Source organism: Botrytis porri, assembly GCF_014898465.1.
Source record: "Botrytis porri strain MUCL 3234 chromosome Unknown BPOR_001, whole genome shotgun sequence".
Taxonomy (NCBI): Eukaryota; Fungi; Ascomycota; class Leotiomycetes; order Helotiales; family Sclerotiniaceae; genus Botrytis; species Botrytis porri.
This window is the reverse complement of record NW_024066075.1, coordinates 2,288,743-3,397,236: the sequence shown is the minus strand read 5'-3', so window position 1 is coordinate 3,397,236 and position 1,108,494 is coordinate 2,288,743. Positions and strand designations below refer to the sequence as shown.

The window sequence follows — 1,108,494 nt, the reverse complement described above, 5'->3', positions numbered from 1 at the left end:
GACTAGTCTACCGTATTAAAGAATTGAGTAGGCCGATAAACTATTCAGAAAATGGGTGTGGAGCTGCGGTCGCATTTTGGAGAATTCCGAGGGAGTGGAATGGGGAAGCAGACGCCGAGGCAAAGAGAGGGGCTGATTTGGAGGAGAAGGAGGAATTTCGGGTGCTGAAAGGGATGCTGGTCTGATATTTGGGGTCGAGAATTAGACACTGCATTTTGGTGGTGTGATTACGACCATTAAATTGAGTATTTCAGTCAACATTCAAGTATGAAGATGTATTATAAGAAAGCTCGTCACATGCTGTTGTGATGCTTATTTATGCTGGCTGGTAGCTACCTCACAAGATGCTCTACAAATCGATTTAAGATTTGGAATGGGTAAGAGATTGACTGCTATATAGCCCGTGATATGATTCGAAAACTTCAAAAGTCCTCTAGTTCCTAAACCTCATAACTCACTTCTTCGTACGGGTGTGTCCTGTTCTCTAGAATTAGCCCCATCTTTCGCTCAAGTTCTCGCCATGCCCTTTTTCGCTTCTCCATCAATTCCACGTCCCCTTTTAATGACCAACTAAACATGAAACTCACCTCTTCAATGCCTCAACCGCTTTCCTTGTAACTTCCTCCCCGGTGCACAAGATATACACCAAGGCCTCCTCCGCTCGTTCCAAAACTCTTACTTTCCCTGTGTGAGGCACAGCTCCCTTCTCTGCTACTGGTAAAAACTATCCAAATCCCGGAATTTCAAAACAGACTTTGATGTATTTTCCATTGGCGTACACTCCACCGCCCACAGCGAATATGACATCTTTTTTTGCAGAGAGGTGAGATGGAGGACGCGATATACAAGCTTATAGTGTGTTTGGGAATTGGAGGAGGTGGATATCTTGAGGTTTGGTTTGGAGAGGTGAGATGGGATAGGATAGGAGAGGCGAAATGAGATAGGACTGGAGAATACAACAAAGAAATAGATTTACCTAGATACTTTTTGCAGCACACTTATCATTGTATTATCATCAATTCCACTATCACCGAACAATTAACATTTTAACGGCGATTCATGAATATTTCTTCAAATCTTTTACACATAATAAATCTATTCTGCGTAAAATACCACCGTGTCGGTATCGGTGCATCCAAGACAAATCAAAAGTTTCAATTCCCATATTTAATTCGCTCGTTTTATCCTCGCCGCTTAAAGCCTGCAATCCTTATCGTGCCTCTTACCACCCGTGGCCACCTCCTTATCTTTACCTCACACACCTTGCGTCATGCAATAAAACAATTAAACAGCGCTGGATCCTGGAATTCCAAGAATTTATATTATCAATAAATACTACCCGATACCTACACTCCTTACCATATTCTCCGTCCCAAAGTCTGGGCATGGTCTGATGAAGGGATAATGGGTCAAGCATCTTCTTCTCCTTCTACCTCTCCTATATCTTCCAGAACTACGACGCTTCCTAGAAATTATCGTGGAAATTCACGTGAGAATGAGAATGAGAATGAGAATGAGAGATTTGTCAGTACGGAGACGACACAGTTGTTGACACCGGATCCGGAGGAGGATATTGAGGGAGATGCGGATGTGAGGAGTGGAGATGGACATAGGAGTATGGTTATAGGGAGACACGATGGCCATGCGTGTTATCATCCCCATGCCATTGGAGATATATGTTATCCCCAAGATGAATTTGGGGATTTGCCGGTTTACAAGACGATTCATCGGTTTGTCCCCCAGTCCATCGAATTCCGAGCTGGAGAATGATACTGATAGAATATTAGAATAAGGAGAGATATTATCTCGGCGATCGGTGAGTTTTATCAAATGGTGAGATAGGGAAGTGAGAATTAGACTAACGGGAAAGGTAGATGATCCATATAGTTTGGAACAATTGAGGGATCCGAGATTGAACGTGTCAGTTGTGAGACCATTGGTAGACAAGCTGTATGATTTGGATGATTTGTCGGTTGGTATGTTGCTGTTTTCTTGTTCTTTTTCTTATCAGATCGCTTTGAAGTTTGGGGGAATGACGATTACTACTTTTCCCAAGTGATTAGGACAACCAGTGGAAGGACATCTGGAAAATATTGGATGAGGAGAAATATGGGCGATTTTCGGAGGAGTTCTCACAGTGGATATCCATGTCTACCATGAACACTCTATGAATTCTTTATTGTTTCTTCCAGATTAATTCCTGCCTTCAGATACTAATCAACTTCAAGTCTATTGTCTTCTCGTCAACAAAACACAGTTCCAACGTGAACAATTGGCTCTACCCCATCAACAGAGCATTTGCACCACACGTGCCCATCTATGCGAAATAGTTGCCAATCGAGTTCTGCGCCGTTTCCACGAGGATCATACCGGCTCGGAAGGGCTACTTCTTCTATCTCGCATTCTTGTAGGAGGTTTCGATCCATTTCAAGGTGCTCCAAACAATGTCATCCAAGAAAGCAGTAATTTTGGTTGGGCTGCCAAGTCTCGTACAGGTGCCAATCGAAGACTACCAGCCTTAGAAATTGCCATTATTTCTCAAAGCAAAGCTTTCCTTAGTTCGTCAGCTTGCCAAAAAGTAATCAGCGCAATATACGAGGGTAGAATCATATACACTCCAACGGCGTTCATGGATATTCTACCTGATCACTACAAGAATAAACCAATTTCGTTGTACAATCCAAGAGAGGCGCCATTGTTCAATCAATACAGACTTATAGTTCCTCGTACGAGGAATTATTTGGAAGTTTGCCACTTCCTTCTATTGCTGGTTTTCTATTTGTATGTCATGGCAGATCGTGATCCAGCTACATTTGGTGGGATGGAATTGTTGTTCATTGTTTATACATCGGGCTGGTCTTTGGATCAATTGTAAGTCTTTTAAAAATGTTTCAGTGGAATCTAGTAGTCTGTATTAACGCCAAATGCAGTTGCTCTATACTTGAACACGGATGGCACGTATACACCCAGAACCTGTGGTCCTTCCTCGATGTCACTTTCGCCGCAATTTTCGGAATTTATCTCGCACTCCGTTTCAAGGGCTGGCATACTGATAACGTTGGCACTGGTCAACAAGCACTGGATGTCCTCGCCTTAGGAGCTCCTGTTCTTGTTCCACGTCTAGCGTTCAATCTCATGTCCGAAAACATGCTTTTCATTTCTCTCCGGGCCATGATGCGCGATTTCACTGTACTGACAATCCTTGCTGTATGGTGTTTTGCTGGATTCCTGCTCTCTATGATTTGGCTCGGAAATGGTATTCATGAGCCAATAACAGTTTCGAAATGGATGCTCTGGATATGGTTTGGACTCGACGGTACAGGCATCACAACATCTGCTCAATTTCATTGGCTCCTCGGTCCGATACTCATGGTCACTTTCGCATTCCTAGGCAATACTCTTTTCCTTACCATCCTCGTCTCCATGCTTTCAACAACCTTCTCAACCATTGTTTCAAATGCTACCGCAGAAATCCAGTTCCGCCGCGCCGTTCTTACCCTCGAAGGTGTGAAATCAGACTCCCTATTCGCCTATTTCCCACCCTTCAATATCCTTGCCCTCTTTGTCCTCATGCCTCTAAAATTCGTCCTAACACCCCGCTGGTTCCACAAGATTAACGTAGCAGCCGTGCGTTTCCTCAATGCTCCTCTCTTACTCCTCATCGGCTATCTCGAACGTCGTCAATTGTGGGCCGGCCCCCGTCGTCAAAAAGAAGCAGAACAACTGCCCCGTCTCCCACATCGTCCTCGACTATGGGATTTTCCCAGAGGCTTTAGCGTTCACGGTGACCTACAAGCAGTATTTGATGCGGAGCCTCCGAGTGAGATCGCGGATGAAATTGGAATAGAATCTGACAACGATGTTCGACGCGATCGGAATGTTTTCGAAATTGACTTTGCGCGAGAATTCAATAGGTCGACCAAATCAAACTCGAAAGCTGGACAGAAACCAGTTAATCCGAGAGAACATATGAAAAGAAGAGACACGGCTAATAGTGCTAAGAGAATTAGAAGGGATTCGGTAGCGCCGTTTGCGGGAATGACCATACCGAAACATTTGAGGGATTTGTTGAATGAGGGGAGTAGTGATGAAGAAGGTGAGGATATCAAAGGAAGGTTGGAGAAACTTGAGCAATGCATGGGGAGGGTAGAAGGGTTATTAGGCAGATTGTGTAGAGAATTGGATGGGAAGAGTGTAGATGATGGAGGTGAAGAAGGAGATGTAGGAGGAGATGGGTCATTGAGTGATTTAGATACGAGTGTGGCGGTGGAATTTTCAGATGAGTAGATTCAGGGTCAGATTGGTATGATAGATTGGAGTAGCGAGGTATAAATAGGTGGTTGTATCAAATTGATTTATATGCGTAAAATAGAGGTTGGGATGGGAGCATTTGTGTTTTGTCTGTTGGTTAGCATAGCGGAGCGAGTTAAATTCAGAACCTGGTAAAGATGTTAGTCTAGCTTTGAGATTGAATAGATATATATATATACGCATCCACGCACACATATGTATATACTATTCATCACAATTTTCAAGTACATTCGATGGTCTCGATCAACAGGTAGGTAATCAGTGAAAAACAAAACAGGCAATCGGGTATTCCCAATATCCCATCTAAAGAAGCTTAAAGCCTGCTACATCCATCCAAATACCTCCAATCAAATATCCACCAGCATCTCTCAAAGAGTTCCTTGCACCTCTACTCTATCTAATACACAATAATACTCGCTTAACAAGTAAGTCTTACCTGACCAAGCTACAGTACATCAATACATACCTCTCGCTAGCCGATCCACTCACAGCCCAAACCCGAACTCAGATAGACCTTTGAGTAGGTAGCAACTATGTGGATTTTCAGATATACAATAAAGGGGTTGAAACCTAATGGCGTGGTTGATCATCATCGATGTGGTATGTACTGGCTAGACTTCTCAGAAGAGTTTGATAGTTTAGTAAATCGATCAAAGGTCTGTCCGTTGCATTATCATGTATCGAAATGAGTATTATAACTGACAAGGTTGTCGCTCGATACCTGTGTAGATGTGTGCGAGTAATTGCTAGCTTAGTATTACCCCAAATACCTAATCCACTAGAAACTAGGACTGCCATGCCATATTATACCGATCCATACTCTGCGAAAAGGTATACATACATACATACTCAGCTAACAGAAATCTATACAACGAAACTTCATCGGGTCGGGCCATCAAGTTCTCGCAAATACGCAGATGTACTGTACCAGACAGACTGACTGAGTGGGTGAGTGAACATACAGATTGAGTACAAGTAATATTTATTCATAAAAAGAAAAAGAGAGAGAGAGAGAGTATCAGCCCGGAATGGGAATGGGATATAAAAGTCAAATGAAGGCAGGAGGTAAATACTCATACAAAACACTCATCTATCAATTTGAATGTTCCCCATTCCAATAACTGAGACCATCAGACCGATCTAGTTATTCGGACTTCCACAACTAGATTCGAGGGATATACCATATATCATCACGTATATCACACAGGCCTGCCGTGTATTAACATAGATATTTTTATGATCCGTGTAAAATTGACTGTATATTTGATATCTTAGAGTCGATGATTTGGATTTGATTAGGTTAGACTTTCCAGACGTGCAACGAAATGAAGTAAAGCAACCTAACCTATATAACTGCCGAGTTGATATTTAAAGCCGGGGTTTCTGGTATTTCTGATCTTGTAGAATCGGAGAATGAGAGATCTCCTTGCTGTAACCCTATCATAAAACAGATACCAGGAATTAGAATTCTTCATCACGGAGTAACATGCTTCTTTCATGAACAAAACCACCTACGCTGCGCATATCAATACTAGGTAGGTACTGAATAGTTGTTTAACAGCTCACAGATTCGGAGAAACTTCACTGAATCTCATATAAATATATCTAGGTAGATAAGCCTTGAATAGATAGGTAGGTAGGTATACCTCATACGGTCACACCCCTCTTTCAGTCCATCATTTACAATACAAGTGCATAGAGATACACGCGGGATATGTATAGATCATTCAATCCTACCCCTCCTCTAACTCACGTTTTCAGCGGCGGAGAAGGGTGGGAAGGGAGCTCTATATAAGCCCTCCCTCCTGATCCCCCAAATTCACCCCATCATCAACTTACAAATGCGTCGAGTACAGGGTACTCTTCCAAAGTTTGATACAGTAATGAGTACATGCATACATGTATGTATACTCTCTTAGATTAACTCAATTCCGTGATTTGATCTCTTTCTCAAGTATACCTTATCTTTCCGTTTTTTTGACTCTCTGACTTTACTCGAGTATGGACTCATCTTAGATTAACTTTTCATCACAATGTCCATTCCATTCATTGTAAACGACAATGTAAATCGAACTTTGACAATAACATACTTTGACGACAACACGAAATAAGATAAAAATAAAACATCAGTACACCGGTATTGGATATAACATCAACCTCAACTTTAATCCCCAAAGATCAGCAAACCCCCTTTACAATCCCCTTCAATCCCATCCAGAATATGACTATTAATTTAGACACTCACTGATATATATCAATATATATCAATACGCACCAAACAAGCAAACTCAGACTGATTTCCTATACTTTGTTATAAAGTAATTGAACTCCATATCCATACTCCGCCATTACCAAAACATTACACACTGTATAACGTTTCCCTCCCCCCTCCCCCCCTCAAAGAAAGATACCCACATCCAGGCTATCATATACCTAATCGAAAGAGTGAAGCAAACCAAGTAAGTAAACAGATTAATAACTCCAGAACTAAAACGCCCACTCAAATGTTCTCTCACTCGAATGATGGATCTTCACTTCACCCAACTACTTCAGTACCTAACCCAAAAAGATGAGAGTGACTACACCTATACGCCACTAAAGACAGACTCCTATGACTGATTTTCACTCCCTCAACAAATCGAGAAAAAAAAATCCTCAAACTTTACCCCTTCTACAAAATACACCATTCTAGTACTCATCCCGAATACAATACGCGCTGAGATTAACCCGATATAAACACTACACATTTATAAACCCCCTCCCCCTCCACCCTCTTTTATAATCCAACGAAAAACAACTGAATTGACAACCCTCAACACCTCCTTCCCCATACATCATCTTTTATTTCCTTTCCTTTCCTTTCCTCTATCCCTATCCATCTACTACGTACTGCATGTTCCATACACCACCTTCTTGTACTACATCTATCCATGTCACAACCAGATCCCACAACCCCCTTCCACTCTAACCCCTCCTACGTGTTCATCTCCCCTTCATCCTTCCCTCCGCTGCTCAATTGCACGCACAAATTCAAAGCGGAATACAAGCACATGCACATGCACACATACATACATCCAGCATTCCCATCCCCCAACAAACAAGAGGCAAAAAAGGTAGAAAAGCCAAATTCAATAGTTTCAAAATCCAAAGTTTCAAAGAGATTCAACATTTCCCATTTCCCATTTACCATATAACTATGAAAAAAAAAAAAAAAAACGCCTTCCAAAATGCGCCCTCACTTCTATATAGTGTTTAACCATGCAATCTCTCTTTGGAGTTGCATTTGACAGTGTCTGTCTGCCCGCCTGTCCCCAAAACACAACACAGCTCAATTCAATATTCCCACACAACAACAAATTTAATCCTTCTTTCCCCCCTTAACACCTCTTCCCCTCACTGCACCCTCCAAATCTTCTCTCCCAGAAGTTCCGCTTCTATTTAATGAACTATTCCTCAATTTACCCGGCGAAAGTTCAAAGCCCCTGCCGTCATCACTTCCAGTTCCATCTAACAATTCTATAAGATCACCGGGTCCATCCGTCGATGTACCACCTCCATTTGGTGTCCCCGGATTTTTAACAGTCAATCTCCTAACCCAGCCTTCAATTGCCGCCGCTGCATTTTCTAGACCAATACCAGAGCCCACCAAATTACTAGGCGTAACCGATCCACTTGCAGGACTATATGTACCTTCAGCAATACTTGCAAGTTCATCCCTAAATCCAAAAGGTATTTCAGACTCAAGAATTGAGGAGGAAGGTAGAGAATCGATTGTAATTCCGGGTATGTGTTTCCTCGCCCATGTATTTAAAGGATCCTGTCCAGGTCCAGGAGTCGTGACACCCTTCCCCAACGTTCCTACGCCACCAGGTCCCCGAAGCCATCCTAGTCGATCCGCGGCTTCACCTACACTTTCTCGACGAGACCGGTTAGCTGAACCAATCGGGGGGAAATAGCTTCCACCAGTAGATTGAGAAGGTCGAGGTCCCAAATTACTCGGTCTTCGAGAAGTTGTGCTTGCAGGGCTACTAACTTGTTCGCCTGAAGATCCGCGTGGAAGATCATAAGAACCACGAGGGGTAGATGTGATAGAATTTGTAGCCTGACTCTTACTTCGCCGTGGGGGAAAATATCCCAGGGTTCTCCTAGGCATACGTGCAATTTCGACTGGTTTAGAATTCGGAGATGAATCAAGTAGAACCCATCGTACATGTTCCCATGGATTTTCTTCCGGTCGCTCTGTCGGTGTCTCTGATCGGGGTGGCCATACTTCTGGGGCATCCTCTAAACTCGGCGTTGGAGCAAGTAAATCAACCCCTTGGCTTAGAACCTGAGATGGGTCACAAGGGCGTCCCTTGATTGCACAGGCATCTACTGGTAGTACAACCACTTGTCGAGTTTGTATGGAATCGTTTGGCCAAAATCTATTGGCTTTTCGAAATACCATAGGTTGACAATTATACCGTAATATTACTCCCGCAAGCGTATCCTCTTTTTGCACATGGTGTATATAGACCAGCGCATCACCCTCGTCATCTTGTGTTCTAGTTGTAGTCTCATCCATGGACGTTCTCCGTTTGTAGTTTCCATTTGTATCAATTGCCCCATTTAGATCCGTGTGGTTTTCGAGAAGTCTGGTCATTCTTTGTGTCCGTAAAGCTGCATCTCTTTCCGATTGACTCCCCGACCCGATAACAGCTTCATTCTTCTTCTTTTGTTCTGCAGGTCCCCATGCACCATGAGGTAGCTCAAACAGCTTCTTCACGGAACTATCTCTCCTTCTAGCTTTGGGCCTATCCAGACTGACTGTCTTCCTAGCACTACCTTCACCCTCATCTGTTACGAGATCCCCCAAATCACCTAACACCGAACTCGCAAGTCCTTGTAATGTACTCCAAGAATTCGTCCACCCACTACCCCATGCTCCAGCATTCCCTGGTCCAACTTTCTGGTCTCCTTTCCCCACCGCAGACGTTCCTAAAGCACTTTCGGCAGATTGAGAACCATTATCGCCCACCCTCCTCGAAGGATGTCTTGAAGGGATTGGGCTTACTCCTCTGGCACTTCCACCAGGACTACTCCCCCTACTGCTTGTCGTGCTCACCAATTCTTGTTCCGTACTAATCAGTCTTCTATTTCTCGGTCGTATTGTAGAGGAGGTTGCTGCACTGGAATCGCTGAATCGTGTTTCATTGTCACTATACAATCGCGATTGCTTCGAGGTTATCGCGGCTGTTCGTGACGATTGTGACATGGTTGTTTCGCGGGCCGTCCGCACTGGACACTTGCGTTCATGAGAGCATTCGTCGTTTTTGATTAAATCTCTTTGCGATCATTTGATCACTCAATTATTACTAGGCCGCGAATTGTAGTGAAAATTACTCGTGTCAGTTGTGAAGTACACTTGGCTTCCTTGGGGATATGAGTCGCGGGGAACGGACGTTCCAGATTATAGTACTAAGTTTGGGCTACCGTGTTCGTCATCCGTCGTGGCAATTATAGTGAATTACCTAGGTATCGAAACGCAGGGCACGTGGGGAATCCGCATTTAAGACACAATACCCACCACCAAGAGTTTCCCGAGATTGGGTTGTAATTTCTTATTTTTTTTTGATTATTTGCTAGGAATGTTTCATTTTGTGTGTTACAGGTATCAAAATAATGTACTTCTGAGACATTTACTTTGATAAGTTTCATTCCCTGTCCATTAGGTGGGTTCCCAAAGGCTTTATAATACAACGGCATGAGCTACACCTACACGCTCCATGACTATTTGTTAAGTACTTGAGGAAATAGCTCATCAAGCCCTACGTCAAGCGATTCTTTGCTCATAAGTAGCAACCGACCGGTTTCCTTGTCCTTTTCCAGATCTGTCCCAAAAAAATCAAGCGAGTGGGACATCGCCATTCATACCAGTCAAATCCCCATTAATGCCGAAAAATTGAAACCTAAATATCACCATGTCAGTACACTAACCGAACTTGCACGGTTTAGCATAGTAAACTTACCAATCTTCCACATTTAAAGTTGTAGGAACAGCTTGTGCAGAACTATTACTCCAGGTATCACTGGGGCTTTGGCCTTGAGGTTCATGCATTGGTTGCTCAAAGCCTTGCTGCCACATACCTTGGCCCATGTTATAATTAGGAGGAACTCCAGTTGGAAGCATTCCACCACCTTGAATTGGACTACCACTCATTCCAGGTTGTCCTCGTTGCATGCGTTGAGGCAATTGATTTGATTGATTTGGATTTGGGATTGGGGGCTGAGGTGCACCTAAGTGAGGCATGAGATTTGGATCAAGGTTGGGATGGCTTGGTGGGGATAATTGAATATTGTTCAAACTAGGACCACCTTCAGGGAACAACTGATCTAGTTGAAAGTTCTCCCAGAGAGATTGTGATATGTTTGGGGAGTTTCTAGTAACAAGATAGAGATCCGGGGGCGTAGCTGGGACGGAGTATGAGGGGTTGAAAGGTGTAGGTGGACGTGTGTGAGGACGAGAATTAGAACCTCCCATGAACGTATCTCGATTCTGTCGCTGATTTGGAGATGTAATAGGTGGTGGTGCAGGCATCGATGATGAATTATAACCTTGACTTGGTGTTTGTGGTCTGGATCTCTCATACGATTCTTGTGGCGCAGGTCCACTGCCCACAGCGAAATCCAGTGACATATCATCATATTTTCTCTTCTGGGATTCGTTCTTAGCCTGATTAAGGCCCTCGCTGATGCTTTGTACCATACGTTTGTGTCGTTTTCCAGCAGCTTTCTGAAGACGTTCCTCGAGTACCTTATTACCCAAGATCGACTCAAATAGCGTATAGACCATCTTGGCCACGAGCCAAACTCTTGATACATCCTTCAAGCCATTCATACAAACTCGCATCCGCTCTTGGGTAGCTGCAACGATGGATGGTACTGAGGATCGCATCTGATGAACATGCATAATCAATGCAGAGAATAAACTATACACGATAAACGCTGGACAGTATCGTAGCTCATCATGCGCCGATAAGTTCTCGATGATGGACGTAATCATTCCTGCAGCTTGAAATGCGATAGTTCGAGATGGATATACATTTTCCTCATAATTACCTCTCTGTGTAGTAGCGGGTGGCATATGCGCTCTATGTAACAAGCAGAGTGTTGTGTAGTAATTGGAATGTAATAAGGCTGCCCAAAATTGATGTCGAGGCATTTCCCAATATACCTCCTTAGGACAATGAGATAGCCAATCTGCCAATGCCATATCGCTGTGCGTGAGGTCGATCGCATTTTGCCGTCGAGCCTTTGAAGCTACACTATATTGCTGCGAGAGAACCAATCCCATAATCTCGCAAAGCTTAACATATTGAAGGAAAAATTGGACGTGAACAGGATCTTGGATGTATTCGGCGGGATGATCGGTCTCATCTTCGACGAAATCATCCTCACTAACCATCTCCACATCGGAGTCATCGGTATTTATATGCACAGGGCGGCCAAGAGCAACGGCAACGGATCGATCACGGGTAAATAGCGTCCACCAGATTCGCTTCCAGAGCCTCTTGTCGGCTTTGCTAAGCGCAGAACCTTCAACACTCCTATGCATACCTGAACCTTGTGCTACAATTGTCGCAACCCTGCTCCAATAAAATACGTTCTTCGTTACATCTTCTGGTCCCTCCCAATACCATCCCATCAAGACCAAAGCTTGTACAATCGTAACTCTATCGTCTTCATAGTTTGCGTCGTAGAGTGCTTTCGCACGCTTGTAAAATGTCAAGGCAGCGGGAGTCGTCGATCCATTAGCATCCATTAATTGGGGATTTGTACAGACCCTGGATCCAGCCAGGAGGATAGCCTGCAGTAACAAAAGCGAAGGAGGATTTTTCGCATCGCGATAGTGCCTCATAAATCTATTCCGATTGATGACAGGCACAATCGGAGCCACCCATTTGAAATATGCATCCACCAGTTCATCACAAAGAGACCTAGGAGGGAGTAAAAATGCTCCCCGTTGATGTAGGATATCAATTTCCACGTTATCCAATTCCGTCAGCCTCGCCCTAGATCCTCTGATGTTCTCTGGTAAAGGATAATGTACAACATCTGCGTTGCCATGTCGGTCGTGTACGAGTAGCGTCAAATTCGACGATTCTCCTAGGTATGCTACTCTTCCAGCCTCCTTTATGGGCGCTCTGGTGAATTTAGGCTTCATGAATTGAGCGTAGGTATTTTCATCATTATCTCGCTGACGAACCTGCGCTTCCGTGAGAGAAGTCGCAGGTGTTCCATCTTGCGTGTTATAGCCGATCGAGGTCCTGGTAGTTTGGGTACTTGGGGAATCATGGTTCTGAGGGGATCGTTCGTCAATCGTTTCTCCTCGGTCGCTACCCTCGTCAGCTGCAAGCCCTTCAGAGACCCGAGGTAATTTATACCTATCAGAATCTTTGCTTTTATTATTCGTCTTCTTTCGTTTCGGCGTTGGGATCTTGCATTCTATGGAGAAGGCGACGCAATTTGTGCAAGGCACCCCTAGACTCGCAGCATCACATCGTACCTATCGACCCATTAATATATACTCGAAGCTGCACGACCATGCGACGGCGCCATGATTCTGCGTAACATTACCTTTCGAGCATGGCATGTCTACGAATTGTTGTTAGCAAATGTTTGTTGATCTTCCAAATTCCTCCACAATCACAATCACAATCACCATCACCATCTGGGTCCTCGGACCGAGGCATCAAATTGGATGGATAAGAAATGGAACGATGTTTACATACTTGGCAAGCTCGTGAAGCTCGTTGTCTTCATCCCCAAACTGTCAGCGCATTCGTGGTATCGGAGAATACATTCCATCATACCTTCTAAATGAAGCATGTCCCGGAAGCTGCGAGTTAGGTGCAGCATTTGAACCAGCAGGAGCTTGACTACTCATTTGGGGCGCTGGAGCAGAATATTGGATCGAGGAACCTGAACCCTCTGCGGACATTTCGTTTGAGGCCATAGTAGCCGGGACTTTCTAATCCTCTCTGATCATGCGAAGTAATAATTGCATATTAATTTCCCTAATGGTATTGTCGCCGGGTTGAATGGAATAACTGGGGGGGAAAGAGTGCGTGGTAGTGTAGTGTCGGGGGAAAGTTGGATGATTGTGAAATTGGGATTGAATTGAATTGAATTGAATTGAATTGATAAAATCTGGGCTTCTCGGTACGGAGGCTATTTTTACAATTTTTCGGGACTTGAGTGGTCGAGAGAGGGTCGAGAGAGGGTCGAGAGAGGGTCGAGAGAGCCAAGAGAGGGTACTGCAAAATGTAAAAGTGCCTACAAGAAGAAGGTCATGGTTGGTCATGTGGGGTTAAATTGCCCAGTGGAATCGATTTTAAGGTACGAACCATGATCTGCGCCAAAAGTTATGGATCTGCCTATCCTGTCCTATCCGTTTTCCGTTTTCCGTCTTCCGTTTGCGCTAAAGTATTACAACAATGAATTCTTGAATCAATTTCACATTACAACGTAGGTAGGTAGAAAGATAAGATACCTATACAATCCTTTCTTCACATCTGGTCTTTGTTAATGTCAGCGTGATAGTTATGTGATTCTGATATATATATATATAATCATCAAATATTCATAAGATGATCATCCTTTTATATGTTGCACATGTCATACATACATCCAAAGCACAGCCAGCCACCACACTCTTCTCAAGGCTGGTTGGATACAAGACTGAGACTGATTACCTAGTCTACTACCCGTACTAGGTCTTCCAAATAAGGTTCCTCGGGCTCGATGTGGAAAAAGGAAAACAAGCGACACTTTCTTTGCTCCACTCATTCTACGCACATCATCGTTGATAGTTGATAGTAGATAGTAGATAGTAGATAAAACGCTCGACCTCGAAGCCCTATGGAATATTCTATACCCGTACAAGATGATGAAATTATAAGTTTACTTATTATTAAGACTGTATCAGCCGCGTAAGGAAATCTCTCCCAATAACGTCTAGAAACTTCATTATATCAAAATCGAGTATCGAATACCAACTTCAATTAGCAACGCTTCCATCTTTTTGCTGCTATTATTACTAGATACTATTATATACTACTGAATATTCGATATCAATCTGAATCAATCCAATGTGATATTTTATGCAATCCAATTCGATTTTCAGTTCCAATTCCCAGGATCAACACTACCCCCAAGAATCCATCCAACATCAACATCCATCCTCCCCCACAAACCCCAAATCATTACCCCTCTGACCAATTAGTTTCGCTTCCCCTATTGGACTAGTAATATCTCTCCATCATACTTCCCGCTTCACACACCATCCCACCCACCACCCACTAAACCCCAAACCCGCCCGATACATCCATCAGCAACCCACCCACCCTAACCACCTCCCTAGTCCCCACGAATACTTCCCGGAACCCATCCTCCATCCACCACCTCACCCCATCACCCCATCACCCCGCAATTCGCAATTTACATGTGGCATGGCATATGCACCCCAGATAGTACCCGTGCTATTGTTTAACCCTAGTATTCACCAATACAATACGATATATATAGGTAAAGTTGACCTTGTTAGTCTCCGGCCAATGGCAGGATCACCAGCGAGAGAGGAGCCTCGGTACGCCCTTAAGGCTTGAATAACTTCATGTGATATTGGGTGTTTATTCACCATTATTTATCCACGTCACTTTCATCTACATGCTCTCATGATTCTCATCCAAATACGTTATGATTCTTATGATCATTATCATTATAATATACATACATACATACATACATTTTACCTCTTCATCCATATCTTTGCCCACTTCTAAGTACTTTTGTCTTTCTCATTTCCATTTCCATTTCCATTCCCATTCACGCCGATCCTACTCGTCTCATTTTCACTCCTCTTCTTCTCCTCCTTCGCATCCCTAACCACCCCCCCAAGCTCCCGCTCCTTCTCCATCTGACTAGAATGATCCTCCACCTCTACCCCCGCAATAAACAGCTCACTAACCCCCTCTAAACTAGCCACGAAAAGACAAAGCAAGCTTGCAATAATAAAATGGCTAATCGTCGAGCCGATCTCCAACCATGACCCTTCATCCTTCACCACCCAGAAGAAATGCAAGGTCAAGAAATCGCTAATAGCAATTACCACCATAAACAAGGCTGAGGGCGCGACGCCTAGTCTTTTGTTTAGGATACCCAGATTCGCAGAGATCAATGCAAATGGAATCATAAGCTTCACAATCAACAAAGCTCCTTGGGAGAAAGGATCAAAGACTGGGATTAGACGATTCACACTTTCCAGACTGAAAGATGAGACAGATGCCATATTTCCCGTGCTGAAAAATGCCGACTGTAGAAGTATGAGGAAGAACAGAGATATCCGTGCGTCAGTCAATGTGAGAGAGCGGAATGGAGAAGAGGATAATGAAGTAGGGACCTCGGGAATTGGAGCACCATTTGCCTTGACTTTTGTTGTTTTACTTGAAGTGTATTTGTAGATGCCGTGTTCCAATAGAACCCAGGTGATCAGAGTGGCTGAAAATGCCAAGTAGAACAATCCTTCGTAAGAGATGGTGAGAATTACGAAGAGTGGTGCAAATGTGAGAAATACAATCATCAATCGGTGTAGATAATGATTGTTGGGCTGTAGACGGTGCAGAAAGGGCATTATAATAGACGCCACTTTATTTATGTTAGCTTGCCTCACATCATCCAGGTGTTCGTCAACTTACCAATCAAGCACCAACCAACTATTTGGTTGCCTCGAGGAAGTCCCGTTCTTGCCTGTAAGGACATTGCAGTAGATCTCGTAACAAGCATCGATAGGACAATCAACCCAATCTATATGAGAGGTCAGAATTTATGATTTCTGGTGATGGATGGGGTTTCTCACCTGTGCTCCAATAAGTGTGCGGGATAGAAGATTATCGGCTGGCGCAATAGAATCTCCCGTCATCTTGGATTTTGCGAGTAGCTTCTTTTCAAAAGCAAGATACAAAACACCTACGACTACCATCAACGCACCACCATACAAACTATGCACAAGATTAGCTAGAAACCTGTTTACTTCAAAGAATGACAACCTACATAAGATCTATATCTTCAACTTTCATTGCAGGAAGTAATGTGAAAGTGCTCATTCCCAGACAGGAAACAGCCCATGTTAATGTTAATGCTTTGTTTTCTTTCAAAAATCCCAAGCCGTAGAATGCCGGCCAGAAGGTTGCGCTGACGAACAAGGCAGAGAAAATCTCTCTGTGGGTATAACCCCATGCCTGTAGATGTTATTGAATGATCAACTGTAGAATGTATATCTTAACTTACGAGCGATTCTATAACGCCTAGGAAAATAATAGTTTTGATGAATGTCCCAATATAAGCAATTGGTGACTTGACATGACCAAATAGTGCTCTTCCGCCCTCGACGAGAGCATTTCGGCGGGCATATACTTCTTCCCAGAATGCCACCGGGAAAATAGCATAGGCGTAATATGTTACAGGTGACTCAGAAACAATAAAAGAAGCGAAAAGTGCAACAAGAATTGAAGAGAAGAAAAGACTGGCCGCTAAAGTTCTAGAAGTCTCAGCTTTACCATGAAGAACATGAAGATCCATGACAGTGGTGAGGGCAAACGTGATCCACCCCAAATAACCCATCGTGATGAGGGCCCTCAGAAAGAGCCAATCGTATGTTTGAAGATATCGAAGACCAGCCAAACCAAGTCTAACGAGCTCTGCAGTCTCACGAATTGCTTCTTCATATTGTCCTCGATCAATCAGATTTCTAATATCAGCTAATCGATGCTCGGCAGTATGGTTTTGGTCTCCGAGACCCTCAAATGGTCGATACCTCAACTCAGTGGCTTTCTTGTGCTCTTCTTTGATTCGATACATGTCAAGAATACCTCTAGCATTAGCTAGGAAAGCTTCAGATTTTTCAGGAATATCCGCAGCAAGATATGATAGAGGCAATTCTCCAACAGAATTCACTGGGAAGTTAACACCAGCCAAATATGCCATGAGAGCTGCAACATCTGCTTGTGAAACATCATGTCGATGAATGTGGTCCATACCCCAATCTGAGGATAGCTCGTCATGCCCTGGTGCAATTCCATGGGCCTGCACAATCGGCTTCGCGACTCCAGATCCCCATGCAATCAGGGGAGTGCGTGTGTTGTCTGGGTGCCCATCGCCATGACTTCCATAATCACTCATTCCATGATCAGCCGTGAAGACGAAAGCGGTCTTATCATCTTTATAGAAATTTTCAATAACTTTCGTTACTTCTTTAATACCTTCATCCACAACTTTGATGTTATATAGATATTCTTTCGAGTATGGGCGGAAACCATGACCTGTAGTATCCAAGCCAAGGAGATGTAGAAAGAACACATTTTTGTCTTTTCTTAATGCGGCGTTTAAAGTAGCATTTGTAGCAGCTTCTGCAAAAAGAGCCTTGACTCTATCGAATACCCAGATATCCAAATGTATAGCTGCCTTTGAAAAGTCCTCCTCCTCGGCAGAATATGTATATGCATCCACACGACCTGGCACAGCGCCCAATTGAAACATTGGCAAGATATCTGGACTTCCCCATGACCAAGTATGTCTACTTCTATTGAAAACGCTGTCGAAGTTCACCGGGTTGAGTTTCCATCCAGTAGCAACTGCCGATACATCTTCGTACATGCCCGCGATGAGCGCAACATGTCCTGGGCGGGATTCCGTAGGAACTCGAGTATGAGAGACACCGAAGGTACCATGTCCAAGGACCCGCGAGCGAAGGAATGGCGCAAGAGGCCGTGGAACAAGATCTTCTTCTAATTTTGGGTATGGTTCTGGAAATGATTGGAAAGCTTTGTCTGCTCGGAGACCATCACCTGCAAATTCAACGTATCAGCCAATTGTATCCATACACAGTTACCAAAGAAGAAAACATGGTAACATACCTACAAAAAGCACCAAACGCTTTGCTGGAGCTTCCACTCCATCTGGCCTCTCGACCCCGAATTCGCGCATCCCAGATACGATGGGACTCACAAAATAAATATCAAAGATTGAATAAATGTACACCAGATGGAAAGCCATCGCAATGGCCAAAAAGCCGAAACGATTAACTCTCGCCATATTGCTGGTATATTCGTCTGCCCTGTAAATAGATTGTTCTACACGCGTTCGCGTTCAATCGAACAAACGGCTCTGACTTTTTAAGGAACAGATTGTCAAAACACCTTGATGGATTTAAGCCAAAACCATTTGCAGAAAAATAAAGGAATGGCCCGCCCTCAAAATGGACGAAATATATGTACTGTGAAATACAAATTGGATGAGAAGCTCTTCCCCTTAAAACTTGACAATGGAAAGATTTCAGGGACTTCAAAGATTGCTCGACAAATTATCCGATAGGACACGACATCATCGATAACTGATAACTGATGAGGGACGTTCGAGACTATCTATATATAGGTTTCTTCAACCATTCAAACGACATTGCAAATATTGCAATCCAGCTTTCATGTAAATAAAAATAAAATGTGTTACAGAGGATATAAAAAGGTATCAACTTACATGAAATGAACTGCTTGTGGCCAGTGAGTGGTGGGCAAATATATTCAGAGATTCACTGGGAGCGAGTTCATTGTTTTTACAACACTGTCTCTATATAATCGAATTAAGAGGCGAGAATAAAGTCCTCTTTTAAAGGATCTTGTTGAATTGTAAATTCATTTTAAATCAAATAATAAAATCTGAAAATCTGAAAAGAACAAACGAAAATTTGAGCTTTTTGGATATAAAAAATCAGAACCATATGTATCTATTACGACATTGAAAAGAGATTCGAATATCAAAGTTCTTCTGAATAGTTCTCAACTTTCGCCTCTTATTTCGGTTATGTAGAGGCTGTCTCTTCAATAGAATTGAACGGCAATGTGGAAATTAGGAGCACATTGGAAGCGATATATTCACCGTACTGAGAGTTCCAGCGTTCAAGTATTTACATAAGGATTCACACAAGTAAATGCATCCAAAAATATGTAAGAAGTTTCCCTTCCGGAGTCTATATTCAATTATTCCCTCCGTGCCTCACACCTGCATTCACACTTTACTCTCATCCTGCCTTCCACAATTCTCATCCTCCATTCCATTTCCAAACCAAAGGGTATATAAGCAACAGCACAGCAAAGTGGTAACACATCGTTTCACCTTCTCCTTTCCACCCCTAAAGCAAAGGCCAGAATAATCTTCGGCATTCCAATCTCCCCTTTGCAACCAACCTCACTTCCATCAACCAAATATATATCTCATCCCATTCTCCTTTCCCTTCCCACTCAACATCAGCCCTCCGATCGCCACTTTCCCTCCTCTTACTTTTCAGCCCCCTTCTCGCCATCAGACGAAGATACAATATAAAACATTACAAAGTAGCCAAGTTTTTTTATTACTGCCCGGCCACTGCAGTATCATGCCCCATCCTCCCTCCCGCTCCTTTTAATATACCTCCTCAGCCTACATCTCTCCCCTTTGAATAACATGACACCAGCGCATCGCAAAAATTTAGGTATGTACGTGCGTAATTACAGTTTGCAGCTGGAAAAGAAGAGAACGCCAACTTCTCTATGTACATCGCTTATGAGTATAGTTATTTGCGAATGAATTTTGTATATGAACATCATTCGCTATAAACGAAAGAATTGAATTCTAGAAAGGTGTGAAACTAGGGAAATCAGACGTGCGGTAACGCTCAAAGTTCTATACTTTGTTGAAAACGCCGAAAAGTCTAGTGTGTAAAAGAAACAAAAATGGGTTGACAGGTTGCGGAAGCCCATGATTTCAACCGATTATAAAAGTGATAGGAGTCTGATAAAGATGGTGGGCGTTGAATCGTGAATCGTTGATATAATGATGCTGTGTATAATCTCGCGAAACAGCATCGTCATTCAAGGTGTCTTACCTCGCTTGCGAGTATTCTCATTGCTTTCGGGATCGAACATGGTCGTTACGCCCGCGAGTGTCCAATTTGAGGTTGAAGAATGAATAGCGACGAGCCATGCAGCTACCAAGTTGACCAGATAGTGAAGCATGTAGGCATAAGTCACTCCATACACTGCAGCATAGATCGCGATGCCGAAGAGCAGAACACTGGTAACGTGGCGAACACGCGATGTGACACGAGGGACCATCTTTCCACTCGTTAAAGTTTCCACCAAAAGGATGAAGGGCATGATAGAGAGGACGTTGTGATGAGAAGAGAAGGGCGTTAACCAATGCACAGCCAAGTTATGAATCCACACAACGAGTATTGGGAGGTTGATTGGTAAGATCCATAGCATAAGGACGAGTATCGAGTGGACGTAATTGTAAAAGTTGTAATTCGTGTTAGACCTTGCTTCCCGGGCAAATCGTAGGGCTCTTGTACAAGTGGCTATTTGTACCAGGCATGCCACGAGATATGCAAACTGGTATGGAATGACTGTAGACACCAAGAATAGCAATACGCCTGTCGTAAATACTCGTCGACGGGGAGAAGACGGTGCGAATGCTGGAGATGATGCCCTTTTTCTATCTTCGTTTCGCAACCACGCCGGCTTAACACTTATCCAGCCATAGAGTACGCTCAAAATGTGAGTAATGGCTAATGTGGCATAATTGATCATGACACATACACCAATGCAAACCAGCCCAATCAGAGGAACCATAAACCAGAAGAAAGGATCCTGTGAGCCCACAAGTAGATCGTTTTTAGTATAGTCAATGACAGTTTCCGATGCATTCCTTCCCCATCCCAAAAAGCCCGTGGGAGCTCCCTGGGGTGGTGCCGTACTTGCCTGGGAGAATGACACTGATAGACATGTAAGAGCTAGCAACACTAAAGGTAAGGACTGTCGTAAACACAAGTCCAGACTTTCGCTGAAAGAAATGAAAATTCCTGTCTCGTCATACATTCGAAATTGCTTTCTCAACACAAGGGCAACAACCAGTAAGGGGAATGCAGCAAAAACCGTTCGATAGCGCATATACAACTTCCCTAAACTGCCTGGAATATCGACACTCAGAGAGATCTTGATACTCGAGTTGCACGTGGGATCAGTCCAGAATTGAAGACTCAACCCATCTTGAATGGCTTTGTATTTAAGTGCAGGTGGCATGAATGGAGAAACTCCGTGGATATTGATGGTTGCTTGCTTCACATTTACAAAATATTTGGATTCGTAGGGTTCCGAAATATATTGACGTAAAAGCGGGGTGAAAAGTTCCGACTCCTCCCCGCATACCTGATTGCCCATTTCCAAGTTGTAGGCCAATAAACTGGAGTGCACGGCGGGTATCTTAACCTCCGCAACCATTGGTCTGTTTGGTGGTAGCCTCATTTTCATACCGAAAGCCAAGAGACGACGAAGACTCAATGATCTGATTCGATGTGACTGAACATTATCACTAAACTCGGCAATCACCCACCCAGGAGTTGACTCGACTGCTTTATCGACAATAGCAACAAATTGGTGGTCAACGATATCCTCCAAATCGTATTGCAAATAAGAAAATGGTTTTATTTCTTCCTCCTCATCCAGATAGAAAGGCTTCTTTGATGTTCTGGTGGATGCTGGTAAAGGAATAACGTCACTTGCAGCATTTTTACAAGCTAATCTCGTAGATCCAGAGCTATCCCCAGACAGATCCATATTCATAGAGAATAGTGTCGCTGATTGGCCTGGATGCAGAGGGAAAACACTGCAGAAAAGAACCTCCAACTTCCCATTGTCCCCGGGTTTGTCAAGCTTCTGGTCGGTGAGAAGTGTGAATCGCTTTCCACCTGGTGTCCCCTGGGGAGGAATCGGGAGCAAATGTGCCTTTAGTTTTCTCGACTCCCCAAATTTTCGTAGGGTTAATCTTTCCCCTTGGGGGATTATTGCGTGCGAATCGTCTTCCAAAGTAAGCAATGTCGTGGGTTCCTTGTGGGAAAGAGTCTTTTCTGCGAGACTTTCCATTCCTGTCAAGTACCATTTCTTGAAGATTCTCATTCTATCTGCTCGAGGTTTCGTTTGTGCAGGCCGATTTACATCAACAACTTCGTATAAAGATCTAACGACAACTTTTCTAAACTGATCGCACCATAGAATAGCTTGATGGTCCATACCGGTCCATACGTTTGGCACAGATGAAGTGAAAACGGTGAATCCATGTGTATCTGGCACCAGAGATTCCAGACTGGCATAATCCGACGGAACCACGGTATCGAGTCCACCTCCAGCTATAGATAACAAAGTAACGTGCCATAGAGGATTGTTGTTTGCCCATTTCTGTGAATAGGCTTGACGCCAGTAGTCGTTGATCTGCTTGTAAGTTTTGACAATTTCCGCATCAAAGGAAACAGGAGGGCGAGCGTGTGGAGCTGACATTGTAATAATCGTATTAATCGAATTCGACTGATAGTTCGGCATGATTAACATTGTACGAGCTACAATTCCACCCATCGAATGCCCCAATATGATAACGGAAGTTGGATCAGGTAGCTCCGGGTCTCGTTGCGATCTTCGAGGATCATGATACAAAGATAATATATACGCAATCGCTTCATTCAAATATTCTGCCTGGTCCAGCATTGTCTGCCCATGGAAGGCTGTTATATCCTCGTTGAAGTCGACAGTAAAAAAGTCCAGGTTCCGTGCTCCGGCGCTGATCGCTGCAGAATCGTGCTGTAAAACATCGTGAAAGTATGTTGCTGCCTCTGCCGCAATTGGTCGAACTTGCTTATAACTTCCAGCATTTCCAGGTATGAACAGGACGGGAACACCTCTAACCTAGACATAATTCGTAAGTATAGCACTCTAGTTTGCACGCAATCCCGTACCTTGGTATCCTCATCCACCATTCCTTCCCTATATAGATAGACCGAATATTTGCTTGCGAAACGGGTATGTTCGGTGTCGAAATCCGATAACTTCGCAAAAGAAGGCCTCATATATGACATTCGACATCCTTTGTTATCCAATTGCCGCGTAGTAAATGAATGTATAATCGACGCCAAAGTAAGTAAGGCTATAACTGTTGTAGCGAAGGTCAATGGCGTGAAAGACCAAGGACTTCGTAACCTCGACCGTCGTGAAGTTTGTCTCGAGTCGGCCATCTTATCTACCTCAATAGCCCCTTTCGAGGAAACACTAATTACAGCCGTTGCGTTAGGTTGACCCTTATCTATATGTCCATTGCGCGATTCAGTTGGTTTCCAATTTGTATTGCTGGGGCGTCGACTCCTAGCAGCCAAAGGTCTCTTGTCGCAACTTTTCCGACGATCTAATTCGGATTGAGTGTGTTGAGGAGTGGTTTGTCGTGAAGTTGATTGGAAATTCTGGGAATCCCTATTCGATATCGATACTTCGCTTCTAGAGCGACCTGTGAACCCCGGTCCTTCAATTATTTCGGCATTAGCTGTTGAATCGTCGCCTTCTTCCTCTGCGGCCGACCCAGATGATCTCCTCAGCATCTAAGCAGACTTGCGACACGAATCTCCAAATTTTGAATAGGAGACTGACGTGGGAAATCGCTTTCGGTGGGAAGGTTGTGAGGAGATTGTGAAAGTAATTTGGCGGATAGGCTTGGAGAGGCTGGAGACAAGAGAATTGGCGATTTCTCGAATGACAGAAAAACAACAGGCGAAAGAGCTAAGGAAGGCCTTGAAGGAACGGACTGATTAGAACGGACTGATTAGAACGGACTGATTAGAACGGACTGATTAGGGATAGGCGGATTGATATGCTTAGATTACCTACGGAGTAGTACAACAGTATCAGTCTACGATATCAGTCTATCAGATACTTTTTTTTATTATGTATTCTCCGCTAGTTATTAAGCCTATTAATATTAATAGAGTAAGGCGTATTCTATTTTATTTTCTTTGGCTTCTTTTATAATATCCCATCGAGCCCATTTCACTTATTTTAACCCTGCTACCTACAGTAGGGATGAGCTTATGAGTGGATGACTTCTAGGTGTACCTTGATGATTTTCTTTACCATTTTTTATTCACATTGGTAGAAAGGACGCTTGAGTAGCTCGAGAGGGGGGAGATCTCGTCGATTGAATTCACTATCATCGCGGGAACCTACTATAATAGTGTGCAGAACGTCTACCAACCTCCAAGAGCATCTCTCTTTCTACTTGTCTACTGGCCTAAGAAACTAGAATCTTGATATACCTGGGTACAGTATCTATACATACGTTCTACTTAGCGAGTAGCATAAACATCCCCAACTTCTATATTGTTTCAATCATTGCTCATGTCAAATTTCACTCAATTACCCAGGCACCAGCATATTCGCTGTCATTGCGAAAGGTAGTTATGTTTCAAGCCAAGTTGATCGCTCAGATACCAGGGAAAAAAGACCGGCCGAACGTTTAAACAAGCCACTTTTTAGTACATACACAGTAACACAATAAGATATCGAGGGGATCTTGTACACCATGATTGGTGAATAGGGGTCGATCTACATTTTGCATTCTTGTCATCGTCGCATGACGATGTTCTAAAGCTTCTTGGCACGTTTAGGTCTTGGTTTTTACATCGATATTCTTTATTCTTTTCATAAGACGATGCTAATATTCAATTCGTTTCTCGTTACCGATGTTTGAGACTGAGCGAAAGACGCGGTTGTACGGATTGGAAGATACGAGACAGGGTAATATTCGTGCGTCCTATTGCAGTATCGCGACATGACAATATAAGTTGATCGAAGTTTCATTGGCGTGGTAGAGAAGTAAATAAACATGCTGCATATGGTGGTGGTACATGCACTATCATGCAGTAGCTTTTTTATCAGTACCTCATACCATGGAATGGACCTTTCCGACCTGGTAGTGGCGCTTCAACGGGAGCACCGGTCGTCTTCCATCTAAACCTATGGGAGATGTGAACCGACCTTTTGAAATTCTTGTGCTTCGTACAGTACCAAATCATTGTCTGTGGCAGCTTGACATCAAATCAGATTCCGAACGCATCCTCAACAGCATTTCCAATATTGAAACATGATTTACTTCTGTCCGGTACTATCCATGCTCAAGCATGTTCCGTGGATCTTCTGAACTTTACTGCTTGAATTGGAGCCTTGGATAGAGAAATGTCCTCACTTCCTGTGGCAAGGGCTACATGCTCCAAATCCTGAACCAGCGGTTGGAACTTTGAAGCCACCCGGTATAAATAGATAGATACCTAAGGGAGGAGGTCGGTCGGAGACTGCGGAGGAGACTTGGGTGTCCGTCCAGTGGATATAAAATTGCTTCATTTCTAATTGTAACCCCAAGCTCGTAGATATTACGATCCGGCCAATCAAGATCAAGTGAGATGAGTTGAAGCGAAAAGGAGAGATTTATTATTAAGAAAGAAGAAAGCAGACGGGATCGCAAATCCTGGTGGTGATACATGATACATAATACATCCAGCTCTACTGAAATGAAATAACATACTTCGAGCATACCAACCCGCACCGCGTTCTCTTCAAAAGCAGCTCTCCAGCAGATCCACATAAAGCTCAAAATAGTTAATTCATATCCACTCTCCTTACAAATTTGGAATTAAACCCCTCAGTCCAGATGCCGCCTTTATGCGCACTGTGTAAGCCTGTAAGGGCATCATTAAAGGTTCAACACCGGTAGATGCTTGATTTTCACGTCTGCAGATACTAGGTGACGCTTTGATTAGGCCTACTCACCAATAGTCGACGTCGTCGCAGCATTAAACACAATTCAACCTCAACAAAGCGCAACTCGGTTGTCCAGTCAGTGCTACAATGCATCTGAAATAAAATCAGTACTAGGTAGGTAGCACAGTACCTGGAACTAATTCCGTCCTACCAATAACAAACCATTCACCCGTGAACGACGCCTCGCGCCTCATATAGATTCAATTTGTCTCTAATTCTGTGAATATATTGGATTACCGTGCTTGCACACCAGTCAAGTACATACGCAGTCTACATATCGTCACTGTACCATTGACATCCCGTTAAACCAAGAAAATGTTCGTTATCTACGTTGCCAAGTTGATAGAGAGCTCGATCGGGAATTAGTTCTGAACAAGGCTTGCACGGCTGGAACGAAAAATACTAGACCAAAGATATAGGTAAGTTATGCGTAGTACGTACGCAAAACCTGCTCTTGCGCCATTGTGAAGTTATCGTGCTGCAGCTAGCTTTACAGCCATCACATCATATCACACATTGCATCATATGGAGATATCGATCACCTCCACAAAGATGGAGAAATTTCTTCCAAAATCAAATGCAACTTTTGGATGCCAAATTTCTGTATGTAAGGACTTTTAGACATGCTGTCACGCTATGTTCCACAAACTTTGATACCCACCTACCTACCTACGCGTCGAAAAGCACAACATGCAATACATTCATCCACGATAGCATTTCGCGATATTCGTATGTGCATCAACAAACCAACACGAAAAAATCCACCTACCACTTTTAACCACTGGTCTAAAAGAGCCGCGTAAGAAGCGGTGCGACCTATACACGGAACAAAGCTTTAACCTTGGAGTTTAGGAGCTTCTGGTGTAGGAAGATGCGCGTCCTTGCAGTACCCTAAACGTCTTGGCAGTGTTGAGAGTTTGTTCTAGTAAACGAGCCAGCCTGTTAGATATAAAATAGATGATGATGTTATACAATATGTGAAAATTTAATTATTTGATGGGAATTTTGTGTTTTGCTGGAAAGTTATTTGGAGAGTTCACCGGGAGTAACTTTTATTTTGTAATGTCTGGCAGCCTGTAAGGTTTAACAGGAGGTGCACTGGTCGGTGTAGTACTTTACTCGTATGAGAGAGCGTCGTACTAATTCGATGTTCGAGTAAGTTTACACTTCAAATTTGAGCACGATTGTACTTCTCGAAGAAGTTTTTGGATTTTGGGATCTGCCATTCACGGAGTACAGCTCTTTGATGCCTCAAAACATGGTCGTTTCGACTAGAGTACTAGGTACACAATCTCCAGATCATGACTATGCTCTGAATTTGAGTAGTATCGCCACTCCAACGATATAACACCATCACAGTATCTAGTATACACATCACAATATCAATTTACTCATTTTGAAAGCTTCCAGAAGTTGGAACCATGCTCCTCGCAATGTTTCCGCATCTTGTAATTTCCATTGACAAGTTATCTCCCTTCTGCCATGCAAAACAGACTGTAGAGATCCCGACAATACTTTGCAATTCTTCTTCGTCATATGTTTCATCACCTAACTTCTTCTTGCATTCCCAGTAGAATTTCAAAGTCTTGAATACACACAGCTCGAGCAGGAGAAGACTCGCTCAAAGATCCTGCTTGATACATGTCGGTGAAAGTAGAATAGCAGCTTCCAATATTCTACCACAATTCAAAGATTCGTTGAAGAATACATCCAAACATTTTCCTTTCCATTTTCCATCTCAAAATCTTAATCTTGCATTTCCTATTATCTATATCCATCCAATACAGTGTCTAGGTAGCAAATTCCTAGACATGAATCTAGTACTGAACATTCTAATCTTTCGATTCCCTCAACCAAATCTACCCTCTCCTTCAAATCATTTGATAAACCTGTACTTCAGTTGAGTGAGACAGATCCCAGACCCAAGAACTACATGTCTAGATACCCAGGTAAACATCACATATACTTACCACTCTCTAACCACAATCTCATCAAGAAAAATAAAATCAGAGATGTAACTCCCAGGTAGATCCAACATGAATGCAATCTCGTCACTATCCTAATTCATCATGATAATATTTCAATCCGAAGGCAGGATATACATAGCCGAAGATCATGATGTGTAAGTCTTGCATCCGAGTACTGCATATTTTCAAGTAGGTACTCAGCTTAAGTTATAACTGGCCATCTTCTTCCTCATACCTACTCCACCCTCCATTTCTTCACTATGTTCACTCTCAAAATCCACTCTACGGTCATCCACTTACTAACCACCAATCACCTTTCGACTCTATCTCTTCACTTTTTTGGTCGCACATCTGCCTCAGGGCTTCAAGCCTGTAGATACCTACCTGTTGCGCCTCTAAGGCCTCTGAAATCAGCAGTAGGTACCTAGGTAGACATATGTCGGAAGTTCAAGAGATGGGAGAAAGAAAGTCACAGATTGTCGAACTCATCTGGAATATATAGAAGGCAATAGCGCGAATATGAGTATAATTGGAGATATGAAAATTCCTCATACAGTCCTACTTTCATTTGACATGGCTTGGATGAAATATTAGAAAATTGTCGATTGAATGAATGAAAATCCACGACGACAGTGTTCTATTACATACAATTTCATTCATTCGATCACTGCTAAAAGTGAAAAGAAACCGAGTATACCTACTCATCCTTGATCTCCTCACCACAGTAAGTTTTATACAGAGCCTCATTGTATTCTACCCAGAACTCGGTCATCACAGACTTCTGCACACACTACTTGCAATATTCGATACTCATTGAAATAGAAACATCCTGGACTTCGAGAATCCGAATTTTACCTAGGTGTTCAGCTATGAAGGCCTCACAAATTCCATCACGCTTTAATCTCGTCTCGAAGTTTGTTAGATGATATTTGAAGGAAGTTTGATTGTTCAATGAATGAGATGTTTACTACCACTTGATTCCAATTTCATGAATGGAAAGTGTGGTATATGGGCTTGGAGTTGCACCCGTGCATTATACCACCCCTCCTCGTCCCATCTTCACAGTAATCCAATCGATACTGCTGCTAGAACGAAGAGATTTGAAGGAAAGAAAAATACCCCTCGCCCTTCCAGCTCTAAACCTTTCTATAGTAACCGCAGGTCCGCCGTCTATTCATTCCATTCCTTCCAAGACCACTCTATCCAAGAACACCTTTTCGGAACTCGACCAGTACCTCCATTGTAGCTACCAGACAAGGACCCAACCCTCGTCTCTCATCGGATCTCCTATTATCCTATCGTTTTCAGATTGGTGGTTTTGATTGCGGGATACACAACCATGCATCTTTACTCAACTCTCTCATCTGCTTCAAGTTTTCTCGCTTCCTCCAATCTCTCCAAATGGGTATATCTTATACACCATAAACTAACCAACAAGCCCAACACAGACGCCGCCACTGTAACCAAATATGCGCTGCGATAACATTGCAAGCCCTCAGTACATTCCCTCACACCCCCATCCTTCACAATACTATGACGATCATAAACTGTGCCATAGAAAAGGTTAAAGGTGTATCCTGAGAGGACTGGGGAGAGGGTCATAAAACCCCAGTTTGTGGAGAGGCCATGAACACCAAAAGCCTCAGCTACGAGAGATGGGAAACAACCGAAGAGAAAACCATAACCGAGACCAGTGAATGAGGAGACAAGGAAGAGGAGGTGTGGGTTTTCGGTATTAAGAGCGGCGATTTGAGCGACGAAGAAGATCAGGGAGGCGAGAGTTAGGCACCATAGACCACTGCAGCGTAGAACTTTGACGAGGAAGTCTGAACCAACTCCTACTGGAGCGTTAGTGAAAGGGGATTTGTAGAATGGAAAGGTTTACGTACCTGAAAGAAGACGGCCTGTGAATGAACAGACAGAAAGGATGGATACATGCATTGCTTGACGATGCATGATGAAATCTTCTGGAATCGAATCATCCCAATGACGCCAGAGTGCTTGTGCGTCATTTCCAATATTACTATGATAGATTAGTTGAGGCTCGAGTTCAAGTAAAATGAAGAACTTACTTGATAGTCATCAATCCAATGCCTGTGAGTATCCCCATCAAAGCAAATAATTGCCAAAATTCGACTGTTTTGAATAGTTGAAGTCCTCGAATGTCTACACGATGCGCGTGATCCTTCTTGTCAGTTTCGTCTACATTTATTCGTGATTCTTCATCGGAGGATTTGGACATCAAGGAGGAGGTTTCGTCGGTATCGGACGTGACGCCGTTATCGGGTACCTCTGCCTCTATCACATGATGGTTTAGGATATGTTGTTTGCCCGAAGACGCAGCAGATGGGTATAACATACCAGGCTCACCCTCCAAGATACCTCTCTCTGCTCGCCTACTGTCCTCTGGTTTTGGACGATGTAGTCGATTTGAATCGGATCGATTATGACCCGGAAGAGCCGAGTAATGGGCATGTGGTATCACTCGTAGAAAGAAGAATCCTAAGAATACTGTTCCACTGGTTCCACAGGCCAAGACTAGTAGAAAATGTCCCGCATCCCCTGGAAATGTAAATGCAGTAAATGCAGAAAAGAAAAATGCACTGAGTCCAAAAGTGGCCAGTGGGAAAGCTGTCGCTGTACCTCTGTTGTGTGGCCAGTTAAGAGCTGAAGTCTTAATGGCAGCTGCATTGGCAGCACACCCTCCAAGTCCAGTAAAGAATGAATATAAACAAAGTAATGGTAACCATCCAGACCCTCTATCATATGCTTGATATAGTGGAAAGTATCCTGCGGCAAGCAAAATCGTTCCCAATATAACGGCAGGCCGAGGCCCCTTTCCATCTACCAACAACCCAATTGGTATACCACATGCATACATTCCCAGGTTTCCAAATAGACCCTATTCACAACTAATTAGCATGATATCAAGAGCAGACAATTTAGCGCAAAGTGATCTTACTATCAAGTTAATCTGTGTTGATGATAACTTCAATCTATCGGCGAACTGCGGCCCCCAATTGGAAAAAGCATAGTTCGTTCCACATGCCAATGCTATACAGGTAGCTGCAACACTTGACACTATTCTCGCTGCTTGTAATGGCTTTTCCGACATATTCGATGACCGCGTCGTTATCGTGATTACTCAAAGGGGGTCTGTATAGTTTCACGTCTTAATCATTGCAAAAGTCAAAGCAAAAGGAAGAGGTTTTCGCAGGTGGAAAATGGGAAATGATATGTTTTATGATGAGAGACAAATGCGTTCTCCCCAGTGTTCTTGGGCAAAATACGAGTGATTGTCTGAAAGAAATTAAAGTATCCTCTTGCCGTCGTCTGCACACACGTAAGTCCGTTATCAGATAACCCAACTCCGCTAATGCCTCCTTATCAGTTGGACTTACGGTGGATCTTACAAACCACCACCGCACTAATGCAGGTCAGTCGCCTAGACTGCTTTCATCAGCCGCATAGATCATAAGGAGCTATTTCCAAAACAACTTCCAACGTTATCCTTCAACTTTTATACTCAACTATTAACGATACAGATTTTTCATGAATCACATTCAATAGAGTCTCGGATTATCTTATTGACAAGTTTAATACTGCGACACCACATCACAGCAGAGCGCAAATATGGGCGCTCTACTTTCAATACCTTTGTTGGCTGTGCCAAGCGTAGGCACTGTGAGTTCTACTTATTGGACTTTGATATGAAGAGATGACTTACGTTCTTAGGTGATGGGTTTTGCTGCAAGTTGCTGTGGAGCAGCAACATGCTCTGCTGTATGCAGTGCCTGTGGTAAATGTGGTAACAGGTATATCTTCAGACTCGAGAAGTTTGCTTGATAAACAAAGACTAATTGATGAAAAGTGTTGCCACTCGTATCGCATACGCCCTCATCCTCTTAATCAATTCAATATTATCATGGATAATGCTAACGCCATGGGCGATTAACAAACTACAAGGCTTGACTTTGGATTACATGAAGATCAGTTGTCCAGAAGGAGAATGTTATGGTTGGGTTGCCGTTCATCGGATTAATTTCGCACTGGGAATTTTCCATCTTATCATGGCATCGATGCTATTAGGCGTCAACTCTTCGAAGAATCCACGTGCAGCGATACAAAATGGATTTTGGGGTCCTAAAATTATCGCCTGGTTGGGCTTGATCGTACTTTCGTTCTTGATTCCAGACGGGTTCTTTTTGGTATGGGGAAATTACATTGCATTCACCGGATCGACACTATTCCTCCTTCTCGGACTTATTCTGTTGGTTGATCTTGCACACACCTGGGCGGAATATTGTCTCGAACAGATCGAAGCATACGATTCTCGAGCTTGGAGAGGAATTTTGATCGGATCAACATTGGGCATGTATGCATGCTCCTTGGCAATGACCATCGTACAATACATTTTCTTCGCTGGTGCCGGATGCTCAATGAACCAAACCGCTATCACCCTCAACTTAATTTTCCTGGTTATCGTCTCTGTCGTCTCTGTTCACCCTATGGTCCAAGAATTCAACCCGAGAGCAGGTTTGGCGCAATCAGCTATGGTTGCTATTTACTGTACATACCTCACCATGTCTGCAGTATCTATGGAGCCTGATACGAAGCATTGCAACCCTCTCATTCGAGCTCAAGGAACACGAACAACCTCTATCATTATTGGTGCGATCGTTACTATGCTCACAGTTGCATATACAACAACCAGAGCTGCAACACAAGGAGTAGCTCTAGGGGGAAAAGGAAAGAGAATCGTATTGCCCGAAGATGACGAACATGATCTAGTTACCCAACAACCAGATAGCCGCCGTGAGATGCGTGCAGCAGCTCTTCGACAGGCTGTAGAAGAAGGAAGTCTTCCTGCAGACGCTCTTCTGGACGATGATGATGAAAGTGATAGTGGAAACACCGCCAAAGATGACGAGAGAACCTCAACACAATACAGTTATGCATTATTCCACGTAATTTTCTTCTTAGCGACCACTTGGGTAGCTACACTTCTCACCATGAACATGGATGAATACACCGATGGAAATACAAGTTTTGCACCTGTGGGAAGAACATACTGGGCATCATGGGTCAAAATTATTAGTTCATGGGTATGCTATGGTATCTATACATGGACATTGATTGCACCTGTAGTGCTGCCAGATCGATTCGACTTTTAGATACGAATAGTCTGCTTTTGGTTTTTATTGCGAGGGTCTTCTTAATAAGTATTGTATTGTATTCATATTGCATCTGTTTTTTCAAGCGGGAAACATCAGAAGGGTGATTCAGTTCTGAGATTTTATGGGGATTGGCGCGAGTTGTTATGTCCTGGCATTACCTACCTACCTTTCCATAGGACGGAATTTGATACATTAAAAGTTTCATCATTGCGTGCACTAATTCTTTCTTGTATGATCTCTCGTATAGTCTTTTGTATAAAAAGCCCTTGAATTTCAATCTGGGAGGACATCATTTGATCAAATAATTGACACCAGTGCTCAAAGTTCGATCCAGTGATTTAAGAAACAAGATTTGGACCCTTGGAAAATAGATTCTCGGGGTCATACTTTTTCTTCAACTCGGCAATACGAGGATAATTGACGCCGTATACCAATTTGCCTGCTTCATGGTTTGCTGATAAATTCATTAGCCAACGACGTCGCTTTTTCTGCGACGAAGATGCAAGGGGGCTGTTGCTAAGGAGGTAGAGATCGAAAATAGGAGTAAGGTTTGCGCAGAGTCCACAAGCGATATTTAAGGGAGAGTCAAAAGTACAATACAAGAGACATAAACTTACCACCATCATAATTCGCATAAGCACCCACTCCATCCTTTGTAATCTCATCCGTGCCCTCCTCGAGCCTCCTCTCCAACTCCGCCTTTGCTTTTTGAGCCATCATCCTGCACCACTCTCTACACTTCGTATCCGTCTCCTGACTCTCCCAACTCGCTCCAAATACTAAATTTCCATACGCGCCTCTATTCGCGTACGCGGTATCTTGCTGTCCCACCTGTAATATCTTGCCAAAAGGTATGTATTCAAAAATCACCATGGTATGTTTCGCATCCGGGGTTTCGCGGAGGAATTTTTCCGTCTCGGTGTAGATCTCCGCGGCAAAGGAATAAGTTAGTGGGAACATGACCGCGGCGCCTTTCAAATTGCGTCGTAGGCCGTGAGCCATGGGTTCGTTGAGCATACCGTTTACTTCGACGTAATCCATCTCTCTCGTGGTGTTGGCGAGGGGCTCGAGATCCAATAGCGGTTTGAAGTAGGCGTGAGCTTCGGCTTCGGTGCCGTTGTAGAAGACGGGGATGAGGACCGCGGGCTGGAAGGCTGGGGGTGGAGAGCCATATGCGAGGAGGAGGAGTGCATTTTCTTCGTTGGGTGTAACGATTGTGTTGGCGAATGAAACGATGGCTTCCAGTTTCTCGCGGGGGAATACTAGCATACCGCCCCAGACACGGTTGGGTTGCGGATGCAATCGATAGGTAAAACTCGTCGTGACACCGAATCCAATACCCGCGCCGCGGATTGCCCAGAAGAGATCGGTTTCTTGATTTGCAGAACATGTCACTATACGTCCATCGGCGAGAACGACTTCTGCTTCGAGGAGATTGTCAATCACCAATCCGTGTTTGGGGGTGAGATGACCAAAGCCACCTCCAAGAGTGAGTCCGCCGATTCCAGTATGATTTACGGTGCCGCCGACTGCAGCGAGCCCGTGGGCGAAAGCAGCGGTGTCAACGTCGGACCAAAGAGCGCCGCCTTGACAGCGGGCTGATTTGTTGACGGGGTCGACGGCTACGTTGCGCATTTTGGAGAGGTTAATGGAGAGACCATTGTGGGTTGATGAAGCGCCTGATGAACCGTGTCCACCGCCGGCGACTGTGATGGTGAGTTAGTTGCAGGTGTTCATGAAATCTGATTTAATAATTTGTAAATAAATTACGAACCTGCGAAATCAAGCCTCTGTTCTTTGACAAAAAGAACGAGTTTGGAGACGTCTTCGGCGGTGGTAGGATAGACAATTAAAGCCTAGAGAGATATCAGCAAGTACAGCATAACCAGTACCAATGTTGACTGTGAGATAGATAGATATATCAAAAAACATCCTTGAGGAATTAGATGAAAAACGCCGATTCTCCAAGCCCCAAAATATTACACAAACTTTACACCTCTTGCACCCCCCATCCCCCTTGCCCCCTAAAGCAAACAGCCACTCCCCTCTCCTCCCCTTTTCCCCGTTTCTCTCCTCCTCCCTCCCCTGCCTCCCAAACCCAAAAAATCAAAACTAACACCAAAAAAAGAAAAAGAAATCATAAACCCACCGCCTCCCTCTCCGCCGCCCTCGACCACCTACTAATCCCCTCCTTATACCCCTCATCCCCCTTCATCAAAATCTTCGCATCGGGACTCAACTGGCCCTTCAAACTTTCCACTAGCGGCCCTAAGGATCTCATTTTCACTTTTCTCAATAACAATATTCCTGTTATAAATCTGAAATAAGAATTATTTCCCAAATCTTCGAATAGTTTATTCGACTTCGACTTCGAATTCGTTATTTATGTCTTTGTCTTTGTCTTTGTCTTTGTCTTTGTCTTTGTCTTTGTCTTTGTCTTTGTCTTTGTCCTTATTTATCTCTTTCTTTCTCGTGGTGACTAGGTATTTTCTTCGCTTCTTCAATCCACTTCAATTTCATTCAACAAGTATATGTAGAAGTAAAACCAAGTCCCACGAAACAAACAAACAAACAAATACACAAATGTCCCACGCGACAGAAAAACCCAAAGCAGAAAGATCTTCTCAAGCAGGAGTACACATAAGCTTGAATACTAATTAACTACCCATGCCGGATGCACATTGCACATGTCAATCTATCCCATGCTCTCCCCTCTATTTTTCCCGTCCCCTCTCTGCCCCTCCAAAGGAAAAGAAAGAAAAGAGGCCAAAGAAGAGAAATGCAGGGTCTATTATCCATTCAAACACATCACATTACCCCACCTCGCCCACCACAGCATAACCTTACTACAACCTACCCCTCTTCGCTTATCTCACATCTCACATCTCACATCTCACATCTTCCATCTTTTATCCACCTTCATTCCATCCAATCTACTCGAGTAACCTACTTCCTTTGTCAAACATATAGATAGGTAGATAGATAGATAGATATATATCAACCAGCCAGCCAGCCAGCCAGACACCAAGCCAGCTGAAAACCTGACTCATCAACATCAACGTAAACATCGCAGCACCTCTCATTTCTAGCAATGATTTGCGCTGTGGGCGTTTGTTGGCAGATAGGGAGGTATGTGATGGGCTATTTTAGGTGCTACTTACATATATATGCTAATTACATAAAGGCACATGTTCATGTACGTATATGTAATGACATACATATATAAATGAGGGGTTAAGTAAGACAAGACTATTACTTATTACTTATTTGCTTATTTTCAGCTGGAAGAAGAAAAAGAACCCTTAAAATATGATCAATAATATGAGAGTACCTAAAGGGAGGTAGGTATTCCGGATCTAGAGATAATAAGATGGTATTGATCAGAGAGCATGAATTGACAGGACACTTCCCAACTTTTGAAATTTTGAAACAAATTCATTCTTCAATTATTTGATATCAATATTCGCATTTTGATTGTTTAATTTCTAATGAACAATTGTAAAAACTCTTAAGATATAGGATTTGATATATCAACAGATTTCTACAAGTCAATTTTTACAGTATCCTATCAGTCTATCTACCCACTGGTGAACTGACTCTGGAAATATATGATATCTAAATCACTGATAGCTTAAGTTATGAGAGATTATGGAGGTATTATTGTTTTATAGAGGAAGTTTCCTGTATTATGTTTATCGACGACGGTGTGATCAAGTAAACCAGCTTCACCAGAGTCTAGAAACCAAGATCATGATTCAAGATCGGATTTTAATTTTCTGACGTCTTCGTAGTTTTCATCGAAAGCATAGAACTGAATACCAATAACAGTAATAATATCTGATTCCATTCCCATTGACATTTCCCATCCGATGCCATCAGCCCTCTCCCTGCCCCAAAACATACCCTTTTCTCCATCCCGCCTCCTCTCCCTCAAGAAATTCCCCTCCCCCCATCAACCTCCAAACAAGTCCCGGTGATGAACCTCGCCTCATCACTCGCCAAAAACAAACAATAATTCGCCACATCCTCCGGCGTACACAGTCGTCCCAACGGCACATTAAAGAGAAACTTGTCACGATTCTCCGGCGTATCCTCTACACCCGTAAATGTCGAAAAACTACTTCATATTAATTTTCTCTTCTATGATTCTCGAGTCAAAATGAGATAAGACAAAATGAAATAAGATACATACAGCCCCGTCCCAGCAAGAAGCGGACAAATCGAATTGACTCGAATATTTTTGGATCCATATTCTGCCGCGAGTCCTTTGGTCGCCTTTTCAAACCTTCACATTAGCAGGAAGAACAAGAATTATACTCTAAACCAAACCAACTACTCACATTGACAACAGCCCCTTTACTAGCATTATACCACACCAGACCCGGACGAGGTCTCGTCGCCCCAATCGACGCGATATTGATCATCGAACCACCCTCCCCGTGATCAATAACACTTGGGATAAAATATTTCGTTGCGAAGAAGATAGATTTGACATTCAGGTTGAAAACCCTATCGAATTCATCTTCGGTGACATCCAACGTTGGCTAGAATCCATAACACACAAGTTAGTTTCTCAAATACCACATACTCATCCTTTACCCCTCCACCTCCCCCAAAAGACAATAGAACCCCCCGTCTACAAACCCACCCACCTTATTCCTATAACTCCCCCCCGCATTGTTAACACAAACATCCACTCTCCCCCACCTCTCCTTCGTCTCTCTACATAACTCCTCCCACTCCTCCTCCCTCGTAACATCCATCTTCACAAACACCATACTCTGCGGGAACGCACTCGCTATACGCTCACCACCCACCGCATCAATATCCGCAATCACCACTTTACATCCTTCTTGCGCGAAGCGGCGGGCGATGCCTGCGCCGAAGCCCGAGCCGCCACCCGTCACGATCGCGACTTTGTTTTGGAGGCGGGTGCCGAGGAGGGGGGGTGCGGACATTTTTTTTCTTGTGGAGGAGGAGGAGGCGGATGAGATATTGATGAGTGCTGAGTTTTCTTGCTTCAACAGAGAGACAGAAAGACAGATGTCAAGCTCTTAATCAAAGAAAAGAGAAAATAAAAAGTATACAAAAGTAAACTACGCAGTCAAACCTACCTATCTTACCTAGGTAAACAATCTCTTATATCCTCAGCCGATCAACCGATCAACCGATCGACAAGAGCGACAAGCTTTGTACACCTACTACGTTGTCTTGCATGCAGACGGGAAGGTGCGGGGGATATCAACGAAATGAGGGGTAAGTATCACGAGACTTCTCGATTGGTGTTGGGTTGTAACCACAATTATACTCCAATGAAATCCAACGTAGCCATTTCTTGTATTCTTGACTCACATAGATGGGCGTGCTTCATTAACAAGCTCTTCAAAATAGCGGCGTTTGGCATCTAGTAAAGTTCTTGTACACCTCTAATCTCGCAGTACAATCGTTCCCGAGGTCATAAAGCTAGCTACCAGACACATAGACAAGTCACAGGCGTGCAATAGTTTTGAGCAGAACCATCACTATTTTATGTTTACTCACTTAAGAAAGGGAGACACGGGCATTCAATTGAATAGGAAGTAGGTAATAGGTAGTTAGGAATGTCGTTCATCAATCGAAACTAGTCAGGACTTGATGTATCTTATCGTAGCATATTATTTCGTATGCTTATTTTTCTCCCTCATCATCATTATCATCATAACCATCTTTTGTCCCCCAATGTATATCCACCTGAAAAGCCATTCAAGCATATTCTCCGTCATCCATCATCCTCAACGCCCTTATATCATCTCTACTTACGCCTCCCCTCCCTTCCCCGCAGCTAGTGGTTCAATATTCCAAATCGACTCAGCATACTCATTGATACATCTATCACTGCTAAAGAAACCCATTCTAGCCACACTAGTAATAGTCTTTGTAGTCCACTCATCTTGATTCTTGTATGCTTCATCCACCAAAGCTTGAGTTTGGTTGTAGCTGTTGAAATCATCGGAAACGAGATAGTAGTCACCATGATCTTTAATAGCACCAACGAGAGCACCAAATGCGTTGGCATCCCCAAAAGTACCCTTTTGAATAGCCTCAAAGACTTTCTGAAGGTCAGGGTCAAGTTGAGTAGAGCCGTAAGTGTGAGCATGACGAAGGTCATCAACATCTTCAGCTAAGTTACCAAAGAGGAAAATGTTGTTCTCTCCAATCTCACGAGTAATTTCAATCTGTAGTGTGATTAGTGAGGCGTAAGATAAATATAAGAAGGGAAACACTTACATTAGCACCATCGCAGGTACCAATAATCAATCCACCATTCAACACGAACTTCATATTTGAGGTTCCACTGGCTTCTGTACCTGCTGTTGAGATGTGTTCACTGATATCACTTGCCGGGCAAATCATCTCGGCCTTGGATACATTGTAATCCTCCAAGAAGATAACTTTCAGAAGATCTCCAACATCTTTGTCATTGTTGACAACAGAACCAACGTTGTTGATAAGATGAATGATAGTCTTTGCCATCCAGTAACCTGGAGCAGCTTTTCCACCAAAGATCGAAACTCGAGGTGCCAACTTTTTGCGCTTTTCTGGGCTCATAGCTTTAATAGTCAAGTATCTGTGAATGACACCAAAGATGTTCATCTGTTGACGCTTATACTCATGTATACGCTTGACTTGAATATCAAACAAGGCAGATGGGTTGACAGTGACATCAGTAGTCGTCTTGATGTGTTTTGCTAAGCGAACTTTGTTCGCATACTTGATTTCCTGCCACTCTTTCTTAAATGTCTTATCATCAGCGAATGCTTCGAGCTTGCTCAAAAGAGTAAGATCCTTGAGGAAGTCATAACCACCAAGCTTGCTGGCAATCAACTCAGACAATCTAGGGTTGGCTTGGTGAAGCCATCTTCTAGGAGTGATACCATTGGTGACATTAGTAAACTTATCAGGGCCAAAGATCTTGACAAAATCCTTGAAAATAGTGGTCTTAATCAAATCAGAATGAAGTTCAGCCACACCGTTAACCTTGTGAGAACCAACGATAGCCAAGAAAGCCATGCGAACCATCTTTGGTTGAGATTCTTCAATAATCGAGACTCGACCGAGGAGATCTCTCTCACCAGGAAACTTACGTTCCACAGTTTGTAAGAAGAACAAGTTGATCTCGTAAATGATTTGAAGATGTCTGGGAAGTAAGTTCTGGAAAAGAGGAACAGACCACTTTTCGAGAGCTTCAGGAAGAACAGTGTGATTTGTGTAACCAAAAGTCTTGGTAACAATTCCCCATGCCTCATCCCACTCAAGACCTTCAAGATCAACAAGAACACGTTGAAGCTCAACAATAGCAAGAGTTGGATGAGTATCATTCAATTGAATGGCAACTTGTTCTGGGAATTCCTTCCAAGCACGCTTAGACTTCTTGAATCGACGAACAATATCATATAATGATGCAGCGACCCAGAAGTACTGTTGCTTCAAACGAAGCTCCTTTCCACGGTCGAGATTATCGTTCGGATATAAAACAGCACTGATAGTCTCAGCGCGTTGTTGATCGGCCACTGAACTTTCATAGTCACCGCTGTTGAACTTTTGGAAGTCGAATTCACCGCTAGCAGCCTTGCTAGACCAAAGACGCAAGTTGTTGGTAGCGGGGGTATCATAACCTGGGATTGGAACATCATAGGCCACGGCCTTGACAATCTCTCCGCCCTCCCATACAGTCTTCGATACTCCTTGTTCATCCTGATACTTTCTGACATGGCCAAAAAATTGGATCTGAAATTCATTAGCCCGACACGAAATGACTTGTGGGCAGAGGAAAACTTACATCAACAACAATATCATGTCTTGGAAATTCCCAAGGATTGAAGTCAAGCCAGTAATCTGGGACTTCGACTTGATATCCATCTACAATTTCTTGCTTGAAGATACCATATCTATATCTCAAACCATAACCCCATGCTGGATAGCTCAAGGAAGCTAGAGAATCTAGGAAACAAGCTGCCAATCGACCAAGACCACCATTACCGAGGGCAGCATCATGCTCTTGGTTGATGATATCCTCAATTCTGAAACCAAGATCCGAAAGACCCTCTATTGAAAAGGGTCAGAAATTACACTTCTTGAGCGTCCTCACAAGTAATCCAACATACCTTTAGCAACATTCTTCAACCCAACATTCAACATAGCATTGTCGAGCGCTCTTCCCATCAAAAACTCCAAACTCAAGTAGTACACACGTTTGCCATCAGCAAAAGTTTGTCTCTGTTGAGTACGATTCCAAGCCGTAATCAATTTATCTCTGAAAGCCAAACTAGCCGCGGCATATGCAGCAGTCTCATCACAGTTGAACATACTACGAGCCAAAGTAGTTTCAACATGACGAACGACTTCCTTCTCAAAGTCCTCCTTGGTCTCAAATCCTTTGGCAGTATATTTCTTCCATGCTTCTCGTTGAGGCTCAGGAATCGATGCTGGACAGAGAGAGCAAATAATTAGCATGGATTTCAATACGTCATTGGAATGAAAAAGATATCCGCAGAATCAAAGAAATATATCATACCTTCTACACTTTTGATTTCCCCAGCACCAAAACCGGTAAAGGTACGCTTATGTTTAGGTCTTGTAACGCCAGCAGGACCAACAGGACCTTGGAGTTCACTAATGGGAGCACCGGTGGAGGGACGTCTTTCTCTAGTTGAAGTTGCCATCGTGAATCTCAACCTGTGCAGTCTTCGTGACGCTTTTCAATACGTAGAGGTGCCGAGTTATTGACGAGCAAGAGATGAGAAAGAAAAAGTTGTAAAAACTTGAGGGAGAAGTCGATTAAAAACTATCTGTTCAGGCAATCGGGTATGTATGTATGTAACTATGTATAAGTATGTGAATATATGTGGTGAATGCTCGTTCGTTGATATGGATGCGGGGTTAACCACAGATCGGGTCCAGCTCAGGTAATTCTAATTGCGGGGGATGCGAGTGTGCTTGGAGTGACAGGTGATTCGAATCAATGTATGATGTATGCAAGTTAAAGTAAAAGATGTTCCCAAACCAATCTTCTCTAATGCATGAGAAGATTCGTGGGTGTAAGTTGTATCAGTTATAATACGATATAACTCCCAAACAGACAAACAAACGAGCCGAAGAAACGATAGAGATAACTATACACAGTAGGTAGGTAAGTAGGTAGTTCTCGTATATTCGGAAAGAAGCTCATTGATATAAATATCTCCATTTTGCAAGTAGCTCCTTCTTCCCTCCCCCACCATAGCTTACCTGGACATCTTCCGGACATTTCCATCCATCCATCCACCGAAAGAAAGAAAAACATACGATCCTACCAACCTCGAATTTACCTACCACGAGCCTGAGTAACAACAAGGGCCTCTCCCTCTCCTCCAAATCTAACTCTATCCACAAGAACGACCTCTACCAATAAACCCTCCAAAACCCCACTGGAATACGCTACACACATGCAAAGTAAACCCAATATTTAATACATCGTACTAACAAAAGTATGTACTCTGTATGTCCTCGAGCACATGCAAAGGATGTAAGAGTGTGGGGTTCAAACCATATCACTACCCGCATTTCCCAGTTTTCTCCCAGCGCACCACTGTCCATCGTACGTATGTGAAATGACATGTTTATGACGATATTCCAACTGTTGTTTTCCATCTGTACAGTATGTAATCCATATCAGATAGTGCATATAGTTATAGATAGATGTTGTGTATTTACCTATCTATCTAACCTTATTCATCCAGCTATCTACCAAACACCATCTCGAGGTACTATGCTCAAGCTGTAATTTTCTAGATGCAGGTGATTTAACTGCTTTTATGGGTTGCTTTTATAATACATAGCCTCTCTTTAGCAAACATAGCCTCTCTAGCAAATGAGAAGATTAAAACATGTTCTTCGAATCCCCAAAACAAACCTTCTACTTCACATTTCCTTTATGCTACACAATCAGTACCCATTCCTACACTATCCCTTCGCTTCCTCTGTATAATGCTTAGGGTCATCCGCACGGCAGTTCTAGCGGGTTTCCCTGCAGATTCTCCGAAAGAACAGATGTGTCTCCTACTTCATCTAAATCCAACCCATAAATATCCGCGTCCGAATCGCCTCCAGAACTTGGTTCATAGGGAAAGGCAGCCCCAGCCATACCTATCACACGCATTAAAGCCCATTGGAGTTCAAGGAGCTTGAAGCTTGGGAGGGGTTGCTTTATCGGATCGCTAGTCTTGAGTTCGAAGATTTGGCCGGATTTGATGGCTTTGCCGCCCAGGCAGTATAATGTTGTATAGCCGTAATCAAATGCACCCTCATTGTGATCGAGGTTCTCGGTGGACATAGGTGTTGTCATAAGATTCATAGTTGATTGGATGTTGGCCTGTTTCTTCTGCCAAAAAAAACTGGACTTTTATTGTGGTTTTCTCGTCGGAGATAGAAATTGGCTTCAAGGCAAACGCCCCTCGATTCCATTGGACATGTGCCGTCTTTGACAATGTTATTCGATTATCAACTTTTTTGTCTCCTATTTCAGATAGCCCTCTTGGAAAAATGTCCGCTTTCCAAGCAGCCACTTTCTCCTCTGACCAGAAGTTTCTCAAATATTCCCAAAACATGTGTCTCGCCCCAAAAATGTTCTCTTCTGAGGTCGATATTCGGCAGAAGGGGTATATATGAGCTACTTCGATAACTGAATCGCCAGTAAGCACACAGCAATGGTGGTCACGATCTCTAGCCTACAAAATATGAGCTTCAGATAGTAAAGTAATGTGCATTTCAAGCTTACCAGATCCGAGGCGGCCCTGCTTCTATGCAACGAGGGCGAACTAACAGGGGAACTGGTATTCGTCTGCTTGTCAGCAAGGGGGGAATTGACAGGCGAATCCGTCGTTTTTTGCCTCTTAGCAAGCGGAGAATTGGTTGAAGATGAGCCCAAGCCCCGTTTCAATTGTGTTATGTTCGGAGTGGAAACACGCGATGTTCCTTGATTACTTTGTGTCCCTATAAATCAAGAGCAATAAAGAAAAAAGCAGATTACATATTCTACTTACAGTACAATACTGTTGTAAAGGCTTGTGCCGCAAAAATACGAACCATGACAGGGGAAATGCGAGCAATGTCTATAAGTTTTTGAAGTGCCTGAAGGTCACACACTTGACAGAAAGCCCAGAAGTATGGAGGTACATCTCCTACTTCTTCTTGGAAAGCTTTTAGCAGAGTGATTCTTTCGTTGCTAGGGATGTTGAAATCCTCCATCCTTTCTGAGGTTGTATCGGTGTCGAAATCAGCACGAAGAGATGTGGAGATGGGGAAAGATGATGGGGTTTGAGTGAGTTCATTGACTGGCGATCCCATGGCGCGTTTCCTAATGCAGAAACCCCAATATGAATAATATCTCTTTCCTCTCTCCAGAGTCCATAGCGGGGTATTTACCAACGCCATAAACTCTATCTCCATCACATGATACATACCTCGCAAGTACACACACCCAAGAAAGCTACATACTACCCATCTTCCGAATCTCGGATCCCCAAATCTCAAGCCCTTAAAATTTCACCCTCCTCTCACCAGCCTCAAGCCCAATCCCCAAGTCCTGCGGACCCCGTGTACAGTCATATACATTGAGTAAAAAGTGAACTAGCAGTAAAATCTATATTAATATGATTCAGAACTACCTACCTATTATACTATACATCACAAATATGTCGTGATATTGTAAGATTACTTCGTATTCATATATGTGTTATGCTCAATCATCACTCGCAAATTCTCCTATCAACATCTCGTCACATTGTATTGGAATGAACGAATATCATAGAATCTTTTCAATAATTATTTGTTCGTCCATGTATCAAAATAATCGATACTGAACTAATATGATCACTGGCCATCAACTTTCTACACTGTCATTTTAATTTCAAATCCATCTTGCATCCCCTTCCCCTTCCCCTTCCCCTTCCCCTTCCCGCAATATGACAGTATCCTTATTGTAAACCAGCAAATGCGAAGACGCTGAACCTAGACCACCTACCCATTTGTCCGGGGGTTTCCCAAATACCAATCAATCGATTTCCCATAGACCATTTGGCCCTTAAACTCCTCACAATTGCAATATGTAATCCCGCACATATGTAAAAGTCATGGATGTAGTACCCTCACCCCGCCCACCTAATTCAAACGACGTAGAAGTCATTGTTCGTGCAATGTCACCCCCTTTCCAGTCATCCAAGCCCAGATCATGCAGCATACACCTTGTAATCTTTACCACACATCCTTCCCTAAAACTCCTAAACCAAACGCCATTTTCCAGTCACTATCAAACGGATTATATAAATTAAGACATTATTCATCATGAGCTATACTCTCCTCTGATTAGAGTATGCCCGAGTCTTTGAGCGCATTTTGTAATATGGTCTCTTTAACGGCAGCGAATACTAGTCGAATATTCGAAGTATCAGTAGCTTGTGTGAGACTGTTGAACGTTAGAAGTGTAATCTTGAGGGCCATTCAAAGAAGACTTACTGTGGATATAGATTCAAATGAGCTCTATTAACCTGGTTGAATCTCCAAAGTAAATACTTTGCTGCTCTATTCAAGTCATTTCCACCAGAATAGTCTGGGAAGTAGGTTTCGAGAGGTGATCGACCGAGCTTTTGTTTGAACAAATCAACCTTGTTAAGAAAGAGAATGATACTGGTACGCATGAACCATCTTGAGTTAACAACCGAGTCGAATAAGACGAGACTCTCCATCATGCGATTCTGGTGTAATGTTAGGATTGTCATGAGATTATAGAGGAGAATTCTTACCTGATTACTCTCCTCCAAAAGGACCTGATCATATTCACTTAACGCAACGCAAAATATGATTGAAGTTACATTCTCAAAACAATGAATCCACTTCTTTCTCTCACTTCTTTGGCCACCAACATCAAACATACTATCATGAAGTTAGTATAGAGTGTTTAAAGCAGGCATATTATACTGACTGAATACTTAAAGAGCCCATGGTGAATCTTGTCTCGTAAATACCAGTCGTTTTTGTTCTAGCCCTCAAAACATCGGCTTCGGTAGGAATATAATTGTGTGCTGCAATCCTTCCAGCCTCTTCGAAGAAACTATGATAGGTTAGTATCGTTGTCGATACATGAAGAATATGTGGTACACACTATGGTGCTGAATCCATCAAATAGAATTCACTCTGCCTAGCCAATAAGAGATCAATGTGCCCATCTTTCCAGAATGATGCCACAGCCGCGCCAACTCGAGGATTAAGTGGTGTATGAGGATCAGGGTCGACAATATACTCCAACAAAAATGAACCGTATTCCTTGTTCGCTGGGTTCTCTGGCTCAATCTCCATCTGTCGCATTGCACCAACCAATGCCTTTGCACAATCAATCAAATTCTTGTAGATCGTTAATCGGTACAACGCCAACTCATCAATGGTGTAGCCATTCTGGTGTATGATTTTCATCTGCTTGACTATGGTTGATTTACCACTCTCGCCCGAACCTATCGCGATGAATGTTAGCATGGAACCAGTTTTGCCTTTGTCCTCGAGATCTTAAAATGAATTTGAATGTTCACCTAGCAAAAGAATTTTGCATTCTCTTCGAAGTCTTTTCGAGTCCTCTTCTAGCTTCTTATCAATCATTTGACTCCTCTTTCTCTGTTCCGTGTCCTCCACATTCGAGCTCATACAAGCACCCATCCTGCTTCACCTGGCTGGCTGCTTCAGCAGCCCCCGCCTTTCCTTTGGAATCTTTCGATGAACCGAGTCGCGACGATGGTTGATCTTATAATTTATATATTATTCGCTGACTGTTTTCAAGAGTTGTGTCGTCACTTATTAATTGAGGTGTGACGTTATGCGTAGTTCCCGTCCAGTCCCAGTCCAACTTCAATATCCAACACGATTTCACGAGGCTATCAAATCCAATGCGTACAATTGTATTGTTGAGATTGGGGATATTCGGACAAGGATTATTCGACTCGGGATGATCGTAAGTATAAATCGTGAGGCAGCTCTAGACAATGCGAATAATATTGATCGATGATAGTTGAGGTTGTGACGAAAATAGACGTGAAGAGGATATATTATCGAAATGCCGTCAAGGACAGTACCGAGTCTCCACAACCCACTCAGAAAAGCGGATGGTTGAAGTTGTTAGTGAGACAGAAATCACCCGAGGCAAGCTCAATAATGATTTTTTTCTTCTTCCTCGTTTTTTTTTTCTGGAGGTCGGGTCTTTCTTTGATAGCGGACAAATCTTATTGTTTGAAGATTTTTGTTTGTTTCGTATGATCTTATATAATCATTGAACGGTTTACCAATTGAGGGTTGAAGATGTACTAGATACGAGATCTTTTGCTGGTGAGTGTTTGTAGATAAAGAGAAGGGAGAATTATATAAAAAGATGACAAGGGGGCGAGAGAGGAGAGAGGAGAGAGGAGAGGAGAGGAGAGGAGAGAGGCTGGTTTAATTGATTGTCTGACGATGGTGGGTGGGTGGTGTGGACTCGAATCAATGAGATAATTTAGAGTTGATGGATGGATGATGGTCTTAGCTCAACGAAAGGTGCTCTCTTTTTACTGCGGTTCAGACAAGAATGGTATAGGGAACGATTGAGATATAGTATCTATGGCATAAAAGTCCCAATGATATTAATGCCTTTCTAGTATTCTATCTTATGATGGGATGATTGAATGAGTGAATGAATGGATGAACCTGAGTATAATACTTCTCGTATGATGGTGAAATTTTCTAGTTGAATAAGTTATAAGTTTGAGCTCCAGCTTGATATCAATGACAGTAAAGTAACGTAACCTTGTAAACTAGGTAGGCAGGGTACCTAGGTGTTTATTACGAGTTTAACAACGATAAAAAGTCACCAGCCAACCCGCCTTGTGAGTAGATCTGCAATTAATCGGAAATTTTATCATATTTTCATTCATTTGAGAGAAGGATAATTGGATCCTAGATGGAGGGTATGTAGGTAGATATGAGAGAGGTGTGAGTAGGTAGAGAGGTAGTCAAGGTGAATATGAGAATTACTTAACTGATATATATGAATGACTATATAAATAACTCTGATGACTTCGATACTCAACGAGAAGGTCATCATTAGGTTTTGAATAGTATATCTATCACATTCGAGAGTTTGTTTGTTGGTCAGTTTTGACATACTATCTGAGTTCCTTATATATAACAAGATACAATAACATAGGTAGGTAGCTTCTAAAGAAATGTCTGCAAATCTGACTAAAGACTATCCATTCAACAAGGCACTGACAATCATTCATCCATTGATTCTTTGACTAACTGTACAAAATACCATCATCTCACGATACTTGTTTCCAACTCGCCAACTCGCCAACTCCCTGAGCTCCCTCCCTCACTCTCATTAAAAATAAAGTCAAATTTCACTCAAACAAAGTCTGTGTACATCGTACTACCTAGGTATCTGTCTATACCATGCGGCACCAGCACAAGGTACAGACGGGTGGGATAGTATTAGAGCTACTAGGGATACGTCTTCCTAGGATATGTTGTACAGTTGTACTACCGGTGCGGATTGTAAGTCATATGTATGTTATGTGTGGATGTGAATGTATATTTATATCTTCTACCTAGAGAATCTAATTACTCGAGTATTTATATTTATATGTATACGTATATATATATAGAAAAATATATATACAATCTTTTATTATACTATTCATATTCATTAGATACAACAAATAAGATATCAATTATAACCAATAGATATCTACCTACCTACCTGTTACCTACTACCCTCCCTAGCAATCAATCCATCCATCCATCCATCCATCCATCAAATCAAATCAAATCAAATCAATCAATCAATCAATCTAAATCAGTATTTCAAACCCTCAACCAAAACACATCTACCTACATAGAGTATCCATCATCTAGATCTCATCCAAATCAAAATCATCCATAATAAATCCATAAATCCACAAGTCCATAAATCTATAAATGTATAATAAGGTTACCTCCCTCAATCAACAATATATCAATTCTCCTTCTCCCTCTTCTCCCTCTTCTCCCTCGCTTCGAAACCCCATCAACCTCGTGGCCGCAAGACCTCATCACCCACCAACCGCCCCAAGCTTCTCAATTGATCTTCCGCCCTTACCACATCTTGACCCAATTTTACCCAAGTGTCCTCAATTTACCCAAGTGACCCCATCTACTTGGGGATGATTTCCACTCTACTCGCAACCTAAAGTGTTCATCATCATTTATCCCTAACTAACTGTGTGATGGTTTGGGGGAAATAGGGATCAGTATTTATGCATTGGATTTCATGTCAATTCCAATTCATTTCCTCTCAAACATGGAAACATGGGCGAGTAACCATAACCTAATGAAAACGGTCCTACCTCCTTACCACTAAACCCAAGGCGAGAGCATGAATGTAAAACTCAACGTCGGTTTCATGAAACTCGGGATTCACATTCTCTTGTATGACCCTTCAAGGAGATTCAGATCCAGATCGGATCGGATCGGATCGGATCGAATCCCCTGATTTTTAATTTGTTCATCGCCATTTATCCACGTGTGAAGACGAGATTTAAGAGATTGATTGTTATTAATCGACAGATGTATTTACATGTATTTATAATAAATATATCTACCTAGGTACTGGTAGTAAGATTACATTCAATACTACTCTGTATAGTTTAATAAGGTCCTCATAAGACAAACTCCATTCATACCTACCTATCTAAATAGGGCACAATACCCCCCAACGAATTCAATGCCCATCTCCATCAAATACACTATCCAAATTCTATATCTATTACCGGTATCAAATGCAAGGAAACAAGAATAAAATACTACCTACGTACACTCCTTTCTCGCCTCCCAAACGCCTCTTCCGCCTCCACAACACGAATACAATACGACACGACACAACATGACATGACACGGCGTTTACTCCTTCAGATCCAACCCAGCTGTCTCCAACAAAAGAAACAGCGCTCCTACAGTATTATTTTATCAACATTCACGTCCGCATCCAATCCTGATGCTCATCCTCATCTTATCAAATCTCATACTATACCATACCACGCACTCCGCAACAACTTCACTTCACTTCACTTCACCTGGCCTCCCTTCACCTCACCTCACCACCCAAACCACAATCGTAATCACAATCACAGTCACACCACAGCACACCACAGCACCCAAACCCTATTCATTCATTCCCTCATTTCCTCATTTCCTCTATTTCCCTAATCAATCAATTTATTTATAGCAACCACCCTGCCCTTCCACCCTACCAATCCACATTTCCCTCTTCACCCTCACCCTCACCATTCCCTTCCCCTCCCCTGTCCACTCTCCTCTCCCCCCCCCCCCAAATCCCAGTGCATGCCACGCGAAACTCTCGCTTGTCGTATCAAGCCGTCTCGAGTATCCACAGAGCCACCATACCCTTACCCTTTCATCATTTCATCTTGGTACCGTGCTGAGGTTACGAACGCTTTGACTTTGAGAAGGAAGTTTTTTTTACTATCGTATGGCTAGGTAGGCAGATGGATGCAAGGGATGTTGTGATGGGTAGGGATGTGTGTGTAGGTAGGAGGTATTTTTCTGTGCTTGTGGAATTATAGTATATTATGAGGCTGTATGGGTGGTGGGCGGATAGGTTGGTAGTGGATATTGTACCGGTATGGCGGTAGCTAGGTAGGCTTGAGGTAGGTATGTAAATAGCTATCATTAATGATTTCGAGAGTAATATCCTAGGTATATAATCTTACTACCTAAATGAATATTTGATATACACAAACATACGAATATATATGTAGTACTTCCAAGAGAAAAAAGAAAAGAAAAGAAAAAGAAGAAAATATCATATCATATCGAGAATCCCAAATCATCAACTAATAGAAACAAACAAACATACTTACCTAACTACCTACCTAACTACCCAGCTAGCTATGCCATCATCATACATCCATAACCTCATTAAGAAACCCCATAAACTAGGTAGGTATTATATCGAACTTGTATCAAAACACTCTAGATGATATATATATCCAACTACCTACATATCTATCCCCATATCCTCATATCCCCATAACGCTATACCCTCCTTTCATCCTTTCTTCAACATGAAAGATATCCAATATCCAATTCAGCGCATACATGTAATCATCCATATCCAGAAAGAAAATTCTTATACCTAGATACGTAGTTGTAGAAACCATAGACCTTTCAATCTAAATCCAATCTAATAAACCTATCTATCCTTCCATTTGATCTTTACATATGAATATGTCTCTAAACTATCTACTATCTCTCCTCCTCTTCGGTTTTTGGCTATCTCCTCCAGCTTCTTGCCATTCTCTTTTCTTCCCCAATCCTCCTCCTGCTCTACAAATCTATAAACCCACTTAACATAACATAACATAGCATACCCACACGAACTCCTTCAACTTCGGATGCATTACTTAACCCTTCCCTACCCCAACCCACCTCTCTCATCTCTCTTCTCTCATCCAAATCCCCTCCCATCCAGTTCTGCCTCTCCACAAACAGGAATACATTCATGAATATGGCTACCTACCCCGCTGCCTCGATTCCACCCAAGTAACCTATACTCCAAACTTCCGCTCCCCCTAACATCCAGCACCCACATCCCTAATTATCATTCATCATCCTCATTCATCATCCTCATTCATCATCCTCATTCATCATCCTCATTCATCATCCTCATTCATCATCCTCATTCATCATCCTCATTCATCATCCTCATTCATCATCTCATCCATCTCCAACCTTTTCCCAACTTCAAATCCTCACCAATTCCTCCCCCCCTTCCCCTTCCCACACCATCTAAACATGACTCAAATCCCATCTCTTCCCATCCCGTTCCATCCTATCCCCCCACACCCCATCCTACACACCTCAAGTTTCCTCACTATGACTTTCTTCCCCTCCTCTTCCCTCCCATCTACCTCAGATCACCACTCTTCCGCTCCAACTACTCTCCCACCTTCCAAATCCAAATCCAAACACCCACAATCTCAAAAATCCTACCTTCTCCCGCCCCCCCCTCTCCTCACTCACATACCTACTCACCCGCCCCCCACTTGGCACCTAAATCCCTCTACAGAGCACCCCACCCTCATACAAATCAGCCAACACCCAATACTCAGCACCCATCAACCTACCCCTCCACCTATCCACTATCCACACATTCTCTCCCTTTCCCCCTCCCTCTTCTCATCTTCTCATCTTCTCATCTCCCCCCCCCCCTCATCCCAAACCAAAAGCTCAGTAGATACCCCCAAAAGCCTTCATATAAAACCCCATCACCAATATAACTCCACAATTCATTCAACACATCCCCTCTCCTCTTACCCCCCTCCTCTTACCCCCCTCCTCTGACCCCCTCCTCTGACCCCCTCCTCTGACCCCCTCCTCTTACTCCCTCCTCTTGCCCTCTTCTCCACCCACTTACCATCAATTCATCCATCTATCCATTCATCAACAATACAAACAACCCAGCAAAACAAAACAAAATCCATCTATACCTACACCATTCCACATCAAGCCCACACAACCAGCTAACCTCACCCTCTCACCTCCAATCCACCAAACCACAAAAGACTCAAGTACCTAAATCATTCATCAATACATTCATTCATCATTCACATTCCACTCACGAACCTACTCAATAAATACCCAAGTGACATAGGTAGATAGGTATGTAACATTGACTGATTTTCGCTGTAACTCGCTGTCTGATGTTTTCTTTTACTTGAAACACCTGCATCATTCAATCATGCATGCTTCTATGTCGGCTCAATTCTTCCCATTTATGCTCCTCTACTTTAGCCGCACTTGAATTTCCATCCCAATTATGATCAAGCCCGCCCATCCACCATCACATCACATCCAACCCTCAAGCCATTCATTCATTTTAGTCATCAAATGCACCCAATGACCAATTGCGATATGTTACATTCTGCCCTTTATTTCCCCTCAACTTCTTTCCCATCTCCACTCCTTCCCATGTTCCATCACCTGCTCATCCCCTACAAGTATCTCCTTCTCGTCTAGAGAATTAAATCTTCTTAAAGTGATGTGCGAAGTTATGAGTTAGGTATCCGCGGTATCAAAAAAAGAAAAAGACAAAAAAAGAAACCTTGATTGTAGAAACACAGTTATGCGTTTTCACAACAAACAACCAATAGCTTTCTTGCAACTCCTCCCTCCCTCCCAGATATGTCCCAGAAAATTGGTCAAGAGTGGCACCAGTAACACAACGAATGAAAACGATTAAAAATATGCATCAATACGCCTGATTATTGCCTTTATCCATTGACTATGATCAAAGGGTGGCCAGCAGGTAATTACTACCAGTTTCTCTCCCCAAATCTTAAGTGTGGGCTGGTAACTTTTATAATCAACTTCAATAAGCCGCCAATTCATAAAAGGTCATCCATCGTGAATCCCTAATGCAAGAGATCCTGTTGAATAAAAAGTTTATGGATCATGCAAGGTATCCGAGCTCATCATCGTCGAGCCGCTCTAGATATTCTTTCTCCAGTAAGATATCAATACACTTCTTGATATCTGGAACCTTTGGTGAAAATCGAGTGCGAATCTGACTAATGGTTTCGGCGACAAGGACGCTGTGCTTCATCTTCTTTCGTGCCTTCATGATACGAACGATAGCAGACTAAAACATAAGTCAGTAAGAGTTCAATCATATTACCCAAGTGATTTCTACATACCTGCATGAGCAACTTTCTGTCTTCCTCAATAGTCTTGTGAGTCTCATCAACCTCTTGCTTTTGCTCCGACTTGATAGCGATATTCAGATTGACACGAATCTTCTTGCTCTTGAAATCATAGTTCAAGTTGAAGGTTTTGCCAGGTCCTGGCTTGTCGTCTGCTGGGGTCATAGTGAGGACCTTGGATTTCAAGAAAATACCAAGGGTGGGATCAAGGATATCAGCCTGCAATTGCGTTGCCTTGGCGATATCTTCATAGCTATTCTTATCACTCTCGTTAAACAACAAAAGAATGGCCATTTGATAAGTAGAAACCTGGAAAGTATATGGAGTCTTTTGGTTTTTACAATAGTTGGCCTTGATCTCACCCTTGCACAATTGCCAAAGCCACGTGAGCTTTCTACCACTGTGCTTCTGGTTGTAGAAATTTTGGAAACGCTCATAGGCCTTGGAAATCTCCACTGGTGGAGTGAAATCGGTATTCGGTGGATTCAAAGGCCACATACCGGTACCCAGAATTGAGTAACTAGCATCGATTGGCTTTTCTTCGCCTCCAGTAAAGATTCCTCCCTCAAATTCCTTGAAGCCACTATTCAAATCCTTCGAGATTTGAATGTCCTGGAACATACGTTGAAGCTTGTTTGTGTATTCGAATCCACATGCTTCCTTCAACTTGCTGATCATGCTTGTCTCAGCATCATCTGATGAAGAACTGGTGTGGACCAATCTACGAGCAAGCATACGCGAGTAGAACTTCTGGAACACATCCTTGTCTTCAATATACTTGAAAACTGTCATAATTTGAGTAAGAGAGTTCTCGATGTCACTCTCCTCAGCTCCACTAGCACTCTTCTTCAACAACGAATCAGCATACTTGGCGAGTAATTCAGGAGATTTGTTGGACCCCGATTTGCAGATCTTATTGCGGTTCACAAACTCCTTGCACGCATTATCAAGAGACCTGGTAAACTCGGGCTCATCCTTGAATGCTTGTTTTACAAGACCTGAATATTGTGTGTGAATCTCGAGAAGAGCATCCACATAAACCTTGGGTTCGAGCTTATCACCCTCACTAGCGACTTTTGCGACTGATGCAAGACCGGCGTTGCGAACATGAGCCTCGAATCTGGTACGTAGTGGTTCAAGACCATCTGGAATTCTTGCCAGCAAGTTGTACATGCGTGCCATATCGTCGTATCGATCATTATCCAAAAGAACCTGAAACTCGTCTCGGAGAAGTGCCGAGTGGTCGGCAATAAGAGCAGTGTTGCAGGCTTTCTTCAATGGAATGATGATATCCTGGTGTAGGTACATTCTAACTCGCTCTTCCTCTTCTGCCAATCGAATTTCAGCCTTCTTCATGTATTCAACTATGCTATTTTCCGCCACAAATTCTTTCGATTCGGTTCGGTAGAAAGCTTCGGTGGCTTCTAAGAATGGCTTCTCAAAGTGGAAACGGTAAACGTCGAGGGTCGATTTAGTAGGGTCCGATTCATCCAACCCAAGTGATACGAAAGAATCAACAATAGCCTTGATCTGGTTATGCTCGATAGTCTCGCCATTTCTTTGCCTCTCAACCATCTTGAGAACGGCATCCATAACCTTTGAATGGACAGCTGTGAATAGAGTCTCTCTCCACTGAACAAGATGTAGAGTATAAACATCGTAAATGTTCTTCTTTCCCTCGTCCATTTCTCGCTTTACCCAGTGACGGTTAAGATATCGGAACAAGTGGTTGACATATTTTGCTGCTGTCGTGTATCGATCCCATTCTCGAATATAGAAACTGAGGAGAGCTTCATCGCTATGTGTTTTAGAGGCAAGAACGAGTTCCTTGAGATATTGTGTTAGGTATTTAATGAGGTTTTTGTATAGATCTTCACCGAGAAGGTGTGCTGTAATAATAGTATCAGTATATGTGTGTTTAGATTGGGATTGGTTAAAGGTCCCACCTCCGCGATGCGCACCTCCAATTACTCCTGGGCCATGGTTGCTGACTGCCTTTTGTGATGTACAGAAATTGTGCACAGCTCTATTTCGGGTTAGATGATGTTGCCACAGTGTGTGTTTGGAATACGTACGTGTATACTCCCATATACTATAGATAGAAAGCGAGTCAGTAATTGCGCATAAGAGCTGAAGAGGGTTGGAGGAGTGGCACCTACAGTGTTCATATCGACACCATCTGCCAATTGTAACATGACCTTCGATACTCCAGCCTCGAGGTATTTCCATCTAAATCGCAAAGATCCATAATTAGCATGTTGAATCAGGTAAGATCGAGGGGGGAGGTGGCAGAGAGAAAAGAAGCAGTACGAACGTCGCATCTAAGTCCTCCCGATTTGGGACAGGAGGCATAACGACCACCGTCCTGGTAGCGACCGTCATCTTGAGTAAAGTTCAATGGAAGTGGTAAAGAGAAAAGATCGTATGTTTTGAAATGGATTCAAACTGGTATAGAGAACTGATGGATTTAAGCCAGCAGCTTGAAGGAATGTCGGTTCGGGACTGTGAGCAAAATTATGAAAATGGAGATGATCAAATGAGCACCTTTGTGATAAATCACAGAATACGATGCAAAAGGTTCTCCAGATCCGAGAAGTTTTCAAGGTGGAAGTGGAAGTTGAGGTTGAGGTTGTGATTGTGGTGAGAGTGTTGTAAATCGAAGTGGTTGTGTTGGAAAGATATTAAAGGGTATACTGCCCACAATGTGAACTAGAGGGAAAGAACACGCTAGAAAGTTGAACCCCTACAATAATATACGGTCAGATCTCCTAAATCTCTCCAGTAGAATATATGAATAGATGTCAAGAGGGTGAATTTGACGAGGTATCCCTTTTCCCTTTTCCCTTTTTCCTTCAAGTCTTGAGTAAGGATGAATTCGTGATTCAGTTGTATGATAGCAGGCTGCCGTGCACTTTCTATACGTAGTATGCAGATATGCCTGAGGCCATGAAACTTTTACCGCCAAACACAGGGTATGGAGTTACGGTAAGGCGTCAAAAACAGCCAGGAGTTTAAGATTCGAAGCGCCAAATGTACTCTGAATTGATAAAGCTCCCGAAGTCCGAGACTTCAAAGGTCTTGATAAGCGATAAGGATGTTGACTAAGCAGACCGGCAGATTCACCTGGTGATTGATGTACTGGTAGTTATTATTAATGAGACATGATACAGTCAATATATAGCACAGAACTTCATCAATATATTCAAAACATTAGATAGCATATATCATGCTTAGAAACTTCAAGAGAAGCAACTTCTTCATGAATATCGATAGATCTCTACGGAAAACTCGGAAAGTTCATGGTTCCAGTACAATATGACATAAATTAGCAGACCCCTCCTTTTACCCCTCATCTCAAAGCCCACTCGAGCCCGAGTAGGTAGGCATTCAGATGAACTACCAGATAAATCTTCATATTCCTTCCACAACTGTCAATCATTCTTTTCGCTGGATAGGTATATTCCCATATTTCAATTCTACCTTCTTACGAGATTTATTCAGTCAAATATAGATCAAACATTCAAAGTATCACCGATTTGTGATTTCTTCAAGAAAAGTGACATCATTGCTATTACCTAGATACTAGTCCTCAACCAAAGTCCATTCTTGATCTTCATTTCGTCACGATTGGTCTCTTTCCATCACCGAGCCCTCTATCTCCTAGAATACTCAACCTAACACATCAAGATATACATCGAGATCTTCATTCCCTCACCAACATATCCATCCTTACCCAGCCCTCTCTGACAACCTACCCCCTTTCATACCCCAGAAAAGAAAATGCACCTCCCTCTCCAGCTCACCCCCCTCGCAAACCTAACCACAACCCGGCATCACATCCCCCTCCATGCCCATTCGCATCCTCACCCCCCTCACCCCCTCCTAATCTACCACTCCTGCATTCCCCCCTCCCTCATCGAATCCCACCTCAAATCCCTCAACATCGTCACTCCCCACTGGCGCTACACCATGTACACACAACCTCATTTCCACAGCAGTGCCCACGAGGTCCTGTGCATATTTTCCGGAAGTGCAAGATTATGTATCTATCCCCCTACTCTCCTCTTCTCCTTTCCTCTCCCCACCCATACTAACCTCCCCCTCCCCCAGGTTTCAGTACCCCAACCCACGACCCCTCTTCCAAAATCCAAACCACAGTAAAATCCGGCGACGCCATAATAATCCCCGCCGGTATATCCCACCACCTCCTCGAAGACCTCACCGGGGATTTCCAGATGATCGGCTCTTATCCCAAAGGGAAAACATGGGATATGTGTTACGGGGATGGAAGTTCTGAAGAAGAGGAGAAGATTCGGAGGATTTCTGATTTGGAGTGGTTTGATCAAGATCCTTTGTATGGAGATCAGGGACCTGTTTTAGAGGAAAATTGAGATTGAGAGATGGATGAGATAGATTTAGGTTAATCGTAGCGTGTTGATTCCGTTCAACAATGTACTTGCCACCAAAAAAGGGGGGAAACAATCTAATAACATTAAATATATTCCATTGTATGTATGTATGTATACGTGTATTGTATATGCTGTAATACGGAAGTGGTATGTATAATCCTGCGATTCCTGAATTTTCCCTACCCAATTCCAAATCCAATTCCAATCCATTTCACCCATCTCACTCCATCCCAAAACACACATTCCACCCGTGATCTCCCCTCTTTATGTATCAGCACAAAAACTTCGCTACGTCATCAATCAATCCAATCCAGAAGAAGAAAACACAAGAAAAGTATGAAAGTTCAAAGTACGCCGCCACCAGTTCTATCAGCCATAAAATCCCTACGAATGAATAGAAGAATCAACCGCCTCCTGCATGGCCTGTGCTACTCTCTCTGCCCTTTCATGTTTATCCTCGTCTGATTCCCGATCCCCTTCGTCGTTCCACACATTTGGTTCGACAGACACAGGTGTAGGTTTGGCCGTCTTCTTCTCCTCTTCGCCACTACCATCACTATCCTCATGGTCTATCACCCCCTCATGTAACCCCGACAAATGCCCCGGACTATTGACTCTCACAGGCGCATCACTAATCTTCTCTACCACCACCGCCTTTCCGTCTCCATTCTCAACTCTATTCTCCTCCGCCTCCGCATCAAAGATACTTTCTTCAAAACTCTCCGCTGTCTTCGGTCTTTCCCCCACTGGAGAATATCCCCCCTGAGAATTTCTCGGACTCAGTGGACTTCTCTCCACCCCATTTTTCGCGTTCACAAGGTGAATATTTTCCTTCCCAAACAAGCCTCTCGAGTTTCTCTTCCCATTATTCGTAACTTGCTGGACCTTTTCTTGACTCCCCGAGCTCCTTCCCCATCCCGCTTTCCTTTTCTCCCCCATCCACGTACCCCAGCTCCCAATATATGCACCTGCTCTGCTCTGCACTGAAGGGGTCTTTGGCTCATTAAATCCCGTTACACTGACTGGACTCGAGGCCCCACTCGCAGTTGCCGCTTTCTCAGCCGCAATTCTAGCTTCCTCGTTTCTCTTTCTCTGGCTTTCCCGATAGGCTTCCATATCTGAATACAATTTGTTGAAAACAGTACTGGCTCTTTCCTTTCCTGCTGCAATATTTCTGCCCAAGACTTCCTTGCCTACCGCAAACCTTTCATCAAGATGCATTTCCTTGACCTGTTCAGCAATACGTCTTTGAACATCATCAATTGTAAGCCCACCTGCACAAGGATGTTTAGGTTCTACGATATCAAAAAGATGCGAATCTGTATGGTTATTCCAAATTTCATAGTTTTCACTTCTTGTCCATGCATCGATCCAATCCATGCTAAAATCATGCGCGGGGTCGCCTTCGACCTGTGGAAGTTGCGCTCTGGGATTGTGAGCATTCACTACAAGGTAGTTATGGCATTTGACAGAGGAGATTAAAGAGAGGAGATATTCCTCAAACTGCAATCGGATGAACTCTTCAGAACCGACATAGCCCATAGTTTTAGGCCGGCTTGGATTAGATTCATCCCAAGTGTCGTTGACAGTTTGAGTAATGAAATCGATCCATCGTCGATCGGCCGCAGAAAGTGTCAGTGCAGACCTCAGTGATGCAGATGTGATATTAATGGTAAGGTCGTCTAGATTAATTAGAATGTCGCTGTATCGATCTCTCTGTTGTAAGAGTAAAGAATTCGTCGATCCAACAATATAAGATTTTGTGCCGTAGTCCGCTAATATATCAAGTTGCTGTAAAGGAGTATAAGGACCAAAAAGACTTCCCTAAATATACAATTAGTGAGATTCTTCACATACTTTTAAAAATCGATCTTTACCTTGCCAAATATTTGCAAAGGCAATCCCATGTAACTCAACAATGAACTCCTATCGCTAGTTTTCAAACTCGTCGGTTTCACAAGGTTTTTCCTATAATCATCCAACTCCGGATCCGCACAATCTTGTAAATTCCGTATCAGACCCGGGATGAGAGATATAAGTGAGAACTGCATCATGCACAATCTCTCGCACCTCGAACCAAAAAATAACATCTACTCTCGAGTTAAAACCCACCACGACTTGCCAGGATGGAGCAAATTTACCTTCGGTTGTAACAAACAACACTTGAAAAGCACCAAAGTCTGCCATTTAAACTCCTTGACCAATTCCCTCAAACTCATTCCCAGATACTCTTCCCTGTCCCCCAATTCTCCTCGACTTTTTTCCTCCGCCAGACTTTCCTGAAACCTCTTCAATATCTCCGTATCTGTGAATTCACGTTGTGCAAACCATGCTTTCGTAACCACTCCCAATCTTTCCCTCAACATTCCAAAGAATTGTGGAGAATCTGCTATCACAACCACAGCCTTTTGTACCGTCGATCGTGTAACTTCCGCGGGGCGATTAAGCAATATCGAGGCATCCATTTGTTGTGTGCAGGAGATACCGAAGAGGGATGTTGGAGGTAGATCTCCGCGCGCAGGTCGTAGGAGTGTAAAATAGGAGAAATCTTCGGTTGATCTGCCATTTCAATTACCCGTCAGCTTCAAAATTTTCCCTGTGAGTTCGCAGAATGCAAGGACAGCGACTTACGCATGCGCACCATCGCTCAGAGCCATGAACGGTAATAAAGGCCATTCATTGTCCATCGCAGGATCGGTCCCCTCTTCTGCCCCAAACCAGTATTCGACTTCCGGTCCTCTGAACCAAACTTATATCAGCCAGTTTTCTCTACCTCATTTTCTCTCATGCCCATCCCATCCATTCTTGATCCCCTACCAACCTCTCCCCCAGAAATGCTTACCTCGCATGATGAAAGTCCACCACCGTAACCAACGGCACAAACCCCTTTCTTTCCCCCGCCAACGACCCCTCCTCCCCCTCCTTCTTCTCAATATTCTCCATCCAGTGCGCTTGTCCCTCTCCGAATTTCTCTCCCAAGCTATAAAGAACCGACTTTCGATACGTTGTCCCAATCCGGAGCCGCACCTTGTCTCGAGTCCCTCTCACAGATTTTCTTGGCCGAATGGCTAAAAGCTAAAGAAACGCAGCAAATCACCTCCCTAGATTCCTCCTCGAGGACTGTTGAATATCAACAGCCGGTGAACGAACGATAGGTAGGTGTGTATGTATTTCGATATTATATCTTCGTCTCTGAATTGTTTAGTTTCGCGTATGCCACAGTAATCACTTCTGCTTGTCCTTCTCGGCTTCAATGTTTCGAGTAAACCAAAGAAGAGTAATCGTTCTCGTAATCAAAACATCATATTCCTCAATTCCTCACTTCAAGCTTTCAACTTTATGTTTCCGCTTGTGTTAACTTTCCTCTCTCGAAGATCAATTTCGTCTCGTACGTCTTCGATAGATCGCTACAATCTCGATCCGTCTTGTCCTATCAATCTCCTTCTCCTTTCCCCAACTAATAAAATCCCAATTGTGATAAATTGATACCCGTTCACAATTAACTGGCCAATGCTCTCTCCAGGGTTTTGATATTGCGAACCTAGTGAGCTGTATGCGTAATAAACCAGCCGAGCAGTTGGGCAATTTTACTTTTACCCCTCTGTTAAATTCATTAACCCTTGACGATCCCTATCAAAAACTCCTTCCAACCTTAATTCGCAATCTCCAAAAGCAAAAGTTCAAAGGTTCCAATCCTTGAGAAGGTTTCCAGAATCAATTTCTCAGCCTCCGAATGAGGCTGGAGCAAAGGTTTATCGCAAACTTTATCAGTATGCTCTGCTCACCCATCAAGTCAAACTTGTTTTATCTTCTTGTCGTCAACATTTCAGTCGAAAATCACCAGCGGGCAGTTTAGTCAAGATAAACTGTCTTTATTGAAAAGAGTACTAAAATTTTACTCATCATCACCCATTGGAATAATCCTCAACACCCATATTTAGAAAAAAAGAAAAAAAAAGTAATCCAGCACCAGACCGTTACCCCAGTTCCCATCACACACTCCTATCACTCCTGTCCAATCCATCCCACCTCGCTGCAAGGCCAGCGAATAAGTCCAGGAAAACATCATCCTTGCAATTGTGTGCGCACCACACATCTCCACCACTAATTTACTATCCAATACTTCCATCCCATTTCGATGCTCACTGTACATGCAGGCATAAGTAAAAGAGCTGATTTGGAGTCTGTTCTCGTCACATGATTGTGTTAGGTCATTTGTATGCATGGGAGACTGCGTTGGATTCTAATCTTGTTGTTTGCCATTCTTGGATTTGTACCGTATCAAATCATTATGTCTTGGAGAATGCTTGGGGGACACTTGGGAAATGCTTAGTTTGTATTGTATTAGCGGAGCTTTAAGCCACTAAAGATACTTATTTTCTAGATCACAGTCAATATCTTCGATTATTGGTATCCAATCGTTGCAAAAAGGAATGACCCCTAGAAAGATAACTCGATCATTATAAAATCGTAACTCGTTTATTCTATTTCCCTCAAACGCCAATAAGCCAATGACCATACTCATCCTATCATCTAAGTACAACTTTTGCGGAAAGAAATTCACCCATCTACTGTGTGCAAAGGTCCCCCTCTCGATTTCACTACTCCACTCAAACCTTGCACAATCCATAAACCCACAGGCGGGCGGATTATAGAGTTCAGAAACTTCGGAAAATACGTGACTCATCAACCCTTGGTGAAGTAATATATATATGTACGCCAGAAGTCGAAGAAAAATAAAGCCAGTTCTCGCCAGAGGTCGCGTTGCATCAGAAAGCACAAGAGAGCACCCCTCTCAACCAGCTCTCCCATAATGTGTATCCATCCCATGCTAATGGTTGCACCTGGGCAAACACCTTTTCATAACTAAATTCAATCGAAACACAAAATAACAAATGTACTTTTACTGACTATCCGTCAGGTTTTGGGCGTCGTTGATGACGTTATGATAATCGAGAATCTCGGAGTACCTGCAGAAAGTTCCAAGTCAGCTTTACCATCTTGGTCCGTCCCATCCACTCGATAGCCTGTAGACTTCTGCAGATTGAACGCACATCATCTATCTTGGTTGATAATCGAAAAGTTGTTCGTACATCATGATTTTCCAGGTGTCAACTGGGAGGTCTGCGTCATTAAATGACCAATCGAACCTCTCCTCTGCCGCAGGCTCATCGGTTGGATCGTGGTAGGGAGAAAGGTATTCATGTGCCAATCCCTCGGCTGCCTTGATTCGCGCTCTGGGGTCGAAGACCAGCATCTTCTCGAGGAGATCGATAGCTAAGAGAGGTCAATAAGAATTACAGTAAAATGGAATAGAATGCTAGGGGCATACCTAACGGATCTGCTTGAGTGAACTTGCTTGCGAGAGGTTGTCTCTCGCGCTTGGGAAGAGATTGCACAAATCTCAAGGTCTAAAAACAATCAGCGACATCCGAAAAGCAATACACAATGACTTACGTTTTCACTAGCAATGGTGTGGATAACATCATCTGGTGGAGTTCCGAGAAGTTCGGTGATGATGGAGAATTGGTTGACGTGATCCTTTCCGGGGAACAAAGGTTTGCCTTCCAACATCTCTGCGAAAATACATCCCGCACTCCAAACATCAACTTCCACGTCATACTTTTGCCATGTAAGCATGATTTCGGGGGCTCTGTAATATCTGGTAGAGACATATCCTGTCATTTGAGGATCTTGAATACGGGCGAGACCGAAATCGCAGATCTTAAGATCGCAGTTCTCATTGACGAGGATGTTGCTGGGCTTGAGATCACGATGAACGACGCCTGCAGAGTGAACATATTTCAATCCACGCTGAGAGATAGCATTAGCTTAATTCTAATTTGAGTAGTACAACTAGAAATGGGATAATTTACCAAGATTTGATACAAGAAGTATTGGATAAATTGCTTCTCGAGTGGGCGCGAAGTCAACAAACGATGTAAATCTGTGCCAAGGAGTTCGGTGACGAAGTAGCTAGTATTTTTTTTTATCAGTCTGAGTTCTCTCCGAATTCCTGGAAGCTACATACATATCCTCAAGAGGTGAGATGAAGATATCACTGAGTGAGATGACCTGTAAACTTTTAGTATCTCCAGGACCAGCCATTATTGTGTATTTGTATCATCGTGATCAAAACGTACATTCTCGTGCTTGAGATGTTTCAACAATTTCAGCTCTCTGTAAGTTCTCTTGGATAGAACTGGTGTGCTGAATGGCTTCATAATCTTCTTGACCGCGACATTTGAACCGGTAAGGTTATCTTTGGCAGAGCTATACGAGTGACATGTGTTAGTGATTTGTTCAGAAAAGGTGTTTGTTTTACCCCTCAGTTGAAGATTTCATCACAAAGATGGGTTAAAAATGGGAGGAGAAATCATACCAAACGAGACCAAATGCGCCCATGCCCACAGGCTGTAAATCAGAGTACCTATAAGACAGATAATTCAGTATTGCAAGTTGCGAAGGGGGTGGTTGACAATCTCTTGTCGTTTTGTTCGACTTCTCTGAGCCCCGCGTACCTGGAAGTAATCTCAAAGGTGGTACCGAAGATCTGAGCTCTTACGAATTCAGCCATTTTGAATTATGTGATCTCTCTAGAGAACTGTTGATGGGGGAGAATTATTCGTAGGAATGCAGGAAGTTTATCTTTGAAAGAAAAGAAGGACGGTTGAGAGGAACTGTAGGTAGGTGGTGGATGGATGAGTGAGTGAGTGAGTGAGTGAGTGAGTGAGTGAGTGAAATTTGCTTGGTGGTTGGTAGTTGAGTGGGTAGTGGGATCTAATAGGAAAGAGAATGCAAGAATGATTTGAGGTGGAATTTGTCGCCTAACAAGTTTTGGTTCTGTCAGTCAAATAATTCCTTATCCATCTAATTAAGCAAAGCAGCGGCAATTGAGTTTTTACCTCTTCAAAAGATGCGAGTGTTTTGTTTCTTATTAGTCGGTCCCGGTATACTACAACCACCCAAAATCAAATGCAGCAAATACAAATACAGAGTGAATGCCGCTTTTGCAATATTGGACTTGGTTTTTTTTGGGGTTTTTGGTTTTGGGGAAAGAAGGTCCGAGGTAGCCAGCCCTTTTATAAATATGGTGAATGTAGGAAGTGGTGGTAGAGAGGTGCGAAAAGGCTCGTTGACTGTGTTGGTGCGCAGAAGCTACTCGGTACTTTTGTTGCAAGTTATACCTATATTTGAGTTGACAAATGGTGACTTTCCTGGAGAAGGGATAGGTAGCTACGAGCTGATGGGGAGGTAGATAGGTACGTGGTAGGTACGTGGTAGGTTATTAAATAAATGTATTTTATTCTTTATAATTACTCCAAGAATGAGGGTTATGAATCGAATCTCTCTTTGGTTCTTCCAAGTGGATGATTTTATTAGTCGAGTGATAAAATCAAGATATAGATGATCGTTACTCAAGATGGAGGGGAAAGTAAAGTTTATATACACTTGATACTGGATAGCCAACATTGTACAGCATCAAGTACCAACAATGCAAGATATCCTGTTTTGCATACTCCAGCGACCCAGCCCACTCGTCGCTGTTTTCTTCAAAGGATACGATGGATGTATAGATTAGCATCTAGGTGTCATGATAGGGGGGGGGGGGGGGGGGGGTATTGAGCAAGTGCTAAGTCGAGTAATATAAATTGGGTGTATGTGGGTAGATGGTAGTGAAACCCAACAACGGAGGGGGGTAGTATCTCGTATCTAGTATCTTGTGTCTAGGTGGAGGATAACGGGAGAATAGCCATGTGTAAATGCAAGTAAATAAAGCTTATTAGCACGATAGACTAATTTATCCGTCGCTCTTTTTAATCTTTTCTTCTCTCCTTCCTCATTGCCATATTTATTAAAATCAGTCACCCTTGATCCCTTGGAGTGTGGGATCAATAAGGCGGCATTAGATCGTATCAAGGTACACGCCCAGATTCGAAACTCTGAAATACCACTGACGTCATTTTCAAAGATCCTTCTCCCACTTTTCACTCAATCAATCCTCTTTTTCTTTGATGGATCGATTGGATCGAATCGAAACCCCAGTCGAATCCGAATCATTGTTTCTCATCATCATCTATTTGAATCTTCTCCATCTTCTCTCACTGAGTCAAGGTGAAGAAGACTGGATCAAAGCATGCCCGCTACCACGTATCTGCATACATTATCTAGACAGCACAATGGCATCATTATCCACGGGACATATCTCTCTCCCGACCAGTGTACCGATCCGATTCATTAACGTGCAACTAACTCATTTTACACACATCTCTCGTGATGATTAATAAGTATCTCCATAAACTGCAAATCCCAGACTTCTCATCTGGGTCTAATAAATGTTTGGACCAAGTAAAATAAAAACACAGCAATTCTAATTTCTCCATCATTTTCCGTATGGAAAACTTAAACTCCGATGGATTTGAATCATGTATCGGTGATTGGCTCCATTGTCTGATCTCGGTTCCACAATAGACAGACAGCCCTTGGATGTTTTATACTTCACACTTCGCACATGGCTCTAGGTACTGTATTGAACTTACTTCATCGTTCTGAAATGGTTCCGAGGAGAGGTAGTAGTGAAATACCATTGTTCTCATATAAATCAGATCACCCCAAACGGCAGCCGTTGAAACCATGACTCCCCCACTGAAATCCACACCACATAACTTTGGCATGTCTTTCTCTCCCAACCGTCTACACAGAAAGGCTCTCTTCTCCGTGGGTCACTACGAATGAGGAAACTACAATACCCGTCTCTAGCCTCTAGCCTCTAGCCTCTAGGAATAATCCAAGCTCAAACTTAAATTACGTGTACGGATTGCACTGAATTATCATCAATGCGCACACAACACCACGGTGCAAATATGGTTCAAACCATCTATTCGCTTCCGGCTTCTTCAAAGATTACATGTATGGCCAAACTCTTGAAGAATCTTCACAAATGCTATGTGGCTTCATAATGGATGGGACGTAAGGGATGCTTCTCGGCACTCACCAAGATGGATATCACCAGGATAGCCTTTGGATTAACGATTCACCAGAAACGTACTTCACACACCTAACCTGCGCCAGATTAATTCCATCTTCAAATCGATATTATCACAGTTCGAGTCGGCAATAGACGGAGAAGCGGGTGCTAGCCTGAATAGGCATATAATGTATGATTAGATCGGTTCTAGATTCTAGAGCCCTTAGGGGTATGGCTGGCATAACGGTAGTCAAGTCCATTGTATGATTTCTGACGGCACCAACGATAGATCGGAGCAACTAGGTGCCCGGCTCTATCCGCACTGTGTAACTAAAGATCAGGATGTGTGTATTCCCATTCTCCAAATCCCAATCAAAACACGCGTAAATCCGAATCAATCCACTCGAGACTCCCTACCACAATCCACAATAGCCTCATCAACGAGCGTCGGCTAGTATTACTCTAAATACATGACCCGAGATGGTCCGCACTTGGTTCCACCGCCTACCGTCTCGCTGGGAATTGCGGCTTCCCCTTTTCTCATCCATTTCCCTTGTTTGTTCTCTCTTCATCACACTCCTCGTCAGAGACGTTATATCTGATTTCACATGATGCATCTCGCAGCACATGATGTGTTTTGCAATTGACATTAAAAAGCCATTTCCAAATGATCACAAGCTTCTTCTATAGATACGAGCTCAGCTTCTATTCTAGCTGCTTTATATGATTATATCGTTCACCCTGTGGGGTTCACTGGAGTTCTAGCTGGTCAGAGAGCTCCCAATTGATTTTCTGATCTTTTAAGCAACGCATGGCAATACTCAATTCAATCCGAGTGGGATAAAGTCAGCATGGATAGCGATATCGCGAAAGAAGGAATGGAAGGATCTCAAGTGAATATCCTTTCTTGTGTGGGCGCCGTAGACCTGAGGAATAAATATGATATATTGACGATCAGAATACGGAATATATATATTCGTGACGCGAGGGATAACATCGAATCATGAGGGAAGCCGAGAGCAAATTCGTCGATACTGAATTCATCTCACATACACAGAAGACTAATTATATTAGCATGCCTGCCACGCATATGCACCTAGTATGTAGAACTGCAATCCTCGAGTTACCAAGTAATCCCACTCCTCGAATTACCAAATGAAAAAACACAACATGAGATAGACGAGACGTGTTTTCCGCTCAAATAGATACATATTTGAGTATCCGTGGAAAGTACCTTTCTACATAATTTCCCGGTTCTACAAAAACTTCGCATATCTCCAATCTTATCTGGCAAAGAGAATTTGAAATTTATATCCTAATGAGATCGTGCTTATATATCAAGTGAGAGGATTGTATGGTTCTGTTATAGACCCGAGATACGTGAGACATTATCGTTTGTCTAGATCACTCTTCATAGCCATCTACCATTTCGTCGGAACTGAGATTTCCATTCACAGGAGGAAGAAGGTCCACGCAGTTTTACTAGTCTCTTTAGTTTTAAATCTCGTAAGATCAATTGAAGGATGGATGTATATATACATACATACATACATACAAGTATTAATATGAAGGGTGTTCAAAGAGATTTCTCTGCGAAGTTTTAGAGTTTTGAGATTTTAGGTGTAGTAGATGTATATGGATATTTTGTGTTTCTATGTATTCTGATGATGTCACTCTCCTCTCTTTCTCTTTCTCTCCCTCATCCTCTCCAACTGTCTAAATGCAGGAGGGCCAGGGGGGGGGAGAGGAGATAGACACAAATAAAAGATTTACACACGCACACTAAGCGAGTATGTATATCACTACACTACATACAATCATACGGTGCATACTACAATCTATCCCAGAAGATGAATCTTGATAGTTGAAATTCGAAACTTGATGTAGATAAACATCTCACAACACTCTATCCATACCTCTCCTCCAAAGACTACTCATCTATTCACATATCATTTCAATCTACAGTAATTCAATTCAAGACTCTATGATTCCTGAGTTTTGAGAAAGGTTTTTGGTAATGTGTATTTTATATTCTGTTCAAGAATGAGTGAGTGCGTGAATACCTAGTAAGTGACTCATAACTCACATCTGTTACACGAATGACAACAAAATATCCATATCAGAATCTCATCACTCGCACATACGCATAAACAAACATTCTCCTCCTCTGCTGTCTGCACATATCTCCAACCCAAGAAGCATTAATGTATATAGCTAGATGGATAGATAGGTCATTGATATATTCTTTTCCATTAGTAACCAAATCAGTAAACCCACCACCAATAAACTCACATACTCACATACTCACATACCCCTACTATCGAAATCATCAACATCAACACCGCTCCCTCCCCATCCCTCCCCTCCTCTTTCCCCTTTCCCCTTCGCCTCTTCTACTTAACCCCTATAGCAAGCGAGTCATTGTGCTCGGGCTTCCACATCCAGAAGAGAGACGAGACGAAAAGACGTGGATAGAACTAAGAAGAAAAAATTACCCGCAGATATATGTGTTGAAGCCTAAACATACATTTAGCTAGACTAACTTATCGATTCTCATAACCCCCGAATCAATCAATGGGCGGATATCATGACTGAATAAATGCATCGCCAATGTAATGCATATATTTATGAATATAGACCCAGTAACCCACCACCAAAGCACCTCAGCATTAAGATAGAAAGACATTGAATCCACTCAATCCCCCTTCCAGCCATACAAATCGCAGAATTACTTCAACATCAAACCATCCAAAAAGATTGCACATACACTTGAGTATTCAACCCCCCATCGTCCAAGTTTAACACATAATTTCACATTCCTATATCAAAAAACTATCACTATAACACTACAAACTACCCTAACCCACACAATTAATCCCACAATAACATATAACAGACCTCAATCTTCAATCTCTTTCTACAGTTGTGTTCCAATGCCACATAAACCACTATTCAACCATTCCGGGGTATATCGAGAGACGAAGGAAACTCCCTAACACCAAATGGAGCACTTGATAATTCTCCCGATGATATGATACCCGACCCAAAGCCCATCAAAAAATTCGCCGAGTTGCAGAATCCATATTCGATGCGCCAAGTCAATGAGTTCGCCCAAAAAGAAAACTTGACCCTGGAATCCACGTTCCATATAGCTGATGTGGTTGTAAGAAGATATTAGTGAATTAAAGTCGTACTTCAATGCTGAGAATGGCATGTCCGTTCGCCACTAGCATATGTGATAAAACGCCTAAACCCCGTTAACCGTGGAAAATGTAAGGGTGATCTGACATGTACGCCAAAAGTACTCCGCAAGTACTCCATTAAAACAAGCTATTTTAAGACCCCAAAGATTTGACTTCAAGCACTTGTATTAGCTTTAACTATAGTAGGCCGTGCAGGTGAAGCTTAATTAGAAGGTGGATCTTGAGAAGAAGTAGGTGAACCCAATCCACTATCCGTAACGATAATCTTGGGGGCCCCAGATTGACCAGAAGAAGGGGAAGTATTAGAAGAAAGAGGTGAATACATATCCCCCATTGAATCATCGAATCCAAAATCTTCATCGAAACTCTGAGAACCTGTGGATTGCAGACCATTGCCTCTGAACAATCTTTCCGAGAACATTTGCTCTGGAGGAAGAAAAGTTCGTGGTCCCAATGATGATACACCTGTAACCGGGCGTCGTCCTCCCTCGGTAACGGGATACATTCCATTTCTCGAAACTGGTGGCCCATAGTGTTGTGGAATACCATTTGTGCGCCACATGGCAAGGACAACTTCCTTATCGTCAAGCCCGACTCCTTTGATTCTCTCCTTGATCCAATTCTCAATATTCGCTCTGCTCTGCGACGCAGAAGGCTTGAGTCTATAGGCTGTCACTTCATGGTTTCTATGAATTGCTTGACTGGAGGTACAGACTCGACAATTTCTTTCAGCCGGGGTGGCATTTGGTCCTTTCCTACATTTCCACCAGCCACCCCTTCCATTACGTCGCCCAATTTGTTTCCATTCTTCGGCATCACTGTGAAATTCCTTGTTCCATAGATTACGGTTGGGGTCCCTCTCCCTATGATCATCATAGCCTAGCTCGATTTCTCTCCCAATGACCCAATCATTGATCATACTCCTGTAATTATCCCAGGGCCTATGGATTCCCTCGGACGGAAACCAGTCAGGTAGGTATGCGCCACATGTATCCCGATCTGCGAGTGTGATAGGAGGCCCAGGTGGGATGTGCGTCTCTTTGCATTTCTTGCAGTATTCGAGGGGTGCTCCTTCGTTTAAATTCCTGACAAAATCGGCTTTTTGTTCCTCTCTGTGAGCACCCAAATGTTAGCAATTGTGGCTTGTTATGCGCTTGGGACGGAATATGCTATAGAAACACCAGCCCAGTTGAGATATCAATGTCAAAGTAAAAGTGTAAAAGAGCAGAGAAGATTGGTGAACTTACAAAGGGTAAATTTCACCAACACATGAAGGATCATGTTGTACCCATGCCTTTTGTGTGAAGTCGATTCCAGTAGCCACCATTTCACCAATCGATGGTTTTCTAGTACGCTTAGATACAGCAGGTACATGCTTTTTAGGAGATGGAGTATTTCTAATGGCAAGCTCAGCTCCATCAAGAGCCACATCGAAAGTATCATACTGTTGTGGATCGTACTTGTCGACCTTTTCTATTCCTGTAAAAGCTGAATTCGATGGCGGGGGAAAGATTTTCCACGGTTCTACTGGCTCATTTGGTCTTGAAGGAGGAAGTTCGAGATTCTCGGGTGCGCGCTGACGAGAAAAGCCGGTGACAACTATTGGATTCGTAGGCTTGTACTCATTGTAGGTATATTTTGCTACCACTTCACCCGCGTAATTTCTGATGACGGCGGGCACAGTCTTCGGCGCATGTGCAAGAGGCACAATTGCATCAGGTTTCGGCTGGGGCTGGTTGAATGATGTAATGTCATTCACATCGCATTTTGAATCATGCCGAGGTCGAAGGGATAGGTACTCAAAATGTTCCGAGTTTTGACTGGTGGAAGCTACAGCTTGGGAATCTATGGAGGTGTCCTTTTGTAAACGTTTGTCGCTCTCCAAAATAGAAGCAGGTTTGGTTTCATTGTTGGGGCCGAGTGAACCATGATGAGGCATGGTTCCCGAGTCGTCCATGTTGAGATTAGTCTGTAGGTGGACCAGGTGGAACAATACGAATTGGAAGCAAAGTGAGATGTTATCCTCCCCTATTTTGATGTTGAGGAGGAATTGTGTCAAAGACTATTGATACAAAAGGGAGACCTGAAGAAAAGATGTAAGTTAATCTTGTTTCTTGGTGTGTGGGAAAGTTTGGTGCAAGGCTAATGTGTCATTCTAGTTCATGGAAAGAAACTTGCTTGAAATTTTAGTCTAAGATAAATCAGAAACTCAAAAAGACAGCAATCAAAGAACCATGCCCCCTTGATAGCTTATATGCAGTTGCCCGATTGATATATGAGAATTAAATGTTTCTGGAATCTGCCATCAGCAAGCTGGGTAGATGTTTCCTGAAAAAGTCGTTGTGGTTATGAAATAGAATGCTGGAAGGTAGAAACAGATCAGATAACTGCCTGAGAAGTTGTTGATTCATCATTTGAATCATCAAAAGGGTTTCAAATAATCTATATACGTTACTATGATAAGTTACGGCTGTAGAGGTCCAGGAGAAACTGCAGTCGGTAACTGCCAGTGGCATAGGTTCTCATATGTGGAGATGTAAACGACACTAAGAGTAATTGGATCGTACAGATGAATGCATAGAAGTGAATAGAACATGAAATTATCAGACAAAAACAATTGTTATCTTTACCTAGACTGGGAGAACAACATTAACCTTGGAAATCATCAATGTTAAATGGGGTTTGCCGATTGTGGAAAGGACGCTTGAAGGTTTTATGTTTGGAGGGAAAGAACTCCGCAGAACTAAATAAAAAATAAAAAATAGAAGGTGCAATGATGAGAAAAGATAAAAAGCCCAGCACTCAAATCCACGAAACACGCCTAGATATAATTATCAACTACCTAGTATTCAGTAAATTCGGTTACTCAATTGCCAAGTAACAAAGATTTTACACAAACCCACTATTGACTGCTCAAGTTTCATCCCAGAAGAGGTCCAATACTAACTGCTTCCCTCTTTGCTAAAACAGCGTCTTGCTCTAGCTTCAACCGTGATTTACCCGCTCGCCTTTTTTCCGCCTCTAAACTCGAGAATCTTCCTTTTGCGCCATGCTTGAGTTTCGTTATCATATCTCCAGCCTGGCCCTTCTTCAGATCTGCGGAGGTCAATTGATCATCCTGTGGTCGAAACTTATTAAGGAACATCAATTGCCCCTCTGTAGCTGGACCGTTTCTCCAGGAGACCTTTCTAGCAATGAATTGAAGAGGATATTTTTTGGCCGCATAAGTATCAGCCGCATGAACGGCATCCAACAAGGTTTCTGTAGCGGCAAGCTGGCGGGGCTTTGCAAATGGTGATTTCGTTTTGGAAACCCTTAGACTAGCCATGGCTAGAGTCTCCGTGACGGTGAACTTCTCTTGCGACTCCTCGGACTCCTTTTCAATCTTTAGGTAAGTTCCATTTGTATTGCTCAGCACATATTTGTCTGAACCAACACATACCCATGCAAATGGGGAGATGGATCTGATATGCCTTTCTACGGAGGTGTCTTCGATAAGGTCATAGACAGAATCATAATCTGTGAAACTAACGGTCCTGATGTTGGAATTGGCGGATGTTGGAGAGGCTTTAGCTTTCACTTCTTCGGCTTCTCTCTTCCTCGCTTCCTCCTCCTCCTTTCGTTCCTTGAGAGATTTCATATCATCCGGCTTCGCTTCGTCAACGAGTTCGGAAGGATCAAGACCGAAAAGAGTTGGCGTCGTTACGATGCCAGTAGAGAGGGTGGCAACCATATCAATAATGTGACAATTCTCCTTTCCGGGGTGTAATCGCATACCTCTACCAATCATTTGAACGAGTAAATTACGCGATTTGGTAGGCCTTGCTAGTAATACACAGTCGATGTTCGGAATATCAGTTCCTTCAGTAAAGACTCCGCAATTAATCAGCACTGGAAACTCCCCATTTCGGAAAGCATCGAGTCTGGCACTACGCTCGATCTTTGGAGTATCCCCCGTTACGAACTGTGCATTAATTCCGTACTCGCGAAATTTGTTAGTCAATCCTCCCACATGAGCAAGATCGACACAGAAGACTATTGTAGATTTCCTTCCTTTAGCCTTTGCAAACCAACTACGCACGGTAAGCTCATTGATTTGATCAGTGTTAACAACCTGCGATAGTTCTCCAGCTTGAAAATCTCCATTCGGGCCCTTCTTCACGGAGGAAATATCAGCTTTCGACTGTACGGTGGTGAAGATAACCCCAGATAGCCATTTGTCTTCAATCATATCAATGTAGTCTTTGTGATAGACTATCTGATCAAGAGCAGCACCCAGCTTCAACCCATCTGTACGAGACAAAGTTGCCGAGACGCCAACAAGAGCCGGGGAGCTTTCTCGCTTTTCGGAGAGTCCAAAATGAGCCAAGACTTTCAAGTATTGTGGTGCAACAATATGATGTGCCTCGTCAACCAGTATCAATTTGAAACGAGTTGGATCAAACTTCTTGATCCGGTCACGAGATCCAATACTTTGAATACTTGCCACAGTGATGTCTGCATATCCACTAGCATGCATCTTACCCAATTCAATTTCAATTCGTTTGTTTGGGTAAGCATTTTCACAGTGCCGAGCTGCCTGCTCAACCAGCTCTTGTCGGTGAGCTAAGATCAGTGTTTGGGTTGCGCTTTCAGTGTGTGGTTGGATTCGATCAATCAGCTGTGTGAAAATTACCTGCCAAATGTGATGAGAATAGGAAGATAGTGATACTCGTCCAAGAAATTACTTACAGTCTTCCCACTTCCAGTAGCTAAAGACACGCCCATACGTTTGTGACCTTGATTCAGATGAGAAAGTACGGCTTGGATACATTCTTCCTGGTAATCCCTCAAAACGATGGTTCGGCGAGGACTAGCTACAGCCGCTTGTTGCACTCTAGGGAGCGTGGAAGCTCTTGCATAACTTCTGATGGAGCTTTGTACCCTTCGTGGTCGCCACGACCTTGAAAATAGCCCTAGCAATCCTCTTGAAGTAGGAGGCATGGTGATGTGAAATTGTGGCAATAAATTGTAGTCAGTATTGATCACTGTTAAGCGCGATAGACGCAGATTATTGCATCCCTGCATCAAAGCTACAGCATTCAAGATTACAGTCGGAAGTACCAAGGTCAATATCCCATTGTTTATTAGCTTTTATACAACCATGCTAATTTTTCAAGGTTCATAATTCACTTAAAATTTTACTTTTTTTTTTTCGGAAAAGAAACAAAATTTATCAAAGCGTAAATATTCATGATCGAACCTCTTTAGAAAGCTGAGATTCGATCCACATTACGTCCCATCTTATCGAAAACTATGTGGACGAGTAGAGCACCTTACATTTATCGTTTGATACGCTTTAAAGATCGTTAGCTCGCCTACATGGATCCTGACGATTCTGATCCCTTTGAAGGCCCATTTGATATTCCTGAACCAGATTCTGGATCAGCGTATGAGAATTCTGACAGCGATTTTGGGCAAACATCACATGATGAGAGAGCGCGTGCAGGCGCTTGTCAAAATCATGGAAGCAATGATGGAGGCGATGTACATTCAGAAGGAGAGAGTGATTCTTATTCAACCTCTCTAGCAAATCCAAATCCAAACAACCAATATACGGATGAATGGATAATTGCAGATGCTCTCAAATGGGCAGCTACTTTTGTACCTCCCAAAGTGGAAGACATCCCTATGCCAACAAGAGGAGCCTACCGTCCGACATCCAAAAAGCGAAGATTAAAGCAAAGAACGAACGGAAATCCGGCGAGGGCAAAGCGTGTCAAGGGATTTTATAGCAAGGACTATCGCAATCTTCTGAACAATGAGATCTATGATGTAGGAGCGAAGTCGATTCTTGAGGATAATACTCCATTGGAAGGCAGTCAAATTGGCTGCTCCATATGGTCGCCTGAAGAGAAAGATCTGTTTTTTACTGGATTGTCAAGACTGGGCAGAGACAATGTAAGAGCTATTGCTACACGCATTGGGACTAAGTCGGAAGTTGAGGTGCAGGAATACATGCAACTACTGCACCAAGGATTGAAGGAAAGGAAAATCGAAGATGCGCGACTACTGGACATGACAGAATATCCAGCTGCCGCTGAATTTACTTCAGAATGCTGTGAAATCATGGAGCGAGCAGCAGATGGTCTTGCTCTACGACAAGAGCAATATGAGGAAGATGTCGAGGAAGTTAAATGGGGGAAATATTGGCTCCTAACCGAAAAAGTGAGCAAGTCCTTAGAACAGAAACGCAGTGTAACCAGGATCCAAATCAATGAAGATATTCAAGATTTACTACCAGCAGTCCGCCTTTTAAATCTCAAGAATTGGCTCGCACTTTCCGAGAGAGTGTTTATGAACCCCTCTGAGTCCAGATGGGAGGATAATTGGAGGCAGGTAGGGGAACATGGAGAAACTCCTGCTATGCGCGCAACTGCATTTGAAGACTTTCATTCATTAACAGTCAGCATCACGAAACGTCTCGTCTCAACCGTTCTCTTCTGCACGATGTCAAGAATAAGAGCCATGGACTCGAATAAGACCAAAGCAGCGGATATCAGCATCAACGACGTGGAAGCTGCTACTAAGATTCTGAAAATGGACGCCAACAGTAATGAATTCTGGGTCAAATGCGCCAAGAGAAACAATCTCTCTATTTCCCGCCACGATGAACCAGGTGGTCCTATGATGACATACTCAGAGGTGGAAACCGAACTACGCAAAGAATATGGTGGAAGGCGGAGCAGATCTCGTTCACGCAGTTGTCTACACACAGTCCATGCCGAAGATTTATCAGAAGTATATACATCCTCGGATTCCCACCTCGATTCAGATATTGAATCAAACGCTTCCGGAAATTTTATTACATCCAATCATCCTGATGAAAATCCTTTTACTCAACGATCTCCATCTCCCTCTCAATCGCAAACTCAGTCTCGCTCTCAACGCAAACCCCATCTGTCGCCCGAAGAATATGAGCATGCTCTAGAAGCCTACATCTCCGCTTTCGATGACCGAGTCAATAGAGTCGAGGAACAACGAATCTGGAATCTATTAGGACAAGATCCACCTCCAGATCTCAAGGCGGATGAAGATGAAGAAATGCCCGAGAAGCCTGCTAAGAAACTGGAGGTAGAGGCTGAAAATAATGGAGAAGAATGGAGAGAAAGGGAATTTCGAAGTGAATGGGAGGTTATGGGTGTGGTTGGCGAAGGAGAGTTCCTGAGAAATAGGGAAAAGATTGGGAGAAGAGAAAGGAGAGAGAGATTGAAAGAGAGTCGTGAAGGAGAAGCAATGGCGATTAGAACTAGAATGGCTGAGAATCAAGAGTATTCCGGTGAGAACGGCAGTGAATGGGATGATGTGGACGGAGAGACAATAGATGGTGTGGACAAGGAAAATGCTAGAGGATCGAACGCCCACCACGACGAAATTCGGAGGCCAAAAGACGTTGCAAAGCCTAGGTCTTACGCTGTCTACAATAGCGATGATGAATGATTAGCACAAGCTCACATAATAATTATTTTCCACACCCATGTAGATATATGATCATGATATAAGTGCCACTTCATTATCTTAAGAATACACATGAACACGCGCGAAGAGATACGAAAAGTAAAAGCGTGAGACTCCTCTTGTGTGAAGGCACCTCCCCAATCTCAAAGTACAAACACATACATGTGCGCGATTTATTACGCAACGACCAGTAAATATTCCATATTCAACCCCATTTACGCCATGTAATACCTACAGCCAAGCCATTCCTTGCCGCCTGCTTGCTCGTATCATTCTTAGATATCATAACTCTTGATTTGACCTTCCGCACTCAACGGTTGTACGCTTCCCGCGGGAGCTGAAACCCCATTAAAGGACATTTTCTCCCCTCCTTGCATCACGTCCTGTGCCATTTTGATTCCTTGTTCTCCGCCCGTTGCAGCAGCTGTTTTCAGACCTTCTTGTACATCTCTAACACGCTTCTTGAATGACAGGCGATCCAAAAAGAGCTGTTGGCGACCTCTTTCTAGCTCTCTTCGCTCCGCTTGTAGGATGTCTTCCATCTCATTAAACTGCTTCAATTTCAAGTCTAGCTTCATTGATGTAATATTCACGGCTGCCGATACTAAGCGAGTCATTTCACGTTCTTCGTGGGATGCTAAGGCACCAGCACGACCGGCGACCGCAACCAATGGAAATGCCGCAATCTCACTCAAAGATTGTTTTGTCGATTCGGTATCGTCAATTTCCATCGAGTCCGAAGCTCCTTCCTTCTCCTTCCCCTTCTCGGATCCTTGCGGTTTTTCAATCTTCTCTCGTAGACTTTTCTTCATTGCGTCTACTGTTTTACCAGCTGAAGCTGCTGTAACCTTGGGGTCTGTAAGACTTGCCAAGAAACCAATTACAGACATAAGTGGGTTGTCGGCCTGGCTGAAGGGAAGCATGCCGTTTTCAGGACCCAACATACCAACGCCGATAGATTTGTTGGATTTGTCGGTGCTGCTTGGCTCCACATCGATATATTTATCTTCAATCTCGAATTGCAGGAACTTGACGACGCACTCTTCTTTCGTTCTGGTACCAACGTACTCCGCGACTGCCGTCCAGTCGTCATCATTACCTTCCAATGCCTCCAAAAGTCTAAGAACCTCGGCATCACTCCAGTCACGAGCAATTTCAGGAGCGGCCGTGTATGTTGGATTCTCCATCTTTTGATACTGTATTCGACCGTGGTTGTGAGGGTATCGACTTTCCATAAAACAATTCGAGCAAATGTCTGATTTACCTTTGGTGGTTCCAGGAGCTGTTGGGTCGGCCGGAGACATGTGATGGTAATAAACACGAGTGCAGTCAATACCGCAAACATGACAGAGAATTTTAGTTATTGGTGCCTTCATAATATCTTCGATGGACTTCTGAACAATGTCTGAAGTGCCATTGGTGCTCGCACCTTCGCCATTTGTTTGCTTTTTGGAGTCCGCATTCAACTTGTTTTCCTTGGCAGTAGCATCGTAGATGTTGCGTCCTATCTGTAAATTTAAATCTGACTTGGGAGCTGGTTCTGCAACTGCCTTGGCCTCTGTATCTTCATTCTTTTTGCCCTGAAGAACGATTGGATCGGCAGAAGGCTGCCACGGCTGCAGGCCACGAGGAGTATCACATATCACTTTAAAGTGGCCAGTAAAAGGGGGACCAACTTGCGAAGGTCGTTGTTGTGCGTCGACCTAGACTGATTAGCAGATGGACTTTTCAATGGGTAAGAATTGTCATACCTGATAATTGATCAAGCCCCATTGCTCGAGAAATGCATGAACACGCATAATGGCGCAAACATCACCAGCCAAGTTCCTCCGGCATGCTGTCACCGTCAAGTATTCTATTGGGTTCAATCGGTAGGTATTGATCATGAAGTCCCTATAATCCTTGTAAACAGATGGGGTCTTGCTGCGATTGCGGTTGTTGAAGAATTCCGGTAAAGATTTCTTCTCGACGGGTGCAATAGCATGCATGTCGAACCAACTACTATAACTTGGTATTATAGTCGAATGTGTTTGTGAAATAAGATGTTCCCTTGCTGATGCTTCGATTGAAGCTTTTGTTTTCTCGACCTGTCCATTTGTAGCTCCACTTTCCCCATCACCCTCTTTGCTCTCTTTTACTTCATCTTGGGCTTGGGAATCCACCATTACCTCGTCCTTGGGTTCATCTGCTTCTGGGCGAGGTGCGTCAGGCGCATCGAGCGGATTATCGGAGACAGGCGCACTTGAATCTTTCTTGTTGGTTGAATCGACGGAACCAGCTTCTCCCATTGGGGTATCTGTAGATATTATCCGTTAGGACTTACGCGTAATGCAAGCATGTGATGATATATACCTTCTGTTCTTTGGGCTTGTCCAGTGGCCCCTTGACTTGGTGAAGTAGACTCTGCGGGAAGTGGTGGTTGCTCGAGGATGGCATTACTGCCTGGGGCAGGTGAGTCAAAGTTCAATGAATTGTCCTCCATATTTGCTTATATTTTGAAATGGTGATATTATCGCAATAATTATTCGTAAACGCTTTCCAAACTTGGCGCAACGGGAGTCGTACTAGATCTCCAAAATGATGTTCGAATTCTCATGCGCTTCGAATCAGTCAGAAACTAGATGCACGACTTAATGCAAAAGAAAATTATGTAGTAATCAACGATTGAGGGATTGAGGGATTGAGGCGCAAACACTGTTGCTGTGATTCGCGTTGATGATTTCGTGGAGGGAATGTCGCGTTTCGCTTGCTATACTCTAAAGCTCAAGATGGAGCCAAAAACCAAAAAGCCAAGACTAAAATAATTCACGTGATGACAAACCAACTAAAGTAAAAGTTTACACCTTAAATTAGTAAGGCTCGGGTTATGATTTCAAGTATCAGGCACAAAAAATATGTCCCTCGGCTTGAAGCGCACGCCTCCGATGGTGGGTGGTTATCGTAGTACTAAGTGAAATTCATTGATGAAGTTCACCAACAATTCAGTCTTTCAAATTTTGTTTCTCCCAATTTCATAACAATGCTTTCACGAGCCGGCCACTCTATTTTACGCCAAGCGCGGACTCAATCACGAACACAACCTGGCCCTACACCAGTAGCTTCCCTCTCGGCGCTCGCAAGACTATTATCATCACTCGCCGTCCTGGAGCAAAGGGAAGGTAAACTTAACCATGGATCACTTGGAGCAGTCACCGCAGCACAAAAGCTAGGAGGGTCAATAACGGCGTTCATCGCGGGAAGCAACATAAAATCTGTAGCCGAAGAAGCAGCTAAAGTTGCAGGAATTGAAAAGATCATTGCTGTAGACAATTCTGCATATGACAAGGTAAGGAGACCTATTTGCTCACGACCGGTTCCGCCGATCCGCAGATTTTGATGATTTTACTATAGGGTTTGCCAGAAAACTATGCTCCTTTATTAGTAGAAAATATTAAGAAGGGTGGCTTTACACACATCATTGCCGGACACACAGCTTTTGGAAAGAATCTAATGCCCCGCGTTGCCGCACTACTCGATGTTCAACAAGTATCGGATATTACAGGAATTGAAAATGAGAACACTTTCGTCAGACCAATATATGCTGGTAATGCGATTGCCACTGTCGAATCTTCAGACGAAACCAAAATCATTACCGTCAGAGGAACTGCTTTTGCAGCAGCAGCGGCGGAGGGTGGCTCAGCATCAATTGAGGAGGGTGTGGACCCTAAAATTGAATCGCAGACCGAATGGGTATCAGAAGATCTCGCAAAATCAGATAGACCAGATCTCGCCACTGCGGGTAAAGTCGTATCTGGCGGTCGAGGCTTGAAATCAAAGGAGGAGTTTGACAGAATAATGCTGCCTTTGGCGGATGCTTTGGGGGCAGCTATCGGAGCGTCAAGAGCAGCTGTAGATAGTGGATACGCCGACAACAGCTTACAGGTCGGTCAAACAGGAAAAGTTGTAGCACCGCAATTGTACTTATGTGCAGGTATCTCTGGTGCTATTCAACATTTGGCAGGAATGAAGGACAGTAAGGTCATTGCAGCAATCAACAAAGACGCTGATGCCCCGATTTTTCAAGTCGCCGATGTTGGGCTGGTTGGAGATCTGTTCGACAAGGTCCCAGAACTCACCGAGAAGTTGAAGAAATAATGTACAATATCGTTAGTTTTTAGAATTTCTTGATTTAATCTAAGACTTTAAGCATGTCTTCCACACTTGTAAATTTCTCTCGCTCCTTCCCATTGCTGTTACCTTTCCTTCGCTCGGCTGCATCAATTTTCTGCCAGTCTTCCCAACTGACCCTTCGGCAACCCCTATTGTCGGCCTCGGATTTTACTCCATCCCATCCAAGGCCAGAGCCACCAGCATTACCATTGAGAAATGCTGCATGCGCATACCAATCTTCAGCTATCGTATCTGCAGTCGAGAAAGCATCTAGCATGGTACTTGCAATTACACCTGTCGGTCCTCGTTTTACCCACCCAGCACAATACATTCCTGGAATATGCTTAGACGAATCCGAAGTTGACCATCCTTTGTTGTCGTTGACTACACGACCCAACGGATCGTTTGGTATGATGCCCAGGCTATCATTAAATGGTATATCCAGATCCGAGAATCCTGGCAACGCTTCTGACTTGTATCCAATAGATCGGAAGGCTAGAGAGGCTGGAAGATCAATCATTTCTCCAGTACCATTTGCCTTAGCTGCAGGATCAAAAGGGTCTGGACTCAGTAAAGTTTTCTCGAATGACATGCCACCTAACTGGGAGGGGGACTGATGGCTTTGATTAAACGATTTTGGTGAGAGGCAGAAGTCAAGTGACCATGATTTAGCTGCCGATTTTAAGGAAGCACTTGACCCCTTTTTTATGATTTCCATGATTCTCTTCGGAGCTCGAGGTAATTTCGATATGTCCTCTGGGGTTAACGATCTATCAATAGGATGAAAAGCAACCGAATCTAGTTTCGCCAGCTCACGAATTTCTTTGATTGTGAATGCAGCCTGTAATCGTTAGCATAAACACGCTCCACTCCGCCCCATAAAACAAACCTGCAGAGGACCTCTTCTCCCCACTACCCTCACTCTTCTCACTTGACTTTTTTGCAAAGTCTCAATAGCTCTCTCCGTGATGTCGGTAGTTCGTAGTATATCGGGGTCCTGCAAAAGAATCCTTGCGACATCTAAAGCTACATTGCCTTGTCCGATGACTATTGCTTCATCGCCCTGTGTAAGATCTGGATCAAGATCCGCATATTCCGGTAATCCATTGTACCATCCAACAAAAGCCCGCGCCGAATAAATACCCTTTAAATTGTCTTCTCCCGGGATATTCAGTGTACGATCTCGAGATGCGCCATAGGCATATAATATGGCATCGTAATGTGGCAATAACGAAGCGAGAGGTAAAGCTCCAGCATGATCTCCTATAGATATATTCCCAATGAAATTAAAGTTTGGCGATTCAGCTACTTCGTTGAATTTGTCTTGACAATTCTGTTTTGCATTAGCACAACATTTTCTCGTCGTTCGGTCTGGATCTGGCTAATGGATATTTACCTTCACCTCGGGATGGTCGGGAGCAACGCCAAATCGCACCAAACCAAAAGGTACTGGTAGATGCTCATACATATCCACGATTGAATTCTCAATCTTGGACATAACCTTATAGGACGTATAAAATCCAGCAGGTCCTGACCCAACGACAGCCATCCTAAATGGTCTACCATCGTGAGCTCTGGGCTTCTCGGTATGTTTTCTGGTAGAATTTGTGAACGCCCTTGATCGAGTGAACACACGTATGCGTTGCTGTGAAAAGTTCGCACATCTTGTGCAAATCCAAGGACTCGCGATCCTATTCATCTTCTCTCGCTCTCAAACGTCATTTGAAAGCCTTCGGAAATCTTTATCGCATTGTCCGATAACGCTGTGCTTCGTAAAGTTATCGTTTGTTGCTGTGTTAACGAAGCTTGCATCTAAGTTTGTTGATCCAAGCTCTAATCTCCAGGATTATCATCGCAGGTTATACCCTTGATTCATTCTTTGCAAAATCCACGTTCCTGACTTCATTCCTGCAATATTCACTCTGTCTTTCATTAATTATTGTCAGGTATAATGGGTATCCAACCTCCCTTCATTTATGACCCAATCAAAACAGATTGGTCCTTTGATCCAAAAGCTGTCTCCAGAGCGAGCTTATCACCCAAGGCACCACGGCCAAAGCGACCAGATGGTCCTTTGGTCAACTTCAATGCACATCCCGAGTACGTTTGAGTATGCCTTTGGAAATAAATATGATCTATACTGATATGCTTCATCAGTTCTTATCTCATTGTTCCTTGTGGAAATGGGGATTCTGAACCAATGGACCCTTCTGTCAAGAAGAGAGTCAAATGGACTAGAAAAGTCGCGTTGGCATTGCGATGTTTTCAACTCTTGGCAGCAGTCGGCCTTCTAATCATGTCAATTTTGATCACGGGTTTGGATATGGTTTCAGGGTGGATCATGAAGCTTGCGGTATGCTATCCCTAGAATGCGTCATATCAACTACCGACTGATTGACATGTCTCAGCCCGCTATAGCAATCATTCACACCATTTATGGGGTATATCATTTAGCGCGAAGATCTGGCGGCAGAGCACCCGGATCTTCAGCTTCATATATGGTATTTGCATCTTTGACTGACATAAGTATTGTGCCATTTTATGCGTATATTTCTCTCGCAGCTAAAACGAAACAAACTACTTGGACTACGTCTCTTTCTGATAAGACTCTTCTAACAATCTTCACCGACATTCTTTTCTACGCAGCCACGGTTGGAGGCGGGCTTCATTTGATTACTCTTGCTATATCTCTATATCTCGCTGTTACATTCCGCAAAATTAACCAACTTCCTCCGGATATGAATCCTCTGGAAGATAATCTCACTTCTCGCCACAAACGTAACAAATCATCCATTTCAACTTTCACCACCATCACAGCTCCATCTGAGAAAAGACTGTCAAGAGGTTCCAACCTTGAGGACAAACGGCGTTCTGGAGCCGCTTATGAAGATCTCGATCGCCCTCCAACAATACCTTTCTTCCACACGCGGACAAATTCCAACGAATCATTCCAGACTAATCAATCCTCACCTCGTACATCTCGCACAGATTCCCCGGCTCGCTATAATGCCTACAAGCCCAATCAATCACCCCGTCACTCAGTTCCGGAATTCAAAGCAGCACCCTCAATTTTATCTTCCCCAAAACGCGCATCTCATCAGTCGTATACTTCAATTCCCGCCTCTGATCTATCCTTCCACACAGCTGAAGAATCTGCTAGCAATGAAGGCGGCGTAATAAGCTGGTTCACTAATGATTCTCTCGGGAAGAAGGGCGATCGCAGTAGCGCACCAGGCTCTCGACCCCACTCGCCCAAAAAATCATCCACTTCCATCAAGTCTTCCTACCATCCCTTACCGCTTGATCCCGCCGCGGCCGATGATTATGATGACAATTTCCATCTGCCCAATCCGCTAATGGAAAACCCTCCAACCCCACGTCACAATTTCCCCTCCTCGTCATCCAAATATTCCTCCCAAGCCCCGTCCGCAATCAATCCAGATGCCAATGAACATATCGGCAGCCCAAGTGCTGATATAAGCGACGAGCCATCTTGGCCTCTACCTCTGCGTTCTCCCGAAATTCGCGAGCTAACACCTAAGCCCCTTCGTACACGTGATTCGGGCTCGGGCGATAGCTTCAAGTCGAAGAACTATGGAGATTTGAAGCCTGCAACACCACCTGTTATGGTTGGCGGGGACGGGCGACAGGTTAGCAGTGGAACTGATTTCGCTGGTCAACGTGGAAGTTACAGGAGAGATGTTAGTGGAAAGATTGCTGAAGAAGGGAGAGGGGGTGGTGTATGGGGAGCAAGGCTTAGGAATATAAGTGGATTACAGGTCTTGTAGATATACTAACCGTAATAGTGCTTACACATGAGATGAAAGTCGAGGGACAGAGACTCATGATGAAGCTTCTCGTGTGGAGCTTTGTAGACCCGAAATCTCAGTGAAAGAGTCGGAAATACAAACCAGGTTCTACATTTGGTTGTAGGTTTACTTTTTAAATTACAACGTCATTGGAAATATAAGATTCCACGTACATCATATACAGGTTCCTACAGCCACGATACTAGGTGCTGGACGTCGGTATTGGATACGAAATGAGTACAGAAACTTGGATATACGAGAATATTGTATAGGATTTGCTAAATTGTTAAGCTTGGTTCACGTTGCGATACATCGAGGAGAGAAACAGGCTCTTCGTATACCTGTTTGGTTTTTGCGAATCTTAATTCGGGATTTAATATATATTGTGTATATCTGTTATTTATGAAATATCGCCTTGTTAAATATGCCTGTAGTACCTGAGAGGTGTTCTCGTGGCAATTGAAGTGATTTCATGGAACCCACGGCAGTTACTAAGCCTAAGTAGACAACCACACTTCGCCGTTCCCCCATCAATCATCAAGGAAACTCATTTCATTCTTCAACAAGACATACATGGGAGAGGTTTCATCAGTCTATAAGATTCAAAGTGAGTTAGCAAATAATTCCATCTCCAAATTGTGGTTTGCTCTATCCAGATTCCACATGTGCACCAACCATTGGGTTGGAGGAATAACGATGGAAGCGATTTGAGGCACACAGCCGCAAACTATATTGATTTAAAAAAAACATAAAGCAGGTATCGATGTGGTCTTGTGTTCTCTACTTATGCGAGAAACGAATCATCTGTCACCATTTCTTCCATAGACATCATGTGCACCGAACTCATCTAGGACATTTAATTCATCTCAGATCTCAAACTTAGCATTGAATATCGAATCCACCTTGCGTCGAATCATCCAGAACATGAATTTACATACTTGAATATGTACTATGGACATTAGAGACTACTGTCTGACCGCTCAAGTTGAACATGCTCAACCAAGGATAATAACTCAATGCAATGGCAAAGGGCTGGAACAGCGACTTAAAGACCAAATTGAGTGGTTTTATCAAGAAGAACGAGTACTCCTCTCTTGGGAGTAAATTGGTGACCCGTACCGTCCTCACGTAATGGAAAGCTCACACGAGAGATAGGAAGAGGGTAGTGCTAGTGGTCTTGCTCATCTCTAAAACGGTAACACATATCTAGAGCAGAATATGCACGGTAAGATGGCATTGCTGGCTCCCAAAGCAGGGAAAAAGAGTTTAGGGTGTTATTTATGTTTACCTTCACTACCGAGACCAACCACAGTGAAATGGGGCAAAGACGCATATTTCCATTAGATCTCGACGTGTCACTGATATCCTAAAAGGCTGGAGAACCAATTCAGTCGCCGTGTCTACAATCTCCAGACTTACTAATCCGTATTGTGAAGACATGAAATCACGTTCTCCGATGATAGTTTACAGTTCTTGATATGTGACTAGTGCCACCAGATCTACCACCTTCTGTACATTGGGAGACAGTTGCAAATGGGACACCAAAGTTATGATAATCTTCCATTGAAGGGGAGTTTCTATTCTATTCTATCCTGATCTTTCCTGTTCTTATACTGATCTGATCTGATCCCGTTCCGTTTCGTTCCATTCCTATTATTATCCTACTGTATACGTACAAAAACTCCATAAAAGCCAAAATACCAAAACGCCACAGCTCCCAATGCCCAACGCCAGAAAGACCAAAAAAGACACAGCAAAATAAAATACAAAAGAATCAAACAATGGACAAACCCAGAAGAGAGAAAAACAAAACAAAAAACAAAAAACAAAAAACAAACCCGAATGAACAAAATTTTCGTGTTCCCTAATGAAAAGAGCTCCGATGTCTCCTACGTCTTTTCCTCCTTTCTTTTACTGTTCTTTCCGTCTTTTCTTTCTTCCCCTTCTTGCGCCAGTAGTGATGGTGCACGTGGTAGTGGACGTCACCACGCGTACCGGCGTCTAAGCTAAAAAAGGCACCTCGATCTTCTCATTCTCCTTGGTGCATTCAGCTAAGGGGCTAGAAGAGCTTACAGCTTTGCTCTCCCATCCCTTCTCAGTGCTGGCCCAGCGAACACGGCGGTGTTCCTTGTTCTTCTTACTTCTCTTGCTCTTGTCGAGCGTTCCGGTGCGTGGGTTGTAGCCCGTAACACCAAGATAATCGTCAGTCCGGTCGCTGGCTGGACCAACATATTCTTCAGCAGAATGCCTTTGAGGTTCAGGATGCTTTTGGATGGGTAGAGCTAGTTCCTCCATCTTTTCCTCCACAGCTTTCTCAACTCTTTTCTTACTCTTGCTGCGCTTATGACTGCGTGATTTAGAGCGTGAATAACCAAGGTAATCGTCAGTGAGGTCGCTGATCAGATCAATATAGTCGTCAGCAGAAAATCTTTGAGGTTCAGGCTGCTTTTTAATGGGTAGAGCTTGCGCTTCCTTCCTAACTTGCTCTTCCTTCTTGACATTTTTCTCCATCCTGACCTTTTCTTCCATTCTGATCTTCTCTTCCATTCTAGCCTGTTCTTCCATGCTGGCTTGTTCTTCCATGCTGGCTTGCTCTTCCATGCTGGCTTGTTCTTCCATGCTGGCTTGCTCTTCCATGCTGGCTTGCTCTTCCAGGCTAGCATGCTCTTCCATGCTAGCTTGCTCTTCCATTCCAGCCTGCTCTTCTATCCTAGCCTTTTCAGCCCTATCTTCCTCTATGCCTTTTGTAACAATGGCACGCCAAGCTGGCAGCAACCAGTCTTCGACTCTTTCACTTTGGCGATGGGCAGCGCTGGGATGATAATCGCAGAAACACCAAGCAAAATGAGAAGAGCAGGTGCCATGACGAGGGCAGTAGAAGGTTGGAGCTTCACCCTCCTCAGTGGACTCAAATGGGACTGATTCGAAGAACATTGGAGCGTTCTGCAAAGCTTCAAGGGCTTCTTTGGCTTGTTGCTTGGTGTGGCCCTTTTCAGCCCGGTTGTTAGGATGCAAGGCCTTCAAAGGTGCCAGGAATTCCTGAGTGGAGGAAAGACATCGACGAATCTTGGCTCGGTATCTTTGACGGTGGGAGACTTTAGTTGTCTCCAATGGGGTATGAATAACAGACTCTGATGTTGAGCCTGAATTTGAGGTAGGAGTGTCACTGCTAAGCTCGGAGACTTTGGTTGTCTCCAATGGGGTATGGATAACAGACTCTGATGTTGAGCCTGAATTTGAGATGCGCTCGATGCTAAGTTGCGAGATCTTTGAGCGAAGTTTCTTGTTTTCCAACTCTTGGTTGAATAATTTTGCTTTTAAGTTGTTGATTTCCCTCTCCTTTGGAGGTACGACGATGGTATCGATACCATCTTGCGAGTAGATAGAAAGAGAATAATCCGAAACAGACCATTGCTTCTTTTGGTAAATATTACCTGAAGCTCCTGAACTGTCTGTAACAGTGACATTGTCTGTATTGATAATGCTGTTCAAATGAACATCATTGTTCAAGTCATCATGATTATCTGAAATGATGTGATCATTTGTGTTGATGTGATTGTCCGAAACAATCTCATCCTTTAATTCAATGCGTTCATCCGAAGAAATGTTATAGCTGGAGAATTTTGCTTTCAATGTCTTTGAAGACAGACATTTTCGAAGCTTCTCCTTGCACCTCTGACGGTGCGAGATTTTGACCGTCTCATCATGAATGATCGTGTCGGTGGATTCTTTAGAATCATTAGAAGAAACATATTGCTCAAGCTCGCTTTGCTTGTCCTCCGACGAGTAATGGATGACGGTATCTGCGGTGTCTTCAGAGGTGAATGACTTTGAGCATTCTTCCTCTGATGTAGTGGGGTTATAAAATTCAGGCTCTTCTGTTGATGCTGATTTAGATTCCTTGGATCTTCTGAAAAGTTTCGAGCGACGAAGTCGGCGAGGTATGATGTCTTTAGCACCGTCCATTGCAGTGCTGTAGACATCCTCGGTGACAAAGTAGCCGTAGTAATAGATCATGTTGATGCCCATGATGAAGGTATCAATGTTTTATGATGTTTAAGTTGTTGGATAGCGTTTGAATAAGGAACTTGAAAGTATGAAATATAGTTGAGTAATCGAGTGGAATACTGATTGTAAAGAGATAAAGTTGTGATACTGATTTGAAAGTGTTCAAGTACGAGTTTTAACAGTCAACAATGTGTATGATAACGAGAATTATATAGTATTAACTTCGTCTGAAGGACGAAGAGAGAAAAGAGAAAGAAAGCAAGAGATAGAGTAAAAGTGGGAGTATACATTAGATGAAGCCAGCGATGGCTTCTACTAGCAACCATCTGCTCTTCAATGAAGTCATGAAGAAAACCTCTCCGCTAGTGGTCAATTGTATGGTAATAGAGGCAGATCCCCAGACCACTAACGGAGAAGTCTGGAGTTCGATAATTTTAGTCTTGTTTCTCAAAGCCTTCAAAGTTTTTGGTGAGCTTCTAGGCATGATCTAGCAGTGCTATGGACCACAAAAGGCGTGTATATGTGTCATCTGGATGCTAGTCGATGGATGCTTCGGATAGCTCCTGCTTAGTTTAGCAATAATGCTGACTTCTCCACTAAATCAATCACAAATTTGTCCATGTACTAATAAAGATCACCTTACCTTAGTAGTTGTATTAGGATGTACTATGGACTTATAAATAGCTAGTGCCACCTGTAGTATGGTATTATTTCTACTTACAACATGAAAAACAAATCGAAAAATGCGGGCGAGCATATGTTGACAATGTTCTTGATACCACACAAATTCAATGTATAGTCACCATAAAGATACAGCCTGCCTCACCAGCTTGTGCTATATATAAACTTTAGCATGTCACTGTAATCCGATGCCCATCACCATTTATCATAGAGAGCCCGAAGTAATGAGAAGTTGCAAAATGCTCTGTTTTGGCGATACTTGAAAGGTCGGTATAGAGCTATAGATCAGAACTCAGTACACAAAGTGCCGTTTCTGGGAACAGCGACTATCTAACTACGACAGGGGAAAATACAAAACCGACAACAAAAAGCATCGAAATGACAGCACCAAACCAAGCCCTATACCAAGAACGGGACAGTCTTTCCATCTAAAAGTCAATACTAGCAATCTACTGTTCAGCCTTAATAAGGGCCTTCCCTGGCGCTAAGTAAACTAATTTTTATTGAAAAGGAACTAGCGCACGTCAACACCAAACCTTATGTTTGATGCTATAGATCTTAACAGTCCCCGGCCATGGAAAAGGGCCACTATATACGAATCGTGCACTTTTTCTATGACTGTATATATTCATTGTATTAAGGCAGTATTTATCTCATCGGAAAAGACCACGTTCTTCAGGCAGAATATTGTATAGCATGGAACTTTGACATCGGTATAGCTAGCTAGCTTGGCTAATCAGAATCCTTAATTTCATCTATCGATTGACTATATTTCTGAGATACCATGTACTAATAATGAACCGGATCTCTTTTTTGATTACCGCATACTAAAGGGAGGGACTGTCTCCTCCAATACCCCCATGAAGAATTATGTTTTCCAAACGCGAAACCTTAGTTTCAATGCAGCAAAACGTATTATTGAGCCAACGTAAAAAAGGTTCAACCTCGAACTATACTCAGCATTTACCTCAGACTGAGAAAATCAACGTATAGACGTAGAGGAAAGTTATCAAAACCAATGGCAAAGCACATGCATAGCTTTAGGAAAGCAGGCAAGATCACAGGCCGATATGAAACAAAGAAATCTCAACTTGGATTGAGATGGAAATGATCTTATAGCACACTTTCCTTAACCCCACCAGGAGTAAGCGAGACGGTGAAAATAATCGACACACGACCGTCACCGCAATTCCAGTATTGATTAAGAGTATACACATGTATAAAGAGATACTGTTTGGTAATGGCATTTGTCATTACTATAGATCGTGCCACCATGTTACTGAACCTGCTAGACTCCTAAAAATGCATTGTACAATTGACTTCAAAAGAATGGAAAAATCCGCTATGAAAAAAATTACCACCTGGAAGGACCCCTTTTATATGGACTATGCTCAACGTTCCCAGACCTTGATCTTGGATCGAAGGCACTTGAACCACTAGTCCTTCTATCATTCTCAGTGCTTGAAAATGGCAACCTGCCCAATGGTCGAACATCGTTGCCTCCCTGCACTCTCTTCATTGGGCTTGCTTCGTTATCCCTTTGATCTCTTCTTTCCCTCCCTGCCATATCTAGAGAGCTTTTAGGTGTATCTCTACGATCTCTTCCCTGCATGTCGAATATGCTGCTGGTCTTTTTCAAAGGCGAATTGGCATGGTTATAGATTCCCAAGCTACCACCATCCCCCGACCCAGTCGATGTGGCGGTAGTAGGAGTTGTTTGACGGAACTGAGGTTGTCTCATGGTTGTGTTTGGTATCTTTCTGTTGTAAGGCGAATCTCGCTGTTGGTTAAAGGAAGCTGAAATAAAGGATGGAGCAGGAGAGAAAATTTGACGGGAAACGGGCTTGTTAGGACTAATACTGTCCGGATCAACATACTTAGCGTAGTTAGGGTTTGGATTAGTACGAAAGCCTTTTTTGAGAACCACACTCGGCGTGTAGATTTCAATTTCTTCCTCTCGTCCAGCTTCAGCGCCCGGCCCAGAAAATTGTGTGCCAACGTCTCGCATGACCGGATTCAAACGGGGATGTACAAATTTGGCATCATATTCACTCATGACTTCTTTCTGTATAATGCTGTTGTCCTTTTCTTGCTGCGAAAAATTTGTTTCCAAAAGAAGTAATTGCCCAGTCATTAAGGCTTCTAAAACCAGAGTAGTAAAAATTGTAACACTTGGTCGAGCATCTGACGATATTGTTGGAAGAAATAGCCAATAAACCAGTACATGTCCAGGACTAAATAGGCAGAATAATCGTAAGCAAACTGGTATAGGATCCCAAACAGCGATCTCCCAAACGTCCCGAGTTGGGTCTGGATGCGCTCTTGACTGCGCACTTGTATCACCTAGCATATTCGAGAAGAACCGAAGAGGAGAAGAAGATACTGGCGAGGAGTCTACGCGTACTCTGTGAGCAGAAGGGGTAGTGGGAGCGGTTTCGATAGAGCTCTCGAAAAGGCGGTAATTGCGCTTTCGTGAGAAGGTTGAGAATGCATTTAGGATCGACAATGTCGTTAGTAAATAGACAACTAGAGTAGACTATACAATCAGTTAGTATCAAGCTACACAAAACTATTCACAATGATAAATAACCCTTACCAAATAGCTCAACCATCCCGATCCTGAAGGCAAATCCCCAAATACATCATCTCCCTTTCCATGACCTCCATCTCCACTATTTGCCCTCGCAATTAATAGTGTAAAATGTAATCCAAAACCCAGTGGATTAGCATATGCTTTCGAATCCCAATCCCTTGTTTCGATTTCCTCCGATATCCATAATAACCAATCCTGAATATTAAACCAATCTGTAATCCGTTCACGAAGCGGTCTTCGGCGCACAAGTCGCGGCATGATGAAAAAGATGTCGATATAATCTTCACATCATTGAACGTCAGCAAAAGGAGCGACAATCGTAAATTCGACGAGTTATTGCAATCGAATTTGCTTCCTGGCGATTTCCGTTCCTGTTGTTTACTACAGAGGCGTTCTGGGGGAATGATTTATATTTTGGACGTGGGTCATGGTAGCTGCAGCCAGGGGTGCTGTACGCTAGCGCATAACTTTAGTGGGGCCTGAGAGCTCACCTTGCTTGACGCTGCCACTGGATTGATTGTTTGGAGAAGTGTATCAAAAAATCATAGACAATATGGCAGCTCCAGCATCTGCCTACAAAGATAGGCAATTCCTTGCCGTTATTGGGGATGAGGTGAGCTTCATATCGATCCAAGCTGTCGTGACCATGGCTAACCAGGCTTGTAGGACTCCGTAACTGGACTGTTGTTGGCAGGCATTGGTGTATGAGATATATTGTTCTACTCTGCGGAGTTATCGCCTGAGAAAGAGATTACTGATGAAGGCATAGCATGTCACCTCACCACCAGACTCGCAGAAGAACTTCCTCGTTGTCGATAACAAGACGGATAATGCTGCAATTGAGGAAGCCTTTGAGAGATTCACAACTGAGAGAAAGGATATTGGTATTTTGTTGATCAACCAACATGTAAGATAGTTGTTGCAATTAGCTATAGGGCATTCAAGACTAACAGAAGGTTTCTAGATTGCGGAACGTATACGCCACCGAGTCGATACATACACAGCCGCATTCCCTGCATTGTTGGAGATACCTAGTAAAGATCACCCATACGATCCGGAGAAGGATAGTGTTCTAAGAAGAGTTCGAAGACTCTTTGGAGAGTGAGGGTCGGTCGTGGTAGCTTTAGGAGGAGATTGTTTGTTATGGGTAGGGTTGTGTGTTTATATGGCTAGAGAGTTGGGCGTTTTCGAGATTAACACCTTCATGTGGTTTGATATCAAACAAATGAATACAAGAGTATGCTAGTGTTTATGAAATTTTGCACATGCATTCCCTTGTGCTTTTTTGAAATTTACACAACTTAGGCTCAGAATCAACTAATCATAGCATTGAATAACTTCATAGGCCCAACAAGCCATCAGAACTCAAGCATTTACAATGTCATATGACTGGCATGTAATGAAATGGTGGAATAGGACATCAAAATAGAGGTTTCCATATTAATCCAATTCGTTAATTCTCGTATATTCAGTTCTCATGAGAACCGCGCACCCAAAAGCAAATAAAAACCCCGTGATCAGAGGTATCCTTCAAGGTACAGGGCGAGGGATTCCCAGAAAGTAAACTCCTTCATCCACCATTATTCATCGACCTAATACAGTCCCCATGCAAATCTCTGCTCTTCGCAAAATCCTAAGTACAATCTGACGGTATTATGTAGCTATTATCTAGTATCGGATTTGTCTAACGTGAAAACGTAATCGTTGCTTGTAAACAAATAATAGGTTCATCATTCGCAGTAAATGCATCGGCGAAGACGGTGTAAGTACCCTGATGTGACGAGTTAGAAGAAAAATGAAATAGGGTGCAACTTGAAGACTTACCGGAGGAATCTGGTTTGGCAAATCAACATCCTTTGTGATTGTAATCTTTCCAGCATCAATTGGGCAACTCAAATCGACGTTTGATACTTGATCGCATAGATCCTCTGTCATACTGATAAGTCGAATCAAGCCATATTTGACTTGCAAGCGAACGTATGCACCCTTCTCCAACGTCTGCGACAAGGTGCCCACCGCCTCGATGGTAAGTTTATTTCCACTGTTGTCTAATTAGCCTCTGATATCAAGTCCCAAGATTCTACAGTTTTGCGTACGCAGTTGGAGGATTGGGATTCAAGTTGACGTGGTCGAGCGATAGGATATCAGACGAATGATCGGGATTGCAGTAGGTAAGAGGGTTGTTTCCAGGAACAGCTGCCTTATCGTCAAGGACGGTTTGGCCACTACTGAAAAAAGGGCTTGCAGCGACGAAAGTGCTGCTGAAGAGCAGAGTAACAAGACTGACGGAAAACTTCATGTTTGATTTTGTTCTATATTATTTGATGTTGTTGTGGTGAAGCTGAGTACAAGGTTGGCAGTGATTAAGTATTGGGAGTGGCGGGTACGACTACTCCCAGGCTGGAGATTGTTACTAGCTCGCTTGGGGATGACGTCTGGGATTGGGTCAGAAGATAACAAGTGTGGCTGCGCTGCGAAGTCAAAAGTATCCATCTAACATAATACTGTAGTTATAAAGTTTGAAATGTAATTGTGTCTACTCAACAAAACAAAGCTTTTTGAAGTATCTACTTATTAGGTATCTCAAGCGCTCTACAAATTTATCACTGGTGCACAACAATTAGCTGAGACTGGAGTTTGTAGCCAAGTTCTCCCCCTGACTTAGGCAATTCACAGGACTTGCCCAGGTGTGCATACGCTAAACCCCTCATAAGCTATCTTGCTGTGGCTGTGTGGGCACCCTGATTTCATCTTCGTTTCGCCATTCACTATCCTTCTTTTTATACGAGAAGGACCTTTTTAGATCTTAACACCTATATTTCATTCAAATACTTCTCACGGAATTTAACCATCTTGTTTTTCCAAAACACCTGTCTATCTTACAACAACAAGACTCAAAAGGAAGCACCAACTTTAAGATGAATGATTTTGCCCCTCCTACCGGTCCTCCACCTCCGAAAGTTCCTGAAGGATACAAAGCAGTATGGAACGCCGACTACAAAGAATGGTGTGTATAGATTTCATCTTCTTCAACCACACTATGGAAGCTGATAAGAAACTAGGTTCTACGTAAACATTTACACCAAGAAGTCTACCTGGGACAAACCCACCGAACCCGTCTATCCTTCCGGTGATAGCGCTCCTCCCGGCCCACCCCCCGGATATTCCGGTGGCTCTTCTACCTATCCCTCCGACAACAAAAGCAATCCCTACGACCCCTCTCCCAACACCGAAAGCGACGCCGAACTTGCCCGTCGTTTGCAAGCCGAAGAAGATGCTCGTGGAGGTTCAAGCAGCGGTGCACGCGGCAGCGCCCAGCAAGACTATCAAAACACTCCTATGCCTGCCTACTCCCAACAAGAGCTTCCTCCGCGCGAACAGAAAAAGGGTTTCTTTGGAAAACTTTTAGGAAAGACCGGTGGTTCGAGCTCGAGCTCCGGTGCGCCGCAGCAACAGTATCAACAGCAGTATGCGCAACAACAACAACAACCACAGTATGGTGGATATCAACAGCAACAATATCCACAGCAAGGCTACCCCCCACAAGGTTATCCACCTCAGGGCTACCCCCCACAGCAAGGGTATGGAGGTGGTTATGGAGGGGGTTATCAACAGCAGAGGCCACAGAAGAGCGGCGGGGGCATGGGAATGGCCGGAGGTGCGGCATTAGGATTGGGTGGAGGATTGATTGGTGGAATGTTGCTTGAGGATGCGTAAGTTTGGATACATTCTTCCACTGGAACTTCTGAAACGAAATACTAACTGGCTTCACACAGAATCCAAGATCATGATCAAAATGAATACAATGAAGGATACGAGGATGGCGCAGATAACGGTGGCGGAGGAGATGATTTTGGTGGTGGGGACGACTTTTAGGTCTGAGAGATGAGAGGCGAGGATGCGATGGCTGCTATGAAACCATGGCTTTAATGGTATCATCACAATGTTTTGCAATTTGCTTGAGCGTGCTTTGAAGAACCATTTGATCACTCTATATTACATACTGCTACAAAATACAACGATCGACTACTTTATGAGAAGTGAACCGGAGAAATCGTGAACATGCGTGTATAAAACATGTCAATGCTATTCGAATTTAAAAATCAAATAATTTTCATGCATAGATTTGATGCCTCGATGTGAAAGGAGAGCGGCTACTAGTAGGAGATTTGTTATTCGCAGCTTTGCTAGCCTCGCCATTTCAACTTTCTTTGCTTACTATTTACAGCATATTCTGCTTATTTTCTACTTGTGTATACATGTCCCTAGGGAAATATCTGCCAAGCTAATTAGCAGTCTACTGCGTTATCCAAATATCATCCAATCCCCTAAACGCCCCGGTCCGCCTCGCCTCGCCTCTAATTTCCGCTAGTATTTTTTTTTTTCATCAACTCCCTTTCGTAATGGTTGAGCGAATTATTAGGCCATAAATTTTATCCCAATCACCTGTGCTTTTGCCCTGACGCCAATTTTATTTTCCCCATTTGCGCGTGCATTAGAACTGTTAGACTAGATGCTGATCATTCAACCATAACATCTATATCCTTCTCCACACTCCTCGCTGGAGCTCCCCCGCCTCTCCCATCAACACCGCTAATCAAGCTCCTTGTGTCACTCTGACAGCCGGGGCAATTATGCACTACCTCATGTGCAAAGACATCACAATCGATACAAAAGTGATTACCACAAACCTCACACGCATACCTCCCACTCTCACTCATTCCCTTCATTGCTTGGTTGGAGGCACCTTTCTCATGTGTGTCCCTTTGCGGAAAGGTTGCTTGGCACCCATAGCACCCTTTAGATTTTCCGGCATCTTTCCAAAGAACTTCAACCCAATTGCGCAAGGGGAATAAATGATGATATGAGCGGGCCAAATGGGTGGACAGGATAAGCGTAAGGCCGCATGCCGGGCATTCCGCTGGCAGTGAGCACACTTTACTTTCACAACGAGAGCATAGATAGCCTCCTCTACTTAACTTCCCATGACATGCGCAAAAACTCATGCTCTTTCCTGGGTCGAGTGTTCGAGATGGGAAACCCATCATGAGTAAACTACTCTGTGATTGTTTTTTTGTACGCGTGACTGGGGGCGTTGTAGTTGCCATCATCAACTGCCGGAAATGTTCTTCATTCAATGCAACAGAATAGGCTGTATCATCCCCAGCATTAGTGCGCGAGCATATTTCGGCGCAAATGGCAACTTGGGCTGCAAGTCCTACAATACTAACTCGTATGCGATCCGTTATGAGCGAAGAAATCGTTTCATGGATATCGCCTGGATCACTTGAAAGTAGCGCACCGTATATAATAAGTATCTCCCTCGTACCATGACTTGGAGCGTGAAATAGTGCAGCTCTACTCATCTCCAAAGCATTTTGTAAACTGGGATTTCCTTGACCTTGGTCTACGCGGAGAGCTTTCAATCGTTCAATATGTTCGGTAGGATTTCCACTCATGTCTGAAATACGCACTGCAATACCATCGCGCATGCCAATAATCCCGAGTTGTGAGATGGGGTTCTGTTCGAAGTATTCGGTAACGAATTCGCTTGCGTAACGGATGGTGAGAAGGTAACGCGTGGGGCGCATGTCTTTTTCCGTCATGGCGAAGGAGAGGTCAAGGATGAGAATGAAGTGGCGAATAATACCTCGCTGCAAGGGCGTCGTATCTCTCAATAATCTGGAATGGTGAATTATCAGCACATTTCCATCTTGCGAAACATTTCCAAAAGGAGAGCTCCTCTTACCTCTTCCTTTTGTTAGCTTCCCTCAACCCCTCAACAGTAGAATTAATACTACCATCTGCTCCTTCGACTACAGTATCCCAACTTCTTTGGATATCTTCCCATGCAGCTTTCCGCCTATTACCACCGCCATTTGTAGCTTTTTCTTTAGCAGTTGACCCTCCAGCGCCTGTGGCAGCTCCAGTAGATCGAGTGCCATGTCCAGCATTTACGTTGGCGGGTGCTCCAATATCATCATCTGAAAGATCTTCGACATATTCACCGTCAGAGTCTGCCATTCTTGCGGTTGTAAAAACTGGAAGAACTAAATTGGAAGGCAAACAAAATCTCTGGTTGACTTCTAGGAAATGGACAAGGCTGATTGATGTCTTTGAGAAATGTCAAGGCTAGAGCTTCCTAAACAATTTAGTGGAGCAGTTGATTGCCGAGAGCAAGAGCAACAATGCTTTGATGCAGCCTTGTGTGCAGGAAGAGTTATCTGGGGAAAAACTTTAAAAATAAGCAACTACCTACCTAATAGTAGTGATTGGTTGGCTATGTTCACCGCTGTACTGACATTCAATAATGCATTATCCAGTCTTGAAACAAGATTGCATGTGTCATTCTGATCGTCAGTTTAGAAAGTTCGCAGTGCATTGTGGATATTGGAGTCCCAGGATCAAGGTCATCAATACCTAGATGACAGAGTGCGTCACATTCAAGCTCTCAGAATATCTAGCTAAAGCATAGGTACCTACCTAGATTATTGAGTATGCGAGTCTGCGTGATTGAAGATCTCCCCTACTAATAATCTACCATGCATACATTCAAATCTAAGGTGAGTGGGGCACAAGAGCCCTAAATCACATGTAGTATGTGGTAATAAAGTGGTCTACTTTGATGCTCTGAATTAAGTTCTATCTCCTCCTATTATAAGTTCCATGTTGGGTATAATACTCGCAAAATCGTTATACAAGCCATTCCGCCAATTCATATAATCATTTCTAGCTGCGCCCTTGTCGTTGTTACTTCCGCCCTTATATTCGTGTGGCGTGAAATTCTCCGTCCTCATTACTCCATAGACAAGAGCTGTAGCTGTGATACGCGCTATCCTTGAGCCAATATTCATGCTTTTTGTGTAGCAAGATGTACCACATCGGGTATTAAACTAATATTGTCGTAAGACTTTCGTATGCGCATTATAACAAAATTCCTAACTCCATTGCTCCCTGGTTTCCTTAAATTTCTCATGAATATGTGTTGGTAACTGGCATTGGCCAATCGTCTTCTGTGATGCTTGACCAAAAGGTCCATACCATTACCACAGAGAGTAAAGTGAAGAGCGTCTCGAAAAGAGCTCCATCAATTTTTCCGTTCGTGCCGTTGCAAATGTGAGGGCTAATAACATAATTGAAAATTTGGCCAAGGGCGAATAAAACTGCAGCACCCATTAAGAAGATCATGGGCTTACGCTCGCCCAAAACTTTGATGACCAAGACTGTTTCTAGGGCAAAAAATACAAACAAAAACACCAATGGTGCGAGTTGGTATAGGACGTAGAGAGCAATGTTTCGATTTTGGCCATTGCCTTGACCAGTTAAGCTCGAGTCGAAATGACCGGTCCAGCTGTATCCAGTATCGAGGGCAATGTATCCAGTTCCGATAAATATGACGACTGCTGAAGCAACCATCAGGCCCAATGACATGGCTGTTCCGTCATCGATTATCTGATAGCCCACAACAGCATTGAGCATCAAGATCCATAATGTTGCGGTAATCATTCCGAGGTGGATACCGGTGAAGGCCTGGGGTAACAATTAGCTTCTACATATGGGTCTTGAGAGCTTGGTCCTACTTACTATCCGAACAGTTGCGCTCAATGGAAATTCGCCCACAGTAAATATTTCACATATCTCGATGATTATGTAACCTAGTAGAAAGAGCTGCATTTCCCTATATGAAATATGTAAGTAAATGATGCAAATCGAATATAATTCCGAGAACATTGACAAACCTTCTTCCCACTGCTGCTTGTTTTCGGTCGGACCGCCATATTAAGAATGCACTGATTACAATCGCAATTCCTGCAATCAATATCGAACCTTCGGAGGCATTAGTTTATGGCTTTCCGATCATTGATTCTCGGGAAAAGAACGAACCCAAATTTCCCAAATATTTCCCAACGCCTAACGATATACCCGTCAGCTCGCAGCCTCCGTATCCGAAATTACTGTTGGTGGGAGGATTGAATAGCTATTGAAAGTCCGGTTAGCAACGTTGAATTGCGAATCGCATTATGTAAACTGGGGAGTGGTACGAACGTTGCAGACTGGTAACGTTGAGTCACGGCAGAAGTTCTAGATGGAATATTTGTCAGTAATCAATCTCAATGGTCATTGAGCTATGCAAAGATCTACTCACATGGAAATTTCCAAATTGTGTTGAACCCATTTTCTCTTAATAAAACCAACAATTCGCGATTGCGCGCAAGATATTTTCGATTATGATTAAAGTGTTGTAATTTGTTGCCCTGTAAAACAAAAGAGTAAATTGATTCTTCTCGCAATTGCGAAACCTCAATGCGCGTGCTTGTTTATACTGTGATTGGTTTTTGTGAATGGAAAATTGATCGAAGGTACTGATTCCCAATTCCCATTCCAGTGGTTTCTGTTTGTCGTATTGTTCTTTCCTGATGATTTGAACTTGAACCCCTCAACTTCGACCCTTCCTCTGCTTCTCCAATTAATATCTGAAGCGCTCGATTTCAGGAACCAGCCGCTAGATGGGTTGCTTTATATTGGCGTTCGCGCGGATCGTTTGAAGTAAACCCTGGATGTCGAAATCGAGTTTCGTAAATGCGAGTATATTTGTTGCCGTATCTCAATCTTGACACAATCGACACAATGAAGAGAGTTGGAAAAGTATACCAAAAGTATAACTTGGATAAGATTAGAGATTGAGAGTGACAATTGTCAAGAACGGGGAAGTGAATTAATTGCCCTTGATGCAAAATGCGCTGGTCAAAAGGACGAAGGCTGGTCACCGTAGCCTGTTTTACTCTCTTTTACCTCTTTTTGGCAGTATAATTCAACAACTTGATTTCGTGCAGGGGCCCCAGACATTCGAATCCCGGAAAGCTTTCCTTTTCTTCAGAAAAATTCCATCAATCCCTGGTTCGTCAAAAGGCTCGTTACCTGGACAAGATGGTTATTCCGTGGTAGCGAAATGATGTTGGTCGGAGCAAGGTCGAATCGGATAGTGAATGGTTACAGCAGGTAAGATGCAATGTGATTGAGTCAGCATTGAAAAAAGTAAAGAAGAGGTAGGTAGAGGTAGGTAAAGGTAGGTACTAGGAACTTAAGAAGGAATCATTGAGAGGGGTAATTTCATACCATGTACATATTTGCCATATAAAGTTTTCAATGTTTAATTTTATTGTCCATTTCTCCCTAGATCCTTGAAGGGATCATGATGTGCGGACGGTGGTGAATGGGGCAGTAAAATAAAATATGCCTCTTCTTGCCATTGTGTGGATTGTGTGAAGGCTTCAAAGTTGAAACTCACTCAGCCTTTTTCCCGTTTGCCAGGTTTTGAAGAGAGCAGCCGCCACGAAATGGATTCCCCCTCGTCACCGATTTCATGCATAAAGTGCCTTGTATTATGTATACCACTCCGTAGGTACCTAGGTATAACTTCCAAGCCACCTAGGATTCGGGATGTCCGGAGCCCGTTGAAAGTTCAAGACTTCGCTGAGAATGGAAAATTGATGATACCGGTTTGGGGATTTTGCACTCGTACGGAAAGTGTTGTGATCTACGCAAGGAAGGACAAATAGAATGACTCTTGTTGTCACGAAGTACCAGAATTAATCAATCAATGGAAGAGAAAAACTTGTCCTTGCTTGATACGCTAATCCTTACTTTCGCCGATTTTGAGTTCGATGGTCCAGTAGTTCAAAAAAAAAAAAAAAAAAAAAAAGATTACCAAGGGAAGCGGTTTGGAGACATGACTTCAACAAATAATCTTCTAGAATGGTGTTTGCATATTCCACCTGTCGGAAATGGTGGACAGCCGTTGGAATGATGCTAACTGGTGCGGTATTTGGTGGGATCTTCAATTCCTTTTACTTTAAAGGCCTACAAGGCTCTCTCTCACCCTTCTGTGTTTAGCTCTAAGATCATCACGCACTTGGCTGTTTTTTTCTCGCGGCAGTGGGCAAATGAAGGGTTCAGGAGACCTCACTCATATTTAAAATGATTATTTCTAAGTTTTCAATTCGGATTTCGGGAGGTTCGCGTTGAGGAGAGGGAGAATTGCTGACCTCTTCCCTCCAGCTTCGATGATGACAACCCCAACGATAGCCTTGTGTCTCCCAGGGCGGACACTCTCTTGGCGAAGATTATATCTACAGCCTCTATTCGAAACAACTTCAGAGATGATCAGTAGTATTGCCGAGCTTGAGATACACGATCAGAGACAAAAGATAAGAACTAAAGGTAACTACACTCGCCAATATCAAATCTCAAGCTCCATACATGAGATTATATCTCACACTTATATTGCGATTAGCCATTCATTTCATCTCATTCCACCATCTCGTCATATATCCGCAATACTATTCTCCAGACCTCACTCAACTAGTGGGATAAAGATCTACGGTCTATCAATCAATAGTTCCTGACTACTTCCACCACACAGGAAATATGAATATTTGAACTTGACCTGATTCTTTGAATTTGTTGAATTATCAAAAACATTTAATAACGTCGAATATTCGGAACAGTGTCGGGGATGGAATACCTCCGTTGATAGGAAGCGACTGTTTTGGACTGTCGAAAGCTCCAGATAGGTCTGGATCTTCCCAGCCCAGCAGCAAAGTCCAATACCAACTATTGTAACAATTGATTTTCGATCCCATCTTCAGCCGGCAGAGAATGACGCCCTGATGCCGACTACGGCTTTACCAATACTCGTGAAAGGATATCATTACACTCGAGCAGAGTGCAACAGTACCGAGAAGGTGTCAAGGCAAATTCATTTCATCTCAAATTTGGCGCTTCTTTCTTCAACATTTAAATGAAGATAAGATACTTTATACCTCGTTGGGTCGTGAGGTAATTAGCTCATCGAGATAAAAGTCTTTGTTGTACGCAGGCAGAGAACATAAATCGCGAAGTGAAACCTTCTTCACCGACGTTCGAAATTTCGTAAATGTTCGAATGCTCAGCAGATAACGAACCGTTGTAGTCTTCAGGAAGACGGAAAAATGGCGGCACTATAATCAACAAGATTTCTGTTAAGCGACGACGCCCGTAAATGGCATTTTAGGGGATAGAATTCAGAATGAGTGTCATGTCGTCAATTCTCTGTTCATATGGATGTGTGGAGTGCCTTGGGGTTTATGTAATGAAGCAGTCAAGCAGGGGATTGAGCAACTGTTTCTAGTCGAGAGGTAACCAAGCAATGGTTGAGATCACTATTAAGATTGAGCACGAAGCTCCCTCGGCTCCGTATACTAAGGAAATACATTCTGCTTATATAGACCTCCTTTCTCTGTTGGATAAACTGCTCGACTTTTTATCAATCTTTCCATCAATCTATCTGTCACGTGCCATGATTCCGTTTCCGAGGTCCTACTCATGTCTGCTGACAATTATGCCTCAGATCCTCAGATACTACAGTTCATAACATAGTTTTGAATATAATTGCATTATATTTCATTTGTATTATGATTATTAATCACAGAAAATTTACAGGAAGTTTGGAGACAGAATATTAACAGCTTTTTGATCCTGCTCAAAATTTTGGTGCAAAAATTCTTCCATAAGGCGAACACCACATCGAACAATTTCCTAAAGAGTATGAGATTTCGAAGAGAACAAGGGAATCAAGGTGCATACCCGTGCTTTCCAGTATGACGCGAAGATGTATTGTAACTTCTTCATATCTTTAAGCTCCCCCGGAAGCTCATGTATATGACCACACTTCAAGTAAAATACGTCCTTGCCAATACAAGACATGATAAGAAGCTGATGTCGACGACCTAGCATGATTAGCAAAGAAGTACTAAGCAACAGACAATGTCCTAACCAGCTTGTAGTATGCCAACAACCTTTATCTTCTTCATGACTGTAGGGTCGTTTTCTACCAACTCGCCGATGTGGCACAGCATTGCTCTCAAGCCACCCACAAGCTTATCAAAATCGTTGAGCCATTTCGCAGCAAGTGGCCCTTCCCATCTGCGAATCGTCTCCAAGACAAGCAGTTCATAGCAAGATTGAGAACTGCCGTCAGCAGATAGCTTACGACGGCGCGCGATCGCATCGTAACGAGGTTCGTTGATGAAGTAGGAGTACGGTTGGTAGCGAGATGCTGAGAGAGAAATTTCTTTGCTGCAATGATATTGATCAATAGCCAAAGCAGACGAATAAAAGATCAGAGAATTGGGATGAGGGTTTACCGTTGAAGGACAAGCTCTGGAATCTCGCAGAAAACTTCGTCCAAGAAGCGAGGATAAACCAAACAATCCCAAACCCCCTCACTCAGCTCTTCATCCATGATCATTCCGGAGTTCTCCAAAAGCCGGACACTGCTCTAAAATCAGCCTATAGTATAGGGCGAAGCCGGCGTGTAATTCACATGTGGCACGAAACATCACCGATCCATTTGATGTCGCCCTTATGAGACATTGTGCGTTCGATTCGGCATGAGTGCTCGTAGGAATTCGCCTATGAAAATCATCAATCATCAGTTGTCAGGCCTCCGAATATTTAATGGCAAAGTACTGACTGACCTTTTCATACTTCTCGAGGGCCTGAAGCAACTCCAGGGGAAACCTAGGGAGCGGTGATTCTTCAACGCAGTCTGTGATCTGCTCACAATCTTCACGCATGAGACTCAGTGTCGTGATTGATTCCGCGTCCAGGATACCAAAATGAATTGGCTTTACTTTGCCAGTACGTCGGGCATAATCTAGCATGATATCTTGAAGGTAAACATTGCCACGGGTGAGTAACATCTTCTTATCGTTAGTAAGGGTCATGCGTGAATCATCCAAGCAGCCAAGGATTTCTTGAAGCCTCTTCGTTTCGGAGACTTCCACTGTCAGTGAGTCTTGCTTGTCGGGACTAGAGTCAACAGTCGCGTTTGGATTATTGGGATCATTATCAGCTTCTGAATCGGCACAATTTGTGTCTGGGCCGTCTTGATAGACAGAAGCTCCACTGTGCGTATAGAATTGTTAACGACGATTGTTGTTACACTATCCTTGGAAAGAACACCAACACAATAGTGGTTCCTGTTTGCGACGAATTCAACACAATACGACTTTGGTTGATAGCGATAGTAGTAGGCCCATGATTGACGACTTTGCGTCGTCCACGCTTTCTCGTTATTGACCTGATGAAATTCTTGGCCCTTTGCTGGTCGTTTTTGGGGCTCTGCCAAAGAATGCCTATTAACAAACATCAAGCTCGACTGGGCTAGTGAATCTGATGGCCACGAAGGTCAAGAGCAACCCAGGAGCGAGGGGTCTTCGCGAAGAAGACACACCCAAAAAGTCCACAATCGTTTGTCAGTCCGCCGCGAAGGCAGGCTGCGATATGCGCCTCGGTGTACCGTTGACCAGGACGCCACGAAGGCATCCTGCGATACAGATGATGCGTACATGTTAGTTTTGTAGCTCAGAGAATCAACTTACTGAAAGAACCCATGCCGCCCGCAGTTTACTAGCCACCCCAGCAATTTTGGGATCCTCGCTATTCTGTAGGTGTTGTATGGACGTCCGCCAGCAGTTGTGGACATTGGATATATTGTACTTCTCATGGCCCAATTCCTTGTATATTTTGTCACAAAAGTCCACAACATCCCATTTGTCACAAGACGTCTTGTCAAAATAAGGATGCGTACACACTGTATTTCTGGTTGTATTGTGATTGGATGGGGTAGGGAATTGAGGCATGATTATCAACAAAATGGAGGTTGAGCGAAGTAGATACGAGGTGGGAAATTTTCTATTTAAGTAGATTGCTGTCTAGAGCGCCAAGACTTCATGACAAAAAAATCATAGCACTTCTCATTTGCCGAGGCTATCAAAGTGTCGTGATTATTTGTCAGGGGGTTGACACGTAATTCTGCATATTATCCAAGAAGAAGTCGTTATCGCTCCATCTGGATGAACGAACGAAGCATGTTGAACTTGAGAGTGGAAGAAAGAATTCGGCTCCATGGACTCCGTAACTAGGGTTGGGCAAATTATATAATTTGAAGGATAATTTGTATATAATCACGTTTTTTGAGCGTTATGAAATGTTATGCCAAGAATATGCTTTAATTTCGAAGGCATTCTCCGGTGGGTGGTTAAAAAGTTACTATGAGAAGGTGTTTATCACGTTTTGTATTAGTAAGAGACAAAATCGCTTATTCATCCTCTCTCATACATCACTCATTTTCTACTACAATCATATACAACAGATTCTAGAAAGTTTGAGAGAGAATTTAATACTGAATTTAGAAGATGATCTTGTTTCTGATGATGATATTGAGGTTGAATTAGATGAAGTTGTGGATCTTTTTGAAGATAAAAATTCCAATGCTTGGGGGGAGGTTCCTTTTCTAGTATAATCTAATCAAATTCATTCTTTTTCGTTCAGAATAGCTTCGAAATGATCCACCAACAAAACCGATATACATTTTGCTTGACTTCGTACATAGTGCATCCTACGAGCCTTCGATCTTGTTATCGGGGAGCTAAGTAGAGTCGCTGGAGCTGGAGGTGGGTGGTGATCGTACACTAACTAGAGGCAGTACTTGGAGCTAAGGCACGCGCGCAGCTGAGCGTCCGCGACGAGCCCGGAACAGAGGACTTCTAGCGAAACGGAAATGAAAACTATCAGGCGTCGAAGCTACGAATGATCATTTAAAGCGGTACCGGCCCTTTCGAGTCTGCAGTGGGATGAAGAGCCTGCGCAGGAATCTTTTGTAGATGAAAGTCGACAGGGCACTTCTGGGGTGTCGCGAGTAGAATCCGAAATCCAACAATGCGTACGGCTTGCGGGTATACCTTGCCGGAAGTTCACAGATAGTTGATGGGAGTAGCGATGTGGAGCAGCGGATCAGGCCGCGTCTCTTGAGTCCAGCGAAGGATGCAAAGGGGAGGAGAGCGACTGCACAGGGTTCACGGGAGCTCTAATGAATATTGTACGAAGTAGTGTGTGTAGAGGGATACGTCGTGGAGGTTTCTGCGGATTCCAGGCAAGCGCAGCTGTAGAGACGGGCCCAAGGATAACAACACGGGATTACTACGCTCTTGCTATGAGCTACGGTACCTCTCGACTCTGATCCGGCGCATCTGATGCGTCTCGAGTTGATTCTTCACGCGGCTACAAACTATACATCAGGAAGCACCAGGAGGAAGGGTTGTGCACGAGAGATCTGGCGAGGTAATGCGAAACGGTGCGTAGCGTAAAATCTCTTCCTTCCCCTCCCCTTCTTTCAAATCGCGTTCGCGACGAAGCAACTCTATTCCAAACTCGAGAACATGCTGCCGAACTAAAGCAACGCCAGCTAGAGTTCCCAAGCGGTACTCACTCCTCCAATCCTTGATTTTAAGCAATCATTTTTCCATAATAGTAATATAATATACAATAGGATAATCAAGATAGTCAATAGTACAATTTACTCTGATCAGAATAAGAAACAAATAAATCTAGATGAAGCAACTGGGTATTAGTATTGTAAAGCGTTCTTTGAAAAAATAAAAAGAATTTGTCTTTTTCTTTTCGAGTATAAAAAGTCTAAAGAAAACTACATGATCTCATGTTCAAAACTTGTAAACATGTTCATTCAGCTCTTAATTGTGATAACGATTATCTGATTTGATCTCGAATGTCGAGAAGAGTGCATTTCTTGAGTGTCCCAGTTTTTTCATCCTGCTGGTATCAGCCCAGATCTTACAATCTTCAATGGGATGGGGAGATCACGAGCGCAATTCTCCATAGCTGGGTGACGGTGATGGACACACTCAAGTCGTATCTTCTTCAAATCAGTTATTGAGTAAGCGATCAGCATTTCTCTTCGAAAGGAGAAGGAAGTTATTGAATTGAGTATCTTATCTTTAATATAAAGTTCAAGTTTTATTAGGTTCGGAAGAAATTCGTTATCATGATTCCATGTCCACCAGTCTATAAACTGAAGTGTTCCTGAGAATTCCTTGATTCTGATGATTTTACTGTGTATGCAATTCCGTCCACACCGAGCATACTTATCACCTCCGACCTAGGTATTCTTTTGTAGAATAATAATTAAATGAGTTCATGCATGCTCGAGGCAAGCTAGCTTAAGCATGCTTACTTTTTGTTACCTTTTGTGACTTTTGAAGTATCTTCTGATACGACTGAATCAAGCCGTTGACATGTCCTGTCAAGATAATATAATTGATACGAAGAAAAGGGGAAGTTTTGGGTGTCCAAACGTAGCATGTAGTAAGCACCACGTGACACATCGAATGTAGAGGGATCCGCATCTAGTATCAAACCCAGTAGTCAAGCACCAGTTCTCAATTGCAGGATCGTTTTATGGTCCGCGTACCTTAAACTCCTCGTCATCCGCCCATATCAGTAGGTCGACAACACACAGCCTTCTTTCAACATCATCAACCAACATCGTATTGAATCACAAAACTGTACTACGAATCGAAAGGGAGATACAGACGCCCAAGTCTCTTCTGTTTCATTTTTTCTTATCATATGAATGCTCATCTTACCGTGTGGGATCCACAATAAAACAACCACGGCCATTCAGGGTCTCGGTGTTAGTGACGTGCCATCTCATCCACTTCGTGAATAACTCCCTACCCCGACTTTTCCCCACCAATCCAACTCCGCGCGACTTGGGCTGCTGCTACAGCTCAATTACCTTCAACATTCCTTCTCCAAAATCATCTCGTCGTCCCGCTAACATACCATTACGAACATTGTCCTCAGCAAGCCGATTGAATCCTAACCAAGGACTGCTGGGCTCGGACGAGAAACAGGGTCGGCGGTCTTCCCTTTCGCGCTCAACGTCACCTGGTTCCGAATTCTCGTGGAGTGACACAGGCGATCTTGCAGAGCAACTCGCAGACGAGGAAGACCCGTTGCAAATTCGACTACGAGCATCCCTTGACGAAGAAGTTTTTGGCGGCTCTTCGAAGAGAAAATCAAGAAAAAGAGTGCGATATAACGACGAGGCTACCGATAAACAAGAGAAACATTATCATCCTGGACTTGTTAAAGAGGATATCGAAATACCAGATCCTGGTCCTCGAAGAATAACTCGAGCTGAGCATATTCTAGCCGCAATCATGTCGGGAGGTGAGAGGCAGATGCACGGCCTGACAGGCCGGCCATTAGTGTAAAGACCTTGAGCAATACGCCCTATGCACTGAACTGACGATGAGACAGGTATTTTACTAGTATTTTTGTATCATTAGGTGTGTTCCTTTTTGGATATGATCAGGGAGTTATGTCTGGCATTATCACGTATGTATTATATATTACTGTAGCTACTTGGAATTCCAGTTCCTGGCTAATTGCCTTGTAGCGGTCCTTACTTCAAGGATTATTTCAATCAGCCCTCTCGAGCCGAAGTCGGTACCATGGTTGCTATTTTGGAAATCGGTGCATTTATTTCATCGCTTGTCGTCGGAAAGGTCGGTGATATAATAGGTCGAAGAAAGACAATTTTATATGGCTCCTGCATCTTCTTCGTTGGAGGCGCGCTTCAGACATTAGCAACTGGCATGCCTATGATGTTGCTTGGTCGTATCATTGCAGGTGTGGGTGTGGGTATGTTGTCTACGATTGTTCCTATATACCAATCCGAGATATCACCCCCACATAACCGCGGAAAACTTGCCTGTATTGAATTCTCGGGTAACATCACAGGATATGCAACCTCTGTATGGGTGGATTATTTCTGTAGTTTCATCAAGGGAAATATGTCATGGAGAATACCTCTACTGATGCAATGCGTTATGGGCGCACTTTTGGGTGTTGGAAGTTTGATCATTGTCGAGTCACCTAGGTATGTATTATTTTTCTGCATGAAATGTACTTGCGACTAATGATCATATTAGATGGCTTTTGGATAACGATCACGATGAGGAAGGTATGGTAGTTATTGCTAATCTATATGGTGGTGGTGACATTCATGACCAAAAGGCAAGAGAAGAATATCGAGAAATTAAGATGAATGTTTTGTTGGCTCGTCAGGAGGGCGAGAAATCCTACAAAGATATGTTTCGACGATATCGTACTCGTGTCTTCATTGCCATGTCTGCCCAGGCCTTCGCTCAACTTAATGGCATTAACGTTATTTCATATTATGCGCCGCTTGTCTTCGAATCCGCAGGTTGGCGTGGTCGCCAAGCAATTTTAATGACAGGAATCAACGCTATCACGTACTTCCTGTGTACCATACCACCATGGTATCTTGTAGACCGCTGGGGCCGACGCTTCATTCTTCTTAGTGGCGCAATAGCTATGGTTATATCGCTATCTTGCATCTCTTACTTTTTGTTCTTGGACATAAAGGCTACACCGACTTTGGTTGTTCTATTTGTCATGATATATAATGGCGCTTTTGGATTCAGTTGGGGACCTATTCCATGGCTTTATCCACCCGAGATTCTTCCCCTCAGCATTCGATCCAAAGGAGCAAGTTTGTCTACCGCCACTAACTGGGCCTTCAATTGGCTCGTAGGAGAAATGACGCCTATTCTACAAGAATTGATCACATGGCGTTTGTACTTGGTTCATGCGTTTTTCTGCGCAACCAGTTTTGTCGTTGGTAAGGCTAGTGCTATTCCCCACCAAACTAAAAATCTAACAACTCACAGTATATTTCATCTATCCCGAGACAGCTGGTGTACGATTGGAAGATATGGACATGATATTTGGTGACGCGACCACAGCAATGCCCACACCAGCTACTAGAGCCGAGAGCGGGTCGTTGATGGGCATCAGCTCACCCGTTCCTTCTGTTGACCTGAGACGTGGTTATGGAGGCCCAAATGGTATTGGACCTTCAAGTGCCATTCCGGGTCTCGATATCGACCCACCCAATGTTTCTATCGTCAATGGAAAGCCTCAATATGGGGCAGATGAAGAGTCTGGAGAAGGTGTTGGAGGGTGGATATCACGTATGGTGAATAGAAACAAAGGCGAAGGAGACAGCATCAAAAGTGGGAAATATAAGCCATTAGATCAAGACGAGGAATAAGCGGCTGTATTAGTAGGATACACGGACATTAGATTGGAACTAGCAACAAGCGGGCGTACATGGAAGCTCGAAGGAGAGAGTGTAATACCAGTGCCATCTAGAGCACAATAGAATGTGAATTTATGGGAATTTGTAGAATATTTCTAGTGGCCAGACATTTTACAATCTATAAGGGTTTCAAAATCCAACGCTCAAATCTTTCCAATATCACTGGCATGTGCATCGGATTTTAACAAGGTCTGAGAACTCTCAAAACGACGAAAGCTAGCCTGGCTACTGTAATTAGCCCCGTGTTATAATTTCGTCTGACGTTGACACCCATGGGCTGTGTTCCGAAAAACGTGCGTACTTTGATCTAAATTGTGCCTTTTTGAAGTTCAAACATAGCTTGATGTATTAGTATATGTGCCCCAAATAACTAATGAGTGGTAATTTGACATATAATGAAATGTATTACTGTGAAAAGAAAATTAGAATAAATACCCAGGTAGAATGTACTTTCATCTACTTGCTTCAGCCTCGTCAGCAGAGAAGGACAGATTTCGGGTATATGTGGTAGTGGTGCACTAAATTTAGATACCCCAATTGAATTCAAGCAAGGTAGATTTAGTATAATCTTTTAGAGCTCGACTCCTTTTTACAAACTTTCACAAGGGATTACGTCTTTAGATACTTCCTCTTCTTCTTCCTCTTCATCTGCAAATCTACTCTTAGAATTTGTGGAGAGATGCAAACCTTTGTTAATTAATTTACTCTTCTTCAATTCTCCGACATTCTCTAGAAGTTTTTGAAGTTGCGACTCTCGACATTTGACAGCCGCAACCTTAAACTTGGGCCACGAACTTTATACTGCTACTGCAAATCATATTACAACTGAGAGTTGCCTTGGGAGATAATTATAGGGAGGGAGGAAGCTTCTTTCTCGAAAACTCTCGCAGATATTCGAGATGGCTTCCGATAAGACAGCTGTTGCTTCTGGTGCGGATCATACTCAAACAACTCGTCGACGCAATGTACCATCATCCAATGGAAGTCTTGTAAACACGGTGGAGATAGATGACAAGAAGACACAAGTCAAGAAGGTGAGCAAACCCTGAAAGGTTCTGCCTCGATAACATTGGGTCAATAGACTAAGGAAATCATTTCATTATAGGGAAAGCAATCCATAGTAGGATTTCTCGACGAGTGGGAGTTCTTAATCGCACCATTGGTTTTTACCATATTCGCATTCTTCACCAGATTATACAAAATCGGCCTTTCGCCTATTGTTACTTGGGATGAAGCTCAGTAAGCATATTCTTCATATTCGAAACTCTTTGAGATTGTGGACTGATCATGTCTGGATGTAGTTTTGGAAAATTTGGGTCCCATTACATCAAAAGAGAATTCTACTTCGATGTCCACCCTCCTCTTGGAAAAATGCTGGTCGGTCTTTCCGGTTATCTTGCAGGTTACAATGGCACTTTCGAATTCAAATCGGGGGAGCAATATCCTGAGGATGTGAACTACACTTTTATGCGTGCCTTCAACGCTTTCTTCGGTGCCGTTACTATTCCATTGGCTTACTATACTGCTCGCGAATTGAACTTCAAGAGACCGGCTGTATGGTTCGTTACATTGATGGTTTTGTGCGAAAACTCCTACACCACAATCAGTCGCTTCATCCTCTTGGATTCTATGCTCCTATGCTTCACATTCACCACCGTTCTCTGCTGGGCTAAATTCCACAATTTACAAAAGCAAAGTTGGACCCCTGAATGGTTCGTTTGGCTCTTGTTGACTGGTGTAAGCATTGGCTGTGTTTGCAGTGTGAAGATGGTTGGCCTCTTTTGCACAACCATGGTTGGTATTTACACAATCGAAGATTTGTGGAACAAATTTGGCAATATTCGAATGCAAAAGGTAACACAACTCCGATTCCTTTCTTGAGTTAATTGGACTTACATATGTTTAGGTCGAGCTCGCCTCGCATGTCGCTATCAGAGTGATTTGTTTGATCGTTATCCCTATAGGAGTTTACGTTGCCTCCTTCGCTGCCCACTTCGCCATTCTTCAAAACAGTGGGCCTGGTGATGCTCAAATGAGTTCCCTGTTCCAAGCCAATTTGAGAGGAACTGAAGTTGGAAAGGATAGTCCACTTGAAATCGCTTATGGTTCTCGGGCAACGATCAAGAATATGGGATACGGCGGTGGTCTTCTTCACTCGCACATTCAGACCTACCCCGAAGGATCCAACCAACAGCAAATTACTTGCTACCATCATAAAGATGCTAACAACGAATGGTGGTTTTATCCTAATCGTTCTCAGCCAGAATTCGACCCAGAGGCACCTCTCAGATATGTTGCTGATGGCGACGTTCTACGTTTCGTTCATTCACAAACTGGTCGCAACCTCCACTCACACGACGTATCAGCGCCTATTACCAAGGCTGACAAGGAAGTCTCATGTTATGGAAACACCACTGTCGGTGATGACAAAGATCACTGGACTATGGAAGTTGTCAAGGATGTTTCCTCAAATGATCGAAGCAAAATTAGAACCTTGACTACTGCTTTCCGACTCAAGCACACAAGTTTAGGATGCTACTTACGAGCTGGTAACGTTAACTTGCCACAGTGGGGTTTCAAGCAAATCGAAGTCACTTGCACCAAGGACAACAATCCCAAGGATGTTTACACTCACTGGAACGTAGAAGCCCACTGGAACGATAAATGTACGTTGATTTTGCCTGACAATGAGGAATATACTGACCATCTTGGTAGTGCCTGCTGCTGATGCGGGAGCTTATAAGTCTCCTTTCATTCACGACTTCATTCATCTGAATGTTGCTATGATGACTTCGAATAACGCACTTGTGCCAGACCCTGACAAGCAAGATGATCTCGCTTCCTACTTCTGGCAATGGCCAATTCTCAACGTAGGATTGAGAATGTGTGGGTGGGATGATAATATAGTCAAGTACTTCCTTCTTGGTAACCCTCTTGTATACTGGGGTTCTACTGCCTCCTTGGGTCTCCTCGGTCTACTCGTTCTTTGGTATCTCATTAGATGGCAGCGCGGGTATGACGAGCTGAAACAGTCCGAGATTGATCAAATTCACTATGCTGGACTGTACCCAGTTCTTGGATGGTTCCTCCACTATATGCCATTTGTCGCCATGGCTCGTGTCACTTACGTTCACCACTACTACCCAGCACTCTATTTCGCTATCTTGGTATTTGGTTTCTGTGCGGATTGGATGTTAAGAAACCAAGTTAAAACCTTGCAATATGCCATCTATGGCGTTTTGTACGCCTTGACGATCGCACTTTATATTTTCTTTATGCCCATTTCATGGGGTATGGTAGGACCTAATAAGGAATACTCTAGGTTGAAGTGGTTTGATAGCTGGAGGGTCACAGATTAGGGTGCGCGTGATAAAAGTGAGAGGCGAAGATAAATGCCTTCATGGATGGCGAGGGAACAATTATATCTTGAGGTAGATGGATGGACGGGTGAATGGATGGCAATATCGTCCTGCGGGAAGGAATAGACCGGGAAAGGAAAATCTGGAAAGGGGAAAAATCCGGATAGCAAGGTGGGTGGATGGCCTGACTCATTCCGATATGAATTTCTACTTTACGTTACGGATAAATATGTGTAACAAAATTTTGAATGTTTCATCTCTTGTCTTATCTTATGGTGCAGGGCTGAAATGTGTTTGTTGTATTGTATGTTTGTATTCTACGAATAGGTCTTTGGGGGAAGGGGGGTGAATGAATGAACATTTACTTCAGAAGAAGGGAAAGGGAAAGGAGGGGAAGATAATGAAACTCATGACATGCAATGCAATGAACCTACCTACCAATAAGTAGTAGTATTGAATCAATAACCCTGAGAGAAGCAGTTGCAACTTTGCATCTGTATAGGTCTGCATGTGATGTCTCCAGCTGAATAGTTTAGTGTATTGTTCACTGTTGTGTATAGACATGTCGAATTATGATAGAGCTCTATGAGACGTAAAGAACGCTTGAGAAACGTACTTTGGGTTTTGGTGTTTCTGGAGAATATCGATGTGGATGGATGCTGAGCAGGAGGAAAGAGAAAAGGAGAACGTGGAGATTTCGAAGGGAGTCGGAGTCGGTGTTGAAGTTAGAGATGTGTGAAGGGGGGGGCTGAAGAGGACTCAAGAGTACAGATGAGCATCGACGATAGTACCCCAGAACATATTGTGACTAGGATATGAGTGATAATTATAGTAGATTCTGCTGCTAGTGGATGAAGAAATAAAGAGGACCGCGGAGAAAGAAGCTGACGATCGAAGATGAGAGGTCTAGAATGTGTACACGGGTCTATGATGTGTTGTTAATATTGTTTTCGTTAATGCGATGTATTCGATAACCCTCAACCCGGTTACGTGAGATGTGTGAGGGGAGGGTAACATTGTATAATGACGCGGGGATGATGGATACGATATGATTATGCAATAGAGGTTCTTGCATACATAATCATGTACCACCCCTCCCTTCCCCCTAGTTTCTAATTATAACACTTCTTCAGCGGAAGTCGAGATTACATAATTCCCGACTCAATTACTAAGTAGCTCACGTTGTGTTCCGGTTTCCTTCCGGCGTGTATACATATATACATATGTGGATATGTATATATGTCTCAGAAAAAATACGCGAGGCTGCTCCCTATCCAGGATTCATAGTGGGTTGATCCGAACATGTGAAGGCGTGACGCCTCGAGCTCTTGGGATGATCCAAACATGAGCCTCGCCAGTGTTATATGTATAAGAATCGTTATATGAAAGCGTCGGTAGGATAAAGTGCTCTTGGCATCGTTCGATGAAGGGCTTGAAGATGGTAGATTGGTGGATGCGGCGTGGCTGTGCATGTATAGGGGGCAATGCATGAAATATGTATGGTATAAATGTATACAAATCTGCCTACATTTGAAATAATTGCTTGCGTGAGTAATAGAAGAAAGAGGGTATGCAAGAGATGCTTTTTGGGCGCTTGTGCATGGAATGGTGTGCGGAGAAGTGAAGATGGTAGGTAAGGTTTGGTTTGTGTGAAGGGGGAGTTGCAAGTACAATGTATTGAATTTTATTAGAGCCCAATGTGTAACGATTGAGATGAGGTGTAAGTATGATTGGCCTGAGCGGGGATCGAATTGTGATTGGAAATTGGTCGCATTGATGAAGGGGTTCTTGATTGGATACATAGTCATCCTCGTATTTACAAAACCAATTGATGTACATGAGCGTTTGAGGATCTTTTAGGAGGGAAGAACTTAATATCTCACTGCATTATAACCGGTTTGTCATATAGTACTTGTACCTTGCAGTATTGCATACATCATGCTCACTTGAAGGTTCTTTCGTTCCTTCAATTTCGTGAGGCGATAATGCACCTTAATATTTGTAGTTGCATCTAAAGTTGCATGTTGCACTGTGAATGGACATTTTAAAGATGTGTCTGCAGTACAGCACTATACATGTGTAGAAACCCGAGATTGGAAGTTGCTGTGGTTTGTTTGGTTCAAATGTGGGTAAAATAAGATAGATGCTGTGCTAGCTACCCTGTAAACTTGCAGCGTCACATTGATGACTATCCTAGCATTTTGTTTAGCTGTTGATAGACAGCAGATTGGAACTTTGGATCAAGTAGGTTGTAGATAAGGTGGCTTCGGATTGTTGCCTTTACTTCAACCTATAAGACCATGAATGATAGCCCCATTTCGTGGGGCTGTTTGCCTGTTCTATTACATTTTGAGCCGATCAGAACTATATGTATTTTTCTGTGTTTGCACTTGCGAAGTGTTCTGACGAAGATGCATGGTTATTGATCGAGATTGTGGCTATGCTACAACTGAAGATGTGCCGAAGCATGGATGGAAACGCTTCAAACTTGCTTCAATATCTGGTATGTTTGTGCCATTGTATTGTGGCGACCGGTGATTAGCAGATCGAGACAAATTCGCGCACTGAGGTTTGTGTACTGCTTTAATTAGCCGCGGATAAGAATTTATTCGGTAGGTATCATAACAATAGTAACCTTTCAGTAGAAGAATGAAATCAACGTGCGGGGACAGAATGTCATCGACCAGGCTAGATCTTGAAAGAATGGACAGCTGAGGAGCGGGAGACAAACGTGGGGGTTCAAGATCGAGAGTAGGATATAACGGCAGGGTGGGTTGCAATGAAGATGATGTGCATCCGGGTATCCCCTGGACTCTCCATCTTAGACAAGCCATCAGTTCCGGAATGCCATTCCGTCGGAGAACGCCGGCCATTTTAAGCATATTTCCTTAGTAGCTGTTTTCAGTTAGACAATGTCTTTGCTGTACAATAATCTGTACAATAAATAACAAGATCAGTCTTTGATGCAACTAGCTCAAAGATAATAGATTAATGACTAAAACAAGTATGATTTGAACCTGAAAAAAGATGGTGGAACAGAATCAATGGTATACATCTTGCTCCTTGATTTGAAACATGACCCAAATTTTGCCTGCCCAGGGAACTGGGATTCGACATTTCTTTTAGTAGCGAAGTAGTTCCAAGCCATGGCTCTGAGAACTATCTAGCTATATTACAAGTGCTGAAACGTTCATATCGAATGGGTATCAGATTTGACCAGTTTGACATTTGGACGAGCGCTGATCGATTTTGGTAAAGCTGAACACCTAGTACAAACATCAAGAACCAAATGAGAACAGCGGCCGGAGGACTTAAAATGATGATGACTAATAAAAATGTGAGTATTAAACCCACATCGTAGATGCCGAAAGTGCTGAGGTCCGACGGAGTGATCTTCGGCTATTGGTAATTTAGTATTTGTGTACGGACTTGAAGTTCGGCTCGGGTTCTAAAGCGTGAGGCCGAAGAGATTATCGGTTGCGCCTCTCATAACCAGTGATTGGACCAAAGAATTGATTCGATTGTCAGTTATTGGTATCTTGCAGAAGCTAATCTCAGACAGCATATTGCTACTCAACCGAAACCACTTAGCTCTGATTCGTTCAGTACAAGCCATTCGACGTGGGGGTGGCAATCGAGCACAACACACGTGATATCCCTCATTCAACGAGTTGAGGTCTACCGGGCGGGCAGTAACAGACAAGACCCAAGAGAAGATCTAGTCCCCTTTCTCAACCCACGAGAGACCGTAGCCTGTCGTTGTTAGGGTCGTACGGCAGAAAAGAATACAACGGCCAGCAACATTGATTTAGTAGAGTAGAAGTGACAGACTACCAGGGCATCAAAACATAGTAAGCAATATCTAATAGTGTATTCGATAATATTCCTTGATGTTTTATTGATAAGGAGGATTGAGAAAGAATGGGCATTTTAGGAAATCATGGTTTGTTTCTCGTAGGTAAACCATACTTTGCTTGGATTTGGAAAGCATCAAGGAAATTGTGACTGATACCAAACTTTGTAGCAGATAAAACCGCTTGTACATTGAGCCATGGCCTTCAAAGGCCGTTGTATAATGGATCAACGCAAAAATCGAAAGAAAGGCACTCGTCCTATTCTGACACGATAATAATTCACTTTCATCCAAGCATGCCCTTGCTTTGGAAAGAAATAGAGAACGGACTAGCTTTTCCCCCGTGAAATTGACGACATAAACGCTTTTTACCATGCCAATGGTAATTGTATGCCTTGGCACGCCCGCATGCAAGCCACTCTCTTCACTATCCTAATGCGGATTGGACGGAAAGAGGATGGTGGTGCAAAATAGTAGAGAGGAAGGGAAGAATCGGCACCGTCTTTATCTTCGTCTCTTTTCCCATGCCCCTAAGGAGAGTCGAGATCAAAGTTTCGGAAGGTTTAAGTCGTAATGCTCGCATCGACTTTCGTCTGTTTCTCCAAGTTCGAGGTCCGTAATCGCAATCCTGCATTCACACCCCTCGTTTCCCCCGTCGCTCCACCTCCCGTTAATCTTCTCTCTGATTGTATTTTGTTTGTTTGTGAGAATTTGGCCTTGCTCGCATGTTAATCCATGCACATTCTTCATGCCACTCAATCCATCCCTCCGCCAGTTTTCCAGGTGACCCTATTTTTTCCTAGGGATCGACTAATGAATGGTTTTCTTGTTTCTGCTTCGTGCGTGTGTTGTTTGTCTCCAGATCGGTTTGTCGCTGTATTCGACTTCGGATTAAACCAAAGTCTAAATTTGGAGAAAGAGCGTAGAGTGATGTAGTAGTATCATTTTGAGTTTTCTTGAAGGATAGTTCGTGTGGGAAGACGAAGGAGCTGTTGTCCAGGTTATCTAGGTCGGCTCGTAAGTATATCATGTTAATCTATTAGGACTAAGAGCAACTTTGGCGAGAATTTACTGTGTAATAATTGGTAGATAGTGATGATCGATGTGTATCTAAGTACTGACATGTCAAAAAGCATCACCGCCAGTTCACATTTCGCAAAATTGTAAAAAATTCCAATGCTCCATTCCATCAACTTGCTCAGCCAGAATTCCATCAAACTTCACTCTAACCCTTGATCATTTGCTCGTCCTTTCCTCTGCAATCAGTAAGAAAGGGTTGGATTTGAATACCCCCTACCTACCTACCTACCTACCTATAACTACCTACACATTCATTCACCTCACACTCGAGAGACTTCGGATTAGGTAAGGACCGTCAGGTTTTCGTTGAAAACTTTATTTTAGCCTGAGGATTGAGGAATTAACAAAAAAAGACGAGGATCACCACCATCAACCAAAATCGGGGACCATTGCAGCAGTACTGTACTCCACTTGGTGCTTTACAAAGTACTCGCAATTCGTCCAGAGTATATGATACTTCTTACCCTTTTTCCACAAATTGCTACTCAATCTGCCTACCTTCAAAATACCCATTTTATTCCAGGCCTGCCTTCGACGCAACAGTCCAGCTCTAATACTACCCAACGCCAATCTTATTCGGCTTTCTACTACCTGCCTGTTGACGCACACTCACTTGGCGTACAAAGATCCTCGTCCGACTCCATACGACCGCATCCATCCCTTCCCACTACATACATACACTTGACGAGGGCAGCGCGCAATGTTCCAATAGTATTGTTGTCATTGGGATAGAGGTCATCGCCAGGTCGATCATTTCGCGCCTAGGATTCATGAACTTGTGCAGACCAGGGCTTCACAGAGTCTCTACCACGTAAGGATACACAGTGCACTCGAGGGGCCTTGTTTCTACAGTCGTAGTGGCCATGCAGGCAATATCGGAACCTTTATCTGCAAGCTCGCCGCCGTTCATTCTCAATTCAGACATGTCGGGAGCAGAGTCTGATCCCGATTTTGAATTCCTTGACAATTCACATTTGCCATTTGAGGCAACCTATAGTCCAAACAACCTCTTCGAGGAATTCTCACACGACTCACCCCCATACTACTCAGCATACGCAACGCCGAGTGTTGCCGGCCACAAAAGTCCTGAGCAGCCTTCCTTTATTAACACGGCTGTACTAGAGGCGCCCTTATCAGCCCCATCGACAGCCTCGCCGGCCGGATCGTCCCACAGCTCTACCTCCGATTCGATGGAATATAATAGAAAATCTAGTTCCGATTCGTCCGGGTCTGCTCTGAACTCAGGGACCGCAATGATAGGTGACGATATAGATATGGGGGATTGGAAAGGCGACGATGTGATCAAAGGGGAAAGTATGTCGAGTTATGGTGAATACGCTGGAAATGGAACCATTAATCCTTCAGTAATGGTCAATAATTTTGGGTTCAATGACAAGACCATGGAGAATGATTTTGACTTTGACAGTGCGTCGAGTAGTCCAAGTCCCTTTGCTGTAACAATGGACATGGAATCACCAGACATGCCGATTATAAAGCACGATACCCCTCGGAAGATAATATCACCAATGGGTAGGAAGAAATTCAGGAATCATAATAAATCAAACTCTGTAAGTCAAACATCATTCATTGCCATTTCATACATACAAATGTCCTAACATGTATACGAATGGCAGCAACATTCGGTAGCTCACTCTACAAACGGATACCATATCTGTTCGAGGGAAGCGTCACCTCTGTCTGTAGCGTCGACAAGTCAGGCGTCGTCCCCTGCAAATCATATGTTCACTAACTCACCCTCTCCCAATGTTGGGCTTGAATTCATGCACAGGGCGATGCCAACCGCAGCTCATGGCCTCCCACCATGGACAAATAACATGGAAATACCTCCCAATATGATGAGAGGCCAAGCGCACTTTAATCCCCTTTCGTTTCAAAACACACCCCAAGTCAAAGGCCGCCAAATTCCGGGCGCGCCATATACGAAGCCTACTTTGACAATACACCCCACACCATTGAAATCACGAGTTGAGACTCAAATTCCCATCAAAATGACACTTTTCCCTGTTCCTCAAGGTGTTACAAAGCTTCACTTACCAACTCAAACGATCTCCAAACCTAAACTTCTCGTTAAACCTCCGCCGGAACGCTCACCCGACACCTTGGAGCTCTATACGATGTTGGTCTGTTCTAGTGCAATGGAGAACCCGGACATTCTTCGAAAAGTTTTAGAAAGAGCGGCAGCACCCGAAGTCTCACAAAGTCAGTCTTCGGATAGTGGATCTGATGAAGAGGATGACAGAAAACCACTGAACGGAGGCGAGGTTCTGATATGTAGCGGTTGCATTACGCGGGAGAGGAAACGCGCCGCCAGAAAGAAGGTAAAGAAGGTCGAAGAAGAAGAATCATGGCATAAAGACGAGGCTAAGCGAGTCATCGTGTTCAACACTCATGAAGTTAAGGATTGGCAATCACCAACAAGCCAACCCCCTTCGGAAGCTACTGGTGACAGACCTGAACCTATGGTACCTGATGGTGCTCTGCAAGTTGATGCTCCCATGCGAATCGCATGTTATTGTAGACACCAAAATGAAAAGATCGGATTTCGGGTAATATTTACCATCAAAGACTATCAAGATCGCCTGATTGCACAAGCAATCACCTCTTCAATCATGATTACAGATGATCATAAGACGCATAACTTACTACCTATTTCTGGACAGGCATCTGGTGCGCCTGACGGACAAATGTATTCAGGTTCGACTTCATATTCGAATGAGAGAAGCTACGATATGACGTCTGGTGCTGTTCCTGGCATGCCCCCTTTCCGTGTTTCGCCAATCGCCTCGGATCTTCAGAGTCTACCACAAAACTTCATGCCATATCCACAGCAAATGAGTTATCCACCACCCAACCCGCCTCAAGCAGTTTCTACCACAATGGCACCTCGGCATCCATCGCCACAAGCATCACCTTCGACTCCATCTGGCCCTCCACTGTCCAAGAAACGCAAAGCCAGTGCTTCTGGCAAGGTTCCCACTGGTTTAGCAATGACTAAATTAGAGACGGGGCAACCGGCGATGAGCAATGGTCCTTTTGTTCCGATTAGTGCCACCACTTCAGCCATACCCTCACCATTCACACCAAACCTTCCAAATTTCTCACCAAATGAGCAGCCTTTTTGCCCACCTGCTCCGATGCAGAATATCCCAACACATTTCAACACAGGTCCTCCTACTCCGAATGGTAATGATCAGATGTTCAATCCCCATGGCCATCGATCCCAACCAGCAGAAAACCTGGCTATGCATCAGCTCTTCTCAGCGCCTCCTTCAGCGCATCCTAGTCGTGCCCCTAGTCCGAATGGTATGCGCAATAACGTTCAGATTTATCAGCCGCAGCAGCAACAAGCTCATATTCCGCAAGCTGTTGCCAATGGAATGTATGGCATGCCTCTGACTTTGAGTCCACAGCGGCCACCCGTGATTCATAAACTAATACCAAACGAAGGACCGAAAGCTGGTGGAATAGAAGTAACCTGTTTGGGCAGTGGATTTTGTCAAGGGTTGGAAGTCATGTTCGGTGATGCTAAAGCAACAACAACAACATTTTGGGGCGAGACCTCTCTAGTATGTCTTCTGCCGCCCTCTGCCATCGCGGGAACCGTGCCTGTCACGTTCAAACACCAGCATCAACAGAGACAGCAATATCCAACACCACCAATGCCAAAGCAAACTGCATTTTTCAAATATGTAGATGATGACGAACAGCAGATCATTAGAACCGCGTTGGCCGTATTGGGTCATAAGATGACTGGCAAGATGGAAGATGTGCGGGATCTTGCAAGAAGAATTGTGGATGGTCCTTGGGGAGCACCATCAGGCCAATCTCCGCCTAGTGGGGGTGGATCCTCACAGCACAGTGGTGGATTTAATGCGGCAAGCTTTGGTGTCGATGTTGAAGCAACGCTATTGAGATGTTTAGATCTTATTGATCTTGATGACAGTCCTACCAAGCCGCGTTTCAACCTGCGCAGAACTTCTGGGCAAACAATGCTTCATCTTGCTTGTTCCTTGGGATTGCATCGCTTCGTTGCCGCTTTGTTGGCACGAAACGTTAATTGTGAACCGCGAGACAAAGGTGGATTTACTCCTATGCATTTTGCTGCTCTTCATAACCATCCGCAAATTGTTCGACGCCTCATCCTTAGTGGTGCCGATCCGTTGATCAGAAGTCTTCAAGGTTATGCTCCGGCAGATATGACATCTTCTGAGGAAGTACATCGTGCCGTTCGCAGAGTAGAACATCATTCAAGAACACGAAGTGGTTCTTCACTAAAGAGCAGAACAAGCAGCGCGACATCATTAAGATCATTATGGCAACCACCAACTGCAGAGATACCTAATGAAAGCAGCATCAGTGATAGCGACGATGAGGATGACAACGAATACGAGGACGAGGATGCTGATGTTGATGTTGATGTTGATACTCCTGGTGGGACATTCCTGATGCGAAGCAGGCAATCTAGGGGATCAACTTCAAAGATCCTGAATGAGACTATCGAGATAACTAAACCTCCTATCTTGGAACTTCCCGAAGTTGAAGCAGACGAAGCGATGGCCTCCCCGACAATGGCCATGACTGCATTCAGAGATCAGATGTTCGCACAATTTACACAATTCACTGCTCAGATGCAGCACCTTCAGCAAACCTTCCATAACAACATGCATCTTGGTCTTCCAAACCTACCCCAGATGCCCCAGATGCCTACACTTGCAAACCTTCCAGATTATCAAGCTTATCTACCAAGCCCTATGGCCCGTCGTATCGGCAGCCGCCCAGAAAGCCCCAATCGTCAAGAGGGTGGCAAGGAACATGGCAACAAATGGTGGGACCTTTTCTCTGGTAATGTAACAGCAGCACCACCTGCCTACGAAGATATATTCCCGCAAACTGATCTGGATGTGAAACGAGCTTCTGCAGAACAAGCAGTCGCAGATACCATTGCTGACAGCAAATGTACTCAAATCTTTGATCAAATAGAGATGCAAGTTGGAACAACCACATCTATGGCACGTGCAGAAAGTTCAACAGCTGCTACGCAAAGAAAGCCGATGTCCATGGGAACCCTCCGAATTGGCGGGAAGGAAATAGTTACCGTGGAGCAACAGAACCAGATACAATTATTACGCCAGGAGAAACTGAAGAGGCTCAGGAGTGATAGGAAGCTATTCCTTATCTGGGTATGTTCTCATTTTGTTCTGTTTTTCATTTTCCCCCTCCCAACCCCCTTGCTCTTTCATTTGACATAAATCGAGACTAACGAAAGTCCACAGATTCCTCTCCTTCTCATAATGATGCTCGCCACATTTCACACTCGCATCGCTACCGTTTGGTCCCATGCATCTTATATTTTCACTTCTCTTACAAATCGAAACGAGGATCACGGACGTGTGATGGAAGTTTTATAATGACTCACAAAAACCACAACATCTTCCACGATCCACGCTAGCTTTTTTATTACGATTTTTTTCTTTTTCATCTTACGTTACGTCGGTTACCCCTCGATCGCCTTCACACTAGAAATGACGGCCAATCTATGCTTTGTTTATTTTGCGTTTTAGCGTTCATGATGATTTGATGGGTTGCAATGGAATGGATTTCGACGGTAGTGCTGGTGCTGATGGTTGGTTGGTTGGGGTTGGGGCTTGTTGATTCCTGGGCTTTACCTGTACAGGATAGTTATAGGAAGGATGGATGGATTGGAGGATGGAACGGGGAATATGATATGGTGGGTGGGAGGAAGTCTCAATTGTCAATTTAGCGGACATTTTTGGAAAGCGAGCAAGTGAGCAAGCGTTACGCATCATACCATGCACTGACAGCATCGCATCACACAGCGGAATCCTTTTTTCATATTAACATTCGGAATTTGTTTTCCTGGAATAGCCTAGGTATTTAATGTACAGATGGATGAAGAGAAATTCGATATTTGTATCGAATCGAATTAGGTAGCTAGTTAAGTAGGTAGTTAAAAGAGATAGATCGTGATGCAAATCATAATTGCACCACATACACACACTCTTCCATTCTATCCATCGGAAATGAAAATGACACTGAAATTGAATGGACAATGAATTCCTTTGGAAAAAGAAAAATTGCCAGGTATTCCATCCCACCCCATCCCATTCCATGTCATCCCTTCCCTTTCCAGCCCAACCTTCCATCCTCCCTTTCCTCGAATTAGTCGCCTGTGAAGTTCATATACATCAAAATGCCCAATGAAAAAAACAAAAATGCTCGCTCAAATCGCCTAATCGCTTTTGACTATCGTGCTATGCTATGTAAATGCAATGAAGCCCTCGCCAATGGGCAAAATTAGACAGACGCCTTTGTCATTCATATAATTCATAAAGAGAGTCAGGAAATGTAAACAAAAGAAAACTTCAAAGGAAAAAAGGGAAAATAAAATATTAAGGGGGTACTGCCGTTAGAAAGCGCAAAGAACATCGTGAATTTCGTGGGGAGATTAATACAATATCCAATCATCATGTCTGTCGTAAACTCGTAATACATTCGGGTGATGTCAAATTGGTGATCTTGTTGGGGTGGGGGTATATTCCTCGCGTGGTTTGTATGTAGGTCGTTGGTTATGTGTGGTGGTTATAAGTTGAGGATGGGAGAGTCGACTAGAAGATTTCGAGATCGTCGGGCCAGTCTCCGGGTTCTTGGCTTGGTTGCTTCTGTTGTGGTTTGCTTTCGTTTGTGTCGAGCATCTCACCACTAGGAAGTCGGACATGTTGAGGGATTCTGGGAACAGGAGGGACTCCGTAAGAAGTATGTGGTAGAATGGTTCCTTGGTCAACACTGTCAACCTCAGGTTGGGATTGTGAAGATAGAGCTCTTCTCGTCTTAGTATAGCTGAGAGAATCACCGTTAGTATTTTCAGGCGAATCTTTGGGAATCCTGAGTTTTACAAGTATGCTTCTGGGTCTCTCGGTTCCGCGGCCGGGAAGAGGTTGTCGGGCTGTTGACTTATGTACACCATCGGAAACGACTCTCTTTTCGGGAGAAGATGGACCAGTGTAAGGACTCTTCTCATTAATAAACTTGCGATTTCGGCTACTCCTGACTTTCTTGAGAGGTTTGACATCAAGATCTGGACTAGAATCGGAATCTGATTCAGTTTGGGGTGTAGGTCTAAAAGACTCGTCCTTCTCAGCGCTCTTCTTCTTCGCTATGCGAGATTGTTCGGCCTTTGCTTCGAAAGAATGTCCTTCAATAAACGCTTGCTGTGAAAGAATACGTGAAGTTGTGGGCTTGACTTCAACCGCCATCTTGGCACTACTGACAGATCCGCTTCTAACAACCGTTTGAGCATTATGGACATCAGACATTTCACTATCGGACTCCGATTCGATGCTTGATAGCACGTACTCTGATCCCTCCTCCGGTACTGCAATAGGAGGCTGACTTGGTTGTACAGAACGTATCTCGCTCGTCTTGAACAAATCTGTCGGGTCGGCCAAGATATGATCCATACTGTCCTGCGTAGTAATGGCTGTTCCAATGTTGTAGAAATTCTCATTCTCATTGAAGCCTGCTGTAGGATTAACAGAACTGCTCAAAAGTCTCTCGGATGGAAGGGTTGCCAAAGCACCGGGTACGAAACGTGCTCTACCATATCGATCAGAAGAAGGAGGGACCGAGTGCGATGGCTGCTGCTGGTATGACTGCTGATACGACTGCTGATACGATCGCTGTTGTTGGAACTCAGGAGGTTGGTAGATCTGCTCATCAAGAAGTGGCTCTGCGAAAGTATCCGTTAATTGGCGACGAGCTTCTTCAAGCTTTGTCTCCAAATCACTGACACGCTTGACCAACTTCTGTTGTCTTTGAAACTCCTTTCTTGAAGGAACCTTTCTTACAGATCGAGGATCTTCTGGAAATGCGGGTCGTGACATCCACTCCCTGCTCGTCATATTCCTGAGGTTTGACATCGATGGTGTCTTGCAGTGGAAAATACTTCGAGGAGTCGACGCATCAATAGGGGCAGATATCTTAGAGCTAGGGCTGTCAATATAAAAGTCTTGAGTACTGGCATTGAGTCTACTCTGTCTCTTATCCCCCAAGGGCAAATTGTCTCGGGAATGGTATTTGTCGTTCAACTCAACTCCAGAATCATGCTTGATTCGTGGTGTTTGATCCATAGAATGCCTGACAGCATTGAAGCCTGGCTGCTGGAAAATTGCACGTTTTCGGAAGTAATTGTCTGTCTTCAATTCGTGATACATCTTTTCTGCCTTCTCCCTTTGTTCTCGTATCGCTCGTTGTTGGGGTGTTTCCTCCGGAGCCTTTTGCGCCTTTGAGAATATCTTCCAGTTGGATGGTTTGATTGACGCTGCGATCTTACTACCGAATCGAAATATGGTTGATTGTCGAGAAGTGTCGGAGTTACTTGCGAGTGAGGATTCTGCGCCCATAGATGTGTTTGAATGTAGCATAAATCCACGAGCCTTTGCCATCTTTCTACCCGGAGTCGTCTGGCCACTGTTTCCCATAAGCTCGTCCTCAATGTATCGCTCGCGAAGCTCCTCTTCATGGTAAAGGTATGGTGTCGGTGGAAGTTTACTGACTTTATCGTTCATACTACCTTCCATAAACCTCGAGGGACGAGATCTTGGGAGAGAAGGCCGACTAGGTTGGGGAGATGCGGTAGATCTTCGGCTTCTTTGACTTGTTCGACTTTGGGCGCGTGAAGAGACTCGAGACTGAGGGACAAGTGTCTCCTGTGGGACAGGCGCCGATGGTAAAGGCCAATTTTCAGAGCGGTGACGCTTCTCGTCCGGATACTCTTCATCGTTATCGAAAGCAGGTCCCAAATAACATCCGCCTTCGCCATCATTTCCTAGAATTGTCGGTCGGGCATTGCGATTACTGTACAATCTCTTCGAACCCTTCGAACCTGGTCTCGAGTCAATGGAATGCCTAGCGTCATCGAACGGACTCTCGCCCATGGGATGATCCATTGACTGGCGGCGAGGAGTCTGACAAAGGAGAATATTAGTAACTGTTATACCTCAAGCATTTCATTATGATTTCCCTCGGGACTCGGAAAGGTGCATGTAATCAATTGAGTTTGAAATATGGATCTGGGGTTCTTGTTGAAAACTAACCTTGTAACTCGCCATTGCCAATCTTCAAGTACGGATATTTAACACGGTGACATTGACGCGCTCAAATGCAGGCAATTGTATGTCGAACTCTACGCAAGAAGAGAGAGGAGAACGGAGGAGGACGAAGACGAAGACGAGGACGAGGACGAGGACGAGAAGGGTCGCAAAGAAGAAAGAAGATCGAAAACGAGAGCTGAAATTGAGATGGGAAAATAAAGGTGATCAGTATGATTTTGAATATGCAACTCTATTTCCAGATAGCTCGAATAGCGTATCAGAATGTCTTACAAGTCTTCCCAATCCTCGAAGGATTTCGCGTGTTTCCTTTTTCTTGTTGATATCAACGTGCAGGTTGCATACAAAAAATGGGGAGAGATAAAATTAGTCTCACCGCTGCATGAACACGCAGGAAACACGTTGTTGAGTTGAGTCAAGAAGGGGAAGGTCGAGTTCAAGTTGGAGTTTTGACTCTCCTTTGAGTAGAAAGTAAACAAAAAAAGTGAGTGGCTAAGGTTAGGAGGTACCTGCAACCTAGTAACCTAGGCAATTTACTAGTATGACAATAAACCGAAGAACCGTTGCCAAGCAATTAGTTTATACACAGATGGTTATGTATACGCGGTCGATCCCAGCCATTCAATTCTACGCGCTTGTAGTTATACATTGATACTATCCATCGAGAGACTTGGGTAAGTAGGAGGTATAACTTTGATGGCAAATTTAAGCATTTCTTCACCAGTTTAATTCACTCATCATTTCACAGTTGATGTTAGCCATTGGCTATTAGCTGTTAGCCATTAGCTGTTAGTCGCTAGCCGTTAATTGCTACTGTAACCTTCTAGCTGCTATCTACCGTACACAATAATACCTGTCAATCATGAACTTTGAACTACTAGCTATTCTTCTAGAGTCAAAAACATGCAAACACAGCATCAATACCGTCATGTGTTAGACAGATACACATCTAGTCTCTGAGAAAATATCAAAAGCTAACCCTAATCGTTCATACCAACCACCAAATAGCCATCTTCCACGTTGTCAATTTCCTCGATGATCTCCTGCAGGCCATTGTTTATATGCCTAAGTGCGCATGTCGAGCATTAGTTAATTATTAGCCGTACTAGATAAACTGTACCTGCATCGTATCTACAGTAACGGCCTCAGCCCTGAAATCCACGGGACCAGCTCATCTATGGCCGGAAATTTTGAGGGGAGGGTGAGGGAGAGTGAATCCAGTCCTATATCCTTAAAATAGAAGATGTTTTAGGTTATATGTTCACAGATTATATGATACTTGACCATTTTTACTCTAGTGTTCATTCTATAAAGATCTCCAATGTTAATCTATTCATTTCATATAGGTGGGTATGTACATAGGTAGGTATTCAGCTCTAAGCAATCCCATTCCATTCCGTTTCATTCCATCCATTTCATTCAGAAAAGGAGTCTGCTTCTTTCATCTTCATTTTCGAGCCAATAAATTACAGGATTATTTTCTCAGCCCGCTACACTCCTCATCTCATTCATCCAATGCAAATTTCCCACGTGTGCTCAAAGTATCAACAAAAGAAATACAACGGTATCAGAAAGTCAATGCTTTCCACCATCTAGATATCATAAGGAGAAATGCCATGCATGCTTTTCCAGAAGCGTGCGAAAAAACGCGTAAACAAAGCCACCGCGAATCGTATAGAAAAAGAGTTGTGAAAGGTTGGAGGTAGATAAACCCATCAAATTAGTATCGTAAAAATCTGCTTCAGAATCGTATATTGAAAAAATGGCGAAAAAAAAGTTCAAGGGGTGTAGAGGAAAATTCAATCCGACGCCTTTTCTATATATAATAAATGTGACTGACGAATTTGCTGAAAACTTTTTGAGCTTGGTGCAGTTTAGTTGAGACCGGGGGCGGGTTTCTGGTGGATGTTGCCATCGGCTCGTCTATAAATCATGTTCTGTCTGAATCTTTCTTCCTCTTCGTCTTCTGCAGAAATAGCACTTGGTCGTCTACCATTGTATAATGATTCAGTAGGAGTACTGAAAACATCACTGAAGCTTCTCTTATTAGCTGATTTTGGTGGCTCCGCCTCGATGGGAGCAAATTGACTGTAAGACCCAGATCTCTCGAACTTGTTATAGTTGTGGCTTGATATTGGCGCTGAGTTTTGCGTCCCACGTGAAATGGTCGTGACCGAGGCAAGAGGAGACATGGCTGTAGACTGCTCACCTCTCAGTGGTGCAAGGGCGACAGAATCCTGATAGCTGGTTGGGTATGCAGAAGCAGGATTGCGGCTATAAGGAGGCTCCATTGATTGTTGATTATAAGCTGGATTCTGAACAGCAGGGGCGATGGGTTGGGGGCCTTGGGATGCAGCTGGGATTTGATATCCAAAAGACATTCTTCGGTAGTCTTGTTCATACGATTGCTGTTGAGGGGGATTTGTGGGAGGACGGAATTGGCTATACGAAGATCGCCTCTCATCAAATCTAGTAGGTGCAGGAGGTGGACCTTGGGGAGGTTGCTGACGAAATTGTGTCGATGAGCCTTGATTAGAATGAGTAGCTGGCATTTGCTGTGAATAGGATGAGGGTGGAGGCGGAGGTGGATGCGGAGGTTGGATACTCGGAGCAGCGGCGTAGCCAGGTCCATTCGGTATCCAGCCAAGCTGGGCGCCACCCGGAAGAGGGGCGTTGGGTGTCGATGGAGAAATTGATGGCGTACGAAATGGGGTAGTTACAACAGGCGAATGATATGGTGAGATTTCTCCTGATCCACGTCTCTGTTGTGGATCCTCATGAACACTTGCACTCAGTGCTCTTTGCCTCGCAGCTTGGATGGTGTAATCAAATGGTGGAGATGTAGCTCTTCCCTGCTGGTATTCATCCTCTTTTTCACCAAAATCGCCTCCAGGCTTTGTATCTCTTCTTCGCATCCTCACGTCACGTCTAATACGAACTCGGCAACCTTGTTCCGCAACAGTTCTGCTCAAATCAGTGCTTTCGGAAAGACCAGGAAATTTCTTTGCGCTGTATACAGTGAATTGGTCAGATTTAAGCTCCATGCGCCAATCAAAAGACGATTCCGCAGCGGACGCAGCGCTCGACATCTTTCGCATGCTTGTTTCGTTCGAAGTTTCAATGTCAGTATCCTTATCCTCTTTTGTTTCCTCGTAGAGATTGAAGCTCAACTTGTATTGGCCCTCGTGTCGAACAGATAAATCAGGGAAAATGAAATATCCAGCTTCATTAGGTCTGTCCAAGTAGGCCATTCCAGACACTGGCATGCCCGTCAAAACGGGTGCTTGAGGAGCCGAAGTTTGTACACGACCTTGGGCAATATTCCGAGCTACCTCCAAAGTTGCGAAGAGGAAGAAGTTTGCATTGTAGTGGAACGTTATCTCCTTCTCTTGTCGTGGATCGGTTTCGTCGTAAATGCGAAGTTGAACGACGGGAGGAGGGTCGACTGGGCGTCGATCGGCAGATGCTAAGAACGATATCAGTCTCCGCAACAATTATTTGGCCCCTTCACTGAAAGAAGCCCAACATACATTTTGCTCCCGAGCCACAAGCTCTCGCACGCTCAGGTTGTTGAATCACAGTCAACGTATATTTCAGTTTCCTTCCTCCTTTGGTTGTCCTCGTAATTATTTCAGGCATGCTTTTGGGACCTATGGACGCAGCCATATTGGAGTCCACACTCCCTCTAAAATGATTTGAAGCGATAGAAATGTTTCGTTCAGCCATTGTTACCGACTTTCAACCAAATTATAATAAATGCTATACTCTCGTCGTTAGCCTTGAGCCATTAAGCTTCCAGTGACCGGGAAGTTAATTCTTGGTCCCGACACCCAGGTTAATGGGTACAGTATCGGAAGGTTAAGGTAAGGAAGCGACCATGCGTGATCGAGTCAAATGCGTACCTAGATATTTATGTTTCAAACTTCTGCTGGATATATGAGGCTTGAATTAATCGTAAGAACTGTTGTCAGTTCCGAAGTTACCAGACGAAAAAATGAATTGTTTTTCTCAAATGATTTCTATGTGGAAAGGATGTTGAGATCGGAATGGCCGTGTTGATGGTTGGCTACCATCCAACATAAGCTGGAAAGCTTGGGAACGCTGAGGTTGGTAGGATGGTAAGGATGGTAATCTGCTAGTGTTCCCGATGATTCGAAACGGAGTACAGGTATGAAGATCAGTAAGTATGTCGACAAAGATGTGCTGTACTTTCTGACTACCTCTGCTCAATCACTTCATACCATTGCCTGTGGAGTCGTCGACGAGTGAGTGGTGTCGAGTGAAGTCGAGTGAAGTCGAGTGAGTGGTGTCGAGTTTTCGAGGTCGAAGAAGGGATCCCGCAGTCGAGAATTAAGTGCCTATCTTAGTATCTTCTGCACGACAAAGATAATAGTAAGGAATTGCTGGGTAATCCCAATCACAATCCTGGCCCATTCGAGTTCCACTTCCAGTTCCAGTGTCTATTATTCTCGGTCCACAAGCAGGGCCCATTAATCAATCGAAAGGGAGGAGAAATAGCTGTGCCCTGTTGCTTGTACGATCCCCAGGAATTTTAGTTCATTTGTTAGCACCCAAGAGACCAATCCAAAGGGCCCGAGTGTATTCCAGTCTGCCACTACCAGAGCATTGAGGGCAGTGATCTTGGTTGCCCGCTTTTAGCGTGGTAATGTAATGTAAGACTTAATACACTCTCACACCTGGCCAGTGAGTAACACATCGAGCACTGTATGATTGATGTAGGACTATCCAAATAAAGCTTCCAAAGGTCGTGTTCAGCAGGATGGAAAGGTTGGATCGTAAAATGACTGGTTGACGACCTGCCACTGGCGCACATATCGATACATACTCCGTGCTCCGTCTCTACAAATACATACTTGAGTACTTACTTCAACTCCATCTCAATGTTACAAGTTACAAGTCACAACCTACAACTTACCTGGGTCCTATTTCACCAATCCAGGGAAGAGGAAAATGACTGGAACTCGCCCAAGCATGCATTTGACAGGGGACTTGACAGGCTCGACAGGCTGTACGACCGGGCTTGGGTCGTTTAGGCTCTCCGATGCTCATTCCGTTACCCAGCCCGAAGGTAGTTCGCACGAAAAGTTTCTCATCTTCCCTGGCGGTACATTCTTTGCTCTGCAATGCGACGTACACCATGCTGCCACACCCGTGAATCAAAAGCAGTAATGAAAGACATTGCTATATAAAAAGAGCATGTGCACCTTTCAGTCTCTCTGAAGATACGAATACAAAGTCATTCGGTCTTTCTTGCATTGGTATCGTTCGTATCTTCAACCTTCAACGCCATTTTCGTATCTTTGGGTATGAAACTTCTTGTCTTTCCAAAATCTCCTTCCTTTTTCGCCCACTCCAGCATTTTGTGTCTCAGCCGAGATCGATGCTCATTGGTTTGATGATGCGAGTAGCGTAGATTTGGTGCTGCGGGTATTTAGATTGACGGCTACACGGCCTGGTCGATGGTCAGTGAATCCACTACATCAAACCTTGTTCGAGGATAGGAAATCTGGTTGACGGTAATAGTAATAACACCCCCATAATAATGATCATGATAATAATAACAATTACAATAAGAATAAGAATAACAATTTGGACAAATCTCAGGCTCTCAGCGGCGGATGCGGCTGCATGTGTGGGAACCGAGACCAGGAAAATATTACCCAAAATAAGTTGAGGAGAATGAAGGGGTATCGCATAAGCCGTGCATCAGCATTTCGTCTAAACGTCTGCATTTCTTGGGAAACGACGTTTAGATCTCGACGCATTTCCGATTAGCTTGGTTCCGGAGTGTCAAAAGGTTAAGCTTTCATCCTAAGCAAGATAGAGTTCAGCATTCGTTTTTGTTTTCTTTCAATCGAATTACTCGTTGCTTCATGCTTGCGCTGCTTACTCGTTGCTTACTCTTGATTGGGTGCCGTCAAGTCTCGATTGATGGATGATAAGTAGCATGAGTAGATCCTTCAGCTGCGTTGTATGAATACTTTTCCGAGTCCAATTACTAGGTAGGTATCTCTCTATAATTGCTTCTCTCCAAAGCCTCAATCCAATTCCTCTGTAGAACGAACTCCTTCGGTCCTTCAGAGAGCCTAATGTTCCTTACTGGCGCCCCTAGCCCGGGTGAATCAAATAAGACTCCAGTACTACTTCGTAGGTAGAGCATCATACCATCAGCTACGCGGGAGACTAGTCCCGAAAAGAAGCCGCATGCCACGGACATGTACCCCAATCCAGGCTTCGAGGAATAAAGCGGGACAGAAAATCCACAATTCCATGATCAAAAATCCGGAACCTACTTTACTCGAACCGGTATCATTCGTCTCCCTTCCGCTGGCGTCACCAATCTTCTATGCCCCGCCCGGGCAATGATCTCCATGAATCCGACCGACCAAATGAATAAAGATTTAAATGACTTGATTACGACAATTGCGACAATTACCCGTGATAATCCTTTAATTGAGATGTTATGATGACCATTCAACTTTCAAAGATGTGCACACTACATATGGAAGCTCAATCTAACGTGCAAATAATAATAATAATAATAATAATAATAATAATAATATGCCTATGGAAGCTTAATCTAATCTGCAAATGATAATATTAATAATATGCTAACATGGTTCATCAGCATGTGGGGCCATATCCCCATGTGGGCTCCTTTCACCTCAATTCACACTTTCAAAACCATATTATTCAACAATTATTGAATTAATTGATTGAAATTATTAAGATTCTAATAATCTAGAATCTATTACATTGTTTTAACAGGTTCTTACATTATACCTTGTCAATTTACATTTACTATAGTATTAACTAGAGATCTCTTTCTCATTCGAATTTATCTTATTTTGATGCTTATTATATTAAATCTGAATTTCATTCTCTTTTTGAAATATAATATTTATAGCTTTTTATTTAACAAGAACTCCTTTTTAATATAATTAAGTTTTTTTTTACATTGATATTAACTTAAAGCTTCATTTATTTTTTCAAAGTATATAATTTTTTATATCTAAAATGTTACGGAGCTACTTCTAGGGTTATGTAGAAATATCTAGAGTTCTTTTAAAATGATTTAAATTAAACTTTAAATAGGAATTCAATAAGATTATAATTAATTACAATTCTTGTAATTATAATAATAAAACTAATAATTATTCTTAAATACAAAGCTTTACATTATAATAAAACCTATTCTCTATATAGATCTTCATTCTGAAATTAATTAATAAATCGATTAATAAGTTGATTAATAAATTGATCAGCTTTTAAGTTATACAATATTTATTCTTAGATTTTCGTTTTTCTAATTATTCTTTTATTTTGGGGCTAATTCTTTAAAGTATTATTAATTTTAGTTAGATTTATTTCTATTCTTTATTTCTATTCGTTTTAGAATATATTATTTTAGGGCTTATATTCTGTGATTTAGGTTTCCCTATAACTAATATTGATCTAAAGCCTGAGGCTTTCTAGGCTACCTAGATCCTTATAGTATTTTACAGCTGAATCTCTAGTACCTATATTACTATTATAGTCTAAATACCCACAATTTAGCCGTTATTACTAATTCATTATAACACTATCTCCTTCCTAATTTAGCATTTATCCCAAATGTTTATAATAATATATTCTCATTTTAATTAATTTTAAATGAATATAATGTTTTCTTTACTATATTTTCTATAAGAATAACTTTTATTTATAATATTCTTATTTTAGTTTATTATATTGAGCATTCTGGTATCAAAACAGATTCTTATGATTTATATATTAAATCTGATTATTATTATATTGTTAATAATAATTTATTTTTATAATATTTTAAGTGTATTTATTATAAAAAAGATTATTATTATTCAGATTTCAAAATGCTTTTTAATTACAAATCTTTAAAGTAATAGCAAGAATTATTGCGTTTGGAAGAAGAATACGTCTTTATTCAAGTATAAAAGATTAATACTCAGATTCTTTGTTTATAAAAATAATAGCAGTTTCTTTATAACCATAAAAAGGAAATAATTCATTAAGATCTTTATATATTAAAAGAACTTGACTTAGCTAAAGAAAATGAAAGATTAAAGAAAAAGAAAGCTGAGAAAGAGAAATTGGAAAAGGAAAGAACAGATATTGTAATTATGTTTACTCCTAGTGGTTTCTTTTCCTTTGATTTCTTTAATCCCTCATTATCTATATTATCGGATATTAAGATTGAAGTTTTATTAACAGATATGTTACGACGGCATCCAATATACCGCGTCACATGGTCAGGAAGTCACGTGATGGACCTAGAGGATCTAGGGGATCGAAGAATAAACATCTAGATCCATAGGATCCAGAGGATCCAGACAAGACAGAACTGTAGGTTCTGCAGAGCAGGAAGGTCTATATAAGAGAACAGATTTCATTACAATGTAGAGCTTCGTGCTCAAGAACAATCATTAGTTTCATTACTATAGTTACGAGAATTGCAACCAGTTACAACCTTATTGAATTCCTACTTGAAGTCTAGTCTAAACCACCTCGAGAGATCTCTAGCCACTTCCACGTGACCCTAGAGGCAGCTCCCGTAACAAGATATAGGTACTTCAGGTGGAATGCCTATAGTTTCTCAGAGCAGCTGAGATCCTTCTTAAATTCCCATATATTTTCTGAATATAAGTAATCCAATTATTTAATTAAATATTTAATCTTATTTCTAACATATTTACAATTTAGTATTGTTTCAATATTATATATAGCTTTTAAATTAACTAATTTGATTTTTGTAAATAGTATATTAGGCACTTCTAATAGTACTGATTTAAGTAAGGATATATGGAATATTAAATGAATATTTATTATATCTAATAATTTCAATTGATAATTAATTGTTCCTATTATCTTATTAATCTTGAATGATTTTAGTTTCCTATAGTCGAGTTTATTACTTAATCTTTTAGTTTTAATATTTTATCATAATAAATAAACTTTGTTCCCCTCTTTAAGTATAGATTCTATATTACATTTTATATTATAATAGACTACTATTTTAAAAGAAATAAATCTTAAATCAAAAATGTGCTATTTTTGTAAATCTTTTAATTATTCGACTTATATTATTATCAATTTGATATTAACTTCTTATAGTATTAATGTTTGATATACTTTAGGATTAAACTTAAAGTTAATATATATTAATATTATCTTTATAGTTTTTATTTCCGATATATTATATATAAACTATATTATAAATAATAATTCTACCCAATTGTTTTGTTAATAATTTATATAATATTTAAGATATACTTTCATTATTTAATTAATCCTTCTTATTTAATCATTTATTTATAAATAAAAAACTATCGATAACTTTCTTTTAATATCCATAAGTACTAATAAGATAGCCCAGAATTTCAAAGTAAAGAGCTTATCTCAATCCGAGATTATCTCATTTGATACTTTATATATACTTATTATAATTCTAAAAAATATATATGCTAATTGTTCAGTATTTTATATTTCTTTTGAATAATATTATATATACAAATTTAATTAGCCTATCTACTATATTAAGTATTATATTATATTCAACTCCTATAATAAAATCTTTTAAAAATAGTAATTTAATTATAAAGTTCTATATAATAAATTTCTATAGCTGAAAAAACATATCTAGAATCTAGAGCTAACTATATGAAATATATTATAATAATTTGTTTTATATATAAATATCACAATTTTCAACAACTTTTTCAATTATCATTCTTATTCATAAAAAATAACTAATTTTCCAAATTCTTACAAATGTTTTTACAATTTTTTGATATTCATATACCAATAATTCATATTATTTTATCACAAATTCCTTAAATATTTGATTTAAAATATATACTTTCCCATAAAAATATATAATTTCGTTTTTTATTATAAATCTTGATTCTATTATCTTATATATACATATAGTTATAGTATTCTTATCGTAATATGATTGAATTTGATTTCTGAGATGATTATCTTCCAATATATAAGTAACTGTAAGTTATAATATATTGTAAATTAATAATTCACCTTCTTTCTTAAATATTGCATATAATTCATACAATTTATTTTCTTGATATTCTAGTTTTTAATTAAAAATATTAACTTTAGTATTTTCTAATTCTTTAATATATAAAATCTTAAAATTATAATTAATCATAATCTCTAATTATCTGATCTATTATCTATTTAATTGTTTTATTATAATAAAATAAATCAAGTTTTTATAATTTATATATATCTATACTAAATATTTTAATTCTTTTAAATAAACTCATTATTCTCTAAATATATTAACTATTGCCAGTAATTCTTTATTATATATTTTATAATTTAATTCGATTAATAATAGTTTTTAAAAATAAAATACAATTAATTATTATTTCTTATTCTAACCTAGTTAGCTCAAAACTATGCCTATAGCAAAATCTAAGGAATCCGTTTTCATTATGATTTACTTTTCAAGATCGAATATTAATAATATTGGCTCCTCGGCCACTATCTGCTTGAGCATTTAGAAGGACTTTTACGCCTTGACAATTCATTCGAAACTTTCTTGATCTTTTCTAATTAATATAATTAAAAGTATAATAATCCTTAAATAATCCTTAATAAATCTTCAATAGAAATTAATAAATCCTAAAAATGATTATATTTCCTTAATTATAATTAGCTATTTTCATTTAAATACTGCTTTAACCTTATCTTTACTTATCTTAAGCCTTTAACTTAATATAATAAATTCTAGAAATTCTGTTTTTATAATATAAAATTCATATTTGCTTGATTTATATAGTAAATCAATTTTAACTAAACTTTCAAGAATATTATTGATATCTTTAATATATTAGATTTTATTATTTTAATATATTAGAATATTATTCAAATAGTATATATAATAGATATTTAAATATTATAACAATATATTATTTATAAATCTTATAAAAATAGCTAATATATTAGTTAGTCTAAAGGGTATAATTTAATATTTATATAGTCTATATTTTATTTTAAAAGCAGTTTTTTAACCTTCCTTTATTCCAATTAAATAATATTCATTTTGTAAATCCATCTTAATAAATATTATTACTCTGTTTAGTCAATCTTTTAATTCTATAGTTAATAGAAGTAGGTATTAATCTTTCTTTATAAATGTATTGAGCTTTTTGTAGTTTATAACTAATCTCTTAATATTATTTTTCTTGAGTATTTACATAGTTGGATTTGTTATTTAAAATGTGAATTCTTTAATTCATTCCTTGGTCAAATTGTTGTCAATATATTCTTTAAGTATTTTTAGCTTATTAACTAATATTAAATAAATTGAGATGTATATAGACATCTTGTCTTCCTCCAATATTATTTTATAATCCTATAGCTTATGTTCTGGTAAAACCTCATGAATTCCTAATTCTTTAAAAACATATTCGTATTTCTTATACTAGTCTGATATTATAAGCTTCTTTATCTTAATTACAATTTCCTGCTATATCATTAGCTTTTATATTTGTAAAGGAGGTATACTAGTCTTCGTTCTTAATAAAGAACTTTGAACTAGGTATTCTATATTGCTAGTGTTTTTCACATTCAATTCTCCTTGATGTATATTATATTTCGCAGATACCTTGAATATATCGTTATAATTGTTCTTATACTAATCAAATATTATTGTTCCGTATAATCAATCTATTCTAGAATTATGTATCTTCAACTATAATATTCTTAAGATGATCTATTGTTGGCCTAATAGTATAATATTAAGTTATATAATCTTTGAATATTAGGTTATATTTATTTATACTAATTACATTTCTTGTAAAACATTTTTATTAGATTCTATTAGCTGTTTATTAATTAATTGTAATTAATAAGAGTTTTATTTCCTTTGAAATAAAACTTCTAAGTACTTTGTAGTTTTTAATACAATAAAATTTTCTATAGCCCTTAAATCTATTATGGCTTGTTATATTTATTCATTTATTTTGATTTTGTAATATATTTGTTCTATTTATTCTGTAATATTTAGTTATAATATAATTTGCTTATTCCTGTTATTCTGAATAATTTTATTGGTAAATATTATATGTTAAAGCTCTTTTTTTTTTAGATAGATAGTGCTTATTTCTAATCTAACTCTATCATTAAATAGATTCTTTTATAAAGTATATTAATAATTTCCTTAAATGATTTTCATTATTATATTTATAACTGATAGTGATATTATAGTTTAAATCTAAACCTAATGTTCTTCTCCTACTTTCTATATAAAAATAAAACCTGATTCTCATTTTCTTTAGATGTATAGTAATAAAACACTTCCTATAGCTCTCTTTTATCTAATTATTAAAGATGATTGATAATAATCCTTTCTATGAATAATATATTTATAATAATTCTAAACTATAGAATTTAATACTAATTAATATATCAAACCTTATACAATTCGCTCTTTTCAGTATTTATTACACTAAGGTTCTTATTCATAGTTCTTTTGTTTATATCTTTAAATTTCCAGATGTAATAGTTTTATTAATTAATTTTCTGAATAAATTATAATTCTTTTAATTGTAGGTCTTTGTTTACTCATAAGAGGTACTCGATCTTTTCTTTTTCTTTAAACTCTTCTTTATAGATTAATGGTGATGTGGCTAACCCTATTATACTAACAATATATAATTATGGTGTAAAAGTGATATTAAATTAGTCCTTATCAAACTTATTCTTAAAATTGCCCTTCTTATCCTCTGTTTTTTTGCTTCAGTATTCTGCTGCTTGATACTCTGCTTTCCCATATTCAAAGCATAAGTTATTTTCTTATTTTTATTTCTTTTCTAAACTATTATTTTCATTTTTGTAATGTATAATATCGAGTTCTATAAGATCTTTATATCTCTATGAATTGTAATATAGTTTACCCTTATTCTTATAATAATACCCTTACTTTTAATTTCCCTAGGATTTATATAATCTTTAACTTTGTCGATATTAATAAAGATAATTATCTAATTCAATAAAGTTCTAGATTAGATTGTTCAAATTTATACTCTTAATAAATCTTTCTAATTCCAGTCTGACTTCTAATTTGAATTCTTTATAATAATAATTTATAATAGTAATTTCGTTCTACTTAATTGTTTCTACATATCTTCAGAATTTTGTAGCATATTTTAATACTAATCCTGTCTATTTGAAATTAAAGATTTTATTTTCCACTATCTTTAGCTTATTGGAATTCTTAAAGATTCTATAAATCTTTATTTTAAATTCTTCAAAATTGTTGAAGATTATTCGAATAGATTATATATAATCTTAATTGTTATACTCGAAATAATCTCGTAAATATGGTTGAATCTATTTATTTGCTTCTTCTTTAAAATAGAATGTAGTTCATATGCTCTTGAATTTTATGGCTATAAACTTGTCCTTATTGAATCGAAAATAGATTTTTAATTATAAAAGGAAAATATCGAATTTCTATTGATTACTTTAATATTTATCTAATAGGGTAATCTTAAAGATTTTATTAATAATAATCTTCTATAAAGTATTAATTATTTCAATATTATTAGTGTTTACTATTAATATAAATTAATTTATAATAATATTTCTGATTGTTATATTTTAGTAATAGGTTATTGAATTATATAATATTTATCCTTAAACTCTTATTTTTCTAATTATTCTTTTATCCTAGAACTAATTTCCTAAAGTATTATTAATTTTAATTAAATTTATTTCCGTTTTTTATTTCTATTTCTTTTAGGATATATTATTCTAGGGCTTATATTCTATAATTTAGATTTCCCTATAATTAATATTAATCTAGAGCCTGAAGCTTTTTGGGCTGCTTAGACCCCTATAATATCTTACAACTAAATCTTCAGTACCTACATTACTATTATAACCTAAATGCCCATGATTCAGCCGCTGTTACTAATCCGTTGTAACATAAAAGTATATTCTTATATACTAATTTCTTTATATCTTTAATTAAAACCAAAATACTATTAAATATAAGTAAAAGTGAGCTTAAATAATAATAAGATATTCTAGATTTAATTAATATTAATTAAGAAAAAGCTTTTATAGAATTAGAAGAAGTTTTAAAGATTTAAAGATTTAAATCGAAAAGAAGAGAAATAAGCATATAAATTCAAATATTTAATTTAGAAAATATTATTTCAAAATTAAATAAAACTAATCCTACTCTTCTAAATCCGAATTTTATGTTTTAGAATATAATTAACTATTAATATATAATTTTAAAAGTTATAAAGAATTCAATTTTCGAAATATAATTAATACATACAATTAACTATATCTTTCATCTTTTTATATTTAAATATAAAATCTTTCGAATTTATATTAATTATATATTAAAAAATAGCTTATTCTTTTAATGTTATAAAATTATAAATTACTTATTAAATTTAATATAAAACATAAAACTATTTATTCTATACTAAATTATTATATATAATATATTATAAAGTTTAATAATCTTTTATAAACTTAATTTTTTATCTTTTTAAATAGCCTCAACAATCAAGAATAATCGAGCTTTTTTATTATTAGTTTTCATAATAATTGATTAATATATTACATATTGAATTAAAGAAATATAAATTGAGGTGAAAGTGACGTTATGCCTATGTGATAGATATCGTCTTATAGTCCTCCGCAATATCCACCCGAGCCACCTACTCCGAAGTCCGTCCAAATCAGACTTCATCCACCTAAAAGAGTAGGTTTCGGGTCCTTGAATTCCAGCCGTTTGGTAAATTGCATAATGCCGAATCTTGATGCTGATCAACACCGGCCAGCACTTGCGATACCTACCTACCTACGCTTAACGACCTACATAACATCAGGATGGGGCTTCACACGCTTATATAGCACCCTATCCCAACATGCCCATTCCAATATGTTATCCCGTGTGTGGGGGATAAAAAGCAAAGAAAATAAAGACAGGCAAGCTTTTTGATCCATGTTCCATTGGTCTGGGAAGAAATGAATGGCTTGATCACCAAATGGTCTGAGAAAAAAGGAATCTACGGAGTCGCTTTGGTGTTTCATGGATGAAGGATCTTTCTTAATCAGTCGAGACGGGCAAAGAGGTTGGGGTAACACAGCCGTTTAAAATCATAGTTATTCCCGACAGACACATACAAAATACAAAATGTACACTTTACCCGGTATCGACCCGATTCAAATGGACGGAACATATTTTTCCATCACATCACGTCACAATATCAATTAGCCAATTAACCAATCTCTGACTCTTCATTTTCGACTCAAAAAGATGCTCGCCAAGTGCAACATGTGCTGTAAAGATTGAACTGAACTTATTGGATTTCTCCCCCTGAGATCCCAGCCTCGCTCAGAAGCTGGCATGGCGTTCTCGCTGCCGGCCAACCCATCATCGGAACCTGTCAACGCAGTGCAGATATTTTCTTTGGGATGTTGGATCACATTCCAGTCCTACCTCGTTACCAAAATAGTGCACGTTCATCCCATTGGCTCATATTCTGGAAACCGCAGCGGAGCAGGTAACACGCCACCATGGACCGACCATCCACCATGGTGGGGGGAAAGTGTCTCGGGAGCTTTTCTTTTTGTGCAGTGTGCGAGAGGCTTGATCCTCCAATAACATATGGCTGAAAGCGCCTGGCCCGCTTGTGTTGCATGCATACGAGACCGGGGTTCCCAAATATATCTCATAGCACTCCGTCTCGCTTTTGGATGAACGCCACTCGAATGCATATCACGAGTGTCTTTCTCTGCATTTAGGTGTGGTGGTATCGAGCCAGAAGCTGGCTTTTCTGGGAGCAGTCTGTGCGACTCATTGTCTTTTTGGTCGGCCGGTAAAAGTTTCCAGCATGACCCATTCATTGATCAATATCACAAAACCCTAGTCGCAGATTGCACGGGTGGTTCAGATCTAACCAAGATCGCCAACTGCCGTTCTCGTCATTTACCTTCATTCATATACTGCTCATCTGATTTGCTTCGCATGCCCTGGGTCAACTGTACTGTTCACAGGGCTGCATTATTCTTGCTGGTATCTGGAAGAACCCATGTATCTTATCACCAGATATTATATGTTTACATCGATTTAATAAATAAATTTCGCTTTGAAAGGTTTACCCCTCGGAGCGAGAATAGCGAATCGAGTTTACCAAAAATCGATATGGCCTGGCGAGAATCAATCATTTGCTGAAACCGCTAAGCGCCTTTATCTATCTAGGGTGGGCTTACCAGCTGCTCGAAATTTCAAGTTGGTAGCCATGGTACATCTTGAGTACATCCATAAGCGTCACATATCGTACGTTTATAATACAATTGAGTTTCACAACTACCAACTGTGTCACCAAAAGATGGTTGGTGTGGAAGCTGAGTTCTTGTTGGCACATTGAACCATCAAAGAACGTGCCGTATCATTTGACCCTTCCATTCCTCTTGATTTACATCCTTTCCATCTATCCAGGGAAAGTGAGGGTCTGTCAGTTTATTCGAGAAAAAAATCTTGTTTTTTCCACGTTCATCATGCCTATTTCCGTCGGACTTGAGAGGAAACTTTTGATCCCATACTTATGGGTATGCAAAGCAAGCCATTTCTAGCCTGCTTTGCTGTATATACCCGCCCAACCACACTCAAATACTCTACTTGCATATACATACTAACCTTAGCTAAACTCCCCTGATTGAATGCCAGAATTTGAAACCATCTTGTTTATCACCTCATGCCAAGTTGGACTTCTACTTCTATTGCTTTAATCACGTCAGACCACTTCATCTCTCAATAAGACAGATACCTGTTTAGCGAAGATTTGAAAGTCGAGATCTTCAAAACGCAATACTGAGAATCGTCATCCGAACCGAATAACATATCATATCAATCTCGGCTACAGTATTTCGGGAAATTTCGAAGCAGCCACCCGTTGGTTTTCGGGCTCGGTGCGTGTGGTCAGGAACCACACGGGTAGTCGCTGCTGATACTATGGGCACAACGTGATTGTCACTGACACTTTAGCTGGTGCACGAGTGACCAGATAAATGAAAGGCAATTTTTAGTATTTTTTTTGCCTCTTTCATCATCTAGGAATGGCTAAAACGAGGGTGATCGCGATTCTTATCGAGAAGTGGTTACAGGAAGAGATACTACAGACATTCCATTATCTTACTATTTTAGTTCAACTCGGGTATTGACGCCGAACCATTGCTTGTGTATAGTGTGCGAGGAGGATTATATCCGAATATTCACACTGCAATCGTTTAGTCTTGATTATAAAAAACCCTGGGACTTATAACTTCAATGACATCGGTAAGATTCCCATTTCTATACTGCAAGAAGGTCCATAATAGATTGATATTGACATTTCCTAACGATATTCTCAAGTCTGGATAAAAAGTCATAAGAGCAATTAAGTCGAGATGGTTCACAAGTTCATACTTCAAATGATTCATTGATGGAGTCTCCTATAAGTCAAAAGATTGGTATTATATTTATACCGCCATGGATTTCCCGCCATTAACCGTAAAATTCCTTTGCCTTCACTATCAGATACGATCATTTCTCATTCCTTGCCTCAAGCAAGTTACTGCAGAAATGTTCCCACTCAACTTTCACCACCACTCATTTCTCTCTTCATTGCCTGCCTGACCATATCTCCACAAAGTTTTGCCGTCGGATTCGCACTCACTGCTAGTGCCTTTGCAATCTCATTCCCATACCTTCCACCCGTCATGAAATCTCTTGATGCTGCCTCTTCAAAGTCTATCGTCTTCCAGTTCGCCTCCCTTCTCCTTTCATCAATTCTCACACTCGAGTCAGCGTCAGAGGAAAGCTGTTTAGCTGATAGATGATATAAAGCACCTCGTTGTGTTAAGGCTTGGGAGAGTGTCTTTGCTGCTTGAGGGGATATGGATGCCCAAGGCGTCTTTGGAGCCAACAGGGAAATTGCTTTATCAAGATCTGATAATGCGTTGAATGACGCAAGTTTTATGGTATGTTCAGATGCTTCTGTATCCAAAGGTTCGTTTACATCAGTTCCAGATCCTTTGCTAGAGGATGTTTTCACCAACATTAAATCGCCATAAATTCGTCGTAGTGCTTGTGCTCTATTATTCCTCGCACTGGCATAATTAGGATTTTCTTCAATCAAATCATTCAAGCTCTGGAGGCAATCGTGATATTGAGATAGAGGCGAATTTTCAGTTAAAGGTTTCAACCCGGCCATCTGAAGTTCTACATCTTGCATCAAGAGAATAATATCTCGTTCTCGTTGCGCAATTTCTTGATATGTAAAAACGTCAATGATATGCGGGTCTTTGGGAAGCGAATCATCGATAAGGAGGGGATGCGAAGGACCTGATTCTGGATCCTTTATTTTCTCGAGAACTTCGAGGTCGTGTCTGGTAAGTGTTGTCATTTTTGGAAGGAATCTGTATCTATCTAGGTTGTGATTTGGTAAGATTTTTCAGACATTCAAAGAATTATTAATGATGAACGCAACCCCAAACTTGAAGATTTCAATTAATTAAGATCATGAAACGCAGAGGTATTCGGCACAACCAAAACGTGACTACGGTAGTGTGGTACAGTGAAACCATCGCAATTCCGCGCAATGACTAAGCGAATAAGCGACATTTAAGCCGAACACAGCCGTTTGTAAACCGCGCGGAATGAAGGAGTATCAACCGCACTTGAAACCCTAACGACTTCCCAAAAGCAATCCTAGGTCAAAGGATGGCGATCGGTTTAATTGCTGGACGCTCATTAGTCGATGATTGTGAAGCTTAGCTGATTGATGGATTATGCGGTCACAGGATATTTTGGCATGGCTTAGTCCGCCGTATACCGAGATGTATCGTCTTCATAAGAAGAGGAGCGGTTGGCAGTCCCAAGTTCCTCTTCTTCACAAACATCTCTCTTTCTTCCTTTGTGAACGAATCTTGACTCTTTTGACAAACTTCTCTGCAAGCAAAGTTTGCTTTCGACAAACCATTCTGAGAATCTCCCTCTTACTTAAAGTATTGATTGCTGGTCTACTCTAAGACCTTTCTGGTTATCAATCTCACCTGCCTACGTATAGAGGAATCCAGCCTCTATCTCTCTACTGTCTACTGTCTACAAGACTTTCATATCACATCACACCATGGCACCGTCCGCCGTCACCCCTCCAATCCTCACTCCCACCTCCCTCACCTTCCCCACATCAACCAACACAAACTCCTCCCTCAGCACCAACACTCCCAATTTCCACGGCTACGACCACATCACCTGGTACGTAGGAAATGCCAAACAAGCCGCCTCATACTACTGCACCCGTCTGGGCTTCCAAACCATCGCCTACAAGGGTCTCGAAACGGGTTCGCGCTATATCGCTTCGCATGTCGTTGCAAATGGCAAGATTCGTTTCGTCTTGACGTCGCCTGTAAAGGCATTCTCGGGACTTAAAGATGATGAACCGATTACGGAAAAGGAGAGAGAGTTGTTGAGAGAAATCTATGAACATCTCGAGAAGCATGGGGATGCGGTCAAGGATGTCGCGTTTGAAGTGGATGATGTGGCGAGTGTTTATTATAATGCGGTAAAGCAGGGTGCAGTGGGTGTGCAGAAACCTATCAAGGGAAAAGATGAAGATGGGGATGTTGTGAGTATTTTCTTTTTTATATCATTTTTGAGTCTTAATGATATATACTAATCCATACCCGTTCAGACAACCGCCATCATCCGCACCTACGGCGACACAACCCACACCCTCATTTCCCGCAACAACTACCGCGGTGTCTTCCTTACCGGCTACCGAGCCACCCCGGCCTCCAAACGCGATCCCCTGCACGCGCTCCTCCCCAGCATCCCCCTCGAAGCCATCGACCACTGCGTCGGCAACCAAGACTGGGGCGCCATGCAATCCGCCTGCGAATACTACGAAAAATGTCTCTCCTTCCACCGCTTCTGGTCCGTCGACGACTCGCAAATCAGCACCGCCCACTCCGCCCTCAACAGCATCGTCATGGCCTCCCCCAACAACGTTGTCAAGATGCCCATCAACGAGCCCGCCCCCGGTCTGCGCAAGAGCCAAATCGAGGAATACGTTGATTTTTACTCGGGTGCGGGGGTTCAACATATCGCGCTCCGTACCCCCGATATCATTACCGCGGTTTCGAATCTGCGTGCCCGTGGCGTGGAATTTATCTCAGTACCCGAAACGTACTATGAGACGATGAGAGAACGACTTGCGGATAAAAATGCGGGGATTAAATGGGAACTAAAGGAAGATTTCGAGGAGATTAGAAAATTGAATATCTTGATTGATTTTGACGAGGGAGGATATTTACTCCAACTCTTCACAAAACCATTGATGGATCGTCCGACGGTGTTTTTGGAAATCATTCAGAGAGAGGGATTTGATGGTTTTGGAGCGGGTAATTTCAAGAGTCTCTTTGAGGCCATTGAGAGGGAGCAGGAGGAGAGAGGAAATTTGTAGAGTGTGAGTGTTGGGTCATGCGGAATGATGAAGAGGTTGTTTGTAGATGGGTTGGGACAAGGATGCGTTGGTACACCTGCTTTCTTTAGGGGTCCGGAGTCTGGGATTTTGAGGGCATAATATTGCACCTTATGATTGATGATCACTACATACCAAGCATAGCGGGAGCGGAGTGACTGAACGGATGTCGGTGTGCATTTTCGGTTGGGCCCCTCTGAGTAGATAGTTATAGCGAATCCTATAATTTATCTTACATGCATACATACATTTATTCATTGATGGAGAGCCGAGTATAGTGATCTAGTATGTATATATGCGTTATAGCTATAGTCAGAATCTATCTTATGTACTAATACTACTGCATCAAGATCTGCCTATATGCAAATTGCATTGCAAAACATCGCAGCACTCTTCCCTGTAATCTTCAAATCTCGAAATAATACTCCCTATATCTTTTCCCTCTCATCCTCATCCCATATTCTACCGAAAAACTAACCTCAAAAATTCACATCGCGCGGCTCCTACACCCCTCGGCCCCCACAATAGCCGCCATCATCACCGTCACCCCATTCACCCGACTCCAACCTAAACCTCAGAATCCCTCTCTCTTCCCATCCCACTAGCAACATGCACCTCCTCATCCGGAAACCTAATAGTTCTCCCCTCCACCACCCCATCCAACATCCCAATCGGACTCACCTCCTCCCCATCCATCCCGATTCCACTCCCCGACACGCCCCTTGCAATTTCCGAACGAATCACGCTCCCCCCGATCCTATAAATCGGTTTCGAACTCGTTCCCGAACTCAAAGCTGGAGTCGAAATCGCACTTCCATGTGTCGTTCCACTTCCACTTGCATCTGTGCTAGCATTTCCTCTTCTCCTCTCTCTTAACACACCTGAGTTTGAGCTGTAAACTCTTGCTCCAATGGCCAGATTTGTTTGACTATTGCTTTGACTTGTGAATGCTCTGCTGAGTGTTCTAGGTAAGAAGAAGCCTAATTTGCCTAATGGTATCGAAAGTCCATGCACTACAATGCTACAAATTGTCAAGAACCAAACAACAACTGAGATAACCTCGGCTAGGTGTTCTGCATCTTCGCGCTGAACACCATCTACCGTGATGGTTTCGAGGAATTCGAGTGAGATATAAAGATAGAAGATAGCGCTAACTCCAATTGGTCCGAAGAACCCAACGAAAATAGCTTGACGTTTCTCCTCAATCTGAGGTATGAATTTATGCATTGCGAAGACAATTGGTAAACGTCTATTGAGTTGAGGTCAGTCTAGATTCCAACAAGTAGTTTCTGATCTTGAAATGCAGAAAGCTGCAAAGGGGAGAGATCGCTTACCTGAAAAGTAGTATCAAGACACCCAAGAATATCAACCGATAAATTGGAATAACGCTATTGGTAGCAAATGAAGCCCAAGGACAGATAGCTCCGAACCATATAAACACACTCAGATTCAGTAACATATCGATAGTAGGTTGAAGCGAATCATCTAGCGTTTCTAGACGAAACCAGTCATCCCAAGTAAAGACATTTCCAGCAATAAAACATGCCAAAACATCATCGCTACCAATCATACCACAAGTGCCCACAATGAATAGAGCTAAGGTGATAGCGAATACAAGGAAACTTTCCCGATCCACAAATTTCTTCTCTTCAGCCCAGTGAAGAAGTTCTTTGGCTATCCAGCCTACAGTAGCGCCGTAGACAATACTGAGGATAATAGTATAAACCCATGTTTCTCCAAACCAGAGACCCATAGCTTTAGAAGCACCTCCAGTTTGACCAGCGCCTACGACAAGATATCAGCATAAACACAGAATAAATAACGTAAAACAGAAAGTAATTGAAAACAAACTCACCACCTTCCCCTGTGTATTTGATCAAATACAACGCCAAAAACAAATACGGATATCCCAATCCATCATTCGCCCCACTCTCCGCCACAATAATCTTTTGTAACTCCTTTGGAATATTCTTATCCGCAAATTTTCCCTTGACAATACTGTTACTCAATACCGGATCGGTAGGCGTAATACATGCTCCAACAGCTAAGGCATGCAGAAACGACAAATTTGGAACCATTCCCCAGATTAATAGTGAACTCGAAAGCCACATTACAGTCATAATAGGACCAAGTAGGAGCGCGAGGGATCTCCATTCCAGCTTTAAATACCGGGAGGGTAATTGGACACCAGCAAGGACAAGTTGAACGCCTAGGACTAGACGAGAAAAGTCGAGGGTCGTTGCATTGAGATTTGCAAGAGAGCCCGTATAATCGAGGGGGCGAACAAAGTCTGCTGCATGTGGAGACATGGCAACACCAAAGAGAAGGGATATCACTGTTTAAATCCATATTAGCCATTGTCTTTCAATGAGAAGTGCAATGAGGGGGAAAGGGAGTAAACATACATGCTTCAGAAAGATAAAATTTCTCCTTGAACAAATAAGATACCAATCCAAACAAAGTAATGAATCCGCCAAGGATGGCACATACAATGTTGAAGTTGGAAGTCGAAAGAGTAGGCATCTTGGGCTATTCAATTCTGTCCTTTTCCTATCTTTTGAAGGCTCGTCTTCTCGATATATATCTTCGAATCGAACTGCAATTCGGCTTCTTTTCCTGCCAAGCCAAGCTAAGCTTGTGGGTTTACAACTCCGTATGTTGTGCCTGTGGTCTGCGAGCCCAATTGCAAGCCTTTGGATCTGCGAGACTTCCAATTCTCACTCAGTCTCCAATCCTCACTCAAACTCTCCTCTTCTGCACACAAAATATTCCTTTTCTTCCTCAACAGTGAGTCCGCAGAAACATCCGTCGTATTATCCCACGCCCGAATCGTCACTCTCACAATCCCTAAGAATGAATCTTCTCTTCAATCTCGAAGCCTCCTTAAGATCCCAAGCCTGTGTTATTGAATCATTGAAAACTTTCCCGTTTCTCGAAATATCGAATCTGGAAATGCCCGCCACCTTGTTCCGCGGAGCTTGTCCTGTAGATGTTTTCTTTCGATTTACTTTGTTGGCAATGGTAGGTAGATAGATTATATGAAGAATACAATCCTTATGTGGGCAAACAAATAGAGAATGTTCTCGGAATCACTTGTCGTGTGATTGATTGATGAATACGACCGTTTCATACAAACATGCAGAAGAGTGTGGTTGATCAAGAAATATGCAGATGAATTTATTTAGATATCGGTGAGATGGATGATTTTCTTTTATCCTTATCAAGAAACTGAACCCCTGCATTCAGCCATAGCCATGTGTGCTCACTCACCCCTCCACAGACCCTAGGCTATCAATGAGTATGAGGTGGGGGGCTCTATGAAACGAAACATATTATGAAGGTTGAAAACAACATGATGATAATGAATAACTACGTACTTCCTATATGATATTGTCCAAGTAATTTCATATATGATTCCATTTAGATTTGAAGATCATATATTGCAAAAAGAAGTACTAGGCGGTTAAAGATTTGAATGGTTATTGTCATTGTTATTGTCTTTGAAGTGTGAAGTGGTCTTTCATATTCCTATTAGTTCAGCCCTCAAACTCCTCCCTCTTCTTGTCCTTCCTAATGAAAAGTTTCACAACGTTGTGTGGAGGTTACATAGATGTGGATTGTTTGAATATCAACAATATACCATAAAAGTAGAAACAGTAGGAACCACTCATATTGACATTAATAATCAGGTATCACAAAAGTCGTTATTGGATAAATAAAATAGTAGCTGCCTACCCAAAGGCCCACGGAAACCAGTACACTAAACAATGGTATCATTTCATTTCATTATATGCCTTCCCTTTGCAGCTTGATATCCATATTCAAGGCCACGGTGAACGCAATCCTCTTTTCACTCCACACTTCATATCCGTGACATGAGGAGATGCACTTCCTAGAGATTCCAAGAATCGGCGAACTGCTAAATAAGAGGCTCAAACGACAAGCTCCTCACCGGTTCTTCTCCATTGCCCCCTTAACAGCCAACCTATCCGCCGCCACATTCCCCGGGTTCTCATCATGCCCCTTAACCCACGTCAAATTAGTCTGAGCCTTGCTTTTCGTTCTCTTATCAATAAGTGCCCTAATCTGCTTCACCAAGTCTTCATTCATGACTGATTTCCCCGTACTTGTCTTCCATCCATTTCGCTCCCAATTTTTATACCATACAGTCGCACAATTTATCGTGTAATTACTGTCTGTGATAATCTCAACGTTCTTATCTAATGGTACAGTCTCGAGGGCGCGGAGAGCGGCCGTGAGTTCGGCGCGTTGGTTAGTTTGAAGGGCACCTTCTAGGGGAGCCGAGATGTTTCTAGAGAAGTGGTTAGTATATTTGTGAAGGACTTTGAACAGAGAGCTCGGAGGAGAGAACATACCTTTCATCACCGTCCCCGAAGAAAACTCCATATCCAGCCACGGCCCCAACCTTTCCATTACCTCTACTACTACCATCCGTCCAGACCTTGACAGTGTCTCCTTTAATGAATTCCTGCGCTTTCTCCTCCACCGTAACCTTGTCCTTCCCCTTCACCACTTTCTTCCCACTCTCCTCTTTTCCTGACCCCGTCTTAACCTTCTTATTAGTCTTTCCGCCTTCTCTCACAAACTCCTCTGCCTCCTCTCTCGTAGTAAACTTCTTATATTTTGGCCCCTTGACCCCATCAATTTGCTTTTTCGCATCTGCCCACTCCTCGTAAATCCCTGTTTCATGTCCCACGGCCACAGCATAAAATTTATCTCCCTTTGAAGGTTTCGCTGGATTTTTGCCCGCTACAAATGCTTCTGCATCCGATTGTGTTGAAAATGATTTATCTGCGGGAACATCATGAGTTAACTTTGTTTTTCTTTCGGCACAATTCAAAGATACACAAAAATATTTCCCATCCAGCCTATCTCTAAGCTCCGTTCCTAAAAACAAAATGAGAAAGCAAACTTACACATAGCTCCTCCAAAACCCGTAATCTGCTCCTTACAATCCTCCCAATCAGTAAAAACGCCCGTTTTCTTCCCTTTTCTGACTGCGTAATACTTCTGCGCACCATTCGATCCTCCCTTATCCTTTCCCTCTCCGTCTTTATCCTCTCTAAACTTTCTCTTCCTCGGAGCTGGAGGCATTATAAGATTGCTCAAACCTGTCGAGCGTCTCGAATTTTCCAACTCGATCAAATTTCCAATTTCTTCAAGCAACAATATTCCCTGTCTCAAAATATCCTGTCGTGTTTCTGTTGTAGGACTTGAAATTTCTGGTAATGTTCTATTCTTCTTCTCTGATTTAGTGATGCAATATTGAGCTGTATGTGCTCTGGACATATAAGTACACTTCCTCAAAAAGGCCTTCCGAATAAAGATTCCAGGAGATTCGAATTGGCAACGACAAGTTGCAAAAGGTCTCGGTCGAATGCGAAGTAAACCATATGTGAAAGAGCTAGGAATCTTTATCTGCCAAATGCCGAATCAATCCAGTCAGTCAATGAGTTTTGAGGAGAGACAAGACGGAACAGGAAAAATGATAACAGAAGGAGATGAAACAAAGATGAAAGAGAATAACTTTTGTTTGTTGAATTCTGGATGCGGCCAGAGTGAAAAAGCAAGGTGGAATTACGCTGTAAAAAAGCATTCAATGTAGGGCAAGACAGTGCTCTCTGGGGAGCTATCGCAAAGCACAAGAAACCTACGGTAAATATTGAACGTAGTCAACCTGTCTGTAGACTCTCAAATAACATTTGCCAACCTTAATTGTATCCAGTACAGCACAGCGAGCAAAACAAAACAAAAAGAGAGTGTGTGAGAAGTAATTATCTCAATGTTTAAATTGCAGTATGTACTGAAAGTGTGGTTGCGACCCTGTGCAAGGGGTTGAAGAAATGACGCGCGGGGAAGGGGTCCGGCCGGATAAACCGACTGTTAGTACACTTAAGAGCTTCTAGGATCGTTGCAAGGCAAGGAGAGATTGTAATCAGATCAATACATATATCTATTCAAGTAGTAATAATCACAGCCATTTCGAACAACCAGGGGTTTTTCTAATTAGAACATTTGAACCCATGAAAATGGTATTTTCATTTTCGTTTTTATATTTCGATTTTACTCGCTTTGCAGAGATCTCTATTCCTCTATTTCAGTCTTGCTGTACAAAAGTAGTCCGACCTTCCATCTATTGCAGGTTCGCTCTTAAAACGCAAGACCAAAGCCAATCTTTTGGATATCCGCAGAAGTGTAGTAAACGCTGAAGCAATTCATCCATCATAAAGAGTAGAAAGGGGCCTCTGCCGACTCCAGAAATCTGTTCCTATTCTTGTGCACACCTCAACCACATTTACTTCCGCATTTCTGAATCCGATACCAGTTCCAATCTCCCAATTGTTGTTACAAATCATCAATTTCCCGAAAATCAAAACCCAAACTCCCAATCGGTAACAAGACCTCGCTATGCAGTGCAACGCAAACTCATCCCAAATGATAAAAACTCCGGAAACCCCTCGTATGTTACATCCCTGCTCGTATTCTAGCTGTCCTCTTCGCCATCCATAGACAAATAAAGTTTAATTGCCTTTCTCTGTCTCTTTCCTTGGTTTGTAGTTTGGTAACTCATCAAACCATTGTTGTTGTTCATTGTATCTGTATGCATGGAATTCAATGCCGTAAGGTTTTGGTTCAATAGCGTAGAGCATTCCCAAGGGAACATCCAAGTCTGCAATATCGTCTCTGGTGAGATCCATGAAGTAAGCCATCAAAACCCGGGCAACAGATCGGTGTCCGATGATAAGGACATGATCTGTGATACGTTCGAGTTCTCGAACCATATCCCTGAGTCGACTGATGACTTGCAAATAACCTTCACCTCCAACTCCGGGATATATGTAGTGTAATTTGTCTTTTGCTCGCTTCTCATACTCGTCCGGAAAGCGCTGTTCGATTTCCTTGTAGGTCAATCCTTCGAAAGAACCTGCATTCAGCTCATTCAACATCTCCCAATTCTTAACATCATAATCCTCGTCCATCTCAAAATGCTCTGCCGTTTGGATACTTCTCTTGAGCATCGAAGTCCATACACAGAAGTTCTTCTCATCCAGTTCTCCCATGATGTCTGGATAGGGCGGCGTTCTGACAGCTTCGCCTCCTGGAGGATACTTTGCACTTTCAATGGCTGATTGCTGCTGCTCAAAAAGCCATTGTCTTCGACTGTTTGTAATGAAGTTGTGAAGGACTCGGGCATATTGTTGTCCTTCTCCTGTGAGATCAGAATCACCACCAAGCTTGCCAACTTTGTTATCGTTGGATTTTCCGTGTCGTGTGATCCAAATCTGTCTGGGGGAGAGGTTGAATGTCGACAAATATGAAGCTATGCCTCCTGTCAAGAAGCCCTTTAGTTGATAATGAATAACCTTTCGTCCGACATCTATCATCTTGATGTACTGCATATGATTATCTTCTTCGTACTTTCCCAATGGAACGTATGCGCTTTCATAAGCAGCGACTCGTAATTTGAAGTCCCTCAAAGATGATTCTGGATCTTTGTCCTTGTAATCGGGGCCTCGGAGCTTCAACCGCATGTTTGCCTCGAGCAGCTAGAAGATGTTTAGTCAGGGATCTTCAGAAGAATATGATATACGTACACTCTCATCCTCGCAAACGCTCTCTATAAAGAGAATACCGAGCTTTGGCTCTCTAAACTTGACGTGATCAAAGAGAAGTTTGCGACGCTCAATAGTGCTGTTTGTAGCATCCAAGATACCAACAGCGCCATTTCCCAACAAGAGGAAATCCAAAAGCTCATCTAATGTGGCCATGGCTACCTGCTCTCTGATCAAAGCCGCCTTGGAATTCATTGGATCAAAGAAATTGGCTGATTGATCCATAGTTTCTGGGTTTGGCGATCCGGTGGAAGTTTTCTTCGTCTCAGAACCTTTGGTTTCTTGGGTCGGATCCACGCCGTTCAAAATCATGTGAGCAGCCTGTGTAGGGGCATCTATAACGCCAGAACTGGAACCAGTGCGACTTGGTTGACTTGGAACAGATGGCCGATGGGCCGATTCCTGTTTCTTCAGTGGTGTGCCGTTTGACGGCCGCGGTTTTCCAGCTGCGACACGACGTCGATTTCCAACATTGAAAATCTTAGTCTCATGTTGCTGCCATGACAAATATCTTTGGATTTTCTTCGTAATATATGATTTTCCACGAGCGGGCAATCCTACCATAATGACCACCAATTTTGAAGCGACATCTCGTTGTGCAATTTTACCATCAGGGGACACGCGAGATCTGGTCATGCCGGGAATGTTGAGAGTGGTAGCAGGAGCTCGAACTCGGGGGGTTGTAGTGCCAGAATTCTGTCTTAGTGGGAGACTGTACCAATGTCAGTTTAAGGTTCGTGAAAATTTTGTTGAGATCTTTGCGCCCAGGGAATTTCATGAACATTCCATATAACATTGTTCAATGACGGAAAGGGAGCCGATGAGAATGGAGATAGACTGACATTCTTGGACTGCTTTGAGCAGTTGAAGGGCCACTTGGGAGGGGTGTGTCAGAGGGAGGATGACCAACTCCCTCGGTGACTCCATCGCTAGTCATACCGAATTTCTCGTGAAAATTTCTGTTGAAAACTGGAGGTACAACAGATGGCGGAAGTGTGATATGGTTGTCGAGTTGTGGGTTGCAAACGGCAAAATCGCGTTCGAGGATGATGTTGCCAGGAAATGTAGTGAGGGGCTGAGAAGAAGGTTTTGGAGGTGGATGCATTGCGGTACAATTGTTAAAAACCGCCGCTTTCGCGATCTGAGAAAGTTGGGACTGACGTCGATATTCCGCTGCAAGTGGAGCGTTAGTGGATATAGAATAATCCATGAGAAATTATGGAAGATGGTGGGTGGCATACACGATAAAAAGTCCTGGGGCGCTGCATGAATGGCTGAAGGCATTTAATAATTCTCAAGCGTTCCCAATTTTGAGGAAGGCAAGCAGGCAAAGGACCTAAATTAATCTAATCAAGACTCTTTTTTTATTTAGCTTTCAGTAGTTTGAGGTCTAAAAAGGAATTATGTCGGTACTATTCAAGGGTTTCTGGGAAGGTTTAAGCTGGAACTAACCTTTTTCTTCTTCTTTTTCTCCCACGATGGTTGACAAGTATTTATGACCAAACTCTTTTTCGATCAACACTTGGGGTACTCGTGATAGTAAATGGGATCTGTGGTCCACCTGTGAGGATGGAGAGCAGAGTGATGGCAAGTTGAGAAGGTCCTGGTTGAGTCGTGGTCAAGCACAGAAGGTAGGAGAACTGGGAAGTGTGTACGAGAGTGTGGATGTAAGTACTCGGTATGAATCTCCGAGTCGATTCGAAATTCACAATGGGATCGAAGTTGGATGAGGGCTTTGGAAATGAGAAGTGGTGGTGGTAGCGGTAGTAGTGGTAGAAGAGCTTCGTAGAAGAGTAAAGAAAAAACAAGTGGTGATAGTAATCAATGAATGCAAAGTTATGAAGAAAGAAAAAAATGAAGAAAAAATACACAGATATGATTAGATATGAGAGGTAGCAGTTGACTTCTTCGTAATGTAAACAAAATTGAACCAATTCTCCTTCCAATTCTTTTGAGGTTGAGGCAGGATTATGACCTCGATATCAAGTTTCCATCTGGTGCTCGGAAAGCCGAATCCAGAATATCACTACCCGTTTCGCAGGTGTAAAATCCGTCTCGATAAGACTTTCTGGAAAGCCTATCAGTAAAACACTACACGCACTAGACTAGCCTTGGAAAGTCTTGGAAATGCAGGGCAAAGAAACAAACCAGGGATGGATCACAGAAAAGATGAGGCTAAATGCAGCAATGGGTGATGGCCCATGGGAAGGGGAGAGTTGATGTGGTATGTTGCAAGGGTAGCTCAACTTCTTGGAATCGATTCGATTAATGATGTGGTAAATTGGTGAAGTGGGGAGGGAGATGTGGAGTGAAGCTAGAAGTTGAAGACTGAAGTGAGGGAGCGGCAAGAAGGCTCCAGAGTTATATCTGCGGACTTTACTTATTTGTTCTGGTGGTAACGTTATACATAGGGAGGTATTAGGGAGGTGGGTAGTAGGTGAGCGAGTAGGTTTGTGCGACAGTCTGCTGACTGGAAGATCAGGATATTGTGTTGATATATCTTAGTTGAGAGATTGATGATGATGTACCCGTACCGTATTGTGAAGAATGCAATTTGATATGATATGATATGATATGATATAATGGTGATATGATCGGACAAACAGCCTCTTCCCTATTGTGTCTTCAATCTCATCCTGTCTGATACCAATATGAATACTCGGGTATTACTCAAGTGTACACAACCGCCGTGACATCTATCGCCTTGACACTTCACCATGTAATATCAATCATTGAAAGAATGAATCTAGAAACTTTGGCTTCCAAACAGCTGAAAGATGAAGGTTACAGCGGCTTATTGCAGACCAAACAAAGAAACCCACAAAATTCTATTCCTTCCATCCTTTACGACCATTTCATCATCAGTATCCGTCCTCCTGATCCATCTTACATCTTCACCCCCATCTCCGGGGGAAAGCATCGTATGGAGTTTTGTCTGTACACCGCATGAAAGAGCATTCACCGGCTGAAAATTAGTACAGAATTGGGCATTGCTTGAACATGGCCAATAATGCACACAGCGTGCCCTTTGCGACCCATTTCATAGGTTCGAAGAATCAATGCAGGGTTAAATTATCACCAAACATTCTTCAGATAACTGCCCAAAAACACAGCCTCATCAATCGATATCATCCTACTTATGAGCCTATTGGCCTTCTTGAGATAAACGCGCGCACCACCGATCCATAATTCACAAAGAGTAGAAAGGACATTTGATAGGTAAGATTACCTATTCTCAGATCCATCCTAATAAGATGCTCAGCCATGTTGCAATAAGCGTCACATCCACAATCCAAGAAGACTACAACACAATGTATTTTGTTTTGTTGAGAGATAAGGATTTTCTGAAGTCTTGATTTGGATTTGAATTTTAATCATACATCCATCCATAATAGTAGAAACAATTATGTTTCAGTGCCCAGATACCTACATACTTGTCCGCAATCAACAGTCTCAGACAAAACCACTTTGAGACTTCAGTTGTGGGGGGAAGGGCCAGCAGCCTTGACATATTCATGTCAGATCTACCCTTGATGACTACTTCGTATATGCTCTATACTAGATATGTATGGATGGCCAGTATTAGCACAGCAGCCAAATGATCTTTGCGCAAAGTTATAAATAAATAATAGATTGCAAACAATAAGGGTTACCAGGGAATTCTTCGGTACTCACCCAACCTGCCTCGAACTCTCCCCCTCCGGTCTTGGGAGTCTCTGCCCAGCCCCCATATCCAAACATCGCATCGCCCTTTCTCCAAACACGCAAATTTCGATCTTCATCTTGGTATCGCAGTCGCAAGCAGATCAGATCCGTATCGCTGCATAGCAAAAGAATCATCTCACACGCGGAAGCCCGGTCCGGACTTGGCAATGTCTTCAAATCTAGATATGGTCGGCCGGCCAAGACGGAAATTGTTGGTAAATGACCGTGTGCTTATTAGTGTACAACAAACATTTGGATGTTGTCGATAGTCTTGTGAAGGAAACTTTGGTGCTGCTAATATTGATTTTATCTCGGCGAACTCAAAAATCCGGATTTTGAGGCGGAAGGAGACGTGGTCAAGGTCGCATCTCAAATATTGGCAGTCAAAGCCAAGCGTGATTCAGACCGAAATTCCCGCCAGAAATTGAAATGGCAGATGAGGTGATGAGCAGGAGAGGCGGAAGTATTGGTAGCCTCGTAAGTGGCAGTGAGTGCATGTTACATTCAGCGATCTTGCGGGTAGGCCTCCGAGTCCTCTTCCGGTACTTGCAATGCAACATACGCGTTACGACACGGTCATGTGTCACCATACAAATGCTTCTTCTCTCGCTTTCACTCAGCCTTGTGTTTAGTTTTCATATCATTCGTGTAGGCGCCGTCAAGGATAATCGCCTTGGCTAGACTTTGTGGAGATGCGCACAACATACTTCATAATCACCATCGTCACCAGGTATCACTTCAGTCCGGTAGCCGGTATTGATGTGAAGTTGTTGAGTTGTCACAACTTAAAGCTGGAGCACCTGCAGCCTGCCAGTCATCGGGAAGCTGAGTGAGAAGAACCTCAAGGAGGTCAAATGAGTTTATTATTCAAAGTCTCCGAAAGGAAAAAAGTCGTGCGGAATCCCCATAAACTTCTCAGCAAAATCGAATTTGCAATTCCGGGGACTCCGAAACTCGGTGTGGAGTTTGGGGAACACAGTAGGTCAATCTCCTGTATACAACGAACTCATCCATTTTCAGAAACGAAAAGGATATTCTTCCGGTTAGGTTGTACTTGGTTGAGGATTCGGTTGGGAAAAGGTAAGGTGATGATTGTTCGGAAACTTACACTACCTTTCAAATATGGAAGTTGTAGGCCAAAAATATTATGTAGGTACCTGTACAAAGTGTCGTGTGCTTCAATATTTCATGACTTGATGAGTATTATTGAGACACCGAATATCTCGGGGTGTACATCGTACAGTATGCTTCTGATACCCGGGTCCATCTTCCACTTCATTGTTATATCAAATTCAAGATACACATGGCCAAATTGATTGAGAGATCGAAAATATAAAGTAAGGATGCCGTTGATAAAGCTTTCGTGTCTCAATACATCGTCTGCATCAAAGAATTGATTGTAAATGCAAAGCACAATATTGATAAGCACATAATGAAATGGGCGTAAAAATGAAACAGCGATAAAGATCTTGTTATTCCGAGAATTAGATTCAAAAATTTGGATATTTATCTCTATATCATGCAATAAAGCACATGATACCTACATATATCAGCATAGCTTAGCTATAGATAGACTGAATCGATTAAGAATCTACTACTACTACTACTACTACCTACATACATACATATATGTTCTCCTCTCCTCGCAGCTCTTCCCATAGACACCTAAGTAGGAGTCGATGAGGATCTCGACCCTCCAAATCGAGACTGGCTACTGTAACCACAATACAGATATCCTCTAAGTATACTAGTCAGATATATGTGTTGTATCCAGTTGTCCGAAAAACATGATCCAAAGACATGGTATCAGATCAGAGAATGTGATTTTTTCCACCCTCACCCCAATGTCACGAAAAATCAGTATTCAATCTAAGGGGGACAATCTAGGGGGATTATCTGGGAGTATCATCTAGTAATTATATAATCATCTCTCCTTCTATCCCAACTCTCCAAAAGACATATAAGTCATATCCTCTTCCTCTCTCGCTCTCCCCTCTATCCAATCCCTCAAAGCCCCACGGAGTACATGAATTATAACCAAAACAAACAAGTTACCCAGCGAATCCCAACAGAACACAATCCGATGAATCTCTTTCTTTTTCCGTAGAAATCGATACTGATATCGTTGTTCTGAGATATACTCACAATCTAGTCGCGAGAACTTACAAAGTGGGAAGAGGGAAAGTGTGTTGTTTGTCTTGTGGCTTGAAAGGATGTTTTAGTAATGTTACATTTTGGGGTGGAAATGGAAATGGAAATGGAAATGGAATAAGGAATGATATATATACTCGAGTATATATATAGGAGACGAGATGGGAATTTAAAATGAAATTTGCAAGAGGAGGTTATGGTCATTGGTATTGGTATTAGTTTGGTATTAGTATTGACATCAATACCGCGATTCATCATGAAAAAAAAGGATTCCTAAGAAAGAGAAGAGAAGAGAAGAAGGAAGAGAGTATTATATTCATCTATCAGGATGTCTTTTATCCAGAGAGATTCATCGGTGGATTAGGTGGTGAGCGAGTATGTTGAATTATAATGTAGCTTATATATTTACATAATATGGGTTGGTATGCTAGTTTCCTATTACATTATATCAAATCGATTTGGGGATGAAGAGGGCTATGGGATGAACGAAAGATTGATAGATAGAGGCGTATGTATAGAAAAATAGGAGTTTGTTATTACCCCCCTAATAATCTAATCACACACCTCAACTCACAACACTATCATTTAATTCCCAACTCGAAGCGTATTTTTTTACTTTGTTTTTATTTTTGTTCTGGCTCTTCAACTATATCCATATATACATCTATCTATATACGACACCAACCTATATACAAGCCAAAGGCATCGTCTAGATTGTGGACAGTAGATAAACACAAACTCGGCGTATTCAATTTCCTCTCCTCCTCCTCCTTTCTCCTCCTCTTTTACAATGCAGAAGAAGAGGAGAGGAGCGAGTTTGGATACCCTGCATAAACTCGACCCATGACTGTATAAATACCCTTCTCACATGACTCTCGAGCAGCCATAGCTCGTTGTTTCCTGCATTCTCAGAGTCTTATACGTAACCTTCCCGGCTCAGTTCCTGAGAAAGCATTGTTTGTGAGAGATTCCTTGCTAAGCGTCTTGATTTGAGGACACAAAAGTGTTGAGGAATTGTGGTGTAGAGTTGCAAGTATTGTTTCCGCGTGGAAACTCGTTGTGGTGGATGGGAGGATAGATGAACTATCCCATAAGCTTGAACACATGGCGTTTTACCCATCTAAGCAAAAAAAAAAGGGGCAATGGCATGTGTATCGCTTCTGTGACTTTGACAGAAAAAAGCTGGCAACCATCGCTTCCTCCCACGAGCATTTCCAAATCAATCAATCATCCTCACTCATCCTCTGGATCGAAGCCAAACCAAATCTCATCCTTAGGAACACTTCCCTTCTCCAATTCCTCAACATTCACTTGACATAATTTTTGGTTCTCTTCCGGAATCTGCATCTTCATAACTTCATCCACCCGATCTATAAATTGCATAGCCATGCCCGCTTCTCCATGCCACATCATATGGCAATGAAAAGCCCATACTCCCGGATTATCCGCCACGAATCGGAGAGCTAACCATCCGAATCCCTCAACAGTTGCTACATCTCTTCTTATTAAATTGTCCAACGCATGTTCATGGCCTGGTAATGTACCACGACCTTCTGGTTGAAGGTGTAGAGCATGATACCCAGGGAAATCACCGTGTCCTTGGCCTAGAACCCAGACTTTATGACCGTGTAGATGCATGGGATGATTTCCTTCGTCGAAATTTCGGATGATTATATCAATGACTTTGACTCCGGAATGTTGAATCAAATAATCGTTCTCTTGGTTGTAAGATTTGGAATTTACGCCGTTAAACTGGGCCATGGATGTGAATGATTCGTTTTTGGTTGAGAAACCATCGATTGTACGATGAAGGGTTGGTTGATGAACTTGAGGGCGGAAAGTAGAGCTGTTGAAGTAGCCTCGCTGGAGACGCCAATAATGTCTTTCAAGATTTGCGCGGATGAAATAGCTATGATCTGCTATTTTAGGGGCAGGTTCAAGGGAGGTGGGTATGAATTTGGTGGTGTTCATGTCTTTGCACCATGTTTCGATTGGCTTCCTCCACTCCTTGGAAGTGGGTTTAGAGGTCATGGTTCGAGGTGTGTCTTTTTCAGAAACATAACGGATGACAGCTCGGACTTCATCAGCTCCATGGGCTGGTAAACTGGGTTCTTTCCAGCAATGAGTTACCATTCTTGCTCTGAGCCAAAATGCATCCGTCGAGTTCTGATTTGTATTCACAATCACACTGTATCGTTGTGCAGGACTTATCATCATGCGGGTTTCATACGATGGCATGATGTCTGTTCCATCAACTTCAGTGATAGCAAACTCGTGCTCGTCCAAGCCGACTTGAAACCAAGCGAATGCACCAGTATTGATGAATCTTAGTCGATGATTTCCATTTGCGGCCAAATCGAATGAAGGGAGAATCGCTGTCGAGTTGTCACATGTTCGATGTGGTAGAACGGAACAGTCTACACTGTTAAGTCCATTGATCAGTGCTCCATCAGGAATCGGTGACGCTTCACTATCAGGCTCAAGGTTTTTCATCGTGAGTCCACTACTCAACTCATGATAATAATCTTGGAGCATTATTACCCGATCTGTAGAATATGAGATTTGCTGTAAAGTCTTCTCTTTCTTAGAATGGATAATCAATGGCCCGAATAGACCATCAGAAATCTGTACAGCTTGATGACCATGGTAGTAGTAGGTGCCAGATTGGCCCGTGACGTTGAACTCATATCGAAATTTATGGCCTGGTGCAATGGGACATTGTGTTATGCCTGTAGTACCATCCATATGGTTGGTTCCATTTTGAAAGATGCCATGAAAATGTATAGATGTCGCGTTGACGGCTTGGTTATCAACATCAATAATTATAACATCTCCCTCGTTACATTCGATCATTGGACCAGGAAATTGCGAGTTTATGGCGATCATTGGTCGAAAAACTCCGTCTGGATTTGCCTCGACATCTTTGATGGTCCAGTGATATGTACGAACTTTTGGCGAGGCATCAAAATTCCAATCTGGATTTAATTCGTAGTCACTTGCTGACCTACGGAAACCGCTAGATGTTGGATTCGGATAGTCAATCACAATGTTACCTTTAGAGGTGATATACGATGCAATTTTCCACATGGTGAGGATAGTCGCTATCGCCGTCGAAAATGATAGAAATACAACCCAAGGGGTTCTTAGATGCCATTTCGTTTCAAACTCAGGCTCTGGTGATCGATTGCTCTTTTGATTTCCCCCTGACAACAATCCATCTTGATCTCCATAATCATCATCTCTGCCTTGCATTTCAATATCATCCAACGTTTCGCTTGACCCTAAAGATCTATTGGGCGATGCGCTGTTTCTCTTATTTGACAACACTCTCATTTTTTGATGTCCAAAATTATCTTTTTCTCCCCTAACCTCCTGCATTTCAACATCATCTAGACTTTCGTTGGATCCTGAGGATCGCTCATTGGTAAAGACGGACATGGTTGGATCTCTAGACAGATTCTCATCAATCTTGTTCGGGATGTTGCTGAGATGTTACAAATTTGTCAAGCACTCCAAGCCTTGGAATTTCTAACCTCAAGGCAATGACGCTTCCTTCTTCAACTAAGTGAGTTCAAGTATGGTTGATGCGACGAAGTTGATCAACACGATGTCATGTTTCTTGTTTGCGGAATGGAATGAAGATGACCAGATTCTTTCCTGACAAGAAATGGTTCGAGTTTAGGAAACTAACGTCGTCAATATACAAAGTAGAATAAAAAGCCGACTTCAGAGCCGGATTAGATTAGTATATTGAGCTCTCAAGGTGAGCCGTTCAACCCAATTCGGATTGGCCATAAAGCGGATGCACATGTCTTGAGATCAGAGGGAAGATCGCTTGAGTTTGCACGCTTTCGAAATGATTACTGCAATCAATTAGTCGTAGATTATCGAACAACTAAAGATGTAAAATGATGATCCATTGAATTAATCGCCGACCAATTATTGCAGTGGCATCTAGATTCCTTTCACCCCTCTCTGTCATCCGTCATGTTCGCCAATGGGATGACATGTTTTCCCCACGGGACTGCGAGATAAGCATTTCTTAGGAGGGAAGCCAGGGTTTCGCAGAGAGATACCTAGGCCGAGATAGGTAATCGAGCTAATCAAACAAGCACCTACCATTTTAGCTACATGAACAAACATGAACGAACGTTGGTCTAACTACGAAACCCTCTAGTAGATGCCACTTAGATACCACTTAGATACGACCTAGATACGACCTAGATACTAGGGCACAATATTCTCCGCCAAACTGGTGCTAATTACCAAGGGGAGGGTGTAGGAAAACTCTTCATTCCAACTAACTTTTCCCATGTACGTTTGACATGACAATATCAAGCGAGGCGAGATAAAAGCTTATGGATTCAATGATGCCAGGTGCTAACGAGCTCACATATGACAACAAGTGTTTGCTTGTACTCTTCCTCTACTACGAAGTTCCAGTTGCTAATGAGTACATCATGTGTGGTTTTTATTATCAATTGAAGAGTAATGGTTGGCTACTTCTCTACCCCCAAGCAAATCTTGTTTAACATGGGTCCTTTTGGTACGACCATCCACTGCAAAGTGCCAGTCGATACTCCGCATAACGACTAACAAGTGCGAAGGGTCGAAAATATCGCCCCTCCCCGCTCTTCCAAGAGATCGCGGCACAATGCCATCCTTGTCACCCTACAAACTGCAGTGTCTGCGTGCTCGTGCATGTATTCTATGGCCAGGAATGAAAGTACTGGATAAATCGGATATGCTCAATTCTTGATAAGGCAGGTCAAAAAGATGCTTCAACATATGACTTCCGTCCAATATCATCTTAACTTACCAACATCTGGAATCTCATAGGTTGAAAGTTTTCTAACGGGATGTGAAGCTATAGCTCTTTTTACACCGCAGATATGGCGTTACCGTCCTTCCTCTTTAATTTACCGTTTGTCCGAGATGGTTGATTCACTAGTTGCGATCTACCAAGGTGCTAGTTATATACATAGTGTTGGTTCATTTCCAACATCTTGGATTTGGTAATTAGCTTGAAAACTTCGATAGTTCCATTGCGTGATGTTTAGATATCTCATGGGAAGTTTAGCCTTGGTTTAGTACTTTCAGTTGTCAGTATTCAAGCATAAAAGATCTCACAATCCCCCATTTTGTTTTGATCTCAGACCCAGAACAATCCAAAGCCGCCAAGATGCATTTCAGCACTCTCTTCAAAGTCGCTACAGTTGGTATGGTGGTCTGCGTACCGACAATCACAGCTGCAATCTCCAAGAGAATTGACGAGCTTTCCAACACTATTGCTGATGGCCACATTTCTCACCCGACAGCCTTCGGCCATAAAGCTGTTCTCCATGCTCAACAGAAGGCAAAACACAGAAGTCCTACCAGTCACATCAAGGGAGATGTGTTCGATCGAATTTTCTACATCTGGTTTGAGAATACTGACTTCGAGACTGCTTTTGCAGACCGTAAATTGCCCTTTCCCCGAAGAGAAATAATGACATATATACTGATATCTATACAGCACACTTCAAATATTTCTCAGAGATGGGTATTACATTGACAAACTATTTGGGGGTAACACATCCAAGTGAACCAAATTACCTCGCATCCGTTGGAGGGTGAGTTTGAATTTTATAAGAGCTCATCCGCTCACAATAACTTACATTGATGCAGTGATTTTTTCGGTCTCGATGGTGATCCGTTTACTGTTGTTCCTGCCAACGTTTCCTCTGTAGTTGATCTCCTCGAAGACAAGGGAATCACTTGGGGTTTATACCAGGAAGATATGCCATACACTGGTTTCCAAGGTATGGAGTGGCGCAACGAAATTACCGGTGCCGATGCATATGTTCGCAAGCACAAGTAAGTTCAATGAACTCACCGAAACCCTTTAACGTACTAACAATCATCCAGCCCTGAAGTTCTCTTCAACAATGTCGTTGACAAGCCTGAACGTCTTCACTTGATCAAGAACCAGACCTTGTTCCACCAAGATGTTGCTGCAAACACACTGCCCCAATGGATCTTCTTTACCCCAAACATGACCTCTGACGCTCACGATAGCTCCGTCACCGTTGCAGGCGAGTATCTCTACAACCTCCTTAACCCCCTCCTCACCGATCCTCACTTCATGAACAACACTCTCGTCGTCATCACCTTCGATGAAAACGAGGTCTACTCCCGTCAAAACCGTGTTCTTACCATCCTCCTCGGTGACGCCGTGCCAAAGCACCTTCACAACACCACCGACGACACCTACTACAACCATTACTCTCAAATCTCCACCATCGAAGCCAACTGGGGACTCCACACTCTCGGCCGCTATGACGTCGGCGCCAATGTCTTCAAGTTCGTTGCTGAGAAGACCGGCGACACGATCCGCAGCTGGGCTGACGGTCTCCTCGAGAACCGCTTCTTCAACCACAGTTATCCTGGTTTCCTCGCCGCGTCAGTCGGATGGGCACCCCAGCCCGTTCCAAACACCAAGTTGGTAGTTAACAATCGAACTGTCTTGCCTGCCATCAAAGAGTACTGGGGAGGACAGGATGAGGATTCCAAGTATCAAGGACAGTTGGAGATCCCTGATGGATACAACTATTAAACCGCCGCGTCGAGGGGCCGATGGTGTGAATTAAGGGCGATGGATTTACTACTGGTAAAACTGCTTTGTTGCATTATCTCGAACCTTCATAATCACACATCAATTCTGCCACTTGACTCTGCCACTTGATTTTATTATTTCATTCTACTATTTCATTTCATTCATTTCGCAATTCTTTCGGTGCCACGCGCAATGGGGGAAAAAGGTCGGAGTACACTTAGATTTCGCAACCCTTTTCGCGCTACATACGGAGGATTAAAAAAAATGGTTGGAAAAAAGTTTGCTGGCTAAGTTAAGTTATTGATATTTTCACGGGGGCGTATGGAGAACGGTGGATTAGACCAGGTTGGGTATATAATGTATAATAATTGTCGATCTAGGATGTTGGGTGAGAGGTTCTTGAGGCTTTGAGAATTTCTTTGATTCGGCCACTCGATTGGTGTCAAAAAAATGAAGTAGAATAGATGAGAAAACCCAAAAACTACTGTCTTTTGCTGCTCTGGTGATTTGATGTGATGTGATCTTGATATACTTTGAAACCTTTTTGGACCTTTCTTTGGGAATCTTGGCATTAAAGTATCTTGTCCTTGTGCAAATGAAGGAAAAAACATGCGAGAGATGATTAAGCTAAGCTTCACTTTGAAGCTTGCCAAGAGTTGACGATGCATTCCACTGGGAAGGATTATGAGTTGTTCGTTTATCAACTTCTTTTGTCCAATATACACTAATATCTTTTCGCAATCACAAGTTATAAGATTGAGTTTTTACATTAAGCAGATCATAGTGTAGCAAATTCATGAAATCCTGCGCAAAAAAGTGTCTTTAATAGGGTATATCTCCTGGTTTTTCCTAGTGTCCGATATTATCTAATTCCCAACCTTTTCCTTCTCTACGCCGCTGCTGCCGGTTTAGCGACACTGTATGCAGCAAACAAATCCGGATCATTTGCTGCTTCTTCCTTGACCTATAATATATTTGATTAGAAATATGTTCCATCAATGTGTAGGCTGGGTATCTCGCAATATGGATCCCGGGACATATTGCTCTCAAAATTAAATTAAATTAGAACTTACAATATCTAGACCTCCAACAAGTTCTCCATCCATCCACAATTGTGGGAAAGTAGGCCAATCCGCAAATTCCTTAAGACCCTGCCTTACCTCATCATCGGCCAAAATATTAAAGAATCCATATTTCACCGACTTCTCTCTCAGTAAAGCGACGAGTTGACGGGAGAAACCGCATTGGGGTGCAGAAGGTGTTCCTTTCATGAACAACATTACCGGAGCCGCCTTTACCAGATTGGATAAGCGAGCGTGGAGATCTTCTTTAGACATTGGTTCTTCGGATTCGGTAGATGTGGTAGGTGCGGTGGTTGATGGTGTAGTAGAAGCATGGTTTATACTGGGGACAGGCTTGGCAGATGTACCGTTTGTGGAGGTGGAGGGAGAGTTGGCGTGTTTTTCAATGGCGTTGCGGACTTTGGTGGCGTCGCTGCCGGAGACGGTCTCGAGGACTACATTGTTGCGGGTGAGGACGAGATAGGGAACTGCAGTGACGTCGAAGGCATCGGAGACGGAAATTACTTCTTCGGCATTCATGGAAACCCATGAGGTGGTTGGGGGTGTAGTTGGGGGGTAGGATAGCGCGAGGGTACGGAGAACGGTTGTCCTAGTGAAAGAATTAGGATGCTTGTCTGATGATGTGGGCAACTGGGGAAACTGGAGCGAAGCTAAAGTAGTAGAGAGAGATTGATGACGATGAATCCGGGGGAGTCTTACATTTGCGCGCATGGTGCTGCCCATGGTGCCTAGTGTTTGTCGCATTAGTCAAGGTTTGAGGAGGGCGGATGAGGGGTAGTAGATGAAGAGACGTACATGAAAGTTGATGATCTGCAGAGTCGATGATGGCAGAGATTCAGTGTGCTTCTGCCATTCTTCTTCTGTTGTAATATCGATAAGAGTTGACATCTTAATACTTTTCTCTGTCTGTAGTGGGGTGGATGTTGCTGGTGGGGGGTAGTTTCGTGGCTTTGTTTGATAAAATTGAGGAGCGTGTAGAGTTGCTCTTGTGTATTTTTTGGAAAGTAGGTTGGTATCGAAATGTTAGTCGAATCAATAGTGTACAGACGCAGATTTAGTTGAAAAAGTTCTGGTTGATGTGAGAGTGAAGTTGCGAGGCCGGAGATATATTTTCTAATCGCTATCAAGATGGCTAGCCTCATCGCGTCATCCCAAGCGACAATTTTCTCAATCGTTCCATAGGAAAGGGTCAATTACAAAACTGATTAATAATCCAACATAATTGGTCTGTTATCGGAGCTGCTGCTATGGCAAAAATATATTCCGTCCTTGTAATTTCACATGGTGCATATGGGAATATAATTTTTAGGAGCAACATAGAAAATATCAGATCTAGCATAAGAGCCTTTTACAAGCCGAATTTGTGTGTCATGCTCCCAACGAGCTTTGTCCGTGGTGGTACCCGATGGACTTTTGATTTTGGAAATTTCTCCCGGTGAGGGTTATTCCCGCGATGGATATTAACGTTCCTAAACTCAAGCTCGAGTCAAGGTGATCATCACCTGGCCTTTCTCCGACATTACATGAACAAACCTATATCAATTTCACTTACGTATAAAGTCTCTAGTCTTTATACTACTTTATGCTGATCTTGGTTTCGAGATTTTGAACTATTCACACTCAGATTTGAGCTAATCTTGGAGGATACGCCAACTATGTCAAGGCAGACATCATAAGCCTCATTTCTATGATGGGAGGTCCTCACAACACATTCCTTGATTCCATGCCTTGGTCCAACCGATTTCAAAGTTAATCTACTTAGTATACGCACTCGAAGCTAGCTCTGAGACCGTCTTTCTAAATCCTTATTCCCATATTGATGATGATGAGGATGTAATCCGGGCCAAAGTCTTTTCAATTTTGTCTTTCCTTGCTCCGAGTTCCAACGGCTATGTGCCGTCTCCCGAACTTTTCGAATCGATTTTATCTCTGTGATCGCCCTCTCATTCTCTTTGTATTGTCCATTCGTTCTGACTTCCGAAAGACTTCCCGCACCTGAGGCCAACTTACAATTTCTCTTTCGTACACTCATGAAACCAGCGGACCTTTCCTTTCTCCAATGCTCAAATTTCCAGCGAATGATCTCAATTCGAGTCTTAGCAATCCCCAGACAAATTTTTCCCAAACTCATGTGTCTGGACATAATAAAAACTGTACTGTTTTCGATATTTCGAGTGGCATAGCTTTGACTTGTCGTTATGAGGGCCAGTGACATACTGATTCCAGCTCACCGTATGTAGCATAGACAAGGCACCGATCGTAGTCCGTGATATTCATGAAAAGAAATCCACTTGTAATGATAATGAATGACCAGTTGGGCTGGACCACAAGATTGACTCTGCTTAATGGAGGAAGAAACGGACATTCGCTTGAATGCCTTTAGTGGACAGGAAAATCGAAGATGTAGAAGAATATTTTCCGACATATAACACTGCTAACAGTCGTCGTGGTATAGATATGAACTTCCAATGCTCAACGAATGCATAAATCTGAAGGCCTTGAAAAGAAGAATAGAGCCAGCTTTTGACAAACGTGGCTCTGCACATGAAATGGGTATCGCAAAAACCGTGGCCCACTTGGACATCGTCACCCACCAACACAACAAAAGGCAAAAGTTAAAAACATACAACAGTAAGGATTCGCTGATGGTCACCCACTCAACTACTAATTTACCGATTTGAGTCTTGAGTATGGCAGAGCGGACGGGATGCCCTAATTTTCTCAATCTATGGTCGTATGTGGAAGATTGAGAGGGAATTTGGTTCATATACCACGGTCTGGAAGTCTCTAGGGTGTCCTGCTCTTTCACTTCGACTATTATGAAAGCGACTGGTGCCCCTCAAAGTTCTTGTTCGATCTCAGAGAATGAACCACTCTCTGAGCACTCGGTAGTCCATGGTATCTTCACTGCAACGATAGTCGTAGAGCAGGATGTCATCAACATAGTATACTGCGGCTCTTCTTCGTTTCTCGAGATATTGATACTTTTTGTGATAGTGTTGGACTAGGACTACCCCGGGACGATCAATATTGGACCAGACCTCCAATGGATAGCGCAAAACGCATCGGTTTTCAGCGATTGCAGAATTAATGTTCGGTTTCCCCAGGTCACTGCTGCTCCACTACATACCTGCGTATATTGGAGGACGAATTATCACTATAACATGCAATTGGAGAAGCACAAACTTAAAAGGCCACGCAGCAAACGTGTTGTATAGATAAGGGGGAGAATGCGACGCTGCTGGTAACCTAGCAGCTGGAGTGACATCTTGAAGCCAAGTCGGATATGTGACGGATACAAGGGGATGGTCAAAGTGGCTGAGAATACTAAAAGTCGTTGCTGCTTTTAATGAGTCAGGGCTTGTATCAAGGATTATTCTGCAGTATCAGTCTGGGTCACAAGGTCGGATGATGGAAACGAAGTAAAACCAGCAGCAACGATAATGTAATGGAACTCTTGAGCCTTGAGAAGGTGACGATCGGGGGGAAAGGTGGCTGAGGTAGCGTGTTAAGCGTGGATACTAGGACCACTCACGCCCTATAAGGATTAGATTGGGGGAATTGGAAGCAGGGGAAGCAGGGGAAGCAGGGGAAGCAGGGGAAGCAGGGGAAGCAGGGGAAGCAGGGGAAGCTGAACGATCGCTGTTCATAGTACCTATTACATAGCAAATCTCTTTCAGAAGTTGCATGGAACAATGGCCGTGTTCCGGGTTGGCGCATCAGATGGTAACTGGATTGTACCAAAGAAAAGGGCCCAAATTGCTGAGCCATGGATGCTGATGAGGTGTTTGATCTGCGCCTTCTTTCTATTTGCATGCTGCATATTGAACCGGTCGAGCCAATCACAAAAGAAGGACTTGCATGACTTCAAACTGCGAGATGATTACCTCCTAGTACCCTACTGTATGATACAAATGTAAGGTACTGGCTGTACTTTGAAGACTTGCACCTCCGTATAAATCGTATACCGGGCCATCCTTTTTGAATGAGACCGTTGACTCGACCTAACTCTTTTTTGGATCCAAAACCACCTGGGCAGATTATTAAACTTCACAGGCATCAAAAGCATCCAAGGCATCAAAAGCCTCAAAGCTTAATAAGAGCAAAAGAGAGAGACGGGGAAAAAGAGACTGCGGTGTATGTATTCACATCCTCAGCAAAATAAAGAAATTCCAAATAACTTGGCGTAATTAATAGGTTAGTATAATAATTAGTACGAAGTAGTATTAATGTTTCTATTTCGATATATTATCACTCGTCAGCGATTAGGTACTAGGCATTTTTATAGCGAGTAAAACCCAATTGGTTCCTCCTTGGCAGTGTCTCGAACGAACATCCTTCCTCCGTTCTACCGATTTTTAGCTCTTATTGATGAATCCAATCTAATCTAACTTTGAAGTTTGGCCTCTCTTCTTTCTCAACGTCAACTTTTTCACTCGCAACGTTTACTTATATTACTTTTTTTTATCAATCAATCGCATCACTCACCTCTCCGTAAGTTTGCGCATTTTTTCCGTTACAGCTTCACCGTTTACAAAACAAATACTGACCAGAGTCTCCGTCCTCCTCGTTATAGATCAACACAATGTCGAACCAAGGTTACTACAACAATCAACAACCACAATATGGTGGTCAACCTCAATATCCTCCCAACGTATGTTTACGCCTCTGTTATCACTATCATATCGATCTCCTTGCGATTTTCCTGCGATCTCTTGGATAATCTTGGCACATGGAATGGAAGAAGAAGAAGAAGTAGAAGAAGAAGTAGAAGAAGAAGTAGAAGAAGAAGTAGAAGAAGAAGTAGAAGAAGAAGCTGACCCCGGTGTGATACATAGGCTTATGGAGGACCACCACCACAACAAGGCTACTATCAACAAGGCCCTCCACCTGTGAGTACACTCGCATACCCTCTATTCAACACACTGTTCTGTATACTACGATGGCTGTGATTCCTCGATACCTCAGCGCCGTCGCAATGCCGAGAAATACCGAGATAGCTTCACCGTCGCATGATACAATGCAATGTACCTCACATCCAAAGGTACCTTGAACTAATAATTATCTCTTTAGCAACAAATGCAATATCAACAACAACCTCCTCCAAAGAGTTCCGGTGGTGGACAAGGTTGTCTCGGTGCTTGTTTCGCAGCTCTCTGTTGTTGTTGCGTAATGGAAGAAGGATGTGAGCTCTGTGTTGAATGTAGGTTATTCCCCGTACCCTTCTCCTCTTACTCACCTCGTCACAATCAAACAACAATCCACTAACTCCTCTCCCACAGGTGCCGAATGTTGTTAGAGCAAATCGCTGCCAAACCCACGCATTCTCCGCTACTATTCATCCATATAAACGCCATCTCGAAATTGCCTAATCCACTGGCGCCTCAGCACATCTCCATCTCCAGTATCGCGATTCAATCGAACAGATCGACGGCCTTATACTTGCCTATAATGTTTTCCCTTCCCGCAAGCCAGCAACGATACAACGCCCTCTAAAGTCCCAACTCGTTTTCCACAATCAAATCACCTTGTTCATAGATTCATATGATTGAAGTAACAAATTCGGCTTTCCCACGCAGTTTCCCTTCCTCTCACATATCCCCTTTTTTCATGTTCTTACAGGTCTGCGTCTCTTTTCAAATGGACCACAGGCTTTCTGCTTCCAGCTAGTTTTTAAGGGTTGGTTGGTTGGTTAAGATAAGATAATGAATGACTTTTATTTAATAATTTATGCGCTATTGCCTGGGTTTTTGTGATGTCTGAATATATATGATTTGAATAATTCCATTTTCGTGCTTTGCTGCTTATGGATAGTACAACGTGAATGCCACCGTGGAGGGCGAATACCTGAAAGGATTTGAGACATTCGAACTCCGCAAGTATAGATATTCAAGATTGCAGCAGCCAGAATTCCTCCTAAAGCTTTAAATAGATTGGTAAACGAAGAATACTTGACCACTTTGCCGAGAGACAAAGACAAATGAGTATGTATGTACATTGGAATTCACGACTGCAACATCGAGGAAAGGATTTTCACTTCTCTTCTTATATTTTATAGAGACCAAGACAACCGTTATTTCGCTTTTCTTTTTCTTCACTAGTTGTAGTTAACTGCCTAGAAAAACCATTCATGCCACCCTCATCTACAAAATCTCCTGGATTTTTATAATGTTGAATCGATTTCAACTACATCACAACTGCCCCTCCCAAAGACGTCAATCGCTTCATATGTATTCGCGCTTCGCTTAAATTTATTCCAACCTACGTAGATACTTATTGGTCAAGTTCTACATAGTTTGCTGGGAAGAGACCAGAGTGTCCCTTAAAGTGACCGAACCACCAGTCATCATCCGGGAATTCCTGTTGACTGGGTTAGTAATCGTTTTTGAATATGATAAGGAAGAAAAGGGGAGCGAATGATGTGAACATATAAGCGAAACATACCAAATCAGTAATCGTAGCACCTTCTGGGAAACTCAATTCATTATCCTCGGCGGCCTCATAGTCGTAAAGTGTAGTAGCCGTGGGACCAGCAGCGTGGGCAGGTGCGGCAGCTGGAGCAGCTGGAGCAGGAGCGCGGGCAGGTGCAGGTGGTTCTGGCTCATCGTAATGGCTTGGGGCTGGAGCTGGAGCTGGAGCCGACTCTTCTTCATCTTCGACGAGCTCTACATAGTTGCTTGGGAAGAGACCACTTTCGCCCTTTGAATTGGTGCCCATCCACCAATCATCATCGACCATTTCAATGTTGGTGACGTATTCGCCTTCAACCAATTCCAACTCATTATCTTCAGCCTTCTCGTAGTCGTATTGAATCAATGCGCGTTTACCGCTAGCAGCAGATGTTTCATTGACGGCAGGAGCGCTGTGTCCAAATGTTTCAGCTGCCACAGCTGTTGCGGCGCCACGGGCAGGGTCATATCCAGCAGGTTCCTCGGTGAGATCTTTCTCTTGGGGAACGTGCTCGATGGCCTGCTCAAGAGTTGGATGATCATGGAGTTCCTCCGGCGCTTCCATTTCCTCAGGCTCTCGTCCACGTGCGACTGGCATAGCAATACGAACGGGAGATGACTCGCGCTCTGGTTCCTCTTCTGGTTCTGGTGTAGGACTGCGGGGAACTGGGGGAGGTGCGGGAATATTTGGTCTGCTGTATTCCTCTTCCTCGGACTCAACAGGTGGAGGACGAGTTGGAAGTCCAGGCATTGGAACTGCACCAGGCCTGCTGGAGGCGTTGATAGGGGGAGGTGGTGGAGATTGGTCTCGGTCTCCAGTAATTGATCGTGGCATAGCTGGTGCGCCCATTGGTGCTTGTCCTCCCTTAAATCGGTCCCGGATGGCATTGATACCTCCAGCTGGAGAATCTGGTACTACTTGCTCCACTTCTGCTTCGCCGGTTTTCTGTTGGTCGATGCTGCCAGTAGCAGATTGTCCAGTGGGATTAGTAGCAACAGGAGCCCAAGATTTGCCAGTATATCCACTCTTCCATTGTCCTCCTCCACTTGTCTGGCTTACAATGGGCGATGCGACGCTCTGGGGAGGAGCATCGCCAGCAGCACTAAGTCCTCTTTGTCGAGCTTTCTTCTCTGCCCAGATTTGAGCAGGAGTTTTACCACCCTCGTCAGCAAATGTTCTACTGGCTGCACCGATCGGAGCAGATGCTGCCGGGGCTGCGGGTGACTGAATTCCAAAACTTCCTGGAGTAGGGGCTTTCGTTCCAGCGAAACTGCTGGCGGTGGAGCCAAACTTGTTCGCGACCTTTGGTTTTGGTAGAGTTGTAAGACGCTCTGATTGAGTGAAAGCCGCAGACCTATCTGCAAGAGACTTGGGTGGTTCATCACTGCTTGGGGCGGGTGAGCCAGTAGCGGCAGGTGAAACCGCCCTGGGGCCGTCGTCGCCAGGCTTCTGAGCTTTGGCTCGGATCGCAGCAATATCCACTTTGCCGACTGGTTCGTATGCTCCCTTAACTATCGTTGGTCGGTCGTCACCACTGCTTTTAGCTTGAGCACGCAGTGCTGCAATGTCCACTTTCCCGATTGGCTGATAACCTCCTTTGACAACATCGGGAGCAGATCCACTGTCTGCTCCACTACCATTGCTGGATCTTGAAGCGGTTGGCTGTTTGGTAAGCTCTGCCATATTAACTTTTGTGGGTTTATATGCGGGCTGGACCTTTTCAAGTTGTGTCCTGGTGATTTGTGGCGCATCTGCGCCCCATCCATCTCCGTCTACGTTGTCATTCTGACTTGTCCTTGATCTCGAACCTGCCAATGGATTGAAACCTGACACACCGCCCGACCGTGTAGGAGTGAAAACTGGCTTAGAAGCTGTTGGGGGACGAGGACCAGAGGAAGGCGGTGGTGCTGAGCCCGAGGAATATTTCGCGCCTGATGCATCTGCTACTTTTTGAACAATACTTTCTGGTGCCAAGTCGGATTCTGATCGAGCAGTGATTTGAACGTGGTAGCCCTAGATGAATTTATAAGTATGAATAGATGCGAGATAATCAGATAGATGAGTACGAACATGAAGAATCTTGGATACTGCTGCAAGGTGGCTTGTGAAATAGCCTTTTGTTCTTTCGGGAACACCTTCACCGCACTATAGGTTATGTTAGGACCTCCTGTTATTCCAACACCCTTTCAATTGTATGACTGACCCATCCAATAAGTACGTATTTCGGAAGTGTGGTATTAGGATCTTTGACTTTAACGAATGCGAATTGAACTCGTCCTTCCGAGAAATCCTCAATTAAGTCGATAAGTTCTCCCTCTGGATTTCAAACCATTAGACGATTTGCTTGGATTCATCAACAACAATGCGAACGTACCTCCGGTGCTTTGTACCTTTAGCACACTCTCCTTTCCACCACTATCTTGTTGAAAAGCATTTACAAGAGGAGCTGATACGGAGAACAAAGCCCACTGTCCATAAGTCGGGCTGGACGCCGCAGCTCCGGAAGGTGCAGCAGAATTGACCACTCCAGTATATGATGATTTAATAGAAGGGCCATTCGTGGATGTATTGAGAGTTGCCATATTGGCAATAGTTAGAGGTGGAGTTAAATAAGAGTTGAATAGTTTGAGAAAAAAGGAAAAGGAGTGAGAGGTTGAATGTTTGTATTGGTTTGTGCTTGTTCAAGCTGTCGTTATGTCATGTTTCAATAATGGCTGGAACATGCTTGTATTATAAGCATCTTTTTGACCGCCACTAGAATCTGATTTCAACCAACCATAAATCGACCGCCTCACTTTTCTTATTCATGTATGCTTCACTTATCTTACACCCACCCACCCACTACAATTGAACCATTATAATAAGATAAAGTATCAGGAGCGCAACATATTTGAGGAAAGGTTCATTTTTCCCTTTATCATTTTGTTTAAGATATCCGACTGTACCTCCATTTCTTTTCTGTGGTAACATCAAGTTTTATTCCTGCCTTTCTATCAAATGACGGTCGCATAGCTTATCCATAGCTTGCTCCTGTCTCGAATGAGACTGGAATTCTTCCTTTTGGACCCAAATTCTCATAGGATACCCTTCCGACAAACCTCTGTTCCTCCCAATCCGGTCGCATAGTTATCAGTATATTGATCTTGGTCATTGCGATTTGAAATCAAATCCGCAAAGTGTTTGACAAGTGTTAATTTCCTATTCTCTCTTTTGACTTGATACATTCCAAATACGAACCAAGGAATCAACCTTGGTTCAGAATGGATACTCCAGGCAGCGATATACCTTCTGGGAGTACAGGTATATCTACTACAGACACATCCACTGCGACATCTCCCAAGCCTACTATTTTAAACGTCAACCAAGATGCAGGATCATCCAATAGCCATATTTTTTCGATTGTTGAGAACGACGACTCAGCCTCAGATGTTTCGATGTCCGCAGATTCTGAGGATGAGGATGAAGATACCTTGGATAACCTGGCCATACAATCCAACTCGAAAGCCCAACTTCCGGAAAAAACTAATGGTCCCATGTTGCAGTCCTCCCAGCCGGAAACTTCCAGGAAGCGGAAATATCTAGAATCCAGAGAGGATGGTTCAAATGGCCACGTTGACAATATAAAGGTCCTTGAGGAAATGCGCAAACGTCTTAAGCCAGATGAGATACAGGACCATTGGAGAAGTGAGGGCCAATTGCATTTGAATCGGTCTGTTCTGCCAGCTGAAATTTGGCATCATATTTTCACTTTCACTGCTCCTAAAACTTTGGGTAACTTGTTACAAGTAAACAAGTCTTTCAATAAATATCTTGATCCTTCATCGGATAGCACCATTGTTCCCCTTTCCAAATCTTCTGTCAAAGTATTAAAGTCAGATGCCATCTGGCGAGCCTCTAGACGTTTTTTTCAGCCCCTCATGCCTGCTCCATTAGTTGGACAAACTGAACTTGATATGTGGAGAATATGTTGCTCCAATTCCTGTCAGTTCTGTAGCAAAAAAAATCCAATTACCAATAATGTTCCATCAGACCAATGGCATCTGGGTCCAGGGGAAAATGGAGTCATTCCCATCTGGCCTTTCGCAGTGAGATCATGTGGAATTTGTCTTCTGCAGCATGCAATAAAGGTATAGTCTCATGTTTTCTTTAGTTTATACCTGGGACTCACTAATTCGTGCCCAGGAGATTGATGTATTGCTGTCTTCATCAGTTCCGTCACCGCTGATGCCGGCCCTGCCATTCGTATTTCTCACCAATGAGTTACATGTCATTCCAGCAACAGCATTGCAGAATAGCCAACCACCGTCAACTACCCAAATTACGAAATACTATCTCAAAAACCATATCGAAGAAATCAAAGATGAATTCGAATCTGTCAAGGCTATGGGCTCAGCAACAATAGAGGAATGGCTCAAAGGTCTGGAAGATCGTGGGAAAGAACGACGCAACGATTCAGCCCGATGGGAAAGATGGGAGGCCAGTGGCGGTATTATTCGGATCAAAACACCAGATCAACATGACCCCTCAAAACAGATGCCTGCAGCAGTTCCTTCAAACACTGATCTTATCCCTACAAAAGGGCAACAAGTATTGATAAATAGTGGATCAAAATTGCCAAACCATACGCCTGACACGCATTCATTACCCCAGATCCCCAAATCATTACCTGTAATACACACTTCTTTCCGTAAGTTCTTCCTTTGCTAATGCTATTTATTTATACTGTGGAAACTGACTATATGGCCATAGCGGCGAACATTCCGGTACCGCGGTACGACTCGCCTTCACAGAGTATTTATTCTGCATATACACCTCGGTCAAACTTACAACCAAAACATGAAAGGACCAAGGAGGAAGTTGCCGATCTCAAAGCAACACGAAGGGCTGAAATTGAACGAAGATCCTTATTGTTAGATCCTCCACTGACAGCAAATGTTCTAGCCCATATGAGTTCATTCCAGGCCGCTATACAGATAATTCAACCTTTAAATGATGGTGCCTGGGAAGTTTTGAAGCCCCGATTACTATCACAGAGAGAAGAAGCCGAGCAACGGGAAAATGACCGGATTACCCAATTCCAAGTAGTTGAGGAGCGCCATTTCAAGGATATCCAAGCCAAACCGGAATTCAAGGAAGCCATTGACAGAGAATGGGATGATGCCCAGGCTCCACTCCGGGCTCGGATTGGTGCATATGCCGATGAAACAATTCGTTCTGGCTGGAATTGTGGTGACAAAGTGACCAAAGAATCTAGTCCTAAATTTGCCGCAGATGTCCTGATTTACGTTAGAAAACGGTTTTATGCTGAGATCGCCAAGGATGATGCTGCAGTGCGGGCAACGGGTCAAGAGCCACTATCGGATCCTCCATTGGGGCCATACACTCGTAAGCTAACTTTGGAAAATATGAAGTGGGTATTTGATACAAAGATAAAACCTCTCACCGAGCAGTACAACAAAGACCTTTTTCTTTGCAACGTCTGCGACAACAATTTTAAGTATTACGGTTTCGAGGGCGTTGTTCAGCATTTTGCTGCCAAGCATACCACTTCGCTCAGTTTTGGTAGCATAGTTGTACATTGGAAATCAGAATGGCCAGAGTATCCACCGTTTTGTCCAGATCCTATTGCCCGGGTTAGAACTGTCTTCCCTAATTTTCCTGGGCCAAGTGCCACCGCTCCTTACGCCGGTTCCGCTCCGTCTATCCCACCGCACAGTGGTTATGCTGGATATCAGCAGCTTGCCTCGGCTACACCGAACCCCAATGTTTACCGGGATCCATATTATGGCCATTCCCAGTACGGAGACCAACATGTAGCCCCCCAACCTGGTCCGTATGCACCGCAACAAATATACCAGGATCCGAATCAAGGCTATTCCCAATATACAGCACAACCATTGTCTGCCATAACCTCAGGATACAGCGACCCTGTTCAAAACTATCCACAGCCTCATTATGGTGGTTCCTACTCTACACCGACTCAGCCAAGCTATACGCCTTTAACCCCTAACCAGATGTACCCTACTCCAATACTGGATACCAATGTCCAACAATCATCTTATGTTTCCCACAATGTCCAACATCCTACCTCGTACAATCAGCCACCAGTCTACACCAATGTAAATTACTCACAAATGCCAGCGTCCGCACCGCAGCAAGCACAACCTCGGGCTTCTCCGTTACCACAAAAGACCGAGGAGTATAAAGCCCACCTTCGACAGCTTGGTCACGACGCTAGGACTATTTGGGACTCGATAACTGGCGTGAAAGAAGTTCCCGGTAGCGTAAAGGCACACACAATCCTCTTTCACATATTAAAAAGATTTCGCTCCAAGTTTGGGCAGGATCCACCACTCTCGATGATAGTTGATGGATTGTCCAACAATAAGGACATGCGACCTGTCCGAAATATTAATGGACTTCTGTGTCGAGCCTGTGTACTAGGTATGGCAGGTTCTGTTACCTCTTCAAAGCCTGATAGGAAACACTTTTCATTTCCCCAACTTACCATCCACTTCCGCACAATACATGAGGAAGGAGTGCCTTCAAACCTTATAGGTCACTTCCCAGATTGGACAAAAGACATGGTCGAGCTTCCCGATCAGGCGAAAATCTCTTCACTTGCAACTGCCCCAGGAATGGAAGCTCGAAAGCTTGAGATCTTTTTAGAAGCGCTCCCAGAGATCGCTGCGACTCTACCACCGAAAAATGACACCATGCTTCAGCAAACTTCATCGTGGCAGCCAAAAGCTGAGCCTCTAGATCAAGAAACATCTCTTTGGCACCAGGTACCATATGCCTGTCAGGACATAAGCGTACCCCTTGCGCCCTCGCAAGACAATCATGAAAAATACTATGCCACTGTTGCAGACTTCCGAACTCCTGATACCGAATCGGTTTCTGTTACTCATAATAATAATCCGTATGATCCACGGCACCCTCGAGATGTGCAAAAACGACAATCATTACGTTACCCCGCATCGATCGCCGTTTCATCCCATCATGAACAAGACGGCCAAACAATCCACGATGAAATTGTTAATGTTCGCCGACCCACCAAGTCTATATCACCTTTTGTATCTTATGCCAGACCCGAAGAAAGTCATAGCCGCCGTACCGCCAATGATGAAGCCCCAATCTACTTGGATAGAAATATTAGGTATCGAGAAGCAAACAATGCGGAACACAGACCTCGCTACGAACGAACCATCAAAAGCTACGATGATTTAACTACCTCCGTTCAAGAGTATGGAGCCGCAAACACTCAATCGCATAAACAAAATCGACAGGAACAAACATCATCCAACACCTCCAGTGGTGCGAAAACCTCATTGGAGACTCAGTACAGGCCATTAGAGGATGCAACATCTCAACAAACCCGTATCTTCGATGTCGTAGCTCAGATCTCTCAGCAGGCACAGCAAGCACGTGGAAAACAAACAACCATTCGTGAAGGGCCTGCTGAGATCGGGTCCGAAGACGGTGAGTTGCAAAGAGATACGATTGCGCATGACAATCATAAGCGACCGTTAGATGAAGCGACAAACGAAGCGGAACGATTTCTTGGCAGCTTGCAGCCCGAAAAGCGTTCTGATGCGGTTAGCCAAAGAGTTCAGCAACCCATGCGACATAGAGAGGATTACATCGAGCCGAAATGGGAAGCAGAACGCGCTGATGGTGTGCGCCAGAGACGCCCCCTGTCATCAGAACCACAGCAGCGTTTTCGAGAAGTATATAATGATGGTCCAACCGTGTCCGGTCGACCCACACATGTCCCCAGTGAGCAGGGGTCTTACAATGGGTACTATACACAAGAGCGCCCTCCTCAAGCTCGACACATTCGAGCTTATGCTACGAACGATCATTATATGGATACTGCTCATGAGCAACCCTTCGCACGAGAGCGTTCTCCTGAAATCATTGATCGGAGATACCCGAGCAATGTAATATATCGTGACGAGAGACAAGGAAGTCATGGTGCTTATCGTACTCCGAGCAGATATGCTCGATATGAGAGTGTCAGATTAGACAATGACCGAGCACGTTCAAGGTCACCAGTATACGTTAAGGCGGGCGCGCAATCTGGACAGCATACCGAACGCAGTCTAGACCCCCATATTGATCGCCAAGAGCCCATCTATCGCATGCGGACACCAAAAGAAGAGATCATCTATGAAAGGGCTCCACGCCAGGAGTACTATCGTGTTTACGCCGATGAGCCTCGACCTCGACAAGCTTATGAATATATCCAGTACGATTCTCAAGGTCCTTATATCATACATAGACCTGCCCGCCGAGAACATGAAACAATTTATGCGGCATATGAGGGCGAGCCGCTCTCGAGGCAACCTCTTTACGAAGCACGCCCAACCGTTGGACATACGGATCCTGCTTATTATGAGGAATACGATCCTCGCCATCCGGAGCCGCCTCCTGCAGCCGCAGAAGCTCGCGAGGTTAGATACCAGTAATTGGTGTTTCTCTTGGGGTATCGAGGCTTTAAATTACCATTGTAACAACATGCTCTGCAAGGTTGGTCTGGTGTGATTTTGCATTTTTCGCGTTCCGAAACTTTTATACTTTTTTGCACTTCTTCCTCGTCGAAGAATATCTATTGGCTGGTAAATAAATTCTCCTTTTTGTGTATCACCATTCATTTCCTGTTGTTGTAACAGTCATCTTGTACAACAAATCAGTTCTCTGTGGTTTAGATTGCTCGGAGAGCAACCTATTCCCTGAAAGGCAGGTTATAGGCGTAGGGCGTTTATACTTCTGGCATAGCCAGATTTCTTAGAGGGAAAAAGGACGATTCATGAACTCTTTATCATGTTGTACTTTTATGAAAAGCATTGTATCGGTAGGCAAAATAATACATAATTCTGAAAGAGAACTACTGATTCTATTATTTCTACCTTTCCACCCTGGAACCGTCACTATGATCCCTGTTAAGCTAACCCGGCCGCAGTTGGCACCTTAGGGGATAGTATTGTGATATCACGGCACAATTACTCAAGCCGGGTATCAATTTATTCCATTCTAAATTCACTAGAAGGATATATTTCAATAAGATGGCGTGATAAATAGATTCACTATCACTCTCCAAACATCAAATGACTCGACTCTGACTCCTACTGGGTGACACATTGTCCTACTCAAGCGTATACAATCATGTTATTATACTCCTTTCTTTCCACTCTGTAATCTTTACAAATCTACATCTTGTTGCCAAAACCACAACATCACATCTTTTTCTCAACTGTCAAACATACATCTTCCAGCAAGCACGTCGTTGCATCAAAACTTAAGCCAACACTTCACCTTAAGCATCGAGAATCAAGTCTGCCACGTTTTCCTACTTTCAAGATAATTATAGTAAGAACAAATGAACACTCAGACTATCTCGGACTTTCAAATTTCTAAAGAATAAATCCGAACAAATCAGACCACGAAAATGAAAGCCCTCTGGTGGGTAGCCATCGCCCTCGCCCTTCGTTCCTTGCTCGGTTCCTCCCGCGGCTCATCCAGGGATCAAGATCGCCATGAAAATGGGGGTAGACGTTATGATTCGCGGAGACAAAGAGAAAGAACTAGGAGTAGTGAGCGATATGAATACGATGGAGATGCGGGAGATTTCGAGAGATTGAGTGGATTAGGCGAGACTCTTCTCGATCTTTTTGGAACGGAAACGAAGAGTAAAAGTAAGAGTAAGGTTAGAGGAGAAAGGAGAAGTGGGAGTGGAAGTGGAGGAGGACAGGGGGGCAGGAGAAGGAGAGGTAGTTTTGCTTATTAGGTGGTGAGGGTTGGGAATAGGGAGTCAGGAGTTGGTTGCGTCTATTGCCCTTCACCGTTCACCTATCTAATTTCTAAGCTCTTATTGAAGAATTACCGAAAAGGAGCGGACATATCACAAGTGGCTAAAGGGTCTAGGAGAAATTTTTGTTATGCAAGGACTTTGCCTCGAATGTAGATAGTGGAATATACAGGAGAATTTACTACAAAAAATCGATTTCTGCCTTTTATCCTCCGTCTACCCTTTCTAGTCCGCCATTACCATATCACCTGTTCAGCCTAATTGGGTTTTCCTTGCGCTGCAGTCAGACAGTCAGAGGCTCTCAACATTTGAAAGTAATACAATATTTAAGATGGATTCGATCCTTTGAACTATTGGAATAATCTTATCATATTCAGGCAAGGAAAGCTCCTGATCGTCGGGCTGCAATCCAGACTTTTGGATACTTTGAGACTCCAAACCCAAAATGGGTAGATCATTCGGAGATAGAACATATGATGTTTGATTTCCTGCATGGATCTGCACGAATTGATAACATCACCATGTATACTAAGATTGAGCCGGTCAGAGGTTAGAGTTTGGAGCTTAAAAGACTTTGGTGGAAAGATTTCCCGATTCGCCATACCAGCCCAGCCTAGCGTTCGCACCAACATATATATTTTAAAATCTATCTTCAGTGCAGATGCTTTTGAGAATTGCATGTATGTCCAACAACAACTCCATTTAAAAACATCTACTGTTCGGGATTTTTCTATACATCTACAGGATAATACAAGAAACACCATCGATCTCAACTTCTCTAATCACGCTTCAAGATGATGACACCAAACCAACCACCAACCACCGTTCCATCATTATCATCTCCCACAATGACTTCTATTTCTCCATCTGAATCCGCAAATATATGCGCGTTATCCAAATCCTCATCTTCATGGATGCACACCGCCGACACTGTGTTCTGTCTCTTTTATTTGGCATTTATTCTCTTTTTCATGACATTATGCTCATTATGGTATTAAGAGAGAGATGCGAAGCAATCAAGGAGGAACGTCAACGATTCCCACCCCCCCAATTCAAAAGACACAAAGGAAGTACGCGATGCACGCCGAAGAATCTGGGAGAGAATCGAGAATCGAGATTCTATCCGTCTACAGGACTACAAATCGCTTGCTATGCAAGTAGGGTTTTGCACTAGAGATGTGGATAAGGATGATGATCATTACATAGACCTTGTGGAACAAGCGAGGGCGCTGGAGTATACAATAAAGAGCACAGAATGAAATGAGGATACGATACGAATCGAAATATTCTGGAATATATAAATCAAGATAGCCTGGCCGGATGAATGGGCTTCTTAAGACTTCACAGTCAGGAGTATCACACACTGATTCTAGATCATCAGGATTCCTGGTCTCTGATCAATCATTCACATTCGCTTTCCAACATAAAATCAAATCAATTATTCATCAAGGTATATTGTACGGACCACATGTCATTTCACTATGGCACTGTATCCACCTCAACATTATCCTTTACGATATTGACTTCTTGTTACGGACGACACAAGGATCCAAACTGATCTGCCTAATATTTCTAAAGCTGCGGCAGCTTGTAAGAAGAGGCATTTCTGTACAGGCTTATGTGTGGCATTAATTGCGAGCAACTTTGTTTTAAATTTCATCAAAGTCTCCATCTCAGTGGCCCGACTCAAGCACTTCCATTCTTCATTTCCTCCCAATCCTCTTTGCTAAACCTGTATTCAACCTCCTTTCCATCACTCGCTATCCGCTTCCACTTCTCCATTCCCATCCGGCCAGCCAGTCCTTGAAACGGCGTATTCACCGCCAATGTCTCACAAAACGCCTCCTCACATCCGACGCCCTCCGCCTCCACCATTCGGAATGCAAATTCCAACGTGGCCTGCAACGCTTCCCGCCCGTACCCCTTCCTCCACTCGGAGCTGTCAATCAGAACACCTAGGTCCGCAATTCGCTTACCTTGAGCGTTTGTAGAGACTGCATTGATGCCGCCGAAGCCGATAACTTCATCCGCAGGTGGTGAAGCTGATCCCGTCTCTGTTGTTGGGCGTCGGGTTATAACTAAAAAGTAGGCTTTACCACGAACGCGTAGATCATTCCATTTGGCGATCCGGCTTTGGTATTCCTCTACCGTTGGGTTACATGGCGTGTGCGGTTCATGTTGGTTGTTGAGGGGGTTAGCAAAAATGGCTGCGAGGGGAGCAGCATCGGAAGGGACGGCGGGACGAAGAATAAGATTTCTAGTGCGGAGATTGGGATTTGCAGAAGACATATTGCGACAAAAAGCGTTGATTACTATCAGTAACTGAAGTTGTAAGATCACGAGTGATTAAGGGGACAGCACACTAAAGACTACGGTGCAGGTAATTCCTGGTTATATTGTGTCTATGGATCAAGAAGATAGGAAAACTAGGAGCTGGAGGAGGGATTTAGATACTAGGAGGACGACTCGTTAGTGAGTCATCTAGACACAGAGAGAGAAGCGATGTCTGCTTACGTAATTACGCGAATCCGGTATCCCGACAAAAAGTATGGAATGCGAGAGGTAAGAGTTGAGGCCCCAGCTTATCGCACACTTAAGCGAAATAAGCCTAACCATCTTATTTATTACACCTTATTTTAAAAATTCAATCATTATTCTAATCTTTATTATTTTCTATTTCAATCCAAAAGGAATAATAAGCATAATTATAAAAATAATAATCATAAATCTTATCAAAATTAATATACCCCTTAAAATTCTAAAATCATTCAAATCAAACTTAATAAAAATTCCTAAAAATAAATTGTCTCAAATTTAAATATACTATAATTTATTATAAAAAGTATATTTAAGTTTAATTCGATTTGAAGAATTTGAAAAGGGGAGTTTTATTAAAAGTCTAAAATGATTATTAAAAAGATTCATTAAATTATAAAAACTATAATAAAAAATTGAAATAAAAGGAAGATAATTTTCAAGCAAATTAAAAATGTACTTAGCATTACTACATCGATATATACAATTCGAAAGAAATTACATTAATATAAGTATAAAAAGTATATAGTATGTTCTAAGTTTTTTATCTTAAGAATGTAAATAAAAAAAGATTGGATTTTATATATAAGTATTAATAATAAAGGATATTTAATTATATTATTATTAGAAGAGGAGGAGATGATTAAAGAAAGATTATATAATCGAATAAAAACATTTTCGAATTAGAAAAAGTAAATAGAATTTAGATTATTAGATAGATTAATGAAAAAAAATATATTAATTAGGAAAAATGTTAATAATAATATAGAATACAATTAATTAAAACTATAAATCTTTATTAATCTTTTTAAAAAGACTTAAGAGTAATAAAGGTATTACTTTTTAAGTATATCTTTAATAAATGCTTGAGTCTATTATATTCCCTCTATTTAATAAGTTAAAGTCTGAATATATTTTTATGGAAAATGATTCTAAGTGTTACGACGGTATTCAACATACCGCGTCACATGGCCAAACGGTCACGTGATGGACCTAGAGGATCTAGAGGATCGAAGAATAAATATTTAGATCTATAAGATCCAAAGGATTTAAGTAGAATAAAATCTTATAGTTCTATAGAGAACAAAGGTTTATATAAGGAATAGGGTTTCTTTATATATAAAGCTTTGTACTTAAAAACAATTATTAATTTCATTATTATAATTATAAGAATTATAATCAATTACAACCTTATTGAATTCCTACTTGAAGTTTAATCTAAACCATTTCGAGAGATCTCTAGCCACTTCCACATAACCCTAGAGGCAGCTCCCGTAACACTAAGATATATTCAGAACATATTTAAAAAGCTTAATTAGAGTATAGCGTATGAGGCTTTAATTAGCCACCCTTCTCTCCAGATCTCAATCCAATTGAAAAGGTATAATGATAAATAAAAGCAAAATTAAAAAAACTATTATTTATACCTACTTTTATAAAGAAATTAAAATATAAACTATAAACTCTTTAAATTTTTTAATTTTTTTTTATAGATTTAAGTTATATATTAAGAAATTGATATATAAACTTGAAAATATAATTCAAGTATAAGAATTAGTTATTATTTATTAATATAATATTCAAATTTTATATAATAATATTATATTATTAATTTATAATTAAATTTTAAAGATTGAGGTTCAAAAAAGCATAATGTGCGATAAGCTGGGGCCTCAACTCTTACATATGGTTTCCTTGAAAGTACAGGTATTAAGGGCTAAATACCTGATCGACACAACGGGACCTTATCATAGCAGACTCGGACGGGCTCCGGGGGGTAGGCTCTATTTATTTTATGCAAGTCAGAGAAATGCAAAAATCATGTGTAATCAATATTCAAAGCCATGCCATGCCATCTTCATATTTACAACGACCCACGCTGATTTGTACTATATGCCATAAAAACTCCCAAAACACCTATGCATGCCATTATATAGAATATAATTGAACCCGAATCCCGAATTTCCAAACTGAAGTTTCATTTACCCACGCTTCGCTACACTCCATTGAGTTTCCCCAACATGCCAAACACAATAACGATAACGCTACCCGTACACGTCTATAAACCCATCAACATACAACTCCAAAATCATCAAAACATATGCCCCAAAAAGCAAATTCGATCTAAGGTATCATTATGTCGTAGCAGTATCCCATATTCTCGCAGCCTCCCCCTTTTAAAAAAGAAAAAAAGCCCAGTGCTTTTATCCCACAACTAATTTTTGTACAATTGATCCACATCTCCATTCCATAATTATCTCGATCATTCGGAGATTTTCTTATCCACATTATTCTGATGTTTATCGGAGCTGTTCCATTTGGAGAAGATGCCGCCACTAGCTTTTGGACTGACACTTCGTCCTCTTTCTGGTGTTGCTATGCTGTGCCGCCTAACATGAGTTGTACCTTGATTCCGATGGCTGTTTGGAATGGTTGGGCCTGGGTGAAGAAGACTGCTTAGGAAATTCGTTGATGGGGCTTGACGCTCCGTGTTGACTCTTTGAACGCCAGTGTTGACAGTCGCGAGATCCGTTCCATTGCTAACTGCCGTCGCATTGGAATTCCGACGATGAACTCGTTGTGTTGCATCCAAAGCTTCTTTTTCTGCCAAATGCTCGCTTGGCAACAAGATGGCCCGATCGAGCTCGTACGGAAGACCACGATGACGCCCACGAATTTGCATCGCAATAATGACAAGTTTGGAGACAACATTGAATTCGGCAGATAAAGAGGCATCGATTCCCGGATATCCTAGACTCAGACCAACTGTACCGTAGGCACTAACAATCTCAAACAAGACAGAAAACATATTAATAGACGGATCAGTACCTTGGAGGCGGCTGCCCTCAGCTATTGAAATGATAAAAAGGCCCAAGAAAATGTACCACAAATCGAAAGACAATTGTCTTCGAAGATGGGCACCGACGTAGGATGGCTCACCCTCGTCCTCATTTTCCTCTGTTGGCGATCCGTAAATACCCAGTGATTTTTCCTCATAAACGTTTGTGCGACGAACAGAAATGGCAATAGGGAGAACAGAAATATACATCATGATGAGATAAGAAACCTGGATGGCAGGATGAAGTTGTGCAAGATTGACAACTCCAAACCCAGCTGTTCTTGTGGAAGCAGCTTGGAACCAACCATCGAGAACACGAATATTGACAGGAAGATCAGTCACAACAGAATTACCAAGCTAAGACAAGCCATCAGTAAAGCACAATACTACGAGGAATGGGAAAACTTACATCAAGTATAATAAAAAACAGTAAGTCGAGCCCGTTCAATATTACAAGAATCCAGAACAGCCACCAAGTCGCCTTACTTGGGAAAAGCAGCGTAAAACATCGACGAGGATGGTCTAGCAAAAATCTCAATTCCTCCCAAACCGCACTGTTTCTGGGCACCCACAATGTGGTGACCCAAATGATGAATCTGAGCATGATCGGAAATCCCGTGTTGCCAATGATAATCAGAAATGACATCAACAAGAGTGGCCAAATAGCAGTATTGAAAGAGATCATGCTGTCAGGGGTGAGGGTAAATCCCAGATCCGTGAAAGCAGAACTAGCTGTGAATATACTCCACCAAACTCTGCCCTGACCATCTTGCTCAACTATTGAGCCATAGGTACGACTATTAAGAATCCAGGGCAATAGACAAACAACGGCGAATATACTAAACCCTAGGAAATAACAAGACAAAATTAGAGCCAAAGATTTCAGCGATCTGTATTCAATTCCACCGAGTTCTTCTCTTTGTTGCTCGGTGAGATCAACAAAGGCTGAGTTACGACCGATGGTTGGTGCCCAACTCAAATAAGGAGTAGGGTCCTCCTTTTCGCCAGTAAGAGCTGTTTTGATGCTTTGAAATGTTGGAGCTCTTGACTTCAATTTCGACATGACTGCGCCATTTCCATTTCCCTGAGCATCCGTGCCTTCGGCGCCCTCAGTGTTTCTGTTGTTGCGGAATCTCATAACACCCTTCATGGTAGCGCCTGCAGCTTTCACATCATCCACCGCCCGCTCAACTTTAGGATGTGTTGGAACTTCGATTGTAACGTTACGCTTCCTTGAAGGATAATGATCTTGCCATTGCGACTCTCCATTCAAAGTGCCACGACCATGGCTCTCCGGTCGAGAATACATTGAACCTCTGCGAGATAACGTCCTTATGACTGGATCTTCCTCCTCCTCTTCAACGGTTTGTGGAGCAACACCAGCATCTGCATCTCTTGGTCCAGGAATTCGAAGAATGGTCCTGTCTTCCGGATTCCTTTGACGTTCTAAGAAGGCAATATGGTCTTCATCCCTACGACGAACTGGCAATCGCAACTCTTCATCGGCCAGTCCGTTACTTCTCTTTACTTGATCGGCAAATTTAATTTGTGTATGATGTGAAGTAGGACTGGGATCGTTCGCAGTCTCCGTACTTGATATGTTACTGCTTCCTGAGCCATTGATAGCATCTGCCTTGTTTAGCGCCTTCTCTTGCTCGATCGCCGCTTGGATATCATCAATAGCCTCCCGATTATCGCGCATAACGTTTGCTCTTGTCGTGCCATGCATTACAACAATGTTTCTGCCATTTACACCTTTCTCCGCATCTGCAGTATCCGCACCAGTTGTTCTCGATCTCGAGAATGATTTGGCGATACTCCTTCGATTTCTCTTGTTCTGGGCAGCAATGTGTTGGAATCGTTTTTCGAACCAGTATAATCGAAGGAAGACTACAAAGGAATTGATCGTGATCGGGTTCGTGAATATCGGTATGAGATATAGGACAATTTGCTGCCACGTGTTGAGGGTGTTAATGTTAATAGTGTTCAACCCACTTTGGGTTGCACAACCACTTGCGAAGAATAGCGCATCTATGTAAGGTATTCCTCCTCGAATATATAAACAGATAGAACCGAGCAGAGTCATTCCAATGATCCAGAAATCTTTTCATGATGTTAAGTTAGTGTCGTTACACAATACGGAGTTTTCCATTATCTGTGTCTCTCTGAACTTACAATGTACAGTGATGAAATTGAAATGGGGGCTTTTGGAAATAAAAGATGGCTTGAGAGCCGCAATATGTTGCCATAGTTCTAGCAGAAGGGTGAACATCTCTGCCGTTCCGAAAGAAAAGTTCGACCAAGGAGTGTTGGCAGCGCTCCGCAGGAGGTATTAAAATTATCAGCTACTCGAGTTTGATGAATAGTTGGAAATCCCCGTTTGCACGGAATGCATTGTATAAGGGTCGCAGACCCGAGGAAGTCGCGAAGGAAGTCTGCGACAGACTCCTCGGACAGTTTGTTGTATAATGCTTAATGTGGCGAAGCAAAAGGGGAAAGAAGCTTTCGAAGATTAAAAATGACGAGGTTTGAGAATGGTCTTTGTTAGTCTTATCAACACTTGGCAGCAAAGCACAATGGTCTTGATAATTCTTTAGCTTTGTCCGTCAACGCAGATCACAACACCTTAACTGGACAATTGTTGGACAAAATGCCTTGAGAAATTGGTACAATTCGACGAGTCAATATGGAATATGAAATATTAAGTGTTGTGTGATAAGATAAGAAACAGAAAGGGCATAAGGAGCAGGAGAAGGGGTAGGAGAAGGAGAAGAGAGAAGAGAGAAGTGGACGAGGAAGACGAAGAAGATGAGGAGACTAGGATGACAAAGAGGAGATTGATATGATACGAGCAGCCGGGGGTGAATAGTCTGTATGTTATATTATGTTATGTACAATTGAAAGAGAATTTGAATAAAAAATAAAGTTTTCATATGGGCCAGCTAGAAAGATTGTTGGTGTGATGGCTGTACTAATAAAGAAGTCCATATTGTTAACCTTTTCTCTAGCCTCATAATAAGTAGGCAAAGAAATAAAATTGTTTTCACTTCCCTGTAGAAAACGGTTGATGGGTCGTAGAACGTAAAAAAAAAATCATTCTCACATGTTCTAGTCCTTGGAAGATCTTCAATCTCCGAATCAACGATTAGATGATGGCGGCTATTTACCGCGATGCATTTAATTCTGACACACTCGTTTACCATAGGTGTTCTATGGTTGACAGGATAAATGGAGGTCTACAACTTGGGTATCTTCTATTCGCTCATGGCCATGGTAAGATGATGTGATATCCGGCAATCACTGTTTCTTCGATGGTTATAACCATGTTCTTGATGAAGATTCGCTGTAGATATCCCTTTTATCAATTAATACCATGTTTCTCTCTGACCTCTAGATAACATGAAAGCTGATGTGTACGCTCGACGTACGTACTCACTCACACCCTAGCCATTCTGATTCGTTTCTTCGGGAAGAGTACCACATTTGGAGTAAATTTCCTATTGCGCAGTTGCAGATCTTACACCGGTACTTCAAACGTCAGATAAGAAACCATCGAATTTTGAAGTAGGCATCATCTAGCATGTGAGCCTGCATTACCGTGGCCAAGATGTCATACATCATGTATGATACATGATTGTTTGATGAAGTTCCGTTTGATTGCTCTGGAGAGTTCTACCCCTTACCACAAGACAATTTGAGAGAGCTGAGGTATGAAACCAGCCAGTCACCTAGCTTACAGGATTCAGCCACATATTATTAACGAGAATTTGGCTTTCCCCTATTGGTTCCAAGGTTTCCCTTTCACCGTTTTGATGCCAATCAAATTTACACTTTTGCACGTCAAGGTCCTAGCACAAAGCAACACAAGTTCGCTGGTAATTTCGATATTGTAGCCATGAAACAACCTACACTCCTCGGTACAAACCGCCTAAGAGTTACACCAGGACACCCCATGGCCATCGCCTATGCTATTCTTGAGGTGCACAAACTTGCACCGCAAGGCCTCCAATAATTCTTGGCGCCCTGCTGGTCTCGAGGGAGCAGCAAAACTAAGCCTTCCACACATGACAGATCACATTGGACAACCTTATTGATATCACATCTCCAACAATGAGAAGGATCAGTAAGAAAAGGCCTCCAACCAAGATACTTTCCCGAGCACGTTTCACTGCACTGTGGAGAAAAAAGCTTCGATCTACTGCAATGCCATTGTGAGCCCGAGGCCGGGTGGATCACACTTCTCCCGTTTACCAACAAACGCGGGCGTCAATTTTTTTGGGGTCAGCCCGATGTCTTGGCATTCAATGTGTTTTTCAGATAGTTGGTTTCACGTGTGTTTAGCGTTTGATAGCGTGCCGTATATGAACATTAATTTATCAAAGAAATTCGTATGTGTAAAAGTAAACACTCCCTTGGTATCTCAAAAACAGATCGTTCCACATTAGCACTGCAACTCATATATCCTCTTCGTCTTCTATTATATTCACCGTGTCGTCGCAATATTGTCTCTCAAACGTTGATCTGGTCTTATTTTCTGATATTCGCATTCGGTTTACACCATCATGACTTTAACCTGCAATGATTGTATCCGGACTCTCAACATCTAGTTGCATACCATGACTGGATTCGAGATGTCCCAATCCCCCATCAACAACTACTCCTTCCAATCTTCGCAGCTGGATATTGCCATCCAATCTTAATACTTCCTTTGCCAAGCCACGAATGCCCTCAAAGATAACATTCGATCTCTCCCATTCCAAAAGTCGGGCCTTTCCATCAACCCTTTGAACGAAGACGACTTCGTGTATGCCCATTCCCCAAGCAGGAGGACTATACCCAACAGAACCTTCCTCTCCATTGAATACCGTTACTGCTACCCTTTGTCTTTTGCCGTTCCTCTTTTCTCCTCCTAACTGCTCGCTTTCTTGTATTGCATTTGTATAATATCGCAACGAAGCTTCAGGTCCAGGCAACCAACATAATTGACAAAGATCGATAATTTTCTCTTTGCTCAATTGATGCTTCGGATTCTTCTTCTTAAGTGCTGTCGCAACAAAACTCAGTAGGCCAACTGGAGAATCGCAAAGCGCGTAGGCTATTGCATCTGGTTCTCTCAATCCAATACTCATAACGGCTCCATGTCCCATTTTCTTCTTCTTCCCACTCAACAACGACATTCTCGTCGGGATTTTGTGTTGGCTTTTCCTCGTCTGCAAACTCAAGTTCCTCCAATCTCCTTCTTCATACCCCCAAACTCCCGCGTGAAAAAATAGTGCCACCTTCCACCTTACCCAATCCCAAACTCCTTCTTTCGCAGTCGGGACTCCCCATCTCGGTTCAATCAAATGCACACCTCTACAGCCTTCCAGATCACCAATCCCTCTGCCTAAATAATGATCCACTTCCCCACCCTTCTCTCGCCCAGACCCCATCATTGATGCAATATAATTTTCATAACCCAACCTTTTCATCAATTGTCCAAATAATCTGGCAGTTTCCCCCATAACATCCGCTCTAGATCCAGGTATCTCATCGCTAAATCCCGTACCTGGTATCGATGGTATCACAATGTCAAAAGCCTGTTTGTGTCCCTGTTTCTGTCCGCTTCTGTGTTCTTGAACATCTTCCCCCAAAATCTCTGGCTCACATAACTCCTTACTCAACCCTTCGATATCTAAACTCAAATTGCTATTTGGAAAACTTGGAACTAACAACAGCGGAACTGCGTTGGCGCGAGAACTGCGTATGTGTATAAAATGAATGCGTAGCGATTGACTCGACCCTTCTGGAGCATTGGTGTTAGACTTCGGAATCGTAAATGTAGTGCGATATTGAGGGTATGTGGAATTATAATAATCCTCCCTTGTGCGCCAGGAATAGTTTTCTAGCCTTTGCGTATAATCATATGTTAGCCCTTTCCTGTTTTTATTTTGTTTACTGCAGTGTCGAGTCCTGCAACAGATCCTGAGCAATCATCTGGAGTAAGCATACCAATAATCAACCAACCCCTCAATCTCCCTCTTGGTTACCACACCTTCTTCGTTCAATTGCTCACTCTCCGTATCCCCTCCACTATTCCCCCCCTCTTCTCCTCGCCTTTCGTGCGGCAATCGCGTCAATTCCAATTTCTTCTTTGTTAGATCGAGATATTTCGAACTAACCTATTAGTTTGCCATTAGTCCCCATTACATTAGCTCCCTCCATCCCATATTCATCACATGCCACTGCTGATCTCCAACTCAAACACGATACGCCATTCTGATTCCCATAAAAGGGGATGAATATGATTCAGAGCGTACTCACATGAACTCTATATTTCTTTATCACCTCTTCCACTCCCCCCTTTCCCATAGCTTCTCTCTCATGCACATGCTCCGCAACACTAGGAAGTGCCGCACTCCTTCCCATTTCCGTTATCCTCAACTTAGACCAATACTTTCCTCGGGCTTCCAAGTGATGTATGTACAAAACGCAGTGTATTTTATTTTGCGCGCGCGTGCAGATTAAAAACAAAATCACAATTTCTCTCTTTTTAGATAAGAAACAAAAGTTCCAAAAGACTCTTCTCCAGCATCAAAATCGACATGCAGAATAGAAAGTATCCAAATCTTACCGTCGAGCTTCAAGTGACAATACTATCTTTCTTTAATATCTCAAGAACCAGAAGGGACCTCAAGAGCTCAGCTCATAGAAAGCTTGCGCCACAGGTGTGGCGTAAGCTCCTAATATCCATCCATATGCAACCTATCAAATGCGCTGGAGTAACTACCTCGGAAATGATCATTAGGCACAGCCACACTTCTGCCCGTTATGCATATTCTAGAATTTGTCGATCGTGAAGATCAAGCAGAAGTGACTGGCTCGACTCTTGTCAACACAAGTTCAAACCACGGAACAATCAAGTAAGGAAGGATTGCTAACGGATAGGATACACAGCCACATCTCATAAAGTGCTTCAGATCTTCTGGCTTATCTTGAGTGTTGAGGATCATCAAGATCTGCACTAGAAACACATGCGCACTAAGTCCAACCTGATATTTTTGGGCAATTAATAGATACCTAACCTTGGAATTCATGGGTTTTAATTGTGATTACATTACATGTGGCACTTTTTCCACAGAAAGAAAGGAGAAACAGCCTTTTTAGTCGGATCTAGTATGTCTCAAAAAAGGGCACAAAGGTTCCTTATTGCTATCAGTGTATCTTATACGTGACTCGCCTAGTCTCTTTTCCTCTTCCTATGCGCCAACGCTGAAGGGATTCTCGCAGGTGATTTGCCAAATTGCATGCATGTATGCCAACAAACTCTGCCGTGTATGATACCTAACATGCTAATCTATTGCCGATCAATCATATAATCGCACTCCTACCCCCTAACGGCGATTCGTTTCTAGACGATCCTCCGGTGCCAGTCCTCACAATGCCTCCTCCCCCGCCGCCACTGCTACCTGACTGGGTTGAAGTCGTACCGCCTTGTGCCACACCCCTCAAATTCATGCTACCAAGCCTACTCACAATATTGCTACCCACAGCGTCGACTGCACCCCTCGGGGAGCTAAACGTAGGTCCATGTGCTGCTACTTCTTGGACTCTAAACAATTTTATTGCTGTGCCATTCCAAACACCTATTGTACCCTTCGCAACCTGCATTTCAGATGTGAATACAAATGCCCATAGCAGGGATTCGTACCAACCAAGCGATAACGGCGTCCACTCAAAAGAATGAATACGAATGGCTGTAGTCTCAATTCCTCTTATTTCGGCCTGTTGAATGGTGCGGAGAATATTATTTGAAGGAGTATCGGAAGGATTATTAGGATTTGAGATGAGAGAATCGATTTGATCAATAAGTGTTAAGATAGTATGAAGTGGGAGTTCTGGAAGCCAGGTCTCTATCCACTGAGGCGTAGGTTCAAATACACCGCTCGATGAAAATGCTGCGTAGCTACTTAAGCTCGTTGTGCTGTTGTGCCTAGAAAATGTGGGCATGCCAGCTGTTGCTAGTTAGTAACTTGTCCGGCGACCAGATGGCAGAAATACATACCAGGCATTTTCCCCCTGGCTTTTTCTGACATTCCCCGTAGTTGCGTAGGGACTGTATCGTCAATGCTTGAAGATATCGATGAGGCCCTTGAAGGTTGGTCTGTGGGAGGTGATGCTGCTGGAGTGGGACGTTCTTCACCGTCGCTATCCTCATCGTCATCGTCTCCAATTGCAAATGTATCCTCCTCTGGCACATTACTAAGCGCTGATGCCCCTCGTGGATGGCTTATAGATGGGCTCCGTATACTATCCGCGGAGCCTCTCCTACTGTCTACGTCCCCTGATTCTGCTAAACGTTCTTTCTTTCGCCTGTTTCTCCTTTCTATCTCTTCTTGGCCACTTTCCAAAGTAAAATGTCGTAAGGCTAATCCAGAGTCAGTTGGCACTCAAAATATGAGGAGTGAATCTATACCTTCAAATTTCTTCTTATTTCTCAAAATAGCGTACACAAAGTTAGGGTTCTCTAGATGGGTAGTCAGTAATTTGTTTTTGCAAAATGAATCATAATACTAGGGTAACTCACTAGGATACTGGTGCTCAATGATAGCATTCATACTCTCCAAAAGAGACTGAAGGAGATCATGATTACTGTCGTTCGATAAAAGGAACCCTGGTGATGACATCGACGCAAACAATTGCAAGAGTTTTGAAGATGTGGGAGCACTGATATTCTCCAGATAAGCAGCGATGTTATTTATCACTGCTAACAAGGCAGGATATATGGCTGTGAGTTTTCCTTGGCTTGTGGTTATTATATTGTAAATTGACTGTTCTTCGTCAGTGTTGCAAGATTAAGCCCCGAAAGAAAAAACCTACTTGTATGAGGAAATCGGCATATGTCCCATTGAATGACTGAAGTCTGATACTCGGCGGTAAAGTATCCTGGGCCTCAAATCTCTTGTTAAGATTCTTGCCAAAGTTTGGTTCCACACTCAAGGTCTGTAAGATGAAAATACACATCCGTACAACTCCTTGTTTGGAGGCATCTAGCCTGTATTCTAGAGAATAGAATATGATTAAGATAACGAAATCGTGTGATCGATCAGTATCAATCAAAAATGACCTGAATCGTTTGTTACATTGGGTGATTTCCCAGAATAACATGATCATCTCTGAAGCGCATTTTGCGTATGATTGATTTCCTGGAATGTAGGAGCTCGTAGTATTCATAGGCTGGTTCAAGATTCTTGTCATGCCATCTACAATGAATTGAAAATCTTGTGGCCTATGTAAACGACCAAGAAAGTGTCGGAAATAATCTAACACTGTCAATTGAAATCTACAGGCAGAACTACATCGAGGTCTTACTTTTCTTGGTTTGAGCAGGGCCAGATTCGGGTATTGGATATAGGAGAATGGCAAGCAAAAACTACGAGGTTCGAGCGTCAGATTCTGAAATCAATGGATAGTATGCCGACTGACCTGCAATGCATATGCGACGAGAATCTGTTTTGGGTCTTTGAAAACTTGTACATTATATGGCACTTGCCATTTTGCTGGGTTGTATTTTAAAGTCTTCATGCATGTTAGTATTTGGCTTTAAATGGGGATAGTATGATCTTACAGTGTTCAGTAGAGAGCACAATACAGACAACACAACCTGTTTGTCTGGACAAGTAGCGATATATGTGATGGCTTTCACGCCTTGCACAGGCAGTAAGTTCGCCGACATATACATGCTCTGACTGGTTAAAGTCAAGAGCAATCTTAGTATCTCGGTGCGGTTGTTCTCAAATTCTTTACTGGTGCCGACTGGTGTATTACACCCTACTCCGCTTTGCCAGATGGCATACGATACTTTGTTCTTACTGTTCTGCGGTTTGGGAAGGGTAAAATCTGCAAAGAACAACAAATCGATCAAAGTGTCGATCAATTCTTCTGCCAAGGGCTTTACCTCTTCGAATTCTTGCGCCGCAGCTTCGAGTTTCTGTAGTTCTTCCTGGGATTCATCAAATATCACGTCTCGGGCGAGGGCTGCCTTGCTACAACACAGTCAGTGACTGAATCAATCAAGATCAATCTGCGACTATGTACCGTGTCCGCTTCCTCCTCACACCCCAAAAAAATGTCTCCTCCCATGATTGTAGTTTTTCGGCTTCGTATACATATGGCAGAATGCGTGTGAGGATTCGAATGCAATTCAATGCATCTCTTTCCGGAGCAAACTCTGGATGAGGGAATGAGGGGTGATGGCGGAGAACAAAAAGTCGGCTGGTTATTGCTAGTATTAGAGTCTCTAGGTTTTCCAATGCCGTATCGCGAGTTCTTCGAATATCTGCGGGGGAGAAGAGACTGAAAATGTCTTCTGTGGATTCTGGCAACTCCCAAAACTACACAAGGCTCAATCAGTAATAACTCCAGCTGAAGATGTGCGATCACTCACAGAAGCCCAATATGGGTCATCGGCAGGAATGATCTTGTCCTCGGAAAGTCGGAAGATACCCTTCTTAAATACTAGTTTCGAGTCGGAAGCTCCCATCCTTAATTGTGTTTTGCATCTGGACCTGGAGTTGTGGTCGTTGTTTGATATGTATGTAATAAATGTTCTAGATTGTTGACGAAGCTTCTTTGTACCGGACGATAAGATAGCCTTCACTGGAGCCAATCTTCACATGCTAGGCTATTCGTAGAGGGGGAAGCAGCGTAATTTGACCATTTCTATGATATATTTACAACTCCATTACTCCTCTTAAACAATATATAAAGTAAATTATTTATTTTAAATCTAATTCGAATAATAAGCAACTGTTATTTCTTAAAATCTTATTGAATTTGATATAAATCATTTACGATTGGTTTTTATTTTAATTAATCCATGAGATTTCAATAGAGAATTGAATGATCAAATCCTGCCTGTTTTTTCTTCTACGAATAGCTAGGGAAGATTCATAGATATCACAGATATCACGAAACAAAACATGAATTTCTCTGAATCACTTACTCAATTAAATGACGTCTTGAGGCAGACCGAGAATCATCAGGATAATGTCAAGTACCAGTATTCAATAATGCAGGTGCAAAGTCATAGTAACGCGGGCCACAAGGGTATCTATCTATATCCACAATCCATCAAGTCTAAAATCTATGTATACAATCGCGTATTGCCTGAATTTCTCCTTCCCTTCTCGTAAAGCCATTTATTATTTAACCCAACACTCGACGGTTTCGCAACACCTAATGGACTTGGTGTGCCAGGATCCCCAATAGATCGACCGAGAGGATTTGAGCCATATGAAGACCTCCGGTTACCACTTCCGCTCATGAGAGTCTTCTGTAACAAGGGACTTGCACCTGGCGAATAGACGGGCCCCAGTGGATTGATCAAGCTTTCCAGGCCGTCTTGGGTGTGCGGACTTTCGGATCGCTTTCCGGAAGGACTTCCAGAAGCTGGGTTTCCTCTTCGATTCGCAGGCGAGCTGCTCAGGGGTGTTGAAGTCCTCCTATATCTCGGTGGAGTAACATACTCCGACCCTGGAGTAGGCGGTCTTGAACTAGGTTTTAACCCAAGCAATTTTCGTTGAGCGGGCGTCAAAGGTATATCTTCCATGTTGTCTCGTTTCGTATAAAATGGGCGAAGTGCAACAACAATATTAAAAATGAGGCAGAGTTGTATTATTCGAAAGGTCCAGGACGCAAACATTGGAAACAAAGCTTCACCGAAGAAATAACCAGGGAAACTGGGATCACAATTAGCACATAATATTGCATTCTGGATCTGGTGTACCTACGTTCTCCAAATTGTTTGTCCAATGTACCATAGCACAACAAATCCCACACCATTCCATAGAAGTCGCCTCATGTTTTGATCTGTGAAAGTGGCCACATTCTGTCGTCTTGCGATTTCATCAAATTTGGGGTGTTTCCAGGTTCCCGCCTGCGGAGTGGATGGTTGTGGTTCTCCAAACCCCGACTTTCTTGCCGACGCTGGTGATGATCGTTGAGTTGCTGGTGTAGTAGGGGTACGTATCATTGTAGACATATTTGAGAATATACGAAGCCTTTAAGCTTTGCTGGGAGGTTGGTAAGCTCCTAGTCGTACCCGTTAGCAACCAAGTCAAATCCAAACGTAAATAGAGGCTTTAGATCATACTACTCACTTTTGATGCTGATAATAAGCCAACTTTACCTGTTTTTTATGGTTAGTATTATTTCAATTGAACTGACGATCAAATCTATGTCCGCATTGTTGTTTGTCGAGAAGGTTATCGAAGGAATAAAACCTTTCTTGATAGTTCTTCCCAAGTTGTTTTGATCAGGAAATCGTGAATTCTGCTAAAGCTCAAGGCGCGCTTCTTTTTTGGTGTTAGCGCGACTTTACACCCCTGTCGATTGATTGGCTGTATCGATTAGTGCCGGATATCATCACACCGCCCCATAGGAAAGCTATCCTATCACCAAGCAACTCTAAATACCCGCCCACGGAGTATCTCTTGAAACGATTATTAGAAATTGTTCCTGATGAAGACACCTTGAACTTATTGTAGCCACAAATACGTTTTCTAAACATCTTTCAAGATGGGGTTCGATAATATTATGCTCTATCTCGATGAGAGCATTACGGACGTTCTCAGCGATTGGGATCTTTATTCAACCCTAATTGTTACGGTTCTCATCGGCTTCTTTGCTTACACAGTTATAACATCTCGCGATCCGGATTCACATCCTATGCTCTTGGCCCGTCAATCACAAGCATCACCAGTCAGACAAGAAGGACAATCCGCCGTCTTCAGAAATCACACCTCCCCTCACGGCATACCTCTCAACTCAGGACTCAACGTTAAAGACCCAGGTGACTCGAAATGGACCCCAGGGCGTAATGGTGACTTGCGAGATATCTGGCGTAAAGCAGTCACTGGAGCTGTCGATACGAAAGGGAAAGAGACTGGAGAAATTGGTAGCCTCATGACAATATATGGTTCCGATAAACTAGTCACTCACAAGCTTGGTTTGTACAGCACTGTAAATCAATACCTTCGCTTTACTAATTTTGATACAGCCGATGTTACTCGTCAGATCAATTTGATTGGTCAACACATCAAGCAAAATGGCGGAACGAACGTTGCCATATATTTACCAAACTCTATTGAATACGTCGCAACGTTGTTCGCCTGTGCCTTCTACGATCTCAGGGCGATACTTCTACCATACGACGAATCACCCGAAAGCTTAATAGAATTGATACAAAAGTCCAAAGCAGATACGGTCATTGCAGCCGTTGGATCTTTCCCATTTGATGTAGTGACAAAGTCATACCCCGCTTTACAGCAAATGATATGGGTGGTGGATGATGGCAGCAAGCATATGGACTGGAATGAAATTCCAAAGGGTACTGGCGGAGCTGTGAATGTTTCTACCTGGCAAGAGATTCTTCAAGATCAAGAGGCTCATGCAGGTTCCGAACTACCTGTTGTTGACAAGAATGATAAGGAGCCTAACAAAGTCGTTACATTTTGGCCTAATGGAGAACTCGTGGAATACACTCAATCAGTGCTGGTTTCCGGTGTTTCCGGTCAACTCTCCTCCATCCCCACTGTTCAGCGTATCACATCTAAAGATCTTTTTCTCTCTGCGGAACCACTATCGAAGATCTATCCTTTGATCTTAACTCTTTCGGCACTTTACTCGAATTCTTCCGTCGCATTAACATCTGTTGCCATCAAAGATCCCGATCTTGTCCTAGCAACGAAGGGTACAGCTCCAACAATTGTTGTTGCTTCTTCCACCACTCTCGCAAAACTCCATGCAGAAACCAAGGATAACTTAACTTCACCACTCTATCAAGTCGTCCACTGGTTTCAAACCCGATCTTTGGTCCAAAATGGTGTTATGCCTATTGCCACCGTCTTTTCCCGCATGTACGATCATCTTCGCCCAATTATTGGCACAACACCTGGCAAACTTCGCTTAATTTACGTTTCCGAACCTGTTGGCGCACCGTCAACACCATTGAGCGCTGAAATGCTCTCAGATCTGCGTATTTACACAGGCTCAAGAATCGTCTACGCCCTTACAGCATCAAAGGTCGCAGGTGCTGTATCTCAAACTGGTATATATGATTACAGAGTAGATGATGGTTCGGAGAAATACTCGCACTTTGGAGCGCCTCCTCCATCCGTCGAGATCTTTTTAAAGGATACCAAGGAGTATCAAACTTCTGACACATTTTCCGTTGGACAGGTATACTACCCTTTTTTTAATCCCTTCCCATATACCCCACCTCTTTTGATAGTATACATCAACTAACCCTTCAACAATAGATTATAGTAAGGGGCCCTGCCGTCGTAGGAGGAGAAGTAGACTTGGGTATTGCAGGAAAGATAAAACCAGACCACACACTCGCTTTAATTTCATGATACGGCTGTGATGTTTTTGTGCATATTCATGGAATCGTTCATATCATATTCTGTCATATCAAATAAATCCATATCCATCATAAAGCTCGAAGCTATCCGAAATGATCACATTGTAATTTTGCCGTACTTATAATTCACTGAATCATACCCCCATGCTCAAAATCAGTCGCCTGTTGCACATCTAAAAACTTAGCTTTCGTATTAGCTCACAGAATGAGTATTTTGTTGCGGACCTGAAGATTTAGCTTTTCCATTAGCTCTGCAGACATGGTAACAGTATCAATACTGGCGCCAATAATATTCACTCATCGAGATCACATTATTGTATTGTTGCACACCTCAAAACTTAGCTTTTGCATTAGTTATTAGTCCTGCAGGAATCACAGGCAAAATATCCACATTCGAGATTTTTTTGTTGCACCCCTCAAAAGTTAGTTGCAGTTGTTAATTTATTACCAGCCGTTTGTTGCATGTCAGGAATTTTAGTATGATCATATCTAATCTATAATCCTGACTAGAGGTCACTTGACGCTGGCAGGGACAAAAATCCGAGGCCCCTAAATGTACTCGCTAGTAAATCCATGAAGCAAGGCTAAAAGAGTGAAGGCTGAGGCTAAGGCTGAGGCTAAGGCTGAGGCTAAGGCTGAGGCTAACGGGGGCTAATTGGATGTGAAACAAAACAAAACACTGGGATGTGTGGTCAGGACGGCCGAAGTGGGGACATGGGACCGGGCAGAACGTTAAGGCTTAACGATGATGCCGCTGCCAGCTGGGATGTTTACGGTTATGCTGATGATAAAGGGGATAGGAAAGAGGGATTGGTAACGTGCCGAGGTAAGGAGAACATGTACAATAGGAGGAAAATAAATTTATATCAGATGACTTTGTTAGGGTAGTACATACATATCATATGCATCTAATCAGGTGTATTAATAGGGATAGTTAGCCTTGACGACGATAGTTCCAATACACACTAGTGTTTATTGATAGCTTGACGTACAAAAAGAGTTGTAACTTTGATTGTTCTACGTAGGTGGATCAATTAGTCAATTACTTAAGTCCTCGAGCCATCATGAATTAATTATAAATTAAAATGAGATTTTCATGCTTTGAAAATATTTGCAGCTTAGTTGTCGACTAGAAAATTTAGTTGCCTTCATTGCGCGGCGTTACCATGTCCCAATCCTGCCTATTGTTACCGCCTAGCTACCGTCTCTTACCGCCTAATCCCTAACCTCGCACGCCTAGCAAGCATAATTGACCCTAATGGTAAGCGAGATCCAACACTAGACTAGGTCATCATGCCTTGAATTCGTCTAACTCGAATGCCTAAAGTGCCTGAATTAGAGGCCTGAACTAATGTACCTAATGTCCCTAAAGTGATATTGGTGAGGCCGAGGGACGTGTTGGTGGTTTTAGGGCTTATAGTTATTATGCTATTATAAGCTACTAATGCGATCCCGGGTGAGCAAAAGTATGACTAACTAAGTAAATTTCAGAATAATCATTAGCTAAAATCATCATGTTACACAACAACATAGCCTCCAATACCAAAACCACAACGGCAAAACTCAAGGAAATGATTGAGTCAAGACCACACCAACGCCAACACCAGCAATAATACCAACCAACATCAACCCAAAAGCAAACAAACTACTCGAATCGAATCCGCATCTCAATACGAGCGATCATCCTCAGGACTAAAAGTCTACGCCGCAGAAACCAACACCAAATAAACAAAGCAATGCCGCCGGCCCGCCGCAAGCGATTTAGCACCAATTGGTAGGTAACTAACCACCAACTAACCAAGTAACCAACAATATCCCACTCTCATCACATTCCCTCTCTAACGCCTCCATAACTTTCATCTCGATCATTTGTTCGATTATATCAATCTTAATGCATCTCTCGTCTTCTAAACTAAAATCATGAATATACTATAATTGTCTGCAGGTTACTCATAAGCCCATATTCGCGTGAGGGCATGATCAAAAGAACCCATGAACGCGCATCCTTACTCAAAGTATATCGAGGCTAAAAAACCAGACGAGCAACAAACGTCCGTTGCCCTTCATTATCACCACAAAAAGATCTCTAGTCCCTCGAACTAAAAGTTAGATATGCAACAAAGAATCTCTAACCTCTAGTTCCTCCTCTAATCTCAAAATTACTATCACACTATCTCCCTATCTTACTACTAAAATATCACTAAAATATCGCATACGCAAACCCTCACCCCTTACTTCACACTACACCACCACAAAAGGCTCTCTAGCCCCCTCACTAAAAACCCAGATATGCAACAAAGAGTTTCTAATATCTAGTTTCTTCTGCTCTCAAAATTACTATCTCCCTATTTTCATATTGAATTAAGCTAAAATATCAAATCCATAACCTCTCGCCCCTCCCTTCCCACCACATCACCACAAACCCCCCTCTAGCCTCTAACCTCTAGCCTCTAGCCTCAACCCTCTATCCTCTAATCCCCTCAAAAAGTTACTCCTAATATTATACCATTTCCACATCGTAATGACCGTAGTACACACGAGCTAAAATGTAGATACGCAACAAAGCGATAGTATATAGGTAGATTACCTAGGTAGGTAGGTAAGGTTAGTGAAGCGAGGAAAAGCAAAAGGATGATTAATTAGTTTTTTGAGCTAATTTGTAGATGTGCAACAGTTTGGTTTGGAGGTTGGCGGTAGGGCTAGTGAGTTGGAAGAGAATTAGATAGGGGATTATATGGATTTTTAATGAGTTGGATTTGGATGAGAGGAGTTTAGATTGTTTGTTGGATTATTAGGTGTACATATATTATTAGATCTACGTTATGAGGGGTATGTTTTCATACAACTAATTATTCATATTCTTATTTACGGAATGAGAATTATACTCTACTCTCCCTCTCTCTTTAATAGTTATAAATATTTAAATATTATAATTAAAATCAATTAATAAACAAACAAATAAATCGAAATTCTCAATCTCCAATAACAATAATATAATCAGTTAATTAATTCAGTCACTTATCCGTTCTTTCTTTCCGAAAAAAAAAACAAAAAGACCTACTCCTCCATACAACCAACTATATCACACATATCATACAATCAACATTTACATACATACACCTTGCCCCTCTCGCTTCCTCTCATGCTCCACTCCTCCTTACACAATATCGTAGATATAACAGATAGATTGATCATCAAATTTCACCACAAAGAGTCGTAGTAACATAATAACTTAAAAATTAATTCGCACTGCTAGAGAATGTTTACTTGGAGCTGGAATTGGAGTTTTGAGTATTTTATAGGCCTGATATCATGAATATAATTAAGTGATTGCTTGACTAGCTAGCTAATTAGCAACTCGGTCAAATTACGAGTAGAATCAAAATGTAATGAATATAAGAGAGACTAAATATGCAGATATGGAATAAGATCCTCCAACCTCCTAACTGATCAAGCACTACCCAGGTACCTAACCTACCACCACCTAATCTACCCATCTACAAACTAAACGATTTCATCCTTCAATCTCCCGATCAAACCAAATCAAAAGCACCACCTAAAATCCGAGTAGAACACAATGAAAGTTAAATATGCAAATACGCAACACCATCATGAAATCGTAAAATCATCAAAACCCTCATCTTGTGCCTCGTAACCGATTACTGTATATTATCTATCCTACTGAGTTAGTACTATTTTCTATGAATATATGGACCATATTGTCAGTTCTTCGATACCGATCCCAAATCAATCCACCAAACATGATAAATCCAGCAAATCAAATCCAAAAAGAATACAACAAAAACTGACTAAAATCCAGATACACAACACAACAACATGGTAAAATCATTGCTCATCTCTGATTGAGTAAATTTGTCTGGTCTGGGTATAGAAACAGGTATAGATATCAATATCAATGATCTATTGATATTAATGCTCATGAAGTAGATGCTTGAGATGTGAGGTAGGTGGTATCTGAGTAGATGAGTAGATGCAGAGGAATCACATTGTGGAATCTTTTTATTAATATCCGTCTCGCAATGTCCATCCCCTAATGTCCATTTCTCAATATCCATTTCTCAATAACTATCCGTCTCTCAATATCCATCTCCTAATATTCATTTTAATATCCATCCGCACTCTCTACCACTCCCACTCCCACTCACGCTCACTCTCACTATCACTACTACCACCTCCCCTTCATCCCGAGTCTCCAAACCACAAAGTCACACAAACGAACCAAAAAACTATGATCAATCCCAAGATAGATAGATATACAGTTTCATACACATCCTTTCATACACATCCTTTCATTTCCCATTCGTTATTTGCCATTTGCTGTATATATATACATACATATATACATACCCAACCAAAATTTCCTTTTCTTCTCTTCCCCCTCTCCATCTCCTCCCTCCCTTCCCCTCAAAACAAACCACATAATCCCCAATGCTCAAGCAAAAAAGAAAAGAAAAACTATCATACCAGAAAGATGTCCATCTAGATCGATAGTTATAAATCAAATAGACATTATTCCTATTACTTTCTTTTTAGATAATTCTTTTCCAAGAAGGGATACTCCACTACGTACCCCTCCACCACCCACCCATCCATCTTATAATTCCCATCTAGCAGTCGAGTGATATATATCTGATATCCGAAATACCATACCATACCATACCATACCAACCCAAACTCAACCCAAACTCAACCTCAACCTCAAACTCAAACCCAACCTCAAACCCCAACTCAACCAAAAACCCTAAGCAAGTACAACACCATTACAACCACTCAACCCCCTCTCACTCCCTCCTCAAACTCTTCACCTAATCCATAATCTTGAATCCAAGTAACTCAATAGAATACAGTAAAACCAAACCAAAAACATAGGAGAGAAGAAAAGAGAGGAGCTAAATCACTTTCACACACACTTACCCATATCCACATTCTCACCTCCCCAGAATCCAAACATAAACGAAATCACAAACGAAATCACAATCACAAAATCACACAAAATCACATATAATTCCAAACCCCCATACCAAACCCCAAACATTCAAAAAGCCAAACCTACGCATCAAATTGGTATACCTACAATAAGTTTACCCTCATCCAGAGCCAAAAAGATGCAAAAGTGCTACCTAGGTATCCCCCATCTCACTGGTATCTAATCATTCATAAACACCCGAAAAAGAGCCAAACATATCCCCCAAACCAATTTCTCAATTCAGCCAGAAATTCCATCCAGTTTTGATTGCCAAATCCCTACCTAACCCAAAGGTCCAGAAATCCATCGCATGCAAAAGAAATCCATCAGCTCTTCCATCTATGCATTCTCCATTCTCTATTCTCCATTCTCCGTTCTCCGAATCTCATTCATATCCCACCCTTCCCCTATCTCTTGCACTACCCGTAAAAGAACCCTCTACCAAGCCACCCTTAATAAAAGGTTCCCTAGTCCCCGAATGTCCCCTATCCCTTCCATTCGTACTTGTTCTTGGTCTCTGAGTGGTCGTATCCCTCCTAAACACTGTATTTGCTTTTGGAATATCATTTGGCCCAATGTCTGGCGTATTTGCCGCCTCAACCAATAATAACCCCGAAGGAGCCGCCACACCATGACCCTTGCCCTTTTTGTTCCACTGCGGTGCCTCTTCAAACTGAGGTGTAAAATCCAATAATGGTTTGGGTTTCCTACTACTTGGACTACGTTGAAGACTTGTACTAGCTACTTCTAGTCGTTTGGCTTTCGAAGGCATCGACATTGCTCGAGATTGAGCGCTGCCATTGATGAGAGTTGGACCATCTGTGAAAGATCCATTTTTGAGACTATTCTCTCGTTCCTGTAGTGCTTTTTGACGGACCGAATATGTTCTTCCTAACAAGCCACCCGATGCGAATTGATCTTCTTGAGGAGGTGCTCGGTATGCTCCTGGCGGTCTCTCTTGTACGAGGCGAGGAAGAGGTGCTACTGTAGATGTATTCCGTGAATGGAAAGGGATTTGCATCGGCCTTTCATCCTCGGTTGAATCATCAGCTTCTGATCGATCGAAACGGTCCATATCAAGTAATGGTTTAAATGATCCAATCATATATGGATCTTCATCCACCGAAACATTTACCCTATGTGTGTGAACACCTTTAACTCCCGTTCCTAGCCCTGATGAGAGCTTTGTTTTCATCGTCTTGACAGTTTTTGTAGCTTTCTTCTGACCTTCACCCTTCTTAGTAACCAAATACCAACTTCTCCATCTCTGAACGGCCGAATACCACGCATTTGCCGCAATGTGATCATCAGTACAAAAGAAGTGTACAAAGTTTTCTGCACTCAAAAACATGGCAGTCTTCTGTTGACTCTTAATAGCATAACAATTCTTCCTTGGTGGTTTGAGTGTTTTCCTAATTTGTTGCGCGGTTGGGGTATAGATATCGAAATCAGATAAGTGACAAATGTTCATTGAATCTTTATCATTTATACTCACCCCCGACTTTTTCGAGACAAATACTTGACCAGAAGAAAGAAGTGTAATATAACGTTTGTTCCATTTGCCGGGTTTCTGAGAATGATAAAGCTGCATTGTAACATCTTGAGGCGCATCGGTGGGTACAGATGATACGTCAAGGTCTTCTTCATGATCATAAGAATCGGAACCTTCCACGATTAAACAATTTTGAGTATCTCTGTCCCAAGAATTCATGATATCTCTAATGTGTTCATAACGACGAATTTTGCGCTCAAGACCAAGAGTTGTGTACGATTCCAATAATACAGCAGTGTGTGGATCGATGTAGGTAGACATGATATTTGCAGCAGAATTTATAATATCCATGGGAGTTGTGTCTGGGTCGACTGGTAGGTTGATTGATGACTGCTTACAGCGGATTAAGACTCTCTAAGAAAATGTCAGTCCTGTTTGTTGAATTGAAAATCGTAGACTTACTCTCTCTGGCGCATTTGATGCGGAAATTGGAGCATCGGTTTGCGGTACGATGCCACCTCCACCCTGCTGAATACCCACAGGATTTATGACAGGCGCTTCATTTCTGGGAGGACCATCACCTATCGTACGCTGTATTGATGCAATGTTATCCAACACAGAAGGTAGGGGCGGTTTGGTGGTTTTAGTAGTACGTCTTTTACTACTGAAGAATGCGAACTTTTGAGGAGGGCTTTTGACAGAATCATTTGCAGCAGCATCCAACGTAGCTTCCAATCGCTCCAAATCCTTGCGCTTCTGTACTGCCAAGATCCTCTCCGTCTCCTCATCGCTCAGTTGAACCGGGAGAGAAACCGGTGGAGGAGAATGCGATGGGGAGAGGATTGCTTGTTGATTTATGCCATTGTCACTATTGTAATTTGGTTCATAATTCTGTTGTCGCTCATCATAATTTTGAGATTCCCCCGTCGCTCCCAAGTGGGTTTGTGATCGCTTGGGGATGGGACGTCTCGTTTGCGCATAGTTTGATGGAAGGCCAATGGCAGAATCAACTGGATCCGTTGTTCGCCTTGTCATAGGAATTCTGGCGGCGGGAGTGGGAGATGTCGATTGGGCATGCGAGACTGGCAATGAAGGTACCGGGGGTGAATGATCGGATTGGAGGGCCACCTTTGGACGTCGATATCTTGACATACTTTTGGTCCTCGACATGGAAGTATTTTGAGTTTGTTGAGCATCTTGTTTGGGAGGAGTAGGATGGGGTTTTGATGGTAAGGCTCTGACGGATCTGTATCTCGAATATTTTTGTTGTGCGGGTTGTGAGGGTTGAGGGGGTTGAATCTTTTCTTCCGACATGATGAATGAAATGAAATGGAATGAAAGGAAACGAAACGAAACAAATGGGACAATCAAGAAGTAAAAAGGAGGGAGATGGAGAAGTTTCGAATCATAAGTAATAAAGTGTAGTTCTATGATGTGTTGAAGACTTAGTAATGTCTCTTATGGGCATTATCTTCCCAGTTGAATTGATAGAGAGAAAGAAAGAAAGGAAGAAAGAAAGAAAGAAAGAAAGAAAGAAAGAAAGAAAGAAAGAAAGAAAGAAAGAAAGAAAGAGTAATGAAGAATTGGGTGGAGAGGGGAGAAGAGTAGAGGTGAGGAGAGGAGGGGAGAAGGAAATGATATGTTTGAGGACGTAAGAAGTATACCAAGGTATTATTATTATGGTGTAAGAAGAATGAGAGAATTGAATTGATGACTGAATTTGATTGAATGAATTGAATTTACCCCCAGATTTGAAATGGATGAGCGCACCCACTTTAATAAATCATGTACCTGCAGATGGTAAAAGCAGTGCTAGACTAGGCGGTGATGAGTGGGTTGGTGGTTGGTGGATGGTGGTGGGTGATGGGTGGTGGGGAGTGGGTAGTGGGTTGAATAAATGAATGAATGATGAATGGGCGTAATTTTAATAAATTTGGTAAATCATAACAAGTTCTGGAGTATCTTTGGTATGTAATGTGGAGATGGTAAATAGATGGTAATGGTAAATAGATGGTAATGATAAATAGATGGTAATGGTAAATAGATGGCAATGGTAAATAGATGGCAATGGTAAATAGATGGTAAATCAATAGTACAAAGTTACGAGTTGGTAAATATAACACACATTCTCTCTCTTCTCCCTCTTCTTCCTCCTCCTCTTCTTCTACTGGTACTTGTACTTCCCCTCATACTTTGTACTTCAACATCTCATTTCATTTCATTCTCTCCTCCATTCATTCTCTCCTCCATTCTCTCCTCCATTCATTCACCACATCATCATGGCAATATCCAATCAAGAAACAACAGACCATCACAAGATCATGACCACAACCACGACCATACTTGACTCGGTATCCCGAAAGCCAAACCACCCCGTCTCTTTCCTTTTGCGTTTCCCACTTGACGTTAATTTTCCCCTGGAATGGGATTGGAAAGGAAAGGAATGGATGGCTTGGACTGCGAAACTTGGACTTTGCCCTGGGGACTTGTCCTTTTGCTTGGCCCATCTGATGATTTATGATTTCCCCTAAGGTTACCCAAAAGTTAGATGATCTCCCGAGTAATGTGGGGGAATTACCCTTGGGAGCTAAGGGGAAACAGGGGAAGGGGGGCCAACATTTTCCAATCATTCCGTTCTTTTGTTTCTCACACCCAATTCAGATCAGAGAGACCAGGGGGGAAGAGTCCACCCTGCTTGACAAGTGGTTGACAAGGCTGATGTGACCAATGATATTCCACTCCCTCACATTGACTCTTGACCCAGCAGGAATAAGGATGAAAGTGTGTATGACACTGTATATACCCTACCAGCCTGCACATACTTGGTCGGAACTAGGTATAGCACAATGTATATCCACTCGCCCAGTCTGTATATATACAATCACACAACTTCAAGGCATAAAACATGCAAGTATGGATTCCCCGTTGATTTCCATTTCGCTCTCTACAACCCACCCATCAATAGTTTCTCCACCAAAAAGAAGTAAAACCTTCCAGAGCCCCTAGATAGCTAATATCAATCATGAAATGCCCAGTGCGCACGAGAGTTATTATCGCTCTACGGAGTGAGGTGACCTATATTCTAATCCAATCTCCTACCGAATTCCTCACAAATGTCTTGCTTGCTAATTAAACCCATTCATTCAAATGTGATAATCGATATCAAAACAAAAGCAAATACCGGCACTGTCAATCATTTATAGCGTAGAGGGAGAGGAGAGGAGAGGAGAGTGAGTACCATATAAGATGGAAATCTGAGATATTTATCTGTCTTGTCTGTCTTGTCTGTCTATCCATCTGCCTAATATAGTACAGTAGAGTGGTGTGTACTTGGTACTGTCCAATCTCTCGATTTCACACATAATACACCCAAGTACTAACATCTCACACTGAAGTACAACGTACAATGAATGATGTACAATGATGCACCTTGACTCCAAAATTGCATCATCCAGTCACATCACTCAGTCAATATAGTAACCCCAACACCAACACCAACACCCACACACTGCCAAGAACATGATCAACTTATCATTTTCCCTTTGGCATCTTCCAAGAGCGCGCCAAAGTATAGTTGAAGGAAGGAATGAATAAATCCTCTTCTCTTCCTTGTTCTTCCTCATATGGTAGATAGCTTTAGCTTTATTTTCAGTATGGTAGTACACCAACTAACAGCTTTAGCTAATCGTGATAGCTAATCGTGATAGCTAATCGTGATAGCTAATCGTGATAGAGTACTTGGGAAAACAAGATACAAAGTTCATACAGGTAGGTAGATACCGATAGCGTTGCTTGGGCTTTTAGGTATTATTAACCACCGGTATGTATGTATCAGAGCGACACTTACCTATCATATCTTATTTCTTTAATCCTTCTCTCATTCCAAAATAAATCCAAAATAAATCCAAAATGAAAACCAAAAACCAAAAACCAAAAATCCAATCCCGATTGAATCTATTCCCAATCCTAACACCAAACCAAAGATCATCACAAACAAGCTTTCCCCATTCAATATAATATCCATATCCATATCCATATCCATATCCATATCAAATTTATCAATACCTCCCTACCCAGATATTAATCAATCAGATCCGATCCGATCACACGGAGAATAAACTTAGCTCTCTCTTACATTCCCGAAAGCATCGCGGAACTCTGTTTCTCCCGCCCGGAAATTAGGATGAGCAAGCAACTAATCAGAGCAGCTAAAGAGAATTGATCAATTGGGTTTGAGTTTTGGACATTTGGTACACATGATAGGTAATAGCTCTTGCTGGGTAGATATTCTTGGTGACTCGATACTCAACCCGTGTTTTGAGGGTTGGGTTTGGGATTAGGTGTTTAAGGTGGTGGGTAGATGAATGAGTAGACGGATAGATAGTGGGAGAGATGAATATGTATCAGCTATTAATATCTATCTACCCACCCACCCACCTATCACCCTTTTTATCAACAAACAATGAAATCACAAAATAGTAGGTGTAGTCTAGTGTAGCGAACGTCGTATCTGCCATCTTTTATCTTGACACCGGTCGAATGGGTCTTGAATGGATTACTGGTGGTCGCGAGATTTACTAAAGTTTTATTTCATGAGTAGGTCATGTGAAGTATAAGTCGGGTACCCTACTTTCTGGCCACCCCTCTTTTAGGTCACTTATTTATATCAAAATTCGCTTTTTTAGCTTCTTAATAACTTTTTTATTCATAGATAGAATTTATTGAAAATTTATATATATATGATTCAAATCATTTTAAGTTTATTATGAAAATTTAGGATTTTTAGGATTTTTAGGATTTTTAGGATTTTTTTAGGTTAAGATTTAAAGCTTTAAAATATTGATTTTTTCATTTATATAAGAATTACATATAAATTTGAAATTAGTTTTAAATCTTTAATAACTTTTAATAACTTTTAATAAAAATTATTAAAAATAAACTATAAATTTTTATTATAAATTTTCATTATTTATAATATAAAAGATTTAAAAAGAAATTAAAAAAATTTCAATTAATAAATATTTATAAAAATACTTTCAAGATTATAAGGATTATTTTTCCTTACTTAAATTATATCTCTATAACTATTAATTCTTTTTATAATTTTTATAATTCTTTATATAAATTTAAGCTCAAAACCTTTAAAAAAGTAATTAATTTCTTTTATTAATTATAATTAAAAAGTTAACGTAACTTATAATGAACCGAATCATATGAGGAACCGGGTTACATTTAGCCCATTACTGACTTCAAACCTCAATAAATTTTGCTATACATATCGAATCATCTCTTACACTTTCTTAAATTGAAAAGAAGATATAGAATATTATTATTACATTTCAATTGAAAGAATTTAAATCAATTAGAAAGGCTATAGAGTATTTTGAAGTTCCTAAATCAATTCTTATAACTAAGGTTGTTGGAAGGAAATCATATATTCAATCCTATAAAATAGTTCAAATTCTTTCAAATGTAAAAGAAAATACTTTTGTATAATGGATTTCACAACTTATTATTATTAGATTCCCTACTATATCTATATTAGTAAAGGAAATGACCAACGAAATTCGTTTTCGATATGTTCAGATTATATTATTTCAAATTTCTATCTCAATAGAAATTCTATCTATAAGCTACAAATAAATCTATAGATTCCAAAAACAATATTCAAAACTTAAAACATACTACTAATATTAATTAAAGTCTAATCGAACTAAAGAAATAATACTGAAGAATGTTCAGGCTTGGTTTAATATATTTCGTATATATCTTATTAAACGAAAGTATGAATTAAATGATATATATAATATAAACGAAACCGAATTTAAAGTTGGAAGTACTTAAAGTATATATATTATAATCGATTCTACTTAGAAATCGAATTGGAAAATTATAGCTAATAAGTAAGAACGAATAACTATATTTGAATGTATTAATGTAGCTGGAAAGGCTTTATCACCTATAGTCATTTTCAAGGCTTAGAATACGAATTCTATATGGATTTTAAAGAACACATCTCAAAACTAGTAGTTCTCTATTAATACAAATAAATAAACCTCAAATAATCATGGATTAAAATAACTAAAAAGGGTTTTCAAATCAGAATCCAAGAAAGTGTTAAATAACCGATCTCGACTTTTAATTATAAATAGCTATTCAAATCATATTATAGATAGCTTTATTACTTTCTATATAGAGAAGAATATCGATTTATTTATATTACCTCCTCATTACTCCTATTTGCTTCAACCATTTGATATTATAATGTATAGGCTAATGAAACGATATCATGCTTTAGAGATCGATTGATATTCTCAAACTAATGTAAAGTGAATTCAAAGAACTGAATAAATAGAACTCTTTCAAAATATTAAAAAAAAAGCATTGAATTCTTTTAATATTAAAGCTGGCTGAAGAGGAGCTGGTTTAGTACCTTTTGCCTTACGAAAAGTACTTAATTTATTATCATTTAACTCCTTTCAATAATCTTCCACTCTATAAATGAGAACCTCCAATCAAGATCTAAACTTATCTATACTTAAAAGCTCTCCTTCAAATAGGACAGAACTAAGACAAGCAAATCAGATCTTTAATAAAGCTCTAGTAAATAATAATTCTTTTATATCACTAACTTGTTAATATACTAAGAGAATGATTAGGTTTATAGAATTTCAAAATGCTGAGATAGCTCTACTTCGGAAACAGTTTACTAATATTTAGAAGGTAATTGAGACTTGAAAGAAGAGAGTTAAAAATAAAAGAGTCAAATTATAAGATTAATTTATCTTTAATAATAAGAAAGTATTGAAAATAGTATATAAAATAAAGGAAAAATCTAAGAAGAAAAAGCCACAAGGACAATTATATAAACATTCAATTAAAGAATTAGAAGAAAAGATTAAAGAAAAAGAGTTAGAGAGTAGTTCAAATGATTTAGAATTAAAATTGAATGAATATATAGCTCGTAGAACAAGATTATATAGAGAGAATTGAATTTTGTGATCCGATTCCCCATATGACCCGGTTCATCATAAGTTACGTTATTAAAGGTTTAAAATTGATTTTAAATTTATATATAATTCTTATATAAATTAAAAAATCGATATTTTAAAGCTTTAGATTTTTATTTAAAAAAAATTAAAAATCCAAATTCTTTGACATAAGTTTAAAATAATTTAAATTATATATATATAAATTTTCGATTAATTATATTATATTTTAATAAAGATATTAATAAGCTGAAAAAGTACTTTTTAATATAAAAGAGTGATCTAAAATAGAGGTGACCAGAAAGTCGAGTACTCGACTTAGAATATATTTCAATATTATAAGATGTTATCTAGTATTGTTTTTAAATAAATGTCGATCTAGATTTAGCTAATGTATATTATATTTAAAACCCATTAAAAGTTATTTATTTTAAAATTCAATATTAGTTCAATTATCATAATTAAAGCTATAAAGCTTTTGAGATATATAGATATTTAATTGAATTATATATATCCCTTTTGAAAAATAAAGAAATATGATTTCAATTCTTAATTATTCAAGAAATTAAAAAATTAAAAAATTAAAAGTATAGAAATTAGAATCCGCGGTTTTTTTTATTGTTTATGTTACGACAGATATCACATAATACATTCGTATATCATATGAGAAAGTCTTAAGGAGCTACAGGCTCCAGAGGCATATGAATCCTAAGGGCTTTAGATAATAAAGGTCTATATAACAAATAAGTTTCATTAGGATATAAAGCTTTATATTTAAGAATAATTATTAATTTTATTATTATAATTATAAGAATTACAATTAGTTATAATCTTATTGAATTCCTATTTGAAGTTTAATCTAAACCATCTCGAGAGAACTCTAGACACTTCCACGTGACCCTAGAGGCAGCTCCCGTAACATCAAGATAAAGGAGTCTATAATATTAAGATAATATAAGAAATATAAATATGTTTTTAAAAAATTAGGAATCTATAAGACTTTATCAAAATATAAGCCATAAAATTATAAAATAATATTGAAGGAAGGCATGATGCCTATATATATTCTAATTTATTTAATATTAGCTGATAAGCTAAAGACACTTAAAGAATATATCGACAATAATTTGGTCAAGGGATGAATTAGGGAATCTATATTCTAAATAGCAAGTTCAACTATATGAATATCTAAGAAAGATGATATTAAGAGACTAATTGTAGATTATAGAAAGTTTAATACGCTTATAAAGAAAGATCGATATCCACTTCCATTAGCTACAGAATTAAGAGATTGATTAAACAAAGTAATAATATTTACTAAGATAGATCTACAAAATAGGTACTACTTAATTAGAATGAAGAAAGGCAAGGAATGAAAAACTGCTTTTAAGACAAGATATAGGCTATATAAATATCAAGTTATACCATTCAGGCTAACTAATGTATCAACTACTTTTATAAGACTTATAAACAATATACTATTATAATATTTAAATACCTATTGTATATACTATTTGAATAATATTTTAATATATTTAAATAATAAGATTCAATATATTAAAGATATTAGTAATATTTTTGAAAGTTTAATTAAAGTTAATTTACTATATAAACTAAGCAAATATAAATTCTATATTATAAAAATAGAGTTTCTAGGATTTATTATATTAAGTTAAAGGTTTAAGATAAGTAAGAATAAAATTAAGATAATGTTTAAATAAAAGCAGTCAAATATTATTAAGGAAATACAATCCTTTTTAGAATTTGTTAATTTTTATTAAATATTTATTAAGAGTTATTCAGGGATTATTACACCCTTAACTATATTAATTAGAAAAGATCAAGAAAGCTTTGAATAGACTGTCAAGATGTAGGAGTTCTTTAAAACGCTTAAACAGGTAGTAACTGAGAAACCAATACTATTGATATTCGACTCTGAGAAGCAAATCATAATGGAAACGAACTCCTCAGATTTTGCTATAGGTGTAGTTTTGAGCCAACCAGGTCAAAATAAGAAATGACAATCAATTGCATTCTACTTTCGAAAATTATCACCAATTGAATTGAATTACAAAATATACAATAAAGAATTATTAGTAATAATCAATGTATTTAGAAAATAGCGAGTTTATTTGAAAGGATTAAAATATTTAGTATAGGTATATACAGATTATAAGAATTTGATTTACTTTATTATAACGAAATAGTTAAACAAATAATAGATCAGATAATTGAAGATTATAATTAATTACAATTTCATTATTTCATATATTAAAGGATTAAAAAACACTAAAGTTAATGTTCTTAATTGAAAACCAGAATATTAAGAAAATAAGTTGTACGAATCATATGCTATATTTAAGAAAAAAGGCGAATCATTAGTTTACAATACACTATAGCTTGTAACTATATATATATTAGAAGATAATCATCTCAGAATCAAAATTCAATTATATTACAATAAAGATACTACAATTATATATATATATAAAACAATAGAATTAGGATTTATAATAGAAAATAAGACTATATATTTTCATGAAAAAGTATATATTTCAAGTCAAATAATTAAGGAATTTATAATAGAACAATATAAATTGTTGACATATAGATATTAAGAAATTATAAGAACATTTATAAGAATATAAGAAATCAGTTATTTCCTATAAATGAAAACGATAATTGAAAAAGTTGTTGGAAATTGTAATACCTATATATGAAACAAGTTATCACGATATGCTCCGTATGATTAGCTCTAGACTCTAAACATACCTTCTCAATTATAAAAGTTTATTACATGAAACTTTATAGTCAAACTATTACTTTTAAAGAATTCTACTATAGGCATTGAGTATAATGTAATACTCAATATAATAGACAGATTAACGAAATTTGTATATATAATATTATTCAAGGAAATATAAGATATTAAGCAATTAGTATATATATTCCTTAGGATTATAGTAAGTATATACAGAGTATTAGATAAGATAATCTCGAATCGAAACAAGCTCTTTATCTCGAAATTCTGGACTACCTTATTAGCACTTATAAGTATTAAGAGAAAGCTATCAATATCTTTTCATCTACAAATAGATAGTCAAACAGAAAGGATCAATTAAATAATGGAAGCATATTTTAAATGCTATATAAATTATCAATAAGATAATTAAGTAGAGCTATTACTCATGATATAATTCGCATATAATACATCGGAAACAGAAACCATGAAGATAACATTAGCATACACTAACTTTGGATTTAATTTAAGAGTATATTAAATACTAATACTATAAAAGGTTAATATTAAATTAGTAATAATACAAGTCGAATAATTGAAAGATTTGTAAGAGCAGTTTACTTTTAATCTAAGATTTATATTATTTAGAATAGTAGTATACTATAATACGAAATATAATATAAAACCTATACTTAAAGAAGGGAATAAAGTTTATTTGCTATAATAAAACATCGAAATCAAGAGATTAAGTAATAAACTCGACTACAGAAAACTAGGACCATTCAAGATTGATAAGGTAATAGGAATGATTAACTATCGATTGAAATTACCAGACATAATGAATATCCACCTAGTATTCCATATATCCTTACTCGAACCAGCACCATTAAAAGCGCCGAGTGCGTCATTAATAGAAATCGAACCAGTTAACCCGAACGCCATATACAATATCGAGATAATACTAGATTGTAAATACATTAAAGGCATAATCAAATATATAATCAAATAATTAGATTATCTATATACTGAAAATTCATAGGAATCAAAAGAAAACCTCAACTGCCCTGAGAAGTTGGAGGCATTTCACCAGAAATACCCGAATTTACTTAGAAAGAAGGAGATTCCATCGAAACAAGGATCGAAGGATCCAAAGAAGAGTCGAAAGCAAAGGAATCATTGCTAGGACTAGCGACAGGAGCAAACATCATTTCCTTTTCTCTTTCAACACATTCTTTCTTTAGTCTTTCCTTTTCTTCTAGAGTATCAAGCTCATCCAAATATTTTAGGCTATAGTTGGCCATTTTCTTCCTATATTCGCGAAGAAATTTCTTTTGTTTATGAAAACGAACTACCTTGGCTATTACTTCTTGGGAAGTCGCGATCACATGTTCTTCCTCTTTATTCAATTTCTCTTCTTGACGATCTAGGGAAGCTTAGTCAGAGGTATAAGGAACTTCTCGATCTTAATCATTCTTTAGAGCAAATTCAGTATTGCAAGAAACTCGGGAGCGCATGTATTCTGAATAACGAGTTCTTTGGGGATTGCTGTAATCCTTAATATAGCGCAAACCTTGTTTATGGTAATGAGAATACGGAGACATTTCAACACTATAGGAATCAATCAGCTAAGTAAGGATTAATTGTTCTTCACGTTTTCTAACTGTTATTCGAATTTTATTAACAATTAATGATATAGTTAAAAGACAAGAAGGTATGATACAATATGAGTATCATATAAGAACAGATAGTACTATATTAATGCTTAGAATAAGTACTAGACTAGGACGAAGATAGTGTTATAACAAATATCACATGATATATTTGTGTATTATATAAGGGAGCCTTAAGGAGCTACAGGCTTTAAGAGCATATAGATCCTAAGGGCTCTAGATAATGAAGGTCTATATAACAAATGAGTTTTATTAGAATATAAAGCTTTATATTCAAGAATAATTATTAATTTCATTACTATAATTATAAGAATTATAATCAATTATAACCTTATTGAATTCCTATTTGAAATCTAATCTAAATCATTTTGAGAGATCTTTAGACACTTCTACATAACCTTAGAGGCAGCTCCCGTAACAGTTTATTCCTTAAAATTAAAACCCATAGCAGCACTCTTTTAAATCGTTTTTTACTTTATTATTATTTCCTTAATACTATTTTTAAAATTCTAAAACTTTTACATATAATATTTTAATAGATTTCATTTTTATTAAATAAGATTTAAATAAAGTAATCATATTAATTCTTTTGATATTGAATTTCGAAAATGTTAAATAATCATAAATTTGAGTAAAGATTTTATCTAAAATTAAAGTCGATATTTATTTAAAACAATATTAAATACTTGTTTGACTATTTGATATGTAATTCTTATATAGGAAAAATAGATATAATTAATAATAGAAATTTCATTTAATATCATTTTAAATGAATACCGATTATAATTTTAATCGAATTCTTTATTCGAATTCATAACTATTTAGTACTTTCGAAGTTTAATATCAAAAGAATCAATATAAACAATTCAATAAGTTTTTATATATATAAGAAGAATTTATTAATAGATTATATATCAAGATTTCAGATTTTCAAAATTAATATTCGAAAAACAATTTTAATGTTATAGGAATATAATTACTAAGTCGAATAAAGCTTATATTAATAAAAGAGAACTATTAAAGAGTCTATAGTTAAATAAATCGAGGAATTTATATTAAGCAATCTGAGAGCTTAATGTATGTTAAAAGAACATTCGTTACTTCAGAATATTAAATATAAATATCGTAGATTTAAAAAATAAAAATAAATTCTAATACTATAAAAAAAAGATTATAATATATAGAGTTTAGTATATATTTAGAGCTAATCAAAATATATAATTAATCTTGAATATATTAGAATATATTGACTTATTAAATCCCTACTAAATAACCTAGAATTTATTTAATACATTCCCTATTAGAGAACTCTAACATTTAGAAAAATTAATTTAAAAAGTGTTTTTGAGGCTTTAATTTTAAGGATTCGAAGCCTGGAAATTAGCGAATTCTGCTTCCTATACCTTAGCCTCTTAATCTCTTGAATAATTAAAATTGAAATATAAATATTTTATTTTTGAAAAAGAATATATAGAATTCAATTGAATATTTATATGAATATAGAGCTTCATATCTTTAATTTTAATATTTCAATTGATATCGAATTTCGAAATAAGTAATCATTGATAGTTTTTGATGTTCTCCCTAACCTAGAGTTAGCTCGATATTCTCCAGAATCAATTTTCCCATTCTCCTGCCTTCACCTGCCCACGAGCAAGACGATATGCAATACCGTCCTTCCATTCCACCCATAATACTTTACATTTAGATTTCCTTTGCAATGGGTGTTCATATTTCTTTTGACCTGCATTCCACGTCCTCGAATGTACTCGTGACTTGTACAAAGCTATTAGGTCCACCGGCAACCCGTGAATAACCTCGGAATCTATGCTTGGGAAGAGAGACAGGGAAGCTTTATTGTGTAATTGCAGAGAGCCAATATCTTTTCCAGAGCTATTAAAAGTTCTGGCAATGTTTCCTCTGCTCGCTTGTCGTCCCCAGAGATGCGCCCTCCAAGTCTTGCAAAACAAATAGGATGTCTGCTCTGGCATGACTGGCGGCGTCGAGTTATGGATGTCAGGGACCGGGAATAGATAGCAGCTCGATCCCATATCAGAATCAGGCATACCCACGTGTTTGAAAATGTATTTCCCACACTCATCTGGTTGCAAGTGAGGCTCTCCCCAGGACGATCCTGTGTCGGGGGCGTCGTGGCACGACCAACCAGTAGGCAATGGCTTTGCAAAATCCTTGTAATTATCGCGATTTTCAAACCACGTGGACCTGATTCTCCTTCTATTTTCCGGCAAGTTACTGGAAGAGTTGCTTGTGTACCACTTTGTGATCGGGATTGTTTCTTTGATCATAGTTTCTCTGTCATTGATTCGAGTCGCCTCACCGGACCCGAAGAGGTTAAGTCGACCGTTCCAGCCGATCCGAGACCACGATGGCAAGCCTGCCTGAGATGGACGGTCCTTTCCAAAAATTTCCGAAAAATCACGTCTTCGGATGTTCAAGTGCTTCCAGTAGGGACTCCAGCCTAATCCTCGTTCGAAGAACGTCTCCGAAATGCCGTACAAGAATCCGCCAGCAAATGTACGACTCAGAACTGATAGCAACCCAGAGATAGCGGGTAAAGCATCCTCGTCATACCGAAGTTCTGTTTTATTGAATTCTGAGAGGATATGACCCAGAGAATGCAAGTCAGGAAAGCCAGCCGTGATGACATTCTGCCGTGGGTCGATGTATTTGTCAATTTCTGCGCCAGGAATCATCCCTTCGTGCCAAGCGCTAGACTGACACTGCCAATGCAGCTCTTCATTCTTGAATATTACCTTTATTCTTGAAAGACGGTGCTCCTGAAACGTCCAACCTCGGTTATGATAATCGCCTCCAACCGATAAATCGAGAGTACCTGTATTCCCCACAATAAGTTGCTCACTACCGAAATGAAAAATGCGTTGGCTCATATCTCTGGATTGAGAAACACCTTCCTGACCACGAAGCCCATCTTGTGCGTCGCCATCTGTAGCAACAATTAGGACGACTGCGTTGCCGCAGATAGCGCCCATCATGTTCAATTCCTCAGCTCTGACTTTCTCGTTTGCGTGAGGGATACAGAGTGCATCTGCCTAGAGATACCGCTCGCTCATGACCGAGGTCAGGAACATGGCATGTCGGATCACTGGCGACAAGAATTCTTCAAACTCCAAGGGTATCCAAAGCATAGGGCTCCTGCAGCCTTTCAAGCATCACGGCGTCAATTATAGGAATAGGTGATCTACCGTACCTGTAGCTGAGTGCCACAAAAGCGTCAGAGATACAACCCGCGACGAGGCACTTGATGTTCATGTCGATGAAAAAAGCGAGCCTTTTCGGCCAAATCTTCCACGGATTCTCGCATTTCGCACCATGTGTTGAAAGACACTGCTTTTACCACCGATTCAGCATTTCTACATCAACCCAATCAGGGTTTAGAATGCGACAAATACCAGGATGGTGCGGTACGGACTCCTTCCTCACTAGCAACAGACGCCAGCACAAACCCAAATTTGAGATCGTCTTTGTAATCATGACGCTGCTCTCTAAACCTCTAGGGATGATGCTAAGGTCATCTTGTCCTTGCCTTGGAGAACTGTCGAGCTCTTCGCATGAGCGCACATGGCCAACAAAAGCTTGCACTAATGGCTTATGTGTGCGGCACTGTGTGGCCAGAGCCTCCGTAAAACAGCCCAGATTGACTGGCATTGCCGAATCTGGCCGTGAAAACAAGCCAAATGTTTTGGCAAGCTTCACACTCGCTTATCCATTCCGAGGATGAGACGACTGCATTATGCTGATACAGGCGTCGAGATTAACCGAAATTGCTGGAGCCTGGAGAAGTTTTTGGCTGTCGAGTTTTTGTGACAGTGTCAACATGCCTTCATACTCGGAAAGATCAGCGTACCAACCTAGTTGCTGCTTTGCGTCGTCCATTGATGATTTCGGGTTTCTTCTTGCAAGGCGTGTGCCATCTGAGCTGTGAGATAAAGAACGCAGTGCAAAGTCAAAGTTTGCACCACTAATGATACGGGCGAGTCTAGACAGTCCAGAAATCAAAACGTCTACGTGTGTTTAAGCGATCTGTCGCTGAAACGTAATACTGAACAACGACTACTGATTTTAGTGATTTGTACCTGTGAGAGTTGCCAAAGTGGGAGGTGGTAGAGTGAGGAATCATATCACACTTGAAGCGGGGTTTAAAATCGCGGGGTGATGACGAGGCTGACGACACTGTAAGCACCGAGGCCCATCACTATCACGAAATGACATTGACCCTTCTATCCTGCTATATATGTAAGAGTAAAATAGAACCTCCAATTCTACCTCTTATTCTTTTGAGCTTCTAGCTTAGCAAAAAGTATACTAAATACTTTTAGAAATAATTCTGTGATATTAGATAGAATTATCTTTGATTATAAATGAAGTGGTATAGAAGACTTTTTCATGACTTATAAGCTTTTATTAATCTAAGAGTTAGTATATATAAATCTGCCTATTTGTCTTCTTGTGATATAGGTATGGAGATCATACCTTGAAGAAAGGAGTGACTATTAATATTAACCCTAGCCTATCCTATGTCCTACTATCCTGTCCTACTATATATGTAAGAGTAAGATAGAATTTCCAGCTCTACCTTCTAGTCTCTTAGACTTTTAGCTCAGTGGTAAAGCTTCTCAATACTCCCAGAAGTTATCCCGTTATAATCAGTCTAATCGAGGATTTGATACTAATCATAAACAGTAGTCTTCCCACTATGATATATAGCAAGGACGCTAATGCGTCATAAGATACAGGAAAATATCTTATGCATAGATCCTGGATTCTTGGCAACCTCCCGAAGTAAACTAAAGACTAAGAGAAACTGTCTGGTATTGATGATCCTGTCGCATTGTGTTAGAGAATTGTCTCTCTTCGGTTCCCAGTCAGCTCGCTTTATGTAGACTCCGCGACGCGGAGAAAGGAGTAGAGAGTAGAGAGTTGATAAATTCCAAGACGACAGTCTCTGTGCTGTCTTCACGAAAACGCAAAGGGATTGTGTTTATATTGCAGGAGATAACATATATATCTCCTTGGTGAGGAGGATGAAAAGGTCTATTCGTTTATATCTCCTTGAAATATATCACTATCTATATTTTCTGGTGAGACTATATGATGAATAGATAAATTGATTAGAATATACAACTAATTTCAAAGTATATTTACAACTAATAAATACAACAATAAAAACCCCGAATGTTATCATTCTATATATTGATATCTCAAATATCAGATTTATAATTAAAGTAACCTCAATTAGTATTTTGTAATACCTATTAATCTTTCAATTTAATATACAACCTTTTAGGAATTAATAAAATAAAAAGAAAAGAGATAAAATTATCAATTAGAATTCAAGAAATTCAACAAAATAAATTATTTTGGAATATCTTCAAAATTGAAATTAAAATTTAATTTAATAGTTTTTCAATTGATTTTGTTATAATAATCAAGCTTTAGCGCTAACCCTCTTATTACTGAAATACTATTAAATTGAATTTTAATTTTAATTTTCGAAATAATTTAAAATAATTTATTTTATTAAATTTCTTGAATTCTAATTAACAATTTTATATCTTTTCTTTTTATTTCATTAATTCTTAAAAGGTTGTATATTAGATTTGAAACTTGCTAGCCTATAAATTTAACAATAGTAAAACGAAATGATGATATTTTGTTTTGTTATATACTAGTTGAGATATCAATACATGAAATGATGATATTCGGGGTTTTTACTGTAAATACAATACATACGATTGATCAATCTTAGCGAGACGCTGTGATTGAGGTTCCTCGACTTCAGTATTCTCAAAAACTTTCCTCCTCGGTCGAATCGATATTCGCTCACGTCACAACGGGCTAGATGATCTATTTAAAGGAGAGAATTCTTCCATACACAACAACATGTTTCCATTAAGAAGAGGATATGCTAAGTTTTCTTGATGTCCTCATTTATATATCAATAAAAGTAGGGTTGTGATGTGGAGGTGATGAAATATGCCTCGTCTCGTACATGGCTTTCGAAAATTTATGCTATCTATCCTTCTCAAGGCGGTTTCAGATCTATATGTAGATACTTATCCTCAAGCAACAACAATTATGGGGCATCGAAATTTCCACTTGAAGTTGCATGGTTTGCTTTTTCTTTTATTTTTTCTGTGGAAGACCGCCTCTCGAGAGCTCGGCAGCCTACCAACCTGCGAAAGGTGCATGCTCAGTTATGACCTTGATGTTTCATCTAGTAAGTAATTGTTAAACAAAAGATATAGTGAGTGAATTGTGAATTTGAGGCGTCTCGAAATGGCATCTCAACTTCAACGTTGATAGACGCGCAAAGTATCAGGACTTCGGTGTGTCTGGTAAGATCAACATATCGCTGATGTGAGGCTATTTCATTGTAGCATTCCCGTCATTTCAGAGGATATGGTTCATGCTATGCAAATGATGTAGAGGAGGGAGGACGCCGCGAATATAGATGTTGCGAATGAACCGATGGCTACTCCTTTGAATGAACTTTCCTACCGTGTTTTCTTGGCCGGTTACCAAATACTAATCGGTGAATTCGATGGAAGCTATGCATTTATACGACTTCTGGTATCTTTCTGCCGTAATGTCGTGTAGATAATGGTAATTTCTGTGAGAAAAGTACTCCATTGCATCGTAAGGAGTTATGATGAATTAAACCTTTGGAAGTCTCTGTGCATTTTCAATTATACCTCACCAGTAAAGGACACTTTGGCTGAATTGAATGAAGACCTGGATACGGAATGAACATGGAGAAACTTGGATTAATTATAATTGAACTTTGATGATATCTACTTCTAAACTATCCTTTCCGAGCAGTTTTTAAGTCGTTATTAGTCGAGAAACGACACTATATCCACAAGAACTCTAACCAATGAGCTCATGAAAGTTTGAGTCAAAAGCGAGCATGCCAGTATTTATTCTTGCCAAACAGCCTCGATAATAGCAAGGGATGCTCCGATCGCTGTCCAAATCTTCAAGACCCCGAAACGTGGATCCGCTTCCAGGAAAAGATCTTGCCACTCTTCCGCTTCTCGCTCTCTAGAATTATGCATACTCAGCATAATGATATCGAGAGAACTAGTATATTGTCAGCCTGGAAAATTTGTTTCTCAGCTACATGGATAATAGAAGGAGTCGTACCGAATTGAACGTTCACTAGAAAGCGAAAGAGAATTCGAGGCGGATTCAAAAGCTCATTCACAATGATCCGAGCGCCAATTTTCATCACCGGAACAAGAGTGCGCAGGATAGCGACAACATACTTATCAGGCCAGTTGTGGAAGATCCAGCGGAAGAGATATGCATCGGCCGCCACGGTTTGCGAAGTGAAAAAGACACGCCCTTGAAATTTCACACGATCCGCAATACTAGCGTCAAGCTTCGATTTTGCACCTCCAATAAACTTAGGAAGATCTTGTACGATGAAATGCAGCATAGGGAAACTCTTTGAGAGTAAGATACTAATGTGGCCTTTGGAGCCACCAACGTCAACGACGGTGCCGTTGATAGAATCCCATGAATAACCCTGAGCAAGAAAAACAGGAGAATGTCCCGAATCGATGGCATTAAAGGCTTTCATGGCCCCAGCAAATTGCTTAGCTCTTGTAGGATGGTCCCCCATGTACTCGAAGAAAAGTTGCGTGGTATTTTGTACAAGCGCAAATCCCTAGTTCCAAAAAGACTACATCAGTATCGACGATTTGATAGACTCTTCACTAGATCCTCGATCATGAATGAAGGAATAGAGGACCACAGAACCACAGCTTGGCTTGGCTCTTGACCTTTGAATTGTTTCAAAGCATCGACCGTCTAACCATATAACTTAGCAAATGAAAATCTCAATCTTGAGACAGAGACTGACCCGTCCATAAGATGGAACGAATTCATCGAATACCAAACCTAAAGCATCATGGAAATTTGATCTTCCGCCAACTTGCGGGAAGCTGCTGAATAAGTTACAAAACCTCGACGCGGTTCTTAAAAGAGTCTATGAAATGATATTGCAAAACGTGTGATGCGACGAAGGCCTGGCTCGTAGAGATCACATTGCTTGGCCAGTTCTTTGAAGGTTATTTCACCCCAAATTGGCACTTTTTGGCGATCTCAAATCTATGGATAGCCTGAAGACTAGTAGGATTGACTTGCGAAAGTTCTATCATTAATCCGACTCTAGTCAGATGACTAGGCAATTTGTACTTGCCACAGGCTGTAAAGAGACTTTAGGACCCCTCAATAGATCTGCCAGTTCTACTACTCCGTCAATCGCCAAGATACGAGCCCGTTGAATTTCCTCTGATCGGATGCAAAAGTCAACTAGTCTTTCAGCATCAAAAAATGGTGAGGGCAAATCATATTGGCGAAGATACTCGTCGATTGTCTTCGTGTTTTCAGCAACTTGAGTAGCAAGCTCTGCGATACACGTAGTAGCCATTGCGGTTGAAGCCAGACTGAGAATGACTGAAATGGAGTTATACATGAAACAGTGCAAAATAGAAGCAAGCTCACGAGAACTACAAGTTAGAAATTTATGAGATCTTGGAATATAGAAATTCTCAAGCTTTAATGCACAGACACTAATGTTGATAGTTTCTTGCTATGTTTTTTGGCACCTCAGCTCAAGTCCTGACACATTGTGTAACTGTCATACTAAGCCATATTCGAGCATAGCGCCGCTGCCTTTTGTGATTCGTGGCACCCAAGTATAGCTTTAAAGGGATTGGCTTCATCTGTACTAGACTGGACAAATGATGCTTCTAGTCAAAGAAGTAACACAATTTTATCTCGCTCTATCTTTAGAACTGCAAGGGCTTAGAGAGTAAGCCGTCGACCAAATCATCCCGAGCCGATGAGCATCAGCCGCTTACCCGAGGTGCTGTGGTTTTTCTTGAGATCATAAGTGTTAATTACGTGTCAATGATCATGGCAAATAGCATTTGCCAAAAATACCTGTAGATGAATTTCAGCTCATGCCCTAGGGTTGGCAGAGCAATCGCCGATCTGACTAAATGGTTAGTGAGGGCACAAGAGAAGTACGAGGAATTCGTCTCTGTTTGATCCCTAGAGCATAGATACGTTCTTGGAATAGAGGATGGGCAAGGGTCGATCATCACAGCTTGTCAAAAGATAGAAGGATGGGGTCTCAGGTGCTTTTTGCAAGTATGCAACGTGGAATATACCATTGATATCAAAAAAACAAAGCTGCTCTCATATGCTGTCATTTCTTTAGACGCTTAACGACATGGCATCTAAGAACAAGGAAGAGCAATGCTGGTTTAATCTACCAAGCTCAGAGGAAAATTGTTGCCGTAAGAGGACGAATCGATTCCGTGCGTTGCAAAGCATGCGGATAAATCTGAGTATCCCGGTTTTGTTCTCCTCGCTGCTATTTTTTTCGCAGATTTCACCGGGTCGTTCATACATGAGCAAGTAACAGGTCTTGACGTTGGTCTGCAGAAGCAGCTATCCGACGTTCTCGTTCTAGGTAAGAAACGATTTGGAACCCGATGTCGACCGATCTAAATGACATGTTTCAAATGTAGCACACCACGCGCCGCATCTACTACGTGCACACCGTAAGATAAGGAGGACTTTGACATGAACATCGACATGCATGCAAGTCGAGGTATTTGTAATGGACCAAGTCGATCGGCCGATGGCCTCATTCACACGTTCTCTACTTGATTTCAAATAACTCACTTTTGTCAACCTCATGATCCGTCTCGAATGGAAACATCTTGACAATCCAAAAAAACGTCGAGTACATCTCTGCAGTTCAGTGCTCAAGCAAGAAGCTATCTCGAATGACTGTCAACGAGATACACCATAGCGACTTTCCATGGGCACATCAAAATCATGGCTATTACTGCAAGTGAATAAGAAAGAAGAGCATATTCCCGGATTTTTAACTGCAAGTACTATTATGAACACTAGCCCACGATGCCATTGTTTTCGTTTCTTGGAAAAGATACTTTATTAGAGTATACGAAAGCACTCAAAACTTTGAATCAGCCTGACTTTCTCATAGCTACTAGAATCGAGCTCTCAATTGAAGAGACATTACCCTAAAAAGAGGAAAGAAAATAGGAAAGACTCGAAAGATCTTGGACCGTTTTGCCAATGATAGCTATTGAAATACATTAAACTACCAGAACTTCCAGCCTTGGACACGAGAAGTTGTTCCTGGATATTCCATTGCGATACGAATTTGGCCAATAATGTAATTCTGGGTGAGAAAATACTACTATTGTCATGTATTGGAGAGTTTTCAGCTACTACCTTTTCATCCCAGGCTGATGCTTCCCTACTTCCTAAAAGCATTCATCTCCCTCCTCCAAAATCCAGTAAAATCCATCGTGGCAACATTGATTCCCAGGTCCTTCAATGCCTTTGTAGACAAATGACAATCATAAGGTCTCTGCACACTAGCATTTGGATCATTTCCCTCTGTATTTGCCACCATACCATCTAACGGCAAGCCCAAAATCTCTGCAAAGAGTTGGCAGATCTCATATTTTGTGAATTTGTCTTCTGATGAAAATTGCAAGACTCGTGGTAAAGATGATGGGTCTTCACTTTCAAGATATTTGGTCGCAATCTCTGATAAAACTCGACCTACATCTTCTGTATTGGTAGGATAGCGTAGGGCCCAGTGATCCATTTTGATATTGGCATCTTTTTCTTGGGCTTTCCAGACCGATTTGACAAGTACACCAACTGCACTTTCTTCAGGTTCGCCTTCTCCGTAGAGTACAGGAACTCTCAAGACCACTCCCAGACCAGATTTGCCTGCTTTCTCATATTCTGCCAATACGGCTTTCTCGCCCTCATATTTTGTTTCTCCATATAGATTCGGGGGCTTTACGGTGTGGCTTGTCTCGTAAGGAGCATCACCTTCGGTGCCGGGGAAAACATAATCGGTCGAGATGTAAATGAGGAGGATAGATTGTTCAGCGCAGAGTTTTGCCAATGAAGCAGAAGCTGCAATATTGAGAGCGCGTGTTCCTTCAGGATCGCTGTCGCATTTGTCTGGGAATCTATTCGCTGCACCTGTAATTGCGGGGTTAGTAATGGCGGCGATAACCAGGTAGCAATGCTAATGGAAACTCACAATGAATTACGACTTGAGGTCTTCAAACACTCTTACCGTCAGTACTGCATTGAAAATCGTGAAGATGTTACATTACTTGGATTCATTCAACGCCTTTGAAACTTCAGACTCGGAAGCCAAATCTACCTTGAGAATGGTAGGAGGCTTTGCGCGCGAGAAACCGGTGCCAACTGTACTCCAATTTTCTCGATCAAATACCTTGAGAACTTGTCTGCCAAGTAGACCGGTTGCGCCTGTAACGAGTGCGGTCTTCGTCATGATGAATATGTAGATGTGATTGTGGTGTATCGAGATGGGGGGTAGTGGGTTGGTTGTTATTGTGCTTGTTCTTCGACCTTCCTGATTTGCTGCGTGTGCTGAATGTAACAAGCACATTTACATCATCGATGGGGGATTCGCATATGGCTTAATGGAAATCGTACCTACAATAATAATAGACTTACTTAGCCGCAGGAATGCTACGTCGCTCTCCAGGTGATGATACTCTCTTCATATGTATGGTGTAGACAAAAGAGTACTCGCGACAGCTACGTTACAAATCATGATAACAGCATCAAATCGTCAGCACAACACCAAAGAATAATCTGCCATCAAGGAAATAGTTTCATTTACAATCTACATACATGTCAATTTCCAGCCTTGCTCCTACATTCGCTCCTCCTTCACCCTTACCCCTCGTCGTCGTCATCAAATCACTCTCTCCAATTCTTCTTCACGCCAGCCTACAAGAAGCCGAACCGCAATGAAAAACAATAAAATAGATCTCTTACGAGAAGACGTTTGGTTCCAAAGATTCCCAGGCCAGCCGAAGCCAACCTGGAGTGGTCATGGTTATAGTTTTCAACTAGCAAAAACGCAATCTCGGACGAATCCTCACTGATATGCGTAAAACCCATGCACTAAGATGAAGAAAAACGGAGGGAATTCAAAGGGAGAAGAGGAGACTTTATACATCTTTCGCTAGCGGGAAATTTGGGGCTGGTTGCTGCAAATGTGACAAACTTGGCTGTATTGAGTTTAGATTCGGTCAACGCGGCCGCAGATGGGTCAATAAAGTGGGCCGGTTAATAAGCATCTACGGTTCTGGTGTGTTCCTATTCATTTTTTTAAATGAAGTACCAGTATGTCATGTGATGAGTCGGGGCAATACGATCGATATACTCGCAGGTAAACCTACAAGTATTTTGGTTTCTTGCGAGTTGAGTCACCGAATGACCTCAATTTTCTTTTCTTTACTCACTCATTAGAAAATTTAATCGTCCAAAAACTACATCGTTCACTCGAATTCTTTGCATCGTTCAGCAAACCTACTTATTACTACTACTGCTACATCTAGCTCAGAACATCCATAAAGAAAACCACCAGACATCACTCTCGTCAGCCTTATTTGCCAGATTGTCGCTTGCATTCTTGTCAGTTTCTTCAATATGATGGTTGCCTTGCTTGGTGCTACCGCTCTATCAAATTGAGTACTGGAATGAAATTAGGTCACCGCAAGTACCACTCAGATATTCCTATTATACTCTCCTGGGCCAACTTAAATCACCAGATCTTGGGGCCACCGATCGGAAAACAAAAGCTCTACATCTCTGCTTGCTGTTCCCTGCTTTTTCTGCACAGGCTCACAGCTTTGAATCGTATCACAGCCTTGATGATAGCATCAAAATGAAGCACATTTTATGTCGGATTTCCATTCTCGAATGATAACTGCATAGTTGCACATTCGCCCCGCGACTGAGTAGTAACTCGACGTCTAGGAAAGTGGTGTTTCCTTCGACATTCAAGCATCACCCTTTCGATTTTGCTTCGCGATCTATCCCAATCCAAAGTATTTGTTGTCTCGCAATGTATCCTATACTATTCAAGATTCAGAGATGATATCTTCAATGTTCTGAGGTTACAAATATGACGGACAACGACCTCGTCGTTCATCGCATTATGTTAGCTTCGTACAAGATACGTAGTGTCAACTGATCTCTATTATCTGAATTTACCAAAGGGTTTGTCGCATAGTTATCGTTGCTGTTCGTTTTACCGTTGGGAGATCTGCTACCTTATATCTACAAAATTTCACACACTCAAAGATGACCATGATCTTGATCGATCCTATTTGCTTTGATATCTTGTCCTTGCGGCAGTGTACAATGGTCCGGCGGTTGATTAATCAGACGTTGAGACAGTCTTACATGTCTTAATACAAGTCCACATTATCGGATTCGACCTCACTTATTGATGTTTTGAATGAACCGCCCTCCAGTCACTGGCCGGGTTCTTGAGTGGGAAACAGATGCATAGATGTAATGTTAATATTGTTATTTGCAATGGATAGCAGTGGCTGGTCGATATTCGAATCGCACATGAAATTGTTCTTTGAAAAAACATATTCGTTAATTATTCAGAGATGATTGACTTGAGCATGGAATTAAACAGAGATCGGAAATTGATAACTTTACTTGATCTACCTACAAATTTTTTAGATAAAATCTGCAGAGATGGGTATTAGATACCAACTCGCGTGATTTTGTAGTGTACTGCGATATTCGATCTAATCTCTCGCCAATGATAATTTGCTGCAACTAAGGATTACTATCGTCATGGTTGAATGACACCTTTTTACAGCGACCTATTTAGGAAGTTCCTTTCCACTAGTCCCACAAATGCAAAAATCATTCGATTCATCTGCATAAACAGTTACAATTGTATTTATCAACCTGGACCATTCTCTAACGCCTAAACACGGCTTCCTCTTTATTTCTCTTTAGGGTAGAGCATTACGTTAAGAATTGCAGTAGCTCATTGTAAAGTAGGATTTGTGCTCTATGACCTTCCCCTTCTTTCGGCAATCTTCAAATATGCGGAAGGAGAGTTTTCCCACTTGGGACACAAAGCTCAATTCACGCGTCCGATTCACTCATGACTTTCCTAACACAGTCACACCGCCGTGGCGATCCGTCAATCACCCACGCCTCATATCTTGCATTGTCCAATGATCATGGAGATACAAGATAAGCTTAAATAAATGAAGAACACATGTGTGAGTGATTGTAACGATATAAAGGATAAAGAAACTCCAACAGGCAGTTCGTAATGCAAGCAATTAATTCACTATTGGCTCAGAGGAGCAGGTACCCAGGCGATGCCGCAAACTTGTGCGAGACAAGCTTGCGCCTCTCCCTTGGCTAGTATTGGCATAAGTATGCCACGATGCCGCAGTTCTTCGTCAACGCCTTCTTCGTTGTAATCATTCTTACCTTCGGCAAGATGCTTCTCCTCAATATTTTCTCCGTGGCATTTGCTGCGTCGGCAGTCCAAGCATTACCCACGTTTGGCAAATCCAGCGTTTTCGAGAAGATTGCTGCTCCACCACCAGGTTGGGAATTGGATGAGGATGCCGTATTCGACAAAGATGTGTCGACGATGAAGTTGAGATTGCATTTGATTGCACAGAACATGCCAGAATTTCACAAGATGGCCATGGATGTATGATTTCCCATTTCTCACATGTCATATGTAATGCTGGATTTGGATATGAGAACAAGTCTTCTTAATCTGTTGGGAATCTTCATAGAGAAGCGAATCTAGACTAACCTCGCGAAGATTGCAACCCCTGGACACGCCCTTTATGGACGTCATCTCGATCAAACGGTGATCAATGAAATGATCGCACCAAAGACACAGTCGCGTGACCTTGTGCTACAATGGTTGTCAACTGCAGGCTTGACAAACCAAACAAGTGTTTCGGCACGTGGTGACTCTGTTATTGTAGAAGCAAGTATCAGCCAGATTGAGGAGCTTCTCCAAGCAGAGTACAAAGCTTATGGTAATTTATCGATCTCGTCATAATTGATCCCAATTTCTAACGTCTTCTAGTTCACACTGGTTTGTACGAGGGTGCTATCCGAACTCTCGAATACAGTCTCCCTGATGCTTTGAAGGGTCACGTCGATATTGTTCAACCAACAACTTTCTTTGGTCTCCGTGCAATGCGTTCCAACATCAAGCAACATGAGAAATTTGACGAAAGTGTGCTCAATGTTGAGGGTACCGAAGCTGTCACAGGTTGCAGTGGTAGCACCATTACCCCAACATGTCTTGCCAACCTTTACTCATTCACCTCCGCCCCAGCTACATTGAAAACTGGGTTGATTGGTATTGCTGGGTTCTTGAAGCAATGGCCATCCAAGACAGATTTGACCACCTTCATGAACAACTATGCATACTTCGCCAATAAAGCATACAGTTACACCTGTACCCTTATCAATGGAGGGACTTGTCCATCAAGTGGCAGTGGTTACCCAGGTATTGAAGCTAATCTTGATGTTCAATATGCTAGAGCTATCACATCAGAGATTCCCAACGTCTAGTGAGTTTTTTCATTGGCTCACTTTTAACCATTTTATTTGGCAAAATTTACTAACGGATCAAAGCTACTCAACTGGTGGATCTCCCCCTATCGTAGGTGGTGGTTCAAACACCAACGAACCCTACCTAGAATTCCTTGACTCCCTCCTCGCCGCTACTACACTTCCACAAACCATTTCCATCTCCTACGGTGATGATGAAGACACTGTTCCCTTGAGCTACGCTGATGAAGTTTGCAACCTCTTCTCTCAACTCGGTGCTCGTGGTGTATCCGTCCTCGTTGCATCTGGAGATTCCGGTGTAGGAACTACCTGTGTTACCACTGGAACCACCAAATGTTTCACTACTAGTTTCCCAGCTTCTTGCCCATGGGTGACTGTTGTTGGCGGCACTACCGGTAACAGTCCTGAGTAAGTCATATTTCCCAATGAGACCATTGTAAGAATGAAAGTACTAACTCTCAATAGGGCAGCTTGGGCCGATGGTGGTGGAGGATTCTCCTCTGTTTTCGGACAACCTTCCTACCAAACTACCGCTGTCAACTCTTGGCTCACAACTGACACCACCCACAGCGCAGTAACAAAATACTTCAACGCATCTGGTCGTGCCTACCCCGATGTTTCCGCTCAAGCCACAAACTGTAAGACCCCCCTCGCATGTTCTTTGATATCATTTACTAACATCTCTAGTCGTAATCGTCGCATCCGGTAGCGCCGAACTCGTCGACGGTACCTCGTGCGCAACCCCAACCTTTAGTTCCGTCATCCAACTCATCAACTCCAACCGTGTCGCCGCCGGTAAAGCCGGTCTTGGATTCCTCAACCCATGGTTATACACAACCGCCAAATCCGCATTGACCGATATTACCACCGGTAAGATTACCGGATGCACTGGTGTTATTTCTGGTGCTGGTTTCTCGGCCGTTAGTGGTTGGGATCCTGCAACGGGACTGGGTACGCCCAACTACACCAAGTTATTAGCAATCAGTAATACTACTTAAGAAAATAATAGTATTATTGAGGCAAATTGGAATGGAAATAGGATACGGTAATGGATTATGGCTATGATTTATGAGGACTTGGGCAGAGGAAGGAGAAAACATTCATGTATATACATGATCATTTACAATATCTCGGCTAGCTCACAATGTTAATTCGAATATACATCCTCTATCCATTGAATTATAGTGAAACCTCATCCACACGTTCAACGTGCGAGATTATTGTAATAACTCCCCAGCAATTGAATGCAATTCGTAAAACCTTTTGCATCCCCACAACATCATCATTCATATACAAAATAACAAACTTCCCCAAAATCCGGCTTCTCTCTACCTCACATGAACACTAATCTCATATTATATCAGTCCAATCCAATCCACATAGCATTCCACTATCCCCTTTCACCCCCTTTCATCATCCCCCTACACCACTCACAAACACTGACTATAGTAAACACTACTAGCCGTACACGTACTACCCGCAGCACAAACCGTTCCTCCAGTCCATCCTTGACCTCCACACTTTAATATTGGCACTCCAATCAGCATTTGTTTTAACACAAAACCATCAGTTCACTATCACCAAGTACCATCACCCACACCAATACTCAAACAACTCAACACCAAAAAGAGAAAGAAAACATACCTGTCCAAACTTCTGCACCAGCGCCCCCGTCACCGTAGCCGTCGCGCTCGTCGCAGTCTTCGTCGTGGTAGTAAGAGTTGCAGTCTTGATCGTTGTGATTAAAGTCCCAGTCGTCGTAGCAGTTACAGACGCGGTAGCAGTAGTAGCCGTCCCCGTTCCAGCCGGCATACTAGCCAACGTAGTCGCCGCATTATTACCATTCGAGATTCCAGCATAAACCGAGGCCCCCCCTTGAGAAGCCCAGACGGCGGGGCCGGGAACAGTGTAGTTGAAGAAATTTGAGTAGATATTTGCTGTGTAGCCGGGGTCTGTGACGGCGAAGGCTCTACGGGAAGAGGGCGTTAGTAGATTTTGGGAGTGAGAGATGGAAGGAAGGGAGTTGTAGGTGTGTGTTTGGAGAACGTACCCTGGGATAGATACTAGAGGACCGGGAGTTCCGGTACCTCCGTTTGTCACGGTTATTTGGGCGCATTCAATGTAGAATTGAGGAATTCCTCCTGGACTGTATTGAGTTGTTAGCATCTATTTCTTCCTCGCTACTCGTACATCTTGTGAAAACAAACAGTCGAAGTTAAACTTACTAAGGATTATGAATAGCAAGTTGTTGAATACGAAGAAGATAATCGCCGTTGGGAAGATTTGGCGGAATAGTATAGGTATATGTTTCTATTCAAATCAGTTCTCCATTCTTGCTTCCGTTATACCTAGGAATATAAAGTGAATCAAAACCCACGGTAAAGATTCCAAGTTGCGACTTGATTTGTAAAGGCAGGACCAATATCTAAAATCTTGAACCAAACTTGGCCGGACCCATCAAAGGCTGCTGCAGTCGTTGGTGCTTTTGCCATATATCTACAGACGTCAATCTCAATATCGATGCGATAATGTACCCATGACAGAGACAAGAAACTTACATAGACAAAGGACCCTGATGATAAACCTGTATGTCTGCAGTGAAAGAGAAAGAATCGCCAGCTTTGACTGTAAGAGTTTGCGCTCCATTACTTGTCTCGCCTCCGGAATTGCATCGTAGATCATTGCTAGCGAGATCTGTGACAGGACTATTGTAATTATTGTTCATTCGAATGTATCCATAGGGTGGATATTGGATGTTCTTGTAGGTAAGTGACTGGAAGATGTCTAATTACTAATATGTTAGCTCCTCTTTATTCTTGAGTTTGACGAGTAGGCGGATGCTTACAATGAGCTGAGGCATGGCACGTAAGGAATGAAAGTCCTAGCAAAGAAACGAAGGATTTCATGATGGGCAAGACAAATTGTGATGGAAAGGTTAGGGTGATCCGAGATTCAAGTTAAAAGAGGGGGACTTTTGGAGATTTATGCAAGTAGGAATTGGTAAAAACAGCATCTGCAGCAAATAATCACACTCTTATCTAGTATTGTTACATTCATGTACGCGGATCGAATCATTCTCATGCCAGATATTGCTTTTATAATCTCCTCATCAAGTGACTATGACAGCAGATAAATTCATCAACAGCCGGCATTCCTCGAGCCTCTAATGTCAAGTCCATGGAATAAAATTGGTATTATATACAAGTATCCGGGTCTTGGCAACATTCAAAATCTGGGGAAGTCAGCATGGGGAAAGTGGCATATATATGCGGTATGCCATTGCCAAGTGCCGTTTCGGATGAATAATGTCAAGCTGCACCCCGGATTTCAATGGCTGAGAGGCTCTAAACTTTACGGAGAAAAGGAACGATGAATTCGCAAACCCTAATGAAAATGAAATATGCATCAATGGCACTCGTCAGAGCACGAAAGCGAAAAGCTTTTATTAGGCATTCCTCCTTTCTAGTACATGTCTGTACATGCACGGCTATACGGAACTGTCACAATTATATAGAAAGCGGATTTATACCATGATGATATGCGGAGTAGCGGGCCGTGTTACACAATTTATATAGATTGAACTTCATATAAATCGCTTGGATAAAACCGACAGTTGATCAGCAGATCCCAGAATGTCATTCCAAATTACAGAAGCATATCTTCAAGTATCGAGTAAACAAGATATGCGGCGTGATTTGAAGAAAGAAGGAAAATTGGGTTTCGACGAGAAATCTCGCCCCTTTCTAGTTAGTCTCTCTTAGAGACCATCTTCAGACTCGGAATATGTAACAGTCAGGCGGATCTCAATAAGTTCCTGAGTATGACTTATTGGTTGGTAGCTTTCATGGGTTTCAACTATTCATCAAGCCCATTGTGTTCTCGGAATCATCTTCCAAAGTGTCTCCTAAATCAATGACAAAGCCATTACTGACGCAGCAGAGTCGAATGTGATACATGAACTGCCGAATCAACAGCTCCCGCAGCTTCCCGCAGTCAATTCCTAGAGTTAGACTACTGTGGTCATGACACGAAGGAAAGAGATAAAGTGCTTATAGGGCACGAATTGCACTAGCTCAGACCACTCGTGAGAAGAAGAGAGGAAAGATTGACTCCCACAAAAACCAAGAACAGAGGTAATGTATCATACATTTGAGCACGTAGATAGAAATAGGCGAGGAAATTAGTGCGCGAGAGATGAAAAGTATGAGTCGAGACGATGTTGTTGATGACTTGTAGCAATTGTTAGCCATTTCATGAACATTGACACTTCTCAACAAGTTCATGAGATTCGGGATTATATTCGCGAAGACGGTCAGTATCTGACATGAAACAACGCGTGAATGGAATATCCATTACGTCGGGTATTCTATAACAGTAAAACTATGACTTCTAAAGATTAACAACAAGTCCAGATGATGTGGCAAAAGAAGATATGCGAATCATGAGTCTGACGCTAGCCAGGATCAAAACTAGATAAAATGTGATGAATCACAGAGTATTGTAAGAAGAAGAAAGTTGATCTGATTGTTCTCTGTATCTAAGATAATCTAGGCTGTATACGGTAGATAGGTGTTTTGATAGCCCACCGGGGCTAGTTTCGGTCCCCTTCGGAGACCGAAACTTCCCTCACCGTGACTAAATTGCATAACACCATGACGTAAACAATATACCAGCTTGCACCAAATATGGCCAATAGTACCCGTTTCTTCACATAAACTCAATATTTATTGGTATCTCAAAACTCCTATGAATGCCTTCGACTTGTTACTCAGGGTGAGTCCAATCCCTCTAGTCTGACTCTGACCTCTCTAACTAAAGCTTTTGCGTCCTCTACTTCTACCCCATCTTGACACAATTCTGTCGCCAATTGCATGGCTCTTTTGTAATCACCCGTTCTCATTGAATATTTCGCTAGCCACATCCTTGCTTTTGAGGTCGCAGCAGTGACTCCTGTGCCATTACCACCTTCACCTGTAGGTGCCAATGGTTGGCGTCCTTCATCATCTGATGATGCTGAATCGTTATGAACGTTGATAGCCGATGCATCTACATTATCATTGCCTTCTTCCTGTGCCATGCACAACTCCATGTATCCTCGTGCTTCTTTCTCATCCTCTAATCTCTCGTACATCCCAGCAATTTGGAGTAAGATTTCCGGATCCATAGTGCCTCCTCTTTCTCTACCCCCACTTCCAAATGAACTACCCACACCTGCATCGTAGTAGCTATCCGCTAACAATGCACGCTTCAATGCTTTTATACCCTCCAAATCGCGTCCCATTTTTTGTAAGCAGGATCCTACTGCCATCCACATTTTACCATCCCATGGACGGAGTCCTGCTGCACGTTTATAATACCACAGTGCATATGCATGCATCTCAAGCACTTCGTATGTTTGTCCTAGTCCATACCAGGCTCTGTAATCTCTCCTATTCACGTCAACTGCTCGACGATATGATTCAATAGCTGCGTGGGTGTTTTTCAATTCCACATATTCGTGACCCATGAGCGTCCAAGCACTGAGGCAAGAACGGTCTAGTGTTAAGGCACGTCTGAAATATTGTACAGCCTTCTCATGGCTTGATAGTAGTGAGTAGTAATTGCCAATCACAACACATGATTCTGGTCGAAACTTATCGACACTTGAGCAAAGGTGTGCAAGAAACGATAATTTTGGTCTGAGATTCATGACATAAAGAATATTAGAGTAGTGATCGAGTGAGTCTAGTCGATGAGGATGTAGTGCAAGAAGGCGACTGAAGTGGGCATCAGCAGTGACAAAATCCTTAGTATGATAGGATAGAAGAGCTAAGCATGTGAGTAGAAAAGGGCTGGTTGGGAATATAGAAAGAAGTTGCTCTAGAGAATTGGACAGCTGTGGCGTCGACTGGTATAATTCTAGGGAGGTGTGAAGATGGAATATGAACGAGAGAATGTTTTGGGGAAGATGTGGCGATATTCGGTTCAACTGCCCAGCAAGTCAATATTTCAACATCAATTTTAAGGGGCTTACTTACATCCTCAACTCTCGAAATTAAAGAAGTCATCTCCAACCAGCATCCCCAATTCATGGGAAATAACTCAACACTTCGGACCAGCCAGCGCATCGCCTCTTCCTCATTTTTATCCTTGGCCAGTACCATTCCATAGCTACGTCTCGTTAATGAAAATTCAAGTCCAAAAGAAAATTTCGACTAACAGATATTCAAGCCATCCTTGACTACCCGCAAGCTCTCCAGTTTCAGTCTTTCTCTCTTGAAACCAAGCCTCCAATATTCGAATTATTGTGACTAACTGTTTATTTACTGTATTTCCTCCATCGTGAGGGCCCATTACCATCTCACTGTCTTCATCTTTCTTCTTCTCACCGGACATGAACTTTGCGTATAGAGCTAGGAACAAACTCTTTTGGCTCAGTTTTGGAAGACCCGATGTTGCGCCTGTGCTAACTCGACTTGATGCCTTTTCTTTTCCCTTTGATCTTGTGTTCACCCCGTGTTGACTACCTTTTCCAGCCGTCGTTGATAAAATCCCAGAGAGCAATCTATCTGGCAGGAATACAGCCGCACATCGGTCGAATTCGCGGCAATCGAAAAATGATTTCGCCAACAAATATTTGTTGATCTCTCTCGCCTCGAGTTGTGCCTCTTCGGGATCGAGATTTCCAGTAAGGACAATTGGAGGCAGTCCTTCTGCGGGAACTTCTGTCATCTGCGAATCTTCGGGCTCTAAGTCATCATTTGTCGGTATAGATGTTAGGAGTTCTGCTGCCCTAAATCGATTGGTCAATAAACGTAAGCAACATCACCATTAGGCATTTGTACCATTTTGCAGATTGATATAAACATCTCTCCGAGCATTTCACCACGGCTTCCTGTAGTGACCCTCGCAATTGTGCTGTTTCCCGCTCCGTGAGTGCCATGTTGTTATTTTTCCACCTCAATTGTTCCAGAATATGAGCTTTAGGCTAGCTTATGGAATTCAAGCTTGCCTGCAGACTAGTAAGCCGGGTCTTAATTAGTTCTGCTTGGTTCAAGGTACGGTACGGTCCGGGCCCTTGGGTTGATTTGTTGATTTTGATACCTCGTCGACCCAGGAACAAATCACAACATTATTCTCGCCAGAATGTTTTGAACCATGCAAAGTCAATTCACTGCTAGATACTACACAGCATTACTGTCAAGAAAGTGTCATGATTGGACGTTCTATCAATCGAATAAAAAGGTCTTGGATCAAAACAAGTAACTTATTCGATATGGAAAGCGATATGGAAAGCGCGGTTAACCTTAACACAGCTTATTATTAGGTGGGTGTTTGGTGATGTTTGGTGGCCGAAATAAAAGCTGGCCGGTAGTAACCTTATATCATATTCATATACTACCGGCGGCCGGTAGTATATGAAGGGGTAAGGTAGGTAATTAATTACCTAGTATTTAAAATTTTAAGCTTGTGTTTCCACATTCTGCCCACCCCGCACCTTCACCGCTTATAATTTAATCCCTTCCTGTTAACTCTTAACTTACCTTCTCTATATTACCCCATTGTTTAAACTTTACAGCACCACCTCTCTTCACCACTCTTCACCTCTCATCACCTCTCATCACCTCTCTTCTCCTCTCTTCTCCTTTCTGTTCATACTCTTCATTCTCTAGCTATCAATACCTTTCGTCCTATTCCTACGTAACCCACTTCGATCAATCATCTCTTACGCAATAAAAATGGCGAAGAACACCACTCTCAAGGAGTTCGAATCCGTCTTCCCAAAATTGGTTGAGGACTTACTTGCCCATGCCCAAAAGTACAACCTCCCTCAACAGGGTCAAGATTGGCTCAAGGCCGTGAGTGATTTTCCACCAGAATCATTGTAAATGGCATGTACTGAATAAATTTCCTGCGTATAGTCTCTATATGCCAACACGATTGGTGGAAAATGCAATCGTGGAATGTCTGTTCCCGACTCGGTGTCTCTCCTCCTCGAAGCTCCCCTATCTGAAGAACAATATTTCGAATCTGCCACATTGGGATGGATGACTGAACTTCTTCAAGCTTTCTTCCTTGTATCGGATGATATCATGGATGGCAGCATCACTCGTCGCGGTCAGCCTTGTTGGTACAGACAACCAAATGTTGGTATGATCGCTATCAACGATGCTTTCCTCCTCGAAGCCGCGATCTACTCTTTGTTAAAGAAGTACTTCCGCTCTCACCCTTCTTACGTTGATCTCATCGAACTCTTCCACGAAGTTACATACCAGACAGAACTTGGTCAATTGTGCGATTTGTTGACCGCACCAGAGGACAAGGTCGATTTGGACAACTTCTCAATGACCAAGTATGACTTCATTGTCACATACAAGACTGCCTATTATTCTTTCTACCTACCCGTAGCTCTTGCACTTTACCACCAGAAGATTGCAACTCCAAAGAATCTTAAGCAAGCCGAAGATATTTTGATTCCGCTTGGCCAATATTTCCAAATCCAAGATGATTATCTTGACAACTTCGGTCTACCTGAGCATATTGGAAAGATTGGAACTGATATCATGGACAACAAGTGCTCTTGGCTCGTCAACAAAGCATTGGCTATTGCAACACCCGAGCAGCGTCAAATTCTTGAGGAGAACTATGGACAAAAAGATGAGACGAAGGAAGCCGCAGTGAAGAAGCTGTTCGATGAATTGAAACTGAAGCAGATCTATGAGGACTATGAAGAGAAGAGAGTTGGTGAGATCAAAAAATTAATTTCCCAGGTTGATGAATCTGAAGGCTTAAAGAAGACCGTGTTTGAGAGCTTCTTGCAGAAGATTTACAAGAGAAGCAAGTAAACGGACAGGACCTTCGTTTATCGCGTATATTTCCTTACACTAATGACAGCGAGCTATACATCTTCTACGAGGTTGTCAAAATTTATAGAGCTGAATTCTAATATACCCCAGATAAGCCTTATGCTTTGTCTTGCACCTTGGGGTAATTCTTTAATTCGCGCTGATGATTTTCTATTTACCGTTGTTGTTCTCAAGATTCATGACTCTCATCATGCAATATACTAAATCCTTTCGCTATATGGAGCAAGAGGTTTTTTTACTCCCAAACCGGCTGGTCTGATATCTTGAACCATAACTCTTATGCTGCAGCTTTCCTCAATCCACCGCGTTCTCATTGAGCTATGTCAAATATGACTTGAGCATCAGGTCTTGTCTACAACCGTTATTGCCCACAAAATTATATCTTTTCCATCCAATGTGCCTAGTAGCTCGTGTTGGTATACGAGATATAAGTTTTGAATCTTCAGAAATAATCCGATCTTTTGAAGTAATGAAAGATTTCAAATTCTAAAGCACTTGAATGTTCCCATTGCATTTTGAATTCAAAAGCTTCGAGTAGTTTGGACTGTCGACTTGCTGGCGACCCTGCTTATGCCTTTAGTCTACAAATCAATTTGGTCGTCTCTTGCTGGCACTCTTCTCCCTTTTTCTGTATCCTCCAATTCTTTCAATCCGTCTGCGTTGTACACAGTTCTGCGACACAATGTCCCTTGGCATTTCTCTACACATGAAAAGCCCCATAAGCTTCTTCGCCATCATACAGGAAATACAAGTATTGAGTAGGATGATGAGAAATACGACCATTCAAACACAATATGGATCAAAGAGGAGCTTCTTCTCCTCATGTGATTGCCTAGTCAATTTAAAAATTACGAGAAGGCGCCTAGGTGTAATAGAATACATGTTGATCAATAGAGCAGAAAGATGGTTCCTGAGAGCTTCCCCTTGTCTTTGCCATCGCTCAAGCAGTAAGTGAAAGATTGTATCTAAGCCCTTGAAGCAGCAGGAGATTGATCAGTATGATATGTGGTCATACTACCTGTATAAATACAAACTTTTCTATGACTTGCTTGCTGGATTTTGTAGTTATAGTAGTAGACGTTGGTTGGTGAGAAGGGGGAGGTGAACCGGGACTTTTACTCTCGCCTCCATGAGTAGTGTTCGCCCCAGTCGCTATTTTGGTATTTCACCCTTGTTTTACACCGATACTCCCCTTTCATCTCCCCACTAGGACTCACTAATCTACGCCCTCTTTTAGAGGTGTGATAGTGATGATGGTCCGCTGGGATTATTGAGGACCTCAGCCTGCGATTATCTAAGTAGTCTACACAACTCTTCAATGTACTAAATCCAATCTGATCGTCAAAAGTACAAGGCCCACGATAAATCTGGAGTGAGTTATAAAAGCTTGTATTATGTCTTAGTGTGCGATTGATTTCATCAATCATGTGAAAACCTGGCGGCTCTACGATTTAGATCAGGGACACCTAGTAGACTTGAAAAAATGTGTAATTGATGTTATACTATATGCAAAGGGTATGTACGAAAATCAAACTCAAACGCCAATTTGTAACTCCTGCCATTAACGGTACTACTATTCCTTTTCTACACCTTGAATTGCTCCTCCGATAAAACCAACTGCTCTTCTCTCGAAGGAAGAGAATGAAACAAGGGACAAGAATTGATATCATGTCCAGACAAAAAGATACTTCACTGTATTTCACCTACCAAGAACTCCTCATTTGGTAAGAATAATCTCAACATCATCAGTAGCTTTATGCTTCCCATCTGAAGGTATCAATTTTATAGAGCTTCTCTTGCCACGACTCATGAAAATAACTTTCTTCATTCCCTCCGGACACGGCTCAGCAGCTTTGGTAAGAGGTGAGACTGGCCGCTGATGAACCGTTGGAGGAGGTGTTATGATAGCTTCTTTTGGCTCAGGATTTGCGGGCAGTGAGTCTGCAGATACGATCTCTTGTAGTGGCGATGCCTTGATCACCGAGGCGCCAAAGGTGGTTTCTCCAGATTTCGATGAGACGGAAGGTCGAGTGAGTGGTGAGATGGGAGACATCAAATGGGAAGTTGGTCCCGGTGTTAGACCTCGGTTTCGTGGGCCAAATAAGGAGGATAGACGAGATGAAGTACTGCCGGATCGTTTAGAGGGTGTGATTGAAGATGCGTCTGTGTCGGTCCAATCATCTTCGCCAGGGCTTTCTGAGATAGATTTTTTAGGAGTTTTGAGTGACGATTCTCGTTCTCGCCTTTTACGATGACGTTGGATTTCGAGTTGACGAATTGATTCGCGATCAGACCCTTTCGATCTGGCTCTTTGGTATATGCTGCTCTTATTCTTGTCGAATATTTGTGAGGAATTTGTCCACCGGTAAGGATTCGGCGTTTCTGGTTCTTTTCCTTTGCCTCCCGCTTCGTAATCTTTGCTCTGGGGATATTTGTTTGCATCTTCTTGTTCATCGTCGTCTTCCACATCATCATTATCGACATCATTCTCATCATCCTCCCTCTCTAATAGAGCAATTTTATCATCCTGCTTCACCTTCTTGACCTTCGGTTTTAGCTTGATTTTGCCCTTTGCTCTAATCTTTGGAACTTCATTGATGCTTGGTTTGCTCTTGCTTTTCTTCCTCTTACTCTTCTGTTTAGTGTGATTCTCATAGTCCTCTTCATCATCATCATCGTCTTCCTCTTCCAAGGACTCATCGTAGTCATCATCCTCGTCCTCATCGATCACCTTGACTATTTTTCCAAGTCGTTTGTTTCGAGGTTGCTCCTTTCGCCGGCTTTTGACCGACTTTGACATCTTCCGGCGATAGATCTCAGAATCGCTGTCACTATCACTGTCGCTATCAAATTCAACATCATCGTCCCTGATCTCGAATTCACTACCATCGCTATCATTGTCATCTTCTTCATCTTCATCTTCATCTTCATCTTCATCTTCATCTTCATCTTCGCTGAAATCTTTCCGTCTCCTCCTACTCGCTTTGGGTTTTCTATGGCAATTCTTGGGACCAATTACACGCGATCTCTTACCACTCAGAGTAGCTCTTTGACGAGTTCCAGAGCGACTATTACTGCGATTTTCGCATTTTCTGTTTCGCCTGGGGCCAATATCTCTATCTCTATCTCGATCGCGTCTCTTGCCCCTAGATCTGCCTTTTGTTTCTGCTTCAAAATTTCTCTTGATTTGGTACTCTTCTTCAAGTAAGTCTAATACTGGATTGGTATGGTAAACATTATCTGGGAACGACGTTAGTATCAAGACAAAAACTCACCAACAGACCCTGAACAAGCTTACGAGTATTGCCTACAGGATAACCTCTACGTCCCGGTGGGGCACGAGGTAGCTGTTCTTCTGGAAAACTACTACTGCAACAATTCCCCATGCTTAGATTTCTTCATCATGACCATACCATTAAAAGATCACCCTCTTTCCGTAAGATACGAGTTCGAGGATGTGTGTAGATTAAAAGATTGTTGGTCGACATATTCGGTGAGGTCAACATACACAGATACTCTAACCAGCCTCAATCATCGACCTTAATGATTATGTAGGAGGACCGAATGTAGAGGTCATATTTCACTTGACACAGGTGAAAAGGTCTCGCACCCGAATGAGTGTTTAACGCGCGGTTAATGGGGGCACTGGTGCAATCGCGGGCCATTGGTCGTCGTCAAACATTGAGAATTCTGATTGGTCAGCGGGAGTGACAGGGGTCTAAAAGCTGGCCTAATTCGAGGCAGCAACCAAACAAAATCTCCACGACCTCTGCGTTTGTCCTTCTCCCACCAAGATACGAGAACCTGCAAAATAACGTGGTGATAACAATTACTGGCCGCTAAAAGATACTCACATCAGCCATTCACAACAATATCTTGCTTTTTTAATCATTGTAACTGGCTGAGCAGGCCATTTGTGGTCCATTAATGAGCATCTGACCGGCAACCTGCTACCATCATTTGTTTTCTCGATCCTTTAAAACGATGAAAAGCTATCTTCCTCTCGAATTGTGGATGTTACTTGCTGATCAGCGATTACCAAAGACGACTCTGACTACCTTATGTCTTACATCCAAGGTGAATTCATCAAATTGAAATGTAGAAATAATGCTGAACAAGTATCAAGACACTCAATGAAATCTTCAGACCTGCGCTTTACCGGGAGATTGTTTTACCAGAATTTACAGATGGAGATGAACTTCAGTGGAATAATCGACAATTAGGGGCCATCTCCCAACTTCCTGTTGAGACCCATCTCCGTCACACACGTCGATTAGACCCTGATTTTGTTGGAGCGGCTATCCAGGCTTGCCTTTCCAGGTGTTTAGACAACATGCCAAATCTCGAAAGCTGTTCCATTACGTACTTGGCATTTGATATCTCTATGGTTGATAGACTGATCTGATTCACTATTAGCACGGTTCCTGGCTTCGCAGCTCATTTCCATCTCGATAACATCAGGGATATCTGTCTCGATCTATCGAAGAATGCAACCCGTTTTCGGAGCCTTTATCAGCCGCCAGAACTTCCAAATTTCAGAAACCTGCATAGCCTAGATTTGAGGAGCCTGAAGGGTGACATGGACGTTCTGGGCACGAGCATTGCCGGCATTCTTTTTGTAAGTGTGAAGATAATAACGTTTGTAGAAATTACCCTCCTCAATATTCGGTTTACTCTGCCTTGACTTTAGAATCTACCTCTCATTGAAATCAGAGTAGCTAAACTTGGATTATCATTGGGGTATTAGGTTAACTTCAGGTCAATGAAGAGGATCTCCGGATCTTGAAGTGCGAGATTGCTATGCAATTCATTCATGCGTGCCGCTATGTGGAGAGACTTCTCTTCCACTCTTTTTCGATCCTTAGCTGTTGTCCCGTAAAGACGTTCTTGTCATCATTTTCTTTATCGAGTCATTTGATACATAGATAGCTCATATCACATAGAACGATGGTATACCTACTGTTACGGCACTAGGTCTCGATCTAGAAGACCTCACGGGAAGCGAAACCACAAACAATTTATTCTTGGATATTTTCGCAGAATTCGACATTCTGAGACGAGCGATTGGAAAGCCAGATCTACGATTGAACTTGCGAGATCTCATATTGGGAAAAGGGATGTACCATCAGTCCCCTTTCATGGACGTGAAATACGACTGGAAGCAGTGGTGATTATCAAAACTTTCAGATGTAACGAAGCTTCGTACATTACGACTATTGAACGACCCATGTATTGAAGAAAATTACTGGGAGCCATATGAAACTATACAACTGGAGTTATTTGATGGCATTACTGCTCTCCAGAGAGTTTCTGTAGAATTTGTCAGTCAAGAAGTCGTAAAATTACTTCATCACTTAATTACGATGAAAGATTCATGGAATAAAACGACCCTGCGAGAGCTTCAAGCAACTCTCGACAGTACAATTCAATCGCGAGCACCTGGCTCTTCAAGCCTCGGTGAAGTCTTGACTCTGATTATGCACTTCAAGTGGCGTCAATTATTGATTTCAGGTGAAGAAAGTTGTATGAACCAGATCTACGAGGCTTCTTGGGATGAGCCTTCATATCAGTGGGAGGAGCTGGGAATTATGTGGATTAACTGGGTACGTATCACTTTCAGGATGAATATGCGTTGGTATTGAGACGTATGAGAATTGAATGAAAACCTTAGGATCAACATCGCGATACACTTCTCCAGCTCTCAAAGCTTCGTATTCTGATGTTCTCTTGCGCCACAGTAACTATTAGTGGTAAGCGCTCACAAGTTACAACGTGTAAAGAGGATACATTTAGTCTCGCTAAGAGGATCTTTACTACGTTCCAAGAACATGCGAAGAATCAGAGAAGGGATTCAAACCTAAGATATGTTGGCATTGATAAATGGGTCTTCACTTCTTTGTGGTTACCCTTTTCAGAACTCAATAATGGGCGCACTAGAGCTGAGATCGTGCAGCTGGATAAGGAAGAAGCCAGAACATTTGATTTTATGCGAATGAATGAAGAATTGGTGATTGGGAAGTATAGGTTGGGAAGAAGGTAGTAACATGGATATTATTGTATGTGAAGAAGGAAGGCGGTTTTGTCTGAAATGCTCCAGATAAATTATTTTGGAGGGCTTTGTCAACCCCCAAATACTTCTACGCCCCTTTTAAAAGATTTGAACGTGAAATCATACCATCAGACCCTACAGCCATATCACCAAGCCATTTTTAATCAACTCTCGTACCCTCTAAGATATACCTCATTTTCTCTACCTCCTCGCCATCTACATCTTCTCCGTCTCCTATCACAGCACTACTATGGAACCATCTCGCTCCTGTTTCTTCCATCAACTCTTCGAGGTTTCTACTGCGTACACCGCCTCCTACAATGATATCGATCCTACCCGCTGCTTGCTGTACCAATTTTTGGAGTTGCACAACTCCTTGAACCGAAGTGGGAGCGCCTCCAGATGTGAGGAGAGATGTGAAGTTTAGATTTATGAGCTAAATTTATCAGGCCATTCTTCTCACCCAGCAATTTTACGAAAGCCAAAACAATTCCCGAATATAGCTCCAAAGCAAAGGTAAAACCAAAGAATCAAAACTCACCACCTCCAATTCCTCCTCCATCCTCACACTCTCAATCCGATCAAACGCCCGATGAAACGTACACCTCACATTCTCCCCGTCCTTCCCCTCCCTCGCAATCCCAATTAACTCAGCACACCTCTCCCTATCAACCACCAATCCCTTTCCTGCTTCCCCCTCATCCATCAAAATCCCAAAAACAAACCCCCTCCCCCCCAATTCTCTAAACCTCCTAATCTCCCCCTTCATCTCCTCAAACACTTCATCTCCCACCCTGAAATTATCATTGGATCCTATTCCCAGACAACTATTATCCACAGGTCGAATCATTATATTGATTTCTCCTTTTTCTTTTTCTTCTTTCTCGTAGATCTTCTCGTCGTCAGTTTTCTCATTCTGGAAATGGAGTGCAGAGTATACACTCGAGAAATCATCCATATCAGGCGTCAATCCATCTCTATCTTTGTGCGCGCATAGTTCTATGCGTTGCGCGCCGGATTTGAGCGCTCGGAGGGCGGAGGAGGGAGTAAAGGTTGCGATTTCGAGGTTTGGGGACATTCTTGAAATGGTGTTGGGCATTTGGGTACGAGGGGAGATTTCTTTAGGGTGAGGAGTGGGATTTGTTTGTGAGGGAGATAGCGGGGTAGCGGGGTGGAATTCAGGGTCGGACATCCTGGTAATGTGATGAGAGCAATTAACCTACAGCACCTAATTTCTTATTTTATCTTCAATGACCTTTGTACTTGTGGATATCCTGGGGAGAGCTATATTATTGATGATTTATTATCGTATCTAACTATCTCAAATAGACCGATAAAATATCACACGAGATTTCCAAACTTATTACTGTTAATCACGTATTCATATCAAATCTCTATGGACAAGGTTACACATTTCTTCTGCCAAAATCACTGTACCGTATTAATCGATATCATAGCTTCTGATATTTCGGGATTGTCACATATATTGTAAATAGAGGGATAGCGAATTAAGCGGGGGAATGAAGGGGGGTGGAACTTGAGGTATCAGAAGAGGCAACTAGATTTGCACAATTGATGTGAAGAATAAAAGATAGTAATTAGATATTAAAAATAGTGAACAAGATATACAGAGATGCAAGATAGTGAGTGTAAGTACCTGAATAGTGTATCTATGAGGATAAATAGTAGGTAGTAGACAGTCTGGATTATTACGAGATGAAGGGATTATATCTAATACTTCAAATCCAGCAAAACTCGTCTCCTTATATGTTCTTCAATTTGCACATCTTTGATATGTAGATGAGATAAATAACCTTGTCCGTGTATCTTCTCTTCTATTCATTACTGAAGGAAATAGCTCAAATCACAAGTCGTGAACAATTTACATGAAATCACATTTCAAATTTGAAGTTATTTTCGAACCAGCCTTTTGTTATTTGGTTTGTGTTATAAAAAAAAGCTAACATGCAAGCAAGGAAGCAGAAGATAAATGAATCCTACTGGCCCAATCAATCCAATCCCGCTTGATAAAAATCTCTATAATTGAAATAGCTCATCCCAATTGAAGTGATATTTGCCTAACAGGAAAAGAAGAGCAAGGAAAAGTCCAACAGGAAAAAAAGAAGAAGAAGAAGAAGAAGAAGCAAAATGTACCAGACAAGCCCTTCCATGTCAAAAACTCAAGACTCCATGCCTAATTTCGAGAACGAAAGACTACCCATGTCGTACCATATCACTCCAAGAAACTCCAACCAATCCAATGCGCACCGCGAATCGTCGTCTGACTCATGCCAAATCTCTCACAATCCGGCTGCCTTCTTAACAAATGCAGCTGCTGCCATCGTATCCATTCCATAAGTCAAATGAGCCATCAAGATCAAGCTTCCGCCTTGACAGATGTTATCTCCGGCGTGACATATGATATCTGTTTTATCGGCCGAGACACCTTGGACTGCATCTCCATTATCTGGTTATTGCGTTAGTTTTAGAATTCATGCCATGTGCGAAATATGCAAAGTGGTTGGGACGAACCTGGGTCACCGAAGATAACGGCAGAGCTGATTTTAGCTGTTGTGTCGGCTGGTAAAAGTTTGGCGGCATTGTGTACGAGTTGACCGCCTTGTGAGTAACCAGAGATGACGACTTTTGTGTCTGGGCAGCTGGATAAGGTTGATGTGACCATTGAGGCCCTGTCGTGACGTGTTATTAAATATTTGAAGAGGAAAGTAACTAGTCACAGTGGCACTGAAGTTTCAGAAGAAGAGAAAAAACATACATAGTCTTACTGCCAGTAGGATCACCTCCTTGCAAAAAGCCTGGAATATCTGCTGGATAGTTGACACCATTCATGGTGACTGAAGATGACCCAAGAGCAGATTTGAGAGCGGAGAGGAAAGGTGGTCCGACTACAGTACCAAGAGTTCCAATCTCAGTCGTTCCACGGGCAAAGATGACCGTTACGTCTGAGCATGCTCTAGCTTCGATGGAACCTGTTGGAGCGGCAAAGACGGAGGGAGGAAGGAGGAGAATGGACAAGAGTTGTTGAGTTGAGGTCTTCATTTTGAAATTGGTTTATTAATATTTTTTACAACGAATGATGTTAGTTTAATAAAGATGGATGAACTAATGAATGGATAAGTAAAAGAATGTGTAGATGATCATCAGTGATGAGAAAAGTTGTGTTGAATGGAGAATATTCTGACTTTATATCGTCAAAGTCGAACCCGGCAATTAGGAACGTTTTTTATTTTTGTGGAGAATGCCGTCAGATCATAGCATATGCTTAATTCTTAGGAGGCCTTGGGATGAAGTTTCAAGCCGATAATAGTATACTGATGCTTGTCAGCCAGTCAAGATGAAACTTACCAAATATCGAAGTATGCAATACACCTGCTATTGCACACCAGATGAAGGGTATAACAACATTTCTGCTATTGAAAAAGTAGAAGTTCCGAGGTGAAATGGTGATGGTGAGCTACACAAAACCCCTCGTGAAAACCAATTCAGCAAGGATTACCCTTCAATACGGGGTACAGTACCGGTATGTCAATGGATGTTCAACTATGTATGTGATCACTAGACCTCTACGCCGAGCTTTTTCCTCAATGCGCTATCAAGACTACAGCTTGAATAGGTACTTCGACCAGCTGCAGGTGTACTAGCTTCGCATGAGTATCAGAAGCATCAGACGGGGAATAAACATCATAGGAAACTTCCCCGACGGCACGATCCCAGGTCAGAGATGAAGGACAACAGACGTTAAGACGAATTATACAATATATCTGGGGAGAAGAACAAAGCGCATGCTCGACGCTCATTGTAGAGTTGCAAAAACATTCTCAAGATGCGATTGGTACAAATGGATTCAACTCGGTACACCAACTCCCGTTTCCCACTCCTTTAGACCGTTTTGATATGTTTTGGCGGGGCTAAGAAATGTTGATAGCCAGGATATTGGTGCTTTGATACCCTTTGAAGTGGGTATCTCAACTTGATATTAAGTGCTTTGCCAACATATCAATCATTATGAGACGAAAAATTGCTTTTGATGCAACTTGTTCGGACGAATCCGATTTTTTGAAACGTTAAGGATTCAAGAAACATAAGGAGGATGGATGGTGGTGGCTGTGTGGAGAAAAAGCAATGGAAATTTGATTGTGATGCAATACAACATCATCGTAACTTTTTTGCTTGGACTTCCAACTTCCCAATACGGAAGTCCGATGGGGAGTTTTGCCGTAACGCGATAGATAGTTCTGTCTGTACATCTCGTATCTTTGAAATACTTGGTCTAGATCACGGTGATCCATTAAGTCGGTGAGTCGTACAAACTCAAATAATTGAATGGCGTTCTGTGTATATCTTCAACTGCCGAGAGAGTAGAGGTACCTACTTAGAGGTAGTGGTTGAACAACGGAGGTGAAAGAGGTGAAGAGAAGTGGAAAACGCCGAGATCGACAGCAAGGACAAGGGAAGGGGGCGAAATTTTTCTTAGCCAAGAAGATCCCCTACATAAGGTTACCCTATATTGAGAAAACGTGAAGCTCCACATAGCTCATGCATTGCTTAGCAGTATCCTGTAGTGCTATCCGGAAGCTAAAGTAATGCAGAGGAAGTAAACATTTTCGATTCAATCCACTTCAACCCATTTTCATTTGGACATCTATCTCCATTCTTTCTTCCAAACAAGATTCTGAGCCAAATCATCGTGAGAGCGTGTCACAACGTCAAGCTAGCTAATCGATATCCCTATATCGTGCACGTCCCTGTATCGTGTACGCTTTTTTAGCTTTCAAAAATATCAATATCATTATCTAAATATCGTGATAATATGTCTTCAAAAAGCTATATGGAGTTTGTACTAGATTATATTAAAGGCTAAGAATATCCTAAATATATTGTTACGCCGGTCCATCCTCGGTACCGCGTCACATGACTCTTAGCACGTGATGGACCCTGCATGACAGGCATAACGGAATGTAGGTCCATACAGACCAAAGGTCCAGGACCTCTCTAGGTCCTGAACGCTCCAGTACAGTACGAAGGTCTATATAAGGGAATGGGATTTCATTACAATGTAGAGCTTCGTGCTCAAGAACAATCATTAGTTTCATTACTATAGTTACGAGAATTGCAACCAGTTACCAACCTTATTGAATTCCTACTTGAAGTTTAGTCTAAACCACCTCGAGAGAACTCTAGACACTTCCACGTGACCCTAGAGGCAGCTCCCGTAACATATATTTAGATAGCTTATTTATATAGAGTCGATTATATTACATTCTTAAAATGGTATAAAGGCAAAACTATTTTTTGTAAGATAGATTATATCAATGTATATTAATATTTTTTATTAGAATAAAAGGAGGCTTTATTAGATTAGATTAATAAGTTAATATAAAGATTTATACCTTCTACAAGTATTATAATTAGGAATTTAGTAGAAGAGATAAGAGGGTATTATATAGGGAAGAACTGAATAGTTAACTTCGTCAAGTAGTATAAAAATTGTATTCAAAATTAATATCTTTATTATATTAATAATTTATATATCAAGGTTAATAATATAAATATATTTGAATACTTTTATAATCTTATTAATACTATTTTATATTATTATTAATTTATATTATTTAAAAAAGCTTTTGTTAATCTTTCTTTTTTATTTATCTAATTAGCAAAAGCGATTATAAAATATAATATTATATTGAAAAATATATACAATTAGAATAAGAAAAGGTTTCTGATTAATTTTAGAAGAATTATAAAAAGGATAATAAATATTAATATATATAAAAGAGATAGAGTTACAAAAATTAAATAAGATGAATTGAAAGAGTTTATTATCTTTTTAGTATGTATAGCTACTGATAGTATAGTTCTTTTATTTATTTTGATCTATAAAGAGGAATCAAATGATCTATAAGATATATGAGTTGATAAGGTGGATATAAAAGATCAAATTTATTTCAAAGTTTCAAATAATGAATAATTATTTAATACTTTTGGACTTAATTAACTTACAAAAGTCTTTCAATATTATACATATTTAAAAACAGGTAAAGGATATTAGCTATTAATTGTAAATAATCATTCTAATTATATTAATATAGAATTTATATTAAAATATAATGAATTGAAGATTATATTATTGATTCCATTTCTTCACTTTACATATCAACTATAATTATTCGATATAGGCTACTTCCTTTTTCTTTCAATGAATTATGATATAGAACTTAACAATTGAATGTGTTGGTATCACCATGGGGATGGTGAAGTCAATATAGTATTATGGTTCATATTATTATTATATTACTTGAGGTTCTAAAAGCTAGGGTTACGAAACATATTGTTGTAATATCGAAAGATACTAACATCAACACTAACATAGTTATATAATCCTTATTTTAATACTAATAATTCTTTAAAATCACTGGATTGTATCCTTTTAGTTAATACCTCTTTTGTCTATATAATCACTCGTCCTTCTAATCTCTTTCAACCTATTCTATGACCTTAATCTTTATAGTATTGTTATCAATCAAATCTTTTAAGGCTTGATACAGCTTGAATTTAGTTATTATATTTGTAGGATTAAAGTCTTTATTAATCTATTTAATCTCTATAATCTTTTATTTCTTATACACCTCTCAAATCGTTATTATATTAATTATTAGTCTCTTTTTATTAGTAATTCCGAGTTTTATAAGATAGTTATAAAATGATTTAAAGTTGATGTATATAATTAGTAAGATCTTATAATTTGGGAAGATCTTGTTGATTATGTTTTTAATTATTATATTAATATTAAAACCTAAAATTATAGTGTAGAGTTCTAATACTAATACATTTTTAGTGATTTTTTTATATTTAATAAATAATCAATAGATAATATTAGCTTTATTGTATTTATTCATTAAAACAATAATATATTTAATCTAAAAGAATAAATCTTTATTATTAGTAAAGAATATATTAATGAATACAATCAGTTTTAAAGAATTCATATTGAGTAGGACAAATTGTAGACCTCTTTTCGAATTGTCAATCTATTATTAAATATGTTTATTAAGAGAATTAGTATCTTTTCCTTTAAGATTGTGTTACGGGAGCTGCCTCTAGGGTTATGTAGAAGTGTCTAGAATTCTCTCAAGGTGGTTTAGATTAAACTTTAAATAGAAATTCAATAAGGTTATAACTAATTGTAATTCTTGTAATTATAATAATGAAATTAATGATTGTTCTTAAGCACAAAGCTTTACATTATAATAAAACCTATTCCCTTATATAGACCTTTATTCTTTATTGTCTCATTGATCCCATCGTATCCTATCAGGTGGGAGCAATGGGATCCAGTGGGAGTCCCTAAATGTTACGGGAGCTGCCTCTAGGGTCACGTGGAAGTGTCTAGAGTTCTCTCGAGGTGGTTTAGACTAGACTTCAAGTAGGAATTCAATAAGGTTGTAACTGGTTGCAATTCTCGTAACTATAGTAATGAAACTAATGATTGTTCTTGAGCACGAAGCTCTACATTGTAATGAAACCCATTCCCTTATATAGACCTTCGTACTTTGATCGAATCGTCAAGTCTACTCGACTACTCGAGTCGACAAGTCGAATCGACTTTCCTTCACGTGACACTTGTCCTCGTGACCTGGTAAGGCTACCGCTTATTTAACCTGTGCTTACTAGCTAATCTGTAACCGTTGTGCAACCTGTGCCTACTGTGGGGTAGGTGCCAATAAAAGATAGGTACCTATCTTTTAATCACTGCTTATTTATTCGGTTACCGCTATCTTTAGTTACCCTTTAATTCAACTGTCCCTACAGTGCTGTTTTCGTAGGTCCCAACACCAAGGCCTTAGGTTTATCTTATAATCCATGTTGCGGTGCGGGTACCTCCGTAACACTATCCCCTTCCTAGACTAGCGCTTGTCCCAAGCGTCTATATAGCGGGGTCTCCCCACCTAACTATACATTTTAAATGAGTGTTATTCTTTCTTCATTATGCCTCCTACACGAACAACCTCTATTCATGATCCCGCTTTTTTATCTAATCGTGTCGCCCGTTCTGGTAGCAAACGTGAACCTTGTGCTTTGTGCCTTCAAACTGGTCGTGATTGTTTCGTGGACGAGGATCTGTCGAAACGTTGTTCCGCGTGTATTCGTTTCAAGAAAGGTCGTTGTCATCCTGGGCCCGCAATGCCCTCTCAATATGATGCTCTGGAGCGACAGCAAGAGCAACTTCGCCTGGAGGAGGAGAAGGCTTTTGCTGAGTCGCAAGTTCTGTCTGCTAAATCTCAAGAATTGACGGCTCGCATTCTTCGTTTACGTCGTCAACAGGAATTCCTTCGCAAGCGTGAAAAAGAAATGATTCGCCGCGATCTTCGTACGCTGGAGGAACTTGACCTGGCTGAGGAGAATGAAAGGTTGGAGAAAGAGAAAGTCGAAAATGAAAAACTGGAAAAGGAAAAGGCAGGCGCGCCTGTTCCTAGTGGTTCTTCTTCCTTCGACTTCTTCGACCCTTCGTTGCCTCCGTTGTCTGACGCTGAGCTCGAGGCTTTGTTGGCAGATGTGGGTACTTCAGGTGGAATGCCTGTAGTTTCTCAGGGCAGCTGAGATCCTTCTTAAGTTCCCATGTGTTTTCTGAGTGTGGGTAATCCAACCATTTGATCAAATACTTGACCTTGCTTCTGACATATTTGCAATCTAGTATTGTTTCAACGTCGTATATGGCTTCTGGGTTAACTGGTTCGATTTCCGTAAATGGCGCATTAGGCGCTCCTGGTGGTGCTGGTTCGAGCAAGGATATGTGGAATACTGGGTGAATATTCATCGTGTCTGGTAATTTCAATTGATAATTAACTGTTCCTATTACCTTATCAATCTTGAATGGTCCTAGTTTCCTGTGGTCGAGTTTATTGCTTGGTCTTTTGGTTTTGATGTTTCGTCGTAGCAAATAAACTTTATCCCCCTCTTTAAGCGTAGGTTCCATACTACGTTTCGTATTGTAGTACGCTGCCGTTCTGGATGATATGAATCTTAGATCAAGAGCGAACTGCTCTTGTAAATCTTTTAGTTGTTCGACTTGTATTATTGCTGATTCGGCATTAACTTCTTGTGGTATCGGTGTTTGGTATGCTTTAGGATTGAATCCAAAGTTAGCGCGTGCTGGTGTTATCTTTGTGGTTTCCGTTTCCGATGTGTTATATGCGAACTGAGCCATAGGTAATAGTTCTACCCAATTGTCTTGTCGATAATTTACATAGCATCTAAGATATGCTTCCATTGTCTGATTGGTCCTTTCTGTCTGACCATCTGTCTGTGGGTGGAAGGCTGTTGATAGCTTTCTCTTAATACCCATGAGTGCTAATAAGGTAGCCCAGAATTTCGAGGTAAAGAGCTTGTCTCTGTCCGAGATTATCTCATCTGGTACTCCGTGTATGCTTACTATGATCCTAAGGAACACATATGCTAGTTGCTCAACATCCCATGTTTCCTTGAATGGTATCATATATGCAAATTTCGTTAGCCTGTCTACTATATTGAGTATTGCGTCGTACTCAATGCCTGTAGTAGGATCTTTTGAGAGTGGTAGTTTAACCACAAAGTCCCATGTAATGGACTTCCATGGCTGAGAAGGCATGTCTGGGGTCTGGAGCTGACCATACGGAGCATGTCGTGATGACTTGTTTCGTATGCAGGTGTCGCAACTTCCAACAACTTCTTCAACTATTGTTCTCATTCGTGGGAAATAACTGATTTCCCGGATTCTTGCAAACGTCCTTGCAATTCCTTGATGTCCGTGTGCCGGTAACCCATGTTGTTCCGTCACAAATTCCTTGGTCATTTGACTCGGAATGTATACTTTCCCATGAAAGTATATGGTTTCGTTTTCTATTGTGAATCCTGGTTCTATTGCCTTGCGTATGCGTATAGCTGTAGCATCCTTGTCGTAATGTGATTGTATTTGGTTTTTTAGATGGTTGTCTTCCAATATATGAGTAGCTGCAAGCTGTGGTGCATTGTAAACCAGTGATTCGCCTTCTTTCTTGAATATTGCGTATGATTCGTACGACTTATTTTCTTGGTATTCTGGTTTTCGGCTAAGAGCGTCGGCTCTAGCATTTTCTGATCCTTTAACATATGAAATCTTGAAATTGTAATTGGCCATGGTCTCCGACCATCTGACCTGTCGTCTGTTTAACTGCTTCGTTGTGGTGAAGTAAACCAAGTTCTTATGATCTGTGTACACTTGTACTGGGTATTTTGATCCTTCCAAATAAACTCGCCATTCTCTAAATGCATCGACTATTGCCAGTAATTCTTTGTCGTATATTTCATAATTTAATTCGGCTGGTGACAGTTTTCGAGAGTAGAATGCGATTGGTTGTCATTTCTCATTCTGGCCTGGTTGGCTCAAAACTGCGCCTATAGCGAAATCTGAGGAATCCGTTTCCACTATGATTGGCTTCTCAGGATCGAATGTTAACAGTATTGGTTCTTTTGCTACTGCTTGTTTGAGTGTATCGAATGACTCCTGTGCCTTGGTGGTCCATTCGAAACTTCCTTGATCCTTCTTGGTTAGGTTGGTTAAGGATGTTGTAATCCCTGAATATCCTCTAATAAACCTTCGGTAAAAGTTGACAAATCCTAGAAAGGACTGTAATTCTTTAATTGTATTTGGCTGCTTCCACTCAAGTACTGCCTTGACCTTATCCTTGCTCATCTTGAGCCCTTGGCTTGATACGGTGAATCCTAGGAACTCTGTTTCCGTAACGTGGAATTCACATTTGCTTGGTTTACATAGCAAATCGGCTTTGGCTAAACTTTCAAGAATGTTGCTGACATCTTTGATGTGTTGGACCTCGTTGTTTGAATATACTAGGATGTCGTCCAAGTAGCATATACAACAGGTGTCCAAATATTGCGACAGTACATTGTTCATAAGTCTCATGAAAGTAGCTGGTGCGTTAGTTAGCCCGAAGGGCATAACTTGATATTCGTATAGCCCGTATCTTGTCTTAAAAGCGGTTTTCCATTCCTCGCCTTCCTTCATTCTGATCAAATGGTACCCGTTGCGCAGGTCCATCTTGGTGAATATGGTAGCTCCGCCTAATCGATCTCTTAATTCCGTAGCTAATGGAAGTGGATATCGATCCTTCTTGGTAAGCGTGTTGAGCTTTCTGTAGTCCACAACTAGTCTCTTAGTACCATCCTTCTTGGGTACCCACATAGTTGGACTTGCCACTTGGGACGTGGATTCCCTGATCCATCCCTTGGCCAAATTGTCATCGATATATTCCCTGAGCGTCTTTAGCTCATCGGCTGACATTGAGTAAATTGGGGTGTGCACAGGCATCTTGCCTTCCTCCAATATTATCTCGTGATCCCATGGCTTGTGTTCTGGTAAAGCCTCATGGTTCTCTGGTTCCTTGAACACATGTTCGTATTTCTTGTACTGTTCTGGTATCATAGGCTCTTCTGCCTTGATTGCGATTTCCTGCCGTGTCGTTGGCTTCTGCATTTGTAGAGGAGGTGTACTGGCCTTCGCTCTTAATGGAGGACCCTGGACTGGGTGTCCTACGTCGCCGGGATTGTTCGCGTTCAACTCCCCTTGGCGCGTGTTCCGTCTCGCGGACGCCTTGAACGTGTCCTTGTGACCGTTCTTGCACTGATCGAATGTCACTGTCTCTTGTGACCAATCTATCTTAGGATTGTGTGCCTTCAACCATGGCATCCCTAAGATGATCTGTTGTTGGCCCAATGGCACAACGTCAAGCTGTATAACCTCTGAATGTTGGGTTATGTTCATTTGTACTGGTCGTGTCTCCTGTGAAACGTTCCCGTCAGATCCTGCTAGTTGTCCGTCAACTAACTGCAATTGGTAGGGTTTTTGTTTCTTCTGGAGTGGAACTCCCAAGTACTTTGCAGCTTCTGGTGCAATAAAGTTTCCTGTAGCCCCTGAATCTATCATGGCTTGCTGTATTTGTCCGTTTATTTTGACCTTGCAGTATATCTGTCCTGCTTGTCCTGTAGCATTCAATTGCTGGGTAACTTGTTTTTTGTCTGTTTCGTTGGATTGTTGGTTTCTTGTCTTTCTTTTCTTGGGGAACCATCCGGTTGCTTCTTTATCTGATCGATGGATTCCGCAGAATTCATCATAGCAAGCAGTCCAGCTCATCATCGCGTGATCTGCTGGTATCTCTTCCTTAATACATTCTTCCGTTACCGACGGTGATGGGGTTCGGTAGTACTCCTGTTCCCACAAGTCTACTGCATTCATACCCTCTTGGTTTCGCGGTAACTCATCCAATAATTTCCGGAATTCTTCACTGGTGAAGGTCTCAGTTTCTTCGGTCTTAGCTGGATGTTCCTGGGATACAAAGGTAGCGTTAAGTTGGCCTTTGCCGAACTTGGGTTTGAAGTTGCCTTTCTTTCCTCCTGTCTTCTTACTTCGGCAATCCGCTGCCCGGTGCCCTGCTTTTCCACATTCAAAGCATAAGTTGTTTTCTCGCCTTCGTCTTTTCTCTGGATCATCATTCCCGTTCCTGTGGTGCGTGGCGTCTAGTTCCATGGGGTCCCCGTAACTCTGTGTACTGTAACGTGGTCTACCCTCATTCTTGCGGTAGCGCCCTTGCCTATGATTTGTCTGAGGCTTGTATGATCGTTGGGTTTGTTTGTACCTGTATAGGCGGTCATCGGCATCGATGGAGCTTTTGATTAGTCCGTTCAAGTCATCGTCCTCCCCTTCCCTATCAAGTTCCAAACGTACTTCTGGTTTGAGTCCTTTACGGTAATGACTCATGATGGCGACCTTATCCCATTTAGTTGTCCCCGCATATCTTCGGAACTCCGTAGCATACTTCAATGCCGATCCTGTCTGTTTGAGGTTGAAGATCTTCTCTTCCGCTACCTCTAACTCATTGGAGTTTCCGAAGATCCTACGGATTTCTGTCTTGAATCCTTCGAAACTGTCGAAGATGGTTCTTGTGGGTTGCATGCGTTCCCTGTCGTCATGCTCGAAATAGTCGCGCAGGTATGGCTGAATCCATTTGCCTGCCTCGCCTCTGAGGTATGACACGGCCCAAATACTCTTAGATTCCTTTTCGGTGAACTTGTCTTGGTTGAATCTAAAATAGATTTCAAGTTGTAATAGGAAGGTGTCGAGTTCCTGTCGACTTCCTTGGTACTTGTCTGGTAAGGCAATCTTGAGTGTTTCGTTGATGGTGATCTCCTTGGGAGCATCAGTCATTTCGACATCATCGAAGTTGCTTGCTGGGGCCTGTTGGCTTCTGGAAGAACTGTTGGCTGCCATACTGGCGGTTGGTATTGAATCGGTACTTAAAGCAGAAAGGGTGCTCAAAGTGTTACGGGAGCTGCCTCTAGGGTCACGTGGAAGTGTCTAGAGTTCTCTCGAGGTGGTTTAGACTAGACTTCAAGTAGGAATTCAATAAGGTTGTAACTGGTTGCAATTCTCGTAACTATAGTAATGAAACTAATGATTGTTCTTGAGCACGAAGCTCTACATTGTAATGAAACCCATTCCCTTATATAGACCTTCGTACTTTGATCGAATCGTCAAGTCTACTCGACTACTCGAGTCGACAAGTCGAATCGACTTTCCTTCACGTGACACTTGTCCTCGTGACCTGGTAAGGCTACCGCTTATTTAACCTGTGCTTACTAGCTAATCTGTAACCGTTGTGCAACCTGTGCCTACTGTGGGGTAGGTGCCAATAAAAGATAGGTACCTATCTTTTAATCACTGCTTATTTATTCGGTTACCGCTATCTTTAGTTACCCTTTAATTCAACTGTCCCTACAGTGCTGTTTTCGTAGGTCCCAACACCAAGGCCTTAGGTTTATCTTATAATCCATGTTGCGGTGCGGGTACCTCCGTAACACTAAATCCCGTGACTTCTTGATCATGTGATACGGTATGTTGGATGCCGTCGTAACAGATTGATAGTTTATATAGTATAAGATAGATCAAAAGTTATTTCTGATTGATATATTGTTGTGATATATACTTCTCAAGTATATTATATAATATATTGATTCTTTGTTGTTACAAATTTTCTTAGTTTTTTGTGTATTTTTTGTATATTTTTTGTATATCAAATGATTCTGATTTAATTAGATATAAGTTTTTGTATTAATTCATTTGATTAAAGTAAATCATATTATTATCTTGTTGAATAATTAATCCGTTATTGAACTTGAATAATATATTTAGTATAAATGTTTTATACTTTTTCATTATAAATTTAGTGTTATAGAGTTCTTTTTATTTATAATCTATAAATTTATTATTAATAATAATAAATATATCGTTTATTTATAATCCTATAATATTGAATACTATGTTGTTCTTGGTTGTGTATAAGAAATACAAATTGTAAGTCGATTATACTATTTTAAGGATATTAATATAATACTTGTAATAAGCACTAAACTAATAATTGTTTGCTTTTGAAATACTATATAACGTAATTTATCAGCATATGAGCCATATCAGCATGTGGGCCACTTTCACCTCAATTCATACTTTCAAATACAGATTATTCAACAACCATTATATCAATTGATTGAAACTATTAAGAATCTAATAATTTAGGATCTATTACATTATTTTAACAAGTTCTTGAATTATAACCTGGTTTTCCACATTTACTACAGCATCTATTAGAAGATACTTCCCCATTAGGATTCCCTTTATTTTAACATTCATCATATTGAATCTGAATACCAACCTCTTATTAAAATAATATATCAAGAGCCTCTTATCCAATAAGTACTCCTCCTTAACATAATTGAGTTTTTTTTCGCATATCGACACTTACTTAATGCCTCATTTGCCTTTCGAAATATATGAATCTTTACATTCAAAAGTATATTCTTATGAGCTAGTCTTTTTGTACTTTTAACTAGAACTAATATAATCTCAAATAAAGATATAAAGGAGCTTAATTGATAACAACTTATTCGAGATTTGACTAATATTGATTAAAAAAAAACTTTAATTAGGTTATAAGAGGTTTAAGAGATTTATTAATTTAAATCAAAAGAGGGAAGGGTAAATATACAAATTCGAATATCTAATTTCGAAAGTATAGCTTTAGGATTAAATAATATTAAATCTATTTCTTGAAATCCTGATTTCATATTTTGAAAGATGATTGATTCTTTATATACAATTTTAAAAACTATAAAGAATTCAACCTTCAAAATATAATTAATATATACCTTAATAAATCTATTAATTTAAATATTATATAAACATTTTAGATTACTAAAACAGCTTATATTAAGTGATTAAGTTAAATAATTTAAATGCAATAGTAAACATATATATTTAATATTATTCTTCTTGTAATAATTCTGAAATGATATTGATTTATAACTTTCATGTCTATCTAGTATCAACATTCAATATTTGCTCTTTTTTCGATTCTTAATGTATTTATTGAAGTATTTCAATTATTCTAAATCTATCTTATTATTTGTTTATTCATTAGATGTAGGTTTGATAGTTTATTTTATAGAAAGATTTGTTTCGATATATTAATTAAAGAGATAAACCTATTCTTGAATTATTAGAAATAAGGGAATAGTTTTATCCTCTTTATTTCCATATATTATCGCTATAGCTCATTCCAAATTACCTAATTATACTGATTTACTTCTACTATATCTCTCAGCACTAGTAACAATCATTATTGTACTTATAATCCTTATCATAAAACCTGTTTCATCGAAATTATAGAAATCTTTATTCAAAATACTATATTTCGCTTGTATATTCATAACTAATCGAAACTAATCTTTAATAAGCTTAGAATTTTTACAAAGAGTTTTTTAAAAGTTATAAATACAACTAAAACATATCTTTAATTCAATTCAATACTTTATAAATTAGTGTGTCTAGAGTTTCCTAATATATTTCGTATCTTTTAATTCAAGAATATAATTTGTTATATCTTCTATACTCTTGATTTTAGGTGGAAATCCTTTCGAATCCATATCGAATATATATTCGATAATAATATCCTCTTCTAGTTTCGAAAGATTATGAGATTTATATCGATATTTTGTATAAGAAATAAAATTGTTAATTCTATACTGTAATATTGTACATAAAACATTATACATTTTAGTAATCTTTCGAATACTTAGTTTTTTGTTTTTTTTGAATAGTTTCAATAGTAAGGAATATACGGGCTTTTTGATTATTCGAATATATTATAGATCATTAATAAAATATATATTGAAAAAGAAAAGTATAAATTGAGATGAAAATGATCTATATGCTGATATGGCTTATATGCTAATAAATTACGTTAATGATTGTACTACTTATAAAATGAAACCTTTTGGGATGTTCATCTTTATTAATAATTATATATAAAACCTTTAAATTAAATTCAATATTAATTATATATATACTTATATAATATTATAAATACTTATAATTATTTTATTCTTTGAGAATATAGTTATTATTAATAGTATTATTTATTAACTAATTTGTTATATTATAGATAACTATATTAAAACATTTTTTTTTTAATTCTTTTATATTTATATTATTAGTCAAGATTTTTGGAATACTTTATTAGTTTTTTTATTTTTTATTTTGTTAATAAACTATGAGTTAAATATTCTTATATTTTTAGGTATATTTATAATCTTTATAAACTAAAAAATGCTGTTTTTCATTAAATTATTAACCTTCTTTCATTTTAATTCAATAAAAATTATTGATATTAGATTATTAATAGATATTATAAAACAGTTTGTATACTCAATATCATTAAGTTCATTATTATTTGGGAGGTAAAATGTTAGATTCGGTATTTGTTCCTTAGATTCAATATAATTGATATTTTCGTTTATAAAGAAGGTTGTTAGTGTAGGAATTATAACTTAGGGAATTGATAGTTATGGGAGTTAAGGATTTTTAAACAAATTTAAAAGGGTTTCCTTTTTATTTCTATTTTGTATAATAGTCAATAAAGTAATTAGTTTAATTTTACTAATTTTCAATAAAGTTATTCTTTTATTCTTTTATAGTATGTTTTGTATTATTTATATTGATCATACCTTTTATATACTCTTAATAGATTGCTCAAATTGTATTAATTCTATTATTTATACTAGTTCAATGGATTCTTTATAAAGTTGGTTCTAAGATCGATTCTCTTCTTTTATATATGATTTGATTTAAATAATACGAAACTCTATTGGGCTATTTGTTAATTGTATAATATATATCTTATCTTTTATTCCCAATAAGTGATACGGATTTGTTTAGCTTTTATGTTTTCTTTATATTCAAATTTTCGAATTGATAAGTAGATTATATAACATTATTATAGATAATCTGTTACATTAATTCAATATATCTGATACCTATCTTATTACTTGTAACTTATTAATTTCGTTTATTACCTTTTTAATTACAATTTGTTATTATAAGACTATAAATACTAGTAAATCGAGATTGATTATTTATAAATATACTCCAAATATTAAAAATGTTAGAACTAGTTTGTCTAATCCTATAATATTGTTTACTATCTTAATAGCTATTTATAACATTATCTCCCTTATTATAAAACTCTTTAATTTATTAACAATAATATTATATGCTTGTTTAATAATTGTATAATAATGTTCAATAACTCTAATTAATTAATGGGCTTCAACCGGCATATTCTTTGTTCTAATTAATATAATTGCTATATATTATACGAATTCCTTATTAACAAAATTCTTTTTAATATTATATATAAAATAATCTAGGGGCCAATATAAGTATCCATTCAGTATTTTCGAAATATATTGAAGATGTATTTTGCAATAATGTTATCTAACTACTATATTGCTTGGAATTATATACCTTTATTGATAATATATAAAATAAAGTTAATATTGATATACATTATATTTATTATAATTGAATGGTTGAAATTAATATTGTTTTGTAAATTAAACTTAAATTAACCTAATAATTTTCTGTACTTTTAATAATGTTAATAGAATTTAATAAGTTTATTAATCTCAGTTTATGTAATATTATTATAACCAGCTTATTGGAGTACTTGTAAAAGTTTATATACTAACAAATAGCCGAAGTGACAATATAAATATTATAATTTTATATCAATAAAATAATATACATTATTATTATTAATTTGTTATATAAATTGTTATATATTTATATATCATAAGAATATTATATATTTATTATGATGGATATATAAAAATCGTTCTTCTATATTACTTATAATAATTATATTAAGAATATTATTATAATATATGTTGAGCTTGTTTATATCTTTAAGGGATAGTAAGAATAATATTTCCATATTTATAATATAGAATTCGATGGTTTTTAATAGTAAATTTAATTGTATTGAATTGATTGACTTAATTTTATCAATTTCGAATACTATACTTATAATTTCTACTATTTTTGTATTCAAAATAATATCCTCAACTATTGTTTTGTATACTACATACTGCTCATAACCCACTATTAACTATTATACTATAGCTATATCAACAATAATTCCTTGAAATTCTTTTACATTATATTTGTTAATATATATTATACTTTTAGATTGAAATTAATATGTTAGAGTATATATAAGAGACTTATTGAATAGGTTCTTAATAATCTTTTATCTATTTATAAGTTTATTTTAAATAATAAAGCTGTTACGGAGGTACCCGCACCGCAACATGGATTATAAGATAAACCTAAGGCCTTGGTGTTGGGACCTACGAAAACAGCACTGTAGGGACAGTTGAATTAAAGGGTAACTAAAGATAGCGGTAACCGAATAAATAAGCAGTGATTAAAAGATAGGTACCTATCTTTTATTGGCACCTACCCCACAGTAGGCACAGGTTGCACAACGGTTACAGATTAGCTAGTAAGCACAGGTTAAATAAGCGGTAGCCTTACCAGGTCACGAGGACAAGTGTCACGTGAAGGAAAGTCGATTCGACTTGTCGACTCGAGTAGTCGAGTAGACTTGACGATTCGATCAAAGTACGAAGGTCTATATAAGGGAATGGGTTTCATTACAATGTAGAGCTTCGTGCTCAAGAACAATCATTAGTTTCATTACTATAGTTACGAGAATTGCAACCAGTTACAACCTTATTGAATTCCTACTTGAAGTCTAGTCTAAACCACCTCGAGAGATCTCTAGCCACTTCCACGTGACCCTAGAGGCAGCTCCCGTAACAAAAGCTTGAATGTAATTCTTATACAGATGGATTTTAGAGTTCGAATTATACGAAATAAGCTGCAACTTCATTGTCTATATTAGGATCAAAATCTTCAACAAGTTTTTCATATTTAATAAGAAATTATTCAAAGTTTTTATTAAAATTATTGCTTTTGAACTGTTCCTTATACTTGTATTAGAATTCCTCATATTTCTTTTTATTATATTGAATTAATTAGCAATCTTTCTTTCTACAAACAAAGTACTTCTTTTTTATATATAATTTAAATGAATATCAATTACCTTGTTCAAAACCTTTACTTTAACTATATCCATCTCGATTGTGGTAATACTTGTAATTGATATAGAATGTTATGACTTCATTAGGGTAAGCTTGTTTCCCTATCATAATAATTGAATATAATTCCTTTAAAAGATTTAGAGTATCTTTAATAAAGCGAAAGCAAGCTAGAGAGTATATTTGTATTAGAGCGTATGTAATAATAATCTTTTAATAAAATAATTCTTCTATTCTTATTATAAAGCTAAATCCTTTATATACATAACAAAGTTTTATAATTATAAATTATTGGTATTGAAGTATTATCTTTCCTTTATTATCTAATTTTACCATTACACTCTTAAATATAATAGTTTCTTATTACTGTATAAGGTTATACTTGTATTCTGGGCCTTTAAATATAGATATTATTAAATTATAAATTCTAATTATTATATTAAATAAATTGTTTAGGTTTGTATGATAAAAGTTGAATATAATATCAATAAGTATAATAGAAAATACATTCTTTAATAATAATATAGATATATTAATACATTTATAATTATTAAGAAAGATCGAGAATTTATGAGAAAAATTATTATTTTGACCATCATATTTGTTGGTTTTATTATAAAGTTTTATAAGGTTGCCCAAAAGCTAATTAATATTTATAGATTTTTAAAAAGATAAAGTGTTTTAAATAATATTGGTACCTTCTGAATTGTTTCCTCCTCTACTTTCATAATATTAACCCCAATTTGGAATATTGTTTTTTCTATTTCCATTATTTCCTCCTTCCTTATTTATATTATTGTTATTATTAAATAGATTATTAATTAGTTATCTAACTCATTATTATAGGATTGTGTTATTACTAAACTAATAGGATATTTATATCTTTATTAGAGTTAATCTCGATTACTCTTGACCAAGATTTTAAAGATTAGATTAAAAATGCAATTGTAATAGTATCGGGATAGCCTCAATATTAAATTGTTAAATAGATTGAATAAATATTGATTTTGTTGGATTATAATATTCTTTTATAAATAATAAATCAATAAAAAGATTGATAATATAATCTCGAATTATCAGTATTTGCTATTATAATGGTGATTTCAATAGAAAAGGAATATATGATTTATACTTCTTGATATTTTTACTTTTATTATTATATCAATATAGATTAATACTTAATAATCCAAATATAATACTTAAAAGTTGCAGGAGTTTATTTTGATTATAAATGATTTATCTAATTGAATCTTCTACCTTAATCATTTCGAAAATAGTTAGTAATACTTTCAACCTTTTTATAATTCTTTTAAATATACTTAATAATCGAAATTGAAACCTTTTCTTTTTAAAAACATTTGCAATTTCAGAATCCAATTATTATTAGAATACTATAAATTGTACATCAATTAATACTTTATTAACTATTCGCTTCAAACAGATTATATACTTTATAATGAGTAGTTCATATGCACGGAATTCGTATTATAACTTATATAATAGTTGTATTTCAGTAAATAGAAAATGCTTTAATTTAAAGTTTTTAAAACTTGTGGTATAATCCAACCATAAGTCCTTATTATAAAAGTTGCTGAATTTATATTTATACAATTTATATTTACAAAAATCTTGTATTTCCCTTTTGTTTATACAATTAATATTAAAAGAATAATCTTTCCATTTATTCACCATTAATTTATAATCATTAGATATAATCTCTAATAAAATTAAAGATTTAATAATGGGTTTAATAAACTTAATATTATTGAGTTATTTTAAAACTGGATATTTGACATTTTCAATATAACACTCCCAAAATACAAAAGAATTTACAAATGATTCTATCATATTTGATAAATGATAAGTAAATAATAAGATATTAATTCTGTCAAAATATAATAAAGTTTAAGTTCGAAAAGTATAATACTAAGCTCAAACTGAATACTACTAATTCTTACTCTTCAATATATATTACAATAAAAAATAAAATATAAATTAAAATTAGTATAAAATTTGCTACCACATTACCGACCACTCTTATTCATATAAAAACAGATATCAAACTATATTGAAATAATATAAGAATTTACACCTTTTCAAAGAAATCTTAATCTTAATCTAAACTATACATTACTATTAAAATTAAGGTATTAGGCTTTTAATCTATGATATTACTAATTAATGTTAGTATTATTATAAGAATAATAAAGTTAACATAGTACTATGGTTCATACTGTTGTTATATTGCTTGAGGTTCTAAAAGCTAGGGCTACGAAACGTATTTGCTGTAGTATCGGAAGACGCTAGCGTCAACGCTAGCGTAGTCACATGATCCCTGTCCCAACAGAATGTATAAAAGTGGAGGTTTAATTAGTATATTGAAATGCAACTTTTGGGCTATCTTTAAAATGGTTTGGGCTTAATCTATAACTTCCTATAATATACTACAATTCTTTGAAAAAGCGGGCATTTATTCATTCAATAAGGAGGCTACTATATCTAGTATAAAATCAGAAAGAACTACTACACCATCTATATCAATGCGACTTATAAAGAATAAATTTAAGACACCATATATGTCAAAAGCTTTATATCAATTTAAATTAGAATTTCAACGAAATTAGAACCTTGAGATTGCTTCGAAGCTTTTTAAGGCTGCCTTTACTAATACAGCTAAAGCTAATATTCAATTGCATAAAGTAAAAGGTCTAGAAAAGGCTTTAAAAATGAAAAAGAAAAAAAGAATTTGTTTCAAACATTTAAACCTTATAAGAAAGAAGGCTAATAATGCTTTTTTATACTTCCCCTTTTAAATTAAAAGAGCTAGAATCTTTCAATTAGAGAAAACATTTGCTATAAAGTAGGAAAAGGAAGTTAAGATATAAGAGAAGGTTAATAAAAAAGCTAAAAAGGAAAAGAAGGTGATTGAAGCTAAAGAGAGAATAGTACAAAAAAAGATGGATTGTCAACTTATAAGAGATATTAAAGAAAAGATTAAAAGAACTTGTAAATCAATAGAATTTTCTATTAAAAGAGATTTAAAGCTTCAAAAAGGTTTATATATTATAGATCTAATATTTAAGAAAACTATAAAGCCCTTTAATATAATAATGATAAATGAATTAATAATAAAAAAAGAGGAGGGGATTATATAATGTTACAACGGATTAGTAACAGGCTGTAGAATCACTGACTTATAGGCTATAATGATATTATAGGCCTTAGTGATTCAGCTGTAGTATACCGGGGGACACTAGGCACCTAAGAGACGCCTCAGGTATGTATATAGTATTAGTTATAGGGTACCCTAGAAACCTAGAATATAGTTCCCAGGACAATAGGTCCTAAGAAAGACAGAATATAGTAAGCAAGAAGGCTTCACTAAGATTAATAATGCCTTAGAGGATTAGCCCTAGAACAAAAGGACAAGTTAGAATAATAGGAATTACAAAACAAATATCATATAATTAAAAATCGATCGACTTGTCGGTTGACTTTAGTATAAAGGTTTATATAGGGAATGAGTTTCATTACAATGTAAAGCTTTATGCTCAAGAACAATTATTAGTTTTATTACTATAATTACAAGAATTATAATTAGTTATAACCTTATTGAATTCCTATTTGAAGTTTAGTTTAAACTATTTCGAAAGAACTCTAGACACTTCCACATAACCCTAGAGGCAGCTCCCGTAATATATAATCGAAATGAGACTAATAAATCAAGATTTCTATAAGATTTAAATAAGGAAGTTTTAAATCTTCTTTTCTAATTTATTATATTTTATTATATTCTTAAACAATTTATAGCTTTATATCTTATTAAATATATTTATTATTAAATATATTTATTATTATAGAATAAGTTTAAAAACGTGTATGATATAGGGACGTGTACGATGTAGGGATATCGGTTACTAGGCATTTGAGATATCTAGTATTGGGCGTCGCTAGAACACACGGCTAATTTGATCATTACCGGCAGATTCAACTGGCGGTTTTGACAGGAAAGCCTGCCGTCAAATCTTTCTGTCTGAGCCAATATCGACCGAGCCGGAACAATGCGTTGCCCAAAGCGATGCAAAATCTACAACTCAAGCTGTCATTGACTAGATTGAGAAAAGTGCTCGATGTCAATCACTTCATATTTATCTGACGGCTACAAGTATCAGTGCAGGAGATTGAAATGTCATTGTGAGTTGTGATTCTTTGTTTTCGAGGTTTCTGAAGAAAAAGCTTACTAGAGATATTCAACTGATTCATTATGGATCACAAGCTCAATCAGCCTCACCGGGCAATCGACTTCAAACGTCAACACCATTGTCGCCCGCGCATTCACACTATTTAACAAGAAGATGATTCTCACAAAATACAGTCTATGCGATGACGAGCGTCAATAACTTATTCCATAAAAGGAGAAAACTACGTTTGAAGGTCTCATATACCTACCTACCTATCTACCTACCTACCTACCTTATCAACATGTGACCGAACATGATATCCTCCACACCTCCCAAATTTTACCGAGAAACCACCAATCGACATACATACTCCAGCACCAAACTCCGTCCTCCAAACCTCCAAACTCCCAAACCTCCAAACTTCCAAAAATCGTGCCTACAAAGATCAAACACAGAAAAAGCTCACTGGAAGAATACTCAGATCACAAGAAGCATTGACTTGGAGACTTTATAGCAATCTCTTTACACACGCTACGGCCACACTTTCTAAACTAAAATCTCATCCATATATGCATCCATCAATCTATTACACGCCGATTATTAACTCCTCATCTCCAGTATTCCACTTCGCTGGAGCATCGTCATCAGAATCCTCAATGTCTAAGCAACACCTCAATCTCGCATCTCAAACCTCAAATCTTGCACCTATCCCCGTACTCCCAACCCCTAACACCACATTCACACCCACACCATCTTCTCACTCCCATCCCCTAACACCACACCTCACTCCCATCTCATCATTCCCATCCGATATACTCCTCTCACTCCTCCTCTCCTCTACACCCATCTCCTCATCTCCCCATCTCCTCTCTATACATTTCTCCATCCCACCGTCTAGCCAAGCTCCTCCGCCATCTCGGTCCCGAGCTCGTTCCCGAACCTCCCCATCTCAATTTCATTTTTCCATCCAATTTCCAATTTCCAATCTCCAACAAAAACATCCCCCAAACCCATTCAGAGGTTTCCTCATCTCTTTAGAGACTTAGACCTTCATCTACTGTGAATATCTGTGTAGGGGTCCGCGCTAAACTATATGTGTACCTTTGGTGATTGATCTGTAATGTTGAAAGGTACACATTAGGAAAGGTGTCATTGATTTAGAATCGATTTGTAAGCAATCACTTTCACTTTCAAGCTTTATATACTATGACACTTTGCCATAGAAGAACTGTGAGAGTAGGGTACAATTTATCCTTAAAATCTATAACTATAAAATCGAGAGTAAAGCGTTTATGGAGTGTACCTATATATTAGCTATGTATATGTGATTGTGTACATATGCGTATGCGCATGTGAGCAATCGTAGTTGCGATTGAGGCCGATCCGTGACATATACGGAAGCTTTAACTCTATACTATAGGCCTTTACCACCTAGTATATAGACCTTTATAGAAGTCTACTATAAGAGTTACATTGTTAAGACGAATTTTACGACGATTAGACTAAGGGCCTGTTTAATAGTCGAATTAATTCTAGTATATATAATATTTGAAAAGTAGTATTATAAATATCATAACTTTAATATTTAATATATAATATTTAAAAACTATTGATTAAATATTAGTATTTATTACTATATAGATTTTTTATATATTATATATTAGAAAAGAGTAGCTTTTCATATATTCTAAATACTATATACTATCTTTCAAAAAAAAAATTCGAATTCGAAAAATGAAATAATAATCTTTAAATATTCGAAAAGCTAATAAACAATAAACTTATATTATCAATCTTTCACAAGATATTAATTTATTAATTTATTAATTAAATAATAAAATAATTATAATTCTTCCTTTCTTTAGCTATTAATATCATTCAAACAATTCTATTTAATTAGTTCTAACAATATCTTCAAATTCAATAATAAATTATATTATATAAAACAATTATATAATTATTCTAGAATCTTTTAATCGATTATTATTAATTATTAATAAATTTAAATAATAAATTCAAAATATTTCGAATATTATATTTAATATCACCAAACATACTTTGATTTCAAATACTATAAATACTAGTATTTCATATACTACCGGCTATTAGTAATATATGAAATACTACCGGTCAATTTTTAATTCGGCTACCAAACATCATCTAAGAGTGCCTCAACCCCCCAAAATGTCTTAAACATCTCACACCAACCCATCTAACCCTATCCAATCCATCTAAATATACCCATCAACCCATTAATAAACATAGGTATACTTATTAGAGAGATTCATAACTCCCTCATCCCTCATCCAGTCTCCGCTCCATACACCTAAATATATACACAACCCTACTCCAATCCCAGTCCCAGTCCCAGTCCCAGTATAAAAAAAATCGAAAGAAAAAAACCCCGGTAAACGAACCAGACCTGCCTAACCTAAGATATTGATATTAGCCCATCCCATCGATCCCCGTCCCCCCCCCCAAAAACGAAATCCAAAATTGATCGATAAAGTGGAAACTTTCCGTTCTTCGAATAGCTTTCTCCGTTGAGGAGTTTCTTCCCTCGAATAGCTATCTCTTTCTCCCCACTTATTATTTTGGGGTGAAGGGGAAAGAGGAAAGAATCAAACTAGGGAGGTTTTGTAATTCCTGTAATTCTTGTAACTACCTACCTACTTATCTACTATTCACTATCTACCATCTATCTTCTAAACTGAACTGGAATAGAACATCATCGACATAGGATATAAAAATAACAACAAATTCAAAAGGAAGGAAAGAAAGAAAGAAAGAAAGAAGGGAAGGATTAGGGAGCGTTTAATCGTTAATATTTTATATTTATACTCAGGGGCTTAAAGGTGAAGTTGAGGTTTATTCTGGTTCGGGTTCAGGTTTCTGGTGGAGTCTTCGAGAGGTTGGTTTACAGAATGATTGGACGAATGAATGATTTATGTTATTATGGGCGTTTTGTTTATCGTTCACTGTTTCCTACTTATTGCTGATTGATTGATATGGGGTTATGAGGAGGTACCTAGGTTTGGGTAGATAGGTAGGTAGGTAGGTCGATGGATGGATGATTCGAGGTCTACCGTGTAGAGGTTTGGTGTGCTTTGCGATTTGATGGGATCAGATGAGATGAGGAGGTAAGATGAGATGGGAAAGATGTTTTCATATATCGAGCAATTGTTGATGTGATATAGGTACTGTGGGAGTTGAATAATGATGATGATGAGAATGACAATGACAATGAGAGGTCAAGCATAGCATCCACATGATAGATACCACCACATACAAACACAAATTTAAAACACAAGTAAAGTAATAATCTCTTCAATGCAGCTTCCGCGACCATCATAAGGTAGGAGGTGGGTAAGGAATCTACAATATACACCCACGCAATATCTAGAGATGAGCTCAACCCGCTCTATCAATCGGTAGGTGGGCATGTGTCTAGCCGTGTAGGTAACATAGCCCCCGAGAAGAATTTAAAATAGAGACATCTGGGATCAAAAAGAATTAAACCAAGCAAGCCGAACGTGCCAACTGTCGCCGTGGCGAAATATTCTTCTCTCCATACGTAGATAAATATTCCAGGAAAACAAAAAGCGAACCTTCCCATTCCAATATGTTATAAACAGAGTTAAGAAAGTCATTTACATTAAAACTCCCTATACCTTCCATTCTCCCACTTGCGTCTCCAAATCCTCCATTCGTCTCGCCCACACCTTCTAGTTTTTTCTTTCTTTCTTTCTTTCTTTCTTTGTTTCTTTTTCCTCTCATGCTCACATCTTCATGTATGCACCACCATTGGCACTACCCCCAAACATCGGTTGTTGTGGTTGAGGAAACTCGGCACTATGTGGACTCATCTCCCCATTTCGCATAACCATCGTCGGACTCATGGGACCATGTTGACCAGCCTGCACCATCGGACTTCCACTAGCCATTGCGCTCGCGCTTCCACTAGGTCCGACGTATCCAGTTGCTTGGTTGTTACCCCAGCCTCCAAGTGCGTCATCTCCTTGAGTCGCATATGAGTTATTGTCGAAACTGCCAAGTCCCTTGTTGTGTAATTCCATTTGGTCTTTGTAGGCGTCTTGTTGTTGCTTTTCAATCAATTGGTTGTAGGCTTCACGCTCAAGGCGGCCATTGCGACGTTGACGGAGGAAGGTGAAAAGGAAGGCAGAAACAAGAGCGGCGACTGCGGCACCACCTCCACAGTAGACTGCGAGTTTGGTGGTCTTAGGGAGGTTGTCCCATTTGTCACCGAGGGAAAGTGTGGGGGTTTCATTTTTGGTGATAGTCTCTGCGACGGTCGAGTTACCACTTTATTGATTTATTAGCGCGCTTTTCGTAATATCACGGGAAGAAAATTGACATACCTGATAACTTTGATGGATTGCCAGTCTCCAGTTTTATCAGTCCATTGATATTCTGAACCAGTGCTGTAGTCTTGAACTGCTGCACTCTTCACGTACATCGTAAATGGAACCTTGGTAAAATCCGTCTCTCCACCAGCCCATTCAATCGTTCCAATACTGTTCCCCTTGGGATCACCACCCGACCAGATTCCCATTCGGACTGTCATTGGGGTTTGAGGGAAGTTCTTGCCATCAACCGCATCAGCATATGCGAGGGTTCGAACAAGAGTATCGTCAATCCACCATTGAACTCTCTCGGCAGTCCAATCGACGGTGTAGTTGTGAAAGTTTGATGTTGGATCGGTAGGGGTTGGGTACCAGATGGCCCGATCATAGGAAGTAGTATTTCCCTTTCCAAAATAATTGGTCTCGGCGTGAGTGGTGTTACCTCCAATGAATTCCCAATCTATTTCGTCTAGATCCTCACTTTCCAAAACGATACTTGAGACAACTCCTACTCCAGTTGCAGCCTTCATGATCACAGATACTTGGCCGAAAAAGATGTAAAACTTGGATTGAATGGTGGGCGATTGTCCTTGTTTGGCGATGGTGAATTCGGCACCATCGTCGCCATACGAAAGAGACCCAGCGGTGATGTTGAAATAATCGGTGACCGTGGATGATGTGTTGAAAACGAAAGTATGGTTTGTACCCAAAGCTGGATCATTGGGACATGTTGTATTGAGGGGATTGCAAGTAGTCCAAGTTTGAGCTTGAACGAATGGCGAGAGGATGGTTGCTCCTGCTAGGAGAACCAGGGAATGGAATTGCATTGTTTCTTTCTTGTTCTCTTCTGTGACAAATCGTATGTGTGTATGGATACTTTTTATCGTAAATGAAAGTTGTGTTGCGAGATTACTTCGTAAAGAAGGGTGATGGTGATTATTAGATCCGATTGATTTGATATCGCGAATTCAACTTTGATAATTCGATTTCTAAAGAGTGACTGCGCCGGTCAAGGCGGATGAAGGTGAATACCTAGGTGGTTGTTGAAGGAAAGCAAGGTGCAAGAACTGCACAATCGAAAGATCAAAAAGTGAGGGTGAGGGTGAGTGAGTGATACTCAAAGACTCAAAGCAAAGGTTAAAGAGATTGAGATTGGGATTGGGATGAGAGAGCAAGGGAGGAATGACATTAAAGAAAGTGGAGATTTGATCAAACGGTTACGGTGAACTCTACTTTCCTCTTTCTCTTCCTCTTCCTCTTCCTCTTCTTTGCTACTCGGATGAAGATAGAAATAGGGAATGGTTGTAAACGATCAAGATCCCAATGTAACGCAACGCCAATCAATTCGATTCAAGGGAACGTGCATGTGCGAGAGATACTTCCATTGCTTCCGTACCATAGTATTTGTAGTGGGTGTACCGATGAAATTTGGGTGAATGTGGATGAAATGTATGGTACCGTGAAGGGTGGATTGGAAGATCATGGTAGAAATTTAAATTTGAATTTCCCAAAGCGGTAGATTGTGTTTCACAATTAAGGGGAAATTCACGGAATATCAATTCTCGAGGAGGGTTTTGGAGAATTGGCATCTTGACATTTAAACGGATATCATACCTGATCTGGTGAAATCTCATTGATAAGCAAGGGGTGAGCCAATTGTATTCTAGCATGCATCCAGGGAAATGAACATATACAAGGATGTATAAAGGGAAACCATTTGCCGCCTCTATTTCCATTCATTCCATCGCAAGAGGATCAATTCAAATTCGCTGACTGCTCAGTGCGGATTTTGCGGATTTGGTTGCTGCTGTCTGTCTGTCTTTCTGTCTGTCTTTCTGTCTGTCTTTCTGTCTGTCTTGTCTGTCTGTCTTGTCTGTCTCTCATGAACCTCTGGACGAGATCCATTCTCCAATCCAGAAAACAGTTTGATTGCCAAGTATCCTCGAAATAGATCTCCTTATATTACATCTTACATCTTCTTATCCTTTTGCAGCTTTCGAAACGGTTTTCATGATGCAAAGAAATTGATGACGCTGCAAGAAGATACTAGTGAGTAGATAGGAATGACGATAGAACTTTGATATGGAACTTGTCCTCTGGAGGCGCACAAGATAATATAGAGTTGAAAGCGTCCGATCTTCTTTCCTTGGCATTTGACGGAATACTGTAATAAGTAGGCAGGCAGGCTTGAGGCAGAGGATGGGCGGATTGTATAATTTTAGGCATGATTACATATTTTCATATTATAAGGCTTTTTGGGGGGTATATAAAAGGTCACGCCAAGGTTATGCACGTGTGTTTTTTGAACCAATGAAACCATCAGGATAAATAGAAATGAGCTGTTTTAAGAAGAAGTTTTTGAGGGGTTCTAATTTGCGATTTAGTGTATGAGAAGTCATATAACAATCATGTGATCTCTACAACAATTAATTACTCTTCTTAATCTGAATTCTATAATAGCTTCACAACCCCTATTTAGGGGATTTAATATTAGTCATACATATAAGTCAATGGTAAGTTATTTGATCAATATTACATAGTATATTTTAGTGACGAATAGTTATACGAGATTACATATCATCAAAACGCCCATCCCTACCTGGCTCCTGGATTCTTATCGAGTACAAGAATCACGATCCTCATGTAAAGCCGTTCGGCATCCTTATTCATTCGTCTTTCTCGTATTTTACCCACGCTGGAGAGGAATTGATGGATCTCATGTGTCAAATACCTCTTGTTTCTCTCTATCAGAGATATCATGTGTTCGATCAAGAACTGGTTTATTAGTTGTGGGCGGTCTACATATTGGATCGTGAAGTTTATATCATTCCCTTGTCAGTATTGCCGGTACCAGAACCATACCCGTCTGTTCTCTACCGAGACACCTACGAAGCATTTGATTAGCAGCATCTAGTAATCAAACGGACGGTCGAGTCAGTTAGAGTTACTCGGCGTCATCTCTAGGTAATGAAACCTCAATCATGATTCATGAAATGAGTAGGCATCTAGCCTAAAAAGGAAGAGAAATACGTATACTTTACTTATACTCGCTACTCACATGGTTTACACGCTTGCATCAACAGGTCACTCTTTTCTCCATTGGATCATAGACGCATATTCACATCTTTTGAAAGACTAGTGGCTGGCCGCTGCCACTGCACTGCAATAGATTGGCACGAGGAGAAGCACTCAGAACTCCCAACCATATATCGAACTCCATCCATAAATTTCTTCCTCTGCGCGCTCTCACCTACCTCTACGCAAGATGCTTTATACGCATTTGGGATATTGCAATCTCCTCACAAGTCTTTGACTTCGATGCGCAATCAAAGCACTCAGACAAAATGGAGAAACCCCATCTCAGATTGTATCACATCTCCGAATCATGGTTTGGTGATTCTTGTCACATTGAAGTGTGTGTGTACTAGCTGAGTGGTGAAGTCGACAGGAAGCATGGTACAACGATATGCATAACTAGTTTCCTCAACTCTTTTTTAGCTAATATGTTTTATGATTTTCATTTTCTAGTTTAGTTTCTCTCTTTTTAAATTTGAAATACTAACAACTTTATAATTATATATTCAAATCTTATAAAATTCGAAATACATTATTAAATATATTATATAAACTTAAAACTCGAAATATCTAAAATTTATTTAAGAAACTTATTTAAATTGTATTCTAAATAATCTTATATACTTATTTCATGTGAAAAAAATGAAAAAATTAAAATTATTAAAAGTATTAAAAATATCAAGAGTAGAGTTATCTTTATTTTTAAAAGAATTATCTTAAAAGACTATAAAAGCTATTAAATCATTTTCTAAATCTACTTTAACTATAAAATAATTTTCTAAAGCTTTGAAAGTATTTAGGGTGCGTTCGGTTCGTTTTCTTATTTATTTGGAGAAATTTATAATGTTGTTAAAATGATAAGAGTATTGAGGCTAATATATTTGAGGTAATATTAAATAATATTGAAAAATGATAGAGGTAGATAATAATAAAGATTTATTAAAGAATTACTTATAAAGCTTTAAAAAGCTGTTTTACAATTAATATATAACAATCTTGAAAGCATTTGCTATTTTAATTTATTTAGATTATTATAAATTTAATAATTCCTAATAATTTATTTCACAACCTCAAATATTCGATAAACCTATTATTTGAGCTTAATAAGTATTATTTGATAAATAAATAAGGTCTAATAATTAAAATAAGCCGAAATAAATCGATTCGAACGCACCCTTAATCTATTTCTTTTATTTGAAAAGAATATATTACTATATCGAAATTAAGTTCTCCTATTATAATACTATATTTTATATTCATTAGATGTTAATTTATAAAGGAAATAGCTTTATTTAACTTTTAAAAGTTTATATTAGACTTAAGATATTTAATTTATATAAATAAAACCTATTATAATCAAGTTAATATTATTTTAAATATTAATAATAAAGAGAAATATGAAATCAGATCTCTATTTAATATTATTAAAAGGAATATTACTAGTTATCTACATAATATTAATCCCTTTTAATATAATCAAATTTTTTCCTTCTTTTTGTTACGATGGGTAACAGAATGCCATGTGACAAGTGTCACGTGGTGGAGTCCCCAGGAGCCAGGGCTCCAAGGAGGTCCTTGGGAGCCAGGACTCCAAGAAACTCCAACCAACATCAGAGTACGAAGATCTATATAAGGGAATGGGATTTCATTACAATGTAGAGCTTCGTGCTCAAGAACAATCATTAGTTTCATTACTATAGTTACGAGAATTGCAACCAGTTACAACCTTATTGAATTCCTACTTGAAGTCTAGTCTAAACCACCTCGAGAGATCTCTAGACACTTCCACGTGACCCTAGAGGCAGCTCCCGTAACACTTTTCTATATTCATAAATAAACTATTAAATTTTTTATAATTAATAAATTTGATATATAATTATTAGAATCAGAACTAAATTAAGTATAAAAAGATACTATACTAAAAACTATAAAAATCATAAATAAGTAAATACTTAATATTAAACTATTAGAAATAGAACTATATTAATTTTTTTAAATATTCTAATTAATGTTTTAATATAACGTGGTTTATCACCGAGCGAATTATTTCAAAATATATTAAAATCAGTCCTTTTTAAAAATTTATATTTTAATAACTAATTAATTTTTTTCAAGAAGAAGTAAAAGTTTAATAAGAAATAGAAATTTAAAATTCGAAAATCTAATTCTTATATAGATATTTCCATTACATTTCAAAATTATTACGATTTTCGTTACAAAAAGGCTATTTTTATAATAACTTTTATATTAATTTAAATTTTTAATGAAAAGTTTGAAATTCATAATACTACTATATTTAAATATTATACTTTTCAATTTTCATAAAATTCTATTATTAAATAAAGAAAGTGTATGATTGTGTATAAATAAGTTTTATATATAAAATAAGTAATTTACTTAATGATATAATCCGCTCGATAATAAACCACGTTATAGTCTATAAATCGAGTACCCTACTTTCGGGCCACCCTCCTTTTAGGCCACTTTTTACACCAAAAATGGAATTTTTAACTTTCTTATTTATAAATAGAATTTATTGAAAATTTATTTATATATAATTCAAATTGTTTTGAATCTAATCTGAAATTTTTAGATTTTTAGGATTTTTCTGTATTGAGATCTAGAGCTTTAAAATATCGATTTTTTAATTTATATAGGAATTACATATAAATTTAAAAAATTTACAAAATCTTTAATAACTTTTTAATAAAAATTATTAAAAATAAACGAAAAAGTTTTATTATAAATTTATAACAAATTTATTTTGAAGGATTTAGAAAAAAAAGAAGATTTTGTTACGGGAGCTGCCTCTAGGGTCACGTGGAAGTGTCTAGAGATCTCTCGAGGTGGTTTAGACTAGACTTCAAGTAGGAATTCAATAAGGTTGTAACTGGTTGCAATTCTCGTAACTATAGTAATGAAACTAATGATTGTTCTTGAGCACGAAGCTCTACATATAAGGAAACCCTTTCCCTTATATAGACCTTTGCACTCTGCGATCCCATCGATCCCACTCACTGAGAGTAGTGGGCGTAGTGGGATCCCACTGATCCCATTGATAATAATCGGTGGGACTGATGGGATGGTCCATCACGTGATACTAGTCCCGTGAGTCTTGTCGTCCTGTCTTATTTCCTGTCCTAGGGCTAATCCCTTGGGAGCTTACTAATCCTAGCAAGACCTCTCTTGCTTACTGTGTCCTGTATTGCTTATTCTTCTTAGGACCCTACTGTCCTAGGAACCATGTCCTATGATTCAGTGTATTCTATAACTAATACTATATACATGCCTGAGGCTTTCCTTGGGTGCCTAGTGTCCCCCGGTATACTGCAGCTGAATCACTGAGGCCTATAATATCATTATAGCCTATAAGTCAGTGATTCTACAGCCTGTTACTAATCCGTTGTAACAGATTTCCTATAAATAGATATTTAAAAGAATACCCTCAAAATTACAGGGATTATTTATACTACTCTAAGCTCACTGTATATTATATCTCTATATCTGTTAATTTTTTTGAATTTTTTTTTGAATTTCTATATAAATTTAAATTCAAAACTTTCAATAAGATATACAGTTTTCTTTTGATAATTATTGTTAAAAAGTTATTAAAGGTTTTATAAAAGTTTTAAATTTATATGTAATTCTCATACAAATTAAAAAATCGATATTTTGAAGCTCTAGATCTTAATACAGAAAAATCCTAAAAATCTAAAAATTTCAGAATAAACCTAAAATGGCTTAAATTATATATATTCAAATTTTTATTAAATTAGATTATATATTGATAGAGATATTAATAGGCTAAAAAAGCGATTTTTGGTATAAAAGTGTTACGGGAGCTGCCTCTAGGGTCACGTGGAAGTGTCTAGAGATCTCTCGAGGTGGTTTAGACTAGACTTCAAGTAGGAATTCAATAAGGTTGTAACTGGTTGCAATTCTCGTAACTATAGTATGAAACTAATGATTGATCTTGAGCACGAAGCTCTACATTGTAATGAAACCCATTCCCTTATATAGACCTTCGTTCCTTGTTGTCCCATTGATCCCATCGTGTCCCACCAGGTGGGAGCAGTGGGATCCAGTGGGAATCTCTAATCCCGTGACTTTCTGATCAGGTGACTCGGTATGTTAGATGTCGTCGTAACAAAAAGGGTGGCCCAAAACAGGGGTGGCCTGAAAGTAGGGTGGTCGACTTAATATACAAATCATATGTATTATAAATTTGATTTGAAATCATATTCTTTATTAATTTCAATTTAATTTTTTAATAAAGAAAATTTATTGTTACTGTCGGAACACGTGACCGACAACGTGATATTACATATCACGCTTTACCTTATATACATATGAAATACATAAATAGAGATAGTATACATATATAGACATAGTAATTCCCTTTTTATACAAAAAGAATAAACAGAAATAAAACAATCTTTTTATTCATACATATTATGTATATACATCTTACCAAGTCTGCCCAATAGTTACATTTATCATTCTATATTTAGACTAGCTTTCATATATTATTTAAATCTTTTAAAATAATAAATTATAACTTTAAATGAAGAAATAATAATGAATCTCTTTTTTAGTAAAGAATTCTTTGTTTTATATTATAATAATATTCTTTCTTATATAAAGACTATAAAGAATTTATGAATTTTTTCTTATAATATTAAATTTTTATTATTATTATTATTATAATTAGTCCTCTTAATATTATAATAGTATTAAGTGATTTAATTAATATTTATTAAAAACAACAATAATATATAATAGAAGTTAAATAGAAAATTTGAAAGAAAAAATAGGGAAAAAAAAGGGAAAAAAAAGATTAAAATGAATATATTATTAATAATATTAATAATAATAATGATAATAATAATAATAATTTTTTTTAATATTATACTATATATATTTTAACATTTCTAGAATATACTTTAGCTTTTTTTTTATACTTCAAACTCTATTTCAATCTATTTAATAATTTATAAATAAAAGGCTCTAATAGTTATTAAAATCTATGTACTTGCTTTTATAATACTAATATATAAACTCTTTTAGATTATTAAAATTCTTTTTTATAAATATAACTTAGATTTCATAAATAAGATCATAAATATTATGTTTTTATCCCTTTCGTTTTTACTATTGTTTTAATAAATTTTATCAAAGTATAATAAATAACTGAATTAATATATTCTTCATTCTTAGAATAGAATAAGATATAGAATAAACATTATATGATAATGGAATCTAATCTATATAAAAAATTCTAAATATTTATATAATACAAATATTATAAAAGGTAATAGTAGCTATATATTCTTTAATTATGTATATATATAAATAATATAAAAATATACTCTCTTTTAAATAAAAGCTTTGATATATTGATTTAAAAAAATTCTCTAAATAGTCTTATATATATTCTATTTCGCTCATTACTCCTGTTTTTATTTAAATATACAAATCAATCTATAATATTTATTAAGTCTTATTTCATTATAGAGATTAAATTTTATTATTTCTTTATACCACTTATACTCTCAATTTTTCTCTAATATAATTTAAATACTTTATAGTTCTCAAGATGATCAATTAGTATATATTAATATTATATAATTAATATAAAATACTTTAAACTTTATTTTAATATATAAAAAATATAATATTATAGAGTTTTACAATAATTTTATCTATATTATTATTGTTACAACGGATTAGTAACAGGCTGTAGAATCACCAACGTATAGGCTATAATGGTACTATAAGCCTCGGTGATTCAGCTGCAGTATACCGGGGGACGCTAGGCACCCAGGAGAGCCTCAGGCACGTATATAGTATTAGTCATAGGATACCCTAGAAACATAGGACATAGTTCCCAGGACAATAGGTCCTAGGAAAGACAGAACACAGTAAGCAAGAAGGCTTCACTAGGATTAGTAATGTCCCAGGGGATTAGCCCCAGGACAAAAGAATAAGCTAGGACACCAAGAGTCACGGGATTAGTGTCCCGTGATGGACAGCTCAGGAACGACAGCGCTCCAGGAGCGCCCGGCTGTCCCAGCTGTCCAAGTAGGACGAAGATCTATATAAGGGAATGGGTTTCATTACAATATAGAGCTTCGTGCTCAAGATCAATCATTAGTTTCATACTATAGTTACGAGAATTACAACCAGTTACAACCTTATTGAATTCCTACTTGAAGTCTAGTCTAAACCACCTCGAGAGATCTCTAGACACTTCCACGTGACCCTAGAGGCAGCTCCCGTAACAATTATCAAGTATACATATTGGATCTCCTATATATATTCTAAATATTTATCTTCTTAAAATATATACTAAATAACTATTAATTATTTAATGTAGTTTATCATCGAATAGATCATATCATCGAGTGGGCCACTTCAAAATACATTAAAATTAGCCTTTTCCTAATATTTACATTTTAATAATTAATCAATATTTTTTAAAAAAGAAAAAAGATTTATTAATAAGAAAAGATTTCTTATACAAATATTTAGTTTTTATATGAAAATTGAGATTATATTTTATAAAAATCATAAATTATTACGATTTTCATTACAAAAATATTATTTTAATAACAACTTTTATATTAATTAGAATTTTAAAAAGCAAATTAGATTTCTATAATATTTATATAATTGGATTTCATAATTTCAAATTTTATAAAATGATATTATTAAATGAAGAAAGTGCACGGTTACACACAGACGAATTTTGTATGTATTTATAATGACCCACTCGATGATATAATCCACTCGATGATAAACTACATTACATTATTGTATTAAAGTTCGAAGCTATTTTTGTCTTATATTTCAGATTGATTTCTATTTCTTTAATAGTAAGTATATTTTTGATTTAAATCTTTATAGTTATATCTAAACAAGTAGATATAATAGAATTCTAATTTTATTATTAATAAAAAGTATATGATTAGTTTCATTGATACATATACTTATTAATGAATTGACTCAATTTAATATAGTATTATTTATATAATCAATTGTTTATGGACTAATAATATTGTCTTTAAAAATATTAATTTAAAAAAAAGTTGGGGAAACTAGTTATGTATATTGTTGTAGATGGGCGCAAGGTGTCGATGAAATTAAGTTTGAAGACATTGTCAAGAAAAGGTATGTACAATATCGAATCATTATTCCGAAGCTCCGATCGGATCTCTTGGGTATTTTTAATGTCGACACATAATACAGCCAAGAACCTTTTTATCTGTTGTACCATACACAAATGCACGTCTTTGATCCTCGACGACTCCCACCATCGTCTCTCGCCATAACCCAGCCAGCCACAAAATCTTTCATCCCGTTACACATGCACCTTAAGACTCCTCTCAACAGTTTGAACACCGATACTCAAGCACACAACTCAACTGCAGCATGATTTTCCCGGGAATAACCGATCACGATCATAGGGATAACTGCACTTTGATCTATTGAGTATTATGTTCGGCAGTGCAGCTCCAAGTTACAATTGAACTTTAGCTGGGAAGAATGCAGTGACTTCCAAAAAGACGACCTCGTATTACGAGGGCTGTGAACGTTGGCAGCATAAAAGAACATGATTCGACGTAGGAACTTCCTGAGTACTGTTTCACGGTGACATTTCCGTTGTTAGTTTGCAACACGATGCAAGAAATAAATCAGCTATAACTGGGCAGCAATGAGTGATATCGGGCTCATGGCATGCCCGCTTGGCTTATGCTATCGTTTATATGTCGAATTCACGACTATTAGTCGTAGTGAAGACAGTGTCTCTTGGTGGTCATGCACACTGCTGTGTATTATATCACACCCATGATTCATTGACACATCACATACAAAAGTCTTGTACTGCTATTCGAAACGCAAGGAAGTCTTTGTGGAGAGCCGAAGAGCGCTTCTTGATTCAGATCAACATCAGATCAATAGCAAGATTGATATTCTCAGTAGTACAAAGAAAAAGTATAACAAGTGCTGCATTCTCCCCCCCTCAGTATAGTTCTTCATCAAATCTCATATACTCACTTTTGAAAATATCTTTTCGGTTCATCTGCTACCTCTCAAAGCCAGCATGCCAAACGCAACACGAGACTATGGCGACCTCAGAGTCACCATGACTTCAGCCTTCGACTGGGCCTGGAACGACAAAGGTAGCGGGGCCTCAATGGACTTTGAAGCCTACCACCCGAAATCTCAGGGAAACTTGCGCCCTCTAGGATCTATTGGGTTTTCTTCCTATGGTGACAGGAATGGCAAGTATGCTGTTCTTCTTGTCGGGAACAACCCAAATTCTACCGGTAAAGCAGCAGTCGCTAGCCCCACTGGATACGATCAGATTTGGCGTGACTTGAAGAGCGGAGGCAATCATGACGGATCTTTCTGGAGACCCAGAGCACCGAGTGGGTACGTCTCACTTGGAGATGTATGTGTAGGATCTTGGAGTGCCCCTAGCACTGACAAGATTTGGTGCGTTCGTTCTGATTTAGTTCAAGGCTCGAACTACTTCAAAGCAAAGGTTTGGGATGATCATAAGTCGGGAGCTTCCTCAGATTGTTCTGTGTGGGACATTGGTCTTCCTTCTACCGGTGTGAACGGGGGAGAAAACATCCCAATCTCGTCCGAGACTTTCCGCGCCAATAACAGCTGGTCCGAGCCCAACAATGGGCTCGCCCAAGTTCTCGTCCTACCAAACCCCAAAAAGTTCGAAGACTTCAATGTTCCTGCACCATCTTTCACGAAAGCCAATATCCCGAAAAGTGGTGATGTATTCAACCAAATGGATCAATGCCAAGCCACGCTTCCTTTCACCATGTTCTTCCCTCCTACGGACGCAGCAAGCCTTAGAACAATCAGTTACCCATTCTGCGCTCTCGCCAGAAAAATTGCTTGGTATGCCCACACGGTGCACACCAATGACAGCGGAGGCTTGATTAACGACTCCACCACAGTCACAAAGGGTGTCAGTAAAACCCTCTCGGAGGAGATGACACATTCCGCAGGGGTATCCATCTCTGCCTCGTTTGGTATCAAGGGTTTCGGCATGGATGTTAGTCTTAACTATCAATTTACAGCGACCAATTCCTCCTCCTTCACTGAGTACGAAGAGACTTCGCGTACACAGGGATATACTGTTCCACCATACGAATGTATTATTTTCCTCAGCAAGCGTATTTGGATCCAGGCCACCCGCGCAGATGGGTCTATCGTGCTCAGAGAAATCAACTTCAACGCCAACGATGACATCCATCTTATTGGAGTTCCTCTTAAGTAGAAGATGATATGTTTGCTGATTAATTTGGGGCAATTAGTATGAAGTTAGGGCCTTGGCTTATTGTTACGATCCGCAAGGCTTGACAGAACCTTTGGGGAAAAGATAGTCATGTGACTAGTTACAATCATTATTTTGAATTATCACTCGTCATAAACAAGCTCTCTATGAATAAGGTGCATTTTACTTGTTATATCTATTGATTCAAATAATATCGCCTATATCTATCTCAATACAGGCATTGTTTGACATTTGCCACTACCCATGTGATCTGCACCCCATGCTATGCTTTGCACCACCTGTGTGGCCTGCGCTTATCTAACAGACCACATTACGATGGCTATTCAGTCTCATTAATACAAATACATTCACAAGAGCGATATAGCCTTGTAGGCATCTTCGATTTGGGCTGAGAAAAACGAATCATCACTTCTACATTTTGGTACAGCGAAACTCAAGGAAACGTCTAATGTACAAGCTCTGTCTGCTGGGGTTCCCTCAGAGAAATCTCGACCCACACCAATACCCATCTCGCATAGGTAACTAATAGCAAGAGCAAAAGAAGGTTAGTGCTAACTTCTTGCTTCTAGCTATGAGGTTCCTCTCTCGACATGAGCGTCAGAATCCTCCAGGTAATATTCTCGGAGAGTCCAGCTCCTTCCGCGTATGAGCGAAGGCGTTAGTGGCTCTCTCTATGATGTCTATCTTTTATCCTCTTCCGCGAATTGCCGCTTTATTATATACTCGTTTTTCGTTTCCAAAGCATGATATGAAGCCCCAGTTCATACCGCCGGCTTCCTCTCCTCCCCACCCAGCTTGTTTTTCCATGTTCCCGCATAATGATGGGTTACCAGAACCGGCCCTTGATCCTTTGGAAAGTTACTCTGACTCGCCGCAAACGCATTTCCCGGTAATATCAGCACATCGTGAACAAGCTTTGCACTTCTCAGTCCTGTAATATCCCGGTCGTCGAGCTCTCTTTCAAGAATCCGATTCAAACTCTTCACAATGCTCCATGTCATCCTCTTGGGACCCGTGAGGTCTACCACCTGAGGTGTCATACCCATCTGTATACCATCAAGCGAGACATTGTGTTGTCGTGCTACCTCGTCGACACCCACCAAGATATCATCGATGACTTGCATCATGTGGGGAGAGTGAGGCTTTGCCATTATCGTCCAACTCGTAAACTGGGCGTGCAGGGTGTTATCATTCTCCCATGGCCAGTCAAATTCCAACCCGACAACAAGATTCGCAACTCCTCGGTATTCTTTCAGCACCCATCGATGTATCGGTACTTCATCGCACGAAACATCTAAATCCATCCACATTCCTCCTTCGGCCCACAGAATTAAGTATCTCAGCAGATCCGCTCTGAGGATCGGCACGGAGAGTGAGAAGTATGTGGTGATGATGTCTGGTCGATCCGAAAACCACTTGTAGACGTATTCGCTGGCCGCCTCATCGTCGAGAATTTCGTATTCGTATGAAGGGCTTAGATCGAGACAATGATTTCTGAAGCTCTCAGCCTCGGCAGAAACACCTTGTGGTCCGACTTTGTACCATATCTTTTCGGGGAATGCGGCAGCTGTAGGTGTTGATATGGGTGCGGAGGTAAGTACTTGGGTGCTGGAAGGCTCAGTAGGTATCGGCCTTGTATTGCAACTTTTGGAATGACCAGAAGGGACACTGAAGCCGATGTTGACGAAGTAGTCATATTTGGCCGAGATTAAGATAAAGAGAAAGAAAACTACAACAAAGAGAACAGGAGTATGAGATCTAAAAGACTTTTGGCGAAGCATATTCCAGGATTCAATATAATTTGAGCTAAGCGATTTCTGTGTGATAAATTCAAGTGAAGAAAGCACAAACATATTTGGGGTTCTACGGGTAGACTTATTAACTTGGAGCCTGCCCCCTGACCTATGTATGATACTATTCTCGCCTTACTGTACTGTTTGAAGCAGGGCGATTGTGGCGCCAGGGCGTAGGGAGATAACCTTTCTAAAGAGGCAGTCCGGCCCGAAGATGCTGGTTTATCGCTTGGTTCGGCTAAGCCAATCATCCAAATTTTACCCAGTAGCTTGTCCCGGCACTCTGGTACCGAGATTTTTGGGGCCAATGATATCCGATGAATAAGCTGATTGTTGGCTAAGCGTTTTGGAAGTCCATGCATCGACTACCCCCAAGTCTCGGATGGGCGCTTACACTGCATTGATTCCTATGTTCAACTCAACTACTATTCGCATCGTCAGCACAGTATGATTGTTGAAGGTGCTTCGCGCGAGCATTTATGCAAGGTGTGCCACACAAATTTTCTTTCCTGTTATGTGTTTTCTTTTTTTATCGCAGCAACTTCTAAGCATTCATTTCCTTTACTCCTACTGCTACGCCAGAAGCTATTTCCATCTTCTTTTCTTTTTCCTTGTCTCTAAAGTCAAAAATCTATCACACAAACGACGGTAATCTTCAACAGACTTTCCGGATCAAATTGTGCTAAGAATTCCTATGATTTGGTTATCGCTCCTTGTTTTCTTTGCCTGCTCGTTTACAAGCGATGCTGCCACCGTCAACGACTTTATCTTTCCTAACAACCAGACCAATCCTCGTAAATACGAGGGGTCTTTTGAAATTGGTACCGAGCTCACTGTTCAGTGGCAGTCCATATGGAAGAACACAACTTTGGTTCTTTGGCAAAGCGGGACGCCACAGTTCCAGTATCTTCCAAACTCGAGTATGTCCTCTGACTATGGTAATTTTAGTTAACTATGCTCACGACCATTAGGAGAGATGATAAGCTTTACCCAATTCATATGGAAAGTTGATCTGAGTGGTACCAATGGCAATCCAAAATTCGACCTGAACGCGGGGAATGCCTTCTTTTTCGGCATCTTTAACAGCGGCACAGCCGATCTTTTCGAAAGTCAGTTTGTCAATATCACCGGGAAGAATAACATCGTATCGACCCCTTCTTCATCTGCTGTGGCTACGACCTCAGTGAGAAGCGCAGCCAGTACTGATCCCACGACTTCCACCTATGCCTCAAGCGCTGCCCTGAGTAGTACGACAGATCAGCCCTCAAGCACCTCGACAAGTTCTTCGATTCTCGTAACGCCAACAGTCTCTTCTGCACCGGTCAGCACACAATCTTCTAGCGAGCTAAGTGTAGGTGCCAAGGCAGGAATTGGTATTGGTTCTGTAGTTGCATTTTTTTCCATTGTCGCCGCAGCTTTTGCTTTGGGGCGCTTCCTTCGTCAGCGAAAGTCTCCACATACCCATCCAGAGAGTGCAGTCATGGGCCATTCAAGTTTCGCTCCTTCCACGACCACGGCAGTGACCTCAGGGTCTCAGCAGTGGCACCCTCTGGTGGAAGCACATTCAGGAATCCAGAAACCAGCAAACAGGATTTACGAGATATGAGATATGAGATATGAGATTTAATACCCTATTGCCCTTTCACGCCCACCATCAACCAGACCATTTCTTTCTGTGCCTCGGAATCATTGGGGTTTTCACTCGCCATTTCGATACCCAGTTAGGAGGATCATACTAGCCACAATCTGTGTTATAGTGTTTCGTCATGTATTAAAAGATTTTTTGCGTGTCTGTTGTTCTCTCTTGTAATTATAGAGTGGTTTTTAGTTTGGAGCGATTCTACAATCATTAGCCACGCTTGAGGTAGTCAGGGAGCAACAGACACGAGCTTATTTATTATAATTTAACGTGTCAATGAGTTTTGTTTCTGTAAATCTAATTCCGCATTTTCGGGACTGCCCCTTTTGTTTAAGGTGAATATCATGAGAAAACTCGATTCCAGCTCTGCAAAAGCATACTAGATCAACGTGTACCACGCAGAACCAATGCATTTCGGTGATTTCTTCATTGTGAAACATCGCTTACGGCTCTCCTTTAAGTTTCTGTAGATGGTGGTTGCCATCTTTATTGGGATGATAAGCTGACACACCAAGAGAATAGCCCCTTTTCAAAATTCTTTAGCAAAGCAATCTCTCAAAAATTTAAAAATTTCCACTCAACAAAGTGCAAAGAGCTTATGACTCATGATTTTGATACATTTAGTAACGTTCGAAATATAGTATGATACTGTTATGTAATTTCGAAATGTTCTTGGCTTTGGAAAGAATTCGAGTTTGGCGTGGCGGATATTCCATCCACATGGAGCCTCTGTCCGCTCCTCAATCCACTCTCCACAAGTTAGATCCGTATTCGATCTCCAGCATCAGAAATGACTGTGCCTATATTAATCTCATCAGCCCCCGATTGACTCATGGCGTGCAATGTCAGATCTCGCAATTACTTCAATTGTAAAATTCTCCACATGCTTGAATATTACGAGAGGATTGGTTCCGAGGCTGGGACCTTCATGGCAAGGGTGTATGGTGCTTAGAAGCTGGTAGATACTAGGAGACCAATGTTAAGTCTTGGTTTTGTTGGTGATAGTTGGTGGTGTGTATGTGATTGGGAAGTGCTGGGTCAACAGGTATACACGTAGGTGCCTTGGATTTCCACGGGAAAACGGTAAGAGAAACGGAAGAATCGACGGAAGGAGCACGGGAAGGAAGATTATGCTTTTCTCTCAATGGCTCTGCGCCGTCCTCCCATTTTTCAACCGATACTGTGCCGGTCTCAAAGTTCGGTGGTAGTGAGATATGAAAGGTGATAGATATTAACCAAGACATGCACATTGGTGTTTTGAATTCAAGGAGAGAAGTAGGAAGTCATGAACTCATGCGAGATGGTAGGTTAGGCTTTTTGAAAGAGTGCCCGACTATCTTCCTTGTAATCTTGCTAACTAAGATTGGTGCTCATCGATCATCTGATCAATACACCAAAACCTGTTTTCAAGGGCACCGGTTTGAGCCACAAAAGACTCTTGGGACTCCCGAGGTCGTTTTCGATTTTCCTAAAGCAAGGTGTTACCGATCAATAAGTTGGGGGCGACTCGATATTTTTGCCATCCATCACTGAAGTCACATAACGGAGGTCTACTTTCTAAGTCTCAATTTTCTCGGCTAATCATGGTTCCACAAGCGTTACTTTGCAACCTCGCATATTGCACGACTCCCATTACGCCGGGCAATTTTTCGAAGCACCAGCATAAATAAACAAATGAATTGGCCATTCCATTCCCATCACAACTCCAACCATCAATGCCCTCACCAATATTCTCTGCATCTAGATAGAGGATTACAATCACGACGAGTCAGGGTACACTCCATCGTAGTTCTTTTACGCATCGGTAAAGAAGCTCTTCCCATAAGTGCATGCTTCACCCCATTGCGATCGCAGAATTGTCCATAGCGATGTCTCTCAAAGAGCGATCTAATTCCATCGTTTCCCAGATCCGCGGGTCCATAATCATGTGCTTGGGATATGATGACTGGACTGGGTCTGAGAGAATGCTAATTGAACGGATTGTTGGGAGATTTTCATGTCCGTTGATATAGTTTCCACCGAGACAGACAGACGAGCAAGGAATAAAACATCAACATTAAAGAGAAAGATACTCACAACCCATCCCTATACAAACCCCCTACATATCACACAACAAAACCCATCTCCCAGAACCATGATACGAAAAAGTGACTCAACGCTGCATCACATCATTTCACACATTATATTATCCCTTCCCATCCACCCAGGATGACTATTAAACTTTTCAACCTTCTCAATCATCGGCTTCACTAAACTTTTCTATCCACTTTTCCGCGCACTATCCTCATATCTCCAGATCACAGGCGTATTGACTACGATTTCTCATCCGGGAAGAAACCCCGCCGCGTGGAAATCATCGACGATTTCCGCGTGCCGCGGATAATCTCAAGTTCTTTGGAGAAATAGTATTTTTTATTATTTCGTATACGAAGCCGGCTTTCAATGCTTTGGAGACGAAGGGTTGGTCTTTGCGGTCGTCTAAGATGTAGTGGTTTGCGTGGTGGGAGGTTAGTATTGGGATATAAAAGGTAAGTGTTAGGATGATTGCGTATAAGCTGTTTTCGATGTTCCAGATACAGATATTGAAGATGTGATGATATCGGCTGTCGTCGGTTTGTTAGTACGAAATGTTGAGTTTTTGATTCATGCAACGCGTGTTTTGTGCAGATAAAGTACAGCCTTGGAGGAATATTCGAGGATTGAGAAATCGACGAATCGTGCCTGTGTTTGTTCTCTGGGTTGAGTTACCCAGCCGATACGAGTACCTTTATGTACCTACATGCTGTTTGTACGACTAGAAAGTTCTATGTTCTGCTTCATCCGCGATCACATAGGCGATTATAACACCAAACGACTTTGTCTGCTTGATTTTATTGCTTAGTTTGAATCTTGCATGTTTTAAGTCTGAGTTCATTTACTAGAAAACATAGATCGACTTTCCACCTTTCACTATCTCGGCTTGGAATTCCTCGAGAATTTCAATCGATACGTCAATATCTTAGATACTATACTCGTAGCTAATACACCATTATTCCCCGACCTAATTTTATTACTTAACTGTGTAGCCTTCCCCTTTTCCTTCCTCACTCTTCCTCACTCTCCCAGAATCTCACTCGTTCTCCTCGTTTCCATAACCTACCTACCTACCTAGTAACTGTCTTTCCTCTGCTACAAAACAACAATAAACAGAAACAACAAAATCAAAATGATTACTCCTCTATCCTCATTACACTATGTGAAACTGTATGATCATGTATATCCACTCCTCATAGTATAAAACAGAAACAGACAAAGTAAAGAGAAACGCAAGAGATAAGAGACGGAAGGAAAATGCAATTAGTAGACCCTGCGCAATAGCAGAATTCGAGAAACCTAGGGCTAAATATGTACTCGAGGGAAGGTAGAAAAGGAAAAAGAGAAGTAATGAGAAAGAAATGAGCAAAGAAAGGGTGAGATCAATAACACAGGGTGGGATAGAGTAGACACAATTGTAGTCAGCGAGAGAGAGACACAGAAGAAGAGATGTTATGTATCTAAAGACCGTCAAGTGCTAAATGTACTGATTTACTCAAATCGAATTTAACCTGATATGATTGTTTGTGATAAAACAGATGAAGGATTCAAAGTGACATTATGTCATCTCACATGTCACTTACGTCAAACATGAAGCGCTTCAAGACGCAATATCTGAATATAGTAGCATTCGCACCTATACTACAAGAAATCTCCATCTTCATCCACAACTCATCCCCTTCCCAAAGAAAGTAACAAAACTGGAAAGGGACATTCAATTCGCTTTCCTAATGCATAGCGCAATGTTATGAAGATAATTATGGATTTCTCCTACCCGTTCCTCATCACCGAACGCCCGCTCTTACTCCACCTTCATCTCCTAGACTGCTCATCTGAAACCCATCCCATGAAGAGCATTTCGCGTCCCATTACGTTATGAATATAAATAATCTTACAAAGGCTTTATCCCACCTGGTTCCTGAATGCCAAAAGCGCTCCTTCCAAATGTACAGTCCTGCAAGCGAATTTTTGTGAACTATCCCACCCCTACTATGTTGGAGCGCAGTGGAAGCGGTCTAGTTGCTCGAAGCGGCAACTTCCTGGGGTTTAGTAATGGCAGATGGCGGTGGTATATCTGGGGGTGCCATCATTACTCGCTTTGGGTCTCTATCAGAACAGGGTTCACTTTCTGCAGTTCGTTTCTTCTCCTTTTCCTTTTGGGCCGCCCTTCGTGCCTCTTTATCCTTGCGTTCATTCTCTTTGCGTAACGCTTTGGATTCGAATTCATGCCAGTCGCCTTTGAGTTCTTTCAGTCTATTTCATGGTGTTAGCTAATGATCACCTATAAAAGAAGGTTGTAAGGAAGGATATAACATACTCGATAGCCTGTCTTGCAGTTGGCTCTTCCGTCGTGAAATATGGATGCTCAAGAACATCAGAAGCAGAAGGTCGCTTGGCAGGGTCATATTGAAACATAGCATCTAGAAGTTCAAACGCGGCTGGTGTAACGCGTTCCTTGTATTTTTCTGCAAAGACATTGGATCGTTTAGCAGAAGGTCTAAGAAGTTCGAACCATGCCATGTCTACTAAGCCAGGCCAATCATTTCTATTTGGCGTTCCGAGCACAGCATAAATTTTCTCGAGTTGACTGATTTCCCCACCGTCTCCGGGGAAGATTGCGTGGCGAGTGAAAATTTCAACCAAGACACAGGCTGCGCTCCAAATGTCCACTGCAGGACCATATTGTGTCTCTCCAAGGAGAAGTTCTGGTGAACGATACCAGATGGTGATCACACGATTGGTATAGTCCAGCTGTCTTCGCTTTGCATAAAATCGAGCCAGCCCAAAATCTGCTAATTTCAGTTGCCCTTCATCACTAACAAGGATATTTGCTGCTTTAATATCCCGATGTAAAACACCTCGTCGATGGAGGTAATCAAGACCCTCGAAAAGCTGCTTAGCAAGGTGCTTTTTGTGAGCTGCGTCTAACTTGAAGGATGGGTGGTTGAGCAAGCCCGTAAGATCGTGTGATAGATACTCGAAAACCATAAAGCAATCGTTCTTCTCCACCATTACCTCTTGTAAGGTGACGATGTTTGGGTGGTTCAAAGATTGTAGCAATTTGATTTCTCGAACAGCAGTCACAGGAAACCCGTCGCGTTCTCCTTCCATGCGTATCTTCTTCAGAGCGACCAACTTCTTGGTGTAGACGTGGATAGCTTTGAACACTTTACCGTAAGTTCCAGATCCTACCACAGATTCGTTACCAGGTTTTCGATAGTACACAGAATCTGATGCCTTGTATTCGGGTAATAACTGTGGCTTTGGCTTCAAACGTTGCATAATCTTCTTGACCTTACGCGTAACAGGAGGCGGTGGTTCGCGGAATGCGTGTTGTGCTCTGGCAGATGCTGGCTCTGTAGGAATATTCCGTGCCGCTGCAGGGCCACGAGGGCTATTTTGCATATCTCGCTTGATTGGTACAGCATTGAGCTTTTGAGAAATCTCTGGCTTCGGAGTAGTTGCCGCTTTAGCTGGACCTTTGAAAGCAAAACTAAACTTTGAGGAGTTCTGTTGACTTTGAGGCCCTGTTGGCGGTGGTCGACTAGGAGGGGGCATTTGTTCATCATTCTGTTTGCTAGTATCCTCAGCCTGAAGGTCTTTTGAGGGTCTAAATAAGTCTTCGCTTTCGTCCACCTGATTCTGCATTGGAATTGGACCCGAATCAAATGAATTCTGCTGTGGGAACTGTTGTTGCGGTGACATTTGCTGAGGTGTAACATTACCAGAATTGGTGAACTGGGCGCGACTGGCGCCGGAGGGACCAGAAGGAGGATTCCATTGAGGATTGAACTGGTTGCCACGACTACCTCGGGGGTTGAAATTGTTCGCTCTAAAATTCCGTTGGTTGCCTCTGAAGTTATTGTTCATTGGCCCCGTGGGAGGCCCTTGATGAGAAGGAGATTGGGCTTGATTGCCATACATTTGGCCTTGTGGGCCAGTAGGAGTAGCATATTCCGGTTGTTGCTGGTAATTTTGTTGAAATTGCCTGCATGTCTCGTCAGATTGGAAAATTATTAGTCCTAACATGATAAAACTTACGAGGAGGGCGAAAACTGTTGTTGCTGTGAGCCATTCCAATTTCCCCGGCCAGAAGAATAGGGTGATTGTGCCTGAGGTGAACCATGATATGAATTTGGGGTCATTTGATGTTGTGGAGATTGTGAAAATTGCCGTGGATCAGCTTGAGGCCCTTGAGGAACTTGGTTGAATTGTGGTTTTAAAGGAAATGCAGCCTGCATTTGTTGGTTTGGATTGTACCCTTGCTGATTACCATAGAATCCTCTGCTAGCCATCTTATCCGATTTGACCTCGATACTATTCGCTCCCGAAGCTGCCGATGTAGGTCGACCTCGAGATTTATTACTAGGGCGATATTCGTCTCGTGAAGGTCGTCCTTTTTCTCGCTTTGGGGACCGTCTCCGATTTCCCTTTGGCCCTTTCGGTGCACGAGGAGATTGACGACGACCACGGTTTTTATGTTCGTATTTATCTGCCTCTGGTGATCGACGGCTCGAGTATGGGGAAGGGTCTCGCTTCCTTTCCTTATTTTCAGATAGATTTGGTGCTGGGTTTCCTCCGTCCTTTTGTTCTTGCTCGACAGTTTTGTTGGGGGATTGATTACGGTTCGTCGGTGGATCGTCGTAGTCTAAGGCTGATGAAGGACGAGACTTTTCAAATTTATCGCGGTTTTGGCCAGGAGATCGCCCACGCTTATCGGTTTTTCCAAAATCTCTACGATTTCTTGGGTTTCCTTCCTCGCGTTGATTGTTTCTGTTTGGTTCCGATTGTCGATGTCGATGTTGTGATGTAGACCGGTTTCGTCGCTTCCTATCTCGCCGGGGCCCTTTCGTAGCTCCGTTGTGCCGTACTGGACTGCGAGAATTCCTTCGGATTTTTTTTTGTTGGCTGCGACTCGGAGATGGGCTGCGACTCTTTCTTCGTTTTAATTGTTGAGGAGAATGGACTGTATTTCCTTTTACTATTTCTGAGCCTCGCGTTTCTAATAGTAGTTCCCTGCCTTGATTGCGCTTCAATACGTCTTCTTGTATATCTTTTGATGGCCGCGGAGACGATGGCCTTCTGCGGCCTGGACTACGATCTGGCTTTTCAACTTCTTGTGTTGGCCTGGACCTATCAGTACTGCGATCTCTGGTATTGGGTGTCCTGTCGGCGTCCGGCCGACGTGACGTGGGAGACCTTGATCTTCTCGACCGTCTTTCAATAACTCCTCGGTCGACTCTACCTCTATCTCTGCGATCGTCACCGGGGCTCCAGCTGTCTTTCATCTCGAGCGCGATCGCATCTCGAGCAGGAGGGTGTTCTTTTGGTTGTGGAGTTGAAGGCATAATTGAGGGAATGTCGATGATTTTGCTAAAGTGGCGCGCTTCTTTAGGCTTAGCGAGAATTGAGTCGATGGATTGGCATCAAACCATACAATGCGACACAAAAGACTTTGAGAGAGGAGAGTTGAGTTGAATTGAATAGTGAAATGATTTCCCATGAAAATAATGATGAGAATCTTGAAACAATTGAGAAGTATAAGACGATGAGGAAATAAAAAATTGGGAGGGATTTTGGTGTTACATTACCTAGATATCTGATTGTATGACTTGCCTATTTGTTGTGGTAGTGGTGGTGGTGATTGCTAAGTGCTGAATCGAGTCGAGTCTGATAATGTGTTCCTAACCCACACCGTATCATCGGAACTCCATAATCCGTAGAGGTGCAAAATAACCACTTTCGTAGCAAGAACACTGCACACTCGTTGTTCTGTAGAGTTGAAAGATTTGAAAGAATCGTCCGATTCCGACACCGAGTGAGCAGAGCAGATTACCGAGCTTTGTGTCCTTCCTTCCGAGTTCCATGCATCGGTATCCAAACCGCGTTTACAATTTCGAAGTCACGTAATGTATGCATAGTTCTATCTACAATCCGTTTGATACGCAAATATAACAAGGGAAAGGAAAGGAAATTATCGTCAATATGGCGATGCCAATATAGAGCCTGCCTCTGCTAGAGCTGCACAAGGCTCAAGGGAATCTAACCCTCGAATATTTCCCAGCAATGTATGCAGACCACGTCCTTCGTGTGATGAGGAGCTAACCCTCTCGAACCCTTTCTGCAAAGACAAACAGCCCAGTAGTCGAATGGTAGACGGTAATCTGGGAGCGCTCCGCTGTTGTTTGATTGTGGTGTTCTTGGGTTCTTGTATTATTCTGCAGGTTCGTTCTAGTAATGAATGTGAATGATGATAGCATCTATCAAAAGTGACTGGTACCCCAAGTATCTTCATAGAGTCATGGATTGATGTCGCTGTTGGGACAGCAGTCAAAGGTTAGAGCTTTGCGAGAGAACTCAGTTTGTGGGCAAGAATAACGAGTGCTTCAAATCACCCAGAAACAACCGCCATGTCAAATGTCCAATACGTGCAGACCAATTCTTGTTTGAATCAAATAGATCCAACCGACATAGGACCAGAAGAAGACCTAATCATAATCCAGGGAGGCATTTAACGTAAGACATGTGCCAACTTCAGCCTTGTAAAAATAACAACCACTATTTGACATCTTGCAGATATCAAAAGTGCTGGTGTCGGGATCTGCGTGTAGAGAATTCGTTCAAGCATATCAAGGACTCATTAGGTATGGCATATTCACAATTAATCCTGTCGTCTGCCCATGCCGATAAATATCAGCCACTTCCATCAATCCGCAGGTTCAACTGTTAGTGAGGGGAGAAAGCAACCTTCAGCCTTCCATGCTAACCGGATGAACAATAACTGAAGCCATCACATAGAAAACTTTCGTCGCTATTTTGAGAGAAGGATCGGCATACGCAGGGGCATGTAGGTAGATGATAGATACTGGGTGCCGCGGTATACAAAATCCACATACCACCATAGATGTTGCTTATTGTCGATTCCAAGATGGTTCGTGAGCTGTGACTAATATTGTCAATGGTATAAGTTGCATTTAGAGTTCAGCTGGTTGGCGTGAACGGGGATATATCGAAGGATTTAGGGGGGCAATCGTCTCGAAATGTGCCTATTGTGATGTCGATACGGTGGCATGTGCGATCGTTGAGAAGCGGCGAAATCTTGAAGAAAGACTGTACCGTTACCTTGCATAACCTTAATAAATCTTTTTCACTTCTCCTAGAACTCGTCGTCTTGCAGCATGTCATCGCGAATGACAATATATGAATGAAGCTTGTAGTCTTTTCAGCAAAATGGTAAGGATATGTTGATTGTTCAAAGTTTACTCGTTTGAGAGCAAGGCTTCCAGGCTCTACTCGTTCGGTCCTTGGTTACATAATCTGGTTGATGCTCAAATATTCGCGGTCGTGCTAACGTATTCGACAGAAATGCAATGCCTATGCGGCTTCTCACCTCAAAAGTCCAGCAACTCCATCTGCAACTTCTGGCTGCAAATTCTGATCTTTCATTGTTGAACAATCAAGATTGATAGCATACAGCAACGAAGTTGAGTCGTAAATGTGTAACGAAAAGTTCTATTCTTACTCGGGTAAGGACGGAAGCAGACCATATGTGAATGTGAGTGTGAGATGCCATCTACATACCTAGATCGGAATTTGAATCTCTGTCTCGTTATCAAGCATTAAACTGCTGAAATTGAACGGGATCAATAAGATAGACAAGGTCGATTCCTCCTTATTATCTGCTGCAGAAATCTGACTGCTTTCAAAGCGGGCTCGAGTGAGCTACAACAACTTAGAAATGGGCTATGCCTGCTTCAACCTCCTCTTGCACAACTTTCATCGGTAAATGAGTGGCTGGTAACATATTGGAGGCGGCTATGCATAAACTACACTGATCGTTACCCCAAGCCTGATCTATCTCCCCATTTACCATTACTATCCCTAGTCGCAATTTCAGCTCACTTCAGTTACTATGAAATTTGACATGAATTCCTTCCGTTCTAAGAGCGGCTAATACTTCTATATCTATTGTTGCATCACTCCGAAACTTACTATACAGTTTGGAAGTACTTGCTGGAGTGTCGAGCGTGCTCTCGGTTGTTGGTTTTGCCATCCAGCTTGCAGATGTTATCAAGAAAGCCTGTGCACTCTGGGAATCTCTCCAAGAAGCCCCTCATAAAGTTCAAATGATATGCAAAGATTTACGTGCTTTATCAAGCGTTCTTGATGATATACGGTTGTGGGGAACCAGTTTGTGCATCATACTAACTCGATGACTGAGGCTCTGAGGCTTTGCTCTGAAGTTCTTGAATCTCTCAACTATCTAAGTCAAGAAATCGTATTCCCAAATACAGACACCACCGGGTTGATCAAGAGATGGCGCGCTATGAAGGAAGTTATAAAGATAGAGAAATTACAGAGGTTACAGTCGAGATTGAACAGCGCGAAACTGACCTTGGTCCTGGCTTGCCAAAATTCTTCTCGGTCAGTACTTCCTCGATTGCGTGTTTGAAAGCTCCTGACATATCTAGACTTCTGTCCATACAAACTTGTAAATCTCAACAGTAGCTCATGAGTATGTTGGATGGAATTAAGCTCGGTCTGCATGAATTGGCCCCGAAAATCGTTGAAACCACATCAAGAGATCCGCCAGACAGCAACGTAAACTTCGATGCACTAAAAGTGGAAGCTTGAACTCTTGCATGCAACATCAAGATTCCTGTCATGAGGCTCGGCTTTGAGAGAGCTATGGATTTAGCATTTTCTACATTGTCAAACCCCACTGAGAGAAGCCTACGGAGAAAGTCTGTCTTTCTGGACAATGTAGAACGCAGCCTTTCAACAATTAACACACCTTTTGGAACCATTAATATCTACATCACTACTTTATCGTTCGCAGACGACACTTATATGTCGCGCACAAATTTGACCATGCATCCCTCTCGTATGCTACAACTATGTGGTGTCAGCCTGGGTGTCAGAATTGCTCTTTCGAAGTCGGGTAAAACCTTCAAACCCGAATTGAAAGCATACAGAGCTATTGCAGACGATTCGACAATCTTCAGACTCTGTAGAGGTGGACGCACAGATGCCATTCGATATCTCTTCGATGAAGGTCTCGCTTCTCCACGTGATACTGATTCATATGGTAGAACACCTTTGATGGTACGTCTTTCTTACCTCCATGCTTGAATACAATTTTACCACGGATTATTAGGGCTGGCCGATCATCTACATAGACTTTGCTAACGGCGCAACTCCCTCCTGTATTATTTACGAAACAGCTTCGGGCGGCTTATCGTATTTCATGCTAATGTATTCTTCTAGTTCGCAGCATCTACTGGGCAATTATCAACATGTAAATTTCTCGTCAATGAAGGAGCTGATGTAGAGCTCCGAGACATACAAAACGAGTCAATCGAATTTATTTTCTTGTGTTGTCATTGAGAGTTTGGGGCGATCATACGTCTGACATCTAATCATAGTGATCTTGGGTCATATGCATGTGGAACGTGGACTTACGGTTATGGAAAGGGCAGAGTCCCCTTCGGCTTCTCACACAGTGAAAATCGGGTCCAGGTGCCTTGCGATATTCGTATCGAAGTGCTCCGAATGTTTCTCGAACGGTTCGTAGTCAGCGAGGATCCGTCTTCTTCTAGATTCATAGGATTGTGTCGGCTCACAACCAGCACGCGTTTAGTAGCCAGTCCTCGGCGCCTAACCCGCCGAAAGCTTCTTTATTGGACTACTTCGATTGCTTCTAGATCGGTTGAATCTCACTTCCCATTTAAGCGACTATTTTCGATTTGCGTTAACTTTTACAATGAAGCTCGAGGACTTGGATATGATTGATCATCTCTTCCGTTCTTGTCCTCATGATATAACAGAAGATTGGGTCGCGCCATCTATAGGGCTATATCTCGTAAGGAAAATCGGAGAATCTGATAAGATATATTTTATTCATTGCATGATGAGTTACAATATGGATGTTCATAGCTTCTTAGCAGAACTGTCTTCTACCACCCCTCAGCATCCCAAAGCAGAGCAACAGGGTATAAATTGTTAACGACACTTCTTTTACACATATTAGTAACATTCTTCTGGTTCAAGGCCGCTTTGAAACATTTAGGCATAGATATAGCTAAATTTGTTTGCAATGAAATACAACAGAGCCCCACCGCCACCGCTGACTGGATTACCCAAAGTCTTCGCGCTACTTTCAATTTGGATTATATATCTAAGAATACCTTACCGTATTTCACATATCTGCACAATTGCTAATGCCCTTTGTACAGCTACGGCAGAGAATTGTCTTGGGGGATTCTATTGGACAAATTGCAACTCAAAAGCGACTTATCCAGCGGCCTCGAAGACATACTGCGGGAACGAGAGGAAGATCTTATTAGGTTTCAGAGTATTGAAGGGCGCACTTGTTCATGTTATGGTGAGCTTGGAATGTCTTATGCTACTGAGAATGAGCGGATTATCGCTCGCTGTGACTTATACTACGATCCCCTCCGCCGAGCGGCAACAGAACGCGAAGCAGAGGTAGAGGATTCAATTTTTCTTTTATCTATTTAATGGTATCATCTTGATGACGGAAGGACTGTTTACCATGGCTGGCGTACTAGTTACCACCAAGCACTGGGATACACGAATTGCGCGTGGAGTTTGGACAGACCGAGTTATTGAAATGTGCAATTGGGGTCTATCTTTCTTTAAACACGTCTCGACCATGTTACTATCTGTAGACCTGTCTAGTGAATTCTCACTTCATTTATCTCTTCCTGTTTGTTCTCCTTTCTCCTTTTTACCTCTACTCGTCTCTCCCTTACCACATCCACCATGTCCACACAATCCTCACTCTTCTTAAGTGCACAGAATTCCTTTCGCAGATATCACATCCAGATCCTATTAATTGAGAAACAAAATGAATCGAATAAACAAAAGATCTATCTCCCTCTCCCCTCCAGATATTCCAGCAATCATTATCCAACATACCCAAATGTGACTCCCAGTGGAGACTCTTCCAAGATGGTGTGAGCTTTTCTCTATTTAAACCAACTGCATCTTATTCCCTGGTAATTTCTCTCAGTCAATGGCTTCACAGAGATTTAAGAATCACAAGACTGTAAAGAAGTTCAATTCCCAATGATCAGCAAGTAAGTAAATTGAAGCTATCAAAATCCTTCCCATCTAACATCACGAAGAACCTCAATAGCAGTAAGATCAGCAAGTACGTAAACCAACAGAACACTTCTCAATTTTCAAGATTTAATAACAAATTCATTCTCCAATTCTTCAATTCTTCAATCTCAGAATCTATTATTCCATTATTCAATCTACATCTATATAAATCACTCCCATAATTCCAAGATGCAAATTGCTAATTATAATTTCGATTCTTGTCATGTTCCATCAGTCTGTCCGTACGTACTACGTACTACGTACACTCACTCATATACATACCAAAGAGAATCAATCATAAAGCTCGAATCTCGAGTATCAAACCGAATATCATATCCAAACCCCCTATACTCATCCAAATCCAATACAATCCAACCCATTCCATCATTCTATTTATACATCTCCAAGATCGTTCATCTATTTATCCATCCAAATACAAATCATCCACACAGCCACAGCCACATCCACAACCATCCCGCATCCATCCCTTTACACTCCCGCACTCCCGCCCCCTCGGTACAAACTTCCAACCTTCTATCAAATATCTCAATAAATCTACAGTAAGGTAGGTTACCGTAATCTAAATTCTAGGCCACTACCGGAACACATGTTGAATTCTATTGCTATCTCTATCTCTATCTTTTATTCAGCAATGACATCTTCCTCCCTCCTAGTACCCAGTACCCTCCTAGTATGGTATGGTATCCTCAGCACGCACCTCTACCAAGTATCTCAACTAATTACCAAGTGGATAAACAACAATACGTTAATGAACCAATCAACTCATATTTATTTTCTCTTTCGTATTGTAGTGCAGAGCTCGTATCTCCATCTCCATCTTCATCTCCATATCTCTCGTACTAATTTCTAAGCCAGTTATTTAGACAATTACTCAATCACCTAGACAATCACCTAGACAATCACCTAATCACCTAATCACCTAACAAATTACTACATTACCAGAAAATCACAAAACACCCCCCCCCAAAACAAAATATAGAGTAAATAAATACTTTATAAACAGTTATAGAAATCTCCAAGTCCCAAGTCCCAAATCCCGAATCCCATATCCCAAACTCCAAACTCCAAACTCCAAACTCCGAATAAACGAACTAACCAACCAACCAACCAACCAACCAACCAGCCAAGAAGCATCAATCACATCACATCGGAGCCTCGAAGAAGCGGGGTGAAATACAATCAAGGAATCAAGTACTCAATCCAAGTACTCAATCCAAGAACTCAATCCAAGAACTCAGTTTCTCAAAAAGAATGATTCATAGGTACTCACATCACAGCTTCCTTCCAGGTTTCTCCCGGTACCTTCTCGTTTCACTCCATCTCATCTCATCTCATCTCGTGATTCTTATCCTATCCCACTTTTCGCGTTTGGAAGTACCTACCTACCTACCTACCTAGTATGTTGGAACTGGTGGGGTAACTAGGTAAGGTTATGTTACAGAGGTCGAGTTTTGACTTTGTTGTTTCACTTTATTTGATTTGAGTTGAGTTGATTCCATTTGATTGATTTCATTTGATTCGAATTCCACACATACAAAAAGCATAGGCTGACACGGAAACATCATATGATCAAAAGAAGGGATTTTTGAAGTTAAATTGTATCCCAATCCAAGAGATGAATAGATAGAATAGAAGTAACATCACCCCCTCAACCACCATCTAAAAAAACCTAACTTTGAAAGTCGTGAGTGACAGGTATATGAAGAAAAAATCTATAAAAGCGCGAGTGAAGGAATCGAAACGAAACGAATCAAAAACAAGCTTCCAAAGATCATAAGAATGTTTCCAAAAATCAAAAAAGGGTTTCCCAAAAATATAAAAAAGGGTAATCCCACGCCAATACACCACCACCCAATCCCTAAGCCGTCCGTCCCACCTGTCCAATCAGGAGGTCCGTGCCGTCTCGTCCTGTCCGGTCCGTGTATCCTTTTATATATCCTCATGATAGAACCATCATAAATTTCGTATGCCACATCGCAGCACGCTTTGCGGCGCTGACGTACATTGTTTCTTTTCTTTTCGTGTGTATTTATGTAAATGTCTGTAAATGTATGTAATGTGTTGGTGTGTGAGACCGGTTGGTATATACATCTTCTTGCAACTTCTCCATAACCAAAACAAAGAAAGAACTTTACGTTGAAGAATCTAAGCAGATCCCCCACCAGTGACGAATTCTTTGCCGACCTTGGCTCTGGCTTCACGCTTGGTGGTGGCGAGGTTACCGATGAGGCAGACGAGTTCGTCGGAATCGGTAGCTTGGGTTTGGACGTCGTCGGGAAGGTTGTAAGCATTGTCGCAAGGGAAGGATTGGCAGCCAGAGAGAGGAGTACCGGTGTTCAAGGGGAACATCTCCTTGACACCATTGACATCATCTGGGTTGACGATAGCAGAGACATCGAAGTAAGTCATGCCTCCCCAAGAATCGAAGCAGACTTCGCCAAGCATACCAGAAGTGTTGTCGGCGCCATCAGAGACAGAGTACCAGTTGCCAATCCAGCCGGTAGGGAAGGTTTGGTTGGCAGTAGAGTCGCCTGAAACGGTAAGGGAAGCGATTTCAGCACAGCCAGAGGTAGGAGTGAAGACCAAGGTACGAGTGGTGCTGTCTTGGTTGACGAAGTGCACGCTGCCGGCAGAAACGATGGTAGCGAGAGCTGCGGAAACAGCAAGGATGGAAGTAGCGAATTGCATCTTGAGTGATGTGTTTGTGTAAGCTTTTAAGTTGGTAAGGATTGGTCGGGGTAAAGTAAGACTGGGCTTTACTTCAAGTTGGTCAATTTAAACTGGTTGCTTCTTTGGGCAATGAGAGTTTTGGATCGAATATATGAATCGAGATTGTCAAAGTCGTCAAGACTGAAAAGTTCTGGTGTCGTAGAGACAAGTTTTGCTGTTGAGCTGACTGTAGAAGCTGTGAAGTGACTGAAAAGTCAAGTGCGATCTCAGATCGAAACGTTTGAGTAACTTAAAGGAATGAGTGAACTCTTGTTGACAACGTCGTGGATGAGGAAAAGAAAGAAACACAAGTGGAGGTACAGCGGATTATATACACAGACAACTGAGTGTGAATTCAGGGGACACGACTAAGGTTCCATGATTCAACCCCAAAAACGCCAGCGCGGACATGTACGCTTTAGCTCAGGCTTGCTCAGCCCAAGCTACGGCAATTGTGGAGTCATGTCAGCCAGAAGTAGTTCAATTGGAACCGAATAAACAAAATGCATCCAGAACGTTTGCTTCTTCTCAGGGTGCATACTCCGTACACTGTCCACATTCCGCTATTGGAGGGCGGCCACGCCAGACACAATTCGTAAACACGCCACCAAACCCTATGAGGAAGCTACTGGCATCTGAGACTCGGGAGAACTAGACTTGGCGGGATTGAGAATTTTCCTTTGGTGGGAAGAATGGAGTCAATGGATTGATGCGACTACGCTTTGATTGGATCGTTGACTTTTGTTCCTGAATCTGAACGGCAGCCGATGCGTAGGGCATGCGTAGCGGAAACTCGAAAGTTTATTCGGTGGTTGTCTCTATGTGGAGAATGTCTTTGTAATCCAAGCAGCCAATGAACTTTATGATATTTGTTTCCATGATTCATATCTGTAATAGCAACTCTTGATGCCAGTGTTTTCCTCTTCAACGAAAATGATATGATGGGGAAGGTATTCTAGACCCCAATTTCTTGGAACTTGAGTCATTTGTCAAACTATCCGTGTTTGTGCTTGGAAAATTGATTCCGTGAAGGGGTTTTCCTGCAGTGGCCAGTCATGATATGAATGGCTGATGCAAATATCGATATATTACTTCGTGGAGTCGTTACCTCGCAATCAGAGATTTCAGCATATCGAAGCATTTGACCAAGGAGATGTCGTAATACCATGGCAATGGGTAAATCACGGAATCGAGATTGTTCAAAAATCACGGAGTCGTTGAAAACTTGGAGTGGGTAAACACTGTCACACGAACAATAAACTAATGTCCCAATTGTTCTCGACCTTTGTAACCTTGTAGCTTTGAAAGTCTGTCTGGACAACATCATTACAAGGTCTGCCTATATCGTGCAAAAGGGGGGGCAATTCAATAGCGGGGACGATATTCACCTGATATCATCTAGGATGGCAGCGGAAGTGTGCGGTTAGCAAGGATGAGCCGTATAGAAAAGTCTGTTCACTGTTTCAATTATTATGGATGACTTGGAGTAGATTGGCGGATGAGAAGAGCTGCTGCAACTTACATATGTGTTACAGCAGTGCCTGCACAGTGCACATGTCGTGTAAAATGCAGAATTTTAGTCACCTTCATGTGAGTTGCAAGTTTTTGACATCCTGTACTCCAATTATTAATTGCATCGAATAATCATATAAATCCCGCAAGAACTCTTTACACATTGCGCCATAGAACAGCAATCCCTATGGAAGAAATACATGTGAGTATCCATAAGGGTTCGCTTGCCCTTGCAGTAGTCCCAGGAACCCGCAAGGAATCGGACGCCCATGCATTTAGGCCTGCATTTAGGGCCTGCACCAGGGGCTGAGAAAAAAATTCAAAAACCGAGAAATCTCTTTTGTCTAATTGACCATCCAACTTCTCGAGTGACCGACTGCCACGAATCTATTGTGTGACCTGTAAAACTCAATTCCATATTATCCATAAGGCATGAGGATTATTCAATAAATTCCCACGTTTATTGATTTAAATCCCACGCATCACTCGATCATTACGTCGATCACAACATACGCACCTCTTTGCTTACCTGAATCCCCTGACTTCATTTGATACAATACCAACCCTACATAGTACTTCTCTCACAAGCGTACAGTACTGAGTAGACAGAGTAGAGTAAAGAAAAGAGTAACCCCCAATTCATGCTCTATATCTCAGAAACAGTCCGTATGGCAACCTCAGAAATCCGAAATAATAAACAGCCATGGAGAGATCAACAACTAAACTATTCTCAAAGTCTCAAACCAGAGCACCGGCGTAATAGCGGGGCTCGACATGTGGTAGATTAAGCGATGAAACCATGAACTGTCTATCATAATTTCCAATTGCTGAGTAAGGTTTTCCACAGAAACAACCACTCGGATTGAGTTACAGTAGGATCCCCGGGGAAAGTAGCGATTCATGATCTAGATTTTGCCATGCTGCCTTGCTGGAGTCTGGTTGTGTTCTTGAACGGAGGTTCTTGCCGTACCTTTGGGTTAAATGTGAAGGAATACACCGCTTTTGGGCATCCGGTTTTTTCTTTTTGCAAACTCGCATGTGAAGGAGATAAGTTTGATAACTTTGGTTGGTGACAGATTGAAGCATATGGGTAATGGCCGGATATGATTCGCTTACCTGTGTGACCTCAGGTGGCTAAATCACGGAGACGTGGATGTAGACATGCTTCATTTCGTTCATGTGAATATACGAGTCTAATACGGACTGAGGAACTGATTTGGGAACTCGGTGAACGACTCTATCCCAGACCTATCGGAGTCTCGTACAGATATTCTGGATTCATTTCTCCTTCATCGACTGCCATAGAATCTAGATGAAAAGATGTGCAAAGATCTTCTCGCCCTCACGCCCCAGTATACGTCACATAATGCGGACCTGAGTGAAGAAAAAAATCCCACAACGAGAAAAGTGTGAGACGGATTTATGTTTGACCTAGAAGCTTGTCGGCGAGCTTATTAACCAGATGGAAGGTTCCGAGTGAGCTTCCATGACAATGGGACTACCACGAATTAAGAAGGATGAAAACTCTAAGGAGCAAACTTTTCAAAGTCTCTCCTTTACCCTGTTAATGAGTAAATATGGAGACATTTGTGCTGATAATTTATGTTAAGCCGACGAGGTGCATAAATCTAGCACTGCAAGTCGGGATCGACAATCACAAACACCGTTCTTGAATATACAGGCCGTGCTGAGGGTTCATTGCTGCGCCCACAAAGAGTCTGGACTCTGGGCTCTGGATTGTTGAGAATTCAATACAATACCGGTAGTTGTAGGCTTACAGCATTGGAAATGTAATCAGAATGGTCATCATATAGGCCTGGAAAGACTTGAAGAAGTACCTAATGGTGTGTTTGAGAGATTCAAAATGCTTTAGAGCCTGCGAGAAAATCATCGTGCCGAGGTTTTGACAGGAAGTTTGTGTGCAGCGTAAAGGTGATGGTTTCTCCATACTGTGCTCAATCACATGGCTGTGTGAGGGATTGCAATTTGTATGGTGGTATGGCTCAAATCTGTGATAATATTAGACATTAACATAGGTTGTGTGACTGCATGTGAAGTTTAGAACGTGGACGAATGCCGTCCTCGTGTGAACGCGTAATGTAGGGCCAACGGCGTTGTACTGAACGTATTAGAAGGGCTCGAAGTCTTTGAAAGAGGAAGCTTTAGATTTGGGAGGAAACGCGTAATACGGAACCATTCTACGGCTCGAAATTTTCGAGATGTCGAGGCTGGATCATGGGTATCATGGATGGTAGTTCGTATACCGGAGTCGGCAGCGAAGGTGTTACCTTTTCAACCTCCCGCCTCGTACTTGAAGACATTCGAAGACATGTGAAGACAAAAGTATGGAATTTTTTCTAAATCGACAAGACAACCATTGGACTGATAGTTTTTTCCATTTTCCAAAGATGGGACCACAGTAGATGATTGTATCCGCTGTTCGCTGACGGCTCGCCACATATGTTCTTGTATAGCATGATCGTGTCGTATTCCTACTTACCACCGACCAACATTTACTGTAGGCTGATTATCAAGCCAAGATCTTACCAGAATAGGTGATGTGGGCCGTTCCCGATGAACAACGATAGTTTATTGGTTTCCTAGGAGCGAATCGACTTAGCATCAATCCCGATGGCGGATATTCTTGGACCAATGTTGAATGTCGTCCGAGAGCAACTCTGGGCTTTTTGCACTCGCTGTTGTCATTCGTTCTGATCTTCATGTTATCATTGTTAAGTGACTTATGTCGGACCGAAAATCAATCAGTATGGAAGTGTCCACCAAAATATACACACTTGACGTCAGAATCAAAATCTTGCGGTGGTTCGGCTCGATCCATGTAAAGAGTGTGATCTAGGTTCGGGTACTTGGAAAGATCTTCACTCTTTCTATAAGGTTGAGCCGAGTGTGTGGTCTGGAAGCAGTGAGAGGTGTCGTTGAAATCCCTTCAATACTCTAATTAAACGCTTTACTGAATGTTTAGGAGGAAGTTTTGCTCTTCAAGCTTCTCCAGCCCTACGTGAACTTCCGACCTTGTGCTCCCCATGTCACCAAACCCACTTCATGTCTCCATCTTTATGGCGAATGCATCTATCGATAACATTGCATTAGCAAGCCAACGACAACGATGACATACTGTGTTGACACTTCTTCTTGCATGATGCTTGACGCTTGACAGGAAAAGATTAGTAGATTAGTATGTTGAACTCAGCAATTGCCTAATTCGTTAGGATTAATGGTACTTCACTATCTCCTCGTATTCTCACATCCACGATTTCTTAGTAGGTAACGTGCTTGGCAAATGAATGATTGTGGAGGTCACACAGGCTCCACATGGATGAAGAAAAGACGATCACTCAATCACTTATTAGCTAGATTCACACATTGAAAACATGTAATATATTTGGTTTCCTCACTACAATGTCAATGTATAATGTAATGAAAATAAGAAATAACATGTACCATATAGGTAATCTATGAGAGCTTGGTATTTTTCATCAAAGAAATGATGGTCTGAATTGATATCGGATATTGAAAAGAGTGTATGTAGGTATATTTTTGGCGTCCCGGGGTTTCCGTTCTGCTGGAGACAATAGCTTATCGGAGTGCTGATTCCAGCAAACGGGCACCACACCACACCACAACACGAGATAGAGACAAGCTTTCCCGCTAATTGTTACCGGGGGAGGATAACGATCTAACAAGATTTTCATCTTCTCTCATTCCAGCAACCAGTTGTTCAAGTTCCCCATTATCCTAGAAGCACCCATCATCCTCTTATCGTACTTGTAAGTTGTAACTTGTGCTTAAGCATACATTTGGTCTTTTCGCATTGATGGCTATTACCTAACCTACCCAGGGCACTTGGAATATTGGGACCTGAAGTCTAAGAAGAAGGGAAAAGGGCGCGACCTAAGAACAAACCCAATCAAGTCATGGCCGAGAAAGTCCAACCACCTTTCAACGTGTAAACGTGTAAAGGCCCGCGTCAAGCTCACGCTATTGCCATCAAAACATTGTCCATCATATCAGTAGCGATGACGGTCGCAAGTAGTCAGGAACATGTGAAGCTATTGAGTAGACATCATCGCAGCGATTGGCCAGGCGATGATGGAAAGCACGAGAAACGCTCAGGTACTACGCTGTCAACGAATGAAAAGGGTGCAACTTTCGGGATAACTCCTAAAGTAAGAATTGGGACGTAGAAGTCGTTCCATCCTCTAACCAGATAATCATAGGCGTAAAGTATCAAGTAGCTGAGTAAACGACTTTCTTTTCTCCAAATGCTTGGGAGTTGGAAGTTTCTCGTGTTGGACTGAACCTTCGGATCAAAATAGATTTCCTATCGATCAGGCTCACCAATGACGCAGATCGGGGCGTGTGAGTGGATGAGCAAGTGCGGGAAAATTAACTTTGGAAGTCGGGGGAAAAGTGGAAAGAACATCCAACGCAGAGTAGTGGGCGAGCAAAAAGTCGAATGAGACATGGTGCGGAATCCGGAAGAACGATTTCAGTCTTTCTTTTTACTGGTGTCATTTTTTTTATACCATCCCGGCCATCATCATAATCATATCATCGTATCAACCCATTCCATCGTATTCCGCACTTGGAGTCTTTTCTTTTCTTGTCTTGGACGACATCGAATGAACGATAATCAAAGCTACTCGTTATCTAGTTGGAGTAGTCGGCAGTCCACTGATATCCGATTGGAGCGTATGTACGACGTTTCCACACAACTCACTGTCCTAAGAATCCAAAGTATTTTGATTTTCATCCCTATGTTCCTTTCCATTTTCACCCTCATCATTCTCATTCATGATCCAAGTACAGCCACTTGTAGATGCATTACCAAGCCAGTAGGTGCATGCAGCATGTGCAGTAGTCACTTCTTCATCTGTGGAGGATCGAAGCTCGTAAAGATTAGATCCAAAGTTAAAAGTGGAAGGTTAAAACTTATTCCCAAGTGGTGAGTAGTGAGTAATGAGTAGTGGGTAGTGAGTAGTGAGTAGTGAGTAGTGAGTGGTCGAGTCAAAGGTCTGAAGCTTGAAGATTGATACCTTGATACCCGGATAGCACAACATAGCAGTATGTAGTATCACACGGCAAATGCTTCCATTGGATGATTCTTGAAAGGTGACGGTGGGACTTTGCCAAAGACTCTGAACATGGCGCAAATACGGAAAACTGCAGTAGGCAAAGGAAAGCGAGGCGAGGGAGACGGTCGTTCTTTCCCCATTCACACATTCACACATTCACACATTCATAGTACTTGCCTACTACCTACACTACTTCACGCCTCCATACTAGGTAGGTAACTTTTCACTCCTACCGACCTTCCTACCTACCGATTTAGTCCCAGACTTCACCTTTGACATAATACTGTCCCGAGTGACTAAATGTTGGAGTGAAGTGAAAAAAAAAAAAAAAAAAAAAAAGATGGAAAGAAGAAATAAAAAGAAAATAACACTAACGCATGCATGCAACTCGTACCTGCCTACCTAGTACTTGCATAGATGTTCACCAACTACTTAATGAACTCTACATCCCATCTTCATCTTCCTTTTTTTCTCTTCCCTCAAGTCACACATCAACAATAACCACACTCGTTCAGGTTTTGTTACATCAATCTCATCTTTCAACCTCCCCCTCCCCCTCCATCAACATAATATCTTAATATCATCCCACTTTCGTTATTGTAATCAATACAATTACAGTCGTTGAGGAGAAAACAAGAAATCATGAAGACGTTTCAATCGATTCTCACAGCCTTTGGGCTTCTTGCCGTGGTCAACGGTCAAAAGTACACCAACGATACCCATATCGCGTATACGGTTAGTCTCCTCTGATGCTTCATTGATATCAGTTGATATTCCCTGCCCCACCAGATGGCATGTGCTGACACCCCTTCTCTTCCAGACTATCACTACTGATATCTATACAACCGTCTGCCCATACCCCACTACTTTCTCCATGGGAACGAAGACTTATACCGCAACCGCTTCTACTACCCTGACTATCACTGACTGGTACGTTCCTTTGACCCATCAAGTTGAGAAAGCCTTGATCAAAATACTGACGTAATAATCTAGCCCTTGCACATATTCCACCACCATTGACAAGACGGTTCCAACTGTTCCAGCTTCCTCGTCAACCAAACCAAGTAGCTCTGCTCCATCTGTTCCAGCTTCATCGAGTGTTACCAGCAGCGCTTCCTCGGTTGCCATCAGCCATCCAACTGTTCCTCTTAGTACTGGGCCAACCACAAAGCCTGTCAAGCCAACAGAGACCGAGCACACAACATGGACCACTTACACCACAGACATTCTTACAACCGTTTGCCCTACTCCAACTACATTAACTTTTGGAACCAAGACATACACTGTCACTGATTCAACTACTTTGACCATTACCGACTGCCCTTGCACCGTTAGCAAGCCACACCCATCAAGCACCTCGGTGTCAACCAAACCATCCTCCAGCGAGAGCAGTGTCAAAACCAGTGCTACACCAAAGACCACCGTCATTGTTCCTCCTCATGGCAATGTGACATCTTCTACTTATTCAGCGCCACCAAAGACTACTGTCGTTGTTCCTCCTCATGGAAACTACACATTCTCCACTTCTTCAAGCTCACCAAAGACTACACCAGTCGTCTGGACTACCACAGTTGTCAGCAGCTACACCACTTATTGCCCATCTCCCACCACCGTTGCCATTGGTAACTTTACTTACACCGTCTCATCAGCCACAACATTGACTGTCACAAAGTGGTACGTGCTGTTCTTCTCATTTGATGTATTTCAGCCCTACTAACTCTATCTTAATAGCCCTTGCACAGTCAGTTACACCTCAAGTGTTCCAACTGCCAAGCCAAACACTAGTACCACTGTATCTTACTTGACTACATATGTGCCCAGACCAACGACACTCACTATCAGCTCGATTCCTCACACGATTACTGCTCCAGGAAACGTCACTGTCCCAGTTGTTTCTGCTTCTGTGGGAACACCCGTGTATTTTATATCAGTTCCTTCTGTCAAGCCAACTCCAAGCACTATTACCGTGTCTTACTTGACTACATACTGCCCTGCGCCAACTACAATCATTGTCAGCTCAGTCCCTCATACAATCACTGCCCCAGGAACGGTCACCATTCCAGTTGTTTCAGTTTCTGTTGGAACTCCGGTTCACGAGACACCAGTTCCTTCCGTCAAGCCAACTCCAAGCACTATTACCGTGTCTTACTTGACTACATACTGCCCTGCGCCAACTACAATCATTGTCAGCTCAGTCCCTCATACAATCACTGCCCCAGGAACGGTCACCATTCCAGTTGTTTCAGTTTCTGTTGGAACTCCGGTTCACGAGACACCAGTTCCTTCCGTCAAGCCAACTCCAAGCACTATTACCGTGTCTTACTTGACTACATACTGCCCTGCGCCAACTACAATCATTGTCAGCTCAGTCCCTCATACAATCACTGCTCCAGGAACGGTCACCATTCCAGTTATCACTGTTTCCGTTGGCACTCCAATTCATGAGACATCAGTTACCAGCGTTCCAGTTGCTACTGTGCCAGTCTATGAGACTCCGGTTGCCAGCGTTCCTGTTCACGAAACACCAGTTGCTAGTGTACCTGTCCATGAGACTCCAGTTGCCAGTGTTCCAGTTGCCACTGTCCCAGTTCATGAGACCCCGGTCGCTAGCGTTCCAGTTCACGAAACACCAGTTGCTAGTGTTCCGGTTGCTAGCGTTCCAGTCCAAGAGACTCCAGCTGCCAGCGTTCCAATTGCCAGCGTTCCAGTCCAAGAGACTCCAGTCGCCAGTGTTCCAGTTGCCACTGTCCCAGTTCACGAGACTCCAGTCGCTAGCGTTCCAATTGCCAGCGTTCCAGTCCAAGAGACTCCAGTCGCCAGCGTTCCAGTTGCCACTGTCCCAGTTCACGAGACTCCAGTCGCTAGCGTTCCAATTGCCAGCGTTCCAGTCCAAGAGACTCCAGCTGCCAGCGTTCCAGTGGCTAGCGTTCCAGTTGCAACTCCCTCCCAAGCTACCACCTTAGCCTCCACACCTGCTGCTGTCGGCACTGCTACCGCAACCAGTCCAGCTGAATTCACTGGTGCTGCCATGAAGATTGATGCTAGTTTCGGTGCTATTGTTGTTGTTGGTATCGCAGCCTTCTTGTTGTAGGCTTCATGATCATGACCATTTCTTATCTCGGGGAAAATTTTAATGATAACGAGATCACTAGTATCTAGATAGGGCATCTAGAAGGGGGGCGGAGGAGTAAAGGACACAATCATTTTCACGGGTATGGCTAACACGCTTCCCATTTCCCTTTTTCTTTTCTTTAGCTATCGGCGGATCAGATCTTTTTGGAACTCAAAACAAAGTTGCTCATATTGCTCATGTCACGTCCTCGATAATACAAAATTCAATTCTCATGTACATATACTATAGTTGTTCAAATACAATGAATCTTTACTTCATACAAAGAAATAATACAAATGAAATTTTGAACTTCAAACCTGAAATACTTCTTGATATTGTGACTAGATGTCATTGTATTCACAATTAAGAATGATGATTGACGATTACTTTGCTGTCCCATTACTGGAAGTTTCCGACGAGCTCCCCGTATCAGAGAGTCTACATGTAGCACAGCTGTACATAGGTAAAATAAAAAGGCTAGGGAGTGAGGTCGAAGTTTTTCAAATAACGATGGGCGAAGTGATAACATAGGTAGGCTTTGAATTATATGAGTTGGCTATTAAGGTGATGAATGAAGCTGAATTGAGTAGCATATATCTAGAATGAGAGGAAGTGAGTAAGGTGTAAGCGAGGTGTAAATGATGAGAAGGAAAAAAGAAAAAAACAGTAGGATGGGATGGGATGGTGAATTTATGTATAGAAGTAGTGTAGCGTAGCGTAGTGTAGAGTGGTGTAGGTAGTTTTTGGTAGCAAGTACCTAGGCCCGCTAGGGAGATACTAGAAGTAATGAATTTGTGTGCAAGTATTGAGGAAGGGAATTTTTTGTTTCGGTGGGAAGGAGATGGATGATTACTTTAGGGTGTGGTTGATGTGTGGTGTGTGGGTATTCTCTTGTTTGATGTAAGTGAGGAGTTAGTTGGTTGATTTGATTTGATGGGATGGGATTGTTCTTTGTTCCAGGAGGAATATCGGTTGTAATGGTAGCTTTTGCGGGTGGTGGAAATTTCATAAATGATGAATAAAGTCAACTTAGCAGGGGTGCTTGGTGTTGATCATGATATGATTACTAGAGACTACCTACCTAGTAGGTGGATAGGTATGACACTAGAGATGTCGCTTTTTCGCATCCAATGCATTCGTTAAATAACATCATATTCCAAGGTTCTTTCTTTCCTTCCTTCTTTCTTCTTTCGTCCAAACGCCAAACGCAAAGGTATCCATTCATGTAGACATCAAATATCACGCTCACAACGTTAACCCTAAGCGCCGCTCCTGTAAACCTGACTACCTTGTCCTCTAATAGCAATTGTATCTCTTCTCTGCAGTACGACCAAAGCCCTCTCGAGGCTCATCTCGCTAAAGCCTCTTCCCTCGCACATTTCCCGCTTGAGGGTTGCGAGAGAAGTGCTCCAGCCGACGGGCAATCGCTTCTTCAATTCTTCTTCCAATCGTGCGACTTCGTCTTGGAGCTCGCGACTTCCTTGTTGCGCGACACCTTGTTGGACGGCGTCCATGGTAGATGCGAGGAAGAGACGGATGGCTTCGTCGACGTGATGTTCGTGCGCGATGGGGGAGAGGGAGATTTTGGCAAGGGATTCGGTGATACGGATGATGGCTTCGAGTTGACGGACTGTGATGGGGATGGATGAGCGTTCGTTGGTTGTCATTTCGGTGGCGTGGACTTGTTTGCGGATGGAGACGAAGTGGGAAGAGAGCTTTTCTGAGGCTTCTGGGGAGAGACGTGGAGCGCAACGACTGCGCGCTATCAGTTTTTTGTGTGCTAGTCATATAGGGGATCAGTTCTTAGGAGTAATACGTACGATTTACAGTAGCTGATGTATCTCTTCATCTTTTCAACTGTAATCTCAGACTCGGCTTGTTCTTCCCTTCCTCTACCACCCATGTGAACATTCATAACGTGCCTTGCCATTTTCTCATCTTTGCCTCTCTCGTGCTCATCCTTCACAATAAAGATCATATCGAAACGCGACAAAATTGTGGTTTGGAAATCGATGTTCTCGCCTGGTGATTTGAGATCGTCATAACGTCCGAAAATAGGATTGGCTGCAGCGAGAACCGAAGTTCGTGCATTGAGAATTGTGGTAATGCCCGCTTTAGCTATCGAAATAGTTTGTTGTTCCATAGCTTCGTGAATGGCTACTCGATCTTCGTCACGCATTTTATCAAACTCATCGATACATACTACACCTCCATCCGCAAGAACCATAGCTCCTCCTTCGAGGTAGAATTCTCGGGTTGAGTGATCACGTTGAACGGAGGCGGTAAGACCAGCGGCCGAGGAACCTTTTCCAGAAGTATAAATAGCGATTGGAGCGACCTTTTCGACGAATTTTAAGAGTTGGGATTTGGCGGTTCCAGGATCACCGAGAAGAAGAACGTTTATATCACCACGGAGTTTCATACCATCAGGAAGTATTTTTTTGGATCCACCTAACAGGAGACATGCTATAGCCTTTTTGATATCCTGGTTACCGTAAATAGATGGGGCAATGCAGGAAGCAAATACACTGTAAAGATCAGGCCTCCGTGACATTTCGAGAAATTCTTGTTCTTCCTCTTCCGAGAATACTGCATTTCCTTTTGCAGTGTGGTCGACATCGCTATGTATCCCAACCGCCCTCAAGTAAGGAGTTCGAATGGCAACAGCCGAAGTCGTAGAAGAGCCTTTCGTGTTCTTATTTTGATAAATAGAAAAGATGCCAGTGATCATACATCTCGTACCAGGTACCACTCTATTCGTCAAATATCTATCAGTTGAAATAAGAACATGTCGTGGTAGTTCTCCCACAGGGACCTGATCTGGAGCTTCCTGAAGCTTAATAATTTGTTGATCAACGAATTGGGAAGACTCATGAACAACCACATACGGATCCATGGGACAAGGTGGATCTCCAGGCATCTTTTGTCTATCGCAGATTCTGGGCAATGAAACACCAGAAAACCCGCCATTTACTGGTAATATCTTTGTAGAGCGACAATTCCGACATTGTATATTTAGTGCTGTTGCTTTCGAGGACAGTACTGATGCTCCTATAACGATACCTGGTACTCGTACAAGTCGGGATATGGCGAGGGCGTCCAGATCGCGAATCGAAATCTCCGAAGCTGTGGAGTGAAGGAGGAGTTGATGTTCGGGAAGGACAATGTCTCTATCCGAGGGGTATACGATTCGGTGTGTACATTTCTTCAATGCGCTTTCGAACTGTGTATGTGTTAGACATAGCTTGCGATACTTTGGAGGGGTTTGTTACAAGGGGTATAATCTCTGCAGGTTCTGTCGCAAGTCGGTGTGCAAGCTCTTCATTAAAGGATATCAAATGCCCAACATCAACGTCGCAGAAGTATTGTTTTAACAGAACATTTTCTCGGATTTGATCTCTGTATGGATTTATTAGCAGGACATCGTAGACAGTGAATTGCTTCCTACCTGTAGATGAAGGCATTGTCAATGCGGAACTGAAGAAGAAATTGTTCTAGTTGAGATTGCACTTGACCTCTTGTATCTTCATTGTCGCCATACTCAGGTGGTAAAACACTCAGAGAAAATACAGATTGACGATCCATCTTGTTGTCAGTATATTTTGGTGGTGTTGAATATGAAATTGCGGGGCTATTGGCAGTATTGATATTTGATCTGTTGTCCTGCTGTTGCTAAGTGGGCAGATCCTGAGGTTTTTGATAAGACGCGTTTCTCCTTTTTGGAACGCGACCGATTCGTGTAAAGTGGTTGCAGGTGCATGGAAATGCTCACTAGCCACAGTTTAAACCTCACCAGCTCTAGCCTCGAGACCCAGCCTCACCATCCCGATAGACCAATCAAATGATAACAATGAATATCGTTGTATCAACGGAAGGCTGAAAGAACGGAAACATCAATGAACCTTCGTACAAATGGAACAATCAATGAATTAGTGAATATGCAACTTATACGCTTCTACGATATGACAATTTTGATATAGTCTTCCCCTCAGCTTTCCTTTTACCAGCAATGATACCCCCATAACGATTGGTTTGTCAACAAATTCGTGTTGACTGCTAAATACCTAGGTAGCTTACGAATGCGCCTCCGTGGCCTGTATTAAGTAGTTTGAAGGAAGGCTTCTCTTGGCCACTTTTTAATTCGCTTCTCTGTTGTTGCCGGTTATAGATTGGGATTGCGCGGCTGTGGGGGAGGTTGAGGCTCGTTGTATGGTGATCAATACATAATTAGAATCATGGATCATTCCCCGGCATCGCGGTTTTCTGTGGAGAATCTTTCCCCTACTTCTCCTGGAGGTCGGAATGAATATCCTTTCCCAAGGTTTGTTGCGCAACTCAGAATCAAGTGAGATCAAAATGCTGATGACTGGCAGACCAGGTTCCTCCAATAGCAGACTTTATCCAAGGCGCGGGTCAACAGCTAGCTCAATACACTCGATAGGGGGGACGTTGGATTCAGTCTCACAATGGCACGGGTTCAATGAATCCGGACAGAACGGTATGTTTTGAGAATGGACGGGGAAACCAAGAGACTAACAAATTCAAGCTATATCTACTTTACTCCAACCACCGATCGTTCGAACCGGTCTCATTCCCCACACCTCTGCCCCCGCATCGAGTGCGCATAAACCTCCGACTGCTCGAGATATACCCCCAGTGACTCTCACAAACCTACCCCATGTCGACCCTTCGGAATTCAAGTCGTATCTAACCCAGGTAGGGGCAACTTATGATGCATTACAGAGAGCGAAAGAGAATGAGGAAGAGGGGGGGACTCAACTACTACGGAAAGGTAACAAGGCGGAAGACTTCGCGGATATCCTGGACTTTGACGTGCGGACACCAAAACTTTCTAGGAAGTCTTCTCTGGCTTCTCTTGCATCACTGGACACTCAGTCGGGATCGGGTCGAAGAAAGTCGAGTAGTGGAAGAAGAGCTCTACATGCGCCGACTCCTATTTCCACAGTTCCCAGCGTATATTTTGAGGAGGACTTCCATTTGGAGAACCCTAGAACTTTTGACGTTGTCAGCGAACGCTCAGAGGTTATCCGGCCGACTACCGGCTCTCCGGATGAACGTCGAGCAAGCAATGGCTCTATAATGAACCCTAGGAAGGCACTAGCTACGAATGCTATTCTACAAGAGAAGCTATCATGGTATATGGACACTATTGAGGTGCATCTAATATCTTCAATATCTACAGCCTCAACTTCTTTTTTCGCGGCATTGGGATCTTTGAGAGAACTTCATTCTGAAGCAGCAGTTTCCGTAGAGAGGATCAAAACACTGAGAAAGGAATTGGAAGAGTTGGATGAAGAAATGGCTGTGGGTGGATTAAAGATTGTAAATCTGCAAAGAAGGAGAGAAAATCTGAAGCAATTGAACGATGCAGTTCAGCAACTGAAACAAATAGTAAATGCCGTTGCGAGTTGTGAATCAATGGTGGAGAACGGTGATGTGGAGCAGGCATTAGATGCCATCGACGCGCTGGAAAAACTTATCGCAGGCGAGGAGATGTTGAGCAAACCAGGCCAGCATAAAATACAACTCCGAGACTTGAGAGGCGCCATTGCGTTGCAGGGGGTGAACAACGACTTGGATATTTTGCGCTACCGGATTGGTAAAAATTTCGAGTCTAGGTTTCTTCAAGCCCTCCTTGGTGATCTCAGACGACATGTTGATACTGTGTCTGCCGAGGATACACTACAGCGTTGGAGCAATGCATCCTTGAGATCAAGAGGCAATCACAGTCGCGAAACATCATCGCAACAGCCCACGTATCTCACAGTTCCTGACCAATTTCGGACAGAACTGTTATCGAATCTAGGCGGCTTGTATAGGGCAAAATGTACTTCGGTTGCAACTTCTGCGTTTAGAGAGGCCGTGTTGCGAGAGGTGCGAAATATTATTCGACGCTTCCTCCCTAGTTCTAGTGATGACGATACCGATTCTATGATGTCGGCGTCCACGGTTGGAGGTGCTAAGCAAAAGAGTCAACAAGAGAAGTCTATGATATTAGCTCGCAACTTACGTTCATTGGACCCAGATGATGCTGAAGAACTCCTAAAGAAAACTTATATCCAAGTCGGCGAGACTTTAAGAAGGCTGGGAACTCAAGTGAAGGTACTTTTAGATGTCACTAGTACTCTTGGGGATCCTGACACTCCTGGGGGAGTGAAATCGCCACCAAGAAGCCCAATCATAGGGTCAATAAATGCTAGGATGAGCCCTAGCTTAAGGGGCAATTCTGGTAGAGAGTTGCAAGAAGAAATGCACCAGACGCTAGATATGTCTAACCTTCTCGGACAGGCCGTCGATATTGCTCAGGATAAAATAGTGAAGGTTCTAAGAGTGAGGACAGAACAAAGCACGCATCTATCGGTTGAAAGATTTCTGAGATATTTTACACTGAACTTACTTTTCGCAAATGAGTGCGAAGCTGTATCAGGTAGAAGTGGAACTTCATTAAAAAATGTGGTCAACGGTCACATCAAAGATTACGTCCAACAGCTAGGCGAATCAGAGCGGCAAAGTCTTGCCACAGGCATGGAAGCAGATCCATGGAATGCCAAAGATTTCACTGATGAAGATAAGGAACTTTTGTCTAGAATACTTTCCGCAAGCACGCAAGATGTCGAAGCCTGGAGCTCTGGTAGCAAAGTATGGCAGCCTTGTACTGAATCACCTCTCGGGACTCAAACTTTTCTCACACCCCCATCAAATGGTAACCAAAAAAATGGAACATCGACACCAAATTCTACCTCTACACCTAGTAAAGCCCAAACTCGTTCAGCAGTCGTTGATGATCAATCATATATCCTCCCCATATCTGCAATTCTTTGTCTCCACGGTCTCGCCACCCTTCTCCACCTTAATACTGGCATTCCTTCTATGACCTCCGAAATCGCTACATCGATACTCTCCTACCTAACTCTGTTCAATTCTCGCGTACAGCAACTAATTCTTGGTGCCGGGGCTACCACCACCGCAGGTCTTAAAAATATAACTACCAAACATCTCGCTCTCGCCGCTCAGGCCACTTCTTTTATATCTGTTCTCATTCCGTACATTCGTGAATACGTTCGACGTAATGCTGGAACGGGCTCTTCCGTTTCTGTGCTTATGGGCGAGTTTGACAAGATCCGCCGTGCGTATCTTGAACATCAACAGTTGATCTACGATAAATTCCTCAATATCATGTCTGGAAGAGCGACTGCCCATATCAAAAGCATGAAGATGATTGATTGGGACGACGGGACTCGAGCTGATTCCATCAATACATACATGGAAACTATGACGAAAGAGACGCTTACATTGCATAAAGTCTTGAACAAGCATCTTCCTGATATGACTGTAAATATGATTATGGAACTGGTGTTCAAAAGTTTCAGGGAGCAATTGGGGAAGGCCTTCGGGGATGTGGTTCTGGGAAGTGAAGAAGCTAAGGCACGGTATGTAAATTTCTTTCCTGCTCTGATATTCAAACGACTAATCATAAAATTAGAATGCTTCGTGATGCACAATACTTCAAGACGCGTATAGGAAGTCTTGATGGCGCAAATGATGCAGGTGATTATATCATTAAAGTCGTACAAGATAAGAATGTTCCAAGGAACTCAACTTCGCCTCCTGATACCCAGGTCACTCCTCCCACCGAAGCAACGCAACCGGTGGTAGAAAATGGGAATGGGAACGGAAAAGATAGCGGAAATGGAAATAGTTGAAAGCCAAAATCCTTAGTTTTGTTAGAACGGAAAAGCTGTTCATAACCACTTTGAAATCCATCTTTATCTTTATTCAACGAAGAAAGTGGTGAAATGAAGCGATGGGCGAATTAAGAGAGGAGTAACGGAATTGTAGATAGATACCTCGTCCCCTTGATATAGCCGAGGACATGTATATTAGCGACTGTTGAGATTATTCGATCGGATGATTGTAAAATGACTTAAGATACTCGGTGACCAAGTTTCACAAGTGGTTGAGACGGTCCCTGTTCAAATCCGAATTTCGACTTCATAAACATACTAGCACTGGTTCACGATTGATATTGTCTCACTGCGTGGAACAATAGAGAAGGGGTTCTTTTACATTAAGCCATCTGGTTCGCAACATATAGTAGATTTTAAAGGTTTGATTCTCTGTCTATCTAGTTGTTTTCTCTCGATTTAAGATTGTTCCCTCCCATACCACCGATTCGTATCTTCCCCAAAACATACCAAAGAATAATTGGTCATTACTGCACGCTCGTTGCATTTAAAGTCCATTGACCATCTTCTATGTCTGGTATATCCGATCAAAGCATGCATAGTGATAATACAAGCAAATCATAACCATCCCACTCGCGAAATCGTTGATCTAGTCTCGTAAAAATACCAACCGAAAAATAGACCACTTGTTTCCATTTTTCCCGATAAATTATGCCATATAACATCGTGAGAATCCAATGCCATCCCAATATCGCCATGCTTTTCCAGAAGTACCAATGAAGAAAAAGTCAAGAACCAGAAAATGCAAATTTAAGCTTGTGGAGGATGTGGATTACCACCTCGACCTCTCGAAGCACCGCGGCCTCTACCACCTCGGCCTCTACCTCTACCTCGTGAATCCAACGCAGATGGAGGAGGAACATTGTTGTATGCTACGTTGCCGGCTGCAGGGCTACCACCCCTAGCTGCTGCAAATGCATTTCCGCGACCTCGAGTGCCGTTGGCGTTTCCGGTCGTATTCACGGGTGTCGTGTCTCGAATAACCATGCTGCTATGAATAGCCGGCGTAGCATTATCACTAGAATTTCCGTTGGTATTCTCATTAGTGAATCCACCACGGCCACGTCCACCACGGGGTGTGAAGTTTCCACGTTGGCCTGAGACAGCACCACGGAAAGAGCCTCGAAGTGGAGGGGGTGGTCCAGATTCTCTATATTGTTGACCTCGTCCATAACCATAGCCGCCATTGGTTGTCAAAGGCGTGCTAGTTGGAGCGGGTCGTTTCTCGGCAGCAGCTCTAGAACCTGCGATCAATTGCTTATTGGTAAGATTTAGTACACTAGCAATTGGTACGGTGGAGCCACGGAATGGAGAGCATCGTTCTCCAAGAGTTGTGCCACTCATGAAAGTAACGTCGAATAAGACATCGAGCAGAGTGGTACGTGGAGTGCGGGAAATTCCTACAACAGTACCACGTGTGGCGATTGGAACGCGACCTGAATCTGCAACATAAACAACACGATCACCCAAAGCAAACTTCTGGTTGCCGCAACGATGTTCAGCATCAGATGGTTTTAAAAGGGCACTTCGTGGAACAGCCTTTAAGGTTGTTCGTTGAGGTTGAGGGCCGTTTACCAAAGCATGTTGAGCAGCTTGTTCGATGGCCATTACGGTATCAGAGTCAAGCTGCTCAGCATCTAGAGGTACCTTCTCAAAATTCTTGGATTCGATGGTTTTGAGCCATGCCACAATCTCCTTGATACTAGTACCAGGAAAGTCGGACTCCTCGTAATCGTTTCCTTGAGGCTTTCTTTGGATACCGGCAAAGAAATGAGGAAATTTGGTCATGTACGTGCTGATGAGTTCGATAGCTTTATTGCTAAACTCCCAGCCATTATCAGCTCGTCGCGAATAACCCAGAACCTTGAGTTTCTTGCCCTCAAATTTAAGGTTCAATCCCAAATTGACGCGGAGTTGACCCACGGCAGAGACTTGGAACGATGAAGTAATCTTGCTGAGTACCAAAGGATGCAGCCCTAGCATTTTAGCCACTGCAAAGGATGGCGTATACTGAGTAGTATTCTTGGAATCGTGAACAATGTTTCTGCCAAATTCCACTTCCTTCCCCTTGATCGTTGACAATGATATTTGCAGTTTGTGATCTGTATGACCTTCAACCAGTCCGGGTCGGCCATAATTGAAGTCTCCTAGGAAAAATATTCTGTCATCAACAGGAAACTCTTCTTCCACAGGCAAAGCCGCTTTCTCTAAGAATCGCTGATCTTCGCTGATCACTTCATCCACTACAACTTGCGAAGCATAATCTGTGTCCTGGCCAGGTATAACAGCATATTCTTTGATGGTCGCACCGTCATCCATCTTTTTCAAGCCTTTCAACATCTCCACATGAGTTAGTGTCTCTACTTGTCCAATGATTATACCAAAACGCTTGCTATAGGTGCTTTCTATTCTCTCTGCTTTCTTGCGGAAGTCATCGATCTCGCGAGGTCCGTGGGATCTAGTGATAGGTTGACCACTGGCATCTTCGGAGGGTAGATAATCAAATAATTCGTCAGAAACTTTGACAACTTTACCTTCCTGTAAGAAAGGATAGCCAACAAATACTCTTTTACCAAGTTTTTGTTGAGCTGTCTTGACATTGGTACGAATCTCACTATCTTCAATTGTGACGACCATACTTTCGTTACGACTGTCTGACTGGAAAACGTTGACCCCGTGGAACCCCAATGTTGCGTTGTATGGAAGGTAGCCCAAACTTGGGAAGCCAGCTAGAGATGCAGACCCAAGCTTAGCTCCATCCATGAGTCCATGGTAAAAATCCAAACCCTCAATTGTCGGCAAGTCGAAAATATTCTCAACGCAGTGACAGTGGGGAATATCCGGAAAGATGCTCATCAATGAAGATGGATAAGTAAAATCGACATCGGGGTCATAAGTGAACTTCAAGGAGACTCCAAACTCATTCCTAAACTTCTCAGCATCACTCAATAAATCGTTTTTCGTAGCCATAGCATCCAATAATCGCTTTTCATCGATGAATGGAATCTTGACCACAGCTTCCCACTCCATTTTCTTTCCATTCATATCTAGCTCAAAGTCTCGAGGGTAGAAGTCGATGATAGGAGAAGCGGGATTTGTCATGAGATCGTGATACACTGTTGGTACAATCTTCTTACTACGGTCCGGTAGCACACCCATAAGTTGCTCAAATGGATGGAATGGCTGACCGAGCTTGAAGTTGATATCAGCTTTGAGTCCTTTTATGACATCTGATGAGATTGTTAGCATAGCTATAAAAAATTCGAGGAAGAATACTTGCCAGAAATCATCGGCGAGTAGTGATATTGATAATACCACGGCCACGATACGACACCACGATAGTAGTAGTAAAGAACCCATTGTAAACCCTGGACGTAATTCTCGCATAGTTTCGTCAACTCGGTTTCGTTTTTGCGGTCCCAATCAAATTTGCCCTCATAATATTTGTCCTTCCATTCTTGAAACTTCTCTTCATATTTGCGATCCATCTCGGCTTGTGCTTGTTCTTTAGAAACGTCGAGAACTTCTGCTTTGTCATATTGTTTAACAATTCGCATAATGGCAAGTTGAGATTCTTCCTCTTCATCATCATCTTCTTCTTCATCGGCACCGAACTTAGCAGGGAACGAGAGTTGCATGTGACGTTCGCCAGCATCATTCTGTACCGTCTTCCATTCCAGGTGTAGACTCTCTGCTAAGTCCTGCGCAAATTTTCTATCTGCTGCGGGAAGCTTGTCGGATAAATCCAGTGCTTCTGAACCTCTCTTTTGAACATAGGATTTCACTTCTTTCCATATTTGTTGCTGTGCCGTAGTCATAACAAGCTTGCCCTTGTTTTTACCCTTCACCATGACGTCCTCCTTTGACATTTGTTTAGCCCTGAACCATGATGAATCCGAACTCTCAGATTCGAAAAATCTATACTCAACATGAGACAGCTCCTCAAGCAAGATTGCCAGTCGGCTCATGTTAATGGCTCCTCCTTCATTGATATATCCGCCACCCTTAGGCAGAACGGTCTTGTACACCTTGAACATCAACGCCAATGCTCCCTCGTTAATGTGTAAATTCGGAAGATTCGGTAGGAAATCGTTGCCAACAAAGAACGCCATGAGAATGAAATCATCAATAACGCGCTCAAGATCAAACGGAAAACCTAGAACACCCTCTTCCTTTAACTCCTGAAACTCCAATTCTAAGTACTCTCTAACGATGCACAGATGCATCAAATAGAAATTTTGATGCTCCAATTCCTTTGACTTGGCTTTACTCTGCCTACCAAAAGTTACTTCTTCACGAAGGAGGCAGAAATGAGGGTCATGACTTAACAATCCCAACATAATCAAGTCTGCATCCAAACCATAAAGACAATGGCGTCTATTAGGATCGTAATCTGGTTGTGCTTTCTTGTGGCGAATGTACTCCATAACTTTGTGCTCTCCCTCTCCTGGAACCTCATGCCCTGAGAGCACAATCTCGGTTCCTTGCCAATCCACGTCCTCCGAGATCTTCTTTGCGATAAAATATTTCAGTTGTTGGGTCAACTTTTGCATAAACTCCGTGCCTGAATCATTAGCTTTGTAACATTATAATTCCCAAACGGCTTACCTGGCGTAATTGAGTTGCTGTCAAACGCCTCCTCTTTTGGCATTTCCTTTCCCTCCCGAACTGCCTTTTCTCTGGCATTCTCGACATCTAATGCCGTTCTAAATCTTCGAGCTCGTTGTTGATTCATCTTTGCGCGAGGAGCCACTCCATCCACGGCCATGAAGAACAACTGCTTTGGCTTGATTTTTCCGTAGAGATGTTCAATGTAATTGAAAATTGCAATGAACATTTGCTCCTCCGTCATACGAAAGGTCGCATCATCTGAGTCTTTGTGGGTACAGTTATGAATAATACCATTCATATCCAGATACAGACAGTCGAACTCTGGTATTCTATTCTCCGCAATCAACTGCGAGATCGAAGGATACCTCTCACTCATCCATCTGAAGAACTTTGGGACACCCATGATGTGAAAACGATACGCAGAATGCGCTGGGTGATTGTATGTTGTAGATGGTTTACGATTTGAAGTTTATAATTGTTGAAGTGGCGCACTTTGCTTCTGCCAGAAGGTGAAAACGAGGGGCGCAAATAGCTACAAACAGGGCTATTGCAGGGTGAAGGTCTGGTTTTTCTTTTTCTATCGACTGCCACGGATGGCTTGGTGGGAATGGTAAAATAAATGAGAAATAATCTCTTCAAGGAATCAAGGAGAGAATTAATTCGACTTCGTTCGAGGATATCACCAACAAGCTCTCCCACCACTCACACTAACGTCACGATTGACGCTAGCGGCCGACTGGGCCGATCCGGAGCTACAAACGACCCACCTATCGCGCGCTTTTGGAGCGCGTCTTCCCAGTAAATTTAGTGCAATATACAATACTAGGAGGTATTCACAGAGTTACCTTTTCTAACTTTTAGATATTTTGAGCGCTTTTGACAACATAGAGTGGAATTTTACAACAAACCTCAAAGGTTCTCAAGCAGAAAAGAATCGCCAACATGGCCCCTCAATCAGAAGATCCTGATGTGAACAGTAAGTTTTGCTTTTGCGGTGCAGCGCATTCTATTCTGTAAGCTCAATCTTGTAAAGACTTGCTAATGGATGCGAAAGTGAATCAGTCAGTAGATGATAATGAAGATATGGAACAAAAGATTATCAATGAGGGTACTAATCTGATCTTGCCCCACGATATGAGGGATCATAACTAAACTTGCGATCAGAGTACAAAACATGGAAGAAGAACAGCCCTTTCCTCTATGACATGATTTTAAGGTAGATCTATCATACGGCTCTTCAAGCTAGATCTTGACTAATAGTCTACTAGCACTGCGCTTGAATGGCCTACCTTGACAACTCAATGGTTTCCAGATGTTAAAGAGTACGTCGAATCGAGTTGTTTCGGTTGCGAGCGTTACTAATAAATGTAAGGCCAGCAGGAAAGAACTATTCCGTCCACAGACTTCTTATCGGTACTCATACCTCCAACGGCGCACAGAACTATCTACAAATTGCCAATGTCGAGTTGCCAAAGAATGTCACCCCAAACCATGTTGATTACGATGAGGATCGAGAGGAGATTGGAGGTTATGGAAAATCATCATCTGGAGAACAGGCAGCTATCAAAATGACCATCGAGCAGAAGATCGATCATCCGGGAGAGGTTAACAAAGCCAGATACCAACCACAAAACCCAAATATTATAGCTACTATGTGTGTTGATGGTAGAGTTTTGATCTTCGATCGTACTAAGCACAGCAGCCTTCCCAAAGGCGTTGTCAGCCCACAAATTGAGCTTATAGGACACAAGAAGGAAGGATTTGGCTTAGGATGGAATCCACACGTCGCTGGCGAACTTGCGACTGGTAGCGAAGACAAAACAGTCCGATTATGGTAGGTCAAACAGGTTTCGAAGCCTGAAGCTTTACTAACTTGATAATAGGGATCTCAATACTTTACAGGCGAACGACAACAAATTAAAGTCGAGTAAAGTTTACACCCACCACACTTCCATCGTAAACGATGTCCAATATCACCCCTCCCACAAATCTCTGATTGGAACAGTCTCAGATGATTTGACTTTACAAATCCTCGATATCAGACAACCAGATACAGATAAATCAGTTAGCACAGGCAAAGGTCACACCGATGCCATCAACGCACTCGCTTTTAACCCTGCATCGGAATTTGTTCTAGCTACCGCATCAGCAGACAAGACCATTGGTCTTTGGGATTTGAGAAATCTCAAAGAGAGGCTTCACACACTTGAAGGCCACATGGATGCTGTTACTTCGCTTGCTTGGCATCCAACTGAAGAGGCTGTATTGGGAAGTGGCAGTTATGATCGCAGAGTTATTTTTTGGGATCTTAGCAGAGTTGGCATGGAGCAATTACCAGATGATCAAGATGATGGCCCACCTGAGTTGTAAGTTCCTCACCCCGTATATTGTAATTGTTAGAATCTAATTCGCTTTAGATTATTTATGCACGGAGGTCATACAAATCATCTTGCTGACTTTAGCTGGAATCAAAATGAACCATGGGTAGTATGTAGCGCAGCAGAAGACAATCTAATTCAAATTTGGAAGGTCTCGGAAGGAATTGTAGGAAAGGATATTGAGGAGATTCCTATGGATGAACTGGAGCATTAAATTTGAATGTGGAGAATGAGGCAATGGGAAATGAGATAGCCCGGATGGGAAGAAAATATTGAAATACCCGAGCGTTGTCAAATGTACGAATGAATGGTAGAGGAACGAAATGAAAGGGAGTTTACGCGTTTTTTTTTACGGTCGGTCGCGGCGTTGACTTGACGTAGGTTAGTTGGCTAGTTGGTAGATAAGCTGATAATGATAAATATATCTCAATATAATCTAGTGACGTAGTTCAAAGGGGTTAGGATGTAATTATGTGTTAGAAATGACTTGATTCTTGATAGCTGTTGTTCAGGTTGATTCCTCTACCTATACGTTCAGGCCTGAATCGGAGAGGCAATGGATGCGAGTGGTACTTGCGGATCAGGATGTATAGCATTGAGATATGGATACTAGCTTCATTTAATGGTTCTAACTTTACTCCATATATCTTTTAGCAAAGTGTACTTGAAGCACCGAGGGGCGAAGGGATACTTTTCGAAGCTTGGGAGAAATGATAGGGAGGAGGATGATGACTCTAGGATGGAATATACTAGAATAACTATGATAGGATTGTCAGTAATGGGGCTAACATGCTCTCAGTGACAGGATCTTGCTGCATGCAGACGAAAACTCACTTTACTGCTTGAATTTCTGGATACTCTTACAAGATTATGGAACCTGAATACGAGAAGATGAAACAGACAACTTTGGATAGGCGGGGCTGCGATGTATGGGCTCAACAGGGAAGAATTTCATAGCCTCATAGCTTAAATACCACTACTTTCTATCTAAATTTGGTCAACCATGTATTCGATGGCTTTGAGAAGTTTTTTGTTAGAGATAGTGGTTGTAATATGACAATAACAATCACAATCACACTAAAAATGCTAAGTATCGTTTGTTAATACATCGACATTCAACATTCAAAACGAAATAATGACGACGATGTACAGGATCAAAGCTCATACATAGTACTGTAAGTAATAGAATCTAATTCAAAACTCCAAGTATTCTACTATCTACCAAGTAGTTATCGATTCCCTGAAAGCCACTGAAGATATCGCGTTATTGCCTGGGCAGCTCGCTCAAGTATCATTTCGAGACGTCTGCTGGAAACAAGCCTGGGAGAACTATTGTTTTCATACGTTGATATTGGGATTTGAAAGCGTAATTTAGGTCATGATTGTACATACAATATAGATGTTGATCTCAAAGACGAGGCAGCTTTCTGTTCTTCCGTATGAGCCTGTTAATGGACGAACTTGTCAGGTTCAGCAGGTTGAAGATTATGAAAGAATGTATGGAGCTGGTTTCAATTGATTCCATGTTCTTATGGCAACCATGGTCAAGAATACATTGAGAAATTGGCAAGTTGAGAAAGTAAGCTTGAAAAGTCGATGTTTTGTGCATAGTTGTATATTCTTGGCAAGAATGTTAATGGAGCGAGATCGTTGACCAAGATGAATGGATATCTGGAGTTCAAAAGTTAAAAGATGATGACAGACTAAAGATTTTGTAGATGGCGAAAGTAAAGTTTTAACAATAACAGAATTCAAATATCTAAAACCCGGCGATATGAGGACAGAGTGATTAGTCTATTTGTCCAGCGGTGCAGCATAAGCATGCATGTATCTACCATTTCCAGAGGACTATACTACACTGGCTGGCTGGCTGGTTGGTCGGCCGTGCAAATCTTCATATGCATATATTTCACAGTCCGCTTGATACATTTTCTATCGTTCTAGATAACTCTCTCTATCATTCGTGAGGACTTGCAACCATAACACTTATGCACACTTTCACTCACTATCGAAATACTTCTTGACCTATTCCCCAAAATCTACTATTATCTCATACTTCTTTTACAATCTCAAAGTCTAAACTCCAACTGTTAAGATAAACACCGCTTCGAGCGCTACCAACCCCCAATATCCAGCTGTCGACCTACCATCTAGTGAAGTATCAGAGGTAAAATGGAGTTCTTTCACAGAAAGGTGTACGAGAGCATGAACATCTAGCGAATAGCATACCTCGAAATAAAATAGAAAGAAGAAGGAAGAAACAAACCCTTCAGACTCAAACTCCAAAGCTCAGAGAGAGGGTTGAGCGAGTACATATCAATACAATAAGATGACAGACAATGCATTCAAACACAACAAAATAAAAATAAGATGAAACACTCCCTCCATCACCCTCCATATATATAAATTTTATCTAGAAAAAAAACAGAACTTACATTCGCGACAACGGTAAATAAGAATCGATAGTGTACTATTTAATTCCCTGCTAAGCTAATCAATTTCACTTACTTTTCATTCTGCATTACCCACTTTTCCACTTCATATTCACTCCCCTTAAATTTTACTCGCTTCGCACTTTTACTCGCTCACTTCACTTCACTTCACTTCAACTATCTCATCCCATCCCACCTTACCCCATCCCATCTCTCACTCACCATTCAATTAACTTCTTCCACTCCAAAAAAACCCTCTCCCCCCCCCCCCCCAAAAAAAAACACACAAAAAAAAAGGGCCCGAACTGAAACTAAGCCGACCCGACGCCCAGAAACCACGACCCATTTACTGTACTACTAATGTCTCCAGGCTCACAGACATAGGCCGAGGCAGCTATAGTAAAACTTGACTATACTAGACTGGGATATACCAGAATCTCAAATATACCAGAAAAATTTCCTTATTTGAGTAATTTTTCCCTAATAATACAAGATGTTTGAGCAAAATCGGAATACCGAATACTTTTTTTCGAATCTGATATGGATTTTGATAATGAATTTAATTGAACAAATTTAATTGGCTATTATTATGTAATATCTTTTCGAAAATATTGGGATTTGAAGTTAAAATTTAATTAAAATATTGATTAAAATACTTAGGCTATTATATTCTATATCGAAATCTTGAACATATCAAATTTGATTAATCGAATTTTTCGTTTTAGTATAGTCAAGTTCTACTGTACACCATATATAACTCGCTTCTTCTTGGCGATATTTTATTGTGGAGTGGGGGTATATGTATGAGGAGTATTAGGGATGAGGGGTGGGTAGGTAGGTAGGTATTACTAGGTGAGTAGGTAGCTGTGATTATGACGATGATGATGTGGGATACTGGTTTATAGGTATATACCTAAGTATCCATATTGAGGAATTCTATCAATATAATAGACTAATAAATCAATAACTTAATAGCTTACTATCAACTACCAACCATCAACCATCAATTAACTCCAACATAAAATTACATCAGAACAATCTGACTAAACTCTATATACCAATTATCCAGATATCGATATGATATATATAAGATGACCATACTTAAAATCTCCATATGACAAAAGTCTCTCATTATCAAGTTACATATCGTACCTATTTAATCTTCCAACTCTCAACTCTCAAACAATCTCATAATCAAAACACGCGTAACGTAATTTATCAGCATGTGGGCCATATCAGCTTATAGGCCACTTTCACCTCAATTCATACTTTCGAATACAGATTATTCAACAACTATTATATCAATTAATTAAAACTATTAAGAATCTAATAATCTAGGATCTATTATATTGTTTTGACAAGTTCTTGAATTATAATCTAATTTTCCATATTTATTACAACATTTATTAGAAAATATTTTTTTATTAGGATTCCTTTTATTTTGATATTTACTATATTGAATCTAAATATTAATCTTTTATTGAGATAATATATTAAGAGTCTTTTATTCAATAAATACTTTTTCTTAATGTAATTAAGTTTTTTTCACATATTGATATTTACTTAATATCTCATTTACCTTTCGAAGTATACGAATCTCTATATTCAAAAGTATATTCTTATAAGCTAATCTTTTTATAACTTTAGCTAAAGCTAATATAATCTCAAATAAAGATATAGGGGAGCTTGATTGATAACAATTTATTCGAAATTTGATTAATATTGATTGAGAAAGAGCTTTAATTAGATTGTAAAGAATTTAAAAAACTTATTGATTTAGGTTGGAAGAGGGGGGGGGTAGGTATACAAATTCGAATATTTAATTTCGAAAGTATAGTTTCAAGATTAAATAATATTAAATCTATTTTTCTAAATCCTAATTTTATATTTTGAAAAGTGATTGATTTTTTGTATATAATTTTAAAAACTATAAAGAATTCAACCTTCGAAATATAATTAATATATGCTTTAATAAATCCATCAATTTGAATACTATATGAATGTTTCAGATTGTTAAAACAATCTATATTAAGTGGTTGAGTTAAATGATTTGAATACAGTAGTAAATACACATATTTAATATTATTCTCCTTATAATAATTCTGAAATGATATTGATTCATAACTTTCATACTTATCTAATATCAACATTCGATATTTATCCTTTCTTCAATTCTTAATATACTTATTAAAATATTTCAATCATTCTAAACCTGTCTTATTGTTTGTTTATCCATTAAATATAGATTTGATAACCTATTCCACAGAAAGATTTATTTTGATATACTAATTGGAAAAATGAACCTGTCCTTAAACCACTAGAAATAAGGGAATAATTTCACCCTCTCTATTTCCATATATTATCGCTATAGCCCATTCCCGATTGCTTGATTATACTGATTTACTTCTACTATATCTCTCAGCATTAATAACAATCATTACTGTACTTATAATCCCTATTATAAAGCCTGTTTCATTGAAATTATAAAAATCTCTATCCAAAATATTATATTTCGCTTATATATTTGCAATCAATCGAAACCAATCTTCAATAAACTTAGAATCTTCACAAAAAGCTCTTTGAAAATTATAAATACAATTAAAACATATCTTTAATTCAATTCAATACTTTATAAATTAATACATCTAAAGCTTCTCAATACATTTCGCACCTTTTGATTTAAGAATATAATTTACTATATCTTCTACACTCTTGATTTTAAATGAAAATCCTTTTAAATTTATATCAAATATATATTCGATAATAATATCCTCTTCTAATTCCAAAAGATTATAAGATTTATATTAATATTCTATACAAAAAATAAAATCATTAATTCTATACTGTAATATTGTGTTACGGGAGCTGCCTCTAGGGTCACGTGGAAGTGGCTAGAGATCTCTCGAGGTGGTTTAGACTAGACTTCAAGTAGGAATTCAATAAGGTTGGTAACTGGTTGCAATTCTCGTAACTATAGTAATGAAACTAATGATTGTTCTTGAGCACGAAGCTCTACATTGTAATGAAATCCCATTCTTTATATAGACCTTCGTGCTTTGTCCTGGTCCCTGGGACCTCTCCGATATGTTGGATCGTTAAGGATCGCAACGCGCTCCAGGAGCGCTGAAGCTCCTTGACGCTCCATCACGTGCGATTTATGTCATGTGACGCGGTGTGTTGGATGCCGTCGTAACATATTGTACACAGAACATTATACATTTTAGTAATTTTTTAAATACTTAGTTTTTTGTTTTTTTAAATAGTTTTAATAATAAAAAGTATACGGACTTCTTAATTATTCAAATTCATTATAAATCGTTGATAAAATATGTGTTGAAAGAGAAAAGTATGAATTGAGGTGAAAGTAGCTTATATGCTGATATGGCCCACATGCTGATAAATTACGTTATAGCAATCACATCACATCTTCCCACATCACATCTCCTCAAATAAATCACTCAACCACTCAATCCCAAAACCCATTACCACACACATCCAATCCAATCTAATCCAATCCATCATCAAAACAACCTCCCATCCCCCATCCCCCAAAATCTCCAACTCCCAACGTCCATAAAGAGAGTGTTCCCATCACAATCAATCACCATCCAGATTCTAAAACAAGACGAGCAAGATCGGGTAGCTCTTCACCTACAAAGATGAAGACGGTTCTCCGCACAGCTCAATCAAGAAGGCATCTAAAAGTCAGGTTAAGCACGCAGCTAGGTGTGCGTCAATTATATATCATTATATATCATTATATATCATTATATATCATTATATATCATAGTATATCATAGCCTAGATAGAGTCAATACAATGATATACACAACCGCTACCCATGAACCCCAGCACATCAAATAAAATCAATCACCATACAAGACCGTACTGAGAATATAAATTAGTGGACTTTTAATTTTAAGTGTCGAGAGGCGTTTTTTCCCTGTTACATCACAACACTCCCAAATTTCCCAAAGGCCAAATGCCGCATCCGCGTGGTATCATTCAATAACATTTCACTGCTCCGTTTGTCCCCCAACGCGCACATTATCATGTACTAACATATAACATCATCTTATTCAACCATTTATCTTCATCTACCAGGAGTATTTGCGCCCATGAAAGGACCACCAAATGGATTCAAAGGTTCATTTTGTTGTCCTTGTTCTTGATCCCCACCAGGCGGTGAAGGTTCTAAATTTGTTGGATAGAACTGAAATGCGGGATCGGTTGTATTTGAATTTCCTATGTAATGATCCCATTGTTCCTATTTCTCAATCAGCATTTCAGTTCAATGTAAGATTCGGACATAAGTGTTTGAGAACATGAACTTACCCAGTCGAGATTTGCTGGTAGATCCATCATTCCAGGAGCATTGCCAGTATTGCCGAAGATGGAGAAGGGAGATGCACTAGCGTTCATGGTGGCAAAAGGGTTCAAACTGTTGTCAAGTGAGAAAGGGGTGAGACCAGTTCCGCCAATTCCACCTGATTCACTCATATTCAGATCCATGTTTGTGTATCCTGTAGATTGGCCCATGCTATTGAACATTGCCGCCGAATTTGGAGACAAGCCACCAGAAAGCATACCGAGAGTCATAGCTGCTGATTGTTCAGGCTTAAGGTTCTCATCATCGAATTGCGAAAAAGCTTCAGCTGTATTCACAGGTGTGGCAGAAGTATTGGCGCCTGGTTCCCTAGAAGCCTTCAATTTCTCGAGAACAATATTTAGGGTTTTGGATGCTTTGAATGACTCCATAGATTCTTCCACGGTTTCACTCCAGATACCCTGGGAAGTTTCAACTGCCTTGAGCATATCGGCAAGTTGTTCTTTAGTCCAGAAATGTTTGTCCGGCGGACAAATGGTTTCATAATGTAGATCCAAGCATACTATCATGCCGGCCAGTAGATAGTCGTGTTTGGTAAGAGTTGAGATCGCCCATCTCATTGATCGCAATCGTCCTCCGGGCTGAGATTCAAGATGAAGTTTGTGTTGATGACGAAGAATTTCCATCGCAGCATTGACACAGGCTCGACGGGAATGATCGTAGCGAGAATTTTGTCTCGCTCGTGCAAGATATTTGCGATGAAGAACACACATAGTCTTCTGCCATAGAATATCTACGTTGAACCTATTCATCAAGAGCGTTGCAGGATCATGCATACATTCTTCCAAGGGCCTGAGTCGAAGATAGGGAGCAAGATTACGTTTTAGTTCCCATAACTTATTATCGCGGGCAAGGACATCATCATATGAAATGCCCTTAGGATTGACACTTTGTATTTCCTCCAATATACAATTGAGTTCATTGGCTATGCTGATCTTGGCGAGCATGTAAGATACCGGAGTAGGTTCAGTATTTGGTCTCGCGGGTGGTAATATTTTCGAATCTGGACCGAATTCATCCTCAAATATGTTGCGAGGAAGTTTTGTATCACAGTCGCTATCACGGATCAAACTTGGGAGTGCCAGTTGAAAGGAGAACATTGTGTCCATGGCGCGCACAAATCCCCATAGTCGACGACGCATCTCCCCATGGAAGACGGTGATACCAGGAAAGTTGCTTGGATCCCGATGATAGCCCATGCGCATTGACAGTCGAGTGATCATGCCGATTATGACCCAAAGTCCCACTTCAGCATCCCAACGGCTCGCATACTCGCCGTGTACGTATAATATTAGCGTTTCAATCGTGTAGAATGATGATTTTGTGTAATCGGAATTGACAAGACACTGGACCGTGCGTTGTCTGAATTCACCAGCTATGTCGAGAGAACGACCTAAATATAACTTAGCATCATGTAAGAAGTTCGATGTAAACAGAACAAGAAAAGCCGATCACAGGAAAAGCAAACAAGGGCTTTCTACCTTTCCACTCCGGCGGTTCATCCCCAATTTTTTGGTATGACTGCATGGCCAAACAGAGGATCGAATATAAAAGGCCTATCCATACTATCGAAGTTTTTGTGGGATCTTGCCAGTGGGTTTGCAGTTCCTTGTGAAAAGTCGGGGCATGTATGATATGTATAGCGGGATCGTATGTGTTGAAATATCTAACAAAGCATTAGTTGATCTTTCTTTCTTTCTATTGTAATGGCTATGAACGGACCTGGTGATGAGTCTATCGACCTCCTGTTTTGTAGGAACTGCCATTCGAAGCTCTTCATCTGTAGCCGGTGTATGGGCACCGAATAGAAAGGCCGGACCATCACTGGCAGGTGGCTTTTGGGATTTGATTTTTTCGTAATTATTTTCGAGTTCCTTTTTATGATTATTGAAATAGGCTTTGACTTCTGCGATCTTTTTGACAAATTAGTAACGAATTGTGATCCACATCAGACCTGCAGAGAACATGAACGAAAGACGATGATTGAAAAACTGCTCGACATTGCCCAATGTCTAAAGTCATCTTGTCCGAATATTTAATCGCAGAGGCTACTCTAGCGAGTTGCATATTTGCAGATTTGCATTGGTTCAAAGAGTTCGTGATGAAAGCACGCGACGAGTAAATAATTGAATGCCACAACATACATCTTTTAAAACTAAATGCCAATGTGAATCTCCTAAATATGTTGTTTTTCCTTTATCGACATCAACTTTCATGATACCTAGTGAATTAGCAACACCATCCACATCACTATCTTCATCACCCTCTTCTGCAATCATGTCATCATCGTCTTGGTCCAAATCGGGTGGAAAGGATGAACCCGCACTATCGCTCTGAGAACGGTTGATGGCAGCGGCTGCGGCGGCTGGACCTGCAGATGAAGCACCATTTGTCATCAGTGATAAGACTAAACCTTCTAAGCGGTCAATACGATTTTGCATATCATCAGGACTGGTTGAGCCTTGACTTTGGGTTTTCTTTCGTGTTCCTGGTGCAGCATATGAGCACGAGGAAGCGTCACCTCTCCTCGTACAATTCTCACATGGATGCGACCTGTTACATTTCAGCCTGTTTCGTAAGACGGATTAGCAAATCTGTGCTTGATGGCCTAGATTTTGATAGGATAGAATGTATTGGACTCACTTTCTGTGCCGGCAAGGCCCACATGACAGAGGAACTCTATTTCTCTTTCTTACCACCCGGTATTGCTCTTCTGGAGATTGAGCTCCGGCGCTTGAAGAAGTAGTAGAAGGGGGCGTAGGAGTCATGATGATAAATTATTATTGATTTGTGAGGAGAAATTGAAGAAGCAAGCCCGGGCCAAGATTATGTTTTACTCATAAGCTCACAGGAATGGGCCCTGTCCGAATACAGTTTAACTTTTTTTTTAACCAGTATCTCACCACCGGAGAGTCGGTGTAAGCCGGGCTTTCTTGATGCAAACGGCCAATGAAAAGAGTAACACAAGGAGGCGATGTGTCTTGCGCCGAGACGATCAGCTCCGGATTTGATAGGTGAAGTAGCCCGTTAGCTCGCTGGAGAAGAGAACGAACGGACCCTATTGGCAACGAGTGGGGAAGATAGAGGTATAGATGCAGGTGACAAACAGCTTTATGCCCACTCGGCAGTGTTTGACTGCACTAGAATCTCAGATATAAATTGGTGCCCCCTTTTCAAGAGTCTAGCTTTGGCGCCTGATGACTTAAAATGACAGGGCAAAGTGACTTGAACTTCCCTTCTTGTCAAAGTGTAAGATGGCAAATTCGAAAGTATGATCTTCCTTGAATCCAGGTCTCCACCAATATTCTTCTCCTGCCAATAATCTACCAGACCCTGTAGAGTGTTCACGACCGTCCCCGAGTTCTCACGCACTTTCCCCGGCAATCAAGACCAACCATGCAAAGTATAAACAGCAAGCTTCGGTCCAGATCCAACAGCAAGTATTACTGATGTGCTCGAGGATGACCAACGATCGGTAGCGCGAAGTCGAATAATTAAGAATAGAAATGACGTCTCCCCTCTACCTTAGCCTTTGCCAACGACTGAAGCGCAAGCTGATAGCCGGTATGGTTAAAGGAAAGCCCCCGCAGATTTGAGATATGAGTTATTTCGTATCGTCTTTCGGGGAGGCCGACGAGCGAAATATCATCTATTGTATCGTGATTTGTGGGGAGAACGACTCGGATTGTTTAGGAAGGGTATATTATATCACACGCAGTATAGAATATCAATTCAGCAATCGCATATTCTGTAAGAACAGTCAGTCAGACGTTGCACCCAAACCAATGCGGGAATGTTCAACCAGCATCCTACTCACAAGGGGGGTAGACTCTGCCTGCGGTCCAGACAAAGGCTTTGGACACAGGCGCAAATCAGTACAGAAGCTTGAAAGGATTGCCACCAAGGGGTTATTTGATTTCCAATGATTAAAATATGAAGTTTAGTAATCTTTCAAAGAAACGAATTCAATAGAAATCTCTGCAAAATGTTTGCGACAGGAGATATTGTAAAAACGAATTGAGGTTGTTGATAAGTGGACTGTCAAATGATAAATGATAGTTAATTAATAAATGATCGTCTCAAGCTACACAGTAAATGGGTATTGTTCACTGGATAAGGCTGGCATTTTGGGACTTGGCCACCCCCGCCAAAATGGTCCACCATACCTGGGCTTAAATGGGCTAGCGGTATGTGCCGAAGAGGTTAACGTTTTCAATTTTTGCCCAGGAATACGATCCGTACGTACGTAGTCGGAAGATGTTGTGTTTGGTTGCTCTACAGCAGGTTGTGAATTCATCGACCAAGTACTGGGTAGGTCGTCACGGGTGAGATGGAGATGTCGATGATGATAAGTGCACAGTAACAGGAAGGTTGATCTCGGTGATGTAATTAGTCGTTTGAACTGATGAATCTAGGTACCTAGGTATGTATGTTATTACTCTGGATATCCAAATTCCCCTTGATTTGAATCAACCATTCAGACATCTCTCTTCTTTCATCTAGAGCGTTCGAGACAGAAGAAAGGAATTTACCACACCCTACGCGCTTTCAGCTGATGTGATGAAGCACAGAAACTGGTTCAAGCCAGTCAGTCCATGGGTTACTAATAAACGCCGATGACTCATAACTTTCCGTTCGGTTCAATTTATATGCTGACTAATACTAATTACATACTACCCAGTAGGTACTGGTAACGTGATTTATCAGTGTGCGGGTCATATCAGTATGCGGGTCATTTTCACCTCAATTCACTCTTTCTATATTATGTCCGGTTTTTCTGTATTTATTATAGTATTGACTAGAAGATGCTTTTTCATTAGAATTCCTTCCTTTTTAATATTCGTTATGTTGAATTTGAATATCAACCTTTTATTGAGATAATATATCAAGAGCTTCTTACCTAATAAATACTCCTCCTTGATATAATTAGATTTTTTTCGCGTGTTGATGTTTGTTTAATACCTCATTTGCTTTTCGAAGTATACGAATCTCTACATTCAAAAGTGTATTCTTATAAGCTAATCTCTTTGTACTTTTAACTAGAGTTAATATAATCTCAAATTTAGATATAGGGGAGCTTAATTGATATCGGGTTATTCAAGATTTCACTAAAATTGATTGAGAAAGAGCTTCAGTTGGGTTATAAGGGGTTTGAGAGATCTATTGATCTAGATTGAAAGAGGGAGGGATAGATGTACGAATTCGAATATCTAACTTCGAAAGTACAACTTCAGGGTTAAATAGTATTAAACCTATTCCTTGAAACCTTAATTTCATATTCTAAAAGATAATTGATTCTTTATATATAGTTTTAAAAGCTATAAAGAATTCAATCTTTAAAATATAATTGATATATGCCTTAATAAATTCATCAATTTGATCATCATATGAACGTTTCAGATTGCTAAAACAGTTTACATTGAATGATTGAGTTAAATAACTTGAATACAATAATAGACTTAAGTATATAATATCGTTCTCTTTGCAATATACTTGAAAAGCTCTTGATTTATAACTTTCATGCTCATTTAGTACTAATATTCGATACCTACCCTTTCTTTGATTCTTAGTATACTTATCAAAGTATTTCAATTATTTTAAATTTGTCTCATTGTTTATTCATCTATTAGATATAGGTTTAATAGCTTAATCCGCAGGAAAATCGGTTTCGATATACCAATTGAAAAGATAAACCTATTCTTAAATTACTAAAAATGGGAATATAATTTCACCCTCCTTATTATCATATATGATTACTATAGCCCATTCTCTATTGCCTGGTTGTATTGCCTTGCTTCTGTCATTTCGTTCAGTATTAATTACTACCATTCTGGAGTATATTATATTCATCATAAAGCTCGTTTCATCAAAATTGTAGAAATCGCCATTCAAAATGCTATATTTCGCTTACATATTCACAACCAATCGAAACCACTCTTCAATAAGCTTAGAATTTTTACAAAAAGCTCTTTAAAAGTTATAAACATAACTAAAACATATCTTTAATTTAATTCAACACTTTATAAATTGATATGCCTAAAGCTTCCTAATATGCTTTATACTTTTCAATTCAAGAATATAATTCACTATATCTTCTACATTTCTTAATTTAAATGGAAATCCTCTCAAATCCATATCAATTATATATTCAGAAATGATATTCTCTTCTAGTTCTGAAATATTATAAGATTTAGATCGATATTCGGAACGGGAAGTAATATTATTAATTCTACACTGTAATATTGTATTCAAGATATTATATATCTTTACAACCTTTTGAATACTTGTTTTTTTGTCTTTTTGAATAGCTTCGATAGCGAGGAGTATACGGGCTTCTTGATTATTCGAATCCATTGTGAATTGTTGATAAAAACGCGTATTGAAAGAGAATAGAGTGAATTGAGGTGAAAATGACCCGCACACTGATATGACCCGCACACTGATAAATCACGTTACCTGTCCTGTCATCAAATGTTACCACACATACAATCATATGTCAATTTACTATCAAACTCTTCATTTATCATTCTGCTAACTCAACTTATTCTATAAAGACATTGACTTTCTCTGATATCCACAAATGTGTCTTAAGCCCGATATCTCCGTTAGTATAATTTAACCTACCCAAGGGGCCCCAACGCCAAAATGGTCCATTTATTAATTACACTCCAATTTTCATCGGGCATGATACAACAACAACAACACATGTTCGCACATCGTAAGTTTCATCCAATGCTATCTATTTCATGGACTCCAAGAATTCCAATGGGAAAAGGAAAGCAACAGATCGCAAAGCAAGACAAGGTATGAGAATTCAATATAAATATCATCATCTCGAACACTCAAGTCATGGCAAGCTACTCGAGTATTTCACAAAGTCAAAATGCACACCAATATGACCTTACCTTGAAGATGCACAACTTGGAGCAACGTGGGCTATTTTCAACCACTGCTTACTCATCTATACATTGTCAGTTGCTCCCGGTGAGGACTTGCTAAGTTGCAACACCAGCTTCCAGTGACTATTTTTGATACCTCTTTCTGGTGGGGTCTGCGCCAAGCAAAGCAAGTGACAAAATATCATCACCTTTATCGTTCTGAATTGCTTTGGGCAATCAAATATTTCAGCTTTATCTCCTCGCTAAGAACTCAATCTACTCAGATGAAGCATCTATTTCTCAAAGAGTCTCAATGAGAGGGCAATCACCGAAATCTGACTTTGTCTGTTCACTACCTAACAGCTCGAGCATCGAAGGGTCAATTGTACAAGAGTCATCTCAACAACTCACAAGTGCGGAGAGTCTTACGTGATATGCATGTTATTGGAGTAATAAAGGATGGGGAAAGAAATCTCGTTCAAAAAACTGCCAGCTTTCGAACCTTGCTTATGATCAGGGTTGGTTTGGTGGATCAGGCCAACAGTGGGAATTCCTTTACAGCCATGGATTTTGAGCAAAACATCTTACCTTTCCGCCTCGCACCAGCCCTCATCATCCCAGAAATCACCTTGTTGTTTATCTCGCAATCAACACGATGCTTTGATCACATTGAAAACGATATAGACAGGCAACTTTACACAGGAGGGTTACCATCTTGCATCGAATCTTGAAGGCACGCAGCAAACGAATTAAGATATCAGTTGCTTCAATGCAATTTCACCTACCTAGCGGTAGTAATACTGCTTTCGGTTTCGATATTCTCTAACCTCTTCTCGACGGCTTTCAAAATTATATCTTTAGCCCTTCCTGGCATTATGGTCAGGACACATAAACAAGTTACGCAATAGTAAAACGCTCTAGCACGACATGTTGTCGCACGAATTGTCGGCGAAATACCCGATAGTAAGTATGGTGAAAGGACAAGCGAAGATAGTGTAGTAGCCATTAAATAGGTACGCACAGTTAGCAAAAATCATTGAGGGTCTGAATTGGTTGCTAATGGAATAGCTAGGTGGTCCTGATGTAGATATGGAGCGAATCCTGAGGTCTTGATTTATGTTGGCACAAACGACGTCCGTTACTCAGCTCTAGTTCTTGCTGCAACTAAAGCTGGCTCTACAATTCGTATGATTCATTTGCTATTTTCTAATTTATTTTTGCAACAATTCTGTGCTGACGACCATATCACTCTCAAATCTTTGTCACTTCCACTCGCAACAGCCTAGCGGAACACTTTGTCTTATTTGATCACCTCAAATGCCAGACTGATTACTTAAAATCCCATCCCACCCCTACCCATAATATCCTTGATGCCATAAAGCCATTGCATCACTTTATGGTGTCATTGGTTGAAGAACTTCTTAACATGCGGTATCCACATTGCGTATAAAGTAAGACTTTCGAGAATTTGAAACGAACCCCTATCGTCATCAAGTAAGCATTTCAAAGATTCTTGATTTCCCCAATGGGTGGCTAATCCATCCCTTCCCAGTCATACATCTGGAACCACTTGGTTACCCCAGCCTCTTCTTTGAACACATGAAACATAAACTCAGGTTGTAAATGATAATGTCTGCGAGGTACCCAGCAAAATTCTTTCTATTCACGATAGCCTCATAAAAGGTAAGTGAGTGGTAGTAACACGTCGATCATTCCATGCAGTTGCTCTATCTAACAATAGAGCAAATTTGATGATTGGCCAGGCGGCGCTTCTTGCTCAATTATTGTCGGTGCTATTCCCTACGAAAATTTTGTGATTGCTCCCGTTGCGGCAGCTATCCCGACGGCTCGAGGAGTAGTAAATGCCCTTATGTAATTTCTGACTGGTGTAGCGATTCTTTGTAATCTTATCATCTGTAGTAGTAGATTTAGCTCAGGGAAAAAAGAAATTCTCTTGTTGTCTGCTTTTTGATCGATTGGGGTGGAGATGTAACAAAATTCTTTATTGCTGGAGATGATGGAGCTGGAAGTTTGGCTGAATAGGTTGGGAACAAGAGGAAGGAGTAGGGAGAATGAGGTTGAAGGTGATGTGGGAAAGAATCCGATTGTGAAATATAATTGATTTTTTTAACTGTGTTGTAGAGAGATGGAAAATTTGACTATGAAGGAATAGGCTGCGTATAAATTATCTATACTCATAGATTATCTACAGATAATCCGCTCCATAGGTTATCTATTAAAGGTTTTATTTACTTTACAAATTATCTATTAAAACTTTAAAATTATTTATTCTATACAGATAATCTATAGATTATTTATAAATAATCTATCTACTTACAAATAAATAAATTATCTATAAATATATAAGTTATCTATAAATAATTTACAAATAATCTATAAATAATCCATAAATATATAAATTCTCCGCTTTTTTCACTTAAAATATAAAGCTATTTCTAGATTTATATTAATTTTTATATTAATTATAAAAGATTATAAATAATTATACAATATACAAATAGATAAATATCTACAGGTAATTTGTACCCGCCCTACAGATTACTCATTCAGATTTTTGAATTATTCATCTTATAATAGATAATCCGTGGATTACCCACCAAGACCATTATCCGCCCCGCGGGTACTCATTGCGCAGCCTATGAAGAGAGGTATGGGGGATTCTACGCGGGCATTGGATGCGAGTTCGAAGATGCGGAAATGGCCTCATGGGTGGAGTTTGTGGGAGTAGGAGAGGGAGCAGATAAGTAGAGAAACACGTGCATCTGATGGAAGAATAGGGAGAATGGTTTTCTATCTATGAGGGATCTGACGATCGTGGCGTTGGGTTTCGATGTCGAATAAAACGCAATGCGGTAATTTGCAATCATTTTTGTTGGCAGTGGGGATTATTCGGTAGATGTGGTATATACGAGATGGGATGTTTGAGTAGTCGGATTTAAGTACGGCATTTATAAATATGCTCGTGTCTCAAAGCCTTCTGATTAAGATAATTCAGTTCTATGCAATCTAATCATCCCGAAACCCAGATATCAAAGGAACAATATTCTGGATATCAATACTGTGGGAATCTTGGCCCGAGAGTGGAATAAGTTGACAGGCATTTACACGGGTCGAGGTCAGATACTTTGTATTAATTACGGATCAGATAAGTTGTCGAAGTATGGAAGATGGTAGCTGGCAGTTGGTAGCTTGTTAGAGAGAATTGAATTGGGTTGGGTTTTATGATGTGCAGTACCTGTACGTCTCCTTATGCTGGGAGAGTAACTGTAGGCTGTTTGGGATTTTTTTGGGATGGATAGATACTAAATAGGGGAGTGGTTTTGCACTTGGGTTTTGGTAAAGGTAGTTGGTAAAGGTAGGAAAGTTAGTAAGTAAATTAGAGGGTTTTGGATTGGAGTGAGATACTGGATGCAGAAGTAATGGTAATATGGATTCTGGGTTCGTTGGATATTTGATTCGGATTTTTTTATGATGCTGTGTAGTATGGTATGAACAGGGGTTAAGCGAGTGAAGGGGCGAAGGCACCTATACAGCTTAGATTCATTGATTTGTGACAGAGGATAATAATGCTATTTGTTACTTTGAAAATTTAGACGATAAGTCTTGTGTGGGAGATGCTGTGAGTGGCATCGTTGGCAGTGCTGTGATGTATGTGATGATATGGGATCTTGATTTTGAAGTATTTGAATACCTATACTATACTATGATATATTATTGACTGCTTTGGAGTCTGGCTTCGAAGTAATTCTCTTTTGAGAAATCAGGTGATATTGTGGATGTGTAATGTACTTTTATGGTTGGTTGATAGTAATCAATTAAGGAGAAAAGATCTCCCCAATATCAAGCTTATTTTAAAATGCCATTACTTAAACCGAATGCAAAAGAGAAAATCTTAATGAGAGAAAAACTAACGGTTTGGTTATATGCGAGGAGAATTTATCAAATTATCGTGTCAAAAGTAAATCGACTAAGCTTCGTGTTGGAGCTCTCGTAAATAAAAGTTCACCAGAACTGGACATAGTTGAGTGTGGTGAACTTGTATCGTGTCTGCAGAGAAGATGTATGACTTGGGTTTCATATAGATTTGAGAGTAAGAATGATACGAGTCTGGCGAGGTTCATTCGTTAGGCTGCTTTCGTTCTGTGTGGTCTTGATATGCATATTGGCTGTCTTATGAGGGTTATTATATTATTTGACGACAGTTGAAGTTCCTATCTTGTTGGAAATCAGAAATCACATTCAAGAATCTCGTTATACTCATAGCTTGTGTAATTAGTACAAATAAGCCATACGCGGATATTCATATCCTTGCAAGCATTCTGATTCAGTGAGATACTTGGGGCCATCTCTGTTAGTAATTGTAATTGTAGAATGTACCTAGAAATATTTGATGATTCTGAACTCGTTCAGAACTGATATCCATGAGAACGGAAGCTCTTCGTTTTATAAAGAAACGAACATTGATATTATCAATCTCTGTCAATCTGAATCCTAAAAAACCTTGAGCTTCTCAAATTCGCTTAACATTCAATTTGATTATACAATACCCCCGCGGGAAAGCTCCATCCCTTCACCACTCTAACGGAAATTCTCCATCCACCTTTTCATCTTCCTAATCCTCTCGAAAGCCCCCTCCAAAAAAAGAGCCATTCCTCTCAATATTCTTCTTCAGATAAAAAGATGGATATGACATGCAAAAAAATAATACCGGATCCAGGATTCGAACCTGGGGCTACTCGAGGTGACTGGAGCGAATTATTCATGAATATGGACTTTCATCTATAACTGATCAACTGCCACAGTCATGAAATCGAGGTATGTTACCACTACACTACACTAACCTGGTGATGTGTGATTGTTGTGTTGAGATATATATATATGCTTGATCGGAGGGAATCGGCTGCTGCTGGGGGGTTGAAAGTCTAGTGCTAGTGGTAATGTCTTGGGGGAATCGTTTTTTCATCACGAGAATGATTGATGCCTGGAATTAACTTTGGAATGGTGAAGCATATCGTATGTTAAGGTATTTTGAGAAGAGAGAACAGGTACAGTTTAGAATAGTTATATCATGAATGTATATGTGTCGACTCTCTACCGAGAAATGAACAGAATGGATGTGTAACAACCATCGGGGTAAGCATTGAGAACGAAATCACGAACAAAGGTGATGTACCCAATTGCGATACTTTGAATGCATAAGGTTGATAAACAGAGAAGGAATGTTACAGCTTGCTAATTGAAGCAGATGGTACCTTCTCTCTGTAAAAATTCGACCATTCTAAGAGCTATCCAGCAAAGACACTCAACCTCCTACAAATCCTAATGACCACTCTTTTGACGGCAAACACTCTCGAATTAACAATTTCACGATTACCATAACTTTCTATCCCTTATGAAGTACCAAAACCTGTAAACACCTAATATCAAAGCTTGTGAAGGCATAGGACTCCACCAGACTACTCAAATAGCGGCAGATCTCCTTGGCACTTCCAAAAACACCAAAAAAAGAAGAGTCTGATAACTCCGAGTTTGAAGAGAGCCCTCGCTAGCCAATTCGGCCAACACTCCACCACCATATCTCTTGTTTGTTGAAGGGGGTGTCTTATCCGGATATATACCTTTCTATGAAACTAGTTTACATAAAAGTAGATCTCCTTGGCAGTCAAAAAAGAAAAATCGCCAAAAAAGGAGAGTCTGATAACTCCGAGTTTGAAGAGAGCCCTGGCTAGCCAATTCGGCCAGCACTCCACCACCATATCTCTTTTTTGTTGAAGGAGGTGTGTTATCCGGATATACAACCCATTGCTCAATGTTCTGGCTCGTGACTTCCTTGCCTATGTTCTCCTTTACCGCCGAATAGACAATTGCAGGTAAATATATCAATTAGACGATTAGAATGCACACAACCAGATTTCATGTTCAATTACAAGTTCATGATAGAAGGAAAGTATAAAAGCATGCATCTATTAAGTTATATTCTTCAACCCATTCTGTACAAAAAGTGCTTTATTGACTTCATGAAGCTCCTACGAGTCTCTCCCAATTCACGAACTGAATATTCACTTTTTACGATTTGTGCTACAAATCATTTCTCCTTGAGACATGATAAGAAAAAAATGAACAAATGAACAAAATGAATCAAACGAAAAGGACACCAAGACATATTTGATTCTTGAGCGGGGCCGGAAAATTCGAGAGCAAAGTAACTTCTACTAGAACAATCTGATCTTAACTCAGTAAGACCCACTCAAATACACAACCAACAAAGACCACCCCAGAATCTTAAATTTCACTTCAAAACAATACTCCAATATCAACAAATGCCATATCATCAAGCCAGGAGTCGTGGAACGAATATTCAAGCCCTTTCAAAAAAAACCCCCGATAACTATTGAGAAAATCAATAACTCTCTCTAGTAAGCAAACTATACACACAAAATTTCTCAAACACCAACTCGCATCATACATCCAACTAATCATCGATAATTCAATCATTCCACAGAATGCCTAAATCAAATCGATGACGCCAAGAAGTATAGCGCTAATAAGGGGGCTCGGCAAAAAAAGACAGAGGTGAGTAATCTAACCTAACTGTATTAGACGAGGAATCTGGGGTAGTATGATTATTAGAGCTTGGATAATTTGAATGACAGAATTGGGATTTGGGATTTGGGAAAGAAGGGGGCTGTGGGATTACTTTGAGGGGTTGTAGTGTATGATGTGGTGTGTTTGGATTTCTACCTGTGGGGTTTGTTGCGAAGATCTTCACTCAGGCTTCACTTGTTTGATGAATGATCTCGGAAAGAATTATAGACGGGTATGCACGAAATAAAAAATATGTATCATTCTTTACGCAAAGATTTTGCCAGTTGAATGAGAACAAAAGTAAAAGTATAATAAATCAAAATAAATTCTGAACCTAGGACGAAAACCCCGGGCTACCTGAAGGCTGAATAAAACTCTCATGATAGATTGACTGAGAATCCCATCAACGATTATCTTACAAAGTCAAGTCATATCATCACTACACTAATTCGAAAAACCTCTGATGTGAGTTATGGATATTATAGAGAGGATGGTGGAAAGATTTCCGAAGAGAAAAGTAGTATGTGTGACGAATAACACATGACATTGTGATTACTCATCGCGCACACTTTAGTTCAAGACTAGCTTGAACTAAGCGATTGTTACTATATAAGAGATAAAGAGACCCCTTAAGGTTCTCTTCTCTCTTTAGCTTTCTTGTTCTAGTTGTTTGGCCTCTATCGATATTCTCTAGTATGTGATCGTAACAGTATGGTGAGCTTATATCCGGAACTTCCAGACTGGGTTGATGTGTTGAGATACGGTACCTCGGCTATGAGTAAACTTCTGTATGAAATAGACAGATGATGTAATTTTTCTGCTTCTTCTCTAGTACTCAAGAGATAGATATATTTTCAGATATTCTGGTCATCTTAAGGGAAGACTTCTTTTTATCCATGGACCATGATCTCGAAGAGGAAGGCCGTATTCCAACTACCCTACGAATCACTTCATTACAAACGAAATGATAGATTCATAGCAGCCACATCATGCATACACAGCGACGACTCGAAAAAGAAAAGCTCGTATCACAAATGAAATACTTCGTATTTATATTTTGCACGAAAGGCTGAAATAACATGCATGTCAAATGTTAAAATGGAACCACACACATCCATTATCTAGATTGAAAATGTGATAATTATATCATACGCATGGGTATTCGTTATCTTAAAGGTCGGAAAGAACATTTCGAGGTGAGTAGGAAAGTAAGTGCGAGGAGATTCAAAATTTAAATTTACGGCGACTTTCTGATATGAGTTTCATTGTTAATTGCGAGATTAGCGGTGAATTTGAGATAAAACATACTTCGCGCCATCCATCCATCCATTTATTCACTCCTCATTGAACATCTTCAGTACTTCCTGAATCATTATTTCATCCTCCCGATTCCTAATCTCAGCTAAAATTCTCCACGCGATCCAGATTTTTTTGGGGTCTAGAAAAACAACTGCTTCTTCATCAAAAGTCTTGCTGATTCCCTCCCACTGAAGAGTACAGATCTCCAAGAAGGATCCTCCGATGCTCGCGAAATACTGTTGTTACGCAAACGTATCGCAATTCAGCACATTGTAAATACACGCAAATTTGGACATCGGAACTAGACATAAGTATTGGAGAATGTATGGTATCAAGCATGAAAATAGTCAAAGAGATTTCGCGGTTGGTTCCAGCTTTCATTATCAAGAATTCTGTACTAATTCCTGGCTACAAGTTTCTCCAAGTCATGTGGTGAAAAGAGATGACGATGTCAATGCTAATACTGATGACAATAGCAATAAGAATACAAAGTACGAGAAAAATAACATAACACCCAGGCACAGATTGAAGAAAATACACGCGGGAATGGTCATTACGAAAGCTACAATTCTACACACACGCTCGAGCAGTCAATCAAATTCTTGCGAGATCTCACAAACTGCATACATAACATTCTTCAATCCCCAAAACAAACGATCCATCATTCATGATCCTTCACGACTCCAAAACAGCACATAAACGCGATACACTGGTAGAAGACACACGGCGTGTTTAAAATCGACACCACTCGGTTGTAACCATAGCGATATTCCTAAGATCCACCACAAACTTCGAAAACTTTCCAATTCGACTCCCATCATCCATTTCAGCCCGTTTGCAAATACGACCGTACTGAGATATTTTCCATCGAATCCGAGTATTGTATCCTCAAACTCCTAACCATGGAAATATCGTAAGTCCATCAAATATCATAGCACAATAACTATCAACGCAGTATGAAATTCAAACACAACATGCCACTTGACACCCTATGCACTTACTCAACACCGCCTAGTAAACGCGCGTGCACAGAAAAGCAGAGAGAGAAAGCACCCCGAGTATCAGATATATTTCTATCCATCTATCCACCCCTCTATCCATCCATCTGATAAAGACCCGAAACCAAAATTCTCATCATCCTATTCATCATCTCATTTTACTCAGATCCCCACGATCGCGAAATCTCACCACAATTTCACAGGGACGAGATGGCGTGATATCTTGATGGTTTTGCTGTGCATGAACCTATGGGAGCAAGGGGTGTCTTTGATGTGAGAATTATTTCTCGTTACTTACTTGTTTTGTGTTTGAGGAATTCCATCAATGAGTTTTCTTAACATCACTATGCGACAATACACCGCATGTCTCTCAACAATCGCCTCCCTTTTGTGGTTCCCTCTCTTCCCGTCTTCAGTATTCTGCTCTAATACCTTCTCCATCAACTCTCTTCAGACTCTCCCCCAAATCACCCCCCCCCACCCTTCCACAACTCTCCTAAAAAGAGTGCGTCCAGCAACTTCACAAGGAATCAAAATCATGTCGCCAATGCCCGCAAGCCATATCAAAAAAATCATTTTATTCCGCTATCTACCATGCCATCAAAACACTCAACCCTTCAACCCGCTAATCATCCCAGAAAAATCGACTATCAAGCGTCTCCTGATATCCTATCCCTATTCTCCATTCATAACCATAAGAACCTTTAGGGTATTAAACATAAAACGCTCCACACACGCAAGGTAAGGCAAAAAAGGCAGTAAAATAGATTCAACGTAATTATCCATGGTATACTCCATAAATCCTCATTGCGTTAGATCTGTCTCTCTGTGAGATTATTTGTCTCACATGATCGTATAAGAAAAAATTACTCCAAAAGAAAGGTGTGCGACCGGACCAGACTTTTCTATATAATAAGAAAATCAATATAAAGTCGATAGAATGGTCCAAAATGCAAAACATCCAAAGTGAGATCGGGCCCAATGATATGTCTGCACAATCATCGCCATAAATCTTGGCTGCTGTTTTTCCTGGAGTGTCTTTTCTTTTCACCAGCTGAGCTGCTGGGTCTCGGGGGATCATCCGCGGGCACGGCGAGGAAGCCACCAAATCCATTTCCGACAATAACACTTCTTCTTGCGCCATGACCTGGAGCCCATGCTTTACCCATACTATCACCTAGTCCATAACTGCTAATCGGTCTTGCTGTTGTTGCCGAACCTCTTCTGCCGGGTGCAGTTGGCGGTTGGACTTTGGCGAAATTCCATTCCATTTCATCAAGACCTTTACTGTAAACCTCCAATTCTTGTTTAAGTCCCATTCCAGTAGGCATCGCCGGAGACAGGCTTGCTTGAGCTGCAAAAGGATTGTTGGAACTGAATCGATTGTTGGGCATTGCAGAAGGTGCATTCGAGGAACGATCGAAAGGATGAGGTGGTACAAAATTATCTGGATCGGACGCATATGCGGGAGCAGGAGGTGCGAGACCGATCAAAGATTCGGGGAACTCGGAATCGCGAACGTAAAGAGCTCGAAGCGCAGGTAGTCTATTGGAAATTAAGGAGGTTGTGAGGTATGAGTAATGACTTTGTACAACGCTCTTGAATGTATTTGCGGATGATGCGGAGATGATTTCATAGTGTAATGTTTGTAGTGACGTTGAGGAAAGTGGTGGAATATTTTGAAGAGCTGGAAAGGACGCATGTACTGACTCAACGATTGATAGAAAGGTCAATCTGGGAGCATTGTCTGTAATTTTATGCAAAGTAGAAGGATGAATACCCGTTTCGGTCAATGAAAGATTTGTAAGTTTCTCTTGCGTGTCTGAACGGAATAAATACGCCTCCAAGCCGATTGCTGTAACGTTGGGTGTATTTTCGAAAACCAATTCAGTAAAAGCTGGAAATGGCGGCAGATAATCGCTGTGCTGGAATACTTCATCATTGAAAGTCTTTGTATCTGTAACTTTCAAAGCTCGAAGCCCGGTTAATGAGCCCAAGGCACGTCGAATAATCGTAGGGTCCATGTTAAGTCTTGTAAATTCCAATACCTCCAGATTCCTCCAAATCTTACCGCCTGCCAATTGTTCAAGGCTTCTCTCTGAGCCGGTCATATATGTCATCTTTCGTAGATCTGGACATCGAGCTTGAATTTCGAGTTTGAGTGTGTGACAGGAAGGATCATCTGAAAATATACCCTCGGGGAGATCAAGATATCGCATATTAGGACAAACTGCCACGCTTCGTGCAAGATCGGCTTTACAAGCTCCTCTAGTCATGTATGGTGTTTTGAGAAATTCCACCAGTTCTCCCAACATTCTATTATCGCGAATCGTTCTGCAAAGTAGTTGCAGCCTAACGTTTGGCGTTTCCTCTGGTTCTGCATTGCGATTGAATCGACCTTTATGTTTCCTCTTCTCTGATAATATTTCTTCGAGTTCGCAGAAATGGACTGCATCAATCCGAACACTATGATACCTGCGCAATAATTCAGTCAGCTTAATTGAACACTTCGCACAAATGGGTGGACTACGAACAAAACCCCAATAGCTACATTCCTCCATTTTCTTGAGACTCGCGCACAATGAGCCAAATCTCTTGTATCGCACAATGGACAACAGTCATCCAGAGAAGATTGTTCGCATGTCTCATAAGTTTCGTCTTGAGAGTGAGGGCATACAAGTATGAAGATACGTTCGAGAACTTTATCGGGAAGCTTGTTTATGATAGATCCACGCGGGGTTGCATATGCTGCATGATGCCTTCGATCTGCTCGATTTGTATAACTGCGTACGAGAGATGGTTTATCTGATAGCTCCTTTCCTAGCTTCTTCTTTCTTCGAAACCACTTCATGATGAATTTGGCCAGTTTGATAAATGAAGCAACAAATCACCCCTATGGAAGGAGGTGATTATTAAAAAGAAAGGAACGATCTCGGTACTTGGAGGGTTTGAATCTTTTTGGTGGAGGAGTTGCAAACCAACAGGGATTTCTTGTGGATTGGGGTAGGATTCCTCTTGGGGTTATGGGCTAAGCCTGAGGAAGCGAATCAAAGGGCGACAAAGCCTGAAAGGATTGATTTGACGGTTTTTGGTTGGTTGGTAGTGCACTGAAGTTTTTGGGCGGATTACCTGTGAGGCTATGAATTTATGAATTACCTAGGGATTACCTGTTACCCAGTATGTATGTATGTACCTGGTACCCAGAATCTAGTTATCTAGGAGTACGGAGGATGTGGGGAAGGGAAACTCTTTATTAATAACTTCAAACACAGTTTCGCTCTTCTTCCTTGGTATCATTTGGTGGAGAATCAACCGCACACTTTGGACGCATACAAGAGATGTGTGTGTATGTGTGTGTGGATGTGAGTGTGTGAATATGTGTGAATGTGTGTGAATGTGTGTGAATGTGTGTGTGAGTGTGAGAAAGTCTGATATAAGATTCTGAAAGAAACCCTTCAAACGATAAAGGGAAACCAGTTTTATTAAACCACCACCTAGGTAATGATGATTTACTATAATTCACTTGATTACATACTCATGAGAAATAGGGGAATTCACTATCATTATATCCTTGGCATCACAAGTACAAGTACAAGTACAGGTACAGGTACACATGTAACCAAGATCTACCCATCTCTATCCGTCACCTATAAACCTTCACACAAGACTCACAAGACGACGGTTAAATTCGAATGGGAATTTCATCCTATTAATCCCATTGTTTGCTAATTCTTGACAGGGTCGGTGAATGTTTCATATCCAACCGATCAACCGTCTGAACTTCCTTTGATTCCTTGAGATCCACCTTTTGTGGTTCAATGGAACTTATGGAAGCGATGAAGTGCATTGTGTCCCGACCCCAAATCTTCATTTGATCCCTGAAAGATACCGGAATCAAGCTCCTGTTGCTAATTCGGGATATCCGTAGGGCTTGTCAATGTGGCTGTGATTTGTTTGTTTGCTTGTGTGTTTGTTTGTTTGCTGCAAGGGACGATATCTCAACAACAAGAAAGGAGCCAGCCTTGTTCTCTCCCCCACTTGTGAAGTCACATCTTTCATATATGGAGTCCAGGTTTCAGATACTCAGATCAATTGGGAGTTGATCAAGGAAGCGCTTCTAAATTTTGCATCAATTTCCTTTGTTCCTACTAGGCAGTACCTAGGTAGTCATACATCTGTTTGGTCACAGAACGCGAGTTCAAACAAGGCTTCCTGATAATTGTCCGATGTGCTGAAGTTCCTTTCTTTGTTCTTACATCTATTTTGGCTCCAAGATATACCTAGTAATCTATCTCATCATGAAGCCAGCGAACAAACACAGGGAAAATATCCTAAACCTACTCTTCTCGTATTTCTGTTTTCGCCGCCATCAGATAATGTCTGCCACTCAGTGTTGGCGAGAGGTACAGGGAGTACATATGCCTGAATTACTCAAAACTATCACACAATCCTTGGTACTTTTGATATTTCACCACCAGCCTTTTGTCATCGGTTCATCGTGATTTTGATGCTCCTTCGCAGAGAACTTTAATCATATGAGTCAGATTCAAATCGATATGTCTAGCAAACTACAAATTTGGGGTTTCAGTGGCCACTTTCCATGATCTACTTGCTCTACGCTTCATTCATTGTTGAAAGATTCCAATTCAAAGAAAATCGAGACACCATGGCGTACATGAGACGCCCATACGTACATCTCTCAATGAACTGATGGTGATCATTGCAAAGCGAGATTAAGCGCTTTATAAAGAAACATACGGGTGCTCGAATGCTTCTTATCAGCGATGTAAGGCGAAACAGGTTACATCGGTCCTTGTGTCGGCGAAGTTTTCTAATGAAGAGAAACCGAATCCATCAGCAAAGCAGATCAACAAGCCGATCGTCAATTATGGATTGTGTAAAATTTATGTTTCACTACTTTCCCCGCCCTATTATGAAGCTTAATTAAAAAGCTTGTCCCTAGAAATGTCCGTGCATTAGATATTTTTGACTTTATCAATGACTTGGTTCAATTGTTTTCTCCTGAAAATCTTGATGCATATTCATTTACTTATATTTTTTATTCACAACATTCACACGTTTGATTTCATTGCATCTGGGAGTTTGATACTGTTTTCAATTCAATTTTGATTTTCTTGATTTTTTTATTTATTGATCAAAAGACTAGATCCTGCCTGCCATCATAGTCACACTTTACTTATGTAAAAAAACGCCGATTGTGGATATCAAGCATTCTTTGTTGTTTTTCTGGGTGCTTTGGAATATGAAAATCAATCGACCAACTCCAAAATGCTAAATGATTGGTATTTATACAATTTCTGCGTGTGTGTGTGTTGATGTCCTCGTCATCCTCGCGACCCCAAGCTCAGTGTCGAACCAAACATCCCCATTTCATCGCAGGCACTTGCCATTTCGGACCCTTCTTTTGTCGAATAGGAGGGACGAAAGTATTACACCACTGGAGACCAAATCCAAATGCTTGCTTCTCCCCCTCTGAGAGTGGAATTAGTTCGATCGAGACTCTGATATCATCACAAGCTGAGCGGATGGCGGGGCTTAAAATGTCTAAATGAGGTATTACTTTTTGTGTCGGGTCATCCCGAAGAATTACCAAGGTTTTTACACTCGTGAACTTGCTGGCGACTCTCAAGTCTGAAAGATGTTGTCCATAACACCGATCAATGTCGCCTATGCCGAATTTTGATTGTGGAATAGCAATGGTTTGGACCGAAGATTTGAGCTTGGAGATATGCCACGCGCCTAGTGTAAAACCATGGACGGGCTCAATGACAAAGACATCAGCTTCCGGGCTAAACCAGACCTTACTAGGATGACAAGGGCCAGGAGGCCGGAAGCCATGCGTTTGGTAACACAAAAACGATTTCAGATCCGAACGACGACGAAAAGCTTCTATACGAGATTCGTGATTGACTTCGAGAGCTCCGATGGCTCTAGGCTTCCACTGCATGTCGCCGATGATCACCCGAGGAGGACTGAGATCATGGTCCACCATGGTACGCCAGATCTGGAGTCTGATTTTCGTGGGAAGATCCGCGAAGCGAGACATATCTGTGGAAGACATGATCTCTGAGTTGTTAAGTGATACCTGATAGATTTTTGGATGTGTCTAGTAATCGGTGGTCTAATGTCTTATTCTGAGAAGGTACTAGGGATAATGAACTAAATTATGAGAGCAATAATCATCTCTTTTATACTCCGGAAGAGGGACTTCGAGGAACAATTTGCAAGCTATATCTACTTCCACAGACAAGTACTAATTCTAGACCCCCCCCCCCCCCCCCCGAACATAACTAAACTGGCGAGTTGAGGGGCAAGGTCACGTGATCTGAAGCTCAGTGCCTCCTACATCACTTATGAACTGATGCGTATTAGATTAGTCTGCTCGTAGTTGTTCCAGGGCATTACGATACAATACCAAGACTATTCACAAGAACTCAAATCATACCTGTCTGCGCTCACTAGCGCACACAAATCTAGCGCTACATATAATAAATTGTTTTTGAATTACAGAACAATGACGATCCATCTGTGCGAGAAATCACCATGTACGGTTTTGTACTCTGGGTATGGATTTGATCAAGGCAATGGGGTTTCTAAATAGTAGGTTGAAAAATCGGAAGCTCCAGATTGTTTATTTGGGAGAGTTTTGAGACCGGGAGTAGAGAGGGTGAGGGTCGGTGTGCAGTAGGTAGTATATCTACTCATAATAGAATTACTGGAGCCGATGCTTGGGAAATTGGGATTGAATGGTGGTTTAGCATTCGGTACTTGTAAATTGCAGACGATAACGCTTTCGCTGATCAGTCAGGCCGCTATTCTCTTCGTCTCTTTTTTTTTTTTGCTTTTTTGCCAAACAAACTCGGGATTTGTGGTATTAAATACCATCAAAGAGTTCTCAGTATCTCGCATATATTAAGCTTCAAACCTGTACTTGAGAAGCTGCAGGTGTGCTAGGAATCACAACCAGATTCAAGTTCATAGGATGTCGGCATGAAACTTTTTGGCGGGTGCAGATCACAATCTAGATATTTGGTCGGACAAGGTACTGACGGTGTCAAGGGCGTAATGTCCTATCCAAGTTGTGCACTTTTATGGTTTCATTGTTACAGATTCTTTTTACCGAGCTATTAATGATCGTCACATCTACATTATCGCCCGAGTACAGAATTTAGAAAAAGCTTGAGTGATGGGGGTTTTGATACGGCTATTTAAGTCGGGCGAGTTGGGAGATGGTGTAGGGGTTACATAAGCACGTCTTGTTGTAGAACATGCCTAGTACATGTTCAGTGGACCTCATGATTTATCAATTCAGGAGTGAAGCAATCTACAACACTTGCTTCGATACAAGAAGTGAATATGTCATTCCTTCGCAAAGCAAGCGCCAAGATGATCCACAATCTTTCAACCTGGCTAGATAGGTAGGTATTTAAGACATCCTACACCTTACATTCAAGCTGGCAAACTAAGTAAGTAAATATCTAGTCAAATCGAAAGATATGGTCAGAACTGGGGACATCCTTTTGGCCTGCGTATGGGCACTTATACTTCGGCTTGTGGTTTGGGATTTTAAAATTCTGTGTTCTTTGGTCTTTATGTACCTCGATGGTCATATTTTTTGGGCTGTTCGGTTGATTTCCTTGGGAAGAGTTGATGGGTGGGTCTATGGATGTTAATGAATTGTTAGACATGCAGTGAATATCTACATATGTATTCGAGCTGTTCAGACTGAGGTCGCTGCAATATCTTATTATTTAAAAGATACCCCCTATCGGATTTCCATACTTCAATATACGCTAGAAAGCCCAGAATGAGTAAAGCTGAGGTTCTTGAAACTTCAATTGTTGCATGAAAACGCGATGATAGATGTTCAGCTACAGCAGAGCTCGACCCTGCAACTTTTTCAACCGATATTGGTGATTTTCACGGTCTAAGATTTTGGTTACAGTAATCATTATCATCAAAAAAAAATTCATCGTCAATTCCGAAAGCGTTTCACCGAAAAATCTAACACACAACAACAATATCTCCCATCTCTAGAATCGTGGTACCTCTTTTTAGCATTACTTTATCTTTCATCTAGGGAACTTACAAAAGATTTCAAATCCAGGACATTCCAGATCCTTGAGTTTCTTTAACTTGTGATCTTGTCTTGTGGAGAAGTTATCCTGCATGTATTTATACTATTAAAAATAAGTTACTGGTCATCAGGTGTCCTCTCAGGTCTTTCGTAAGTAGAGATCTAGCAAACGATTCACTTTCTTTGCTTTAGTCAGGGGGTTTGTAGATATATGAATTTGTCTTGGATCTATTTGACTCCCCGATAATCGTGAAGTCGCTATGAAATAAAACCACCAGAACGAACAGATAATCTTCTCGTTCAACATGCGCGAGATAAGTTCTGGGTGTCTTACCCCTTTTCTCTTGTTCAATCTTTGTCAGAAGAAACCCGAAGTACCTGCTTTTCCAATTAGCACTATCGATTGCAGTGAGCTTTCGCCTCTTGGAAGAGCAATGTTCGCTGCCATCAGTGGTAGATTTGAAAGTCATCCCTTCTGAATACTCATCGGACTTGAACGACAACACTCCCTTGAGAACGAGCACTAGTTTGACTTGTTCCGGGCTTGAAGAGGTATCAAAATGTGGTGGTCTGGAATACGGACAAGGAGAATTTGTAGCCATGGAAATACATTTTGAGCACCTCCGCGATCTCATCGAGGTCATCGTTTGTTCTTGAATATCACTTTCTCTGCCTTGATCGAGACTTTTATATTCAAGAGATTCCACGCGGTGTGAAAAGTGAGCTAATGAATCAATGGCAACTTCTTACATATTGATGCCGTATTAGTTCACCGTGCCAGGTCATGGGTAAGGAGTAAATTCATGGTGAAGAAACACACTTGAGGCGGGGATGTATGAGAAACCAACTTGTACTGAAGTTTTTGCTGAACTGACCACTATCACCTATAAAGTCTATGGTAAAGATCTAAACCCTTCACTGCAATACTCAAGAGTATTGAAGGGTAACGAATCTATTAACGGATTCTGGCTGTAAACTATCTCAGCATCTTTCCTTTTCACGGAAACCAGAGATGCATAAATGATAATGACATTGAGAACAGTGACGATGAAGTCCGATAAATATGCCATTTTGACAACTACTATGGACTACCATCAACAGTCTGATCTTGCTGTCTCTATAGTTATATTGATGCACGAAAAGAAACCAACCACTGACAGCATTGCTAAGAACATGGGGTGCAGATGGGGAATATGAATAACTCGTATTTAGTCTGAATACAGAGCTGGTCCTTGAAAATAGAGCATCTGGCTAACTGAATTCCTTTGCAGACTGCAGCGAATTCTATCCATGGTATTGTATAGAAGTACCTACCTAGTAGGTATGTGTTGAAATACTGGCGCGCGTTTAGAAAAAAGTAGAATCCGATTAGCCCTCTTGTAAATCAGAAGACTAGCCCTCTGCTAATAAGCTATCCCCTAAGGTGTCAACTCATGGCGCCATTGCTTAAAAGGACCTTATTGACCAACTAAATCATTAGGATTCCTGAAATTTAATTTCATATTTATAGTACTAACGCACTACTACTAGCCACTTATCAAAATCACACCTAAAAAGCTATTTTTTATTTTATTATATATAAAATCAATAACTTTAACTAAATATTTTTAGTTGAATTTTAGTATATATATTATTTCGATATTAATATTTAATAAAATTATATTTTTAATATATTTTTAATTCTTTTAAAATCTTAATTATATTGTCTAAGAATATGTTTATAGAAGTTTTTGATTTTCGCTTATTTTATTAGCAAATTTCAATATTTTAAAGAATTATTGTTTCTTTTAATTCTAATTTTTTAATCTTTAATAGAAAAAATTATTAAAAATAAATTTTAAAAATTTTGATAAATTTTATTTTATTTTTAATCTAATTATATCAATTATTTATATAAACTATTGATTTTATAATTTAAAAATTAAAAGTATATTTTGTAAATTATAATGAATTTTACTGTGATTTTGATAAGTGACTAGTAGTAGTATACGATGACTATATGTTCAATCTTTAATATAAAATCTAGCTAATATTAATTTTATTTTTTTAAAAAAAGTGATGATAATTAGGTTAGGCTAATTCTTACTTATCAGTATTTTTTAAAAATTAAAAAATCGAATAACTAAAGACTCTATTTTTTATAAATAAAGTGATCAATCTAAGATATATCGTACAGACCATAATAGCGTCATGAATTAACACCTTAGGGGATATATAACTGCTCCTTCCGCTAACAAGGTGAGCCTTGCATATCTGAGCGAATCATCCAGATGCTTTATATAATAAAAAGCACATCCCATCAAATAAACTTTGCATGATCATCAGCGTCAAAACAAGTCACTTTTTTCGACAAGTGGTGGCTTATAACCTCATAATCTCACAACCCAACCCCTTCACAAGTTTGACCTTATTACCCCACCACCCGAACCTCGGTACGAGCGTCGCGTCCACCGCTCGATCTTGGTTAAATTACCTTTCAAGCTACGTGATTCTCGTGAAGCTTCGATATTTCATATTTTACTCGGTCTATATTCATTTTATGCGAATTGAAATTTCTGTTTTCATTTGCGAAAGAGTAATTAGAGTGGGAAGGACAGGAAGAATAAGAGGGGTATTCGGTGCAAGATGTCGAAGTCACGGGAAGAGGCTATTAAGGGTATCGAGGCGATTTTTGAGAGGTATTTAGTTTTAGTTTCTTTATGTGGATGTGTCGAGAATTTGTCTATCCGTATGCGCCGATTGGGAGCATATGATACAGCAAGTTACGAGACCTGTACAGTAGTGATATTTTGTTGGTCGACTTCCGTGTAATGAAGGACTCTTTTTCCCTGGGTGGTTAGTAGTGCTATACCACAGCCTCAAGAAGTTCTTGAGCATCAATCCGATTTTCTCTATTTCGTTTACTCTTTCTCGTCTCAATCTCTCACAACAGCTCTTCGCTTCATATTCCCATTACTTCTCCCCCCCTCAAATCCTACACCCTCCTCTCCCATCCCTCTAACAAACCCCCAGGTACCGCCTGATCGCCCAAGCCCAAAAATTTAAAGGCTTTGACTGCCACCTCATGGAAAACATCAAAATCATCGATGCAACCTCCTCAGGAACCGCAACATTCGATTTCTTCATAGATGAACAGTATAGCAATATCAACAATGTAATGCATGGAGGAGCCGGTGCTGTCATATTTGATATGTGCACTACGTTTGCTTTGGGACCTATTGCTAAACCCGGATCTTGGGAGTATGCTTCTCTTCTTTCTGTAATGTGGGGTCAGGATTGAGATAAATGTTGATGCTAATGGGGAGTAGTTTCCTGGGCGGCGTAACGAGGACGCTCAATTTGAGTTATCTAAGGGCTGTTCCTGTTGGTACGTAGATTTCCATCTTATCATGTGGCTAAAACAGTACGCCTAGAGGACCAAAGTATTAATAATCCCAGGCATAACTGTACGCATCTATACCGAAGTAGTCCAGTATGGCAAAACGATGGCGATGCTTCGTGGTACCATGACTAGTCAAGATGGATCAATCATTTATTGCACGTGTGAACATCATAAAGTGCGTGTGCCAACCCGGAAAGAACATTTAGAGCATAAGGTAGAATGGGATGGTTTGTGGAGTAAAGAGTCGGATGGGAAATCGAAATTATAGTATCTATAGATCTCGTATAGTGTAGCGTAGCATTGTCCAAAAGGCACTACGGATCATTCAAGCATACGTAGAAAAGAGCTGTGTTCCTATTGGACATGCTTGAAGGGAGGAAGTCTCGCCATTTAATAGTGATCTTGAAGAAGAGAGTATATCGAGATGACACTGGGAAGATCGTTTCAAGGCTATATAGTTCGCATTTTCTCGAGCAATGCCTCAATCCGCTTCAGAAGCTATCCTGGATAAGAGCACCATCTAAGATGCTTTAATGCAAACTTTAAGTGCCGAGTAGATCTGGCGTTTCCTCAATACAAAAAAACCAGCATTCACTCGCAGTAAACATTCTGCAACACATTAAATTCAATCCAGGTTCATTTTCCCAATGATGAGGGCATCAATTCATAGATTCGTTAATCCAACACACTAAACCAACCGAACTCCAAGGACGATATCCCAAACCATTACTCATATACACCTCAGCCCTACATACCCATCTCAATATCTCCATCATCGTCCAGGAGACTTTCAACCAGACTATCCTGCAACTGTTGTTCTAACAATGATTCCTCCTCATCGGGAGGGACGATGGTCTTCTCTTGCTCTGCAACGACCGTTCCTTCGCTGTCATCGACATCTTCTTCCTCCGCGTTTTCCTCTTCGTCTTCCTCTACGCTCTCCATCTTGACTGGGTTGTCCATTATCACTTCCGGACCTCTGCTCTTTTTCGATTCCACACTTCCAGCCCTGCTTCTGTTGCTGTCACCGATCGGCAGGCTTTCACCTCTTACACTATCTCTCATCACACTTCCTCCCCTCAAGACACTCTCTTCTCCCGCATCTTTTTCGGCGAGAGAATTTACAATCTTGCCAAGAGTAACGTGTATCTTGAACAAAGCATTTCTACCAGTAGCATCGAGGCCCAGCTTTTTGTTCTCGACGGCCTCAGTCACCTCCTCATATGTGGCACGAAGCTTATCCTCGGATGAGGCTGGTGAGATATGAAGTTTGGCAAGAAGTGGTGTAAGAGTTTTCTTTTCTTCCACTGTTTGAAGTGTTAGTTTAGGTCTTATAGCACTAGGAACGAATGTTTTAACTTACGTCTCATAGTCGAGTTTAACCTTTCCAAAATATCCATAGCAAAATCAAGATGAACGTCTCCATTGACTGCTTTCTTAGCTACATCATCGGATAACGTAAGTTGATTACCAGGAACATAGCATTTTCTAGGGTCTGTCCAATCTACCAAATGGGCACCGATCGTCCCAAGACCAACCATTTCAGCCTCAGCATCCTCATCATCATCTTGCGTTTCAAATAGTTTGTGCATGGCGTCTAATGCCACTCCTCGCATTCTATCTTGATTTTCTGCTCTGCTGTAGCAGTAAACCGGTAGGAAATAGGTAAGCGTTTGACGAACACCTTGGTTATGAGCTGTGCTGGGATCAAAGTAAAGGACAACCAATGTCTTCAATAGATCATCAATAGCAGACGAGGCATCCGTGATTATACGTCCCAGTAAGAGCTTAGCAACAGCAACGGTAGCTGCTGCCTGGACTTCAGGGTCTTTGGCACCGGATTTCAAAGCCTTCAGATAGACCTTGGTCAAAATTGTAGGATTCGATTCCAGAAGTTGCGCACCGTGTTGATTGAGCATATCGGTCAAGATCTGCAAAGCAGTTATTTGAAGAGCAGAGTGGCCTTTACTGAAGAAATGTATGAAAAGAGCTAGATTCTCCTCGGCCAAAGATTTGTCAAGAAGAGAACACAAGCCAATACAGACAAGACCACGTTCTCGCACAGGTGCCTCATAGCTACGCACAGCCGGTACAACAAGGTTGTTGAGCATAGCTACAAGATCCGGGTTCTCCTTAAGACTTCCTTCAACATTTTCAAGCATACATTGCACAATATGCAAGCATTTCATATTGACCATAATTTCACGGACCGCTTTCTCTTGCTCTTCTTCTTCTGTCATTGGGGGCTTTTTCTTGCCTCTGGTGGGCTTTTCGTCATCGCTGACATCAGATCTTGCAGAATGGAAGCTCTCTTCCGCATCCTCGAAATCTTGTTCATCCGTAACTGTATCATGAACATCTGCAACAGCTTCCAAGACCACACTACAAAATTCCCTTTCACCAGCAGGAGTTGCGGCACAAATTCCTCTGAGGACTTCAACGGTTAGTTTAGTAACTTCCTCAGGCAGCTCCGGAATCGCCAAGTGCTGTCTCAGAAGCGTGAACATTTTCCGTCGTCCAACTTCATCTGAGTAGTCCAGAGTTCGAGCAATGTGGAGTAATTGTTCGACGATGAATTCTTGCTCCACGGTATCTTCCTCTTCCGCTACATCCTCGGTCACCTCCTCTTGTGTTGCAATCCTCTTGAGAGCCTCTACCAAAACGGCAGTGTATCTGTGGAGGTAAAATGCCAGCTTCGTAACTTCTGGCATTTTCTCTTCAATCAAAGCCTCATACTTGCTATTTCCATCGTTCCGACAGAAATCATTGAAACTTCTTGCCATGAATACAGCTTCCGCCGATAATGTGTCCCAGAAGCGATCATCAAATTCAACGGCGTCTCGAAAGTCGGGTCGGCCCTCCCAAAAACCTTTCATCGCCTCTAGCGCAACCCCATTTTCAACCCCAGAATTAACAACATCAATTCTTTCAAGAAGCTCTAATAGCGCGTCCATATTCGGCGCTCTATTCTCTTCGGCTGCCTCACCTTCCGCAGACTCTGCTGCAGCTGATGCCAAGCAATCTTCGATCCAACGCTCTCTGAAAAGTCTCGCAGCCGCTTTGCGAACGTTTTCATCACGGTCGCGAAGACCCCATCGTAACAACTTTTCACGCATCGAAAGTGACAAATGTCGGAAATCTCCAAGTGCTGGTAAAAGTCGAGAATATAGTGCCCGACGAGTTGCAGGGTCCTGATCTCTGGCTCTTTCCAGCAAGTATGGTAGCGTATTTGGTAAAATTGGTAGATTGATCAAAAGAGACCTTCGAACGTCGGCACTGGGATCATTCTGCAAAACTGCTAATAGTTTGACAAGCAAACCCCCAGAAGACTCATCATCACTTTCATCTGCCTCTCCTTCTGCTTCGTTTCCAGCCAATCTGCCAAGACCCAGCACAGCTTGCACTCTCACCATCGCTTCTTTATCATGGATTCTGCGCAGAAGCCCATGTCGGAGTTGCTGAAAGAGATCGTCATCAATCGAATCGAGAGAGTTGATGATATGCGAAATCAGCTGCGTGGATCTAAATCGCACAAATTTCTCTTTGGCCGTTAAAAGAGGTAAAATAGTCGTCATGAGATGACTTGTGAGTCTCGTACTCGGCGTCTCAACCAAGACTCCATCCTCCTCTTCATTTGCCGGGGTCACTTCATTGTCCTTCTCATTAGCATGTCTCAAAAACAGCCCGATAAAACGAATCGCCTTTTCTCCAACACTCTCACTCTTCTTGATCGGCATCACTCTTAGAACACATCTTGTGAACTCGTATGTGAATTCCTCCTCCTCAAAGTCTTCTGCGCCAGTTTTATTCTTCTTGCTAGTTGGCTCATAACAGCAGGCCTCTTGTATTTTACGTAAGTTAACGACCAATTTTCTATGTGATGCGGTGTTTCTTTGGGAATCTCGAAATATGGCTGAGATCTGCGTGCGCAACTCATTGTCTGGTGTCTCTTCTGGAATTTCAACGTATGGCGCTGAGGATTTAGATGTAGCAGATCTGCGACTACTTGGTTCCACCGTAGATGATTTGCGAGATCCAGAAGCAGATGTCCTCGAGCTCCTGCTAGAGACTTTGCCCGGCATCTTGTTTTCTTGGGCTCAGGTGTGATATGAAAAATTCCGTTTTGATCATAGATTATTCCGTTTCGTGGTCGTAGATTCGTTGTACTTGGATTGGGCGACAGTAATATCCGTAGAGGATAGTATAGTGAGAGTCGAAAGAGTATTGTCGCAGGCTGCATGGACGCCTTAAATGATCAATCACTTTTTTTCACACTTGATGTTTGTTGACATTGATTTGTTTACTTTCCTACCCCTGCTTAGTCATGAGCGGCTGTCAGCGATAAGCGATAAGACCCGCCCCGCCTCCGGGATAAAGTATTACCGAGGCCGATTTGGTCGATATGGCCAAAACCCCAAAAATAGATTTCTGCCTGATGAAAAAGTGTATTTAGTATTCAGGAATGTGGGAATAAGAATCAATATCACCTATTACTAAATTACTTTCGTAATTTAATACTCTTTCTTCTTTTCAAACTTTATAAATACTAATATATTATTTCTTTATAAATATTTAATTTTCTTTTATTTTTTCTTATTCATTTTTTCTTATTCATTTTATATAATATCATTTATATAATTATAATACTGTTACGGGAGCTGCCTCTAGGGTCACGTGGAAGTGTCTAGAGATCTCTCGAGGTGGTTTAGACTAGACTTCAAGTAGGAATTCAATAAGGTTGGTAACTGGTTGCAATTCTCGTAACTATAGTAATGAAACTAATGATTGTTCTTGAGCACGAAGCTCTACATTGTAATGAAATCCCATTCTTTATATAGACCTTCGTGCTTTGTCCTGGTCCCTGGGACCTCTCCGATATGTTGGATCGTTAAGGATCGCAACGCGCTCCAGGAGCGCTGAAGCTCCTTGACGCTCCATCACGTGCGATTTATGTCATGTGACGCGGTGTGTTGGATGCCGTCGTAACAAATACTTTAATCTTAAATTTTATTAACTTAATATAAAGAATTAATTTATAAATAATATAATAATAAATATAATATTTATAATATTAAATAATATCTTTTTAAATCTACTATTAAGATTATTATTAATATTAAGATTAGAATTATTATTAAATACTTTAATATTTAAAGATTTAATTAAAAGTTTAAAATTAACTATAATAATTTTATATTTAAAAACAAAATTATGATATAATAATTAAAAAAAAGCTTTTAAATTAATAATTATAATACATTTATAAAACATATTAAAAATATATATTTATTATTCAAACTTTATAAAAAGTTTTTATTTTAAAGAATAATATAAATAAGATTAATATTAGTTCAAAATTCTAAAAGATAATATTAAATTAAAATATATTTAAGAATATAATAAAAGATTATTATATATTTATTTTTAAAGGAAAAAGAGGTTTATCTTATAATATACTTTTTTTAATTAAAATTATAGAATATATTTATATTGATACTTTATATTTATTTTCAAAATATATTATTTAATATACTTTAAATTATAAATTCTAAAAATATTTATAAATCTATAAAATAATTTCAATCGATTTATAAAAAATATTCAATTTTTAAATTATATTATATTTAATTAGTGAATTAATTAGCTTTTATAAAATCGAAATTTATAACTATATATACTAATATATATTCCTAATTTATTACATAAATATTTATATTTAATAAATATTCAGAATTAGTTATATATTAATATCCATTATAATACTTTGAAAATAATATAATATTTAAAGGTTTTAAAGTAAATAATAAAATAAAGTTCTTTTTATAATTAAAGCTTATTTTATATTTCTTAATAAAATTACTAAAAATAGAAAGTGAGGTGAATCACATAGTATTTATAAGAAGAGTTGAATTGTGTTCGTTCTCCCTATTACCTACTACCCGAAGGGTAGTATATATAGGGATTTTGGGTACCTATGGAGCCCTTACCGGGCCCGAAGAGGCCCGGTTTCTCATTATATCACATGATATATTATACAAGCGTGACCTTCGGCCCCGGCCGAGATTCCTCCGGAACCCCACATTCTTCACAGAAAGGAAATTAAAGATTGTTTTTAATTTAGAAAAAGTAATAGAAATTAATATATTAAAAATTAATAATAAAAGCTTTAAAAATTATTATAATATTAATGAAAAATATATTTCCTCATTCCTTATTTTATTTTATAAAAATGATTAAAAAATTCTCTTGATTTATTATATTTAATCTATTTTTTTTTAAATAATTAATTACTAATATTATTTAAAATTATTTTGAAAAATTGATAAAGAATAAATAACTTTATAAAAATAAATTAAAGAAAAAGTAAATAAATATATAAATCTTTAAAATCATTATATAATCTAAAAGAATAAAACATAATCTTATTATTATATTAATACGCTTTTTATATTATATTAATATTAAATCTTATACTAAATCTTATATTAAATCTTATATTAAATCTTATATTAAATCTTTTTTTCAAAATACTTTAAATAATTCATATATATATATAAAATAATAATAAATATTATATAAGTTATAAAAAAAATCAATATATTGATTTTTATTAACTTTTAATAATTCAAAGAATATACATTTTAATAAATTATATAAATATTTTGAATTTAATATATTAAAGATTAGTAAAAAGAAAAAAGAATTATTAATTATAATAAAGTTAAATATTATTTTAATATATTAATTATATAATTTAATATTATTAATTTTCTTTAAATTAAGTAAAAGATTTTTAATTAAAAAGTAAATAAATTGAATTATTTATTTATATTAAATATATTTATTTATTATAAGATTATATATATTAAGGTAATTATATAAGCTTTATATAATTAATAAAAAGTAAGGTCTATCATTAAAATAAGTATTACAATTTAATAATAATATTATTATTATTGTATTATTCGAAAAATTAAAGATATATTATGTATAATTTCTGTAGTAATATACGATGAGATTGTGTTCTGTATAATACAAATATTTTTTCCAAGTTTTCTATAACCACACCATACAAATTTTAGAATTTTTTTTGCTTCAGGCAGAAATCTATTTTTGGGGTTTTGGCCATATCGACCAAATCGGCCTCGGTAAGTATCGATGGCGACATCGGACCAGTGCGAAGCATTTATTAGAATCGGATAAAGAATCTCGGAAGTACAAAAGTCAAGCGCAAAAGTTTGGTCCAATTGCTGTCCCAAATCATCTTGAAGATGTTCAGATCTGGCGTTCGTCGCTTTACGACCACAGCTGTAAGAGCTGCGGAAAATGTTGCTCAGATGGAAGCTCCAAATCAATATGGAATTGGAGTTTCTAAGGCTCAGGGTGCGGTAAAGGGTTTAACTGGAGGTTCGTTGAATCTTGGTAGTTCGCGGCGCGTTATAAAGTATTGACTAAACAATCATAGCCATTGGAAACACCCCACTCATTCGATTAAATCACATTTCTGATTCAACTGGCTGTGAAGTATTGGGAAAGGCAGAGTTTATGAACCCTGGAGGATCAATCAAGGACCGAGCAGCTCTATATGTTGTGAAAGACGCCGAAGAGAGGGGTTTATTGAAGCCTGGAGGAACTGTTGTCGAAGGAACCGCTGGAAATACAGGAATTGGTCTCGCACATGTTTGCAGATCTAAAGGTTACAAGCTCGTCATCTACATGCCCAATACACAATCTCAAGGGAAGATTGACCTTCTAAGATTATTGGGTGCCGAAGTGTATCCAGTACCAGCAGTAGCTTTCGACAATCCACAAAATTACAACCATCAAGCAAAGCGACATGCCGATAAATTGGAGAACGCGGTTTGGACAAATCAATTCGACAATATCGCGAATAGACGAGCCCACATTGAGACTACCGGGCCAGAGATATGGAATCAGACTAATGGCAAAGTGGATGCATTCACCTGTGCCACAGGAACTGGAGGTACTTTGGCCGGAATCACTCGATATTTGAAGACAAAGTCCGACGGAAAGGTCAAATGCTACCTTGCTGATCCTCCCGGAAGTGTGTTGCATTCATACATTCAGTCAGGTGGAAAGTTGGTGGATAGAACTGGCTCTAGTATCACAGAGGGAATCGGACAAGGCAGAGTTACAGACAACTTAAAACCAGACATTGATTTATTAGATGGCTCACTGCACATCAGTGATGAGAAGAGTATCGAGATGGTCTACCGTTGTTTAGATGAGGAAGGGCTGTACCTCGGAGCTAGCTCATGTTTGAATGTCGCTGCTGCTAAGGAGCTAGCCGAAAAACTCGGAAAAGGCCACACTGTCGTGACAGTGCTATGCGATGGCGCATACAGATATGCGGACCGATTGTTTTCCAAGAAGTGGTTATCGGAAAAGAAACTTCTAGGAGCAATTCCAAAGCATTTAGAGAAGTATATCGTGCTTCCTTAGATTATTGTACAAGTATATACAAATACAAAAGTTTTCATCCGATCATTAAAAGAAACATGTGACTCATACTGAGCCAAATAAATTGGTATATGTTCTATAACCCAGGTTTCCCGCAGCGATTCCCTTCAAGTCGGACGCGTACCTATTAACACGTTTCTCTAATCGAGGTATGTTTTCCTTCAACTTCAATGAAGCTACCGTTGATGGGTCGAAAACATGTAATGCTGTTTTCATCCCATGCAGCACTGGTACTGCAGCTACAAGCCAATGGTTCTTAGCCCGGATAGTCTTTTTCTGTATTTCCTCTGCAGAATAATCTCCACCATCCATTTTAGTTTGACTGGCTATATCCGAGTCGACGGCACTGGATTTCGAATACACCCGTACTTCTGGCCTCTTAAGATTGAGTAAAGAAGTGCTCAAGTCGTATGGCGTTCCAAGTAGCCTTGAAGTATAAGTTGCGACCTTCCCATCCAAATCCTTCCCATCTGTGTGTTTGACGGCACGAACTGCAGCTAATTGCAATATTATGCCAATCACTTCCGGAAGAGCCCGTACATCGTTCGCGCCCTCTGCAAGGAATGGGCCCTTATCTCCAGCATGTCTTGGATCCTCAAGCAAATCTGCTACGGCTTCTGCCCATGCAAGCGCCTGCTTCGTTTCGTGCTCTTCAAAGCCACTGACCTGTGCTTTATAGTAGGTCCAGTACATCATTTGCAGAACAATTTCTTCGTCGTTCAAGCGAAATCCTGTGTGTCGAACCCTTCTTGCCGCCTCAATAACAGCATCCATTCGTCCTACTAAACCGGCCCGTCGAATCATCTGACACAATAAGGCATGTGCTAAAGGTCGTCGACAATCGCGATGTCCCTCAAGGAACTGTGGTAGATTGTCCCAATCCTTCTTTTCCATCATGAGATTGAGAACTTGTCTAAATCCTCTCGTGGTGCCTGGTATATCTCTCAATTGGTTTATGTGCTCTAGGACGAATTCTTCTTCACCAATCTGGACCTTGACCGGATCAGTTTTGAGTGACTCTGCATGTCTACTGCCGTATACTAGCTCCCGGTCGTATTCTGAAAGATGTGCGGGTAAGAACAGATTCTTTCGGTATTTCGACAGTAAGGCGTCAAGCTCTGGGGAGGAGGTTGGAGAGAAATATGGAACTTGGCCTACTCTGAAGTCAACACATGGAATACAATTTGGCCATTTCAATCACATACCAACTTTTTGGCATACTGGAGAACTTGTGAAAGATCGTTGTTGTCTGGTCAATTTTAGTGGCGCATGCTTGAACAAGCATTCGCTGCCACGAATGACCTTGGAAAGACCTTTACCACTCATGATGACCTGGAAAGTAAATTCAGGTAGCTTTGGAAGGGTGTATGGTTACTATTTGGAGGGGTGAGGTCGACCGTTATCGTTAAGAGAGTTTGGACTTCTGATTTAAATATTTAGGCGGTGACCCCAAAAGCGGCAGAATTTTTCAGATTGGTCGCATTCAACCTCATTTCAATACAAAATCAAGACCACAACAATCATGGCGACCATGACACCCACATTGCGGCCATTGAGCTGTTGGAAATCTCTCTTGAGGCTCTCTAGACAACAGAAGACCATTTCGAGGTCTTTGACTACATATCACCACTCAAAGCCGGCGTCGCAGACTCCTCTTCAGACTCAAGGTCGGTCCTCCATCGATCTTACAATTGAGCCCCTCTTATATTAATACCCTAAATAGCTGTCCGGAAAATCAAAACTTATCCTCCACCCTCATCACCGGCTCAGATATTCAAGGAACCAATAAAAAACATTCACGCAGAGCAAATTGCCGTCCTCGATCCCACCGGTGCCCGTACCAACCTATTCTCCAAAACAAACCCAGAAGCAGCCAGAGTTGGCGATATTCTTCTCGTACGACTCAAAACTGGCGATCCATTTGCCGGAGTATGTATCAATATTCGACGACGGGGTGTGGAGACGGGTATCTTATTGAGAAATGAGTTGACGAGAGTGGGTGTCGAAATGTGGTATAAGATATATAGTCCCAATGTGGAGGGTATCGAGGTGGTACAGAGAAAGGCCAAGAGAGCCAGAAGAGCCAGGTTGACATACATGAGGAAGCCCAAGCATGATATGGGCAGTGTGCAGAATATTGTCTTGCAATACCAGAGAACGAGGGGTGTATTGGGAAGACCTGATGGTGAGAGGAGGCAAACTAGTAAGAAGAAGACAAAGGGAAAGGGAAAGAAATAAATAGCGCGAGGGTGGTGGAATATCATACATTGACTTCATGAAACGAGCAGCACTTGTAAATTATTGTCATATTACCAGAACACAGGAAGTTTCTATCGTTTCCCTTTAATTTGATTTTAAATCCGAATGAGGAATGGGTATCTATACTGAATATCAAATGCAAAAGGAAAGTTCTTAGCTGATCGGCATTACACGTCAATGGATTGGTCAATTGAGCAACAATTTACAGCAAGCGCTTCTTTCATTGACGAACATCATACGAAAGTCGAGCTCTCTACATTTTACCTGCATTTCATAAATCCTGATTTGATTGACGAGGTCATAATCCCTCGTATGAAAAGTAGGTTCGCCTCTCTATCAATGAAGATTGATGTCTCCAACCATTACTTCTAGCAAGTTACCCCAGATTTCTCGGTCTCACTGAAAGATCGCGATAAAGATGCCATCCCGTTTCTAACAGCTCCGTCATAAAATCTTCCCTTTCCCAAAAAATTCTCTTCTCTTCCCCATCCTTCCATCTCACGTCCTTCAAAACTTTGTAATTCGTGAACGATATCACTTTCATCGTTTTCCACAACTCATCGCTTTTCCTATCGACAAGATCCGGCATGTTGTCGCAGAGGAGAGATCCGGCTGCGACAAAAGCAGGTCTTCTCTCTAGTACGTCTGTGTTGGAGTTGAACAACGGAGGTGAAGGGAGACGCGCAACATCATAGAATTTTTCGGCGGCGAGGCATTCCAGCATTTTGATCTTGTATTTGCGAGCGAAGATGTAGATTTCCGTGTTGAAAACTAGTCGTGAGTCGTCAAGATTCTTGGCAGGTGAAAAGGAATCCTGGGGGTGAAAAGGCAGTCCGAGTATGCGAGGAAGCATGTTCAGATTTGAATAGGTTCCAGAAGGGTCATCGTTGTATTCGGATGTGTAGATGTAGCAAAGTGCTGCGTTGACGATGAATGAATGCTGATCTGACATATCAAATCGTCTTAGATTTGTTTCAATGACGCTCCATCTCTCATCTTCTCTATTCGCGAGGACCGTGAAGCGAGGTAGCAATATTGCACTATGTGCATAGAGAATGGTGTCCTTGCACTTCAATTCGATATCGTGGAATTCCTTTGAATGGTAAATTCTTACAGGTTAGTCTAGAAAAGGGTAGACACAATCGACGGCTTGACTTACCCACGCTGGGCTTCAGTGATTGCTTTCTGGTGTTGATTCATGACTGCTTGTACAGAAGAAATGTCGCACTAACATTTGATGGAGTTGATAGGAACCTCATGTTTATATTCACATCAATAAATGGAATCGATCGTTCCAGAACGCTCACTCTTTATATATTTCATCAAAGCTGGCTGAAAGCCCTGAGTTTTCTTCCTCCAACTCAACTTCCTGTCATTCTTGAGAAGTACAAAGTGGTCAACTTCATGCTGGCTTCAACATTTACTATTAATAGTGAGTGCACAAACTTATGAAAGGGCTTCACACTTTTAGATTCTAAAATTCATATAGTAAATTCTCGTTGTCTTGTCTGCATAGAATGATTTGATCAATTTTTGAGACGAATAAGTGGGTATTGGAGACTTTTTCCTATATTCAGCTTTTGAGGTCTTCTCATGAGCCTACACGCCTTGGAATGTACATTAGAACCCCGTAGACTGTGCTACATTTCCCAAGTCGCATACATTTGAATGAAATCAATTGTCTTTCTCTGAAGAACATAATTGTATTCATTTTTGTGTATCATTACTATCATTAGAGAACAGAAAATAAATTGGTATCCTTAATAACTGCCGAAGCATCAACTACCGGAGCATTTGCCCACTCAAAGCTCCATCCGCCTACAGTATCGTAAAATCATTCCACATAACATCCTTGAGAATCCTTACATCGACCACGAAGACCACTGAAGAATTGGGAAACTGATGTCACCTCTCTCCTGGCACATTTGAGCAAAATCTCCCCTGACTAGGAGTAGTTTCATATACCTACTAGCAACTTCCAGAACAGCCTTTCGAAGATCATCACCTTCGGAGATATCAGGCGTACCATCGAAAATAAGTTCAATACTTTGAACAAAACAACAAGAATTCCAGTAGTTATCTGCGACAGAAGAGTAGTTTTGACGAGCAAGTGTCTTTAATGCGTGGATATCATATTTCTCTGCCATGATATAGACCTTTGCATGCTTGATCAAGTCCTCTGCTTGAAGCTCGATGTTTTCGGAAGATTGACCATAAGTTGCGCTCCTACCAAAGAGACCACCACGACCTGACCAATTGAATTTGCCTTTTGATAATTCGATTGGTGTCTTTGCTGCCTCGATAGTATTGCTCGAGGTATTTTCTGTGGGTCGGACAAACAAGCTCTTCGTTGAGGATGCGGTCGCAGTTGTAGGGGTATTGGCGGAAACAGTGGGACCAAATAAGCTTGATGTCGACCTAGGGGTAGTTGCTTGAGTAGTAGGTGGAGAAACAGAGCGAAACAGGCTTCCATTTGCGGGTGCAGGTGTAGTCCTAGGAGAAACGTCGCGATAAAGGCTGAATAACGACTTTTTTTCACCAGTTTGGGGTACGTAGCTGAACAAGTTGCGTCCACTGTCTCTTGGTACTTGTGGAGGTCCGAAAATGGAGGCGCCGTTTGAGCTTAGAAACAACTTTTGCCCAGCCGGGAGAGCTGGTGGGTCCGAACTCAATGCTGAATCTCTAGTGCGAGATGTTCCATCTGGCATGACAGAAGTTGCGTTTCCTCTCCATGTCGCAGTATCAGGATATTTCCGCTGTTTGGATACAGAGTAGAGGCCATCATACAGGAATCTGATGATGTACTCCACAATCTCTGGTTCGTCTTCCTCGAAATTGAAAACGCCATCAGAAGCTTCCTAAACCTTGATGTCAGCAAGAACAATCCACTCATCATCACCTTGCAACTGACTTACCTTAAATCCGTGATCTATAGCCGCAGCAATAGGCTTTGATTGAGAACAAACAATTGCTCGGTGAACTTTGAATTCTTTGCCTTGACACTTGATAATAAGATCTGTGTATTTTCCAGTGGTGTATAACCTGTGAATGTTCAGTATCATTTTGTAGAATGAGACATATCAAACTTACTGGGAGATAAAAAGTGGGTGAGGTTGCTTGATTATGGTATTCGTAAATAGTGATTCGGAGGAGGATTGATTCTCGACCGAGGGTAGATTTGATTTGATTGGAGGGTCCATAATGCTTTATAGAAGCTTGATATGTTTCTTACAGTTGCTTTTGACCACGAAAAACTAGTAGTTCTGAGAACTTAATTTATCTTGGTTGGAAGGGGGGGATTTTAATGAACTTTTTCTTCGAGGTTGTGGTTGTGGTTTTTGGTTAGAAAAGTGTTTGTCCTGAGCTAGATCTGAAAAGTATTGCAAACATAGTCCCTACACGTGATTGTCCTGAATTCACCTCATTGATTCATTTGCCATACTATCAGGCTTTAATTTGCATTGTAATGATCACAATGAACACGTGGAAAAAAATCATGGAAACAAATGATGTATTACTTGTTCTTTCTTCAACATGTGCGGCATCTGGGTATCTACCTTTTACCAAACTTCATCATGTCCACATGAAAATAACATAAACAATACAGACTTCCACAATTATTGAATTTTGGAGTAGACACTAGATACCAGACCATATCGTGCTTGAGTAAGAAGGCAATACAAAATATAGTCTCCACCAAAAAGGAGATTCAAAGATTGAAGTGAAGTTTCAACACTTGACCGCCAACCAACTCCAACGAAATCTTTCAGCCTTCTTCAATAGAACAACAATATGAAATATTCACCTGCCATTACTTACCAACCTCTGTTAAGCCCCACAAAAACGAATTCCAAAATGGCAAAACTCTAGGCGCGACGCCTAGAATCCCAATGAACCAAATCGTTTTTACCCTATCTAAACTTACGTTAAGATAGGTCTTATATACGTTGACACTGACGAAGCCCTGCCAATGCAAGTAGAGAGGCGGACAACATTACTCGGTAATGATGAACTCTACCGCTGCGCCATACGAGACGTGGGGGTGCTTAAATGTTTGTCGCCATATTTAGAATTATATCTATGGGGTCGGCTAATCTCTGAAGCTGGTTCACACCGCTTTCCATCATCAACACCTTCAAGCCGGTCACATGCTATATCTTTGATGGGTACTCGGTTTCTTGGCGCATGGTCAAAGTTCCAGAGTCCAACTCAACTACACATTGAGTATCCATCGTATTTTTGGCAGGTATGCTTTGTGTCCTTCTTTCAACATAAGCCTCAAGCAAGCATATGGCGCATAGAAATGGTCTCCATTCATCATGGTTTTACCACTTGATGCTCTTTGTAATAGGGTGCTCTCTTTCGGATGCGTTACTGATATTCCTAAAGCATTTCACTGTCCCAATCCGCTTTTGTAGATCGAATCGCATAGAGGTCTGATACACTCTCTTACTCTCAGATATGAATCCAGCTTCCCGACCTTCCTCTTCCAAACCCACAACTGATCTAGCAATATTGCCAGCCACAGCACTATCCCACACCCCCTCGCACCATGACTTCGACAACAATAATGAGATAGCTTCCGATCGAATTGGAAAATTTCGACATTTGAGTGCAACAACATATATCTGACTGATGATTCCAGAATCAAATGTGAACTTGCCTGTCCATTCTGGATGAGACATTAAGCTTTTTGCTGAATTGAGGACTTCGCGGAAATCTTCCAAGTATTGATCAAGAGCGACTTGCGATGGAACCAATGCGGAGTTTATGGCAATACGACAGAGGATCCAACGCAATTTTAGAATTGTGGCACCTGCGAAATCTCTACTGCTTGAGAAGAGACGGCACTTTTGCAAGACTGGTATGAACGCCTCGTGCCAAGATATCAGTTCAGCAAGATATCTCTCTTGCTCTTCGATCACAGCCGAAGAAGGTTTCTTGATGTTTGCTGTCTCATCCTCATCCTCGTAACCGCGCATCGTCGCCTGTGCAGTATTCAGCGTGGGCAAAAGATGCAAAAGACGACGCATGATGAGATCCCAATAGGCCTTTGCTTCTGGGAGAGATACAAAACGCGAAGGCATGTTCTTTACACACGAGGATCCAGAATCCTTAGCTAACATATGATAGGCCATGCCCCGACCGTCCACATTGAAGCTCAAGGAAGCAATTTCTAGTAAGCCAAAGGCCTGGTAGATCTCATCTTCTACGTCACTTGGTACTGGAGAAGATATGCCAAAAGTGACCGAATCTGTCGAAGCATCGGACTTCTCAGGCTTTTGCAGATGGGACATGCCACTTCTAGATGTATGGTCATGATGATATGCTTCTATCAGACGAATTCCAGCTACGATATGTACAGTGGCGGATTGTTGCGTTCCATATAGATTCTCGAAGCATACAATGAGCAAGCAAAACAGTAAAGCTGTTCTTAATGAATGACCTCGTTCAGCGATATTTGACTTCATCAATTTTACTGCTTTATCATACTGTTTGATAGCGAAAGTATGATGGTCCTCTATTGTTGACCTTGCAACTAATGAGTGCGACTTCTGCTCTTTCGTATGTAAGATCAAATCAAGAGCCCCTATAGCGCTCATAGCGTGTCGAATTGGCCGTTCCTGTTCGCCAGCTTGCAACATTAGACGACTCCATAGTTTCGATTCAAAGAATCCGCACAAACGTCGTGTGGTATTGTCGGTGAAGAAACAAAAGTAGCGGTATTCTTGTTCGGTTTCGACGATGGGACTCCTTGGTCTCAGGACTCGTATGTTTATACGAGCTACTTTGGGAGCTGCTTTCGCATTAGTCACCGATCATATAATTTTCCAACATGAAATATCTAGAAATTGCTGATTGGAAGGATCAGACCTTTCGGTAGTATAGCACGATCAGTTACACTAGATTTTCTCTTTGGCTCTGATTTTCGAACAACACTCGTGCGCTTACGAGCCTGTGAAAATGCGTCTAAAAAATATCCATCACATTGGAAGCCTGAAGCTTCACATCTTGCACAATGTGGCTTTTCTTCGTCACATTTGACTCGTCGTTTTCTAAAGATGTGGTCAATCTTAGCAATTCACGTGACCTTGGTGGTGAAAATAAGGTTTCCGGAGTTTAGTACACGAACCTGCAAGTCCAACAACCAGTCCTTGTCTAAAATTATCATATTGGTCAACGTCAAGTTACTTTGAGGAATCAATGGTAACTTACCTTGGGGAAATATGCTCGAGTTCGTTTGTCCTTTCGTTTCACAGGGACAGTTGTCATTCCACTACTCTTGCTCGTGCCTCGTGGCATCATTGGTTCAAGTCACACAAATTGATACAAACGCACAATCAGCCTGGAAGGATTCTTCGGCACAAGTCTAGGAAGATGATCATCACAAAAATTTATTTACGGAGAGTTCTATCAGTTTGATGTTTCTTGGATAGGAGTATCCCCTAATCAAGCTAAGCTGTTGCCTCTACCATGCACGTGCAGTGATCAACGTGCTGACGCCTAGAACCCCTGTCGCGACCTGGGTGGCCAATCCTATTGCCTACATCTTCATTCATCACTTTCCCTGAAACTGTTGCTAGATACCAGGTCTGATCTTGGCTCTCAAGTTCATAGGTGCTTTTGAATGATCATTATCACCGGAAACTCGTCAAAATCTACTTCGTCCTCTCCATCAACCGAAAAATGAAACATCCACAAGAGTCTAGTGACTGCGAGACGGATATCTGCCCAGGCAAGAGGCCTTCCAAGACAGCTGTGGAATCCCACACTGGAAGGTTTGCTAGCCGAGAGTTGATCGTTTGCATATTTCATCGGTTGATGGTCTTTCGGCAGCCACCGTTCAGGAACAAATTCGTCTGGATCTGCAAATATTTTCTTGGATCGATTGGTCGCATATGTTCGAACTGCTAAACGCGTCTGCTAAATGTTAGTCCAGCGAATTACTGTTCATATGGTTTTGAGTACTCACGCCTCCTGAGAGGAACGTCCCGCAATAATCATCCCCACCTTCAGGGACTACACGTGGTAGTCCACTAGGAATTGGATTGCACATTCTCAAGCCCTCGTTAATCACAGCTTCCAAATAATGGATAGGAGTACTTTGGATCGCATCTAAGGTGATCTCTCTCTCCTCTTTGAACTTTGTTCTAATGTCATCACGAAGTCGGTCAAGTATCCGCTTATTCTTCTTTTTGGTGAGGTGGCTAAATATGCCAGTCATCACCCTTGCTGAAGTTTCCGAACCACCCACGACAATGAAATTAAACGTCGATACGATTCCCTCCCGGTTCCTCCCGGGACATATTTTCAAAATTGAATTGTTTCTCATGAAAGGGGTCATGAAGTCCGGACGATCACTTTTCGCATCTAAGCGACGATTGATCGTCTTTTCCGCATACGCGCTATGTTGTCTCTGTTCCCCTATGATTCTTCTCGGAATCAATTTCTGAAACAGGAATTCCATCGTAGGGTAGAACCGAGGAGCTGCAGCAATTGATATTCCCTTGAGATAGCTGAATAGTGTATGGACCTAATGATGGTATTCTCCTTTCTCAAGACAATTAAACGGTGCTCCAAATGCCAAATCTCCGATGATGTTCATGGTAAAAAAAAATTCAACCAGTCTGTAATATTGATTCGAGCACCTTCGATCAAGTTATCAGGCTTCTCGGCAGCTCCTCTGACCTTGGATATCAGCATGTCAGCATGAGATTCGATTAATGGATACTGTGTGCGGAGCGCTTCATCCATGAGAGAATTACTCATCAATCCTCGAGCACGAGCGTGGAACTCAAAGTCGGTCGTTGTAATGAGGTTATCGGCTTGATTATTCGGTGCTGAAATAATTAGCTCATTGTTAAATATTCTCATCTAACCTATTTTCTAACCAATATACCAAACCTTATCTCTCAAAGCACGCTTGTGTCCGCGACGAAAAGTGTATATATCATTCCAAGCTTGCTCGCTAGCAAATGATACTCCATCTGGTGCCAGACGGTAGAATTCTCCGTAGATGTCGTGGAATTCTTTTACTTTCTTTACGAGTTGTCCGGTGAGAAGATAGTATATGAATGGGAGTCGCGAAGCGGTCCATAGCTTAGGACCTGGAAATTTCGAGAGAGAGTGGATGTAGATGTTGTAGATTGCACACTTGATATGGGATACTTTCACGTATTAGCTGTGGCGGTCTGTAAGGTGTTAGGGGAGAGTTACCGCTAGTAGAGCGAGAACTGCTATTACGATCTTGTTTTTCTTCAAGAATTGTTGTTGTGGTAGTTATGACTCCCATGTTTGACGAAAGTTGGCGAATGTTCTCAAAAATGAATAATTGAAAAGCTGCTGGAGCTTTGGAGTCATTTAGATGTCGATGGAGATGGTGTTTAAGCTAATGTCTAGGGAGAGGGGAAGTACCCTTTTTTTAGACGGTGTAGTAAGTACACCCCTTACACCCCTCCGCATCCGACTGTTGCCAATATAAATGCAGTCATGTTGGCATCAACCCACAGTCAGTTACAACAAATCAATCCCCGTCGTGATCTGACTAGCCAATTCTATTGCATGCTTTTCAATTCCTAACAATTTCTTTTGCCATTTGACTTCTGCCAACTAACAAAAAGCTTAATCGAATTTTTCGGATCCGCGAATTTCCAAATGAAGCAATCAACACATCCCGTGAGTATATCATTCAAAACAAGTATAGTTAAAATCATATTCATCATATTCATCATATGTTTGAATCACTTTGGGGGGGGAGGGATCTGAATCCGAATCACCAGGTAAAGCATTATAAAAGTCTATACAAAATGAATAAATATAGTTGAGATGATCTGTATAAAGGTATGATTCTTCTCTTCCTTATAAGGAAGTGAAGAATCATGTGATTCGCTTAAGCACGTGATCGTACGTTCCGACATCATATTCATCAGCCATCTATTTATCACCATCACCAAAGAATGTAACCATAAATTCATCCCCCAGACTCAATTTTCCCGTTCCCCTACTCCCCCATTTCCCATTTAAAGCTCCCATATCTATTCGTATCGAGGAGGCGGCAAAGCCGTAAACGCTCTCTGTCTCCTCTCATGCAACATAACTTCTATCGCCACCGTCGCATTCTCCGCTGTACAAACCAACTCTCCTTCTACCGCCATCTCCAAAAACACAGTTCTACAAATCGCCTTTGCTAATGTCTCCACATCTCTCGCATTACCCCAGCTATGCGTTGCTGTCAAAAACGTCATCACTCGTAGTAATTGCTCATACTCTCTCTGTTCAGTTTGCTTTAGTATCGGAATCGCAATCCCCGCAAGCCCTAATTTGATTTCCAAAATCTGCAAACAATGCAGAGGTGTCAAAGCAGGGAAATTCATTTCGTCTGGGAATCGCGATGCGAGTCCTGGATTCGCTGATAATAGTGAATTGATTTCGTCCTCGTAACCAGCGAGAATCACAATTAAGTTTCCGTGGAACTTGGGTTTGGTGAGGAGATCAACGAGTTCGGAGACGACTTCGGATGTGAAACTGTGGCTTTCTGTATGGGGTGCTAGACGATACGCTTCATCGATGAACAGAACTTTTCCTAGAGCCTTCTCTAGAACTTTTGCTGTTTTTGGTCCTGAATGTCCAACGTATTTGCCAATAAGGTCGCTGGCTGAGCACTCGATGACTGTTTCGTCAGAGAGAAATCCCATGTCGTAATATACTTTTGCGAATTTTCGTGCTGTAGTCGTTTTGCCGGTTCCTAGGACAAAGCTGTTAGTTTGGTTATTCCGTGAGCAGACGATACGTATATATTTTACCTGGTGGTCCCTTGAAGACGAAATTCGTCGGGATGTACTGTCTTGGATCTATGTTTCTGAATTTCATGGCTTTGCAAACGTTCTGGTATTGACCCAACTGTCCAACGATATTCTCACACCCAATGACATCGGCGAAAAGCTTTTGAAGATTCTCATTCGCCGAGCTGCCCCTATCATATTCAGGATCAAAGTCCCCCGGTTGGAATACACAAATAGCAGATCTTTCTTCCACTGGAGTTTTCGATATCCTCAATTGGTAATTGGTTCTCGCAGTTGCAATCAGATTCTCCACTTCTCCACCATTACCAAAGTTTAATCTCGTTCGAGCTTTTTGGAGTACATCCATAGCAACCTTGACAGCTTCTTCTGTAGCTTCAAGAACATGGAATTCTAACTTCGAACGGATGATTTTCTCAAGTTCATCAATCGAAAAGTTCTCGAAGCAAAAAGCACTTTCGATAGGGAATCGTCGACTCAATCCGGGATTCGAGTGATTAAGCATCTCCAGCATCGGCTCCTTATATCCTAGTAAGAGAACGCATAGATCATCGCCAGGATTTCCTTGCACTTCTGCGACTAGCGTATCGATGACTCCTTGTCTGTATGAATCGCTCTCATTTCCAGTGCCGTCGGAATTTCCACTGTACAACATGTATGCTTCATCGATGACCAAAACATTGCCTCTCGCGGCATTAAGCGTAGCTTTAGTATTGGCTTCAGAATCTCCAATGTATTGTCCGATCAAATCACTTGGGTTACGGAAAATCACTTCGCCTTTCGAGAGAACACCGATCTCACCAAGAATCTTAGCATACAACTTCGCAACCACTGTTTTGCCAGTTCCAGCTGGACCCAAGAATAAGCGATTCAGAGTAAATTGATGTAGAGGCTTTTCTTCCAGCTCTCGCTGGTAATTTGACTTCACAAGCTCAAGGAGTGTAAGCAGAGACGTCTTAACCTTTTCCAGACCGATGAGCTTTTGAAGTTCCTGCCAAGCCTCGCTGTTTAGAATTGCAGAAGAAGGATCTGGACCGAGGATATCTTCTTTTGTAAATAAGAGATCTTCTGGATCTATTGCTGGGGTTTCTTCTGTGTCAGATCCCGAGTCTGAATCTTTGTCGGTCGAATCTTGTGCTCCATCAGCCGACTTGTCCTCTTTGGAGATTTCGTCCTCCTCAGCTTTACTTTCATTGCTATTTTCGACTTTCAAGGGTTCTCCATCCTTTGTCTCCAGTTGTTTGTCGATTTGCACGTCCGTTGGGGATGTTTCTTTCAAGGATGCCTGCTCATCCACCACTATCTTGTCTTTTGTACACGAGGGTGTATCTTTGTCCGATTTTGGCTCTTCTGGTTTGACCTCTTCTATGAAACTTGCATCTATGGGTTTCTGTGCTTCCGCTGGTTCTGGAACCATTACGACAATAGGCTTTTCCTTCGATTTTGTTTCGCTCCCAAGAGTATTGCTGGCTGGAATTTTCAATACTTCCGCTTTAGTATATCTCTCGCGCAGCGATTTTCCAGTTTCTTCCTTTGTCTCCTCGCTCTTGGCCGCTTTATCATCTTTCCGTACATCGTTGACTTCCTTCGAAACAACAACGTTTGAACCAATAGATGCTTCTATACTGTCTCCCTGACTTGCTTCCTGACCTACATTCTCTTCAGTGTCAGACTTCTGTTCTGTCTCAGAGTTTGCTCCTATCAGAGGTTCCTCTTGCGGCTTTTCTCCGGCGGTCTGTTCGCCAGTAGTACTCTCCTCGGTTGTCTTCTCTTCACTTGTTTTCTCTTCACCTGTCTTCTCTTCATCTTCTTTCTCCTTTGCAGCTTCTTCTTCCACAGCTTTAGCAGCTCTCTCTTGCCGAATCTTAGACAATCTAGCAGACTGTCTCTCCCAGATCTGAGCCACAAGATTTTCCACAGCTCTCGCATTACCAAACTGGGAGCCCCCTCTCGACCTACTAACTCTCCTCGCAGCAATTCGCATATAAATTCCATCATTACCACCCTCAACCTCCATCTTCCCATCAAATTTCCTCTTGATACACGAATTGAGAATCTCAAGTAATTCCGGCTCTGTAAAATCGTCGAATATGAGAACATTGGGAAGCAGGCTGGCAACACTCTTTGTTCCATGACCTAACAGTTTACGCATTCCTTTCTCGTGTCCCGCGAGAATGAAAACTGCAGATCCTTTCTTCTGATCGATTTCCTGGAACAGAAAATCGAGAATCTTGCCGCCGTTGCTATAATCATCTAAAGTCATTGCATCGTCGATGAACATAACACCACCATCAGCTATCTTATCAACGTATCGTTTCGTTCTTTCAATACCTCCATCTGAAAGATATGTACCTGTCGTCATGAGAATATCATCTCTTTTAATGATTCCCATCGAATACAAAAATCTCGTATAGATCCTAGCCATGGTCGTTTTCCCAGTCCCTGAATTCCCCATAAAAACTGCGCCAAACCTCTCTTCCTTCAGATCGATTTTTTGCCGAATCGAACTCTCAACTTTGGCTTTAAATTTCCTCACATGCTCTTTTACTTTCTTCAAACCGGTCATAGCCATGATTTCCTCCCAGGCTTTTTCTCCTTCTTCCACTCTCTCCCTTTCACACCGTTTAATTCTCTCGGCAATTGCTTCTTCCCCATCTGAATCCGAATCTGATCCGGCATCAGATGTACTATCGTCATGGTTAGAGTATTCAGGAGGTGGTGCTGGCCCACCTTTTCTGCAACCAGGTCCCCGACGAATAAGCCATCGATGGGCCCTGTAATCCCATTCATAATTTCTTGATAGCGAATCCAAATCCGCGGGCATATTCTTTGGACAGAAAGAATCATTCGAATGTATCAAAGTTTTCTCATCAAGTTCGTCAGGTATACATATGCATTTCGATCGTTGATTGGGTCCCCAAAATGATGTGATTGTCCATACCTCCTTTCGTTGTCTTTGATAATCGGGATTCCATATACAGCTTGTTGTTGGTAATCTCTCCAGTTTGAAAGCCGCCTCAAACTCAGAAAGTTGACATACCACCGATGCTGGAATACCTATAGAATCGTCTTTTGATTCGAAGAATTCTTCTAACCATAGACGAATAGCTTTTAGCAGGTAAGGAATTTCAGGAGTGAGATGAGTCGGCACGGGTGTTAATTCCATACAACTTTCTGTATTAATCTCGTTTTGCTCACAGTCATCTTCCGCAATAGCCATAACATCATCATCCAAAAGGACGTCCTCAAAAAACCCTGGGCTTCTGACCTCGACCGCCGAATCCATAAACGGAACCTTGACATCGGAAAATCCCGCATCGAGTTTCAAAATTGGAAAATTCATTCCGCTTTCTCCCCTCACGGTTTCCTCCATTTCACTACACTTCTTTGTCTTTGCATCATTAACCACCTTAAAAAGAGGCAAGTTCCCCAACCCCTCACTCCTGTCTTCCCCCACCAAGCTACTTAAGATTTCTCTTCCTTCCTCCTCAGCAACATCAACCTTATACAATCTCTGTAACGCCCTCCTCAACTGTCCCTCCACCGCATATACATCATACCCCAACGCATGTCTCGCATGAGATTTCCTCAGAACAGGTACCAATTTTTGATAAACCTCCGATGCATTCTCCAGCGCAAGTATGACTTGCATCAATACATTCTGACAATCTTTTGTTGTGTTGGTGCAAGAGATGCATGTAAGATTACTTTTTAACTCTGGCGGCATCTTCGGAGTTGTAAATGTGAGATTCCTTCTATTTCTAGACTTGTAAAAAAGCAGTCGAGTATGGAGATATGATGATGGTATGAGTGAGTGGTTTTCGCCTATACTTAAGGTAGTCCGTTGTAATGCAATTGCAGACCTGTTGTACTCCGTGATTCAATATATATAAACCTCGCGATAATGAGTATTCAATCGAAATGCAATTCAACTTTGCTCAATTCAATTCAATTTCCCACCTGTGATATAATTCACCCAGTTAATACCAACACAAATATATAACAAAATGCAAAGAAACGAAAAATAATCAAATCAATTTATTCACCAGAACATGTTTTCCACGACTTATATCCATTTCCCTATCCGATACCTACCTCTCGATCCGCCTACCATAGATCGCAAAGCGTTAGCCTCAGAGCACCAAAATGCAGGTCAGATAGGCAGACAATCCAATCAAGCGAAAGCATATGCATAACGAGGCTAACAATGTTGCACCGCTGCTGCAAGTGCACTCCTCAAGGAATGGGCTCCTCCTATCATCGCTAAAGAAAATTCGCTGCTGATGACCCTGTATCGTGTCGATGAGTCAAGGCTGAGCGGTCGCCAGCGGTCTCGAGTTGATGATGAGAAAAGGATATGTTGTGGAGTGATTACTGGATGCGGATTATCCTATCTGCGTATAATACGCCACTTTTGATCGGTTTGCCTAATGGTTTGGGATGGATGGGATATTTAGCCCATTTTTATCTAGAAGTTTGTTCGTCTATTTGTCTACTTACTCCGGATTTCCAAGCAATTGTTAATGAGCTACGCTTCCTGCCTGCCTACCTAGCTGCTTTGAAAGGATTAATGCAGCGATAGAAACCCCGAGAGCCCGATAAGATAGATACCATACAAGAGGCCTGCGGGGGCCCTCAGTTGATGACATACATACCTATCTACCTATGTATCACCACCAATATAATCAAATACAAGCAACCAGCTTGAAGTAACTTAACCTTAACTCAACAAACTCGGTGAAGCGGCGCGGGGATATCAGAACAGGGATTCCACACGCGCTCCACTTTCCTGCCTCAACCTCCCAATTGGTGACCGGTATGACCATCTCAGGCTCATTTTCTGTACTCCTTTTCGCTGTCGCTGCAGATGAGTTTCTGCGCGGAAATGGCGAATCTAGAATATATGATATATTTGGGTGTAAAGGTTGGGTGATGCGGGAGGCCGGAAAAGATGCTGTGAGGAACAGTGAAGTGAGATGTGGGGAGAAGGATTCTACCTTGGGTGTGAGTGTGGAGATTCTCGGCGGAGCTGCAGATAATAGCGTGCGTGCACGTGAGTCATGCGGCCGGTCGAGAGTATGTGTGTGGTCGGTTTGGGGTGGGTTGAGGCTCAAGAGATTATTGAGGTTAGAGGAAGTGGCAATAAGGCAGGCGACTGAAATCGTAACGAGAGGTTGTTAAACATTGATTTCAAAATCTACTTGTGTTTATGATATTTAGGCTCACAATTTACGGGCAAGATCTCATATGGTTATCATAATCGTTAAATATCATCATTATTCGTCATCGCTTACATCTCACTCCCTCCCCATCAGCCATTTCCCTAAACACCATTCGCTCCACGAACCCCTCTCAAAACCTCGCACCAGTTCTATCAGCCCATCCTATGTCATCCCCTAAAATATCCCTCTTCCTCCACATCCTCTCTTCACACACTCTTCTCCCCCTCACCGCGCTCTGCTCCCAATCTCTCCCCACTCTCCTCTCCCTCTTAATCCTCCTCTCCTCCCCCCAAACCAACAAATCCACAGCACATTCTCCATTACTACTCAACAGCTCTCTCAACCCCTTATCCTTCATAATTTCCCCAACTGTAAATCTTTCCATCAAGGCCTTTACAGCTATCTGTCTAATCCGCGTATATGATACCGGTGTTTCTTCATAGATATGTCGCAACACCGATGCGAAATATGATAAAGGAAGATGGGAAAGGGTAGTTTGAATATTCGAGAGAGTGAGGACTTGTAAAGAGGGGATGTCCCAGAGATCAGAGAAGATGTGCAGTGCTACGTGGCGAGTACATCTAATTGCTTCGTCTGCTGAGGAGCGTGCCGAGGAGGAAGTGTTAGAGGGAAAAGGAATAGTATACTCTCCGCAATAAAGAAATTGGACCATTAAGCCTACGATTTCCGGGTCGTCGTTTTCGTCGCTGAGTGTCATTTCGTTTTTGGTTCCTTCCTAGATTCCGAGATAGATCAGCAAAACTTGTGTACTTTTACTTCATTTGAATATCATAGTGATGGTAAAAGAAGACTAGAACTAGCAGAGTGAAGCTTACCAAGAATTTCTCAGTGTCCATCGCTGCACCTAATGGTTTAGACTGCGGAGCAACAACATCTCTATGAACGAGAAATGAATGACCTTTACACTTAATAGTGAAATCTGGAGGTCCACGTTTAACGCTTGGATTATATGCCCTGAGAAGCAGTTAGGAACTCATTCTTATTTCTCTTGAAAACGAATGTCGCGACGATTTAAATCGGCCGAATTAGGGGTATTTCCGAAGGAGAATTTACATGTCTTCTAGGGCTGCCGATGTTTTTGATGCCGTTCCTGGTGGTGTGATAAGTGTGGATGTAATTTATCTCACGGTTTTGAGGACTTTTTAATGGTCAAGATTTGAGATGGAGAGTACCCTTTTATAGAGAAGTTTGTTGAGAAGAGTTGATAAGAAATACCTGTAAGGAAGGTCGAAGAGTATGAATGTGTTTTGGCTTTGCAGTAAATAGGCATTTCCTTTGATTTGAATGTGATATGGAAATATGTACACCGAGATAGTCATTCGTATGTGTAAGAGCGAGCGAGAATGAGAAACTGTGATTGTACATGCAAATTATAGTTTCACGTGTACTTCGTAAATAAGGGCAATCAACGTACAGAATATAGCGAGGTAGAAGTTATTGTGCGCAGGTATAATAACACTGAGAACAAATAGTGTTAAAGAATTGTATTAGAAAAGAGGATGATATTGTGATTCATGCATACGGAGCCAAGGACGCGTTGGCTCCTTAGCTTATTTATTGATCTTTATACCTTTTTTCAATTTTTAGAGCCGTTTTGCGAGCATTCAATTGGGCTTGTAAGATGTCCATTGCTATGCTTCCATTCTGTGCAACAAAAGCTCCGAAGTCACGATCCTTCATCGAGGGCTTCAAACTTTCGTGCTTCAGAACGTGATGCAAGATGACATATTTGAGATCAGTATTCAACTGTGGAAGACATGCATAAGCGAGCTTCAGCATTTCGAAGACTGCATCAGTAGGAGAATGACCGCGCCGTGAACATGTGTCTAGAAGGACTTCAACTTTGGAGGCAGTGTTCTCCTTCAGGAAAGGAATGCTCCATTTTCCCCCCACAATGTAAAGTTTGGTGAGAGTGACGAGGTCATGTTCATCATCAAGAGAGCGGTGATAGAAAAATCGGACCATTCTTTGAAAGACGTCGAGATCAGCCTCATGGAATTCGAGCAGTATCTTACAAGCAGTACCATCCTAACCACAATTAGTGTCTACTCTATAAAAGCTACATTTTGAAGTAGAGACGTGATAACTTACTTTCTAGTCGCGATCCACCATAGCAGTGAAGAACTTGGATTGTACGCAAATGACGTTTCTGTGCACATGAAATGCTACTCCTTTGAATATTATGATAAGATCCGAGTACTTGTCCCCTTCCTTGCGAATCCTGCGGCTTATGTCAATATGATCTGGTTGTGTGAAGTACAGTATTTGTTAATCATCTTTACTTACAATTCCCCTAGCTGGTCCACGTTATTAGCCGTTGTCCGAAATCGAAGAGATGGATCTGGTTCGTAGTTGGGCGATTTGAGATTTTTTTGGTATGTGTTGCGACACGGACACGACCTTCAACCGAAATTCATGGAGAGATTGAGACATGTTATACCAGTGCTAGTAGATTATGCACGAAGCTCGAGGTACTTTCAATGCATATAGATAGGCTAGAATGTTCCCACATTTTTGGTCTATTCCATTTTCTTTAGCTAATTCTACATTGCATTGAAAGGCAAACATATCGCTAGAATCTTTTCGAAATGTCATGGTCCCATTTAAGGAATGCTATCAACATTTTTGCCCCTTCTAGCGATTTCTGTGGACCTCAACAAGTTTCTCAAACTTCCTTCTGCATGCGATCCGCTTCTCGCCCTGCCTTGAAGATTTCGCACTGGACTAGGTGGTTTACTCCAAGGAAGCCATGAACTCAAACTACCAAGTATAGACGATCTCGACGAGGTCTCAGGCCTCAGTGTGGAAGCTATTGACTCATTGCGTATTAGAGTAGGCTTTGGTAATGTCAACTCATGGAAAGTGGAAGGTCGATCAGGAGTAAGTTCATCAAGGGCAGGCATATGTTCAAGGTCCGCACCAGAGGTTTGAGGTCGAGCGGGTTCGCTTATAAGGAAGGTAGGAGATGAAACTTGAGGTTTATGTTCCTGCCTGAAGCTTTGGGCATTGTCAATAATCATGGATGCGAATGTGGAAGATCTTGGCCTGGCGTGCTTGGCGGTAGGGCTCCTTTCAGAGGTGGCTTCTGGGACCGCAGCGTCTATTATCACATCGAGACTTGGAGGTGATACTTCAATCTCCTTACTTGTTGCTCTTCCGCGAACCTCATCTTCCAAAACAGCGGCTGGCTTCTTTCTGGACTTGTCCTCATCGGAAGACCTCGATGATGATATGATGGTCTCTAGTGTACCATAAGCGGCAGATTTCCCCCTTCGACTTCCTCTTGAGCTTCTGGCTAATTGTCTCGGAGAAACTTCATCCGGTTCAACGGCTTGTAATGTCGGTACACCTAGATCTGTCGCGGGGACAATACCGATTTGTGGTATGCGATCTCCAGATCCATGAGGGGGGTGATGAAATTCATGCTGATTTGCCAAACTATACTTGCTCCTTGCACATATTTCCGCGATCCTCTCTAAATCATCACTAACACCATGTTTTATTTCGTCCATAATTCCCTTGAAGCTGAAAGCTTCCACTGGCGGAAATTTCATATCCATTTTGTTTGCTGCTATGCCCGTTGTTCCATTCTGTTTCTTGGCTGCGATAGGATCTCGTTGTTGAGAGCGAGGTCGAATAGCTCCTGAGTAGGTCCGTACAATCACCGGTTGATTGAATGTTTCTCCAGTGGATTTCGCATAACGATGATCAGCCCGATTCGCACCGTTGAGAGAACGAAGAGCTGCAAGACGGTTTGCAACCTTGGCTTCGTCTAGGATATGTTCACCACGGGCAGCTTCTTCGGATTCCACAAGACTGGCAGTTGAAGTATTCGATGTCCATAAACTTGGTGGAAGGAAATGAAGTGGAAGCGAATGACGTCTGTTGTTATTTGTATCGGCATTCGAATTCGAATTGGAATTTAGAGAAACATTTTGGTTGAAGTTTGAGTTTGAGTTTGAGTTGTGGGGATTTGAGGAGGATTTTGAAGTGGTGCGAGGTCGCATGTGAGGGGTTGATGCATCTCGCACAATTAACGGTGTTCCAGTGGTTGTCATGGTTTGTGTATGGGTGGTGGGTGGATACTTTTCCATCTCAATCTCAATCTCTCACTCGGTATTGGAAAAGACAAAGACGAGACATTGTTGTTCTTAATTTCAAATCGCAAGTATTACCAGTCTTGGGAGAAGTAGATAGAAAGAAGCAATTGCTGCATTACATGGGCTTTTTACTCGTAAGAACATGTGAGATGGTAATATAAGAGATTGAAACGTTGTGTTGTCAATACCTTTCTCGACCTTATGGAGTTTTCGTGGCGAGCTCCCTATGGTTCTTTTTTTATCAGAACCAGTCAAACTGAGGTCCAAAGGGTTTTGGAGCTCGAAGTGGCTTATGTGCGGTGAAGGAATTGGAAGAGAAGGAAGGGCAGATGCATTTATTGGTCGATGATTACTAGATAAGTGTAGTAGTGTAAGCAGAAAGATAATAAGTGGTGTAGCAGGAGTGGTCGTGGGAGTTGAGTGTGAGTGTGAGTGGTTGAGTGTGAGTGGTTGAGTGTGAGTGGTTGAGTGTGAGTGGTTGAGTGGGTGTATGGTTGTGGTGGTTGGAGGTGCTTGTTTGCGGTGAAGGATAGAAGAGAGGAGAGGAGAGAAGAAAAGAGAAGAGAAAATAGAATGAAATGATTGGTTGATAGTAATTTACATAGAGTAACAAGTGGCAAGCCGAGGCATATAGTGAAGAATGAAATAAAATAAGAAGTATCTAGTAATAAGTATCACCGGTGGTATCTAGTGAAGTGTGAAAGCTCTGGCTCTCATTATTGTCTGTACCGAGTGAAGTGTGAAGTCAAGATTAAAATGAAGAAATGAAAAGAATCAATGTTGATTGGTTGAATAGATACACGAGTAGCTAAGCACAAAACCATTTGGAAAACCCATGCTACCAGTGCGTGCCTTCACGTACGTGCCTATGCACGAGCCGTGCCCCTTCCTCATCCAGGCGCTAACTTTATTAATAATTCCTAGAACCCCGCAAAAATCGTCAACAAATGTCATGATAACCTCACAATCTGGACATTATCTCCACACTACTTCGTACTATCTTATCAACAACCCATCAACTCTCTCTCAACATTTCTGAAGTTGATGATACCATCAATACATCTTGCAATACTTATTGCGCTGCATCACATACATCAGTAATATCAACGCCGTCCAAAAGCGCAATGTCAAAATCATCAAACCCAGGCGATACCGTCAAAAACTCCAAAAACAATCAATCTGATTCCGATAACCCGTTCATTCGTTTCAGACACTTTGCCGATGAACAGATAGGTGCAGTTCTACAAGGATTCATCGGTCTGCCATCAGCATTTTCAAAGCCACAGGGTGGTTCGCAATGGTCCATATTCGATGAAGATTTGAAAAGAAGAGATGCACTACAAGCGAGGCGGAGGGAATTGAAGGAAGCCGAAGAAGTGAGAAGTGAGAATACAACAATTTCGAAGGGCGGAGAAGTCCAAATACCTGTGAAGAAGTCACAAGCTACATACGGCGATGAAGATTTCGTTCACTTCTTACATGACCAATGGACAAATGTTTTCGGACCTGCCGATATTCCGCTATATTCACCTTTGCAGTCTCCCTTAGCCAATCCTTTCTCTGGTAACCTTAGGCAGACCATGAGTTCTTTTGCTGCGGTGATGTTATACAAAGCCAATCCTGATGATCACTCACTATTGCCATATCTTTTCAGATCGCCGTATTCGCCGCTGACTTTATCTTTTGGTCAATCTATCTATGCCTATCGAGAGTTCTACGACACGCAAATCAGAGGTACAAGAACGTATAATAGGCCTCGTGGGGCCACTCCCCGGGACGACTTTCCTTATTGCGAAGCATTTGAAGACCTTCTTCTTATCAGCCAAGGAAAGAGTCGCGATACAGAGGTTCTAGTCGGTCGCATTGAGGGAACAACGACCAAAAGACCCGAAAGTATCAGTTCGACAGTGGAGAATGGATTGAATTGGATTGAGAGACTTCAGAGACTAGGCATACTTCACCTTCCTAGCTCGGAGTTTACGAATATTTCAAGAGATTCCCCCTCACCTGAAGAACTTGGCGCCAGCAGTCAAGGTGTAGCTTCGCCTGTCTCTCAGGATAAAGAATTCGAGAATAATGCCGAGACCGAGGAACAAATGTACGAAATTTTCCTTCGAGATGCATCTACGACTCCTGATCAATTCTTCACTACGCTTGAGTCTACCCTTACAGCTGTCGAAAAAATGATGAAAGGCGAAATCGTACCATTCGAAGAATCTCGTCGGTCAAGTTCTTCGGGTCCGCAAGAAGCCAACATGATAAGTGGAAAATCACTGTCAGAACCCAAGAGGCCAAAACGAGAAGTATCTTCAAGCTCAACCGTTGAGCATTTTACCAATGAAGATGGAAGTGTAGAAACGACGATCCGTGTATGGAAGAGATTTGATGACGGAAGTGAAACAGAAACAACGTCTAGTCACACAGTTGATAAAGCAGGGACCCGGCAATCCGATATTGATAGGTCTGAATTTGACTTAGAGGGTTCTCAATCTCAGAAGAGAGTGGAGACTGATGATCAGGAAATCAGGTCGCGAGCCAAAAAGAATACAAAGTCTGGATGGTTTTGGAATTGAGCGATTGGATTAGCAGTGGATACATCGGCTCGTGAGATTACGAGAAACTTTGATTCGATGATAGCTCTAAACTACTATCTCGGGGATTCTGAGACCTGCAAAGAATACCGTTGCAGATCAAGCAATCAGACTGTATGTTTGCTTTTTACGGGAGTCGGATGAGATTTGGATAAATCATGATTTGTTATTACTTTGGGGTAATTCTCGAAAGTCCGGACACCCACTGATGGATAAGTAGGTATTAGGCGTTGGGTTTGTATATCATAGGTAGGGCAACTGGAGTTTATTGATTGGTTAAGAATGCAAATATCTCGTTTTCCAATATAGCCTGCTACATCCGCCAATTTTTTTTATAAATACCAAGCTCAAGGAGACAAATGTTGACTAAATTTGTGTTACTTGTTTGATTTCCATTACGGAATGGGGAATAATCATTGGAGCGGTGAATTTAGTGCGCATGACGCTATAGTTGCTTCTCCATGGGGAGCACTGCCCCTGTCTTTCATTGAATGATCTACAAACAATTCATAATCACCTTATATTTTCTACAATAAACAACTACCATGGCTCTCTCTTCTCAGAAACGTCTACCTGTATCAAAAGTTTGTTGGAATAGCCATTTCATATATCGGAAAAGAAAAAAAAGTTCAAATATTGGCTCTCATCCCCAGTCACGCAGATGTCTCCCGCAAGAAGCAGTGAGAATGAATCAGTCGATACGACTAAAGCCCTATGGGCAAAGTATGGATTAGAATTCTGTTGTTGTAGGATGACTCTGCTGATCTAGAATTAGAATGATGGGTGCAAACGAATACAGTGATTTCGTCATTAAATGTTACTCCCGAATATTCCCTGTCCATCGAATCGTCGTTTGCACACAATCAAAACCAATACAAGCTGCAGCAAATGGAGGATTCATGGTTAGTCCTGTCTCTTCAGCCCATTCGAAAAACTCAACTAAGCGTTGCGAAATGCATATGTTCCCAAATCATTACTGAGACTGATACAGGAGTCTGTTACTGGCGTTCTCGATTTAGAGGATGATGATCCTGAGATCGTCGCGAGAATGATCAATTTTTTGTACCTTCAAGACTATGACGATACTTGTAAGTCGAGTGAGGAGGTTGAAGAAGAGGTTTACGGACGTTTGTTAGTCAATACTATGGTCTATATCATTGGCGACAAATACGATATTCAACCTCTCAAGAACCTCGCAAAGAAAAAGTACGAAGCAGCGGTAGTGACAGATTGGAACACGCCTTCTTTCTCAGCTAGTCTAGAACTTATTTACGAGGAACTTCCAGAAAGTGACACCGCTTTAGCATCAATTGCCGTCGAAACTGCAGCAAAGCATTTAAGAGAACTAAACGACAGAGGAGAATTCTCAAACCTATGCAAAAATAACCCAGCAATCGCTTACGATCTTTTAACAACTATCACTTCACGACCTACAGCAGTTGCCTCTCCAGACAAGACACAGACGCAAAATAAAAAATCGTGTCCCAAAGGCCATACGTTTACACATCTTAATGATATTCATGCGATGTATGATTCGGATGCCTGGAAATGGAAAGTTAAGTGTCTGAATTGTGCGATGCAGAAGGTTTGTTATAAGGAGGATAATTCGTTTAATTTGGAGGCGAAATGGGATGCCCCGGATGTGGGATATTGGTATTTGTGAGGGGGGGAGTTGGTTGGGTTTGGGACGGGTGATGGGGGATTTGGGATTTTGCATGTTTGTGAGGATTGAAGTTGAGGTTGGGGTTTGGATTCGGTGTTTGAGTTCGGTGTCTATGGTTGGGATAGCATTTTTGGGGAAGGGGGGCAGCATATTGTTGTAGTGTAAAGAGTACAGAAAATATACCGGTACCTGGGGATTGATGAGAATATTATTATTGTTACTGTTTGTACTTTGATTTCATCAGTCGACGTCTTGTTGCCATTCAAGTTCAACCAACTGCAGGATTTTTTCCAGCAGCTAGATTTGAAATGCTAATGATATCTCATATACCACTAGTCGTATTATTATGTATCTAGATGTAGAGAAACCGGGGAAGGACGAGATAAGTCTCAGATGAAGTCTCTGATAATAAACCTATAAAAACTAGGAATATAAAGATGACCCTTTCGAATTGTAAGATCTTACTATTTTTTTGGATTCATCTTATTAGTATGGGAGTTAGTGGCAATAGTTTTTTTTTCGAAAATTTGTTGTGGGTTGGATGGGTGGATGAATTGAAATGAAATGGGTTTTAAGGGGGTTTATTGTGTTTGGTATATTTATTATGTGTTTGTATCTTTTGGGGGAGGGATTGGTGAGGGATGACTTGGTGAGTAGAGTAGGGTAGGGTGGAAATGGTAGAAATGATGTGGCATAATATGGTATGAGATAGTATGGATAGTAAAGCTCTTGATAATATTTAACATCATATCCTGATGATCATTCGCTTAAGGTTATACTCATTAATATACGCACTGCACACCAATTCACATTTACCTTGTATTCATCCCTCATCCATCCCTCTATATCAGAACCTCACATCGACACTCACATCCGCGTATATACATTCATGCCTCGTCACCAGCGAAAGATTCTCGAATCTCTTCGTCCCATCTACGTCCCTCGCATAATTAACTGAAGAGTATGTATATACACACCCAGTGTCTCACGTTCAAATGCATTATCAGAATAGGTCTTCCATTTGCCGTCTCGTTTGCAGGGTTGGTAGATAGATGGTTAGGAGGTTAGCATCAAATGTGTCACTAATCTATAACCTTAAGTACCTACGACGTAGATCATAGATGCAAGATGACGAAAAGATCATTCCGCTGCATGCCTGAGTATACCAAGTCACCAAGTATATTTTCACGTGGTGATGATCATGATTCTGATTGTTTCATTTCGATCATTTAAGCTTCGGAACTACTGAGATACTATCGTTAGCAGATAGATGGACTGGGAGCGGGTAGTAACTAGCGGGATTTGGTTGTAACTTGTGGGTGGGTGGTGATCTTGTGGAGCCGATGGTCTTGGCTTGGTGGTGGGGTGCTTGTCTCGTGATACTTTTTGGGGATCTTGATACTACTTCGTAGTACTAGGGAGGTAGGTAGGTAAGTTGAAAAGTTATATGTAAGATGAGACTTACTAGGTACCGTGAGGATGTGTTTTTCTTCTGGATTATATATAACTATATGATATGATGTGAGGTATATAAGGTAATTAATTAATCGATATTGTTTTTATGGTTAGTTCGAATTAGGGAATTTTTAGTGTGAAACTAGTTTGTGCCTGGTTTAATCATCATTCTTTCTAGAAGTAGCTCATTCTCCTCCAAACTAGATCCTCTCCACTACACACAACCTTTTGCTTCATTCATAACATCTTTTCAAATTGTTAACTGTTCATTTTGGAAACAATAGTGTTTTAAAGAGCGTCTCGATTTTGACAGATTTAATGTGCCCGGTTTTCCGTTCAAAGTGAGAGGACTTCGAGAACACAAACTTCGAAGTGGAATTCCGAGGGAAGAACGATATGATTCAACATGTTGAAGAAATAATATCTTTATGAGGTCTTGAAACCTACCAAGATTGATTCCAACGCCATCTTGGTCATTCAAATTCATTTGATATCTGTAAAAGATGATTGAATGGATTTGTGCCTCAATTTGTAAAGTATCAATTTGTTCTTCTCAATTGGCTGCTATGCATGAGCTGATTGTTTTCAGATGAGAAGTTCTCAACCAGAATCTCCTTTATCCGGAGCATAGCTCATTACGATAATATCCATGCTATGCCATAGGAGGTCTAATGATGAGTTAGTAAGATATTCTATCTGAAGAGCGAAGAAATTCAATGGTGATTGGATACTGCATATGCAAGTATGACCTAGCACAGCCTGTTTGAGGCTGTATCTTCTCGAGCACTTCAAAAATTCAGATAGCCTTACAATTCTATCCCAACTTAATTTTCTTTCAATCAAAAAAATCACGAATTATCACTATATACCATCATGGCAGAGGTTCTTGGTACAGTGGCTAGTGGCATTAGTGTTGCTCAGCTGGCGGGCAATCTTGCCTCGAGCATTATTAAGCTGAAGAGTTATTGGGATCAAATTCGAGATGCGCCCAACGATATTGGCTTTCTGGTGCGAGAGATCGATACCCATCACTTGATACTTCGAAGTATTCTAGAAAGCCAGGCTAAAATCGCTTCTTCCGGCAGGCATTCGAATACGTTCCTCGAGAATAGTTTAAAGTTATGTGACGACTCTTCGAATGAATTGAACGAGCTTGTGAAGGCTCTTGGAATGGAGATTAACTCGAGCAATAAATGGAGAAGCAAAGTAGGCGCCACGAAGGTGGTACTGAAAAATGATCAACTCAAGAGGTTGAAGAAGAGGATGAAAAGTGCGTCAAGATTAATGAATCTCGCTATCACATGGCAAACAAAGTGAGTTCTGTCAGTGCTTTCTTTGCGAGACTGCGAGTTACTTATGTTTAGCAGTGCCACTCTCCATCAACAATTTCCAGTCTTCGAGTTGAAAATACAGGCTTCTCTCGATCAGTTTTTGATAAACCATCAGAAGCTTATTTCAGCACCGCCATTGTCGAATGCAACCACCCAGATTTCCACGATGAATTCTCCATCGCCACTTAATAATGCTGCAACAATCACACATCCACGGAACTTCAAATGCGACAACAATTCAACCTCATACTCTGTAACCAAAGATTATACCCCAACACTGGTTTATAATCAGGTTTACTCGTCAAGTTGGTCTCTCTATCCAATGGGCTCTATTGATGTTCGAAAGACCCAACAAAAGCGGAAAAGAAATCGGTTTGAAGAAACAGAAGCGAAATACAAACCCCCAGTATGGTTATCCAATAGAGCGTGACAATGTATGTACACGAAAGATCTATCCACTTTAAGGTGGAACTTCAACATTCAGACTTATCGTACTTTGGACCTCAGATCAGATTTTTATAAAGCCCTGAAACACGGGGATGTTGTTGGTGTACAAGAGATGTTGGCAAATCGAACTGCTTTTTTGAACGATCAGTTTGTGGGAGACTCTCGTACATGGGATTGGAACCAGGGTACGCCTCTACATGTAAGTTGTACACGGATTTGTCACGGAGTTGTTGAATTATCGACAACTAATCTTTGTTTCAGATAGCTGCCTCGCACAATCATCTTGATTTATGTAAGCTTCTCCTGGCGAAGGGGGCAGATATCTCAAGCGAGGAAGCTCCATATGGGTATGCTAATCAGTCTAACGTATTTGATTTCAAACTGGTCTACATGGCTAACTATCGTTAGCAAAACACCATTAGGAGTATTTATTTACAATACCTCTGTTGAGCATACTAATCATATTCATCATACTCATCGTACTAAAGCATCTGATCATACTAAAGCATCTGATCATACTAAAGCATCTGATCATACTAAAGCATCTGATCATACTAAAGCATCTGATCATACTAAAGCATTTGATCATACTAAAGCATTTGATCATACTCGCGCACTTATTATCCTACGAACCCTCGTCGAAGCAGGGGCAGATTTGGAGCTTATTGATCAGACGAACATACTAGCTACCAGTACTGGTTGTCCTACAGAAATTTTTCACTACCTTCAGCACACGTTGATGAGCTCTGGCGAGATAAGTTTCATAGATAAGGTGCGTATTGCTTCGAATTCTATTCACTATTATAGTGTGGTATCTCAAAATTTGGCATTATCCTATCTTGAAGATTCTAATTTTGAGGCAAACATTGCACTGTATCGTGATCATGTTGTCGTGGAAACATTCTTTGTACTAGCTTGTAAAGCATATTTGCGAGATAATTTGAAAGATAAAGGGGTGGAATTCATCAAGAGAACGATATCGGCCGGTATGTCATTGCACGCATTGGACAAACTTCGCAGAACAATACTACAAAATAAATTTATGAGTTACCGGAGAAGACTTGACGTCCAAGAAGGAAAATTTTGTGGCTTCAGGAGGTGGCTTGTATTTTTGGTCAGTTTAGGTGTCGATCTAAATACATACGGCGAAGTAGAATCTTCAATTTATAAGAAGAGAAGAATGGCCCGAAAATTGGATGCCCCTGAGAATTGGCTGCTGGAAAGCTTCTTGGGATTCAGGTATGGACCTCGTATTGAGGATTGGGATGTGTGGTTGATCGAACGGACGGATGAATATGCAGGTGATTTTTGGAAACTCATTGAGAATCCACTTCAAGCTACTCTTGCAAATATATCTATACCCGGGGGATGGATTGATTAATCGAGATATTCTGACTTGGTCTTGACCTTTGCGAATATTGGAGGAGATATCTCTTCGGTCTCTTGGCATCTTGGTTTTATATGTTTGGATGGGAAGACTGGATGTTTGTAATTTCAGGCAGAAGTTCTCTTCTTGATAAATTTGTCTACGTTCAGCATACGATAATTGGTTTAATGTGAGCTTCAGGTGTCCAAATACCATGTTAAATCCACACACTTTGGCATTCCAAGCTACTTCGATTGAAAGAGTTGCAGTGTTCTACTCAGGAAGATATCGTCAGCAGTTGGCTGGATTGTTGCATGCACCACCAGTAATGATAGACCGAGCAAATTCGAAGGCTGCTTGAGCGCCGGAGTCTAATGTCCTCTCTATTGACTCTTTGACAGTAAAATTCCTTTCTTTCAGGCCTTTCAGGATCAATATATGCATGGAATAGTAGTACATCATCTCGGCTTCACCTTCAACTGCGAGATCAATCTTCCTAGATCAATGGAAAATTGTAAATGCTACACATGAGTTTTGGGTATAGTTCCAATCACAGGATGCCAGGTTCTAGATAGTGCAAGTAGTCAAACTGTGCTGGATAAGATGCAATGTCCCGTTTTGAAAAGAAGATTTGGGTGAAATAATCGCAGGCTCCGGAATATGCTTTGCGTTATTCTTCTTTTTGCTCTTCTTGGGTGTTGGAGATAAACATTCAAGCTAAACTGTGTCTGACACTGAGCGATCAGCTGAAGTCATCGCACCATGGAGGTTTGTGTTAGCGACTTATCAGAGGTTACGAAGATCGCAGGATAGAGTGCTTTGGGCACAAGATTCTCTTTATCACGCAAATGCGTATCTGTAAGTCGCATCGGTCAAATCTAAATCAGAAACAACTCAATAGTTATGTTGCTTGTTAAATAAGCTATATGAGCTACAAGTAACCGGATGTCGGTAATTTGCGCTTTGCTTTGAGCAACCTCCTTCCACTGATCCATATCTACTTTCCACTCGCTTATCATCGAGACCAAGGTTCGACCTTCTTCATCAACTTCACAAAAGTATCATCTCCATACAAATCCATAAGCTTTTCCAATTTCTCCTCCGACGCCGCTGCAATCCACTTAACATTAGCCGCATCGTAGAAATCAACATATGTCGCTACCACACATCAGCATTCTCACTCCAAACCCAACACTCAAAGCATCAAATAAAAACTCACGTTCACTCTCCCCATCATCCCCCAGCATCCTCTCCCTCAACCCCTTCCATCTGACTTTTAAATCCTCCAGCACCGCCGCTTCTCCACCCCCCCTCACCTCCATGACATCCTTCAACTCACACCCCAAAAATTCCTCTCTCGTCCTCTTAAAATACTCTCGTGACCCATCACCCTTATCCAGCGCATTCTCATAAACATCATTGATAATCCACCTCAGGATCGCTCTCCCAAAAAACTTTGCGCTAGTCGCTTCATAAACCTCTAATTCCTCCACGCCTTTCAAATCCCTATACCCATTTTCCTGCGTAAACCTCTCATTTAATAATTTCGCAATGGGCGTAGAATCATTGAGCGCGACATGGGGCGGTGCGAGAATCTCGATAATGGGAACGGTGGCGTCGAGATTCGTCATATCGGGGAAGAGTCGCTCGCAGAGGGGTTTGATGGCGGGGTAGGAGATTTTTTCGACGCGGTAGGGGATGTTTTTGTAGTTGAGGGCGTAGCGGGTGAGCCAGCAGGCGGGGGACCAGGGTTGCGGTCCGGAGAGGTCGTAGAAGTGGACGAGGGGGGAGGGGTTGGACATGTTAGGTTTTGTATAGGAATTTCGGGGTGAGAAGATGAAAAGATAAGGGAGAGAGAGAGGTTGATGGTTCTGTACGAAGTATATAGATAGGTCCAGTGACTAATGACACATTCCTCGGCTCAGTCGCTCGGAAAGGCAGGTGGAGAAGATGACGTGCGTTGTTCATGCAGGGTTCAGCGTGAGCCTTGATAAGTGCCAAGGTTCCATGCAACTTTGCAGCGGGGTAGGAAATCGCGTTGATAATGAAGATTTGGACCACTGGGTTGTCTCATATTGCTCTTACATTGGTTCATGGTAACCGAAATAATCGAGAAGACCACATCCCTATTGCCTTAGGATTTCGCGATGGTACACTAGAATCAATAGCAGAGATTTCTTTTGAGATAAAGAGCTGCATGAAGCTTTCGGACGATATGACTAGCTCAGGTCTGAATTTTTGAATGAGGTTTTTGAGATCGATAGTTGAGTTTTTGGTAACTTTTCGGGAGTCATCACCTTGTGGAGATGGGCCTGGAGCGAGATATTAAACATAAGACGAAAGTTACAAGGTAAGTTGGAGTTGTTAGTTGCAGGTGATAGGTCTCGCTGTTGGTTATATGATGATTGTGATATACTTCGAGAGTTTTGGTATATAATATGAGTATATACAATCCTTCATTCACTTGACTTTTCTCTTTCCCGCTCAACAAATACAATGTCCAAGTCCCATATAGACATGCGGTGTTACCCTAAACTACAACCGTAAGCTTCTTCATACCCACTCAGATATATTTATATGGATTCATGATTCCATTCTGTAAAAGTCAGTACATGTCCAGAGCTTTAAATATGTAGGCCAAGGCATTAAACTTACAGGATCATAGAGGCTCTTAATCCCCTTCATCAACCCAATCATCGTCTCACTCCTACTATATCCAATATAATTCTTCTTCGCCAATCCCAATCCGTGCTCGGCACTGATACTTCCATTCCTCTTAGAAATCCATTCATACACAAATGGTTCTAATACCTTCTCGACTCTTTTATCATAGCTTCGAGTAGCTACATTGAGATGCAAATTCGAATCTCCCATGTGACCATAACCTACTACACCTACGACTGGGTGATCTTCAGTATCGCCGATTAGACCAGCTTCGGTGATCTTTTCTCGTACATCTTCGACGAGCTGGTAGAGTTCTTTTAGAGGAATCGAAAGATCGTATTTGTAGACACCTCCCCAGTGACCGAGACATTCGGGGATGCCTTCTCTCCAGCTCCAGAGATCCTTGATTTGTGTGGCGTTCTCGGCCAAGGTACCATCTGAGACGATCTCTTTCTCCATGACATGTTCGAGGAAATTATTCAACTTCTCTTGGTCATGTTCGGAATTGGAACCGCTGGTTTCGATAAGACAATAGAAAGGATACTCACCCTCCAACGGTCTCTTATTTTTTGTTACTCTTTGAACTAAGTCTTGGCTGTGACTGTCCATAAGTTCGAAAGCAGACAGAATTTCAGAAAGTTGACCTTTTGCCTCTTTGAAAGCTTCTTGAACCTTTTCGAAAGATTCGAGACCGAAGAATGCGACATTGATGGCGTTTGATCGCTGAGGACAGATGATTGAGATTCCAGTGATTATACCGATTGTACCTTCACCACCAATGAACAATTGTTTCAAGTCATAACCAGTATTGTTTTTTCGCAATTTGGAGAGATCATCCACAATTGTTCCATCTGGTAGGACTGCTTCAATTCCGAGAACATTCCCGTGTAAACTTCCATATCGCAACAGCCTCAAACCTCCAGCATTTGTTGCTACATTACCTCCAATATGACATGACCCTTTTGCGCCCAGATCTAATGGGAAGATATGTTTGCGCTCTGCCAAATAATTGTCCGCAACTTCCAAAACAACACCAGCATCTACAACAAGGGTACCTGAAATCTCATCAAACGATCGAATTTGGTTCATTCGGCTCATGTTGATAACAATTTCATCGAATACAGGAACGGAACCCCCGACAAGTCCAGTGTTTCCACCCTGTGGTACAACTGCTAACATATTATCATTGCAATACTTCAAAATCTTGCTCACTTCCTCTGTGGATCCGGGCTTCAAAACTAAACTTGTATGTCCTCTATATTTGCGCATCCAATCTCCATTGAAAGGTTCAAGATCGTCTGTAGCATCCTTTGTAACTCCATCAATAATCGCAGATTCCTTCCCCAGTAAATCCTTGAAAAACTTCACATTCTCCTCGGTGATTTGTGCGAACCTCGAGTCTCGTTTTATATCAGGGTATGTTTCGGATGTAAATTTTATGGTCTTCGATGTGCCAGTTGTTCCTTTGGCTATTCCTTCAGTGTCTTCCGTACTAGCGGTACTTTGCCATCGAGTTTGAGTCAATGGTCGTAATGATCTTACTTTCGAGCATGAGGATGATACCGGCGATACCCTAGCTCTGCGGGCCGCGAGAGCAATGCGTGATCGAACTGCCATGTTTGCGATGTTCAATTTGAAGAAGGCTTCCCAAATTCTTGAGGGGAAGAAATTAACGGTGGGGTCACAATGGCGAGCTTTATCCAGGCTTATTAGTCTATCACTTCCAAAAGTTTTGTTGCACGTCTGAGTGAACTTTCAATTTTGGGGCTGTTAAGAAAAGTGTATATTTTCTGACAAATTTAGAATCTTGAAAGTTTCAGGATCATGAAAAAATTGCCTTGAGAATTTTGAAAAAGAATTCGATTCGCAATGGCTCGGGGTGTGTTGGCCAAATTTTGAAAGGCTGAGGTTTTGCCTTGTGTAGATGTGGCTCGTGCGCTACCTTGGCGGACATCCCGCATATTTACAGCCTTGTCGAATTAATGCCTGAGGATTGTGGAGCCAGGCTCGTGTCCGTTGGACCTTCCTGTCGCGTAGCTTCGTATGCTGAGCTGCCTGCAGTTCAAACATCAAGCTTCATCAATATTGCCCGCATTTCCCATTAAGCTTCGATCCTTTTCAAAATACCCAAAAACTCCATTTAATTTCACTTTACGGTTTAGATCATCATAAATTATGGCTTCAGGATATGATAGAGCGTTGTCTGGTAAGCTATTTCCATTGGCTAAATAGATTATTAAAGGTAGCTAACATGTAATAGTTTTCAGGTTAGTTGACGGCTCGAGCTGTGTTTAAGAATCAATCTAACAGCTGTCATAGTCCGGATGGTCATGTCTTCCAAGTCGAATATGCTCTCGAAGCCGTCAAGAGAGGTACTTCAAATAGCTATAAGCAATCAGTGGACAACAGCTTATAATTCAATCTAGGAACATGCGCCGTTGGAGTAAAGGGCAAGGATATTGTCGTTTTAGGATGTGAGAAGCGTTCCGCAATGAAGTTACAAGATACCCGTATTACGCCATCAAAAATTGGTCTTGTCGATACCCACGTTTGCCTAGCTTTTGCAGGTCTCAATGCCGATGCAAGAATCTTGGTCGACAAGGCAAGATTAGAAGCGCAATCACATCGTCTTACGGTGGAGGATCCAGTTACAATAGAGTACATCACGAAGTATGTGGCTGGTGTGCAACAAAGATATACACAAAGTGGTGGTGTTAGACCGTTTGGTATTAGTACTTTGATTGTTGGATTCGACCCCAATGATCAAACTCCAAGATTATACCAAACAGAGCCATCTGGAATCTACTCCGCATGGTATGTTGGATTTGATCTATGGGTTTTACATATTCTAACAAGCTTCTAGGAAAGCCAATGCTATTGGTAGATCGAGCAAGACTGTACGAGAATTCCTAGAGAGAAACCACAAGGATGATATGGATAGGGAAGCTACTATCAAATTGACGATCAAGTCTTTACTGGAGGTTGTCCAAACTGGAGCGAAGAATATTGAGATTGCTATCATGGCACCAGGCAAGCTCATTGAGATGTTGCCAGTGGAAGATATTGAGAAATATGTGAAGGATATCGAGCAAGAGAAATCCGAAGAAGCTGCTAAGAAGAAGGGTGGTCGCACGGGAGGCACGACTTCAATCTTGGCGAGAGGACCTGATGATGCTGCTGCCCAATAAGTGGATTGATATTTATGACTTTCTGCAATTCATAGAGCCTCTGTAATATAGCAACGAGCGACGAAATGACACAGCTTTGATGCTTCTGATGCATCTCAAGTTCATTTTGAGTACCATGTGCCATAACAGTATCACTTCCGTCATATATGCATATCAGCTTCTTATTAATTATTTGCTCTGCGTCCCAAGTTCCCATGCTTATGCCGCTAAATTCAGACCCCTTTTTTCTTTTCATGTTCATGACGTGTTGTATTATCCCAACTTGTTTGGAGCCTCCTCCACATCGAAGATCGTTCTCTGTCCCTTCCCTTGCAGTCGATCATCCTTAATCATTCTACTATCCTTCCTGACATCCTCGCCTTCGAATTTCAGTATTGGTTTTGGCTCGATCGCATCGATAACGTAATGATTATCGCAGTGCGGACAGTATTCATCTCCGTCATCCGTCTCATCGGCAAAATCCTTCCTGAATGCCTTTTTACATTTTTTGCATGCGAAAGTCTTCACACTGCAGTTAGCATGAGGGGTCGAGGAGAGCGGGGTGTAGGGGCAAGCAATACCATTTCTGTGGTTTTCTTGAGAGGATGTGATTCAGTTTCCTGGTGACATTCGGCACAGTCAAACCATTTTCGACCTTTAGTTAGAGTTTAGTATGGGAAGACTACTTTAGAAGGTTGTTCCTACAGCATGGCGACCGAATGGAAACTTGCGCGTTGAGAATATGTTTACTAGAGTTCTGTTAAATTGCTGAATGATGTTGAGAATAATCAGATCTTACCACATGATATGGCTATGGTGATTTGACGTATTTGAGTGTATTGTTCGGTCAATGATTGTCTACCGGAGGGCGTGGTTAATATTCATCGGCCAGCTCCAATTACGGCTTCACATGCGATCCAGAAAAATGGTTCCAAAGTAGTGAATCCCAGGCTGAGCCAAATAATTTTAGCGTGTAAAGCTTATTAATCAATAACTCAGCCTTACGCCTCTTAGCTCTCCCACCGACATCAAAAGGGAAACCTAGATCATCATTTCTCCAGTTTCTCTCAAACCAAACAACCTACAAGGTATAATTTTTTTGAAGGAACTTCGAGATGCCTCCAAAGAGGAAAGCCACATCAAGTATGAGGCTGTATGCTTGCTTTAATATGAATTTGTAATGACTAACAACTTCCAGGTGTGAGAGGCTCTACCAAATCGAACAAAGACTCTGCTGTCTCTACACCAGGACCTGCAACCCCTCGTAGTAATATGAGCAGTGGTGATAGTGATGATGACTATCAAGATGGTACCGTTGACGAACTTGAACGTCAAGGTCTAGAAGCTACAGAGGAGGAGAAAGCCAGTATTGCAAATACTATTAATAAATTCTCAGCAGAGAGTTACCGGCCAAAAGCGGATTCCAGAATAGTTAGGGACTCTGCTAGTCACCATTTTGGCAATAACGATTTTTCATACCTATCACTAAAGCCTGATCACGCAAATCGCCCTTTATGGATAGATCCTGAAAAGGCGCGCATTATCCTAGAAAGTTTCTCTCCACTAGCAGCGCATGCTCAAGATTTCCTGACTACAATAGCAGAGCCAAAGTCGAGACCTAGCTTTTTACACGAATATGCTTTAACACCTCATAGTTTATATGCCGCTGTATCAGTTGGCTTGGATCCAAAGGATATTGTTAATGTTCTTGATCGTCTTTCCAAGATACCCATACCTGAGAATGTTAAAAAGTTCATCATCAATTGTTCTCAGAGTTATGGCAAAGTCAAGCTGGTCCTGAAGAATACAAAACATTATGTCGAAACTTCAGATCCTGACTTGCTACAACGTCTTCTGTCGGATCCTATAATTGGTCCGCTCAGGGTCCAAGGGTCCACTACTACAACCATAGCACCTAGCATGGGTGCCTTGGTTATTCCAGGAACAAAGAATGCAGCTGGAGTTCAACAAACTGGAGATAGGCGACAGAGTGTAACAGATAGACAGCAAGCAGGACCAGAACCTACACAGGATGATATTTATGCAAAGCTTAACGAAGAGGACGATGATGACGACGAAGAAGAGGCAGTTCATTCGTTTGAGATTGCTGATAACTGCGTAGAAGCGGTACAAAAACGATGCCTAGACCTCGCACTCCCCGTACTTGAAGAATACGATTTTCGCAATGATGAAGTCAATCCAAATCTCGAGATTGATTTGAGGCCTAGTGCCCAAATTCGACATTACCAGGAGAAAAGCTTGAGTAAAATGTTTGGTAATGGTCGAGCTAAGAGTGGTATTATTGTGTTGCCTTGTGGAGCTGGTAAAACCTTAGTTGGTATCACCGCGGCTTGCACAATCAAGAAGGGCGTCATTGTCCTCTGCACAAGTTCTATGTCAGTTGTTCAATGGCGACAGGAATTTTTAAAATGGTCCAACATCAATCCAGCTGATATCGCGGTATTTACTTCGGACCACAAAGAGAAATTTACAAGGAGTACGGGTATCATTGTCACAACTTATTCTATGGTCACGCAAACACGTGCGCGAGCTTTCGACGCCCAAAAGATGATGGATTTCTTGACGAGCAGAGAATGGGGACTGATGCTTCTAGACGAGGTTCACGTCGTCCCTGCTCAAATTTTCAGAAAAGTCACCTCATCGATCAAAACTCATTCAAAGCTAGGTTTGACGGCTACGTTACTTCGTGAGGATGATAAAATTGAAGATTTGAACTTCTTGATCGGTCCCAAATTGTATGAAGCCAACTGGATGGAACTCGCAGCTCAAGGTCACATTGCTAGAGTTCAATGTGCCGAAGTCTGGTGCCCAATGACTACTGAATTTCACTCAGAGTATTTGAAAGCACCTAGTCGTAAGCAGGGCTTGATATCTACAATGAATCCTCGGAAGTTCCAGGCGTGTCAGTTTTTGATAGATTATCATGAGAAGCGTGGCGATAAGATTATTGTATTTTCTGACAATGTTTACGCCTTACACGTCTACGCTCAAAAGTTAGGGAAAGTTTTCATTTATGGTGGCACGGTTCAAACCGAACGTCTTAGAATTCTGGAGAATTTCCAACACAATCCTAATATCAATACACTCTTTCTTTCGAAGATTGGTGACACTTCTCTCGATTTACCTGAAGCAACATGTCTTATCCAAATCTCGTCTCATTTTGGTTCCCGTCGACAGGAAGCACAAAGACTGGGCAGAATTCTTAGAGCCAAACGTAGAAACGATGAAGGTTTCAATGCATTCTTCTATTCTTTAGTCTCAAAAGATACCAAAGAGATGTATTATTCTTCAAAACGACAAGCATTTCTTGTCGACCAAGGATATGCGTTCAAAGCCATTACTCATCTCCAGGGTATTGAGGATCTCCCTGGTCTTGCATTCAACACGCCTCAGGATCGAAGAGAGCTTTTACAAAACGTCATGCTTCACAACATGGACGAGGAGAAGTTCCAGGAAGATCTCAGGGATGATCTATTTCATCGAAACGACGGCAAGCCCAGACCGAAAAAGAAGTCGAATGTCAGAAGAACTGCGGGCAGACTTGCGGATTTGGCTGGTGGACAAGATATGGCATATGTTGAGCAAAATAGGAGCAGAAATAAAGATCTAAAGAAGAACAAAGGAGAGAGTTCTGCTTTCTTCAAGAAAATGGAGAGAGAGCGACAAAAGAGGAAGCTTGCAGATTAGAGAGTTATTCCTTCTGGGCGCAAAATGGTTGGTTAAATTGGCATGAGCATAGACGGTGATGGGGCGTTGGTCTGATGGGAAGGAACGTTTATGGGTCATTTCCATGTACAATATACTCTTACACACAAACAAATAATGATATAACCTGAAATGTATTGCTGGGCTTTTCTACACTGATGCTCTTACAGATTTTGGGCGTTGTTTATGTAAATTGTGGCACCAACTGTACTAGGTATTCACAATGTTTTCATTCACACACAAAATCGCCCCTGAAATGATTTCAACGAGCAAGACATTAACACTAGTATTTGACCGTCAAAATCATCAAAGTGAAGATATGCACCAGCTCAGCTCCTCACATAGTCTCCACATCCTCCTCCACCCACTCCAAATCTCCCTTCCCCTTATAAGCCTCTAGAATATCCGCCTGCTCGTTCAACATATACCTATCCGTTGGACCTCCAATCTTCCCCAACTTTCTCCAGCGTTCGAAATCCTCCGAGTTTCGCTTATCTCCATGTGCTTCCTTTGCATTTTCCCAATGTCCTTGCGAAAATGCAAGTAAGGTACTGATTTTCTTATTCGGGATATCGTACACGAGAGAACAGATGGTTCCGGTTTCTTCGAGCCAGTTGCATTGCCAGAGAGCACCGGGACGGATGCACTGGAAAGAGCAGCGTTGATAGTTGATGCGACCGGCCATGGGTCCCCCGTGGATGGCGTAGATTATCAGGGTGGGGTGCGCGAAGTACCTGGGGGGTTAGTGGAGTTTAGAGATGGTATGGGATAGAGATAGGGGAGTTGGGTTACATTTCATATTTCCATTTTTCGGGATTTCCGTTTGCGTCTTGCGCTGCGTAGTCGTAGATTAGATGGACGTCTTTGATGTCTTTTTCGAATTGCGAGAGGATTGCTGGGTCGGTTTTAGCGTGCACGGTAGGCATTGTGAATAGTTATGTTATGAATAGTATATAGAAGAGAGGAGAAACCGCAATCTGTGTATTTGGTAACTTAAAAGTGGTATTTGAAAATGGAAACCGTTCACGGAGAAACCAGGAATACAAAGTATCTATACTCCAGAAGATCGAAGAACCGCCAAAGCACCATTCTAATCGTACAATTCCAAGACCATTTTAGGCCTAATTCAGAAGCCGCGATCTCCCACGGAAAGGGGAGCTAAAATACATGTGAGGGTGGAGTCAATGATGCTGGATGACGATCATAGAACCCGGGCCAGACCATTTTAGAATAGAGTTCTATCAAGAGCGACAAAGCATGATTTTTAGGATAGAGTCAAAAATACGAACTCCTATCTCGTACCACAACGCGCCAGGAATCACATTGAAAAGACACCTTCAACACGAACTAAAACTTAGTGTCGCCCAATTAAGCTTGTATTAGAATCAGGAGAGAGGTTTTGGGGAAGTCCCGTTTCCTTGATGGGGCTAGAGGAAGATCCACGGTCCGGAAAAGTGGTTAAGAAAATCATGAAATGTCTTGTTGAGACTATAATAAACGTTCTCGTCCAAACTTCGTACCTCTCCTACACGCGGCGGCACTTGCGCGCGGTATCATGTGCATTTGATAGAGTAGGATTCTCTGGAGAAGAGGGTTCATTGCGTGAAATGAGGTGAGCACATCGGATGGAGGTCAGAAAGACGGATGAGTAATCGTTACCTAACCTTAGATATCCCACGTGACGGTACACAAACGGACGTCGCGACCAAAAGCGATGTCTCAAATTCTTTTCCAATAGTCATAATATCCAACTCACTCCATCATCCACTTGTGACAACAAAAAACACAAGCACACCTGCATATGTTGCAGTTGCAGCGACTGTTTCCGTGTTATTCGCACGAAGAACAAGACTTGTGATTCCAGCAAATAACAAGGTTACCACAGCTATACTCGTCGTTACTAGACTCTTTGTCAAATTTTCCCAGTTCTCATAATGAGCATGGAGACTAAAAGACTTGGTCCACCAGTAAAGGCGATTATAAATCGTGTGAGTTTAGAGACGAAGAGAGAAACTTGTTCTGGTGGCTCGCCTTTGAGATACTCGTCGGTACGGAACAGTTGCTCGCGCTTGGTGTGTGTCAGTTGAGATCGGGGACGCGCTCTGAGCTATTTTCTTAGAGGGTCGACTAGAATCATTAAATGATTTGGGAGACGACGGTAGGCTGAATGAAATGAGTCGCCTGGTATGCGGACAATGTCGGGAAAGGCATATATCAGATCCTGACACTTTTCTTGTGCTAGGGATCCGGCGATATTTTGAAGGCTTGAGAGCAAAATATAATCTCGAATTGCTTCGGCTTAAAATGCGTGTTACTGAGACCTCAGAGATACTATCATCAAAAGTGGAAGCTTGCCATACTGATGCAAGATTGAAGCTAGGTCTTGAATATCGGTGTTAGGAGCTGCGTTGTCTGTCCTTACGGCACTTTTTCTTTGCTAATTCCAGCTGGAGGTGGGTAATGTTAAGTACTTGCAGCCCACGAAACGTAAAAAAGCATGGTTCCTCAGAGATTGTCGCATAAGAATAATGCAACAATCGCTCTACTTCAGACATCTCATCTGGAGTAATGCCGATGTCTAGATCCTTTGGTTTATTTAGTGAAAATGGGTTGCCAAGAGTTGGGTTTGGTACACTCGCCATTTTTGCGGTTCTGATATCGAGTTTGGTGGCCAAACTTTGTCAGCTACTCGGGCTTTCTATGTCTGATATTATATGTTATTCAGTAGCAGTGGCACAGCGTAGGCAGGTAGTTACGCACATCAAAACTTTAGGCAGGAATGGTAAACATGAGAAGGTATTACTCGATGGCGTCAACTCCCAATGAAGCGATTCAAAACTCGATAAACATAAATAGAGTATGATTCGGACATTCTCATCGTCGATCATAATCCTGCAATTTCGATATCAAAACGACCTCTCCCAAGCCTCGAAATTACACTTTATTTGGAAGAAATAGCCAAGCGGTTATTTTGACCAACACCGTTAATCCACCGCAACAAAATTACCTCAACGAGCCTATTTAAGTCAGCTAATGCTGCACGTTAACAACAGATGATCTTGCTATAGCCATTCGCGAAAGATATCAACAGAGCAGGAATTTGCTTCTCGGATCCGCCACAAGGTACAATCTTCTTTCGTCATTTACTCTTTAGGGTAGGAGTATTGTCACCCTTAAGGGGCCTCCTTCGTTGCTAGATCATTCTCTCAGCGATATACTTCAATATTTTCTATTTGGGTTCTTTATACTGGATACCTCGGGCTCGGCACGATCACCTGAAGTCTGCAAAAGATTCGAATGACTTCTGGTATATTCACATTTAATCTCGCGAATTCGATTCCTACTTTCCCAATTCAGATGGTTGCACTTCATGCAATTGTCTTGTGGCATGTACTTACATCACTTTGTGTAACGTTCACTCCTGGTGCGAGAATCTCGACGATTACGATCTGATTCCCGCGTCGATATCACGACCTGATTATCCAATCTCAATCTGCTCGTTCACGCCTCATGGACAAATAGCTCTAGTGCCTGTCCTGCAATTCCGTATGCTCTACATCGATATCCACAATCACGAAAAAAAAAAGCAGATATTGTGTTACTTCCACAGCTCCGATATAACATTAGCGATATCTATCTATATCTTGATGCAATTTTAGATATGATACAAGTTTGCAAAATGCCACCCATTTTTTATATATGCTGTTGTGCCCAGAATTAAAATGCAAATTCATCCTATTTCACCCGTCCAATACCCTATCCTTTTTTCCATTTTCGTAAGAAATCGTCGTCCCATGTGTAGTGTACATAGTAACATAAATATTCCACAACCATCACACCTCATCCCCTTTCATCGAGCTTCCGATACTTACTCAATTTCAATTCTCACTACAGCTCAACACTTTTCTCCCCTGACTCAAAGACTTATTAAGCCACAACACCATTCGTCTCCCCATTTCCTTGCACAGCCACTTCCTCTTCCACCATCTTTCCCTCTCCATCACCGTACAAAAAGAATTGTACAAAAACTCCCGCATCCAATAATAACGTACCCGCGCTCCCTACTAACCAACTCGCATTTACAGCAATATAGCGAAGATATTCGGATCGTGCTTCGCCACTTTCGCACTTTGAGTGACCATGTCTCGAGGCTGTCAGACAGGGGGCTTCGTAAGCGAAGATGGAAAGGACGTATGTCAGATTTCCAATACAAGCGAATAGGAAGAAAAGCATTGAGATTCCCTGGGTAGATTTACGACGATGGTTGAGGAGAAGTTGGGGGACTCGAGAACTTAGGTAGAGGATGGCGCAGAGGTAGCCGAAGGTTTGTCCCAGGGGAGAAAAGGTTGGGCTGGTGTGAGTGGATGAGTGTTTATCGTGTGTTTTGTGGGATTGGGCGGAAGAGGAGTTGGAGATCCACCAGCCGAGAACACCGGCGATGCAGACGAGAATGATGCTGAAGAAATTGAAGAGGAATGTTTGCATTGGGGAAGTTTTGGCTTTCTTGGTGGCGGGCGCATCGTTAGAAGAAGGGTCGAGAAGTGGAACAACGGGAGAAAGATGTTGAGCTGAGATAGACGTGCCGCTATGTCTTCTCTCCAGGCCATTGAGGAGAGCTGTAGTTTCGCTGGGTGTACTAGCTGCTATTGCTGCGTAGGTGGGTTTGGGTGGCGATGGTGGTGGTGGTGGTGGCTTAACTTCATCACGCCAGGTGAAGCCCTTATAGTAGAAACATTGACCTAGAAGAACTATATCTGCTATGGTGTAGTATACGGCGAGGATAATCTAATGACGTTAATATTGATATCACGTGAAATTTATAGGACAGCATTTACCATTGTAGGAAGAACACCTTGCAGCACAGCACCCCAGATATTGAAAACATCACCGGCAAGCCATATAATAATGAATTGGAGAGATAATCCATCAGCCTATTGGATATTAGCACATCGCCCTCATTCAATTGCTTCTAAAAACCCAATTGACTTGCAAACAGAATCTCAATGAAAGTACTCACCGAACCTCGTCTCCAATTCTCAATAATCTGAGGACTAAACACCACTATCCAACAAGCAATCGATATCGAACTAGTTCCCATTAGCATTTCCTTTATCCAAATTTCCCAAACCAAGACTCGATTGATACGTACCCACATATCCCCGATATAGCAGTAATATCCAAATTCAAATTCTGAGTCGGAGGGACCATCTTGAATTTTCGTTCTGTCTAGACCAATTTCAAAAGAATCGTAAATATATCAATCAAGATATGAACAACCCAAAAATGAAAGCCTTGTGAAAAGAATCTCTATCTCTCTCTCCCAATTGTCCTTTCAAAAAAGCAAAAAAAGAAAGAAAGAAAAAAAAGATGACTCGATATCCTAACCCAACTCTAATATGATCTGATGTACATGCATGTGGCGGTCTACCAAACCTCTCTAGTAATGGTAAGACACGAAAAAAAAGTATTGCAATCCTGTCAACTCGAGCCAACTTCTCGAACGATTGATATTCTGATATTCTGCTATCCTAATCGCAGCAAAAGAGCGAAATATGAAGTGAAAAGTCTGGTATAGTGTTTTGAAGATTTTGCTGGAGTATTCAATAATCACGGTGAAAGATACTTTGCTCAAAGCAAGGTTTGAATCGTAGTTTGTCACTCACATGACTGATGATGGTCATGTGATGCGGATACTTGGCCGATTACAGGTGTCGGGACTGGGGTAGTTGGCAATTGGATACTGGACGGAACTCGGCGGGGGAAGGAGGGAAGACGTCAGTATTTATTTATTTATTTATTTATTTATTTATCTATGTATTTACAGATAATACATGGAATTTGGAACAGCTCTCATTGTCATTGTTCTAATCTGGAGGTTTGGAAGTCGCTTTGGAGGGATGTGAATCGGAGAATTCAAGAAACATAGGGGTTTCCGAAGGTAAGGTAAGACAAAGTCTCACGGCTATTTATTATCTAGAGATTGTGTACTACCCCTCGGTTGGTAATACTAATCCAATCTTCTCAAGATGACTCCGGCAGTGGTAACAAACAAATTGAATGAACAACTAGTTAACTAAACCATAAGTGGCTGACTATCAAATCGAAATGTGTTGGCTTAGAAATCCCGAGGGTCGGAATTTAGATAAAAGACAGAGTAGCTTCCCCACTATTTCCTTTCTGTAGCTTTGATCCATCTCTCTCTCTCCTCGGGTAACCTTACTCTCAAACATAACTATATATAAACCCCCTCTCTTCAAAAACACTCTTCAACAACACTCTTCTCATCCTCCTCCTCATCCTCCTCGCCACCACCTATACCCACCATATTCAAACCATGCCCGAACCTTCTCTTCCATCCCCTGCCCACCCCGACGTCGACTCCATGCTAACCCGTAAATTCGGCCGCGAAGTAGCAAACTACTTTTCCGGCTCGCCCCTCAACCGCGTTTCCTTCCTCCGCGCAAACCATGAGTTCATCTCCAGCGCATTCACGCATCCCGCCACCAATTTCCTCCTTCTCAATAATCTCGCTCCGCTGACTAAAGATCCCAGTCACCTGGCCTATTCCTCTCACTCCGACATCACGGGATTGACGGGACAGAACCCGTTTGAGAAAGATGAAGAGACGATGATTAAAGAGTTTAATTCTTCAAAGACATTACCTTTAGTTCTCTTCCTGGGTTTGGATGAGAGGAGTAAAGAGAAAGAAGGATTTAAACATGGGATTTACAGCGGGATTCCCTATTTTGCAATCGATGTGACTCCAAAAGGAACATACGAAAACGAAGCAAATAGCGTGGTGAAAGCCATGCAGGAAAAAGGGTTGGTGTTTCAAGAGGGGAGAATGCTGATGAGTCTAGACGCCCAGGAAGCTGCGATTTTTGCCCAGGCACGAGCGCTTCTAGATTGGAATGCTAGGAATCCTTTCTGTGGAGGGTGTGGACAACCTACACTTTCCGTAAGTTTACTCTATCTACCCCTACTCTATTTGGAGATAGAAACAAAAGCAACATCTCAACTTTCAAATCCCACCAAAACTAACAAACTCCCAGATCAACGCAGGCACCAAACGCGTGTGTCCCCCCACCGATTTCGCCTCTCTCCCCACCGCCCAAGCAGGAACCAACTCCGCAACCCCCACCCAGAGGGCCTCCTGTGCAACCCGCAAAGGCGTCTCCAATCTCTGTTTCCCACGTACTGACCCCACCGTCATCATGGCCGTCGTCAGCCACGACGGCAAGCGCATTCTGCTGGGCCGCCAAAAACGCTGGCCGCAATACTGGTACAGCGCGCTCGCCGGATTCTGCGAGCCCGCTGAATCGGTCGAGGAAGCCGTACGTCGCGAAGTCTGGGAGGAATCGGGCGTGAAACTCGGTCGTGTCGTTATTCATAGCACGCAACCTTGGCCCTATCCTGCGAATTTGATGATTGGTGCCATTGCCCAGGCGTTGCCGGATGGAGAGAAGATTCATCTGGAGCATGATCCCGAATTGGAAGATGCGAAGTGGTTTGAGATGGAGGAGATTAGGGAGGCGTTGTTGAATGGGACGAGTCCGTTGGGAGAACCGGCTAGCGAGGGGTATAAGGAGGGCAATTTGAGGTTACCATCTGTCACGGCCATTGCGACGCAGTTGATCAAGGCGGTTGCGGAGGGATTTTTGAGCGAGAGTCCTAAGATTTAAGGGGAAATGGGACGTTGTTGGTTGATTACGTAGAAGTCATGTGAGCTAGATTCTGAAGATATAAGAATTAGAATACTTCCCACATTGATGGGATTGTAGATAGTCTATGCTATTTCGATAGTAAGATTACAGTTTGATCGCTAGATCACACAACACTTAACAAATGTCAACGAGATTGAAAATCAAATTACACAATCTATTCAAGTTTCGAAATTGGGTGACATCTAATTTAATTGATGATTGAACATTTATGCCCTCGCTACCTGAACACCATACCGCAACAACAAACAACAAACTGAAACAACAAAGGTAGGCAATAAAATCATTTCATTCCTTCATCAAAATCATCTATCATCAATCAGAGAAGAGACATCTGGTCTTGTCTGATCTATCTTAATACCAAGGGTAGAAAGCAACAATCTATCTCAGATCTCCTACCGATCCCATCTCGTGCTATCCAGCCGTTTCGTTCCATTCCAGAAATTATACGCAGGAAAAATTAATCATGAGATATCAACCAACCACTTTATACATTAAGAATCTGTCTCGGCAAAATTGGCTCCATTCCGTTCTCGTCCTCCTTGAACACGAGGAGAACCGGTAAGAAAATCTTCAGATGTTGCTTCTTCAGGAGGTGGAGTAAGGCTTTTCTCCCATTGATTCATCATTGTAGATACAGTTTTCTTGAGATTACCCGGTTTCAATTGATCGAGAGCAGGCCATGGGATTTCATCCCTTCTTGAGGGCGAGTCTGGCGGGTTGTTCGAGTCCATAATGCTATGATTGTATTGTTAGCCAATTATTCCTTTGCCAGAAACAAAATGAAATTCTCACTTTACTTCATCTTCGCCGCTTGCATTTCCAGGAGTCACTGGACCGGATAATGTAGAACTACCACTCCATCTCATGGGCGATTTAGGAGCTGGAGAATCCCAATTTGACCAATCGTCATCGTCGATGGTAGCAGTAGGAAAGGAAATTGGTCTTGCGCGTTTCTTTTGAACGTTTGTGGGTTTCATGGGTGCCGCAAGAGTATCAGGGTCTTGCCATAATGCGCCTCCTAAATCTAGTAGAGCGGGATTGTCACCGGTTAAGGAATCCCATGTTCTTTGTGATGATGGATCTGGTCTTGGTGATTTTCCTCGTCGTCCACGTAAACTACCCTTACTAATTCGCTTATTGAGTCCACGTTGTGATGCATCCAAGCTTGATCGTTTATTCGCCGTGCCATTAACCGCTTCGTCTCCTACTGTAGCTTGTCGAAGGTCCTCGAGAAAAGTCCATAGTCCAGCTTTAACATCTTCTGTGATCTGTTTCACTCCATGTGTCACTCCTAGTCCTCCTTGGTATGAATTTTTGTTTGCTCGATTTGTGTTGACCCTAGAGATACCAATGCTTGTATCCGGCATAGTTGTGCTTCTTGGGAGGTCGACTGAGGTTGTTCCGTTCGATTCGGGGAGTGTAGAGTCGTGCGTCATTCTTTCCGGCGACAAGAGCGAAAGTGTACGAGTATGACCACCAGTAATGATTTTCCTGCGTGGATTCTTCTGATCTTTTGGTAGGTGAGGAAGATTGGCAAGAAAAGCTTTCTTTCGATCCATATCCATACTTTGTTTTGGGGTCGTAAGTACGTTCTCATCAGCGGACCCACGCTCCGTTTGCACAGGTTGAAGCTTTTCGACATGGCGAATTTCTGCTCTCTTCTTTGTTGCTTCATGATTCGCCCATTGTTTTTTCAACTGCTCGAGTTCGGTTTCGGCTTTTTCGAGCTCCTCCTTAAGTTCGAGAACCCTCCTTTCCTGACTAGCTAGGGCGACTAGAAAACCGTTTGAATCATTTGGCGATAGGATCACGTTGGGATCTGCAGGTGTGCCGGGAACTGACGGAGCATTTGATGAAGTTGGAGTAGCTCTGACTGATTCGAGGCCATTGCTTGGAGCAACGGGGAAAGTTAGCGAAAGTCGATTTGGTCTTCTTGATGTATAAGATAGTGCACGATCTGGTCGTACAATGGGTCGAGGTGGATGGTTTGTAGAGAAGTTTACTCTATTGGGTGAAGTACCAATATGGGGACTTGGTACATCAGTAGGTTGATCGGCCCCTGTTAGAATTGATTCAACAGAAGCACGATCAATTGAGGTTGTTCGGTTGTGGAATGAATCCATTGTGCATATTGGAGAGGATAAATATATATAATGATCACAGAATAGTGGAATGAAGGTAATTTTGAATATAAGCATTCAGTGTTGAAGAAATTCTTGTGTTTATGTTTGTGTTATCGTAATCGAATAATCGTTATGCATTTGGTCGGTAGGGGAGCCGATATGTCAACAAATAGCCAAAAAGGAGTATGAAAGCGAACAAGAGAAGGCAGAGATGAGAGGAATAAAGAAATGGAAAGTCGGATTGTCGATGTTTTGAGATTTTTGATCATAAACATCCTACAAGAGAAATGCAAGTATACGCAATCATTCCAAGAAGGAAACTGGTTTTGGAAACAGAAAGATGAGTTGTGTTGTGAGTGAAGTGCAGTCAAGCGAAGTGAAGGACAGGAAAGGACAGGAAAGGAAAGACTTCAACGTTTCTGTCTTACTCCAGTCTCACTCCAGTCTCGAGGAGATATTTGTTGAAATTGTTCGAGGTTTGTCTATTTGAGTTGAGTTTGTTATTGTTGTTATTATTATTATTATTATTATTATTGTTTATAGTTATGTATTATTACAGTATTATGTTAGCTGATCCTTGGGTTGCCTAGGTAGGCACTGGTGGTACTTATTAGTTGTATGATTCTGGGTTGAAGTGATGAATGTCCTTGTAAATTCTGGGGATGGATGGGTTTGGAACAACCCTGAAGTTTTGTGTAGATGGCATTCATAGAGTGGATGAAGAATGAAGAATCAAACAAATGAGATGAACTCTTGATTGAATTTAGACAAGTCAATATAATTATAGTCTAGAAAGGGGAAATTCGAGATCAAAGCAGCAAGCAAATAAGTAATAAGTCGGAACTTATAAACTCCGACGGAAAGCATCAAGATCACGAGATTTCGAGCTGTTTTCGTGTCTCCTAGTCTATCTAGTGTTCTTTCTGCTACAGCAAAGTTTCGACGTGACTTAAACTAGTGTATAACAAAGAGATATCACTACACATCCATTTTTCCATATCTGCAACCATACTCTCTTACAAAATATGAACATAATCACATATCCATCCTATCGTTCATACTATTCTTCCTCTTATTCATCAGCACAGCACACCTTATCCCACCTGCTTATGCTTAACATACTTCCTTACCATGAAAAATTTACCTTTCTATAAAGTATGTAAACTCCTAGATGAACTCGAGGGCTTGATCTGCAGATTTCCACCATTGCTTCCCAAAACTCTGAAGGAGAAGGTGAGTGATACTTGGATTCGTTGGTTCAAACTCCATCGCGATACCTTGGATGCTATGCACAAAGACGACCCTTCGGTTCTCTTTACTCTCAAACCAGAGGTCCTGGATGATTGAGACTACGACATCCACAAAGTAGCCTTCGAACGCTTCCTTGCTAGGTATTTTTTTATGACTGTCGAACAACGTGCCACATTTAAAAAGCTCGAAGAGGGAGATGGGACATTGATACCTGTGTGGAATCCCAAGGCTAGTCGTGATGGTTTAGTTAGGAATGATATAGGCTATCGTGTACAATGTATCATGAAGTATATAGGACGAGATACAAATCAGGTCAGTATAATAGTTCAGGAGGGAAATTATTCTCTTGAAATTACCCATGAATGGACTCTCGTGACTCGCGTTCCAATCGAGTAAAGTATGATCAGGGGCTCCTTCATGTGATGTACACACTTACATGGCGAATTTACTAAAACGTTTTCACAGGAGACAGTTTTTGGACATACGAAAGTCACTGTGCAAGAGATAGAGGATACACTAATCACCATTGCTGCTCAGAACGAAGGGTCCTCGGCTACTATAAGATCTCTTGCAGATCCCAGTGATAGAGACACCTGGGACCGTCTTGGGCAGATATACTCGAGGCTTCAAAGCTCTCAAGGAAAATGGCTCACTCGTATTATCCATAAAGACTTCGGATTCCAGGTTCCAGTTGATATTTTAGTCACAGCAGTTCACACGAGTTTTCCTCGGGATCTGGAGGTAAAGGCTAAGTTTGATGTCAAGAATCTTGTACCTATTCGAAGGCGAGGTGATACAGGAATTATTATGCCCAGTGTCGTTCAACCAAAACGGTCCTTTACCAAAGATCAAGGCATCCAAACTCTACCAATTCCATCAGTCGCACGATCAAACAAGTCCCTACAACTAATTTCGCCTCCGTCAACAAGACGATTAAGACCTCTCGTTTTGTCTGATTCTGCAGCGTCGTCCCTAAATGTTATGCAGTCATTACCACAACAGATTCCGCTAATAGGCTCTGAAAATATCGAGGTTCCTCAAAAGACACCGACTAGACCCACCCATAGATCTCGTCGGATGTCCCTAGAGCAATTAAGGTCTCTACAGAAATCAAAGTCTCCTGATCCTCTTGCCCAAACCATCTTCACCGGCACTGGTCAATGCAAACAAACAACCAGCTGTGTTTTCCATAACGCAATATTTATCCTGTCTCCCTGTATCTCATCCCACCTCTGGCTAATCGACCTTCTCCAATCCCACGGCGCCACCTACATCACCTCCTTACTTCCCCTAACCCGCAAAGTCCTCCCAAAACGCTGCCCCAAAACTGGAAAAAGAGTCCGCAAGATTGCCCTTATTGAACATGGCAGAATAGATCTAACAATTGCTTTTATGAAGCAAATCGGTGCCCTGAAGCTCACGAGATCAAATGGTAAACGTGATTGGATAGAGACATGTGATTGGCGTTTACTGGAGAAAATTTCTGGGTTAGAGAAAGGCAACGAGAGTGTCGAGGCTGATATCTGGGCACGTCATCGCTTGGGTACAGTTTAGTGTGCGGCTTTGTATGCGGATATTTGCAGATGAAGTGAATATTTGCATATCTCTCCTTATTTATGGAGTTGAGATCGGTCGCCTCTCTGCAATACATGATTGCAATGAGTATGGAAAGCCTTTGCCTATAAGGCATTTTTATTTTGGATATGGATAGGCAGGCATTCTGGTTATAGCATAGCGGATGCATTGGATGCCTATATACAACACCCTGCATTCTGGATATCCCTACTTCCGACACAGGTCGGTCACTTTTGGTATACGCGTTGGATGATACCCACACTTTATAGTAGATATAAATGTACATATTATATATGCATTTATACATACGGATTATCAATCACATTGAGTTATGAGTCTATATGATATGGAATTCCCCGTGCAACTGGAATGTGAATGAAGAGAAAGAGCGGTTGATGAATGATTTCTTGACAATGACTTTTTTTTTTGAGGGAGGAGGATGTGTGCATTGGGTAGGTACGGATAGGGGTGTGGAACTTGATAGAGATGTAAATCTATATACCGCATAGAATTTGACGAGACTTTGAGGTTAAAGCGCAGAGTGTGTATCTTATAATTGATCAACGAATACACAGCGATATTCGAAATCGAGAGATAACAACGAGAGCGACAACTCACACACACAACAAAGATTTCAAAAAAAAAAATGAGAATGAGTACAATAACCAATTTAAATTTCTTTTCCTTCCATATAATATGATACAACCTAATCTAGACCAATCCATTCCGCCTCATCATCATCATCATTAATATCCACATCTTTTACCACTATATCCTTCTCTCCCGCATCTGCACCCTCGATTCCCTTTTCTACCGGTTGATTAAGCAGATAATCAATCATGTAAACATTTTCATCCGCCAACCTCCTCAAATCATCTCTAATCCTGCCTACTGCTCTCCCTACGATTCTCAGTTCTGAGTCTACTAGAATTCTATTATCGCCTACCCATTGACCATGGGAAACGAGGATCGCTTGGACCCAGAGAAGACAGAATTCCAGATGGGGAGATTCTTCTGTTTGCATAGCTACGAAACGTAACAAGCGGGGAATATAGACGACAGGTAATTCAGCGACTACGAGGGCGATGTTAGGGTGTGGGATACCTTCGAAGACTTGACGAAGGAGCGGAGCTTCGTTGAGACGGAATGCCATGACGAGGGCTTTGAGGTAATCTTTCTTGATGTTGAGGACGTGGAGGGTGGAGGAAGGGGTGACGGCGAGATCGAGATCAATAGGGTCGAAGAGGGGCATGGTGTCGAGACTGTAGATGAGGAGACCTTCTGTTGAGGCTGCGCAGAAGGATCTTCCGGTTGGAGAGAAAGCCACACCGGCAACGCGGACTTCGGGGAGTCTTTTGCGGGCGGAAGGATCTCCACCACGGGTTGATCCGGGGAGAGTTCGGTCGATGCGGTCTTCGAGATCGGAGGCTTCGCCTTGTTCATCGATCAGACCGGCTGGTCCACCTTCGGTCAAAAGTTTGCTGTTGAGGAATTCTTGCGTCCCGGATAGGGATAGGTTGACGCTGACGGTGAATCGCTTTAATAAGACAAGAGAGTCTACCGAATACAAACATATGTACTTGCTGTTACCACCTGCAAGAACACAAGATCCATCTGCGCTATATCTAAGGGAGCCGAAACTTTTGTTACCCGCAGCATTAGCGGCGGTTCTTCGATCGGTTATTTTTCGACCACCTGAAACGTCCCTTCGGCCATCAACACCGGATTGTTGTTCAGCTTCTGAAACAGACCAGAATGTCAACTGTCCATCTAGAGTTGAGACAGCAAGCTGTAGCGAATCGGGACGGAATGCAACATCTAATACATCCGCTTGAAGTTGAAGCGGTTCGCTCGTTTGTGTCCGGTCAAAGATGGACCAGATTCTAACTGTGTGATCCCAACTTCCACTTACCACTACACCTCCATTTGGCGCAAAAGCCAATGATGATACAGGTCCTTCGTGGCCTGATAATCTGTCTAATAATTGGCCAGTCTGTACAGACCAAATATGGATATCAAAAGAATCTAAAGATCCCGCGCAGACGACTTCGCCACTGGGATCGACTGCTAAGGACGAGAATGAAAGTCTAGTGGGCGCTGTAAAAGTACGGAAATTTCGATATCTTATCAAATCCCATGCTCTTATCGACCCATCAAGACTTGATGTAAAAAGAACATTTCCTCTCTTCGCAAATTCACAAGCCGTAACTCCACTGGTGTGCTCTGTAAAAGTGACTATACAGAAACCAGTGTTCACATCCCAGACTTTGATCTTTCCGTCGTCTGCAGTAGTAATAATCTTTTGTCCATCCGGTGAGTAGACTAAGGAATTCATTGAATCGAAATGGCCTTGTTGCTTCAAGATATATGATTCTGATTGCCATTCCCAAACTAAGAGTTGGCCCAGCTTCGAGGCTCCAAATGCGAGCCATTCTCCAGACTTGTTAATTGTGACGAAGTCAATATCGTTTTGTGAGATACTCAAAGTATGGATCATGTTGAATTCGGGCATTTCGTAGAGTCCAAATACACCATTCGAGAATCCGGCGACCAAAAGATTTGTTTCGGCGTGGTATGCAACACAATTGACCTTAGCGTTGTTCTGTAGGAAGTAATGTCGCTCCGTGATTCTCCATTGCATGTGCGAGTCGTCATCAGGATTTTCCATATCTTCATCCTCATCCTCTGTCTCGGGTGCATTGGGGTTCCGTATGTATGCCCATTGAAATACTGCTCCATCCTTACTACATGTGTAAATAGTCTCCTGATCTTTCGAAAACCATGCGCCCATAACACCTTCTCTATGGCCCGCCAATGTAGTAGGTATAAAAGTTTCTTCTGGATCCAAACTCCATATCCGGGCTGTCAAATCTTTTGCTGCGCTAAGGAAAAAACGGGAGTCACTCGACCATTCTATGCTTTGAACAGTATCATAGTGACCGGTATATACTCTGTGCCTAACAAATGGCGCGAACTCTAACTCCCCTTCTGAATTTGTATCTGGTGTTGAGGGTGTGTGCCATACTTCGATCATCCGACCAACTCCCACAGCAAAATGGCGTCCAGATGGCGAAAACGATATGGCGGATACAGCTGACTTGAAAGAAAAGTGGTGAAGGACAATTCGTCTCGGTACATTGGTCAATATCGCGCGGCCATCTTCATCGATTGAAAGTAATAAGTTTCCTCGAGGCGCAAGTCCCAATCTTGCTATATTCTTTCGATGTGCGAATGGAAGTGTATGCGACTTATTACTGAAATCATATCAGTATATCATTGTTCACCTAAGGGGGTATAACCTACTTGAATAGATCAAAAATTGTGACTCTATTTCCTACTGGAGAAAATAGACATGATCCATCTGGACTGAAGAGAAGGTTTCCTTGGCTGTAAACAGTCCCTAAGAGATTGGAGAACTAATTGAGTATTCAGTGAGTGACAATTCTATCTGGATATATCAGCAAGTTAAGGAATAGACCCTACCTTAAACTCCGTCTTCATTGTTACCGATTTAATGGCATATTAATATTTGGAGATGAATTTCTGAGCTTCAAAATCTTATCGCAATGCATGGATTTGGATTTTTTTCAATTAATTAATCCGAAAAGATAATCCGATCTGCAATCCATTGTAAGCTAACCAATAACTGTTAGTGCGAGTTAGTCTCTCTAGTGGCTTTTGGCCTTTGGGGGTTCTCTAGCCGAAATAAGGAATCAGCCAATTCCCAGGGGCAGCTTGTACTTCGAATTTCACCCCAGCGATACGATTATTATTCTCCTGAGTACCAGACCGTTCGTTCAACCACAAACCCACCGACAGCAATATCGGGCAACAATTAATTTTCAAAGGCATCACAACAAACTTTCCATCTATCTCTTCTTCTTCAAGAACATTTACAATCTTTGAATTCAGTAAATAATAATCACTATGGCACCACCTACCGCCGAAAGCGCTTCCCCCATCGGAATTGCGAATTTACCAAATCAAAGACACAAGATTGTCGCAAAGAGAGGTGCTGCCTTCACTATTATGGTATGTGATTCTCTATTCTGTCCCCAAAACTTTCAGCAACTTAATACTAACCATCTCTTGTAGGTTGCTGGCGAATCTGGACTAGGAAAAACAACCTTCATTAATACCCTTTTCTCTACCACAATCAAAAACTATGCCGATCACAAACGCAGACACGCAAAGCAAGTGGATAAAACTGTTGAGATTGAAATCACAAAGGCTGAATTAGAAGAGAAATTCTTCAAGGGTATGGAATTCAACACATTCAATCTACTTGTGATAATTTATTGGCCATTATTGACATTATCTTAGTTCGTTTGACTGTTATTGATACACCTGGTTTTGGAGATTATGTCAACAATCGCGACTCCTGGATGCCAATTATTGAGTTTTTGGACGATCAACATGAATCCTACATGTTGCAAGAGCAACAACCTCGCCGTGTTGATAAGATCGATTTACGTGTACATGCTTGCTTGTACTTCATCCGACCTACTGGCCACACACTAAAGCCCCTCGACATTGAGGTTATGAAGAGACTCAGTTCAAGAGTAAACTTGATCCCAGTAGTTGCTAAGGCCGATACCTTAAGCCCGGCTGATTTGGCCCGTTATAAGCAAAAGGTATAGTATATTTCGGGAAATAAATATCATTGTCGAAGCTAACATATTATCTATAGATCCAAGCTGTCATTGAAGCACAAGGTATCAAGATCTACACACCACCTATCGAGGAAGATGATGAAGCTGCTGCTCAGCATGCACGAAGTTTGATGGCTGCTATGCCATTTGCAGTCATTGGCTCAGAGAAGGATGTCAAGACTAGTGATGGACGTATCGTTAAGGGTCGTCAATACGCATGGGGTGTTGCTGAAGTTGAGAACGAAGACCATTGCGATTTCAAGAAGTTGAGATCTATTCTCATCCGAACACACATGCTCGATCTCATCCACACTACCGAAGAAGCACACTACGAGGCTTACCGCGCCCAACAAATGGAAACTCGCAAATTCGGTGAAGCTAGACCTAGGAAGCTTGATAACCCCAAATTTAAGGAAGAGGAAGAGAGCTTAAGAAAGCGTTTCACCGAGCAGGTCAAGATTGAGGAGCACCGTTTCAGACAATGGGAGCAGAAGCTCATCAGTGAGCGTGACCGTTTGAACAAGGATTTGGAGAGTACACATGCTGCCATCAAGTCCCTAGAACAAGAACTTGAACAAATGCAAGGCAATGCCGCAACTCGCAGTCACGGTCGTCGTTAAATAAGGCTTGCGTAGGGGAGGATGTTCTAATTTAAAATTGGATTGTGAGGATGTATCGGGGGCACCCGAGTATGGATGATATGATGGCAGGTGATGCAGAGAGAGTTGCAAAACGGGTCGTTCTGCAACATGTGGTTTTCTTTTTTCTTCGACAGTTAACGTTCAGAAGGCTTCTTAATTTTAAATAGCTTCTTATGAGAGGCTTCTATTTCCACTAGTTTTAGCCACGATGTAATTCATGCTTCTTCATGATAATTTGCTCACTATACTTTCTGCTACTCCTCATAATTCGTCTCCTGTGTTGTGTATAACCCTCTGACCTCAACCGTCTGACTGCCTGTACATTGCCGTCGCAAATCCATGAACTTTAACGCCTAGATGAAGCTGAGAAAAAAGTGTAAGTCTGCTTTAATGATATTCATGATCGCGTGCAAAGAAAACCACATCGGGTATATTCAAAAATTCATGTCCTACTATATAGCATCCATACTAGCTCTCATTGTCAACTGTTCATTCTTGTTCCCTAGTTTCGAAATCTGTAAAAATGCATCGCAGCCATATCCTTCCAAACTGTGTAGTTCTAAACTCCCAGCCCAGTATTCGGCGTAGACTCGACTTAATGGTAAACCCATACCCAGACGGAGATTGGGAGGGCGACTGGTGAGTGAAGAGAGGGATGTTTCATGTGCTGTAGAGCTGGGGCCTACGTTTCCAATAGTTGCTGCCGTCGCCGCTGTTCGTTTGGTTTTTTGCGACCCGGGGGCTTCGTCTGTTACGCGTAGCTCTTGCATGGTAGCCGCCATTTTTGGTACTTGATTGAGGTTTTCGAGACGTTGGTTACTGCGAGGTCCTTTACTAAATGCCCAGAGGTATGGAAGGATATCTCGAGGTATACCGCCTCCTTGATCTGATACTCGGATTATCACATGCTGGGGCGCTTCGCAGACTGTTATGTCGATAGGGGGAGGTGGTTGGTTTTTGTTTCGGCCGTTTCTCTGCTTTTCGACGACTGCTTGCACGGAATTTCGTAGTAGTTCACCAATTATGTATTCTAGATGGCTTAGAATGTATGGAAATGTAGCTTCGACATGTCCAGCAAGCTGTATTTCAGGCATTATGGTGGAGGGGCCATAGGTAGCTGACATTAAAGCTTGAACTTCACTGCCCACCCGTTCGACCACCTCCTTTGCATTGCACCTTAAGAAGACTTCGCCCACAAATTCCGATTCCACCGGTTTCCCGTCAGGAAAATGCCAATGTGAATGGAAGGTCTCTGTTAAAGCCAGGTGTTGCTCCGCGATAACTCGTCGTGATATTCTCGATCGCAAAATTGTGTTCATAAATTTGTCCATTTCCGAAGGATTCATTAGATCTCGGCATTCCAACACGCCCATCGCTAGCTTTGGGATGACAGTAAGATGCTCTTGTAGGGTACTGCTAATGACTTTGCACAACTTGTCGTTGTCGTCCAGTGTCTTGATTTCACGCACTCTTCGTAAGCTCTCAAATGCTTTGTAGTATAACTCGTAGACCTGACTCATATGCGGATTGGTGACGACGACATAGGGGAGCGTTTGCATGTCTCGTATACGATGTGCTAATCTACCCTTGTCAATCAAAGCTATGGAAGCAGTAGGAAGAGTGTCTATTCACCTGGTGGGAAGCTCTGTTCGCACATAGTTCGCAGAGCTTATGAGCCGTGCTTCCGTCAACGATCGTCCGAAGACCATAAGTTGGCGCAGACTAATAGGTCTTGCATCTTTTGCTACCCATCTGGCATGGTCAGCAAAAACATACGAAAGTTCGGATAGAAACTTCATATTCATACTCATCTAGTGGTGATGCAGGTCTCCATGGTGGTATATGTATCTTCGAGCATTGCTGTAAACGCCCAGCTGCACATGTCAAATTTGTCACCTTGGTAGTATTTTGCGAAAATGATCGCAGCATACCGACGATTCCATGCGTGTAGGAGGGGAAAATATCCACCTCAAACCGAACTCGATCTCTGCGAGTTATGTTGTTGAGGAAGTAAGGTTGGAGCTGTACTCGGGACACACGACCTAACTCGTGGTCTAGAAGAGATTTGGAGGAGGAGGGATTTGTTTACTTCTCTATATGTACTAGGTAGCCTAAAGCTCAAGCTTGATTTAGAATATGGGGTATGAAACTTGATTGTGACAGTCACGTGTCGTGCTTCATAGTGCTTACTAATGATCGGGTATAAATCGGGCCCCAGAGATCTCGTATCCCCTGACGAGTAGAGAGAGATGAGATTGTTCTAATTATGTTAAGCAGACGAAACACCTCAATACGACTGCAATCTTTTGTCGTCTTGCGTATGTTTATCACACAAATTAGGTTGGCTCAGAACAAGATGGAAAGGCCAGAGTATTTTCCTTCCTACGATGAAACAGGTAAGGTCTAACTATCAAAAAGAACTGCTGGTGGTTGATATGTATCAGGCTATGTATAAGCTGGGAATCATCCAATGCGACCGCAGCGATGGTGACTACAATGGCCACTGCTATCATAAGACACATAACTGCCATGGCTATCACCAGCACACACACGCCAAGTTCAAGCAACTTGAGACCGGAATCTACCTCCGGTGATGTTCGGAAATGATTCTTTGTTCTTGTAGAATCTGGATAAAGGTCTGAAATGTAGATAAAGGTTTGAAATAATAGTTGGATCATACATTTCGGAAGTTCGATCTTGAATGTCTAAGATCATTCCACTCATTCCACTTTGGATGTCATTGATCGTTTCAAAGAACGGGAGGTGGAATTACAGCGCCCGCAATCGCAAGCTACTATGATACCCGAGCCCCTTCATCTGTTCGCCTGTTGACAGGGACCTTGTAGATGGGTACATTGATGGGTACATTGATTCCTAATATACCAGACTGGTTGAAAGTTGGATCATCTTACTGAAATATAGATAGGTACTTTACTTAGGTGTAGCTTTCTTGATAGCTGTCTACATGAGAATCAGATCTTCGCTATTCAATCTAGATTGTACACGACTATCGATCTTCATGTACAGTACGATACTCCCGATCAAGTTATGCATATCACCAACCATGTGATGCGATGCGATGCGATGCAATACAAACAATCAGACACCTATTCTTGAAGCACCAGCACTCCTCAATACCTTTTTGTGTCCTGCCTCCGAGTCACTCTTCCGATTCCCGAAAGTGTGTTTGCCTCCCGGTCATCAAACTGCCCCGATCTGCCCAAATTTCAAATGAAGTGAAGCCAAGAATTTCATCTACACCCATTGTTCCAAATGTTTAAAACAATTCTATGAGTGAAGATTATTCAAGGATTTCTCGAATGATAATAACTTTTTTTAGTTTTATTATCGGTTGATTTATCGTAGAATTTATTGGGGTGATCAATTTTGGCCTCTCTTTTTTCTCCTGTGTAGAGCCAAGATCCCTATGAATCAATAATATACTTTTTTTTTATAGCTTTGACAAGCGCTGTGATGATTGATGGATAAGGATTGATTCATGTGAAGAAGCGCAGTGTGATCAGATTTGCAGATTTTCTTATTCCATGCAGCACGGTCTAATGACTATGTGATTGAAGGAAAGAAGAAGACGATTAAGCGCCAATCAAATCAACCCGAAATTCCTCTCAATCGTGCACCGTATTCCGCTTTTGAAGATCCCCATGTGTTTGGTTATAAAATCACAAAGGATACAATAGACAGAGATCAAGTGGCCAAAATATCGAAGCTCACTAGAGTAGTTTGCCTCAAGCTTAAGCTCTGGACGTAACAAAGAATCATTTTATGCTACTGTGTGAGTTATTCCGATCTAGATATTCAATGGGATTATAGGATCAGGAGGCTGACTGGCTCTCTTGCTCAAGTTCTGTTCTGTTCTGTTCTGTTCTGTTCTGTTCACGCCGCTGATATTAACGCACAAGAGTATCAATACGGAGAAGGCATTCATAGATACATTTTACATGACTTGTATCATCCAGACTACTCAAGGCAGGTTTCTCGACGCCTCTCTATCTAGTTTATTTTGGCGTACATTATGTTGAAATATTTCTTTGAACGTTTACTAGCGTGATTGGCACAATATATATTTTGTTGTAATCCTAACCATAGGTCATCGTATCAACATCGTCGAGTTGGTTGTAAGCAGGCAAACAGCAAACTCATCTACTACTAGTTATCCATCAATCAGTAGAACTGATTTCAATCGACCTTGGTTCCCAATTTACACCTTTCCTCTAGGGGTCTTTGATATCATCAACATATATCTGATCCTAATCCTGATTTAGCTCTTGTTTGATGTTTCGTGTTTCTCCGTTGGTGCTTTGTGTATGGGTTGATGTTATTATCATTACTATGACTGCTGGTATGTGGTTGATTTCATATTTTGTGTTGTGAGGCGTGCTGGGTATATATATATATCGCAGTAGCTGTCTACCTACCTGCCTACCTGCCTACCTGCCTCCCTGCTTATGGGAAGTATGCTTTAATGAACGGAGTACTATGAAGAGAAAGAAAAAAAATAGAGCTGTGGGGCTGCGGGCAAAGCAAAGTACCTCAAGTTAACGACCTAATAGGTTTAAACACCTCGACCCCATGCTCTACTACTACTCTAGATTGTACAAATCCGCCATGACATATTGGCTCTTAGAACACCGAACGAACATAAGAGCAAATCCTATCATCCATCATCCATCATATCACCACCACCACCACCACCAAGTTCCAACTTCCTACCTATCTAACATCGATCTCCTCCTCTCCTCTCCAACCTCTTCCTCAATCTCCTCGCTCGTTCACGTTTAAGTTTAAGTTTGCATTCACGAAAAATATTAGTTAGAAATAATCCACCAGAAATAGATCTCACATCTATCTCTCCAGTTACCACTCAGACTTATATTTACACCCATACACCCACCATACACCCACCCATACACACACATACTTACACCACCCGCACTTATACCTCACCTCAACCCTCAATAACCCCTCCAAAAAAAAGAAACACACAAATATTCCCCTCCACTTTGCATCACAACCTCGTTCGAAGAATTTCTTCGCGAATGGACAATTTCTAACTTATATACCGGGTCAAATATGACCAGAAAAGATGGTTCATATCGTAATAGCTCTGCCACGAGCTCGAGCACTGGAAGTTGGAAATCTACTGATACCATAAAAGGCCCTGGCTACTTCCAGGGTTCATCAATGAAGAGAGGGGCTCCAATGCAGGTGAAGACGGATAGATCAAGGTAAGCAGAAAAATTGAAAGTTTATAGAGAAAAAGAAATCATTGTTTATTTATTCATATTATTCTCTTTCTTATTCGAGGTCTTTGATGGTTGTCTCACATGGGTATTATTCATTCCAAATCCCCTTCATTAGCCCTGGAGACAAAGCTTTGAACCTGTTCCATAACTAACGGCTTCGTGCATTTGGCCTGGCAGTAGGGTAGAAATTGATGCTCAAGTTTCGCCGACGTCTGCCGGACCTCGAAATACAATATCTCCATCTTCGTCGATTTCTCCTAATGTATCCCCACGGGAGCAAAGAATGGCCGACTTCGGCAATTATCGACGTGATCTCGCAGTCCTCGAAACCTCTGGCGGGCGCATTCCTCAAATTCATCATAATCCACCAACAGCGATAGCCTCTTCAAATCAAGTTGCTCCTTGGATGTCTAATGGCGGCAGCGCAACCGGTTCACCAAATGGCTTTACGAGTTTCTATAACGATTCGAGCGATGCATTGTCGCAAGCTTCACAGTTGTCGCCGGTTGTAAGGCCCGGGACTGCAGTAACGGGAAATACAAATGCGAGCGATTCACCTGCAGATGCATTGTTTGGCGACGGCGATGAGAGGAGACCATCCGTTGCAAGTATAACGACAGCAAGTAGTACTGGATCAAAAGGCAGTGTCAGCAGAGCGGTAGGCGGACTTCACAAAAAGTTAACAAGTTTCTTCGGCGAGGACCCTACAAGTTCCGACACGAGCCTTCCATCGCAGCAAGGGAAGGAGGCACGATCGCATTCATTTGCGCGAAGTCATCGAGACAGAAATCATTCATCTGCCACAGACCACGGACATTATAGAGATGCATCCCCAGCAGGTGGATCCCGACCTAGAACACCCGTACCATCTAGCGAAGTAGTTCCATTTTTATATCAGAATTCCCAGGTCAGTAAATTCGATCTTCACTAGTAATCTTCAATTCATGCCTTTCACTTCTTGACACGATTTCTTATCTTCTCAATGCTCTTGAGATGAAATCATACGCTTCGTCAATTCGCTCTTATTTCTCTACAGACTCTCAATCCGTGGTTGAGAATGATATGGCAATAAAGACCCTTATTCAATGCATTGAAATGTCCAATATGCACATGAAGCTAACGAGGATATATAGGATATATCTCTGTATGGAGAAGCTCCTGTGCGAGAGAACCTTTCCGGCCCCGACAGGGATCGCTACATAAACGATAGTTCGGATAAGCCACCCAAAACCTCATCGTCTTCTAAATCTCATCATCTTTCCGGGCATCATCTACGTAATCGAAGCAATGATGACACTAGATCCTTGCGACCGACTGTAAGTAGAGAGGAATCTGCATTCGGTAATCGCTTCAAGGACCGGAATAATCCCATGGGCACAGCGTCGGCGAACGCTTCCAACCCTAACCTTCAACGACCGAAGAGCCCAACACCGAGCGGCATGAGTACATGGAGTCAACCAACCAAGAACGGCAATGGCGACGCTCCATCTTCACCCAGAGACAATAATAATAGTACGAAAAGGAGTCTTCTAAATCTGACCGGTAGATTCAAGAGGCACAAGGACAAAGACCACACACCGTCCCGCTTGAAAGAAACACCAGCACCTAGTCGGGCACCGATAAATGGAACCTCGCGGCAAGATGCAGGGAGGATATATGAATCGCCGGATCTCGCAAAATATAGTCAAGATGGAAGCATCAATGGATCAGAGCTCAACCTTACAACTCAGTATACGAATGGCGGTGCTCGCCCGCCGGCCGGACGACAAGGTGCCTTTCCCAAGCTGCCGTTTCGGAAAGGTCGAGGGCGCGCAGAGGACACCGACCAAACATACGATACATCAGATCGCGGTGGGGATAGTATTCACCACCTTGATACCAATTTATCGAATATGGAAGGCATCTTAACAAAGCCGCCACCTCTGACTCCACTCGACAACAACATCTTTAATGGAAATGGACACGAGGATGAGGGCAAGGCAGATGCCGAAAGTGCAGGCGGCCTAGGGTGGAATGCGCCAGACAGCTGGGCTGTTAAGAAAGTTGATGATGAAAATATGTCGCGACTTCCAGAGATTGACGAAGCAGGTATTCCTCAAAAAGCAGACGAAAAAGCGAGCCCTTATTGCATAAGAATATTCAAAGTAGACGGAACTTTCGCTACATTGGCCACGGCGCTTAATACTACCGTTACGGAACTGGTGGCTCAGCTTAACAAAAAGACTTACCAAGCTGACAATCTGGAAAATTATCAGATTGTAATGAGGAAACATGATTTGCAAAGAATTCTTGCTCCTGGAGAACGGCCACTCGTCATACAAAGACGGCTTTTAGAACAAGCGGGATATGAGCCTGGAGATCGAATCGAAGATGTAGGAAGAGAAGATAACAGTTATCTCTGCAGATTTTCCTTCCTTCCGGCTAGGCAAGGAGGTTATGCGTCGGTTTCCAACGACAATGGGCTTGCCCCCAAAAGCCAGAAATACAGCCATGTCGACTTGTCAGGAAGGAACCTTATCACAATTCCGATCGCATTGTATTCTAAGACTTCAGAAATGATATCGCTAGATCTTTCGCGGAATTTGTCACTGGACGTGCCCAAAGATTTTATTTCGTCGTGTGTCAATCTAAGAGACATCAAATTCCGCAGCAACGAAGCGTGGAAGCTCCCAGTCAGTCTTACTCGAGGCAGTCGAGTAACAATGCTTGACCTTACAAACAATCGAATCGAAAATTTGGATCATGCTGAGCTATCGAGACTGCAAGGACTCGTTAGTTTGAAGTTCGCTAACAACCGACTGAAAAGCCTGCCTTCATATTTTGGCATTTACAGATCGATGAGGACTTTGAATCTGTCATCGAATTTCTTGGAGGAATTCCCAGAATTCCTTTGTAATATGGTGAGTTTGACCGATATGGATATGAGTTTCAACGGAATATCGGAACTCCCAATCGAGATCGGTAAACTTACAGCTCTGGAACGATTCGTTTTCACCAACAATCGACTCAAAGGTTCACTTCCCACCAGTTTTGGAAAACTTGTGAACCTCAAAGAAGTTGATATTCGATACAACTTACTTTCGAGCATCGATATCGTCGCAACCCTTCCCAAAGTTGAACAAATTTCCGCCGATCACAATTCAGTCTCCGTCTGCGAATGTGAATTCGCTAATATCAGAATCCTTCGATTGAATTCGAATCCTGTGACAAAATTCGAGATTAAAAATTCTGTTCCCACTCTAACAACACTCAATCTCTCGAACGCAAAGTTGGCACAGATTCCCGATGCTGCTTTCGACAAGATGCCAAATCTTAATAAGCTCGTACTAGACATTAACCACTTTGTGTCTTTACCGGCACAGATTGGCAAATTGCGAAAGTTGGAGTATTTCAGTATTGCCCGAAATTCGTTGAGTAGTCTTCCAGCGGAGCTTGGGTGCCTGACAGAACTTCGATACCTTGATATAAGACAAAACAATCTCAAGAAACTTCCTATGGAGATATGGTGGGCAAACAAATTAGAATTCCTCAATGTTTCTTCCAACGTTTTGGAAAACTTTCCAAAGCCAGGTTCAAGACCTCCTCAGCCACCTGGCGACGTTGGTTCTGCCAACAATAATGCTGGTCTGAATCCGCCAAACTCCAGCTTCGAGGAGCTCGGACCTTTAGACTTTGGACACAGAAGGCCAAGCCAGGCTTCTAGTGGGCTTCTCAGTGTAGGTAGCTCACCAGTTCCCGATGCTAGGAAAGGGTCAGTCGTATCAGTTTACGGTAAAGGAGGACGCAAGACTTCAGTAGTGTCAAGAAGTACTTCCGCAAGTACAATCAATCACCCACCACCGGTAAACATACGCAAGGATTCAGGATTGTCCGCCAAACTTGTCAACACATTCGCCGGATCACTGAGAAATCTTCACCTGGCTGATAATGGGCTTGATGATGATGTTTTCGATGAACTCACTCTTCTCAGCGAATTGCGGGTTCTAAACCTTTCTTACAACGATCTCAACGATATACCATCGAGGTCCATCAAGAGCTGGCCGCAATTGGTTGAGCTTTACCTGTCCGGAAACGAGCTCACTTCTCTCCCTTCAGATGATTTTGAAGAATTCAGTCTCCTTCAAGTCTTGCATATCAACGGCAACAAATTTCAGACCCTACCTGCAGAACTTGGAAAGGCGCATCGCTTGACCGTTCTAGATTGTGGTAGTAACTCATTGAAGTACAATGTTTCAAATTGGCCCTACGATTGGAACTGGAATTGGAACACCAATCTGAAATATCTCAACCTTTCCGGGAATAAGCGTCTAGAGATTAAGCCCTCGCTTCCGGGAAGTGCGGGTGCTCGAGATGGGCGTGATCTTACGGATTTCAGCGCATTACAATCTCTGCGAATATTAGGCCTTATGGATGTAACTCTCACTATTCCATCTATTCCTGATCAGACCGAAGACCGGAGAGTTCGAACTTCAGGCTCTCTTGCAGGACAGTTAGCTTATGGAATGGCAGATAGTTTGGGGAACGATTCACACTTATCTATCATCGATATGGTTGTGCCCCGCTTTAATTCTACTGAGACAGAAACTCTTTTGGGAATGTTTGATGGTGCGATATCGTCAAATAGAGGTTCGAGGATTGCAAAATACCTCCATGAAAATTTCGGTCACATTTTCAGCGATGAATTGAAAAGACTGAACGCTCTCAATAATGAGACTCCTAAAGACGCGCTTAGACGTGCTTTCTTGTCACTCAATAAAGACTTAGCTACTGCTGCAGCTCAGAGTAATGAAGAGAGGGCAGTGCTTTCGCAAAGAGGATCTACTACGCCCGCTGTTCTCTCTCAAGATGATCTTACCTCTGGTGGTGTAGCTACTATCATGTTCTTGCAACAATCCGAGCTTTATGTCGCCAATGTTGGAGATGCTCAAGCCATGCTCATTCATGAAAAGGATGGTCATCGAATTCTAACCCGGAAGCATGACCCCGCCGAGCCAAATGAAAGACAGCGCATCCGGGATGCAGGTGGGTGGGTCTCCAAACAGGGGAAATTGAACGATGTTCTCGAGGTCTCCCGTGCATTCGGCTATGTCCATCTACTGCCTGCTGTTCAAGCTGCACCTCATGTCACGCATGTCACTATCAAAGAGCAGGACGAGATGGTACTAATTGCTTCAAGAGAGCTTTGGGAGTATTTATCCCCTGAACTTGTGGTTGATATCGCCCGGTATGAGAAGCATGACCTCATGAGAGCTGCACAAAGACTTCGAGATCTTGCCATCGCCTTCGGCGCTTCTGGAAAGATTATGGTCATGATGATGGGTGTTAGTGATCTAAAGAAGCGTGCTCAAATACGACCGCACCGAGTTCAAAGTCTATCCTTCAACCCAAATATGATGATGGACGAGGGATATGTTCCTTCAAAGAGACCTAAAAAGAAGATCAATGATATTGAAGATTCATCGCTCCGAAGACTAAAACAAGAGGTTCAAGCGCCGGTGGGCGACATCGGTATTGTTTTCACAGATATCAAGAGCTCTACCGCGCTTTGGGAAACCTATCCCAACGCCATGCGATCTGCAATCAGACTTCACAATGAGGTCATGCGCCGCCAATTGCGCATCATTGGTGGCTATGAAGTCAAGACAGAAGGAGATGCTTTCATGGTATCGTTCCCTACCGCGACATCTGCTCTCCTTTGGTGTTTCGCTGTTCAAGCAGCATTACTTGAAGTTAATTGGCCTGCCGAGGTTATAACGAGTCACATGGGGCACGAAGTTTATGACAGCAACCAGAATCTGATCTTCAAGGGTCTGAGCGTCAGGATGGGCGCTCATTGGGGTCGACCAGTGTGCGAGAATGATCCAGTAACGAGACGGATGGACTATTTCGGTCCTATGGTCAACCGAGCAGCTCGTATTTCTGCCGTTGCCGATGGTGGTCAAATCACTGTATCCGCTGATTTTATCTCTGAGATTCAACGATGCCTCGAGACATATAGTGAAAGCGACCGCTCTGGATCTACAGGCTCGGAAGATGCTTTCGACAGCGATTTTATTAGTCAATCAATTCGTCGCGAGCTTCGCTCCCTGAGCAGTCAAGGGTTTGAAGTCAAAGACATGGGAGAAAGAAAGCTCAAAGGATTAGAAAATCCCGAGTACATCTACCTCATGTATCCGCATTCACTTGCTGGCCGAATTAACTCCCAAAGATCCCTGGAAGGCGAGGCAGCCGTCATTGCGGAGGAGCCTGCCACTCTTGCTCCTAATTCGGAATTGACCATTGATCCGGCCCATGTCTGGGATATATGGAAGCTCAGTCTAAGGTTGGAGATGTTGTGCTCAACTCTAGAGGAACCTCGTGGGGAACCTTTGCAACCTCCCGAAACAGCCATGCTTGAGAAGATGAAAAACAGAGGTGGAGAGGTGACTGATCGCTTCCTGCTAAACTTTTTAACTCATCAAGTCTCAAGGATCGAGGTAATTTTCCCGACAATTTGCTGTTATAGTATTCCCGCTAACTATCATAGACATGCGTTACTGCAATCGCTACGCGTCATTTGGCGCTTGGTCAAATAGCTATCTCCGACCTCGACCAATTACGTGCACCAATGGCAGACGTCATGGAAGGTCTTGCAGCTGATTTGCGAGAATTACAACAATATAGAGCTAAGTACGGTCCGTTGGAACCACCCTCGGTATACGAATCTGAGGATGACTTCGAAACCGTATAACCAAAATCACCCAAAATCACTTTCTTATATTGGTATAACAATCGTCTATCGAGCAACACGACTTGACAAATTCAACTCGGGTAGCACAATGTATATCTTACCTAAATACCATGTACAGCATTTTTAACTATGTTTTCTTATTCACTTTTTTAGTATACTTTTATTTGGGGACAGAACTGCGATGGTATAGTGGAATTGTTTAGTCATCTGCTTTTACACGGCGACTCTCTTGACTTTTTGGGTCATTGGGCATAGGCATTAGCGGCTAGGTTTATATATGGATTTAAAAGGATAAGGCGGGATTGGACATAGGAGTTCAGTCTATATATATTTGTTGGTTGTTTGTTGGGTCGGGCCCCTGAGCGGGGCATGAGTTTTTTGTGTTTACTTATCATTTTGATATATACTTTAAAGCTTCGTTATCGAATTGGAATCAAGGAAGGGAATATATCTGGATGGGTGTGGTGATATGAATGGATGGGAAGATCACGGGAAAGGAAGGAAAGGAAAGGAAGGAAAGGAAGGGAGGAAGGAAGGGAGGAAGGAAGGGTCGACGGTTTTGGGTCTGCATCGTATGTATGAGATCATCACAAAGACTGCGTCTTAGATCTTGATTACACTGGAGGCTGGCAGAAATGAATGGAAGTGGAAGGCAAGAGCTTATAGGAGGATTGCTCCCTTGAAGGGAAGGGAAATATAAGAGAAAGGAATCGGAATAACATTACGACTTGATGACTCGGATTTCCTTGGTACGAAACTGAGAATTTATAGCATCGGATTGAATTGGTGGATTGAAGGGTATATACAAATGTTAAGCGAGCAGGCGAGCGTGGCATGTTTGGAATGTTTTTGATCCGGAGATGTGTAGACTGGGCGGGGCGCGGGGTGGCGTGACGTGGTTGAGAATTGAATGGATGGAATAGGGGAGAAGGGTGGGAATTCGAAGGGAGAGATTCAAAAGAAGGGAGAAAAATTATATGAAACACATATTTTGATTCGAGTATTGTGGTTGATGTTTTGAAGATGCTATGTGTGATGTTGTGTTGGTGTGATTTGGAATCTGAACGTATGGTTGATTGAATCCTTTGAGGACCTCGGGAGGAATTGAATGTTTTGGTAGGTAGGTAGTAAGTAAAAAGGTTCGGCGTTTATATTCCAGTTGATGACTTTGGGTTTGGGATTGATGTTTTGGGATGTGGTATGCATGGGTAGGTGGGTAGTGAAAGGGCAGAAGGAATAAGAATGGGTACTTTGCTTAGGGGAAGAGACAATCGGAGAGTTGATAGATAGGTGGGTAGCTGAGTGTTATAAGTACAGTAGTCTGAGACGAGTAGTCTTGAGAGATTATCATTGACTTGGCCGGGAGAGAAGGTTGGATGTGAAATGGAGGAGTATTTTTTGAGAGATGGAGAGATTGAGAGATAAGTGATGGTGTGTATGGCTGGTTGTATGATGAATTCTAGAATCTTGTCACATCATCTCCCGGTGAGCTGATCTCATGTCTAGTGGGGATTTGTGATGCCTATTTTGTATTCGCATGTATACGAATCTAGATGTCCATTTCAACACTCCTCAAAACACCGCACAATCCCCACTCATAAATTTAAAATTTACACATTCATTCATTCATATCATCATTAAAAAACACAAAAAAGTACATAAATATGTATACATCAAACCCACCCCGGGCTCCTCGGACTCATCAACACATCCTCATCTACACTCCTCGCGCTACTCGATCGCGAATTTTGCTCCCGCGGCGGCCTCAAATGTTCTCCATCCTCTCTACTCGCAAAATTGTGCGTATTTTCTAACCCGCGCTCCACATCTCCCGTTTCGGGTTCACTCCGGGATGCCTGTCTACTGACCAGCTCCGTACCGTCTTCCTCTTCGATTTCCTTGTCGAAGCCCATGCCTCTGTGGCTCGACGTCACGTCGAATGTTTTCATCATTGTGATGCCCTGATTAGTTGCGTACGAGCCGCGTCGTGTATTAATGTAGGAGTTTTGCGACGCGAGTTTGGGAACGCTGGAGCGGCGACGGCTGGGATCGTAGCCGAGCGATTTGGAGTGGTTGGAGGAATTGTGCGTGGTGCCTGCGATGCGGGGGAAGAGGCGCACGAGGAGGAGGCGGATGGCGGGCATGCTGGAACAGATGATGCCGGTGCAGATCTCGATGGTGCACCAGTAGCCGAGGTGGACGTAGTCCCCTTTGAGGATTCATTAGCTTTGGGGTTTTGGGACAGGGGAATAGGGGGAATTACATGTGGGATTTTGTGTATTCGCAAAGACGATGAGGGATTTTAGACGAAGAATGCTGACGACTGTCACACTAGAAGTAGTTAGCATGATGTTACACGGTATCAATGAATAGAGAGCTTATACTTACATAATACCAATACTCAACATAGCAGCCACACCAATCTTCTTTTTCCAATGCAAATTGAGATCGTAGAGTTGTGTCAAGGGAAGTATCAACATCCAGATATCCATCACAATACTGATACCTGCACTTGAAAATGCCAGCGCATTGATATTTAGACACTGCCCAGCATGTTCACCATCCCATCTTTTCCAGTAAAAACTGATTGGGCGGCATTGTAAGGCGGCTAATAAGTCGATTATTATGAACATCAGAAGGTTCGCGATAATCGTGCCCCAAATTGTCCAACGTATTTTGCGTTCGGGGAAGAGACGAAGGAAGAAGAAAAGGATCGAGATTTTGATGAAGTTGACTTGGGCAAAATAAAGGATTTCGGCTGCGTAGAACCACTGCAGTTGGTTAGTCTCACATAACAAAGTGTGTTCTAGTCGTAACACTACTCACACGAATCATGTCACTGATGCTAGTGAAATTTAATGTCCAGATGTCTTTCCCCAGTCCGTTGCCGGTAACTATTTCTCAGTAAGTATATGTAGATGAGATGTGTTGATCGCAGGAAAACTCACGGCCTCGAACATTGATAACAGCTTGTGGTATACCAACAATCTATAATGCAATTAGCTACACTCCTATCATATCCACTCATGCCATACTAACCATAACAAAAGTCGCAACATAATCATCCCACCAGAGTTGAGTATCAGAGGTGAATCTTGAAGCAATTCTCAGAAGGAATGCTATCCAAGAAGCAACGACGAATGAGTTGGATATCCAGTTGTACAAATCCCTTTTATCCCTGACTGGCGCATTGCAGGCGACGGACGTAACATTTTTTGTACCTAGAAAGTATTAGAACTAGAATTGTTCTAGCAACTTATTGTGACTTACTAAGTGCTTCTTTAATAGTGCATCTCTCCATTACACAAATGTTAATCTCTGCATTTAGAGGAACATTTGTACAAATGCATTGTTGATCGGTAGGGGAGCACGTGGAATTCGCAAGAGCTATGGTAAGACAAGTGAGCTAATGTGATGTCAGTATATATTGGAAGTTCCAAGAATATCCACAACTTACAGCACATGAAGGAAGAGCTTCAACAACGTCAGCTGTTGACAATGATGCGGCAAAGACGTTGACTGGCAGCACAGCGCACAGTAAGGATAACCAAGCAAAGACTCTCATTCTGACTTCGGATATCGTTGATGAACAACGTTCATGAACCGGGATAGGTTTTACATATAGCAATTTCTCTTCACCATATGTTGTCAAACTTACATCTTCTCCATTGTCTAGAATGCAGATCGATATAGGAAGAAAAAGCTCGAGAGATTGAGAATCAGGATAATCTTTGTTGACAAGAGTAAGTTGAGTCTAAGTTAATAGTACAATTTGTTGATGCCGAACCACTATACAAGGCACTAGCAGTGGATAGTGGGAAAGGCCCTCAATATGAGAAGACTGTGCATCGTAGTTCATCCCGCTAAGCTTGAAATTTGGGGTGCATCTTGTCGCAGGGCACGGTTTCACTAGCTTAATAAGGTATCAATGAGCCACAGGGGAGACGATTGTTTTCGTCTCTGACACGAAACACATTACAATGAACCTCAACAACTCTGAAGGGACTCGGGAACTGATGCTCATTCGAACTCTTCGCAATCTTGGAACATTTCGGCAGACTGTGGCATGCACTGCAGTTCTCGATGCAGAGTAATTCTGATCTTGACGGAATATCGATCTTCTGGGTAGTTATGGCCCACCGAAAAAATTTGGGAAGTGGGAACATGCTAGCGTGCTCGAGCAGATTTCCTTCCGCTCGGGACCTTTCGAAAGCCATTGGAAAACCTTATCTCCCACAAGACGGGTTACGGGCGAACAATATGCCGCATAAGGCATGAGTTTGCTATACTGGAGTAGTCTACAGTAGAACTTGGTTATTCCGGAATGAAAAACTCGACCAATCAAATCCGGTATACGGAAGATTCCGGTATAAAAAATGATGGTTTAAGTGTTCTGGCTAATATTTTTATCAGATTTTAGCTTCAAACCCCGATATTTTCGAAAAATATTATGTGACAGTAGCCAATCGAAGCTTATTCAGCTAAATTTTCTACCAAAACTTATACCGGATTCGAAAAAGAGTTTTCGGTATTCCGGTTTTGTCCAAAAATCCGGTATTCCTATATAAAAAGTGGTCAAATAAGAAAAATCATTCCGGTATATCCCAGTCCGGTATAGCCAAGTTCTACGGTAGCTTGTGTCCATAGCGAGCTCGCGTACAAGACTAATATCTTATAACTCGTGGAGTTACATCGGAAAATCAGGCTAGCGTAGAAAACGAATCAATGAAAGATGTCTTCGGGAGTTAATACAAAGCTAAAAGCTGCAACCTCTGAGGATGAAGCTTGAAAATAATAATGATAATGATGATGGTGGTATTGTTGGGTGTTGGTTGGGCTTGGTGTCTAATCGGTCCAAATAGCCGATTACGATACGTAGACACTTCTACCGCAAACTTCTTCCGGGTCTCTACTTGTTTCGAGTCAGCTGTAATCAGTGCTAAGTCATCTATGAGATACTCGAGTAGAGTGCCTCGCTAGGAGTTTTAGATAGAAAAGGGTGTGACTACGTGGCTGCATGCAGTTTGACAGCCACAAAATAAATATCTGGTGTAACTTTACGTTACATCAACTTTGACTTTATCTAACAGTCTACCCAGTACCTACCGGCATCGATTTACTTTTGCGTGGTGGTGTTGTGAAGTTCAAACGTCGATAACGTTGTGAAAGATCGAAAGCACAGATAACTCAAAACTAACTTCCGAAAAGGTACTACTATCAGTTAGACGAGAAGTTGTTTGTCGCCCTGAATCGTACATTGATGATAGTACAAGTTGTTGCATATCATTGTGCGAAATCGGAATGAGACACGAATTCTACTCCGTCTAGGTCTATTGGTTGTTGATGTCAACATGTAATTTTCAGGAACAAGGGACAGGAACGAAAAACGCGGCACAGGGAGATACTGTGAGGGAAAGCAGGGGAGTGTCGGGGGAAGGGAGAGGGGAGAAGGGGGTACTCATAGCCTAACAATACCAAGTGGATCATAACTTAACAAGGAGGTTTTTGAGTGTTTACGAACTTCGATCATCTGGGGAGTCCTGGTCAAAATAGTTCGAGAACAGTGAGCAGAATGTATTACAGAACAATCATCCAAAGCTTTCTACTCGTCAAGAATTGTTGTCCCTTTCCGTTCCTTGCAGAACCAGATTTCTTCTAATTTACCATCTCCCGTTTGACAGTAAACCGCTTGCTGCAAATTTCCACAACTAACTGAACCAACAATTGAATAAAATTGAACCTAATTGACCTGTATTGAATATGGATGAAAATCCGAAAGCCCCGGAAGATATCGAGGATGTGTACCATAAGTTGTTTTGCCACATTATCTACTCTGTACCCACAATTGACATGTGCCGCTACTCACGTATAAAATCCACCATTCTTTAGCTCGTTCGTTCGCTTGCTCACATGTCTTACCTTACTCGAATGTCAACAATGGCACCGGTCAAGTGACACTATTCCCAGATTTACCAAAAAGGACTTTGGTGATAACTTATAGATCATCGCTTTCCCCTGTAGGATCGCCATTGATCTGCGTTACGATGCCGGCAGATATACCATCATTCCACGTGTTTCACACCGCACGTAAAAGTTGGCAAAAGCAATAATACGACCCCGCATATTCTGATGAAAGTCTACAGAGCAGATAACTAGACGCACGTTCTCAACCATCACAATTACAACATATTGATTTTGGGTGCTTCCGAATATCTGATTCGCTCGGGCAAACAGAGTTCTCATTTCATTGACTCTAGCATAAGTCAGATCTCTAATCATATCCCCTATTTTCTAAATGAATATTGAGACTGGTCAACTCTCATAGCCCTGCGATGTGATCATCATGTCTGAATAAGGGTAGCTAGAGATGAAAGCGCCATTACAATTTGAGCACATGATAACTATCTACTGGACATCAAGTGAGCCGAGAGATATCGAGCCAGTGCTTCAATGTCCACATGCATATACAGAACAATTGCCAAAGAGAAGCGCCACTATTTGCTTGTGGTGTCTTCTCAAAACCCTCGGACCAAACCAGACCCCAGGAAATAGTTGATCTACTCCAACAACACACATGTTGAAGTATTTCACTCTGCCCTACAACTTGAGTATCTGGTCTACAAAGGTGGTCAAGACATGCGAAACTACCAACATACACATGTTGACATTACAGCACATGTCGCTGAGAAACTTCGGCAGTTATTGCCTCGGCCTACCGGTATATCACCAACGACGCCCGAGCACACGTCAAACACTTGTTCCGTGCTCACTGAAAGTTTTGGCGTCTCCAGAGCGTCAGAAGGGAAGCTTAACATTTGTCGTTTGAAGATACCGATGGAGACATCAAATCAATCAATTTTAAACTTGACCATAATCTTCCCCAGACTGCGGCATGAATTTCCAAGGTATCCATTGTCTAGAATGTCATAGCTTCAACCGCCACAAAGATAAGTAGTGTATGGGAGCTACCGAGTTTTACTGGGGATTTGCGTTAGTTTTTCATGCGTTCTCATCGGAGGGTCGAGGCAGGAATGATCCTTCCGTCTATTGTTGCTTACGACTTTAAGCATGACGAACGTCGTCATTTCATATCGCCCCATCTATATATCCCTCTTATGGACTTCAAAACCAATATTGTATGATTATCGATAAGTATTGGTAATTCTTATGATATCGACGATGTTAATGCTGATAGGATTACACGTGTAGTCGACGTACAAAGAAGTCAAAGATGATGATAAACTCAAACCGTCCACAGCTAAACTGAGAGCCATAAGGTTTACCACTCGACAATCTTAGCCGCAATAATGGTGGTTGATAGAGTCAATGATCATTTGCAATATTAACATTCCTGGATTGCAATATCTACTAGTCTTCCACACAACCAACCGAACTATCAACTTCACACACCCACCGTACGGCCACATCCCACCCACCACATTCACTCACCTACCTACCCAAATCATGTTCACCGCCTCTCTCGCCAGACACACAGATATACCCAAACAACTCATCTTCCACCACAACATCCCACCAACTGGCAGAGTGGTCAACCCCACTCGCTCAAGTCAGTTCGCCCAGTGAAGCAAGAATATACCAACCGATCCCGCATCGATCTCGGATGTGGGCGTGTGTGGGATGTTGCTACTAATCCAAAAAACCGGTGGTGCCGGTTTTCCCCTATAGCGCGAGAAGTCGCGCTCAGTAGGTTTTGCATTTTTGGAAGTCGAGGAGATGGTGGGATAAGTGGGGCGGGCGGCCGTTGTACGGTAGAGGATGTGGATGGTGAAGCGAGTGAGTGAGTGAGTGAGGAGAGGAAGATGATGAGAGGATGAGAGGTGTGTATTTTATTTTGGCTTATGGTCTTGAATTCTGGATTGTCCCATCGTCCACCTAGGTGTCTATCTCGTTGGCCGGATTATTCTTTTCGACCCAGACATCTCTCGCAAGTTCTTTGCGCGAAGTTGGTAAATGATAAAGGGATGAGTATATGCGACGCATCAAATCACGGCACACCATATCAACATAGGTAGATACTTCATCTATATATCCATCCATGCCATCAATTTCTTCTTCCAACCCCAGAAATCTCACCATTCCAATACAACAGAATAAAACATTAATCTCAATCCCAATCCTAATCCTAATACACACACAATCTCGATGTAACAATCCTCATTATATCTCATCATAAATCACAAATTACAAATCACAAACTACCTCAACTTCAACTACATAGCTAGGCACAAAAATAAACACAAACAAACACAATTGCGCACACGAAATCCCCTTTTCACTAATCAGTATCCCCCCTCTCTTTTTTTCCCTCTCCGTTTCCATTCTGTCCTTCTCATAAACGGAGAATAAGGAATTAAGAATGAGACAGATAGACAGATAAAGTAAAATTAAAAAGGCAAAAGGTCTAGAGCTCTGTCTGGGAAGAAAGAGAGTTATAGACATCTGGCTCTAGCTTTCACTAGGAATATTGGGTTATGTTATGTTATTACATTACCATCTCACTACATAAAACTACCTATATACCTAGCTGTTGATTGATCTACACATCAATTTAATTAATTAATTAATCAATCTCTCTGCGCATTCAAATATCCATCCCATCCCATCCCATCTTCCCCGGCAATAAATCCGCACTGCCATAATCGAATCAAATCAAATCAGAACAGTCACAAGCAACATCAAAATCCCTTCAAGCACCATCCGCATAAATACACACTTAAATTCCACCCACCCACTCGCCCACTCGCTCAAACAAATCAGTCAATAGATAATCATCAACCAAAAAACAAACCCAGCAAGAGTTAGTGTACAAAAGAAAGTATATTCATCTCATCTCCAAGGGAGCCATGAATCAAACTCCCAATCTCAACAATCAGATTCTAGAAATAGATAGCTGCCCGTTAATCCCATCACCTCACGCGTCATACACTCATCACACTCACCAGTCCTTACAATCCCAAGACTCAAAACCGAAAAACAAAAAGAACATCTGGATATCAATATTGAAGAACGAAATGTAAACAAGCATGTTTGTTTTCTGAATTGAATGAAAAGCAAGTCTCCTAATAAATACCCTCCCACCTCAAGCATAAACACTCTTCGAACCTGGTTCATCCCACCTCGGCGTAATTGTATTTTCCAATTCCTCTCTATCATCTCTCTCCCTCCCCGGCGTACTCCAACCACCTCTCCCACTTTTCCTCCTCCTAACACTACCATCCACATCCTCCAACGCGCCGATCCACTCCCAGACCCTCGAGATCTCACCATTTTGACTCTCCCTTTGCATAGATCTAACATTCGAATTCATCTCCACCACTTTCTTGACCTTTGTCCAGATTTGTTCTCGCTTCTTCAAACTATGTTCATCGCGAAGGACATCATCTCTCAATTGCCCTATACTGATCCAACCGTCCTTAAATCCATCTGGATCGGAAGCGTGAAGGGATGCTTGAGTAGCGAGACGTTGAAGAGTATGTGAAACCAAAGCAGGAATTGCGGCTTTCGTAGCTGTATGACTGCGAATTGTTGAACGAGCATAAAGGAAGAGGATAAAGGCCAGAACTAAAGATCCAATTTCGAGATAATATCTTGCCAATGTGTGTCTGAAGGATCGCTTGACGGCGCAGACGAGGGGGAGACGGGCGAGTGAGGTACTTGTGAGGGTGTTTGATCTACAACGAGGACGTTTAACCTGATTAGTGAACCGAGTTGTCAGAAGATATTGTAGTAAAGGGAAGAATACATGTACAAAGAGTGACCAAGGTCAAAAAGGGACGGAATCCAAAACTTACCCATCAGCACCAGCAATTACTTCATCTCTCCCTTTAATCTCTCCAATGGCACCAAGCCATAATTCCTCGAATTCGGCTTCTCCCATGCCCTTTCTCCTCTTCTGGCTAACTTCTTTCTTTAAATGTTCGGCATCTATCTCAACAGTTGGTTCGGGTGCACCAGCTTCATCTGTCAAATCACCGCATTCCCATTTTGCTCTTCTCTCTCTCAGTTCCTCGACTGCTCGGTCCGCGACAGCTTTGACACGCCTTTGCTTTTCTCCATCAGGTTCACAAGTTGGTGGAAGCGGTAAGAATCCACCCAACGAGAGAGGATGATGTTTGAGAATAAAATCTTGGTCGCACTGAACTTCATAGTTGGCATTACAATAAGCATGCTGCGGGCACCAATCGCACTGCGGTTCGGCGAGTACTTGTACCCAATCCGGAAGGTCTGGTCTGACGGGTATTATCGAGTGCGCTTCTCTCCCTACTCCACAGAATCCTACGGCAATTTTCTCTTGCCTGTACCAAGTAGCATAACCACCAAGTAATGTAAGAAGAATCATCCAAATTGGTCCACTCATGCTGACACCGTTTGATGCTTTTCGTCGTGGTTGAATCGTAGTGCGCCCTCTCTGTTGCTCACGCTCGAGTTCGAATTGCGCTTCTGGAGTAAAATCCTCACTAATCTCTACTCCATTCTCGTCATAATCCTTCAGCCCATCGAGGCTACTAACAGGAATTTCGAAAGTGGAAGAAATTGGTGGGCGTATTCCTACATTAGCTTGCGGGGTCACCGTGCGTATTCTCGAAATCGAACTCCTTCGTTTTTCCATTTCCTTCATAACGCTCCCGCCCATGCTCTTTCTCTTACTTTCATGACTTGATATGGGTATTCTAGGTGGCGAGCCCCTTTGAAAGGGATTGTCATGGGTGAAATTGCTTTCTCTCCGCGGGTCTTTCTTTTGTACCACTCCATCTAAATTGTCCCTCGCCCCGACCATCGGCGTTTGAACCGTTGTGCTTTTTCTTGATTTTCTCACAGTCTGCGGGGCATCGTCATCGTCTGAAAGACTTTCCTCCTCTTGCCTGGCGTGTTTAACGCTTGGTTTCGATGTCCTTTTCACAGGACTACTAGCTCTAGGCATTTTCTTTACTGGGCTGATAGACCTAGTTGATCTCCTGATATTCCTGTACGCTGGCTCATCATCGCTAATATCCACCGATGCTCTAACTTTTGCAGGCGATTGTCTCACACCTCGTGTCCGCGGTGGCGGCAGGATAACATCACTTTCTCGTGGACTTTCCATTGTACTTTCCTGAGTGCTGCTCTCTTGTGATGAGTCCGCATCGACGATTCCTCGACTCGTTCTCCTCGCACGCGCTCTTTCGTACAATATCTTGTGTGCCTGTGGTCTTAAATCCTCGTTGAAGATTTCGACAAGTTGCGCTTTCTTCGCATTGGATGGATAATCGATATTATGTGTGACTAGAATAGAGCGGATTCGAGCCATTGTAAGGGCAGCTGGATCAAAGCCATCTTGCAGGTAATCGAGTTCATCTGACATGATGTTTGCTTGTTCTCTGTTGTGTGTGCTAACAAGTTATGATGATGCGAAGTGATAGTCCAGCTAAGGGTGCGAACAAAACTGGATATTGGGGAGGAAATAAGAATGAATTAGGGGTCGCGAAATCTCAAACACCTCTTGAAAGAAGACTAAAGAAGATACTTTGAGATGGTTGACTTTAGTATGTTGATATGCTTGGCATGTGGTATGCGATGATAATGACGTAAAACCGCGTAACCAATTCTATGTATCAATCTACCTAGTCACTGTATCCAGAAATATCTTCTGATTTGGCGCAATCTTGGGAGCGACACCCGATCAAAGATGAAGTTGATGAGGGGCGTGGATAAATGAAGGCAGTTGGACACTGCTCCGTAACGTACTATGCGATTCCTTGTGCTTCTTGAGTTTGCAAAAGCTTTGATGGAAAAGTCGATAAGGAAGAAAGTTTGAAAATAAGAAAGATAAATGGTTGTGGGGGAAACCGGATTATCTCTAAGAGGACTAGTAGGTACCTGGCTCGCCCGCTGGTAGTAACGCTGCGCCACATGTGGCGTTTGTGTGTTTTGAACCTTTGCATGCAATGTCACGTGAATCCATGTCTCACAACGTTTATAGATGAAAGTTCAAAGCCAGCCCTGGCTTTTAAGTTTTGGCTAGCTAATAATTAAGAATTGAAAAGCTCCTCTTCTCTTCTCTTCTCTTCTCATCCTCATCATGTGAAATCTTGACGATTGGAAATCAACCTCAACTCAAAATCCAATCCTCCCCAAAAATCAATGACTTTTCTTTTTCACTTGGGGAAAGAGGTAAATGTCAATTTTGAAGTGTTTTAGTCCGTGAATGAAGTCGTTGACTTGACAATTTCAATAATCATGATGAATCATCAACAAGATGAAAGTATTAGAGATGTATGTGGTTTTCTTCTGTTTTGATTTTTCTTGCCGCGCTGCTTCTAACATTCGTCGTAAACAGCTCAATGTCGCACTTCAAAGAGTTTTATCGGCGTTTCCTGGCAACAGTGGTCACCAATTGATTCAAGATACCGTCAGAAGAGGTATGTCTATCTCCGTATTCTTTTCTTTTTTGCTTCGAAATGAAGGATTAAACTCACCAAATGAAAGCGATCAACGCATCTGCATCGGAATCTCAATTTCCAACACCAGCATGCATCCAAACCGAAGAGGAATCAAAACATTTCGATCAATTACGTAACTTCATCGACAACCTTGTCTTAACTGTAACGCCTCAAGCTCTTCCAGCTTCCTCGTCGACATCGACATCAAGTCGACCAACTTCTGAGCACAACAAACGGAAATCTCTCGATGATCCGGAACGTGATGCAAAGTTGTCACGAAGAAAGTTGTCAAAAGCAGAGCAGGAAGCCGCGGGAGCTTTGCAAGAATTATCAGCCGGTGTTTAATTTATGGTCAGGTATGGATGGATTGATGGATGGACGGTTTGGGTCTGGATTTCACGGATGGTAAAAATTGAAGCAAATTTGTAAGATTATCAAAAAGATGTAGTTAATACAAGAAAGACAGCTTTCATGGATCAATAAGTATCACGTCTCTGTGGCACTGATAGTAGGCGTCGTCCCTTGAAAGTGTACTGTTGGAATTGGTATCTGAATCCTCCTTTGAGATTCCATTACTAGTAGTACAGACCTGCGAACTTCAAACCATCAAACAAAATACAATATCATTAGTATAGGTACTGATATTCCAGATCAAATTTCTCTACTCTAACATAATCGTCTGATCTCAATAGCTAGGTACTATCATAGCTCTTGTTTCCATCCGAAAACATTTTCTGTTTCTATGTATGTGGTCACGTGCCTGCTGCCTATGACAGACTGGCTCTTCACACCTTCATTGGTATGTGAATGTTTCAGAATACGAATTTACTTGGATTATGGATCTTGATTTCTGGTGTGATCACATATTTATTCCTCGATTTGCCTTTTAACCTCATATATCGTTCGTTAAGCTTTCTACTTCTCTAACAAATCGGACATTTTTATGAGTGCTCATCCAGGCCATTTATTCTCAGCATCAACTATAACTAGGCACCTCGTCTATCACTGTCTCTCGTCTATCCCTTTCCTTGCCTACTGCTTCAGAAGCTTTCCATTACAAGGAATCCTATTTGAGTTAAAGCAGGGCCGAAGCAGTTCATTCTGATAGTCGATATTCTTAACGTTGGAAAGGTTCTTGAATCACAACAATCACGTCAATCTATGGAAGATACTCAAATTTTACATATCGCCGAGTGGCATTTTTTTGTATTTCCGGTCCACTTGCGGACCTTTTATGGTAACTATACTAATCAAAGATACCGATGCCAAAATTTCAACGCTAACTATTAAGGGAGAGGAAACGCTGAAATGAGAACGATGTAAAATCAAACCTCCCAACTAAGCCGAACAGACCCTGTATTATTATCCAAATCTAGTCATTTGATATCGACCCTCTTGACCTCAGTCCAAGACTCTTCTTTCTCTACCTTTGGTACAGTGACGACCAAGACACCATCCTCCAACTTGGCGGTAATTTTATCACCATCAATTTCGGATTTATCTTCTTCGTTCAGGGGCAATTTCATAGTGCGCTCGAAAGCACCCACCTTTCTCTCCTTCTTTGTGAGACTCTCCAAGAATTTCTCATCTCCTTGTCTGTATACCACACCTGCCATGTTCAACATTCCTTTCTCAGCATCCCAGTGTACACCTACATCTTCTTTTTTGGCACCAGGGAGTGCAATGTGGAGGACATATGCATTTTCGGTAGCGAAAACGTCAATGGGGGGGACAAAAGAGTTCTCTGTGTCAGCATCTTCGGGAACGAGTGTTTCACCAGAGTGCTGAGCTGCAGGTACACCAAATGCCTGTGCGATTGGGTGAGAGGAGAGTGCTTGTATCATTGCACTGAAATCGAATGGGCCACCTGGGTCAGCGAATGGAGGTGGACCGCGTCTTCCGTGATGACCGTGTGGTCCCCCATGAAGTCCTCCGTGTGGCCCACCTCGACCTCCACCTCGAACACCCCATCCGCCTCGGCTACCTGGCCCGTGGCGTTCGTGATGTCTAGGCCCTCGACATGATTCGGGTCCCTTTGATCCTTCTCTCACTTCAAGATCTGATGACTCTTCACCTGAAGTCTCTCCATCTTTGCGACAATGACCCTTCTTGCCTTTGCCCTTGCAACCTCGAGGGCCCCGACATGGTTTGGGAGATTCCTCTCCCGCTTCAGTGTCAGAAGTTGGGGTTTCCTCACCAGATTCTTCTCCACCTCTGCGGCCATGTTTGCCTCTGCCATGATGGCGATGTCCTCGGAATCCCTCACTACCTTCTCCCTCGGTATGTTCTCCATCTCTGCCTGGAGAGAAGGAACGATAGCCTCTGTGACCGTGTCTTTCTCTTGGTCCAAACCCACCTCTACCAAATGGTCTTGGTCCGCCAAAAGGGAAACCAAATGGACCAAATGGGCCAAAATCATGTGGACCATGATCACCTCTAGGGCCATGAGTACCTCTGGGAACATGTCGTCCAGGATGTTCATGAGGGCCATGAGGTCCTTCTGGTGGACCCCACATATTGAACTCTTGCGAAGGGTGGTCGACACCAGCTCCAGAGTTCTGTGGTTGCATTGAGCGTACAAAATCCCAAAAGGGACCTGCTTGTTGATTGTTGCTTTGATTATTGAATTCCATGATGAATTGATGATGATAGAATAAAGAAGGAATCCAAAAAACGAGGGGTGAGATCAAGAAATATATACCTAAGCAGTAAGTGCGTAAACTCAACCCCGAAACTAGCGGGGAGGCCAAAATGGCAACGAAACACAAACCTACCTATTTTCAGTCAACAAGCTGTTGACGTATCCCACACTGAAAAGGTAAAAAGCTTGAAATGCATCAGACTGAAGAGCTGTGGTTGGTGATTGAGCTGAAAGCAGCCGCGCGTCGGTCAAACACATGGACCCGTGGACAGCATTGATGTGGCGTAAGCTATTCATTTTCCCCTCAAACAAGTTGTGTGGCTTATCCGTTGGCATGGTTTTAGAATGAGTCAAACCTGGGAAGCTAGTGAAGATGACTCAAAGCCAAGAAGTCTCCGGGTATTCGGGGTTTCGGGGTTTCGGGGGTTTCACAAGTCCCGTCAGTTTCTCATTGGTTCAAATGAGCATCTGTCGGAACCGATAAGATCTTTCGGTCCCGAAGAGTGGCAAAGTCTAGTAATACCTAGGTATCGCCACTCGGCCACTCCGCCACTCCAATTTTTCCCCCATCCCATCCATCTTAGTAATCATTTTTTGATTCTTACGATCTCAAACAATGACTTCCTCATTCTCTTCATCGACGCTCACAATTTCCCCAATCTCAATATTCAATCCCAGACAAAGCGCTCAATTCCGACACCGAGTGGACGAATTAATGTCCAAATCATGCAGCAGAACCACATTAAGCTTCTCAAGGCGTCGGTTTTGCCCATAAACAGAATATTCTAGTGATCAATCACTATGCCAATCCCCAAAAGACGATACTTCTTTCCCATATTCCAGGGGCCGTATTTGGACATATCCCATGTTGCGAGACGTGCAACAAAAAGAATTGGAAAGTTGGAGTATCAAGTTGAGGTACCTACCTAGAGCCTGTTATCGCTTGGTGGCTGAGGGAAACGTATGATCTTAGGTAAGGCGGATGGAAAAGGTCGTGGAACGTGGGAATCGGTGAGCTAGGTAGGTAGGTCACTGTCGCTTTTTTATATCTTCATTTCGATTTTTGGATTATATAATGATGCATTTTGGGAATTTAATTGTGCAACTTGGGCTGTTTTTATAGGGTTTTTTTGCGATTAATATGGGGGGGTTCTTCATTTGTCAAGCCTGTGGATAAATGATTGTCGTTCGGTAAGCGTTTTTCGTTAGATGTGTATAACAATTGTGGGTTTACATAACTTCATTACGTTCAAATTATCTGGATCACTTTCATTACTGCCTCCTCTATATCATTTACTTTATTGGATTTAAGCGTTTTATTTGCAACTCGCAGCTTGTGTTTACTCCCGACTATCAAACAGTATTTGAGCAATTATCCTTTAGAAAGAAGATGAATCCTACCTTTCAGATCTGGATTCATAAATGTTCTCTTTGGCAGCCTCCATTTGATCCAATTTCTAGTTTTAATTCTCTCATCGTCTTGTTTTCAGAAGCTATTTCTATTGGATGCTGCGTTGTTTGATTGAGTAAAGATCAAGAGATCATTGTGTCAGTGAGAATTAGAAAAGAAGAGAACTCAAAGACTCAAAGGTGACGAAATCTGGGCCTTGAGGTATTCAAGGATACTTGAGAATCTCTAGAGATTTACTCCCTTTCATCGTTGATATCTGATAGCATTTGACTACACTCAGGCAATATATACCAGGCACAATATTACAGCGATACCATCGTGATCGCATTTTTGACATATATTATTCGTTCCCATATGGAGCTCACAATTTCATACAGACTGCATTTTTGTGAGAAATCGATATAATCATGCCTTTTACGGATAAGCGACCTGCAAAAGGTACTTTCTTACAACCTCTTTCCTGCATCATATACGACACAATACCTCATTTTCATCAAGCTTCCAATATACATCGCTACTAACTGCTGCATTTGCCCAAATCAAAAACTCCGGGTCATACTTCTTCTTCACCTCTGATAATGACTTATAGTTTGATCCATAACAATGATATCTTCAATACGGATTGTTTTATGTCACTTCATTTATATATGAACCTTCTTCGGGAGTAATAGCATGTAACTTCCCATACCAACTATTCAATTGCATCTGAGTATTATGAATATCATCAAGATTAGTATTCTCGGCTAATGGTTTCAAAAATGCAATAGCAAAGAAGGCATTGCGCCAGGTTGGAAGTACGGCGTTGGGAGTATAGTTTCCGTGAGTAATATGTGCTGTAGTCAGGAAGATGGTTCCTCCTTCATCTGTGATATCGCGAAAAGCGCATATGAGTGCAGGCAATGTGGCGTTATCATGCACCGTTGAGCGTGGATATTTCGTCCGCCGGTTGAGGTATTGCTAGTTCTCTGCTTGTGAGACCTCGTGATCGTGGGATTCGGCAATGTTGGCATGGGCTTCGGCGGTTTAGCTGTTGTTTAAGGTGATATTGAGGTTCTCTAGATCGTTGAAAAATGGGTTTAAAGCAGTGTCAATTAAGCTGTTGTAGTGACATCTGGTAACAAAGCGAAGTTTAACGAGAAGCTCTCAGCTGTAATTGTCGAGAATGTGGTAAGATTTAATAGTATCCAACACAAGCAAATTTTGTAGCCATGTACCAACAGCAGTCCAGTACGCAGTACTAATATCATTTTTGAAAGAAAAAGCCACGCCAGCCACAGGACCATTATTATAGACCCGAATCTTCATCGAGAGCACCACAGCAAAATTTCCACCTTCACCGCCACTCAATGCCCAATACAAATCCGCATGATGCGTGGGCGAAACAATCAGATGTTGTCCGGTAGCAGTCACAACTTCCCATTCTAGTGCCTGATCATCAGAAACTCCATAGGCGCCCATAAGTGGTCCATGACCACCGCTTTGCGTAAAACCTCCTGCCGACCCGAACTCCAGAGCATAAACCGCCCACGGCTCGATACCCATGGTTCTGGGCTAGGGGGTAGAATTCAGTGTCTTGAACTCCAGCACCCATGTGTACTGCAGGACCTGTATATAAAGAGCTGCTGCAGTTGGGAGAATCTACATCGTTTAGATTGTGCATCTATAAAGCTAATAAACTAGCACCTACAAAGCGTCCAAGAAAAACATGGCCTGTGTTTTTGATAGTATGTCTGATATTATTTTCCTGTGGAAATTTGAGAGCCGTATTGAGATCTGAAGCGGAAATGATGTTTAGAGCGTAGGAAGCAAGGTTTCCTAGTGTACAGATACTACTCGTGTTTGATTCCAGAAATGGGAACAGGAGTTATTGAGCTAGTAAGGCGATGTGATATTCACGGGTTAGTTTCACTAGTCGCGTTAGCTTTCTTTATCTCATGGTTTTCTTTTGAGTAGGAGGTTGTGAGGGTGGAATATATAATGGGGATTGGAATTGCTTTGATTCTTTGATTTGAGAACTATTTTTAGTGTTAAAATAGGTGCGTAGGATGGCTGAGCTGGAGGAATAGCATGGATATGGTTTAGTTTAAGTGGTTCATTCTATGCTTTTTGGTTGAGTTATGTGGGATCGCTTGGGAAGTAGTGATTTGGGGGGGTTGTTTGGGAGGGGAAGATGTGGAGATGGGGAGATGAGGGAGGGGAGAAATGGGATGATGATGATGCTTATTCTACTTGACTTTTTAGAAGGGATGTTGTATGATACTTCTTTGTTACGGTGAAAAGAGATAGTTCGTGCGTGTGCTTTAGGTTCTCGGTTTTGCTATATTTATTTCTTGAGATTGCTTCAGCCTATATCACACATGCATGCATGCGTCATCTCATGGCATCGAGGTTGTTGATCAAGAGACTATTGTTACAAATGGGATGAATGGATGGATGTACTCATGCGGTGATACAAATGGCGCAGTAATATCCACGCAGTAACATTCCATACATAAACAGAAAAAAAAATCAGAAAAAAAAGAAGTGCATTCTAGAATTTTTGACCTGTTATCTTGCTCTTATATGTTTAATACAGCAATCAACGCAGATCCAAAAGGCAAAAAGGCAAAAAGGCATAGATAGATATGCAATCTCGATCAAGCTTGAGCCTGTCGCCATTGGAGTCGCTCGAGAAAACTAGATGCTTCGAGTTTGAGCGTCGTTGCGGGATATTCAGAGGTCTTTGTTTTCTGGACTCTGGAGTGGAACAACATTTGAAATTTGGAATATGTGCAGTATGGAGGGATTGTTCGCGAGCTGGAGTATTGGTGTTTTGGTTTTGCTATGTGATTTTTGCTTGATATATTTTAATTTCTTCCTAGGATTTGCTCCATTAAAATAGCCTTGAACAATCTTATCAACGACTTTACGGGAAGGTAGAGCTGCCAATAGTTTGGCTTTGGTTGGTGGTGCATCTGTATTGGAAAGTAGACTGGGTTCAGGCCCAGTCTCCTCTTCAATATCATCGTCTTCTCCTTGATCAAAATATTCTTTGACTTCTCCTATCTGATGAATATCAGTATGAGGATATTCGCGCAATGGGAAATCCTCACGTCATCAAGAATTGCAGCCCAGTGAGTAGCGCCAACATATTGCGTTTCCTTCCCGCCAATCACAACCTGCCCTGAAGGCAGTATTGTCTGTTGAACAATTGAGGGCTTATCCAAGCCAGACAATGAACCATCAGCCGTATAAATTCTTTGATCTTCCGATGAGACCCCAAGAGCCGCCGCTCTGCCAACAAGGTTTCCGGGCTCCGGGCCATCACGTGGAGGAGTATGTAGCCCAGCTACTTGTTGGGAATTCATAACATCCTTAAGCAAACTCTCTAGGTGCTTCGATTCTTTTGTGCATTGATATCGCGGCTTTCTTCTTTGGTAAGAGCGTAGGATATGAACATGATCCTATTCTATCCTTCTTTTGACATTAAATGCATAGTTGAGCTCGATCGCATTTAAGTTTGGCTCGTCGACATGGTGTACAACTCAACTGGACACGATTTCTTCTAGAATGAGCAGGAGCAGATTCTTGTGGAGTAGATGTTGATGATATATCCATTCTGATTGATATTTACATTGATCGGCGCTAACGATAAAGGCAATAACAACTGATCGTCTCGTAACGAACCACTCGGCACAGAGTACGGAGACTAAAGTGGTTGTTGATCTCAAAGAAAGTGGCGATAGTAAACAATATCAAGCACTTTGTATGAAAATCGTTGAATGTGTGATATACTGTAACGTTCTTGGTGTTCGTGATAGTCGTAAGAGCAAGGAGCCTGTTGAGGTTGCCCTTCGCCTATGCATTTCAGTCAACGAGCTTCACTCTACAGCCCCCACCCATCATACAACTCTATATAGAGTAATAAGACGGACGCCTCACTTTCTAGCCACCCCTGTTTTGAGCCACTTTTTATTATCAAAAACCTTAAAAAAAATGACATTTTCAATTCTTTTATTTACAAATATAGTTCATGAAAAGTTGACTATATACAATTTAAATTAACTAAAACTTATTCTAAAAGTTTTGGATTTTTAGAATTTTTCCAAATCAATTTTTGAAATCTCAAAATATTGATTTTTAAACTTATATATGATTTTATATAAATTTAATATTTTATTAAAATCTTTAATAACTTTTCAATAAAGATTATTAAAAATAAATTATAAATTTTTATTACAAATTTATACTATTTATAAGATAGAAAGTTCAAAAACATTAAAAAAATTCTAATAATTAAATATTTATAAGAGTATTTTTGAAATTTTTGAAATTATAGAGATTAATAATCTTTATATAATATTATATATCTCTATAAAAAAGTGAAATTCTTAAAAAACTTTTATATAGATTCAAGCTTAAAACCTTCAAGAAATTAATTAGTTTATTTTGATTACTTATAGTTAGAAAGTTATTAAAGATTTAAAAAGGATTTTAAATTTATATCTAATTCTCATTTGAAAATCTGAAAATTCCAGAATAAGCTTTGGCCAGAAAATAGGGTACCCGACTTAGTCATTGTGTCCCCGTGACAGTATATTTTCGAAACGTCTCACTCACATCTGATACTCCAGATCAAGTTGTTCAATAATCCAATATTGTCAATGAAGTAGGGGAAAATAGTAATGCTTATAAAGTTGTCGGGCGAGATCAAAATTTGGTAAAACTCGCATTCTATTTTTTAAGTTGACCCGGCGATTTATACTGGCGGTAGCGGATCTATTGTCTGGTATATTCATAAACATTTCATTTCCCTATTCAATCCAAATCAAAACAACATCAACGCCGATTTGTCTAAGCTATCAGAGAAATCGGTAGTGGTTTACAACCAGTCCTTGTCCTTACGTTAAACTAGACCGCATAACCGTCTATATCAATCCATCTTAATTCTTGTTCTAAAATCTCCATCATATTCTAGCCACCCCAAAGACGGCACTTCCATAAATCTTAATCTCCACCCACTCTATCCCAACTAAAATGATTTAGTTGATTCAGTTGGAGTCGGCAGCATCATCGTTGCCTACATCACTATCTTGCTCGTCAAACTCTTCATCTAGCTTTCCATCTAATGTCGCTACACTCTTGTTATCGTTGCCCCTTTTCAACATTATCAAAGCATGCTCATCACTTTCTGTCACACTGTTCTTTCTGTTACTTTCCCTCCTCTGCTTTCTGCTAACTAGACCTGGGAAAATTCTTGGTTCACTGCCTGAAAGATGTAGATCACTAAAGCCTCCTTCTAGTCCCCATGACTTTTCACGTCCCTTGTTGGCTGAGATTGGCGAGTTGAACGACGAGTTCGGTTGCGTGTGTTGATTTGGGGTAGCATAACCAGATGGACTATCGGTACCTTTCTGATGACTTTTGAAATGAGAATCTAGGTGTAGCTGAGAGTGGGAAGGGGGGATACGAGCAGCCTGAGCAGGATTTTGCTGGTATGATTGAGAGGGGCCATGATCGGCCACGCTAACAGAAGCTTTCATTGACGATGTTGGTGAATGTGGTCGCGGCCCTGGGAAAAAGGAATTTCCATCTGATGGGGCTGATGTTTGAATCGCTGGAGTTGACAAAGCAGTGTAACGTTCAATCCTGTTTTTTATTATTAGTATTGCATACGCTTCCTAGAGGTATCAATGGAAAAGGATCATGACTTACATGGATAGTTCTTGCATCAAAGTCTCGTGTCTAAAGCCTTCTCTGATATTTGGGACGTTGCTCTTTGCCATAGTATTGCCCTTTACTCCGGGTAGATCATAGTCTGGACCTAACCATCTCTGCTTGACGGAATGCTCAAACCCACTTTGTACGACTGAATTTTTGGCCAGTTCACACATATCCACTGCGCTTAGCTTGTAGATTTGTGCAGCGACCGAGTATTCCTCGATAAGTGGCTCCTTTGTGAAAGCGAATTGCAGAGGATCATCAGTAGAGAGAGAGACATTAAGACCTCTCTTAAAGTAGGAAAGAAAAGGGTTTCTTTCATATGCTAGGAACAGTGCATTGTTACTCAAAGGCGACATTGCTACTCCAATCTGCTCGAGATAGAAGATGTATTGTAGCAGAGGTACTTTTCGAAGCAACAAACCATGACTGATACTGTGACAGCAAAGAACTGCAGCAGCTAAATGATCAGTATCACCAGCTTCTCCACAATGAGGTCGTAGCAAGAATGTGTTGAAGCCACGCTGCTTGCGCCACACGTTCAAAGAGGAAATGTTGGCGAAGAGGTAATAGATCCAATAGCTGTAAGGAGGATTTTGCTTAGAGTCCCATACTTTTGGTACTGGGAACTTCTTGAATAACCTCCGCTCGGCTTTACTCTCATCATCTACACTATCAAATCCGATTACTCGCTGAAGGAAGATGTGGAGCTTTGGGTGGCTAGATGGGTCTTTGGTTACTTCAAAGAGAGGCTGAAACAAGTTGATGATAACTTGTTCGAAGTTCTCCATCAATCCACTAGATTTGTAAACGTCGAACAGTCGTGGGACCTGGATCAACCATCGAACGTTGTGTGAGAATAGTTTGTTGTCAACAACCCATGCTGCTAGCTTATCCCATTCGTCGATGGTTCTTCCATAGATGGAAATTCGCCATTCAACCATTTGATACTTGCTTGATTCGAGATCTGATATGACTTCTTTGGTGATTTCTGCTAGATATCTTCCGTTTATGAAATTGTCTGTCTTTAAGAAAATCGTTCTCAATCGAGATTCACCAACAGGATTATATTTTAGATTGAATTTGTCGAATCGATGGAAAGAATCGGTGTGAGCCTGAAAAGTAGTTAGAAAAGTGCAACGAAAGCAAAGAAAGTATCAACGTACATGCATATCGAGAGTGTCGATACTCAAATCATAGGAAGTCAAGTTGATACTTTGAAAAACCTCAGCTAAAGTGAGATGTTTACCATCTCTAAACATGACAATTTCATCAGGATTCTTCTTCATCTTACTCTTAATGAATCTAAGCAGATGCTTCTGGTTCATACAAGCGGAGTGATGAACGTGAGTATCCACCTTTCTAACATTGTAGAAATCTCTGTGCGGTACACGTTTACTGTCCGCCATTTCTTGATATTCATTGAGAAGGACGTAAAGATTGAATTTGCCCTCCAAATACTGCAAACGACGATAGGCAAAACTTTTACTTGGGCCATCAGATGAGACATTGAGAATCTGTTCTAAGTCCATGTAGAATTCTCTGATGTCAGGTATGTTGATTACGGGTTGTTCAAGCTCTTGAAGTTTAGAGTTTTCGTAGACCTGGAACACTCCACTTCCATCAAGTCTGAAGGTCATTTCTCCCGGTGGAGGAAGTGGAAGAAGATCTTCCATTTCGAAATCAGAACCAATGTCTTGCCCAGGCTTTCTCTTACGAAGAGGAGTTTTAGGGGCACTGCGTGCACTAGTAGCCTGTGCTTGTGACAATTCTGATGCCGCACCGCTGATCGTTTGCTGATGGCCATGAGCTTCAGCTTGAGGTGGCAATACCATGCTGTTCGCCGTACTGTTTGCTGTACTGTTTCTTGCATTTGTTGCGCCTTTATCGTCGTGCCAAGATGGCTCGGGCGGTGGTGGATAGATACTCCAGTTCGGATCATCTTTAGGATTATCACCATCTTCTTGTAATGACAGGCGAATGTATTTGTGCCTAATATCTATCACTTTTTGAATATTAGTGTAGATGGATGCGAGTTCCGCAGTTATGTGGGCGTCAGAATTGGCAAAGCCGCCTGCACCAGAGCCAAGGCCGACACCGGCACCTGCACCATGTAATCCTTCCATCTCTAGCAATGGTTTAGGTTCATGAGGAAGTCCTGGATGAGCTGCATGATCTCTAGCTTCCTTGTCTGCTCTAAGAAGGGATTCTCGTCTATCGTGTAATCCAGGGGTATGAACAAAAGTTCCCGCAGCAAGACTCGGTTCCTGAATTACAGCACTTTCTGGATGCTTTCCAAGATCTGCCAGACCAATAGGAGGAGCAGTTCTGAGTTTATTGAGATTTGGGAGATTTTGTGTGCTCGCTCCTGAAGCTTGGCTTCCAGATCTATTCAATCCTCCTTGTTCAGAATCTAAAATGTTAGAGAAGGATCTAGGTTTCAACACAGGACTAGGAACTGCAGACTTCTGAGAATGACCCCAATTGCTGCCGCTACCAGTTTTGTTGCCTTCCAACTGACTGCGTTGAAAGAATAATTTCGCATCTGTCTGGCTCATCTCTTTCTCTGCAAGATAGTCGAAGTATGCTGTTCTCTTTTGCTTGTCTCGAGCTAACATTCCACTTTGAGACATGGGCGTTTCGAGGCCGGGTGTATCATCAGATAGGAGAGCTGCCTCTGGAAGCATGTCATCTGGTTCCTCCACGAGATCTTCAGTGACCCCGAGATACCTCTCCTCCGCGATATCATTATCTATGTCGGACATGTTGGAAAATGCTAGTTTGGAGGGAACTCTTGGGGAGGAAGGTAATTTTGAAGAGGTTTGTTCTGATGATGAATCTAGATAAAATATGTTAGCCCCTCATATTTTATGTACCCTGCAACGCGGGGTTGAAGTGAAGCTGTGTGACACCAAATCTTAGGTCCTTACCAGGCATGTTTGTTTCTTTTTATGCTCTTTGGCACCGAGAAGCTTGTTATGTCTGATAGTCTAGCCAGTATCCCCAATAATCTGATCAAAGATGGCTTGTTCAAACAAGAAGAAATGGTAAATAGAAAGCAAGAAGTAAATCTTCAAGGTTGACTGTAAACGTTGGTTGTTTAACCTTGAGTCTCTATGTTCCTGGGGCTAAAAAAGCACTCCGACCGCTGTCTTGGAAGGCCTGTTAATAAGTCTGTCTACTATGGAGTGTACTAATAATTAATTGACATGAATTTGTAACTTTCGACAAATCAAAGACCAGCGAATCTTTCTTGGCCTTACTACGAAGTACAATCTGCAATCTTAGCGCCTTTCTCTCTCTATCGCGCGAAGTCAAACGCGCTTTTCCCCCTCCAGGATCGATTATTATTTGTATGTACAGTGGTGACAACAAATACTACCTATCTAGTAGCTACTAACTTTGAAGGACCGTGCCATCCATCCCCCTAGTTACTTTCCTGTCGTTGATTTATTAATCTTCGTCACCTTTCACAACTTCAACACTTCTTCCCGTTAACCAAAAATAACAACAATTAGCTTTTTTACCAAACCTCACACAAAGATGTCTGCACAAACTGGTTCTGCGGCCTCTATCAGCGACAAAGGCAAAGGCAAGAGTGCTGCTGAGCCCCAAGATGTAACCATGGGTGAGGGCGGCGACGATAGCTCCAGCGAGGAGGAAGTTGATGATGTAAGTTGCTCCCGAGAGTACTGAATACCTACTATCTCATACTGACAATATTCTTTTAGGATGCTCCACCACCAGGTAAATTCTCAAGGGCTCCACACTACTACTTCTCGAACATGAATTGACAACACACATAGCCGAGGAGGTCGAGGAGGAAGCTTCAGACAACGAAATCGATAAATCCAACATCATCCAAGGTCGTCGCACTCGTGGCAAGCAAATCGACTTTGCTGCCGCTGCCAAGGACCTTCCAGCCGACGATGATGAGGATGAGGACGATGACTTTCAATCTGAGGGCGAGGAAGATGATGAGATGGGAGGAAACTAAGGGAGAATGACGAATGTATTTTGATAGATTGGAGGAATTCGATTCACTCGACAATCACTGGTTTTCAGCGGATTTCAACACCTTTTACATTATCGCATTCACGCTCGCAGTTAGCGATGCCACATCTTTTCGTTTATTCACAAAATTTCACGACTCTAGGCATATGATTTGAAGGATTGATATGGGACATCTGGGGAATTGGGGGGTGGGGGGAAGATGCTTTTCAGCACATGGATGTGTGTACTTCTAGATACCAAACAAAAGGGGCGTCCATTGCACATTGCACATTGCACATTGCACATCGCATCCAGTTCAGATCTCCAAATCAGCGCAATTCCCCCAAGTAAAAAGTAAACCACACAGACGAAGCAAACAAACAAAACAAGCCCATTTTACATTCAATTCAGCCTTGCAAACCTTCCTCGTAATTTTTTCTGCACAGACTGGAAATCCCATCCTGATAAACCAGATAAAGAAAACCCACCGGATCCCATATTAAACAACCAGGATCATGCCCAATTTTCCCAAACTCCAAACCATTACCGCATTCTCCTTCAAACTACCAAGATAGCTACCGTGTCCCATCACACCAGAATCTAGACTCTTTCCTCTCTTTCGTTTGTGCTGTGTTTCGAAACACCATCATTGGAGGAGCGACGGGATCTCAAACAGCATATCCTTTGACAAGCGAACACATATCCCGATTGCAAAGGCAGGCCGAGTGATAAAGACGAAGAGTAGATTTCTTATCTTGTTGCGAAAGGTGTTTGTTTCGTGGATTTATTTATCTTCACATACGAACGGATTTTATACGGATTTTGTTTAAGGATATCATGGCGAATAGGTGTGTCTGATTTCTTTTCTTTTTCTTTGGTGTGCTATGTATTCTGAGACTTTGCGCATCCCATTCATTTCCTCGATCTATTTGGTAGGTATAATTCGCGAAACGGGAACGGGAAGTTAGAATTCATAAATGCGAAATACATTCTCTGCGCCAGAAACATCTTACTCTTCGACTCTTCAATGCAAACAAATATCCTCAATCTATATCTATATCTATATAAGTAACCCATATTAACATTCCCTGGAAACTCTCCACAGATTCGGCGCATCGTCTCTCCATCAACGCGATCCGCGCAGTGCGCTTTTTGAAAATTATAACCCAGGCGCAAGTTCGAGGAATGCGAGTTCGAGTCCGGCCCCAAGGGGATATGGATATAATGCGGGAGGGGGTGTAGGAGGATATTCGGGAGGAGGATATGCGGGGGGAGGGGGCTATGGGGAGAGAGAGGATAGTGCGCAGGGGTTTAGGAGCGCGACGCCGAATAGTAGGTATGTACTGGATAGCGGGTTGTGATTTTTGGTTCATGGATTGTTGTGTTGGTTTTGGGGAGGTTGGGGAAATTGGGGAGAGGGAAGAGGGTAGATGGAAGAAGCTAGATTGGGAGGATAGAAATGCACACGATGGGATATGATGAACGCAAGTGCACACATCATCCCCTCAAAAACCCCTCCAACCCAACCAATGCCTCTTGCCCATACACAAAAGAAACTAAAACTACAACTAACCCCCCACCCCTCATCTAGAGGCCAATACAGCGACGCCGTGCTCAACGAACTCGAAAGTCAAAACAATGACCAAGTAGAAGGCATCATGGGCAAAGTGCGACAACTAAAATCCGTTCGTCTTTTCCCGCTCTCCCTCCCTCCCCCTAAATCAATATCCACTAACCCTCCTCCAGATGACTATCGCCATCGGCGACGAGATCCGCGAATCCTCGGCTCTCGCGGAAAAAATGAACGATAATTTCGAAGGCGCGCGCGTGCGCATCAGAGGAACCATGAATCGCATGTTGATTATGAGTCAAAAGACGGGGGTTAGTTGGAAAGTGTGGATATTGTTTTTCGCGGCGGTTTTTGGATTGTTTTTTTGGGTGTGGGTTTTTTAGGGGGGGGGGAGAGGAGAATTGTATAAATACAAACTGCTGCATAATACGTTTACCGCAGTGCAGAACACGAAGAGAAAGGGGAGGGGAGGAGAGTAAGTCAAGCAGATTAAATTCGCGGTATCCAAAAAGAAAGAAAGGAAGGAAGAAAGGGGTAGAGCCTACTGGTACACAGTAGTAGAGTATAATAATGGATGGAATGGATGGAATGGATGGAATGGATGGAAAGCATGGAATAATACGTACGACACGAGGGCGTTATGGAGAAAATGGGTTGGTTGTATCATGTCATATCGTATTACATCGTATTATATCATATTATGAAATAGCATAGCAAATTTCATAATCACTCGATAAGATATGATTTAGTCCGTGATGGGTGATAGTTCAATGTTGGCCTGGGTTGTAAGATATGTGTTTGTGTTTGCGTGTATGCGTATATACATCACTCTACGTTTCTGTCTCCTGGGGCAAGAGAAAGGAGGAGCTGGTCATATATCCCTATATGCCTATCTATTTTATGTACATCCATACATATTGCCGTACAAAACTTGACACGAACATCAACATCAACATGAAATGCTACATGAAGAGCTTCCGAGTTTGAGGTAATGTAAAGCAAAGATGAAATTCCTACCTAGTAGGCTGGTAAAGAGGTAGCTAGGTAGATAAATCAGCCTACTCAGTACAGATATCTGAGAATGAGAAGGGGAGTGAGGACGAGAAGAGGAGGGGGATAGCTTGGTAGATCGCTAGGGAGGTAGGGAGGGAGGTATCAGAGAACATGGAGGAATGTATTACTCTGTGAATTAATACCAGACGATGATGACGATAGTAATAATAATCATCATGATAATTCTATTCCCCATTTCATAAACTCTAACATTCAAACATTCTAGAATCTATGATACTTCGATACCATAATATTACCGTACAACTACCTACCACCTACCCAGTAGACATCACCCCATTTCTCGCAGTCCATATAACACAGTATAAAAACACAAACCATGTGCATCAAGAATCCTAAACCCCAAATTAGAACTCACAAGAAATACTAAACACCACATAGATAGATACCCAACAAACTATCCATCCGCACATCTGTATACAATTTAGCGAGACCAGCCCCCCTCCAGCATTTAGCATCCAGCACCCAACATCCAACATCCAAGCGAGCGAGCGAATTATACACCTCGAAAGGAGCTTCTCAGAAAGCCCCTCTTTCAAACCAACTTCAACTTCAACTTCAACTTCAACTCCAGACCTCACACCGCAAATAATCCATTTCATCTCATGATCTAGCTCCTCTTTCATCCTGAACCCCACGCCACCCTTCTAATCTCACAATCGAGCCCCAAGCCCTTGAAATCACTAACCATTCATTCATTCATTCAAAACTTCCATCTACGCAATTCCTTCCAAATGGTTTAATCGAATGAGTGTAATGTCACCTCCTCATTTCCTCATCTCTCTATTCTTGTTTCCCTATTTCCTTCTTTCTCTACTTCATTATTTCTCCATCTCCACATCTATCTCCATCCACCCCACCCCACCTCACCCCCCCTAATTTCCTCTCCACATACATTAAACAATCTAGCTATCTACTTACCACCTTAACCACCAATGTCACAAAACCATACCACTTCGCTATCACTTATCTTCAATTCCCTACAAGAATCCGACAATTTCAAAATTTCATAGTTTCATTCATTCATCAATCGACTAACTAAGTATCATAGCATAACGGATGACCTATCATATCATGCCACCATATCACCCCATAACGACTCATATGCCACCTACCCCCCATCCCAACCTCTCCTAGATCTCTAAGAACCCCTAAATAATAAAAAACCCTGGTATATTGTCCTACTCCACCCAACCCCATCCCGCCCAATTGATACCTTTAAAGCACAGTAGAACCCCTCCCTCTCATTAACACCATTGAACTCCCAACGTATAATACAGCTTTCTCCGCATCCCCCGCATCCCCACCCCCATATTCCCTCACTCCCTCCCCACAAAAATAACCACATTAATCGCCGCCGCATACGCCTCCCTCACCGCACAACTCAAGCACGTCTTCCCCACCACCGCCACCACGGCATTCAATCCCCAATGACTACACCACGCTCTCGCCATACACTCATTATCCTCCACGCCCCAGGCCTCCACCACCAATACCGTATCCTTATCCACGCCGTCCATAAGTTCCTTAAAGCTCCACTTTGCCCCCTTCCAATCATAACCTTCTTCCCAACTCCCCTCAACCCCAAGTTCCTCCGGTTCTGGCGCCCATCCTAATTGTAAATCTTGGTTTAAATTATCACCGCCGACGCCTGCCCAATTATGGATATCGAGTAATTGATTCATGCGTGCAATTTTATACACATAATCGAAGAAAAGAGGATGAGGACCATTAGAACAAGGATATGCGGTGATGAATGAAACATCATGAGCCAACCTCAACCAGTGCGATTGGCCTTTTCTAGCGAAAACCACACAGGCATCATAAGTAGGCGGTCTCTTTCCTATTTCACTACTCCTCTTTGGAGATCCACCGTCGAGCTGCTGATTTGGTTTTGCAACTTCGAATGCTAATTTTTCAATGCGAATGTTGTCTATAGGTGGTGAGACCAAGTCTAGCTTGGGTAGCACAAATTCACTGACGGGATAGACTGGATCGCCAGGGTCAGGGGGACCAAGAGGATCAGATCGAACTCTCATACTCAGGACGTCTGTCTTAGTAATGACTTGAGGAGTCATACGTTGACGAATCCGCAACACTTGAGTGCGTTCGATATCCGTGGAAGCGAGAGCTGGGCCAACCCAACCTGCAATTTCTTGACAAGTGGGGGCAAGAACTTTACCAACGATAGATGTTGATGCCCAGTACGTACTACCTCTATATTGAAAGCCGGAGTTTGGATACATGTGTGTAAGACCTCCAAGATCAACACCTCCATCTTCGTCACAATCGATTAAAGTATTCATAAGAAGCCATGGTTGCGTGGGTCCTGGTAGTATCAAGCCAGTACAAAATGACATAGCATCTGCAGAACGATCTTCAAGAGGTGAAGCATCCGAATCTAGCTCTTTGAGAGCTTCATCTACCATAGCCAAATTAGGCCATTTCATAGCTCTTGCGAATTTGCGCAAAGCTTTAACTTGTGATCTCTTTTTGAGAAGTCTGAATTTAACTGTTTTGAAATCAGCCTTTTACCGTAAAGAATACAGACATGTGAAAACCTACTCTGCTGAAATTCATCGCCAGTTTTATACTTTTCAATGGTCATGCACTCTCTCCATTTCTTCGCAACAGCTAGGTCCCAAGAGATCCATGGTGGTAATTGTGCCAACAATCTCTCTTTTGCTTCCTCCGAATGATGTCTTGACTGGATTCTCAGTTCCAGCTCCATGCTCAACAATAACTGATGAAAAAATGCTCGATATCTTCCATGATCAGAATATGCCCCATCAGCAAAGAATTTAGCCACAACATGATTCTTAGGTTGACTAAAATCAATCCATTCACGTCTTGACAACGCAATAATCAGATCCGCAATTTGTTTCTCCATGCCCTTTTTCGCGATGAATGATTTGTCGAGATCCTTGAGTAATACTTTGTATAAACTCTTATATAACATATCCTCACTCTCATCGTCAATCCCAGCTTCCAAGTATATCAAGCGATCCAATATAATTTGCAAATCCACATCCCTCAGTGTTTGGACACTTGAGTCGCGAAGCTCAATCGGGGCATGCGGATTGCCATTTACGCTGCACCAGTGATTCAACGTAATAGTACCTCTCAACGTGCCATAATAAAAGGCCATACTAGGCTGTTCAAGAGAATCCCATGGTCGAGTTGCTTCACCTGGTCCTTGTAACCGCATTGAATCCGCCATAAATGCCCTACTGAAGATCTCCGCACGATCACTTCCCGCCCCTCCATTCCCATTACAAGTCGCATATAGCGCAAAGTATTCGTCGGAAGCATGTGCGATTGATTCCATCGTTCCTTTGAAAACGGGTACTCCATTCGCAATCAATTGCATTGCTTTTCCTTGTGATAATTCGGCGTCGTTTGATAATTCAACCGGTGGCCATTCCATCAATGGGCTGACCCTAGGCGCTCTTACACCCTCCTCCGTATATTTTGATGATTTGCCTGTACTAGGTCTTGCATGGTGAGGCGAAAGAGAGGTAGAATTACTTAGTTTATTCGAATGATGTCTCTGCGGAGAGGTAGAATGAGCATCGTCATCTGCGCGACGTCGATAATCTGTATGTGGTGAACGAGAAGTCGAGGCACTCAAATTGACCGAATGGTGTCTGCGAGGATTTTCATCATCTTCGCGATCTCTATTATCTCGATGTCGATGTTTACGGGAATAAATCGATCCATATCCATCACCCTCATCCTCTCCATCCCTTGAGTGTTTGTCTCGATTTCTCCTACTTCTCCGATGTTTTCTGCGCTCTCTCCTCGGTCTCTGTTCAAACTCCTCAATTTCTGGCTCAATCTCTGATTCCTCCTCACTCTTCTTCTTGCCCTTTAGCAAACCTACGATCTTGTCCTTAACACCAACCATTGTCGGCCTATCTGTCACTGCCTCTCACTTTTGTTCCCTTGTCGAATTATCGAATCTTCAATTTCCAGTCTCCCAAATTTCCTCACATTCATCCGTATTCGAATTCTTTTTTCCGTAATCAGTAATTGGATACCGTAAAACCCCTCATTCACAAATTCACAAGCTCACTCCAATCCAGGTCTGGTGGTGTAACAAATTCCTGAAAAGTAACAAGGCTGACTGACAGATGAACGAGTAATAATAAAAAGTCAAGTATGATGAAATATTTTGGGTCTTCATACAGACAACCATACCAACCGACACGGCAGTTCCTCGAGGCCACACCTCATCATATTGATCTCTGGGGAAACCAATATGTTCGATGTGGTCGTCATTGTCCAGACAAACGTTGGACAAATAAAGTTGCAAAAAGAGATGACCGAGTCCCTAATATCCACTATATTTTTGTTATAACAACCCTATCATCCCTATCTCTTCGGTTATCTCCCGGCTATTTCACGGTAAAGCACGTATTCATGCTTGATGAGTCGATCCACTAGGTGTGTAGTCATAGGAATCACCGAGTAAGGTGTCTTCTTCATTGCTCTCCTTACGGAGTGCATTACAGTCGTGTCAATTCCTGACGCCAAGTTATAAACTGGGGTATTACTACATCTTTAAAACTATCTACTGTTGAGTTGAGCAAACAACTTGGTATACCTATGCAGCGCTAGAAGCTCAAGCTCGCTCGAAATATACAGCCAAAGGATCCACTACCCCTCAATCATACGTTTATTTACAAATCAATCTTGAAATCCTTCACAGTTTGATTAGCCAATACCATGTTGGTTAAATCAAGTTCGTCTTCTCGGTACTTTGCCATAGCTTGTTTGTACTACACGTATATTAGTTAGCTATCACCTTCCATAATCCTCTGTTGTGGAAGCTTACCTTGAAGAAGAAATTGAGCAATAAGGACACCATAAGGGCAGCGCTGACAATCATTGGTCCAATCAAATTATCAAAATCTTTTCCGCTTCTGTCAACAATCATCTGTCGCCGCGTGTAATGCATCCAGTAGCCCCAACTTCCAGCAAAGATGGCAATAATAATATATGCAATACCCATAGCTTCTGCAATTTCATCTTTTCCTGCAGCGGTGTATAAACTAACAGCAAGAGACCCCAATAAAATGCATATGTGTTGCCATTTCAAAAATGTACGTTCATTGGCTAGCCAAACTTTAGGTTCGACTTGTAAAGGACCTGAATCCTTAATGTATTGAGTTGGTTTAGTAACACCAGGAGGCAACTGAGTACTTTTCGATCGGCGTGATTGGGCATAACGCGAGAGGGAGAAAGATGGGAATACAGATGCCAAGGTACCATATCCACCTTGACTACTTGAGCCTTGAGTTTCGTCTTCTTCATTGCCAGCATCTCCAGAAGCAGAAGAACCATCCAGATTGGATCTTCTGCCAGCTCTCTCCTCAGCAACCATTCTCTCCTCCATATACGACTTGCCTACCGGCGAGCTCACAGCAGGTTTGAAACTTGCGCTTGCTTTTTGAGAAGTTCCAATGAAGCTACCGATTACGAGATCGTTCTCGGCCTGCTTTGCTTTTCGCGTTTGATCTTCCTCCCATGCCGCTTGTGGATCTTTGCGAATATCGTCCGTCAAGTTTCCGTGCCACGAAGGATAGTCGTTGACATTATCTTCAAAGAGAGATACAGCACCTTGAAGGAATTTAGAGAAGCCTGGCGCGGCGTACACAAGATGTGACCCCATCAAATCCTGTACCCATTGAGGCTGCTTCTTGGTTGCATCATCCTTAACCTTGATTTCCAATACCGAATATGGAAATCTTGATATTTCTCCTGGGTTGATGTTGCTGAATGGATATGACATGGCACTACTATCAATGTCGCGTCGGTGCCAGCTCTTGGGATCTCTGCAAGGTCTGTCCTCGTCTATGCAATCTTCCCGGATGAATGCCAATTGAGTATCAATAGATATCCTAACTCTGTCGTCCACTGGCTTTTGAAAGGCAGTCCGAGTGTAATTAGCTCGCAAGATTGGTTGTAAACCGTTCTCCTTAATCAATGATTGAATATCGTTCACAGTCTTCTTGAAGGCCTCGATTCTTGCTTCTGGAAGCCCTTGTCGTTCCATCTTTTGTATACTCTTCTCCATTTTGTATTCACCTTTGATGAAGGAGTCGATATATTTTTCCTTTATCAAAAGCTTCTTTTCTTCGCTGGTGCCATTCTCATGTACAATCTTTTGTTCAAAGTGAAGCTCTGGATTGTCCTTCAATTGACCATACCATCTGATCCGTAGTGACATAGCATTCTCTTTCTTCTCCCTCTTTTGGTCATAAAGCGTGAAATCCGGGCTATCAAGATAGAGAGAATTGAGAGTAGGGTCAGCTTGAGGTTCGGGGCTTTTCGATGACGGTTCGCTATATACTACAGCGGGAAGTCGACGAAGGATATAGGTCTTGACTTCCAGAAGATTATCAGGGTGAACCCAAACTATAAGGAAGTTTATTAGTATACGAATTCATGTGAGGATCTAATCTACTTACATTTGTACGCAGTATACTTCTCCGGTGATTGTGACTGTGATTGAACATCAGAGGATGAAGGTACTGCAGGATCCGTATTATCATCCAGTTGTTGGCGGACAACAAAGTACATCATCGACAATTGGTTGAGCAATGCTGAATAGCCCTGTTCCGAATTAAAAGGTCTCTTCTGCAAACTCATTTGTACCATCGGCCTAATCTTGTAGTTGTTACCCCTCTTGCGATCATGTTTCTTGACAATCTTCAAGAAGGCGGTATAATTAATGCTGCTATATTTCTTCAATTCCTTTGTGTCATTGATGATCGCATCAAGCTCCTCCTCAATCTTCTTGAATTTGGAGGTGAGAGCATCGTCTTTTGATTTCCCATCTTCTGGTGCGAGTTCCTTGAGTTTCTCTCCAGTCGCATTAGCACGCTGTTCCAGTCTCTTGAATGTAGATTCTTGAAAGGATGCGATCTTTTCCAATTGGACGTTGAGGATCTCCTCGCAGAATTTAGTCTCGTCATCTGCGGTCCATGGCCTATCGTCACCCTCAGATGCTGAATCTTCTCGTAAGAGGTGTTTAAGCTTCGCATAATCGATGTATTGATCCTTCCATGGCGGATATATTGATTTCTTCAATGTCTGGCCAAAACGCATAGTGACGGTGAAATGAAACTATTGTATTTTGTGTTGTTGGTTGAATGAAAAGGAAGAGTGGAATTGGAAGTAGGAAGGATTGATTTGTGCTGAAGCTTGTGAAAGCTATAAGGTTAAGGAGGTTGGAGCTTAATGAAACCTTATACGGCGACGAAATCAAATGTTAATCAATGCTAAAAACATTCAAAAAATGACGATAACATGAAATTCAGATGAAATGTTATATATCAGTCAATATAACATCTGTCACTTGGAAAAATCATCAAATTGAATCACAGTACTATTATATAGAGCACAAATTAGAAAAATGTTGGAAGTCTCATCAATAACTTTTTGTATATCGGTATCGAAATTGTTTTTTCTTCTTCGTTTTTTTACTGTCAAATCCGAACTAGTCACTAAAAGCCTTCGTATTTATTAAAATCTCCAACCTTCACAGTGACATTCAAAAGAAATCTAACTATTCAATCCCAATTCCAACATTAATACAAATCCGCACATGTCAAAATCATAGGTATGTAATCTTACCTCCATCAATTTTCCCATTTTCCCATTTTCCATACTCCCCTCGTACTGTACAACAATCCCACCCACCCACGTGCACCCAACCAGCGATGTGATTGCACCGGCTCGTCTTCCATGCTCACCACCATCCATGTACGTACCTACGTCGTATAGTGGACATACATACATACCTACCGACGGAGTACGAAGTACTTTATACTTTGTACAAGCATTATGCATTGTATCATCGGAACTAGGATATCGATGGATTTATCCACTGGTTGTCTTCCGGTTGGTCGGGCAATATGTGTATGGAAAAGAAATAAAAAATCTTGACTTTACCAATGACAATGTAAGATCTGACTAATTAATCAGATGCCACGATGGGATGGATACCTACAGAGTGGTAGCATGAGATAGCATCTAAATGGCCGACAGAAGCCTCACGCCAAATTGGATTTACAGATATATTGGAATATCTATGTGTACATATCTACTCAAAATGCCATGTCGCCAATCATAATGCGATATCGATTTGTATTTGATGTAAACTTTGATTTTCTTTCTTTGCTGACTCTTCTCGTTCACTCGCAAATACATCATTTATGTACAAATAATAGTAAGTGAAAGGCAATTCAAACCAGTCCAACTCCCTCGCACGCGTCAATCGTCATCATCGACTGTCCAAAGAAGTGTTCGCACTCGCTGGTATCGTAAAAAGCATAACCATCATGAAGCCATATTGCACAATTGATGAACCCTGCCGCCTGTCTCCCCTTTTTCCTCCCATGAACAATGCATATAAAGTAGTCCGACCATTATTTTTGAACACCGAATCGTGTCGTTATTCATTTCGTTCTCCCAGTAATGCCAGAAATATACTTTTGATATGTTCATTCTAGAATGTAAATATTCATACCATTACAATGCAAGCGTCGATGCAAATATGTTGAATGTAAGTAAATTTGTAAGTGGGTGTGTCGTGCTTTATGTTGCAGCTGCGGCGATTTGGATAGGAGCGCGCTCAGCGCGTCCTAAAGTCTCGCGATGAGGGCCACGGGCTAGGATTTCGGATGCGTTGTTCTTAACAATTCCACCAGTGACAGGCAAAGAGGTAGATCCCTCCAAGAAGCGATCACACTCTCTAGCACATTGTCTGCCTTCGTTGATACCCCTAAATTCTGTTAGAAAACTATATCAAGATAAAATTGTAGTCTGTGATTTATGACTTACCAAACGATGAGAGATTGTCCACGACGACAATCTCCTGCAGCGAAGATACCCTCAACATTGGTAGAGTACTTGCCAGGAGCAGTCTTGACATTCTTGCGGCCATCCTTCTCAATGTCATCGCCGAGAACACGATCCTCGGGACCGAGGAAACCCATAGACAAAAGGACAAGATCAGCTGGGAAGAATTGTTGGGATCCTTCGATCTTCTTCATGTCCCAGCCACCAGTGGAAGATTTGGTCCATTCGACACGAATAGTGTTGATACCCTTAACCTTTCCAGTTCCATCATCGACAAACTCTTCAGACATGACACAGTATTCACGAGGATCTTTGCCCATGTGCTGCTTTACCTCGGTGTGACCATAGTCTACACGGTAGACACGTGGCCATTGGGGCCATGGGTTATCACGGGCACGCTCGTTTGGTGGCTGAGGTAAAAGTTCAAAGTTTGTGACTGACTTGGCACCGTGTCGGACGGAAGTACCGATGCAATCGTTTCCAGTATCACCACCACCGATTACAACAACATGCTTGCCCTTAGCGGAGATGTATTCGTCATCAGCAAGCTCTGAGTCAAGTAGAGACTTGGTGTTGCGGTGCAAGAATTGCATAGCAAAATGAATACCCTCAAGGCTTCGGTTCTTGATTGGGAGATCACGAGCAACAGTAGCTCCAGTAGCGATGACTACTGCGTCGTTTTCAGCCTTGAGATCCATAAGTTGAACATCTTGACCAACTGCAACGTTAGTCTTGAATGTGATCCCCTCGGCAGCCATGAAATCTGTACGGCGCTTGACAATTTTCTTGTCAAGCTTCATGTTAGGGATACCATACATGAGCAGACCTCCAGCACGGTCAGCACGTTCATAGACAGTGACTTTATGGCCAGCTTTGTTGAGTTGATCAGCGCAAGCAAGACCAGCTGGTCCAGAACCAATGATTGCGACAGTCTTGCCAGTGCGGACCTTTGGTTCTTGTGGAATCATCCATCCCATATCGAATCCACGATCAATGATGGCACATTCAATTGATTTGATTCCAACAGGATCTTCATTGATACCAAGCACGCATGCACCTTCGCAAGGAGCAGGACAGACGCGACCGGTAAATTCCGGAAAATTGTTGGTCAGGAGAAGTCTATTAAGAGCATCTCGCCATTGGTTTTCTAAAGAGGGGTTGAATGTTAGACTTGAGGTCGGGTAAGGGGGGGGGAAGAGGGTGGAGCGGAGCGGAGCGGGGAAGGGATGGAGTGACGGAAAGGGAAGGAGCGACGAGAAGGAGGAGGGAAGACAAGAAGGGAGAGGAGATGCCAAAAGGGGGGGAGAACGTACGGAATACCAACTCGTTCCATTTAGGAATGATATTGGAGATGGGGCAACCTGAATCAGATTGACAGAACGGAACACCACAGTCCATGCAACGAGCAGCTTGATATTTGAGCTCATCTTCATCGAGACGCTTCGAAAGTTCAGCCCAGTCGCGAGTTCTGGTCTTGGCTGAGCGATACTTCTCGGATCTACGTTGATACTTCATGAAACCCTTTGTTTTGTCCAAAACTAAAGATCTCTTTTTTTCAACGGCAGAATCACCAATAGTCTCTTCGATATCCTGGAGATCAGATGGCTTCTTGTTCTCCTTTTGGTTCTTCTCGTGTTGTTCACGAACTGGGTTTCCTGGGAGGAATGGCAAGGCAAATCTTGCCTTCTTGGCAGCAGCAGCCTTGGCAGCTTCTTCCTGTAGAACACGCTTGTAATCGACAGGCAAAACCTTGACGAATCGACGTAGTGCTCTGTTGAAGTCAAGGAGAATGCGGGCAGCAAGTTCCGAGCCAGTGTAGTGATGGTGATCTTCAACCAAGCTTCGGACGAATGCAATTTCAGCTGGATCATCAATGCCTGAAGCTTCGACCATCTCCGTGTTCAGCTTAGACATGAAATCTTGTTGGATATCGAGAATGTATGCGATACCACCGGACATACCGGCAGCAAAGTTACGTCCGGTAGATCCCAAGATAAGAACACGACCACCAGTCATGTACTCGCAACCGTGGTCACCGACACCCTCGACAACTGCTGTAGCTCCAGAGTTTCGGACAGCGAATCTCTCGGCAGCAACACCACGGAAAAAGACAGTTCCGCTAGTTGCACCATAGAGACAGACGTTACCTACAATGACGTTCTCTTCAGCCTTGAAGACGGCAGAACGGGGTGGGTAAACAATCAAACGACCACCTGAAAGACCCTTTCCTACGTAATCGTTTGCGTCACCTTCAAGCTCTAGAGTAACACCAGGAGCAAGGAATGCACCGAAGGATTGACCGGCGGATCCCTTAATATTGACATGGACGGTATCCATGGGCAATCCATCCTCACCATATCTCTTCGAGATTTGGTATGACAGAGAAGTACCCATAGCACGGTCGGTGTTGACAATGTCACACTCAATGCGTGAAGGAAGACCCTTATCGAGAGTTAACTCAGCTTCAGAGATCAACTTGTTGTCAAGGCGGACGTAAAGTCTGTGATCTTGTTTGCGGACGTTAAAGGTAGCAACTCCAGGTCTGAGCTTGTGGGCAGGAGTAAGAATGAGAGACAAATCGATGTTGCTAGTCTTCTTAGTGCGGAGATCATCTCGTACTCTCAGACATTCAGCATGCCCGACCATCTCATTGATTGTTCTGAAACCAAGCTTGGCCATGATGGCTCTCAATTCGTTTGCAATGTAATAAAAGAAGTTTATAACATGCTCTGGAGTACCTTGGAACTTCTTTCTAAGCTCGGGATCTTGCGTGGCGATGCCTAGCGAGTAATTAGTAGATGATCAATAAATAAAAGATGTGATAGGGTTACATACCAACAGGGCAAGTATTCCTGAATAGTAATTAGCAAATGGTCAAAAATGAGGTGATAAGGTTTTCTTACAAGTGACATTTTCTCATCATAATACATCCCATGGCAATGAGAGGGGTGGTAGCAAAACCCCATTCTTCCGCACCAAGCAGACATGCAATTGCAACATCACGACCAGTTCGAAGTTGGCCATCAGTTTGAACAACAACACGACCACGGAGATCGTTCAAAACTAAAGTTTGATGGGTCTCAGCGAGACCAAGTTCCCATGGCAAACCGGCATATTTGATACCAGTCCATCGAGAAGCACCAGTTCCACCGTCGTGTCCAGAGATCAAGATGTGATCAGCCTTCGCCTTGGCAACACCAGAAGCGACTATGCCCACACCAGTCTCAGACACAAGTTTGACAGATACTCGGGAACGAGGATTGGCACACTTGAGATCGTAGATCAGTTGCTTCAAATCTTCAATAGAGTAGATATCGTGATGAGGAGGTGGCGAGATAAGACCAACACCAGGGGTAGAATGACGAGTTCTGGCAATAGACTGTGACACTTTATGACCAGGAAGCTCACCACCCTCTCCGGGTTTAGCACCTTGAGCCATCTTAATTTGAAGCTCATCTGAATCAGCAAGGTAATTAGAAGTAACACCGAATCTCCCAGATGCAACTTGTTTGATAGCTGATCTCATGGTATCACCATTTGACATGACCTCGGAACGTTCTGGGTCTTCACCACCTTCTCCCGTGTTGGATTTACCACCGAGACGATTCATCGCAACAGCAAGAGTGGAATGCGACTCCATAGAAATGGAACCGTAAGACATGGCACCAGTACAGAATCTTCTGACAATCTCCGTCCATGGTTCGACCTGGTCAATTGGGACTGGATTACTTTCCTCAAAATTGAAGTCGAGAAGACCTCGTAAGGTACAAGATTTGATCTGTTCGTACTCGGAAAGTGAGTAAGCCTCATATGACTTATCGTTCTTGGTTCTAACGGCATCTTGGATGTTGGCAATAGAGGTAGGGTCATTGATATGAGGTTCACCACCATCACGCCAATGATATTCGCCAGATTCAACAAGACCTGGGATGGTAACAGTGTATCGTGATGGGAAACCCTTCTCGTGGAATCTGAAAGCATCTTCGGCAATTTGTTCAAAAGTGATACCCTTAATTCTTGTAGCGGTACCCTTGAAGCATCGATCGACCACAGAATCATCTATACCAAGAGCTTCAAAGATTTGAGCACCTTTGTAACTCGCGAGTGTAGAAATACCCATCTTACTCATGACCTTCAGAATACCACCATCGGCAGAATACTTGTAGTTGCGGATGAGTTGGTCATCACTGAGCTTCTTTCTGACGAGGCCTTCACGGTTCAGCTTGATGATACATTCCATTGCAAGATATGGGTTGACGGCGTCTACACCGTATCCGACAAGCACGCACATATGGTGAACCTCACGAGCTTCAGCGGTTTCGACTACTAAAGCAACATGGGATCTCCACTTGTTGTTAACGAGATGGTGATGGACCATTCCGGAAGCGAGAAGAGTTGAAACTGAGACTCGGTCGGCGGATGTTGCACGATCGGAAAGAATGATAATTGAATCCTTGTTATCAATGGCAGCAGTTGCTTCGTTACAAATATAATCCAAATGTTTAAGATATCCTTCAACACCTTCGGATCTTGGGAATGTCAAGTCAATGACTTTGGAAGTCCATTTTGAATAGAACTTGTTGATGTTCTTGAGGGCATTGAACTCGGGGATAGAGAGAATAGGCGTTGGAAGTAACAGTCTACCGCATTGTGATGACTCCATGCCCAACAAGTTTCCTTGAGGGCCAACGTAACAATCGAGCGACATGACAATAGCTTCTCTAATGGGATCGATAGGGGGATTGGTGACTTGGGCGAAAAGTTGACGGAAATATTCGTACAATAAGCGAGGTGCATCGGCAAGACATGCGAGAGGTGCATCGTTACCCATAGAGCCAAGGGCCTCCTTTTCATCAGAAGCCATTGGTGCAAGGACCAAAGAAACCTGCTCAAAAGTGTACCCAAAAGCTTTCAGAAGGGCGTCCTCTTGAATAGTACTAGCATCGGGCTTTGGTTCCAAGTCAACAGTACCTTGAGTTAACAATTTTTCATAAACTTTAGGTAAGCTAACAAGCTCCTTGTGAAGCCAAGATCGGAAATCATGACGTTTAGCCACAGTGTTCTTCAGTTCTGCATCATCGATGATGCGTCCCGCGACGGTGTCAACGAGAAGCATCTTTCCTGGTTGCAAACGGCCCTTGAGGACAACACGTTCTGGATCCACTTGAATAGTACCAACTTCAGAAGCGCAAATGATTCTGTCATCATCCATAACATAGTATCTACATGGTCGAAGACCGTTTCTGTCCAGATTTGCACCGCAGTATCTACCATCAGCGAATGTGAAAAGTGCAGGTCCATCCCAAGGTTCCATTTGACAAGCGGCCCACTCGTAGAAAGCAGCCTTCGCTGGGTCCATGGCGGCATTGTCTTGCCATGCTTCTGGAACCATCAGCATAACAGCTTCAGGCAGAGAAAGAACTCCATTGATAGTGAGTAGCTCAAGCACGTTATCAAATGCAGCTGAGTCAGAGCCTCCATCTTCGACGATCGGGTATAGCGATTCAAGTTCTTCACCGAAAACATCAGATTGCATTACACCTTCTCGGGCACGCATCCAGTTCTTGTTTCCGCGGAGGGTGTTAATTTCACCTATGGCTACAGTTAGTATCAAGGCTAATTTAAGCAATTTACTTGTGCCATACCATTGTGAGCTGCCCATCGTAATGGTTGAGCACGATCCCATGAGGGGAAAGTATTTGTAGAGAAACGGGAATGCACAAGGGCAAAATGGGCTTCGTAATCGGCGTTCACCAGATCATAGAAATACTGATAAACCTGTATAGGGGCGAGTTGACCCTTGTAAACAATGTTCTTGTTAGAAAGAGAACACAGATAGAACCAATTGTGTAAACCAATTGTATGGGTTGCACGCTTTCGGAGTACATAGAGTTGTCTTTCGAAAAGTTTCTCATCAAATAGCTCAGGGTCGGTAATTTCGGGCGAGGTTCCTGGGCCATATGCAGATGCTAGCACTACGAAGGGCTGCAATATGATAGGCTCACGAGATGCAGCAGCAGGACCAAGGAGAGTAGAATCTTTAGGAGGTTCTCGCCAGCCTAGTACTCTTAATCCTAGAGATTCAGAGATCTCTTCCAATTGTTTCTTTGATTCTTGTAGAGTTTCCTCATCTGGCTTGAAGAAGAGATTTCCCACGGCATATTGACCTAACGGTGGAAGCTTGATATCTGTCTCGCGCTCGAAATTTTTGATAAAGAATTTGTGAGGAATAGATGTCATAACACCAGCACCATCTCCGTCTCTCGCATCTGAACCTACGGCACCTCGATGGGTCATATTACAAAGAAGATTTCGTGCTGGAAGTGACAAGGTTAGCAAATGTGCACTACCAATGAAATATAAGAGGCCTACCATCGCTAACGATTTTGTGGCTGGGTTTGCCTTTAATGTTACTATATTGAGATTAGACATGTTCCCCGAGGTGCGAATTCACAGTTCTCACCAAGCAAAACCAACACCACAAGCATCCTTCTCCAAGCTAGGATCATACAGACCCCTGTTTTATGATTAGTGAAGTTCAAAAAGAGGTTATAGTCGACAGTGGTACTCACTGCTTCACTGGGAGTGCTCCGGCCCATGAATCATTTCCCTCAGCCTCATATTGATATTGATTGTAAGGCTCATTCCTCGCATCAATCTCAGTTTGTCTGTCGTTAAAATCTTCCGCCCTTCCAATGCCCATCGTAGGCAAGGCAGCCGGCGATTGTGGGATCGATTTCGTTTTGACGTTGAGAGCGCAGCTCTTTATTCTTTATTGGGTTGAGGTATGAAGTGTGAAGGTTTTGAGTTCGTGCAAATAATGTTTTCTGGTATCTCGAAGAGGAAATTAGCTCAAGGTATGGAAGAATTTTGGTTGTCAAACAAAGAACTTTTCTTTTCTCAGCAAGATTTCTTGACGATTGTGCGGAGTAAATTTTGTGCTAAGTCCAACACTTGATTGACTTAGCGCAGAAGATATGTAATATGTAACTTCCTCCTTGCGGTATGAAAATCGATTGATTGATCTGGCGTTGAAAAACAAAACAAATGTGCCCTCTTGGTAGAAGATCTTTTCATCTGTGTAAATGGTTGAAGTTTGTGGATCGAATCAATTGCCACGTCCAGTTATTTTGGTAATAATTGAAGTATTACTGGCTGTGTGAATTTTGTTTGGACATCATAATAGTGGGCAGCGTTCCAGATAAGACGAGGGGCGAGGGGTATGAAAAAGGAATTCCACGTACAAAAAAAGTCTATTGCTTCAAAATGGTTTGGATGTTTTGCCACGACAACAACTGCACGAAGACTGAAGGAGGTAGATAGATACACTTTGGGGTATTTGATCTGACGAAGAGGAGGATCGAGTTCAGTTTAAGAGGGAGGCAGGCTTTTATGAGAAAGATGATCTCCAAACAGAGGTGGAGAATGAATATCCAGCGCGAATCGGAGCAGGCCGTCCAAAATTGTCCAATAATTTGGTTGATACTAGGTACGCGGCTGCTGATTCAATAATTTGAATTTGTTGATTTTCATTCACTTGATTGCACTTACGAGTACCGGTATTATTAGACTTATTAGACTTATTAGACTTATTAGACTTATTAGACTTATTAGACTTATTAGACTCATTAGACTCATTAGACTTATCACACTATTACACCTATGACACCTATGACACCTATTGCCGGTATACCTAATACACTTTTTCCCGCACTTACTAGAAACCTACCTAGGACCTGAGGAAAGGTAAAAAGGGACCTAGTATGTGCCACTCGGGAAAGTCTTCTCTATAAGACTTTCCACTACCTAGGTGATCAAGACTATCGGGAGGTCCATACAGGTATTTCAATCTTCCTACAACCATTTCATTTTACAACTCCAAGTCAAGAAGAGAGTCTTGGGGATTCATATGTAGTACGGGACCTGATAGATTGCTATCACAGTCATATAAAAAAATATCAAGTTGGTGAAGCTCTTTAGACCCATGCTGACCATTTCTCCCACGCCTATGGATTGAAACAACCGATACGTTTATTAGTTCCCCCACACTCGTCTGCATCGACTAGGGCAAGGATCTTTGCATGGTGTGAATTGGCCAGTTCTCTAATCGACCAATGAAATATCTCACCGAGAACGATTTCATGGAACTCGACTCTCATTATAAGTTAAGATCTCGGCCGATGTCGCTCCAGTCAAGTTTGGTCAATATATAGGAAGATTTTATGGGTTACATTACCTATGTTGGACAGACCATTGGATCAACAACACTACTCTCCGGAGATACCCCAACATGTGTAGAAGAATGTAGCCAGGCCAGGATAGGCATACGATGATCCTCATTCAGCATGAGATATGAGATCAGATTGGGAACAACGTTGAGGTGATAATATCGATCTCTGAATGGATTCCCATTGGTAGCGGCGGCAAGGATCCCCGCCATGCAAAAAAAAAAATTACACACAGGAACATGAACATCTAGAGGTCCGACCAATTACGAGCTTCAGATAGGCAGATTACCATTGAGATTGATTGAGTGAGGGGTATGTCCCCCAGCCCATGGTCATCCAGCTATGAAGGAAATATCTATCCCAGCTTCAAGTGCATGCAGCATTGCAGAGGGTAGACAAGCAAATCCGACGTTTTTCTTCATGCGAGTCGCTTGTTGACATGTGTCATAACTCACTCTCGCTCGTCGAAAAAGTCTATGAGCATTGAGAAGCAAAAGAGAATTCTCCGGATCCGACCGATGCATTCAGCACGAGGTCTTGGGTTGGGCAGAAAAAGTAATCAAATTCATTCGACACCATACGAGAAATCTTCTCCGATCACATCATGGAGACTTGGAAGGTAACTGTTTGTCAGAACAATATTGCTGCGACGCGTTTTTGCTTGAAATATCGGGAGAGATCGGGGACTCAAGACGAGGCTAGAATATGACATTCATTTATTAGTGATTCAGCATTGTTTTATGTACGAAGTACGATGTAGACCAGGGGTTTATATAATAGGACAGCACGATCAGAGATCAGAGCAACTCGTACCGATACCTTTTCAGGGTGACTGTAAAGTTCAAATGGCCTGCTACCGGTACTCTGTACAGATCTAAATTCTAGACTTGGTACACTTTGAGAAGATCGATAGTTCCAACAGGGAACAAGCAGAAGCAGAATCATATCTCATACTTTAGGAAACTACGGGAAAACGAGCCGAGATAGAAGGAAGGTGTCTACATAGTACTCGTAGATGAACAACATTTGATGAGATATATGGCTCTATCAACCATCATTTCTGTGAATACGGGAGAAGAACCTTGACGAATCCGAATCCTAACCGAACGTGGTTGGGAAACATTTTAATTCTGCCATGGTCAAGGTTATTTCACCGCCAGGACGAGGCTGCACCGCTCGCAACCATCCCGCAAGGCTGACTTAAGTTTCGAGCTAAGGCTCAAAGGAAAGAAGAGGCAGGCTATCGAGTTAGGTATAACAATTCTAGAATTCCTTCATGAGCACCACCATTTCAGCATCATAGTACGCCTTACCAACAACATATAACTGCTTCATCATCACCGTGTTCCCCAAGTACCAAACAATTACAATCATGTTTTCCCTTCCAAATCTTGCCCCGACAGACGTGCGTACATCTCATCGTCCACAAGCTTTGTTTGCCTGAAAGTCGCAACTAACTCGCACATCACAGTCCTACAATCTCTGGTACACATCATCTCATAGCAACATTCTCCAGCACACAGAACCCACGAACAATGCATTTGATCATACGGCTCCCCATGTCACATCAAACCAAAACCACGGCTCACGTCGTCAACAAGCCAGTAATAGAACACCTCTAGCACGACTACGCTTAGATGAAGAATACATCGAGAGGAGAAAACAAAATGTGCAAAACTGGGGAAGCTCCTGGATTAAACCTCCCGGAGTAGCAAAATCATTACATCAATTGAGAGAAGAGAAGAGAGAAATGGAAGAACATCAAGAAGCAATGAGACGAGAACAATTAGCACAAGAACTTGCCGAGGCGGAACAGGCGGAAACAGAGGCAATGATACCGGCTGAGAATATGGAGGGTGAAATGGACGGAATGGTGGATCTTGATGATGAGATTCCTGATGCAGATGAGACGGGAATGGGACCTAGTAATTCATCCGATGCGAGTGAAGATGATGAAGAAGATGAGGAAAACGTTCTCGAGGATGTTCCTAGAGCACTCGCAGCTTCTCGTATGACAGATGAAGCTTACAGAGATGCGATAACACGTCTCGGAGCTCCCAGAGGTTCAATGCTAGAAGATGATGGCGCTTCGACTATTGCCGAGGAAGAGCAATCGCAAATGCTACAAGAGGAAGATTTGGTTCATGAGCATGAAGAAGATAATCAAGATGAAGATATGGAAGTCGATCTTGATGATGATATTCCTGAAGCTGATGAAGGATATGAACATACGGATACAGAAGATGAAATTGATAGCACTGAGGAGGAAAGTGAAGATGAAAGTCTTCCTCCTGGAAATCATGGAGGTCATGGTGCGAGTATGGTGAGGAGTGATGGGACGCAAAATTCAATGGACCTTTCGAATCTCATATCGCATGATAGTAGCGTGTTATATAGTAGTCCTCGGGGAGCAAGATGATGATGCATGATTCGTTCATAGATATAGCTACGATTCTTAAAGGCAAATACACAGTTAAGGGCTGACGAGCAATATCCTTTGTAGAATCTTGGGGTATGATCAGGCACGAAGTACAAGAGTAGGATGCCTCTTGATTCGTTCTAATACCACCAATTGTAGACACAACGCCGTGACAACAAAGGGATTCATCACATACCATATCAATCTCGGGGCAAAAAACAGGCGTATAGGACGAGACCTGGAGAAAATTCTAATTCATCGGAAGAGATAAGAGATATCAAATCACTACGGCGTCATGGAGTATACATCTTTTTTTTTTTTTCTCCAGATACCCCAATATAGATTTTTTAAGCTTTTTTCTACTCGGTTTTTCTTGTTTTCGATTTTTTCTAGTGATGTGAAGTGATAGGAAGTGATTGTGCTATTTTATTTAGGAAGTGAATAATAATCATTATGATGATGATGATGATGATGATGATGATAATAAGCTTGGTGGATGTGTGAGTGGGGAGTTTAGTGTGCGAACTCGAGCTCGAGCTCGAAGGGATGTTTGAGAATTGGTGATTGTTGGGAGTGAGGGAGTGAGGGAATGACGGTGATGGGCATTAGATATTGATGAATGGTAGATGGTAAGGAGGGAGAAGGGTGAGGGGTGAATTGGGAGTGAGGCAGTTGAATGTTGAATGTTGAATGTTGAATGTTGATACATGGGTGGTAAAGAGGGGGAGGGGTGGGTTAATGGGTTGAGGGGAGGGTGGAGAAGTGGATGGATGGAGAAGTGGTCTTGGGGAGAAGGGGAGGGAAGGGAGAGGGGAGTATAGGAAAATAGTTGGTTATTGGGAAGGGAGGAGCCGACGAGAGGGAGAGGTAGAGAGTTGTTTGTTGGGACTTGGAAATGGTAATTAGTGACTTGATTGGTTTGAGGAGGGGGTGTAGGGAGGAGAAGGAGCAGTAAAAGCTGGTTGGCCGTTTGGATGGATGAATGGATGGGAAAATGTATGAGGGTTTGGAATTGAGGTGTGGGTCATGGAAACATGGAATTTGGAACTTAGAATCCGAAAGGAAGGGAACATGATGAAGTAAATAGCTAGCTTTGGCAATTTGGACTTGAAATGAGCGTGAGCATTGAGAGCTCGAACGAAATTAGGTTGGATTGGATTGGAACTGAATGGAATCAGTATAGAATTGGAATGGGGATTGTGAGATGTTATATGGAAGATGGGAGATGAGAGATGAGAGATGAGAAGTTTGTGATTTGAGGGGAGGGATTGTGATGGATTAGGAAAATGGGAAAGGGGAAAGAGTGATGTGATTGCGGGTGTCAGGTAGAGATTCGGAGATGAGGGGAGGAATGGTGGGTTGGGGATTGGTGACTGAGGATCAGGAAATGGATTATGGAGGGGAAGAAAATAAAGAGAAAGAAATAAGATCTTGGATATAAAAGATGTAATGAAATGATAAGATGGCATTTAGAAAATCAACTCGTATGGAGATTTTCTTAGTGAGTTCGCTACGAAGAATGTGCAAATGTATAAATACCTATGTGTATACATATATATATATGTGTGTGTGTGTGTGTGTGTGTGTGTGTGTAGCGCGTATATACATCTTAATCATAGCCCCCCTTTGTATATCTTTAACCAACTACTCCATCCTCTCACCCTTACATCTTCTCAGCCCCAAACCCCCAAAATCTCCCTAATCCTCCATTTCAGCCCCATGTTAACCCATCTTATCCCTTTTTTTTTTCTTCCTCTCGCTCTTCCTCTCCCCTTCTCTCCTTCACCTCGAAATCGCAAACACCATCAAGGTAAACATTGACCTATCATCAGTCAGTTCCAAAATTTTCAACCAGCTCTCCTCGAGTCCCAGATTCCCAGACTCAAGAAATAAAAATTGAAAATAAAAATATACTCACTATAATAAGCATTGTTAATTTTACAACTCCCACTCGCGCACACCGTCGGTCCAGTATACCCTGTTCCTCCACACTGTCCATAAAGCGTTTGCTGAGCCCCACTCGCAAAAGAAGTAGTCGTGCTTCCTGTACTAGACGTGCTCATTTTCGTCGTAAGAGTAGTAATTGGTGCCGATGTCGATGGCAATGAAGAGGTCAAAGAAGTAGTCGTCACACCCACGCTCGTAGAAGTAAAAGTAAAAGTAGAAGTCGATCCCAACCCCGTGCTAGTGCTCGCACCAAGACTCGAAAGTGTCCCGGTTAAGCGAATATCACGACTACTAGCAGCTACATATACATTAAATGTCCCAGATGGTAGAATCCACGACTGAGTCGTCGTATTCCAATAACTGAGATCTTTTCTTCTAAGCGAAAAGGTTACGCTGTTCGCGACGCCAGCTGCGAGATTAATTTTCTTAAACCCGCGGAGTTGTTTCGGGGGGAGTATTAGGAACCGAGCTCGGGAATCCAATATAAAGCTGCGCGACTTCCGCGCCGGAAACCGTGCCATTATTTTTGATCGACACCGAGACTGTAGCGATGTTATCGTAGAGATTTGCTTTTCCTCCCGGCAAAAGAGCGCTATTTCCAGGCGTCGTAGAAAGAGAGGAGATAACGAGATTCGCATATGAAAACGAAGTATAACTCAACCCAAACCCAAATTCATAACGCGGTGCGATGGAACTCTGATCAAAATGTCTGTAATCGATAAACAATCCCTCGGAATAACTATCATCACCACTCGCAATGGCAGTGCCATAATCAGCCTGCGTCTTGGCGATTGTGTAAGGGAGTTTTCCGGACGGAGACACAGAACCGTATAGGATATCTACGAGTGCGTTTCCGGATTCTTGACCCGGGAGACCGGCCCAGACGATGGCGATGACGTTGGGGAGAGCGATGATGCTTTCGAGGATTAGCGGACCCACGCTGTGGATTACGACGATTGTGTTTTTGTTTACGGCGGCGACGGCGGTGACGAGTGCGTTTCCCGAGTGCCAGGGATCGAGATTTATGCGGTCGCCTTTTGATCCTTCGACCTGATTAGAGGGTAAGTAAAAGATGGGTTAAATGCACTTTGAGAACCTACTGTTATATATTCTTCGCCTGCATCGGAATTGATAAACACAATAGCTGTAGCAGCAGCACTTGCAACTGAAGCTCCTGTTGATGTTGAATCTGTATTTGAAAGAGTCAATGTCGTGCCATCTGTAGCGGCCTTGACTTTTAATGCATCATATGGTGCAACTAAATATGGAAAGTCGGCTGTTCCGGAGCCCCAGCCCTATATATCACAATTAGATCTATTTTTTTTCCGAATCAAGAGTAATAACGCCCAGAAGAGAGAAAACTACGTGACTCACCATAGCCAAAGTCCCTGTATCACAACCCCTATCTGTACATGCATTTGCCCCAGCTGGATTGACAATAGCATCTTGACCAATCACTGCTAAACTGACCGGTTTCTTAAGCGGCAATGCATTATTGGTATTCTTCAAAAGAACAATTCCATCGCGAGCAACAGCCCGAGCAACAGTATTATGGTTTGAAGAAACATTGGGTCCGCCGACTCCACCATTCCAGGAACTCCAGCCGGTCACATCGGGATAATTTGTATCTTGACCGATATAATACCAGGAGGCTAGAATACGAGTTGCCATATCATCAAGACGGGATTGAGGAACGGTGCCGCTGTGGGATTGTTAGATAGGATGCATGAGTGTAATCAATGATGAAGGTATTGTTTGGAGACTTACGCAGTCACGGCATTGAGAAGATTGCTTCCCCATATGAAATTATTGTCGCCGAAATTATCTCCTGGCATCGCCATATCCATTCCTGCATTTGCACTGCCTGTTGTGGTTTTCTGCGCTGCCCAATCTGTACACTCGTCAGAAATTCGCAACATGACAACATCTTAGAAATGGTGAGATTTGATACATACCACTAACAACATAACCTTGAAAATCCAATTCATTTTTTAATAATCCCGTAAGTAAAGCTTGATTTTCACAAGCGTACGAGCTGTTAAACCTGTTGTATGAACACATTACTGATGCAACATTTGCCTTGACTGCTTCAGCAAAGGGCCAGAGATATAACTATATCGTTATAAGAATCATGCCTAATCTGTGATGGTAGGTGGACACGCACCTCGTGATTAACTCTATCGACAATATTCGCACTCATTGTTCCGCGATTCAATTCCTGTTCATTCCCAACTAGAAGACATAGTTAGATAGCGAATACTATGAATTTGCAATAACTCACGGTAATGTTTTGCGCATGCTTGGACACCCGCTGCTTGCATGCCTTCTACCGTCTATGAGTACAACGTCAATATATGTCATTTAGTTTCTCGGCAAATTTGTGAAAGGTGACGGAATGAAGTCTTACATTCGCTATAGCAACACCAGAAAGATAAGGATCGTTACTAAACCCTTCCCAATTTCTTCTCCCTGTTCAATATGAGTATTCTCTCAGATAATTCTCTAAGGAATAGGAGATAGCGAGCTACGAACCACTGGAATTTTCCCTAAAGGTCCAGCCACAGGACCTAATTGATTATGAACACCAAGTGCTTTGGCCTCGGCTCCTATCATGTGAAATGAGCTTCTATCTCCCGGAATTTTCGTCTCTACCACATCAGTCACAAGATGGATGCCATCATACCTAAAGCATTACCCCTTGCATACATCAACTCTGTATCCCACGTGCTACCTGTAGTAATTCCAGCAGGAAACGCCGTTACTTTTTGAGCATATCGAATTCTATCTCATATCAATATCAACAACATGAACCATCATCTTTCTTCAGTGGTCAATTCATTCTTTCACAATTCACAGAAAAGTTACGTACCCCAAAGGACCATCTTGTAAACAGAAGGCCGGCCATCCAATCGAAGGAATAGCAGCGGTATTGCCAACACATGGCCCCTTCTCCCACCCAACTCCTGTAACTAGCGTAACTTTGTTCGCATTCGTGAGTTTGGCCAAAGCTGTTTTAGCTTTGGTATATGCGGCATTCCAATCCCCATCACCTGCTGCGGCATGGATGGGGGTAGATAACGCTACAAGGATAAAAGAGTAGAAATACATTTTATATGTACGAAAAGACAACAGAGATGAAAAAAAAAGATTGGAGGCACAGAGAAGGTAGAAATGAGGAATGATATATCACTACTATATACTCACATCCACACTCAAGCTTTGACGTATGAAATCAGGGTTTTGAAATCACTGCGGAATAACGGCTGGTCATGCAATTTGGAAAAGCAATTTGAATCGGCAATGAACCCCTGGTAAACACCCTGAGATACGGCGAGAATGTCCTAGTCTCACCGTGTACCAGATGACTCAAGTCATCCATGGCCATGACGAAATGACAACACCAAGAGGCCACTATACTTCTAACAGTGGACATGATAGTAGGTGTAAAATCCGATGTGCCTTTCACCTAGCATTTATCTACGCACTCCGAAAAAACAAGCACTTTAAACACAGAAGTTGAACGTATGTAATTGGTTTGTATCGGCTGGTTGGCCCCATGGGGTACAGAATTTGACTTTAGCATAAATTCCCCACAATCCACCACTATACTCCCGGTCCGAATCCCCGTTCGGTACTTACTAACAGAAACACAGCGACCACATTTTGGCGCAAAAAAGCGTCTGGGTTTATTTGCACTCTTATTTCTCTTGTATTGCAATGAGCTTATTGGGAGGGAAAGTCTTGGCACGTGGACAAGATTTTGGAATTAACACGTTCCGAGCTTTTTGGTATCATACTTGTTGATCTGCAAACAGATTTTCTCATCTGCCATCGACATCATATAAGACGTCGGTTCGAATGACGTACTTCGCTGAAGCATTCGAGCTTCGTTTAACACCGGTGCCTTCGTGAAGTAAACTTCCCTCAGTTTCACCATGTGGAAACATTGCCACACTACCTTGAATCGGCTTTATTGAATACGCATTCATGCTACCTTCTTTGGCGCTTGGAAGAAAATAAGTCGTCTCCCCAGCGTCAAACTCATCGTTCAGATATATCAAGAATGTGAATAAAGAAGACTGCTTTGCTTCAGATGGAGAGGAGTCATAGATGTATTTATCATTCGTGGGGTCAATCCCGGAAGGGGGCCAAGCACCATCTGTATCATTAGAAAGATGGAACTGATGAGAAAGGGGGCTGCTTACCGATATGGGCACGATATTCCGCACCAGGAACGTAACGGTATACACGAAATCTTCTGTTCAGACCTCTTACCTGTTTCCCATTGACTTGCACTGGAACGAATTCTTTAACTCTATTCCACACTCCATCACAGAAAGCATTATCCGCAACCCAATAAAAGTTGTGAGCCAAGATGCTATTCTCCTCACCTTCTTCGCGTATTGGGGCATCTGGTGTGAATCCAACCGTCTCGCCAGCAGCAATGATTCGAATGCATTCTTCTGGACTCAGAACATCCTTAAGTAGATGTAGATTTGGTACAATTGGATGTGTATGGTGAGTTGTCTTTGGAGGAGTATCAGAAAAGGCAATGGCATTGTCCTGTGATGCCCAGAGGATCGCCGGATGGAGGTTTGCTGGCTTGCGGTCCAATCCTGGTGTTGTTTCTATGACCCGGAATCGAGACTTGATATCTTTTGGCAAGTGATTGAATATGCTACCGTCTAGAACCGAATTATAGATCTGCTTGCGCGGCACCGACTCATCCCTCAGGTTCCATGCTTTCCTTGGTACAATGGGGCCATTTGTGTCTACACCATCCTCGGTTGAATAGTCCACTGGACCGGTGACTCGCAGTATCGCATCCAGCACAACTAATAATTGCTCCTCTCTCGCCGTTCGCTTGGCTGCGGTTTCGTCAAGTTGCTCTGCTAAACCACTAACGACGTCCAAATCTCGAACCCATCGGCAGAGCGCACCTAATTTGGGCTTTTGCCCTCGGATTCGCATCTCCCCAAGTAAAATTCTAGCTTCGGTATAGCCTTCATCTGCAAGAGCACCGCTGATACGAGCCGTAGGGTTTGTGTCGACTACACCAAAATTAGTGCTCGCAATTAGTGACGCGGATGGATAGATAGCATACTAGAAGCATTGAAGCCTGTTGTGCAAGCATTTCGAAAGTCGAAAACCGCAGTTCGCAATTCCTTGCATGCCTTCGATTTTATCAGAGCAGGATTCTGCGATAATATTTTGAGTGTGTCCACGGATATTTCGATATCTTCCTCGGCGATTAGAAGGTCGTGGAGAGTCTTGGGTTCAGTCGAAACCTCCGGAGGTGGAGTGATAATACTTGTAGTCTTCACTTTCTTGATGTTTTGCTCAATGGGTAGATTCTGCTGCTTCCTCTTTCCCTTTGATTTAGCCATTGTAGAAAGAATCTTGTAACTGAGTTGATTAGAGAAATAGACTAATTGGAAGGTATCACTTCAAGAATAATAAATATATTGCCGAGCGGTGAAAGGTGCCGCCACCACTTCCCCACGCCCCCACAAAACTTCTAACCACTAGGAAATTCCCGTTTGACGTTCTATCTAGGTAGGTAGTTAGCTATCGATGGAAGTTGGGAATTTTATCACAGATCGTTCCAAAAGAATTCTTTACACAGTTGATCTCTCAAAAGATGATACACACACGCATTTCATCACTTGAACTCCGTTGCGGAAGCATATTAAAGTTAAGATCTATGCAACTGAGAAGGTCGGAATACGCTGTGTGCTCGTCTACTATCTCTGCCCGTGGACAATTAGTTCAACCGATGACCTGAAATATCGGTGTAGTCGCCGAATATAGTTATTCGTGCTTCAATGCTGTGCTACGTTACCATTGACAAGCATCCTGTAACCAAGTTGACCTAGTATTTTTGACCCACGGCTGGAAGCGATTACCTAGATCTTGCAGGTGTACGCATCGCAGCATGAATCTTTTCTTTTCGTTGTCGGTAAATGATATCTGTGCCAGCCATTATCGAACATCCTATATTTCGGGCGAGGGGATCTTTGGCTCGAAGCAACAAGGATCCCGTCGATTCTCGGGCCAAGACCACACGAAGTCAGCATATGAGGCGTTTATCCAGGCCAATGATTTTGTAAAAACTTTCGCAGGAGTAAGCTGGATTTGGCAGTACAGCCACTGCAACGACCAGTCTGAAGGATCAACGAATTATTGAGCCTACTGATACACCAAGTAGTATGCCAGCGGCATGCAAGGAGCAAGAATTGACGATGAGCCTATCGGTTGAGATCTTGCATGCCGTTTGAAAAGTTTCGGAGATGCTGCCTGTTCATTCGCGGGCTATTCTTCAATGTGTTTGTAGCGGTAAGATTGTTCTAGAGCATATATTCCACCATCTGCAATTGGAATCAAAGAGTGGACTTGATCTACAGTAGACAACATAAGTTTGTCGACTGACTCCCTTTTCTTCCTTTTTAAAACTGGCTCCAACCGAGAAAATGGCTGCGGCACACGTAAAAACGCCACCTGCAGACACAACTGGATTACCAGATTATCTTCTCGACTCCAATGCAGTGATGAAGGATTTTGATGCCAAATGGCGATATAATCAGCCGCCGGACTACACAAATACAAGAAGAGTGTGGGCACAGAGTGTGTGAATTCTATAAGCAAATTTTCATCTACAAAAAGGAATATTCATTAACTTCTCACAGCCAAAACACAAAGTCACACGGCTGCATCCCTACCCTCCCTTGTCGAAAACCTCGTCAAGAACTGGGAAGTAGAAGCCTCTTTCAAAACCGACATTTCTGACTGGCGCACCATCGATCATCCCAATTTCACGTTCTCTATCAATGGCTCTGCACCCGTTACAGGTGAATATATGCTAAAAGTGGGCACTTATAATGCTATCCTTACATCGAACGAATACTATTCTACGGAAAAATCAGATTTTTCGAGTAGTCACAAGACGTTTAAAAGGATGATGCCCACCTTCGCATGGGAGGTGCTAGAGGTATATAGTGGGCCACCAACCGTTAGTTTCTTATGGAGACATTGGGGTATTATGAAGAATGATTATGTTGGAGTCAATGAGTACGTTCATCTCCTCCCACCTTCACACCTTCCCCTTGCCCTGCGTTGACTTCAATTAGCAAAGGTGAAAAGGTAACCATTCCCTCGCATGGCGGAACAATCGACATTCAAGGCGTCGCAATAGCGAAAGTCGACTCAGCAGTACGTCTCCAAGCTGTAGAGATATTCTACGATCCCCTCGAGATGTTCCGACAGATAGCGAACAAAAGCGGTGTCAAGAAATCCGAGTTGCCTAAAGGGAACAAGGACGATCTAACGACGTTATTACATGGGGAAGGATATGCGGCTGAACAGTCAGAGACTGCGGTGGCCTCCACAGGTTGCCCATTTATGCCCGGGGAGAACAGGGAATAAGGTCGAGATTTGGAGCTACGAAAGATGTTCCTCTCAATTGAAAGTACTCAGAGACTTGATACTACCGCTGGAATATGACTGCGTTTGCGCTTGAGGCTCATGATTGAGAAGAATTGAATCTAAATTCGCTCACCTAACCAGCTATTTACTGGTAGTAGGAAATATTCTGTCTTGCACGTCTTTCATGTCACATCTGCTTCACATTTATACTAACCTTTCAGTAATTCTCTCAATGGGGCGATGAAGCAGCTTCCGGCAAAATTTGGTCGGATACTTGACAGCCGCCGTTTTGGGCATTCATAGCTTGACCAGGTAACATCAGTTATTTATAAGTCACTTGGTGAATATCCGCAGCTTTAGAATCAAAGGCTGAATTGTTGATTGGCTTGTTACATGAGAGAACAGATGACGGTCTTTGTCTAATAACTTGAAGTTGAGAATGGAAGGTTCAGCTAGAAATAGATGGCTCTCGGCAATTTCCCATATAGTATGTACTAGTAGCTAAGAAGTCCTACCTAATCATTAATTGGGATGCCATTCTAAAACAATATTTTAAAGGATCCGCTAAAACCTGAATAGTCCGAGCATAATAGAATGTGGACAACTTGGGTTTGAAGACGTCTTGGCAGGGCTGGAAATATCTATTTTCAAGTCAGAGGACGCTTGAATGATTTATCTGAAATCGGGTCCATGTGGTTATCCAATCAGCTAAACTGTTGACACATCTGGATATACGAAAAGGTCCTGTGCTTTGTGCTAAGATTCCAAGTGTAGTACCGATGGCACGTCTCCTGGCGGACAGGACAACAACCACAAATCTTGTACAACTTGTGGTCTCATTATATTCATCTGATTTAATTATCTTCTATTGGAAAAAAATTCTTAAGGCTGAGTCTAGCCCATGAAGGTATCAAATCTCATCTCTCTGCTATCGTCTTTGATATTGTTGAGTCCCAGATTCGTAGCATGGTAGAAAGACCGTGCAACTGTTTCGTCTTCAGAAAAAATTTGGCGTTTGTTTCATTCACCAAGCATTTCAAATTTTAGCTGGCCTGTTTCAATTTATAACTTCTATAGATTGTTTTGTACTTTTGTAACCCTCTTTTTCATATGCAAAACCTAAACCATCGAATGGAAGGACACCAATTTTAGCGGTAACACCAATGGAATGGCTAATGCTATTCACATTACAACCAAATCCTTGGTTATTTTCCCTTCTTGACAGAGACTCCCGCAAGCTACTCCTCATCTAGATTAAGATCTCAAAAATGGAAACCAGGGGGACGGGTACATGTTTGTGGCTTTATTGGTCGAACTTAAAATCTAGGGGATGAACACATTAATATTAGACATAGGGACCCGAGACTCAACACTCTCAAGGGCTGGTTCTCTTCGTAATTTGTATTGCTATCATATGTGAATCCATACACACATGACTTCAAATTCCCAATGTTAATTCGACAGATCATAGCATTGGCGACAGCCTTGCTGGTACAGGCACCGGTAGCTTTATCAGATGATAGTGTTGGACATCATCCCATGCAAAATGGAATTCAGGTCTTGAATCAAGAACAGGTAAATGAATCGCAAGGGAAGTTGCAACAGGCACAGAGTCAGCAATGCCAGATCCAGAATCGACAAATGCAAGGCCAGCAATCGCAGTGTCAACCCTCAACTCAAATTTACCAAAGCCAACCAACAGGAGGACAAGAACGAAGAGGACTGCAGCTTCAAGCTCGACAATCTCAAGCTTCGCAAAATCAGAGAATTCAGCCTCTGTCAACTAATACGGGGGGGTCTGGACAATGCTTTTTATCAAATGGATCTTGTGACCCCAACGGAATACCTTGCTTTAGCAGCGACAGTGCAAGTCGATGTTGTGGATCTGACGAGTTTTGCTCTACAAATAAACTGTGCGTTTCAAAGAATGATTCGAATAAATTCTCCCGTGGTTCTTGTACAGATCCCACTTTCCGAGCGGCTTCTTGCCCGAATATTTGTCAAAATAGTAGGTTTCCAACACTTGCATATGACGTCAGTAAAAGAGGTGTATTTGCTAACATGTAATACAGTCGGCGATACTGGGGCAGTATTACCATGTGGTGATCCGTCACTAGGAAGATTCTGTTGCGACGAAGGCCGGGGTTTTGAATGCTGTTCGACGTTAAGAAAGGTCTTCACACTAGGCAGAGGAACAACTTTTACGGAGAACTCTGCCAATTCAGCCGCCACGGCCAACTCGGATACAGACTTCCAGCCACAAAGATCATCTCAATCCGCAACTACACGCACTGAGACTGAGACTGCGACCCAAATTCAAACTCAGATATCTTCCGCAACTCAGATAGTTGTGAGCACTTCTGTTTCCGTTTCTGTACAAGTTATCACATCCAATCAATCTCCAACATCCACCATAGCGTTTTCGCCAGCAGTTTCAATTACATCTTCGACATCAATCATTCTTATTACACAAACAACATCACAAAACCAAAATAGTCAACCATTATCATCCTCCACCATCTGGAATGCCAATACTCGGACTTCTGCTACTTCAAGTTCCAATGGAGACCAAAGTCAAAATGGAGGAACAAGTTCGACTACAAGTGCGAATTCTCAAGCCTCAAGTAAGAGCCAAACCCAAAACCAAACTGATAACCAGGATATTCAATCCACCGTGTCAAACTTTCTGAAATCCCCCAATAATATGACCGCAATCATTGCTGGATCCAGTGCCTTGGTTGCCATCGTGATATTGGGAATATCGATAGTTTGTTTCAGAAAACGAAGACGGAGTAAGAAGTCAGGTATTCAGTTACAAGATGGTAAAAGACGAGGATCTGCATCTGAGAGGGGCGCTAGCGAGAAAATGGGGAAAATTGATGAAGATGGAAATGGAAATGGAAAGGGAGACACAAGTATAGGGGTATTTGTAACAGTGTCTGAGAAGCTTAGAGGGTTTAAGAAGAAAGCACATACCGCGCATTTGAAAGAAGACGATAGGGTCTCGAGGGAATTTGATGGAGCGCTTGGAGGCGGAATGTACCTGGAAGGTGGTACTATGGGGAGAGGACGACCACGTGGAGACTTAGGAAGGAGTTCAGCGGGTAGTGAATACATGAGTACCAGGGATATGAGTACGAACTCAAACAACCCCCCACCCATCCCTTCGAGCTTCAGCAACCCCAGAACTCCTCCTCAGCCGCCTTCACTACCACCATTTCTTCCATCCCAATCTCTAGATTCGGAATACAGAACCTCTCGAGGATCTTTCACCTCAGCAACTACGGGATCTCATTATAGTCGTGCGACAAATGGAGACCCATTACGAATACCGTTGCAAATAGATATGCCTGTGCCATACCGTCCAGTTGCAAGTGGGAATGGTGGAGCGTATGGGCTACTTTCGAGAGAGGAAGAACAAGGTTCTGGACTCGGGAGGGAGCGAACGAATGACCAGAGGCAGGAAGAACCTAGAGGTTTCTTTTAGGCTTTCATTAGAAGGGGGAAACAGCAGATGTATTCCGCTATGTTTTGTATGAAGCCTAGAATGAGAGTATATAATTATAATTTCAAAAGTAAACTCAAAATGTAAAGTCGAAACTTGAACATCGAAGTGCCGTATCGTCGTGATCTATAGTATGTATTATCTCCAACTTTAGAATCGAAACGAACCAAAATATCCTAGGTCAAAATGGTAAGGTGTGTAACCCGTATTTACTGCCACTTCTTCTTGAACAGACCCACATCGTAATGATACAGAGCCTTGGGCGTAGGCGACCATTTCCTGTGTTGATAAACGCATTGTCGTAGATAGCGTACATAGAAAAGATAGTCCAACTTGTTGAACACGAAGGATTTGTATAAGACGAGGACCACGGGCGGCATGAATGTTTCGTCATACTTCTGCGAAATATACATGTATATGTGTTCGAGCATTAATGGTTGCTCAGGGAGGAAGAATGTACTATAATACGATGCTTGATATATATTGGCCACTGAACGTAGTAGATGCCTTGTAGAGAGTTGAGCTTGGTAAGCGATGTTCATTTGTTGGGTAGGAGAAGTCATTCTGCTGATGTGATTGATTTCTGAGAACAACTTATTTTTGAGACATGTTAGTTAATCAACTAGGAGCCAGTATCTACCTAGTCAATGGCTAGATTCGAATTTGAATATCGAGACAAACCTTGAGAAAAGTACTGTGCTCGATGAGAATTGGCTATACAGATATTTCCATTATTGTTGTATTCTTATGCTTCTCATAATGAACTATCTTGAGCTTAGAATGTGCGAAGACGTTGAGGAGTGTAACCCGAGGCTTGCTTGTAAGTGAAAAAGTTTCCGCGGAGACTGTGATTGCGATGTTTTTTCGACCATGGAGGTCCATTCGTTTGTGAGCTTTGAAGTCAACGATTGAGGTGAGTCTGGAAGGTGACGGAAAAGATCGTAGCTTTACTAATATCCTTGTGGTACCATGTCCTTTTTAGTCTGGAGGTTGAGGTGATTTGAAATTGGCAATTCGAATATGGAATATTCGTACACAAGGAAGGCACTTGGCGAGCTTCCTGGCATAGCGATATTTCTGAGATGCATTACAAAGCAAATCTTCATATATCTTGAATAATTAGGGGTTGACACAGAAGTTTTAGGCCCTCGATCAATGTATGTAGGAAATATTTTGATATGGCTGTATCGCAAATAAATAGACTCTCTAAGATATAAAATGATATACAAAGCAACGCTATCTGTGCAAAATGCTGGATCGTAATCACCCAAGAAATCCGGTTAGAGACAACCTAGCAAAGAATTATGCGGAGATTTGAAAGCCGCATAGATCCGAAGTCTGATAGTCCTCTGGTATCTTCCCCCTCCTGCTCCCCAAGGTGCCTCGGCTCATTTTTGAGCATCTCTCAAAGCACGAATCTGTTGTGCGTAAGTTCAGGTCGCGAAGTAATCGAGATTACAGAGTGTGTCACTGTGCTTTCTCCAATCCTATGTGTGAGCGATGATGAAGTTTAACTGCAAGTTAAAACAAATAGGACGGGATAAACTTGAGAGTTACTATGCCCTCAAAACCAAATTCAAGATTCGTCCCAAAGGATTTGAGGAGTTCGCAGATCATTCTTCATTTGGTCCCTCATTTGTTATCTCATCACCTGGGGTCTCTTGACCTATCAATTTAGGCAACGAAAGTAATGGCTGCAGTGTACCAACTCACACATGTAAAAGCCATGAAGGCACTCGGTCTGGAGCTTTACGGCCAGATTGTCTCAACATCGTAGTACCGTCCCTATTACTTGTGAAACTCGGAAGCATGGAACCGAAAGCTGCCATTTAAAGATGAGCTACAAGGAGTTGAGATTAATGAGTAATTTAGGACAGGCTTATACAAGATTTTATTGAGCCCGAAATTCTCGGCCAACAGTGAGTCGGAAAGCTCAGTACTAACCATGGGAGGTTTAGACAATCACGGATACGGCACACTTTTCCGGTTGGTTGTATTCCATTGAATAAGGATGCCCAATCGTTTAGCCAGGCCAAGTATGAAAGTCGCACCAGCGAGGTAGGAATCAAGGCTCAAATCCCCCTATTTTTCATATTTTTTGGCACCGTAACAAGTCCAGAGGTATATAAATGTATGGCCTCTTTTTTCCATCATAACACCAATGTCATCCGAGAAGAAATGCAATAAAGAGACAGCCAGCTTAAGAATCGAGTAATTGCTTTTTACAAAAGGCTTGTATCCTTAAAACTTTTGAGTTGAGAACCAGCTTTGGCTTGGGTGCGCCACCCTTTGTTTTTTTTTTTTTCGAGTTTCCTGGCTTGCACAGCGCGAAAATAGATGAACGATGGCAAGTGTTTTTCCAAAAGTTAGTACAATTGCCGAGGGCTCGGCTGAGATCGATTTAATGCACACTACATGAGAGTGAATGGTGGAAGATGGCAATTCCTGAGCTCACGAGAATCCCATGATCGAACCAGACCCAGCCTCATATTGTGTGTGGGAAAGGGAAAAATCAACCCTAATCCGACTGCTAGCAACTCGACGCAACCGGGCGCCTATAGGAAATGAAAGGTAGAAGTAACTAGAACCAACCTGGTTAGACGCTGGAAAGGGTCGTATTAAGGTAGGGCTGCAGTACTCTTACGGGACTAAGCACAAGGTCAAGGTCAAGGATTCGTTGATGAGATCTATGCTGCAAGATCTCGGGAGTCGAGTACACATACTGATAAGTAGGTCAATGCGGAGGTCGTACGTGTGAAGCGAGCAAGCGAAAGTGCCCAGAGAGACTAAGCACGTGACAATAGACTATCGAGAGCAAATTCGTGGCAAAAAATCGTTGCAACAAAACGGAATTTCTACTTGAAGTTGAGACGTTGCAAGAGACATCTCAAAGATGTTGTGTCTCATCTAGGTTCTTCATGTTTTAGAACTAGACACATCGACAACTGACAGGGCTATCACCTGACAATACTCCGGAGCTCCGATTCGCTATAATATTCCTCAAATCTCTGTCATATATCACAAATAGCAATCAAAGTTTGTTGCTGTTTAATCTGCGTTATCAAAGAATTGATGCTACTCAATAAGTATATATGCAACCTGAAGGAACGGCATGAAAGAGTCCATCAACAATCGGTATCTTGCATCTCGTCACTTTTTTGACATAGATACACGTGACTGATTACTGGGCACGAAAGATTGAGATCATCTCATTGAACCGGCACCGGCACCAGCACCAACACCAACACACCAATATCGGTATACCGATATCTGCGATATTTCGCACCCGCTTGAGTGGACAGTTGTTTGGTTGACTACGCACGTCCACAAATCCGCAACTCGACGAATCAACACCTCCTCAATCAACCAAAATGGAAGTATCCGACCGGAGACCGAATCTCCTTATTAGTGGTACGGAATACTTAACTCCATCATTTTTCCTGCGCGTCAGCTAATCTTCCGCACGTATAGGTGTCTAAAAGTCCTAGCACCGAACTATCTCGTACGTTCATGCGTTCTTACCTGGTCATTCCTTATCAAGTTGAAAAGTCAAATATCGTCTTGACCATTACCTCCAATGATATAATCGAGCTCATGTCTCATCTCCGAAGTGGAGTCTGCTTTTTTTAAAAAAAACTTTCAAAATTTGACCCTGGCGAACAGATGCATTGGACATGATCCGCTCGAGATTGAAGCGAGTCCGAATCTCCCGACTCCGCAGGGAGTTCAAGGCATATCCGGACATTGAAAAACGTGTCAATCCGGTTACCCGACGGCAATTTGTACATCAAAAAGCTTGTCAGCTACCACCACGTAGTGCCGATCATTCATAAAGTTGTCGATTAATTGGTGGGCAACAGAACTCATAAGGAAGTGCATCACGCTCCACATAGATGAAAATTCTTCGTTCTCCTGAGTATCACGTGGATATCGCTTGGCTATCTTGTGCAGAATTGCTCGGTTCTGCTACAGGCCACCCTTCCCTTTTTCCTAGGAAGGAAGCTTTGAATTGCACTCTGCTGTAACTTCACGTGTCTGCGTCACATTTGTACAGCAAGTCTCTCCATCGCAGAAATTCGCCTTAGGAAGGTAGAACATCAAAGGTATTGACGCCCCCCTGGAAACTGTGTCCCGTCGTCGACGTCGCATCTCTATTTGTTCCAGGGTTCTTGTTATCACTTCGGGATGGCAGCTTGCCGATGCTCGGTATCCACAGCTGATGAATAAGGTGTTAAATATTCATCCCCGAGTGCTAGGATTTCATTGACCGAAAGTTGCCTGCCATGTCAATACACAGTGTCGTACTCCTACATAAAAGCCTTGACACCTTGTCTCCGGACCATGTAAGCTAGGGATGGGAATAAACCCAGAGATATCCCGAAAGATCTGTTCTTGCATTTGCCTCTCGAAACTTACGCTGATGACATTCTACCTCTCCGAATGTTACCCCCTCGATCTATAGCCCGAATTGCAATCAGCCCAACGGTCTTGGCATTCTATTGACTCTATCATTCGTTCAGATGTTGCGCTACAGTTACTATTCTTCATTCAGAATACAAAAGGATTTTTGTTTACCACGGCCTATATTCAGAAGTACGAAGTAGAGGCACTTTCAGATAAACGACTCATCTGGTTGACAGGACAGGTGTTGACCGCCATGTTCCAAGAATCCGAAATCTATTATAGATTACATTCTTCGTCTGGGCGATAATCCATTCACCCAAGGGTTTACAAATCTATCAGAAATGAGGCTTGGAAAATGATTGTCGAAAATTTGTTATCGTGGGTGGTTACCAGTATCACGCCCGTACGGATGAGGCCGGACGAATACGAGAGACTGCCCCAAATGATCCAATCAAATTGATGAATTTCATCAAGTCCTGTCACAGGAATAAAGATGATTCCATCACATGGTGGCATGCCTTAGGGAGTATTTAAGGCTCTCACGTCAGCGGATTCGGTACCATTCCCTTGTACATTCAGCCTCGGGGGTACAACTTATTTAGTTAGGGTACATTCCAAGCATTGCTTACTTCACCAATATGTCATATATCGGATATGAACATCTGCTTACAGCCAGTTTGTAACCATTCAACCAATGTTGATTAGATAAAATTTACGCCATACCATTGATTTTTATTATTATTTCTGCCGGCTGCACGTGGTAGGTACCTCACCCTCGTATCTCTCAACAGTAGCAATGCTGCGGCTGTGATTGTGAGAGGTCTGTGCGATGACATGCAGTCAGAAGTGACATCCCTAGTCTAGGGACCTCGCATTTCGTACGCTTCATCTTTGTTCAACCGTTCAAGATCATCTAACACTCGAAGACCAAGAAAATGCTGCCTAGTGGTCACGTTCTTTCATGCAAGCCATTTTCTGATACAGGATACTATCAGCTATGAATTGAAGTTTAAAACGTTGCAATCGACACTTCCGATATGCTAGACGCTAATAGACTGGGGTTGTGGAAGCCAAGAGGATATAGCCGAATCGAAGGTTTATCGCCCCACACACATATTCAGAATGCTTGTGAGGCAAGGGAGGGTATTGAACGTGCTCTACAGGTTACAGCTATGAACTTTCAACCTATTGCAGTGAAATCGCTATAATGGTACCACCTACATCACAAATGGAGCTATCATCAGTCAATTTCCCAGACATTGGAAAAAACTCTGTCTACGGCTACTGCATGAGTGACGCGTACGTATAGGTATAGCTGAATCACCGGTCTGTTGTACAGTTACAATATATACTTCTAAGTCATTAGCCGGGCATGGAAAGTCCCCTGTATATCCAGGCCCTTGTAGAAATGTAACATCTAGTGAAATTTATGCAAGATTCCATTAAGCAATGGCCTTATAGGTCTGCAATGTACGGTATGGGTGATAATCGGCTTTTATTCCCTTTCAGGGTCTTTCAGGGTCACTTTCAGGGTACCCTTAGCAGGGTTAATCTCATGATGATCATTACAATCAATGTTATTACAATACATCGGCGGGAAAGTTTCTAAGTGCCTCAAATTTCTGTGTCCTTGCCAATGTGCCATCCTATCCTCAATGGAGGACTAAGGTCATTCGTCTATTCATGACAAGTTCTTGCTGATATCAATATACCCAACGTACCAAATGCGCCTGTAGGGCTTGTAAAAAACCCCCAAAACCCACACAATTTCCAAAAGTAAAAGTTTACAAAAGAATATGTACAGTATGCATTTCCGAAAGTCCTCGTTAAATTGAAAGTCGTGGTAGAAGTATTCCCGGTGTATTAAGCAACGTTACTGAAGACCTCCATCTTCACATTACTCCTCGACTCCACAAGCATGTTCACGATGGAAAACAACGTATCCGGCTTGACATCCTCGAGTATCAACTTGTAATTATGTCCAGCCGGGACATCCGATACGGAACTCATGGTCGGTGGCGTAGAAGCTATCGATTGTCGGTGGTCTGGTGCCGAAAATGCCTCGGCCAATGCTAAATCGAAGTTCATATCTTCACAGTAAAGCTGGTCAATATCCGCTTCCGTTTCACCGGTAAGACCGCCAACTGTTGGTATGCCCATGTTGTATCCCGAAGACACCGAATTTTGGGCTAGTGAAATCCCGGGTGACGAAGGTTCTGTAGATGAATATGACATGTCATTAAATTGTAAAGGTGGTAGCCCATCAAAATTGAAAAGTGAATGTGCATCGTTGTTGAAGTTGTTTTGGGACAGTTGCTGAGCGGTAAGCTGGAGAGGAAGTCCCGGGAGTGGCAATTGGCCCATCAAAGAGTTCTCCGTGTCGTACTCCGTCGCATTGTCAGGTGATGAATCTGTGTGCAAAACTTGATCGATTCTTTCAGACTTGGGAAAGTCGAAACCGTTGCGTTCTCGTACTGGAGTACACTGAGTCGTAGATGCTTTCCGTCGTTTCAATCGCCCCTTTCGTTCCATAATAACATATCTAAATCCAGCAAAAGAGTGAGTAATCGTTGCGTTGAAATCCCGAAAATTTGAGGGGATCCTCTAACCTGTTCTTTATATCTGTTGGTGAGCGGTTTGGGAACTCCTTCTCACTTATGCTCTTCCAACTCCTTCCGTGTACGTGGACAGCCTCTAAGAGTCGAGCTTCCTCATCACTATCCCAATCTTCATGACTGATATTTGGATCAAGAAAGTGATACCATCTCTTAGCGCATTCTTTTCACGTGTTAGGTTAGCATATGAATGATTCCAAATCCAAAGGAGCTTGGGAAAACACTCACGGTCTGCATGCCTTGTCTGTACTATTTCGGCAACCATAGTCCAACTATGAGAAAATGTTAGCTCCAATGAAAGATTGCTTTTGTGCTTCGGGTGTACATACTAAGTGCCATGTTGCTCTACTCCTCTCCTCAGTCGATCGTCTTCTTCATGATCCCAGAGTCCTTTGTTGACTTCCTTTCCTACCTTACTCCATCTCTTCCGGCAATCCTTATTCGTCCTACCCCGGACTTTCGACGCGATCAAATTCCAATCGTTCACAATTCCCCTTTCCTTGACTATTTGTTAAGACAATTAGAATCAGTCGATAGTTTGCTTGGATTGCCAAGAGCATTGTAAATACAAGGAGAATGACTTTAAGAAAATCTGTGGCAATTACATTGGAGTGTAGCTTCTCTGCGCAAGATCTGGTCCTCGTCGTCCGTCCAGTACTTACGAACCCGTAATGGAGATGGTGCTATAATATCCATTGATACCAACAGAAAATATTAAGATCCGCAATTAAATTTGGTGTGTGGCACAAATGCAAGTTACATATAATTTTTGAGTGCGGTTAAAGATATAACGATCAGATGAAGGAAGGGTTCTATCAACTGTCGGGCCCGGGATCAAAAGCGTCTTACAGAGAGATGGACGCGCCGCTATCATGCATGGTAAGCCGTCCCGGGGGGGGGGCTGGACGAACCTGCAGTGACACACTCGCTTTTTGAGGATTTAATCATCGGAATTTGACTTTATCGTGTCTAAAATGGCATCTTAACTTTGTGGCTTTAACGGTTGTCTTGCGTGCAGCGGGCTGTGCCGAGAGCTTGTGTCATTAATGTCACCGATATCCGTGTTACTGAGATATTTTGAGCGGAAATCGACTTGATATAGTTATGATTGGGAGAATTACGAACAAAGTATGTTGAGTAACTTGCTATGACTTGGCGGTACCATATATCAGAAACTCGCAAAACTACTCATATGGTAAGCTCCACGTGCTATACAGGCAAGATATGAAGGTCAATTCTTGGTACCGGTATAAAGAACACTTCGGTTTACAGATTCCAAATATTAGGTACTGTGTATATGATTACGTGAAGCTTAGTCGCAGAATACTTCACTATCCTGGCCACTGACCATCCTTGGAACTACCAGGAAATGAAATTGTTACAGGACAAGTCCCACTTGAGATTCTGTTACCCGCACAGTCACCAAGTTCCCCAACTATTTGTGGTTAGGACATGGGGTTATTCGCAGCCTTGTTTCCATGTCAAATTGAAAGGATCATGAAGGATTTGTGCGGCGAAACGTGCATGCACAGGTCGATATGTACAAGTTCTGCACGGTTCACACATTATACAGAGAGATGATTCGTTGTGAGCGATCGTCAGGTTTGAATCATGGCCACGTCGATAATCAGATAAGTACCAAGGTATTTTATCCTTGCTCGCTTAAGATGTTTTGTCGTTCCCCCCATATTTTACGTGGGGTTTTTGCAGCTAGCCACTCGCGTTCATTTACTGACTGCTTGATAGAAGACCCTTGTCCGGACCCGAGTACAGCTTTGTTCCCATTGAAGGAAAGTTTTCATAACTCAAAATCATAATTATGTACCTTCTGAGTATATCAGCGTCTTGACATGGGGTTAAATCCCTGTTATACCCGGTACTTTTTGGGGGTAATTCGTTTAGCGGGGCATCTCATGAAGCATACCCGTCAAATTAGCCGCTATTAGCCTCTCGATTAGAACATTCCAATCCATGGGGGTACGATCCTCCCGAGGTAGTAATTCTCCCTGAGCGTTTAATATTTACCTTCAAATATCCTCCCCATCCTTCGCTTATTTCGTTTTGCAATTGCGTGGCATAGACCCTACATCCAATGGCTCCTCTCGCGTGGTCATCTTGGCTGTCACATTGGTCTTGGTGACCTCTAAAATGGATGGAATTCCGGAAGGCCAAGCTTTAAGCTTCAAGACTTCTGGATTCGGAACACCCTTGAAGATGGCCCAAATAATACATCAAGCTTGCATCAAAAAAACTTCTATTGGCAACGAGTATGCAGCTCTGCCGTCGCATAGCTTTCTATTCCGAGTATAATCCAGCTTAATGTTTTAGGTGACCTTCTCAGCCCGCAAAATGTTCTTGATGAAATGGAGGGGAAAGGGATCTCAACCAGATTCGGCCCGCTACTTGATCCTCGCCATGCCGAGATTTTGACCGCCACTGACCACGACACGATCCCTTCGCAAGGTCAGTCTCCGAAATTACGATGCACTTGTTGACGTGATAGAACTAAGCAATCTATCGTATTGTTAGCGTAATATTAGGTGGATAGCGGGCATTGCGGGCATTGCGGATTTCCGCAAGTCGTCGGCCTCGCGCTATTTTGATCCGTATCAAAACCGTTCTCGCTCAAGCTTCAAAGATAACTGGCCAAATTTTGTGCTAAAAGATTTCGGTGCATACGATGCGCAATCCTATCCAGCTCCCTTCGCATCTAAATTCCTTCCGCTTTATAGGAGGGGATACTACTCAGATTGTTCGGTCACAATTCTCTCGATAAGAAAATGGGGGAACCAAACTGTTTGATGCTTGATGTTGACCTTATTATTTGTGGGCTTCTCCTCTGGAACTCCGTGGTATCCATCTATTGCCATAGACTTTTCTCTCAGACCACGACTCTAACTCTTCGCCATGTGGATTTGCTACAACGCTTGAGGTTTGTCTACTAACCAGGATGTCCCCAGATTTCCGATCTCTCAAGATATAATAACATGTTGGTTTCTTTTCTGGATTGTCAGGATCATCCTTGCTATCATTTACCATAAGCTTTGTCGAAAGCTTAAGGATCTTCTTGACAACCACCGGGCACCGGATTCTTTTCCTATCTTAACGCCCGCAAGCCACAATGCCACAAGATATAGGGCAGCACATGCGATTTGAGCAGGGAAAATAGTTTCAGGGTTTCCGGCAGCTGATAGGTTTAAATTACAATTGAGAGTCATGGAATTCAAGCGCTACATGCTATATGACTCTTTCTACTGTCTGAAACTCTCATAGGTCAAATTTGCGCGGCATCGCGTTCTATACGTGCGTCAAGACGACAACCACGTGTTTGCTAGGGAAAGTGGTAACGACTCTCTTTACGATATATCTCTTGGCATTGTGCTCGTATATATGCTAGTATCAACACATTACCGTTACATTACTAAAAGACTCTCCTTATGTCTAAATACTTGATTACGCCATCATCATTCTCATTACATATAATCAACTTTGTTTTTACTTCCTCCACATCTGAGGCTGCCAGCACCATAAGAAACTCCGTCCTTTCTTACCCAACATTGGCGAATCATTTCGTCGAAGATCGCATAGAGCAATCAATCACTCATCCCGAGATTCATTTGAATAATACTCGCTAGAGATATCATCATTTATCTCCAGTATGCAAAGCGACAGTCTAGACATCAACATTTACCCTGCTTAGACGTCTGCAGTCATCTCGCCCAATATATCCTCATGCAAGTTGTTCCATCGTCTTCCCGAGTCTAATAATCAAAGATCTTTATAGGCTTTTGCCTCAACGTTTCGTGCAGTGCAGATCATTAGTTTTGATATCGATTTGGTGGTATGAATTACTTCCCGTGACTTTCTCATATAAGATACACTCCGCTAACCACTATTAGTAAGCTGATTCTTTTGTAGATATTCTCCTGTCAGCCGTATTGCTCCTTCTATACTGCAGCTAGTTTTGTGGTTTCGGGACCCGGGTAGAGTTCCTACTCGGGTCCCTTTCAGCCTGCCTCATTGCTTCCGTTGGTTGGCACGACAATGAAGTTGCCGCCAACGGAAACGAAGGACGTAAGGGGCTTATAAAGACCCTGTAAGCACTATGTTTGCTGAAGAAACCCACGGTTGAAGATAAGTCCCTGCATTTAGCGTGCATTTCTGATATTTCTGTGGGTGTTCCCGGGCCGAATCTGCTTTGTTGAGCAATATGCATATGTTCGGACTTTTGCATGCATGAAGTTGAGCTGCATGAGATAAAATCTAGGGCTATTGACGTGAATAATCCCACCTCCCCGATATAGTCTCAATGTTGAAGGATGCCGAGACAGATAGGTTTTCATGGCTCTTACCGGTCCGATATGAGGTTATTCGGCTACTCAACAGTAAACAATCTCGGGTAAGCCAACTGTTGGCTTTTCATCTTATCGGAGAATTCGGAGAGAGGCCACCGAAGCTCATGTTGAGCAGGCGGCAAACTGGTCGCTGCCTAACAAGGTTAGATGCACGTGTTTTCTTTTTTGAGAATCTTGTTACTGTCGATCATTTGAAAATGGAGAGGAGGAAAGTTCAAATTCCTAGACACAGCTGAGCGTTCAAAGAATCCTCAGCTAATCCCGCTGTAGATTTGTATCAATGGAGCTGCCATCTTTATAATAAGACCCCTGAGGAAAAAATCATCTTCAGTCTATTCAAGTTCAGACGGTATCTGGATTTGGTTTCTTATATTGAGTCCTCACATCTCAAAATAAATTGTCAGTGGAAAGATGATGGCGCATGATCCACAGAAGCGGAATGCACAACATCAGTGCCAGCCGTCATGATAATATGCTACAGTGGGAATCTAGTCACTTGAGATTGAGACCAGCGTCAAAGGTCTTCCAGAATTGAGAATATTTCAGAAATGATCTACTCAGACTTACCTCTTTCGAAAAGATTTAACACATCTTACCAAAAGGTATCACAACTTTCGCCACGCAACACATCCACGAAGCAAGCGAGAATGATTAGCAATTCCTCCCAAGGACTTTCCGGGAGATCTTCTACACATACCAGATATTCCAATTGGTAGCGTTACTGGATCTTCCATTTACAGTTCCCACGATTGGAGGTAGGGGATTGGAATGCGGATAATTCTATGCTCTTTGCTAGCACATAATTTTCGTGAGCGGTTTGTGCTCCAGTGAGTATGCTATTCGCGTGTGCAAAAGAGTTTTGGTTGTCAAACGAAAGACGAATCTTGAAGCCTGTCAAATTTTGGCCGGAGACTTGGAATAAAGCTTGTACCTGGCTAAAACAAAGTTTTAAGATGGAAGTAAGGTTTTGATCTTCGATTTGAAGTTTGGGAAAGGGTTGTTTCCATCTTGTGTTTTTCATGCGGTGCTGAAATTCATGGTATTGCTATGACAGCGCTGGTCACAAAGCTGCGAGTCTGGTCGGTGTCGGAGAATTCTCCCTGTCGTGAAAGCAATCCGATAAAGCTGGTGTCTCAGATCGTGCGAATGTTGTGAAGAAGTTGCACACCTGTCCATATAATTCCTAGACTAGAACGGATCTTTTTCGGAGTTGGGGTCTAGGTTTAATTTACGGGGTTTGAAATTATGTAGTGATCTCAGAAACTTGACTCCAATCTATCAATTGGGAGCTGGAATTGAATGGCTTCATCAGCTGGACGAGTCCCCCATCAACCACATCAGTTTGACTGCCATTTTTATGTCGATATCCTTCTCTAGCCTGATTCTCATGCCATGTACTCAATATCGCAACACCCGCATTCCACAAATTTTCTCAGTCCATTTCCTCGTCATGTCTCAATTGCCGTTCTCTTCTCGCCGTCGTACAAGATTCTCTCCACTCCACCCAAAAAGATGAAGATTGCCGAGAAATGTCGTGCAAGCCTATCCATTTTCCACTTTGCACACCTCCACCAAAGTTCCACTCCATGGCGAATTCTCCAATAATCAATTCTAGATCTATCAACCTTTCCAGCTGAAAGCCCTTTTTAATCAATCAATCCTCCACAGTGTTTCATCAAGCCAAAAATCCAAAGACTAGTGACCCTTATATTTCCAGCTTTTCCCACGTCTCTCAAGTCTCCCCGAATGCTTCGTACTAGCTACCAACATGATGTACCGGAACTACAAAGTTCCACGAAGGTATAACAAAAGCTTCAAATTCGGCAGCACCGACGACAGATCCTCGTTCTTGCGGTACTCGACAGGTGCCATTGGGTTATCGCTCGGTCATCAACGAGCAAGAAGGTACAAATACTGAAAATATGAGGGCCGATTGTGTTAATCCCTCATGCCAAGGTGCAGAGTTTGAACACTGTACTGAGTATTTGGAAGGATCTCGAGTTTGAAAATATTTTATTTAAACGTTTCATTAGTACCCGGAAGAAATTCACATTACCTTCAACCTCACTTCTTTTTACAGTAGCAAGGCCTTTTTGAACTATTGACATTGCAATCTCAGTACATTTCACTTGGAAATCATTTAACTTTCAGTCAAGCCAAAATGCGTCCCATCTCACTCATCACAGCTGTTATTCTCCCACTCGCTTTTGCGGCACCTGTGCCTGATCAAGGTAATTTACCATCTTGCCTCAGCTCTAATAGACAAAATAAGATTCTCATGCTATTATAGACACTACTCCTCAAATTGTTCCCATTCCACCTCCTGCAGTAATACAGGCTCTCATCGACGCTGGCCTTGGCCAATTTGCCACTCCCGCCGACATAGCATACATCAATGGCGCTATAGCCGCTGCTGAAGCTGCCGCCGCTGCCACGGAGAAAGCTGGTGGTTCCAGCAAGAGACAGGATTTGGGATTGGGATCATTGACGAGTACATTGGAACCTATTCTAGGTATACTCGGGGGATTAGGGCTGGGGTTGAAAGAACGAGATGAGATTGTGAAGAGACAGGATCTGGGATTAGGATCAGTGACAAGTGCATTGGAACCCATTCTGGGTATACTCGGGGGCTTAGGACTGGGATTGAAAGAACGAGATGAGATTTTGAAGAGACAGGATTTGGCCGGAGAATTAGGTCCTCTTCTCAGTATACTCGGAGGCTTAGGGCTGGGGTTGAAAGAACGAGATGAGATTGTGAAGAGACAGAGTCTTCCTGATATTGGTAATATTGTTGGGAATGTTCCGGGTGTTGCGACTGTAACGGGGATTCCCAGTGATGTACCACTTATAGGACCCCTTCTGGGAGGAATTTTGCAGAATCCGACTGGTGTCGTTACTTCTGTATTGGGAGGTGGACTCAAAGAGAAAGCCAAGAGACGCCAGGAAGGTATGACATGATTCATTTTCGAGAGCGGGGATTGCCATGTGGAAACCCTTCTTTGCTGATGCGACAGCTAATTGGTGATTCAGTTGCTGCTGCTATGAAAGGATAGAATGATAACGGAATATGAGTTAGTAGGGGATCTAGAAGGAAAGGAGGAGATTGTCAGGCTTTTGAATGATGCACATGAGAGGGTGGATGGCTATGGCTGGAAGATTATTTAAACTGTCTTTGAGCCGCAATGCGACCCTGAATACCAGATTTGATTTTGCTGTTCTACTCATTTACAGTCTTCAATTCATCTTATTCAATACAAGCTTTTATTTTTGGACTTTATCAAATATCTTATACGGTAAATGCTAAAAATAGTACTCTTTTATGTATAATACACACTAAAAATGTCATAATTGATAATTCTTTTTTTAAAACCAGCACTTTTGGTGTGTTTGTTCTAAATTATCTTTTTTTTTAATCATGAGATTGTAAATTAAAATATTCGAGATTTGTTTTTAAATCAATTTGATTTCAAAAAGAAATAAAATTAGATAGATTAAACAGATTAATAAAATTAAAGTTTACATACATACTAGATGTTATGGGAGCTGCCTCTAGGGTTACGTGGAAGTGGCTAGAGATCTCTCAAAATGATTTAAATTAGACTTCAAGTAGGAATTCAATAAGGTTAATAATTAATTGTAATTTTTATAATTATAATAATGAAATTAATAATTGTTTTTAAGTATAAAACTTTATATATAAAGAAACCCTATTCCTTATATAGACCTTCATTCTCTACAAAACCATAAGGCTTTATTCTGCTTGAATCCTTTGGATCTTATAGATCTAAACATTTATTCTTCGATCCCCTAGGTCCATCACGTGACCGTTTGGCCATGTGACGCGGTATGTTGAATACCGTCGTAACACTAGAGTAGAGGGAGCTAGTCTTAATTAGTATTAGTAAAAGCTCTGACTTATATTAAAGCTATTTCTCTTATAGTTAGTTTCATTATATTTAATATGATTAATCTCTAAATGCTTTTATATTCTATTCTATATTTTTCGTTGTATTTTTTAGAAAGTTATATTTAAAAATAAGTTATCAATTTGAATTTGTATTAGAACTAGAACTATTAATAAAAAAAGAGGTATATGAGATATAAAAAGAAGATAGAGGTTTATATAAATTATAAAGTAGAGATTATTAAAATTACTAAGAAGTAAAGACTTAATTATATAATCGAAGAGTTAAAGTAAAAATTTCTTATTATTTTAAACTAAAATCCTTAGATATATTCAGCTGAATCATTTAGTAATGTTATGTTACGACGGCATCCAATATACCGCGTCACATGGTCAGGAAGTCACGTGATGGACCTAGAGGATCTAGGGGATCGAAGAATAAACATCTAGATCCATAGGATCCAGAGGATCCAGACAAGACAGAACTGTAGGTTCTGCAGAGCAGGAAGGTCTATATAAGAGAACAGATTTCATTACAATGTAGAGCTTCGTGCTCAAGAACAATCATTAGTTTCATTACTATAGTTACGAGAATTGCAACCAGTTACAACCTTATTGAATTCCTACTTGAAGTCTAGTCTAAACCACCTCGAGAGATCTCTAGACACTTCCACGTGACCCTAGAGGCAGCTCCCGTAACATGTTAATAAATATTAATTAAATTACTTAATATTATTATAATTTTAAAAGGATTAATTATAATAATAAAAATCTATCATTATTATAAAATAAAATAAATATTATAAGAAGTTTTTTATGAAATTTTTATATTCTCCATATAAGAAAGAATATTATTATGATATTAAGTAAAGAACTCTTTATTAAAAGAAATCCTTTATTATTTCTTTATTCGAACTTATAACTTATTATTTTGAAAAATTTAAAATATTATATAGAAGTTAGTCTAAATGCGAAATGATAGATATAATAATGAATTTTCTTTATTAAAAAGTTGATTCGAAATTAATAAAGAAAGTAATTTGAAATTAAAATATTAATTTGCTATTGATTTATAGGATTTTAAAAGCTAATTAGATTATATATCTCTTTATTTATTATTTAAAATGTTGTTTATTTTAATATATTTAAGATTCCTATTTAGATTATAATCGAATACAATTACCTATATTAATAATCTCCTACTTTCTATTTAGACTAATATTGACCTTTAAATTTACTCTTAGTCTTTAATGAGTTATCTTTTATTCTATATTTATTAATATATAATTGTACTTCCTAACTAATAATACATACTCAAATGAACTCGATGTTATTGACTCTAACTATTAATATTATAATACGTATAATTTATATCGTTATTCTCTAATTATCTAGTCAATCTTGCTTTACTAATATCTCTTCCACCTTTTCATTAATAAGATTCTTAATCTATTATTTCATTCGATATGCTTAAAACTCTAAAATAGAAAATTCTGATTCAACTTGCTCAGGGGCTTCGCCCCGAATTTCCTAAGGGATTTAATCCAGTTACTTTTTTAGGATTATTATGATTATAATTTCATAATTAATATAGAATCAAAACAAAGTAATAATAAATAGATCTAGTATATATAATAAAGAGAATCTAGAGTATTTAATAGTTTAGAAGTATTATTTACTTTTCTTATCTGATTCACTATTTATTAATTTTTAATAAAAATACAATCTCGAAAGCTATAATATTACAAATAAGTAATTCATTTATTTGAAATAAAAAATTATTGAAAATAAAAAAAGATAATAGAACTCTTAATCAATCAGGTCCTCATATACAAAAACGAGTTTTGATACTATTTGAAAATTTCGATGAATATTCATTCGCATGGGAGAAGAAGAGTCCTGGTTTCCTCGATTTGATCTTGTAATAGTACGAAATAATCAAATTCCTAATTCCCTCAATGTCTTAATTTCCCTTAATCTCCAATCAATACTCTACTTATGTACTAGGTAGGTGCTTCGAAATGTTACTGGTCTGGAGAGAAGCATAGAATGACTAAAGGGTAGGTGGTTGTAGATTAATCGAATGTTGTGTAAAAGATCGCCTCAGGTTATTACTCTTTTAGATCGATTCAATACATTCCGTACAACTGAAACCTGTTATCTTCTGGTACCGTATATGGGTTGTCAGTGTAACCCTATACTATCGTATGACTTATTCATGGTTCTCGCGTTTAGCCTCGGTTATTGGTATACTTACCAAAAAGTTTATTAACCTACAAGTAGTTACTCTTTCTCTTTATTCGTCTCTTTTCATCACCCATTTCCATCACTATCATCAATTTACCATCACTCATTTTCATCACCCATTTTCATCACTCATTTTCATCAACTACAATTATACAAGCACTATTTTTCTATTTCTATGCCCCTCCTCTACCCCTATCGCACGACATCTACAACAAATTCAAATCGCTTCTGTATCGTGTTGTATAAAAGAGTTGTTCTTTGCTGTATTTACTGCTTGAAGCAACCCTGCTCGTGGTAGTCCTTGTGCAATTGCTGCTTAGAACAACCCCGCAAGTGTTAGCCTTCAGCAGCATCTACACCTACGCTTAGAACAACTCCAAAACAACTTATACATTCGGTTTTGTGGATAACTATTTCACATTATTTTGAGCAAGAGTCAAGGCTGCTCCATAGCCTGGGTGGGTGGGAATCACATGTAAAGTGTGGGCTTGCATTATTCCAATTCAATCTTTTTTTTTAAATTTTCAATCGCTAATTATAATTATAGATATATATAAATCATATCGAATCCAACGAATATTTTGATTGAAAAACTCAAACTACATTATCTTCTTCGTGAAAGAGTATTAAATGAGAAGATTAATTAAGGACATTCTATATACTAAGTTCTCGTCTAAAGCGAAATGAGCAGAATCTTGAATTTTTTTTAGTTGTATACTATGATGAGGAAGGATGTATTCATGTTCACTTTTATTTCAAGGTATTAATCATACTTGGAGGCGATAGGGAGAAAATAGAGATATTATTAGTTGTTCCCCTAGTCGTTAACTTCGTAGAGTCGTCTAAGCGACATTTAATATCGAATATTAATAGTTTATCTCGTTTCAATGTTTCTATTATTCACGACACTAGATTCAATGATTTAATATATATTATCTGTTTACAATTCGATTTAATTATAAAAGGATTCGTTATTATAAAAGAAAATAATATTATAAATATAGTTATTAAACCTCGAAATTATATCTTAAAAGAATTGATTTATAGTTTCGAATCTCTTTCTAATATAAGAACCTTTATTATATATATTAAGTCAAATGATTATATATTAGTAAAGAAAAATAGAGAAATTCTAAAATCATTTAGACTTTACTTTCTTAAATAAATATATTAGTTCGAGAAGAATACGAAAGACGTAATACTTACGATATTCATAGGCTCTAAATGTCTATATTATATTCTGTCTAAAGAGCTAGCTAAGTATAGGAAGTTATAGGCCTTATATAGACGTGTTACGACGGGTAATATTGGATCACGTGACGAGTGTCATGTGACAGGACGTTGGAACCTTTGGAGCTTAGGATCCAAGGGATCCAAGTAGGACAGAACCATGGGCTCCGTAGAGCAGGAAGGTCTATATAAAGAAATGAGTTTCATTATAATATAGAGCTTTGTGTTTAAGAACAATCATTAATTTCATTATTATAGTTATAAGAATTGTAATTAGTTATTAATCTTATTGAATTCCTACTTAAAGTCTAGTCTAAACCACCTCGAGAGATCTCTAGACACTTCCACGTGACACTAGAGGCAGCTCCCGTAACAAGACGCTATAAGAAGAGCTAGTCTCTTCCGCTTTCGCTTAGAGTCTACTATATTCCGCATTCGCTTATAATATAGTAGCTAATGAATCAAAGCTATTTACTAGATCTTAATGATTAATATTCATATAAAATCAATATCAAAATCAATCAATCATATTATAATTATTCTTTTAAATATTTATTAATTTAAAAAGAAAACAAATAAGGAAATAACTTTAAAGATTTTAACTTTTTTAATAAACACATTAGCAAAAGCTAAAATCGCTTTATTAATAATTAAAATACTCGAAATGAAGATATTAAATATATATAAAAAAGCAATAATAAACTAAAAATATACGAAAAACTAACGAGTTATAAGTTAAAAAGAAATCAACTTATTAATTAAGAATATGTTACGGGAGCTGCCTCTAGGGTCACGTGGAAGTGTCTAGAGATCTCTCGAGGTGGTTTAGACTAGACTTCAAGTAGGAATTCAATAAGGTTGTAACTGGTTGCAATTCTCGTAACTATAGTAATGAAACTAATGATTGTTCTTGAGCACGAAGCTCTATATTGTAATGAAATCCCATTCCCTTATATAGACCTTCGTTCTCTGTTGTCCCACTGCTTCCCACTGTGTCCCACTGGGCCTTACTCAGTGGGACTCAGTGGGACACCTTGGTCAGGTGATATTTTAATCAATCTAGTCATGTGACGACCTCGGTCGTAACAGAATAGTACTTAAAAATGATTTATTTTATTATTAAAAAAAATTGTTTTTATTTAAAAATAATATAATAATATCTCTTTTTGAATATATATATAATATAGTTCTATATTCATATACTACTATCGAATCATATGATCAAATCACGTGATCATCGCTTATAAGCTTCCGAAAGCAATCATATAAAAACGATTATAATTAGCTTTCGAAAACAATTATTAACAAAGAATATGAAAAGAAGCTTTATTTCGAAAGAATGATCGGATTAGGAAAAGATCTATAAGAGATTAACGAAAACGGAAAGCTAGATTGAATTAAAAAAGTATAAAAGAGAAACTTTTTCCTGTTTAATATAGAATAAGAAAGTGAATATCAATATACAGATTTATAAATATTATGTGTTTTCATTGCTTTTTAGTTGTTAATTTAAACTAGCTTCTTATAATAAACTAATACTAGTTTATATCTTCTTATATTCTATTTACATTAAATCCTTATATACTAGCTCATGATCTACGATAAAAAACAATCTAGTTTCAACGAAATAAATATTTTTTGTTAAAACAAAAAACAATAAAATAAAATAATTCAAGGTTAAAATAATAACTAGAAAATTTAGTTAAGTTTTATATAAAGATTATAATTAAACCTTCACTTCTATAATTCAACTTAATACTTTTCGTCTTTTCCTTATAATTATTATAAAAAAGAATTTTGAATACTCTTATTTCGATATCAAAAATACATTTAAATTATACTTAAAAGAAGAAATCTATTTAGCCTTCCCTCAAGATATCTATATTAATTACAACTATATTTTATATACATTTCAGAGTTTTTGTAAGCTAAATTAAACTAATAAAGATTAAAGCTTTTTTTTAAAAGAAAAGTTAATTAAAATGGATTTCATATAAAGCTTTATAGATTCGTATTTATGTATTTATTATTTACAATAGTTGATTCTTTTAGTATATATAGATAATATTCTTATTATTATTATTATGTATAAACAAGATATTAAATGATTTTATTATAATCTTATTATTTGATTCAATATCAAAAACCTAAAGGAGATTAATAAGATCTTAGAAATATATATTATTTATATCAAACTAGAAAAAATATTAACTATAAATGAAAAAGAATATCTAAATATAATACTTATTCGATTTAAAATCTCTCATAATTAATATATCCATCCTTAAAAAGATATTAATCTCAAATTACAATCAATTACAGCTAATACTCCGAAACAACAAGCTTACTAATATGAATAAATATTAATAAATAATTGATAATTTAATCCACCCTATAATTTATACTAAACTGAATATTATATTCAATCTCGAAAAATTAATATAAATCATTCCTATCAAACATTATAATACTATATTTAAAAACCTTATAAAAACTTGAAGTTGATTATTAAACAGAAACTATATTTTGAATCTAAAAAAGTTTAATTAGATATTTATAAAGAATATAATCTCCTATAATATATCATTAAAGTATATACTAATACAAATTAAACAAATAATAAAATCAATTAAAAAAAGTATTTTTAATAAAAGAGTAATGTTCTATAATAAACTAATCTTATAGACAAACAAAAAGTAAATATTTATAGCTATATTTAATATAAAAGCTAAGTACATCTTTATAATTATATTTATTAAATAAGAATAATAAATAGCTCAATTCTTAAAAGATTAAAAATAACTAAAGTATATCAGAAATAATAATAAAGTTTAAATACTTAAAGACAACTAACAAGTATGAGTATTAATTAAATCCCTATATTTATATAAATAATCAAAGTATATTAATATATATTGATATTTCATTTGAAATCTTATAGAAAAACATTTAGTAAATATAAATTATATTAATACAAATAATATAATTATAAATAAATTAACAAAACTATATACAAGAATGCTATTTAAAAGATTTAAGAATATACTAGGATTTCAAAGTTAATTATTAAAGTTAAAAGAATAAGCTTTTAGAGAAATATTAAAAATAATAATATATATATATTAAACTATTATACATATATTACTTTCACTTTAGAATTAGATTTTAACCTTAGTATAATTAATCTACATAGTTAATAATATATAAATTCCACTAGTCTACTCCTTTATTATAAATATATATTAATATTATAACGTAGTTCATTAGTATATAAGTTACTTTATTTTATATATAAAATTCGTTTATATATAATTATATACTTTCTTTATTAATTAATAGAATTCTCTAAAAACTTCTTATATAAAACCTCATTTTTAAATAATTTAAAAAATCTAATTCTTTTTTCAAAAATCTAATTGTTATTAAAGTTATTGAAGAAAAGGAGTTTTTATAATATAAAGTATAACAATTTTGAGTTAAAATAAATTATTTAAAACCTCTAAATATTATAAATATTACATTTTTATTATAATATATTATAAGTTTTTCTTTTAAAAATAACAATTGATTATTAAAATATAAATATTAAAAAAACCTTAATTTTAATACATTTTCAAAATAGCCTACATACTAATTTAACTCACATGCTAATGAACTACGTTATATTACTATATATAAAATTTTAAATAAAAAGAAAAGATTGATATCTACTATATTTCTATATATAAAATAATAATAGATAGATTAATAAAGCTATTGATAAAGAATACTTATGAAAGGTTTATAAATATATTAAATATAACAAAGTATTATATTGAACTCGAGGGGTAGTATTAAAAGTATGATTTATATAGGTGCTAAAGTAGAAAAAACTAGTCTTAATTAATACTGATAAAAGCTTTAGTTTATATCAGGGCTTTTCTTTTATAACTAGTTTCCTTATACTTAATATAATTGATCTCCAAATGCCCTTATATTATATCCTAGGCTTGCCGCCGTTACTCTATAAAGAGTTATACTTAAAAACATTAAAAACTTTAAGATTATTAAGATCATTAAGATTACTAGACGTCGGGGATAAATAATTTGAAGTCTACGAATCTGAATTCTGAAAATCGCATCAACTTCCATTGTGTCATGAAATCTGACCAAATTAAGCACATCAAATTACACGGCAACAAGGTTTCACGGTTCCACGTTGACGCAAAAATGACTGAAAATCAAGAGAGAGAGAGAGGTAGAGAGAGAGAGAGAGAGAGAGTATGTGCTTCATTTTTTGACCACCGGACTAAACTATGGACATAAAGAAACCAAACTACAAAACACCAAGCCAATACAATGCCCCTCCCACGAAAGAGAGCCGTCGCTCAAAGCTGGGGAGTGCAGCCCCCTTATTCATAATCTCGTCACATCATCCAAATACCACCATTTTCTTTTAGCGAAAGACAATAGGGCAAGTCCATCCCCCAGATCAATCAAATTCCAGGGATCCAACCAATGTGTTGTAGCAAATCATATGAGCAAGGGAATGCAGGCTCAAGATTACATCAAACAATCGTTATTTAAACGTAACTGCAAGTAACACCGGTGCTTCCAACAAGCGAACAGTCGGTGAGGACCTTGGTTTGCTGAAGATCGATGATGGTAGCACCGGTAACACCGACGGTGGTTCCGGACTTGACGGCAGAAGCACCAGTGAAGGCAACGGTACCAAAATCGGCAAAGTTGACGAGAGAGTTACCCTCCTCGAAATCCTCAACGATCCACTCGGCATTGTACTCGCAGAGATCTCCGTCAACACCACCGGTGAAGGTGTGGGAAACAGATTTGCCCTTGGTAACGTTGTCGACTATTGCGGTACCAGTAGTCTTAGAGGTGGCGGTAACAGTGACCTTGATGGTGTCACCAGCTGAGATGGAGATACCGCTGAAGTCGTATGCGTTATCTGGGTACCACTCATACCAAGCATCATAAGTGATGGAAGAACCAGACTTGGTCCAGTCGATACCAGTTTGAAGAATGGCAGTACCACAGGTGTCACCGTCAATACCAACCCATGCGGATCCGGATCCGGCAGTTGATGGGGATGGGGCAACAAAGGAACCGGTTACGGAAGTGTAACCAGTGCCGACGAGGACCGCACCAGCCCAGTTGTTGGAGTAGGAAACATTGGTCTTGTTGGTAACTTCGGAAGATGGTCCTTGAACGTACTTGACTGGGTTACCGTGGGTACCAGCAGCGCGCTTGATAGCACGTGCTTGTCTCAAAGCCGTACCTGGGGCAGCAACGGCAAATCCGGCCAAGGTGGCGACAGTGGCGACAGTGGAGAACTTCATTTTGATTGAGTGATTGATTGATTGTCGAACGAACGAACAATTGAAAGATTGGATTGGATTGGCTGTGAGGACTGTGTAACGATTGAAGCTGGACTGGAGAGAAAAAGACATTATCCAGCGGATGAAGACATGATATATATACGATTGAGAATTACTGATTCCTCACATCATGCTCAAGTGCAATTCAACCCAGGTCTCAATCTACCTTCCCAAATGATCAGAATGTGTTGTTATCACGACAACATGGGGATGTCGATATCTCAATTTGGACTTCTTCACCGGCACTTTGCATGAAAGGTCCGATAGTTGCCAATGAGGCCATTCAACTACGAATGCCGACGTCTAACTTTGACCAGAGCAATACCCATATAGACCCATATAGATCAACTTGATCACCTTCCTCATTAACCCTCAAGCCTGTTGAACATCATTCATCTTAACTTCAATTCTTTCCATAAAAAGGAGGTCCTCTGATTTCTTATCTAAGGAACCTTGTTCTGGCGCCTATGTATACTGTACATTCAACGGGCACAAGAACAGAACAGCGACATGAGCGGCTCTCTCCAAATGATCCACCAATCAAAGTAATCAGGTGGTGTGGAGATGGGAACAACCTTATCTTTAGATCAATGTTGTAACGAACATACCCCTCTATAATCTCCGCTTGAGCCACATATTGATCATAGTTTCGATATATCTTGCATCTTATAGTAAGGGAAGCAACGCAACTTTTTGCGAAATATGGAAGGTAAATTATGCAAGACAAGTTCTGACAGGCAAGTTGACCCTAAGGTTGCATTCCTGTGAGGATGGATGTTGTTAAATGGATACGTGGATGCTTGTCAGAATCCAATCGGCGGTTTAGAATCCTTGTCGATCATTGCCATCGTTCACATGAAGGGATTACCTACCTATCGCAACCCCTCAGAGAGAACCTCAGAAATTGCAGAAAGATACGAAGGGCATAGAAGGGTCAGGAAACAACAAGGCGGATCTTCAAGTCAACAAGGAATCTTCCTAAATGCCGAGAAATACCGTACCTATCCATTGTCAAAAGCAAGCTTCACAAGGAGAATACAATATAAGAATAAGCCTTTATGGAGCTACCCAAGCACTAGCTTCCCGTCTCGGCAACGCACGCCGCGCCGGCTCCATTATCGGCTACGAATGCTTGTCAATACACGAAGCGTGTAACCCTAACTTACCATTTCTGTTCCAAAACGACCTATCTCGTCACTCGTCACTCGTGCTATCTCGAGATATCATCAGGAAGAATCGTAATCAACACGCGAATAATCTGTGGGTGAATCAAGGCAGATTCCTGGGGCTTCACGAGATAGGATTTGTGTTACGAAACAACCTTCCTGATATGGTTTATGGATTGCGTTCCTTTCTTTTGAATCTCGCAACTTATCATGTGAGGATCCGAATGTGACCGTCCTGAATCGCAAAAATTCGATCCTTTTGATATCCGGAGAATTCATTGGAAGCTATTATGAGCGCCAAGATAAGCAATGCGGCTTTACTTGGCTTGGGAATGATGGAGACAACGAAGCTTTACTTGGCGATGCCAACCGATGCCAACTTACTTGGCCTACTTGGCTGCAACGTCGATGCCTTTCGTTGACGAATTCCCAAATGAAATGTCCCGTGGCAGGCGGATTGGTAGGCTGATTGAGCAGTGTGATAGAGTCAATTCATCCGGTTCGCGCAAACTTCAAAGATATCGGATAGATACTGGCTAAATGCAATCCTTATCTGTCCCTGAAAATCAAGCTATTTGATTTGATACCCCATCTTTCGAATGTCGAGGAAGTTTTTTGTTAAATAAATCCCTGCGTGAAGCAGCATTTGTCAGTTCAAATCAGATATCAAAATTTCTTGTCGTGGTTTTCAGAACTTCAAGTCCAACCTTGATTTCGGAGGGCTCTCCGAATATCTACCGTCCCATAAAGTGTTTAATGGGCCAAAGAATTCTCTTCCTTTTATCGACTCTGTCTGCCGCAGGATACAGAACCTAATTCACCTATACACCATTATGAATAGTTGTTTCCTCCTTTGCACGCACAAAGATCACTTTTCTTATTCCAATCAATTCGTCTAGATACTAACATGAAGTAGATTTCATAGATTCCATTTCACCAATCTTTCATTTAAATCGAACAGATCATCCTATCCTATCGTCTCACTCCATAATACTCTTGGTATAATGGGACTTCATAGTGGCTAGGGCCGAGAGAAGAGAGAAAATAGATATAATAAGTATATCCAGGTACTTGAGTGTAAGCATATTCAAGTATCTTCCTCCTCAGATTATCTCTTTAGTTGTGTGTCAGAGTTTCTAGTGAGGAAAGCTGTGTAGAACTTCAAACCGGCAGCGACGAAGAGAGCTAAGCCCGGCTGCGATGGTAACTTGACTGACATCGATTTGTGACATTCGTCTTTCGTCTCAACCCCTCTGCCCAATCCTTCTTCTGCAGAGAGAGTTCAAGGTTCAGAGTGGAAGAACACCATAAGACGACTTGGGTGATATCCTTCAGATGGCGTATTTTTATTTCGGATTTCTCCTTCGCTTCTAGTACTTACTTTAATGTATTCTTCCTCTTTGCTTGATCCTGCATAAGTCAACAACGCAGGGAGCTTTATCAGCGTCAAGATTAAACTGACATAGATACCTAGATAGTGAAAGTAACTGCATAGCCTGCCTGATCTTTCGAAGGTCACGCAATCAGTGGCAACATCAATTAATATAAACCTTTATCTTTAAGAAACAACTAGATTAAGTACTATCATGTTATCACTAAACTGCTATCAAAACACAAGATCGAGATACAGGTATTATTAGAGATTCTGTAAATTTGGTGATGGGGCGTCCCAGTTTTTCCGTCCACCCCGAGCCTAGCTGCTTACCCCAGCTCTTCTTCAAACTCCCCTGCTATCTACAAGGAAATCTGTGTCTATCATCACATCCTCGTACAGGCCCGCAATAGGTATGCTAATACGGAGTAGATTGTGGCGCCCCACTAGGGCAAGCTATCCTCATCAGCGTGCCGTGTCTCCGTGGATGCAAATTCACAATCAAGAAGTCAAAAGAAAATCATGGATGATAGGAGTTTCAACTAAGATACCTCGAGAAACCCTACTCCTAACATCTGATATTTTCAACAAAAGTCGTCTATCGTGAACTATCGGTGACACAGAACCGTAGGAACTTCCGGTATATCATTCACTGAAGTCCATCTCTTACGCCCTGCCCTATCTGCTCCGTGCTCCAACAACAACTCCACCATACTCCCGTCTGGATTGTTAGTACTGGCCCAATATATAGGACTTTCTCCGAAAACATTAGGGGTATTCGGATCCGCACCTCTCTCGAGCAAGAGCTTTGCCACTTCATAATGATCTCTGTAACAGGCGACATGTAAAGCCGTCGCATGTGCTCGTCCTCCAAGTGCATTAATATCGATATCTGTCTCTGAATCCAAGATAATGCGCACAATATCTGTAAGTCCAAAAGATGCTGCGTAGTAAAGAGGATGTGTTCTCGACACGCACGAATCATTTGCAGGCGCAGATGGCATCATCATGCCAAGCCAGAAAGCGAAATTTCCACCGTTCTCGAGATTGTGAGTTTCGAAAAAAGCATGGAGGAGTTTCCGAGTACGTGGTGCAAGATAGTCATCGGGATCGCCAGGTTCTTTGTTGACGTATCGTGGCCAGTTTATAGTGAGGTGACGAAGAAAGGGATACTTTCGATAGCGACTCTTGAGTAAGTCTCGTTCATGACCTCGGGAGAATTCGGGATTGAGTAGGTATGCCAGGCAAGCCTGAGCCATAAATTGACGCGCTGTATATTGAGTGTAGTGGAATGGTGAGGTTGTGGAGTGAGTGAGATAATCCGCTACAGATGCATGTGCGAGTTTCACGCCAGGTGAACCATATCTGGATTCCTGTTTCGTTGAGTCTCTTTTCAATCTATTCTTAAACTCTCCATCGTGCCCTGATCTTGGTTCAAATTTGGTCACAAGAGACGAACATATAGAAAGAACTATTTCAGGATTGAGCAGTCGAGAATCTTCATCAAAGCACGGGAGATCGGAATCGAAATCTATGGCTAGAATTTCAACCAACTCCTCGACATTCAAGGGCTTTGCAGCTACTGTGAGCGCTTGAAGAATCTTCGAAACTTCGGATCGATGGTCAACATCAATCTGTTGCAATATTCGCTCGTAAGTCTCATCCAGACTTTTGGGCAATGTTTTCATCGCTTTCCGTATTGCTGATACGCTAGTGCATTTTCGAAACATATCTAATTGGCAGACTACCCATCTGAACCTATATTAACGTCAAGATAAATTCTTCAAATTTTTAGAGAAGGGCCCCGGATACTTACATGCCATCTCCCTCTCGAGTCAGTTTGAACTCAATTTGGTCTCGAATATCTTGCGGCCATTTTGACATTATTTTATCGTGCTCTATTTTCTCGGAGACGAAATATCTAATATCACTTCTCGCTGACATATTATCCTGCAAGCACATTCGATCACTGACCAAAGGAGATAGAACTTCTTCTATCTCGGTTAATTGTCTACTAGTAACCAGTAAGCGCAGTCTCTGATACTTCCATGCTTTTATAGTAGAAATAAATGACAGAACTTCTGTATTTTTAGCAGCTTCATCTAGCGCATCAAAGACTATGTAGACATGATGGAAAGATAATAGAATGTTACGAAAGCATTCAAGAAGCGCCTCGTCCGTTGGCGATGTCGACGTCTTTGTGCTTAATCCCTCGTAAAGATTTGACAATGGCCGAGGAATATCACTACTTTGTGCCGAGAGTTGAGTAATCAAAGATTTGAGCGCGCCATTCAAATCTCCATTGAAGTCGAAATAAAAGTATGCGAGTGCTATCTTGGGGTGTTGTTGAACTTGAGTCATCAAATGCTCTACGATTGTAGAACTAACGAATAATTGTAAGTTATTAATAGTTCAAGGAAACTTCAGAATGCTTGTTACCATAATACAGTCTTCCCACTACCAGCTGATATCAATGAATCAGTCAAAACTTTACTCAAAATCATTCAACTTACGAATACCATAAAGCCATAGAAAGGCATCATTACCAAGATACCAATCTTCGTACTGCTTGCTTGTTATGAACCATGCTCCAGTCTTTGGTTGATGTTTCTTCAATGTTGCAGAATGAGTAGGAAATGGGTCTGGCGCAGCTAGCCATTGATAAATATCTCGCACCGTTTGATCTGTACGATGTGTTAATAGTCTGGACAGTATTTCAAGACGAGAAAATTGCTGAAGCGATTTTCACATGACATCCCTCGTCCATGACCATGAACATGATTTTCTATTGACAGGCTCCGCCATATTCACGACAACTCTCGAATCTAACCCGTAGACCAGATCCGTAAATTGCCAAAACCAGATTCTTACCTGCAAATTGATTTTCAATCCTATTCGTAAGATTCAAGGCCAGATTCCTACCACTCATAAGCACTTCAACTCCCAAACAATACATCAAACTCACGTCTGATCAGCACTCAGCCCCAAAGCCAACGTACTCTTCAACCTCTCCAACACCACCAACGTCTTCCTCACCTCACCCTCTTTCAACGGCCAAACCAATCTCTCCCTAATTGCCCTCCACCCCTCGCTCCCACCCACGCCCCCTTTCTCCAGCTTCCCCTTCAACTTCTCCAACTCATTTTTACACACCAAAAGCGGCCCATCATCCTTCAACAACAATTCAAATGTCGAGAGCTGGGAGAAACCATTCAATTCCGCCTTCTCAGCAAGTTTAAGCAACGAATCCAAAATATCTCTCAAACTATTCAATTCATCGGAAATCTGCACGACTTCCTTCGAAGCATGTTTGACACCTTGACGATAATCATAGCAGAAAGATATCAAGGAACCGGTGATTTGAAGGACGGCTATCAAACTGGCGGATACACTTAAGGGGTCCATTACTGAGGAGTGAGTTGTTTTCAGGGTATGATTCACATATGATGTAGAAAGCGAAATTGGTATACTTACTTGCTTACTTACCCCACGGGATCGAATAATATGTTTTGTGTGATAAGCCAAGAATCTGCTGAGGATTTTCAGCTCTTCCTATTGGGATACATAGTACGTACACACATGCATGCATGAACTGCGCACTCGATATGCATGCTGAAAAATACGCGTGCTGATATATTCGAGTCATTCTTCAATCCACATACACCTATAGATTCAATCACTCACCCATTTCAGAGAGTATATCCTCTCTTTCTTGTCCACCAGCATCAACAACCAGACAACTCGTGTTTGTGTTTTAGTAGTAAAATCTATATTTGCCATTATTGAATGCCTAGGTGCGTCTATTAGTGGGTGTACGGACTGACGGGACACTATAAAAATTGACTTGTGAATATCTCTCAATGAATCAAATCATATTTCTTAAGAACTATTATAATTGTTTATTAGACTTGAAACAATCAAATTGTGAAGTCTCATATCAAACAATCAAAGATTGAATTTGTTAAGAATATCGAAAGTTGGGAAGTGTCCCGTCAATCCATGCACACTGGTGGTCCTCTTCACTAAAAGATCACGATCTATAGTATAATTCATCCGACCAAAATTCTACCAAATGCCAAGGGAATGAGGTTCTCGAAAAATACTCATTGCATCACAAGCACACCATACCACATTAATATCATAACAAATATTCAACTTCAATTTATTTCTGACGGTACGCATCAAATACTGGTTGATGCATTGCTATTTCAAAGAACAAGATCGCTAGCTAAATGTACTCATCTCATCTCCCCAGAAAGTTCTCATTATCGGATTTCCGTAAACTTCGGTGAATCTTTGTGTTTATGTCCCAAAGGAGTTTACCCTCCATACGCCGCAGTCATTATAAAATACACTTATCTATACATATAGTCCTGCCCTCAATGAAACTCCGTGAAACGCCTCACATCTCAACCCTAGAGATGGAAATCCATATTTCCCTCACTTCTTTCCCTTTTCCGTGGTACTCTTTCCCTGAGGATCCTTCTCCATCGCTGCACTAACCTTCTCTAACTTCGTCTTCTGACGATCATCGAGTGCATGAAACCACTCTCTCAATTCTTTCATGTGTTTCTTTTCCCCATGACCATATTCAACAGGAGGTCCCCGAACTTCTATTTCTGTACCCTCATCCTTGAACACTGCCCAGCTACTCTCTTCTTCAGATTTCAATGTGAAACCTCTGCCTTTGACTGATAAGACGCTGAAATCTCTCAGTAATATACCATCTCCAATTTCAGGTGTGGGGAGAGCATCTCTGTATGGACGGAAGATTTTTACTTCCACTACGCCGGAAGGAGCTATAGTTTGATCGGTAATGGTGAAGGTGCTAGTGTAGTGTCTCGGTCCCGACTTCGCTCTTTGAGGTTCAGTAGGTACACTTGTAGCGATTGCCAAAATATCCAGTTTGGAATTCATTTTGAAACGAAGCATTTTGAGAGTTGTGTATTCACTCAAATCGGTACGAAGATATTTGGTCAGACGGAGTTTTGGATCGGTAGTTGCTGGTGCTCTTAGGTGATGGCCAGCTTTTGTAGGCGATTCGGGCAATCCAAGTATTGCCATTTCAGCGCTCGTATCCGGACCCTTTGGTGTTTTCTCTTCGTCAAGAACTAGAGATGGTGACCTTTTAGACCGATTGCTACCACGTGTAGATGACCTCTCGTTCTCTTTGTTGGACTTTATTGGTGTAAAAGGAGGGATGCCCTCCACAACTGACTCCAACTTCTTAGACCGTGTTTGTCTAGGACTTACAGTCGCTGATCCTTTCCTACTCCTCTTGAAATCAGGTGAAAGTGAAAGATTTTTGCTGGACCATGTTTGTCTAGGGCTGACCGGTGTTGATTCTTTTTTGCTCTTCCTAGATTCAGGTGTAGATTCTTTGCGGCTTCGACTTCTTAAGGAAGATAAAGCATTGGAAGGTGCTCGTCTGAATTTCTCCGACACAAAGGCTTCGGTTTCATCGGCGACAGCTTCAGTCTCCTCAATGGTTTGCTCGACATATTCTTCCCTGACGTCAAAATTCTTGAAGTCTTTCTCGAAAATACTGTTTTCGGCCAACTTTGCAAGAGTCTGTTGGGTTTTGAACTCCGTTGTTTCGGCTTCCCTGACACTAATTTCGATTTGTTCGATCTCCGCCTCTCCCTCTCCAAACTCTTCATCTTCAACATCCGAAACGCCCTCCCTAAACGCCTCGTTCTCTCCTTCTCCCTCTCCAGATTCTTCATCTTCAACATCCGAAACGCCCTCCCTAAACGCCTCATCCTCATCAACATCCGAAGCGCCCTCCCTGAATACCTCATCTTCACCAACATCCGAAACTCCCTCTTCGAACGCTCCACCTTCATGCATCTCCAAATCTCTCTTCCCAGACTCCTCATCTTCATCAACTACTGAATCTATCTCTTCGTAATTTTCTCCTTGATTTACCTCAACATCGTCTTCCTCCGCAATCCCTGCTATATCGTCCTCGATAATCTCTTCGCTGACCTTCCTGACCTCGATCTCAGTAGTTTCGAACTCTTTGAGCTCAAGTATTTCTGTCTTGGTAAATTGAACCTCTATGTCTTCGGACTCGGGATCAATCATTTCGTCGTCTTCGTCTATCGCACCTGTGCCTGGAGCTGTATATAAAATCGTGTCAGGCTCCCCTTGAGAAGAATTTGTGTCTTCATTCTCAAGTAAGTCCGATGATGAATGCTTCTCGACGCCTGCATCAGTTTTCATCATATCTGTATCTTCATCCATCTCCCCCATCTCTTCTTGTAACTGAAGTTGAAGTAGATCTGACATCGAAGTTAATGCGTCCTCATCATCGTCCTCATCATCGTCCTCATCATCGTCCCCATCAACATTCTCATCAACATTCTCATCAATATTCTCATCAATGTTCTCATCGATGATCTGCTTTTGGGTATCGTCAGGTGTTGGAAGCTGATCATTCTGATGGTCTGGGGTGGTATCAATGGCATTAGTAGTGCTTTGGGACTGTGACACCTGCTCTGATTCATCAATCAACTCTGGTTTGTCTTCTAATTCAGTTGCTGGCATCGCAGGAGAAGAGATTAGATCTTTTTTATCTTTGTTGCCCTCATCACTGGCATCATTTGCATCGCTCGTATCGTTTGCGCCATCTATACCAAAAGTTCTCGAAAACAGGGTAGACCCTTTAGGAGACCTTGCCCAACCAGACTTGGCAGCTCGATCCTTAATACTTTGATCTGTGGAAATGGGTACGGGTGAAACATTAGAAGTCTCTAAGGTGATTGGCGATGGTAGGAGATTTTCGAGTGCAACACTCATAGTATTTGCATTGCCACCGGCCAGTATACGGCCAGGTACAAATTCGGTCGCTGTTCGTATATCGTCCGTCATTTCGATTGGTTTGGGTCCTTGTGAAGAAGTCTCCTCAACATGTGCTTCATTCGAATTTTGTTCAATATCCTCATTTTCAACAGTCTCGACGCCGTTCTTGAAAATTTCATCATCACTCTGGGGTCCATCACTGTTGATATTTGCAGAACCCTGTTCCAGCTGTTGTTCTGAACCCACTTCCTCTAGCTTTTCGAGTAAACCGTCGAGATTGTCTGTAGTATTATCGATATCCATTTTGTCAATGGCAGCAGATGGATTGGATATACTGGTCTCGATATCCATAGGCTCAGTAGAATCTAGTTCGATAGCCGTTTCATCCTCGAGATTTTCTTGTGGTGGAGATTGCTTTGCGCCCTCTGGCTCAGGCACGCTTTCATCTGCATCCATTTGCGCGTCAAGACCAGAGCCCGATGTATTCAATACATTTTCAGGCATTTCTGCGTCGTGTTTGATGGTGTCGATGCAGTCATTGACTAGCATTCTTTCACTTGCCATTGGCTCCTCTTCAACTGACTCTTCCGAAGACTCCTTCACGAATTCTTGGGACTTTGTAGAGCGAATGCTAACATTTTGAACTTGTTCGCCAACAATATCCAGACTTCCATCTCCCTCTTTCTCTTCCTCCTCTTCGTCGTCCTCTTCTTCCTCTCCGTCATCCTCGTATTCCTCTGACTCTTCCCCCGATCCAATTTTCTCGTCAATCTTAACATTGTTTCTGATTTGAGAAACTGGGGCTTTCGCTGGCTCCTCATCTTCATCATCCGAGGACAAAAGATCTATTACCTCGGGCTGTTGCTTTACTGGCGCTTGATTACTTGTCTCATCCTCACTATAACTATCTTCATCGTAATCTTCTTCACTGCCGTTTTCATAATCTTCGGGATAGTTGCCTCTACCCATCGAATCTATATTCTCATCATTTTCGTCAAAGTAGCCTTGTCCATAGTCATCTGTTTCGTTCTGATCATCGGAAGTAATCTTCTCGTCAAGATCTTCTTCCCTTGTATCATAGTAGAGACCTTGTTCGCCATGCTCCACCGGGAAAGCCGAGTTGGACAGCTGCTGCTCACTACTATCTTCGACTTCAAGAAATCCCTCTGCATCCTCATCTGCATCCTCATCACTACTCTCGGTCAAGTCTACAACTTGAGATGGGGGAGAGTGATGCGATTGATTGGTGTGACTAGATCGATGAGATTGATCGCTTTGAGACCGAATCATAGATGCCGCGGAGGGAAATTGATGGTATAAACTGGCACTTTGTTGATGACTGTCTCCAAAATCGGGATAGGCCATGCTAGGCTGAGTTGTCCAATTGTCTGGTTCTGTGTAAGTCTGCTCTGGATCGGGATAGTTGTATTGATCCATGCCCTCCTCCATTTCGGGGGGAACGAATCGGCCTTGTTCTTCCTGTATCTCTTCGTAAACGCCGACTGACGTATAGGAATCTGGCCCAGGAGCATTGTACGGGGCAAATAATTGATCAGCACCGTCCTCAACCTCATTTTGACGTTGCTGGTGAGGAGGAAGCGTGCTCTGAGTATTTAGGGTGTCATACTGATCTCCAGAAAGAATTGACGAGGTATTATAGGTTGTCTGGTCCGACTTCGACTGATTGTTTGAGTGATGCAGAGGACTGGCATCATACACATCACCTTCTTCTCTGTGACCTGATATCGGTGTATCAGACTCTGATGGAAGCGCATCTGGAGCATTTGGTATTTCGAGGTCTTGAGCATGCTCATTGTGTATATAGTTGTTGAACTTCTCAGCTCGGTTTGTTACCAGTGGAGGGACTAAAGGAAGACCTTCTGATGCCAAAGGTCGTAGTTGTGGGGAAGAAGGTAACTTTTCAACTATTTTGTCCGACAAGATTTCCCGTGGCTCAATGTCTGGAACGATAGAATCAGTCACTTTATGTGGAGGCGGCATTGGATTTGTGTTCCCATCTTCGACCTGTGGTGTTCCCTGTAATGGATCTTCTGCATACACAGCCTGCACAATGCCATTTGTCTCCGCTTCCTCAGTCATCCTAGGCTGATCTTGGTCTAGTGTTTGCGTCGCTTCGGCAACCACCTCAGTTTCAAGCTCTATAGTTTGAACACCCTCATCCGTCATTGATGGCGCATGTTGGTTCACTGGCTCCTCAACACCATTCTCAGAAGATGCTGCCATCGGCTCTTCGACCTCTGGACTGGGACTTGGTGACCTGCTCATAAATCGCCATGATGTGCTGAGTCTAGTTCTCTTCCTACCTTTACCACGGACTGACCCATCTTCAACGTCAAATGGATCATAGCCTTCTTCGAACATTGAACCGTATGATAATCGCTCACGTTTTAGGAAAGCCGGAGAGGAGTACTCCTCTACATTCTGTGAAGCCACTTGCTTGAAAAATGAAACAGGCGTTGCTGGGATTTCTGGGGTTTGGTTTTCGGTCTCTAGATCTATCGCTGGGGTGGGCGGGGACGCATTTGTCTGAACAGCTTCGGGATCTGGTTTTTCGATGCTGATAAACTTGACGTCTTGAGAATCTTCAGGGCGAAACTGCAAGAAGAATAATTAGACCATGGTATATGAAAGTTAAATTTTATTCTTACCTGGAGTAGCAGTTTGTCTGTGAACTTTAATTCAAACTCCACACCCCTTCCAGGTGTCGCACTTGGAGCTTCAGTTCCCACATATTCCACTCCATCTAAACATAAGATCACTTCATCTCCACTAGTGATACCAGATTTCGCAATAGCATTCGCAGACGATCCTGAAAACTGTACGCGCACTTGGCCTCTGATTCTGCGCAAGCGGAAATCGGGTTCGGCAAGTAAGAAAGCCACAGAACCCGTACGGGAACTATATGGCCATGTGAGAGTCACTACCGCTTTTACTGATCTCGAAGCTGACGCTGGCAGTAATGGCGTAAGCTGCGCGATTGGGATATGCGTGGTTGGCTCTAACGTTGACATTGTTGTGGAGTTTGGAATTCCATTTGCAGCTGCTATAGTTTCTGCCATTGTAAAATGGAGAATTCCTGCTTTAAATGCTGGTCATTGGGAAATAAGCAATTACTTTCCGTAGTGATGAATCGATGAACCGTATCGTAGCCTTGTGCGTGAATAATTGTTTTGCTTCGAGGTTGCAGAGCGCGTTTGTGGATTCCTGCTGTGATGGGAGCTTCGTTAGCTTGCGATGGGATGGGCGTCATCGGAATATTTTTAAAGTTTTGCCGATGTGATGACCCCTGCTGAAGCACGTCTCGCTGATAGATAGCGCAGTGACGCAAAGAATAAAAGGGAACAATAGTCAGCCGCATCTTTGCTTTTATACACATGATTTTCTTCTATATATTTGAAAAAGTATTCCTTATTCTACAATACGACAGATATTTAAATGTTCTTAAACTTCTGATGCCCTTTTACCTACATATATTTCCAGTGCAAAAAAATTAAATCAACACATATATTACCACAAGTCTAATAAGTGAAACTGAAGAGATATCCAAGATCATCTCGAAATCTTCACAATGAACTCCAGAATTCGAGCATCGTTCAATGTCAAGCGAATTGCAATTGTAGGTGCAGGTCCTTCCGGACTGGCGGCAGCAAAATTTCTTCTGGCGGAACAGTACTTTGATAAGATCGATATCATTGAGCAGCAAGCTGAAGTGGGAGGAGTATGGAATTACACCCCAAATATAAGTAATGGTGTGCCCATCCCATCAACTTCGCCAAATGTATCTCCTGAGATGCCGATTTGGCCAAAGGACGGAACCCCTCCCATTTTCTCAAATCCCATGTATGATCGTTTGCACACAAATATTCCCAAGCCGTTAATGTGTTTCTCTGATCGGCCATTTCGCTCCGACTCTCTGCTATTCCCTACACGCGAAGACGTTCAAGAATACCTTGTACACTATTCTGGTGATGTCAGACATCTAGTTCGCTTCTCCGAGCAAGTCCAAGATATAAGGTTAGAGCCAGACAATGGTCATGATCGATGGCGAATCATCTCTAGATCTACAATCACCAACGACGAGATCAAAGAGACGTACGATGCCGTTATTGTCGCAAATGGTCACTATTCCGTCCCTTTCATACCTGATGTACCAGGGATTAAGGAGTTTAACTCGACTCATCCCTCCATCATATCACACTCCAAAATATTTCGTTCGCCCGATTCATTTGTAGGCAAGAAAGTAATCGTGGTTGGAAGTGGAGCCTCGGGATTGGATATTGGAACGCAGATCAGTAAGGTTTGTAAGAAGCCTCTATTAAACTCAGTAAGAACTTCCTTTGGCGACGGAGAAGATGGGAAGGAAGAGGTCCCTCCAATTTCAGAATACCTCGCCGACATTAGGGGTGTGAGATTTGACAATGGAAGGATAGAAAGAGACGTCGATGCCATAGTATACTGCACGGGGTACTTCTACTCTTATCCATTCCTCAATTCGTTGAAACCACCCGTTGTCACCACTGGTCGACGAGTGGTGGGCTCATACCAACATCTATTTGATATTCAGCATCCAACTCTTGCATTTACCGCCTTGGCACAAAAAGTTATCCCGTTCCCAATATCTGAAGTCCAAAGTGCAGCAGTTTCAAAAGTTTGGTCGAACAAGTTGGACTTGCCTAGTAAGGAAGAAATGAACTTATGGGAGCAGGAAAGGGTGAAAGAACATGGTAATGGCACGTCTTTCCACATATTTGGGTACCCTCACGACGCAAATTATATAAATGGTTTACACGATTGGGTGAAAGGTGCCAAAGGAGGATTCAGTAAGGAGCCAACGTATTGGGATGAAAAGAAGTTGTGGATGAGAGAGTTATATGCAGACATACGAAAGCGTTTCATTGAAGATGGCGAGAAAGCAAAGTCTCTGGAAGAGCTGGGTTATGATTTTGAGAAACGTGATGAATAGATGAGGAGATAGAGTCTACGGGTAATCATAGAACAATAATAGAAATGAGTCAGATTTGAAGGTTGAGAGAGGCCATGTTCTTCAATTTATGAAATTTATCGCACTAACTAGGTATTGACACTCATCGCCGCGCACCCATCTACACAACTAGTAGATAATCATGAACACATTTATCTGGTGAAGGGAAACAAGGAACCAAGCATAGATAGAGATGCAATTTATGTTTGACTATAGACTTAATGTGAAGTCAGCATTGAAAAGAGTCATGATCAATCCCGACAATTGAAAGCTTCCATCAAAAGATCAGTCTTTGCCAATGTCATCTCAACTTCAACACAGCGAACATGTATTCCGTGGAACATGGCGGTTGAATCGTATTACCAGAGTTGTGTTGTCCTCATATCATCATTCATTCCATTCAATACATATAGTATTCCAAGTGTGCTTACCCTATTAGCATCATCATTATTCATCCTCGTCTCCCATGTCACTGCCCATTGCTTCCTTTCTTGTCTAATAATCCAATGTTTGGAAGGTGTAGTATGTTTCCATCTTTAGGTCATCATCGTGTCATGGAAGCCGCACGAGGGGCCCTCGTGACGATGGTTTTGAAGTGGTAATATATTTCTTCTTGACCAAGTTATCGGAATCGGCAGTTGAGTGGTGAATATATCAAACTGTCGATGATTTGAGTTAATGGTCTTGTTTGTTGAAGAAAGAAGAAGAAGAGACCGGAAAGGAAAAAAATCAAACAAAATATTTCTTACACTAGCGTTGTTCGCTAAATTCACCTTAGGCCCCGCGCTGCTCTAAGGTCTAAGATTGATTCAGTTGCCGCGATACATACATACATACTAGTACAAAGTACTTTCTGGCCGTTCCTACATTTTCATCATTTTAATCATTACCCACCCTAAACTGCAAACTTATCGAAACCTTCAATTTATAAATCGGAAAACCTTCAATAACCCGTCACTTCACATCACTTCACATCACATCACATACAATACAGTACAATACGATACAAATACGATATCACCTCAAGAATTAGAAACCATCCTCACCTTATAAGTGAACACCATCTGCAAATTCCAACACCCCTTCACGCCCAAATCCAGTCCTCTGCGACATCCTTAACTTGCTACTTTGTTCAACAAAAATCACCCGATACCTCATTTGCTTGTGTACATCTCTACCTACAAGCGTATCTCGAAATTTATTCAACGTCACAAACGGAAGCTCATAACATTGCCATCTTCGACAGTTTGACATAAAGCGCATAGTTATCAGATTTTTAATTCATCCTTTCGTAATGGATAACCTGTGGAGTCGCCGTTCGAAGTAAGTATTTCCTTCTTCGTTCCCGCATTGTCTCTTTCTTTGAGCGCTTCTAATCAAAGTGTGGTACAGTTCCAGCAAACTTTCGCTATCCACAGGCAATCCAACTACGAATGGATCAACTCTTGGTGGTGGCGACCATGCAGCAAGGGGATTTGTCTTGGGAAGAAGACATGGAGACACTTCTTCGCACAGCACAAAAAACCCTTTCAATTCCATGTCCCCCTCGGCCTCATCTTTATCCTCTCCAACAACGGGCGCATCGAGCGCCTTTGGATTAGGATCCGGCGCTTTCGCATCATTTGGAAACTCGAAGGGCCCGAAAACTCCTGGAGGTGGAGGTGCGCTGGATTTCGGAAGTGTAGTGGGAGGATCGACCAAAACACCAACTGCCGAGAAGACTTATAGAGATTTAGGAATAAAGACATCTAAAACTTCCCTTACAGATTCTAAGACGGCTACAGCGCCGGCTTCACACCAATTTCGACATGGCTGGGTATTTTGGTACAGACCCCCAATCTCCAAGTCAAACGGATTTGTTGAATACGAAAAGACATTACATCCAATGGCAGCATTCAATTCGGCGGAGGAGTTGTTTGACGTTTTCGACCATATGAGACACCCCTCGAATCTGCCACTAGTTTCCGATTACCACATGTTTAAAAAGGGAATTCGTCCAGTTTGGGAGGACGATGAAAACAAGAAAGGAGGCAAATGGATTGTGAGACTTAAGAAGGGTGTGGCTGATCGTTATTGGGAAGATTTAGTCTTCGCAATGGCTGGAGATGAGTTCGACCCCAGTGAAGAAGTTTGCGGGGTTGTACTTAGCGTGCGCAATGGAGAAGATATTTTGAGTATCTGGACCCGTTCAGGTGGCGGGAGGGTACTCAAAATTAGGTATTCAACACTTTACAAAATACTCAAAAAAATAGACTAACGATTGAACAGGGAGACATTAAAGCGCGTCCTTTCATTCCCACCTGAAACTAAGGTAGAATGGAAGTCTCACGATTCTAGTATACAACAACGAACTGCTATCGACGAAGCTCGAAAGGAGAAGGCGGCCAATCATCACAATAATCGCAATGGCACCGAACACTCGGAGAAGAAATAAGCAATCTTTGTTTCAACGTTTTATTGAGCTCCCTAGGCCACGAGTTTTCTTTTTCCTTACAGGAACTGTACAAGTATTTGGGTTGCATGAATTGGTAAAAGCGAAATGAATGAATGATTGATTTGGCTTAGGTGGCGATCTTTAACTTAAATGTCATTTTGGTTCCAGTTTTTCTTCATACCTTTTGATTTTTAAGGGAGTCTGTATCATAGTTTCGAAGAGTCTCTTGTTCAGTGACTCTTCTTGGCCTTGCCTTTTTTCTGCTTCTGCTAGTTTAGGATTGCGGTAGCTACATTCAATGTGCTACCTACTACGTAGCAGATACCACAGGGAGCAAAATATATTTCTATGAAAGAACATTAAAGGACTTGGAGAAGAAGTTTCGATGGATATTGATCGGTAGTTGTAACGTATTTCATATTGCTTACTTTTGTGTGAAACTCTGATATCGGGGTTGGAGTTGTGATTTATGCTTATTTTACCCTTACCTGCCTAGTTAGGGAGGTAGGTAGGTAGGAAGGTAGGTATGCATATGCATGCTTCTTTCTGCGCCTTATAAGAATCTTACCCCGGATTCTGACGGGAATTGTAAGATTACTTGCTACTTAGGTATTGTTTACTTGGGGGTAGTACATCAAGGCTACCTATCATTTACTTGGGGGCAATGCATCAACATTAGGTATGTAGTACATACAAATATCTAACGTCCTAAGATCCTGACTCTTCGACTTTTGATATGAAAATATCTGCTGATGGAAGTGGCATGTATATGTTTTATCTATCTACCCAATGCCCATGAATATGATTGTTACTTGTGATATGGTGTGGTATATTGGTTCTATATTATATCATATCATGTACTATTGACCTTATGCACTTCTTTGTCTTTTTCGCGGGTGTGTTGTGGGATTTGAAGTTGGGGGAATTGGTATGCATATCTATATCTATATCTATATATTGTGAGACCGGGAATGAGAGTGAGAGTAGGATTTTAGTTTGTTGTACAAGTGATGATGAGAATGGGATTATATACTAGGTATACATCTCGTATACTTAAGCTATACAGATACAACGGACTTAGCAGAAGGAAATTTTTCGAAGAAATGATTCTATATCATCTTCTTATCTTGTTTCTTCGAACTCCCTCCATCTCTGCCTTCCTGACTCCTTTACTCCCTCACAATCTACCGTCAATGTGAATATATCTATCTCGCAAGAGCTCACGGGAGTGAAAAAATCGTTGCTATAAATCGCAGAATATTCGCATATACTTCCTTTCTTACAACACTTAATGCTCTCGATCCTATGCTTTAGTTCTAATTTCTCTTCTACAATACCGATATGTATATGGACATGTAAAGACTTGACTCTGATTCCGAGTATTTTACTTAACTTACTTTACTTCCGAACTGGAATCTTCAGAAGTGCCAGATCAACCTTGAACCTGTTCTGTTCTGTTTGGTGTCTCGAGGGTGGAATTCTGAGCACGTGATGAAGTGTACCCCACTACATCGAATGCTGGCTCCTACGCATTAGAATTTTTGATAGTTGGAGATAGGTAGAGAGGTTCGAGGGAGATACTTTTATAGAGTTACTATGTTAATGTGAATAGATTGTGATTTTTCGAGGAGAAAGAATAGATAAATGGAATTTTCTTAATATTATCAATTTCATTCATGCTCCCAAATATGATTCAATAATATCCTTCTAAAAAAGAGAAAGATGAAGATGAAGAAGCCGAGGTCTCATCTTGTCTTTGTCTTCATCCCACTTTTGTTGCTTAATAATTTATATTCTAATACAAGAATTGTCTCACATTCAACAATCTCATCAAGCTTCTGTGGTCCAATGGTTAGGATTCCACCCTTCCAAGGTGGAGGTTCGTGTTCGATTCACGGCAGTTGCAATCTTTTTTAGTTCTTCTTAAAGTCATCTTTTGAAATTTTTATTTATCTTTGTCTATTCCAAAAGAAAAATTGGGATTGGGTTTTGAACTTCGTGTTTTTAATTTGGGGGGTTTTAGTGTAGATAGATGGGGATGGATAAACTCGCTTTTTGCTGTGGGTGGGGAGGGGAAAAGGGGAGAGAGCAAGGCGGGCTGAGCGGCTCGCTTTGGTTCCGGCGGGATCATGACGACATGTGGATTTAGTGTTTATGTTTATGCTTATGTTTGTTTGGGATTTTTGGCATTATATACTTATTAATTAGTTAGTAGTTATTTGTTATTGTTGGTAAGTTTATGCACAAAAGAAGGTGTTTCGAGGATATTTGACATTTAGATTAGAGTTCCCATGTTTATTGTGTACTTGTATAAAACATCCTTTTTTTCTCTCGATAATCTGGGTGATAATACAATTAGTTGGTCAGGATTTTATTTCGAATCAATAATTACATGAATACTTATCCCCCAGAGAATTAAAAATAAGAAGGATCTCGGATTCTCAGCTCGTCAAAACCTCAACTCTATAAAAAAAACCATCATCTAAGGATATAGCCATGATCACCGTACAGTGTATTGCTCTCCTCGATCTCAGTACGATCAGGAAAGAGATCGTTCGTAGTTCGAAAAACACAAGATTGCAATTCCGAGAATCTTTTGAGGTAGTATTTTATCAGCTTGAATTCCCGGGACGTTTGTGGAGTCATTGGATTAGATCTGTATCTTGCTTCTTAAGTAAATGTTACTTTTCTTCTCCGTGGTTGTTTCGAGTCTTGAGGAGAGAGAAAGGGGGGATGTATTCTGAGATGGTTACTTCTGAGGTTCAGAGTGATATATCCCTCCATATCTTCGTTTGTCAATACGGAGTTTGGTAGTTTCTGTGTTTGGTATTAATTAAGAGTTAGTTAGTTAGTTATTAATGATATGCAATACTCTCCATCCGTTATCAATCGAATAGAAAATCATTGGAAAGGATTTCTTTCTAGGTTGATTACGGGTTTGGAAGTGCTCGGCTCTCCAAGACTCGAAGTGTAAAGTATAAACACTTCATCCTGCCTGACCCCGAAGGTCATTGTATCACAAACAAATCAACCTGAACGAGCAATTTCTCTAGAAGAAATTGTGTATTGTATTCTCGTTTAAATAGCTATTTAGGTAAGAAAATACGATACTCATAACAACGTTCCACAAACGTCAAATATCCGACTCCGAACTAGTGCAGTTTTGACGCAATATCCTCATTCGTCCTCAGCCAACATCATCTTGAAGAAGCCAGATAGGCTGAATAATCTAGTGTTAGTACAATCTCACACAATCTCCCCACTCTATGATCATTCTCCCCACTAGCACAAACCCCCAAACAGGCGGGATGAAAATCCCAAGAGGAACAAAAGCAAACCCATACAGGAAAGCTGCCATTTGTTGAGGACGAGCAGAAGACGCCGCAGCCATTCCAAAAAAAAAGTTGAATCGTCTTTGGGCTAAATTTATAATCATCATTTTCCAATCAACGGTATCATTTTGTTCGTCGTCTATAAGCGCTTGGTGATTTTCATAAGTATCGTGATAGAAGTCGGGAATACCCGATAGACACAGGGACAGAATGGCTGGAAACAAAAATATTATCTTTAGAAGCTCAAGGGTACTAAGAAGAGGAAGACAGAATCCATATAGGCCACTAGCAAGCCAAGTCATCATGATACCTCTTTCAGTTACAGAACTCTCGCCAGAATGGAATTTCGTCAACCCCGCGATCAACCCAAAGAAAAGACCTACAACAAAAATACCGATGCTAATTTCGACTATTATAGCCCATCCTATTCGTCCGCCTGTTCTTGTTCTAGTTGGTGAGTAAAGGAGCTCTTCAAGCTCGGCGATTGATACAGCAGTCGTGGTGGGTCTTTCCGGCAGCTTGAGTAGTGTACGCACGTTAGAAATAGATGCGGCTAAATTGTTCTCTCCGCTCTCATTGATTGGCGATAATTCTCGGAGTTGGATTGCATTGGACTTTTCTTTATCGATTTTAGGCGGGTCGGCGAAGTCATCCCAGCGGAGAAATCGATGGCAATTTGGGTGGTAAATTATAGCCGATCGAACCGGAGCGAACTCCGCATTGTCCTCTGAAGTTATTGGAATAATATGACCTTGTAATGCAAGATTATATAGAATCATGGTTCGTTTCATGTGGGATTCGGAAATTTTGTAGGCTTTAAGCCTCGACTTATTTTCCTTCATGTTCTGCAGCATGATCAAAAATGAACTTGTCTTCTCACCCTGAGCAGAATATAAATCCTCCATAATCCGGTGAATGGTATATGATAGGCCTTTTCCTGATGATAGCCTGGGTGCACGAGGAATTTGGAGCTGGTACTCATCTGTTGAACCTACTGGCCTTGCTAAGATGTCCGAATTAGACTGCATACGGAATCTATCGGCACTTAAACTATTTTGTAGTGCCGGGCTCTCATTACCACCATTGAGCAAGATTGTATCAGCTAGATTTATAGGCTGTTCGGCCTGCGTTGCGCTCGTTTCAGATTCGTTTGCGGGGGGAGCAGTAGAAGAATTGAATTGAGAAATGACCTCCAGATGTATCATCTTGGCATCTTTGGCGGACAGCTTCTTCTTTGCCTTGCTTGCAATGGTTAGATCAAGTAGACGAATGACCATATTGAAGATATACATCTGGCTAGCCGTTGAAGTAAGTGTAAGGGAGAAATTTTGAATGTCTTTTTTGGTAAGACCACTCCATGCTGGATTCTCAACTTGCATCCCATCTTTTGGTAAGAGGGAAATCGTTTGGGCAACTTCGCCTTCAAATCTTCCACCCAATTTCTCTGCTTCAACCATAGTCTCGCTGCGTACCATGTACAAGCAAGAATAGTCTGGAGAGACCATGTTTGAGATCAGGTTGACAAGAGTCATGGCAAGATATGGTATAACTGTAAGATGATATGATGCGTATCCCCAGCGGCTAATCAAATCTGGACGATTTGAGAGAAGGGTGGTGAATGCAGCGACGACCTGGATAAGTGAGGCCACTGCTTTCAGAACACTGTAGCTAGCACTGATCTCGCTACTAAGCCTTGGATCTCCGTGAGTGTCTGAAGCCACTTGAGAAATCAAAAAGGTGTTGCGGGGTACTATGGCAAACTCATAGCCTTCTGGAAGATCGTATGTACCGTGTACTCGCGACAATCGTAAGTTTACGCGCGATCTGGCCCAAACCGAATCGAAGTGTATCCACGTGGATGATTGTTCGCGGGCATATGAAGGAAGATATGTTATCATATTTGCTTTTATAGTTTGAGAAGAGTCGCGCCCAGATTGGCCCTCAGGGTCTGTATCCTCTACGTCTCTATCATCCTCAAGCACTACTCCCACAGAAAACTTCTGACCCGGCTTAGGTCTCCAGTGAGGTGCTCGAACCACCATGCATAATGCCCCGGCTCTACATGCCTTTTCGAGCTCATTTCGAGCTAATATTGGTAGTCGAACGATAGCGTTGAGCGCTCGCAGGAGACCAGACATCGGAAAAAACAATGCCAAAAGAGCATTACAGCCCTGAAGAAGGGAGTCATCTCCAGGGCTTGATTTGACAGTCGCTGCATGGGCTAAATAATTTGTGGCAAAGAAAATGATAACAGCAGCAACTGAAGGCCAATAGCTCCTGGTAATAGGAAGGCACAATATGTGGTCATTGCCATGTTGAGTTGTGCTATTGGGAACTGTTATGGTGATATTTGTTAAAAGACGATCGGGAAGAATGGAGCTCATCATGAGATTGGAGTGGATGATCAAGGTAAACACGCATTGCGCTAGCATTGCGCGAAGAACTTTTGATAACTCTATATATCATTTTGGCAATTCTCAGCCTCACAGAACATCTTGTCCCGTCTTATATCGTGCGGCTGAAGTAGCCAATATGTATACATCTCTGAACGCCAACATATACTGCAAACCAATCATATGCACCAATATATCCGGTGAGTGAGAAGGATTTCCTCCCACCCTGATGGCCTCAACAAGCAACCAAATAGTATGGATTAAAATAGGATTCTTTCCGTGCAAATGGCTGAGTTCGCCTCACTTTTAATTGTCTTCCATGCATAGGACTGTTATCACTGGACAGAGTAGCTCTGCACACTCCAAGTGGTGTGCAGACCTCCCGCTCTCGAGCCTTCTTTATTGGAGAAAGTAAAGTCGCAGATAATCTTCGCATCAACTGACACACTTGAATCATCATGTGGCTGATCTCTGAGTTGAGATGAATACACCGGCTGAGGGCAGTAATGCGGAGTTCCATCGAAACGTTTGAATGGCTTAATCATGATGCAGTAGCAGTATAGCTAGCCATCTCAAACATGAGGTCGCAAGAAAATGTTTGGAGTTTTGTCGAAATATGTCAGTGGGGTCACGTAATATCGGGCTAAACAGCCCTTCCAATGCCGACATTAGTTCATTAACCTCATGGGACAAAACATCGTCGGCATGATTGAAACGAAGATTCCCGACATGTTCTATTCCTCGATTGCCATGTGAAGTGAGATCGCGCTGGTCAATCTTAGGATACGAGATGCTTGTTTTGTCTCTAGCCTCGAAAATACGGGATACACATAATGTCATGTCTAGATGTAGGACTTGTTGCACCATCTACACGGTGTCAATAGACCCCGATTGTGTGACCGTGTGTCTACTGAGCATTCCATATGTGATTGAATGTTGTTGACGGTAGGTACAGCGGTTCCAAAGTGGCAGATATAAATACATATCCCAAGACATGCTCTTTGCCTCTTGATTTTCATTCTTCTCTGTCTCCTATTAACTAGCTAGTATCAAACAAGCAAGGTGGAATAACCCTGCCTCGGGTATACGATACAATCTCAAGATACCTCTCCCTTCACACTTAGGTTTGCAACAATTATCGACCTTGACTCAACATGCGATCAACTGCAGTCCTCATCGTGGGTGCAGGTCCTACCGGTCTCACTTTGGCCCTCGAACTTACCCTTCAGAAAATCCCATTTATCCTAATCGATCCTCTCTTCTCCCAGTCTCCTAATTCTCGCGCTCTCGTCCTTCACACTCGTTCCATGGAACTTTTCTCCCGACATCCTTCTCTTATATCGAATCTCCTCCCTCTGTGCAAACAAAATCTCGGCCTAAGTTTCTACGTCAACAAGAAGAATGCATTCGAAATGGATCTCACCCGGGAGAGCATGGGTGTACTCGACACAGAGTATTCAGGACCTTATTTTCTCAGCCAGAGAGAGACAGAATCATGTCTGGAGAAACAATTAGAAGAATATGGAGGCAAAGTGGAGAGGGGAACAAAAGCTATATCCATTGTTCAGGATGATAATGGTGTTTCGGTTCGCGTTAAACATATAAGGCAAGATGGCTACGAAGAATCCGACGAGGAAGAGATTCACTGTCAATACATTGTTGGATGCGATGGATCTCATTCAATGGTTCGAAAATCGGCCGGTTTGAAATTCGAAGGCTCTGCATATCAATCGGATTTCGTACTGGCAGACGTAAAGCTAAAATGGGAGTATGCATCGGATCGATTGACGTTGTTCATGGGGAATGAATTTATGATGTGTTTACCGCTCAAAGATGGAGTACACCGACTTGTATTAAGTACCCCTAATTCTAAGAACGATGAATCGACTTACGGAGAGGCCAAAGATGATGCACCTGAGCTTAAAGAATTCGAAGAAGCTTTCAAAAGACTTGCTATGGGGGATATTGAACTCGAGGATCCTCCTATGTGGATCACAAGATTTAAACTTCACCATAGACTTGCCGATTCCTTTCGCAATGGTCGTATATTCATCGCTGGAGATGCAGCGCATATTCATTCGCCAGCTGGTGGTCAGGGCATGAACACAGGTATCCAAGATGCCATCAACCTCGGCTGGAAACTCGGCGCTGTTCTTCGGAACCAAAGGAAAGAAAGTTTTCTTGACTCCTACAGTATTGAACGACGTCGTGTGGGCATCAATCTCTTGAAAGGTACAGATCAGGTCTTCGAATTCATGGCCACAACCAATCCTATTTTTCTCTATCTACGAAACACACTCTTTCCATGGATGGCCCCAATTGCTTTCAAAAAGGGTGCAAATCGCGCTAGGAGATATCGATTTATTACTCAACTGGGAATACGATATCGACACTCGTCGATTTGTAAAACTGCAAGTGCATATTATGGACCCAGAAGAGGAGGCGATCGTGCACCTGATGGGAAAATAATCTTACCTGATACTCAAGAGGAGACGAATCTATACTCGTTATTCAATGGGCCAACGCATCATTTGTTACTTTTTTCCGGATTGGGGAGAGAGTCAATGGATGCACAAGATTTGTTAGAGACAGTGGGAACAGATTTTCCGGAAAAGGAACAAAGCTGGCTGAAGATCCATAGGATTGTGGGTGGAGAGAAGAAAGGAGGAGAGGGAATTTATGATGAAGCGGGTATTCTACATGAAAGGTATGGATTTGTAAATGAACCGGGTTACGTTTGTGTTAGGCCTGATACTCATATTGAGTATATTGGGACGATGAAGGGACTAGCAGAGTGGAAAGCAAGTTTGCTTTTATGAGTATGACGTTGGGGTATTTGAAACTTGTAGGATTTAGTTAGGTATTTGGATCTTGGTAGACATAGCTCTGCGGAGTGTTGATGAGGCGCTGGGGTTTTGGATGGGATGGATGGGATGGGATGGGATGGGATGGGACAAGATGGGACAAGATGGAATGGGATGAAATGAAATGTCTGGTACTAGTAATGTTTGAATGTGTTAACTGAACATACCTCACTCACTTACTCACTCACTCGATACGATAGCATATAGTGGTTATCGTATCATATTTATAGTTTATATGGAATCCTACTTATTATTTTTCTCTACCATTACGCAGCTTGTTGCTTGTTGCTTGCTACTTGTTTGTGGATGGATGTGAATATGGATATCTGTTAATGTTGAATCCTAATATGATTATTGATCTTGATGATCATCTAACCCAACTAACAATAAACTGGAATTACAAAAAAAAATACTTGGACGAATTGACTTGACTTGACTCTTAGACAACGATAGATATAAAACCTAACTCTCGAGTCTCGTCTCGTCTCGTAGAACTAATTTTATTCTGATTTAATTCAATTCAAAATCAAAACTCAAGACTTATCAATATATACATATATGTAAATCTGAATGTGAATATAATTATAAGACTCCATGCCCATCCATCCGTTTGTCCGCCAACCAGCCCCATCATCGCCCGTCCGCCCGTCCATGCAATGCAATGCAATATGCTATCCGTGATTCTGTTGTTGTGGTTTTGTTTCGAGGTGATGAGAGAAGAGAGAAGAGACTCCTGTGATGTATGGCATGTAATGTAATGTAAGGGTTTCGCTTTTGTTGTGTTGGAGTGTTGGAGTGTATGAGTATATAAGTATTTGAGTATCTGTTGCATTTATTGCGTTATGACGTGTTGAGATGTGTTATGTTGAGATCTGAAATGCTGAGATCTGATGTTGCATAATTTTTAAACAAAGTAGGTAAGTAGGTACATGCAATATTCCCATCCAATTGCAATGCTTTTCCTGCGCTTTTGTGTGCATCTGCCGTTAAATCGTCAAAAATTATAAGTGAATCTGTAGATCTAATTACACATCACTCAATCGTTTTCATAAGTTTCGAAGTCGAGGATCGTTCATGCGAGCCACGTTTCTTCTTTTCTCGCCGGTGTGGCTTCGCCCGATGTACCCAAGCCTCCGCCTATAGTCAATCCATCATCATCGTCTTCTTCTTCTCCATAGCTTGCATTATCATCGGTTTCTCCATTCGTAACCTCGTTGTGCGTATACGTCCTATCCTCGTAATTATCCTCCACCATCCACGTCAATCCATTGGCGGCCTCTTCCAGCGGGAAAACTTCCCGAGCGTATTCTTCCAATCCTCGATATCCTTCCCATAATTTCATCGCTTCTTCCGGTACCTGATCTTCTAATTTCTGCTCGGCGAAATATGGAGGTTGGCGTCTTGGATCCGAGCGTCCTAATGCATACATTTGTTCCAATGCGACCAATTGATCTTTATATCCTCTGGGAATCTTAACTCGTACTTCAATAGTAGGATTATGTTTATATTTTACTGGACGACCGACACCGCGGGAAAAGGCGGCGCAAGCTTGTTTGGGAGAGAGAAACTCATAAGCGAGAGGTATGCGACGAGGATTCGAGGAAGAAGCTGGTGGTCCATCTTTGAATACTTGTAAAACTGCAGGTCCAACATCATGTTCGGCGTCTAGCCATGGTAAAGGTACATCTGGATGGAAAGGAGCTTGCCACTCAAAGGAACCGTCGGGTTGGAGGGCCATGCAAAATAATGGATATGGCAACGATGTGAAGTTGTTGTTGTAAATTCCGGTGTAGAGGAATGTCGACGGGAGAGAAGGGAGTTTGGTTCGGATATATGTTTCGACTGCGTATTTCTCGGACCACAGTGGTAATGATGGCCATGAGGAGGAGACGACAGAGTGATTGGGCATAGATGAATAGATATAATGCTCTATACCAACAGCTGCCGCTGCATCGGCCAAAGCACAACCAATAGCATACTCATCACCCCAGAATGTAGTATTGATAAATGCTAGTTGCGCTCCATCGAACAAATCTCGAATGAGTGCATCATTTAGTTTGGTGGTTTCGGGATCTAACGTTGGCGAGGATGAAGAAGATCGTTTGATGAACAGGTCGCCTACTAGGACAGTAACATTTGGAAGTGAAGATATTTCCGATGCTACTATCCCATCAAGGTTTCGTAATTGAGCTCGTACATTATAGCCCACTGCACTAGCAACGCGGATAAATGATGCAGCCTGTCGTCCGGAGGAATTGACGACAGCGATAGTTTTCGATGGAGTGGTCATGGATCGTTTTGATGGACGATCTGAAAGAGTTGGAGGAGGATTATAAAGAGAGAAATTATCAAGAGGGGAACTTTCGGGATACGAAGTGCAAGGTGCGTGTTTGCGATTTATGGGTTGTGGTGGTTCCGAAGGTCGAGGTCTGATGGCGAGGGTAGCCCTCGGCGTTGCTGAGGGCATTGGATGATATGATTTAATTGTCAGACGATCTATTGCCTATGAATAACAAGCAATGATGCAAGGCTGATTTTTTATGCTTTCCTCCAGATGAAATTTGTGGCTGAAATCTCTCTCTCTTCCGAGTTACTCCCAACTTTAGACGAAATGGAAATTATTGTTTACTTGTACGGAAATTCCAATTGAACCCTTGCTGCTCCTTCAGACAAACGAGGACATGGAAGCGGAGACGGGTTTCTGAAAGGGGGTACCGACGAATCAAGTCCTTTGGTGAGAATCTGCGCTCGACAAATATGAATCTAATGGTTGAATTGAATAGATGGGTCGAAATCCAATGCTGTACGTCGATCACCAATGCGGTTAACAAATATCCTAGGTATAGTTCGAAAGTGTTCGAACTCGACTTATAAACTACTAGACCCAGTGACACCACCTCAGCCCTCGTTTGCGAATGACCTCTGAGAAAATGCCTGGACTGCTAATGAATTACCAAAGATGGGATGAGTTTCCGTGGTGTTGGAAACTTTTTGCGTCTAAGGTTGATCCAACCGGGTAATTATCTTTTCTTTATCCGATTAATTTTTTTTTTTAAAAGCGGTGAAGTTGTTGTTTGCTTTGAATTTATTCAATCAATCCTCTCTCATGGAACGAAAGGGGGGGGGAGGGGGAAGTCAAGTGATTGAAGCTTCTTTCCTTTCAATCTCCCTTGCAGCAGCTTCTCCTTTTGTCGTTAAAAGGGAGTGGGTATATTTGTTCGTGTAAGTGATTCTTTTTTTTCCCCCTTCCTTCTTCTTGATCAATCGTTCTGGGTGTCGAGATAGAGATAGGAAGAGGTAAAATTCAGGATGAAATCTTGTACCGAGTGAAAGATAACTGTGGATGTTTGTGTCGTGAGATTGTGTGTGCGGTGGTACAAGAAAAATGCAGTACGAAGAGTGATGCTTCTCTTATGTAACGAAACAAGAGATGTGTAGTAGTTGGAATAAGTATAAAGCTGTGAGATCCTAATTAGGTATGGAATGTAGATTGATATCGAGGGGCAATAATCTAGTGAATAAAGTAGAGTAGAGAAGATAAAGAGAAATCTTTTAGTAGAGTCCGAGGTTATGTAAGGTAAGGAAGGAAGGCAATGGTAAAGAAAGATATCTGTCTGGATGATTGCTTGATGGATGCTTGCTGGTTTATTATGTCAACTATAAAATTCTTTCTTTCCGAGGTTTGTTTCAAATATTATATACGCCGTATACTAGATGTGTGTGTATCTAGTATACCGAGTAGGAAATGGATGGGTAAGGAAGGTTATTGAAATGTCGATATGATAGGTAGGTACGACCCTCACAGGGAAAGGAAAAATGTATAACAATTACATGTATATATGTGCAAGTAAATATGTGTACATACATACATACATACATACATACGTAAATACCTGATTACTAGGTAGTGAAAAGTGTAATGAAGAAAAAGAAGAGGGGATTGGTTCAACAAGTGTATAAAAAAGTAGGTACACTTGATCTTTCATGACTCGGTCCACGTGTAATGTCCTTATCATCTAATTGTATATAACTACGTCCATCGTCAATTATTGTCCTAGTAGACCTTATACTCTCGCAGCTCTACACTCTACTTATCTCCCACCAGTCTCCACAAGCTCTTCCAAAGAATCTTCCCCTCCCCCTTTGTTCGAGAGAGAGAGAGAGAGAGACAGAGAGCGAGCGATAAGGCTAAGAGTTCGATCAATCACCGTTCTTGCTCTGTTCTTACTCTTCTTCTTCCAACCTTGATGGCTACGGCAGCTGGAGTTGATCATGACATGATTCTGGTAGTGTAACATGTATATTATATCCCATACCGTATATGTACTTACAACCTAGCGAGGGGTATTAAACTTCGATGCAATGCTCATGAGATCTACTCTGTACTTGGTCGAATACTACTGTACTCGTCTCTTGTACACGTTCATCAACTTTACCGTGTAGAGACAATTTCCAATCGAGTTGTGTGAGCATGCATGCATACCTACACAGCAACTGCCAGCCACACATATCATATGACATACTTTTACTTGGTCTGGAAAAAAAAAAGTATTTTTATATCAAATCCCTTGCGTCGCTCAATCCACCATGGGTTCCCCACAAAATGTAGATAAGGCGGAGCCTACTTCGTAATAGAGTTTTGCGGCATCGGATGATGAAAAAGAACTTCATCTAATTTGACTCATTGGTGAGATGTGAACGCAGACGGGGCACCATGTGGTCCAAGACTTTGGGAATTAGTAATAGTATCACATTGCCATCCATTGAGCCATTCAAGCACAATCTGGATGTTCGGTCTGGAGGCCAATGGGGAAAATCGTATCGACTGCGTTAGCCGTATGTATTATGGATGTTGCTCATCCCATTGCTTGAAATGCTATGCTATTTCTCTTTCAATCATCTAACCCTGACTACCCTACCCGTACGTGTGCTTGTCCTCTATTCTACGGAGTATATATAACTCATAGAAACAGTTGCCAAATCATCCTTTATATGTACGAGTAAATTAACTCGTATGGCAGGCAGGGTCGATTTCGGCGTGCCAATGCCATGATATGGAGAACTCTCAAGGTCGTTGTCATCCAAGGTCAACTAATGAGAGGGATTCGATTGTACTGTCGTTTCTAGATGACCTCCACGTGGTGTCATCAACACGTGTTGATATCGAATTGTGTAGGAACCTCATTCCCCAATAGGAGAGAGAGGTTGACCATGCTGTATCATGTATCATGTTGTGTCACCTCGTATCGATCAATGCCCTTACTCTCTCTTGACTACTTGGTACTCACTGCTCACTCCTCACTGCTCACTACTTACTACTTACTGCTCATTATTCACTACTCACTACTCATTGTTCACTACTCACTCCTTACTATGTACCCATTCGAACTTTGATATCAAATCTGCTTCTGGTATGGACTATCAGACTATCAATACCAACTTCTACCTTTACCATGATTCCATGATATCGAATCAGAGAATCACAGATCCTTATCCATCCTTTCTTGAACACTGAGGAGAAAAAAAAGAGCAGAGATTGATTTTTCTTACCCCATTCCAATATGAATCCAGAATCTTGAACCAATGAGAAATTTTGCTTCTCCAACCATTTCCCATTACCTAACCACATCATGGTTTACCTTGAACGGTCTTGAAATTTTTCAATGCCATGTCGCCATTTCTGATAACTATTACTTCATGAGAATTGATCCTTTTCCGTCCTGTCATACACATTTCCGTGATTCTTCACCATGGCATTGATCTGGACTGCGAACTTGGAATACCGCCATTTCAATGTCTCATTGTTCCCAGAGAACTCGGTTTTTTTCAACATCCACATGAACCAAACATTTTTGGGGGGACCGAAGAAATCAATCTTGATCTGCTTTGCTTTGCTCTGCGGCCAATGAAAATATTCTTAGCTAGCCAGGTGAAAGTTTTGGTGACCCATTATTGATCTTAGGTATTTCAACAAAAAAATCACCTAGATCTTATACGAATTACCCCTTCATCATAGGCGACAGAATCTTCCAGATTCAACAAAATCACAGAAAATCACAGAAAAGTCCCTCATCCCAGTCACCTTATGGGCTATGGGCCATGGCTCAAGCTTCCCCCCTCGCATTTTTACGTGGCACGAAATAATCCGCACCGAAGAATGAACGACGATTAGATTTTCGATTTCTACGGGATGAGCCTTGTTTCTGGAAACTATTCTCCTAGCTCAAGACTCAATATGCATGGACTTTGCTCAATTGAGGATTTATCATGTCAAAGAAATCCGGGGTAGCATTAGGGGTAAAGACCCTGTTTTTTGCCTCTTCTCTATTCCCCTCTTCTATTATTGAGTCCTGAGTACGAAGTACATGATTCTTTCTCTCCACTTCTCAGCCCTCACCCAATGCAATTTTCTCGCCGCGGAGAAGTATAATCTTAACATGACGAATACTTGGTGTGATTTGGGATCATAAATATGAATGTGAGAATCTGATGGGAAGCCGGGTGATTACCCCGCAGATTCTCAAAATCAATACTTTTTTGGCGTCAATGTACTTCATATATCTTCTCGTTATCTTATCTATCTCACTCCTCAGATCTTTGCTCAAATTCCTTCATATGATTGGAGATGTCTTGCAGTTCGTTCGGCTGCAATGCAACCGACTGTTCATCCAAAAATGCAAGGAGATAGATTGGGTCATGAACCTGAATTATCCTTCTATCCTTCCCGCTTTTACCTTCCATCGTCCTTGCAGCGAATCGTTTTATTTGCTGCCACACTGCTGGGTTTGCATATGCGTGAATCATTCAGGCAGGTCCTCATCGCAAGGCGAAAATTCTGGTCATTTATCCATCAACCGCTTCACAAAGATAAACGAAACCGAAACATTTCGAACTTGGCTGGTTAGCTGCCCAATTGTTCCAAAGAAAGTTTTTTTCATACGCTCCGATTTTGGCTAATATCGCTCAGATTGGATGGCTAATTATCTAGGCGATCTCGCATAGCTGTGTGTGCGAACAGTGCCCATAGGTGGGCTTGCTCTCAGCCACTCTGCAGACATATATGCATTCGAGTACCATGTACTCATCTACCAAAAACTCACACATGGTAGGTGCTAGTTCAATAATGAATACATGTAAAGTACTACGATTGGTAAACTAGATAGTTTCTACAAGCCAATAGTCCTATGAACTCGCATCAAGGACAAAATCAATCCACAACGTTGAAATGCAACGGACCCCATTTTCTATCTTCCAATCGAGGAAAAAATTCAAGAACATCAAATTGCAAGGCAAATTCATTGTAACTTCTTTATCCAAACTTTCGCCTCTGCCAGTCTTCTGACAGCTGTTGGATATGATGGAATTTCTTCTCGCTCTACCACGGGGCTCAACATTGCATCGGTTAGAGCTCTTGAGGTCTTATCCAACGATTCATCCACTTTCTCTACATTTCCTATAGCATGTTCATCCTTATATAATAATCTTGCTGCCTCGATTCTATCCGCTGCAGTTTCCCATCTCTTAAGTACTGACTTGATGGCTTTTGCTATGTCAGCCGTCGCTGCTGTATATGTCTTGAATGTTTCTGGTGGAATCTTGATACCGGGCTTTTCAAGTCCTTGCTTGAGATCATTGTAAACTTCTATAAGCATTTTCCCGATTGAAGGACATTTGGGACCATCTTTCTTCCCGAGTATTTGACAAAGAATTTGTTCGCCTTCACGATATGTTTTTTGTGGAATGTCGGTGAAGTCATGATGTGTGATGTTATGAGCAGCTCTGATCCAGTCAGGATGATCTCCTTCGAAACCAGCATTCCTAGCATATCCATCAAATATACCTGTAAGTTCCGCAGTAGCTTCAATTTGTTGTTCGAGGAAAGAACGCCACGCGTGATCTACTTCTCGATTCTTTACGACAAATTTATCGATTTTCCAGAGGAGAGGTTGAGATTTTTTTCCTTCGGCCTCTATAACTTCTTTTCGGAGTGCTTCAATAGGTAGCACGGCTTGATTAAAGGGACTATCGGTTAATTTCTCAAGAATTCCTTTCTCATCCAATGATATACTCGCAATATCATGAATAGCAGAGGCAATCTCAATCACTGCATCCCCATTCGTCATCTCGGCCTTAACCTTAAACTTGCTCTTCATCGATTCCTCAGCATTCCTCTTAAACGTCTCCATCGCAAGCTGATTTTCCTGCACCCACCGACTTGCATAAAACGACACAAGAAGAACGGCAAGTGGAAGACTAAGCCACCACAACCAACCCCATCCATATTCTCGCGAAATGGTCGCGAAAAATCCATCGGAGTGCGGAGGCGGTCTTACCGTCTGAACAGGAGCAGGCACGCGACGCGGTGCTAGTCCTGGTTGATCCACAGGCATGTGTGGACCGCCCATAGGGACAGATCGCGGAGCTTGCTGATGGGACTTTGCCCTGCTTCCGGTATTTTCGGGCTTTTTTGACGCTCGTTTCTCAGCTTTGGATAGAGGGATGATCGGAGATGCTGTCGCCTTATTTCCCGCGTCGTCGGTCTGGAAAACTCGCTTCTGAGTGTTGGAGATAAATTCGCCCAGAGATGACTTTGTCTTGTTTCCCGTATTCTCGGGCTGCGAAACCCGTTTTTGAGCTTTGGATAGAGGGACTGCTGGAGATGGCTGTGCGGCTTTCGCAATCCCGGGTTGGGAAAGTCGTTTTTGGGCTTTGGAGAGGGGGGCTGCTGCGGGTGCGGGAGTCGTTTCTGGGGCTGGCGCTTGGATTATCATATCCCTGCGCACATTGTGATCTTTGAGATACTTATTATGTCTTTCGAGAACTTGCTCGGTTTGCAGACGCGCTTTTCGTTGAAGAGGTGTCTCGGCGATAGTTCTGCTTTGGACGGTTTCTCCTTCGTCTTCGGAAGAGGCATGTGAGAGGGACGAAGCGGGTGAACTCCCTATGCTGGAAAAACCGGCGAGCTCGTCGGCGAGAGTTTGTCCGCGGCGGGGTACGGCTTTGATGGTGCTGGAGGAGCGGCGCCGATTGCCGGAACCTCGGGGGTTGGGATTTGTGTTGGGGGGACCGCCGAGGTCGGGCATGGGGCCGGTGTAGTTTTGGAGGATGCTGCCGGGTCGCATTTTGTGGTGGGTTTGGGTTTGGTTTTGAGGTGGTTGTGGTGGAAAAAGAGGTAGCTGTGTTATCTTTCGTGTTTGCTAATACTTATATCTGCGAAATTCCTTCTTTCGTTTCGAGAAAAAATCGTGATCATAGATAGGTATGTAGTATGTATAACCAAAATAAAAATTACAAAATACGCAGACACATACATACAACCCACTTCTTTCCCTTCATCTCTTTCCCTTCACACCCATCTCGCTTCCTACTTCTTTACCCCTCTCCCTGTCTTATTCGCTACACACCCATCTGGTACAAGCTAACTACGTAACTAACTCATCTGTATACCACAACAAAGAAATCAGATAATGAAACGGCGATTTGGAAATTTTTGAGATTTTTGACAAGGGGATGGAATTCTTTGTTCTTGGGACGGATGCGGATTTTGGGGGGTTTGGCTTGTTTTGTTGTGATTTGGGGTTTTGGGTTGTGTTGAATTTCTTGTTGTGTTGAATTCAGGGGGATGGTTTTTATTTGGGAAGGGATAGGATAGACGGGATAGGAAATGGGGAACTGGGGAAATGAGAAAGGGTGATAGGGTAGGAGGGAAAGTAAAGGAGGGATAATATATTGTAGATGATAGTATTTTTACTTTCCTACATTGTAGTATATCTTATATGATTTCTTCGCTCTTATTATTATAATTATAACTTATATCTATTTATATATATATATACTCAATTTTAAAGATTAACTTTCTATTTACTAATCCTCGATTCGAGAATAAATAAATAAATAAATAGGTAAATAAATGAATGAAATATTGATATCTAAGTATAATATAGTATATGAGAATAGATATGAGAATAGATATAAGAATAGATATAAGAATAGATATAAATATAGATAGAATAAGAAAGAAAAGAGTAAATCGATAGTATCAATATGTCTATATAATTTGATTATTAAAGAATATTTATAATATAATAATTATAGAATATTAAAAAATATATAGATGAGATTAATAAGTACTAGATAGATATATAAATAGATACTTAAACTCTTTAAAGTACTAGAGAATAAAGTATACTATTTAATTTCCCAATTCTCATATCTAATATTCAAACTTTAATCCTCGATATATAAAATGACGTTTCTTTAAATATTTAACATCTGATATTTTTCTCATAATCGTCTCGTCTCTTTCGACTTTTCCTTTCTATTTATCTATAAAACTTATATATACTTCTTATCAAACTTCTTTTTTATTCTCACTTATATCTTTTACAGTAATAACCTCATATAATATCATTTCATATATTGATACCTCAAATGTCAAAAGTACTAATTGGGGTCTAATACATGCTATTTCAGATCGTTTTGATTTTCAAAATATTACTATTCTAATCTTAATTTGAAAAGTGTTAGTTTGATTCAAATTTATAGGAATATTAATATTCTGATTTCAATTAGAAGTATTAATATAATTCAAATTTATAGAGATATTAATATTTTAATCTCAATTAAGAATATAAAAAAAAGAAGAAAAAGAAGAAGAAGATTAAGAAAAGTAAGAAAGATAAGAAAGGAAAATATAAAGAGAAAAAGGAAAAGAAAGATATTTATAAATTCAAGAGATTAAAAGAGAGATTTTAAGTTTATAGATTTGTAGTTTATAATTGTTTAATATATTTTATATTATATTATAATTAGAATATAACTTTTGAGATTAGAATGATATATAGTTTTTGAAATCAAAATGATATATAATTTTTGTTGTTTTTAATAAATATTAATTAAATCACTTAATATTATTATTGTTACAGGAGCTGCCTTGTTACGACTGAGGTCGTCACATGACTAGATTGATTAAAATATCACCTGACCAAGGTGTCCCACTGAGTCCCACTGAGTAAGGCCCAGTGGGACACAGTGGGAAGCAGTGGGACAACAGAGAACGAAGGTCTATATAAGGGAATGGGATTTCATTACAATGTAGAGCTTCGTGCTCAAGATCAATCATTAGTTTCATACTATAGTTACGAGAATTGCAACCAGTTACAACCTTATTGAATTCCTACTTGAAGTCTAGTCTAAACCACCTCGAGAGATCTCTAGACACTTCCACGTGACCCTAGAGGCAGCTCCCGTAACATGCCTCTAGAGTTATGTGGAAGTGTCTAGAGATCTCTTGAGGTAGTTTAAACTAAACTTCAAGTAGGAATTCAATAAGGTTATAACTAATTGTAATTCTTATAATTATAATAATGAAACTAATAATTATTCTTGAGTATAAAGCTCTATATTATAATGAAACCTATTCCCTTATATAAATCTTCATCTTACTTGGACAGCTAAAACAGCCGATTGCTTCTGAAGCACTGTTATTCCTAAGCTGTCCATTACAGAATACTAATCTTATAACTCTTGATATCCTAGCTTATTCTTTTATCCTAAGACTAATCCTCTAGGACATTATTAATCCTAATAAAGCTTTCTTGTTTATTATATTCTATCTTTCCTAGAACTTACTATTCTAAGAACTATATTCTAAATTTCTAAAATATCCTATAATTAATACTATATATATGCCTAAGGCTTTCTTTAGATGCTTAATATCCCCCGGTATACTACAGCTAAATCACTAAGGCCTATAATACCATTATAGCCTATAAGTCAGTGATTCTACAGTCTGTTACTAATCCGTTATAACAATTATAATATTAAGGGAACTAATTATAATAATAAAATTCTATTATTATAATAAAATAATAAAAATTCAATATTATAAGAAAAATTTCTTATATTCTTTATTTTCTTTATATAAGGAAGAATACTATTATAAAATAAAATAAAGAATTCTTTATTCAAAAAGAAATCCTTTATTAGCTCTTTATTCAAAATAATAATTCATTATTTTGAAAAATTTGAAATATCACGTGGAAGCTAGTCCAAATGCGGAATGACAGACGCAATATTAATTTTTCTTTATTATAAAATTGATTTGAAATCAATAAAGAAATTGATTTCAAATCAAAATATTGATTTCAAATCAGAATTTTCATGTACGCCACCTACGTATTATAGGCTGTATAGAGGGCAGGAAAAAAGCATAAATAAGTGGCTTAGGTCCCTGTATTCAGATCTTTTTCTAGAACCCACTTTTATATGTATTCAAGATTATATAATACAATAACAATTCAAGCTTCAATAATAATAGTAATTCTATTTATAAATTCTATAAGCCTAAGCTTCCCATATAGTACTATTATAGTACTATTCCCAATCCAGCCTAGTCAATCCCCTGCTAAGCGCATAACCTGCAATAATTTTTAAGATTAAAATATTAAATCAATTTGAAATCAAAATATCAAATTAATTTGAGATTAGAATATCAAATCAATTTGAGATTAAAATAATAATATTACTAAAAAAAAGTCGAGATTGAAATATCAAAAATATTAGTTGAGATTATTTTGGTTATATTCTCGACATTTGAGGTATCAATATATGGAATGATGCTATATGGGGTTATTATCATATCTTTTATACCTTGTTAGATAATGATATAGTTTATTGTACTATCTATTATACTATTCGTTCATTATAATTAAGCTTCATACTTATATATCTCTATAGTACTTTAATATATTCAATATAAGAGAGATGTAGAGATAAATCAATACATAGATGATTGAACTGAAGATGGATCAACACATAGATGATTAAATTAGAGATGAATCAATACATAGATGATTGAACTGAAGATGAATTAACATATAGATGATTAAACTAGAGATGAATGATTATTAGAAAGAAAAAAAAGAGAAAAAAAAGAGAAAAAAAAGAGAAAAAGAAACTTCAATTCGACAAGGTAGAGATGAGATGAAACACGAGTATGATGACACAGATGTCTAGAGAGATTGTGAAATTAGGGAGTTGAGAACTTCAAGGGGTTTGAGAATCAGGATATTGAGAATAAGAGAATCAGGGCATCACTTATTATGTATATATGTAAATGTGATAGAAATCTTGTCGTAAGAAGTAAATAAATTATGATATGAGAAGAAAAGATTATTAAGCGATACGTAATGAAAATCAGTTGAAGCTGAGAAAAATGGAGAAATCTTACCTCTTCTAGATCTGTACCTTGGACCCTTACGCCAGCACATGAATAGCAAAGAAGAAAAATGAAAAAGAGAAGAAACCAACCAAGAAACTCACCCCCCAAACCCCCCAAATCCCCTCCTCTCCCTCTCCCTCTCTTCCCTCACTTGCTTAACCTTCCACCTCCTCCCCTCCAAATCCAAAATATCCACCATAACCAAATCTCCCTCCCCATCAAACCTACACATGCCTCCACTCTCCTCTCCCCCACACCCCCCCGGCGCCATTCCCCACCTCCCACCCATCCCCTCCCTATCATCCTCCCCCACCCAAACATCCTTCCCCCCAACATCCCACTCATTCTCCCCCCAATATCTCCCTTGCATTACATTTTCCGGATGCGGGAAGATATACGTATTTCGACTGGGAATTTTCATCGGGTCGCCTTTCCAATAGCCGTTTGGACGGGGATAGAGGGTATTAGATGGATGATGCAAATCAGGATGAGGGCGCCACTCGGAATGGGTGCGCGGGAGTAACCAGCGGTAGAGAGTACAATCGTGGGATTTGTGGCCGGGGGAACGACAGAGTGTGCAGAGGGAAGAGCGGTAGCGGGCTTGGTAGAAAGAGGAGTCGGGGTGGGAGGGATGGTTTGGATTGGGAGTGGCGGGGTGAGTGAGATAGGGTTGGGGATGGGAAGATTGGGGATGGTAGTCGGGGGTATCGGGTTCGCGGGTGGAGTGTTGGGGTGGGTTTGGATACGGATTTTGTGTCTGAGAATACTGCGGTTCCGCATACTCAAACTCCATCTCCATCTCCGAATCAAAACGCTGTTCCGCATGTCCAAAGCTCACAGGCGGAACCTCGGTATAACTAGCCGTCCTAACTGGTGTTCCAGGAGGAGCCTGATATTGATTATATCCCGAATTAACTTGTCCATTTCCTTGCTCATCTTGCAAACTGACTCTCCTCCCACCCTTCGCACCCGGATTCGGATTACTAACCGGATGAAACCCCTCTTTCTCACAAGCATTATTCCAATGACCCGACTCTTTACATTTCCTACAAGGCCGATTAGGAAATTTCCCATTCGGGAAAAACTGTGTGATGTCCTCTCCAGTAGGCGCGGAACATTTCCCTGCATCCGAATCTGAGCTTGAGGTTGAGTCTCCTTGTGTATTACCTTTCTTATGATTCCCATTTTCACTCCCTCCATTCCTCGATTTCCAACTCCGACACTGATCTTCCCAATGATTTCCCCCACACTCTCTACACTCAGCCGAATCCCTACCTCTCTTTCCCTCTCCGGCAGGATTCTTGCGACAATCCGATTCCCAATGATATTTACCCTCGCAAATGCGACATTCTAAGAATTCTTGGGGTACCCTACCTTTATTTTGCGTTCCTTCATTGTCGCTATGGTTGTTTCTTCCCTTGGCTCTATTTCCTCCTTTCTTATCATTACGTCGGGGACTAGATTCATTAGCACCACCACCAGAATGGGAGTTCTTACGTCTGTTTTTATCATTTCCCATTTTTGCTATTGTGTTGCTTTTTTCTACTTTCGTGTGCTCCTGCGAGAATGATGAGAATATTTCTATGCGGCCAGCGCTAGTTTAATTTTATGAGGGTGTGATTGGTGTGATGAAATATATGTATAGATATGATAGTATAATGAACGATATACTTACTCGAGTTATTCTAGTTCTGTTGTATTAAAAAGATATGCGTGAGTAAAAGAATGGAATTGTTCAGCATCTGCATTGATGGAAGTATATGTATCTGTTCTTCAACAAAGAAGGACGAGTTCTTTATGACGAAAAACGAAAGGGGAAACAAATACATTGTGAGTTCTGTTCCTCGTTCATTGTTCAGTAAACAAGAACAAGGTCAAGGAATAATTCCTTTTTATATAACTAAGCAATGTTCCAGATTCTTTGTAAAGATTTACTTTTCCTTTCATGCTCTGTTCCAAATTTCTTTCTGTGTAGCTCATTCCCTAATGAACGCGATGTTAGTGGCATGATAGGGGAATAAAATTGTGTAGATATATTGCTTGGATAGTTTGACACTGTATAAGTGACATTGTTCTTGAATTCCAGAACAAGTGCTCGTAAAGTAGTATAAATGCTGCGTGATTCTGATGTGTATAGATCATCCATTCAATTCAGTCGCGGCCAAGTGTTCTCTCATATACAAACTCTATCCGACACGATAAATATTCGTAATAAGCTAGACTTCTATCAATACTCATCGTTTTATCACTAGAACTCAATTGTATCAGGAAATACTCGAACTACACACAAAACAATTGCAAGATGTCATCCTGGAATTTCACCGGTGTTGGTTTCGACAACATGCTTGAAGAACCATCTTGGGCCTTTTCTCACTTACCTCTTAACAACAGCTCAGAGTTTATTCTCGAAGCTCCAAGAGAGGGAGAGGAAGAATTCGAAACAATCCCACTAGACCATATGTATGATGGAGATGAAGAAGATTCTAACGAGGATGATTTGGATGATTTACTTATCCAACTCGAACAGCAGGAAAGATTAACACAAGAACTTTACAGTCGAGCAAAAGATAGCGAACAACCAAACTCCCTAAGCAACAGCTCAGACTACTCACGAGAATCTTCCTTCAACTTCCAAGGTCCTCCTCCAAGAATTAATATCTCTTCAAACATTCGCCAAACTACATTCGTTGTCGGCAACAATCAAGATATCGAACAGAAAGGTAAAGAGAACGCCCCCAGGATATCCGAGGTGCCCCGTGGAAAAAAGCGAGTCCAAGTCCCCTTACTTAAACTCGATTTACCATCTCCAATTGATTTTGGCAAAGTATTTTCTCCAAAAACTTCTGAAACCACGGACAACGACTTTGTTCCCAATATGTTGGAAGGTTTTGAGACTATGAACTTTGGCGAATTGATACAAGACTACGAATCTGGCGAAATTTTGCACCCAACCGAAGCCCAAAGATTCCGCTGCGACATCGAAGACCCGGAAAAATTCAGCATGGAACCTCATTGGTTCCACGACACTAAATACACGAGGTGTTGGTGCATTCATTGTATTCAATATCGAAAAACACAATCCACAGGTGAGCAGATGGAAGCGCATGATTACAATTACCATTGCATCTGTTCTTCTTGCTCAAAGCTTTATCACGAAACCCTGCCTAAAGGTCACTACTGTAATTGTCGCACTTGTGCTAATGTTAGTGAAGACCTAGGTCTTACAGATCAGAATGAAGCATTTGCTGAACTCCAAAAACAGATCCAGCTCCAATCACCCGAACGACAAATTCAAGATTCAGAACAACTTGTTACTGAGACGCCACAGAAGTTACCGTCAGACCTTCTTTGTGAGGAGTCTGCAACAATTGCAAGTGAATCCATTGGCGGCCCCTCAGAATTACTTGGCATGATTCGTGAGCACTTATGGTTGGATTCTGATTGTAGTACAATTGGTGATTTCGATGAGGAGTAGACTTTTTCATTATGACTTTTCACATGGTTAAATAAGGTAAGCCGTAGATATATCCTGGTGATATACCCTGCGCGGAGAAAGATAAACCCATGGAACTCTGGCAACAAGAAAACCCCCCAAAACAACCAAAAAAAGTACTGATTTACAAAAAATGATTTTCCCCAATGACTTAGGAAGAGTGAAATAGATAGACAATTTGTGATGGTAGCAAAATGACCTCTTCGGTAGAGGGAGGGCAAATAGATAATGAATATTTCTTTGTTCCCACAGGATAAAAATAGACCTATCGAAGAACACCCCAGTTAACTTGATTGGAACAATAAAAAACATACTTAGACGGGAAATTATCCGGTGCTCGCGCCAAACCTAGACATGGAGATTCTATTTCCATTTTATTGGTTTCAATTTGTGATGTGGAGAATGAGCTTGCGGATGCATACTCTCAAATAAGATGAAGAGCAAACGCAACAAGCTTTTCGGGGACTCGAGACTAACAGAATAGGACTCGCTGCGCAGGAACTAAATTCTTTGTACTCGACCAAAGAAACGATAGAAACTATGTTCGTTGTCTGAAAAGAATTGATTTGATTTCGGGTTTTCGGACAATCATCCCGTTCGTCTAGATAAATGTTCAAATTGAGTTTCCAGAGGGAAAATTGCATCAACTCATTTTTGTGGATGTTTTGTAGCATCACTGGATTTCTGTTGGAAAAACAAACTTTTCTCAATCTCAAAATCATGCATCTTGAGGGTAAAACCCCACGAGTTTGCATTATCTTTGAGAACAATGAGTCAAAACTTTTGGGCTGCACCTAAATGCAGGTACTTGACTGCCTAGAGATCCCAAAGTTCACCATGGTACTTGCACAGTGAGCGTTAACAGGTTTATTAGATGAAGGAAGGTATCAACACATCTGCATCGCCAACGAATACATAGCCACTTCGGAAATGGTACATTACTGACTTTTTTGATCGACATGAAGTAAATCAGTCGGGGAAAAAAAATATGTCTCAATGCCCAATATAGAAGCGATTGGTTCGAAGAGAGCCTAGGGATGCATGGCATGTTGACATGCGTTTTATTTTCGTAATAACCCTCGCTGATAGAGGCGCTTAGCAGCGTCAAAGCATAGAGAAAAAGGTTAACCAGGGTGACTCGGATACTTCTCTTGTTGTTTGTTCGGTGAAGTGAAGGGATGTTTTTTCCCCAAATTTTTGTTGATGACAGGCAGTGTCTCTCGTGCTTCTCGTTCATTTTTGCGATATTCTCAACGAGTGACGCCTAAACTTGCTGGGGGTTTATTGTTGGGCTGAAGAATTGTGATGAGAGTGATGAGCGATTCGGGCATGATAGGAACTGAAGACAATTTTAAGGATGTAAGATTATTATTAATATGAAATATGAAGAAGAAAGATTCTTCACTCTTGTGAATCCCATCAAATATCGCGGGATTGCCGATGAAGCTTTGAAAAGCCATGGGTCTTGACCAAAAGAGACCGGACCGATCTAAGGATTCAAGGGACCAAGATTTGAGACCTTAAATAAGCATCAGGTGACTATGAACGGATTAGCTGCATGAAATTTTGATCTGGGGGGGGGGGGAGGAGGAGGGGGGTTTTCAACTTTCTTAAGCAAAATGTGGATTTGTGGAAGTGGATCCCAAACGCGGAGTATGTTCAAAGAGTTTGTGGCCGAATTAAAGCGGATCCATGGTGAAAGGATCATCGCTGGAAGGCAAGAGAGAAGAAAGGAGATTGGATATCTGGAGACTTGGAGATTTGGAGAAGTGGGATGGGGTGGAATGGTTATTTTTTCTTTTCTTTTTAGGTGGAGATTTACGCAGTTGTGTGGTATTCTTGAAATTGTGTACCTAGGGAGATGTGTTGTGCATGTGTTTATGACAACAATGGCAGGGTGGCATGGGAAAGTGGTAAACATGACGATTAGGGAGGACTCTCAGTCTCTCACTGAGCATCATGTCGATAGAGATGCATGAGCTGACCCGATGGGATTGAACGTGTTTGCCTTTTGGAGGGTATACGTTTGATGATTGGGAATGTTTGACTAGGGTTCAATATCTCATTGCTTTGGTAAGAAAGGTAAGAGGACCGAGAGAAGGAAGAGACGGAAGAGACGTAAGAGTAAGAGACGGAAGAGACGTAAGAGTAAGAGACGGAAGAGACGTAAGAGGACTAAGAGAACTAAGAGAACACATACTTCGCACTGTGGCATACATGAGATTCCTGGGAGCCAAGAAAGGTATCGTGTAGATAGTAGCCTAGATAGTAGCCTGCCTGGGGTAGACCGTATACGGATATGGTGGTTGCTAGTATCGTAATGGAAAGGAAAGGAAAGGAAAGGGAAAAAAAGTTGATTTGCTAGTGAAAAAGGAATACCGTACCGATGTGTAGGTACTAGGTAGGCACTGATGGGTGCTCTCCTTGTAAACCGTCAACCATCAACCCCGCACCGATTTGCACAAATTCGAATCCATTGGCACATTCGTGCATATATCGAAAGAGTTTAACCCTTTGTGAAGAATTAGCAAGAAGTGACCGGATTGTGACGGAAAAGGGAGACCACGAAGAGGTGTTTGCAGGAGCGACGACATACCGAGTATAGTCACATATCTATTATCTACACAGGCGCTTTGCTAAATTGCTTTTATTGCTTGCTTGCAGTGCTTCAAGATCCCGTCTGCGTCATGTTCAACATGTTCAACATGTTAAACAAGGATTCAGAGGATTGAGAGGTTTGAGAGGTTTGAGAGGTTTGATCTTAAACATTTCCAGAGTAAAGCGCCTCCTCCGGTTTCCCCCCAATGTGCCCATATCGGCGGGGGGAATAACCAATCAGATAGCCCATACCCCTCCAGATCCCATATAACAATTCCATCATGCTACCGTATGTAGCTTAGGGTCGTGTCATGGCTGAAATAGGAAAAGCTTGGACCCCGACCAACATCTGGGCCAACCTTCCGATTTCTTTTTTATCGCTCGATACCGGGAAAGGGAAATTGGAGAGACAAAAACTGGTGAGATATCTTCCAATCTCAATCTTCCAAAAATTCAACCATTTCTTCTTCTCAATTCATTCATTCCATCGTAATCGTTAGGTGGCCAACGACGTGTACACGGAAGCAGAAGGGAATTTTTTTTTATAAAAAAATTCTTCACTTATTTGTTGTACAATCCATTATCCATCTTGTCAGTCTGTATATTAGCCTCGGGCTTATCATATATCATCCATCTCATAGTTGTCTGATCAACTTTCTACCCATCCATCCATCCACGCATCGATCCATCCATCCACAATCACCATCTCAAGAACGAGTGGGAGCCAATTGAACCCCGTCGTAAGTATTTCCGCCCAAAGAACCAATTTCAAATTCACTGCCAGAGTATGGAGGGGTTACGACCACTGCCCTCCTACGTGACTGGTGTTTCTTTCTCTTCCCTATGATCTGTACAACAACACCAACAACAAGCAGAGGTCATTCGTACACCCAGATTGACATACGGTAAACGCTAATGCAGTTGTGGGGAAAGCTCTCTTAGTTCTACCATTCCCATAAATTTCGTCAGAGGAGCTCCGAGCTTCCTTCCTTGATCACCACACAACAACTCTCATCCAAGAAGACTCAAAACTTGATTAGAAAGAAGCATCCAACAATTGTTATTTGCAGTAGCAGTATCTCTTCTACATTACACATACGTTCTGCCTTCCCATCATACAAACTTTTTGGATCTTCAACTTTGTTTACCATCCTCTCAAATATCTGCAAGCCTGCAGTTTCCCATCCACCCCCACTTTAACAACTGATTCACATAGCGACATCTGTCGCAACCTGAGTCAAGATGTCGGGAAAAACAAACCGAGATGTCAAAAATCACTTTCTCTTTGAGATAGCCACCGAGGTTGCTAATCGAGGTGCGAAACAACCCTTCATGGCAAAGAATGTGAAGAAGATCTACTGACGTTCTCCCTTTTAAAGTTGGTGGTATCTATTCCGTCATCAAATCAAAAGCCCCAGTCACCACAGCAGAATATGGAGACCGATACACTCTCATCGGTCCTCTCAACAGGCAATCGGTAAGTTCCAAGTATTAAAATCATTTTTGGGAAGCATGGCTCACATTTGATAGGCGGCCGTCGAAGTCGAGGCATTAACACCAACGAACCCCCACCTTGCAGCAACGATAGAAGCTATGGAAGAACGAGGAATTCAAATGGTATATGGCCGCTGGTTGATTGAAGGTGCTCCACGAGTTCTCTTGATAGACACCAAGAGTGCCTACAGATTTTTGGATGAGTGGAAGGCCGACTTGTGGAATACTGCTGGAATTCCATCTCCGCCTGGTGATGACGAAACCAACGAAGCAGTTGTCTTCGGTTACTTGGTTGCGTGGTTCTTAGGAGAGGTGAGTGCATTTGCATTGCATAACGCCATGCACATTGATTGATTGCTAAAAACTAACACGTCTACAGTTCGTCGCACATGAAAAAGAAAAGGCCGTCATCGCACATTTCCACGAATGGCTCTCTGGTGTCGCGCTTCCTCTCTGCAAAAAGCGCCGTATCGATGTTACTACTATTTTCACTACCCACGCAACTCTCCTAGGAAGATATCTCTGTGCAGGATCAGTCGACTTTTACAACAACTTACAATGGTTTGACGTGGATGCCGAGGCCGGAAAACGTGGTATTTATCACAGATACTGCATAGAACGTGCAGCGACCCATTCTTGTGATGTCTTCACCACTGTTTCACACATCACAGCATATGAATCCGAGCATCTCTTGAAGAGAAAGCCAGATGGTGTTCTTCCCAATGGTCTAAACGTCACCAAATTCTCTGCCATGCACGAGTTCCAAAACTTGCATCAACAAGCAAAGGAGAAAATCCACGATTTCGTCCGAGGTCATTTCTATGGACACAACGATTTTGATCCCGAAAACACACTTTACTTCTTCACCGCAGGACGATATGAGTACAGAAACAAGGGTGTTGACATGTTCATAGAGTCATTGGCTCGTTTGAACCACCGCCTCAAGTCCGCTGGATCAAAGATGACCGTTGTCGCATTCATCATTATGCCAGCACAAACCCAATCATTGACTGTCGAAGCTCTCAAGGGACAAGCCGTCATTAAATCATTACGTGACACAGTTGATGTCATTGAGCGCGGTGTCGGAAAGAGAATCTTCGAGCGTGCTCTTAAATGGCATGAGGGTGAAGTGATGCCTGATGAGAAGGATTTGATTACTAGTCAAGATCGTATCCTTCTCCGCAGACGTCTGTTTGCCATGAAGAGACATGGACTTCCACCGATCGTCACTCATAACATGGCAAATGATTCCGAAGATCCAATTTTGAACCAGATCCGCAGAGTCCAATTGTTCAATCATCCTTCGGATCGTGTGAAGGTCGTTTTCCACCCAGAGTTCTTGAACTCTGCTAACCCAGTTCTACCAATGGACTACGATGAGTTTGTAAGAGGTACTCATTTAGGTGTCTTCTCTTCCTACTATGAACCATGGGGCTACACACCAGCAGAGTGTACAGTCATGGGTGTGCCAAGTATCACAACCAACTTGTCAGGTTTCGGTTGTTACATGGAGGAGTTGATTGAGAACTCGACGGATTACGGTATTTACATTGTGGATCGTAGAATGAAGGGTGTCGATGACTCGGTGAACCAACTTACCAGTTACATGTTTGATTTTGCTGGCAAGAGCAGACGTCAACGTATCAACCAAAGAAATCGCACCGAGCGATTAAGCGATCTTCTTGACTGGAAGCGCATGGGAATGGAGTACGTGAAGGCAAGACAATTGGCATTAAGAAGAGCATACCCTGCATCGTTCGATGGCGAAGAAGAGGATGATTTCATTCCTGGTGTGGAACAAAAGATCTCCCGTCCATTCTCAGTACCTGGATCCCCAAGAGATAGAACCGGTATGATGACACCTGGTGATTTCGCCAGTCTGCAAGAAGGTCGTGAAGGTTTGAGCACGGAGGATTATGTTTCCTGGAAGCTTCCGTAAGTCCCCCCCAAGAATGATTAAGATGATCAGTGCTGATAATTCAATAGTGAAGAGGAAGACCCAGATGAGTACCCATTCCCACTCACCCTCCGAACGAAGAAACCAAACGGATCTCAGAGCCCATATGGCGGTGCACAAAGCCCATCGGAGTATGCCATAACCAATGGGAACGGGATGAAGTAAATATCAAGCACAAGAAAATGGTTAGAAATGGTGAATAAAGGAAGGAAATAAATGGACCAGGATGACTGGAGGCAAATTACGAGGACGATAAATAATCATGTACCAAAATGTCTATACTGCTTTTCTGTTTGCATTTCTGCGTTGCTATTATGCTACTTGTATCTCTGCGCCACGCTACCGCTTGCAATTGCATATTCAATACCCTCTTCGTTGTGAACGTTGGTGGTTTTATTTATGCATGGGAATGGGTCGCAAGTATATTTGCGTTTATCATATTAGGTATCAGGAGACTTTTTGAACAAGAAGAAAAGGATTTCGATGATGGGTAAATGAAACAAAGCAATATATAATTGGAAGGAAGGAAGGAGGAAATGTATGATGTAATTGAAAAGGAAAAGCGTGGTATTTTTTTTATCTTTTTTTATTATTCTTGATATTCATTCAATATAGCTTTAAAGTTTAAGAACCTAGGTATATTTGAATGAAAGTATGATATGGAAAGATTGATGAAGAGTTTTACAATTTGCTTGTGGTGTTATTGGAGCTGAAGTTGTTGAGTTTGAGTGCTCGAGTTCGCGTGCTTGTGTGAGTGCTTGAGTACTTCTTGGGGAGATGTGGATGTATCTGGTGATCCGTTTATGAGATGAGAGGGATTTAGATGGGTGACGAGATCAATGCAGGTGTATGTAAATGAGAGAGTAGGTGAATAAATATGTATCTCTGATTCTTACTGTGAGGGATGAGATGGAGCGGTGGTGTGATGGATGAGATGGAGTGTGGTGTGTATGATGGGTTTGTGGACTTTGAAGAGTATGTGTGGTTTGGAGAGTGTGTGTGGTTTGGAGAGTATGTGTGGTTTGAAGAGTATGTGTGGTTTGGAGAGTGTGTGTGGTTTAGAGAGTGTGTGTGATTTGGAGAGTGTGTTTGATGTGAAGAGTGTGTTTGATTTGAAGTGATCTGAAGAGTATGTATGATTTGAAGAATATGATCTGAAGAGTATGTATAATATGAAGAGTATGTTTAATTTGAAGTGATCTGAAGAGTATGATTTGAAGAGTATATATAATCTGAAGAGTATGATCTGAAGAATTATGTTTGAGAGAATATCGTTTGGGAATGGAATTTTGGGGATTAGGGGGGATTAGGGGGAGGGGGGTTAGGGTGGCGGTTATGAATTTGAGGAACATGGATTTGGGAAGTATGGATTTGGGGAATATCAGCTTGGGAGAAGGTTGTGATGTTGGGGAGGATGATTCGGAGAGAGTATGGGAGGGTATACGAAGTAAGAGATAATGTGGATCAAATTTTGGGGGAAATACAGGAAAATTGGTGGGGGGATGTTTGAAGATGAGTGGATTGGAGATAAACGGCCTGGTTTGGTTTGGGTTGTGATGAGGGTGATGGTGGGGTTGGTGGAATGTATGATATACCTAGGTAATCGTTCATGTAGAAGAGGTGGTTTGATGACTTGGTGGGGTAGAGGGGTAGGTAGCTGGGTAGTTGGGTATGTATGGTTTGTATGGTTTGTGTAGGTATATAGGGTTGGGTTGGATTGGACTTGAATTGATCGAGCTTGGGGATTTGGCGATGGAGGGAATAGGAGAGGGGAGAGGGGAGAGGGGGAAATCTGTGGAGGGGAGGGGGTACTATGAAGGAAAGGGGGGAAAGATAAGAAAAGGAATAGGAATAGGAATGGAATAGGAAAGGTGAGTTGAGCGAGTAAATTTTTTGGAGAATGGGAGAATGGGGATGTAACAAGATTTAAAGGAAACGGGGAATGAAACGAGATGAGGAGAAAGGGGAGAAAATAATTATCGCTTAGTAGTTTGGTACCCGGGTAGATATTAGATATTAGATATTAGATGTTAGATGAGTATACGGAGTTACTATTTCTTTCACTGATTTCTTTCTTTCTTTCTTTCTTTCTTTCTTTCATTTATCTTATTCTACTTAGGTATTTTTATAATGAAAGTTATCGAATCTACTCACCGTATATGTAACGCTTTTCCAACTAAACCTTTATTTATTTTCCTTTTTCTACCCTACTTAATTTATTATATTATAGAACAAAACTCAAATTTATATTATAAAAAGATTTGAAATTAATGAAAATATTAATAAAAAAGATAGTTTATTTTTAATTCTTTTTGATATAGTTTTATGAAGAGTTAAAGTTGAAGTTCTTAAAATTTTCAGAAAAATCGTTTATTTTGTAGGGGAAAAACATTACAAGTTAGAAATTCTGAACTTTTTCAACTAAAAGCTTATATAAATCTTTGATAAAAATGTTTAAAAATAAAGTATAGATTTTAATATATTCCAATATATTCAAATTATGAATCTTGAGAATTTCAATTCGATATATAATTGATTGAAATAGTAATCTTATATTTTAGTTTATGTAAGAAAATATAAATTTTGTAGGGATTATATTACAAAACATCACAGTGTACGATAAGTAGGTTCTAGAATTCTTACGTAGTTTTTTGATTCTTATAATCCAAGATGTAAGTTGAATTAGGTGAGACAGGATTAGATCAGATTAGATGTGATTAAATTAGACTGGATTAGACTTGAGATTCATACCGAGGGAGGAGAGGGGAAGGGAAGATAGAAGATATGTGAGGACTCTCTGAAGCGATTTTCTAAAATTTTCTAACACTTATCACGAGGGATAATAAGAAGATCTCCGATTCGAGAGGAGATGACAAAGGAAAAAAGTCAAGAAAAAGGCGAGGACGAATGTATAATGAGACACACTCTCATACTCATACAAATCTTTCCATTCTCGAACAGAATATTCACGCTTGATTACCTAGGTATCGATGATGGATTTGTGAGGTAGACGGGATAGGATGGAATGGAATGGGATGGAATAATCCATCTTGAACTAGGTATGGAGTATTAGATTTCTTTTGTTTAGGGGATGTTGATGAGAGGGGGGATAGGATTAGTGGATGAGTTTGTGAGGTAGATGGGATGATATGTGGTAGTGTTTTCTTGAGAGGGGTTTGGGGGGGAGAGTGTGTGTTCATGATGAATGATGGGTGATGAGGGATAAATATAAAAATTTGTATTAGAGAATAGCTAGATATACCATCTCTTCTCTACTGTATTCATTCTCTCGGGTTGAGTTCAAGATAATAAAGTAGATAGAGTAGAAAGAAAGATTGATAATATACACAGGACATTGGTTATAAGACGGGAGCTAAAAGATATACAATCCCAAACTCAACGAATAAACACATCACAAGAAATGATTTGGAAATTTATTACATATATTACAGGCTCATAGTGAAGTTATAGATGCGGTGGTATGGATAGTATTCTTACTTAGTCTATAGTACGGAGCTTATATAAAACAAAGAAATCTAGACATTCAAAGGTTTTGCTAGTAGAGAAAGGAGAATATACAAGGAGAGGGAGATAAAGAAGAGTCAATTAAGTGTAATTATATTCTATCTGCATAATACATAACCTTGATTTCTCATCTCGATAAATATTCTAGCATTCTCGCTCAAGGGGTAGCGGTGGGATCTCTACGGATTGAAGATAAGAATTCAAGAGGAAGAAGGGAAAAGGGGGGAGAAAGTAAAAAGATAGATGTGGAAATGCCGGAGACGCATACTTTAGAGAAGAGGTGAGTAAAATAATTAAACAGGAATAAAGTTTGATGGATGGATGCTCAATATACTGATATATCATATTCAATTGTTTTCGCGAAAGAGAATGAGAGGAGAGAAAGAAATAGGGGTAATTTGTAAATTTTCTTCGGAAGACAGAGTGGAAGTGGTTTCCATCATGCTGATACCGAACCTACATAAGATTTTGCTGAGATACAGCATTCTGATGTAAGCCCGTCCGTTTTTTTTCATTTAGGGGATCCTTGATATGCCTCCTGATATCTTCAAACAACTCCTCCAGTGTATGTATATTTAGATAGGTATAAAAAAGCCCGCAGATGTGGATTGGTATATTGACGCTTTAATTTATTGGTCCATTCCTCATGGTGGAGATAGATGTATAAAGAAACATAGGTGGGTAGGTAGGCTGGTGAATTCGGTGCCATAGGTCGAGTGATGTGTGTGCGTGCGTGTGCTTCAAACAATGGAGTTTCGCATTTGCGCCGTTTCTGCAGATGAAGAAGTAGGATGATGATTAGCCAATTTCATCGCAAAGTATTGTATGAAGATTTGGGGATAGATACTCAACGACTCGAGCGTGGAGAGATGTTGGAGGATATCACACTGCTATGAGTCGATCATTTGTGATGACACTAGACGAGAACTGTAAGAATTTGTAGAATGGCAAGGAATAACCAGATGCGAGCATTGAGATGTATGAAGTGAATATAAGATGGAGGCACAACAGAGATGGTGGGATTAGATGGAAATCCTCCAACTCCCGCCAATTCTCTACATCGCAGACTTTGAAGTTGATGCCTAAAATGGAGGGTAAGTTGAATTGCAAGGCAGAATGAATGTGTATGATCGGTGGCTGTGGTGGCTCATGAAGTCTGATAAAATCAATAGACACTCAAGAACCTCTTTGGATACAAAAGCATTGAAAGCATCAAAGTTCAATGAGAACTTTTCGGGGACAAGGTACGACCCTGGCCTTGACGTGCTCAAAATCATCATAGTCGCCCTGAGCAATGTGATGGATGTTCTCATCACGATCAAGGGGGGCAAGTAACACTCGTCAATGCCAATGTAGGTGACCCATCCCTAGATGATGATCATCGCGATAATAACAGTACACAATGACGGAACAACCAAGCTTCTCGCATCAGATGCAGCTGCAGCTGCAATTGTATATTCCAATTACTTTAAACGGCAATATCAACTCTTTGTGGAATGATATTTGCATCATATCAACGGATACTTCCCTAGCATATTACAATGCAAATAACAATGATCCAACGTGAGTGGACTTGGTCGTCGCAAAGTGGGTCACATGATAAAACATCGAGATTGAAATTTCCAAGATTCTCAACTTACGTCACAAGGATTTCTTGCTGCACAAGGTATATCGGCTAGGACTATGTACTCCGTTACCCATAAGACGTACATGCAGAGAAATTAATGAACGGAAGACATTAAGTCTCGACTCTCGACGCACAGTCTGGTCTGTGAATATGTGGCGCCTATTCATCCTAGAGGTAGATCATTGAATTGTATCATATCAACCCCTATGAAAGATGTTTAGAGGCGATGCATGTAAGCATGCCATCATTGTTCTGTTTTTTTCGTCTGACATGTGGTGACTTTTGATGTCATGGGCTCACAGGTTTGTGAAGTAATGATGATGAAATGGCGATGATGAGCTGCAGCCTGCATTGCTGTAGGTAATGAGAGCTGTGAGGTAATTGAAAAGTGGCAACACGAGTTGCATTTGCAGTGGGCAGTTTAATGGTCAGGTTACTTTAATCTGATAACCCTAATGTGACCCATGAAACACCATGTATACCTACTAAACATTCCTCATTGATAATTTGAATGGGATGCAAGACAGGGAGAATCGGCTCAAAGCTAAATCTATCAAGAAATTTAAGCCCCAATGACATAGTTTGCCACAGAAGCCCAGCGGAATCGAACAAGGGATCTGTTCCGTCGCCCTACCTCGTCATTTTCGAGAGGTGTAATGCAGGAGTGTTTTGTTCGAATGTTATGAGCCAGCGCCGGTAGATTGTTTCAACTGAATGAACGTTCTCGAATGAATTTGGAATCTCAACCGATGATCGTGAGTGGACGCAAGAGGCTACTGAAAAGGAAACATCAAAAAGACCGGGAGAGGGCGTGGATCAATCATTCAACGGTGCCACACATGTAGCCTCGTAGGGAAAGGGACGTTTGTGCTATGGCAAGCATGGCCCGCTTGTCAAGAAAGACATCGAAGATTTGGAAGGGATGCAGTGCAGTGATACCATAGCAACAGCTTCAGCCTTCAGTATACAATAGTGGGGAGAATATGGATGACCCAGTAGCCTTTCCAAAAGCAATTACGGAGACACACCTCCAAGGAACATTGCCGCAAGCGAGGGACAAAAAGTAACCTTACAGTACCATCATAATTGTCTCGGCCCTCGAATAATATGCATCCCATAGGATTTCGATACAATAGAAGTATGGGGAAATCAAATGGGGAATCGAGGTTCTCAGAGTCTTTGAGATAATTCATTGAGCGGAGGATAACATTCCCCTTTCACTATTCAAAGCCGAATCTTCTAAACCATCGTACCGATATTCGGTCCAATGAACCTCGCCGAGTCGAAATGAATGATGAATCAAACGGGTGATATGCAGGTCGTGAATCATTTGGTTACCAATGTCCTTGACCCGCCTATACTGTTCCTCTGTCTTTTCCCCCGAATCAAATGAATAACTTGATGATTATGAATAACCTAGTCGTCCCCTTCTTGGCGAAATGACAAAAGTGTACCGAAATAGAGGCCTAGTGGTTGAACGCCGAACAGACTCGAGGTCAGTCGGCCAGTTGCAAGTTGCAGACAGTGCTTGATTGATGGATATTGATGATGATGATGACGATGATGATGAAAATGATATAATGATCGGCGGGGGCGGCCGCACAAACCAACATAACCTGCATGGAATTTGATGACATCAGCAACCAATATTACAACTCAATTCGACGCAATTATCCATGACTCTCCATTAATCATAAGAATGTCACGATTTGATTGGTGAAGTTGACGAGAATGATGAATCCATCCGGTGTTGTGGTTTTTTCCCACTTTCCGGTACTTGGGAGGAATAGGAGTCAGAGTGTGACCCTTGAATTGAACTGTGAGCATGACATCGGTTTCACCTAGAGAATGGAATGGGACCGAGACAATGACATCTATCTGTCTACCTGGGAGTCTAGGTATTTGCAGACTCACTCTAAGTATCTCCTCTGGAGTCTGTAGATGTCTTTGAGTCTAATTTCTCTCCATAATTTCTCAATAACGATGCGTCTTTGCGTACTCTAATTCCTTCTAGCCTAGATAGGCATGCTTTGAAGTATGCGTCTTGATTCTGGACTCTCTCATCTCGATGGTCTGGCTTTCGGATTTGGCTGCTTTGCTTGTATGTAAGGTTATGTATGGACAGATCATCGGAGCAATCAGCTTGGTAGGGATTTTCACTATGACATCTACATCTCTGATCAACATCTCACAAGTCTGGGGTAGAATAATTTGATGATCTCTTTTGCACATGCCCTATTCTCCTATTCCTCTCCCTTGGGATGAGTGACACAACCAATTACGATCAAAGAACGTGGATGTGATTGTAATTGGTGGAATTCTCCCGAGGAAGTTGATATCGATATTGTTTCGATTGTGAAATTTGAGTTATTTGTTTTGTGATCTGTATTATTGCTTAAATGGTTAAAGTTTTTCGAAAGCTTGCTGCATTGTCATGGATTCCATGTTAGCAACAATATTGGGAACATCAATTTTAGGTTCTCGTGAATGGGATTTTGGAAAATGGGGAGTTGGGAACTACCCAGTTCCTCACGACTCGGTGAAAGTCTATCCAGTATAGGTAGAATTCCTCATTAGTTTGTACTACTCGAGTAATTGCAGTCTAGTAGATCTTTCGATTAGATTATCTGGCTAGTGAGTTCGTACATGAGGTAGTTTTCTAAAGTACGTGCTAGCCACTTTGGTAACAATTGTGTATTCTTTATCAACCTCGTTTCAATAACCTCATAGGTTGAGAACTGGCCAACGCTTCCCGTCCACGCATGACGCTTGTCTCATGTCACGATCTGCAGGGTCTTGCCTCATTTGGAAGTTGACCATTTTTTTCTTAACCGTCTGGGAGCCTTGACCTCGGGCTCACTACCATACCTAACTAGATACTTGGATTGGATTGGATGATAAGCAAGTATGATGCATATTGAATTCAAGGATCTCTTCATCGACACCCCAAAATCCTACACTATGAACTTTTAGCTCCGTCCTCCTGTTTTTCAAATTTCAGGGTCTAACAGTTCACTAGTTCACTAGTCCCGTAATCTACTAGTCAGGTAGTAGGAGGTCAGGTAGTCTATCTGTAATCTAAATTTGAGGGGAAGCAGAATGTATATATTTGCTTGAGACCTCATGACACTTCATTCTCTATCATACAATCATCCAGCTTCAAATCTACACACAATCAATCAAAACAACCAACCAAACGCTCAACAACAACAACAAACACAAGCCTTACAACACCTCCAAGCAACTAGAACTTCAAATTCAAATCTTCCATCTTCAAAAATCGATATTTCCACCAAAATGTCTTCCTCAACAGCCTCATATCCTTCCAACGGCTACATGTCCCACGAAGAACACGAAAGCTCTCCAGAAGCCTTTTCTCTCTTTGACTACGCTAGATCTATGCACGAGCACACCAAAAAACAAATGGAAGCTGCCGACAAATCCGCACGCCGAAGAAGTGCCAATTCTATGGGGTCAAACACACACGCCACATTGAGAACCGGTCACGATGCCACCACTTCCATGGATAGCAGCAGTAGCAGTTCAAGTTCTGGTTCGCGATAAAAAGATCTCTATTTCCAGAAATTCATTCACACATGCATGGCGGGAGAAGATATTTCACGACATTGTTTTGCTGGAAGAACAATGTCTCTGAGATGAGTCTGGTGCATACAACATTTCACGACGTCCGAAACGGTTTTCCTCTGGTGTCGGTAATTTTTCATACATAACGTATACGAGAATACTCGTACGGGACGGCATGGCACGGATTTTGGGGAAATAGCATTTATACACGACGATGCGGCGTTTTAATACATGGGATTTTGGGATATATCTTGTATGAATAGCATTTGTTTGAGCGAGGGAGTTAGGAGGAGTGATGGGTGGCTGTGTGACGATATTCTCAAGGACGATGGATTTTTGAGGAGAGATTAGTTTGAATGATCTGCGAGGAATTGAGTCAATGTCGACTGGTGATAGGGAGACGGTTGATGAACTGGTGGATTATTATCAATACTATATCTTCATCCACATAGATATCCACATGAGAATTGCATTTTCCAGTGATACTTAAGCTTGTATGAATTCCATTCACGAATAACAAAATCGCCAAAATCTCTCGAGTTTCAAAAAGAGTTAAACATTCTTCACCCTCGACTTTCACAGCCACACCTTTATTTAATCCACGAACCCAAATCTCCACTCAAACTTTAACTTTTCCCATTTCTTTTCTTCTCTCACCCCTATTACCCATCACCACCTCACACCTGACACCTCACAGCACCTCGCTTACATAACCCACCGCCCCATAACTTTTCTAACCCATCCTAACCCAGCCACAAACAAGCAAACCACGCCACATTGTTTCATTTCATCTAATAAGACATCCATGGATCCATGGATACATACATATGGATAGGTAAACAACACAGCCGCACTAAGATTAAGGTTAACACTGGCATCCACTGCGCACTGCCTTGATTTCTGCAGTGCGCGTGAGGAAACTTTAGAAATTCTTTGATTTTGATTTTGATGGAGGATTTGAGATGATGGCTAGGTTTGGGTGGTTGGTGGTTGGGTAGGTAGGGAAATAGAGTTTGTGATGAGAGGTTGGGATGGATAAGGATACGAGGTTTTGAATGAGGTGAACACCCCATGCGGGGGATGGGATGGAATGGAATGAGCGGATGGCTTTTTGGTGTTGGGGTTGATGTTGTTATTCTTCCTGATGATCTTGATGATGTTGATAATTTTGATCTTGGAAATATAGATAGATGTACAGATGGATGAGGCGAGGATGGATTAATTGTATGAATACAGATGTGAGGATGAGTGATGGAAGTAACCGACCGAGTGGTTTTTATCCTCTTGAGGATGTGAAGATGTGAAGATGTGAAGATGTGACATTTTGGGGGGAGGGGGAGTAAATGATATACATTTCTTTTTCTCTGCAATTCGGATGGAGATATATTTCTTCTTACTCTTCATTTCTTTCCCTCCTGATCGCGATTTACGCTGCCACGCTTACGATAACGTTGGGATACAAAATGTTTTCATATCTTCTCTTCGCCAATTATCCAGTAATCCTCTTTCTCTGCACTCTAATACTTACTTTCTACTTGCTACATCTCTATCTCTGAAGTTATATCATAATAGGTAGTATACGATATATATATATACCGTTATCCTCCCCACAGTACTCACCTTTATGGATATATGTAGTAACAGAATATACCGACGGGATAAGTCTAGGACGATATTCTGATTTCCCGAAAGCGTACCCTTTGAGGATAACCGCGACCCTCTGTTTCTGCATCGAGGCGTATGCGATTGGTATTTGATTTCAGGACTTTTAGTTATTACTTCAGAACATTCATGCGTGATGCTCGGCTAGTGCCTCTTCAGTTATCGGTACCACCAATGTAGATATTTAATGAGAAAACAGCGAGTAGAGTAATGGAGATGTATACTTGATTTATGTGTGTGTATATATATATACATATGCATGACGAGAAGTCTTGGAATAGTAGCTCATCCACTCATATTGTTTCGCAGAGGTGAACACATGAAAACTAGCTAGCTGCAGTTGGATATGGAATCTTATATACCTACTCCATTATCCTGCATCGGTACTTCAATACCCCTTGATAATACGCGATGAATGATTTGATGCCTACGAATGAAAAAATGTCTATTGCATCTTCCAGCTTTGATGAATAACCTATTAGTAGCTAAATAGTATTTATGTGGCAACTTTCATGTGAATCTTCTCTGGAAAGTAACAGGAGGAGTGAAGTGTGCAGAAGAACATCGGTATTTAGCGAGTATGTAGTCGCTGAAGATTATTGTGCAAAACCACTCTTGGATTGCTAAAGTTGTTAGGTGTGATGAATGTTCTCATGTAAGGTAGTAGGAGTAGCGGGGAGTTGGTAGAATTGAATTACTAGAGTACATATATCTATGGTAGCTGAGAAGATGAAAATCAATAGGGTTAATTCATTCGCAATGGAATTTTGGATAGATGTAACTTAGTAACTCCATCGCGAAAGAAAATACTGAGACTAGTTGTTATCTGTCGCAAGGGTTATTGGTACTTTGTGCGTCGTACTAATCCTACAAAATCTCGAGCAAGGCGCTAGCAGAAAGGAGGCTGATTTATAGCGAGTAGTTAAGCATCGCATATTTTCAGATAATTTGCCAAAAAATATCATCTAATATCACCATTTCCAACCAATCATTCACCAAACCCCTCTTTCCCACCACCCTCTCATCCGAACCCCACAAAAAAAAATCCAACTCCCCATCCCCAACTACAAAAGATACACAGACTCACTCATTACCGTACCCATCAGGTATATACAGGATTGACTGTATACTGAATGCGAATGCGCGTCTTCCGATCCATCACTCGCCAAGCATCTTAAGGATTCGCTTGAACTGGACTTCAGGTCTCCCTCGCCCGACACCTTTGAGAAAACGTTTCGAATGTTACGTGAAAGTTTTCTTGTGGCCATGGTCAGTTTTATTACCATTGCACCACGGAGGTGTCTGCTTCATTGGATGTTGTAAGGAGATAGTTCGGGGATTATAAAGGTGAGCGTAAATGGAGCGGGGGGTTGGGATATTCACTTATAGAATATTGAATTTCTTGTGGTGATATGATATTTGCAGGTAGAAGAAACACCGTCGGTAGTGAATTACCAAGAGGTTTATGTCAACTTCGATTGAACTGGTCCATTTTCTGGACCAAGATGGATAGACGAAAACCAATACTGGTATCCAGATTTCACGCTGCAATATCTTCAAGCCTTCGCGGCAGGAATCGTACCCATAAATCTCCAATCTCAACAGCCATATAATCCTTCCATTCGCTTTCAAATAGTACATCATCATGCGAGTGACCAAATTGGATATCAAATGTGCGGACTATACGCGCAATGACCAGGCGCAGTTCGTGGAGCGCCAGGGTTTTGCCTACACACTTTACATTTGTAAGTTTTGTTTCATGCCCACCGCTAAGAATTTGTATGAGGGAAGTGTATAAATGAAATGCTCAAGCTGAGGATTCGCCGTATCATAAAGACCTGAACTTACCGAATGAACACCATAACCAAATGGTATATACGCCCTCCTATCTCTCATCAACTCAGGTCTTTCATTTGTCCATCGTTCGGGAATAAAACTTTTCCCTTGTGGAAAATATCGCTCATCTGTCATAAGCACTAAATGCGACATCTCAACTTGTACATTTCCTGGGATATGTATGCCTCCAACCTCGATGCCTTGTGGATAAGTCGTTGCATGGGGGCCAGATGGAATGGGATTATATAATCGTAGAACTTCGTCAACAACCGCGTTAAGATATTCTAGATTCCTGATAGAATCGATAGTTATTTCTTTGTCTTTGCTCATGACTGAGCATAGTTCATCAATTTCTCTTTGAAGTTTAGAAAGTATTCCTGGCTCCTTGGCAAGCGCTCTCAACGCCTGTGTTAAAGTTGAAGATGTAGTGTCTGATCCAGCGATAATGATTAAATTGGCGTTAGAATTCAACTCTTTTTGAGTAAACTTCTCACCGCCATCTGGATCTGCGGATAGTAAGTAGGAAAAGATGTCTCGGTAGTTTGAACCATGTTCTTGTCGTTCCATAAGCATCGCTTCGCCTTTCTCGCGAAACGTTCGAATATCGGTCGTTTCGGGCATGTAGACAAGGAGCTGTGCTATATTCCGTAGGGATGCGATAATCTGTTGTTATGTCAGTTAGAGGTAATAATCATAGGTTGTGGATACCCACGACACCGAACGACATATACTTATGAACATATGACATATATGAGTTGTCGCCTGTACCATCTTGTAGGCCAGCATGTTTCGAGAAACTCAAATCTGCCATGCTTGGAATACTTAGACTCTGTGAGGTATAATTTGACAGTATCAGGGGTTGATATACATATCGAAAGTAAGGTCGTCCATTGCCTTGGAAACATTCACCTCTTTCCCGTCTGCTTCGAACAATATTTGTATCATTTTTTCCACATGGATTTCCACCCTCGTGTTATACTCCTTGATGGCACTGCTTACGAAGCCTTTCTCCCTGCACAAAGTCAGAACCAAACTCTATACAAGATCAAAGTCTTACCAGATTCTTCTCCACTGTCAAAGTTTGTCAGCATGAAGTATCGCTTGTTCACATGATGTGTGAAATTTAAGGGTATTAAAACCACTTACGGGAGTGTGTTTCCCATAATCTCTGGTTGTATTTACATTGACCTCTCCATTGATAGCTCCAATTTCATAAAATGTACCTCTCGGGTATTTCCCCGAAAATACCTTGGCTACCGCATCTGCATTGATGATGGAAACCTCGTTGGGACCTATTCTAACAATATCACTTTTGTACTGTTTATGAAGAGCCTCAATAGTAAGAGATGTTTGACCGAGTCGATATTCATTAGCAATAAATAATTTCGTGAGAGCGAAACGTGCTGGTCCGGGAATGTGAGATAATGGAGAGAAGTATAGTCGACGAATTGTAGTAAGAATAATCGTAGTAAGGAGGAAGGCTGTGTTCAAAGTAACTAGATGAATGATGACTTGAAAGAGTCCAGTGCTTGTAAAAGTAAGGTATAAGAAAAGAACACAATTCGATGAGAAATAGATGGAGATAACATTTATGGTGGATGGTTCGGGAACGGGAGAAAGAAGAACTTGGCATGCAATTGCTGCCATCATCGTTGTGAAGGTCTCCGCCATTTCCATCGTGAATGATGATTAGTAGTGAGTGAAAATAGAGTATAGGAGATGACTCAAGATAAATCGCTGGCATAGGAGGATGAAGCTCGTTTACACGGAGATTCTGGTTGAGGTGAGGTCAAGCTGAGGTTACAATCTTGTGATGAAACGCCATTTCCAGCCCCGGCAGGCTGGTTACACTGCAGAGGCGCCCATGCTATCTTATCATGTACTAAAAGAAATAATTTGAAAAGAAATCGAAAGCCTTTTTGAGTAGTATACAGATAGATGAATACATACATAAATAGTTCCACTGAGATCCTATGATATCGACATTTCTCGTTTATTATATCTTCCAAATCGTTGATCGCTCATGGCATACTCTGAGCGCAACAAATGGCACTTCAAAATGGAAATCTTTGTATCTAAGCCCAAAACTGTGAAGTATAATACGATTGCAAGGTCCAAATCAGTGCATTGAGAAGGACTGGGATGGACAAATTCATTTTCCTTAAAATTATGGCGCTAATAAATGAGTTTTGAAAGGTAAGAACATTAGGTGTGAATAAGACCTCGGAAGGAAGGTGGCTGCCGACAGGGGGTTAGTGTATGTAGCATTGTTGTATGCGATGCTCCTTTCGACCCGTGTTGCACGAGAATACCAACATAGAAAATCATTGCATTCTTTGTTATCAACTTAAATCGGGCGAAGCAATACACAATCAAGATGGTTACCCAACGTTCTCCAGTATCAGAATTTAAATTCAAACATCCAGCACACAAGCGGAAACCGAAGAATTACTACAGTATGGTGCATAGTATCGATGTCGACTACTCACTTTCGTCCTTTTCACGGCTTCCGAAGCACCTTCGACATTCGATATGGAGGTTCGCGCTTCCAGATCCGAGAATTATATTCTTAAAAAAGTATGCTATTTCTCGTTGTGAGCACGCCATGGTTAGAGTACGCTCAGATTTGGCTGTGCCGGATAGATGCAAAGACGGTGCTCGCCCTGATTCATCCAAAATTCTTTGCACCGGTATGGATGACATACTACCGCAGGATGTCAAAGATTTGGAAGAAGTCCGGGCACGCATCAAGCATGATGGTCAATATGGTTTCTCGTCAGATGCACAAATTCCAAACTTGTTGTTGGTTTGCAGGGAATCATACAATATCGCCTTCGCAAGATACAACCGAGCGTTTCCGTCTGTTGGAGCTTTTGCTGAGACCTACTTCGATCACAAAAGAGACGTTTTATTACTTCTTGGGGAACAAGTAGTATGTGTGTGCGGTTGGCAATGTCGTGAACCTATGGCGTCATTCGAGGCATGTAAAATTGATCATGTTGCTTTTCAATATGAACCCATATCAAAAGGGTCCGCATTCCATCAAAACGACAAGATAGCCAACACTTCCACACTTGCTAGGCTATCGTGTACGTTCTACAATATTAAAAGTTTAACGATTGTGATTGAAAACTATCGAAGTGATGATCACGAGAATGGCATAGCCGAGGGTCAGAGAGACAGTGAGCTGGTATTCTTCGACCCAGTGGACATCGGTGAAGCTCTGCGCATGTTGCGTTCGCCTGTTACTAAACGTAGTGATCTTTGTGGCGTATTGATCCCTGAGCATCCATTACGAGGTAAATTAGACTTCGATAAGAATCTTCTTTACGATCTTCAATCAGAAGACCGCGCAAAAGGCTTATGGTGGAGATTGCCGAAACTCAGATGGAAAAATCTCACGACTGCCACGTTCAAAAGGAGATTCGAGAAATTGCTAGGAGAATACGAGCTACGTACCGGCGTGACCTGTTACAGAGTTGCAGGAACTGACGATCTTAGCCCGTGTTCCTGAGATCACCAAATGAATTGATACTGTAGGGCAGACTCGTTGTGTTGAATATTTGCAACCTTTGGAATGAACTCAACAATTAAAACATAGCTATCGGCAGTCTGCTATCCGGAACTGTTGGAAACCCTGGTCTAATGTCCATTTTGGTGTCTACATCCTATGCGCTGGGCGTGGTATGTGAATGAAATTACCTTTGAATACTACGATCTTTTCTGTGGTATTATTTTTGGGGAAGGGGAAGGGAAAGGGAAAGATAAAAAATCAGGGTTATCACCATACCTGTTATGGATCATGATTAAAGCAGTTCTAAGGACCATATGTCCGTATTTTTGAGGAAGATAAACTCGTAGAATATATTTGGCGTTTGTCGGAGCCTTGTGTCACTTTAGCGTGTCGAAAGATTAGTATGATTGCATTTCCCCAGGACTCCTTGGAGATGAAACTAACAGTGGCGAAGCAGTATGCTAGGTTGAAGATTGGCAGGCATAGGCGAAAAGGGGCTGTTAAGAGCATCGTTGAATAATGACTATTGAACACTTAATTCGCGCTTAGAGAGACTGTGGTGATTATAGGGGTCTACTATCTATATCCAACTAGCTGTCGACGGCAATTTTGCTTTTTCTCCACAGAGATCAAGTGTGGGGAGTAAAGTTACCAATGTGAATAGGCAACTTAGCTCATTCTCTTATGTAACTACAGAGAACTACAAAGTAAAATTCTCTTACGCTAATCGATGAGTGTGAACTAGGAGATGCATAATATATCCCAGGCCACAAACCCTTTTCGAAGCTATCATTATTGTACATCGCACTATGTTGCTTGACGGATTTTGCTTTGAATATGCGGAAGAGGGAGAAATGGGCGTACTTGATCTTTTAACTCGTTGTAGGCTATTGTTACACCATTGCTGTACGAGCAAGAATAATATTCCATGAAGCAAGGTAAGGCTGATCCATGGCAAAATGCTACACCAATGCGGAAACTTGCAGTTCAGTACCAAATGAGGGCAAACTATCCAGGCGTGAAATCTATGGCCAATAGGTTATTCGTATCTTTCGGTGTGATGTTTACGAGTATCCGAAGTCGGGTGGTCTGGTACCACAAGTGCACAAGTGTGGATATAGTCGTTGAAGTTGTCTTTCCACTATGATCTTCTTTCTTGCCTTTCTTCTCTACTCTCATCACACATCCTTAAACTTGTTGAAGAACTTTCGAGAGAATAATTTGAGCGTTCTTCCATGGCACTACTTGTCACGATAGTGCAGGCTCGCCACGAGCAGTTGGGTGATCGCTTGCGGGCGAATAAAACACGCCGGATTTGCCTTGTTGGCCTGATAATCAGTTGGATATTTGGCTCTGCGATTTTCGCGTTTGGTATAAGTCTTCATGTTTGTCGTGGATATATCTGGAATGGCATCGATTATATCAACGTATTGGACTCAGTCAGCAAAACCATCGACGAGGCTGTTTCCCTGACTATCAATATGATAGTAACGCTTCTCAACGAGAGCATGGGCTATGTCCATAGCACATCGCCCAGGTGGTCATTGCTACGGGAGGGGCGACTCGGGGTTCAACTCTAACCTCCGCCTATTCTCGAACTCGAAGACTTCCGAGTCTAACGCAGTAAGTTTTCGGGCAACCTTTCTGTGGTGGTGATCACATCTCAATTCTGTATCTATTACCTCACTACAGACGTATGCCAAAGTTTGGTGTGGTGTTAAACATTGCTTAGTGGTACTCCAATGCTGCCTTCCTACTTTGTGTCATTCTGTCATACACATCCATACCTTTCAGTTTGAACGGCATCGGCGAAGGTAACATGATGCGGATCCTTTCTACTATAATACTTGGAGCAAGTATTCTTGTCCAAGCAGGGCTTGCGACCTGGTCGTTCATCATAACCAAAATACCGACCTGTAGTTCCAGCCCACTCGATGCGACTTTTACCTGCCTCGAAGTATCTGCCATATACCCATTGGCTAGAAGTCAAAGAAGGTGTATGAAATCTGTCCATGACCGCAGCACCACCTCGGACCCTTGTTTCCCGAGAAAACAACAAGGATCTTTATTAACTGTTCACAATGACGTGAAATGGGCATTGGGATTGATGTGGGCAGTTGTACCACTCGGGTTATGCTGGTTCGGGGTTGTGCTTCATTTAGGTTACCCCAACACTTTAGCACAATGCTCCTGGAATCTACTACCTTCTGGAGCCGATTCTCTCTGCGGAATATTTGCTATGTGGACCAATGGCACTACTTACCAAGTGCGTCTTGCGACCATCTTAATGGTATCAGCTCTCCAAGCTCCACTTACTATCGGACTTCACTGCGCAGAACTTCTCTGTAGTCTATCTCGCGACGAGAAAATTTTCCGTCAAGCAACATCTTCAAGAGGCAGTAACCCGCGCTACAACAGCATATCAGCGGCATTGAAGAGTTGGGAAACAATGTTATTGTTTGTTTTCAAGGCCTTCATTTATTGGTTGTTCGGGTTGAGTGTCACCAGTAACTCATCATCTGCACTAATGATGTTTACCATCCAAATATTCTATTACACCGTTTATGCCTTGCTAAGTCGACCACCCTACTTTCGAGCCACTTTTGTTTTAGGTCATCTTTTTACACTAAAAATTGCTTTTTTAGTCTATTAATATCTTTATCAATATATAATTTAATTTAATAAAAATTTGAATATATATAATTTAAGCTATTTTAAATTTATTCTGAAATTTTGAAATTTTTAAGAATTCTCTATATTAAAATCTAGAGCTTTAAAATATCGATTTTTTAATTTGTATAGGAATTACATATAAATTTGAAACTTTTATAAAATCTTTAATAACTTTTTAATAACAATCATTAAAAAAAACTGTATATCTTTTTGAAAGTTTTGAACTTAAATCTATATAGAAAATTAAAAAAAAATTAAAAAATTAATAAATATAGAGATACAATATATAGTGAGTTTAGAGTAGTATAAATAATCCCTGTAATTTTAAGAATATTCTTTTAAATACCTATTTATAGGAAATTCTCCTTTTTTCTAAATCCTTTAAAATAAATATATTATAAATTTATAATAAATTTAATAATTTATTTTTAACAATTTTTATTAAAAAGTTATTAAAGATTTTATAAAAGTTTCAAATTTATATGTAATTCCCATATAAATTCAAAAATCGATATTTTGAAGCTCTAGATCTCAATACAGAAAATTCCTAAAAATCTGAAATTTTCAAGGTAAACTAAAAATGATCTAAATTATATATATATATAAATTTTCAATAAATTCTATTTATAAATAAGAAAGTTAAAAATTCCATTTTTGGTGTAAAAAGTGGCCCAAAAGGGGGTTGGCCCGAAAGTAGGGTACCCGACTTACTTGCGCTTTTTGCACCCTATATCAGTCTTCGATGGCCATCTGGCCCACTACCAGCAACAACCGGACACCTTCAAACAATAGCTGACTTGGTAGACGAATGGCAAGGAGATTCGCCAATGTTCTGGGGGCATAAGGTGGATGGATCAAACCGCGAGCCAAATTTCGCAGGTATGGGAAACGATCCGATGAGGGAGATTAAGATGAATGAACTTTATGGATGAGTGGAACGGAAAGAATGACATTGGTGGTTAGAGGAGGGGATTGAGGACTGCCGGGGCTATCAACTTTATGGGAAACGGTATGAGGCTTAGTTACACCTGAAGGGATGTGATGTAAAGGAAAGCGGACACCAAACTCATGAAAGGGCATAGAACAGGCCTAGTTCTGGATAAATTAGAGAGACAGAAGGCTGGATGCTTTTAACTTCCCAAAATACCAACTGACAGTGCATGTGGCGTCTACCCTTGGGTGACCAAGAGACCTGCAAGTCGAAACGACTTCATTTATTCCCAGGCTCAGATCTTTAATTTGCAGATACATAGGATCGTAGGCTATTGATTCCCGTCACCTCTTCCACAAGTATCGAGATTCTAGTAGGACAAGGTGGGTGGTACAAAAAGCGCCACGCACTGTAATACGTGAGAGAATTCCACTATAGCCTTCTGTCTATATTTGGGCACATGATATCCCTCCCACTCCGCAATTGCCTCTTGTTCTGACATAGCCTCGTTAAGCTCAATTGCCTTTCCCACTTATCACTCGTGCTTCTCATACGCAAAGACGCCTACTACTTCAATTTGACTAGCAATTGGAGAACTGGCTCTTTAGATCATTCTACAAAACACTCAACATCGAGGATCCGAAAGATTCACAGCCAAGCACCATCGCTGGAGAGGATGGAGGCACTTGCTGCTCTTAACATTGCGGGCAATATTATGAAATTTGTAGATTTTTCTAGCAAGATAATATCCGAAGCTCGTGCAATCGAGAAGAACGGAGAATCATCATCCATTGCTGATCTCCAGCGCTTCACCTTAAGCTCCACGAAGCACGCGAGGATCATCAGATCCCGTCTTCAAGCTAGCAGCTACACAAGACCTCTCAGCGAGGAGAATCAGGTTCGGGCTCCAAGAGAATTTTGAACGTTCGCTAACCCTGGAATTTTAGCACCTTGTTGACTTGGCAGCGGACTGCGAACGAGCCGGACATGAGTTTGCAGTTTGTTTGTCCACATTTTCGACTTCTCGAACGGCAAGAAACTTCCTACACAATCTGAAAGACAGTATCAGAATTCGATGGCGACACGAGGCAATTGTTGCCTTCGTCGAGAAGCTTGAGAGCTTTCGGGGTGCCTTGACACTTGCAGCAATACTCGCTTTTCAATCCAATGTCGACGATCGCAACGAGAATATCATTCCATATGAAGGAACTGCAGAAGTCAAGCGACAGGAATAGCGCCGAAAGCATTAGACAAAACGAGCAGATCAAAGATATACTGATGGCTATGCAGTCACATTCTGCCTCAAATCTGGTAATACAACGAAAACTACAGAGTTGCCTGGGTGACATCAGCTCACTGCATCGATCCACGCCGCAAAACCAGACCATTCTGAACTGGTTGAAGTTTCGACAAATGGCTTGGAGATACGAAGAGATATGCGTCGCTTATCGAGAGACATTTCAATGGATGTTCAGACTACCAGGTCTAGCAGATGCATGGGATGACTTTGGAAATTATTTAAGCGGAGAGGGTATCGATGCACCCTACTTCATCAATGGAAAGGCTGGAAGCGGAAAATCAACCCTTCTCAGGTTCATTGTCGACAATGAGCAAACATATAACAAGCTGGCTTTCTGGGCGCCGCAAAATCAGCTCATTGTGCTTCATTTCTTCTATTGGAATTTGGGCACACCATTACAGAAGCGCCGGACTGGAATGCTCCGGTCCATTCTTCACGAAGCACTATCCAAGTACCCTGAGCTCATTCCATCAACACTTCCAGATATCTACAGCAACCGGAAGGAATCTTATGTGAACGATGTGCCGACCTTCGAAGAGATGAAATGTTTGTGGAGAAAGCCTCACAATTTCTTAAGATATGCATCTTCATTGACGGCATAGACGAGTTGGCCGGCGATCAAAGTTAGCAAGTTTAGACGGAAGGCACCTCCTGGAGCCCCTTACCACCGTTCACAACGAGGTACTCATAACTTGGCAACAGGTTTTGTGTCTTCTACAGATAACACAAATACTGCGAACGAAGATCACGTTCTTAGTGGAAAGGATATTTGGAATTTATATAGACCTCATTCCCTTGAATCTCGGCAGTTTTCAGCCTCTTCGCAAAACGAGCTTACATTTTAGACTTGAGGGCTGTTCTGCTGTTCACTCGTTCTTGATCAACCCCCAATCATTCTTGAGCCTGCCACAGTCTTCATAGCTCATCCTGTGCAGAACCGCATACGTTTCAAATTCGATCCGATCCGACTTATCTGTATCAAGATCCTGGTTCAATTGATTCTGTTATAGAATTAACTCATACATCATAAAGAATTGCGATGAACTTTCCAAGCGCCTTTTTCATCTATTGTAGTGTAGTGTAGTGTATTTTTATTTTTGGGGTTTGAAGAAATATGAAAGATTTTAGATTACGTAACAACCTTGCAAAGATCATCGCGAAGCATTCTCAATTGGGTATAAGGCTACGATACAATACGGTTTGTCTGTGTCTCCGAATATTATATCATGCTGTCTACATAACGTACATGTTACAATGTACATACCTACATACCTGCATAAGTAATATAGACCGGCGAATTTCTTTCGTCCAACTCGGCTTGTTTTGAAGCCACGAACTATCTTGTGTAGATGGTTTATTAGTCCGACGCCTTGTGATATTTCTGCATAGAGTACGTAACCTATGTACTACGTACAGCAGGCAGTGTTACCGCGACTTCACTACATACCAATACCAAGTAGACCAGAGATGGTGATTTTGATGAATGGATACCGAGTATGGAGTACCTAGTTCGTGGTCAGCTTGAAGTCTTGGGCTCCGGAAGCTGGATGGAAGGATCCTTCCGTGAGCTTATCATTTTGGATGATAAGCTACTTAGTTGGCTATGTAACGGATAACGGAAGACAAGACTTTCTTGGTTGGTATGACTCCAAGTTACCCATATAGATGGAGATGACGGGAATTTTGAAGGCGGGAAAGATGGGGTCTCGGGGGTTTGTGCCGTGTACTTAGAGTAGGTGTTGTTTCTAGGGCGATGACTAGGTACACTACTACGATTAGATGTGGAAGGATACAGATGCTTTGTAGATATTGATGGAGCAAGTACCTAGGTAGAGATGCTAATTAGTCTCCCCTCCAATATCATGCTCGTGAATTTCCAACCTTCGCAATTTCCAAATTGCCAGTTTGGCAATCACTTACATACATGCATTTAGATCGACAGCTTTAATTATCATTCTACAGCACATCAATCAATCAAGATGATCAATCAGCCCCAAACGACAACCCTTGAAAGGCTGCTGATCTATTACCCCAAATCATGAAAATTATTAAAATCTGACAACAGGGCCGACTAGACAGAGTAATTGAGCACACGATTGAGCACACGATTGAGCACACGATTGAGCACACGACTGAGTACGTATACGACTACCAATTTACAGTGTTGTTTTTATATTGAAGAAATTATTAGACTTTTAACGTTAAACTGGTGGTCGATGCTTGGCATATTTAGTGGTGGCTTTGAGGTGCACTGTCGAGTCTTGAATCTTGACTCGTGAGGCTTAATTATGGATTCAGATTGGAATATGTTGTACAGGTGTACCATTTTGATGGGACGAAAATATTTCATTGACTTAGCTGTTCCTTTGAACATCGGCTTTAGTTTTCCCCTTTCTATGTGAGATCTCACATTCACGAATCTACTTTAAACACCAAAATTGTTTATCTATAAAAAGCAAATAGACTTTTCACGTCGCGGCCTCTAACGTTTCAACAAGTCGTACTCGAAATCAATTTGCATCCTAACTTTTGCCGTAGTACAATTTTGCCGCCAAAATACACAAGGAAGCGTTCAACTATCCAATCCAACTGTCAACTGTCGTGGAACGTCCTTAATAATATCCCCATTGGTCTCGAGATGACGCGTACGAAATATTATTTATGATTTGTTGATCCCATGTTCCTTTCCCTTCTTAGCGAGGTACATCTCTTTTTATCTAGGCTATCTATGTAGGCTATCTAGGCAATTGATGGATGGGTCTGTGTTTCCGTGACCCCCCCTGAATAGGTGACGAACTTTGGTGAACTCAGCCATCGCATGATGAAAGTTTTGTGTTTGGAGAATGCTGTCTATGAAGATGAGAGAGAGCAATATAGAGAGAGAAAGGACTGTTAGCTGGGAGATGAGAGATGAGAGATGAGAGATGGCTTTATATGTTATAGCTTATGATCTAAATTGGCTAAAAGCTAAAGCGAAGAAGGATTAACACGTATATGTATGTATGGTATTAGCGCCGGCAAGTAGTCAAGCCCTGGGCTGACCAGAAAACATGGCATTGGCCTGGTCGTCGAACAACTTATCGGTTACTCGGGCTGAACCTTGTCCAAAGAAGGCTTTACAAGGCTTCGAGTTTTATATACTCATCTCTATCAAGACAAACGATACTTGACATAGTAGGCAGCTAGGTATGAATATGAATATTTGGATGAGGATTCGGGAACATCTATTGATCTAGGTAACATTTCGTAGAAACAATCACCATGAATGAATCAGAATGGCATCAGATCTCATCATTCAATTCGCATTGAAAAGATATCCATCTATTTAAGAAAAGCCCCCCTTGTTATCAAACAGCTTGAGTATTACTTGAAAAAGCTTGTCTATGTAATCCATCTGAAATATCCTCATTGCACTTGCTTCACTTGCTTCACTTCAATCACTTGCCGCGTACTAACAAAATCCAATGAATTCTCCAACGCTACCGCGGCTACATGACATTGATTTCATCCCAGCCCATCTCTACCTAATCAATCAATCCATAACCGGGGTTTATAACAACTGTTTTCGCTATCAAACAGAGGAACGAAATGGGATAAAGTCTGGAAAATCGTGGTTTAATAGATCAGTTACCACTCCTTTCCTTTTCTAGATTACAATCAGATTGAAATGTCCACAAAACTCCTCTCTTCCCCACTCCAACTTTTTTGTTTCTATTTGGTTTCTTGATTTGTTCTCGTCCTGCTCGCTCTAGCCTTCTATCGCTTCCTCTCTCTCTTACACCACTCCAATTGAAAATTGGTATTCCCAACTTCCAACGACCGAACGAGTACTTGCGCCGCAACCATTTCATCATCTTGCATCGCTGCATGCATACAAGTTTGATATAACATAATACCACGCTCCTATCAATTCCCACAGCACTACACCTCCCAAGAGGTTTACTTTGTACTCACCTCGTATTGGATTTCATTCGAGTTGTCTCTTGGCTGCTTGGATCTTCTCTTGGCATTATTCGCTCTCGGAAGTGAGGCACACGAGCACACTCCTGGCTTCTTATATCAACCACTTTCCCGCTTGTATCCAGCAAGGTATATTTGCTTCAGCTATTTGAAACTTTTTGGCTTGAATAAATTGGGGAATTGGGTTAATTGAAAAGCGCGCGTTTGTTTTCTCGAAAGCTTGTTTACATTTTTTTTTTGTTTTCATATTCACGAGTTTGATGAAGAATTGAAGGGAGAAGGAAAAGACACAACCAAACACCAAACATTCACTCATAAATACCATAATGCGCCCTCCAACTTTTCTGGGCGCCATCGCCACAACATCTTTCCTCCTTAACTCATTTGCACATGCTTCACCACGACCAAACGAAGAGCCATCGGCAGTGGTCGAAGAGAGAGAACCAGCTTTCCCACCTAAAGTCAAGACGGAACACCGCGACACAAAGTACTTCCACGAGCCAGGTGGAAACGATATATTAGGACATTACGACATACGGTACTTCCAAGGAAACCCAGTCACCTATGAAGAGAAGCAAGATTCTCTTCAATATCTGATCAAATCCTATCTTACCACATTTCGCGAGAGAAATATCGAGACGTGGATTGCGCATGGGACGTTGCTAGGTTGGTGGTGGAATGGCAAAATTATGCCGTGGGATTGGGATTTAGATACGCAGGTTTCGGCTGCTACGTTGGCTTGGTTGGGAGAGAATATGAACATGACGATGCATAATTACACGGGGAGAGCAGATGATGGAACGACTGTTACGAGAGAATATTTGTTGGATATCAATCCAAATCATGTGGAGAGAGTGAGGGGTGATGGTATGAATGTTATTGATGCGAGATGGATTGATGTGAGGAATGGATTGTTCATTGATATCACTGGACTTGCGGAAGTCAACCCCAGTACACAGCCGGGAATCTGGAGCTGTAAAAATTATCATCGTTACAGGACGAGAGATATCTATCCATTGAGAGAAACCGAGTTTGAGGGCGTGCCGGCTCTCGTACCGTATAGTTTCGATAGGGTACTTACAGATGAGTACAGTCCGAGAGCTTTGACGAAGACATTACATGAGGGGTAAGTTTTTTTTCTCATTCCATATGCAATATCTCAAAGGTCCAAAACTAACATCCCCAAAGCCACAGATGGAACCCCGAACAAAAAGAATGGATTCCCGAACCCCAAATCAACATCCACGAAAGTGGTCTCGAAACCCGAGATGAAAGCCATCCACACATGCCACGAAGTATCCAATCCGATGGTAGTCGCAAAGCGGGATTGAGAAATCTTCTAAACGTTTTGTGATTCTAGAGGGACGTTCTGTTCTATGATTGATTCTTCGGAATCGTGAGATTGGGAGGAAGAAAGGTCTATGAAAAAAAGAAGGGGGGAAGAATAAAGATGGAAAGAGAAAGGAAATGCAGATGGAAATGCAGATGAGGAAAATGATACCCACACAACCTTTGAACATACAGTTTAAACATACAGCATAGTCAACAACATCACGCGAGCACATATCAGCATTGGCATTGGCATTGACATTTTCGAAATCATACGAAATGGAGTACTGAGTCTTTGCAGGGCATAAATGCAAAAAGCATTTTAATCGGCGTATTGGAGTGCCATTCGTCTTTTTGTGGATGATTTTTTCGTTGTTGTAAACATTGGAGCCTGCTCGATGAGGAGATATGTACATCAGATGCAATGAGATGAGATGAGATGAAATAAGATGAGCGGAGACACAACTCACTCCCAGCGCGGGATTACGTGGGTACATCAGGATTACAAAATTCGCACTAGTCAATTCTTCTGATATGAATGGCTGTGTGGGTAAATGGAAACGGTGATGGAATAATAAGTTGGACGAGAAGAAGACACGAGAGTCGTGGGGTTCTCTGTCGAGCTGGAATACATGCACGGGGAGGTCGATTGATCCGGAGACTGTGTCTCGGGCTTGTATGTATGTATGTGTGGAGAGGAGAAGAGAGATGGAGTGGTGGGTGCAGATATATGAATTGTATATGGATATCTAGATAGATATATTGTATACAAATCAAATTACATTGAATTGAACCAAATCGAATTTTCTGAAGTAAATTTATGTGTGTAGTAACTTTCGTTTTATGTATATTGTCATGGATGGTGTGGTTGGTTGGATTTGATGGATGAGTAGTGATTAGTATAGAGATGGTAAAATAGTTGAGGATGTTGATTGGAGATTGGAGATTGGCTAAGTTGTATATGTATGTATGTATGTATGTATGTATGTATGTATGTATGTATGTATATATGTATATATATATGTATATATGTGGATGATATCTATCTACTATTTATATAATGATTTGACATCCGGACTCCGTATTAGCAGATCAATAGTTAACTAACTACTGGTTATTAACAGGATACCTACTAGAAGGTGTTTATGTGTATGAGAAGAGATAGAGGTGGGGCGGGAGGGAAGGGGGTCGATGTTGTGTTAAGTATTGTATTGGGGTTAAGGTGGTGTTATAGATGGATTTGGGGAGGGAAGAGAGGGGAGGGGATGAGGTGTGTACTGATTCACTTGGGTATAATGGTTGTGGTCTTTGGATTATAGTTTATAGAGTTTGAAGTAGCTGGGGAGTGAGAGTATGGATGAGAAGTAAGCATGGAGTAATATAGTTGGAAAAGGGAAGAAGCGAGGAAGAGAAGACGCGAGAAGACGTGAGAAGGGGATGAGGGGATGAGAGATATTGTTGTAGGCATGGATTGTGGGGTATGGTAAGGGAGAGGACTGAACAGGGAGGAGAAGGAGAAGGAGAAGGAGAAGGAGAAGGAGAAGGAGAAGGAGAAGGAGAAGGAGAAGGAGAAGGAGAAGGAGAAGGAGAAGGAGAAGGAGAAGGAGAAGGAGAAGGAGAAGGAGAAGGGAAATAGGTGAATTGAGGGTTGATATGTGAGGTGCGATGGATGGTGAGACAATGTATTCATCGTGTTGTGAGACAATATGAGTTGATATGAGGGTGGAAGAGTGGTCGGAAGGGGAGAACGGGAACGGGAATGTGAGTGGGAATATTATAGCAATAGAATGTGGAGAGGTGGAGTACTGGGTAAATTTATATCGAGGGGGTGGGGGGCTGTGAAAGGGAAGGGCAGTGAAATTTTGAGCAATGGACGGTAGATGGTAATGTTTCTACATGCAGTGCTTGAGGTTTGAAGCCTAAGAATGAAGAATGGAAGTTCAGTCGATAGGTATCTAGTAAAGGAAGAAATGAGGAGTGGGAAAGGGATATTGTTAATGAATACACATGTGGACAGTATCGAGAAATTGACGTGGTAGTGTTATGTGACTTGTCGAAATAATTTGCAATATCAAAATACGCTTGTACAAGACGCCCACTGAATCTTATATAAGTATACAAGTTACCAACACCTCGCTCCGATGACCTATGCCAAATAATCCGAATCCCAAAATGTAAACCGGACCAGTGCCATCCTCATGGCAGACCCACATGAGCTTTCTTTCCCATGATAATACCGCTATGTTTCTTTCCCACGACTCCTCAAAGTATTGTAAATATAAACAGTCTAGTTTCCATTATACCTCCGAACATGATGTTACCATCCTCTCCCTTTATATTTCAGTGAAGAAGTTGGAGACATCAGAGCCTGATATACACATCCACACACTCCAACCTCCACTCTCTCTTCCCCAGTAAATTTCTCAACCATTCGACTCCAATACCCGTCCATTCTCTGCTGGCCAGATTTCTCTTCGCATCTTCTAATGCTGTGCCTGCTAATGCTATTGCGGTCTTATTGAAAGCTCCGGCATACATTAAAACATTGTCTATAGTTTCGTTCGAGAGGGCTGTTTGATTGTTTATCTCTGCGGAAGAATAGGATGAGGAACGAGGTAAGAACCAGTTACTACTAAAGTCGAAGAAACAGTGATCGGCCCAGTGACAGGAGGAGGCGAAGAGGATGAGTAGGAGAATTGAACAGTAAACGCAGGGGCGATTGAGAAAGTAGGTGCAGATGAAGAAGAGGAAGATGAAGATTGGAGATGCATTCGTAGGAATGAAGAGGAGTGGAAGCCAACTATTTTGAGAGAGTTATTAGTTGTGGTAATAAAATAGGCATTCAATCATCTATTGATATTGAATGTGTTGATTTAGGCTCGCCCCAGATGGATTGTATGAGTTCATGGCGTACCTTCGAAGACAAAACATTTTAACAGGACTTTAGATTCACAGTGAGATTTCAAACAACTGGGACCAAGGGTCGTGATTGTGTGGAATTATGCGATCATCCGTTGAGAGCATGCAATGGCCCTTGGAATATGCAAACAGAATGTGATAAAGAATCACAGTATGTACCAAGTACTTAGTGCGATCGACAGGGGGAAGGATGGGGTCCTCTCCCGTTGGTGTATTGTGCGATGTGAAAAGGGAGATCCTCTGGTAGTACTCGATGGTATGACTGTAATAATATATCTAAAATAATAACGTTTAAATTTGTTCCGTATTTGAGAATCTGTATTTATGACGGTATCCGAGTAGATCTCTCCGCGCGATAAAATAAGATGGATTAACAATTGGTCGGTTTAGATAAGCGACTGATCCTTCATATGTGAGCGTCTATCATCCAATTATATTACTGGAATCACAACTTTAGAGACAGAATGAGCCAGAAACTAGTCCAAGCTTTTACCATCAATTATTTCCAAGGTTACCTACTTTACGCGCTCTTTACCTTTACTTCACATATTCGCCTCACATCTGATCGGATCCTTCTTCACCTTTATCAAACAAAATTTACATACCTACCTCTCTACCTCCACCCTTACCTTTTACCTTTACCTTTACCTTTACCCATACCCTCAACCTCACATCTTCAACTCAAAATCTCTTCCATAACTTACATCACAAAATCCTTCATTTGGTTCTTCAAACTCGAAGCTGTCAATACCTTTGTTATTGAGGACAGTTTCTGCCTTGTATCTATTTACAAGCTTAGAGCTGTTGTCGATCGCTGAAAAAAAGTTATCGGCTATCTTCTTTTTCCATCTTTGTTTCTTCAACAAATCCTTTCGTTACATACTCAAACCTTTCTTCTCGATATTGATCGATTCAATTTAATTTTCATTCAAAATATTACGCCTTGAGCGCGCGTTATTTTTTTCAAAATGTCTGGATATCCGACAGGTTCTGGTGGTAATGATGGCCGTGGTTTGGATTCTCTATTTGCTCAGCTTCGACAACAGCAAAATCAATCGCAGCAACCGCAGCAGCAGGCTGCTCCTGTTCATTTAGAGCCAAGTTATAATTATTACAACAACAATAATAACAATAACAGCGGCTTCTTTGGTCAAAATCAACAATTGCCTCCTCATTATCAACAACCTTCTGTTTCCTCGCCACTTCCTACCCCTCCTGTACATGGTCAACAACCTCATCATAATTCTTCTATCATGAGTCCCATTGATACTCCACATGCCGAACCTCGCTTTGCCAACCCAGTTGGTGCTTCAACCAACGATAATCGTACTTCCAGTTTACTTAATCTGTTGAAGTTCAGCCAACCTTCTGCTAGCAAGTCAAACAATCAAGCAGCTCCGATCGGCACACCACTTCCTCCATCTCGCGAGTCGTCCATGAGCTTCGGTGGAAACTCCGATGTTCTTGGTCAAGTCAGCGCCGGTAATCGTGGTGGTCAAGATCTTCTCGCTGCACTTATGGGAGGAGCACAACAAAAGCCAGTTTCTACCCCGCAAATGACTCAAACAAGTCCGCAATTTGCCAATGCTTCCCAACCCCAGTCGAGCTCCAGCTTTGCAGCTGCGACTTCTCCACCTGCCGATACACAAGCTTATCTCCTTCGTCTTCTCAATCAACCAAAGCCACCTCAAACTAGCAATGAATCGCCACATTTAAACGCCGAGAAGGTATTTTCGCCTCAAAGTAAAGCAAATAGCTCTTTGGACGACGTTGGTGACTTGGCACAAACTCTGGAAGATACGAAGATTGACATGGACATGAGTATGATGGGATCTTCTGCTTTCGAGGGCAAGATTGATAGACCTCTCAGCAAGGAAAATTTCACTCCTCAGCCAAGAAACAACCAGGGATTGTTCACCTATGTTAATCCTTTCGAGGAATTGGCAGCTTCGTCTCCACGCAATCGCACTCCGAAGGCAACCACAGGTGGTCCATCAAGTTCAAACATTCCTGCACCCGCTTTCCAGATCTTGAAACGACAAGATTCAACTGACAACAAGCGCAAGATGGACGAGAGAAGCAACAATGATAGTCCTGGCCAGGTTTTCTCAAAGCGTAAGCTTGGATCTCCTGCTGCATCCTCTGGGCCACCTACACCACTTCCCGATGGGCGTACTCAATTGGAGGCTTTGATTGGAATCGGTGCCCCAAGCCCAGCTTCAGCTTCCAATGGTAAAGGCAAGGAAACTGTTAGCCATGCTCTTGGGGAAGTCGGTGATGTAGTCGATAACCAAGTTCAAGAAGCTTTAGCTCGTGCCGAAAAGGAGGCAACTACGGCTGAAATTGAGAAGGACTTGCGGAGCATGCTTGCTGCTGAAACCGAGACACAGTTTGAGGATCGTGCACAGGTCGCTGCTACAGCTATCAAGAAGGTGCTTGACAAGGACGCCACTGTTCTCGATGATTTGCCTACTCCGATTGCCAATGAAGTCAAAGAAATCATTGACGACGCTGCGAATGGCCACATTGCAGACAGCTGGGAGAGTGCAGATGCTGCCGAGGATGCTCCACACAATTATGATGAAACTGTCGTCAAGGTATTCAATTTCCCTATGAAACCATGGACCTCAATCACTATCAAAAATAGTGAAGAAGGTCGTCCTAGTTTCCGTGACGAAATCATCATGGATATCGCTCGCCTTAAGAAAGAGTTTGATCAAATCGATCGCACTCTAGTTACTGCCTCCTCAAACTTTATTGTTTATGGCATGTCAAAGAATGGTGGCATTCGTATCATTAGACAGGCTGATGGCAAGGATTCTCGACTTTTCACAGAGACACACGATCGTATCTTCAATGTTTCGACATCTAGTGCTCCAGCGGATCTCAAAGAAACTATTATCGGTACTGGTATTAGTGGCACTGTTTACTGGGCTATTGTTAAAGACGGCGAGGGAGATTTCATTGAGGAAAACCATCCTGAAATGCATGGCTTTGCTCTTCCTCCTATTCAAACTCCAGACAATGAGTCAGCTGGTGGTGTACTCAAGACCAGAGCTAGAAAGAGCTCAAATCATCCTGAATTTTTCGCCGTCGGACGCGGAAAGTCCATTCAAATCATCTATCCATCTGTTATCATGAAGAACTCCTTCCTGAAAAATGGAAAAGAGCGCATCGTTGATACAGATCGCTACCTCGCCCACCGTTCTCTCAAGGTCAACACCGGCAAGGCAGGCAAAGACTTCACATTTAGTGAGGATGATACAACTATCGTTTCACTGGACAAAGCTGGACGAGTCAAGTTCTGGGATGTTCGTCCCCTTACTCAGATCCCAGAGGATGAGCTTCATCAAAAGGCCCCTCCTGTTGAGATCAAAGAGCCTCTTACGACTCTCATCACAACTCCTGCAACTGAAAAATCGTGGCCTACTTCGGTCTTGTTTGTTGATAAGCTTCGCCCTTATCAGAAGGGTGGTCCATTGCGCTACATGATTGTGGGTATGAAGCAAAATCATACTTTACAATTGTGGGATCTTGCTTTGGGTAAGCCTGTTCAGGAAATCCACTTGCCTCACAGCAAGGAATCGGATGCCGTTTGTAGCGTCTTGTACCACCCTGCAACTGGTGTCATTGTGGTCGGACATCCTACACGAAATTCGATCTATTTCCTCCACCTCTCTGCTCCTAAGTACAACCTTCCACGCACTGTTACCCAAGCTGAATATGTTGAGAAGCTTGCAGCCAATGACTCCAGTGTTTCTAAGCCAGATTCTACTGCTGTTGTCAGTGGTATGAGAGAATATTCATTCGCCAGCAAAGGTAATCTTAGAAGCTTGGACATCTTACAGAACCCTGCTTCCCCACCTGCTCGTGGAGAACCGATTACTCTTTTTGAGTTGTATGCTATGCACTCGAAGGGTGTAACTTGCCTCACCATCAAGCAAGCCGATCTAGGCTGGGACGTCAACAATAAGTGCATCTCTGCAGTTGTGGCTGATAGAGTCGGAGCTGTTACTATCGATACATTGAAGGAAATCAGCACCGTACCAGTTGCATCTGAGTCGGGTGAAACAGCACCAGAGCCTTCACCTGCGCCAGTCCCTACTCCTACTAGGATTATTCAACGCCCAGCTACCAAGGATAGCTCTCCTAAGGAAACAAATAAGGCTCCACAGACCGAGCCATCTTCTTCAGTGCCCAAGGCTGAAGAGAAGGCTGACAAAAAGGAAGCTCCGGTCGCACTTGCCAACGGCAGTCTAGCCGGCGCTAGCGGAACTGACAATAAATCCGAAAAGAAGAAGCGACGAAAGGCCAACTCAAATTCCGAATCTTTATCGAATTCCTCTCAAACCAGAAACGTCGCAACAGAGAATAATTTAGCATCAAGAAACAACAGTACTTCTCGCGCAAATATGAATACTATTCCAGACGTTGGTAGCTCTTCAAGCTTGTCAGCACCTGGCTTGACGGATGAAGTTCTCAAGGAGATTGAAGGTCGTGTTTCTGGAGAGGTGAAGAAATTACTCAATGATTCTTTCAACACTTTGGATCAAAGAATCAAGGATGACAGACGCACCCAAACCGCCGTCGCTGATGCCAAGCAGGATGCTGTCCTTCGCCTTGTCTCTAGCACTCTTACTGGTAATATGGAAGAATCATTGAAGCGTATTGTCAACGGAGCTTTGGAAAATTCTGTTGTTCCTGCCATCGAAAACATCACTTTGAAGGCCGTCGATCAACGAGTTGCTCCAGCTATTGTCAGTCACTTGAATCAAAGCTTACCAAAAGAATTGCAAAAGGTCCTTCCAGATGCTGTCAACAAAGTTATGCAACAACCTCAACTTTTAAAGCTGATGTCGGAAACTTTGGCAAAGAGTGTCTCTTTCTCTTTCGAAGAGCAATTTGCTACTCTCTTGAACAACAGCATCACTCCTGCTTTTACCCAATTGGCAGTCAACACCTCTCAGCGTGTCGCAGCTGATGTTCACCGCCAAGCACAAGAACAAATCGGTAACATTGAACGTCAACGACATGCCGACAGCCTTAAGATCGAGCAATTGACTCAACTTGTCCACGGCTTGACCGAGACCATTTCATCCATGGCTGCTGCACAATCTGACTTCCAAGCTCAATTCTTGCGTGTTCAACAGAGAGATAGACAGGGTTCATCTCACCGTGCTAGCCCTGTCATAGGTCACAACTCCAGCAGACCTTCTGTTTCCTCAGCACTTGCAGCCCCTCCTGTTGTCGAAGAGAAGTCGCCACAAGAGCTTGAGTATGAGGAGATGTTCAAGCATATCCAAGCCCCTATGCAAGAAGGTAGATTCGAAGATGCCGTTGTCCGTTGGTTGCAAACTGGTAGAGAGCAAGAGTTCTTTGCAAGATACTTCTGTAGATTCTCTCCAAAGTTCATCACTGAGCTCAGCCCACTTTTGCTCCTCAGCCTCGGCGCTATCATCACCATTGAGTTGACTGATGATCTTATGAATCAGCGTCTTGCCTGGACCGAAACCATCTTGAACTCCTTCCAGATCAAGATGGTCAGTGGATATCTTGTAAGTTTCACATACTACTTTGGTGTTTATTATATACTAATGTTATCTGCAGGATGATCAAGTTGCCGATCTAGTTCCTAAGATTATGAACATTTACATCCAACGCCTCGAACATCTCTTTATGCGTATTACCAACGTCGCCCCTGCTGATCCCCTCCTCAAGCAACTTTCTCAGATGGTTTCCACTGCCAATCGTATTTTGGAGCTCTATCGGGAGCGACCATCTTCTCGCCATATGACCGGCTTTTCTCAATAAGAGCATCCGCGGCATCACGAATAATCATATTATACACACTTCGGATATCTTTTTAAGGGGTGGCCAGTCTGGGGAGGATTCTTTCCGAATTTCCATCAGCTACGCCAAATCTCTTCAATGAGAAATTTCTAGTTCTTTATTATGCTTATTACTACACCAAATCTCGAACACTGTTACGGTCTTTTCGCAAATAGCATTGGCTCTCGAGATACTGGAATGTTCTCAGCCTCGCTATCCATCGATTCTTATTCTGCGGATCTTCAGGCTCTATGTTCACATGACATTTTCAAAAATTTCTTTTTCTTGACTTTCCTTCAACTTATTTTTTGTGCCAATACTAGCGAACAAAATCGCGTTTCTGCGTATGTTTTCTACTACCTACATTTTCAGGCGCATGAGCGGCATACAAAACACTATCTGGTTATGAAAATTTCATACTTTGGTCGGTGGGGGAAGCTATTGGTTGGCTTGGGTTGCTGAAAACGATTCTATAATGGCTGTTCTGATCTTACGATATGATACCATCTGGGGATTTCATTGGACTTTTCTTTTCTTTTTCCCGAACAATATCTGATATGGATTTGGATGTGGGCGGGAAATGGACGATTATCATAGAATAAATGAATGGATGGGTGGATTTTCATGCGACCCTGGCTCACCTCGGCCTGGACTTCGCTTGGTCTTTGATTAAATTTGAAGACATTTGCGAGCTATACCCTTGACGTCCTGGAATGAAATGATTGTGGTGGAGCTTCATTTGTGTGTATTTTAGACTTGGGGACATTCTTTAAAGAAGACTTCGAGGAAAGCCATGATTATTAGGCTAGTGAATACTATTCATTGCATTCATTACATACTTGTGCATCTTGGTTTAATGTGAATGGGGTGACACTGTATGCTGTAATGTGACAGAGTTGAGTGCTGCAAAGACTGCAGTGGGTGATGTGGAGGTAGAGCAAATACCAGTGATGAGGTGCAGATGTGAGTAGCGTAAGTCAACTGCGAGAGAGGTATAGATAGAAAAGTGTTTCCCAGGCCGTGCTAAGATAATTGAGTTTTGACAGGATAATCGAATGCCAGCTGAAGATAATCTCTCAGAGTAGAATAACACTTCGCGAGTCTGTTGTCAATGTTACCGAGTGTATGAAAAGTGTCAATTCTTTATCAGATGTTTCGAGTTAGCTGTTATGACATCCCTGGAATTTCTTCAAAGACCTTTCTCCTAAGTTGAATACCATTTCTTACTAAAGACACCTGCTCTGGAAAGGACTCATCACTCATGAAAGATACTTGGTAACTAGGCTTCGCTTACCACGCTGCAGAAAAGTCTGTTTAAGTTGGGGCTCATATTGGGAATTGAAGATCGGAGAATGAAATGGTGGCTTAGATAGACCTTTGGGCTGAATTAGGCACTCGTGAGAACCAGTTGCCCGATAATATCGTTAGATTGATGTTATGTTGAGTTTGATAATGCCAGACATTCCTTTGGACCTTGGCTCTTTACGGTACAGTAATGAATAAACCTAAGTCAATCGACCAATCTAGATCATTGAGCTTGTCGATTATTCCTCTTAGCTAGTCAGACCAGGCCACGGGTCAATTGACAGTAATCGTTCTAATCGTGCGTGCTAACTGATAGGGCGTCGACTATCAGATTAAGGATATTGCGATGTACATTTTTGGGGCAGGGAGAAGGACACGTATAGCTAGAAACCCCCTTTTCAAAGTATCAGCACTCAACCCCTGGGATTACATGAAACATACCACAAACAATTTCACCCTGACCTAAGTATTTCAGAAGCTACCTACCCAATCCCCCGAGCGAACGAATCCCGCACGTGTATCATCCCGTAAGAAACCTCTAGTTACATCGCTCGCCAAGTTCCAAGCGACTCATCACTCGGAATGATTATCGGAGTCTTCTATCCGATGGTCGCGACGGAACTTTCTTGGTTGAAGAAGAGATTTCCGGAAGAAAGAAGTATTGTGCAATTGGACGCCGCATTCTTGGCATCATGTATCAGATATTGAGATGGTATAAGTGCTGACTGGGTAGGGCATTGAAAGGCCTCTCTTTCCAGGAGAGGAAGTTAGCTATGTGTGTAGGTGGAGAAAGGTTACGCAAGGAGAGGAAAAGATATTTTGCAGGATATTTGCAAATTTCCGATGAGTTCACATTCTTCCTCAATGCGACTCCATTTCCCCACCCAACATCCACGAAATCAACCATTCCCCCAACCCCAAAAGCGTCTCCAGAAGTTCGCCCACTCCCCAGCCGCATCTAGACCACAATCTCACCCCAATCTACCCCACAACCCCACACCCATCACGATCCAAGACCCAGACCGGAAGAGCTGATCCCCAATACCCAATATCGACATAGCGCCTAAATCAATGCTCTTGCTTCCCGCACTCTTCCCGCACTGCCCTGGATCTTCCCCTCTATTCTTCATGTCCCATGCCTTCGAATACCACCATGCCCCCTCCTGTTTCCACAAAAACTCCGCTTCTCTCCACTTTCTGTTCGGAAGGGAATGGGAGGGTAGAGAGGTGTCTTTGTTGCACATCGTAATTTGTGGGCCGTGACACTTGAGTTGATTATGGCTTGCTTGATGAGGGGATTGGCTGGGGCTGAGATGTGGTGAGGGGCTTGAGGGGGTTGAGATTATTATTTCGACGCTCTCGGTATATCTACCTATGGAGCTTCGTGTATATTGATATTTCGTCCATGTTTTGATTTCCTTGATTTATTTGTAACAAGAGGTTGAATGTTTGAATTCGTCCTAATCTGAACAAAAGACTCGAGAAAAGTATGCCCGGGTTTTGCTTTTTCTTTGAAGAATATTAGATGGGAAAATCATTTTCTATCATCATTGAAGAAAATATCACGGTATCAAAAGTTGTGAGATTATTCCGCGTATGGTTTAAGTAGTAGCTAATAATACTTTGTCTTTCCAACTACTAATATTCAATATCCTATCTAATATTTCCAATGATTTCCAATCTGTGTTATATCATCAACCAAAGCTGGTGGAATGTCCCATCCCGGAAAGTGTTCATCAAAGTTATCATCTATAGTTTCTTTAGCAGGAAGAACGGATTCAACGGAATAGTCCCACGACAATTGCATAGAAATATTCAAGGAAGAGAGGGACTCACAATCATAACTCACTCGAATTCCTATTCATGACAACATTTTTTCTATCGAGAATGCATTTTTGTATTTGGAACTGTTAAAAGCATCAATGTATCGGTTTGTGCTTCACTATAGATCACCCTGCGCTGTGTAGAGAATACCGCTTGTCATTTGAGATAAGTCTTCTACCATCAAAACCAGCTTTACTCCCTTAAGTCCTAGGATTCATTCCATTCTATCGCCACTCCTTCTCAACTACATTTCTTTTAGCAAGCTATTTCTTTAGTCATTGAAAGTCACGATCTCCTTACGAGCGCCACTTCACAGGCGATCATGGAACTTCCTAGATGGCGTTTATAACGGTAGGCCAATCATACGCTTCTGCCAAGTAGAAATATGAGGTTTTCCTTCACAGACCCTGTCCCAAGATTAGCTTATAAAATTGCTAGGACATAAATTCTATTGTGCAAAGATCAGATTGGTGAATATTATTTTATTATCAACTCAGCGCTCACTACAATGATTCCCTTGTAGCGAGAATATCTTTGATCTACCATTTACCTATCCAATTTTGTTGGAAAAAAGGAACGGATAATCGCAAACTCGGTCTTCTCGCAATGCAGGTGCTGAAATCGGGAGGCTTGACTATACTAGGGATCTTGGCCATTCTGCGAGAAGTGTGTCCACTGGAAACGGAGATGTCACTTTGGATGTCACGCAGGACGGATTATCTACGTTTGCTTACCTTTTACGAGTTAGGTGCAGGCTTTGGAAGGATTGCCGATTTGACTGTGCTGAAGTTAATAGTACCAGCAAGGGGTTAATTGCGAGTCGTCGAGACATGGATCAGTTTGAATGGAGAGGCCGCGCTTGAAGTCATTTGAGATAGATTGAAATAGTATCGGTCATGCCGAATTCGCTTGAATGAATTTGTATCATGAATAAGGGAGACTAACTCTGTGTTTGCAGTTGAAGAGTTGGAAGAAATTGAGCAATTGCTAGTAGAGATAAATCTAAAGGCCATCGAAGCCGAAAAAGTGAATATGAGAGTGCCAGCCAGGATAGGCTTGAAGTGAAATTCGACTGCAACACAAGACTCAAAGGTAAACTTCGCATCAGATCAAGAGGCTGGAGGATGTAGAAAGAAACGCTAGCTTGACACAGAAGTGTACAGGGGGCCAAGCGCTAGCCGATATTCCCGATTGCTACGTCTCTTGGCTTGCATTCTGTATTCCCCGGCATTGATATGTGACACACGCTTTTATCTTGGGCACTCTACTTCTCATTGGAGTTTCATCATATGAGAAGCCTGTACCTGCGAGGTTGTCACGATCATATTCATATGTTCAATATGACAGCGTCGTGGAGAAATAGTGAGTAAATCTGAATGAATATCTACTGGAGTGAAGAGATTCTGCAAGACATTGCATTTTGAAGATATCTCCCTGTATCTGAGCTGTGTAATATTCCAACATGCTTCGATTGTACAAGTACATGCAGAAAGTCTCTTTAAATGTCCCATCAGTACAGTAGTCTGGCAACATTGGACCCAAGTATTAACTGTAATCACCATCCAACAACGCTCAGTCAGAACAATAATAGTGATAATCGCAATCATTTATAATATCCCTACAGCTAGTAGGCCAGTCATCATCATCCTCATATTCCTCCTCATCATTCCAACCATAATCTTCATCCAAAAAGTATAGAGGAGGCGCAACGTAATTCCACTCATCCAAAATTTTATTGTGCTCTTCACTCCACGGCGCTAAAGTTCTATCTGGGCCATGAGGCTGGTATTCCGGCTTGTGAGATGCATCAACACGCTTCTTGGTTTCCTTGCTAACCAAATCTTGCCGCCCGTTGGTTCACGAATGGAATTTGCTCCACAGTTTAGGAAGGTGCTGGACATCCCCAACACAATAGGAGATGATGTCGTTACAAATTGGTCGTTGCTGGAAAACCTCGTAGGAATCATCAAATTCGGCCTTAAACAATCGACCTCATTTCTCTTTTGCCAGCTTCCAGTTTGTTAGCTCGCGGCTCTCCAACCCGCTTTGCCCAATACATTTCGATAAACCATTCAGAAACTTCCTAGAACCTGTCGTCGTCCTCGTAGCACCTCCATAAGTTGAACATCCTATACCCCTTGTAGCGCCGCGCCAAAATGTGCATACAAGGCATCTCAATCGTTGCGAGCGTGGAAAAAGAACTTGAGGATCTTTCCGTCTTGGAGAATATCCTTTAGTGTCTTTCCTTTAATGCCAGTGGTATTGATTGCTAGTGGGCGTAGAAAATATACATCTATAAGACAGACGCGCGTGCTCGGGGTCCCTGTATCAATCAGAAGGGTAAGGATGAAAAGCGAGCCCTCACGGCAGAGTTCTACGCCTTCAAGATCAATGTACATAATTGGCTCGTACAAATCTGGCGATGCGTGGCGGAAGATAAGCCAATCGACCAAATCGCTGATTTGGTTTTCTGTGTTGAGAATTTCTGTCTTGATTTCCCTCATACTTGTGGCAAAGATATCTTCAAAGGTGGACTGTTATGCGTAACCTCTTATATTTTCTTTCCCCTTTCCCTTGGAATCTTCGGATGGATATAACCGAAGCTTTCTGTGAAGTTATTGTTATATTGCTTATGTTGTACTTGTTACATGTGTCGTGGGTAAGTGGGATGACAAGGACAATATTGCTTTTTCCGATTTCGTGATGTTGCAATTACGATTTGCTCCATCTCCCGCCAACCACGGATTCTATTGGGGAGGCTAGAAGGCTACTTGCATCACAACCATGGGCATGGCTGGCCCAACGCTACCTGGCGATATTTCTGAATCTTAGTGCTACCATCTCGCACCCAAAAGAATTTTTTTCTTTCCTTGTATACATTAGCTCTAGGAAGCGGATAATTGTCAAAACCCTTTCTCGCCTGTCAGATTCAACCAATCACTAATCTACACCCCCCGGAAACATTTCAGCTTCTTTCCGTTTTCCTCAACTATCGCCTTTTGATTTTTGGAGGTACCGTTATTTTCCTTCATTGCATTATGTTGCCTTGGGTAGGGTGTCATACTGGTCCTATCGCGGGAGTTTGAAATTTGTGTAACATTGTCCAAGCTGTGCGAGTCTGGATTTACAGTCCAAAACCTTGGAGATACACCCAGAAAATATATAACCCAACGATTTTGGTCTGTAGTGTCTGTCATCTAAAGCCAACCCTCGATCTAAAGCACGCACGAATTGCTGCTCATGGCGATCTGAATATGCAGATTTCCCCTGTTTCCAAACCTCTGTATCAATCTTCTTTATATTGCGCCTTTCACTCCTCTCGTAGACATCCATACTTCTTATCCGCCATCACCTCTTCAGTGGTAATATCACCGTCATCACCAACAATCAATCCCAAATGCGAGGAAGATACCTCTCGGACTCTTATAATCTTTTTGTATGTATTGACCCTCTCAATTCCAGCACATGTATTATCAAGATTCGATGATGGCGGAGAGTTGATTGCAAGTGCGAGGATCTCAGTAAGTGACTCGAGGATATTGTTTGTGTATCCGTGCCAATAAATGAGCACCGCATGTATTAGGGCTAATAACATGTGTAGAACAAGAATGAATACTGCCAAACTTCTCGTAGAGCCTTGGAGAGAGTAACTGTAGCCATAACGGAAGCGCTTAATGTGGATATCTGTAACTTCTTTGGGAACATCGGATAAAGTAGTAAAGTTATGGTTCGGTGCCACCGTAGGAATCAAGACTTTGAAACCTATGTTCATCATGTATGGAATCCTTGACATTGTATCTGAAATGAAAGTTGTCGCTATCATGCCTAATGGATTATCGTTGTTGGTACCAAATGAAGAAGATGCCAGAGGCAATATTATATCATTTGGTGGCAAGGCAGCATTTGCCCACTTGGCATCGATTTGCACTGTACGCATGGTTTTCGTTGAATCAGTAAAATCTCGCATCCAATTATCAAGACTCTGTGTTGGATTGGTGGTGCTAGGTGAATGGATATACCTATCTCTTGTGGGGTCAATGTAGAGTTTAGACGCCTGCCACCCAGCGAACAAGGAACACGAGGAAATGCGAACAAGGTACCAACTCTGTCTATTAGTAATGGAAGTAAGGTTATTCTGCACACCTAAACCCCCTTGATAACGATCAAACATTACGACCCCTATGGATGGTGAGTTGGCAGTCTTATTTTTAGGCTGCATCCATGTCGCTGAGGGTCCTCCCCGAGCGCTATCCCACATCTGAAGTGCATGTCGAACTTCTGACTGCTCATATCTACCCTGAGACGTATCTCTGTTTAAGAATGGCAGCGGTAGATCATCGAGCGTCTTGTATCCTTTGATTGATCCATTTGTTATGTTATAGTCCCTGCCCATGCAAGCTGCAACTACCTGTGGTGCAGGAGGATCTTCGCCGTTAATCAATGCTTGAAATCTGGATGTTTCATTTTGTGACCCCACCATCTGGGCAACTGATGTGACAAGTGAGCCTGTTGGTACAGATACAGTTTGACTCAAACACCAAGTATATGTATTATAGAAGCCATCCATCTTTAGATCTCTTTGAAAGCTTGATGCGCCACCAATGAATCGATTGTAGGAAGCTTGTTTTGAGTTCATTGGCATGGTAATGTTCCACGAATACTGTGATTCTTGTGAACTGGGTCTGTCAACCCATGCCCGGATTGCCGAGAAGCCACCTGCTGCGCAATTGTCTGAGAATTTGTTAGACTCGGAAGCGCAGAACGTATCAAAGCTCGAATTATCGACTTGTTTAGGCCAAACTTGAGACTTTTCTGCGTTTAGGGTAAAATGGGTAGTAGACCAGGACGAATATTTTGTCGTTGGGACAATCCACCAGTCCAAAGATGGCAACATCAATATTGCAGACGCAGGTCCAGAGACAGCAGCTAGGATCATAGCAAAGAGTGACATGACAATAAATAACAAGCGACGCTTGAAATGATGTCCAAATGTACCTGCAGCCCACAACTCCGGGCTGACAAGCGACCCAAGATCGGTGATTCTGAAAGCAATGAGAAATCCCCCAAGGGGTATTCCTTGACGTAAAGCTTCATGCTGTAAAAAAGACAATATAATTGTTGACAAAGAAATCCCGATAAGTATCTCGTGGACTTTGGCCACGAATTGCAGTCCATTGAGCCGAGTATTTACTTTTGCGTCAGCAATACCCAACGAGTTCGCGTATGTGTTATACCCATTCAAGAACAATAAAGTAATAGTGATCATAATAGGTAGTACATGTGTACCGGCTTTTTGAAGGACTTTCCATCTATCCTTCCGAACTGCCACTTTCGGCTTCTCAGTCTTCTCCTTGACATTTTTGACTGGAATGGGAAGAGCCGAGAAAGACATTGGTATGGAGCGAGGAAAGACGAAGCAATGTTTTTATCAAGACTTGTATGACGGATGATTTGGTGAACGAACATTTTGCAGGTCAATTTCGAAGAAAATTCACTTTATATAATTGCATTTACTGCACCTTACCCTTGAGTGATGAACCATTATTCTCAAGGTGGAAAACTAACCCCTATTCTCAGAATATTCAAGCGGTGTCATCCGGGCGTGTAGCTGAAAGCTCGATAGTTGATCGATGGGGGCGAAACACAAGGATGCAGAGCTGCCAATGGCCTTTTTAATGCCTGGATGCTGGATGGAAGATTCTTGCTAGTTTTGAGAATCTGAGATAAGCAGCGAAAATTAATGGCATCTGTGTCGAATGGATGCATACAATTCCTGAGTCTAAGGTGGCACATGGCAGACACGCTTGTCGGCCCTGATTAATCGTTGGAGCCCTTGGATTATGCATATCCTCAAGGTTTGTATGCTTGTCGAAAATTCTTTAAACCTACAAGCTGACAAGAAGTACATCAAACCTAGCGATGAAGACTTGAAATGGAGGAATTTCGCAGGGAGCACCCACTCGTACCAAACGGCTGGAAGATCAAAGCTCTGAGCGTCTGTAATCACGACTGAGAGCTTCGGGGGCATCAATACTATGTTGTACCATAATGATCCTGATCTTCCGGCAGATCTACAAGTAGAATTGACAGTGGGAAATGATTGTTCCAATGAATATGAAGAGAAAGATGTTGTGCCTATGGACGTCAAGGTTATCCGTTAATCGTACAACGTTGGCAGGGCGTCATCCTTTATTCCGAAACAAATTTAATTTACTCGGAGCAATCTTTACATTGGAATGATGGATGAGAACACTTTCACCACTTGATGTCGTCGTTGTCGTTGTCGTTGTCATGTTTTGCTTTAATTGAAAATATGAGAATCCTCAAATACACCATCTGATCAGACTTATCTCACATATCATATCACCATCCAACCAATCACTATCAACAAACATCCCCACATGGTCCAACCACCTTAATCCACGAATCCATCAACTTCTCTCTCACACCTCACCTCCTCTCTTTCTTCACCTCTCACAAGCTTCATATCTTGATAGTCTGGGTCCATTCTTCCATTAAGACCCGTCCTATACTTCTTCGAGACACACATACATACATACGCATAACATATCTGCACATATTCTGACTATCCGGACTTCAATTGATATTGATTAATCTCATTAATCGAGGATAAGAATACCTAGTACAGACACAGACCGACTCCGCAGAAATGGAGCGATACCCCACCCCTCCCTCCACGAGTTCTCCCAAACACGGTTATCATAATGATCATAACTTAGGAGGGGCACGCAACGAAGCTCCAACTTCATATGCTTTCCACAACGATCACAACGATCATAAATCTACCATCTATTCATCCTTCACAAACGCATCGACCGTTGTTCCCGCCTCCACAGAAGCATGGGCATCCGGGTATCCAGCGACTAGTTCTAATAAACCCATCGACAAACACCCCCAAGATTTCTTCGGCATTACATCTCAAGACCCATCTTACAACCACCCCAATGCAATTCAATTTGCCGGTCCTCCCCAGCCTACCACCGTCGAATCTTTCCAAGCGCAAGGCCCAAATGCAAAAAGTTACAGCTATGACAATCCTCCACTAGCCCATCGACCCGCCCAAGAAACCTACTGGCAAACAACCTCCGATCCCGTTTCTCCCTCCCATCCCCCTCAACCCCACCCCTACCCAGAAACCTACAACCCCTTGCAGCCCTCCCACCCCGGACCTCCTCCCCGCCGCTCCAGCTCTCCCATCCCCAACACCCTCCCCTCCACAACCGGCACAAATCCCTACTACAACCCTCCCTCCCATACCTCTCAATCCTATCCCCAATCCCAACCTCAACCTATCCGCCGCCGTTCCTCTCCCATCCCAGGTCGCATCTCGTCTCCCCTCAAAAGACCTCTTTCTCCCTACTCCCTCTCCCGTCCTAAACCTCGTCCGGGCTTCATAAGACGCGTCGCCTCGCGCTTCACATCCTGGATCCGCTCTCTCTTCTCCTGGATACGAGCAAATCCTATCAAAACCGGGTTATTATCATTCATCCCTATTTTACTCGGGACCGGAGTTGTCAAAACCGTGAAAGGAGTGAAACATTTCCTTGGAAATCGGGCTTCTAAAAGAAAGGAAAAGAAGCGCGAACATAAAGTTGAGAAAGAGGCGAAAAAATTGGAAAAGAAATGGCACGAGGATATATTCGGAGACTTCAAAGGATTTGCTGGGACTAAGGGGGGATCGCTGAATGGAATTTTGAAAATCTTCCATCTGTTGGTGTAAGTCATTTTTCTATGCTCTTTCGCCTTATGTACTCTATTACCCCTTTCTACTTGTTCCTCCTTATCTGTTCCTCCTTCAAACACCATGGTCATTTTCTTGAACCCATGAACCCCAAAGAGTCAACATCAGATGACCCTTTCTCCCCTCATGTTCCTCGAACCATTTCCAGTCTGAAACCTCCCCTTCCTCACAAATAATCTTTCCCTCATCTACCCTCCCACCTCAAAATCTAACTCCACACAGAAACCACTACTGCAGACTCACACCCTCCAACTTCCCCCGCGCAGCTTCTATCCTCCTCGAACTCTATTTCCTGGACATGAAGAACCTCTAGTCTATTTTTCCCTCTTGCCAAATTTTCCTTATCTCATCTTATTTTCCCATTCTAACGATCAAATGTAAACCCGTTCCAAAACCCATGATATCTCATCATATTTCCTTTCCTTTCCTTGACCTTTTAACGATCTAACGCATAATACATAACGCATAACGCAGAAACGACACATGAAGCATGCACGAAGCATGAAGGAATTAGAACGGTAGCCTAGGTATATAACATCATAACCTCAAAAAAATCTTCAAACAAAAACTCGCCGCTCGCGGCTTAATGATAAAACAAAATGACCACCAAAAATACATATTCCCGTGTCTTGTCCGTGATATCGTAATGTGAGAAAGGCAAACTCCTATCCGATTGCGCTTTTGATTTCCGTTCTGGTGGAAGATCCGAAACTCCGAATTCTCGCTTGATGCCTGTCTGGATTCGTGTGTAGTATATGTAATATGTGTATGTGTATAGAATGACGAAAGGGAAGTCAAAAAACATGCATAAAAAGGTCTTCGTTGTTAATAACACGCTGAGCCAAACCAGCTCCTCAAGGAATGGGAAAATCCGGGTCTTCATTCCACGTCACGGAAGAAGAACTCCCAATTTTGCGATTCTTCTTCGAAGGACTCGTAGGATTCTTCCTCGAAGGACTCGAAGGACTCGTAGATGCAATCGTTATGCTCTTTTGCGATGTATGTCTCTCGAAAGTATTCGCATTTGTAGGTTTTGCACGTTGCGTATTTGGTTTTGAGATGTGCGTCGTATGTGATGAATTCTTCATCTCGCTCTCGCTCTCAGTCTTCGGATACCGAGTAACCAACGTCCCGATCTGTTTCAGCATATCGTGGATGCGATATGGTTTTGTCGTTACATCGTCCATGCCCGCTTCGATCGTGCTCAGTATTTGATCTATTTCAGAATCATGTCATTGATTAGCTTAGTATTTCGATACTGTCAATATAAACCCCCATTTGTACGTAATCCAACCTATGTGAATTAATAGCGGGGTTGGGTACATATAGTGGATATAATGAATAAAGTATATAGATAGAAGATTAAAAGCCTACCTTTCCTCGCATTAGCAGTCACAGCAATGATCGGGACATGCCCCTTTATCATGCCCTGAATCTCCCACTTCCGAATCTGTCTGACACAGGTGATGCCATCCATAATGGGCATTTCTAAATCCATGAGTATGAGGTTGAGTGGTTTCTTCTAAACAATATGTGTTAGCTTTGCTCGGTTATTCTGCAAATGCCAAATCACTTCCCGCCGGCACTCTGCATACTTCTTCGCTAGTGACGGAAAAGTCGTAGAAAAACAGGGGGAATAAGAAAAAGAAAGTACATACTGAGTTCCCTTCCTCGCCACCCTCCCCAACCCAAAACGTTGTCTCTTTAAGAAATTCTAGGGCTTCCCCACCATGGTTTGCAACGTTGACTCCATATCCCTCTTTCCTCAAACTTTTCACCAGCACTTTTTGATTCAATAAATTATCCTCCACGACCAACACTTCTAACGGTACCTCCACTCCGTCTCCACCATCATCCTGATTCCCTTTCGCTCTTCTTTTAATACCCATAGGAGATATTCGAGAGCTTATCCTCCTCATCGGCGAAGGTCTTATGGGAATTTTCGCATCATTTTTTTTCACCATCACTCCACCCGTACCGTTATGTACCGTATCCCCATGACTCAAACTTGATATTTCAAATCCGCACGCCTCTCTGAGCGCATCATCCCTCAACGCCATTTGTAAATCCTTTTTCATACTATCTTCCGAAGCTTGCAAATCAAGCGGCGGAGTCGTCCTCCTGGTCTTCAAATAAAACTGAAACGTGCTCCCTTTTCCCCGTTCGCTATGCACTCCAATCTCACCGCCTTGCATTTCAGTGAGTTGTCTCGAGATAAAAAGTCCCAATCCACTTCCCCCATATTGCACATGGGTTTTTGGAGACGCTTGCATAAAGAGATTGAAAAGATTTGCTTTTTCGCTTTCCGAGAGGCCTCGACCGGAATCGGTGACGGTGATAGATATAAAAAGGACCTCCCCATCTCCCCATTCACCTTTCACAGTTTGATCAGAGCTACTTTGATGTTTGGGTACATATTCGACAATCGTTTTTTGGGAAGATGGCCTTTTGAGAGAGGCGGCCATGGTGACGGTGATCCGACGGACTTCTTCCGTCCGGGTAAATTTGATGGCGTTGGTCATGAGATTCAAAAGAACTTGAAGAACTCTGCTTGGATCTAATAAGGTCCAATCAACGTTCAATTCTCTGATAGAATCATGTTGGACGAAATTTAGCTTGGTGTCAGCTTGTTTGAGTTCTGATTCAAACATCTTGAGAGCGTTATGGATGATATGTACCGGCTGAGAAGGTTCGGGGGAAACAACAAGAAGGTTACTGTCTAATCTTGAAAGAGTCAATATATCATCAATGATGCGTTTTTGATGCATGGCGCAATAAATGATTGTATCTGTAGCTTCGATGGCACTACTTATGAGATGCGTGGGTGGTTCGGTGGATATTGATTCATGGACTTTCCCAAGGCCACTGCATTTGTTAATTGAATCTTCATATTCATGCAGTGAAGAGAGGATTTCATCGGCACAACCAATTAATGCTGACAATGGGTTGCGCATTTCATGAGAGGTCATATCAATAAATCTCTCTTGCTGCCTCCTCATTTCCAGGGCTTGTTCCATCTTCGCTCGTAGTTGATTTTCCGACCACTTCAACTCTGTAATATCCGTAATACAACTCATGATCGTAGAAACATTACCTTCATCGTCCAGATCCGGATATAGAGTAAGTAAGAGATGAGTCTCCGTCCACTGCTCTTCACCATCAGTAGTTAGCTCTGGGGCTCTCCACGGGTTATCAATTCGTGTCTGAAATGTAAGAGATTTTTTCTCTTCAACACATTCCGACCAAGCTCTCATTACTGGTTCGAATTCTCCGGCCACTAACACTTTCTCCCAGTTGACCTGCGAGCTTCCAACCTCTAAGTTCGTCTGAGATTTCCAGAGATCGTTTGCTGTCAGGGCAGTTCCATCAGTCTCTAGGATTGCGAGCCCAACAGGAATACGCGTTGCAAATCGTGCAAAGTTATTCTCACTTTCGGTAAGTTGATGTGATAGAATTTCCCTGTCTAATGCCTCCTGTTTCGCAAGTGCCAACCGCCTTTCAACTTCCTGGCGGAGTATGATGGCAGAGAGTTGAGGAGTCGTTACCTGCTTTGACAAAATTTGTATCCACTCTTGGTAATCTTTATCATAGGATAATCGAGGATTCAATGCAATGACAAGAAAAGCAAGAACACTTTGTGTCTTGGAATCCGTTATCGGACAAATAACTACATGAGTTGGTTCGCCAAATCCTCGAAACTGTATCCCATCAAATCTCTGCTTCATCTCGGGATCCACAGACACTAATACGCTTTCCATTGCGTTCATAGCTTGGTTGAATGGCTCAGTTAGCCAATTTTGGTCACATGCCAAATCAAAGCCCGAAGGTGCAATGGGGTGCCCTTCGGGTATGCCAACAGAGCCTTCGAAAACGCAAGGTACAGATGGTGAATATATAGTTGATGGAAGTGGACTTGATGCTTCGGACGATTCAGAAACTGAGTACAACAAGCCAAAAGGCGCGTCCTTATCAGCTAGCTCAAGTCCCTGGATCAAATGATTCCATAAATCACGAATGCTTTGGGATTAGACAATTGTTCGCCCAAAGCACGGATAATGGCCATTCGTCTGTACCCAATTACTTGGCGTGTAGTTTCATCCATCGTTGTCCGTACAGCAATAACATGTCCTTCATTCTCACAGATGATCGGTATGAACTTATAAGTCATGTAGGTTTCCTCTTCAAAACCATGTCGATGAATGAGAAGAAGAATATCTTGCTGAATAAGTGCCTTGCCTGTCTCCCTTTGTGTTTCGATAAGTGGATCGAAATAGTCCCATACTTCTGCAAAACCAATGGATATATTTTGCCCCTGTGATGTAGGGTGTTTGTCACCAATGAGTTGACTAAATGGTTCATTGTAAATAATGGTGCTATCATCCCCCCACAAAATTGTGGCCTATCTATTAGATCAGCTATGACGTCTCTCACGTATAAAATTGATAAACGACAACAAAATAACTGTCAAAGTCAGAAATTGCAGATGAAAAAACTCACTGGGGTTGGATCTGCAAAACACAAAAGTACCATAGAACGAAGCTGCTTCGACCATCCATTCATCGGGCCCAGGGGACTTTTTTTCCAATCGACATCCACGGTGAATTGTTGAAATGGAGTCAACTCCATTGTCCGTGGTTCTGATATCCAATCGAAATTCTTCCGTTTTGACTTCTTTGCACCCCCTTCACGTGCTGCTTCCAGCCTGGTAAGTCGATCCATGTTACAAGCTGAAGAAACTTCTTCAAATAAAGATGCCTCGAATCTCAGCTGGTGATCTGATTCTGCATATAAACTTTGCCACAGTATCAAAATGTATGGAGGTCTGGAAAGGCAAAACTAACACCCTGAAGCACAAGCCGCAGTAGAGTATGTATTCGGCCAGACTAGAACATCAGTGGCGAGTGTGGGATTATTATATAACAATTAAACTTGTGGAGAAGCTGAGATGGTTGTAATGATAATAAAAATTGACATGATTGTAAACCAGCGACAAAGATTGTCGACAACAAAAAGGAGGTTAGGCACTAGACTTGTGCGTGGCTGTGGTGGTCGTGAGAATTTGGAAACTTGGAAAAGCACTAATGAGTGTTCTAGAATGGCCTTAAGCTCGATTCAGTCGGAGTGTTCAGTCCGATTCAAAACAATTCACGTGAATGGGGGGTCTAGAGCATATTCCGAGTATATGAAAGTATCGACAGAGTACATCTACACATGCTTCACTTTGATTACAGATTTGATCTTGATAAAGTCGTTGATGCCAACCTTCTTGTTGACTGGTCACAAAAGTTCTATAGACAGATACACACAACACAATATTGTTCTCGCAATTGATGGCAAGAAGCCCCAAGCGTAACCCAAAATTGGAAATGTAATTGATGGAAAAATGGTTGATACAAGTAACATAACACTGGCCACCAATCTACCCGAAACCCTTATTCATTCTCATCAGTAGAAAGGACGATTTTCCCATCATTGTTGAATGGGTGATCCTTCAAATAGCTTTCCTCGTGAGGATGATCAACAATACCAAATTTCAAATTATCCCCCTGCAAACACGAATCGCCAGATTGATACATCACAGGATGAAAAAGGTGTGAATTACCGGCGGCATTGCGTCTTCTCTCAGTAATGATAGATATTGCATCACCTAAAGTTGCCGGAGTATTGTGACGACTAAAATCAAACCCCCGGGTAAAAATGTATTCTGTCCTTTCCGACTTGGTAAAAGTTTGGTCGTAAAGATAGATGAAATCCGAAGGGTCATATCTCAGAAGATTTCTCACAAGACACCGGTACCATTCACCATGTCCCCACGCAATCTTCTCAATTGCTTTAGGTGTAAAATTGTACTGAGATTGTATGGTCGAATCCGATGGGAAAAGATCTATTTCGATGAGCTTGACCACATGCTGTAGAAACTCATTGAGCTGCAATATTTCAATTGTATCAAATGATTCTATCAGACGTAAGCGAGGGTCAGATATGATGTCAACCGGAGGAAGAAACCAAGAGCCCATGACACGGGAGCCCGAGAGACGACCAGGGTTGAATTGAACGTAGATTTCATCGTGAAAAAGAGTGGCGTATGTCCAATAATTGTAGATAGCCCGTCGTAAACGCTGCTGCTCATGAAGCCAAAGAAATCTTCTGTCCTGGTAATCAAGACGCCACCTGAATTGTGGAAATATCTCGACAAATCTAGAAGCAGCTTTGCCGAATCTCATCATTTTGCTTAATAACTGGTTCGAGAGATGGGGCTCGTCTGGAACTTGTATAATGCGATCGACGGCAATATTTCGGCGTGCTCCTGTGCTGACAATGCTTCTACCTTTGGTTGAATCATCACTCATGACCAACTTCACCAGGCTAGAAATTGGACCATATTCATTGTCCAATGCTTGCCTTATGATGGGCATACGTCGTCCGCGTAGCGCATTGTAATTCTGTTTGGATATCTGGGACAAATGGAGGATATCAGTAAGGTCGGAATATCCGTAGATTTTCTGTAGTAACTCGGTTGAAAGATTCGCGATGGACATGTTGAAGATATGTGCTTGGTATGCCTGGGATACTTTGTTTTGTTTTATATGATGAAAGTGTTCTGAAAACATTGACAAGCTGTCAGTATTCATGCTAAGAGATTTGTTGGTTCTGACTTTACTCACTTCTCTATTATGCCGGGCAAGCCTTCCACTGTAGGAGGGGTTTCCGATTAACTGTTGTTAAATTTCAATTACTCTAACTCTGTGCTTCCCACTCTGTTACCAGAAAAGTCGATTGAAAAAATTGGTTTTATTGGTATGTGATAAATGCTGCGCTGTTGAAGAGCGCGAACCGCAGTGATGGATAGATAACCACCAAACGGCAACCGATTTATAAGAACCTAGATTTGGAACACCCCGACATTGGGGCTATATGAACTGCAGGTGGCATCTTTAAAGCTTCTGCGGTTTAAAAATGACAGTCTGACCCGACCGAAAATTGATTGATAAATCATGATGGACGTGGTTGCAGAAGAGGAAGCGCAATGGAGTCAGGAAGGAAGTGATGATGTCTACTACCTCGCTTATGTAATAATTAGGATAGGCATCTCAACCGGGGACCTCGAATACTAGATATCCCATTTTTGGTATTATGTTATTCCACACAAGAGCGAGCTATATTAATCAGACACTTAAATTCTCTATCTGTGCTTGAGTGGGTTATGATAGCTTGAATAAATGTGATGCATATGGATCAGCATTGCATATGAATGAAACTAGCTTTAGGAATAGAAATGTAGATAGCTCTTTCTGTGAAGCCATCGAAGGAAATGCAGACTTCTATAAGAATAGCCAACTCGATATCAGAGATTTCAGCATCTTAAAGATGTCAGAGTGTGCGATCAAAATGAAGACTGGTTTAGATTATCTTGTATCTTGACTATAATAAGCTGATAAGACGCCCCAAAAATATGCAACGTCCAAAACATGGCATGTCCTGCAAGTTCTAATAATCCCCTCCGCAATAAATGCGCAGCACACCCTTAGGGATAGGCTTGTTGACACTATTCTAGATATTCTCCCCAACCTTTCACCTAGAATAGCTCACGATCGCTCATGAGTTCCGTCCCCGAGAATTTGTCAACTACACTCCTAACTCAGCAAGAAATGATATCTCTTACCCCAGGCTATTTACAAAAATTGAGTCTCCATCATTGTTGACATGCTACCACCATCAATATCAGTCACCGGAATCTCATCCCCCATTACCATAACCTGATCATTTACCGCTTTCTCGTCAAACTTTGCAAGCATCCACTTCTTTGCCCTCGGCTGATGTATCTGTACCATACTTGCCAAGTCTGTCTCTTCACTTCGCACCACCTTTCCAAACCGCTGTTTCTTGACCTTCCTGATGCTCTCTTCGTCATTCCAACACGCATGTTTGTCAGCAACGTAGATCTCACTATTTGCCTTGTACCAACTACTTAGAGCTGAATCCGTTTCACTCTTGACAGGTCTAAGACTACCAGTTATGAAGGCAAGTATACCGGCAAGGCGATTACGGCAATCTCTAGAGGTGAGTAACTGTTTAATACCAAGGTAAGAGTCGCCAACGCCCATGAGCATGATATTGTCTGAGTCATAAAGTTGAATAAAATTGTCCCAAATATAGCAAACAAGATCTTTCATTTGACTTTCGAGTTCAGTCATACCAGGGTGGGATGGGTAACGACTGGTGGCAGGAGGGGCAATGTCTGTATTCAACGGGATGTTGATATCCATTACACCAATTTTATTTTCAATAGCCCAGGCGATATAATCATTAAGTGGAGGTTCGACCTAAATTGATTAGCTGGGCAGATGCTATATAGCATGAAAGGAGAGACTTACAATAAAGGCGTTATGTAAGGCGATTTGAGCTGTGTCTGGATCAGGGGAAGCATGCAATGTCGGGCTAGAATAATCAGCAGAAATCAATAATTAAAAAATGAAGACGGGGCTCACGGATCATGAACGATTATCAATAATCTCTTCGCAAGATTGATATATGGGGTAACCATAACTTGATTATCAAAGGATCTTGCAAGTTGATGCCGTTGAATCCACAAGGAAGTCATCCGGTAGTTAGTCTTCAACGTATTGCTTTGACCATTTCTGATTTGATCATCAAGACGAAGGGCTCTTCTGAATCTTGGGTCCTTGTAGTCAAGGACTCCAGATCGCATGCATTGCCAATATTTAGATTGATAGTACTTGACTTCTTCGAAAACTCCGGCAGCGGTTTTATTCAACGGTGGAATAGGAAGTCTAATTGGCGGTTCTCCCATTAAAGTTTTGGCGACTGCAAGAGCAGATTGTGAGATTGCTGCCAAATTGTAACCTCCCTCGAGACAGACTGCCACCTTTCCATCAGCGAGAGACATGAGCATATGGGTCATGTGAGAATAGCAGGCTGGTGTTACAAAACATCCTCCAAGTTCGTCTCCCGCGGCAGCGTCAAATCCTGCAGAAATAATGACAAGGTCAGGATCGAACTCTTGGGCAATAGGCATGATAATCCTTTGGAATGCTGCCATGTACTCTCCATCTCCCATACCTTGAGAGACCCATCCGATATTGACATTCTTGCCAAGGCCGGGTCCACGACCGACTTTATCGTTACCACCGTCGGGAAGGCTAGGATCATCAGGTTGACCGGGATAAAATTGGCCATTGTCATATACATGGATTGAGATATACAAGACGTTTGGATCGTCGTAAAACATGTTTTGGGTGCCGTTTCCATGGTGAATATCCCAATCCAGAATCAATACCTTTCTACATATCTCAGGATAATCCGCCATACAGACTTTAGCAGCGATAGGCACATTGTTGAAGACACAAAATCCTAGCGCCTCATTCTCTTCGGCGTGATGTCCAGGCGGTCGAATAATGGCAATGGCATTTTTTACATTCCCCACAACAACATGTTTGCAAGTTTCTATCGCACCACCTGCGGCGACAAGTGCCGCGTCGTAAGTACACGGTCCAACATAAAGAGACTTTCGGCCAGTATCATATCTTTGATTCGCCTCACGCATTTCTTCAGAGGTCATGCTTAACAACGACTCAACCCAGTCATAATGAAATGCAGTATGTGCCAGACAGATCTCGTCTTTTCGGGCTAATCTTGCCATGATACGCTGCATGTACTTGTTAGGTGATTCCTTGAGAATTTTCTCGATGTTTTCCGCACTACCAGTATAAACTAAGCCAGCGTCTTTAAAGGCTCTCATTATATGTTCTATCCGCCGAGGGTCTTCTGGGTGTGCCGTGTTATCTGAATAGTCTCCAGAGGTGTGAAGCTTCATTCGATCGTCATAACAAACCCCAGAAGGGAGATATGCTTGGCGTGGAATAGCTACAATCTTTGTATCTTCTGATGATGATGAATACAATTCATCCTCTGGGTCATGATAATCATAGGTGACTGCCATGTCTTCCGTAGTAGTTAGGACCCTGGGGTCAACAAATCCATTACCATTGCCGTTTGACAACGCCCCGTTAATAGATCCTGCATGGACATTTTCATGTAGTTGAATCTGTTGCTGCTGTAAATGCATACGTTCCTGTGTATTCGGTTGCATATCTAGATCACTGCTTGACTGCAGTAACGGGGGTCCTAATGTGTCCATTATTGACCAACCAACCCGTCACCAGGACTGGTATTCAGTAGATGTTGAAAATAAACGACTGAAAGGTATGACCTGTCATGCAAGAGGCCAGGATTATGTGACGTTAAATTGAAATACAAGCCCTCAAGCCTTAGTAGCAGGCAAGGAGCTCTTTGCGTGCGAAACACCAAGATACTGAAATGCCGCAGTCTTTCTTGATATTGCGAGAATAGAAGGTCTGGCCGGTTGAGGTCAAGAAACTATGAACCGTCAGCAGATCTGTAAGTTTATCATGCAAAGTTAAAAGGATAGAGGCACCCAACGCCGAAAAGTACGATGGAATTGGATGGTACGGTCAAAGAAGACTGGAGCTGGATCATTGTGGATGGAACCACTTCAGAACAGTGGGAGATACCTGGGGATGTGATATAGAAGCAGCCTGATAAACGGTATATACACATCATCATATAGAAGCTCCTAAGAGTACTCCATTTCCATACTCCACAATGAGTTTTCGATCATAGGCGAATAGAGAGAAAAAAGAGGAAAGTCATGTGACCGACATGTGAGAGAACGACAGACATAAGATCTTTGACCTCTTTTGTAAAATCCAATAACAGAGTTGTACTTCTATAGAGGTTTCTTGAATCTACTTGATCCACGCAAGACAACGATAATGGAGTGGAGGAATGTTTGTTGATAGAGAACAGAAATGAAGTATGTAAACTTACCGAGACAATGATGAATGGGGATGGGATGTAGCGGTTATCCGAAAGAAACAATAGCTCTCCAGTATTAGAAGCCGAGAATTATGTAAGAGAATGGCTGGCTGTTCCGGTGTTGGGAAAGAATCTTAACTCGAGTCTTGAAATATAATAATGTCGAGTTCACAAGTTTATGGGTGGGTATTGTTTGTGAAGATGCAGAAGAAGGAGAGATGGATTCCAAATCGAAGCACCCGAGCCGATGAAATGCTGTGGCCTGTAATTATAGGCAAGAACTTTAGCATATAATTTTCCCCTCGAACATGACAAAAATCGGGAAATCAAGAAAATTTATTCTTTTCAAATTTGACATCAAATCGAATAGTCATTATTTGTATATGAGATTAATTAAAAAAAATCGAGAAGCTTCTGCTCTTTTTAATTCTCATTGAGATGGATCTTGAAAGGTCTATTGTTATAATTCAAAGTCGAAATGTTAATATATAAATATTTGATTTTATCCTCATGATTCAAGTGTACCGGTGGCACTACTGTTCATAGGATTCTACCCCAGCATATCTTCTGAAATGGTATCAGGTCAAGGGTGGGAAGAGTTGGTAGACAATCGGAAATCTTGATTCCATACATCACATCAATTGCCTGCACGTATCAAATGGAAGAAATTTACATGATGAAGACGGTATTATGTTCTTGAGCTTGTTTTCATTTTTAACGCTATCATAAGACATTCATCGTTACTCGGTAATAACTATTCATTTTAATGAAATTTGGCATCTGACATGGTATCAGAGCTTGCCTTTCAAGAATTCTCTGCCAAATGGTGGTCAGAGTCTTGATTACTTCCTAAAGACTGAGCAGAAATCTCCTACTGCTTGTTATCAACCTTGGAGATGTAGTGGAGGAGATCAAGGACACGACGAGAGTAACCCCACTCGTTGTCGTACCATGAAACCAACTTGACGAAGTTTGCGTTGAGGGAGATACCGGCCTTGGCATCGAAGATGGAGGAGTGGTTGTCACCGTTCATGTCAGTGGAGACAACATCGTCCTCAGTGTAAGCCAATATGCCTATATTACGATTAGTAAATTAGAATGGAAGAAAGATTAATAGAGTAACTTACCCTTGAGAGGACCATCAGCAGCCTTCTTGATGACGGCCTTGATCTCATCATAAGAAGCACCCTTCTCAATGCGGACAGTCAAGTCAACAACTGAGACGTTGGCAGTTGGAACACGCATGGACATTCCGGTGAGTTTGCCGTTAAGCTCTGGGATGACCTTTCCGACGGCCTTGGCAGCACCGGTGCTCGATGGGATGATGTTTTGAGCAGCGGTACGTCCTCCACGCCAATCCTTAGCGGATGGACCATCGACGGTCTTTTGGGTGGCGGTGTAGGAATGGATGGTGGTCATCAAACCTTCAATGATGGTGAACTCATCGTTGATGACCTTGGCGAGAGGAGCCAAGCAGTTGGTTGTGCAAGAGGCGTTGGAGATAACATCAACATCACCCTTGTAGGTCTCGTTGTTGACACCCATAACGTACATTGGGGCATCGGCAGAAGGAGCAGAGATAACAACCTTCTTGGCACCACCCTTCAAATGTGCCTTGGCCTTCTCGGTGGTGGTGAAAACACCGGTGGACTCGACAACGTAGTATGCCTCAGACTCAGCCCATGGGATGTTGGCTGGGTCTCTCTCGGTGTAGAACTTGACCTTCTTGCCATTGACCTCCAATCCATCGGAAAGGACCTTGATATCACCCTTGAATTGACCGTGGGTGGAATCATACTTCAACATGTATGCCTGTACATAATACGAATTAGCTCGGGTCCGTAATATCTGCGGGAGCTCCGATAGCGGAAACTTACGGCATACTCAGTCTCGATGAAAGGGTCGTTGACAGCGACGATGTCAATGTCATCATGCTCAATAGCATTTCTGAAGACAATACGTCCGATACGTCCGAAACCGTTGATACCAACTTTAGTAGGAGCCATTCTAGAACTGATGTTAGAAGATGTTTTGAGGAAGGGTCTTGCGACTTGTTTGTTGACCAAGATAGCTTGGGAAGGTTAAAATATAGCTTCGGATATAGCCGTTGAAGCTATAGATCACAAAGAAATGACGGCGGCGTTGAGGTTATGATGAGATAGATGTAAGAATACTTACTTGTGTGATTTTCTGATGATTCTTGAGATGATTTTGTAAAGGGAGACTTGATTGTTTATGTAGGAAAAGGAAGAAATGGGGGGGAGAGGGACATAAAGTTGGTGGGGTCATTGTTGAATCAATTTTACGGTAGCGCCCCTCCTTTAGCGTGGAATGCGTGTGTGTGGACCGTGCCGTGTATTGGATGATCTGGATTTCTGGATCCCTCCGTCCCTCCCTCGCTCGCTCGCCCCTCGTCCCTCAAATGATGATTCAAATGCTGGGCTCGCTGGGTATGTATGTGCTAGGTGTGTACTTTGCAACGCCAAGTTTTATCACAAAAGTCAGTGTTCCCTTCTTGAAGTGAGAAGTACCTACGTGTTACTCTTGTTCTTCTTGGTTTTGTTTGAGAGGTCGAAGTTAGTACCCAGCTAGGGATCTAGTATGAAGATTACTTTTCATATACCTAGTCATTACAAGGTTTTGTTGCTCGTGAGTCGTATGATGAATGAGAGACTTTCATGGCATCTGTTACTTGAACTTACTTCTATTCTAGTTCATGTCCAACAAGAGGTGACATATGAAACATACGGGACATACGGGATATCCTACCTAGGCACCGCACCTACTACTAAGCTTGGAGCACTGTAAGCTTCTGTTTGTACGTACTAGGTAAGCAAGCTTGTTAGGTGTTGAGCTCTGAAGTACTGGGTAGTATCCAAACGGGTGTCCAGATAGGTACTTAACGGCCACTCCCACATCAGCCGTTCACAATATCGTTACCACTCCTGAAAGTTATCTCTCGACTCCTCGAACCCCTCGAACCCCTCGAACCCCTCAAACCCCTCAAATACCATAGGTTGATATCTTGATATATCGGAAGCAGTCGCTCGTTGGCTTTTAGACCACGGTCACTCGGGTATATAGAGTGAGACAACCTATTAACGTTTATCCGTATCATCGCGACCCGAGGCGAAAGGATCTCGCTCTCATGGGATATCTAATTCTCATGGTATTTACAGACAAGATACATAAAGCCTATACATCCGGACATCCAGAATCTCCCAATCTCACCCGATCTTACCATCTCTCGGATTTCTTGGTCTTTGGGTCCAAAGCAATGCTCTCATACCGTATTGTGTCAGCCAATACTGAACACAATGAATCACTCCACCCACTTAATACACGTGCTGCTTCGAGATTTTCTTCCTACATGATAACTGTTGAGTGAGTCAAATGGCTTTATAATAAGAGTTCAAATCATAATCAATTTCGTATCATTTCGTAAATTGGTGAGGATGAGATCTTGAGCTTTGCTGAATAAGGGATTAAACCTCTCGACTCCATTCTCCTACGGCCTCATTTTCGGACTTTCTATTTTTCTCTGATAACGCCCCACGTACGGTGGCCAAACTGTGAAAAGCTTATGTTTAAGGGTTGAGAGTTGAGAAAGCAGCTGCAGAGAAGGCTTTTAGAACCATGAACAAGAAAAGATTTGTTTGCTTGTACAAAGTATAAATGGGAGCCCTGGAGTCTGGAGATGACCGAAATGCACATACCGGTATATATTATTTATGCATGATTACCAATTACTCAGATAGCAGTAGCCAACGCACCCCGCCGCTTGCAAATGTACCTCTAGCACGCGTGAAGAGGCACTTCTCACACAATCTGTGGTTCAAGCTTCCAGTTCTCAGATAGAGAAGATAAGCAGATGCCGCCAACTCAAAATGTTATAAATAGAGACTCTCGAGAGACTGGAGACTGTAACTTCATACCGGATCACTTCTGCAAAAGGTATCAATAGCAAATTGTACATACATTACACACTTGTTATTATTAAGGTAGTATCTAAACTCATTCCTCAACCCCCTCTATCATATTCAAAGCAAAACTCGGGTCTCAGACAATCTACTTCATTCGCTCAGCTCAGAGACAAGATCGATGGCCACTAGGCCTTTGCACCCCAGGTCAACAGCACAGCTGTCGAAGGATATATCTCAGGCTAGCAACCATGTACCCCACAATTGAAGAACTCGTCCCCCATCTCAAGGTGCGGAATTGATATCGATCTATGGACAATCGAGAGTATTTGATGAAGATATATTGAAAATGATAGATGTGGTATAGAAGTCGAAGACGGCGCCGGGATATCCAAATTATTGCTGTACTAATGCACCCGCTCACAAATGATGCCCGCATTCGCCAACCGCGGGATCTTATCGTCCATGCCGTCGGTAAATAAATTTATTTTGTTTTGTTTTTGCCTCTTTTTCGCAATCGGAACATCTACTCATATCACAACGAACAAGCGTTATTACCATGGCTGGGTACCTCAAGGTGTATACATACAAATAGATGTCCAATTCTACAGCCCATTCTTTGGAGAGCAATTTTTTTATATCAATCTCCCAATACCCGATATTGTTTCGCAGCGGCCTCACCATCCAATCGATATTTGATAATTTATAAACGTGCAAAAAATTTAATCATGGCCAACCGGATGACGTTGATTCGTCGAACCCAAGAGTCGTTGAATTTCAACCAAATGAAGTTGCAACGAGATCAAAAGAGCTTCAATCATAGCTTAGTAACTCATCATTTATTCTAGCCCAGAAAAATAGAATAGTTCATATCCCGAGAACTTCAAATCCCCCAAATTTGAAGATATAAACTTACCACGTGACTCTACAAAGTGGACCTCTAGTTCGCTTAACGAAAAGCGTCTCCAAAGTCATCCGATGCCCCATCCTCCACCACCCATTCCAACTCGTACGTAGCTCTATCCTCTACAGTTTGTATCAACACTAGTCCGCACGCACAACACCTCTCGAAATCTCCAACCCACAATCCTCCCCGTCGCAAACATGCTCCGCACATCAATTGTCCGCGCCGCCACGGGCTCTGCGGTTCGAAACCAGGTTCGATGTGCTTCCACTCATGCGATCAGTAATCCTACTTTGGCCGATATCGAGAAGAGGTGGGAGGGCATGCCACCGCAGGAACAAGCCGAGCTTTGGATGAACTTGAGGGATCGCATGAAGACTAATTGGGCCGAGTTGACTTTGCAAGAGAAGAAGGCTGGTACGTGAGGCTCTTTTTTTGGTGGGAGAAATGGGCTTTGTACACAGAGGTTTTGGGAAGGATGTATATGCTTGGATAAACTGCAGAGAGCTGCAAATTGAAGGCGGCTTATCGTATGAGTTTTTGGGTGGGAGGTTATGAGGGCATAACATACTGGGATGGACATGGAGATTAAAATGGGATTGAGATTGAGATTGAGCAAAACAACAAAGCTAACAGATAATGTGAACAGCTTACTACATTGCCTTTGGCGCCCACGGACCAAGAGCTCAAACTCCCCCAGGAGAAGGATGGAAGGTCTTTGGATACACAATGGGTGGAGTTGGTGTTTCCCTCGCCCTTTTCCTCTTCATTAGATCATTCGCAAAGGGATCTCCATCTACCATGAACAAGGAGTGGGAAGAGGCTACAAACGAATACTTGAGAGTATGTATAATCATTTTGAAAATCTCACAAATCTTATTCCCAACCGGGTTCTCCGTCCTTGAGCTTGAAATCTATCCAAAATATGCAAGAATATAAAACTAACAACTCTCCACCACAGTCTCAAAACTCCGAACCCATCAGCGGTCTCTCCTCCGAAGGATACTCCGGCCCCGGCCAAGTTCAATCTGCACCAAAGAAGAACTAAATTCTCCCTCATACCAACTATACATGATGCCAGAAAAGAAAAGAATACCTACCCTACTCGAAACGGTGCTATTCGAAAACTACCTGCATACAAACTCTTATTTCTTTTGTTGGATGGGTGTGAGCCTGGAGATGGATGGGACAGAAAATGAATGGGATCTACATGAGATGATGAAGCGGGGAGATTTCTTGTAAAGGAAGTCTTGACGGGTGGAAAGCATTGTTTTGTGCATAGAATTTGAGGGAGGGAAAATAAATCGGGGAATGCGGGAGACAGAAGTGAGCGAGGGAGATGAAAGATCGAATTTTACAATGAACCTTTTTGTACAACAGTTCGTGAATTATTCCCTGGTTTTTACGTGCGCATATTAAAAAGAACCATGGCTTTTGTGAATGCTTGGATTAGGTAGATTGACTGATTATAAAACGGAACTGTAGTTTTTGCATATCATATCTCAATCTGTAATGTTACATCACAGTTTCGTATGATACACATACACAACCAAAAGAGCCAAATGCCATTCACCCATTTCCAAATCTAGATAGATACCAGCCTCTTCAAATACACGATTCTTCATTCATCATCATCACTATCACCTGCTTCCTGTTTCCTGGCTTCATTGCTTATATCAAAAACCCGCAAACATACGCGCCGAACTCCCTCCCTCCCTCCGTACCTGTACATAGAGTGAAATCCTCCATCCATGTTGAAGGTATGCAGATGGTGCAGATGGATTGATCATGAAATTGGGGACAAAAATCAAAATCAACCATAGATACAAAAACCGGAATCAGGATTAGGTATCGCAACCAGCCTCCCTTCCTTTCTTCCCAAGAGAGATGCGGGGTTGTTCGTCGTTGTAATTTTTTCGAGTTGATCGAATAATCAGTCCTGGTTTGTGATGCGGTTCATCTTCTTGACTTTGTGTTTCTTCCTTGCCCTTGATGTGTTGTGATACAGTGTTTTCTTTGTTGGGCTTGGGAAATAGTTGTTCTGAGATCTTGAGACAACACATTAACTGCGATATGTGATGGAGAACCGAAAGAGAGCTTCCCATCTTCCATTTTGCATTCCATATCTCAAATCTCAAATCTCACATCCCGCCCTCAACAACAACCCTATATTCCTGGAAACTGTCCATGGACTTGTCACCATCACCATCTCCTCCTTTCCCCTCTCCATCTTTCTGCTTCTCTGAAATTCCATTCCGCTGTTTCCATAGCTCTTCTTCAAGCTCGATTGCTTCTTCGAAAATATTTCTCTGATTGCGTGGAAAGCAGCGGGGGAGACGTGTTTCACCCGTTCCATCTATTCCTTCGTTTTCTATACTCGGGGATGTAGATGTAGATTCGAGTCCCTTGACAAATGCTTCGTCCACAAGGACATAACGGATGTTAGGTGATGAGGGGCCTATAAACATGATTTCCTGCAAGACACTTTCCATAATGGAACGCAGACCTCTTGCTCCGATGCCTGTTCCTTTTTCTCCTTTACCTTTGTTTTCTTTAGACGAAGGAGAAGATGAGCCGTAGAGAGCTCGAGAAGCAATGGCTTCTAGTGCTAATTTGGTAAATTGAAGAATTATACCGTGGGAACCGTAGGTTTCGAATAGTGCTGTATACTGTTTAACCAAAGAATTGCGGGGCTCGGTGAGGATGGATACTAGTTGGGGAAGGGAAAGAGGGGAGAGCGACGTGGTTATTGGAATTCGGCCAAGAAGTTCAGGTATGAGGCCATAGGCTTGAAGGTCGGTGGGGGTGGCATGGACAAGGATATCCTTTTGTTTTTCTTTTGATGGGTTGGAGGAAAAGAAGGACGAAGATGAAGAGGAGAGAGAAGAATTAAACCCAATGGATGAACCGGTTGAAAGTCTTTGCGAAATTATTTTCTCGAGCCCGATAAAGGCGCCGGCGAATACGAAGAGGATATTTGAGGTGTCAATCGTATATTGTTCGCTTCTAGCAGGGGGGCTTGATTCTCGGCTTCCACGATCCATGCTTCGGTTTGAGTTGGAAGCGTTTTTATCAGATTTAGTGTTCACAGTGACAGTGGTTCCTTCAATCATTTTGAGAAGACCCTGTTGGACACCTTCGCCTGACACGTCACGGCCATGGGTCATAACAGCCGGTTTGGCTAATTTGTCGATTTCATCGAAAAATATTATGCCCGTTTCACACTTTTGGATGGAATTGGATGAAGCTAAGAGTAAACGTTCAATAGATGATTCAATATCAGTTCCAATGTAGCCAGCCTGGGTTAGGGAAGAACAATCGACTGTTGCAAAGGGCACTTCGAGAACACGGGCGAGAGTCTGTAGTATGTAGGTTTTCCCGACACCGGACGGTCCTAATAACATGAGATTTGATTTCTCAATGATAATACGGTTTTGAGAAGGGTCTTCTAGTGGTCTGGAACCTAGCTCGGGTTCTTCTTCATACTCGCGTTCACGGTACGAAGCATTCAGGTCGGCTGTTTGAATGGCGTGACCCACGTATTCATCTGGTAGTATGTTAGTATTTGGACGTTCCACGTGAAGTGGAAGAAAACAATTACTGTCAACGGGATGACTATTACGCTCCCGTTCATATAGATGCCTCCTACTATACTGATCCCTCCTTTCCTGTTCCTCGGCTTCCTGTCTTCTCAACTCTCGAACCCTCTGATAATGATTATAAATGGCCACACATGTGACTTTTTTGGCCCTATCTTGTCCAACAACGAATTTATCCAAATGATTCTTCAATGACAAAGGAGTAAGACTTGGAACCCCGTGTTTAGAAGCTTGAGATAGGGGACCTTTTGTTGGAGCTCCTGGCTCATATGATGAAGTCCAACCTTGCCCATCATAATCAGAGCGTCTGAATTGTGCATTTCGATAATGTCTTATGGATGAGAAATGGAGAGACCGGTGGCAAGTTCTCAGGATTCGAGGATTGGAATGGGAGATCCGGTTGAGTCCCGATATCGGGGACATGTTGTTGAATTGTATTTTCTCATCTGAGCAACAAACGGCCGTAAAGGGCTTGGGGATTTAAGGTGCGAGAATATCTATCAACTCTGATCATAACATGCTAGAAATCATTTGAACGTTTTGAGGCTGTACAGCAATGCACGTGAATGATTAATATCAGATATTGCGTGAGACAATGAAATGTCGATATCGGCGGTACTACGGTAACCGACGCTATGAGCATCTTGTTGCGGGGTGAGAGTTTTCTCATTGGTCCAAGCTAGTGTTAAAAATCTGGAGGTGTGCGGACTAAAATGGGAAGTGGGATGAAAACAATGAATGCTGATTTGAGTGAGGGATGAGTGAAGAAAGAAGAAAAAAGGGTTATTTATAAACTTTTCACTTTTCACTTTTTGACATTTGCATTTTTGGTTTCATACCTATTCGTCTCTAGTGTAAAACCTACTAAGGTTAGGTAGTTAGGCAGATATAAATGTAGGTGGTTAAAATAACTTCATGTTCCCGAGAGCTTCTATTACTTATCACTTATATCACTTATCACTTATCACTACCATTTCTTCGAGAATCTTCATACAAATTCAAAGAATCGTTCGTGGATTTTCTCATATGACAGGGATCGACGTCACTAATGCCAAACACGCACGAGCAGGATGGCTTGCAGGCGTTTACAACAAGGTCCAGTCAGGTCAGTCCCTTCACTCCAAATTCGCTTCACTCTGCTTTATCGTTAGTATTGCTAGGTAGGCCACCTAAGCTCGTAATAAAAGTACTTCCAGGTTTAGTTGGGCTTGGGTTCAGGCTGGAAAAGAGGTGAAATGGTTAAATTCTCTCAACAAGTTCATCCAAAAGTAGAAGAACTGGCAGATCCTTATTAGATAGGTAGGGAGGATAGGAGATCAATGCAAGCAAATCAAATATCAATAGCCACTTGTTACTCGTACAATGGCGAGAAAAAAAGAGTAATAAGACCCCGCAATATGCACAAGATTTCTCTACAAAACGAAAACATCATAAGTTGAATGAATAACTCCTTTTCTTTTCTATCTTCACTATCAACTTTTTCTATTCATCTCAATCTCAAGTTGAATCGTGTGTTAAGCGCCCCTCCCTTATTTTGTTTGCGCGGTTAGAAGAGAGCTCAACCATACATACCATCATACCCCCCCATCATCACCATCATCATAGCTCCTCGAATCCGGAGAGTACTGGGAACTAGGTAGGTATTTACTAGCTCGACTTTCCCCAATAAAATACTAATTCCCATTCCCCAGCCTCATACAATCTGTCCAAAACATTATCTGCAAGAATGGCTAATGTAAATGAACTGGCAACTACTTCAATTATGAAGAATGAAACACCAAAGGGAGTCCCAAATGACGGGACTGGTATGTTCAACGGTCTCCAGGCGATTCGCAATATTGACCAATTTAGGTGTTATCCAACTCGATCCATGGCTTGAACCATTCAGAGATTCTTTAAAACACAGATTTTCAAAAGCACAGCAATGGATTAAAACCATCGACGATACCGAAGGTGGTATTGAGAAATTTAGCAGAGTTTGTGAAGCTCCTGTAAATTCCCTGGTCATAACTAACCATATCAGGGTACTGAGAAGTTTGGATTCAACGTCGATAAGAAGAACAACATTACATATAGGGAATGGGCCCCGAATGCAACACAAGCATTCTTGATTGGTGATTTTAGTATTTCTCTCCCTCTTTCATAACTCCTAGGACGTCGAACATTAACATCGTATAGATGATTGGAACCGCGAGTCTTACCCTATGAAGAAGGATCCTTATGGGGTTTTTGAAATTGTCCTACCTGCAAAGGATGGCAAACCAGCTATCGCACATAATTCTAAGATCAAGGTAAACGGCTCTGGCTAACTGCTTTATTTAACCCCCGCTAACCCCACCAGATCTCTATGATTACACCTTCCGGCGAACGAATTGAACGAATTCCTGCATGGATCAAATATGTCACACAAGATCTCTCCGTCTCCCCAGTTTACGATGCTCGATTTTGGAACCCACCTGAGTCCGAACGATATGTCTTCAAGCATCCCAGACCAAAGAAGCCAGAGAGTGTTAGGGTGTATGAGGCACACGTTGGTATTTCTTCCCCAGAACTGCGAGTTTCCACATACAAGGAGTTCACAAAGAACATGATACCAAGAATACATCATTTGGGTTACAATGTCATTCAGCTTATGGCTATTATGGAGCATGCATATTATGCAAGTTTCGGTTATCAAATCAACAGTTTCTTTGCTGCAAGCAGTCGATATGGTACACCTGATGAGCTGAGAGAGCTCATAGATACCGCACATGGACTTGGTATCACTGTGCTGCTTGACGTAGTTCACAGTCATGCTTCCAAAAATGTATTGGATGGGCTCAATGAGTTTGACGGAAGTGACAGCTGCTATTTCCACGAGGGTCCTAAAGGAAAGCATGAATTGTGGGATAGTAGACTTTTCAACTATGGATCTCATGAAGTCTTGAGATTCTTGCTCAGCAATTTACGATTCTGGATGGACGAATACAACTTTGACGGATTTCGATTTGACGGTGTTACGAGCATGCTTTATACCCATCATGGAATTGGAACGGGATTCTCTGGTGGTTACCATGAGTACTTTGGTCCATCTGTTGATGAGGACGGTGTCGTCTACCTCATGATTGCCAATGAGATGTTACACCAACTTTATCCAGAATCGATATCTATTGCAGAAGATGTTTCGGGAATGCCCGCTTTGTGCTTACCCTTAGCACTCGGAGGTGTAGGGTTTGATTACAGACTTGCTATGGCCATTCCTGATATGTGGATCAAGATCCTCAAGGAGAAGAACGACGACGAATGGGATCTCGGAAATATCTGCTTTACTTTGACGAACAGACGTCATGGTGAGAAGACTATCGCATACTGCGAGAGTCACGATCAAGCATTGGTCGGAGATAAGTCCATTATGATGCACTTGTGTGACGCACAGATGTATACAAATATGTCAAGACTTACAGAGTTCACGCCAATCATCGAGCGTGGAATGGCATTACACAAGATGATTCGCCTCCTGACATCCGGTCTGGGAGGTGAAGGCTATCTCAATTTCGAGGGTAATGAATTCGGTCATCCAGAATGGCTCGACTTCCCTCGTGAAGGCAACAACAACAGCTTTTGGTATGCTCGTCGTCAATTTAACCTTCCAGATGATGATCTCCTCCGTTACAAAGCATTGAACGAGTTTGATTCCCATATGCAACATCTTGAAGCAAAGTATGGATGGTTACACAGTGATCAAGCTTATATTAGTTTGAAGAATGAGTCTGATAAGGTCATTGTCTTTGAGCGAGCTGGCTTGTTATGGATTTTCAATTTCAACCCAACCCAAAGTTTCGTAGATTACAGAGTTGGTGTCGAACAGGAGGGTACTTACAAAGCTGTTCTCAACACTGATACCAAGGACGTTGGAGGATTCGAAAGAATTGATTCTTCAACACGCTTCTTCACAACACCTTTTGCATGGAACGACAGAAAGAACTTTATTCAAGTATACATTCCAACCCGCACAGCAATAGTAAGTTTCCCTCTTAACACAGCTGATTCAAGAGACTAATTATATACAGGTGTTGGCACTTGAATCTACGCTATAAAAATTGGTAGATAAAATAGCAATTTGGCGGGCACGCGGGTCGAAGAAATGAGTAAAATGAACCTAGAATATGACCGAGAGATAGGAGACGGAAAAAGTATGCGGATTCTGCTTTTCAATGCCTACCTCTTTATGGTGATAGATTTATTTTAGCTATGTGAGCGAGCCTTTGCAGCGAAGAAAAAAAAATAGATTTTTTCATTTTCTCCCCCGCCAATCAAAAAAAGAAATCTTGGTGGGAAAATAAATATGTGATTATTCTTTGTAAATTCAACCAAATAATACTACAATTGTAATAATAATAATAAGTAGCTATCATTTGCATTGAACAGTTGTCTATCCCGTAATACATTTATTACATTGTGTGAATTTCCAAGATTTGGTCTCGTCTCTCTGATATCGACGTTGTTGTTGATGATCTCAACTCGGGTCAAAACGGGAAGTCGGAATTTACGCCATCACGTGGGGGTATACGCTAACAATTAGTCGAGAAGCTCATTTTGCTGCTGGCTTCAATTTACCTCCTCATTTTGCAATACCATACCTCCATCAATCTTTGTATCTCCACTCACATCTTCAACGCTCTTCTCCATCCGTAAAGATGTTCAGGAGGTACGTACTTATATTTGAAAATATTTTGCCTTATCGCAATGGGTGGCAATAGTCCAATTGAGCTGACTTTTAAACTTTCTATAGCGCCATCCAAAACTCTGCCCTCCGGGCTTCCAGAAGCGCCTTTAGACCAGCTTTGTCAACTGGTTTAAGAGCTGCTTCTGCTAGATTTGCTAGTGATAGTGCAGTACATGGCAAGATCCATCAAGTCATTGGTGCCGTCGTTGATGGTAAGTGGCATGGAAAATTCTTTTTCGGCAACGACGTCAAACTCCGGATCTAGGGATTATATGGGGGCGAGCTTTCAATACCCTGCAACTGCATACTGACCACATCTGAACAGTTAAATTCGATACCGAGAAGCTTCCACCCATTCTTAACGCCCTCGAGACCACCAACGGTGGTAACAAACTCATTCTTGAGGTCGCAGTACGTCAACAATACAAGGAATAAACAAACGTCGAATACGGACTGACAGGGATAACAGCAACATTTGGGAGAGAATGTCGTCAGAACTATTGCTATGGATGGTAAAAGAACTCGACCTTAAAGGATTCAAGCACAAAGGTTGACTCACCTCGTTTATAGGTACCGAAGGTTTAGTCCGTGGTCACCGCGCAACCGATACTGGGTCCCCAATCTCAGTACCAGTTGGTGTAGGAACCCTTGGTCGTATCATGAATGTTACTGGTGACCCAATCGATGAACGTGGACCTATTAAGTGTGATAAGAGGCTTCCAATTCACGCCGATGCTCCAGCTTTCACTGAACAATCTACCTCTGCTGAAGTTTTGGTCACCGGTATCAAGGTCGTCGATTTACTTGCTCCTTACGCTCGTGGTGGAAAGATCGGTCTTTTCGGAGGAGCTGGTGTCGGAAAGACTGTGTTCATTCAAGAGTTGATCAACAACATCGCCAAGGCACACGGTGGTTACTCTGTTTTCACTGGTGTTGGTGAGCGTACTCGTGAGGGTAACGATTTGTACAAGGAAATGCAAGAGACCTCCGTCATCCAACTTGATGGAGACTCCAAGGTCGCTTTGGTCTTCGGTCAAATGAACGAGCCCCCCGGAGCCCGTGCCCGTGTTGCTCTTACTGGTGTATGTATCATTTTTCCTTTTTTTTATCTTTTTTTTCTATTCCCACTGACCTTAGCACCTTCCCCCACTTTTCATTCACTCCTTACATTTCCTTGATACCTTCATAAATTTCCCTCGATATCTTCATACTTTCCTTTAACACATTCATGCCTTCCCTTAACAACTTCATACCCTCTTTCAACACCTTTCTACCTTCCTCGAGATCCCATACCTTCCCTTAATACTTGTCTATTTTCTCGTCGCACCTTCCCACTACACTCTTGCTTTCACAATGGAGTCTCCATACTTCTTTCATCTCTTCTCCCACTTCTTCTTCTTCGTCTTCTTCTTCGTCATGCCACTACGAAGTCGAAGTCGAAGTCGAATCTCAAGGAAGGTTGGTTGAGTTCGTCCGGTTCGGAGTCAAAGACAATGTCTAAATCGAAGTCGACAACGTCTTCAAAGCCAAAAAATCATGGTTCGGCTTCTGTGATGAAGACTTGGTTGAAGACAAATCCAACATCGACCAAGCCATTCCAACAATCGTCGAATCAAACGTTGGCCAAGTCAACAACCAAAAGCTTGACCTCCCCAGCATTAATCGACTATGTCGATCGTCTCACTTCTGAACAACCTTCGACGTCGATTGAATCTACAACTTAGTTTGAACCATCTGCGAGGTCGTTGGAATCGTCCGGCCAAACGTTGGGTCAAACGTCGGCATCAGGAGCCAAATCACAGAATCCTATGTTTGAATTGTCTGCCATTGACCTCAACAATGACATTGGCGAACTGACCAATATCATAATCAACAATCAATCACTTACATTGGATCAATGGTGGCCATCGCTACCTTTGGGAACAAATCCATCGTCTGGTTTATCCGTCATCGACCTCATCGATGACCTAACGTTTAGGATCGTCAACGTTGACGCTCCCCAATGGTATATAAACCCTGACTTCAGAGAACTCTTCAAAGACCGTAGCAATTACGATAGTATTGCCGATTGTTCACCTCTGTCTTTGGCTCCGAATCTTGGCGCTTTTCTTGAAGCAAATAGACCACCTACGATAGCGTTCTTCAAAACTCTTCCTTCACCATAATCTGGACCGACTCTGCAGTGGGGTATTTCTGCTTTAGTGTTCGAAAAGCATGGTCACCAACCCATGTTGTATGTTGGTTCTGGTACTTCTACATCACATGGAGTCAGTGGTAGACTTAAGGGTTACAAGCTAGGCTCTAGCAATCTTCCACGCTTCGTTAACAAGGCTTTCAATGACGGGTTTCAACTGTCTCATCGTGGACTCTTATATTGGACTGACATGCCGTCACCAGGTCTTGTTCCTCGTGTTCGAGATCGGTTCTTAGCCGTTGGAGCAATGTTCACCGTCATTCTTCATGCTTGATTTGCTGCCATCACAGATATTTATCTTAAACATCTATACATCTGGCGTCGAGATATAGTGGAGTGGAAACCTTTATGCTCTCATATTTCACTTAATGAGGGCATTCGAGGAGATCTCATTCTCAGCAAAGAGGAACTTGAAGTCGCTGCTGCTATCCGCGCTGCGAGAGTCACAGAAATTAGGCAAAATGAAAAGTCAAAGACATCGATCAAAGAGGCGTGCTGCTGATCCAGTAGCGTACCGTTTGAGGGTTCGCACGGACAAGAACAAATGGGCTGAGAACAATAGAGACAAGGTCAACAAGACGGCTACAAAAATAGGACCAAAGCAAAGGAGAGCCAACGCTTTTACTGCCATACATGCGAGCTTGCTCTGCAGAGTGACCTAGCCTTCAAGAAGCACATCCTCACAATCGACCACGTCGATCGTCTGGCTGGGGTTGAAAAGTTTGCACCTACCAAGAGTGCCATTGCCGTTGCTGCTGTCCGTGCTACAGCAAAGGCGAATAAGACTCATTATTGCCTAACGTGCAAAAAAGCTTTCGATAATGACTGCAGTCTGACTAGACATAAGGCTACCAAGCTACACGCTAAGAGAGTCGAGCGACTCAAATCTTAAACAACCTTTCACACATTTCACAACATCATCTTGGAACTAATACAACTTATATTTATGTACAATTACTAACAAATGTTATAACATTTAGTTAACTATAGCTGAGGAATTCCGTGAGCAAGGACAAGATGGTGAGTTTATCTTCATTCATTTTCGAAGATGGGTGATTTTACTAACTTTTTTCACTAGTCTTGCTCTTCATCGATAACATTTTCAGATTCACCCAAGCTGGTTCCGAAGTCAGTGCGCTCCTCGGTCGTATTCCATCTGCTGTCGGTTACCAACCTACTCTCGCCGTCGACATGGGTCTTATGCAAGAACGTATTACCACTACCACCAAGGGATCCATTACCTCGGTCCAAGCTGTCTACGTACCAGCTGATGATTTGACTGATCCTGCCCCTGCTACCACCTTCGCCCATTTGGACGCCACCACTGTCTTGTCCCGTGGTATCTCTGAGTTGGGTATTTACCCAGCTGTCGATCCCCTTGACTCCAAATCCCGTATGTTGGATCCCCGTGTTGTCGGACAAGATCATTACGATACCGCTACCCGTGTCCAACAAATGTTGCAAGAGTACAAGTCCCTCCAAGATATCATTGCCATTCTTGGTATGGATGAATTGTCAGAAGCTGATAAGTTGACTGTCGAGCGTGCCCGTAAATTGCAAAAATTCTTGTCTCAACCATTCACTGTTGCACACGTTTTCACTGGTATCGAGGGTGTTCTCGTTGACTTGAAGACCACCATTGCCAGTTTCAAATCTATCATGAACGGAGAGGGTGATGATTTGCCAGAAGGTGCTTTCTACATGGTTGGTGACTTTGCATCAGCACGTGCAAAGGGAGAGAAGATTCTCGCAGAATTGTAAGTTATTATCATTTGAATATCTCCTATGTAATTGCAATACGCTAACGTTCATGATTTATAGGGAGAAGCAATAGATGAGATGATAGAAAGGGGATGATGTGTATAATTCCAGATGGATGAGAGATGAAGATGAATGAAAAGGGGAATGGGTAGGCAGCGTTGGAGCTTGGGCTGTGTACAGACTTGGGAAGGTCCGAGACAGAAAAATATCCTCTGATTATCGCATCGCCTTTTAAAAGCTAAGCCTTGTAACAACTCACCAACTATTTTCTTTATTGATGTTAAATGATTTGATGTCTGATTGCTTGCTTAGTTGGAGAATGTTTTATGGGATGTGATTTGATGTATTGTGAATGTTTTGAAGTATTGCATGTATACTAGGTATTCTAGTTAATTTTAGGTATTCATGCCATCATTTAAGACATGAATATCAACGACCTCAAGCCTCCTATAGTGCCATCATCAATATGACTTTGCTGCTGGGGCGAATAGCAACAGACTAAGGTTCAATATCTTAAGACAAATTTTACATTGAGAAGCTTGAGTATGCACGTGCAGATGCGAAAATGGAACACTTTGGGTTGCTTTGGATTGTCTGACTTAATTGCATACAATGCTTTGGGTGTTCAGAATGATTTGAATCTCTCAGGTATTTTGGATGCTTAGAATATCTTGATATTCTGAATGTTTGATATCTTGCATGTTTAGAATGCCCAGGATGTTCTAAATATTTAACAACTTTTCAATGTTCTGAATACTTTGAATATTCAGAATATTTTCAAGTGTTGAAATACCATATTGTATAGGGACTTTCTATATCTACTTACTATATAATTATGTTAGATTTCTGATGTTTGTAAATGAATCTTATGTATGCTTATATACATCATACGTAGCTAGTAGATACGTATAGTTAGTTACATATATGTTCTAGGTTCCTTGAGGGTTTGGATAATTTTTTTGGGGGGGGGGGAAGGGGTTATTATTGTTGTTGTCGTTGGGAGGAGAGGGTTGTAGTAGGAGGGTATTGTAGGAAGATATACGTGTATGTGTATGTGTGTGGTAATAAGACGAGCAGTTACCTAGTTATTCATCATAAGCACACCACACCACGGCACGACACGTGATGCTAGGCTAGGCTAGGTCAAACTCGACTGAAGTGTAGTGTAGTATACTTTTTGAGATGGTGATGATGATACAAATCTCTCTCATATATATACATCTTTAGATCCAAGGAATCATTATCTTTTTTTTCTACGAGGTCGAGGTCGAGGTTGAGGTTGAGGTTGAGGTTGAGGTTGAGGTTGAGGTTGAGGTTGAGGTCGAAGTCTTGATTATGATTTCAGTTGAGGTCGATGGCTTGATTATATAGTAATAGCAATAGCAACGGTAATGAAGTGGTTGGTTGATTGATTGCTTACCTAGATAATTAGTCACTTGTTTATCTACTTATTTATCTGGGTCGAGATTCAAATATAGGAGGTATGTAGTTGATTAGCGAAGAGGGATGGGAATGGGTATGAGGAATGGGTATGAGGAATTGAAGTTTAAGTTGAAGGGATGGAACTAGGAGTTGGAGTTGGGACAATGCGATGAAGATAGGATGTGAAATGTGACAGATGTATGTAGATGATGCTTATAAAAACAGGACGGGAGTAACAGAAATATATGCTTCATTTCTTCCATTTTCTATAGCTAACTCTTATCTTGGATAGTAGAGCCAGAGGTCCTCGTACAGTTGTCCATGAATGAATGAATGATCAAATTGCTATTACATCCAAGCACAGCATCTCCTTCTCTCCCCCTCCCCCCCTCTCTCTCCCTCTTCCTTTCCCACGCCCCTCACAAACGTCAACTATCACATCCCGCCACAGAACCTACTCTCATATCTTCCTCCTTCCTGCTTCCTGCTTCCTCCTCCAGCTCTAGTACTCTAGTGCTGAGAATATAAACGAAATTCTCCCTATTAAGAAAATACATTATTATTATTATTATTATTATCATTATTCTCAATCTCAATCTCAATCTCAATATTTTTCCCTAATTCTTTTATCAATATCCTATTCTATCTTTTATATCCTCTTCAATCCTCTTCTTAATGTTACGACGGGTAACATTGGATCACGTGATAAGTGTCATGTGATAGGACGTTGGAGCCTTTGGAGCCTAGGATCCAAGGAGCCAGGAGCTTTTGAAGCTTAGGATCCAAGGGATCCAAGTAGAACAGAACCATGGGTTCTATAAAGCAGGAAGATTTATATAAAGAGAACAGATCTCATTATAATATAGAGCTTTGTATTCAAGAATAATTATTAGTTTTATTACTATAATTACAAGAATTATAATTAATTACAACCTTATTGAATTTCTATTTAAAGTTTAATTTAAATCATTTTAAAAGATCTTTAAACACTTCCACATAACCCTAGAGGCAGCTCCTGTAACACTTAATATCCTCTTTAATCCTCCTATTAAAGAAAAAGATTATATAAATCAATATTACTATTAATGTAGTTTATTAGTGAGTGGGTTATTTGAAAATATATCAAAATTAGGCCTTTTTCAATATTCTTATTTTAATAACCAATTATTATTTTGAAAAAAGAAAAGAATTTTCAATAACAATAAAAAATTAGCTTTTTATAAATCTAGTTTTTTTATAAATATTTTTATTATATTCTAAAAAAAGTAGAAATTGTTACGATTTTCATTACAAAAAAGTTATTTTTATAATAACTATTATAATAATTTGATTTTTTAATAAATAATTAGATTTTTATAATATTTATATAATTAAATTTCAATATTTTCAGATTTCTTTAAATTATATTATTATATAAAGAAAATGTACAATTACACACAAACAAATTTTATATATAAAATTAAATAATTTATTCACTAATATGATTTGCTCACTAATAATCTACATTAGTACTAATACTATTCAATGTATTTGTTACGATGGGTAACAGAATGCCATGTGACCAGTGTCACGTGGTGGAGTCCCCAGGAGCCAGGGCTCCAAGGAGGTCCTTGGGAGCCAGGACTCCAAGAAACTCCAACCAACATCAGAGTACGAAGATCTATATAAGGGAACGGGATTTCATTACAATATAGAGCTTCATGCTCAAGAACAATTATTAGTTTTATTATTATAGTTACGAGAATTGCAATTAATTACAACCTTATTGAATTCCTATTTGAAGTTTAGTTTAAATTATCTCGAGAGAACTCTAGACACTTCTATATAACCCTAGAGGCAGCTCCTGTAACAGTATTACTTATTCATCCTCAATCCTCTTATTAACCCTCAACATCAACATATAATACATAACATATTATATAAATCCTAATCTTATTCAAACTCCAACGATTCAAAGAAGATACATCGAAACCAATTTTCAAATGATGTATTACATTTGACATACTACATTATGTCATATAAAACTTAACTATATAACTATATGATTTAAAATAATAGTAATGTACTCAATTTTATAATTAGCTTCTAAAACATGACTTTTCTATATCTTATCAAAAACATTTAAATGTTATATTTCTATTATTCATTTTATAATAATTTTACTAATTTGATATCGATTTCAATAAAAATAATATTTTACAGTAAATAATAATTAAATCTATTATATACTTAAATTTCAATTAATTTAGAATTATATTGATTGAAATAGAAATTTGAAAGTGAAAATCTAAAAACTAAAGGCTTTTTTTAGAAGTTAGTTGTGAAAACCTTTAAAATATTATATCATTATAAAATCATTATTATTTTATTTATATTATTTCAAATGAATTCAAATTTGGAAGATCGATTTAGTGAAATGATAGCTTTTATTCACTATAGAAATTTTTGATTTTGAAGTTATATTAATAAAATTAGGATTTTATAATTGATTGATTTCAGCTAAAAGATCGTACGACCATGAAATCACGTTTTGAAAGCTAGTTATGAAATCGGGTGTATTAGTAATTAGAAATCAAAACACGAATCCCATTTCTCTTTCTTCTTCTTTTCTTCTTTTTAGGACAATACTGAAATTTGGATATTTTGCAGTAGGTAAGAAGTAGGGTTTGGTGTTTAGATATTCGATATTGAAGTGTGGGTAAACGTACACACACACAAGATATACATACAAGATATACACATAGCATACCACCCTCTTCTTCCCTCTCCCCCTCCCTTTTCTCTCCTCTTTTCTCCTTTCCTTCTTCTCCCTCGCTCTCCTCCTTTCTCCTGCCTTTCCTCTCCTCTTCGCTATTCATTTACCCTCCATTCACACACAAGAAAGTTCAAGAGAAGGAATCTTACAAATATAACTATATCTATTTATTTATATCTATCTATCTATCTATCTATCTACATTATCCATCAATCTATACCTACCCACACACCCACTTATCTAATCCGCAATAAACCTACCCCCACCCACTCAAGCACAAAACCGCTCCCCTGCCCTCTCCTCGCTTAACCAGCGATTCCATACACCACTACACTACTTATTACACTCACCACACCACTGCTCAACTCCCCCCAATATTTAAACCCTTCAACTCTCTCTTTCCTTTCTCTTTTCTCTCTCTCTCTCTTTGATTTACCATTTCATCAGAATTCACCTCCATCCCCTTCTCCCTGTATGAACAAATCAAGATTCCAAGATACACCAAGTTCGAGTACTTACTTATCTAATAAACCTTACTATATATCAAACCTCACAATACACATACACATACACAAACAAATCTTCACCATCATTAAAATACTACTTTCCATATACTTTTCATTTTCAACTTTCCACATCCTATATGAATAAGTATCTCTCCTCTGAAGACTTTGAGTATATTCACTTTCCAGTGTTTTCATTCCGTCGATTCCTATTCCTATTCCATTTAATGCATACCATACCATACGTAGAATATCACACGTAGGTATATCCTTCCTATCTCGTATGATATACTATATCTGATCCATCGAACCACCCAAATAAATATCTTTCTTTTGATCACTTCCATCCATCCATCCATCATCCTATAATACACCCAATCAATTCCCCAAAAATGCATCAAAAATGACAAGAATTTCATCCATCCATCCAGTTATGCATCCTAAGCACCTTCCTCCCATCCCATCCCATCCCATCCCATCCCATCCCATCCATCTTTTACTTGTCCACCCAAAACCCCAATACAACATAACACCCCTCAAACCTCTTAATTCCCTAACCACATTCCACATTCCTAACCTCCCACCACAAATCAAAAAAAGCAATTGCAACATCTCTGGGTATAGTGCCATTTCTCCCATCCCCCCCAAAATAAAACGTATAATGTGCAAAAGTTCAAATCGAAAAACAAAATCAATATCGCAAACGCCATCTCCACCCACCCCTACACCATCCTAATTTCCATGACCTGACCATCCTATACTATTCCTACCGAAATGCTTTGGGTATTATACCTATAGAAAAAGTGTGTAACAACAAAAAATATGAAGTAAAGTTAGAAAATGAAGCAATTTCGAGAAATTATATTTTCGTATTCATGAAACGTCGGATTTTACTACAAAGAGGATTGAATCGTAGTAATCATAGCAAGGTAGAATAATCAGCGTGAAGTATAAAAATTGACTAAAAGTCAACTTCTTTTTTCCAACCCCATTTATCCTTCTTGTTGAATGCTGTACAAACCTCCATACAATATGCTGTAATTGTATCAACACTAGTCCATGGTCCAATAATTGTAGGTTCACCCTTCAAGGACAAATCTTTCAAAAGTTTGTATCCAACATGATGACTTTGTCTCCATGCATCATGCCTTTTCAAATCTTGTGATTGTTGTTTAGACCAAATTCCACGATCTTTTGCTCGATCATCTTCAGTATTACCTGGTGAAGTAGGCATGCTAATAAAAGCACGAGTTGATACTTCAAGACAAACAGCATTAAGATGAGCAGATAACACTTGAAGAACAGGAATATCCTCACTGATATTCTTAAGCCAAGCAAGCATTGGAATAATTGTGTCCCAATTTTGAGCATTCTGACTTCTTTGACTGTAACTAGTTTCCCTAGGACTAGCACAAGGAAGTCTATTGAAATATCTCATGTACTGACAGATACTTTCAATTACAACTATAACCCCAGCTGTACGTTCAGCAACAGGCTTAAGTTGATGTTGATTACCATTAATTCTGGTCTCACGTTCGCCTTTCTTCTTGAGACTATAAGCCAAAGTTTTGAGTTGGTCAGACCTGCTCGTAGAGATGCTCTGAGGAGTTGTTACAGTGATATTTGCGCCTTGAGGAGTTTGAGGATTTCCATCACTCGAAGAAACTCTGGCCATAGCGGTACCCCTAGAGCCCTCATTCTTCTTGGGTGTAGCAAGTAAACCCTTTTGAGATGGTCCAGGGCGTGTAGGAGATTTCAATGGACTTGGGACAGTCTTTCTAGCAGTCGTAACATCAAGAGTCTCAGGACGTTTAGCCCGCTTTATTGGCGGTTCAGTTTTTGAAGGTAGAACATCACTAGGGCGTTTCCTAGAGATGGTCTTTCTGCTTTGAGTTGATAAAGGTATATCCTCTTCAGATTCTGATACTGATTGATCCATAACAATATTGGCAGATAAAACGGGAGCTTTCTCTTTCTTTGAAAGATCATATGCCATCATAGCTTCAAAGCCTTCCTTCTTTCTAATATTCTCAAGCTTCGTAAAATTTGGCGAAGGTCTTGGTGATAATCTAACCAATCGTTCAATCGTCGTAGCTTTCCTCCTTGAATAAGGCAACTTGACAATTAATGATTGATTTGCATTTGGAGCTTTTGAAACCTCACGAGGTTTTTGTAAGGGTGTATTTGAGGCAGATCTTTTTGGAGGATGACCGACTTTGGCACCAGTAACAGTCTTACGGGCAACACCAGGTGCATCTGGCTTACGAGCTTGAGTATGACGTTCTTCAACAGTCAATGAATTCGACTTTTCTTGACGATTCTCGGGCGCAGAAGTAGTCTTTTCTCCCTCCTTTTGCTTATGTTCCGCCAATGCTGCTTCGACAATGGGAGGAAGTGTTGGTGAAAGTAGAGGTGGAAGTACAAAGGGTGATACAGTTCTTGGAGGAGTTGTTGGTGATTCTTGTTGCAATGATAACTCTTTAGGTGGAGGTTTCTTTCCACCGACGGATGTCTTGGACTTTGATGGAGTGTTTGACGTGGATGCCTTTTGATCTGATTTCTTAGGGCTATCAAACGTGGTAGGAGTTGTTAAATCGGCGGGGAGTGGCGATAGTAATGGTGGTAAACGATTAACAGGTTTTCCTGACGATTTATATGATTTCGTCTCCCCTGTTCCTTTGGAGGATTTAGATGCATGGTCATCTGACTTGCTCAAATTGGAAGGAGGGGCTTTTCCCTTGGATGAATTAATATCTGGTTTAACGATTTTTTGAAGATGCGAATTCGCTCGATCAGTTCTGGCACGCTTTTCTGCATGTGATGGATCATCTGATTCAAGTGATCGTTTATTATTTCTGCCATCTGAAACCACTCTTCGTGGAGACTGTGGACGAGGAGGTAAGCTGTGCTTCATGGGTGCATTCCATGTAGGAACTGAAGGGCTCATTTTTGCGGATGATTTGTTTTGTGGTGCGTTTATTTCCTTTGATCTCGAGATATCCTTTGTTTGTTCTGTGAGAGGTTTGACGCCATTGGTGCCATTGGTGAGATGATGTGGTTTGGTTGGGTTGCTTCGGGAAGGGGGATTTCTATGACGTTCTTAGCGTTTGCTAATAGAATCATAATATATCAATCATTAAACATACCTATCAAAGCCATTCTTGACTACGTGTTCTGATCTACCCGCAGAGTGTACCGCAGACCCATTCCTTTGTATTTCGCCATTTGAAGAACTCTCAAAAGATCCGCGAGCCGTCGGAGTCGCATTGGAGATATTGCTTGCTGTTCTTGCATGACCTTTTGGACGAACTGAATCCGGGGTATCAGTTGTTTTTGGGGTAGGCTTGATTCCATCTTTCTTCATCTTTTGGTAAGCTGCGAGGGAGAACTTTTTGTTTGGGTCTCTTTGAGGAGTATTCAAGCTACTGCGGCCTGCACTATTTGTTGGACTTTCGACTGGATCTTCATGATCAAAAGCTCGTGGAATTTGAAGGTCGCGATCTCCCGTAGAAAAAACAGTCATGTATTGAAGCCTGCGAGCTTCCGAGTGTTCGTTGGGTAGGGTCCAAGGTATCCCTATGAGTTCTTCGTGTGATCGCGAATTCCATCTTCCTTTGTCGGCATCGATGATTTCCAAGAGGTGCGGCATCTGCAAACAGTCAATAAACGTGGTAAGACATTCCTCGAATGTGCGAGCTCACTTCTGGGAGTTCGTCTTGGGCAAAATCACGAAAGAGGTTTTGCAATCCCCCGATGGTAGCTGTGTTTCTCGAAGCGACCTCCATGGCTTTCTTCTTTTCCATCCTCTCTGTAGCAAGCATATCAGCAATCACGAATGGATCAAATCTCTTCCTCACTATCTGATCGCCGTGTCTGGACGACATTCGTGGCGGGAACATGTTTTGGTGGTATCTTCCATCGAAAACAAAGATGGATGCATTGAAGAAAGTGAAATGGGAAACATACCAATATTAAAACGAATGTCAGATATGCGCGCAAGTTGAAGTTATTTGGTAGGGTAGTTTGCCAATAGAAGGGGTTGAATGATTTTTTTGCTATTGTGACGTTTCGTAGCTATTGGTGAATATCACGGCCTAATCATTGTCGCAACAATACCATATGCACCACAATAGAGTCGCGACAAGGTGGAAATTATGCGGGAAAGCTGAATTGAATTATATCCCAGGTGGAAGGAGATCCTTATCTTTTCGCGATTCAAACAATTATTCTCTCTCTTTCAATTAAAGGACCTTCTCCTTTTCGTAACGATTTCGTGAAGTCTGTCGAGGGATAATTGAAAGTATAATATAAGGACGGAGGTAGGTAGGTAGGTAGGTTGGTTGTATGTGTATGTGTATGTGTATGTAGTATGTAGTATGTAGTATGTAGTATGTAGTATGTAGTATGTAATTGTGTATGGATGGATGATTTGCAGTACGGGGGTAAGGTTACGAGGAGTTGTGGTGGTTGTTTGATGATTGTCGTGGTGGAAATGTTTGGTCGGGGCTTTCTTTTTTTGGGGGGTCCTTGCTCTCTGGGTGGTTTGGGAGAGTTTGGGTTAAGAGTGAGGTAGTCTGGTCTAGTAGTAGTCTAGGAATATTAGACTTTTACTACATAATACTCACCCACTTTTTAATCGGAATGAATAAGGTGAGATGGAGATGGAGATGGAGATGGAGATGCAAATCATCTCATTGTGGTCAATTACCATCTATTATAATATTCATTTCATTCCCCAAATGTTTATATCTGGATTTAGTTATTATCTAATCCATATACAGAATACTACCTAGATACCTGTGTCGGTATGTATATCTCCCTGGTAGGTAGTCTCTCTTTAGAAATAAAGTTACGGACATCCGTAACAATCTCGAATGTTATGTTAGATAATAGATCTAGTTATATCGTTCACATGTCAGTCATATATGAATGATAGCTAACTAGTAACTACCAGATACCGACAAGCATATCACAGAGACAAATATAGAGTCAATATAGAAGTGAACGTGATATAACATTCAAACATAATAACATATCATGTGAATCAAAGTTGACTGTACCTACATATCTAGTATATCTAGGTATGTATCATACGTATAACAATTCATTCTCCCCCCTCTACATCATCGACCATCTCAACCCCAAAACCCAACCCTAACCCTTCTTCAAAGTAAAAACCCATCATGAACATACCCCTCCCCCCCATTAATCCCCCAGCCCATCACTACTCCCTCAAGCCGAGACAACGCGACGAAGTAGATAGCACGGAAGAGAATTTATTACTCATGTGATTGTGATGCAACTGTTCTCTGGATGTGTAACACTACATACTCACCTAGGTAAAGGGCAGGCAGGTTGTTTAACAATCGGTAAAACACTTTAAAGTATATATATGGAACAAGTAACGAGTGAGTAATTTACGTAGGAAAAGGGTATCAAATCATCAATATCAGGATCAACTCACTTCATATACTCAACTATCCAAGAGTAAGGAAATTGGGAAGTACCTACCTAGTATATAAAATGCATCATTATATACAACGACATTCTTCTAGGTGGCAGCTTGAAATATATACAGTATATTTTTGTGGTAATTATCTACATTTTGGTATTTGATTAAGTATCCTCTATTTCCTGGAAGATCCTCTCACTTCCTCTTTTTGCTTCCACTCCCCCCTTTCTAATGCTAGCTACCTACACATTTCGCCTCTGTTGTAAAATCCGATTCTGGGAATAGTTCGTAAGTGCATTACTACTCTCCCCTAGCGGTTGTTGTCCCGATGCTTTTGCATGACATCGATCACACAACCAATTGCCTCTCTCGACTGGGCGTCCAGATTTCTCAGCACACTCCCGATGGTAGTCCCCATCAACACAAAGCTTTATGGTAATTAGTCCGGTACACCTAGAGCAAACATATGATAAATAAACTTACTCGGCCACTACATTGTATAGCATTACTTTGCCATACTGAAACTTGATGACCACAGACGCAATCATGAGGACCTCTCATCATAGGCTCTACCTCTGCGGGCTCCGCGTCCGAAGTTGACTTTGATTCCGAATTCGATTTTGAGTTCATCTCCTTTAATTCCTTCTTTCCCTGTTCAAACATCTTTTCACAATAAGACATAAGTGAACCAACTTTGAGATCACCTCTTGCTACCCACAATTCAATCTGCTTGCGCCATTCTTTCTTTCGAGCCTTCTTCTCAGCAAACCAAACGCGATTTCTCGCTACAAATCTTGTGATTGTTTCCGGAAGATGAGATTGATTAGTGAGCCGCTCGGCCATGATGAACTCTTCCCACTTAATAAAGTACTCCTTTTCGTCATCTTGAACATCCGTGTAATCGTTGATAATCCATTTTCGTTTATGGAGAAGGTAAGATTCGTCATTCTCATCATCAGTATCGGGTAACTCATCTCCAGGTTTCAGAACCCGCCTCGTGCGGTAATCATTGAATTCTCGGTCTTGAACCTCAGGGGCATATGCAGATCTAGGATATGGACCGTGTTTAATATCAGGAACGTAGTGCTTATCCTTGGTTCTGGTGGGTGGAAGAGCCAGGCGTTTAATACAACCAGGTACCGGGGTAGAACCCTCACCCTCCTTCGTCTCGAGATCATTGTTCGACGTTTCTGGTGAGGATTGACGTGAGGATTCAGGTGATGGAAATGAAGTAGTTTTGAAATTCAAACGAGCAAGGATTTCTGAATCTGGCCATTGATTGTTTAGAGGTCCTTCCCTATCTTCCGCCCAAGAATTGTCACCAGAAAGATATTTCTCCATATCCAACAAAGTGCTGGCTTGCCCAAACTGGATATTTTGCAAAGGGTGAATCTCCCTAGACTTTTGGAAGTCTTTGTTGATTTCGATGAAGAACGACGACTTGGGGCGAACGTGAAATGTAAATCGGAAATGTGTGGTTTTAAAATGGAGTCGAAGACTTTCCATAGATTTAGTGTCTAGATTGCATATGGGGCACGATAATCCTGCCACTACATGCATTTGTTTGATATTATATGCTTCCGCATTCGCTTTGCTGACCGTATAAGTCACAGATTCTCCAGTATCAGTCCCAGTGAAAGGAGTTTCCGAAGTTTCTCTAGCCCAATGAGCCCTTAATTTCTTGCCCTGAGCTTTCGCACTCAAAGCTTTGAGATTATATGTTGGGACATTTGCACGAACACGTCTTTGACCACGAGAGGGGCTCTCGGGATCTGTTGTTGTTGTTGCCTTTTGCGGAGACAAAATTTGAGCAAGACTTAACTCGGGAGCTAACTCTGGAACCGGCGTCGGCAGTTTTGGTACTTCGATATGTGCTTCTTTCTTATGTAGATGACTTGGGAGCGACCATTGTATGTTTAAATTCAATGATGCAGAAGTTTCAATAATCTCTCCATCATACAGTAGCTCAATATCTGCTGTACTTCGCTTGCTATCCCAATCAAATAGCTGAAACTCGCATCTCATTTGACGTACATTAGTAAGTTCTGATTCTCCTTTGAATATTCTTTTTGCGAGGCGACTGTTATGTGAGAGACTGGAAAATGTCAAGGGCAGCCAGTCTCTTCGATTGGCGCGGAATGGCTCGATTATAAATTGAACTCCAAATTTCCCAAGTTCATTTGGAGCTTTTAGTTGATCAAATGAATCATCAGAGTTTGGATCTTGAGAGAGGACCTCCGAGGGTATTATAAAGGGTGGTAAGTATACGGGAAAAGTATCATTTTGACGACCTTCAGAGGTCATTCGAATCCTCCCAGTCTGAGGTTGTCGATAGATATCTGTAGATGACCCATCTTCCGAAATACGGAGCAAAACTAGAGTACACTTTATATTAGAGTATTGACTCGTGTTCCCATCGTCAGTGTCTTCCAAACTTGAGTTTTGGATGATACTGGCAACCTGGATTCGTAGCAACTTCCGGAAGTCCACGGGGGTTTTGGTTAATTTCAATACGGAGTCAATACGAGCTCGATCGGATCTTGATTTTTTGAGACCGTAAAAATCTGTGGGCTTGATCTTGTTTACCTGAGATTTACTAGGTAAACGTGGTGGTGGAGATTCTTCAGTCGTAGAACGATTGAGTGAAGACGGCTCCATTGTTGAAGCAACAGTAGAAGTTGAAGACATGGATCGACTTGAAGAATCATGTGTCGAAACTGGAGCTAAATCGGTATTGGTCGTCTTTCTTCTTTTGATAGGCCTTATATCTTCATCCTCGTCGTCTTCCTCATCAGATGCCAAAATTTCACGTTCGTGTTTTTGAGGCGGTGTGATAATCTTGAGAGATGAATATGAGGAACCCATCATGAATCTCTCTCGGTATCTTATAGCCTTTTCGAGGTTGCCTCGTAAGAAGGGGCGGAAAGGTTGACGATGATTTGATAACCAATTTTCAATCCCGATTCCTCCTCCATTGATGCCTGCTGGTGACATTTCATTATCGTTCAACCTTTCACTGGCCACTACGCGCCTTTCAAAAGAAAGAAGAAATGGTGAGACGAAGTGAATGCCAAATTCTAACCGGCAGGGGGTCCAGCAGAACAGCCAACGATGAACTCGCGAGATTTGTAGTTACGAGTTGAGTACTTCCTAGGTAGGGAGGTATGTACTTGGGTATCCCCAGAGTATCAAAACAGTGAAGCTTTTTTGGAAATATCGCACGCGTAATGCCGTGTTTTTGTAAGGGTAACTCGAAACCCCTTACAGACAGGAAGGAGTGTTACGCGATTCAACAGGAAAAATATGACAAACAGCCTTGTGGGTAAAGAGCGTGTGGTTGTGGTACCTGAGTATGCTATCAATCGAAAGAAATGGTATGAAGATTGTATGAGGTTGAGTCAGAAGTAGTGAGAGGTATTTATTACAGTGAGCTCAAGATGGTAGAAGAGGTCGAATTATTTATTTGGTTGTATTGATACATATTTTTTGGGGGGTGTCACTTGTGTTGTCGCGTCGATATTTTGAATCAATATGTCTAAATGCATCTGAGGCTCTCGTTCTTTCCTGGATCTGACGGATACCCGCATCTAATAGGTGACACTCTGGGTTTACAAATCCACATGCACATCTTCAATCCAGCCGAATAATGGCTCCATGGCTCCTGTTCCAGCATCCATCGAACCATTTATCAGTATTTGACTATCTCTTGCAGCATGAGATGCACGTCTCCCTAAGGAAGGAGTTACCGAGGTCAGTGCAGGGACTGTGAGCTCTCAGCTGCAACCTTAAATTTCTTATCGGCTTAACCGATATCGCGACTAGTGTCATCTTGTCTACAGGTAAGAAGATCAACATCATAGAATACCCAAGAGAGAGAATCATCTCATTGTTTGAACAAAGTAAAGAAAGCTCTTCCATTCAATACTTGCCCAGGCGTTCATTTATTATCAAAACCCTCACAATTCTTCAGCTTCTGACCATGCATGGTTGCATTTAGATCTCACTAGCAAAGAATCATACTGCTGCCGCACAAAGATATACTGTCTTTGCAATCGTCTATTTCAGCTTCTTTAACTCATAACATCACCTTCATGAGTTCCAACCAGCAAACAACTAAGTTTTATAGGCATGGCTAGATCTTCGATATCTATTCGAGCTCTGCGGACTCCACCTCGATCTACCAGAGGAAATCCTACCTTTTCATACGCAGAACCTCCGACCAGCGACGACGATCTAGAAGAGGAAGAAAATGGCGATGTCGATGAACAATCACATAGTGATATCTCTCATGCGCCACCTACGAGACGCTCTCGGGCACGCACCCGGAATGTGCGGGAACCACGGTCTGCGAATAATCAACCACAAGTAGCTATTACGAAAAGCACTCGACAAAAGCCGATAATTTCATACGCAGAATCATCGACTGATCATGATTCAGAGGAGGAGGACGAGGACGACGAGGATGACGATAGCGACGATAACGAACCATCCTATACTAGCGCAACTCACACGCCCCGCGCAAGACTCTCTCGAAATGCTTCCCACTCTCGTTCTTCTACCAAGCGAAGCCAATGCAATTCTCATGAATCAACGCCGAAGAGAAGAAAACAAAATCAATCAACCTCTCGTAGAAGATCTAAAGTCCAATCACCAGCTATGCTCGTGGAAAATCTTGAAGCCATTCCACCCTGGCAGACTCTTCCATATCATATCCTAGTGCAGATATTCGAGTACGCCACATATCCACTGTACGAAGAAAGAACCTTTCAACCTCTTCCATCTGGGAGATGGCTACTAGATGTCGCATACCTCTGTCGGGGGTTCGCCGAGCCAGCCTTCACAGTGTTGTACAATTCGCCTCCTCTTGTTCCAATGGATAAAGCACATCGGTAAGTAACTTTGAAATTCCAGACGAAAGCCTCCTAGCTGATCGTATGACTAGACTCGTAGATTTACTCAAATCCGACCCTGCAATGTTGGCTTTTGGCTACAGACAGAAAGTTGTCAACCTTCGTATTGAAGTTAGGCAAGTTGCTGCCTATTCTTTACCTGGCAGTGGACTTCTGGACTTGCATGGCTTAATAAAGGACTTGCCAAGATTGGCGGATCTAGAATTTTACGATCAGAAAGATTCGAAGCCTTTCAAACAACTTGATGATTCGATTAGATGGGAGTACCCAGTTGCGGTCTTTGAAGCACTAGAGCACGTTGAACCAGCTGCAGATACTACCAAGGGAGACAAAACCAGCCTGTGCAAACTAAGAAGCTGGCGTTGGTCGTCCAGACTAGCAGGTAAGAAGTGGCCCATAGAAAAGATTCGCGAGATTCATCTCAAGCCATGTTTCATTGGACTAAAGAAGGTTGCGTTTGTCAATTACCAAATTCGACACCCTAAAAAAGGCGAAGAGGATCCAAAACTTGAGGAATTATTGGGTGGAGCGATTTCCGCCCTGGAGGCACTGGAACACTTGATTTTTGAATCATCAACGCTACTTAATGCCAAATTGATGCCCCTCCTACCATCAAATTTGCGAAATCTGGAAATTACTAATTGCTGGGAGGTCACTGCTGAAATGCTTGGCGAGTATCTCCTGACTAGTGGCAGACAACTTCGCTGTCTCACGCTCAACCATAACTCTGCCTTAAGTCTAGCCTTTCTGCCATCACTTGCTGCAGTATGTCCACATCTGGAAGTTTTAAGAATGGACCTTCAATATTTCGATGCACATATCTCATATCACAGCGCCGAGCCGGATTATGATCAGTTACTCACGAGTGATCAAATTCCTGAATGGCCAACCACACTCCAATCCCTTGAGCTTCTTAATTTACGCAAATGGGACAAACAAGCCGCGGAAATGTTCTTTCAAAGTTTGTTGGATAGTGCTGGCGAGCTTTCGGATCTCCGGATTTTGATTCTGCAGACAAGTATTAACATTGCATGGAGAGATAGGGCTGCTTTTAGAGATAAATGGATCGGCACTCTGGGACAAGTCTTTAAGAGGGTTTGCGATCCTCCAAAGCATTTTTTGAAAGCTTCGCAATTACCAAGTGTCGAACTTTACAAATCGGAAACAGATACCCAAGATACCGATAAAAGCCAAAGTCCTGCAAGGAAGCAAAAAGCTCGACCAAAGAAAAACTCTCTTCCACGCCGTCACAGCACACGCGCCAAACGTACAACCAACTATGCTGAAAGTCCTGATAATTCTAATGATGAAATTGACAACGAAGAAGATGAAGAAGGAGAAGATGATGATGGTGCAGCATCCACCCCTCCCCCTCCATCTGCATCAATTCCTTCAGCTCGCCAGGCTGCCCGAAGTCAGCGTGCTTCTCGGGAAATTCGTTTGCTGAAAATTACTGCGGGGATTGATGGATTTCCTTCTTCACCACCTCAGACTCCGTGTTTGGAAGAAGATGGAGATACAGATGTAAGTGATGAGGATATTGATGGTGGAGGTGAGAGTAAGGATATGAATCGGAATGCAAATAGTAAGAGCAAGGTAAAGGCGAAACAAAAGCAAAATGTAATCCAAGGAATGTGTGAGGTGGTTAATGTCAGAATTGATAATTTAAGACCGGCGGAGACGCAATTCGGCGAGGCGGACTTTCTAGACAGTGAGCCTGAAGGTGATGATGACTGGGATGGTGACGATGGGTTTGTGGAGGAGGGAGTAGCTTGGTGATTGAAGTCTGAGGCGCAAGGGAGATTGGAGTATGATTTGCAATTTTTTTTTTTTAAATCTGCTGATTATGATTAGAGGGGAAGCAAGGGGAGTCAACGGAGTCAACAGAGGGGACACATGTATTATGAGTGCATAAATAACAGGCAGGATATGGCAGGGAAGGTTTGGGCTAGACTCATTTGCATTTGATGGATGGATGGATGGACAGGGCGCTACGAATTATGAACACACGAATAGGATGGCATGGGAAGGGATGGATATCACAACTCTATGAATTGTTGAGGGATCGGATAGCTTCTTTGCGGAGTACTGTTGAACGCGGATACACATACGAATCATGATTACATACTAGGTTGCTAACTTTTCTTCCGCGTTGTATTATAGTAGGAATGTAAGGAATGGCTGTATAAATATAATTTGGCTTTGAATGTATTGATGATGGCTTGGAGTATGTAGGGTCTGGTATAGTGACCTGTAGAGTGTGTTGTGATGTGACTATATTGCTGGGTGAGATTGCTGCAGTAGTCAAGTAATCACATTGAGAAAAGATTAATATTGAAGTATAATATTTCAAGGAGAATTCTAGAGCTCACTCGGGATCCAATCTCAAACTTGCCCTCGCTAGACTTAACACCAACGTAAAAATGTCTTCATGGATACCGCTCGTGTATACCCTCGCTAATTTCAGCTTCAAGTTCCAAGACCCTTTCGAACTTCAGACCAAGATCAAGTTTAATCAAGAACTGAAGATCTATTCTTCTAACCGACACCTACACCTACACCTGCACATATACATTACATTACAAAGTATCGCATCTGCAGCATCTGCAATAGATATCAATTATTCAACAACTATATAAATCTCCCATCCCATCCCCTTCTACTCTCTCTTAAACCGCCTACATAAAAACTTAAAACGCCAAACCCAAAACCCAATCTATCAATACATACCTAGTAAGTAATCGACAGAATGAATCAATGCGACTCTAGAAACCATATTACCATATTCAAGATGTGCTATTATTGTCCTAACGCCGATCCATTACTCCCCCCATTCATGTGAATTTCGTGCGTACCTCAGCTCAGATGGGGTATCTATCTATGTGTACCCGACAGTGCTTTGCTTGCTTGCGCATGCGCATTTTCGTTGATATCATAAGTACCTGGTAGGTAGGTAGGTACCTATCTAGCAAGTAAAGGACCCAACTAGAATCTAGAATAGCATAGAAAAATGACCGAAAAATCAAAAACCAGGATCAAAATCAAAATCAAAATCCATCTCCTCTATCTATGAAACTCCAAATGACAAGCACTTTAGTTAACAGAAATACCACTCCCATTCCCGTTCCCAGGTCCATTCGCAATAATCTCTCTTGGTTTCCAAGTATCCTCCTGTTTGGTTCCAGGCGGTAACCAGGAAGCATTACTGCTACCCCTCAACCTCCCGTTTCTGTCAAATGAATTATCATCTGATCTCTTGTTATCTGAGTTTCCAGACTGTAACGAGTAGCCACCACCTCGTGCTTGTATTGGGGATTCAAAGAGGACTTGGGCTTGAGTGTCCGGGGTGAGTCTACCGGAGGTTGTGTTTAGAGGAAGAAGAGATTCTTCTTTAATGTTTAACATTTTGGCTTTGCGGTCTGCTTTGTTGGAACCCTTGGTACGGTCGTAGAGATAAAGGCCGAAGAATGTGAGGGCAATGCCCAGACCTTGAATCTTGGTTGTAGGGTTTTGGAACCAGATTATAGCGATTACAACGACGAAGACACGTTTTATGAGAGAGGCAACAGAATAGGTGACGGGAGAAACCATGCTAAGGAGAACGAATGCGATGATGTTTTGACCAAAGTGGAATGTCCCGTTGAAGACAAATTCGAGTGCTAGACGTCCGTGGTCGAAGGCTTCGGGATGGGAACTCAAATCAAGAGATCCATCATGAAAGAAATCACCCAAGAGAGTAATACCCTCTGACCAGAACCAGATAGGTGATGTAACAAGAAAAGCGAGACCCGATGAGTAGCAGAGAAGATTGAGCTTATCTAATTTATTGGTACGTGGTTGACCTGCTGCTTCTGCGATTGCGGCTTCATTGAAGAGCCTTTTGGAGAATATATTTTGAGTGACAAATATTATGGCTGCGAGGAAAGCGTAGATTATACCAAATATATTTCCCCTAAATTCTGCGGAACAGGCGAGCATGACGCCGAGTGTAAGAGGGACGAGAGAGAGATATGTAGCCACTGGGTAACGAATATTATATATGAGTCGATATGCGACCACTGTGAATAAGGGGGAAAGCCCTTTGATTGTGTGAACCAGTGAGACCGGGATTTTAGCTGTCGCCGTGGAAGATAGAAGATGACCACCGATTTGGAAAGCAGCTAGAGGTAATGTGGTCATAATGACTTCTCTTGTAGGATATCGAATTCCATGTCGTAAAGCTGGAATTGCATTTTTGAGTTGTGGAAAAGTCGCGGAAAGCCAAGAGAAAAATAGACAATAGAATGCGACAAATGCAAATTGTATGAGAGTAAGAGTCGCAGGTTTCGGGAAAGCATTTAGAATCGATTTCGAAGATGTGTTAGTCAAGGCGCTTGAAAGATACCATACTATACATAAGACCTGGACAAATTCAATCAGTGTTTGGCAACTCTATGTGGGAGGTGTCTACAAACAATTAATTTAGGAGAGACTGGAGCCTTTAGGGCATCTGAGATTTCATGTACATTGGCACTCATACTCCCCTTTCTCGACTTAATTGTCTTAAATGCATCACTCAAACTCTTTTGTTTTCTATGCCCTCTGCCATTATTCGATTCTCCGTTCGTCCAAGAATCTCCTCTCATCCTGCCATTTCTTTGTGCCTGCCAACGATCCACTGGAGGAGGGCCACCACTGGGATATCCATTGGACTTTCGTGAGTTATAAGAATGTTGTCCATCGTATTGATCGAAGGTATCAGAAGTATCGAGATCTGGAAACTTCTCCATGGATGTGCGCGAGCTGGCCTTCGTATCACCAGGAAATTTGAAGCTCGTTTGTGCAATTCGACCAGGCGAAGGACCTCGAGTCGAATGAGGCATTGTCGAATATATGTTTATAAGTTGGAATTATCATCCGAAATATTCATTGCGCGGGGAAGGTATTGATTGTAGTTTCAGATTGTTTGTAACGTTGACATGAGAGCATTCAATTCAATTGTATCAACCAATAATGACGATGCCGTACTCGTAGGACTAAAAGTCGTTACTTAATTAGCTTCATTAGCAACGGCTCTAGATTTCGTAATTCCTGACGGGATTTACCGACGCTAAAATAATCGCGATTTGATATTGACTCTCTTCGATAATACCTACATCAAGCATCGCGACAAACTCTAAGTTTATCTCTTCTTGACAAATTATTTAATCACAGAGCTATCATATGAAATTCGAACACCAGATATATTGACACGAATCTCGAAGAAGAGACCTTTTTACGAATTCAAGTCACAATTTTGTTAATTGGGCTTGTGGCCCCCCAGGTCGCAAAGATGGCGCCGAAAATGACCAAGAATCAAATGCGGCGCGCAAAGAAGAAGGAGCAGAAGAAAGCAGCACAGGTTGGTCTAAGTAATCTCTTGATGACTACAGCCATTAACGATCTCTAGGCGACCCCAACACCAGAAGCAGATGTTCCAAAAGCTTCAGAACCAAAAGTCGACGCAAATGAGCCTGCCGAAATCACTGAGAAACCGATCAAGAACGACGAAGAACAAGCCAAAAACGATGAAGATCCTTTGGAAGCAGATATTGCAGGCTTCAATATATCTGAAGATGATCCAAATTTTGCCATGTTCAAGAATATTATGGACAGATTTGGTGCTACTGCTGAAGAAGATCAGGCTGCGAAAGATGTAGACAATGGCGACAAGGGCGAAGTGTTTTTCGATGGTGATGACGAAATTCCAGACGAGGACGAAGAAGCAGACAAAGAGCCCAAGTTATCCAAGAAGAAGAGGAAGGAGAGAGACAAGCTTTCTGTTGCAGAACTGAAAGCTCTCGTAAGGAAGCCAGAGCTTGTAGATTGGACAGATACCTCAGCTTCGGATCCTCGATTACTTGTCCACATCAAATCATACCGAAATGTCGTCCCAGTGCCGAATCATTGGTCCCTTAAGCGCGAGTATTTATCATCGAAACGCGGTGTTGAAAAGGCTCCATTTTCTCTTCCGAAGTTTATTCAAGAGACTGGTATCGCCGAAATGCGTGATGCTGTGTTGGAAAAACAGGATGGAGCTAGTTTAAAACAGAAGCAAAGGGAAAGGGTGCAACCAAAGATGGGGAAATTGGATATTGATTATCAAAAGTTGTATGAAGCTTTCTTCCGGTTTCAAACAAAGCCGGAACTAACACGTTATGGTGAGGTTTACTACGAGGGAAAGGAGTACGAGACGAATCTACGACATTTGCGACCTGGCGAGTTGAGCGACGACCTCAAAGACGCATTAAATATTCCACCTGGAGCTCCGCCTCCATGGTTAATCAACCAACAACGCTTCGGCCCACCGCCTTCATATCCTTCACTTAAGATTCCCGGGCTAAATGCACCACCTCCACCAGGTGGCGCATGGGGATTCCATCCTGGTGGTTATGGAAAACCCCCTGTTGATGAGTTCAATCGACCCCTTTATGGAGGAGATATCTTTGGTGTCCTTCAACCACAAGTTAACAACCAAGCAGGTGAACCTATTGAGAGAACACTGTGGGGTGAGTTGCAAGCACCTGAAGAGGAGTCTGAGGAAGAAGAAGAGAGCGACGAGGAAGAAGAGGAAGGTGATGAGGAGGACGTTGGTGGTTTGCAAACACCTAGTGGTACAGAAACACCAGGTGGTATGGCATCAACTGTACCATCGGAATACCCTGGTGAGATGAGTGTTGGTGGAGACTTTGATCTTCGTAAGCAAAAGAGGGGAACCGAGACTGAAGAGTCCACACACCCAAGATCTGCTTATACTGTCATCCCCGAACGCCAGATCCGCGCTGAAGGCTTCTTTGGTGGCGAAAGAGCTTATGATGTACGCGCTGGTCAAAATGCACATTTACCAGTATTAGGACAAGAAGATACCAAAAAGAGGAAGAAGCCAGGAGATGTAGATGTTGCGTTGGATCCAGATTCTTTGCAAAATGAGGATGGTATAAGCAAGGAAGAAGTAAAACGAAGGTTTGAGGCTCAAAAGAAAGAGGAACGAGGAGCTTGGCAATATGATGAAGATTTAAGTGATATGATTGCCCAAGAGAGTAGGAAGAAGCAAAAGAGAGACGAAGAAAGACGAGGCGAGAAGAGAGAAAGGTCCTACAGATTTTAAGATGGGAAAGATGTTAATGCGGCGTTGAATGGAGGTTGGCAAAGGCACTACTGGTGCTTTTCGTATGTAATATCGGAATACTGGGAAGGCAATGGAAATGTGTGTGAGATAAATTTTGAGATTGATACTCTTCGTACTCATTGCTCCTGGCATTCAATTGTATAATAGTAGATCTCGACACAAGACTGCAAAAAACCAATATCTTGTTCAATCCTCTCGCCTACACGTGATATAAACGTGCTCGGAATAAAGCGGCCGCTAGTGCACTGTCAACAGCTTGGAAATTGTTTTTGGAGCTTTGGAAACTACGACATAATTCATCACATCTTAATTCACTCTACGCCATTTTATGTTCAAATATTTACATGACGCAACAACGATTTGAGACGATATAGTACCAAAACTTGTAGCATATTTTAACTCATCTGAGGAAAGTTTGAACGGATATTCTTGGGACATATTACAAGGAGCCTAGGATGGATAGAGGACGAGACAGAAGGTTAGTTCTTATTTACTTCATTCACATGTATATAGTATCCGGATAGCAACACGGCATATCGACATTGAATGCACATATCATTGCCGGGTCACCATAAACATTAAAGGAACTTGCAATATCAATACAAAATCCACAACTTCCAAGAGCAAACACGCAGCAGACGTTATTTGCAGATTGGTCAAAAGCTACCGTTGTTTGAATGGCCGCAGAAGACCACCTGCAAGAATACCCAGAAGCTATATGGAATTGGATGAATAGTAGTATACAATTCGCACACAACTGCTTTGCTCAAAGAACCCGCGAATATTGTTCATGGTCACATGGCGCTGCCGATTTCCACATTTGCGCCTGTAGAAAGCACTTCAACGGTAAAGGGTTTCCAGAAAGCAAGAAATGCTCTAGGGAGAAGCAATTACGAGAAGATTATTTCATCAGTCGTGCGCGAACAGGAAAATATATCATATCGTCTGAGGCTGTAGTTGGAGTTTTGCGTGGTCGAGCGGCTCGTACTCGTCCTTTGGCTTGGTATGACACCCAGCTTCGTGCTCGTTTTGGAACCCATAGAAGCTCGAGTAATGGAGCGGTCTCGCAGACTAGTGATCTAAAACCTCTCATGGATAGCAGCGAAAATAGTGTTGGTTCAAGCTATAATCAATCAATGGTCAAAATCGAAAATCCTAACGATGCAACATACATACCGGTCAGAACTGAAGAGGAAATCGACTTGTCGCATATTGAGAGCCTCACGATTAGGGTTGATTGGAACTTCGAGGCTGCTCTAAGGCCGAAGAATGCGGGATCTTTATCGAATAATAGAAAGGAAGTACTAACCAATAAAAATCGCAGATTGGATATCCGAGGTGATGGCGAAGTCACAAGGTTGGGAGCGGGTGAATCTTATAGACCTAATCATAACCGACGTTCACCACCGCGAGCCGACACTTTCAGATCCGATCGCGACAGAGATAGGTCACCTCGCAGAGATCGACGAACTCCACCTTTATCCAGCGACAGTTATCACCCTAGCGCACGAGATCGTTCTCCAAGACGTAGGTCAAGGACACCACCATATCGCTCAAGAGACCGATCACCACCTCGAGATATGACTTGGCGTGGCAGACCCCGATCTCCACTTCGAGGAGGTCGAACTCCAATAAGAGCCAGAACTCCACGAAGATTTTCTCCCAGGAGAGATGATGACCGCAGAGATCGATTGAGGTCACCAAGAAGAGATGAAAGGTAAAGTTTTAATATCGTCAATATTACGTCAATTCTAAATTTTTCAAATCTAACAATCTTCAGGCGCCGTTCAAGGTCACCTTTCGATCGCAATCGCACGCCTCTTCGACCTAGATCGCCCATCAGAGCTAGATCTCCTCTTCCCCGAAGGTCACCGCCACCAGGCCCGCGGGGTGGTTCTTGGCGTCGCTCTCGCAGTCGCGACCCCAGAGATATTCGCACTCCCCTTGGTCCAAGTTCGCAAACGTGGCGACGTCGTTCACCTTCACCTATCCGCCGAAGATCACCATCCCCAATCAGGCGTCGATCTCCTTCACCAGCACTTCGTGATTCGGAAAGATCATCAGGTAGAAGTTCTGGCACAAATTCTCGTCGATCTTCTCCACCTGTTCACCCTAGCAGACAAGCTTTAACGCAAGCAGCGACTCGTGAAGCAATACGTTCCCCGGCAACTGTCAGAGATCGATCGCCTTCAGGGTTGGCATACAGACAAGGAAAGCAGGAGAGATCTGCTTCGAAGGATCGCTCGCCAATTCGTCCCACAGCTCCAAGATCGCCTCCTAGAGGACCAGCGGCGACTTTTCGAGCTCCAACTGGACCTAGTGGCGGTCGCAACTTCGCTGCGCCCATTCCATCTGGCCCTTCTTCAACCTACAATTCGAGATCTAATAGTGCTTCAGAAGGTAATGGTCACATCGCTCCTCCATCTGGTCCACGTGGTTACGCTCCACCTCGTGGTCCTTCCGCTTCATTAAGAGGTGGTCGGCCATCATTTAGCAACGAGCGCCACAGTCGTCCAGATACCTCATCGTGGGGAGCAGCACCACCAGCTCGACCCAACACAGATTTAAACTCAAGAACAAATCTGCCACCACCCCGTCCTCCACCAAGTGTCTCTCCTTCTCCAGCAAGAGAAACTCCACCTGCTGTACCAACAGGCCCTTCCGGTATACCCACAGGTCCCCGCGCAGGCACTTCAGTTTCATCCCGGCCCTCTCTTCAACATTCCTCCAGTATATATCATAGCCGCGGTTCTATTTCGGGTCCATCATCGGGTCCTCGTATTCACCCAGCTATGGTAGGCATTCCACCCATCATACCTGGGGGAAGAATTGATCCAGCAGCTTCGGGTATCCCCACTGATCTCGCAGCTCGTCTCAAGAAGAAGGAAGAGGAAGCGGATATTCTGCGAGAGGAAGTTAAACAGAAACAAGAAAAACTGAGGAAAGGATTGAAGCATTGGGATAGATTGAGTCGGGAGAGTGCGAGTATGGGCTTGAAAAGCGAGTTGAGTGAAAGTCACTTGAGGATTTTGGCTGGTGAGGGGGTTGGTGGAAAAGCATTTTGATCGGAATTGATGGTGTTATTGATATTGATGATTGGCGTTCAATTGAATTGGATCGATCAATATCTTCATTTGATTGTTTTTCCGGCTTGGCTTCACATGGGAGTATGGGAATGGCATGGCAAGGCATGCACTATTCGAAAACTACCAAGCAGAAAGACTTCAATTGGAGGAGCTTAGTAGTCTTTCTTTTCTCACAAGTTCATCTGTCATAGAATGGTGGAATATGTCTAGGAGGAGCGTCTCGGCGTTTTTTTGGGACTGTGAAAGTTGAACCAAATAGGCTCTTACTGAGGATGTTTCAAGCTTTACTGTCTCTCTTTCTTTCTGTCTTTCTGATACCAGCGAAATATGACGTCACTGGATAAGAGTGATAGTACTGCACTGCGTGTATTTGTATATGAATGAAAAAGAAAATGGAAATGGAAATGAATTATTGGTTTTGGTGTGTTGGTTTTGTGTCGTGTGGATTTTATTGAATTTGTGTGAGATGTTCATGCTATGTGACGGATTCTGGATAGCTCCATACCTGTAGTTTTAGTGTGTATTTCTTTAGTGGAAATATTGTAACCATTTATTATATGAGAAGGTAGTTTCAAGACCTCTCTTTCCGCAGAGAAAAGTCAAGGAAATGTATGATCCGATAGTATGATCTTTATACTATTATGATATTATATTATATTGCGTATTGTATGGACACAGTCTACTATCTCTCTCAAATATCTACTCTATGTAAAACACCAAGCTTCTTCATGATTCGAAGTCTCTTTGCTTGATGTGTTACATCCGGCTTATTAGATCCCTAGTTTGAGGTCCCATCTTGGGCTGCTGTAGCTATGGTCATCTGTCCATAAGTCTTGAATTCCCATATAGGCTCATGCTGATCGTAACCCTCTGCTCTCCCCCAAGTTGCCAGATATCTCTCAACAATTAGTAGACGCGAAATCTTGCAGAGAAGTTCCCATCTTAGGGGTCTCCATGAGGCAGGCGGCGATGGCAGAGATATCACCTTAGCCCAAGATATGTAGGTGAATGTGCACGAGAGGCCGCTCTCTTTGACGAGGTTATCCAAGCTGGTGATTGAAATTAGTGCCATACCCACTTCCTTCGAGGTCCAGTATGAATTATCGTCTCCGTTCACTACATATTGAGGGTTTCGTAGGACTTTCTCAAATGCGTATGATTGCGCTCTTTTGCTTGACTTGTTTTCTCAAGATCCAAGTCGGCATTTATTCCGCCAGATAGTCCTCGGGTTCAACTCCTACACTCCTGGCAACCCCCCTGACCACCTCCCATCCCACTGCCACTCTCCATCTACTTCCTCCATCTAAAGTATCTGCCGCATTCGCACTCCCCATTTTAGCGATCAAGCGCAAGCTAGCTAGTGTCGCAACAGCCATTTGTATGTCCGCTTCTCCAGCGCCTAGCCCTCTCGTTTTCCTCTTTGAATTTCCATTTGTAACTGAATAGCGTCCTCGACCATCGGCATCTTCGAGTAATACATGGTAGATAGCGATCATCCTTTCCAGCAGAAATGCCTGGGGCCCAAGTAGTTTGCGAGGAATCTTGCTTGATTTAGAGACGCCGGGCCGAGAGGTGGAAGCGGTGAGAGCAGTACCACCACCGCGCTTTTTACGCTTAGTTGCAGTTTGCTGGAGGAAATGATGCTGATCTGTGCGAGGGGGGTTGTGAGAAGCAAGATAGGAGGCGATGAGAAGAAGACGAGTGTGATACGGGAGATGAGTTGTGATGTTGTTTTGGGCTTGAAGCTGAGCGGTGCTTGTGCTAGAAGTTGCGTTTTTTGCAACGAAAATAGACGTAATAGGAGCAAGGACAGATGGTGTGAGAAGTGTGTCATTCTGGAGAAGCGCACGATTCGCGATGAGAAGGCGAGAGAATTCGTTTGACGTGTATGTCCCATTAAGTATTGGTTGGATAAAGGTAGGCCATAATTGAAGGCAGATCTCGCGGAACGAAACAAGGTCACGTCCTGAGTATTTAGACAGGGAGTCGTAAGTTGTGGGAAGGAATCGTTCCCAAATGGACAACGTTTCTTTGGAACCGCCGGGGAGTCTAGGGGAGGGTTTGCAAGTTCGCGAGAGAATCGTCACAAGCTCTGATTTAGTGTATGACGGGAATTGAATATGAGGAATTCCAGGGAGGTGGAAGAAGCTAGGTCGAGGAATTGTAGTGATGAAAATTGTAGTAAGATTAGGAATCTATAGTTGTTAGAAGATAGACTGCACTGATTGAGGTTGGGACCAAACGTACGATCTCACCCATTCGGGTCAATGCTGGCAGCATAGTAGGAGGAGCTTCTCTCTGTCGATCAATGCCATCAAAAACAAGAACGAATCTTTGTTTTGCAGCTTGTGCCTCATTTGTCGCGGTCCAACCTTCGAGCAATTTTCCTACCTCTACCACTAATTGTGCGAGATTCTCACATCTCGGTATATTCTCCTTCCATTCTACCGCATTCGCGACAGCTCCTATAGTTTGTTCCAGCAGATGCCTTCCAGATATACATTCTGCGCTTGTAATTATGGCATAACGTAATTCATTGTTGAATTGCTCTTCGGGAGCGCTGTTGTTTGCTGGGGAATGGGTTGATAATGCTTCAAGGACAGCTTTCGTTATTGTGGATTTGCCTGTTGCTTCAAGCCCATGAAGTACAATGTTTCTGCTTGGAGCAGCTTGGATCTGAAGAAAGAGGTAAGTTTACATTCAGATATACAATTCTAAAGTAAAGGAAGGATAGACGTACAGAAAGTAAAGTGGTTAGAGAGCGAATCTGCTGTTCTCTGCATGAAAATTGAGATGCTAATGAAGAAAGGACCAATTCATTTGGTAAAGCAAATAGAGCAACCATTTTATTATTATCTTGCTTCTTGCAGACAATAATCTAGAGAATTATTGCAAGGCTGAAATGAAAGTACTTAGCACAAGGTACTTAACAAGTAAAGGACATGGATACCAACTTCCAAGGCGCGTCAACACCACGTGAGTGGATCGGCTAGCGGCTAGCACCTCTTGCAAGGCTGTAGCTCCCTCGCTCCCTCGCTCTATGGTGGGCTAATAAGACGGGAGCTTACATATTACCGACCTTTACCCGTCCATTCTGCCCAGTGCCATTTCCTGAAGAGTCTGGGGGCTCCAGAATGTGATGATAAACTTCTTCTAAGCCTTTTATTCCACATTTTTCCCTTTTTCCCTACTTTTCCAATCCATCCAAGACTTTCGATGTTTTTATGTTGTATGAATTCACTGTTTCTTGAATCAATACCCAGTGCTCACAAATTTGCACGTGTTTCGAGGAAAACTTCTACAGAACGACAGGTGTAGTGGCTGCCTCCACGGAAAGTTGACAAAGGTCTAATCTAACACAGTGGCCAAGTTAACTGTCTATTATCATATCAGAATTCGACTAGCCTACGAGTTCCCCTTGTTGTTGAGCAACAACCACCTACTTTATACTTTATTACAAATCGCTATCGCTATAGCGGATTCCTCATTATCTATCTACTTGCTATCAAGTGAATGCGACCTTGTTTATTACTATTACTATGTTTCAACCTTTGTGTGTCGCACTCGAACAAGTATCCATTAGCTAGATGTCAATATTCTCGAACTAAGCATCTACTTCCTGACGCTTCAAGTTTTGTAGAACTCTGTGAGTAAACAATCACGATGGCCAGTGTTTTTACAACAAAAAGACCACATAAGAAGTCGAGGGCAGGATGTCAAACCTGCAAGACAAAAAAGATCAAGGTATACACAATATTTACCCCATTTACGGTTTATGCTCACTGATTATCAACTAAGTGTGATGAAGCTAAACCAACATGCTCGTTTTGTGAAATCAGAAAGCTTTCTTGTCAATACATACAAAAGGTCGCCAAGGTGAATGATACTACTAGTCCAAAGGAACACAACCAAACTACCTCTTTGGTAAAATCTAGTACTCATGATTGGCCTGTTCAATCAGTCGACTTCTCCTGGGACCCCAGAAGTGCACCATTCCCGCCATTGCGTACAGCCACTGGAGTACTTTCCGTGATGGATCTACGTATGGTGCATCATTACTCTACATATACAGGACCAATCGTGGCTCTCGGACCTGCAGCATGTCATGTAATGAAAGTGACTGTTCCATCTCTTGCCTTTGAGAATCCATTCTTATTGAATGGGATGTTGGGGTTGGCATCTCTTCACAATCAGCATCTGCTTCCACAAAACGAAGAGCATAAACAGCAAACGGCTCTTTACCGTGGAAAGGCATTTCGTGATTATCGCGCTGCATTGGAGACCGTTACCAAGGATTCGAAGAATTACGAAGCAGTCCTCGTAATGGCATTACTCCTTGTAGTGCTTGCCTCGGGAGACCGGGGTGATAACGATGAGCTTACGGTAGCAAGCTGGATGGGTTTATATAGCGGATTGCGTATCATCGTTTCGATGAAAACCTCAGATGGAGGTGTAACCAACACTACTTCTGTTGGCCCACTCTTCGTCCGGAATTTTAATGATCTACTCGCTACTCCGGTGGTCCCATCTGCCCTATTACATATGCTACGTATGGATCCTGAAGATCAAGATTATGAGGACTTGCAGGTGTATTGCGGAACTTTGGATGCTTTAGGCAACCTTTATGCAAGTCTTCGTCAAGATGAACTTAGCGAGCCTTTGTTCATTCGTATAATCTCGTGGCCATCTTTCACTCCCAACGAATTCACATCTTTAGTAAAGAGAAAACGGCCTAGAGCACTGGTTATTTGCGCGTATTACATGTCCTTTATCAAACTCGTTTCTGGACTTTGGTGGCTCGAGGGTTTAGCAGATCGTGATATTCGCGCAATCGCTGACATGCTGGGCCCCAACTGGAATCATGTACTGGATGTTCCGCTTGAAATATTACAGACACAGGACAAGAATAGGATCGCCCGTACACTGCTTCGATGACTTCCTCTTTAACATGGGATGAAAGCATCCAACCTTATGGATCCTGAAACAATTAAGATGCAAGATTGACAGCATGGCGACACATGTTCGGTGCTTATCGAATGGTTACTCAACCATGTTTCACATTTAATCTCGACCGTGAATTCAAAACTGTCTTATGGAGGATTTGATACATTATCAAACAAGTTGAGTAATTTTGGAGTATCAAAAATTTCTATCACCACACCAAGTCAATTTCTGTATAACCGCCGAACAACTTACGCCTGGGAAACAAAATATCCACGGGTTGCAAAAAACTTCGGCCACAAAACGGGATGGCAACACAGATCATATCGATATCGACGTGACATATGATTGCAAAGGCCTGGTGAAGTCTTCGAAGGCATACCCTTACCTACAATAAAACACATAAATTTAAACAACCCATCGAATTTTTTTCCGCGCTCAAAATTTCATCGTTTAGGGCATTTTATCGCATGGAGGTACTGCACAAATCAAAATCAACATCGAACTGGCACAACTTACTGCGCCTTCCTCAGATCACTTTTCAATATCCGCGCCACCTACACACATCCACATTTTGGTCTCACAGACTTCTCTCGGCAGTGACTTGCTCCTGTCAGACTCTCATTATAATTGAGCACCTTGAACCATATTCGTTTGAAATTGGCGCAGGGGATCAGGATAGATCTCCATGCAGGGGTTCAAACATTACTTAGAACTAGGTTACATTAAGACTTCTGATCTGATTGGATGATTGGTTCAGATGAAAGTAACCGACCTTATCAGATGACGTTGTGTCAACCCTAGGGCTGGGGGTGTCGCTTTTTTCTGTTTTATCAGGGGTACATATGCAAGCTGAATAAATTCCGAATTCGATTGGTGATAAGGAGCCGAAACTTGGGTCGTACTTTCAGGACTAAAATGGAGCGGCTATAAGTTGGCGTATCAGTTTCGGATGTCCATTGAATGCTAATCTTGGGATACCATGATACCATGATGGGATGGCGAACCGTCTTTCTTTAATCTGTCTCTCACAAATTCCAAAGGAAGAGGCGTTGTATGATTGTTATATAAACCGATAGCTACTGTTGTTTAAATCGCATTCCCCATTTCAATCTTGACCTGCTTTCTATCAAATCCAAACCCAAAAGTTGATTTTTTTTCCTTTTCTTTATCATCTTTCGATCATACAATCAATACACAATCTTTTGTTTCCATATCACGAATATTTATCAATAATTCACCATGCAATTCAGCAAGATCACTTTTCTCCTCGGAGCTCTCCCCTTCACCTTCGCTGCATACGGAGCTGCAGGTGCCAGTTCTGCATCCAATGTGGTGACTCCATCAAGCACCACAAGCACTTCTCCTTCTGACCCAACCCACACTATTCTCGTTGGCGCCGGCGGCCAACTTACCTTTTCCCCTAACGAAACCAAAGCCGACGTAAACACAACTCTCGAGTTCCATTTCTATGCCAAAACGCATTCGGTTGCCCAAGCAGCATTTGCATCGCCCTGTCAGGGCTCAGGTTTCTTCTCTGGTCCAATCACTACCACTGGCACCGAAGCCAATGCCTCCGTCTTTAGTGTGCTTGTCAATGACACGAAGCCGATTTGGTTCTACTGTGGATACCCTGGACATTGTGAGAGCGGGATGGTAGGAGCTGTTAATGTCAATGCGTATGTATTTCTTTCCTCTTTCCTAACCCTTCTTCTCCATCTAGATACCAACTATACAATATCCCACACTAACGAATCCCAGAACCGATAACAAAAAAACCCTAGCAAAGTTCTCACTCGCAGCAAAAGCACTCGATAGTGATGCCACTACAAACCTGAAAGGTATTGTGGGAGGCACACTCGCTCCATTGAAAGCAGAATCGGGTTCTGGGACAAGTAGCTCCACGGGAGCGAGTAGTGCGACGGGTACTGCGGCGTCGGCGTCGGCTACGGGCTCGAGTGCGGCGGATGTTACGACTGTGGGGTGGGTCACGTTTGGGGGGGGCGGTGGTAATCGTTGGTCTCTTGGGTATGTAATGGTTTTGAGATTTGATGAAAAGAAGGATGGAAGAAGCGAGGACTTTTTGCATGTGGGTTAGATAAAGTGTTTGTTAGTTATTGCTGGATATTTGGTCTTGATGTGTTCACGAATGAGGTGTTTGGAGTGTTGATACCGTCTGCTTTTGGGATTTTGGGGCTACATTACAGGAACGAAGAAAATGCATTGATTGCAGTTTTAATTTAATTTGATCGCGAGAGCGTCTGTTGTTGCTTTGAATCCAGCCTGTGAAGTGGCATGAAATCGTCAATTTAGGCAAGAGAAATAACATGGGGTTGCCGAATTATCATGTTTGTCAATGCAAGTGTACATGTTGACTAGACTTAGGGTTCTGTTCGAGAAAATTTGGGCTTTTGCAATGATGTGGACGTTTAGGTTGACATAGACGGTTTGCATTGTTACAAAAGATTTAGTCGATCTAAGTCTGCCATATACATGTTCGCAGAATACCTGCCACCCTTTCTTGACTAGGTAACCAACGCAATTTCACCGTACACACATTGGTGGAACCGATGAGTAGCAAAAATGTGGTTACGAGGACTTCCAGCTGCTTGGCCCCGAAAGTTTGATCAAAACTTTCCGTCGTATCAAAACATAACAGAAGATGACCAAATATATCCAGGTGTCTTGCGAATTTCGAGCCTTCTCTTGTACAGTTCATCGTGTGTTGAGATGTGCTGGGCAGTGTTTGATACAGCTCGTGGTGATCATCGCGCTGCCGTATTGACACCCCTTTCTGAGTACATACCTATTCTTCTAGCTGGTTTCCTTCATATATGATCTCCGATCCTTACATACTCTAATCCACTAAAATATAGTAGCATTGTTGATCAAGAAATCGAATTCAACTTACATTAGCAAAAATGGGCAATCCAAGTGATAGCATGAAATCGACACCTCAAATCAAGCCACACTCACAAACCCCAAAACCCCCAACTTTCAACGTAGCAGATGTCGTTCGCCGCCTAAAAGCCTGGAATGTTCGGTATGATTTCACACCCACAATGTTAGAAAAACATCACGGCTTCCATGGGTCTATATGGACTTGGAAGATCATCTAATCGAGTGCAAGAGATAATTCAACCACGATCGCATCACCAACGAAGTCAACGCTTTGAAACTCGTTTCACAGAAAACCACAAGTCCCATTCCGCGTCTTCTCAATTATGGTATTAATGCAGACGGTACACGATATCTTGTGACAGAACTCATTAGCGGTGTTACTCTTAACAAACTCCATGCATTAGGCTGTCGAGTCACAAGCGGTAAAATATACACCGAAGAAGCATCTTGTGCTACCTGTGTACGTACCGCCTATTCGAATGCCATAAACTTGGTCGAAAATACCGTATCACCCCAGCTATCAACCATGAAATCCTACACGAGAGGAATTAACGGATTCGTAATGCCTCCCGCCTGGTTACCCCTCGATTCGGAAGAGCCATAGAAAGGGAAAAAAACGCACCGTGGAAAACTCTGCCGCTCGCAACTCTCGAGTAACGTATTCTAGTATGGAGATTTAGCGGCGTATAATCTTCTTATAGATACGGAAACTCTTCAACCTAAAGCTCTCATCGATTGTGAATTTGCGGGGTATTATCCTCCTGGAATGCATCTCTAGTCTGGAACATTGGGGCGTATGTTAGTTCTGCGAGGGGAGATAATATGGCGGAGTTGATTAGGAAATATATTCCGGAGGACTTTTTGGAGGCGTGGGGTGAGGTGGAGGATAAAGGGGATTTGGGATTGTTGGTTAGATCGGGATATTTTCCGGATCTGGAAGAGTTGAGAGAAGCTAGTTCGGCGTCAGTTGTTCAGAAAAGCTAAAAATGACGGTGATATCTCCCCAATGATATTACTGAATCGGTTTTGATTAGGTGCAACAGTTAGATAATCTCAGAGCTAATTAAGCACGCAAATACCATATATGCACGTAATATACCAGTCTTTCACTTGTCTTTCTTCTGTCCCTTGTGATGAATTGTAAGTGCACCACAACATAATGAAACGAAAATGTTTTTTAATCATGAGCCCACTATCTTTGGAGGACTTTAATTTCATTGCCAAAGGAATAAATAACTATTTTTCATTCACTCTGATATCAATGCAGATGTAAATAATCCAATCAATCCATAGCCACAAATTTTGATCCTACATTAACATTCCAAGACCTCCTTTTACCCCCTAATTCTCTCTTCACACCAATCCTACACCCAAGCCAACCTCTCGCACCTATGAAAACCCATCACAACATCATTCGTCGACCTATTCGTCTCCCCCCCATAATGATCCAAGACCTCCGAACAATGATCCGAATGTTCCAAATCCAAGGTCTTATCATCCAAATAATGCGCTCTCCTCGCAATCCCCAGTGCCAATTTCCTCCACAGAAAAAAACAATGCGTCGAATGATACTTGTGCGTAAAAACATGTTTATTTTTTCCCGCCCATAAATCTGCAGGCGGGATTTGCACAGTATAATTGTCATCGGTATACCATTCCCGGTCTTCAAAAGGAGAATATTGGGAACTGAGATCGGGGAAGTAACATTCTCGTGGTATCCAGCCGTAGATCATGGGTTCCATAACGCAGTTTTTGGAGAGCGCTTCTTCGACTGTGGTGCCGCAGTCGATGTATTGTGGTAGATTGGGGTGTTGGTGAGTCCATATCCAGATGGTGCCGATGATGATTGAGGCTAGGATAGTTGTACACAGGAGACCTTGGATTAATCTTCTGGTAGTTGAGGTGGGCTTTCTTGTCTCTGGCGGGCTGGAACCTTCTTCAAGTGGGAGCTGATCATATCGCACACGTTTAGAGTCCATAGTCATTGTTTTCTCCTCCGACGTTTCCACGATCAGAAGAACTACTATGTTAAAGATTCTCGAGGTAAAAAAAAGGAAGAGACAAAGTTGTGTGAACAGCAGAAAACAATTTCTCCGTCTTTCCCGAAATGGTCTTGGTAATCTGACGTCAACTGCTACAGAAAGATAGTGATGGCCAACAAAATGTAAAGATAATGCAGCCAATGTTAGACTCTCAAACTTCATTGGGGGGTTCGTGCGGACATATTCACTGATAACTATTGGCGCAGAAAACTTTCCCCTACATGATGCACAAGCTTTAAGTTGACAAACTGTATCTAGGAAATGAATCCTTCGAATATGCACCTGCAACTGCACCCTAGAAAATATCCCACTTCCACGGATTAGGAAGGAGGTCAAAATACTTCAGATATCATTATGTAATATTGTGTTGAGAATCGTGTTATATATAGTTTCCAATGCTCCTGGAATATGGGAATTAAAGCCTTTCATTAAGATCACTCTCACTTTCGTCTTTCACTCAAAAAGCTCCATAACATCCCGTCATCATGAAGGTCACATATGCATTGACAGCTTTGAGCTTGCTCGGCGTAGCAATTTCTCTCCCTACTCCAGTTGGTATGTACTTTACTTTAAATATTTTGATAGATAGTTCATGCTAACATCAATGACAGATACAAGAGAAGCACACAGCAGCGAATCCACAGTAGAGGCAAAACGGGATGCTGCACCAGCAGAAGAAGCTACCAACTATTTCTATGCTGTTCAGAAGAAGGATGCTGTGCCCGAAGAAGCCTCCAACATTTTCTACGCTGTTCAGAAAAAGGATGCTGCGCCAGAAGAAGCTACAAATTTCTTTTATGCCGTTCAGAAACGAGATGCCGTGCCAGAAGAAGCCTCCAACATTTTCTATGCTGTTCAGAAGAAAGATGCTGAACCAGAAGAAGCTGCAACCAACTGGTTTTATGCTGTACAAAAGCGGGATGCTGTGCCAGAAGAAGCTTCCAACATTTTTTACGCCGTTCAGAAGAAGGATGCCGTACCAGAAGAGGCTGCCACCAACTGGTTTTACGCTGTACAATAGAAAATTCTTGATTCCGAGAAAAGAAACCAGGGGTGTGTTTTCGCCATGGAAGGCGGGGTTTTGAGCATCGGCTTTGATGAAATTATGTCTAAATGAAGAATACAATGTAACTGAACAACCTTGCACGCTTATCCATTGCCATGTTATCCCGTAACCCTGTCACCACACCCATGATTTATCGCCTTGCAGAAAATCTTCAATGACGAGATATCGCTTTCGTATATCCCACGCATTTACCTATCGTAAAACTTGTATACACCCGAGGAGCCGTTAGCATCAACAATTCGCCCCACATTAAGTGCGCAAATACCACGAGTTGAGGTGTCATGCGGGGCTCGCTTCCGTCTTAACTAAAAGGAGAAGGAGGTATCAGCCTTGGCGATCCTTCAACCCACAATATGCATGCACGATCCTCAGCCACGAAAAGCTTGTGCGTGTAAATCAACGTATCTTGCTTTCTTCGGAACCTATTGGTACAGAATGTGAAGATGTCGATCGTTCGTGTTCTTATCAAGAGCGACATTCTGGAAGTCCTGGGAGATCAGATCATTTAGTGCTTACGATGGGGCGTTCGGGGACCTGGTCGCTAAAGATGGGCTTGTCATGCTAGAACTGGAAGGTCGATAGTGATATTTCTTGGAATCGTTGGAGGGGCGGAGGGGTGGGGGTTGGTGAGGGGCTTTCGGTGTTCGGTGCTCCAGATGGCTGTTTGTGAAACCATCGACTTTCCTGTTTAACAAGACAGAGCAGTGGTACTACTGACATTCAAAATTACCCTTCAAAGTTTGAGTTCAATCGAGGTAAACATGGGACATTCGGATGAGTCAAGTGTACCATTTCTCACTGATTTGGAAAATGAATACACGGCGACTGAGAAATCTCATAATTTGTCACTAGACAATCCTAGAACTACGAAAGGCTCGAAAAAACAGACTTGTTTCTGGATATCATGTATAGTTGTCGTTACGCTATTTACAAACACCGCAACATACCTCACCACACATCAACCCCTCAGAAATCTAGACCAAGTATGTGCTAAGCACACAAGTCAAACTTGGAGTAAGTTGCCAAAACTTTTTATCTGAAAACATAACAAATGGACTGACTCTCACAGGTCCTATACTCGATAACATTGACATTGAATACGAAACTGTTCGATTCAACGGTTCACTATTTACCAACACTATATACAGAGAAGATGCTAGTCCGGAAGTTGATGAAGCATGGCATAATCTTGGAACGAAATGTATGTTGTCCGTCTCTATCTCAAGCAAGATAAATTTTCATGCTCACACACATGAATAGATAAAGCAATAATCATCCCACCTGAGGATGCTCCCAAAGCCGGAATATCACTTGATCATTTCCGAGTAGATGAGAAAGATGGAGGTCCTGGTTATCCCGCTATAGTAGAGGTGATGCATCAATTGCATTGTCTGGTAAGACTTCCAATTCTAGATAGCACTTGCTTGCAAAGTTAGAGATCATAAATGAAGGCTAATGACACATAGAATCTTCTTCGACAAGGCCTCTATTACAACTCTGAGTATTACCACAATCTCGGAGAAGGACCTTTCAAGAATGAAGAATATATCTTGAAAGCACATATAAGTATGTATATTAGCACTATTTTGTGGACTCAGTTGCTAACAACCAAATTAGACCACTGTCTAGACACCGTCCGCCAAAGTCTCATGTGTTCAGCCGATACAGGAGCACACCCATTTTTGTGGGCAAAGTCTGGAGATCGTGTTCACTTATATCCGGACTTCAACCGTGATCACAAATGCAAGAATTTTGATGATATAAGGCAGTTTGCAGAGAAACATCAGGCACCATGGCGTGAAGATGGTAAGTTGGATGTGCAGCCAAAAGAGGGAGAAGTTGTTTTACCAGCAATTCCATGATTTGGGAACCCATATCCTGGATAATATTAGATCATTCAATTTGACATACATCAAATCATCCCATCGTTTCCATCGTGCTTTCCCTCGTAGCTAATATCTCATGAAAATCGTTGATTGTGCTTTTTCCCCTGCCCAAAATCCCGAAATCCTAACCCACTTGAGGTTTTCATGGCTCCCCCCATCCCGATATTCGAACCAGCTTAGAACATTTAACTCCTACTCCAGAGATGTTGGCCTCATTCTCCTCCGTCTCAAGAGGTTCCTTCTCTTTCACCCCTTGATCACTCCTCCCTAGCATAACCTCCATACCCTTACGCCTTATCCAAATCCTTGACTTCAAACCAAGCTCCCAAAATAGCCATCCCCATAAAAAACGGAAAGATGATCATCTGCGGAGCCCAATCCCCAAACTCTGGATCCATCGCCTTACTCCCCGGATATAAAATCGCAGACAGTCCCGCGATCCAATACAAACTCCCTGCAATCGCAGCCGTGATCATACTATCCCGAGTCATCTTTCGCACCCACACTGACTCTGTTGATTCTGGAGTCTGTTTCTTCTCGACCTTCGATTTGGACTTCGGTGTGGGGATCCGTGGAAAGCGCCAGGTGTAGTAGAGAGTAACGAGACCGAGTAGGGCGCCTAATGACATGGTTTGTCCATTGTGGAATTTGGCATGAGGAGGCCAGCGGGGATTGTAAATGTGAGTGTGGTTCCAATCTGCGATAAAGGGGGTAACGCCTTGGCCGAAAGCAGAGAGGCTGAGGAGGACACGACCGCGCATTGTGGGGTCTTGAGAACTGCTGGTCTGATGATGTTTAGTCGGTAAGTGAGAGTTTGTTTGATGAATTGAAGAAAGTGATGGATAGTTGATATTTGTATAAATCTTTACGATCAACTCAATGTGTCTGGATGACGTGGGGAAGGAGTGATGAAGTGATATTTAAGTTCCAATATACTTAAGGTTTGGTCTAGGAGATCGACAGCTCCCGGGCCCAGCAAACGCACTCCCGCATTGCGGGAGCTTGAGGTTTCAGCTCAGCTCGCTCTTCGGAGGAGAAAAAACAGACCGAATTCGAATACCTACCTCAACATAAATAATTAATTAAGAATGAATGAAATAACTTGATTCAAGATTTCGGGGGTTATTCAATTAAGTCAGCACCTAGATAGATATTCAAAGATATATCTTCGAATAGAAGTTGAACATTAATCATTGGATTATCAAAGTGTCTTGTAGAGCTCCTCTGAGTACCTAGGTTTGCTCAAAAATGGTCGTGTAACAGCGGTGAGACATGGCATAATTCTCCATCCTCAAGTTGCGGGGTGGGATTGTCCGTCAGATATGGATGTTGGGTGTTGTTCATCCTCACTAATAGGAACTAAGGTATCCATCTCAGAGAAGCACGTTCTGCAAGCTCCATGTCAACTGGTCTAAGTGTGCTTGTAGATTTCAATGTGATGGCAGCGAATTAGTCACGTGTCAATATGTAAATATCACGTTGGGATATTTCATCCCGAAATCTGAGAAGATAGCATTCAATAAACTTTTCTGCATAAAACTCCAGCTCACAACATGTCTCCCGCACCTCTGGAGCCGTTGCTCGCAGCCGGAGCACCTCAAATAAGAACAAGAAAAGGATGGTGTACCCGCGGATGTTGCTCTAAGGTTTTCCTAACAATGATCCTCGCAGTCGTTTTATCCATGTATCTAGCTCTTCCTTCGCTGTCTCCAACTCCACCAGGTCATGTTGCAGTTATCTCGCCGTTTGAGATTCATACGGTCACGGATTTCCTTGCCGCTGCCAAGTCTGGTATCATGCCTGGAAATCGAAAAACTGAATTACCTCTCATGCCCGAAGAGATGGTGAAATATTTGTCGACGAGCTATGTTGAATGGGCGCCAGAACCGTTTAAAACTCAACTTGGCTCGGATAGTGTATCTGCAACTCTCTCCACTGCGCCTTTGGCTAGAATCATGATGGCTGCATCTGGGATGAGTGATATTTTGCGTGCGGCACTAGATTCACTGAGTATTGAACGGAATATGGACATGATGAAGAAAAGAGTAGTCACCTCCGTTTCAATATAGTTCTCTAGCTGAACATCCTAAACAACCACATTAAACTAATTTTCTCTAGATTTGGCATGGTATGTCACCAATTCCTCCTGCCCGGTGGGAGTCCATGGGCCTCTCCAAATCAGAGAATATCGAAGTAGCCCTCTCTCAAATACAGCTCATCGTAGACGTATTCGAATATCTCCATACTCCTCGTGTACAAGGCCGATTACGAGATATCTATAACCATATATGGTTCGAATTTGACATTCTCCAAGATGTATTAAACGCGCTGGAAGTTTCAAATGGGAGATCTAAACCGGCTTATAATTTACCGGCTCTGTGGCAGGAGTACATCCATTCCTATCTCTTCGAAAATATGGCTTTCCAATCCCGCAGCTTTATATTCACAAACTTACTCCCTCTTTATAACGCAACTCGTTCGGCATTCTTTAGTCAACCGAGCTCTGTTTTTGGTGAAGCCGGAACTCCCCTCATTTCTCAGCATCACTTTCGTGTTCTAAACAGTATACTCGATCTCTACATCGAAACCGAGTTCTATGTTGTACCGCATACTGTCGGATTCGTATATCGACATGAACCAGGGAATGTGACTGGGTTACTCAGTGACGATGAAAGCTCGTGGGAAAGAAATAATGCAATATATGAGAGTATCCAAAATGCTAGAAGAGAGGACTTTCAGATAGACTATCAACGAAAAATCAAAGAGGCCGCTGAGATGAGAATCGCAAATGATGAACATTCTTCCTTTGGACAAAATCATGAAGCTCTGCAAACCATATGGAACATCTCAGATAGAGCAGACGCGCACCAAGCCGCACAACCACAGATCTTGAATCCTGCGAGAGTAGAAGAGGAAGAGTGGGTAAGAAAATTCAATAGCGTTGAAAACTTTGGATATGTCATCTACAAAATGAGTAAGGGATAAAACGAAGAAGAATGGAAAACCTTTCTCGCTCGATTAGAATCGGGATTAGACAGTGGATGGGAAGGCATGATAGGCGTCGAACATGTGAAGCAAAAAGCGACTGTACATTGGATCGAGGGTCTCGATGAAAGTATTTTCGAAGACGATTTTGCAGATGCTAGAGAGTATGATGGCTTTCCCTTACACTTGACGAAAACTAACCAACACCCTTTCAGACACTTCAAAAACATGATCGCGTCGCAAAATATCCCAGCTGATTTATCCACAACCACTTTCCTCGTTATCGATTCTGCATCTTTCGCATCATTTGGTTCTACGCCAGGAAGTCGCAATCGAGGTTTTCTCAATGTTGTCTCGGCGGACTTTGATCCGGCTTCGAATTCGTCAGACGGATATAATGGTGCGTTCAAAATCGTAGATCAATTGGTGTGGACGGAATTGTATCCGTTGGTTGAGCACTTGAAATGTGTGAGCTTAGATGCTTTTTGGGCATTGGCAAGAAATAGTCCTTCGGAAGTGTATGTTGGGGCAACGACGGAGATTCAGAGAAGGGTCTGGGATGATTTGGATAATTAAATTCATGGATAATATGAGTAGCTATGTTTTGAAAGCATGAGAGTTCAGATGAAATGAAGGATAACCATTGATGAATATTTCGAAAGAATTTTATGTGGGCCTTCTCCAAGTCCAACATACCCTCAAAAGAGCTCAAAAACAAACAAAAACAATACTCAACGGTATTCGCCATCTATGTACTACTTACTACTCCCAGCTCAACATCCCCACCTACACACATTTAAGAAGTAGACACGTAAACCGCCAGAACCGGAGGATCGCAGCATAAGCCACCGTCATACCCATGTCCATCTAATTAGACGCCGGCGCCTTGCCATCAAAGAAAACCCAATCACAAATCCAACAATACACAAAGAAATAGTCAACAGCCTCGTATGCAACCTCTCTGAGACGACAATATAAAACAACTGAAAGAAAACGAGTGACGCACGCAAACAGAAATCGTGCCATGATATTACATCGCAATAATAATAGTATCTTGATACCTTTGGGAGACGCCGGGTGATATACATACTATATACGAATTCCGCAAACATTTCACTTCATCTACCCAGTCATGACATTCACAACACGCATATACAAGTAACAAAACAATCACTCAATCTAAACTCAATCAGTCATATAAATGAATATGATAATAATCTTATTTCTATCAAAAGTATTTCTGTCTCATCATGTATCTTACGTATCTTTCCTCTTTAGAATCTCTTCCAATACTATTTGCCTTGCAATCAATCCATCGACTTGCCTCTCCTATTCCCCTTCCCTTCACTATTCGCCATCCAACCATTCTCTGATTTCAATACCCATTTCCTCCCAATCAATCAATACCCATTCAATTCAGATAGAACTTTAAGTAGAAACCCCAGTTCAATTCAATTCGACTCCCATCCAGCCAAATCAAATGAAAATAATCTCAAGATCCATCCATACCAACCATCCAAATCAGCTACTGTAAAACGCGAGATCTGTTTCCATCTGCTGTCTCCTAGAAAAAAAAAATCATGATAACAATATCCCCGGTCAGTCCCGTCCCGGCGCAACGGTCGACCACCCGTCGAGATCTAAGAAATCCCATCCATCCATCATATTCCACTTCGACCACGCAATCCGACCGAAGCCAACCTCTCCATCTTGGAAACCCCCACACATTAACTACGACTCATCAATTCGTCAAGAAAGGAAAAAGTTGTCGAGGAAAAAAGAGAACAGCAAGTCTGAAAACTTTCGTAAGACTTATTTGAAAAAGTGCTAACAAGCGCCAACGATAAAAAAATGCAACTATGCTAATGCCAGGAAATTAAAAGGTTATGAGATGGGGTTGTCATTCTCTATCCACTTCTTACACGTGAGAATCAATGACTGTTGTAACCATAATCATCAGAAGACCAATCCATCGTCATGTTCATGTTTTGATGCAATTGTTGATGTTGAGGTTGAGATTGTTGATGACTTTGGTAGTGGTTTTGTGGTAAGTGGTTGCCCGTGCCAGCAGCGGAATTTGCAGCAGTTTGAGCATAGAATGCAATCAAATCCTCGGGATGAATTCCAGGGAATCCAAGGGGTGCTTGAGGAATGATTTCACCAAAGAGGGGAGCAGGGTTGCTATTTTGTCTTTGTTGAGGTGCAGAAAAGAGTTGAAAATCTTGAACACCATTGGTAGTCATGCGAGTATTGTTTGGAACAAAGTCCTCAAATCCCTCATCAAAGTCTTGCATAGATTTGGGTGTGTAAAGCATAGTGTTACCTTCACCGATAGGTGAGATTTGTGCCATGGATTGTGGATGTTGTTGGGGTTGGTGTTGTTGATGTTGAGTTTGATATGTGACACCCGATGTCTCGAATGCCATAGCATTTTGACCCATGAGATCTTGGTAGATCTGATGATTGGATGGAATCTGAATTTGAGCCGGGGCGCTGTACAGATCCGTTTGCTCATAAGCTGCCCATTCATCGTTTGGTGGGTAAGCTTGCAGAGTCTCTTGGAATTGATCCTGAGCACCAAGAACAGATGTGGAATTGAAAGGAGAATTTGCATCAAATGGCGATTGTCCATCAGGAGAGAAGGAGTTATCCGTGATAGGAGAATATTCCATGTTCAATGATTGTGGGGGTTGGAACAAGTTCATTTCAGCAGGGTATGCTGGGCCAAAGAAGTCCATGCTGTGGTTGGTGGTGTATAATGAGGTGTTCTCATAGAGCATCTCATCATCAGCAATGATGGGAGATTCAAGGTTAGAATCGCTGCCTGGAGTATGAATGATAGTATTTTGAGGAGTTGGAAGACCATTAGGAATGACAGCGGGTGCAGCAGGTCTGTTCTTTCCGTTGTTCTTCGATCTGACGTACTCCCAGCCGTGGGCTTTCTCCATGTGTTGCTTGCAATTCGATTCACGTTTTGATCGGTATGGACAAGGCTTAAAGTGACACTCGAATAGTGGAGGCGCAGCTGAATGTTTGTCATTTTGATGACGATCCATCTCTTTCTCGGTTGGCCAACCATATTCGTGGTATTTGCATGAAGTGACGGGACATTTCCAAGGGCGGGAATGGGTTTTCTCATGTTTGGTCAAGTCACATGGACGCTTGAATGACTTGTCACATCCCTTCTCGCGACAAAATTTAGGGGCGAGCTCAGCAGCAGACGCATCCTTCTTACGACGTGCCATCGATCTCATCACTGACTCTTCATCTTCAGCTTCTTCACTCAAGGAACGCTTGAATCTCATAGACTTGTTGTCATCGTCATCCATGTCAACTGGTTGGCCAGTGGCGATGGAAATGGCCTTGCCAGTTTTCTTATTGATGCGGACAAGTTCAGCAGGTCGACCATTTCTGGTCAGACCACCGTGAAGCTTGACCTCATCTGATCTAAATGGCCGACGGATTAGCAAATTTTCAAACTTCACATGTGAGTATGAAGAAATCAGTGAGACATACGGGTGAGCATCCATCTCGCTAATGGTTTCTCCTTTCTCTTCCTTCTCCTTAGCTTCTCGGACCTGTTCAGCGTATTGCTTAATCTGTTCGACGAGATCGACGAAGTATCCGTTAGTATATGGGCGGTCGTTTGGTCGCGTTTGGTCGCGTTCATTGACAAGTTCGACAGTAGCTTGGATGCAGTGGATCGATTCCAGACAAAAGTCGAGGTACAAGGAGGCGCTCTTTGTGTACTTCTTCAATTGCGAGAACCAGTGAGTAAACTCCCAAGCAACATCATTATGGATTTCACTTACAGGTGCGGTAAAAATTAAAGTCTTCTCCAAGTCGCGGAGAGATACGATTTCCTTCTGATGAATTCGTCTTGGACAGTCTTGGAGGAGGGGATGCAAGTCTTTGAAAGACTCCTTTGCTAGAAGTGGCTTCAAGATATGCTCTTGAATGCGAGCGGTAGTGCGAGCACTAAGTCTAGGAAGGCTTTTGATAGTTGTAGATGGAGCAGCGGCCGATCTAGTTATAGTGGATGGCTTGGTAGATTTGGAGACATTGTCATCGGTGAATACTTTCTTGCCTGATGATGATGACCCGATGGATGATCCAAGACCACTGTCTGCATATCTAGGTGTGGTGCGACGGGGACGTGTTGATCGTCGAACGGAAGATTGTTCTGATGGCATAACTCCGTCCATCAATTCGGTATTGTATGATTTGGTGGAGGGGTTCTCAACGTTGACGACACCACGAGGAACGGGATCAGACTCGTCGCGGAAGCGACGACGTGAAGTCGAAGATGATTGATTGCCGGCAGCAGTGAGCTCGAAAGATTCTATGACATCGGCAGCACGACGCTTGTGTGATTCGACGGCGAAATCTTCAAGATTGGACAATGAACGTTCGAGAGCTGAGAGATTGAAAGCACCATCGACTTCGTTTGTGGGAGAAGAAGGTGAGTGGAAAGTGGCACCTTTGCGAAGGGAAGCCATAGTTGTATTAACTGTTGGCCGGCTTGAGGTATTCGCAAGAAGAGTCACAGCAGTAGATGTGGTCTTTGTAGTTCTTCGGGGATGTGTGAACGACATCCTGAGTGGTCAGGTCTTGTGAACTTGCGAATTGTTCGAAGACTAGGGTGAGATTGATTAGCCCTGGGGAACTTTTATTCCATGCAAGAAATGTGAGTCACAAATGAGAATGAATCGATCCGTGTCGGGGCGTGAGTGTGGTGTGAACGAAGATAAAATGTATGCAATAGGTGCGAGTAGCTTCGGTGTGGGAAAGAAGATAGATGTATGGCTGAGATTAATCAATCCATATGAATTGACTTTCGGACCAATAATATAATTGCTCAATCAAGCTCTGGAAGTGAGAGAGTGGATGGAGTAGATAGCAGATCAGAGTACGGGGAAAGAATGAATCAAAGCGTACAAATAAGTAGAGAGATGTAATGTAGTTTGGCGGCACCAATAACACTTTCGAGGCTGAGAGCCTTTCTCGAAGTTGGTTCAATACAATCTAGCCAATCAAACTCAGAAAAGACGACAATGAGGTTCGTGTCGACTGCTCCGACTTCTCTTTAGTATTGCGATGTTTGTTTTCCCTTGATCGGACGTAGCTCTGATTCATGAAAGATCTTTTGATGGCAGTGCTAAGATAGAGGGAAGAGAGAAGCGCGAAAGGTCGGGATAGAAGAGGGTCAAGATTAAGGTTTAAGGTGTGGAGGTGAGGTTGTTGCCTAGAAGGTTTGAATGAATTTGACGAATGAGGTACAAGATTGATCAATTTGATATGGGATGGATAGATAAATGGAAACAAGCACCACCACAATGACACTGGACGTGTGTATTGTTTGGGTTAATTCGAGGTTGAACGCGTTGGGTAGATTTGTGGCCGGTGAGGTATTAAATAACGGGGGGCACTGGTTTGTCAGATGTTGACTAAACTTGGCGTAGAGGTAGGTTGGTGGTATTGAGAGCGATAGAAGAAGAGATGGGTTAGAGAAAGAGAGGAAAGAATTAATTAAGTGAGGATGAAAGATGATGATACGAAATTTAGATTTTGAGGTTGATTAGCCCATAGATCCGCCTCGTCCGTCGATGGATTAAAGCGGCCATTGATTTCTAGGCAACAGTGAGAATGGGCTTGTCACTTGTTAAGTTTAGTTGTAGCTCAGTGAAGAATTGACAAGGATGAGCTTAAATGAAGTTAGCTTGGTAATCCAACTTCAACAAGGGGTAACTCTGTATGGAGTGAGTGTAATCGATTTGGAGGCGTGGCAATTGTAATAATAATTGATATCATTTATTTTTCATCCTTCACTTCACAAGTAGACCTTTCTCCTTTACTACTACTATTCTATTTTTATATACTTTAGGTACTACGTACTCGCTAGGTATTGCATAGAATTAGAGTAGATATGTCACCATCACTGCTTGATACTTCCTCCATCGATCAATGGTTCAGCAACACCATACAATGTCACACCAATAAACCAAATCACGGTCTCCCAAAAGGTCTCCAAAACTCAACACCATACCATACCATACCATACCACAACATAACATCCAACAACCAAACATCCATCTTATTATCCATCCCAGCAATTTTCCTCTTCGGCATTCCTCGTACGATCCCGAAACCGAGATGAATCCCAAACTTTGCAACTTATAACACTTGGAAACTCATCACATCCCATTTTTCTTCCGTGCAATCTCGAACATCTCCACGACGGCGTCTATTAACTAATCTCAGAAAGCTTAATTACCGGTTGATTTCTAAATAGCAATGGGAAACGGCTTCTTGGAGATGCCGTTCCTCCTATCGCGCTCGTATATCATACATTTTGTTGAGCTCCTCATTTGATTACTATCCCACGGTGATTGATAATATCTCAATTGACACCATCCCCATATACCCAAACCAAACCCCTCATGAAACATCCCTAACCCCAACCCCAACCCAACTCTGAAGACCCTTCCCGAACATTTTAGTCGCGGTCCAGATCCAGATTCACCATAATCCCAAATTCGAAATCTAACCCCTCGAATCTCGCGCGTATCTCATCCATTCGACGAACATATGGGCGCCGTCCATGACTTCCCCGCAATGCAGACCCTGAAGTGAACATGGACTATGCTCTGGTCCTCCTGTCGGGTGGTGATTTCGGCGGCCAATAAATAGCCCTGCTGCCTTTGTGTGAGGGTATCTACATACATTTACACAATGCACGGTATAGGTATACTTCGTACATAGCATAGATACCCAGGTAGTTAAGCCAACAACTTTGCATTATTCAACCACGCAGCTAAAAAAAAAAAAAAAACATATGTGTAACATGTATAACGCGAGATGAAATCAATCCATGTACCACACCCAACAATCAGTAATTTAGCTAGAGTTGGATCATTCTATATGAAGACTCATCCTCATCGAGCATATGCCCAGCAATTCATACCCAGGTCATCATTCAATCTGTAACCAAAAGTGGCAGAACCCCAAGATACGTTATCCCAGCTGGGTGGATTTAGAAAACAAAACACAGTAAGAATCACAAGAAACGTGGGAACGGAACGCCATTATGATCACTCACAAGGGGGCCCCGCTAGATTGTCTCTTGCTGCTTGCAAACCTACCCTTGTTGAAGTCTCGCGCTTAAACTGTTTGGTGGGAAGACGATGGATGCTATTTCCATCTTTCCATCACTCAAGCCTTGGTTATTTAAGCGTATTAAAAGATCCTTTCATTGGGAATCGATGATGCTGTCTGTCTGTCGATTTGCCATTTTCCCATTGTATTCTTGATGCGATGTCCTAGATATTCCCGCAAAAAATCATCAAATCAACAGCCATACCTGTCCACTTTTCTCATTTCTCTATTCAAAACATTTCGTGCTCAACGTAACTTTCTCAACTTGGTAACACGGTAACAGAGGACTCCACCCAAACCAAATTAATTATCGTATGAAATTGATGTCAATTCATTGAAACGATTGTCGATCATTGCAAGCGAGAGCGAAGATAAGAATAGGAAATTTAATTAACCTTTGAACCTTGAAGTCTGTCCGCACACTGTACGATGTACCGCATTGCAATCTCAAGAATCAAAAGATGACTGAACCCCGAGCCCCATTCCTACGGAAGAAACGGGAAATCCACCTGATCGAAGCTAAAAGAGCGTCGAATGTTCGAAAATAAGGTGCATGGCTCAAAGCTTGTCCTTTCCCTTTCCGTCACCAGGAACTGGGGGTGTGCACACGATGCACACGAATGATGGACATTTCCCCTTTCATTTTGGTGAGCGGTACCATACAGGGACGGAGTATGGTTTGGGTACAGCAAACGGAGTAAGACGGGAGAATTATCACTCCGAGTCCACTTTCGACTCACCGAGTAGTCCCAGAGCCTCATCAATTTTGCACGGTAGAAAATGGAAAGTCTGGAAAAACCGCACATCTAAGCCACGTTCGCTGCTTCAAAGAATCAAATATACGTAGCGAGAACCAATAAAAGAAATACAGTACTGTAATGTCGTTGAACTTCGGTGGCAGTTTCGACGACTGGTAAATCCCATGTACTTCCGTGCTTATCTAATCTTTTTTGTTTTTCTACTTCCGTCATGTAATTTAATAATAATAAGGTTAACTTATCATAATCATCATATTTGGCCATTCCCCGCATAATCAATTTTCAATGCTGCTTTGAATTGGATACTGCTTCCAGCATCTTTTGGCCGAGTACCTGAATTTCATACGGTATCTTTGTCGTCAGCGAACCTTGGCGACTTACGAGTCTGAATACGTGTGCCAATATATCTATCCATCGTCACATTGTCTAGGTATCAACAATGGTACGCCGTAGAGATCTCAACATCGATTAACAACTTCCTATGTAGATATGAGAAGCTTCATGTCTGCGTCAACACACGTCGACTGTAGATCCTAGGTATCTCATGAATTGAGTTCCCAAGTGTGCTAAGTAGTACGCTCTCTTCCTCAATTCCCCAAGCGATCGAGACGGCGGCGGTCGATGAATCCCATTTGACCACGTCTCCGCAACTTTAAAGTTTAAAGCTTGATCTTCATCAAATCGGGAGGGCCCCTTTGCAAGGATGAGTCAATGCTGGTCCACAAAATACGATGGCTTTGGAAAATATAATTGGGACGAAGATTTGGTCATACACTTTCCATGCCGCAGGGCTGCAGAAATTACATCTTCGTCATGAGAATGGGCTGCACGGCATAGTTGTGCCATCAAGATTTTCCCCTCTGCCCTGAAGCCCTTTCATGCCCTTTCATGCCTTTGTGAAGCCATTGTGAAGCCTTTGTGAAGCCCTCATGAAGCCTCTGTGAAGCCCTTGTAAAGCCCCCATTAAGCCCTCGTAAAGCCCATACATAGCATGTGCCCTTGTGCATCGAGCGAAAGTTCCTCAATAGTTGTTTTCCAGCCCTACAAGGGAAAGGCTCACAATTGCACGGCGGTTGAAAATGGCAAAGTCTCACAATTGTCCGTATATTGATATACCACCCCCACGACTGGCCAGTTTTGAAGCAACCAATTCATGTTTCGTGCGATCTACCTCGGAAAACTTTTGTTGGTCGAGAAGAGGCTGTGTTGTTTAATTGAACCATGGTGCCTGGCATCTCGTAGGATGGACCAATCGCCTAATGAAATCTTCGGCAGCACAGTACAGTGAGTGTATCGTTACGATCCATTCTTCCACACCTGCTGTAAGTTCCTCGTAAGGCTTTCCCTTCCAGTCTTCGTACAATGTGCAATGAATTTTTCATCTGGGAATCTTTTCTCCTCGTTCATTGTGCACTGTACAGTTACATGTGTCTCATAAAAACAGACAATTCCAATACGACGTGTCGATGACAATTCATGCGATTCAGTACCGGTTATTCGGAATTTAATTGCTTGGACCCGTTTGCAAGCTCATAAAGCACGGGATTAAATGTCCGCTTGTAAATGATCTTCACAGCATTGACATACGAAGGAGATTTGCGCATCTTCTCATCTTGATGTAACGATAATTTAGGTTTTCACGGAGAAAGATTATTAAACTAATCGTGGGTTTCTGGTTCTAATTATTCATCATTCAGTTTGTTCAATTTTCAATTGACACACACCACTTCCTCAACTCGACGTCCATTTACTTATTAGAGGAGAAGAGACCATCTCACGTTCCGACCTACAAAGGTCAGAAAGTGTGATCACGTGGCTACACAGCATTGACCAAGGAGTTCTGCACTATTCCGCTCATCTTGAAACATGAAACATGAAACATTTAGATATCAGACTCTTGCATTGATATCCAAAGCATTGGCTGTAATCACCTCCGCCACCTAAACATACTTGGGATCTCCTTGAGCCTCATCCACTTAAATGTCTCTGTAATTTGCATCCGCAAACAGAATATCAGTCAAGTATAACCGTGTTTGTTTCTTCATCCGAAATATCGGATCGAGGGAATCATACGTTTCTTTATTACCATGAAGTCATTCTCAAAGAAATTTTTGTGAATCGACTTCTTTTGTGATTGAGAGTAAGTGTTTCTTTGTTCTCTGTTATTCAACGCCTCTCTGCAGTCATTTCTTTGTCTTTTCCAGAATCACAAAAAGGATCAACAATCACATTCTCGACTTTCCTTCTTCCTTTGTTCAATCACACAGATTCTACAAACAATCTTATTGTTTAAGCCTATGGTTGATAAATTCGAGAACAATCCTCCTTGCTAGACCTACATAAGCATCGCATCCTCACAACCTTAATCTCTTTCTCCCCTTGAATCCATACGCCATCTCAAACTCAAGTACCATACCTCAAGGCACAGTACCTCAATCAGACATCATTCATTATGTTGTTCAAGACCATCCAGATCACACTTTTCTCGACCTTCGCCATTGCATCACCTATTGCATCGAACAATCTCATCCTTGGACGTGCCACTCAAGCCGAAACCATAGTTGGTGGAATCGCCAACGCCTTAACCGACTGCAGTACCGCACCTTTCCCAGCTGAGTGCGCAACTCTCGCTCAAGCAGCAAAGGGTATTGCTATAGCTTGCGGCAACGCAGAATTTACCGCTGGAGAGATAGGCGCCATGATCGCTCTTATTTCGTATGAAAGCGTGAATTTCCAATACAACATCAACCACAGCCCCGGTCGTCCAGGCCAGGGAACCAAAAACATGCAAATGGCCAAATACAATCTCCAGTACGCGCAATCTATTCCGGCCCTCAAAGATCCTCTCGCAAAAATTACCACAGCCACCACCATCGATGGCTTGTCGGATGACAAGTTGAATGAGATCCGAGCTTTGGTTTTGGTTGATGAGTACACATGGGGAAGCGCACCATGGTTTTTAAAGACTTTCTGTGCGGATGCTCGACCGGCTCTTAAAACAGGCACCATAGAAGGATGGCAAGCATATATGAAGTGCGTTGGAGTTGATCCCGCTGTTCCTGAGCGATTAACCTACTGGACTAAAGCCAAGACCTCGATGGCATTCTAATAGGAGAGCCTTTTCGCTGCGCGGAGTGCTAGACGATTCTTCTTCTTCTTCTTTGTACATGATACATTTCTTTTTCTACATGATACCATTTTTACTCTTTTGTGTTTCGGGCAGACACATATTTGACTAGGTAGTTAGATCTTACATAGATAGGCAAATATCACGCGTGATCTTACATGCAATTTTTTACTTTTCTGTGCTTTTACCTTGCATTGAAATTTCAAATACTTATATGATATTGAATATTCCCAATCGTGTGCTTGTTACTCGTACCCAAACTCCATAATTTCAAATTAAACATTCATCGTTGTTCTACCACATACCTCTTCTTGCTATTTACTAAATGATCATTACAAATCCTAATTACTTACGACTTCTACGTTAAAATCTATCACGCTCGCTCAATCTATAAATCATTGATTATATATCATTTCTCTAGCTGTCACCCCGCAATCGCAACCTACATCCTAATCCTCCTTGTCCATAGATTAACATTCTCTAAACTCCTTCCTTGGACTCTATAGCTCAACCTCCACATCAACCCTCTAATCTGTATATCCACTTCGTTCCACCCCCTTCACATCTTCTCAATCATCAATCATACCCGCACATTAACATTTCAACCTCTCAACCCAATCCCTACCCTCTTCCTCGCCCAAATCCCAAATTCCAAATCTCCAAAGATCCACATCCCAAAAACGCTCTCAATACCTCAACACAATCTTTTCTCTCATCTCTCCCCCTCCCCAAGTCCCAAAACTCATCTTAACACTCGGAACCTTTTGATTCCTTTCCCTATCCTATTTCTCCTGAAACCCGGTACCTCGTTCAAGAATTGTTTTTATGGATATATATATAATCTTACATGTGCTTCTTATATCAGATATTTGGATATTTAAAGTATAGTATATGTGTGAATATATATATAATGGAAGATGAAAATACAGAAGTGCTGGAAATAGAATCGGAGAGGGGGAAAGCTTTTTCTGGAGTTTGGGGGGTTAAAGAGAAAGAAATGGATGATATTTTGAGGGTGTTGTATTTTGTAATGAATGGGGAAAGGGAAAGGGAAAGGGAAAGAGAAAGTTTAAGTAAATTCAAGATTTGAATTTGAGATTGAAATTTGAGAATTTGAGAATATGGACTTGTAGTTGTAATTGATACTTGTGGAAATCATTCGAAGTTCTTGGATATATTGGATATATTTGTGAATGAACAAGTCATGTAAAGATAGACACACTATTTCAACAACGTTACCTAGTAACCTACGATTCCTCAAGATTCCACAAGATTCTCAATTCCCCCCAGGGAAAAATAGACCGATAGATAAATGACCACCTACCCAATAGCAACCAGTATACTCATAACCAACGTAAAATTACAATCTAGTTTTGCACCCAGAACAGAACAGTTCTACTACATACTACATACCTGTCTGCCCGCGAATCCCAATCCCAATTCCAATCTCAGACCCAATCTGGTACTGAGTAGGTAGGTAAGCAAAGCTTCTTAGATTCTCAGAGGAAAGATTTAAAGAGATGTATGTGAAAGTGTTATAGATTCTGAGGGATACATTTCTTGCATCAAATTCTCATCAATCATGAGGGAGGTATCAGATCTCCCAGTAACGAAGCTATAATTTGTTCATCGGGAGAGTTGACCCAACGGGTATGGTGAAGATTTTGATATGATATAATATATAATTTAATAATTATCATCCATCATAGCTTTTGCATCTAGGTCTGCATCTATCTAGTATTATTTAATTAGAATTTAGTACCTCATCTCATCTGAGACTGTTCCTTGCATATCTGAGGTTTCCCTCTCGTCTTCTCTCATTCCCATATCTTTGATTCGACTTGCGAGGTCTTTCTTTCTCTTGCATATCTGGTACTGAAAATGAGGATGGTTTTGATATTATGATTTTGCGGTTTGTTAAGGTGGACTTATGCAGTGTAGGCCATAGTATTTCCCGTAATCAATATACGAATCAATTTAATGATAATTATTGAATTTCTTTCAAATATTGCCGTATAGAGTATTGAAAGCTGTGTCACTGAAAGTATTTAATATCATTTAGCTATTCAATATTATTAGTAATATATTGAAATACTGGACTTCAATATAATATATTCATTTCTATTCAAATTAGGTTATAAATAAGGGATTTCATTCTAATTTGAAGTAAGGAATGGAATTTTATTGTCTAATTTGAATGGAATGAATATACTATATTGGATTCCAACATTTCAATATACTGCTAGTATTTTTAGATATAAAAATAATGACGAAAGTGATATAATTTCCTTTCCAAACGCACTAGCTATCATATCAATATACTAATACGCGCCACAGTTTTACTATAGTATACTATTGCCTACACTAGACTTATGGATACTTAGCTTTTTCCATATGGTTGAAATGAATTTAGCCTGGGATATGTGTTAGTAGAATGTCTTTATTAGCATCTAGATATTGCAGCTACCCAATTAAGATTATCTTCCCGGATTTCAAGTTAGTCTTTTCGATTTTAATCTGTCAAGCATGTAATTAGTTGGTACTCCCTCCACATCTACTTTTCGACCGTTCTGAAAATTGCTCGAGTTTGAAAAATGCTGATTTGATATCAGTTGAGCTGGGTTTGTAATTAAGGATCTGATTCTGTAGAATCTATTCTTTATTCAATGGCTGATCGTATATATCTTGGGAGTCAAGTATAAATCTCATCAAGCATGAAGTTTACCGATCTAGTCCAACTGATTGCACAGCCCTTGCGCATTCCATCTGAGTAGACATTTCAGTGCGGATGCAAGTAATAGATACCTATTGAGATAGTCGAGTATTTGTCAGACTGGATGAGGAATGAAATGAATGGAAATAGGTAGGTCGTACATGGGAAAGTACACTATTCTTCATCGATGTCTTCTTGATGTCGAAGATGGGGGGATGGGGAATTATTGGAAGTGTGGAGATCATGACACTTTGTATGGATTTTTTAACCGAAATATCTTTTTGGTTTGATATCTACTATTTGATCTGCTATATCGTTCAGTCTTGATACGATTTATTTGTATCAATTGGATGGTGGATGGTGGATGGTTTTAAAGATTCAAGCTATTCGTAGGAGAAAAAACAGGCGGGATTTGATCATTCAAATTTCCATTGAATCTTGCGAATCAATTGAATTTAAAAATCGACCAAAAATAATTTATATTGATTCAATACAATCAGAAGAAATGCTAGCTTCGTATCATTCAAGTAATATCTAAAATCATCATTCGTATGATTTCCAAGATATTAATTGAATTATAAAGACATGATAGAAATGGTCAAATTCCGCTTGTTTTTTCTCCTACGAATAGTCATCTCTACGTAAGCGACAAAACAGGCGGAATCCGATCTTTTGAGCCGATCTCAATATTACCTTTCTATTAAGTTATCAATTCAGTTCAAATTATATTTCGAAATCTGAAGAGATTAAATTAAAATTTAAGCCTTCTTTATATAGGAAATTAGAGTTCATAATATCATTCAGTGTTATATCAAAAGAGATTCTGATTGTTAAAGATCTTGTCAATTCCGCCTGTTGATTCGCTAATGTAGAGGTAATGTTGCGAGCGCGGGGAAACCTCGTACCGAGGAGTTTGTCTTCAAACATCTAATTACAATTTCAACTGCGCAATCCACTTTATCACAAAAAAATGATTGACTTCATGCGATGGAATATTCTGAAATTACCATAGACTACGCAAAAAAAACGGTCTAGATCCCATTCCCTCGTGGCTAAGTGGCTAAGTGGCCGTCTGTGTGGCCCGCATCGAGTTCGAAGTGCCATTCGCGGATCGCGAGGGATGTTTATGAAGATATTCAATGTGATTTTTGGGGAAGAGCATTATCTGTTCTATATTATCGACAATATCTCAATTTAGCAAGTCTTCAATTGCAAATGATTCTTGAGTATAAACAAATATGTTATCGCGAGCTTCATCAACTCGGGAAAAAAAAACTTTACCGCGCGCCAATGCTAGAGCCGCAAGAGCCGACCTCGATTTGACCTTAACGCGACCTTGATATTGAGGCGATGCGGTCAAGCTTCTTGTTGGCATGTGCAATTCATATTCCATACGTCTCCGCTTTGGGGGAAATCATGTAAGTGAGTATCCCGTTCTAAGCAATGTTTCTCGTGTTGTGTTTCCTCGACGTTGAGTAAGTATGCACTGTGAGGTTAAATTTCTGTTTCTTTTTCTTCTAGCACTTTATATGTGATTTTTCTGTACATTTGCTATATATGATATTTCAAGAATCTTTAATATGGATAGATCCAGGGGACGGGGAAGGTCATTACCCGCTGAAGACAGAAGTATGGTTGCCTTGAGATTTCAATTTGTCATCTAATATATCTAATGAATACATAGGAAAATTTCCAAGTCAAGCTGAGACCAGGAATCTTAGATCGCTGCCTACAAGTGTTGGTAATTCAAATCGTGATCGTCATGGTATGATTCCTCGATTTGAAAGCAAACACAATTATACTAAATTATTGAACACAGGACGAATGGCAGATCAGCAAACGAGACATACAGACAAAAGGAACGGAGGAGATAGATATCGAACTCACAGCAAGCAATTCTTCGCAAAAGGTCGGGTATTTAGCACAGCATTTGAAGATGAAGATGGATTATCGAATCAAAATTTTCTGGTCATAAGGGAAGCTCAGGAAGGTCCGGACGATATTGGAACTCATTGTACATGTCTCTCAGTGACGCCTTTGAGAAAAGACTTGGACTTATCAGAATGTGGGCTTCTTCATGCCAACTCAACCCAACCTCCATCGATAAGGGGAGTGAAATTCAAACCCCTCCAGGTCGACATTTCAAGAGATACTCGATTTGATGCGCCCATGTTGGTTAATTATATACAAATGTTCAATGTGGACACTAATTCGGAGGTTAACGATATTGGGAAACTACGACCAGAATCTATACAAGATATGATGGATAATTTCAAAGACTCTTTGTTTGATTCGGCACAAGACAGGAATGGAAGAAGTGATAAGCACAGGAAAAGGAAAGGTAGGGGTGAAGATGAGAGCTCACGCAAACCACCACATGGACATAGAGAGCCTAGCAAACCACACTCAAAGGCTCAAATAGCATCCAACACACGCTCTGCACCCCCAACTGCATCTGGTTCTAGCTCTGTACCGAATGGCTCGGAAGCTCCAAGTAGAAGACCCAAATTACGTGACCTTGATGTGCCGGATAATTCAAAACGGCAAAAGCCAAAGGGGTCGTCTCATAATTCAGAAGGGTTAGAGGGTGATCCAGATTCCCCAACGAGAGCAAGAGAAGCAGAGAACAGGCGGTTACAAGATGTCAAGAACAATCAACGAAGAGGTGATCCTCTGCAGATGGACCAACTTCGTGATACCAAGGATCGGCATGAGAGAGATAAGCCTGCAAGACGAGGAGAAGAGGGGGAAATACCACTGGGATCTTCACGTGCAGATATAGAGCGCGGTAGAGGAGATGAAGGGACAGGTAGACCAGGGGTAAGTTTGTTACCACATTCACCTACTAAGCGAAATATGAATCATCGCAAGGATGGTGACGATATCTCAAAAACCTCCACTACTGGTGTCCCCGTTCCAATTCCGATAGGTGATTCTTCGGATAGAGGTAAGCAACGGGATAGAAATAATCCATTAGTCCCACGGGAGAATGCATCATCACGCAAGGAAGACAATCTTAAAAGAAACGATGACTTACCAAAAGACGATGACCGACCTGGAAACTCTCAGTCTCGTCCTCAATCCTCTGATAGAGAATTTAACGATGGGGGACAAGACCATGGGTCAGATTGGGAAGGAAATGACCCCATAGATGGAAGACGCGGCCAGAAAGGAAGAGGTGCGCCACATGATGCAAGAGACCTTCCACCTCCAATAGGTCGAAGAGACGATCCAACCGATGGGACTCCTAGACGTGGTATCCCTCCCGATCAGATTCATGGTCGTCCTGGAGATTTCAGCCATGGGCGTTCTATGCCAGGTATTGACGATAGAGGACGCCCGTTGGACAGGGCAGGACATGATCCCCGTTCGATGTCTACAGAAACAAGTTTACCAGGCAGATCTCGACCTAACGGATTACCTGGACGTGATGGAAAACTGAATTCTGCCAATGGTGGTAGACCATCTGACAGAGCACCTGATCGCAGATCAATGTCAAATAATCCCCCACCGTCTCGCCCAAATGGACGTGATCCTCCTCAATCTAATCCAGGTGATCGTCGACAAATGCGACCTCCGGGATATGGTGCTCCTGATCGATCAGATCCTAGATCAAATAATCGCCGTTCCATCTCTCCGCGACGTCCTGCACCTCCAGCTGGTCATTCAAGACTTCCGGGAGGTGGTTCAGGTGGTGCACCGTTTAGATCTCAACCACCGCCGTCTTCTCGTGGTAGAGGACCTCCTCCACCAGGAGGTGGAGGGCCGCCATCATCAGGCGGTAGAGGACCCTCTGGGAGAGGACCGCCTTCATCGGGTGTTAGAGGACCATCTGGTAGAGATGGTCCTCCTAGACGAAATTTGCCTCCATTACGTAATCCTGGTCATAGATCTCCAGGTGGCAGTGGATCACCTATGGGTGGTTCGTCGCCTATATCGAGAGGGTCTCCAGGTGGTGGATACTCTGGGGGTAGATCACCGGGTGGGGGTCGTTCTCCTGTAGGTGGCTCATCGCCAATGTCGAGAGGACCTCCTGGCGGCAGATCTCCGGGTCCATCATCGCCCATGTCAGGTGGTGGCTCACCTCGTGGGTCTCCTGGTAGTTTGTCACCGGGCAATTCAATGTCAAGTGCGTCACCAGGAGGTTCTCCTGCAGGCTCTCCCATTGAGTCACCGGCCGGCTCACTAGGGTCTCCTGGAGGATTACCCATGGGATCACCTCCTCAATCTCCAGGTAGCCATCCAGATTCTCCTATGGGGTCTCTAATGGGATCTGAAATAAGATCTCCGACAGGATCACGTAGAGATTCTATGGCAAGTGGATCTTATGTTGGTTCGCCTCAAGATCGATCTCCAATGGGAGGCTCTTCATATCGCTCGTCAACGGGCAGTGGTCCCCCAAGTCCTGCAATGTCCGGAAGATCACGATCTCTGAGCCCTCCACCTAGCGGAAGACTTCAATCTGGTAGATATTCTCCAAGGCCGGGCTCACCCAGAAGTCCTAGTCCTGGAGCTAGGTCTAGGCCCAGTAGTGGAGGTGTCAGAAGAAGAGGCCCAAAAGGAAAGCCTAGAGGGCCTGCCAATGGTGGACAGCCACCTTCGAGTGGAGCTAATAACGACGAGCCATATAGAGGTGATGATGATGGGTGCGGGTGTTGTGAAAGTGGCTGTGCTGCTTGGTGGAAAAGTGTTGTAGACTGGTGGAATGGTGTTGGACAGGAAGAATGGATTCAAATGGACAATCAGAAAGATAATGGGAAACAGAAGTCTGAACCGGATCAAGGTCCAGAAGATGAAGATGCAAAATCAGTCACTAGCGGTGCAGATCATGGTAGTCCTTCACCGACGAAGGATCCATTTGAAGATGGACAAGATGACGAAAGCACTGCGGTTGGTTCAGATGAGGAAAATAGTGATGAAATTGATGATGAAAGCGAGGATGAAAATGGCTCTGATCAAGAAGACCCCGATGCTGATGCTCGCTCGAATTTGGATGCAGAATCCGATCAGGGAAGTGAAGATGAAGAGGGGGCTGATAATTCCTCTGCTGTAGGCTCGAGGCGCTCGTCTACAGCAGTAGCTTCTGAGTTTGATCACCAAGATTCTGTTCGCGAACCTGCTGATGATTATCCTCAAAATCCACCAAACGTTAATTGTCCTGAAAACGAGAATTCTTATCCTGCAAAGAATCCGTACATGGAGGCTCCACAGGATACTTACAGCTATCTTCCTAATGATGATCGCTTTTACATGGGTCAACACGACTACGCACATCAAAATGGCTACCCAACCAATCCAAGTGATATGCCACCTCAAGAGCTAGATAGTGCATACCCAGCCGCCTATTCCGCTAAACCCACTGCAACAGCCTTTCCCTCCATCCCCGAAGATGCAGCAGAACTAGCAACAGACAATAGTGAACCGCCGAACCCACCACCCTATGCTTCCATGCCCTCAACACCTCAACAACTCTCACGACCTCGCTCTACTCGCTTTGAACTTGCATGCGAACGTGATCCTGTAGAATTAGAAGTCCCTCCCTTACCGACTACGCGTGGGAAATCCGAACTTTTTCTTCCACCAAGTTTGACGCCCGGTGTGGCTACTGCTCCTCATAATGCTTTTTCGCCGTTCTCGGCGAGGGGAAGTGCTAGAACACCTTCTCCCTTCCATCATCCTCCTATGCCACAAATTAAAGGTTCTTGGGCTCCTCCTCAACAACAAACACAATTTTCACAGTATCAACCACAAGTACCCGATCAATCGCTTGCAAATGCAAATACGAATATGTCAAAACAGGGTCCACAAGCGAATTTTGGTCCTTCACATTCTCAAGCTCAAGCCCAGTCTCAACCACAGTTACGATCCGGAATGAATTATGCGCCACAAGTTCCACAAGCTCCGCCTCCTACTTATCCGAGTGCTCAGAGATATGATGCGAGAGGCAACCAATTTCATGAGCAAGCCATGCGACAACCCTCTCCGCATCAGCAACAGATGAGGGGTACGCCACCTCCTGTAGTACCGACTAGGAGTGAAATGAGGTCACCTAGTTTTCCGCCGCCATTAAATTCGGCCAGGGGTATGGGCGGGGCTGGAGTGAGTTCTGGAAAGGATGGAAGAGGTGCACGAGCAGAGAGTGGCCAGCGAGGAGGTCAAGATACGAGAGGTAAAGATCCAAAATCCGAAGGTCGAAGTCGAGGACATCAAGATCCAAGAAATAAAGCTCCACCGTCTAGAAACCAAAGACGAAACTATGCGGAAAGTGAATCAGAAGCAGAGTCCGGTTCGGACTCGGAATCAGAACCAGACTCAGATTCAGATGACGAATCAGGAAGTGATGATGAACATGGATATGTCCGTCAAAGAGGTATGGGTGAAGAAAGTGGTAGTGATGATGACAGTGATCTTGATAGTGGATTTGGAACTTATGATGATGATTTGGTTGGGAGAGAAGATGATATGCAATCGAATCATGGGGGCTCTTTACCTCAAGGTCCGACTGGGATGAATCCTAGAGCGGGAATGGAAAGTATGCAATTTCCTCCTCCTACTCTGCCTGCACCGGCTCCTAGACCTGTAGCAGCCCCACCCCAAGCGCATATCAGTTCTAGAGGGGTATCAGAATCTAATCACGGTACACCGAATCCAAATTATGCTGCACCAAATCCAAACTATGTAGCGCCAAATCCCTATATAGGACAAAATCAGATGCAAATGCATACGCCCCAGGGTCAAAACCAATATCAAAATAGCCAGCCTCAGATTCCCGGACCAGTACCATCAGCGCATATGCAGAAACATAATTCGTATCAAAGGCCAGGTGATACACCACATAACGCCCATATGCCATCACAAGCTCCGGGACATAATCAATACAATAGACCGGATGATATGTACAGCAATCCTTATGGACGTCCTGAGCAACAACAAGAACAACAACAGCAAGCGCCTCACGCACCTTACGCACCTCAGCCGTCAGCCAACATGCCAGAACAATCTGGAAGACATAAGCCTGAGACCCAGAAGTCTCGGCCCCATAAGGGAGTGGAAGAAAGCCAAAGAGATGTCCGCGGAGAGAAAAAATCAAAGGAAAAGAATCATCATGTCGAGAAACCTTTTGTGGAGAAACCACGCAAGAAGGAACGGCCTCCTGTACCTATGAGCCCCCCAGAATCAGTACATCCTCAGCCCGGTGATGAAATTAGTCCGAGTCCGTCAAGACAGTCACCCTTTGAGCAGGAAAATGAGCAAGATCAAATGACAGAAGAGCGCGATAGTGAAAGTGAAAGTGGTAGCGATGATGAATCTGAGCTAGAAGAGAATCTAGATTCTGATCCTGGTTCTGAGGGTGAAGAAAGTGATGGAGAAGGAGGAAAAGAGAGCAGTCCACATGCAAATGAAGACGGGAAAATGGAGAGTGATGCTGAAAGTTTAGCGCCTCCGTCTCCATCCCTAGTCCAGGAAAAGAAAGATAGAAAGCGACGGGGAGAGGGTGATAAGAGTAGAGGTGGAAGTGGAAAAGAAAGTGGAAAAGGAAAGGAGAGATCAAGAGGAGGTAAACAGAGTGGAAGGGGTGAAAAAGGCGGAAGAGAAAGAAACGGGAGGGGGAGAGATAGAAGAGGGAGGGGAAGAGAAGACGGTGTGGATGTTGGGGGGAAATTGAAGAAAACTTGGGATTTTTTGAAGAAGTTGGATTATCATGAGAAGTGAAAGGGAGAGTTTTTGGATGGTTGATATGCTTGTAGGGTTATATGAACTGTGTAATTGTTGATGCAATACCTTGTACCTTACTCTAATATTACACAAGACTGTGTATCCAATGAGATTCACACTACATATAGACGTCAAATCTACACTTCCGGGACAATCTGTTGATTTGAAAATTTGGCCAGTCGGCTTTTTCTATTCAAATGAGACACTTTACTTTACATTGAGATGTACAGCCACAATAAGGTGAATTGCAGGCTTCGCATTTGGTGCTAAACTTATTTCGGAAGATTCTCCTTCCCATTGGGGTCAGCTATGCATGACAAGGCTCCGAGCCCCCTCATCTTCCTCAATCTATTCTTTTCGCCGTTTCGTTTCTTCTTCATCAAATTCTATGATATATCTTTTCATTCTTACCATTTCGCCCATATCCTCAAATTTAGCAATTACATCAATGTAAAGGTCTTGGGAAACTTTGGCATAATTATGGCGGAAGTCCTCGGCATCGCTGGTAGTGCAGTGGGCATCATATCCTTAGCTGTCCAGCTCGGTGATGGCATTTTGAAACTCAAATCTTTTTGGACTGCCGTTAAAGATGCCCCAGAAGAGATGTTGTATATTCTCGATGAACTGGACATAACGCATGTGCTGCTCACGGAAATCGAAGACAGTCTCGGTAGTCAAACGATATCACCTGCAGCCGCTAGATCTCTTCGATTGTGCCAAAAAGGTGTGGATATATTGGACAACGCCGTGAAGGAGCTAGAAAATGAGATGCAACGGAGAAAGAAATGGGGAGGGGTCAAGATGGTAATGAAGAAGGAATTGCTTGAGAAGTTGAAGAAGAGACTCGGGAGAGCGAATTCATTGATGATGATGGCGCATCAGAAATATATTGCGTACTGATGATTTCTACTTCTGAAGTTGAAAGTTTCTGACTCGATGCCAGGAATTTGAGTAAATCGAGACACGATGAACAAGTGAGATTGGCTACACAGCAATTCTTAGAGATGGTGGATGTTCGAAAGACTTTGCAAAGCTTTAACCCAGCTGCATCTATCGTCACTGCCCAACAACAGATGTCTAGTAATACAAAGAGTATTTTGAATACATCAAGTGCGTCAAAACTTCATGTTCCAGGTCTATGAAGCAACTATCGAAACATCAAAAGATCCTGAATGCAAAGCTCCGACTTCCTTTCTTCTCGGGTGTATGGGAGCTATGTGTATATCAACAATAAACATCTGGATGGAGTTTCATATTGAGAACATACAACGTTATTGATCGTGGTGCGCTTATAATGCAATTGGACCATGAAGGAGATGTGGCTGGTATGCAGGAATTATTTCAAACACGGCAGGCGAGCCCGTTCGATATAGATAAGAACAGGACCACCCTTCTCCATGCAGGAAATTCTTCTCATGACTTTCTTTGAACTATAATAACTCGAACCTAAAGCACGCGGCTTTTGTCAAAGATCACAACTCATGTCAATTCTTGATAGATCAAGGTGCAGATGTAAATATGGAGGATTCTTTTGGTCAGTAAGTACAAAACATCTGTAGCTCAATATCATATCTCAGCTGCAAACACTGACGATCCTGTTTAGGCCGGCATGGTCATGTTCCCTCAATTTTCTTTGTCCAGGTGAAGATGATTTTGCAATGACACAATATTTAGTTCCCAAGACCGATCATGATGTGATGAATGATTTACCGACCTTCCTAAACCATGTTTATGAAATTACTCCTAGAACATTTAAATGGCTAATTCAATCTACTGAGAATCCCATTTGGGAACGTAGTCACCGCGAACGGGCACTTTTAGTGCTAGCAATCTCCAAATGCAGACTAAGGCACATGAAAGAACTCGTATGGTTGACCCTTGACAACATGGATTTGGAAACTTGCGTCCAAAACTTAGAGAAAGCGGATTTCTTCAAATTGTCGAAAAGAATTATATACTGCTTGGGTTTAATAATCGCAAGAAATCGGTGGGGTGGTGACAACAGGAGTCTCATGGCGCCATATGGCGATTGTTTAAAGGGTCATTTAAGTCTCATACATGGTCTTTTCCTTGTTGGTTCAAAATGCCACAACTTAAAAGACATATATAAAAACAACCATCATAGTTTTCTTCGCAAACTATTGATGGGGGTCTTTGAAGCTATTATGGGTGGTTTGCCAGATAGAGAGAGTGAAGGTTTTGATCAACTTGAAAACTTATTCAAGAATTCGATCGACATATGGCTCGATCAAATCATATCAGCGGGGATCGATTTAATCGAATATGGTCAGTGGGAGAAGAAGATACAGGATGTCGACCGTTTTAGTGGGACCATCTTGTTCAGGAGTGAAAGCTCCTCTTCTATATGGAATCACCATGTCGTGAGCTTGTTGAATTTTACATATGGGCCAAACAAAATCGATTGGCAGTTCTGGTTTAATTTTGAGCCCAAATTTATATATGATGGCTGCATCAAGGAGTTCTGGGATATAGTCGAAAATCCGGAAAGACAGATACCAGGTGCTTGGAATTTTGACGCCTAGTCCATGCGAGTACCATCAACGAGTGGGGATATGGACGCGCGCGCTTGAAGAGTCGCGCGGATCTGCTAAGGCAATATACTCTATTTCGATATGAGGTGGATGATCTACCGACTTGATTGGAGAAGTACTTTTGTGAAAGTTGTTACACTGCGGGTAATTTCTCTTGAGCAACTTGGAAGACATGGGTCACTCTTTTGCGTCTGGAGTTAAATGAGAATATGTTCAGAATTTCGTTTCCATGAATTATTTGACCAGTATTTGTTGTAAGGACGAAAAAGACTTAAGTGTGAAGTGAGAAGTCTGGTAAAATCTACCCGAGCAATGTTGGGGTATGATAGCGCAGTGAAATATTCTATTCAGTATATTTCAGACGAAAAACAATGCCTTGTACCAAACTCGATATCTGCGAGATTAATGACAACATGGCCAAGACACCATAGCTGTGACTACCTACTGTATGGGGTTTTGGAACCGAGCAATCACATTACATCCCTACAGTATATTAGATGAGATGTGCCGAGAAGAAAACCAAAAAAGGACGATTCACTAGAATGCATAAACTCTACACATAATCATAGCCAAACAAAATGAAATTCGATGCAATATTCAAGACCCAAACACCCACGCCCATCACTTCTAATGAAAGTAGCTCTGACAAATAGCATCCAGTCAAGCCATCTACACATACCCTCGATATCTAGCCCCCCCAGATACAGCTCTATTCTCATATCCATACTCCCAATCTCTCTCCCTTTCCCTCTCTCTCATAATTCTAGGTCTCGCATATCTTTCTCGTCCAACCTCACTCCTATCTCTTCTTTCTCTCTCCCTATCCCTGTCCCTATCCCTAACTCCTACACCCTCCCCATATACCCTTCCCCTCCCCATCTCCCTCTCCACAATCCTCTCCACCCGATCCTCAACCCTTTCCACCCACCCCTCCACTCTATCCTCAAACCTATTCATCCTAACCGCACTCTCATTATCCCTACCTCTCCCCATCACCGCAACCATCTCCCGTTGTCGCTCTCCAAACGCTCTCTCCGCATCCGCCAATCGATCAATCCTTCCCTCCGCAAACTTATCATCTATCCTGCGAAAAATAGTTTCCTCATCAACTCCATTCTGCGTATTCTGTTTTTCCGTCTCATTTCTTCGTCTCGATGTCTCGATTTCTCGATCTTGGCCGCGGGGTGCCGAGAAAGTATTAATTTCCCCATTTGTGTTGATCCATGTTTCCCCAAATGGAAGTATATTCCCAGTACTCAAAATCTTGATACCCATCCCCTCTATTCTCCCCTTTCTTCTCCCTTCTTCCCTCTCAGATTTCATCTGCAACCCCTTGATATCTCCCCGAACACCATTCAATCCACCGCTCAGCTTTTCGATTTCCTTTTCTCTCGCTAACTCTTTCTCCCTTTCTAGCTCTTTAATTCTCGCTGCCAAGATTGTCGTGTTCGCAAAACTCTCGTTTGTTTGGGTTTGTGTCTGTGTCTGTGTCTGCGTTCGAGCATTTGTGTTGTTGTTACCAGCACTTGAAGAAGTACGACTGGCTGCGCTAGGGTTCGCAAGGGACACTGGGGTCGGTGGGTGCGAAAAAGTCGTGTTCAACCCCTTGAATCTTTCGCCTAGACGTTGTATCACATCGATATTATGGAAGAGATCTGAACAGCTCGGTCTTCGTCCTCTTTCTCTTTCTCTTTCCCTCTCCCGCTCGAAGTCTAGTATTCTCTCGCGTTCTCTTTCCCGTTCTCGTTCTCGTTCTTGAGCATAGTACATACTTTCGTGGTAAGAATTAACAGGTACGAGAGTTGGTTCGACCACATATGTGGATCGATAAGGAGGAGGCATAGCGTCGACACGGATAGTGCGTTCGGATTGATATTTATCTTTGGGAGACTTGGCTCCGTCAAACATTTTGCCTTTGGTTTTCTTTTTGCGAATAGAGTAAAGAGCGGGCCAGCACATCGGGTGGGTTGATGAGGGGTGTTATGTACTGAGGTTCATAGAGACGACCTGGTATATCGATGTGTGATATGAACGCGAAGCAAGAAACAATACGTGGCACAGGTATCAGATTGTAACCAAAGATACAGTTATGAACGGTCTAATCATTTTACAGATATTTAGCGCCAATATACATTCTAAGAGCCCCGACGTCAATACAAAGAAGAAGAAAAAGGTGGAGAACAATAATGAAACTAAAAATTCTTACATAAAGGTGCGTATCTACCAACGGTCCATTGCATGTTTCAATATTCAAGCCAACTTGCAGCTTTGCATTTGAACGGCTCCTTCAGAAGATGCAAGTGAAAACCATTTTTCAGCCATGGACATGGATTTGCCTCCTGTATAGGAATCTATCAATAGAACAAAAAAGAACTTTGCTGGAATAATCGAAAGTCAAAGATATCACTTCTTGTGTCCCTACTTGTATTGGATGTTGAAAGGTTGAGTGAGTCGATTCATGCACCTTCCCGATTGGCCGAAGTAGCGATTCCAAAGTTATAGCCGGCTACCCCTGCCTCATTAGAATATTCTCAAACGACTTCACAGCTTTGCTTTGTTTGACCACTTCTTCGAATCTTGCTGCCATGCGAACTCCTGACAACAAATTAGTCAGGTAACCATAACTAATTGGTAACAAACTTACCAAAGTCTTCTGTGCTCCCGCTTCTATGATAACATTTATGATCACTGGCACACTCGCTTTGAACCCCTCTTCAGTAGCTTTTGAAAGCTCGTCAGGACTACGGACTAGGAATCCTTTCCCACCACACATCTCTGCAACTTTTTGATAATCAACTTCCCATCCTAGACTTGTACTACGTAAGCCTCCCTTGGAACCCATTTCACTGTTCTTTTGCAGCTTCAACCACTCATCTGAGCTTTCGCTATCACCTTGATACAACCCACCATTATTCATAACAAAGATAAGAATATCCATACTGTACCGCGCCATTGTTTCAACCTCTGCCAATGAGAACCCGAAAGCAGAATCGCCTTCTAAACAAATAATCTTTTTGTGGGAAGAGTTTGCTCCGCTTCGTGCTTCTCGTGACGGTAGATTATACGCACAATGAGCTGCAATGGCATATCCCAGACCGACACCCATTGTGGCATGAGTTCCAGCGTCAAGACGCAATCGTGGATGCTCTACGGGAAATGCACTACGTGAGATATCCATGGTGTTTGCGCCTTCAGATACATAAACTACGCCACCATTTTTTGGTGGAGATAATTTGTGAATGGTTTCCTTGATGGCATCAAAAGCTCGACCGTATGTCATTGGTGATTTATCAACTTTCGCAGTTGCAGCAGCGGCTGCTTCATTTTTGCTTCTACTTGCTCTCAGTTCCTTTATGTATACTGAAGATGTATCATATTTCCAGCCCTGTAGAGAATCACTTAGTTGTTTTACCACCACATTAATATCACCAATTATTCCAAGTTTGGCGTGACCGTTGTTTTTTCCGATTTCTTCCGCAGATATATCAACCTGAATTATCTTGACATTCGGATTGTATTTTGGTGCTTCGCCATAATGGAGTATCCAGTTGAGTCGTGCACCAAGAACGAGAACGACATCGGCACCTTTAAGTGCTGCAGATCTAGCTGTTGCTGTGTTGGATGGATGAGAGTCGGGCAAAACTCCCTTTCCCATAGGAGTTGGTAGAAAAGGGATATTGGTCTGGTCGATCAATTGTCGAATTACAGACTCGGCTTGCGCGTATGCGGCACCTTTTCCAACAATAACAAGGGGTGCTTTTGCAGACTTTAATAGTTGTGCAACCTTTGTTATACTTTCCGCATCTCCTGCGGCTCGTCGCGCAGCAGGCACTATCTGTGTTGATATGTTTTCTCCTTCTCCTTGTATAATATCTGCGGGCAAGTCAACGAAACCTGCTCTAGGCCTGCCATACTATGACGTTCTATAAGCTGCCGTAATCGAATGTGATATTGAATCGAGGTTCGATCGTATTGCGATTTTCGTATGCGGACTCAAAAGAGAAATAGCATCAAGCTCTTGAAAAGCTCCTTTTGTGATCAAATGAGTTTCGCTCGAGCCTGCTAGTAAAAGCATTGGAAAGGCGTTGGCAGATGAGTTAATTATGCCTGCCATTGCATGAATCACACCTGGGCCACCGACAACGAGGCAAACTCCAGGCCGTCCTGTCAAGTACCCATATGCTGTGGCAGCATAGCTTGCAGCTTGTTCATTTCGGAATGCAATGAACCGTATTCCTACAGCAATTGCTTCTTCCGCAACTTGCACCACCGGTATACCAACCAGACCAAATATAACCTCCACTCCCAGGTCTTTGAGAGCGCGGGCTACTAACTGAGCACCATTAGAAGTTGGCATATTTTGTTGTGTGAAGATATTGATCTTGGCTCAGTGCTCGCTCCCTCGGGATTTAGAGCTCTTATCAATGGGTTGGTGCCGATAAGCTTGACACTGAAACAATGCGCTCAACGGGAAATGACATTCACGGTCCCTTAATACTCCTGCCAAAACGTCTCGGATTTATGCTATTTCGAAATATATAAAGCTTTTATGAATACTCAAATTCATTTTACGAAGTTCTAATTATAAATATCAAACCCCAAAATTACCAAGCTGCCCATTCATCCCTTTTGTCGTCGTCGACGAACTACATCAGTCACAACACTATACATTTCGCACTTCAAGCTTCAAAGTTAACAGATATGGCTTCGTCTTCTTCTGCTTCGTATTCCACCGATCCTGCTCTCTACCTATACACATCATTGACTTCCGGTTCATCGCACATTGTTACTGCGACATCGAGGTTAGAGACGATCTTGAAAGCGAACAGAATCCCATTCAAAGCGCTTGATATTGCGACCGATGAGAAGGCACGAATGCTATGGGGTCGCAGAGCTGGTAAAGATGAATCGGGACGTACTAGAAAGATCCCAGGCTTAGTTCAGGAAGGTTTGGTTCTTGGTGTATGTTGAAATCGAATGTCATAGAGAACATTACTAACAATTTCAGGACCTCGTGGAGATTGAGGACTGGAACGAATACGGCGAATTGAAGCAACACATCAAGATTGTACCTGTGTCGGGACCTGGTGCAAATCCAGCCATCCAAGCAGAGCCTCCAACCAAGTTAAAAGAGAATAACAAGCCAGCTGTGGCTCCTGCTGCTCCTCCCGCATCGACACCCAAATCTGTTAATACGAAACCTTCTGGGGCTGCAGAAACGACTATTACATTAGCTATGCGACAAGCAACTCAAGAAGCGGCACAAAGGGCAAAAGATTTAAAGAAAAAGGCAACAGAGGCACTAGTTAATACCACCAAATCTGAGCCTGAAAAAGCTTGCAAACCTGCTGTTGTCCCAACTGCGACCATTCCTGATGAGAGGCACACTTTCGATACAATCACTATACTCCAAAATCCTGATAACTCAACGTGGAGTGCTGCGCCGTTCTCCTAATCGAAGACTTTCCGTTGAAATTCACATATAAACTGAAGTCTCTGCAATCGCCAACTTCCAGAGCTTGGAGACCAAGTGATGTTGATCCGTCTATTTAAGTGCACCGAGTTTCATCTGTATCATTGGGATCTGCAGAAAATATCAGGAAGATTGAGGTTGAGACAGCGATCCCCAGGGAGGATGGGGACGAGGAATCAGATGCAAACGAGGATTAAGAATTGATTGGATTTATATTTGCTTCATGCTAGATATTGCAATGCCATCTATTTCATCGATTACTTCCTATGTCTACTCTTCAAGGTCATCTATTACACATGACTAAGCGACTTGGAATGGTGGTGGCTCTTATCCCTATTTTTCTAGCCGGGAATTGTATTTGAGCTTTTAATGGATGTCGTTACAGGGCAAGGCGAGTTTCTTTTGTGTGTGTGTTTTTTGTTTTACATACGTTTATGGCTTCACAGCGTTTTCATTCATTTTCGATCACATAGTCTTGCATCAAGTGCTTAGACCATTCGTCATTCTATCTAGGGATTCTAGCTAGGCTACGCAGCATGCATTCTCACGTGTTGCTTTGTCCGAAATATTCCAAATAATTATCATTTTAATTAGCAACAGATTGTTTCTTCTATATGAGTAGTCTTGTAATTCTTGTTCAATAAGGATGTGCTGACTAGGGCTCCGGAAGTAATCGATCTCGGTCTTCTCACCATGTAGTCAGGCGGATAACGAGAGCACTTTAATTGAATTGTAAAATGCCATCCGCTGGAACAAAGGAGTTTCTTATTTTGATTGTTTTCTTTCTTATATCGACTTTCATCCTTTTTGACTATGTGTATCTTTGTCTGAGTCCGTTTTCGTATTATCAAAGGATAATTTTCCTTTTTTACAACAGTCAGTTTCCTATCTACAGCTTCCATTTCTCAAACGTCGTGGCGCAGAGAATCTAAGAAAAGCTACAAGATCAACGGTCTGCAATATGATTTTCGACTGGATTCACCGCGCTGTTTCGCCTTTTATCTATACACTCCCCGCCCCGAATCCGTTTCAACTGCAAACCGTGGACAAACCAAAATCCAAGCGAAAGAGTCTGAAGTATGGTGTCGAATTGGAATACGTGTTGGCATTTCATGATCTAGAACTCGATCTTACAGACCGTGAGGGGCATGGTCCTAACCATGGAATTGAGAAAAATGTTCCATTGGCCATTCGTCGCGACCCGGCATGGAGTCCAGCGGTCAACGTGCCCTTTGGAAGACTTGCCAACATCATTTACAACAGTTGGGCCATTCGCAAACATAATGTCAAAGATGAGGACAAGCAGAAGGGTATATCTATGCTAAGGCCGTATAATCTCGAACCACAAGAAATAGTCTTGAATAAACTTAACAACAAGGTTGCATGGCTTGAAGGTAATATCAAGCACACAGGTTTGCGAAAAAAGAAGGATAAAACTGAAGGGTCATACGATCAATGGATCATTTCGACAGATTTTACGGTTGTCGGCCAAGGCTCCGCAAATCTCTATAAATGGATACCACGTATCTCTGGCAGAACTTCTAAACGATGGGATTCTTATGGCATAGAAGTGGTATCTCGAGTTCTCAAGAGCAACGATCGTAGAGATACGGCCGAGCTTGAAGACATTGTCACAGCGCTCAAAGGTACCGGAGATGATCTATATGAAGGCTTCATAACAAATCAATGTGCCCTACATGTGCATGTCGAGGCCCCCGATCTTGCTACACTGAAAGAGTTGGCGTGCATTTTGTTGATATATGAAGAGGAGATCTCAAGGCTACACCCTAGATGTCGTCGTCCTGGTCATCCTGTTGCAAGGGGCAATCTCATTAGTAATCGCTTGCACACGCTCTTGGGTGCGGATTATGTCACATATGAGGATACAGTCTATGAGATCTGGGATCAGCGAGCGGAGACATCTCTCTATAGAAAACGAAGAACAATCCAGCAAATTCGCGATGAAGTTGATCAACTGCGGGATGAGAAGGAAGTCGCTGGTTATATGGGTTTTCCTTTGACATTCGCGAACAGGCTAGTAAATTTCACATCATTGAGATCCTCAAACCGGGCTCATACCATCGAGTTCCGACAAGCTCGCGGTTCACTCAACGTAAAGGATGTCACTCAATGGGTCGATTTCTGCTTGAGCTTGGTGCGGCTTGCAGAATATTATGTTTTTAACCCAGACGAAAGAATTAAAGAATGGTCTGGTGAAAATGATGACGCCATGGAAGAAGTTGATATATTCAGATTAATGGATGCTATGAAGCTGAGCGAAAGGAGTACAGACTTTTGGAGAAGCAAAGTTGCCAAATACATGGGATTTAGAGAGGAAGACAACCGAAGTGACACTGAAAAGCTTCCCGGAGAAAAGGAGAAGATACCCCCCAAGCCTCCAAAGCCTCCTGGACCACCCAAACCGCCTGGAGGACCACCTAAACCACCTGGAGGATCGCCACCAGGTGGAATGCCTCCGCCACCGCCAGGTGGTCAAGCAGGTGTAGTGGAATATCCTACCTTACCGCCAAGTGGTGAAACAGGTGTGGTGGAATATCCTACCTTACCGGGACAATCGCCCGTACAGCGGCCAACCCCATTGATAGTACCTCGACTTTTCTCTCCGACTCAGAAACCAAGGACGCTCCCAGGAAAAAAACCCGCAAAGCCCAAAAAACCGAGAGTTGTGTCAGAAGCTAGAGCGAGGTTGATAAGAAGATTGGAAGAGAGAACCGAAAATGATCCTTATTTCAATGCAGCCGTCGGTGGAGGATCCAGTATTCCCCCAGCAGAAAGTGCTATGGAATCACTTGCTGCATACTTCAACACGACTACCAGAGATCTAGCTACTGCACATCCAATAAATCCTCAACAACCAAAACCTCAAAAACCTACACCATCGAAGCCTCCGCCAAAAATTCCCCCACAAGTCCAGCCAGTGCGGAGCTCACAACCCAATCAACCATCACAGAAACCTAAGCCTCCAGTGACTCCATCTAAGCCAAGGCCGGAAAACGTAGGAACAGGTGGTGAAGTGCATTCCCCTGAACTTCCGTCAGACGGAGCAGACATAGATAATCCAGATTATGTGCCTGATGATGATGAGAAACCTGTATTCCCTAAACCTTGGGCAGACACAGGCTATGATTCAGATTACGATATTATACATGGCGTTGGTATATATAGTGATCTTCCGCCAGATAAGCCGTGGCATATAGATACAGGTGTCTATGTACCCCAACAAGATACACCAACTCCTTTCAAAACAAGGCCGAAAATTCCAGAAGCAAAAATCGAAACGCCAGTAGCACAAGAAGAAGAGCCGTCACATGACGCCGACGACACTCACGAAAGTGTGATCACAGGAACATCTAAACCCTTGAAGCCTAAACCATTGAAGCCTAGACCTTCAAAACCTAAACCTCCAAAACCTGAACCCGTCGAGGTCAAGATCCCACCATCTGGAGCTGTACCCAAAATTCCTCCCAGAGTGGGCGGTCTTAGCTGGTTTAGCGGCATTAACACTTCAAGTACTACAAATGTAGGACCCGAAGTCACAACTGTAAGTCACCTAGAGCCTTCCTTTGAGTAAATTCCCTTTTATTGACAAATATGAGGCCCCGATAAATCGTATAACCTATCATCATGTGCCAAATACACCGGTGAAACCTCAAGTCACTGGAGCAACAACGGAAGTTATCTATCCTTCACTCCCAGATACAGGCAAAAAACCTCCTGGGAAAAGACCCGCAGAAGAGACCTTGGAGCAAGAATACAATAAGAGACTCAAACCTTTTCCTAAGCCTGCGCCGGTAATAGGACCTGTTCCTGCTTCAGGCAAAAGACCACCAACAGGTGGACCCTTACCAGGTGGAAAAGATCCAAAAAGACCGAAGATCTCTCCTCCATCCACTGCTTATAAGCCTACAGGGTCACTGACAGTCGATGGAGTCCTCGAGATTCTCGAAAGTCTCCAATTTTTGGAAGATGAATCGATCCGTAGAGAAGCAATGGAGCAATTGCACAACACTGGCGACGCGAATAAAGAAACAATAGCAAAGGCCATCTCCATCTTTTCAGATAGCCATCAATCGTGGCTTCCAGAACACGCAAAGCCACCACACACCGCAGACAGTGCTGCGATGATAGAAGCTAAAAGGTTGCAGGCGGAAGCTGACGAGCGCTTTGCAGTGAGCTTACACCAGATTGAAGAACAAGACTTATTAGACCGATATGGAAGATCGTCTGTCGGTGCCGAGCTCCGAGTTGATCACCCTAAGCCCACAAAAATTGGGCTAGAGGAGCTTGAACTTATCAACGCTGGCACCGTGCATGAGAGGTTGACGATAAAGAATTTTTCTATTAATGAATGGGAGACACTCTTCACGACAGCTGTAGTTTCCGGCAAGTATGGTACATGTGGTGCTGCAGCTGTGGTACTGTCTCTTCATAATCAGTATCGCAACGAGCCATGGACGCGAGGCTTAACCAAAGAGAAATTTTTAAGGGACTGGGTTGAAACGATTCCAAGATTCGGCGACCAACAAAGGTTAAACTTTTATGACGAAGATCAACTCAATAACGCTCTTGTGAGAATGACAAATGGGCAGCTCCAGCTTGTCGTGACTCACAAAGGTCTAGAGAACTATGTTATGTATGGCCCCCCGGAATCCGCCCTCCTCACCGTACATGGTGAGCCGGCTAGATACCTGTATGTACATTTAACTCATATGGCATTTAAAACAGGGCTTGGGGGTACACCATACCAGCATTTCGAAGGAATGAAGAGAAAACGAGGATACGAGGAGCATAAGTAAAAGGGCAGGATTCAAGATATGACTCTTTGATTTAAGCAATCGATGTCTTTATTTTCTTTGGGAAAGGATATTCCAAATGTAATTATTCGTATATTTTGAAATTTGAGAGATTGATGTACCGTATTTTGTAACATTCAGAATACAAGTTTGCATGACGCTGGCAGTGAAGTAAATTATGGCGAGAGAAACCATCAGTACTTACTTAATAGATAACAACACTATCATTATGGAGATTTGTACTTACTAAAAGATTCAGGAGAATTTTGCACTTGTGCCCGAAAATCCACAATATGTTCTACGTGCAACCCGTGATTATGAAGTTTGTCCCATCTATTATTATTTCTAGGACTTTTACACAAATCTCAAACACCAAAACCATTAATCTCAATCAATTCTCCCACAGTTCAGTTCAACTCTACTAATAAGAACGCCAGGACTTTACTTACTCCTCAAGGTACTATCAAAACACAACTTCAAGCTGTATTCAACTGACCAAGACACCCCGTCCACAACCCATGTCCTTTATATTTGCTTCACGGTTTAGAAGAAATACATATAGATATCAGAAATTCCCACAAACGATTAGCATGCTGTATTATGAATAAGAATAGTAGATAGAAAAACACAACATGAATCTGTGTCTTGTACTGATGTTTTCCTATCTATTCAGCAGAGCCCAGAGCAAAGATTGATACATCTAGGTCTTTGAGTCCAGAATCATCAGTCATATTTCAACAAAAACTTGCCAACAGGTTCTTCGAACAGTGAATACTAGACAGACACCATTAATGTCTAGTCCACGTTTACATACACTCCTGACGTGTACAAAGTAAAGATTCAATCCATACCCATCCACAGATATAAAGGACAATAAGGATATCAATCATATCATAGCACAGTGTATATTCATTCCATAAAGTCAATTGAAGTATCATAGCTCTCCTCAAATAGTTTCTAACCCTCGATAGGTATCCTAAATACTTGCTGAGATGATAGTAACTGCTCATGTCTCTTATGAGATGGAAATATAAACCAGCTCAAGCTAACAAGATCAAAATCCATACACCCCTCATCTCCACATGATTAACAATCAAGATCCGTCTTAACGCCAGTAGAAACATCAAGAAAAAGATTCAGCGATTCATTAACTCATTCCATTTTGATGTTTTCCCCCACACCCGCATCCCCTCCCGCTTTCTTCCTTTTCTCCACCCCTTCCCCCCCCTCTCTCTTCCGTTTCACCCCTTCCTCCCTTTCCTTTTCTTGATCCCTCCACACATTCTCATCCACCTCCTCCAAATACCCACCCAAATACCCTAAAACCAACTCCCCACTCCGCGCAATCTTTTCTACCAACCCACTATCCTCACTCCTCTCCGCAAATCTCAAATCATCCTCCATACTCCTAACAAAATATTCACTCCCCCGTTTCAACTTCTCCCTCGTTTCCAAAAACTCTCTCTTCTGTTCCTCAAATTCTCGTTTCTGTTCCGCACTTTCCTTACACCCAACCAGATTTTCAAGAAAATCACCCAATTCCTCTTCTTTCTCTCTCTTCCATCTGATTTCTTGGATCTTTGTCATCAGAATCTCAACCTGTTGTTCGAATTCATAGTGTTTCTTCCTCTGTACATTGACTTTATCAATATATTTACTTTTTTCCTTCCGATACGTCACTCCCTTATCACGCAGCGTCCTAATTTCCTCTACCTGCACCACCGCCATCGTAAACTCATGTCTCCCCGTCCATTCTCCCCTACTAAGGTTTTTTCTCACAAGAGGTTCCACAAACCGCTTCACATAACACGACGAGATATTACACAGCGTAGGCGAGAGATATCGATGGGGTCTCGATCCCCATTCTCTATGCGTAGGATTGCGAAGCACAGCAAGATGTCCAGTATATGTCTCCGGCTGGGGTGGTGGAATCGTCGGTTCAATCGCAAGACATTCACAGCGTCCGATGTCCGTTTCCTCGAGGATCTTGGTTTTCTGGATGGCGCTGGCGCCGATGGAACTGCGGTGGTGACATACGATGTGGTTTTGGTGGCAATTGCATGAGGGGGTTAGCTGCTTAACGTATTTCATGTATCGATCGCTGATGGCCGAGTTGGCCATAGTGAAGTTGTGAGGGTTGCTAGTTCGAAAATGACTAATCGGTTTTGGGAGATGGTAGATTATTGGATGCAGCTTAATGGGTAAAGAGTTCATTTAATATCCAGTAAATGATGATGAAGTGGTAAGTTGTTCTATGGTGTCGAGTATGTCATGATATATGATGCTGAAGAGACCGTAATATACATTGAGAACAGAAGAAACGGGGTGAGATATCTGCCGTATCGAGAAAGTTGTTGCATACGAGACGTAAATAGGTAGCCTAGGTGTAGAAAGCGATACATACAGAAACACAGAACATATATATGGAAACGACATGCCAGTATACTGGAGCTCTATTCGCTAATAAGCGAGTTGCTGTATTAACATTCATCAAAAAGTAGATTTCCCGACATGATCCATATATTAACGAAAAATATGATATTGTGCAGGGAGCTACACTAAATCTTTTACTCGCATTTCAAAACACAGTTGCATTCATCTAGAGTAGGCTGGCATACAGACTCATCATTTGTTCATAATCATATACCAAAACTAAATCTCGAAATCTCGGAATTGATTCTTAGTGACAAAGAACCAATAAGTTGTTGCTCCATGCTGAGTTGAACTATCAACAAGTACTAACAACACCAACTAATATAAGCACCAAAAGAGTTCTTCAACTGGATCTAATAACGCATGCAATGTGATAACTGGGTTGCAATTGCGCCGTTCTTACAATAAAGTTTGAATACATGATGTGGTATATTCCAGGAGAAAAATGTTTGGGTTTGTTATATGACCATTGAACCAAGAAAATGAAAATACCTAGCTAGAGTCTCACAGAATCAATCACCAAATAACACTAGCAGGAATACTTGTGAGATAGATATCCATTCATCTATCCATTTATAACATTGAGTCACCCAAATTTCTACCACAGTGAAGCTGGTGGACTTTATTAAACCTCAGAGCTCAAAGGATTGAGCGCTGGGGTAGGTCATATCTCCATGAAATGACAATAGTGGTGTGGTCAAGAAAGCTTAGGCCTTGCATCATAAAAACCTGAAGTTATGATTGGAACATGCTTGAAAGGTGTTGAGGGTTTAGTTAAGGCTGACTTATATCAAGAATCACGATGCTTGCAAACAGCTAGACATGAAGTTAATTGGGATTGTTCAATGTAACAAATTCAGAGGGGAAACTCACCCGAGATAATCCTCTTTGATACTACCAATAGCAAACATGGCTCCAACTTCAGGTCTTGTACCGATAATCTTTACTCGGACATGAGTACCTGGCTCAATGACGGAGTCTTCATTGTTTGTAAATTGAGGTGGTGTTGCATTTGCATCGAATTTGATGTCACGAGGAATCAGCTGCATTGAATTAGTATGGATCACATACCAACAATAAACAAAACTTACATGTGCAGATACAAAGAGGGGCAAAGGACCAGCATCCGCAAAAAAACCAACCGCATTGACTGAGGTTACAATAGCATCGACCTACATATGTTCATGAGAAATGCACGTTAAATGAATTCACAAAATCGAGTTCTTACAGCCTCGCCCTTGAAGGGTCTCCACACTACAGCACGATATCCAACAGTGAACTCAGCCAATCCACTTCCTGGAAGGATTCTTCCTTCAGAAATGTTGAAGGTATCCATAATTGTGATGATGTAGTAGAGACCGGTACATGTTCCTTCAACATCTTTCAATAGCTTGCCAGTCACCAACTCATGCATATTGCGACCAAAGTACGATGGGTGCAGGGTGACCTGACGCTCAAGATTGTAGAGAAAAAACATTTTTAATGGTGAGGAGCGAAATAGATAGCGAAGTGGATAGAATTTCAGGATTGTAATATCAATGCCTCTTCTGGTAAGTTTGATGTAACTTTGGAATTGCGCTGCAACACAACAATCCTCCTTCTTGGCAGAAACTTGCAATGTCGTAGAGAAGGTGAAATTATTGAAAGGAGGCGGAGTTTAACTATATTTGTCTATCGAGACAAGGTTTGATAATTCGAGAGCCTTCCCTCATTAACTCTTAATATTCAGCCTGCTCTAAACCCCAAGTTATTCACCCAATCCCATATAAATGTTGAATCTCTTTCGAATCGCAAAGTCCGCCTAAAGGTTGTTGTGCCGAGTCAATCTTACTATTCTGTGAACTGTCAGTCTTCTTTGTTTTCGAGTCGGAGTTCAACAAAGCCGGAAACAGACAACTTTCAACATACATGTTTGAAAATGAATGAAATTGCAAAGACGTGACACTTTGGCAGATCTCTGAAAGATACGACAGAGCATGCGCAAAGGTTTGTCGATGCTGTTGTTTGGAATTGTGATTATTGGGGGAAAAAATCTATAAGTATTGAAAATAGGAGGAGTCGAGAATGAGAGAGGAAGCTCAATTGTCCCGACGTTGAAGGTTACGCGATCTAAAGAGTTTCGAGACTTTTCCCGCGACGTTAAGGATCAAATATGCGCTGGTCAATGCGTATATAAAGGTATAAGATACTTACTAACTGTATGCAGCATGGTGAATAGAATTGATGATTGATTACTAATACCAATTACGAAAATGACATGCCACTCTGCTCTGCCGCTCTCCGTAACACTCTTTGCGAGGATTCCGAAATATCACCCACCTCATATTCTGATTTCGAGGTTCACAATTCACCACATGCTTCCACCTTGATATTCATTTCATTCCAACTATCCTTCTCAGTGCGACCAGCTTGAATAGACAAAATTGGCTGAATTGATGTATTGATTACCTTGAATTCCTTTACCTTCTCTATCATATCCGATCCACTCTCCCTCCCCCTCTATCTCTCGACTCTGTGCTCGTACTCCTCCCGAGAATTCCTACATTTTCGATGAGTTAATGACTGCGCCTCAACCTTGAACCATCAAATCAAGCTCTCAATCATATTTGCTTCTTCATTCCTAAATATCGCAGACATCCGCAAAGATTTTGAACCTGTCGCATCAGATCATTTCTTCAAAATGTCTCTCAACCTTGAGAAACAGCTTACCTTTGTGAGTGCGGGCGAATATTACGACTCTACTAGACATAGGCTAATGTTCGAATATAGTACGGGGCCTACCATCACAATCCTACAAATGGTGTCATTCATATGATAGGTGTGCCATTGATTCTGGCCACCAGTCTGTTCCTTGTATGGCCCCAAGGTTTTCGCGACCTTGAGAATGAGGACGACAAGCATGCTGACAATTTTTAACAGTGCTCCAACAGTCCCACATTAATACCTCTGCCATCATGGCTTACGATTCCGAATTTACCTTTGAACTTTAGCACAATTGGATCAATATGCTACAGCGGGTTTTACATCCTTCTCGAACCGGTCGCAGGCAGTATTCTTCTCCCATTCATTATTGGATGGACCGCATTCTCAAATCACATCCTTGCTACCTCTTCAAATACTACTTTGGCAAATCAAATCGCTGGTGCTGTATTCTTTGCCTCGTGGATTATGCAATTTGTCGGCCATGGTGCTTTCGAAAAGCGTGCCCCCGCATTACTCGACAACCTCGTACAAGCTTTAGTCCTCGCTCCATTCTTCGTATTTATGGAGTTGCTATTTATATTTGGATACAGACCAGAATTGCAAAAGAGGATCGATGTTGCAGTTGAGAAAGAGATCGCCAAATTTAAAGCCGAGCAGTCGAACGGTACCATTAAAAACGGCAAAGCCAATTGAAATCCCGCTATGGGATCGAGATATATCACACAGACAAGCAACGTAGGGGGAAGCCCACGGAGGGTAAGGGAAGGAAAGGTGGACATGAGCGCAATGGAAGAGGCGGCATTCTATTCAGAAGGTCAACGGAGCTCGCCTTAGATTGGTAGCAAACTTAAGAATAGCTTTCGCAGGAAGTGAAGTCTTTTCGGAAGGATAAGCCCATTAGGTGGAGTTATTTTTGAGGTACGAGGCGTTTCCCAATTTCTTGGTTCAATTGTAAATTTGCAAGCGAGTTTTTGATATGCAGAGAATACCATGTTTAGTCCTTCGAATACTACTCGTCCACTTTCATCTGCATGCCTAGGGAAATCAACGTGTTTGGATTTATACTACATACCTACTCGTACGTCATGACCAATGTCAGCAAGACCACCGGCTGTTTGACGTGACTAAATGTTATGTCACAAGGGTAATAAGAGAACCACGCAACATGCAACCACATCCATGCCATGTAATGTCATGGTGCGCTCTTGGCAACTAATATACTGCTTACAATTTCATTCCAATAACTACTATATTGCCTCACAGCCTATACTTTTCATTCATTTCACATTTTATACATCATCATTTCACATAGTGACTTCTGTTTCATATTGTAAATTTGTTTGTCAAATTTTAATAAGTTTTTGCTTGTCTAGATTTTCTTCTCCGCCATTTATTCCTGAAAGTCATGAAACAAATAAAAGGGTCTAACAAAAGGAAAGGGAGACCGTGATCCTTTTATAAAAAGCCAACAAAGGGAATTAATAAATGAAACTAATGAGTGTAATTTTTTTTGCCTCTTTTCTTATGGTAGCTCAATCTTGTATAAAGAGAAATCATCTTCTGCGTCTTCTCTCCTGTGGTAGTGGTTCTGTTTCTTCTTGGGTCCAACTCTCCAATGCACCATCGATTTCGTGTTCAAGATTAGACATCTGTCTCCTCAAGTTGTATTCCCCATCTTGTGTCTTTGGTCTAGTAACACTTGACGGTCTAGAAAGGCTAGATGGCCAATGACTGTTGGTGGGTGACACTGGTGACACCTCACCACTCTTTGTTAGGGATGTCATGACAGACACATCTGAGTCCTTGGTCTTGAGCGGAATTATCTCGTCAGCCTCTTTCCGTCCAGCGGTTGGGTTCTTTCTCACTGGCGTAGCCCGAGGCTTTCTTGTCAATGGAGTTGGAGGGAGTGGTTTATTTGGTGCGGGTACAGTACCTCGATATGTTCGGACCTGAGAGTTCCATCGATCGATGTCTAGGTTAGCATCCTCATATCTGGGGACTACTGGAGCGGGTAAAGATGCAGGCTGGGATCCGGGGATTCCAATGAATTGTGAAATAACCTCTGGTTCAATCCTGTTGAATCGGTCAGGTTGGGATTTCCATCCATAGGAATTGGCTGCCTTGGTTGCAGCGTGTCTTGCCTCAGATTTACCAACTGTCATGCGCTTCATTTCCGCAGTAGGGACTGAAAAGTGTTCAGCATCGGGTATCTTAGCATTCCAGAATGATTGTCCAAATTCGCAGCAGAATCCATCATTTGCCGATCGGTCGATAGGATGACGATCTTCTTTGATACATTTACCGCATCTGAACTTGGTACGTCTGTCCTCCATGCGTCTATAGCCTCGGCGTTGTCGTTCACGCTCATCATCTTGCTCTTGAGCAATCTGAGCGCGGATGATTTCGGCACCTCGTGCTTGTTGTTGGACAAGTAAGCGGCTTTGTCGGGTAGTGCAGTCTGGACACAAGCCATCAATATTGTCGACGAGTTCAAGTCCTGCACACTGGAATACAAGATCTGTTTCATTGTCAGAGTCACTCTCAGCTTGTTCTGCGCCCGCGCAGAGGAAGGATTTCCAGCTGCTGCGACGAGATGATTTAGATGTGTTAGATGAAGTAGAGCTGGTGCGTTTCTTGGTCTTGGACGTCTCTCCGCCTGTGGAAACTTGGATGGGGATTACCTGGGTCTTTCTCAAAACGTGTCCGCACCCTCCATACACTACCTGCACCTCGACTGGCTTGAAAGATGTTCTGGTAGACATGTTGGAAATGGAGCTGGGTTTGTGTGGTGTTGTTTGTTTAATTGAAGTATAAAGATATATAAAGTTGTATGGCTTTGTAACTCGAAGACTGGACTTGATGTTTCTGAGAGGATGAGCTGGGGAATTTACAATGGCTATTGTCCGAATTAAGTAGATTCTTCTGGCCATTGTTTGAAGATGAGGGTTTTGACAAAGATTATGTAGTTTCTTTATCGTGAATTGGCTTCTTTATTATCAAACATGGAATCTACAAAGAATAAAAACGACATTGTCGCACTTTTCTTGTCCCTTCGACATGTCCTACGACATGTATCAAAATAGATCGAGCCTTTAGTTTAGTCTTGGCGTCGAAACCACGCGGAACTTCCCATTGGAACGCCCGAATATCATTTTCACCAATTTATTCCAGAACAGCATGAGAATCACCCCAGAACATGTCACAACACAAGGAGAAACTTTTATGAGATCATCTCAGCCCTATCTTCTATTCTATTCCAGCACATAAGCGCCACAAACGCTTCCGTCCTTGGCTGAAACGCGCTTGTCTTGAAAATAATCTGCTTTCTTTGACCATACATTCGTATATGATTTTGCATGTTTTTTTCTCTAGATGCGACCTTTCTTTCCCCTTCAGCGTTGGGGTTACCTCTCCTCGCTCACTACCCAGAAGACTTACACTCTCGGGGTAGTTATCAATGGCGCCATCAATTTGGAGTTTGTTCACAACCATATGCTTATATCCTCACCCTAGATGAGAAAGCACAATTTGAATACAACTTAACGCCAACAACATACCAAAACTATTGCATTCGAATACCCAGATACGGAAAGAGAACGACAAAGTCCACTTCAAATCTGTTCGATGCTTGTAGGCTTTATTATGAGGTCATATGCATCGACTTCATTGTTGATGTTGTTGAATATTTTCTGAACAATACTATGGAGTTGCAGAACAATCCCTTTCTGGGAGTATAAGATTCGAGAACTTCCGGGATAGGATTTTGTTTTGTCATTCTGATCATTATCTTCAAATCATCTGCATAATCTTCATCCCATACAAGAAGTTTGTATTTGAATTGACGATATCGAAGAATTAGCCAAACAACAACCCAACAAACCACAAGCAATAAGCAATCATGCCTGTCACCATCAAAAAGATTGTTTATACCTGCAGTCATGAACTGCCTGACTTGAGCTTCCAAGCTCCCCAGAAACCGTCCGTCATAAAGCGGATCAAGCAAGCTCTAACTTTCACCGAAACGATTCGAACACCCTCCTTGGAGTTGTGTCCGTATTGTGAGCGGGAGAGAGAAGAGAAGTTGCAACGGGAGGCCGAGCAACATAGAGCCCAGGCTCCAATGCGGTCTCAAACGAGACCCCAATACGCCCATCCCTCACCACAAGCACCTCGATCGCAGCCAACAATCCAACAACGAAGACGGCACAACACTGTGTCTGAGCGACGACCAGTGTCGCCAGTGTCATCGGTGTCGCCCGTCTCGGAAATGGGATTCGGATCGGATGCGGACCTGGACTCCGTTCTTCCTCCTCGGAATCCTTACCGGGATACCAACATGGAACTTCTTCGAGAAGATTTCCATGCACGGGATATGGAAGAACGACTGAGGGACAGTCTAGCGAGAGAGTCCCCGGCGGACAGAAGAGCGCGGTTGTTTCGGGAAGAGAAGGTCCGCAGGGAATGGACGGCGAGGAATGCGACAAGAGACTATAACGAGTTTGTCCAGGACCAAGCACCACCGTCTGCTCCTCCTGCGGACCTCAAGGAGCTCTTCCTCCAAGCTCGAAGTCCTCACAGCTCGGTAGCACCCTCGACGGAATCCGAGACTCCGCGACTAGATCTACGCGCCAGAGCGGCGAAGATCAAGGAGGAGAAGGCGATCAAGGAGCAGAGGACGAAGGCTCGTTGCCAGCTCGTGCAGAAGGAGTAAGTACACCCCGGTTTCTTTTGTTATTCTTGGTTTCATGATTCTTTATTAGAGCAAGACTAATGGCTTTCTGTCTTTTGTAGGAAGATGGCGGTTGCGATCTTTCTTATGAGGATGACTATATATACCTTCGTTGGGAATGGGCGAAAATAATAAAAGTACTCAAAATACTTCGAAAATAATTAATAAAATATAAAAACTTAAATAAATAAATATGCCCTAGTGCGCTTTGGAGGTTGTTGTGAAAATGTGAAAATCTTTGTGGAAATGTGACGATGCAGTGAATGAAATCAATGCCATGACACGAGTGAGATGAATCCGGGCTCAGGCTCAGTGGGTGTTAACTCGAAAGCTCTACAATTGGGTAAGAAATATGCCCCTCCTCCTTTGTAAGGAATATACCTTAGCAGACCAGAGAAGAAAACCCCAGCGAGATAATTCAGTAGACGACACAAGAACTTTCTGAAGAGCTCTACTGTAATACATATCGAGCTTTTATCCTCAAAGCCTAGTAGTTAGTTCACCTAATTCATCCAATCACCGAAAACCTTCAAAGTTTATATTCTAACCTAAGCTTCTTGCCTTGTCCAGGAGGGTGTCACTGGATTGCGTCATAGGGGTTTTCAATATTTAGCTTCACAGTTACCTCCTATATCTACTAGAATTCTTATATTCAAACTTATTCATCGATAATAAACAGATAGTGATAGGAAGAATCATGCTCTTTCTGGCTCTGGGTAATGCTGGAAACGGGTTTATCGTTTAGATTACTTTCTTGGCACTTTGATCTTCGGAGCTAATTTGTCGCTTCGCCCTTGCGAATAGAAAAAGAAAGCTTGTTTTTCGGCTCGGAGAATTGTGGTTATGGCGTCAGTTTGGCACGTGGGGGATCATGTGATTTTGAGGGGGGGTGTTGGGTTGTCTACATCTTCGAATTCGAGCGCTTTGGAGCTGGATAAGGGTGGCTATAGCATGTTTATTCCATATTTTAAGGTGCTGATTCATTTGGAAGACATACGGCGTGTCATGTAGAGCCGTAGATCCAAGTATTCCAGCAGAATGCGTTGATCACCTCCTTTTACTCGCACGACTTTTCGAGCCAAAGCTATTGTAGAATTGGAATTTAGTACCAGTTAGTAATTCCATACTTTGAGATACAAAAAATGTGTCATGATATGTACATCTGCCCCAATTAGATAAAAGTGAAGAGGTTCAATCCCCAGGAATCACGGTGATGACGAAAGTGAAACCTAGCATCAACAGTTTTTTGAGAGAGTGGAAGCCACCAGAATCAGAATCGGAACAGCTCTAAAATAGCATCAGAACAAGTCGTGAACATGTATGAAACTATGGTAAGCTTTGGAATGAGTAGGTCGAAAGTGGAAGGCTGTGGCTTTGGTTAGACGGATTCCGTTGAAACTGACTGCACTTTAACTGTTGGTGTTTAAATTGCAATAACAACTATCACACAGCGTCGTAATAGTAAGGGAATAGTGATAGAACAGTTGCAAGTAGGGTGAAATACTCTGTTGGACTCTTAGGAATAAGTGAAGTTGAAAGAATTTACTGCACAATCGTCAATGAGTTGGCTTTACATCTCGAATTAGCAACAAAGCTCAGAGTCTCTTTGGATTGGCTAAATAACTGTAGAGGAACAATCCCGGGCAGTAACTATATGAGGAATGGTATCCTCGACTAAAGATTATATTTTCTTCTCTCAGATAGACTAGATTTGAATACCACTTCCCTCCTTTACACAAACAATCGGATCGAACTCCAGTATTCAAATCCAACCAATCAGAGTAGCTACCTACATTACTACCTCAACAAACCAATCGCCCACCGCCACCATGACAGCCACACGAATCGTCGTGTACAGCTGTACACACGAGCTCCCAGACACCCAGGCATACATAGAGCGGGCCCAGGCCACACCCTATAAATACCGACACCCCGATCGTCAATCGTTTAAGGAGAGCCTTCACATTAAACGAAACCATCAGAAGACCAAGCATGGAACTTTGCCCTGTATGCCAGGCAAAGAACCGCCAGCGATCTCGACCAGCACCCCAAGCGCGACCCAGCCCACACCCTCGCGGACAGACCCTACAAGATCGCACACGCCCGGAACACGCTCCTCAGGTTAGATCCCAACTCCCAGCTCGCGACTCGCCAGACTCAACCAACTCCCAACTCCAAGCTCCACAACCTTGGAACATGGCCGAGGGACCGCCCGATCTACCAGCTTTCCTTCCACCTCGACACACAGTCACCCCCCCACCACAATCCAACGCACACTTGGCGAACATGGCGGAAGGTCCACCCGACCTCCCTGTTCTCCAATTCCCCAACAACACCGCTTCTCAGCCACAGACCGATGCACCGGCATTCAACCTTCCCGGAAGTTCCAACGGCTTTCCAACCTCAGAGGTGCTCCTTCGGGGATGGGATGCGATGGCACATCGAGGTGCACGCCAACGAGATCTTGCAGGACAAGAGCTTCAACGGAGTGCAACCGACACCCCACGCCGATCATCCCCACCACCACCTTCGCCTCCACCAAAAGACCATGGTGTTCACCCCCGGGTGCACGCCTGGACGAGACAGGAAACGTCCCAGGCACTCAAGGAACACCACGATAGAATCACCCAGCCATTCGAAGCCCAATCTTCCGAAACAAGACCAAGGACTCCGGTTATATTAATCCCCGACCCTCTCACTTTGACTCCTTCTACCACTCGTGGTGAAGAGGAGCGAGGTGAGTCGCCAATCGATTCGGGGATGAGGTTTCCGAAGTGGCTTTGAAGGAGCGGTGACGGAGGGGGGGTGAGGATAGAATCGGATCTACGGTAGAAATAAATCACGGACTCGGGAGTTTTGTATAGAAGACGAATAGAATCTTGTTTTACTGTATATAACACCCTTCGAATGAAAAGAAACATGGAATTCAAACAAACTTGACTAGTACCTGATGGTACCTTATGAAAATGTGATTTGTGAAAAATTGATTGATAGTGTTGTGAATTTTGATAAACGGTAAACCTTGTTGCCGAGCCATTGCTAGATGGAGTTTCGAAAACTTTATCCTATATCGCAAATCGTTGTATATGCGACTATATGAATTATCGCGTTGCATCCATTGAATCAGGTCACTGGATTAATATCTATTTGATTTATAGAAGTTTAATTGAGAAAGTCGAAGGTCCAGCATTTGTATTCAATAGCCGAGTGATTCGTGGTGGGACCTAGAATCTGTCTGGTTAGACAAATAGAATTGCGGATGAAAGTTACTTGAGGTACCATAGACGAGCAAAATATATTAGATTTCATCACAGAATTTAAAATCGAAGCAATTTAATTACATTGTATCAACAGAAGCCAAAGCTGCAAAGACAGCATCCCTATAAAACAAAGTGAGGAATTAGCACGTGATCCGCCCCCTAAATCAACCAATATGCAAGTGTGAGAAATGTGAGTTTGGCCGGAGAGTAGATTGCGCAATAGGCATGGAAAGCGAGTGCTGAAAAACATTAAGATATCGACGACTAATCTGTACCCGTAATACAAGCCTTAAATAGCTGCGAACTAGTTCCTGGTGGTTTGCGGGGGAAACGACCCCAGGTTCCCCGCGGCACGTTGAGACTGAAGCCCACCATTTTGAGCACAGAAACTGAATAGTATGTGAACAGGTACTCTAAAATGTGAGAATAGGTTTGATGCACCGTTGAACAAGCTGATCACAGCATGTTGAGCACGATAACGCTCAGAAAGCGGGTAAGCTTGAGCAGATTCACCTTCACTTGACCAGTTATTCCCCTTCAACTCCATTATCACACAGTCAAGTGAACAATACATAATTACCAGAACAACTTCATCCAAACACTATATAAAGCTTCAGAAATCCTTCTCTTATTTTTCTTTCCTCACTCTTCAAAGCTTCTCAGTCTAACTAACAGAAAAACAAAGAAACCAAACCAAACCAACCCACCCACAAACAAACATGGTCAATCATTACATCTTCGAATGCGGCCACTGCTTCCCCGAATTCCCCTCCAAGCTCAAGAAACTTAAGAGAGCCTTAAGCATCCGCAGAGCTTTCAGCACAAAGGCAAAGATCCCCAAAGACATCAAACGGGAGGGTCTCTGCGAGGTTTGCGCAGTTTTCACGGTTCAAGACTTCCTCGCCTCGGGAACCCACCCGGGTAACACCAACAAGACCTTCGAACAACTCCGAGACGAGCGCGTCAAGGAAACTATCGCGTTCGCTAAGGAGGCAGCAGAGCGAGAAGCGGAAAAAGAGAAGACACCGGCCCCAACCCCCACACCCCAACACCACCTCAAGCGCAAGCCCATCCCGGGATCCGCACTCTTCAGCGAAGAGGAGGACAACGACACCGAGTGGCTTCTCGCTAAAGACCAAGAACAATAGGCAGTCATCGCAGATAGCTAACTCACTCGGTGAGTAGCTAGAGCGAACCGGACAAACCTCGACCTCGGGAATCAGGGAGCGACAGCAACCGAAAAGGGAAAAAACACAAAAAAACTAACTAAATTGACACCCAGATAAAGGAGTTACTTTAAAATATCAATAGATCCTATACAATAAACCACGACCATCAATATGAGACCCCATGCGACCCTTGTGCTATGCCACCTTTATGAAAGTGACTTAAAATTGATGCAACAATCGAAAGCCACAAGCAATGACTATGAATTGGAGAATAGGAATTGGAGAATTGGATTTAGCGAATTTCTAGATCGGAATTAACCTTATATCGCTTCCCTAGATTTTCAATATAAAAGGCTGAAAGTTGTTAGTAGCCGTGATGTTGGCGCTATGGTCTAATTGGTACTAGTACCGATTCGTAAGGCGTTACGCCTCATGAAGGGCATAACTATGGATATTCTAGCTCTCTTGGTTTAATCAACAATACGGTGAACGGGGAACTATACCCTAAATTTAACTAATCCATTTCCCACTGTGACCAATTTCGACATGAAATATACAGCATTAATTTGTCTAGATGATGTTTATTGGAAGTGATTCTTTTCGTTCTTACTTGTCATCGAGGACTTATGGAAACTCAATCGAGAGTTGAATCAGTTGAATCAGATGTCACTCGAATCGCCTGGACATTTCGAGAACAGTCACGTGATCTAACATAATCAGCCAGGTATTGCATGGATGTAGAAATTTTGTTTCATTGGAAACGCCTCCTGAGGCAGTGTACTTTGGAGGAAATGATTTCTAGAAATTTCATTATTTTCTAATGGTTCAAATGAACCCGACATGAATGATTCCAGAACAGCGCCTGAACAAGTCTCTCCACATTATTCATAAAGTGGCTAGGCGAGACCCCAGAGATTGACCAAGTTTTCTTTCCATCTTAACTGACGCGCATACAATCACATCAAAGCTTTCTAACACACCAAATAAGAACAAGAACATCGCAATCATGTCCACGACACTCTTCACCACGTTCGCTTGCGGACACGAAGAACGTTCAGCCACCCGAATCGGCGAGGAACAAGGACCAGGAGTGATGGGAATCATCCGAAGAATGAGCTGCAAGAATAAATCCGGGGCTGTGATTGCAGATTCCGCGCTTTTGTGTACAACTTGTCGGGAAAAGCCACATCCAGAACCACTCAGATCTCATCCGGTTATAATCATCCATCCACGAGAACCGAGACAGCTTGCCACTAATTCCGGTCGCTTCTTCTACGGATGATGTCCACCGAGCTATGAAGTCATCGAGATGATTTCGAGAAAGGAGCGGACTGAAACTGTGAGGAGAAGCGGCGAGATATTTGAAGATTCGGCGAATCGATTCCATAGTAACGGATTGTAAAATTCCAGAACAATAATAAAATGAACTAAACTCAAATGTGACTAACATACCTCTTTCGTTGATGATGCCCCTAGGTACTATGATCCAATCGTGAAAAAATAAAATGTCATTGGCATAGCTAAGTGGAAAGGAAGTTTCGTGAACCCACCAAATTCCCATTTCTTTGTGTAGTGATGTATTGCAATATTGCAATATTGTGAGGTACTACTCTTTGATTATTGCAAAGAACATATGATTATTGAACAAATCCATATAGTAAAGTATGTGCTCGATCTAGCGTTAGGAATCAAATATAAACATAAATCTTACCAAAACCTTGACCACAATGTCAGCAAGGGACGAAAATTGAGACGAAATGATGAATCAAGCCAACAGAAATCTCGGCTAGAAATTGGATGTCACGTGACTTATGCCGTTCAGGTTCCTATCCTCATCTAACTAGCAAACTTATAACACGAAAACATTGTAGGACAACAGAATGGAAGAAACTATGCCTCCTATTAGTCTAAGCTGTACTTCGGAGAATTTCTGCTATTATTCAACCCCAGAATAAACTGCTATGTACGGTGGATTTGAGGAGAGATCGCGAATTGAACTGTAGACAAACAATGTGAACCAACAATTACAATGCTTGAACAAGTTCAGAACTGCTGCTTTCGATAACCCATATAATCTTCCATAGTTCTCCCAAGGTAGCTTATTTATTCTCTAGCCAATCGGTCCTAGAGCTTAGATAACCAAAACCAATCTTCTCTAACAAGACTTTTTGACATTAAAATAATCTCCATTCTCAAGACCAACACCAAACCCAAACCAGACCTAATCATGCTTTGGTTAGTCGGCGCCGTAACAAGTTTCACTTGCGATCACCAGTACTTTGCCAACCTCACTTTACACGAAGCTGGGGACGACGAAGACTGGAGATGCATCACCGGACCCGAAACGACCTGGATCAAACACGACAAGGAGTGCCCTGATTGCAGGAACAAGGTACCTCCCACGGATCCAGTTATCCTCTCTCGTCCGCTAAGTCCTTTACTCACTGCACCAGACAATCTCGAAGACAGACGGGGCCTCCTCACAGAGTTCCGTTGCGGACATCACAAAGTTGCCGCATCAGATGACAAGAAGTGCATCGTTCTTGGAGTCGACAAGCTCGGATTCTTGTTGATTCAGTCGAAAAAAACGTTGCCCCCGGTGCATCGCCTACGGAACCCAAGACAGCTCCTCAGACGACCAGTGCAGCTCCGGAAGCCAACCGGACGCAACACCATTCGATCCACTTGAACCCGACTTAGATTTTGCCGACGACGTGGACATGGGAACTTTGGCCAGACAGAGAAGACAAAGAGAAGCTCTCGCCACATTCGATCATCCTCCCACCCCCTCAAGAAGAGAAAGCAAAAGGGAGAAGGCCAAGAAAATAGGTAAGTCGCTCTGGGGATCAATCAAGAAGAAGTTCTAAAGAAGAGGGAGGAGGAGAAATCGTTTTTCATTCATCTTCATAACCTATTCTTACGACTCCGCTTGGCTAATTTGGTATCTTATTAGCTCGATTCGACCCAAAAACTCAAGCCAAAAAATAATACAATTTGTTGAACTTTAAATATAACTTCACCCGTGCTGTGCAAATATGATAATGTGACTGATAATTGTCATGACAAAATAAGAGAGATAATGCTATGGTGTTTAAAATTATCAATAACCAGTAGCTACAAGGCACCCTACTTATAAAGAATCTCCAAGAAACTCGAAATAGAAATCAGACTATATGTTCCTTCTGAATGAACATATAGATCAATTATTCATGACTTCATGTAGCTTGATCGAAGGCGCAGAGAGAGACTTGAGTGTTCCCTTTCAGAGAATTGCCAAATGTCATTGGAACACATTGGTCTCAAATGCATGTAATTAATTAGTTTTGAGTTCCAAAGGGATAATGGTGAGACTGGCCGGGTCGTTAAATAAAAGTAGGTCGTTTCGTTAGCAGTGGTAATCAAGATTGTATAGGTTCCCGCGCAAATAGTCCTCAAATTCAATAGATGTAAGAATTCAAACGATACCTCAAATTAAATATAATGCTCATTGACATCAGCAAATTCCGTGTAGCTATTGTGCTAATGAAGGTGCAGAGGACATGGCTTTGTCGAAAAGCAAACATGCAAAAGCGACAGGACTGCACGTGACTAGCTAGCTACACTAACTTCGTAACTTTGTTAATAATTCAAAATCGATGGCATGGCCGGCACGTGACTTTAATGTTAAATTAGGATCTACCGTCCTTGAGTTGCTTATCCCACATCCACTTTGCGATTTTCCTATCTGAAAAGCTAATCAACAATGTCCGGAGCATTTGTTTATAGAGATGTCGAGTATCGTACTATCGTGTAGCTTGCTGTGTAGAGCGTCCACATTGTCTAATTGGCCCGAGCTTTAGGATTTGTGAAGGATTCAGGCTATCGGCGGCAGTATCCTTGAGATTCTTGGGAAGCGCTTCTGAGATATATGTCTTGAACAATGGGAAGTCTCGATCGACTAACCAACAGTTCCAATGTCTAAATTCGTACACTTAATCGTGTTCTTGAAACTCCGTTGCCCATTTTATTCTTGCGAAAATTCTTACATCACATATCGTTCTTTCATCATCAAATACCATTTGTACTCTCTGAATTATACGTATCTATCACAATAATCAACTCCCAACCATCAATATGTGTCTAGCCACAATGTTAATAGCACTGAAGGCTAATCTTGACCCAACGGTCCTCGTAAACCTTGGCATGGGTTTATTGGTCTTGATATTAGCTTTCGTCGGAGCATGCTGCCGTCAAGTATACATAAAGCATGCAGCTAAGGAACCATTACTTCTTACTGTTGAGCCCAAGAGCGTCAAGTTCATAAAAACGGAAGTAGAGACAGAAAAGCGCTTCAATGGTAAAGCTGACCTAAATTTTGAAGAATGACCGCTGACTATAGAATCTCAGAATCGCAAAAGTCCCCGGGATATCTGGCTATACAGAGGTCAAAGAACCATCATATTCTTGGGTTGCATGTTAGATGATGTAACTTACTCAATGACAATGTGGGCTTCAAAGAAAAAGAAGAAGAAAACACGAGCCTATTTTCAAGCCTGGAATGCTCGAATCATTGTGTCGGAGTTGCACGCAAACTTTCACATTTGCGAAGGATGGATGCTGTAAGACTTTGGAGTGGGAGTTTAGGGCGCTACAAGGGATCTCTGGAGTTTTATGGATGTCAATGGGATATTGATGCCGTCATTCTTAAGGCCAGGTTTAAACGCAGGAGACTGCTGCTTTGGTTGCCCATGGCATGCCGGTTCCATAGGATTTTAGGAGCTTCAGCGCTCTAATGAAATATTAGCCGCTAGAGCCGACTCTTGTATAGTGTTATGCGTGGTATCTTTTCTTGTACTTGCATTACTGTTTTGCCAGAGAATATTATAGACATTTTAAAGTCCACGCTAGCAAACCGTAAAGTGCCATACAGCTGCGGTATCCTGATACTGTGCAGGAATTACATACTTGATATTAAAGGAACCACAATACTCCCGGATAACGCTTTTCGTATCGCTTGAATTACGTATGCAGTCAAGTATACCCAGCTGGGCGGTAAATATAGTTCAATGCTAGACTTTGGAGATGAAAAGCTCGTGAGAAGAACCTTTGAAGTGTATCCGCTGTATCTAATTCAAGAGCCATTGAATTGTATAGCGGATTTTAGCGGCAATGGCTGCATTCTTTTAGGCCGTTGCTTTCACTCGAAAGTTGAGAACAGGTTCACCATCGCAACATGGTTATGCTTGAGAAATCTAGAAGGGAACGTTTTCTAGTATTTGTTTTTAGGGAGTTGTATCACTTCAACTTGAAGGTTTCCTATATACCTACGTGTATTGGTCTGTGTATAATTTTCCAAAGCGACTAGCTAACACTAGTCAACTCCTATAATGGATTTTATTATTCTGAAAGAAGGATATCGAAAATATGAGAATTTGAAGCGCGTAAATAAAACATTCAATTGTGAATTGGCGTAGATGTTATTGGTACACAGATGCAAAAATTGAAGCGTGTCATCATGGCTAAGCGCAAGGATAAAATAAATATCGTAGTGTTCATCGCACACCACCCCCACAAATTTGATACATGACCGACCCAACATATTCCAGACCCAATCTTGTGTTTTACTTTGAGAAATGGTAATAGAACATCATTCGGCTTCAATCTTTCGGTGACAATGGCTGGACCTTCCCCTCCACCGTACAAATCTCGATCGCGAGGTCAACGTTCCAAAAAAGTTATGTCTGAGAGTGATTCAATAGTTACTCCCACCACGCCAACAGCCAGACGTATGAGTGGAAATCAACCCACGTATCCATTGGCCTCTCTACTTTGGTCTGCGCGTAGTTCGACATCGCAATGGGTGGTACTTCCTCTAATATTGATGGCCGTAGGTTTGTTCAGGTGGGCTGCTGGACTTTGGGGATATTCTGGTACGTTTGTAGAATCTGCCAACTACCCTGAGCTCTGTTACTGACTCTTATGGCAGGATTTCAAAGCCCACCAATGCATGGCGATTACGAAGCTCAGAGACACTGGATGGAGATCACAACACAGCTTCCGATTTCACAATGGTACTTCCATGAACTCGAATGGTGGGGATTGGACTATCCGCCCTTGACCGCATATCATAGTTGGGTTCTTGGAAAGATTGGAGGATTTATAAAACCCTCGTGGTTTGCCTTACACACGTCGCGAGGACTCGATGATCCAACATTAAAGGTTTTCATGAGAGCTACAGTTATCATCTCCGAATACTTAGTGTTTGTACCCGCAGCAGTCATCTTCGTTCGACGATTAAGCAAGCTTCAAGCTGTAAATATATGGACAGCATCAATTGCTCTGACAGCGATACTTATGCAACCTGGATCGATCCTCATCGACCACGCACATTTTCAGTACAACACAGTGATGCTTGGATTGGTTCTGGCTAGCATGTCTAGTGTACTAGCTGGCAGATACATGTGGAGCTGTGTGTTTTTCGTCATGGCATTGGGATTCAAGCAGATGGCTTTGTATTATGCTCCTGCAATGTTTGCATACCTACTGGGAGTCTGCATATTTCCTATCAATATTCCCAGGTTTTTAGGCATTGCGATTGTTACTTTGGTATCATTTGCGGTCCTATTTCTGCCCCTGTTCTTGGGTGCTATCTACGAGAAAAGTCAAGGTATCAGTGCCCGACCAGAGCTTGATGGTTTCGCAGCACCATTACCAATTCTTAGCCAATTTTCATACAAACTTGATTATCGCGCTTGGTATTATCCTATTATACAGCAAAGTGCACAGGTCATATACCGAGTATTCCCTTTTGCGCGGGGCCTTTTTGAAGACAAAGTGGCCAACTTCTGGTGCGCATTAAATGTCGCTATCAAGCTCCGAAACTTTGATCAGGGTCTTCTTCAGAAAGCTTCACTACTTCTCACTTTAGCATCCATCACTCCTCCATGCTTGATTATCTTCTTCAAACCACGAAAGGATCTTTTGCCCTTGGCCTTGGCAACATCAGCGTGGGGGTTCTTCCTATTCAGTTTCCAGGTACATGAGAAAAGCGTCTTGTTACCTTTGATGCCAATGACTGTGCTGCTGGCTGGTCGAGGAGGACTTAGCAAAGGAACTCGATCATGGATAGCATTTGCCAATGTTCTTGGCGCTTTTACAATGTTTCCATTATTGCAAAGAGTAGAGTTACGTGTTCCTTACTTCGTTCTGGTTCTCTTGTGGCTCTACCTTCTTGGGCTTCCACCCTTTTCTTTTGAGGTGTATGCGCAACATAATGATGGCAACTGGATAGGATTCGGAACAACATTACTACATACGCTCTTCTATCAGGCTATGGTCACTTGGCATTTGGGAGAAATTTTCTGGACGCCACCTGCTCCTTTCCCTGATTTTTGGGTAGTCATGAATGTCGCAGTTGGAGTTTCTGGGTTTGGTATATGTTACCTATGGTGCCTATGGTCCTTGGCTGTTGAAAGTGGTCTTCTACAGTCCTCGAAGATGGAAAAGATAAAGGCGAAAGCGAAGAAGGTTCAGTGATGGGTTTTAAAGGTTTGCCATATACCCATATACAAGATTAGATTCTTGTCAATTTATAAATATTTTATGTATTTTATTGGTCAAAGATTACGCAGTCACACCACTTCCATAACGTTTCCCACGCGGATCTCAATCAAGAGATTTGGCAATACGAGGGATGTAAGCAGGAAAGGGACCCCTCAGGGGTTGATTCGGTCAATGCGTAAGGCTTTCGGAAGTTCAGTTGCCATTCGCACGGTTACCGTCATGTATCGGCCATAAGCCTGGATTCCGTCAAGCAATGGTTCCAGCCCCCATTCTTTCCCTGCAGAATCCTACAAGTGGAGGCTGCGTCCGATATCGATTTTTTCTGATTCTCCCTAGATAGGAATGGTATTTCTAATGATATGAACTTCCTTGTGGATAAATTACATACATGCTACATCGCTACCATCGGGTCCCTTTTTTCCCCATGGGGATTATTTACGTGATAGATAAATGCAGCCGACACAAACGCCTCAGAACTTCCGTAATTTTCGAAGCACTTGGTATAGATAGCCTCAAGATAAGCGTGAATCATTATGCCCCAAAACTCCCATAACCACTAGGTAATACACCGCTGTACTCCATGCCAAGTTCACTCAGTTAATACTACGTGAAAATTTAGAAAGATTTGCAAGATTTGCCAGGCTGTTCTCTTACTCAGCCGCACACTATTGTTGCTCTTACAATACTGTCCCAAGTTATCTTTTTAATGAGGGCTGGCTTCGTTGGTCGGTTCTTGATATGGACAACCACCCCGCATGTAAGTAAGATTCCCGCCTGATTTCTGTACTGGCACACCTTTTTCACATTCTTTATTCTTTATTTTGTTATTCTTGCAGCATGATAAGGTTCGTTCTTTACAAATCGTATGAATTAATTGACTCAAAATGATGCTGTCGAGGCTATTCGCTCTGTTAGGGTTATCAATCCTTGCTTCGGTCCGGGCTGAAAGTTCTAGTACGGAGGGTTCAATTGCGGATAGTTCTTCCACGGCTTCAGCGTCAAAAACAAGCTTTGTTTCATCGGCATCCACTACAAGTTCATCCACAAGTTCATCGATAAGCGCTTCGAAAACTGCTGCTACGACGCATGTTGTATCGGTTGATGCAGTAATTTAATCTTGCGATTGCAATTGTGCTACGATTGAATGTTAATGACTACCAGGATAGTCTCAATTACGATCCTAAAGACTTAACAGCGGATGTTGGGGATATTATTGGTGGGTCATTATATTGAACATCACATTTATGTTTAACTAACGAGTCTCTGTAGAGTTTCGCTTCTATCCTCTAAATCATTCTGTGGCGAGAGCAGAATATAAACGTATGTTCCTCCAAATCATTTGTTGATAGGCAATAATTAATTTCAACCTCACAGAACCATGTATACCATACGAAGACACTGAGGCAGGAAAGATTGGATTCTGGAGTGGTTTTGAACCTACTTCTATTGTCTCGGATAATTTTGGAGACTCGCTAATTTTTTAGATCGATCAAATGATGCTGACGAGTCTTAACTAGCCGCCTACATTTAAGTTACTCATTAACGACACGGAACCTATATTCTTCTATTGTTCGGCTCCTGGTGCATGTCAAGAGGGTATGGTAGGAGTTATAAATGCCAATGCTACTCAAACTTTCGATGTTCAGTTTGCGTATGCTGAAAATGCAACGATGGAGTTCTCTCCCAATGAGTATTTTCCCCTAGAAACCGCAAAAGCCGTCGCTTCTACCTCCTCTCACAAGTCATTACCGGCTAGCGCCATTGCCGGTATCGTCGTTGGTCGCTGTAATAGCTCTAGCCGGCGCTTTATTCTACATGTGCGGCCGTCACAAAACCATGAAAGAAGTATTCCACAACGAACCATCATCCGGGCCTCCAGCTAGCAGCAACCCGTACGATGATACTCATACCTCATATATGTCGCAAGGTGGCCGTACAGTTTCCGAAGCCAATTATCCAAACATGTCCAAGTTCGCATCTGGTCTCCCAGGCTTGGATACTGCATCTGAACGCTTTTCGCCTCGTCATGGTGCTTACACGGATCCTGATACGAAAAATTTTAGAAGTCAAAGTCCGCAGATTGATGAGGTGGGTATGCAGAGGGTTAGAAATGGTCAATATCAGAGTGTGTCGGTTGGAAGTCAGATGGGAAGTCCTGGGTTCCCTAGCCCGGCGCATAATCACAAGTCACATTTGAGTTCTCAGGGGTATGAAGGAAATACATTGAGTGAGATGAATGACAGTAGTACACAAGATGCTTTAAGGTATATTTTATTCCACTATTCTTTCTTTCTTCCTTGTATCCATGTCTGGGAATATTGTGAAACCGCGTTTTCTAATCAAATCACTACAGGCTACGAGAAAAAGAAAGGCAAAACCAAGGACAAGGCCCCATCGAACTCCCAGCTCCAAGCAGAAGCGCGAGTATGACGGCGGGGGCGCCTTCTCCGGAAAGAGAACGGCCATTTTCGTGCACAGATAGTGAGAGTGGGTATGCGGGAATGATGAGAAATGAAGTGGGAAAAGGCTACAGATGAGTGTCTTTGACGGATAATTAGGTTGGAGTTTAATGGAGGAAAGGTATTGTCGATTCACTTCGCAGGATTAGGATTGGGAGGGAGAAAAAGCTTGAGCGCTTGTGCTTGTGCTCGTGCTCAGGGCGAGACGGCTAGGATTTATGAGTGATTTGTTTGATTGGATTTGATACCACACTCATTGGAAATTACTGTACGTACTTAATTAGATATGATGTATACGGAATGGAAGGAGGCTCGATTGATTATATAATTCATGAATTTTCAAGCAGCGGTACATTAATCCAATAAATCGCGTGTTTTTTATGTCCTCGTTCTCTATTATCTCTTCAATCGTTCCACCTGTGTAGATTAGTCACTCTATTTATTTCAAGTCCTCAAACTTCTCCTCATTATCAAACTCGGTTACACATTCCTCCACGAGGCTTCAAAACTGCAATTTAGGGTCTCTGCACAATGATAAAAGCTACACAAGTTAATCATGTGTTATATGTCGGGTACTGGTTACACAGAAACGGTTCTTCACGGGTAACTATACGGCATACTGCGGATATAGCGGTTGTGGATGTTTCAGTTGGTGCTGTGTTACGCGTGCTGCGTTGTTTCTGGAACGTGGAAAGTAGGTATGCTGCGGAGTGTCATGATGATTGGGAGATGATGAATAGATGCCAGGTATGGATGGATATTGGTAGATATTTTGTTTGTGAGTGGTGAAAGAGCGGAGTGTGGTGAGTAGAGTATGGTGAATTTAGTAAGAGAATTGGGTATTGTTGGTTGGTTGGTGGTCAGTTGGTGGGTTAGTTGATGGTTGGTCATTATGCTCCGGAAATTGAATATCTGTAAGTGCGGAGGCGCAGTTTGGGTAATTGCTTCGGTAAGTAATAATCTCTTTCTTGATCAGGTAAAGGCCTCGCCGTTGAAAGCTTGCCGTTGTTTTTGTCAGTTGGTCTGTTTTACTGTTCCTGGGAGGAAAGATATTTGTGACGTTCCCGATGGTTGGTCGGAGCAAGTCTGTTGGGCTATTCCTTCGTGCAAGACCCGAACTCCTTGATAACTCGTTGTTTCTATTCCATAAATTATCTGGATGGGAAAGAGAGATCCAAATTCTTCGGAAAGTTGGGCGCTCAGCTTGGAAGTTGGTACGGCTAGATCTGGTGCAATTTTTCACGACACTGCCACGTTTTCGTAGCTTAGTTGCTGCTGCTATGGAATTACTGCATTGCCGCGGATACATTCACACAACACCTCACCTTTTATGACTTATGGTTACAATCCTGCTTGGGCCTGGTAATTGATTTTTATGACATAGGAAAGTTGAAATAACTTAAATTAGTCCCGGAAAGAAATCCACACAATCTTGTCCTCACAGCACCTTTCAGACTAAAATTCAAAATATTAGCATCGTCTATCAAGGACGGAGTTATTGGGTACAAAAGCCAGAAAAATTTGTGGATAGTTTACGTACTTGTAAGGGGCAGAGCGCATTGCACCCATGGTTGTTTCATCAATAGGTCCAACTGTCACACAATATGATTAGCAAAATGCAGTAAAACGCATGAACCGCAATGATGAAAAAAATCGAGACTTACCATAATGAGATTCTCCGTAGTCATTCCATGATACGATTTCAACGAGATTAGGTTGCCAAATATAACTTCTTCCCATCTGTCATACCATAAATCGTCGCCTCGCCAAAGCCAATTCTTATGAAACTGTGGTAGATTAGTGTAGAACCAAGGGCTGACAGGCATCATGTAAGGCTTTGCATCAAGAAATCGGTTGTATGAGGCGTCAACATATGTGTTCATATCTGTGTTGCCCCAAGGCCAAGCTATTTTGTGTTAGAAAAGGAAACAAAATGAGGAGTCATTACTTACCAGCCCAACTGAAGAGACCATCTGCAACATCAAGTTTTAAGGCTGCTTGGGCACCTAAAGAAGACCAATCTAGAATGAAGACAATGCCAGTCTGTGCCTTGATTTGACGCCTAGCATCAGCATCACCTGCTCCTTCGAAAGTGGAAACCAAAGGCTTTCCCTTATAGATGTAGTAGGCATCATTTCCAATGTATTGATTGAAGTAACCCATGATTTCGTCATATGTCCAGTCACTAGTTTGGTCAAATGAGAAAAGACACTTGAAACCGACTTTCTTGGCAGCAGCAAAGCATTGTCATCACACAATGCAGTAGAACTCTAGCTGATGGGTATGAACGAAAAGTATGAACCTCGTGATCTAGGCATCAAAGTTCCTACTACTCACATAAACACCCAGGACAAAGCACGACTTCGGGCATCTCTTGCACCATATGTCATAGCAGACTATACACTCGTAGTTCCCGAATGGGGTCAACAAACCTTCACTGCAGACGCTTTCGTAGAAGAATGGCTCAGCCCTAAAAAATTCGGATAGAAAGCTCCCGCCACCCAACATATGTTAGGAGCCCCCTATTTCAAGAGTGTTACCAACTCAGAAATCATCGTAGAATGGCAGCAACTAGCAAGTCATGGACGGAGAGTGGCAGGCCATGATTACAATCACCCGAATTGTAAGATTGAGGAAACGTCGGATGGGAGATCGTATATGCAACAGATGTTTGTGAAGGTGAAGGGGCAGTGGAGGATTTCGGTTATTAAGCCGGAGGTGATATATCATACGGGTGATTTAATGGCGGTGGGAAGACCGGATGAGTACAGATGATGTCATTAAATACTGATCTCCTGAGACATCCATATCTTTGCCGAAATCGCAATATTGTGAATGGCGGACAAATACATCATCCTGCAGAACTCCAAAGCTAATTCACTCTCCCAGCTGTAAGCGAGTTGTTGACACAGCCGAAAGTCTTCTGTAATAATAGTGATTGAGTATTCAATCAAAACCAATAATTTAATCAACAGAATTTCCAGTGTTAAAAAATACAATCGATAATCATGACAACGAAGTTTGCAACTTGATAATAGACAACAAGATGCAGACCATATTCCGACAGAAAATATAGAACATTGCAAAGAGGTAGTGTACTGAAACAGGTAGAACACTGAAAAGATGCGGGTGATGTAAGAAAAAAGGAGGAACGTTGAAGGAAAGTCGTGTATCCAAAGAAGGCGATACGACGAATCTGAATTGAAGAAGGTACTACAAATACGAAAGTCATCAGAGCAACAAACTATAACAATTCACCAATGCGGTGTACCTTGCTGGAAATCGTTTGGTAAAGATATTCAAGTCAGCTTGTAATAATGCAAAATTCTGCAAAGCTATGAAAGTGCATGGTCAAAAGATAATTTTTGATTTCTGGGCATACTAAAGACTCGACCGAACACGAATGCCGACATACGGCATACAAATCGGGGATCTAATACTCTCAAAACTCAATCACGGTTTTTAGTAGTCCGAATCGCATTCCAAGCCTGGATTTTTTTTTCCACTGGAAACCGGGAATCTTTAAATGTAAATTAGTATCCTACGTGAATTTCACATTCCGATTTTCTCGAGAACAAAAGTTCAACATAAAAATGATAATTCGAACGGCGAGGGTTCCTCCTTGAGCGACTGCACTGCAGAATTTTGTGGACATATCGAGGGGCTTCGAATGTCACTAGATAATGTTCGCATACGCCTCAGTTTGTGGAAGATCTCTACTTCTCTCCCAGACTTTATGTGGATCGCTTTCCATTCTTCCAGTCTCAGGGTTCTTGATATCCCAGCAAATGTGTCTAGCATGAGTGCGTAGGAACGTTTGATCCTTATTCTGATACTTTTCGGCCAATACTCGATAACGACTCCTGAAGACGTCGGTATCGATATAAGCGCCTTTGAACCATCTCTCCCCAGCTGATGTATCGAATTCTTTCCTGCCATGAAGTACCCTGCGGTTGTTGAAAATGACACATTCCCCCTCTTGTAGTCTGTATTCATACATGTTTTCAGGTGCCTCTACTCGGGATGCAAATTGCCTCAATGCTTTAGCTACGGGCAAGGAGTCGGACGGCTTGTCGAATGTCGCTTGAAATGGCGGCGAGTAATTTATATATTGAATGTTGTTGTCACTGGGGGATGAAGCGTTCCCACCCATCTCAGAGTGTTTCGATATCACAGAATGTTTATAGTGATAATGCTCCCCAGCATTGCGATAATGGTAGCCAACCTTCTTAGTGCTCAATTGAATGTAATTATCTTTATCGAGTTGTCTGGCAGCGTGGAAAGCATCAGAAAAGATGGACGAGCCACCTGAGCAGGTATTCCGTAGGCAGTGAAGAAATTGAAACCCCGGGGGATTAGCCATATAGAGAAGGTCCATGTGTAAACCCAGATATTGAGAAGTATATGCTACATTTTTAGGTTGGGGAACAGACCTGACATCCCAGGTAGCTCCGTAAAAAGTATCCCGAAGATTGCCAATTCGCTCTGCAATATCAACAACTGATGTTTCTGACTCTGACACACCTCTAAGTATGAGCAGTCCATAATCCCGAAGCATGATCAAAGCTCTGAATAAACCTTCTTCACTGTTTATGTAGTCATCAAAAGTTACATATTGCAGCTTCTGAGCAATGGTCTTCGAGTTCCATCTGATAGGTTTCACATCATTGTGACGATCGGAATGATAAGCCTTGGCTGAGGAGTGGGTTTCAAAGAACTTCTTAGAAAAAGACGAAATATGATCTGGTCCGTAGCCTGGAATATCATCTTCCCAAGATATTGTTAAATCCCCATTCTCACCCTTGGTGGTCGCAGTAGCTTTGATATTAGGAGAAATATCCGAAGTTTGAAAGTTCTTTTGCTTTGTGGAAGGATCAACGCATCTATGGCAGGTACAAGAATCGCGGAGGAACAATGAAGGATAAGATACACCGTTGATCTTTATGGCCTGAATGTCATGAGATAGAATCTCAGGGCTAGAAGAGGATTTTGCATCCTGATTCAGGTTAACAAAATCTTAGTCGATCGTCAGGGGTGCGGTGCTCAATAATACCTGTGGAACACGTGTCTGCTTGGATGTGGGAGCTGTGATCCGGAGACCTGGTTGGGCCGAAAATAGCCTTCGACTAATGTGAGAGATGCGCGGGGCAGCTAGAAAGCAACCTGATCTGGCAGCTCGATGACCACAGTTCAGACCAAGACGCAAGGCACTCATATCTAGAATTTCGTTCTTTTCACGGTGCAAGTGAAGGACTGATCTGCCTGCTGAATGAGAATTGAACAATCCTAATAAATAAACTTACTCTTCACCGAGGAATCATACATCAATGAGCCTTTACCGAGGTGATGATAGCATCAATTCCACGTGAGCCCCTCCACCAAGCTACATGATTGACCAAATGGAGCTTGGAGCTTGGACGATTTTAACAAGTTTAATTACGTAATCAATGAATCATAGCTCCCGCTAACCTTCTTGAGACATATTTTTAATTATTTATTGCTTTTCTACTTCTATACCCCCCTAGGTCATGCAAATAGGCGTGTCGATTGATATATATTTTCAAACCTCAAACTCTAATATTACTATTTCGAGAACGTCAGATGTATGTCTGAAAGCGCCGAGCATTTAAAGGATGAGGTAAGGTTTAAGGTTTTATAATTGTAACTTCTGTCTCTCAGGATCAATAAACTGATACTTATCTAGGGCTCCAAGACCCAATCAATGATAGCTGGTGCGACAGCTGGTTTGATTGCTAGGTAAATTTACAATTGGTCAAGATGACAACTATTTGCGCTCATATCTTCCACCCAGATTCGCGATTGCCCCTTTGGATGTGGTTAAAATTCGCCTTCAATTGCAATCGCATTCTGCATCCGACCCTCTTTCTCATCGGGATCTGCGAGGATCTCCAATCTACAAAGGCACAATTCCGACGATCAAGCGTATCTTTCGAGAGGAAGGGCTGTCGGCATTATGGAAGGGGAATGTTCCAGCAGAGTTGATGTACGTTTCGTACAGTGCGATCCAATTCACGACATATAGATCTGTTACGCTGGGCCTACAAGACGCTTTTGGAGAACATCGACTGCCAGCTGCTGCTGAAAGTTTTTTTGCTGGAGCATCTGCAGGAGCTGTTGCTACGACCGCAACTTATCCTCTTGATCTGCTCCGCACACGATTCGCTGCACAAGGCGTTGAGAGGGTGTACACTTCTCTCCGATCATCGATCCGTGATATCGCCATTAATGAAGGGCCGAGAGGCTTCTTCCAAGGACTTGGGGCTGGTGTTGGGCAGATTATACCATATATGGGAATCTTTTTCGCCACATACGAGAGTCTTCGTCTCCCGATGGGAACGCTAAACATGCCTTTTGGATCCGCAGATGCGAGTGCCGGGGTTATAGCTTCAGTCATAGCAAAAACTGGCATATTTCCTTTTGATTTAATTAGGAAGAGATTGCAAGTACAGGGACCAACAAGAGAAAGATACGTTCACAAGAACATCCCGGTTTACAACGGTGTGTTTCAAACAATGCGACACATATTACACAATGAGGGTTATCGAGGGCTCTATCGAGGATTGACAGTCAGGTATGTGAAAGAGCAGTCCGGGACCTTCTGATGCTGATATCAATAGTCTTTTCAAGTCTGCTCCAGCAAGTGCCGTTACTATGTGGACATACGAACGAGTTCTCGGAATTTTGTTGAAATGGGAGAAATCCCAAGAACTTTCCAAGTGATTTAAAGGTGTTTTGAATACATAAGAGCAGTGGAGTTTGTAAAGGGGTGGTCTATTGTAGTGATTCGGAAAGGTACAATAGACTTTAGACAGCTATGAGTTGGTAGGAATAGACGTAGAATACATAATAAGTACTGTGGATTACCCATGATCCTAACCTTATCTACTAGTAAATTCTACACCGTAAAGTTAATTACTTCAAGGGTAAAAATAGCCAGAGAAATGATAAAAGAGGATAAATGGTGAGAAATGGATGAAACGATATCAATGCATTGCGACTAAACAAGCCTCGAATTCACGTGCGTATTCCAGATTTTGCGGTACCAATCTCTTCCTTTTCTCGGGCGGAAGGAAACTGATTCAGTCAGTTTACCCTTGCCGTATCACAATTCATTATGGAAATCAACACTGCAGCTGTTCTCCACAGAACTTCTAGAGGTATGTGTTAGTTAATGAGATTGATTTTGTCTGTATTTTGTTTTTCATCAGTCTAAGTTGTTTTATGCTATTGTTGTTGTTGTTGTTGTCGATATTCGAAATCTCCAAGTGTTTTCAACCGTCCTTTCACTGAGTCAAGACTCTTTACAATTGCCATTAATACCCCTCTTCAAACTATGTCCATTTGCATGTGATAGCCAATCTACCAACACATCAATATCAATCTTGTCAGAATGTCGACAACTATTTCAGCTCCCAGAGCAGAGCAATTATTAGCGCCCCTATTAGCATCTTTACCTGCGGCTTCTGTATCTCCTCAACCTCCAACGGCGCTGCTTCCTTTACTTTCGCCGATTTTACGTCAAAGAGTCCAAATATTATCTTCGACCTCGAACGAGCCTTGGCTGCCATTACTCTGCTATGATGATTCAAATGTCTCGAAATTACAACAAGCTATAAAAAATGATCGATTAGAAGCACATCCTGTTTCTGGTGAGGTTGAGGTTGATTGGGAGAGTGAGGTGGCAATCCAATATCGACGACTCGATGAAGAGACCTTACAAGCTCTAGTTGTACTCAGAGATCTTTCTTTGAGTGCGCGACTTGTATGGTGTGTTGGCGACGAACTCGGTGGTGGTGATGGATGGAGGATCGGAGAAGTAGGAGCATACAATCCTGAAACCGAAGAAGAATGGGGACAGAAAGATGTTGCTTCTGCGGAAACCGTCTTTACATCAGGAACATCGAAAACGTCTACACACAAAATTGGCAGTCTTTCGAATGTCTCAAATGCAGCTCAAGATACCGAGGCAGAGAATGACGATGATGATGATTACTGGGCTCAGTACGACAACACGCCCGCTCGTACGCCCGCACCGAAACATTCTCCTGCGCCCCAGCCTATGCAAAACGTCTCGAGAAGTGCAGATGATGAAGACTCATACTACGCACAATATGCGGATGTACAACCTGCCATGGATAGCCATGATCCAGACGAGGCAGCACAAAATGGTACCGTCGAAACGTCCCTTGGTCAAGATGATCAAATAACTTCCACGTTACAACAAAGTCTACAAGATCACACATCATCTCATGAAGTAAAACCATGGTCGGAGTCTAGTAGTGGGATCATTAATGGAGGGGAATATATCGAAGTTGTACAACCACGACCAGGAAGTAGAACTAGCTCAAGTGGGAGTGAGACAGTGGCAAAACTCGAGAAGAGAGCACACGCCCGGGAACAGAGCGAGGTTGGCATTAAACAACATATTTCGACAAGCGTGAAGAGTTTATACAGATTGGCGAAAGTAGCTGGGATTGAGAGGGCCGAATTTGATAGGTTGATCCGAACAGAGTTGGATTGCTTGAGCTTGATGGATGAGGACGAGGATGATCATTGAGAATGTTTGCTCTAAGTTATGAATACAGTAGCATATTGACATCAGCGATGGAGTTTTGGCATCTTCACTGTATGGCGTGAAATATCTGGGATACTTGTGGATCATATTAAGGGAATCCAGAGCTATGAAGTACAAAATCGGCGAAAATTGCATTTCTCATACCTACCTAGGTACTTACATGTTGACTGTTCAAATTGATCGCTCATAGGTTGTCTCATATGATTGTCTTCAAATTTTCCCATTCCATTCCTATCCCGTCACTTGAATGCACCAAAATATAATTATAGTTCACTGCATGGTTCATTGGTGAGTGATAAGACGGCTCTTGGGCTTAAGTTTTCCGGCACCGAGAGCACCTGCCGTTATCAACTGTCACAACCTTGGAAGCCATTGAAGCACAGACTATAAACCCGACTTTCTTCAACGATTCGGATCCTTGGTACTTTTATACTTTTAATGCACCCTTAATTTTTTAATCTCCTCACACTATTGTGACCCCTTCCCTCAAGGGAAAAGACACGAACACCTAGAATTCATAGTAAATATTTGGAAAGGTTTTGAGCAAATGTGACTATCGAATAATTGAAATCGGGGGATATCAAAAGCCAATTGCGCCCTGACTATACTCGCCAGATTTCCCCAGCTTCATCGACCTCGAAAGCACCAGACACAACAATTACAATGGATCAAGCAGATATACCTTCGTTGCTCTCGAGACTCAACAGCGATGAAGATGCCATGCGTAAAATGGCAGTATTTAAGCTACAATCTTCCATCAATGATCCATCGTTCGCAGATGTGTTCATTTCCTCAGGGGGCCTCACTATCCTACGTCGACTGATTATGACAACCAATGCGAATACCCTCGCATATTCCCTACAGAGTTTGAGTCGCCTACTGGAAGTTGATATGGGTTGGGAAATATTCGAGGCACCAGGTGCCGGGGAATTGGTTGAACGAGTCGTCGAATTGATCGTTACACATCCACTGGTTAATATTCTACGAGGAGCCATGTCGATATTGGTTGCTATTGTGAGCCATCCACAGTCTTCAGGGGGGCGTATAAAAATACCCGGCGCATTTGGATTTCGAGCTTTGAAACCTGCCGTCGCAGTTTATCCTCAATTCTTCGAAATGGTAGTCTCGCAACTCAATTCTGCGGATCATTTACTTTGTGCCAATGCACTGATGCTCCTGAATGCATTAATGCGGGATTCGATTACAAATGATAACGGGCAGGGAAAGGATAATGTTAGCAAAAGTAGTGGGACTGGAGAGGAGTGGCCGAAGTTCATTAAACGTTTACAAGATTTGGGGGTTATTAAAGCTGCATATAATTTGATGCAAGGCTCGGCATTACAAGATTTGTCGCATCCGCTATTGGAATTTCAAAGTTTGACCAAGGTTTTATTGAGCAAATGGAAGGAGGTGAAGGTGGATTTGGAAAGACCAGAACATAGACGAGCACTAAAGGGACTACATCTAGCCAGCGCACCCGAAAAGAAGGATCTTAGCAACGGCGCTTCACCAAAGGTAGATAATTTGGAGAATGGCGACAAAAAGGGGAGTCGGAAACACAATCCCGAAAAGTGGAGAAGATTGGGCTTCGAGACTGAAAGTCCTGCTTGGGAATTCGAAGCGACTGGATTTCTTGGTATGATGGATTTGACCGATTATGTCAGGAAAAATGAAGACGGTTTTCAAAAGCTTTTGTTGGAGCAATCTTCTAAACCGTTAAATGAGAGATGTCCTATCGCAAGGGCCAGTCTAATAGTCACATCTATCCTGTATGACCATTTCGAGGTCGACAAATCAGACGCAGAGGATGCGAAAACTTATCTGGTATTGGATGGAGTAAAGAATTATGATAAGGTATTCCGGCCTCTACTACTCCAGTGGTCAAGGCTACACTCAGCGAGTTTGCAAGCTTTTTTTAGGTTATGGAAAGCTACTGGTGCCGAGCAGGATGATTTCATAAAAGTCGCGGAACTTGTGCGGATTTTAGTTGAGCAAGTGGTCGGCCAAGCTTCAAGAACAAAAGATGTTCTAGAGGTAGAAGAGGAATTGGCAGAATTTGAATATTCGAAATTACGAAAGCTACAAATGGAGTTATTGGAATTGACATTCGAAGACGAGTGGGGTCAACATTTGCAGCAAGTACGAGATGAGCTCAAACACGAAGCTCTTTTATTTGTTAAAGAACAGAGAATAAGATGTCTACTTGAAGGAGCATGGTTTCCAAGAATTATTCAACCGAAAACCGTTAGCGAAGAAGGATCTTCTTCTACGAAAAGTCTAGGAAGAAGGATACCAACGAGTTGGCGTTTTGTCAAACTTTCACACAATCGGCGGTATCTTCATTATTTCGATTTTGATCATCAATTGAGTAAAGAGCCGACACTTGATCAATTACTTGAAAAGATTGATTTGAGTACTATCAGTTCAGTCGTTTCCAATGTCTCCGCGTCCCATGACGACGGTTCAAGTATCTCAAGCTCCTCGACCCTTAAAGATGCAAATCCATCAAAAGCAAATACCACCACCAAAATTACTATCAATAGTTACGTTACAGAGACCAAGGCACAACAAGATGATACAGATCCGGCCGAGAAAGCTGTTCTTACGCTCATGCCTCCTACGCATAGTCTTGCTTCGGAATGGTTGGATGGGTTGTTGATGTTGTTGAACCAAGCGCCGATTACTAGCGAAACCAATAAACTTGTGAGTTTGGTTAGTGAGTATGGGTTAAAGATTAGACTTTTGAATGTGAGATTAGATGAAGGAAATGGGTATGGAGGTCCCCAGGTGGGACAGGGTAAAGTTCCGAGTCGGGAGGGATTAGATGAAGATTATTTCTACGAGGTTTAATGGGGTGTGGATTGGAGTGTAGCGGGTGTTACCAGCGGGGTCGGGTGGATGAACATACTGTATATCAATACGGAAAGGAGAGGACCTGACATAAGTAAGCGAGGACGTGGAAGTGGCCGTTTTCTTTTTCCCTTTTTCTTTTGGTATTCCTAGATAACGTGCTTTTCTTTATAATGATACCCTGGGGTTGGTTTATTGGGATACCTTTTATGTATAATAGTGTCATCTGGGTTTCTATGGGATTTCAATATTTGCATACCTAGGTATTGGTAGATATTTGATCACGTTATAGCCTTGCATTTGTAGATTTCTGAACAATTGATATCTCAGGACATGACAGACATTGTTTCAATATTTTGAAATTGCTACAATATGGAACCATATACAAAGGATGAAAAAGGGTATACTGTAGGTGTTTTTCAGTTTCTCCACGGAACACTGCCCCTCTTCTTCACAACTTTAATCACTTTTTTCTTCACTCATCACCAATACTCTATTTAATTTCCTTTCCTCCCCTCCCCTCCTTTCCTCCCTTCCAAATCCCCCTCCCCAAAAACTCATAACCCCCCTCTCCCTCCCTCAACAACTAAACACAAAGTCCATTTCCCACCCGCCAAACCGCACTTCTCACATAACTCCACACTCTCAATCCTCACACACGCCATCCAATACGTCAAACGCACAGCTACATACGACTACCCTATACTCGCAATCGTGTCTTTGGGGACGCCTCAAAAAGAGGCAAAGAGGATGGGGCCGACAAATATGGGATAGTTGTCGAGAGCATTTTGTTGCGCGGCTTCTCATCGGAAAAGCATGTTGATGGTGGAGGGGGAGAGGTTTTTGGGGGAAGGTGGTGAGGTCTTGGTGGGGAGAGATGTTGGAGGTGTGGTGGAGGAGGCGGCGGGGGATACGGGGAATTGGAGGAGGTGGGAGAGGAGGAACTGGGTGGTTAGGGGGGTGGGATTGGGGGAGAGCATGGTTGGGGTTGGGGTTGAGGTAGAGGTTGTGGGGATATTGATAGAGAGGTTGTGGATGAGAGATGTGCTATGTTGTGTTGTGTTGTGTTGTGTTGATACTAGTGATATAGATATTAAAGACGATAAATCAAAATAGATGATTTTAAATTTTGATTATGATGTAAGAATCTCTAGAGTTGAATCAAAAAACGACTCCTAAATCTCGGGGAAACACACGCTTATTGATATTCGAGAAGATCCTTTATACAGTACCCCGGAAATGCATTAGCAAGATTAGTCTGTACACTTTACACTTTATACTTTAAATTCCCGTCCATCAATATAATTCATACAGATACATATAGATATACAGAGTCCCCTACCCTCCCGAACAAACAAGAACGTGGTTCGATTTTCACTCGTTGGTTTCCGTGGTGTAATTTCGGTGCCTCGTTTTGGGATTTTCACCATCTATCTGCTTACCTTATTTTCGTTCTTATTTGATATGATAGTACACCTGGCTACGGAATCTCACCCTGAACGAAAAAACTAGCACACCAAACTCGCTAAGACGAACAATCTTGTGAAAATACTATTATTTTGAAATTGAATAATAAATTGAAAATTACTAATATTTAAATAAATAAATAAAAAATTACAATTCATAACATTCTTAATATCTCCACATATTCACTATATAATTTTCATGTGTAAAAAAATTGTTAAATAAGTTTGAAGGTATAATAGATATCTAGTATGCTATTTTGTTCGTTCATGAGGAGTGTCAAGGAGCGATGTTCCAAGATCACGTGATACCAATCACTATTCTATATTAATTCAGGAATCCTTCGATTCCTTTTAGTCCTTGTAGAATTCTACATACTATTACTTGAACTCTAGTTTTCCGCATATCTGTGATACCGCCTCTTGACAATGAGGGAGTATATAAGGATTAAAAGTAGAGCGAACTTGAGAGAGATATATAGTAGAACTTGACTATATTAGACGGAGATATATCGGAATCTTGAATGCTTTCCTTATTTAATTACTTTCGAATCCGATATAAATTTTAATAGTGAAATTGACTAAATAAGCCTGATTGACTGTTATCACATAATATTTTCCGAAACATTTCCGAGCTCGAGTCTAGATATTACTGAAATTTGAAAGAAATATTATCTAAAATGCTAAACCATTATTATTTATACTGGAATCCTCTCTATATCAAATTTGATTGGCCGAATTTGTCATTCCGGTAGAATCAAGTTCTACTGTATTGTGGAAAGCTACTGGAAAGAATAACTTCCAAACCCAGCACGAGTAATGTATGTATGCCCTGAAACCAAATGTCGAATACTTATGCGCCAAGAACTCGATAGTCAAGAAGTTGATTCAAGACTCTGCATTGTACAATTCCCATGCCCAATTCTCAAGCATCGGCATCAGCATCAGCATCAGCATCAGCATCTTCCACCAAATTCTAGGCACGTTTGAAGTTTGACAGACCCCCAAGCTTCTTCCAACAGTTTGAAACGCAAACCTTGAAACTAGTACCAAGTCGTATTTTGCGTCCACCTTCACCACCTCCTCTCGTGATTATCGTCTTGAATTTTGGAAAATGTGTTGCACATCTATATTCTTGCTCAGCATTTACAAAGTTCTTGGATGTGTTTACGTGTGCGTTTTGATGTTGGATGACTGGCTGGCGTCTTGGAATTATCTTATTTATTTGCTGATCATTTCGAAGGGTTGAAGATTTTTCTCTCTTGCTTTTTCTTGATCGTCAAGGGGTATTCTTGGCGTTGGTGTTGGTGTTGGTGTTGGTTTTGCATTATTGTGCTTGAATTTCGAATATTGAGATGTATGTAATTGATGGGAGGTTTTTATTTATACATGTATATCTATCTATGTATATACCAGTCCATATAATCTTACCCTGTATGATCAATCTCCATTATCTGAGAATCATCTCGGTACCGAGAGCGGAAAAATAGCCAAGCAGCTCACTCATCCAAGTTCCAACTCGGGGCTTTAAATTTCCAAAGCTTTTTCCCAAGTTTTTCCCAAGTTTTTCCACAAGTTTTTCCATGCAACCCAAGACACAAACTAGCAAATTAAGTTCTCTGGGCAAGAAAACAGACATGCAACAAGAGGATTTCCCACCCCAATTCTCGTATTGATTGTCCCCGAAACATTATTTCTGAGGATCATGGTCGCACACCAAGAAAATTGGCGAAGATCCCATACTTTCTAGATTCCTGGGCAGAAAGTTAGATGTGCAACAGTGTGATTCGGTTTTGAATAAGAGTAGTATCCGCGATATCCGCGGCATGATGAGGAGTTTGGTATGCCACTAGGGTATTGGCGGACACGTAGACCAAGAAGCTGGGCGAGAAGAGAGATATGCAATTTTGAGGATAGATGAATCAGTGATAGGATGGTGGATTTCTGGGCAAGATTGTCGATATGCAACAGTGAGATTCTGGGTGATGGATTGGGCTTGCGAGAGTATCACAGGGAGTGTGCGGTGCGTGAATAAGATTATTCTTTATGCGGAATAGCTTGGGTGTAGAGACTAAGATAATGTACCTCTGGGCAGGAGATGGGATGTGCAACAAAAGTCTTGAGTTGGGAGAATGTGCACTCAGATATATCGTTCATCTCACTAGATTTGGTATTCTTGTGTCTTGGTGACGAGGCTTCGGTATGTATAAATAGATATGTAACAATCTTCGAGGTACAAACTAATGCACTGATTCTCTCGGCATGAATATCGATATGCAGCAAAAGTAAATGGATATCATTTCCCATCACACCAAGAGACCCGAGTGTTGTACCATTATTCCGCCGAGTTCTCTGGGTATATATATAGACATGCAACAACAATATCTGCATACTGTTTTACCAAGAATCTCAAGTTATACCACACTCCACCGAGTTTCTTGGGCATACTGGGCATATATATCGATATGCAACAAAAGCATCAAATCTCTACGTGCTCGAGTCCTGATTTCACCAGTACCACACCAAGTGTCTGGGCAGGAAAACCGATATGCAACAAGAGTCCTCAAATCTCTATCCATAACACTAGATGATCTGGGCAAAACTCTCGTACTCGAGTGCGAATTTCACTAGTATCAATCATATCATCCAAGTCCCTGGGCACGAATATCGATATGCAACAAAACCATCTCTCTGAACCTGTGTATCACTATCCATAATACCAAGAGATTCGAGTCGTTATACTACATCCCGTCCAGTTCCTGGGAATACTGGGCGCAAAAGCCGATGTGCAACAAATCCCCTTTCTTAGATACCCATAAAATTCACCATCCTCCTAGTACCACACCAAGTCTCTGGGCCTAAGAACAGATATGCAACAAAAGCATCTCTCCAAGCATCTGCATGCACACACCCTCTCCATAACCAAGACTCCTTGATATCACGCCAGTCCCACGCCAGATTCCCTGGGCGCAAATATAGATATGCAACAAAAGTCCCTACTCTAGATTCTGCATACCACTCCATCACACCAAGAGACCCTTGGTACCACATTAATCTCTGGGCAGGAAAACCGGCATGCAACAAAAGTGTCTGCATATCACTCCATTACACCAAGATCCTCAAGTGGCATACCAGATCCCGCCGAGTCTTCTGGGCATACAAGGCATCCATATCGATACGCAACAAAAGTACCAAGTATCTCTCTAGGTATCCACACATCTCCCACCCACCATTCACTCACTCTCCATGACATGACATGACCAAGACCCCAAGACCCCAGATCCTTAACATCCCACCAGATTCCCTGAGCACAAAAACAGATATGCAACAAAAGACCTCCCTCCCAAGAACTTAGTACTATCTTAGTACCACCTAGTATCACCAACTACCCATACATCGTACCACAAACACACACACACACACAAAGCTCTTTTCTTTATATCACACCAGACAATACTATACAATACAGTATAAGACAATACAACACAATACAATACAACACAACACAACACAATACTAAATTCTGAGCACAAAAATAGATATGCAACAAAAACTCTTCGATCTACTATAATATATATACAGGTAATATCACGAGATTTTCAGATAATATCTGGTTTCCCCCTCCCTCCCTCCCCTAGATATCCATCTATCCATCTATCCATCCATCCATCCATCCTTCATACACACACCAAAACAAGAAAACCACTCAGTAATTTCACACTATACATAATCCACTATACACAATCCACTATCCACATAACAAAACCCCATCATTCCAAAAATTCAAAATCTATCAATCTATCCTCTCTCCACCAATCCCATCCAATCCAATTCACTTTCCTCGCTACCCAAACCCAACATACCAATACCCCCTTCGGGCGCTTTCCTCACCCCGCCCCTAATCCCCTAGAAATCCTCTCGGTTATTTTTCCAAATTCTCCTTTCCTCTCCTCTCCTCCGCCTCTCACCTCACATAACAACTCAAGACACAGACATAACTCACGCATAAATATAAATATAAATATAAATATAAATATAAATATAAATATAAATATAAATATAAATATAAATATAAATATAAATATAAATATAAATATAAATATAAATATAAATATAAATATAAATATAAATATAAATCTCAAATTCAAATCTCAAACTGAAACTCAATCTCAATCTCAAACCCAGATCCAGATCCATTCGATACCCATTCAGTGTCTCAAAACATCCTATATGGATGGAAAGGAATATTGATCAATAGAGGAGGAATGAGCGAGTGATCCATAGCACAGGATACATGTCTGGATCATAAGATAGAGTTATGATAATGAGGAACAATTGTCAGACTACGCACTTCCTATTTTCCATTCCCATCGTATAGGTCATTCATCTCCGGCACGGCCTGAATACTAATGTATGCCCTCCCGCTCCGGGTATATCTCTAGACTATCGTCCAAACCGCAGACTTAGATCTCAACACTACAATCAATAAGTGCTTACCAGGTAGGTAGATAAACGAGACATGTCCGATTCACTATCGCTATTGCAAAATAAAATAAAAAATTGTTAAGGTTACAGAGGCGGAAGTAAAAATACCAAATCCAATTCAATTATGAGAACTTTTTATCACTTTAATCCTATCCTTTATCATTCTCAACTCCTCTTTGGTATAAATATTCCCAAAACGCCGTTCTGTTTTTCGGTTCTTCCATAATAGCCTAATTTCCTTTTAATTCAATGCTTCCACTGGCTTTGCAGCCCCCTTTCCTTGGTTTCCTACCAATCTCTATAAAATTATCAGTAAACGACTTTATTTGTCAGGACACGGAAGAACCAACCAAAAGGTTTCTTAACAAAACAGCGATTGTAACTTTTCCAATGGAAGGTACATAAATCGAAGCCTTCTCCTTCACAGCAGGACCATCAAAATTCTTTTGAGATGAGAAATTGATACAGACCGCGCCATCCCTGATCAATTCAGTGTTAATCTTGAACTTCTCTCCTGGGACACCCGAGATGACCACATCACTCTTGGGTAAACATTCATCATTCTTCATTCCTTCCATATCGTGTACCTCGTGATAGATCTTCTTGATACCCTTGCCACGGGTAAAGAGCTTTACGCCGTCAAGATCGCAAGAGTAGACTGTAGCACCATCATTTGCAAGTAAAGCAGCCAATGGACGACCAACAACCTCTGAGCGGTTGAATACTGTGATTGTCTTTCCGTATAAACGGTTGCCATATGGGAGAACCGAGTTATAGATCTGTAGATGTTCGAGAACTTTGACAACCGCTAAAGGTGTGCAAGGTAAAATCGATTTTTGAGTGTTGTGAGGGGCGTCAAGGAATCGAATGTTTTGGTACATGTTGAAACGGTATGTATGCGCCAATCCTTCTACATCTTTGTTGAGAGCGACTATTTGTTGGATATATCCATCCTGTAGAGAAGGGGCGGGGAAGATTGGGTAGTATACGATGATACCGTGTATGGAATCGTCATTGTTCGCTTTGAGGATTTCATCTTCGATCTCTTCCTTGGTGAACTTTCGGAGTTCGAAATCGAAACCACTGGATGAAAGAAGTCAGTGTGTGGAACTATCGAAGTCCAACTACTTGTAGTGTTCGACACCATTGTGAGAATCCCCAAGTCTTGAACTAAAAGATTGATTGCTCGTGGGCGCAAGTAATTTCCATTTCAGTGTCTTGTAATGTAATCTCCAACTTCTCTGTGCTTTTCAGATCTTTTGATTTGTGAATCGTTAAATTACTCCCATCTTTGAAGGAAGATGTGGTCAAGTATAGCAAATATGCGATTGCAAAATCCTCTTGTATAGCAAATGGAAACGAATGGAAGAACACTCACTTCTCAATGCATGTAGCCATTGACCAGTCCGCATACTGCTGGGCTGCAGGATCTTCGTTTGCCAACAATCCCACAAGCTTAGGCTTGAAGGTTAACTTCTCTAGATCCGTCGCAACCTCTCCAAGCAACTTTTTAGCAATTCCTTGAGCCAAGATAACCTTGCAGGTCGCTGGGACAGGAGAAGAGGACATGTTCGACTATATGTGGAATGAGGTGCAGTAAAGGATGCTAGAGAAGATCGTGGCACAATTTTCGATAGAATCGCAGTGCTTCGACAAGGGTCTCGTGTATACTTGGTTTGTTGATAGGAAAATCCTCTTCTGGAAGGTAACAAATCAGGGGAAAAGTTTTATTGAAACATGTGTGGAATAAAATTTTCTTTCCAAATCCAATGCTTATCTTATCGCACTTTGTTTTTGGAGGGGAAATGGAGGGGTAACTCAGGGGTGTTGATTGGGGCTCTTTTACCTCACCGGATTCAGTGAAGGTGACGACGATACAAAGATGATGTATAAAAAGAGGAACAATAAGAGCTTCCTTCGAATCAAGTACTTGATTTATTAGATTGGAAGTTGTTCTCCTCTCCTGATGGATGTACAATATGAATCATCATCAACCAGAACAAACATGATAGGAATTCGAGGTGTTAAGGTTATTTCACATTTTTCCCGAAGTTCAACCATTGACCGCTTTAATCGGCAGAAAATTCCCCTCAATGAATTCTAGAAGCTCATTGATTATTATAGTTATCATCCATCAGAGTTCACACAGAAGAGATCCTGCCGTTCAAGAGTATATGATTTGCAATCAACATTACATCTCACTCGTTTTCATCCTCTTCTTTTGTATAAGCAGAACTGTTCATTTTGATACCATTTTCATTTATCAGCCATATATCATCGTTTCTACAAGTCTACATACATACCTAGCTTTTCTTATTGATGACTCGAATTGGTGCTACATTTCACGACAAATTTATTCCTTCTGAGTAAGTTGCTACGGTTTTATTCATGTGTTATCCCATCTTATGTGCTGCTTGATGGCGACCAATAGACCTTGTTTGGCTGTTATGGAACTATTCCTAGCTGTGGCGGGGCGCAAGTATATATATCATTTCCACCATTCGAAGAGCTTCAAAGCTACCTAGCATTTCTCAACCTACGTCCACGATCTTACTCGATGGGTTATCTGGGATCTTTTCAGGACACCCGGGTTGCCCAGGTTTTAGACCCTCAACTTCAATTGGCTTCAATCCTTGACCGATCCTCTTGCCAAAATGTGTCGTCCTACCTCCCTCTTCTGCAACGATCTAGACCTCGATCTTCACTTTGGGTTGAGACATGGCACCTGGATTTACTCTCTAAACTTCGGCGACATCTTTCTTGCCCTTCAAGATAATGAGCACGCTATCACCTATCCCACTATCCTTCTTCGCATTGTTGTGACTTGGATTACAATCCAGACGAATACCTTTTCTCCTGCTGCAAGGCACAAGCTACCGTGGCGCGCAAGTAGAATACATTTCTATAACCACTCGGTCTCTTGGATTGGTACATAGGTTGTTGGGCACCAGCTAGCAGTTGAATTGAATACAGAATGTGCATGCTCTCAGGTAGCTAATATTGGGCTTTCTATAGATTAGGCGCTTTCGACCGCCATCGCCCAATTCAAGTTTTATTTCGGATAGCCTACTTTCCATTGGCGAGCTACGGTAAACAAAAACAATATGGCATCTACGGTAGTTGAGTTTATGGCTGCGGAGGCAGAGGAGGATAAGGTAGCAATTGTCAATCGAAAAGTAGAAAGTACGATTTCGAAGCTTTCAGCCAAAAGTATCGGCGTGAACATTTGCTAAACTTTTGGGACAGATCTCACTGCAATTAGCAGTCTTATTGCAGAGCTTGGTCCATATATAGATGGCGAGGCTTCTATGGAAGATTGTCAGAAAGGTGCAACCCATTTGAGTAAATTGGTTTGGAACCTATTTCAGTGCTGACTACATCCAGGATTGGAGTTTTTGTTACTTGTACTACAAAGTGTCGACCCCGGAAAGCTCTCAAGGCATGATCGTAAGTCGAGTGAGCGATATGTGTATTGGGTCTGAGTGCTAATATACACCAGTGAGCGCTCTTGTTGAGTATTTGACAAATCGGGTGTCTCAGGCTGGAGAGGTTCAGATATACCGAGCTGGTCTCCTGGAAATTGCTAAATCTTTGACCACCATTGCAAAGATGCCCAGATTTATTAAATCAAATGCACCTGAGATAGCGTCGGCAGTTTTCCGTCTTCCGGACAACAAGCAGTCTCTAAATGACTTCCCTCATTCTACGCGATTAAGTCTACTGAATCTCCTCCAATGTCTGCTAGAAGCATATTCGACAGCACTTCAATCCTCGCTTGGAAGCAAGTTTGTTGATGGCATGGCTTCCATGGCAGCAATTGAGAGAAATCCATCTTGTATACTTGCTATTTTCAAAATTTATAGTCAATTAGGCAAAAGTTGGGATATAAACTCTGATGAAGCTGAAACTTTGTTTGGATCGTTCTTCCGTTATTTTCCCATTACAACTACTAAATCAGCAACGCCCTTGAAGCCAGAGGAGGATCTAAAACGTGGTCTTTTGAACTGTTTGATATCAAACGATAAATATGCACCTTTTGTTTTCCCAGCACTCTTCCAGAAATTAGACTCCGAAAGCGTTAGAGCAGATATAAAGGTAGCCAAACCCATCATCCTCTTTTCCGTTTTATGCTAATCTGTAAGATTGATGTATTCGATTCCATGCTTGAATGCATACGAAATTACACCAATGTTTCGGTGTTTTCAGTCACAATATGGGACACTTTGAAATGGGAGGTCTGGAACGGCGAAAATGATGACTTTATCAATCGTTCTATAGAAAACATTGCTGCGATTGCCGGCAGACTTGACCAACAATCCTCTAGCAACGAAGACGATAACGTCGAGTTGGAGAAATTTGTCAACTATGTCACTCAGGAATGCATTACAATCTTCACCGATGATACAAAGAAGCGTATGGTTTTACCGTGTACTCGTATTTTGGGCAAAATTTCGAGCACATCTCCTCAAGCTTTTACACTTACTTCTCGCAATACTCTACCAACCCTTTTCACCTTATGGCAAGGGCTAGATACTATAGCCGACAAAACGCGATTGCTCGAGTCATTTAATATTATTCTCGAAACACGTGCAAACATCTCACATTCATCCACTCAAACTATCGAGGATGCATACATGGCTAAACAATTGGCCGTCATGGATGCAAATTTTGATAGCTTCCGCGAAAGCTTCATAGAACTTTACTTTGGCGCCACCTCCGTGTCTTCAAGTGATCTCGAATTAAAGATAGCCACCACTAAAGGACTTACACTTTTGGCATCAATTCGCAATGATTCCGTCAACCGTCCATTTTTGAATTCTTTCGAACAAGGAACAATCATTGAAAAGCTCAACGAAACAGCGTTCAATTTGAAAGAGGCGGATGATCTTCGAGCTTTGGCTGTGGCTTCATTGTCCACTTTATCGGTTCGATATCCAGACACGTTTATCAACATCACACTCCCCAATTTTATTGGCAAACTTCCAGATCAATTAGAAACCGAGCATGGTGATGAGTCTGACTTATCTAAAGTAGTCTGGCTCCTAGATTCACTTGTGGATATTGCGTGCAAGTCGACTTGCCAGCGCGAGTTAGAAACTCCCGACTCTGAAGACAAGACTCACTTCAAATTCAGACTGTTTAAGGCTTTACAATCCGAATTTGTCATGAAATTTACACATCATATTTGTAAATTTGCAAATCAAAAATCCTATCAGCTGGCCCTTTTAGCCGCAATATATCGAGGATTACAGGTTTTTGACGATGCACTTGCCAATGATACAACGGCGGGTGAACTTTTTTCAAGCAGTAATGGTATCATCGATCCCTATGCTTTCATCGCAATTGCACTATTTAAGCGAGTCATTGGTCTCTTTCAGCATGAGACTGGTGATTTGAAAGGCAGTTGGTTTGTAGGTATCTCCGAGGTTAACAAGGGAGAATACTTCGAAGATTCCGTTGTTGCACTTGTTGGAACAATTGGAACGTCCATCCTTCGATCCAACACCACTCCACACGAAAATAACTTTTTACTCAAAGCTAATGCAGACAATCCAACTGAGCCAAGTCGTGTTTGGACATTATTCAATTTCGGAGCACACACTAGAGCAGACTTAGGTGCTTCTCAACAGGACCTTCGTGTTGGCCCCTCTAATAAATGTTCCGCCAACATTCTTTCCACGGCATTAATAGCTGGAATCCGCAAAGAAGTGAGCCGATTTTCATTTCTTTCCAATCTTAATTTTGACTGATTTGCTCCAGGATAACGATCGCTTAGGTCTAGTGGTTCATGAAACTGCCAAGTCGATGCTTTTCAACGCGATTTCTATTGAAAATAAGTGTTCGAGACAGGCTCGCATTAGTATGTTACAGATGCTTCAACTTTTCGTAAACAAATTTGGTGCAGACAAGAAAACATTTGAAGATGGGAAACAACTTCATGGCGTTATGCTTGAGCTGGTCAATGAAGCAGCATCAAAGCCAGATCTGGAAGCATATCAAATATACCAAGCCCTGGCTTATTTTGCTGCGGCCGCAGTAGCAGCATATGAACCATGTAGTACGGCACTCATCGATGCTATGATGCAAGGTATTTCCGACCCAAAACGTGGTCGAAAGATTGCCCGCAGTTTCGGAATCCTGTTGGCTCCATCGAACATGATGAACGAAAGTAATTTCTGTATTCTTCGTCCTCTTCGATTCGGTCGCCTTTACAGCACCACTGTCAATCAACTTATCACTCTCTGGAGATCCAATGAAGACAGTCGTATCAAGGAGAATTATCTCATTGCCATTGCTGGTATCCTTCGATATATGCCAGCGAAGATCATGCAAGGCAATGCTGCACAAATCCTTCCAATTGCTCTAGCTGGTACAGACGTTCCGGATAAGACCACGAAAGATGCGAGCATGAACATTATGATCGTTCTAATGCCGGAAAATCCTGGTTTGATTGAAGAACACCTTGATTCAATTATCAATCGAATGACGGATCGTACGCACAATACGTATGATTCTCCCTCGGATGCTAATGTTGAGGGTAGATCTAAGGCTTTGGATGTGCTTGCTATGCTTCCGACTTTGGTAGAGAATGGACTGCTTCTGAAGCGGAAAAATGCAGTACTGAAGGAACTTGATGTCGCGTTGGATGATTGCTCGAGAGAGGTGAGAATGAGAGCTGATAGATGTAAAATGATCTGGTTCAATTTGTAATTGGAGCTTTACATTGGCATGGTGTGTTATGGTGTTAAGAGATTGCATTGGGTGGTTGCCGTTGCATAGGATTGTTTGGGCGCATTAATTATACACATAAAGTAGGTGGAGAGGTATTCTGAGATATTGATTAGACAGTTGATTTGACAGTTGATTTGACAGTTGATTTGATGAGGACAAGTACTTGAGGACATGGTATGGTCATAAAGAGGAACAATATAAGAATTGTTATCTTGCCCTAATGAGAAGATTCTTGGATGAGAATAACTATGTGATAAAGCCAGAACCCTTTTCAGTTTGGTACTATAACTTCGAATAATTGAATTCCTTGCCTATATCTGGCTAAGAAGAAGAAACCTTCACTCGCTATTGAAAATATTGCCACGTACTTCACATGCGACTCCTTACTTGAATAACTAAACACCGCTTCACCCTATATTTTATCCTTCACCCTTGTATCCTGTTTTATTCGATCTTAAAATCTCAGATCGATCATTCTATTCTCTTGTGTGAAAGACAATATAAAGCAATAATGAAACACTGCAACAATTCCCCTCTTCCCCAACCCCCACTTCCCCCCAAAAGAACAAAGACAGCGATGCTAGGATTTACCGCATGGCTGAAAGTAATCTTGGAACAAATTTCTATGTTAGGTGACAATAGAAATCGTTCACTAATGACTGCTATGAGGTACGAGTATGAGTGGATCGTTGTGAGTATGTAAGGCTTTAAGAAAATAAGCTTGTTTCATTTGTCTAGGTATGTTTGCTCTGTTTCCCTAAATGTAGATTTTGATGGAAATCGCAGATGTTTGGGTACCTGAGAACAATGTTACGTGAGATTTCTAGTGGTGAGGAATTGCTACGCAGATAGTTGGTTAGGATGGGTATTTGCAAGTGTGTGGTAGTTTTCGGGTCTTTTGCGGTCGTTCTGGTAATCTATGCTGTCTTGACCGAATTTGTGGATCGTCATGAATAAGTGAATTTGGTTATTCGGAGATGGGTGTTGGATTGAAGATAACTTTGAAAATAAGGTGGAAAATTGTAAGAAGCCTGGGGAAGAGGATGGATTAGTTTATCTTATCATTCAAAACTCAATACCATCTATGCTATCATTCTCTTGAGTTTTTGTCTTGCGATGGCCTATTCCTCTTGGCTCTCTTGATTAGTTCCTAATGTGGGGAATCTTCGCTTATTTCTAAATCCCTTCCCCTTTCGCCCTATGCTTGACCTTACTCGAATAACGATGATCACCTTTGTGATGCGCGGAAATAGTAACCAATAGATTATTCTTGGAATACTAATAGTTGTTAACTTCCAGTAATCAAGTTTTCTCCCCAACACGAACGATTTTAAAATTCCCTCAATATTTACTTGCTGTCATCTGATTTCCCCAGAGTGAGGAACTTATGATAGCAATAGTTGGACACTTCATAGAAGACGAAATGCGATTATCTCCTTTTTCATTTCGGAATTTTCTTTATAAATTCTTCCCGAGAGGATAAATAATTACGTCGCTTTAACAACAATTCGTAATTTTATCAGAAGCTACTGATACGACTCATGAGTTTCACTACAATATTCCCGACGATCAGATATGCTTTGCTTGGATACCTAGACGAAAGGTTTCCTGTCAAAATATGTGCACGATATACCGCATTAATCACAGATAATTCTTATAAATGACACTATGAGTGTAAAGTCCAGTAGCATTCTCTACATGGGAGAAAAAAGAGGCCAAAATTGATTATTCTAATAACTTCTACAATAGATCAATCCATGATAAAACCATGAAAGTTAACAATATTGAATAAATCCTTAGATAATCTTCAGTTATAAAAATCTCAAACAATTAACTCTCTGGCTTGGAATAAAATAATTGGATTGTTGGAGGGCCAAGGGCTTTACTAGTGATCAATTTCGGCCTGTTTTTCACCTATATAGAGGTATTAGCGAACGGGCCGGGCTATGTAAGATTACCACCATCAACATGTCACCCTGATCGAGTATCACAAATTTCAGCAAGACCAAAAGGCTTCCATCTTTTGATATCCAAGGTCAAGTGAAATTCTCATGATATTTGGAAATCGGACAAAGTGGCGACTTGATCTAGGACAATCGAAATTTTCGGAATTTCAATAGCAGCTGTCGAGTTTTTGTAATGGTGTGACTTGCCCAGGTGATTTAAGATACATTTTGGTTTGGTAAGATGGAATTATATTCACTCATTACTGTCTGAAAGAGGAGGGAAAAAGAGACTGATCTATGCTATTCTTCAGTTTTGATGAATCCATGGTACCCGAATAAGGCTGAAAGTCTTACTATGATTCTTTCCAGCTATCTATCAATTATTAGACAGTATCTTTGTGATATGCATTATTTTTGATCAAACAATGAGCGGTTGATTGGTAGTTACACGAAGATAGATACGGTAGTGATACCAATCTAACCGTGTAACTATGTGGTGACGCTTTAAAGTTGAGCCCCTCCCCTCATACGAAGCTTCTGGTGAATTTATATTTCAGGGGTACCTAACCAGATTATCAATCACTATAAAGTTTGCAAGGTTTCAGATTCCAAGTCCTAGTTAGCAGCATCCATCTGACTGATACCTCACCGTCAAACTTTCTACTGAGATTCCATGATGAGCGCTGAATCCAATCAACCGGTCTTGTCCGATGCTACCGATTTACATCATCCGGATCACTCCGACAAACAAGTCTACGAACCTTCCAATACTACCGATGTTAATAATACGAATCACTTCGATAAACACACCTGCGAAGCCTCCGATGAATCAGAGGTAGGTTTCGACCCGGTACCTGATGCAAACTCTGACGGGAGCACTCGGCGCGGTTTAAAATCTCGACATGCACAAATGATTGCATTGGGAGGTACCATTGGTACCGGATTATTTGTCGGAAGTGGACAAGCACTTTTCGCTGGAGGACCTGCATTTCTCTTTCTTGCTTATTGTCTCATCACCATCTTTGTGTATGGGATTGTTACGGCGACAACAGAAATCAGTGCATATATGCCCGTTCATGGAAGTACGATGGCTTCATATGCTTTCCGATACATTTCTCCCAGTCTTGGGTTTGCTATGGGTTGGCTTTATTGGTATTCTTTTGCTATTGTTGTTCCTTATGAGATTACGGCGGCGGGATTGGTTATTGACTATTGGCCGAATGATGTAAATATCGCGGTGTGGATCACTATTCTTCTCTTGGTCATTGTCGGACTGAACTGCTTTCCGGTCAAAGTGTATGGAGAAACTGAGTTTTGGTTTGCGTCCCTGAAGGTATTTATGATCATCGGTCTCCTGATACTTTCCTTGATCCTCTTTTGTGGTGGAGGACCATCACATCAACCACTTGGATTTCATTACTGGAGAGATCCAGGAGCAACGAGAGTATATCTTGTCGGCGGATCCGCAGGAAGATTTTGCGCTTTTCTATATGTTCTAGTCTTCTCTTGCTTCTCCTTCAACTTCGCGCCCGAGTTACTCGTCATTACTGGAGGCGAAATGGAATCACCACGTCGCAATCTCCCAACTGCCGCTAAACGATACTTTATCCGACTTCTCATTTTCTACATTGGCGGAACTCTCGCAATAGGCGTCATTGTGAGTAGTAATGCGCCAGGATTGATTGGCAGTGGAGCTGGTGCAGCATCATCACCTTGGGTTATAGCAATCAAGAATGCTGGTATATCCGGATTAGACAGCGTCATCAATGCGGTAATCATTACTTCTGCATGGTCTTCAGGAAACTCCTACCTCTATATGTCAAGCAGATCTTTATACTCCCTTGCACTTTCCGGCAATGCACCAAAAGTGTTCAAAAAATGTAACAGATGGGGTGTACCCTATCCAGCACTAATGGCCAGCTCCATGTTCTCACTTCTAGCCTATCTCAACTGTGGTAGCAATGGAATACAGGTTTTCAACTGGTTTATCAATCTTACCAATACTTCTGGATTTATCTCCTGGATCTGTTGTTGTGTAGTCTTTTTCCGTTTTCGCAAGGCGTGCGTTGCACATGAGATCACGGATCTACCATACAGATCGCGTTTTCAGCCTTATTTGGCTTACGTCTCGATCTGCGCTTTTACAATCCTTCTTCTTTGTAATGGATTTAGCGTTTTCTTTCCTGGCAAATGGAGTGTATCGTCTTTTCTTACAGCTTATATTGGTCTTCCTATTTTCCTCACCATCTATTTATGCCATCGCATATTTCATCGGTCAGATGAGTGGATGTTGAAGCCAGCTGATGTTGTTATGGCGAGTGGTTTAGAAGAGGTTTTAGCTACTGAGACTGATGCTCCTGTTAGAACAGGTCCTTGGTACCATAATCTAGGGAAGATTTGGGAATAATGTATTTTCTAGTGGGTTTGCAGATGTGTTTGTCGCTTTTGTGTTTGGATTGTTAGTATCGGCTGGCCGACAACTTTTTGCTAGCAATTTAAAAAGTGTTCTACTAGATTTGGATAAAGTGCATTACTCACAATTATACAGTTCCATGAATCTCAATAAAAGACGTTGAAATCGAGCATTGTTATCGAATTAATTTACGTCTATTATTTGTTAAAGACTACCGGCTTCAATTACACTCTCTATGTCCACAAACCTGCCCTAATGAAATCTGAACATCTGGACATTTCACACTCGACGCGGATACTCCAAGGTTTCCAGAACTATGTAGACTTGACCTGGTATGAGAGACTAAGAATCCATCCAGTTCATCGACACATCTTTAGTAATTAGACCTTCTCAAAATAATAATAAATGAAATATTTTCAATGTCGGCTTTCCAATATTAGACGTATGGGGTGATCAGAGGACATCGTGCCACTAACAGGGTATTAGGAGACAGGCTGTTGTATGAGTTGTGTTAATTTAAAAGGAGTAATAAAAGAGATGATCTTTTAGGGTGCGTTCGGTTCGTTTTCTTATTTATTTGGAGAAATTTATAATGTTGTTAAAATGGCAAGAGTATTGAGGCTAATATATTTGAGGTAATAAGTCGGGTACCCTACTTTCGGGCCACCCCCCTTTTAGGCCACTTTTTATACCAAAAATGGAATTTTTAACTTTCTTATTTATAAATAGAATTTATTGAAAATTTATATAACGTAACGTATGGGGAACTCGGACACTTTTTCAATTATTCTACACGCGATCTTGTTCTACAAGCCACACAATCCTCCAATTCCAATTCCGAATCACTTGAACTATTCTCTAGCTCTTCTTCTTCAATCTCTTCTTCTGATTCTTCAATTGGGCGTTTGCATGGCCGTCCTCGTGGCTTTTTCTCCTTCGGTTTTTCCTCCGCCTCACGTACCATTTTCAATACTTCCTTAGTACTAAAGACAAATTGACCTTGTAATTTGACTCTTTTGCCTTTAGTTCTTTTCTTTCGAGTCTCAATTACCTCCTGAGCATCAGAGAGCTGTTTCCGAAGTAGGGCTATCTCAGCATTTTGAGATTCTACAAGCCTAGTCATTCTCTTGGCATATCGACGAGTTGGCGATGCAGGAGAACCACTGCTTGCTAGAGCTGTATTAAAGATCTGATTTGCTTGCCTTAGTTCTGTTCCATCTGGAGGAGAACTCCTGAGTATAGACAAGTCTAGGTCTTGATTGGGGGTTCTCATTTGTGGAGTAGAAGGTTGCTGGGAGGAGTTAAATGGTAATGAATCGAGTACTTTTCGTGGGGCAAAAGGTACTAAACCAGCTCCTCTCCAGCCAGCTTTAATATTAGAAGAATTCAATGCTTTTTTTCTAATATTTTGAAAGAGTTCTACCCATTCAGCTCTTTGGATTCGCTTTACACCAGCTCGAGAATATCGATCGACCTCTAAAGCATGATATCGTTTCATTGGCCCATACACCGCAATATCAAGTGGCTGAAGCAAGTGAGAGCAATGAGGAGGTAATATAAGTAAATCAATATCATTATCTATACAGAAAGCAATAAAGCTACCTGTAATATGGCTTGAATGGCCATCCATGATCAAAAGTCGAGGTCGGTCACCTGACACTTTCTTGGATTCTGGTTCGAAAACCCTTTTTAACCATTCTAATCCATGGCTATTTGAGGTCCATCCATTTGTACTAGTAGAGAACTGCCAGCTTTGAGGTGTGTCCTTTGGAATCCATGCAGAATTCGTATTCTGAGCCTTGAAAATGACCATAGGTGATAGAGCATTTCCAGCTGCATTGACACATTCAAATGCAGTTATCCATTCTTGCTTGCCAGCTGTAACTTTCCAATTCGATTTCTGAGTAGAATCGACTATAATGCGCGTACTTTGAGTACTTCCAACTCCAAATCCGGTTTCATCCATATTATACATATCATCTAATTCATACTTTCGCTCAATGAGACGCGTGCGAAACGCGTCAAACCAAGCCTGAATATTCTCCGGAGTTGCTTCTTTAGCCCGATTAGACTCTAATTGACGTGAATAGCATGTTTTAAGTTCTGGATGTCGTTTTTGGAATCTATAGATCCATTCGTGGCCTATAGGTGGAATTTCTGTCGAGGTAGGATTTCGAGATGACGCGACCCGAACGCGTCGAAGACGAATTTCGTCGGCCATTTCCTTCACCAACATAGGTGTAGCAGGGAATCCAGTGATGGTAAGTCGTGAAATCCATCGTACAAGAGTATTTTCTTCTGCGTTTGAAAGAATTTGAGCCATTTCGTGGGTTTGGGAACGTGTTTTCTTCCCAGCCAGCCTATCAGCTAGGGTAGACTTAGGGACTTCAAAATGCTCTGCAGCCTTTCTAATTGATTTAAATTCTTTCAATTGAAGTGAAATTATAGCCTTTTGAAGCTTCTCTTCAATTTGAGCAGATGTAGAAGGTGATTGGGTATGCATAATAAAAGTTATTGCGGTTTCAAGTTGGTGATGGGCTAAAAGTGTCCGAGTTCCCCATATGTCCGAGTTCCCCATACGTTACGTTATATATAATTTAGATCATTTTTAGTTTACCTTAAAAATTTCAGATTTTTAGGAATTTTCTATATTAAAATCTAGAGCTTTAAAATATCGATTTTTAAATTTATATAAGTATTATAGGCCTTGGTAATTCAACTACAGTATACCAGGGGATATTAGGCACTTAAGGATGTTTTAGGCATATATATAGTATTAGTTATAAAATACATTGAATCATAGGATATAATTCTTAGTGTTACGGGAGCTGCCTCTAGGATTACGTGGAAATGGCTAGAGTTCTCTCGAAATGGTTTAGATTAAACTTCAAATAGTAATTCAATAAGGTTGTAATTGGTTACAATTCTCGTAACTATAGTAATGAAACTAATAATTGTTCTTGAGCATGAAGCTCTACATTGTAATAAAACTCATTCTCTATATAGACCTTCGTCCTGAAGTCAACCAACAAGTCAATTGAAAAGTCGATCGATAAGTCGATCGGCTTTGAGTCACATAACACTTGTCCCTAGACTCCTATTCTCCTGGTTACCCTTTTGTCCTGGGGCTAATCCCCTAAAATATTATTAATCCTAGCCAGGCCTATTTCCGTTCCTTATTTCTATTCCTCCTAGAACACATTGTTCTAGAGCTTACATCTTGTTGATTTAGGTTTCCTTATGACTAATATTGGCCCAGAGCCTGAGGCTTCTTAGGCTGTCTAGACCCCCGTGGTATCTTGCAGTTGAATCTCTAGTATCTATATTACTACCATAGCATAAATGCTCACGATTCGGCCGCTGTTACTAATCCGTTGTAACACTTAGGACAATAAGGTCCTAAAAAGAATAAGTAATATAGAATACAATAAGTAAGAAAGATCTTGCTAGGATTAATAAGCTCCTAAGGGATTAACCCTAGAACAGGAAATAAGATAGAACGACGAGACTCATAGGACTAATATCATATAATGAATTGTCCCATTAATCCCACCAATTATTATCAATAGGATTAATAGAATCCCATTACTCCCACTACTCTTAATAAATGGAATCGATAGAATAGCAAAATGTAAAGGTCTATATAAGGAAAAGGGTTTCTTTACATATAAAGCTTTATACTCAAGAATAATCATTAGTTTCATTATTATAATTATAAGAATTATAATCAATTACAACCTTATTGATTTCCTACTTAAAGTCTAATCTAAACCACCTCAAGAGATCTCTAGCCATTTCCATATAACCTAAAGGCAGCTCCCGTAACACAGGTCACTTGAAAATACACTAAAATTAGGCCTTTTTTAATATTCTTATTTTAATAATTATGTTACGGGAGCTGCCTCTAGGGTCACGTGGAAGTGTCTAGAGATCTCTCGAGGTGGTTTAGACTAGACTTCAAGTAGGAATTCAATAAGGTTGTAACTGGTTGCAATTCTCGTAACTATAGTAATGAAACTAATGATTGTTCTTGAGCACGAAGCTCTACATGTAAAGAAACCCTTTCCCTTATATAGACCTTTGCACTCTGCGATCCCATCGATCCCACTCACTGAGAGTAGTGGGCGTAGTGGGATCCCACTGATCCCATTGATAATAATCGGTGGGACTGATGGGATGGTCCATCACGTGATACTAGTCCCGTGAGTCTTGTCGTCCTGTCTTATTTCCTGTCCTAGGGCTAATCCCTTGGGAGCTTACTAATCCTAGCAAGACCTCTCTTGCTTACTGTGTCCTGTATTGCTTATTCTTCTTAGGACCCTACTGTCCTAGGAACCATGTCCTATGATTCAGTGTATTCTATAACTAATACTATATACATGCCTGAGGCTTTCCTTGGGTGCCTAGTGTCCCCCGGTATACTGCAGCTGAATCACTGAGGCCTATAATACCATTATAGCCTATAAGTCAGTGATTCTACAGCCTGTTACTAATCCGTTGTAACAAATTAATCATTATTTTGAAAAAAGAAAAGAATTTTCAATAACAATAAAAAATTAGCTTTTTACAAATCTAATTTTTTTATAAATATTTCTATTATATTTTAAAAAAAGTAGAAATTATTATGATTTTCGTTACAAAAAAGTTATTTTTATAATAACTATTATAATAATTTAATTTTTTAATAAATAATTAGATTTTTATGATTTTTATATAACTAAATTTCAATATTTTCAGATTTCTTTAAATTATATTATTATATAAAGAAAGTGCATGATTACATACAAACGAATTTTATATATAAAATAAGATAATCCGTTTGCTAATATAACCTGCTCACTAATAAACTACATTAATAATTGAAATAAGTCGAAATAAATCGATCCGAACGCACCCTTATATTCCATCTAATTACTAATAAATAAGAAAGAACCCCTTTAAAGCTCTTGCAATTAGAAATTCGAGAATAATTCAATCTTCTAATGAAATTCAATAATTTTAAACGATTTGAATATATTGTTAATTGATGGTCACGGTCTAGCCTCGGTTGCGCTTTTGATTTAAATAATGAATCTCAAGGAATGGGGGGGCAAAATGTGGATAACAAATTCAGTAAAAGCTGCGCCTGTTAATGGAAATGGGTGATACAAGTGAATCAAACAGGCAGTGGAAGTTCTAAGCCACTCTTCCGTCTCGAAAGCACGATCTGAAAGCATTAAAAAATCAAGATCAATCTCCTACAATCTCCAGGTTTTTGATAGAACTTGGCAACGGAAACACTTCGTATGCTGTACACAAGGACCTATGTTGATCAATCGAGACAACTTTAGCATAGGGAAACAATCCCAGAAATCTGCTCTGTTTTTGCTGTGTGATATTAAGTGTCGAAACTATCTTATCTTCTTATGTTGTAATTCAACTTGCCCAATTTCCAAAGACAAAAAAGAAAAAAGAAAAAAATGTCGCAGTTATCAGATGAGTACTGTTTGACTCAAATATTTTTGCAAGGTCGGAAACCTCGCAGAAAGATTACCTATGTCGGTCGTTCCTTCATGACTACCAAGCTATAATGATCCTATTGACCTAAATAGACCGACTAAAGCATTTTCAGAAAGACAAGTAATTGCAGAGCCTGATGGCCCGTAGTTTGAGTGGTCGCTATTGAAATTGAGTATCCTTGCGTGGCAGCACGTAGACGTGGTAGGGTAGGCAATCCATGTAAAAGAAGCGAAAGCGACACTCATGAATTCACTGCAGGACCTTTGACTGAACATGTGAGAGTCTAGAATAGCAATGATTGGTTCGGCCTTACTGTGTATGCAAATCAGCCTCGGGATTGTGTCACGCTTCGCAAGTCTCAAATGAATCAGTTGAAGCCAAACCGTGTGTATATATTTACTGCCCCGAGTCGCGGGAAAAGATCTCAGCAAAGCAATCAGATCTTCACCTAAAGTTGGAGAATGTTTTGGTGTGTACTAAGGCTTGCGGCACATGCGTATGTGGTCAGCAGTAGTGAAAAAACGACCAATATGCGTAGTCGGGATCAAAGTATCGAGGAGCGGGATAAATCCCTTGGAATGATAAGTCATGGCTGATTTGAAAATGAGATGACTACAATCTGATCTTGAAAGCTTTACCAGAACTTTACTCTAGTTACCAATTGAACCGGAAGTTTTGTGGCATTCAATCGTCTGAAGGTATTCATCTATCACTTTCAGAGGGTGTAAACTCCAAACTTATGATATCGTCTGTGATATGCAACTGAACTAAATATGTTGTCATTACGTTTCCTAGTACTCGCTTTGCTGCTTATGGGACCACAGTCTTGAACTCCAATTTCGGACAATATTTTTGCCCATTCTCTCAAAGAAAGATAATTATGCAACACTTGACAACTCTGTGCCAACTTTCCATCATTGCTATCGTAGAGCTCAACATTGGCAACTGTCTGAAAATTATTGTGGAAATGAACACTTGCTTTTGTGTTGGAAAGACAATGTCGTTACGTCACATGATGTTTCTGAAAACCAACCAAAGGCTGTTGCGCTAAAAGCCTGAGACTAAGGCCTTTAGCTTCAAGATTTGTACTGGAAGAAATGAGCTAAGGCCTTTCACTCAATGATTCGTATGGGAGAATTGAACTAAATACCTTTAATTCGGAACTAAAGGCCTTAGCTCGATAATTTGTACTGACAGACCCTTCGCTTAAACGAACTAAGGTTCTTAGCTTCAAAGATTCCACACTAATTCCCGGCCCATCACTTTATACATACACTCAACGCCTCTTTGATTTTTATCAATCCATTACTCACTTAAGCGGCCTCAGTAACTTACTAGTATACTTGGCTTATTATAGGGATATGCGTGAAATTTCACTAACAAATCGTTAACCGGCAAGAATTGATGTCTAGAACTATCTAGGCTTTGTTTTGTGAGGTCATATACGATTTTACTACCTAGGAACACAGGCTAAGGTACAGAATGCAATTTTATATGGTAATTATCAAGTGTGAAAAATTACTGCTTCTTCATATCGTTTCAATCGGGAACATGGACAGGACCTGTCACGCTGACGTGACTTAGCAGATAATTATCCATAGTCTACACTGATTGGGCAACTAAATGCAAAAAGATCAAAAATCGTCAAGAAGATGTACTAGCGAAATCAAATTAATTTCATAGGGGTATTCACAATACCACTGTTATGAGTAATTGACATGGAAACCTCATATTATCGCAGATTCAATTGGCCGAAGTGACAGTTTAAATAAAAGCGTTAGTCATATCTTCGGTACCAATTTCGTCGTTCTTATATCAAGAGAATTAATTTTTGATGGAAGAATGGTGCATTGAATTTCTTTGTTCAGAAAGGGCCAATACCACTGTCACGTATAAAACAAAGGTTTAAAAATAGCTATGATGGCTACTCCTACACAGAAAACTTTATTGGAAAGAAGAAAATTACTTATTAAACATTTTGAAAAGAAAAAGAGAAAAGAAGAGAGAAATACAACAGACCTACTTACCAACCTATCTTCCTGACCAAAGCTCAATATTAGAATACTAATTTAAGCTGTCCTCGGACCACTCCCTACCAAACAATATAACAAACCAAAAACTATCATTCCCCTCCAAAACACCTTCTTGGACAAAATTTCTTCCCACCACCTATCCTCCTCGGGTACACTAAACCCCCCCTGTTTCCCCCTCGCCTTCGCTAATTTCTTCTGTTGCCAATCCGTCAAAAAAGCATACTCCTCTTGTCCCGGCTGAACCTGTGGGCGCAGCGATGCGATATCATTATGGTTCAGTGAGCCGGGTATATACAGCGGTGCTAATTTCGGAGCATTTAAAGGACGACGACGGAATTCCTGGCGGAGGAGATGAGGATCGCGCGCTGGGGGGATATATGACATGTAGCCTTCATCGCATGTGAGGCAGCCAGTGCGGCGATGTGCTGGCGCTTTTTTGTTTTGGTATTCGGGGTTGGTGTAGAATTTTGAACGCATTTTGGGTGGTGGAGTTGGGTGTGAGTGCCGGAACATGATGCTGATAGATACTGATTCTCTTTAGTTGGAGATGAGATGAGTTTGGGCTTACCTGTTTGTTTTTCTGTTTTTGTTTTTAGCTGTTGATTGAAATAAATGTGTATAAGTTACCACCAGGGTAGACTTGAAATGTAACTGAGATTGAGAACCGAAAATCGAAGTTGTTGAATGTAATGAAAGTGCTGTTGAGTAAAATGGCTGTTATTACAATTGGATTGTTCAGGATATGTTGTTCGACTATATAGCTGGGCTATTCTTTGTCGTTTGGAGAACAAAGACCTTAATTTGAACATTGCTCAATGACTTCCTTGTTCCAGTTATAGGACTAGTGCTATTTTAGGGATAACTATTTTATTGTCTATTCGTTTCCTTTGTTACTTTGCTCACGACTACATAGAAAAGGATACTTTCTTTGTCTTCGGATGAATGGTCATTCACACCGCAGAGAAATGATAGGTCGCAAGTCTCCAAGATACTTGTCTACTTGATGACTTTGTAAGGTAGAACAATGCTTCAACAGGTGGACACTGTTCCTACAATACACTCTATCTCCCCACTAGGGTCTCTTCTTCAATTTTCCATTACTCTTCGAATAAAAGTCAAATAGGCACACTATTCCTACAATTTCGCTTCATTCCCTCGTTGGATTCTCTTCTTTATTTTTCTAGTATCCTTCAAACTACTCTATTAGACACACGAAATCAACATCTTTATCTAAACACTATTCTGTTTACGTCGTTCCTCAAAAAATTCAAAACCCTTTCAGTACTACTCTATCATGTGCCAATTGATCCTCACCTTTTGCCCAATTTGCTCCAAGGTTGCCGCTCCGTCTCGCGTCGAGAAGTGCGCTAACCGATCGGATCCAGCTCACACTCCCACTACAACCCAAATCACAGCTATGAACCCCTGCAATCGATGCCACAACCTTAACAAACCATCCAATCCCACCAGGGCCCTCACACGAGACATTCTCGAAGAAATGTGCATGCAAATCCCCGAATGGCATCCCACTACACCACAGGAACCCATTCCCGGGATCCTCCCAAACTGGGACTCCGAAACCTCGACTCGCGCTCAAGATGAAGAACTCTTTTTCGAACACACCACACGAAGCCACAGCGTAGAAATCAAGAATCGACAAGATTTACCGAGTCAACGCAACGGATTCCCGTTGTGTTTAGTGGCTGGAATCAATCAAAGGCCTTCCCCTGTGAATCGAGGACTTGAGAGATCACGACCCGAGAGATCAAAATTTACTTCGCCTCCGTTATCATGGAATAACAATCCTAGGACTAGACGACTTGGTGTTGCGCCAGCACCAAGTCGAGTTCAAGGAAAATCTCCCATCGTATCCCCACCCCTCCGACTCCAAATCCCAGCTCCAAGACCATCTTTCCCCGAAACCCAAGACCCAGAATCCACCCCCTCCTCAACCACATCCACGCGATCCGAATATCTTCTTCCAGGTCCCTCACCCCAAACAGAAACATTCAGCCCTGTAGCCTTCGCTCAAATCCCCGCGCATTACGACATGCGACCAACATCTCTCCCGACTTCCCCTCGCATTTCCACAACGCAACCCCAAGTTCAAGTTCAAGCACCTAAAAAACACGAGACTAATAACCAGCTTCCTCAACAAATCCAAAAACATCAAGAAGAACTTACGCGTCAAAATCTCGAAAGCGATCGAATGCGTGAATTGCAGCAATGCGATGTTCAGCCACGACATGTCAAGGATGTAGAATTCAAGAGCGTACGACCCAAGGGTAGTTTCAAGTTGCTTAGACTTTCATCGTTTGGTTCCTTTCGGTTTGATGATTGATTGACGATGTGAGTGTGTGGCGGTATGTATCTCTAGTGAGCTGGCTCTCACTAACAGTTTCCCTATTCGCTCGTCTTGGCATTTATCAGCTTTCTTGCGGCATTATTAAAACGAATCGAGAAAAGGTAAGGCCCTGGAGTAATGTGTTGTAACATTTTTTAGAACAAATAAAAATAACCTGGTTCTTTTTTTTTCTCTTTTTTTTCTCTTTTTTTGTTTTCATTCGACTTTGTCATTGTCATTACCATTTTCTATCATCACAATATACAGAACACCAAAAAGAGATAGATTATAGGCTCAGGCCCCAGAGAAAAGAGATATAATATTTCTTATGAGAAAGTAATTCAACACCAATGAAACTATAATATCATGTCTATGTTCAAAGGTTCCCATCCGGTGTGAACGCCGCGCTCCTATGATACTCTCATCTCATTATTCACTTCCTCGTTTACTTGATATCTCAAACTTTTGCTACGTCAATTTCCAAAGGTACAGCGTTGGCAGTACGTAACCATTCTCCATTGAATGCATTGATAAGCCAGTTGTTGAGTTCTGGGAGTGGTTAGCATTTGAATAAATCAAGTGCAATAGGAGTTACTTACTATCATAAACAATTCTGTTCGCGTTATGGAAATAGATAGAATGGTCGCTGTCTGGGAAAACATGTACATCGTAATTTTCCACACCAGCAAGGTCGAGTTTGTCCAACAAAGTAAGCGTGTTTTGCATGTGAACATTGTCATCTGCAACACCATGCATAATCAAGAATCGAACATTCTTAGCGAGTGACTCTACATCACTGATGCTAGTGTTATCATATCCGCTGGGATTATGCTGCGGTGTGTGCATATATCGCTCAGTATAGATAGAATCGTAGAATCGCCAATCGGTGACGGGCGCAACTGCCATACCGTAAGAAAACGTCTCTCCAGCATCTTCTTCCAAGGTCTTCAATGTCATAAAACCACCATATGACCAACCCCAAATAGCCATTCTTGATTCGTCGACATACTTCTTGCTGGCCCAAATTTTAGCAGTCTCAATTTGATCGCGTGCTTCATAGTGACCAATGTTGCCACGAATAATGGTTCGGGCTTTTCGTCCGATGAATCCCGTTCCACGACCATCGACAGTTACAACAATGTATCCGAGGTTTGAGGCGATGTACGATTCGAAATCAACGCTAAAGCTCTTGCTAACAGTTTGAGATCCAGGACCACCGTAAAGATAAAACAATACTGGATACTTCTTCTTTGGGTTGAAGTGTGGTGGTCGACGTTCAACGACTTGCAATTCAAATCCATCAATTGTGACAGTCTGGTAGATTAGTATAGGCAATTCATGTTTCTTTGCCATAGCAGCTAGTTCTTTGTTCTCCTCAATGACATGTGTGTATTGGTTATCGTTACTGGGAGTGCTGATAACTTTTTGCCACGGAATATTTGGGCCATTGTAATCAAGAAGTACATATCCAGCACCCTTAGAGAATGAAGCAACATAATAGCCTTCCGTCGAAGTATCGGTGATAGCTTTCATATCCGTACCATCTAGTTTGACGCTATACACTTGTCTTGTAATTGGTGACTCTTTGGTAGAAACGAAATAGACAAGATTTTTCTTAAGATCAACAGCAGAAGGCGCCTTTACTACCTCCCAGTCTCCAGAGGTAAGAAGTATAGGTTCAGGATTATCCATTGGTGTAAAGTATCCCAAATGATCATAGTTCTCGTGAATGATAGTGTCAATATATCCATCGTGGGGACGACCGTTTGCAGGATCCGCGGGAATATAGCGAGTGTCTTCAGATACTTCAAACCATCCACCATCGAGTTTTGCAATGTCTGTGAATCTTACAGTCTTTCCCTCTCGAGCCACAACATCCACGAGAACAACTCGCAAGACGTCACTTTCTCTGTTCGTCTCGCGGATCAACGCCTTACCTGTCGACCCAGCCCAAACTACCTCTGTAATCAAAAGGTCCTTTGGCTCAAAGCCACCGGCGATTTTGATCTCGAATACTTCCGCCTTGGAAATATCATAAAACAAAAGATCGACGGTAGGATTTGGAGCACCGGCTTTGGGGTATTTGATTTCTCTGACTTCGGGATAATTTTCTTCTCCTGGCAAAGGTTCTTTTCCACTAGGTCTTGATACAAAGTATTGAACTGGGTATTCAGGTACCTCGGATTCATTTGTACGAAGGAATGCAATATATTTGCCACTGTCATCCCACCATGTTGCACTAGCTCCAGCAAATACCTCCTCTTCATAGACCCAGTCAGGTACACCGTAGAAGAATTCTGGACCACCATCCACGGTTATTTGGACGACAGTTGGTGAAGATAGTTTTCGAAGGTACATATTGTTATCTCGAGTGAAAACGATGGCATCGCTCTTTGGACTCCAGCTGGCCAATTGAACACGGCCATCTAAATCTACAGGATCTAATGGTTCCGCAGTTTGAGATTCGACATCAAAGATCCAATATTTCGCATAAAAGGAATGTCTCCAGTTTGATTGAACATCTGTGGCGACCAAAACTTTCTTCAAATCCTTGCTCGGGTATACTTTGCTTGGTGTCAAGCTTCTTCCCGCAACTTCGAAATATCCATTCTTCATCAAAGTCATCGTGTCTAGAGTCCCTACAGCTGAAGGGCTTTGTGTTCTGACATCTTCCACAATCAAATAATCCTTTCCGGCAGAGCCTTGTTCGAGTAATAATCCATCCTCCCCGTTGGCTCCTTCAATCCAACTTATACTGTGTCTAGTCGCTCTCCATTGACCGCCCATAACCTGATCCATTGTAACCTTCTTCCCGCTTCCCCTAGAAGATGTTGCCTGTGGATCGTGAGGACTTTCTGATGAATGTTTGTATGCCTGTTTTCCCAAAAATATAAACAATGCTAGCACCCAGGCTCCAATGAACACTCCCCCGATAATCCATATCAATCTTCTTAATTTCTTGTCCACCGATTTGTTCGTTGCTCCATTTGTAAGAAATGCGCCATCCTCCATATCATAATCCTTCTCCTCTTCCTCATCTAAATGTATTTGCGTATGTTCATCATCCGCATACGCCATCTCTCCCCGAGGAGGGAATTTGGGTGTCACCATCGTCGGTTTTTCAGATCCATTCGCTGCAACACGTTCGCCGATTCGATCGAAGACCAAACTCGTAGTCGAAGCAGTGGAGGCGATAGAATCAGATGAATTTCGCGAGACAGACTCCTGCTCTTTTGACAGGAGCTTTGCGTTTTCTTCGGGGTGCCCAGCCATATCTGAGGGTACGAGAGTTTCAGTGGGTCTTGGAGTCCAGAGCTACGCCAATACCATATGTAAAATTGTATCAATTCGAGATGCACATTGCTTTTGAACAACCTCAAAAATTCTAGAGTGGCCAATACTTGAAAGAGAGAAAGAAGGCTGAATTGTAGAATTTATCTATTGAGGACAGTATTAGGAAGGGTTCTAGAAATCGTCTTTGTCAATTATGTTGATGGCTGGCTTATTAGTGTTCAGCTTCCCCAATACGTGGAGTCCGACACTTATCGGGTATCCCAAGTTCATCATCCATGTAATCGTGCTAAGTCCACCCAGACTATCAAGATCTTCTTTACGTTATGTAAAAAAGCCTCTTGAGTTTCACGACATGTTAGATTCCCATAGAATTTATACAGCGATTATGGCTCCATCACAAAGGAGAATCTCTCCGGAGAGCGAAACAAAGAATGCGTTCTAGTATGTAGAATTCTGATGATCCCGTAAAGCAATCATATTGATTGAAATATTATCAAGTTCTCGAGAAACGGGAAGAGTAAATGAGGCAAGCTGAAGATATATTAGAGCTGAATTCCAATCCTTAATTTAGTGATGTAATGCTGAAACGAAACACCAAATATTTGATTAATATAATAAATTAGGACCATAACCCACGGGACAATCTAATTCTACACCAGGTTTTTGTCCCATGAATACTAATAATGGTATAATGTGCAAACAAACAATCTCCAATCTATGACCTGCTCGCTTGCTCCTATAACCATTATCTTATACGCTTTCCTATACATCCTCGACCTTCATACTAAACGATTTATTTCTCGTTTGTAGACATCTGGCCCTTTCGTCTTGCCGAAACCCTTTATTTGTTATGTATGATAAAGTTCCTCAAACTATCCCAATGATCGCTCTGCACATAAATATAATCCATACTACTCCTTAACCCGCTCTGCACTGTCTCCGGATACCATCTAAACAACCACATAACACTTCCCCAGCTCAGTGCTGCAAATACTGGCCATGCGTCGTTCGATATGCGATCTGCAAGCTCTTTGTTTCGGATGATTCCTGCTGAAGGGAGAACAGCTAATTGTGCTAATGACAAACATACTCGTGCGAATACTGTGCGCACCGATACATTAGCATATCTTTCAAATGTACATTATCAAAGCATCGATTGGAAAAGAGAAACATACCGAATATCACAATCTGTTTGCTAACACTGCTAACATGTCCCTTCTTTGACCTCCTTCCAAATACCACATAGCCACCCAATAGTCCTGCTAAGAATGTATCCCAATTTCCCTCCTTCCCCTTATTGCCCCCTGAATATTTGAGTGCTAACATCGTAGTCTTATATATCGTAGCATATTTCGCGAGATTTTGCGCATGTGTTCGTGTTGCGCGGAGTATCAGCCCTATCTTTTCACGGACAGTACCAGATCTAAATAGAAAAATCATGCTAGAATATGAGAGTTAGTTAGTTATGCGCCTAAGAATCGGTAAAGGCGCAACAAAAAGGGGGGACCTACACCAATGCATGAGGAAATCTGACTTTGGCACCGTAGACAGCGCCGCTGCGAGCAGCTTTGAGAATAGCGAGGAACTCGGCATTTTTGGGATCGAGAATAAAGCTCTCGAGTGCTGTCTATATTTTCGCATCAGTATACTGCGAAAGTTATGATGGGAACGGTAGATGTTTACCTTTATGACAGCAATTCTTCCCTCCATCTTACCGGGACAAAAACGAACCTCGGTAACTTAATTCTCCAATTCCAGTAGTTTTCTTGAAGAAGAGAAAGAAACAAGTGACGAATAATATTTCTGTAGCTTCATATGTATCTTGTCAATCCAGTATTAAAATCGCAGACGTATTGTCAAAGAAATAAAGTCAATGAAGCAAAAAGTAAACTTAGGAATGAAGCTCGGCATGTTTATGGGGATGAACATGAATTCGGATATCCATTCGCTACCCCACAGACTCTCTCATCCATACTTTACTGGGATTCATTTAGCGTCCGCTCAGGTCCGCAGGGTGAAATTATTAACATGTGAGATTCAGGCATTCAGGCATTCAAACATTCATGCCTCATGGAATAATTTCGGCGCTAGTGCTTTATCTATTATCGGATCGCAAAAAAAAAGTTCGAGCTTGGAGAAGAAGTAAAGAAGGCATTTGTTGATATCTTCATTCCCTTCAAACAATCACATAATACCACATAATATCAATTCATCATGTTACGTCAAATGTAAGTACTTTCATCTCTCCTTCCAATGCCAATTGGTCTTTTAATATTAACATATTCAACTAGCAAACCTCGTAATGCTCGCAGCAAGCGCGCACTCACCAAAAAAGCACCCAAGCCAGTCGAGAACCCAAAAACCGCTCTCTTTCTCCGTTATACAACATGTTCGCAGCCTGCTCAAGACTGTCTCACAGATCTTCACACCCTTCATTTACCTCTCGCAAAGAAATTCACCAAGAAGAATAGTATTCATCCATTCGACGATCCTTCTTCCCTTGAATTTTTCTCCGAGAAGAACGATGCTTCACTCTTAGTTTTCGGCTCCTCATCTAAGAAACGCCCACATTCTATTACTTTCTGTAGAATGTTCGATTATAAGGTTTTGGATTTGTTAGAGTTGAATCTTGATGCGGATTCGTTCAGGACTTTGAGTCAATTCAAGAACAAGAAATGCGCCGTTGGATTAAAGCCTATGATCTTGTTCTCGGGTACTCCATTCGAGAGCCCTGTTTCAGACGAATATACACTTGCGAAATCGATGTTCCTCGACTTCTTTAAGGGAGAGCCAGCAGACAAGGTGGATGTGGAGGGTCTTCAATATATCGTTTCCATCTCAGCCAGGGATAGTGTAGATGGAGAGGAGGAGAAACCAAAGATTCATCTAAGAGTATACTTAATAAAGACCAAGAAAAGTGGTCAGAAGTTACCGAGAGTTGAAGTTGAGGAGATGGGGCCAAGGGTGGACTTCAGAGTTGGCAGAGTCAAGGAAGCGGATGAGAGCATAATGAAGGAGGCAATGAGAAGGGCAAGAGGAAGTGCAGAGAGACCAAAGAAGAACATCACCACGGATATTGTTGGTGATAAGATGGGTAGAATACATCTTGGTAAACAAGACTTGAAGGAGTTGCAAACCAGAAAGATGAAGGGATTGAAGAGAAGCAGAGACGTAGCTGATGATGATGAGGGTGGGGATGATGAGGAGGATATTGTTAGTGATTACGAGCCTGTGAAAAGGTCAAAGAAGGCATGATTCATTGCCACTATGTGCAGTAATATCAAGATATCAGGTGTTTGGAGTTTAGGCATGGAAAAGGGTCTTCCGCGAAGAGTGGTTGGTTGTGCTCAAGTATTAAATGTCAGATTACATAAAAGCTAACCATTGTAACTTCCACCAAAACTACTGTGTTCATTTCGTACATTTCTCTGAGTCTATCAAAGCAGAATTCAAACGTTGCTATCGGCAGCCTTCAATTTAGACTTCCCAGTCGTCACCGACTTCGAATTTTTTGTGATCATAACAGGAAACATAGCGAGACCTCCCATCTTGCAAAGCAAACTTATACTTCAAATGTGCCATACTTTTCTTGAGCACTCGTAGTCCTCGTTTCCGAACCAATCGTTTTCTCGATCCCTCCTCATGTCCATACCTAGGAACCCCATCACAAATAAATTCAACCCCAAACTTTCTCATCACATAGTCCCTGCTGTCCCATGATCCGAGTGTACCGCCTCCGATAAATTAAAAAGACTCAAAGATTCCAGTAAAAAAAGGGGGGGGGGGGGGGGGCAGGCAGACATACCGTTACCGAGAACAGCAAACCAGGCGCCAGCCAAAGAGGATGATAGGCACACTCATACTGTTCTTTAAGAATGAAAATAATATCTTACAAATATCATAGCAGATATAAAGAGGTACTTAAGGTTGCACACCTGAGTACATACAATGGTAGAGTAAAAGGATCTTCAATGAAACTCAATGAAACGATCCCATACTGTGAATATGATACTCAATCTACTTTGCGATTCAGAGAAAAAGCTAGCATAGAAACACAAATTGGAGCAGTTATTTGTTTGCCAGGTTTGAGTCAGATCATTGAAGAGACTCTGAAGTCTAAAGGAACATTTAATTGTTAGATTTAAAGAGAAGTTTTGACAAGTGAGCGTTAACAAGTTGCGAGGCCTTGAAATTGTCAGGTTTTATTTATGGAACATTCGTCGATACTTACTGGGCATTTCCATTGGAGATAAAATCTGGGGAGCAGTCATCACATCTTCATTGATGCATTAAGGGAGGAGATTATGCTGACAATTCAAAGATTATGGGTACATGGCCGCGTAAAAACTCTCAAAGTGTAGCGATTGTTAAAGATAGCTAATCTGGTGAAGTACATGTTCTGAGAAATCCAAGCAAATGCCCACCAATTCAATCAAAGGAGTGTAGTGATGGTTAAGAATAGTTGATCTGCCGAATCAAATGTTCTGAGAATCTCAAGCAAATGTCCACCTCATTCAATCAACTTAATCCGACACCACGTGCTCGGGGAGTTTGAGAGATCTGCACTTCCCTTCCTCTTCGGCCTCATGGATGTGATACAGCTCACAATACTGACTCTCGGAATCTAAGAAATTGGCTTTCAAGCCTGCCCTCGGATCCTCAGCGAAAGCACTGAATATTTTGAAAAGGAACTCTACGCAGAGATCTTCTGGCTCACAAGCCATGTGCTTAACAAGAGCCCAGTTTTCCAAAGTAGAGTTGACCACAAAAAGACGAATCTTTGATGCTGGTGGGGATTTATCGAAAATCGAAGTTATAGTACATGGAACGAAAAATCGGCTGTTAGTGACAGTCTCATAAACCAAAGAATCAATAAGATCGTTCTGGAGTCGTGGCATGAAATATTTTTCGGCCAAATGGTAGACCTCAGCTAGTGCTCCCATTGGTGATCCTGAGAACCCTTGCGGATAGACAATTTTATTCTTGTAAATCCAATAACGTGATTTATCAGTGTGCGGGTCATATCAGTGTGCGGGTCATTTTCACCTCAATTCACTCTTTCAAACTCATATTATTCAACAACCATTGAATCAATTGATTAAAACTATGAAAATTATAATAATCTAGGATCTATTATATTATCTTGACAAGTTCTTGCATTATGTCCGGTCTTTCCGCATTTACTACAGCATCGACTAGAAGATGCTTCTTCATTAGAATTCCTCCCTTTTTGACGCTCGTCGCGTTGAATCTGAATATCAACCTCTTGTTGAGATAATATATCAAGAGCTTCTTGCCCAGTAAGTACTCCTCCTTGACGTAATTGGGTTTTTTTCGCGCGTCGACGCTTGCTTAATGCCTCATTTGCCTTTCGAAGTGTACGAATCTCTGCATTCAAAAGTGTATTCTCATGAGCTAATCTCTCTGTACCTTTAGCTAGAGCTAGTACAGTCTCAAATATAGGTGTAGGGGAGCTTGATTGATGTCGGGTTATTCGAGATTTCACTAAAATTGATTGAGAAAGAGCTTCAGTTGGGTTGTGAGGGGTTTGAGAGATCCATTGATCTAGATCGAAAGAGGGAGGGGTAGGTGTACGAATTCGAATATCTAACTTCGAAAGTACGGCTTCAGGGTTAAATGGTATTAAACCTGTTCCTCGAAATCCTGATTTCATATTCTGAGAGATGATTGATTCTTTATATGCAGCTTTAAAAGCTATAAAGAATTCAACCTTCGAAATATGATTGATATGTGCCTTGATAAACCCATCAATTTGACCACCATATGAACGTTTCAGATTGCTAAAACAGCCCACATCAAGTGGTTGAGTTAAATAACTTGAATGCGGTGGTAGACTTAAGCATATAATATCGTTCTCTTTGCAATATGCTTGAAAAGCTCTTGATTCATGGCTTTCATGCCCGTCTAGTACCAACATTCGATACCTGCCCTTTCTTCGGTTCTTAGTGTGCTTGTCGAAGTGTTTCAACCATTCTAAACCTGTCTCATTGTTTGTCCATCCATTAGATGTAGGTTTAATAGCCCAATCCGCAGGAAAATCGGTTTCGGTATACCAATTGGAAAGATGAACCTGTCCTTGAACCACTAGAAATGGGGGTATAGTTTCACCCTCCCCATTGCCACATATGATTGCTGTAGCCCATTCTCTATTGCCTGGTTGTATTGCCTTGCTTCTGCCATTCCGTTCAGCACTAGTTACTACCATTCCGGGGCATATTATACCCATCATAAAGCCCGTCTCATCGAAATTGTAGAAATCGCCATCCAAAATGCTGTATTTCGCTCGCATATTCGCAACCAATCGAAACCACTCTTCAATAAGCTTAGGATCTTCGCAGAGAGCTCTTTGAAAGTCATAAACACGACTAAAACGCGTCTTTAATTCGATTCGACGCTTTACGAATCGATGCGCCCAGAGCTTCCCAACGCGCTTTGCACCCCTCGATTCAAGAATATGATTCGCCATATCTTCTACATTTCTTAATTTAGGTGGAAATCCTCTCAAATCCATATCAATTATATATTCAGAAATGATATTCTCTTCTAGTTCTGAAAGATTATAAGATTTAGGTCGATATTCGGAACGAGAAGTAATACCATTAATTCTACGCTGTAGTGTTGTATTCGAGATATTATATATCTTTGCAACCTTTCGAATACTTGTTTTTTTGTCTTTTTGAATAGCTTCGATAGCGAGGAGTATACGGGCTTCTTGATTATTCGAATCCATTGTGGATTGTTGATAAAAACGCGTATTGAAAGAGAATAGAGTGAATTGAGGTGAAAATGACCCGCACACTGATATGACCCGCACACTGATAAATCACGTTAGACCAATAGCGCAAAATATATTGGATCGTCTTCGGGTAGCTCCATGATGGCATCTCCTCCCTTTTGCCACACAGGTTTGAAGCCAGTCTCAAAAACGGGACTTGCAGCACAAAGCAGATCCTTATGAATAACAAACGTCTTGGTTTCATCTTTGGTACCAACAATCAATTTCACAGTTTCGGAAAATGATCTGCAGTCGGACGTTAGTACGTATAATAAATTATTAATTGTGATTCGAGAAAGTCCACGCAAGCAAGCAGGCCTTTTTGCTAGGGCGCATGTCAACCCCATTACTTCTTCTCTTGGGAGTAGAATCATTTTCAATGGCCTCAGTTGGTTCAACTGGTTTGATATTGACAGTCTGAAAGCGCAATGTCAGCTTTGAAGTCACCGAATCAAAAGCTCAATGCTTACTATGGAATCTGCAGATTTGGAAACCTTCTCAACATCACCAAATACTGAATTGTTATGAGTTGGAGTCAGCTAGAACCCTTGATGTCAGCATTGAATCTATCAAATCAAGACATCAATACTGACTGTGGGTGTTTTTGGCAAAATTGAGCCATTTCCAGCAGGACGAGATAGCTTAAGGACTGGCGACGTCGCATTTCTGCTTGCAGATCTGCTTCCAGTTCTACTTGGTGGAGGCATATTCATTCCGTCATCGGGAAGATCCAATGAAGCAGAACGATACATGATTTGGATGATAAATTACCATGCAAATATTCGCAAGATGAGATTTGTAGATTGGACGACAATGGATAAGTAATAATGGAGATAGAATGAAGGATGATGGATAGAGAATGGAAGAGATGGAAGTTAAAAATGAAAAGCTCCCACGGTCAAAAGTGTAGGTAACGATCTTGCGTGACTTCTAAATTCAAAGTGGAAAGTGAAGTCGAAGATGGGGGGAACGTCTGGGTCACTCATGTGACCTTCTCTACGTTCGGAAAATAACAGAAACCTGACGCCTATTTTTCAACTAAAGACGCACTAATGAAACTGTGGACGTTGAAGATAGATTTATACAATTAACCACTTATCATTTACATGAAGTAGCATGAGGCGATTAACTCGCGCCCGTTTTTCATACCTTCTGTACCCAGCAGGCGTGAATTTCTTGACTTGAGCTATAGGTCATCCCTTGTATGCATTGTGTACGCCCAGGGACCGTTGACTTTAACAAGAAGCACTTCTGCTAATCAGAGATTCTAGTCCAACTATTTGATTTACACCCTCACACTTTCCAATAATCTCTCTTCTACACCCTCTAATGTACTCTTGTGAGCCAAGACAGATAAATTCTCAGCCTCGCCTTGGAATTGCTTGTCGGGGTCTACACCTGGTCCAAACATTTGTGCACCTGCTCCTGGACCCATTTGACCCATTTGTTGGGCCATTTGACTTGCAGCTATGTTTACTTAGTATCCCCTCTTATAACCACACGTGTAGAGGATTAACATACCATTATCGCTTCCCAATAAATAGTTGAATACAGATTGTAATCCAAAGATACAAAGAACATACCACGAAATGGAAGACATCCATTGTGGATCCATGTCTCTGGTAGCTACTCCAGCTTGCAACATACTCTTGAACTTAATCGTCAATGGAAATGGCAATTTGACTATAAGTCTCATATTAGTACATCTAGCCGCCTAATACTTCCAGTAAGCAACTCACTAATAACAAATCCACTGAAAAATGCATTAATCCATCCCATAATCAAGGTCTGTGGGATCATCATAGACATATTTCCCTTCATCATGCCCATCATTCCCTCCATAGCTGCTGGATCAGTCATTGGATTTGGAGCTGCTTGTCCCTTCTTATCTGGCTCCTTCAAGAACTTTCCTTCTTCAAATGCTTGTACGATATAATCTCTGCGTGGTTGGAAAGAGGCGGGAGTAAGAACATGAGCGTTGTTGCGAAGGTTGATACCTCGAAGTAAGGATCGTTGTTCGCGAATAGCTGGAAGCTCTTGCTTTTTAGGAGTAGTAGCCATAAGAACGGTAGCATAGTGACGAAGGATACCAGTCAAAATCTGATTAATGAGTTAGGACGGCAGATTGAATATCAGAGGAGTAAGAAATACATACCATAACAATGGTAATAGGTATCAAGATCCAGTAGCTACATCTTTATCAGCTCAATCCAATATGGAGAATGACGACTTGCTCACAATAACTGGGGATCCCTATGGATCGTCTGCACAGGAACCTGTGCCATCTTTGCGATATCTTCCTATTCTATCTCGTTGAAGAAGATTATGTATGAGGGGTTGTCGCGAGTTGAATTCTATCTAGATCTGTGGTTGAATCTGACATCAAATGTGGCTTTCACGCTAACCTCGGACCCTTGCGAGTAGAGCTTCATCAAGACACGGTCTCTTTGTGTACATTGCGACAACAGCTTTCCCCTCCACATAATTTTGAGAAAGAACAAAAATCAACCATGGCTTCAGAAAGGATATCTGTGCATTCTCTCCCTGGTCAGTATATACATCTATCTACAAGAATTGTTTAAATATTACAATACTAACAATCAATTCTAGATCTCAAAAACACCTCCGACGATGCTCTCCCCACCTACTTAAACTCCCTCAAGTTCACCCAGTCACATACTCTCTCCGATGCCCGTCTGGCCATTGGTTATACATCTGTCTTAGTCTGCGGTGCCTGTTTTTACTGGGACTACACCTATGGTTTTGAGCCTACGAAGTCCTTCACAGCAATTGCAGTTGGAATCTACTTTATCCTCAACACCTTCCTTACATTCTGGTTATTCTATGTCGAGAAGGGAATTATATATATCGGCACATCTCCAGACAAGAAACACATCATCGAAATCTCTACTCAAACCAAAAAACATCAACCAATTTATAACTTAACATTTAAGATTTATGAAGCGGCCAAAGGTAGATCTGGACAACCAAAGGAGGAGAGAACCTTAAGAAAACCATTTAGAGAATGGTTTGATGTGAAAGGTCATTTTATTGTGCAGCCATATCAAGAGATGTTGGCAAGTAATATTTCAGTGATTGGAGCTGTCGATCAAAAGAGAGTGGTTAAGGATGAGAAAAAGGTTGAGCAAGAAGGCCAAGCAGATCTGAGTATGGATGACAAATGGGCAGCATTATTGAAGGAGAGTAGTGGAGATGTTGAGACTTCTGGGGCAGAAAAGGCAGCTGGAGGAAAGAAGAGAAGCAAGAAGATTTGAGAGAGTTTCAATGTGAATCGATGTGAATCGATGAGTGAAAAAAAGGGTTTGATATCATATCAGTTATGGAGTTTGATGGGACTTGTGGAAGTCAAGGAAATTTTTGGCTGGGGCGCGGAGTATCAGAAGAGTGCTATATCTAACAAAATATCCCAAGCTTATTTTTTCTATGTGTTTGTCTCCCCAAATTTATGCCCTCATATTCAAATATATTATAAACCGTTCATCATCAATCTATTATATCAATCACTTCATTTCACCTTTCAAACTTTCCTTCCTAAAGCTTTCAGCTTTTCCTCCACTATGAGTGCTTATACTCTTGAGAGATATGGAACTCCTCTGGTTCGCGCCCTTCTGCCCTATTTCTTTCTTGAATAGGGTTTCGACAGTCCTCAAAATTGCAGCCATTTCGTCTCCATAAAATAGACCCTTGACCTCTTCTATTCCCACAGCCCTTTTCCTTAAGCGGTATGATCCTTTCTATCCTCCAAATATTCTCCAACGTTTCTTTGACCCACCTACGTCCGTCTTCGACTTTTCCTTGGGCTCCACGTTCATCCACCACCTGAACACTACTTCTCATTCCTTATTCTTCAACTCTCTCGAGATAGGGTTTCAGTTCCTGGAGAATTTCGAACTTGAGGACTGTCCATTGACATTATTCGAGAGTAAAGAGAGCCAGGCGGCTCTATTCCTTGAATCATGGTGGCGGCTCAAAATTTACTAGAATGAATTGCGCCTCATGTTATACGGCATGAGATGTGAAATATTGGTATAGGACAAAAAATTCTTGAAGGGATACACACCTCGCAAGATCGGATCTACACGATTTCGTTATAGCTATGAGGGAGTCATCCCAGCATCCATCGACGTTTCAACTCTCCGATATTCCAAGCCTGCTCCTCTTGTATTTCATATTTCCTTCAAAGTCTGAGCTGTCCATACTTTTCTTGCTGCAATTGCATGTCGGTGTAGGAGCCATATGGCCGGGTAATTGTTCAATATTACTTTGTTCTTCTTTCTCTTTTTGAACATTCTATCATCATCTTTTTATCTGTTGCTTCCTCTGTAATTTTCGTCGTGAAGATACTGTCTTTGCCGGCATGATCCTAACCTCGGAAGTCGCATTTTCCTCAATGTCTCTACTTCTCTCTTCAATATTTGGCGCCTAATATCATCATTCTTTCATTTATAGTTCTTTCTATTCTGTGACCGGAAGCTTCCCCTGGGTCATTCTCGGCTGTACATACAATTCACATTTTCTTATTATTTCAATACATAAACGTTCTCAAGGAAGCTTTCTAGATGAGTTCGTGGGAAAATGACATGTGGTCTCTTTGTGGGAGAGTCTAGCGACTTAGTCTTGTCGCTAAATTCACTAGGGGGGACTTGTCAAAATTGAATAGGCCAAGATTCAACGTCTTCTAGACTTTCTCGGGCTCGATCACCACTTTACAACCCAGATTTGCTGCAAATTATTGTACAAAATCAAGCACTCATGCGCTATATTGGCTTTAGTAATTGTCGATCGATTTTTAGTTGGGCCTCATTCGATTTTTATTGGTCAGAGGGAATTTTGTCATCTTGGTATCTTTTTAGATAGTTCCTACTATTACTCAATGCTAGTTTACCTAGTAGAAAAAGAATCCTTTTGAACACCTTTTGCAAGAATACTTTCTCCCATATTTAATTTCATTTTTCTATACATCATAGTGCTATCACCAAAATTTCAACATTCAGAAAAATGAATAATCCTGACATTCTGTCATCATCTCTCTCAACCATGACACCTTCTACGTCTCACAATCCCTCTACTGTACAGGTCTCACCATCCTATGGTCATTCGATGCATTTAATGCCTCCCCCCGAAAAGTCTGCAGAAAGAAAGATGGGCATCTTTAGAGCCGACTCTGGAATCGCCATCAAACCGGATCCAAAGGTCGCAATTCCAGACACAGATCAACTCAACAGCTCATCCAGCGCCCTCCCAAGAGAAGACCTAATCAACATCACCCCTACCGACACTCCTGGGGCCACACCCACCTTTAATAAAAACATTACCAACCTAATCTCAAAACTCGATCAACTGAATATCCATCTCCGCGCCATTCTCACACCGGTTCCGGATACTCCGATAGTCGATCTCGATGATTCTACATCCATTTCTGAGTTCTCTACAGGAGTAAAAGCCCCACGTACTTCTGCAGATGAACAGGAAGAAGACCCCTCTGACGCTTTTACCGATACCTATGCAACCACAGTCGCGAATGACATAAGCAGCACAATTGCGAAAATAGATGAAGTTCTCGCGCAAATCAGCGCGATCTGTCAATTTACCTCGAACAGGCCAGTATCTCTTGAGGATCTCCGTCTCAAAGATCCCGTTATTGCAGAAAGTAATAAGGAAAGGGGAAAAGGGAACGGAAAAGAACAAACTCCCATAAAACCCACCGTCTCCTCCAAGCTTCCCCCCTCTTCCAAATCCACAAAACCCATGAAGCGCCCTGCGATTAAATTCCGATGGGTCAATAACCTCTTCCCTGCACCAAAAATGCTTTTTCGACGCAAGTTCGTCTCTATACGTCAGCGCCGCAGAATGCGTCGTATGAAAGAAAGAAAGGAAAAGGAAGAAGAAAAGGAAGAAGAAATTCCTATCACTCCTACCAAACCCATCCAACCCACCAAACCCCTCCTCTCCTCCAATCTTCCCCCCTCTTCCCCCTTCACAGAACGCCTCACCCGACGCGCGCGAATTCGCCAATGGATATCCACTCTCCCTCCTCCACAGGAAGCAAAACCCTATGAGGGTTATCGCGCACTCGCTCTCTCTCTATTTCTACCGCGCAAAATTAGGGTTATGAATGAAGAGTCGAGAGATGAGGTACCTGTTACTCAGACATCTAATGTGTTGGATCCGCATTTTTGGACGATGAGAGATGCGAATACGTCTGGTTATGGTTTGTCTTCTGGTATGTTTTATTACTTATTACTTTGGTTTGGTTTGATTTTAATATCAGGAAATATATACTAACCCTCTCCCCTCACAGAATCCCCCCAAAATCCCTCCTTCGCACCCCCGAAAGACAAACACTTAACCCAACCTCCGCCACCAAAAGAACAAGAAAAACAAGAAGCAGAGCCCATTCTAGCAGGTCCATATAGCGAACCCTCGATGACCAGACCCTTAATATCTAAGCCCTGGCTATGTAGACCCTCGAAAATGAATCCATCTAGATCATCCAAATCGGCTGGAGTAGCAAAGGAAGGAGAAGGAGGGGAAGGGGAAGGGGAAGGAGAAAAAGAAGAAGCAAAACCCATTTTAGCAGGTCCATACAGCGAACCCTCAATGACCAGACCCTTAACATCTAAGCCCTGGCTATGCAGACCCTCGAAAATGAATCCATCTAAAAAGTCCAAATCATCTAAAGTAGCAAAGGAAGGAGAAAAGGAAGAAAAAGAAAAAGAAGGAGAGGCAGCGAAAACCCCCAGGCTACTAGTAATGCGAATGGTAATTTACAGTCCGGGGCAGTCATTAGAGAGTGTATTGGCGAGTATTCGTGCGGAGGAGAAGGAGGAGGAGAAGGAGGAGGAGAAGAATCGACAGAACCAACAAAAGGAGAAGCACCAAATCGCCAACCAAATCGCCGAACAAATCCTCAAGCTAATCGCCAACTGTATCGTCAATAAAACCAACACCAACACCAAACCCGAAATCGAAATTGAAATCAAAATCGAGAAAAGCGATTCAGATACAGATACAGATACAGATACATACTCCAAAATCAAGCAAACGAAATCAGAGGAAGAGGAAGAGGAAGAGGAAGAGGAAAATTAAAGAAAAAGAATAAAGAGAATAAGAAGAGTAGATTTGAAGAACACATACCGAACGAACCAGCCACGAAACGAAGAATATAGAATGAAGAATACAGAGTAAGCGGACACAGATACAGATAAAGAGGAGGAGGATAGCGAAGATGGATATATATTTATTACATTATATTCATTACGCCATGCTGCACTGCATTAAATTCACAGTGTACATTATCTTATCTTATGTTATGTTTGTGTTATCTTATGTTATGTTTATATTATGTTATACAAAGAATAAGAAGAGCGTTAATAAGAAGAGCATTTATAAAAATTCATCTGGAAACGAAATGCATGATATATGTCATTGATGGTTTGCTCGCTTACTCACTCACTCACGTGTCTATCACTTATTATTACCCTCTCCTTTTCTTCTCTACTCTGGTCTATTTTTTATTTTCTATTTCCTACATGAAAGTGGAGAAGAATACTCTAGTACGATCTTTATAAGTACAAATCCAATATGAGATTTAATATTTGAGAGTTATTAGTATAGAATATACATACCTATGTATATAAATTACATTACAACCAAACACACACACACTCACTCACTCACTCACTCACAAAAGTAAGATATAAATATAACATAAGTATCTCATTCATTATTATCTAGGTAATCAAGAAGTGATGGATGTAGTTCATCTAGATCCACCCTTCTTTCATCCCTACTATCCACTTAATCACTTATTCACCAATCCACCTCCCATTTTCTCCCTACACTTTTTCCCAAAGTCCCATCCATCAAAAGCACGAAAACTTTATCTCTAATCAAGATATGTTATTTATTATCCCAAAAAGATGATTGATCCTCCACATATGCTCTTTTCTTCCCATTTAGCTCCACCTCTCCTCATCTCCTATCTTATTCATCTCTTTCCCTTTACTCATCCCGCTCCCGTAACTCCTACCCCACCATTCTGAGGCGGTCTCCCTGGTCCCCACCCACTATTAGAATTTCTATATTCCCTCCTATCCCCCCTTTCCCTATCCCCACTCCTCTCCCCACCATGCCCATGTCCATTAATATTCCCCAAATCCGGCGTCCTAGTCCTTTCCTCTCTATAAATCTGTGGTGGATGTTGCAACTCTACCCCTTCACCACCTTGCCACTCTCGATTCGGGTTCATATTCTGATTCCCTTGCCCGCCAACCTGGGCATCCTGCACATGCCTCACAGAACTTTCTTTTTGCCAAGCATTATTCGCCGGATCAACATCTACTCTCGTGACCATTGGAGCTAACGGTCTTCCATTCCCATCTCTATGACCAGTGGCTTCAGTCGTTTCGACCGTATGTCTTGCACCACCGGAAGCACTAATATCGCCATAGCGTTTAAGAATTTCTTTGGTTGTGATATCGGATGTGTTATTGAAGAGAACGGGGTCATTCAATATTGATTGGAGATCTTCTGGCACCTTTTTATATTGTTAGTCATAGAAAACATGAACGTGAACTGGAAAAACTTACTTCACACATTTGCTCGTTACACTCAATGAGTGTGTGAACGACCTCGATTGCAAGGAAATTATCATCGACAGGAGATTTAGCATTCGTGTATATAATATTCGGTGCGATGACAGTGGCAAGATTATGAGTATCCATCTTTGATCCAGATTCTTCATCGACTTGATGGAAAGATGCAACCCAGTTGAAGAAGGAACAGAGAATTTCCAAACAATCCCTGTGTACCTTTGGAAGCAAACAACATGTTAGATGTAATACTCGACGCCTCTTATCTTCATCGGCAATCTTTTGCGAAGCGATGAATAAATTGTGGAGCTTGAACGTCAATAAAGGATCCGGTAAATCTCGGAGATATTTCTTGAGTAGAGCAGCGACTTGAACGACATTTTGTCGACTCAAATCTACAGCATCACACCCTCCACTATCGATTTCCTTAACGGTTTCATTAAGCTTTCTGATATTACCATTCTTTCTGAAGACACCCTCAACTGAAAGATCCATCTTTCTCATTGCAGCAATTGCATCATCGACGAGAGCAGGAATCTTGAGAGCTCCAGGACCAACACCATCTGTCGACTCGGCACCATCCTTTTCGACGATAACATCAAGTGGTATCCCGAAGACGCCCTTCTTCTTGACGGCTGTCTTCTTGCCATCATTCTTGAAAGCTTTACCCATCTTACCCCAGAAAGTGGGTTTTCTAGTCTCGATTAGGTTAAGTAGTTCTTCCATAGTAAAGTGGCCATCCAGCATGGGTTGCATGGCGATAACTGCAACATGACGTACGATAAAATATTCCAACGCGGATAATTCCGAGAAATATTTCTTCCCAGCACCTCTCTGTTGTTGACGTTGTGTTTGTGCATCAAGGTCATTACCAGCAGAGAAAGTCCTTTGATGACCGTTGATGAGTTTAGGTTCAGTGATAGATGTTCGGAAAAGCTCATGACGGGCATGCTTATATGCATTTGGTCTTTGTTCCTTTGCTTGCTCAGCAGCCACAATTCTAGGAATATCATCCAGGGTAAGAGCGTCTTGATGACCGAACAATAATTCCGTTCTCGATTCGCCGTTACCATCACGGTCTTCCACTATTTGGAATTCATTGTTTCTCGAATGTGACCCATCAGCACCTGCAGAACCTGGCCTCCTATTGTCGACACCATCCATTATCCGCGACGTTCTCGCTTTTTTGATGGTAGAAGACAGATGTTTGTCCATTCGAGTACTTCGTAGTCGCCTTACGTCATTCAAGGTGTTTTCGTAGGATGATTCGCGTGGGTTTTCATCAACTGGACCACCGAATGATTTTGAACGAGCTTCAGACCTCAACATCGGAGGGTCGTCATCCGAGGGTACTTTATGACCCTCACTCGAATTGTAGCCATTAAGGTTGGGGTCATCCGAAGTATGTGGCAGAGTACCCTTGGTACGTAATATTTCGAGCAATCGAGCTAAAGCAACTCTTAGAAGGAATACATATTGTTGCAACCTCGTCACTCGCACGAATCCTGATACCACGTCTGACGACTGACTTTGACAATTACAACAGTATACCCGTTGTTCTACATCATCAAACCTGATGTCCTCGAGGATCTGAGAAAGATCTCGCTCACAATTAGAGCATTGCAGGCATGTTAAATGACATCTCCTTTCTTCGAAGCGAGCACATTCATCCTCGATTGGCTTTTGACATTTAATGCATGAATCCGAATTTGGAGCTGAAAGTCCAGGTGTTCCGGTGGTAGCTTCTAACGATCTGTCATCATTCTTGATTGCATCCATATCACCCAAGTCATCGAGGAATTGGTGAAGGCCTTCTGGATCTTTTTGATCTCGTTCGACCTTTAATGCGCCTTGAAGACAGATACGAATCAATAGTTTCAGGTAGTGGGCCAAACCAGTAACCAAGGCAAGAAGTTCCTGCGTGACGCCAAGTTTTCGAACTCCCGTCTCCTGAGTTTTGGACAGAAGTGAGAAGAATGCTACGATTTTCTTGCATAACAACTTTGCTTCGCGCGAATATGATAGCCCTGACAAGATTAGTAAAAACAGTGAGGACATAGATTATTGAGATACTAACCCTTTGAGCCATCCCTCATCATTATGCCATCCAATTTATCTGCAGAACAAAAAAGGATATCCACGTGCCATATGAACTTCTTTGCCACCATTACACCATCCATATATGCACCGTTACTAACATGTAGAAGCATATCGGATATACAAGCCGCGGAGGACTCTTCGAATGTCGACAGTACACTCCAAATTTTGTAGACCTTTTCTTCCATTCTCTCCTCTTCTAATCGCACATTATTTCGACCTTCCTCGTTCGTCGCATCTTCAGATTCCTCTTGAATTTCTTGTACATCTTGCGGGGAAGCCAACCTCACATTCCAGAATTTATGGATCATATAACATTCAGGGTGCCAATGTTGATTTTGACCATTTCGAAATATCTCGACGAATTGTTTCAAGATTGCTGTTTGGCATCCATTACATCGTTGCGCGAATCGTGTCGAATAGTGGTAGTGGCAGTAAACTTGTCCATCGTGCTCGTAGTAACTATCTTGTGCGCCGAACACTGTTGGACATACTGAACAAGTGAAATGGTCGATATGGTATTTGCGCTCGAGGGCAGTGATATAGGATCCTCGTAGTGCCCCATTACATTGGTGGCAGATTAAATCTAAACGTCGGAAGTAATCAGTCTCGCATAGGGGGTATTGTCCTTCGCCATTTTCTTCGTCCACCGGAAAGAACTTTGATGCGACTATTTGACCGCAATCCTACAAAATGTAAGTCAGAAACTGAACGCCCTTAGACGATGGCATAATGGGAATGACTTACTCGACATCTAAAACAATCCAAATGGAATGTACCTCCAAGCGCACGTACGAATTGACCTGTCAAAGGTTCACCGCACTTCTTGCACAATCTCAAAGATCCGCTGCCAGTCCTCCCAGTTCGCGTTCGTGATTGTGTGCGCTCATTGCTTGGTCTGCGACTCCCCTCTCTCAAAGGACCTTCTCTGCCACTCACACTGTTTGCCGGAGACGCATTCATCCTATCTGGGCCATTAGGCCTCGGAAGATGTTGATCTCGCATTGTGATATCCCTCTCAGTTGTAAGTCTTCCCCCATCATCGGAATGTGAAGGATCATAATTTTCGCCTTCGGCATAGGGGCCTGCCTCTGATTGAGGACCCATTATTTGATGATCAACGTTTATTATCCACAACTATCTCCAGACCTTGTTCGAGCCCCCTATTATATTTTAATTTGGAAGTAATGCTTAAGCCGAGTACTTCGAGTCGCAGTGGCCAGGGCGAATAATTGAAATGGAATCGTTGATGATAGTTAAATTCGTCTTCGGCCTTGCAGATTGATTGAAGCTCGTATGGTTCGTATCTTCTCTATGGAGAGTTGCTTGAAATTCTGACGTTGTCGAGTAGCAAGGGTTCCACTCAATTGACCTCCGCATGTGTTGGCGACTCAAAGTTCAAGGAACATTCAGCCTGCAGAACATGAAACAATAACCATCGATTGAATTAAGAAGAAGCCAAAAAATGTTAATCTCGCGACCTTTTTTTTTCCTTTTTTTTCCCTTTTTTTCCCCTTTTTGAACCTCGATTATTCCAAATTGTGATTTATCTTATATCTGAATAAGAGAAAGTCTAGATCATCAAGTATGTGTATTGAATGAGTCCTGCTCGTGTGATTCGATAAGGACTGAGTTGTTTGTTTCGCGTTAAGAAAGATATCGAAGGACACTTGGGCAAGTAGTAAATACTGGATATGAAGGTCGGTCGGTAGGTAGGTAGGTAGGTAGGTAGGATGATTTTTGGAGAAAAACGTCGGCGGTGTAGATGGGAGAGGGAGCCGATTCAAAAATAGAAAATCAATTGGAATTCGTAATGGAATATTGTGACGTGAGTAAAGTCGAGCGGCTGAATGGGTGTACCTTTTTCGAAGAAGAAGAAGGAGGAGGCGGAGGAGGACGAGGAGGTTGTGAAGGCTGTTGTGTTTCTGAGAAAGAAGTTACGTAGTAGAATGGTATAGGATAGAATCGTGGTACAACTTGATGAGCGAGGTACTACAATATAAGTGCTAGGTACTAGGTAGTAGGTACGGGTAGGTAATGAAGTAGGGTGAAGTAAAGTAAAGTAAAGTAAAATAAAGTAAATTCAAGTAAAGTAGTTATTCAAGCCGGAGGAAGAACCCGATTTTACATTAATGAGCGGATAGTACTGCAGCAGTTTTCCTTTTGGGGGGCAAATGAAATGAATGGTGAAGATATATTAATTTTGGAATGGTTTGGTAGTTGCTTGTTTGAGGGGAGAAAAGACAATGCGAAGATTGGGCGAGGACTGAGAGGACTTAGAGGACTGAGAGGACTGAGAGGACTGAGAGGACTGAGAGGACTGAGAGGACTGAGAGGACTGAGAGAGGATTGAGATGAGAGAATATGATGGATTTGGTGTGAAGAAGTTATGAATTTGTGAATCGATAGCCGATTTCACAATTGAATCCGAATTTGAATGAGCGGTTGGGCAATTGATGAAGTTGCTCCTCTCCAAAGGTTTCATTCAACCTTGAAATGTTTTGGATGTCTTGCTCGACCCGACGGTCAGTAGTAGTAGTAGTAGTAGTAGTAGTAGTAGTGGTGGTGGTGGTCATGAATTAATATAAATAAAAAAGTACCTTATTATCAAGGCTTCCGCGATTCAGGTACTCCCACTTGACCGAATCGATTCCCTTGCAAGATATTTTTATATATACATTGACTCAATCTCATCTACCGGTATGGGTTCCATCTGACCGTTGGGTATGCTGTGGGAGGGCGGCTTGAATCATGAATATCTTTGGTAGATTGTTCTGATATCAAGTTTCAATCAACCCTCAACATGCTCTCGTAACCATCGGTTCTATGTCAATTTCCCCGTCTAGAAGTCTTTCCGAGTAACAAGATTAAACTTTCTTCGTACCTAGGTACATATACGCCGTAGCATCTATCGAGTATCTGTCTATCTATCCTGTCCGCGCTAACACGAAATAACCTCATTAAAGAACCCCTCCGCCTATCATCTAAATTCATTGGCATGGATACTCTCTCTACCTCTATCGAGGTATCCATATCCGAATGATATTCATTCATGGGCCTCGGGATCCCTTTTCCCCAGGGTGACCAGCATCCTACCTAGCTAAAGACATTCCAATTCCTTTCCTCACACAATCTTATTTCTGCATTCCCCAAATCCTTCTGGAACAGAGACTCAGGGAGAGAGGGGGTGGTTACGTAAGAGTCTTTCCATTCATATATCAATCAGATGGTGCCTGCATCAGCTGAAATTATTCCATTCACAATGCCATCACTTCACTTCCCTCACACCTGGGAAAACGCTCAAATGCAACTCATAATATCACACTCGGAGACATAATTCCGTTTTGTAAACTACAAAAGTGTCAGCCAATCACATCTCATCTCTGGTCGGACAACAAGTAAGCTTAATTTAGCTTTGATTAAATCTACGAGAAGCATATCGGTAGTTCGGCCCATAGGAAATTGGAGATTGGAGATGAAAATTGAAATTGAAGACATTGATGGTACTCCAAGACGGTACAAAGTACTAGGTAATCTCTGGGATTTCCAGAACAATTTTTGACGGCACTTGGAAGGCTTGCTGTCATCCGAAACATTCTTAGTTGCTCAAATCCATATACTCGTTTACCTAGTACTTTGTTCTAAATATAAAATATAAAGTCAATACAAGGTAGAAGGCTCATCGTTAATGTAACATTTCTTTGACTCATTTGGGCAATTCCAAATCCCATCTCAAGATATGTACTCATTAATCATAATAAAGGGTATCATAACTTCGTAGCGGCGTTTGCTGAATCCAGTCCAAATATTTCCACCCTCCCCAAACCCGAAACTTGTTGATCTACAACTCCGTGATGCATGATAGATCATATCCAACAACTATTGTGTCGGGGTATATGTTCTTGACTGGCGGAACATCGTTCCAACATATCAGCAGCCGATATCACCATGAATCAAATCTAGCCCGAATAATCGTCGTTGTATGATTTAGCCTTTCCCCTTCTCGACCGTGTATCGGATTCTTGAGAGGCAGGAACTTTGCGATTTTCCTTGTCCTTTTTACCTCCATCATCTTTGGCTTTTCTGGTGCGTTTTGCAGCATAGGGTGGATCTGAATACTCGAAGGATCTTGCGGAAGCCATAACACTGTCGTAGAGGGCAACTGAACATGAATTGTTAGCGAGGATGGAGTCGGTATTAGGATTAATACTTACAGCCAGGAACAAACAACCAGATTGAGTTTATTAATACAAAGTATACCCAAAAGTATAATGGTTCCGGTCGGTAGTATCGTTTGCCAGTGGTGTACTCATCAAGTAGACTAGTGCCAAGGTACAGTAAATTTCCATAAAGTTCCCCTGTTGAAACGAGTGCTTGTACAGTGTGTCGAAATTGTGAATTTTGGGTGATGTATACGGCTGTAAGGTAAGATAGCGGTCCCCAGAGTATCTGCCAATATGATTAGCATACTCTACTTTCAGCATTCGGATTGTGGCATACGCACAACGGTCCATGTCTCTATGGTCAACAGAAACGAATCCGAGGACATATATCTCGAATCGGATAAAGCATATTCCTTCCATAGTTGGCCAAAGAAATCTGTCCTGCTTGCCATTCGAGCATGATTGTAGACGAAGTATCCTTCGAAAAATATATGAATTGACCCCGCTATTTAAATGTTAGGATCCATTGCAGAGATATAGATAGGTATGTTGAGCTTACTCAAGATAAACCATAGCACAAGTCCTTGATCCTTTATGCTGAGCCTAGGATAAAATCTCCTCACCACAAAAAGTGTTGCGCCGAGCACCAAAGCCCACGTTGTTCCAAAGGTGACAATGAGGATGGATGGACTGAAACTATTTTCCACAAACTTTCCAGAAAGATTGATATCGACCGGATGATATGGATGATATGAGGTCATCCGAGAAAAATAGCTGGACATCTTGTCGTTAGTTGATAGGTAAACTCATGCAATGCTCCGTACGTGAGGCTCTTGATAAAAACACGAGAAAGCAATTGGATTGTTGACATCTCGGATATGGAATATTGACCCCTGCATTTTCCCAAAACCCCTTTTAGTGGGGACCGATTTGTTGGCAGATATTCAAAGAATAGGGACTTGGTGTGACATGACAAGCATTTTGGCAAGTCAGATCGAGTTGTACGAATATGTAGGTATTCCCAATCTTGCGAATCTCTTGGGGTGAAAAAACTTCACACATCTACAATTGTGATGTTTGAGACATATCACGTGATCATCTTGCTATCATTCGATGTTTATTAGGTCATTGGGAGAGTCCGGCCACTTTAGAGTTAGGTCCAGTCAGTTCCAAGTACCAATCAACATGCAACATTTGGGAGGTTATGCATCCTCGGAGACGTTAGAATTGAGAATCCCCGTATTAAAGTCAACTAGCAGAATCTTGAAGGCAACCTTAGAAAGCACCACTTTGTATGGCTGCCATGATGCCATCTCTCTTTTCTTTCTTGACGAGTAAACCATATAGAAAGAATGCAGCAGCCACCTGCGCGCACTTGTTCTGATTGTTACTTTTCACGAGACGCTCTCCCCAACCACTTTTCTCGCTTTACCCTTTATCGCTCTTATCAAAAGGGGGGAAGTTCGAGTCTATAATTATTTTCTCCTCTATGATACGCTGGTTTCGTCACCAGAATTACCAAGGCAATGCACTGTGCTCGATTTATATTGCACGAGTTGGGAAACCTGGGAATGGCCTTGTATGGAATCTTCGCCAAATCCAGCACTTGAAACTTGAACCCCCTGGTCCATCTTACAGGATACTGTATTGTCCATCGGACAGAAGATTCTCATAGGACCAGAATGAGAGATGGAAATTGACTCACTTGGGCTCACTGCATTATGCACATGGCACGCATTGTGCAGCTTGAGAGATTTCTCCATCTGGCACATTGACTGGCTAGTAGTAAGTGGTAGTATACAGAGTACAGGCTCAACCCCATTGACAATCCATGAGCTGAATGTCGAGATGCTCCCCTCTTCAATCACATACTGGGTACTCATCACTCTTTATTACACAGGACACACATCACATGTATCCAGGTACCTCTATTTTATCCTCTCGTACATCTTTTCGACATTCATCGCGATCGATGTTTACCCTCTCACCTCCTCCCATCCATCTACCTCACCCGGCCAATTATTATTATTATTATTGTTATTGTTATTGTTATTGTTATTATTATTATTATTATTATTATTATTGAAATGTCACATCTGAGCGAGCGGAGGATCGGATTCTTTTTTTCGAATTGAAGCGCAAAATCCAACATCCTTTGTACACCGTAGACAATTAGCACACCCGGACATACAGTAGTAAACTCTTCTCAAAAGCGATTTACACAAGACGATTTTCCCTACTATGTACTAGAGACGCAGATACATACAAACCTTTTCGAGTCTAGCTGGAGCAATTCTCATTATCCATACCACATAAGTTACCGCCAATCAGCAGAGTACTTGCCACTTTAAAGACATCTTTCTTCCTATACGGGCGCCTCGCCTTTATTTCTTTTTATTTGTATCATTTATAATCTTTCCATCTTCTTCCCACTTCCTACCTACAGAGTAGATGTTACATAAGTTATAATAAGTTGCATTGTACTCTACTCTGTACATATCCTCCCACCTTTCCACCTTTCCACCTCAGGTTCCATATGACATATAACATTCGTCAACTTACTTGTACCTACCTCCGAACCTCCCTCCCTATATATCGACATCTCACTGAAGCCAGAGCCAAAGGCAAAGCCACAGCCAAAACCTTAGTTATTCCATCTTTGGTATCCTAATCAATCTCGCATGCGCACAGCCGCAATTCTTATATTTCAATTCTGTTCTTGCATCTTACAGTTCATACCTGGCTACGTGAACATTTATTTATTTTTTATGTTTTATTCGTCTATTTATTATTCATGAATACCGGTAACTTATACTTTTTCATATTTGATTCAATTGATTAATTGATTGATCGATTGATTGATTGATTGATTCACGGATCAATTGATCTTACATATGAATTCTCCATAGATTTCCACGTCATTTTATTTTCACCTCATTTCATCATCATTTTAATGTATTACCTGTTACTGATCTTCCCTTTCCCTTCCCTTCCCCCTCCCCTCCCCTCCCCCTCTCACCCCTTCACCCTTCCTTCACCCTTCACTCTTCACCCTTCACCCTTCACTATTCAACCCCCCCCCCTGTCCACTTCACTCGTTTCAATACTCAACCCAGCTTTTATCACGCACAACCTTATTATTATTACCTCTCACTTCACTTATCAACTCTTTCCTCTCTCACTTACCATTTGCTCCTTCTTATCATCTCCCCTCCCTCCAAACATAACAAGCAAACATCGGGGGAGAAAGGGAAAATCAAGGAAAATAATCCAGATCAAGATGTTTACACTTTACTTAGGTATCATACAATCAATACAATTCAATTCAATTCAATTCAATTCAATTCAATACAATACAACACAACACAAGACTACTTATGCTATCCAAATCCATTTTTTGGTCGTGGTTTTCTTTCCATGGCCTCTCTCACTCTCACTCTCACTCTCACTCACACACATTCATCACCAATCTCTCTCTTTCCCCCTCAAGTACTGACCCCCCCCTTCTCTCATATTCACCCCAACCAAAAGCAGCATTGGATTCATTTTTGGAATCCTCTTCACGGATCTACTTCTACACTAGCGTTCCTCGCGTTCTCACTACTAATCTTGAAGCGGCAAGGCATTTTAGATACTCTCAGGATTAGCTGCTTTTTTGGTTCCTTCCTAACTTTCTGAGTTCGCTCTTCGCAATGAGCCACTCACCCAACCAAATTCTCCCCTCTCACTTACCATTTTCCACTACAGATACCGGCACACTCTCCCTTCTACCTCTACAACCCTTCTCGAATTCATGTATTCTCGTCATTACAAATAGGATTCCTCAACAAATCTATTATCCATCCTTTTCCTCCATTCGATTATCATACAATAACGCGTAAACATTCCAAAGCGCAAACTCGGTTGAATCGTCTTTGTCCTTTCGACATCGTCTTTTCCAAAAGGCCCTGTCTCTTCGTCCCCATCGCCTCCACTCTGGGACTTGAAAACCCTTTCACTTGGGAACACGGTTTCAATTGCAGAACATACATTTCAACACACGAGACTCGCAGATATTATCTTCTCTAACAGGAAATCCCCTTCAACCGCACTACCATCGTCGATCTACCCTTCCCTCTCGACTCACACTTCCTCTTGATCGATTCTTACATTGTTGGCGTACGTGGAAGGAAGCCAAGAAGACTCGCATGTTTAGTTCAACAGCTGATGAAAGAGACCATCAGAATTGAGTGTCGTTTTCGCTCTGCGATAATTAATTGCTTCGAGTCGTGGCCGTCTTCGTCATGCGACTCAGGTCTTGGAATCAGTGAACGCACCTTGATCCTCTCACTCGAATAGCCACCCAAAGGCTCCTAGATTATGACAGAAAGGTCCCTATCAATCTCGACGCAGCATGCGACCCAGACGAAGCCTGTCTTCCTCACTTCTGTTGAGGCCCTTCCCCACGATATTCAACCCGCTACCGAGTTGGCGGACGAAGATTACACCATCAAATGCATCTGCAACAATTGTGAAGACGATGGAAACACGATATATTGCGAAGATTGTTCAACGTGGCAGCATATCGATTGCTATTACGACCGCTCTGTAGATGTGTTGAGGCCAGACTTCGCTCATTCTTGTGTTGATTGCTCACCACGAGATCTCGGTCCACATGCGAACGAAAGGTCGCAACATCGACAGAGTAAACCTACCCATGATAACAATGACAAAAAAAATAGAAGGCCGGCATCAAAAAGTCACAAAAAGAAGACAGTGAAGCCCGCTGAGAATCATGGTTTCAATGACCAAGAGGGCCACGAGAATGCTGGCTCTCTTGTGGCCCCTACACAAAAAAGAGCGAAAGGTCATCGGTCGCATCATTCCGTTAGCTCTCAAGCTACCAAACGAAATCATAACCATCCTCCCAGCCCTAACCACACAGCAGGAAATCTGCCAGACAATTTCGAAATTCATTCTCTCTCCGTCATTTTCCACTCGCTCTATGATGTTGATTCACAGGAAATTAATACAAATACATTGGTCGATCTCTCGGTCACGAGCAAATTAGCTCTGTGGATCAAAGAGGGTAAGCTGTTCGAAGAAGATGTCGGCAAAAAATTCGATGATGTTGTTCAAAAAACCGAGATGCGACTTGATCCGCACCAGTTCCCAAAGTTGCACGTTGATGTCAAGACCGCTCACATCAACAATACGAATGTCCAATGGAAATCTCTCGTCACGACAACGAAAACCCCGGCGAACAAACCAATTGGAGAGATGAATGGCCATGTCGGTTTTCAATCTGACTATCACAAGAACCCAGACAATGGGTGGGAAGAGTGTCCTCATCCACGCCCTCTTACCTTTTTCATTCCCGGATTACCCTTGTATATTGATACAAGAAAAGGAGGATCCCAGTGCCGATACATTCGACGAAGCTGTAGGGCGAATGCAAACTTAGAAACATATATTGTTGCCAATACAAGCGAGTATCATTTCTACTTAACCCTCGACAGCGCCCTGGCTCCAAACGAGCAGATTACATTGCCTTGGGACTTCAAATTCGTTGACAAGTCAAGACTAGACCGTGCCCTTCATCTTGATGGCGATGATGACGATAGGCTACCTGATATCACCGAAGCCGAATACCAAAGCGTGTCGCATTCGATCAACCTGGTGTTATCGGATCACGGAGGTTGTGCTTGCAATGCTGGTAAAGACTGCGCCTTTGTGCGATTTCACCGTGATTACTACGGCAGAGTACATGGTCAACACCAACAGCCATCCAATGGTGTAAATGGGGTGAAATCAAAGAAGGGCCGCAAGCCCAAGCAGCACGTCTCTCCTACAAGTACAGGCCACGCCACCAATAGTCGAGCTGCCAGCGAAGGCCAGCCAGAGACAAATGACGACGACGATAGCCGTTCCTTTTCTGGCTCCGGGCGTAGCAAACCTCACAGTCGTGATCCCACACCCATCCATGGCCCTGAAGCCGATGCAATTCTGACAGAGACAAAGCGAGAGAAAAGAAAGTTGTTATTGTTGGAAGAAAAATTCAAACAATTGGAACAGGAACAGGAACCACCACGGAAAAAGAAGAGGCCATCGGATAGTTCGAATGTGAATTCCCCAGTGACAGCTACGGCGTCACAGACAAACCCCAAACCCCGACAGAAATCAGTCGCATCTCGAACTGCCGTTTCACAGTCGAATCACGCAAAATCTAATGGATCTCGATCTCGTCAGTATGTCGACGCCAGCACATCGCGTCGACAATCGGGGTCACCTCTCAGCGCGACATCCTCAAAAATTGTAGCCTCTCCGAAACCCATTCGACCTCGTGATGATTCGAGTGGCTCTCGTTCAGATGAATCAGAGGGCTTCCGATCACGCCAAAATTCAATAACCCCGAATGTCGTGTATGCAGACTCATCAACACAAACAAGCCCGGACAAAGATGCATGGTATGAGCAGAAACCGAAGTCGATACCAAAGAGACCTGTCTTACCACTTTCGAGGCGTTTGCTTATGAAAAAATTCAAAGTACAGGAAAAGGCCCAGGAGTTATTTAAGAACGAGGAGCGGCAGCGGACAAATGTTGCTGCAGGACTGATGAACCGAGGTCTCCAAAATCTCTCTTCGCCTACAATGGCCATGGATATTGACTCACCAATCCAGGAAGATCGATCAATTACCCAGTCACCCACTGATACCAGGGTTCGAAATGCTAGTATTTCTTCGTCGACTCCGTCGGCTGACTTCACGTCCAATTCTGGCGATTATCATACAGATGGATCAACATTCACCACCGGACAAACAATGAAACCTCCATCATGGACTGGACAATCCACCAATGGATACTCGCACAAATCACCTGAACTGCACGTACGAATGCCTCCAACACAAACATTTACAGCACCTAACCTGTCCGGAACTCCAGGCACACTCACACCGGCTTCCGCAGTACCCTCATCAGCAATCTCGCCATATGGCACAACTCAGTTTCCATCATACCCTTCTGCAAATGCTGTCAATCCGAGTCCTGCTAGGAAAAAAATGTCAATTAAAGATTATACCGCTCGACATAAGAACCAGAACGTCAATGGCTCAGGTGGGCGTAAGGCTTCTGTAGGAAGCAGTCCTACGATATCACCAGCACTTCCCAAGTCAACACTTTCGACTATTGACGAAATTAATTCTATAGGCGCTCTTCTTGACAGTAAAACTGCAGCAGTTGATGGGCTCAAGAAAGTCGACCATGGTCTTGTTGATACGCTCAAGATTTCACCATCCCCCAAAAATATGCCCCCTCAACACACGAATGGCGCATTGTAACATACAGTTTAGATATCGCTTTAGGCGTGTTTTATTGCCTCATCTGTCCTTTTACTTCGGCGTGAGGTTTCAGCTGATGGAAGTTTGGGACCGGTGGATGGTATCATTTGGTTTAGGTTCAAAATGGGGTCCGGATTATGATCTTATTAAAAGGATCAGGGGCGTAGCTGGCGTAATACATTGGGGTGGAGTCTTAGAAGTTTTAATTACTTCGATTATTCAATTCTTTCTTTTTGTTCTACATCTTGATCACAGTTGATCACTACTTTTGTTTGTTCGGAAAACTGGACTCTTCTTTTTCCTTTTGCATCAGGCAATGGCAAAACACAATACCTTCCCTTACCATACCTAAACCTTATTGTACGAGTAGCTTCTTTGTTGATGACGATTGACGATGATTTCGTGTGGATGGGTTGATCGGATTTGTGGAAAAGAATTCTGAGAAGCGAGTTGCAATCACTCCTGTCTTGTTTTTTTTATGGCTTGCTTTTGGATGGACGGACGGGTGGGCGGGATTGGGTGTGAGTGGGACGAATGCTATGTACGGATGCTACTCGTTCTTGAAATGGTCCTATGACACGATCCTTTTGAAGTAGATATATTCATGACAGGGGATCTCTAGGATGAGATGGAGAAATGGGATGACATGCATGACATGGGTTTTCGAAATGGTGGGAATTGATGGATATTCATTTGATGGATGAGCTTTGTAGTGCTCGGATTGTGCGAGGAAACAGACCTCGACGTAGTGAAGTGATTAGATCACTTGTATTTTTTTAATTGAAAAAAATAAAAACTTTTAACATATTCCTTCTTGGGGGGGTGGAGAGTGGAGGCTTTTGAGTTGCTGAATCGAATGTACTATCCGATGATGCGGATGGGTATGTGGTGTTGTAATATTGTAATATTTTGTAAATGTCTATCTATATCCATATGACTACACCTATACACCTATACATACATACATACGCTCTGAATCTTGGAATTCCATATATACCCACCCAATTTTCACCCTTTCCTTTCCTCGTCTCCACCCTTCCTCTTCTTTCCCCCCCCCCCCCCATAAATAAGCCAAACCCTCTCCCCAAATCTACACACTCAAATTATCACTCTTAAAAATCAACAACGCCAAGCGATGTCGAACAAACAATCCAATCAATCCACACACCATCTGCATTCCCAAGATTTCCATGGCCAATCGATCTTCTCTGCGCGGTCCAAACCACACGAGCCATAGATTCAAAAGCGTAAAATTACTACTTTCTATTATCTCGCCTTTGGTATTGAATTTAAGATCGATGAGGTAGAATTTCTGCAGGAGGAAGAGGAGGAGCTGTTGATGTTTTTTCGGGGGGTTCGGCCACGGGGTGATGGAGGGTTCGAGGAGATTTGTTTTTGTGTTGTAGTAGGGGAGACGGTGACGGGGACAGGGGATCAGGTGGAAGAGTTGTGGGACGCTGTAGAGGAAATTGCAGGTTTGGGGGATGAGCAGCAGGAGAAGGGTTTTGGAGAAGTGGCCGAGGATGCCGCAGATGGCGAAGACCATGCCGGCGAAATAGCAGTAGGTGTCGCCGACGAAGACGGAAGAGGGGTACCAGTTGTGGGAGAGCAGGGCGAGGGAGACGCCGATGAAGGGGAGGAGCATGTAGAGGGAGAAGAGGTGGGAGTCGGTTGCGGGGTGGGGGTAGGGGGTTAGGAGGTACAGGGTGTCGTTGAGCACGAGGAGGAAGGCGATGATGAGGGATTGGGAAACTTCGATGCCGTTGATGCCGGCGAGGATGTTGATGCTGTTGGGGCAGAAGATGGCGATCGAGGCCATGTAGATGTAGTAGAGAGGACCGAGTTGGAAGAGCTCGCCCAGGTAGGGTTGCAGGGGGATGGGGATCACGATTTGGGTGACGCCGAAATCGACAAAGTAGACGATTAGGATGGGGATGGAGGCGATGGCGGGGATGAAAAATTTGTGGCGCCAGCGGATATCGAAGAGGTCGTCGCCGATTCCGAGGATGACGACGGATTGGAGGGAGAGGACCGCGGAGAGGTAGGATGCTAGCTATTTTTCTGTTAGTATATTTGATCATTGATTTTCCCGCCCAATTGAAAACGGTGGCCAAAGAATTCCTAATTCTCCACCCAAAACCCCCTCTCATCATGCAATCAACAATGCTCACCTTACTATGCGGAAACCTATGCAAAAACCTCCCATTCTCCACATCCATCCCCAAACCCGCCTCCAACCCCCCTTCCCTAACCACATCTCTATTCCCACCCCCACTCGTCGCCGCCACAATATCCTTATAAAACGGAAACGGGATAAACACAATAATAATCAACAAATACACCACCGCGCACACCGCGCCCATCGTTTCGGGGATCTCCTTCTTATCGCGCTTCGACATATCTTTTCCCTTGAGTCCTGCTTTCATGAACGTTGGGCCCAGCCAACGAATCATGCTGTAGGTAGCGGAGAATGCGAGACCGGAGAAGGCGAGCGAGGCGATGAGAGGTTCGCCATTTTCGCGGGAAAGGGTTTTAAGGAGGAGAGAGAGACAGAGAATGCTGAGGGAGAGGTGGAAGATGGATTCGGGGAGGGAGAGCGAGGAGCGCGTGCGCGTGGGAGAGGTGCTTTTCATGATGGGTGGGAGGGAATGGGGTGCATTTCAATTAGATGGTTTGGGGGATGATGGAAGGGAGAGAAGAAAAGGAATTGAGAATGAGATGGAGATGGAGATGTGGTTTTTATTTTTATTTGAGGAGCCTTGTGCAAGGCTGAGAAGACACGAGTTCATATCGCATAAATTGTGGGGAGCAGGGCTGAGGGGAATAGATGACGAAGCTAGTGGGGTTGATTTGCATGCCGCTTCAACGGTTTTTTATTTATTGCGGATTAAGAATGGGTAAATAGATCTACGCGAGGTATTTAACGAGTTAGATAAGGATGCGTTGAAATAGTTGAAATGGATGAAATGTGCGTGAAATTGATATTGTCTAAAGATAATAAAGCCATCCTGATATATATTTTATATCTTCATTATCAAGAACACCCAAGCTAAATCCTCTGATGAAAACGCCCTGAACTCCTAAACTCCAAAGCTACGGTATCTTTCTGAACAATCCCCAGACTCCATTGATACTCCACGTGGATAACATTTGTTTTTTATCGACCAATTTCTCCTTCAATCGAGATCATGGTGATCATCATACTCTATTCATCGCCAATTCCGCACTTCTACTCCAAAGACCAGTCGGTTCTCTCCTCCACATCATTAGTTTTCCATCATCACCCGTAGACCCCAATAATTGCCCATCTGCATCAAATTCTACCTTCCAAACTGGAGCTCGATCTGCTTCTAACCTAGAAATCTCCTTCACAGCATGAATTACCGCACCATCTCTACCTTGAGCTTCTTGCTGTCTACTTCGATCCGTTTTTTGGCCTGCTAATCCTGCACCAATACCAGAAGGAGCAGGTTTTGCTCCATTCTCAATTGTCATTTGCGACGAATTTCGCGCAACGAATTTCTCCGGTACCTTCTCGAAATCACTGCTTCTACCCTCCAAGCCCTCACCCTCCCTACCAGCCACCACCCGGAAAACTCTCACAACCCCATCCTTACACGCCGTAGCCACCTCATCCCAGCCCCTAATATTCCCCGCCGCCCACGTCACATCCCTGACCAAGCCCCTATGCCCCCTCAACTCCGCCGCCAAATAAAGTTCCTTCGTACTCGCACTCCCCAAACTAACCGTGTGCGAGATTTCCTTCGTGCGCCAAATACTCGCTTTATTCATACTCGCAACGACCAAACCCAGCGCATCTCTCGGGACCCCCTCTCGAATAGCTCTATAACACGGTTCCAAATTCGGATCAAAAGCCACTTTGAAACTGACCTCCTCTCCCCTCGCAGGCTTCTCACACACATTCACGCGATCGAGTTCCGTCCACGCCGTCATATTCTCCGGCTCGTCATTCTCATAAATAATCAACTGCGCATCGCGATCCACCAAAGCAATATAAGTATGTCTACTCTCCGCATGATGTTTAATCGAGAAACTCAAGAAGGGCGCGCGCGTATGCGATCGTGTTTCCCACACGGGCCGATTATTGTGCGAGTTGAATCTGCGTCCTTTGTTCGGCGCCAACGTGGGATCTTCAACCCACAGCTTGAATCGTCCGTCGGTACCAATAGATGCGATGAGATTCGGATGGATAGTAGGTGGTAACCATTGTAATTGTAGAACTTCCCCGCCGTTATGCGCACCCCATGTGTCGCATTGCATCCACGAGCCGTCGTGATGACGATTGTAAACTTTAACCTTGCCGTCTGCGGAACCGGTTGCGAAGCGCGTACCGTAGGTATTGAAGGCACTAGCCTCGACTATATCACGATGAGTGGAGGTGAGGAGTGCGAATCCCTCCGGCGGTGGTGGTGTGGCTTCTCTACTTGGAGACATGTTTGTAGTGAGTACGTATCCTCTGTAGGTGAAGGCTGAGATGATGTCTTGGTGGCTAGCCTTGCATGCACGGACTTATTATTTGAATAAGGCTGACTTTGTATTTGCTAGGCTAGCAAAGACATAGTATGAATTGATTCGAGTCAGCTTTATTAATAAATATCATTAGTAAACTTCAAATAAGACGTCAAACCCTTCTCCAGCAGCTATTATCTTGCCTTATTGATGTCATAATAAATCTCCCCAAAGCGAATACCTTTTGTAAAGCTAGATCGCCAAGACTGTAATCCCCAAGGGGAATTCAACTCTATATCACATGCTCAAAAGCAAAGCAAGCTGCAGTCAGCCAAGTTGTATTCGAAATTCTTTAAGAAGTCCCCTCACACTTCGATCTCCCCCTTAAACTCAACAGTAATTCAATCATGATCTTATCCATTCTGTACTACACTACTCATTGTCTTAGGAATCAATATCACTCGCTAATCGGAGTCCCAAAAAACTCCCCCTCGCTCCGCTCCAACACAACCTTATCCTGTTTCCCCCATTCCTATGCCTATCCCAATATTGAATTACCCGCCGATGCCCGTGTTCCCAAAAAATCATAACCCCCTTTCCCTAATAATCATTCGATAACACCTTCAACCAAACTATCAAGTATTTGCTCACTATTTGGCAAATTCCATTGCCACCACCCCTCACCCTCCCACCAACTAACATTTCTCCCCCTTTTCCATTTCTCCTCCAGGGCTTTTCGAACCTTTTCGTCACCACCTAATCCTCCACCTTCCTTGTCCATCCATTCTCTTTCTGCTTTTTCCTTGGCCTTTTTAACCACAACTTCATTATCCTCACATCGATACAAATCGCATTTTGAGCACTCCGTACAGCGTCTCCCACCATTTGGTCGAAAGTGCTCACAGAAATGTCGATATCCCTCTCCAGATCCAATATCCTTGCGACAGACATAACACATTTGATAACCGCAAACACATGTTAATTTGTTGCAGCCCGAAGACTTCACAAATGACGTGTTACAACGTGGACAAGTTCGCTTGATCGCTAAGGACATCGCAAGTTCGACTTGCGTTCTTAGAGCGAGCAAAGAAGATTCGTGACAGATATGAATATCGTTCCATGCTTTCGAGCATGAAATACATGAAGATCTTTCACATTGTTGATTTTGACAGACGAATTTAAGACCATGTTGCTTCCTACGCAAACGAATAACAGACTCTTGGAATTGATCGATAGCATAATCGCCAAATGTGCGTTTCGAGGAGAGACATAAAAATATGAATGAAAAAAGAATGCAAAAAGGTAAAAGGAAGGGTATCATGCCAACGCCCAAAACCACAATTAAAATCGTATAGATAGAAGATGGACCGAGTCGTTTTAAGCGCCACGATTGTTGAGCTTCTGGGAGATATAACTCATCAATCTCAGCGTAATTGCAAAACGGGCAACGAATAAGTGGTAGTCCAGTTTTCAGAAGACTGTCTTCGATTAGACGTTCGTCCAGCTTCCGTAGGATCTCTTCCCCTTTGTCTTCTAAGAAGGCTCGTCGCACCTGCTCCTGTGGAATACATCCTGTACACTCACCCGCCATGGCCGCGAGACACCTTAACGTTCCACCATTGAGATCAATGTTTCTCTGCCATCCTTGTCCAAAGATGGCTTCGTTGCCTGCATGCCTGATACATTGAAAGCATATAAAATGACCTCCAATATCACAAGCAGAGAGTTCCTCAAAGGCATATGCGGTATAACAACATTCACAATCGTGCAAAGCTTCCTGTTCTTCCGCTTCGTGATTATTTATTTCGAGTGCTAGGGCATGATCTTTCTCCTCTCGTTCCAATAATGCTCGTTGCTGTAATGGTATAATGAGAGAATCAAATAATTCTTGGTCCAGTTCCGGTGATCCCGTAGTCTTAATAGTTGGCATTATAGACCCCTGTCCAGACGACTGCCAAACTACAAGAGGGTGGTGCCCTGCTTCCACTGCCGTCAGGGGTTTTCGACGAGAGAAGAATGATGATATAGAAAATCGCCAAGACTTCGAAGATAAATCGACAAGTGTGGGTCGAGCCAAAGTATAAGAATGGTTGCGTTCCGCTAATACTGCATTGATTGTCGACCGCGGCAGACCCTTAAATTCATGATATGCGACTGTCTTTACAGCCTTCTTATATCCTTCAGACCTAAATTTCTCCTCCACGGGTACAATCCCCTTTGAGTCCTGTAGCTTGGTTTCATCTTCATTGTCATCAGCCTTTTCTTTTTCCCTCTCCTTCGACGCGACCCTATATCGTCCCCGCACATATTTCATCTTATGTTTAAGCAAAGCTTCCGTCACGACAGCCAATCTAGATTCTTCTTCGAAGCTCGAAAGCATCTCGCGGAACACCTCGACTTGAACATCGGGGAAGATAGCCGCAAGCGCTTCAAGGCTGTGGTTCAACTCGCGAAGATCGAGTATTTCGGCATCTAGGGGTAGAAGGTTTTCTTTCGTGTGGATATACGGGCTTCCCGCTGGATTCGTAATCAGAGATGCCGCTGTCGCTGACACTGTAGGTGAGGTACTCTTGCTTCTTTCATCAGAAGTATTTGCAGTTTGTTGTGATGTTGAATCTATGGTGGCAGTGGCTGAGGGATGAGAAGTGTTTTGGTTGGTTGATTTGAGAATTCCCGAGAACACCATCATCGTGGAGTGTTCCTTTGGTAAGGAGTATTACATTGTATCCCGGAAGTATTATGAAAGATAATTTGATGTTCCCGAACAGTTGCTTGTATCTGAGAATAAAATATATGTCGAAAGTTGAGTTGTTTTGGTATAGAACTTATGACGCGGAGTTAAGGAATTTAGAGAATGCGAGGGAAGGACCATTCTGTCCGAGAACTTTAAAATTTCGAGAAAAGTTGCGTATGAAGTGAAGCGAGACATTCAGATTGCAATAGATACTAGTGGAATTTATTTATACAAGTTCTAGAATCAAAAGTTCTTTATATTCACCTCTAATATTTCAGTATAATACAAAGTCGAAATCAGCTCCTTACTGATTCAAATTCATTTGGTTGTCCTTCGATTGATCAAAATTCATAAACTCTACGCCTCCTATAGACTACCTAGGTATGTGTAATGTAGCACAAGTTCTCCACCATTACCAGCTCAGTGAATCTCATGATACTCTTCTTCCCAAAGCAACTAGCAATAACTCCTGGGCGCCGATTTTATTTATTCGCATTAAACCGCTCGTTAATACAATTTTCTGTCCCATGGCTTCAGTCAGTCCAACTCAAATGACTGGACCAGAATCTCGTCTCCATCCTTTGGCCTTCATATTTCCTTCAATTGCTTTCCAAATATTCTCCACCACTTCCTTATCCCTCCATCTACTAGCTGGACCTGCTTGTGGAGCCCACCTTTCGACTTGCGAAGCCAAAACTCCGCTTCCCCATCCCTTAACTATATCCGGTAGACTTTCTCCTCTGAATCCTACGAACAATCCAAGAGTGTTCCTGAATAGATCTGTAGGTTGTGGCCACTTGTAGTTCTTGAACTGCCAAACTTGTCCAGTAGTAAAGACTGCTACGACTCTTGACCAATACTCGGGCTTGAATTGCTCTGGCGTATCAACAATAATGAAACGGATCGGTCGCGCAGGATCTATGGAAGGTATGAAACGTGAAATATGTAGAATTGAAGCCGAGGAACTGGAGGTAGAGCTTGCCGAATCTGGAGGAATGAATGCACCGCCTTCTAGGAACGACTTGATATTGGACATGCGAAGAATAGAAGACGCGGATGGAGACAAAAGTATGATAGGATCTGGGCGGCGGACAGGCTTAAGGTTATGGGCGAGTGCTGGGTTGTTTGCTAGATTCTGTGCGGCAGCGTGTGCAGATTTGCGTGAGAGGAATGGAGCCGCGAGTTTGCGGACATGAGAGAAATCCTACATCCAATAAGTCAGTTCTCAATCTCACAAATCCTAGGTAGTTCTTGTGAAGATTGACATATAATAATAACAAGCACATACCGTAGGTTTAATCCCCCTCAATACACTATTCCTATCTCCCATCCGCCTTTCCCCATTGTAGATCTCTGCTAGCCTAGGATCAACATTCTTTCCCTGTCTACCTCCCATACCACTGGTAACTGGTGCTATTCCCCCAGCCGCTCCAGAGGCAACCTGCGCCGAGGCTGTCGCATTTGACGTATCTGAAGCTAAAGGCTTAATGTATTGCGATTCGTCCGACGCGCCCTCCAACCACGTAATAAGATCCAACCGTTCTACAAATGACAAATTTTGGATTTCACCACCTGCGCCGCCTTCTGCCGCCAATTGCGCGCTCAATGCCGTTGATGATGCATTGTATTCTGGAATCGCTAGTTCGCGTTGCTGCCATGCGAAATAAATGCTGCGAAGGTTCACAGGTTTGTCCGAGGAAATGAAACGTGTGGCAGTCGTAAATGGAATTGATACTTGGAGGGGTGAGGTAAAGTGGAGGTAGGTTGCTGTTGCCAGACTCAGGTCTACTGAGGATGCTGCATCTTCTGTGGTGGTGGGTATGCAAGGACTTTCTGAGGCTATCGATTGTCGCAGGAGAAGTAAAGGATCTTGATCGGAAGCTGACATGATGATCAGTTCGATCGATGTCAAAAGATGATATTGCCTTGCGTTTTTGTTTTTGGGATTTAAGTTGAAGCAAGATTGCTGGAAGGTGAGAGCTATTGCAGCTTGTCGCGAGCCAAAATAAAATACGGTTGCCGAGTTCGGCTACAGACGAACTGATATTTCTCGGTTGCTTGAAGTTCACCCTTTTTAATTGTATCATCAATGATATCACAAAATTTACAAACATAGAAGGCATATTTTGATGCGAGTTGAGAAACAGTTATTCATAGACATTTACAACTCTTTTTTCCAAAACCACTATCAACAAGAAGGAACTGAAAGAGTATACAGTAGAATTTTGATCAATTTAGCGACTACAGTGCCTAATGAATATCTGTCATTGGTCTACAAACTCCTCTGAGACTCTATCCAGCAACCTATCTCGGATCGTCCCTCTTCACTCTTGATCTGATGTTACCCTTATCTCGATATCAGGCGTTCTACTTCGACTAAAACTAGGCGAGTGACTCTGGGTTCTATTGCGACCATGCATTGGACATACTGCCTGGCCGTTGCTCGGATGCATAGGATTTGCGGGGCATAGGGGACTGTTAGGTAAATGATCAGGAACATTAAGTTCAAAGGCATGGGCTTTCGAAAAGTGTTGCGACATAGAAGATCTCATGGATGTTGAAGGTCTCGATTTAGAGCGCTTTTCGGAATCTGGTGACCCATGACGACTGGTTGGGGTGAACATCGTTGGCGTTTTCAGCAAGTTACGTAAAGTCGAGCGGTTTGTATCACGTCGTGGTCTCGGTGTACCACTAGAGTGTTTATCTAGTACCTTTTGCTCACTCTCGTATGGAAACATGTTTGAAAGAAAGCCGCGCCGTGGGTCTCGCTTGGGGGACCATAGTGGTGTATCGACACGTTGAGCTTCCTAGGTTGTGTTGTTAATTTACATTCCTTATTGTCTAGTTAAGCCTGAAAGGTTATTGCTTTGGATAGATGAAATTTATGTGATGACTATGGGTCGCAAATCATCCTATCTGGAGATGTTGCTAGCGAGTACACTTACAGACGGCAGGAAAGTAGGTGCATCAGCTTCTGATATTTCAACTAGAGGTGTCAGTATCAAAATTAATCTTTACTCCACAGTTTATCACATACCTTTCACATATGATTTTCCCGCTGCTCCAACATAACGTTGATCGGATCTTGGCGTACCCATTGGCGTTTTTCCGGCCAATAGATCACATATGGAGCTAGAGGCTGACATCGAGTTATCAGATAACCTCCGATGCCATGGAAGGGTTCCAAATCTCCACCGAGGCTTCGAACCCATCGATGCGTTTGAGGATGACGATGTAGCGTTTGGCTGCTCTCCATATGTATCGAAGTAGCCAATGGCACCCTCGAGAACTCGTGCAGTTTGAGGACTAGATGTCGTAACTCGTGAAGACGCAACAGACGGAGTATCAGGCTTCTGTACAGATATCAGTAAACCGTATCAAAAGAAATGTTATCATTACATACGGCCTTTTTCTTCCTACTGAAGGGTACTGCAAGATGGCGTTTTAGTGGTGTGGTGCGTTTTGTCTTGCCACACGACCCTTCGGGCTGAACTGAAGGAGAATCATTCCGAGAATTGGTCGGTGATATCGATTGCAAGGTATTCAAAAATCTCTCACTTTTACTTGAAGATATAGCGGAGGTGATGGACCCCTTGAACGATTGCCCTGAATACTGTTTGACAACTCTGGAAGAGAAGCTACCCCAAAATCTTCGAGAGCCTTTTGGCGATGTGGATCCCTCAGAGTCGTTGCTCCCATTCTCAGCAGCTCTTGAAAAGAAATAGGTTTTACTGCTTCTCAGTCCTTCTGGATTTGTTATGCTGAGCCCTGCTGGCAGTTCACGCTCAGCCCAGTATCCTGCTGGAAACCATACCCATTCATAACCTTCACGGGCAGGACGAGGCGGGTCAATTCCTTGTTGCGGAACAATCGGTCTCGTGTCAAAATTTCTTGGTTCACTCCAATCCGAATTGCTGTGAGATGGGCCTTGTACTGGGGTTTGATTAATCAAGTCACTGGGAATCGGATCGAAAAGTCTAGTGATGTTCCAATCTTGAACATCCTTCCTTGGCGACTTTGATTCTGCTGTAGACTCAGGATTCTTTACATTCGTGCTTCCGTGGGGGATCTCTTCGATTTCTGGAGAATTCCGCTTGGTCCAGAAAGATAAAGGAGATGAATAGTTTGGCGAATCTTCGCTTGCCTTCTTTGCCCGCTTTACTACCTTTGAAGTGAAATATGAGGAGCCACGGAAACTGGAAGGGGGTGTACAAGACGGATTTGTAGGAGGGGATGATGACCCATCCGTGCTTTTTTTAAATCGGCGGAGACTTGGACGTCTCATGACGCTTTGCGCCATACGATTAGTGATATTCAAACTCAGGCATGTGGCATTAAATGATGTGTAACGGATTTAAAGGATATAGGAACATTTGCAATAGGGTAGGCAAATGGGGCAAAAACAAGATGTATTGATTTCCAACGACGACGGAGATCAGCCTTTTAGCAGATGTGAGAACGAAAGTCGTGGATGCTTTTTTGGGAATCAGACTTTATCCATCAGCCGTCTTTAGCAGGTGCGTCGATACAGTTTATTGTTGCGAGACAATAACCGTAACTCGCTCACTGGGTAGGTGCCTTCTCCTTTTCAAAACGGTTCAGTTCTGCTACATTAGAACCCAATTCAGGATTTATCGTCCTCAAAAGAGCGTAAACGAATCCTAAAAAATCAAGCATTCAAGAACTACCTGGCACTGAGCATAAATGAAATGGTAAACATCTGCTTTAATCTTGAGACTTTATGAATCAACTCCACTATCAAGATCATTATGAACACGCTATACAGAAGTTGTACATTACCATGCACACGTCTATCATCTCTCTCTCCTCCCATCCCGCACTTTCATCCCAGTATCCTTTCAAGACGCCACCATTCCATCCCATTCCAATCTACCCACTTCCACTCTGCTCAAGCTCCTTCGCAACTCTTGCTTCCATTTTCCTCCTTGCCGCTAGAATCATCTCTTCTCTCCTCTTTTGCAAAAGCGCCTGTCTTTCATTTTTATTAGAACTCCAAGCCGCACCCCCTCCTTGCTTCTGTTTAGATTCTCGTTCTTCAGCCTCTCGTTTCTCCGCTTGTTCTTCTGCTAGCTTTGCTTTCAGATTGTATCGTGTTATTAAATCTGGTTGGGTGGGCTTGGAAGATTGGATTGATGTTGAAGAGGCGGCGGCGGGTGCTGGGAGCGGAGGTTGAAAAGATTGAGGAGGCTTGCATGATATTAGCAAATGGATGTCAGATTAAATGAGAAGAACATATGTAAAATATGAAGCTTGTCGCAAAATGTTTGAAACAAAGTAAAGATATAGCAATACTCACAACTTCTAAGCCTCTCCCACTCAATATCCGCTCCGTGGTAGCCACTACATTTCCTCCATTTCGCTGTAAATCCCACATAATACTCCTCCTCGGCACCTGCGGAAACATCTGTTGTATGCGCTCTACATCTGCCTCTCGTGCTCGAACATTACTTGCGCTGTTGCGATTCGAACCCGAGGAACCGTTATTGGATCCGGAGAAAAATAGATATCGCACTGCGAACGCCCCGACTAGGATTATGATGAGGAGTTGTGGGATATTGACTGTTTGATCAGACATTGTGAGAATTAGATGCTTTGCGCTTCACAGATTCAAAAAAGAGAGAGGTTGAAGTTTGAAGTGTGTCTGCAATGTACTGAATGGCGGGATGAGTTGCTGGTTGGGGATTTCGAGCTAAGCTGAGCAATAAAGGAAGCTCGAGTGGATCTGCGGAGATATCGATCGCACCGGAGCTGATAGTGGAATAGCTGGCTTTCTTGGCTAAAAATAATTATCTATGGCCAGACAAAATCCAGAGCAAGTTGGTGCTATCTACCTAGATAGAACATTAGAGAGCATCGATGTACATCACAGACTATAAATTGGGTACTAAATGTAATGACACAGCAAGTGTGGCTCTAGTTAATCGTTCGTCTAAGTTTGTGGAATGACCCGAAGTCAGCCCGGGGTTATGATCTTCCCTATCAACCTTCTCAAAGAAAGAACCATAAAACATACTTATTTCTCATAGTAATAATCGAACTTATTACTCTGATAACTGAAATTCCAAGTTTCAACATCTGAAGGTTCTCTTGTTTACATTTATAAGCATTGAACTACTTTTTGCTTCAACGAATTGCATTTCTTGAGGTGTTCACACAGAATGTTGAGATATAAGTATATCAATTCACAATTTATATGTACTTCATACGTACCTTGGAACCGTCCAAATTTCTCTTTTAGTAAATCATATCCTCCTATAAAATCCCACGGGTATCATGTCAATACATGCCTTAACGCCATAAACAAGTAGCTGCGACTACATCCTCAATATCATTCCATTTCCCGAGCTCAATACCCTCAGCTCTGGGACCGATATTGCACTGTATCATTTATCCTTCCAACTCAGCATGATAAGTCTGTGGAGGCGGAATCACCGTATTTCTCATATCCTGTCTTCCTGTCTCGTTCCTCCATTCGAGCGCAGGATTTAGGTTGAAATATGCAGACTGTAAAGAAGCACTGCGATAATGAGCCGTGGCTCCTTGGGGCCCTGGGTTTAGTGGCCGAGATGGATTCCACATGTTGCTTCCCGCTGGATTCTGCCACGATGCTACTCTTGCCCTGTTATCATTGTGCATGCTATCAGCAGAGCTTTGGTAAGACACGCGGCCTGTTGAATTTCCTGAGCCCTGGTTAGAATCGTTCCAAGATGATGCACTTTCGCGGCGGACGTCGAGGGCTCGAGGATAAGCTGAGGGATCGTATTTGGGATAGATAGGATTTTCATTAAACTCTGTTTTCGCTTGATGTTGAGGTGGTCCAACTCGAAGAGCGGGATGTACTTGCGAGATCTGTATTTGCGGACTCTGTGAGGTTCTTTGCGGGTACACTTTTGATGTCTGTGAAGCTGGTGTGTTTTGCGCAGCAAATGTAGCGTGTTGTGGCGATCTAACTTCAGACTCCGCAGATACACTATCGTTATCATAATCGCTGATTGGAGAATATGCAGTCGATGGTTGTGATAAGGGCGTTTGTGTTGAAAAGGGTCGTTGTCGTTGTGCGGCGTATTCTGGTGTACTGAGAGTTCTTTCATTCAGTCGAGCATTGCTGATAGACCGATCTAGAAGCTGAGCCTTAACCACCAGACGGTTTACTAACGCGGAGTGTGATTTCTTGAGGGTTTTCTTGACAAAACTTGTCATAACGATATTGCATTTCATATCGACATCTTCTCTCAACCATAATCCGTGTAAAGGTACATTAGCTCCCATTTCGACTGGCGCAACTGGCTCTCCGGGTAGCGATCCACCAAGAGTCCATTTTCCTCTTATATTCAATCCCAGAGGCGCATAGCAGTGCGTTTGCAATCCATTTTCGAGATCGTGAAAGCAGCAGGTATACGAGACTTTTCCGGACATCAGTCCCCCGGGAAGATACTGTACTCGATCTGTCAAAGAATACCATAAACAATGATACTCTTCGGCAGTAGCATTTGGTGGAGGTTTGATTGGATGACGTTCTTCCACTAAAGGATTCAAATCTATCATTTCAACATGCGAGCGCAAAGTTTCCATAACTGTCTCCCGTGTGATACCTGTTGGTAATGGCGTCACCGTCGTGAAGACGGTCCTCTTAGACATGCTGCAAGATGATGCGAGATAATGCTTGTAAGTAAAGTTTAATAAGTGGTCGATCAAAAGGAAATAGATCGGAAGGTTCAATATCCAGATGCTGCAGTCGATGAAGAAGTGCAAGGAAGATCAATACGACAGTAACATCTATGAAACTGGAGATCTATAACATGAGATGAGACGAACTTATTCAGCTCCGAAAAAGACACACATGGAAAACAAACAAATGTTAAATCATATGAATAGATAAATAACCTTAGTACCGGTAGGTAAATAGATTACCCCGCCCCCAAAATAAATCTAACGTGAGACGTCTATCTCTCTAAAATAGAGTTACCAATGCGATTTTCGACAAATCATCTTCTCAGCTCAGCATGATTAGTTTTGCGCGCCACCAAAGCACTGGTGCACCAGAATGTAATGAATCTTTTTTTTTCACTTTGGTGATTCAGAGGTGGCTGATGCTTGCTGCGGTTCGGGTAGTGAGATTCCGATGGATGGTTATTTTGAGAGGGTGTTTGTGTATGGCGTAGGGGAAAATGTATGTATGACTAGGAGTCTGGATTGGATTAGATTGATGGTATTCTTCTATACTTGCACGACTCCTTCGAGTCTATATAAATACTCAGCCTGGAATTGTGAATACGATATTAAAAACGCAAAATATGACAGAGGAAGGAAATATAATGTATCGGATTGCTAGTCTAGTTATGTATTTGCTACACTGAATAAGGTCACTAGAATATATTAAATTTAATTAAAATCTAAATAAGCAGGGCAATATATGTCATATTCGAATTAGATGCTGGATTCTAGAGGATATTAGAGTAAATAAAGAATAAATCATGTGGGACGGAGGCGCGGTATGTTTATAGGGTGTGTAACCGATTTCCCTACTACATGTACGACCCTATTATATGCACGCTTTTTTATATCAAAATAAAAATCAATTCAAAATTTAAAAATTATTATAATAATATAAAATTTAATTCTATGATTAATTAATATTATTAATTTAGATTTATAAGAATTTCAAATTATTAAATTGAGAATTGATTGAATAATTGAATAAAGAGAATATAGAATTTTGATATATAATTTCTTAATAAATAATATATTATAATAGATTTTTAAAATTATAATAGATTTTTATAGATTTTTTGATATCAATAATATTATAAAAAAATCAAAAACATCAAAAAAATCAAAAAAGTAAAAAGAATTAAATTTAATATGGATTATTAGATTTTTTGAATTATTTATAATTATTTTGAGAAAGTTGAAAATATATTTTAAAATGAATTTAAATTTTATATCTAATATTGAAGATTTAAAAATTATATTTTTGGAAAAGGAATTATATTAGATATTAAAATATATAAATTTTTAATTTATTAAGGGAAATTATTTAAAAAAATCTTTTATTTTTGAAATTTTATTTTTAAAATTATTTAAATTTTAATTTTATTATATATAATGAGAATTTAATTATTTAACTTTATTTTAAAATAAAATTCTTTAGAAATAAGTTTTTTGTAATTCGAAATATTATTAATTTATCTTTTAAAACAATTTTTTCAAATAAAAGTTGATTTAATGTTAATTAATAATCAAATTTTCAAAATTTAATTTTTTTATTAAATTAAGATTTAACCAATATAGTTTTATTCTTTAATAATTGATTAAAATCTTTATAATAAAAATGTTTAAAATTAAAATTTCTTAAAAAAACTAATAAATATTTATATTATATTTATTATTAAATTAAATCAAATTATTAATTATATTTATAAATCTCTATTTAGATATAATATTAATGAATTATAGATTTTAATATACTTATATTTTTTTTAAAGATTATTAATATTATATAACTTAAAAATGAAATAAAATATTATAAATTTATTATTTTACTAATAATTAATCTTTAAAATATTTTCTACAAAAAATATTAGAATTTAATATCAATATAATTTCAAATTTTCGATAAAAGCTTTAGTTTTTTTTTCAAATATTTTATATTATAATATATATAGTTTTATAATCTCATTAAATAAAACTCATATTTTTAATTATATTATAAAATATATTAATAAATAAATATTTTTTTCTATAAAAATTAATGTTTTATTTATTATTATTATTACTATAATTTTTGAGATTTTTAAATTTTTATTTCAAAATATTAAACCAATTTAATTCAGTTATTTCAAATTTAAATTTCAAATTATAATATTGCTTTTTTAATTTTTAATTCAATTTAATTTAATATTTTATATAAATAATAAAAACGTATATATAGTAGGGTCGTGTATATAGTAGGGAAATCGGTTAAGCGGATTTGAATATTGATAGGCGAAGTTTGTTTATTTTCGAATCTTAGATTTGGGGGCGCGGCGGTAATGGATTTTGGTTTATTTATATTGAATTGTCTTGGGATAATGGAGGGTTTCTTGTCTAATTTGGTTCAAATGAGAATTGTGAATAGTGTTTCGTTTGAGGGGTAGTTGAGTTGTGCATGAGGATGTAGTTCAGATGATGCTGAAAGATTTATAGCGGCTACTGAGTCGAAGTACTTTGGTTTGGAATGTCAATTACAGTCTAGAACTTCGGTATAATGTAATCTTATTACTGGCAAATCAAATTTAGTATCTGAAGCACTTCAGATGGCTATCACAGTAATCCAGCATTGAAGTATAAAATATATTAATATTTATTTTCATTACTCAACGCTATAGAATCATGAAATCATGCTACCAGTATTTTTTAAGATAACACCATCTCCCTAGAAGGTATATGTGCACATGAATCTTCAAACTAGCCATTACCCCATAGGCGCATAAAATATGCAATTATTTTACGTTCGAATCCTCACACCAACATGATCAGTGCCTAGTAGTCATAACAATTACAAAGCAGCCATAACCATAGCAGCAGCGGCACCACCAACAACCCATTGTGCCTTGGCGGTAATCATGGGCATACCTCCGGTAGAAGTAGCAGATCCAGAAACAGATCCAGAAGCAGATACCGAACCAGATCCTGAACCAGATTTCGAAGCAGAAGCGGACGCACCGGATGCAGAGCCGGTAGTGGTTGCTGGACCAGCGGTGATGGTAACGGGGATACCGGTGAAAATCTCAGCGTACTCAGTGCCACTGACGGTTGTAGCATCGACGGAAGAAAAGGTTGTTGATGCTAAGGCTTCAAGTTCGGTATAGCTACAGACCCCAGTAGAACCACCGGAGAGGACGCAGCCAAGTGTCATTGTACTATTAGGGTAAATGTTAGTCTTGGATTGTCAAGCATGTGATGTGAATACGTACGCTTGACCGGTTGCATATGATGTGCCGGAAGTACTGTCAGTGACAGCAAAGTCTTCGGCATTGTCAATTGTGTAGGTATAAGCGATTGTTGAAGGACCCTGAGTGAAGGTGAAGTTAGGTGGAACACCACAATCGTAAGTGTCGTCGAAGTAGGAAGAAGTGGTAGCGGGAGCAGCGGTTTTAGAACCACAGGCAATGGAGTATGTAGTAGCAGTAGCGTCCTAAATAACAATTATGGTTAGAAAAGTTTTGCGGTTTTGTGGTTTACGAACATGACTTACAGAAGCAATAATAGAACCAACAAATGGAGCTTGGTCAGTACTGTTGGAATCATAATCGAATCCAATAAGGAACAGATCTGTTACATTAGTTGTCTGAGCAGTGACAACAGTACCCATAAGGGCAGCGGCAAAGGTTGAGATGGAAATGGCGTGCATATTGGCGAAGATTTGAGTATAGTCTTGAATGAGTCGATTTGGTAGTTTTAATTTTATCGAAGCTCAGCTGGGAATTCTGTTGAAGGAATGAAGTTGAAGTTGGATCTGAAGTTGGTGTTGAAGCTGAAGACGCAAGACAGAGTATTTATAATCTACGTCTTACTCATTACTCGCAGCGGCTTTTGTCCTGTCTTGGAGAGTGAAGCCATCTTCTTTACCCCTGTCTTGCTAGGTACTCCTCCACTAATAAGCATAAGACTGATATCTGGGCATCTGACAAACCTCCGATTGGATAAACAAGATTGGATTTATTGGATTGTCCTTGTATGACAGCGGCTACTTCAATGTTTTTCCCCTGTGTAATAGTAGAGGACAAGGGCCCTTTGATCCCGTTTAGGAACTACGAAATCTACGATGTAGGGTTTTTTCATCGCGTAGAGTCTAGATGGATAGGTATCGGCTAGGCAATGATGGGAGCCATCGGACTTTTGACATACGATTGTCTGATCTGCACAGGGATTTGGTATATCATCTTATTTCATTCAGTCCAGTCCAGTCCAGTCCAGTTTTGACGAGAAGCATTGATTTACCTTTAAGCTTAATGAGTGTTTGGGTTGATTGGACATCTGAAGCTGGAGACCTGCAATGAAAGTAAGAACAGCGATTGAAATAGAGGAGATGAGTAGATACTCAGTAGATGCATGCTTACCCTTTACTCGTGTGATCCTACCGCACCTCAAATCCAGAGACTGAAGAAAGAATGCCAAGAAAAGAAGCCCCTTTAATCATCAACATGGGGAAGTGGGATGAAGTGGATCAATCATTTCCACTATCCTCAATATGTTCAAGCTTCAGGCACCAGATACATTTTTTCACAGAATACACATGGGAGTCACGGGAAGTGCCCCATCGACTTTCTTAGACAAATGAGAAAACAACACCGCAAGAAGACAACACCGCATCATCTTATATCTTGGTTGTCACTTTGACAACAACAACAACAACAACATCATCATCATCATCATCATCATCATCGTCACCGTCATCATCCAGTTCAATAGTTGAAGAGTCCTCATCATCGTCGTCGCCATCATTGAATATTGACAAGTGCAGTTCACTCCTCCGTCACTACACCCAATGAGAATTAATCCAGGGTGATCTCAATCGCAGTGGGTCGACACCTCTGAATAATATGGAAATCTACACGCACATACCCAAAACCTAAGCTTTTCAATTTATTAAATCTGTTTTCAGGGATTTCAAACTTTAATTGAGGATCAACAACTTTATTTGAAGCTCATCCGAAGAGTTCTATCGCGTCAGGTACATTTACTCGCTGCTTGTAATACCGTATGGTCGCTAGATAGTACATTCTTGGCATGGTATTGTCGAATGGTATTTTTATAAATAGTGAAGTGTGAAAAAGGTTGAAACTTCAAAGGCATGATCCCGGGCTTGAAATGTACAAAGTTGTATCTCTTCTTGGACTTATTCCGAGAACTCCAGGATTCAGGTATTTCCAAGATTTTCACAAGCATTAGTAGCATACGCACGTCGCTCTTTGAATGAAGAATACGAATTGGAGGTGATATAATTCCCAAAGGATCATAGGGTCTCTACATCCCTCCGAGCGCTCATTTGTTGCACATCGCACTTTAGAAGATGGGTCTTCAGCGAGTTTACGAATATTTTGTTGCACCTCGCACTTTGGAGGCGTCTGTCGATCACACACTTAGCTTCATGTCCCGAGTCATGCAATGCGCATGGAATTATGAATTGTGTGTTGCGGTATGGATAACTCTCGGCCCGTTTGACATGCACGGGAAGGGAGGAAAGATTTAGTTTAAGCCGTTTGCTTTCTCTTACTTCAAGCCTGCACTTTTATTTGTCGTGAGGATGAAATAAGGTTTGGAGAATATGGAAGCAACCGTGACTAGCGCAGTCGCCTCTTGCCTTACGTTCTTTCACTCGCGAATTCTTATCATGTAGGAATTTGCATCCTTACATCTTCCTACAAGATAGAAGTGCTATCTTTCCTCGTATTGTTCTCCACCTGCTCGTCTTGTTTCCTTAGCACTGTCATTGGGAGTTTTCCCGCCCTTCTTATCGGTCCCTTTCTATGCGTCTATTTGTTTCTGCGAAGCTTCGCTCATTTCTATTCCTTGCGCCTTATGTTTCTAGGTTCTTTCACAACGGCATGTTATTAAGTATATCAAGACCTTCGCTTTTCGCGTTCTGGGAAATCGAGTTGTGCAAAAATCAGAGTAGTAATCTTATTCGAAAATAAACTTTGTGAAATTTCAGACTGTTTCAAGACTGCCTCCAAGTATGGGAAGTCTCTCGATCTAATATCTCTCTACGCTCGTGAAGTATTAGGCTTCAGCTTAGCACGAAAGTATTGATTCTCATCCATTCAGAAGAAGGCTATTTAGAGAGCCTTGCATTCCTTCCTGAGAAAAAGAAAATGCCTGATAATGCTGTGCCTCAAGAAAGTATGCAACACATTTGATATAAGACTGAAAGCGCAGCATACGATGTGATGCTTACATGTCATAAGGGCTGTGTCACTGAGTAACATTGCATGTTTAAGACTTTGACCCTCCCCGGTGTGTAACATGACTGCGTAGGTAAATATGTTTACAGAGTGTCCAAAAGGGAATTCGTCTACTCAAACTCGTGGAGCTGAGTTCTTTTGCGTCCTCTGATACAGCTTCGAATGACCAAATTTGCCGCAACGGCCCATATTATTCCTTTCATATATACAGCTACGTTGAAATTCTTTTGAGAATAGAATGTACAAACGCAGGCTTCATTTTGTTAGGCAATTAGTTCCTGCCAGGAAAGCTTTGACACTATCGAGGCCTCGGGTTAATTCTAAATCCAAAAATGTATCATTTAACGAGGCAGAGCCTACAAAATATGCGCTGAAAAATCGGCGAATAATTCTGTTACTTGATCTCCTCCTACATCTCGGTCCCATCGCTGTTACCGGCGTACTTGTGTATTTGAATGTAAAATCTGTACACTGGAGTGACGTGGATGATGGAAAATGGCAAAACAACTTTTTCAATGCGCTGCAGTTTGCAACCAAAATTCACGAAATATAGATCATTATCTCTGTTACGGCAATAACGTCACATTTTGTTGTATTGTTTTTAGCCCGTGGGAGTGGTCTCCCATTTGGGCTCCTCGGCGCCGGATTTCAGACAGGGAATTTCGGGTTCTTCTTCCGCCGAGCTTTCTGGTCGGCTATGCCTCGTGTTTACCACAAGAGGAGTTTCACGATCATTGCATTTGCAATATTTTTGATTATTTCTTTCGTTCTGGCTTTTCTTGTTGGGCCATCATCTGCAATTGTGATGCGGCCAGATTTAAATTCATGGCTAATGCTATATGGACCTTACGAAGTCTATTTCCCAACAAACCAGAGCGAATTCTGGCCAGAAACGCTTTTCTGCATCAACTCCAGACATTTGTTCCGACTTTTTATACACCACTACGGAATCAAGATGTCCTTCGGGTGGATTTTCGGAGTTGGAGAGGTGGTCGTCTTGGGGCCTCCACTCAGGACCAGAATTGACGTCTGGGAACTTGGTCAATTTAAGCCTTTATGAACCTTTTTCGAATACCAACCGACAATTTGCTTCGTCGGAGCCACAAGACTGGAGCCATTCATATACTTCGTCTGTCTCGCTGTGACCCTATATAGCTTTACAGGGCCTATGGAACGCAATCCCAACCCTCAATCTACCTGGACATTCCGTATCACAGCCTAAGCTTTTATCTCAAGCTTTAACATCTATCCTTCAGCCCTTTGTCCAAGTTAAATGCAATATTTTTGATTACAACAGTGTCGCGAAAGGTGTAACATTTCCGTTGACTTCAAGTCTCACCGGTCATAGTTCGGCTATGTATGGCGATGTTAATACCATCACGATGTCTGTACTTGACTTCAATAATTTCGAAGAAGATAACAATATCCATATGAGCTGGGTTAACTTACACGATTTTAATAATCCAGCATCTATCGGTGCCATTCTGAAACTTCCAAACAACGAAAATAGCATAAGACACAATTATGTTGTCCCCTGCGCTGTCGATGCCAGATGGATTTCTGCCGAATTAAGTATGGAGCCTGCAACAAGCCAAAGTGTCTTTGGTAATTTCGGGGAGCTTAGGGGATTTCTCTGGTTTGGGGGCTTTTATTTCAGACGCCAATGGAAGTCGATCTCCAGGCTTGGCTTCTGTCGTGGGTGATATGATCAAAATTGACCTTGAATGGGTTAAATTGTTGAATTATGTAACTCCTATCGATCACAAATATCCTTCAAGCATAGATATGCCCACCAATAATACGATATATATGCCAAATACAACTAGCGTTGAATTTATACTAGAGAAGGGATTACTTTCTAGTGGGTCGTTTCTGGATATATCAATATTTTGTCGATGCTCCAGACCTATTTAACGCAGCAACTCCCGAAATAATGGTTCAAGCCTTCATATCAATGTTTTTAGGCATTCTCATAACCGATGCTCTGGCCCGGCATACACAAGGTGATCTACACTCATTATCTATTAGTTCTAAGCCAGAGACAAACATATGCACACTAATGGTTTACGGATTTGGGTACACACCATTCGCACTTTCCTGTGACTCCTCTCCTACCAGCTCGTGGAAGTTTGACTTTTAGAGGCGAGGTTATAGTTACGGCATGAAAAGCTCCACGACTAGACTGGCACTAGCTGCTCTCCTCACACAAACTCTCATGGCGCTTATTTTTGTCGTGTACCTATGTTTCGCAGGCTGGACGACAAAATCATGGGGCTCAATTCGAGAATTGGTTGCGCTGGCGCTAATTTCAAAGAAGACGTAAGGATTTCGAGGAACGGATGCTGGGATTAGTCGTGCGGAGACTTGGGCGCAGAATGTAAGGATTGTGGAAGCGGGAAATGGGGGGTTGGAGATGAGATTTGGGGAGGATATAGAGGGAGGGGGAATGGAGATGGGAAAGAGAGTGCAGGTGGGCAAGAAATATGGGTATCAAACAGTGGCCGTGAATTCTATCAAAATAAGTAAAACTTCTGCGTCCATGCCTTGGGATTACACCCAAATTGGATTTTTGAAGGACATGCTTTGAGGACGCAGTATTTTGCTAGTAGCTAGTTTCATTCACGCAATGTTCTGTGCTGCGATTTCCATCCCTCAAATCTTCTCGACAAAAACTTGATCATCAGACTATTGATTGCCAATTTCAACATGTATGTCCGGAAGAAGGGGGCTTTCTGGCGGGTTGCGCTGGCAGAACCATTATTCATGCGCTCCCTCGAACGGATAATTGTGTACAAGTCATCAAGACAGAAGAACTCTTTGCACTAGGCTCCAATTTGTACTTCATTACAATGGGGTGTAAACTTTCTTCTTACATTCTAGATGGGTCGGTGAGGACGGGTAGAAGAAAGATTACGAAGAGAAAATTTAAAGAGAATCTTCACTCTTGCAGTAATTGTTGGTTCGAGAAGGATACGGAAGACGTAGCACCCACGGTATTCGTAGGTCCTAAATGTCTATATTGTATTCTATCTAAAGAGCTAGCTAATTACAGGAAGTTGTAGGTCTTATATAGACGCTACAAGAGGAGCTAGTCTCTTCTGCTTTCGCTTGAAGCTACTGTATCCTGCATTCGCTAAAGACTGCAATACAGTAGCTAATGAATTGAAGCTATTCACTAGATCCTAATGATCAATGTTCATACAGTAATGTTTTCCGCCAATTTTCGAGGCTTCAATACAATTTGACACGAGACTTTGTCGAGGACCTTGTGGCTACTGCTAAGCAACACGATAATGGCTAAGTTCAAAGTCAAGCTTGATTTACTTACTTCATTTTTGTCTTTGGGTCAGCAAATAGACTGGCGTGTGGACGAACACGCAAGCGGTGTTTTGGGTGCGGGTTATTCGGCTTAGATGCAGAGTGCTATCTTGAAAATCATATAAAAGGTTGGAGTTGAAAGATAGATATGACGTGTGGGTTATTTGTTTGGAACACTTTAAGACTGTTATCATTATTGATTATCCTTCGAGTTCTCTCCTCCCTGATTCTCACCACTTAGATACCTGAATTTTGAATAGAATTTCAAGTGATCACCCGTAACAAATATGCAGAATTTCTTTACATAATGTTCACTTTCACTCTGGCAATCACTTCTCGGCGTACCCGTCTGCAGCAGCGTCTTGAGACTGCTATATTGCTACTAGCTTCTGATTTTATTTGTCACGATGATTTTATATCGCAGATTTCGATGAGAAGATTTTTGACTGCACTAAGACTTGACTTTTCATCGCTGAGCTTCGTAGAACAAGGCGGTGTAACAGAGCAGAGTAAAGTCTTCCTCTTTGCTGGGAAATATAGACTAAGTGTTATAGTTCTGATGGCAATTGAAAGTGACTGAGGTCTCACACTTCTATGGAAATAACATATACTCTACGATCACTCTGTCTAAGTCCAACTATTTCCCTCTATGCTTACCAGCTCATAAGATCTTTCGCAATTTCCCTCATCTTCGATCTAATACCCAACGCAACAAGCAAGAAGATACCATAGCGTGATAACCCATCAATCAATTGTAAAAGAGAACTCTTTCCTCATCAGACACGTGACCGCTCTTATGATTCTAAAGCGCTGACAATCAACTTTTTCTTCTACACAAACATACAGAGAACTATCCGATGATTAAGAGTCAAATGGCTGCCTTGCAGTTTATGTATCCCACATGCAAACTTTCAAAGTCTAAATCACGTCTAAGTGCGACATCTTCAGATTCTCCTCCCTTTCAGTATCTCTCACATTCCGTGTCATCTCTGCGTTGAAGTGATTATTTCTAAAGATCGAAGAACATACTCGGAATCTCAAGGTGATATATTCTGCCTTCATCTTCACCCTCAAACTCGCCCCGAAACACCCAATACAAACACCACAATCAAAAGCTCCAAAGGCAACCAGTCCCCAGATATCTAAGCGAGAACTACCACAAGTGACAATCGCGCATGGAAATTTCGCTACCTAAGACGAAACATTCACCACAACATAAAAAAAATTGAATTAAAAAAACATTGGATTCATAGGCAGACTAGCGAGTCTGTATCAAGCGAAGCGAAGTCTATTATCCTGCAAGATCAAATTCGAAATAGAAAATAGATTCCTCTAATGAAAACTAGAAAATTCTAGCATCTCTGCTCTGTGCTGGATTTCGTGTCTATAAGTATTTTATCTCTCTCCCCCTTTTCTCTATTCCCTATTCCAATTTTTCCTTCCTATTACCATAGCAAGTAAAGAGAATACCGCTCGAATTCTCAAAGCTATCTATCTTTTCAAACGGGATTCTCATCTCATCTCTCATCCAAAAGCTACTTACTACATTCAGTTCAAACCTCTCATCCAACCCCACACAACCATCTCGTTTCTACCATCTCCCCCACAAAACACAGCTAGCTCAAATGTCTCCCAGCCAGTCAAACAATAGATCCATCTCCCCATACACAAACACATACACATACACACCCTACACCCCCCTCTCCTGGACCACCGGCTACCGCGCCACTCGCCCTTTCTCCCCTCTCCTCCACAACCCCCAATACCCCGCCCACCCACTCGTCCCCCCCTTCATCCCCCCTCCACCCTCTCCCCCCCTCCAACCAACCCCCTTCTACCTCACACAACTCCACCTCTCCCGTCCCCCTACAATCCCCAATCCCTTCCACACCTCTCTCCCTGCACTCCTCACTCTCTCCCCCGTACTATCCTCTTCGCGCTCGCGCCCTACACCCTCCGTTTCTACACCACAATCCTACTTCTATGGAATATCATCCCTTTGGCCATTCTCCATATCCTCGCAATGCTGCAGCCATGTTATCGAGGTTTGGGGAGGAGAGTGAGGGAGATTGATTGGCTGGCGGTGGGGATTGCTTTTGTAGTTTGGGGGGTTTCTGCGAAGGGGGCAGACGGGAGTGGGGGAGGAGATATGGATTGGGATTGGATATGGAAATGGAGAGGGAGAGATGGGGATGGGGATGGAACCGGCGTATGTGATTGCGATTGGGTATTCTAGGAGTATGAGATGATTGGTGGAGGATGGGGATGAAGGAGAAGTGCTTATTGTTTGGCTTTGGCTTGGGGATTGGGAATTTGTTGATTGTGAACTTAAGAGTCTTTGATGGTGGGGTTGAGGCGGAGAGATGAACGAGTGATGGATGGATGGATTGGTGGCCTCGTGGAATCAAGAAGATTTGTTTCAATCAATAAAGTTCGTGGTTGGAATTGTTATGTCTAAAAATGTTTTCGGCAGAGCTATCGTCATCCATTCTTTCTATCTATAGGTTATCGCATTACGCCTAGTAGTCTTCCAAGTTTCAAGAAGAATGTGATCGTCACAAATTTCAAAATATTTCACAGAATAAAAACTAAAGATAACAAATGTGGACATGAAACTCAATGCATTATACATGGTAACTCAGCCCCGGTCACCCATTGATCTAAAGACGGAGGGAATCAATACAAACAAGAGAAAACCCATCTATGTAACCGCTTAAATGCCCAAAGAAAACTCAACACCAACATCGATATCACGAGCTGATTTATATGTTAGCATCAATCATCAACGAATTTGGATTGAAAGTGAACTCACCCATCTTCACAACCTTTGAGAATTGGACAGCCTTCTCAGCTGCGCTTTGCAAGTCATCAATGGAGAAAATCTTAAGACCAGACTCGTTGATCAACTTGTGTGCAGCTTCCATGTTTGTTCCTTGCAATCTTGCAATAATTGGGATTCTAAGGTTCATGCTCTCAACAGTGCTGATGAGACCTTGAGCAATAGCATCACAACGAACAATACCACCAAAGATGTTAACGAAGATAGCAGTAACCTTGGGGTCACTGGTGATGAGAGTGAAAGCCTCCTTGATAGCTTGTGGGGTAGCTCCACCTCCGACATCAAGGAAGTTAGCTGGTTCACCACCGTTAAGCTTGATGATATCCATAGTAGCCATAGCAAGACCGGCACCGTTTACCAAACATCCGATGTCACCACCGAGTTTGATGAAGTTAAGACCAGACTCTGCGGCACGGACTTCCTCAGCATCCTCTTGGGTAGTATCACGCCATTCGAAAACCTCCTTTTGACGGAACTCGGCGTTGTCATCGAAACCAAGCTTAGCATCCATGGCAAGAACCTTGTGGTCAGAGGTCTCAGAGAGAGGGTTGATCTCGATTTGAGTAGCATCCTTCTCCATGAAGATCTTGTAAAGTTTTTGAACGGTATCCTTGGCATCCTCGATACATTGCTCACTGAAACCAATATCAGTGACGATCTTTCGTGCGATATCATCAGTGACACCCTTGTGGATATCAATGTAGGTAGTAGTGATTGCGTTTGGGCTTTCCTTAGCAACAGTCTCAATATCCATTCCACCTTGAGACGAAGAAACGATAACTGGTCCTTGGGAAGCACGATCCATCAAGATAGCAAGGTAGAATTCCCGACGAGCAAACTTGCGCTCGCAGATATAGACAGAGTTGCAAATACGTCCTTGGGCACCGGTTTGCTTGGTGACAAGCTTATGTCCGATCATTTGGTCTGCAAACATCTTTGCTTCGGTTGGGGAGTAGATAACTCGAACTCCTCCCTTTAACCCATTGTCGAAAGTACCCTTTCCTCTTCCACCTGCAAGAACTTGTGCCTTGATAACCATGTCATCTCCGCCAATCTTCTTTGCAATAGCCTCGGCCTCGGCAGCTGTTTTCGCAACAGATCCATCAGGAACACCAATTCCATACTGTATTCTCGTCAGATTCGTCTCCGCCCGTATGATTAATTCGTACCTTTCTTAACAAATCTGCTGAAAGATACTCGTGAATGCTCAAAGCTCTCTTTTGTTGCGCAGCGCCGACCATGCGGGATGGCATTGAGGCCTAGGACCATGTTAACTTTGTTGATAAGAGACTTTTCTGATATGTGGAAGAATTACCCTGCTTGCCTTCAAGGCAGCTGCCAAAGGTTGGCTTCTAGCTAGCTTGAACATGTTGATATTTATTAAAAGCGGAAGACACAATGCCGTCTTTCTATCGTAACCAGATCTTTTTTTCAGTGATTGTCCTTCCGCCAAACGGGAATTCGCGAAGCTAGTACGGGAAGCGTAGCGGACCGACAGCGCTACTTTCACGTGGGCAAGGTGGGATAAAAGATAAATCCTTGAGTTTGAGCCTTGTCACATAATTTTTATTCCACGAACGAATACTTTAGCCTTGTCAAGTCTTACAACATTAATAAACTCGTTTTGGTACATCGAATGAACATACGCCGCATTACGCGGTAACGCAGGACGAAGCTACGCAATTAAACCCCCCCGCAACGAGGATCCAAACATCGCACGATACAGCCATTCAGAATAGCGCAGCATGGCCAAATTCGCAGATGATCAAACGGAAGCACCTCCACCCAAGAAAGAAACATGGGAGGAATTCAATGCGAAAATGAACCGTATACAAATGGCCCTCGCAAAACGTGAAGCCATTGCGGAAAACATCCTAGCAAAGTACCCTACCGAACGACGCCGTAAGACGCAGGAAGAAATCGACGCTGAGGATGCCTTGTGGTTTCCTACACCGGCTGGAAATCAACCACTTAATACAGATCCGGCGTTTGCGAAATTTTTAAAACCGGCTGCGGAACGGAATCAGAAAACTCTGCGCGATAAAATGCTTCCTTCGAATGAGTTAAGAGCTAGTAAAGCGAGGGATGCCGAGGAGAAGGCTGCGAGTGCGAAGAGGGCATTGGCGGATGCTAGTAGTGATGAAGACGAGGGACGAACTGCTCTAGGGAAAGCAAAGAAGTTGAAGACGAAACACAATAAGACAAATGGAGTGGAGGGTGATAAACCATTGATCAACAAAGCCTTGCTTGCCCAAAACCAGGTTGAAGAAGGGAAAGAACTGGTTAATAAAGCTTTATTACTCCATCTCGAAGATGCAGACGAAAGCACAGAAGTTACCTCTAAGAAGTCGAAGAAAAAGAAGAAGAAGAAGTCCAAACAAAAGAATGCGCTGGCGGAAGAGGATGATGAGCAGAGTAATCTGGAAAATAAATCGCCTGAGGCTGTTGATCAAATGGATGTGGACGAGGAAGACTTCAATTTATTCCGCAGCAAACCTGTCGATGCGATTCCAAAAGATAATCCACCGACCGATACTGAAAAAGCTTATGAGGGAGATCCTGAGACTGAACAGGCATCAGATGACGAGAGGAAGGCTAGGCAAGAAGCAAAGAAGCTTCTAAAGGCCCAGAGGAAGAAAGAGAAAAAAGACAAGAGGAGAGAAGAAAGGTCAAAGATGAGTGTCGACTCGGAAGACTAGCAATAGCTATGAGGTAAAACGTCTCTATTAGGTTTGTGTATACTATTCTAATCTGCACCAATAATACTATGATTTAGTCTAGAAGACACAACTTCAACATTGTTCTTTCTTAGTAACTCCCGTCGCTTTTCTAATTTATCCGAGTCGTATTATTACATGAAGCCCGTAGACCTTGTACCATACACATAATCATAATTACAAATAATCTAAACCTTTACTTCCGACTCGCTTTTTCTGCATCGCTTCCATATGAAACTTGTCCACTGCCATCCTCTGTCACAACTCTTCCCACACCACCCACGACCTCCCCATTATGTTCCGCCTCCTCGGCCGAAACAACTGGAGGACCACTAAACTCTTTTCTACCTCTAATTACATACCAAAGAAGACTGATAGAAGCGAAGAAGACAAAAACTACACTCGCGTAATTCATACTCACAGGAGTGACCGGGATAGCGGTTGGCATGCAGAAAAGGACGATGGCGAGAGTAATCCACTATATAGTCATTGATTAGTAACCCAGCCAGAAGAGAGGATCTTCAATACTCACAACAACGGTAATAGCATTAATAGCAAATCCAAATCTGCCCAACGAAAACGAAGCATGCTTGACTGCTTGTCTCCCCCGGATAAGATTGACCAAAATCGGAATTCCATATGAAACCGACAAACAAATGGTAGCCACACCCGTAAAAGCATTAAAAGCGCTCGTGGAACCAAAATAGATACATCCGAGCACACAATCCACTACGGTAGAAAGTACAAGGCCCCACAATGGGATATCATATGTAGGATGTACGCGCTTCCAGATACGAGAACCAGGAATGGCTCCGTCGCGGGCAAATGCGTATGTGCAACGACTTGCAGCGGTCAAGGCGCCAACACCGGCGAAGAAGAGGATACCGAGAATTAGAAATAGAAGTCCGAATCCACCAGCTGCGGAACCAGTGACTGTTTTAAAGATGTAGCCGATGGGTTGGCCGTTCAGTTGGCCAAGAACTGAAGTTACATCGGGGAGAACGAATAATAGAGGGACTAAGTAGAGTATTCCAGTAACTCCTGCGGCAAAGACAGATAGAACCATAGCTTTAGGAACTTCTCGCTCGGGATTTTGTACTTCTTCGCACATGGCAGCTACCATTCCGTAGCCGGTTAAGGTATAGGCGGCTTGAAGGAGACCAACGAACCAGGCCCATCCAGAAGGCCAACCAGATGCCGATGCATCGAAATGGGCGAAAACAAACTCGGCATCTCGACGATTGTTGGCCATTACTAGGAGAGTAACAATGATGATAATCACCGAAGCCGCAGTCCAATATATACAGATTTTGTTGATCAAATCCAGGTATTTTGCACCGAATACATTTACCGAGAAAGCAATTGCCATAACGGCCCAGAAACATAGGACTGTTTGCCATGCATTGGCCACGAAGTCTTCATTAAAGATCGAGATGGAACTTAAAATCAATTGTGCACCCTGCCCTCAAATATCAGCATTTTGATCATTCACACCCCGAGAGAATTTAACATACCGAAAAGTTGATGGATAAAGTTACAGTCCAATTGCCCACCAAGGTCAACCATCCCGTGATCCAGGAAACTACAGGAGCGTATTTCCTGGTGCTAAGCGTAGCAGACCAGTAACTATGTTTCAAAGTATCAGTCTAGACTTTTTCAAAGACCTCGGCGTTTCTCGGGGAAGCTCGGCATTGACAAATGTCGACGTCTATATTTTTTTAAATGAAAAAAAAATCTTTGGTTGTACCTACTATACACCTCCAGCAGTCGGATACACACTGCATATCTCAGCTAGTGAGGCAGCTATAGCAAGTGATATACACGATACAAAGATCCAACCATATAACACGGTCACAGATTGACCATCGGTCAGCGAGTAAGCGAGTGTTGTGCTGAGACCGAAAGGAACTGCCATAATAGCGAATGATCTAATTTTTCAGTCAGTATGGACCGTTGGAGCAGGAAGGGATAACGTGCAGGCCTAGAATACTCATCATGCTCAGGGAACGAGGCAATTCAGCCGTGTATCCCATATTAGCCAACGCAGCATCTTGATTGGAAGCTGCCATTGTTATAAAAGTACACAGATACACGCAAACAAAGCTGGAATATGTTGGAAAGCAAGCAAAAGACCGATTAAAAAGATGCTGAGAGGTTGAATCTCTAGCAATCGAGGGAGTTGAAGTACATGGAAGTGCTGATAAAGGGTCAAACACTGGGGACTCTAAAGATTGTGAGATGGCCGAGAGATAGAGAATGGATTGATAACTTATCGATGGTGATAGCGTCTAAATGTCGGGGAAACCCAAAATACCAGGGGGAATTTGTCAATGGCAACTGTCACTTACAAGGAACTTGGATCCAGAACTTTATTTGATGAGGAATAACGTAAAAGAATTATCACACAGAACACCAGTTTTTACCTTCCATCCCGTGAAAACCCAAACGCTATTTGTGGCTACGGTTAGATAGATTATGGTTACTAGGTAGGTACTCGGCAGGTACACTAAAAGTTAATCGTCAAGTATAAAGCAAAGGTATGTAAAAAGGGTTTTGAGGGGGAAAATCTGGAGAAATCCCACGAGACATATACCAACCGGTAAAAGTATCAGACGGGAGCGAGGGAATAGGGGGAAAGGGGGAAGGGGGGGCGGATACATAGGGTCATCCTTCATCCTTCAGCCTTGTTTCTTTTTCATTACCTACCTACAGAGTACTCTTGTTGTCAAAAAGTATGCAACTCTGCCGCTAAGCAACCCAGGTTGCTCCTCTCGCTCCTCTTGTAGTTTACCATCGTGTGGTGTGTGCATCTGTCTAGCTTTGGATTTGCATACTTTCTAGCCGCACAAATATCAGATGGATGGGAAGTTGGAGCGCCATATGAATATTGTTGAATTTTGGGAATCCACATCAAACCATGATATGATTAGATGAACTGCAATTTTATGCATCCTTCTTATATGTTGTCAAAGTGACGTGTTAGAAATGAACCAATCTAATGAATCAATATCCATGAAGGAGAAGAAGAAAAATTCGGTGGCATAAGTTATAAATGAAGGAGGGGTTCGAGAACGCAATCTCTGATTTATATTTGTATATCAAACTGTCCGCTGTTCGAATAGATTGTTAGATGAAATGTTTGTGTTGCACTTCAAGTTCTTCTCAACCCATTCTTGATTGCCATCCCAATCACGTGTATCGAATCGGCTAAAGTTGCTGAATATATCAAGTTGGACAGGTTCAGATCAGATGCCAATTGTCCCTTGAGAGAAACAAGGGTATCTATTCTTTTCAACGTCACTATCACTACCATATTATAGCTAGCCAATCACTGACATGGCTGCTTCCAACATAAATGGTCATGGTGAAAGGCCTTCCGCAGCTGCAAGATTTCCTACAGCTCCTTCAGTCATGACGATGAACGGTAATTTTGCATCTGTTGGCGATGCGCCGACGAATGAACAATATGAACATGGCATACAAGTTATTGACGAGCAGAAGGAATTCAAGTACGCAAAATTCGAGTTGGAAGCTCTACCACGGCTGACAGAATTTGTGTAGTCCTAATCTCAACACCTATCTTCAATTCACAGATACAGCACACTCTGGCTTCAACTACCATCTTATATCAGTATTCGGGTCACAATCCACGGGAAAGTCTACGCTCCTCAACCATTTATTTGGCACACAATTTGGGGTAATGTCCGAGAGGGAGAGGAGGCAAACTACAAAAGGAATATGGATGTCAAAGAATAAGAATCAAAACTCCGGGGCTTCTGAATCCGAGACTATGGCCGACAACATTTTGGTTATGGATGTTGAGGGAACAGACGGCAGAGAGCGGGGTGAAGATCAAGACTTTGAAAGGAAAAGTGCTCTCTTTGCTCTAGCCACATCAGAGGTTCTCATTGTCAATATTTGGGAACATCAAGTAGGATTGTACCAGGGCGCAAATATGGGCTTACTCAAAACTGTATTCGAAGTAAACTGTCAACTATTCCTAAAGGACAAGCAGTATGTTTTCTTTTTTTGAAGATCATTGACAAATTTAGTAACACTCCACAGGTCTACCCCACGATCCCTTCTATTCTTTGTTATTCGAGATCATCTTGGCACCACTCCACTCGCGAACCTCAAAGACACTCTCATTCAGGATTTAACTGCGATTTGGACTTCTCTTTCCAAGCCTGCCGGTCTCGAGAATTCAAAGATCGAAGATTATTTCGATTTCGCATTCGCAGCTTTACCACACAAGATCTTACAACCAGATAAGTTCGTTACGGAAGTCCAAAAGCTTGGTACAAGGTTCAGAGCTGGACATAAATCTACACGGGCCGAAGATGCTGGGTTCGAGGGAGGTGTTTTCTTGCCAGAATATCACCGTCGGATTCCCGCAGATGGGTTTTCGGTGTACGCAGAAGGTGTCTGGGATCAAATTGTGAGTAACAAAGATTTGGATCTTCCTACTCAGCAAGAACTTTTGGCACAATTTCGTTGCGATGAAATCTCTCGGGAAGTTTTGGTCTTGTTCGATGAAAAGATTCAACCACATGAGGAGAAGCAAGCGGAAGATACCAGGTCAGGCAAACCTACTGTCATTGCGGACTTGGGTGCTACCGGTAAAACGACTCGCACCAATACTATCAAGAACTTTGAGACACAAGCTAGCAGATATCACAAAGGTGTATATGCTTTGAAGCGTACCGAGCTTGAAGGAAAAATCGATACGAGATTGAAGGCATTATACCACGGTCAACTTGTGGCAGCTCATAAATCTGGGGTCGCGTCCTTTAGCGATGCCGTTTTAAATGCTGTTAAGCTTGGTCAGAAGAGAGCAGCTTCATATGAATTTGCGGATATCGTGGAACGTGAAAAAGCGGCTGCACTTCAAACTTTCGAGACAGAAGCAAAGAGTCTGTATATTGAAGGATTAGCGTGGACTAATTTCAAGTCACAATACGATCTCTACGAAAAAGATCTTAATGAAGTCAGCGGTAATCTCAGAAAAGAAGAAATGAGACGTCTTGCAACACGAGTTGAGAGATGGGTTAGAACACGATTGAATGATTCCATTGGACTTGAGTTTAACAAACTCGGTTCTGGAAGAGGTGGTAGTGGAGCCCCTGAGACAGGCGAAAAGTCTGCTTCTGAGAAGGACTTGTGGGATAGAATCTGGAAAACTTTCGTTGATACAGTCAAGGAAGCAGAGTCTAAATTCACGGATAGAGCAAAGAGTTTCAATGCCAGTGAGGATGAGATTGAAGTTGGTCTATGGCGTCTTAAAAGAAAGAGTTGGGGTGTCCTCAGAGCCAAGATTGACGAGGAAGTCATGGAAGGTAATATCCTTCTCAAACTTCGAGAAAACTTTGAGGATAAATTCCGCTATGATGAAGCGGGTGTTCCACGTATATGGCGTCCTTCTGATGATATTGAGGGAATTTATACCAAGGCCAGAGAATCAACTCTTACCCTCATTCCATTGTTATCTAAATTCAAGCTTTCGGAAACATCATCACTTCCAGAATTATCTGAATGGATTGGTAGCACCCCGGCTAGTGTCGATCCTAAGGATGAAGAAGACCTGACTCCTATTGGTGGCGTGGATGAAGAAGAAGGAAAGAATCTCGAAGAAGAAATGACGGTTCTTAGTGAAGCCAAACGTCAAGATCTCGTCGTTAGATTCAAGAAAACTGCGGATGGCGTATATGTTGAAGCTAAACGTAGTGCTATTGGTGGAGTGGCCCAAGTTCCGTTGTATTTCTATGGTCTTTTGTTGGCCTTGGGTTGGAATGAAATTGTTGCTGGTATGTTCTATTTCCCCCTTTTCTTGAAAATTTGAACCACATCATGAACTAACAATCATCTTTCATAGTCCTCCGTAACCCAGTTTACTTCATCTTCCTCATTCTCTGTGGTGTCGCTGGATACGTCACTTACACACTTAATCTCTGGGGTCCAATCATCCGCATGATGAACGCGGCTAGTACTCAAGGAGTCGAGATTGGAAAGGAGAAGTTGAGAGATTTTTTGAAGGATAATGAGATGGGCAGACAGGCTTTGGGAATGCAAGGGAGAGATCACGGGGATAGTGACGGGATTAGTTTGAATACTTTGGATAGTAGGGGAAAGAGGGCTAGTAGGGAGGAGGAGGAGGAAGAGATCTAGAGGGATGAATTGTGCTGGAATTGTGGGGGGAAAGAAGGAGAGGGGGAGGTGTATATTCGACGTAGTGTAGTTAGTACGGGGGGAGATGTGGTGGTATAGAAATTCAAAAAAGTTTGGTGTGGTATTGGTGTGGTATTGGTGTTGTTTTACAGCGTGTGGATGATTGGGTGATTGGATTAATGTGTGTGGTGGGTGGTTCTCTCAAAAATAAAATAAGACTTGAGGTTTTTTTTTGGAAGTAATTCTGTTGATGGGTGATGGATGTGATGGCATCAATAATGCCAATCAAATCTGATGATACTTCTTGAATATTTTCTCCCTCTCCCTCTCACTTCTTTCCTCATATTATACCAGTCAGTCTGTAATAAGTACCTAAGTATATCACGTCTACCTACCTACCTACATCTAAGAGTTATCGAACTTACTTATCACACCCTATATATTTTGTAACAAAGTTCCTATAAAAAAGATATTTTTCTATACAAATCAAAAAAGTTAATAACCTTTTCCATTTAAGGAATTTTATTTTAAAAACTTCAAAATAAGGAATTAATACGTGTATTTTTTATTGAAAAAAAAATATATATATATATTATTTTTAATCATTTTTATTCATAAATTATATAGATTTGAAAATAAAATAAAAATGAATTTTTTTTAACTTGTACCGCTTTTCCCATACAAAATAAGCGATTTCTTTTTTAATAACTTATAACTTTATAAATAAAATATTTAAAAATAAACTAGCTTTTATATATATATATATAATTCCATTAATTCTAAATCGAATTTGAATTCTGTTTATGATTTTATATAAAGCTTGAGTAAAGAAATAGAGGTCTTAAAAGCTGAAAAATTAATGGTTTTAGCAGGGAAATCGAAATTTATGTGGTGAGAAGATTCCAGAACTCTTACATAATTGTGAGAGAGGAAAAATGTGGGAAGACTACTTGTTTTTCGAAGAGGTGGAGAGGAAAGCGTGAGGAACGAAAAGGAAGGAATGTAGTATGTATATATGTATATATGTATCATTATTATCTCATTTAGGTAGGTAGAACTATATGGGTATATGTATATGTATAGGTAGGTATCCAGGTTATCCAAGTATCCAAGTATCTCATAAACGCAACAAAGCAATCAACAAACAGACCGCCCAATGAAAACTCCTATCCTCTCGTTCCAGAGTTTCGGAATTCTATAACATTTTCCCCCCGTTTTCCTTCCCTTTCCTTCCCTTCCCCTTTCCCCCACTCAATCAAAACTACAAGAATAACTCACAGAAACCATCGAAACTCCTGCACACTCGGCCCGTCCCTCAACAACTCCGTCGTCGTCTCACCAATATCCAATTTACGCCCGAGTTTTGCGTCGCGACGTCGATTGTCAAAAATCATGTATAGGGCGAGGGAAGTGCTGAGGATGACGCCCATGCCGCCGAAGGCGGCGGTGGTGGCGAGGGCGGGGATATATCTGCTGGGGGGTTAGTGGGGATGAGATGGGAGAAGAGGGAGGGAAGAAAAGAGGGAGAAAACTAACTTAGGAGCATCTTTATTCAAAAAGATATTCGACGAAACCAATCCCATCAAATTACTCAGCGGCACACCCACACTACTCATCACCACGCGACGGCCTTCGTGCGGGATATTGTTATTATACCAGGTACTGAGTAATACACTCGGAGCTGCAGTTCCCCAGCACATCATAAAGGTAGCGAAATAGGCGACGTGCAGTTGGGAGGTTACGTCGATGGAGACGTAGATGATGAAGCCGATGAAGGTGAAGAGGAAACCGAGGGCGATGAAGGGCCCACGTCTGCGTGTGTAATCGGAGGAGAAAGCGAGGATGAGGAGCATGACTGCGCCGGAGACGTTGGGGGCCACGGTGTAGAGATTGGTCTTGATGGTGGAGTAGCCGAGACGGGCGACGATTTGGGGGAGGAAGAGGTTGACGGATTGGAGGGGGACGCCGAGACAGATTTCGATGGCGAGGAAGGCGTAGGTGGAGGGTTGTTTGAAGATGGCGAGGGAGTCGTTGAGGTGGAATTCTTCGTTCACGATGGAGGAGGAGTCGACTTGGATGCGGTGGTAGGCGAGGGTGCGTTCGGGTTCGGTGAGGAATTTGGCGGTGGAGGCGGAGGCCGGGAGGTAGAAGAAGGCGAAGATGGCGAAGAGGAGGGTGGTGCTGCCTTCGATGAGGAAGAGGTAGCGCCAGGGGTAGAGGGGGGTGCTGGTTATTTGGAAACAGCCGACGGCGAGGAGACCGGAGAAGGCCGAGGCGATGTTACTTGCGGCGTAGAAGATGGCGAGACGACGGGCGAGTTCTCCACGACGGTAGAAGGTGGTGAGGTAGTAGATCACGAGGGGGAAGAAGGCGGATTCGGACATGCCGAGGAACCATCTGAGAGTCATCATACCGCCGAAGTTTTGGACGGCGACTATGGAAAGAGATTAGTTTGGTGTTGTTGGAGCTTGAAGAATATAACTTACCTCCGAGAATAGTGAATGATCCGAAGAACATCATGAGGATGGGTAGGACGGTTGCAGGTCCATACTTCTTTCCAAGCGCAGCCTATAGAATGTTAGAATTTTGCTGATGAATAAACGATGGTAGAGCTCATTTAAAGCCTCTTTAACTCTCTATAGACTGCTCAGATCCCACTTGGACATCTGAAGTTACATCGGAAGCATTAAATCAAGTCAAATATTGACAATACGCCAACAGCCAAACCCCCACCCCTCCAAAGTAGATATACGACCAAAAACAAATCCCAGAAATACTCACAATAGGAAGTGCGCATAACACATAAGGTATATAAAACACACTCAAGATGATATTATACTGATTACTCTTGAAGCCCAAATCCTTTTCCATGCCATCCGTCTTTGCATTTCCCAAATTTCCCTTGTCCAGCGAGTTGAACAGGTACATGCACGCCAGCACAGGGAGTAAACGAAAATCGAATTTTCGACACAGAGCCCTCTCGGCTTGGTGATCAAAGACATATGCGGATTCGCAAGCGAGACCGAGTTTGGATTCCGGGTCGTCGATCTTTTGCGTGGTGCTGGGGTTTACTTTCACGTCGCCGGTCTCGGATAGAGAACTTCGGGAGCGGGATCTGTGGAGGGACATTGCGGATTTTGAGATGTGGTGGATGGGATGAGTAGGTGGTCGGAGGGGAGTGAGGAAGGGATGAGCTTGATTCCTCGTGCCAATGGTATAGAGAGAGAGTATATAACGATACAATGGCTACTACTTGGAGCTAGAAATATAAGAAGAGCTACTCCGTGCCAAGGATCTGTAGAGATAGAGAGAGGTGATAATGACAAGCACGCAAAACTCGAGAGATACAAATGAAGAAACAGAACACACTTGAACACAAGAACTCAACCACTTACCTACCTACCTACCTACATATCATATATATACAACCATCTCATACGATAATAGGCAAAGCCAACGTCTAATTCCTTATCCCTTATCAAGAAAACTATTTCCGACGATATTACTTTTCGACCTCAGCAGCAGCACCAGGACATGCAACTCCTCCCATCTATCTCGATTCTCCATGCACAATTTTTTTTTTCGCACGATTCTTATCGCCAGGCGAAAGGTTCCATCCATGTTTTCCGAACGTTCATCCCCATCCCTTGAATATCATAAAAAGAACCAATCAGATTCCTCCCGTCTAGGGAAGATTGCGGAGGCATGAACGGAGATATTGTTTATCTAAGATTTAGTGTGCCTGAGATGCATTTTCGCGAAGTCACCCCGCGTATTTGGATATGAAGGTGGGAGATAAGGGGTTCAGGAAATGAAGCTATCAGGTGAAAAAGTGTGTAAGTGATTAGCTTTTGATAAGGTTGGGAAGGTTATCTGATGGAATGTCATGTGATGAATGGACTTGCATTAATGAATCATGAAATGGAGAGTCCTGGAAGTAGATATTGTAGTTGATCTTTTTACACTTGAGTATTGTTAACATTGGATTTGTTTCAGTAGTATAGTAATAGAGAAGCATAATGAAGTACTAAGCATTCGAGGGGGTGCGGTATGTGTGTAAGTGTATACCTCTTCGTTGTAGCTGCCACGTGACTGTATTAGTCGTTCCATCAAACTCAAGATAATAATCCAATCCATAACTCATATCAAATCCTACATCACCTAATTGCCTTTAATACTCAATCCTCTACTCTTCATGGGGGTAAACCCCCAAACCCCCATAGCTCGCTGCGCTCGAAGTCACAATGCACACAGACCCGAACAGCGTACATTGTACACCAATCTTGAAGCCGTCACGTTTTCCCATCACAGCCAATGCAAAACATGATGAGTAAAAGCAAAGCCAAACCCCATATTTTCCTGGTACAATTAAATCACGTGTAGCACCAGCATGTCTCTCGAATGTCTCAGCTTCCGCCTATCGGACATTTTCTTTCTTTCTCCGATCGAATATTGGTAGGTAGGTAGGTGTGCGAATGACGTCAAGAGATTTGATCTAGGATGTGGTTGACCGTCACTTCGCCGTTGAGACTTATTATTATTATTATTATTATTAGGGCTGAGAGATTGCGGAGGAGAGGAGGGAAGGAGTGAAGAAAGAGACCCGAAGAGGAGAGAATATTCGATGGTGATCTAGTAAGCACTTATATGTATGCAACACCTGCCGTATTGGATATTAATACCTAAGGTTACCAAGTAGTCTATACTGTACTTCGTACTGTATTAATCAAATCCGGAGCGAAGCGAAGAAGCCTCCACGGCAGTGGCCCAGCGGAGCGTCATTCAATTTAGGAACTGGATCTTTTACGGAAAATAATGAATGATTTTGTACTCTTTGATCGAAATCCTTTGATATTAATATAAATCTGGGGATTTCTAAAAGATAGAAAGGAAAGTTAAGGCTAATAATTCATTCCCCTTACAGTTCTTTAGTTGATTAGTTGATTAGTCCAATATGTTGTCTTGCATGAAATAGATGATGTTACAAGACATTTGTATGCTGTACTCGATCACTTCTTCACTGTTGATGTTCTAGACTTTTGGATCATCCGTTTCTTGTGAGATTGTGGAATTGTATTGAACAGGTGATGGATGGATGGATCCGATGATTGAGGAAGGGATTCTTGATGAGGATTTTTCTTGGATGATAGATGGAGAAACTGCTGATCAGTAACAATAAGTGAGTATGTACAGGTAACCTTGGAATATCATGAGATGAATAAGCTGGCTGTGCAGATTATATGATTGAGGGAAGGAAGAGGAAGAGGCAAAGGGGCAAAGAGAGGGAAGAGGGAAAAGAGCAATCGGAGTTTGGACTTTTCTTTCTGTTCATATTATTACTTGAATACTTGGATAGATAAGTTTTAGTTGTTTATTAATGGGCTTTGCCTCGATGTCAACTCCTTTGATCTGATATTCCGTATTCTTATTCTATATTCTCTATTCACTCTTCGATCTACTGTTCGGTCCGCTGTTCGGTCTACCGGTATAAAGGGGGTTTATTATTAACATATGATGACCAAGTAAAGTAAAACCAATGACGTATTGTAAGATCACAAAGAACAGAAAGCGTTCTGTCGTAATCAGCAGAATGTTGGAACTTGTAAACAGTCTCTTTCTCGAATATTTTGGGTATGAAGACGTTGAAGTATTAGATGTGAGGAGTGTTATTATCTAATGCGATTTTGGGGTTAATAGATGAGATATAGATACAATGTACCGAATCTCGAGCGTATGTACTCAAATAGAAAGGGTGGTTGGTATATTCAGAACATACTCTGTAGAGATAGTGAGGATTGGATTTACTGATGTAGGTAGTGATGTACAACGGATAACCCTGGACGGGTTGAATGGCCACATCTAGATGTCATCATAGATACATCGATACATGCTCGGTACGGTGAAAAAAGCGATGAGATGAGTATTGATATCATTCATTCATTTGATTGATTGATCAAAGGATAAAATAAAGTATGAAAGGGGGGGGGGGGGTCAGCCGATTTTAATATATGAACTGGCTAAGCTTATTAAAGTGTGTATTGTGTATTGTGTATTGTGTATTATATTCCAGATTTTATTATTTGACATGAGAATTGATGAGATTGATGAGGTTGAATCAACATTTCTATTGCTACTACTCTGTACCTACTATGTAGTGTAGGTAGATATAGTATATACCTACATTGTGTCCATCTAGATAGTAGTATTCCTATGATGAAATATTGGCATTAATACATCTTCCTGTATTCAAAGTCGGAAACAATAAACCCTTCTAGAACAAATGTGATTTATTGGTAGGTGGGCAGTTTGTGTTCACACCATCGTCATCTTTCCTCAATCAAGTAACGTACTATCTATATGTGTATATAGATATATAGTTTATGTAGTTTATATAGATATATATTAGACAATAAAATATTGGGTTCGAGATGATTCAACCCTCTCTTCCTTCTGGTTTTTCTTGATTCTGTAAACTCCCCAGTACCTATCAGCTAACCCATTCCACGGAATCTCAGCCGTCCGACCCTGAATTTTTCTTGAATGATCTACACTCAATAAGATCATCATCAAACCTTTTCCGTCACCATTAAAAGGTAGAAACTAATCCAGCCAGTTAATATTATCGTCCTGACCCATGCAGGTCCAAAATCTGACCCTCCTCTATTCCGCATCGGTAGCATAAACTTGCGGATCTCCCTCCCTCAACCTTTCTCATGCTTCCCTTTACTCGAACAGATTAACAATGAACAATGAGCAACAAACTCTAATCTTCTAAGCACTTTATAGCATTCAACGAAAGCACTTACGCAGTAACCAGGCATTTGCGATGAGAAGAGAGGAGAGGAGAAGGGCAGCAACAGACATCGAAAGACAACCACAGGACCTACCTACCTATTAGCGACCAACGAGAATCTATCATATTATACCATCATACCAGACCATATCATCCATCCACCGGTCCACTCACTTGCTCACAGCCACTACAACTACATCGTACATATTACATATTACATACATACAGACATACAGACATACAGACATACAGATATACATACATACATACATACAGACAGACTACATCCAACTCAAAACTCGACTTTCAACCCACCCACCACCACTATCCAAGTGACAGTACCCCCTCTAAGTCTAAAAAAAAGAAGAAAAAGAAAGAAAAAAAAAAAAGAAAAAAAAAACCCTGAATTGGATACCATCAGCCTTCTTTCCTTCTTTCTTTCCTGCCCTCTATTTGCCCTAATTCTTTACCCGTTAAGGATTATTCACCAAAAACTCAATCATCCCCGTCACAAATCCGTCATCGAATCCTATAGATCTATCGCTTACATTTCTCTCGCCCATTTCGAAATCTTAACTTACCCAAGTCCCAAAGGAGAAGGATTTGATTTCAGGAAAGGATATACGAACAACCAAGCAAGCAAACAAGCATTGAGAGAGTAATCAAGAAACCTTCTTTCGACTTTATTATTAGATTTGGTGTCATCCGTTGTCATCTGCGCAAAGTCAACCACGATCCACCCACCTTCTAACCGTCGGTCAATTTACGAGTACCACGATCACCCTGCCGTACCAAATACGATCATTACAAACCTCATTTCAAAAAACCGCATTTCCACTCTACGTCGCAGTGAATAGAAACGATGGCAATTACGTCCGATTAATATCCTTTTGGTTATCTGGTAAATAGTCTCACTCGCCCACGGAAGGAAGGAATCATATTGTAACGAAAAGGATAAAAGGTTTGGCGCTTCAAATTCAAATGGTTGTCAAAGCAGCAACGAGACCTTCACCCAGGTCTTCTCAGTCACATCCACATCCATATCCACATTCGCATTCGCAATCACAATCACAGTCACAACCACATAGAACCGCTACAAATCCATCTTCCACGAGCCCAATCATGAGTCCAGCAGCAGGGAGAATACCTGCATCCGTAGGGCAGACTCTGCCGCCTACTTCCGCCTTACGATCCCCAGGTATTCAAGCCGAGCAAGTTCGGAGTGCCAGTCCAAATTACTTCGGTCTCATTGTTGAACCGTCAAGTAATCCTAGAGAAACCAACGCTCTACCCAAAGCAAATTGGAGTCCTACCACGTCTTCTATAGTGAGTCCAATATCCCGAGTCACACCCATGGTGAAGTCATTTCTAATGTTGGATCTTTTTTTTTTTTTGTAGTTCTCATTTGGTGGTGCCACACCAGAGCATATACCTATAAACTCAAATCCTGACTTTGAGGCTTTCAAAAAGCAATCTGAATCTAATAACAGATTCAATCTGAGTCATGGGGGTCTGGCAAATTTCTCAATGTCCCCAGGTCCTTCCTTACTCCGTCCAAAGAACGAGAAAAAATCCTCCAAAGTCGATGCACACGATGGACCTCCGTCACCTAGATCCATTCCAAGAAATAGGGATGCACCATCACGGGATGGGGATGTTGATAGTGGAGCGGATTCAGCATATGTATCTTCGTCCGAACGAGTGCCGACTTCTTCCACAAACCCTCCTTCATTCTTCGAATTCCCACGCCAGATGTCACCTGCCAGTTTTTCATCTTCAATGTCACCCGTGCAAAGAAGCAACCTCTCACATCTAGACGAAAGACACCCTAGACTTTCTTTACCTCAAAATAAAGCAGATCCTCCATCGCCACGAGCACCACAACCGCGTCAACATCAGCGAGCGGACACACTCCCATCGATGTTAGAAGATGGGCCAGCCATGATCACGCCAGCACAATTGAAGGAAATGATGGATCGTTGTCCCTCGATAGAATTGTTGCTACTCGACTGCCGAACTTTTAGCATCTACTCACAATCAAGGATTGGAAATGCCCTCAATTTATGCATACCCACAACCTTGTTAAAACGACCTTCATTCAATCTTCAGAAGCTTCAAGATACTTTTACCAATGAGGAAGACAAAATCAGATTCTCAAAATGGAGGCAAGCCAAATATATCGTTGCTTATGACAATAGATCTTCAGATAAAAAAGATGCAGCACTAGCTATTAATACCTTGAAAAAGTTTACCAACGAAGGCTGGAACGGAGCAAGATATATATTGAAAGGTGGATTTGATACCTTTGCACAGAATTTTCCAAGGTTAATTGACCGGGGCTCCACACAATCCTCACAGCCATCACGAATCAATCTTACACTTGGAACGGCATTGCCTGGAGTTGCACCAGTCGCTGGTGGATGTGCCATGCCGGCAACAAACAATGCAGCAAACCCATTTTTTGGCAACATTCGACAAAATCAAGATCTTATGGATGGTGTTGGTCAGAGAGATATTGCAGTCCCTGAGGATCTCGCGAGAGACCCATCTGCTATGAGTGTTGTTCCCAGGTGGTTATCAAAGGCTGCAAAGAAAGAAGATCATGGCAAGATTGTTTCAGACAGATTTCTTCACATTGAGCAAGCAGAGTTGGCAAGGATGAGAAAGGCATTATCACAAGGAGTTCGATATGGAAATGGGTCAGAAGCCTCGAATAATTCTAATGATGTTCAGATCGCGGGTGTTGAGAAGGGTAGCAAAAACAGATACAACAACATTTGGCCATTCGAGCATGCCAGAGTGAAACTACAAGGTCGTACGGAGGGCACGTGTGATTATGTTAACGCAAGTCATATCAAGGCATCGAGGAGTAATAAACGTTATATTGCTTCTCAAGGGCCCTTGCCTGCAACCTTTGAAGTCAGTACTTTCGCTACCCTTATCTCCCTTTTTTTTTATTGGTACTAACACCTTATAGGATTTCTGGAGTGTAATTTGGGATCAAGATGTCCGAGTCATTGTCATGTTGACAGCGGAAGCAGAGGGAGGACAACTGAAATGCCACTCGTATTGGTCTGATAACGAATATGGCCCCCTCAAGCTTAAAAAGGTATCCGAAAAGAAAGTTCACCTTGATGCTACTAAACATCGAAATTCTACAGACAGAAGAGATTCTGGACGAAAGCGCGCAAGTACTACTCAAATTACACCCCCGTCTCCTACAACAGAAGATGCTCATGTCACCGTCCGGAAATTTACACTTTCCCATGCCGCCCATCCTTTTACACCAATGCGAGAAATCACACAAGTACATTATTCTTCCTGGCCAGATTTTGCTTCGCCGGCAAAACCTAGTCATTTGCTCGCTCTCATTCACCTCGCCAATTCTATGCAACGCGCCGCCGCTTCCGTAACCGAGACTCCCCGATCAGGCGAGCCTGAAGGAGAAAACACAAGACCAATGCTTGTACATTGTAGTGCGGGCTGTGGTCGCACGGGAACCTTTTGCACAATTGATTCTGTGATTGATATGTTGAAACGTCAACGCAAAGAACAAAAACACGGTACTACACCTATGGAATTCGATGATCCTAGTAGCGGCGATTATATGGGACGGGGAAGACCGGGAAAGAAAGCAGATATGGATTGGGTCTTTGATCAAGATACCGATTTGGTGGAGAAAACGGTGGAGGATTTTAGAGGACAGAGATTAAGCATGGTGCAGAATCTCCTGCAGTATGTACTTTGTTACGAAACGGTTTTGGAATGGGTGGCGCAGCAGGTGGTGGGGAATGGAAATGGGAATGGAAATGGAAAGGGAGGAGAGGGATCCAGGGGTGTTAGAGATAGAAGTGGTAGTTTGAGTGAGTATCAATATTAATTAATAAGTTTTGAGAGACTTTGATTTAACAGAAAGTCGAATAGTGGAGAAACATTATTCTGCTCTTGCTTCTTTTTATACTATACCGTTTTCTTCTTCTTTCTTTCTTTCTCTCTTTCTTCTTTTGATTCGGCATTGGAGATTTGGCATTGGGGATTCAGGATTCTTTCTTTTGATGCGAGTCGATACCGATCGATAGGAATCAAATCAATGATTTGCTGAGCAATATGTATATCGTTGTGTATATATATCATGTATCATGTATGTTTATACGAATTTGATGGATGGAGGGAATGATGGATGGATGGATAGATGACAATAGAAAGACGAGCGAACAAGCGAGCGAGCGAGCGAATTTTATGATTTGTTTATTTGAGCATACGTAGTGTAGCATACATAGCATAGCATAGCATATAGATATACCTATATTTCCTACAACGTAGTTCATACACGAGCAAATCATATCATCGAATGAATCACTTAAAAATACACTCCAAGTAGTCGTATATTTTTAATAAGCTTTTCTTATTTGAATAATTAATTATTATTTTTGGAAAGAAAAAAATCATTAAAAATATTGATACGAGAGAAATATTTATAATATTTCGGTGTTTGTTTATACAAAAATTCATTTTAGCTTGAATTTGTTATATTTTATATTACAAAAACTAATTATTTTTTCATTAACTTTAATAATATTTGGAATTTTTGAATAAAGATTAGATTTTTGAAATACTTAAAAGATTGGAGTTTGTATGAGAAATTTTCGAATAATTCTATTGGCTAATAAAGAAAATGTACGATTATATATAAACGAATTTTATATATAAATTGAGTAATTCATTTAGTGTCATGATTCACTCGTGTATGAACCACGTTATCTTTATTCGGTAATTGATTTTGATTTTCATTTCGATTTCGATTTCGATTTCGATTTACACTTCTTATTTTATTATAATGTGTTTTGTGTCTATTCATACCTTCATCATTCTCTTCTCTTCTCTTCTCGTCCTCATTCTCATCCTTCTTATACGTACTTTTCTCTCTCTTCATAATGTTACATCATCCATCTGTCCACGAATTCATCCATCCAAGTATTTATTCTCCCATTCCCCTCCCTCACCTCCCTCCTCCCCTAACATCATTTAAACCACCTACCCACCACCGAACTACTTAACCCCAATAAACCCCACCCCATTCCTCGCTCTATCCGCCGCCTTACTCATAGCCTGCTCCTCGACATCCGTCCACTTAACACTCAGCTGATCCCACTTCACCGTCTTGTACTCGTGTTGAAACTGTTGTTTCATTTTTTGATAGCGAACCATTTCCTTGGGGTCGCCGGAACCGCTGTAGATGATGAAGGCTGTGCATGGAGGGAGGGATTGGTAGATTTTATGGATACGTTGGGTTAGGGTGAGGGTTGCGGGGGCGAAAGGATCGGTGGTGGTATTTTCCGAAGGGGTTTCTGTGGGGGTTTGAGATTCGGTAGTGGTGGATTCGGTGGTGGTTGCTGGGTTACTAGAAGTTGACTCTTCCATAGTAGTATCTTTATCGTTGGCTTCGGTGTTATTAGTACTGTTACCATCTACCGCTGGACTTTTGGATTCTGGTGCACGAGGAAGTCGTTGATTATTCCATTCCTTTAAATCCTCCAACTCTCTGAATCTTCCCCACACAAAGTCTACTCCACCACCTGGAATCATCTTTCCATCAGAATCCCCATTAACAGCTCGAATGACACCTTCCATGATTTGTTCATCACTCGAACAGCCAATCGAGAAAGTTGCAGCACCACCAGGGCCTCTCTTTGGATCGCCCCAATCAACAGCTGCCGATGACTTTCCATCTACAGATGCCGGTTTAGTTGTTCCTCCCTGGCTCTTATATTTTACACCAGTTCGAGCTAGTCGCTTAAAGATATTCTCACCCTGTGAATCATTTGCTCCCCAATCAGATCCTTTTTCACACTTAAGCTTTACGAGATCGAGACACGTTCTCGCATCCTCGGTTGAATCATGACCAGTTGCTCCATGTCCCTTTTGTATCTCTTTACCAAGATATTTCTGGGCCAGCCATTTAAGGGAAGATTTGAGTGGCCGACCACGAGGATGAGGATATATGACTGCGGTATCGATGATATATGGATGTGTAAGTTTGAGAGCTTTAAGATCGGAATCGAGAGAATGACCGATCAAGATTGTTCGTGGATGGAATAATTCGACTAATTTCTTTTGTATGTCTCGTAATGTTGTTGTAACTGAAGCAAGCATTGCTTCGGTGATACCAGAGTATCTACATACTGTTAGAAATATGATCAAACGTCGAAACAAAAACTTACTGGGTGAGATAATCGATGATTGGCTTCTCGGGTTTTACAAGCTCATCAAGAACAACTGATCCATCCCAACCAACGATGCTTATGCGCGTAAGTGAGAACTCATTTTTGCCAGTCATACACATTTCACAATCCATAGCAAAGATCTCCCTGCCGACTGTCAGACTTCCTTGCTCAAGCTCATTATCTGGAACTGATCCATCATCAAAATTTTTAACGTTTGTGTCTACCCATCCATGAGCCTCATCAAGCTCCCAAGTCTTTCGTTGCTCTGCCAAGTTGTTTCTATCGACTAAATCGTCATAGGTTGCGGGATGAAGGGTATAACCATTTTCTTGAAGATCTTCGGGCGATGTAAGGAATTGTGTAATTGGTGTGCGAGTGTTTTGCCAACCATTAGGCTCTCTGGCTTTCTTTGGACCTTTTCCATTATTACTCTTATTCTCTTGGCTTTTAGTTACAGGTGCTGTTAGCATAGCATGTAGAGGAGAATGCATCTTTGCATATTTTTTATCTCCTGGTGTTTTGACTGGCCATATATATTCAAACATATCCGCAAATAGCTTCAAATTTGTAGGCAAAGTTTCAGACTTTAACTTGCGTGGGAGGTATTCATCTGGAGAATGTCGATGTGAATCAGATACAGGCTTGGTACCAAACATAGATTCTTCAAGTCCAGGGACCATAAGTACGACAACTTTTCGGAATTGTGGTCGATGACGAATAGAAACAAACTGAGGAGCCATCCCATCTGCAAGAAGGTAAAGAACGAGGCTTTGTAAATCTCCAATCTTAATTGGACCTGAAAGCCTAGATTCCTTTGCTGCGAAGGTAATAGCAGGATAATTTCCATTTCCAGCCTTGGGTATTTTCTTGGCTTTCTTTTTTGGATGTCTTTCTACCTTTTGCCATTCTTCAGATGAAGGTTTCTCACCAAGCTCTTCTTCAGCTGGATTCTTTGCCGATATCAGATTGAATTCTGGTAATTCTGGTTGACGAAGTTCTGATGATACTGTTTCCATGCCAATTGAATTGGATTCTGCTGCTTTCTCATCATCATCATCTTCATGCTTGCGCTTTTTAGGATTAATATCACCAGCGGGTTGCTGCGATACAAAAGGAATATCTGCGACAGTCATTTTCGAGGATTGTCGTAGTCAAATATATTGTGTATCGCATTCGCAAGATTTTAACAAATGTTGATGATAACTTTATGGATTCTAGTTAGGCGGTGAACGGCAGAAACAGCGCCTTTTACCTAGAATGGTCTAGTGAAAGCGATTAATTAGCAGCTGCACCTGTTCCAAAATACATTTACTGTACGCTCACACACGTACATGCAACTTGGGGAAAAGCAGATATTCAGAGATTCCTACTATGTAGGAAAACAGATCATCGAATATATCTCTTTATTACATTGATCATTGTCGTTATTCTTCACACCGTTCAATATGATTATGTGAGAAGAATCAACCGAACAGTACAAGTACAATCGCATTTTAATAACCTTACAGCAAAACACGAAAATTCGCGATCTTACGCGTTCACACTAACCGGTACAGTTGATTGATATTAAATTTCTATTTTATATTCAATCATTCAACAACTGTAAACTCCAAATTTGTTCCAACTCTAGCTTTTGGCAAGTGCATTTTTTGGTATGAAAAGATCAATACCATCTCTCAGTTTCCGAACCTCTAGCCTTCTATTCTATTCTGGCATCAAATCTGGGCTCGGGTCAGTACACTGCGCCCAAGATGTCATCAGACGCAGAAGTCATTATATGCTATTGTCTCAAGTGTAAACTCAAGGTTGGCAGCTTTGATAATTCATGGGAAGGTCTCGGAAAGACTTATTATATACCCAAAGTCATAAGAGATGCCACAGGACTGAAGGGAGTTGGTTCTATCAAACTAGCAACCGGTCCAGCACAGGTTGGAACTATCATAGAAAATAGGTATGCGATCCGGAATCTTCGAATTCAATACAACTATACTCATTCGTCTTAGTTCTCTTCAAGATTTGGCCTGCGCAAATTGCCGTGAAGTATTTGGCCTGCTATGCGATAATGCACCAGAAGGTCATCTATTGAAAAAGTAAGAGAAGTTTACATTTATAGGATAATGTCCATACTAATAGCAAATAGGGATCAATTACTCATATGTGCCAAGAAAATATCAATGAAATTGCAACGAACAGGTGAAAAAGCAACATTATCTGTCACAAAAACACATGATTTGAAGAAATCCTCAAATAACTCAAGCTCACTGTCCAGGCGACCATCGTCAATCCTGTCCGGGACTTTGGGCCCCAGCGAAATATCCCGCCAGAGTATAGAAAAACCTTTCACTCCGGCAGCATCTTCACTGTCGATACTTGGCGATGCAAAAATCATGTTAGCGATTTGTGAGCAACGAAAAGATATTGATCGAATTGATGCTGCTGTGGGTCGCCTCGAGAATGACATGCAGGGCGTTAAGATATTCATGGAAAATATGCGCCGCGAGATGACCACGATTCAGAGCGCTCGTTCTGTAGCTACTAGTGTCGTCGAAACTCTTCAGCATGATCTCGTCCGCGTGACCGAGAAAGCTGATGGAGTAGATGATCTTCGTACAGAGCTTGATTTTTTGAACACCTCGGTCGAGCAGATGAAGAAGAACAATAGAAGGAATAATCTTCGTCCGGATTTTGATTCTCTGCGCACTCGAGTTGAGGAGATAGAGACAGCTAGGAGAGGGAACGATCTTCGTTCAGAGTTTAATTCTCTACACACACGAGTCGAGGGGATGGAGGGAGCTAGTGTGGAGAAAGATCTTCGTACAGAACTTGACTATCTACGCACTCGGGTTAAGGAGATGGAGAGAGCCTCTCGCAAGGTTTCAACCTCAGGCGCTCGAGTGATAACTACTCCTGCACCTTCTGACGAATTACAAGAGGGACAAATTTTGCCCAAATTAATATCTAATGGAAGATGCAGTCCGCTTAATCATGCGAGAGATTTCTCAATGCTCGAAGGTAGCAGGGCCTCGCATCGGAAGCGCCAGCACAGCGAAACCGAATATGACCAAAGGGAAGTCGAGAGTTCGACACTTGCAGAGTTTAGAAATCACAAACGCATAAAAGAAACGAAAGCTCAACAAGATGAAGACGCAAGATCTCTCTCAATACCTCCTACTCGTTCACCAAGTAGAGAACCCGCCACTCCTTCCAAACCTCGTTTCGAATCTCCTATTCTTGGGCGTTACGATACGAATGGTGACGTCGACCGTACTAAAGATCATAACATTCAGCACATCGAGCAAGATACCGAGAGACAAATTTCGGAGTCACCCTCTCACCAAATCGAAACTGAAATGAACACTCCCAATGGACACGACGATCCTGACGTGCACCAACAAGTTCAACACATCGCAAGAGCTTCTGCAATGAACACTCTCGACGAGAGTGATAATATTAACGAACATCAAACTTTGGAGGTTATGTCAAAAGCCACTGAAATGAGTAGCTCTAATCAACCTAAAAATGATGAAGGGCGTCAACATCTACGGAACCACTCAAAGGCTACTCAAACAGATAATCCTGATGAAAACAACACTGATGAAGAACAACGAAATCTGCAGCACGTCTCACAAGCTACCTCAAATACACTCCTGGAGTCATCTCAAGCAATTATTCCGGTTCAACCACTCAATATTTCTCCAGCAAACTCAAATGGGAATCTGTTTACATCTCCTCTAGATCAACCTCAAAACTATCACCGAAGTCGAAAACAATTGGAAATTCCCAACTCTTCTCAATCAGAATCCTCACAAAACACCCAAGAACCACACCTTCCATCTAATTCCCGCCGAGGTCCTGGTCGTCCTAAAGCAGCTCCAAAAAAACATAATAGTTTCACTCCACATAAAGAAGATCGTTCCGCTGCTAACACACCCCACTCTGCCCGAGGTCCTGGCTTTCCTGAGGACGCTCTAAATAAAGAAAAGCAAAGTACATCTCAATCTAATACATCTCAATTCCAGCCACGTCGTGGCCGTCCTAAGGGAGCTTCAAATAAATCTATCTTTACTCCCAGCACTTTTTCAAATGGGCCCGGTAGCGAAGAACTATTTACACCAGGGAAAGCATTGCGGGGCCGTACACTTCCCGTTCCAAATTCAAGTCCTTTGGTCAGAGAATTTGCAAATAAACAAAGCAATCTAATGATCGATTTGACCACTGGCAACGAACGTGAGGCTTCTGAGTCTCCTGAAGAAATCAATAAGAGTCGGATGCAAACTATTCAGCCGCACAAGACTCATGTCTCGGTACCCTTGAATGATGGTGAAGATAATCCATCTCACCCTCCCAAAAGAGAACGGAGAAACACACGCAGTTCTTGTCAAAGACCTTCTGTTGATTTAGACAAAGCTCTCGCTGCCAGACCCGAATCTGGGGATACCACAAGCGACGAGGCAGTAGAAAGTGATTCTATAGATACCGGAAACGAGAGACAGACGAGATCGATTTCGAGACGTTCAAGGGAATTCAAGGGGTCTCCGGTGGGTGATGACAACTATACCCCGCCTAGCTCACTGAAGTATTATGAGAACCCTAGAAGGAAAAGAGCGCAAAGTGAGCAGAGTAAAAAAGAGGATCGAGAAGGAAGAAGGGGTTATGAGAACGCAGATGAACAGGAGAGGCAAGGAGAAAGAGGAAGAGAAAGAGAACTGCCAAATGAAGAAGGAAGAAGAGGAAGAAGAAAAAGTACACGAGGGAGAGAATTAGAGAGCAGAGAATTGGTTAAGGAAGTTTTGGAGGGAGAAGGGGAAAGAGAAAGAGAAAGAGAGAGAGGAAGAGAAAGAGAAAGAGAACGTCCAAAAGAAGAAGTAAGAAGAGAAAGAAGAAAAAGTACACGAAGGAGGGATATTGAACGCCGCGAAGAATTGGTCAAACAAGCGTTGGAGAGGGGATGATTGATTGATGATAATGAGGAGATTATTAAGGTTTGGGAAAATTCAGGGGATAAGGGGAGGGGGGAAGGTTAATACTTATTGGTAGAATGAATTTTATCTCCTCCTACCTATACGATTTTTAAACCGGTCATCAAGTTTTATAATATCACCTTTTCTATTAATCCTCATAATTCCCCCTCTCCCTCTACATCTCCCTCTACATACTCTCATCTCATAGAAAAACACCTCTGAAAATAACAAATAAATCAACCACACCTGCGATCAAAACGCAAACCCATTCCTCACCAACTCAGCATATCATAAAGACTCAAATCGACGTACATCACATCTATCTAGCTAGATATCTCACACTCTAACTCCATACCCCCATACACATATACACCTCTCTTGTCATATCAAGATACACTCTTACTACAGTACATTCTAATAATCTCATCTCATCTCATCTCATCATATCATATCAAAATTTCTAAAATTTGAATTCCTTCAAATATAATCCAATCATTCATTCGTTACCTAAATACCTAAATACCCATTTTCGATCCTTCAACTAACCGATACAGTCCAATTCAATGCTATTCAAACGGGCCTTCCACCCCAAAAAACTACACTTCTATTTTATTCTGACATCCACAATTATATAACATATCATATCATCAGTTTCACTTTCAATTCCAATTCCAATTAACTACAACCCATGCATGCATTTACTCAACGAGAATCGACTCCTGCTAATTCATCCATCATGTACATCTGACCGCTCATACGCATCCAAAGTATCACTCTCCCAAAAACTTCAGTTAAAAATCAAACTCTCCTCTAAAACTCTCCACATCCATACCCGCCACAACGCGTTCCGATAAATCTCTTCTCCCCATCTGACTAAAAACTCTTCTCAGCGTATCATACAAATTAGTGCTTTGATTTTGCGAGATCATTCTTTCAAGATCCGCGTCACTGACACTTCCACCACCCAGTACATCTCTTGCCTTTTCTTTACCTTCATTTTCCACAATTTTATGCATAGCTAATGCACCTAGAAGATGAGAAGCAGCTTCATCAAAACATCCGATATTGATGCAAGAAACACCAAGATTGTAGCGAGCTCGTACGAAGTTGATGCGGAGCGTGAGTGCTTTTTCGTAGGCTGCGATAGCTTCTTCGCTGCGGCCTGAATTTGCGAGGGTAGCGCCGAGACGATTCCATAAGAGATGAACTTGGTCTCTTTGATTCGAGGTTCCAGATTCGGTGGAGGCTAGGGCAGAGGTGAAACAATCAACTGCTTTGTCGTACTCTTCAGCACCGTAGAAAAGGACTCCGAGACCTACTTGTACATCTGGATCCATGTGTTCGCCATCTGGTGAAAGTTGAGCGGCGCGAATGAATAAATCTGTAACCTTTTCATGAAGTTGATGTCGGTCGGTGAAGCCGATGTCATTCTCAGAAGACAGGGCGCCTGGCTCAATGATAGATGGATATTTGATGGAGAGCCAACGCTCAAGTGTACGATAAGCGGTACTATCATAACCTTCGTTCGTGTAGGAAACTGCTAGGCCCATGAGGGCTGTAAGATTCATAGGATCAACTTTCAGAGCCTGTTCTAACGCTCGGATTGCTGGCGTTTCCTTTTCATTTTGGGCTTGTGCTGAACCTAATAATACCCATGCATCAACGTGCTGGGGATCTTTTTGTACCGCGGCCTCAAAAGCTAGTGCGGCGAGAGATAAGTTACCTCCCTCGTGCATTATCCGCACACCCTCATCGAATGGATTGGAGATATCTTTAAAAAGGTTCTCGTTCTCAAACATATAATCTCCGAGTTGTGGATCGCGGAATGGCGATTGATGTGTTCCTACAGCATCAAATCCGTCCCATTGATCGAATTCGCTTATGTTCATACCGTTTAGGCTTTGTTCGCCGGCCATTTCCCTAGCAGCAGCATTTTCAGCTTGTATGCCCTTCCAAATAGATTCAAAATCCCCAAATTCATTGGTTTCAGATTCAAGGACTGACCTATCCATTTCATTTAACTCTCCTTCCGCCGCCAAACTCTCTTCGAGCTCCTTTCCTTGCAAATCAATCTGCTTGAATTGCTCTTCCCAATTTTGATCATCGAGCTCAACCATCTTTCCCTTTCCTTTGTCTTGTTGTAAATCCTGCGCAGGTTGTTGATACTGTGGTTGATTCATCATATTCATGCCCATACCCATTCTGTTCATGCCCATCATTCCCATGTTCATACCCATACCCATACCCATTTGAGGACCTTGATATGAATAACCATTCGACATATTTTGCGCCATAGGACTCGCAGAACGCGCGGAGCTTGATTGGCCCATCTGTTGAAATCTAGCAAAATCCGCAGGACTGAATGCTGTACCTTTGGGAGCTTGGAACGCCGCCTCCATCATTGCCTGTTCTGACATTCCTGGCATCCCAGGATTGAACTCCTGAGCCCATCCTCCAACAGCTGGAGATTGAGTTCCATTTCTCATTTGTGCGTTTTGATGAAGATCATGTTGCATAGCGAAAGCTTCTGGTGGGAGTTGACCATTTTGTTGCATAAAATCGTTCATCATCTGCCAATTTGCGAATCAGTAAATAACATTCTCGAGATATACACTGCTTTGACAAAGGTGTACCATCCTGGGTTGCCTACATGATCTTGACTTCCGTTCATATTCATGCCGGAGCGCATGCCCTGCATACCGCCTCCAGGCGCTCTACCGACCAATCTATCTCTCTGTAAACTCTTGTCATCCTGAACATGTTTGGTGAATTGACTAAGAGGATTTCCTGCTGTCGAACATTCTGCACCGCCCATGAAAGACATAGCTGATTAAAGTCGATTTAATATCTTTTGTAACTCGTAATGGTAAATTCACCCTTTGCCGTTTGCGTCGTCACTTTATTTAGTGATCGTAATGCTTAAAATTTGGTCTGATATTCAAAAAGATAGCTTTTGATGGGAATGTATTAAGACAGGAATATATTATACAAGAAGGAATTAAGATTCTTTGTAATTATGATAGATCACCAGGTAGATGTTTAATAATTGTTTTTGTGACTGATATGGTCGAGTGGACGCAGGAGAATACTTATTAACATGCATGAGAACGTGGATGAACTGTGGGGTCGCGGCACATTAGAAATTCAATCGGACCACCTCGGTTGAACAACACAAACACCGATTAGAGTGCAGCTCTGTACTGCTGTAAGAGGGTCACGTGTTTTGTTTTTCGAATTATTTTCTCTCGAGATCTTTCTGTATACAAACGAAATGGAATGACTGAATAGGTGTTGGTGTATCAGATCAAAGTATCTTTGATCTTTGGAGTCGTATCGGAAACGATTATCACGTAGACAACATACAGCATTAGCAGATATCACATATTACATATCACGTATCAAGATATTAAGTGTTGGGGTATTTAGCAAGTGGCGAGAAGGATAAAAGTGTACATTTTGAATAAAAAGTAGTTCTGTAAGATGCACTGAGTGGAATTTTTTATGATTTCTTGCTGTGATTTAGATCTTGAAGTCGTTATGCCTGATCAAATCAAAGCCTTTGTATTACGACCGACTAAGCTTCTGGGGGTTATAATACAAGGTGAAAAAAACGGGAAGCGTCCATAAAAGTAGAGCTGCATAGAAGATTCAGCAACTTTTGAGACTTCCCATACACCTCTAATAGATGACTAACGCCTACCCAAATTCATCATACAAAGTACTCATTCGATCATTCGTTGATCGATTCGCCCGTTAGTCGACATGACACCTAAATATTCAGCTTTCTCCTTAGAATGATGCGCCTCTTCCATCACGGTCACCACCATATCCTCCACGATCTCCACGGTCACCACCATATCCTCCACGGTCTCCACGGTCACCACCATATCCTCCACGGTCTCTACGTCCACCACCGTATGATCCACGTCCACCGCGGTCGTTGTTTCCGAATCCACGGTCGTTGCGCTCACCGCCTCCAGCGCTTCTCTCACCAAGGCTGTAATCAACTCTGAGTCTTCGGTTGAAGACCTCCTTTCCTTGTAGTTGTTCCAGAGCCTTCATGGCACTATCAACATCAACAAAGTCTGCGTGGGCGAAACCTCTTGGCTGTCCAGTGCGTCTATCGATAGCAACACGAACATCAATGACATTTCTAACCTCGCGGAACAAGCTGTTCAAATCGGCATCAGACATCTCGAAGGCGAGGTTGCCGATAAAGAGGCACTTGGAAGGTGGGTTTTGATCTCTGATCTTTGGCGTCTTGTTGACGTAGTTGACAACAAGTCTGCGGCCCTCAAAGATAGTTTGGTTCTTGGCTTCAATGGCTGCAGTTGCGGACTGAACATCTGCGAAATCAATGTAGGCAAATCTGAAGTCTTTGTTAATTATAGTTTTAAAAAAAAATAGCAACATTTTGAATGCTTACCCCTTGCTCAAGCCTCTAGCATCTCTAGTGACTCTGACATCGGTAATGGTTCCGAAGTGCTCGAACTCCTTCTTAAGATCCTCTTCGGTAATGTCGAACAACAAGTTACCAATGTAGACGCCATTGTTAGGGTCAATGGAAGGACGCTCTACGTTTCTGTCCCTGCCAAAGCCAGCGTTTCTGGATCCAAACCCAGTTGCTTGAGCAACAGTCTCCTTGGCCTCTGAAGCATACTCTGAGACGGTCTCTGCGGCAGAATTGATAGCTGATCGAACGGCTCCTTCCTCTTGTGCATCTGCGTTCTCTTCTCTAGTATGGGCATCATCACTTGCAAATCTTCGGAATACTGCTGATGATATTCTCTCGTTTGAAGCTCTGACAACGAATGGGGAAGTGGTGTTGATGGTGCGAGGTTTAGAAACGAAAGAGGCGTTGGAAGCAGCTCTGAGAGCGGCACGACGGACGAAATGCCTTCAGCAATCATTAGTTTTGAGTTATCAACAGTGAAATTGCTACATGTGAACTTACATAGCTGCGGATTTGATAGAAGAAAATCGGGTTTATGAGAGATTCCTATTTGATGAGGGGCAAAAAATGAAGATTGTTGTGGTGATATTGAGATTGATGGCCAAAAATATTATTTCAATTTTTGTTTCTTCGAAAAACTTGTACCGAATTGGTTTAGCGTTACCCTGGCGATTTTTAGAGCTTAGTCCACCCCCGCATGATTTGAATTAATAAAATCTATGATACTCGACCACGATGACAATACTTACTTTAAAGGACGAAAATAATAATCAGTTTATCGACAGGAAGTAAGTGTTGTCTCTTTTGTCTCTTCTGTCTCTTTTGTCTAATTTCCTCTTCTATCGTATATCTCACATCTATCTAGAGGTTTCATCAATATCATCCGCTGTGTTATGTATCTTGAAGTCGAAGATAATACTGCGATGCATATCTCATATCTGCAACTGCAATCTGTTGTCGAGTACTTGATTCTTTTGAATAGCTCACCAGCCACCGTATCTTTCCAGAAATTGCTTGTACAATCGCGGGTTAAATGGGCAGCAGTTGCATGATCCATTTCCAGGTCCTGCACTGGGAAGCAAGTATCACTGTAAAGCCAGGCTGCTATTTCATTGCAGTAGATATATCTGATTGTGTCTAATACGATGGTTAGGTTGAGCTCTGGGTGATATATCGGCAAGGTCATTGCGACTCAAGAAAGTCCGTGAAGTACTTGGTTAGATGAGTTCATGTGCTGGCTAACGAACTGAACATGGCTTCCTTTATGTATATGTTTTGCATCTCAATCAGCTCTTGCTCTTTTAAAACTGCGCTGGGTTAACTCTGATGAGAAGATACCAACAGATATCAGTGTGATGCTGAAGGAAAGATAGTTGCCAAATCCTCAGTTGGTTCATTTCAAGGAAAGAATAAGGCAGGAATATTGAAGAATGCCTACATGATTCCCAAGCTATTGGCGGGGCTTTCTAAACTTCAACACTGCTTCTACCATTGGCTTTTTGCCGACTTTAAGAGCTCAAAATGCCTATCCAAGAAGTTGAAGTGAGGAATCTACAATGATTTCCAAAGTTGTAGTATTGTATATCACAGTCAACGAATCATTTGTTTTGTTATCTAAGCGATAAGGCAATAGGCAGTTGTGAACACAATTTATTCACATCACTTCGTTTCGGCATTTTCACTTCTTATGGCGTTGGCTGGTTAATTGAAGATCGATACGTTTGGTCTATCATGGTAAAAGAATAAAAATCGTCCATGGACGGTGGATCTGTTCAACGCCATGTCTTCAGGATTCTTGATGAGGAATTGGGTCTTTCTCTATGCAGTTGCGGGGTTTAGATCGGAAGCACCAAACCGTATCTAGACTAGATTGAAGGTCAATTCAAAATAGAGTCTGCCAGATTCCACCATCATTCAAAAGGCACATCCAAGTCCATCAAGAATCTTACTCCATAAAAAAAACACAATCCAGTCAAATGGACATCAACCATACGATAATTGGCACGGCAAAAGACCTGGGAAATGGCCTTTTCTCAACAGTCGATTTAAATTCTGGAGATTCTATCATTGTCATACAAAAACCCCTTTTATTGATTGCCGAGAATCAGGCACTGCATCGAGTGTGCGCCAATTGTTTTCTAGAAGCAGGAGAAGGAGTGGAGCTACAGCCCTGCTCAAGTTGCGGCGTTGTCAATTTTTGTTGTGTCGATTGCGAAAAGTTGTCACTGAGATCTGAGGGTTCCCACGGAGCAGAATGTGACCTTTTCAAATCAAGAAAGCCATTTGAACATTCTAGATCACAGATCAGCGCTCAACCCGTAACAAATACGGCTTTTGCTTATTCATATTGTCGGTCGAAAAAAGTAACCGTCTACTGTATTGGCTGCAAGGCAGTGAACTACTGCGGTAAAAAATGCGAAGATCTAGACCGCTCACATCATGAGATACAATGCAAGGCTGTCCAATCGCAAAGTCTTGGGAATTCGTTAAACAAGATGCTCCCTACAGCTGTGCGTGGCACTATCCAATTGGTTAGCAACCCGGCAGCACTGGCAAAAGATTCACCGTTAATTGAGCTTGCATCTCACGAGGATGACCTCAGAAACGTCCAACCAAAATGGGATGATATATCACTACAAGCCCATGCTGTTGTGAATCTTCTTCAACAGAAACCAGAATTTGTCAAATATGCTCTTGAGTCTCTCTGTCGGGTAAGAACAGGCCTCTATTTTTGATTTTATCCTTACTAAAACAGACCTGCAGCTCTCCACCAATGGGTTTCGTGTCGAATCTAACATTGGCAACGGTCCAATTGGACTATGTCTTGATCCCCTGTTGGCACGCGCCAACCATAGCTGTTATCAAAATGCAGCTATAACATTCGATGGAAAGCGTGCTACTCTCCGAGCTCTCTTCCCTATCGCAAAAGGAGAACAAATATTCATATCCTATATTGACGAAACACAGCGGCGAGAAGTTCGTCGAGAAGCCTTGGCGAAAACTTGGTTCTTTCAATGCCTTTGTTCTCGCTGCACAGTATTCCAAAGTATATATGGTGATCTCATAGATTATCCTATGGTTTTGACACCATCACTTGATAAGCTCGTCCCTTTCCAAGAAACCTACAAGTTTGCAAAGGCTAGAGTAGCAGACGAAGATCCAAAGACGATTACCAGATTCTTCTCCCTACTCCATGTATTACGACATATCGAGGTCATGATATCGAATGCTCATAAAACCTATCAGAATATTGACCGACGTCTCGAGTTTTTCAAGAAAGCTCTAGGAAATTTGAATGATTTTATCCTCTTACAACGTTACGCGCAACAACCTTTACCAACAGTTCTTAATGAAATCTATCTTATTTATCTAGAAAAATCGGACTACATCTCTGCGCTTGTCGTACTAATTTTCTTGATCATTCATGCTGATCCCATTAATTACCCAAGTCCATATCATCCGCAACGTGTTACTAGAATACTAGCATTACAACGATTGTGTAAATTTCTTGCAAGCTTGGATCCAGAGGAATTCGGGAAATGGGAGACAGAGAACCTGAATGGGGGAAAGCAAGGGGGGCTAAAGAATATCGATTGGATTAGTACGTGTCAGTTGGTTATGTATGGATTAAGAGAGACAGGAAATAGATGCTGGGGAAAACAGAGTGGGGTTGTGAGAGCGGTGGAAGTGGATATTACGGATGTGGAGAGTATTCAAGAGAAGAGGGGAGATGGAGAGGTAGGGAGGACGTTAAGAGATTGGGCTAGGGGGAAGGATGCTAGTGGATTGGGCGAGGTTTATGCGGAGAGGCTGGGGACGGGGCTGAGAGAGCTATCCAGCTTGGTGTGGGATATTGTGGGGGTTGTGAAGGAGGGGACGGAGGTCAATTGAGGTTGTGAATTTATGATAGGCGGAATTGGAGAAAAATAACCTTTGGGGGTTTATGCAGGAATGGTAGAATCGGGATGGGAGTCAGGACGGAACAAAAGGATCACATCACTAGCAGATTTGCAAAATGATAGCTATCTCAAATATTTGAGTCACGAGAGATTATTTGCAGGCTGGCTTAGATGCATACATGTAAGGTTTTAAGAGATGTGATATGGAATATGAAGTATGACACACAATGACTGCCCCAGAAAACACACCTTCTAACTGCGTCTTTCCAGACAAATTATGAAGCGTACATGGATTGCGATTCAGAAGATGATGTCTAAAGCATTCGACACTCTGAAAAATAGGAACTATAATCCTAACTTTAACTCCTCCGAATGATTCTCAGCTCATACTAACGAACACTAGACACCCTCCAAACCAACCCAAATACCCTGTCTAGAAACAACGAAGATGGGGTAAAAAAATAACTCCCGCATCAGTTTCACATGCCCACCTACTATGAGGTTACCAACCCAAGATTTCCCTCCATTTTGCTCACCCCTCACACCCCCCAGCCCTAAAACAAACGAAAAAGAACTGCATGTATGTGACAATATGTGATCTCCGCCCCATTCCAACATCACAGAAACAATATAAATATACTGACCCATTCCATATTGTGCTATCCCACAGAATAGCAGTAGAGTAACACGGATACTGTATTGTATTCGGTACACCTAAAATGCGAGATCGTATTGAAGACCGTCCTGCACATTCACTCGACTAAAAAAAATGAATGAACACGTTCCGTGAAGCGAGTTCGTATTATTAACATCATCCATTGAAAACACGGGATATATCTATTTTCCAATAAACCAACAACTGAGTTGAAACATCGCCCGAAAACCCAAGTGTGCCTAATCATTATAGAGCAGTTTGTAACTAACCTAGGCTCACGTTCCATAGTGAGGAATTTTCTTTCTGGGATTCTCTATTTAAATTCAGATTTGGGGATCAGAAATGCTGTGTACACTGACTGGTACATACATCTGTTAGCTGGTTCCAAAAGACCTCAAATATTGGGACTAGGGAGGAATATCACACTTTTCCAGTACTAGTATCACATACGCAATAAAGAATTGTGTATTTCGGATACTACTTCGGAAAAAATAGAACACATCCATTCCCAAGCTAAGAATTTCCGCTGCTATGATGGTTTTTAAAAGAAAAATACATGAAAGAAACGAGGTAATGTAGGTGTATATGTATACATCGCTTAATAATGTGAGGTTGATAATTACTGATCGGATCAAAAACAAGAGGCAGGCGAATCACCGATCTTCCTAGAAAGTACTGCAAGTTCCGACGCGCCTATTGCAGATAGAAAGGGTAATAGATATAGCTTTGGAGCATGTATTTTGTATTTGGGTTAATGCACTCACATACTAATCGATCTCCAAGTCCTGCTCATGATTAGGTATACGAGAATAACAAGTGCTCGGTCGTCTGGCGTTTCTGTGATGGGAGAATTAGGAAATTCTGATCAGGGACTGAGTCTCTCTAGATTCATAAGTGACTGTGAAGTGGTAGATGTTGGGTTGTGAGGTCATTGTCTCGGTATGATGGACTTGTGAAGGAATTTCTAGATGTGTCGGGAGAAAGGTCAGGCAACAGATCTTTAATTTCGAAATAAGTAATTTCCGATCGTGTCTTTGTAATGGGATAATTAGAAATAGCAGACGGAAAGTTAGAGGCCTGGTTTGTTAAGTAATCGCCTTGGGGTGATTTAATTCTGAATGTAGTGTCTTGCTAGGACCTTAAGTTTGCCGAAAAACAATGTGCATTGGCAAATGAGTTTGCAAATGTACAGGCTGATGGAGATTCTCTTAATGGTGGTGAGCCAAGCCGCGTGTAATTTTACTCTATACAATCTGTGGACTCCGATGAAAGGCGTTGAGAATATACAACTTCGAGCCCTTCAAAATGCGAGTTTGAAAGGTCGTTATCATCTGGCAAACTGATTTCATATGCAAGACTGTACATTTCACATGGATCGAGTTGTAGACTAGTGGATATCCAAGTCGAGCCCCGCTGTTATTCGCAATATCCTGACAACCAAATCCGAATCCGTTGGTTGATGGAGACACTTCATCAAAGTTCCTCAACTTCTGGGGTTGATCTCGAACCCGATCAAAATCTAAGAGTAAATTTTGATTAACTCCATCACGACTTTGAGGAGCGCCACATTAGAAAATAAGAGAAAAACCAACAATAGCACTAAAATTCCATGCCGATGGAACAAAAGTCAGGATGATCCAATGCGTGTTCGTAAATAACTAATCCCGCTTGGTGGCTCTTAGAATATTGAGAGTATCAACACACAGTTGGAAATAATCCCAATGTTTGGAGTGCGAATGTGGTATGGAGCAACGAAAAGGAGACTTGATCATTGAGATGGATTTCCATGCATACATGCTAGAAAACAACCTTCTATTGCCTGTACAAAGAAGGAGTCGCTTAACTCTTTTCTTCTCCCTGTGACGATATACTGTAGTGAGGAAACATTTTGAAAGTTGAGAATGCACTACTTCTCCTCGAAATAACTCGAAGCAACGGAGAATCGGAGCCGTGAAAAACAAGTGTCTGAGCAGAAAATTAACATTTCCATTACATATAGTTCTAAAGCTGTCACCCTGAGAGCTGAATGAAATCAACACCCGTCAACGGAAAGGTGTTCAAGAACGTGGTGGAAATACGAAGGAACTGTTTCAAAAAGTACTGGAGATGGTGTTGTTCATCGATCACGTTGGCGTTTTTAGAACACATAGCACAGGAAAGTAATTTGAATGTATTTGTATTCAGATTGGGTATCGCCTGCTAGCCTATTTGCATCTAGCAAATTACAGCCGCAGCTGGGTATGAAACTAATATTTATGCCAGTGTATCCTAGCCATTGACAAATCTTGTTACTCAAGATATGTGGATATGACGTCAAATGTCCCATTAGCAGTCGTTTGATATATGCAAATCGCTAATACATATCATAACTGAAGCGCGAGGTATGCAAACTATTTAAGATCGGTATATCTGATTAAATAATACCAGATCGTGCTTACTCTCTGTCGCTCTTTCCTCTCCATCCTCTGGTTGGGGTCTCTCCTTGTTTGGTTTGAGCATTGGACAAACTGGGCTTGACTCTGATCTTTCCACCCCATTTCTCAGACCAATCCAAATTGACAATAGCTCCATCAGCTTCTTGACTATCTTGTAATTCAACAAAGCAGAAATGGCTATTGCCGTCTCTGGGCTCTCTTGGGGAGCACAACTTGCTGACCCACTTAACAGTATACTCACTGAAAAGCTCTCTAATCTCTGCCTCGGTTGCTGCCTCGTCTCCGAAATCTGGTAAACCACCGACATAGATTCTTTGCTTCTCAACAACTTTTCCTGAGGCTCCTCCAGATGCACGACTGACTTTGAGACCCCACTCATTGCCATCGAACATCTTAACTGCATCATTGACTTGGGTATTGTTGGCAAGATCAACGAAACAGTAATAGTGGTTGCCACCTTCCTCAACCTTGGAAGGGTGTGGAGAGATCAACTTGCTAACAACTTCAACATCAAAACCTTCAAAGATTTCTCTGATCTTGCGGTTTGCTGTTTCTTGATCATCAATTCTTGGTAGTCCTCCAACGTAAAGTCTTCGACCATCCTGGGAAGAAGAGTCAACTTGACGTTCTGGACGCTGAGAAGTTTCTCTGTCAGAGCTCTTCCAGCGGTCGTTTGTGTAGAGAGGTATCTCTGATGAGCTTCCTTGTGGACGAGTGCTACCTGTGTTTTGTTAGTGATAGTTTTGAGGAGTTGCTGTATAAATTTGATGACAGGAAAAATTCCATGCTCAGAGATTCACTCACGGTCTGATCTTACACCAGGCTTGACTCTGAGTGTACGGTTCTTGAATTCTTGACCATCATAACGATTCAAAGCCTCCTCAGCCATATCCTTGGTGGTGAAAGTAACGAAACAGTAACCAGGGTTGCGCTTTGTGATGGAATCGATGGACATATGAACAGTTCGAGATTCACGTGGAACATCTTGGAAAATGGTTTCAATATCCTCTGGAGTGGTATCATAACTTAAGTTACCGACGTAAATGCGACGACCTTCCTCAATAGCCTTGTCCGACTCTGTGAGTTGTGAAGGTTTTCTTGGCGAGTCACCTGCCTCGTTTCGAGAAAATCTCCCCTGGCCTTGAGTTGGTCGATCACCACCATCCTTACCACCACCTCCACGATTTCTTGAAGAGGACCAAGGAGATACTCTCTCTTCGCCGCTTGGGCTTTGAGGAGTGTCTTGCTTAACACGCCAGTTGTTGGAGAACATTTTAAAGGTTGAAAATGTGGGGGTTGGAAATCGAAATTGTTGAATTTGGATTCCAAATTAAATTTTTTGGAGTTCGTATTTAAAGAGAGAAATACTCCACGGTCTATGAATATCAAAAATATCAAAAATCGAAGTTGAAGTTGAGGAAGTCTTCTTGAATAAATTTTCAAGATGAACAAAATTTTCCGCTCAAACACTAGAAAAGGGAATGAATCACGTGTCTCAATATCTTTTTCGCTTATCGATACCGCCCGGCAGTATTTTATTTTTTTCGATAATCTTTATCGCACACCCCGCCATGACAATTGCATTGCATTACACAGAGAATCGAGATTATAGACTTCAAAATGGCTACAAATACTACCAAACCTATACATAGTCTTATCATTGACGCAGGACCAATTATTAAGAATGACCCTTCAGTCTCTACGCTTCTTGGCCAAGCAGAGATCCTCTACACAATCCCCCTCGTTATCGACGAAATCAAAGATGCCGTTACAAGAGCCAGATTCGAGACCACATTATTACCTTTTCTCAAATTAAGAGCGCCCAGATCAGCTAGCATTAGAGTTATAACTGAATTCGCGCGGAAAACGGGTGATTTGGAAGTACTCAGCAGACAAGATATTCATTTGATGGCTTTAGCATATGAGCTTGAATGTGAACGAAATCATGGAGATTGGAGATTGCGAAGTGTACCAGGACAAAAGAGATTAAATGGAGCACCTCCCGCATCATTAAGTGGCGAAAGACCTGCCGATGCCATAGAGGCACCACAAACATCTACAGATGTCGCGGCGCAACCAGCAATCGAAACCAGAGGCGCATGGGGAACATCGATACCTCAAGCAACAGAAGAATCTAAAGTGGAAATACAGCCCATTGAGGAAGCATTAGAGGCTACCCATATATCAACAGTCTATGAGGCAAAGAGTGCAGAAGAGCTAGCAGAGGATGCAGTCACCGAAGAATCGACCAAAGATGAAGTCACAGAGGAACAAACTCAAGAACCAACTTCCCCAACAGAGCCCGAAACCATTCCAGAAACCATAGAAGAAGTTCCTGCCTCCGAATCCGACGCCGAATCCGACGGCGAAGGCTGGATCACCCCCTCCAACCTAAAAAAGCACCAACAAAAAGACACAAACTCCTCCTTCTCTCCCCAAGAAGAATCCAAAACCATCCAAGTAGCAACCATCACCACCGATTACGCCATGCAAAACGTCATGTTACGTATGAACCTCAATCTCCTCTCGCCCTCTCTCCAACGCATCCGTCAGCTCAAAACCTGGGTTCTAAGATGCCACGCCTGTTTCTCCATCACGCGAGAAATGACCCGGCAATTCTGTTCTCGCTGCGGCAAACCTACTCTCCTTCGTACCTCCTGCTCAACTGATAAAGATGGAGTGGTGAAAATCCACCTCAAGAAAAATATGCAGTGGAATAATAGAGGAAATGTATACAGTGTTCCCAAACCAGTTGCCGGGACAGCGAATGGAAAGAATATTAAAGGGGGTGGTAAAGGAGGATGGGGTAATGATTTGATATTGGCGGAGGATCAAAAAGAATACGTGAGAGAAATGGCGACGGAAAAGAGGAGAAAGGAAAAAGACCTTATGGATGAAGATTATCTACCTAGTATCTTGACGGGAGATCGCGGAAGAGCTGGTGGGAGACCAAAAGTTGGAGCGGGCAAGAATGTCAATTCAAGGAAACGACATTAGGTAGAATAGTATTAGTAACAGTAATCTCAAAAATTGATTCCCCCCAAAATCGATTCAAATACTTGCACCAAACACTTTTTTATAGACTCATCGCAAGCATGCTTTTGAAATTGTGAACTTCCTTGATTCAGTGCTAGAAAAACAATTTAATCTTAATAGCGAGAAAGAAGAGTATGGAATTGGAAGCAAACTGCAAATTGCAATCCCTTCGTCTTCAATTACCACCAACAGAAATCGAATTTTCTCTCTATTTCTCCTACACACGAAGAACCAACAGATAGATATAAGAATTCCTCGTCCAGAAACGCCAGTATACTCCGCACATTCCCTATCAACCACCCATTCCCTTTCAACCACTAGCCTGAGCTTCCTCGCAGCCAATTATTCAATTCAGCCTTGCCTTTCCTTTCCCTTCCTACACATTTTGACGATTGAACACAGGCGCGTGTTGTGCACATATTTGTCATTTTCTCCTTCTTTCCTCCGCTTCGCCTGCTAGTCATGTCTTGACAAGTAGCTCCCCAACTGTATCTCGAGAAGTGGTGAGATATTTATTGGCCCAAAACCTTGAGATCCTCTGGTTGCGCACGTGTTAGCAAGTACTTCTCTCATCCAATTTTGCTTCCAATTGCAATCCCATCCTCCTCCTTCTTCTATTCTCTTCCCCCATAAACCCCCTCCAGCCCCTCAAACTCTTCCCTTCCCCAATACCCCCCAAAAAGAAGAAGAAGAAAAAACCACTCACTCTGCTGCACCAAAAGCAATCCATATCTCTTCTTCAACGTAACTCTATGTCTCGAATACTTATCATCCGGGCTGAATCGCGCGGGATGCGCACTCTTGGTAACCTCGCCTCCAATCACCTTCTTCAAGGTGTACTTGCGCTTTCCAGCCGCGTCGAGGGTGTACATAAGATGCATTTTGATGAGGACTTTTTGAGTTGAGTGACGATAGTGAGTTTTGGGGGAGTGGAGGTGAAAATCTGATGATGAATTGTTAGCGCATGTGCGAAAGAAAATGAATTGCGCAAGAGAGATCAGTGGGGAAAAGAGCTAGAGTGATTAAAGCGATTCAGGGACATACATACGGAATTGAAACTTGGAGTCGTGTGGATTGTCGGTGGTTGAAGGTTGGAGGTCTAAAGCTTCTGTGGATTAAATTTCTTGACGAACTTTTTTTGGGGGTAGGATTGATCCGTTATACGGGTGGATTTAGCGGAACTATCACGTGACACACAACTCGGCTCGGCTCTCGCACTTTCACTCTGCTGTCTAGTGCTTTGACCCAAAGACAGGAGGGGCATGTTTTGATCGTGGACTGACAAGGAAACGCGGTCTAGCTATCGATTTAACAAACATACAATTAATTCAGAACTTCATGCATTATTCATTTGTGATTTAGACTAGGCTACACTAGGCTACTTCGATCATCAAAAAGTTGCTTCTAGGCACATCTCACACCATTGCCTTGAACAACTTAACCTGAAAACTATTGTAGGAGCTTCAGGTAATTGGAGAAAGAAACAGTCTCCAATAGATAACTCACCAGCCCTCGCTTATTTCTGCGTCACCCTCTATTGCAACACTCATGAAGTGTAGCAGTCTCGCTACTCAATGATAATACTTTTTTCGTGACGTAAAATTAACTATGCCACGAATATGAATAGGTCTCAAGGACAACGCTGGGCTGGTTGCTGTAGCCAGTACACACTTAAAACGCAAATGGAATATGACCTGAAGACAGCTTCCGCGTGTTGCCAATCTCTACAATGCGGAGAAAACGAAAAGCTAGTTGAATAGTTAGCAGATGCTATTAGGCAAATTGTGTATATACCACTCACATTGTTCGTTGCAGCAATGGCAATGCTGTCTTCGAAAGGATGCCAACTCATATGTAATATCTTTTTGTTGAAATCGATTTGGTCTGCGTCTGTTTCTTTCTTCATCCTTCCCCCTTGACCACCAACACCAGCAGCTGGACTACCTGCCCTCGAGTTGCCCTTTTTACCGTTTGCGGCGGTTGGGCTACCAGATGGGTTGATTGGTGTGGGAACACCGACCTTCTTAGCCTTAAAAGCCGATTTATCGGCTTGGAGAACCACCTCCACTTCCTTATCGGGATCTGATGGGTAAATCATAAAGTTATTGTTATAACTACCTGTCATGACATTCTTGGCATCACCAGAGAATACGACCTCAAACTTGTCAAAGATACTATCATTTTCGTAAGTATCGCAAAGACGTGGTCGAAGATGCTCGTGGATTGGAATAGTCTTGACAGGTTGTCTCTCCATGTTAACATCCCAGATTTTGACTGTGAGATAATCACGTGAAAGGATGTATCGACCATCATGAGAGAATCGGACGTCAGAAATGGATGATATGATCTCCGAGAAAAACGATCGAGCAGATGGATCTTCCTCCTGTTCAAATTCTAAAAATGGTGTAAGCTAAATTGAATTCAAAGAACAATGACACGGCACTTACGCTTTGCGTGTTGGTCGCAGAGAGCGCTCTCTCTCATATCTGCAAGCTTGATTGTTCCTTTTGAACTTGCATACATGAACCAGTTACAACTTTGGGGGTGGAACTCCGCAGCCGTGATGACTTCAGTAAGCTCCTCCATGTTGGCGGGCTTGATATCTACGATATTGAAGCTTTGGTCTTGAATATTCAAGTTCCATAAGTTTATTCGCAAATCATCACTGCTAATGAATGTTTCCCCGTCACTGTTCACTGAAATGCTGTTGATATGATATGCATGTGCATTTGCATATGTTCGACGTGGTACGGCGGCAACAACAGTGTCGTGATGAGTAAGGCGGGGTAACTTCAGGTCGTGAGCACTGTTGAAGTGAACGTTTGATATGGGTCGAACACCTCCACCACCTCCTGCGGGATTTCCAGGAGTCAAATCATGGGAAAGGTTGTTCTCTGCAACCACTTTCAGTGACTTCTCAAACACTTTCCATAACTTTATAGTCTTATCGTTCGTTGAGAGCAGGTAATGAGAGGCGTTTTGTCGTTTGCACCATTTGATCTTGTTGATCTTCTCTTCTATCTCTAATGACTTGAGGTAATCGAACTCGGGCTCGTGAGATTGAAACTCTGTGTGGAATTTGTACTCGCATGTTTTTTTCTATGATAGCGTCAGCATTTCGGCGGCTTGCACGGTCTAGACCAGAAATTGGAATTCGTACCGTCTCATTTCTTTCAAAAAGAACAACTCGTCCTCCTTTGTCTCCTGTAGCAAGATAATTTCCGGTGTGATCGAATTCGACTGTCGATATGATATCCGCTGTAATCCATCGTGTTAGTATATATAGAATGAGGTTTGCACTATCCGCAGAGAATGAAAAGCGCCATCAAGATATAGGACGATAAGTTGGCATACCTTCTGTTATATCTTCGACATCGCCTTTATCACCAAAGCATCTGATAACAATTTGTTAGCATTGGTTTCAAAGTGGTGATGCAATCAATCCACCAAACACATTGAGAACCCCTCATCCATGAATTCTCGAGTGGCAGATAGACAAGAGTATAATGGCAGGAGGATACTAACTGAGTGAACTTCCAAGTTGGAGAGTTCGGTTCCCCTTCTACCATCTTTTACGAGCTGTGCGGAGGAGATTATATCCTCTTCCTAATGCAGGCTATTCGGACAAGGCAGTCGATGTTGAAAGGATAACTCGATCGCGTCAAAATGTGTAAGTTTGACTTTACGGCCGATCTGTGATGCAAGGAAAGCTGCGGTATCCTGTACGTGCTAGGGTAGGTGATGGTGGTGGAGTTGTAAAAAGGTTGTAATCAAGTATTATCGACGGTGTGTGCGGTAAGACTACCCAAGGTACGAGATAAATCAAGCTATAGAAACCCTCGATAGGTGGCAAGATAAAGAAAGCGACAAGATTGAATATTTGGAAATCAATCTTGTTATTGGGCTTGGCTTGGCTTTATTTTATTTTTATTTTTAAGAAGGTTGTTTGTTGTTTCTCGTGTTGTGTTGGAGGGGGGGGAGGTCGAAGGGGTGGGTGGTATGGTATGGTATGGTATGGTAAGGGTTTTTGGGATTGAAGGTTGTAGGCTGAGTTGAGGTTGTACGTTTTATTTATCGAAATTCGTGGGGTTGAACCTTCGTTATGAGATTTTGATTATTGATTGATTACCTGGTCCAGTCCAGTACCTATGAGATGCAGCACAATCTTGAGGTGAGGCCCACGCTGCTGTTAAATCATGAGGGAAGAAAATTTAAGGTTTTCCTCCCAATCTGATGACAAAATTAAGGCTTTCAAAATCTATTTTCTTCAAGTCAACTCAGTTAATAACTTATTATTATACGATCGAGGATCATGGCCATAAATTGATAATTATGAAGACAATTCCCCAAAAGACTTATGTTCTAATTGTAAGTAAGAAGCTGGTGATCATCATCCTCATCGAGATCTAGGCACTCTTCTTTGAATAATATAGAGAACTTGGAAGTAGAAAAGTTCTTATAGTTCGTTCTTGAATCCTACTGACACGAGACATTCATTCATTCATTCATTCATTCATTCAATCGATGATGACCCAAATGCGGGCATGAAAGAACTTGGGCTGGGCTGTAGGTAAGCAACCAAACATATCTTGCTGCTTATATAATACTGCCATCACCTCTAGGTACGTGTGTCTAGTTTATCTTCTTTATTATACTGATTCAGCTTCGCCCCTCCATACCCCAACTATCCATGGATAAGAAAGGTATCATGCAAAAAGAAAATACGGAATATGCGAGCCCAATCAGTCTTGAAGCCTTGCTACCAGAAACTAAAAGCTAGATTTATTCCAACCATTTTACAAACATGTGGCAGCCTCTAGGTACTAGCTACCGAGTTGTGGACCTTTCCATTTGTAACTCCTCTTCTATAAGCTCAATGAAGAAGATACGATTGTAGTACGATCGATATATCTTTGCATCAATTCATCTCTCCTTTCTCCATTCGTCCATAAGTCAAAGCCCCAGCCTACTCATTCTTCGCCGTAACAAGTATCCACGAAAGCTCTCTTCATCTTGTCTTGTTGAATAGCTATTAAACATCCATATACCTGAATCTCCCAGTCTTCTATGGGGGCAAGCCCCCAAGCCCCCGTCCTCGCTACGCTCGATTTATCTGATCTATTATATCTTTTCTCCTTTCCTTTTCCATCATCCTCTAGAGCGAAGCGAAAAGGCCTAGCGGAGCGACATTACTTAAAGATCACAAGAGCTTCGAATACAGTGTCTTAACACATCTATACTTGCATAACAATAAAACTCGTGAATTAGTCCTCTTGAAAAGAACTTGAAATCAGGTGATTTGAGCACCTGGAAATACCGCGTGAGCAATGATTGAATAGATATAACAAAATGATTTCCTATCCTGAATGACCAGGCGGGCAGAAGTTGTATCTCACACGCGTGATGCATTATATAAATGAATTCAGGGGGGGTATAAATGGACAGGAAGTTTACCTACTGTCTGGAAATGAATCATCTTTTTCGTCCCGAACACACCGGGCCATTTAACATAGTATAAAATCAACCGTGTGACGAGTATGAAGATTTTATTTCTTCCTTTTCTTCTTTTCACTAAGAGTGCCCGACATGGGAGGTGGTAGAGTCGTGTGGGAGGATAATTAGAGTTCCGTTTCAAAGACACAATGAGAGAGCTGTGGATGCGTTAGGGCTACCTATTTTGTTTTATCACATTGATGATTTAGAACATCTAACCATGTGATACAGTTCAAGAGAAGGTATCAGGTTTGTCAGATACATTTGAGACAATGTATTTTTAGGGAGCAAACTCGCCTAATGAGTACTCTGTTGGTCATTCATTCGTTCTTTAAAAGCCCCTTGACTACAGATTGCTTGTCTTTTTGAATATCTTCAACATCAAACACGTCGGTCTATCAAACGACTCGACAATAAAAAGTGTCAGTGAAATGTTGGTACGATCTACGTGAAGCCCGATCAAGTCAGGTAACTCGATTGCTTGAAATGACAATGTGGTATCAGCTTATGCGACAGAGAACCCTCGAAATCATACAATTTCCTCCTTGGTATCAAGCGGCTGAGAAAACCTATCAAGACAGCCAACATACTAATTATTTGAAGCATTCTCGGCCCCCATCCTCGCTTCATAATTCTTAATAAACATTTCCTTTTCCTTTTCCGCCTCAGAATCATCTTCTGAGTCTGTACTTTCGCTTTCGGATCCCAATTCCGCATCGACTAATCCTTCGTCTTCGTTTTCCTCTGCTTCTTCATCGTCATCTTCTCTCTCAGCGTCGACTTCGATCTCATCGTCTTCTCCCTCTGCATCCATCATCTTAATAGTATCTTCCGTCGAGATATCTCCCTGTACATGCACAGCAGCAATATCCGGCGTAGCATCTGTATCCTTATCGGAAGGTCCAGTTGTCTTCTTCTGTTTCGGTTTCGCTGCCGTGGTCGAAGATTTAGGTTTTGATGTTGACGGTCCCTTCATCATTCCATATTGTTTCGCTCTCTTAGCTTTTATTGGCAACTTTCCGCCCTTTCTATATTGTTTCCTCTTTGTCCTTGAATCAAGATGTCTCACTCCCTTCCCACTCATTCCACTAATTATACCCTTTTCTCTCAATTTTTCAATTTCTTCTTCTGTTAATCGCATATCTGGTACTGGCACATGGACTTTCTTTCCATGTTTTCCCTCTACGAAATCTGGTATGCTGAGCGCTACGTCGAATGCATTTTCGGGGATTGTCTTTTTGCTGCGGATGGCAATCAACTTTGTTTTCATGATAGCTCGGATCTTGGCAAGAGTTCCGTTATTGTAGTAGCCGTCATGGTTGTTATCGTATTGCCTGGCCATCGGAGCATTTTGTATAAGAGGAGCAAGAAGGGGATCTGTGATATCGCAAATTTGCCACACTTTACCGTCGAGAGTTAAAGAAGTGCCATTGAACATATGCGAAGGACAATCCCCGGTGCCGAAAACTTGATGTCTTGTGTATTGACTCCGCATATCTTTCCATTGACCATCGGGAGCACGCTCATCTTCTTCGTATAACTTAAAGAAAATCGTTTGATAAATTCGACAAGATGGATCTTTGCGGGGATCAACTCCATATCTTATGAGAGCATCACGCCAAGGACCGCTTCGGAATTGGTAACCCACATATTGAAGTGCAGGTTTCATCAAATAATATCCTGGCTCGTTGGCGAGACGATTTTGCAATGCACGACGAGTCCAAATTGGACGTTCGTTCATGGCTAGTTGAAGTGCGGCTACGAAGTCTTTGAGGACAGGGTCATCTGGAACTTCACGGAATGGTTTTGTGGGGACGTCTTCGTCTTCGTCGCAATGTACATACTGCATCTCGAGCTTTGGCATTTTCGAACGGTTCACTATACTTGTTTCTCCTGTCTCTGCATCCACTTCGGTTGAGATTAAAGGATTTTGTCGGTATCCCCAGTTGAATGGTAATGGATGGTGAGTGAATGTGGGTGGAGGAACAATTTCTTCATTTGGTTTCCAGCCTTTGTCAGTACCGAGCTTGAATTCTCGCATCTTTCCCCCTGGTGAAAGTTAGCGACATTCTGGAAATATGACTTATATGAGGACTTACAATTGGCAGAGAATGCAGTTTCTTTGAAATGTGACATGAAAGTTGCATTAGATGTGGATTGATGATAATCGGAAAGTCCTGGATCTTGTTAATGTATTGCAAACATGAGGGAAGAAGGTCACCACTACCTCTATAGCGATGACTCTGTTCTATGGCTCCTGCAGCCTCGACAGTGTATTTACCAACATTGTCTCGAAGCTTTCTCAGTATACTATTGGGTTTGTCTTTTAAAGAGTGAGATTGATTTTCACCGAACGAATTCTTTTCATTGGTAGCCTGAGACGTTGAACGCCCATCGTCAGTATAAGGATCTTGAGACCCACGCTTGCGCTTTCTACCAGTACGTTTCGGCACGGTGATCTTGAGGAGAACGTTGTTGGTGATGCTATTGTAAGATAGAATTGGTTCGCATGTGGGATCCTTGATTCGAAGAAAAAGCGGAATGCATTCATCTTCAGTGCCCTCAAGAATCTGTTGAAGTTGTTAGCCCATAGTTAATATAAATATTATGATTTCACAGCTGTCATGAGACGAGATCTACTCGTCATGTAGATAGTAGAATATCGAGGCTATTCAGGGTATCAAATAGTTCCCACGTACCTTATTCCATTGTGGTTGACGTCCAAAAGTTTTGATACCATTTTCAAGATTCTTAACAATCAATGGATGCTCGACAGCGACGATTTCCCTTGGAGGGATTGTATACACTGGAGCAGATTGGTCTTCTTCTTCGTAGTCAAAATCTCCATCTTCCTCCTCGTCATTTTCCTCAATCACTTCCATGCCTTCTGCCTCTTCATATTCTTCACCATCCTCCCCTCCAACCTCAACCTCCTCCTCAAAATCCACATCATCCATATCTTCGTAGTCTTCCATATTTTTGTAAGTCGAGAAAAAGTTACCGGGATTATAAAGCAAAATGGGTCTTTTTTATTTTTGATCCTTGAACTGTTTTGATTCAATGCCGCTATTCGGCCATCCTGCTATTACCCTTCTCTTGGCCTTGTTGAATTGTTTATGCGAATCACCTGAACAAGCCAGTGACCCAGTACTAGAGAAATCTTTAGATCTTCTATCAAAACCCATGAATTTGGTAGATGACTTTTCTTCGGACCAACGAGGTTCTAGTACCTACTCAATATGGGGAATGTTTAAGTTTGGCTTGGACCAATCAATACCCAGACAGATATCCTATCTTCTCGTTTGGCCGTTGACGACTTTTAGATGATTTTTCCCTCCATGGAGCTTGGATGATGACTTAACCTTGAGCCGTAATTTAAGTCTTTCACGTCACCGGGGCGCGGACAGCAGCAAAGAAATTTCCGAACCTATGTAGTACCTTCCCTACCTAGGTAGTGAAAGCGTGAAAATGTGAAAGCCCCAAAGTCAATTATCTTTGATTTGATTGCCTTAATATTTAGGTTACCACTAACCTGCGCTAATTCAATCTACTGAGGGGACCACTCGCACTTGTTGATGCTGCTGCTGTGTTGTTTAAGACTCTTTGAAATGAAGGCCAAATAAATAAAACTCTCCTTATTAACCATTCTACTTGAAGGAGTTTAACAACTCATTCCAAGATCTTATCACCCGACCAATTATTATCCTTCTGCCAATTAATTTGCTGTCCATAGAAAGCGCCCAAACGCGTTGGCTTTCTTCAATAATTTGATAGCTTGTGCTTCGGCGTGGAGGAGTACCATATTCACCGCCGGGATTAGCCTCGACCTACTTCAACAGCCGCTGCCGCTGTACGATCGACCGTGTATGTCAATCGTCATTGTTGGCCTGTTTGTGTGTTTAAACCTATCCTACTCTCCCTATCTTCTCCCAACTCGCACTGACAGATATCGTTCTGGTAGAACTTGTTTACCTACACTTGCGCAACAAGTCAACAACCGCGGCCAGCCCCTCACGAACCTTTGGAATACAGAACTTCGGCAGACCAACCAGAAACCATTGGCAATTCCCATTATCTCTTATGAAAACCTGCCGACATCGCACTATCAATTTACAACTAAGGAATTAAAGCTACACCAGTAGGGTGCTACTGGAGGTTTTCATCTGCGTATCAACGAGTCGTTGCAGTTGAATATCCATTATTGTATTAGGTGCCATTCAGCGACAAACGGGAGTTAAACCACTGCTATCGAGTAATTTACCGCAGTCTTTATAGCCTCATCAAGAATAGGATCGGCACATTCACCACCACAATCTTAAGTGACGCGACCTTTTTACTTCGAAATTGAAATTGTTGGTGGATAAGAACAAGAGGTTTCGCAAACCGGCAAATTCCAAAGAGCATCAAATAATCGAGATTTTGTGTCTTTTACATCTTCTTGAGAGTAGTTGTCCAAGATGAAAGGCTTCAGACAGAGGGTTGTAAGTCATTTTGATGTTGAAGATTCCCCATACAGCAAGCGTATCATTTTGAAAGTGATCATCTGCTAACCCATTCAGCATGAGCAGCTTTCGCGCTCAAAAGATCCAAACAAAACAAAGTCTAAGAAGGGGGAATCATCAAAAGATGGCACATCTTCACCTTCGCAATCTAATTCACAGGGAGCGGGACAATCGCCTGCAGTAACACCCTCATCTTCGAGTACGACACTTAATGACTTGCGAAATAAACCACTGCCTCCTAATGATGGTACATCTTCAACTGGTGTAGTTGTGCAACCACCATTGAACCCGGCAGCTCTTGGTGCAATGTCTGCTCCGGATCGATTCAACACAGGAGGAGGTTCCCCCAGTCCTGGGACACCAAATCGTCATGGGGCACTTCCTCCTAGTGTCGTTATCAGTCCAAGTGCACCAGTAAGTTACGCCACACACTTGGATCCTCTTCTGTGTACTAATGTCTTTCTTTCAGCACATCCCTCCTCCAGGTGCCGCAGAAACAATGCCGCATGACCTCGCCCCCCCCAAGGCTGGTGCGAAGTCATCAATGTTCGACCGGTTACAAACAACTCCAAAGGATGTCCCAGAAGGCATCAGAACACCAAAGCGACAACACTCTTCGAGATTTGATATTTCTCCCCTCCGCGAATTGGAAAAGCTGCCAGGTTTCCACGAGGTACCTCCCAATCGCCGTCAAGATCTCTTTATGCAAAAGATTGATCAATGTAATGTCATATTTGATTTCAACGATGCAAGCGCGGATATGAAGTCCAAGGAAATCAAAAGACTAGCTCTTCATGAACTTCTTGATTACGTTGCCAACAATAGACAAGTCATCACTGAAGCTATGTATCCAAAGGTCGTTGAGATGTTCAGTAAAAATCTTTTCCGTCCCATACCACCCCCTATGAACCCTCAAGGTGAAGCGTTCGACCCCGAGGAAGACGAACCAGTTCTTGAAGTTGCTTGGCCGCATATTCAAGTTGTATATGAATTCTTCTTGAGATTTATCGAGAGTCAAGACTTTAACACCAATATTGCGAAGGCATTCATAGATCACAGTTTTGTATTACAGTTACTTGAACTCTTTGATTCTGAGGACCCCCGCGAGCGAGACTTCTTAAAGACAACCCTTCACAGGATATATGGAAAATTTCTCAACCTCCGGTCATACATTAGAAGATCTATCAACAACGTATTCTTTCAATTTGTTTATGAGACGGAACGTTTTAATGGTATTGCTGAGCTATTGGAGATTCTTGGGTCTATTATTAATGGTTTTGCTTTGCCATTAAAGGAAGAGCACAAACTGTTTTTGACGAGAGTCTTAATACCATTACATAAAGTCAAGAGTCTGAGCATGTATCATCCTCAACTTGCATACTGCATTGTTCAATTCCTGGAAAAGGATGCTGCTTTAACAGAAGAGGTATGTTAAGCACCATTATTTCAGATTCAATTTACTCACTATTTTAGGTTGTTTTGGGCTTGCTCCGCTATTGGCCTAAAGTCAACAGCACGAAAGAAGTTATGTTCCTTAATGAAGTGGAGGATATCTTCGAGGTAATGGATCCAGCAGAATTCGCTAAAGTTCAGGAGCCTCTTTTCCATCAACTGGCGAAATCAGTTGCAAGTCCACATTTTCAAGTTGCAGAACGTGCGTTATACTTCTGGAACAACGAATACTTTTGCAATCTTGTCAGCGACAATGTTGAGATAATCTTACCAATTATGTTCGCACCATTATATGAGAATTCCAAAGGACATTGGAACAGGTGAGAAACTTTCCGAATTTGTATGAAAAGCTCACTTAAGCTGATCCATTTAATCTAGAACGATCCACGGCATGGTTTACAACGCAATGAAGCTATTCATGGAGATCAACCCTCAACTCTTTGATGATTGCTCTCACGATTACACAGAGCACCAGAACAATGCTGAAGCTAGAGAACAAGCCAGAGGAAACAAATGGAAGGTTTTGGAGGAACAAGCAGGAAGGTCGAAGACTAATGGAGCCGCCTTACCTACAGGTCCAGCTTCTCCTTCAAGAACCAAAACAACCCCTTTACGAGCAGATGATGTGGACCCGATGACAGAGGACAATCAGAAGAGGCTAGACTCCTTGAAACTTCAAGATGGAGATCGTCGAGAGCGAAGACCTACTCACGATCGACAGAACTCGGTAGGATCTTCCAGAAGCCAGCGATGATTGTTGTTAGTACCATGCCGCTTTGTTTCTGTTTTCAAGGAGCCTTGCTGGGGGAGTGGGGAGTTGTCATTTGTCTTTATTAGAATTGTTGGCTCACGCGTACCTTGTCTTCATAATCTTCGTCCTCTTCGTCTTCCCGTCCGTTAATCCTCTCGCCTGCAAGCATATTTTCTCATCCCTATATCTACACATAGCTCTTTCTTGTTAAGTCTCGTTTGGTCTCGTTTGTTCAGAGTTCATTCGTTGACGAGATACATTTTCAGAGCAATTCCATGTCGGGTCTCGATTTCGGTTTCGATACGGATGCTAATCGTTCAGTGAGCGGCACCTCTACAACTGCGGTTGTCGGACTCGTTTCGTCATCGACCTCGACGGTACCGAAAAAGGAATTGGATGGTGATCCAGAAACGAGTGATCATTCTTTTATCGACGACCAGGCTAGTCTTCTCTCTTGAGGTCACGGATGGAAGAAAAATGGTCGGATTATGGAGATCAATTTTGCCAGGTTGGGATTGGTGTGGCTGAATTGGTGTGATATTTATGGATGGTTGATATTGGTTGTGGCTATGGGACAGGGAGAAAGGGGACTTGAAGCGGAAGATGAGTGTTATGGATGCACAGTGGTAGGACGGGGGGGTCTTGATAGGAAAATAAACAGGAAAATAAGCATGTATGTGTGTCTACATGCGTGCATGGAATGGGCTTGGGATTGCAAAACTTTTAGGAAGGAGTAGTGCATTGGTAGTGCAATTCATCAGTACTAGCATGAAAGTAAATCAATGAGAATGAGTTATAAATAAAAAGTAGATATGTATGGCTGATCTGCGCTCTTTGGGGGGGTTGATTTGGGTTTGCGGGAGAATAACAATATGGATGTGCATGTATATGTATATGTGTGTGATGGGTATGCTGACTTTTGGATCCGCTGTGGATATAGCTATGAATATGCAGGACATAAGAGCTCAGAGCTCAGAGCACCAGCAGCGAAAATGGAAGTGAAAGTATTAAAATAAGATCTCAACCAACCTCGATGTAGGGCACTTGATTGGATTTTCACTTTCTTTTGTTGGAGCGCAGGTTTTAGTACTGTATTTGTTCTCTTCTTCATCTTTGATCTCTCTATATATGCATACGCCCGTTTTGAGCTCCTAGAGCTTCTCAAGTTTCTGGAAAATTTTGAGTTTCTTGCTTGCTGCTCGCTCTCTAAGTTTCAGTTTATTACTCTCGTTTCCTTTCCTTGCCTTGCCTTTCCGTTCCGTCTTTCCTGCGCTGATCGATGCTGATCAGCTCGTGAGCTCCTTGTGTATTATACCTCTGTCTAACGCCTGAACTCCAATGCTTTTTCTGATTGCAGAAAGATAGACAGAAAATGGAAAATTAGATGGGATAATTTCAAATAAAGAAAAACTCCTCTCCCGCAACCTTCAACCTTGTTTCCGCCTGCCCTTCGCCTTCCCACCTTCTTCACAAAATAAGCACAAGCACCAACAACAAAATCAGCACGAAAATTAACACCCCGATGCAACAACTACTCAGTCCATCCTCGTTCTCTTTGACTAATTTATTCATCCTCTTCATTCCTCCTTGCAGTCTCCCGCTCACTCGATCGGTCACCGTTTCTACTTCTTGTAACATTCCCGTTTGTTCTTCTAATTCCCTGCCCATGTCGTCGGCTTGTTGACGGAGGTTCCCTACGGTATGAAATACACTGTCGAGTTGCTCATCTTGCTGCTTTAGCATTTGCATTTGTTGTTGGTGTTCGAATTCCGCGGCATAGTCATCGTCTAGAGGTGAGCCGGTATTGTCATCATTGTATGCATTCCCTCCAGCCATGGATGATGCGCCACCCATGGTTTTCTCAAGCTCTTCCCGCATGTCATCTACCTCACCTCCAATCTCCCCTATCATCCGTACCCGACGAGATACTTCTTCGATTTGTAAACCATATTTGTAGGGATCGGCTTGGATTGCGGATATGGAATCGCGAAGGTCCTGAAGGTCGTCGGTTAAGAGGGAGAGGGAGGTGGTTAGGTCGGAGCGGGCGGAGAGGAGTTCGGGAGTTGGATGTGGAGATTTGGTTAGAGAGTGGATACGCAGGTAGGAGGTAAAGAGGGGGCGTGTAAGGGAAAGTTGGTGGTGTACATCGCTGGAGAGTTGTGTTAGCCGATGGTGTGAGGGAGTTGTAATGAATTAGGCCGATTAGGAATATGTTGAATGGCAGAGTATGCGCCGGCCTGAAGCACATGCGGGGATTGAAGTATGCGCGTGAGTTCAGAAGATAATTTCACGCGAAACGATTGGAAAGTGAGGAGAGTAGAGGGCTGAATGTGTATGCATTGCATACCTATGGTCGCAGAGGAAGGTTGCAGGCCCAGGCCTCTTGCGCGAAGAGAGTGGGTGTGATGTTTGAGGGGTAAGGCAGACTGCGGAGAAACTCACAATCCCCAGAGGGCCCGGAGGGGTAAAGCTGCAGGGTAATAAGACCCAGAAGAAGGCTAGAGTGACTTACGCTTGTACTTGGAGGAAAGGATCGTCTTCATTTGTAGCGGACATCATCTTGAACGAGAGTTTTCTTAGAAAGTCTTGAGCAGCTCAAAGCCGCAGATGCCGTTCGCGTACTCCACGGGCAATGTTGTCTTTATGTAAACGAAATCTAAGACACTGATGTAACGATAGTCGGTTGAGCCGCAACTTGTTTATACGAGAAGCTCTCCACAATAGAGCTAGCTACAGTACCAGATTTATCGGCACAGAAGTGATATGCGAGCTTACAAATCGAGTCAATCGATAGGCTGGTATGTATGAGAGAAAGCGCTTAGTTAAGGTAGAATGATATGCATGAGTAGAGAACAGATAAGATGGATCATGCAGCGAGTGATATTGATATCCGGGATTGGACGTTTTTGATGACAAGGCTGACAGGTCAATGAGGTTTTGAAGGGCTGAGCACAATCCACAATTTGCTTACATGTGCACGGGGATTCATCAATATTTCGCCGTTAGCGGTAACAATGTCCGATATCTCGTGAGCTCGTACGTACTCTCAGTCGTTCAGTCAGGTCTTTACCTCCCTCGCTCCCTCATCATTCGTCGTATGTAGAATCTTCATAACGCAGAAACTCGAATTCCCTCCTACATACATCGTGTAGCCCGGGTAGGTAAAGGACCAATGGATTCTTCAGCCTATTATGATTAACCTGGGAGCCAATGAAGGTTTTATTTTTCAACCCTCCCATCATCTTCATCTCTCCAATCCCGTCATCATGTGAACATACCAAGTTTTCCAATGAGACACGAATAAGGCAAAGAGGTAAATGTATGTTTGCTTGCAGAAAACGGTGGGGAATACAAGCAGCAGCGACAACGAATCAAAAAGAGAAATGTTGCAGGACATGCCATGAGAATGCATTTAGAGTGGGTGGGAGTAATTCTGATTAGCTCTCCTAATTCTGTTCTTCCATCGATTCTTTGGTGCGGTAAACGGCATGTTCTGCACAATCACTACGAACCAACTTCACCAACTGCATTAAAGACAACCCAAGAAGCCATGGTCTAGCAGTTTTGATACTACCGACCTTTTTGGAAAGTCCAACGGTTGAGACATTGGAAATTAGTTCAATATTTTCAATAAGCTCGTATTCTCCAACCAAAGATATGCTGACAAGAGACTTCGACCAACTCCCAAGCATTTGGACCTGATGCGAACTTTTGCCATTGTAATGACTCTTGCGTGTAAATTTGTTCATACTTTGTATCTGCTATTGTCTTTTCATCCGGTCTATTTTTCCAGGACGACGTGGCCAGCGCCTCTTCATCTCCTTGCATATTCCACACCTTTGAGTCATTGCCACATATTTGACGTAACTCTCTTCAGCCTGGTTTTTGGGTCCAGCTACTCATACAGATGGTACAATTGCAACTGTTTTTGTCAGGCGGGTACCAGCGTCGGAATTCATCAAGCTAGTGCGGCAAATCACATGGGTTTGTTGTCTGTTCCTTTTTACACTCATCACATTTGTATCGGGTTCCTTATATCTCATTGGGGCCTAGAACAACTACCAGGTAGTCAGCAAGTTACTCCGCGCCTGTTGCCTACTGTTATGTCAGAACTCTCTCTTAAAGTTCCCCCATGCCCCACTAGTAACCTTTGAAAGTTAATCTCTACAAAAGGGATCGCTGTGGCCGCCCATTCGTTGCTTGGTATTCAAAGAGAAAGGTGCGGCTCTCGATTCCGTTGTCCTATTCGCAGATAGTTCCCAGACGATATCCCAGTGACATGGTACCGGTTGTCTTTAAAATTAAACTTACCATATTTCAAACACATCACACCCGTAGTATGGGCTCTATTTAAGCCAGTGAATCAGAAGAGGCAACTACACGCCATTACGCCGTTTGTACCGCGCCGCGTGGTCCCATTGTGGACACTACATATGCGCTCTTTCCTTCCGCTGAATTATTATTTGTGCTTTTTTAGAGTTTAACACAGAAACCATTGACCTTGTCTGTCAAATATTACACATACTTTACGCCCAACAAAGGCCCACCATACAATTTGCAGATCACTTCTATACAACACTCATCACTATTTCTTGAAGTGTTCACGTTCTTCATTCCCCTTCGCCATCCTGTTTCCTCAAACATCTTCTCCACTTGTTCGTTCAATCTATCATATCTCAGTCAACCAAAGAGAAGAGATAGAACGACATGGATCTCGATGCGGTTTTAGAAGTTCTGCACCAGAATTTATCTGTGTCGTCTAACACGACCACAACGGCAGCTTTGCTCGGCGGACTACTCCCAACTACCCTTCTCGAAAATCTCGTTCCCGGATATGGCTACATTCACAAGATTGTTCTACAAACCGTTGGTTTTGATATCACAGTCCTTGTCTCTCTATGGGCTGCTCTATGGCTAGGAAACAAGGCTTTCGATGCATTACATTCATGGGGATGGTCATTCGTGAGATCATACTGGATGTCTGATATCTCTATTAGTAGCAGAGATGAAATTCACGACCAAGTTATAGAATTTCTGGCACACAAGTACCAAATGAAACCTTCTCGCTCTCTTCAGGCAGAAACAGCACGACGGGGATATTGGGATCTAGATAATGAGGACTCAGTAACCTTGACACAGCTTGACGGAACCGGTATCATACAATGGCTCAATTTTGCTGATCAAGATTCCAAGACTAAGCCACAATTCACGCCGTCTATGGGAGCTAATCATACTTTTTGGCATAATGGTAGATACTTCAGGGTTAGAAGATCGGAAAAAATGGTCTTTGCGTCCTCTACGTATGGTGGTAACCCAGTATCTGACCAACAAGTGCTGCTCATCTCTTGTTATGGTCGTAGCACAATACCTATCAAGGAATTTCTTCAAGAAGCCAAAGATTTTTCAAACAGAAATCACAGTGCAAAGACTGTCATTCGTCGACCTGCAAACAAGGAGCGTCGAGCATGGGGAGGTCGAAGCTCTTGGATTGAGGTAGCGAGAAGACCTTGTCGACCAATGAGAACTGTTGTTTTGAATGAGGTTATGAAAACTAAAGTACTACGTGATATCAACGAATACTTGAACCCTTCAACTGCTCGTTGGTATGCCATTCGTGGTATACCTTATCGCAGAGGGTATCTCTTTCATGGACCCCCAGGAACTGGTAAAACCTCCTTGACATTTGCCCTTGCTGGCGTCTTTGGTTTGAATATTTACGTTGTTAGCTTGCTAGAGCCTACACTCACAGAAGAAGAACTCGGGAATCTCTTTACCAACTTGCCACCTAGGTGTATTGTACTATTGGAGGATATCGACACCGCAGGTCTAACGCGAGTCAATGAAGAAAAAGTTGAGTCGTCGGATGAACCTAGTTCTGAGAGCAGCAGCAGCAGCGAAGATGAAGACGAAGTTGTCACGAAAAAATCACGAAAAAAGGGCAAGAGCAAGAGCAAGAGTAGACGTAGCAAGGGTAAACGAAGCAAGAAAGGTAAGAAAGGTAAGAAAGATGATGATGAAAAGAAAGGAATCTCATTATCTGGTCTCTTGAATGTAAGCTCCCACAGCCCTTCACGCATTTAGAAGTCTGAGAATCTGACTAAATTTTTAGATCATCGATGGTGTGGCTTCACATGAAGGTCGTGTCTTAGTGATGACTACCAATCATCCCGAAAAGCTAGACGAAGCTCTTATCCGACCAGGCCGTGTAGATTGTCAAGTTGCATTCACAAATGCCACTCGTCATCAAATCAAGGAAATCTTTGAGAGAATGTACTCCAAAGACCCGCCACGGGAGAAACTTATCGCTACTACCTCACCAGCTACGGAGCCTATTGTCCCAAAAATACCAGTTCCTATCGAAAGAGACGAAGAAAAAGAAATTCCTCTTCTCGCCCCAACTTCCGATACCCCAACCCCAGTATCTGAGGAGACGTATGCAAATTTAATTTCGGATTCACTTTCGGGAAATCGTCCTCTTACACCACCAGATACTCCTATTGCTGCTGTAAGTGGAACTTGTGCTGGAACTAGAACTGAAAAAGAAGCTACCACTCCCACGGGAAAGAAGACCCTCACAATAGCTGATATTGAGAAGAGTGGCGAAGAAGAACTATTAAAAGAGGGGGAACTTAAGATGTTGGCAAAGCAGTTTTCGGAACATATTGAGGACTATATATTTAGTCCAGCTGAAGTTCAAGGATTTCTTTTAACGAGGAAAAAGGCCCCTAGAAAGGCTGTTGAAGAGATTGGAGCTTGGGTGCAGGTCACGAAGAAGACTAAGGTGGAGGGACAAAAGTTCACATAGGTGTCTGGGGTGGGATAAAGAGGTGGACTGATTGTGGAGTGAATCAGTATCGGTGTCTTTTACGCAGTGCATGAATGGGTGGTTGATCAGACTTCTCGAAAACTTGACGAGACATGAGACGCAGTGTACTATACCTACAAAGTGTGGACACAAGAAAGGAGGATTGATGGGAAGGAGGAAAACGAGAGAAAACAAAAAAACAAAAATTGAGACCAGTCAATGGCGGGAGACGATCTCAGCGATACGATACGCGACTTTTCTTAATCAAAATGGAGGAAATCTCGCTTTTTTGGTTCGCATACTTTGCTTTGCTTTGCATTTCTAATTTCATTTTATTCTATCATGGGGAGAGGCTGGTGTTCTTCATTAACATTTCCTCTCATTCTTAACGTCGGCGACACGCAGCATTTCCTATTTATTCAAGCTATTTATTCATTTACAAATGAAACAGTGGGGTGTTTCTGTTTCGTCTGCTATTGTATACCGACTTATTGGATATCCAAATCTGCAAAACATGAATTTTCATTCATCATTTTGATTTTCATCTTCGTCTCGCAAAAGGGGTTTGGGATAGGGAGGGATGGGATGGGGGGACTAATGAATGGAGTATTTTGCGGGTAGCGAGTAGTGAGTTCGTTGGCGAGAAATTTGCATTGAGGTATGGGCGAGTAGGGTCAAAATGGGAACGGGATGGAAAGGAAAAGAGAAATGAAAGGAGAGAAACGGAAAGGGAAGGGAAATGGGAAGGGAACAGAAAATGATAGGGAAGTGACTGCATCAAACGGAAGACGAAGCTAAGGTGCAGCCGGAACATGAGAATGCAGGGTGAAGCTCTCCTCTGGGCATATTAGATATGGGATACATTTTTTGAGGTATGAGGCGAGGCAGGAAAGGACTTTTATATGATGAATATTCGTAGGTAGCTTTTAGCATTCTAATTCGATGCGTTGCTTTTTATACGTGTGGTTTGGGGATTGTGAAATTTGAGTCTTGGTTTATTGTGTGCTGTATAATGAGTGACAGTTATCAATTTTCCTTGAGCTGTATCTTGATATATATGTGGAAAGAGAATTGAAGCTTCAATACTCGAGTAGAGTAGAGTGAAGGTTTTCGAGTACTGTAAAGCGGGGCGTGATGTGTTTTTTGAATGGGTTTATTATTTTGTGTGTAGGAGTAGGGGAAGTGGATGTGGGAAGTGGGAAGTGGGAATTGAGGGGAGTATATTTATCTATCTATCTATCCCATACAATGATTCAAATAATGCTTTGGAGAGAGTATTAGATTTTTGATTTGGGAAAGGTAGATATGAGGTAATTGTTGGAAAATCACATCGCGTGGCAATGGTTCAATTTTTTTTGGAGGCTTCAAGTAACAGATAGGTACATACAGTACAGTACATGTGTATTATCGAAGTTTCGGGATTGGAAATTGGAGATTGGAGATTGGAGATTGGAGAGGGAATACTAGGAGGTTGGGACTGAGTGGTAGGGATGGAATTGGATGGATTGGATGGATTGGATGGATTGGATGGATTGGATGGATTGGATGGATTGGATGGATTGGATGGATTGGATGGATTGGATGGATTGGATGGATTGGATGGATTGGATGGATTGGATGGATTGGATGGATTGGATGGATTTGCTGGATGGGATTGGAGAGCTGATTATTCTGGGGTTTTGTCGAGAAGTTTTTCCGAGAATCTGTTGGGACTTTGTTTGATATGATATGATATAATATGATAAATAGATTCTAATTATGAAATATCATTAGAAATGTGATAACCATCAGGAATTTCATCCCACCGCATCACACCAATTCCCATGCCCATCCTTAAATCTCCCTCCCAACCCCCTCAAATGCCCCAAAACAGCACCCAATCTCCTCAGCGCCTTCAAATTCCCCATTTCCTTTCCCTCTTCCCCCTCTCCATCTCCGTCCCTCTTCTCCCCTTCCCCTTCCCCTTCCCCTCCCAACTCCTCTCTCGCTTCTCTAACCAACGGTAACAATCCCCCCCAAACCTCATCCGTATACCCTCTAAGCACCCCCTCCCAATCACTTTTCCACTCCTCCTTTCTCTTTCCCTTCCCCTTTCCTTCCACCCCATTTCCCATCTCCCCATTTGTCCTTTTTTGTTTCCTCACTCTCCATTTTATACCCTGGAAATTTAATACCGAGCCTTCGAATTCATCATCCTCCTCCTCCTCCTCCTCTTCTCTTTCATCTTCTCTTTCCCTTTCCATCTCTCCCCCCCTATCCCCTCTCCATTTCCCCTCCCCCTCCCTCTCAAACCCCGGCACCAAATTCAACGAACTCTCCACATCAAATCCCTCATGCACCTCCTCCCCCATCCCCTCCGGAAACAAATCCCTCGTAACCCGTATAATCCTCTCCCGTTCCGCAGAACTCATACCCATCCATTCTTCCTCATAAGTTTTCATATCCTCACCCACCATCCACTCCTCACTCATCCCGTGATTCATCCCAATCTCCTCATCAAAAGACACCCCTCCAATTCTCGATAATAAATCGCGGACTTCATCTCCATCTCGACTTTCCTGTTCTGGTACGGATAGATTGTGATTGTAGGGATACATATTCCCGGCATCTGGATGAGAAATCGTATTCATACCTTCCCGACGATATTCCGTCTCTGCCACTTTCTCTAGATGAGAAGCTGGCAATGGCTCGAAATGGTAGAGAGTCGATTCTCGTATATTTCCAGCGCGAGGTACAGGATGAGCTTCATGCTGGTTAATAATTCCTTGTGCAGCTTGACTCCACGAATCTTCGAAAGCTTGTACCCCCATTGGATCCAAAGGAGCACCGGTAGGCGCAGGAAGAGCTCCATACTGCAAACCATCTCCCTGTCCCGCTTGCAAATCATTCCCAAGCACCCCATAACTAGGTCCCGAATACCCACCCCCCAAACCCGCATCCCCCGCAGGACTAAGCGAAGGAACAGCATCCAAAAATTCAGAAAATTCTTTCTCATTCTGCTGTATCCATCTCGCTTTTTCATCCCCTCCCACTGCATGTCCATTGAATTCCCCGTTTCCTCCAGCTCCGTCTCCTTGAATACCACTAGTCCCCATATTCCCCGCGCTCCTCATACCAAAAGTATCCCTATCCCTAACCGTACCTCCCCTCCCCTCAGAAATCGAAGAAGGTCCATCAAATAATCCGGGATTCCCAGTGTGCATTTGCGCATTCCCATTTCCATTTCCATTTCCACTCATACTTCCACCTCCCTTTCCACCCCCCGCCGCTCTAAACACCCCCCTTGCATCGCTCCTCAATCCCTCTCCTCCACTCCCACCACCAGCACCCCCCACAAAAACATCTCGACCCAATCCCGCAGCCGAAGCACCGATACGGTTGAGAAGAGAGGGGGTAGGTTGTTCATCTTGGTGACTGGGCGTGTCGGTTGAGGAATATTGCGTTGGAGCTTGAAATGTCGAGGAAGTAGAAGAGGAAGATGGATTGGGAGATTTTCCTTTTCCTTTCCCTTTTGCTATGGGATCGCTTGAGGTCATGGTGTGATGTGATGTGATGGGTTCTGGTGTTGAGATGATAAGAGCGTGGTGTTTAGTTTGTTATCGATGTGAGTTTTGTTTGAACAAATGATGAGATGAGATATACAGTTAGATATCATCCGACAAAGCCCAATAAATCAAACCACGCACATAGATAAATATAAAGATCTTTCCGAAACTCTTCAAATAATCAATATCACAAAATCAAAAAATCAATCAATCGAAACAACAACATACAACCGTCATTAATACTCGAGACGATTAATCGATTGGCATGACTAAACCACAAAGTTAAGTCTAGTATTTAGCTCCCTTCCATATTATTGTAGTCTAGCCTAATCCATTACCGAACAATCCCGCAAGTCCGGAATTGCTCCCCCACCACATCTCCTCGGTTGAAACTCCTAACCTCGTCCATCATACGCCATCTGACATGTGACTGTACTCTTGGCTCTTGCTACAACAAAGGATCTGTCCATTGGAGAGGAAGTCACACACAAATGTCAAAGAAGCCATCACTCAACCCCTTAATAAATTACTGATAAACAAATAGGATGATGATCTAAAACATTGAACGATCAAGTACCTTGACCAGTAGTCATATCAAAATTCAAATAAAGATATTTTTATTCAACTGCCGCAACAACACCTATACGGGTACTACAACTTGGCACGCCAAAAACAGCAGACAACAACAACAACAGATATCATACTAATCCACTCCAATTCCCAACCGGCTATGCTACAATCCATGCTCCTTTCATGTCCAGCTCAAAGATTCATAGATCATTCCTGATCTTGGAGTCATATCCACTTTCATCTTTAATGATCTTCCCCTCTCCCGTCCTTTGCCTTTCCTTTTCTCGGTCGCTTGTCGTATGAGCACCCCTGTAACCCCTAGCCAGATCCTAAGCCATTACTCCATGTGCAAAATTTGAACATCTAGTAAACACGCTTGAAAGGTGGGACAGCCTTGCACTCATTCTCATCCAAGGTGTGGCCTACAACAGCTCTGTAGGTCAAATCGGTCTTTCCTTGTGGCTTCTTTTGGAAGGTCAAAGAATGCTTCATCCATTCCTTATCATCTCTCTCTGGGTAATCTTCACGGGCATGTGCTCCACGAGATTCCTTTCTAGCGGCAGCTGCCTCGGCAGTTTGAACACTATATAAAGTTAGTATATAATTCGGCAAGATTCGAAAATGTAAGCAGGGGAAATTTACGCGCAAGTCAACAAGTTTCTCAATTCTAGAGTCTCAACCAAATCCGAGTTCCAGATCATGCTTCTATCTTGAGTCTTGATATCCTTGAATGTTTGATCAACAGCGTTGATCTTTGCGACACCCTCATCCAAACTCTCTTGAGTTCTGAACACACTGACGTCTGTCTGCATAGTCTTTTGCATGGCAAGACGAACCTCGTGTGTGCTCTTGGTACCATCAGCGGTTCTGATTTGGTCAAGAACACTGATAGATTCGGCACCAGCGTCAGCGCTGATCTCCTTGTGTGGCATTCCTGGTTCGAAGTTATCGCGAATAGTGTGGGATACAGCACGACCGAAAACGATCAAATCAAGAAGTGAGTTGGCTCCGAGACGGTTGGCACCGTGTACGGAAACACAAGCAGCTTCACCACATGCGAAAAGACCTGGTACGACTTTATCCTTACCCTCAGCATCAACAGTGAGAACCTCACCGGTGTACTTGGTTGGGATACCACCCATGTTGTAATGGACTGTTGGAAGAACTGGGATAGGTTGCTTTGTAACATCGACACCGGAGAAAATGGATGCGGTTTCAGAGATACCTGGGAGACGTTCGTGGAGAACATCAGGAGGAAGATGACTCAATTGGAGATAGATGTGATCCTTTTCTGGGCCAACACCACGTCCCTCTCTAATTTCCATGGTCATTGATCTCGAAACAACGTCACGGGAAGCCAAGTCCTTGGCGGTTGGTGCGTAACGTTCCATAAATCTTTCGCCCTGAGAGTTAAGGAGATATCCACCCTCACCACGAGCACCCTCAGTAATCAAGCAACCAGCGCCATAAATACCAGTAGGATGGAATTGAACGAATTCAAGATCCTGGTTCGGTAATCCAGCACGAGCGACCATAGCCATTCCGTCACCAGTACAAGTGTGTGCGGATGTACAACTGAAGTAGGCACGTCCGTAACCACCGGTAGCCAAAACAGTGTTGTGCGCGCGGAATCTGTGAAGGGTACCATCTTCTTGGTTGTATGCAATAACACCTTTACATTCTCCATCCTCCATGATCAAATCGAGTGCGAAATATTCAATGAAGTAATTGGTGTTATGCCTTAAGGATTGACCGTATAGAGTGTGGAGAAGTGCATGTCCAGTTCTGTCAGCAGCTGCACAACATCTGTATGCTTGACCACCCTTTCCGAATTGTTGTGATTGACCACCGAAAGCACGTTGATAACTAGATAGACATTGTTAGTAAAATACCACAAATGATCTACCAGTTATTCTTACATCTTGCCGTCATCAGTTCTTGAGAATGGGCAGCCGTAGTTCTCCAACTCAATGACAGATGCTGGCGCTTCTCTTGTCATGTAATGAATAGCATCTTGATCTCCCAACCAATCTGAGCCCTTGACGGTATCGTACATGTGCCATCTCCAGTCGTCCTCGTGCATGTTTCCCAGAGCAGCATTGATACCTCCTTGCGCGGCTACCGTATGTGATCGAGTTGGGAAAAGCTTTGATATGCATGCAGTGTTGAAGCCAGCCTCGGCAAGACCGAATGCTGCTCTTAAACCTGCTCCTCCAGCACCGATGACAATAGCATCATATTCGTGGTCCTGCCCAAACAATCAGATACAAAGTTCCTCGCCTGTAGAGTCGAGATACGTACAACGACCGGGTATTTGTTGCTCACGAAAGGCGAAGCTTCCTTTGCTCTTAGTGGCGCATGTGTAATGATTCGAGCTGCAGATTAGATATTAGCCAATGGTCTGAATAGTCAAAGTTGTGGCAGATCTACCTGCAGGTCTTGTCGATGAGAAAGATCTAGTTTGATTCTTCAATGCCCTCGAGAACTACAATCGTGGCCAAACCGATTAGCATTGTTCTTCTTCGTCTTCGTCTTCTTCTTCTTCTTCTTCTTCTTCTTTTCTTTTTCTGACCTTACCACGAACGCGGGGCCCGAGGTCAGAGAATGGAACATACCGAAGGACCAGATGTGAATCTACGCATAGCAAATGAAGACATTGTGTAGAGTTATTATTATGGATAGAAAGAAGAGGGGAGAAGAGTGCGCAACACCCGAATTAATATCTTTCTCTATTATGGACCTTTTTAGAGAACGGCAATAGAGGCAACTCAGGTTAGTCCAAGGGCGTTTCCAAATCTTCAAATTCGGGATTAAACTATAACGATGATGGCTCGATGCTTACTTAGTCAGGATTTTGGGCCCATCGAGCCAATCAAAGAAATCTATTTCCAATTATTGTCATTGAACGATCCGACCATGAGTAGCCGAAACCCGGAAAAAAAACGTACGCCAGAATTACCAGTGTGCAATATTGTTAAGAAGTCCTTTGATTGGATCAATTACTATAATCTTGTTGATGATTCTATATCTTCAAGATGACCTCTATTGACATAGTAATAGCAAAGGAATCTCCTCAATTAATTTTTAGCCAAAAATATTGAATGGCTGAATTGTTATAAATTTCCATACAGGAGATTGATATGGTGCTGGCCTTTGTGTACGAAGTAAAGTAATTAGGTAGAATTCGTATTCGGGAATGGGGTAAGGAAAAACCGGCAAGACCCTCAGTTGAAGTGGAGAAGTTCCCCAAGGTAAGTCTTACATCACATCGTATCGTACACTCATCAGTTTCGCCTCTTATTATAAGTTACAATGGATCGTATAGTTACCACAAACATCACAACCTTAACTTTCTCTGGAGATTTGTAAGCTTCCGGATATCGACATCATGGTAGCCGGCATCTGGATCTGTCTGAAGCATCGAGCTGTAGTCGCCTTGTTGTTGTTGTTATTATTATTATTATATTGAGGAATTCCACCATATCATTCTCATACAATACTGTCGCAGCGTAGGTAAATGCTCAAATCAAAACGATATGCTCGTGACATCTTCCACTTATTCTGCCTCCACGGCAGTGGCTCCCGGAGGGCTAGCGGAGCGTCATTCCAATTGTTTGATTCTCTTCTATTTTTATATATATATATATATATATATATACATATTCTGCACAGTGCCTTATTCCCATGGATGCTCATTTGAAGTCTCATCTAGACGGTAAATCTGCACATTGCCATGATAGATATCTCATATGTGTGTGCCTCTGGGACCATTTACTTGGGATGATCTGAGTGCTACAAAATGTGATGGTTGTTTCATGCCCCAGTATTCGGCAACATGCAGTGTACCATACGGATAATTGGCTACTTTCTTGGCACGTTCATCTACTGCAATCCTTCTCTTCACTCGTGGCAATGGGGTTGACATTCCCTTGCAAATATCACAACTTATAAGATGTCAAGCCTCCTTCCCCACAGTTTTGCCGGCAGAGTACCTCGTGGTCATCTCAAAAGTATGTGATGAACAGGATGAATACCGGCAGAAAGTCTGTACGCTGCCGACTTATATCAAAATATATTGGGATTTAATGAAAATTCCATCCTTCATGTATCACGTTCTCCGGGAAGACCATCCGTATAATTTACAATAGGGAGAACTATTGCTCAAACGACCAAACGGATGATGGTCTGCCTATCCTCAAAACCTGGAGAAATCTTGGCTCCTTCCTTTTCTTCTCCAAAAATGCATACTCCTCTATTTTCCGCCGAATGGATTGGTTTAATTCATCCGTCACTTATCACGGCATTTTTGATGGCAATGCGCTTCTTGAACCTGTATATAGGTGGGATCGTCTGCCTATGTTATAATGCCTTCTCTGAGATCTCTCCCTATGTACATTTCCCGTAAAGTTTTGTGAAAAAGGTACCAATATGCGGCTCTCGGGTTTACTCTATGGCATTATCGCCATTGCTTCTTATGGTTCGTTGGATTCCCAAAAGTACAACACTCGCATACACATTCTAACAATTTCTAGCTGTTCGTGAGGTATCAAGTCAAGATTTCGCGGCGCATGGTTATTATACCGAGCCAAATACTGGCATTACATTCTATACCAGCACCGAAGTCAATGGCACGATCGTGGGTGATGGAGAGTTCTCTTTGGTTTCACAAGGGGGTTACACCTTTGGAATGGCATTGCCACCCAGCGCATTGACTACAGACTCCTATGATTACATTGGCTTGATTGTGAGTTCCATTCGTTGCTCCAGTGGTCCAACAGCTAATGAATTAAGATTGGATCACTTCCAAATGGTACAGGATGGAGTGGTGTTGTTCATGGTCAACAACTCAGTGCTGCAATGCCAGGGCATTTGCTGTTGATCGCTTGGCCTTATAATGGCCAAATAATTACTTCGTTTCGCTATGGGTAAGTCCTTTTCTGTACTTTTACATCCATAGCAGTCGCAGGCAATAAGCTAATAGTTCTCAAATAGTTCTTATGCCACACCCGTACTATACGGCGGATCTGCAAGCGTAACGCAGCTTTACACCTCAATAAATTCTACACACTGGGTTCTTGTTTACAAATGTACAAATTGCTTCAAGTTCGATGATCCAACTCAAACAGCATACAATGTTAGCACATCGGCAGGTGGCTTCGAGTACGGATGGGCTCAAAACATTGGCGCTCCAGATAACCCTTCCGATCCTGCTAATGCGGTTCTATATCGTAAGAATTTTGTTTCATCGGACATCTTTTGGATTCATTAACCATAAGTGTGTGCATTTCTGGCACATAAAATACAGTTCCTTTTGAGAGCTACTTTCGCTATACACTTACTAATAGTTGCAGAGCATAACAATGGCATGGGCGAGTTTTCCATCAAGGTGGCTTCTGCAACCCAGTCATCCTATTCAAACTGGGCTACGATGACCGCCACCATCACAGCAACCACCGGCACAGCCACTGCGACGGCCACTTATTCTACATCACCGATGCCGACTTCTACATCGTATGATTATATTGTCGTTGGCGGAGGGGTACGTATAGTTTCTTTTTCCAGTACTTTTTTGTCATTGAAGGAAGAAATCATAAGACCTGGTTTTCTTATGAGCTCTTGGACTACCTCTTATGCCATCCTTTTATTTACGCGAATATCTGAAATGTGCATACTGAAATTATTTGCTCTAGGCTGGAGGAGTACCGATGGCAGATAAACTTGCGCAAAGTGGAAAGTCCGTGCTCTTGATCGAAAAGGGGGTCGCTTCTTCAGCTAGATGGGGTGGGAGTAAGTACTGGAATAATCCCAAGATTTTAGCCGCTAATAATGCTTAGCAATTCGACCTGAAAGTGGTTGGCTTTCTGGAAGTAATCTTACATGGTTTGATATTCCGGGAGAATGCAATAGGATCTGGCACGGCGGAAGTGTTGGCGTCGCCTGTGAGGATATCGATCAAATGGCTGGGTGCGTTTTAGGTGGAGGTACTGCCGTCAATGCAGGATTATGGTGGAATCCAGATCCATCAGATTGGGATTACAACTTTCCGCCTGGATGGCAATCAAAAGATGTAGCAGCCGCCACCTCGAGAGTCTTCAGCACGATTCCCGGCACGGATCACCCTTCAATGGATGGCAAATTATATCTTCAGTCGGGATATAATATTGTCGCAGGTGGTCTCAAGAATGCTGGCTGGACAAATGTTACGGCGAACAGTGTACCGGTCCAGAAGAATCGAACATATGCATATGCACCATACATGTATATCAATGGAGAGCGTGGTGGTCCACTAGCTACCTATCTAGTGGATGCAAGCAAACGCTCAAACTTTCATATGTGGCTCAATACTAGTGTTAAGAGAATTGTTCGTGATGGAGGACATGCAACTGGTATAGAAGTGGAGGCCACAAATAATGGAGGCAGACAAGGAATAGTCAGCCTGACTCCAGTCACAGGTCGAGTCATAATATCAGCCGGTGCTTTCGGTACTCCCAAGCTCCTTTTCAGAAGTGGAATAGGTCCCACAGATCAGCTGAATGTAGTCCTTACCTCCACCGATGGACCGACAATGATTAACTCCAGCTACTGGTACAACCTGCCAGTCGGTTATAACCTCGACGATCATCTCAATACCGATACACAAATCTCACATCCGAATATCTCCTATTATGATTGGGTTGCAGCATGGAATACGCCCATAAGTGCAGACGCTACCTCCTACCTAACCAAACGCACCGGTCCTCTCGCTCAAGCAGCTCCTGACATTGGCCCCATATTCTGGGATCAAGTAACTCCCGGCGACGGCATTCCCCGCGCTATTCAATGGACTGCCCGCGTCGAAGGTGACGTTCCCACCGCTATGACTCTCTCCTCTTATCTTGGTCGTGGCCAGGTTGGTCCACGAGGACGCACCACAATCAGCAAGGGCCTCACAATGTCCGTCTCTACCATGCCCTGGGGCAATACACATGACCTCGCAGCAGTAGCCACAGCCATTGATCATCTAGTCGCAGCACTTTCAACAGTCACAAATCTCACTTTTATTTATCCGAAACCGGGAATGACGGGCGCACAGTACGTAGCGAGTATACCGCTTACATATGCGAATATCGGAGCGAGAAGAGCGAACCATTGGTTAGGAACTGCGAAGATGGGAACGGATTCGGGATTAGCAGGTGGTACTTCTGTGGTTGATCTCAATGCGCTGGTTTATGGCACTGATAATATTCATGTGGTTGGTATGTATCCTATTTCTCGATCTCTTCTATCTTATCAGCAGAGCAGAGCAAATCCCCAACTTTACTCACTAGTGATTACTAACTATTAAATCTAGATGCATCTATCTTCCCAGGCATGCCTTCCACAAATCCCTCCTCTCTCATCGTCATCGCAGCCGAACACGCAAGCCAGAAAATACTCGCATTACCGGCTCTCAAAGCGCTTCCGCGATACGCACAATGCGGAGGTTTGAGTTTTAATTATACGACGGGTGGTTCGTGTGCTGCGCCTTATAAGTGTATGGTTGGGAATTCGTATTATTGGCAGGTGAGTTTAGATTTCGAAGTTCATGCGTCGAATTGTGGGGAATGAGATGAGATGAGTTGATTTACTGACGAAACATAGTGTCTATGAATTCCTGGAAATAGATGAGGATTGCACGGGGAAGACCAGGAGAGATGGTGGGCAGATACGAAGTTCATGGTTTATGTTTACGCTTCTATCTATTCTATTGTATCTACTCATTCTATTGTACATACCTTTCCCATCTAAATTTAAATCTAAATCTTCATCTCCATCTCAACTTTCCCAAATCCCAATTTCCCAATCCCCATTCTTTTATTTATTTCCCCCCTCTTCTCCAGAATTCACTCCCCGCTACTAAACAGGTACCCCATGCAATGTAATGCATGCAAGAATGATAATGACATTCCACCCCATCCAGATCCCATTTAGCCTATGCACCCCAGATCACAATATCCTTATCATCTCCATACCATAACCACATATCACATATACCATATACCATATACCATATACCATATACCATATACCATATACCATATACTACATATCATATATACCCTCCTTCTTGTAGACTCGTACGAGATAAACTCCTGGGATGGATGTGGTGTGATGGATGTGTGTGGTATTTATCAACTCAACTCAACTCAACTCTTGGGAATCGGGATTCCGGACCGTTGGATTGGGGGGCATATTTCCTTTGATTTTTTTGATTTTTGATCTTGTGGAGATGGGAGATTATTTGTTTGTTTGGGGTGGTGTGATATGTTATTCGGGTAGGTTGGAACTTGGGAGGTGGACTTGGGAAGGATGGGAGGGGGGAAAAGGCATTTATTATTTAGTCGGATTTTAGCATAAGAATGAAATAGATTGTGGGGGTTGGATGGGGAGGGGAATTAGAAGGGGGGTGGGAATGTATTTGATGTATATAGAGGGTGGGAATTAGAAGTGAGTGATAGGGATGAGGTGTATTGTTTTATTGTATTGTGTTGTATTGTATTGTATTGTATTGTATTGTATCGTATTATATATAGAGATTTGTAGATATCTTTAGTTAAGTTGGATTTGTAGATTAGGAGAGGTGAGGAGAGGATTTTCTGGGGGTTTATATGAATTAGGTTGGTAGGTGGGTTGGTTGGGGTTTGTGGGGATGGGGAGGGGAAAGGGATAGCGAGGAGGAGAAGGGAGAGTGGAGAGGGAAGGGAAAGGGGGATAGGGGAAGGGGGGTGTTTGTTTGCGGAGTTGTGAATGGGATATAGGATATCAAGAGGGAGAAGGCAAAGGAAAAAAAAAGAGAAACAGGGAAGAAAGAAGGGAAAGGGGGATAAATTGGTGAGAGAGTATAAGAATAGAATGAAATGAATTCAGATTGTGAATGGTGAATTATATGAGAAAAGGAGGTGGATGATTCAGAGAGAAGTGCAAGGTACAACGAATAAGTATGATTGATAGATCTATTAACAATGAGTGTAAACGTATTTTATTGAATGAGTAGTTGTGCCAGAAACTTCAGTAGAGTTTCAAGAATGCAGTCTAGACACATACATACACTAACTATCAATCAAGACTTCTTCACAAAAACCTCGCATCCATCTCATATCTTCAATGTGATAGTGTCTTCGCTCAGTAGGTAGGTAGGTACTGACTGTTGAACTCTAGAGCGCTGGGTGTTTATGCAAGATCTAGATAGTAAATACATTGATACATTATCAAAATTGAGAACTGAGATGAGTGAGGTAGAGAATATCCGTGGTGGAGCGATACCACGATACAGAAAAACTTGGTTATATTGGACTGGGATATACCGGAAACTTGGATAACTTATACTAGACTTTTTTTCCATTTTTTTTAAATTTATATAGGAATATTGGAATTTTGATGAAAATTAGTATACTGAACTAAATTGATTAAATTCCGATATAAATTTTGGTGATCAATTTGACTAAATAAGTTATATTTTGGATGAGTAAACTTAAAAGGTTATTATTATATAATATTTTCTTGAAAATATTAGGGTTTAGAGTTAAAATCAAATATAAATTTTGATTAGAAAGCTTAAACCATTATTTTTTATATCGGAATCTTCTTTATACCGGATTTCATTGATCGAAAATTTCAGTTCAGTATAACCAAGTTCTTCTATAGCAACGGAATAGGCTTTTCTGATATTTAATATTGTTAATAACGTGGTCAGAAATCCATCCATACATTCTGATTCTTCTCACAGTAGTAACAGCATGGTGGTGAAACCTTCCACTGTTCTGTTGATCTTCCTGATACGTGTTTCCTCCATGGGCGTGGCGTCTGATTTGATACATCCGGGTTTGGGAATGGTTGATCGTATGAGATGGGAGAGTGAGTGAGTGTATCCCTTAATCTTCGCTAGAGGAAGAAAAAAAAAGAAAAGAATCTTCTTTCCCTGAGCTAGACATTAGGAAAATTTGGGGTTCATCACTTCATTGTATCTAGGCGATGCGAGGGTTTGATAGAGTAACTGTGATCTGAAAAGTGTCGAAACTACGTACTACATTAACGAATCAAAGCAGATGTATAGTTCGTGGCTTGCTGTGTCAGAGATTTGGAATAGCTATGGTACTCTTGAGATCGAACATCACTATTCGATGGACTAGATGTTATGGCGAACGTTTAATTCAGGAAGAGGTTTGATATTGTTCTTAATACTTCTTGCACATAGTCTCTCGAAGGGATATTGTATATTATATCCCTTCTCAGCCCACTCAATCCTCACTGTACAGAACCCCATCCCAGGATACCCTCGATAGCTAATCCTAATGATACAAAATTCTAGATGTCCTTGAAAAGTCCTTGAATCAAAAGTAGCTAGTCTGAAATCCCATCACATTATGCCGCTACTCATCCCGCCGTCCCATCTTCCTCATAACTTGCTGACAGTCTTCTCGTCGTTCTTCAATTCGCTTGCTATCCGACTCATAATATTCTCTTTATGACATTAACACATGCCATCAGCACTTCCAAGTCAAGAAACCCAGGTAGTCCTAACTTCAACCTCAACCTCAACCTCAACCTCAACCTCAACTTCAATCCCAATTACAAACCCCTACCTCTCAGTTCTCCTCCCCTATTCCAAAACCCCTCCCAACCCCTCCCAACCCCTCCCCAGAATTCCAAAATCTCAAATCCCATTTCCTCCAAACTCCCCAATTCACCTTTCCTCAAACTCTCCCCTTACATCGCCAAACAACCCCTCCCCCCTCTCATTATAAACCCCTACACTCCCCAAATCATCCAATCAACCCACTCAATCCTCACTATACACAAGCACCTACCCCCCGAAAGAAACCCCCCTAATCTCATACCAACAAGTCTCTCAATTCTTACTCATCACTCATCACTCACTCTGTGAGCCTCTGCTTACAAAAACATCCCGGTTTCTTACCCACCTATGTACCCACACATATTGAGACTATAGCATAAACAAGCCACATAAGATAGGGCTAAGATATTCCGCATCTATATACTAGGTAGGTGGGTAACCTTACGAGTAAGCTCCAGCTATTAGCTATTATCAGCGATTATCATGTAAGTTTTGGGGCTTATGAATTTGGAGTAAATAATGAGATAAATGAGATGGGTAAATGTTTTGAGCAACGCAAATGAGAAATCGAGTACTTATCATTCTTACCTAGAGAAGGGCACCAAAAAAGGAAGGGAGAAGGAAAGTGTTGAGGGGAGAATTGTGAATTGGTGAGCTCACTCTCAGTACTAGAGACTATTACCTTAACCCAGCACAATATATACCAAGTACTTGACTACCAACACTCAACCCTCCAGAAATATCCCCCGAGACTCCAAAAACACGTACTGACAATACCATAATACCCAACAACAAAATCCCACTCAAGAATCAAGCCTCGTCTCCCATCCATCCCCATCCCCATCCCCCAAAAAACCCTTTCCTTCCTCCCTCCAATCCCTCAAATAAGCGCCAAAACCCTAAACTTCCTCCTCCCAATCCCTCAAATAAGCGCCAAAACCCTAAACTTCCTCTCCTCCTACCACAATCCCCCCTCATACCTCGAAAAATTAAAATTAAAAGAAAGAAAAAACATCCACAACCACAGCAGTAGGATAACCAATCAACCAAACAATCAAACAACTAAACAAAAACAAATTGTCACCATCCTTTCAATCTCCCAGCGCGCTTATTTTCTCAATCATATACATTTCATTTACGACACCTCAGACCGGGGGAATGGTACGATTATATGACGACCGGCTTCTTGTGCTTCGTCTTGGCGGGTGATGTATTGATGTATTACGGGTTCGTGGGACGAGACGGGACGGGATGGATTGGCGAAGTATAGACGGTGAGATTTTTGGGCATGTAGGGATATTAGGTTCTGAGATGTTCTTGGCAGTAATCGTAGGGTTTGGAAAGGGTAGTGAGGGTGTGTAGTGAGATGTGTGGTAGATCCGGTCTCGAGGGTGATTTTTCAAATAAGCTGACTACTCACTATCTATGAAATCGTTCTAGTTAACTCCACCCCTTATTTATTCAGCCGAACACATTTCTGTAAGAGAATAAAAATCTTACGAGAAGATACACATAATGTCCTTCCTAAGAAATCTGATCATTATCTTATGAGTAAACATTATCCTCAGCTTCTGATGGTAATTCTAATCAGCCAGCCTGCTTTTTGTTCATGGAAACATCTGGCGATCCAAGACAAGAATATTGAAACTGGTATACAGGATGAAGACCTTGAAACGGAAATATATAGACTATCTCGAGACACCTACACTCCCTCCAGCAATCTCCTTCAAAAAACCACAACAATCAAAACCGTCATCACTAGATGACCAGCTTCGAACTAAACATAACAAACAAACGGCTCCCTACCTACACCATCGAAGCAATTGGCTTTCCTATTTCCTATCCCTCTACAAATTAAAAGAACACTTCAAAAAACCATACTCCAAAATGCCCCCTTTAATCCCCTGCGATCCATCACTAGTAATGGCCAACATAGTCAGTGACGAAGCTCTCCAAATCGTATCCCAAATCTCCGCCTTCCAAGCTCCCGTCGATGCCGCCCAAGAAGAACTCAACACCCTTCTAACCGCAAAACGCAGTCTCAAAATGACATGTATAGAACTCATGAATCTCGGCATTGGCACCAGCAAATTCAGCGACTCAATCGAGAAACTAGATTCCCGAATCGAAAGCGCCGCATGCGACTACGCCGAGGAGAAAATTAAATCCGAAGAGAAGATCCAACCGCGTCGCGCACAAATCAGAAGCGTTCATGTGAATATGGAAAGCCCAGTGGATTACGTCAAAACGCAAATTAAACGCATGCCACTGGCTTCCGATTCGTTAAATATGGATTTTTACCAATGGTACAAATTGTCAAGAGTCCAAATCGCTGGCGAGTAATGTATCTGGATACGCATCTGCCACGATGAAATGGCTTGGGAATGATGTCGCGGCGCACATGACTCGAGCTGCTGCACATCAGGTCAGCGATCAAATATCCAAACACAGTATCTCGGGTACTCTTGTGATTTCCGTTTCTTGTACGCATAAGAATGCATCCGTTTGAGCACCGTTCGCGCTCAATGTCGACAAAGCGATTAAAGTCTGGAATCGTTTTTTTTAAAGACGACAAGATTGTCCCGACTAGCACAAGCAATATATTGCAAATTGCTCAACAGGATGAATCCAATTCTCCTGATGCAAAGAAATTCAGCATCATTTCAGGAATTTCGTTTGGATCCAATTTCGTGGGTATGGTGCGTATCTTGAATATTACGAGCACAATGGCCAGTGACAAGATGAACAGCGTGGTGGAATCGCTTCAACAACAAATGGATCTTGCCACGTTCTACGAAGGTTCGGCTGGCGGATTTGGCGCAAACTCGTCTATGGCAGACAACGTCAAAAGTTTGCTCAATTCCCAGAATATAAATTCTCACGTCACGATGATCTGCATAGGTGCCATTCCCTGTATAGTATCCAACGGCGTCAAACTAGGTGTTGAAAAATCTGCCAAATTCGATCCTCAATCAAGTCTTGACGGACTAGCCGCCCTACAATACGCCACTCAAGCTGATCAAGGCACAGTTTCGCAGGCGGCAGAGGCAGCGCGCACAGGTGCCCAAATGATGTCCATGAAAGCCAGCGATGTTAAATCCTCCCTCTCGGCTCTGGTGGAGATAGATGACGGTTCGAATAAGGTTATCGATATTAATTCTACGATGACTGCCCTTGAAGGTAATCTCAAGAAAGCTGCAGAAGGTACTTCAGGTGTTCCGATCAATTACTACTTGAAAGATCTTTCAAAGAGTATGCTTGCAGAAATGTGGGTGGCTAAATAGTATCCTGGGAAATATATGGCTATTTCATATGATGATGTAGCTCCATCATCGGGACCTCCGGGTGCTTCAGCGACAGGAGGAAGCTTCGCTGAACAGACTGCTACTCTAGCGGTGTAGTAGGTTTATAATGATAGGATTTTTAGGTAGTAAAAATTTTGTTTCGGTGTTTCGGCATGAGATCAAAGATATGTGTATTGATTTAAGAACATAGAAGCGATAGAATTAGTTTAGCAATTCAATCCATCATCAAAGAAAATTATCAATGATTATAAGTATTGGTTTCCGTCATTCTTTTTATTTCTATGAATATCCACTCGAGAGCCATCCGTGATATTCTACAAGCCTAAATGACAAGTAATCTGAGTTCTAGAGTAGGAAAAGAAAAATATTTCGAAAGAATTTGGCAACCCTTCCTACATCTACGTTCCACCTTTAAGAATGGGAAGGCTCTCTCTTGATATCTACCTAGTAGTATTGCATTAGTATAGTATAATCAAAGTATCCACTTAGTGTCGATTCTGCTTGTTGATCAATGCTTGGGGAAATAAAAACAAAGTTGAGCTGACGATAAGAAGTGTTGAGAATGAAAGACCGTAATAATTTGCTTTCAGCTTGATTGGATCTGGTGGAATGGGCCCAGGCATGGGTAAGGGCTTGGAAAAAGGGCTTGCTTGATACAATTCTCTTGAGTACGGCTTTGAAAGTTATATCAGAGTGAGTAAAGAAAGGAAGAAAAAAAAGACAGTGTGTAATCGTCTAATTTTATGAACAAATAAGTTCATAATGTCATCTCGTCTGAAGATTTTTGTTGAAAGGTTACTACAGAGATTGACAATACATTACTAGCCGTCAACTAGAAAGCAAGATCGATCCCCTAGTAACTTACCAAGTCATTGATGGAGCTTCTTGAAAGCACAATCAAAAGATCCTTCAACAGCACAGCCTGAGGGAAAAGCTCAAATATCCAAGCAAACAATGCTTTGCTTCAGAAAAACGTCTTTAGTGTACATTCTTGGATGCAGCTTAGTTGATTTGGCAAAGACTCCCATTCAGACTTCAGCCAATTCTTGTTCTGCCCCATTGAGAAAAAAAGGCAACTTGCCTCATTATCAATGTTTCTGACCATAATCCGTAATTCAGAGACACTAATGTAGGTGATAATTAGCATGGTAATGATACGTCATCACTTGCTCAAGTAATGTCAATGAATGGACATGGAATCAATGGAACCATCTCTGCCCTATGATGTGTGGAACTTTTCACAGCTATCTGAAACATTGTGTGGTAATTGCTTGTGGAAAATCATAGTCCATGAAGTAGTATGAGGCTGCTCTGGCACATGATTGATGCTGGGTTATTGCAGGTGCCTACATTCTGGTTCAAGAGCCCGATAGACGGCTGGCTGCATGGACTAGATGGAGAAGTATTGTATGTCCAGATAAGACGAGTTGTACAAGTGATGGGCGATCATCGGAGGGCTGAGAAACAGATGTTGAGAGGGCAGATATTTGTGTGAGCCCTATGGTGGAAGTACAAACACACAAGGTGGGTTCGTTTGATATGTAGTGGATTTTCTGCTTGAGTTCCTACAGCATATAAGCGTGGCCACAGAGAGGAGGATTTGCTGTTGTACCAGCAGACAAAATGAAAAGTAGTAGTGAAAGAAGAGCAAAGAACGAAACGGCTACTTTGAGAGAAACATGGCACTGAAACAATTCTTGATTAAAGCAAGCTGTTGATTCGGTGACCTCCGAAATAGTGTCGAGTAAAACTTTTCTCGGAAGATTTTTTAATCTTGAACAACACAACGTCCGTTCCGTTCCATGGAATACTCGAGACCAGAATGTAGATTATGCACCAATTGATATTGTACAGTATCCGGCGCAAGGCGACATGACTGATGCTAATGAGAGCGGCAAGGATGCATTTATCAATTCAGAAAGAATGTACGAGCCAGACAGTGCAGCCCTCCAAAACCCACATATTGAAATCTTCTGTAATTTTGATGATAGTCAAAATGTGAGACGTCAAACTGCCATGAGACATGGATACATATTAGGAAACGATTGATAACCTTGGGCTGATTGAACGGACAGAAAAATGTCCACACAAATCAAATCAATAGAGAGCTGATAACGCAGGAAAGAGCGAACGAATGAATCCAATCCAACGGACGGCATACATATGGATGATAGCATTCCTAAGAGACGTTGTACAGAAGGAGCGGTGGAAGCTGGACGTTGAGGTGATTTTTAAGAGGCACATTATCGTAATATGGAGGGTGCAGATCCAACCATGCCAAGACATCATTCTGTACCACCTTTCACACCTTCATGGATCATTTTTGGCCCTTTCAGCTGTCATTATAATCGGATGTAATTATGGTGGATCCATTGACGATTTATGGAAAGGCTCCATTAATAAATGGATTTCATTGGTTTTGGACTATTAAAAAATGATAATTAAAGTTAGAACTAATTAACTAATTAACTAATTGTCTAATTGTCTAATTGTCAAATTAAGCACGCTCGACGCTTGACGCACGGTAATTAAAACGACCTAATCTACTGTGCCTAGGTGTTAAACATCTATCTATGTGATAACCTGTCACCGAATCTAATCTTCTCGCCTTGTCATCACTCTCATCAGCAATGACCTACCTGGGTAGGTAGAGGAAAGCTCATACCCAAGTCAAGCGTACCAGGTATCTTGAGACAAATCAATAGTAGGTAGTCCGAGCTACAATTTGTGTATAGATATGGATGGTATATGGTATGGGGTTGGCGGAGAATGATCCGCGAGGCAAGGGATACAAAGAGAGGATGCACTCAACTCCAGTCTCACTATGTGATCAGTGACCGGCAAACATCCCTCCCAACGAAGTCATCTCTTCCTTATATACCTATAGGGACTAAAAATACTCTCAATCGTATTGATAGAAAAAGCTTGAATCAGGGAAATGGCGACGAAACAATAGTTGATCGGAGCACCATGAAATTTAAGGTTTTATGCCGATTCTAATCTGATGCTGACGCTGACGCTGGTGCTGATGCTGATGCTGATGCTAATGATATATTGCCGTCTCGACTCCCAAATGAAGAAGTCACGATGATATGGGATCCTTCCTTTTATCGACCAGAAGAACTGCAAGGTAAACAAAAACCAAGTCTTTGCATTCATATAGCCTAGTATTCTCGGCGTTATTCATGAAATGCATGCAGAAAGAAAGAAGTCTTACTTGCTCGAAAGTTCTTAATCATCCATCGTATGCATATCGCTCTTGTGCTCGTTTGCTTCTTCCCTTCATCAACTTTTCATCAACTCTTCGTACCATCGAAATTCTAGACTTTTCTACTTTCACACCTTTGTTTCAATATCCAGAATTTCTCCATTTACATTGAATCCCATCAAGAAGAACATCATCGCTGTACTCGATACTTTAATACTTCGAGACTTTGACGTTCAATTCAACTCCATATCCATCGCTTCATAAAATTCCCTTCGAATCCACTTATGAGTACTTGTACCATCTTGTATGCACAACATTTCCATAACCCCACGTTACTCAGAATCACCCCTCAGAGTTCTTCCCACATTACACTGCTGGTACTAAATACATTATGCAGCAATAAATAGCAGCCGGCAAACTCTCTAAGAACCCAAGTAGCACTGCAGTCAGATTCTCGAGTTAGGAAACAAACGGCGTTACATAAGATTTGACTCTTTGAACTTCCAAATAAGCATCATATTGTTCCATTTTGCTTATTCCAAGATAAGGATTAGGGACTCGCATTTCCCCTGCACCCAACTCAGCAACATTGGAATAGGATCTGGTCGACATTTGATTTCCATCTCTTGTCTAGATACTTGAAGCATCACGATTCACGATTCTTACTCGGAGCCTTATCAGAGCTGTTGGAGCCCTTTTCCATTTCCTAAACCGATATTGGGGAGATATAAACCTTCATTCTTTACAGGCAATTGTATCAATTAGTTGGATTGAGTTGGCTGGTGGTCCAAGAAATCTGGCGTATCTAAAAGTCTTTGCTCTCTTCCTCATAGGGTGACTGAGGGAGGTTGTAAATCGGAATTTGAAACTTCAACACAATCAACTGGATCGATTGGGTGCTTTATTAAGTGAAGGTTGAATCATTCGTTAACACAATTGTTAACAAAATTGTCAACAAGCTCGGCCTTGAAGATTCTCCGAGCCGAGTTGTTCTCCTACTCTTCAGACGAGAACACTAGTACAGCAACCCTGCTTGTTGTTTGCTTCAACTTGAAGATTTCACAAAAAAACATCTCGCAAAGAAACTATGGTATGAAAGATCGTTGATAACGTATTCTTTGGGATTCTACGTCCACTCGCAGTAAGTATTTCTTGAAGTGTTCATACTCCTCCCTACCATACAAATGAGTTTGGATATCCCACCGTCTTGATTATTATCCCTTCTATGAATTGTTCGAGGAATAGCCAAAGGAGCGTTCCCGTGATTCCATTTTTCTGTCCCTGGGCAATAACATCCTATTAGAAAATGTCCAAAGTTGTTGCTAATGTAGTTTTAGACTTTTGTTCCTTATTAACTCGGTCACCAAACCTTTCAACCAGCTCGCACCATCAGTAATTCACTGTTGAGGAGCTGATCTTGGCAAACAGAAAATTGAGTAAAAGGTAAGCCATCCATCAAATATTCCAATAGGGACATTCCGAGATTCACTTTCTCTCCCTGCTATCCACCTTAGCGTCGAACTCCTCCCCTTTAAGAATTTGAATTTTCTCAATTTCAGACTTCGATCTTCCTCTCTTCAACTCACAAATATTTTACAACTTATAAGAATCGATTGTTAATTCGATCAGAACTTCAGCAATAGCATGGAATGATTCTATAAGTTCATGTATTACAATATTACACCATAATTTTGTACCATTCTTTCAAAGTTGTCAAGTCAAAGCTGATCAAGCGTCCCTCAAGTTGCGCCTTGTTTTCAGAAGTTAAGACTGTGAGTTACATTCTATTATAACTGTAGTAATCCTTCTAGAAGATAACAAGCTTGAATGAGAAGTATTCTTGATACTAATATCTTTGATTTACTTTGGCAGACCTACTACAATCTACGACCCTCAACACAGTCAAGTTACCAAAAATCCCAAAAATTTCCTACAAACTCCTACCAAAACAATAGAATCTAGAAACACTGTGAGTCTGCATACTAAATGGAACATGCTCTTACCCCTCCGTGTCTGCAGCATATCTGTTGTCACTTGACAAGATAGCTAACACTCTGCTGATTCACCACTCGTAGCAAAAGTTACTTTGAAAATCTGCCATGATGTTAGGAGTTGGACCAATGACATGTAAGTTTGTTTTCTCATAATATTATGTTTCTATAGTCACTTGATATCTGGCTCTGCTTGGCGCCTAGTCACAATGTTGCTTCTCTTTTCACAATTTCGGTCACAATTCCCTGAGCACCACAATACCCTCAAATTACATCCTCTCAAGTTCCATCCTCGAGCAAAACCTCACCATGAAACTGTCAATCTTCTCTTATCAAAATCATTTGATTTTTCTCACTTTCTCATTCTCTCACTGGTCTCCGATATTATTCCCTAAAAGCATTCCCTGAGGTGTTCAAATTTTAACTCCAGCAGACCAAGCAACACCAAAACCAAAGAAGCAGAAGTCTCATGCAAGAGGTGCAACAATACCAGGGGCTTCAACACAAGGTTCTATACCTACCCCGTCGACACCCGGCTCCTCATCAAGTGTATTCAGTGGATATGTCAATGCACAAGTTCACCATCCTTCTCAGACTCCTCCACAAGTATCGACCCCATCATTGCAAACAACAGGCTCATTTGACAGTAGCAACTTCCAGACTGGCCTCAGCGATATTTCCACCAGTACAAAGAAATCTGGTGGTTTCTTTCGTCTTTTTAAAAAAGACTCAAGATCTGATGGTACAAGAAGTATTGAGGATCTTCCCAGTCGAGGAAAGGCCTTGTATAGTCGCAGTGAAGATCGTTCTCCACCACCAGAGTCTACCGAGCCAATCGATCCAATTGATGCAATGGGTGTCTTGCCAACACCAGATTTTATTCGTCCTCTGCCAGGTCAAAAACTCATTCCTCGTAGAGAGCCGAATGCACTTTATAAAGTGACATCGAGCCCACTTGCAAATACACAAATTGGAAGAGCCAGGGCTAGGGCTGCAGCTAGATTGACTGAGTCTATTTCTGAGGTATCAGAGTCTGATTGGCAAACTACTAATGCTGGCGATGAGGAGGAGTCAGCGATAGCTGATTCATCGTCGTTCTACGACGAAACTTCTCGTGACTTCAATGTGATGAACAACCTTGAAGAGCAATATGAATATGTTGCCATAGCATCAGCACCGACTGGTGATGCTGCTGCTATTGCTGAATGGATCAACTACATCAAGTCATACTCTAACGTAAGTAATCACTTTCACTTACCTGGCTTGTTAATCATTGAGGGCTGCACTTCAAACCTTATTTGGATTGAGCTAACCTATTTTTAGGGTTCTTTCAATATCTCAAAGCCTCCAGCTCCACCCCCACGTAACGCCAAATTTGATTTTCTGCCAGCCATATATCCACATGACGAAGAAATGAGAATTGCAAAGCACTATGTCATAAATGTGCCCTGGACTCCGGAGTTAGGTGGAAAGACTATTGCTCTGATGGAAGCGGCAGCAAAACGATTTCGCCTCAACAATGCTTCTGTCAGTATTTTTGATGAACGTCATGAGATATTGAAAGTCGAAGTTGGCTACAATCTCATGATGCTGGAGCGCACCACAAGCATTTCAGCCCATGCTCTCTATTCAGAGGATGTCTTCGTCATCTTGGACACACATCAGGTTTGCTCCTCTGCTTGCTGTTACACATAAACCCCAAGGCTAACAATGGTTTAGGATTGGCGTTTTGCGAGAAGTCCATGGGTTACTGGTCCACCTCACATCCGATTTTTTGCCGGAGCACCTTTAATCTCGGATTCTGGTGAAATCATTGGGGTATTTTCGATTTTCAGCAAAACCCCTAGAAGTGAGTTTGCTCGAGGGGACCGAAGAGAGCTAGCTGAATTTGCAGCTCTTTCTGTCAAGGATATATGTCTACATAGTGAACGTATGGCTGACCCAGATTTGCGTCGTTCTCCCGTTGCATCATCAAGGAGGGACACAAAGATTAATTTGCTTCCAAATCCACTTCAACTCCAGAAGCAACTGTCTCCTCTGATCACTCAGCCTGCTTACTTTCCTACGGGTCTTGAGTTTCAAAAACCAAATCCTTTGGCGAAGCAGATAGATTCTTTAAGAGAGGGTGAGGATGTTTCTGGTAATGTCTCTTGTGAATCCTCAATTCGTGATTCTGAAATACTTTATATGGCCGCTCCAGGACATTACCGAAGCATTTCTGCCGAGTCCGCATTTCCTACTCAGACTTCGCCAGAGGCTCTCGGCCAGTATCTGACCCCTACCCGACCCCAGAATTTCCCAGGTCCGGAGGTCCCTGAAAGCCGTCCTTATTCAACAAGCGATCTAACATCAATGGATTTGCCCCGAAACAACACGCCAAATGATACTTTGAATGACACTTCAAATGATACTTTCTATTCCGAAGACAGTTACAGCCACCAGTTTGATCTTGAAGGACCAGCAACTCCCAAACAACCGAAGTTCGTCTTCCCAAATACAATCTATCGTAACCTTGGTCCATCAACCAGCGGAATCTCCTTGAATAATAGCTTTGGTCGGTTGTATATGGAAGGTGATAGCATGGTAGGAAGTTCTTATCAACAGGAGCCTTCGGAACCGGAGGTTGCAACGCCAAGTACCTTGCTCTCCAGACCATTCTCATCGTTGAGTTCAACTTCAATTGGAACCACTCTTTCCAGCAGGATTGGTGGACCTAATCAAGGCGATGAGGTTGCTCCTCCCAACGCTCCTTGGTCAAATATGGCAGAAGCAGCTTTCTCATGCTCTTTCAGTGGCAGACAATTTGGTTTTGATCAAGTATATGCTGTTCAAGTCGATTGTCCGTACCCTGGTATATCGGATAGAGACCTCTTGGGACCGAATGGTCTCAAATTGAAAATCTTGGCATCTTATGGTCTACCTTATGGCTATGAGTCTGAGCTTAACAATAATTTGTCTTTGAAGGCAGCTTTCTTGAAAGGCTTGCGCACCAATGAGTTGCGCTATACCTGGACTCAAAGCGAGACACCACAAACTCAAGAAGAGGAAGCTCAGTTAAAGTTCGGCATTTTAATGCGGCTTTGCCCCGTCCACCAGACAAGATCGCGTGACCATGGTATTGTGTACGCCATGTTTAGGAAGGCGAATTCGTCGTCACATAACAACCTTCAGCCGACTGAGGTGGACACACATGGATTAGACCGTGCAGCAACTTCAATGACGGTGCTCCTCTTTAATCTTGATATTACAGATGTTGAAACCCAATTGCTTGCAAAGGAGAAGGCGCCAAGAGAGGGTACTCCAACAATCATTGGTGCTACTGAAGTTGGACAAATCTACTATAGCAGACGCTCAACTTCAAATTACAGCAAGCATTCCTCTTTTTGATCTGGTTAACCTTTTGAGAAACACTTCCGGCAATAAAAGAAACTTGTGTACATTGGATCTGATCTTCATTGATTGGCCACTCGGTGTTTACAATGTTCAAAGCATTGTTGGTTCACTTTCTCAGCCGGTTTTACGATGAAAAGTTGCTCACGTTTCGACTTCACATTTTTCAAATGGACATCACATATACGGTCTTTATTGCAAATGCATACAGTTTCTTTTACTAATTTCCTTTGTTAAAAAGGCTGCTATTGAGTTATGAGGATCCACGACGGCGTTGTTGTTTTTTCCATGGAAGGATAGGCAATTCTGAGGAAAAGGACATATTGATGATTTGATTAGCAACCAAATCGAATCTTACGACCTCGGAACAAAGTCAACTCTCAGTAGAGTGAAGATGAAAGGGTAGATATGATCCGAAAAGATACCAAGGTCGGCGTTGTGGGAAGCGAATGAAGGAGTGGATGGGAATTTAAATATGGTACCTATGGCAGGCTTCTAGGCAAATAATGTGGCGGTAATTACAGGTATGGAGGAACTTGACAAAAAGCAGCTACAAAGGTCTCGAAAATGGTTGGCAATCTCTGTAGAGGATTCCAGATTTGCTGATCTCTTTACTTTATTTTACATCTCCATTGCTTGCTATGGATTGATGCATGCATGAAATCTCGCAATCGGATCGCTCGTCTGCTCTTGTCGCTTACTGCGCATGTTCTTCGTGTTGAAGCTGATGAATGGCAGTCATTGGTAGATGTGCGTTGCATGTGGTTGGGCATGACATGCTGATGCTGGATGAGAGAGCGATTTGCCAGTTATTAGGTAGATAAAAGAGAATTGCGGAAATAAAAAGTTGATTTATCTAAAATGAATGCATGCATCAATGAATGGATGACTGGGAACTTCGATATTCTGTGCTACATGTACTGTAGAATGAGATTTGTACGATGTGTTCTCTTTGCTTTCATCTTTGAGAATGGTCTTCTCCTGCGTTGCCCTGCGCTGCCATGTCATGCCCTGTTATGTACCCCCCCCCCCCCCCCCCTTTTGATTCTTTCCCTTTAACCCTTTCTGTTCCTTTTACCCTTCTCCCATTAGCCCCCCCCCTTTTCTCACTTTTTATTTCTTCCCTCCCTTCCTGCATAACTAGGTATCTTTACACTCACACTACTCTATCCACATATCCACAGCACAAAGAGAAAGAGAAAGAGAAGGGAGAAGAACAAGAAAATGAAAGCAACATAGACTCTAACCATCTCGGCCTCGGTCTCAGTACGACGTAGACTTTATTCAACAAAGTAAAAGAGGAAAGAATTGTAGTCAAGCAATGCAATACAACAATACAATACAAATTTCATATTCCTCGTTTTTGTTTTTCATTCCTTTCCTTTCGTGCGTGCGTTCGTTCGTGCGTTCGCGCTCATAATATACAGACTTTTCCTTCCTGACTCCCTTTTTCTTTCTTTTAGCTACCATTCGTCCGTCTCCATTCTTCTCCTCTCCTTGCACATTTCATATGAATTCCAATCGTCTAAAATACCCAATTCCAATTCCTATTCCTACTCCTATGCCTATACCTATATCTAACTCATACAATTCCTTTTCTCCCCCTTCCCTCCATGCGCTATTTGCCCTTGCTTCCTTCACACTTCCCATCTTACAACGCTAACAATACTACCCTTCGATTCTCCCCTCCCTTTTCTTCCTCACACATCTTTTCAGAGACTAAACCTCCTCATCGCTATCCTCTCCAAGCAACCCTCCCTCATCCTCATCCACAACCGCATAATCTCCTCTGCCTCTCGCGAAGCTGTCTCTAGTCGTGAATCTCCTATTCGGCACATTTCTCCCTAATGCCCCTGAAGCTGAGCGCCATAGTGACGATACAAGAAGTGGGATTGCTTGGGCGACTGCTACTGCTGCTGCTACGGCCATGACTGGGTATTTGATATATGGAGCTTCGTCATTGAATGATGCTGTGAGGTGTGTTAGTGGCGTATTCTCAGTGGAATTGGGGAAGAGGGATGAGAAAAGTAAGGGGGATATGGTGAAGGAGAGAGAGAAAAACATACCTTGTTCACCCAACCTAATCTGGCCGAATTTACCAGTCCAGTTTCTCCAAACCCAAGTACCAACCGCAGCCGCAATACCAAAAGGTATAATAACCGCAAAGAAAATGGCCCAGCCTGAAGCTGCATGTTTCCTATTGAATTCGTCTTCATGACCCGCGCAAGAATGTGCTTCATTACTGACATCCAATTCTCTACCACCTTGACATGTTGTGAGGGGAAGACGACGGTATCCTGTAGGTCTAAAGTATTCCACGACGTTTTCATCAATGCGACAGATTGCGGAATGGTCTGGTGGTGAGTAACCTTTGACGAGTATACATGATCCATCGCCTTGGCGCTCATAGTTAAGATCACTGATTTTGTGTTAGTTTTTGTAAATTTGATATCAGAAAATAGAACTTACCACTCAAAATCTCGCCTAGTACAGCTGCAATTCCTGGCGATATTATGAAGTGAAGGAATTAACCTTCCATTATAACATTCGGCATCAAGTCTCTTTCGATGATATTGCGAGACATGTCCAAAGAGACAGTCATCATCTTGCAGAGGATGTTTTGGCTGCCAAAGATAATAATCTCCACCTTCGACGTCGTTTTCGTCAAGATCACACTGTCTATCTCTCAAACCCGAGAAATCAAGATTGATAGCTGTGAGAGTACCATCGACCGTACCCCAAAGAATGAAATTTCGAGCGTTGTCACTTGGAACCGTAGTGAGATCCTCAACCTTCATTTCCGCATCGGAGAATTTGTATGGAATCCAAGTATCTCCCTCATCTAGAGAATAGTGAACTTCATTAACCGATGCATGTTCTTTCACTATGACGATGATTGAGCCTTGATCTCCAAACTTCCACATGTAAGCTCCCTTTTTGACCCACTTCCAGTTTATGCCAGCATCCGTGGTAATGAAAGTGTCGGCATCTTTGTAATCTGTGAGGAATTCGCCAACATTTCCAACGCCCATCATCAAACCAATTGCCGATTGAGAAGAGTATGTATGACTTTTATCAGCTCTCTCGGTATAACCATGAATATTCAATGAGCATTTTTCCTCTGAGCCACTGCATCCCCACTTCTTTCCATCTGCACCTTGTGCAGGAGGCTTTATTGGAGCCCATTCTGCACCGTCATTGTGGGTAATCATAGTCTTGAGCTTCTTATTCTCCTTCTTGTAGTTCTTCGATTCTGCATTCGCAACAACGTTGACCACGGCAACTCCTTCAATTCCAAACATCTTCTCGAAGTCCACATAACCAGCGCTGTCTCTATCCACAGCATTCAAACTTAAAACGTATGAAGTACCGTTAGAATTACTTTTAATGATGGTTCCAAATTCCTTACCCTTCTCGTTGTTCGTTGTAACATGAAGAAAAACAGAATGAGTAGAGCTATCAAGCACAGTGTAACCAACTTGATGATCAATCTCAAAACCATGAGGAAACTTGGCATCGGCAAAGTTGACACCATCAAAACTTGCATCGACTTTCAAAGTTTGATGCTCATTATCTTTTGTCGCAACAACAATGAACTCGGACATTGTAGCGAAATCAACTACATTAGTGAAATGCACTGTAGCCGGCTCACTAAAGAAGTCCGTACTCGAGACAAGCTGGTACGGATTGTTGGCGTCGTTGTTTTCGCGTTCTTTGACTTCGCAATAAATCAATTTATCATCACGTTGTTGATTTGCGGCTTCTTTGATGAACTCGCACTTTCGGACATATCGCTGGAGCGTTTTCCAAGTGCTGTCTCCTCGGTCTTGCGTGAGTGAAGCTACGGTATGACAATTACCAGGACCATCGCACTTCTCACCCATCCATATGAACCAATCCTTGTTCCTAGGGTGGAAGTTCATTGCGAGAGCTTCACGGCTTGGTGGATGGGGAGCTTTAAAGCTTCTAATATTCTCTCCACGGTCGACAGAGTAAAAAACAGTCTCACCCTTTGTCAAGAAAAATATAACATCATTAAAGTACTGATTGGCGTAAATTCTAACGATTTTCTCATCCTTCAAAATTTGTTTCCACGTTTTTCCATGATCGTGGGTGAGCCAGACGGTTTCTTGGTCGGTTTGTAACACGATTGTTTCGTCCACTTGGGTGCTAACGCCAGTTCTCTCAAGGTATTGTTTATCCAGGAATGCTTGGCCCTTGAATGTAAATTCTGTCGAGTTTCCTTTACCGGAAGCAGGAGGCGCTGCAGAAGTCGAGCATTTATGTTCGACTAAATCGTCCTTCTGCTTGCCACTGTCTCGCTTACAAGTATTTCCTGGAATTAGACGCCATCCGGAAGATCCTTTGAATGTATCATCAGGACCAAATGCTTTGCATTGGCCTTCCGGAACGATCAAAGCACCTTTCTGTATGCATTCCTTGAGATCATCACTTCTGACAAAGTTGTAGTCGCACTCGAAATCGGCGTCTGTACAAGGGCAATCGTCTGTTTGAACAACTGGGTCTTTGAATTCTTGTTTCATGAAACAATCTGCGTCGGCTTTGCGGCGCATATAATATTGGGTGTGGCCCATAAGACAAGCTGGGTTTCCGTCATCATCCAGCCTCGCGTACCACTTCTCCAAATCATCATCCTTTTTGCACTGTCTTTCATGCATCTCGTCGAAGTTAAGTGCAATCATGTAGAAAGTCTGCTTCTTGTCCGACTCATCCACCCCAATCATGAGGAATTTCAGACTTGTTGAATCGGAAGTTGTGACCAATTGAAGCGGGCGGATTTTACCCTTGAGTTCGAGCTCCTTCCAATCTTTGCCGTGGTTTAATGAGTACTTAACTACCTTTGTATTACCATCATGTACAGCCACAAGAATAGATCCCTGATCTCCAAATTCGTACTTGTGTGGTCCGTCGAGGGCATGGTGCCAGGTAGCTCCCGCATCATCAGATACATAAAGGTTAGATTTATCCCACTCCCCCAAGTAGTCTCCTGTATTACCATTTCCCATTACCAAACCTGGAGCCGGACTAGAGAAGACCCGACCAGAATTGTCCAACTCTGTAACGGAATGAAGATGTAGATCTTTGTCTTTGACCTTGAGAGGTTGCCAAGTTCGTCCATCATCAAAACTGATTTTGGACTTCTTCTTCTTCACTTCCATGAAACTTTTCTCGACTTTTTCAAAGTTATCAACCACGTTGACCATCACAATTCCTTGCACTCCAGCCATCTTCTCAAAGTCGACCAAGCCACCCATATCTCGATTTGTGTGCTCGATGTTCCGGGTAAAATACGTTCCGTTCGAGTTACTGGTGAACATGACTCCCATGGCATTAAGAGGGCGTGTATTTAAAACATCGATTTGGATGCTGTAATTGGTTCCTTCCAAGATGGTATATGCCTCTTGAGTCAATTTATGGTCGTGTGGAAACTCTGCTCGGTGCCATTTAATAGCATCATCGGACACGTATAGTGCCATCTCGTCGGTGCGAGCAGCACCCGCAGCTGTGATCAAGAACTTTTTCTGGGGTGCGATTTCCACAATTCCCTTGACCGTTCGACCTGGCTCCAGTTCTGGCTCAAATTCTTGTATATCTTTGCCGTCTGAAGCGAAGAAATCATCAGAGACAGCAAGTCGGTAGTCTGACCTCCATACAGAATATCTGCCTTTAGCCACACAGAGAATCCTGTCTTTGTCAAGGTCTTTCTGACCAGTTGTAAACTCCGGTGACGAGACTGCCCAGCGGCAGCCCGCAGTATCAGAACGTAGGAACTTAGTAGTTTCGTCAAATCCGTTGGTAGTGTACATAGCCTGTTGTGAAAATAATTAGCATTTGCATCGCACAGCGGGAATTACCACTCCTCTTACCAACTCTTCGCAGAAAATCCCCGTGCAATCCATTGCATTGAAGATAATCCTATTGGGATCTTTTGCATGATAACTCAGCGCCGGTCTGAATACACTAGCTTGATTATCCGTAGAGAATTCCTCCCAGTGCTCTCCTCTATCATTGGTTGCCCAATGACTCTTCCCCGACGTTATGATATATGCCCTTTTCGAATCAAATGGGTGCATCGAAACCTCTAACATTTTGCCTTCAGGAACGGCGGTGATCTTCTTCCACGTCTCTCCTGCATCCACTGATCTGTAAACAACCGCATCGTCTCTATCTTCATACAGTAACACATCGGAATCGTCGAAGTACTGCAGATTGTGTGGGATATTTTCTAACTTGGCATAACTAACTCCAGGCGCATCTTTCTTTGCCCACGCGCTAGTATAGAGAAGCGTTGACAATAGGAGGCACCGCCATCCTTTCTCTGAGCTCCGTAGCCTCATCTTCGCGGGTTGGTTGTGATACCGGAGCGCATGAAGCTTCGATAAGGATCACCAAGTGGCGACTCGATGATGGTAGTGATAGTTTAGATGTTGTTACTTTTGTCAGAATCGATAATGGAGAGGGTCTGAATAACTAAAGATTGTGAATGGATTGCGTGTCTTTTGGAAACAATGATGATGACAGTGCAGGTGAGCCTACCTATACAGCTCCAGCTACTCGTTTCAGGGCACTTTTGCGCCACACCTGTGCCTCACAACTCGGACCTATCAATGATAATAAAGCAAGCAAGAGCACTCAGATCCCACGCCAAACCCAGCACCTTCCGCGCTTGAATGTTGGATTGGTTATTGGTTGGGGGTTAAAATCTATTTCTGGTATGATGAATTTACTTCTGTGGAGATGGAGATGAAGATGGAGAAGGAGGGAGAACGGAGGATAGGGAACAGAGAACATTCATTGATTCTTGAATTCAGGTTTGTGCATTGATAATTCCTCTCAGCACTTATTATTATTCACAGCGTCAATATCAGGCAGCTTTCTTACATTCACTTAACTAATCTGGCGTCGACCATCACTCAGGAATACGAATGGAATGATGACGGTCATCAATACGGTAGGAAGGAATGTTCTTTGTCAAGCATGAAACTAACCAACCATCAATCACATCACAGCAACGGCTAACACTATTGATTCCTTCCTTGCCTCTTTGCCGCTATGACGGTATGATCGATGATGGTATTTAAATTGTTTACTTTCTCCCATAAGTCATAGCACAATTCGGTTTTCATCAGCGAATGGATCCTTGCTGCACCTATTCCGAACATTATGTCGACTTCAAACTTGACCGACGATTCAACCGGTTGGTGAAGTAAAGAAGGGCGGCGAACTGTATGGCACATACACAAACATTCACACCATTTCGAACAATACAATCTTACAATTCAGGACTTTGATTCTAACTTATTGTTTCAAAATCACTGGTATCCATTCAATCGCTATGCAAAACCAGCCTGCCATGCATGCGAGCCTCCAACAAAAGAGAGGTAAATACAAAGCAAACGCTTCTTTAAAGATACAAGCTCGCCTGCTAAATAATTCCATCTGCAAAGATTCCCTTTTCTTCTGTTCTAGGTACCCTATCACGAAGTCTTTCGCTGACTCTTCACTCTCTTCCAAAACCTTTTTACCACCCCAGTTTCCTTCTCGACCGGTGGCCCCCAGCCATCCGCTCCACCCATAGGTCCCCGCGGATACCTATGATTTTCTAGATCCTCCATTAGAAGCGGCTCCTTCAATTGCCATCCATATATTTCGCTCTCATCTCTCAGGTCCTGCCGTGTAAGCGTCATTCTTAACGTAGGTTCTCGATTTCCTGCCATGACTTGTGTATAAGGGTCTTGTTGTTTGCTAGGGAGTTTGTTGGGCCCGGATTGAAAATCTGCAAGAGGTTTGCCAGTATAATAAAATGGAGATCGTTGTAGTGGATATCCGCTTTCATATTCCAGGGGTGTTATGGGTGCGTCAGAGTCAGCCATCGATTTATCGTCTTCGAATAGTGAAGCAGTATCGTCATTGAAGAATGAATGTTCAAATGCTGGACTCGAAGCCTTCCTCCTCAACATATCTCTCGACGAACGTTTCGATATTAATCTTGATGGTTTATTTTCCTTCTCTGATGCACCCATCGCTGCATCCATGGATGGAAATCCAAACTCGATTATCTCATCGAATTTTTGCGGTGAAGCTAAGTATACTCTTAGCTTTAGTCGAGCTTCCGGATCTTGGTAATAGGTGGCATTGGGGTCTATCGACGAGAGGGATGAATTAACTTTGTGTTTTGCGGCATGCCTTGGGCCTGTTATTGAAGTAGCCGAACGGGAATGTATGCTGAAGGTCGGTGATGTGGGGTTTGAAGATTTAGGTGTGATAGAAGATATCGAGCTTCGCCCGAAAGGAAGCTTTGAAATCGACATTTGTCGTCGAAAAGATGGCTTCCGGTCGCTTTTTAGAGAAGGAAATATCGAAGCATGATAATCATCCAAATGAAGATCTAACTTAGGCTCATCGTCGATCCATTGGAAACTGTCAAGAAACGTATCTGCCATACTAGACATCGAGGCTCTCCTTCGAGTCCCGCTAGCTTTCCCATTGAAAACAGAACCTCTAACACTTGGAGATAAAACCGGTGGATCTGACGCCATGCGACGAGATCTTCTTCGTATTATGAGATTTTCGTCCGCCGCATCCAATATAACTGCTTCACGTATCCTACTTGCTAATAATGCTTGTTCTTCGCTCGAAAATTGTTTTCTTTTGATTGTCTCCGGAAATGTTTCGTAATTGCTCAAAAACCAGGATTTATCATTACTATTGGATATTGAATGTTCCCTCTTCTTTTTTAATCGTCTCGAAGGTCTGCGTCGGGGCTCGAGCTCTGAAATCTTCAAGCCACGTCGGTCGGCAATAGAAGTTCTACGGGTATTCGGTGTGGGAAGATCATTGAGGGCATTTGACCTCGAGCTTTGTGCGAATCGAAGACGCTCCAGAGTTGAGAAGTACTGCGAAAGGGCCCGGTTAGCACCCATCTTTTAACAATAATACCGTCGACAACCGCGTGAGAAGAATTGCAAAACCACCGTCTCTTGTACCTGCATATAAATGTGTTCATAGCGTTTGCTGATCCCGCCGCCAGTATGAATTGGAAAGATCTAGCGTGGATTCGAGCGGGAAAGACACCACTAAATGTACTAATGAGAGACCTAACTTTCGACGGCGTCTCGTTGGCACGGGCTAAACTACATCTCTTTACTTTTTTCAATAGTTCAACCCTGAAATACGAAATGAAACCCCCAAGCTTGTTTTTTAAATTGTGATGACCGTGGTAAAGTATAACAGCGAAAGTGATATATATACCTTTCGTTTTAGAGCGGGTGGAAGGGCATGAAACTCTTCATTTGTTGTAAAGTACTCCCCGCACAATGCCATTTCCTTGTGATTCCTGCGATATAAACTTGACGATAGAAGAGCCGGTGAAGATTCGGGACGAATATCGAAAGACGGTTTCGAAAGAGCAGTCGGTGAGAAGATATTCGAAGTCGAATTGTGTGATGGAGCTGGGAGAGAGTAGATGGGAGTGATGTTCGACTTTTGTTCCCTCATATTGGACGCCATGACTGAATATCACGTCCAGAAGGATTCAGAAGATGGTAAGACTGGAGTGGCTCTTTCAGATTTGTTGTCTCCAACTAATGCATCATGCAACACGATCCGAACGAATCTCCTTACGACGGGACTTCAGATATAAAGGTTATTGGGTTCTTGCCGCGTATGGTGTGTGTGACCCCGGACCTGAATCGACCAGGTATCTCAAAAGTCTGGTACGGTCTGGGTATGGTTCTATGGATCTTATGGTTCGATATGGGCATCGAAAAGTAAGGTAACTCGATTTCGTTATGACTTACTTGGCATATGAGATGACGAACAGTCGAATAGTCGAATCGAACAAATTGTATTGCACAATTAAGAGCAATTCAAAAGACTGGAGAAAGCGGTTCAGTGAACATGTGGAGAGAAAGCAGAGGGATTGGAAAGACCCAAGAGGTTCATCTGATGATTCTGATCAATGATATTGAGACCCGTTGCTTTCGCTGATCACAGTAACCGCCGGCCCTGGGTCCCTCTCTTTCGCTGTCTCTCTTTGTCCAATTTTCCTCCATTGAGGCAAGGTACGGTTGTTAACTCGTTATGTATTTTTTAATCGTCATGAATCAAAATTATCAATATTGATTCTTGATTTGCCTAGAGATCTCCACGTCCATTCTGGAAGCACAAGGGTTTTGATTCAAGGGTCTTAATATTGCTGGTATGCAGGCACGAGCTCTCACCAATAAATCGACCTTGTTTGCGATATCCATGGAAGATCCTTACTTGATCTAGTGTACGAAAAGACCACAAGAAGAGGATTCTAAGGGACATAGACCAGGTCTTGATCATAGCAATATAGCAAACAAATGGCTGCTCACCGGATTTGCAAAGAACCACCACACATACAGGCATTTATATTGTTGAGCAAGAAAGGGAAAATCCTTGGCGAGTTCTTTGGACATTCCATTTTTTAATTGTTCATGTTCAAATCCGAGATGGTTGTTTCTCCTTGTACTTCGTACTTCGTACTCTATCATAGTCTCCATGTATGTATGTCTTTCGTCTCCTCTTTTATTCCAATGTTAGACAAGACATATTGTACATATATCCAGTACATATTGTGCACAGCATATTGCTCTCACGGATAACGGACATAAACCCGTTATACAACAGTTATTCTGTAACATTGAATGCTTGTGATATGATTGCAATTTGTACATATGTACGTATATGCAAACAGGTCTTTTATTCAGGCCATGGTCGTTGAGGTGGCCCAAGTCTGTACTGACCCAACTGTACCCGCCGCGCCGCACCCAACTTGTAATGCGCCTCTATTTATGTGACACAGCAAACACATGCCGTCAAAGCGATGTCAGCCTCGTGGGTTGTGATCCCAAAGCAACCGCGAGGCGTGCAGCAGCAAGGATAGGCCGGTTGGACGAATATAAGATTTTCCCCTCTATCGAAGCTGAAAATAAATATCTCCTTGCATCCGATTGAGTTCGTGGAAATTATGGAAAGTATCCAGATTCGCGCAAGCAGGCACTTATCATCCGATCTGTCGAAGATAGGTTCGTACGCTGTAAATAGAAATCTTTCACGTAAGGTCGTGTACGAACAGGATTGTCCTTGCTGTCGGTGTGGAATCGTTGATGTACAGGAGAGGGGCGTTGTGTGGAACGATCCAGCCTCCAGCGGCGAGGAGAGGAGCGGTCAGATCCTTCCGCCCGCTTGCTTCCCCATGGCTAGCGATAGAGACTCTGATAATCGACTATCAGACGCGGGAACTTCACGAAATCAAGTGACTATGGCCTCAATGCTCAAGCTGGATTCCTTGCTGAATTGGGGCGTCCAAACGTCAAGAAGAAATATGGGCGTTTTAAATTTCCGAATGGTATTGGTAAAAAGATTTCCGAAGCGAAAGAAGAAAAGAGCAGCATACAACGAGCGCAGCTAAACTTCATAGATTGTGCAGAATGAACATTCTCAGTGTAATTCAAAGAGCGATCCCTCGGATTACCAGGTCCACCCCCTCATCGAAAGTCTTATTCCATACCCTAAGATATCTGACCAAGCTCATCACCGCCAATTTACAAGTCCACGAATATCTACCCCTTCATTTCGCTCGCTTTACTCGATCCAGCCGAACCTTCTTGTCTCACACCAAATCTTCCTAAAAATCTTCTGATCTTTATCTTTTATCCCAGCACCGCTCCTCGAATTAGCCGTGACAACCGCATCATCTCATTTCTGGAAATTATACTGTGCACTATCGTGGCTGTACAATGTAGAGTGCTCACTATACATGAAGTAAGTGCATCATAATCGATCGTCGGTATATATTGTAGTCTCAGACAACAATATCTGCAAAGTTCAAACGCGTACCATGGAATGAATCGTAGAAACGTGAGATAGCAGACAAACAAATAAACAAACAAACAAACAAAATAAGGTGCTCGAGCCTCGGTCATCGCCGTCACTGGTTCCATAACTTCCTTCCATTGCCAGATGTTCTCTCTCGTGTTAGGTCCAAGTTCCAAGCCCTCTCTCTTTCCGGATTTTCCACAAAGTTCAACATTTAACTCTTAGTTCTGACTATTCCAACTGTTAGATATAAATTACCATGCAAAGTAAAAAATCCGCTCAAAATCTTGGTACTGTACAGACACGTCGCGAAGGATTCTCTCGGGTTCCTTCCCGTGGAATTTCGAACTACGCTGTACTTGCTAGGTATCTGTAGTGCACCCAGTTCCTCGGTATATGTTTTGTCTCGTGATTGATTGATTTGGTTCCTTGAACCTTCCCGTCGCTATATTGACCAATGCCAATGGCCATTTCCTGGGGCTTGATCATGAGTAGATGCGTGAAAGGGTGGGAAAGATATATTTAGTAAAATATAAACCATCCATGAAAGTTGCAACCAACAGTTGAATGGCGTGAACTCGTCGGAAGATTGAGAGGTAGTGACTAGTTAGATATGAACGTTGATACTTTAAATCAAAAACCGAAGAACTCCGCCCATTCCAAGCATTCAATCCAACATGCTGTCGTGTAACAAACAAGGAACTCCCTCCAAAATAATACTCATATCCATCTGACATCTTGGCAATGCTTAACCAAAGCCTATCAACATAATCACATCCAAATCTCCAGATGTGCTTTCCTTTCCTCCGCTGTCGAGACCTCTAACACACACACACACACACACACACACAAAACTTTACACATACTTCATCGAGCAAAAGTACTGTACACATGATGTCCTGCAAACCCGCAAAGCTGCAAATCATGCACCGTAAATCAATATGTACGTGCCGAAACCTTATCACTGCATTCATAACGATATCAGTTGCGTCTCGCCGATGAAACCCTCCATACTCTCCCCAAAATGGTGATTGCGACCCTATCTTACACTCTTCCGTAGCGCTTTTGTATCATTCAGTATGCACGCCAGAAATCTTACACTACGGCATTTGAGGTCAGTAGTAATGAATGTGTAGCAAATCGCTTTCTTGCAGATATATGTATATCCAAATTGATTCGAAGTTGTAGCTCAAGATGGCTCGAGCAGGACGGAAAAACTGGGACAATGTACTCTTTTCAATATTCGATATTAACTCAGATAATCATGATTCTAATACAAAAGTTGAACACATGTATCGATTAGCTGTTATGTAATGTATGCTTCTAACCATTTAGATTTCAACATAAAAAGATAGCATGGGGAAAAAACAGCAATATAAGTGTTTTCAATGGATCTATTTGGGTAATTGGGTGTACTGCTTTTTTCGTCCATTTGAAGGGTGGATACCGTAAGCGCGCATATTGAATTTCCAAGATGCTCTCAACCACTCAAATCATATCTACAAAACTCCATAACTTCAATGCTGTTGGCACTAACCCACCAATAACCCCTCTCCAGAAAAGATAAAGCGTCATGCTCGGCATCATATGTCAATGACATCCCCTCCGCAAAATGCAATGATACGGAATCGGACACATCTCAGACGTCTGAATCCACTTCACCCACTAAATTCTCATTCTCCAAGATATATTCCGTACAATATTGTGGATTTCAACATATTATCCAACCCGAAGTAGTAATCCCGCAGACTGCGGCTCGCGAAATATTAATAAATATTACTCCGTTTTGCCATTCCCGTCTGAGATATTGGGGTCCCCAAATATTGACAAGAGCAGCACGCGAGACGAGAATGGGAATGCGAAACGGCCATCCTTATAACGTAATCTTACAGTAAGTCGACGCGCCTAGATCCCGATGGATGGGTCATCGGGTCTTTAGAAATGCAGTCTGAGACTTCACATTTGAGCCTCGATGGAGGGAGGTAAGCGGAAAAGTGAATAAGGGCGCAAGAGGCGCCAAGGAATTTTTAATTCTTTTCAAAGATGTATTGTGTCATTCGTCCGATGTGATGTTGAGATCTAGCGATTACGAATATCGATTATAGGGTAAATGAGGTTGGCGAAACTTGGCATGTATGCATGGTGTATGGTGGGTGTACAGCTGGCACGGCCGGCTAATAACACAGCCAGTACATCGGAGGAGACTCCAGATTCGACATTCGATGATGCTGCCGCTTCGAGTATACGCTAGCAGGTAGGTTCAGATCACACAGCGTAGTACAAGATAGCTTCGTAATCACCGTAAGATATTGGAAGAAATGATAACTTTTGATTCTCATTCAAACGAGTAGTAGGTAAGGTAACTAATGACCAGATATTTACTTCCCCTTTCATCAATTCCTCTCAAGCGAAAGTCTCCACCCATGTGAACCATTAAAGATAGAGTCAGGAGAAACCACAAAGTGACTCAGTATCAATTCCTTGGCCTATTCGAACTGGTATCGATGTCTTTCCCTCCCTCTCTTCCAACCACTCTTGTATCATCCACAATCCAAACCCCATGAAACCAAGCCTAATTTATAACTTAGAATTCGTGCACAAGCAAAAGCAAACCAATTCAGCATTCAAGAAAGAAGCAGGTACTGTGAAGTTGCCATATGTCCCAAAAGTATCAAACGTGCCACCACAAAACAAACATAACAGAGAACAACATCAAAAATAGAACCAGTATCTAGACTCGCGCGTTCATATAATAACAAATCGGGATAAAATCCAGATACAGAAATTTTTGGACCGTAAAGCATGCGCTCGCGAAGAACTCGAAAACTCGGTATATGTACCAAGTACCAACGAGCGAAAGGATAACTCCGTAGGTGCCACCAAAGCAAATAACTATCTATCTACCAGCCATTATCTTACTTGATGAAATTGGGTTATTCTCTAAGAGGATGAGGTTAATTTTGGAAGAGAGTGTAATGGATCCCAGTATTCGTAGACTCTGTTCTCCTTGTTTTTACCGGTGACTGCAGGTGCAGTAAAGGTTGAGCGCCCAGTAATGGGATCGTAGGTATCATATGATGCGGCAAGACGTTTACCGCCACCACCAGGAAGATCGACGACGAAGTTGGGTGTTACGAAACCACCAATGGACCCGCGGATGTGACGTTCGAGTTGAAGAATTGTGGAGAGTGGTGTCCGGAGATCTTCCACGTATTGTACCATATCGGCTTGGTAGACATAGTACTAGGTAATGTTAGCATGTGCCCCGGCTTGGAAAAAACGAACTACGTAAGATATACGTACGGGAATGACGTTGTTGTCAGCCACAATTTTGATGAGGCTACTCATGGTGGCCACATCATCGTTAACACCCTTGAGTAGGACAGTTTGGTTTCTCACGGTAACATTATTCTCGTGTAATTTTTGGAGTGCCATTTTTGAAACCCAGGTCATCTCCCGAGGATGATTGAAATGTGTATGGATAGCCATACTCTTTCCTGCCTTCTTAGCCACTGCTGAGAGTCTAATCATCTCAGCTGCCCAGTCATCGCTATCGTCAAGGATGCGCGCAGGAGAAACAGCAAGACCCTTCGTGGCAAATCTAAACCTTTTGATATGAGGAATAGAAATAAGTCGTTCGCCAATTAGACGAAGGTTATCAGCGGTTAAAATATAGCAATCTCCGCCAGAAACTACGATGTCTTGAAGTTGAGGGGTATCTTCGATGTAAGTGAAAATATCTTCCCATCGTTTTCGTTGAGGCTTGAATGTGGTTTTCTTGACGTTTTGCATATCAGGCCCAATAGACCATGAACGAGTACAAAAACGACAGTATAGAGGGCATGTTGATGTTGCTAGTGAAAAGTCAGTGTCACATGAAATACCATGAAATTGAGGAGGACTTACCTAAGAATAAAGCTTTGTCATAGTACCTATGAACGAAACCTTCCACCGGAGAGTCATCAGACTCGTGCAATGAGTCCAACTCAACTTTGGGGTGATCTTCGAGTTTACTTGACTTCATAGGTATAAACTGGCGACGAATGGGATCTTCGAACGGATTTTCCCAGTCGATTATACTAAGGACGTGAGGTGGCAAGCGAATCGACATAGGTGCCAACTTGATCCCTTCCTTGACGTCCTCGATGAAGTCCTCACGAGTGACAATGCCGGGAAAATCGGGGTGTCTTCGAAGGACTGGGGGCAAAACTTCCAACATGAAAATTTCTAACTGCATTATAGTGGATATGGTATGGATTGTCTGGAGAAATATATCAGTATTAGCAACCCCTACATAGCCATAGGGCTGAGGTACTTACATGAAACTTATATTTTAAGAATTGAGCTTCTGTGACATTAGCCCAGCGAGGAATTTTTTGCCAGTATGCGGCCCTGTCAGAAAGGGAAGCATCGTAGACTGGTAATCCAGGTACTTTTGCTGTAGTTGGAGGTTCGTATGGTGCTGGGACAGGTCCATCATGGAACATAGGAAGATCGGTTACTGCTGCTCGACCTGACGCATTTGATCGAAATTGCCTTGTTGAGATAAGAGGTACTTTAGGCTTCGAAGATAAGTTTCGTGCAGCGACGTGAAAGCATTTCCGAGGTACTGCAGCACTATTCACCCCTGTTGATCTTGTGAAAATAAAGGGGCAGCTTTTGGCCGCTGGGGCAAATTTTGTCAGTGATATCCCTCCAAGCATTTTGAAATGTGATTTCCAAGTCAGAGAAGTGCTTGTGAAAGTTTATTGAGTTCTGTAATCGATCAGTGTTTGCGAGGATAGACTTGAAAGTGGCGGTCTTTATAGAGAGCAGTTAAGCCAACTGAAGGAATCTGTTGGGGGTGAATCACACGGAGGCAAACATCCACCAAGGTTGTACAGCGTATGAAAGTTGGTGAATACTTACAAGCTCGTATTTTTCTAATTCGAGACAATATTGTTATCTCGATGTAAAAGATAATCCACGCACACAAAGGTGAATCAAATTATGGACTGATTGCAAAGTCAGGTGACAAGGCAAAATGTTGGAAGCAAGCAATTATATTAAATGCAGGTCTCTCTCCCTAAAAGCTGTGCTGCTATGCTGTACTCAAACATATAACTACCCAAGGGAGGTATTTATGCTCGGAGCCTCGAACGACCAGCTGACCCAATCGAACTGGAAGACTGGCTCTAAAGAGGAGCACGTTGGACAGTTTATGAGTATGTGACGTGAGACGCCCTTGATTGGTGAATTACTCAGGAGAGTAGAAGATTTCTGGAGCTCAGGACCCACTACAGTGTTGCCTATCGAATTGTGCATGCGTCTATTCGTAAGTGTGTATATGTGACTGATGCAAGAGATGTCGTTGGTCGTACAGTCTAGCAGACTCTTCGAGGTCAGTCGATATAAAATTCGTGCCTCGACTTTCCAATACGTGCAAAGATATCTTCCCAGCAGTTTGGGCCTCCGGCCGGGGAAGTTGTGATGCGTGCGGAGGTAAAGCCCGGCTGCAGTGAGCTATGTTGTCTGTTAGATAATTAGGACGACCCAATTGGACAAATCGACATTGGCGATTCTAGAAAAAAAAGGTGTGTGTTGAATGCAATGCTGTACAACCTTTGCAAGCGCGAATCATGCCCTGGTAGCAAATGAGGAGCGTCCCGACACCTGCAACTGCATAAAAACACGCAAACAAGGGCGATCATTGACAACTTCCATCAGAACAAGATTTCCAAGAGGATATTGCTCAACTTTAATACCAACATTTGCACTAAACAATATTACCGCCTACCAAAGCCACCACACTGTTGCTTTCTCCCACCTCGTAATGAGATGAACATGGTTATTGCACTTCTAGCCTTCGGAACTATAATCGCGTTCAATTACATGGTAGTAACTAACAGAAGGAACAAGCTTCCATCCTCAATTGGGAACGGCGGAGGCAGGATCAGCTTCAAGCCTCCAATTTTTACCGATTACTTTATGTGGATGAGGCGGCATGGCGACGAGGTACTGCACCTGTTTCGACAGGATAGCTGCATGTGCTACTACATTGGGTAGTCTCTCATGTCACTAAAATGACAGAATTTCAAAGGCGTCAGCACTTAAATTTTCGACGTTGAAGGGCTTCTAAACGTTTATCGGCGATATTGAAAGATCCGCCACTTTTCAACAACACACTTACGATAATTTGGGATGGGTCATGGTATTCGCATGATACTTCGCATAATGCTTGTACTTAAGCAAGCCCCGAATAGTACAGAAAATAATCTTAATAGGAAGTATAAATTAAAGAATATTAGAATACGGTATATGCATGGAAAGGATTGATTCATCTTATCTCATCATTTTTCTTGGACAATTGACGAGATACATGTGCTTTGTGGAGTAGAACCAATGAAAAATAAATTCGACATTGTACCTGCCTTCAAATGGTAAAATAGAACATGCCAATCGCCCCCAATTAGGTGGTTCCGAAGTATTGACAACTGCTTTTGTGAATAAGCTCCAGTTGAGGCTTGATGGACCATATTGTTGGAAAGCAGAAGAGGGTCAGATAGGTAGATTTGAATGTCTCCATGGGTGCAATCTTCATCCGATTCTGCACCTTGGCAACAGCCACGGCCCGCTTGGTCCTCGTTTTGTGGAAGCTGTACGAAGCAGTTACATGTGCGATGACAGCAGCAATAGTGCAGAAAGCAGAAAGTAGTTTTCCACCCCTTGCTATCTTGCTACCTATCAGACGTTCATCAGATGACCCCAGATGATCCCTCCGAGGCCAGGGGATCTAAAAGTTTCATGAATTCATGAAAAGTGTGATTTTTCGAGAATTAAATGAAGAAAAAGTTGATAAATGTTAGTATTCGGGTCCGTTTGAGAATGTTTCAAAGTCTGATGTACGAAATAATCAAGGGGGGGGGTTTGATATACGGTAGTACCAAAAAAGGAGAGGTTCTTGATATCTGTACGGGTAGTAGCATGATGAATGTATATGTATATGTGGGTAAGTAGGTATGAAGAAAGAGTCTGAAAAGAGATGATGGATGTACTGGTACAAGTAGTACACTTGTCTTGTGGGTACTCTGATACTTGGGCTGACGGATACTTTCTGCTACTTGAGTAGGTTGGTACTTGGATACTTGGATACTTGGGTACTTGTGTACTTGAGTACTTGAATACTTGGGGTAGGTCACCACTCTTTTGGGCAGATAAGAGTTCGAACTCACTGCCCTAGACCCTATCCCATCCAGTCAGTACATGTAAGGAAGTTGGTTGGTTGACTGGGTGGTTGATATCGATGTCAGCATTTTGACATATCCTCTTACCAAAGCTCCATTACTCCATTATTATTCACTCACCACTCACCACTCACCCACGAGCCCACGCTCCCACGGTTTCTCCCGACACCGAAATAACACGGATGGTGGGTTGGTGGGCATGACAGAGAATAACCACGTGATTTTTCGCGCTAGTTCAGTTTTCCTGATCGTTTGAGAGTAGTCCGTATAATCTCCAATTTCCTCCAGCAAGGTCTTGATACCACCCACTCTACCTCCACCATTTTAAATCTCCTCTCCATCAGTTGCACATTTGTAGCAATTGATTTTCCTTAATACCCTTTGACATATAGACGTTGGTCAAGATGTTCAGAAACGCTCTCAAGCAGTCCAGCAGGACGGTGGGCGCAATTTCTGCTTCCGGCAGAATTGCCACGGTACGTCAACAAAACAAAATTTCTCACGTCACTATGTCACTATTATACTTCGCCGTTATCAATATATATCTATTTAGATATATTCATAATGTCAATTGACGTTGCGATGCCATGGTGTTGAGGCTTTAGAGCTTCAAGGAAGCTTTAACAGCTTTGTTGACGAGGATTTTTCGGACTTCGGCTAACGTAAACGTTTTTTGCACCACAGCGAACTGCTGTTCCAGCAACTTTCAACGCAGCATCAAGATCAGTTCGAAGCTACGCATCTGATGCTAAGGCATCCCCCACCGAAGTCTCTTCTATTCTTGAGCAAAGAATTAGAGGTGTTCAAGAGGAGTCCGGTCTCGCCGAGACTGGACGTGTTTTGTCCGTTGGGTAGGTTTCCCCAACAATATTCTTATACTCGGGTCCAAAATGCTGCGGTCATATTACCTCGATGTGGATATTCGGAATTATGGGTTATTTGGGCGCAGTGCTGATTTATGTTTTGACAGTGATGGTATCGCTCGTGTACATGGTATGAGCAATGTCCAAGCCGAGGAACTTGTCGAGTAAGTCTGAAATTCGACAATCACTATCTGGGGTACTGATGGAGAAAAAGGTTCGCATCCGGTGTCAAGGGCATGTGCATGAACTTGGAAGCTGGCCAAGTCGGTGTTGTGCTTTTCGGTTCTGATCGTTTGGTCAAGGAGGGCGAGACCGTCAAGCGTACTGGAGAGATTGTTAGTTGATCAACTTCAAAGTATGTTTCGAAATACTAACATGAGGTATAGGTCGATGTTCCCGTCGGAATGGAGATGCTCGGCCGGGTCATTGATGCTCTCGGAAACCCAATCGATGGTAAGGGACCTATCAAGACTACTGAGAAGCGCCGTGCGCAACTCAAGGCTCCTGGTATTCTCCCACGTCAATCCGTCAACCAGCCAGTCCAAACCGGTCTTAAATCTGTCGACGCAATGGTACCTATCGGACGTGGTCAACGTGAGTTGATCATTGGTGATCGTCAAACCGGAAAGACTGCCGTTGCTCTCGATGCTATGCTCAATCAAAAGCGTTGGAACGATGGAAACGATGAGACCAAGAAGCTTTACTGTGTCTATGTCGCCGTCGGACAAAAGAGATCTACTGTTGCCCAATTGGTCAAAACCCTCGAGGAGAACGACGCCATGAAGTATTGTATTGTTGTTGCAGCTACTGCTTCTGAAGCTGCTCCCCTTCAATACATTGCTCCCTTCACTGGTACCTCAATTGGTGAATACTTCAGAGACAACGGAAAGCATGCTATGATCGTCTTTGATGATCTCTCCAAGCAGGCTGTTGCATATCGTCAAATGTCTTTGCTCTTGCGTAGACCTCCAGGACGTGAAGCTTTCCCCGGCGATGTTTTCTATTTACAGGAGGTTTCCCAATAAGTCCCATGATGATATAGAAAAAAAGCTAATGAAATGAATAGTTCCCGACTCCTTGAGCGTGCTGCTAAGATGAACGACAAGCTTGGTGGTGGATCCTTGACAGCTCTTCCGATCATTGAAACTCAAGGTGGTGATGTATCAGCTTATATCCCAACTAACGTTATTTCTATTACCGATGGACAAATTTTCTTGGAGGCCGAACTTTTCTACAAGGGTATTCGTCCAGCCATTAACGTCGGTCTTTCTGTCTCCCGTGTCGGATCTGCTGCCCAACTTAAGGCAATGAAGCAAGTCGCTGGTTCCTTGAAGCTTTTCTTGGCTCAATACCGTGAAGTCGCTGCTTTCGCACAATTCGGTTCCGATTTGGATGCTGCTACCAAGCAAACTCTTAACCGTGGTGAAAGAGTAAGTTTCCCATTCGCAGTTCCAATTACATTCCGATACTCGCCATTGTTTGCCATATTGTCGTACATCGATCTACTCATGATTGTTCGACTCATGGTTGTACTTTGGTTTACTGATTATTGTTTGATTTATTTTGAACAATTATTTACTTATAATTGTTCAACTTGTTCTAAACAATTATTTAATTATACTTGTTCAACTTATTCTGAATAACTATTTACTTATAATTGTTTAACTTGTTTTAAATAATTATAAGTAAATAATTGTTTGACTTATTCTTGAACATTGATTCATCTATCATTGTTTGATTTGTTTTCGAACATTTGTTTTCCGTTTTTCATACATGAACAAATTTATACAAAGTACAAACGCTAACAATTTCTTTTTAATAGTTGACTGAGCTCCTCAAGCAAAAGCAATACTCTCCCATGGCCGTTAACGAAATGGTTCCTCTCATCTACGCCGGTGTCAACGGTCATCTTGACTCCGTCCCAGTCAACAAGATTCTCCAATGGGAGGCTGACTTCATCTCACATCTCAAGACCAACGAGTCAGACTTGTTGGCAACAATTGATAAGGAGGGTGCTCTCAGCAAGGACCTCGAGGCTAAGTTGAAGGACGTCATCACCTCTTTCACCAAGAGCTTCGTCTAAATCAATTGCTAAAATAAATCATGGTCATTCCCCCTTATTCTTTTGTCCTTAGCATGTGGGCCTGGGCGAGCTGTATTTTGAACGTTGTGATGAGGAAAGGAAAAAACTTAGTTATGGTGGTATGGAAGGCAGGATGAGTGATGAATGATCGGCGGAAGATTTGATAGATCAAAATCAAAGCTGTAAAATAGACCGTCAATTTTTCCGCGTGTTTTATGATTACATGATTCAATGTGTCAATTCATGTTTGTAAAATTGATGTTACTAATAGTGACTCGCGACTAGGAGAAGCAGAATACTAAAATCGAGTTTTCAAGTACTTTGCTACATTTCCCTACATTTTCTCGCTCTAGTGCAATTCACCGTTCGAATGAATTTCAACCCCCAAATTCGATCCAACAATCAGATGCTCACAGTGTCCATGTGCAACTCCAACAAGCAAAATGTCCTTTAGATTTTGTGTTTTCGAGAATTTCCCAGTTGCGAGTGCAGAAACCTGCCTTATTCGGCAAGCTTCTCCCGAAATGTGATAAAATGTATTCCTCAGCTTCATGCTCAGACCCTGCTAAATTGAGGCTGTTGATGCCATATCAGCTTATGTTAAGGCTTGGAATGGGGAGCCTGGTATCCAGGTATATAGGGTTGGTAGGGGATATTATATGCGGATATAAAAATGCGGGTAGGGTGAGCGGGTATGGCCCGAGTACAATGCTACGTGAGAGCTAATAGGTGGCTAGAATTACCCGCGCCGGGCCGAGACGGAAACCAAACAGAAACGGGAAGGGAAATAGAAATAGAGAAAGGGGTAGGCTGAGGTAGGTTACGGTAGAGTAGGGGGATGCCGATTGCGAATTATGAATCGAGGCTTGTGGATCAAATTTGAAAGCGGAAGGGTGAGAAAATAGTTAAGACATGAACCGGGTAGGGTGGAGTACGCAACGTGGGTTACGGGTAGACTTGAAGTCTGTGGGAATCTAGAAGAACCTTAACTTAGATTGTGAGTCGAGATGAGGGTCTAATTCTGAAAAGAGACTCCTCGGCGTGAAAGAGGAAGATGGCGCACGATGGACGGACAAAATATATTGCACATTGAGATCGAAAATACTTACTATCCAGGCCTCGTGGCATTCTTCACGTTCGAATCTAGATTGGGGATTAAATGGATTCTAGCCCTGAGCGCTTTCTGATTTGAGAATTTGTACCTGATATTGAGATGGACCTTTCGACTTGAATTCTGGGGAGAATCATAATCGAGGTACCTACCTCATCGTGCTCTTTGACAGTCAAAGTCGGATTTGAAATTATATACCCTTTCGGGCTTAAACCTGCTTGGGAATCAACCTTAGTGTATGCTTTATTTCGTTCATCTATCGCGTGGTGAGGAAGGAGGGGGAGATGAGGGTTGATCGAGGGTGACATGGATATAGATGTGGATCCGGGACCTGCGTGGTGCATTGCATGAAGGGACCTCGTGGCGTTGGTACCAGCTTCCAATTCCAACGGCTGGGGATTATATATATCTCAGAGGTTGATTACTGAAATGGTTTATTGGGATGGCTTGTTGACGTGAAAGATGTCAATGGTGCATGCAGTATGCAGCAGGGAAAGCATGGCATTTCGGTGTCTTCGGCCCACCTTGTTTTCAATAAGTTTCTTTCTTGATGTGGGTTTCGACTTTTGGTCATTTTATGTATGAAACATGGAATGTGCCGCCGAGAGCAAGGTTCCGGAAACTCATCGGCGCGACGGCGGAAACTTAGAATAAGATGATATTAAGGACGCAAACTGTTTAACTGTGTAACACGGGAAGTTCCTTTGCAAAGGTCTCAAAGTCGCAAGGAAGAATGGGAAGTTTATAGCTGTATCTCGTGCCAGGGACTCATTGAGTTTTGTTACAAACATCGATGCAGTATCATCTTGGGTCTGGGACAGTAACCATGAATGAGGGACCCGATACACGTGTGAGTGTATCTTACCGCATGCTGAAGTCAGCATGGAAAGCTGGGGTGATTCTGAGGTGGGAAGATTACCAATCCCTAGGTCGACCTGGATGCAGGTCGATGGACTAGATGTAGTTGAGATGCATATGCTTAGTATGCATGTGTGTGTGTGATTTGGAAGCACGTTTTTACCATTACCTTTGCTTACCCTGTCTTCTCAACTTCTCAATTTCCCCCCCATATTCTCCATAATACTTGTGGGCTAGAGAAGTTGTCTTTCTTTCTTTCTCCTCACCTTCGCCTATTGTATATCTCGAGCGTCTTGCTATCTTTATTGAATATGGTACCGTTATGAAGTGAGGAACCAGCTCTATTTTCAAGAAGTGGCCTTTTCAGGGCTGTGGTAGCTCCGAGTGGGTTATTTCAACAATCATAAACTTATCGACATTTTAGGAAGTTCAAATCCCTCGGTTCTTCTGTTTGTTCAAGATCAAAGTAAATTTTGGCAAGTGCGGAAAGGTTAAGTTCACGAGTTTGAAGTTTTGATACTTAGAATTGTACGATATGGATTACTGTGAAGCTTTGGAAGCAGATCATGAAGTATAATGGTGTCAATAATCAACAACTGACTTCAATCATGCGATGTGGGAATTCACTTTGACATATGGGTCATATGACCGATATATGTTGCTTTACTTATCAATTTACGTCTTCCTCATTGCGGGTTGTGTTTACTTTTAATTGCTTAATACTGCAGTAGTCATTCAACGAGATGACCCGCTTGCAAGTTGTATTAGAGAGACATCAAATCAAAAATCTGGATTATGATAGAAATTAATCGACTTCTAGTCATAAATCTACTCGTCTCTTCATTCTATCCGTAGAATCCATGATAGCTTTTCCTGTTCATTGATTCCCGAAGTCAGTCATGTATCATATCAAGCCGCACCAGCTTGACTTTTTCCCATCTTTTCATATATCATTCGACTTCTAGCCAATTCAAGTAGATAACTTGCCGTTAATTAGACGACTCCTCGCATTCTTCTATTCGAGATGTGTGCAACTGTAGCAACTTATTTCGCGTGTAGCCATTGGTCATGTACCGAAGGATTTTGCCGAATCCAACATTGGCCCAACTTGCGACCCTAATTGACTCCAAATTATCTGTACCTTTGTGTTTTTCATCATATTTCTCGTGTGTGGGTAGTTTCGAATCACCTCATTTATTACATTGAATTCACAGTAATGATGAATCAAAATATGTCTTGAAACCCCTACAATAATTTATTCGAGTATCCCGGTTTAATAGTGATTATTCGACTCCAGTCCAAAAAAAATTCCCCGCTGTAGGAATATTATGATCGGTCACTGCGAGGTGTATCCGGTTGGGTTAGCTTGCAAACGCGCGGCTGCAATGCCTACTTCAAAGGACCTCACAGCCGCACCTTATCATGATCATAGAAACCCACATTTCTATAGATATGAGGTATTCGAGACCAATGTTTTCATCATATTCTATGTCGATACTTGTTCTTTCAATGGAGAATGAGATTTTTTGTCTGCAGCCTTTCGAGATATTGAAACGACCGATGGATTAGGGGTGTGGAGCGTCCAATTGCTCTCATGCAGGCAGCTAGTATGGAGAATCTGCTCTGTAGGATGGGAAGTTCTTATCGCAAACTATGATGCTGGCTACGATCATTAAATGTCTTCGTATATCAGGTACTGAATGCGAAGATTGTAAGCTTTCATCATGTATCGTCCCATTACAAAACAATTTTATAAAAAAATGATTGGTTCATTTCTCAATTTGGGCGCCTAAATAGGGCTGTGATTCTTTCCTATCGGACCCCAACCTTTAAGACATCATACAAAGAAGTAAATGTCCAACGTCGCAAAGGCAGATAGGCCTTATGGCTGAGGCGTATGATATAAGGGTTATTAGACCTCAAATCTCCACCAAATTCGTGTCCTCATCAAGGTTTTAACTTGTAGGATCACTGTTCATATTCTAGACCTCCAACTAACATGAGAATGTCTACATATTACAAGTCAACATTCGTAACTTCTGCCTTGCTTTTGTTTGCATAAGTTTGTTCTGACTTACTCGTGCCACTCATTTCTAAGCCTCCATTTTCTGTCTTTAGTTAGTATTGTTATTATATCTTACCACCAACATTTCGTCTATTTGTCTTCGCCATATCATCAAAGCCTCGAGAGACTTCTTTAGATAACTAGTTTGTTAAGTATACTCAAGGTCTTCTTGCTTTTAACAAACCTTGGTATCTTCCCACGCTCCTTTTCCTCTTTTCCTTTTGTTTTCCTCCTTGTACGTCGAAATCGAAGTAACAAATCGCAAATATACTTCTTCGCTTATATTATAGTTAGCCTCAAGAAAGTCACAAGAATGGCTCGAGTTACATATATACTCGGACTTGGGTCAATTATCCTTGGTCAATTGACACCTTCTTCAGCACAAGCAGTGACTGATGTAGTATCAATCACGGATACATCAACCATAATTTCTTGCGCAGATACTGTAACGAATTGTCCAGGAAAATCAATCACTTCCGGTTATGCGGCTGGTGTGACATCTACTCCAAGCGTGGCATCGGAAGTCACATCTGAAGCATCAAGTTGGGTAGCACCTTCAGCTCCGGCAGCATATACAGCTCCAGCAGCAGGTCCCTCGACTGTGACCGTTACCGAGACTGCAACTGGAGATTGCGGTGCTTCTGTTGCCTCCGAAGTAGCTAAGTCAACTTCATCAAATTCCATGTGGTGGCCTCCAGCATCAGAAACAGGTAAGTTTGCCCACATCCTCTCTTTCAAACTCGCCCACTAATACTTATTCAGCTGTCTCTGGTGTAGCTTCATCAACTCATGCATATACATCCTTAGCTTCCGGCTGGACCAGTGCCGCAGCATGGGGAACGGGAGCCAAAACCTCCTCTAAATACACATGGGGAACCGCTGTAACGTCGGCCCCAATTGTTCCAACATATGCCTCCGATATTACCTCCCACACTACCATCCACATTACCTCTGACCAATCAGTCACTCTCACAACTTACTCCACCTCCACCGTCCAAACCAAAACCAGCGGCTCCACAGTATGGACCACCATTACCGGCTGGCTCACCGTTGTAACATGCGATGCCTCCACTGGCAGCGCATACGCCACCGGTTACGGATCCGGTTATTCAGCAGGCACAGGCTACTATGGAACCGGGACTGTAGTCGGCCCTTACAATAACTCTACCAAAATAGCAACAGGAACAGCAGCTCTGGAAACTTCAGCCATGGAAAGTGCAGGTTCCTATGATACCTCCCTCTTATCATTCAGCACGGCGACTCCTGCGTCGGGAAGTACATCGAAATCAACGCTTTATATTAATCCACCGTCCAGCACGGGCATAGCAAGTGAAGCTACGGGAATTAATGGGACGACGGGGGCGCAACAAACGACTATTTCGGCGGATTCGGATAGAGTGAGGATTTCGTTTGTGGTGTTGGGAGTGGTGTGTTTGACGAATTTGTTCTTATTTTGATCTGGGGAGTTTGGGTTTTGAGAAGCTTTTTCTGAGTTATAGTGGTGTGCATGGAATGCATGGAATGCATGGAATGGTCTTATGAGTTCATGCTTTGTGTCCTTGAGATGGTGTCGAGACTCGAGTTGGGTAAGATGTGATTGTTGTATTTGTACTACTATTTGGGAGAAATGGATAGGATGAAATATTCGTCATCAGATCTTATCTTGAGTTCTTTCCTACAGATTCCAAGGGTTATTCTTTTGGTGAATGTGGGTTTGGAAATCGATACCCGGATTTGTCGGTGTTGGTTTGGGTGTTGAGATATCTGATGTCTATGTTTGTTGATACTTAGGTAGTATATACACAGACGAATAGCTGATTAATGGAGCTGGTTCATCCAGATATGATTCACAATTTCTTTGATTGAATGGGGGAGTGATTCGAATAGCAAGCTAAGAAATTAAGATTGGAATTCGAGGCTTGATGAGCTCAGGTCTTAGGTGCTCAGCTTTATTCTCTTACGATGGTATCTTTCAACGGCGTGGCGATAATGTGATCAAGCAACGAGATACGGCGAGTAGAAATCATGGGCTATTTTGCGAATGTGACTGTACAAACTCCTCATCCTACACCATCTCCAATACCATTCTTGCTAACGGAAAAATGACAATCCACTGATCTTCCCACATCCAACATTTCAGCTCTTACCTCCAAGCTTACATCACAACATTACCTCGTCGATCTTCCCATACTAGATACTCATTAGAAGCTAACAATCCTTATCTCTTATCCAGATATGCAACGAATCCAGATAGCATCATCCCCCTAAACGCCAAAGAATACTAAGCAAGTAAGCGAGCTTGAGCCGCGTTAGCTCGTGGCCTCTAGATATCTATCTGCAAGGAGGCTAATTCTCCTTATCACCTTTTCAAATATGCAACAGAACATCAAATCTATTCCCGAATTAGGTTAAGGGTATCGTGGAAGTGAGATTTTTGGCTATAATGCTGTTCTTGATTTCGTGGGAAGTTGCATGATGATGTGTCTTGATGTTTGGGAAATTGAGGTACGAAGACTGGAAACTTGATGGTGAGGAGTGCTGTTTCAATTAAAGCTTTATCAAATAGCTTTTACGAAATCTTTGGGTGGTTGATGGTTATAGTAAATATGAGTACTTTGGGTAGAGGGGCTATTAAGGAGTGGCGATGATCGTGTGGTGGTTGCTGTAATGCAGAAAAGAGGCTTCTCTGATCTGCCCAGCGTGAAAGATGGAAGAACTCGTAGACATTTCTGGGGACTGGCTCTGGAGCCAAAATGGGCAAAGGTGTTGGTGTTTGCAAAATTCTCCGTAAAAGGCTGCCCTAGAGTCTCATTCAACATGATCAAGTTTCGTGTTTGAATAAGAAATAACATCCTTTCCAATCGCTCCGGATCCAACATGTGTATTCTATATACAATCGGTCCTAGTTTACCTGCTCGTCCCAGACCAGTAATACACGAAATACAACACACCCAAAGCACCAATTATATAAGATTAATGTACACCACCAAAACCAAACCACTTCTCTTCAAATCCTTTCAATTCCTCGTACGAATCCCAATCTTCAACGACCACCAAATCATCATCATATCCATCAAAAGTAGACATACTCGTTACCAATCTAGGATTAACAGCGACATCTAATTTTACACCCTCCCCAATCTTATCATTTGGCGAATCAATATTACCATATGTAGTACCTTCCTTGAAAGAATCATCACGTATCCTATGAACCTGCGACCATAGCGGCCTCTCGAAATGAGAATGCTTAATCAGATTCGCATGTACGAACATCCACTTTCCATATGGGTCTGCTTGAAGCATTGTGTGTCCTCCGGATTGAGAACTTCCAGGAATTTTCGCAGCCCCAACAGCGTTCATTCTTCCTGGACCGGTCCATGATTTTCCAAGAAGAAGTGCCGCAGCCCGAAATGAATCTCGATCACCTCCCATAAATCCATAAAATTCTTCATGATGAAGTGCAAAATACTCAATCAACCATAGGATATCCTGATGTCGAGTTCGAGATATCATAACCTGCCCAGATTCCCCTTCGTATTCATTCCGACATGGCTGACCCAATAAACGCCACATCGGATTGGTGGGATGAGATTTTGAATAATCAGGCCATAAGAGAAGTCCCGTATCTCTCCATTCTCTTCCTTCAAACAGATATTCGAGATTCCGTAGAGGATAAGAATCTGTATCTAAATACAAGATTTCGTCAAATGAAGATTGCTGAATGGCGGCTCCTTTTATTTGGAAATCTTTCCAACCCGACCCTTTTGATACGTCTCCTACTACACGCATTGTAACTTTAATGCCGCTAGTACCGGAGTCAGAGTTCTGCAACTCTTTTAGATCAGAGAGAATACTACTAAGAGCAGGTGCAGATAATTCGGAGTTGAAATGAAATATCTCGACTGGCAACGTGCAGTTGTAAGACTTCAAAAGCCTAAGGGAAGTTCGCGCACGAATCAAGGCGTGACGATCTCCCGCGGCCATTACAATTCCTCTTTTGATCTTTTTTTCCATCCCTGGCATATCGGCGTCAGAAGGTGATGAGCTTGATTTCCCAATTGCCTCAATTTGCTTGCGGCGTAAATTCGTTGTGATACCTTTGCGCCACGCATAAATCTGAGATGAAGGTATATCTGCCCACGTTTTCACATTTCCATCAACAGCACCTCGATCATAGTTCGTCCCATTAACCGGGCAGGTTTGGGAATTCATTGCAACAGCATCATCGTAAGATAGGACTGGACGCGATAAAAACTCCTCCAAGATTGCATTCACCCTTAAGATCTCTTCTGAATCTGGTGGCGTCTCATAATCAAAATAATTCTGCGCTTTCTGCGGAATATAACTCGATAAATTGTCAGAGTTTAAACGAGAAAGACTAGCGATTAAGGCAATGAAAACGATTGCGCCAAAGAGAGCGAGTGCACGAGTTTGCCTCATTCTTTGGTAACTTCACCAAAAATGAATTTTCTCGAAACGAAACTCGGAAGGATCGGATTAATGAGTTGTAACGTAATGGACCTTTTCTTTCTAGTAAATGAAGCTCATTGCAAGTAATTGCAAGTAATATACAGAGATCTAGGGCAGAGACATGTGTAATGTATGTTGGCGGCGAAGTGTCTCGGATGATCTTAAAAGGCAAAGAGATATCTTGACACAACAGCCAGCCAAAAGAGCGATTTCGTTGGATTAGAGTTCTGATTAAAAGTAGACTGGCGGCTAAAAGAACTATCCCAGTGTCCAAGACTTCATTTTGAGGGCCACCAGTGAGCTTTTGATAGATCCCGGGGAAATATTAATCCGTAAAATGATTAACTAAGCAGCTTTCATTTCGTTCGTATTTTCATCATCTCCAATTATTGGGAGATTCATGCATTGGCATACTGATCAAAAGCGGAACCTTGCTACCATGGCGGCCATTCTCAGAGATCCATGGATGTCTAATAACTCAATCAGAATTATTAAGCGCGAAAGTAATACGAAGTTTCCTCGCACGACATGTGCCCATGAGGTTAGCTCCAATATGAAAAGGCTATACGCGCTTTTATACCATGGATAGATGAGCCTTGCCCAACGACAATATTTTCGACGTTGTCTATCCTCTATATAAGTTAATCCGAAATACGAGACTCCTAGAGCCGAGACTTCAGCCCGTATCTAACTAAAATAACTATGCTCTCGCGAAACTCTGCGGCCTCTGATATTTAACGATGATCGTTACCCACAAAGAAATTACCATCGCGACCTTGTTACTTGCGAAACGATACAATATCTGCGAAGCAAAACTCATATGGTCGAGGGACATGGTGGCATCAACGAAGACACAATCAAACTAGATGTAAAGATTCACATTCTGAAAAGCTTGACTATGTCTATGTTGATCTCTCCATGTATAAAATCTATGCTACGGATTCTGGATCAGCGAATGTGACGAATATAAGTGCATCGATGGTTTCCAGATTTGTGGTTAGGGACTGTTCCTTACTTGGTATTGGGGCAAAAGGTGGCTACCTAGAGATGTCTTGAAATACGAATTGCCCATGCCAACAGTTTGTGCAAAATCATTTGCAAAGTTTCAATAAATGTATCCCCGGGTCAATTCGGTGTCTCACAAACCAAGGGAACAAAAGACTCAGTCCCCCATGGTAGCCATGTTTTTCCAACCTCGAATTTCCCTTTGATGGGTCTCCACATAAAGTACCTGTCAACACCAGTCATTGTCCGTACACAATCAGAATTCCGAGTAGTGCTCACTGAGGTTCAGGAGACAGTTTTTCTTCCAGATCTTTCCAACTCGAACTTGGATCTTCAATACTGGTGTTCACCACCACCTTGTAGTATGTCATAAATCCATACTTTTCGTATAGTAATCTTCCCGTCTCGCTCGCCTCTACATATGTATCGACACCTAGTTCATCAGCTCTTTCGATACCCCAATCCATCACCAATTTCATAGCACCTTTCCTTCGAAATCCCGGAATCGTGAACGCGATGTTTAAGACTGCGATATTGCGACTTTAGCATGGACTGGTTCCTAGCGAGCACAGCATCGGAGATACCTATACTTACGCAAGTATGGTCGATTGCAATGTAAGTAGTACTTATGGGCTTCAATTTGTCGCATAAAATTGTTGGCATATTCTCGACCGATTCCCTCTGGCCACCAAAGAGCAACGACTGGGTTTGCATTATTGACAGTATCTGAATTTCCTTCGAAATAAATCCAATTTGCAGCTCCGATCAGTTTTCCATGCATTGGCTCAATTATTTTCATCCAATGACTATTGGGAGACTTCTGTGCATGGTGTCTTATTGCGGATTCCGTGGCTATCTGAATAGATCGCTCTCTTTCCTGCGGGGAGTCATCTTTGAGATAATAGACTATTCGAAGATAGGAATTGAAAGGGTTCTCAAATGCTTCCCAACAAGCTATCATCATTTCTTTAAAGTCGGCTTCGCTTTCGAAATCGAGACGCTGGAGATTCGATTTCATTGTAAGTATGGAATATGACGAAAGTGAAGATGCAGGCCGTTGTCAATCACTGAAGTATAAAAGACCTATGAAATGTTAATTAGGCAGATCCTGAATTCGATCATTAACGTCACCTTGCCGTGGCTATGTATTGATAGTGTCTATTTCCTTATTTTGCAAATTCAAAATTGTTCACCTATACTTTCCTCAGACCCATAATGTTGATCTTTTAAGTTCTCCAACCTTCAACACTTCTTTCCGTATTTGTCTTGACGCGTAAATGACCTTGGATCCACACATCTGGTGATCATCATGTTTTCAATACATCGCAACGTACAGTGCTGTCATCTGATGACATTCTGATTCCAATGTTTGATTATCAGTTCCCTCTTCAACGACAATCAAAACTGGATTCTTACCCACAACCTATTATAATATCAAACTTTGAGCCACAGCTTATTTACTGGAGGACTAAGAATGCTACGTGTGATATGGCTATGAGATATACACAGAGATTGGATACGAATTACATGGGGATTACAAGAGAAGATGTTTACTGGAGTCGATCACTGGCAGCAGAAGCTGAAGATTTTTCAGCTGGTACATGAAGTTACGCCACAATTATTCACATCTCGCTCTTCGATTCTAAGTCCCTGAATGGCTTCAATGAGTCAGAGGAGTTCTGGATGCGCTGAAAAGCAAATGAGAGTATTATGAATACGGCGACGGGAATTTAGATGCTGCATATGTCCGCGGGTTTAAAGGAGGATTGCCTGGGTTAAGTACCACATGATGTGAAGAGGAGAAGAGTGTTATATTATTCAAGAGGTAAGTCATTCTTATTTTTGATGCTAACGGGGTGGGACGTTGGGCCGGACATTTGCCCTCTGGGGAAATGTGCATTTGCATGACTTTTTCCAGGACAGAAATTGGGATTTGAGGAGGAAAATGATGGTGCAGTTTTGTGATGGTTCAAGGAGATGTAGGAGTTTTGATAGACTGGGCTTCACTCCGGTGATCGGAAGCTTTTGATTTCTGTATTTGATTGCTAGTCCGGACTATTGGACATCCTGGGAAAATGTATGAATAGCAGTGCTATCATGATTTGGATGTTGGGGACCTTCATAAGCGAGCGCTTGCTGTCATCATTCACGCTGAGAACATTGTATAAAAGTGCTACATCAATCCAAGCAATATATTGAACCAAATATGGCATGAACAACCTGCCAACCGTTGACCCTAAATCACCTAATATGTAGTACTATCCCACTCCGCGCTTTAAAAGTCAAAACTGGCGTAATCCATATACAACCTCGCCTCTTCCGAGAAATCCATATGCTCCTGCGGAGATTTCAACTCCGGCGGCGAGATGATATTCTTCAACTCTCTGAGCGACTCAATATCCTCCAACATTCCTCTGTCCAATTTATCCCATATAATGCCATAACCCGGTTTTGCCGCTCCAGCAACAGTAATAACTCTTTTATTCGTAATCACATAATCGCATCCCGTATCCCACTGATCGCCTTTGAATTCTTCCTCCAATACCTGACATTCATGAACCAATGCTATCGTTTTCGTATCCTTATTCACAGCCCCTATCGAATATAACATTCCCCATTCTAAATCGAAAAATCCATGACCCTTTCCAAATCGAAGACCTTTGTAATTTATAGCGCCGGTTCCCGTTACCATCAATGGTATTTTTAATCCCTCACTTCGTATCGCAGTCAATGTAATATGCCTCCCATATCTTTCCATTCCATCCAGATAACTCGCAACCTCCCATTTGCGTTCCGGTATTTCCTTAGGATTCAGCAGGAAAAACCCCCGTCTGATACCATACGTTGTACAAATGACAATCTTCCCATCTTTCAGCGCCTGACATCGTAGTTCCTGCAAACAATTGTCGGGGGCGATAAATATCGTTTCGGCATACATATAACAGTCTAAATTAATTAAGTGACGACCTGCATCGTTGGAACCCACGAAATCGCATATGAATGAAGAGTAATCGTGGTCGAACCTTGAGTCTGGGATAGCTACATGGCGCAACTCTTCCCAGACTTTTTCACGGATTTGAGATTTGTGCGTGGAGGCTGGTGGTGTTGAGCCTGTCTGGAGAGGAGGAGGTCGCTGGGGTGCGGATATGGTCATGATAGTCGAGTGAGTGTGATGTTGTTTGAGATTACGATTATTCTGCCGATGAAGGATTTGATTTTGGAAGCGGTAAAGGGTAATAGTGACTAATAAGCTGATAGGAAATGTAGAAAATATAAATGAAATATATCTGAACAATCGTTCATCCGAGTCTTTATTTGACAAATACGGTGTTTATATTTGGGGGGAGGAGAAGATTTAAAGAGACCGAAACTAGATGTCTGGGCGTGAAACTCGAATATAAAAATGTTTCACACATGTGAATTGCAGATCCGGGGAACGAACATGACACGGAAGCTTAAAAGGTTCGTGTCTCAAGCGCTTCTGCTCGTGTTATGATCCCGAAACGTAGAGCATTTAGGGGCAGAGGTTCCTGTTATTTTGCGTATGTTTGATGCATCTGGGATATACTGTTTACTTCCCATGAAGATTGATTCGAACAGTAAGGTGAAATCTTCCATCAAGTCATTCTTGCCCTTCTGTTTAATATAAATTCCATCACGAGGTCCACGGTACGTCCTTCTTTCACGCAATTATGGTGCCACACACTGGATACAAATGCTATATATATGCAGTGCAGTGTCGCCAGGCATTAAAATAGAGTCTCGCACGCCACCACGAGTTGACAAGATGTAGCTATATTTCCAACAAGCATTATGACAGCAAGAGCAACTTTGATTGGGTACATAGGAATTCGGGACTTGAACCCAGTGCCCAATTGTTGCGAAGACCTGGAGGAAATGTCTAACAAATCTGCCGTATACATAGCAAATTGACCCAATACTGTCTGTCACTTGCATGTCCCAATACACAAACTTTTTCGCAAAATCTTCGTCGAAACACGCCACTGCTGCACGCGATTGAAAATCAAAGTGGTGATGTAAATTAGGAGATGGTCGTTATCGTGATTCTAACCCTTTTGTAAACCCATTACTCTATCCATGTGCTGTTATACATTGATTATATTTCCTCATATCATCATGGCCTTTGCCCTGGACCTGGAGGTCCTATTTGACCTGGCATCTCTTGCGCCCCTTCGGCTTTAAGTCTCTGCAAAGTTTGATCGCGCTGGTATTCCATAACTCTTCGCTTTTTGAAATATTGGACCTACGCCACAATCAAGTCAGCACAAACATTCCTTGTGTATATTATTCTCACTGCTCCGATTCCTAGGTACTCTAGCCTAGCCCATACTCAGCTCTCAATGAAGAAAACTCACCCAACTCGTAGCACAATTACTTTCAAATCCTTTGCTCTCTACTGCACACGCTTTCTCCGCCTTGTCCTTCTCCGTAATACTATCAATGATTTCTGCTTTATCCAAGCATTTAAAATAAGCATCCCTAGCTTCCCAGCACCGAGATCGTTGTGTGCGGTCCGGAGCTATAGGTGCACCATCCACGCCAGTTTTGGGGGGTGGTAAGGAAGCTGAGGTTGAGGATGAGAAAAGACCCATAGCGTGCTAATCTTAAGACTCAAATGGGGGTGGGAGATTGGAATTCTAACTGCTTGAACTCATTGATTAGTTTTCAAAGATACGAGGCTACGGCACGGGAGGGCTTTGACTTACCAATTATTGCCTATAGAACGTGATAAATTGAGAGGTCTGGGAGAACCTTGGAAGTTAGCGATCAGCCACAGCCACAGCCGCAGCCACAGCACTTTCATCACAGCAATTCGAACGCACGCTTAAATCCCGGGAAACAGAACACACCCACCAAGACGGCATCTCTTGACCTTGCAGAACACGCCGTCTCATTTTCTTAAACTTTATTTCACTTAGCCAGGCGAACAATTGATTGTGCTTTGGCATTTGCTCTTGATGAACTTCAAATCGTTTGAGATCCTTTCGATTGTTCGATTTTGCTCCTCATGAGTGGCGAGTCCCTATATGTATTCCCAGAGACTAGCTGCCCTTACCTATGGCCTCACTCATACCGAGTCATACATCGATACGTTTCTGACTAGCAATTGGATATACGACGTGGAATCAATATCCATCCATACCAGCCAGATCAAACCAGTCTCACGGGGTCTTGAGGGTTCAAATATCCCGAAATGGATACGCCAGAGTATCGGTAGCCATGGAACAGTCTCAATCAGATCAAGCATCGATACTATAATAGTTTATAGTGCCCCAAGACTCCAAGTCTTTATGGCTGCTAGTATACTCCTGATAGGGGTAATACACTGGCAAGTGTTCCTATTTTAAGACTAGTAGTACAGAGTCTAGAACTCATTTTAGATATCTTGGTTATTAGTTGATCAACGATAATTCTAGAAGAAAGTTACGAGAGTGGCGATCTTATATGATGTGGAACCTAGAATTAGACCATTTGTTTCTGTCTTCCAAGTCTACTTGTTCTCGAATTTGATTTCCAGTTCATTGATCGAATATCATCAATACTATAAGACCAAAATTCGTCACAAAAGCTCCAAATAAAATGGAACAGTAAGTTTGAAGTAACGGACGATCTCAAGGGCGACGTACGAGGCGTGCCCCACGCCATCATCCCCAGTGAACCGAGAGTCCATGGGTGAGTCTCCTTTCGATCCATTCCAGATATAGTCGCGTACTTGACCTTGACCTCTTGTCTTCTACAATCTCCACCTTCCTTGATATCATGAATTATATGCTAAAGAATGTATCTCAATAGGAAGCAGGTAAACTCAAACAATTGATCACGAGGCTATCTCAACAAAGCCGCCGACTTCAACGTGGGACATGATGTATGGAAAAAACCATGGCAATGGATCTCGGTCGCCAGATTCGAGCCCAAATAAAATGGACCTTCCATTATCAATATTGAGACATTTGCCTACGCCTGTGCTCGTCTTGGATCAGCATCGGAAAGTGCTATGGACAAACTGGAAAGCAGGAGCTTTATTGGGTAGCACAGATTCTTCTATGAATGATGAGAGCGCGTTGATCGGGAAGGACTTGGATGACTTGGGTGTCACATTACTAGATAATCGATCATGGGTACCGGTTCTAAGTGAGATAGAGTATCTTCGACGTGGCGGAGCCTCATCAAATGATGAAAATTCGAGTTTTTTCGATGGGTTCCAGGTGGTGGTGAACAATGCATCCAATGCATCCAATGCATCTAAGTCGAATGATCAGAAAAGACGATTTCGGGCTTGTATTGATGCTCTGAATGGAGATCGGGACCTTCATTTCATTCTCACCTTCGAATCACCAATATTCTTGCAAGGGAATCCGATCAATTCCGGGTTAGGATCAACATCATCAGCAAATAAAGTAAAAGAGCCTCAACATAAACCAGCCTTCATAAGGGACGATGTTTTTTGTTCTCTCCGAAAAGCAATCTTTGACAATATTGACACCCCTTCATTCTTGATAACTGCAGATGGTGAATTTTACTTGGCAAATCAAAAAGTTCGAGATGTCTTGGGAGAGTCTATGGGGGGAGAGACTGGCTGCGGAGGGGATATTTTTCGAGACGCCCTACAGGTATGGGATGAGTCATACACTCGTCAGTTACCGCCCGATGAATATTTCGGAAGAGTTTTAGCAAGAACTCAACAACCGTTCGCGAATCAAAGATCTGGCTTTATAAATCCCATAAATGGAGCTCGAATGACAGCCCTGATGTCCGGAGAATGCCTTTATGACGAGGCTGGGATTTACTTGGGATCGATTTGCTGGTGCGAAGATATACAGGAATACGAACAATACTTGATTGAGAAACAAAACAAATTACTACGAAGCCATGAAACTATCTGCGATTTGATGCCACATCTAGTGTGGACTACAAGACCGGACGGTTATTGCGATTGGTACTCCAGGCGGGTAAGGATGCCTTCTAGTAATTGTTCACAGTTCATAAGAAACTAACCTGCGCCATAGTGGTACGAATATACAGGCATGTCTAAGGAAGAAAGCATTGGCAACGGATATGAGAAGATGATTCATCCGGAAGATTTGAGTGCTCTTAGAGAAGCTTGGGCTTATGGACTGGCAAATGGCGAAGAGGGCGAGGTTGAGGTACGGTATCGAAGGCATGATGGGGTATACAGATGGATGCACACGAGAGCTTGCCCACTACTTGACGACAATGGAGAAGTTCTGAAGTGGTATGGAACAAATACAGATATCACGGATATTGTGATGTCACGAATTGAGGCCAAGAGGAACAAGCATCAAATGTTGACAGTTCTGGCTCATGCCGAAGTCAACATGTTTTGTGTGGATAAAAATCGACTAGTAACAATGGCGGAAGGAGCCATGCTATGGGATACCAAAACTGAGCAAACGTGTCAAAGTAAGGAAAACTTGATTGGGAAAAATATTATTGAGCATATGCAAAGTACGCAGGCAGGGGGCATACCGGGTTTGTTTTCCTTATCTATTCCTCTGTGAAAATACTCCCGCGTTACTGATGTGTTCCAAATCCTAGGCCACGAAAATTCTATCCTGGAGATATTGTCCGGAAAGGTCGAAATGGCAACTTGCGAAGAAAAGATAGGAGACAAAAGCTATCGAACACGACTAGTGGCAGATATCGAGCACAGCAGTGATGATGGAGGGCAGGCACCGAAGGTTATCGGATGCTTGGGCTTGAGTATTGATATCACGGATGTCGAAAAACGGGCACAATTAGAGATGGATAACACGAGGTTGATGATTGAAGAACAAGCAGCTAAAGATTCATCTAAGATGAAAAGTCAATTCTTAGCAAATGTGAGTTTTTGGTGGCTTGTGAAGACTTCCGAAACGCTAACAGGATTTGCTAAGATGTCGCATGAGATGCGAACCCCGACGGCGGCGAGTCTCCCTGCTCATCTTTTCCCCCCAAGTTGAATGATCAAAGTATTAACGTGGTGGCATTAGGGCGTGATTGGTATGGTGGACTTACTCGACGAAGACCCAACTTTAACGTCTTCGCAACGCGAATATGTTTCCAGCATCCAACTTTCGGGAAGAGCCCTTCTAACCATTGTGAATGATATCCTCGACTTTTCGAAAATCGAATCCGGTCGTCTCGACATCGAAGAAGTTCCATTCAATCTTTGTTCTATTGTGGGAGAGCTATGTAAATTGCTATGCGTTTTTGCTAACCGAAAGAATTTGGTGTTCAATTATGAAAACGAGGTTGAGGAAAACCTCGAAGTCCTGGGAGATCCCGGGCGAATCAGACAAGTACTATCTAACCTTCTCACCAATTCGCTTAAATTTACGGAAAATGGGTCCATAACAATAAGCGCGAAAGGGAAGAGAATAACGGCTCCAGACAACATTGGAAATGACATAATTGAGGTCAGCTTCGTAATCAAGGATACCGGGATTGGAATATCTAAAACCACCTTGAATAAGTTATTTAGACCTTTTAGCCAGGGGGATTCTTCAACAGCGAGATTATATGGTGGGACGGGTCTAGGTTTGACTATATCGAGAAATGTAAGTATATTCTTCCATTCTTCCAATGCCTTCATTGAAATTCCTGCTTCGAGATACTGATTCAAAGACTAGCTTGCAACTCTGATGTCTGGAACAATTGCTCTTGATTCAGAGGAAGGAGTTGGGAGCACGGCCACATTCATAATACCATTGAAGATATCCTCCTATTGCCGTTACCCCCGACGTTCCAACGCTCCGGCTAAGCTTGACCTTTCTTTCACCAACAAAAAAACTGGTTCGCAATCTCTGCCGAGTACGCCACTGGCTCTTCGACCAAGTCCTCATCGAGGGCAGGTAAAACAACAACTTATAAATGAACAAATCTCGACTAGTGACACCAATCATGTTCTCCCTCCATATTTACGAAACGGAGACAAGAATAAAGAGAGTGGATCAAAACTACCGCTGGGAGAACGAGGCGAGATCCTTGTTCTGGTTGTCGAAGACAAGTAAGTTGGACATTCTCATTACAAGCACATCCTCTTATTTCTTGCTTACAAATATAGTGCCATTAACCAAACTATTGCATTGAAAACTGTCCGAAATCTAGGATTTCAAGCAAAAGCCGTTTGGAACGGACGTGAAGCATTGAATTACTTGAGCAATCCTGGGCCATCCAATCCGAGACCAGATATCATTTTGATGGATGTCCAGATGCCAATTATGGATGGTTATGAGGCAACGAAAATTCTAAGGACCGATAAAGAATACGAAAAGTATCTAGAACATGATATACAGTTTTCAGAAACTGCGAAAATTTTGGCCCCCACGAAACACTCAAATCTGAATGGATCGGAAATGGACAGCCCGGCCAGCACACAAACCAAAACGATTGCTCTCAAATCGAAAAGTAGACTAAAAGATCTTCCCGTAATAGCTATGACGGCTAGTGCGATTCAAGGAGATCAGGAAAAGTGTCTCGAGGCGGGAATGGATGGATACTTGAGTAAACCGGTTGAAAAGGAAAGGTTGGAGGAAACGCTGATATATTGGGCACAGAAGGCAATGAATGTCCGAAGAATTACAAGTCTGGGTGTTTCGAGTTCTGATGGTAAACATAGTAAAAATGATTCTGCCGATTCTGCCGTTGTCATGATGGACGAGGATTCTACTTGGTCACAGGATGGGGGATCGAGAGACGGCGATCTAGATGGCGGAGATGGGAGTGTAGAAACAGCTGGTACACCCTGATCATATTGTGGTCTCATTGTTGCATGTGGACGCCGATTCTGTTGGACTTGAGTTTGTTGTAGTGGGGGTGACTGTGAAGAACTAGGCTTGGTTCTGTGAATGGCGTAGACGTTTGTCGGTTGATAAACATGGATGTTCACGGTTCTTTAGGTGGTCCAAATGGCGCATTTTGATAGCGGCATTGGGCGATTTCTTGGACAATGGATAAGAGCCTTGGGATTGAGACTGGATTGGATTGGACTGGAATGATGATGTAAAATGATTGTACTATACCTTGGCACTGATTGATAAAATATTGTCTAGAGACTACCTGCCTGATCGAGAATGTTATATAGATAACGGATAAAGGGGGGGTTAGAGTTATTAAACGAATATCTTGAATTTTTTAAAGAGACCCCGCTAATGCAGGTGCTCCGGCAGAGATCTTGGCGTATCTGGACGGATAAAGGGGGTCGGCTTTTAGACGAACATTATGAATTGCGATTGCAACTGGTTCCTGGCGTGCCTGGCGTGCCTGAGTCCTTATCTAGTGTGTCAGACATGCATTGACTCAAGATATATAAATTAACTTCCAAGATCTACTGATAGCACGTGTGACAAGTCATGCCTTTATCCATCCTCGGCGCGAAGACAAGCGATCAATATGGTAGAACCTAAAACGGGGGCAAGGTCACCAGGTCTGGAGTACAAGAATCGATGGTGACAGGGGCAAGGGGTAACTGAACCACCGCAAAATTCATCGCCCAAATTTTGGCCAATCAATTTACTTGCCGATATCGTCGTGCATACGCTATCTGAGCTGAGTAGCTTTAAGCTTCGGTCATTCCCAACCTCTCTGTCTCTCATCCTTCAAAACAATCAAACATCATTATCAATTCAATAACAAATCCGTGGTAAACTTCCACGATTCTCTTCATTATGTTACGTTCCACTCTATTTCTTGCAGCTGCATCTTTAGCTACAGGTGCAGTTATTCAACAACCCATTACGGAACCAAGCTCTCAATCTCTCATCAATGAAAAACACAAACCATTGATCAAATCTACTTCCCTCCAAGACGATATAAAGACCAAAAACCTTCTCAAACGGGCAAACCAGCTTTACAAAATTGCAGAGGAAAGTATTCCTGAGTATAACCACCCCACGAGAGTTATTGGGTCAAAAGGTATATCCTCATTCTTTCATCTCCTCAGCTGCTCAAGACATTTTCTGACTCACTCTGTGTAACAGGCCACGAATCAACTGTTGATTACATCTACTCTTCTATTGCGTCTCTTGGCGACTACTATGAAATCTCCAACCAATCATTCCCTGCAGTAGTGGGCAACATCTTCGACTATCGACTTGTACTTGGCGATGCCGTTCCAAAGACTGCCACCCCCATGAGTCTCACACCTCCAACAGCGAACAAAGATTCGGTTTTCGGCCCACTAGTATTGGTTAGCAACAATGGTTGTGATGCGTCAGACTATCCCGCAGGGGTGGCGGGCTCTATCGCTTTGATCCTCCGGGGAACTTGTTCATTTGGAGACAAATCTGCGAATGCCGGTAAAGCAGGTGCCATTGCTGCAGTCATCTACAATAATGCCAACGGATCTCTCAGTGGAACACTGGGTGCACCAAACGCAGATCATATCGCCACTTTCGGTATATCAGACGAAGAAGCAGCTCCATATGTCGAGAAATTGAAGAATGGGGAATCCATTGATGGATCTGCATTTGTTGATGCATTGGTTGAAGAAATCAACACCACAAATATCATTGCTCAGACTAAAGGAGGCGATCCAAATAACTGTGTAATGTTGGGAGGACATTCAGACAGTGTTGAGGCAGGACCGGGTATCAATGATGATGGAACTGGTACTATATCTCTGCTCGAGGTCGCTACCCAGTTGTCCAAGTATAAGGTCAACAATTGTGTTAGATTTGGGTGGTGGGCAGGTGAAGAGGAGGGACTTCTCGGCTCAGACTACTATGTTTCCCAACTTACCGATGAGGAGAATTTGAAAATCCGTCTTTTCATGGATTACGACATGATGGCTTCTCCAAACTATGCTTATCAGGTGTACAACGCCACTGATGCTGCCAATCCTGATGGATCCGAAGCATTGAGAAACTTGTATACAAAGTGGTACAAATCTCATCATCTCAACTATACATATATTCCATTCGATGGTCGAAGCGACTATGACGCTTTCATCAAGAACGGTATTCCAGGTGGTGGAATCGCAACTGGTGCTGAAGGTGTCAAGACTGCTGCCGAGGTTGAAATGTTTGGTGGTAAGGCTGGAGATTGGTATGATCCTTGTTACCATCAACTTTGTGATGATCTTTCAAACCTTGCTCTTGATGCCTGGTTGGTCAACACCCAGCTCATCGCCCATTCGGTTGCTACTTATGCGGCTTCTTTTGAGGGGTTCCCAAAGAGAACTCTGGAAAGCGTTGGTGCTGCTGCAGCAAAGAAAGTGAAGGAAGAGACCAAATATCATGGTCCTCAGTTGGTCATGTAATTTCTTAATAACATTTTTAAAGGGATATACAAGGGACTTCAGAACGTGAAGATATTTGTAATTTTTAGTATGCCTTACATCTTATATAGGTAGACATCGAATTTGATTTTCTTTTAGCTATGATACATCTCAATACCCTTTTACATGCAGGCGATACTTTTTAACCAGAAAGACAAGAATCATAATAACAACTGTATCACGTTGCATGCTTCTTTTGCTTACAGGCAGACGCTAGCGAATTGATGCAGGAGGTCAATCGAATTGGGTACTTGATTGCGGCGCAAATAAATCCATATTGTGAGCGGAGATATTCCCTGAGAACGGAAAGAGAACGGGTGTTTCGGAGAGAGAAAAGCATATGGTATTTCCATTAAAAATAACCATAAAAAGTTTAAGACTTAAAAAGAGGAACGACTACGAGACCGGATCACTTGATAACCCTCGCCCCGCCCCGTCCCGCTACACCTCCCCAGAGCTCGCTAGTTACATTTCATGCGAAGATCCACATAGTGGCAGCGGCGGCGGGTAAGTATCTTTGAATTTCTATCTGCATTTACTCTATTTTAGGAAAATGTTCTATATATAGCCTGTCGCAACTAACAAGATTAGGGTCCAAATATCATCACAGTTGGAGTTGAAAATCTAGGGAACGTAATTTACGACCCAGAAGAACCACTTCAATTATTGCTCTCAATCCAGCAGATTCTTCCAAGAACTTTGAGTGTTTTGCCTTTGCTTCTGCCATTGCTTCCGTTTTTCCATCGTACAGGCTAGTGTGCATGAGCTTTTGGGCCACCATCCTAAGCTTCCTATCTTCCTTATCGAACTTCTATTTTGCAATTATGAATTCCTCGACCCTAAAATCAACTGGTCAACCATGTTCAACGAATAATCTTTTCTGTGCAGATCTCTTGTTATTAGCTATCGAGCAAGCATGGGTCTGCGTCAGGGATTGGATCCACAATATTATGCCCATTGGCAATATAATCGACATAACCAGATGGAGGTGTTGGAGGCTCTGATTCCACGTGAAGGGATCTTCCATCAGACCATGGCATTTCTTTTAAACCTCGGAGGTGTTCTATCCATTGATCTAGCATAATTTTTGCAGGGACAGATTGCAAGTCTAGATAAGTGTTTATGTAGCCTGGTGATTTATTAGGCCACTGGATAATGTGTTTTGTGCGAATATCGTAAACTGTGGTTCGTCCAAATAGACCCGGGGTGACTTTGCAGGAACCAAAGCGGACGACCCATGGTGCAAGATCGTATTCACCTTTCCAGAGGACTTCGCGTGCTTCGGGAACATCATTTGAATGGTTGTAAGGAAGGGTGCCATATGATGTCTCATCATCAATCTCGAGAAACGGAAGATGTCGGAGAAGAGCAATAACTTCAGGCTCCAATCCAATCGTGACGAGCTCCTCTTTGGGAAGGTTTTGATGAGGAGGCCACCTGATTTCTGAGTCTTCAATATATTCTCTACAACGAAGAGGTTTATGAACTTGCGTAACGCCATGTATAAACTCTCCATGTTGTGCTTTGATGGAATCTTCTGTGAAGACTACGCCGTTATGGTTGGGTGCACGAGACGGGACCTCGCAAGATTGAGAGGTAGAAGATTTCTGCCATGGCACCTCGATCTCAATTTCTGGTTTCTTACAAGCCTCTCTTAACGAGAGCATGAAGAGCTTACCAACCTATTAGTAAACAAATCTTGCAATACTAGCGTTGCTTAGACCTATAAATAGGGAATCCTACATCACATGTTGCTCCATTTGAAGCACTGTCGAGCGGGGAACTGAACGGAGATCATGTTATATATGGTTCTGAAAGCCTGTATAAGCATGAAAAAATGAGAAAGCGAGATTGTATTTATTTAGTCTACAATAACGTGTATTGACAGCGAGAAGGTAGGCGCATGGTAACTGAACACAAATCAACTGAATGGCCTATGTTAAGCGTATTTAAGCGATTTATTATAAAAGAATATAATATTAAGTTTTATAAAATCTAAAAAGGAGAAAGTATAATATTATATGAACAGTATGATAATAGATAAACTCTCTTTTTATCTATATATTACTGAATACTATATACGTTTTTAGTTTAGATTAAAAAATATTTTGGGGTTTATTCAAATCATTCAAGTAGGCAGAACACTTCTTAAATAAGCGTGTGCATTCAGCCTCAGATGCTCTATATTCAACAACCTTAGTATTGATTAGCAGGATTTTTGCTAAGCCACTGCTAGGTAGGATAAAGTATGGTCTATACCAAATAGCCCCCACAGCTCGGATCGTTACATGGGTCAACTACCTCCTCGTTATCTACAATCCAATGAATATTTCCAGGCGTATCATGAGGTAGACTTGCAGTCATGATTACTGGTACACATGTGCAAAGCTCTGCATAAGCATTATACCTAATATGATATCCATCTCTTGTACCTTTCCAATGATTTATTTCGAGATAACGAAGTCGTATCCAGTCGTGGCTGAAGATGTATATGAGTTACACAAGATTACGTGTAAGACTCTGATATACTGGGAATATACATATCTGCTTATCTGCTCCATGGAGTTTCTTATTGTCATAGCGGATTTCTTTTATAAGCTCCAAAAAACAAAAGTTCCTAGTGTCAGAAAACTGCAAACTCATACACTACCAAGTCCTCTTGCTACCACATCTTTAATAACAGATTCGGCATGCCAGGCCACCGTTCTCATCACCATCATCCCCCTCACCACAGATCCGAACTCAAACATCGATCCCCTCCAAGCTTGCCCGTGTCTTCGCCTCCACAAGCGGAAGTTCGTTGTCTAACTATTCGCTACGCGTCTTTAGACCACAGGAGCTATCATAAAGACTATAATCTGCCTTATGTTCGCCGCTTTCATCATTCGAATCGAGGCATGGTGACAGATCTTCCGACTAGCGGGGTAGTCGGTAGAAACAATTTGCAGAGTTTAGTGCAGGATAAATTGACGACGTTGATGAACAGAGAGTTTGCGAATTGGTGAGTGCTGTTTTCGCTGCTGGTGCCTGTTGATATGCTTTGAATGGATGGAGTTGGAAATGAGTGATGAAGATGTGGATAGGTATACTGTGGGATGCTGGGATGCTGGGATGGACTTTTGTTAATTTTATTATTTTCTGTAGGAAGTTCATCGGTGCTGAGAGATCACAGGCTGGTCCGCCGAGCAATAGTACACCATGGGGATATAGTGAGAGGAAAGTGAATGTTTATATTGAGAGACGGCAGTGAGGGGAACGAAGAAGTGTCTTTTGAGGCTTTCTACTTGTGTGGATTTTCGAGACGGGGGGTTCTCGTGGTAGATTACTATTGATTCTGAAGGCGCAGAAAGGAACGGACACGTTGATGGATGATTTATGATTTTCTTTTCTGTCTGGCTTTTGGTGTTGATATTTGATATTAGCTCGGCATGGGATTTGGTTTGGATGATTTTGTTGTGCAGCGAGGGTTTGAGCCTGCGATCGTAGTAGATCTCTTATATCTTCTCTTCTCTTTTCTTCTATCATCAGTTCATGTTAATTGATTTTGTTAATTTGATCTGGTTGATGAGTTAGCATTGCAACTAGGCAGAGTTGATGGGTTTTATACACTTCACTTCTATTGGCTGCAGTAGCTAACAATACCTATTCATCATTTCCATCATTATCATATATGGCCATGTTGAACCTACTTCCATCCAACTTTCGAAACTCCAGACCATGAAGATTGACTTCCACAATCTTCAAGTGAGATGCAATATATTTCCTCGAATTCCAATTGGCTTGATCCCCAGTCATCGAAAACGGCCATGTGATACATTTCACCCGGATAAATACTTCGGCTACAACAGCCCGGGGATGAATTGCGGGGTACTTTGGTACTGATGGCTAATATGCGGCATAATCTGCATGTGCGGTAAGATTTCTACATCTCTTCTGATAGATAGGGGATTATATACCTAGGAATGGAATTAGAATTCCTTCACCGGGGTTACCATCTATGAGCTGTCAAGTGACAAGCAGAATTAGCTTTCATTTTGTCGTCATACCAAGCCAAGGCCTATATACATGTAGCTTATCCCTCAGTTTGATAGTTCCTGTGTATACTTATGTATTGATTTCTTTCACCAACTCAAATTCAGCATGGTATTTTTCAATCTATTGCGCAGAGGCCTAGTCGCCTTTGCTGCCACCATCTCAATGATACCCACCGCTTCCAGTGCCGCCAATAACCTAACCCTCATCTCCAATTTCGGCTACAACCCCTCAAACGTAACAATGTATCTCTACATTCCCAGCAAACTCGCTCCCAACCCCCCCATCTTCGTGAATCCGCATTGGTGCCACGGAACAGCACAAGATGCATTCGCCGGCACACAATTCGCAACGCTCGCCGATATCTACGGCTACATTATGATATTCCCCCACTCTCCCAATTCCGTAGATCAATGCTGGGATGTTTCTTCCACCGCATCGCTTACGCATAATGCCGGAGGAGATTCGTTGGCGATTGTAAATATGGTTAAATATGTGCTTAAAACCTACAAAGCGGATCCCAATCGCGTGTTTTCGATGGGTACCTCGTCGGGTGCAATGATGACGAATGTACTCGTGGGTGTTTATCCTGATATCTTCGCGGCGGGCTCGGCATGGGCGGGTGTGGCATTGGGATGTTTTGCCGCGAATAGCAGTGCTGTGGATCTTTGGTCTAATGACTGCGCTACCGGTCAAATTATCAAGACGGGTTCGCAATGGAAAAGTATTGTTGAGGCTGCGTATCCGGGATACGTGGGATTTAGACCAAAGATGTGGGTGCTGCATGGTACAGATGATACGACACTTTATCCGCAGAATCTCCAGGAGGAAATCAAGGAGTGGGCGACAGTGCTGGGGCAATCGAAGACTCCGCTCTCGACGAGAACGAATTGGCCCGATGCGAATTGGACGACGTGGGATTATGGGAAGAAATTTAGAGCGACGAGTGCGAAGGGGGTGACGCATAACATTCCGACGAATGAGAGTGTGGTGATTGATTATTTTGATTTGAAATGTCGCGGTCCTTCGTGTTACTCGAGGGTTACGGCGGGGGCTAAGGGGGGAATTCATGGGTAGTGTGGGGGAAGGGGTATCTTGAATCTACGCAGTGTGTAAGGGGTGCTTATTGTAGTGAAAATAGCTATCATTCACAGTGTTTGCCGATTCATGGGCAAGGCACAAGGTAAAAAGCAAGGCAACAGAGTTTTGAATCATACAAGGATCTACAGAGTGTGCCAAGGGGACTTGTTGTAGCGAGATAACCTTTTCAGCAGTGCTTTCCTAAGGACGAAAGGGCGAAATCCCATTCATAGCGTCTTCTTACACTAGCGGCGTCAATATAAAATCATTCCATACTGCCATTTTCTCATGAAAATCCCATCCCATTTGTATCGAACATCATTTTCGTCTATCTGCAGTGGTGAACTCGAATTAACCACGCCTCCCTTACCTCCTACATTATTACCCTATGCTACCACCCATTGAAACCATACCTAGTAATCCAGAATACATAGACCCAAATAGTATTGTGCATACAATACACAATGTGAAACAATGTCTTCTTCGTGAAACACATATTCTACACTTACTTTCCTTTGATGGTGTGCAAGTTCAACCCAATTCCAGGAACGGCATCCTATCTCTAGCAAACACTCATACATGTGGGGATTTCAATATAGTTCCTGGAACTAGACAATAGCATTTAATACTCATCTCACCAATGCAAACTAGCTGCATATGCCAATGGACGGGTTACTATCTCAGATACTCATCTTCGAAAATCCTGGTCAACCATTCGAGTCGTCGTCTCCGAGAAACATCGGTTTAGCCCATCAAGAGGATTCTATGTATCATATTTATGTTTATCACAAGCAAAAGGTGATACCTTTTTAATGTACCCAAAAATCAAGATGCGACCCGTTCCAAAATAGATCGAACTTCGAGGCCTTGAAGATTCGCATGCGACGTGCAGTAGAGACATCGAGAAACTTTTCTGCCTTTGCCCTCTTTATTGTCGCAACTTCCTTGACATGCGGTTGGCAAATTATGGGGTGTTGTTTCTCCCTGCAATGTGGTGTTTGATGTTTCGATGGGGTGACGCGCCTTGCTTGACTATCACGTTCTGCCGCAGATAAGTGATACCAGTGAGGAGGAATTACTTATAGGGTGATTTCTATCGATGATGTCTTCCACCAATATTTGATGATCTTTTGTATCCATCTCAAACTTGCAAACTGATTCCCTTTAATCCGTAAAGCTGAATTATATACACCGGATATCTGGCAGGCGTCTTTTCTTTTACCTTCAGCCCAGATCAGCAGTGCATCACAGAACCCAGGTGGCAATCCCGTCGATTCTTCACATATTAGCCTCTCTAACTCTCATCCTCCTTATTCTCGCCTCAAAAGTCAAGTCACAATCAATCATGAGGTCCCAGCAGAAGTCACTCGTGCTTCGCATACCTCTTCCCAGATGGACCAATTCCAACCGACCAAAGCTCCGAAGATTTCATCATCTTTCCAGAGCCGGGAGAACCTACCAAATATATATTCGACAACAGGTGCAGATTCATCGCACTCGATTTGGTTCTTCTTGCGTTACCTCTGGCTACTACCGCAAGCTTGGTTTACCTTAACGTGCAGTCTGTTTATTGGAGAGATACATAGGCTAATGGCACATGGCAAAATACCATGCTGAATAGCCTTCGATTTGCGGCCAGACTTCATGAACTCTGGATCGGTTCTTCTGTGGCTTATATGGTATCCCATTTCATTGTATTCATGCTCGCTAAGGCCAAAGGTGTACCCTTTGGGCTACTTGGCGCTGGTCTTCAGATTGGAGACCTCAGGTTCTTCACCCGCAGGTCATTTTGGTCATCTTTTGAGTGTTCTCACGAACGGAAATTGAGCATGTATCTATTTGCCCTGTTCGTGGTGTTCTATTCCAACCTCACAGCTCTTGCTGGATCATCCTCTGCTATTGCTATGCGACCCAACCTCGATTGGTGGCAAATGACCAATAACACCTTGGTATTTCGCTTCCCGACCAAATTCGAGTTACGGCCTATAAACCTTTTAGAACCACTGGCTCCACCACTCTTGATGGTCAACTGTTCCAATTACGTAGAATCACCTGCCAATTTTGTATGTCCAGCCAGTGGAGCACAATATATCAACACTTGGCTGAATAATTTAGGCTTCAATGTTCTAAAAGGAGAATCAGCGAACATGATTTTTTATAACGCATACACAAATACGCGCAATTTTCTTGCCTCGGCTGGAATGGATTCAGGTCATTCTTACACAAACTCATTATCGGTTGTCCCTCAGCTCGCTGTGGGCGCGATATGGAATACCTAACCTTGGCGGGAGCCTATGAGTCTTTCACATGTCACCCCAAGTTCTTGTCTCATTCCACAACTACCCTGAAACAACCGATTGTTCAGGTCAAATGCAATATCTATGCTCAGAGTAATTTTACAAGTGCTGGTAACAATACAGCAGGTGCTCCATTATTTCCTGTCTCACATGGAATCATGAAGAATACATCGATGTTAAATGAAAAAATAGGATATGCAGTGCCAAAGAACTCCTGGGGCGGTATCGGGAATCAGCAAGACTTAGATCTAACCTAGATTGACCTTTACAAAAACTATAGCGGATCCGCATCGATCGGTGGAATCTTCATGCTTCCGATGTCTAGACGTGTATACAATGGAACGGGTAGGTCTACCGTCCAAGATACATTGATCACACTATGTACATTCGATTCAAAATGGTTGCAAACTCGAGTGAAATATGGGCCTACAACTAGCGATATTATCAACGATAATTTCACCGACTCTTCCACCTCCTCAGGGCTACGAAGCCTTATAAAAAACGCACATCAAGAGCGGACAAAGAAGAAGCGCTCACAATTTAGCGATGTCATTAACATTACTCCTGGTTGGGCCGCATATACGAACATAGTGGTTCCAGGAGTTCACTTGACGCAGAACTTAACACAAGATTTGACTGTAAGCCATATAAATGGGACAATGCCTCAAAAAAATAGATTACAGGCTCCAATGATTAATTTTAGCGGTGGTATGCATGCCACGCCTACCTTTCCCTCGCCCGCACCAGCGCATAATCTACCCAACGTCACCTTTATTCAAGGTCTACTGAACAGATTCTTGGTTCTCGGCGCAAATGGAACACTTTCTTTAATCAATTTCCAGTTGGGGGACCTAGTCCACCCAGCAGTGCTGCTGACATCCAAGGCTTCATCTCACTTTATGCTGGTGTATTCATGACAGATGCTCTTGCGCGTTATGGCTCCCAGAGCGTCATATCTGATGGTAATTCCTTGTTTGGCCATAATAACACTTTGAAGCGACTAACATCATTGAAGAATAAACCCGAGCTTTTCAAGGGCTGGCTAGAGTGGAAATTTGAGATTTGGCGTAGAGGATATAGCTACGGGATACGTGGAATCATAACGAATATTGCATTAGCACTTCTAGTAACTCATTGCATCTCGACGCTGGGGTTCATGGTTACATGTGTTTTGCTAGGTGGAGAACAGTTGCTTGGAATTCGATAGGAGAGTTTATTGCTTAGACATTGAAATCACGCAGTACAGAAAAGTTTCGAGGTACAGATGCGGGGGTTGATTTATCAACAACATGGGCGCAAAATATGAGGACAAGGGAGATTGGTACTGAAGAGCTCGAAATACGGTTTGGAGAAGATGGATGTGAGGAAGAGAAGGGAGAGTGGTTGGGTGTAGTGAAGGTGGGGGAAGGGTCCGGAAGAGGGGCTGTGAAACCGCATCATTTGAAGAAGAGTAAATAATTTACACAATTTTGAATGGAAATACTGTCAATAATGATGAGAAAGGAATAATTACAACATGTTCTAAGTCTAGCGATTATGCACTGCCCATATCAAGCTTCATGACAAGTGCGTTGAAATCATGCAGAGATAGAGAAATTTGCGCCAACCATGACGAAATGATGAAATGTCAGGAGGCCTTTTTCTAAAGGCTTGTTGTAAATGTTTCATGTGGGCATGAGGGTTCGGTAGCTTGTGGTGGTGATTGGTCGGAAGATAATGTTGGACATGTGCCTTCTCATTGTCAATGAGTAAGCTGTTGTCACTACCTGAAGAGACTGTATGAATTGTCCGTACAAAGCGAGGATAACTCCACCTCAAGTTCAAGTTCAGGGACCACATATTGAGCAATATGTGTATTGTTAATCATAGCTAGATTCATGCCGTGGTGACTGGGTTCCAGCGAAATTGTCCATAGCTATGACTACCGGGCATACGAAACTTGTTCCGAACATCGTGCGGGTGATTCTAAGAAGCAAAATCCTTTGCATCGAGATAGAATGAGTGAGATTGGTATACATGTAAAACGAAGGGCAGACAAACCTCATGCGTCTAGCCCATTGTGTTTCACAATGTTATTTATGTCCTCTGAACTGGCTGCTTGAGGTACGTACGGAAATTCAGGAGTGACTAGCTCGCCGTTTCCTTGAAAGTTATCGTAAGGGGCTGATCTTTTGTTGATCAAGAAAAGCTTTCCCCGGATTCTAGAAGCAGCCCAAAATCATGCATAAAAGTCAAAGCATAGTGTATATCCCATAGAGTATGATTTGGATGAACATTTGTGAAATCTGTTCAGGTACGGAAATCGCTCTCTTTACGTCTTCATCCTCATTCTTTGTTAGGCTTGTGTCGAATCGAACATTGAATCTCCACCCCCTTTTCTTCTAAATTTTGCCAGCAAGGAATCTGGTTCTCAACGTCGGTACGCAATACGCACCCGTTCAAGCCGAAATCACGAGTTCATATATCATCTAATCCCTGCAATGTTCTCGAATATTTGACAGCTCCACTTGGGCCGGGCCCAAACCAAGGACTGAGTTGCATTGATATACTTCGACCAAGGTTTATCTTTGATTGATTTAGCTTCAATCTCAATGGCATGCTGTGGATTTTCATGCAGCAACCGGTTCTTGAAATCGGCGAGAGGGGTGATTGAGGGTCAGCCCTAGGATTCCCCAGCCTCAATGGTGAGCTGTTCATCCTAGATGTAAGGCTCTGCTTCGCTCGACTCGCTATGCAGAAGGAAAAAGCCTGATGCTCAGCCTTAAGCATCTCTTACACCGTTGAGCATGAATGCATTGCAGGTTCGCATCGAGATGCTCGATTGTTTCCTGTCGGGTCAAATTTCCGGAAGAACATGGGTAAATCCCCAAAGAGTGGAATATTGGACATATCTTGCCTGTGTCGATCAAAGCTTAGCACATTGTTCCATCAGCATTTTTTGTTACCTAAACAATGAGATAATTGGAAGGGGGTATTTTCTTTTCCCCTCTCGTTGATGAAAGCTGAGAAGGAAGAGAAGGTAGACCCGAAGCCCCGATTACGATGCATCTGCGGGATGGCGTACGTTGGAATTGTCTTGCTGTTAAAAAGGTAAACGAGCTCAGCTGCCCACTGCCCAGTACCTTCCTGTCGCTCAAACCTATCGCTCAAATATTGTAAGTTGCAAAAAGATGAAGATTGTTAATTTACATCTCCTATAAATAATAATTGTCTCAGGAGATTTGACCAGTAAGGAAAGAGCCGCGTGTATTGATTGTATATATGCTTAAAGGCAAATTGAGAAGGAGATGAAAGTTCTTGGTAATCTTGGGATGAGATCCACATGTTGCCACGATTTGTCCACCCAAACGCTCAGCCATTTCATCTCATTTACGCCTGTGTTGGTGAAATTCCCTTGGACCTTGGTTGATGTTGTTTTGGGTGTCTCGGGGGGAGGGGGAAGGGGAAGGGGAAGGGGAAGGGGAAGGGGAAGGGGGGGGGAGAGAGAGAGGGGGGTCTTTCAGTGAATCAGTGAATCAGTAAATCAGTGAATCATTTTGTCAGGGAAAAAAAGAAAAAAAGTAGAACAGGGGAATGAATGAATAAGTTCAAAAAAAGTATACCGTACGGATAACTGATGCTCTACATATTAACCACTTTCGCTTTGCTCGCGAGTCGCGATTTGGTAAACATACTCCTTTCTTTCATTCTTTCACTCTTTTTACTTATTATTGCTGTGTAATAATATTCCTGATAATCCAACCTTGAATTCTGAATTCAAACAAACACTCGAGGTCTTTCTCTCAATAAATCGTATTGTTGTCGAAAGCAGGAGGGGAAAAGAATCATCCCTCAAAAGTAAAGGCTTCTTAAAAACATTCTGCGAGCACCATACATATATTCTCACCCAGCATTTATACACCAAGAATATTTTGAAACTCTATCACGCAGAAACTCTCCTTCAAGATCCCCAATATATCAAAGTTTCTGCATCATTCCGAGGAAAATCGTCCCGCCACAAGCCTGCAGGAAATCAATCCCTCGGAACCCTATCATCTCAAGACCACCATGTCATACTACAACAGCGCTTACGATGATTACAACGAAGAGAACCATGGGGAATACCAACCTGCTCGAGCAGGCTGGAAACAAACTTCACCAACCGGACAAGGTATGTGGTAGAGTTTTTATTGTAATCTATTCAAACCCCAATGCCAATATCAATATCGGATAAAGAGTACGAAAGGGGACATGGCCGCTCAAATCAAACGTCATCAAATTCGGGAGGTGTTATAAGAAGAAAAGTATAATCAATTGTTACCAGATTTGCCCTTGTTTAGCTCATCCGGGAGGGGGGCGCATGGCACAGTCGCAAGCTTGCTTTCCCGCTGATGTCCGGCTGTGACACTACGTACATAGGTAGTAATCCTACATACCAGCCCAGCTAGCATTTGCAGCTTTCTTATTTCTCTCTCTTTGCGCTTCACTCACAACATTCACAATATCTGCCACGACTTGCCGGTTGCAAATCTTTGCACCATCGAAAAAAATATATCTTGGAACCTAGCTAACAATCGTATTTCGTTTTTAGCAGCATATCAGCCTCCTCCTCGCGGTGCCAGTCTGAATAATCCTACAACTCCAATTTCCGATAACAATATGAACGGTTATGACGGTTATGACGGTTATGGTGGGGGCTATCAACAGAACCCCAATCTGGGGGCGACCTTCTATCCAGGAGGAGGGGACGACTTTTATATGCCTCCTACTAATGTAGTGTCTCCAATGCCACAAAGGTACGGTTTAATCTTTCATTGTTCGATTGAAGAAAGGAGAATGGCTCATGGCTATGGTGTGCCATTCTGCCACTTTCATCCCCAAAAACATCAATGTGGGATGAGCGCCCATTAATGAGAAGTATAGAATCATGCCAGAGGTGCCACATAACATGCAAGATAATCTTGCCAATCTGGAACTAAATTCAGATGGACGAGTAAGCTCACATTCAAGTGTTTCTAGTCAATCAATGTATAATGACAATTCACAGCACACCAGCGAATCGCCGAGGTCGAGTTACAGCAATCGAAACAGCGGACCGGGCTACACAGCGAACTACGAACATACAAATGCAGCTATATATCAAAATTTGAAGGGGCCCTATGGCGCGCCACGAGTTCAGCCTGATTCCCCTAGGTTCTCACCATTTCCAAAACCTCGAAATGCAGGTCAGAATGTACCTTTATCGGATGAGGATAAAGAGGAAGTTTTGGAGAGAGCGAGACCCATGGTTTTGAAGTCCAGCGACCCAGAAATGCAGTTGGCATGGGCTCAGGACGCACTTTCTTGGGTAGAGGTAGCCAGTTCTACTTATGAGCGAAAGAATGACGACTCGCGAGCCCCAACGCCCAAAATTGAACATCAATTACGAGTTGATGCTATAAGCATCGTCAACTTTCTCGCAGAACAGCAACATCCAAAGGCAGAATTTATGAAGGCGATGTGGCTAGAGTTTGGTAAATTTGGGTATCGAATGGATAAAAAGGAATCGTTCCAAGGTTACCAGCGAGCTGCACAAAAAGGATACGCTCGAGCAGAATACCGAATCGGAATGCAGTTCGAGAATACCATGAACCCTACAAAGGCCGTTGAACACTATCAAAGAGGTGTATACTTGAAGGATTCTGCGGCAAATTACAGGCTTGGAATGGCTACCTTGCTCGGACAATGTGGCATGCAACAAGATTATGCAAGAGGTATAGATCTGATACAATTTGCAGCCGACACGGCGGACGAGAATGCCCCTCAAGGTGCCTACGTTTACGGAATGTTACTCGCTAGAGAGTTGCCAAACATTACCATGCCTGATGAATATTTACCATATGATTTGAACGAGGCCAAAATGTTCGTAGAGAAGGCCGCTTATCTCGGATTTGCCAAAGCACAACTCAAGATGGCTCAAGCTTACGAACTTTGTCTATTTGGCTGCGAATTCGACCCCGCACTTTCTTTACATTATAACGCCCTCGCTGCCCGACAAGGAGAGCCCGAAGCCGATATGGCCATCAGTAAATGGTTCCTTTGTGGTTATGAGGGTATTTTTGAGAAGAATGAAGAATTGGCTTATACATATGCGCAACGTGCGGCTGAGACAGAAATGGCCACAGCTGAATTCGCCATGGGGTATTTCTATGAGATTGGAATGTATGTCAAGAAAAACCTTGAAATAGCTTCACAATGGTATGATAAGGCTGCCAAGCACGGTAACCAAGATGCACTGGGAAGAATCGATAGCATCAGAGCAAATCACACACTTTCCAAGGGTGACCATGGAGCGGCGATTCAACGTATCAAGTCAACGCACGGTTCCCGAAGAGGGGCCCGGCCGGAGAGATTTACGCAAGCTAATGCTCCACCAATGCCAACTATGGCAGAAGATTACTCCTCACCAACTCCTCCTGCGCATAGTCAAAAGCCTAAGGTGAAAAAGGGTGCACCTGCGGGTATTCGTCCAATCTCCATTGCACCATATCCAGAAGATGATATCAGTCCTGGGTATCGCGGTAATGGTAACCCTCCTAGATCTCCGAGATATCCTCCACAAGATGGACTGCGACCATCAACCTCAAGCTCAAATCCAGCATCAGATCGACCATCTTCTGCTTTTGGTATTCGCTCTCAGCAACAGCCACCTCATTTGGGAATTACTCATCAAAACACAGAGCCTATACGATCATCATCTCCTATGGGTCAAATGCCTTCACAAGGTCGCAATCCATCACCCAACCGCGCTCCAAACATTCCTCCAATGAGCTTCGAATCTGGTTACCAGACTCCACAGCAAAGACCTCCAACTTCTGGATCAAGGCCCGGAACTGCACAATCTGTCCAGTCGTTTCAGTCTGCACAATCTGCATATGGTTCCAGACCAGGACCTGGCCAGAACGTCTTACCACCACGAGGCGCTTCCATGACTCCAGTTTCGGCTGCCTCCTCTACAGCAAGCAGAAAACCAATTGGCAACCCAATGTCCCCGCAAGACTCGAGACAATCTTCTGTCTCGTCAGCTCCTACTACTCCCGCTCCTACTCCGGTTGCAGCTCCACCAAAATCATCTGCTCCTGCTAAGAAGGGACCTGCCACTTTTGAAGAAATGGGTATTCCACAAACCAAGAGTGAAGGAGACTGTGTAAGTTTGAGATTCATTATAGCTTTGCTTGGCATGGTAACTAACAATTTTACAGGTCGTTATGTAACTACGCTTTATAGTTCTAAGGGATTGAAATTTGGGAGGGATTTACATAGCATGATCATTTGCCGACCAGCATTGTCAGTCAGCATTGTGATTTTTTTATTCGAGCATAAGTTTTTGCGCATATATATTTTTGGCGCATGCATAGCATATACTTAAGTAATATGCATTTCATTCGGTTTGGAGATATTTTGGACCTTGCAATGTGTAATAGACTGAGGATTCCATAGTAAGTAAAGATAGAAGATTTTTGATGGGTGATATCTTAGGTAGCTGGGGAAGGGGATTAAAATAGGATTTGAACTAGGAAGAGTGGCATTTCTTAGTAGAAATAATATGATACCCTTTACATAATATCCTTGGTATTCTATCTCTCTTGCTTTCTCTCTATCTCCTTCCCTGTTCCTCGGAAAGAGAATGTTTTCTATCTTTTCTTGGTGACTTAAGTGAAGTGGAGTGAAGTGAAGTGTGAAAATGATGGATGAATGGATTAGGGTTAGCGTGGTTTGGAAAGGATGGAACTGGAGTTGATGTGAGTGGAGTTGACTTTTCCTTGCGCATTTGTTTTACTTGACTTCTACAATTTACGAAAAGGACCGAGTTTCTATATATTTTGAACTTTCAAGTTTGAATGAGAATACTTTGAATTTAGTTATCTTTCTCTTGTGGTCTTATAAGTTACGAATTGATACTTTTCTTCATATTATACGCATACCTACTCAATATCTCATACATCTTTCTCTTCCTTCTTTTTCGGAAGAGGGTTAGAGCGGGTAGCAGAGAGAGAGAGAGAGAGAGGAACGATCAAATGCGCATCTCTATTCTCTTCTTCCATTATTTTTGGGTTCTCACGATTGATACCCTGAAATTTGTTTTTATTCTTGTGACGATCGCTTCTCTTATCTTGAGATTGTTTGGTTGAGGTGGTGTGGTGAGTTTGAAGATTTGAACCGTGTTACACGTCTTTGATATAGAGAGAGGGAGAGGGAGAGAAGAGTGGGAGAGAGTCAATGCGTATTTTCATTTGATTTGTGGGATTCGACTGTTGATACGTTTTTATCCTCATTGTGGTTACATTTGTGGTTTTGAGGTTGTGGGCTTGAGATCTGAGAGATTTGTAGAGGTCTTCGAAGCAAGCTGAGAATTCATGTCGCCTCATACATTCAGAGAAATTTTCATCCATTTGATGATTATTTTCCATATTGTTATATTGGTTTTTGTGGTTGTTATCTTGCGTGCGATTCTAGTGCAGTTGCGTCAGTCGGCTTGTCGGTGTAAGAGGAATTGAAGTGGGAGTTGTCTGTCACTTCTATCTTCTCACTTCAAGACTTTGAAGTTGCAGCCAGGTGGATTTACAAGTTCTTCATATCTCTCATTCATAATCATTACGAACACAGATACTCGACAATCCTCTTCACGACTCGGCCATATCAGATATCATTCACCTTGATAACCAAGATTTTCAATTCTCAAATAATACACTAAAACAATCATCACCATGCCACCCAAACGCAAGAAGTCTCTCGTTGAGTCCCCAACCGAATCTCCCACCCCAGATGAGAACTTCGACGCCGTATCCGTTGCATCCATTCCTTCTACCGCATCCGCTACACCCGTCAAACCTAAAACTAAGAAACCTAAAATTGAGAAAGGAGAAAAGGTCGAGAAAGTTAAAGCTCCTCCTAAAGCAAAAGCTTCTATTAAAGAAAAGGCTTCTCTGAAAGATAAAGAGGTGAAAGCAAAGGGTTTGACTAAAGAAGTTAAGGAGACGAAGGAAATCAAAGAGGCGAAAGATACTAAAGTTATTGGTAAAGATGGTAAGGAGAAAGTAAAAGCTGTGACGGGCGATGAGGCACAAGAGGTATTGTTGGAGTATTTGAGTAGGGAGAATAGACCTTTTAGTGCGGGGGATATTAGTGGGAATTTGCATGGGAAGGTATGTGCTTTTCTCCTTTTTCGTTTCGTCTATCTCGTTACAGTACCCCATCCCTTCCCATCTCATCTCATCTTCTCCTTTGTTTTTTCCTGTTTCATACTACATCCACCCCACCATAGAAATCCCAATACTAACACCCAACCCCCCACCAGGTAACCAAAACCCTCACCGACAAACTCCTCAAAGAACTCTGCAACTCCGGTCTCATCAATGGCAAAGGTACGAATGGCGATGGAAAAGGTTCACAATGGGTCTACTGGGCCCTCCAAGATCCCAATTCTTCTCTCTCCCCTGAACAACTCGCAGAAATGGATTCGCAGATTCAAGTTCTGCAGGATCGATTACCAGAATTGAAAATGGATGCGAGGAAATTGAATATACAACTTGCGGGGATGAAAAAGGAAATGGGGTTCGGGAATTGAAGGATGGGATTGAGAGGTTGGAGAAGGAGAAGAGAGAGAAGGAAGAGAGGTTGAGGGGGTTGAGGGAGGGGAAGGAGGTTGTGAGAAAGGAGGAGGTGGAGAGGGTGGAGAGGGAATTTGCGTATTGGGGAAGATGAGGGGGGTTAGGAAGAGAGGGTTTGAGGGGGTGGAAGAGATGCTGTTGGAGGGAATGTCTAGGGAGGATATTTGGGAGAAGGCGGGGATTGAGGGGGAGGGGGAGGGAGGGTTGTAATTTGATGGTGGATGAGATGTTCAAGAGATGAAGGGGGATATTGCTTGTTGGTTTGCTTGAAGATAGATTTTGAGTGGGGAAAGGATAGGAATGAAGACAAGGGGCGCTGTATTCTGAACATTATTGAGGAAACAACGAGTGGTGGGTATCAAATGGCATCTGTGGATCATGAAGTCAGACACTGTCTAATACATAGCTAAATTTGGCATCGCTGCTGTACACATATGAAGCAAAGACAGGAGGTCAATTTTCATATCCATGACATTGACATTGACATGAAGATTACTATTCTATAAACCCTTATTATATTGATAACAAGTGATATATTCTTTCCTCCTTCCAAAGACAAGCGTTTTACATATCAAGACGGTATAAATCATCTAACATCTGGTCATCGATATATATGTATATATTGATCCTTTTCATCTTTTTAGTTCATGATGTGCTTGTTTGATTTTCTTTGAGTATGTTGAGGTGATTCGAACTTATCATACCTACCCAAGGAGCTATAGATGGATACCAAATAGTTTCGATGTGATTAAAGCTGAGTAGGATTATATAGATATCTTGTTGCAACTATATTGCAGGCTCTCTCGGCTTTCGCGTATTACTAGTACGCTGTTGGTTGAGAGTCGTATTTTCAGGATGTGCTATGAGGGTTTGCTTCTTCTGTTCTGTTTCATAGGGATGGATGTTCTTTGGACTTTTTTGATTTTCTTCTGGGGGGACTATAGAGTTGATGAGCGTGTGATGAGAAACTGGGGAGTATGAGGTGGAATAAATCCTAACGATATTGATATTGATTCTGATGATATAAGTTTGTGGATAGTGATATATGTGGGTGAATATACCGACTAAATGTATCGGACTGGGTTGGCTATCTTAGATGGCAAATGATAGATGGTAACTTATTAGAGGCCACGAGGGAAATGTCGATTGTGTAAATTCTGCTTGGATAGTGGAAGATCGGGATGGAGTATAGAGATTCAATTTGAACGTCGTGGAGTTTGTTATCTATAAGAATGAAGATGAGGATAAGAAAATTGAAGTGAGATCATTTGAGGAGATGAAATCGGCAAGTTGAAGAGGAAAGTGATGAGGAAGTGGTGGTGTTATGAGAGTGAGAATTGATTTGGATTTTGGATCGTTGGGATGTTATAGATGAGAAGAAGAATGGGGGGAACTTGGAAGAGGTTGGAAGAGAAGGATCACGGGACTTGAATGGTATGAGTGCGTTAGAAAAGGGTGGGCGAGTAAGTAGGTAGGATGATTAGAGGGGATGGACAAGGAGTGTTGAAGATGATTGTTAGAAAGTAATTCGGGGTTTGGGATGGATTGGATATCTGAGTTGAGGTGAGTGTTTAAAATGTACTCAATGTTTGAGATACTTTCAATATTCAAAATGTATTCATTGTTTGAAACGTATTCAGTGTCCAATATGTATTCAACATCTAAAGGGTATTCAATAATTAAAACTCATCCATTTACCCAAAGAGATTCCACTATCAAAACCCATCCATTTCCCCAACAAGATCCAGCACCCAAAACCCCTTCATTATCGAACCACGACTCAGACAATCAAAACTCCGAGTCTCTCATACCTATACCGAGCCATTAGGAGGGGGTAGGATGTCAGTTGCAAAGGCAAGAAGGATGGATGATATCGTCAAATGGTGATCGTTCATTCCCCATACATTCATCAATCAAGATATCAACACCAGCAAGATCGGAAAGAGTGATAGAGATAAGTCCTCTATTTATTGTTCATTTTTCTTCTCTCCTCTTTCATTTCTCTTCTCTTCTTTTTGAATCATGAATCGCAACCCCTTGATCAAAGCAAATTTTTTCTTGATATTTCTCACTATCAAAATGAGTTACGGAACCTTTTTGGCCACTGTGGCTACCATTTTCTCTGTTTTGGCAGCACTGTTTGTTGCCCCTTTCGCTTTTGACAGAATGGGTTGGCGATTTCCCGGGGCTCCGCCTCTTCCTCTTCCACCGCCGCCACCGCCACCACCACCATCTCCTCGCCGCATTCCATTCGCAAAGGACTCGCCAGAAATGATGGAGCTTGTTCAACTTCGGGCTGACGCTCGAGTCATTCGCCGCCTCCTCGGGGTCATTGGTCTTGGCACCATTGTCCAAGCCCAGGATAGGACAACCGTCCCTCTCTCCGAACTCCTCGATGAGTTCGAGAGACTCTCTCTCTAACTTCTCTTACAACTAATATCACTATCCTTATCATATCCTTACTAATCACAAACATACTTATCACCAGCGTCAAGCTTGCACTTCTCCGCAGTGCTGGTGACTAGTAACCTTCGGGTGAAGCCAAGACAAGCTTTGCAACCATCTAGTTTTTGTTTCTTGAACTAACTTCCTGTCTGCAGTATAGCTCTCTGAATCGCAAGAATACGGTTTTATTGTCCGGTGTCAACAGCGAGTCGACTTTGAAGTCCTCACGGCCCTCGAAAGCACAACATAACACTCCAGCCTTCGGCGGAACCTCCATTTCATCTTGAGATGCCAAATCAGTCTCAACGCTCACTCTGCCCTCAAACAGATCTCTCCATCTTCTTGTTTGCGTTCTTTTAGTCGGCGGAAGATGTCGACTCCACAATTCCCCCTCCAGCTCAGATCCCAAGTCTATCCATCTAGTGAAGAATCTCCCCCATCCAAGACCTTCGCAATACAAAATATCAATCCTGTATTCCGTAGGACATTTCTCACATCTCATTACCCCAGATCCGACGGCATCCAAGAAAGAACAGGGCGACAATCTGATATGCGTACATATATTCTCTGTTGGAGGGAAGGGACTTCGAAATGCAGTGTGTTCTTCACGGCCATCAGAAATAAACACACTTTGCATTCGATGCATCAGGTGTCCTTGAACAATACGACATTCTTCTCTATATTGTCGTACATACTTTCCCCAGTCAACCATCATCACGCTCGGACTGGACATCATCGTCACCAGTTCCGTACACGCGGGATTCTGATGCGCTCTTTTCAAAGCCATCTTGACTGCAGTAGAACCAAATAAATTACTAACTATTCTACTAGATCTCCCCCGATCCTCAGACACACACGCTGGAAAACGTAACCGGTCGTACTGATGGGTTCTATTCCCAGCACTGTAAGTTGTACAGCAATATCTGAGCAAATTCTCCATATTGTGCAGTCGATTGCAGGTAGCACACGCGACGCAGTTTGGTAAATCGAGGGCTATAAGATTTAATAGTGCTAGTGTGTGTTCGGTCGAGGAAGCTATTCTTGAGAAGTATTCGCTTCCGAGTTGTTCTTCTAGTTTGAGACAGGAAAGAGAAAAGATTACTGCGGATTCGAGAGGAAGATAGCCCATGATATGTAAGAGGATCTCTACTGGTATATCTTTTAGGATGGAATCTAATAAGGCATCGGGTCGCGGTGAAAGAGTGGGTTTCTGAGGCTTTCGGAATAGGAAAAAGAGCTTTTGAAAGGTATTCATTGTGATAGATATTAGGTAGTGTGTTACACAATGGAAAGTTTCGAGAATGTGAGGAATGAAATTTTGTTATGTATAAAAGTAGGAGTTAAGGAAAATGAATGGATGAAATATATATATCTGTTCTCTTTCTTTCTATGACGAAGGATCTAGTTTTAGCCTCGAATATAGCTACTCACACGTGATGATTGATCAACTGTCACTAAGTTTCTTCAAAGACTATCTGGTACTTGAAAGGGAGATACTGATTAGAGGCCACGTATACTTTACCTCTCCAAATAAGAATGCCGATAAGAAGAAGGGCTATCACGCCATTGGGCAATGAAGTTTCAAATTTCATAGAGCTCTTCCCATTTTTTTTGGTAGCATGAATAAGCTTGGATAGATAGTTATATGAAGTGATATGCGACTATCATTCCTGAAATTTCGGAATGATGGGATATAGCCCTAACCCTAACTCATTCTACTCGGGTATTACTAACATGAAACCCACAACGGTGCTGGTGTACATTCTACATTCTACATTCTACATTCTACTGCCCGTTCCATGACTTAGGAAAGATTAGAGAATCTGGTGTGTAGTTATTAGTATTCAATGGATCTAGGTAGCTTATGTAGTTTTATACTTCGTGACTTGATAGATATGATTTGATATAGTAGTATAGAGATTTCGAATATAGATGAAGGGTCGGAGAACTTCTTATTATAATTCTTCTCCTTCTTCTCCTTCTTCTCCTCTTTATAATATCTGATCTAGCCTGTGATTCGATTGATGTAAATACCCTACTTGAGTACTTTCGTTTAATGTATACCTGGTATATATACCCATCACAGACATCCCTACATTACAGCAATCCATCACAGACTTCACAAATATCCCTCCATCCCTCACAGTACCCGCAACCCTACCAAGTCATAAGGTTAGATGACCTCCAATGAGTCTAAATTCAATTCCAATTCCAAATCCTCATATCTACCTACCTAGGTACTCAGTATTATATGAGATCATGTATATACTCGAGGATAGAACGTGAGAAGCAAATCCGATGAAAATAAGCAAATGAAATGACTTGAAATAAAAGCAAGGAAATGAAAGAAAGTGATGTGAAATGAAAGTAAATGAAATAAAGGCGGAGATATAGAAACCTACCTACCTAGTGTCTGGCATATACAATAACGTGGTTTATCAGCATGTAGGCTATATCATCATATAGACTACTTCGAAAATGTATTAAAATCGAGGGTTTTTTTGATAATTAGATTTTAAAAACTAATTATTAATTTTAAAAAGAGAAATTATATTAATTAAGAATAAAATAATAAGATTTTCAAAATCTATAATGTATATAGATATTTTTGTTATAACGTAACGTATGGGGAACTCGGACATATGGGGAACTCGGACACTTTTTCAATTATTCTACACGCGATCTTGTTCTACGAGCCACACAATCCTCCAATTCCAATTCCGAATCACTTGAACTATTCTCTAGCTCTTCTTCTTCAATCTCTTCTTCTGATTCTTCAATTGGGCGTTTGCGTGGCCGTCCTCGTGGCTTTTTCTCCTTCGGTTTTTCCTCCGCCTCACGTACCATTTTCAATACTTCCTTAGTACTAAAGACAAATTGACCTTGTAATTTGACTCTTTTGCCTTTAGTTCTTTTCTTTCGAGTCTCAATTACCTCCTGAGCATCAGAGAGCTGTTTCCGAAGTAGGGCTATCTCAGCATTTTGAGATTCTACAAGCCTAGTCATTCTCTTGGCATATCGACGAGTTGGCGATGCAGGAGAACCACTGCTTGCTAGAGCTGTATTAAAGATCTGATTTGCTTGCCTTAGTTCTGTTCCATCTGGAGGAGAACTCCTGAGTATAGACAAGTCTAGGTCTTGATTGGGGGTTCTCATTTGTGGAGTAGAAGGTTGCTGGGAGGAGTTAAATGGTAATGAATCGAGTACTTTTCGTGGGGCAAAAGGTACTAAACCAGCTCCTCTCCAGCCAGCTTTAATATTAGAAGAATTCAATGCTTTTTTTCTAATATTTTGAAAGAGTTCTACCCATTCAGCTCTTTGGATTCGCTTTACACCAGCTCGAGAATATCGATCGACCTCTAAAGCATGATATCGTTTCATTGGCCCATACACCGCAATATCAAGTGGCTGAAGCAAGTGAGAGCAATGAGGAGGTAATATAAGTAAATCAATATCATTATCTATACAGAAAGCAATAAAGCTACCTGTAATATGGCTTGAATGGCCATCCATGATCAAAAGTCGAGGTCGGTCACCTGACACTTTCTTGGATTCTGGTTCGAAAACCCTTTTTAACCATTCTAATCCATGGCTATTTGAGGTCCATCCATTTGTACTAGTAGAGAACTGCCAGCTTTGAGGTGTGTCCTTTGGAATCCATGCAGAATTCGTATTCTGAGCCTTGAAAATGACCATAGGTGATAGAGCATTTCCAGCTGCATTGACACATTCAAATGCAGTTATCCATTCTTGCTTGCCAGCTGTAACTTTCCAATTCGATTTCTGAGTAGAATCGACTATAATGCGCGTACTTTGAGTACTTCCAACTCCAAATCCGGTTTCATCCATATTATACATATCATCTAATTCATACTTTCGCTCAATGAGACGCGTGCGAAACGCGTCAAACCAAGCCTGAATATTCTCCGGAGTTGCTTCTTTAGCCCGATTAGACTCTAATTGACGTGAATAGCATGTTTTAAGTTCTGGATGTCGTTTTTGGAATCTATAGATCCATTCGTGGCCTATAGGTGGAATTTCTGTCGAGGTAGGATTTCGAGATGACGCGACCCGAACGCGTCGAAGACGAATTTCGTCGGCCATTTCCTTCACCAACATAGGTGTAGCAGGGAATCCAGTGATGGTAAGTCGTGAAATCCATCGTACAAGAGTATTTTCTTCTGCGTTTGAAAGAATTTGAGCCATTTCGTGGGTTTGGGAACGTGTTTTCTTCCCAGCCAGCCTATCAGCTAGGGTAGACTTAGGGACTTCAAAATGCTCTGCAGCCTTTCTAATTGATTTAAATTCTTTCAATTGAAGTGAAATTATAGCCTTTTGAAGCTTCTCTTCAATTTGAGCAGATGTAGAAGGTGATTGGGTATGCATAATAAAAGTTATTGCGGTTTCAAGTTGGTGATGGGCTAAAAGTGTCCGAGTTCCCCATATGTCCGAGTTCCCCATACGTTACGTTATTTATAAAAAAATAGATTTTTGAAATGTTTAAAAAAATAGGTTTTATGATTAAAAATTTTCAAGTTTTCTATTTATAAATAAAGAAAGTGTATAATTACATATAGATGAATTTTATATATAAAATGAAATAACTCATATAATAATATAATCTATATACTAATGAACCACGTTAGGATATAATCTTACAATAAATTACGCGGTATTAATATGGAAACTGTAAGGTACATTCGTTCAATGATGTAATCTTACTATACATATGTATAAGTTATGCCTCCATACATATATATATTACATACATACCTAGTAGCCATTGTACAACCTGATCCGAACTTACCTGACCTGATCTGACCCGACCTTACCAAACTATATATACCTACCTACCTAGTAGATGCAGCATCATCCATATCAACCCCAACCCCAATACCAAATAAACCCAATCTCAAATCGGAGAATTACCTCCGCAGAGTTAGCGGGTGTGTGTATGTGTGTGAATGAGTGTGTGATACCATACCATTCACATGAACACGATTCTCCTCTTCTTTTTATCACGTCTACCATCCTTCAGCGTATTATCTATTTATCTATTTAATTATTTTTTGATTCTCGGTTGTGTCGGGTGGGCTAGATTGGCTTGAAGAAGGGATGAAGTGATGGATGAGATGAGACATAGAGGGGTGAATTGTGTGACATGTGATAGGTTATGATATCGGTACTGTAAATACCTAGGTACTGAAGATGGATGGGATGGGTAGATATGTATGTATGTGGCTAGAGCAGCTGATTAAAAAGATACTTACCGGTACAGAGAAAAAGATGGGATGAATGATGAGGTGAGGTGAGCCAGAGGTCGAGATTGAGATTGAAAAAGATGTGGCTGATGATTGATAATTTGAACTCGATGATATATCAATGGTTCTTGGCAGTGTGGTTTAAGGCTGGGAGTTGACTTTGCTTGTTTGAATATATACTCAGATACGTAGATATGGAAAAAGCAAATATACATAACTACCGATATTAAATGATTACTATTTACCTACTTGGGTACTCGGGTACTTCGCTTCGGAGAAATCGGGCTCGTTTAATAGAGTTTAGATCGGATCGGATTCATATCATCTGATACTTGGGTTCCCGCCATTCTCAGTGCTTGGAATGAATGAATGAATGAATGGATGTATTAATGAGGAAGTTACTAGGTATTCGGATACGATGGGATGGTATTTGGATTGTTCTTCAGCTTCTTAATTATGCGGATATGCAGATAGGTAGGTAGGTAGATGGGCGGTTTGTAAGTATGTAAGTATTCTGTACAGGACATACTTCAGATATGCAGACCTACAGACCGGCAGGCAGGAGAAACATCAGTATCCATTCTCTCAAGGGAACAAACATTTGAATCATTGGTCACTCAGCCCAATCCCCATGATGGGAATCTATGGAATGGGATATTCATTGATGGATGATGGATAATGGATGTTCGTATCCGTATGGAATTCTGAAACATCACACCCACTGCGCTATCAGCGGCTAGGAAATTCTGACCTACCGTCTCCAATGATGGTTTACTTGGGTATCCAATTAGGTGGAATAGTGATCGATCTTTCTATTCTTGTTTGGATGTTATTTATGTCTTACTCGATGAAGATAGAATTGGGTATTTTCTGCATAGTTGATCGGCTTGCGACATAATGGTGATGTATGCATTTTGGAAGGGTACTTGCTTGCGAGGCGAGCTTGTAGGTTTGGATGGATGGCAGCTGATAAGAGACTCCCTTATTATTATTATTTTGGAAAGAATGATGGATGCTGGATATTATGGAGAGATGGAATGGGGTATGTATCTAGTATCTATTGAGGTAGTATATACTTACCTGATAATAGTTGATTAAATTTCTTCGTTTTTTGATATTATTATTTTTTAATCTGTAGAAGATTCTATTCCAAATTTTAGATCAGTAGTTGGAGAGGTGGTTGGGTGTATGATGATATTGTTGCTGGAGTTAGAAGTCACGGGTTCGGATTTCATCATACATACATGCCCAGGCCAGGTACCTCCCGGGTAGACTTGATGTGTTGTATTGTAGCAATGTCAACTAGGAATTAAAAAGTGAGACTCATTATTGGTTTCTTGCTAAAGCGCTTTTGGACACCGAATTCCTGTTCCGGACGGTGAGATGGTTGATGAAATGTGCAGATGCTAGGTAGGTAGACGCCGCCACCCGGGACATTTGATTTGAATCGTCATTCCCCCTGTCTAATGATCAAGTTGAATAGAATCTTTATGAGAATCTTGATTGTTATTATATATCATTCCTCTGCTATTCAGAATTTGTACCGAAGTACATATAGTATCTCATGGCCAAATCAATCTCGCTTTAATTCCATCCAGATAGATCAAAACCGTCCAACGCATAAGCTTGAAGAGGAGACCAGGAGAACCCAAGAAAGGCCCAGACCCAGATCCTCGGTTACCAAACTGTACCCCCATCCTCCTCCTCCTCCTCCTCAAAGACACAAAGGCTCCAAGACTCCAAAGTATATTCTTGCGCAATTATCAGGCGGACGGGGGGTCAATGAGTGAATATCTATTGCGCTATATCCATCAATCTTGAACCTTATCCTGATAGTTCATACTTGGAATCTTTCGAAGACTTCGCCAACAAGCGGTCTGACATCTCCTGGACATCTGCTTCGAGTCTCCTTACCTCGCACATGCCACTCCTTAGTCCAGATACATACTGGGGACATACTGGGGATACAGACGGCGTGCCACCATAACCACACTTTTGAGATGACACCAAAACGCACGACCATACCCAAGCAAACTCGAAACTCGAAACTCGAAAGTCTCCTCTTTGTCAGTCGGGTCAATCGAGATTCAAGAACAATTGATTGAAGGTTTCATTACGACACATTGTATTAAGTTTACAATAAGGCTTGTTTTTCCCCAGAAGTTAAAAGTTAGAAGTTATTTGAGCCTCGAGACTTTTAGATGGATTGAATACCAGTACAGCTATTCTATACAGCACAGCCATTTTTGCCTCATACTTGCCTCATACTAGGTACGCTGCACACATCATATTATACATATTCTGTTCATATTACATCTATCCACCTAGGTAGTATCTACCTATCTGTCTACAATCTATCTATCACTCTTGATCATTCACCACCTATGAATTGCAAATAAAATATCTACTATCAACACAAATCAAACCACCTACACTGTCTAAGAGTCTACCTACCTAGTATCGGATTTCTTCAACATCCACACAACACCAAACAAGCAAGACAAGGACTCGAAAGAATTAAAAGTTAATAAGAAATAAGAAATCTATCAAAAACAAGAACTTGCTTACTTATTACTTATTACTAACTTGGTACTTAACTACTTCTACCTTCTTTTTTCCACCATTAAAACTTTCCTTATCCTCTCGCCTCTTTTTTTCTCCACGAGGCTAAGAAAGAGAGAGAAATCCAAAGCTAAAATCAAATCAATCAATCGACTCTTGACTTATTAACCTCCATCCTTCTTTTCATTCTTCTTCACCACACACGACCCTCGATCAATAATCAATAATCCCCCCCCCACCATCCACCACCCACCTCACCTTGTCTTGTACCCCGCCGACCGCATCCAACTTCTTTTAAACAACATAAATTTTCCAATCACATTTATTACATTCCATTTCTCCGATCTCTATTCCCATCCAAAAAACATTTCGGGCATGGATACAATGTTGAGTAACGGAGCGCCACAACCGCTGCAGCCGCAACATATGCGAAATGGAAGCAGCTCCAACACTCAATATCCTCGTCATATGAGCACAGGTAGCTTAAATATTCCAAATGGTCAATCGGGTCCGATCAATGGTGGTTCTGCGAGAGCAGATGGTGTTGCAAGAAGTCCTCCCACTAGACAAAGTAAGAATTGAAAGCTCCCGGGGTGTTGTTGGTGATAAAGTTACTAATGCGGCTTTTGCATAGATACCGGTCATGTTCCGTGTAAATTCTTTAGACAAGTGAGTAAAGTTTAAGCTGCTAAAATCCCAGGTATGATCGAGTTGCTGATGGTTGGAGTTGTTAGGGTACTTGTCAAGGTATGTCATATCTTCTGAAGCATTTCATCACCGGAGCCTTCAACTAATAGGTCATCTATAGCTGGTCAAGCTTGTCCTTTCAGTCACGATCTGGCTAGCACAACTGATAATGTCTGCAAATACTTCTCAAAGGTATGTCATTTCACTTGCAAAGTCAGTCAGTCAGCTTCTAACGTTCTGCGAAGGGTAACTGCAAGTTCGGACCTAAATGCGCAAATATACACGTTCTCCCCGATGGAAGACGAATCAATTATAATAAGAATATGCCACCGATGGCTCCGGGATTGAACATTGGAGGACGAATAAACCCAGATCCATATCATGGACAAGGTTCGGCTTTAACCACTTCCTTTGCTCGAGCTCAAGGTGTACCACCTTCACCATATGGTCAACCTTACTCACCTTTTGAAATGCAAGAGGATGGGTTCGTTCCCATGATTGGCAGACATCAAGGTATTGATATCGGTATTCCTACGATTGAAGCGAGTTATGCGTCGCATCCCGGATCAAATTATGGATCGCCTAGGGATGATATAATGGATCGATTTGGTGGAGGACTTTCGCCAGTTGCAGCAAAGGGATTGAGTGTGTTAGATGCTCCTTTGCCAGCTTCGTTCGATAGTAATGGTGTTTCGTGGATTGCAAGACATGGAAAGATAGCATCCTCAGTTCCTACGACCTTTGGTATCGATTCTCCTCCAGCATCATCAGTCGGTGGAGGAAAGCCATCAGATGCCCTAAGAAACCTGCATAGCTCTGCATTCGGAGATGATACTAGAGATCGATTCCATGGGGTTGCATCATCTCCACCATCCGAAGAATACTTTGGCAAGCGCACTATGCATTCTCAACGATCGACCAAACCAAAGATGATATCAGCAAGTGTTCCCAAGGGACGCGAGGAGCAAGATTGGGGTGAGGCTTTTAACTTTGAAGAAGATTTACTGCCAGAATCTCTTAATGATCTTATGACACCAGCAGAGAAAGCTAGAAGAAATTCTCGGGCTGCTTATGATGAATCCAAGCCATCTCGAGGATTTTACGATGAGATTAGATCCACATCTTACACCCCAAGCAATGATACCCCGACAAAATTCGGCTCTCCATCAAACGGAAGTCCTTCTAGGTGGAATGCTTACTTTCAATCAAAACCCAAGGAAGAAGAGATTTCCCGAGCATCAGTATTTGGACATGTTGGCTCACCTCTTCGTAATTCCCTTCTTCATGAAGGAGCTAGTCCTGGCTCTAGAGCAATGGCTCGACCTAATACATCTGGTGATGCGTCTTCGTTTATTGCGTCTCCTCCTCGTCATACTCCTCTATCTATGATTTCACAGCAACTTCAACGAACTCGTCTTTCCGGAACTGAACCTATTGGTAGCGGATCCAGCCTTCTTTCATCATCATCAGCTCGTACTACAACTACTCCCACAAGTTCAAGTCGATCGCCTTTTGCAGCTGATAGACAAACTAGCTCAAGTAGTATTGGTGGCAGTGGCAGATTTACAACACCGATTGATGAGGAACAGGGTGATTTTGTCTTTAACATGGAAGGCATGGATGATGATGAAAGAAGTCAGAAGAAAAGCAGTCCTTGGAACATCTCAGGAAGTGACAAGAGCCCAAGCCTAGCCGCTATTGGTGGTGGTCGACCCATTCCAACCAATAAGACTCACGGCAGTGGTATCGATGGAATGTTTGGTGGACAATGATTTTGATCGTCAATTTTTGGGTTAAGTTCGCAGTGTCGCTTAACTAACTATTGGATGTTTCGGACTTCATCATACACAAATCGAATTGCGATCTTCACTTCTCTTGTACCCTTGGTTATTCGGTTCACATCTACACAACAGCGCTCAACATTCGACTCACTTGCACACATATCTCCGAACATATTACGATTGTATCATAAAGAGTTTGACCTTGGGGTTTCTTATAATACAACTGGAGTTGATCACAAAGTTCATTCGCTCTCTCTGCGATTTTGCATAATAGGGTAACGACGGAAATTTGGGAAATATGGGAGTTTGTTATGTTTTTCTTCATTTGGGAAGCGGGGAGTTCTTTTATGAGGTAATATGATCATAGCAAAAGGCAAAAGATCACTGCAAATACTGCATACATACTAGAATGGGTTTGAATGATAGGAAGAGAGAATGACAATGAGAGTTTGTAGATTATGATATGAGTATTCTGACTGTGAGTGAATGTGAGTGGTTGTGAGTGAGTGATTGCTTGATTCTGATTGGCTTGTATTCACGAGTAAACAAGATAAATTAGATATGCAACAGAAGAGAAGAGATGTCCAGGTGGATATAATATCTATCCAATAATTGTATGAGCCGAAGTTATACATAACCCAAAATGGAAACCAATCAGGTGGTCATTTCAGAATGAGCTTTGACCAGCCTCAGGTTATAAAACATGACTAAGCGTCTTAAGGTTGCTTCCATCAACGCGGCTCCATAGCTACCTTGCCATCTCCAAAAGCTTCGAATTACAATTATACCAACTTCTTCGCCCTATCACTCAAACAACCCATTTTCTCTCCAAATCATTCGAAGCAATAAATAAACCTACCACTTGAACAATCAAGATGTCAGAACGCGACCTTCAAACCATTATTCAAAAACTCAAATCCCCATCAACATCCTACCAAGAGAGCTCATCACTCCTCTCCAAAGCCAAACTCACACTTCTCAAATTAAATGCCTTGACTCCACAAGCATCAACCTCACCTTCCATATTATCTCTCGCTCGCGAAGTCTTTGAAACCGGTGCCCTAGTTTCCATTCGGGCAAAGGATCCCGCTGGTTTCACACGTTACGTTCATCAATTAACTCCATACTACGAGCTTCCAGACGACAAATTTAGCGCCAAGAGCTCGGGAGAGAAGAATAAGATTACGGGATTATATCTTTTGTTGTTGTTGACACAGGGAGATTATGCGGGCTTTCACACGGAATTGGAGGGCTTGGAATTGAGGGAGGACGGTGGAAAGAGGGTCGAGGAAGATAAATATTTGGGATATCCTATTAAGTTGGAGAGATGGTTGATGGAGGGTAGTTATGATTTGGTTTGGAAGGCAATGGAGGGTGGTAAGGTGCCGAGTGAAGAGTATGGAGTTTTCAGCGAGGTGAGTTGGTTTTGTTGCTACGTTGTGTCTTGTTATCGTCCAACCAGCCGCGAGGTTGGAGGGGAGGGCTGTTACTGCGGATTTCGAGAACTTGACTAACTAACGCTGTACGAATAGATCTTGATTAACCAAATTCGATCTGAAATTGCTTCGTCTTCCGAAACAGCATATCCATCCCTACCTATTTCATCCACAAAGAATCTCCTCTTCTTACCATCAGAGGGAGCAGTAGTACAATTTGCGCAACACAGAGGATGGTTGATTGAAGATGGACGGATATACTTCCCTAATCAAAAGTTGAAGAATGGTGTGAATGTGGAAGCTGGAGAGGTTGCCGAGGAGAAGGAGGTTAGTATGACAGCTATTGAGAATACCCTTGGTTATGCTAGAGAGTTGGAGACTATTGTATAAGCTGGATATTGTGTCTGGCTGTGCATGATATTTGAATGATGGGAGGAATGGTGGAATGGAAGGGTAGAAAATGATATGCATAGATGAGGGAGCATAAGAAATCATGAGTGTAACTTTAGATAGCGGGCATGGCATAATATCCATATGACATTTCGACGACTTAATTTCATGCATGCATATTCTACTCTTAGGTCTGATCATATCAAAAATTATTAAAAAGTGGCTTTTGGTAGATCTAACAAGTGATTTAACAGCCGTATTTCAGTTCCAGAGCCTTCTTTATGCAAACGAGATAATAAATTCTTGTCTTTCGACTACTTCTATAAACACATACTATTCTTGATTTTACCGGACATATCAGTCGTTTTCCCAACAACATTTATATGGAAATGGATACTTGCTTAATTACTACGGAGACATATCCACTTGTCATTTGATGGCACTTTGCGCCAAAAGACGTGACTTCGCGAATCGAAATTTGGACAAAGCGCGTCTCCTTTAAAAATACCGGGGTAAACATCAAGATCTTCGTGCCACGAAACACGAGTTACGAGCTAAAAGATTGATTGAGAGGAGACTGGGTATCTAGAGATTTACAATTCTGTTGCACATTGGCTTTGAGGTCTAGCTTGAGGTTCCACCAGATTGATCACTGGACTCTTGATCGATTCCTTAAATCATCTTGAATTTCACAACAGATAAACAATGGATCTCTCCGCCACCACCTCAGAGATGGATACGGAGATTGAAATCCATAATCAGAAAAGAGATTTCCATCATCCGTACACACCGTATCTGATCCAGGAAACTTTTATGCAAACGGTGTGGGATGTTTTGGAAGAGGGGAAGATTGGGATTTTGGAGAGTCCGACGGGGACGGGAAAGAGTTTGAGTTTGATTTGTGGGGGGGTTGACGTGGTTGAGGGGGTGGAAGGGGAGGGTTTTTGAGGGGCTGGTTGAGGGGGGTAGGAGTGGGAATGGGTATGGGTATGGAGGGGAGAGTCTCGCAAGCTCGTCGGAACCGGAGTGGGTGATTGAGGCGGCGAGGGAGAGGAGGAAAAGGGAGTTGGTTTCGAGGAGGGAGGAGATGGAGAAGAGGTTGGACAGGATTAGGGAGAAAGAGAGGAAAGAGAGAGATAAGATGGCGGGAAAAGGGGATGGAAGGAGTGGGAAGAGGAGGAAGATTGGGGGAGATGGGACGGGGATGTTAAGGGAGAGAGTGCTGGTGGAAATGAAGATGAATTTTTATTGGAGGATTGGGATAGTGATGGGGAGAATGGTGGTAATGGCAAGAAAGGAACTGGAGATGAGACTATTTTCTCAAAAGAAACGTTGGAGTTGAAGAAGAGTGTTGGGTTGTGGAGTAAAGGAGTAGAAGATGAAGATGAGGAACTGGATGATGAGATGAAGGTTTCTATAAACTTTGGTTATTTTTGGGTAATTACTAACGTCTAATAGATATTTTACTGTTCAAGAACTCATTCTCAACTGACTCAATTTATCAACGAACTCCGACGAGTAGAATTTCCACCGTCCATACCTCCCTCAGAAGAAAAGAAAGAACCCCTCCACGAACACCTCAAACATCTAACCCTTGGTTCCCGCAAAAACCTCTGCATAAACCCCAAAGTAAACAAACTCAACTCCGTAACCGTCATCAACGAACGTTGCGCCGAACTCCAACAATCTTCAACCCCCAAAGAACAAAAATGTCCTCATCTACCCAATAAAGATAACAAACCCCTCGTCAACACTTTTCGCGATCATACACTTGCTACGATCCGCGATATCGAAGATATGGGTTCTCTCGGAAAAGAAATTTCAATCTGTCCATACTATGCTTCGAGAGCTGCCATCAGACCCGCGGAAATAGTCACATTGCCTTACCCGTTACTTTTGCAGAAGAGCGCGAGAGAAGCGCTGGGGATTAGTTTGAAAGGACATGTGGTTATTATTGACGAGGCGCATAATTTGATGGATGCGATTGCGGGGATTTATGGGACGGAAATGGAGTTGAGGGAGTTGAGGTTGGCGAAGGAAATGTTGGGGAATTATTTTCGGAAGTTTGCGAAGAGATTGGGAGGGAAGAATAGGATTTATGTGGCGCAGACGATTAGGGTGGTGGATAGTTTGGTGGGTTATTTGGTGAGGATGTTGGAGGGGTCGGTAGGTTTTTCTTCTTCTCCTATCTTGGAGTTTGGGGTTGAGGGATGTGAAAGAAGAGAATGAGATGAATGGAAAAGTATGAGAGAGCTAACAAATGAAACAGGCAATAGATGGAGTAGTCTCTCAAAAAGATCTCCTATCCGGAAAAGGAGCCGATCAAATCGATCTCTTCAAATTAATCCGCTACCTCCAAGAAAGTAAACTAGCACGCAAAGTCGAATCTTACACCGACCACATCCGAACATCCCAACCACAACCCTCCACCTCCTCATCCAAACCCAAGGATCCCCCTAAATCAACGCCCATTCTCCAAACTCTCACATCCCTCCTTCTCGCTCTCACCCACCCCACATCAGAAGGCCAACTCTTCTTCCTCAAACATGAAACCGACATTACTCTCAAATTCCAACTTCTCAACCCGGCCATCCACTTCGACTCCATCGTTTCTTCCGCCCGCGCCGTCATCCTCGCAGGTGGAACCATGTCCCCCTTCTCAGATTACACATCTATCCTCTTTCCTTCCATCCCCCCCCATAAAATCACAACTCTCTCATGTGGCCACGTCATCCCATCGAGTAACCTCTTCGCCAGTGTAGTCTCCAAAGGCCCAACTGGATATCCCTTCAAATGGACGTATGAAAATCGCGCGAATGCGGAGATGATGGATGAGCTAGGGAGAGTCCTGGTAAATGTTTGTACGGTTGTCCCTGGGGGCGTGGTGGTTTTTTTCCCTAGTTATAGGGTCCTGGATACGATTCTTGCAAGATTTGCAGTGATCAATCAAAATAGTAATAATAATAATAATAATGGGAGTAAACCCAAATCCCTCCTCCAAAGACTCGAAGAAAAGAAAACGGTAGTACGAGAAGCAAAAGAAGAAAGTGTGGAAGAGATACTGAGAAGATATGGAAAGGCGATAGAAGAGGGAAAGGGCGGGTTATTGTTTAGTGTTGTGGGGGGAAAATTGAGCGAGGGAATTAATTTCTCGGATGAATTGGGGAGAGCGGTGGTGATTGTGGGATTGCCGTTTCCGAATGCGAGGACGGCGGAGTGGAGGAGACGGTTGAGGTTTGTGGAGGAGAGTGCGGTTGGGAGGTTGGTGGAGGAGTATTGTTCTTCTTTGAAGGGGGTGGGGGATGGAGATGAGGAAATACCAAGAGAGGTCAAAGAAGAGATGCAGAAGAAAGCAAAAGAAGAAGCGAAGGAATTTTTTGAGAATGTATGCATGCGAGCGGTAAATCAGAGTGTGGGGAGGGCGATTAGACATAAAGGGGATTGGGCGGGGATTTTGATGGTGGATGAGAGGTTTAGGGGGGAGAGAGTTAGGGGAAAGTTGGCGGGCTGGATTAGAGAGGGGGTTAGGGGGGTGGGGGAGGAGGAGCAGGCATTTGGGAGGGTGATGGGGGGATTGGGAGGGTTTGTGAGAGGGGGGAGAGGTGGGTAGGTGGGAGATGGTGGCAGGAAAGGGGAGGTGAGAGAGGTAAGGCGAAGAGTCGATCAGATTTTTATTGAAAAGGAGATAGATAATCATGAATACGCGATTGTGTAAATGCTCAAAATTATCTCTCACATATACTCGCACACATATAGTGGTATACATACTGTTGAAAATCGTCGATACAGTAGCTGACCGCTTGAAGCACATCATAGCTCATATAGAGCTCTTCTCCTCCGTAGAATCTCAATCAAGATTGACAACTGATTCGATGCACCTATTTCTCTAGTGATTGAATAGTTCAACACGTACAGCAATTCATTCTTTACGAGATACTTATTCATAGTCACGAATTCACAGATTCACAATGTAAATTATATAAAAATCATCTAAACTACCCATCTAAATTATCTAAGGTATACCAGACCGGTACCCAATCAATAAAAAGTACATAGATGCGTACCTAGGTTGCGAGGGTAGATGACGAAAAATCTCTCGCTTAATATCATTTCTCGTTTCTCGCTTCTCGCTTACCGAGTACAGATGAACCTGGCTATAAGGGCCTAAAACATTCAAGGCCTAAATGCCCGTGTGAAGAGGTTGTTTGTATCCATATCCAGGTTTGCTTTGTTTCAAGCCCTGTCCTCGGCTTTCCCATTTTCATTAAATTTATTGTGTGAATTTAAAGAATCATTATGTGATAAATTAAAGCTTGAGTTGATTTTATTGATTTTTATGAGGGCTTTGGATTTGGATTTGAGAGATGAGGGATGAGAGGTGGGCTGTGGGAGGCGAGAGGGGGGAGGTGGGATTTGAGAGTGAGAGATTTGGTTATGTGGGTGATGTTGATGATGGGTAATGTTTGGATGATGAATGATGAATGGTGTATATAATATAGATTTGGATTTGTTAGGTGAGAGGTAGGAGATGGGAGATAAAAGTTAAGAGATATTAGATGAGAGATACTAAATAAGAGTTTTGAGGTTTGCATTATAAGGAGTCATATCTCTTTATTCTTAGGGGGTTAATCAGGTGTTTTTGATAGATTTTAGTGGCTTGATGATCGAGTCCGATGAGAAAAGGGAGTTTCATAAGGTTTAGATTTGAATTTGTATTTGAGATGGGAGATGTGAGAGTTCTTGTGTTTGGATTATTTAATCTGTTAATTTTGATAGAGTTCGTGTTTCATGATTGAGTAGTTAGATAGTTAGGATAAGAAAGGGGTGTTATGACTCATGAGGGTAGATTGTTAGATTGTCATATTGTCTGAAAAGCGATGAATTTGTTTGTCTTGTGAGCTTGGGTTGCATAGTACTGGTGGATTACATTTGTCAAATCACATATTGAGAGGAGAGTCTTTGTGGAGCTAGACACAATAATCTAGTAGAAACATAATCCTTAATCATCAATCAGGGTATACATTAGTATCAAAACTATATAAGGTCGTCGGCATATGGAGGAGGCGCTTCTTCATCATCATCTCCAACGTTAGGAAGCCCAGCATTATTGACCAACCTATCCGCTGCATTCAATCTCTTTTGTTCCTCCAATTTCACCACCCACAATGCCGATCCAACTGCTGAAGTCAGTAGGAAAAACATCGAAAGGACGGGCACAAGTTGTAATAGTAAAGCCACTGTTCCGAACCTATTTACTATTAGTATATCTCCATTTCATTATGAATAAAAGAATAACGAACCAAGTATATTTCCACTTCCTACTATTGATTTCTCTCTTCCCTTCCTTCTTCGTCAAACCACGTAATTTATTATATCTCCAATGATGTAAAGGACCAGCTCTCGCACCCGTCAGGACCAAGAATGCAGGTGTTCCAATTACGGGTATGAAATTCAGAGGAAGGAAGATAACAAATTCCGCTATTTGTCGAAAGGAAAATGGGGAGTAAACTGCAGATGTGGTTGGTTTTCCGAGCATTTTAACCTCATTCTGGGCATCGCGATTGAGTATTCGAGAAGGAGAAACGAGATCAATAAGTCCTTCTTTGATAAGTGTTGCCTATTTTTGATTTTGTTAGCTCTGCGAATCGAAAGAAGGAAGGAGGAATGCATACATCGAAAACATCAACCAATGTTTCATCTACCAATAATGCTTCAAACAACAACGCGATCAATACTTGTCCCTCCCCAAGCACAAGAAACACAGCATTAAACCATGCTCCTGGTCCATGCCAGATCGCCAGGAAAGCGACTTGCGGTAAATATGTAAAGGTAAAGAGTAAACCGAGAACAACAATTGATGTGATAGTGAGAGGAATTAATCGTTTGCCAAAAAGAGGATAGAATTGGCGATCGGCGAGAAAATATAAGATGCCTTTGAAAGGATAGAGAAAGGATGCGCTGACTACAGTTTTGATAGGAAGGTATGCGAGAGAAGGGTCGAAACGAGGGTGAGGCATTGGATTGGAGATGAAGATTAGAAAGATTGTGGAATGTGGAATATCAAATTGTGAGAAGAATTGATTTATTGAATAAGTTAACTTATTATGTTGTTGTCAATGATAATAATAATAAATGCGAGCTGGAGTAACCTTACCTAATCATCATGCTTATGACGCGCAAATCTAATCGTGATTATGTAAGCGATCAATGCAAGCATGGATCGCCAAGTATGGGGAAAATCATACACTACTGCGAGGACCGGTAAATGTTGGCGGGGCAGCTGCAGAGATCAGAAGTATCAACAAGAGTATCAAGTTGGCGTTGAACGGGTTGGATTCGATTTGTTGATTTGCAGAGTGCTTGTTGTTTATAGGTACAAGGAAAGGGTAGATATGCTGAGAACATGTAAGTTGTTCCTTTGGTTTGAATCAAGAACCAACATTTTCTACACACAACTTCAACTTCAACTTCCCCTCTTTCAATCCAAACGAGCGAGAGGTCGTCTCTAATATCGTATAAATAGGATTGAAACCACGATCCGTCTTCGTCGCGCAATCCATACACCCGATGCATCTCTCGTAAAACGAATCCTCAAATCCCATCCCAATCTTCTTCACAATCCCGATATCTCACCCCACGGTCTCTCAAACACATCTCTCCATCTAGCCTCTTCTCTCGGTCACCTAGAAGTTGCATCTCTCCTTCTCTCTCTCGGTCATGAATCCTTATCCATTTCACTCAATGAAGAACATCAAACGGCACTCATGCTTGCTGCTGGTGCCGGTCACACCGACATTGTAAATCTTCTCTGTTCGCAAGGTCCCTCCGTATCGGGTATTCTCAGAAGAGATATCCGAGGTCGAGATGCTATTATGTATGCCAGTCGCGGAGGCCATGATACTTGTTTACAAATTCTTTTGACCTGTGCAGCGGTCTACAAGGATCCGGAAGCGGTACTTGCAAATGCTGACGTGGATGGAAACACAGCGTTGCATTTTGCAAGTAGTAATGGACATATGTTGGTATTAAGAACGTTGTTGGCAGCGGGTGCAAATGCAGAGATGAGAAATGTGTGGAAGTGGACTCCGATTGCTTATAGTGCTACGATACAAGCGGAAGTTTATTTCAAGAAGTTGGTGAGTGAAGTGGAGAAGAGGAAGGAGATGAGAGTGGAGGTTAAGAAAAGTTCTATCCCGTCTAGTTTTGGTTTTGGTAGAGGAGAGAAGAAGGGGGCGGGTGTTAGGATTGTGACGGTTGATGATTGATGGGTGCACACACAACTTTGTGGGGATAACAACTGGACCCTGATGATTGATGAGTTAAGACGATAACGATCGTGATGATCTATATGGATGGGAGGCAAATGGGCACATGTATGTGTTTTGGTGTTTTGGTTTTTACATATTGCCTGCGCTTTTTGCATGATGTATCAATAGAATGCGACTTTTGCGAGACTTTCCCTTGAACAATATGTGTATAGCATTTGCCTATGCTTACTCTAGTATTTATATATCGTTTCAAATACAAAGAATTTCACACAGATGCCATTGTTGGCACATATTCATACAGCAATACAAGATTCAATCATCTCTTCACTGAGATGAAGAATTAGTGAGCAGAAATTTCATGCCTTTCTAGTGAAAGAGGCAAAACACATGTCAAGTAGGCAGTTAATGTCCAGTAAGATATATTTCTAAATAAGATCCCAATGATCAAACAAGAGAACCAAACGAAATCATTCAATCAACAATATTCAACACACACCAACATAAATTCCAAACCCACTTACAATCCCAAAAGAAAACATACATAACATCCACCAAACCAAAAACCGAACGCCACTCTCATCTCTACTTGAACCTTCATCCTCGTCCCAAAGACCAATAACAAGCACCCAAATCATCCATACCGGTAAAGCCATCAACCAAAGCCCTCTTTCTCTTCTCATCTCGTTCTTCATCTCGCCCTTCACAACCACAAAACCCCCAAACTTCCCATCAAAGCCAAAGTAGCAATCGTTTTCAACCCCATATTTCCTCTCTCCTTCACAGCGCCAGAGTTAGAAGTCGTACTCTCAGCAGTATTGGCGCTATCAGTTGCAGATCCCGTGGGAGTGGACTCTTCAGAACCGCTAGATTCCCCAGAATCTCCAGATCCACTCGTCTCGGCTACTTGTCCTCCTGTCTCGGTAGGATTACTGCTACTGGTTGCAGATGCGTATATTGCGCAGGGATTGGTGACTTGTTGATCTGTTGCTGTGGCGCTGAAGGCTGTGAGGCTGCGGGTAAGTTCTGGGGTTTGTTAGTTGGATGTGGTGGAGTAGTCATATTCTTCGTGCGTGTTCTCGGTGTATCTGATTTCAAAGTTTGGACTCGAGGGTTGCGAAAGTCGCGGGAAGATAACTCACCTTCTAAATTCAAACAAGCCGGTGCATTACTGCTATAACAATCCCCAACACTGGTCGCAAAGGCGCTGAGAGAACCACAGCATGGCTGGTCGAAATCAGCGGTTTGGGTCGCGCATGCGGGGAGTCCGCTACCGGTGATGGGACATTTGGAGTCGAGGGACATGAAGGATGACTTTGGTGCGATGATATTGTTAGTAGATTAAAAGTTCCCAGAACAACAAAATATATGATCGAGACCGAGGAGAGGAAAAATAACAACATACAATCGGACATCCAAACACCGTTTGCCCCGCAATATCACTCGGAACAAATGTAGGAAAAAGTCCTCCCCCATCGGTTATACCGCCGATTTCTGAAGCTGCGGCTGTAGTAGTCATGATTTTAGAGATTTCTTGATGTGTACAATAAATTTACTTTTTGCTGTGGAAGCCTGAAGGCTGGAGGGATGATTATGAAGGGCTTATATTATCAAGGTGCTAATATTGCATTCCTGGGTGAGACGTGTGGAATTTGATGGAGCAAGGGAGGGGTACGCGTTGGAATTTTTGGGGATTGTTGGATTAATACGAGATAGACGATGCCGGGTTTCGGGAAGTTTGATAGTAATCTTTCGGGGTTTATTAAAGGAGTGGAATTAGGTTGCCGTGATGTAAAGGGGAATAAATAGTCGTCGGATAATTCGGGAGGGAGATTCCTCGAAGTTGAGAGGTTTTTCGTTTACATTCATACTTCTCATCCCTAGATTGAAGAAGATGATACTTGGATCCAGTGATTCAGTGATTCAGTGATCTTTGGTTTCTTCTTATTGGGTTCGAGTTCTCTGAGTGAGTGGAAATATTCTTAGAACCCCGTAGCTTCTCTGAAATTTGAGGTTTCCAATTTTCTCGATGTTTACTACGATTCTAGATCTTTATCTCCAAGGGATTAATTCATAAATACGTTTTATCATCGTAGACTCTAGTTCTTTATATATTTTCTTACAATTAGTAGTGTCGAGTTTGTTTGCAGAAGTTCCATATGAAGGATCAGGGAATGCAATGTTGAATTAATCATATACTGTGAGTGATAAACATCAAGCCTAGTTTGCTCCTATCTCAAGAAAGATCCAGAAGAAGAAACCTTTACTCTCAAACACCTCAAGCTCTTTGCCCCTGGTTAGAATTATTGTTCAGCCATGCCTTGATCCATTTCTTCAACCAGATATCCTCTACTTTCCCCAAGTTCTAAAGCTTTTCGCTCTGCATCTGCGCTCCAGTTTCCCACTCTTTGCCCTCCTTTTTTCTTTCTTCTGCTCTGTATAAATGAGTCAATTTGATTGCGGGGTTTAATTCTACTAGGCGATTGAAATGCGTTTCCTTTGCGTTGGTCTCTTCTGTGCTGTGAAAAGATTGTTGATCCACTGTCTCTTCAACTTTCTGAATCCAGCTCTTGAAGCTTATTTTCTCCACTTCGGTTTCGACACTGCTGCTTGAAGAGAGTGTTTTTATAACTGTTGGTAGAAGGTTTTGCCACTTTTCCTAGCATAGTTTGAGTAGATTAAACACTTTTGCACCGTCATTCTCTCTACTGTGTTGTAGAAATTGGCGAAGTTCAACAAGCATCTCAGATAGAGCATCAATAGGTACCCAATCACTCCTGTCCAAATCCCATCCTAGTAAATCCGGCACCGCACCCACAAAAGGAGGAGGAAATTGTCAAGCTGGGAAACCCATCTCGGCTCCATACAGATGGCCCTTGGATAGGACCGCATATCTGACCATCACGTGCGATGTTGACCTTGAGTTGAATATTTTGCTGGCGTAGTCTAAGGTTCGTTCTGAGAGGTATTTACTCTCACCGTGACCCATAGACTCCGACGCCGAGACATCAATGAATGATCGCTTGTGGGATTCTGCTGATTGGTTCGCCGACGGAGGTGAAGTTGGACACGGCACTGACGGAGGAAACATATAAAAATGATGGCGATCTTGAAGCTTCACTCGCAAACTTGACCAAGTTGACAACTCCTAGAAGGTGTGGGTGATACGATGCTTGATTGATATGAAACTTGAGCGGCAAAGCATTGTGGATAATCTGCGTAATGTTTTGCAAAAGGAAAGTGTAGATTTCATCACCAAGCCCTAGCTTGGATTTTGAAAGATCGGCAGAAAGAAATGTAACGCGGTCTTTGGGAAATTCTGTAAGCAGGTCTCGACTCTTGTTTTTTTCAATCTATAAGGATTTGCTGTCGGTAGATCGATTAAGACAGTAGATATGCGTAGTGGTGGTTGCAGTCAAGAGTCTTTGCAAGATATAAGAACCTAGCCCGCCTGTCGAGCCTGTGAGGACAATACTTCCACCATTTATTGTCGGCGATGGAACAGGGCTATATTCCAAAGGAGGAATAGGGTCGATCAAGCTACAATATCCCACAAGTAAATGCTCAATATTTTTCACGCGGTTTCTTTAGCGAGTAGCGGCATACTCACATCCTCTTCTTGTTTCAAGAAGTGTTGCAAAATTCGCGCGAGTGAGAGGAGGGATGGATTTGAATAGATATCATTAACGGCCAATTGTGGAAGATTGAAAACTCGCTTCAAGTTGCGTATGAACATCAATGCTTGTAAGGAATCCATGACATTTAGGAAAAAATTGTCTTTGCCGTCAAAGGTCAAGCCTGTAAGTGTCGTGATAGTATTTCTTAGATATGAGATTGAACTCCCCAAGTTATGAGGATCCACGTGTGGGATCAATATAGTATGGACTCGATTGAAGTCTGGTCGGCAGTTTCATAGAGCGCATCAAGTTCTTTCTCGTACTGCTCCAGACTAGCTGCTCTCATAGTAGTCCCTTTGGGCGTTTTAACCATCGGACGAGCCAAAGGAACTAACAGAATATGAGATCTAGCTATTCGTGCATGCGTGGGGCATGTTCTATTTGCCTCTTCGATCGAAGGCCATATAGTATCCACTAGGTCAAGTTTCCCCGCGGGCGTTAGTTCCTCTTTACTGGTGACTTCTAATAACATCGAGGTTTGAAACCGTTGAGAGCCGGCTACTAGCACCCTGCTTATCTCTCGGTGACTCGATAGAATATGCTGCTCAGTAGGTATAGGATATGTTTTCTCTCCATTTACGAGAACGATGATATCGTCCGATCTTCTATAATGGCTTCAGCGGTTGGGTTTGGAGGAGTGAGGAATAAACAATTTGCGAGTTTGGTATTCTTGAAGATCAGGAAATGTTTTGAAGATTCGTTGATGATTCTCAAGGGTCTTGTCTCAGACGATGAATAAATCTTATGTGATGTCGTTGTAGGGACGAAATTCTACACCCGTGTCGGGATGTTTGTGAAGATATTTCCAATCTTCTCGTGTCGTTTCTTCAGTTCAGCAAATTAAAGGAAGACTGACGCCTTCAGTGGTTCCATAAGAATTGATGAGTTTCGCTCGAGATGCTACGATATTGCCACAGCCAAGAGGTAGATCTCTTCCTGAATATACCAAAGTTTTGAGACTTTTGGAGATATGTTCTAAGAGCTCTGGCGACTTGCGAATTTCCTCCAAGATTGATGACACGACGAAAGCAACTTCAATTTTGTTGTTTTTTTGATGCCCCGGATAATGACTGTGCTAAAGGTATTGCAGCTTGCAAGGGAAAGATCACGGAATTTTGGAATGATATTCCATTGAATATCACATACGCAATGTAGACGGCTTATATTTGCGAATTAGTTGGCCGCGATATTTGATTCGTGAGTAGAAAGGAAAATACATACATAAAAAGGAGGAAACATAACGAATATTCGATTTCCTTCGTACATTTTATCTACACTTTCAAACCCTGCTGGAGGATTCAATGATAATGACGTTGCATATGCTGCACAAAAATCACGCGTCCAACTGATGGGTTTAGGAAAACCAGTGGACCCCAAAGTGTGCATGACGAGCAATGGCTCACCGCATACTTCATCGAAGGTCTTTTCATACGGAAAGTGTTTTGATTGAGTGGTTAATAGATCTTCAATCAGTAGAATTTCCAAGGTTTAAAGTGCAGAACCGGCAGCAGCTATAATTGCCGTCTCGGCTGGCAATGGTCGACCAGAGGTACTAAATGTTTTACATTTCGTAACCTTCATGAGATCAAGTTGAGCCGCGACACTATTTCTTGGCGATAGCAGGAGCACCTAGAAACAAATATTCAGCAGGTAATTAAGATCTATCCGTAATCTTCTTATTTTTTACCTAGCTTTAGCAGCTCCCAAAATGAGCGATGGATATATAAAATTGTTGGGGCCAATATAAGCTAGAGTTTCGAATTCTTTTCCCACCCGCAGATTATCATGCAAGCACCACGCAACTCCATTAATAGCATTAGCGAAATCCTTATAAGTGACTTTGCGAAAATCTTCATCATAGGTCACTGGTGAGACGGGGAACTCGACGTATAGAGCTTGCGGCTTTGTTTGAGCCATGTGGTCAACGATGTGTACGAGAAGAGTCTTCGCTTGGGGCAAAGGGGCTCCTGCTCCATTGATCGCGTGTGAGGTCTTGATGATAAGATGATATCTTGTGGTATAGTGATTTCGATAAAAGATTGTCGGAAATGAACAATGATCACAGGTAGCTTTATAGATAGGTGTAAGCTATATCAGCCGTCTAATAAAAGGTTGACAATGTGAACCAACAGTCGGTTTGTTAATCTCGTAAGCTCAAATTAAAAGAAACTTCCAAAACCAACAACTTTGAGTGCCTAGGTAGGCATATGTAGCTCTTTGAATCCGCAAGATACTATAACGCTGATATCATATGCTCGAGAAGAGTCCGATGGTTTTTGTATTTGAGTAATTAAGACCCTGTGAGGATGTCTAAGCTCATGTAGTATGAGACTGAAAACACAACATAACTGATAAATTCTGCGTTACCCATTTGAGACATGTTACTCAGAGTAACAAGATTGCCACATGAGTATTTCAATGCTACCCAATATCCTAAACATAGCTATGTAATTTCTCATCACATGGATGGACCATCTAGCATGTACAACTTATGGACGTCTTGATGGTACAATCATGGTGGAAAGCCTGAAAACAAGAGCCAAGGCATATACTCGTGGGGAAGGAAAGAAATCAAAACATCGCCCGACGAAATATCCGCGAGCAACATTCCCGAAATCAAAAAACAACGATGATTGATCAAGACTTCTTGACGAGGCGCGGAATTTATCGATCGCTGGAATGGGAACAACTTCGTCGACTTTAAGCGTTAGAAGCCTTAGATAATGCAGAATTTCCTAATCGTTTCCAACAAATTGATCAGGCTTTGACGTTCTACCTGCTATCTGATCCGAAATTTCTGATAAAACTACGAGCCGAGTTAAAAAATGCTTTTCCAAATCTGTCAAATGAACCGATTCTCAAAGACATCGAACAACTTCCAATCTAAGTGCGTCAATTCAATTCAAGAAAGTCTCAGAACCGCAATGGGTACCAGCCCAGCAATCGACAAACAAGAAACGCACCTGACCAAATTATGAAATATGACGATGGAAAGAAAGCCGAAATTATTCTCCCAGGTGCAAGTTGTTCGAGCCCACAGATTTAATACTTCACAAACCCGACCAGACTAATATAAGTACAACAAACCCCCTAATTCACCTCAACCCAAAAAGATTCCACAATCCTCTCGTCTTCGACCCAGATCATTTTATCGAAGATGTAAGCCTAAGACGCAATCTTACGTCATTTTCTCAGGTTCAAGACAACCTCTTGGTATGTAACTTGCATATGGGGAGTTGTGTCTGATGCTTGCATCTCTGTGGCGGAAATTCGAATGTGAAGAGAGCAAAGGAGACGAGGGCTGGTTGGAACTCTATCAGACGGATAAGCCGGATTTTGAGATGGCTGCTGATAGACCTGTTCCGTATCCTAAGAAGGGGAGCAAAGGTATTCGTATTGTTGTTCGAAGATGAGAAATCGCATTAGTCTGTGAACTGTTGACTTGGATTACTTCTGGGCTCAGATTATGTGTGTTTCTTTCTTACATTGAGGGAGTTTGACTTACATATCAATCTGGTTGATTTGCGCCAATAACCGAGAAGACTTCCCGAGTTCTACTACAATAATACTATAGTCTTCATAAATCATCCCATGATCTAGCTGTTGAGATCTTGAGCTTCATGGGCTCTATCCCCCGTCTTTAGATTCAGCGAAGAAACTAACAATTTCATCTTCATCCCGTCTCACTTCCAAGTCACATGGCAACGTATCATCACTCTGATCCATCGAATTTGTTTCAACGCAGACTTATTAGTTAAGTAATTAGTTAAGTAGAGCAACGAAAACAATCAAGTGTCTGCAGGCGTATTTAATCAGGCTTAAGTTGCTAACTTCATCCTCGATCATATAAGAGGGTATTCCTTTTCTTCGTCTTAAGATTTTCCAGGACAGTAGAAGATCCTTCTCTCACAGGAAGTGAATTCATCCTTGCTGTTTTCAAAGTTCCATCTTCCGATCTAACTGAATCTCATCTTGCCTTTTAGAAGGGACCTTTTCCCAATCGAATGTGGCCTTGTCGCATTCTCCTCATCGATTGTAGCACCTTTTCTTTGTCTCCTCAAACCCTTCCGCCAATTCCGCCTCGAATTTGTGCCGTCTGATTTTTCACCTGCAGCAAAGTTTCCACCCATGGAAAAAATAGATGCCACGACAGATGAGGGAACCGCAGCTGTCGCGATTTTGGCCAATTTGACCAGCGCTTCGCGCCTATCTATTAGCAACCATCGTTTGTTTGTTGGCCTCCGATATCTGCAGTCTATTTGCGTACGCTTCGTTAGTGCAGCACGTTGAGCGTACTCCTCCATGTGCTGGTTTATCTGTATCTCGATGACCCCCAGCTCCTTGTCTAGGGATCTCCAAATGCTACTTTCCTATTCAATCTCTTCTATGCTATTGTCTTTCCCTGTCTGAGACCTGCCGCTGTTCAAATGAGAAGAAGAGTCCCATTTGCACTGAAATTCTCGCATAATTAACGTAACTTGTTTTCTGGTGAACCGCACAAGTGTCCTTTCTCTGATTAAACTTTGATACCCGGCAACAATCGTACGGTCGTTGAGTTGTACAGCCTCAATCGACCCGTATAACAACCATATAACAACCACATCACAAAACCCGATATTGAAAACACATAACCCCTTACAACATGCAAAAATCCATGAAAACTCGATATGATAATCTTCCGCATGCTCGTAATCCTCTCCTTCTCTCACACACACACACACTCACACATTTATCTACCTCCCTTTCTCTCTTTCTCTCTTTTGATCTCCCTCATTTACTAGAAAAAAGGGAGCTGAATTCCCTATTGCTCTAGTAGTAACATTTGGCAACAGCATTAACAGAGTATAATACTATATCTTCTCTAGTATCAACATTAGAAAAATTGTCTACACACAACTTGAGCCTATTATTCCTTCGCTCTCCCCTCGGGCTCTCCCTCATCAGCACTAAAAGTTTTTTTTCTTCAGGACAAACATAAAGCATAGACTATACAAGTATGTAATCTAACTTGATGTAAAGGAAAACTACTTTTACAATATATCAAACAGCAAATTACTCTAATGCCCTAAAAGTAAGAGGTGATTTATTCTCATGCCCTTTAGATTCTATGATGAAGAGGGGGTAGATTCTAGTCAATTTAAGCTAGATTTTATAGGAGGGTAGGTTCTAGCTACTTTAGACTAGACCCTAAAGGTATTAATACATGGAATGTTGCTTTATAGGTTTATTACGGAAAACTTAATTCCTCGAAATGGTGAATTTATCGCAGGCTCTGAAATATAATATCAGTATGACATACAAAATTAGATGTTATTACCTCCACAGTCATACAACTCAATCTAGAATCTAGCACAAAAGAAAAGAAAACTACGCTTACGACATACAAACCCTCCTCTCCCTGCAAACCCCTCGATACGAAACTTTCACAACAGGTCCTCGTAACAAAACATAAAAGCCGAGAGAATCAAACCCGGAAAAAAAAAGAAAAGAAAAAAGAAAAAAAGTATCTTCAATTCTCCAATTCCACAAGACAACTTTTGAAACAATGTATATGTTACATCGTAGATTCATAGATATCAAAATACTTCAATCCCATCCACTCCAATCCTTGGAAAAGAGAACACGCAGATATCAACAAAGAGACAGAGACCCTCGAAAGAAACTCACGCCTCAAATTTTCGAGGGAAAAAACAGTAACTCAGAAGGACTCCAGATGAACTCACTAAAACACCTCATATACAAAGTGTTACATATGAAAACCGTAAAAGCAGGAGTAGAAGTAGAAGTAGAAGTAGAAGTAGAAGTAGAAGTAGAAGTAAAAGTAAAGCTCAGTATAAACCCCCTCTTCCCTCTCCCCCATCCTCTTTACTCCTTACTTCCCTTCTCCTCATCCTCTACTCCCCTCCTTCCTCTCCCCCCTCAACACCAGAACCACTAGAATTCTCAATCTCATACAAAACTGTATACAAAAATTCAAACTCTTCAGTCTTGAATCTTACTTTGCATCTACTAAAGAAAGAAATATGAATGTAAGATCTTACATAGAATCGTAAATATTGACCTCGCTTAATTCATTTCGATTCATTTCGATTTCTCTTAATACCTAATCTACTGAAAGAAGAAAAAAATGAAAGCCGAATAAAAGAAAACCAAGAAACCCGAGGAAGAGAGCGAAGAAAAAAAACGAAGAAATAATAGCATAGATTGTTATATAAATCATAAACTCTCAAACTCAAACTCAAACTCAAACTCAAACCTCAAACCCCAAGTCTCATTTATAACTTACAACTCATAATCTACAATTCAACTCAACTCACAACCTACAACTTATAACTTATAACTTATAACTTATAACTTATAACTTATAACTTATAACTTATAACTTATAACTTATAACTTATAACTTATAACTTATAACTTATAACTTATAACTTATAACTTATAACTTATAACTTACAAATTACAATTTATAACTCATATTTTACAATTCAATTTACAATTCAATTTATAACTCACAATTTACAACCTACAATTTATAATTTACAACTTACAATTTATAACTCATATTTCACAATTCAACTTATAATTCAATTCATAATTTATAACTTATAATCTACAATTTACAATCTAATTTATAACTCAACTTACAACCTACAACTTATAGTCATCGCATACAGCTGTTCATTAGTACTCAAACTCATATTAAAAACAGTCATTTTATTCTATTTTTAATTATAAAAAAATAAATATTCAAAATCATTAAAATCAATCAAAATTCTAGATGTATTTTTACTCAATATTTAAAAATCTAGAATTGATTTTTTTTATGATTTTAAAATATAAAAACATTATCATATATAAGATTGAATTAATATTTAAAAAAAAGTTCTTAATAATTATTTAATTTATTAATAAATTTTAATATTTTAGATTGATATCAACTTTCTATATAGATTTTATAATAAATAGAAATTTTAAAAATAAATGATCTTATTTTTGTTAAAATTTAATTGAAAATAAAGAAATTGATATGAAATTTAGATTATCTCACTTATATTTATTCATTTTATATAGACTTCTATAATACTTTATTTTATAATTCGAATTCAGTAAGCTATTTTATTATTGAAAAATACATTGATGATTTATATGACTTTTGGTGTGATTTTGGTGTTCGGCAATTAGCTGTGCTCTAGTACTGTACAACCCATAATCCACAATTCAACTCACAACTCAACTCACAACTCACAACTTCTCAATATCCACCAACCCATCAACCCATCTATCCATCAACCCATCTACCCATCTACCCATCTACCCATCAACTCATCTACCCATCTACCTAGACAAATACCTACAATAGTTTCACAAACTCCTCGCTTAAGAAGAAACAAAAAATACACTTACCCCCTCTCACCCTCTCGCCCTCTCACCCCCTTCCCCATCTTCCTCATCTTCCCCACCCACAACAATAACTACAAACATCACCAACTTACCAACCCCTTTGCACAACACCCACCCCGAATCCATCATTCCAGACTCTCCAAACAACATTTCCGGACGAACTAATCCAGGATATCCGATTTTAACATTACAAATTTTATTTTATTTATGATGATGGGTTTCATTCACATCCATCTATTTGTCAGGAGGATCCGACTTGGATAACAATCTTGATTGATTGATTGACTGGCTGGGTGGATGTTTGTTTATACCTATCTTCTTGTTCATCTACGTGTACTACCCTTCCCATCTCATTCTCATTCTCATCTTCATTCTCCAACTCATATCCTCTCGTTCATCTCACCTTCCCTTCCCCCTCCCCCAATCAAACCTAAAACCACAAACACGCCATGGAAATCTCCAAACGCCAATCGAGACTCATATGCTCTTCCATACAATCACCCTTGAGTCTCGCCCCCAAGTAAGTAAGTATGCATCCTGAATGACATTTCATTCCATTCAAATCGATGCGCATGCGTGTACGTTACTGACACCAATTCTGTACCTCTTTCACAAAATCCCTATGATTTTACAAGACAAAATGCGGATGCTTCCCATCATGCCCACACAATCAAATCCACACCCAGAAATCCAGACCAAACCCACTAAACTCCCAATGCCAAACCATTTTTGTGTGACCCAAAGGCATATTGATGCTCTATCCTATAGCCACCTTTTAATCTTCCCTAAGCAGTGGGTCTCTTGAAAGGATGTGCTTCCGTATTCAAAACCCACTCATCAAGACTTATAACATCTGGCGTGGAGAAAAGTAGATAAAAATATTTAAGCGTTTCCGCCAACCAAAAACTTTCCATCTCATCCACTTGATACGCTTCCTCGGATGTAACATCAAAGATAGCCGAATGCCCATGCTCAGTTGATGTTGCTTTGATGACTGCTTCGAACATCTTCCAACCTTTGTCTTGCCAGGTTTTGTCGCCCGTAATACGGTACATGTACCAGACAGATTCGATGGCTTCGGGTCTAGGTAATGTTAGTATTTTGTGAATCAAAACGATCTGTTGGTGAAAATTTACCTAAGAATGTATTTCCTGGCACGTATACTTGTGAATCCAGGTGGTAACGCTTCTTGCTTGATACGAAATTCAACATATTCCTTGTGAGAAAGTGGGCGTAATGGATCTGGTAATGTTTCTGCAGGGAGTGGTTTTTGTGATTTGGTACCCTTTTCCAATTGACGACCTCCAGCCATACTTTCCAGCTCCTTTTCTGTGTTTGCAGATTTCAGCTTGAACATGTCCTCCTTTTCAGGACCATCAGAGGCACCAGTTTGGCGTTTCGTGAGCGATGCAGGTTCATTTTTTGGCTTGAAGGCACCTCCGTCGTCGGATTTTGTCTCCGCAGAGTCTTTTGCTAAAGAAGGAGTACCTTTATGACCAACATATCCTTGGGGTCCACCAACAGCCTCTGCCTTCGCCAAAGCGTTCTGCTCACGTGCAGCATCGGTGGGATTTAAACTCATGTCCTTTGCTTCGGCATCAAGTTTCTCCTTGTTTTCGATATACTCCTTAAGATTCGCATCTCTGTAGGCGCCCAAAGTATCTAAGCGTTCATAATAAAGGGTTTGATTCCAAGAGCAATTCTCAAGACTCTCGCATGCAATAACCTCTGATCCTTCAGGCATAATTCCAGATGGAGTTGCACCATACGCCCAAACGCAACCGTCTGTAAGTTTCTTTGCGATCTCGAGATCTCCTTCGATGCCGAAAACCTTCGCACTCATTCCAACCATACCTCCAATGAAACATGTTAAATGTGTAATCTCTGGAATCAATAGATCTTCTTCCCGTATGCCATTGCTCGTGACTTTTCCAGAGATAAGAATGTCGTCGTTGCCTGGAATCATTGGCCGAAAGAGCATATGCTCCCGTATGGCAGGGATGGTCTTCATGTACAGTTTTTTATAGACTTCTTCAAGACCACCCAAAAGCATAAATTGCTGTACCAATATTAGTTATATTCAAGGATTTCATAAATTTAACGCGTACCTTTGGGTAATACTCATATGTGGAATCTTGCCCACCACCCATCGAAAACTCCTGTCTACCGTGAGTGGTATACGATTCCAGACCTTGCTTGACGCAGTCCCACTCGCTTGATGACCCAACTGTTGGTAGGTCCGGCGCAACTTGATGGCTAAGGCCACTGCCAGTTCTACTTACTGGAGGAAGAACGTCAGCTGGCGCAGGTGGTGAAGATCCCGTAGTCGAGCCAGTCGATGCCGGTGCTTCCAGATCTCTCTTCATCACTCCTCCTTCCTCCCATCCCTTGATACGGGCCTTTCCAGGCTCACCGGGAAGGACTTGCATCTCCAACACTTTATCTTCGGAGGTAGGGTTTTTCTTTGGCTTGGGCTCCTTTACGTTCTCTAGTGCAGCCGGCTGGTATCCTTCAGGAGATTCTTCCAAGAGTGCTGTCGTCTTCGGATTACTGAGAGCGGCCTCCTTTGCCAATGAAGCCTCTAGTTTATCCTTTTCTCTTTTCATGGTGGCCGTACGATTACAACCTGAAGCATCGACATCCTCTGTGAAAACTCCAGGGATATTAGTTGTGTTACGATCCTGCCATTCCGATAAAGCATTGGTGACTCGAGCTACAGCATCATAGTAACGTTGCTCGCCTGTAAGTTGAGCAAGACGGGTGAACTCCATGGACAGCGATCCAAGTTCGGCCAAATTAGATCTGGAACTTGCACGATGAGGTTGAGATGCAAAGACTGGTTTCCACCGATAGTGAAGTACTGGCATCCTGTTTGGGGTATCAAAAGCGCCCATTAAAATCTCCGCCAATTCAGTAGCTTTGTCCAAGAGAACCTGGAATTTTCCTCCACTAACATCATATGCAGCTAAAAGACCACCAAGATATCTAATGGTGGTCTCGAATACTGGTATTTCCATCCTTGGAGTGGTGGTGAAATCAATCTCTTTAACTGCATTGACAGCCTCCTCGAATTCGTCATGAAATCCCATAATCCATAACGTATCCAAACCATCCACCAGAGTCGCTGCCCATCCGCAGAATGGATCTCGAAATTTAGTTGATACAGGGGAAAGTTCATCATGACCCCATGCGAACTTTTTGTAACCTTTCCATGACTTCAAGAATTCCTCCTTGACTGTATTTTGCCTCTTCTCTCGACTGATCTTTGCGTCCGTTGTCTCGTCATTGAAAACATGTTGTATCTTAGGAATTGAAATTGGCACACCAGTTGGCAGATTGATAATACTTTCAGTAGGCACTGGGAAATGTTCTGGTTGCTTAGACCAGTAGATTGTAGTAGGTACTGCTGAGAAGACAGGAAAGTCCTGTCTTCCATCTGGCGCAATTGGATGAAGTTCCTCCAACCCTGTATCCTCGGAGACTCCTTGAGTTGGCGGCTTCCTGTCTGGAAGAGTATATGTTGGCACAGTTGTATCTATTGTTTGAATCGCAATAACGTTCGAAGTAGTCGATGTCCTGCTAGCTGTGGAGGATGTCTTTTCCGCTACCTTTGGTGCCGACTTGATTTCATCCTCTACAGGCTTCAATGGTTCTTCTGAGTGTTCTTTCAGAGTTTCCGGCGCAATTGGATGGCCTCCATTTGGTGTATATGTGTATGGTTCACCCTTTTCTGATGCGAATTTCGAGTCAGGGATGTCGACAGGGCCTCCTACAGTATAACTTTCCCAATCCCTTATATGTGTGAATCGAACGAGAATGGCTGTTATAAAGACGGCAAAAATAAGAAGAGCTCGGTATCTGCGAATTCGCAACATGATGCGAATTGGTACTTCGTGGTCTCTCGACCAGAAGTTTTCGCAATTGAAAAGGAAAGAGTGGTGGTACTTTGGGGGGGGGGTTAGAGGTTGTGTCGTGTGTTCAGCGTGGAATAAATGTTGATTGATAGGTTTTGAGCCAATAGTATCCTCATCACGGTTCTAGGTATTTTGTCTCAAGAATGTTGGTGAGGAGTACTTCAAACAAAGAGGAAACGTCAGACCGAATCCTATTTTCCGCTGTGTAAATGAATTGTCTACTCTGTAGTTACTACGGTACATGACATTACTTGTACTCTAACTCTCATGTGTGGAGTCGCACCCTCGCACCATCGTAGCTCTTGGCGTTTGTTGTAGTTCTTTTAGAGTTCAGTGGATTATGGTGGTCCATCGAGAACAATTGGAGCCAGTGGAGGTCAAGGACTCATGGTAAGATAAATATTGCTTTTGATAGGTTTTGACTTGTGGCGCTGAGATCTCAAGCATCCAAATGTGACAAATGAGGAAAAGAGAGATTAGAGATTCTTGATGTGGAGATGGGAAAGTGTATCAGCTGGAATTTTACAGAGTAGGGGCCGAATGATGAAACTATCCATATCTACTCCGTAGCTATCTCATCTATCCACTCTTCCTCCCATCCTTCCATCACAGAGATTATATATTATATATTCTGTATATGTATATACAGAGTATACTCGCGGACTCTCTTCCAATCTAATCCTCACACCTCCCTATCCTCCCTTCCGTCCAACCCGGCGAATACGAGGAGCCTCCATTTATCCCATCCATTTGGTCCCGATTTTCCAGCGAGCACTCCATACAAGGTCACTAGGTTATGTTATTTATTACATAGGAAAAAAACAAAACAAACTAAAGTGCATTTGATCATTCAAATTTCTATTGAATCTTCTGAATGGATTGAATTGAAAATCAACCACTAATGATTAAGATACATTCAGTCGCATCAGAAGAGATAGGAGCTTCTTATGATTCAGACACTATCCAGGAGATTGATTTCATGTAATTTTCAAGAGAAGCAAGTCAATTTGAAAGATATGATAACTTCAAAAGAGTCAACATCATGATTCATAACCCTGAATTGAAATTTCAAGCATCAGATTAATCTCCACCCCTTTCATAAGTCAACAACTTTAATATCTTTATCAAGTGGTTCTTTATATCAACTCCTGGAATCCCAACCCAAAGGGCCATAGGGACTCCTGAAACTCACTCACTTCTCCTGGGAATCGCATCCAATCCACTCCTTCGACACAATAAGAGAATGACCACCTCGAGACTACCTACCCAGGTGCCAGGACGATCCATCATCCCTCCCATCAGATCAACCCATCAATCCATCAATCCATCAACCTCATCACTCCCCAATCTACACACACAATTACAATAAGCAATCAAATAACAACTCCAAAAAGTCAGACAAATACACAGATACATCCATGCCATTCGGGAGACGGCCACCTATGCCGCAAACCATCCAAAACATCCACAGCCACTTCTTGGCACGGCAGACCTGATCCGAAACAAATATCCATCATGTCCAAGACAAGAAATGCGGAGAAAAGTCCTCTTGGGGAGGGGAGGGGCATTATTGTAAACTACCAGGTACCTACCTAGTACACATACATCCTAACAATCATTTTCATCAAATCATTCATTTCATCTCTATTTACCTAGGTATGAATATGGTAGACACTTTACATGACCTCTCTAGATACGGTAATACCATACAGAGCTACATCTCAAAACGATCGAGATGCGAACCTATAAAAATACCATGCATGTATTTGGTCTACCTTCCCAAGAAAGTCGTTACAAATGATCATTAGGCTTCTTTTATTCATGACTTTATCCATCCATATCACCCGGTCCCTTTGCTCTCCCCATTTGACGTGCCTTGAGCAATTCATCACAGAGCAAAAGATTGGATGCAATACCAGAACTCGATGCAACACAATTCCTCAGTACACGGAAAGAATCATATACACCCTCCAAGACTGGATCCATAGGTTCACCAGTTTTGAGGTCAAGACCGACAATGTTGCCTTCTGCTTGCTCATCTTGTAAGCTAGCAACTGTGATACATATTAGCGAGATGAATAAGCTTTAGGAGGAAAAAGAACTTACGCGAATCTTGAATATCATGACCAGCATTTGCTGCCAAAGTTTTAGGAATAACCAGAAGAGCATCAGCGAAAGCTTGAACTCCCCACTTCGCCTTACCCTTGACAGTCTTGCGGAAAGCTTCGCTGTTCAAATGTGCTGCGCAAGCAACCTGGAAAGCACCAGCTCCTGGTACAACGCTCTTGTCTACAATCATGTTGTAAACACTTCGAAGACCATCGCGGACGGCATCGGTGATTTGAGTAATGGTATGTTGATTTGGTCCCTTGATGAGAAGGGTCACAGATTTTGGCTCCTTTACATCCTCGATGAAAGTGTACTTCTCCTCTCCCAATTGATGCTCATAAACATTTCCAGCCCATCCAAGAATTTCAGGGGTCAAATCATCCACACTGTTCTGTGCTGTACCGCCACAAATTAATTGTAATCTTTCCATGTTTCTTCGCTTAGCTCTTCTCAGAGCAAAGATTCCGTTCTTAACCAAGACATCGAGTGATAAAGGATCAATACCCTTTTGGTTGATAATAACGAAGCCTTTCTTGGGATCGTTCCCGCAAACCTCCTTCTTCAACTCGACAATTTTTCTTAATTTCTCGTCAACGAAACGACGCTCGCTCTCCACGAGTTTATCTCTTTGTTCCGCGCTCGAATAGTAGAAACCGGAGTTGATTTCGGACTTCTCGTACTCCAAACTGACGTTCAAGCTGAGAATAAATGCGTTCTCGACCTTCTTTGGCATATCTGGATGTCTAGCACCGTGATCTAACGCAAGACCTCGAATCAACTGAGTCTCTGAGGCGGTTCTGTGTTGCATCTTCATAATTTCGACCATGTGGAGATCAGGCTTTGCTGGGGCTTGGTAAATCGATAGGACCGCATCGACGATATCAGGAGTGAGCTTTTCCGCCAGAGTGTGGTTAAGTTTTGTAGATAAGGAGGTTCGCGCAACGCAGAGTAAAAGTTCACGGTCGACTTCCTTCTCAATTTTGAAGGTGTCCAAAAACTGCAAAATGTCAGTATTACCCCGCCAATGTTTGATATCCTACCGACCTTCAACGCTTCTGTTTTTGCAATCTCGTAACCATCTGTGATAATTCTGGGATGTAAGCCTTCGGAAATATATCTATCTGCCTGTTTCAAAAGCTCTCCTACGAGAAGAACAACTGAAGTTGTGCCATCACCACAAATATCATCTTGTGCGGTTGCTGCTCGTGCAATCATAACTGCCGTAGGGTTTTGTATTTGCATTTCACGTAATAGAACGTTTCCATCCTTTGTAAGTTTTATCTGCGGATCGATTGTTAGAGAATTGTTTTCGTTGTTGCATCACGAAGACTTTCATACCGCTCCAGCACCGTCAACCAACCTATGGGAATGTTAGCATATTCTAGCCTTATGGGATGACGAAAACTAACATTTTAATGGTTCCCATAGGACCCAAGTTTGACTTTAAAACATCTTGTAAACCTTCACCTGCACTGATATTGACTTTTAAAGCTTCCCCTCTTCTCTGCTACGAATCAGTAGCTGCATCTCAAATTTAGATAGGAAAATTCATACTCTGGACTCCGCCTTTGGGTTCAATAGTTGTGCGGCAGACATTCTGACAGAATACAATAACTTCGTATGTAATTAAAATGAAGTTATATGGCGTTATCGTGGCGAGAAGCTGTGTATTTTGTCCCTCAACGTCGCGAGCTTTTTTTTCTATGGGCGACGTGAATTCCCACACGAGGTTCACGCTAGTCTCAATTTGGAACTAAGGCGAGGCTACCACTTTAAGCTACAAGGCATTGTTTATGTTGTTTATGCTGACCACGGATCTGTTAATAGATAATTCCATCAATTATTTGTTCATTATTTGTTCAATATCTTCAAAATGTATCGAGGCTGGAATCTCGTATTGGCAATTATTGTTACTCTTCTCTCTGGAGAAAGTCTTGGGTTTTTGTCATGGCCATTTAAATTTCAAGCTGTTGCTGTACAAGAGCCTATCATAGAATCAACAACATACGAGTATGCTGATAGTCATGCAAAACGAATTGCAATTATTGGTATGTATCGATGCTTTTTTTCATACCATCATTATCAGCGTTGCCGTGTGATCTCTCATAATGACCTTCCCTTGAATGGGTACAACTTTTGTTATAATTCCTATCTTTCAAAGGGGACCCAAAATAGGGGTATTGCCCCCATCCCTTAGCTGGCTACTATCTATCTGTTCCCTTCGTTTCTCTTGCATATTACCTCAAAGTTCATGGGAATCCGCATACCCATTAGATACTCTGATGATATATACTTCCATTTAGCATCAGAATACAAACAATATTCCAATCGCCTTCCACTGACAGGATATCAGGTGCTGGAGCAGGCGGGTCTTCCTCGGCATACCATTTACAGAAGTATGCTGCTGAAACCGACCTTGCAATCAATGTCACTGTTTTTGAACGATCCTCTTATATCGGAGGTCGTTCGACCACAGTGAACGCATATGGTAACTCATTGGAGCCCGTGGAATTGGGGGCCAGTATCTTCGTTGACGTCAACGCAATTTTAAAGAATGCAAGCCGAGAATTTGACTTGCATGCAAAATCATCTAATACCGAAGAAGCTGAAATTCTTGGTATCTGGGATGGCGCAGAATTTGTCTTTACTCAGAAAGATAGCGATTGGAAGTATTGGGATATTGCAAAGATGTTTTGGAAATATGGATTTGCCCCCTTGAAGACTCAACGCTTGATGAAAAATGTGGTTGGAAAGTTCGTACAACTTTATGAAGCACCATACTTTCCATTCAGATCTCTCACGGAAAGAATAGAGGAACTGGACCTCAAGACTGTGGCATCCGTAACGGGCGAACAATTCTTGGCTCAAAACAATGTGAGTCTAACTGCATGTGTTGTCATAATGAAACTAACAATACTTAGATTGAAGGCTCATTCGCAACTGATCTGATTCAAGCATCCACTCGGGTCAACTATGGTCAAAACCTAAACGTTATTCATGGCGTAGAGGCCATGGTCTGTATGGCAATCGAAGGTGCCATGCAGATTCAAGGCGGCAATTGGCAAATCTTTGACAACATGATTCAATCATCAAATGCCACTGTTCGTCTAAACCACACCATTACTGAGATTTCCCAAGTTCGAGATCAAGAAAAGTACAATGTCAAAACCATTACCACAGATGATATCGGTGTTTCTCATGTTAATGAAGAACCATTCGACACCATCATTATCGCCGCTCCACTTCAATACACCGATATCAAAATGTCATCTGATCTCCTTCAACATACCCCCGACGAGATCCCCTACGTTACCCTTCACGTAACTCTCTTTACCTCTCCCTATGGTTTCAACCCAGCCTACTTTAACCTCGGCCCCAATGAGCAGGTCCCAACCACAATCCTCACCACTCTCCCCAAAAACGTCCCCGCCCCAACTGATCCCAAAGACTTCGCCGGTCCCGTTGGCTTTTTCTCCATCTCGACTCTCCGCAAAGTTATCAATCCTACCACCCTCGAATACGAAAACCTATACAAGATCTTCTCTCCTCGCCCCTTGACTTCCGAGTTCCTTTCTTCAATCCTCAATAGCGAAGTCCCTGTCCCTGAAGACCTCACCACCATTTCTCCTACAGCAAATAACACAATAACATGGTTCTACCCCCACGTCTGGAACTCCTATCCATACGAGTACCCTCGCGTGACATTCGAAGAGATTCAACTCGCACCTGGTATTTACTACACTAGCGGTATCGAATCCTTCATCAGCACTATGGAAACGAGTGCATTGATGGGAAAGAATGTAGCAAGATTAGTGGTTGATGATTTCTTGAAAAGTACAGAAACCGACTCAAAGCCAGTGGCCGAGGAAATTGAAATAGGTAATGTAGTTGTCGAGCCCGAGATTGGTGTTGGCAACGATATGCCTGTAGTTGACGAACTCTAATCGTTTGTTATTCCTGGGTTCCATAGAGATTGGCGTTTGCTCTTTTCCATTCAACCTTGTCTTTTCTATTGGAGGATACTCAGTTTCGTATTACTTCAGACCAAAGATAGCTAAGGAGAACGGGACTTCATTGAAATCCGATACTATACTACTCATATAACATTACAATAAGATATAAATTTCAATATACTATCACTACATGCCTTCAAGATAGCAGCTTGACTAAAGAATCTAAACATCCCTTGAACTCTGGCCATTCACGCTCAAGTCCCCCAGCACAACGAGCAATTTTTCCCTTCGTCCAAAACGTGCCGTCTAAAGTGATCGAGAAACTTCGGTGCACAACTTTTCAATCCATCCCACGTCTCAAGCCTCATTCATTATAGTACATATCATAGTCATCTTGTCCCCTTTTAGCCTTACGCCTTTTCGGAGTCGGTCGATTCAAAGCCCACGGCGTACTCCTCTCCACCTCTATTCCTCCCGATCCAGACGAAGGTCCCTTACGCCGAACCATCACTTTCCCCGCAGTACCGACTCTATATTCCTTTCCATAATACTGCGGAGAGTTAGGACCCGCTACTCGTTGTCTCTTTGCATCGTGGAAAGGCGCTACACGAAGGTGTTTAGCTGGCGGGGCTATACGGCGTTTGATTTTTCGGGCTGGAGCTTTTCGAACTCGTGCTTTGCGGCCGATTCTGACAGGAGCGGGGGTCTTGATCCAGGGACGAGCTTCTTCTTCCTCGGGTGTGCGCATTCTTTTTACGCCCCGCTCGATGTTCAGGGCCCGTTGGAATCTTGGTTCTAGTCTTCCCTTTCCTTTCCCATCGTTGTAGGCGCGTGGACCTCCTACCTTTGGAATGTATTCTGGATCTTCTAGATCATCTTCTGGGTCGACTGCATCAACTTCCGGATCATCTGCATCATCTTCCGCGTCATCCTCTAGGTCATCAAAGGCTGGCCCTACAGAATCTCGCACCGGCCTTCCATCTAGTCCGACTGCTCTCCAATCAGGGAACATCGGGTTGCGTATCGGTCTTCCCAGTTTGAACGGCATTTCTCTATACCCCATTTGAAGCGCCTTGCGAGTCGGAAATAAAAGTTCATAATCATCGTAATCGTATTCATCTTCGGCCGATCTCCACCACCTTGGATTACTGTAGTCTGGTTTGCGTGGCTGCTTCTCCTTTTGCAACTTGAGTACCTTCATACCTTGATCCTTTTTCGACCCCCGAGTAGCGTCCGGATATATTTCATCCCACCCATATTCGCCGCCATAAATGCCATCCAAGAACAAGTCATGGATTTCGCCAAAATTCCAAAAATCCACAGATTCTTGTACCTGTACGAGTAAATCCCGTACATCCGGACGGTCTGTGGGATAAAATGATAAAGACTTCAAAATCAACCCCCTCAATCGCCTACTATAAACTTCTAGTTCGGGATGCAAGAGCCATGGCCCCATGGTTAGGAATATCTCAGAAGGCTCGGGATCGACTCCTGTCTCGAAGAATTCATTGTCGGGCACGGCATTGTTATTTACTAGGCATTGGTAAATAACATTTGCAACATTCCACACGTCGGTTGAGGTGCCTATTACGCGGTTTGGATTGCTGACCAAAAATTGTTCCTGTTAATAAGTTAGTTTGAGTGACACGACAGGTGAGCCAGATCGAAACGGAGCTTGAAATGCAAGGAATACTAATAAATAAGGTTAATACAGGTGCGTAGTAGGTGTTGCGTCCTTGAGCTATCTTGAGCCATGCTCGCCGTTTGGAAGCACTCCTTCTCAATGCTTCGGCGTCAGGAACTTCAAGTGCGAGCCCGAAATCGGCAAGCTATGGTTGATCTCGGGTTAGCACTATTTGAGTTTGAATTCTCGACATTGAAATCGTGAGACTTCGTACATATCTTTACGCACCTTGTGAACTGATATACGTTCATGGCCTGGTCGAGGATTATCGCCGATTCTACATGGAGAAACATTTAGCATTCATTCCTCTGATAGAGGTTCTGTGTATCTGGAATGCACTCTATTTACACACGTGTTTCTTGACTCCAATATGGAAAAGAATATGTGTGCAAAAACTTTTACTCACAAGACTGTACAATGTTAGCACCGTTGCTGGCAAGCAAGCTCTGCTTCTAGGAGCAACTTACTATTTGGCCCCTTGATATCAAAATGCGCAATTGGTTTATGCTGGAGATCCTCTGGCGGTCCCTCAAACATTGTATCATGTGGATTCTCTGTCCCATATTTCAAAACCATCAGTGCCTTCAACAAACATTCCCATATTCTAAAAATGTATTCCTCTGGAGGGCGCTGATCATTGCAGTTTTCGAACATCCAACTTCCTAGGTCCCCTACAGATGCAAATTCTAGATAAATTCTTGATACATCATATTTTCGCCTGAGTTGTACCTTAATATTGGCGTCGATCTCCTTTTCAGTGTGCAGCCACCTAGCATAACCCATAATAGCCCGGTCCATAGCGTCGTTTGTCCCCTATTCACGACTGTATTAGTAGAGTTTAACATCAGGGCATCTTCTGCTGCAAACAGCATCTTCTGAGCTGGATCATAAAGGGAAGCAATAGCTTACCATGCCCATAGTGCGATGATAAGCCTTATATATCTTGATGATATGGTCACTGTCGTACTTCATAAGACTTTGTACCATCCTACTCTCCTGTTTCAAATTCAAACCCGGGCCTCCTTCCTGTTTAACCACTAGTTGCCGCGGCGATACTTTTAGATCATTTCCTCGATATTCAAACAGAGTTGCTATGCCATAAGAACCACCACCCAGACGCTTGACGCCAACCCAGTCTTCACCGATGTGTACTGGCGCCCAGCCTTCGCTCTGTTTGAGATACCTCTCGGCCTCTTCCATGGCTGGATCGATATTCATCTTGACGCTTGATTATATGGAATGGTCTTTGAAAGATCGATATATGTAATTACACATGAAGTTGTAAACTTTTGAAAACTGGATTCTATTGCCCTTGGTATATATTGAACTTTTGGTTCACGCGATTCTGTTGAGCGTACCTTGGAATTGCAAGGCTTTGTTCAGTGTGTCTTTTCCAGCAACACAAAGATAGCATCCATGCCAATCGATGCGTTGGGGTAGTTTCGCATCGTTATAACAAAGAAGATTGTGCACTTCAACCAAATCTATTGATGGGAATTTGCTGCTTTGTGAGAGAGAAGCAATGGTGGAAGAAATATCAAGCGGGTAGGAAAGGGCTACGAACGGAAGCATGCCCGGTATATTCCTACTTCGCGATTATGCAGATTACTCTCCCTAAGTCTACATATCCCCTCCAAGAGATTTACCTCGAAAGTCTTGGAGAATTATATAATATGGAATGAGAAACATGTTGAACAGCATCTTTTATAAGGGAGATAGTTTGAGATTTATATAATGAGTATTTACTACTCTATGCTCTCCATCTAAGAGTATTTGTTATATATATATGAGATACCATCTTGATTTCTGCCCCTTGACCAGTTACCAAGTACCCCAACCCATTCACCATCGACTCTTCTCCAGTATAATGCCAGCAAAATATGAACAAAGAAAATAAGTAAACTCCACTTTCTAGCCACCGAGCAGCAGATGCTCAATTTAACAAATATAAAAGGGTGATAGCTAGATATCCCCTCTACTGTAATCACAATCATAAAATCCGTAGACAAGAAAAAGGTTATCGCTGAAAAGCATCGCGCCAGTGTGCATTCACCAATGCATCCACTTGAAGAATTGAATCACTCCTTCACCAGTAGCAATTACAAATTATGATCTCACGCTTCCATCCCAATTCAACTCCCTTACACTAACCTTCGTCCCTTCCCTATCGCTATGTTTCCCCCTTACACTTCCTCGTCTCCAATCCATTAGACTCGATCTCTTTGATCTTGTCGACGCCATTGTCTTTCCCGTTGTATCTTTTGAAAGTTTGCTTTCCTTCGATGATGATGAATTGCTTCCCCTATCGCCGTCGCCTGCTGTGCAATTTGCAGAATATGTGTTGTTTGCAGAGTAGTATTCGCCATCTACATATACTGCATCGGAAACAAATGTGCTGCGACGATTTCGACTATTGATATATCGCTTTTCAAGTCTGTAGAGCTCCAACTTTTGGTTGATCATGTCGATAAGCTTAACCATGGTTGCGTTTGTGTGGGGTGTGGAGAGTGGAGTGGTTGAGTGAGATTGATATCGCGGGAATATTGACCGTCAGCCAAAATGAAGGAGAAGAGAAGCGAGAGACTGAGTAGATTGGTTGCTCTAGAGAATGTGAAGATTGATATCGGAAAGGGTTGATAAATCGATTTTCGAAAGAGTCTTCTGAACCCGTCAGAGGTGCTTCGTCCGTATTATCTGCGAAATGAATACAGGAATGGCTATTCTTGTTCGTCAAGATCAAATATCAAACAATCGCGAGATTTCGTTTGTATTAGGTGAGTAGATGAACGATGAAGTACAATATTTACAACAGTCGATGAAATCCAAAATTTGGAGATGTTTTTATGCTTGTATATACTTCGAATGTGTGTCGAGTCAAAAATTCTCAAGAATGAATAGATGAACAGACCTTTACTTCACCGAGTTGTTGAGGCAAGACAGAAAGAAAAGAAGACCTTCTGGTCCTTGGCGATAAGCCATCTAGAAAGCTCTAGTCTCTACAAGTAAGTGTGCCCCGTAGCTCTTCATCCACAGATTTTCTGACTTGCTTCTGCTTGCATTTCTGCACAGTTATTGTTTTCCCTGAGAATCCCTCGAATTTGGACACTGCTCCATCCCAATTATTCGAAAATCCACAAGAAATGGGTGAAATACAAGGATTCTACATGAATCATCATTTTATCCATGACAGTCTAAGGCAAATAGAGCTGCAAAGATCCGGTGAAAAGTGGACGCTTCTTATGGAGAGTGGCTCGAAAACTGGCATAGTCTGACCAATTCAAATGGAAAGTAATGGATTTTCGTCTAGTATCCAATAACATTAGACCATGATCGGAGGGTTAGACTGAAATAGTACAAGCTCAAAGGCACAATCAACCGTTGGCACGTTTTCTACATCGAAAGTGGCCAGGGTAGTACAACTTTCTAAGCAGCCCCGGATGTTTCCCTAGAAGAATTTAAGAGCATGGAAGACGCCATCTGGACCCATCACTACATGATCAAAGCGTGGTCAAATCAAATTTCCTTTCGGGAAAAGGTCTAACTAAGTGGTAAAAGGCTCCTCTCAGTCTCGTCTTCATTCCCCAGCCGACTTTGTGACTCGACAGGCCTTTTTTCTGGATTTAGAACCTGTCTTCCCGAGTAAATCTAAAGTGGGTGCTTGTCTAGATCAATTTTGTGCCGCGCCGAACACAATCATTATGTTTATTCAATTCCATAAATCGTTCATTTGAAACAATGAAACAGACGTAACCAATACACGATAATGCGTTCGCTTTGAAAGTTGATGGATGCTTGGTGGTCTGTACTGTACAGTGTTGAGGGGTAAATGTTATCCAGTGTTACGGGGGTTCGAAGCACACAAGAAAGTCTAGTCCCACTTGTATGCAGCCTCGATTGGTGGGACTTGAATGTGAAAGGGGGTTTACCCTGCAGCATGTGTGCATCTAGTCCACTCAAGATAATAATTTCTTATCGATCAAATCTATCTGCTCTCTTCTTTCGAGACGTCGGGAACATTAACTTCTCGTTCTTTACCGATCTCCGTTTCGGCAAAAAGAGTTTCTTGTACTAAAATAATGGTGAGACAGAGCACAAAGCAATAAGAATGGAATAAGCTGCTTACCACTCCAGAGATCGGAATATACCCCACCAGTATCAACCAATTCTCTATGCGTCCCACTCTCAGCCACCGACCCCTCCTTCAGTACTATGATTTTATCGCTATCAAAGATTGTTCGGAGCCTATGAGCAACGAAAACGCTAGTCCTTGATTTCTCTTTCAAAATGCTGTTGATATTTTGCATCAGTGCCTGTTCTGTATGTGTATCCAATGCAGATGTCGCCTCGTCAAAGAATAACAGTGGAGGATCTTTCAAGATAAGTCTTGATACAGCCAATCTTTGCTTTTCTCCTCCAGAAATCATCATTCCCCGTTCACCAACCATGGTCTTGTATCCGTTGGGGAGCGTTGTGATAATGCTATGAATCTTTGCACGTTGTGCTGCTTCTTTGACTTTTTCGTCAGATGCCTCCAAGTTACCATATCTGATGTTGTGTTCAATTGAATCATTGAAAAGTGGTGTGTCTTGAGGAACGACGCCAATGGCTCTCCTCAGTGACTCCAAACTCACATTTCGTATGTCTTGGCCATCAATCAAGATTCGTCCCTCTTGAACATCATAGAAACGGAATAAGAGTCGCAGGACTGTTGATTTTCCACAGCCACTGGGTCCAACAATAGCAATTTTTTTGCCAGCAGGGATGGTCATGGTGAGATTCTTCAGGATTGGACGGTCTGGATGGTAACCAAAGGTTACATTCTCAAATGTGATCTCACCACCTTTAGTTAGCTGCAGGGGCTTTGCATTCGGAGCTTCCCTGACAGCCACATTGACCTTTTGCAGATTGAAAAGCGTTTCCATGTCCAATAAGGATTGTCGAAGTTCTCGGTATACGGATCCAAGGAAATTCAAGGGAACCGAGAGTTGAAAGACCAATTGGTTGACCATTACAAGATCACCCACTGTCAAGTTTCCTGTAGCTACACCATCTGCAGCTAAGTACATCATGGCAGTTAATGCACTTGAGAAGATCAAATTTTGTCCACTATTGAGGAACGCTAAAGATGTTGCGACCTTGATGGATGATTTCTCGTAAGCTTTGAGTGCCTGGTCATATCTACCAACTTCGTATTTCTCGTTATTGAAGTACTTGACTGCCTCGTAGTTGATCAAAGAGTCTACAGCAACTGTCGAGCCTTTATTATCGGCAGCATTGGCGGCTCTGCGGAACTTTGTTCTCCAAGCAGTAGTCGAGATGGTAAATGCTGTATACCCTACCATGGTGAGAGCTGTGATAGCCGCGAATTTGGCACCATATTGATAGGTCAAGATACCGCAAACCATGGATATCTCTAACACTGTCGGGAAAATGTGGAAAACCATAGATGTGAGCAAGAAGCTAATACCCTTTGTACCCCGATCGATAGCTCTAGTCAACCCACCAGTCTGCTTCGTGAGATGGAAATTGAGATCGAGTCTTAACAGATGATCAAAAACATTGCAAGCTACCCTCCTAATAGCCTTTTGGGCAACGCTAGCAAAGACAGCATTCCGAACTTCTTGAAACAAAGTAGCTCCAATTCTGGTAAGTCCATAAGCCAATATCATCGACCCGGCGACGGTTGTAGCTGTGCCTCCAAGAGTAGCAAAATCAACATTCATAGCATCGACAATGCTTTTGAAGTAGAAAGGTACTTGCACATTCAACACTTTAGCTCCAACTAGCAACCCGAGGGATAAACCAACCCGAACTCTTGTTCCCATGTTGTCTTTGGGCCACAAATATTGTGACATCTCTTTTATAATCGCCCAGTCCGCCTTCCTTTGCTCCTTATTTGTTTTGTCATCTAGGGCCAATGGATCTTTTCTTGCCGTTGTCGGTATGGCAAGAGGGGCTTTTTTCGCAGTCTCGGGCGTCGTCCCAGGTATGTCGTCCGCTGATTTCGCATTTCTTAAAGATTGGCTCTGGATAGCACTGCCTCTGGGAATGTCTTTTAACGGTCGATTGGTGCTTGTGAATACCCTGAGGCCTGCCCCGGACTGTGCCCATCGTGGATGTCGTAATGAAGCTTTTGCATATATGCAAGAAGCTCCATAGAAGCTATGTAAGCTTCGGAAGCTCATCGTAAACCAAATCTATTCTCACTGCCCATAGATCATCGACTGCGCATGCCTCAGCTATTCCAAGAAGACCCCCATGTATAAAGTTGTAGCTATCGATAAGGAATTAATCAACAGGCAAAATTTAGAAATTGTCCAATTTGAAAATGCGGTTGAAGGAAATTGGGAAGAAGCACAATTGAAAGGAATATCGTTCTCTTTTATTTCTCCTTTATCAAAATAGAATCAGATAAGAATTCATTGTCTTCTAGAGGTTCACCAATTTATAGAAAAGTTTCGTGAGCACCACAATGTACGAAGCTATTACGACATTTCATGTTGCAGCCTCGCCTAAGGATTAACAAGGCAGAAAATTGCACATGCAGCCTACTCCTGCAGCTTTTCCGAACGACAACGGATGCCCCTCTCTTTTTTCCCTTTGAACATCAAAGAGGAATAGCAGTCATGATTTCACGATCATCTGTAAGCCGCGTTGCTCGCGGTGCGCGGCAGCTCCGTTCAATCAATAAACCGCCTGCCGCATGTAGAAATTTTCAAATCAGCGCATCGGAAGCTCCCTTGGATGGCGATCTTTTGAGCAAGACTCTTGATTCTACAGATCCTGCTGGTACGTTCAGGCCTGGCAATGATAGTAAGGCTGAATACTAAGATAATTGTTACAGATGCAAGATTTGAAGTCATTGGAGCGCCCTACTCTCTCCTTTCAGTTTCATTGTCAGCATCGCAAACATTATACACCCGACGAGGAACGTTGGTTGGAGTGAGCGGGAAAGCAGAAAATGTCAGCATGCTCGAGGTGAAAGCACTGGGATAGGAAGGATGGCTTGCTGATATATTGGGTAGGCCCAATCCACATTATCGATCCTTGAACCATTTCGACGAGCCCCTCTCGGAATTCCTTTCCTATATCAAAAGGTCTCGTCAACGAGTCCTATAAAAGCACTGGTGTCAACGAAAAATCCGATCACATCTATGGAGGTATTACATTTGGATGGGAGAGAAGATTGGATGATCACTCAAAGAGATGCATTGCTGGCCTGGACTGGCCATAGGCTATCCGTTTCACCGACAATGAACAGAAGTATGAGTATCGCTCACTGGGGAAACACACAAATTACAGGCAGAGGGCTTGTAGCTTTGGCTGGAGCAGGTCGAATCTACGAAATTACCCTGAAAGAAGGGGAGGAATTTGTCGCACATCCAGGAAATGTCGTGGCGTACACAATGAACCAAAATCTACCTCTTCCCTACCGATTAAAGGCCTCCATCTTAAAGTTGCAGGTCCCAACCTTGGGATTCAGTAAGCTACTACCAGATATCAAATTCTTCAGGGTTATGCAACAAACAGATTCATGGAATTTTGTGAAGAGAATAGCTTTCACTCTGAGGACTGCAATGAGAAGGACTATCTGGGGCGATAGGCTATTTTTACAATTTAGAGGGCCAACTACACTCCTAATGTCTACAAGGGCGACAAGGATTAGCGACGTTTTGACGAACAAAGAAATCAATGAAATTGCGGATGCTCCACCGGGTGCCGTAACGGAAGCTATTGAATTGGCCAAAGAGCCCAAGTCAATTTCACAAGTTACGAAGCAAATCAAGGATGTACCGACTGGGTTTCATTATGTGGAGGTTAATAAAGGTGGGAAAGTGAAGTTTGAAGATGCTCCTGCAAGGTAGTAAGGGAAGGATGGTGTATCAGTAGTGGAAATGGAGAAAATGTACGAGTAGGTCTACGTTCTGGACGGACGAGGGGCACAAAATATACGAATCAGATACCTCAACCCAAAAGTACCACTGCTCATCTAACACATGTCTGCTCGAGAAGGTGTAGTCTCTTTGTGCGCTCAAATTATGCTGAAGTCAGCTTTCGTCTAGACTCGTTCTACTGTCCTTGCAATCTACAAGTATTCCTCTGGTGAATTGCATACGATACAATTTCCTATCACAAAGACATAGATATCTTATAGAAGCCATTCTCGTTCCTACCAAATGAAAATATCGAGTCTTAGGCTGTATTGATATCGATCGGGTCGAATACTCGGTCCGTGCAGCTTCTGAGTTATAATACTGGCATCATGGAAATGTTTGAAGATTTGAGGAAATTCAAAATTGGGAGAAAAATGATACTCTTTCGCTGTCATTTAACCCGTGGCTTTCGTCGCTATCGATACATCAAAGTTATTGATTCGCTCATCGTCGCTGCCTGCTTTCGCCGACAGTGTTATATAGGTCAAACAACTAGTTTGGGCATGTCCTTTCCCATATTGTATGGCTTGATTCTTGGAATTTTTTGGCACATGGATTCTATGTTGTTTCTTCATCGATTTGATCTTGAGCTTTTCCTCGCTGTATCTCGCTTGTTCGTGTTCTTACAAGCCTTTTACCACGTGAAGTCTCTTTCCATTGGTTTCAAATCATATTTTCTTGATGTGAGTAGCTTGCCACTGCCTTGAGTCGTAGTACAGAACGATTACGGATAGGAGATACCAAAGGTGTAAGCGTTTTATCAATCAGGCAGAAACGAATCGCAGACGATTATCCCATTCACTTTATAGCCAAAATTCAAATACATTGATCGAGTCCACTATATTCCCAGTCATTCCTCGCTCGCAGCTCAAAAATCTTAGGCTCAGACATTTAGACGTGTCAGAAGCATAAGCTGTCTTGTCGAAAGGGTGACCGAAACGATAGCCAGGCTATCCGAGCCTGCTTAGGAAGAAGCTGAGCAGTCTGAGTGAGTGCCGTGCATTCTTCCTTTTCCTTTCACCTGCGTCTCGTATTCTACGACTCAACGTAGATTTTCAACTCCCCAGATACGTAAGTTGGTGAATTGGTATGGAGCACGGTAACAAAAGTTCAGTGGCAGTAATTATCAGCCATTAAAAGATATGGACAGCAGAGATGCTTCGTTATTGCTGCCAAAACTGTGTTCAACCGCGCTAGGAAGATTGTGACATTATCACACCTTTTCCTACTTCAGTTAGTTATGGAGTACGAAATGAGAAGTACACCGTCACGAGTCGAATATCAGTTGCCATCAAATGTTCCTTCTGGATTTCTAATGCTTTTGACGCACTTAGTCTTTGAGAAAATCACTTCCTTATATACATGTCACCCACGCTAAGCCTCAGCAATCATTTGCCTCCGCACGACGCAGAATTGAATCCTGTTAGGAATGGGATTGGAGTGATTCACAACCTTGCATCGAAAGATTGCGCTGGGTCATCAGTCTCAGTACAAAAATGGAAATAACCAACAACGAGAACCTCGCCGTCCACTTTAGCTGATACCAAAAGCATCAAAGCCACAACTGACACTAAGAAAACACTTCACAACTTCTGGCTATATTCTAGCTTTGATTAACTCTACTCTATAGATCGATCCGGGCAGATAAAGCATGTGCTCATAATCACAATTTTTCTTATCAAACAGGATGCGACTGATGAATCTAGAATCTAAGGTCTGAATTGGTAGGGATGTTTCAGAATTCAATAATTCGGAGAGCTGAAAGGTATAGTCTTGGGAGTCCTTTCGGCAAGAGATCATGGCTCCAAGTTGTGGAAATAATATCATCTTTCCATGAATGAGCTACGACAATGTTTGAGATCTAGCAATGCTTGTACGCCCTCTGGTTGTTGTTGTTGTTGTCGTCGTTGTTGCTTCTCTCCCGTTTCTACTCCACATGGCAACGAAAGCTCTCAGGCTTCTTTGTCGTCTTCTGAGTTCTCTTGTTGAAGTCTTCCCAAGTGTAGCTTCTGGACTATTTTCCATTTATGTATCTATATTCGTGTCGACCAACGCCCTGGGATCTCAAAACATTCGTAACCTTTTGTGCCATAATGTGGCTGTGACTGTCGTGATACTTTCTTATATAGCAATACCGCCAACTACTAAAAAAATCCTGCCTAGGGCTCGAGGCGAAATCAGAGGAGATATTGAATATCCAATCCAGTATTGCCCACAAATTCTCATCCCCCTCCCTCTCCATGCAATATTCCTGTATTACAGATTTTCTTAGTCTGAAGAGTCAAAACAGGCTCAAGTGAATATCGTGGAGTCTCACGCGTCAGAAGGTTGATGCATTGCTATATAAACATTCATCGGAATACCAATAAATACTGCATTTGAGTCTTTGCCTCAACTCTGATCAACCATGCGATGGTATTAAGGATGAACTTCAACACTTCCTCGCTTTGTTGAAATTAGTTGTGTATATTGGGACTGTAACCGGGAAAATAATTCTAGCTTAATCTTTCAGTGGAAGGAAATCTTATTTAAATCATCATATACTACCCGCTCGTTGTCGTCTCTAGTTACTCTCGAAAATACGACGGAAAGAAATGGTGCTTTACGAATTCGACGGTAAAAATCAACAAGCAATGAGAGGGTGACCCTTACTTCGAAGAGATGCGGAATCTCGAATAAAGATTCAACATTGTCGAAGATCGATTTAATTTATATCCTTAGATACCTGCTCGTCTCCTGGAGTCTTTCGCATTCCTGTTGGCTGGTGAGTAGTTAATTGGCTTATCCTCTACGGCTTCTTATATAATAAGATCTTGAATTCAACGCCCTCACTATTTCTATGATGTGGATCTAGAGTGAATAAGCTAAGGATACTACTCCACGACAGACTCACGAATGGATGATTTCTTTTATGTATGAGAAAATATATAGCAAAGACCGCCCTCCTAAATCCCCGTCATCAAGTCGATATAATGTTTAAGTCATTCCAAGATTATATTCAACACAGAGTATACACATGGAAATTGGAATGAGAGGGAATCGGGTAGATACGAGGCTTATTTGGGGGGTTTCAAAGTGCTTTTGATGCCCCAACTAAGCGTGTTTCGCCGAATAGATGTCAGTATTGTCAGAAAGCTCTAAACGTCATGTCTGCTTAAGATCTACTTTCACTCAAATTTGCGTATTTTTTGATGGTTGTATCGGTATCGGAGCGCTATAAACCTCATCCGAGGATTGAGATATATTCTCTCGGTGCCGTATAAGCTGATGATCTCTTATTATCTGGGAATTTAGATCGGGGGTATTTACCAATGTCAGCGATCGTCAAGGTACTCATGGTCATACTATTCGGCATTCACTAATAACCAACGCTTGGCAGAAGGAACAGGGAAGAGAGAGATTTATAAGCCATATTCAACATCCCACTCACGCAAAGTATATATATTGTCGCATTTTCAGTTAATATAACTCAGTAACATAGCACCAACAATACACAAGCACTTTTTATATTCGCAGCTGCAGAGGCTAGTTGCTTCTTTTTTTATTAATTTATCTTTGAATATTCTGGCAAAAGAGCTTCTTTCTTGACTCGGCAGGTATATCTCGAGCTCGGCTTATTACCATGTTCTCTTGGAAGATGCTACTGGGAATTGATGCTTTGACAGTGAGACTCTTTCATTTGAATGGACATGGTATACGAGATAATGAAAATGGGAATTGTATGGTAACCACTGTCGAAAATATGAAAAGCCACTGCTGGGGCGGATTGTCTTTTTAATTTCTCTGACAAGGTTTGAATAGTTTCCATCTCTTCGAAGCATAGCATACATGGGCGGAGCTCTTTTGTAGAACGTTCTAGGGGAATTTATACCTGTAAGTTCAGTGAATGAGAAGCTCGCAGTGAAGAGAGTAGCTGCGCAGCAGATAATTTGATAAAGATATCACACACCAAGAAGGGCACGAAAAGCAGTGAATAAAAAATCGTCATATCAGACAACTCATCTTCCCAATATAACAAGAAACACTTGATGAGCGTATCGCCTCCATGAATATTGGCCAAGACAACGACATTGTCTACTCAGGATCCGCTCTAGAGATTAGAACCCAAAATATCAACAACCCACCGAAGTGCTTGAATAGAAATGAGTTTTCTGGCCGTAAAATCTCACAGATTCGATCGTCCCGGATTCTGAAATTTGATACTTTCATACTAAGCCCAACAACGACAACAACAAAAGCAAAACTTCTAAGAACAGCTCTACGAATCTAGACTACGAAGAATTAAGCACATAAAGAACTCCTATCCTGAAAAATCCTTGCACTCGAGAACATCAACAACTTAATTGGCATCACTTACTGTTTACCCGAATGCTACACTTGAAGAGTGAAGACCGGAGAATTTTCTACAACTAAATGAGTGATTATTTCACTCGGGAGACATGAAGATGTGAAAGTATAGATGGATATATTGAATGAGCGATACTCGAGTGAGGATGCAAACTACAGATCGATGCGTACCTATCTATGTCAGGATAAGTAAAATTCTCTCAATGAACTTATAAAAGGAAGGCTTATACCCGAGCATCAACCTCACACATACTCACAATTCAGATCTAGATGAATGGATGGGTTCGACCTTTTAGTCCGTCAAGCTAAAACTCGTAAACCAAAGATGGAGTAAGCGATATAATCACAGCCATTAAATTCACCAACTTTGCTCGATAAATACAAGAGTATTTTAAGCACCTAAAAATTCGTCAAATTGACAACAAACGAACCTAACAACGATAAAAAGTCTAACAACATGGCAACAGATACCATGGGTTAAATTCACACCGTCACTCGTTCTTTCCCATCCCGTGTTCTTTCAGAGGATTTATCTTCTATTCTGATCGTATCCCTGGATTTTGATATCATTGAGAATCAACGACCTGATATAGATGAACGATTTCCACATCCACTACTCCTTGTGAGTATGATTCATGTTTGGCATTCTGCTTTGGCAGGAAAGAAGATAATGAGGATGGAGGATTATATAGATGAGAGATCTGAAGCCTGAAGGTGGGTAGTCAGTCAGTCAGTCAGTCAGTCTACTAAGGATAGAAAGAGTACCTAGGTAAGGACTGAGTATATCCATAGTGAATGATGTGAATGATACAGTAAAGTGAAGATAAAACTTGGAGATGTAGTGAACAATGATACCTATATCTTTATACTCTGCCCCACTAAATCACATCTATCCAACTCCTACAAATCCCCAACAAGATATTTAATACCAATCATCCAATCCAATTGAACCAGTAGAATTGCATACCGTGAATCAATTGGATATATGTGCAAATGTCTCCAGTATATTGTAATTGGATACTGTTGCACCGGTGGTTATTCTTGGATAGCTATCCCATTTGAGCAGAGATAGGAAGGGGGATGTATAGAGAATCGATAGTTTCGTGTGACTGTTGATAATGAATCTTAACAATGACAGCGAATACAGATAAATATAGTAAACATTTATCATCATCTTGTGACATATAACCCCGAAAATATCCTTTTACACTCACGAAACTTCTCGCTCCCCATTCCATTTAACTCTGGCTCCTCAAATCGAACCATGATATCTTCTTCGAAGAATATCTCTCCAATCTCCAGACCTTAGACATGGATGTGAAACCCTTCCATACTTTTCTGGCTCCTCAACAAACTATCTCCTCTACCCTTATATAGATATCCAGATGAAAAATCGCCAACTCAGAATAACAGAAAGTGAAGTATGCTTTCAGCGGGATCTCATAAGCACGCACCTACTATTCCCATAATGGTAAGTGACTTGTATAATCCTCTGCTCTCTTCTGCCTACTCTCTATTCTCTATCCTCAGTCCTCTCCACAGTTCCCCCCCCCCCTCTACAATCTCCACAAACCTCACCCACACAAAAAGATCAGCCTCTCAACACACCATGCAGGAGAAATGAATGACCCATCATCCCAAGAACACAGATCTCCAAGACAAGAAAGAAAGGGAAAACAAGCGGTAACACTCGTTTAACATCCATGACTATGGATTATGTAATATGTGTATACGAACAGCAACCCTAAACCATTCCGACCAAAAATAAAGGACTTAAATAGCAGGAGTACGCACACACTCATTCTCATCCTTATCTTCCATCAAAAAACAACAAGAAGAACCAAATTTTAGCCTTTGATATTTGATAGATATCATTCCCAAAAAACCATATTTTCATTTAGATAATAACTAGGAAGATCCAACACCATTTTCTGTTAAACAGTACCCAGAATCAGAGTAGCGAGAAATGGATATAGACAATGAAACACATTCTTCGACAACAAATATCTACGAAAATACTTCAGGACATTGACACCATGAAGTTTTACAATAACAACCAGAGCGAGGGATATTCCATACTTGGTGAAGCATTAGTTCGATGCTCGACGACATGAGCTGAGACCTTCCATCTATATATATATTCAATTGATTTGACTATACCGAAATTTCCACCAACAATGACTACTCAGCTACTCCTCTCTTCGCCAGATATCCACTAGGTTATCAGTTTATGATAGAAGACGAAGCAGAAAAGCCCCCTCCTCTTTCCCCTTTCCCTCCCCAAAAAGCAGAGCAAGCGAGGAAGAAAAAAGCCAACTTCGGATAGGAGTGAAGTTGACTAGGTACTACTTTACACCAGCAAGTGAGTAAATATCCTCGCATCCACTCAAACATTCTCCAGAATTGATAATCACTACCTACTTAGGTAGCTACCATCATCCTCCCTATTCTTGTGCGCTCTTCCAGAGCACATATGAATCTGATGGTTATGTATGAAATGGCAGAGTGAGTAACGAAAATTGTACAGGGAGTTAGGGCAAGAGATATGAATGGGATAATGATATCTTGATTATCAAGTCTTGAAAAGAAATGCTTGCCCTTTTTACCAAATTCAAGAATCAAATGAATATCAAGTCTCGTCTATGTTTTAGTTTCAACCATTGTAATATCTACTCACACAATCCAAACAAATGTCATGATCACTAGACTCTAGACAGTAATACCATACCATAGACTCTAGATCCATGACTGGGAGTAACACTCTCATCTCCATGCAAAACAATAGTCACATTATATATACCTACTTTTCTACCTATCTACCTACCAAACCTACACCAACCTTCCACATCCAACTGAAACAATCTTTTCCATCCCGCATTCCCAAACACAAATGGTCAGACCCAGCCGATCCTGCGGTCTATCCAGAAATCCGGAAATAAAACGAAACAAAACGAACCAGACAAACTGCACATCTATTCCAGATCAACTTAATCTCAAACCAAACCAAAGGAAACGAAACAATGTGAGAAGTCGAGCAAAAATTCATATATCCATTATATCTCCATCTTGAAGATCTCAAAGCACGCCGAACTCCCTACTTAGGTAAACGAAACGAAAAATCGAGGGAGAAGGGATTGTGATAATGTAGCTCTATCAATCTAGTAGACAAACAAATAAACATGGGAGGAATAGAAAATGAAATAGAGTATGAAATGAAAAGGGAAGAGAAGGAATATCAAAGGATTACGGGATAGATATGTGAAATTTGAGATTCGAAGGATGAAATAAGTACTCTTATGAAAGTGACTGCAATCATAACTGAACTATAATTATACTCTGGATTTGATATTACATATCACATATAGTAACAGATAGATAATTAATGAACTTTTTATAATACTTACTCTTTTATATAAATTATATACATAGTAAAAATAAAGCAAAAGTAAAAAGAAAAGCAAAATCAATCTTAATAAAACTCAAAAAATATACTAACAAACATTCCCTTCGAGAAAACAATAAAACAACAATAATAATGACAATAGTAATCATTAATACCCAACCCAGCTCAATTCAATTCGATCGAAGAAAAGAAAAGAAAAGCTCAAAAAACTTTAAAAGAATCAAAACACAAAAGAAACCACATCATTATGTAACAAACCTATTCATTCATTCATCAATCCCCCTTCCCTTCCCATCCCATCCCTTCCCCCCCCTCCCGTTTCATATCTTGCAGATCACCATCTCCAACTCACAGGATAGGCTCGGATACGCGATATCAGGTACAATTTCAAAGCACTCCGTACAAACAACACATACCTATCACATCACATACCCGCTGATCGACGTGATGACCGGGGGTTTAGTCAGGGGAATTACCGGTACATATGTGAAAGTATGTTTGTAGAGGTAAGGGATTGGGAGTTGGGGATTTTCCTTTTCGATGATGATGATGAGGTTTGGGTATTTAAGAGGGTTTGGAAGGGAAGGGAAGAGAGTGTGACTGGTGGGGTGGAAATGTATGGATGTGATAGAATGGGAGAATGAGAAGATGTGGGATTTGAGTGGGATGAGGAAATATTTCGTTGGGTTATGATGTATTTATTACATTTAGTCCCTACCTATACATTATAGAGAGAGTGTGATGACGATGATTTTTGAACGAATGAACGAACGTTGAAGTTTAATGGTTAATGATTGATGATTAGTAGTTAATAATCATCATATTATGATTAATTTTCAATTCTGACTAGAGATTCAAAATACATCTATTAAAAATAAAATCCAGATCGTCTTATTAGTATAATAATTATTAAATATAATAAATGTTTAGTTCCTTTACTATATAATAAGTAAGTAAGTTAAAGAAATAAAAAAGTTTAAATATTTATTTATAAATATAAAGTTCTATTTAAACCTAAACCTTAAAACGTTTATATCTAATATAGCTCATTAGTATATAGATTATATTACTATATAACTTATCTTATTTTATATATAAAATTTATCTATATTATACGCGTAAAAACACATATAGATTATATAATATTTTCTACAGCTAGTATTTATAGTTTTTTATTATATAGTTTTTAAAATCAATTTCTATTTATTTTATTATATCTCTTATATATTATACGAGAGCTTTCTATAGTCTCTCTTTTCTTTTATTTATTAAAAGTATAGCTTTTATAATAATATTTCTATAGTATTTATAAAGACTTACTTTATAATCCTATTACCTTTTACTCTTTTATAATATATAATTATATACTTTCTATATGTTTCAATACATTTTTAAAAGTTGATTTCTTAAATATTTTAAAAATCTAATTTTCTTTTAAAGAGATTGATTTAATATAATAGTTACTAAAGAAATAGTTTTTTTTATAATAAAAATTATAATAAAATCATTTTTTTAATGTAATAAAAATATTTATAAAAAAATGAGCTCTTAAAAAGCTAATATTTCATTAATATTTAATATGATTTTTATTTAAAAAAATTATTCTTTATAAAATCTAATTATTAAAAATAAATATTATCAATTTTTTTAATCTAATTATTAAAAAAAGCTCGATTTTAATATATTTTTAAAGTAGCTCATATACTAATATATTATATAGCTCATATGTTAATGAACTACGTTATAAGTATTATTATAAGAACATATTAATTACTCTAAACATTAATTTCTAACGATTCATACATCTCCCCCTCTCTAAAAGAATCTGGAGAACAAAAGAAAGAAGGAAACAAAACAAAACGAAGTCAAAAAAAGTAAGAAACCAAAAAGTAAAGTTAAAACATTCAACCAACCAATCATTCAATCATCCAACAAACAAACAAGCGAAGCTAATCACAAACTCAAGCCTTGGAATCGTATGGATTGTACGTAGAAGTTGTACTAGGGAAAGTCTGGAACGTTGGGTTATGCATGTGTGTATATGTGGTTAGCTTGATGGTTTGTAATGTTTGAACTATGAAATATGGTACGCGTTCTTGGAGTGTGATTGTGAGTGTTGAGTGTTGAGTATGATATGGTATTTTATTGTACGGAGTATTGTGTTGAGTGGCAAAGTCTGTTTTGTGAGAGAGGTTTGGGGTTGGGGTTAGGTTAGCTTGGTATGGGGAAGGGAAGGGAAGGGGTTGAGTGAGTGGTGATTCGTGAGTAGTGATTTGCTTGGTGAGTTTATTGATGTTGAGTTGATGTTGATTCTATACCTGTCAAGCTATATCATACGAACCAAACCCATTAATTCCTACACATCCAAGAGCCTAATCCATCTCGCCATCAAAATCACAATCAAAATCACAATCACCATCTCCATGGCTTCGTATACCATACCCCGTAGTATTCACTCAGGTAACCAAAACTCGTAATTGAAGATTCTCCCTCGAGCTAAGAAAGCCACTTTCATCATTACATCCCACGTTCATCCACCCGTCCCATCTCCATCTCATCATTTCGAATGTTCGAGGGCTCGAGGGTTTGATTTGATGGTGTGGCTAGCCTGACCTACCTAGCTGATGAAAGAATGGAGGAGTCCATTTATTAGCAAGACGCTCGAGCGATTGTGTGAATGATTTATTAGGAAACGATCTGATCTGATGTTTCGTGTTGTATTGTGATGTATTTTGATGTAAATTGGGCTGCTTGAAAGAGAAGGGTAAGAAGGTTGCGTACGGAGGTTGGAAGGATAAGTAATGTAAAACGCACCTAAATGTATCCCCACTTTAAGCCTTTGAATGAATTATATTACATTACTAATTGAAAATTTATATAATAAACTTTGAATAATATGGTTTATTAGTGAACAGGTTATTAGTAAACGGATTACTTTCATTTTAATTTACTTTCTTCTTTTTCAATATACATTTTATTAATAACTCATAATAAATTCGAATAATAAAGAAGCTTGTATACTTTTTATTATTGAAGTTATTTAAAAAGATAAAAAAACAAGTATTCAAAAGGCTATAAAGATATATAATGTTTTGAATATAATATTATAATAAATAAAAGATTTTATCTTTCGTTTTAAATATCAATTTAAATTTTACAATCTTTGTTGAATGAATTCACTGTCCTCATTTAGCGTAGCTTAGTCATCAAGAGTATATCACTCTTGATTCTCACATAGTCAATACGATAGTCATTATAATGTAAGACTCCGTATAACGTGATTCATCACCGAGTGGATCATATCACCGAGTGGATCACTTTCACCTCAATTAACACATTCAAATTCATATTATTCAATAATCATTAATTCAATTAATTAAAGCTATTAAGAATCTAATAATTTAGAATCTATTATATCAATTTAATAAGTTCTTGTATTATAACCTGTCTTTTCATAATTACTACAATATCGACTAGAAAATACTTTCCTATTAGAATTCCCCCCATTTTGATGCTTATTACATCGAATCTGAATATCAACTTCTTATTGAAATAATATATCCATAGTCTTTTATCTAGTAAATACTCCTCCTTGATGTATTTGTGTTTTTTTTGTATGTCGATGTTGACTTAATGCTTTATTAGCTTTTCGAAGTATATAGTTTTCTATACTTAAAAGTGTATTTTTATATACTAGTCTTTTGTACCTTTAACTAGAGTTAGTATAGTCTCAAATAAAGGTATAGAAAAGCTTAATTGATAACAAATTATTCGAGATTTAATTAGTGTTGATTGAGAAAGAGCTTTTATAGGATTATAAGGAGTTTGAAAGATCTAGAGATCTAAATTGAAAGGGAGGAGAATAGACATATAGATTCAAATATCTAATTTGAAAAGCATTATTTTAGAATCAAATAAAACTAATTCTATTTCTTGAAATCTAGCTTTTATATTTTGGTTTATGATTAATCATTAATATACAATTTTGAAAACTATAAAGAATTCGATCTTTAAGATATAATTAATATGTACTCTTATAAACCCCTCAATTTAAATACTATATTCTCGTTTTAAAGTATTAAAATATTTAATATTAAGAGATTGAATTAAATAATTTGAATGTAATAATAAATATATATATTTAATATCATTCTCTTTACAATAGTTCTGAAATAGTATTGATTTGTAGCTCTTATGCCTATTCAGTATTAATATTCTATATTTACTCTTAGTTCGATTTCTTGTATATTTATTGAAGTATTTCAATCATTCTAACCCTGTCTTATTATTCGTCTATTTATTAGAAGTAAATTTAATAGTTCAATTTATAGGAAGATCGATTTTCGTATACTAATTAGAAAGATACATCTATCCTTAAACTATTAGAAATAGAAGTATAATGTCCCCCTTACTATTACCACATATAATCACTATCACCCATTCTCGATTACCTAGCTGTATAGCTTTATTCCTATCAGATCTCTTAAAGCTAATAACAACTATATCAGCATCTATAATTCCCATTATAAAGCCTGTTTCGTCGAAATTTTATAAATTATAATCGAGAATATCAAATTTATCTTATATATTCGATATAAGTTGGAATCAATCTCCAATAAGCTTAGGATCTTTGTAAAAAACTTTTTGAAAGTTATAAATGTGAGTAAAATACGTCCTTAACTCTTTATTACATTTTATAAATCGATATGCCTATTGTTTTCCAATTTTCTTTACTCCTTTTAATTCAAGAATATAATTTGCTATATCTTCCACCCCCTTATATTTAAATATAAAACCTTTTATATTTATATTAAATATATATTGAATAATGATTTTCTTTTCTAATTTTGAAAGGTTATTATCATTTAGTAGAGATTTGATATAAAAAGTAAAATTATTCATTCTATAGTGTAGTATTATATATGGTATATTATATAGCTTAATAGATTATTAAATACTGAGTTTTTTGTCTTTTCGAATAGCCTTAATAATTAAGAGTATTCGAGTTTCATTATTATTTGATTATATGATAATTGATTGATAAAATATGTGTTGAATTGAAACGTGAATATTTGAGGTGAAAGTGATTCATTTGGTGATATAATCCATTCGGTGATGAATCATGTTATCTATAATAATCTTTTAGAATTAGAAAAGGATATTATTATTGGATATATATTCGATATAAATTTAAAAGGTTTTTTATTTAAACTTAAAAATATAGAAGATATAATAAATTATATTCTCGAATTGAAAAATATAAAGAATATTAGAGAGCTTTAAATATATTAATTTGTAAAGTGTTGAATTGAATTAAAAATATGTTTTAATTATGTTTATAACTTTTAAAGAATTCTTTATAAAGATTTTAAGCTTATTAAAAAATGGTTTTAATTAGTTGCAAATATATAAGCGAAATATAATACTTTAAATAAAGATTTTTATAATTTTAATAAAACAGGTTTTATAATAAGAATTATATATATAATAATAATTGTTATTAATATTGAAAGATATAGAAGTAAATTAATATAATTAGATAATCGAGAATAAACTATAATAATAATATATGAAAATAAAAAGAATGGAATTATTCCCCTATTTCTAATAATTCAAAAATAGGTTTATCTTTTCAATTAATATACTAAAACTAATCTTTCTATAAAATAAACTATTAAATCTATATTTAATGAATAAACAAATAATAAAATAGATTTAAAATAATTAAAACATTTTAATAAATATATTAAGAATCGAAAAGAAAGTAAATATTAAATATTGATATTAGATATATATAAAAATTATAAATCAATAGCTTTTCAAGAATACTATAAGGAGAATAATATTATATATTTAAAGTTATTTAACTCATTCATATTACGACGGGTAACATTGTATTATGTGATAAATGTCATGTAATAGGACGTTGGAGTCTTTGAAGCCTAGAATTCAAGGAGCCAGAAGCTTTTAAAGCTTAGAATCCAAGGGATTTAAGTAGAACAAAACCATAGATTCTGTAGAACAAGAAGGTCTATATAAAGAGAACGAGTTTCATTATAATATAGAGCTTCGTACTCAAAAACAATTATTAGTTTTATTACTATAATTATAAGAATTACAATTAATTACAACCTTATTGAATTCCTATTTGAAGTCTAATCTAAACCACCTTGAAAGATCTCTAGATACTTCCATATAATCCTAGAGGCAGCTCCCGTAACAATCTACTTAATATTAATTGTTTTAATAATCTAAAACATTTATATAATATTCAAATTAATGAATTTATTAAGATATATATTAATTATATTTTAAAGATTGAATTCTTTATAACTTTCAAAATTATATATCAAGAATCAATTATTTCTTAAAATATAAAATCAGGATTTTAAAGAACAAATTTAATATTATTTAATTTTGAAGTTATACTCTTGAAATGAAATATTCGAATTTATAAATTTACTCCCCCTTACTTTTTTTTTTAATCTAAATTAATAAATCTCTCAAACCCCTTACAATTCAATAAAAACTCTTTTTCAATTAATATTAATTAAATCTCAAATAGCTTATCATTAAATAAGCTCCCCTATACTTATATTCGAGATTATACTAATTTTAATTAAGAATATAAAAAGATTAGCTTATAAAAATACACTTTTGAATATAAAAATTCATATATTTCGAAAAGTAAATAAAATATTAAACAAATATTAATATACAAAAAAACTTAATTATATCAAGGAGGAGTATTTACTGAATAAGAAACTTTTGATATATTATTTTGATAAGAAATCGATATTCAAATTCAATATAATGAATATCAAAAAAAAGGGAATTGTGATAAAAAAGTATTTTTTAATAGATATTATAATAAATATAAAAAGATAGGATATAATGTAAAAGCTTATCAAAATAATATAATAGACCCTAGATTATTAAATTCTTTATAGTTTTGATTAATTGATTTAATTGTTATTGAATAATATAGTTTTGAAAGTGTAAATTGAGGTGAAATGTTACGACCGAGGTCGTCACATGACTAGATTGATTAAAATATCACCTGACCAAGGTGTCCCACTGAGTCCCACTGAGTAAGGCCCAGTGGGACACAGTGGGAAGCAGTGGGACAACAGAGAACGAAGGTCTATATAAGGGAATGGGATTTCATTACAATATAGAGCTTCGTGCTCAAGATCAATCATTAGTTTCATACTATAGTTACGAGAATTGCAACCAGTTACAACCTTATTGAATTCCTACTTGAAGTCTAGTCTAAACCACCTCGAGAGATCTCTAGACACTTCCACGTGACCCTAGAGGCAGCTCCCGTAACACTTTGAGCACCATTTCTGCTTCAAGTACCAATTCAATACCAACCGACGATATGACACCCACCAGTGCATCCGCGAGCAGTCAGGCACAAGCACCCGACACCGACGATGTCGAGATGACCGACGCTCCCAAGGAAATTACCATCAACGAAACACTCAAGATTGCCTTACCAGACAAATACCAAGGAAGTCGACAGGAACTCGACACCTTCCTCTTACAACTTGAAATCTACTTCAGATTCAACGAAGACAAGTTCACCGAAAAGGAATCCAAGAGTGTATGGGCTGTATCATATCTCAGAGGAGAAGCAAGCAAGTGGATTCAACCATATTTACGAGACTATTTCGAGCATGACGACCAGGATCGCATGCAACCCACTCGAACAATCTTCAATAGTTTTGAAGGATTTAAGACAGAGATTCGTAGAATCTTCGGGAACTCCAATGAGCTAGAGGTAGCGGAAGATAAGATCTTCAACCTCAAGCAGACAGGATCAGCATTGAAGTATGCTACGGAATTTCGAAGATATGCGGGGACAACTAAATGGGACAAGGTCGCCATCATGAGTCATTACCGTAAAGGACTCAAACCAGAAGTACGTTTGGAACTTGATAGGGAAGGGGAGGACGATGACTTGAACGGACTAATCAAAAGCTCCATCGATGCCGATGACCGCCTATACAGGTACAAACAAACCCAACGATCATACAAGCCTCAGACAAATCATAGGCAAGGGCGCTACCGCAAGAATGAGGGTAGACCACGTTACAGTACACAGAGTTACGGGGACCCCATGGAACTAGACGCCACGCACCACAGGAACGGGAATGATGATCCAGAGAAAAGACGAAGGCGAGAAAACAACTTATGCTTTGAATGTGGAAAAGCAGGGCACCGGGCAGCGGATTGCCGAAGTAAGAAGACAGGAGGAAAGAAAGGCAACTTCAAACCCAAGTTCGGCAAAGGCCAACTTAACGCTACCTTTGTATCCCAGGAACATCCAGCTAAGACCGAAGAAACTGAGACCTTCACCAGTGAAGAATTCCGGAAATTATTGGATGAGTTACCGCGAAACCAAGAGGGTATGAATGCAGTAGACTTGTGGGAACAGGAGTACTACCGAACCCCATCACCGTCGGTAACGGAAGAATGTATTAAGGAAGAGATACCAGCAGATCACGCGATGATGAGCTGGACTGCTTGCTATGATGAATTCTGCGGAATCCATCGATCAGATAAAGAAGCAACCGGATGGTTCCCCAAGAAAAGAAAGACAAGAAACCAACAATCCAACGAAACAGACAAAAAACAAGTTACCCAGCAATTGAATGCTACAGGACAAGCAGGACAGATATACTGCAAGGTCAAAATAAACGGACAAATACAGCAAGCCATGATAGATTCAGGGGCTACAGGAAACTTTATTGCACCAGAAGCTGCAAAGTACTTGGGAGTTCCACTCCAGAAGAAACAAAAACCCTACCAATTGCAGTTAGTTGACGGACAACTAGCAGGATCTGACGGGAACGTTTCACAGGAGACACGACCAGTACAAATGAACATAAACCAACATTCAGAGGTTATACAGCTTGATGTTGTGCCATTGGGCCAACAACAAATCATCCTAGGAATGCCATGGTTGAAGGCACACAATCCTAGGATAGATTGGTCACAAGAGACAGTGACCTTTGATCAGTGCAAATGCGGTCAAGGAGACACGCTAGAGGCGTCCGCGAGACGTAACACGCGCCAAGGGGAGTTGAACGCGAACAACTTCGGTGACGTAGGACACCCAGTCCAGGGTCCTCCATTAAGAGCGAAGGCCAGTACACCTCCTCTACAAATGCAGAAGCCAACGACACGGCAGGAAATCGCAATCAAGGCAGAAGAGCCTATGATACCAGAACAGTACAAGAAATACGAACATGTGTTCAAGGAACCAGGGATCCATGAGGCTTTGCCAGAACACAAGCCATGGGATCATGAGATAATATTGGAGGAAGGCAAGATGCCTGTGCACACCCCAATTTATTCAATGTCAGCCGATGAGCTAAAGACGCTCAAAGAATATATCGACGACAATTTGGCCAAGGGATGGATCAGAGAATCCACGTCCCAAGTGGCAAGTCCAACTATGTGGGTACCTAAGAAAGATGGTACTAAGAGACTAGTTGTGGACTATAGAAAGCTCAACACGCTTACAAAGAAAGATCGATATCCACTTCCATTAGCTACGGAATTAAGAGATCGATTAGGCGGAGCAACAATATTTACCAAGATGGACCTACGAAACGGGTACCACTTGATTAGAATGAAGGAAGGCGAAGAATGGAAAACCGCTTTTAAGACAAGATACGGGCTATACGAATATCAAGTTATGCCCTTCGGGCTAACTAACGCACCAGCTACTTTCATGAGACTTATGAACAATGTACTGTCGCAATACTTGGACACCTGTTGTATATGCTACTTGGACGACATCCTAGTATACTCAAACAACGAGGTCCAACACATCAAAGATGTCAGCAACATTCTTGAAAGTTTAGCCAAAGCCGATTTGCTATGTAAACCAAGCAAATGTGAATTCCATGTTACGGAAACGGAGTTCCTAGGATTCACCGTATCAAGCCAAGGGCTCAAGATGAGCAAAGATAAGGTCAAGGCAGTGCTTGAATGGAAGCAGCCAAATACAGTTAAAGAATTACAGTCCTTTCTAGGATTTGTCAACTTTTACCGAAGGTTTATTAGAGGATATTCAGGGATTACAACATCCTTAACCAACCTAACCAAGAAGGATCAAGGAAGTTTCGAATGGACCACCAAGGCGCAGGAGTCATTCGATACACTCAAACAAGCAGTAGCGAAAGAGCCAATACTGTTAACCTTCGACCCTGAGAAGCCAATCATAGTGGAAACGGATTCCTCAGATTTCGCTATAGGCGCAGTTTTGAGCCAACCAGGCCAGAATGAGAAATGACAACCAATCGCATTCTACTCTCGAAAACTATCACCAGCCGAATTGAATTACGAAATATACGACAAAGAATTACTGGCAATAGTCGATGCATTTAGAGAATGGCGAGTTTATTTGGAAGGATCGAAATACCCAGTACAAGTGTACACAGATCATAAGAACTTGGTTTACTTCACCACAACGAAGCAGTTAAACAGACGACAGGTCAGATGGTCGGAGACCATGGCCAATTACAATTTCAAGATTTCATATGTTAAAGGATCAGAAAACGCTAGAGCCGACGCTCTTAGCCGAAAACCAGAATACCAAGAAAATAAGTCGTACGAATCATACGCAATATTCAAGAAAGAAGGCGAATCACTGGTTTACAATGCACCACAGCTTGCAGCTACTCATATATTGGAAGACAACCATCTCAGAAACCAAATCCAATCACATTACGACAAGGATGCTACAGCTATACGCATACGCAAGGCAATAGAACCAGGATTCACAATAGAAAACGAAACCATATACTTTCATGGGAAAGTATACATTCCGAGTCAAATGACCAAGGAATTTGTGACGGAACAACATGGGTTGCCGGCACATGGACATCAAGGAATTGCAAGGACGTTTGCAAGAATCCGGGAAATCAGTTATTTCCCGCGAATGAGAACGATAGTTGAAGAAGTTGTTGGAAGTTGCGACACCTGCATACGAAACAAGTCATCACGACATGCTCCGTATGGTCAGCTCCAGACCCCAGACATGCCTTCTCAGCCATGGAAGTCCATCACATGGGACTTTGTGGTCAAACTACCACTCTCAAAGGATCCTACTACAGGAGTTGAGTACGATGCGATACTCAATATAGTAGACAGGCTAACGAAATTTGCATATATGATACCATTCAAGGAAACATGGGATGCTGAGCAACTAGCATATGTATTCCTTAGGATCATAGTAAGCATACACGGAGTACCGGATGAGATAATCTCGGATCGAGACAAGCTCTTTACCTCGAAATTCTGGACTACCTTATTAGCACTTATGGGTATCAAGAGAAAGTTATCGACATCTTTCCACCCACAAACAGATGGTCAAACAGAGAGGACCAATCAGACAATGGAAGCATATCTTAGATGCTATGTAAATTATCGACAAGACAATTGTGTAGAACTATTACCTATGGCACAATTCGCATATAACACATCGGAAACGGAAACCACGAAAATCACACCAGCACGGGCTAATTTTGGGTTTAATCCACAAGCGTATAAAATTCCGATACCACAAGAAGTTAATGCCGAATCAGCAATAATACAAGTCGAACAATTAAAGGATTTACAAGAGCAGCTTGCTCTCGATCTAAGATTCATATCATCCAGAACAGCAGCGTACTACAATACGAAACGTAGTATGGAACCTACGCTTAAAGAGGGGGATAAAGTTTATCTGCTACGACGAAACATCGAAACTAAGAGACCAAGCAATAAACTAGACCACAGGAAACTAGGACCATTCAAGATTGATAAGGTAATAGGAACAGTTAATTATCGATTGAAATTACCAGACACAATGAATATCCACCCAGTATTCCACATATCCTTGCTCGAACCAGCACCACCAGGAGCGCCAAACGCGCCATTTACAGAAATTGAACCAGTCAATCCAAACGCCATATACGATGTCGAAACAATACTAGACTGCAAATACGTCAGAGGCATAGTCAAATACTTGATCAAATGGTTAGATTATCCACATACCGAAAACTCATGGGAACCGAAAGAAAACCTCAACTGCCCTGAGAAGTTGGAGGCATTCCATCAACAATACCCGGATCTGCCCAGAAAGAAGGAGAATCCATTGAAGCAAGGATCGAAGGATCCAAAGAAGAACCAAAATCGAAAGAATCGTCACCAGCAACAACGGAGGAACTAGAAGCTTGTTCCTTCTCCTTTTCTAGACGTTCATTTTCCAATCGTTGTTCCTCGGCTTCAAATTCCTCAAGGGCCTCGATGGTATGCAAGTCATGTTGCAACATCTTACCCGCCTTTTCACGAAGAATCTTTTGTTGCCTACGAATTCTCATTCGACGAGCAAAAGCTTCTTGCTCCAGTTTTGCAGCAGCTTCTTCCTCCGCTTCAAGACGAGCTTCTTCACGCTCCACGCGAGCCCAGTTACCAGCAGAATGACCATAAACGTTACAGTCACCACTTCCTACGCTTTTGGCGCATTCACCACAACGAGAACTATTAGGAAGAACCCTACATTCCAGATTTTTATCAACACAACGACTACACCTAAACGGCATAATGATTCCTTTTTCTTTGGAACGAAAATAAATGTTTTTTTCGACTGCTAGCAGATTTTTCAGAACGAATGGCTGGCATAATGAGAAAGCAAAAGCATTAGAGAGAGCGAACTCCTGAGTGGGGAAGCTTACTTTATGAACGCTTGGGGCAAGCGCTAGGATAAGAAGGGGATAGTGTTACGACCGAGGTCGTCACATGACTAGATTGATTAAAATATCACCTGACCAAGGTGTCCCACTGAGTCCCACTGAGTAAGGCCCAGTGGGACACAGTGGGAAGCAGTGGGACAACAGAGAACGAAGGTCTATATAAGGGAATGGGATTTCATTACAATATAGAGCTTCGTGCTCAAGATCAATCATTAGTTTCATACTATAGTTACGAGAATTGCAACCAGTTACAACCTTATTGAATTCCTACTTGAAGTTTAGTTTAAACCATCTCGAGAGATCTCTAGACACTTCCACGTGACCCTAGAGGCAGCTCCCGTAACATGAAAGTGACTCGTTTACTAATATAATCCGCTCACTAATAGACTACGTTAGTAGAAGTATTATAAAATTATAGTTTATTTAAAATTACTCAAATTTCATTTAAAATCAATGGTTTTGATTGGCTTTTCATATTAATTTTATTTAAAGTCTATTTAGAACTTATAAAAGCTTTAAATACTTTAGATATAAGAAAATGTTACGGGAGCTGCCTCTAGGGTCACGTGGAAGTGTCTAGAGATCTCTCGAGATGGTTTAAACTAAACTTCAAGTAGGAATTCAATAAGGTTGTAACTGGTTGCAATTCTCGTAACTATAGTAATGAAACTAATGATTGTTCTTGAGCACGAAGCTCTACATTGTAATGAAATCCCATTCCCTTATATAGATCTTCGTACTCTGATGTTGGTTGGAGTTTCTTGGAGTCCTGGCTCCCAAGGACCTCCTTGGAGCCCTGGCTCCTGGGGACTCCACCACGTGACACTTGTCACATGGCATTCTGTTACCCATCGTAACAGAAAACTATTAAAATTAATAAAAAGAAAACAAAAGCTTTAAATATTGAATTTTAAAAAGAAAACAGCTTAATATCCATACAAATTATTTAAAGTAGTAATAAAATTTATAAAAATAGTAAGATTTAATAAAAGTAGGATATATATTAATTACTCTTATAATCTTCGTAGAATAATAAGATATAAGAAGAATAGAATAGAATAGGAGGTTAGATGATACGCTAATACTAGCGCACCAGAGTACCGAGGTACATATAAATAGCTTCTACATAGTATAATAAGAACTTCGTCCTTCTTTTATACTAAAACTGTACTATTAGATATATTAATAAGCGAAGAAGTAACTTTTATTATTTTATTAAAGGTTTAAGAACGAGTAAATATTATAGGGAAATAGAAAGAGATTCAGCTCGTGTTCTCTTATTTAAATAATTAAGATGTAATAATACAACCTCTCTCTTTTAGTACTTTTATACTTATATTTACATATTTATTATTATAACTATCTATAACTATATATCTACATCAACTCACTTCTATTAATTCAAAACCTCAAACTCAAAGACTTATTTAAACAAAATAAAACAGACAAGAACAACCTTAATTCCATACCCCAAAATGATTCTTCCCCATCACCTATCCACCTCACCTCTCTTCTCTCAAAATCCTCAAACTCGAGTAGGTACTCAAATAGTGAGACCAGATCAGACCAACCTAATATCAAAATCAAACTATCATCTCATCCATCTAGATAAATCCAAACCATCAAAAGGGATTCAAACTCTAAATTTTGATGCTTCACATGCACTGTTATTATAGGAGAGAGAAGAAGAAGAAGAATAATAATAATAATAGACGATGATAACCAGGTCGGTTGTGAATAACACCCAGGTATCATATATACATAACTTACCTGTACGATAAATCTAGATCCCAATCTAGATCCCAATCCGAATCAGGAGAAGAGGTAAGATTACAAATGTAGATACGGAAGGACGATGTAATTATTTATTTTTATCTTCATACCTACCTACTCGTAAAATTCATCAACTCATCTCATCTATCCATCCAGCGTCTTGGATTTCCAACTCCCAACTCCCAAGGCTAGAAATTTCCCAGAAAAGCATTTTGTGAGGGGAGAAAGGTCTAGACTCACCTGCAGGACCATTCTCCGTCCATATCCATCTCTACAAATCGAAACGAATCGGCAAGGGAAGAAAATTCCGCCCGAGGTGCGTAGAGCAGAGCACAATTATTAAATCAACGCAAATCAATCAGGCAGTTCTTTATTCAATTATCATTCACTCACTCACTCACTCACTCCCTCCCATTACTCAAACCCCAAGTCCACCAAGCGAGTCTGTTTCGCACATCTCACATTTCACACTCTATACACCATCCTCTCCCGACACTCTCTCTGTACACATCATGACCGGTACAAAAAGATCTAGATTCGAGCCCCAGCTCCTCTGTAAAAAAAGATCAAAGCTTAATACTCTGTAGAGGAGAAAGTATCGAGGTACCGAATTGCGGAATCATCTTAGCACGAGCCTACCAGCCGGTATGTAATCCGGATCGACTCATTGATATTCGATCCCCTTTTTTTTTTTGGTTCCTTTGTCGAGGGAGTAGAAAGGATAGATATTTAGAAGTCTAGGTAATTCAATTGAAAAATTCGGTTTGGTGATTGGGTCTGGAAGTAAAATTTGGGTTTATATTTGGTTATATTTTGTTTGTATGTATGTATGTATGTATGTATGTGTATATATGTATGTAGTATATATATGTATGAACTCTATAAATACACTTCTGCAACCACACACTTTTGTAAACACACCACACCACCATAGCGCAACGCAACACAGTAACACAGTACAACACACTACCCTCCAAACATCACATCAACTTTCCCATGCACTACCCAATATCCATTACCAATGCGCACATGTCAATGTTCACATATAAGGTTATACTTTTCTCGTTCAGTATTAGCGACCTACTTTTCTCGACCACGTACAAAGTAAGGTTGGTTAGTCGCCGGAGTCTTTGCGGAAAAAGGGAGGTTTCGGATTCTTCGGGATGGATGGTGAGAAAGCTCTTCTTGACTGTGGTTTAAGTTTTTCTTGATCGTGGAGGTTTTGACGCGTTCCTGGGGGTTCTTGAGTTCCTGACTAGTTGCTTGGTGAGGAGGTGGGTAGAGAGGTGATTGATGGATGTTATGTGTAGTGTAGGTAGGTAGGTAGGATAGTTATGTGATGGGAGGACTGGTGTATGATTTATTTCTTGTGCTGTTATTATATCGATAGATAGGTATGTAAGTAGGAATATAGGAAGGAGGGAGAGAGGAGAGAGGAGAGGAGAGAGGAGAGAGGAGGAACTTGAGCTGTCAAGTATATAGCTGAGCTGAGTTGAGATGTGTAAACTTCAAGCTATTTACCTACCTAGGTAAATAAGAATATAAGAATGTACCCATGAGCTATTCCATCATAGCGTATAGTTGTAGTAAATTCATAATCGATTCAGTCTAAAGTAAATATTCATCTAATTATCTGATTCGATTCGATGACCAAACATATTGTACCCACCAGAGGCACTTACGAAAGGACCCAGCTATATACCCCAAAACATCCATCAAAAGGCTCTCAATATCAACAACATATATGTCACGACGGGAATACCTACATCTTATTTCTTCCCAAAACAGATGGAATGATCCATATGATCGTATCTGAATATAGAGTGAGGTACCTCCGAAGACTTGATGATAATGACAGGGTCAATAGCGATCATTTCTAAAGATAAATCGTTTGGATGTGAGGACCCTGTTTCTTGAGTGACGGTGATGGTGATGGCTCGTTTGGAAGCAATTATTAGCTAATGGGGGAGTGAAGAGTGAGAGTGTGGGTTTAAAGAAATATCAAATTTTATACATCAACATATGGATCATGTGAGCACGCACAAGGTTCTGGTGCAAAAATGAAAAATGATTTGTCTGACAATACGGAGAATCCCAGTTCAAGGTAATTTCCCATGTGCCTAGGGAGGGAATTGTCCACATCTCTGCCTGAGATGACATTTTTACCGGGTCCGTCTGTACCCTGAGGGACGAAATGAAAATGAGGGACGAGCGGTTCGTGAGTGAGGGTGGGTAGAACAGTTGGTCCTCAATGTTGGAGGGTAATTGTATGATGAGGTTATTCATACAGTCGTCTCATGGTAATGCAGTCAGTCGTACGGGAGAGATCACAACATGAATGTGAATGAGAGAGAAAGTCAAGCAAAACCCAGATCAAACGCGTCTTACATGTATGACTTTCACTAAAGTGCTCAAATGGCATTGATTAATAACAATCCAAGAAGGAAAAGATTAACCAGAGGGAATGCAAGCAAGGGATACTGGAGTAATAAAAGAAGTGTAATGGTCAAAGTCAAATCAAGGCTTACTCCATATTGGTAGAAGTCTTTTCGAAGTCTCTTGACAATAGGAATGGGTACGTACGGACCAAACCAATGGAATGCAATGAATGCAATGAATACAATGAAGACTACTGACTAATCATTCCTGAAGTGTCTACGGAGTACTTTGTAACTATGTCCCTACCTGTCGATTGTCTATTCCATACTACTTTGTAATTTAGTCAGTACGCTTATTAGTTTGAGTGTTATAATAATAATAAGTAGGTATAGACGGTTAAGGAACCAACAAGCCATTCACGGTCACCCACCCAAAAGCACCAAGAAAAGCGGAAGACGGCGGTAATGTAAAATTAATAATCCATTGATGATGGATGATTAACTAACCCAAACCCATTCCGTGAATCCATCAACGAAATCATCACACCTGATATCTGAGCACCCTGATATGGATGAATGCATCCACTTTGAAGCATATTTATTCATTTCCTCGACGAAAGAAGAGAAACTGGGGTACATTCAGGTACGTCCACGGGTACCTCAGATACTAGCCCGTTCCTCCCCTACTTCGTACATTGTACAGAGTACAGTGGGTGGTCGTACCGTAGCGTAGTATCCCTGGGGTTCCTACAGTAGTAATTATTACCTTCCTCCTTCACCATTTCCAAGCCTCATCCTCATCTTTCACCCGTCAGAGTACCCCGTTTCCACTTTTCTTTTCTTTTCTTCTCTTCTCTTCTCTTTCCCACCAGTGACCAGACTCCTCACCTACACTGTACGCATGCACACAATTGATAATAATCATTCCATCTTTGTAATACCAGCGAGGTAGATCAACTCATCCAAGGAGAAGAAGAGAGAGGAGTGAAATCTCAAACCATTATTATCTAATTCAATCTTAATTCAATCCATCCATCTACTTCCTACTCCATAAACACTCCTCGTTTTTTATTCATCTTTATTCATCTTTATTCATCTTTCTTCATCTTTCTTCATCTTTCTTCATAAAATCACACCACGCCCTAATTATACCCATCGAGGTAAATTCCAGGACACGCACGTACAATGTACGCATATCATATTTCCCACGCTTATTACTCAACTCACACTACTAACGGTCCACAGAGTGAGTAGCAGCTAACCCTACCATCTGCATCTACCACTCAAACCCATCCATCCATCCATCCATCCATCCATCCATCTACTTCGTACTCATCATTCTCTCCCTCAAATCCACCCTTCCCTCCATCCCATCTTCATCTCCTTAATCAACCAAAATCAATCAATCAGCCAAACCCAATCCCTTTTTCATATCGACACAGAGGAAAAAAGGAAATTCAAAACAATTACTGAAATCTTCTTCATCGTTAACGTCGTAAGGGTCAACTGCCCCCCAAAATAATACTTCCAACGATCGTTTTCGATGATTTACATTCTCTTGTGTTGATTTCCTATCTCTTACTCTTATTTTTTCTCTCATTCCTTCGTGTTTCTAAATACCACCCAAACATTCGTTTCCTTTTATTGCTTGCGGCCTCTTTCTACCATACAACCTTCATTCCAGCATCGCCCGTCTTTTTTCTTTCTTTCCAACCCTCTACACTCAACACGCGACCCATCCAACAACGGAACGAAACAGGAGACTATTGGCCTGTCCTCTTTCTCTCCTTCCTCTAAACCCAGATTGAAAACAAACATCAACCGAAAGGAAAATTCAATTCAGTCATCCAATTTTCCAACCTCGTCCTTTTTGTATTCATTCGACACATTAAACAAATTACGATACAATCTTTTCGCAATTTAAACATTCGTTGCCGATTCACTCTCGTTCATTTCGACACAAGAACTCTTCTACTTGGGAGATTGGCTATTGCACTCTCGCCGGTCATAATCCACAAGACTGACGACTCAATATCCCAACACAAGAGTGATCGAAAACCACCCTTGAAACATTCATCACACGAGCAATATCTCACCATAGACCTACCTCATCGATATCGACATCGCCATCGCGACAGATTGTTCGATTTCAATCAACATACAACGAAATAGAGGCCAAGGCCAAATAAAATATCGTCCATTCGTTCATCATGAAGTCGATATCTACTCTCGCTTTTATCGCCGCCACCGCCTTGGTTGGCAATGCAATGGCGGCACCATCTCCTGATATCCTCCCTCGACAATATAAAACACTCACGTATCAAGGATGTTTCTCATCGGGTGATGGATTGACCAAGAATTCATCATATACATACAACAGTAAAGGATATTGCCAGACACAATGTGTACCTGCCGATTACGCCGTCCAAGCAACATACAATAGTAACGAGTGTTGGTGTGGTAACGATCTCCCTCCAGCAGCAAATCTTGTCGATAATTCAAAATGTAATAGTCCTTGTGCGGGTATTGATACGGAAATGTGTGGTGGTACTAAACTATATTGGTCTGTTTATCTTACGGGTACCGAAAGTTCAGCACCAAATTACGATCCATCTTCAGCTTCATCATCTTCAGTCGCATCAAACACTGCCACTCAAACCACATCCATCGTACCATCCGTCGTCACCGTAGGAGGTAAGGCTTGTTGATTCTTTGACCGTCATTTCTAATCTAATGAGAATTTTAGGTCAAACCGTCACAGTGCAAGCATCCGATGCTGCCGCAGCATCAAGTTCAGCTTCCGCACTAGCTGAAAAGAAATCATCGGATGGTCCAAATATGGCTGGCATCGTCGCAGGCGCCGTTGTCGGTGTGTTGGCTGCTGCTGCTCTTGCTGGAGGTATCTTCATCTTTATGCGAAACAGAAAGAGACGTGAAGTCGAAGAGGAGTATCGAAGAAATGCAGCAGTCAATAACTTTGTCACGGGTGGTAAATCACCTATCAGTAGCAGTAGTGGTGGAGCTTCTTTTACCGATACTCGACTTGATCCTACTCTTGCCAATAGAAGAATGAGTGATGGCAGTATCGCTGATAACCAAGATTACTCGAGGAGAATCCTCAAGGTATGTGAAATCACCTCATGTTGGCTATCTCGAAGATATACTAACATTCTTTTCAAGGTCACCAACGCATGAGTAAAGCTACATCACAACACATTTAAATCAATGTGACGAACGACGAGTTATCAATGTTATTTAGCTCAATTTAAATCCTTTTCGGCGTTTTCGGTCCTTCCCTCCCTTTTTCTATTATTTGTGACTACAACACACATGGTCGTTCTGCTTTGGGTATCAGTCCCTGTTTTATAAGGGTTCATGGTGTTTATGTGTATAGGCGTGGGGTAGAATGAGCATATGAAGAACATACTCTTTCGCCAAATTAGGAGGATTGAATTTTCCAAATAGGCATCAATTCTACGATACACTTTCAAACATTTAATCAATGTTATTGAAAAAAAAATCGAAAATCCATACCGTCCTGTCCTTTCAACAATTTTTTTTTAACTTTTCGACTTTTAAAAAAGATAACTGCGGTTTTGATCTTCTATCTCCTTTTTCGATCTTCTTTTTTCCTTTCCTAGTTTATGCGAGATTCATACAATATACCCACCTTAAGTACTTCGCACTACACAATAAACACACGCATAACACTACCACTGAACTCCTTGTATTTTGGAGGGGGGGGGATCTGTGGGTGGTAGACAGATTGAGAAGATGGAATAGAGAGAGGAGGGAAGATTGGTGTGGGTGTTGCATGGATGGTTAATATAAGAATTTGGGGTGGAATATTTGAGAAGCAGATGGGATAGAGATTGTAAGGAAAGGAAAGGAAAGGAAAGGGAAAGGAAATGGGAAAGAGACATAGAAGGTTTAACTGCGAAGTTGGGGACTGAATTGATTTGTTGGGTTTTTTTTTGGAAGGTGATTGAGTGGATAATAAATGGGTGGATGGATGGGTGGGGTGGGTAGGAAGGTTTTAGGGAAATTGACTGGTGTAATAATGATAGTGAAGATGAGAAGAGAGGAATGGGGAAGAGAGTGATGAGAAAAGGAGGTGGTGAGGAGAGTAGAGTACTTTGTGGATGAGGGAGGGTGGTAAGAAGTGGAAGTACCTAGGTAGTGGAGTAGTATATTAGAGTCAATTGAAAGTTCCTTTTGTATTTTTGTTTTGATATCTTGAAGTTTGATGGATGTTTGATTTGGAGTGAGTGTAGTGTTTTTATATTGTGTATAAGTAAGTATATATAACGTAGTTTATCAGTGGGTCGGCCATATCAGTGAATCGGCCACTTTTATCTCGAATTATTATTCTATATTCAATATGCGTTTTCTTTATAATTAATCATGAAAATTCATTTTAAAGAAGCATATATAATCTTAATTATTCAAACTATTAAATTAAATAAAAAATTATCAATTCGAAAGGCAGCTTAACTTTATTATATATTTCGAATTATATTAGATAACAGAATTCAAAATAAACCTAATATAGTTGAGAATCGATTAAAAAGTTATAATTTGATTGAACTAAAAAAGGAGATACTTATTCAATATATTCTTGATATGGATTTAAAAGGTTTTCTATTTAAACTTAAGAATATAGAAGATATAACAAATTATATTCTTGAATTGAAGAATATAAAATATGTCGGGAAGTTTTGAGTATATTGATTTATAAAATATCGAATTAAATTAAAGATGTGTTTTAGTTGTGTTTATGATTTTTAAAGAGCTTTTTATAAGGATCCTAAGCTTATTAAAAAGTAGTTTCAATTAGTTGCGAATATATAAGCAAAATACAGCATTTTGGATAGAGATTTCTACAATTTTGATGAAATAGACTTTATAATAGGAATTATATGTATAGTAATAATTGTTACTAATGCTAAAAGATACAATAGAAGTAAATCTATACAGCTAGGTAATCGAGAATGGACTATAACAATAATATATAGAAATGAAAAGAACGAAACTATTCCCTCATTTTTAATAATTCAAAAACAAGTTCATTTCTCCAATTGATATACTAAAACCAATCTTCTTATAGAATAGACTATTAAACCTATATTTAATAGATAAACAAATAATGAAATAGGTTTAGAATAATTGAAATATTTCGATAAGTATATTAAGAATCGAAGAAAGAGTAAATATCAAATATTAATACTAAATAAGTATAAAAACTATGAATTAATAGCTTTTCAAGTATACTATAAAGAGAATGATATTATATATTTATATTTACTATTATATTCAAATCATTTAATTCAATCATTTAATATTGATTGTTTTAGTAATCTAAAACGTTTATATAATGATCAAATTAATGGATTTATTAAGATATATATCAATTATATTTTGAAGGTTGAATTCTTTATAGCTTTTAAAATTATATATAAGGAATCAATCATTTTTCAAAATATAAAATCAAAATTTTAAAAAACAGGTTTAATTCTATTTAATTTTGAAATTATACTCTCGAAATTAGATATTCGAATTTGTATATTTACCCCCCCCTCTTTCAATCTAGATTAATAAATCTCTCAAACCCTTTATAACCCAATTAAAGCTCTTTCTTAATTAACATTAATTAAATCTCAAATGACTCATTATTAAACAAGCTTCTTTATATCTATATTTAAGATTATATTAATTTTAATTAAAGGTATAGAAAGATTAGCTTATAAAAACATATTTTTAAATATAGAGAATTGTATATTTCGGATAATAAATAAAGTATTAAATAAATATTGATATACAAAAAAAATCTAATTATATTAAAAGAAAATACTTATTGGATAAAAAGCTTTTGATATATTATTTCAATAAAAGGTTGATATTTAGATTTAATATAATAAATATTAAAAAGGGGGAAATTTTAATGGGGAAGTATTTTCTAATTGATATTATAGTAAATATAAAAAAACAGATTATAATACAAGAATCTATCAAAATAATATAATAGATCCTAAATTATTAGATTCTTAATAATTTTAATTAATTGATTTAGTTGTTGTTGAATAATATAGCTTTGAAGTAACAATTTGAGGTAAAAGTAGCCGATTCATTAATATAACTGACCTACTGATAAACTATGTTATATATATATTGTATGTTGTATGTTATATATTATATATTATATATTGTATGTTGTATATTGTATATTGAATATTGAATATTATATATTATATGTTATATGTTGTATATTATATGTTATATATTGTATATTGTATATTATATAACGTGATTTATCATCGAGTGGATTATATTATTAAATGAATTACTTTCACCTCAAATATTCATATTTCAATTCAACATATGTTTTATTAATCAATTATTATATAATTGAATAATAATAAAGCTCGAATACTCTTAATCATTGAGGTTATTCGAAAAGATAAAAAACTTAGTATTTAACAATCTATTAAGTTATATAATATATTATATATAATATTATATCATAAAATAAATGATTTTATTTCTTATATTAAATCTCTACTAAATGATAATAACCTTTTAAAATTAAAAGAGGAGATTATTATTTAATATATAATTGATATGGATATGAAAGGTTTTGTATTTAAATATAAGAGGGTAGAAGATATGATGAATTATATTCTTGAATTAAGAGGAGTAAAAAAAGTTGGAAAGTAATAGGTATATTGATTTATAAAACATAATAAAAAGTTAAGAATATGTTTTACTTGTATTTATGATTTTCAAAAAGCTTTTTGTAAAGATTCTAAGCTTATTAAAAATTGATTCTAATTTATATCGAATATACAAGACAAATTTGGTATTCTTAATTATGATTTATAGAATTTCGACGAAATAGGCTTTATAATGAGAATTATAAATGCTAGTATAGTTATTATTAGCTTTAAGAGATTTAATAGGAGTAAAGCTATACAACTAGGTAATTAAGAATAAACGATAGTGATTATATGTAGCAATAATGAGGGAGATATTATACCTTCATTTCTAATAGTTTAAGAATAGATATATCTTTCTAATTGGTATATAGAAACCAATCTTCCTATAGATTAAGCTATTAAATCTACTTCTAATAGATGAACGAATAATGAGATAGGGTTAAAATAATTGAAACACTTTAATAAATATATAAGAAATTAAACTAAGGGTAAATATAGAATACAAGTATGTTACGGGAGCTGCCTCTAGGGTCACGTGGAAGTGTCTAGAGATCTCTCGAGGTGGTTTAGACTAGACTTCAAGTAGGAATTCAATAAGGTTGTAACTGGTTGCAATTCTCGTAACTATAGTAATGAAACTAATGATTGTTCTTGAGCACGAAGCTCTACATTGTAATGAAATCTGTTCTCTTATATAGATCTTCGTCCTACTTGGACAGCTGGGACAGCCGGGCGCTCCTGGAGCGCTGTCGTTCCTGAGCTGTCCATCACGGGACACTAATCCCGTGACTCTTGGTGTCCTAGCTTATTCTTTTGTCCTGGGGCTAATCCCCTGGGACATTACTAATCCTAGTGAAGCCTTCTTGCTTACTGTGTTCTGTCTTTCCTAGGACCTATTGTCCTGGGAACTATGTCCTATGTTTCTAGGGTATACTATGACTAATACTATATACGTGCCTGAGGCTCTCCTGGGTGCCTAGCGTCCCCCGGTATACTGCAGCTGAATCACCGAGGCTTATAGTACCATTATAGCCTATACGTTGGTGATTCTACAGCCTGTTACTAATCCGTTGTAACAAAGTACTGGATGAATATAAGAATTATGAATCAATACTATTCCAGAACTATTACAAAGAGAATGATATTAAATATATATGTTTATCATTATATTCAAGTTATTTAATTCAGTCTTTTAATATTGAATATTTTAATACTTTAAAACAAGAATATAATACTCAAATTGAGGGGTTTATAAGAGCATATATCAATTATATCTCAAAGATCGAATTCTTTATAGCTTTCAAAACTGTATATTAATAATCAATCACGAATTAGAATATGAAAATTAGATTTCAAAAAGCAGGATTAGTTTTATATATTTATTCCCCCTCCTTTCAATTTAAATCTCTAAATCTCTCAAACTCCTTATAATTCTACAAAAGCTCTTTCTCAATCAATATTAATTAAATTTTAAATAACTTATTATCAATCAAACTCTCCTACACCTTTATTTAAAATTATACTAACTTTAATTAAAGGTATAAAGAGATTAGTATATAAGAATACACTTTTAAGTATAGAAAATTATATACTTCGAAAAGCTAATAAAGCATTAAGTCAACGTCGACATACAAAAAAAACACAAATACATCAAGGAGGAGTATTTACTGGATAAAAGACTATGGATATATTATTTCAATAAGAAGTTGATATTCAGATTCGATGTAATAAGCATCAAAATGGGGGGAATTCTAATAGGAAAGTATTTTCTAGTCGATATTGTAGTAATTATGAAAAGACAGGTTATAATACAAGAACTTATTAAATTGATATAATAGATCCTAAATTATTAGATTCTTAATAGCTTTAATTAATTGAATTAATGATTATTGAATAATATGAATTTAAATGTATTAATTGAGGTGAAAGTGATTCATTCAATGATATAATCTACTTGGTGATGAATCACGTTATTGTATATTATATATTGTATGTTGTATGTTGTATATTATATATTATATATTATATATATAAATAAGTATATATATAATTAAGTATATATATAATTAAGTATATATATAAGTAAGTACTTAGTAAAATAATTAAAAATATACAGTATAAACTAAAATTAAATACAACTTTTATTAATGTTATTTTAATCTAATAGAATTTTATATCGTAATTCATATATACATTTCCTATATAGAAATAAAATTTTATAAAATTCAAATGAAAAATAAAAGAGATGTAGTACATTAAAGTTAATAAGTTAATAAAAATAAAGTATAATTTCATAATATATTTTAGATTTTATAGCGTAGTTTATTAGTATGTATATTATATTAGTATGTATACTATTCTTTTTATATGTAAAGTTTATTTATATATAACTATATCCTTTCTTTATTTATAAATAGGATTTTCTGAATATTGAATATATAATACTTGAATATATAAATATATTACAGGACTAAAGAGACCATACGAAAAACTAAGGAAAGATTTTCTTGGAAAAACCCATTAATCTTTATTATATTCGAGCCAAAATATTATTCTCTATCCCCTTCTAAAGTCGTCGAATTAATACCTATTTGAATTAAAGAGATATCATTATCAATATCGAGAAGGGGGGTTCAATATATTTATATCAAAATCATTGATATTAATATTATTAATAATAAATTTATTATATTGAATATAATTAACAAAAAGGATTAAATTATAAATTCCTATAATAATCCAGATTTTTTAATATTCGGAGGTCTTATAGAGGGGTCTTAATTATAAAGAAGAAGGTTTTTGAGTATAGGAAAATAAAGAATAAAAATTCTTTAAAAGGCTCTGCTTTTTTTAAGAAATATTTTATAAAAGATAAATTAATATAGTATTTGATATTCTATTAATATGCTTATAACTATTCTATATAAATGAATAAAAAGTTAGATCTTTTAAAAAACATTTATAATACGCCCGCTTCAAGTGTATAGTACTTTACATTAGTATATAATATTATTATAAAATATTAATTATAATATTACTATTTCATATAATATACAATATACTATTAATTATGATTAAAAAAGTAGTGATTTTTTAATATAGAGTATATATCATTAAAACAATAGTATTTTAATATTATCATATTTATTATTTCGATCTTATTTAATTATTTAGTTTTATAATATAGTTTTATTCTTTATATTAATAGAATAATTCGATAGGTTCTAATATATTATGTTTTATATTGATAGAGTAATTTAATAGAAAAAAAAGAAATAGAAGATATTAAATTTTAAAAATAAATTATATATTATTAATATATTATAAAAGAAAATAAATATAAAACTTATAAGTAATATATTAAGAATTATAATAGAATTTCTAAAAGATTTAAAGTATTAAAGAGCAAAGATAATTTTTTAAAAGGAATATAATATTATAGTTAATTATAATTTTATAATATTTTGAAAAGAATTGAATAAAAAGAAAGAGATTATTATAATAGAATAAGAAGTATAGAATTTTTATAAGTATATTAAAGGATTTAATAGAGGGAAGGTTTTTGAATATAATAGGTCAATAATATAAGTAACTTGAAAGGTTGCTTATAAGTTTTAATAATGAAGTTTAAGGGGGGGTAGGTTTATTTTTATTTTTTTTTTTACCTTATTCAATTAGAATCATACACAGGTGCATTGTATAGTCTTAGTATAGCTAGATAGAACGAATCGATTATGAATTTACTACTACTACTACTATTACAGGGCTGATGGACGATAATAGAGTTCTAGTAACTTTACTCGAATTCGATAAGATTATATTGATTTAGATAATGAATTTAGATTTAATGATTCAGATATAGCTCGAAAAGCTATAGTATAGGATCTTCTAAATTAAAGATATATAGAATTTTCTGTAAATGAGCTAGCTTAATCAGGCCTTGATTTATTTACATTTTAATATAAACGCTTATTTTAGTTTTTTTTAATAAAACTAATATATTATAATATTATTTCTTTTTTAAAAATCGAGCTTTATTGAGGGAAGAATATTATAATTCAATTTAATAGATTTTAATTTATTAAAATATTTTTAATGGAAATTGTAAATCAATTCTTATATATTCTTTAGATAATTGAGAGGTTTTGCAATTAATGTTTTGTAATTGATTTAATGAATAATATATTTTAATAAGATGCTTTAGAATCTTTTCTTTTTCAATAAAAGTCTAGAATTTCAGTGGTTTCGAATTGTTCTAAGTTATTAATCTTAATAAATAGTAGTAATAGATTATACTACCTGAAAACAGAATTATTATATATAGAATATAATAAATTAATATAGAAAATAAGGTAAATCTTTATTAAAATAAAAAGTTCTAGTTTATAAATATAAGGGTTTATTAAATTTAGGATTTTAAAGAATCTAAGGTTTTTCTAATTAAGCTTTTTCTATAAGTATAGGATTTTAATATTTTTAATATTTATAGTACTAGTTAACTACTATCAGCTCAAACTTATTTTTTACATTAAAAATCAACATTTTACTATATTTTCAAATACTAAAATCTTTATAATACATGAATAAAATTCTTTTAAAATTTATTTCTATAAAGTTTTTATAACACAATTTGATATTTTCAAAATTTTAAATCCTTAGAGATTTATATTATGAAAATTTATACGATTGAATTAAAATCTTCAAAAATTTGCTTGATTTTCGCTTATTTTACTAATAAATCTTATTATTTTCAAAATAACACAACTTTGAATCTTTATAATTAGATCAATAAAATATTAAAAAAAAATCAATATTATTTTTATTTAATATTTTATAAAATTAAATCAATATATATAAGAAAATACTTAGATTTTATTATTAATTATTAAGAAATTCATAAATATAAATGATAAGTTTTGATACGAAAACGTGTTTTGACTAATAGCAGTTAATACATGCTGTAATTAAATTAGATTATTAAATAGGTATTTATAGGCTAGAGAATAATAAATATTAGTATTCTTCAAATATTAGGCTTGATTAGTAATCAGTCTAGTTTATAAGTATAACAAAATTGCTTTCATTTTAATAATGAATTTTTTAATATTTTATATAATAAGATAAGTATTCTAGAATAATGTAGACTTGAAATCTAAATGAAAATGAAATTTGTAATTGTAAAAGAATAATATTATTTGAGTATTTTTAAATTAAATATTATTTATAAAGAATTTAATAAAAGAGAATTATTTTGTTTAATTTTTTTATAAATAGGTTATATATGATTGAAGATATTGCTTTAATATTATATTAGCTTTTTTAATTTGTTTATTAATTTTGGGGTGGTAAATAGTTAATAATTTAATAATAATGTTTAAGCGCTTATAAAAATACATCCAGAATTTAGATAGAAGCCAAGCATTATAATTAAATATAATTATTAATAATAGATTATAATGTTTTTAAATTTTTTTATAGAATAAATAGATAATCTTTTTGGAGTTATAAATATTATAATAAAATAAAAAGTATTTTATTTTTATTAATTGATTAATTATTATTATAATAATATTAAAATTAGTATTTCTACGTAAATATATAATGAAATCTATTAAGATAGTAGTAGTAGTAGTAAATTTATAATCGATTTGGTCTATATAGCTATACTAAGATTATACGATGTGTTTGTATATAATTCTAATTGAATGAAATAAATGAGAAAAAGAATAAAAATCTACCTTCCTTTGAACTTCTTTAATAAGATTCTCAAGTAATTTTCCGAGCAATTCTTTTAAGTTCTTTGAATTGCTTATATTATATATCTATCCTATTCAAAAACCTTTTGTTCATAAATCCTCTAATATATTTATAGAAATTCTATACTTTTTATTTTATTACAATAATCTCCTCTTTTTATTCAACTCCTTCTAAAATATCATAAAAACTATAGTTAATTATAATATTGTATTCCTTTCGAAAAGTTGTTTTCGTTTTCTAATACTTCGAGTTTTTTTAGAAATCATTTTATTATAACCTCTAATTTATTACTTATAAGTCTTATATTCATCTTCTTTTATAGTACATTAATAATATATAATTTCTTCTTAAGATTTAATATCTTCTATTTCCTTTCCTCCTGTTGGATTACTCTATCGATATAGGATATATTATATTAAGGTTTATTGGACTACTTTATTAATATAAGGAATAAGATTATATTATAGAACTAGATGATTGAATAAAATCGGAATAATGAATGTAATAGTATTGAGATACTATTGTTCTAATAAAATATATTCTATATTAAAGGATTATTACTTTTTTAATCATAATTAATAGTATATTGTATATTATATGAAATAGTAATATTATAATTAATATTTTATAATAATATTATATACTAATGTAAAGTACTATACACTTGAAGCGGGCGTATTATGAATGTTTTTCGAAAGATTTGACTTTTCTCTTTATCTGTATAAAGTAATTATAAGTATATTAATAGAATATCAAATGCTATATTAATTTATCTTTTGTAAAATATTTCTTAAAAAAAGTGAAGCCTTTTGAAGAGTTTTCATTCTTCATTTTCCTATATTCAAAAACCTTCTTCTTTATAATTAAAATCCTTTAATAAAGTCTTCAAATACTGAAAAGCTTAAATTATTATAGAAATCTATAATTTAATTTCTCTTATTAATTATATTCAATATAGTAAATGTATTATTAATAGTATTGATATTAATAATATTAATGATATTAATATAAGTATATTGAACCTCTCTCTCTAATATTAATAATAATATCTCCTTAGCCTAAATAAGTATTGACTTAATGACTATAAGAAGAAGTATTAAAAGGTTTCCTACTTCGAATGTAATAAAGATTAATGAGTTTTTCCAAGAAAATCTTTCCTTGGTTTTTTTGTGTTTTTATCTATTAAGATATCTTATTAAACTTTTTATAGAATTAAAAGTAAACGGAGAACTTCTTTTTAATCTTTATAGTTTAAAGTAATATAATAATAATTATAATAATTGTAAATTTATTATATAATGTAATTATAATATTTAGATTAATAATAATCTTGAGATAATAATTTAAAGGTTTGAATATAATACAAATAATTTATAATATAAATAGAATAAATAAGTTTTTAGAAGATTATGATTAGAAATATATAATTTTTTTAATAATATAATAGATTATTATTCTTAATATATTTAGCAAAAATAATTTTAAAGTGTTTCAAAAATTCTTTTTATAAGGATTTCGGAATAAAATCAGATATAAAATTAATTCAATAGTTTTTATGAAATAAAGTAAATAGATTATTAAAAAGATTTAAAAGAATTTTTAAATGTTTATTAATATTATAAAGTTAGATGTAAATATAATAAATAGAATTGTAGGTATTACAACTTTACTATTTTCTAGTAAAGTTATAATAATATTGGAATTTAAGTGATTAATAATGTTAATAGGATTAAGGTTTTTTTGATTATAAATGATTATAATAAATTGTACTTTTTTAATAATCTTGGTTTTAATTAGAATGACAATACTAGGGAAAAGATTAGGATCTAGATTTTCTTGTTTTAGAATAATATAGCTTTAATATAAAAGATGTTTATCTCCTTTTTTTAAGGAAATCTTTTAACCTTTTAATTAGTATATTAGGTTTAGTATTTAGTTTTTTAGAGTGATAAATGATTTGGAAATTAAATTGAAATAGAAATTTAAATCAATAAGCTTATTAAAGATTCAGCAGCTTTATTATAATAAAATATTCTAAATTTTTATGATTAATAATTATTCGAATTAGCAATATAATGCTTTTTAATTTGGGGTGTTATTCTTTAATATAATGAATAATAATTAGTAGTTCTTTATTATAAATTTTATAATTATATTCAATTATCCAATGTTTTTTTTTAGAAAAACATAATAGGTTTTAATATTCTCTTATTATTATATTAAAGGAGAATTTTAATAGATATATAATTAAAAATATTAATTTTTAAGATCATTTTTTTTTCTAATTAAAGAAAGTTAAAACAAAAACTTTAATAAATTTTTTTTAAATAATTGAATATATTTTAATAGATGAAACTTTATAGGAATAAAATATTCTTTTTAATTAGATTTATTATTGAGTTAATTATTATCGAAAAGTTTTTAATAAATTGTTAATAAAAGTTTGTGAATTTAATAAATATTTAGATAGTGATTATAATAATAAATAACCTTTAATTTATAATTATATGGATTTCCTTTGAATTTATTTAAATATTATCCTTTTTTATAATAAGATTTAAGAATTTGATTTCGAATTTTAAGAATTTATATGTTTTGAATTTAATAAATAAATTGACTTTTTTCATATTTATGAAGCTTTGTAAATATAATAAATATATTTCTCTCAAGTTTGATTATATATTAGAATATATTTAAATATTTTTATAAAAAAATATGAATAAATCTTTAAAAGATTATAAATACTTTAATTAATTTAAATGATATAATTAGGGATTTAAATAAATCGAATTGAATATAGAGTATAATTAGATATTTTTATTCTTCTTTCATGTTTATATTATTAAAGATAAAAATAATATTAATTTTATTAAAATATTTTATTTCTTTTAGATTATTTAGGGATTTTTTTTATTAATAATAAAGAGTATTAATCTTTAATGAATAGATTGTTTAGAGTATAGTAATTTATATAGAATTAAAAGTTTTTATTAATCGTTTTAATAAATAAAATATATAATATAATAAAGAAGAGTTTAATCGAGTAAATTCTCTTCTGAGGTTCTTTTTCAATTAATCTTTTAAGATTTTTAATTTAAGATAGAATATAAAGTATAAAATATCAAAAGACGAAATTTTTTTTTAAAATAGATTTTATAATTATATAGTTTATAAGGAAGTAGCTTTTCTGTCGGAACACGTGACCAACAACGTGACATTACATGTTACACTTTACCCTACATACATATAAAGTGTATAAGTAAGGGTAATATACATATATAGATATAGCAATTCCCTCTTCATACAAAAAGGGTAAACAGAAATAAACAACCCTTTTAACCATACATATTATGTATATACACCTTATCAAGTCTGCCCAACATTTTTCATATTTTTTAAGAAAAAGATATCTTTTCAATTTTGAAATTTGAATAATAAATTTTAAAAATTAAATTCTTTTTTTTTAATTAAAATATTATTAATTTATTTTATTAATATTTAGAATATTTTATATTCTTGTTAAATATAAGTTGAGTAGGTTTTTAAAAAGATAGTAGTTATATTTCTATTTTTTAGTCCTTTAGAACGAATTAACTAATATATAGGTCAGGCTTTTAAAGGGATATCAGATGGAGCTTTTATATAGAATAAATGAAATAAAATATTACAAAATTTATAATAAAATGAATTATTGAATTAGAATAAATTTATTATGAAATTAATATAAGGGTTATATTTCTTAAATTAGATTATTTTTAATATAATAAAATAATAAACTAATTTGATTATATACATATAATAATCTTCTTTTTAATATAATTATTTGTTTTAAATCCTATACGAATATATAACATTATTTGATTTTTTAATAAAATATTTTTGTTAAATTTAATAACCTTAAAAGTGATGGATAATTAATATACTAATATTTTCTAAAAAGATATTCAGCTTTAATTTGTAAAAGTAATTCCTTTATATTCGCTATTAATTATAGTATATATTAAGAAAGTGTTTTTTCTTAAGAATTATTAGATTTATATAATTATTTAATTTATTTTCTAGAAAAAGACTATAAATAATAGTAATAAATAGACAAAGGGTATATAAGAAATCGTTCTAGTTATAATTTAGATTAAACTTATTTTATTTTCTAATTCGATAAAGCTAATCAATAAATAAAAAGAAGAGTAAAATGAGGAACAAATAAGACCTCAATTTTTCAAAAGATTATTCAATATAGAATTGTTCTTAGTAAAATTAATTATAATAATAATAACTTGGAGTTGAACAAAATAAATATTGAAATACAAACGATTATAAACTAAATAATCAACAAAACTGTAGTAATAATATTTACTATATTTTTTTATAATAAATTATTATTAGTAATATATCATTAAGAACTAAGGTTTATAAGATTTCTAACAAAAGTAAATGGAAAAGTCATCTTACTGGTATAGGTTGGAATAGGGGCGGGGGTACGAACAGGTTGAAACGGAGTAGTAGTTAGTTAGTCATGCTTTAGGTATTTATAGCAATTCTTTAGCTTTTACTAAAACACAATATACATATTAGTAATATATATAAAAATAATTCAATAATAATAATTTAGTCTATTAACTTATTAAACAAATCTTATTCTAACAGAACAACTAATATTATATTATTATCGATTATTTTTACTTTTAATATTAATTATTAAAATTTGATATAGAATATATAGAATAATTAATTCTTTTATTATAAGAATATTAGTTATTTCCAAGGTTTTATAAGCTTGTTCTAGAATATCTAGTAAATCAGTATAATCTTTTAAATAAATAAAATTTCCTTATATATTATATAGATATATTTGAATAATAATAATTTTTATGAGTCTTTTAGTGATATAAAATAAATAGGTATAAGTAATAATAAAAGAATTAAAATTGATATGTATTTTATTCTAAATTTGATTAATAAAGCGATTAAGATTGAACTTAATCTTATTAAATAGAGTGAGATTAGGTAAAAGTAGTAAGTATAAATTCAATAAAGCGATTAAATAAGCAGAAATTTTGTAAAATAATTTATTTCTATAAGATAATTTAAATATACTTTTTAATTAATAATTTGAAGATTTTTTATTTACATAATTAATTAGACTTTTCTAATTTGATATAATATATAGATATTAATTAAAGGTATTAGTATTAAATCTAAAGACTTTTTAATATAAAGATAACAAATTCCAAAATATTCTTAAACTGATTAAAAGATTATGAAATAAATATTATAGAATAAGAATTATTAAATAGGAATTATATAGTATTATAGAACTAATGAATAATAATAGAGTTCTAATAACTTTACTCGAATTTAGTAAGGTTATATTGATTTAGATAATAGATTTGGATTTAATGATTAAGATGTAGCTTGAAGAGTTATAATATAGAATACTTTAAGTTAAAGATATATAGAATTTTCTATAAGCGAATTAGTTTGATTGAGTTTTAATTCATTTATACTTTGGTACAAGCGTTTATTTTGGTTGTGTCCGATAGGACCAATATGTCATGTGATTTTACATCGTGACAAAATATTATGAATTTCTAATAATAAATTCAAAATTCAAATTATTATAGTAGTTATTATAAAAAGATTTTTTTTGTAATGAAAATCGTAATAATTTAAAAAAGATTTAGAATATAATAATATTTAAATAAAAATTAGATTTTTGAATATTTAATTTTTTATTATTATTAAATATTCTTTTTCTTTAAAAGAATCATGATTCATTATTAAAATATAAATATTAAGAAGAGCTTGATTTTAATGTATTTTTGAAGTAGTATATATATTAATATAATATATATACTAATAAACTACGTTATATCTTCATCAATTTTGAATCTTTTATTTTATATTTTAAAATTCGATTGAAAATTAAGTAATATTTTATTAAAAAAGAGTTTTCTTTTTAATTCTTTAGAATAGAAAAGTTATTAAAGATTAAAGTTGAATAAAAATAAATTTTCTAATTTTTATACTTGATATTCTTGATATTTTTGAAAATAAGTGAATTTTTTTTTCTTCAAAAATGATTATTTTTTATTTTTTTTCAAATACAAATAATATTTCAATTATAAATAAATCTTTATAAAATATATATATTGAAAAGTAAGGGTTTTTGTCGGAACACGTGACCAACAACATGACATTATATGTCACGCTTTACCCTATATATATATGAAGTGTGTAAGTGAGGGTAGTATATGTATATAAATATAGTAATTCCATTTTTATACGAAAAAGAACGATAGAAATAAACAATCTTTTTAATCATACATACTGTATATACACACCTTACTAAGTCTACCCAACAGTTTTATTTAATAATATATTCAAATTTCGATATCAAAAGTAATGAAATTAATTGAATTTTTAAAGATCAAAAAAGTTTTTAAAAACAAGTACTTTTTAAGTAAATTTAATAGGTTCAATCACTTTTATTTCAATCATTTTAATTTTAACTTTTTAGAAACTTTTATATATTATATATATCAATTATAGCATATTTTATTTAAAAACATTAAAGTTATAAATGTTTTTAGTTTATATTATATATCTTTAATTATTTAGTTGAGTATTATATATTATATATGATATAATATTACTAATAAAAGAATAATAATCTATAGTCTATATATAATACGCGTGGGATAATATATATAATATTCTTTATCATATTATAGTATTTGAAAGTTTGAAATACTAAAGTAGATGAATGAATGAATACTTGATTGATTGATGAGATTAGCTGAAAATGAGGAGATGAGTTGTAGTTGATTAAGTAGTAGTTAATTAATTAATGAGAAGGTGAATAGTTGAGGATATAAATAGTTGGGGAGGTAGATATAGTAGGGAGGGTTGTATCGCGAGTAGTAGTTGATGAGATGAGTAATAATTGATAATATAGTAAGGAATAAGATAGGTGAGGTAAGGAAATTAAAGAAAAGAATTATAGATAAATAGGTATAGATATAGGTATGAATAGATATAGTCACCGAGTACTACTACTAGTTACTTATTAAAATCATACTAAAATTCATTAAAACTTATAGAATATATTTCTAATTTTTAAATTATAAGATTATTAGTTATATAAATGATTATATAATTAGATTAAAAATCAAATGAAATTTGTTAAAACTTTTATGATTTATTTTTAATGATTTTTTATATTAAAGAATTATAAATTGAAATCAAAAGAAATTTTTCAAAATATTGAAATTTGTTAATAAAATGAGCGAAAATCATAAATCTTTATAAATATGTTTTTAAATAATATAATTAATGATTTAAAAACTTTAAAGAGTATTAAAAATATAAATTTATTAAATATTAATATCGAAATAATGTATGTATTAAAATTGAAATTAAAATATTTAGTTAAAGTGATTGATTTTATATATAATAAAAGTAGTAAAATGGCTTTTTCAAGTGTGATTTTGATAAGTGACAAGTAGTAGTGCGCTAGTACTATAGATGCTTATTGATGGGTGGGTAGGTACTGAGATTGTGGGTTGGGGAGATGGGTGAAGGATTATTGAAGTGGTGAAGGATTGACATGGTAGATATATAGTATGGAAGGGGAATTTAGAGAGTTGGGGAGTTGGAATTGAAGAGTTGGAATTGGAGAGTTGGAGAGCTAGAGACATGTGGATGTGGGTGAGTAATGAGTGGTGGGTGGTGATTTGGGGAGATGAGGATGAGGATGTGGATGTGGGTGAATGTGAATGTGAATTAGGAAGATTGTTAGGGTAGTCATGTTGTGCAAATGGTTATTATAGATAGTAGATAGTATAGAATAGGGGTGGTGAGTAATAAGGTGAGTGATTTGATTAAGGAGATAAGTGGTAAATGATGGGTGGGTGAGAAGGTGAGTGGTTGAGGAAATGAGTTATTTGGGAGATTGATTGTAGTTGATGTAAATGAGTGAGGTGAGTGAGATGGTGAGTAATGATAGGGTGGTTGATGAGTGGGGAGTAGTGAGTGACTGATATGTTGGAAGGTGGACAGGTGGTGAATGGTAAGTGGAAGTGGATATTGCTGGTGTGTTACTTTTTGATGGACATTTAGTTTGTTTGTTGATATGATATGATATGATGGATGGGTTGGACTTGAGGATATAAGATGAGTAGTGCTACTGGTGATGAATGATAAGCGATATGTTGTTGATCAGGTGTGTATAGATTGTAGAGAGAGTTGGGTGGTGGATGGTTTTTATGGGATGGTTCAAGTGGTTTGATGATGAGGCGGTGGTTGATGAGGTGGTGGTTGATGAGGAGGTAGTTGGTGAGGCGGTGGTTGATGAGGAGGTGGTTAATGAGGAAGTAGGTGAGTTAAGTGGTGAGTGATAAGGAGGTAGCTAAGGAGGAGAAGATTTAAGATACCTAGCTAAATAGAAGTAATAGAGAGTGAGTATATAGGTTAGTGAATGCTTGGTTGATAGTAGGTAGATATTATGCTGTTTATTTTGAAAGATTGTATATTTGAATGTTTGGAGAGGCATTGGAGAGAGGTTGGAGACTTGAAGTTTGAAGTTTGAGGAGATTAAAATGGAAAATAAAGGATGGAGAAGAAGAAAAGAGGAGAAGAGGAGAAGAGGAGAAGAGGAGAAGAGGAGAAGAGGAGAAGAGGAGAAGAGGAGAAGAGGAGAAGAGGAGAAGAGAGAAGTGAGTAAATGAAGAGGAAGTTTATATAGGTGGGTGAAGGTATTTATATAAGTAGTCTGTGGAATGAAGGGAAGGGGAGGGGGAAGGGGAAGGGGGTTGTATAAGAGATTTAAATATATGTAAATAGGGGAGAGTGGAAAGTTGTATGTGTGGGATGGAATGGGATAAGTGAAGGGGTAGAATGAGTGGAATCTAAAGTGAGTAGGAGGAGAGAGGAGAATAAACAAGTAGGTAGATAATATAATTCAAATTTCAATATATAGCTTTATTAAAAAGCAAGATTTATCAAATATGAAAAAGATCATTGAGGATATACCTTATTCTGATATTATTTACTTTCCCTTATATTTTGGTGATTCCTTGTTCTGTCGCCTTTTTCAAAATTTTATGCAATTGAATTTTTGATCTTGGTTTGGATTATATTGAAATGATGTTTTAGATTAATAATTATATTGAATTGATGGGGAGAATCATATTTTATGGAGTTTTTTTTCTTGAGTTTAGAAGTACTTAAGAGAGATGATTAATGATATTGAGACTTAGGACTTGAGATTTGAGATCTGATCTGAGACTTGTGGAAGAGGGGAATGGAAGGAGATAAAGACGATTCAGGGAAGTATGAAATGACTTTATTTAATTTGATCTGATACAACATCTATGGTTAGATACCTATGTGTATCATTTTATGATATCTCTTCTCAGATCAACAGCAGCCTGGTGTTTGGAGCTCAAGCTTATCGGAATGTGAATCTCCTTTTATTACAAGAAGATGTGTTACTTTGCTTGGATTTCGAATCTGTATTAAGGGAGGGAGGGGGTCTATATACTGGGATGTTAAGGATTCATTGGACCCTAGAAGTTAGAGTTTATTGGAGGTGTTCACTTCTTCCTTTCTTCCTCCTTTTTCATTTGCGGTATTTTGTTCGAGAGCTCAAGGACTTGTTAAGGTTAGGCATGAGACGAAAATATAAGGGGTCTTGTTTTGTAGGCAGAGATGGATTGGAGGAGTTGGAATTGTAGGTGATTATGTGGATTGCTGTGCTGTGCTGGGTGTGTCGAGTTACGGGAAGGGGAATTGAAAGTGCTTCGTGTATCGTAGGGCATGGGATGTTAATATGGTATAGAATGTGCTAGATGAGATGGGAATGTAGAGATAGAGTGGATTGGGATAGATGGATAGATGAAGTGAGAGTAGATTGGTAGTTTTCACTGTCAATTATATTCGTGATTATTAATGGGATGGGATGGGAGTTCTAGACTTAATGGTGCATTTCTCGGTGATTTTATACTGGCACGGGCGTGAAAGATATTGGTGACTCTTCAGCTAATCAATATGATTTTGATGTCAGTGCCTATTCTTGGGTTCTGTCGTTTATGGATTTCTCGGTTGTAGAGGTTTGTGGTTGGAAATGTAGGAAGGTGGGTGAGTTGGGTAGATACTAGGGAGACGGATGTTCTAGGGATGATGTTCATTATTATGATTTACTGTATAGGTAGTAATGGTATAGAGTTTGTTCTGATAATTTGATATGCCGAACGGTGAATATCTACAATTCATTGACCAAATTTCAGTGTGTACATAAGTCAATGCGGAACGGTTCCTGATGTAAAATAAAGTTCCTGAGAAGTATATTCTCGCTGTGGTTTAGGGAGGTAGAGATGGAATGGAAGACTGCACGTTTTCTGAGACATAGAGTTTGTTGCAGGATCTGGGTAGTGCTTGACTCAAATATGCGAAGATAGAATGGCCTGATATACATGAGGGTATATACCTCTTGCTATCAATATGGGGTATTCATCATTAGTATGAAGATTTCCGTTATTATTCTCACCGAGATTTTCGGCATCAAAATACAGTAATACATCAATTAAGCTTAACAATATAGTCGGACTCAACATTGGATCGAAACTGACAAGGAAAGGTCACTTTGCGAATCTAAGGTAGAAGAATAGCATATCTTCTCTTAAATCTAATCAAGTCACCCGAATACTCAGAGTCGTACTTTCTGTCGTTTGGATGACTGTATAAATACAAGATGATAGTGCATAAAGCTTATATGCTGTTCCATTATTGAATTGCCTGATTCCCAATGAATTTCTGACATTCTACCAAGATACTTGTGAAGTTAACAATCTGAACATCCAATTGAAGTACGTACAAATTAAACACCTCAATCCAGATGTACATCTCGCTCATTCTTTCATCTACTCATATCCCAATCTGGCGATATGGAATGGTAAGGATGGATAACGGGTGGGAGGAAGTGGAAATACATGAATAGTAGGAGTGAGTATGTATATTCCTGAGGTTATAAATAGTAGGTACTAGAGGTCCAAAGGGGAAAGTCTTCGGCTAATTTGCTGTGGCGAATGAGCTGTAATAGACGAATTGAAATAAGTTGAATTAATCTACAGGTTTGTATACAACTCAATACACCAAGGGACACAATGAGAGACTTTAAAGACCAGATAGTCCCATTGATCCTCACCATATCCACCTCAAAACATTCTTTTTCCTTCAATATACCACATTAACTCTCCCATTCCCCCTGCTTTCTCTGAAACTCACTCCAATCCTCTTCGTTTTCCCTGAAATCCAAATTCGGACCTTCGTGTTTCGGAATCTTCAGATTACACAATTGATACTCTTCTGCAATCCTCCACCTCATTGTTTTTCCACCACCTTCTTGCCCCAGTCTTTCCTGCTCTCCAGGAGCTAGTTCAGATCCAAAGTAAGAAAGCGCTGCAGCGGTAAGTGGACTCGCTGCCTGACACGTCTTGATTTCCAAGGCAGGCTGTTTCGTCCAAACAAAATAGTGTGAATGCCTCTATTATAGCCCCCATCTTACTTTCATCTTGGTCCTCGTCACCTGACCACCTCTCTTGTTCAGATGGGCTTAAGGAAGTGTTCCTCATCATGCATGAATGTGTAGGGATTGACACCTACTATTGTACCTCTTGAAATAAAATATCCACGCATTAAGAGTTTTTTACTGACTTATGTTTCATCCTCTCTTTCTCATTTTCCTTCCAAATAGTCGATCTCTCCAGGGACTCCCCGAATATGATCGCGCCATCCTTCATGTCTCATGAACAGCTACTTTCACGCGCCCACATCACTCTTATTTCGCTCCATTTATATCACCCGCGTAGTGTGAATCTTATGAGCAAGTAGCTTGTATCACGAAGGAGAAATACGAGGCGCTGAGGAGGGCCGAGAGGACCATCCCCCTAGAAGGAAGGGGGTTTCTGTTATACCAAAGAAATAGAAAAAACAAGCAAAAAGATAAAATCAACAAAAAGACATGTCTAAATCCAAGTCCAACCACAGAAACTGAACAGAAAGATAGAGTAAGAAATAAAAGAGATGTACGAGCAGGTATCAGAAACATAGTCCCAGCCCACAACTGAATATTTCCCATCTTTTACATACCCTCTTTGTCGAATCTGTCAGTATCAGAACCAGTTTCTTTCTCTCCTGCTAGAGAATGGAACACGTGCTTTAGATCTCGGGTAGCGTCATTAATTTGTTGATCGTATCTTAGATAGAAATTGAAATGCGATGCCAGTCGTTTGGCTGAGACGGCGGAAAGGGGTTGGGGAGGGAGTTCAGAGGTTAAAGACTAGAATGCTATGAGAGGGATGAATTAGCCAGCCAGAAGGAAAACTTGCATGAGGGAGTTTGGTGAGTATAGAGGGAATATAATGTCATGTAAAATTCTACTCAAGATCTTCACTACCCTCACTGTGGTCTTCAAATCGAAAATAAGAAAATACCCACCAGCGAAGTCATCTCATCCATCTCTTTTTGAATTATATATTTTCCCTTTCTAGCTAACATTCAGTACCCATCCGAAAAGCCACTCGTCCCGCTATATGTCTACCACTTACTCTATTTTCCTTTCCCCCTATTCGTTCGTCACACTTCTCCTTAATGGACCTGAAAACGACTTCAACCTCGTTCTTCAACATTAGCTGGAAATCTCTCAACGAATTATCTGAGAGTATAGAGCCCTAGATTCTACGAGTTTGTCGATGTAAAAGGCGGAATAAAGCATCGAAGGAGTTAGCTTAAGGGTTGAACAGAGTGTGCTTGTAGATGTGAGTCTTTCTCATGAAGGGTGCAGGCAGATTGCTTGGGGAAGAGTTAGCTGTCATATGCTAGATTTGCATTGGGAGGAGAGATAAAGAGGACTAGGTACCGTGAAGGGCACTGGAGATATGGAAACGTAGACGGTTAGTAGCTAGTCTGCATAAGGGACAAGAGTAGTAGTCTTAGGCGTATTTGACTGTCTTCGAAGTGCTTCCTTTTTGTATGAATGCATGGCAGAATGTACACACCATATTTCCATGATCAAAGTAGTACTGAGACGAAGGAATTTCCACACAGTAATAGTCAATCTATCCAAATGTGAACTTGGCGAAGAATGGACCTGGATAGATTCTCGGAGTACGAAGAAGAAGTCTGTAGGTCGTAGTAATGGTAAAGAGACACTGGTGAAGCAAAGCATGTCTCACTTATAAGTCAACTACCCCACTTTCCGACCACCCCCTCTTTTCGACCACCTCAAAAACCACACCGCTTTGAGTAATTATAAAATTTATACTTTGAATAACTCAACAACGCTTTAATCAATTGATTTGAAATTTTGATATTATTATAATTGTGATATGAAGAATAGATATACCGAAGAAGATATCGCAGAGGCTCTTAGAGCGATTACAAATGGAGCAAGCATACGAAGAGCTAGCTTGGATTATGGTGTTCCACGTACCACACTTCACGATCGAATATATGGTGGAGTTTCGCATCAAAAAGGCGCCCAAATACTTCAAAAGTTATCTCCAATTCAGGAGAATCGACTAGCAGAATGGATATTAGTACAGGAAGCTCTTGGTACTAGCCCTACACATCGTCAAATCAGAGAGATGGCAGAGCACCTCCTTATTGTACGAGGGGAGGATCCCTCACTTGGAAAGAAATGGATACATAGCTTTTTTCGAAGGCATCCTAATATTGGAACTAAGAAGCAACATCAAATCGATTCTGCACGAGTTTCAGGTGCTACATCTGATATTATTAAGAAGTGGTTCCGGAACCTCGCAATCCCTGAAATCAAGGCTATTAAGCCGGCCAACAGATGGAATATGGATGAAGCAGGTATAATGGAGGGTCAGGGTCTTAATGGACTAGTAGTAGGAAGCACTGATCGAAGATT

General features: G+C 41.4%; 310 protein-coding genes across 310 annotated transcripts in view; 136 read left to right on the top strand and 174 right to left on the bottom strand.

The window, feature by feature from the left end:
* Nucleotides 1–185, top strand: part of EAF01_000920 (uncharacterized protein) — a gene marked incomplete at both ends in the record, with an annotated part of 639 nt that extends 454 nt beyond the window's left edge. The window contains one exon of the mRNA XM_038909170.1: nt 1–185. This exon is cut by the window's left edge and continues 454 nt beyond it. Within this exon, the coding sequence (XP_038776076.1) occupies nt 1–185 (185 nt within the window).
* Nucleotides 186–288: 103 nt separating this feature from the next.
* EAF01_000919 (uncharacterized protein) lies at nt 289–1,005 on the bottom strand (the record flags this gene model as incomplete). Its single annotated transcript, XM_038909169.1, is given in 4 exon segments — nt 289–477; nt 588–714; nt 726–946; nt 977–1,005. The coding sequence occupies 4 exon segments, from the start codon at nt 1,003–1,005 to the stop codon at nt 441–443; spliced, it is 414 nt and encodes a 137-aa protein (XP_038776075.1). The 3' UTR covers nt 289–440.
* Nucleotides 1,006–1,404: 399 nt separating this feature from the next.
* EAF01_000918 (uncharacterized protein) lies at nt 1,405–4,524 on the top strand (the record flags this gene model as incomplete). The annotated part of the gene is made up of 5 exons (XM_038909168.1): nt 1,405–1,730; nt 1,788–1,816; nt 1,875–1,976; nt 2,229–2,871; nt 2,931–4,524. 5 exons carry the CDS (start codon nt 1,405–1,407, stop codon nt 4,285–4,287), a joined length of 2,457 nt encoding a protein of 818 aa, XP_038776074.1. The 3' UTR covers nt 4,288–4,524.
* A 3,145-nt stretch (nt 4,525–7,669) lies between these two features.
* EAF01_000917 (uncharacterized protein) lies at nt 7,670–9,565 on the bottom strand (the record flags this gene model as incomplete). Its single annotated transcript, XM_038909167.1, has 1 exon — nt 7,670–9,565. One exon carries the CDS (start codon nt 9,563–9,565, stop codon nt 7,670–7,672), a length of 1,896 nt encoding a protein of 631 aa, XP_038776073.1.
* Nucleotides 9,566–10,195: 630 nt separating this feature from the next.
* EAF01_000916 (uncharacterized protein) lies at nt 10,196–13,291 on the bottom strand (the record flags this gene model as incomplete). Its single annotated transcript, XM_038909166.1, has 6 exons — nt 10,196–10,259; nt 10,320–12,686; nt 12,735–12,856; nt 12,928–12,945; nt 13,083–13,107; nt 13,164–13,291. 6 exons carry the CDS (start codon nt 13,289–13,291, stop codon nt 10,196–10,198), a joined length of 2,724 nt encoding a protein of 907 aa, XP_038776072.1.
* A 1,839-nt stretch (nt 13,292–15,130) lies between these two features.
* On the bottom strand, nt 15,131–18,441 carry EAF01_000915 (uncharacterized protein; the record flags this gene model as incomplete). Its single annotated transcript, XM_038909165.1, has 6 exons — nt 15,131–15,996; nt 16,047–16,155; nt 16,208–16,349; nt 16,402–16,589; nt 16,639–18,194; nt 18,264–18,441. The coding sequence occupies 6 exons, from the start codon at nt 18,439–18,441 to the stop codon at nt 15,131–15,133; spliced, it is 3,039 nt and encodes a 1,012-aa protein (XP_038776071.1).
* Nucleotides 18,442–20,252: 1,811 nt separating this feature from the next.
* On the bottom strand, nt 20,253–23,797 carry EAF01_000914 (uncharacterized protein; the record flags this gene model as incomplete). The annotated part of the gene is made up of 2 exons (XM_038909164.1): nt 20,253–23,114; nt 23,165–23,797. 2 exons carry the CDS (start codon nt 23,795–23,797, stop codon nt 20,253–20,255), a joined length of 3,495 nt encoding a protein of 1,164 aa, XP_038776070.1.
* A 5,526-nt stretch (nt 23,798–29,323) lies between these two features.
* On the bottom strand, nt 29,324–31,091 carry EAF01_000913 (uncharacterized protein; the record flags this gene model as incomplete). The annotated part of the gene is made up of 5 exons (XM_038909163.1): nt 29,324–29,814; nt 29,866–29,999; nt 30,049–30,274; nt 30,338–30,878; nt 30,939–31,091. 5 exons carry the CDS (start codon nt 31,089–31,091, stop codon nt 29,324–29,326), a joined length of 1,545 nt encoding a protein of 514 aa, XP_038776069.1.
* Nucleotides 31,092–31,609: 518 nt separating this feature from the next.
* Nucleotides 31,610–33,150, top strand: EAF01_000912 (uncharacterized protein; the record flags this gene model as incomplete). Its single annotated transcript, XM_038909162.1, has 3 exons — nt 31,610–31,660; nt 31,712–31,791; nt 31,848–33,150. The coding sequence occupies 3 exons, from the start codon at nt 31,610–31,612 to the stop codon at nt 33,148–33,150; spliced, it is 1,434 nt and encodes a 477-aa protein (XP_038776068.1).
* A 341-nt stretch (nt 33,151–33,491) lies between these two features.
* On the bottom strand, nt 33,492–35,434 carry EAF01_000911 (uncharacterized protein; the record flags this gene model as incomplete). Its single annotated transcript, XM_038909161.1, has 4 exons — nt 33,492–33,607; nt 33,771–34,859; nt 34,928–35,009; nt 35,303–35,434. 4 exons carry the CDS (start codon nt 35,432–35,434, stop codon nt 33,492–33,494), a joined length of 1,419 nt encoding a protein of 472 aa, XP_038776067.1.
* A 1,649-nt stretch (nt 35,435–37,083) lies between these two features.
* On the bottom strand, nt 37,084–38,111 carry EAF01_000910 (uncharacterized protein; the record flags this gene model as incomplete). Its single annotated transcript, XM_038909160.1, has 4 exons — nt 37,084–37,270; nt 37,346–37,428; nt 37,494–37,697; nt 37,806–38,111. The coding sequence occupies 4 exons, from the start codon at nt 38,109–38,111 to the stop codon at nt 37,084–37,086; spliced, it is 780 nt and encodes a 259-aa protein (XP_038776066.1).
* A 590-nt stretch (nt 38,112–38,701) lies between these two features.
* Nucleotides 38,702–42,381, bottom strand: EAF01_000909 (uncharacterized protein). The gene is made up of 5 exons (XM_038909159.1): nt 41,708–42,381; nt 41,298–41,618; nt 40,973–41,238; nt 39,421–40,920; nt 38,702–39,368 (listed from the first exon to the last, which is right to left on the bottom strand). The coding sequence occupies exons 1-5, from the start codon at nt 41,853–41,855 to the stop codon at nt 38,949–38,951; spliced, it is 2,655 nt and encodes an 884-aa protein (XP_038776065.1). The 5' UTR covers nt 41,856–42,381; the 3' UTR covers nt 38,702–38,948.
* Nucleotides 42,382–42,827: 446 nt separating this feature from the next.
* EAF01_000908 (uncharacterized protein) lies at nt 42,828–44,517 on the bottom strand (the record flags this gene model as incomplete). Its single annotated transcript, XM_038909158.1, has 3 exons — nt 42,828–43,898; nt 43,949–44,163; nt 44,214–44,517. 3 exons carry the CDS (start codon nt 44,515–44,517, stop codon nt 43,476–43,478), a joined length of 942 nt encoding a protein of 313 aa, XP_038776064.1. The 3' UTR covers nt 42,828–43,475.
* Nucleotides 44,518–45,534: 1,017 nt separating this feature from the next.
* On the bottom strand, nt 45,535–46,875 carry EAF01_000907 (uncharacterized protein; the record flags this gene model as incomplete). The annotated part of the gene is made up of 6 exons (XM_038909157.1): nt 45,535–45,634; nt 45,685–45,923; nt 45,972–46,101; nt 46,151–46,279; nt 46,331–46,676; nt 46,752–46,875. The coding sequence occupies 6 exons, from the start codon at nt 46,873–46,875 to the stop codon at nt 45,535–45,537; spliced, it is 1,068 nt and encodes a 355-aa protein (XP_038776063.1).
* A 4,561-nt stretch (nt 46,876–51,436) lies between these two features.
* On the bottom strand, nt 51,437–51,747 carry EAF01_000906 (uncharacterized protein; the record flags this gene model as incomplete). Its single annotated transcript, XM_038909156.1, has 2 exons — nt 51,437–51,570; nt 51,615–51,747. 2 exons carry the CDS (start codon nt 51,745–51,747, stop codon nt 51,437–51,439), a joined length of 267 nt encoding a protein of 88 aa, XP_038776062.1.
* A 1,948-nt stretch (nt 51,748–53,695) lies between these two features.
* Nucleotides 53,696–56,327, bottom strand: EAF01_000905 (uncharacterized protein; the record flags this gene model as incomplete). Its single annotated transcript, XM_038909155.1, has 6 exons — nt 53,696–53,884; nt 53,940–55,834; nt 55,892–55,971; nt 56,021–56,037; nt 56,105–56,174; nt 56,260–56,327. 6 exons carry the CDS (start codon nt 56,325–56,327, stop codon nt 53,696–53,698), a joined length of 2,319 nt encoding a protein of 772 aa, XP_038776061.1.
* A 1,587-nt stretch (nt 56,328–57,914) lies between these two features.
* EAF01_000904 (uncharacterized protein) lies at nt 57,915–58,336 on the top strand (the record flags this gene model as incomplete). The annotated part of the gene is made up of 2 exons (XM_038909154.1): nt 57,915–57,987; nt 58,056–58,336. The coding sequence occupies 2 exons, from the start codon at nt 57,915–57,917 to the stop codon at nt 58,334–58,336; spliced, it is 354 nt and encodes a 117-aa protein (XP_038776060.1).
* A 95-nt stretch (nt 58,337–58,431) lies between these two features.
* On the bottom strand, nt 58,432–61,297 carry EAF01_000903 (uncharacterized protein; the record flags this gene model as incomplete). The annotated part of the gene is made up of 5 exons (XM_038909153.1): nt 58,432–60,178; nt 60,232–60,444; nt 60,496–60,913; nt 60,986–61,093; nt 61,197–61,297. 5 exons carry the CDS (start codon nt 61,295–61,297, stop codon nt 58,739–58,741), a joined length of 2,280 nt encoding a protein of 759 aa, XP_038776059.1. The 3' UTR covers nt 58,432–58,738.
* A 1,960-nt stretch (nt 61,298–63,257) lies between these two features.
* EAF01_000902 (uncharacterized protein) lies at nt 63,258–64,931 on the bottom strand (the record flags this gene model as incomplete). The annotated part of the gene is made up of 9 exons (XM_038909152.1): nt 63,258–63,324; nt 63,448–63,631; nt 63,687–63,765; nt 63,812–64,168; nt 64,231–64,330; nt 64,386–64,429; nt 64,498–64,627; nt 64,737–64,784; nt 64,876–64,931. The coding sequence occupies 9 exons, from the start codon at nt 64,929–64,931 to the stop codon at nt 63,258–63,260; spliced, it is 1,065 nt and encodes a 354-aa protein (XP_038776058.1).
* A 5,796-nt stretch (nt 64,932–70,727) lies between these two features.
* EAF01_000901 (uncharacterized protein) lies at nt 70,728–72,482 on the bottom strand (the record flags this gene model as incomplete). The annotated part of the gene is made up of 2 exons (XM_038909151.1): nt 70,728–71,637; nt 71,773–72,482. The coding sequence occupies 2 exons, from the start codon at nt 72,480–72,482 to the stop codon at nt 70,728–70,730; spliced, it is 1,620 nt and encodes a 539-aa protein (XP_038776057.1).
* A 963-nt stretch (nt 72,483–73,445) lies between these two features.
* On the bottom strand, nt 73,446–75,508 carry EAF01_000900 (uncharacterized protein; the record flags this gene model as incomplete). Its single annotated transcript, XM_038909150.1, has 2 exons — nt 73,446–75,200; nt 75,257–75,508. 2 exons carry the CDS (start codon nt 75,506–75,508, stop codon nt 73,446–73,448), a joined length of 2,007 nt encoding a protein of 668 aa, XP_038776056.1.
* Nucleotides 75,509–75,886: 378 nt separating this feature from the next.
* EAF01_000899 (uncharacterized protein) lies at nt 75,887–78,004 on the top strand (the record flags this gene model as incomplete). Its single annotated transcript, XM_038909149.1, has 1 exon — nt 75,887–78,004. One exon carries the CDS (start codon nt 75,887–75,889, stop codon nt 78,002–78,004), a length of 2,118 nt encoding a protein of 705 aa, XP_038776055.1.
* Nucleotides 78,005–78,045: 41 nt separating this feature from the next.
* Nucleotides 78,046–80,758, bottom strand: EAF01_000898 (uncharacterized protein). The gene is made up of 3 exons (XM_038909148.1): nt 80,375–80,758; nt 79,774–80,318; nt 78,046–79,725 (listed from the first exon to the last, which is right to left on the bottom strand). The coding sequence occupies exons 1-3, from the start codon at nt 80,502–80,504 to the stop codon at nt 78,298–78,300; spliced, it is 2,103 nt and encodes a 700-aa protein (XP_038776054.1). The 5' UTR covers nt 80,505–80,758; the 3' UTR covers nt 78,046–78,297.
* A 283-nt stretch (nt 80,759–81,041) lies between these two features.
* On the top strand, nt 81,042–82,156 carry EAF01_000897 (uncharacterized protein; the record flags this gene model as incomplete). Its single annotated transcript, XM_038909147.1, has 2 exons — nt 81,042–81,347; nt 81,413–82,156. The coding sequence occupies 2 exons, from the start codon at nt 81,042–81,044 to the stop codon at nt 82,154–82,156; spliced, it is 1,050 nt and encodes a 349-aa protein (XP_038776053.1).
* Nucleotides 82,157–82,190: 34 nt separating this feature from the next.
* On the bottom strand, nt 82,191–84,018 carry EAF01_000896 (uncharacterized protein; the record flags this gene model as incomplete). Its single annotated transcript, XM_038909146.1, has 3 exons — nt 83,568–84,018; nt 83,061–83,504; nt 82,191–83,012 (listed from the first exon to the last, which is right to left on the bottom strand). The coding sequence occupies exons 1-3, from the start codon at nt 83,868–83,870 to the stop codon at nt 82,191–82,193; spliced, it is 1,569 nt and encodes a 522-aa protein (XP_038776052.1). The 5' UTR covers nt 83,871–84,018.
* Nucleotides 84,019–84,122: 104 nt separating this feature from the next.
* Nucleotides 84,123–85,959, top strand: EAF01_000895 (uncharacterized protein; the record flags this gene model as incomplete). Its single annotated transcript, XM_038909145.1, has 3 exons — nt 84,123–84,271; nt 84,329–84,524; nt 84,580–85,959. 3 exons carry the CDS (start codon nt 84,123–84,125, stop codon nt 85,957–85,959), a joined length of 1,725 nt encoding a protein of 574 aa, XP_038776051.1.
* A 2,022-nt stretch (nt 85,960–87,981) lies between these two features.
* On the bottom strand, nt 87,982–90,009 carry EAF01_000894 (uncharacterized protein; the record flags this gene model as incomplete). The annotated part of the gene is made up of 1 exon (XM_038909144.1): nt 87,982–90,009. One exon carries the CDS (start codon nt 90,007–90,009, stop codon nt 87,982–87,984), a length of 2,028 nt encoding a protein of 675 aa, XP_038776050.1.
* A 2,014-nt stretch (nt 90,010–92,023) lies between these two features.
* Nucleotides 92,024–93,520, bottom strand: EAF01_000893 (uncharacterized protein; the record flags this gene model as incomplete). Its single annotated transcript, XM_038909143.1, has 2 exons — nt 92,024–93,205; nt 93,266–93,520. The coding sequence occupies 2 exons, from the start codon at nt 93,518–93,520 to the stop codon at nt 92,024–92,026; spliced, it is 1,437 nt and encodes a 478-aa protein (XP_038776049.1).
* A 295-nt stretch (nt 93,521–93,815) lies between these two features.
* EAF01_000892 (uncharacterized protein) lies at nt 93,816–94,367 on the top strand (the record flags this gene model as incomplete). Its single annotated transcript, XM_038909142.1, has 4 exons — nt 93,816–93,875; nt 93,929–93,964; nt 94,032–94,169; nt 94,227–94,367. 4 exons carry the CDS (start codon nt 93,816–93,818, stop codon nt 94,365–94,367), a joined length of 375 nt encoding a protein of 124 aa, XP_038776048.1.
* Nucleotides 94,368–94,946: 579 nt separating this feature from the next.
* Nucleotides 94,947–95,561, bottom strand: EAF01_000891 (uncharacterized protein; the record flags this gene model as incomplete). Its single annotated transcript, XM_038909141.1, has 3 exons — nt 94,947–95,033; nt 95,087–95,303; nt 95,359–95,561. The coding sequence occupies 3 exons, from the start codon at nt 95,559–95,561 to the stop codon at nt 94,947–94,949; spliced, it is 507 nt and encodes a 168-aa protein (XP_038776047.1).
* A 619-nt stretch (nt 95,562–96,180) lies between these two features.
* On the top strand, nt 96,181–97,138 carry EAF01_000890 (uncharacterized protein; the record flags this gene model as incomplete). Its single annotated transcript, XM_038909140.1, has 3 exons — nt 96,181–96,269; nt 96,325–96,975; nt 97,039–97,138. The coding sequence occupies 3 exons, from the start codon at nt 96,181–96,183 to the stop codon at nt 97,136–97,138; spliced, it is 840 nt and encodes a 279-aa protein (XP_038776046.1).
* Nucleotides 97,139–97,782: 644 nt separating this feature from the next.
* EAF01_000889 (uncharacterized protein) lies at nt 97,783–99,286 on the bottom strand (the record flags this gene model as incomplete). Its single annotated transcript, XM_038909139.1, has 2 exons — nt 97,783–98,944; nt 99,012–99,286. The coding sequence occupies 2 exons, from the start codon at nt 99,284–99,286 to the stop codon at nt 97,783–97,785; spliced, it is 1,437 nt and encodes a 478-aa protein (XP_038776045.1).
* Nucleotides 99,287–100,234: 948 nt separating this feature from the next.
* Nucleotides 100,235–101,438, bottom strand: EAF01_000888 (uncharacterized protein; the record flags this gene model as incomplete). The annotated part of the gene is made up of 6 exons (XM_038909138.1): nt 100,235–100,792; nt 100,847–100,940; nt 101,002–101,089; nt 101,147–101,240; nt 101,309–101,344; nt 101,409–101,438. The coding sequence occupies 6 exons, from the start codon at nt 101,436–101,438 to the stop codon at nt 100,235–100,237; spliced, it is 900 nt and encodes a 299-aa protein (XP_038776044.1).
* A 3,299-nt stretch (nt 101,439–104,737) lies between these two features.
* On the bottom strand, nt 104,738–106,630 carry EAF01_000887 (uncharacterized protein; the record flags this gene model as incomplete). The annotated part of the gene is made up of 8 exons (XM_038909137.1): nt 104,738–104,839; nt 104,888–105,030; nt 105,078–105,379; nt 105,448–105,576; nt 105,627–105,715; nt 105,781–106,210; nt 106,272–106,440; nt 106,489–106,630. The coding sequence occupies 8 exons, from the start codon at nt 106,628–106,630 to the stop codon at nt 104,738–104,740; spliced, it is 1,506 nt and encodes a 501-aa protein (XP_038776043.1).
* A 3,106-nt stretch (nt 106,631–109,736) lies between these two features.
* On the top strand, nt 109,737–112,247 carry EAF01_000886 (uncharacterized protein; the record flags this gene model as incomplete). Its single annotated transcript, XM_038909136.1, has 6 exons — nt 109,737–109,824; nt 109,970–110,378; nt 110,429–110,506; nt 110,568–111,050; nt 111,103–111,815; nt 111,865–112,247. The coding sequence occupies 6 exons, from the start codon at nt 109,737–109,739 to the stop codon at nt 112,245–112,247; spliced, it is 2,154 nt and encodes a 717-aa protein (XP_038776042.1).
* A 947-nt stretch (nt 112,248–113,194) lies between these two features.
* On the top strand, nt 113,195–115,654 carry EAF01_000885 (uncharacterized protein; the record flags this gene model as incomplete). Its single annotated transcript, XM_038909135.1, has 5 exons — nt 113,195–113,329; nt 113,401–113,534; nt 113,597–114,149; nt 114,202–114,961; nt 115,011–115,654. 5 exons carry the CDS (start codon nt 113,195–113,197, stop codon nt 115,652–115,654), a joined length of 2,226 nt encoding a protein of 741 aa, XP_038776041.1.
* A 5,856-nt stretch (nt 115,655–121,510) lies between these two features.
* Nucleotides 121,511–126,016, top strand: EAF01_000884 (uncharacterized protein; the record flags this gene model as incomplete). Its single annotated transcript, XM_038909134.1, has 3 exons — nt 121,511–122,155; nt 122,222–125,788; nt 125,882–126,016. The coding sequence occupies 3 exons, from the start codon at nt 121,511–121,513 to the stop codon at nt 126,014–126,016; spliced, it is 4,347 nt and encodes a 1,448-aa protein (XP_038776040.1).
* A 1,218-nt stretch (nt 126,017–127,234) lies between these two features.
* EAF01_000883 (uncharacterized protein) lies at nt 127,235–129,736 on the bottom strand (the record flags this gene model as incomplete). The annotated part of the gene is made up of 2 exons (XM_038909133.1): nt 127,235–129,592; nt 129,722–129,736. 2 exons carry the CDS (start codon nt 129,734–129,736, stop codon nt 127,235–127,237), a joined length of 2,373 nt encoding a protein of 790 aa, XP_038776039.1.
* Nucleotides 129,737–131,049: 1,313 nt separating this feature from the next.
* On the bottom strand, nt 131,050–134,603 carry EAF01_000882 (uncharacterized protein). Its single transcript, XM_038909132.1, has 3 exons — nt 133,639–134,603; nt 133,267–133,495; nt 131,050–133,202 (listed from the first exon to the last, which is right to left on the bottom strand). The coding sequence occupies exons 2-3, from the start codon at nt 133,460–133,462 to the stop codon at nt 131,611–131,613; spliced, it is 1,788 nt and encodes a 595-aa protein (XP_038776038.1). The 5' UTR covers nt 133,463–133,495; nt 133,639–134,603; the 3' UTR covers nt 131,050–131,610.
* Nucleotides 134,604–147,396: 12,793 nt separating this feature from the next.
* Nucleotides 147,397–148,209, bottom strand: EAF01_000881 (uncharacterized protein; the record flags this gene model as incomplete). The annotated part of the gene is made up of 1 exon (XM_038909131.1): nt 147,397–148,209. The coding sequence occupies one exon, from the start codon at nt 148,207–148,209 to the stop codon at nt 147,397–147,399; it is 813 nt and encodes a 270-aa protein (XP_038776037.1).
* A 726-nt stretch (nt 148,210–148,935) lies between these two features.
* Nucleotides 148,936–150,270, top strand: EAF01_000880 (uncharacterized protein; the record flags this gene model as incomplete). The annotated part of the gene is made up of 2 exons (XM_038909130.1): nt 148,936–149,433; nt 149,500–150,270. 2 exons carry the CDS (start codon nt 148,936–148,938, stop codon nt 150,268–150,270), a joined length of 1,269 nt encoding a protein of 422 aa, XP_038776036.1.
* Nucleotides 150,271–150,855: 585 nt separating this feature from the next.
* Nucleotides 150,856–152,811, bottom strand: EAF01_000879 (uncharacterized protein; the record flags this gene model as incomplete). The annotated part of the gene is made up of 4 exons (XM_038909129.1): nt 150,856–151,537; nt 151,623–152,073; nt 152,144–152,623; nt 152,694–152,811. 4 exons carry the CDS (start codon nt 152,809–152,811, stop codon nt 150,856–150,858), a joined length of 1,731 nt encoding a protein of 576 aa, XP_038776035.1.
* Nucleotides 152,812–153,992: 1,181 nt separating this feature from the next.
* Nucleotides 153,993–156,117, bottom strand: EAF01_000878 (uncharacterized protein). Its single transcript, XM_038909128.1, has 4 exons — nt 155,964–156,117; nt 155,226–155,727; nt 154,665–155,100; nt 153,993–154,600 (listed from the first exon to the last, which is right to left on the bottom strand). The coding sequence occupies exons 2-4, from the start codon at nt 155,596–155,598 to the stop codon at nt 154,237–154,239; spliced, it is 1,173 nt and encodes a 390-aa protein (XP_038776034.1). The 5' UTR covers nt 155,599–155,727; nt 155,964–156,117; the 3' UTR covers nt 153,993–154,236.
* A 203-nt stretch (nt 156,118–156,320) lies between these two features.
* On the bottom strand, nt 156,321–160,441 carry EAF01_000877 (uncharacterized protein). Its single transcript, XM_038909127.1, has 5 exons — nt 159,375–160,441; nt 159,164–159,312; nt 158,765–159,095; nt 157,905–158,634; nt 156,321–157,856 (listed from the first exon to the last, which is right to left on the bottom strand). The coding sequence occupies exons 2-5, from the start codon at nt 159,204–159,206 to the stop codon at nt 156,831–156,833; spliced, it is 2,130 nt and encodes a 709-aa protein (XP_038776033.1). The 5' UTR covers nt 159,207–159,312; nt 159,375–160,441; the 3' UTR covers nt 156,321–156,830.
* Nucleotides 160,442–165,011: 4,570 nt separating this feature from the next.
* On the bottom strand, nt 165,012–167,216 carry EAF01_000876 (uncharacterized protein; the record flags this gene model as incomplete). Its single annotated transcript, XM_038909126.1, has 1 exon — nt 165,012–167,216. The coding sequence occupies one exon, from the start codon at nt 167,214–167,216 to the stop codon at nt 165,012–165,014; it is 2,205 nt and encodes a 734-aa protein (XP_038776032.1).
* A 1,744-nt stretch (nt 167,217–168,960) lies between these two features.
* Nucleotides 168,961–170,373, top strand: EAF01_000875 (uncharacterized protein; the record flags this gene model as incomplete). Its single annotated transcript, XM_038909125.1, has 4 exons — nt 168,961–169,237; nt 169,294–169,390; nt 169,446–169,634; nt 169,686–170,373. The coding sequence occupies 4 exons, from the start codon at nt 168,961–168,963 to the stop codon at nt 170,371–170,373; spliced, it is 1,251 nt and encodes a 416-aa protein (XP_038776031.1).
* An 889-nt stretch (nt 170,374–171,262) lies between these two features.
* On the bottom strand, nt 171,263–172,343 carry EAF01_000874 (uncharacterized protein; the record flags this gene model as incomplete). Its single annotated transcript, XM_038909124.1, has 4 exons — nt 171,263–171,337; nt 171,447–172,044; nt 172,155–172,183; nt 172,251–172,343. The coding sequence occupies 4 exons, from the start codon at nt 172,341–172,343 to the stop codon at nt 171,263–171,265; spliced, it is 795 nt and encodes a 264-aa protein (XP_038776030.1).
* Nucleotides 172,344–173,232: 889 nt separating this feature from the next.
* On the bottom strand, nt 173,233–173,670 carry EAF01_000873 (uncharacterized protein; the record flags this gene model as incomplete). Its single annotated transcript, XM_038909123.1, has 1 exon — nt 173,233–173,670. The coding sequence occupies one exon, from the start codon at nt 173,668–173,670 to the stop codon at nt 173,233–173,235; it is 438 nt and encodes a 145-aa protein (XP_038776029.1).
* Nucleotides 173,671–175,284: 1,614 nt separating this feature from the next.
* On the top strand, nt 175,285–177,233 carry EAF01_000872 (uncharacterized protein). Its single transcript, XM_038909122.1, has 6 exons — nt 175,285–175,592; nt 175,653–175,949; nt 176,032–176,109; nt 176,294–176,347; nt 176,529–176,658; nt 176,738–177,233. The coding sequence occupies exons 3-6, from the start codon at nt 176,041–176,043 to the stop codon at nt 176,752–176,754; spliced, it is 270 nt and encodes an 89-aa protein (XP_038776028.1). The 5' UTR covers nt 175,285–175,592; nt 175,653–175,949; nt 176,032–176,040; the 3' UTR covers nt 176,755–177,233.
* An 8-nt stretch (nt 177,234–177,241) lies between these two features.
* Nucleotides 177,242–180,681, bottom strand: EAF01_000871 (uncharacterized protein). Its single transcript, XM_038909121.1, has 5 exons — nt 180,280–180,681; nt 180,109–180,221; nt 179,976–180,050; nt 177,900–179,918; nt 177,242–177,815 (listed from the first exon to the last, which is right to left on the bottom strand). The coding sequence occupies exons 1-5, from the start codon at nt 180,485–180,487 to the stop codon at nt 177,729–177,731; spliced, it is 2,502 nt and encodes an 833-aa protein (XP_038776027.1). The 5' UTR covers nt 180,488–180,681; the 3' UTR covers nt 177,242–177,728.
* Nucleotides 180,682–181,165: 484 nt separating this feature from the next.
* On the top strand, nt 181,166–186,376 carry EAF01_000870 (uncharacterized protein; the record flags this gene model as incomplete). The annotated part of the gene is made up of 3 exons (XM_038909120.1): nt 181,166–182,032; nt 182,088–182,592; nt 182,655–186,376. The coding sequence occupies 3 exons, from the start codon at nt 181,166–181,168 to the stop codon at nt 186,374–186,376; spliced, it is 5,094 nt and encodes a 1,697-aa protein (XP_038776026.1).
* A 980-nt stretch (nt 186,377–187,356) lies between these two features.
* EAF01_000869 (uncharacterized protein) lies at nt 187,357–187,695 on the top strand (the record flags this gene model as incomplete). The annotated part of the gene is made up of 1 exon (XM_038909119.1): nt 187,357–187,695. One exon carries the CDS (start codon nt 187,357–187,359, stop codon nt 187,693–187,695), a length of 339 nt encoding a protein of 112 aa, XP_038776025.1.
* A 1,707-nt stretch (nt 187,696–189,402) lies between these two features.
* On the bottom strand, nt 189,403–190,005 carry EAF01_000868 (uncharacterized protein; the record flags this gene model as incomplete). Its single annotated transcript, XM_038909118.1, has 1 exon — nt 189,403–190,005. The coding sequence occupies one exon, from the start codon at nt 190,003–190,005 to the stop codon at nt 189,403–189,405; it is 603 nt and encodes a 200-aa protein (XP_038776024.1).
* Nucleotides 190,006–192,514: 2,509 nt separating this feature from the next.
* On the bottom strand, nt 192,515–195,362 carry EAF01_000867 (uncharacterized protein; the record flags this gene model as incomplete). Its single annotated transcript, XM_038909117.1, has 3 exons — nt 192,515–193,447; nt 193,500–195,193; nt 195,266–195,362. 3 exons carry the CDS (start codon nt 195,360–195,362, stop codon nt 192,515–192,517), a joined length of 2,724 nt encoding a protein of 907 aa, XP_038776023.1.
* Nucleotides 195,363–196,242: 880 nt separating this feature from the next.
* Nucleotides 196,243–197,102, top strand: EAF01_000866 (uncharacterized protein; the record flags this gene model as incomplete). Its single annotated transcript, XM_038909116.1, has 2 exons — nt 196,243–196,363; nt 196,936–197,102. The coding sequence occupies 2 exons, from the start codon at nt 196,243–196,245 to the stop codon at nt 197,100–197,102; spliced, it is 288 nt and encodes a 95-aa protein (XP_038776022.1).
* Nucleotides 197,103–197,658: 556 nt separating this feature from the next.
* EAF01_000865 (uncharacterized protein) lies at nt 197,659–199,498 on the bottom strand (the record flags this gene model as incomplete). The annotated part of the gene is made up of 3 exons (XM_038909115.1): nt 197,659–198,979; nt 199,082–199,251; nt 199,394–199,498. 3 exons carry the CDS (start codon nt 199,496–199,498, stop codon nt 197,659–197,661), a joined length of 1,596 nt encoding a protein of 531 aa, XP_038776021.1.
* A 942-nt stretch (nt 199,499–200,440) lies between these two features.
* EAF01_000864 (uncharacterized protein) lies at nt 200,441–203,612 on the bottom strand (the record flags this gene model as incomplete). Its single annotated transcript, XM_038909114.1, has 10 exons — nt 200,441–201,084; nt 201,135–201,497; nt 201,546–201,596; nt 201,657–201,900; nt 201,950–202,392; nt 202,442–202,502; nt 202,556–202,648; nt 202,698–203,115; nt 203,168–203,463; nt 203,517–203,612. The coding sequence occupies 10 exons, from the start codon at nt 203,610–203,612 to the stop codon at nt 200,441–200,443; spliced, it is 2,709 nt and encodes a 902-aa protein (XP_038776020.1).
* Nucleotides 203,613–204,094: 482 nt separating this feature from the next.
* Nucleotides 204,095–205,413, bottom strand: EAF01_000863 (uncharacterized protein). Its single transcript, XM_038909113.1, has 3 exons — nt 205,231–205,413; nt 204,862–205,162; nt 204,095–204,810 (listed from the first exon to the last, which is right to left on the bottom strand). The coding sequence occupies exons 2-3, from the start codon at nt 205,110–205,112 to the stop codon at nt 204,216–204,218; spliced, it is 846 nt and encodes a 281-aa protein (XP_038776019.1). The 5' UTR covers nt 205,113–205,162; nt 205,231–205,413; the 3' UTR covers nt 204,095–204,215.
* A 135-nt stretch (nt 205,414–205,548) lies between these two features.
* EAF01_000862 (uncharacterized protein) lies at nt 205,549–207,607 on the top strand. The gene is made up of 3 exons (XM_038909112.1): nt 205,549–206,078; nt 206,130–207,310; nt 207,391–207,607. The coding sequence occupies exons 1-3, from the start codon at nt 205,649–205,651 to the stop codon at nt 207,484–207,486; spliced, it is 1,707 nt and encodes a 568-aa protein (XP_038776018.1). The 5' UTR covers nt 205,549–205,648; the 3' UTR covers nt 207,487–207,607.
* Nucleotides 207,608–212,866: 5,259 nt separating this feature from the next.
* EAF01_000861 (uncharacterized protein) lies at nt 212,867–215,287 on the bottom strand (the record flags this gene model as incomplete). The annotated part of the gene is made up of 2 exons (XM_038909111.1): nt 212,867–214,387; nt 214,436–215,287. 2 exons carry the CDS (start codon nt 215,285–215,287, stop codon nt 212,867–212,869), a joined length of 2,373 nt encoding a protein of 790 aa, XP_038776017.1.
* Nucleotides 215,288–215,424: 137 nt separating this feature from the next.
* Nucleotides 215,425–215,628, top strand: EAF01_000860 (uncharacterized protein; the record flags this gene model as incomplete). The annotated part of the gene is made up of 1 exon (XM_038909110.1): nt 215,425–215,628. The coding sequence occupies one exon, from the start codon at nt 215,425–215,427 to the stop codon at nt 215,626–215,628; it is 204 nt and encodes a 67-aa protein (XP_038776016.1).
* Nucleotides 215,629–226,988: 11,360 nt separating this feature from the next.
* Nucleotides 226,989–229,059, bottom strand: EAF01_000859 (uncharacterized protein; the record flags this gene model as incomplete). The annotated part of the gene is made up of 3 exons (XM_038909109.1): nt 226,989–228,443; nt 228,520–228,738; nt 228,769–229,059. 3 exons carry the CDS (start codon nt 229,057–229,059, stop codon nt 226,989–226,991), a joined length of 1,965 nt encoding a protein of 654 aa, XP_038776015.1.
* A 3,272-nt stretch (nt 229,060–232,331) lies between these two features.
* Nucleotides 232,332–233,848, bottom strand: EAF01_000858 (uncharacterized protein; the record flags this gene model as incomplete). The annotated part of the gene is given in 7 exon segments (XM_038909108.1): nt 232,332–232,453; nt 232,558–233,083; nt 233,134–233,226; nt 233,279–233,404; nt 233,427–233,477; nt 233,496–233,584; nt 233,614–233,848. The coding sequence occupies 7 exon segments, from the start codon at nt 233,846–233,848 to the stop codon at nt 232,332–232,334; spliced, it is 1,242 nt and encodes a 413-aa protein (XP_038776014.1).
* A 1,869-nt stretch (nt 233,849–235,717) lies between these two features.
* Nucleotides 235,718–236,782, bottom strand: EAF01_000857 (uncharacterized protein; the record flags this gene model as incomplete). The annotated part of the gene is made up of 3 exons (XM_038909107.1): nt 235,718–236,463; nt 236,525–236,544; nt 236,601–236,782. 3 exons carry the CDS (start codon nt 236,780–236,782, stop codon nt 235,718–235,720), a joined length of 948 nt encoding a protein of 315 aa, XP_038776013.1.
* Nucleotides 236,783–239,728: 2,946 nt separating this feature from the next.
* EAF01_000856 (uncharacterized protein) lies at nt 239,729–241,886 on the top strand (the record flags this gene model as incomplete). The annotated part of the gene is made up of 6 exons (XM_038909106.1): nt 239,729–240,004; nt 240,122–240,344; nt 240,395–240,887; nt 240,952–241,296; nt 241,354–241,526; nt 241,576–241,886. 6 exons carry the CDS (start codon nt 239,729–239,731, stop codon nt 241,884–241,886), a joined length of 1,821 nt encoding a protein of 606 aa, XP_038776012.1.
* Nucleotides 241,887–242,051: 165 nt separating this feature from the next.
* Nucleotides 242,052–243,977, bottom strand: EAF01_000855 (uncharacterized protein). Its single transcript, XM_038909105.1, has 7 exons — nt 243,734–243,977; nt 243,447–243,672; nt 243,266–243,384; nt 243,114–243,198; nt 242,939–243,034; nt 242,533–242,857; nt 242,052–242,408 (listed from the first exon to the last, which is right to left on the bottom strand). Exons 1-7 carry the CDS (start codon nt 243,792–243,794, stop codon nt 242,319–242,321), a joined length of 1,002 nt encoding a protein of 333 aa, XP_038776011.1. The 5' UTR covers nt 243,795–243,977; the 3' UTR covers nt 242,052–242,318.
* A 1,418-nt stretch (nt 243,978–245,395) lies between these two features.
* Nucleotides 245,396–248,189, bottom strand: EAF01_000854 (uncharacterized protein). The gene is made up of 4 exons (XM_038909104.1): nt 247,713–248,189; nt 247,088–247,660; nt 246,906–247,038; nt 245,396–246,856 (listed from the first exon to the last, which is right to left on the bottom strand). The coding sequence occupies exons 1-4, from the start codon at nt 247,808–247,810 to the stop codon at nt 245,657–245,659; spliced, it is 2,004 nt and encodes a 667-aa protein (XP_038776010.1). The 5' UTR covers nt 247,811–248,189; the 3' UTR covers nt 245,396–245,656.
* Nucleotides 248,190–248,606: 417 nt separating this feature from the next.
* Nucleotides 248,607–249,713, top strand: EAF01_000853 (uncharacterized protein; the record flags this gene model as incomplete). Its single annotated transcript, XM_038909103.1, has 2 exons — nt 248,607–248,726; nt 248,790–249,713. 2 exons carry the CDS (start codon nt 248,607–248,609, stop codon nt 249,711–249,713), a joined length of 1,044 nt encoding a protein of 347 aa, XP_038776009.1.
* A 1,738-nt stretch (nt 249,714–251,451) lies between these two features.
* EAF01_000852 (uncharacterized protein) lies at nt 251,452–253,120 on the bottom strand (the record flags this gene model as incomplete). Its single annotated transcript, XM_038909102.1, has 2 exons — nt 251,452–252,974; nt 253,033–253,120. The coding sequence occupies 2 exons, from the start codon at nt 253,118–253,120 to the stop codon at nt 251,452–251,454; spliced, it is 1,611 nt and encodes a 536-aa protein (XP_038776008.1).
* Nucleotides 253,121–253,527: 407 nt separating this feature from the next.
* Nucleotides 253,528–255,839, top strand: EAF01_000851 (uncharacterized protein). The gene is made up of 6 exons (XM_038909101.1): nt 253,528–253,811; nt 253,861–254,096; nt 254,151–254,352; nt 254,678–254,878; nt 254,933–255,337; nt 255,406–255,839. The coding sequence occupies exons 1-6, from the start codon at nt 253,719–253,721 to the stop codon at nt 255,772–255,774; spliced, it is 1,506 nt and encodes a 501-aa protein (XP_038776007.1). The 5' UTR covers nt 253,528–253,718; the 3' UTR covers nt 255,775–255,839.
* A 104-nt stretch (nt 255,840–255,943) lies between these two features.
* EAF01_000850 (uncharacterized protein) lies at nt 255,944–256,975 on the bottom strand (the record flags this gene model as incomplete). The annotated part of the gene is made up of 2 exons (XM_038909100.1): nt 255,944–256,219; nt 256,325–256,975. The coding sequence occupies 2 exons, from the start codon at nt 256,973–256,975 to the stop codon at nt 255,944–255,946; spliced, it is 927 nt and encodes a 308-aa protein (XP_038776006.1).
* Nucleotides 256,976–258,083: 1,108 nt separating this feature from the next.
* On the bottom strand, nt 258,084–258,843 carry EAF01_000849 (uncharacterized protein; the record flags this gene model as incomplete). Its single annotated transcript, XM_038909099.1, has 3 exons — nt 258,084–258,250; nt 258,316–258,473; nt 258,560–258,843. The coding sequence occupies 3 exons, from the start codon at nt 258,841–258,843 to the stop codon at nt 258,084–258,086; spliced, it is 609 nt and encodes a 202-aa protein (XP_038776005.1).
* Nucleotides 258,844–280,078: 21,235 nt separating this feature from the next.
* On the top strand, nt 280,079–280,555 carry EAF01_000848 (uncharacterized protein; the record flags this gene model as incomplete). The annotated part of the gene is made up of 1 exon (XM_038909098.1): nt 280,079–280,555. The coding sequence occupies one exon, from the start codon at nt 280,079–280,081 to the stop codon at nt 280,553–280,555; it is 477 nt and encodes a 158-aa protein (XP_038776004.1).
* Nucleotides 280,556–283,288: 2,733 nt separating this feature from the next.
* EAF01_000847 (uncharacterized protein) lies at nt 283,289–284,700 on the bottom strand (the record flags this gene model as incomplete). Its single annotated transcript, XM_038909097.1, has 2 exons — nt 283,289–283,832; nt 283,889–284,700. The coding sequence occupies 2 exons, from the start codon at nt 284,698–284,700 to the stop codon at nt 283,289–283,291; spliced, it is 1,356 nt and encodes a 451-aa protein (XP_038776003.1).
* Nucleotides 284,701–295,052: 10,352 nt separating this feature from the next.
* Nucleotides 295,053–296,252, top strand: EAF01_000846 (uncharacterized protein; the record flags this gene model as incomplete). The annotated part of the gene is made up of 1 exon (XM_038909096.1): nt 295,053–296,252. One exon carries the CDS (start codon nt 295,053–295,055, stop codon nt 296,250–296,252), a length of 1,200 nt encoding a protein of 399 aa, XP_038776002.1.
* Nucleotides 296,253–297,031: 779 nt separating this feature from the next.
* On the bottom strand, nt 297,032–298,051 carry EAF01_000845 (uncharacterized protein; the record flags this gene model as incomplete). The annotated part of the gene is made up of 1 exon (XM_038909095.1): nt 297,032–298,051. One exon carries the CDS (start codon nt 298,049–298,051, stop codon nt 297,032–297,034), a length of 1,020 nt encoding a protein of 339 aa, XP_038776001.1.
* Nucleotides 298,052–298,382: 331 nt separating this feature from the next.
* Nucleotides 298,383–299,993, top strand: EAF01_000844 (uncharacterized protein). Its single transcript, XM_038909094.1, has 2 exons — nt 298,383–298,983; nt 299,035–299,993. Exons 1-2 carry the CDS (start codon nt 298,758–298,760, stop codon nt 299,667–299,669), a joined length of 861 nt encoding a protein of 286 aa, XP_038776000.1. The 5' UTR covers nt 298,383–298,757; the 3' UTR covers nt 299,670–299,993.
* Nucleotides 299,994–303,381: 3,388 nt separating this feature from the next.
* EAF01_000843 (uncharacterized protein) lies at nt 303,382–309,050 on the bottom strand. The gene is made up of 4 exons (XM_038909093.1): nt 308,672–309,050; nt 305,817–308,449; nt 304,093–305,763; nt 303,382–304,028 (listed from the first exon to the last, which is right to left on the bottom strand). Exons 2-4 carry the CDS (start codon nt 307,121–307,123, stop codon nt 303,791–303,793), a joined length of 3,216 nt encoding a protein of 1,071 aa, XP_038775999.1. The 5' UTR covers nt 307,124–308,449; nt 308,672–309,050; the 3' UTR covers nt 303,382–303,790.
* Nucleotides 309,051–310,625: 1,575 nt separating this feature from the next.
* On the top strand, nt 310,626–312,296 carry EAF01_000842 (uncharacterized protein; the record flags this gene model as incomplete). The annotated part of the gene is made up of 4 exons (XM_038909092.1): nt 310,626–310,880; nt 311,043–311,128; nt 311,201–311,341; nt 312,011–312,296. 4 exons carry the CDS (start codon nt 310,626–310,628, stop codon nt 312,294–312,296), a joined length of 768 nt encoding a protein of 255 aa, XP_038775998.1.
* Nucleotides 312,297–315,068: 2,772 nt separating this feature from the next.
* EAF01_000841 (uncharacterized protein) lies at nt 315,069–315,611 on the bottom strand (the record flags this gene model as incomplete). The annotated part of the gene is made up of 1 exon (XM_038909091.1): nt 315,069–315,611. The coding sequence occupies one exon, from the start codon at nt 315,609–315,611 to the stop codon at nt 315,069–315,071; it is 543 nt and encodes a 180-aa protein (XP_038775997.1).
* Nucleotides 315,612–320,652: 5,041 nt separating this feature from the next.
* On the top strand, nt 320,653–322,210 carry EAF01_000840 (uncharacterized protein). The gene is made up of 3 exons (XM_038909090.1): nt 320,653–320,932; nt 321,004–321,331; nt 321,383–322,210. The coding sequence occupies exon 3, from the start codon at nt 321,629–321,631 to the stop codon at nt 322,112–322,114; it is 486 nt and encodes a 161-aa protein (XP_038775996.1). The 5' UTR covers nt 320,653–320,932; nt 321,004–321,331; nt 321,383–321,628; the 3' UTR covers nt 322,115–322,210.
* Nucleotides 322,211–322,882: 672 nt separating this feature from the next.
* Nucleotides 322,883–325,331, top strand: EAF01_000839 (uncharacterized protein; the record flags this gene model as incomplete). Its single annotated transcript, XM_038909089.1, has 4 exons — nt 322,883–322,975; nt 323,061–323,170; nt 323,234–323,914; nt 323,972–325,331. 4 exons carry the CDS (start codon nt 322,883–322,885, stop codon nt 325,329–325,331), a joined length of 2,244 nt encoding a protein of 747 aa, XP_038775995.1.
* An 889-nt stretch (nt 325,332–326,220) lies between these two features.
* On the bottom strand, nt 326,221–329,041 carry EAF01_000838 (uncharacterized protein). The gene is made up of 4 exons (XM_038909088.1): nt 328,801–329,041; nt 328,625–328,751; nt 327,173–328,575; nt 326,221–327,107 (listed from the first exon to the last, which is right to left on the bottom strand). The coding sequence occupies exons 1-4, from the start codon at nt 328,935–328,937 to the stop codon at nt 326,612–326,614; spliced, it is 2,163 nt and encodes a 720-aa protein (XP_038775994.1). The 5' UTR covers nt 328,938–329,041; the 3' UTR covers nt 326,221–326,611.
* Nucleotides 329,042–329,587: 546 nt separating this feature from the next.
* On the top strand, nt 329,588–333,076 carry EAF01_000837 (uncharacterized protein; the record flags this gene model as incomplete). The annotated part of the gene is made up of 4 exons (XM_038909087.1): nt 329,588–329,673; nt 329,726–329,850; nt 329,899–332,803; nt 332,857–333,076. The coding sequence occupies 4 exons, from the start codon at nt 329,588–329,590 to the stop codon at nt 333,074–333,076; spliced, it is 3,336 nt and encodes a 1,111-aa protein (XP_038775993.1).
* Nucleotides 333,077–333,868: 792 nt separating this feature from the next.
* Nucleotides 333,869–338,132, bottom strand: EAF01_000836 (uncharacterized protein; the record flags this gene model as incomplete). The annotated part of the gene is made up of 3 exons (XM_038909086.1): nt 333,869–336,348; nt 336,399–337,682; nt 337,727–338,132. The coding sequence occupies 3 exons, from the start codon at nt 338,130–338,132 to the stop codon at nt 333,869–333,871; spliced, it is 4,170 nt and encodes a 1,389-aa protein (XP_038775992.1).
* Nucleotides 338,133–338,671: 539 nt separating this feature from the next.
* On the top strand, nt 338,672–340,321 carry EAF01_000835 (uncharacterized protein; the record flags this gene model as incomplete). Its single annotated transcript, XM_038909085.1, has 7 exons — nt 338,672–338,705; nt 338,784–338,837; nt 338,894–338,945; nt 338,998–339,051; nt 339,102–339,563; nt 339,613–340,095; nt 340,147–340,321. 7 exons carry the CDS (start codon nt 338,672–338,674, stop codon nt 340,319–340,321), a joined length of 1,314 nt encoding a protein of 437 aa, XP_038775991.1.
* Nucleotides 340,322–346,275: 5,954 nt separating this feature from the next.
* Nucleotides 346,276–351,026, bottom strand: EAF01_000834 (uncharacterized protein). Its single transcript, XM_038909084.1, has 7 exons — nt 350,744–351,026; nt 349,570–350,674; nt 349,071–349,494; nt 348,649–348,839; nt 348,408–348,592; nt 346,875–348,319; nt 346,276–346,806 (listed from the first exon to the last, which is right to left on the bottom strand). The coding sequence occupies exons 2-7, from the start codon at nt 349,692–349,694 to the stop codon at nt 346,633–346,635; spliced, it is 2,544 nt and encodes an 847-aa protein (XP_038775990.1). The 5' UTR covers nt 349,695–350,674; nt 350,744–351,026; the 3' UTR covers nt 346,276–346,632.
* Nucleotides 351,027–363,705: 12,679 nt separating this feature from the next.
* EAF01_000833 (uncharacterized protein) lies at nt 363,706–365,558 on the bottom strand (the record flags this gene model as incomplete). The annotated part of the gene is made up of 2 exons (XM_038909083.1): nt 363,706–365,182; nt 365,242–365,558. The coding sequence occupies 2 exons, from the start codon at nt 365,556–365,558 to the stop codon at nt 363,706–363,708; spliced, it is 1,794 nt and encodes a 597-aa protein (XP_038775989.1).
* Nucleotides 365,559–368,072: 2,514 nt separating this feature from the next.
* EAF01_000832 (uncharacterized protein) lies at nt 368,073–368,789 on the bottom strand (the record flags this gene model as incomplete). Its single annotated transcript, XM_038909082.1, has 1 exon — nt 368,073–368,789. One exon carries the CDS (start codon nt 368,787–368,789, stop codon nt 368,073–368,075), a length of 717 nt encoding a protein of 238 aa, XP_038775988.1.
* A 4,641-nt stretch (nt 368,790–373,430) lies between these two features.
* On the top strand, nt 373,431–374,455 carry EAF01_000831 (uncharacterized protein; the record flags this gene model as incomplete). Its single annotated transcript, XM_038909081.1, has 4 exons — nt 373,431–373,483; nt 373,818–374,045; nt 374,114–374,172; nt 374,244–374,455. The coding sequence occupies 4 exons, from the start codon at nt 373,431–373,433 to the stop codon at nt 374,453–374,455; spliced, it is 552 nt and encodes a 183-aa protein (XP_038775987.1).
* A 479-nt stretch (nt 374,456–374,934) lies between these two features.
* Nucleotides 374,935–378,269, bottom strand: EAF01_000830 (uncharacterized protein; the record flags this gene model as incomplete). The annotated part of the gene is made up of 2 exons (XM_038909080.1): nt 374,935–375,494; nt 375,551–378,269. The coding sequence occupies 2 exons, from the start codon at nt 378,267–378,269 to the stop codon at nt 374,935–374,937; spliced, it is 3,279 nt and encodes a 1,092-aa protein (XP_038775986.1).
* Nucleotides 378,270–381,458: 3,189 nt separating this feature from the next.
* On the top strand, nt 381,459–382,650 carry EAF01_000829 (uncharacterized protein; the record flags this gene model as incomplete). Its single annotated transcript, XM_038909079.1, has 2 exons — nt 381,459–381,594; nt 381,653–382,650. The coding sequence occupies 2 exons, from the start codon at nt 381,459–381,461 to the stop codon at nt 382,648–382,650; spliced, it is 1,134 nt and encodes a 377-aa protein (XP_038775985.1).
* A 63-nt stretch (nt 382,651–382,713) lies between these two features.
* Nucleotides 382,714–383,994, bottom strand: EAF01_000828 (uncharacterized protein; the record flags this gene model as incomplete). Its single annotated transcript, XM_038909078.1, has 2 exons — nt 382,714–383,822; nt 383,874–383,994. 2 exons carry the CDS (start codon nt 383,992–383,994, stop codon nt 382,714–382,716), a joined length of 1,230 nt encoding a protein of 409 aa, XP_038775984.1.
* Nucleotides 383,995–384,190: 196 nt separating this feature from the next.
* On the top strand, nt 384,191–384,906 carry EAF01_000827 (uncharacterized protein; the record flags this gene model as incomplete). Its single annotated transcript, XM_038909077.1, has 2 exons — nt 384,191–384,335; nt 384,392–384,906. The coding sequence occupies 2 exons, from the start codon at nt 384,191–384,193 to the stop codon at nt 384,904–384,906; spliced, it is 660 nt and encodes a 219-aa protein (XP_038775983.1).
* Nucleotides 384,907–385,303: 397 nt separating this feature from the next.
* Nucleotides 385,304–386,127, bottom strand: EAF01_000826 (uncharacterized protein; the record flags this gene model as incomplete). Its single annotated transcript, XM_038909076.1, has 2 exons — nt 385,304–386,036; nt 386,087–386,127. The coding sequence occupies 2 exons, from the start codon at nt 386,125–386,127 to the stop codon at nt 385,304–385,306; spliced, it is 774 nt and encodes a 257-aa protein (XP_038775982.1).
* Nucleotides 386,128–386,789: 662 nt separating this feature from the next.
* Nucleotides 386,790–388,127, bottom strand: EAF01_000825 (uncharacterized protein; the record flags this gene model as incomplete). Its single annotated transcript, XM_038909075.1, has 3 exons — nt 386,790–387,785; nt 387,843–387,969; nt 388,018–388,127. 3 exons carry the CDS (start codon nt 388,125–388,127, stop codon nt 386,790–386,792), a joined length of 1,233 nt encoding a protein of 410 aa, XP_038775981.1.
* Nucleotides 388,128–389,252: 1,125 nt separating this feature from the next.
* Nucleotides 389,253–391,233, bottom strand: EAF01_000824 (uncharacterized protein; the record flags this gene model as incomplete). The annotated part of the gene is made up of 4 exons (XM_038909074.1): nt 389,253–390,724; nt 390,802–390,983; nt 391,061–391,086; nt 391,144–391,233. 4 exons carry the CDS (start codon nt 391,231–391,233, stop codon nt 389,253–389,255), a joined length of 1,770 nt encoding a protein of 589 aa, XP_038775980.1.
* Nucleotides 391,234–391,539: 306 nt separating this feature from the next.
* Nucleotides 391,540–393,220, bottom strand: EAF01_000823 (uncharacterized protein; the record flags this gene model as incomplete). Its single annotated transcript, XM_038909073.1, has 5 exons — nt 391,540–391,848; nt 391,901–392,352; nt 392,577–392,768; nt 392,820–393,095; nt 393,145–393,220. The coding sequence occupies 5 exons, from the start codon at nt 393,218–393,220 to the stop codon at nt 391,540–391,542; spliced, it is 1,305 nt and encodes a 434-aa protein (XP_038775979.1).
* A 507-nt stretch (nt 393,221–393,727) lies between these two features.
* Nucleotides 393,728–399,149, bottom strand: EAF01_000822 (uncharacterized protein). Its single transcript, XM_038909072.1, has 2 exons — nt 394,731–399,149; nt 393,728–394,672 (listed from the first exon to the last, which is right to left on the bottom strand). The coding sequence occupies exons 1-2, from the start codon at nt 398,452–398,454 to the stop codon at nt 393,963–393,965; spliced, it is 4,434 nt and encodes a 1,477-aa protein (XP_038775978.1). The 5' UTR covers nt 398,455–399,149; the 3' UTR covers nt 393,728–393,962.
* Nucleotides 399,150–399,412: 263 nt separating this feature from the next.
* On the bottom strand, nt 399,413–400,046 carry EAF01_000821 (uncharacterized protein; the record flags this gene model as incomplete). The annotated part of the gene is made up of 2 exons (XM_038909071.1): nt 399,413–399,882; nt 400,022–400,046. 2 exons carry the CDS (start codon nt 400,044–400,046, stop codon nt 399,413–399,415), a joined length of 495 nt encoding a protein of 164 aa, XP_038775977.1.
* Nucleotides 400,047–400,079: 33 nt separating this feature from the next.
* EAF01_000820 (uncharacterized protein) lies at nt 400,080–401,025 on the bottom strand (the record flags this gene model as incomplete). The annotated part of the gene is made up of 3 exons (XM_038909070.1): nt 400,080–400,685; nt 400,786–400,924; nt 401,024–401,025. Coding segments are annotated over 3 exons (747 nt in total).
* Nucleotides 401,026–401,524: 499 nt separating this feature from the next.
* EAF01_000819 (uncharacterized protein) lies at nt 401,525–402,378 on the bottom strand (the record flags this gene model as incomplete). Its single annotated transcript, XM_038909069.1, has 3 exons — nt 402,257–402,378; nt 402,062–402,191; nt 401,525–401,998 (listed from the first exon to the last, which is right to left on the bottom strand). The coding sequence occupies exon 3, from the start codon at nt 401,933–401,935 to the stop codon at nt 401,525–401,527; it is 411 nt and encodes a 136-aa protein (XP_038775975.1). The 5' UTR covers nt 401,936–401,998; nt 402,062–402,191; nt 402,257–402,378.
* A 195-nt stretch (nt 402,379–402,573) lies between these two features.
* Nucleotides 402,574–404,776, bottom strand: EAF01_000818 (uncharacterized protein; the record flags this gene model as incomplete). The annotated part of the gene is made up of 1 exon (XM_038909068.1): nt 402,574–404,776. The coding sequence occupies exon 1, from the start codon at nt 404,062–404,064 to the stop codon at nt 402,574–402,576; it is 1,491 nt and encodes a 496-aa protein (XP_038775974.1). The 5' UTR covers nt 404,065–404,776.
* Nucleotides 404,777–405,194: 418 nt separating this feature from the next.
* On the top strand, nt 405,195–406,643 carry EAF01_000817 (uncharacterized protein; the record flags this gene model as incomplete). Its single annotated transcript, XM_038909067.1, has 1 exon — nt 405,195–406,643. One exon carries the CDS (start codon nt 405,195–405,197, stop codon nt 406,641–406,643), a length of 1,449 nt encoding a protein of 482 aa, XP_038775973.1.
* Nucleotides 406,644–407,214: 571 nt separating this feature from the next.
* EAF01_000816 (uncharacterized protein) lies at nt 407,215–408,349 on the top strand. The gene is made up of 3 exons (XM_038909066.1): nt 407,215–407,384; nt 407,437–407,563; nt 407,653–408,349. Exons 1-3 carry the CDS (start codon nt 407,323–407,325, stop codon nt 408,322–408,324), a joined length of 861 nt encoding a protein of 286 aa, XP_038775972.1. The 5' UTR covers nt 407,215–407,322; the 3' UTR covers nt 408,325–408,349.
* Nucleotides 408,350–410,652: 2,303 nt separating this feature from the next.
* Nucleotides 410,653–412,938, top strand: EAF01_000815 (uncharacterized protein; the record flags this gene model as incomplete). The annotated part of the gene is made up of 5 exons (XM_038909065.1): nt 410,653–411,092; nt 411,147–411,536; nt 411,618–411,756; nt 411,819–411,904; nt 411,966–412,938. The coding sequence occupies 5 exons, from the start codon at nt 410,653–410,655 to the stop codon at nt 412,936–412,938; spliced, it is 2,028 nt and encodes a 675-aa protein (XP_038775971.1).
* A 1,000-nt stretch (nt 412,939–413,938) lies between these two features.
* EAF01_000814 (uncharacterized protein) lies at nt 413,939–414,725 on the bottom strand (the record flags this gene model as incomplete). The annotated part of the gene is made up of 2 exons (XM_038909064.1): nt 413,939–414,081; nt 414,143–414,725. 2 exons carry the CDS (start codon nt 414,723–414,725, stop codon nt 413,939–413,941), a joined length of 726 nt encoding a protein of 241 aa, XP_038775970.1.
* A 761-nt stretch (nt 414,726–415,486) lies between these two features.
* EAF01_000813 (uncharacterized protein) lies at nt 415,487–417,204 on the bottom strand (the record flags this gene model as incomplete). The annotated part of the gene is made up of 2 exons (XM_038909063.1): nt 415,487–415,519; nt 415,579–417,204. The coding sequence occupies 2 exons, from the start codon at nt 417,202–417,204 to the stop codon at nt 415,487–415,489; spliced, it is 1,659 nt and encodes a 552-aa protein (XP_038775969.1).
* A 558-nt stretch (nt 417,205–417,762) lies between these two features.
* EAF01_000812 (uncharacterized protein) lies at nt 417,763–418,775 on the top strand (the record flags this gene model as incomplete). The annotated part of the gene is made up of 5 exons (XM_038909062.1): nt 417,763–417,793; nt 417,848–417,854; nt 417,907–417,959; nt 418,014–418,401; nt 418,451–418,775. The coding sequence occupies 5 exons, from the start codon at nt 417,763–417,765 to the stop codon at nt 418,773–418,775; spliced, it is 804 nt and encodes a 267-aa protein (XP_038775968.1).
* A 252-nt stretch (nt 418,776–419,027) lies between these two features.
* EAF01_000811 (uncharacterized protein) lies at nt 419,028–419,558 on the bottom strand (the record flags this gene model as incomplete). Its single annotated transcript, XM_038909061.1, has 4 exons — nt 419,028–419,276; nt 419,336–419,409; nt 419,460–419,503; nt 419,554–419,558. 4 exons carry the CDS (start codon nt 419,556–419,558, stop codon nt 419,028–419,030), a joined length of 372 nt encoding a protein of 123 aa, XP_038775967.1.
* A 246-nt stretch (nt 419,559–419,804) lies between these two features.
* EAF01_000810 (uncharacterized protein) lies at nt 419,805–422,631 on the top strand. Its single transcript, XM_038909060.1, has 2 exons — nt 419,805–419,897; nt 419,953–422,631. Exons 1-2 carry the CDS (start codon nt 419,870–419,872, stop codon nt 422,460–422,462), a joined length of 2,538 nt encoding a protein of 845 aa, XP_038775966.1. The 5' UTR covers nt 419,805–419,869; the 3' UTR covers nt 422,463–422,631.
* Nucleotides 422,632–422,817: 186 nt separating this feature from the next.
* Nucleotides 422,818–423,406, bottom strand: EAF01_000809 (uncharacterized protein; the record flags this gene model as incomplete). The annotated part of the gene is made up of 2 exons (XM_038909059.1): nt 422,818–423,214; nt 423,273–423,406. 2 exons carry the CDS (start codon nt 423,404–423,406, stop codon nt 422,818–422,820), a joined length of 531 nt encoding a protein of 176 aa, XP_038775965.1.
* Nucleotides 423,407–424,876: 1,470 nt separating this feature from the next.
* EAF01_000808 (uncharacterized protein) lies at nt 424,877–425,122 on the bottom strand (the record flags this gene model as incomplete). The annotated part of the gene is made up of 1 exon (XM_038909058.1): nt 424,877–425,122. The coding sequence occupies one exon, from the start codon at nt 425,120–425,122 to the stop codon at nt 424,877–424,879; it is 246 nt and encodes an 81-aa protein (XP_038775964.1).
* Nucleotides 425,123–426,407: 1,285 nt separating this feature from the next.
* EAF01_000807 (uncharacterized protein) lies at nt 426,408–428,072 on the bottom strand (the record flags this gene model as incomplete). Its single annotated transcript, XM_038909057.1, has 4 exons — nt 427,630–428,072; nt 427,498–427,567; nt 427,316–427,411; nt 426,408–427,265 (listed from the first exon to the last, which is right to left on the bottom strand). The coding sequence occupies exons 1-4, from the start codon at nt 427,686–427,688 to the stop codon at nt 426,408–426,410; spliced, it is 1,083 nt and encodes a 360-aa protein (XP_038775963.1). The 5' UTR covers nt 427,689–428,072.
* A 607-nt stretch (nt 428,073–428,679) lies between these two features.
* EAF01_000806 (uncharacterized protein) lies at nt 428,680–430,349 on the top strand. Its single transcript, XM_038909056.1, has 2 exons — nt 428,680–429,438; nt 429,533–430,349. Exons 1-2 carry the CDS (start codon nt 428,815–428,817, stop codon nt 430,160–430,162), a joined length of 1,254 nt encoding a protein of 417 aa, XP_038775962.1. The 5' UTR covers nt 428,680–428,814; the 3' UTR covers nt 430,163–430,349.
* A 17-nt stretch (nt 430,350–430,366) lies between these two features.
* On the bottom strand, nt 430,367–432,419 carry EAF01_000805 (uncharacterized protein). Its single transcript, XM_038909055.1, has 2 exons — nt 430,997–432,419; nt 430,367–430,939 (listed from the first exon to the last, which is right to left on the bottom strand). The coding sequence occupies exons 1-2, from the start codon at nt 432,400–432,402 to the stop codon at nt 430,696–430,698; spliced, it is 1,650 nt and encodes a 549-aa protein (XP_038775961.1). The 5' UTR covers nt 432,403–432,419; the 3' UTR covers nt 430,367–430,695.
* A 1,039-nt stretch (nt 432,420–433,458) lies between these two features.
* EAF01_000804 (uncharacterized protein) lies at nt 433,459–433,674 on the top strand (the record flags this gene model as incomplete). Its single annotated transcript, XM_038909054.1, has 1 exon — nt 433,459–433,674. The coding sequence occupies one exon, from the start codon at nt 433,459–433,461 to the stop codon at nt 433,672–433,674; it is 216 nt and encodes a 71-aa protein (XP_038775960.1).
* Nucleotides 433,675–433,728: 54 nt separating this feature from the next.
* Nucleotides 433,729–435,132, top strand: EAF01_000803 (uncharacterized protein; the record flags this gene model as incomplete). The annotated part of the gene is made up of 2 exons (XM_038909053.1): nt 433,729–433,890; nt 434,044–435,132. The coding sequence occupies 2 exons, from the start codon at nt 433,729–433,731 to the stop codon at nt 435,130–435,132; spliced, it is 1,251 nt and encodes a 416-aa protein (XP_038775959.1).
* A 657-nt stretch (nt 435,133–435,789) lies between these two features.
* EAF01_000802 (uncharacterized protein) lies at nt 435,790–438,689 on the bottom strand. The gene is made up of 3 exons (XM_038909052.1): nt 438,637–438,689; nt 438,457–438,569; nt 435,790–438,407 (listed from the first exon to the last, which is right to left on the bottom strand). Exons 1-3 carry the CDS (start codon nt 438,652–438,654, stop codon nt 435,860–435,862), a joined length of 2,679 nt encoding a protein of 892 aa, XP_038775958.1. The 5' UTR covers nt 438,655–438,689; the 3' UTR covers nt 435,790–435,859.
* A 391-nt stretch (nt 438,690–439,080) lies between these two features.
* On the top strand, nt 439,081–440,425 carry EAF01_000801 (uncharacterized protein; the record flags this gene model as incomplete). Its single annotated transcript, XM_038909051.1, has 4 exons — nt 439,081–439,185; nt 439,249–439,411; nt 439,477–439,787; nt 439,844–440,425. 4 exons carry the CDS (start codon nt 439,081–439,083, stop codon nt 440,423–440,425), a joined length of 1,161 nt encoding a protein of 386 aa, XP_038775957.1.
* Nucleotides 440,426–440,898: 473 nt separating this feature from the next.
* On the bottom strand, nt 440,899–442,375 carry EAF01_000800 (uncharacterized protein; the record flags this gene model as incomplete). The annotated part of the gene is made up of 3 exons (XM_038909050.1): nt 440,899–442,027; nt 442,079–442,198; nt 442,254–442,375. 3 exons carry the CDS (start codon nt 442,373–442,375, stop codon nt 440,899–440,901), a joined length of 1,371 nt encoding a protein of 456 aa, XP_038775956.1.
* Nucleotides 442,376–442,712: 337 nt separating this feature from the next.
* On the top strand, nt 442,713–443,053 carry EAF01_000799 (uncharacterized protein; the record flags this gene model as incomplete). Its single annotated transcript, XM_038909049.1, has 3 exons — nt 442,713–442,764; nt 442,787–442,842; nt 442,865–443,053. 3 exons carry the CDS (start codon nt 442,713–442,715, stop codon nt 443,051–443,053), a joined length of 297 nt encoding a protein of 98 aa, XP_038775955.1.
* A 2,484-nt stretch (nt 443,054–445,537) lies between these two features.
* Nucleotides 445,538–453,347, top strand: EAF01_000798 (uncharacterized protein; the record flags this gene model as incomplete). Its single annotated transcript, XM_038909048.1, has 4 exons — nt 445,538–445,692; nt 445,888–446,617; nt 446,844–452,186; nt 452,237–453,347. The coding sequence occupies 4 exons, from the start codon at nt 445,538–445,540 to the stop codon at nt 452,438–452,440; spliced, it is 6,432 nt and encodes a 2,143-aa protein (XP_038775954.1). The 3' UTR covers nt 452,441–453,347.
* Nucleotides 453,348–453,993: 646 nt separating this feature from the next.
* EAF01_000797 (uncharacterized protein) lies at nt 453,994–456,715 on the bottom strand. The gene is made up of 8 exons (XM_038909047.1): nt 455,898–456,715; nt 455,711–455,846; nt 455,480–455,661; nt 455,389–455,428; nt 455,267–455,334; nt 454,829–455,211; nt 454,704–454,771; nt 453,994–454,649 (listed from the first exon to the last, which is right to left on the bottom strand). Exons 1-8 carry the CDS (start codon nt 456,003–456,005, stop codon nt 454,114–454,116), a joined length of 1,521 nt encoding a protein of 506 aa, XP_038775953.1. The 5' UTR covers nt 456,006–456,715; the 3' UTR covers nt 453,994–454,113.
* Nucleotides 456,716–460,984: 4,269 nt separating this feature from the next.
* On the bottom strand, nt 460,985–464,214 carry EAF01_000796 (uncharacterized protein). Its single transcript, XM_038909046.1, has 2 exons — nt 462,253–464,214; nt 460,985–462,132 (listed from the first exon to the last, which is right to left on the bottom strand). Exons 1-2 carry the CDS (start codon nt 463,800–463,802, stop codon nt 461,541–461,543), a joined length of 2,142 nt encoding a protein of 713 aa, XP_038775952.1. The 5' UTR covers nt 463,803–464,214; the 3' UTR covers nt 460,985–461,540.
* A 280-nt stretch (nt 464,215–464,494) lies between these two features.
* EAF01_000795 (uncharacterized protein) lies at nt 464,495–465,410 on the top strand. Its single transcript, XM_038909045.1, has 3 exons — nt 464,495–464,713; nt 464,778–464,859; nt 464,927–465,410. The coding sequence occupies exons 1-3, from the start codon at nt 464,678–464,680 to the stop codon at nt 465,223–465,225; spliced, it is 417 nt and encodes a 138-aa protein (XP_038775951.1). The 5' UTR covers nt 464,495–464,677; the 3' UTR covers nt 465,226–465,410.
* An 846-nt stretch (nt 465,411–466,256) lies between these two features.
* EAF01_000794 (uncharacterized protein) lies at nt 466,257–467,513 on the bottom strand (the record flags this gene model as incomplete). The annotated part of the gene is made up of 1 exon (XM_038909044.1): nt 466,257–467,513. The coding sequence occupies one exon, from the start codon at nt 467,511–467,513 to the stop codon at nt 466,257–466,259; it is 1,257 nt and encodes a 418-aa protein (XP_038775950.1).
* A 4,131-nt stretch (nt 467,514–471,644) lies between these two features.
* Nucleotides 471,645–472,279, bottom strand: EAF01_000793 (uncharacterized protein; the record flags this gene model as incomplete). Its single annotated transcript, XM_038909043.1, has 2 exons — nt 471,645–471,977; nt 472,025–472,279. 2 exons carry the CDS (start codon nt 472,277–472,279, stop codon nt 471,645–471,647), a joined length of 588 nt encoding a protein of 195 aa, XP_038775949.1.
* Nucleotides 472,280–473,962: 1,683 nt separating this feature from the next.
* On the bottom strand, nt 473,963–477,569 carry EAF01_000792 (uncharacterized protein; the record flags this gene model as incomplete). The annotated part of the gene is made up of 4 exons (XM_038909042.1): nt 473,963–474,560; nt 474,627–475,747; nt 475,799–477,471; nt 477,563–477,569. The coding sequence occupies 4 exons, from the start codon at nt 477,567–477,569 to the stop codon at nt 473,963–473,965; spliced, it is 3,399 nt and encodes a 1,132-aa protein (XP_038775948.1).
* Nucleotides 477,570–478,175: 606 nt separating this feature from the next.
* Nucleotides 478,176–478,629, top strand: EAF01_000791 (uncharacterized protein; the record flags this gene model as incomplete). Its single annotated transcript, XM_038909041.1, has 3 exons — nt 478,176–478,304; nt 478,364–478,379; nt 478,439–478,629. The coding sequence occupies 3 exons, from the start codon at nt 478,176–478,178 to the stop codon at nt 478,627–478,629; spliced, it is 336 nt and encodes a 111-aa protein (XP_038775947.1).
* Nucleotides 478,630–479,088: 459 nt separating this feature from the next.
* On the top strand, nt 479,089–480,578 carry EAF01_000790 (uncharacterized protein; the record flags this gene model as incomplete). Its single annotated transcript, XM_038909040.1, has 4 exons — nt 479,089–479,473; nt 479,731–479,961; nt 480,217–480,310; nt 480,372–480,578. The coding sequence occupies exons 1-4, from the start codon at nt 479,463–479,465 to the stop codon at nt 480,576–480,578; spliced, it is 543 nt and encodes a 180-aa protein (XP_038775946.1). The 5' UTR covers nt 479,089–479,462.
* A 2,007-nt stretch (nt 480,579–482,585) lies between these two features.
* EAF01_000789 (uncharacterized protein) lies at nt 482,586–485,173 on the bottom strand (the record flags this gene model as incomplete). The annotated part of the gene is made up of 2 exons (XM_038909039.1): nt 482,586–483,778; nt 483,832–485,173. The coding sequence occupies 2 exons, from the start codon at nt 485,171–485,173 to the stop codon at nt 482,586–482,588; spliced, it is 2,535 nt and encodes an 844-aa protein (XP_038775945.1).
* A 775-nt stretch (nt 485,174–485,948) lies between these two features.
* Nucleotides 485,949–488,379, bottom strand: EAF01_000788 (uncharacterized protein; the record flags this gene model as incomplete). Its single annotated transcript, XM_038909038.1, has 3 exons — nt 485,949–486,047; nt 486,104–487,686; nt 487,740–488,379. 3 exons carry the CDS (start codon nt 488,377–488,379, stop codon nt 485,949–485,951), a joined length of 2,322 nt encoding a protein of 773 aa, XP_038775944.1.
* Nucleotides 488,380–489,352: 973 nt separating this feature from the next.
* On the bottom strand, nt 489,353–497,489 carry EAF01_000787 (uncharacterized protein). The gene is made up of 10 exons (XM_038909037.1): nt 497,379–497,489; nt 496,707–496,961; nt 496,598–496,651; nt 496,507–496,547; nt 495,780–496,451; nt 493,038–495,726; nt 492,970–492,986; nt 491,448–492,914; nt 490,117–491,281; nt 489,353–490,057 (listed from the first exon to the last, which is right to left on the bottom strand). The coding sequence occupies exons 2-10, from the start codon at nt 496,835–496,837 to the stop codon at nt 489,871–489,873; spliced, it is 6,423 nt and encodes a 2,140-aa protein (XP_038775943.1). The 5' UTR covers nt 496,838–496,961; nt 497,379–497,489; the 3' UTR covers nt 489,353–489,870.
* A 2,245-nt stretch (nt 497,490–499,734) lies between these two features.
* Nucleotides 499,735–500,781, top strand: EAF01_000786 (uncharacterized protein; the record flags this gene model as incomplete). The annotated part of the gene is made up of 2 exons (XM_038909036.1): nt 499,735–499,767; nt 499,834–500,781. 2 exons carry the CDS (start codon nt 499,735–499,737, stop codon nt 500,779–500,781), a joined length of 981 nt encoding a protein of 326 aa, XP_038775942.1.
* A 902-nt stretch (nt 500,782–501,683) lies between these two features.
* Nucleotides 501,684–502,334, bottom strand: EAF01_000785 (uncharacterized protein; the record flags this gene model as incomplete). The annotated part of the gene is made up of 2 exons (XM_038909035.1): nt 501,684–501,945; nt 502,321–502,334. The coding sequence occupies 2 exons, from the start codon at nt 502,332–502,334 to the stop codon at nt 501,684–501,686; spliced, it is 276 nt and encodes a 91-aa protein (XP_038775941.1).
* Nucleotides 502,335–503,154: 820 nt separating this feature from the next.
* EAF01_000784 (uncharacterized protein) lies at nt 503,155–505,836 on the bottom strand (the record flags this gene model as incomplete). Its single annotated transcript, XM_038909034.1, has 11 exons — nt 503,155–503,778; nt 503,829–504,023; nt 504,103–504,430; nt 504,496–504,619; nt 504,684–504,840; nt 504,893–504,960; nt 505,010–505,061; nt 505,136–505,197; nt 505,257–505,334; nt 505,412–505,509; nt 505,598–505,836. The coding sequence occupies 11 exons, from the start codon at nt 505,834–505,836 to the stop codon at nt 503,155–503,157; spliced, it is 2,025 nt and encodes a 674-aa protein (XP_038775940.1).
* A 345-nt stretch (nt 505,837–506,181) lies between these two features.
* Nucleotides 506,182–508,115, bottom strand: EAF01_000783 (uncharacterized protein; the record flags this gene model as incomplete). The annotated part of the gene is made up of 3 exons (XM_038909033.1): nt 506,182–506,887; nt 506,934–507,779; nt 507,833–508,115. 3 exons carry the CDS (start codon nt 508,113–508,115, stop codon nt 506,550–506,552), a joined length of 1,467 nt encoding a protein of 488 aa, XP_038775939.1. The 3' UTR covers nt 506,182–506,549.
* Nucleotides 508,116–509,198: 1,083 nt separating this feature from the next.
* Nucleotides 509,199–510,150, top strand: EAF01_000782 (uncharacterized protein; the record flags this gene model as incomplete). The annotated part of the gene is made up of 3 exons (XM_038909032.1): nt 509,199–509,352; nt 509,415–509,796; nt 509,856–510,150. The coding sequence occupies 3 exons, from the start codon at nt 509,199–509,201 to the stop codon at nt 510,148–510,150; spliced, it is 831 nt and encodes a 276-aa protein (XP_038775938.1).
* Nucleotides 510,151–511,599: 1,449 nt separating this feature from the next.
* Nucleotides 511,600–513,637, top strand: EAF01_000781 (uncharacterized protein; the record flags this gene model as incomplete). Its single annotated transcript, XM_038909031.1, has 2 exons — nt 511,600–512,158; nt 512,223–513,637. 2 exons carry the CDS (start codon nt 511,600–511,602, stop codon nt 513,635–513,637), a joined length of 1,974 nt encoding a protein of 657 aa, XP_038775937.1.
* Nucleotides 513,638–519,614: 5,977 nt separating this feature from the next.
* Nucleotides 519,615–521,893, bottom strand: EAF01_000780 (uncharacterized protein). Its single transcript, XM_038909030.1, has 5 exons — nt 521,280–521,893; nt 521,004–521,178; nt 520,903–520,946; nt 520,669–520,837; nt 519,615–520,601 (listed from the first exon to the last, which is right to left on the bottom strand). The coding sequence occupies exons 1-5, from the start codon at nt 521,368–521,370 to the stop codon at nt 519,923–519,925; spliced, it is 1,158 nt and encodes a 385-aa protein (XP_038775936.1). The 5' UTR covers nt 521,371–521,893; the 3' UTR covers nt 519,615–519,922.
* Nucleotides 521,894–527,190: 5,297 nt separating this feature from the next.
* EAF01_000779 (uncharacterized protein) lies at nt 527,191–528,208 on the top strand (the record flags this gene model as incomplete). Its single annotated transcript, XM_038909029.1, has 3 exons — nt 527,191–527,260; nt 527,320–527,976; nt 528,060–528,208. The coding sequence occupies 3 exons, from the start codon at nt 527,191–527,193 to the stop codon at nt 528,080–528,082; spliced, it is 750 nt and encodes a 249-aa protein (XP_038775935.1). The 3' UTR covers nt 528,083–528,208.
* An 8,764-nt stretch (nt 528,209–536,972) lies between these two features.
* On the bottom strand, nt 536,973–537,746 carry EAF01_000778 (uncharacterized protein; the record flags this gene model as incomplete). Its single annotated transcript, XM_038909028.1, has 1 exon — nt 536,973–537,746. The coding sequence occupies one exon, from the start codon at nt 537,744–537,746 to the stop codon at nt 536,973–536,975; it is 774 nt and encodes a 257-aa protein (XP_038775934.1).
* A 3,185-nt stretch (nt 537,747–540,931) lies between these two features.
* Nucleotides 540,932–543,728, bottom strand: EAF01_000777 (uncharacterized protein; the record flags this gene model as incomplete). Its single annotated transcript, XM_038909027.1, has 6 exons — nt 540,932–542,081; nt 542,140–542,706; nt 542,763–542,787; nt 542,837–543,007; nt 543,195–543,241; nt 543,289–543,728. The coding sequence occupies 6 exons, from the start codon at nt 543,726–543,728 to the stop codon at nt 540,932–540,934; spliced, it is 2,400 nt and encodes a 799-aa protein (XP_038775933.1).
* Nucleotides 543,729–544,763: 1,035 nt separating this feature from the next.
* On the bottom strand, nt 544,764–550,207 carry EAF01_000776 (uncharacterized protein; the record flags this gene model as incomplete). Its single annotated transcript, XM_038909026.1, has 2 exons — nt 544,764–549,743; nt 549,797–550,207. 2 exons carry the CDS (start codon nt 550,205–550,207, stop codon nt 544,764–544,766), a joined length of 5,391 nt encoding a protein of 1,796 aa, XP_038775932.1.
* Nucleotides 550,208–550,716: 509 nt separating this feature from the next.
* EAF01_000775 (uncharacterized protein) lies at nt 550,717–552,111 on the top strand (the record flags this gene model as incomplete). Its single annotated transcript, XM_038909025.1, has 1 exon — nt 550,717–552,111. One exon carries the CDS (start codon nt 550,717–550,719, stop codon nt 552,109–552,111), a length of 1,395 nt encoding a protein of 464 aa, XP_038775931.1.
* Nucleotides 552,112–553,423: 1,312 nt separating this feature from the next.
* EAF01_000774 (uncharacterized protein) lies at nt 553,424–554,563 on the top strand (the record flags this gene model as incomplete). The annotated part of the gene is made up of 3 exons (XM_038909024.1): nt 553,424–553,452; nt 553,522–554,346; nt 554,398–554,563. 3 exons carry the CDS (start codon nt 553,424–553,426, stop codon nt 554,561–554,563), a joined length of 1,020 nt encoding a protein of 339 aa, XP_038775930.1.
* Nucleotides 554,564–557,798: 3,235 nt separating this feature from the next.
* Nucleotides 557,799–560,279, bottom strand: EAF01_000773 (uncharacterized protein; the record flags this gene model as incomplete). Its single annotated transcript, XM_038909023.1, has 1 exon — nt 557,799–560,279. The coding sequence occupies one exon, from the start codon at nt 560,277–560,279 to the stop codon at nt 557,799–557,801; it is 2,481 nt and encodes an 826-aa protein (XP_038775929.1).
* Nucleotides 560,280–561,442: 1,163 nt separating this feature from the next.
* On the top strand, nt 561,443–563,107 carry EAF01_000772 (uncharacterized protein; the record flags this gene model as incomplete). The annotated part of the gene is made up of 1 exon (XM_038909022.1): nt 561,443–563,107. One exon carries the CDS (start codon nt 561,443–561,445, stop codon nt 563,105–563,107), a length of 1,665 nt encoding a protein of 554 aa, XP_038775928.1.
* A 1,117-nt stretch (nt 563,108–564,224) lies between these two features.
* EAF01_000771 (uncharacterized protein) lies at nt 564,225–565,619 on the bottom strand (the record flags this gene model as incomplete). Its single annotated transcript, XM_038909021.1, has 1 exon — nt 564,225–565,619. One exon carries the CDS (start codon nt 565,617–565,619, stop codon nt 564,225–564,227), a length of 1,395 nt encoding a protein of 464 aa, XP_038775927.1.
* Nucleotides 565,620–568,902: 3,283 nt separating this feature from the next.
* On the top strand, nt 568,903–569,313 carry EAF01_000770 (uncharacterized protein; the record flags this gene model as incomplete). The annotated part of the gene is made up of 2 exons (XM_038909020.1): nt 568,903–568,971; nt 569,140–569,313. 2 exons carry the CDS (start codon nt 568,903–568,905, stop codon nt 569,311–569,313), a joined length of 243 nt encoding a protein of 80 aa, XP_038775926.1.
* A 1,134-nt stretch (nt 569,314–570,447) lies between these two features.
* EAF01_000769 (uncharacterized protein) lies at nt 570,448–572,274 on the bottom strand (the record flags this gene model as incomplete). Its single annotated transcript, XM_038909019.1, has 1 exon — nt 570,448–572,274. One exon carries the CDS (start codon nt 572,272–572,274, stop codon nt 570,448–570,450), a length of 1,827 nt encoding a protein of 608 aa, XP_038775925.1.
* Nucleotides 572,275–576,471: 4,197 nt separating this feature from the next.
* EAF01_000768 (uncharacterized protein) lies at nt 576,472–577,893 on the bottom strand (the record flags this gene model as incomplete). The annotated part of the gene is made up of 1 exon (XM_038909018.1): nt 576,472–577,893. The coding sequence occupies one exon, from the start codon at nt 577,891–577,893 to the stop codon at nt 576,472–576,474; it is 1,422 nt and encodes a 473-aa protein (XP_038775924.1).
* A 783-nt stretch (nt 577,894–578,676) lies between these two features.
* Nucleotides 578,677–579,849, top strand: EAF01_000767 (uncharacterized protein; the record flags this gene model as incomplete). Its single annotated transcript, XM_038909017.1, has 1 exon — nt 578,677–579,849. One exon carries the CDS (start codon nt 578,677–578,679, stop codon nt 579,847–579,849), a length of 1,173 nt encoding a protein of 390 aa, XP_038775923.1.
* A 3,858-nt stretch (nt 579,850–583,707) lies between these two features.
* On the top strand, nt 583,708–586,081 carry EAF01_000766 (uncharacterized protein; the record flags this gene model as incomplete). The annotated part of the gene is made up of 5 exons (XM_038909016.1): nt 583,708–583,780; nt 583,845–583,942; nt 583,996–584,271; nt 584,339–585,894; nt 585,946–586,081. The coding sequence occupies 5 exons, from the start codon at nt 583,708–583,710 to the stop codon at nt 586,079–586,081; spliced, it is 2,139 nt and encodes a 712-aa protein (XP_038775922.1).
* An 8,284-nt stretch (nt 586,082–594,365) lies between these two features.
* On the top strand, nt 594,366–594,632 carry EAF01_000765 (uncharacterized protein; the record flags this gene model as incomplete). Its single annotated transcript, XM_038909015.1, has 1 exon — nt 594,366–594,632. One exon carries the CDS (start codon nt 594,366–594,368, stop codon nt 594,630–594,632), a length of 267 nt encoding a protein of 88 aa, XP_038775921.1.
* A 3,223-nt stretch (nt 594,633–597,855) lies between these two features.
* On the bottom strand, nt 597,856–599,828 carry EAF01_000764 (uncharacterized protein; the record flags this gene model as incomplete). Its single annotated transcript, XM_038909014.1, has 6 exons — nt 597,856–598,050; nt 598,164–598,814; nt 598,864–598,963; nt 599,020–599,163; nt 599,209–599,222; nt 599,298–599,828. The coding sequence occupies 6 exons, from the start codon at nt 599,826–599,828 to the stop codon at nt 597,856–597,858; spliced, it is 1,635 nt and encodes a 544-aa protein (XP_038775920.1).
* A 700-nt stretch (nt 599,829–600,528) lies between these two features.
* On the top strand, nt 600,529–601,665 carry EAF01_000763 (uncharacterized protein; the record flags this gene model as incomplete). The annotated part of the gene is made up of 1 exon (XM_038909013.1): nt 600,529–601,665. One exon carries the CDS (start codon nt 600,529–600,531, stop codon nt 601,663–601,665), a length of 1,137 nt encoding a protein of 378 aa, XP_038775919.1.
* A 4,280-nt stretch (nt 601,666–605,945) lies between these two features.
* On the top strand, nt 605,946–607,171 carry EAF01_000762 (uncharacterized protein; the record flags this gene model as incomplete). The annotated part of the gene is made up of 3 exons (XM_038909012.1): nt 605,946–606,167; nt 606,217–606,486; nt 606,560–607,171. 3 exons carry the CDS (start codon nt 605,946–605,948, stop codon nt 607,169–607,171), a joined length of 1,104 nt encoding a protein of 367 aa, XP_038775918.1.
* A 264-nt stretch (nt 607,172–607,435) lies between these two features.
* Nucleotides 607,436–607,847, bottom strand: EAF01_000761 (uncharacterized protein; the record flags this gene model as incomplete). Its single annotated transcript, XM_038909011.1, has 3 exons — nt 607,436–607,570; nt 607,593–607,634; nt 607,842–607,847. 3 exons carry the CDS (start codon nt 607,845–607,847, stop codon nt 607,436–607,438), a joined length of 183 nt encoding a protein of 60 aa, XP_038775917.1.
* A 2,778-nt stretch (nt 607,848–610,625) lies between these two features.
* EAF01_000760 (uncharacterized protein) lies at nt 610,626–612,660 on the top strand. The gene is made up of 2 exons (XM_038909010.1): nt 610,626–611,655; nt 611,718–612,660. The coding sequence occupies exons 1-2, from the start codon at nt 610,856–610,858 to the stop codon at nt 611,881–611,883; spliced, it is 966 nt and encodes a 321-aa protein (XP_038775916.1). The 5' UTR covers nt 610,626–610,855; the 3' UTR covers nt 611,884–612,660.
* A 1,237-nt stretch (nt 612,661–613,897) lies between these two features.
* On the bottom strand, nt 613,898–615,113 carry EAF01_000759 (uncharacterized protein). The gene is made up of 2 exons (XM_038909009.1): nt 614,773–615,113; nt 613,898–614,658 (listed from the first exon to the last, which is right to left on the bottom strand). Exons 1-2 carry the CDS (start codon nt 614,787–614,789, stop codon nt 614,220–614,222), a joined length of 456 nt encoding a protein of 151 aa, XP_038775915.1. The 5' UTR covers nt 614,790–615,113; the 3' UTR covers nt 613,898–614,219.
* Nucleotides 615,114–615,745: 632 nt separating this feature from the next.
* On the top strand, nt 615,746–620,588 carry EAF01_000758 (uncharacterized protein; the record flags this gene model as incomplete). Its single annotated transcript, XM_038909008.1, has 2 exons — nt 615,746–620,332; nt 620,385–620,588. 2 exons carry the CDS (start codon nt 615,746–615,748, stop codon nt 620,586–620,588), a joined length of 4,791 nt encoding a protein of 1,596 aa, XP_038775914.1.
* A 5,321-nt stretch (nt 620,589–625,909) lies between these two features.
* EAF01_000757 (uncharacterized protein) lies at nt 625,910–626,239 on the bottom strand (the record flags this gene model as incomplete). Its single annotated transcript, XM_038909007.1, has 1 exon — nt 625,910–626,239. One exon carries the CDS (start codon nt 626,237–626,239, stop codon nt 625,910–625,912), a length of 330 nt encoding a protein of 109 aa, XP_038775913.1.
* Nucleotides 626,240–627,045: 806 nt separating this feature from the next.
* EAF01_000756 (uncharacterized protein) lies at nt 627,046–629,127 on the bottom strand (the record flags this gene model as incomplete). Its single annotated transcript, XM_038909006.1, has 1 exon — nt 627,046–629,127. One exon carries the CDS (start codon nt 629,125–629,127, stop codon nt 627,046–627,048), a length of 2,082 nt encoding a protein of 693 aa, XP_038775912.1.
* A 1,278-nt stretch (nt 629,128–630,405) lies between these two features.
* On the top strand, nt 630,406–631,810 carry EAF01_000755 (uncharacterized protein; the record flags this gene model as incomplete). Its single annotated transcript, XM_038909005.1, has 2 exons — nt 630,406–631,472; nt 631,720–631,810. The coding sequence occupies 2 exons, from the start codon at nt 630,406–630,408 to the stop codon at nt 631,808–631,810; spliced, it is 1,158 nt and encodes a 385-aa protein (XP_038775911.1).
* A 541-nt stretch (nt 631,811–632,351) lies between these two features.
* EAF01_000754 (uncharacterized protein) lies at nt 632,352–636,469 on the bottom strand (the record flags this gene model as incomplete). Its single annotated transcript, XM_038909004.1, has 5 exons — nt 635,995–636,469; nt 635,510–635,896; nt 633,156–635,483; nt 632,872–633,019; nt 632,352–632,713 (listed from the first exon to the last, which is right to left on the bottom strand). The coding sequence occupies exons 1-5, from the start codon at nt 636,214–636,216 to the stop codon at nt 632,352–632,354; spliced, it is 3,447 nt and encodes a 1,148-aa protein (XP_038775910.1). The 5' UTR covers nt 636,217–636,469.
* Nucleotides 636,470–636,929: 460 nt separating this feature from the next.
* EAF01_000753 (uncharacterized protein) lies at nt 636,930–638,036 on the bottom strand (the record flags this gene model as incomplete). Its single annotated transcript, XM_038909003.1, has 1 exon — nt 636,930–638,036. One exon carries the CDS (start codon nt 638,034–638,036, stop codon nt 636,930–636,932), a length of 1,107 nt encoding a protein of 368 aa, XP_038775909.1.
* A 1,134-nt stretch (nt 638,037–639,170) lies between these two features.
* EAF01_000752 (uncharacterized protein) lies at nt 639,171–641,656 on the bottom strand (the record flags this gene model as incomplete). The annotated part of the gene is made up of 3 exons (XM_038909002.1): nt 639,171–639,821; nt 639,873–639,936; nt 639,987–641,656. 3 exons carry the CDS (start codon nt 641,654–641,656, stop codon nt 639,171–639,173), a joined length of 2,385 nt encoding a protein of 794 aa, XP_038775908.1.
* Nucleotides 641,657–643,225: 1,569 nt separating this feature from the next.
* On the bottom strand, nt 643,226–644,360 carry EAF01_000751 (uncharacterized protein; the record flags this gene model as incomplete). The annotated part of the gene is made up of 3 exons (XM_038909001.1): nt 643,226–643,428; nt 643,482–644,166; nt 644,232–644,360. 3 exons carry the CDS (start codon nt 644,358–644,360, stop codon nt 643,226–643,228), a joined length of 1,017 nt encoding a protein of 338 aa, XP_038775907.1.
* Nucleotides 644,361–647,378: 3,018 nt separating this feature from the next.
* Nucleotides 647,379–648,226, top strand: EAF01_000750 (uncharacterized protein; the record flags this gene model as incomplete). The annotated part of the gene is made up of 3 exons (XM_038909000.1): nt 647,379–647,595; nt 647,828–648,021; nt 648,140–648,226. 3 exons carry the CDS (start codon nt 647,379–647,381, stop codon nt 648,224–648,226), a joined length of 498 nt encoding a protein of 165 aa, XP_038775906.1.
* Nucleotides 648,227–649,319: 1,093 nt separating this feature from the next.
* Nucleotides 649,320–651,200, bottom strand: EAF01_000749 (uncharacterized protein; the record flags this gene model as incomplete). The annotated part of the gene is made up of 2 exons (XM_038908999.1): nt 649,320–650,725; nt 650,780–651,200. The coding sequence occupies 2 exons, from the start codon at nt 651,198–651,200 to the stop codon at nt 649,320–649,322; spliced, it is 1,827 nt and encodes a 608-aa protein (XP_038775905.1).
* Nucleotides 651,201–651,825: 625 nt separating this feature from the next.
* EAF01_000748 (uncharacterized protein) lies at nt 651,826–654,853 on the top strand (the record flags this gene model as incomplete). Its single annotated transcript, XM_038908998.1, has 8 exons — nt 651,826–651,882; nt 652,383–652,413; nt 652,469–652,582; nt 652,629–652,753; nt 652,801–652,900; nt 652,956–653,068; nt 653,119–654,777; nt 654,827–654,853. 8 exons carry the CDS (start codon nt 651,826–651,828, stop codon nt 654,851–654,853), a joined length of 2,226 nt encoding a protein of 741 aa, XP_038775904.1.
* Nucleotides 654,854–655,220: 367 nt separating this feature from the next.
* On the top strand, nt 655,221–659,986 carry EAF01_000747 (uncharacterized protein). Its single transcript, XM_038908997.1, has 8 exons — nt 655,221–655,464; nt 655,549–655,694; nt 655,808–655,893; nt 655,952–655,994; nt 656,053–656,564; nt 658,657–658,696; nt 658,755–659,433; nt 659,498–659,986. Exons 1-8 carry the CDS (start codon nt 655,454–655,456, stop codon nt 659,508–659,510), a joined length of 1,530 nt encoding a protein of 509 aa, XP_038775903.1. The 5' UTR covers nt 655,221–655,453; the 3' UTR covers nt 659,511–659,986.
* A 5,092-nt stretch (nt 659,987–665,078) lies between these two features.
* EAF01_000746 (uncharacterized protein) lies at nt 665,079–668,001 on the bottom strand (the record flags this gene model as incomplete). The annotated part of the gene is made up of 3 exons (XM_038908996.1): nt 665,079–667,206; nt 667,264–667,766; nt 667,819–668,001. 3 exons carry the CDS (start codon nt 667,999–668,001, stop codon nt 665,079–665,081), a joined length of 2,814 nt encoding a protein of 937 aa, XP_038775902.1.
* A 1,810-nt stretch (nt 668,002–669,811) lies between these two features.
* Nucleotides 669,812–672,563, bottom strand: EAF01_000745 (uncharacterized protein; the record flags this gene model as incomplete). The annotated part of the gene is made up of 2 exons (XM_038908995.1): nt 669,812–669,997; nt 670,053–672,563. The coding sequence occupies 2 exons, from the start codon at nt 672,561–672,563 to the stop codon at nt 669,812–669,814; spliced, it is 2,697 nt and encodes an 898-aa protein (XP_038775901.1).
* Nucleotides 672,564–673,697: 1,134 nt separating this feature from the next.
* Nucleotides 673,698–676,258, top strand: EAF01_000744 (uncharacterized protein; the record flags this gene model as incomplete). The annotated part of the gene is made up of 2 exons (XM_038908994.1): nt 673,698–674,458; nt 674,512–676,258. 2 exons carry the CDS (start codon nt 673,698–673,700, stop codon nt 676,256–676,258), a joined length of 2,508 nt encoding a protein of 835 aa, XP_038775900.1.
* Nucleotides 676,259–677,572: 1,314 nt separating this feature from the next.
* Nucleotides 677,573–679,341, bottom strand: EAF01_000743 (uncharacterized protein; the record flags this gene model as incomplete). Its single annotated transcript, XM_038908993.1, has 2 exons — nt 677,573–678,880; nt 678,934–679,341. 2 exons carry the CDS (start codon nt 679,339–679,341, stop codon nt 677,573–677,575), a joined length of 1,716 nt encoding a protein of 571 aa, XP_038775899.1.
* Nucleotides 679,342–679,790: 449 nt separating this feature from the next.
* EAF01_000742 (uncharacterized protein) lies at nt 679,791–681,605 on the top strand (the record flags this gene model as incomplete). The annotated part of the gene is made up of 2 exons (XM_038908992.1): nt 679,791–679,859; nt 679,908–681,605. 2 exons carry the CDS (start codon nt 679,791–679,793, stop codon nt 681,603–681,605), a joined length of 1,767 nt encoding a protein of 588 aa, XP_038775898.1.
* A 698-nt stretch (nt 681,606–682,303) lies between these two features.
* On the top strand, nt 682,304–684,691 carry EAF01_000741 (uncharacterized protein; the record flags this gene model as incomplete). Its single annotated transcript, XM_038908991.1, has 2 exons — nt 682,304–683,343; nt 683,407–684,691. The coding sequence occupies 2 exons, from the start codon at nt 682,304–682,306 to the stop codon at nt 684,689–684,691; spliced, it is 2,325 nt and encodes a 774-aa protein (XP_038775897.1).
* A 662-nt stretch (nt 684,692–685,353) lies between these two features.
* EAF01_000740 (uncharacterized protein) lies at nt 685,354–687,610 on the bottom strand. Its single transcript, XM_038908990.1, has 3 exons — nt 687,453–687,610; nt 686,960–687,388; nt 685,354–686,907 (listed from the first exon to the last, which is right to left on the bottom strand). The coding sequence occupies exons 1-3, from the start codon at nt 687,555–687,557 to the stop codon at nt 685,918–685,920; spliced, it is 1,524 nt and encodes a 507-aa protein (XP_038775896.1). The 5' UTR covers nt 687,558–687,610; the 3' UTR covers nt 685,354–685,917.
* A 260-nt stretch (nt 687,611–687,870) lies between these two features.
* On the top strand, nt 687,871–689,647 carry EAF01_000739 (uncharacterized protein; the record flags this gene model as incomplete). The annotated part of the gene is made up of 3 exons (XM_038908989.1): nt 687,871–688,026; nt 688,075–688,456; nt 688,511–689,647. The coding sequence occupies exons 2-3, from the start codon at nt 688,376–688,378 to the stop codon at nt 689,645–689,647; spliced, it is 1,218 nt and encodes a 405-aa protein (XP_038775895.1). The 5' UTR covers nt 687,871–688,026; nt 688,075–688,375.
* Nucleotides 689,648–690,895: 1,248 nt separating this feature from the next.
* On the top strand, nt 690,896–691,751 carry EAF01_000738 (uncharacterized protein; the record flags this gene model as incomplete). The annotated part of the gene is made up of 2 exons (XM_038908988.1): nt 690,896–691,332; nt 691,415–691,751. 2 exons carry the CDS (start codon nt 690,896–690,898, stop codon nt 691,749–691,751), a joined length of 774 nt encoding a protein of 257 aa, XP_038775894.1.
* An 823-nt stretch (nt 691,752–692,574) lies between these two features.
* On the top strand, nt 692,575–693,158 carry EAF01_000737 (uncharacterized protein; the record flags this gene model as incomplete). Its single annotated transcript, XM_038908987.1, has 2 exons — nt 692,575–692,696; nt 692,855–693,158. The coding sequence occupies 2 exons, from the start codon at nt 692,575–692,577 to the stop codon at nt 693,156–693,158; spliced, it is 426 nt and encodes a 141-aa protein (XP_038775893.1).
* A 760-nt stretch (nt 693,159–693,918) lies between these two features.
* On the bottom strand, nt 693,919–694,539 carry EAF01_000736 (uncharacterized protein; the record flags this gene model as incomplete). Its single annotated transcript, XM_038908986.1, has 1 exon — nt 693,919–694,539. One exon carries the CDS (start codon nt 694,537–694,539, stop codon nt 693,919–693,921), a length of 621 nt encoding a protein of 206 aa, XP_038775892.1.
* Nucleotides 694,540–695,081: 542 nt separating this feature from the next.
* EAF01_000735 (uncharacterized protein) lies at nt 695,082–695,617 on the top strand (the record flags this gene model as incomplete). Its single annotated transcript, XM_038908985.1, has 2 exons — nt 695,082–695,151; nt 695,208–695,617. The coding sequence occupies 2 exons, from the start codon at nt 695,082–695,084 to the stop codon at nt 695,615–695,617; spliced, it is 480 nt and encodes a 159-aa protein (XP_038775891.1).
* An 806-nt stretch (nt 695,618–696,423) lies between these two features.
* On the top strand, nt 696,424–697,524 carry EAF01_000734 (uncharacterized protein; the record flags this gene model as incomplete). Its single annotated transcript, XM_038908984.1, has 5 exons — nt 696,424–696,676; nt 696,732–696,863; nt 696,923–697,056; nt 697,129–697,228; nt 697,280–697,524. 5 exons carry the CDS (start codon nt 696,424–696,426, stop codon nt 697,522–697,524), a joined length of 864 nt encoding a protein of 287 aa, XP_038775890.1.
* Nucleotides 697,525–697,835: 311 nt separating this feature from the next.
* On the bottom strand, nt 697,836–698,309 carry EAF01_000733 (uncharacterized protein; the record flags this gene model as incomplete). Its single annotated transcript, XM_038908983.1, has 1 exon — nt 697,836–698,309. One exon carries the CDS (start codon nt 698,307–698,309, stop codon nt 697,836–697,838), a length of 474 nt encoding a protein of 157 aa, XP_038775889.1.
* Nucleotides 698,310–699,101: 792 nt separating this feature from the next.
* On the top strand, nt 699,102–701,373 carry EAF01_000732 (uncharacterized protein; the record flags this gene model as incomplete). Its single annotated transcript, XM_038908982.1, has 4 exons — nt 699,102–699,593; nt 699,667–700,522; nt 700,544–700,697; nt 700,749–701,373. 4 exons carry the CDS (start codon nt 699,102–699,104, stop codon nt 701,107–701,109), a joined length of 1,863 nt encoding a protein of 620 aa, XP_038775888.1. The 3' UTR covers nt 701,110–701,373.
* A 1,091-nt stretch (nt 701,374–702,464) lies between these two features.
* EAF01_000731 (uncharacterized protein) lies at nt 702,465–705,128 on the bottom strand (the record flags this gene model as incomplete). Its single annotated transcript, XM_038908981.1, has 3 exons — nt 702,465–703,980; nt 704,050–704,285; nt 704,346–705,128. The coding sequence occupies 3 exons, from the start codon at nt 705,126–705,128 to the stop codon at nt 702,465–702,467; spliced, it is 2,535 nt and encodes an 844-aa protein (XP_038775887.1).
* Nucleotides 705,129–710,898: 5,770 nt separating this feature from the next.
* On the top strand, nt 710,899–711,555 carry EAF01_000730 (uncharacterized protein; the record flags this gene model as incomplete). The annotated part of the gene is made up of 1 exon (XM_038908980.1): nt 710,899–711,555. One exon carries the CDS (start codon nt 710,899–710,901, stop codon nt 711,553–711,555), a length of 657 nt encoding a protein of 218 aa, XP_038775886.1.
* A 4,311-nt stretch (nt 711,556–715,866) lies between these two features.
* On the top strand, nt 715,867–721,999 carry EAF01_000729 (uncharacterized protein; the record flags this gene model as incomplete). The annotated part of the gene is made up of 2 exons (XM_038908979.1): nt 715,867–715,915; nt 715,971–721,999. The coding sequence occupies 2 exons, from the start codon at nt 715,867–715,869 to the stop codon at nt 721,997–721,999; spliced, it is 6,078 nt and encodes a 2,025-aa protein (XP_038775885.1).
* Nucleotides 722,000–722,482: 483 nt separating this feature from the next.
* EAF01_000728 (uncharacterized protein) lies at nt 722,483–723,144 on the top strand (the record flags this gene model as incomplete). The annotated part of the gene is made up of 2 exons (XM_038908978.1): nt 722,483–722,895; nt 722,946–723,144. 2 exons carry the CDS (start codon nt 722,483–722,485, stop codon nt 723,142–723,144), a joined length of 612 nt encoding a protein of 203 aa, XP_038775884.1.
* A 376-nt stretch (nt 723,145–723,520) lies between these two features.
* Nucleotides 723,521–724,545, top strand: EAF01_000727 (uncharacterized protein; the record flags this gene model as incomplete). Its single annotated transcript, XM_038908977.1, has 2 exons — nt 723,521–723,540; nt 723,606–724,545. 2 exons carry the CDS (start codon nt 723,521–723,523, stop codon nt 724,543–724,545), a joined length of 960 nt encoding a protein of 319 aa, XP_038775883.1.
* A 678-nt stretch (nt 724,546–725,223) lies between these two features.
* Nucleotides 725,224–726,462, bottom strand: EAF01_000726 (uncharacterized protein; the record flags this gene model as incomplete). The annotated part of the gene is made up of 1 exon (XM_038908976.1): nt 725,224–726,462. The coding sequence occupies one exon, from the start codon at nt 726,460–726,462 to the stop codon at nt 725,224–725,226; it is 1,239 nt and encodes a 412-aa protein (XP_038775882.1).
* Nucleotides 726,463–727,095: 633 nt separating this feature from the next.
* Nucleotides 727,096–728,911, bottom strand: EAF01_000725 (uncharacterized protein; the record flags this gene model as incomplete). The annotated part of the gene is given in 3 exon segments (XM_038908975.1): nt 727,096–727,149; nt 727,199–728,459; nt 728,475–728,911. The coding sequence occupies 3 exon segments, from the start codon at nt 728,909–728,911 to the stop codon at nt 727,096–727,098; spliced, it is 1,752 nt and encodes a 583-aa protein (XP_038775881.1).
* An 80-nt stretch (nt 728,912–728,991) lies between these two features.
* EAF01_000724 (uncharacterized protein) lies at nt 728,992–730,729 on the top strand. The gene is made up of 2 exons (XM_038908974.1): nt 728,992–729,516; nt 729,563–730,729. Exons 1-2 carry the CDS (start codon nt 729,256–729,258, stop codon nt 730,007–730,009), a joined length of 708 nt encoding a protein of 235 aa, XP_038775880.1. The 5' UTR covers nt 728,992–729,255; the 3' UTR covers nt 730,010–730,729.
* A 259-nt stretch (nt 730,730–730,988) lies between these two features.
* Nucleotides 730,989–734,844, top strand: EAF01_000723 (uncharacterized protein; the record flags this gene model as incomplete). The annotated part of the gene is made up of 2 exons (XM_038908973.1): nt 730,989–733,589; nt 733,645–734,844. 2 exons carry the CDS (start codon nt 730,989–730,991, stop codon nt 734,842–734,844), a joined length of 3,801 nt encoding a protein of 1,266 aa, XP_038775879.1.
* Nucleotides 734,845–735,993: 1,149 nt separating this feature from the next.
* On the bottom strand, nt 735,994–736,962 carry EAF01_000722 (uncharacterized protein; the record flags this gene model as incomplete). The annotated part of the gene is made up of 1 exon (XM_038908972.1): nt 735,994–736,962. The coding sequence occupies one exon, from the start codon at nt 736,960–736,962 to the stop codon at nt 735,994–735,996; it is 969 nt and encodes a 322-aa protein (XP_038775878.1).
* A 1,109-nt stretch (nt 736,963–738,071) lies between these two features.
* Nucleotides 738,072–738,751, bottom strand: EAF01_000721 (uncharacterized protein; the record flags this gene model as incomplete). The annotated part of the gene is made up of 4 exons (XM_038908971.1): nt 738,072–738,090; nt 738,148–738,317; nt 738,366–738,446; nt 738,503–738,751. 4 exons carry the CDS (start codon nt 738,749–738,751, stop codon nt 738,072–738,074), a joined length of 519 nt encoding a protein of 172 aa, XP_038775877.1.
* An 827-nt stretch (nt 738,752–739,578) lies between these two features.
* EAF01_000720 (uncharacterized protein) lies at nt 739,579–741,058 on the top strand. The gene is made up of 3 exons (XM_038908970.1): nt 739,579–739,987; nt 740,044–740,127; nt 740,194–741,058. Exons 1-3 carry the CDS (start codon nt 739,955–739,957, stop codon nt 740,668–740,670), a joined length of 594 nt encoding a protein of 197 aa, XP_038775876.1. The 5' UTR covers nt 739,579–739,954; the 3' UTR covers nt 740,671–741,058.
* Nucleotides 741,059–741,329: 271 nt separating this feature from the next.
* EAF01_000718 (uncharacterized protein) lies at nt 741,330–744,838 on the top strand (the record flags this gene model as incomplete). Its single annotated transcript, XM_038908968.1, has 2 exons — nt 741,330–744,684; nt 744,769–744,838. The coding sequence occupies exons 1-2, from the start codon at nt 743,876–743,878 to the stop codon at nt 744,836–744,838; spliced, it is 879 nt and encodes a 292-aa protein (XP_038775874.1). The 5' UTR covers nt 741,330–743,875.
* Nucleotides 741,531–742,739, bottom strand: EAF01_000719 (uncharacterized protein; the record flags this gene model as incomplete). Its single annotated transcript, XM_038908969.1, has 1 exon — nt 741,531–742,739. The coding sequence occupies one exon, from the start codon at nt 742,737–742,739 to the stop codon at nt 741,531–741,533; it is 1,209 nt and encodes a 402-aa protein (XP_038775875.1).
* A 1,860-nt stretch (nt 744,839–746,698) lies between the features above and the next one.
* Nucleotides 746,699–747,490, top strand: EAF01_000717 (uncharacterized protein; the record flags this gene model as incomplete). Its single annotated transcript, XM_038908967.1, has 1 exon — nt 746,699–747,490. The coding sequence occupies one exon, from the start codon at nt 746,699–746,701 to the stop codon at nt 747,488–747,490; it is 792 nt and encodes a 263-aa protein (XP_038775873.1).
* Nucleotides 747,491–748,685: 1,195 nt separating this feature from the next.
* EAF01_000716 (uncharacterized protein) lies at nt 748,686–749,114 on the top strand (the record flags this gene model as incomplete). Its single annotated transcript, XM_038908966.1, has 1 exon — nt 748,686–749,114. One exon carries the CDS (start codon nt 748,686–748,688, stop codon nt 749,112–749,114), a length of 429 nt encoding a protein of 142 aa, XP_038775872.1.
* A 1,027-nt stretch (nt 749,115–750,141) lies between these two features.
* EAF01_000715 (uncharacterized protein) lies at nt 750,142–750,417 on the top strand (the record flags this gene model as incomplete). The annotated part of the gene is made up of 1 exon (XM_038908965.1): nt 750,142–750,417. The coding sequence occupies one exon, from the start codon at nt 750,142–750,144 to the stop codon at nt 750,415–750,417; it is 276 nt and encodes a 91-aa protein (XP_038775871.1).
* A 945-nt stretch (nt 750,418–751,362) lies between these two features.
* On the top strand, nt 751,363–752,002 carry EAF01_000714 (uncharacterized protein; the record flags this gene model as incomplete). The annotated part of the gene is given in 2 exon segments (XM_038908964.1): nt 751,363–751,703; nt 751,714–752,002. 2 exon segments carry the CDS (start codon nt 751,363–751,365, stop codon nt 752,000–752,002), a joined length of 630 nt encoding a protein of 209 aa, XP_038775870.1.
* A 1,246-nt stretch (nt 752,003–753,248) lies between these two features.
* On the top strand, nt 753,249–753,737 carry EAF01_000713 (uncharacterized protein; the record flags this gene model as incomplete). Its single annotated transcript, XM_038908963.1, has 2 exons — nt 753,249–753,471; nt 753,514–753,737. 2 exons carry the CDS (start codon nt 753,249–753,251, stop codon nt 753,735–753,737), a joined length of 447 nt encoding a protein of 148 aa, XP_038775869.1.
* Nucleotides 753,738–754,788: 1,051 nt separating this feature from the next.
* Nucleotides 754,789–756,650, top strand: EAF01_000712 (uncharacterized protein; the record flags this gene model as incomplete). The annotated part of the gene is made up of 2 exons (XM_038908962.1): nt 754,789–755,044; nt 755,101–756,650. The coding sequence occupies 2 exons, from the start codon at nt 754,789–754,791 to the stop codon at nt 756,648–756,650; spliced, it is 1,806 nt and encodes a 601-aa protein (XP_038775868.1).
* A 911-nt stretch (nt 756,651–757,561) lies between these two features.
* On the top strand, nt 757,562–759,214 carry EAF01_000711 (uncharacterized protein; the record flags this gene model as incomplete). Its single annotated transcript, XM_038908961.1, has 7 exons — nt 757,562–757,783; nt 757,839–757,893; nt 757,947–757,997; nt 758,052–758,125; nt 758,195–758,367; nt 758,420–758,941; nt 759,031–759,214. 7 exons carry the CDS (start codon nt 757,562–757,564, stop codon nt 759,212–759,214), a joined length of 1,281 nt encoding a protein of 426 aa, XP_038775867.1.
* Nucleotides 759,215–760,586: 1,372 nt separating this feature from the next.
* Nucleotides 760,587–761,299, bottom strand: EAF01_000710 (uncharacterized protein; the record flags this gene model as incomplete). The annotated part of the gene is made up of 4 exons (XM_038908960.1): nt 760,587–760,591; nt 760,677–760,728; nt 760,801–761,042; nt 761,089–761,299. 4 exons carry the CDS (start codon nt 761,297–761,299, stop codon nt 760,587–760,589), a joined length of 510 nt encoding a protein of 169 aa, XP_038775866.1.
* A 345-nt stretch (nt 761,300–761,644) lies between these two features.
* EAF01_000709 (uncharacterized protein) lies at nt 761,645–761,911 on the top strand (the record flags this gene model as incomplete). Its single annotated transcript, XM_038908959.1, has 1 exon — nt 761,645–761,911. The coding sequence occupies one exon, from the start codon at nt 761,645–761,647 to the stop codon at nt 761,909–761,911; it is 267 nt and encodes an 88-aa protein (XP_038775865.1).
* A 302-nt stretch (nt 761,912–762,213) lies between these two features.
* On the bottom strand, nt 762,214–764,499 carry EAF01_000708 (uncharacterized protein). The gene is made up of 2 exons (XM_038908958.1): nt 764,190–764,499; nt 762,214–764,132 (listed from the first exon to the last, which is right to left on the bottom strand). Exons 1-2 carry the CDS (start codon nt 764,349–764,351, stop codon nt 762,813–762,815), a joined length of 1,482 nt encoding a protein of 493 aa, XP_038775864.1. The 5' UTR covers nt 764,352–764,499; the 3' UTR covers nt 762,214–762,812.
* Nucleotides 764,500–764,741: 242 nt separating this feature from the next.
* EAF01_000707 (uncharacterized protein) lies at nt 764,742–765,877 on the top strand (the record flags this gene model as incomplete). Its single annotated transcript, XM_038908957.1, has 4 exons — nt 764,742–764,774; nt 764,841–764,893; nt 764,949–765,728; nt 765,775–765,877. The coding sequence occupies 4 exons, from the start codon at nt 764,742–764,744 to the stop codon at nt 765,875–765,877; spliced, it is 969 nt and encodes a 322-aa protein (XP_038775863.1).
* Nucleotides 765,878–766,547: 670 nt separating this feature from the next.
* Nucleotides 766,548–767,714, top strand: EAF01_000706 (uncharacterized protein; the record flags this gene model as incomplete). The annotated part of the gene is made up of 1 exon (XM_038908956.1): nt 766,548–767,714. One exon carries the CDS (start codon nt 766,548–766,550, stop codon nt 767,712–767,714), a length of 1,167 nt encoding a protein of 388 aa, XP_038775862.1.
* A 681-nt stretch (nt 767,715–768,395) lies between these two features.
* On the top strand, nt 768,396–770,582 carry EAF01_000705 (uncharacterized protein; the record flags this gene model as incomplete). The annotated part of the gene is made up of 1 exon (XM_038908955.1): nt 768,396–770,582. The coding sequence occupies one exon, from the start codon at nt 768,396–768,398 to the stop codon at nt 770,580–770,582; it is 2,187 nt and encodes a 728-aa protein (XP_038775861.1).
* A 6,189-nt stretch (nt 770,583–776,771) lies between these two features.
* Nucleotides 776,772–778,099, bottom strand: EAF01_000704 (uncharacterized protein; the record flags this gene model as incomplete). The annotated part of the gene is made up of 3 exons (XM_038908954.1): nt 776,772–776,828; nt 776,881–777,613; nt 777,909–778,099. The coding sequence occupies 3 exons, from the start codon at nt 778,097–778,099 to the stop codon at nt 776,772–776,774; spliced, it is 981 nt and encodes a 326-aa protein (XP_038775860.1).
* A 1,535-nt stretch (nt 778,100–779,634) lies between these two features.
* On the top strand, nt 779,635–783,241 carry EAF01_000703 (uncharacterized protein; the record flags this gene model as incomplete). Its single annotated transcript, XM_038908953.1, has 6 exons — nt 779,635–779,713; nt 779,777–779,857; nt 779,915–779,977; nt 780,030–780,625; nt 780,673–782,238; nt 782,291–783,241. The coding sequence occupies 6 exons, from the start codon at nt 779,635–779,637 to the stop codon at nt 783,239–783,241; spliced, it is 3,336 nt and encodes a 1,111-aa protein (XP_038775859.1).
* Nucleotides 783,242–785,884: 2,643 nt separating this feature from the next.
* EAF01_000702 (uncharacterized protein) lies at nt 785,885–787,615 on the top strand (the record flags this gene model as incomplete). Its single annotated transcript, XM_038908952.1, has 1 exon — nt 785,885–787,615. One exon carries the CDS (start codon nt 785,885–785,887, stop codon nt 787,613–787,615), a length of 1,731 nt encoding a protein of 576 aa, XP_038775858.1.
* A 7,574-nt stretch (nt 787,616–795,189) lies between these two features.
* EAF01_000701 (uncharacterized protein) lies at nt 795,190–795,630 on the bottom strand (the record flags this gene model as incomplete). The annotated part of the gene is made up of 1 exon (XM_038908951.1): nt 795,190–795,630. One exon carries the CDS (start codon nt 795,628–795,630, stop codon nt 795,190–795,192), a length of 441 nt encoding a protein of 146 aa, XP_038775857.1.
* An 817-nt stretch (nt 795,631–796,447) lies between these two features.
* EAF01_000700 (uncharacterized protein) lies at nt 796,448–797,494 on the top strand (the record flags this gene model as incomplete). Its single annotated transcript, XM_038908950.1, has 1 exon — nt 796,448–797,494. One exon carries the CDS (start codon nt 796,448–796,450, stop codon nt 797,492–797,494), a length of 1,047 nt encoding a protein of 348 aa, XP_038775856.1.
* Nucleotides 797,495–797,954: 460 nt separating this feature from the next.
* Nucleotides 797,955–800,770, bottom strand: EAF01_000699 (uncharacterized protein; the record flags this gene model as incomplete). Its single annotated transcript, XM_038908949.1, has 2 exons — nt 797,955–798,046; nt 798,097–800,770. 2 exons carry the CDS (start codon nt 800,768–800,770, stop codon nt 797,955–797,957), a joined length of 2,766 nt encoding a protein of 921 aa, XP_038775855.1.
* Nucleotides 800,771–801,632: 862 nt separating this feature from the next.
* EAF01_000698 (uncharacterized protein) lies at nt 801,633–802,501 on the bottom strand (the record flags this gene model as incomplete). The annotated part of the gene is made up of 4 exons (XM_038908948.1): nt 801,633–801,892; nt 801,967–802,232; nt 802,303–802,418; nt 802,475–802,501. The coding sequence occupies 4 exons, from the start codon at nt 802,499–802,501 to the stop codon at nt 801,633–801,635; spliced, it is 669 nt and encodes a 222-aa protein (XP_038775854.1).
* Nucleotides 802,502–803,005: 504 nt separating this feature from the next.
* Nucleotides 803,006–804,046, top strand: EAF01_000697 (uncharacterized protein; the record flags this gene model as incomplete). Its single annotated transcript, XM_038908947.1, has 2 exons — nt 803,006–803,019; nt 803,083–804,046. 2 exons carry the CDS (start codon nt 803,006–803,008, stop codon nt 804,044–804,046), a joined length of 978 nt encoding a protein of 325 aa, XP_038775853.1.
* A 222-nt stretch (nt 804,047–804,268) lies between these two features.
* EAF01_000696 (uncharacterized protein) lies at nt 804,269–805,062 on the bottom strand (the record flags this gene model as incomplete). The annotated part of the gene is made up of 3 exons (XM_038908946.1): nt 804,269–804,525; nt 804,597–804,647; nt 805,023–805,062. 3 exons carry the CDS (start codon nt 805,060–805,062, stop codon nt 804,269–804,271), a joined length of 348 nt encoding a protein of 115 aa, XP_038775852.1.
* A 252-nt stretch (nt 805,063–805,314) lies between these two features.
* EAF01_000695 (uncharacterized protein) lies at nt 805,315–805,734 on the bottom strand (the record flags this gene model as incomplete). The annotated part of the gene is made up of 1 exon (XM_038908945.1): nt 805,315–805,734. One exon carries the CDS (start codon nt 805,732–805,734, stop codon nt 805,315–805,317), a length of 420 nt encoding a protein of 139 aa, XP_038775851.1.
* Nucleotides 805,735–805,904: 170 nt separating this feature from the next.
* Nucleotides 805,905–807,542, bottom strand: EAF01_000694 (uncharacterized protein; the record flags this gene model as incomplete). The annotated part of the gene is made up of 1 exon (XM_038908944.1): nt 805,905–807,542. One exon carries the CDS (start codon nt 807,540–807,542, stop codon nt 805,905–805,907), a length of 1,638 nt encoding a protein of 545 aa, XP_038775850.1.
* A 324-nt stretch (nt 807,543–807,866) lies between these two features.
* Nucleotides 807,867–808,638, bottom strand: EAF01_000693 (uncharacterized protein; the record flags this gene model as incomplete). The annotated part of the gene is made up of 3 exons (XM_038908943.1): nt 808,181–808,638; nt 808,058–808,126; nt 807,867–808,004 (listed from the first exon to the last, which is right to left on the bottom strand). The coding sequence occupies exons 1-3, from the start codon at nt 808,337–808,339 to the stop codon at nt 807,867–807,869; spliced, it is 366 nt and encodes a 121-aa protein (XP_038775849.1). The 5' UTR covers nt 808,340–808,638.
* Nucleotides 808,639–808,872: 234 nt separating this feature from the next.
* Nucleotides 808,873–809,872, bottom strand: EAF01_000692 (uncharacterized protein; the record flags this gene model as incomplete). The annotated part of the gene is made up of 5 exons (XM_038908942.1): nt 808,873–809,054; nt 809,109–809,270; nt 809,327–809,687; nt 809,743–809,776; nt 809,826–809,872. 5 exons carry the CDS (start codon nt 809,870–809,872, stop codon nt 808,873–808,875), a joined length of 786 nt encoding a protein of 261 aa, XP_038775848.1.
* Nucleotides 809,873–810,097: 225 nt separating this feature from the next.
* Nucleotides 810,098–810,862, top strand: EAF01_000691 (uncharacterized protein; the record flags this gene model as incomplete). Its single annotated transcript, XM_038908941.1, has 2 exons — nt 810,098–810,134; nt 810,198–810,862. The coding sequence occupies 2 exons, from the start codon at nt 810,098–810,100 to the stop codon at nt 810,860–810,862; spliced, it is 702 nt and encodes a 233-aa protein (XP_038775847.1).
* Nucleotides 810,863–812,606: 1,744 nt separating this feature from the next.
* EAF01_000690 (uncharacterized protein) lies at nt 812,607–814,993 on the top strand (the record flags this gene model as incomplete). The annotated part of the gene is made up of 2 exons (XM_038908940.1): nt 812,607–813,831; nt 813,910–814,993. 2 exons carry the CDS (start codon nt 812,607–812,609, stop codon nt 814,695–814,697), a joined length of 2,013 nt encoding a protein of 670 aa, XP_038775846.1. The 3' UTR covers nt 814,698–814,993.
* A 623-nt stretch (nt 814,994–815,616) lies between these two features.
* EAF01_000689 (uncharacterized protein) lies at nt 815,617–820,644 on the bottom strand (the record flags this gene model as incomplete). Its single annotated transcript, XM_038908939.1, has 4 exons — nt 819,047–820,644; nt 818,280–818,985; nt 816,200–818,229; nt 815,617–816,147 (listed from the first exon to the last, which is right to left on the bottom strand). Exons 1-4 carry the CDS (start codon nt 819,404–819,406, stop codon nt 815,617–815,619), a joined length of 3,627 nt encoding a protein of 1,208 aa, XP_038775845.1. The 5' UTR covers nt 819,407–820,644.
* A 1,614-nt stretch (nt 820,645–822,258) lies between these two features.
* On the bottom strand, nt 822,259–823,244 carry EAF01_000688 (uncharacterized protein; the record flags this gene model as incomplete). The annotated part of the gene is made up of 4 exons (XM_038908938.1): nt 822,259–822,461; nt 822,514–822,748; nt 822,804–822,967; nt 823,022–823,244. The coding sequence occupies 4 exons, from the start codon at nt 823,242–823,244 to the stop codon at nt 822,259–822,261; spliced, it is 825 nt and encodes a 274-aa protein (XP_038775844.1).
* Nucleotides 823,245–826,821: 3,577 nt separating this feature from the next.
* Nucleotides 826,822–829,779, top strand: EAF01_000687 (uncharacterized protein; the record flags this gene model as incomplete). Its single annotated transcript, XM_038908937.1, has 1 exon — nt 826,822–829,779. One exon carries the CDS (start codon nt 826,822–826,824, stop codon nt 829,777–829,779), a length of 2,958 nt encoding a protein of 985 aa, XP_038775843.1.
* A 1,090-nt stretch (nt 829,780–830,869) lies between these two features.
* EAF01_000686 (uncharacterized protein) lies at nt 830,870–832,412 on the bottom strand (the record flags this gene model as incomplete). Its single annotated transcript, XM_038908936.1, has 2 exons — nt 830,870–831,832; nt 831,951–832,412. The coding sequence occupies 2 exons, from the start codon at nt 832,410–832,412 to the stop codon at nt 830,870–830,872; spliced, it is 1,425 nt and encodes a 474-aa protein (XP_038775842.1).
* A 565-nt stretch (nt 832,413–832,977) lies between these two features.
* Nucleotides 832,978–834,234, bottom strand: EAF01_000685 (uncharacterized protein; the record flags this gene model as incomplete). The annotated part of the gene is made up of 1 exon (XM_038908935.1): nt 832,978–834,234. The coding sequence occupies one exon, from the start codon at nt 834,232–834,234 to the stop codon at nt 832,978–832,980; it is 1,257 nt and encodes a 418-aa protein (XP_038775841.1).
* Nucleotides 834,235–834,856: 622 nt separating this feature from the next.
* EAF01_000684 (uncharacterized protein) lies at nt 834,857–836,938 on the bottom strand (the record flags this gene model as incomplete). Its single annotated transcript, XM_038908934.1, has 1 exon — nt 834,857–836,938. The coding sequence occupies one exon, from the start codon at nt 836,936–836,938 to the stop codon at nt 834,857–834,859; it is 2,082 nt and encodes a 693-aa protein (XP_038775840.1).
* Nucleotides 836,939–837,530: 592 nt separating this feature from the next.
* EAF01_000683 (uncharacterized protein) lies at nt 837,531–838,871 on the bottom strand (the record flags this gene model as incomplete). Its single annotated transcript, XM_038908933.1, has 2 exons — nt 837,531–838,187; nt 838,272–838,871. The coding sequence occupies 2 exons, from the start codon at nt 838,869–838,871 to the stop codon at nt 837,531–837,533; spliced, it is 1,257 nt and encodes a 418-aa protein (XP_038775839.1).
* Nucleotides 838,872–839,307: 436 nt separating this feature from the next.
* Nucleotides 839,308–841,268, bottom strand: EAF01_000682 (uncharacterized protein; the record flags this gene model as incomplete). Its single annotated transcript, XM_038908932.1, has 4 exons — nt 839,308–839,790; nt 839,929–839,969; nt 840,021–840,336; nt 840,387–841,268. The coding sequence occupies 4 exons, from the start codon at nt 841,266–841,268 to the stop codon at nt 839,308–839,310; spliced, it is 1,722 nt and encodes a 573-aa protein (XP_038775838.1).
* A 605-nt stretch (nt 841,269–841,873) lies between these two features.
* On the bottom strand, nt 841,874–842,579 carry EAF01_000681 (uncharacterized protein; the record flags this gene model as incomplete). Its single annotated transcript, XM_038908931.1, has 2 exons — nt 841,874–842,191; nt 842,301–842,579. The coding sequence occupies 2 exons, from the start codon at nt 842,577–842,579 to the stop codon at nt 841,874–841,876; spliced, it is 597 nt and encodes a 198-aa protein (XP_038775837.1).
* Nucleotides 842,580–843,391: 812 nt separating this feature from the next.
* Nucleotides 843,392–844,642, bottom strand: EAF01_000680 (uncharacterized protein; the record flags this gene model as incomplete). The annotated part of the gene is made up of 1 exon (XM_038908930.1): nt 843,392–844,642. The coding sequence occupies one exon, from the start codon at nt 844,640–844,642 to the stop codon at nt 843,392–843,394; it is 1,251 nt and encodes a 416-aa protein (XP_038775836.1).
* A 2,899-nt stretch (nt 844,643–847,541) lies between these two features.
* On the bottom strand, nt 847,542–848,396 carry EAF01_000679 (uncharacterized protein; the record flags this gene model as incomplete). The annotated part of the gene is made up of 3 exons (XM_038908929.1): nt 847,542–847,905; nt 847,960–848,180; nt 848,241–848,396. 3 exons carry the CDS (start codon nt 848,394–848,396, stop codon nt 847,542–847,544), a joined length of 741 nt encoding a protein of 246 aa, XP_038775835.1.
* A 3,393-nt stretch (nt 848,397–851,789) lies between these two features.
* EAF01_000678 (uncharacterized protein) lies at nt 851,790–852,653 on the top strand (the record flags this gene model as incomplete). Its single annotated transcript, XM_038908928.1, has 2 exons — nt 851,790–852,079; nt 852,248–852,653. 2 exons carry the CDS (start codon nt 851,790–851,792, stop codon nt 852,651–852,653), a joined length of 696 nt encoding a protein of 231 aa, XP_038775834.1.
* A 4,089-nt stretch (nt 852,654–856,742) lies between these two features.
* EAF01_000677 (uncharacterized protein) lies at nt 856,743–858,476 on the bottom strand (the record flags this gene model as incomplete). Its single annotated transcript, XM_038908927.1, has 4 exons — nt 856,743–857,025; nt 857,081–858,230; nt 858,277–858,366; nt 858,423–858,476. The coding sequence occupies 4 exons, from the start codon at nt 858,474–858,476 to the stop codon at nt 856,982–856,984; spliced, it is 1,338 nt and encodes a 445-aa protein (XP_038775833.1). The 3' UTR covers nt 856,743–856,981.
* A 376-nt stretch (nt 858,477–858,852) lies between these two features.
* Nucleotides 858,853–859,806, top strand: EAF01_000676 (uncharacterized protein; the record flags this gene model as incomplete). The annotated part of the gene is made up of 1 exon (XM_038908926.1): nt 858,853–859,806. One exon carries the CDS (start codon nt 858,853–858,855, stop codon nt 859,804–859,806), a length of 954 nt encoding a protein of 317 aa, XP_038775832.1.
* A 214-nt stretch (nt 859,807–860,020) lies between these two features.
* EAF01_000675 (uncharacterized protein) lies at nt 860,021–861,893 on the bottom strand (the record flags this gene model as incomplete). Its single annotated transcript, XM_038908925.1, has 5 exons — nt 860,021–860,302; nt 860,357–861,283; nt 861,339–861,450; nt 861,576–861,752; nt 861,802–861,893. The coding sequence occupies 5 exons, from the start codon at nt 861,891–861,893 to the stop codon at nt 860,021–860,023; spliced, it is 1,590 nt and encodes a 529-aa protein (XP_038775831.1).
* Nucleotides 861,894–863,160: 1,267 nt separating this feature from the next.
* Nucleotides 863,161–865,989, top strand: EAF01_000674 (uncharacterized protein; the record flags this gene model as incomplete). The annotated part of the gene is made up of 4 exons (XM_038908924.1): nt 863,161–863,333; nt 863,386–863,838; nt 863,890–865,628; nt 865,697–865,989. The coding sequence occupies 4 exons, from the start codon at nt 863,161–863,163 to the stop codon at nt 865,987–865,989; spliced, it is 2,658 nt and encodes an 885-aa protein (XP_038775830.1).
* Nucleotides 865,990–867,263: 1,274 nt separating this feature from the next.
* Nucleotides 867,264–869,118, bottom strand: EAF01_000673 (uncharacterized protein; the record flags this gene model as incomplete). Its single annotated transcript, XM_038908923.1, has 4 exons — nt 867,264–867,459; nt 867,526–868,423; nt 868,476–868,557; nt 868,771–869,118. 4 exons carry the CDS (start codon nt 869,116–869,118, stop codon nt 867,264–867,266), a joined length of 1,524 nt encoding a protein of 507 aa, XP_038775829.1.
* A 3,280-nt stretch (nt 869,119–872,398) lies between these two features.
* On the top strand, nt 872,399–877,116 carry EAF01_000672 (uncharacterized protein). Its single transcript, XM_038908922.1, has 3 exons — nt 872,399–874,108; nt 874,181–875,701; nt 875,760–877,116. The coding sequence occupies exons 1-3, from the start codon at nt 873,764–873,766 to the stop codon at nt 876,660–876,662; spliced, it is 2,769 nt and encodes a 922-aa protein (XP_038775828.1). The 5' UTR covers nt 872,399–873,763; the 3' UTR covers nt 876,663–877,116.
* A 715-nt stretch (nt 877,117–877,831) lies between these two features.
* On the bottom strand, nt 877,832–880,139 carry EAF01_000671 (uncharacterized protein; the record flags this gene model as incomplete). Its single annotated transcript, XM_038908921.1, has 2 exons — nt 877,832–878,957; nt 879,004–880,139. The coding sequence occupies 2 exons, from the start codon at nt 880,137–880,139 to the stop codon at nt 877,832–877,834; spliced, it is 2,262 nt and encodes a 753-aa protein (XP_038775827.1).
* A 203-nt stretch (nt 880,140–880,342) lies between these two features.
* On the top strand, nt 880,343–884,061 carry EAF01_000670 (uncharacterized protein). The gene is made up of 3 exons (XM_038908920.1): nt 880,343–880,957; nt 881,010–881,096; nt 881,147–884,061. The coding sequence occupies exons 1-3, from the start codon at nt 880,758–880,760 to the stop codon at nt 883,956–883,958; spliced, it is 3,099 nt and encodes a 1,032-aa protein (XP_038775826.1). The 5' UTR covers nt 880,343–880,757; the 3' UTR covers nt 883,959–884,061.
* Nucleotides 884,062–884,758: 697 nt separating this feature from the next.
* On the bottom strand, nt 884,759–886,791 carry EAF01_000669 (uncharacterized protein; the record flags this gene model as incomplete). The annotated part of the gene is made up of 2 exons (XM_038908919.1): nt 884,759–886,537; nt 886,618–886,791. 2 exons carry the CDS (start codon nt 886,789–886,791, stop codon nt 884,759–884,761), a joined length of 1,953 nt encoding a protein of 650 aa, XP_038775825.1.
* A 965-nt stretch (nt 886,792–887,756) lies between these two features.
* EAF01_000668 (uncharacterized protein) lies at nt 887,757–889,009 on the bottom strand (the record flags this gene model as incomplete). The annotated part of the gene is made up of 3 exons (XM_038908918.1): nt 888,922–889,009; nt 888,394–888,864; nt 887,757–888,336 (listed from the first exon to the last, which is right to left on the bottom strand). Coding segments are annotated over exons 1-3 (1,053 nt in total). The 5' UTR covers nt 888,924–889,009.
* A 146-nt stretch (nt 889,010–889,155) lies between these two features.
* EAF01_000667 (uncharacterized protein) lies at nt 889,156–889,472 on the top strand (the record flags this gene model as incomplete). The annotated part of the gene is made up of 2 exons (XM_038908917.1): nt 889,156–889,208; nt 889,286–889,472. 2 exons carry the CDS (start codon nt 889,156–889,158, stop codon nt 889,470–889,472), a joined length of 240 nt encoding a protein of 79 aa, XP_038775823.1.
* Nucleotides 889,473–890,396: 924 nt separating this feature from the next.
* EAF01_000666 (uncharacterized protein) lies at nt 890,397–892,311 on the top strand (the record flags this gene model as incomplete). The annotated part of the gene is made up of 2 exons (XM_038908916.1): nt 890,397–891,131; nt 891,184–892,311. 2 exons carry the CDS (start codon nt 890,397–890,399, stop codon nt 892,309–892,311), a joined length of 1,863 nt encoding a protein of 620 aa, XP_038775822.1.
* Nucleotides 892,312–895,136: 2,825 nt separating this feature from the next.
* Nucleotides 895,137–896,820, bottom strand: EAF01_000665 (uncharacterized protein). Its single transcript, XM_038908915.1, has 2 exons — nt 896,214–896,820; nt 895,137–896,130 (listed from the first exon to the last, which is right to left on the bottom strand). The coding sequence occupies exons 1-2, from the start codon at nt 896,680–896,682 to the stop codon at nt 895,409–895,411; spliced, it is 1,191 nt and encodes a 396-aa protein (XP_038775821.1). The 5' UTR covers nt 896,683–896,820; the 3' UTR covers nt 895,137–895,408.
* A 209-nt stretch (nt 896,821–897,029) lies between these two features.
* Nucleotides 897,030–898,406, top strand: EAF01_000664 (uncharacterized protein; the record flags this gene model as incomplete). Its single annotated transcript, XM_038908914.1, has 1 exon — nt 897,030–898,406. One exon carries the CDS (start codon nt 897,030–897,032, stop codon nt 898,404–898,406), a length of 1,377 nt encoding a protein of 458 aa, XP_038775820.1.
* A 102-nt stretch (nt 898,407–898,508) lies between these two features.
* On the bottom strand, nt 898,509–899,612 carry EAF01_000663 (uncharacterized protein). Its single transcript, XM_038908913.1, has 3 exons — nt 899,494–899,612; nt 899,152–899,388; nt 898,509–898,983 (listed from the first exon to the last, which is right to left on the bottom strand). The coding sequence occupies exons 2-3, from the start codon at nt 899,324–899,326 to the stop codon at nt 898,958–898,960; spliced, it is 201 nt and encodes a 66-aa protein (XP_038775819.1). The 5' UTR covers nt 899,327–899,388; nt 899,494–899,612; the 3' UTR covers nt 898,509–898,957.
* A 159-nt stretch (nt 899,613–899,771) lies between these two features.
* On the bottom strand, nt 899,772–902,462 carry EAF01_000662 (uncharacterized protein). Its single transcript, XM_038908912.1, has 6 exons — nt 901,971–902,462; nt 901,800–901,840; nt 901,606–901,703; nt 900,893–901,544; nt 900,247–900,839; nt 899,772–900,193 (listed from the first exon to the last, which is right to left on the bottom strand). The coding sequence occupies exons 1-6, from the start codon at nt 902,012–902,014 to the stop codon at nt 900,170–900,172; spliced, it is 1,452 nt and encodes a 483-aa protein (XP_038775818.1). The 5' UTR covers nt 902,015–902,462; the 3' UTR covers nt 899,772–900,169.
* A 2,065-nt stretch (nt 902,463–904,527) lies between these two features.
* EAF01_000661 (uncharacterized protein) lies at nt 904,528–906,913 on the bottom strand (the record flags this gene model as incomplete). The annotated part of the gene is made up of 4 exons (XM_038908911.1): nt 904,528–905,987; nt 906,038–906,115; nt 906,166–906,508; nt 906,638–906,913. 4 exons carry the CDS (start codon nt 906,911–906,913, stop codon nt 904,528–904,530), a joined length of 2,157 nt encoding a protein of 718 aa, XP_038775817.1.
* Nucleotides 906,914–908,395: 1,482 nt separating this feature from the next.
* On the top strand, nt 908,396–911,101 carry EAF01_000660 (uncharacterized protein; the record flags this gene model as incomplete). The annotated part of the gene is made up of 6 exons (XM_038908910.1): nt 908,396–908,419; nt 908,498–908,854; nt 908,910–909,866; nt 909,914–910,212; nt 910,271–910,619; nt 910,910–911,101. 6 exons carry the CDS (start codon nt 908,396–908,398, stop codon nt 911,099–911,101), a joined length of 2,178 nt encoding a protein of 725 aa, XP_038775816.1.
* A 1,009-nt stretch (nt 911,102–912,110) lies between these two features.
* EAF01_000659 (uncharacterized protein) lies at nt 912,111–913,202 on the bottom strand (the record flags this gene model as incomplete). Its single annotated transcript, XM_038908909.1, has 2 exons — nt 912,111–912,792; nt 913,156–913,202. 2 exons carry the CDS (start codon nt 913,200–913,202, stop codon nt 912,111–912,113), a joined length of 729 nt encoding a protein of 242 aa, XP_038775815.1.
* A 2,148-nt stretch (nt 913,203–915,350) lies between these two features.
* On the top strand, nt 915,351–917,448 carry EAF01_000658 (uncharacterized protein; the record flags this gene model as incomplete). Its single annotated transcript, XM_038908908.1, has 2 exons — nt 915,351–916,694; nt 916,753–917,448. The coding sequence occupies 2 exons, from the start codon at nt 915,351–915,353 to the stop codon at nt 917,446–917,448; spliced, it is 2,040 nt and encodes a 679-aa protein (XP_038775814.1).
* Nucleotides 917,449–919,244: 1,796 nt separating this feature from the next.
* On the bottom strand, nt 919,245–920,984 carry EAF01_000657 (uncharacterized protein; the record flags this gene model as incomplete). The annotated part of the gene is made up of 1 exon (XM_038908907.1): nt 919,245–920,984. The coding sequence occupies one exon, from the start codon at nt 920,982–920,984 to the stop codon at nt 919,245–919,247; it is 1,740 nt and encodes a 579-aa protein (XP_038775813.1).
* A 942-nt stretch (nt 920,985–921,926) lies between these two features.
* EAF01_000656 (uncharacterized protein) lies at nt 921,927–924,220 on the bottom strand (the record flags this gene model as incomplete). Its single annotated transcript, XM_038908906.1, has 6 exons — nt 921,927–922,146; nt 922,206–923,429; nt 923,483–923,811; nt 923,865–923,938; nt 923,994–924,048; nt 924,179–924,220. The coding sequence occupies 6 exons, from the start codon at nt 924,218–924,220 to the stop codon at nt 921,927–921,929; spliced, it is 1,944 nt and encodes a 647-aa protein (XP_038775812.1).
* A 1,771-nt stretch (nt 924,221–925,991) lies between these two features.
* Nucleotides 925,992–929,287, top strand: EAF01_000655 (uncharacterized protein; the record flags this gene model as incomplete). The annotated part of the gene is made up of 9 exons (XM_038908905.1): nt 925,992–926,040; nt 926,096–926,307; nt 926,355–926,488; nt 926,556–926,791; nt 926,915–927,102; nt 927,254–927,350; nt 927,398–928,798; nt 928,894–929,105; nt 929,184–929,287. The coding sequence occupies 9 exons, from the start codon at nt 925,992–925,994 to the stop codon at nt 929,190–929,192; spliced, it is 2,538 nt and encodes an 845-aa protein (XP_038775811.1). The 3' UTR covers nt 929,193–929,287.
* A 4,757-nt stretch (nt 929,288–934,044) lies between these two features.
* On the top strand, nt 934,045–934,500 carry EAF01_000654 (uncharacterized protein; the record flags this gene model as incomplete). The annotated part of the gene is made up of 1 exon (XM_038908904.1): nt 934,045–934,500. One exon carries the CDS (start codon nt 934,045–934,047, stop codon nt 934,498–934,500), a length of 456 nt encoding a protein of 151 aa, XP_038775810.1.
* A 182-nt stretch (nt 934,501–934,682) lies between these two features.
* EAF01_000653 (uncharacterized protein) lies at nt 934,683–935,441 on the top strand (the record flags this gene model as incomplete). Its single annotated transcript, XM_038908903.1, has 1 exon — nt 934,683–935,441. The coding sequence occupies one exon, from the start codon at nt 934,683–934,685 to the stop codon at nt 935,439–935,441; it is 759 nt and encodes a 252-aa protein (XP_038775809.1).
* A 5,331-nt stretch (nt 935,442–940,772) lies between these two features.
* EAF01_000652 (uncharacterized protein) lies at nt 940,773–944,048 on the top strand (the record flags this gene model as incomplete). Its single annotated transcript, XM_038908902.1, has 4 exons — nt 940,773–940,797; nt 941,095–941,897; nt 941,985–942,326; nt 942,381–944,048. The coding sequence occupies 4 exons, from the start codon at nt 940,773–940,775 to the stop codon at nt 944,046–944,048; spliced, it is 2,838 nt and encodes a 945-aa protein (XP_038775808.1).
* Nucleotides 944,049–945,382: 1,334 nt separating this feature from the next.
* Nucleotides 945,383–950,565, bottom strand: EAF01_000651 (uncharacterized protein). The gene is made up of 4 exons (XM_038908901.1): nt 949,940–950,565; nt 946,521–949,882; nt 946,118–946,470; nt 945,383–946,021 (listed from the first exon to the last, which is right to left on the bottom strand). Exons 1-4 carry the CDS (start codon nt 950,408–950,410, stop codon nt 945,771–945,773), a joined length of 4,437 nt encoding a protein of 1,478 aa, XP_038775807.1. The 5' UTR covers nt 950,411–950,565; the 3' UTR covers nt 945,383–945,770.
* A 985-nt stretch (nt 950,566–951,550) lies between these two features.
* Nucleotides 951,551–953,582, bottom strand: EAF01_000650 (uncharacterized protein; the record flags this gene model as incomplete). Its single annotated transcript, XM_038908900.1, has 2 exons — nt 951,551–952,969; nt 953,325–953,582. 2 exons carry the CDS (start codon nt 953,580–953,582, stop codon nt 951,551–951,553), a joined length of 1,677 nt encoding a protein of 558 aa, XP_038775806.1.
* Nucleotides 953,583–955,068: 1,486 nt separating this feature from the next.
* Nucleotides 955,069–955,512, top strand: EAF01_000649 (uncharacterized protein; the record flags this gene model as incomplete). Its single annotated transcript, XM_038908899.1, has 1 exon — nt 955,069–955,512. The coding sequence occupies one exon, from the start codon at nt 955,069–955,071 to the stop codon at nt 955,510–955,512; it is 444 nt and encodes a 147-aa protein (XP_038775805.1).
* A 2,714-nt stretch (nt 955,513–958,226) lies between these two features.
* Nucleotides 958,227–961,666, bottom strand: EAF01_000648 (uncharacterized protein). The gene is made up of 5 exons (XM_038908898.1): nt 960,828–961,666; nt 960,239–960,674; nt 959,826–960,180; nt 959,223–959,773; nt 958,227–959,162 (listed from the first exon to the last, which is right to left on the bottom strand). Exons 2-5 carry the CDS (start codon nt 960,620–960,622, stop codon nt 958,860–958,862), a joined length of 1,593 nt encoding a protein of 530 aa, XP_038775804.1. The 5' UTR covers nt 960,623–960,674; nt 960,828–961,666; the 3' UTR covers nt 958,227–958,859.
* Nucleotides 961,667–961,742: 76 nt separating this feature from the next.
* On the top strand, nt 961,743–961,939 carry EAF01_000647 (uncharacterized protein; the record flags this gene model as incomplete). The annotated part of the gene is given in 2 exon segments (XM_038908897.1): nt 961,743–961,796; nt 961,808–961,939. 2 exon segments carry the CDS (start codon nt 961,743–961,745, stop codon nt 961,937–961,939), a joined length of 186 nt encoding a protein of 61 aa, XP_038775803.1.
* Nucleotides 961,940–963,434: 1,495 nt separating this feature from the next.
* On the top strand, nt 963,435–966,404 carry EAF01_000646 (uncharacterized protein). Its single transcript, XM_038908896.1, has 7 exons — nt 963,435–963,618; nt 963,827–963,993; nt 964,113–964,169; nt 964,220–964,340; nt 964,392–964,951; nt 965,072–965,435; nt 965,828–966,404. The coding sequence occupies exons 1-7, from the start codon at nt 963,547–963,549 to the stop codon at nt 966,086–966,088; spliced, it is 1,602 nt and encodes a 533-aa protein (XP_038775802.1). The 5' UTR covers nt 963,435–963,546; the 3' UTR covers nt 966,089–966,404.
* A 4,031-nt stretch (nt 966,405–970,435) lies between these two features.
* On the top strand, nt 970,436–971,579 carry EAF01_000645 (uncharacterized protein; the record flags this gene model as incomplete). Its single annotated transcript, XM_038908895.1, has 2 exons — nt 970,436–970,832; nt 970,885–971,579. The coding sequence occupies 2 exons, from the start codon at nt 970,436–970,438 to the stop codon at nt 971,577–971,579; spliced, it is 1,092 nt and encodes a 363-aa protein (XP_038775801.1).
* A 1,516-nt stretch (nt 971,580–973,095) lies between these two features.
* EAF01_000644 (uncharacterized protein) lies at nt 973,096–974,562 on the bottom strand (the record flags this gene model as incomplete). Its single annotated transcript, XM_038908894.1, has 1 exon — nt 973,096–974,562. One exon carries the CDS (start codon nt 974,560–974,562, stop codon nt 973,096–973,098), a length of 1,467 nt encoding a protein of 488 aa, XP_038775800.1.
* Nucleotides 974,563–975,717: 1,155 nt separating this feature from the next.
* On the bottom strand, nt 975,718–976,615 carry EAF01_000643 (uncharacterized protein; the record flags this gene model as incomplete). Its single annotated transcript, XM_038908893.1, has 3 exons — nt 975,718–975,823; nt 975,877–976,123; nt 976,192–976,615. 3 exons carry the CDS (start codon nt 976,613–976,615, stop codon nt 975,718–975,720), a joined length of 777 nt encoding a protein of 258 aa, XP_038775799.1.
* A 1,257-nt stretch (nt 976,616–977,872) lies between these two features.
* On the bottom strand, nt 977,873–978,751 carry EAF01_000642 (uncharacterized protein; the record flags this gene model as incomplete). The annotated part of the gene is made up of 1 exon (XM_038908892.1): nt 977,873–978,751. One exon carries the CDS (start codon nt 978,749–978,751, stop codon nt 977,873–977,875), a length of 879 nt encoding a protein of 292 aa, XP_038775798.1.
* Nucleotides 978,752–979,732: 981 nt separating this feature from the next.
* Nucleotides 979,733–980,210, bottom strand: EAF01_000641 (uncharacterized protein; the record flags this gene model as incomplete). Its single annotated transcript, XM_038908891.1, has 2 exons — nt 979,733–979,861; nt 979,974–980,210. 2 exons carry the CDS (start codon nt 980,208–980,210, stop codon nt 979,733–979,735), a joined length of 366 nt encoding a protein of 121 aa, XP_038775797.1.
* A 1,269-nt stretch (nt 980,211–981,479) lies between these two features.
* On the top strand, nt 981,480–985,367 carry EAF01_000640 (uncharacterized protein; the record flags this gene model as incomplete). The annotated part of the gene is made up of 7 exons (XM_038908890.1): nt 981,480–982,568; nt 982,626–983,109; nt 983,176–983,459; nt 983,514–983,543; nt 983,610–984,176; nt 984,249–984,625; nt 984,683–985,367. 7 exons carry the CDS (start codon nt 981,480–981,482, stop codon nt 985,365–985,367), a joined length of 3,516 nt encoding a protein of 1,171 aa, XP_038775796.1.
* Nucleotides 985,368–986,285: 918 nt separating this feature from the next.
* Nucleotides 986,286–987,877, top strand: EAF01_000639 (uncharacterized protein; the record flags this gene model as incomplete). Its single annotated transcript, XM_038908889.1, has 2 exons — nt 986,286–986,532; nt 986,598–987,877. 2 exons carry the CDS (start codon nt 986,286–986,288, stop codon nt 987,875–987,877), a joined length of 1,527 nt encoding a protein of 508 aa, XP_038775795.1.
* A 917-nt stretch (nt 987,878–988,794) lies between these two features.
* EAF01_000638 (uncharacterized protein) lies at nt 988,795–989,562 on the bottom strand (the record flags this gene model as incomplete). The annotated part of the gene is made up of 1 exon (XM_038908888.1): nt 988,795–989,562. The coding sequence occupies one exon, from the start codon at nt 989,560–989,562 to the stop codon at nt 988,795–988,797; it is 768 nt and encodes a 255-aa protein (XP_038775794.1).
* An 856-nt stretch (nt 989,563–990,418) lies between these two features.
* On the top strand, nt 990,419–991,592 carry EAF01_000637 (uncharacterized protein). Its single transcript, XM_038908887.1, has 2 exons — nt 990,419–990,896; nt 991,040–991,592. Exons 1-2 carry the CDS (start codon nt 990,586–990,588, stop codon nt 991,143–991,145), a joined length of 417 nt encoding a protein of 138 aa, XP_038775793.1. The 5' UTR covers nt 990,419–990,585; the 3' UTR covers nt 991,146–991,592.
* Nucleotides 991,593–992,035: 443 nt separating this feature from the next.
* EAF01_000636 (uncharacterized protein) lies at nt 992,036–993,004 on the top strand (the record flags this gene model as incomplete). Its single annotated transcript, XM_038908886.1, has 1 exon — nt 992,036–993,004. The coding sequence occupies one exon, from the start codon at nt 992,036–992,038 to the stop codon at nt 993,002–993,004; it is 969 nt and encodes a 322-aa protein (XP_038775792.1).
* An 812-nt stretch (nt 993,005–993,816) lies between these two features.
* EAF01_000635 (uncharacterized protein) lies at nt 993,817–994,442 on the bottom strand (the record flags this gene model as incomplete). The annotated part of the gene is made up of 3 exons (XM_038908885.1): nt 993,817–994,085; nt 994,155–994,297; nt 994,390–994,442. 3 exons carry the CDS (start codon nt 994,440–994,442, stop codon nt 993,817–993,819), a joined length of 465 nt encoding a protein of 154 aa, XP_038775791.1.
* Nucleotides 994,443–994,617: 175 nt separating this feature from the next.
* On the top strand, nt 994,618–995,286 carry EAF01_000634 (uncharacterized protein; the record flags this gene model as incomplete). The annotated part of the gene is made up of 1 exon (XM_038908884.1): nt 994,618–995,286. The coding sequence occupies one exon, from the start codon at nt 994,618–994,620 to the stop codon at nt 995,284–995,286; it is 669 nt and encodes a 222-aa protein (XP_038775790.1).
* A 3,283-nt stretch (nt 995,287–998,569) lies between these two features.
* EAF01_000633 (uncharacterized protein) lies at nt 998,570–998,991 on the bottom strand (the record flags this gene model as incomplete). Its single annotated transcript, XM_038908883.1, has 2 exons — nt 998,570–998,704; nt 998,938–998,991. 2 exons carry the CDS (start codon nt 998,989–998,991, stop codon nt 998,570–998,572), a joined length of 189 nt encoding a protein of 62 aa, XP_038775789.1.
* Nucleotides 998,992–999,351: 360 nt separating this feature from the next.
* Nucleotides 999,352–1,002,536, top strand: EAF01_000632 (uncharacterized protein; the record flags this gene model as incomplete). Its single annotated transcript, XM_038908882.1, has 5 exons — nt 999,352–999,454; nt 999,875–1,000,079; nt 1,000,207–1,000,276; nt 1,000,331–1,002,469; nt 1,002,525–1,002,536. The coding sequence occupies 5 exons, from the start codon at nt 999,352–999,354 to the stop codon at nt 1,002,534–1,002,536; spliced, it is 2,529 nt and encodes an 842-aa protein (XP_038775788.1).
* A 1,494-nt stretch (nt 1,002,537–1,004,030) lies between these two features.
* EAF01_000631 (uncharacterized protein) lies at nt 1,004,031–1,004,890 on the top strand (the record flags this gene model as incomplete). Its single annotated transcript, XM_038908881.1, has 2 exons — nt 1,004,031–1,004,468; nt 1,004,621–1,004,890. The coding sequence occupies 2 exons, from the start codon at nt 1,004,031–1,004,033 to the stop codon at nt 1,004,888–1,004,890; spliced, it is 708 nt and encodes a 235-aa protein (XP_038775787.1).
* A 2,122-nt stretch (nt 1,004,891–1,007,012) lies between these two features.
* Nucleotides 1,007,013–1,007,354, top strand: EAF01_000630 (uncharacterized protein; the record flags this gene model as incomplete). Its single annotated transcript, XM_038908880.1, has 1 exon — nt 1,007,013–1,007,354. One exon carries the CDS (start codon nt 1,007,013–1,007,015, stop codon nt 1,007,352–1,007,354), a length of 342 nt encoding a protein of 113 aa, XP_038775786.1.
* A 142-nt stretch (nt 1,007,355–1,007,496) lies between these two features.
* On the bottom strand, nt 1,007,497–1,008,165 carry EAF01_000629 (uncharacterized protein; the record flags this gene model as incomplete). Its single annotated transcript, XM_038908879.1, has 1 exon — nt 1,007,497–1,008,165. The coding sequence occupies one exon, from the start codon at nt 1,008,163–1,008,165 to the stop codon at nt 1,007,497–1,007,499; it is 669 nt and encodes a 222-aa protein (XP_038775785.1).
* Nucleotides 1,008,166–1,015,585: 7,420 nt separating this feature from the next.
* On the top strand, nt 1,015,586–1,017,660 carry EAF01_000628 (uncharacterized protein; the record flags this gene model as incomplete). Its single annotated transcript, XM_038908878.1, has 5 exons — nt 1,015,586–1,015,772; nt 1,015,836–1,015,870; nt 1,015,936–1,015,948; nt 1,016,010–1,016,080; nt 1,016,134–1,017,660. The coding sequence occupies 5 exons, from the start codon at nt 1,015,586–1,015,588 to the stop codon at nt 1,017,658–1,017,660; spliced, it is 1,833 nt and encodes a 610-aa protein (XP_038775784.1).
* An 884-nt stretch (nt 1,017,661–1,018,544) lies between these two features.
* On the top strand, nt 1,018,545–1,019,495 carry EAF01_000627 (uncharacterized protein; the record flags this gene model as incomplete). The annotated part of the gene is made up of 2 exons (XM_038908877.1): nt 1,018,545–1,019,084; nt 1,019,202–1,019,495. 2 exons carry the CDS (start codon nt 1,018,545–1,018,547, stop codon nt 1,019,493–1,019,495), a joined length of 834 nt encoding a protein of 277 aa, XP_038775783.1.
* Nucleotides 1,019,496–1,020,582: 1,087 nt separating this feature from the next.
* On the top strand, nt 1,020,583–1,023,105 carry EAF01_000626 (uncharacterized protein; the record flags this gene model as incomplete). Its single annotated transcript, XM_038908876.1, has 4 exons — nt 1,020,583–1,020,593; nt 1,020,650–1,020,905; nt 1,020,954–1,021,661; nt 1,021,765–1,023,105. 4 exons carry the CDS (start codon nt 1,020,583–1,020,585, stop codon nt 1,023,103–1,023,105), a joined length of 2,316 nt encoding a protein of 771 aa, XP_038775782.1.
* Nucleotides 1,023,106–1,024,529: 1,424 nt separating this feature from the next.
* EAF01_000625 (uncharacterized protein) lies at nt 1,024,530–1,025,512 on the bottom strand (the record flags this gene model as incomplete). The annotated part of the gene is made up of 3 exons (XM_038908875.1): nt 1,024,530–1,024,743; nt 1,024,796–1,025,112; nt 1,025,168–1,025,512. 3 exons carry the CDS (start codon nt 1,025,510–1,025,512, stop codon nt 1,024,530–1,024,532), a joined length of 876 nt encoding a protein of 291 aa, XP_038775781.1.
* Nucleotides 1,025,513–1,025,658: 146 nt separating this feature from the next.
* EAF01_000624 (uncharacterized protein) lies at nt 1,025,659–1,027,037 on the top strand (the record flags this gene model as incomplete). Its single annotated transcript, XM_038908874.1, has 3 exons — nt 1,025,659–1,025,691; nt 1,025,869–1,025,900; nt 1,026,019–1,027,037. 3 exons carry the CDS (start codon nt 1,025,659–1,025,661, stop codon nt 1,026,758–1,026,760), a joined length of 807 nt encoding a protein of 268 aa, XP_038775780.1. The 3' UTR covers nt 1,026,761–1,027,037.
* A 426-nt stretch (nt 1,027,038–1,027,463) lies between these two features.
* EAF01_000623 (uncharacterized protein) lies at nt 1,027,464–1,028,279 on the bottom strand (the record flags this gene model as incomplete). Its single annotated transcript, XM_038908873.1, has 3 exons — nt 1,027,464–1,027,786; nt 1,027,903–1,028,074; nt 1,028,166–1,028,279. 3 exons carry the CDS (start codon nt 1,028,277–1,028,279, stop codon nt 1,027,464–1,027,466), a joined length of 609 nt encoding a protein of 202 aa, XP_038775779.1.
* Nucleotides 1,028,280–1,029,768: 1,489 nt separating this feature from the next.
* Nucleotides 1,029,769–1,030,517, bottom strand: EAF01_000622 (uncharacterized protein; the record flags this gene model as incomplete). The annotated part of the gene is made up of 3 exons (XM_038908872.1): nt 1,029,769–1,030,091; nt 1,030,149–1,030,300; nt 1,030,339–1,030,517. The coding sequence occupies 3 exons, from the start codon at nt 1,030,515–1,030,517 to the stop codon at nt 1,029,769–1,029,771; spliced, it is 654 nt and encodes a 217-aa protein (XP_038775778.1).
* Nucleotides 1,030,518–1,038,626: 8,109 nt separating this feature from the next.
* Nucleotides 1,038,627–1,041,716, bottom strand: EAF01_000621 (uncharacterized protein; the record flags this gene model as incomplete). Its single annotated transcript, XM_038908871.1, has 3 exons — nt 1,038,627–1,038,924; nt 1,038,978–1,039,900; nt 1,039,950–1,041,716. 3 exons carry the CDS (start codon nt 1,041,714–1,041,716, stop codon nt 1,038,627–1,038,629), a joined length of 2,988 nt encoding a protein of 995 aa, XP_038775777.1.
* Nucleotides 1,041,717–1,043,582: 1,866 nt separating this feature from the next.
* On the bottom strand, nt 1,043,583–1,045,460 carry EAF01_000620 (uncharacterized protein; the record flags this gene model as incomplete). Its single annotated transcript, XM_038908870.1, has 6 exons — nt 1,043,583–1,043,809; nt 1,043,862–1,044,861; nt 1,044,909–1,045,145; nt 1,045,203–1,045,224; nt 1,045,274–1,045,368; nt 1,045,419–1,045,460. The coding sequence occupies 6 exons, from the start codon at nt 1,045,458–1,045,460 to the stop codon at nt 1,043,583–1,043,585; spliced, it is 1,623 nt and encodes a 540-aa protein (XP_038775776.1).
* Nucleotides 1,045,461–1,045,737: 277 nt separating this feature from the next.
* EAF01_000619 (uncharacterized protein) lies at nt 1,045,738–1,048,030 on the top strand (the record flags this gene model as incomplete). The annotated part of the gene is made up of 3 exons (XM_038908869.1): nt 1,045,738–1,045,912; nt 1,046,218–1,046,738; nt 1,046,786–1,048,030. The coding sequence occupies 3 exons, from the start codon at nt 1,045,738–1,045,740 to the stop codon at nt 1,047,806–1,047,808; spliced, it is 1,719 nt and encodes a 572-aa protein (XP_038775775.1). The 3' UTR covers nt 1,047,809–1,048,030.
* Nucleotides 1,048,031–1,048,181: 151 nt separating this feature from the next.
* On the bottom strand, nt 1,048,182–1,050,719 carry EAF01_000618 (uncharacterized protein; the record flags this gene model as incomplete). Its single annotated transcript, XM_038908868.1, has 5 exons — nt 1,048,182–1,049,438; nt 1,049,530–1,049,646; nt 1,049,730–1,049,778; nt 1,049,965–1,050,314; nt 1,050,411–1,050,719. The coding sequence occupies 5 exons, from the start codon at nt 1,050,717–1,050,719 to the stop codon at nt 1,048,182–1,048,184; spliced, it is 2,082 nt and encodes a 693-aa protein (XP_038775774.1).
* An 888-nt stretch (nt 1,050,720–1,051,607) lies between these two features.
* Nucleotides 1,051,608–1,051,982, bottom strand: EAF01_000617 (uncharacterized protein; the record flags this gene model as incomplete). The annotated part of the gene is made up of 1 exon (XM_038908867.1): nt 1,051,608–1,051,982. One exon carries the CDS (start codon nt 1,051,980–1,051,982, stop codon nt 1,051,608–1,051,610), a length of 375 nt encoding a protein of 124 aa, XP_038775773.1.
* Nucleotides 1,051,983–1,053,483: 1,501 nt separating this feature from the next.
* Nucleotides 1,053,484–1,055,686, bottom strand: EAF01_000616 (uncharacterized protein; the record flags this gene model as incomplete). Its single annotated transcript, XM_038908866.1, has 2 exons — nt 1,053,484–1,053,569; nt 1,053,625–1,055,686. The coding sequence occupies 2 exons, from the start codon at nt 1,055,684–1,055,686 to the stop codon at nt 1,053,484–1,053,486; spliced, it is 2,148 nt and encodes a 715-aa protein (XP_038775772.1).
* Nucleotides 1,055,687–1,056,127: 441 nt separating this feature from the next.
* EAF01_000615 (uncharacterized protein) lies at nt 1,056,128–1,057,366 on the top strand (the record flags this gene model as incomplete). The annotated part of the gene is made up of 3 exons (XM_038908865.1): nt 1,056,128–1,056,290; nt 1,056,346–1,056,464; nt 1,056,527–1,057,366. 3 exons carry the CDS (start codon nt 1,056,128–1,056,130, stop codon nt 1,057,364–1,057,366), a joined length of 1,122 nt encoding a protein of 373 aa, XP_038775771.1.
* A 26,932-nt stretch (nt 1,057,367–1,084,298) lies between these two features.
* Nucleotides 1,084,299–1,085,283, top strand: EAF01_000614 (uncharacterized protein; the record flags this gene model as incomplete). The annotated part of the gene is made up of 3 exons (XM_038908864.1): nt 1,084,299–1,084,782; nt 1,084,835–1,085,211; nt 1,085,269–1,085,283. The coding sequence occupies 3 exons, from the start codon at nt 1,084,299–1,084,301 to the stop codon at nt 1,085,281–1,085,283; spliced, it is 876 nt and encodes a 291-aa protein (XP_038775770.1).
* Nucleotides 1,085,284–1,105,806: 20,523 nt separating this feature from the next.
* On the bottom strand, nt 1,105,807–1,106,130 carry EAF01_000613 (uncharacterized protein; the record flags this gene model as incomplete). Its single annotated transcript, XM_038908863.1, has 2 exons — nt 1,105,807–1,106,070; nt 1,106,125–1,106,130. The coding sequence occupies 2 exons, from the start codon at nt 1,106,128–1,106,130 to the stop codon at nt 1,105,807–1,105,809; spliced, it is 270 nt and encodes an 89-aa protein (XP_038775769.1).
* A 570-nt stretch (nt 1,106,131–1,106,700) lies between these two features.
* EAF01_000612 (uncharacterized protein) lies at nt 1,106,701–1,107,786 on the bottom strand (the record flags this gene model as incomplete). The annotated part of the gene is made up of 3 exons (XM_038908862.1): nt 1,106,701–1,106,898; nt 1,107,167–1,107,289; nt 1,107,538–1,107,786. 3 exons carry the CDS (start codon nt 1,107,784–1,107,786, stop codon nt 1,106,701–1,106,703), a joined length of 570 nt encoding a protein of 189 aa, XP_038775768.1.
* Nucleotides 1,107,787–1,107,946: 160 nt separating this feature from the next.
* EAF01_000611 (uncharacterized protein) overlaps nt 1,107,947–1,108,494 on the top strand; it is a gene marked incomplete at both ends in the record, with an annotated part of 1,599 nt that continues 1,051 nt past the window's right edge. The window contains one exon of the mRNA XM_038908861.1: nt 1,107,947–1,108,494. This exon is cut by the window's right edge and continues 1,051 nt beyond it. Within this exon, the coding sequence (XP_038775767.1) occupies nt 1,107,947–1,108,494 (548 nt within the window).

Coding starts and splice junctions, on each gene's coding strand:
- EAF01_000909 (XM_038909159.1), bottom strand. CDS start 41,855: ATGGCAACTTCAACTAGAGAAAGACGTCCCTCCACCGGTGCTCCCATT. Junction 41,239..41,297: donor GTTGAAGAATGTTGCTAAAG/GTATGTTGGATT, acceptor CCTTTTCAATAG/AGGGTCTTTCGGATCTTGGT. Junction 40,921..40,972: donor GACATGATATTGTTGTTGAT/GTAAGTTTTCCT, acceptor AATGAATTTCAG/ATCCAATTTTTTGGCCATGT.
- EAF01_000898 (XM_038909148.1), bottom strand. CDS start 80,504: ATGGAGGACAATTCATTGAACTTTGACTCACCTGCCCCAGGCAGTAAT. Junction 80,319..80,374: donor ACAAGCCCAAAGAACAGAAG/GTATATATCATC, acceptor TAATATCTACAG/ATACCCCAATGGGAGAAGCT. Junction 79,726..79,773: donor GGGGCTTGATCAATTATCAG/GTATGACAATTC, acceptor TAATCAGTCTAG/GTCGACGCACAACAACGACC.
- EAF01_000882 (XM_038909132.1), bottom strand. CDS start 133,462: ATGGCTGAACGAAACATTTCTATCGCTTCAAATCATTTTAGAGGGAGT. Junction 133,203..133,266: donor TTGTGGCTCGGGAGCAAAAT/GTATGTTGGGCT, acceptor TATCGTTCTTAG/CATCTGCCGATCGACGCCCA.
- EAF01_000878 (XM_038909128.1), bottom strand. CDS start 155,598: ATGTCCAGAGCACATACAGCTCAATATTGCATCACTAAATCAGAGAAG. Junction 155,101..155,225: donor GGGTTTTGGAGGAGCTATGT/GTAAGTTTGCTT, acceptor ATGTTCCCGCAG/ATAAATCATTTTCAACACAA. Junction 154,601..154,664: donor TTCGGGGACGGTGATGAAAG/GTATGTTCTCTC, acceptor CCACTTCTCTAG/AAACATCTCGGCTCCCCTAG.
- EAF01_000877 (XM_038909127.1), bottom strand. CDS start 159,206: ATGCCTTCAGCCATTCATGCAGCGCCCCAGGACTTTTTATCGT. Junction 159,096..159,163: donor GCCCCAGGACTTTTTATCGT/GTATGCCACCCA, acceptor CTCCACTTGCAG/CGGAATATCGACGTCAGTCC. Junction 157,857..157,904: donor GCGTTTGCGAGGATGAGAGT/GTACGTATATCA, acceptor AACATCTTCTAG/CTGCTCGAGGCAAACATGCG.
- EAF01_000872 (XM_038909122.1), top strand. CDS start 176,041: ATGTCGAACCAAGGTTACTACAACAATCAACAACCACAATATGGTGGT. Junction 176,110..176,293: donor AACCTCAATATCCTCCCAAC/GTATGTTTACGC, acceptor TGTGATACATAG/GCTTATGGAGGACCACCACC. Junction 176,348..176,528: donor ATCAACAAGGCCCTCCACCT/GTGAGTACACTC, acceptor TTATCTCTTTAG/CAACAAATGCAATATCAACA.
- EAF01_000871 (XM_038909121.1), bottom strand. CDS start 180,487: ATGGCAACTCTCAATACATCCACGAATGGCCCTTCTATTAAATCATCA. Junction 180,222..180,279: donor AAAGGTACAAAGCACCGGAG/GTACGTTCGCAT, acceptor TTTGAAATCCAG/AGGGAGAACTTATCGACTTA. Junction 179,919..179,975: donor CAGTATCCAAGATTCTTCAT/GTTCGTACTCAT, acceptor AAATTCATCTAG/GGCTACCACGTTCAAATCAC.
- EAF01_000863 (XM_038909113.1), bottom strand. CDS start 205,112: ATGTCTACAATGATACGTACCCCTACTACACCAGCAACTCAACGATCA. Junction 204,811..204,861: donor GGACAAACAATTTGGAGAAC/GTAGGTACACCA, acceptor TTGTGATCCCAG/TTTCCCTGGTTATTTCTTCG.
- EAF01_000862 (XM_038909112.1), top strand. CDS start 205,649: ATGGGGTTCGATAATATTATGCTCTATCTCGATGAGAGCATTACGGAC. Junction 206,079..206,129: donor ACTAGTCACTCACAAGCTTG/GTTTGTACAGCA, acceptor ATTTTGATACAG/CCGATGTTACTCGTCAGATC. Junction 207,311..207,390: donor ACACATTTTCCGTTGGACAG/GTATACTACCCT, acceptor CTTCAACAATAG/ATTATAGTAAGGGGCCCTGC.
- EAF01_000855 (XM_038909105.1), bottom strand. CDS start 243,794: ATGAAATCCTTCGTTTCTTTGCTAGGACTTTCATTCCTTACGTGCCAT. Junction 243,199..243,265: donor CGCAACTTGGAATCTTTACC/GTGGGTTTTGAT, acceptor TGATTTGAATAG/AAACATATACCTATACTATT. Junction 242,858..242,938: donor CCTCTAGTATCTATCCCAGG/GTACGTTCTCCA, acceptor CTCTTCCCGTAG/AGCCTTCGCCGTCACAGACC.
- EAF01_000854 (XM_038909104.1), bottom strand. CDS start 247,810: ATGGCACTCACGGAGCGGGAAACAGCACAATTGCGAGGGTCACTACAG. Junction 247,039..247,087: donor CAAGGATGGCTTGAATATCT/GTTAGTCGAAAT, acceptor AACGAGACGTAG/CTATGGAATGGTACTGGCCA. Junction 246,857..246,905: donor TAATTTCGAGAGTTGAGGAT/GTAAGTAAGCCC, acceptor CTTGCTGGGCAG/TTGAACCGAATATCGCCACA.
- EAF01_000851 (XM_038909101.1), top strand. CDS start 253,719: ATGAAAAGCTATCTTCCTCTCGAATTGTGGATGTTACTTGCTGATCAG. Junction 253,812..253,860: donor CCTTATGTCTTACATCCAAG/GTGAATTCATCA, acceptor ACAAGTATCAAG/ACACTCAATGAAATCTTCAG. Junction 254,879..254,932: donor ATCAGTCCCCTTTCATGGAC/GTGAAATACGAC, acceptor GATGTAACGAAG/CTTCGTACATTACGACTATT.
- EAF01_000844 (XM_038909094.1), top strand. CDS start 298,758: ATGATTTGGTTATCGCTCCTTGTTTTCTTTGCCTGCTCGTTTACAAGC. Junction 298,984..299,034: donor CCAGTATCTTCCAAACTCGA/GTATGTCCTCTG, acceptor CACGACCATTAG/GAGAGATGATAAGCTTTACC.
- EAF01_000843 (XM_038909093.1), bottom strand. CDS start 307,123: ATGCCTTCAACTCCACAACCAAAAGAACACCCTCCTGCTCGAGATGCG. Junction 305,764..305,816: donor CAACAGTTTTCGCCCTCCTC/GTAAGTTTTATC, acceptor CGAGACATGCAG/GCAATTTCAACAAAATTACC. Junction 304,029..304,092: donor ACTGCAAGACAGGCTATCGA/GTATGTTATATC, acceptor ACCATGAAATAG/ACTGAAAGAACTCAAAGGCG.
- EAF01_000840 (XM_038909090.1), top strand. CDS start 321,629: ATGGTGCGGAATCCGGAAGAACGATTTCAGTCTTTCTTTTTACTGGTG.
- EAF01_000838 (XM_038909088.1), bottom strand. CDS start 328,937: ATGGATCGTCAATCTGTATTTTCTCTGAGTGTTTTACCACCTGAGTAT. Junction 328,576..328,624: donor CTGCAGAGATTATACCCCTT/GTAACAAACCCC, acceptor ACACATACACAG/TTCGAAAGCGCATTGAAGAA. Junction 327,108..327,172: donor TACATCAGCTACTGTAAATC/GTACGTATTACT, acceptor GATAGCGCGCAG/TCGTTGCGCTCCACGTCTCT.
- EAF01_000834 (XM_038909084.1), bottom strand. CDS start 349,694: ATGACTCCTACGCCCCCTTCTACTACTTCTTCAAGCGCCGGAGCTCAA. Junction 348,593..348,648: donor GTCGATAGACTCATCACCAG/GTCCGTTCATAG, acceptor ATGCTTTGTTAG/ATATTTCAACACATACGATC. Junction 348,320..348,407: donor TGAACCGCCGGAGTGGAAAG/GTAGAAAGCCCT, acceptor AGTTATATTTAG/GTCGTTCTCTCGACATAGCT.
- EAF01_000822 (XM_038909072.1), bottom strand. CDS start 398,454: ATGCCGCCAGAGTTAAAAAGTAATCTTACATGCATCTCTTGCACCAAC. Junction 394,673..394,730: donor CGTCTTCAAGGGACCACCAG/GTAAAATATATA, acceptor GCTTTGTCCTAG/GAACCGGCAAAACGACTACA.
- EAF01_000816 (XM_038909066.1), top strand. CDS start 407,323: ATGTCTCCCGCAAGAAGCAGTGAGAATGAATCAGTCGATACGACTAAA. Junction 407,385..407,436: donor ACTAAAGCCCTATGGGCAAA/GTATGGATTAGA, acceptor ATCTAGAATTAG/AATGATGGGTGCAAACGAAT. Junction 407,564..407,652: donor CAGCAAATGGAGGATTCATG/GTTAGTCCTGTC, acceptor AGACTGATACAG/GAGTCTGTTACTGGCGTTCT.
- EAF01_000810 (XM_038909060.1), top strand. CDS start 419,870: ATGCCTCCAAAGAGGAAAGCCACATCAA. Junction 419,898..419,952: donor AAAGAGGAAAGCCACATCAA/GTATGAGGCTGT, acceptor AACAACTTCCAG/GTGTGAGAGGCTCTACCAAA.
- EAF01_000806 (XM_038909056.1), top strand. CDS start 428,815: ATGCCCGAACCTTCTCTTCCATCCCCTGCCCACCCCGACGTCGACTCC. Junction 429,439..429,532: donor GTGGACAACCTACACTTTCC/GTAAGTTTACTC, acceptor ACAAACTCCCAG/ATCAACGCAGGCACCAAACG.
- EAF01_000805 (XM_038909055.1), bottom strand. CDS start 432,402: ATGCTTATATTCAAAATTACCTTCATTCCACTATTCTGTGATCATTAT. Junction 430,940..430,996: donor AGCGGCGAAGATGAAGTAAA/GTGAGAATTTCA, acceptor ATACAATCATAG/CATTATGGACTCGAACAACC.
- EAF01_000802 (XM_038909052.1), bottom strand. Junction 438,408..438,456: donor ACAATTTTTGATCTATTCAA/GTAGGTTATACC, acceptor ATATGATTTCAG/TAATAAGTCGCATACACTTC.
- EAF01_000797 (XM_038909047.1), bottom strand. CDS start 456,005: ATGAGAGTCTTTGCTTGGTTATCCTTACTGTGCGCTGTGCTGCCAGTC. Junction 455,662..455,710: donor CACTATTAAAGAAGCACTTA/GTAAGTCACAAT, acceptor AATACTTTCTAG/GTACAAAAAATGTTACGTCC. Junction 455,335..455,388: donor TGTTATCAATGTTCGAGGCC/GTGAGTTTTCCT, acceptor ACTGAGAAATAG/TTACCGGCAACGGACTGGGG.
- EAF01_000796 (XM_038909046.1), bottom strand. CDS start 463,802: ATGTCAGATGAACTCGATTACCTGCAAGATGGCTTTGATCCAGCTGCC. Junction 462,133..462,252: donor GTAATTGCTGGTGCTGATGG/GTAAGTTTTGGA, acceptor TCCTCGTTGTAG/ATCAAACACCCTCACAAGTA.
- EAF01_000795 (XM_038909045.1), top strand. CDS start 464,678: ATGATGAATCATCAACAAGATGAAAGTATTAGAGAT. Junction 464,714..464,777: donor AAGATGAAAGTATTAGAGAT/GTATGTGGTTTT, acceptor CGTCGTAAACAG/CTCAATGTCGCACTTCAAAG. Junction 464,860..464,926: donor TCAAGATACCGTCAGAAGAG/GTATGTCTATCT, acceptor ACCAAATGAAAG/CGATCAACGCATCTGCATCG.
- EAF01_000787 (XM_038909037.1), bottom strand. CDS start 496,837: ATGGGCATTGGAAGGGCGGAAGATTTTAACGACAGACAAACTGAGATT. Junction 496,452..496,506: donor CCACAAAATCGTTAGCGATG/GTAGGCCTCTTA, acceptor TGTCACTTCCAG/CACGAAATCTTCTTTGTAAT. Junction 490,058..490,116: donor GGACAATCTCTCATCGTTTG/GTAAGTCATAAA, acceptor AACAGAATTTAG/GGGTATCAACGAAGGCAGAC.
- EAF01_000780 (XM_038909030.1), bottom strand. CDS start 521,370: ATGGATATTATAGCACCATCTCCATTACGGGTTCGTAAGTACTGGACG. Junction 521,179..521,279: donor CAGAGAAGCTACACTCCAAT/GTAATTGCCACA, acceptor CTTAACAAATAG/TCAAGGAAAGGGGAATTGTG. Junction 520,602..520,668: donor CCAACAGATATAAAGAACAG/GTTAGAGGATCC, acceptor TGCTGGATTTAG/ATATGTTATTATGGAACGAA.
- EAF01_000760 (XM_038909010.1), top strand. CDS start 610,856: ATGCGCCCTCCAACTTTTCTGGGCGCCATCGCCACAACATCTTTCCTC. Junction 611,656..611,717: donor ACGAAGACATTACATGAGGG/GTAAGTTTTTTT, acceptor ACATCCCCAAAG/CCACAGATGGAACCCCGAAC.
- EAF01_000747 (XM_038908997.1), top strand. Junction 655,695..655,807: donor CATTGGTGCCGTCGTTGATG/GTAAGTGGCATG, acceptor ACATCTGAACAG/TTAAATTCGATACCGAGAAG. Junction 656,565..658,656: donor CCCGTGTTGCTCTTACTGGT/GTATGTATCATT, acceptor TATAACATTTAG/TTAACTATAGCTGAGGAATT.
- EAF01_000740 (XM_038908990.1), bottom strand. CDS start 687,557: ATGGTTGCTCTATTTGCTTTACCAAATGAATTGGTCCTTTCTTCATTA. Junction 687,389..687,452: donor CTCTAACCACTTTACTTTCT/GTACGTCTATCC, acceptor CTCTTTCTTCAG/ATCCAAGCTGCTCCAAGCAG. Junction 686,908..686,959: donor TGACCCGAATGGGTGAGATC/GTACGTTTGGTC, acceptor TAACAACTATAG/ATTCCTAATCTTACTACAAT.
- EAF01_000724 (XM_038908974.1), top strand. CDS start 729,256: ATGGCTTCGTCTTCTTCTGCTTCGTATTCCACCGATCCTGCTCTCTAC. Junction 729,517..729,562: donor AGGAAGGTTTGGTTCTTGGT/GTATGTTGAAAT, acceptor TAACAATTTCAG/GACCTCGTGGAGATTGAGGA.
- EAF01_000720 (XM_038908970.1), top strand. CDS start 739,955: ATGTCTCTCAACCTTGAGAAACAGCTTACCTTT. Junction 739,988..740,043: donor TTGAGAAACAGCTTACCTTT/GTGAGTGCGGGC, acceptor GTTCGAATATAG/TACGGGGCCTACCATCACAA. Junction 740,128..740,193: donor TGGCCACCAGTCTGTTCCTT/GTATGGCCCCAA, acceptor AATTTTTAACAG/TGCTCCAACAGTCCCACATT.
- EAF01_000708 (XM_038908958.1), bottom strand. CDS start 764,351: ATGAGTGCCTTGCGTCTTGGTCTGAACTGTGGTCATCGAGCTGCCAGA. Junction 764,133..764,189: donor AGCAGACACGTGTTCCACAG/GTATTATTGAGC, acceptor AACCTGAATCAG/GATGCAAAATCCTCTTCTAG.
- EAF01_000672 (XM_038908922.1), top strand. CDS start 873,764: ATGGTTGTCAAAGCAGCAACGAGACCTTCACCCAGGTCTTCTCAGTCA. Junction 874,109..874,180: donor GTCCTACCACGTCTTCTATA/GTGAGTCCAATA, acceptor TTTTTTTTGTAG/TTCTCATTTGGTGGTGCCAC. Junction 875,702..875,759: donor CCTTGCCTGCAACCTTTGAA/GTCAGTACTTTC, acceptor AACACCTTATAG/GATTTCTGGAGTGTAATTTG.
- EAF01_000670 (XM_038908920.1), top strand. CDS start 880,758: ATGTCATCAGACGCAGAAGTCATTATATGCTATTGTCTCAAGTGTAAA. Junction 880,958..881,009: donor GGAACTATCATAGAAAATAG/GTATGCGATCCG, acceptor CATTCGTCTTAG/TTCTCTTCAAGATTTGGCCT. Junction 881,097..881,146: donor GAAGGTCATCTATTGAAAAA/GTAAGAGAAGTT, acceptor AATAGCAAATAG/GGATCAATTACTCATATGTG.
- EAF01_000665 (XM_038908915.1), bottom strand. CDS start 896,682: ATGTTCTCCAACAACTGGCGTGTTAAGCAAGACACTCCTCAAAGCCCA. Junction 896,131..896,213: donor GCCTGGTGTAAGATCAGACC/GTGAGTGAATCT, acceptor AACAAAACACAG/GTAGCACTCGTCCACAAGGA.
- EAF01_000663 (XM_038908913.1), bottom strand. CDS start 899,326: ATGCATCTTATGTACACCCTCGACGCGGCTGGAAAGCGCAAGTACACC. Junction 898,984..899,151: donor ATTGCTTTTGGTGCAGCAGA/GTGAGTGGTTTT, acceptor GTGCGCAACCAG/AGGATCTCAAGGTTTTGGGC.
- EAF01_000662 (XM_038908912.1), bottom strand. CDS start 902,014: ATGGTAGAAGGGGAACCGAACTCTCCAACTTGGAAGTTCACTCA. Junction 901,841..901,970: donor CCAACTTGGAAGTTCACTCA/GTTAGTATCCTC, acceptor AATTGTTATCAG/ATGCTTTGGTGATAAAGGCG. Junction 901,545..901,605: donor TTTTTGAAAGAAATGAGACG/GTACGAATTCCA, acceptor ACGCTATCATAG/AAAAAAACATGCGAGTACAA.
- EAF01_000651 (XM_038908901.1), bottom strand. CDS start 950,410: ATGAGGCTACGGAGCTCAGAGAAAGGATGGCGGTGCCTCCTATTGTCA. Junction 949,883..949,939: donor GGATTTTCTGCGAAGAGTTG/GTAAGAGGAGTG, acceptor TTTTCACAACAG/GCTATGTACACTACCAACGG. Junction 946,022..946,117: donor GATTAGGTTGGGTGAACAAG/GTATGTTTTTCT, acceptor CACACCTCACAG/CATCATTCAATGACGAAGCT.
- EAF01_000648 (XM_038908898.1), bottom strand. CDS start 960,622: ATGCTTGGAGGGATATCACTGACAAAATTTGCCCCAGCGGCCAAAAGC. Junction 959,774..959,825: donor TGACAAAGCTTTATTCTTAG/GTAAGTCCTCCT, acceptor ACTTTTCACTAG/CAACATCAACATGCCCTCTA. Junction 959,163..959,222: donor CTGACAACAACGTCATTCCC/GTACGTATATCT, acceptor AACATTACCTAG/TACTATGTCTACCAAGCCGA.
- EAF01_000646 (XM_038908896.1), top strand. CDS start 963,547: ATGTTCAGAAACGCTCTCAAGCAGTCCAGCAGGACGGTGGGCGCAATT. Junction 963,994..964,112: donor GGACGTGTTTTGTCCGTTGG/GTAGGTTTCCCC, acceptor ATGTTTTGACAG/TGATGGTATCGCTCGTGTAC. Junction 964,341..964,391: donor TCAAGCGTACTGGAGAGATT/GTTAGTTGATCA, acceptor CATGAGGTATAG/GTCGATGTTCCCGTCGGAAT.
- EAF01_000637 (XM_038908887.1), top strand. CDS start 990,586: ATGCCAGGCCACCGTTCTCATCACCATCATCCCCCTCACCACAGATCC. Junction 990,897..991,039: donor AACAGAGAGTTTGCGAATTG/GTGAGTGCTGTT, acceptor TATTTTCTGTAG/GAAGTTCATCGGTGCTGAGA.